Source organism: Strigops habroptila, chromosome 5 (genome assembly GCF_004027225.2).
Source record: "Strigops habroptila isolate Jane chromosome 5, bStrHab1.2.pri, whole genome shotgun sequence".
Taxonomy (NCBI): domain Eukaryota; kingdom Metazoa; phylum Chordata; class Aves; order Psittaciformes; family Psittacidae; genus Strigops; species Strigops habroptila.
In genome coordinates, this window is record NC_044281.2 from 39,352,719 (window position 1) to 40,383,190 (window position 1,030,472).

A 1,030,472-nucleotide genomic window follows, 5' to 3' on the forward strand; every position below is an offset into this window, starting at 1 on the left:
GATTATTCTATAGTTCAGCTACCTAGAATGTGTGCTTCAGCATTTTGTCTTGTCCTCCTGCTGGTGATTCATTGTTGGCTTAAAAATAGTCACACTGCATGCAGATAGAGATCTGCTGGGATTCAGCTACCAGCTGTGAAAGAATACAGTTTATCTCGACTGTTTAAGCGGGGAGAAAATGTATCTCCCAAGCCAGTATAGTTTTCATAGATGTTGTCTGGGGGCGGAACTTGCTCTTCAGGTTGGACACAAAAGAATATCTACTTCCCTCATGAACTATAGTATCATCCAAAAAGTGTGGGAAACACGGTTTGTGATAAAAACTTGAAAATGCTTTGAGAAGTCGTGGGTGCTATATAGGGAAAAGGCTTCTCATTACTTTGGGACCTTGTATTTTGGTTAATTTAATTATAATGTATCTGTCAGTAAATATACTACTGGAAAATCAGTATTTCCCAGCATGTGCCAGGAGTGCATTTTCTGTGCTTGTACGTGACAGCATTGATCTGAAAAAGAATTAGACTTGTTCTTATAATATGGTGGGATTTAATTCACTTATTTTTTTCCCCTTTGTGATTTTAAAGTGAATGTAATTTGCAGAAAAGGGAGCAGACCAATAGGGAATGAAGTTTTCATTTCTTCCAACCTGTGCAGAGCTGAGTGTATTTTCTTTAACTGAGGCTCTATCTCCTCTGAAGAGCCTTAAAGAATATAAGGGATAGGGCAAGTATGAAGCAGTCCATTCCTGATGCTTCTTTCCACTTTCTGGCCATCAGAACTGGTGCTTTTAGAGTACTAGATGTAGTAGGTGTCAGTACACCATCCTGCTTCAGGTGCACAAACTTTTATAGGTCTTGCTCCTTATTTACTGTTTTATCTTCTTTCCATACTGAGGTGCATTAAGTATTGCACAGTTTGATTTAGCTGTTTCCAATAGATTTATGCAAGAAAACAGAGACAAAACCCAGCATGTGTAAGGTTTTGGTTTTAGTAAATATTGTTCATATTTCTCTAGGGTACTGAAACTATCGGTATGCCAATGTCACCCTTAAAATCTACATTCTCAAAGTTTGTATTCTTTCTGTGACATCCTCCATTTACTAAATGTATCTCTATCTAGTTATGATTGCAGTAGCATTACAGCCAGCTATAAGAAGAATAGATTGTTTACCTACTGAATGTGGTTTAATATAGGTACATTGAAAACCTCATTGGGAAATCTATTCTAAGTACAAAATATAAAATTGCCTCATATCCCAGCCAGCCACCTCAAAACTAAATTAATAGTTTAATCCTGGTCCAGAGTGAAGGCCACAGAATATAGTGGTTTTCTCATCATTTCAGGATATATTTAACGTCCTTGGTTTTTAAAGCACTACATAGCTTTGGTGTGGATACTTCAAATATTGGCTCTTTCTTAGTGTTCTGTGAAAACAACTGAAATCAGCTGATATGCTCAAAATTTCCTTTAATATTGGACGTAGGGACTGAGCCATTTTTGTGGAGGGTACATATCTCTAGTATTCAGCTTTTGCCATAGCTCAGGCAAAAGTACAGACCTAAGCTTTGTAAGAGTTTTCTGAATCCTGACCTTTTCCCCCTTAACTTGCTTTTTCAGAGTATGTACAATAAAAGAGAAACACTGGCATTGCAGATGTTTAAGGTCCTTTCCAACCCTAACTATTTTATGATTCTATGTTTCTTTGCAGAGCATGGGTTTTGCCATTTAGGTTTAAGAAAATGCCAAAGTGTCTGGAGATGTCTGTAGCTTGTGCAGTGTAGATGGAGATACAAAAAAGTCAATCTAAGAGTTTGGGAATTGTGCATTTAAATCAATTGATTTCAAGACATTGCTGAGAAGCTGTTTCAGGTTAGATTTTCTTAATGAGCAGCACACTAATTTCACTCAGCTATATGTTGTTTGCTTTAGCTGATAAAAATTCAATCTGTAAGGGAGGAGGGAACATTTAAAAAGCCCCTTTTATGGAAGACTTTAAATTAAAGACTTCATTTTCCAGTGCATATATTTGATACAACCTCATCTAATTACCAATCAAAGTATTGTTGACTGTTACAAAAGCAAGATTAAATTACTTGAGTCACGCTTTACGTGACTCCGTACCACAGAAAGTATGAACACAATCTTCCTTTTGATTTCTCATCAGAGATTGCATAACCCTGCTTGTCTATTTTAAGAGATCTTAGTTCTCTGTTCTTTATTTCCGTAAGAGACAAAGCAATCAGGAACAGCAGCATGAATTTTGGGTAGCGCTCAGTCCATGACAGCTTCACTTCTCTCCAGTTGGTTAATGCATGCAGTTAAACCTTTCACATTTCAGGTTATCACTAAACTCCAAAGTGCTAATGAAATAGATACGTCTCTCTGGTCCTTCTTCCTCCCTTCCCCTTCAGCACCTGAGTTATTTTGGAGTGGTGAAGCCAAATCTTTTAGGAAAGGTTCTCTGAACAGCAGGAGATAGGGCTTCCTTGAGAACTAAGACAAAGTTTTCACATGTGCTGCCAAAATAGATTAGAGTCTCTGAAATTTGTCTAGAATGTAGTGCCAAATTTATCCTTACACTTTGAGCTGCAGCCTAGTTAAGAGGAAAAGCCAATAGAAAGGTATGGCAGATAGTGAGATATGGTAGGGGGAAAACATTTTCTTTTTCAGAATACTTGCTGCTAGCAGATGATACAAATCCCCCATAGTACTTTCAGATGCATATATAAGATTGACAAATAAATAGACAAATACCCTGCTTCACAAATGTCTTCCAGCCTACCCTTTTTCTAGTTACATGGGATGTTAATAACTAAGCTTATAGTTACTGGAAAAAGATATCTAACAAATGTGTCTGCCTCTCACACAGAGGGGCCTCTAAGTTCAAGCTTTTAGGTACACAAGTGAGTTGTACAGAATGCTTTAAATTCATTTTCCAAAGGTTGAGGCATGTAATTGTTTCATTGTTATGTGGTATTATTAAGGGCAGGAAAAATTCTAGAAAAGAGTAGGAGTGACGTAAAATTTATTATGCAAATTCAGAGTGTTATAACACTGAAAAAAAGAATCACAAGCAAAAATAATTAAGGGGGAAAAGAGGGACAGGGAGAAGTCTGATTTAATAGGAAGAAAACTACTAGTAAACTTTTTAACATTACACTTCACTTATCGACAAACTCCAGCCAAGGATGATGCTGTACTACTGAAGTGGATGGTGTCAGAAAAAACTCTAAGTTGTAATTAAGTACCTCTGCATGAGCTTTTTTGTGCTCTGCATTCTTTTGTACTAGACCTGGTGTCAAATCCGGTGGGCCTGGTTAGAGTTTGGAAATCCAGAATGGGTTTCTGTTGTGTTCTCAGATTATTTATGAGTTCCATCATGATTTCTGAGGCTTCCTGTTTTCATCAGGATTGACAAACAGATGTACATGGTGTCTCCCTCCCCAGCTAACATCTCATTGTTGAAGATGTCACACATAGATAATGTCAACATCAAGCATCCTGGCATCCTGCCTGCTGCTGACGTACCACAAAATATCTGGGTAGTAGTCAGATGTCTGCATGTTTGCTAACTAGCGAAGTCATCCAGTTATGCAGTGGAAAAAGTGGAATTCTCTAAGATTGGAAGTAACGTTTCACCTTATAATTTTCTTTCTTGCCTACAATTTCTCATCATAAGTGCTTTAATGGAAAATTTCATTGGCTGGATTGTGATCAGCAGAAACCCCCTCCCCTTGAGGTACTCTGCACTCTATTGAAGGCTTTCCTAGAGGAAGGAAGAATGATCATATGCTTCACACATGGAAAAGTCTGCTTAGACATCCTGAAATAGGTGGGAAATTGTAGTTTATGTATGCAGAAATAAGGCATGAAGCCTAAACTTGCATTTAGGCCTCCTGAGTAATGATAAGAGGGAGAGACCAATTGACTTCTGGGTAAAAGATCATCACTTACGATATATGGTTATCATAAATCACTGAACAGATCCACACGTATTTGTATGTTAAATTCTCTTAAACATAGAATCATAGAATAGTTAGGGTTGGAAAGGACCTTGAGATCATCTAGTTCCAACCCCCCTGCCATGGGCAGGGACACCTCGCACTAAACCATGTCGCCCGAGGTGCTGTCCAACCTGGCCTTGAACACTGCCAGGGATGGAGCATTCCAACTTCTTTGGGCAACATGTTCCAGTGCCTCACCACCCTCACTGTAAAGAACTTCTTCCTTATATCTAATCTAAACTTCCCCTGTTTCAGTTTGAAGCCATTACCCCTTGTCCTATCACTACAGTCTCTAATGAAGAGTTCCTCCCCAGCATCCTTATAGGCCCCCTTCAGATACTGGAAGGCTGCTATGAGGTCTCCACGCAGCCTTCTCTTCTCCAGGCTGAACAGCTCCAACTTTCTCAGCCTGTCTTCATACGGGAGGTGCTTCAGCCCCCTTATAATCCTCCTGGCCCTCCTCTGGACTTGCTCCAACAGCTCCATGTCCTTTGTATGTTGAGGACACCAGAACTGTACACATCTCTATGTTGATTTTGTGAATACCGCTAAGGCTGTCTTGCTCTGTTGGAATTGCTATGACTACACTAGAAAACAACTGGGGGTCAAAGGAGGAAATGTGAAAAAAAGATATTAAAATAACAAAATGGTAAGTCATAGATTGTTGTTACACAGCTGTGCCAGAGGGAGGAGGGAGACATTTGCTGTGCAAACACTGAGCATTCATACAAATTAAAATCGCCAAGCAGTAACTCTCCCCATGCCTTTGGCCTTGGGAGCTAGGATTCTCTGAGACAGTCCAAAGTGTCTGTGCCCAGGTGTCAAACCTGCTGGGTCAAGAGAATTTTTCTGATTTGTGTCTGTCTTATGTCCTCTAAGCACACTTTTTCCTCCACAAGGAATAGGCTGAGTCACCAACCTGCAATCTTACCCAAGAATTCATCCCCAAAACACTAGGTATTTTGGATATATTCAGCATTTGCTTTCTATTGTAGGGACTCTCTGGGACAATCTTTGCATTCAGTCTTTGAGTCCTATGCAGACTTAACTTTGCTAAGGTCTTTTGATGCATTTGTTTTTATTCTTTGTCATAATGAAAATACAGTATAAATCTGAAATACGTAGGGCAGCATATTTATTCATGCATTAAAGACTACATTTCTTAATGTATTCCTCCTCCCTCCCCACCCCGCATTGGGTGGCTAATTCTTACCTGTGACTTTAGAGAAGATGTGGGGGCACAGATCAATTCTGCACAGCCCTTTTGACCTGCAGTATACATGAACAATATGAAAATCTGTTCTTTTTCTCCTGCCCCCTATTTATTGTTTCATTTCATTAGCTATAAAAGCCAGCTTATTCCTCTCCTTGCTTGTAAGAAAGCTGCCCAAAACAATGGTTTAGAGCTGAAACTGGCCTGGCTCACGTATGGGTTCAATGCTTGATAATTTTTGCAAAAAAATTTATCATCATGCTCAAATGACATTGAATTGGAGCTGTATAATGCTGAAATGTTTCTTTGTTATTCCTATCAGTGTCATGCTCTGAAAGTTACTGTAGGAGGAAAGTTATCCTTATTACTGATGTTTGTCATGACGGTGCCTTTCTTTCCAGAGATAGGATGGTTTGTCCTGATATTTCCATCCTGTATCCTCATGTGTGCATGTCTTAGGTTTGGTGGTATAGGTGGTGTGCTGAACTAAAAAATCGGAGGCAGGCCATTTCCTCAAGTTCCATGACAGGTTTCAGAACACCAAAGAAAAACTTGAATATGATGGTTTTTTTTTTCTTTTCAAATTTCATGTCTGTATTAGTCTGCCATGCAGGAAGCAGGTGGTATTTTATAGTCATTTATATACTGAATTTTCACATATTGGAGACTGCATGGAAACGCTTTGTGGATTTTGCTGTTAAATTGCATTGAATAGAAGGCTACTGCTGCTATTTGGGAAAGCTTTTTATTCCAGCCGATGGTGTTACAATAGTGCAAGTTTCCCTGTGGCTTTGTTAGTCTATCATCCAAAGATGTGGGTCCAGCACATCTCTCATCGGTGTTAGAAGAAGTGAAGCATAATGTATAAGCAGTGGTAGAGGTGGCTTAACATTATTCCTGGAGCAGAGATGCAAGCTCATCTCTGGTAATTAGTCTAAGTTTCTTCTAGTTATTTCAACTGAGCAAGAGGCTGCAGAGGAAAGTGTGTTCCTCAGCATGCAGAGAACTTCAAAACCTCTAACAAGGCTGAGCGTTACATCTGACTTCAGATAATTCAACCAACCTTCTCACCTTTTACTCAAACACAAGTATTTCAAGCCTTCTGTCAATATTAGATGGCTCTGTATAGCATATGATGTAAAATTTTACCTTACTTAAGATATTCAGGGATCCCTGACATACTTGAAATTATTTGAAGTCAACAGATAAGTATGATTCACCCATTAAGTCTGTATTTCTCTGAAGTTAATTCATACATGAATTATTTTTTCTCTTTGAAAAAGGAAAGCTCTAGTAGTGATTTATAGCACATTGGCTTCATAGTTGTGTAGTTGTAGTATTATCCTTTATTGAGGTAAATGTTGGATTAGAGATACATTTCTTCTTAGACATGGGAATTACCAGTTTGTTTTACGGTGTGTGATGTACTTGCATACAAAGCAGTCTCAAAAGCTTACATGCCCTGTGTAATAATGCTGTGAAACTGCTTTCCCACAACTTATTTTGGCACTCCCTCTGTCTTGCTGGATGTGCGAGGAGGGTGATTTGTTTAAAGGCTGTGTTATGAAGTACAAATGACAGGAGACAAACCACCTATCAGCACACACGTCAGTTCCAACAAAAAGATAATCAGTTAGCCAGAACCAGCTTCCTTTCTGACACTGTGTTGCTGGTGTGTCTGCAGTCTAGGTTCTCAGGATCTAAGGGTGGACCCTTCATTTCCCAACTATCAGCTAATAAAATCCTTTTCAGTAGCACACAGGCTCCCATGGTACATGCTAGCTGGTTTTGCAGCAAGTCTATAGTTTTGTCAAAGTTTTGTGAAATTGATCAGATTTTTGCTCCAACTTATGTTGTCAAGTATTGCTTCACCTGTTCAATGAATGCAGTGTCAGGACTGCATTTTTCTGCGGTTGCCTGCAGCTACTTCCGTCTTTTTTTTTCAAATATTGTGTTTTCTGGCCATTAGTACAGGTTAATTTTTTGTTGAGAGTCTCAGGCAGCATAAGAGTTTTCTGTAAATGGTTATTTGATTTTTTGCTTTTCTCAAAGCATCTGATGGACAGGTTTTCTTCCTACACGTTTTTGAAATCTCAGCTGAATGTGGTTGTGTAAACTGAACTGATTTGAAGGCAAATTCAGAAATTAATTTGGTTCCAAATTGAAAAATTCTTCTGTAATCTCTTGGCTGGAGCATGTGTAGCCCTCTGACAAAATTAAGGGGTCTTTTTAAAAAAATTATGCTGATTTTCTCACTTTCTGCTAGGGTAGTTTGTTTGGAGACTACTTTGAAGCCTGTTCAGGGTGGGGAAAAAAATAAAGACAGTATTGTCTTTCTCCTGTCAATGTACATCTTTCCTTCAAAGAGAAAAACACCTATGGACTCCATTGCAAAAGGGGCTAATTGCTGGCTATCAGAGCTGAGCTATGGAGGTGAAAAAAATGTAGCTGGGTTGAATGATCTGCAGTTAATTGGGCCTGAGGCTTTAATCAGAGAGTAGTTCTTAAAATGACTAAAGCAGTCTCCGATCCATTAATAAGTTTATTTGAAATCTTAAAAAAGATTAATAGCATCCAGTAAATAAATACATTGGTAGTCTAGTGACCATCATAAAAAGAGGGGATGGGTGAGCAGGAGAAAATTCAGGCTGGTCTGCTTAACTTCAATTGCTGAAAAAATACTGGCATAAATAAACTATTTGTGTGCACCTCTGAGACAATTAACTTCTGATGGGTGATCAATAAGAAGCGGCATCATTTTGTCAAAAGCAAATGAAACCGCAGCAATCTGATTTCTTTTGATGATCACACAGAAGGCCTTCCTCAAGAAAAAGCAGATAAAGTTCTATGCTTAGATTCCAGTAAAGGTGAAGCTTTTGGCAGTTTTGCCATAATGAAAATAAAAGAACATAGATAAATTAATATAAGATGGATGTAGTGTCCATACTTGGAGCAGCTGTCTGTGGTTCTCCTCTAAAATTCAAGGTCTCTTATAAGCATGATTCCTCCCAAGTTTAGCCTTGGATCATTTTCATGAATGATAAGTACACTGGAATAGGTAGCACATTTATGCCGTTGCAGATAGTACTGTTTTAAAGGAGCTACAAGATGAAAATTCGGAAGGAAGTTGACAAGTTTGAAAAACTGTCTGACCTTAAATGAGAATAGGATTCAGTGAGAAGTGTAAGCTATTATACTTGAGCAGGAGTAATCATCTGCTCAAATTCAGGCAAGGGGAAAAACAGTAAGCTACAAACACGCAAGAAAGAATTTGGAGGGTATAATGAATCATAAACTCAGCAATGTCAGCTTTTTGCAGGAAAGGCAAACATCACGATGGAATGCCCAGCATAATCTGCAAGAAAAGCTATGTGATCTTTTTGTGCTACTCAGTGTTCGTAAGATGTCAGCCGGAACATGGCACTTTGTTTTGGGCACTGCACACAAGGGAAAATGAGGCATTTGGAAAACACAGAGGAGAACAAGTAGAAAGGCAACAAGTTTGAAAAAGTGGTTTGTTTAGTCAGGAGTGGGCTGACAAAAGCCATTATAAGCCATCAACTGTGTAAAATCTTAGTCTAAATGATATACTCTGTTCTCAGTATCCGTAGTACGTCAGGTCAGTAATCAAGAGTTTAAAATGCAGCAAAGGCAATACAAGTTTGACATTAGGAAAAAACTTGGGAGAGACAAAGAGTAATGTAACACTGGAGTAGGCTTGTTGAGATCTTCATTACTTCTTCACTGAGAAAAATGTCTTCATCAGGATTTTTAGGAACAGGATAGACAAACATTCCCCAGGAGTCATTTTGATTGCGGTCAGTCCAGTCTCAAAGCAGCCAAATGGCTGTTCAGGCATCTCCTATGTCCCATGCCTTTTAGTTGAAGAGACACTCATTTTCAAATACATTATATATATGCTGTGTATATATATATACACACTCTATATATCTTACTCTAAAATCCATGTGATCGTGTCCTTTCATCTCTCTTTTGTAAAAGTATAAATTTGGCTGTTAGAGTGAACATTTTTGTTTCACTTTTTATGATAGTGCAAGATGAGTTGTTCTTTTTTCTTTTCTATGCTCTTTGAAATGTATTTTTCCAGTTTATCTTATGCTGTATTAACATTTCTAGGTGTTTCTAAAAGCTGTGGGATTTTTAATCATTTTTCTTTGGTAGCTTTATCTGTGCAGGATTTTTTTTTTTTTTTATTTTCATGTGTCAGCTTTTCTCTTCTGGTGGATATGCACACTGTTTTCAGCTCCATTGGATTTCAGAAAAGGGAAGGAGAAGAGGAAAACCAGTGCCTAATGTAGTACAGCGATTTGCCCTGGCTCTTTGTGACTTTCTTCTATTTCTCTTCCTTCATCTTTCTCCTCCTCAGCTTTGACACATCTCAAAAAGTTTTTCAAAAAACAGTGATGACCATCATTTACTGAAGATCTTGGCACTCTTGGCTTGCCGAAGGACTTTCTTACACTCTGAGTTGCAATGTAATGTGTCATAAAGTACAAACATTGTGGAAGTTGCTTGTGTGACTCTAAACAGTAAATGTGACACATCCATAACGCTAGCAGTGTGTTGCAGCTTTTTTAGTCTTTATGCCACATCAGCACTGAAAAAACCAGACATTTGTGAACATAAACCCTGAAAGTAGATTTTCAGATACAGCTGCCAAGTGGGTACAAAACGCTCATCACATTCATAGACTCTGAAATACTGTAAATATTGTGCTACAAGAAAATTGTGACAAATTAACATTTGTGCAGAGTCACACTGCTAGTATAATACTTTAATAACAAAACATTACAGTTCCCACAGTTTTCTTCCCACTGGAAATGAAGTAGACTGCAGCGTATATTTTCACTGATAGAAATTAAAAGTAGACTGACATTAATTATTAACATTTAAATCACATTTTAAATATTAAATGCAAGAAAAGTTATATTATTTCCCTGGGAAAGCTAACTGCTTTCAGGGTAATAATAAAATTAGCCTTCAGTGCTGCTAGCCTTTAGGGCTTCTTGCCCTCCCATGGCCCCAGTGGCCCTCAGTAGCTGGTAAGGTATCCTTCCTGCAGTGGCGCTGAATGGGTTTTAGAGCAATCCAGACATCTTTATTTCACCTAAAACATTTTAACAGTAGTGATTAGGATACAGAATGTTCTCCTTTTTGGAAAAGTCAGGATTTAATATACTCCTGTGTGATATATGACTTTTGTTTGGTGTGTTTATATCTGGGTGTGCTCTCTCCCATTGTGTGCTCCGTGGGTCTGTGTGTGCCTCTCATCACACAACTGAAGAGGCTCCCAAGTAAAGGGCTGCAGGATAGGGAACACAGACAGTATTTGGCTTACATGGCTTTTAGTTCAAAGACAATTATTTTGCTTAATTTGACTTTTTTCTTTTTTTTTTTTTCTTTTTTTTGGTGTAGTGAAACAGCAATAGAGTCTGAACTCATACTGTTTTTTCTAGATAAATAGAATTCAATAATTCAGATACCATGAAAGAATGTCTAGTGATTCCCTGTACAATTAAAAGTCATTAGACCAAATATTTGCCATTTTAGTGCATTGAAATCAAAGATCCGTTAGGGACTGTAGTGGTAGGACAAGGGGTAATGGCTTCAAACTTAAACAGGGGAAGTTTAGATTAGATATAAGGAAGAAGTTCTTTACAGTGAGGGTGGTGAAGCACTGGAATGGATTGCCCAGGGAGGTTGTGGAGGCTCCATCCCTGGCAGTGTTCAAGGCCAGGTTGGACAGAGCCTTGGGCCACAAGGTTTAGTGCGAGGTGTCCCTGCCCATGGCAGGGGTGTTGGAACTAGATGATCTTAAGGTCCTTTCCAACCCCTACTATTCTATGATTCTATGAATTGTTTTCAGGGTAAGCATTCAATATTCAAATATTTTGCATTTACCATAACAAGTCATTGACTTAGTCATTCATTCTGTCATTTATGTAAGGGCTTTGCTATTCTATATTTATTATGAGCTCCCTTGGCTCACTTTCCTGTTTTACAAAGGACTCTCATGAGAGGTTTCAATGGTAGCGAACACCACAGACTGCAAGGGAGCCATTCTTTGTGTTGCCCTCACTGCAGGTGAAAGCCCTTTATAACAGATAAGGAGAGAAGCAGGTAAAGCTTTACTCACATTGGACAAAACAGTAAAAAAATATTTTTCACATCCTCAGCAAATTATAATGGAGTTGTCTTTTAGATACCATTTCACTTTATAAATAAACAAATTAGGGTATTTATTGAGTTGCAGTATCAGCACCTTATTTGGTGGGGGTTTTGGGGGGGTTTATTTTGGTTGGGTGTTTTTTTTTTTTCCTTTCTATACTCGGCTAAAACAATGTTGAGCTTTCTTAGTTTAAAAGAATATTTGGTCTTGCAGCTCAGACTTCTGTCAGATGTTTCTATGTGTGGTTTTGGATGGCTGCCTAAAATCCACATCCTTCAAAGTGAATTTACCTTAACTGTAGACACTGGTATGGCCTTCAGCCTTATGGAAATATTTCTCCTTTTTTGCATATTAAGGGAGCTTTTAAAGGCAGCATTACTCCCTTGGAGTCTTTGCCTATGCCTCTTTAAAGAGAATGTTTCTTGGACCGTTCTGGAGGTCTCCTCCCACCTTAATTGTATTGTGAAGCCAAGAAAATGTTACCTCTGATAGTTTCTGTCAGAGAAACTAATGATATTGTTTGGATTGAAACTGTAAGAGGTGTTACTGCCCTGTCAAGTAGCATTGCTGGAACTTAAGGGTGCTTACAAAGTCATTTTCCTTGCACTTCATCACCGTGTTCTCCGAAGGTTACTCTCCAATCTTAACATGTACCAGTGTTCAGACAGGCAGGAGAGGAAGAAGTGCAAAACTGCATTTCCAACTTATACTAATTAACTAAGTGTATATCAGGTATGCGTTACCCTCATGCTACAAATAAGCTACACTGCAGCAAGTGGCAAAGAGCCTTAAGAACATTACCATTAATGAATTCAAGGTGTCTGGCATTGGTTTTGTGTTTGGTATACAGAATAAAGCCCTGAATGAATTGGTGATCCATACCGTTTTCTCTAATTTTGTTAGATATATCAGACTGAGTTACGAATAACTCAGTGTGAATTCCCCTAGTATCATTATTTTATTTCTTTGTTTGTTTACCAATGGCTCTAACTACCTGCAAAGGATTAGCCAGTGGATCAGGCGCTATAATCAAGATATCACTATCCTAATTGGTGTGCTGACTGTCATACAGTCATTATTACATTACTACATTACAACTTTACTACATCTGTTTATCATAGCTTAATCTTGGAGCAACTTTGACAAGACAAATCGAGAGTCCTTCTCCAATGTAAACTGTAACCAAAGAATTAGGGCACTGGGAAGCAGAAGAATGGTGTTTAAAATCTTGGTCCACAGCCTTAAGAGGGCATTTGAACCAGGATTTTGTTTATGACCTAGATGTCATTGTTTCCATGAAGTTTCCATGTCCATCAGGCCTTTTCTTTCAAAATTTTTATTTCTGTGATTAAAATGCATGGAATTGAAATAAAACAGGGCTTGAAGCAAGAGGTGGGAGGATTGGCTAATCTACTCTTTCTAATGTGGGTTTGGGTTTTTTTAATGTAAACCTGGAATATTCTTAACTACAGGTAAACTTTAAAAATCATTTATTCTCATAGTTGTAGTTTAAAGGGATTCAAAAGTGGCTGTTTTCACATTGCTTAAAGCGAAATATTGTATCAGCCCAAGTTCACTGAAAATTTGCTGGAGATTCGTCACGAACCTTAGCTACTTTGTCAACAAAGTTGCCTTGGTTTTCAACCATGTCACAGCATTTCTCATCAGCTGACTCTTGTATGTGTTTGGAGATCAGCCCTGTGCCCTGCTGTATTAACTGTATTAATTAACTCACTCTGTAAACAAAGATGCTTGTAGGGGATCTCTAAATAGTCCAACAGAGAGCATTTGTTAAGTAAAAAAATGGTAACCTGAAATGTGAGTGTTGAGAGCTTAAACACTTAGAGATATTTACATAAAAGCCTATGCAAATCCTACCCTGCAAAGTCTTATTAATACATTATTCAAATTACGAATTTCCTGTTAGATTTATTTAAGAAATTATCTGCATCATCAAAAGCAATAGAGATGACAGCAAATGCGCAGGTGAAGCAAAGTCTTGTAGAGAGGTGTCATGAGGGTCTGACACTTGTAACATGGGTTAGTCTTGTGGAGTTGCAACTCTTGTGGAGTTGTCATGAGCAATGAATGTTGAGCATCACAGCTGGCCTAGCTCAGCCAGTACCATTCTTTCTGAACTCAATTTCAGAATCCAAATAGGACAGAAAAATGGGCACATTTAGAGTAAAATGTCAGTCAAGTCAACGCTAAACAAAACCACAGTTTTCTGATGTGAACTGTAAATAGTATTACAAGAAACTAGTGAAAGAAAAAGAATTAGAAATCCATAACATATGAGAGAAAACTATAAGCGTGAGGGTCTTTTATTCAGGTTTTATGTCTGATTATAAAAGACTGGTTGCAAGGCTTCTTTGTACAGAACATATCATTCTTTGCATGAATAACTTAGGAAGAGATAACCAGTTCACTGCTGCCCTTCATCATTCCTTATATTTTGTAGTCCTCAATTGTTTGAGAAGCTGGACCATAGTAGGAGCATTTTCTCAAGAAGCTGGCAAGGAGGCGTAAAGCAATTGCTGGACTTGAGGGAGAATGAGCAGTGTAAATTACATGCTTTGTGACTGTATTGGAGAAATGAATATTCACCCTGATCCTCCATCTAAAACTGGCAACACTTCTTGACTTTCATGATGTTTCGAATCATTTAAATATTTTTTATTCTTCTAATTTAGAAATTGTAACACTGCAATTTAAAAGAGAACTGCAACTTTCCCATGTATAAAAGGACATAAATGTATATACATAATAGACTTCTACCTTTGTTTAGGAGAATGCTTATATCCCTAAAATCTATCAAGAGGACAATGCTCAACATTTTCATAAATGTCAAAATATATGCTCTTGAATCATTGTCAAATTCTAGTTTCAGTCTTAAAAAATTTCCGAAGGAATTATTTGGATTATTTCTTTATCATCATTTCCACCCCCCCCCCCAAAGAAAGTTTTATCAAATATCAGTCTTTTCTTAACTTTAAAAAAAGTTAGCAGATACTAACTGTAGCAAATTTGAATAGATGAAGGACCGATTCCTGGACAGGGGCTGTCAGGCATGAACTGATTTGCATCTATGCTGCGTAGGGGAAGAAGCCTCCCAAACAAACTGTCCACATCCACGTTGCACAGAGCCTCGGCTCTCCCCGTTTGATTCCAAGGTAATTATTATTTCATGTGTTTCAGTTCAGTGTCTGTAACACTGCAAGATATATGTTGCAGTCTGCCAGGACGTTCTTATGTCACAATGCCGAGAGTGCTTGCTGCCTGCACTGTGGTGTGGCCTGAAGACTTGCAGGAGTTTTGTGGTGTGCAGACCGTATTGGAGGACTGTGTAGGGCAGAGGGACTTAAACCTCACACATTCCTGCCCATGTAATTTTTGGGGAGTGATAGTAAACCAACACCTGAATTTGCCCAGGCACTGTGAAGAGGTGGTTGGAACAGCCCAGAGGAGGGGCAAGGACAAATCACTCAGTTGTGTAATCAAGGGCTGTGGTGGTGTATTCACTCCTTAGCCCTCTCGTGGAGTGGTATGGACATATCCATTAAGATTGAGAAAATAAAAACTTTCCAAAAAGAGTTCCTTCACACAAAGTGAGGCAATGAAATAACTACTATAACATTGTTATTCTGTCCTGAACTGTGTGTCATGGTTTAAGCCCAGCTGGCAACTAAATACCAAACAGCTGATCACTCACCCCTCTCTATTCCTGTCCCCACCACCACAATCACCCCGATGGGATGGGGAGGAGAATCGGAAGAAATTAAAACCCACAGGTTGAGAAAAGAACAGTTTAATAATTGAAATGGAGTAAAATATAATAGAAATAACAACAACAATAATGATAATGATAGGAACAAAAGGTAATAAAAGGAGATATAAAAATTCAGAAAACAAAAATGATGCACAATACAGTTGCTTACCATCCACCGACTGATGCTCAGCCCAACCCCAAGCAATGAATGGTGGCTCTCTGCCCATTCCCCCCTGTTTTTATACTGAGCATGATGTTCTGTGGTATGGAATATCCCTTTGGCTAATTCAGGTAGGCTGTCCTGGCTGTGCTCCCTCCTGGCTTCTTATTCACCTGGTCACTGCCAGAACACAAGAAACTAAAAAGTCCTTGATTTAAAGTAAGTGCTACTTAGCAACAACTAAAACATTGGTGTGTTATCAACATTATTCTCGTACTAAAGCCGAAACACAGCCCTGTACCAGCTGCTGGGAAGAAAATTAACTCTATCCCAGCCAAAACCTGTGGACAGTATCCACCCATTATTCTATACTGTTTACATCGTGCTCAGATCCTACACTTTCCAATATACCATCACCTTTTCTGTCTCTTTATATATATGTGTGTGTGTGTATGTATACATATATACACACACAGATACAGATAGAATTTCCTTAGTCTATGGACCATTCCAACTCAACATTGCTGAGTTCATTCAACCCATGACTTTGGGCTTCTTCTGTTGTAACAGTCTTTCAGGGCAGGAGAGGTGCTGTGTGGTTTTGGATTGTTGCATGCTGAAGTCAGTTCTGATTTTGTCACCCCTTTTCTGGTTTCATCAAAGTTCATTCTTCATTAATGTGATGATTGAAAGGCAGCCGGGTTCAGGCCCCCGATCCAGAGTGGCAGAGATGGGTGCCACAAGGTGCCCAATGTGGTGATGGGCATCTAGTTGCCACAGAAGTGTTACATAGCAGTTAACAACATACAATTTAATTAATTGGCTATTCTAACCCAAAGTCAAATCTCCTTGAGGTATACACCAGATTTCCCCATCCTCCCACATTACCCACCAAGTACACCCAGGTCCTTGAGCAAAATGGGTTTGCCTTTGCCTGAGGCAGTAATAACCCAGACTGTTTTCCCTAGCATAGTCTTTAGCATATGTACTACAGTATCTTTATCCCCTTCTATGGTACATAGAAGTTTTGATTGGGCTGGACCAGACCTGTTGGCAGATCTCCTAGTGTCGGCCAACCAGCTGGCTGTTGCTAAATGTGTATCCCAACGTTTGAAGGTCCCACCACCAATTGCTCTTGGTGTAGTCTTTAACAGTCCATTGTACTGTTCGATTTTCCTGGAGGTTGGTGCATGATAGGGGATGCTATATACCCACCCGGTGCCATGCTCTTTGGCCCAGATGTCTATGAGGTTATTCTGGAAATGAGTCCCTTTGTCTCACTGAGTTCTTTCTGGGGTACCATGTCATGATAAGACCTATTTTTCAAGGCCCAGGATAGCGCTGGGTGGTGGCATGGGGCATGGGTTTCCAGCCATCCAGTGGTTGCTTCCACCATTGTAAGTACATGGTACTTGGCTTGGCAGGTTTGTAGGAGTGTGATATAATCAATCTGCCAGGCCTGCCCGTATTTATATTTCAGCCATCGTTCTCTGTACCAAAGAAACAAGTACACTATGTGAGATACTTCTGCTTTAGAGAGTGATGACATGTTTGGGGGTGGATTATAGCTTGCCAGTATTTAAGCTCCTTGGCTCCGTTAAAGCTCCATGGCTTCTCACAGTTATCGCACACAAAGGAAGGTGAGCACACTGATTTTGAAACAAAATGGTTGGTATCCGCAGATGCTTTTAGCACGGGCCAAAGCAGAAAACAAATCCAGAGGCATTTTTCAACATTTTGGTCCATAAATTTTTCTGTTTGTGAAAACCACAGGGGGTTGTGAGAGACTCCAGATTAATTTTAAAATCTTGGCATATGAGATTCAGCTTGCATAAATTTAAAGGTAATGTGCACTGGCAAAAACAATCCAAACCTCTCATGCTGCTGAGCTTTAAACTTTCCCATTCCTCTGAGAAAAAGAAATTCTCATTGTCACTGGTAAACTTGCAAAGTAAAAATCTCTTCAGAATTCATCAATAGTAAGAAAAAGCAAAAATTAGATCTTCAGTTCATTAGGGAAATGGAAAGCAATGCAGAGCAAGTTAAGATTTTATTGTCAGTAACAGTCATGAGCCTTTGATTGGAGTGTGAAATCCACATTAAAAAAATACAGAAATAATTTTGAAAAGATCCAGAGGGCAACAAGGCTAATGTTATGTTTTGAACTGCTTGTGAGTACTCCTTGCAAGTCTTAAGAAGAGTGAAAGAAAAAAACCCCAAACCTGTATTAGAAAAATCAGTTATGATTCAGTGTAATTGATGGCAGATAAAATAAGATAAATTGAAAAAGTGTTTCATTAGAGTACATTAATCAACTTCCAAAATTCACAGCCACATAGGTGGGAGATGAAAATTATAGCTGAATGTTATTGCTCTTCTTAGGATAAGACTAGTGGAATTTTTATGGTCAGTAATAATATTCATAGTCCTGTCTATTAAGACATATAGAGAATCCAATTGAATGTAGTATACTACAAGTTTCTTGCCACAATTACCGTCAAATACTTTTTTCCATCTGTTTGTATAGGAAACATAACACGTTACCACTGAACAATTTCCCCCTTTTTTTCTGTTCTCATCTTTTTTCCACATCTCTATACCCTCTGAAAAGGAGATTGTTTCTCAAAGAAGCTGCAAGTTTTTCCTGTGTCATGTGATTGCGAGTGTTTTGTCCTATGAAAAATGCAGTTGTTCCCTGCCAGTTGTGAAGTATGCATTCAGTCATACAATTAAGGACAATTAAGTTCTGTTCATGTGACAGAAGGATTGTCCTTCATTAGGTGAAAATGCCTAAATCTCCTCTTGCATCTGGTCATGTCATGGAACACAGGAGGTGCCCTGCTGATGAACTAGATGTGCACGTGTGCTTTATTTTATGACGAGGTATTTGAATTTTATCACCAGATGCACTTTCTTGGTCATGCAGAAAGGAAGAAGTACAGAGCACCTGAGAAAGGACCCCAAAGGATCTGTCAATCGTATTATCTGTTCTTCATTTATGGCAGAGCCATCCATTACAAAAAAGACAGCAAGGAATGAGTGGTTAGGCCAGATGACCTGGTCTGCTGTATTGGATCCAGCCAAGATGGCCCACGTGGTTTCATCTGAATGCTCAGAGTAGTACTATATGCTGCCATACTGACATGTTTTTCTGAGCTGTGAGAGAACAATGACAAGGATAGGTTGTTATATTTTGTTTCACATAAAAAATATCTTTCTTGAGAAAGAATCAGCGTTCTTATTTTGCAGTAATGAATTATTATATAAATACTGAAAATGATCTGCTTATGTTGTGATTTCCCCAAAGGTTTCTCCAGCAAGAGCCACCACTTAAGTAAACATTTCCACAGAAACTAGGTTTTCAACCCTTGGCTTCTGCATGCCTTCTCAAATGACTTTAATTCACTAAAATAAATCAAACATAGCTTAATATTTAAGTAAAATATACTACTGTGTTTGCATTATAGCACTAATATATCATTAAGTACAATAAGCATAGAATCACAGAGTCATGGAATCATTTAGATTGGAAAAGGCTTTTAAGATTGAGTCCAACCCTTAACCTAGCACTGCTAGTCCTCCACTAAAGCATTTCCCTAAGCACTACATCTACACATCTTTTAAATACCTCCAGGGATGGTGAACCCACCACTTCCCTGGGCAGCCTGTTCCAACGCTTAACAAACCTTTTGGTAAAGAAATTTCTCCTAATGCCAAAGGATAATAATCATAGGATTTAATAGAATGATGTGGAAAAAAGAACCAAACCTGAAGAATTCTGTAGACCTCTGCTGTAGCTATCGTGGGTTAGTAACTATTCTAAAACATGCTTAAATGTGGGACTACAGAACTAAACATACAGAAAATAAACATTACAAGGATAGTGGTGTGAAATATAATTAAACTGAGCTTGTGACAGCACACTGAAACATGGAAAATAACATGAAACAAAATTAAATTTACTGTGTTTTAGCAGTTAGCACCATCCATTAATATTTTTGTGTATTTCACCAGAGTTTAAATTGTACTGTGCCATAATAACTGTGTAAATACATATTTAAACTGAATTCACTTTGGGACAAGCTTTGGTTAAGTAATCTTTAAGCTTGAGATAAATTTAGCATATGAGCACTTACTGCAGTGCAAAGAAATTAATCATTTTGTTTGACTAAATGTCAATTCTTTTTGAAGGATTGGAATGGTCTTAAGTTGAAGTCATAATATTGAGAGTGATTAAAAGATTTACTGTCATCAAATAATTTAGAGAAATACTTTAAGCTGAAGAATATATTTTCAGGTCAACAAACGGGAATGGTTGTATGCTTCTCTATTCAAGTACAGTTAGTATTTAGGAATTCTCAATTCAATAATTCATTTGTGTATTAATTTTAAGAATTATGTGAAAACACACACATTTTCTACTTCACATCATGTGAAGGCCACTGAAAAGTGGGTACTTGTCCAAGAAGATACTTCAGCCAAGGAAAAAGCCCATGGAAACTTTTCTAGATAGATACCAAAAATAAAGACATGGAGAGGCTGTAAGAAGTCCCTAGTAAGTACATGTCCCCCTGAATAAGATGAAGCCTTTCTTTTGCCTCTTTCTTCCCCCTCCAGCAGAGCAATTCTAGTCTCAGGCCTCATAGATTTTGTAGTTTCTCTCTATTCTTGTGTCCCAGCTCATTGGGAAGACATACCAGGCAGCACCAAAGCAGAGATAATGGTAGCAACCACTGCACCTTCAAGTGTGCAAGAACCCCACTGTTCTGCAATTCAGATAGTTAAAGCAGTATTTTTTCTTACAGAAATACCAAGTCAGCTATTTCTGGTTTGTCATCTTTAATTTGGAATAGAGCCTCAATGTCTTACTTTCTGTGGCAGAAAATGATTTAGTGTCTTACGTATAGCTTCATGGAGCAGGAAACCCTCTACCCAGTCCTGCAGCCAAAAAGCTGAGAGCGAGCAAGTCCATGATGCTGGAAATAAGGGAGGGCAGCCCATGTGTTTGACCAGTCACATCAGCATCTTTTCCAAGCTGAGATCAGGGCTTCTTCCTCCTGCACAGAGAGTTATCAGCCTGTTTCTATGGTGATCTCCAAGACACTCGTGGATTGGCTGTGATTATATAACATGTTCCAAAAAAATCAACTTAGCTACTAGGATCTTTGAACGCTGTCAATGTTTCTGAGTGTAGCCTGGACATTATGGTAGTCAATGGATTTCATCTGCTTAAATGTGAGCAGGTATTTGAATAGAGAGAGAGGAAGGTGAACTGTCTAAGGTAGGCTTTCACCAGGCGTACATGTCATGTTTACTGCTGCCTCTGGGCTTTATCAAGTGTAACTTGGACTGCTGAAGACTTTGCTGCAAATCTGAACAGAGATTTTCTGGAGATCTCAGCTCACATGTGCTTTTTCTGATGGACATGAATCATGAAGTGCATAATACCTGGATACTCCATTTCACCTGGCTATCTGATTCCTTTCTGCTTGCTGGATCCACAGAGTTACACCCTAATCACACTGATTACACTTCAGCATTCTCCCTATACCTTTGTCAGAGGATTATTTCTTTCCCTTCTCTTCCCTTCATTCTACCAATACTTGTAATTTGATTGTAGTTTGCACTGTATTTGGGGCAGGTACTTTTTTTAAACCACACTCTCCTTCCTCCACCTCCCTCCCTGCATGTACACACCATCTGCCACTCCTGGGTTTATTTGGTTTCATGAAAATGTCATCTTTCATTTTAAGCAGACGGACCTCTCTGATTCAGGTGGATACTGCTCTGAATTAAATGCGAGGGAAAGGAAGCATGCTATGCAGCCATGGGGATATGGCAGCATTCTGCGTGTGGCAATATATGCCATACCAATCAATGCTACTGAAGGGGACACTTTGTTTCCCTGGTCCTAGCAGTGACAAAGGGAAAGCTCAGAGAATTCAAACTATCAGTAGTTGTTTTCATGATCTAAGTTGTAGGCTAAATGCTTGGACATTTGGCTGTCTTTGAGGCCTTTTGCCTCCAGAATGCTTGCTTGCTCAGCATGTTGCCTTGAGGAGGTCTTGCTGCATGTGTGAAATAAAGGTCTGGTTTTATAATAAAAATACTAATTCATCAATGGTCATCAGCGCATGTACTTGACACACTAAATTAACAGTGTGGCTTATTACTATTTTTAGCTGTAGTTTTAGCTTCTTAACATGGATCTACATCTATCAAACTGTTAATGGCTATTCCTAAATTGAATGACCAGTCATTTGAAAGGAGAATGAGCAAAATCTGAGAGGAAATACAGATCGACAGACAAGACAGGCATATGTTTCCTTAAAATGTCTCTATGGTCTTTTTTTTTCCCCCCAAGATCTCTATGAATGTGCTGCTGGATTAGATGGCCCATAGCCTCACTAAATGGATGACAAAGATGGGGAGCTGACTGAAGTCTCCATAATCCAGGAAGAAATGGCTAATGAACTCCTGCTTCACTTAGATGTACACAAGTCTATGGGGCAAGATGGGTTCCACCCAAGTGTGCTGAAAGAGCTGGCAGGTGGGCTTACCAAGCCACTGTTCATCATTTATCAGCAGTCCTGGTCTAGTGGGTAGGTCCCAGAGGACTGGAGGTTGGCCAACGAATGCCTCTCTACAAAAAGGGAAGGAAGGAAGATCCTGGAAACTACAGGCCTGTCAGCCTGACCTCAGTGCCAGGGAAGGTCATGGACCAGGTCATCCTGAGTGAGATAGCACATGCGAGAAAACTGGAGGGTCAGGCCCAGTCAGAGTAAGTTTGGAGAATAAGTCTTATGAGGAAGAGCTGAGGAAACTGGGGTGGTTTAGTCTGAAGAAGAAAAGGCTCAGGGGAGACCTTATCACTCTCTACAACTACCCAAAAGGAGGATGAAACCTCCTTCTCCACTGCTGGAAACAAGCGGTCTAAGGAAGTGGTAGGAGCTGTGGGCTGCAAGCAGCTCATCCAAGCTGAGGAATAGTTGAGTGCCAGACAGGGTAGAAATGCAGATGAGTGAGGAAGGGTGATAGAGGCTTTCCACCCCTGCAGGCACATGCCAGGGCAGGGCAGAGCCACAGCCGAATGCCTTTTTCCTCTGGCCTGCCCTGCCCTGTTGCATGTACCCCACCTTCTCTGCTTTTTGTGCACAGAAAAATGACAGTTGATTAAACTTTCTTGGTTATTTCACTGAGCTTGCTTGTCTTACCAAAGTGAGCACCATTAGCAGAGCTTGATGTTAATTTTCCATGGAAATCAGGAAGCAGGTTTCAATAATCTCTCCACATACGTTGTAGCATCTTAATGCTTGTGATTGTTTTAGAGACGGGAAGCCAGGCACAGCATTCTCAAATGACATGCTTTGTGTCATGCAGTATTGAGATCAGGAAGCTGAGGGCTTGAATCCCTGTCTGTTGTCTTAGTCACATCTTCTTCTACGTGGGTTTTGATTGAATTATTTAATCATTTGTGGTTTTTTTCCTTGCAGTATATGCTTCAGCCTGTGTTGTGGCTTTTCATGTGAATATGCACACATCCATGAATAATAAAATGACTCATTGTTCCACAAGTAACTAGATCATGTATTGAAATGGGCAGATAGAGCAGGATTTAGGGAAATCAGGAAAATGTCAGTTATTGGTTTTTATCATAAAACAGAAAATTAAGCTTTGTCAAAACTGAGGTCCTGTCTAGACTGGAAAATATTTCTTTGGGTGTACCCAAACTGGATGCATTTTCTCTATAATGGCAAAACCTCCAGGTTCCTTCCATATGAATGCTGCTATGTTGATGTGAAAACGTTCAGGTAGTGAAAAGCCATCCCTCTTAAATCACATTCTGTGTTGGAAAATGTACCTACTCCATGCAGTTCAGACGTTAGCTTTACTCAGAGACTGCATTTTGGAACAGCATTCCCCAGATCCTACTTGTGCTAATGCTGCAGCCACTCTTCTAAGTGTTTTCAGCTTTTCTACTAATGATAAACATGAAAGAAATAGGTAGTTCTTCTTACAAGCTGACATTGAACTTTAAATTGGTCCTAGGTAATTATTTATATATCGGATTTTTTTTCACATGGCATACTTTAACAAAGTGCAGAACAGAGATATGCAGGAAAAGAAGATGGGGTTTCATTTAAGTTGTATATTTGTCACTACGCTGGAGGATAAAAGTGAGGGTGCTGTACATCTAACACTGTGAACAACTTTCACAGCTTGTTAAATTCTGAAAAAAAAGCTTGAGAATTTAATCATTTACAAAAGCTGTTGGTTTTATAGCAGATAAAATATTTCCTGCTACAGAACACATTGAAAATGCTCATTTTCATAATACACTAGTTCAAAACCAGTAAGTTGCAGCTCCATCTTTTGATGTCATTACAGTGATGCTGAGCTTTCACTGCTAACACAAACCATTGTCATTAGCCCAACTCTAGATCATTGTCCTCGCTTTTTGTGTGATGGCGTTACCTATCCATGTCATCGTGATAAGGTCTATGTGTGCACAATAACCAGTGGACGAAAATGAAGGCTTTGACCTATTTCACTTTTTTTCCCCTCAAACAGGGAAATGAATGCCAATTAAATATATAAAAGCTTAATTGCAAAAGTACAGATTACATAAGTGCAAAGACAAAGTGAGTTGTAATTAGTCATTTGAAAATAAGCACATTTATGCCAGGGCCGTAAACTCAGAGGTACTAGGTGACAGGTGCAGTGGTTGGAGAAAAAGAACCAACATTATTATTTGTATTGAAAAATATAAGCCGAGCAGCTTCTGAAGTGGCATTTTCTTTTATTTTTGTTGGTAATAATTGCTCTGATCATCTGCTTAAAATTACTCGGTTTCATTTTGTAAGTAGGTGTGCCTTTTGACACTGCTGCTGGCTTTTCTGAGTGCTGGAGAATCACAGAATTATAGAAGAACGGAATGGTTTGGGTTGGAAGGGACCTTAAAGATCATCTAGTTCCAGCACCCCTGCCATGGGCAGGGACACCTTCCATTAGACCATGTTGCTCAAAGCCCCATCCAACCTGAACTTGAATAGGGATGGGGCATCCACAACTTCTCTGGGCAACCTGTTCCAGTGCCTCACCACCCTCACAATAAAAAACTTCTTCCTGATATCTAATGTAAATCTACCCACTTCTAGTTTAAAGCCATTCCTCCTTGTCCTATCACTAGTTGCCCTTGTAAAAAGTCCCTCGCCATCATTCTTGTAGGCCTCCTTAAGGAATTGGAAGACCACTCTAAGGTCTCCTGGAGCCTGCTGTTCTCCAGGCTGAACAGCCCTGGATGTGGGAGAGTCTCTGTGTTTGAGCTGTTCCCTCTCATTTAGGTTGCTCAGATGTTTTATGGAGTTGGTACAGGATTAGTATTTGGGCCACTTTCTCACAGGGAGAGAGTTATCTCCACAGCTGCTTTGCAGCATCTGTCACTATCCAGTTAAATCCATTTAAATTGATTTCCTTATTTTCTTACTCACCTAGAACTGATTATTTTATCTCCCACCATTATCACAGAATACCTTTTTCTGTGACTGATTGAATCTTGTTGTTGATCCAACCTGAAAGAATAATTTTGATTGTCTCATCTGATTTTTTTTGCTTTTATTGAAGTCAGGAATGTTAATCCACCTGTCATTTCAAGGTTGCATTGGAAAAGTTTCTCTCCACCTATATCCTTATCCCTATGTAAGCTTAATGATGTGTAGATATTACATTACACTGCAGCTACTCTCTCTCCTGCTTTTCCAGTTGACTAATAGCCCTGTGCTCTGAAATGCCTATGTGCCCAGTCCTGATTGCAGGTCAGCAAAAGTGGCTGGGCACACAGAATAGAGTAGGAAATGTTTCACACTTCAAAGTGAGTAATGATTCCAGGAGCAATGCAGAACACTGTGTTTCCTGTGGATTCACATTCTCGGGTCATGCTTCTATATCAATGATGAGCATTAACATCAGCTTTTTCTTCTACCTGACTCCCTATTTGCATAAAATTTGTATGAACCTTACTGTCTTTTGAATCTCAACTTCTCTTTCAGTTTGGTTGAAATCAGATGATAGATTTTAAAATAATCAGGTAGGAAATGCCAGTGCATGCACCATATGCCATGATCACACAAGCTCTGCTTCCAAGCTGAGCTAAAAATGACTACTGAAGGGTAATGAGACATAATTACAAATCTGAGTGAGATCTGCCTGTATTGTTTCACTATGAATGTGGTTACTGCTAATGCGTGTCTGTTTGTCTTTAATGTAGATACTATTACCAGGAAACTTCCTGTAGCTAACTACAGCTAAACTATGCGTTCACTGAGAATTGCGATGACTGTGGTTTTTTATTGTTCAATATAATCCACCATCAAGATAATTTGGCTTTTTTCTGCAAGTCATTAGCATAATAAATTGCCTAATAAGCATCTTTTATTGTGAACTAATTCATCCTTTGAGGGGAAAAAAGGCAATCACCAGTGTCAAATCCTAAATTAAAATAAGCTTGGAAACATATCTGGCAAGATAACGCTGATGAAAGTGAGAATCTGAACTCCAGCTAAAACAAAAATCATTAGCTTAGCTGCAACATTTACAATAAATAAGCATAGTGCTTATAAACTGCCTTGTTACACTGTTCAAGTAATAAACAGTTTTGTTTTTCGGGTTCAGTACCATGGTCTCTTTGGACTCGTTGAACTGTTTTTCTCATAAGTCTTTGTCTTGTCAATCTGCACAAATCTCATCTGAAATGAGGTGAGCAGTGAGGCTGTGACTTTGCATACAGCCTCTGCTCTTCTGGGCAGTTCTGTCATCTTTAGCAAATATACTCATACCTTTTAAAAGTAAGCAGTAGTGGTAAGACTGAACCAATATTTGATCACCCTTACAATTGGCAGTGCATCACTTTAATTAATAAGCCCTTCCTCCTCTGTTAATCTTACCTTCCACCTTTAAAAGCTCAGCTGAGCAGCACTATCTAATGAAATACATAATAACTCAGTCACAGGGAGAGAGTTATCTCCACAGCTGCTTTGCAGCATCTGTCACTATGTTTGCTTGGTATTTGAAAATGTAAGGATGAATTAGAACTGGTTGAGATGTCTCATGAAAGAAATCCTCGTGTTGATAATGTAAAAGTCAGCAAATAGAATTCTCTAAGACTTGTGCTGAGATCTTAGAAAGCAGGCATTCTTTATTGCAGCACTGGAGACATGGGAGAACCCTTCCACCAAACGTGTCTGCCTGTTGTTCTCAAAAGTAGGCATTATATGACAGTAATACATACATATTCATTAAATTTCCCGGAAAAGTCATATATATATTTAAATCATTTCTTGGAACTCATGAATAGTGTTTCTCTTTTATCAGTGTTTTACCAGAGTTTGCTTCAGCAGGGTCTAGGCCAAAGCCCTTTGTTCTATGTTGCTTACACAGACACCTATGCTACTCCTAGTTAAACATTTCCTGTTACCTAAATTGCTCATCACAGAATGTATAGAAGACAGCTCAGTTCACCAGCTCAGTTCACCAGACTCAGTTCAGTCTGCCAGTCTTAGCCTAGTCCATAAAGATTAACCCTTTATGGTCCGAGCAATTGCAGTATCAGTGTACAAAGCCATTAGAACTTGTAAGTAGAAGTTTCTTCTAAAGTGCTCCCTGTCCTACATTCCTTCTCAAAGAGGGAATTAACATGCATGGAAAGGCTATTTTAGCTCTTCAACTGAGTGCTTCTTCCTGGGGATTGTTTGTAATTCCACACCTAAAGACACTCTCTTCTAGAAAAGGAAAAAAAAAAAAATTTGATGCACCAGGGAAACTGGAAACTGTTCTTCATCCATTCTTATTTTTAAAAAACTCTGCCCAAAATCTTGCTTTTTACTAAACTCCTAAGCAATAATTCCTGTCATAATATAACTATCCGATTACTGCATTATGTACCCAAAAAGCCAAGGAAGTCATAGAATCATAGAATCATAGAATGGTTTGGGTTGGAAAGGACCTTAAGATCATCTAGTTCCAACCCCCCTGCCATGGGCAGGGACACCTCGCGCTAAACCATGTCGCCCAAGGCTCTGTCCAACCTGGCCTTGAACACCGCCAGGGATGGAGCATTCACAGCTTCCTTGGGCAACCCATTCCAGTGCCTCACCACCCTCACTGTAAAGAACTTCTTCCTTATATCTAATCTAAACTTCCCCTGTTTAAGTTTGAAGCCATTACCCCTTGTCCTATCACTCCAGTCGCTAAGGAAGAGTCCCTCCCCAGCATCCTTATAGGCCCCCTTCAGATACTGGAAGGCTGCTATGAAGTCTCCACACAGCCTTCTCTTCTCCAGGCCGAACAGCCCCAACTTTCTCAGCCTGTCTTCATACGGGAGGTGCTCCAGCCCCCTTATCATCCTCGTGGCCCTCCTCTGGACGTGCTCCAACAGCTTCATGTCCTTTGTATGTTGAGGACACCAGAACTGTACGCAGTACTCCAAGTGAGGTCTCACAAGAGCAGAGTAGGGGGGCAGGATCACCTCCTTTGACCTGCTGGTCACGCTTCTTTTGATGCAGCCCAGGATACGGTCGTCTTTCTGGGCTGTGAGCGCACACTGGGGCTGGCTCATCAACCAACACCGCCAAGTCCTTCTCCACAGGGCTGCTCTGAATCTCTTCTCCACCCAACCTGTAGCTGTGCCTGGGATTGGCCCAACCCAGGTATAGAACCTTGCACTTGGCTTGATTAAACTTCATAGGGTTGGTATTGGCCCACCTCACAAGCGTATCAAGGTCCCTCTGGATGGCATCCCTTCCCTCCAGTGTATCAACCGAACCACACAGCTTGGTGTCGTCGGCAAACTTGCTGAGGGTGCACTCAATCCCACTGTCCATGTCTCCGACAAAGATGTTGAACAAGATCAGTCCCAACACTGACCCCTGAGGGACACCACTTGTTACTGGTTTCCAACTGGACATTGAGCTGTTGAACACAACTCTTTGCGTGCAGCCATCCAGCCAATTCTTTATCCACTGAGTGGTCCATCCATCAAATTGATGTCTCTCCAATTTAGAGACAAGGATGTCATGCGGGACAGTGTCGAACGCTTTGCACAAGTCCAGGTAGATGACGTCAACTGCTCTGCCGCTGTCCATCAGTTCTTAAGCCCCATCATAGAAGGCCACTGAATTGGTCAGGCAGGATTTCCCCTTAGTGAAGCCATGTTGGCTGTCACCAACCACCTTGTTGTTTTTCATGTGCCTTAGCATGCTTTCCAGGAGAATCTGCTCCAAGAGTTTGCCAGGCACAGAGGTGAGACTGACTGGTCTGACCCAGTTCCCTGGGTCTTTCGTTTTCCCCTTCTTGAAAATGGGGTTATATTACCCTTCTTCCAGTCATCAGGAACTTCACCTGACTGCCAGGATTTTTCAAATATGATGGACAGTGGCTTAGCAACTTCATTCGCCAGCTCCTTCAGGACCCGTGGATGGATTGCATCAGGTCCCATGGACTTGTGCACGTTCAGGTTCTTAAGATGGTCTTGAACCTGATCCTCTCCTACAGTGGGCCTAAGGTCTTCATTCTCACAGTCCCTGCATCTGCCTTCCAAGACTTGGGTGGCGTGGTCAGAGCATTTGCTAGTGAAGACTGAGGCAAAGAAGTCGTTAAGAACCTCAGCCTTCTCCAAATCCAGGGTAGCCAGCTCTCCCGATAGCTTCCAGAGAGGGCCCACGTTGTCCCTAGTGTGTCTTTTATTTGCTACATACCTGTAGAAGCCCTTTCTGTTATCTTTCACATCCCTTGCCAGATTTAATTCTAGCTGGGCCTTGGCTTTCCTAACCTGGTCCCTAGCTTCCCGGACAATGTTTCTGTATTCTTCCCAGGCCACTTGTCCTCGCTTCTGCCTTCTATAAGCTTTTTTTTTCCCTCTGAGTTTCCTCAGCAGCTCCTTATCCATCCATGGAGGTCGTCTCCTGGCCCTCCTGCCACACTTTCTTCTAGTCGGGATGCAACACTCCTGAGCACGTAGCAGGTGATCCTTGAATATCAACCAACAGTCTTGGGCCCCCTGCCCTCTAGGACTATATCCCATGGAACCTTACTAAACAGGTTCCTTGAGAGGCCAGAGTCTTCTCTCTTGAAGTCCAGGGCAGTGAGCTTGCTGCATGCTTTTCTCACTGTCCTGAGCATCTTGAACTCGACCATCTCATGATCGTTACAGCCAAGGCTGCCCTAGAGCATCACATTTCCAACCAGTCTCTGCTGGTGAGTACAAGGTCAAGCATGGCCCCTCTCCTTGTTGGCTCCTCTATTGCTTGAAAGAGGAAGTTGTCTTCCACACAATCGAGGAACCTCCTGGATTGCTTATGCCGGGCCGTACTGTCCCTCCAACAGATATCAGGATGGTTGAAGTCCCCCATGAGGACAAGGGCCTGCGAGCGTGAGGCTGCTCCTATCAGTCTGTAGAGTGCTTCGTCCACAGAGTCCTCTTGATCAGGCAGTCTGTAACAGATCCCCACCGTAATGTCCCCCATCGCTGTTCTCCCAGGTGCTTCAAGTTCCAGTTCGTGCCACCGTTTCAAGTATAAAGAGGTTATGTGATTCCTGCTGTGTATTCTTTTGAAAATATATCAAAACACAAGTCTCATGCCCAGGACAATTAGTTGTTTCTCATCCTGCTGGGCCTAATATTGTATAAAGAAACACAGCACCCAGCCAGCTGACTCAGGTACTTTTAACACTGTATGCATTCCTCTTCGGATGTCTGGGTCCTATGAAATGACAAATGTTTTATTTATCTTGTCTTCACAGAGAAGGAAAAACTTCTTGATTAATAGCTTTCTTTTGAACAAAAAGTTCTTGAAATGTTACCTGCATAGATAACACTCATTTAAAAGACAAAAAAGAGGCCTAATTTTACTTCTAATACTCCCTTCCAAATTCCCCCCAAAAGCAACACAAAGGGTTTCAATAAGAGTACTGTTTCATTGGTACACCCAACCTGTGGAGGCTTGGGGGGGGAAGGGAGAGGTTGTTGCTTCTTTGCTTCTATTCTGCTCTGATTGTTCAGTGCTTCAGTTCAGCATTGTTTAAGGACTTCACAGCTGATATCTGATGGCTAGTCTAAACCAGCACTACTCTTTACATGAACTTAAGTGACTTCTCCAAGTCTCCAAGTCAAATGCAGTTTCCTGCATTTTGGAGGAGAAAAGATCACTCATTCATTTCTACTTAGTGAGTCACACAACTGTTAACACTTCTATAGACAAAATGAAAAGATGGGAAAGATAAGCAAAATCTTCATGCAAGATCTGCTTGCAAATTATACTGTTTAATAAAATGATCTTTACACAGAGAGAAGAAAAACAATTAAAATATCAGCTCACTGAAAAGCTTCATTAATAGAACTGACCATGCCTGCAATGCTTTTATGAAGGTGGTCAGGTGAGTTCCTGTAACTCACACTGCACCACTGCTTTTTGCCCTCACTTACCTATTTCCTACATGTAATTTTTCAAAGCATCTGTTCATCCAGCCTGTCTAGCTTTGGACTCCTCTGGGTCCTCTTGGCTTATTATTCCAGTTGAGCAGGCTTTGATTTTTCTCAGCATTTTTGCCAATGAAGCTGAAGGCTTTCAGGACAGGTGTTTTGTTTAACAAGACAGTTTAACAGTGATGTCTTGCTTAAACCTGCCTCAGAGGCTCTTTTGTTGGTCCTTATTTATGCAGAGTACATCTTACAGGCAGTAGCTTTAAGATTGTTATGCAAATAAGTTCTTCAGCTGCTTTTACAAACACTTTGCAATAACAAAGTTTATTTTTTATTCTATTTTGTTTTCTTCTCTGAATTTCAGATTTATCCCTGAGTGACTACTCTTCATCTCTTCTCCCATGCAAGATGTGTCACTCTACATATGTATACCTCTGTTTTCACACTATAGATATAGTGTGTGTGTATATGTGCATACTATATATAGACATCTGCTAATCAGCAACCTGCCAGACTATGAGGACTAGAGTGCATAATATAAGTAATCTGGTCCCTGAATTTAAAGGAAATACAAGCAAATTAAAATGACCCTAAAAAGAAAATGTAATCTAAGAAAGGAAAAAAACCCTATAATACTATAAATAATTTCATTCATCCAGTTTCCATTCCCTGCAATAAAATTCATGTTGACAAATTACACTGTACATAAAAGAATTTTGTCAATTAAGTAGTGGTCACTCACCAATTAATTTCAGTTGGTTTTCTCCATGTGAGAAAAACTGGATACATCAGCTTTTGTAACCAGCCTTAACTCGTTGAGGTTTTTTTGGTTTGTTTTTGTTTTTTTTAAAAAAGCATCCCCTGGCTACAGAAAGGCAGGTATTTAAGCATTGATGTAAGTGCACTCTTCCTTTAAAAAATCTACTCCTTACCATACAGTACATGACCTTATAATTAGTTATGCTCTCCTTATACTGAAAAGCTATTTCCTAAATTTCAATAAAGAGTTATATGAATAATAAGACTGGCTCTATTACTCATGCAACAGAGAGAATTTCTCCCCTGTCTTGTTGAGAAAGGAGCACGAATCCAGGCAGGAGCGTGTGGCTGTTCGGAAGAGTGAAACTGGATTTGTCTCTGAGAGAGATGAAGAAGAGCATGTGATGCTGTGACTGCTGTAAACTTCTATTTCTCTTTCATACCTTTCGTTCTGCATGTACTCAGTCTGTCTACTTATGTAAGGAAGCAGAGCCTAAATCCGTCCTGTTAAAACCTCCCAAATACAGTGGACTATTGACTATCAAACTTGTTTGTCCCAGGATAGGAGGCTTTCAGTTCTGCAGGAGTGGCTGAAATCTTCCTTTATTTCTTTGAAGTGGGGGGGTCTTTGTAACACTGGGTGTATTTTAGCAGGTTCACAGAGTATGGCGAGGTGCTTTTGTAGTTTGTGTCTCAGCAAGGGAAGATGTTGAAGGTGGCTGTGGTATTACTGACCTGTACTAATTAATTGTTATGTCTGCATAATTACTGAAAAAATGCTAAATTTATATTTTTAACAAGAATGGAAGCAAACTAAGGTATTTATTACTGGACTGTGGAAAATGATGACAGTGAGCTCAGATTAAAAGACATTCTGTTGTTAGGAAAGGTTTTCATTTCAGGACACCTGAGGGACAAGTCTCTATCAAATATTTTGACTTAATTTAAAGGAATGCTAATTCAATATCAGTTTTAATAACAGTAATCTAAGGTGACAGTTAATCCACTGTGGCACACAATTTAGGACAAACATTCTTGTTGACAGTGGCCAGTGTCATCTTCCAGTTTCTGGTACATGATGCTGTAGGCATGGCTGTTATTTGGCAGGACTGTGCCTCATTTGTGGCTAACTTTCCATCTTTGTTGCACTTTTCTGGTGCTGGACCTGGAGGTGATGTAGTGACTGATGGGTGCCAGCTATAGGGCTGTCTCATATTCAAGGCCGTTGCATGCTGTCTGTGGAGTGAGTTTCCAGCCTTTCCCAGAGATGTGAGATGAGATATCTGAGAGAGGGTTGTTAATCACTTGTCCCTGACCACCTGGTGCCTACTTTGAACCCCTGGGGCCTGATTGGCGAAGTCACCACACTCTCATAGTCGAAAATGAGCTGTTTAGATGTGACAACTGAATATTGTAATGGTTTGTGAAGCAGCAGGTGTTCCTCAAAATCAACACCCAGGTGCCAAACTGGGTACACTACACCGGTGGCTGCTACGTGTCCTTATTTCAGTGTGTTTCAGTTTCCACATGTAAAAAATGAGGTGACAGTGCCTTGTAACAACCTATCTGCTTATAAAGCAAGATGGGCTGCTTTTCAGCTCAGAGTAGGATTCACACTCTTCTTTCTTTTGGCTGAGTGTTAATTTTTCACAAAACTCAAACAAGTCTCAAGCAGAACAGCCTCCTTATCACAGCTCTACACCCTTAGTACAGGCATTTCTTCGCTCATTCTCCCAGCTAAAGGCTCTAGTCTCGTCTATCTGTCATGCTTTCAGCCCTTTATAGAGAACAACTCATGTTTTGCTGGCTGGACATAGAAAGGTTGTTAAAAGGCTGACTGCTGCCCAGTCCAAAACAAGCATCCTTCTTACACATCATATCATCTCATAGGCATGTTGTGCAAACAGATGTCATTAATATTTGAGAAACTCTCAGATACTACATAGTGAGTGCCAGAGAAAACCCTTTGAAAAAATGAAGAATTCTGTCTTCAGAGCAGCATGCAGTAAATAAGGCATAGAGTGTCACACTGGATCTCTAGCAGAAGGTGAAAATATGCAGTTGGTACTTATTCAAGGAACATTGTCCATTTGCAGAGACGGAGGGATCCTGTGGGACAAAGTGAATATTTCTTTCATGAAGACCCTTCTGGACTGCACATATACAGGAGGCAGTGGCAAATTGTTATCACACAAACAAGCTGAATCTGGCATTTCCTAACTTTTTCAGGACTTGAATTCACTGCCTTAATAACGTTATTTTGTTACTGTTCTTTTGTAGTCTGTATGTGTTTGGTTCCCTTTGTGCTCTTCTGTTTCCATAATGTAGTTTTGATGGAACTATACAAGACAGCCATTCTCTTTCCTGTGAGCCCTGGTGGAACCATGCTTATTATGAAATGAGTACATTTATGCAATGAATAAAGTTACTTTAGTTTGGATTAAAAAGGTTTTCTGTATCCTCAAACCATTCTAGGCAGATGCCATGGTACAGCTGAGGAGCAGTTTCATGGTACAAAGCACTATTCACATGGAAAGTTGTAATTGGGGCTGTTCTGTCAGTCCTGCAGTCACATTGTGTGATCATATTTCAGGGCTTTATAACTGTCATAGTTTTACATCTGATTGGTCAGGTCTCCATAGACTTAAATGCTGCAACATAATTAAGGGACAAATGCAACCTTTAGTGCAAAATACCAGTGCGGCATGCTAGCCAGCTGTATTGCTGGTATGGGAAGCCTCCTACCAGTGCAAGGCAGCTGCAGAGCAAGGGGGTCTTCTGCTGGCTAGCTGCCTCTGGAAACTTTTGCTCTTGCTCGGAGCAGGCATGCTAACAGGCTGATGAGCAAAACATGCTGCACTTCCAGTGCTCCTAACCCCCAGGAGAAAGTTGATATATATCCTGCAGATGTAGCTTTGCACTGCACCAAGTGCACTTTGGAGATGGAGTTATTCTGCAACGTTGCTTGTGTGGAAAGCAAAGGCACTTTTTGCTCTCTCTTCCCCTGTTGCAGCAGTACTGTGACAGTGTGGTTCACCATTAAGTTTAGGTACAGGTTTGTCTTTTTCAGGGCTTTTCTGTATCCTTGCCCTGGCTTTGTGTCTTACATTTTGAATCCCATCATTAATCGTGCTCTACTTTCCATTTTAACAAATTCATCCTGATCTTCTCAGTCAAAAGCCATGTGTATCTGCTTTGTAACATTTGAGGCCGAAGAGTTTCTGCCTGGTGAGACTGGCCCACGCTAATCACATTCAACGTAGGGGAATTTGGGTTTGCATTAGAAAGCAGCACTGGTGTTATCTGTTTCAAACGCTAAGGCCTGAAGAAGAGGTTGAGATGTCTCTTCCAGAGAAATGGATTCTGAAATACCTACTTGTAAAGTTTGGCTTCACTGAACAAGTGCACAGGTAAAAGAGAGGCAAGCGAGTGAAATGTGAGGTGCAGCACAAGGTCTGTAAGTACTGAGCACTCGAATGATCTTGGAGTGAGAGAAATAACTAGTGCTTGGGACATGTTTTAATAATTTAGGAACCATGTAATGTTTACTACATTAAGTAGTTTACTACATTAAGGCAAATGTAAATAGCAGCCTAAAGTTTGCCTCAGTAATTATTTGGTTTACACATATTGATGTTCACCAAACCGAGAAATCAGTGCATGTATTTTAAAAATACTCTCACAGTGTTAAGTTACAAGCATGTAGCTGTTCTGCTACAGGATTTAAGTAGTATAATGGATCCTACCTAGTCTGAGATCCAGGAGAAAATTACTATTTGCCTTCTGAGATGCAATTTCTGTCTTTCCCTTGATTTATCTGCAAGAGTCATCATGTATTTTTCCTTTTGCGTGATCAGACTAATTAAAGCTGTGTTTCCCTCTCTGATATTGCTAATCTCTTTGGAGATGAAAAGGAGACTAATTAATATCACTTGATTATTTTTGGCCATTGGTGTGGGAGGATTTCACTGCAGAAAGAAACCACCTTGATTTCCTCACAGTTGTATTTATTAACTTGAGAAGGAAAGCAAGAACAGCATGGTCACATCTATGAATCTGGCACACTCAACATACAAAAATGTTACATCAACGCAGCCTGATCTGGAGAAGTAATAGTGTCATTTGGTTTGTCTCTGAAATTACTTCAATGATATTAATTGCTGTCTGCAGTCATTTAGACTTACAGCATTACAAGGTTGATGTAATTTAAGTACTATCTGTGAGACTTCAGTATCAAATTTGTAAACAAGTAACCTAAAGAAAATCTGTATTATAAAAAGTCATTAGGATACTGTATTTCCTTAGGTACATAAGGCTACATTTCCATGGACTCTCTGTGTAACTCTTGTTGCCTTTAATCTTTAACACCCAGCTTTTCAATAATACATGAGTAGCTACTGAATACTTTTAAAATATACTATATTATTTCCCTATTAGAAGAAAGATAAAACTATAATACAAATCCACCAAAAAAAAAAAAAAAAAAAAAAAAAAAGAGAGAAATAAAAGAAAGAAAAAGTAACAGCTACTACCTTACACAATCTTCTGTCTCAGTCCAGTGACCACCACTGGACAATGCTGCCAAATACAGTGCCATAGGTGATTTTAAATTCTCCTTGTTGAGTTGTCCTAGCTTGAAAATCAGGCAGATAAATGTTAATGAACGGCATGTTCCGTGCTAGAAAGATATTATTCTCCTAAATTAAGAATTTTATAACAAGACAGAACTAATAGAAACATATCTTTGTTTATCTTAATAAAAGATTGGTACAGGGATTCTGGATATAGCAGAGCAGTCAGAGTGGATAGCTATAAATAGGTATCATTTAATGATTTCTTTCTCCTCGGAGTAGGCCCAAAGAAAAGGGAGAGTATCTCAAAACCCTGGTGACTGGTCACCTCTTCAGGAAGCTCACTAAGCACTGTGCTTACTTTAATCGAGCTTCAATGTGATGGTGGCTAAAAAAAAGCTCAGATTTTTGTGTGCCAGAGCACAGAGACAACTACTAATGAGATGCATGCTTTGCTTCACAGCTCGAGCTTTGTGGGTTTTCTACTTTGAGTATTTTGTCCTCACAATAGGTATAAGTAGCACAGGCCCAGATCTCATTTCCCATGTAACTACCATCTAACACTGTTTCCTGTATATCTGTATACCATCTAACACATTTTCCTTCTGACTCATAATATCTTCTTCAAGAGACTGGGGGAAAATGGCATAGTAACTAAGAGAAATAGTGCTGGTAGGTTTCTGTGTAGAAATTCTATGGACAGTCATGCTCTCACTTGTTCTGTGCAATAGAGGTAGCCTAGCACCTCATAGTCTTTTTTGGGGGTCGGTTCCACAAGGAGCCTCAGGTTTGGTGTTTGTGTGTGCTTGGATCTGTTCTCTGATCATTAATGACTCTAGAGAGTTAAAGTACAAGGAGTATGAAATTGTGCAGGGCTCCACCTACTGTGATGTGTCCCTCTGTTGTTGTAAGGTCAGAGTTTGGTGAAATAGTCATCATTAGTTTTCTTTGAGCTGGCAGAAAGGAAGATAGTGCAAAAGCTGGCTTTTCACCGAAGACATATTGCCTGTAAAAGGGCAGGTGCTGGTCACCACCAAGATACCTCTCGTGCTTTTTCCTCTGTTGTCTTAACTGTATTGGAGATGGGCTGCTTCAGTGTGACGAATTACTGAACCTTTATTGTCAATAGAGTTGGTTTCCCTTGTAGGAACTACAGTGGTAATGATAATATCCTAGTTTTCCTTTTCCTCTTCCTGCTCACTTTGTGCTTTTTTTTGCCAAGATATTTCACATTAAAAAAAGACATTTCACCATGCAACAGGTTCTCCTGCCCTTCCAGCCTGACACCCTCAATGCCTTGGAAAAAACATCATTTAGCCCATTTTGAATGCTGCTGAATTAAGTCTTTCACAGGTTTCTTTAGTAGCTCTTATTGAATGTTGGGTAAGTGGCAGAGTAAAATTTTACAAGTATAGAAAAGATTCTTAAGTCCATGTCATCTCTTTGTCCTTATGAAATAGCTACTAGAGCTTCTATGTTGACAGCTGTTGAACTGAACTTCCTAGTAATTAGACATCTCTGCTCTAGTGGTGCCCCCCAAAGCACACAAGGAACTTCATTCCTCTCAGCAAATTGTAGGAAAGCCAGCTTTCAATGATCATCAATTACACTAACCCCTTTGAAGTGTAATTACAACATTTCTGACTCATTATCAGAGAGATGTAGTGCAGAACGCAGATATAAAAGAGGAAGGAGAAAAAGTGCTTACATGGTGGTGGTAGAACAAGATCATCTTAAATTTTCACCTCTCAGGCTATTGTTTGCAGCTCCAATACAGCTATTTTCCTTCTTGAAGACTAGGAATGCCTTCTTATCTGCAGTCCCATGTTCATTGATTTGAATGGTGTCCTGATTAACACCCTTGTGACCCTATTGACTTCAGTCGTCCCCATTAGAACTTTCTACATCCATTTTATAGAAGAATTGAAATGAGGCTTTTTTTGCTTTACACACCAGGTAATTTTTTTTTTTTTTTTTGTTACACCATCTTACACAGTCAGCAAGTTCCACTCCTAAACTAATTAATCTCCAGCCATTCTCAAACTCATATTTGCTTGGGAAAAAGTCAGCAAGTTTTTCTGTTTCACTTGTCCGGTTTTCCAGCATAAGGAGTGTTCTTTATCGTGGCCCTTCTCTAATATTTTATACCTGTAAGGTACAGAATTTTATTTCTATTCAAATTTATTTTTCTGAATTTAGTGACTGGTAATTGTCTGTAGAGATTTTTACCAGGTTATTCATCCAGATTACAGTTAAGATTACTAATTTAAATAGGGACCAAAACAATGTCAAGAAAGTGACAAACCTGCTCTAATCCTCATTTAGCGAACAGTTTGAAATCAGTTGTTGGCCCAAGTCCTGGTAAACTGGTATCCAAATAATAAAGCAGAGCAAAAGATGTTGTATTTGGTGATGAATATAACTCAGGCTATGGAGTCTAAAATGGTCTCTGCAAAAAGTTGCCTTGCTCTTGTGAGACCTACACCAGTCCAGCATAGCTGCTTGTGAGAGCATTCAGCTCTTATGGAGGAATGTTATTTTGTTTACCACTCTGAAGAGGTGCATCACAATATTTATTTTCATGACAGCAGCAAGACTCCTTGGTTAGGTGCTGATGACTGAAAGATTAAACTGGATGGTAGTTTACTAGGACTGCTAAGCAGAGTTTCTCTAATGCAGTCCCTTATTTCCATAGCCATTAGTTGAGGAATGGTAGAGAATCAGAGGTTTTAGGACCATAGCAGGACATCTTTTTCACTGAGATTATAATGTTTCTTTTTATTCTCTTTGACACAGTGCAGTCTAAGGGAAGATTTTGGAATGCTCTTACATGGGCAAACAGGCAGCAAATGCAGAGGAAACAACCCATAGAAAAAGTGTTTTCTGTTCAGGCAGTGTCTATAAAGTCATTGCATAATTAGCTAGATTACTCTTCCGGGTTTGTTTTATTTTTCTTACAGGAAGATAAGTTGTCTACTTATGGCATGAGAAGCCCCTCATAACTCACATTAGCCTAGAAAAGCTTTGATTTCCCTTCTGGCTCACTTAATGTTCTCTGTCCCATTCCTTTCCCATGTTATAGCCTAATGATTAGTTTCCATAACTCTCCTTAGTCTTCAACCATTTCCTTTGCTCTTTGCTTATTTTCTGTGACAGCACATTCTGCAACAGCTTGGCAAACCTCCTTCAGAACCAGGCACCCAAGAGATCTGACTGATTTCCCACATTTGCAAGTCTCTGGGCTGATGTATCAGAGTCAAGAACTATAGCAAGATTAAACGCTTTGTGCAAATACCTGAGCTGGGATTTCCCTAGCTCTATGGTGCTCATTAAATATTATAGCAAACAGATGCTGTTTAAGTTATTTCGCAGAGAGTAAAAGAGAGAGTTGTAATATTCCTGTGGATTTTCAAACCATTTTTCTTTCCATTAATTCTTCTGTCTTCTTTTTTGCTTTTGTTAGTATTAACATTTAATTCAAACTCCTCTTTCATATTCTTTTTGTCATCGCTTTCTAAAATACCTGATTATTTAGAAATGAAGTATTTACTCTTTTGGGGAGATTACAAACTTTGGAACAATTTCAAAAATTTATTACCATTTTTCTTACTTAACATGACATAAAATATTGAAGATGACAGCTGAAGGCTGTCAGGTTTATCTATCCTCTACATTCAAAGTAGCATCTAAGATACCAACTTCTTCATTCAAGTTTGAGGAGCCACTATTTAAAAAATAGTTCTTTGGATATTAGAGTAAATAATTGAGAGAGCAACTGAGTTACTCAATGATCAGCCAGCATAAAATCTGGATTTAGAAATTGCCAGTTCGAGAATGGGAAGAGATGGGGTATTTACCATTTTCCTAATTGTTCCCTTTTAGTGTTTCACCACATTCACTGGCTACACATCATGCTTCAGTTTGTTACTGAGAGAAGTGTAATGACAGACTAGCTCTTACTAGATTCTTCCTGATACTCTGTTGAAATCAGTAGCAACAGGGACAAATATGACTCAGTGGGAGAGAGAAGGAAAATTGCTTTTACCAAGAACATGTCTGTGGTAATGCAGAATGCTAAACTCTGGAAAAATGTCTCTCTTCCTCTGTTTTTGTGAAGTTAAAAATCATTATCCTTCTTCTTTGTGATGTTTTGGTTACATTATGCATACATTAACATTCATTTACCTTTTCCATTTATTTACTCAAAACAGGCTTCAACTCACTGTTTAATATATTCAGTAGCAATCCTTTTGGTGTTGCACCTTGAGTTCTTGCTGGGCTTTTGTGAGCAAGACATTTACAGCACATAACAAAGAGATGATCCTGCCACAGCCAGACTTTTTGTATCACTTAAATTGGCCAGAATTTTTAATGTAGTTTCTTCGTGTGTTTGATGTATTTGCCTTTAAGCAGTTGATGGCACAACTCTTGTTCAATCTTTTATGCAAAGCCAGAGTCCAGAGGCAATGCTGTAATGCTGCATCAGCCTGAGGTGCTGCTGAGCAAAGTGGTGTCAGTACATAGGAAAGACAAGTGGTTTGCAAGGGAGGCTGCTTTACAGTAAGTATCTCTGCTCTGCCCTGACAGCTCTCTAAGAGCGGAACACAAAGGAGGGAGGTTCACAGATGAAAAGTGGAAATGCTGAACTTCGCCCCTTTGCCACTTCTTGATTTTTTGCTGACAAACCAGATACTAGATTTCCAGCATGACATAGCAACTGCCTTTTTGCTTCAGCATCTCTTGTGCAAGAAAACATTGCCTTAGTCATTGGGTTCTCGGTATTTAAATGGCAGGCTTTGTCAGCATGGAGAATGCAGGCTTATGTGGGATTTGTTGTGATGATCTTCCTTTTCAATTCATTTTACCAAATGTTACAGAAGAGGCTACGGCTCCGTTAGTCTCAATAGCTGTTATATCTCACCGGTGTAAAGAGCAGAAGGTTCCAAAACCTTGAACCTGGGGTAAGACCTTCTTAGATTTTTTTTTAACTAGCTAGTTAGATACCTCACTACTGCATAACAATGCCAGAAAAACCTCTTTTTGAACACAGTGACTGTTGGTTTTATCCACAAAATGAAAAGTACAATTGACATTATATGAGAGAAAGCCACGCATATGCATAGCTAATGTGTGACAGCTCATTTATCCAACCTCAAATTAGATTGTTGTTCAGATTGTTTTCAATGAAGACAAAATGTTGAGCAATTTTGCTGGTTAGGGTAGAACATAATTTTTGAAAACACCAGTTTAACTTTAATTTTTGTACTTGGAATAACTAAAAATGCTTTCACTCTTTACCACATTCAAAGTTTATTTAATGTAATTTTTCTCCTGTAAATGGTTGAGTGGATCGTATTCTTTTAATGGATATATAATTGATATAGAATTATTTTTTTAAATGGTGCACAATCTATTGTTGCTTCTACTTCACAAGTAGTAGCAGTGCATAGTAAATATGAGAGTCTGAGTTAACCCAGCAGGTAGTCAAAAAGAGGAGACTCTGGTGGCAGTAAGCTTAGATCCTACAGAATGAAGCAACTGGTGTATTCTACCCAGTACACAATCATTACAGACAGGTTCTGGAAGGCAGTGTCCCCTCCTCATGTTGGAAAGGGTTTGTTACTGTTGTGGTCTCTGATGAGATCAGAGAGAAGGAAAAAGGTCAGTAACCAAGGAGAAGGAAGAGACAGTAAATAGGAATTAGAATAAATTTTGAGGTAATAAAGTAAGCTGCAGTCATGTAGGGCATAGGTTGACTAGAATCAGAAGGCAGGCTGCAGCATAGCTAGGAGCAGGCATTGGTTTTCATATTGACTGTTTGGGTGAACAGCCCCAGTGCCCCAGCTTCTGTAACCTGCACTGAGCAAATGATTTTACATCGATAACTCCAAGGGCTTTAATAAAGCAGTTCATTGAAGAGGTAGTGTGGTGGAAAGGCTACAGAACCAGATCCAAATTTAGCAGGGGAGTGGCATGAATTGCACCTTTCAAGCGGATAATGTAATAGATGTTTGATTTACTCTAACTCTGAGGTCTTTCTTGTCAGGCATGACATTATGTGCCCTTGAGCTGGTTGTTACAGCAGTCCTGGGTGGCTCTGCACCAAGGAGGGAGAGGTGGCAGATCCACATCCCATCCCCACAGGGTATGCAGGCAGGTGCAGAAGGAGTCACAGCTGGCTCCTGAACTGTTTCAGGATTAACAATTCTGCAAGGCCTAAGGCAGTACACCCAGGGGCTTTGAACAACCAACAAATGGGGTTTTTTTATTCTCTTTGTCATTTTCTGTAAGAAGAGAGATATTTTTGCAAAGGGAATGAGAAAGACCACCCTGCAAGCAAACATTTTTTTTTAATGTTGTGACATCATTTAAAAAAAAAAGTGTTCTCATGGTTTGTTTGTTACAAAACCAAAAAATAGCAAGTCACAGCAATTGGCAGATCCCTGCTGTCAGTATTTGGTGCCGCCAGCTCTAGCTGCAGCAGATGGAGAGATGCAAACATTCTGGAAACTTGGACAAACTGATTTTCCTGAGCTTGAGAAAGCAGTGCTATAAAACGCTTCTTCCTCCTCAAGTATGAGCTTTCTTATTAAATTCGCTTTCTGAGGAAGGGAAGTTGGGATGTGACAGTGCTTTTGGGACCAAGCCAGCTTTCTGTCCAGCAAGCTGCTCTTTCTGTTGACAGTGGCTATTTATGAAGCATATGCCAGGAACATTGCAAAGGCAGCAGCAAAAGTCAGTTAGCTTATAGTAAAGGAAGGAGTGTGTTTGCTTATTCTCTTGTTTTAGTAATCATAATCACCACAGAATCTTAAAAACATGGAGTCTGAAGCTCTATAAATATCAGGAATTGCAAACCTGAGGATATACAAGCATAGTAGCTGGGTGAGAAGTACCCACATCATCAAGAAAGTGCCAGTGTTTGTTTTATCACTTTAATACCAGTGACATTTGCTGGTAAATTTAGGGGTGTCACAGAGGTCTCACTTTACCAGCACATGTCAAAGATATAACCACAGACCTCTGATGCCTCAAATTGATACCACATAAGGGTGTAATTAATGTTGATGACTTACCATATAAAAGACAGCCTGAGAAGTCTCTTGCTTTTAGGCATTTCTCTAATAATGTCCTGACTTACTGAGAAGTTGACTATCATTTCTGTAAGATAGCAAGTATGGTGAGGGTATCGCAGAGGGCAGAATAAGGAGGTTATTGTTACTTTACCAAAAGCATCCAAAAATACACAGGGTTTAGACAATTCTGTTTGGAAATTCCTTTGCACAGGTTGTAGCATTACTTTGCTTGCTTTGTAGACCCCCAAAGAGCTAACCCCAAATGACAGGCAATTTTGAGGTTGCTGAGAGTGACTTAGGCTTGAATGGGGCACAGTGCAGGACTAAGGAAGCTTGACAGGTCAGACCACTGGTTACAGAATCTGCAACATTACATGGAGAATCCCCTACAAGGAAGCACACAGGTCCTCCAGTCCTAGAGCTTAGTAATAGGAACAACGAGCAGAAGGTACTCAGAACAAACTAAGCTGGAAACATGAGATTCTAGTTGCTGAACTAATTGCAAGTGGCTAATAGTACTGGTAAAAGAGTATCAGCAACCTCTGTGATACATGCGTGGGGTAATAGGCTGGTTGTCTCATTCTGCACCATGCAGTCCCCTGGCTCATCTTTCCTAGGATCATAAATAAGTGAAAAGACAGAGTAAAAAATCAGAGGAAAGTAAACCAAAGCTAAGGAAGACTTAACTTTTAGTAATACCCTACCAGAAGCAATGGAAGCCCTTAAAACTCTACCACTAGTAAAACTTTTCTCTCATATCCAGACTGTTCGTTTCTCTGTGTCTGGAAAAGGTGTTTTTAAAATGCAACAAAGTTTGTCTCCCCTTTTCTCTGTATCTTAATTTCCTCACTCAGCAGGGTTCTGACTCCATGAGGAAAATTAAATTCCTTGCGCTCTGTAACCAGTCAGTAGCCACAGAAAATATGTGAAGCATGCACACACAGACTTATCTAGTCATTGCTTTCTCTTTCAGGGATCAGTCTTCTTTTTTTTTTTTTTTTGCTTTGTTGCCTGGGTGTTTTTTTTTCCTAATGTGTAATTTTGATATTATTGCCTAAAACTCCATTTGGTTTTGGAATATAGACTGAATAAAAGAAATATTTACATAATCATTGTTAAAGGAGATTATTGCTACTTATGCAAAGTTGTTACTGCTTTCTGTTATAGAATTTTTATCCATGTAATGGTTCTTGTCATAAACTAAGCCGTGATTCCACATGTGTTTCAGTTCCCGCAGACACCAGCTGGGGACACTACGTGCATCAGAAACATAGCTACAGACAGCTGGGGAAGCTCTTCTGGTTGTGTGCTCACGTCCCTAGAGCCACTTCTGAAAGTGCACCAGAACAACTGTTTGCAGGGCAACCCACGGAACCAGACACACGACTTGGGAAGAAACAGAAATAATCCCTCTCTTTTAAGGACGGTTTTAACATGGACTGGTGATGGCCAGCATGGTGCTGGAAGAAGTCCATTGGGGTGGAATATGGAGCTTTTAGTGAGCACAATACTCACAATTTTTTAAATTCTTTGTAGTCATATTGACGGGATTGTCATTATTGAACCATATGTCGCATGACTCTGTATTGCAGAGACAACAAAAAAATTATGTGTTTTAATGAAGCCCACATATAGAAATAATATCTATCTATGTATGTAAGATATACATGATGCCTTTTCATTAACTTTGAAAAGATTATTCTCTTCTTTGTTGGAGGAAATAGAGGGTTAGACATGATCTGTCATGAACTGCTGTATGTGAATAAGATTGCTGTGGAGGAGCAGTGAAAGACTTGACAGCTAATTATTATAGACTTGCTGAATACTGGCCAAGTTGAATATAGCTTTGTTGGATCTTGAAGCAAAAAAAAATGTAGGTGAGTTGGCTTGATGTGTCAATGAAGAACAGGGAAAGCCACAATCCTAGGGCACTGTCAGTGAATTATGCTGCCAGTACTTTTGCCTGCTTTGGGCCTTTTCCTCCTATTCTAACCTAATGTTTTAACTTAATGGGTGCCAGTGACAAGTAGAATACTGTGGGAGGTCTGTGCTGTGACTCACTCTGTTTAGCACTTTTATCAGTGACCTGGGGGAGGTGAGGGAGTGCATTCTCATCATAATTGTGAATTACAACAAACTGTGGGTGGGTGTAGTGGAGGGGTTTTACGTCCCAAGGGTTCTCAGGATTTGCATGGACAAAGCCCTGAGCAGTATGGTCTGGCCCCAGAGCTGTCCCTGTCTGGAGCAGGAGATTAGACTAAAGGCCTCCTTGAGTCCCTTCCAACTTAAATTATCTTACAAGTCTGTGCCTCTTAAGTCCAGTGTCCCTGCCTTTTTAAAAAGGCTGTTCTGTGCCACTACAAATTTCCTCTGTTTTCCTACATTTCAGTGCTCTTGCAAGACCTGTGACCTGTGGCGCTGAAGTCAGGAGTAAGTTGTAAAGTAAGAGTACTGAAAGGCTCTTCTTGTCTGACATGGAAAGACAAAGCACAGCACTGAGAAAGGTATTCTCCCCAGGAGACAGCCTGAAGTGGAGATATCCTTCCTGGGTCCTTGACAAGTAGGCTTCACAGTCTCATCTGAAGCTAGCATGGTTAAAACTCCTTTTTTTTATTTTGTCCAGGGTTATGTTCCCACAGACAGGAGCTTTTCTTGGAGAAGTTTTTGCCTCCTGCCCTCTGTTGTCTGTAGCTACATTTCTGATGTACATAGTGTCCCTAGACGCTGGAGCTGTCATGGTACAAGAGCGTGAAGAGGTCTAGAGAAAATATCACAGCCTTGCTCTTGAGGGTTTCAAAAACAGAGTCTGAGAAGAGGCAGGACTGAGATAGCAGTAGGAGTGAGAACCAGCTTCAGCACACCAACATTTGATAAATAAAAATATATTCATGGTTTGTTTTACCTAGGAGTTGGAAAACCAAGGAGTATGAAGCTTGCAACTTTTTTGTGATTCTGTTTGTTTAATAGCTTGCTTGGCTTTTTCTAATGATTTTTTCTAATTAAGATCCAGTTTTAGGCTATTTTAACTTACATTGTAGAAACTTGTAGTATTAAGTATTCTTGGATTTGGTTGATGTTTTTTGGTATTAATGGCAAAGGTGATGTCTGGTGGTAGCCGTGGGATGAAACAGTATCAAGATCTCAATTGTCAGTGTCTTTTTAAAATACTTTGTGAATAAACATTCTTCAAGGAGAGAGAAGAGCTGTATTGTCTCAGTTTTGAGCAGTAAACATAAGCCGCTTTGTCTTCAGAACTTCAACTGATGTGAACCCCCGATGTTTATCTCGTGTTTATGTTATTGCTCTCCAATGGGTTCTTCTCAAGACATAGGAATCACGAACTGGACCAGGCCAGAGTTCCCCTAACCTGTCTCAAATGGCAGCTGATAACAGGCTCTGCAGGAAAATCTCTTATGGGAAGATTTCTTGGTTCTGGATGCATGGTTCTGGAAAAAACATCAACCTGGAGGCTGTTTGCTTCTGGTCTGAAATAGAGGGTGAATTATTATACAGACTAAAATGCAGAGAACTTACGTATAGTTGATGGTAAGTGTTGTGCCTGTAGAAATGTGATGAAGAGAAGGAAAAGAGGATAAGTATAATTTTGGGTTATGTGGGGAACAGAGGAACATACCTCAGTGAAGATCAACAACATTAAAAAAACAAGCTACTCATATAATTCACCATCTCTAAGGAAAATATAGAGCATGAAAACTTCTTAAGACTTGGGCATATTTTCAGCATCGCCTTGAGTCGCCATAAGTATTTTGAATCCATCTATATGAATTTAAAAATATTCTTTTTCATGTTCTTGGAGAATTTACATTGAATGGACTCCTTTGACATACATGTTCATCTTTATCTGTTTGCGTGGCTTTTGATTCATGCAAACAAGTTGTCACCTATGGCTGTATAGATTTTTATATCATCTGGAGGACTTGCTTCCACAAGCTCTTCTGTACTGCCTTGTGCTGTGCTGTTACCTGTCTGCATGGCCCTTAGGGTGAGGGAACACAGCATGTGTTTGTATATACAGAGCTCCCTGTTTGTTTAGAGTTATCAGTTGCATCTTGAAAGAGCTGTGATGTGTGTTGGCATTGTGTGTTCATGCATGCATGAAATAGTCAAGCCTAGTGAACTTTTGAAAGATGCCTACTTTATTTTCTATTCAACTGTAATGAGCAATTACCTGATTCTTCTCTTGTTCAGCACTTTATCTGTCTCATGTTGGTCATAATGGATGATTTTTAAATGTTACAAGTTCACAAGAAATTAGGGCAAAGACATATCAACAGAAGTGACTATTTTATGTCTTAAAAATTTGTTGCAATTCAAACTAAACACTACCAGAGAGAATGGAAAGTGTTGGGATCATGACTTTTGGTTGCTCTTCTTCAAAACTATTATAATGTCTGATTTATTTCAACTGTTTAGTGTGGTAGGACTGTCTACAAGTGGCAGAATCACAAGCAAAGTATGCTTCTAAAAGTACTGATTTTAATTGCACCCACTGATTAGGAAAATGGTGAACTCTTGGTCAGATAACAAATCATGGCACATCCATCATTTCACACCTATTTGGTAAGGTACTAATGAGATTTTGAACACTACACAGGTCTGGTTCTGGCCTCTGCACCGAGTCAGACAAACGCTTCAGAAATATTTATACAGTGGCTATTTTGATTCCCTGCAATATCAGTTACTCCTTTCATAATCCACCTTTATGTTTATTGTACTGGATAGCAGACCTGCTTCTGTATGCAGAACCTTTTCTCTTGCCATTTTTTCTGCTGGCAGGCCAACTTTTCTGGTGCTAGTACATCACCAACCACCTGCTGTGGGCTATGTATCTGTTTTCTTAATTGCAATGAAATCATTTACGCCAAATAATGCTACATTACAACAGCATAATTTAATTTGGAGCTGTTCATTATAGTTCTATTACCCTTCAGCTTTGGCACCCTCCCAGAAAAGGACCCATGAGTAGCAGGTTAGACAGTTTCCTGAAGTGATAAAAATGCACCCCCCACAGCTTGCTGCCAGGTCTTTTCTGCTACAGAATTCTGGTATAATTACATTTCTTGGATTCCACTTGTGTCATGCTAAAAAATAATAATAGTGGAGTCTTTTTCTTATACTTTCAAGTCTAGATTACAATCTCTTGCTATTGTAACTTAATCATGTTGTACTAGGAAAAATAAGGGGGTTTAAGATGCATTACAAACGTTGCTTACACTTGAACAATCGAGCTTTCGACTTAAAACCTGAACAGAATTATGCACTACATTAATAGACACCAAGGCTAGAAGAAATTCAGGGTGCCTCACAGTTATTTCCTAATGAGAATAATAATGAAAGTTGAACTTGTGAGCATTTGGCTTTTTGTAGTACTTTAAATTTAATGTACATGGTTTAAGGCATTTACTCCATTATAATTTAAGGTATTACCATGCACAATGTAGTTTATTAACCATTCCACTGTTTCTCTAAAAGTATTTATAGTAAACTTTTTACAGTTAATCAAAAGCAGACATGGTAAAAATGAAGATCAGATTTATTGCCAAGATCATAAATGTCAAGTATACTGTTATGCAGGCTTTGTATTACTTCAGTTGCAATGTTAAAGAACATTTTAAGTGATTGGAAAAAGGAAGTTTATTAAAGGCTCAGCAGGTCTTCTCTGCACTCTACTGTTACTAATGTAAATCATTCCATCATGTGATAGAGAAGCAGGCAACATGGTAGGAGCAGTTTTAATCAGGTTTTCTCTGTGACTGTCAATACCTTCAGGAAGAACTTAAAACACAGACCACCCTGTTTCCTCTGACAAATAAATGCAATGAGATTTCAGAAGAAAGTATAGTGCAAACCATCCAGGGTAGTTAGTTGCTGAACTTTGAATATATCTCCATATCTTTGAGAAGCAGCTGAATGGTTAAAATATACAGACAGGTTTCCCATTCACAAGCAAAATTCAGCGATATATTTCTTCCCTATAGCTACTGTCTTGGGGGAATCTCTGCAAGAGATCTTATGAGAAATTTTGTCAATGGTTCTTTTGGCAGTAGAGTTTTGCTCTGTCTGTGCAGAAAACATTGGCCGATGTTGAGAATTGCTATTGCAGAAGTTCCTCAGAGCTGCTGATCAGCACTCATGAAAAGGCAAAAGCTTCACATGAAAAAAATGTGTAGTGCTCATGGACCTGAATGAACATCTGTACATCTCCTCCCTGCCACATACTGTAAAGACTGCAATTTGATACAGTTAAGCGCTGTGAAGTTCATCTATGAATAGACCACATAGATTGTAACACAGAATAGTGAACTAGAGAGCAGTTCTTTGCAAGGACTGCAAAACCAGAGAAAATGTCTGAGAGTGAGGGAGAGCACATTGTCTGTCTATCAAAAAAGCAGTTTATGGCATAGCTTGGTAATAAGCCTTGTGATCTGCATGGCTGTTAAAGGCTGTAGAAAAGAACTATGACTCTAGGGGACAAAGGCAATAGTTAGAAGTGGAGCTGGGGAAAAGAAAAGCAGTTGATGAGAAACAGGATTACCTTCTGGGAGAGGAGGTGTACAGCAGCTGGTGAAGGTTAAAAAAAAAAAAAATTAAAAAGAAAAGAACTTTGGGAGGTTACCTATCTGTATGGTTACTCCATGTAACATGATCTGAAGCACAGATACATACCATGCAGGTCTAAAAAAAGAAGCCATAACTTTCTTACCTCTCCCTTGGTCTTGAACATTGGGTCACAACTTAGCAGACAGACGCAGTTTGTAAGGAAATTCAACACTCCCAACTTTTTTCCAGTGTGTAGTTGGCTTTCTGTTTAATCCAAGATACTTAGTAATGCTTGAGGCAAAGGATATTTGTTTGCTTTTCTTAGACAACAATAATACATTCTCTTAGCTACTAAGCTAGGGAAGAATCTACTAAGAAAGTTAAATATATTTGGTGTGTGATGTAAAGTTGAATTCTGGTTAGTAAAATTTGATTACTTCTGGCACAGTGGAGGCATGATGGGGACTCAAATGCAACCATAGCACAGAAGGCCCTGGGCTGGGATTATGGCTCTGGCCTCAGCTTCTCCATGTTTCATTTTACATGTCTGTGAAGTGTTGATGAGTGTTGGCATCTTCTTTGCAAAAAGTTTTAACACTAATAGATTAAAAATGTCACTGAAGAAAAGGATGTTGTTTTACTGTTAATATGCACTTAATAAAGTTATATAGAAGACAGAAGAAAGAAGTGAACAAGTTTTCCTCCATTTTTGTGGTTGTGACTTTTAAGCAGGGAAGACATGGGATAGGTATAGAAGGATAGAAAAGTACCGTAATAGCTCTCCTGTAGACATTTTGAAATCTTGGTCTTTGAAGCTCTCTAAAACTATAACTGTCTGAGAGATGAGCAGAGAGGATCCTGTTTTAGAGCTGGGTATGGATTAATGAATTCTTGAGGTTGGTTTTAGTCCAGCTGTTACATGAAATACAAAGTAAGGTAAGAAGGTAAGCTGAGGAAGATAGATAAGTTCAGGAAGAAAGAAGAAATATTTAAAGGCAAAGCTATAATTTCAAATGTTTGATTCCTATATTACTGTGTGTTTTCAAAATATTGTAGTCCACAAGATGTAAACATGATTTTAAGTGCCTTTCTGCTTTGGCAAGCTCCTGATCATTTGCTTTGAATCATTAAACACATTAAATGAAAATCAGTTATTTTCATTATCTGAGAAGCTTTATCACAGAGAGGTATAGATAACATTAAGAAGTGTTTTCTCACTGGCAGTCCAGGGAAATCATATTAAAGCTGGAGTGAGAAGGACACGTGCAAACAATACAGCATATTCAGAGCACTTTTATCATTAATTAAGCTGGTAGGAAAAGCTGCTAATGGGTTAAGGAAGTCAAATGAATATTTTACAGATATTTTGTCTGTTACAGAAAAAAATTCTAGCAAATGATACATTAAGTAGTTTATGACACTGTCATGAGAAGTCCTAGTGTACAACTGGTGGCTGAGTTCTGCACACTCGGGAACTCCTCCTGCTCACAGATGCTCTGACCTAACCTGTGTCTGACTTAGCAGGTCTTGCCTCAACCAAGGTGTTCGCCTCTTTCTTGAACATGCACAGGGCATTGCTTACAAACCAGCATTGCCAGGGACTTAAATAAAACCAGACCTGTGGAACAGATCCATCCCCGGGGTCACCACTTGGTTGATTACCATACTGGTAATCAGTAATCATACTGGTAAACTGGTGAATACCATACCAGCATTTGACTTGACTCGAAGTGACACTTAAACAGAAAGGTGGGATTTGATTGTGCCAGCCCACACTCAATTAACTCACCTGTACAGTCATTTTAATCTCTAAATGGAAAAATACTAAGAGGTGAGGCTTTAGTCTGAAAAAAAAAAAAAAATTCTTCATAATTCTACCTCTTTAAGATGATATGTAGAAGATTTAATTGCTAATCTGAAATAATAAGTATCAATATTTTCAGAATTGCCCTGGAATAGAACTAGCGCCCTGCATCAAGGCCTTAGCTCCAGCCTTTCCCTCTTCTGTTCCTGCAAGGAAATGTTCTTCAGTTGAATTCTCCTTAATATTTCTCTTGCAGTGGGAATGTTTGAAACGGTTTACTGGATTCCAATTGTGACAAAATGGGACAATTTGGACTTTCAGTCCTTCAAGAAGTGTGTAGCATTTCGGCATCTGCTTTCGTGTAAATTGACCTCCACTTCTGTGTGTGGTGTGGCAGTTGATGGCACACCTAACTCAAGCCGACTTCCAGTTTTCTCCTGGCTTTTCCCTGTAGGTCTGCTGATTATAGTCAAATTACCTACAAAGCAAGGTGTCAGCTGAGAAAAGTAGAATTGGAAGAAAATGGCTCTGGTTGTCTAAGGTACTCTGCAGTATTTGTAACCTGTGGATAAGCAGCAATCAGCAAAACTCACAATAAGCAGTAAGTGCTCTAAATGCCATAATGAGCTAAGTCATTGAAATTTGAATGCCATTTATGTTGCCCTTTAATAATTTGTGATTGCCACTCAAGAAGGCAATCATGTATCCAGTACAGCTAACAATTAGATGCATAACCTGGGCTTTCCATTACAGTCTGAACTGCTGTAAAGTATGCTAAGAAGATCTTTGACTGCATTCATGTTTAGATGACTTAGATCCATGTCACATATTAAAAGAGAAAGGAATATTAAATAATGGAATTTATTTGGGGAAAATGTGTGTAGATTACAGGTATTCTTTGGAGAACTCTACAGATAAGGTTATAGCTCATAAAATACATGTTATGATGCTAACAACATCTGGTCTCTTTTGTGCCCACATTTGTATGTTTGAAGATCTTGTTAATCCAGATCTATCATACTAAGTACCTCATTTATGGGTACCCTCTCTTTTTTAGTTATTCATTGCTGACTGATGAAGTGTTTTGGCTTGGTTTTCCAACTGTGACGTATTTTGTTTCTTTTCTGCCTCCAGACAGAATAATTTTTTAATATTTTCTTATCTGTAGAATTTCTTGAAAGGATGCAACAAGTGACACTTTTTGGCTGCTTTTTCTCCTTGTGTGTAATGCCAATTAAATCACAAATGTAATATTAAACCATGTTTGATACTGATAGGCAGGTGAAAACATGGCATGGTTGGCAGAGAAGAGAGTAGATACTTTCTTCTTCAACAGGTAGGAGAAAGACAGGAAGAAGAGACTGCATGTAACTTATCCAGTACTTGTTCCGGTGTTGTCAGGAATTATTCCACTGAATAATGGTAGGTAGCGCACCCTGTGCATGACACACTGTGTTGGTCACATGCCACGTTATCTGATGGTAATGATAAACAATTGGCTTAGCATCTTAACATCTGGGGGACTTTAGTAGATTTATGACAGATTAAGTCCTCTAGAGAGGTATGCAGAACCGAATTACTGCTCAACTGGTTGCTCAACAGATGCAAAGAGAGGACGTGAGCCTAGCATTCATGCTGCAGAACTACCCAGTCCCCCAAAGTAAATGGCTGAATAGTTTTTCCAGGCCTAAATTTAAGCCTTCCTTAAAGAGCGTGCACACAGTTTGCTCAAGTGACTCTTACCTAGCAAGTTCATTCTTTGTTTTTTGCATCATGCTATGCTAGGAACTTGGCGAGAGCTATCCATCCACCTTTGGCTCCTTTTATCCTGCAGGAGCATCACCACATAGACAAACAACCTCCCGAGATGCAGAACTTGCACACTTCCATGTTGCAATACTATGTATTCAGTTCTTAGAGATGGTGTATTAAACGTACTCATAGGAACATAAAGACCACCATACAATTCATACCAACAAGATACTTAGCACAGTAACCTGTGTCAAACAATAGCCGTGATTCAAAAAACCCAGGATTCCTGGAGTACTTTCCTAACTGTTAAGTACTTTTTGCCTAGGGGATCAATTCTATGGTCCTCAAACCAGTGGCTCCTTGAAAGAGCCAGTGACAAGAGTGAGAAAATTTCATCTTTCCTAGTGTAACAGTTTACCAAAGGCTTTTGGAAGTCTCCCAGTAGCATTGTATCTCTTGTCTTGCTCCTTCTCTCTTCCCAACAGCTCTTCATCGTCAGGAGGTGGAGTTTGGTCTCTGTAAAAATTCTTCTGGGATATGGACTTCCTGCTGTTAGTTATCCAAGAATAAAACTCCCTGAGGTCTTGGAGAAAGAGTGGCCAGATGAATGCAATCCTGGCATTGTTTGGGAGTCCTCAGTATTACCTTAAGTAGTATAGTACTTCAGTACTTACATACTTGGTTTTAGGTATCTGGTGCTATATAAGACTATGCTAAAAGTTACAGAATAAAGAGATAGTGAACAAGAAGGGGGAAACAGATGCCAAAGCAGCAAAAGAAAACTGTTGGCTAGGCTAAATCATCTCCATAGGAAAAACTTGTAGTGGGTGTGAGATTTTCCCTTAATGGTCTGTTCCTTCTCTGAGAGGTAAGTGTGGGCATCGGTCAGTTTGGGAGCCAGAGGGAAACTCTTTGGTGCAGAAATAGGGAGTTCTTTCCATGCAATTACAGTAACCATTTCCTTGTTAGTCACTGGCAGGTCAGATGCTATACGTAGCCGCCTCTGCCCTGGTTTGTCGTAAGGATGTTAAGGAAGTATTAGTAGATGAATAAATTTCAGAACATGCTGAAATGTTCTCAAGGAATCATAAAGGTGATTCTGAATTCCTGTGTTTGATGGAGTTTATCTACTGGAATGAGTGCATACAGATGAGCATTTCCTCTGTTCATAGCAGTAGTGTGCTGTAATCAGCTGATCAGTCCCCCACACCTTGATATGTGTCAGAAAAAATGTCAAAAATAAGATTTGGAGAGCCTGGAAACAACATGAACTGGACTCCAGAGGAGTAACACGTATAATGTTTGCATCCAAACAAGAAGACTGATGGCTTATTCAAAAAACCTTACTCCTATCTTTTGAGTAACATCTTTGCTTACCATATTTGCCAGTTGTTCATTACTAGCATGACTGGGTTTAGATTATTTTATCAAAAATCTTTGCATAAAGAGCAGTCACTATACCACATATACAGCAAAAATAAATAGTGTGTCAAAATAGGACACCAATCTTGGAGACAGAAATGTCTTCCCAGACCACAGGGAAGAAGGAGGGAGTAAACTTCGTTTCATACTTTCTGGATTTTGCAAGCAGCCTTAAAAAAAAAAAAAAATCTGTATTCAGTAAGCATGTATAAAGTGTGCATCAAATCAGGTAATTGTAAGCCAACTACAAGAGAGAAGCTTTCCAGCATGCCTTTGCTGTGGTGGCTCTTACGTACATTATATATATTATCTAAACATTGAGACATTGCTCAACAAGTGAGTTTAAGTAGAAAATACAACTTGGGTACTAAATGTGACCATTTTCTAATGAACTCTGTAGATGTTTCATCGAGATTATTGCAGCAAACCTCAAAAGAGACTGAATAAAGTAATTTCATTTGATACTGAAAGAGAAGTATGCTGCAGTAAGAAACCACTGAAAGTGAGCTTTTAATTGTGTTTGCCCAGAGGTCTGAAAGATGCAAGATTTATTGGAAGAGGTACTGAGTATCTTTTATTAGACCAGCTGATTATATCTGGGAAAAGCGGATGACCTTTGGGTCACCCTGTCTCTTCATCAGACAAAACAATGGCAAAATTCACACCCAGTGCTGACTGAGACAAATTTGGTAGGAAAAAAGATAGCTAGCTCTTGAAACAGAAAGAAACTCTTAACAGTGGAAGAGGTGATGGGTTATGTCTCTAATTAGTATATGTGGAATAGAAGGGTGCTATTAGGGGCTAAAGAATGAAGGTTGTAGTATTATAAAACTCATACTACTGTTGATTCTGCGGTTGATTTATTTTTTTTTTTAAATCCAGCTGTAATTCCTAGGCTTCTGAAGGTGTTTCATTGGCCTCCTTTAAAGGTAAGATGTGAGGAGGCAAACTGACAGGTAGTGACTTTGTGAAAACATTCTCCAGCTGGTATGTGGGAGTTTCTGGTTTTAGACAATACGTGTTCCCTCTGGTTCTGCCTAGCTGCCTGTTTTCACCTGTGTGCTTTCCAGGGAGGTGAGATAGAAAAGTTAGACAAGAAAATGTGCTGAGAGGAAGACTTAAGAAATCTACAGGTAGCAAACCAGTGCCTGTCTGCCTCTGAGATGAGGCAGTAAATGCCTGCAGAGAGCAGGAGCAGCAATGCCTGCCATGCAAATGGTCAGTAAAACGGATACTGATACTCAGATTTATGGCTTAAAATATGGGTCTTATTGGAATAGAAAGTAAAGATTTATTTATTGATAGTGTATTTCAGAGAATTATTTTTTAGTAGTTTATATTTCTGTCTGCTGGGCATGTGTGTATTAGCAAAAGCCCAAATTTGGAACTTCTTGTCTTGTTCCTGTTCCTAGTCTAGTGTCCAGCCCCACAAGTGTCTTTTTTCACTTGGTGTCATGAGCTTATTTAAGATACGACTAGTAAAAACCAGGAAAACAAAACAAAACAAAAAAGCACCAAACCAAAAATCTTTCTTAATCTTTATCAATGATTCTGCATTCAGCATGTAAGTTTTTACTTTGGAATCCTTTCCTCCTCCCATACTAGAATTAAAATTGATTTGTCTCTACACAGATTAGCCCTTTTTACCTTTTTTGTTTTGGTTTGGGTTGTTTTGGAGGTTTTATGGTGTTTGGGGTTTTTTTGTTTGTTTGTTTGTTTGGGGGTTTTTTGGGTTTCCTTGGGGTTTTTTTTGTTGTTGTTTTGTTTTGTTTTTTTGTTTATGATTAACACAGCAGTCATGTAGAATTCTCTTTAAATTTGTATGATGTAATTGTCCTGGAGTTATGAATTGTCAAGTACTCGGTCTGAATCAATAGGTAAATAATACTGAAATACATGAAGAAGAGCCGAGTGTGTTTTCCCTGTTTGTATGTCAAGCTGATGCTCTGATTTTTCTCTCCAAAGTGATCAGCTGCACAGATTCCCTTAGGCAGGCTGATGGTCTGAAAGTCAAGGCTTCTGTCTTCTGAAAGCCTGGGAAATAACTCCCTAAAAGTATCTGTAGATCACTAAGACCCTAAATTTTTTGCTTTCTTTTTTAATTTTTTTCTTCTTTATTCCAGTCAGGTCTTGAATATAGGGGGAATGCCGGAATAATCTAATTGATATAAATTATTAAAATGTCACTATGCCTCCTGTTTATGGAAACTTTTTCACTTGTACCTGTTGCTCTAAAATGGTGAATTGGATTTTAGTACTGAGTTCCAAAATTCACTGCTTATTTTTGTGAATCCTCATCATCCTAGAAATCCATGTGATTCATTAAAATCTTGACTTTTTTGTGTAAGGTCTGTATCCTATAAACTATTTACTAATGAAAGCATCTAAGGACTGGAATATAAAATGACCTCTGGTGGTCCCTTCTAGCCTCAGCCATTCTGTGATGCTCTGATTCTGTGAATATACAGATGGAAATTCTACTAGACTTTAAGATCTTTCTATTAAAAATACATATCAGGATGAAAAATTAATAATTCTGTAGAGTACTGGGTACACTGTGTATGTTCTGGTGTTCAAATGGGCTGAGTATCCAGAGAACCTCTTGGATTCAGTTTGTATGATAGATGCTCATCCCATCTGAAACTTAAGCCACATCCTCATCTGCTCACAGGAGCTTGTTTTCCTCTCTCCACTCAGGGTACCTACACCTGCATGATACACAAAGCTGTGCATGGCCCCATTACAGTCTGTCCCCTTCCTTTTGTCCGTGGCATTACTGTCTTGGATATTCCCACAAATGCCACTGCCCATAGTGAGAAGCAGAGGGTACATCTTCCTTTGAGTACAATATTCAATGCTTACTTGGAGAAAGTTCATAGAATCATAGAATCACTGAATGGTTATGGTTGGAAGGGACCTTAAAGATCATCTAGTTCCAAGTAAATAACTTCTTCTTTACGTTGAATCTAAATCTACCCTCTTTCAGTTTAAAGCCATTCCCCCTTGCCCTATCACTACTTGCTCTTATAAAAAGTACCTCTCCAGCTTTCTTACAAGCCCCCTTTAGGTACTGGAAGGCTGCTCTGAGGTCTCCCCAGAGCCTTCTCTTTTCCAGGCTGAACAAGCCCAGCTCTCAGCCTGTCTTCATAGGAGAGGTGCTCCAGCCCTCTGATTGTCCTCACGGCCTTCCTCTGGACTTGGACCAACAGTTCCATGTCCTTCTTATGTTGGGGGCCCCAGACCTGAATGTGGTACTCTAGATGGAGTCTCTCAAGAGTGGTGTAGAGGGGGAAAATCACCTCCCTCGACCTGCTGGTCATGCTTCTTTTGGTGTGGCCCAGCATACAGTTGGCTTTCTGGGCTGCAAGCACACACTGCTAGGGCCTGTTGAGCTTCTCATCGACTAACACTCCCAAGTCCTTCTCCTCAGGGCTGCTCTGAATCCATTCTCCACCCAGCCTGTATTTGTGCTTGGGATTACCTTGACCCAAGTTCCAGTCCTTTATGTGGCAGGAGTTATGCAAGACTACAGCTTGGAGTGGTTTCTACAATTCTAACTTCAGGTCGGTAAGCTCACAGAGTTGGTTCTTTCCAAGCAAACTTTGTCACTCTCTCGTAGAGCCAAACATAGTAAATATTTAATACAGTGTTGTCAAGGCATTAAATAAATACATAAGAACATTAATAGCAAGGTATTAATGCAAGAGGATGGGAGAGTTTGTGGTATTATGTTGTGTATTTACATGAAATAATAAGCTAACCTTATTCCCCAGATATTCTTCTGAGATTATCCCTCAAATCTTCTCATTACTTGGTTTTGCTTATTTTATCATCATTCTGGAGGCGAAGGGACACCTAACAGTGCTATTGAGTGTATTAACCTGGGTGGTTCCTCGTGCTGAGAACCTATTCTTGAGTTTTGGTGTGTTTTTTGTTCTCCACTAGCCCAAATTTTGTTAGGAAGATCAAAAATAGCGTAAAACAAAACCGCTGTGATCTTACAACTGAAGCACAAGAACTTGTGAGCCTGCTGTAGTTATTTGATAGTAATGAAACTTGGCAGAGGAGAAGAAGCGGATGAGGGGAGAAAGGTAAAGTGCTAGGGTGTTGTAGATCCAAGTATTTTGGCCTATATTATATTTATCTGTGTCTTTAACATGCATTTTTTTGCTAGTTTTCCTCCTCAACCTGTTCGTATCTTTAGAATTAATTATATTTTAAACTGGGAAGATGTGATTTTCTGTGTTGGCAGTTAATAACAGTAGCTCCCCCTTTTCTCCTCCAAGACTTTTTACTGGTATTAGGCGATCATGTTGCCTACAAGGACTGTGGATCTTCCTTCATTCATTATTTAAGTCCTTCTCTTCCTGGCTTGTGTATTCATGGATGTACTGGTTCAGCCTGGCCTGTTTCACAGATTTAAGATTTTCTTCATGTTGTATTAGAGCAGTATACAAGCAATAAAGCTAAGTTTACATCCAGTCCTCCATGTTCTCTGGCCGCCATTTTTGCTCTTTCTCTCTCTACAATCAGTCTCTGGGTTTTTTAATAATTTCTTTTCTTCTTCTCTTCCAAACAGTTCCTCACAGAAAGTGCTGATGTGAAACAGAACTGAGAAATGGAGAGGATAGGTACAGATAGAAATAGGATAGTTGGATAGAAGGATATGAAAGCTTGCAGACATCAAAGGTAGTCAGTCCAAATTTCATCCTATAAAGAAGTATTCCTTTGTATCCTAAACTCAACAAGTTAGTTAGCAGTTCTTACAGAAGAGTGCCAACCTTATGAAGTTCAACCAAGACAAGTGCAAGGTCCTACACCTGGGTCAGGACAATCCCAGGCACAGCTACAGGCTGGGTGGAGAAGAGATTCAGAGCACCCCTGCGGAGAAGGATTTGGGGGTGTTGGTTGATGAGAAACTGAACATGAGCCGGCAGTGTGCACTCGCAGCCCAGAAAGCCAACCATATCCTGAGCTGCATCAGAAGAAGTGTGACCAGCAGGTCAAAGGAGGTGATCCTGCCCCTTTGCTCTCATGAGACCTCACTTGGAGTATTGTGTACAGTTCTGGCATCCTCAACATAAAAAGACATGGAGCTGTTGGAGCAAGTCCAGAGGAGGGCCATGAGGACGACCAAGGGGGCTGGAGCACCTCCTGTATGAAGACAGGCTGAGAAAGTTGGGGCTGTTCAGCCTGGAGAAGAGAAGGCTGCGTGGAGACCTCATAGCAGCCTTCCAGTATCTGAAGGGGGCCTATAAGGATGCAGAGGAGGGACTCTTTGTTAGGGACTGGAGTGACAGGACGAGGGGTAACAGGTTTAAACTTATACAGGGGAAGTTCAGGTCAGAGATAAGGAAGAAGTTCTTTACAGTGAGGGTGGTGAGACAGTGGAACAGGTAGCCCAAAGAAGTGATAAATGCTTCATCCCTGGCAGTATTCAAGGCCGGGTTAGATGGAGTCTTGGGTGACATGATTTAGTGCGACATGGCAGGGGGGTTGGAACTAGATGATCTTAAGTTCCTTTCCAACCCTAACTATTCTATGATTCTATGATTCATAAGAACAAACAATCCTTCCTTATATATTAAATTTCTACTGTATTTCACCTTCAGATAACCTTTGGATACTAGAGCATTACCTGTTTTATTGGGAGTGGGAGTGTGGTAGTCATTCTTTTGAAATATTTTTGGTAGTAATTTAGTCTTACAAAAAATCTTACTTCAGAAGCAGCTGCTTTAGCAGGAAGCCATTAAATGGTTTAAAAGGAAGCGTCAAGAATTACATGGTCTGAGGACTGGCCAGTATTGCACTGTGGAAATAAAAGCTACCTGCACATTCAGCAGAACACTGTCCCTAACTGAAAGAATTTTTCACACATGAGAAAACAGTATTTGACAGGGCAAAAAGATAGGCTCTCTTCTGGGTGAGGAGGGAGGTAGGACAAGGTGGAATTTCAGCATAATAGGAATCATGCAAAAAATCCACCAGAGTAGAACTGCTTGTCCTCACACAAGTGAGAGGAAGATTTCATTTTGAGCATTTCCTGGTTGCTGCAGATCCCTTGATCCCTGTCTTATGGATACTTAGGTTTGTTTTGTTTCCTTAATTTCTCAATGGTACAGTTTTCAACTCATGTTTTATTTAAACCTGGCAAACACAACCAGTATTTTCAAGTGATCCTGCATCTCAGAGTTTGCTTCATTGCAAAAGAAAACTTTAATCACAAAATTTCATACTTTGTTTTTTGTGCTTGTCATGACAGCTGTGCCTTCTCTGTTCCTTCTGGTGACTAATGGCAGAGTTTAAAACTCTTGCTAATATAATTCACTGTAGATTATGGTCATATATAATAATTATATCTAGCAAAAGCTGTTCTTTGATAAAAGGGAATGTGGTATCATTTTATTTACGGTCTTGTTCAAAGGAGTGATGTGAGGTTAATTGGAAGGTTAATTAGGAGAGGTTCAATCTAAAGGCAACAAGTCTAATCTGCACTCTCTTATTCGTTAGAGAGCTCTTTTCTCTCAGCTCTTCCAATAAAAGCAACATTCCTTAGAGATAAAGATCTCTCACACAGCAGGAAGTTCCATTTATTTCAAGGTAGTAGAAGTTCACAGGAATATTCACCTGGAAATACAGCAAGGTGATTGTAGCTGCTCTGGTTGTGTTGTGCCAGCCACACTAATTCTTCTTCCATGTTAGCATGGAAAATCAAAATTTTGAAAGGAAGCATGGGTGTCAAGTTAGGTTTTGTCACAAAGCAGTTGTAGGCTAGTGTGACTTCTTTTGGCAACCTCAACAGTATTCCCAAGGTCAATAACAATGTCACTGTCTGGTACTCTATATTTTTTTAAGCAATAAGCATGAGAAAAGTGAATTGTTTTTAAGATTAATAGCCAACCAGTACTGTAGTTGTAACAGTCAAAGCCTGAAAAAATTACATGCCTTTCTACTGAGTCAACCTTCATACAGCTCAGCCTTGCCCTGAGCACCTGTGGATATTTCTGCAGTCAGGAATTGGATAGTGTAATGGTTCCTTTTAGGCCAGAGTAATAAATGATGTTCTAAATAGGCAGCAAAAATGTAGGGTCTCCTGTAGTTGGGTAGCTGCTGCTGTGCTCTCTTCTGCAAGGCTGATAGTCTTAAAGCATTGTGATAGAAGTGTGTACAAGAAGCCTTGCTTCTGGTCCTGTTACTTCATCGAGACAATTAACCAGGTGCTTTTCTTCCACTCATCATTTTGGTACCTGTCTGTGCCTCTTCCTCCCATCTCACTATTTTTCCTTCGCTGTTCTTTGTGTGCTCTTAGGCATGGCAACAGTAAGGAAAGGAAAGGAGAGGAGAGATAAGTAAGTTCCAGAAGTGGCTAAAAGTAATGAGAAGAAATCATCAATGGCACAGATGGAAAACATGGAGAAAAAGGCACAGCAGTAGGAGAAGATGTATGTGGGATATAAATCAGAGAGCAGGCAGCTGATCCATGTGCTTGGCTACACCACTGTTTCCAGGATGTTATGGCCTAATGTTCCAAGCTTTGGGGTCACCCACTAGGAGTTTCAGGCTAGGTATTTGCAGGTTGTGGTGTTTCACACATCATTTGTTATCTTAATTCCTATCTTGGTTTATTTGTTTGTTGAATTACGTAATTGTAGAATTTTTTTAAAAGTGCTCTTCTAAATCACAAAAGTCTTAGTGATGTACTGCATCATAAATAAGTAGACATCTGAATGCTGAGAAGTGTAAAGCCTGCAAAGCAAGAGGAGCAGAGAGATGGCATTTAGTATGTGACTCTGCTGCAGATGCCTAAAACAGGCAGCAGGGTAAGAAGATAAAAGGATGGTACTGAGGGCTCTTAATCTTCAATGGGATTCTCTAAGAGTACACTTACAGAGAAATGGAGCACTCCAGGAAGTTAGCTGATGTAGGCAATGAGTAGAAGAGGCTGGTTTTGAAATGTACCTTATATGTTTCACAATAGTGTATTAATTATCTTTTAGTTTCAGAAAAAAATTCTAAAAGTATCTCACTGTGGACACATTGTTTTACAGGCAAAAGCTTCCATTACATTCTGGAAAATTTCCTTTATCTGCCATCATATGTACAGTATTAAGATCATTTGGAATATCCTTGCCATGTGATATGCTTCAAGATTCAAGAATCACACTTGCTACATCTGTTCTGTATTTAAGTATTTCCTTCCAATCATCACAATCTTCATTTTTGCCTTTACTTATGTCAGCATTATGGTTTTTTACACTTTTCCTTTTTGTGTTTGCTATTATAAGTTGTGTATATAACTTTAATTTATATGTGTTCTTAAAGATTCAACAAGGTACAATTTTTTAGAAGCTTGTTTCTCATTGAAGCCAGAAATGAGGATTTTGAATCTAGTATTGGTGCATAACAGCTCTTGGTAGGTGACAATCTGTATTGATGTTTGCTCTGCAAAAGCATAGTAAGCCTGTGGTCTGTCAGCACGGAGTACCATGGGAAGCGTCAAGTGTATGAGCAAAGTGTTAGAAGATGTCTCTCTTCATTACAGCACTAAGGCTGGCATTTGTCTTCTCTAATTAATCAGCAGCTCACTTGTGAGGGTTGTCCTTCCTCGTCCTCCAGGTAATACTGAAACCCCTTGAAAATCCGTAAGCAGGACTTTATCAGGCAAGTCCTTGCTCTCTAGCCTCTTTTGTATTTCAGTCCGGCTCATGTTTAGGCAAGCTCATGGCTGTCAGAGGCTCTAACTCCATCATACCTTCTTCCCTGCTTGCACACAGCCAGTCATTTCAGTGTTGTCTACTGTTACTCCCTCCTGCTGCGATCTTTGCCCCTTCTGCAGGCCTTGCCTATGAAAAAGCACAGGCAACAGCCTACTTACAGCATATATGGTAAGGAATTTCCCATACCTTTCCACGCTGAAGACAGAAGCACAATCCACTTTCTGCCAAGAGGCAAAACCAGTGCCTTCATCTTTCTCCACACTCTGCTTGCCTGAGACACTGCCTTGAGGGAGATAAGCAGCCCACGACAGGTGCTGAAAGGTGAATGCCACACTCTTGCAATGTCATAAGCACCATTCAGATGCCTTGGCAGAAATTAAAGAGTACTTTAGGGCAGAAGCAACAGCTCCACAGGCTCTAGAATAGCAGCCGTCTCATACCAGATGTGTCAGGCAGTCTCATGGCCTATCTGACATATATCCGAAAAGAGGACAACTTGAAAAAACAGCCTAAAATGTCATTCTCAATGTTTAGGTACAAGAGCATGGTCTTTCCGAGCTTCCAGTTAAGACTCTGCTCATCTCAGCATGCTATTTGTTTCCCCTTCCCCTGGAGTGTAGATCCAGACCATTGTGGTAGCCTAGCATTGGTACTGCTCCGCCAGTCCAGGCTTGCCATCAGTGTCAGATGCAGGTGTGGTCCAGCCCTTTCATCTGTGAAAAAAATCTACTTCTCTGTCTAGGTTTGATTAGCTACTGACTTCTTTAATGCCCATCTCTGCTTAGAGGAGTTGCCTTCACAATATGTCAATGAATGTCATTTTGATGATGGGCAAAGATACCTTTTCAGGATTAAGCAGAAATTTCTCTCCACGTGCTTCCTTTCCCAACTGCATAGGCACCCAGGCAAAAAAGGCAGCTGCTTAATCAGGCCAAGGTTTCTTCCATGTGGTAATCTACGCAGGAATCTGTGGCCCTTTATCTGGAACTCATTGTGTTCTTTTCTGTCTCCTCTTTCTCTTACTTTACCCAGGCACAAATGTTTCTCATATAGCAGGGTCTTCCCTCTTCTCCCCTTAACCTGTCATATCAATAAATAGAGCAGTGAATTGCGCAACAGTCTGAGAAGGAATATTGAGTCCACTCGAATTGTCAATGCTTTGCCAAAATGCATGAACAGGCAGTTAACTGCTGTGACAAGTTCACACCATGCAGCTGCTGCGGTTACCATAGCCATGTTTACATGTGGTATGGCACTGTAAAGGCCCCACATGGGACTTCTCCTGGGGCTGAGAAAAGAAAACACTCCACCTTGATTATTAAAAACAAAAAGTCTGAGTATAAGCAGAATTGTTTCTAGGAGGGTGGTGGCCACAAAAAACTGTAGTCGTGAATGCTGCGTTCAGGCACTGCCATCACCAGCAAAAGTGTGTAGCGAGGCTTTGGATGTGCAGATGTGTAGCTTGGAGTATCAATGCTATAGGAGGAAAATAATCGGGAGCAGAGTATGACCTCTGCGGGAAGAAGGCCCCATGGAGTTGTAAGGCAGAATGTGAAGCCAGCCAGAGCAAGCAGAAGCCCTGTCCCAGAGGCTGATGGCATCCTCCTAGTAAACAAGCTGAGTGTTATCACTTTGCCATGTAGTACAACATTTAACATTTTTGCTTTTAACTTAGTTCCAATACTTGAAGTGTTAGAGCAGTACTGTAAGATTGTTTTTCTTTTGAAGGTGAGAGTTTTGAGAAGCACTTCATTCTGAATATCCATGTCTCTCTGTCTCTTCTCTCAACCAAGATATTGTATTGGAATTCCTAACTGACATTTTTTCTTGTAGATTTAACTTCAGACATAAGTTTTGTATATGAGTAATAGTGAAAAATGACCCCACACTTGGAAATCATTCTGGTAACTCTGATAACAGTGAAACAACAAATTTCAAGGATCATCGGCCTCTCCAAACGTTCATTTTGTTAACAGACATAACAGCAAAGTAATCATCATTAGAATAGTAATTTTGCTTCAACAACCCTTAAACTCCTGCTGTGCCACTGTATTGCCAGTCTCTGTGCCGAGTTGATGGAAGGAGAGGATGATTCTATTAACTAAGTTTCAGAATAATTGAAGAAGGTCTTTTAAGATACAAACTTTGCTTTGATATAGGAATTTCAAAGGTGAATGGAAGCTTCAAAGGAGGCACCGGGAATGCAAGGATAGCAGGATTGAGTTCTTAATGGTGGGTACCTCCTGACTTCAAATGATTCCCTGTAAAGATACTTGTTCCTTCTTTTCACACCAAAAATATGTCAAAACAAGAAACTTAATTTATTCAGTTCTCTTGGATGCCATATGTAGCTGTCTTTTTCATGATTCAATGTATAAACATAAGAATGTATCTTTGCCATTACATTATATTAGCAAATTTGTATTTTTTCAAAGTAGTCCTCTGAAAATTTACTACATCTTTGGAAACCAGAACTACAGAGACTGTGTTAAAAAAAATATAGACACTAATGTGAATCATCTTTAGTCTTGCGTAATTTCTAGATTGAGCTGGGTAAAGTTGCCCTGTAAAGGTGGAAAAATATGGAAAATGAAAAGGAAACTATAAAAATGAAAAATATTTATGTTGCTGTGGATTCTAGAAGCTTAGATATTTGTCAGATTTCTTGTCCTGCGAACACCTTTCCTTTGCACCCCTTCTGATGTAGAGTTCCATGCAGTTGTACAAAAGAAGTACCCCAAAATAAGATGTTTTCTAATCACCTCCATGCCAGATCTACTCAGCCTTTATTGAATTTCAAAGGGTTCCTCTCTGCCCATCTCTTTAGCCTGTCTAGATCCTTCTGAATAACAGCACAGCACTCTGGGCTCTCAGCCACCCTTCCCATCACCTGTACCGTCAGCAAACTTGCTGAGGAAGCACTCTCTCCCTTCATCAAAGTCACTAATGAATAAATTAAACAATACTGGACCCAGTATTGACCCTTGGGGGATACCACTAGTTGCAGGTTTCCAACTAGACTCTGCACCACTGACCACAACCCTCTGAGACCTGCCATTCAGCCTGTTCTCATTCCACCTCACCATCATCCACTCATCCAACCCACACTTCCTGAGCTTCCCTATGAGGATGTCATATGAGATACTGCTGAAAGGCTTGCTGAAATCCAGGTAAACAATATCCACTGCTCTCCTCTCACATCTATCTAGCTAGAAGTCCCATTGTAGAAGGCAATCAGGTTGGTTAAGTAAGCATGATTTCCCTTCGGTCAATCTATGCTGACTACTTCTGATGAACTTCTTGTCTTGCACGTGCTTAGAGATGGCCCCTAGGATGAGTTGTTCCATCGCCTTTGCAGGGCTGAGATGAGGCTGTCTGCCCTGTATTTCCTAGACAGCCTGAGAAAAGTGGGGCTTTTCAGCCTGGAGAGGAGAAGGTTGCATGGAGACATTATAGCAGCCTTCCTTGTAGGGGGCCTACAAGGATGCTGGAAAGAGATTCTTCATCAGGGACTGTAGCAATAGGACATGGGGGAATGGGTTTCAACTTAAACAGGGGAAGTTCAGGTTAGATATAAGGAAGAAGTTCTTTCCTGTGAGGGTGGTAAGGCAGTGGAACAGGTAGCCCAAAGAAGTGATGAATGCTTCATCCCTGGCAGTGTTCTAGGCCAGGTTGGACAGAGCCTTGGGCAACATGGTCTAGTGTGAGGCGTCCCTGCCGATGGCAGGGGGTTTGAAACTAGGTGATCTTAAGGTCTTTTCCAACCCTAATCATTCTGTGATTCTATGATTCTTGCCCTTTTTGAAGGCTCGGGTGACATTTGCTTTCTTCCAGTCCTCAGACACGTCTCCTGATTACCATGACCTTTCAAAGATGATTGAGAGTGGTCTAGCAGTGATGTCCACCAGCTCCCTCAGCACTCGTGGGTCCATTCTGCCAGGGCCCATGGACTTGTGGATGTCAAGTTTATCTAAATGATCTCTAACCCATCCTCCTCAACCAAGGGAAAGACTTTATTTATCCATACCTTCTCGCTTGTCTCCTGTGTCAGGGATTCCTGAGGACTGGTCCTATGATTATTCTTTCTTAGCTGATTTTTCAGACTGTTTCTCAAGATGTTGAATTCTAATCCCACTCCTTATTGTAGTGAAATTTGCTGTTTTTTCTGGTTATTAAAATGTTGTTGTTTTAATTAAGACATGAATCATTGATAACTGGCTGTAAGTATGGCTGCTCCACTGGTGTTGCCCACACCGTGTAACTGATTCATCTAGGTAATGTTTGTCAGACTTGATGGAAAGAATGTCATTGAAGATATTTTTCATAATTTTGATCTGCTGAATCGAATGCAACCCAAATACACCTACACTCAAGTCATTGATATGACTTGTATGCAACTGGCCATGTGTATATACCGTCATATGTATGTTGGAAACAGAGACTATGTAAGGACTCTAACAAAATTCTAGTCTCTGGTACAGGGAATTGTTTAACATCTGCATTTTAATAAAGTAGCTATAGAAATCTTTTAGTTTATTAAATATCAACTGCCTAGCCACATATGAGTATTGGGTACATCCAACTTTTTGCCTCTAATTTGTACGGGTAGGTTGAAAAGTATTGGCATGAACTACTATTTTTTGTATTCTACACAAAGCTTTTCCACCATTAGTATTGATTTCAGATTTTTTACTTGCCTAGAGAACTGTAAGATTAATGAATAAGCTCTGCTCTGTTGTATTACAGTTCAGTCTAATTAGATTATGGGATTAACTAAAGTCAAGCAGCCACTGACCACTGTGATTGTCTCTGACAAGGGTATAAAAAACCCCAAAGAGTTTTCCTGCATATTCAGGGAGAGAAGGGTTAGTATGTAGCAATGTGTTTTGCTGAGGACAAAAAGAAAATGGTGGTGGCTGGTGAAAGAATAGCAGTGATGTGATGAATTTGAGAAGAGTATGACTGAAGGAAGAGGTGGTTGAACACATGCCACTGTAAAGCATCTGACTTTTTCTTCAACTATAGGTAAAAGACCAGAAATTTTTAGAAGCTCAGAGGCAATCATAGAAGTTGTTCAGTCATAGAATCATAGAAGCATAGAATAGTTGGGGTTGGAAAGGACCTTAAGATCATCTAGTTCCAACCCCCCTGCCATGGGCAGGGACACCTCGCACTACACCATGTTGCCCAAGGCTCTGTCCAACCTGGCCTTGAACACTGCCAGGGATGGAGCATTCACAACTTCTTTGGGCAGCCCATTCCAGTGCCTCACCACCCTCACTGTAAAGAACTTCTTCCTTATACCTAATCTAACCTTCCCCTGTTTAAGTTTAAACCTGTTACCCCTTGTCCTGTCACTCCAGTCCCTAACGAAGAGTCCCTCCCCTGCATCCTTATAGGCCCCCTTCAGATACTGGAAGGCTGCTATGAGGTCTCCACGCAGCCTTCTCTTCTCCAGGCTGAACAGCCCCAACTTTCTCAGCCTGTCTTCATACAGGAGGTGCTCCAGCCCCCTTGGTCATCCTCGTGGCCCTCCTCTGGACTTGCTCCAACAGCTCCATGTCTTTTTATGTTGAGGATGCCAGAACTGTACACAATACTCCAAGTGAGGTCTCATGAGAGCAAAGGGGCAGGATCACCTCCTTTGACCTGCTGGTCACACTTCTTCTGATGCAGCTCAGGATATGGTTGGCTTTCTGGGCTGCGAGTGCACACTGCCGGCTCATGTTCAGTTTCTCATCAACCAACACCCCCAAATCCTTCTCCGCAGGGGTGCTCTGAATCTCTTCTCCACCCAGCCTGTAGCTGTGCCTGGGATTGTCCTGACCGAGGTATAGGACTTTGCACTTGTCTTGGTTGAACTTCATGAGGTTGGCATCAGCCCACCTCACAAGCATGTCAAGGTCCCTCTGGATGGCATCCCTTCCCTCCAGTGTATCAACCGAACCACACAGCTTGGTGTTGTCAGCAAACTTGCTGGGGGCGCGCTCAATCCCACTGTCCATGTCACTGACAAAGATGTTGAACAAGACAGGTCCCAACACCAATCCCTGAGGGACACCACTCGTTACTATTTTCCAACTGGACATTGAGCTATTTACCACAACTCTTTGCATGTGGCCATCCAGCCAGTTCTGTATCCACTGTGAGTGGTCCATTTATCAAATTGATCTCTTCAATTTAGAGACAAGGATGTCGTGTGGGACAGTGTCGAACGCTTTGCACAAGTCCAGGTAGATGACGTCAACTGCTCTGCCGCTGTCCATCAGTACCGTGGCTCCATCATAGAAGGCCACCAAATTGGTCAGGCAGGATTTCCCCTTAGTGAAGCCATGTTGGCTGTCACCAACCACCTTGTTGTTTTTCATGTGCCTTAGCGTGCTTTCCAGGAGAATCTGCTCCAAGATTTTGCCAGGCACAGAGATGAGACTGACTGGTCTGACCCAGTTCCCTGGGTCTTTCATTTTCCCTTTCTTGAAAATGAGGGTTATATTACCCTTCTTCCAGTCATCAGTCAAGAGAATAATGGTGCTTTTAACAATCAGGAGCACAAAATACTTCTACATGTACTTCAAGTATTGCAAAACTCTCAAGTTCATAAACACAATAAAATGCTTTTCCTAAAAGCAAAAGAAGAGAACATTATCAGAAATAGAACATCCTAAATCTTTTCCTTTGCAAAGGCAGACTTTTTTTCCCTTTCAGATGTTTCCCTTTTTGAATGTAAGCCTATATGCAGTACTCTGCAGTACAGTTCATCAATTTTTCTCTTGTGCTTTTCTTGTTTTAATAGATGCCACAAGGGATTAATTGTGGATTCAAACAGACTGTTTACTACTCTTTTTTGTCTTTAGAGTTCCTTTTGGTACATTTCAGGCCTTGTCTAAATTCCCCTCTGGGCCGCCTCAGGAACCTTTGTTCTCTCATATGTAGGAGGCAGTTTGCTGGCCAGTGTGTTGGGAATATATGCTGTGTTCCTGCTGTGTGGCATGAGTGGCATTGAGTGGCATGTCTGTTCCTGGGCTTTGCAGCTGGGTATGCACTGCATTGAACCAGTAATCATCACAGAAGAGCTACTACTCCCTGGGCCCTGTTGTTCCTCCATTGTTCCTTCACCCTTTCCCCACTCCTCTGACCTCAGCAAATCCACCCCTGGACTTGTGTCAAGATAAAGTAATTTAAAGTTACTGCATTTCTAGTCTTCCAGTTAAAAGATAAATTCTATCAAAGTTGGAGAACTTGAACCATTTTTAAAAGCTCCTTCAGGTTGTCTTTAGTAGTTTAAGTAACTTGGTAAGTATTACCAGGTGTTTTCTTTTTATGAGGAAAAGGTATTGTTATCAGAAACCTGCCTCAGGCCAATGTCAGACAGGTGAAAGCTGAATCAGTGCTTTATAGCACTCCCAAGTGTCTGCAGCAGCTGTGCCGTAAAGTAAATGGATTTGTGATAGTTAATAGCAAAATGTTGAGCTATCGAGATGTTACAGCAGCAGTATCTGTCAGAGACCTCTTTTCTAGCCATTACAGTTAACTTCATGGAGGAACAATAATAGCAAATTCCTTATGATTTGCCTGTAGAAGAGTTGGTGTGACAGGGAATTTAACAGCATCTTTTGTCAAATAGGTATATTTTAAAAGATTTTTGTGCATTGATTAGGGAAACTTGCAAGAATGAATCTACAGAATGTATTTAGATTATGTGTCCTTACGATCACTCGGCCCCTACTGTTAAATCTCAGTGGATATTGCCGTTTATACACAATGAACTTTGTTTTTGCATCCAGAACTTCACTGGCATAGTAGGGCTTCAGATCACTGCTGTGAAACCAGCTGAAACAGATATCCAAAATAGAAAGTACGAACATATTAATGTTGAAATTCTCCTTTGAAGCAGCAGGAGAGCATAATTAATGCCAATCAAAAGTTTTATGGGAAAAAAATATTGTCTCACAAATTTGGGGTAAGTTTTCAAGTGATTTCAAGTTTAGATGATAAAAGTAATGGTGCTGACACAGTATATTCATACTGTTATTAACTGTATGACTGATGCATGGCATCCCTTTAAGAGATCTGATCTTAATGCTGTATACAATCTATATTAATCTTTTATGAATAAAGCATGATGGCATTGCTAATAAATATGCAGATGACAAATGTTGGTCAACTTTCAGATAAGTTTATGAAGCCAGATCTAGTTCATATAGTTGGATCTAGGTGATATTACATCTGTATACATTAGAAGTTAGATTTCTTTGGGGATATCACATCCAATTCTTGTACCTAAGGTTGTATCTTCTGGCTGGACAGGACTAAAATTGCAAGACTGAGCTATGCCACACAGTGAAAAGGAAGGAACCATGCCTTTTCAGTTTACCTTAAAATAACAAGTCATGATCTGTGTCAAGTCTCCAGTAATATGAAGGAAGCTAAATTGTAGCTGGTTATCTGTTTCAGCTGGAAAAAACAAACAAACAAACAAACACACCCAAACCAGCAAGTATTTCTGTCTAGAAATTGGAGTCCTGAAAAAAGTGTGGTGTTTTAATGGTGAGGAAAATTGAATACTGCATTCAATGTTAAATTAATTTATCTAGGATTAGGTTCTCAAGGGATGCTGCTGATCTTTCAGAACATAAGTCAGAAAAGATGCAGGATAGCTGATCCTGGGTGGAAAAATGAGTTGATGTAGCAAAGTCACTCCTAACCCTACAACTCTGTGATGTTACAGATTCTCCAACACTGAAGTGTTGATGATGGCACTTTTTTTAATGGCGAATACACCTAATTTGGTATCTTGTAATATTTCAGATCAGAGTGCTTTCAATGTAATGATCAATAAGTCAAACCTTCAAGGGAGCATTTCAAACATATTTATGATGTGCAGAAAATGCCCAGAGCTTTTCTTGCAGATTTTGTATTGACTGTCTTTTTATTGGACATCTTGTGCTGCCGGCAGGATTTTCAAATGACAATAGCACATTTTTGTCCCAGAGCTGTATGTCAGCAGTGAGCAAGTCATAACAGTTTGAAGACATTTGAGACACACTACTAAATGAATTGAAAAATGGATACTTTCTAGCTGTGAATTCTTGTTACCTGCTGATCTGACTTATCTGTATTTCTTGTAATTAAAAATTTAAAGCATAATTCTAAATTCATAAACAAATCATAAATAAAGCCTATTAAGCTGAAATACCATTTCTTGTGAGAATTTGAGGTGACCATTAGTTGATTTTTTCCAATTTAATAGCTTTGTGACTTTTCCAGGAGGTGCTAATTTTAAACTAGGGGTTTTTTTGTTTGCGTCTCTCCTTGTAGAAGGTTGGGGCTGAGCTTTGGGTTTCCAAACGTGATTGAGTAGCAAGCATTGAAAATAGCCCAGTGTGAGCAGATAGCTTTGAAGTCTTTTTGTATGGTTCTACCAACATCTCAAAACCAGATTTGGTTGTTTTCAACTATGTGCAAATACGCTGTGGTGAAATGTAGTGTCTTACTTAACAGGTTTTGTCTGTCTGTCCTGTGGTTTCTGCTCTTCAACCAACAAAACCACCACAGAGTTCAAATTTTCATTGTCTCCAGCCATTTTGACTGTTTCAGCTTTTCAGGTGCTGTGGGTTAGACACTCTGTGTGTTTGTATGTATCTAATGCAGCTATATTCCATCTTGCTTAAAGCCTCTGGATGCTAAAACAGAGTAACAGAATTACTAATCAGAAATAAATTGAAACTCTTTATTTTTATTCAGATTGTGATGCTTATGGCTTGTGACAGAAATGTTATATTTGCCATAGGTGTGACAACATCATGCCTCTGACCCAGTAGTGTTGGAATGGAGCTTCCAAATTGCTATACATACTCTAGCTTCCAAAATTTAGCTTTTTTCTCATTCTTCTGTAATTATGTTCTATGGCTGGAATGTAGTGTTCTTAAATTGTTTTGGTTTCTAATAAGATTTGCCTCAGTCTGACTCATGTCTTCTCTAGCAAGGTCTCCATGACAGCTTTGCTGTTCAAAATACCACCTGCTTTTACTTTGTCCTTGGCAACATCTAGCCCAGTGACAATAATCTTCAAGGAAAAATATGGAGGGAGCTGAAGAAGGCACTTGTGAAAACCCTTTTTGTCTGCTGACTCAGGTGAAGTGGCTGTGAAGAAGGAAATTGGCTTCCTTGTCTGCACACAGATTATGTCCTTTGCTCCTGTTATGCTGGCAACCCCTAAGTAAGAAGCTGGGACTGATGCTTAGAATGTCTCATTTTTTTGCTTAGGTGTTTAGGTAATATATTTCTCTTGCCATGAACAAGTGCCAGTTCATAAACATATAAGAAAAAAACATATTATTACAGCTTTATTTCATACATCAGTAATTGTGTTTCACTCATAAAAATAAATCATCATTTTCTTCAATTTTTCTGTTCTTATACGATCAAGAAATTGATTGCTCGCTTAGAGGAATGAAAGGGCTGTCAGCATCTCTGAAACTCATATCTCAGGTATATCAAAACACTTCCTTGACTATGAAGGCATTCAGAATCATAGATTCATAGAATCACAGAATGGTTAGTGTTGGAAGGGACCTTAAAGGCGATCTAGTTCCAACCCTCCTGCCATGGGCAGGGACACCTTCCACTAGACCAGGTTGCTCAAAGCCCCATCTAACCTGGCCTTGAGCACTTCCAGGGATGGGATATCCACAACTTCTCTGGGCAACCTGTTCCAGTGTCTCACTACCCTCACAATAAAGAATTTATTTCTGATATCTAATCTAAATCTACCCTCTTTCAATTTCAAGACATTCCTTCTTGTCCTATCACTACATGCTCTTGAAAAAAAGTCCCTCTCCAGCTTTCTTGTAGACCCTCTTTAGGTATTCGAAGGATTCTTTAAGGTCTCCCTGGAGCCTTCTCCAGGCTGAACAATCCTATCTCTCTCAGCCTGTATTCGTAGGAGAGGTGCTCCAGCCCTCTGATCATCTTTGTGGCCCTCAAAGGATACCTTTCAGTTTTGCTCTTTCACTCTCTGGGGAGCACATAGTAAAGGTGAAGATGGAGTATGGCTGGAAGCAACTAAAGGTCAGGCAAGCTGGGAGAAGAGACAAAAAGGAAGATCCTAGTTCGGTCTGGGGACTTGGGTCAATCCTTCCTGCAAAGAGCAGGAGCAGTCAGAAAGGAAGGGGTGATGAGCAGGGAAGAAGAACAAAAGTTGAGAGAAGTGGTTTCAGGAGGGAAGAGAGGAGGAAATTAACTTTGCAAGAAAGGAGGAGCAGTGTGGAGCAACCTAAGGAAGGAACTGCGTACTAGGAATACAAGAAACTGTTCTATAGGGAACATAAAGTATAATAAAGTATTAGACTCAGTAGTGTATGAAAGCAATAGGGAATGAGAGGAAAAGAATGCTTCTGTCTGTAAAGGAAATGGGACACAGAAAAACAGAAGAGCACAGCAAAGAACAAAACAGAGGAACAAGCAGAGAGAGATCTCAAGTCACCCACAGCTTTTGTGTTGGTAAATTCAAGTGAAGTGATTGCTGTGTATTCTTAAACAGATGTGTGCTGTGGAGGAATGAAAGCCATTCTCAGCAATTCTATTACATTAATGTTGTTGTCTGCTCTTCCCTGACATTTTTATGAGAGTGCATCAGCTGCTCCTCTATACTCAAAAGCCAATTCTCAAGGCTCTTTTCCACATCTTAGACGCATATTTTGATCCCCATATGCTCACCTCCCTTTGATAAACTAAGTGAATGAATAGTAGACACCAGAATTTTCTATCTGAATACTTTATTAATTGAACAAAGAAAGTTTGAGGCACTAAAACTATTTGCAAATCCAGGATAATTTTAGTGAATAGTTCAGATGAAAAAGAAGTGACAGGATGAGGTGTAATGGTGGGGATTTTTTTAAAAGGTCGTTCGCATTTTGAGATTGACTTAACATTTGAAAAAGAATAAAACAAACACAAAAAAATAAAGAATCTAAAGGTAGACTATTAGGGGTTAGTTAATATTATGAGTCCACCTGATCAAAATTTCTTTTAATTTTTGGATTGGCTATCACCTAAAAATAAATACAGCAGTCCTGTGCTCTCACAACATTCTTCTCAAACTGTTTTCAAAGCCCTTGCTTCTCCAAGTAGAATCCTCCATTTTGGAAGTCAGGCATTGGGAGTTTTGATCTTTGACATAATATTTGCCTATGTTATAAAGCATGCTGTTTTCTTGTCCTCAGATTACCAAGCCATCCAGGACACTCTGCCAGTGAGTCATCCACTGATACTAGCTGTTCCACCACTGTTTGTGTTAACCTCAAACTTTGTCACTATTTTGTTTTTCACACCACCCCCCCAAGTCACTGATAATAACAGAGACAACATCCAACCTGTGTAAAGTCTTATGGTGATTCCTGTTGATGATAATGGCCTTACAGTCTACAAAACCATCTGTTTGATGTAGGTGATGATAATTTTTCTAATGAGTCCCAGTCACACACTCTGAAAGAAGTGTTCTCATTGCATTCTGTTGCCTGTTTGAAGTGGCACTCTGCATTGTGTCACACTAGAGATCTTTAAAATGCTGTATAAACATTCTTTATTTACATTGTTCATTACTCAATTCAGAATAAAATACACCTTGTACATCTGAGGGCTTTTTTTTTTTTTTTGTCATTTCTTGTCTCCATACAATTAAACAAACTTCACAAGTAGCTGCTTGCTGAGTGCTGCTAACCATTTGCTCTTTGAGCACTTGCATAATAGTGAAAAACATTAAATGTGAAGCTTCTTTTCCCTTTTCCTTTTCTCTTTTTTTTCTCCTGCAGTTTGTACATACTGTGTTGTTATTACGTGGATCCTTAATTTGTTGCTGCAATGAAGAACATGGAAATAACATATAGTTTATGAAAACTGTTTACAGGATTTGTTCTCATTTCCTGACAGGTTGTTCTGAATTATAATGATGAGGAATTATGTTCTAGATTAATGATGTAGAGGGAAACTTTGTTACTACAGAAGCCAAGGGTAGTTGTTCTATTGACCTTTCAGCGCCAGGATTTCACTCCAAGATCAATTGAAACTGAATATGGATGTAGACACTTGGGCAATGGCTTTTAGGAATACTTCTTTCAAAATCCTGTGTGCCTAAAATCTCTACTCAGTGTTAATAGCTAGGGCAAACAATGTGCTTTGTGCCAGCAGTGGGTTTCAGTGCATTGTCTCTAGTTGTCAGTGCTTTGTGCTCTAGGATTTGTGTTATGTGTCCTGTCATTTATTAAAAAACTATATGTCCCATAAAAGTGTTCTTCATGTGTATGCACATCCAAGTTAGCAAATGCTTAAGTTTTTTAGCTCTTAGTATGCCACCAAAGGTATTTTTCTGTCTTGTAAGTTGAGTTGGTGGAAGTAAGAGTTGCTGATGTGCTACTTAAAATATATTTAAACTTTTACAAAGAAGATTATATAAAAGATACTGCTGGAGATCAGAAGAAATGCTTTCTGAAGTCATTTTGGTACACTATTTGATGGTGAGCCTGCTTCCATAGCTCTTTTTTTGTGTTTTAGAGTTCAAAAGGATATTGTGTCATTTCTTTAGCAGATGTTGTAAGCAACTATTTTGTAAAATATTTTGTCTAGTTAAGCAAATAAGTTTTGAGCAGGTAGCTTCCATTAACAAACTGATTAGAATATCAAACATACATCTTCTTTCCAGGAGTTCCAACTGTTAAAAATATGCATAATCTAAATTTTACAGATACCAGTTTTATTTTATTGTACGTGAAGCTTCTTTAAATAACTACTGTAAGCCTGGAAGATTTGGTGCTGAGCTGGTAATCTGTCTTTGAGAAAGGTGTCATTTGTTTGTGCTAATGCTAAAAGAAAAATGACAAGATTCCCTTCCCTTTTTCCTTTGTTAGATTTGGTGATTTCTGTTTTATTGCAGCTGTGCTCATTACAGTTGTGGTACTCCAACACATAACAAGTCATATTTTAATCCGCAAAGATTAAAATTAAATCTTAACTTTGAGTGTCATCCTGTAGATGTGTCGTGACCTTGCTGGCTACTCAGGCAAAGTTGGCCCTGAATGGCATGACCAGAAGCCACAGCTTATCTGAGGACATCACACACAATTATACTATGGTGGCACCAGGTAACAGACTGATGAACTGACTGAAACAGCAGATCACATTATAGTCACTTTGCTATGTTTGCCCTGCTTTTTGTGGTTACCTTAAATGGCAAAATTATTTTCTGGCTCTTAGCAAGTTATTGCAAGTTTAATTTAGGATTGTTTAGCAGGTTGGAAAATTAATGTCATCATGTTTGAAATCTAGCCACTAGATTTTTTCATAAAATTGAAACATCAAGAAGAGTGTTCACTTAATGCAATGCATTATAAAGCGATGTCCAGACTAGCCTTAAAAGTGAAAAAGGACTCTATGCAACCCCCCGGAAAACAAGCATCTAAGGAAGATTTCCTTTCAAGTTTAGTATAGATATTCTGCAAAGCTGTTGTTTTACTGAATTATGTTCTGCTTATCTTCAGAGACACAAAAATGTCATGGCTTAGCATGAGGGAGGGAAGGGAGAGGAAACATTCATTTCCTTGACCACTGCCAGAGACTTTACAGATGAAATGTCTTAGTCCTGGAATTGGCAGGTTGAAGAAATTTGGAGAGAAAAAAGTGACTAAGTAAAAGAAAACCATACTGACAATATTAGCAAATAAATCAAACGTAGATGTAGGAGTCAAGTATCTAAATCTGCTTATTAAATACTTACATTTTATACTCTCAAAACTGGAAAGTATGTTGACATCTCAATTTATCTTTTTGAACAAACTGTCACACCTGGCATGGTATAAAATTGATAACAAAGAATAAAATGGTATGGAAAGTCAGCTACGCTTCCTGAATTAGTGAAAATGACACTGAAAATATTTAAGGTGTCTTTAGAGTGTCTTGTTGTTTATCTTTTTACCTTGACGATTTTCTCCATATAGGATGATGACAATTGCATGTGGAAGGGTACAAAACCTTTCCTGAATCTGACTACTTGAAAAGTTATTTATTGGCATTTTCTGCTTTTATTCTGATGGGGCAAAGGATAAATATGATGAACAGTAGCCATGAAAGCACGAATTCTGGTGTTGTTTCTGTATGCATACAGAAGTGAACTGCAGGAGGCTGCAGTGGTCTCAGTTTGTTACTCATTTTTGGAATTAGAAAATTATTTTAATATTTTTTCAACAGAAAAAGACAAGTGTTCATCTAATTAAATGTATCTTGAGATTACATTAATAAATCGATCTATATTTGAGAAGAAAAAAAAAACCCCAACCAATAATTATTTAGACTTTCTGGTTTTCTTCTTTTTAAAATCAGTCGCCTTTGAAACTCATGTGTTTACACTTTAACCAGATGTCCTCTTCAGCCAGGATCACTGTATCGGCTGTGGGACTTCCTTTCCAAATGTTACAGAAAATTAAAAATAGTCAATGTGGAAAAAAATACAGTCACTATCAGTTGAAATTCTGGTTGTAGGTAAGGTAATGGTGGTTTTTAAGAGATGGGAATATATAGAAAATGTATTGGCTGTGTTTGTAAAAGAAGTGGGAGACAGGCATCTAGGAACCAATGAATTCTCCAAATATGTGTTTAACCACTTTGGTTTGAGCTGTTCTTTCTGTACCACAGAGGTGAGCCCTGAGGAGGTCTCTTCCAGGTCTTTTCACATGGGATGCACTGCAATTCAGGGAATCCCCTGCAATCCCGGCAGAAGTGCCTCCTCTAGCACAGCACACCTCCTTCCGAGAGCAGCCACCAGCAATGTCCTCTTCCACTTCTCCTCATGTTCTCTATATGTGCCCCTGGCAGCTCCCACCATCTTACCTCAGCAACTGCACCACAAGCTCCTCTGATTGGCTGGAGCACATAGGTGCCCTTCTCTGATTGGCTGGAGTGGTGCAAGCTGGTGCCATCTGCTACCCACCTGGCTGAAACCAGCTGTGATGGGCTCAAAGCAGATCATGCCTTCCCCACGGCTCACACTTTGAAGTCTCTTCATTTATGCCCAGCACAAGACAAGATTTACAGTAAAGTAAGTTCTTCCCTCTCCAGTTTCCCTCAGCAAGGCCCCGCTGCTGTGGAGAAGCAGGCAGATGTCTGCCTGCAGAAACAAGTGTGGAAATGGGGCAGCACCCGTGGGACAGGGTTGTCTGGTATGTTGAAAGGCAGTTCTTGCACCTTGTTACTTCTCTCTTATCTGAGGTTGGAATAGGGCTTTGCTTTTATTACATGGATTTTGGCATATGGAAAGTGCATTTCTTCCAGCAGAATGATGTTTCTAATCAAATCAGTTCTATATTAACAGTTTCAAACGTGCATTTTTTTTTTCTTTTATTTAGTGGACTGAAGCCACAAAGTTTATGTGGACTGGCATGAAACCAGTCCAGGAAGTATCAAGATATTTTGCCCTTTAGAAGTCTGTGATGTTATATTCATTACAGGTTTTATAAATCACAGAGTTCTGGAATGAGACAAATCTGATATTCAGTCCATTTTAATATGCCATTTGGCTCTTTCTGCCATAGTGTCACATTTGTATTGATTTTGGTATTGACTGAAAAACAGGACAATCTGAGTTGCATCATCCTCACACAGGAGATGTGATGATAATAGAGCAAGACACCTGTTAAGGCCAAAAATATTCACAGGGGAAATGTATGCTGTGAAATAGAGTATCTTTTTGGCCACTTATCTGTGCATATATGCATTAATGACATGGTGGTGGTCACAGACTGTGCAAATAAGTGAGAAAAAGCAGATAATAGAAATTGCTACCTCAGCGGGAGAAAGTTGCAAGGCCCAGCCGAAAAGAACTTAATCCATAAACAGGGGCTCGGCTGGGTGTTTTAAAGAGAAAGGACTGCAAAGAGGCAAGCAATAGTATGAGGAGAGGAAAGTAATTGGAACTCTCAGAAAGCAGGAAGAGGATCCTGTGGTGAGAGTTGTGTGGGGTTTTTCCCCTTTCCATTCTGATTTGCTGTAGTTACAGCCTTTCATTAGGACATAGAGCTCTTGCTGTTGCAAATGTCTGGATAAAAAGAAAACAAAGTAGTTTTCTGAACTAAAGCTTGAGAGTCTTGTTTGTCAAGCTATAGAGGGTAAGAGAGCATAAAATAAAAGGGTGACGGACAGCTTCATTGAGCTGCAGGTAGGTTGGAAAACAATAAAGACTGCAGTGGGAGTTATTTAAACCTTTTGTTACAGAAAATTTACTGCAGTCAAAATGTAAACAGGCATGATCATTGTTAACTAAAATGGAAAATATTTGTGAAAGAGATTTTGATGGGGAGAGTGAGAATGGCAGTATTTTATAGATGTGGCTTTAAAAATGTATAGATTAAGTGCTGAGAACAGGAGATGTAAATTAAAAGGGGGTGAACTTTTTGGACAGTTTGTCAATTTGTGATGAAAACACTCCAGTTGTTTTCTGGTTTTGGACTGGTTTTGTTTTCTGGACTTGGCACCCTGTTATACACTGAAGCCTAGATTTTAAATATTAAAAATACTAGATCATGAAGCTGTATAACAAAACACAACTCTTCAGAACAGTGTTAAGAGCATGCTGTGGCTGTGGTTCATTGGGATGAGCTGAATAGTTTGGCCCTTACGCTGAGTTTGACTAGTATGAGGTAAAGCAGCAAATATAGGTGCGTTGAATGATCTGAATCAGTATTTTACCCCATGTCAGGCCTAGACATTAAGAGCATGGCTATGAAAAAACAAGTGAGCGTGTTCCGGAAAGCATTAGTGAGGGGTTAGCTAATTTTCTAATAAACAGGCAGGCTTGGAGGAAGGAGCTAAGCATCAGCATCTCTTGATGTCAGATTCTTTCTTTGTCCCAAAAATGGAAGAAGGGTGGAGGGTACTCAACTAATAGGGTGGACGAAATCCCCTCCAGGTCCTTAATATAGCTCTGTTCCTTTGCCCTGAAGCAATGAGCAGGTAAGGAGAGCAGGTGACAAGGGTGTGGGCACTGAGTATGCATTTGTTTTGTGGAGATAGGGTGAACAAGAGAATATTCACTGCCTTTTGCCAAATGGTTATGGGAAAACTATGACGTCTAACATAGGAGTTATCACAGGTAGTAACAGATGAATTGTATTAATAAAACTGTGGCTTCAGCAAGATGCAAAGCATAAAGATTCATTAGCTGTCCGCCTGGTGCATATTTGATTGATTCTTTCAGCCTCAGTAATACAGACTTTACCTGTCCTCCCACACACACATACAGGATTTTTTTATTCCCTGAGCACTGTCTCACAGTGACCCAGAGCCCTGCTCTGGTGAGACAGGTTGTGTGTCACCTCTGGGAGGAACATTTTCGGTCAGTAACAGCTCTTAGTCATGATGCTCTAATGTGGTAATAACCATATAACTTTGTTTAACTTGTGCAGTCTTTAGAAGGTCTCAGCCTCAGATCTCAAAAAACTTTATGGCTGCTTTGTATCTGTGGAGAAATTTCCACTTGGAAGATAAATACTAATCCATTGAGCACTGAACAGTATACAAAAGAACGAAGTAAGCTCGCACCTCCTTGTTTTTTAGTCTTAGACTTCATAAAGTTATATACTGTAATGGCACTGGGGTTCCATGAGCTTTTAACTGTAATTCCAATAGGTGTAGCAAATAAAAAGTTGTATATTTTCTACATTAGCTTGTAAACTGCTTTAATGAAATCTACGTATTTCTGTACATTACTGCTTGGGCTCACTTTCATTTGGGAAAAATATTTCCGTCATGATTTTAAACGGGATTTTTCTGGTTTCTTGAAACAAAAATGGGATCTCAAGCCAGGAGTCCACATTCTTCCTTACAGGAATTGATCACCCCTGCAGCACCATCTCTCTTTAATCTCAAGAAACAGAAAGTAGCATAAATAAGTGGTTTAGAGGTGCAAAAATTACACTTGGAGAGGTTAATTCACTTTTCAGCATGGGGGCACTAGGTGTTGGTTCTGCTAATAATGAGAAGAAATGGTTGGAATTGGGACACCTTGGCATTGAAGCTGTGCCAAGGCAAAGAAGAGAACATAAAATCCACAGATACACCTAAAACAGTGAGAAAATGGTTCTTTAACCCCTTGGCTAGGCACCTGCCAGGGAAAGGAGATGCATTGGTTAGGTCAGTATTCCCTGCACTTCACCTAATTTGTGGCAAAGGCTGCTGCATATAAAATAGAAACAGGTTGCCAGCCTTTACATGTAAGTACCCTTCTTATACCCTGTATGTTCCTTTATAGTTGGTGCTGGTTTTAGCAGTGTTGAGAGGTGGTTCTGATCTGCTTTGGTTGCTTCTGACTGTGAGGTAATGTTAGCTAGATGTGAACTGTGCTTGTTCTCTTCATCATGTTCCAAGTTATGACTTGAAACTCTTTCTCTCCCTTTGTACTAAGGAATATTTTGCTCTATATCTGCAAGAATGTGGGAGATGGCTGAAGGGGAAGTGTTTTTTGCTTTCTGTTGTTTGTAAAATATTAATTGGCCTTTAAATGCAACAGGTGATAATGGCACCTGTACTGCCTGGCAGGATTGCTTCCCACAGTTAGTTTCCATGCCAGTGATCACTTTGTGCATTGGAAGGGGCACTATGACAACCCCAAGCATCCGCTTCAGAGGAACTGTGCCTCTTCCATGCCCACCTCAAGTATGTCCTGTTAAAAACTGTACAAATCAAGAATATTTGACAGATCTTTGTCATACTTTGTTTTTCTTGAGGAAATCCTTGAAAGTTATCATAAGCCTGGCTGATTTACAAGTAGATTTTTCAAAAGGGTGTAAATTCTGGTGGTTTTACTGGAGAACCTAAGCCAGGTCTGGGGGAATTACAAGCAGAGGAGTTTGACAAGGTACATTTTTTTCCTTATTGGCTTTCTCAAGAGGATGAATTAGTTTTATGACATTTCCCATTTTTCTTTCATCTTTGTCACAGGAATGGATTGGATATTCTTTCTTCAGTAGATTTTCTTTTTCTCAGAGTGTATTTTCACAGACTCTTTCAGCTCTCACCAGACATTCCCTTGCTTCCCCCACAGGTGCTGAGGTTGTAAATGGGGGATGAGATGCATTGCTGAAAGGGTTGAGTCGTTCAAAATGTAGAATGTTGAAAAGGTCAAAACAATTCTATACAGCACTGTGGTTCAGTGCATATTGTAAGTATTAACATTCAGATACCTTCCACTATGGCACAAATTGAAACAGGGGATGAAAACAATCCCTTCTCATGACAAGTATTGCAAGTGGGATGGAGAAGGGAAATGAACCTCTTCCTGTAAGTATTTTTACATTTTAATCATTGTGTGCTTGCCTTAGACAGTGTCTTATTTACCTTTAGTTTCTACGTTTTATTTTGCTGCTTAATATCTGAATTCTACTTTCAGAGCCTGTGATCAAAAATCAAACTGTAAATAGTTTTTGAGACAAGATGCTTGAAGTTGAAAAACTAAAATGTTTTGCTTATTTCAGATCTTTTTCAAGAATTGTTTTCCAAATGTAAAGTATTTGAATACTTTTGATCCACCTGAAACTGGTTTTTTGGTGTGTGAGAGGCTTGTTCTGGGCTATCGCCCACCTGGAACCTGGGCTAAGGCATGATATTAACAAAGTTTAGTCAGGTATGTTGCTGTGCTGATGTTGTGCATGTGCATCAGCTGTATATTGTGTCCAGGCAGCCATAGGAACATGACGTATGAACTGCTTAGAGCAGGATGGGGAAGAAAACCTCAGTGACATGTTCAGTCTTACTAAAACAAATTTTCGTGCTCCAGCCTATCCTAGTCGTTGTTTGCCATAAGTCCGTAACAGTCACTTCTGTAGTTGATTCAGTACTTTAATGTAAAATATGTATATATATTACCATGTCTGACTTTGTCATTACAAGCTTAATCAAAACCTCTCATGAAGTGGATTCTTGTTTAGCCAAGTAACCCTTTTCTATTCATCGAAACTACTCAAATAAATACGAAGTGGGATTAAATTCTCAAGGGGTTTATGTTACAGTATCAACTGCTGAATGCTGTTTTTCTTCAGCCAAATGTTTATTTTGCAGTCCCAGTGGGGTCTGTTTGTGGCAATAATCTATGTTGTTTGGGGCAGCTAATTTAGCCCCTTTCAACATTCTTCCAGTGAACAGAGAAAGACAGCATTTTGCATGCAGTGTGTTCTGACCCACCAAGTTAGGTGACATGAGCATGATGTTTAGAGCTGCACTTGTAGCACAGATTGTATTCAGAGAAATTACAGGGTGGTGCCAAAAAAAAATCACGGATGTTGGTAATCATGCACAGGAGCCTCATGCACGCTGAACACCAGTACACACTGACTGAGCAGTGGTCTTCAAGTAGTTGCTGTTGTAGCAGGCTGGTGGCTGGTTCGACCTGAGAGTTAATGCACAGATACTTGGTACTCTTATTATCCCTCACTCTGCATTAATGGTGTGGCTGAATTCACAGGGTCTGTGGTGAGCCAGCAGCTGCAGTGGGGGCACAACTGGCAAGGTTTTCTATCAAGCTTTCTTAGCACCTGAAGTGTTAATTTTCACTTCAGTGTTTTGCAGAACTGTTGTTAGGTGCATTATGGCTAATTTGCAGCTATCTCTTCTGCTTATTTTAAGGCTCTAAGAGACTGGGTCTTATACTAGTGTTTGCGATTGACAGCTTGTGAAGTTGGAGAGCAGAATGTTGCTGTTCAGGATAAATAGGAAGCATTATTTATAAATAGGAAGGAAGAAAATTGACAGCTAAAGCAGCACGAAGAAACCCAAGAAAGGTACTTTTAATAAACTAGCATTAGAGTAAATCCATTCCAACAGCATAAAATAAAGCAGGCAACAACTTCTCAGGAGGTGCTGCTTTTCTACAGAAGCCCTCCTCCTATACCTGAACTGTTAAAACGCAGCCAGGTTAGGCCTTGAATCCCTGGATTTAGGCATGCTACATTATGCAAATATGCTAGCCAAAGGCTTTCTAAACATGCTTCCACAAGGTTCTGTGTAGCAGGACTTTGCAGAGAGCAGGGTGTCTTGGTATTCATTGCTTGTTCCGTGGCAGAGCATGATAACTCTGCTGTTATGGAACTATGAAAGAGCACTTAACATGCTAGTGTCATCCCACACCAGGCTAAGCAGTCTTAATCCTCTCCTGAACATACGTTTTAGACACTCCATATGCAGATCCAGTGCTTCTCTAACCTCGTGCCTACACCATCTAGAGCACTAAGACTGCAGATTGCTAAACTGGCCCTGCTTACACCTCTAACTCCTGCCAGCTTATAGGAAAATACCAACCTGAGGGAGACAAAGCTTACTTTCACCTTGCGTAAATGTAAGTAGAGACTGTTTTCACACAACTAGTCAGTGAGCAAAAGAAAAATAACTTTAACTGGGAAAATGGACAATTTTAATGGATTTTGCTTCTGCCCACATAGCAAAATACTTTCACATCTCAAAATGATAGTTGCACTAGGGATGTCTGTAAAGAGAGCTAAAATAAAAGTATTGATCCAAGACTCATAACGAAGCCTCTTATCCGTGCAGCATCTTTTCAATTAACAGTGTATAGTATTTTAAGCTCACCAAAGTTTAAATTATACCAGACATTCAGTATTTGTCTTTTAATTGGCTGTCTGGATTTATGATCTAGGTAGAGAATCCTGAGTTCCATTTCATGGTATAATAATGAGACCTGTCCTAAAATACTGCCATTAAATTACCTTTTAAGTACCTACTGAAACTTTTCTGACTTCGGCATTACCTTTATAACAATGCATGGCATTGATTTAAATACTTTACCAGTGAAAATTTTTAAGTGGTTGTAATTGCAAGCTTTTATTTTTGTTGGAAAGTATCTGCTCTATGCTATTATTAACTTATTTCTATTAAGAAAATTATGTAAAGTGTCTTTTTAGTGAAGATTCTTCAATATTTTTGTGGCAAGGTTAAGATTTTGTAACCAATTTAATTGATTTTGATTGATTTGCCAGTATAAAGAGGAGAATAACTAAGAAGGGCTGGTGACTATGCCTGAGAGTAGAGAAACTAAGATAATGGTGTGTGAAACTGTTTAATCTGAGACATCACTCACCTGTTCTTCTTTGAAAACAATCCCAGGGAGGGACACATGTGAATAATCTTAGAGGATATGCGTTAATTAGAAAGAAGACATCTGTTTGAGTCTATGTCATTAGTGAATGGAACGCTATATTTATTCTGCTTCTGGAACACCTTGTTCTCTTAGAAAGAAATTACCTCAGAAATTTAAATTGTAGAATCTAGATTATCAGTCATATTCCAATAAGTTTTACCAGCATCACTTGTCATTGTCTTCACCTCCTTACCTGGTTTAAATCTCGCCTCTGATTCCCTTACCATGTAAAAATAAAGGGCTTTTGTCTTCACAAGCCATTTGCATAGATGAGGGATTCTGTCATGTCCCTTCCTGAGATCATTGCTGGGACTGTTGCTGTGCCCATAATGTTTGTCTTAATCATCTGACCCCTGCATTCACACTTTTGACACTATCACTTCTATTTTTCTTCCCTTTTTTTTTTTTTTTTTTTCCTTCTATGTAGCTGCTTTGGGAGCATGAATTTTTGTCCTACACCATCCTTGTTCCCTGTCATTCCCTCTCTATCTCATAGTCCCCATTCAAAATCTGGCTCTGTCTGATGTCTGCAATTTATTGTTATTCAGCCTTAATAGGGCTGTTAAGAAACTGGGGCCGGTTTGAACATAGTGAGCATTGAAAATATTCGTACTGATTGTATTATGTATGTAGCTTCTTTGCTACATACCTCTCTCTTCTCCTTTGTTTACATACTTGTCATAAATATGGATTTTAATTCCGAAAGCTCACAGTCTATTTCTTTTTATTTGTTTTTGTATCACCTTCTGTTGCATTCTTTTGTGATTATTAATGGGAAATCTGAAGGAGATTTTATACTATTGGGATGCTAATTCTTGAATCGTATAATAGGCAAATAAACTTCAGGGGAAAAGAGCTTGTAAGGAAGATGAAGATACTGGGGCTTTTATGTGGCTCAGACACGCTGTGGACATGAATGTTCCCTTTGACTAGTCCTTGCCAGGATGCTTGAGGGACTTCACCATTCCAAATGATTCAAGGCCCAGTTACCCTTACATCTGCTAGCTTGATGCCCTCACATGTACTGTAGCTTCTAGTAGCATGTGTAATTAACCTTCAGTAACACAAGCGATCTTTGTGATACTAAACCAAAAGTTTGGTATCAAAGGAATGCAAGGTGTTCCCTGGATCAGGTTGACCAGCTAGCTGGCCAGACCTTTACCTGCCTCTACTCCACCATATCTTTTTCACATATCAGACAGACTGGTCTGCTAATGCTGCCTTTGCTGAGTAAATTTAAAGGAGCTCACAGTGGACCTTGAGCACTTGGAGAATCCCTGTTAAAAAAAGAAAAGAAACATGCAGATTTTCAGAATTGGAAGAAACAATGCTGAAGTGTCATTTTTTAGGGAAGCCACATGAAAATGTGGTCTAAGACAGGAAGGCAGGAAGTTGCCAAGCTGAAACCGTTGCAGGGGAGGAAGAAAATCTGGGAATGCTGTAGGTGGAGTAGAAAAAATACTACAAATTGACAGGAAAATAAAAGCAGACTGGAAAGCAAAGGAACTGATGTCTCACTTTGCCATTCAAGAAGTTCTCTTCTTCAGCATTTAATCATTACCTCTCATATTCTTAAACACCAATTCATTACGTGTACCATGAAAGTTAAATGTGTTGTAGATAACACTCATGTAGATGTACACTACATTGTGGGAAAAACTCAAAGAAAAATGTAGTAATACCACTGTTTGCATCTTTTTAAAGATTCTCTGAATACAGAATTTGTGCTTGCAAAGGCAGAGTTAACCTCTAGCAAAAGCATGAAGCTATCTGATCTTTTTAGTTGTTATGACATCCAGTTCTCAGGTTTTAATTCTCTCATCTAGAGAACAAAACAAAAGAAGAGTTTCCATTGCTTGAACCCATTTCATTTGTATTGCTTGAATAGTTAAAAAAAATAACATTTGCACAAGTCATTGTTAATGATGGGCTAGGAAATAAAGGAACACAAGGTACATATGAATATTTTCTTGTTTGAAGTACGAAATTGCACGTGAATAAATGGCTGTATTTGCAGGGAGTATTTGTATGCAAACATAGGGACTTCTGCAACTTACATGCAATAACTGTGTCTTTAACTGTAAGGAGAAACAGAGAGAAAGCATTGCATCCTGAATGTAGTACAGGTAGCATTGGCTGAACTTGAGGGCTGGATCAATAGAGACAAAAAATGTAATGGTGTGGTATGAAATTTGAGGTTATGGATTATGCTTGTACGAAGCAATGATGATGCATAACAGAATGAGGCAAGTCCTAGGATCTGTTAGCATTTTCAGGGTCTCCAACTTGGGGTAGTTTCAGAAGGGAAAGCATTTTTAATGCTCGAACTGCATACAACTACTAGGACCTTCTCCTAAATGGTTCTTTGCAGAAGCCAAACTGCTGCCTGCTTTGCTATGTGGTGGTGTAGGTTGCAAATTTCTTTTTTTTTTTCTGCTGCATTTTTTCACCCCTTCCTCAATCCCAAATGACTTCCATGCATTCCCTTTTAGAAATTAATTAAGCATAGTGGTTTTGGTTTCATTTATGCTGTTTATGGATTTGCTCAAGCAATATTATTTTGTATAGCAAGATTTATACAGACTTGCTTCTACATATTTATATGTTTTGGCCACTGCCTGTTGATAAACTGGTCTTTCCATTAGATGCTGACACAGTAATGTGTCATGTGTTGTGAGAATGGAATCATTACAGCAGTTATAAAACTGCTGCAGTTCTAAAACTTCATTAGCACATGAAATCAGTATTCACAGAAACTTCATAAGCTAAGCAAAGACTTGATTATGTGCTACTGTTTGTTTAGGGTAATGGTATTTAAGCTTGGGTAGCTGGGTTTTTCTCATGTAATCAAAAAGTGGATTTAGAATCCTTCCTTCTGAAAACTTATTCCTTGTGGTTAACACAAGAGGGGAGGTAGCATAGAACTCTTTAGCAAAACTTGTCTATATTAAATTCATTGAGGTGATCAGTCCTAGGTTTGTGAATATGAGAGGCTTTCATTCTGTTATTTTGCTTTGGAAAGGTTAAGATGTATAAATACCTTTGTCAGAGGTCATTGGCAAAGGTATTTGGGTATAAATACCCAGTGGGTATACTGGCTGGTTAGTCATGCCTTTGAACGCTTGCTGATTGCTCATCCATTTTCATACATTTTGTGCTATGGCTGTAGCTCTGCTTCTGGTCTTTTCTGAGTTAGTCCATACGGAAAGCTTCTGCCTCGTTTCCTCATGAGTCACAGCATTTTAGTGAGATCAAAACTAGATCACAGAATGACACACAGAATACAGAAACACAAGGTGATCAAGTGTAACTGTTATGTCATGGGAACAATTGAGAAGCCATATTTAAACTGTGAAGCAGAAGGATATTTTCAGTCTTGGAGGTGGCTAGGGAGTTTCAGCTAGCTTGTTTGTATAGAAAAAAACACAAAAGTCTGTGTCTTCCACTCATTTTTGATAAATGTAGGTTTAACACACTTCTCCTTGGGTGTGCCTTAGCAATGGCAAGGTGTTTCTTCCACCTTCTCCTACTGACTTGGTGCACTGAGAAGTTAGTACTTTCATCAGAACTTATTTCCTGTACCGTAATTGGAGGTTGGAGATCAGTATGTCTGATATGGCAGTTCCCATGCTTTTAGCCATAACTCTACACTGTGACTGCTTTTGCACTAATAATGAAAAGTGATTTTTTTTTTTACTGTATTATTTTATTTGCTCACTAATGCAGTTCTCTTTAAATTTTATGTGTGACCTTCATCTCCATCAAGAGATTCACAGTCAATTTTCAAGGTTGCCTACATGTTTCTCACTGCATCCAGCTCAGTAAAGCACCAACAAACTTCATAAAAGTTCCAGACCGATTCTCAAAAACTCTCTAGTACAAACTTTCTCTTCTCCAAATTGCCTGGGTTCAGATTTTAAGAGAAATGTGACATCACTTTGAGCAGTTGCATATCTTAAATTTCATATTTCATGTATTTTCTCCTAGAGCCTAGTGAATTAGAGGGCATTAATTTTGCCATCCGGAGGGTGCAGCTGATTAATTTTACTAACTGCTGCTCAAGTTGTAGTACAGGAGCTCTGAAGTCTTGACATATCCAAGCTCAAAATGATTTACACATTTAACAAGAAGTTTTAGCAGTGTAAAAAGTGTTTGGCAATGGTATACAAGCTAGCCTATGCCCTTTAATGTTATTACCTTCCAGAAGCTGCCAGTCCTAAATGATTAAACAATAAATCATAACACCCAGGGACAATAGCAATCACCGAAGCCATCTGTAAAAGACAGACTTCTTGAATGTTGTTTTATTTCCTGGATATAGTTTGCTTTTTGAAATGGTTTACCAACAAGGGCAATTGAAGTAGAGGTTTTCTGCTCTTCTAGTGAAGTATTTTCTCTCTAGTGTGGGAGGGTTTATTTGGGGTTTTTTTAGGGGGGAGGTTTTAATTTGAAAGTTCATAATCCCACATTGCTAGAAGAGCTGTAACTTGAATTACTTCATCTGAAGTAGATGGCACAGTAATGGACAGACAATTCGAACTAAAAGAGAGAAACTGTTCTCAATTCAGGAACATGCTTCTCATTGACATAAATTAACCTCCTATTCTGATAATGTTACATTTTTTTATAACTTTTGTGTGACATGAGCATGTGTTGATTGCCTCCAGGAGAAATAGGTGTAAGTTTCTGCTCATGTATGATTTTGTGGATTTTCAGTTAGAACTATAGAACGCTATAAAAACAAACTTTGAAAAATATTTTAGGCATTAGGATGTTAGGATTGTCATAGGTTTTCATAGGAATGTATTTATATGTATAAGCTTAAAAAAAAAAAAAAAAAATCACCTTAGTCGGGGTTTGTTGGATGAATTGTCCAGTAATTGGTTTTGTTTCTCCACTTGTTAAATCTTCCACATTCTTAAAGGCAGTGCCTGTATTACAGGTTTGTCTCTGAAACTGAGATAATGGTGGTGGCGAGAAGCAGTTTGCAGTACTTAATGCTACAGTCTACGTGTTATGGGATAATGTAATTAGAGAAGAAACTTGCATATTTTATGCATGTACACACATACTAAATGTAGCCAAATAAATTCACAATTTTACTGGGTGGCTACCCATGAGTCCCCACACTCAAATACCAGGGAATTAATTTATACACATATAAACTAAGAAGCAGCAGCATAAGGAGCATAATATTGATGTCTTGTCTACAGAAAATTGCATATATGTATGCCAGGGGTTGAATGTGTGTAATAGTATTTTAATGCTTTTCTGGGGGTTATTTCTGGATAATGTACTGGACTCTGGAGCATTGCGTGCACGTCAGCTGCTGAAACGCTGTGAACCCCATCGCTTTGCAGCTTCCGTACAGCCTGGTTCCTGGCTTTCAGTGTTCTGTGACTTGCCACTCTGAGCCATTCCTCCCAAATTGCCACAACATCCCCTCTTCCTAGTCCCGCCACAACTCTCCTTCCCAGGAAGCCAATGGTGCAGGAGTGTCCTCTCTTATTTTTCTGTCCAGCTAGGTCTTTCCAGGTGACTTGTTGGAAATGCAAGTAGAAAATTGCATTGCATGTGGCTATTTATACACCACCACCTCTGCATGCTTCTGGTGTTTATAGTAAAGTATGTGGATGAGTGGCAGGCAAAAGGAACATGCACGAAAATGATTTAAAAAACTTCCTTTCTGTGTCAGTGTTGCTAAGATCATCTGTACTCTTCATTGAAACACTGAATATTTAACATCACAAAAAAGTATCCATATTCCGCTCATGGGGGATGTTATAATCCCATTTGTCAAAATATATGTTTATTCTTTATAATTTCTCAAAGGAGGGTTTGACTGTCAAAACCCCATTTGATCTAAGTTTTCTAACACTGTTGGAAATTATGCTAATAAAAATTAACTTTGTCTAATTTCACTGCTTATGAAACAAATTACCAAACTGACCTCAAATAAGCAAGTGTATATTTAGTAAATGTCCTTAAAATCATTCATTTTTATTATAAATGATTTATTACTGGTGCTGAAAAAGGCTTTATTGAACTGTTTTGGGTTTATATTCTCTCAGAATCAATATTTGCTTGTTCATAGTAATGGTACATGTCTATAGTCCTTTAAAATTGCGGTCATAAGCCCAGTACTACAGTGCTTCTATTGAAGCAAATAGAACAAATTTGCTTTAGAAAGGAAAAAGTATAAATATAAAAACTCAATAAAGTATTATATGGTCTAGATTTTTTTTTTTTCTTTTCCTCTAAAAATCTTCATTACAAAAGAGTAGAGTTCAATAAAAATAAAAGTACAGGGAACTTGTGATTAATACTGGTTTCAGTAAATGCATTTCATTTCATATATTAATATAGTCGAAGAATTCAATCTGAAATAAAGGAAGGCTGGGTTTTTTGTCTGGTTTCTGAACATGAATTCCTTTATATTTTGTGAGGTAATGAAGGTGATGAATGATAGATATTGTTCCTATAATGTAGAATAGTCCAGGTTCAGCTCTACAGTTGAGGAAGTGAGTCTGAACTTCCTCAGTCGTAAGAATTTGTATCTAGAACATACTGAGACAGGCTGCGGTGGTGCTGATTTGCAGAGTCCCAGTCCTGCACTATAAATATTGTCTCTTTCGTGGTTTTGTTCAATAGTTAGTTCTTAAGGCTAATGAAAGTCTTTACATTAAAGGCAAGGTTTAAATTTCTACTGCAGCACTGTATTTGCTTTAAGTGTAAGTAAAGTAAAAAATAATCCATGTGGTAATAATAGTATTGCGCTGACTACGGCTCTGGGAAGTGTCCTGCACTGGGGTCCTGGATGGCAGTTACAAAAGGAGTGCTAAGCTGTTCAAGGGGCAAGAAGCTCTTTGCTCTGTTTTGCTCAAAAATGACTCTTCAGTGCACAGGAAAGCTGTGGCGAAGATGGTGACGATAGTGTTAAGACACTATTGATGACAGGCTAGATTTTTGGCAAACAGATAAATCTTAAAATAATTTTTATTTCAAGAGCAAAGCCAACAAAGGCTATTCTTTTTAGTAAGCAAAATATTACTTATTGCATATTTTGGTACATGCACAAATCTGGCTCAATTTCTTTGCCTCTCCTTGAAGTGCAGTGGAAGAACAGACTCACCCCCCCCAAAAAAATGGGCAGCAAATATACATTTTATTCAGACAGCTATCTGACTTTTTGCTTTGTACACTGATGCAGCTTCAGTAGACGTGCAGAGATTGTCCATTTTGACTATGCTTATGCTCTGAAGTGATACTGTAAGGGGTCCTCAGTTGAAAGCAGAGACGTGATCAAAATTTCCCTAGGCAGAAAAGCTTCAACCTTTGTATGCTATGGTGAGCAATTAATTTCTACACTGTTATGTAGTTTAACAAGAGTGGGGCCAGTGCCTGAAAATTGCCATGGTATGTGTGCCTTGGCTTTAGGCAGATTTTCTGTATTTTACAGGTTACCAAACTTCCTGGTCTTGATCCTCACAGGATTTAGCTGTAGGAATGCCTAGGCTGTGCATTACAAGTGATCTTCACTGAGACATTTGCACCAGATAAGCTGAGGTTATGGCAGTTCTAGGTACGAGCAACGATTTCATAGGCATACAGGAAACTTCAGTGGCCAAAACTTAAGATTTCAGAATGAACAGACATAGACTCCTTTTATAGGTCTGGACAGTTAAATGTAGACCTTTTCCTTTGCTGTTTTCTTTCTCTATGCTGCTGTGCTATAGAGAGTGATTTGTTCTCCCCGACACCCAATGGGCATGTTTTCGTGCTTACACTTTTCATTTAGGCATGTGATCTTCTTGGAGGTAAATGGGCATATCCAAGTTCACAGCTGTATGACTGCCTAGACCAAAAACTTGCCAGGCCAAATCTTTACCTGATGCAGATCAGCTGTACATTTTGATAGTTGGGTTGTTTTTTTTTTACCTGACCAAAGTTAAAACAGAGTTATGTAGAAATAAAATGTGGGAGATGAAGAACTCTTTAAAAATTCAGTACATATGTGACAGATTCTTTTTACTGTATTATTTGCAATACACTCTTCACTTACTATAAACATCCCAAAGGGTGTGAAAAGACTTCCAGTAGATATTTCAATAAGATCACTGTTGCACTTAAAGAAAGCAAAGATAATTTTTAAGCAAATATTAGCAAAGATTTCATTAGATTAATGAAATATTTGAATTCTGTATATTTTTTCATATTTCATATCAGATAGAAAAATAAGCTTTATGTATTGAAACAATATTAGCCGGTTTGTATTAACACAACCCACAAGAGGAAAAATAATAGCATTTTGATTTGTTCATTTTAAAAGCTGTGTTAAAATGAGACTTCTAAAAAACATGAAAGAACATGAATGTGAACAACCTTTGGGAGGCAGAAAAATGTGAAGTACTACTTAAAATTTTGTATATTTTAAACTCATCATATTCAGAATAAAGATTCCCAAGAAACTGTGTATATAGAAGAAATACAGATCATGCTGCATTAAAAAAAAAAAAAAAAAAGAAAGAAAATTCAGTGAGACCAATTTTTAAAAAAACCCCAAACTTGCTTTAAAATGCTACATATCTACAAAACCTGTCTGCAGTTAAACTGAACAGCAAATACAAGAACCTTAATGTCTTTGATATTTTTCTGTTCAGCCCTGCTTTTTCTGCTGCAATTGATTTGATTTGGGTACTTAGTACCCAGTTCGGCTATCCACATAGCTAAAGTAGAAGAAGTCGGAGGAGTAGCCGGATATCCAGTGGGCTTTCACGTGATGGTTGTTGCCAGGGAAACCACTCCCCTGGTACCCATGCAGCAAGCACGTCCGCCTCTTCAGGCACAGAGACGCAGAAGCATCAGTCTGTCAGTTGATGGAAAGAAAGCAAAGCAGCTGTGCAGGAAACTTAATACAGACAAGTAATTAAAGCGTTTAAATACTTCAAATTTAAAAGTTATGATATTTTTCTTAAGGAGCCCCCAAAGAGGACTGTGTTAGTGTGCTGGGAAGGAGCTTTCACCAGCATGCTTAAGGGTTTGGAGGGATTTACACTTCTCCTATGTGAGGAGAGATGTCAGCTCAGCCAGTACTAGTCAGTCACTCTGTTAATTTAAATTATATGTGTGTGGTGCAGCCTTCAAAGGAAAATGGAAATCACAAGGCTGTATCTGTGTCAAAACTTACCTAAATGCCTATGTCTTTGGAGGGCATTAACACTACACTAAACACAAGCAGACTTCCCAGTCACAGATGTCCCTTGAAATGTGTCCCACTGGATGGTATGACCTGCTTGTCCATAAACTATTGGGAAGGGGATGTTTTCCCTTTTCACTGAGTGTGCAACTAAAAGCAATGTATTGCCAGGAGTATACCTGAAAACTCTCAGAAACAAGTGATCCACAGGACTACCAGAGGATCTAGGTACTAGCAGCTGTGCCTTTGAGGGACATCTTTTCCTCTGGTGAGTTGGTGGTTTCAAAAGCCTAGGGAGTGTCCTTCACTGGACTTCGTTAAATACTTCAGTAGAAATGGCCATTAAAAATACAGATTAATTTCTTAACGACTGGAGAGCTCATGAATATACATCCAGTTCTCTGAAAGCAGCTGCATAACAGCTGATCTGAGGCCAAGGTGTAGGCATTTCTTAGTTCTCTAGCATCAAAGGAGTGGTTAATATTTCATATATTGTAATGTGTTGACTTGGATGATTCATATATTACAATTTTTGTATTGTATGGAACACTAAATGCCCGTATTGTGCAAATTGTCTGGAAAACAGAATAGAAACAGTAAGAGAGCTCTTCTGTCGATGTCTAAGCTTTACTTTTGACCAGATTATGTCACCAAACTCTTTTCAATGGAAGACAAGTTTATCTATGCCCACCTATGAAGCCTTCCTGCTCTAGAAATCTTCATAAAAGGAAGAAAAGGAGCTCTGTTAAGCACTTGCCTGCCAGCGTCCTCTGAGTGAGTGATTATTTAGAATTGCAAGGAAACTTGGGATAGTATAGTTAGGAGGCCAATATGGCCATTTCTGTCTTGTTTTCCATAATTTGTTCTGCTTCACATGCTCTCTGATTTTTCACTTGTGCGTATTGAATATAAAAGATGAGAAAAGGATATATTTGACTTTGCTGTATTGATGTTACCCAAGCTAAGTAGTTGGAGAAGATTAACATCATTATTTGGGTTCAATTCTAGTTTTGATAGTTATGCTGTATGCTTAAAACTCTCTTGGCAATTCCAAATGATTCATCTTTCTCTCACTTCTTACTAACTTTTGCGTATTGCAGTTGTGTATAGTAAACTTCAGTTATCTTTCTCCCACAAGGGGCTGAAAATGGTTCCTGTAAGGCATGTACTTAGCAAATCCATTTGTAAAGTGCATTTGGAAAGCTCATGAATGTGTCAGGAGTTACCATATCAGTGGAAGATTATTCATTCAGTGTGAATTTAATTATACATTTTCCATGCAGTATAGATTTCCCTCCTGGAAATAAACCATAAAACTTCTCTCGGGGTGTGGGGGGGATGACACCCACCTAAATTGGTGCCTGTTTTTTTTCATGTATTCATAGAAATTTGGATTACTGAATGGATTATCGTGATTTTCTCATAGCATGCCATTTCTTGAATGATTCTAATACCTTGATGATTGATAGTCAATGTAGATGGGAGGCCATTAATAGTAAATACAATTGTTTTATTTCCCTGTCTGAACATATATATTGTATTTTGCCAGAAACACACATTCCTATAGCCTTGCTATTTTTAAATGATACCACAATATAGTGCATGTCTTGAATCTTTTTTTTTTAAAAAGAAATATAATTTGAGCTAAGTAATTTATAAATTTTAAAAATACATATATTTATGGCCTAATAAAATTCGCTAAATTTGTTATAGGTTTGAATACAAAACTTTATAAGTAGTGATATAGGTAGGTGCATGTATTATATTTTGAAATAGCAGTACTTTACTGAAATACCTGTTTAAATAGACAAATGTTAAAATGTGATAAGTAATTGCCTTTGGACCTTCAGACTTAAAAATACCACATTCTATGTAAACAAAATATAGGTCTTATTAGTTGTTGTTTCTTATGTTCACAGGCTGTGTTAGTCTATTTTTCCATTTCTCTCTCTTTTCTTCTTATGAACTTCACTTGTCCATTTTCTTTTCTGTTGCCTGTAGGTCTTCCCCATGAATGTGAAATTTTAATAATAAACAACCAATGGCATGATTTCATTTATAAACGAAGTCGCCCATTTACCGTAAAACTGTTCATTGGCCAGCACTTAATTAGTTCTGCAAAAGTCAATGTAAAACTTGTATACCTTCGTGCGCAGTTCATTTTGTTCTTCTCAATTAATGTGTTCATAGAGAAACTACTGCAGGCCACTGCTACCTCACAGCAAGTCTAAACATACAGCAACCTCCAGTGGGATACCCAGGAAAAGGACACTGGGCCTTACAGAACTGGCATTTCATTTCTTTTCAGACCTCTGTACTAACACTAGACTTTGTGGAGCTAAAAATCCTCAGTGGCCTTCTTAACAGATCCAGGACTTACTTTGCTTTGTACTTACATGGGAGTCACTGTGTTGAAATAAGTACTGCTCAGCCCACCTGGTCTCTGCATTGCAAACGGTTTCAGATCACCTTGAATTAGTCCCACTGAAATTATCCATAAGGATGTACAGGAATTAGCTGGCTTTTTAAAGTAGGCATTTGCTATTTCAGTGCTTTACTAGTAACATATGGAAGTTACTCTTAAGGATTGGTGATGATACTTGTGTTATTTAAGAAAACTCTTTTATTGTCTACAGTTGTCTGTACAAGTATCAAGCTGCAGAGCAGAGATGTGACTGTACAACTCAGCATGGATCCCAATTCTATTTTAAATTAAAACTATTTGACTTTAGTATTTCTAAGCCATAGTATTTCCAACACTACCTTTCAATACCTAAATAAGTACAGATGGCAACCTGACTGAATGTCCAAAAGGATGGCCTAAATTGCTCTTTAATGTCATTGCTAAATGTTGGATTGATTATTGTGCTGACTAATTTGAAAATACAGACTGCATGCAGAACATGTTATAGCTTCATTTATTTAGGGGGAAAGGAAAATTTCCTCTAATTTTCCTTTCAATAAAGTTTCCACACTGAATGAGAACTACCCCTAATCTCCCTCCTGCCAAACCCACGAAATTGCTGGAAGACTTTGAAGCCGGAAGTGAAAGGAGATCATGGGATGCCATTGAATTAATGAAGATGGAAGGGCTGTCATAATTTTACCTGTAACAAGCCAGAGCAGTGTGGAGTGAAGTAGGAGCTCTTCTGTGCTGACATTGTGATGATGACAGCATCTTCTGAAACTGGGATATTTTGTCTCTTAGGGCAGTTATGGTATTGTCAGAGCTCAGGGTTCCATTTTATCTTTTAATGGGAATTTCTGTCTGCATAGCTCTAAACTCAGTGACTGCTCCTTCATCCTTTCTTTCTACAGTAAGTATATGCTGGAGCTGATGTATCATAAAGTACCTGGGGCATGAAGAGGTACATGGAAGAATGTGGTCACTGCAGTGCTTGGAAGAACCAGGGAAATAGCTTCCTCCGGCGTTCCTCATGTACTTGAATCAGCCCTGGTCCTGACCCACAGCAGCTGAGCCAAACTGATGCTGGCAGAGGCTCTCCCGCTTAACTGCACTTGAATGTCCTTTTTGGATGGGCTGCTGCAGCGCTCGGGATGTGTGCAGGTTAATTCTAACTTCTCACAGATCAGATGACAACCCCATGAAGGCAGAGAAGTGTTTAGGATTATGAGGGCTAAAATTAACCTCTGCACCCAGCTGGCAGGCTGTCTGTCAGGAAGCCCTGCAGAACAAGAATATTGCTTGTTCTCCTACCAGTTGGAGTACATGAACACGATTTAGTGAACAGCTGCAATGAAGAGAACAAATAGGTCTGGTAAGAAAAAAAAAAAAAAATCAGGTTACAGAAAAATAGAAATTCTTACAAAGTTGTTTAATTACTTACAGATTAGATTCAGTGAGTAAGTTTTTTTTTTGCTAACATTCAAACCCACTTTGCCCACCGAGTTTCAATAAAGGTAATTGATAATGGTGTTTGGCCCAAGATACTCATTTAGGCCAGTGAATTTCACCTGATGCATTTGAATTTGATCATTCAGTTGGCAGTCTTCGTTAGCTAGTTAGCAAAAATTTATTTTGCTTAACACAGAGAGGCCTCACTAAAAGTTTTTCATTGAGATGTCTTAGCTTCCAGGCTGAGAAGAATGTAAATGTTTATTCAAAGCCTTATTTGGTCAAATGGTGAGAGTGTTAATGAGGAATGGAAGGTGGCCTGGAATACAGGGAAGTACTGTCTCCTGTCCAAATGGCTGTGTCTGTCTCTATTCAAAAAAGGGTTTTATTTTTTTACTAAGATATTTCAAAACATTTATTAATTGTACCTTAGCAGGCTGACTGTGTCAGGCAACAGCTTAGGTACGCTATAAATGAGCAGTTTGATCTATTGATACTTTCCCATCAGTATCAAATTCTCTGAGGATGAGTGATACATCATAGTGTTTGATGGACCAAATCTGTGATAGACAGCTTTAAGATCCTGCCCAAGTCTGGGGTTTTTTTTCTGTCTCCGTGGACTTTGGAGCATTGCTGATTATTTTACCCCTTTTTATATATTAATTTTTATTCTGATTTTTCACCACATGTTTTTAGTGGCTAATAAATGCTTCTATTGATTTACCAAAATCAATAAACTAGATTTTGATTGACACATCTGATTGAACTTACATATTCTGTCAGGGAGCAAAATGTTAAGCTCTTCCCCAAAGCAAGACAAATGAACAGGTCTGCCTTGCAAGAGGTCTCCAGAGGTTGCTGAAAGCTTCCTCTGAAGCTGGGCCAATTACCTCAGAATTAGAAATTACCATTAAATAAATTAACACTATGAAGAGGTAGGATGCAGTATGGATATTGTTGGAGGGAAAGAGAACTATGTAAACACTTCTCTATTATGAGAGAGTACTGATAGATTGGGGAAAGCACTGGACTCCTGTCTGTATAAACTAGTATATCCATGCTTATGTGTGCTGAAAAGAGAGCCAGATTCCTGGTGGAAATGTCTTCAAACTAATAACGTTATCAGTAATCAGATAAGCAAAGGCAACTTTGTTGGAGTATGTGGGGGAGGAAGGATTTTTTAATTTTTTTTATTACATAAATCTTACTGAAAATATCCTACTAGTGACTCTTTTTGTTAGGTTTTATATTCTTCATACAGTATAATGCTACCTTTATTTTCTGTGTGGCATTATTAATATTTATTTAGTACTTGCGCATAGGCATGGAAAAATTACTTACCATATACTTCCTTACAATACTTATGTGTCTAATTTCACTGAAGCCTATGAGAGTATTTTCTTATAAGTTAGCAGTTTGTTCCTCCTAGATAATGAAACATTTCTAAATACGTAAGAACTTCACATTTTCACATAGCCTGAAACATACTGAGCTCTAAAAAGTGTTTCATGTTTTAGAGACATGCAGTAAGAACTATTTCATTGGCATAGTGTAAATGTCTTGCTTAATTTAAGAAATAAATAGAATAGCATGTATTACCCATGAAGTATAATAACGTGGAGGAAAATGTTTCCAAAAGAATATGCCTACTTATGTTTCACAGTTAAGGTACTTCTCATTTTCAGTTCATGTTATCAAAAGAATCTAGGAACTGTGATATTACATCAGACTAATGGTCCATGTAGTCCAGAATCCTGTCTCTGGCACTATGCTGAATCAGATGCATTTAAGAGATGTAAAAAGCTCCAACACCCCCACCCCTTCCACCTCCCCGTAATTTGTTCGTTCTTCCAGCTTCTACTTGGTTTACTTCCTAGAACATGAAAATTTGCATTTTCATGTTTGCAATTTTATTATTATTTGATGTAACTTTATCTTCATATAAATGTAATTTAAACAAAAGAATTGGTTAACTTGTTTCCAAAAATCTTTTTCAGCTGTGAAATCTTCAGACTAACTTTTCGTTATAAAAAATTATGTTCTCTTATATCATTTTCAAATTAATTGCTTCCAGTGGTCCCTTGGTCTCCTGTCAGGAGAATGGTATCTTGCTATGACCAAATTTGTTTTCATATCATTCATTAGCTTATGTATCTTTGTTTCCCCTATATTTGTCTCTTAGCTAAATATTTCTAATCTACCATCTTTCCTTCATTAAATCTGTAGGAAGTTTTACTGCTGTATCATTTTCCACAATTTCTTTTTTAATAGGGAATGACCAGAAATTATGACAGTAATTAAACCATCTTGATGAGTTTAATCAGTGATGTAGTGTCTTACCAAGGCTGGAATTCTTGGAGGTGCTTAACCTTATTTCATTTCAAACACACAAATGAGCTGAATCCCTCAGAAGACACACTTGTGAACAGCTATAGGAAGAGAGAAGTGTGAGTTAGGCTTTCTAGATTGCTTTCTATGGACCTATTTTTAGCACTTCTCAGTGAATAAGAATTGTGATATCTATTTCTGGGTCAGGGACAGCAATGCAGGTCTTTTCACCAGTTTAGTGAGCAGTGTGTTTCCTTGCAAGTTGAGGTTGTTCTCTGTGGAATAGTCAATCTTAAATCCCCCTTTTCTTTTTTTCTGGCATTCTGTTCTCCCATAGACCTCTTTCCTAAAAAAGAGCTTACCAACAACACCACTTACATGTATATATTTAGATTAAAGTGGCTGCAGGTGATGCATGTATGCAAGCTCAGTCTTGTCAGCATTGAACCTGTTGAACAGGTTCAGAATACAGCTTCTGGGAAGCTTAAATAGGGGGACATCCCAGTTTGAATAGACCAGCTGGATTTTCATACAACACTGAACTTCTTAGTCCCATTGAGGCATAGGCAGTTTGTGCAATAGCAGAACCTCGGGTCTGTAATACCAAACACCTTGAATTCAACCCTTTTAATTAATTGTGAAAACTCTTCTTTCACTCTGTTGGAACCAGCATCCTGGTTTTATCTTTAAGTAAACTACTCCTGAAAGATTTGTTTTCCAGAAAAGGTAAGTGAAGAGGCAGAGATAGGAGTGGGGGCTCTGCTGGTGATACAGCTAAGTGTTCAGAGACTATTTAACTGGTTTTCTCTTTTCTCAGGTGATCTGATAATGCTGATTATAATTGTGAGGTTTAAGACATGAAAGCCCAAGGACAGTGAAGGAGAATAAATGTTCATTGAAGAATTAGAGCCATTGTAGTACATTTGTGTGCTGTTACCACACAGGTAACAGTTCAGGAGATGTGGGGTACCTCATACCAAGAAAAGAGTCAGCATTGTCTCTGAGAGAGAGGACAACTGCATTGCATTTTTAGAAGGCTTTCACTAAGAAGGCGCTATTAGACAAAGGAAGTTTGCCCCATAATGTGTGTAAGTATTTTTTCATCTTTGCTAAACAGTAGGTGAATTTTCCATCCAATTTGTCTGTAAAAATATGGTTAACAGTAATGTTTTTGTCTTATCCTCAAATTTCTGTTTGTTTTGCTTACACTTGCATATGCTGTTATCTTGTCTCTTGTTCATTCCTACACCAAAACAACTATTTTATACTCAGACAGTAATATTGCATGCAAACAGCTATTCTCTACCAATTGCTGCAAGTCTAAACTTACCTGAGACAGCATGAGCTGATTATTCAAATTGAGCCTGTCCAAATACCTTATTGCATTGGTAAGACACTGGATACTTCAGTTAGTCGAGATTTAGTCAGTTCTTGGCATCCAGCTATGTAACTCATCAATATGTAATGTAAATCTTCAAAGGTCAATCTCATAACATCGGAAATCTGTCTTCTCATGTTGCAAATACACAAGTGGCACAAATACACACGACAGCCTAGTAGGCATTAGGGACAATAACAGTTAGTTTAAGAAGATTCTTGAATAAGCAGTCTTCAGGGATGTAGTCTGTTGTCAGTGGTAGTGATAAAAGATTCTGAAAGGCTGCAAACAGTTGTTTCAAAAATTAATTCATTGTTTAAATGGGTTTATCCACTTAAATTTTTTTCTCTCTTTCTCTTGAGTAAGAAAAATAAATTACCTGTTTGGATTTTTGGATTGGGCTCTTATCTCTGTTGTGCCCATATAAATCAAAGGTAACTTCTGTGAGACTATTACAGATTTATACCAATGTAAACAAAGATTAGTATTAATCTGGCCATCAATCTATAAGAGGAAAATGCCATGGGTTGTGTTTCAAATATTTCTATCAAGGGTGTTCAGCATTTAATAGTAGAGAAATAATTATGGAAGACAGTAAATGTGTGCTTTCAAAGAATGGCTGGAGTATACCAGAGCTAGCATGGTTGGGAGTGATATGATAAATGCCAGAGATTGTTCTTCTCCCTCAGGCTAATGTCAAGAAGTCACCAGAGGAACGACACTCACCTTTTTGGCTATTAAACGTTACACTTTTCTCAGAGTAAAGGTTATTAGCTTCATGGTCTTGGCAGAATTCCATTTTGCATGATCGTATTCTAGCTCCTCAGTTGCTTCTGTTAGTGGCTTAAGGGAGTCTCCACTTCCTGGCCTAAATGGCTAGGTAGAAACTACTGTGTGACATTTACTGCTAGTGAATAATTTGCTTTGACAAGGTCTTCAATGGAACATTTGTGGAAACCATTTTGACTCTAACGAGATGCCCATTCATCCATCTAGAAGATTTGTCATGATTCTATTAGACCTTTCGTAGCTATGCAACATGTGTTTCTTGTCTGTGAAAATCACTTACCTGACTTACACCCCTCTGTTAGACCAAAACATTCCGATAGAGTAAAAAGTTAACTTTATTCCCAGCTGTGCTTTCTCCCTTGTTTGGTGCAGAGGCCTCTGTCCTAGACTGTGCCAAATATGCACTCCAGAACAGGAAGCTGTAGGACATTAACATTTCTTCTCACAGCTTGCTGGGTAGCTTGAAGGAGCAAAGATTTCAAAGTTACAATCTGTCATGGTTTAAGCCCAGCTGGTAACTCAGAACCACGCAGCAACTTGCTCAGTCTTCCCGTTCTTTCTCCCCCCGCTCCCGGAGGGATGGGGATGAGAGTCAAAAGAATGTAAATCCCATGGGTTGAGGTAAGAACAGTCCAGTAATTAAGGTATAATACAAAACCACTACTGCTACCACCAATGATAATGATGATAAGGGAAATAACAAGGGAAGAGAATACAATTGCTCACCACTGATACCCAGCCCAATCCGAGCAGCGATCTGGGCCTTCTGGGTAACTGCCCCCAGGTTATATACTGGGCATGACGTGCTGTGGCATGGAATACCCCTTTGGCTAGTTTGGGTCAGGTGTCCTGCTTCTGCTTCCTCCTGGCTTCCCCTCCTCCCTGGCAGAGCATGAGACTGAGAAAGTCCTTGATTAGAGTAAACATTACTTAGCAACAACTAAAAACATCGGTGTTATCAGCGTTGTTCTCAGGCTGAAAGTCAAAAATACAGCACTGCACCAGCTACTAAGAAGGAGAAAAATGACTGCTACTGTTGAACCCAGGACACAATCCTTTTATGACGGGCAGAGGATCTGATATTCTTTCAGGTATCTTCAGCACAAGGCATTGCACCTTGCGCAGAAGTGTCCTTAAGTAATAAGGGAATGCAGATTGCTACCATCCTGATACTGTAGTGTGATTTATTAGCGGTTTCATAACTTACTTGGTACTGAATATAGATGACTTCATATGGAACTGGGCAATACTGAGACAACTCTTTGTGCATGAGTCCAGCGCAGCACCATAGAAATCTAAAGATCGTAACCAGTATGATTTCCTTTATAGCTTAATATTCATACATCAAAATATCAAGAAGATGAGATTTTACTATACTTTTGGGAAGCCCTGGGCATGATTTGGTGCTATGGTACCATAGTCACAGTTTATTTTTAGTGCACCTTTTTCTAGCATCCACCAGTGGCACAGAAAAGCAGCCTTGTCCACCCAGAGGGCATGCTTTTGAACCATGCACATATTTTGATTCTGGTAGGAAACTATAAACTATCTACCCTAACAACTTCCCTTGCATACCAGAATGGCCTTGTCTAATGACTCTTTGTACTGAGACTGCCTGGGGTTTTCCATAAAGCAGTGCAGCAATGAGATTGTGTTTGCTTAAGCCAGGGGAAGGTTATTACTAAAACTGCAAGGGCCTCATCACTGGCATAACTGTAAAGCCCCTCTAGCACGGTTGTCTGTGTGTGTCTTGTTAGGAATGAGGGAGTAGGGCCACAAAACAGGTCTAGTCTGTCCGTTCTTGGTTCTGTCTTTTCTCTTACAAAGTGCCTGCTTCAAGTATTTTTCAAGATTATCAAGCTGCATTTCAGTTCCTGGAAAAATGCTGGAGCAAGTCATCCATCCTTGTAAGCTCCTAGAATTACAGCATGCAGAAGGGATTTGCCTCAAGGAAAAAGAAAAAAAAATCACATCTAGCTGATGTAATTTTCTTCTGAAACAAGGAAACAATTCTTGTGGATAGGGCAAACACAGTAGGTGTTCTTTTCTGTCTCATGGGGAAGTATCCTCTAAATGAATGTACTAAAGAATAGATACAAATCTGGTTAGATAGCTATACGTGAGAAAGTTATCTCCAGTTCACTATCAAAAGAGAAGAGTGCTGTGCAGGAGATCTGGAGAGCTTTGCACAGGAGCAAGTTCTGTTCGGTGTTTTTATCATAGATCTGGATGAAGGCATAAACAGCACACATATTTATTTGCTAGGAGGAATGCTGTATTGTAAAAGACGAAGTGAGAATAAGAAATTACTGCATAAGTTGAGTGGTTTAATGAAATATAGGATGAAATTAAACGGGGCATAATGTAACATTCAAGTAGGAATAATTAAGTGTGAACAAAGATGTTGGAGGATAACTGGCCAAATAACAGGTCTGTAGAAAAGGAATTGAGGGAAATGATCACAGATGAACAGGAAATAATATTGTGCTCTGCCACAAGAAAAAATGCACTGAGGTATATAAAAAGAAGTACAGTTTGCAAGATGCGTAAAGCAGTCCTACCATATTACTCAGCACTGGTAGTTCTGTGTCTGATGTAGAACAGACAGAAAGAAAGAGATTAGAAGGACTAAAAGTGGAATTTGAGGTGCAAATACTTACATGAACACGATGAAAAAGAATGTGAAAAGTAAAGGTAACAAATACATGACATTGTTGAGCAGTTAAGTGGTTTGGATCATCACTCTCTGCTACTGGTAAGAGTAGGCACGTCCTACTCAAGACTGGCTGTTTTCCAGAAACTGAGGTGCAAGGTAAGGAGATACTAGAAAAAGTTGCTGATTTGAAAATGCAGTAAATTGCTCCAGTTCCAGGACCTGAATTATGAAGTAGGTGGGCTAATTAAAATAAAAAATAAACCACCAACAAAAACCAGTTGATGGGGGTGAAATGTCCATTAAGAACAGCAACTGTACATTTTGGGGTTTCTAAGTTGTAAAAGTGATTTGGGGAATTAAAAACCTTTAAGATTTATACCTGGAGCTAGCAATCAGGATGAAATATTAACTCAGAATAGCTAATAGTCCTATCAAGGGTTGAGCCAGGATGGATTCAACAAAGGCATAACTGTGCCACCCCTCTCTTCAGCCGTGTAAGTGAAGTAGAGGATGTAGAAGCAACACCTCAATTAAACTAAGTATTCATATGGCCTTCAGAGGGCAATTAGAGAGATTACCTAATCAGACTGCAAGACACAAGGGACTTTTTTGGGCCAGAAACTGTGTAGGAGGTGAAAAATAAGAAGGTTCAATTTTGGTTAGGTTTCACTAGGGAAAAAAATTAAAGAAGGTGTCCTCTTGTTTGATGTATTTATTAATCTCAAAATACACATCCGTATTAAAGCAGAAAATCTGTAAGAGTTAGTTAGCTCTTGCCCTGACTTGAGCCAAAGTGAGGAATTTAAAAAAATAAATTACAAAAAAAAAAAGAAAAGACCTAAACAAAAAGGTGAATAAACAAGGTGCAATGTTGACAATTGCATTAGAAAAGGTTCCAAAGAGCAACCATACCTAGCTGCACCTTTTGGTTACTACTGTTAAGAGATACCAGTTCTTACAGTTGACAGCACCAAAGAAGAGTGCTCATGTCCTACCACCTCTGAGTCCCCAAATGACTGTGTCCAGTGGCCTTTGAGACAGATTGCAGTCTTCAGCAGAGAATAACATGCATTTCTCTGGGCCCCTAGTGAAATGGCTTCAGTGTGCTGCCTCACTTAACACTGGTGATACTGCTAATCCTTTGGTACTGGAGGTTTGACAGAACTGAGTAGACAAATATGTAATGGTGGAAAATATTACTTCAGTAGATGATCACGAGTGTTTCTAGGCATTGTTTTAAGATACTGAATATAAATTTGTAATTTAATTACTGGCAAGGTTTAGTCACTCTTGATGAATGTGTTAACAACTAAGCCCTAAAAAACCTGCTGAGTGTGTTCTGGAAGCTGCTAATTAATCTTAGTTGTTACTAGTTTTAGTACCAGTCGGAGATATTTGTCTCTTGACTCCAGTATTTTCTGTGCATAAGAACAGAAATCAGTGTTAACTTTGAAAAAAGCGCACCTGATTTTGACAGCTGTACCTAGGCACTACAGAAAAGTAGGGAAGTAATGGTCACTGATGCAAAACAGCCCTTTTCCTAGGACAGGAATCAGAAGCTCTGAGTGAAGTGTATCCCATGAGAAATGAGTTTTCCGAAACTACCCTCTGTGCAGTATCACATTTTTGAAAAGTGGGACTATGTGCTGTACTTGTTAAGAATCATAAATATGTTCTTCCTTGTACAAAAGGTTTTATATTTCCTATTATTCGCTCTTATTTTCTGGTTCAAACTCTACTGCTTTCTGAGCACAGCATGTTTATTTCAACTGATTAGAATTTACACTTGTAAGAGATTCTGACAATTTTTTTTAGAGGCTGAAGCATCTATGTTGTTTTTCCATGATCCTTTAGAACTTGGCAGGGAAGAAAATCTCCAGAACCATAGAAAACCATTTATTACTTTATGAAATTCTGTACAGTTCTAGCTGAAATCTAAACTTGGTAATTTCCCTTTTTAGCACTTGCTTTCTTAGCAAAATGCTGGCCGGTTGTCAAAACATAAGCAGTGTAACCTGGCACACTGTGCTGCTAGGAATAATGGCATCTTGCACTGGCAGGGGGACAGTCTCTACAGGGAACAGAGAGAAAGAGTAGACTGGTCTTCTAATGAAATATTTTCTTACCTATTCTAGTGATTAAACCAACAAATAATCTCACTCGAAGGCAGGGAAAACAGCAGCCCTCTCTTCTTTACGTCCCATTTCTTGTGCTAAAAGCTGCTTCAGTTGCAAAGTCAGGCACTCAAAAGTTATGAAAAAACAGAATGGCAGTCATCAATGTAACCTTTTAATTTCACTTTAATTTAATTTTGTAACCTTTTAAACCTCTGTGCGCACTGGTGAGGCCACATCTTGAATACTGTGTCCAGTTTTGGGCCCCTCACTGCAAGACAAACATTAAGGTGCTGGAGCATGTCCAAAGAAGGCAACAAAGCTGATGAAGGGTTTAGAGGAGAAGTCTGGAGAAAAGGAGGCTGAGGGGAGATCTAAAAGGAGGATGGAGCCTAGTGGGTGTTGGTCTCTTCTCCCAAGTAACAAGTGACAGGACAAGAGCAAATGACCTCAAAGTGCATCAGGTGAGGTTTAAAGTAGATATTAGGAAAAATTTCTTCACTGAAAGAGTTGGTCAGGCATTGGAACAAGCTGCCCAGGGCAGTGGTGGAGTCACATCTCTGCAGGTATTTAGAAGATGTGTAGGCGTGGTGCTTGGGTATATGGTATAGTGGTGGATTTGGCAGTGCTAGGTTAACATTTGGACTTGGTGATCTTAAAGGTCCTTTGCAACCTAAATGATTCTATGAATATGATGTCATCTTTAATTACAGCACTTAACTCTCTTGTCAACTCTCTCACATATTAGTATCTAGACGTAAGTATATCACTATGTGCGTGAGAAAGATTCTCAGTTCATGTATAGAAATCTGAAGGTGCATGGAAAAGAGAACAATGAAGGGAATTGCTGAAAGAGAAAGTATCATCCTGTGATTAAGGCAGGTGAATGAGAAGAATTCTCTTTTATCCCTGTTTCTGCTGCAGTCTTCGCGTGTCCGTTGCTGAGCAAGCCACTACAACCAAAAGACCGCCAGAAGGTGGCTTCTGTCTGTCTCTTCTCCTAGACCCCTTGGGCCTAACGTGCAGAAGTGCTGAGCACTCACAGCTGCAAACGAAATCAATGGAAAGTGTGGTCCTCAGCATTTCTGGAATTAAGGCAGAGTAGGCTGGGACATGGGGAGGACAGTAGGTTCTGGATGCCAGCCTTTTCTCTGCAAATGATCTGCAGCATGGCCTATGTTGTGGATTGTTTGGGTTTTTTTGTCTTGGTGTTTGTGCAATAGACACAGTATATCTTGCAGTAAATGTAAATTAATTAATACCTGTGAGACACTTCTGAATAAAAAATCCCCAGGTTATGCAGGTGAAATTAATATCTTTTCTATGCTTAGCAGATTTTGGATGGTACTGAGGATACAATATTCATGCAGATGTATACTGTACATAGTATACATGTCACACATATATGTACATACACACATGCACAGACATCCCTAGATGAACGTATGTGTATGTTTAAAAAAAAAAAAAGTAGATGTAAAGATGGCTTTCTATTGGTGATAGAAGAGTTCTATATAGCAACTACTTGGATTGCCTTTACAAATTAACAATTATGGAGGTGTTATGTTACTATTTTTGTTTCTTTTTTTCACAAGACTTCTTCTAACTCAGCACATTTGATGGCTCCCAGTCATCAACGGAAAACACTGCTTAATGCTTTTATTTTTACATATTTATAAGTGTATTTGAAATGTATTCTTAAACTTGATTCTCAAATAGTAGCTGGAAAACATCTGTTTTTCCTGAATAGATGTCATTCTTAATTCAAGGGTTAAGGTGGAGAATGTTTATTAGTGAACCTAGAGGCATTGCCCCTTAGCTGGCTTTGTGTGAAGCTGTCAAAGTAACTACTGGAGGCTGCTTCAGACACTCCTCACCTTACATCTGGGATTTTCAAGTGGTTTTAATTAACTTCAGGAAGGCAGGATGGGACTCAGATGATATTAAAGAAAAATAAATAGGAAGGCATAATTAAGGGTGAGCATTGGAGTCTTAGAAAATAATGTATCTTTCTAGTGGACAATTGAATTGTGTCAGTAGAGTTACTCTGTATTTGTTTGTGTAAATATCAGACAAGAAAATGGCCTGAAAAGCCACTAGCACATAAAGGAGCTCCACCTGCTTTCACTGAAATCAATATTGAAATTTCCATTCATTTCCATAGTGCTAGGAGATAATGGATTAGGAGAACTTAATTTGGGACTTTGGGGAATTATATTCACAATTTTAATTGTATTTATATAAAAAGTACATTGATCCCTGAACAAATTCTCTGTATACTAAAAAAAAATCAGAAATGTTGCAAACACCACATTCTCCCTATGATTAACTGTTCTTTAAAAGAGAAGAGAATGTAGGAATGTAATAGCAGGTATTGCCCTGGTTGCAATTACTTTGAATAGTAAAAGAGATTAAGTGGCTTAAGGCATAAGCTTAGTGAATGTAGCCATATCTAAACAAACAGTGGCAAATCTGCTCTTTCACTGTGAATTTTAAGATTAAATAAATGGCAGAGTCATTTAAATTATATGTAAGCACATGCAAATATTTAAATAGTGGGGCCTTGACACTTTAGCTTGTAATTTCTACTCTCTTATTAAAATAATCCACTAAATTTTGAAGTAGAAATTAAATCTTTCACTAATTAAAAGCATTACTTTTCAAATAACATCATGTACTGTGACAAGTACTTCTGAATTCTGCATTAGTACAAAAGCTCCTGAGCTCTCAAATTTGTAAGTCTTCTGTATAAGTGAACAAGAATTTCTGCTAAAATTTCTGTGACTCATCTAGTAATGGTGGCAAGAAATACCTGGCTGTTGCAACAGCTGGCTCAAATGTTGCTGTGTATTTTCCGCATTCTCAACCTCCCTATGCTTCCTTTCCATCCTCCAGTAATTAATTTGAAGAATTTGGATGTTTAAGAAGCCTGAAGGAAGAGAAGTATGGCATAGGAGGAAGAGAGAAAAAAAGTCATTACATGGGTCTTTATGCACCTGTGTGCTTACAAACAGTCTGAAGCACGAACTGTGAGCTTATTTCCACAGTGTCCGTTGCTATGTAAATGTTTATAGCATTGCTGTAAAGCACCAGGCATAACGGGTTAAAATTCATGCTTTTATCTCTTTTGTAGGGGAGAGGAATATAAGAAGGCCCCATCTAAATCAATACTGAGTTTTGCTTTTGACTTCAGAGAACACATGGGATGAAATTCTGGACTCAACTGCAGCTGGGGGGATTTAATCGGGATTTATACAGGTGAAATTGAGAAGACGGGATCACAGGTTGGCTGAGCAAATTTAACTACTCCTGGCAGCTGAAGGGGATGGTCTTGCACCACCTGCATGGCCTGCTCAGCAATCACTGACTTCTCAGTGATCCCACTTGGCTTGTTAAAGATGAAGGATGCTTTTCTCTGCCAGGTTAGTTATCTGCTGATTTAATGAATTGAACTGGCATGTGCCAGGGTCGTGCAAAGTTGCTGCAAGGAAAACAGTAGAAACATGTGGCTTGGGGAACTATTCTTTTGGTAACAGAGCCACTTTAACTGCCATCCCATATTCCCTCTTGTGTCACTTGCTTTTGCTCTCTGCAGTTGCACTATTGCAATGGTCTGTCCATTGGGTTGTTGCAAGAAATGAGATCAGGGAACTGATCTATGCTAAACTCAATTCAGAAAAAAACCTGGGTATTGCTAACCTGAGTCAGTTCCCCATGGTAGCACGGGAGACTGAATTTTTAAGACAGCTCTGGAAAATGTAACAGGGCAGAACTTATTTTCTGAGCTATGCCCTACTCATATTTTCATGTAAGTGTGGTGCAAATAGAAGCAGCAGTGAGGCTGGTGGGTTCTCCAGTAAACCCTAGTCTTCCTGGGATTTTATTGTTAAACAGTTGTCCTTTGCATCCTGTACTGAGTGGAGGAGTCTGGCCTGGCACTGATCAGGGCTCAAGCTAATATTCCGCCAAAGATGGGGCAGAAATTCCAGTGTGTGTGGTTTAGGTTGTAAATCTTGAAGTAGAAAATTAATAATGGCTGAGCCCCTGGTTCCACAGGCTGCTGATCCAGCCTCTTTGAGATTTTTCTTAAGATAGTTCTCTAAAAATCTCACATTTAAGCCTGCAAAGCTCATGTATTAAGGAAATGCTTATATTTAAAGCAAATAAACTACTACAAGAAAGCTCCTGGACTTCAACTGAAGTGCATGAGGATCTTTATAGATATCCCTTGTTTGTAAAAACAAATGTGTAAATACAATTGGTGGAAGCCTAAGCAACACTTCTGCTAATGAGCTGACACTATCTTCCCCCTTCAGCTGCTATAATTAAAATTCATTTTTACTTCATGAAAATCATTGCCCTCATTAGCATTCCAGCCAATACCACCATCCCCAACCTAATTCCACTCATAGAATCATACCTGTGGCAGCTCACCACTGTTTCTATTTCAATTAAGCTTGCATTTTTTTCTTCCCTAAGAAAGCAAACTAAAATAAGCCTTTGTGCGCTCCCATAAGCAGATCAGCTTCTGAGGTTAGGTAGCATCCGCAACGTCCACGAAGCGTGTTGCTTACTTCCAAGTCCGCCACGGCTGTATTTAAAGCCATGACGAGGGGTGCTAGGGCAGAGACTGTTACGCTCGTGGGAGTTGCCGTGCAGGCCGGCCGGGAGGGAGGCGAGGCAGGCAGGCGGCCGCAGCGCGCTGTCTTGTGGCTGCAATTCACTAGCCCTCCGAGCCGAGAAGGGGGCACAATACGCCCGCGTTTGGCAGCTTTGCTGCCTCGCCTCGGCTCCGCTCGGCTCCCACCCGCCCGGGTTTCCGAGGCCCGGCGCCGAGCGGCGGTGGAAGGCGGAGGAGCGGGAAGGCCGGTCTGGGGTCCGCCGGGTGCCGGCGCCGCTCCGCAGGAGCGGCCGCAGCGCGGTAACGCCGTGGCGTTGACCGGCGGGAGCGCCGCGGCTGCCCGCGGGGCTGGAGCAGGTGGTGGTGGTGGCTGCGGGGAAACGCTGCCCCGCTCTGGGCTGTGGTCGGAGGGCACCGAGGTGGAGGTGAGGGGCGCGGCGGGACGGGGGATAGAATGGGGAAGCCCCCCAGCAGGTCAGTGGACCTTAATGTTCAGGCTGCCCGACTTGGGGAGCCCCGAGCGGCGAAGGAAATGCTGGGAAGGAGTAAAGTCATTTGTCCAAGTAGCTCCTGGCACCAGTTTGGGGGCAGCGAGCGCGGCTGCGGTGAGATTCTCTGAGGGGCCGAACACCGCTTAAGTGGAGCCGTTCACGGGAGGGGTACTTAAACATATTAATAGTTGGCGGCATCCCGTTTGCGGGGGGAGACCTCGCATTAGACTCCTTGCTCCTCTTGTAATACCCAGAGTGTTTAAGCTATTGAGTACTCTAGAAATATAGTCTGAGTCCTTCTGAAGGCTGCGTTTAGTTATTAGGATTCCAAACGAATTAGCAGGCTCATCTGAAAATCCTTGGGGAAACTCAGATTTTATTCAGCTCCTGTGCAGAAAATTTGTGGTTCAGAAATCTACTTTAACGTTTGGGTCTGAGATGATATTGAGACAGTAAAGATTTACATGGTCATCTTCACTTGAAAGGTCAGGAGATATTATTTTCCCTTTTCAAAGGTTTTACAGACAGCTGCTTGTGGTTTAGCTGATGGAATTGCCTGCAGCAGTTTAATGAGGGAGGAGCACAGGTGAACCCAGTAAAGGGATCTGAAGGCGAGAGGGGAGGGGAGTCTGGTGTGCTTGAAGGGGTAAACTCGGGTGTCATGTTCACTCGGTTAACATTGCTTAGGAAAGCTCTCTTCCAAGGGTGAGGGGGCACAGGTATTAACTTTTATATTTGAAACCAGCAGTGGCTTAACTGTTGCTGCTCACCTGCGAGTGAGAGTCTGTCCCTTCTATTGGTGCTAAATGGCTGCATCAATTTGGAGTTTGTTTGCTAACAAATTAAGGTATATACTTTGAGGTAGCACCCAGAGGTTTGCTATTGCAGGGCCTTCTGTGCTTCTGCAGTGGGTGCGATTCCCCCCAGGTTTGTGTGGGACGTTCTCGGGGAGGAGTGGGAGCCTGCAGCGGGGCTAACCTTGCAACTCTGAGAGCAAACCGGACAGCCAACAGGTCGCCACGATGTTGGTCTGCTACCTGAAACTTTTTACGCATGGGTGGTAGCTGGGACATTCATCCTCCCAGGAAAAAGGCCCACAGGTGGCATTGGGGGATGAGGCACCACTAGCAACTCTACAGATTTGGCAGCCGATGCGCGTCGGTCCGAAGTTGGGATCAGTTAAGTGCCGAGAATGGTTTTGACAGACGCTTTCTTCCTGGTACCGCGGAGCATCTTCCCGCGCGGCCACGGCGGGCAGTGCGGAAGGGAGCGCAGCGTGCCGCTCAGCTCCCGACGCGGGCGAGGCAACGCGCTAGCCCTGCTTCCCGTGCTCTTCGTTCCCTGGGTGTGCTTGCCGTGGCCCGGGGAAGGGGAACGGCTGCAAGGGAGTTGGTTGCTCCATTACGGAGGAGGAGGTTGCAGAGGGCTGGCTGTCCGAGGCAGGGATGCCTGAAGCAAAGCTTATTTTCTCTCCCCACCCTTTTCCCCACAACCCTCCTTCCTCACTTTTTTTCTTTTTTTTTTTTTTTTCCGATTCATAAAGCGCGGAGCGAGGAGGCGGGCATGAGTAGCCCCTCAGCCGCGGCGTAGCTCCTTCACTGTGCTTCCCCAGCCCGGAGCCGCGGCAGCGCCGGCCGCCGGGGTGAGCCTGGGGCGCTCTCCGGCCCCTTCTGCTACGGGGGGCAGCGGCGGCGCCGCTTCCCCGCTCCCCCTGTGAGCCTCAAAGTTTTTCCCCCGCCTCTGCGCGGCCCCACCGCGGCAGCAGCGCCGCCGCCGCGCAGGCAGCCGCAGCCGGCGTTGGCCAGCGGCAGGCGGAGCGGCGCCGGCGCTGCCCCTGCTTCTCGCGCGGACCTGGCGGCGGCACCACCGACCCCGCGGACCTAGCTGCCAGTGCCCGGCCTCGGCCCTGCCCGCTCCCGGCCCCGTCCCTCTCCTTGCCGCGGCGGAAAGTTTCCCAGCGCCTGGCGGAAGGAGGGTAAGTCGGGGGGGAGGGAGACGCAGGTGAAATTGCTGCGGCTCGTCGGGCTTCCTCTACCCGGAGACTCCCCACCCTTTTGGGTCAGGGCTTCGAAGCCGAGAGAGCCTTCTCCGGCGAGGACTAACACCTATCTTCTCTCCTCCCTATGGGTCCATGCAGCCAGGCAGAGGATAAACGGTAACCTTAAGTATTGTCGTATCGCTTTAAAATGTAGGGTTTATTTGAAAGGGCTAGTGGAAGAAATGCAATGTTTGGAGTTTAATACCTGCATATGATAATCAGTAAAATAAAGAAACCAGTTAGTATTCCGCTCCTGTAATACTTGGCGCGGGAGAGAGGCTGCTGTTACAATCTCATTTCCAAGCTTATTTGAGAGAAGCGGAGTGATGCCGGGTGCTTTATCTGCTGCCTTTTCCCGAGCGCCTGAGCCCTTCAGGCATCGGGGAGCCCTGCGGAGGGGAGAGGGGAGAGGGGAAGCTCCTTGCCTTGTAACTGTAAAGCTGCGGGGAGACAGCTTTTCGGACTAAGAAAACCATGTGAATGCTTCAGGACTGGGATTGCAGCAGTGGACTGAGAGCGGAATCAGCAGGGTGACCCTGGTCCCCCGACTCCTAGTAGGTGATGTGACTCTGATGCCTGGCTTTTACACACCCCAATTTTATCTTTCACCGTAGCCGATCGGAGCTCTGTGTTTGAAATGTTGCACTAGCTTGAGAGATGCACGGTAAAGTCAGCCTTGTCGGCTGGAGCCCGAGGAATACAAGATACCTTTGGAAGAACAGGATAGACGTGTGGGTGGTGTCCTCTGGGGGGCAAATGCTGGGAGAAGCAGACGCGTGCTTTCCAGACCCTATACATGTTTCAGCAGTGGCCATTAACAACAATTGTATGGATGTCAATTTAGAGAGAGGTGTGGTTAGATGTAAGTCAGTTCATAGTGACTTACTTAGATTCCATCGAGGTGTGGGGAAAACCCCCTGGGTTGCTCCCACTTTCCATCATTAAAAGTTAAGGTGGAAACATTTCCTTGTTTGTTCCCAGCCACACCCCGATGGGAGGAGGTTCATGACACGTAACATTCTCGGACTGCTCTTTGGGGAGTCTGCAGGTTAAGTGGGTATGTTTTTCACTTTGCCTGCGAGCTGTGCTGCTTTCTGATGGTTGGAAACTGGGGAAAAAGAGATTTAAAAATAAAATCAGACTGTATAGTTGAAGTGGTAAAGCAAATGTTCTCAAGATCCCACGTAGCAAGCTGGGAATGAATGCAAACTGTTCTTGCTCTGTACCTCTTCCAAATTCGGTTCTCTGTGAAAGATGCTATCTCCTCCTGCTTCCTAGCAAAGCCCAATCTGTGTCGCTAGTCAATCACGTAATGTAAATGAGATGCTTTTTCTCAGCCTCCTAAAGAGGCAATGGGAAAGTGTTGGTACTGCAGCAGGAGTGACAGTTTTGTCACATGTATAACCCAGCATGTACAGTAACAGTGTGGAAATCCAGTGTGCTTTAAACTTCTTGGTGCGTCACAAAGCTTCACAAAATTTCAAGCAGGTTACTTTTGAATCAGGGACTACAGCCTCTACTCACTTGTTTCAGCTGCTGTTGATCTGGCAAGCACCCATATGCCACCCTCTGGAAGGCACAGTGACTGTAGTTGACACATACTTAATTTTCAAGAAAAAGACCGTAGGCGGGTAAAGGGATACCTAGAATTAGATCAAGCTTGATTAAATTATTTTTCAAAGTTGAATAGTGCAGCTTTTCATATCCTGCTACAGTACGTACTTTTTTTTTTTTTTCCCCCCTGTAACCTTCAAATAGCAACATGTATGGCTATTTGGAAAAGTGTAGGAGTGTCTAATTGCTTTGTTAAAATGGGAATAGTTACTAGAGCAACCTCCTAAACATTTTTAAAGGTATTAATTCAACGTGCATTTTGCAGATAAAGAGTTTCAGTCAGCTTTTTGAGAACACGGCTTTTGTTTAGTGGTCCACCATCCACCAACTAAGCATCATTCCAGTTGTCTAAATGTGTGTGTGGGTTTCTTAAATCTTCTCTTTAGGCACTGATTTTTTTTCTATACCTTAATGAAAGTCTGAAGCACGAAGTCTGTTGGGTTGCTGCGTTGTGTATCTCTGAAATACATGCATTTGTTACTTTGTAGGATAGCAGTGGGTTGTCAGCACCTTGGTGTCTTGCAGGGACAGCTACGCTGCAGTGCTGGATGGGTGCATGGGACCATACCGTGGAGTTAAGTTTTGCACTTTAGAAGCAGATACGGGGCTGAATTGGGGATGTAGAACTTTACCAGGGTTGATTTAAGATCATGGATATCAGACAGGAGTTGGAAGTTGGCCCGAGTTCTCTTTCCTCTATTTTTAAAATAAGTCTTCCCTAAGTTCCTTACGTATCACTATCAGAATCTGCATGCTTTAGGAGCTAAGTTTATAATTAGAGGGACACATTGTTAAAAAGTAGGATCCTTGAGGTCTCCCTTGCTTATTGCTGCTTTCCTTCTTCCCATGCCTTAGTAGCCTGTTAACATGGAGCTTTACCACTGAACTCTGTGATTTAAGTCGTTTGTGAACAACCTTAAACACAGGGCATAATTTGTTGTTAAAACTGATTGTTGTTAGCAAGCAGGTGAAGGAAACAAACCCAGTAGCTTAACACTTTTCATTTAATGGATTTAGTTAACTTTTGGAAACAGTTTTGCCTTAGTCAAAATGCTCTTAAACAGGAAGATGTTAGCTTTCGTGTTTTTATTTTGGTTTTGTTTTTATGTTTGCACATACTTCAGAGCCTGTATGCAGCTAAGCATCAAAATCTGAAACTAGGAATGTAAATTCTGGTTGTGGCTCAGCTGTAACAGTAAGTCTGGTATAAACCCCGTTGGTTTTGCAAACCGAACCTTTTTACCCCATGAAGGTGGCTTTTGGATCTTCATCAAAACCTCAAGAGCACTTAACAGACCTCTGGCAAAATGAGGCATTGCTTTTGTGTGAAACAGCTGGTTTCCTCCTAAGCTTAATGTGCGTAGCTGAAAACTGAACTAACAGCCAATTAATATGTACTTCTCAGTACTTAAAACATGCAGATGGGTAACTGACTGCTTCAAGCTTGAAATATGGATCTAGCTGAAAGGCTGCTTGAGACTTAAAACCAGGTTTGCTAGTTCTGTCCTATTAATAGTTTATGAATTCAGCATGCGAACTACAGAAAACAGTAGTTAAAATGGAAAGGCTTATTGCTCAAAATCCTGCAATCAGAACTTCCTGGTTTAATTAAAAATAACTAATCAACTGATTGATGAAGGGAGGGGGGAAGAATCTTGCAGGTATATATTAATTTTGCTGCTACTGGAGCATTCTATTTTACGTGTTTGTTGGTATGAAATATATTGGGGAAGGATACATCGAGTGCCTAAAAAGCTTGTATGAGTACAACAGAGCAGGCTTCTGGGAGAGAAGATCCTCCTGCAAATTTGGATGCTTAGGTGTTTTATTAAAGAGACTTTACAATAAATACTAACTCAGCAGTAATTGGAATCGATTTGTCTTTTGGCAGGTCAGGTAGTTGGTTTAATCCTATTGGCAGTGGGTTTATGTGTTTTCTGGCTGTTAGGATTACGTGCTGTTCTTTGACTGGGTACCTGACTGCATTTTTTTTTTTCTTTTTTTTTTTCCCCAAGCTGTAACACAAAAGTTAGAACAAGTGCTTGTCATCACTGGTGACAAACCTCTGAGTAAGAACTAAAGTAGTTTAAAATAGTGTTTATTTTGAATATATAAAATCTATCTGACCTTTGTATGACACCTATGTATGTACAAAATATATAGCCTTGGGTGTGGGAGAAAGAAGGGTATTCTTTCTGGATTCACCCGAGAAGGGAAAAGCCATGAGAGTATTCGAGAAGGGTGACCTAGCTGTAGAGTGGCTGCATTTGCATTGGACCCCTGTAGATTCCCCTGTTGTCAGAGACTTTACCTGGTCAGTGTGATTGCCCTGAATCCTTGGCTGATGTTAATAAGCTTCATTGGAGGTGCCAGAATGAAGCAAACCCCAGCAATGTGAAGGGGAAGATGAGCAAGGGAGTCAGCACCTTCTGCTCTCTAGCATCTGTGGGAAATGCAGATGAAGGTTTTAATTTTTGCTTCTCCATTGTTTTTGGTGTTGCAGGTTTGGGGGTTTTTTTTTTAGGAACTTTGTCTCTGCTGGTTAACTCTTTGGAGGGGTTTTTAAGGGCAATTAGTGACCAAGTGGATTAGCAGTGTATCTCAATTAAGATGCTGCAGCTTCAGTGGCCGCATAGAGCAGTGAGGAGCCAGGTGCCAGTCAAGCTTCTTTTCTTCTCTTATGTATAAAACTCTTAGCTGTGTGGGCTCATATTGGGAATAACTACTCTGAATTCCATTATTGGGAATTTACATTAGTAGTGCCAAGACTGTAATCTTAGCCTAAAGGTGAATGGAGGAATCCTGGGCTTTTTCCTAGTTTTACTTGGAAGTTCAAAAAGAAAACACAGCCATAGTGGATGTTTGCTTTTGGAAGGGCCAGTGACTGCTGTCTTCCTTCAGTCTATTTTGTCTATCATTAAGAGAATGCCCTGAGTCTTGGTTAAAATGAATTCCCTGAAACAGTGCAGTCTGAAGGGCAAAGGAAAAAGAGAAACAGGAAAGTTCAAAGTAAAGTGCCACAAAGACTCTGGTTATTTTCAGTCATTGATGAAGTACTAGCTTATTTCTTATTTAGTTCATGCATTTAATTCCTGTTTCATTTTCTAACCTGAAAAAAAACATTTGAGATAATGGGAGAAGAAACTGAGTAAAAACCCCAAAGCTGACTGATAGAAGCTGGTAGAAAGGTTATGAGGTGTTTGGGAAGGACCTAAGGAGAAAAATGTTCCTGATAAAACAGTTTCAGGAACCATCTTGGTAAAACACTAGTGAGTCCTTTCTAATATGAGGATCATGTTTAAGCACCAAAATGCTGAAGTGATTTAATTAGTGGGGGAAAGCATGCTGCCCACTACTTTTATCAGTGCTTTTCTTGATTATTTTGGTTATTAGGCAGTCAGACTTGGGTAAGAATTTGTGGATAAGATAGCTTTGTTTTTTTTCGTAATTACACATTAGCACATGCTTCTACTGAAAACAAAAACAAGAAAAAAACAACAAATGAACAAAATCACAAAACAAACCGCACAAAACAAAATTCTGTAGCAAGTAGCTCAAGATCCAGGTTGCAAGACTGAACGTGTGAATAGTGCTGCTTGAGGATCTGGGAGAACTGTGTGGGAAGGGCTGTTAAATGTCCATTTTACAGACTTCCTATTGTGATAACTGAGGAGCCTTCCTGCAACCGGGTTATTGGTTGTCTCATTTACTTCATTCCCATGTTTCCTTATCACATTTTAAACAGAACAAAGATACTTCTTGGTTTCCTTTCAAATTATGGTTCAGTGCGCAACTGTTGGAGAGTTTTAGTGATTTAATCTTTTGGGTGAGATGTAGAACTGCAGTCTTTTATTGCTCTGTTTAAATTGTGTGTGGTGCTTTCTACAAAAATACAAATATTAATCCCAGCATGCCAATGTAATTTGAATAGTTGATTACAGCTTTTTCTGTTTGCCTACTGTTTCCCCCTTGCTGTATCTTGAGAAACAATGCTTCTGTCTCAACAGTTTTCTGTCTGGCACCTGGTAAGAGGGAGGTACTCCTGCATAAGGTTTGGGTGTTTTGTGAGACAACCCGTGGGAATGGTAGGCTCTGTGAGTACTGCTGAGTTCCAGGCCAGTTCCCAGCCTTGCCTGCAGCATCTCAGGAACAGTGCACATAGATATTGTTAGCTTTCTGCCATCTTGCAACATTTGTATGCCACCGGGTGATTGCATGATTCCATATTTTTCCAACATCCATCCTAGATAACAGGAGTGGGGGAGCCACCCTATTTCCAAGATGACAGTTCTGTTTCAATATAAGGACATTACTTGGATGAGCAGCTCCAAATTTTGCTGGCTAATGAGTAGCAACGTAGGGATGGTGATAGGCAGCATTGTGTTTTCTTCTTGCAGATCTCAGTATTAACTTTTCTTGTTTGTAGGGGTATTTCCCTAGTTGAGTAAATGTAGTGAGAGCAGGTAACTGTTGCTTGCTACAAGAGCTGTTAAAATTTCAGGTTGATGCATTCTAGAGTAATTGGCAGAATGTTTTTGTGAAGGATGTTCTTTATGATTCTTGTGGAGAAAATAAATCTCTTCTAAACAGAGAAATTAATTATGCCCTGTCAAAAGTAGGAGAGAGAAGTTAAAAAAAAAAAAACCCACCAAAAAACAACCAACCAACCAACAAAAAACCCCAACTAAAACTAACCAACCAAATAAAAAAAAACCCCAAACCTATACTTAAGTATTCTGGGGTTTTGGTGATTTTGATTGAGCTTTCTTTTAACAGCATTTTTTCCAAATTCTATAAACAATGTATATGTGACTGTGTAACCTTAGAGTGTGGTCATTCTGGTACATAATGGTGATGAATATGCTAAACCTTACAGACACTCCTAGGTCTGTAAGGGACAGCTGCAGAGACCCAGATTCCTCTGGTTGCCACTACTCTGGAAGAGTATCTATTTAAGCTAATCAGATTTTTTTTGTTGGAATGTGGTAGCGGTAAGGCTGACAGGGAAACAGATCTTTGGGAGACGTGAGTGATGAGAGTGTAGGGATGAGGCGGGGAACTTTTCCACTGGAGCTGGGAAACGGCTTGCAAGTGCTGGGCCAGCAGTTTCTTTCTGAATGACAGTTAAGTCACTGTGTTTCAGTTCTGTGCTGATCCACGTTTCACTTGGCGATATCAAGTTGCATAACTATGATGGTGTTTGAATTTTTGAGTACTACCGTAGAGAACTTTTTCCCAAGAGTCTCCACTGAGAGATTCTACAAATTCTAGCAAACTGAATTTGTAGCTTAGGAAGATTTTTAATCCCCCTCCTCTCAATTTTTTACACTTGCGGAATATCAAAGCTTGAAATAACTTACTTGGAAATCTTTGGTGTCTGTGGTGTATCCCAACATTGTGAAATAACTCATGTCTTTATTCTCTGCTGTTGTCTGCAAGCAGAGATTGCAAGTTTTGGGAAAGAAAGTATTTGTCGGACAGCACAATGAAAGTAATTAGAATATGGCATATTATATTTTTATTGTTGCGTCTAAAATGAGTGTAAACACAAGCTAGAAATGAAACCCATACTCTAATGGAATTACCTATTGACAGCTTAAGTGCTGTGTGTGACAAGGAAAAATTAACAACTTGAAGCAGAAATACAATGTTGCCTTTGAGTCTTGTTTTTATAGCAGTCTTTGTCAAAGAAAAGCGATAGATGGGGGAGCAGAAGTTAAATGTACTAAATGAAAACATAAGTAGGCTTAAAGTATTAATAAAAAAGTATCCGATAGCCATGTTGTAGAACCATGAAAGTCTGGGTTTAGTCTCTCTGCACTATGAAAGTTTGGTTTATGTAGTACCTAAACATTCATATGTTGCAATTGTTGAATGTCACTTTGTGCGATATATTAAGGCAGTAATTGTTTCTTCTTTCATGCATTAGAACAGTCCTTTGGGCTTGTGGTTTCTTGGAGGGGAGGGAGCTCTACTAAGGGAACCCCTATACTGAAAAGGAGGTGCTGTGGAGAGGGTTATGTGATTTGATGTAGATTTAACTGAAGCCTACCTGCATGCTGTAAGTGAAAGTGTTGTCTTTGATTATGTAGAAAGGAAATGCCATCCATGATACAAGCCCACAAGTGGGATGCAGCAGATCATGTGGCATCTTCTTAAAATACCTGGAGGTAAAATTCAAAATATGAGTTATTTTGAAATAACAACTGGTTTTAAGGCTTTAGTGAGTTTGTGATACTGAGAGTGTCTTGGACTACTTCAGTTGTAGACATTGCATGCCCTCTTTATCTTTCTTCTGTCTCTAATGAAGGTCTCTGCATAGTGCTTGTTGCCTTTGAAGAAGCACCAGCTGGCTCCTGAATCTATTTAGCTCATGAGAGCTTTAAGTTATTTAACATTCACAAATAGGATCTTTAAATCTCTGAAGAACAGTCTGAACTCTATTACTCATACGTCCACCAGCATAAATTTGTTAAGAAATAACAATTGCTGCAGTTCTGATAGTAAAGAAGTTTCTAGTAGTCATTTAACTTAAACTGGAGGGTTCCCTCCCCGCCCTCCCCCCCCCCCCCCCCCATAGGTGCCCAAATCAATCTTAGGGCAATAGATAATCTTATTCTTAATTTCTTCATTCTTCTTCTTCATATTCTTCATTCAATCTTCATTTACTTTTATCTTTTATTTTTCCCTACTAGGATCTGAGACTAATGCATTTCATGAGAATGAAACTTCTGGTTTGGGGAAAAAAAATAAAAATCTTTTAACATTTAATGTGAAACAAGGTTATTTACATAAGTACTTATAACTGAAAAGATCTGGATAAATGCACCTGGTGAATTTTGGATAGTGAGTGTTTCAGGGTTTTGTTTTTTAAAACTGTAGATGCTTTAATAAAATGGGATTTGTGGCTGGTGGACCATGGGGCAGAACTTGAGCTGGTAAAAATCTCCTTGCATTTTCAAAAACTCCAGAGAATAAGATCCTTCTGCTAAAAACCTGGTTGCTGCTACACTTGGGAGTAGAAGCAGAGTGTACAACCTCCAGGAATACTGCAGCAGCCTCTGTTACAATGTGGTATCTTTTTGCCTGGCAGCCAACTTGGGAACCAGAGTAGAGGAATGTGAGGCTGGTGGTGAATGGTGTTTTTCCTTTCCTGAGCAGTTCATCTAGATTTATTTAGAGGCTTATCTGGATAAGGGAAGCTTAACAATATGGCAGCTACATGAGGGTCAGAAAAACTGACCTACTGTTGCAGTGGTCCTTTTTCATCTAGGAAGGTGGTCTGAAGTACACTGGTGGGACTGAAACTCTACTAAATAGATGAATGGGTCTGTTAATGAAATTCATAATGAATTGAAGCTTTGCCCACTGGCACTGCAACCTGGTTCCCTTTTTTCATTATTTCTTCCGGATTCTAACTTCAAAGAGCAATGAAGCAGTGGAAGATAGTGCCTAGGTTTGCCTCACTGAAAGTAAAGGACAGAGGATTATTGAAATCCCTTAATAACTCTCTTTTTTTTGGGGGGGTATGATGATCTCCTTTTTAGTCTTTAATAAAGTTCCTATTCTAATCTGTTTGAAGGCAGATTACAAAAAAAAAAAAAGAATCTTCTGACTATTAAGGGAGTTTCAAACTAAAGGGAGCCATCTATCACAGATATGGATGTTATGTCCTCTTGCCCTCCCACCAATTATCAAGATAGTGACAAGTTTATGACTTGGACTATCAACCATACTGGATGTCATCAAGGGCATGAAATTCCAAGTTCTTTCTGACAATGTCCTTGTAGAACTTCTGTGGAAGAAATAAGTAAAATATTTTGATGGCACGACAAGTAGCTAAAATATCAAGACTAGTGCAAAATTAAGTTGGTCCTTTGTGGGACACATGCACCTAAGACAAGTTAGGGATAAAAATTTGCATTTCGGGAGTTTAAAGTTATCAGTTCAGGGCAATTGCTGGACTGCTTGAGATTCATTCTGAACTGAATTGAGGCTGACTGGTTGTGCCAGAGTTAATCCTTATGTGCTGTGTGGTGGTGATTTGGTGGGGGCATGTAAAGCTCATGAAAGAAGTGTTGTGTCTGGAAATTATTATTTTTAAATTTTTTTTCCCTTTTAACCTTCCATTTTCTAATATGAATACTACTGTAGAATTTTTCTGTCTTAGTATTTTAGACTGAAAGAAATAGTTAGTAGTTAAAACCAATAGCTCCTGTTCATCTAGAACTTTCTCCTGCCTCTGTACACATATATGTCTCTGCTCCTGTGTCAGTAACATTTACATGTTACTGACACGGTACATCTTCATGTTCCTAGGGCTGTTGAAATACTTGACCTGGTCTAGGAGATATTCAGCCTCCTGAAATGAGCAGAACTGAGGTCATTCAGTGGGAAGAAAGTTCCTGAGACAGGAGGAGCTAGTACCTAAGTTTCATCAAGAAATGTGGCAAATAGGGTTGTGCAGCCTGGGAAAAATACTACCTTTTTGAGACAAAATTATAATGAATTGGTCTCCAAAGTTTATCTGTATCCATTTAGTGTCTACTGTAATTCTGCTTTTTGGACTTTAACATGAAACCACCTTCTGTTTCCCCTGACACAGGTGCATACAGATAAATGGATGCATGTGCTTCTGGTCTTTCTAAGTAGATGGGCATTTATTTGTAATGCAGAGGAAACAAAAATTTTCTTGAATTGACTGAGTGTAGCTGTAGGCACAGCAAACAAGGAATTTAGTATAAAGGCTTTGTGGATCCACCTTGTCAATAAAAAATTGTTTACATTTCTTGTACTGTTATATATGATCTTTTAGCAAAATCAATTACACCTTAATCTTATGTGGAAAATTAAAAATAATGAAATCCATCACTAAGGTTGTTGCAAGCAGGCAGGCTGAAATTATTATTAGTGTACTTGTTTGAGCAATACTGTTTCCCTTTCAGTCTCCTAATCAAATTTTAACATGAGGTTTGACATTTACATGACAGTCACATCTGTAGTTTTCTTTGAATTAACATTACGCTCATAACAGTACACTCTGAGGTGACAGAGATTGTAGAAGGAAGCCAGTAAGAAATGATGACTGTAACACATTGGTTGTGTTCTCAAGGCTGTCTGCAACTGTTGTAGACAGAGTGGTGGGGAAAAAAGCTTTAATCCACAAGTTTGTAGCAGATACTACCACAAACTTCTGTGCCACAGAAACTAATAGAAATAGATTGTCCATTCTTGGTCCCTTCATTGTTTTTAGCAGAAATAATTTTGCGTGGTTGAGAGTAACGTGCTGCTTGTTGCTGGTCTGGATCACGTTGATGCGCTGACTGCAGTGTCATGTAGTTTCCTAGCAGTAGACTTACAAAGTTACCATTGACATCTGCATGGTATGCTTTTTTTGACCTTCTGCCTGGAGAAGAAAATGTACCATCATGTATACAAATGCAGTGAGGGTACTGAAGCAAACCACAAGGTGTTCTGCATTTAGGTTGCCTGCAAGAAGCAGCTTCTTGCACTTGGTTATGGTATTTTTGGTTAAGGCTGTGGGACTCAAGAACTCAGGAAGGAGCTTGCAGCCTGGGATTACCCTGAACCACTGCCTAAAGGGAGCACCAACCTGGGTCTGACTGAGGGATGTGTGTTTGGTAAGGTGCTGAGGGGGGTCTTTTCTACAGGAGGAGGGATGGGGTGGATGATGTTGCAGCCAGAGGGCACCAGTCTCACTTGTTGGGCTGACTGAGGTATTTGGCAACCTTGGAAACAAGGCAGGGATGACACGCGTGCAGTGTCTTGTTCATAGCACCTCAGAGGTCAGGGTCCAATAGGAGCCCCAACAATACATCTCATTTTACATATTTTTACATATATATCCACTCATGCATGTTGAAATGGTCTCCAGATCCTCCCAAAAGCCATGGAGGAATTTTTAGGTTTTGTTCTGCATGTTCTGCTAAAATCAGAGCTGATGTGCACATTGAGCACATACACGTCTACAAGAGTTTATTATTTTCCTGCAAAATGGTGGCATTTGTAGGCTGAGTTTTGCATGTAAAGGAACAGCTTAATATGGAAATTTTGGTATATGAAATCTGAAATAGCCATTGAAGGAGTGTAGCTGCCTTGAGTATTACCAATACCAGGGTAAGAGGATTTATCTACATTACTCTCTATGTGTCAAGATTTGTCTTCAGATGTTACTAGTTCCTCAGTCTGATTGCCACAATCTTTTCTGAGGAGCTGTATGGCAGTCTTGTCCTGCTGTGCATTTTTCAATATTTGCATATAATTTTAAATATAGTTATTAATTTCATTTTAACAATATCATGTCTGTCAAGTAGACATAGAGGTTGAGTAAAGCAAAGCGTGTCTGCTTCAAAAATATGCTTCCAAATGCAGCTACTTAAAAAATAAAATCTCTGTTTCACAAATTGCAGGGTCCAGAGTTGCTGGCAGTGACTTGTTCTCCTATGGCTAAGATGGAGCCGTTTAGTTAGATGTTTTAACATTTTAAAACATCTTAGTTAGATTTTTTTTTTTTAAACATCTAAATGTTTGTCTAAAATTTTAGTTAGATGTTTTAACATTTAGTTAGATGCACGTTATCATATTACTTTTAGAACAAATGCTAAATTCTGTGCAGCAAGTTCTTATAATGCAGTTGTATTTTATCATTTTAACATCTGTGCTTGCTGTTCTTCTTGACTGTTACACAGAGGAAATAATTTGAAAGGGCAGAGCTGTGGACAGAAAAGATTTTGTAGCCCCACTTTACAGTGTAGATAGACAGTGCTAACTGATTTACGTGTAGCAGGAGAGGGCACTGTGCTTTAGCTGTATGAAGGTAGTCCCTGCATATAGGACTGCTTATAGTGCAGTGGTGTTAAATGATGTGTTATGGTAATGTGTCACTGGGAGTGTGGAGGAGAACTCTACAAAACCACGATTTGCTGCTGCATCAGATACGTACTGGTAGTAACCTGTTGGAAAGAAGTTTTAAACAGCTGTGTGGTATGAGTGGTTTTAATGCTGTTGAAATGATTTACAGTGTTAGAAATCATCATGCTGGTAATGAACTGTGACAAAAACATGAACCGTAATGTCGGTATTTCAGATCAAAAAAAGCAGTCCAGTCTGTTTGTACTTTACTTTCAGTTGCTAACAAAAATTCAGCTTTGCTGATATGAAGATCTGCTCATATATTGAGATCCCCCTGCCTTTTTCAATCTTATTGCAAATAGTAGTGGGTTCATTGTTCTTTTGCTGTTCTATTATATAGAAAGGGGAAAAAAACTCAACCAAACTTTTTTACTTTCTGTACTTAGGAAAGTATCAGAGCTTGAAAGAATCGGTTATATTGTGCAATGCTATCAGTTGGGAGGTGGTGAAGCACAACTAATGAATTTTGGACTCTGAAATAATTTATAATAAGGATCTCAAAATCTGGAAAATTGTTTTTGAAAGTTATTAGAAACAGATAGCACTTCTCAACTGCAAGGCTGAATGTTGATCCTTTGTTAGGTAGGCATGTCTAATGGCAAGTGATTGTTCATAAGATTTTAGTCTGCTCAAAGATAGCTGTGCACCCTGGCTCTTCTTGAAATGGGTAGAAATAGAGAGGAGGAGGGAAAAAAAAACCCCAACCTATTAGGAACAACAGATCTTCTCTCTTAAAATACATTGTTAGGTAGTGGGCTAAAAACTTCTTCCCCATGTTCTGTGCCATTTTTTTTTTTCAGTGTTGTGTCAATTTTTAAAAATGTTCTATTATGTGTCAGGATTACACTGCTCTTTAATGCAAATTTTAATTTCTTGGTTTGTTTTCATATCGGTGTCTGAAAATGAATTTGGTTTTGGCCTCTTAAATAAAACCTCTTGCTGTTTTTACAGGAGGACTATGAAAAAGTAAATGGGAAACACTGGACATAGCCTCTAAAATACAAACCAAACCTTTGGCAGTGTCTTTGCAAGGTATCACTTTTTATTAGACAGCTTCTTGCCCTAGACTCCCATAAATGCATTGCTGATAGATCTACTCTGTTCACCTGTACTGTATTCCTTATTAAGCTCTTTTTTGTTTCCTGTCTCTCTTGAGTGGTCATTTAGAAAATTGTTTCATCCAAGTGCTCAAGTAAACAAGTGGATTTGTTGTTAAAATTCTCATAGGAATATAATGCTTTAAAGGACCTTTTAGGTCATTGAACCTGCCAGCTACTGCAGCTGCTACACTGAAAATTCCTTTTTGCAAAACAAAGCATGTCATGGTTAATATTTCCTCTTATTTTCTCAGTGTAAGGCTGATGGCTCAAATCACTGTTCCTCTCACTTGTAATCTGTGCTTATTCAAGGCCCATATATTCATATTGGTTACTATGCCACTGTTGTCCTTTTGCTTAGGTAGTTTCCTGCCCTCCTTGGTGTCCCCTACTTCCACAATGTATTTTGTAGAGAGAATGGTTATGCTGGTTTTTTGCCTGTGAGCTGTGTGTAAGTGAGAGTCCCCAAAGCGTATTTGCTTCCAAGGAGGCTTTTCGTGTTGACTATGGTGTCACATGAGCGCATGGGCCAGCTAGTGTTTGGTATCTGTGGTGTGGGTAGGAAGCCCTCCTATTGTTTGGGGTAATGTGGAATATAATTTACAAATACTCTGGAGTCTTCAGAAGCCAGTCTGTGTCCATCGTGGTCAGGGCTGGGGCTGGGTCTGTTTGCATCTGAATGGGCCTTTACAGAGGAAGCACTTGTGTTTTGCCATTCTTCCTGGTATTGCTTAAGCCCTTCAGGATCCTGTTAGCTTTGTTTGAGTGTATAGATCCAACTTGATTTGTGTGGGCACCCACATAAGAAGCTCTCCTAAAACCTGAAACACGTCAAAGCAGGCACATCTTACAGAATCTGACTTAGAGAATCATTTTAAAAGCTCCAGGGGAATAAACTTAGGTATGACTTGCTTTCTTGGGTGGACATCTGCCCACTTGTCTGCTTTACAGTTCCTAAGACTTTTTATAGAATCGTAGAATAGTTAGGGTTGGGAAGCACATTAAGATCATCTAGTTCCAACCCCCCTGCCACGGGCAGGGATGCCTCATGCTAGACCGTGTCACTCAAGACTCTGTTCAACCTGTCCTTGAACACTGCCATGGATGGAGCATTCACAACTTATTTGGGCAACTTGTTCCAGTGCCTGATCACCCTCACAATAAAGAACTTCTTTATATCTAACCTGAGCTTCCCCTGTTTAAGTTTAAACCCATTCCCCCTTGTCCTATTGCTACAGTCCTTGATGAAGAGTCTCTCTCCAGCATCCTTGTGGGCCCCCCTTTAGATACTGGAAGGCTGCTATGAGGTCTTCACGCAGCCTTCTCTTCTCCAGGCTGAACAGCCCCAACTTTCTCAGCCTGTCTTCATATGGGAGGTGTGCCAGCGCCCTTATCATCCTCGTGGCCCTCCTCTGGACTTGCTCCAACAGCTCCATGCCCTTCTTATGTTGAGAACACCAGAACTGGACACAGTGCATGTTTTCCAGTGTTGGCTGGGGGAGCACTGCTGTATCCTTCCTCAAGGTTTGCTCCTTTCCAATTCTATTCCTGTCTTTCCTCAAACCAGTTCTTCTAGATCTGTCTTTCTCTGGAATAGCTTCCCCTGTGATGTTCTACCAAATATGTCACTATAGTTCTGATGGGGGAGAGCATCACATCTGCTTTGTTTATTGCTGCCTTAGTAGAATTATTTTGAATAGCTGTTATATTTGCTTGATGCCTGTGCATCTTGGGAAATGAACTCATGTTTGTCAATTCTTCATTGACCTGTATAAGTTCTAGTGTAGTCTTTCCCTTCTAAAGCTCTGTACACATTGGATTACAAACCAAGCTTAGTTGCTCAGATCTTTTTTTTTTTACCCTTAATTAAAAATCTGTATTTCCTATACTGTAATCAACGATATCTGTCTTGTCTTCAAATGTTTGAAACTACTGCAGCAGCAGGAAATGCAGTTCATATGGCGGAGCTTTCTGCAGTCATAGGCAGCCTGTCTGGCTCTACTCTTTCAAATGTCCTGAACTACTTCAATTTGTCTTCCACTGACTTGTACTAGTATACCCTCAGTTTCTGTCTTACTTCTGCATCCTTCATAAGAAATGTTTCCCCCAGGTTTTGGGGGGGAAGTTCTTTGTTTCTATTACCTGGATTTTTTCCTTTCTGTCACACAACTCCATTTCTTGTCTGGTTGTAACAGATGACAGAAGAGGTTTTTGCTGTATGTTGTGCTGCTCTGCCCAGTGTGCTGCTGTAGCCAAATGCATAGCCAAACTGACTGTTGGCAGTTTTCACTATATTTCTATGCTTTCTTAATCTCTGAAAAAGAGGTCTTTCAATTAATTGTACACTCTTCTTTTAAAGTTACTGGGAGGCATTGAAGGCAACGGCTGGTTTTTGATCCTATGTTTTTGGTGAGAGCTGCTCATTTACTGTGATTCTGACCTTGGTCTTCATTTGTCCAAGGAAAGAGAGAATGAATTTGGTGGTGAGCAGTGGGGGGTGTGCTGAGCCATAGGTCATTAACAAGTGACTCCAGAGCTCTTTTTCATTAGTCTCCTCAAGTCCTGAGTTGGTTCGGTACACAGAAATGGAACTAGACTTTCACATCTAAAACATATAGTTCAATTCAGTTGTTTTGCTTGTGTCTTTTGCTTATTGCAAAGTTACCTTAACTCTACTTGCTGTTCTTTCTGCCTCAGGTTTACCAACTCATTTTCTTCTCAATTCAGGATTTTGCCATGTGTCATGGTAGAGAAGGACTTGGGGGTGTTGGTCGATGAGAAACTGAACATGAGCAGGCAGTGTGCACTCACAGCCCAGAAAGCCAACCATATACTGGGCTGCATCAAAAGGAGTGTGACCAGCAGGTCGAAGGAAGTGATCCTGCCCCTCTACTCTGCTCTTGTGAGACCCCACTTGGAGTACTGTGCAGTTCTGATATCCTCAACATAAAAAGGACATGGAGCTGTTGGAGCAAGTCCAGGGGAGGGCCACGAGGATGATAAGGGGGCTGGAGCACTTCCTGTATGAAGACAGGGCTGAGAAAGTTGGGGCTGTTCAGCCTGGAGAAGAGAAGGCTGTGTGGAGACCTCATAGCAGCCTTCTAGTCTCTGAAGGGAGCCTACAAGGATGCTGGAGGGGGACTGCCGCGATTGAGAGACGGGACGCAGCTTGATGCAAGCAAGATGTCGTTTTATTACAGTTATCCATATATATTTATACTTGTCTCTACCTAGCGTGTCTCATACTGATTGGTCTATCTTTTACAGAAAGCACATACTGATTGGCTAACTAACATAAGACAAACTATTAAGCATTTATCTCCCCCCAGCAACATCTTTTCTTACACAAAGAGTTAGCTCCTCTTCATCAAGGTCGGCTACTCCCTTCTGTCTTGACCTTTCCAGCCCATGATTGATAAATAAACACTGGGCCATTCTTTTTCAGCCAAGCTTTTATCCTTATCTTATTCCTCCCATGGTTTACGACCAACAAGTTCCAACACGTCTCCTTCTATCAGCTGAACAGCACTGGGAGTCCTGCTGAGAATAGCCAAATCCTGTCCCACAGGGGACTCTTCGTCAAGGACTGTAGCAATAGGACAAGGAGGAATGGGTTCAAACTAAAACAAGGGAAGTTCAGGTTAGGTATAAGGAAGTTCTTTACTGTGAGGGTGATGAGGCACTGGAACAGGTTGCCCAAGGAAGTTGTGAATGCTCTATCCCTGGCAGTATTCAAGGACAGGTTGAACAGAGCCTTGGGTGACACGGTCTAGCATGAGGCATCCCTGCCCATGGCAGGGGGGTTGGAACTAGATGATCTTAAGGTCCTTTCCAACCCTAACTATTCTATGATTATATTAAGGGTGGAAAAGGGGGAGAGAAGTGGAAGCAAATGTCTGAAAGCGATAGCACCACAGAAATGTGAGTGTCTTGGTATGCATTCATCCACCTAGACTATTATATGGCTATTGCAACTAATTATAATTTCGTTTTAGAAGATTGCATCAAGTAAGAGCTAATTGAAATTTTAAAAGCAGTGTAAAATCAAAATAGCTTTCGCTTCGTCCGTTGTACTGGGAACCATATATGGAGAACACTGCTATTTGCCCAGCAATTTTGGTAATAATCTGAATTTTAAAAGCTCTTCCTTGACAGCTGTAGCCAGATGTATGCCTTCCTCTGCCTTATTACTGCTCCAAGATGGCAGTTACAGCCTGGCAAATAGGCCAGACTGAGGAACAGAAGACCTGCAGAACCTGCCTGTTTAAATTGTATTACCAGTTAACAGCAGGGTTACCTCGGCACTTCTCAGCTCTTCCTCATTTATTGCTTCGAAGAGCCAAGCATTTTTACAGCCTTTTAATTTTCTACGTCGTTTTAAAACCCTCAAGAAGCAACAATCGGAAGGACCATTAACACCTCAGCTGTGGACTAATGAGGAACAAAACTTCTGTGCTAGAGATTTGCTCAGTTCCAGTTCTGTTTTTCTCCTTTCATTCTTTGTGTCCTCCCCTTAGTTGTGGTGGCTGTTTGCTCACAGTACACCTCAGTAAGGATAAGAGGAATTACTGAAAATGAGTGAAACATTGGTTACAAGGATGTTCCTGTTAATCTTGACAAGCTCCTTCATGTGCAGTAACTTTTTCGTTTCTTTTCTGATACTGCTGCTTCGGCCTTGATACAATAGAGGTTTCTCCAGTTTGTGTTCTTTAAATATTACAAATCCTTTTCTTATAGTTGGAATGTCTTTTTAATCTCTTCCTTCATCCATGAAGGAAGTGAAGGCCTAAATTTGACAACTAACTTCTAACTTCTTTTGATTTCCCCTGCAGCACGCTGAAGGTGCTTCTTTCACTTAAGTTGCATCTTTCTAGTCTGTTCCACTTCTGAGATAAGGAAGGCAGAATTTGTCCCATGTCTGTATGTGGATTAATTCCCTTTATTTTTTGCTAAAACAGTTTCATGTGAGTGCTTAATCTGGATTTCTTTGTTTTAGAAATAGCCATGCATTTGTTCTGACCTTGATTTTACCTGTGTGGCATTAGGAAAACAGAAGGATATAAACTAACAGTAACAGTTAATAATACTGTCTAAATGGAAAAGTAAAATAGTAGGGGATAAACCATCAGTAAATGCATTGGTAAAATGCTCTGAAATATGCTGCTTATCTTCTTTTTTTGATATATTGCATTTCTGAGCTCAGAAAAATATTTATTCCTTGAAAGCAATTTCAGATTCATTTATGCTTGCAGATATAACTTTGCCCTTAAAGTCTCTTGTGACAAAAATATTGTTTTAGAGGAAAAAATATATATAAAAATAACTTTAAGCTCATTCCCTACTGCTTAAACCTTTTGCTGCTGCATTGGGAGTTTTATGAGGTATGAGTTGGAGTATAATGGTTTTATGATGTTTGTGCCAAAGCATGATCAGCTGCTCCCTCTCTCTCTGCCTCCCAGTTTCATCACTGGGTGGTTTCTTATATTGCTTATTGTACCTGAAATCCAAACTATATTAAAGTGTATCTTTCCATATTAGCCTGTTTCCAAAACAGATTGTTGTCTTAATTCTTAGTGTATTAGTTTATCAGATGGCTGAGTGTGAAGAAACTGTCCATAGAAAGTAGAGTATGAAACTAGCAAGGCAGACTTTGTTTGTCAGTCATGATTTCTACATTGTTTCTTAATTAAAGACATTGCTTAAATCCAGGCTTATTTTTTTTTTTTTTTCCCGTAATAAACTAATTTTTATGGTTGTATTTCTTTTTTTTCCAAGTTGTGCTGGCTTAGTTTACAGAAAAATGTGTGGGTGCTGGCAGATTGTAGTGTTTTGTAAACTTGTGAGGAAGTAGGTAGGCTGCACCATTAATCTTGGAACATTTTTTGTTTTTTAATTTCCTTTTCCGGTGCTTGAATATGAAATAATTGCAAACTATGCAAACTTGCTTAAAGCAGAATGCTAATTTTCTTTAAAGCATTGATTTATGGTTGGTGAGCTATCTCCCTACATTTGTCTATATTTCAGGATGTTCCTTTCCAAAAGAACTGGAAGCAGTCACATTTCTCCAGAAATGGCCTGCTAAATGCAGAACACTTCCACCTTTTTACATGGTTAAAAGAAAAAGGAAAATGGTGCTTGTTATAAGAAATGTTAGAAGGGACTACAGATTAGGGAAAGGTAATATAGTGACAAAAAAATTAAATAGAGCTTCAGAAAGTCAAATATCTTGTTGAGTCTGGGCAGAAATCAATAAGCATTTTTGAGAATGGTGGTATTGAGTATTCTATTTTGAAAAATACTTCTGTCTCTGGCAAACTAGAGTAAATTAGTACAGTAGAGATGTAGATGAATTTTTGAGTGATTTTTCTAGGTATGCACACTGGGAGGTCAAAGATGTCTGTCTTGCTAGACTTTTCTAGCTGTTGCTGTGTCTGGATTTCCAGGCACCCTGCTGATACCTTGGGATGGTGGGCAGTTTCTGAGGACATTTCCTGGACAAGCATCTATCATCCACTGTGCTGCTCTGCCTAAGCACAAATTACAGCAGCTGCCCTGGAAGTGATCTGTGCCCACCCTGAGCTTCATAGGTATTTGTTGCTCAGAACTGTATGGCAAGCTTTAAAATGTTCTTGTTAATAGGATCAACAATGTTTCCCCTGCCCTCCCCTCCACCCCCATTACCAGTGCTCTTCTCTTACAGGAAAGTAAATGGTACTGTTTTTTCCATTTTCATTAAAGCTCAGCTGTGACTCCTGTTTTGTCTTTGCACTGGGGGAGAAATGGTTCAGCTTGAACCACTGAAAAAGCTGATTCTGAGATGTTGAACTGTGCTCATCTCATCCTGGTCTTTTATTTCTTCTTGTGAAGAAACCGTTCTGTCTGAGCGGTTTGGCCAGAGGTGCTGGAGAACAGGAATAAAACTTGCAAGCAGTTGCATTTTCCCACTGTCATGGTTAGCCACAGCTGCATGTTTTTGCTGTTTGATACTAATGCAGTTGCAGCTTCTCTCTGTGTGAAGGCCAGTTCTTGCAGAGAAGTGCTTCAAGCTGGAGGAGGGCAAGTAGGTGTGTTTAATTGTCTTTAGGCCTCAATGCTGCTCTGTGTCCTTTGTAAGAGGAATATCTACATCATATGGAAAAATGAAACTTGACTTGTAGTGGAGAATAACACTGTGTGAATGGAACTGATTGTGCTAAAGTCAACTGAAACAGGAGTTAGACTATATGCCGAATTACGTGTGGTGTGTCTCTAAAACATTCCTCTGCTGGGAATAGACTATAAGAAAGCTTACTTTTTTGCAAGACCCACATAAAAATATATGTTCTCTTGCACTTAATGATACAAATTGCTGATGACTGGAAGTATTTATTTGCTGTGAAAAGAACATGCTTATGTTGCACAGTGTCATGGTTGAATGGAAAGTAATAGGATTGTATATTGTAGATGTAAATGATACCAGAACATGCATTGTTGGCACACTCTTACTCAAGGGAGCAAGTTAGTTTCTGTGTGTTTTACTGTGAGTTGAAAGGATTTTTGAGCCTAAGCTTTATGGTTTTACATTTCCGAACAAGGCAAGATGGTTGTGGGTACTGGAAGATTCTGAGATCCCACTGGTTTTAGTGGGCCCAGTTAGTGCAGTGGGAGGGGGGATCGGCTTCAGGGAAGAAGCTTCAGGCTGATGGGTGTTTGGGATGCAGTTTCACTTCACTTTTTCCAGCTGCAGCAATCAGACCCTGTATCTGGGTGGCTTTTTCAGCGTGGAGAACATAACATTTGCATAGTTTTGCTTTTTTTGTTGTTTCCTCCCATTGAGGCAGGGGGACATGTTCTCAGATGAGCACTTGCACATTTTCATAAGCCACAAGCATTCCTTTGTGGATGAAAGTGTTGTAAAATATCTGAAAGCTATTTTCTTTGACATAAAATTCTCTATTTAAATAATATGTGGAATCATTTCTTATTAGAGCTGAAGTAGATGAAATTGTTACAATGTTCTGATGTAATGGACTGTATGAAACAGATATTTGGGCTTTTTTAAATAAAACACTTTCTGAACTTGTTTTGAGCTATGAAACAACTTGGACTGAACTGTAGGGAAACAAACAAAAATACATTACAAAAAAAAAAAGATAATTTCCTACAGTCTACTGGAAAATGTGTGTGTGCCACTGTTAAGCAGTATGTGTTCAAAGGGAGTTGGCCCTTTGCTTTTGGGGTAAAGAATATATTATTTGGTGATGGAATGTGAGAAATGGCATTGTATGGTGCTGCTACTAAGAATTGTGGAAATCATTAATGCTAGGGTATGATTTAGCAGTTTACTGTAGGAATAGTACTTATCACAGGGAAATGTTCATTAGATTGATTTTTGAATCTGCGCAATATTATGGCGGAGCTAGGCAGAATAAATTCTCAGTTGATTCAGTTTTGTGAGTAAATCCTGGATATATAATTTTACTAAATGAATGATCCACTAGGTATAATGTTTGGCATGCCAGCAGTTAATATATATATAGACATATTATTTTTAATTTTTTAACTTGGTGTTGCTCCTTGCTGTCCACGCAATTTGAATCCCTGAGGGGTATTGCTGCTAGGATATGAATGTGAGAGAGATCAGGCGTTCCGTGGAAATTTTGGGAAGACTAGTAGGATTAATTAGCATGAAGGCCATGTGCTCCTGGGCTGAGGGTCCTGTCCAGAGAATTGAAATGGCTGATCCTGAGCAGAAGAGGGAAATGGTCTGAGGAGCTAACGGGTGCTGAATTTCAGAGTTTGCAAAATCATCTTGGCCTGACCGTGTGTTGTACGGCTTTTTCTTCTACCCAGATGCTCTGCATTGAACATCAAGACTTGAATCCAGATGAGAGCATTTTGATCAGCCAGCTTGACAGTCTGCCACAGGAAGAGAGCAGGAACAGCCATTTAATTTGTGTTCATCCGCTATGCTCTTGATGGTGACAATATGATACTTATTTGTTTCTTGCCTCTCTGAGGCCTCCTGAGAATATACATCTCTGAACAACCAGGGTGTCACATGCTTTTTTTTCACCTATGAAGACAGGCATTTTAATTAGTTCTTTTCGTTACCCTTTTCAAGGCAGAGTATTGCAACTTGTCATCATTGTGACTTTCAGAAGTGAGGCGATCTGCTCTGCACAGCAGTATGGCTGCAAAGCAGAAAGAGCAAAGATGCTTTTGAGCAGTTCTGTCTTTCCCAAAGTAAAGTTCTTGATCTTGAGGTCGGAATAAATGACAGCTGTGTTAATTGGGAGAGCGATCTGCTCTTCCTTTCTCCCAGTACATAATATTTCTAGTAGTGCTGTGGCCTGTGACTTGTGAGACATATCAAAATTTCTTTGTACTTTGGAGGGCACGGTGTACGTAGGCAGTTTTATCCAGAAGCACTGAGTGTCAGTGACCGTTAGCAAGGAGTAGCGAAAAAAAAATCCATACAGTTATTTGACATACAGGGTTTGTTCTTCAGTGTTTGGAGGAAGTAGTTGCTCAAGGCATTGCTGCATCTGTGTTGCTAAGCATGGTGGTTACACCCTTTGTACAGACTAGCAGACCTTGGGCAGTGCTTCCACAGCTGGCAACTTAATCTTTTGGTAAGAAAAAAAGTGTATGAAAAGTAGTTCTGGTTGTGTCTTGAAATACCATATTGTTGTTGTTGTTTCTCTTACTGTCTCATTTGTGCATTTTGTATGGGGGGGGGACGGGACAACAGCAATAAAATATTGGCTGTAGGTGAAACCACTGTGTAGCACTAGCTTTCTTCATACCTTATTACTACTTGGCACATAACAGGGAAGCCCTGTTAAAATAGTTGAGCCTGCTAATGGATATTCCCAACTGTATAATTGAAGCAGTAGGTAAAATAAGGATAAGGACAGGATGGTAATAGTTAAATTTTCCATAAAAAGCCTTTAAAGGTAATACGTACACCAGCACATCTGAACAATCATATCTATGCTTTAGTGTCTTATTGGAGCAACAGTATGATTTTATATGTGTAGTTTTGCTGTTGTAGTCCAATGAGCAGCACACTCGCTGTATTGTTTCACATCCTTTCCCTTTGCAACACCATTGAAACACAGATGGAATGACTTACATCTTAACATTTACTTCCTATGTAACTCAACTGGTTAATGGTCTGGTCATAAATGCTTTGGAAATGATGAACATGTGCTGTCCTAAATGACCATAGCTTTATCTGGAAGTGTTGAATCACTCTTTGAAGTGCAAAATGTAGCTCAGACTTAAGTAGAGAGCTGTGACCAGTGCCTCCCTTATTTGTGTATGTCATATGGGAACCGGAAGTGCTGGCTGGGCTCTTACCATCAGATTCAAACTTAACAGAAAGAGTTTGTTCAAATTCTTGCCCGGTTGTTTATCCAGTTTTGACTTGGTCTTAATTATTACACAAATTCCTACTGTGCAAGCTGAGGGCTTTATATTATTGTGCTTCTTTCTAAAAAGGCTAAGCAATTTTTATTTTTATTCATTTGGCTTATGATATTATTATAGAGAGACTAATTTGATCTTAGAGTTATGAAGGGGTTGAAAAGTCTTCCTAGAACCTTTTTGGGTTCCAAAAACCAAACCAACCAATCAAACAAAAAAAACCCCACCCCAAAACCCCCCCACAAACCAAACCTCTTCAGTACAGTTATATTGGAAGGAAAAATCATCTGCCTGCGCTATTCAGTTGTCTGCCAAGTTGAAAGACATGATGTATTGTATGTGTGTGAGGGAATGGATTGACAGAGACAATAAAATAAAGTCTGCCAAGGTAGAGGGTCTGAGGATGTCACATACCATAATTCTGCACTGCATTTTGATTGTTCTCCCCTGCTACCTCATACCCTCTTTCCTCCAAGGATAGACATTTCTTCTCAAAAGCTGCCATCAACTCCTGCAATTATTTCATAAATATGTTTTATAGCTATATATACACATATAGTACTATACTACAACTGGATAATACACTACCTTGCGACTTAGAAATCTGTTGCGTTTAACTTTTTTGTGGAGGCTACTTCAATTATCTGGTAATCTTACTGGTGCTGGAGTGAGATAATTTTATGTTATAGCACCATAATCTGGCAAAGTGGTAAATAAGAACTTCACAACTATGGCTTTTTGTACCACCAATAGCAACTGAATTCAGTTGGGAGCTCGTTTACTTCAGGCAATTAACAGTTGTGGAACAACATAATTCCAGAGCTGGTAACTTCACACGCCTTTGGTGTTTAGGATATCCTTCCTAATTTAAAAAGAGATTTTTCCCATCAAAATAATATTTTACATGCATGTTAATATTCAAGAGGCCAATATTTCTTATATGTGTGCACATAGGTTGTTTTTTGTTTGGTGGTTTGTTTTTTGTTTGTTTATTAATTGATCTACAAATGGTAGCGAGAACTATACTTTAAAACCCCTTTGTGTTTCTGCTTCTTCTAGTAACCACTTTTTCTTTAATGTCTTTATGAATAAAGCTAACTTTAATTCCAAAATATCATTAGGAAAATTCTCAGTTGCATCTTCTGGGATTCAAGATGTGTATACTGTGCTGCAAAAGAATCTCTTTCCTGTGGGGAGCAATTTTAACTTTTATGAAATTAGCCACTGGGGAAATTGTTGTATCTGCTTTAGCTGTGTGCAGATACAGGTAAAAGCTGTGCATAGAGCCCTTTGTAGCAAGAAAGCCAAGATGTGCATGTGTCCACTGAGACCAGCTTACAGTTCGTCAGTTTGAGCATGTCTAAGGGCGACCCCTCTCTCCCTCTTTGTTCTCTCAATGATTAATAATGTCTGCAGCTGTATGTCTGACACAGCTGCTAATTTTAAATTATAGTTTGATAGACACAGAAATTAACGGTGTAAAAGGTCTTAAGTCTGTTCCTTTCATTGCTTTCTGGTGTTTATTTGGTAATTGCAAACTTTAGTTGAAATAACTGACCAACTTGACATGCAGGAAATTGATTCAGAACTTCAATCTTCTGCTGCCATGCACTGTTAACTTTGCTCTACAGCTCTCCTATTAGACAATCTCATCTCTAGGCTAGCAACGTAGAGAAGGGGAAAAGCACTGCAGAAGAGCTCATCAATGCAGTGAAGGCAGAAATGGTCCTGCAAACAGGCCCTCCCCATCAAGTGGTGACTTCATGTTCATTTGTGTCAAGAACACCCCTTCAGTGATAGGGATCCCAGCCAAGAGGAAGAGAGAGGATGGTAACACAGGGACGTGATTGTCAACTGTATAGCTACTTGCATTTTGGGGGATCACAAGGTAACTTGCCTGGCAAATGCAAAAAAAATTTAGAGCTCATTGCATGTCTGAACAGACTCTTGGAATTTAGCCAGTGGTCACAGTCCATGTATCTATCTTGGGCTGTTGAGGGGTCTCAACAGTGTGTGACGGGGACCTCAATAGTAACATCTTCTGAAAAGCTACCTGTGTTATGCACAGGGCTAGAGAAGTGAAAAGCGGTGGTTGAATATATATATATATATATATTTATATATATAATGTAAAATATATATATATAAAGAGATGGGGAATGGGGGAAATGTCTGAAACAGGGGAGACCTGTGTAGCATTTTCAGATGTTCTTGTTGGAATAGCAGTAAAGTAATTTTAAAAGTGAAGTGGTGGAAAGCTAATACGTATGGAACTATGTGTAGTTTGGGATGAATCACTGCCCAAGAGCGGGGTGCGTTTAAAACTTTTTTTTGGTAGAAGAAAATATAGCAGATGTTGTAAAACTGAAACAGGAAACAATGAGGTTTGAATAGAACACTATTTAATCGGGGCTTGATGAAAAGGACACTTGGACAGATGTATCTTTTAGAAATAGACTGGGGAACTTAATGCTACAGCTGCTGCAAGAAGCAGCTACTTGGAGACCCCCACGAGAGAAACAGCTCTTTACCTGCCCCTGAGAAATGCAAAAGGTGTGATTCCTAATGTTACTGCCAAAGCCATTCTTGTATTGACCATATACTTATTTGTAGAAGAATACATAGCCGCTGGACTTGGTATCCAAAAAGGGAAGAGGAACATGAGAAAGATAACAGAAAAGAAAGATGGCTCTTCTTAAAGTTCAGGGATATTGGATGAAACTACAAAGCAACAGGTTTTATGTCAGTACTAGGCAAGCTGGATGAAACTAGTAAGGACTAGAACTAATTGGTGCATGGAAACGAAGCAAAATAAGGAAGAATCCAAGTGAGTTTTGTAGTGGGAACTTGATCCTAATGCAATTATCAAAGCCTTCAAAGGGATCAGTTTGGGCTGTTAAGTAACCAAGGGGAAAAAGAACAAAGGTTCTTGCACTGATAAAAGGTGATGATGAAATCTAAGAAATTTAACTTAAAAAGAGTCAACTTTTACAGTGTAGGGATGCTACTAGCAGACCTGTGGTGTTCTACTTTTTCTTGTTGCCTTGGAAGGATGTAGTGCTGGTATGTTGATGATCACTATTGAAGAAAGATGAGAGCTAACTGTAAACAGCTACAAAGAGGTCTTGGCGTATTGATTGGCTGGGTAATAAAAAGGCAGATGAGATTCAGTATAGATAAATGTGGAGTGATGTACATAGGAATCCTAATTTTCATATGAAATCTGGGCTCTGAACTGACTGTTAGAATTCAGGAGTGAGATCTTTGTGTTTTAAAATAGGGAATTCTATGAACATGTCAGATTGGCACTTGGCAGCTGTCAAAAAACTGACTCAAGGGTTAGGAATTATTAGAACAGCAATAGAAGACAGAAGGGAACATTATATGACCGTATAAATCCATGCATTGCTTGCATCTCTGCACAGCTATCATCCTTCCAGTCTCAAGAAAAGTAGCAGTAGCAATGGAAGCAATTCAGAGATGGATGAAAGGCATCATCTATATACAGAATGGTGCCTGTGCAGCACAATTAAATAGGCTGTACTTGTCAGTCTGAAAAAGAGATATGAGGGAGAGGAGAAAAAGACTGTTAGAGGTCTGTGATAATATGAGTGACATGGAGAAGGAGAGTAGAGGATTGGTTTCTTTTCAGAGAGGACCTGGAGCCTCTCTGATGAAACTAAAAGGTTCAAAATAGCACAAGGAGTTAATAGCACCTTATGCAAGTGTGCTGTGGGACTCTGCTGTGAGGTGTTGGGGTGCAAAGAAATCATACTTTCATATACATGTGAAAGCAAATGGGCAAGCTAAAAATTCGTTGATGTGGTTACACACACACATTCCCCCTTGTTCAAAGCACTTGGACTGCAGGTTTTTGAAGCCTATGGAATGCCGGGAAAACATTAATACATGCTTGCCTTAGTCTTCCTACCTTCCTTTGCCATCTGTTCTTGGTCACTGTTGCAGACTGGAAAAAAGGCTAGATAGATCTCTGGTATGATCTGGTATTTTTGCAGATTTCCAGATTTAAATCAATTTTAGTAAAACATTTAGCTCAAAATTACTTGGGCTTTAGTGTTATGTATCTCTTTGGAAAGTTGTGTGTAAGGGTAACTCGGCTCTGGTGCAAATGTGTCTAATGTTGCTTATTGTTTAGGTTTGAGCTCAGAAAATTCAGAAATAGTGGTGAAGGGCATTCATCATTGCTGAGAACAAGGAATCCCAGATTTGAAGTTATTTGGTCTCTTAAAAGAAGAGAAAACAACACAAAGCATCGTAATCGACCTCCTCCTCTTTCTTAGTCTCACGGTATAGTCATAATTTTAAAATAAAAGAGATAAAGCACTTAAAGTTAAAAACTTGCTCTACTTTTCCCACTTGCTTTTCAAAGCTTCCCTGACTTGCTTTTTCTTCCTAGCACTTGGTCTTAAACATGTTCCTCATCTTACAGTAAGATTTAACTGTTGGCAAGAAGAACCTATAGAGAGCTTATAGCAGCTATAGTTAGATGGAAAGGACCTAGCTCACAAGTCCTTACTCAGGCTAAAATTTGAGAACATGAATTGTGCTGGACACAAGGAAGAACTCTTGATGTCTGAACACAGTATACTGGAAGTTATTAATGGTTTGTGAAAATAAAAAAGAAAAACCGCATTTTTGAGTATGGGGAATACTGTGATAAAACCATGTAAGTTAATAAAATAAACATGGAGATGACTTACATATTTTCACTTGGAACATGTCTTACAAATTTTAGGAAGACAGGATACAGCAGAGGTGAATGAGAACTGAAAATAATGAATTTCAGTCTCCAGAGTTACAACAATGAAACTAGCTGATAGTAAAACTGCTTAGGTCTGCTTGTATCATTTTCATTTAGATCAATTTATCTGGCATCCAAGATCTTGGGGTTGGGTGTGTGGGGTTTTTTTGGGTGTTTTTTGTTTTTTTTTGTTTTTTTTTTCCTCCTTCAAGGTGTTGTTTTTTTGTGGTGGTTGTTTTTTTTTTGGGGGGGCGGAGAGTTCTTTCTAGAAACATTGACTGAAATAGAAGTTTAATGAAGTGGTTTTTTTTTTTTTTCTTTTTTTCTTTCTTGAGAGAAATTATGTAGTAGCTGGTTCAGTCACTGCAGTAATTTCTCTTTTGTTTTTGTATCGGCTATTATTTTCAGAAATCCTTCTGTTGAGTGAAACAATTCACAGATGCTTCCTATGGGGGGAGAGAGCAAACAAGTGGCCTTAAGGAAAATGCTACTGGAAGCATAGCCTTCACTTATTCTCTACTGGTCAGCCAGAGTTGGTTTGCATCACTACCATTTTCCCAGGATAATTAGACACACACAGTAGGCAAAGACATATGTAGTTACCATCTGATACCAGCAGCGAGGCAACTGCAGTCTGCGTTTTGAGTCATCTTAGTTGCATTCTCATCTTAGTCAGTCATAAAAGCTTTTTTATAACAACAACAACAAAGAAGTCTGCTGCACCAGAAGTAAAATGTGAGCATGAAAATGTTTGCCTGGACTTAGTTAATAATTTTAACTATTAATAAATAATTATAATATTAAAAAGTTAATAATCTTCAGTGGATTTGGTTAATAATTTTTCTGTTTGATATTTTTCTACTTAATGTAATTGGGGAGGGGGGAGGGAGGGAATAGAGGGCAGGGGAAAGTTGCTCAGATTTCTTCAGGCCAGCCAGCGTGAAATGATTTTTCAATGATATGCAGTCCAGTAGCAGACAGAAAGCTTCACTTGTGGGGTTGGTGCATTGGTCCTTGGCAGGATGCTGCAGTGAAATCTCTGGTTTGCATTATAATTTAAAGATTTACCCCACTTAGTTAGGAAAGCAGAACAAAACCCAAACCAAAAATTGAGGTGGAAATGTGAATTAATGGTGGGAAGAGTTGACAAAAGTCTCCTAATTTTTTTGTTGTATGTCATAGCTCTTAATAAAGATAGAAAAATCAAGTTTTGTGTGCATCTCTCAACTTCATTGTGTGGTGTTGAAGAGTGACTTTGCATTAATTGAAATGAAAGCTTCATAATACATGAGTCTTCTACTTGAGATTCTGGCTTTAGTATTTTTGAAGTTTTTTTATGGGCTTAATGTGTTCCTCTGACCATTGCTTTTCTTTGGCTCAGAAGTACCCTGTTACGAAACTATAATTTGGCAGTTCTAAAATGTTAAAAATTTATTAGAAAAGCATCTTTCACTTACCTTGCATTTCTCCATGAGAAAATATGCGTGAGTTTTGAATTTGCGCTTGCTTTACATGTTGAGCTGTAGTGCTGTGAACCGTGGCAGAGGCAGCTCCTGAGTACAGAGAAGACTTATATGATGCAATGCAACATAATAGTTTTGCCTAGTTAATTAGGTAAACAGTGCTTGAATACAAATGAGAATAATGTTTAAAAACATGAGAAGCACTCTGAGTATGTAACTCAAATAATTAGCAGTAATATTTCAGAATATTTTCTGGAGGAATACAATCTCTTTGGGTGGGTTTCCTAGGGTTCTTGTTTGGCATAGTTAATCTCCATAAGCTAATGCAAGGAAAGGTGGCTGAAACAGGTTGCAAATGGTAGGTTTGCTTCCCCAAAACCCTTGAAATACTATTGTACTACTAACTTGGCTAATTTAATGACATGTATGTGGGAAATCCTTTAGGGATAGTTAACTCTATAGTAATAGTATCAAGTTTTGCATTTTTTTTTCTCAGACTCTCCTAATTAAAACAGCAGGGGAGCTCATGGAAATTCTTTAAAAATTTTGTTATTGTAAATTACTTTCTATATTTGGAATGCTTGGGGGAAAAAAAAAGCAAACCCAAGATGTTTAAATTAATGTTTTATTACTATTGGGAAGGAAGAGTACAATTATGCCATGCTTTCTTTTCCCAATTCATCCTTTCATGCTGCAGTGCTGCTTCCTTCCCTATAGCAAGTCACAATGCTGTGGAATTGGTCAAAAAAAACAACCCACAACAATACACAGCCAAACCCAAAAAACCCTGTGTCTGCTGCTAGTGAAACGTAACTGTGTGATAACATGTGTCATCAGAAGAGAGGAAGGGCTATCTTCATCTTTTTTTATTCCAGCCAAATTAGTGTGGTGCTGCCCAACAGAGGACCAGCTGTGCAGGAAGAGCTCAGATGTTCTCAGCAAGTTGAGGTTTCTGTTATGAATCTTTCATTGATAAAATACGTGGAGGAAATAAAAACTTGTATATGGCTTTGATCATTGAGAAGTAGTCAGGAATCATATGATGAATGTGAGGTTCTGTATAGAGAAAGACAGGCCATTTCTGAAGGACCTTTATAGCCAGTGCAGTCACTTGGCCAAAGACTTGGAAGCCCTTGTTTTCAAGGGGGTGGGAGAAGGTAAAAAAAGGAGATGTGACAGAGGGCAGATTATTTTATGAATAAGATTCACCAATGCCTTTAGTGCTGGTAGTGAGATGATCCCAGTAAGAGGTTTAGGTGCCTTTTTTTTTTTTTTTTTAATCTTCAGAATAGGTAGAAAGGATTTCTTATATTTTTTTCTTGCCTGTATTCCGTGTTCCCGTGCCTACCCTGGAAGACAAAGTGGAAAGGTGTACTGCAACCTGGGAAGTGATGTCCCTTAGGAAGTATTTAATTTTTGAAATGTCAGGCAAAATCTCTTGCATTCTTCAGTTGAAACCTTTTATCATATATGACCTGTTTTTGGAGAAGAGTTTTAGCTGCCTACAGCCTGGCAGGAAAATAAAATAACTGTTTAAAAAAACCCCAAACAAACAAACAAAAAACATCCCCTCAAACTTCTCCTGTTGCAGCTCCTGACTTGATTTTCTAATATAGCAGTTACAGGCTGAATCAACAAGCTGGAATAAAAATCTAACTGAGTTACTAGCATGTGATGGATGCAGAATATGTGTAATCTTTATAGAATCAGTCCACAAACTTTTTTCTAGAAGCAAGTAAAAATAATTGGCTTGTCAGAAAACACGATAGATGAAGCTTGTCAGGAAGGCTGTGTTTCCTGTGATACAGCATAATTAGGGACTTCCCTTTGCCCATCAAATTGGGAGGGGGGGGGTGTGTGTGTATGTATGTGTGTGTTTTGGAGTTAGCTTGATCCTTAAACATTTGGGTGAAACTGAACAGAGTTGGGTTTAGGGTTCTGGTTGTTGTTCTCTCTGTATTTCTGTTTTGTTCTGGCTGACTGGAACTTGCTCCCATTCAGAATTATGTGTCTTTTTATCCCAAATTGGGATGTTCTCTTAAACTGTTCCCTTGGGTAGAATAGTACAGAAATCACAAGCACTTGAGGAGAAAGATATTTTTATGACCGCAGAAATTAACATTAACTGGCAGATATATGGAATGGGAAACCCATCTCAAGGCTACAGCTGTGGGGGAAAAAAAAAAACAAAACAAAACAAAAAAACAAACCAAAACCCAAAAATGGAACAATTGATTTTTTTGTCCTGTTTTCAGATTACAAGTTTCAGTTCTTTCTTTTGTGTATGCAGAACAGAGATAAGTAAAAGGAAAGTTACCTATGAGTAGAAAATTGTAACTTAAAGTGACTTGGAAGCCGCCGCCTTGGACTCCGGGCAGATTTTTCACTCAATTGGTTGATTCGAACTTCGACTGAGCCTTGCAGCATATGTGGAAGATCCCCATACCATCAAAATTACTTTTACCTGGTATAAAGGAAGGAGGAAGTTATTACTGTTGCCATAGATGCAGGTTTTAGCAGACAATAACAGAATTGTTGATGCTAGTCTCAACAGACAGAATTTGAGTTGGAGGGTGCTTTTAAATTTTCACTTGAGGTTTTGGTTTTTACTCTTAACTAGGTAGGTTTCTATAGTCAAGGCCAAGTCAGTTTCTTTTTCTTTTTTTTTTTTTTTTTTTTTTTTTTTACTTCAGACCTTAATAACTTTATTCAAGATAACAGTGACAATGCAATACAATTCCCTTCTCTATATGTACTACTGCCTGTTAAACCTTTTGTGGGAATGTAACTCTGGCTGTGCAGCCCTGTTTCTGATCAAGGGAGCACAGCAAATATAGTAAAAGGTATAAATGTGTTCAGTGGTGAGACAAGAACCCCAGGTAATTGGCCTTTACTTTCATCTATGGGAATCCTTCTTCTGTGAAGTTGCTTTTCTGGAGCATCCTTGCAAAACTTTCACAAGCTGAGAAGTGATGCTCATTAACAAGATCTCATGGAGATAGTGTCATTTAATATTCCTCCTGTGTGGCATAGCCCAAGAAGGCTTTTTGCTCTGAAGTGCTTTCTGTTTTCTCCTTTCCTCTTCACCTCTCAGGAGAGGAAAACCTGGTAACTGTTCCCTTACTGACACTGCTGTATGAAACTGAAGAAGCATATTCCACCTGAGAAATCATTTTCAGTTGTTGAAGTTCATCTGTACCTTTTAGAGGAAAACATTTTACACAATGGTGGGACTATGTCTGAGTGAAGTTATTGATCTAGATGTATTTTAAATTTTAATGACAATTACCACTAACTTATTTTGAATAATTGTTGTGCAGGATATTTCCTGGGTGTTTCTTCACAGTAGGGCATGCAAATTTCTGACCATATTAGCATGTACCAAAGTCTGAACAGATATGTTATGTAAGAAGGCTATATACGTTTTATAAATGTATGTATGGAGTGAAGCCTTGTTTTATTTCCCTCACTTCAACTGTTTTGCAGGTCTTGGCTGACATTCAGAGAAGCACTTACACATATTTCAGTTCCTTCAAGTTCAACGGAAATGAATTTCTTCTCAAGTCCATGCTCTAAAAAATGCTTTTCTTCACTGAACTGCTAAGCAGATATTTAAAATTATTATAAAGAAACAAACAATACCCTTTGTATGACTTAATTCTGACATTTCTGGAGATCTTCCATATAAAATCACTTCCTATAGATGAAAGTAAAGGCCCATTATCTGGGGTTCTGTGACATCAGAGTCAGTTTTTAGAAAAGTAATTTTTTATTGAACATGTACATAAATTTAAAAGGCCAAAATAATTTTCTGTAGGTTTAAAAACGTCCCCAAGATCTTGTACTTTTTTTGTCATCTTTCTCTTCTCTTAGAAAACCACTGTGCATGGGAACCAGATTGGTTGAGGCAAATGAAATAATAGAGAAGAACAAGATGGATAAGAAACCTTGAACTTTTCTCCTGGCTACGAACAAATAGAATTAACCTTTTCCTTTCCGTGTTCACATACATGCTTGCGCATGCACTTTGAAGGTGTTATGAGGGTGGGTTCTTTGGTGTCTCCCTGCCCTGCCTCTTCTGTGTAATCCTTTATTTCTTGCAGAGGAGACTTCTAAATCTCCCATCTCTGCCTTCCTTTCTCAGCCAGTGCATGTTTTCTCCCCTGCTGGTGTTGATGTAGGAACAGTGCTGGAGGCATCATACTGCTGTAGAATCCTAAAACTGTACAATTACAATCTAATCTGCCAGAGGAGCATTCTCCCCCTAAAAAAATTGTTTCCAAGTTCTGGATGGATGAAGTTGCCCCAGGCTAAATTAGGGAGATCAGTTGGAAAGTTAGTCTCATTACCTGTTATAGCCTAGTATTGTCATGTTTGAGGTGAAGGCAGATTCGAGTGAAGTGTAGGAGAAGAAATTATATATCTGCTGTCTTTCAATACAATGGATTTTTGTATGTTCTTTGCATGGAGGAAAGACATAATGAAACATACTTTTTTTCTGGAGGCAGAATTCTAGTTTGTTTGTAAAAAGGGCTGTTGTGTCCAACAGGTATGTTGTACTTACCTGGATTAAAACAGCTGGCACTTGCTGGAGGGACCTATAAAGAATTGAGAGTTTTTAGAAGAAATTTGCTAACTACACCTTGCATTGGGACCACATGTTGTTTATGTTGTGCGGAATTGAGCGATCTGGAGAGATTGGCATGAACAGGGAAGTTATGCAGAGAGTAAATACATATACTACATATGCAGGTCTTTCGTACTGTGGTCTTTTTCTTGCCTTAAGTCTGGGCCTGACTGAACAGTTTGGGGGTGGGAGTGGGTGCAGTAAACATTTATTGTGATCCAAAAGCTTTTGAAGTCAACAGATACCAGCTGGTCAACCCTGTTTTCTACTTCATGGCTCTGAAAGGTTGTATTAAGTCTTCAAACCCGTATCCTTCTGCCTTCACAATATCAATTGTGAAGAAGTAAAAATTCATCCTTTGAAGTGATGGAAATTTATGGCTGTATAATACAGGAACCATTTCTTTAGTAGCAGTTCTTGCCATTGATCTCATTTCTGATGTTTCAAGTCCCAATGTTTCTTTCTACGTAAACACGTGCCCTGTTCTCATGGATTTTACACTTAGCTAGCTAGGTGTAATTTTTAGCTAGCACTGCTTGCCAAAGCTGTGTGTGTATGAAATTCTCCTTGTGCTCATGTACAGACACCAAAAGTGTGGCAAAGCCACAGTTGTCTGCTTCTGTCTTGCTCTCCCTGGTAGTCTAGACTTTTGCAGTCCGGTGCATGTATTAGTTGTGACCTCATGAAAGAAACTTTCCAAATCTTGGAAATTCATCACCATAACTGAGATCATCATGTTTATTTCGTAAGTAAAAGATTAGTATCCCAATTAATCTTTAATGTAATCTCTTTAACAGAGTTTCTAAAGCTCATAGGTAAGTGCATGTTTTTTCACCCCCATCCTGTTGTATGTATAGGAGCCTTAGAGTGGCATCGTTTTGCAGGGAAGTTTTGAATGACCGCTCAGCTCAAAGCAGAAATTTCAAATGGCACCAGTTGAAGTAGAGCCATGGTAGCAGTGAGCATGTCTGAAAACTTTGCCGTAGGTGTTTTAGCATTGTTACATGTTTATAAAACCATGTAATAACTAGAAAAATGATTCACTCTAATCTCAGTGATGAATTCGCTTTATCTTGTTGATACTTTCGTAATTGCCTGTATGCAAGTTTTCATCACATAAACTGCCATTGTTTCCTGCTTACCTGCAGGAAGGTATCTGTAGTTTTTGCTGATGGTGGATAAATCTTTATTTTTGGTGCCCACTCTAAGAGCTCCAATTCTGAAGAACTTGAATTCTCCTGAGGTGGTTTGATACCTATTAAAGAATCCAGTTGAAGTCATTGTTTTGAGAGTGTGGCTTTTGCTACAAGGAAGAACTTAAAAGAAGTATCTGTTTCCTTCTGTGAAATTACAGTATATATATTCTGCCTGTATCATGTGATTCATATATAATGAACCAAAAACTGAATGAAGCTCAATTGTTTGTGGCCATTTTATAATTAGTTGCTGAATGACCTCAAAACAAAGAAATGAAGTGTTACTATTTTTCAGTTGTCTGTGCAGAAGGAATTTACTTTGTCATTTTACTGTTTCTTAGACTTTGAAGCTACAGTTCACAGACATGACAGAAATAGGGATTGGGACATTATATGGATGGCTAGGATGAAAAGTAGTAGAAAATGGAGGATTAGTGGTTTTTAAAATGCCTTTAGAAATACTTTTTTGGGGATGTATTTGTCAGCACTAAAGAGCTTAGATTGCAAATGCTGAATTACTTAAGAAAAAGAAATCTCCCATGGAAATAAATGCATATATCTTCAGTTTGAAGTCTAAGCAAATTTATAATTTTCATTGCAAAGAACCAGAACAAAGCTGTGTATATGAAAAGAAAAATATAATTTAGAGATGTAAGCTCAATAATAATCTTTTTGTCCAAAATACATTTGTAGTTGTACTGTCATTGGAATAGGAATGAAGTTATGAAAAGTTAACCAATGAAATCAGAACTGTTCTCTTTTGTTTTCAGATCAGAATTGTCTGCCTTAACAGAAAATCATGCTTGACTTTTTTAATGCATATTTTTTAAAAAAGTAATTATCATGTGTAAAACGGGATCAGTGTGATTGAGAAGTGAAACATGATACTAAGCACAGTTTGATTGAAGCTGTTTAGCTATGCAGACTGTAAAGTGCTGTGTGCTTTGCTATCAGTAGCTACTTGCAAATAGTGTTTGAATTGAAGCTTGACTGCCATTGCTGGAACATAGATGTGAAATGATGCATAGAAAAAGATTTAATGTAATGATCAGAAAACTTGTCAGAGATTGGGATGCAGAAGTATTTAAATAATTCTTCCTTGCTTTGATTAGTCACTGAAAGGAAAATACCTGTAAGAGAAATGAACAAGGTTGATAAAGCAGATTAGTGTAAGACTGACTTTAAGACAAAATATAGAATGAAGGGAAATAACATCACTGATTAGAAGGAAACAGGTACCTGCTGAAACACTATTATTTGTGCATCTGAATTATGCTAGAGTCGATGCAGGCTGATTCTGTATTCCTTCCATGCTAAAAATGTTAGGCTTCGTGGAAATCTTGGCTGCCTTGTGAATTTAACGTGATACACATTTTTGCAGGTTAAATTAATGATTATGAAATAACAAAACAATGACTGGGAGTAAGGCAAAATTATCAGTGAGGTGAAATTTGAACCTTGTGTACATTATCTGCCCCAGGGTAACTGTACTTATGTATGATCAAGGTACCAAACAGTAAGTGTGACCTCTGTTTCTCAAGCTGTAAAAAAGAAAAAGGGGGCTATGTGAGAAAGGGAATAAGGAAACAGGGGGCAATGCATAATGGCTGATGTTCTATCTGTTTGCATCCTGGCTTGCTTGTGCTGTCGTGGTGTGTTCGGCCTAACATCTCTGTGGGGGTCCATCATGTTGCCACAGGAGAGAATCAGCATTGCGTGCGTGAAGGAGAGTCCTAATGGAGAGCTATTACTCTTAAACAAAAATTTACCTTACACTGAAGAATGAGGGAAACTATTTCACTTAGGGAAAAATAACTGAAATGTTGGAAACTGTCTGAAATTGTGCTACTCACATAGAAGCTGAGTTGTTTTCAGAGAAGTGGCTCCTTTTTTGCTGTTCTACACAGAACAAGTGCTTAAACACACAGAGACAATGACAAACCCAAAGTGCATCTTGTTCAGCCCTGCTGAGAGTGATGGTAGTCAGTCTCCATCATGAAATAGGGCAGTTTTAATGGAACTTTATTAAGCTGACTGCTGGTCACAAAGCTGCAGGAAAGAGACTAGAAGGATTTTTAAATTGTAAAATGTAATCCTGAAAACATACCTTCAGATTTGGGGGTGGGGAAAAAACCTCCCAACATTATTTTTTAGTGTATACAGGAGACTTGTATTGTTCCATTATAGACTGCAGTGGAGTTGTTCGAATGCTTGTTTGAGTACATTGTACAAGATACCTTGAAAACTTTTAACTAGTTGTTTTGGAAAAAAAAGAGGAGGGAATCTGGGATGAGGCTTGCTTATTCCTGCTTAAAAATCCAGACACAGAGAATGTGATTACATGTGTTGTGCAGTGTATGTGTTGAGTTGAATCCATTCCTGGGCTGATCTTACCTGCTCAGCCATGCTAGCTTGCTTACATGAGAGCCCTGTAGGACTTCAAAGTACCTTTGGATCTGCTCATCTTTCTACAGCCTATCCATTTTACCAATCTTGTCTCTTTCCTTCTGCTATTTTTATAGTATCATGTTAAGGATTTTGTTGCTTACGTGAAATGTTAATAAAATGAACTGCTACAACCTAGATGTTCCAGTCTTGGGGTGGGGGGGGACAGGACTCTTGCGGCTTGCTGCAAAATCCACAGGAACCTGAGAAGCACAGGGAATGTGTTCCCCTACTAATTGCAGTGGCCGTATTGGGACATTTACTCAAATTTTGTAATTTGAGTAATTAGTCTATACTCAGTAATTATTCTGGTACTCAAGGCACTAGTTCTTCACAAGCCATAGTATTAGCTGAATGCATGAGGCCCAGTAGGTGCTGTGACTGTGCCTCCTGGGGAAGAAGACTTAAATTTTTTTGTGGCTCTGCCCAAGACACTTTTTTGTACCTTTACTCTGAAAGTAAAGGGCAGAGTTTTATAGCACTAAATAGAGAAACTAAAAGCAAATACTCTTTTAATTAATTGTCTCCTCTAAGAAAATTTAAGATTGAATTAGATATCTGCCCTTTCTGTGTGCATGTAACCTTGATTTAATTTGGCAGCATGGGGATAGCTGTGTTACACCAATAGGCCAGCATCTGTATCCCAATTCAGAAGGGCACTTTTTCTTTTTTTTTCCTTTTTTACTCCTTCCCCTCCCCCCTGCCCCTTTCTTTTCCTTTTCCCTGCCTCTGTTCCTGCTGTGAGGAACTTTGTTCCTTTAAAGCTAGTTCTGGCTGTTTCTTTGCCAGCTGAATACAAAGTATCGCCCTTTGCCAGGGACCATCCATTGTTTTCTTCTGATAAGGCTCTTGTTTCTGTCTCATCTGGGGCAGAGACAGGACTTTCTGGGAACAGCCGTTAAACACATGAGAGAGATTCTGGTGGTGCGCACAAGTTCCTGAGCATATTGTGCTATGAAGCAATGGAGGAATTTCAAAGCCGGCTAATTTGCTTTCTCAATGCTTGGTTTGTGTGCTTGCTTGTTTGGTTTTTTTTTAATTGTTTTTTTTTTTGGCATCCACATTGAAACCAACAGATGATTACTACCAAATGCCTTGAGGGCTTAAAGAAGTTTTATATGTATTTAGACCTATGGTCATCAATTGTCAGTGCAGTGGATTACTGTCCAAGACAGTCAGCAATAGGACCCATCAAAAGACAAAGGAAGTTGAGAAAGAGGCCTGATTGGAAGACTTGTTCTACTTTTTCTGTATCAGCATGCAAAAGAGAATTGGCAGTTATTGGAACTTCTTAACAAAGAACAATTATTTGCATTGAGCTTCTAAATCTAAGTTTAAAGAAAGCTTTCCCCAAAATAAGGACCAAATTAGCCTTCATTACCGAAGGTAAATTTAGTAGCTTTAAAACGTCCAAATTTAGGCTTCCAAATAAACTTTGATGTTGAAAATGTGGCTTTTAGACATATGAGGGTGCACGAACACAAGATCTGCTTGGCATTTGATGCAGATACTTCTAGTGTGATAGCAGTTACAACTGAGGACATTACTCTGCTTCAGATTTCTGATGCAATTTTTTCCAGCTTTTCTAGCCAGATCTGAGACTGACACATCCTCCCAAGTTGTCTTTAGGTACAAATGCTCACTGGCTGCCCCCAGTAGAAGAAGAATGCTTTTCAGGACACCTTCCAAGGGTCTGATTTTTCAGTGGTGTGGACAAGGAAGTTTGTTTATTCATAAAATAATCCTGTAGCTGGATAAAATCGCAAGTATTTTTACAGACTCTGAGAAGTGTTTTCTTCCATTGAACATGTATGGCATTCTAGTAAGCCTAGGGAGAGTTTGCCTCACAGCTCTTTGACGTTATTTTTCCATGTGTAGGCTTTTCTCCATTTTTGCTCGGTATTATATCTAGAATTTTACAAGCTTGGAGTCTGAAGGTACTATGAATAATTAGCACTTGGTGGCAGCCCAGAAGATTTATGAGCTGAGATTACTCCTGATCTTTCATATATTTGGGAACACTGGTTCAAGAAAAAAGTGGTGTGTTGGTTTGTTTGGGTTTTTTGTTGTCATTGTTTTTTATATATATACATATATATATATATTCATGTTTATGCTTCCAGTTAACCCAGATAAGTCCATAAAGGTAACAGCTGAAACTTGTAATTGTATCCAAACTAGAACTGGGCAATGCAATCATTATAGTAGTGCTACAGTTAGAATAAAAAGAAAATTAGTAGTGTGAAACTAAGTAACAGAGATCATCCTCACAAATGCTTAGTTCTGGAGGTGCAGTGAGCAAAATCTGCTTTACAGCAACAGCTGTTTCCTTTGATTTTGTAGTTAGAATGTTTCACAGTTAATGCTTACTCTTCTTAAAGGGCTGGTGTGTTGGCAGCATCAGACTGAGGCTTTGGTTCAAAAAAATGGTTTGATGGTGTCCTCGCTGATTTTTATCTTGTGCTGGTAGACTCAAGTTTAGTCAAACTAATATAGCTTATTGTTTCCTCCCAGCCTCTCAGATTCAGGCCGATACCACTGATCTTCCTTAGTTTTCATTACCGAAGACCTTCTGACATAACTATTTTTCTTATTAACTGTGTTCCTAGATTATATTCTCCTTCTGGCTTTTGGGAGCAGATGGCAAGTCAGAGATTAGCTGATTTTCCTACACTGAGAGCTTGACTGGGGGGGACTTTAGCACATCCTACCAAGATACTACTACTTATTTGAACAAAGCAAATGTCCCTTCTAAATCAGAAGTATGTCTGCTGTTAGTAAAAGTTCATTACTTTATGAAGAGTGCCCCAAATAGCTGAAGTCCAGGTTCCTTTTTCACCACGGAGTGAAAAATTTTTCCTTTCTTTACTAGTTTGAGTGGGAGCTGAGGGGTCCAGTTTTGCCGCTTTTGTGGTTGCCAAGCCCTTCAGGGCTCCGTGCTCTGCTGAATTTGAGCAAACGATACAGGATTCTCTTATAAACTGCTTTAAGATCTAATGATGTAAGAACCTGCCTTGAGAATTTAATGAAATTGTTACTGTCCCCAGAATACCTCTTGGAGTACACAGACAACTTATATTCAAGAATAGGTGAACAACTGTTGTCAGTTTGAGTGGAAATTTGAAATAATACTTTGCATAGGATATTGAAGGATATTGAAAAATTCCTGATTGATCTCATGAAATGGTCAACTATGCTCTTATATTAGGAAGAATATAAACATTATATTTTGGTACTAAGGAAAGTATGTTTAGGCCGTGCCACTTGACATGCTAAATTACTAAGCACAAACTAATTTTTAAACTTTGACCTGAGGCGGGGCGAGTTACTGCTGGTTACTGAAGTCTACTGAGAAGTTGGAGTCAGAGTTTAGGACTTGTGGTTCTCAAAGTCCTTTGTGTTAAGCTTCTGATAGATTTATTTAGAGGCCCTGAGGGGTAGAGAGTGGGTTTTAAGGAAATTTAAATTCACTAATCACCTGTCACTGCTGTTCAGCAGCTGAAAAGATTGCATATGCTGTGCGTGCTCTCTGTGTTTGGGGATGGCCTGAGATCTCCCAAATGAAACCTGTCCAAGAGTTTTATAAGGACAATTATATTTTTATATTATATTATATTATTATTATATCATAATTATATTATATATTTATATATTATTTTATATATATTATAATTATATTATAATTATATTATATAATTATAAGGAATTACTGTTAGGACGTAACCAAAGATGAGCTCTGTGTCCTACATTGTGTCTGAAATCTGAAGGAAATTTAGTAGCAGAAAACTGAATGCCTTTATGACAATGATGTGAAGTTCTCTGTGTCTTTAAACTTACTAAACATGAGTGTGTGTGTCTTACTAGTTTCATTGCCATGTTTCACTTTTTTCTTCTGATTAAAGTTTTACTTGGTTTTGCTAACATTTTCAAAGACCCAAAATCTGTAATGTAATTTAGAAAATATTTCTCAATACAGGCATTGTTGACATACATAGTGAATTGTCATGAAATATTGAGCCTTTGAACTTAATTTTGATCGAATGGTTGTAAATAATAACATACCAGAGATACTTCTGCCTTGCAGATATCAAGAAGCAGGTTATTCCACATTGGTAGTTTGAATTTCCTAAGACCAGAGAGGATGCTTATTTATAGAGAGTTGAGAGAATTTGAAGGACTTTGGACTAAAAATCAACTTTCTGTTAATTTACCTGCAACCATTGATCTTATCAAAGCTCGAAATATGAAAGATGTTGGTGGTTAGAGGGAAGAAATTGGCTTCCTCTGACAGAATGAGCAGTCTGTCACTCATGTTATCACAGAATTCAAACACTATAAATTATAACTAATGTGTTGAGTGTTCCGACTGCTGTATCTTTCAGAAGGCTGTTTATGTTGGAAGTCCAAAACTATGAGACAGATGTACAGTTCTTTTGTTAAAATGGAGAAAGAGCATATATGCCTGTATGGATTTAGGGTGTAATGAAGATCTGAGGAACTCTCCTTTTGTGCTTTGTCATCTTCTTTTGCTCTAACAAATGATGGGTGTTTTTCTTCCCCCCCACCCCCCCCTTTTCTTAATATGCACCTGATGAACAGGAACCTGGTCCTTTGTAGGACATTTAGACACTTAAATTTGGAATGACTGGGCTTGAAGAAGATAAACCAGGGGTTCTTTTGAGATGTTTCACAGCCAGTAAACATCTTACAAACAATGCCTTGTGCTGTAAAAGGAGACTGTCCCTTGGAGGTTTATGGTACTGGTTTTCGTCCTCTGTGAAAGCCCTTTCTGCCTCACAGTCATTGGAAAAAAATCGCCCCATAAATATCCGTAAAAGGTCTCTTGGTTTAAGAAAGGTCTCTTGGTTTAAATTTCTCCTTTTAAGCACACTTCTTTGGCCTATCACCTGCAGGAAGGCTAGAATATAAATAGTACAGGTGGTAACTCATATGTTTTTCTTCTCATTTGACTTATCAAATGTTGATTGGCTCGTACTTGCATTTTTATGCTATTAGTTCTTTACCTTCCAAACCAGTGGCTTTCATCCAGATTTTCACTTAATGTTCCAAATTGTGTTCCTTCTTCTCACTTCTCACTTGTTACTGTATAAATTTCACATAATTACAAAGTCTGTTTCATTGGATCTGTGTAACTTCCATGGGGGAAAGAAGATCTTAAGGATTTAAAAAGTACTTTATATTTGACCCATATGGAATCTAAAATGTTTTCAGCATTTTCTATTTTCAAAATACAGCTATTGGTGGAACCTTTTCTTCTTTCCTGTAGTCTTTTGAAACTCAGTTGGAATCTCAGGTCTGAAACTTCACTGAACTGACAAAAAAAATATTTTCTTGTGAACTTGGTGCCATTTCAGTGATCTGCATACTTTGCCTCCTCTTGAAAAACAGTTTTTTCCATTGATCTCTATGTAGGCAATCTGATTTGTCAGGTATTACCTGATGGAAGATCACAAGAAAGGAATTGGAGCTATGTAAGGATCGAAACTGGATTCCAATACTTGCAATCAAGTATTGACAGAAACACCAAAAGTAAACTAATTTTTCTAGTGGGGATTTTAAACTTTGTGTTCTAAACTTGGCAGTGATTGTTAAGGTTAAAATCTGTAACATTTTATTATTTTGAAAAATTGTCTGAGAAAACTTGGGAATAATACCATTGGGGGGGGGTTGTCAAGTGAATAATCAAATTACCATGTTCCTCAGTTGATGATAAATTTTTTCATGGTGGTTCCAGGAACTAGCTCAAGAGATTCTTTATGCTCCTCTGTTAATGTTTGTTTAAATAAAGTTATTGGTTAATAATTTTTCACATCTTGACTGACAAATGTCAATAAAATGTCAAAGAGCCTGTTCCTTTCTGTTCTAAATGACAGTTTTTCTTGCAGAAGGTTTATGTCTTTTTTCTTCTTTAATACAAATTATTATTATTAGTAGTAGTAGTATTGTAGTAATTCATTGCTGTAAATGATATTGGACTCCCCTAACTGCATGTGTTCTTAAAAAATAAATCAATAAGCAGGTCAATGAATTTGATGTATGAAAGCCAACAAGAAGATACAAAAAATGCTTTTTTCATACATGGCTTCTGTCATGTGCTTGGATTATATGTGCTGTGTTGCCAAAATAAAGGCACTCTCTGTCTGAAGACAAAGATTTATAATGAAGCACAACACTTTTTAAGTATTACTATAGGAATGAAATGAAGAGGAGGAAATAAAGTGCTTTACATTTTGCTAGTTCATTTAAGTACCATTTTCTTCCATGTAGTTGCTATGGACAGTCAGATGAAAATGATCATACTGTGTTTGTACTTTCCTTGAAAATGTCATTCTCCACCTCCCCTTTTTTTTAGGCATGTTTGGCTTCTTAAAAACTTGAGTATTTGATATTATTTCTTCCATTTACTCATGGGATAAACAAGACAAATTGCAGTAGTTCAGGAGAGATTGAAACTGCCTATAATCAGGACAAACAAATGAGTAGTGTGTAGTAAATGAGCACTGCCAGCTCTAGCTTTCTCTAACATGTTACTCCTACTCCTCCCCTCCCCCCCCTTCCCTATGTATTTTTATTTTAATTTTTTTTTTTTTTTTAATGGAAATGGCCTGGGCTGCGTCTATTAATAAATACCATTTGGGTAATGGTATCTTCGTTCACAGGGACTTTTGGCTAAGGACACTGGTAAAAGCAGATCCTACCAAATTTTTGCCATCCACCTTCCCTAAACAACAACTAAGTCTCTAGAAATTAAGGCACTAATGATCTTTTCTTGTTGAGCTGAACCCCAATAAATGTGTGTATATGTATGTATATACCAAACTAGATCACAGGTCTTTCTCCAGGTTTTTGTGGTATTTCTAATTCTTTTTCTCCGTATTTGACTTTGATCTTGTACTTATCCTTTTCCATATGTAACGGTGGCCTCTACTCTTGAACTGCAAGTTCTGTAACTTCTTCAGATTTTATTTTTAGGCTATGTGTTTGGCGGTTGGGATTTTTTTTTTCCCCTCTTCTATCAGGAAGAAGCAGCACAGTCACTTGACAGTAGCTCTGTATATGCTGTTGATTGAGGTTTAGTCTCTGTACAGCAACTGTCTCAAGTGTACATCAACAGATAATTAAGTACAAACCCAGAAAATAACTGCACTTTTAAGTTGGTTGTTTTGCTTCTGAGTTAGGGTCCTTCAAGCCTCTGCATCTGGTAGAGCTTTGATATCCCAAAAAAGTGCTGGTGCTTTCAGTGAGATTCTTTCACTGACATGACAGAATTGGATCTTTTGTCTTGACTGTGTCTTCTCCTGCAGTTTTGTATTCAGGAGTTTGTTGTTGTTCAGGTCTTTCAATTTGTTGGTTTTGTGGTCTCTGTTCTTGGAACAGGGAATAAAAGTACATCTAGACCACGAACCTTTTTGGACTTCAGGATCAGCTACTAAAGCACCAAACCTATTAGTGCGCCAAGAGACGTTATTAGCTTCCGTATGGAGGAGAGATTATTTTTTGTTTGTTTGTTTTAGTGTTGTTTGTTTTTTTTTTTCTCAGAATTAAGAGTTTCATATCATCTTGGAGCAGGCAGGATGGAGTACAAGCTATGTACTTTTTGGGAGAAAAGTCAGAACTTGGGTGGTGTCGTGTTTTTTTGTGTGGTGGTTTGTTGTTTTTTTTTTTTTTTTTTTGTAGTTATTAAAGCAAAGGCTCAACCCTCTTCAATCAACAGACGTAAACCAGATTTTTTTTAGTCTATGATTTTTTTTAATGTATGATTTTAATCTTCTGATGCTTAAGTGAAGATGAAATTAACATGTCACATCTGTTTTCTGTGGTGTTATTCTGCAACAATAATAGAAAATAACAGGTAATAATTTAGTTTTCTAAGCTGGCATGTAGAAAGTCTTTCCAGAAGATTACAAGGACTTTTTAGGATAGAGGGAACTTCCACCCTAACTTTTGTGTGCAGCTCATAGTCCTGATCAGACATCCCACTTAAGACTGATAGGGCATTATGGCTGTCCACTTCTCTCTTTGGTGTTTAAATTTTTGAAGGATGGGCAGCATGAACTCCAAAGCGATGACAGAGCAAGAATGCAGTTATAACTTTCTGTTGTAGAGATGCGATCTACCCATAATGAATGATGAAGGCTGCTCAGAGATTGATACATGCTTTCAGTTGAGTCCAAGGTGATAAACAAATAATCCCTGACAGGATGTTGATACTTGTTGACATTTGGTGGTCCTTTCTTTAGCTGTCTTTGTAGTAGAAACTTGCAGAATTTCCTTTCCCTAAATGTTTTCCACTGGAGTTCTTGTAGAGGAAATTTAAAGACTTCATTTGGTTTTGGCCTCTTTTGGGGGTGTGCCTTTGTTCTGTTCTTTGAGCCTTCAGAACTCCCAGGTTCCCTCCCTGCCTCTCCTCCAGAATTGCTGTCATTCTTGTGAGCACTCAGATTGATGAAAGAGTCATCCTTCTTGTGTAAGATGTGTTCACTTTTGGAGTGGGAATGGTGGGGAGAATGTTCAGGGGTTTTCAGTCTCTCTCTTGGAAGAGTCTCAACCTTCGCGGGAGAGGAATTGAAAGTGTGAAGATAAATCTCAATTTTGTTATCTGTGGCCTTGGGTTCTCCACTTCCTTACCCATATGTACGTGTGATGTTTGACAACTGGAATTATTTTGGAAGACTGCAGGGTGAACTGCATTATATCTTGGAAGAACTGCAAAATAACACACGTGGTGTGTGGAACAGAAATTTAAATTTTCATAAAGAGCAGCTCATTTGGACAGATTATAGTAAAACATTCCTAATGTCAAGTTTTCTATTTGGTCAAAGCCTCTAAGCATTAGGGAAAATAAAGACTAGGCAATTTCAGTAGTGACTTGTAATTGTGGGTGACCCGCAGGGTGTTCCATAAAAAGGAGTGACTTTCTGAAGCCTTTCAGACATCAAAATTACTTGTTCCTCCCCAGAAATCTTGATAAATGTTTGTGGCTGTTGTGAGTTTATTTCCCAGGGACTTCCTGAGTGCCTCACATTTTCTATGTGGGATCTGTTTTTTCTGTACATTTAATCTCCTGGAGCAAAAATGAGATGGTATTCCTTGAAATGGAAAAGGCAGAATGGTTACTTTAAAGTTTTCTTTATGACATTGTGGTATTTCTTAAAAGTACTTTGATCATTGTGATCGGTGCTGGTGTTTTAAGGAAGCTTGAGCAGATACCTCAAATTTTGTTCTTAATTTTTTTAATGTAAAGATCATCATCATCTATAGTTATCCAAAAGATGATTAGCAATAGTTTTGCTTGGAGGAAAATACTAGGTCACAGTGTATTACAGCTGTTAAGTTCAAATACTAATACTTTTTTAACCTATTTTAAGGTAGAAGGTTGATACAGTTTAGCCCTGCTACTTAAACAATCAGAGACATACTACTCTATTTCTTAACCTTCCAGCATACTGAATGCTCACATCTGTTAATGGCATCTTTAGGGTTAAAGGCTTGACTTATTTATTTATTTATTTCTTGAACCAATTCTTGTAGAACAAACATCTGATGTTATCAGACTAGGTACTGAGAAGGTACGCTGAAGGAAGGATTTGTTAGAGCCAATTAAGTTACGTGGCATGTGACTTTCATTCATGACAAGTCTAACACTGTAATGATTTTGCATAACTTAAAATCCTTCCTACACAGGTAGTGGAAAAATAAAGCTCTGGATGTACTAAAAAAACCCAAACACACTCTACCCACCCACAAAAACCAAACCCTAACCCAACACCTCCCCTCCCCAAACCACACAAAAAATTCTGAGCCCAAAATAAAACAACCTCAAAACTTCAATACCCCAACAAACCCACACACAGAAATCCAAACCACACTTGTGAAAAATACACACCTTTTACATCGAAAGAAGAGTTATGAAAACAGTGTTGAATATGCTATAAATAGGAAATCTAACTCTGTATCGCAAAGCAGAATAAATGACATGTATTGGTAAATGTAGAATGGATGATTCTAGATATATTCTGAATTCTAATTTCTAGTGCAGATGTAAATTCTTGCACTGCTCAATTGCCAAATAAGTTGGATTTTTAGTGAAATTGTGAGCACCATGTGGTGGTGAGAGCTACGAAGTACTGCTTCAATCCTTTACCTTGGAGATGAAGTGGTGAAACATGATTTTTCATACTGAATAAACAGCATTTTTATTTTGTCTTTGAAGGGGTTTAGTTGTGTGTGTTTTTTGTGGTGTTTTTTTTTTGTTGTTGTTGTTTTGTTTGTTGTTTTTTAAAGGAACAAACAAGAAAGTTACAATGGTGCTATGGAATTTATTGTTCTTCTTTTCTATTGTCCTTGTGACCCACTTTTTATATTGCAGCATTATTCTTTATATAGCCAAGAAAAAAAGGGAAAGGAACTCTGGAAAAACAGCATGGATTCAGCTGGCACCCTATGTATCTGTATGTGCACACAGCTGACCAAGTCAGCTCAGTAAGGGGCATAGAAACTTCTAAAACTAGGATGTGATCCTAATGCAAGAGGTAAAACTACTATTTTTCAGATTTCCCCTCCCCCCCGATATTTCTGTTACTGGAGGCTAATCTGCTATGGATGTCGCCTTTTTCTTGCAGCTTCATTACCTTGAATAGCTGGGCAAAGTAGTACAGTGTATTAGGAGAACTGCAGTGGTAAGAGTTAAAATCAGCTTTGTGGATGCACTAGCTTGTCAGCAAAAGATGACAGAGTGCCAGTTGTACCTTTCTTCTTGATGCAGGGGATTACTATTCCAGCTTTACTTAGAATGACATCTTCGTTTATTAGGGTAAAGCTTGATCCCATTGCACTGCAAATGTCTAAGCCTGGAGGAGAACTGGAAGGAAAATAATTCTCACCTGAAGAGGCTGCCCAACCTTGGGAGTTAGCTGAACTGCTTTTAACTGTGGTTCTGTCACAAAGAGACCAGAGGCAAAGCCAATGTGAGCTAGTACAGTATTCTTTCACCTACTGACTAAGAAGAGCAGAAAGAAAAAGGGGGAGGGTCAGAAAGCAGCAGTCTTTCTTTGGGAGGAATACAGAATATTTGCTTACAAGTCACCCCTGGTCTTACATACTCCACTTACACTGTTCTCTGGGTACAAACGTGTGCTCTCTGAATAAGCTGTATGGAAATCTCTTAAAAATTAAAAATCCTGAAGTAATGCATTTTGAGGCTATATGTCCCTCTGACTCTTTCAGAAAAAGTGGAATCCTGTTTTGTGCTTAGACAAAGTTAAGTAGGACTAAAATAAATATCAGAATTACATTACAACTTTTTTCCCCTGCAGTGTTTTCCAGTATGTTTTCTGTTTTTTAGCTCTTCTGCTCAGTTTCTTTTAATCCTTAGGATGAACACCATTCCATTTAATTATTCTTTCAGACATCAAATAACAATAAATAAATACTGATATGGACCTGGCAGAACTTGAGCTGCACCAGATAATTGATAAGTATAAGCTTGTATGCTTTAATAAAGGCTTCTTGGTCCTGCACTCTCTGAAACTTATGCTTCCAAATGGTTGGGTTTACAAGGGTGGCTCACAGAGGGGGCAGGTATTGAAGCTCAAAATAGGCTCAAGGGCAAAATATTATTCTTGGTCTGTTTCTTAAAGGACACTGTTTGCTTTCACAGCAAAATTTCTGAGAGGTGCATCTATGTTTTGCTGCATGCTGGGTTACGTCTCCATATTCAATATTAAATATGGATATCAGCTCAGCACCAGAGGAAAGAATCAGTTCTCTGCACATCAGTACTCTTCATCATCTTGCTGTACTTAAACACACAGGATAGTAAGTGATCCCTTTGCTCCTCTGAAGAAAAAAAAGGTTGCCTGATTTCTGCTTGTTGGGTCTGCTTGCAGAGCTTAGCAAAATATCAAATACAGTATTTTTAAATTTACTATAGATCAATCATTGCTTTAGAACAATTGATCAGTATGTTTAAAACAATATTAAACACCCCCCTTCGAAAAAAAACCCAAAACCTCCAAACTTACCATCTGCTATACTTTCACCCTTGTGACCAGAGTTGTCACATTTTATGAAGCAATCTTTCATGCACATCAAAATGAATCAAAATGTAAGTATTGAATGCATAAGCAGAGAGGCAGTTGCTGTATAGACAGAAGGAAAATAGAAAGAGCGTAGAGCAGCTCTTCCCAGTGCTTGCAGTGCAGTTGACTTGCTGTGTGTATGGAAATAAATACCTCTGTGTGTATCTGTACATATATGTATACAAATATAAAATTTATGCAGTAGCAATGTAGTTTCCCAGCTTCAAAAGCCTTCATGTTTTCTTACCTGTAAGGCGTAGCTGTAGTTTGGCAGCTCCACTGCTAACACGTTCTGTTATGTGTTGTGCTGTGCTTGAGCTTTGGCTGGCATGAAGGTCAGATGGTGCCTGGAAACCCCGTTCCAGGGTTAAAGTGATGGGTGAATTTGTGCCTGCCGCAGTTTGTCATCATTATTCTAATTTTTCATGTTAATAGCCGCTATGCGAAAAGATAGCCTTTATCATGCTCTATTTTCTCCTTTCCTGCATTGAATTTCCAAAACTTATGCATCTATGCATTTAAGCCAACATTGCATAATTGGCAACAGAGACACTTAGATGCCACGTACGTGAATCGCTATAGTCAGACAGCAAGTGTAGTTTGAAACTCCTAAAGCAGGAGGTGAGTGTCCCAGGAGTGTTTTTCACCAGCTTATCAATCAATTTGCAGCTCAGCAGTTCCCTTTTGCAGCTCTGTTGGCCTTGTGCTGAACTAAAGGCTGTTTTTTCCTTCATTGTCATTTAAATTCTTCAGCTTTTGATTTAATTTAATCAGATCCATCAGCTTACTTCCAAAACTACGCAAGACTCCCAGTGGAGAGTCATGTACAGGCATGTTAAATACATTTTTCATATAACTCTACCATGTGTAATTGTAGGTATGATAAAGTTTGTGTTATCATCATGTACTAATGTCACTTCTGTTATCCCACAACATTCCATTTTCTTACTTTTTTTTTTCCCCTGCTGCAGCCTGCAGCTGGTTCTACCAGGGATTGCATCATGTGAAGTATGAGAAAGAAACAAAACCAGCTTTTCTCTGAAATACTTAAGCTCTGTACAAAAACATTGTCTCTTCAGAGAAGTTTTAGTAGTTTTTTTTATAATCTAAACTAATAAAATATCAAGGATTTAAGTCCTTGATAGTTTGTAATTCGATTACTGAACACTTGTCTGCGTAATGGTCTAGTCCACCTTTCTGTAGTTATTTCATCCCTTAGCACAGAAGAAGGGACATATAAATATAATAATACTGGTCACTTACCTGTGGGTATTATTATAAAAGATGCTTAAAAATGAAAGTGGGAGTAACAATAAAAATGAAGTAATCAAATCCAAGTGTACAACACAGATGCTGTTTTGTAAGTTTGTGAGTTCAGTCTCAAATCCATTATTTAAAGAATTGATATGGCATTGGGGTTCTAGTTTTTGCTTTGCATAATGAACATTAGCCATGTACAAATAAATAACATGTCTTTTCTAACCACAGTGTTGGTGCCTTGCACCAATTTGAGAGGAAAAAAAAGAATGGAAATAGTAGCTTTGGCAATACATTTCACTAGTGAAAGCTAAGCGTATCAGTCTTTGCTAAGAAGTGTGATTGCAATCCTTGTTCTACCTTCATTTGCTCAATTTCATTTCTGTTTTCCTTCAGGCATCATTTGAGTACTTAATTTATCTCCAGGACTCCATTGGAATATTTCTATAGCAGACAAATTATTTGTCAGATAGCTTTTTATGGGAGCCTTTTTCTTATTACTCTCAAATGACTTCCCTGTAGGCTTTTTATATTCATTTTAGAAAGTCCCAGGGGCCAACAGAGTGCTCTGGTCTTGAGGCTGACTTCCTTACTGCTTTTTCTGCCTGGGGAGAAGCTCTCTAGGAGAAGCCTAATCTTTTAAAGAAAACTCTCAGCTCACTGAAGGTGTGGTTCCCTCCCCGTTCCTCCAGTAATTAAATTTGTAACTTCACAGCATCCAAAAAGATAGAGAATATAGAATCCTTGAACTGAGTACCAATTTGTTACTTGTGACTTGAGCTCAAAGATCTTACACTTATTGGGCTGATTCATCACGCACAATCAAAATAATTTACTGAATACATGGACAGTAAGTGGTACCTTAGGGCAAAGACAAATTTCTGCTTTATTGTTGGGAGACTCTGAGAGGCGGGAGCTGAAAGCTATTGCTGTGACCAACACGGACACCTGTGTGCTTGCTGCATTTAAATAAGTGTGTCTATATTTAGTCTGTAATAACTTAGTTACCGTGCAACCCCCACTTCAAAAGGTTTTCTGCTCTGTCAGGTAATAGAACCAACTGCACAGCATTGTGGGCTGTGTGAGGTACTGCCTGGGCTCAAGTTCAAGGAGCTAAAGCTTGCATCAGATAGAAGCATGAACACGGTTCATCTGGAATGCAGCTTCTGCTGCTGAGGCCACTGACGTCACCAGGTGAGGGTTTTGGCCACCTTCTAGATCTGAGACATTGCCAAATACTGTCAGATCAGTAAATGAAGCAAGTGATAATTAATAATTTTCATAATGCATGGTAGAAGAAAAGGGGCGTTTGAGTGAAAATTAACTTCTTAAAGAGACCTTACTGTCTCTTGATTTGTTTTTTTGAACTGCAAGACTGTACAGGCCCAAGGCTGGTATATTCTGAGGATGAGGGAAAACTGTGGATCAGATTATAAATGTAGAGAAGTCCTTTTCTTACCATGCTTTTCTTACCATAGTAGGATTTCTCTGAAATCATCCTTGGAGTATTTTGCTGTCTGAGAGATGACCTTTCCTTTCTGAACTGTCCTTTGGTTTTGTTGGTGTGGGTTTTTTTTTCTTTTAGTTTGTTTTTTTTGGGGGGGGGGGAGGGCAGGGGGGTGTTTGGGGTTTTTTTGGGGTTTGGTTTGTTTTTTTTATTATTATTGAAATGGGGCATGGGTATTGGATGGTTCATTTTGGGTTTTTAAGGTTTTTTTAGTGTGTTGGTTTTTTTTTTTTTTTTTTTAATTGTTTGTTCATTTTTAAGGCACCTAAAAATAAGGGTAGATCTCTGCTCAGCTGATTGCTCAACAAAATATACCATGTTCACTTGAGCCCAATAGTAATAGGAAGCGAAATTATTTAATTTGCTACTTGGTGGTTTTCTATACTTTTTTGTGTGTGTTACCTGTAAATGTCTTCATTGGCAATTTTGTGTGCTCTCCGTTACCTACTCTCACATGGAAAAGACAAGGCGTAATGGGCACAAGTTACTCCTGGGGAGATTGTTAATGGACACAAGAGGAAAATTTTTCACAATGAGAACAATCAGCCATTGGAATAACCTCGCCAGGGAAGCGGTGGATTCCCAAACACTGGATAATTTTGAGGTTTGGCTGGACAGGGTGCTGGGACATCTAGTTTAGGTCATGCTTTGCCAAGAAACATTGGACCAGATTATCCTTGAGGTCCCTTCCAACTTGTTGTTCTGTGATTCTATAATATGCTGGCAGAGCTGGGGGCAGAGGAGGAGTTAGGGCAAGGTGACAAACTATCTCTCTGGAACAACGTGTTCATCTTTGTTTTCCTTTAGAGCTGCATATTGAGGTCCATCACAGTTTTTAATCCATTTATTATGTTGCTGCAGTGCTCTTGTTTCGTAATAAAGATGGCTTGAGGGTGCCAAGTAACCAAGTCTGAGATTCCCACTGAAAAACTGCATAATGATTTATTTTGACAAAATCTATTTACCATGAAATCGTGACCAGTGATGTTAATTTTACTGTCATTTTCAATTCATTATTAGATGAGCCCTTATTAGTTTTTCTAGCACTTCTCACTGGGAATGCTTTGACAAGCTAAAATTGTATGGCTTTCAGGTTTTGGCACTTTTTTTCACCCTCTCGTTCCCTGGGACCATTCCACTCAGAATTGTCATGTGCAACAATACTAGACCAAATGAACAAAGCATACTGTTTTTCAAAACTGCAGGTTGTTTAGACAGAGATGTACTCAGTCATTGTAATTAAAAAAAAAAAAAAAGTAGTGTAAGATATTTTGAACTCAAATTACAGTTCCTGAAGAGTATTTCAGCAGTTCCTTTGCCTCATGCATTTGATTTTTCTCTGCAATAATCTGACATTGATACTGACTGACAAGTCTGAGTAGCGAGGCTCCATCTTTTTTAAAGATTACAAGTGCTGATATTTTGTCAACCAAATTATTTGAAAAGGCTTGTTCAGCACCTTCACTAGAGAAGGAGTTCTCCCTACTTGACTTAAAGTGGAACCTTGATTACCAGTCTTCCTTTTGGTGGCATAATTTAACCTCTTAATTCAGCCCTCAATCCTTGCTGCTCGTGCTTGACACAGGCATTAGCATAAAACTAGTGTTACCACTAGATGGATCTGTTTCTTTAATAAGCCATTGACTACCACTTTTTAAAGAGAGAAATCTTTTAAGACTTCTCTGGATGATATAAAATACATTATCTAACTGCCTTTTGATGACAACAGTTACTTGTAGAAAGGGCTATTTAAAAAAAAGTGCTGCTGTTTTAATCTTGCAGTTTATACAATTCTACTGCTTTCCACATAGGGAATTAGTAACAGATCTAGGATTCTGGTAAAAATGGTTTGGTGGTGGTTTCGAGTTTTTCTTTTTTAATTGCAGGATGAGCACTGATAACACCTGACTTAAGTTCCTATAGGTAATCTGAAAAATTTATCAGCTTTTTTCCTGTGTAAACATGGATACTTTGACTTGTGACAAATTTAAAAGTACAGCTTCAGTAAATTTATTATATATGGTCATTAGTTGTTTTTATCTAAAAAAAAAAAATAAATCTATTGCCTTATAAACATTGAAAGCACATGAACATCTGCTTTCTCTTACTCAAAACCATCTGAGACAGAATAGCAAGGCTATAATAAAGTGTTTATAACAAAAGCAAGCTTTAAATATGACATGCAAAGGATGTTTTTAGAAGCAGCACTTTATCAGTTCAAAGATGTGATGGTTGCACTTTCTTCAAAACTTTCATACACTAAAGTAAAAATCAGTTCGGTATTTGATGCTTAGCTTTGTCTCTCTATGCCAGACATAAACCCAAAATATTCTCCCAGTCCAAAACTGACTAATTCTGATAGAGGCAAGGGAAAGAGATTTCTCTAGAAAACTGGTAAGAAATGACCCAGTTTGGTGTTGGCCATGGTGGAGATTGGTTTAGAGATGCCCCTTCCAGCCAAAGAAATTAAAAATAAAAGATGTTCATAGGTATCTTTTATTCCACAAGAAGAAAAAAAAAAACCAAACCCCAAACCAAAACCAACAAAACCCCCCAAAACCAAATGAACAACTCCAAATTTCTTCTAAAAGCTTTCTTCATACATAACATGGCACAAGAGAACTATTAGATCTTCTATGATTACTGTTTTGTTTTTTTTTCCCACAGACCACTGCATTCCACACAGTTAAAACTTTATTTATTGAATTAGTATTCAATTTAAGTATGTCTTCAAATTTTTTTCAATCCCCATCTTTCAAAGAGATTCCCCTGATCTCCCGAGCAGTTTATGTGCTTAGATTTCAGGTAATCCTGCTTGTAGACAGTTCTGAATTTTACTTGTTTTATCATCACAATATGCAACAATTGCAATTTTAATCAACTGTAATTAGACATCTTACCAGTGTGTCTGAGCTTACCTTTATTAAGAGGCAACTCTTTTCTATATGGGTGTTTATCTCTAATGCTTATTTGCCAAAGCAGTTATGCAGTATACAAGATGCAGCTGTGCCTCAGATGATGGTGGGTTTCCTCCTAGTTCTGCAGATCTTCCAGCTGGTGCCTGAGACAGCTGTGTCTGTTTTTTAAGGTCATATTGCAAGTATTTATTTACTTTTATTGGGCTGATTTGTTTCTTGTTTTCTTCTGCTTATATAGCAGCAACTGTTTCTTCCAGTAATTTTAATGAATATGGATACATCTTAAGAAGCCTGTTTCACACTGTGGTAACAAATAATCATTTGTTTTTTGTGTTCTCAGTGACTGTCTTTAACATCTGCTTAGGCTTAGCAGTTTGCAGGTATGGCAGACAGAACTCACAGGTCTGAAGTTTTAGAAAACACAAGTGAAACAGAGCTTATTGTGGCGTCTAACCCAGTACACCAAAACAGAGAAATACAAGAGGAGTATCAATGTATCATGTAGTGTGAACTGACCCTGAATTATCAATATCTTGATTAAGTAAATGCTAGTTAATATATAAGTTGTACATGTTCTGTGTACCTGACAGTTCTGTGCTAGAGTTAAGTGCAGTTGCAGCTGTCAAAGAGATGAAAAGGATCAATAGTATTAGCTTCTTTTTTCATTTTCAAACAAGCCAAAGTATTGGGGTTCAAGTTACTGCTTTCTTTTATTGTTGTTTTGAAAACAACTATTGTAACACAGCTATGATGCTCAGACAGACTGACAAAATAAGACTTTTGCTAGGAAATCCATTGCAAATTAGTAATGGCACAGGCGTAAGTATTGCCAATATCTTGCAGTTTCTTCACTCCAATTGCATTAACCTAATTGCATGTGATTACACAGGTATGTAAGATTGGTTTGTTTTACATGGTAGTCTGCAGGTGCTTTTTTGCTAGCTTGGCTGCCTATGGCAATATTATCTGGCGTCAGCTACTAGGGCAAATTGCCAGAGCCTCTCTGGAGTGGATAAGCTGTATGCATCTGTAGTATTCAATCCAGTGTTCTTGCTTGTAACTATTAAAATAGATTTCATAAGGTTTCTGATTTAAATCTTCTAATGATACTTAATTGATAATTTATGTTTGAGAGGGGGATTTTGGTCAGGATTTATTAGTTTTAATTATTGTTTTCTTGTGGAAACTGTTAAAATTTTACAGACACTGTAGTTATTGATATCTGAAATAATTTCAGATCATTAACAGTAATAAAAATATAAAATATAGCATTATAATGATACCTAATTGCAACAAGTTAGATAACAATCTTCTATCTAGAGGTAGCATAAATGAATTGTAGGAGTACAACTTGGATAATACATATTCTTCTGGGTTTTGAGAAGATTTTCTGTTTAAAAACCAAACCAAAACAAATTACACTTCAGCAACACATATGTAGGTGTGTAAGTGCAGGATATTCCCTGCACTGGTATGCTTTGTATTCTTAAAGTTTGACATATGTGTAGGCATTGCTTAGATGAAGCTGCTTAGGGTGGTTGTAGGTCACTGTTTGCCTATCATAGCTACGGTATTTGCAAATTATTTTAGATGTGGGAAAGTTCTTCGTTTTCTCCCCGTTAAATTATTTAAACTAGCTAAACTAGCTAAATGTCTTTACTTTGTATTTAAGTGTTAAAGCTATACTTTTAGTTACTTCTACAGCATACAACTACACTAGAGTTTCAGAGTGACATGTAGTAGGTAAGGTGTCTGCTATACTATTGAGTGCTTATTATATGACAGGCATGGAAACTCCCTTGCTTTTGTGGAATGTCAGTTTAAGGAGGATGCACAGGAGAGCTGTCATTAAAAATGTAAGCATAATGGTTTAGTAAAATGCAGGTTACTATTCAGACTGCAGAGTGATTCAAGTTTTTCTCAATTCTGACATGGACTTTACAATAAAGTAAAAGCCAGAGCTTTCTTCTAAACAACTGTGCAGTGGCTAGAGCTGTATGTAACTGCTAATTTTCACCTCACAAGTGGTGAGTAAGAATAATAATTTTCTGTCTGCAAAAACTGCTTTTAGTTTCAAAAAACTTGTGCTTTACCTGAAAATACTGGTCTTTCTCTAGCTATGTAGTTTGTTTCCGTGTAGTCATTCAGCTATTAGCTGAAGATTCCTAATAGGCTGTTTCTCATGATGCCCATCTCCTCCTCTGTGTATTTTTGTTCATCGGTGATCAAGTAGGCTCTTGCATGCCCATGTTGTCACTCCATTCATACAATTAGCATTTGTGCTTCTGTTTTGCCCAGGGATAATCACAGAATCATAGAATCATTTAGGTTGGAAAAGATCTTAAAGATCAAGTCCATTTAACCCAGCACTGCCAAGTTCATCCCTAAACCATATCCCCAAGCTCCATATCTACATGTCTTTTAAGTAACTCCAGCAATGGTGACTCAACCACATCCCTGGGCATCCTGTTCCAATGCTTGACAACCCTTTTGGTGAAGAAATTTTTCCTAATATCCATCTAAATCTCCCTTGACACAACTTAAGGCTGTTGCCTCTCGCCCTATCAGTTGTTACTTGGGAGAAGAAACGGACACCCACCACACTCCGTCTTTCTTTCAGGTAGTTGTAGAAGGTCTCCCCTCTGCCTCCTTTTCTCCAGGTTAAAGAACCTCAGGTCCCTCAGCTGTTCCTCATAGTACTTGTGCTCCAGACCCTTCACCAGCTTTTTTTGCCCTTCTCTGGACCCACTCCAGCAACTCAATATCCCTCTTTTTCACTTCTCTGCCCCTCACTATGCAGTATTTGAGGTGCAGCCTCACCAGTGCCAAGTAGAGGGAGACAATCCTTCTCTACTCCTGCTGAACACACTGTTTCTCGCACAAACCAGGATGTTATTGGCTAACTTGACTACCTGGGCAGACTGTGTGCTGGCTCCTATTCAGCCAGCTGTCAGCCAACACATCCAGGTCCTTTTCTGTTGGTCAGCTTTTCAGCTACTCTTCCCCAAGCCCATTGCTTGGGGGAAGTTTCTTGGGTTTTTTGTAACTTGCAGGACTTGATACTTTGCCTTATTGAACCTCATATAGTTGGCCTGGGCCCATTGATCCAGCTTGACCAGATCCCTCTGTAGAGCCTTCCTACCCTTAAGCAGATCAACACTCCTACCCAACACCCCAGCCGTCCTGGACTCCTTTGCCCTTCAGGACTGTCTCCCAAGGGACTTTGTCAACCAGGCTTTTAAACAGGCCAAAGTCTGCTCTCCAGAAGTCCAAGGTAGTAGTTTTACTGACCCCACTCCTTTCTTTTCCAAGAATCAAAATTTATCATTTTGTTATTGCTATGCCCAAAACAGCCCCCAGCCATTACGTCACTCACAAGGACTTCTCTGTTCTCAAACAACAAGTTCAGTGAAGTGCTTTCCTTAGTTGGCTCACTCACCAGCTCTGTCAGGAAGTTATCTTACAGACACTCCAGGAACCTCCTAGACTGTTTCCTGCGGGCTCCTGCTTTCTCTTTTGGCTATGCCTGAGGTTCCCCCGGTTTGGGAAATCCCCCTGTGCACTGTAGTAGAGCACTTTGTTTCAAATTGTGTCAGCACTGGAGCTGCTCGCCTTTGCCTCAGAATGGTAACGTGTCAAGCACTAATTACCTATCTGCAGTTCCTAGGAGGTGCAAACAGTGAAACAGTAATAAAACCAGGTATGATAGTGTTATTTAAATTATTTTCAAAATAATTTCAAATATTCCTCTGGATATTTGCTTTAAAGTAGGCTAATGATGGTAGGTATGCTCAAGGCTGTCAAAGGGGGCTGGCATGACAGGCTTTGCCTCAGTGTGTCAGCTGTTAATCATCATGTAGTCTGCTGTGGGAGAAAAAAGGGACAGCTATATGTTTCAATATTATTTAAAATATGCATGCCACTTTTAGGGTAATATCTCATGTATCTCTAGAGGAGGTAATGAAGTTGCAAATTGTCTAATCATTCTAATGCATGCATATTGCAATTCTCTTTGGCAAATCTGCAATCAAGCCATTGATTTGGTTTAGCTAATGCTAGCTAATCATGAAGGGTTAGAATTTCAGCTGTGACTGATAGGCTCTGCAAGCAGCTTTCTGTGGGTGAGAGATTGGTAAAAGCAAGAAGCTGTGAGAACAATGCTGTGCTTTCCTACTTTGCACTGCAGTGTTACTGTTAAAGTTGATTTAAATGATCCCAGCTGGCTGCTACCAGAGATATCCATCTGTGAGCCTGTGATGTTAAGAATTCAGTGTTACTTAGTGTCTAGTGCAGGTGTCCTGGGGAAATGAAGGTCTGCCAGGTGACTTGCCTTAGAGGTTCCCATATAAGCACTGTCAAATAACCGCAAAGGTTTTTGTTGTAAGGACCCAAGGCAGATTTAGGTAGGTAAGTGCATGGTGTGGTTGTGTTGCTTTGAGTAGCTCTGTTATTACACTTTTTTTAAGGAACACCACGGGTTCATGGCACTCTATACCCAACAGCAAATCTGCAAGGCAGAATTTACTGTGACCTTTGATGACATCTCTGTCTACCGTATTGCTTAGGCTGTTTGGTTTTGTGTTGCTTTAAACTGTTACTTATTGGGTGTTCAGGATGCTTGTGTGTGTGTTGGCCTGAATTTCTATGAAAAACATTGAGCTTTACTCTAGAGAAAGAATATCAATGTCCTGGAATCACCTGTTATTCTCAGTATGAAATTACTAACATTGAGTTAGCGTCATATTTGACATATGCACACAAGTGCAGTTTTCATTTCTGTCACTCCTCTCAGGTCCTTTGCTGCCAAGGTTTTTCTTCAGATTTTACATTAAAACCAAACTTTTGTCACTTTTAGTTTAGCCTATTTTACTTTCGAGTCTACAGTAAGTATGGTCTCTATTTGTGTGTGATGACTTTCCTCTGTTCTCTGCTTTGTTTTAGGAAGGCAGTTGAGCGTTGCAGAAGCTCTTAAAGCTTTTATACTACAGACATTATGTACCAAGGCCTGAGAAAGAGGAATGTTAAGTTTTATGGCATTCTTCAAAATGTGTGACCCATGTACCATACCTGGTTGATGCTTCAGTATCCTTACTGATTTCAATCACACCAGTATAGCCTAAGGAGAACTCTCTGGTTTGGATACTGCAGCTTGGGCCAGCTGTTAAAGCCTTTCCAGACACTGCCAGCAGCTAGGGACAATGGACTCAGCATAGCTTAGTTTTTTAGGAGGCTACTGCTCTTAGCAAGTAGATCACTATCTTTTCTGTCAGCACTCATCTGTGGCTGGCTTTAAGGCTTTTTGGCTATCAAGCCCTCATGTTTCCATCCCTAAATACTAGTGAGAAATAATAGATGCTCAAAAGAAGTAAAGCCCTGAAGTGGATAGTTAATGCCATGCTATTCAAGTTTCTTTTTAGCTGAGGACATTTGGTGGTAGATTTCTGTGCCATGAAGAAAAGACAGATAAAATGTGTGTTGTCCCAATGAGTCAAAGAAATTACTCCCTAATAACAGTAATTACACTGTGCATCTGTGATGTTCCGCATGCTTAAGACTGTAGAGATATTAGCTAATTAATCCTTTCAACACTGCTGTGCAGTTGATATAGGTGGTACTATTATCTTCCTTTTGTAAATGAAGGAAAGAAAAAATAGAAAGCTTGACTGATGTGCTTAGCACAGAGCAACTTCAAACTTGAGAATTTTACTTCAGTCCAGTGCCTTGAAGGCACAAACCAAATGGAGGTCCATGTAGGAGCATCGCTGCAGAGGCAGACACTTAAAAATGCTCCCCCCTTATTTTTTTCTTTTTTTTTCTTCCTTTTTTTTTTTTATTTTTGAACTACATTACCTATAAAGATATTGTCTTAATATGGTAAGACATAATTCATATGGTCTTAAAATGATGGTAGAGAGGACAGTTCGTAAAGACAGCTAGTGATGAACACAAATTCAGCTTTCAACCTTCAGTAGCGCTGGTGGCTTATAATGTGGAGTGATTTATGACAGGGTACGCTTTGTCTATCACCTACTCAAGAAAGAAAAGCAACTGTTGGTAAGTGCCGACTGTGAAACTCATTTGGCACAATTCATTCACAGAGTGAATGAACAATCAGTGTTGTGATACAGGTGTGATACAGCATCTTTGATGAAAACAGTTGAGCTATGGTTCTTGGTTGAGCTATGGTGCTCATGTTAAACTTGTTGACCACAAAAGTTGATGCTAGCTGAACTCAATTTGTTGCATAGTGTCTTCAGAAAATGAATTTTTTCAGCAGTTCAGGCAGTAGGTGTTTTATGTTCATCTACTTTTTGAACACTATAAAAGGTGTTGATTAATGTACCAACATTGCATCTTGATAATCTGCTGATAAAAGTGCTGTGCCTTGCATGGAGATTTCAGTTCATATAACTAGATTGGCTTTGGAAAGTGCCAGCTGTCTGTAAAACCTCAAAGATGAGTAAGTACTTCTTGCCTTTACAGCATTAGCTATATTTTTGTAAGCAGTTTTGCTGACCCGAATTAGGTCACAATGTGCCAGAAAAGCTTACGTACAGAAAGCTGATTTCTTATAATGCAGTCTTTCTCTGCTTTTCCAGTTCAAAAGTTTTATCAAGCCACCTGGCTGTTCCTGTCATGCCACATTGCGATGGAACAAGGGCAAGTGTGCATACTTGAAGCACATCAAAAAGCTTGTGAAGTTTGGAACAACCTCCTTGGTTCCTGGGAGACACAGCCTTGTCATTATACACATCTATATGGTCAGCTGATGTTCCAAAAGTTATAAATACTCCAATTGATGTTTTTGGATCTTTTTTATGGTAGCAAATAAAGATATCACTGGCATCTTTCAGTGTCTATTTTTGCTCCTTGGCAGCCAGCACAAAACATGTTGTTGCAGTACTGTGCAATACCTCCCTTCTTATACTCAGATGGTACCCAGCTTGCTTATGTCAGTGGATAGTGTAAAAGGAAAGAGCATAGTAGAACATAGATCTAAGAGATTATCAGTCTTTGAAACCTCAGCTAATACTTTCCTAGTATGTGAACAAAGTTGCTGTTGATAGCACTGACAACACTTTTAGTCTGGCTTTTCACTGAAGCCTTAAATGCCCCCCCCCCCCGCCTTGTCAGCATCTCTAGAAAATTTTTGTCTCATCATCCATTTCTGATCAGTTTTAACACAGGAGTAGAGATCTCTAAAGCTTGTTTACTTTCAAGGAAAATTGCAGCTGGCTGTAGAAAACATACTCAAATTAGTATCTCCAATGGGAGAAAAACTGCAATGTGGGTTCAGCGGTTACTGGCTGTATTTATCTTCTCTGACCATTCAGAATGTGTAGCTCTTAATCAGCTATGCTTTATGCCAGCTTTTAAGCAGTGGTAATTTCATGATGTTGGAGGGAGCTGAGAATAGTGGTACATTGAGGAAGTTTAGGAGATGTGTAGGGGAAGTTAGAATATTGCATTAGATAAATCCATGGGGATCATAAGGGTAGTTGGTGATATTGCAGGAAGGGTTGGAACAGGTCTCTAAAATCTGTTATCCTAATTTTTCATGACTTGGAAAACATTAACTTCTTAGTTAATGAGTATGAAGGGAAATTGACTCTTGATTGAACTGCCTATTTTCATAGCTATTATTTGTGCTGTAGCATGTAAAGCTACTTTCGCAAGCAGCATTACCAAAATAACCTTTAAACTGAAATAATAAATACTATTCATCTTTAAAATGGCACTTTTACCTTTTGCTCATCTTCTGAATTATTTTTGATGAATGGTCCCTTAAGCAGCCTGGTTGGCTTATGAATGCCAGTGAATATAGATTAATAACAGTGTATGGGTGAGCACTTCTGATATTCTTTCGCACATGTGTGCACTGAACTGCCTGGCCCTGCTCTGATGCTCTGCTTTTGGATGCTGCTGTGAACAGAAATGCTTTGAAGAACTATTGAATGGGTTTGTATTGCTAGTACTTTTTCTGTTACTTGAAATATTTTGTTGAATTTCTCTTGAGAATTTCTGGCAGTTTGAAGGCTGAGAGGTTATGTGTCAGTAGGCACATGATCTGTAAACCTGTAGCAAATTTCTAGGTCTTCACTTTGAATTCGTTCTCCCCAAGTGCAGGACTTCACACTTTCTCTTGTTTCTCTTGGGAATTATTAACTACCCCATGATTTTGGGCTATCAGCCATGTCACTCAGCTTCAAGTTCGTAGCCCTTAATGAGGGGTGTTGTCTGGCGTGGTGGGGCACCCCAGCTGCCTTTGTTTTCTGTCTGTTATCCTAGATTATACTCCTGTTAACAGGATGCTTTTTCTTGTAATTAAAAAATGCTCACTGCATACGTGTCTTACCTAGCGGAGCACCACTTCGGAAGTGGTTTGCTGGATCTGAACAGAAAATGAGTGCTTCCTCCTCCCTCTCCCCCTGCTGTATAGCATTCTGTTTACTGCTGCAAAGCAGCCAAGGCAAGGGAAGAGCAAGCACTTCCAAAGTGGTGGGACTTTGGAAATGAATTGAAAGTATTAGTTAGCATCTGTTCTACTAAAGAACCAGTTTGCTAGAAAGGCCCGTAAAAGTGAGTATTCACAGCATTGCAGCACCTGTGGCTGAAGAATTCTGTGAAAAAGAAGGTATGTTAAATTTCATAGCAATTGTTAATGTTTTGGAGGACTTAATGGCACCAACACTGCAACTGCAAAGATTTTGATCCAACCAAGTCTTCAACAGGCTACGACCCAGCCCAGGCAGCTTCTGACAGCTACCTGTGAGTCTGAAGTGATGCAGGGTGTGCCACAGTGCCCAACTGAGGGAAAAATTTCTTCAAGAGAGAAAGCTGCTGAGCTTGCAAGGGTGCTTTGAGCAGGTACTTTGCTATTTACTTTTTAAAAAGTGCCCATGTTTGTAAAACTTTCTGGATTCTGTAAAGAAAGTTTGCTAAGAATTGTTTTGATATTAACTGTGATACTTGCACTCTTTGGCAGGTCTGATAAAACACTTTTTGCTGTTTTAGTGAAATAGAAGATTCTAAGAAATGTGCTAATAAATAATGAGGGTCTTCTCTTGGTCTTCGTATAGGTAGCACTTTTTCCATGTAACTAGGCAGATTATTTGATTGTGCAAGGCAGTGATAACCAATATACCTTTCTCACATGCTGTGAAATATGCCTCCACTCATCAGAATTTAAAGTAATTTTACTCAGCTTGTGGATGTCTTTACTTTTTTTCATTTTCATCCTTTTAGTAAGTTATGCTGCCCATGACAATTTATATTGTTTTTCATAAAAATAATGATCTGTGTTTAAAATAGCTGGGTGTTTTTTTTTTTTTTTTGTTGTTGTTGTTGCTAATTAGTGCAGAACAGATAATGGGATATGTTACTGCTGGGTTGAAAGTGGCAGTAAAAGGAGAAAAAGAATCGTGATTCTGAACACCTGACAGTTTTATCTAGCACACAGAAAGAATTCCCTCCATACCAGTAATAATAAACTAGTATATGTTTTGAAGGTGTATGCAAGTGAAGTGATTATTTTAGGATTGTAACATTTATTATTGCATGGATATCTTTCTCCCTTCTACCAGTAAAATTTTATGTTCCAAACTATTGAACAAAATACTGCTATGATTGCATTATAATGATGTAACCAATGTGTTTTTTACTGCTCCCCAGAAAAGGTTTCTTCTTTAAAAGGAAAGATACTTTGTGCATAAAAACCCATGAGGACAGACAGTAAATGGCTTATATGCCCTAAAGCTTGTGCTTTTGGAGGGAAACATGACTTTATGTAACTAGTGCTTAACTGAGTGTGAGAGACTAGGAATGAGCAATGTTCATTGGTTTCAATATTGTAACAGCAGTATATGAACGGCAGAGACAGACTTGTTCGTAAGCGAGGAAGCAAAAAGCAGTAATTGTAACATCACTTAAGAAAGTCTTTGGATTCTTCCTTAAGGCAATCTTTCTATTTTACATAGCCAGTGTTGTTAAAGCTGGAGCATTGCTTTCCCTTGCTTTGTAGCCCAGAATTCGTGTCAAGAATTAAGAGCAGGGCTGCAACTTTTCTGTCAAGTAATTCGTGCTGAATGATAATTTAAAAACTCTGAGTTGGGTTGATAAATCTCTGCATGCTTCTTAAGCTGCTTTCTACATTTCCACGTAGGGTACAGAGGAAAAGCCGGTATGTCTCTGTGTGTAAGGTGACGCAGCCTTTCACATTGCCCCGAAGCACATATCCCATAAAGGATGCTGCATTGTGAAAATGTGGTTAACCCAAAAGAGGTGAAGTTTTCAGTTACAATGAAGTCACCCGATATGTAGGCAGGGTTCTTGAAGTTTTTGACTTTCTTCACGTTTTCCAATTTAATAATTGGGCAGATGCCAGTTGGTGCAGTTCTGCTACCACAATGGAGGGAAGGCATGGTGGTTGTGCTGTCTGAAGTAGTGTATGAGTCCTTTCTATTAAGTACCTGCTGCACAGGTACTGGGGCAATACTGCCTCCAGAGAGCGAGTGGAAAGGCCAAGTTTTGTCTTGGATGCTGCCTTCTCCAGGAAAGCAATGAAGTAATCGCTTCTTATGGGGTGTGTATTTGTTATGCGACATACATTTCCAGCCACATATAAATGCAGTGCTCTCATTCCTCTGAAATCACTCAGCTCTGTGATAAGGTTATGATAGGCTGCTGAACCAAACATGTTTAATTTTCCTTATCTTTTGAAGCCATTCAAAGCCAGTTTCTCCTTTAACCTTAATTAGACAAATGTCCTGTAACAAAAGCAGTTTGTGATTAACGTATGTATACACTGTTCTCACATGCTAATCAGACATGAATGAGAAGTTAGGGCTGAAGTGTGTGGTTGAGGAGAAATGCAAATGTATACTGCAGAGCAGTTGTTCTGTGAGCAACTATTAGATCTCTACCTATTAGAAAACTGTGCTGTAGGTTAGAATTCACAATCATCAGTGAAAGTGGTGCTGTGATGGTGCTCTGTGTTGAAGATGTTTTCTTACCAGTTTTGACTAATAGCATGTTCCATGAGGCCAAACATTGTCTGCTAAGACATGAGATGAGATGGGATGTACTGATGTATTTCATTGATCCGCTGCTAGGAGTTGTAGAATTTTTTTCTTCATCGCTTCTATTTTTCCCTCTGGGATCTTGCTGACAAGAGCCACAGAGTTTAGGTTTCTTCTTGAGGGTCTTTTTGATGAGCTGCTGCTTTGAATGATTGCATTAGCTAAACTGAAATATAGGTACAGTAAAATAATATCTGTACTGCTGCTGCTTTCGGACTCAGCAGCCAATCTCTTCCTAAATTTGAGGTGCCGTTTGACAGGACTACATCATGACGTGCACGCTGGAAAGCTCAGGGGTATTTGTGTCACAGTGCCTTGTGTGTCTGCTTGGTCAACCCTATGAGTCTTAGAAGTCTCCCCAGTATGAGTTAAAATAGTGACTTAAGTAACATGTTTGCAAAACAACAAGAAAAGAATGAGAATTTTTGTTGGCATGGAGAACTGGGGAGCAGTAACATGCAAAGAAAATGAGATGAACAGTTTCTCTTTCATAAAGCAAGAGGGGGAAAATAGTGAGATTATCATGGATTTGTAGTGTAAAAAAAGAGGGGTGGAGAATGAGCAGACCACACTTTGTTCTTGATATCAAGCAAGGCATGTTGAGCCTCTCTGGACTCTCTGATCGTAGCTTTTGTTTCTTGTTACACTTGCTGGACTCTAACCTGTCTCAGAACAAAAGCTGAGGAAATCTGAGAAGATAATCTAAGAATATGCTTTTGGAGCAGAATACTTGAATTATTTAGATTGCTAAAGAGAATGATTATGCATCATGAAAAAGAATGTGGTTTGGTTTTGGTTTTATTGTAATGATTCAAAGACTGCAATTGAAATTCAAGAGTTAAAATGTGGGTGAGCTGACACACAGTATGATGCAGTGTTACCTTGTTACTTATTTGGACTGATGATCTCAAAACTCTGAAGAGTTATTTGAGCATATAGTCTCCTGTTTTCTCATGACTCTGCCCGAACTACGTTTGCTTGCTATGTAGGCCTACTTAATATAACAGAAACTCATAGTGGTGATTGGGAATATTTTTTTTAGTGGGTAACGTTCCTCATCATCTCGCAGCCACTGAGGAATTGAACCGTAATGTGAACAGTGTTTCCCTGTTTTAGTAGTGTGAGAAAAGATAGGGGATTGTACCTGCCTTGTGTTTAACAGTGGTTGATGAATTGCATCAGTATGCCTTTCCCATGCTCACACATGGGCAATGATGTGTTTGTGCAAAAGCAGACTTGATGTACACTATTTAAATATATTTAAATATATTATTTTTATATAATCCTTTTTTAGTTCAGTGCCTGTGAGATCTGTCAACAAAGCTGTGAAGTAAATCCTAGATGGTTTAGTATTTGAAATACATGAGAAAACTGTTCTTTTATGAGACAGACTTTTTTGGGGGGTTTTTTGGTTTTTTTGTTTTGTCCAGGGTTGTTTTTGAGCTGCCTGGTTTTATTTTTCTAGGCAGATAACTGTCCTTACTTTCTTGTGGCAGAACTGGATTTTCTGGATTACATTGGTTTCCATTATCTGTGTCATGTACTTAGCACAGAATCTCTCCATATTCCTTGCAAGCTCTCCATTTGTGATATAATTTAAAGTAATTTGAAAGAATGAGCTATTGGCAAAGCTATGTTATGGTAGGATTTAATGCCTTTTCTATAGAACAGTTTAAAAATTGCACCTGGCCAGCTTTAGCCACAATGTCACTAAGTGAATTCAGGATTTTCATGTCTGAATTCCAAACATCTTTTACTGGAACATTTACAGTCTTTTTAGGAACACTTGTTACCTGGAGTGCAGCTCCTTTGCCTTGAAAAGCAAGTAATAATGAGAACAGTGTGTCCATTTTTTAATGTCATTTTAGAACAGCACGATGAAATACTGTTAAGACAGATGGCAGAGATGCTCACTACCACCAAAACTCAAGAAAAGAATGCTTAATAAAAACATTTTTCCTCTCCCTGATTGTGAAGTATGTAAGGTTTCTATTAGATACCCTATGAAATCAAAATAATGAGGAGACAAAAGCATGCATGAGATTCTTGAAGTTGTTAAAATCAGTAGTTAGGTCCCCAGTAGAATATAATTGTTCCTGGTTTACCTCTTACCTAAGGTGATTTAAGTAATTTTTGCACATTAAAGTGCAAGGCTTGTATCATTTGGTTTTGTAAACTGGCTCTGTCTGTATTGGAGACATGGTAGTGCAGCTTCCAGAGGTGTTTTTCACCTACAAGGTCTGCATTTTTAACTTGGAGTGGGAAACATCACCCTGCCTACTACCTCAGGTATGTGGTTTTTATAGTGACTTTGTTCTAAAAGCACTTTACAGACTATATGGACAATACTTTTCTGCAATGAAAGCCGCTCCAGGGAGAGAGTAATCATTTTACAGCCCACGTGAATTCTGTGGAGAGATCTGGAGTTAGCACTGGAGTTGGTACCAGTTTAGGGTGCTGCTGAAAGGGTTGTTCTTGCAAATGTGCCTGCAGGCAACAAGTGTTCCAGAAATTGGTGCCAGATCTTTAAAAGAAATACAAGTTCTGAATATGCCACCATTTTTTAAAAAAAGTGTTGCAAAATGCTTGGTTCTTGCATCTGTTTCCTTGAGCCATGTGATTCTAGGTCTCAGTGCTTTTTTTTTTTCCTTCTATACTCTTACAGCATATGGCTTTTTTCCTGCTCACATGTTAATGTGCTGACTTAACTGACTAAAGTTACTTCACAGCTGCATGTAGCCGTTCCCACTGCTTAAATCAGTGCTTAAGTGGCCTTTAGGTAGACTTTCCTCTATGGCTGCTCTGCGTAGGGTTTAACCAGAACCCATTCCCTCCTTCCTGAGTGTTTTATTGCCTCATCTGTCTGACTGCTGGAGTCTCATCTTTATGCGAGGAAGGCTCAGACTGCTACTCCAAGGTCTTTTAGTGCATCCGTTGTGATGGAGTTGTCTGTGAGATTCTCACATTGTCTTTCAGCAACGATTCAGGACATTTACTTCCTTTAGGAGATTGTTTCTTTGTGCTTGAAACCAGTTTGATATGTGCTGGCATTGGAAACACACACTTCTGGAGGAAGTGCAGTCTCATAGGGAGATCCTGATGTGTCCAATATTCAAATCCAGTCAGGCTGTGCATTTATTAACAGATACCCCAAGCATGAGCAGCTGTGTAGGACACAGTTTAAATAGCCTTTATTTTTTTATAATTATTTTTATCTAATTTTTTTATTAATATCCACATTATTCAATAGTGCTTTCAATGTGAAGGATCTTTTCCCTAGGTTTTGCTTTCAATAATCCCTTTGGCTGTCAGCTGTAACATCAGATGTTTGAAGGGGATGAGGGTACCTCTCTCAAGTTCAGCTTCCCACACCTGCAGAAAATGGAGCTATTCTCCATCTTGAGAGGCAGTAACTTCAATCACCAGGGAGGCTGATGGCCTGGCACTGATGGTAGTGGCTGATTCGGGTCATCAATGAGTTAAAAAGAAACATCAATTATTTTCAGTGCCTTACAGTTATAAGGGGGCAGAAATCTGGAAGGAGACTGCAATTGAACCATATTGTGTAGCAGAAGACATTATAAAAATAAGATGAGAGAGACAGAAAACCCAGAAGCAGCTTACAGCTGGGTGTAAACAAAGTCTAGACAAGGTGCCTACACTAAAAAGGATAAATAATATAGGTAATTAAATCTGTGTTAGCCAAGTGAACATGTCCCTACCATCACATCTGTGAGTTGATTGAGCTCTTCAGTAATCTAGTTAGCACACTAGTGTCTCTTCTCTGTTTGTTCTCTTATTACCTACATTCATTTTGTTTTTCCTCTTGTTATCTGCTGCTGCATCTTTATTCTTCCATCTCCAGCACTTTGCTGCTGAAATAAATACCAGCCTTTGCCATGACCAATGGAGTTTTCCTTGCCTGAAGTGCTGTAAACCAAAAAGATGTTTTAAGTGGAGCCCTGAGATTTACTGTTGGGCTGTGTAAGTCTCTCTCTACAAGTAACCCTGGAAGGACACACAGTGTATTCTACCTTTTGAGAGCTCTTGTTTTGCCTCTGTGTCTGCAATGCAGCTGAAGTTTCAAAGTAGCACAGTATCAGTTGTGGTGCTGTAATAGTGAAGTCCAGTAAGGTCTTTCATTCAGCTCATAATGTGATATCGTGAGAAGTGATGCATTTGGTACTTTCTGATTTCATTTTGTTAGTTTTAAAAAATAATTAGTACCATTACGGAATTGTTGTCCCAAGTGTAGAAATAAATTGTGAAAGAAATACAACTTGTGGTTATGATGTTGTTGTTCTATATGTGTTCCTTGTTTACCAATTATATCTTATCTCTAAGGTAATCAACTTTAAATATCCACCGATAATCTGAACATCAGATGGCACTTATCCTAGAAGTACACCCGAGTAATCTATGCACATACATTAAGAGTATGCCAAAGTGTTTACTTAGATTTTAATGTGATGTTCTGTGTAATTTTCACATAGATTAGATACTGCAGGAAGTTTGCATGTATTTTTTCCCTAAAAGCTACATTCAGTAATAATGGGTAGTATTTATAGCAGTTGTGGTGAATTAGAAAACTGATTGGGTGAACTATTTGATTGCTGCTCATTTAGCAGTTACACTTCTGCGAAATTTCTCACTGAAATTTTGCATGAAAGTTGGTGTGTTGAAAAATGCCTGCACCAGCCGGGAGCACGTAAGGACAGTAGGAATTGCCTAGGAAGTACAGAAGTCAAAGTAGTATTTGCAGCATGTACAGCTTTAGTCAGCAAGAAATATAATTTGTTTGTAAAATGATTCGGCATCCTTGCATGCTTGAAATAGTTGTGTGTTGTTTTTAAGCAACAAATTGTACCACTCTAGCAGAAGCAGACATTTCAGACACAGAGTCCCATGAGTACCTTCTCACTTGCAGAACTCAAAATTTTCAAGATGCTCGAGTGTCTACAGTTGCCCCTCTTCTGCTAATCTTGTCACACCACCAGCAAGGTGAGTTTTAACCTATGCCCAATGTGTGGCACAGGTTAGATGACGAAGGAAGTATTTCTCAGTAAGAATATTTGGCATATTATTCAGTATCTGCTCACTTTATGTAGCATATATAAGTGAGTAGGGGGTGCTTTATGATCTTGAGTGAAGGAAACAGCTAAATCTCCTAATCTTTCTTTCAAGAATTAGGTATTTTGGTCCATTTCAGAGACTGGTTTTGAAGATTCTCTTCACAGGGAAAAAGACATTTACATTTTCATTACTATGACATAAGAGATTCTTTGACTTAAGTGTGATGTGATGTATTTGGGATATTTCTGATCAAAATCAAATCAGCAATGTTAAAAAATTTCACAAGAAAACAAATTCTAAATATTCTCCTGGAGGGAGTATGAAGTCTATAAGGTGTCATACAGTAGTATTTCTATTATGTAAAATTGATCAGAATTGCATTTATTCTGACACACCTAGCTCAATGTAGTGGAGTTACTCTTACCCGCTGAAAATACAGTATGTGATCCCGAACGTTATCTGTAGAAGGAGGAAGATCCCTTTTTAAATGATTTCTCTCTGGTTTACTGATGTGCCAAATAATATATATAATTGATTTCTTTAAAACTAGGTTGACTATTTTTATAAATAAAATGCAGTATCTCAAAGCACAATGGACAAATTCATTGCTATATCAACACAGTATGTAAATATGTTTTAGCAGACAGTTAAATCTGATTTATGGTGAGTTTCCATTGCTGCAGTTGTAGTTCAGTCAGCATGCAGGTGAATCTGATGGTCTTTCTCTCAGTTATAAAACATGGAAAGGCGAGAGGGAGAAAAAATAACATCCAATATTTTATCCTGGTTTTGTTGCTTTAAAAAAGTGGTATTTCTTTTTTCTATATTTCTTTTTTGTCTCCATACCTGTTAGGTGTAGTTTACTCACCACCTCTGTGCTTCACTGATCACTTTACTTATCAAACTAGATACAGTTCATGACTGCTGGTAGTGGGGGTGTCCCTCCTTCTGCCTCTACTGGAGCCACATGAAGTTTTGCATTCTTTTTTTCCCCTCAACACATCTTAGCCTTGCATTACCCAGAGCCTTGCACCGCTGGTGTTTGCGGCCTCCACATAAGGAAAGATTTAGACAGACAGGAGCAACCTGCTCTTGGCCCTGCACCTTGGGTAGGTACGCTGTTTTCACTTGTTCTGCTGGAGGGCATTAAGCTATGCTAATAATTGCACTGAAGCTAGAAATGAGCTCAGGAGTATCTCTAGAAGAGGCAAGGGAACACATGCCCTGAGTTGGTGTCTAGGGTAGTGTCTGCCCAGAAGAAAGACCTCTAGTGTATTTCTTAGGTCAGGAGAAGGGTCATCATTACTTGGGTCTGGCACAGTGTGCACTGCTATAATTTTTAAGGCTCTTACTGTGGCATTTGAACCTGGATGTGGGTACCTTTAAGGGAAGTGCAATTAATCTCAGTTGCTTATATAGACTGTTAATAGTACTAGCTGTGTCAAAACTGTGCTGCTGTTGGTACTGCTCACCATGTGGGCAGAGTGTGCATGGTGCCATGCATGTGCATGGGGGGGGCGGGGGAGGAGGGAGGGAAGGGGAGGAGGAGACAGAAGCAAAAATCTTTCTTACTATTTAATGAAACTTTCATAAGAGAATATTTAATAATGTCCTGAATTTTCAACTGTGAAGAAGAAAAGAATGAGAAATATATGCCTACTTTGGGGGGTTTTAGATCATGATTTTTGTTTTATGTTATCAAAATAATACAGTGCAGCTCTACTTCTCTTCCATGCACTGTATTGATCCCTAGCCTTGGGGAGATGGTCAGCTGTCATCGTCACCGAGGCAGATAATGTCCTCAGGAAGCACTGCTGAAGCACCATACAGATGTCCTCTTTCCCCTCGTCTGTCCCAGTAGCAACAGCAAATAATCCTATTAGGTTCCTTGGCACCATCCGATGTTGATTGCAAGAAGACTGCAAAACAGAGATCTTTGGTTACCGTCGGTGATCATAGGTTAAGATTGCAAGGAACTGGTTGCTTAATGGGTAACTAATTATTTAGTGTTTACTCTGGGAAGGCTATCTAAGGCTACTGTGCAGTTTTAGGATCTAGTTCTTGTTTGAGTAACGAGCAATTCATAATTCCCACCTATTTTTGGTGTCCAGAAAAATGAGAAAAGACTAAAGATGAAAAATGAAGAGGCTGGTTAAAAATGAGCAGATCCTGTAATTTCTTTTATTTCTAGTAAAAAACAGGTGTAAAAGTATCTTCTGGTAGTTATTTTTAGGATACAGCGTGATTCCTTACACCAGGAAAAACAGTAATTAGTGAGTATGTAGTCTTAAAAAACCCCAAATTTTCGGTGAAAAGATCTATTGATAGTGGTTTGACTCTAGAACGATTCAGTTGTAAGAATGAAAGAAGAGTAACAATTCACTTTTTGGATATTTGCCAAATAGCATTGACATAATATTAAGTAGCAGATAAAATAAATACAGGATGAAATGTATGCTCTTGACCAGAACACTGCAGAAACAGCAGCTGCCAGCTCTTGTTATTAAGTCCTGGATTAGTGAAAAGGCCACACAATAAAAATGGCAGGAAGGACAGCAAATGTTAAGTTAAATTGAGAAAAGAGTGCACTAATGGGAATTATATGGCATCTCTGCGTTATGTTCATGTGGGAATTGAATCATTGTGGTTGGAATCAGAGGAGTGAAGAGTTATAATAGTGACACAAACTCTCAGTTGGGAAGAAAAATAAACTAAATATGTATTTAAAAATCCTGTCATAGCTTTTGTAAGAACAATTTAGCACAGTGGTTAATGGATATATGTATATTCTAATATGATGAAGCTGTAACAGATTATCATGTCAGTTCCTGTAACTATTTTCAGGAAACAATAAAACTACAAGTCAGGGCTGCATCATACTTACTGCTATATGACATTTATCTCACAGCTTTCTTATATGGTTTGGTTTTTTTTCAGTTTTGAAACCTTAATTTTTCTCAGCATTTCATAAATCTGTGCTGGGTTGCTGTGGGATCTAGTACTGTCTGTGTTAGTCTGACTCAGTGCTTCTGTTACCATCAGTTAATGAGGAAATAATGAGATTAAAATATCCTTTCCCTCGGGAAGAGGAGCCATTAATAAACTTTGCGTTGTATTGACAATATAAAAGAGAGATGGTTATGTCAAAACAACTCTGCTGGTTCTCACTTCCCAAGTGAAGCCATTTATATGTGGTGGTAATGTGGTATATGTGTGTGTGTACGTATACATACATGTACGTTCCCAGCTGTGAAATTTTGTTTATTAAACCTCTAGGAATGTCATCCCATTGAAGTCAGGGTGTCTGGCTCCAGGTATAAAACCAGTAATTTTACATGCAGCTATATTTTGACATAAACCAGGCTTTTTGGAGCTTTGGATATGTTAAGAAGTGGCTGGTTTGTCTGACTGGTGGTAGTTTCATAAAAAGGCAGGCTTTTGTTGTGTCCCTATAGGTGCCCTATCCTGTACTGGGAGCTGATATGCCTCTTTTGCCCTAGAAACATGAAGGAAGCAGAAGGCTGTTTTTACTAGTTAAAAAAAAAAAAAAAAAACCACCAACAATCCCCCCCCCCCCCCCCAAAAAAAAAAAACCCAACCAAACAACTGCCCTAAATAAGAGTTTGCTGCAAGCCCTGTGCAGTAACTGAGAGAGATAGCAGCTCTGGGTTGGGAATGTAATAAGCCTGTCGCGTGTTCTAATTCTGCGGAGTAATTGATAGCTACACAGACCTGAGTCCTAAAAAAGACTGTGATTAATGCTGGACTGGTCATAGGTGTACGGATTATTATCCCTCCCTAATTGCTGGAGACTACTCCTAGCTTGCTGTCTCCTGTTTACAGACAGTACTGTAGATGAGCCCAGCTAATTTGTGAAATCTGGTTTCCAAACATTTTCAAATTGATACTAATGTGACACATTAAAAAGGCTGTGTAATTTATTGTGTGTGAAAGTTACGCCTGCCATTTTCCTTGTGACCAGTTTTGTAAGTATTCTCCAAGTGTATCATCTTGTTACTTGAGTTGAGGGATACATTTAGATACAGAGGTTTAATTAACAATATCATGTGCAATAATTACCTAATGGCAAGTGGGCCTAGAGGAAAAGTTTTTGAGTGAAAATGCATGAAATTTCCTGTGTTTATTACATTTTAGACACGAAAGAGATTCTGCTGAAAACTCTGCACTCCTTAAACAAGTAATTAATTACTTACGTAATCCAGATTTTCCAGGATAAGCCTGGTGCTGGGATTTTTGTGGACTTTTACTCATTAAATGTATTTCCATAGGGAAAGATTACAATGAAAAATAACTGCATGTATGTATGAAGTATAGGTAACTTCTGAAGGCTACTCAATTGTTTGTAAAAGTGTTAAAAACGATGCTTGCTTTATATACCACTGAGTATTTTGGCTCCTATCCACTCAAGCATTTAAGCAGGGACACCTTAATTTCATGTGTGTAAGCTCCATTCTGATTCTGCTATCTCTATAGTACTGCATACGCCAAGATACGTAACTGTGGGCTATCAAGTTTGGAAACTCAGGTCAATAGTGCAGATACCACATTAGGAGACCACAGGTACGAGTTAATTTAAGTCACAAATTAATAATAGCAGTAAACTGTGCTTAATTTTATTAAATAATCTGAACTGAAATGTTTGTAAACATTTTGAAATATAGCTTACTGCTTAGCTCAGTAGTGTCTATGGCATCATCACATGGTCTTTGGTGAGTTGGCAGGTTTCTGCTTGTATTTTTCCTTATGGCAAATTGTGAGTATGCTGAAGAAAAAAACAATGATCCAAGCTACAGAGGAAACATTAGTATAGAAGTTACTGGCTCCAAACCACAGATAGCAAACTATAGGGACCTTCCTTGGATTTAACTTTCTTGTATAGCTCTTGATAAACTTGATGTATGCACAATACTGTGAACTTTAATGGAGCTAAATGGTGAATTTTAACCCTAAACCACTATCCACCTGGAAGAAAGACTGTCAGGAGGCAGTGTCCAAGTGCTTCCCAGAAGGATACTGAATAATCTGTCTACGTTTGTGCTTTCAGCCTACATTCGGGTAACCTGCTACTGAATTTTACAGGAGCAGCATTTCCACATAGGGCTTCCATGCCATCAAAACTTGAATAATGGCTAAAATAAATGAGTTTCTTCTATATTATGCCCATATGAAAAGACATTTGTGTTATGTTGGTGGGCGAACTAGGATTACAGCAAAATGTATGGAATAGTGGCTGGCTTTCTGCTAACCATTTCCTATACAGGGAACAAATCCCCAAGCTGCTTATATAAAACAAAGAAATAACAAAACCAAAACAAAAACCCCCACCAAAACCAAAAAGCAAGCAAACAAACAAACAAAAAAACCACCCAAATCCAAAACCAAAAAACAAACCAAAAAAGAAACGCAACAACAACAAAACCCCAAACAAATCCCAAAATGAAAAACCCCACACATGAGAAACAATGCTAGTGTGGGCTAAAGCAATGTGTAATGGCTGCCAGCATGCATCAGACTGCTTTTGCTGGCATGCCAGATGCCCATGATGGGGACAGTGTGAACGTCACTTTGGAGCACATAATCAAAATAAAACTCATTATTCTTTAAGCTTGGAATTGCCAAATGAATTTTTATATTTATTTCAGAAGAGGTCTGCCAAAAAATGCAACAAAGGCGTCTATGTCCAGTATTGCACTACGGTAATCAGAGAAAAAGATTTATTTATTTAAAATTTGCTTCAGAGTAAATTTGACTTGCATTTTTACAAACTCAGAGTAAATTTAATTTGAGTTTTTACAAAAATCATACCAATTTTTAAGTAGCCTAGCCCTTTGGAAAGTGTTGAGAGAGGGGTAGCTTCTCTTCTTACACAGGTCACTGCCAGCAAAATGTCAAGTTCGAGAAAGGAAGCAGGAATTAAATGAATTTTCAAGTCAAAGTGCATAGTGTTCTGGAGCCATTCTACGAAGTCTTAAGTTCTCTGTGCCTTCTGATGAAGGTTAATGCTGATAAATGCAGGTGCAAGGACCTTAGGATTTAGACTGAATGATAAACTTGTTTTCTTTCTTAGTTGTTCTCCAAAGATGTCTGATTTGCTGCTGTCCACAAAGTCTGAAATATGCCACTGGTTATACCTGGTCTCTCTAGACCCTACTGGCCTCAACTTTGTTCTGTTTCTGTGACGCACTGTTTCTAAATGTGATGAGTTTTGTATAAAGCCTGCTTCTATCAACTTGCTTGAAATTTGTCCTCTTAGAAGCAATTCTAAGGAATATAGAAGTTGAATTGAAGACTGACCATCCTGTATTTCTGTATCCAAATTCTTCATTTCTGTTGGCTCCCTCCGTGCCTGGTCATGTTTCTTGTCTTACACTCATATGGTGCATACCTGCTGAGGTCCTCTGCTGGAGAATAAAATGGAGGTCATGCATCAACTTCATTTATCTCAATCCAAGCACTGAATTTGTTTTTCCTTACATTAAGATTCTGGAATCCTTCCACAGAAGAAGGAAGACACTGGCTCAGGGCAGAGCCTCACAAGTGCTTTGGAGGGGGAGGGATGTCCAGGTTATTTAGCATTAGCTTCTTTGGTTATATCTGGGAGAGCAGTTTTTTGTTGCTTGCCCTTTCCAGCTCTGACCTCCACCTTCTTATGACTTCAGTCATTTTTATTGATAGAGCTAAAACTACAGTGCAAATACTCGTAGGGCCAAATCCTGCTGTTACTGAGATGAAAATGGGATTTTAATACAGTGAGAGTTTGCCTGAGGAAAGAGAAAATGGCCTCCTCTTCTTCCATTTCTGCCTTGTTTCAATGGCTGGTGCTTACTGCCCACAAGCATGTTCAACAAAAAGAGGTTCTTAGCTGTTTTTTTGCGGAAGGGTGATAACCATTGAAACAAGCGAGGTGGAGGCTGCCTCAGAGATCTGGTGGTGCAGTTAAGGGTGATCGTGGCTGAGCTACTCTCCCAGCTTTTGAGAGTGATTAAAAATTACTAAGCAGCAGTTGTTTCCTTGGGCTCTGCTTCATTTCTGGCTGAGTACACCATGACTGTTTCTCTGGTGGAGCCACAGCTGTTGAGAGGTTCTGATCCTGCCATGTCCTGGCACTATACCCACAGCGTGCTGCTGGGGAAGGGCTGTCTGTGGTTACCTGGGAGCTCATACAGCACTGGCCTCCACTGTACACGGTTGCCTCTTCATATACTGTTCAAGAGTATTTTAGGAGGGGATGGCCTGCTTGGGGTTTTCTTTGCTTTCTCCCCTCCCAGAAGTTCAACCTGCAGCAAATCAACTTTGATTATGACTTAAATGGTAAAGCTACTTGTTCCACTGTTTGGATTTGCCTCTCAGGAATCAGAAGACCACAAAATAACTTCTGCAGCAGAATAGAAATGATGCATTACTCTGATCCATCATGTTTAGCTGGCTGGTTTTGGATGATGCTATTGAAGCGCACTGCTGCAAAATCATTCAAAACTTCCTGCTCTGTCTGTTCATCTTGCTGTGGTTGGAATACTACATTCTGGTCAGGTTTGACCTCCAGATGGAATTTAAATGGTGAGGTTTAAAACTGTTCGAGGAGTCTGCACCAAAGAGTAACTCTTATAGTAGAAAGTTAAAACTCAGTGCATTTTAAATTGCATAGTACTTAATCAAAAGGCAGTGTAATACAGATATCACATTTGATATTACTACACAATTTTCCCATATATGTGATTGCAAGTTATGTTGACGCTAGATGAGATTAAAAATGAACTTTGAAGGAAGAAGTCTGAACTTAGAGTAAAATGTATTTGGTATTTAAACACTACCTGCACCCATGTCAAAAGATAATTTTGTTGCAGAATCCTTCTTTTAGTAGCCCTTCTTTACTGCTACTGTAAAATTATCTTAATTTGTGTAAAGTAACAGGACAGAACTCAAATCATCTTAATAAGGTAAAATCATCTTAATAAAATGATTTACCTTAAAAGGTAAATCATCTTAATAAGGCAAAAGTTAATAAGGTAAAAGTTGCCGGTATAAGTCACTGACTCATTTCTGTCTTCAGAATGTCCCTTCTGACATTCTCCCATCATCTTGTTTCCTGTTAGCCCAGTGAAAGCTGTGTTAAACCTGTGCTGCTTCTCGTAGTTTCTAATGTTTGCTAACCTGAGTGTGATTGATGTCATTGTCAGTTTTTGTCTCTGATGGTTGTAGTATACTATTTCCGGTAGTATCGTTTTGATAGATAATACACTTAGCCTATGAAAAGAGTTGAAAATTAAATGATTGAATTCCGGCAGTTGTATTTTTGTCTGAAAAAGGCATACTGTGCCAGGTTCTTACATCCTTTAGTACTTTATAAATCAATAGGACAGCTGTGGAATAAATGATTTTTAATGAGAAGTGATGACAGAATCTGGCAAAGAAATAATGGTGAGTTAATCAGGAATGTTCTGCATTTTTGTTACAGTCTATTTCATGGTGTCTTGGTCAAATGATTTGAAATAGTGTTCAGAGCAAGGCAGTAATTGTTCTGTATGTAGATACAGCCTTAATTAGAAGAAAGAAGACCCTAAATGTCTCTTTTGCCCATTCTTAGTTGATCATGTAGCAGAATGCCTTTACAAAGAAATTATTCATTTGGCTATTCTTTCAGGCAATGTTGTGATGTTTCGTTGGAGCTGTGAATCCATTGCCCAGAGTGGGGTGTACTGCTTGGGACTCTAACAAGCACTGTTAATTTGTGAGTACATAACAAAGGTGATGGCAGTGAAGCTGCTAAGTCTATGTTCTAGAAAGACAGCTGGGAGAAAGCAAGGCAGAGAAGATGCAAAATGAAAAATGCATACCCTTTTTTCCTAATGACTTTGACTGTCAAATCAATGACTGTCAAATCAACTGTCTGTTTTAAAGAAATGAGAACGTCTCTTTTGATACCAGACCCATCAGTAATATGGATTTTTTTTTTTTTTTTATTTTACAAATTTGCGTAGGCAACTCTGAGAGAATAGTGGCAGATGAGGCACACAGATAACATACCATTAAGCTCATGTATACAATTGTAGCATTATGCACTAGTAAAAACTGCAGCTATAAGCAAGATGTTTACAGAAAAAGTCTGATCACAAGAAAAGGCTAAAAAATTAAAATCCCTGACTTCCTGCTGAATTTTCTTGCATTTGAGTTAAAAAGATGTTTTGGGGTTTGAATTTTTTTTTTTTTTTCTCCCATCAGCTTTCGATAGGTAAAATGGTATAGCATCTGACATGCTTCTTTCTCATGCCAGCCATTTGAGACCAAATTAAAACTGGTTGGTGCTTTACTGAAGTTGAGAAAATTGGTGTAAATGTACTAAACCATCACCAGCTAATTAAGAAATTAATTTGTAAATTAATCTGTAATTCAGATAAATGTATAATAGATGGAAGCCTCAGACCAGTCCTGTAACGAGAGCCATCTCTGGTAAATCTGCAGTGCTGGGGAAGAGGGTGTTGAGTTTGGGAAACCCCTTTGGTGGCAGAGACTGAATGACATTTCAATTATACTTATGTGATTCACCAAGAGCGGTGCTGATTTCAGTGTTCTTCTAGAGTCACTGATTTATGCTGTTCCTTTAATATCACTAGGTTCTTTGGCTGTAGAACAGCATGACTCCATGCATATTCATAACAACATTAATTTATCAAGTGACAGTGAGGCAGATAACTCTTGGAGGAAGGTTGTGAAGCAGTCACACATCTGTCCATTGTCACTAATGCAATCCTGCTGGAAAATAAGATGCTAAGGAAGCCTGCCAAATATCTTTGGATTGATAACTAATGGCTATGTTTAGTGTTCTGGCTATGTGCTATAGGTGTTCTGCACATTAGCTACACCTTTCCCCTTTGGATTTGCTGTTTCTCAAAGCTATGTGTTGTAGATATAGTTGCCTGTAATATACTAGAAGTTGAACTAAGTAAATACTAGTGCAGATGACTTTCTCTTGTCATTTAAAAAATGGTGTTCTAAGAAAGAAGGTGAATGAGACAGAGCTTGAACGTTGGGTAGGATATGACAGTGGTTCCTGTAGAAAATAGAGAGAAGTAAGATGAAGTTGAAACTGGAGGACATCAGGGTCAGCGTTCTTACTTGAGGGGGAGGGAGTGTTTGTAATGTGCATTGAGCTCAAATGCAACACATGCAGAAGGTGTTCTGTTGCCTTTGCAGTGAGAACAAAAATCCTGGACTTCTGAGAAGTACTGTTCCATGGTCATAGGTCTATGTGTGATGGAGTGGCATGATTATACTCTTTTGCCCTGGTTTAGTTAGCTTGCTGTAGGATTGAAGGACAGACTTCGGCTGCCTTTTTTTTTTTTTTTTTCCCTTGTGATACTTGGGAAAAGCACACGGCTTGCATAATGCTACAGTTTTTCCCTGATCAGTTTGAGGATTGTATTCAAAAAAGTAGTTCCCATATTGATGCTTTTTTCTTTAGTTTCTGTTTTCTGCTTATTCCTTATTTTCAGTCATCTCTCAGGACTGAGAAAAACCTATTTGTCTTTCCAGATTCTCTTTTATTTTCACTACTCAGATTTCTGCTAAAATGTTTGGTAGACTTCTGTATGGTGGAATATCATCAGGATGTCAAATCTGGTTGGTTTGGGTTTTTTTTGCAATACATATTATATTTCTGTCCTTTTGAAAGTTATTTCTTTCTGCTGTATCTCCTAGAGATTTGTTACTATTTGATATGGTGGTAATGCCTAATGAAGAAAATCTGCTTTTCAGCAACTCTTATGCGTTAATAGTAGTGCTTTACAGAATTACTGTTTGTGTTGCAGTCTACACGCAAATACATGTGATGTTACTGCTGATAAAACTTGGTATTTTTCAACACATGTTCTGATTTTGGAGCGGGGAGAGCTAATGGGCTCTAAGGTATGTTTATCAATATTCAGCTTATTCCTAATTGGTGTTCTTGCTTATCTTGCCGGTTTTTCAACTACTATAAATCATCTCCTGTTTTGCCTCTGTCACTTGCCCAAAATGGATGTTGGTTTTGTTTTGTTTTTTTGCTGGTTTTGTTTTGTGTTGTGTGTGTTGTTGTTTTTTTTTTTTTTGTGGGGGTGGGGTTTTTTTTTGTTTGGTGGTTTTTGTTTTTTAGTATATGGGGCTTTCCCAGCATCTGAAGAGAAGCATTATAAAAATACATGCAAAGGTTTGACACTGATTAAAACCTAACTTTCTGCAGTTGCAACTATTATCTCCTTACTTCATGATCCACATTGGGAGATGGATATTAGAGTTAATTACAATACTGAAGTTCAGTTGATTTGGCTTTTTTTGGTTTTGTTTTTTTACTGCTTGGTGCAAAACTGTAAGATGACATCCATTTTCCTTTCCTCGGGGCATCTTCTGATTTGCTCTTTTTGTTGCTCTTTCTCTTTACGAATGAGCGAATATTCTTTTCTGCCTTCATGGTTGTAACCTGAAGTTACGCTCAGGGACTAGATTGAATCATTACTATGTGAACTAGAGAGTTCATATTTTCTTTGAAGGTGCAATCATAGTCTTAGATTTTTGGAGCTATTTTTTCTTTAGTTTCCTATAATATTGGCTAACTGATGCTTTATTTATGTGATGTAGCTCCCAAGAGCTAGACAAGAGTCAAGCAAAGGGAGAAATGAATCAGAATGGTTTGGGATGGAAGGAACCTTAAAGATCATCCAAAGTTCCAGCCCCCCAGCTCAGCATGGGCAGGGACACCCTCCACTAGACCAGGTTGCTCAAAGCCCCATCCAGCCAGCCTTGAACACTGCCAGGCATGGGGCTTCCACAACTTCTCTGGGCAACCTGTTCCAGTGTCGCACTACCCCCACAGTAAAGGACTTCTTCCTTATATCTAAATCTACCCTCTTTCAGCTTAAAGCCATTCCCGCTTGTCCTATCACTACTTGCTTTTATAAAAAGTATCCCTCCAGCATTGCTGTAGGCCCTCTTTAGGCACTGTAAGGCTGCTCTAAGCTCTCCCTGGAGTCTTGTCTTCTCCAGGCTGAACAAGCCCAACTCTCTCAGCCTGGCTTCATAGGAGAGGTGCTCCAGCCCACTGAGCGTCTTCGTGCCTCTCCTCTGGACTCACACCAACAAGTCCATGTTCTTCCTGTGTTGGGGGCCCCAGAGCTGGATGCAGCACTGCAGGTGGGGTCTCACCAGAGTGGAGTAGAGGGGGAGAATCACCTCCCTCGACCTGCTGGTCACGCTCCTTTTGGTGCAGCCCAGAATATGGTTGGCTTTCTGGGCTACAACACACACTACCAGGGCATGTTGAGCTTCTTGTTAACCAACAACCAACCAACACTCCCAAATTCTCCTTCATGTTTTTTGTTTCATGAATAGTAAAAAGAAAGGGCTCACTCCAGCAAGGCTAACTTATTTACATCATTTTGTCTGAAGCATATTTCTCCAATAACAGTTTTATCTTGTAGTGTTTGGAGTTTGTATTTCTCACCCCTCCCCCCAGCCTGGAAGAGTGTAAATATGTATTGATAAATGATGCATTTAGGAAACACAATGATAACTGTCAAAGTGAGAGCCTTGAAAACATATCACTGAACTGATCTATGATGAATGGTGGGAATACAAATTCAACAAGGAGAAATGGATCTCTGTTTGCAGGTCTGAGATTTTAGCTCCCAGGTTTCCTCCTTCAAGATACCTAGGCTATAGCACTCAGGAAAAAGTTCTGTTGCTTTCTACCATCCGGATAGGTGGGGTAGGGCAAATTTTCTTCCCACCTACTTGGTTATTTGTAAGACAGGTCAGTCCAAAGCTGTGGCTACATGTATGTGTAGGGGAAGAATTTTACTAATGTATGTTCTGGGCCTCTTTGTTTATATGGGCATATATTGGGGGGGGAGTGGGGTGTTACATTGGAAAGAAAATTCTTTATAGTTCCCTGTTTCAGAAGACTGCTTTGTGTTTGCAAAGTTAAGCTCTTATCTTAAAATCTATAATGTAAACAATATTCTAGGTACTGGTGTGGCTTTCTGTCAGTTATTATATTAAGTTTATTTAAAAAGGATCCTGACATGCTGTGAAGCCTGTACCTTCTTATTCTTAAGAAATCCAAACAGAATTCTTTCAGTAATTTAAACCAAAAATATAGTTTCAAATCTTAACTGGCAATAAAATCCAGGGCTTTGTTCTGTGTTGCTGTCTTCATTCTGAAGGTTAAAATTTCAACTGTTTGAACAGAGACAAAATGAAGCAACAGCTAGCAGAGCTAACAAATTAAACATAACAGCAAACAAATTAAAACCATTACAACTAATGAATGGGTAGATGAAAATCATTGTATTATCATTGCATCAGAACAAGTAGTTTATCTTTTTTAAATATAGTCCCTAAATTTGCATCTGCTTGTAATTTGGTAATTAGCATGCTAAATTGAATGGAATACATTAACTTGTTATTTATTTTAATCTTTAAACTGGTATTTTTGTTCTTTTTCATGTAAATCATATTATATTCCACTAAGTTTATGTATAGAAATATCTTTGTATGGATAGGATATTTATGGAATAGCCTGAATTTATTAAAGAAGCAATACTTGACCTGTTCTGTTGATGGGTTTGTGAGCTTTTTTAAATCCTTACTGGCTAGTGCTGTGGCAAGCTGAATGGTGTTCATCCACACTGTACCCAGCACTCAAAAGCCTGGCAGGACAGGGCAGGCCAAGGATAGCAGCAGGTGAAGCATCACAAGCTGCTACTACTGTTGGTGATGGAGTATCACAGACTAGCTCAGCCCCGAGGGTTTTGATTTCATAGAATCATACAGAATGCTTTGGGTTGGAAGGAACCTTAAAGATCATCTAGTTACACCTCTCCTGCCATGGGCAGGGACATCTACCGCTGGACCAGGTTGCTCAAAGCCATGTCCAGCCGAGTAAAATAGGAGAATCAGACCACTTCCTCTTTTGGTGCAACCCATGATATGATTGGCTTTCTGGGCTGCAACGCACACTGCCAGAGCATGTTGAGCTTCTTGTCAGCCAACACTCCCACGTCCTTCTCCTCAGGGCTGCTCTCAATTCATTCTCCACCCGGCCTGTATTTGTGCTTCGGATTGCCTGAGCGCAAATGCAGGACCTTCTACTCGGCCTTGTTGCACTTCATGAAGTTCACGTGGTCCCATGCTCAAGCTTGGCCAGGTCCCTCTGGATGGCATCCCTTCCCTCCAGTGTGTTGACCACACAGTGTGGTGGTGTTGGCAAACTTGCTGAGGGTGCACTTGATCCCACTGTCCACATCACTGATAAAAATGTTGAACAGTGACAATGCCAGTACAGACCCCTGAGGAATGTCACTCATTTCTCATTTCCTGAACTTGTCCCAGAAACCAGAACTGTGACAGAAGAATATCATAGTGGCGATGGCACCATTGAGGAATTTGATACCTTTCTGCTGCTGTGCAAAATAAAGGTTTTCCTTGAGAAATCCCTACAGTGGAAAACTTGTGGTCAGTGTTGAAAGAAACTGGAGTGGGTTTTGGTGTGAATTTCAGTTTTCAGTGAAAAGTTTAAGTATTTTTTTAATATGAGCAAAAAAAGACCCCCTTTGTATATGTTGAAATACCTGTATTATTCCAGATAACAATTTAGAAACAGACTTTCTTTTTTTCATTTGGGTGTTTGGCCTAGTAACATGTTGGGTGACTGTCCTGGTTTGAGCCCAGTCGGTAACTCAGAACCACGCAGCCGCTTGCTCACTCCCCCGCTTCTTCCTCCTGGAAGGGATGGGGAGGAGAATCGAAAGAATGTAACTCCCACGGGTTGAGATAAAAGCAGTCCCGCAACTAAGGTATAACACAAAACCACTACTGCTACCACCAATGATAATAACGATTAGTGAAATAACAAGGGGAGAGGATACAATTGCTCACCACCTGCCGACCGATACCCAGCCCGACCCGAGCAGTGATCTGGGCCTTCCGGGTAACTTCCCCCGGTTTATATACTGGGCATGACATGCTGTGGTATGGAATACCCCTTTGGCTAGTTTGGGTCAGGTGTCCTGTCTCTGCTTCCTCCCGGCTTCCCCTCCTCCCTGGCAAAGCATGAGACTGAGAAAGTCCTTGGTTGGAGTAAACATTACTTAGCAACAACTAAAAATATCAGTGTTATCAGCGTTGTTCCCAGGCTGAAAGTTAGAAAACACAGCACAGCACCAGCTACTAAGGAGGAGAAAAATGACTGCTATAACTGAACCCAGGACAGTGACTGAAGTATTTTGTCTTAACTTTCATAGACTTATTTCATTTCTTTCTCTCTTGCCTGGTAAGGCTCATGTTGAAGAATGTTATTTTTTATTTTTTTATTTTTATATCATAACAGGAATGGCAAAGTATTTTTGGAATGTGTGAATCTGTCTGTAACTTCATCCATCCCTCTCATCCAAAACTTTTCCTTCCAGCTGGTAATTTTCTCAGTGTTTTTGACGTCTGCTTCTCCTGCCTGTTTGCTTGTAGCAGTTGCCTCACTGAAGAGACCAACTTGCACGAATGAATTACTGAGGGATAAAAAGTTTTCATGTGCTTTTTGCTTAGTGTTAAGTCACCTTCTGTTTGCTTCTGTCACTGGTAATTAAACTGTTAAGTGAACTTTTGAAGCACACTCAGTTCTGGTTACCTCCTGGTGTGGGTCCACGACAGAGAAATTTGGGAAATTCTTGATGGGAAGGAATTGTGTATTTAACATTTAGCATTTCACTGATTGTGACCCTTGCTTGAGCTAAGCCACCACTACATTGCACAAGTCCATTAATGAACCTCTCTGAACTCTGTCTGGCAGATAGTCTAGCTTGGTTTCCTTTTGCTTCACACAGCAAGCAGGCCTGAAAGGAAGGACTGTTATCACCAATGAATAATCAAGGTTAAAAATATCAGCACTCTGGAGCCATCATTGTGTTTTAAGGAAGCTTCTTGATTCTAAGGGTGTGGGAGGCCTTCCTGGGAACTCTCTCTAATTTTAAGCCAGGGAGATTTTTTTATAGCTCTATTGTCTTAACCATTGTGCTGGAAACCAAAATTGGTGAATTAAGTCAGCACTTATGTTCTAAAGACAACTTGTTCCTGTGCTTATGGTACACAATTGAAGAGCTTCTTACCTTTTCACAGAGAGGAAGAACAAAAAAGTTGATACAAGTCTATTTAAGCAGTACATTAAAGCACGAAAATTATAATTTCCATTAGTGCCATTAGTAGTAGCTAACTGTCTGTGTAAACTTAGCACTCCAGCCAGTTTTTCTAAGATGTCCTTAAAAATTTTGTATTGAAAGATTAAATGTAAAATGGAAAAAAGAGGAAAAGCAAAGCCAAAAATAACTTGAAATGAAAAAACTCAGGCCTTTGATTTTTTTAATTTTTATTTTATATTTAATATTTACCTTCACATTTTAGATGACTACAAGGAATTCATGCTACAGCTACAATTCTTTTCAGCATTCTAAAAGTGAAGACTAATGTGGAAACTACGAAAAAATAGCCTAAAGAGTTGCTCTGTTAGAGTACGTTTGGATATAACCGAATCAATAGTATGTCGTGTGTTCGGAAAGTTTCTTAATAAACATCCATGAATAAAAACTGTAGATTTGAAAGCTCCTGCTCTGATCCAAATCAAATTACACAACATCTGTGTTCTCATCTGAAGATAATAATAGCAGTCAGCCAGACTGAGTGCTAATAAGTGCGTTAGAAATCATGCCTTGCCAAACTTGTTGAGGCCGAGGAAAGAGCTGGTTAATAAAGTTCTTTCTTTTTTTTTCTTTCTTTCTTTTTTTTTTTTTTTTTTTAATGTGTGAACCCCTCAAGTCAGTGTTAATTTTCAAAGTGAGGTATTGTCAATCTTTGGTTTTTTTACTAATGATATGTCAAAATACAGTGCAGCATGAGAATTTCTTTAATTGTTGTCTTCCACCTTTTCTGATTAAAAAAAAAAAAAAAAGGAAAAATGATCTGTTTGAACTTTAACCAGCTAAATGAGTTCATAGAACTGGTTAAAATGATCTGACACCCTGAACATATTCTAACTGATAACAGTAACTTCAGGTCCTTTCTAGAACTTGTTTTTAGCAGTTATAGGATTAAAAGGAAAAAGCATTGTAGCTACTTCTGTTGCTTTATTATTGGAATGTATATTTATATTATTATAACTTACAAGCTGAAACAAGAGTAGAAGTTTTAGTCAAGACAGGCATTTCCATGGAGAGGCTGATCTTGTATCTGTGTTTTTACTTTATGTATCAGCTCATGAGTAGGTGTGCTTCGCAAACTGGAGCTTAACTGGTTTATCCTGTAAAAGCAAGAGTTACCTTAGTTTAAGACTGGAAAGGTCCTAGGGAGTTCATCATTGTTTGTCTCCCTACCTGGAAGCAGGAAACAAGTATACTGTTAGATGTTTGCCTAAATTTGCTCCCATAGAAGAGATCTGCAAGCTCCCCAGGTACCTTGTAGTGTGTCTGTGCTGGCCTTCTGTACAGAAAGTTTTGCCTGAACTCCAACTTTAATAATCTCTTCTGAAAATGGAGCCTGTTCCTGTCTGGTCTTTGCTAAAAGAGTCAGGAATGGGACTGATTTTTCTCCTCTTATTAATAACCTTTATAAGCTTGAAGACTTAAGGGCAATTTTTGTGAGGTTTTGTTTGGGTTTTGAGAAAAAACAAACTCGGTTCTTTCAGCTCCTTTTAATATGCTCTTGGTTATTATTCTTGTTGTTTTTCCTCTGAACTTTTCCAATTAATCAGTGTTGTCTTTTATGATGCAGTGGCATGATCCAGATGCATATTGTAGATAAGGGGTTGTGAGTACAAAATGGAGATTGCATTTCCACTCACTGTGTGCAATGTTCCTGCTGGTATATACCCAGAGTGAGATGCTTATTTCTGCAGCAGTATTACTTTGTCATACAAACATTTAATTTGCTGCTTATACAAAGTCCTAATTCTCTTTGTGCAGCATTGTCCTCTTGCCATGGGGTCATCAAGATGTGTTTTTTCTTTTGATGTAACTTCTCCTGTGTCGTTTATTGGTTGGTTTGGATAAGTTTTTTTTGCTTTTCTTCCAGATTCCCAAGATGGCTTCAAATTTTGATCTTGTTCTCCAGAGTTATTTTTACTCTTTTCATCATCATCATCTGCACATTTTTGTAAGTTTACTCTGTAATTCATCTTCTAAATCATTAGTGAAGATATTAAAGAACACAGGACTTATCTCTTCAGAATTGTACTTGAAATGTCCTTTGGGTTGAAAGAGAACATTTTAAGAACTACTCTTGAGCCTTTTTACGTAATTGCAAAACTCAATTCACTTTTTCTAAAGAAAATACATGTCACTGGTTGAAGCCTTAGTGAAGACATTTCATATTTATGCACTAATCTAGTTACTCTGTCAGAGATGGAAATTAGGTTGGTTCAACATGATTTTTACTTGACAAATTCATGCTGGCTGTTTGCTCTCCATTTATTATCCCCTGAGTGCCTGTAAATGACGTCATCTACCTGGACTTGACATCATCTACCTGGACTTGTGCAAAGCGTTCGACACTGTCCCGCACGACATCCTTGTCTCTAAATTGGAGAGACATCAATTTGATAGATGGACCACTCGGTGGATAAAAAACTGGCTCGATGGCCGCACGCAAAAGAGTTGTGGTAAATGGCTCGATGTCCAGTTGGAAACCTGTAACGAGTGGTGTCCCTCAGGGATCGGTGTTGGGACCGGTCCTGTTCAACATCTTTGTCGGCGACATGGACAGTGGGATTGAGTGCGCCCTCAGCAAGTTTGCTGACGACACCAAGCTGTGTGGTTCGGTTGATACGCTGGAGGGAAGGGATGCCATCCAGAGGGACCTTGACAGTCTTGTGAGGTGGGCCGATGCCAACCTTATGAAGTTTAACCAAGCTAAGTGTAAGGTCCTACACCTGGGTAGGGGCAATCCCAGGCACTGCTACAGGCTGGGCAGAGAAGAGATTCAGAGCAGCCCTGCAGAAAAGGACTTGGGGGTGTTGGTTCACGAGAAGCTTAACATGAGCCGGCAGTGTGCGCTTGCAGCCCAGAAAGCCAACCGTATCCTGGGCTGCATCAAAAGAAGCGTGACCAGCAGGTCAAAGGAGGTGATCCTGCCCCTCTACTCTGCTCTTGTGAGACCCCACTTAGAGTACTGTGTACAGTTCTGGTGTCCTCAACATAAAAAGGACATGGAGCTGTTGGAGCGAGTCCAGAGGAGGGCCACGAGGATGATAAGAGGGCTGGAGCACCTCCCATATGAAGACAGGCTGAGAAAGTTGGGGCTGTTCAGCCTGGAGAAGAGAAGGCTGCATGGTGACCTCATAGCAGCCTTCCAGTGTCTGAAGGGGGTCTACAAGGATGCTGGGGAGGGACTCTTCCTTAGGGACTGTAGTGGTAGGACAAGGGGTAATGGGTTCAAACTTAAACAGGGGAAGTTTAGACTAGATGTAAGGAAGAAGTTCTTTACAGTGAGGGTGGTGAAGCACTGGAATGGGTTGCCCAGGGAGGTTGTGGATGCTCCATCCCTGGCGGTGTTCAAGGCCAGGTTGGACAGAGCCTTGAGCCACGTGGTTTAGGGCAAGGTGTCCCTGCCCATGGCAGGGGAGTTGGAACTAGATGATCTTAAGGTCCTTTCCAACCCTTACGATTCTATGATTCTATGATAAATCGATTAATAATATGTTCTAGTATCTTTCTGGGTAGCAAAGTTAAGCTTACTGATCTCCAATTCCTTGAGTTCTCCATCTTCCCATTTTTAACATAGTCTTAGATTTGTCCTTCTCTAGTCCTTAGGGACATTTCAAGTCCTCTCTGTTTGGTATTTGCTTCTGCTAGTACCTAAGATAATAAAAAGTAATTTTTACCTAGCCCTGCTAATTTGAATAATTCTTAATAAACTTAATACTCTGTAGCTGTGGTATCACCCCCCACTTTTGAGACTTGAGACTTCTGAACCTTGCCTAGTAGTCATGCCTAGTCATGCCTAGTAGTTCCTGAGAGACGCTAAAATGGTATGAGGATTTGAGACTTGTATACAGGATTATTGATCTTCTCTATTACGCAATCATTAGTCCTTGCCTTTGTCTCTAATTCTGCAGTACTTAAGATACTGTCATTTTGCATTCCATGCTACTTGTAATATATTTTGCACCTTAGACTTTTCATTTTATGCCTTTGTGCTTGTGCTGTTTGGCAAAACAGTACAATCAGTGGGCAGAATGCCTCAGAAGGAGCTGTCCTGCTTTCTTTTACCCTGCCACAAATTTCCATGACCATTCTCTAGGTTGACTCTCATTTAACAAGACTAACCAATTTGGTTTCATCTTTGGGTGTGTTTTTGGCAGATTATTTTTCCATCACATTGATAAGATGATTAATTCATCCTGCAGCTGCATGATCGCTAGATCCAACACAGGAAGGGAGCAGGAATTGATGGTGCATAGTGGAGGGAAGAACAGATGGCCCTGTTTGGTGGCAGCCCCCACTTAGATTGAATGTGACATGAGAATGCATCATGTGTTTTGGTTTTGTTTTCTTTAAAAGGAAATTATTTTTAGGTGCTTATGAAGCTGCCCCAGCATTCATACTGGGGTTCCTTTCTCGAATTGGAGTTGCTCTGCTCTTCCTTAATACAGTCAGCTCCAAGAATGGCTGACCTTTCCTTTATTCCTCAGCTTGTTTCCCGTGTCCCCAGAGTTTTCCAAGCTCTGTAGAGTCAGGAGTTTTCAACCACGGAAGCTTTGTAATGGAGGTAAAAATTGAGACCCCTCCCATATGCTTAGAATGTAGTAAAATAACAAGGAGGATAAAGTGGATCTTGACTGTAGCAAGAAAGCATGGAGTGAAAAAATACTGGGCCACGTGGAAGAAACTACTGTCAGCTTTCTTCACAGCCTGCAGCTTTTTGAAGATATTCAGAGCAGTTATCAGATTTCACAGATGATGTACAGCAAAGATATGGTGAATAGTGTCTTTTTTTGGTCCAGTCCTATTCAGCTTTTTAATTAATGTCTGTCTTGGTGGAATATGCTTGCTACTTTTTTGAATATTGAGCATTGAGGAAAGAAGAGATGGATGTATTTTGAAAGTGTGGCTTAAGTTTCAGGCGGATTTTCACTAGTTAAAAGTAGCCTGAAATAAATAGGATGTAATAGAGGGATATATGCAGTGTACTGAACTTGGGCAAACATAATCCACATGAATGTACTTGGTGAATGGCTGCTAGGCATCAGTTTCAGATAAAAACCTTTGGAGATACAGTGAATGAAAACTAATGCAAGTCAACAGTCAAGCTGTTTCCAAAACCAAATGTCAGCAAAAAATATTAGAAAGCTACAATGTCCGTAAGAATTGGCTATGTGTGATAATGAGAGGAAAAGGAGGAGAAGTCAGATATGTAAAACTACCCTGGAAGTTTAAAGTATCTCTGCATTATTTTGGTAAAGAAATAACAGGGGGAAGAGTAGATGTTCAGTTATAACACAGAGGCAATTAAAAAAAAGGTCCTATGAGTAGGCAGAGTCAAGCATAGAAATAAATGATTGCAACTATGCGATCTCTGCTATAGGTGTTTCCAAATAGTATGTTGGACAAATATGTGTCAGTAGTGGTTTTTTGGATACGACTTACCCTACTTTTAAAAAGCAAGAAATAAATAGCTGAAGGTAACTTCTAGCTCTGAAGTTCTATTTTTATTCTGTTTCTTTCTCCTTTATATTTTGGCAAACCTCTATTGATTTAAATAACTTTTGCTTTTAGAATTCCATTAGTTCCTTCTTAAAATTAGATATGAACTAGTGGCTTTCTTGATAACTTCTGCGGCCTGTTGGGGGCAGCACTGCCCCCATTGCACTCTCATGCGTAGTGCGTTGGCTTGAGCCTTTTATACTGCTTTTTAAAAGCTGTTGAGGACTATAATTAATGTCATGTCCTGCCTAGACCATAATTCTGTTGCATTTTCCTGCTACAAACAAATGTGCCTTGCGACACCTGGCAGCACACGTTGCTGCTGCCTGTGCTCTCTAAATCTATGCCTGTGTATGGTATAGTTGTATGCCTTTTGCCCTGTTCTTATTTCATGGTGCTATTGTCGTTTGCATAATAAAATGTCAGATGATGCATGAGATGTCTGTGACATTCTGTTATTTTCATTCATGTCTTATGCACTTTAGTTCAATTTTTCTTTTTTTCTTCCTATTTCTCATATTCTTGGATTCCATTCTTTTAAGCTGCTTTCTCTTTCATTAACTAATGTGCTTTCACTGAAAGTATAGGATCCTAAAAAGTAAAATAAATATACTCAGACCACGCTTATGCATCTTTATACAGAAGACACGCACACACACAAAAATTTCTGAATCAGTGTGTTATATGGGCAAAATTGCAAGATAAAAGGGGAAAAGAATGCACAGAAATGGGAGTGTGGCAGGCAGGTGTCTGAATGATTTCTTCTGAGAAATATAACTACTTCTTGAATTTATTTATTATGTGGTAATTACTGAAGTAGGAATTAAATACACTCGAATGTTCCTTAGTGTATCCTGATTTTGTGAACAATAGGGGTTTACACTCTTGATAGCATATAATCCAGAATTAATTGAAGAAAGGACAGAGTTTTGCAAGTCACATGCTGTGTAAGGAACTTAAACTGTAGCTCCCAAGAACTTCATTTCTACTGGAATATGTTTCACCTGCATAAAATCTTTATTTATCTCATCAGCCCAGTCTAGAAAGTAAGATTGGTAAATTTTAATATGTAAAGAGGTACCAATTTATTAGGAAACTTATTACAAAATACATACTTCAAGAGAAGATACTGAAATATGCTTTAAGATAAACATCTCTGAAGAATGTGTTGGGTTGACTGTCTCTATTACTGAAAGACACAACCCAAAACATACTAACTGAATTAATTTTCTTGCAATTGCATCCTTTATAACACCATGGTGAGTGCTATGGCAGGATGACTTCGATGAAGATCATGCTTCCTGTTGCAGACACACAGGAATTGATTCAGTCCATACTTGTTTTACTTTTGGAACAAGCTTCTACATCTCAGTCCTGTGGTCAAAGATGTAGGGAAGGATTTATCTAATTTTAATGATTTTTTGAGCGAGGAACTGGAAGGCATGTTTGGGTTCATTGACTCTAAGCAACATATAATGTATTAACTGACAATGCAGCTGTATCAGAAACGGCAGCATTGTGATTTATGTTTATATGAAAAGCTTTTCTTGGTCTGCTGGTTATTTGGGGTTGCTTTAAAATGGCTAAATCATCTGAGGCTGAAAGACTTGGATAAACTGCAGTGGGTATATATAAAGTTATGTCTGAAGTAAAGACTCACATGAAAATACCACTATTCAGTTTCCCAGCTTTGCAGTATGCAGCTTTTTTGTCCTGTTTCTTTCTCAGCTAAACGTTCCAGTCACTAAATAATGTTGTCTCAGGACAAAATACAGGTTAGCAGTGAAAGCGTAATGTTAGACCTATGGACAGGAACATTGAGTTAAGCGGTTGGGGTATCAGATTTCATCAGGTTTTATACAGTTAGGTTAAACTGTGTTTCTCGTACTCGCCAAGATGTTTTCTAGTGAGGGTGTCTAGTGTTAAATATGCTTGCATATTGCAGGTTCTTAGTTGATTAATACTGGGATTCACATTACTTACTTTTTTATACATGTTGTGGGGGGAGGGAAGATATTGTAGCTTACTAATTTATTTCTAATTTAATAGAACATAGAATGGTTTGGGTTAGGTTGAACCATGCAAAGGATTCAATCTCGACATCTCCCACCCCAGGCAGTGCAGACCTAACTTGGAATGTCCCTAAAAAAGCCATTTTCCTACTTCCTTGCAAGTGATGAGCTTCTTGGCTTTACCATTCCTAGTTATATAATGAAAACATAAACAGGTTTATGGGAAACACCCATAACTGGGAACCAATGAGGCTCTATACCTGGAGGGGAACAGTAGTATATTGTTGTCTGGTATTGTAAACCTATTCAGTTTAAGCAAAACTCATTGTTCCGCTGGAGATCCAGTGTTGTGTTTGACTGGATCTTGCATGGCTATGTCCCTTATCCTTTCCCTTTTGCTATCTCTTAGGTATCCTAACCCTGAATTTATTTCAAAACAGCCTAATTTTTCTGATTCCCATAAGCATGTGGACATGGAACTGGGCACTCCAGTGCCTGTGCAACCTGTTCTTCTCTTGCTGGGGATAATATTAAGAATGGGTTTATACCTTTAAAGCAAAATTTTGTAATTAAAATGGAGTCAAAAGGCAGCACATCAGAATTGAGTCTCTGTAGGTTGTATTGACAGCTCTTCATTTAGAGTGCTTTTGTTTTAGAGTGCATTTTGTCTCATCTTCAAGAATAGAATGTTGCTATCTTAGGTATCCTGTGAGCTTAGGATATTTCTGCTACTGCGTGTCAGCAGGACAGAGTTACAAAGGTATTTGACATCTGAGTTATCAGTATGCTGCTCTGTCAATATTTTACCTTTGTGTTATCTTTGTGTTAATTTATCATAAATGAAAAAAATCATACCAGCCTCTCTTTGAGGGTTTTTAAGCGTTTGGTAAAGGTACAAATAAGGCTCAGCCTTTTTATTTTATAGCAGTGGTAATTTGTATTTATAAATATGCTAATATTATTCTGATTAGCAGCAGTATCCTATACTGTAATCAGCATTGCATAGTGTATTTAGCTCTTATTGCCTTTTAGCCTGGAAAGGGTTTGCATGAGGAGTGTTTAGGCTGGAGCAGTATTTTCACAGGAACTGACTGTGACAGTGGTATGTCACATGCTTTCAGGATTAAAAAACCCAATAGTTACAGCAGAATATAAATGTTGATGTAATGCCATGATTTAATAGTCGGAGTGGTTTAGGTTTTTTTTTCTGGAATGTGAAAAATACTTGGGTGTTTTTCCTAGAAGAAATCAGTCTCTGAGGCAAGGAGAACAGGAAAAAAGGATGTCTTCAGAAGTAGAAGATAATGGAGGTTAACTTGCTTTGGCTCAATGATATTCCCCTTCCTATCAGAAGACAAGATGATCTGTAGTCTACCAATGAAAGCTGATGGTTAAGCCAAAGGAGAGGGTATAATTTTTCTGCTTAGAAGCATACATGCAACCGAAATGAACTCAGGACAGGAATGTTCCTTGTCTTGCATGGCAGGGCATGTACGCACCTGCTGATTGAAGGTGCAAATCTTGAACAACATTGCTTGCTAGCAAATAGTCTGTCTTTTTTTATTTTTTCATTGTTTGTTTCATTAGTCTAGCTTTCAAAGCGGCAAACCAGCTCCCTTGCAACTTAAAAGTAAGGACAGGGTGCTTGCATTCTAGAGATAGTAAGGCACCCAAGATTTTGTATTAACGTCATAGGTTTTTGCTGTATTATGAAGTAAAACATTTTCACTGTTGAGACATATGTTAAGTGAAAGTGCTTTTTGAATTCCCCTTCAAATGGGCTGTTGAAGCTAAAAAAAGCAATTCGATTTAGAGGTAGATACTGACATTCTATCTGAAAAGGAGTAATTTTTTAAAATCTTGCTGGGCTAGAGGTTATTAATGCTGTACTCCATTATAAAATCCAAACTATTTTTCTGAGATTTTACTTATTATGTGCCAGTCTTGTTAATGTCACTCAGCTGCTTCTGCAGCTAGTTAGGAATGGCTTTTAGGTTTTCATGAATATTACAGCATGAATATCTGTCAGTGTGTAAAGCTGAAAGATTTGCTGAGAAAAAAAGTTGGAACTTTGAATCTTTTTCCACCAAATGGGTGCTTCTTTCCCCTTCCATCATATGCCAGTGCCACTGTCAACCTGCCACAGTCATCCAGTAATTTTCTGATATCTTTGAAGGGTGAGTAGAAATTAGAGGGTATTTTCTGTGGTTTAGCTCCAAGCATGTCTAAACTCAAACTTTGTTTTGGTGCAAACTTTGTCATCTCACCATCCCGCTCCCTTTACAAGTCATCTAAGAAACATCTTGCATGGCACAAACCTGAGCACGGGTCCTGAGATACTCCAGTGGCCGTTTGTTCCTACCTGTTATTTCTATTGTCTTCTAACAGGCTGTTTGTAGAGACAGCAAGGGCCTCCCCTCACATGTTATGGCAGCACAGGTTTTGTAGGCATCTTGCTGGAAGACTGCTGAAAACTTTAGAAGAATAGACTCTGTCAACCACCACTACTACCTTGTTTTCAGGAAACTCCAGGAGATTTGAGAGATGCATCTTCACCTTATAAAAGCTGTGTTGACTCTTCCCCATATGTTGCAGTTACTCATTTCGCTCCTGTTTCTGGTCTTTGCAACAGTTTCTGTCAGTTTGCCTAACCTCGGGTTAGACCTGCTCATCGGTACTTTCCCACACGCTTTTTTCATACATTGGCCTCTTGCTACTGACTTCACATCAGTACATCCAGAGGCTGGTTTGAAGCGAGTGGTTTAACTCCCAGTTTGTAACCCAGCTTTTCTATCTCCAGCTTCTTTTATACTTCCCAGGTGAATGGCAGCTGACCCTTCTTGCTTGTTACTCACGTTGTCTGTTTGCTCCATAAGTTTTATCTGTAGTAAATGTTTTTTGAAACCAGTTCTCACATCTGCTCCCCCTCTGTAACCTGGAGGGATTCTGATATTTGCAGCCTTTTCAAACCCCAGGTAGGTTCAACTTTTTTTTGGGAAAGCTGTCAAAGACATTTAAAACTAAAAGTAAGAGAAGAATAATATAATTGATCTTTTCAGAGTTATTTGACTAAATTTGACAGTATAATTCTTTTGAAATACTTTGAATTACCTTATTTTTAAAAGAAGAATAATGGCTCCAAACATTACATGTTTTGCAGGTGTAAAAATTTAGAAATTTATATATGATAATTAGACTGAAAAATCCCTTTTTCAGTGCTGCAAGAAAAAAGGTAGAGAAGCTGTAGGCTAGTAGAGAAATTGAATTCAGGGGGAACAGTATGTTTTGAATATTTGTAGAAAGAGGTCTTCCGCATTGGTTAGGTTTACTGTTAGGCAGTGGTCACCATGAAAATTTTTGGTCTTGGCTTTAAAGAGTTGTAATCACAAACCTTAATAGTCAAGCTGATAATATAAAGTCTATGTAGCAGTGACATTTATGCTTGAGTAGTACAGTAAGCTGCTATATCAGTTTCTTTTCATTTTTATGTGTTTGACATTGACTTAAAAGAGTACATGGCAAGAAAATAAATTATTTAAACAGATGTTTTCTGCAATCTGACCGTTTTGCTTTTTACACTGTCACAGAAATGCTTAAATGCAGAGGTGTCTTTCACCATCAAATCTTCTTTTACTATGACATGCTTTATTTAGTAGTTTGAAGATATTTTTTTGTTTTTTTTCTTTTCCCCCCACAGGGCAAAAATGAGAAATTCCTGAGTTTGAAAATAACAGTTTGATCGTGTTGGCCATTGCTGAGGAATTTTCTGTGAGGAAATTCTTTTAGGTGTTTTTAATGTTGTTGTAGTATGTGTTGTCTAAAAGCCACAGCATACCAACACTTCTTTGAACTAACGAGTAAAGTCCATTGGGTTTCCTAATCTTTGTAATTTTTTATAAAAACAATGAAGTATACTGCTTTACAAGACTGTTCTTACTAAGAAAGGAGAAAACAGTGCGTAAATCTTTCCTTAAAAGTAAAACCAATTTCTTTGCTCAGCTTAGTTTACAGTTGAAGTCTGCAGGCACAACACAGTCCTTTTTTGACAGACAAATTCCAACAGCTGAACACTACATTTTTTCTTTTTTTCTCCTCACCCTTATTCTTTACCTGTGTTAGTAACTTTTACACAGTATTTTTGGCTATAGGCATATTGCCAATGATCTTTAAAGAAAATATGAATTAAAAAGGAGTAAGAAGGTGTCATGATAGCTAAGGCCTTGTCGTCATTTAAAAAGGGGAAACTACCAAGAAATAAATCCAAACCTTAAAACAAATGCTTGTCAAGTGACCACCAAAGGCTTCCTTATTAACTTAAAATAAAAAAGAAGAAACAGGAAGAGCAGGCCGTGACCATGCATTGAATGAAAACATGATCTTACCAGGTGCTGGTAGCATAACTGAAATTGGGACCAAGTTCTATGCATCCCTGGAGTCCTAAAATGTGCCAGAAGAAAGGAAACAACCCCTTAGAGTAAAAGAAAATAGCAGGGGTTTTCTCCTCAGTAATGGTAAAGGACATCCTCAGTCTGTGTGCTTTGTAATTTATTTCAAATTTAATGGAGGTGTGAGGAATCTAGAATGTAATGCATGTTAGGACCAGGATGCAATACATGTCAAGAATGTAGTTTTATGGGATTATATCTAAAAGATTTTATTGAAGCTCAGTGAGAGCAAATGAATCTCTTGAGCTCTGTACTGGTCCAAAAACCTGTCTCTCAAGGGTTAGAGATAGCTATTGGGGAAAGGGAGGAGATCTTCAGGGCTGAATTTTAGTCAGCTTGTGCAGAAAGAAGACTTAAAATGAATCTTTGAAGTTACTGGGAGGGGAGTGGGGCAAGGATAGAGCCTGCAAACATTTTTGTAGTAGGAGTTGGGGACTCAGACTTGTTTGAAAGAAGCAGTGGAATAGTGACAGCTTTTGACTTTGGGAGATACAATATGCTGCATTGAAATCTTAACGGTTACTTGGGTGTTTGTGCACTCTCCTTTGGGTATTTCATTCTGTTTAACTGTTCAAAGCAAGTGATAGGAATGTTGTTTGAATTTGTGTGTTTTAATGGTGGGGCTCCTCACCCCTTCTTCGTGAGAAGAATGAAGGGTTTTCCTGGCAGAAATAGAGGGAAGGAATTGGTTGATCTTTCCCTTATACCACTGTTAAATGACCATGGCAGAACTCTCCCAAACTAATTCATGTCTTTTTCTCCTCAAGTTCACTATGATTTGAAAAATTTCCTCCATATTCTTGCCATGCAAATAATTTTCTCTCCCTTTTGGTTTCCTGACCCTTCCCCACAAGCCTTTTCAGGCCCAGGACTGCCTTTAAGGGTTGGTTGTATTCCTCTTCTAAACTTCTAGTCTGGAACAGCCTCAGGTAGGCCCAGGGGCCCAAGCTCTTCCCCTGTTATTTATTCAAGTTTTGGACAAAACCCGGAGGGGAGCTGAAGCTGTGATGTTTTTGTTGGAGGGGTGCCAATCAGAAGGGAGCCTTCTGATTTGAGTGCCCTGGGATTTTCTGTAGACAGCTTAATAGGTTAAGATTAAAAATTGTATTTAGGGACAGTGTCTTATACAAAATCATTCCTATACTTACCATACGTATTTATATCTTGTTTCTATTTTTAAAAGTCTGAACGGCAATACAGAGGAGAAAAATATTGTACTTTAGAAAATTAAAAAGTTCACAGAGCCAAAGAAAAGCCACATTCTTTAAGTGGGAGGACGAGCACTAACAAAGATATGTAATAACAGTTGTTGCAAAGAACTGTCTTGGAATAGGTTTTTGAAAATTGAAATCAAAAGGTAATTATGAGCAAAAAAAGTCCTAGATTTTCAGATATTCTTTGCTGTCTGAAGGGCTTAAACTACTCCTAAAACTTTGTTTCTAATAACATTAGTAAAGCTGTCCAGATAAAAATCTGAAATACTAGTTTTCAGTTCTTTTTATTGGCTCTAGAGCTTCAATGCCAGTATTAGAGACAGTTCTCTTGGTTGTGGAAAGGCACTTTTTTTTTTTTTTCTCCCATCTACTATGCTAAGTTTGCCATTTAACCTGTCTTATAAATAGAGATATTTCAGAGGAAGACCTAGGTGATTGTAGCCTGCGAGGCCCACACTACCCAGAATTGTATCCCTCAGTAATATCACTTTCTTCTGTTCTAGTGGAATCATAGTCTTAAAATTAAGGGGCAGAGGGCAGCAGTCCATTGCTGGCATTTTGATACTGTTTTACCAGCCCTTTAAATGACTTCAAATAAATTTTGGCATTTGAATGATGGTCTCCATTGTTCAGTCTTCAGTCAGTGTTCAGGTTAACACCTACATAAACCAGTTCATCACTATCGGTGATTTTTGTCATCCTAATGATTGCAGCCTCGTTCCTGGATGAAAAATAGGTGTCCTGATTTTTGTTTGCTCTTTCTTAAATATGCAAATAGGACATTTATATATCTAAACAGATACTACCAATGATTTATTGCTTTGGTGGAATATTTTTTAAAGTATGTTTCAGAACCTGTTTGCTAAACTGATATCTTGTCTATCAAGAGGAAGCTGCTGGAAGTATGTTTGTCTCTTTTGTAAATAGTTTTGTGTTTTGTTTTTTTTTTTCTCCACATGGTTTGCTTATTACTTGCTCTTGAAGAGGGCTGGTAGGCTTTCCTCATTATTTGTAGACAGACATGTTTAAAGCTTTTTATTATTATTTATTGAGGAGACAGTATGAGTCATAGTGGTAACTCCTAGGGGCCTTTTTCATAAACTGTGGTCCTTTTTATATGAAGCATTGCAGAAACCAGTAAGACTGTAAAATAAAATGCTCCTGGAAACTCAGCAGGTTTTATTGTTTTTTGGATTTTTGTAAAACATGGTGTGTTTGTGTGTATGTACTTTGTGAAGCATGAAGAAGGGGCAAACCAAAGTAACAGCAAAAAGCATTGTTACATTTCATGCCATTTCTCCTGAGGTCTATAGAGAAGATCTGTGATTAAGAAATTCAGGGTTTCTTTTTCGTTTGGTTGGTTTTTGTTTGGTCCCCCCCTTTTTTTTCTTTTTCTTTTTTTCCTTCAATGTGAATATTTTGAGGAGGTTCTTTGTTGGGAGGTGGGGGAAGGAGACATTCCCTTCAATTAAAAGTGAGCCATTATTGGTTTTAGGATTTAATAATACTTTATTTGTTTTGCAGTTTCCAATAATTCATATTTCTTTTCACCCTCTGCAGTAGAGGGCTGCTCATGATAAGGCAAGTTGATGCATTTCTTTAAGGTAAAAGCTCCTTTGACTCCCAGCAGTCTTTGACTACTTCCTATATAGCCCAGTGTTTCCCAACAGTGATTTAGCATCTTTAAGTGACAAACTTTCTGTCTATATAAATATGTATCTATCTTAAATATATTTTGCATGCAGCCCACAGTTCAGAATCAGTACTTTTTCTGTGAAGTCTCATTTCTGGATTCACTGGGCACTCCTTTTGTGGCTTCAGCATGTTGGGAAGCTGTAGCAGACTGAAGGTGACCCATTAGTTTGTGTGGCAACATATATTTTTTTTTTTTTTTTTTTTTTAATTTTATTTTTCTGACAGAGAAGTTTGTCTTCCATTTGAGAGCTGAAAAAGGAGACAATTTGTTTTGGCAGGAGAGGGAAAGTCTGAATGCTGCTTATTGTTGCTGTACTGATGTGCTTAGTATTATACTAAGTCCTGAAATTTTCTTACCTTACAGTTTTCTCTTGAATCCTCAGTTCCATGTCATAGGTTATTTGACATGAAGCTTTGGACAATAGAACTTCAAAAAAATCTTCAGGTGAACATTCAGGTAATTGTTGAGGCATAAAAATCTGATCTGATTTTGTCTGATCCAATTGATCTCATATTTTACTGATCTATTTTTTTTTCTATATTATTGAGATAACTTAGCAGTTAATAATGTTGGTTCATTGAGATTTGAACCCAGAAAAAGGTAATATTTTTAAAGTGGCAAAACACAACATTCAAATATACTCTTTATGGTGTATAGACTCAATTTCAAGTAAGTACATAAAGCATGTCTCAGTCTTCAACAGGACTCATGCGCTTGGTTCGTAACAAAGCTGATATAATACGATGGTTTCTGTCCCATTTTTTTTCTCCTGTGGTCTTTGTTTTTCTTCCCTCGTGCATTCCTAGTTTAGCTTATTTGTGGAAATAAGGCTTATGTGATCATGCAGCCTCTTGTGTACAATTATCTGTTTCTATTTCTCTCCCTTGCACTAGCAGGTTTTGAATACATTGAACAGTTCCAACCAGAATTGACAGAAAGGTAGAAATTTCAAAAATTGATTTACTGAGTTTTATGACAAAAGGCATCTGGGTAAAGGATGATGCCTTTAGAGTCCCAGCTGATTTTAACTTTCAGTTCTTGACTTTTTACTCTTACATATGCAGCTGGTTTAGTGTCATGTAATTCATTGTCAAATTTCATGCTAATTACTATATGAAAAATATTTTTCTCAGTATGAATATTACTCCCTTATTTTGGCACATCCTGAAACCCTGCACTGTTAGGATGATGCTAAGTTTCTAATGTCTACCAGCAATGATAGACATCAGAATGTATTAGGCTACACCTTTCAGGTTTTGTTGGGTTGCAGACACAAGCTTAATGTGGGGTTTTTTTTCAGTATGATCTGTTTAGAAAAGGGAAATCAGTCCCTCTTTGCAGAAAGCAAAGTATTAGGCCAAATGGGGTAAACACAGAAATTCTTGGGCTTCTGGGCAGAGAGCTGTTCCTGGTTAGCTCTCTGAGGGGAGTTTTCATCTTCTGTAACCGTCCCCATTTAAAAAAAATCATCCCTTAATTTTTTTGTCTCCTAAAATCATTTCCACTTGATGATGTTCTCAAAGGTTCAGAGAGGGATGGAAAAGATAAGTTAATCTCATACTTTCGTTTCAAGACTAGTTGCGTGTTTATAAAAACATTATTTCTGTGTTGCTCGAAGTTGCTCTCTTAGTCTGGTCTGGGTAACAGTTACATACTTCCCTGAACAGGGTGGAGGGAACAAAAGAGTAGTCCTGATTGAAACTGCTGCGGTGCCTATAGAGCTGTTCACAGGGGGAGAGGAAATCTCCCATTTTGCATGACTTGAAATCTCCTTTTTGTGCATGACCCATGTGCAGAAGGAAGCCTGCAGACATGCGAAGTCAGGTTAACAGTGATTTCTGTAGCCAGAAGTACCTGACTGGGAATTGGTTTGACGACCTCATGGTTGACGCTCTTTCTTCAGTAAACAGTTAAGGGGGCAGAAAAGAGGTCCTGCAATACTGCTGCATCAGAACCACTGATCTAAACTAGTAGCTTACATCCTATGAGTCTCTGCTTGCTAAGTTGGTAATTATCTTTGCTCATAAGTACAAACCTTGACATAAAATATTCATGCTCTTTTCTTTTCCTCTGCTTGTGGATCTCAAGCTTAGTTAACTTAGCACTAGATTACAGATATCTCTCGCACCCTTGATTTGCTGCTGCAAGAACTGTTCTTCACTGGAGAAGAAACAGGCTCAAAATGTGTGTCTGATCTTATGGATCCCAAAGGCAAAGTTAACAAGTGTAATTTATTCTTTTGGCCAATGTAAGTTCTCTATTTTAACTGCTGTGTTAAACTGGGGAGGTTCATATAAATGTTCCCATAGGACATCAAGTTAATTACAACTTCACAGGTCATAAATGCACAACCATGGAAGCCTTTACTACCTCTGTAGTTGTACCTGCTGTAATTGCCTTCAGGACATAGTGTTATGCTTCTTACTGACTGCTTGCCCGTGTCCCACGCAGTGGGATTTTTTTATTGCAGTGAGAGATGGGCTTTTAATCTCCACCACTGTCTAAACAGGCATTCCCTAAGCATGTTTAGGAAGTATCTTTTCTTGTGAAAACATCACGTCTTTTCAAGCATTGATGGTTTCAATGGTAATAAAGTATGTCTCTGATTTTGATGATCTGTTCTACATCTGTTAGTCTACAAAATTTGATTGCTGGTTGTTTGTTTTTAGCCATTTTTATTCACAAAAGTCTTTTTCACACCTTTGCACAGAGGAATTAATACTGCACAGTTTTCATCATTAGATGTCTGCTTTTATTGGATTATTTTGCTTTTTATGCTGAATGCATGCTGCTGAAAATATCTATTTACTGAATCTGTGGTTGTTGCAATAAAGACAGGAAAAATTGTTCTAGCATGTCTGGAAAGTGAAGTTATTTTCTTCTAATGATAATTGACAAAACAAAAAATAAAACAAACAAACAACAAAAAACCAAAACAAAACAAAAAACAACAAAACCAGCGTTGTATCATTTTTATAGGAATTTTCAGCCAGAAAGAATTTCAGACAGCAGGAGGTAGTGAGTGACAGGTATGCTCCAGGAACAGCCTTTAACTTGAGACTTGAGGAATCACTTAGGGTCATACTTTTCTATAGTAAAAAATACATTTTATTTTCTGAATTTGACAATGGCGTAGTCTTACAGCAAATCTACATGATGTTGCTGTGTGCTCTTCTATCAATTGCTCCCAGTCTTGATAAAGACAAAACCCTATGGTGTTGAGTTTTTTGTTGTTGTAGTGTGGGTTTGTTTTTTGTTTGGTTGGAGCGTTTTTTGTGTTTTGATGTCCATAGCCTTACTTCTATCTGGTTAGCTTTCCTGGAGTATGTTGTTGGGGAACCATGTTTAGGTGATACTCTTTTGACTTCCTCAACGTCTTATCTATTCTGGGTTCTTTCATTTTAATGAAGTGTTCCATTGTGGATAAACCTAATGCTAAAATTCTCAGCACTTTTTCTTGTGACTTGCTAGTCTTCAGTAATGAAAGCAACCAGCAGATTTCTTTTTCTTCTGTTGTTACTATCTGGTATCCTGTGATGTTGTATATCACAACCTGATGTTCCTCACCAGTGGAGTCCTTGATAATTCCTTTTAGTCTGTTTGCAGAAAGAGAGACAAATTCAATATTCTCATGCTGTGTGCAGTGTTTGAGGTTTTTCAGCAATGTCTGGAGTTCCTGCCCAAGAGAAATCTTCCCTACAGGCTACAATGAGTAACTGTCAGCATTGCTTGCTATTAATAATAGCATGCAAAAATGAATCTTAGAGCTGCTGTAATTTTGTTGTGTTGTGTGCAGAAGCCACATAATTTAGATCTGATGCAGTTTAAGATGATTCTTCAACTGAATGCTGTCTGTGGCTTCAGAAGTGAAGCAAAGTAGCTTATCTTAAAGCTATGCATCTTTGAGATACTGGGAAAAGCTCTGGTGTAGTAGGGAATAACTAATCCACAAACACTGTTTGAACCCTAACAGTGTGTCTAGGGATGGCTGCAGGTACATATTTAGCAGTAGCTTCTGCAGTGGAGTTGAATATGACTTAATGAGTACAGGATGCTGTTGCCTGGACAGTGCATGAGAAAGGTGGATGGGAACTGGAATTAGCCCCAGCTAAACTTTACCCCAGCTACATGGCAGACTTGTCTGCTGGTCTAATTCCCCTGATTCTTATGAATAGTTATGACACCAAGAGGAATGTTGTCTTTCAACTCTTTATTCTCAGATGTGGCATCACTGTTGCTTGAAATGACTTAAAAAATTAGAGGTAAATTTAAATATATGAATTACCAGATATTTTCTGTTGTTATCAACATGTACTACCATGAGTACTCTGTTCAAAAATCACTGCTGAGACCAATCCAGTAAGTTTGGAGAGGTTGTCAGCTAAAGAAAACTTAGGTCCTAGTAACAGCAATAAACCAACCTTGCCCCAAATCCCAGCCCTCAACAAAATTATTAAGTCCTTTGCTGACAGTATTTGGGAGTTGAATGTGTATTTTTATATTAAAGCTAATTCCTGGTATACACATAATTTATACTTATTTATTGCAGCTGATATTGCAAAGCATTATGTGCTGATTAACACTTTATTAAATGAAGTTTTGAGGAAGGTTTTTCTAGCATATGTTAAATATTTGATACTATTCCTCATGGGTTCATAGCATTAATGACGGAAGGTTTTATTATTACTAATAGTACTAATAGTACTACTACTACTAGTATTTAGCCTTGCCAAGCCTTGAAAGGCAGTTTAAACGCTTGTTGTGAAATCTGGGTCAGTCCAGGTGTAGTGGGAACCTATGAATAGCTTACCAAATAAACTTTATAATTGAATAGGGAAGACCTTGTGGTATTAACATATTTTAAAATAATCTTCAATGGTAGTAGTTAGAAGGTTTTCAATAAAAAACATTCTGCAGCAAGGATGTTACCTTCTCCAGTGAAAGAAAGATGCATAACTGCAAAGGAAGAAAAGATACTAGATAGATAATTTCAATCTTTGCAGTACTGTAGTTTTATTTACATTTCAATTAAATGATTAATTGAAATGTCAAATACACCCATCTTTTTTCCTAAGGGACTTCCATTTTGCTGCTGTGTTTGCCACTGGCACTTTCTGGGTCAAAATTCATGGATTGTAGCAGGCTTTGCTACATGTCTGTATGGTTCTTGTGCTCACATGCTGAGAAGTGTGGTGAGGTCATGTTGTAGTATTTGAAAGATCCTTTCTTGGATGAAATTGAGAGGAAACACGCAGGAGAGATGATCTGTCTCTGCCTGGGGTTCATTGGTAAGTAACACAAATACAGGCAGTGGAGAAGGTGAAGTAAAAGCAGTTGATGGGTTAGAAGGCTGCTGCGGGAAATCCCAGCTGCTCTGGCTGGTCAGGTTGAAGGCCCCATAGTGGGAAATCTGTACAATGCAGATCCCTCCAGTAGCCAGCCAGAGACACTTGGTCTATCCAGTAGCTGTCCCTGGATACCAGTCTCCCCAGTTGCTGACGCAGTCATGTGAGCGACAGAGGCCCACGGTCCCACCTCAACTGCTGGTGCAGACCCCCATACACACATCAGTGTGCATATGTGCTGTGAAGCCCTTCAGGGCCTGGCCTGAGGCGTGTTGTCAGAGCAGTGACTGCCCCTTGGGTCCAGTTGCCTCCAGTTACCTGATTTTTCAAGCAAAATAAAGTGGTTGGTGGTCTTCCCACAGTCACAGCTGTAGAGGGCCTGATTTGCACAAGGTGGGATAGTTTTCTTTTACAATTTTTAAGACATGTTAGAGGTCCATCCAGTCTCTGAAATGGTACACTGTTTTTCACAGATCTTAGTTGACATAGGCTGGATAAGGTGGCAAGAGAGGAAGAATTCAGTGGCATGGCCTTCATTCTGTTCAAGCATGGGGTAAAGTGCAGAGCAGATCCTCAAATATTGTTTTATACTTGCTGGGGACCTGTTCCTCAGTTCTGAAAAGTAATATTAATTAGGAAAAAAATTACTCTGGTTTGGGTATGTAGCAGTTAGCTGTTAGGAATGCAGGATTGTAGCTAAGAATTTAATTTTTTTTTTAGTACTAGATACCACAAGCTATGTGCTTCTCTATGCTCCCATTAGTAGAAATAAAGGGAAGTGTGCTTTAGTTTTCTATTCATTGGTGTTAATTCTGCTGTTTCTTAGTTTTGGTTAAATATTTTTATCACTTTTTCAGTTTTATTGGGAATCTGGAACCTATTTGAATTGCTAACATGAGCAGCCTTCTTATCAGAAAAGAACTAACCAGCACATAGAGAATGTAAAGCACATTTTTCCTTAGTATGTATCTTTCAGTGGTGTGTGAACAAGATCAGTGTTTTTACTGGGATCCATGTTTGATCTAGCAAATATATGTGCTGTTCAGCTGAGCAGAATTTGCTACATCATTGATTACTGGGTTATTATAGATACTTGCCCAGCATATATATTATAATTACCTGCCAGGTAATACTTGGCAGGTAGAAATACTTGGTCATTGTCAAATTCTGTTCTTATCATAGAATCATAGAATCATAGAATCGTAAGGGTTGGAAAGGACCTTAAGATCATCTAGTTCCAACCCCCCTGCCATGGGCAGGGACACCTTGCCCTAAACCATGTGGCTCAAGGCTCTGTCCAACCTGGCCTTGAACACCGCCAGGGATGGAGCATCCACAACCTCCCTGGGCAACCCATTCCAGTGCTTCACCACCCTCACCGTAAAGAACTTCTTCCTTATATCTAATCTAAACTTCCCCTGTTTAAGTTTGAACCCATTACCCCTTGTCCTACCACTACAGTCCCTAAGGAAGAGTCCCTCCCCAGCATCCTTGTAGACCCCATATATGTAGACCCTTCACATATTCCGTTCATCTTCTAAGACTTTTCTTAGGGAAGATCACTGGGAAACGTAACTTCAGAAACTTCATGGTGCTGTAACTAGCCACAGAATGGCAAGGAAGTAATACAGCAGATGAAAAGACATGGGGAACTCATGTCTATGTCTAGATGCCTGGTTGATTAGAGGCAAGGTCAAGCAGAAGATAGTAGCACAGGTAGTGTACATACTTTTCCTTTTTTTCTCTGGATGAAGAGAAATAACAGCTTGTATCACTGAAAGAGATGGATTTTATGGAAGTTTTGACTTGTTTCTAGCTGAAGCCTGTTTGGGGCAGAGGAGATGTTGGTCTCTTCAATTACTGTTTGAGAGCAAAAAGATAGAGTAAGAAGGGCAGCTTGTATCTGGATCTCTAAGGCCACCTGACTGTTACCCACCCAATGTGGGGTCTGTGTGAATAAAAGGCTGCTTCTGCCCCTAGTTACACGAGAATTAATATTATGACCGCTCAAGTGCAAACATTAAAATCTTCATGCTCTCCTCCTTGCCGCCTAGTATGATGCTTGTCGCAGGTGCTTGGCTGGTGTATTGTTTGGGGATGCACAGACTTGACCTAATAAAAGCCTTGTTCTGGAGCTGAAATGCATCAGTCTCTTGTACTTGTTATTCCAATCTGTTAGTCCTTCTTATTCTGTCTAATTCAACAGGGCTTGAACGGTGGAGTCACTCATTCTGGTAATGTTCTAACATAAATAAATAGAGAAGAACATAAATAAGCAAAGAAAAGTCTAATTACCACCTAATTCACAGGAAGGCTGTGTTTCAGACTACGAAAATTACCCTCGACAAAGGGTAACTGTGATTATTTCACATATTCTAGAAACAGCAAAAAACTCACTGTTAACTTCTAAAAAAGTAGGCTGCAGTGACAAAGGAGGAATAGTTGCTGGAACATTTTGATCTTGGGCCTCATAGCTGGCCACTGAGAAGAATACGTGATTTTCTGTGCCAGGGAGGCTTGACCTTGGGATAGATGTATGTCCTTCCTTCCTGTCTGTCTCAAAGGCCTTGCCCACCACTGCTTTGAAGACACCTGAAAGCGATAGGGGAGTGCTTTTCTTAGTGTCTGAAACAGCACTGTCCACCACCTGTGCTGTTTGTCTGTGTTATAGGTGCGTGTCAAACTCCTTAGTCTCTCTGGAAATAGTATCCTAGAAACAAAGTCAGGTTTTGGGCTTAAGCTTCAAGTTTGGTTAGATGGATGTTGTTGGTTGGCAGAGTAACGCTCTGAGAGACCGGACTTGTTTAATTCTCTGATGTTAAATGTATCACTAGAGCAAAGGATCTGTACCAAGTGCTTCTTTAACTGTCTATGGGATTAGCAGTTATTTCTCAGGACCAGCTAAATTACTCATCTTTTCCTGAAACCATTCTAGACTCTAGAGCAGGAAAAGATGGATAATGTGGACACACAGGGCATTTTTGTCTGGGAACATAACAGAACTGAGCCAATTTGATTGTCCAGTTCTTTGCGCTGATTTCTAGTGTGCTTGAAGATTAATGTCCCTTATTGTGGATACTTTCCAGGTATGTCACGCAGACGTTGCTCTACGAGGTGGTTGGTGGGCCGTTTCTTTCAAACGCACATGTATTTCAGCAAAACCAAGTTTGCATCAATTTTCTTCTTCAGGAATATTCATATGAGACCTCTGGGGCTCACCCTGGGCAATTTCATGAGTGACTTTGTAATTCTTCCTCATATCTAATAATAAAAAGGGATCTTTAATAACAATTTGGTGTCTCAACTACTACATTTATTATGCCTTATGAGAGAATTGCATGGGGCTCATGTGCATGGCCTTAATGAACACAATACCTACTTTTTCCTGGCTTGTCGTGCTTTGCTGGTTGCGTAATGATTTCAGTGTGCTGAAGAATCCTAATGACTGTAAATATTTGTTCCGCTGCTGTGGGAAAATAAATGTTCTGGTCACTTAAATTATTGCCCTGTAGACCTCTTTGTAGAAAAACTTTTGTTAGTAGACTGCTTAAAGTTCTTGTTTTAATTTATTTTTCAGTGTTTTCCATTGTGCTCTGGTCACTGTACATTGATTCTTCTTGTACAGGTAGAAGAATGTTCCAATAGTGACCTTTTTTTTTTTTTTTTTTCCCTGTCAAGTGAATGAGAAATATTGAGAGTGATTTTTGGAAATTTTCTGTGTTGATATGAAGTCTTAATGCTGTAGTGCATTTCTGCTAATAGTGAAAATGTGCCTTGAATAATACATGTGCTACCATGGTCCTCTGCATTTTCCGTAAGGTTACATGTGAAAGTAGGTTGGAAGCACTGAAATGTGTGGTGCTCAGTCTCCCTTAACCTTGAGCAAGACTTGAACTTTGACATTGAAATTAAGCTTTAAAGTTCACCACAGCCATGAGGGTGCTTTCTTGTATTCTTTCTTGCAATTTTACTTAAAAAAAATCTTTGAAATTTTAACATGAATATTGAATTTTAACAACTCTGTTAAAATTTTATTATGAATATGAATATTTTGATTGGAAAGAATAAGTACGCATTTCCGCAGTAATAAGTCAGTGGAATTTCTCACAAGTGCCAAAATTCGGCACTCTTTGCAATGGTGGTTCTTTTTCTTCAATATTAAGGTAATTAAACCATTAAACAAAACAATTTCTTTGCTTAAATTCAGCTTTTGTTTCCAGATGCTTCTTTCTTTTGATCACCTTCTAAGCCTGTCTTTTCCATTTGCTGCTTCCTCAGGCTCATAAAGTGAATATTTCTCTAGCTCTCAGCTACTTTCTGTAAGAATAGCTGCTTCAATGCTCTTCCTTACAAAGAGTAAGAAACCTAATCTGTTAATAGACTGATACCTTTTGGATAATAAGACTAAAGGCTGCAACCAGTTAAATTTGTTTGTATTTTCTCTAGTGGTCTTAAGAACAGACTTAGGTGCATATGTATAATAACAATACATATAGGGCAATATCAGCCTCAACTCAGAAGTGGTGCTATTTCCATATGAATTAGTAGTAAGATCATTCCTAGGCTTGGAGATTCTGCTTTGGGTATCAACATTGTAAAAAGCTAATAGTGGTGCAGGAAAGAGCCGCAGAAATTATTTGAGGATGCTTGACTTGCAGCAAGAGAGAAGTGAATTGTCCATCTCATTCAGAGAAAAAAAGACATGAAGTGTTTTAATGCAACTTCTATCTGCATAAGTCCTTATGGATTATTCAATAGTAAAAGACTCTTCAATTTAGTAGATAAAGGCATAAGAATATGTTAAATAGGTCTGTTAAATAAAGGCATAAGGTCTGTTAAATAGGATCTATAGCTAGAGAAGCTCAAATTGCAAATAAAGTCTGAGTTTTTAACAGTTATGTTTAGATAATTGCTGACAGTTTATTGAAGGATGTGCTACTTTCTCCCATGCAATTTTTACCAATGGAGATCTTAAGAAATTAAGACATTTACTGCCTCCCACTTTTCCCCTTTTAGTGGATAGTAGGAAGAACATCTGTCCCTTGTGCTATCAAGAAGTTAATCCATTATGGTCATAATGAAGGACATCTGCTTTAACCATGCGTGCAGATATCTCTGTGAGAAATACAGGAAAAAATAAAAATTGATCCATTTATTGGTAGTTGGAGCAATAGAAATTTCCCAACATACTCCATCCTCATTATTATGATTCTGTTTAAACTGATTGTGTAGATCTTGCTTGGGTCCTTTCTACCACAGAAGGTACAATGTGCTGTCTACACCAAAATACTCCTCTTTTTTTTTTTTTTTTTTGGAATAATTCTTATGGGGAGTTTGAGCCAGCCCTAGCAGTCATAAGTTGGAGCTTTATTGCCTCCTTGCACATACAATTGCAGGCCTGTGGCCAGTGATACGTGAGCCCCTTATTAACTTTCTTTTCTTCCTTCCACTGTGTGTTGTGTTGTTCTGACCTGTCTTTCTTTTTTCCTTCTTTTTCTATGACTATGCACTGTTTTCAAATTTTTGTTACTTTAGTATTTAAGGATTCAGGTTCATAACCTTAAGGTATATGTGACTTTAGCGCCATGATACTGACAGAAGTCAGAGCTTCTATTTCTGTAGCACAAGGTTGGGACCAGTTCTAGGTCAGATAGTACAGGTGAGTTTTAGTTCTGACTTCTGCTCTCTTGCACTGCCCCATGCATGGAGCTTCTTTCTGAGCTGTTATTCTTAGATGCAAACACCACAAGACATGGAAGAAACTTATTACGCAGCTGGCGTTGCTGAAAGCATTATCTTAATTTGAGAGTGGGAGAAGGGCAGTTAAGGGAGGGAGCCACCAGTAGCATTTGTTTGATTTAAAATGTTTTCTACAGTAACTTTCTGAATTTAGAAAGTTCTCTGGTTATCAGTACTAATATGAAACAGTTTAGGTAGGCAAGATTTTTGTTAAGGAAGCCAAATGGGAAGAGCATGAGCAGTGTGTTGCTGATGCTCTAGTTGTCTGACTCAATATCAAATCATAGAGCAGCAGTGACTGCTGTCATTGGCATTTTAGTGGCTTTTGGAAGTCTAAGATTGCTTGAGGTCCTCGTTAAAGGTGAAAAGGAAAGGAATCTGAGCTTCCTTTACATTATCTCACATGGTACATAATGACCAGAGTTCATCTGGACTTGGGGAACTTGCACGAATTAGTGTTGCAAGTATAGATGGCAAGCCAATTTAATCATCTATGGACAATAAACTATGAAGTTGCTTGAAACATGGGGGAGTGTTTGTAGGATGTTCTATATGAATGGAAAATGTGTGTGAAAGGCAGGCAGTGTCAGCACCATAATTAAAAAGCCTCTTTCCAGAAAATACCAACTGCCAAAAGAGCTTAGAGACACCAAATTTCAGTTGCTATTTGCATTTTACTTCATCACCCTGCACTTCATGGTGGTTCTTCATCTCTCTTATCCCGAATATCTTGTTCAGCCTCCTTTGGTAACACTGCAAGAAGCAATTCCTGTTGTTTTTTCCTTTTTTCCAAGTGAACGGTGTGAAAAAAGGCCTGGTAACACATGGGATGAATAGAATAAAATCTTTAGAGGGCTATTCTGAAAAACTGAGAAAAACATTCATTGTATGCATACATGGTGTAGTAATGTGTTAAACAGGCAAGCGAGAGAGATGCTTTCTTTTCAGAGAAATGAATGTGTGTCTTGAAGGGAATGCTTGCACTAATAATGAATTTGATAGGTAAATGCCTAGATATGAATTGTGTGTTTCGTAGTAATTTCCCCTTCATCAAGGCATTTCAAACAAGATGTCAAAAGGAAAAGTAGGAGGGAAAGAAATGGCACAATTAACACTTAATTTAAAGTAACTAAAGTGTATTAGGCCCAGTAAAATGAACTATTTTATTTTTGTTCCTTGTTGTTTGTAATCTTGTAAGTATGAGTCATTTAAAAGCCAATCTGTCTTGGTACAGTGTGTGCTGTTTTATAGTGTTTTCTCCTTGCCAGCATGAGCATTTCCTTGTTAATGTTTCACATCTGTTCTTTGTAATTTAGTGATTATGTGCAGGCCTCTGTGTCCTCCTTGTTTATTTTAAAAGGACAACGGGAAGCTTCATTTATGTGAGATTAAATCGATGACTGTGATTTGTTAAAGTTTGGGTGTCCTGGACCACTGCTTTGCTGGTCTGTGTAAATGAGTATTTTTAGCAGAAGATGAAAATGTGGATGGTTGGAGAAAGTCAGTAATCTACAGTTAGAATCAGTTGGATGTTTTAGAATTGAGTTGGCAAGTGTACGCTACAGATCTACGTTTCTTTCTTATCAGTCATGCTCAGGCTCCTTGCAAGTATCTATAGTACGGTTTTGTTTTAGCAAGTATTCAGAGAACAAGTTTTAATTCTGTGGGAATCTGTATTCATGCCCGCACAGGATATTCATGTCCAGACAAGAATATTTGGTGTTAAATAGAAATCCTACTTAGAGCTGATATTATTGGCCATTCATATATTCATATGGAAAGTGGTAACAACACATAGTTTAGATGACTGATTGCATATAATAATATGCAATATGAAAGAGCAAATGACCAGAGCGAACTCTGTTCAGATGTCAAAATAAATTATTTGCCTATTTTGTAAATGCTTTAAAACCTTCTCTGGCTCTGAGGTGCCCAGATACACAAAAGGGCAAATGTAATCAGATGACTTAGTAATTATGAATAGTTTTACTGAAACAAGTAATGAGCTTGCAGGGATTATAGAGGAAGGTTTATTATTTATACTAGAGTGGAATCAAGAAAAATGAATCTGGTTGTGGAGATGATACTTTGCAATTAAAATACTACACAAGACTGGAGTCTGATTCTGATCTCTGCCAAAGTTATCTGTATAACCTTCAGCAAATTAATTAGGCCTCTAGTCTCAGTCAGCCTAGAATTTAGATGCTGGGCTTTGAGAGCCAAGTATCGTGAAGGAGAAGAATGTACATCCCCAGATAATCTGTTTGCTTCACTGGTACTCAGTATTCATTTTCATGTGCCTGTGTGTTTACATATCTGTACCAACCTGTTATTGCTGACTTGGGGGAAGATGTGCTGGCCCAGAGATTACTGATGTGAACAGGAAATTATCTTCATTGACAAAAAGGATGAGGGGATATGTCAGTCCAAAAGGAGTTTATGCTGCATTTGGGTGAAGACTGGAGCAAGGTTGGAGGGTGTTTTGGGAACAGGTATAGCGGTTGGCAGAGATTTAAGAGGAGGGCTTAGGCTTACAGGAGTTGGACAGCATCAGTCTGGAGCACTGTGTCGAAAAAGCAACTGAGTGGGTCCTGCCGTCCCAGCTGGCAGTGGAAATCACAACTGGAGTCACACTAGTCCTCCACACTAATGGTCTGTCCAGTGGTTGAGGCTGAGCAAGTGGAGAGAGAATCAAAAGAATGTAAAACGTGTGGGTTGAGATAAGAACAGTTTAATAATTGAAATAAAATGAAATATAGCAATAATAGAAATATTACCAATAATAGCAACGCTTATAATAATAGGGGGGAAAAAAACAACAGAGAAATTAAAATTGCGAAAACACAAGTGACGCACCGTACAATTGCTCACCACCCGCTGACTGATACCCAGCCCGACCCGAGCAGCGATCAGTCCCTTCCAGGTAACTCCCCCCAGTTTATATACTGGGCATGACATGCTGTGGTATGGAATACCCCTTTGGCTAGTTTGGGTCAGGTGTCCTATCTCTGCTTCCTCCTGGCTTCCCATGCCCCTCTTCACTGGCAGAACATGAGAGACTGAAAAGTTCTTGATCAGGGTAAGTGCTACTTGGCAACGACTAAAACATCAGTGTGTTACCAGCATTGTTCTCAGACTAAAGACAAACCACAGCACTGCACCAGCTACTAGGAAGGAAATTCACTCTGTTCCAGCTGAAACCAGGACACCAAGGAAGACTGGGAGGCTGATTGTGATCTTTGCTTTTTTTTTTTTTTTTCCCTTATATTCACAGTGTTTGTACACTTACATTTCATGTTGAATGCTGTAGTTACCTCACACGTTTTAAGCTCAAGGTGGAGAGTTCTCTGCTACTCATGGATGCTACTTGATTTTCATGCCTTTCCATCATTCTTAGGGTTCTTGAAAAACAGACACATGTATGGCAGTATGAGTTTAGGTCAAGCATGTAATAAAACTTCCTCAGAAAATTCTTGCAGCCTCCATGTGCTCAGGCAGCTGGGGAGCTAGAGGTACAGTCATAGAGTCTTTCTTCCATATAACTTTTTGAGTTTCCTCTTAGACCCCTGTAAACTCTTGGTATCTTGGAGTGAAGTTCCCCAGCCTAATTACAGGCTATGCAGGAAAACTCATTGCCTTTTGTTCATTTGTAACTGTTATTTGATGCCCCTTTAGCTCTGATCCTGAGAGGGACAGTGAGCACCAGGTTGGACTTTCATTCTTTCCACCTTGCTCTGGATTTTACAGATGTGTCTCTGTCATCCGTTTTCTGAGTCATCTCTCTTTCCTGACTGAATGGCCTCAGCTTTCTTGCCCTCCATTGAACCCTTTATAAATCTATTGTATGCTTTTTGAGGTGGGGAATCAGAATTATGTACAAGTAGTATGTCCTATGGGGTTTATATAGAAACTTTTTTTCCTGTTTTTCTATTATTTCTCTAATTATTTCAATTTTTATTTGACTTACAAGGAGTCTGAGTCAATTTTGTTGTAGAACTAAGAGTTACAGCTCCATGTTATCATTTCTGCATATTAATATTCTGAACAATGTCCATCATTTTGTATGCAAAGCCAGGATTATTTTTTTTCCCGGGGTCCACCAGTCTGTGTTTATTCCTGTTGCATTCCATCTGTCATTTTGATTGCTCACTCACTGAGACATGGAAGGTCCATCTGCAGATCTTTGCAGGTGGTCCTCATCTTTACTGTCCTTAGTATCATCTGCAGAATGTCACCTTCCTGGTCACTCTTTTCCGTGACTAATTATGAATATGTTGATCAGCACAGTTCCTAGCTTGGCTGTCTGCAAGAATTCCCTGGTGAGCTGACTCCCCTGTGAAAACTCTGAGCACTTAATCCTACCTTCTGTTTCTTATCTTGATAACCAATTATTTATCCATGCTAAGACCCTAACCTTCCTCCAATATTTTCTCAGTTTCTATAACTGAAGGCATTGTTAACTTTTGTGGGGGGACTCGGAGAGTTGCTGAAAACTGTCTGGCTCATAAGAATGCAAATCTTACATTATTGATATAAGATAAATTTTTATTTAGTGATTATGTCCTCCTTTAAAATATCCACTGTGCTAGGGATATAAATAGCTTCTGGTTTATTGTATTTTAAACTCTAATATGGCTTTGATTTCATCATGTTTTTAGGTTTTATCATTACAATAAAAAAGGGTCTTTTAAAATTATTTTAATCTGTAATATACATTTCCATTTATAGAGGAGCTGTTGACATCCTCCACTATTAGGTACAGTAGTCACATATGAAAGAGATTCAATTTTGTTTCTTATTGAAGTTGTCACATTAGATATATGGTGCACATACTTCTTCTATTCATGATATTTAATTTTTTTATACCTAAACTGACATTTAGATACAAAGAATAAATTTACTTGGCTATTTCTCAATATCCTATGAGAGCTACATCAAGAGTCACATTTGAAGTACTGACATTTCCAGCAACAATAACTGTATTGTATGCCCACTGGATATGTCGACAAAATCAAAGTTTGTTAGGAAAAATATGTATAAAAATTATTTGCAATAAAAACAGGGAGAGGGAGGTCATTAACAAAGTACTGTCAATCCCACCTACTCAGAAGCTATATGAAATCTGTCATTTCTCTGCTGAATTAACTGTGTCATAGTTAATACTGGAGAAATGCCAGAAAATTATCTGAAATCTCTTTTTGAATCTAAAATGTGGAGACACCAGCCAGAGGATTCCCTGAAGACAGCGAGCAGTAAAGTTGTCTGTGCAGCAGAAAAAGAAATAATCTTTCATAACATTGGTATATTTTTAGATTCTCTCAACCTGGTGGCTAGACTCAATATAGAATATATTAATTGGTGGTACAATCGGAACTATTTAGAAACACTCGGTTTCCACCCATCATTAAGGATGGTTTCAATAACCTTTGATTATGGCTTTCAGAAATGTTTTATTGGTAAAATTCAAGTTAAATATTATGTCAGGGGTAAACTATCTGTTTCTTTGCACCCAACTGACTTTATAAAGTGTTCATAATCTGATTAAACACAAGTATTGTCAAAAATGTAAGTGATAAACCAGGTACTTGAACTAATAGAAAGGTTTGGTTCTTTAAACAGCTCCCACATTTGTTGTTATTCTGAATATAGTGTGGAAGTCAAAGAACTGTTAGATTAAAGAGAACAACCTTGTGAAGAGGCATAACATCCTTGGTTTTCCCTGCTTGGCAACTGCGGTGTCTCTGCTCTGTTTAGCAGCCATCGCTGGCTCAGCTGAGAAATGGGAGATTACGTAGTACCTGGTTTTCCTTGGAAAAAACATACGAAGGTACTTACTAATCCTTAATATTTTGTTTACTTGTTAATACTGACAGCTAAACTTAAAACCTTCAAAGTTAGCACAAAACGTGGGCTGGGGCTAACTACAGGAAATTCCAATATTTCTTTTGATTCATTGCAACTTGGATGAAAAGTTTCATAGATCGAAAGGTATTATAGACAACTTTATGTGAGCTTGCAAGAGGTTAAATATTTGGGGTTTGTTTTGAAATGGGTTTTTATTTTTATTTTTATTTTTTATCCTGGCTCCAGGTTAAACTCTTTTTCTGAACTAAATTAGAAGTAGAAAACATATTAACAATGTTAAAGTTCAAATTCAAGTAAAACAATAAATATTGTGGAGTCCAACTTCTAAATTTCCATAGAAACTTTAATTGACATAACTATAGTCTTTTGTGTTATGTGTGGAACACAAAATCAGTCAGGCAATACATTTAAGCAAAGAAACCGGAGAAAATAATTAATATACTTGTGGTACATTTCATGTTGTTCTTGAAAACTTAGTGTTTTTCAGATGGTCAGGTAGCAGAACAAAACAAGCATACATATATATATATATATGGTTACATAAACAAGCACGGTTACATAAACAAGCATATATATATTTATGTATATAAGCCATCCCATGTCTCTGTGTGTTCTCTTTGGAAACACTGTAATTTATTGCTATTTGTGAAGCAGAAAATCTGTGAGATGTCCGATGTACAGTTCTCGGGAAGTAATTCTGTTGAGTGGAAACAGGAGAAGCTAGCTTCTCTTATGCTACTTGAGGAGTGTATGTGGCTTCACAGCTCTTGATTTGAGTTTGTCTGTAAATGGGTATTTGACTCAGTTTACTTCATCAGTATCTGAAAGCTTATCCTATAAGGCATTTCAGTATTCTTCAAAGAAATGTCTGAAATTTTAAAATGTAAACCAGATAATGTACAATGGACTTGGGTTAAAATATGAGTAGATATTCAGATGTACGATGTATTGAAACACCTGAAAATCTTTTGCTCCTGCTTTAAATAACTTAATAGGCTGACTGGAGTAGGTTGTTATTAAAGTGTACCGTACTTGTCTACAGCAAAACCACATGGTCGTTAAATATTTAAAGACCGTGAAGACTTTGATAATTTTATGGAATAAATGATAGTGGCATTATCTGCTTTATCTAAAGGACATGTCTGTGACAGATTGCTTTAAGCAGGCATGGGGCATGTAACTTTTTTATAATGTCTCCTGTCACACGCAAACAGAAACAGGACTGCAGATACTGATAGAAGTGGGCTGTAGAAAGCTTTCTTCATCTCTTTAAGACTTCTAAATTCATCAGCTGATCAGATTATTTTGATCTGATTTAATACCTGCTTCAAGATAACATAAAAACACAATATGTGTTTAGTACTGCTACACATTCTATATTTGATTACAGCATATTTTTATATATGTCTTGGTGGCACTAGAGGAGACTAACGGTAAGAGGTAGAATTAAGTGACAGACTACCTATTATGTGCATCCCATATTTCAAGCCAAATGGTCAGGCTGATATTAAGAGAGCTTTGTCAATGTTTTGCTGATATCCACTGTGTTATTTTCCTTTCTTTCTCGTTTGCTTTTTTAACACTGCTGTGTTTTCCATGGATGTCTTTTGGTTGTGCAACTAAGAAAATATTAATTATCAGATAAATAAGCAGATACTTTCAAAAGCTTACGGTATAGGCCTGATTTTCAAATCTCTGCTAGAGCCAGGATTTGAACCATTGCCTCACATAGAGGTTTCATAATATATGATGTATTTTGAGGAATTTCAGAATTTTCCCGGCAAAAATGTTGCCAGTAGGATTTATTTTCAGAAGTGTGGAAGTTAGGAAGATTATTCCCATGTGTTACAGGCCTGTGAATGGTATTCTGCTTCAGGGAGTAGACCATAGCTATAGTTACAGAACTTGGCTCTGGTCTTAGAGTTAACATGGGAGAAATAACATAATGGATTATTTCAGAATATATACTAGTCCTAGCTAACTATTTCAGCTATATATACTGAAAATACAGCTATTGTTGGTGAGTTTCAAAAAAAGGAGGGGGGGGGGGATAAAATCCATTGCTGTAGTTGCATGGAATGGTACTTTAAGTATATATAAGTAGATATATTCCTTTTTGTATTCTTTGGAGATTTAAATGTCTTTGGTGTAGTATTGAAGACGACTACTGTATTATGGTAGGTAGAAACTGGAATCTGTAGTTGGTATAAATGGATAATGTTAATTAAGAAATCAAGTATGCAGATTTGGCTCACCTCTAAAGAAAAATAGATCATTTGGCCTTTTCGGTTAATGAAGAATTTTGCATTAAGATGAAAAAAGATTTGGCATGAAGCAGATGTATTAGTAATGAGATGCAAGCAGCATTCTGGGAAAGAAGTTTTCTTGCCAGAACATACACTTGGAGAGGAGAACAAATAGGAGATACAAGAACTGAGTCAGAAAACACTGCTCACTGAAAATGTCTTTTTCCCTTGTGTCTGCTACTCTTTGTTCCATCGTCAAACCTGCATTGCCAATACTAGCATGATGTCAGAGGGATCTGTGTTGCACTTTCAAGCCTTAGATGAGGTTTGTTCAGGAGCTCAGGCTTCAGATCTTCATGTTCAAGCACAAACGGAAGACCTCTTCAGAGATCCCTGTGTAAATCTGTTCAGTCTCCACCTTTCATATCTTTACCCAATCATGCTAACCTTAAGCGATATTTCCTAGGACTGGGTTGAATCTCAGCTGGAAATAGGGCATGCTTCTCAGCATAAGTAGCAGCCCCAGTTCTCTTCCTTTTCGCTCAGTGAAGCCAGCTGCCTGTGAACATAAAGTGGAGGTGTGAAAGCTTCCCGAGGTGTAAAGAAGAGTGAGCAGAGTTCACTTCTCACAGGTCATGAAATTGCATGGAAGCAAGGATCTGCCTGGGAAGATGCAGTGACTGGGCAGACAGTTGTGCACATACTTTGTTTACATTTCTTCCTTGTTTACTTTGATCTTCCTTTGTTTGCAAAGTTAATTAGCCTAGTTCTTATCAAGTTTGGCTTTTTTGCATGTGTTCGAGTATCTTTCAGACAATTTTGTGAGGCTGATTATAAAGGAATCATCTGGATGTGCCCATCTTAAAGTTAGAGGCTTTGTTTATTTTTCATGTTAACATTATATTTCTAAGCAAGACAATAATTGCTTGTTCTGTCCTCAGTAAATCACTTCATAAAGTTTTGTTTTCCTGATTTGAAAATAACCCTGGATTTCTCCCCAAATGAGGTTCACGCATTCACATTCTGAAACTTTCGTTCCTTTTAACAGTTGATAATGGCCGAGAAAATAAATCAATTAAAGGTTACTGAAGTACTGAGGTGTGCGGTTCTCTTATAACTGAATCCAGGAGTGTCACCAGGCTTAATGAGATAATTTGTCTCTACCGGTATAGGGTTGTTTTTTGTAATTTATATTCATTAGCCTTTTACTTAAAAACTGCTCAAGTTATAGTACATCTTCCCGTAGCAAACATCCTCATTAAAATAGTTAACTATGTATAAGAAAAAATAACTTCTGATGTTTGAACTACATTTTATTTTGTATACTTTTAGCCAGTTGTTGGGAAATACGTTCTTTGAACCTGGACAATTTCCATTCTTAAATTTCAGAATTTTAATTTGGTTTCAGGCTGGTTTTAATGTATGCAGTAGTTTTGTAATGTATGCACTAGTTAAAATTATTCTAATTAATATGTGGAATATTGATATGCATGTAATGAAACATTCAATACTATATTTACTAGGATCCAAATATACCTGCACTCATGTATTTCCCATACATTAGCATCACTTAATTTACACTTTAAGAACTCCAGTCTGCAAAGTTTGTAGTGTTTAAGTTAAGCATGGACATGATTTCCACCAACCCTCCCACCCTTCACCCCCCAGTGCCATGAAGTGATTTTGTTAATTTTTTTATTCTCCCTTTTAGGAAGGATGACCCCACCCTTGATTTTTCTGATACTTCACATGATTTCAGCAATCCTTAATAATTAACTGAAGCCCTTTATATCTTGTATTTGGTGGAAATATGAAAGGATCTGTCAGATTGTAATTTACTTCTTAGTCATGTAGCAATATTTGGTGTTTTTCTTAGGACAGCACCTTCTGGACTTCGTTCATTACATGAGACTCTGCTTAGATCTCCCAGAAGTTGAGCAGTGGATCTAAAATTTATTGTAAGATTGAAAAATTCTCAGTGTTTCCCCCAAAGAGACAGGAATTGAGTGTCCTCACATCCCAGGACATTGGTGGAGTATGTAGTGCTGGTGGTTATAGATTCAGTTTTAGATTTGTTGTGCTAGGATTTAGAGATATCCAGATGTCTTTTAGTTTTCTGTCTTTTATAGATTATTATTGTATAAGAGAACCAGGTACTTTGTTAAAGAAATGAGCTAATGAGTTACTGCTAGTAAAAAGTATTAAAATGAGGTAGTAAATACTTGCCAGATGTGCAGTACAATAGCTGTTGTATTTATGTTAGCTGAAAAACAGGCTCCCAGCCCTTTTGTAATTGCGATTGTACTACCATTATGTCACCCTTTCACTGTCAAAGACTGAGCCTCTGGCATCATTCTCTTCTTTACTGATATGATCCCTTAGCAATTTCTCTTCTGAAAACTTCTGAACCTTTACACTTTGTAGCCTGCTTTACACTTTTCTCTGCTGCTCAAACTTATTGCTCTAGGGTGAGTACTTAAGGAGTTTCTTGACCACTTCCCTGCTGAACCAAAACCTCCGAGCCTACAGATAAAGATGTATCAGACAGGGAAGTCTGGTGGGTGAAAACAGATAAGAGAATTTTTTTGAACAAATGCTTTTAATGTTATAGGCTCTCTTTCCTCCCTCACACACATATGCATGCACATATGTCTCAGGAAAACAGAAGAAAAGTATGTCTGCATGTGGATTTCAATAGAGAAAATATGCCTAGAAGCCAGTGTTCCTGGAAAAAAGTAATTGAATTTCTCAATTTTATGTATGTTTGTTAAAGTAAAGGAGACTTTCAGATAGTTTGGGTCAGGAAACATACTGGAAAGGTCTCTGTTTCTCCTAATTCTTTCCCTATTGTTTGTTTTTCTTCTTACAGGCCAATTCAGTAAGGCAATTTTGTAGCCCTGCAATTTGAGAATCATAATTGACTTAATCTTGTTTTTCATTTCTTTTAATGGATTTTCCTCTCTAATACTGATTTTCTTCCCCAGTCCTTGACATATATCTAAGAATTTTTACTCACCTTAAATTTTTTTATTAATGTTAGCACGCTTGAGCAGTGGAAGATTGCCAGAGATGTGAAGGAACAGTGGGCTAAATGTCTGGAGGAAAGGTTCTGTGCAATTCGTGGTGTTTTTTCTTTTTCATAGCACTGATAACCAGAGGAGGATGTTGGTGAATATTTTTGATGGAAAGTGAGTCTTGGAGAGTCAGCCTTTTTTTAGGAGGAATCTTTCTCTTTGAACTGCGAAACATTTGACACAGAGTTGATACATGCCTGCATAGGTACGTGCACATTTTGTATAAAGGCTAAAATCAAAGTTTTTTAATTTAGGCATTCAAGCACTCGGAAGTTTTGGATGTACCATCGCTCTGTGGTATTGAACCTAGGGCAGGAGCCTTCTGGAGTAAATTCATGATTCCGGATGGTTTCATAGATGTGTATGTCAGAGCTGAATTAAGATTGCACCAGTAACCGTAAATCTAATGTTTTCAACACCTTGACTGTGAAACTTCATTTCTTAAATCTTCTTTTACTGTATCTTTTTGTGGATAATTTTGTTTAAGAAGCATTAGAAAAGTTTTATTACATACTGCTGAATATATTTAGGAGCAGGATCAGTTTTCTGATGAACTGTTGTTGAACTTCATGATTATTAGAATTTTAAACATATGAACAGTAGTTGAGGGATATTGTTATTCAAGTGGCTCCAATTTTCTTTGCATCAAACAAGTAGGGATTATTATTCTTCAACACCAGCTCCTTAAACAAGCATCTTAATTCTTTGTCATAGGGATGAGTTTAAAGACCTAATTCCTGAATATATACTGAAGGTTTATAGCAGTTCTAGCATATTTGTGGATCTAAAGTAATTTGGAAGCTGAATACTTGGTTCAGGCATGATTTCCTGCATATCTGTGGATTTAAAGTAATTTGGAACCTGAATAGTTGTTTCAGGGATGGTTTCCTGCATGGTTAAAGGAGCTCTGCTGTTCTGCTGTTCTTCCCTACCAGCAAAACTCACTATAGGTTGTATTCCTAAGGTTTTCAGCCATAGCACTGCACAGTTTTCCCTCCATTTAGACCAAGTCTTTTTCTTATTTATCTATGAAAAGTGTTGCAAATTTTTTTGTTTAGTTGGTTGGTTGGGTTTTATTCTTTCCTTTTTTTTTTTTTTTTTAAGAAAAAGTGATTGAAAGAAAAGACTCATTGGCCCAGTTCATCCTCTGCTTCTGCATTTGTTTGTACAGCAGCTCTCTGCTGCTCAGCTTGAGGCTTCTGTGCCCAGCCTGTTATTTTAGGGTCATCACAGAGTGGTTTGGGTTAGAAGGAACCTTAAAGATCAGTTAGTTCCAACCCGCCTGCCATGGGCAAGGACACCTTCAACTAGACCAGATTGCTCAAAGCCCCATCCAACCTCGTCTTGAGCACTGCCAGGGAGGGGGCAGCCACAGCTTCTCTGGGTAACCTGTGCCAGTGCCTCTCCATCCTCATAGCAAAGAAATTTTTCCTAATGTCTAATCTAAACCTCCCCTCTGTCAGCTTAAAGCCATTCCCTCTTGTCCTGGAGGCTGCTGCTTTCTGTCTGAGCTGTGCCTCATGTGGTAGTGTCCTGATATGGAAAGAAATAGCACTCAGGTCATAATGTTATATAAAAGAAATTGCAAGTTGTGATAACTGTAGGTTCAGCATACACTATATGGTCTGCAGGTAAAGAAGACATAATGTGTAGATGTCATTAGCCTCACTTGACAGACTGGGTCTATGTTAATTCATTCTTAACTTTTCTGTAATCACTTCTGGTGGTTTTGAAGTATGGCTAAAACTTACCTGTTTGTCTGGTAAGACTGCAGATGTGCATTACTGTGCTATCTGCCTGTGGTATGTGGGTGAAGCACTGTGGCTCAGGAGAAATTATCAGCTGTGCATTAATTGGATGTTAAAAATGTGTTAAGGTACATTTCGCTTAGTTCTTCCTATTAAATCATTACTATTTCAAGATGCATTTTTTTATATATTTTTAAGAAATTTTAACTAATTTTCATATTTTTATTATCAACTTCATTAAAAAGAGTGATATTTAAACACAAGTCTCACACTTTCTATTTTCTTTAGTACTTTTGAAATGTCTCCACAAAATTGTTTGTTTACAGTGCACTTCTGTTCTGATGAGAAGGTACAAGAAATGTTCCTTTCGAGTTTTCTGTATTCTGATGGGCATCTGTTTAATACCAGTTGGGATTTGCTGAAAAACCACATGGTTTTAACTTTTTTGTTAATGAAAACTAGTAAGAGTTTAGAGTTTTGGTTTGGTTTTGGGTTTGGGGTTTTTTTTCCCACCTCTGAAGAACAATGCACCAGCAGAACTCTTTTTCTAGAAGAATTGCAAGGATTTTCATAACTGCTTGCTGCTACTTTAGAATGTCTAGAAAAAGAAGAGATTTGGTTGGGGGAGAATGGGGTGAAGTCCATCATTTGATCTTTAACGAGCGTTTTGCAAGGTACTTGCCTCGGAATGGCTCAGGCTAACAAGTTCTGTACTGAGCATCTCTTCTGTGTCCTACTTAATTGCCTGTCTGATACCAGATCTTGCTTTCTCTTCTGAATTTTATTCTCTTTCCTGATGATTTTCGTGCTTTTGAAATATTTTTTCAGTACTGACCTGAATTCATGGATTGTCTTATTTCTTCAGGCTACTCTGCTGATTGTTTCAGCTTTAGATGTTTTATTCTCACTCTGGCAGTGCGATCAGGATCTATGAAGCTGATCACTCTGTGCTGCATCCATGTACCCTGGCTTATTCTGACTTTCTCTTTCACAGAGCTGATGCATGGGCTTCTTACTGACTTCAGCACTAAAGGTAACACGCTGAATACTGTGGAGAGGGAGTAAAAGCTGCAAGATGCTCTATGGATATGTATTGGGTTCTTCTGCACATATGTAGAATAAGGTCCAGCTAGCAAGCCAGAATCAAGGAAGTTGTGGAAGACTGCTCAGAGAAGCTGAAGGGATATAGTACATTCGTCTGGAGTTTTTGTTGAAGCCATATCCATCCAGGATTGAAAGGTGAGATTTCCTGTAGGTTTTTTATTTCATTTTTGGTTTATCTGTTAGATTGAGGGAAGACAGTTGCCTTCAGTGTGCATCTCTATGGATGAACAAGCATGTGTGTTAATTTCCTTCAATTTAGTCACTTAGAATTTGGTTTTAGTGCAGTTATGGTGATTGAATGTCCTTGGAACAAAAGTTTCCAAGGAGATTACTCTTGCCTGACAGCTTAGTGAAGAGAACTGGAGAGGTGCAGAGACTGAATAAAATGCTTGAAAACTGGAGGCAGCCTGGAGTGACAGAAAGGATCATGACAAGATCATGACAAGAGGCTGAAATCAGACAAATACAGAATAGAAACAGATAGGAAGAAAGAAGTATTTGAAAAACAGCTTGAAGATGAGATCATTACTTGATGCTTTTAAATCAAAATTATATAGATTTCAGCAAATACCACCATGGGTCTAGCTAGGACATTTTTTACTACGGTTTGCAGGGGATGTCCAAACTGATTAAAGTAGTGTTCCCTTTAGCCTTTTCTTCTCTGTTTGAAGCTGGTAGAAAGCATTGTTTATCCAGTTTAAATTGTGGTGTATAAAATTATAGCTGATAATTAAAAGTGAGAAGGAAAGCCACAGCAAGGATAGAGAAACCATGAGGAAAACAGTGTGAATTGTCTTACATGCTTTAGAAACAGTGTTCCTCTTGCTATGTTTTAAATGGGAAGTATGTGATGGTGGAAGGCACAGCGTGTTGAAGGGGAGAGGTAGAGACAAAGTGCTAGGAATGGCACCATTCTGAATGTTGACCTGATTCTGCGTTTCACTGGTGAAATAACTATTTTCTGGAACCACTGACAAAAGGTAGGGGTTTCATGTTAACTAGTTTTCTAAGTGTGACATTTAAGTATTTGCTCTTTGGTGCTTGCCGGAAAGGCTCCTAATGCTGCTCTCTTGGGGAATGTGTGTTATTAAATGTTATAAAAGATTTACAGTTGGTGTTCTGGATAATATCAGTAGTACAACATGAGCTTTATTTGTGGTATCATCTAAAACTTAATGTAATTAAGTCCAGTGCGTAAAATGACTATATTTGCACCTATTTCTCTTGTCGGCCAACCTGATTAATTAACCTTCATGCTAATGATTCTCTGTCGGATATCTAAATATACACAAATTACAACACAAAGATGTTTGGTGGTAATAGGTTTTGTGCCTTTTTGTTTGTTTGTTCCTATTGGGGTTTTATTTTGTTTCTCTGGTCCCCACTTCCCCCTTCCATTTAATAGGTGATCCTCTAGCACACTCTCTCTTAGTTCTTCTACTAAGGTTTGTCCCATGAACCTGTTAGGTCTAGCTTATAGATAAGAAAAATACCATGGATGTTTTTGTGACTGTACTTGAGCTTTCCATTACAAGAGGTAGTCAAACAATCTATTAGTAGTAAACTCTGATTTGTGGCAGGAGTAGAGCAGCAACACATTCTCGGCATCATGAACCAATGAAAGCTTGTACATAAAATTCAACAAGTTGGTCCTGTTGTCTTATAGGTCAGTATGCTAGGTATTATCTAGGCAGTAAATTACTTTTGTGGAGGAAACAGGGTTAGAATTGACCTAGTTAGAAAGTTTAGGCTACTTTTTATGCAACTGTTTTAGCAGCATGACTCAAAATAACGTTAATTTCCAAAGTCAGGTGATGACACAGAAAAGACACAGAAAAGGCCATTCGCATGAGCTTTCGTTCTATGTATTTGCTTCTCAAAGTAGAAAAAAAATCTCAGTTGTTCCACTGGATTGGATTGTACACTACTGTTAGGTATAAAATAAAATCTAATTTTTATGGGAAGTATTTTTCTCACCAGTTGCTCAGTTCATTAGTGAATGGGTAGTACTCTCCTGTCTTTATTTGTAGATAATAAATAGCACATCTGTTCAGATAATCAAAACCAGGGTGTCAGGGAAATGTTTGAGTCTTCACATATGTGCTTTAGAAGCTAGGACTCAACTTCCCAGAATTTGCATTTGTGAGCAGCATGATCTGTACCAGCAAGACTTTGATATTTTATTGAGAGAGATGATCTTGGTCCATAGCTGCCATCTGAGAGCAAAGAGAAAAGACTCTAGAAATACTGTCTTACCAGCTTTATCATTTTGCATAAGTTAAAGATCTTTATTAGTTATTTTCTGTCATTACTGTGTGGATATCCTAAGGGTGGGAATCCTCTTTTTGTTCTGTGTCTTTTTTTGTTTTTTCAGTCTCTTCCTCATACCATTTGAGGTTACTTTCTCTTCCTTGATCCAGCTTAAAAAAAACTCAGCCCAGAACACTACCACCAACACAAAACCCCTGGTTTGTCACCCCAACTGCCTAACAAGTTGTGCAAGAGAATTTATGTGAATTTTAGGTCATTTCAGCTAGTTATGTTTTCAATCTGAGTTGAACATTTCTGTATTTAAAGATTGCCCTGTTTCCATCCATAGCTTAAGAATGGAGGAAAAAAACCCCTGAACAAACAAAAAAACCCAAAAACGAAACCAAAACCAAAACCAAAACAAAACCAAACAAAAAAACCCTAAAAAAACCCCACCACAAAACCCTGTGTATATGGTGAATCTGTTTTTAGATTTAATTTTTGGACTTCTTGAGAGAGGAACACCTCAAGACTAGGACACTTGTTGCTCTTTATTTCTGTGGAAATACGAACTGGCAGAAGCACTAAAGTGTTTTGGCCTGCAGGTGTGCTGCTGGGGGTTGTGCTGTGTTAGATACTCTCTCGGGTTGTTATTTTCTGATCAGGTTGCAGCAGCGCAAGCAAGATGAAGTCTGCCTATATGTGTTGCAGAAAGCTGAGGGTGCTCAGGACTTGCTCAGGTCCATTTAAAAGAAACAATTTGCAAGCCTTGATGCTGTTTCTTTGTGGGTGAAAATGTAAATGTTGTTTAATTATGTACATTAGAGAAAAGCAAAGGGGTTTGTGGATATAGTATATGTTTCCAAATATTGGAGGAGTATTGGAAGAAGGTTTAACAACAAACTCTAAGAATCCAAATCCAAGATGGATTTTGAGTGAAAGTCTTTCTGTTTTGCCTGTTTCTTTTTTGGTTATGATTAATATATAATTTTTCCTCAATATAAGATGTTTCCCCAATAAAATGGGCTAAGATGTCATAGCAAGTCCATATCTGTGTGAAGTCTCCCTGACTTTTTTTTTCTTCTGGGCATTCCTTCAGGATGTACAGGTGAATCTGTGAACTTGTTAAGTTTTATTCTTTTTTTTTGTGATGTTCTTAGTGCCCAGACTTCTAGGTTGCATTACAGGTATTCCAAAAAGGTCTTTCAGGTAGACCTATTGTTGGTACTGCTCTTGTTTATTAGCACACCAGTGCAAGTAAAAATCATACTTAAAAAATTGAGAGTTGTGACAAACTTCGTGGGTACTGTAAGAGCTTTCTCACTCGCTCTCCCTTTTCTTCTCTCACTCCCTGACCACAGTGGTAAGCTATGGGGGCAAAAAATTCCTGTTAATTCATTTATATGTAGCAACTTGTTAGTGTGGAGCAGACTCCACATTGTATGCTCAGAGTTCTGTTTTTCTTCATCACATAACACTTCCATAAAATTTGTGTCCCAGGAAGTACTTCTCTCTGCAGCTGAACCAGAGTCTGTTTCGGCAGTCAGATGGTCCTCATTGTAAAGTGGATATTTTTATGGTTATTTTGCATAAAAATACTGCATTGTTTTTCATCCTTTCCCAGATCCTTATTTAATCTCAGGTCTGCTCTACCAAGTGTCGCACGTGAATTACAAAACTCGCAGTCATTGTTTTCTTCCGTCATCAAAATAAAAGCCATCACTTGAGAGCAGAAGTAGCATCAAAACTAGACTCTTCCTGCTTATTTAGCATAGAATGGTCTAATGGCTGGAGATAGCTGTTCAGCTTCTACCTTCAATCAGTTTCAACTTCTAATTAAAAAAAAAAAAAAAAAAAAAAATCCAGCCTCTGGATATGGAAGCTCCCGATTGCTTCTTTCATCCCTAATATTATTCAAAAAATCTTTAAAGAGAAAAATCTGTTATGAGTACTGTCTCTTTTACAGGCTTGAAGATGTAGTTGCATCTTCAGTTGGTTATAAAACCTATCTTAGTGAAAGCATCCCAAGTAGTGGATGATAATGTATTAGTACTGCATTTACTGGTATATAGATTGCACTCCCCTTTCGTATCCCCATCCCAAAGCTGGCAATCACTTTAGATTTATGTACGGATTTCCTGGAAACTTCTTATTTCTTAGCAGTGGCACCTGTGCTGACGTCCGGAAGCTTGATTTGAATCAATAAATGTGATGAATAGTAAGATTAATTCTTCCAGCACTCCAAAAATCTTTTGGCAGTTACATTAAACTTTCAAACCTTGTATAAATTTATCAAGCAAATTTATTTAGTGGTCTCCATTTATGGCTCCCTTGAACAGTATAAGAATGTAATAAAAACATCCTTCAGGAAAAAGGAGGGGTGGTGAAGGAGCAGGTGACTGGTGTCACCCAACCCAAAGTCATAGGATCAGCAAAATGCTGTACATTGTTTCTAATGTGCTTCATTTAGAAAGAGAATGTTTAATAAACTCACTTTAGAGGATGGGAATATTTTTTGGTAATTTTTCTTTTGTCTCTGCAGAATAAGCTGTTTCATCTTTTCTTTAAGGAATCTTGCTGTATCATGTAAGGTCAGGTATAACCAAATAAAGTGGCATTACAAAAACTGATAGAGATTTCAAGGTATTTCAAGGATTGTTTTCTCTTTCAGACAGCTGAAAATTATCAACTTATATCCATCCTGAAACAGTCAGATTTTGACTGAATCACAGTAACTCAGTCTTTTCCATTTTTAGTGAAGTCCACAGGCTCTTCTTGAGTTGTACAGGAAAGAAAAGTAGGTTTTTCTGAGTTGAGAAAAATATGCACATGTGGATGAGTTGGTTTGAATATGCTGCTTTGCATATGTAAAATAATCAGTAGCAGGAGGGAATAGTAAAATATCCTGCTTTATTTAAGCAGCTGTGGTGTTTAAATAATGGATTTAGCATGTCATACTGCATGAAGAGAGAGTAGATGCCAATAGCTCTGAAATTTTACAGTCTCCTGTATGATAACTGAATTATCAAGAACAATTGTTGATTCTGTTATTTTGTAATAATACTCTTGCTTTAGGAGGGAGGATTTTGTACCCATTTTTGCTGACAGAAGAGTAGTCGTATTTAGCACAAGAAACCTGTTGTGGGAAGATGCTGGTTGTATATTAACTGAAGGTAAGGGTGCTCACTGTGCCCTGACCTATCATAAGAAATTTCCTGGTTCTCCTTTGAATGACACTGTTTATTATGCAGGAGATAAAAGTTAAAATTCAGACTTGAAGCCATCTCAAGAGATTAGGCAAGTAAGAAATCAGTTTGTGATTGAATAGGTAGTGACATAAGCCAACACTATGTAGGAAGCTATTACCACTGTGCAATAAACTGGTTAGTGCGAGTATGTTTTTTCACCTGAAGATAATCTGAGATTTGGTGTTAATTAACTGTTGCATTCTTTAGTGTAATCACATGCACATAGTCTTTCTCTTTACATACATATATATACCTATATGCATATTTGTTTTTATTTGTACTGCATATTTGCATAGACTATAAATATCTAGAGATTCTGTTTGTTTATGTATGGTTCAACTAGTTCTAGAAATACGCATCTCACAGGTTGAAAATAATTGAAATTTTATGCCTGCCTTTAAATCTGGTTTTCACTGTTAATAAATACTTTTTACAAATCACTCAACAACAACCTGCCCTTAGTTCATTGAGTATCAAATTTTTCAATCTGTGAAACTAATTATACCTCTAAGCTTTCAACTGTACGTGGTGTCTCCTAGATGTAATCAAAGCATTCTGTAACAATGTCCACTAGCAAACTTCTTAAGAAAACAATAACAACCCCTTCTTCTCTGATTTAAGGTGAATGAGGTTTTTGTACAAAAATCTTGCCTCAGGAGACTCAGAGACTTGATGGCACTTTTTTTTTTTGTTGTTGTTGTTGTTGTAGAGCATAGCGATACAGCTTTACCACATCTCATGATGACACAAGTATCTGGTATGTATGTCCCAACTAAAGCCACTATAACTTTAGTGTGGATCCTCTTGTTTCAAAGGGTTTATTGAGCATCAAACAATGGGAATTTTTGAGAAGGATTCTGCATAAAGAGCTTTTGGCCACATTCGTCACTGATGTGTTTTAAGGAAGTTAGGAAGCTGGGACTTTAGCAAAGAAATCCTTAGATGGACAAATAATTGATTAGAAAGTAAGAAACAGAGATTAAAAGTCTAGAATCAGTCCGCATGAAGGAAGGGGTTCCTCACCAGAGCACCATCAGAATCTCTAATGTTCATTATATTCATGAATGATCTGGAAAATAGGCTTACTTGGGGAGATGAGAATATTTAGAGATGCTAGTAAGTTGTTTAAGGTGTACTAAACATGGAAGCTGACAAGGAAGATCTGCTGAAGACCCCGAGAGAGTGATTGCCATTAAAATGCCAAATGAAATTCAATGTAAGTAATTGGCAAAAGATGCACATGGAGGAATAATGATAATTACAGCTTCATCTCTGAGCTCATTGTTACCATTTGAGAGCAAGAGTTTTGACTTGCAGCAGATAGTTCCATGAAAATATCCAGTCAATATTTATCAATCAATACATTAAAAAGGTGTTGTAAAGAAGGTAGATAGGAATCAGTTGTTCACTACTGCTTTGAGTGTAAGAACCAGCTTGCTGGAGCCAGGGCTCAATGCAAACAGGAGAGGTGGGTTGTTACCCCACTGGTGTTTGAGCTGCAGGACACACTTCCAGGGGGTATCGTGGGTGCTGGAAGTTCACACAGGCTAAAGGGAGGAGCAGATGTGTTTTTAGAGTACAAACCCATTGCAAAGCATTACTGAGCAACTGAACTGAATATGGTTTTACACCTGCCTAATCTGAAAATGGTTGAGCATGGAGAAAGAGTCAAGGATATGTGTGTTTTCTCATTTCTTATTCCACTCCCTTGACTTGTGCTTTTGATATGATCAGAGGCAATGAACTGGCCTACTGCTCCAGACCACTCCAATATGGCCTTTTTTGAATTTTGGCATTGTGCCAACTGTTGCCACATTATCTGTCTGAGTGGGAGTAGGGCTAAAATTCCATAATGCTTATGACCCTTCTCAGTGGCAAATGCATTTTTATTACTTTGAGTTCCTTGAAAAAAAATGAGAACGTTATTGGGACGCACATGCCTGTAGAATTTTTCTATGCAGGTGAAAGCTCAAATAGGATGAGCTAACCCCAGACGACTCAAGCTCTGTGGATGAAAACTTCAGATAATTATGTCTTCTGCCTACTTGGCTGCAGTTTATAGGGTTTTGACTGACATGGAATCTGTCTCCATGAGTATTCATGATAGCCATATGTCTGAGTAGGAGTGCTTGCTACCTTTCTGGTGTTTATCCCAAATGTCAGGCTGGTGTTTGCAGTTTGACATATACCTGAAGGTAATCTGAAGCTTACATAGGTAGATTGATTCTCCTGAACAACAGGGAAGTCACTCTCATTTAGAAAATGCCATTCATCTCATTTAGACCTGTAGAGTCAGGATTATGCTCTGTTGTTTGATATTGCAAAAAAACCTCAGGATTGCTTACTCCTTAAAGGTTAAACCTCTTTACTGCTGGATGAATTAATCTTTTTGATAGCTTTATACAATCTTTCAGACATGACATAAGAACCTTGTGGATTAGTGAAACAGTAAATCCTTCATTGGTGTAGAATCAGGTGTTCTCAAATTATGTTTGGGTATGGTTGGAAGATCCTGCATTCTCTGCCTGGCTCCGTGGACTGAGGGTGCTACTCTTTGAGAGCTAGACATCTTGACAGGGGACTCTCCAGCTACAGCTATTCCCCATAAACTCAGAAAGAGCTAGGTTGCATGGCAAGGTTTCTGGAGAAATTTTATTCCTTGTGTTAGGTGTTTTATACACTGTTGCCTCCTATGGTTGTTTTGGTTTGTCTTTTTTTTTTGTTTGGGTTTTTTTTTGGGGGGGGGGGGTGTTTGTTTTGTTTGTGTTTTTTCTTTTTTTTTTTTTTTTTTTTTTTAACTTGTAGGTAGGTTGATGAATCTTGTCTTTCTAGCCCTTTTCTTATAGAAACTTCTTTAATACAGAATACAAAATTTTGCAGTGGAAAATGAAGAAGGTATCTTGCTGCAAATTGATTTGTTTTGCCCTAAATTATGATATTTTTCAGCTTATTCCACAAATATTGAATTTTCCATTATTGCTGGAGCTGTGAATTTGGTTTGTTTTCTGGGGGCTTATATCAAGGACTGCATTTTCTTTCAAGCTTTTGAGTGCATGGTGCATGTTGGCAGCCTAACTCTGGCTGCAGGCCAGTAAAGACTGTTGAGCCATGTGGGCTGGCCATAGGAACAGGCTGTGAAACAAGGTGTCACATCCTTGGGAACGACAGGTGCCAGCTGCGCTGCAGAGGGAGACTTAGTAAAGGTACGTTGGAACAGTTTTTGCCTTTTCTTAAGTCTCAACCTTTATGATACTTGTGGATCTAATATCTGCTCTGCAGAAAATTGTGAATTTTGAACTAGTCGTTATATTTAGAAGGAAATAGAAAACTTTCAAACTTAGTTTAGTTTACGTGCAAGTCTTTCCTTCCAGGTTTGACTGGTAGAAAGCCTCCTGGTAAAAGTTTCAGGGCAGTTCTGTATGAAATGTCTGTCCCAGGACATACTCTTAGGCCAGGTTAACATTTTCACACCCAAGTCACACCCATATTGCCAATTGTGTTTCCCTGAGGAAATTTTAAAAAAAGAAAATTTATACTCAGTATACTTGATTTTATAAATAAGACAGTAGTCTGTCTGTCTACCTCAGTCCTCTCTTGGTGTATCAGAATGATGGTTAAACGGCAGCTTAAAGGAAGTAGTAAAGGAAGCAGGAGTTTTGGTTTGGGTTTTTTTTTCCGTCTATTTAAATGCAAGCAGAATGTCAACACAAGAAATAGCCATTATGTGCAATAATGCAATAATGGTGTAAGTCCTGTTGCTGTCCTTATGGCTGTATCAGCATATTGCCAAAAAGAGTAGACACATTTCCTGCAGGAGAATACTTTAAGAAGAGATGGTATCAAATGCTTAAGATATGTGCATCAATACAGATTCCGAATGCTGCATTTAGGTCAGTCAGTGTGGAGTTGGAATATGAAAAATGAGGATTTATTCAGAAGTACTTTTATCAGCAGATATTGTCTTACTACTTTGCAAAGATAAATTACCTAACAAAAAATAAAAAATCTCAATAAGAACATTTCTGTACATGGCTCTGTTTCAGTGTAGCAATACGCTTTTTCACAAGCTATGGTGAAATGGCTGTTGTTTTCAAAAGCCCTTAAGGCTTTTCTAAGATTTCTTGTATGACTGGATAAGGATTGTGTATCTAATGGCTCATCATTTATATACAGAAAGTTTGTTTTCCCAGATCTTATACAAACCTCTGAGAACATCAACCTAAATCTCTTTGTCACTTCACTTTGGAGAGGAAAGAGAGGGCAAAAGAGCAGAGTCTACAGCATGTAGCCTTCATTTTCTGATAAATAGCTTCTACCCAGACAGAGCCTGTTATGTCAGCTGTCTACTGACTTGTTTAACAGCACCCCTACCCCAAGTCAAGCGCTTTAGAAGGGTGCACCTTTAGAAGTCAGACAATACAGTCACTCAGACTTCAAGAATCTTAAATTGGTTCTGGGGTTTTCTGATTTGCCTTGAATTTCCTATTGCTTGTGAATGTGTAGGACTTAACCGGGCCTAGAGCTGAGGCCAGAGTCCCTGAGATGAAAAATGTGCTGGATTACCTGAAGAGTAAGAGGCATTTGCCACCATCTTGAAAGCCTTGGAGTTGGGAGCAGTCTGGGAGTCTATGTGCGTGCCTGCCTGTAAGATGAGGTTTGGAAAAGAAAGGCAGTGATGAGGTAGGAGAATAAAATAGTCAAAATCTGCATGTATTTTAAGCATATAAGATCAAATGATTGTCTGATTTCCCACTGGCCAGAGTAATGTCAGTGGTGTCCATTGATAACTTTACTCGATTGTTGGAGACAAACCGGATGAGGGTGTGAGAGTCTGACAAGTGGGTTAAAGTTACCAATTGAACTTTGTAGCAGATCATCAGAAAATGTTCTCAAATTATCCATGTGTAATTGAGCAGAATTGCAATGCAATCTTGTTATTTCTCAGTCTGTGTCTCCTAAACATAGTATGTGCTTGAAGTAAGATTAGACTAATGCATTTCATTCCCATCTCAACCATAAACTTAATTTTATAATTAACAACATTCTCAGTCTGTCCTCTGCCCAGTGTCCTTCCGTAAAATGGGAAGAACAGTTCTTTATTTAATTGGATTGCTATAAATGTAGAAGTTATAAATTTTTCTGATATAGTCTTTCTTGTAATGATAGAATTGAAGAAGTGTTATTTAATCAATATGTTACATTCTGGCAGTGCAAGAAATAAAAGGTAATGTATTCCTTGTTTTGTGCATCTTGAGCTTGCAATCCAGTTGGTGAAGAACCATTAGTAGCCAAGTACATATCTGCATGTGTACTTCATATCTAATGCTTCATATTAGACTTACGCCTTGCCTATCTTTCTCACATTTTGCTTCCTACAGTAGTTTTCTACAAGAAAAGCTGGCATATGATGATCCAGCAGGCAATGTAGTTCAGTTCTAATGTTGCCGGCAAGCAAGGAACACAAAAAACCCTTTTTGCTACCTGCAAGAGCATACAGAATTTTGCCAGTGTCAACTGTTCTCAGCATCATACAAAAACCTGAAGTACAATACAGTTATGAGCAATATATAACAGCTAAGAACAGCCTCTCAGAAATCTTTTGTGGATTTTCATCTTTGTGTTTAAACTGACATTGTCATTTTATTGTGGTATCTGTGTGGTCATATATATCTGTAAAGTATGAACGCGGAAAGATTCAGGTAAAGAAGGCATTTTCCTATGTAGTGTTTGCATTATAGCTTAGAGTTCAGAAGAGGTTTTACAGTAATTTACTGTCTCTTTTTCTTTGTTTTTCCTTTCATCAAAAGAAATATATGGACTGTCACATTTGTAAAGCTTTGTGAAGAGTGTTCTTGTAACGAGAACATTCAGTGCTTTGCTCCCACTGGTCTCTGCTCCACGAGGAGATAGGCACAAAGTTTGTGTTTTACTGGAGTAAGTGACCTTTCATGTACACAACCAAAATTACCCTGAAAGCAAATATTAAAAACAGGAACCTGAAAGATTACACCTATTTTTAGAGCAAAATATTTTCGTAAGAATAGGGAAAATAGGACTAGCGACAAACATCTGTAAAAATACTAATTATTTTTGATATTGAGACTAGTCAATAACTGCTATGCATGGGAGTATCTGCATATATGTAGTATGCTTTTGTACCTTCTATAGGCAACATCAGAGACTTTGAATTTTCATTTTTACATTGGAATGGAAACAAAAAAAGGAATATTTTTCATGGAGAAAAAAAACAGTAGAGGTCAGAGAGAACACAAGTGTGTGCACCAGCCATGTCTTGTAGCATTAAGGCTTGCAGCACTGCCTGCAGGTGAGATAAAACCAGGATCACAGCTCAAGAAAGGCAGGGGAGTAAGTTTGACCAGTGTCATACCATTATTAAAGGTGATGCTGTGGCTCTAAAATCCTGCTCAGAAAGCCTTCCTTTCTTAAAATTGTAGTGTAACACACCATACAACATAAAATGGTGAAAGCAAATTTATCACTATTAGAAAGACCAATGTTAAATGGTTCCTGCCAAATTTATTTAATGTATGGTTTTAGGAAGTCTGGGCCAAATCATGTGCTACTTGCGTGGGGTTAATCTGTAAGTGTAATCCAGACTTCAGTACTTTTCTTGATGATTTCTTGTTGACTTCAGAGTTGATTTCCTTTCACTAGTGGCCTAGTTAATAATTCACTTGCTTCTAGTTCAGATGTACTGATTGCCAAGGTGGTGATTTTTATCAAAAGTCCAGAGGTAATGGGAATTTCATGGCAATTTTAGTAGCTTTTTTCTTGAAGTGATTTTTTTTTTTCCTTTATTGCTGTCATCAAGACAATGTATATTCTGACATCCACTTTAGACCAAGTAAATGACATCTTTATAATCATCACAGGTAGTAATGGGCACATTAAGTTTTCAGTGGACAGAAGAGATGAAGTGGCAGCATGCAACTGTGCCACATTTCTTCTGGTATCCAACTATTTGCTTTTGCTTTCCTTTAGGCTCACTGTGACTTTGTGTTAGAAATGGAGTGCTTGGTTAATGAAAGTGACTGAAATGCCAGATTTATAAAATAGTAAACCAGAGTTTGTACATTACTGAGAAGGCAGATACATTTGATTCAATTTCTCAAACTAGCACTGAATCATAAAAAATTACTTAAAATATATTGGACTGTAACCTCACAAGCTTATGTTCCTACCCAGTGCAACTGGTAGGGCAAAAATATTCCAAGTACTGTCAGTCATGATAGGCATCCACAGAATGGTAAGTCACAAGTGTGTTTGGAAGGAGAAATTTAACTGTTGGTGCAAATAAGTTAGATGGCTGTTACTAGAAAAAAAATGCTTCTATAGAAATACAGATAATAATATGTTGAAACTGAAATGATACTTTATTCACAATCCAGATTTCTGATATGGTGGTATTTCCAAACATGCCTATATGTTATCTAATATATATGGCAATCAGTATGTTGCCCTGAGAACTGGCTTTGCCGTTTCTTCCAAGAGAAACTTAATGCTAAAGTCAGATTTTTCTAGTGATACTGTGATTACTTCATTCTGACTTTGGCTGTCTCTGTCTTTCTGTCAATTCATACATATATAAACCATGAGCAGTGGATAAACTTGCCTTTATTTAAGTTCACAATTGCTTTATATTTGTAGCTTTCAAATTCTTGGCTGTTTTCATGGCTAGCCTTTAAAATTATATATATATATTTAATGATTATTTGTCTGACTTGTTTAATTAGAAAGTTTCAATACAAAAGTAAAAAAGAACAAAGTATTATTTCTTTCCATTTAAAAAATGTTACATGCATGAGCAACATTTCAGTTGCTGTATAAGCTGGGATGGCTTAGGTTTTAAAGTTTGAAATTTAATATACAAGCATTTTTGAGGATGGATTCAAAGATATATGTGCTTAGACAATTAGTTTTGATTTAATTGAGTCAAAGACACAAACTTCATAGTACAGTAAGAAAATTACTTAGAAAAGGTATTATTTAAAAAAAGTGTTGGGTATGTATGCATTTTCAGATACTTTAGTTGGGGGCATTGCTCTGGGTAGTAAACTGGTGTGACTAAGAAAAAGTAAGGAGCAGATGGAGATTTCCAAAGAAAAATTCTCTAGATGAGAAATGTAGTACGAACACTGGGGCATTATAATGTATCGGAAACAAGATAGTTGATCTTACTTTGAGCATTATATTACATTGTAAACAGTTAAAATCATACATATGTGTTTTTTCTTAAATTATACTTTGCAATATTCAACGCACTTCTTGGCTGGTCTTTTCAAGGGATATGTGTGCTATTATTTATTCCTAATAATTTGTCTTCTGTAAAGGAGCTATTATTTTAAGGACAAGGCATTAATTGAGCAGATGTATAATATCTGATGTCATGCTGGGTTTGTTTTTTCTCCAAACTGTGACCTTTTCCACAATAGATGGAACACCTTTGTGCCTTAATTGTATTGTTTATGACTCTTTTCTGAGCTACCTACACTATTTTTCTGCTGAGATTCTTAGAATCATAGAATATCTCAAATTATAAGGGACACATAGGGATCATAGAGCCCAACTCCCTGCTTCTCCCAGGACTACCCAAAACGAAATCATATGACTGAGAATGTCATCTGGATGCTCCTTGAACTCTGACAGGCTCAGTGCTGTGACCACTTCCCTGGGGAAACCTGTTCCAGTGACAGACCACCCTCGCAGTGAAGAACCTTTTCCTAATGTCCAATCTGAACTTCCCCTGACAGCTTCATTCCATTTACTTGTGTCCTAACGCTAGTCACCAGGGAGAGGACATCAGCACCTCCATTCTGCTGTCCCTTTTAAGGAAGTTGTAGACAGCATGAGGTCGCCCCTCAGCCTTCTCTTCTTCAAGATGAACAAAGCAGGTGACCTCATCTGCTCCTGGTAAGTCTTGCCCTCAAGACCTTTCACCATCTTGGTTGCCATTCTCTGGACACACAGATGTCCTCCTTATTGAGGCGCCCAAAACTGCACATAGAACTCGAGGTGGGGCTGCACCAGTGCCATGTAGAGTAGGACAATCACTTCCCTCAACAAAGCTAGCTGTGTTGTGCTATTCTTGATTTCCACCAACACTGAAAGTAGTGCTTGATCTTTCTAAGTTATGTTGACTGCCCAGCACTTGTGTTCCCATCAATTTTGCTTGCAGCTGTTGATGCACATTCATTTAAACTGGTGATTCTTGGCATATAATTGCTTTCATTTAGTTTGCTCCTGGCCCTCATTTACTTTGTTAGTCATCATCCTGTCTCCAAGAAGTATTACTCTCTCACAATAAATGACTGATGGAGTTTTGTAGTCTGGTGAAATGAGGCTATCATTAGTAGGTGTACAGGGCAAATGATATTTCTCTCATAAATTTCTGATGCTTCACTTCATAATGTTTTTGGGTTCAGTTAAAGGAAGATACAGAAATTAATTTATGACTCTTCTTTTGGGGGCAGAAAGAAGAAAACCTGTAGTTTTTTGAGGTCAACCAGCCTATTCCTTTATAGGGAATTGACAGTCAAGGTTTATCTTCTACGTAGGCCTTCAATGGCTCTGCAGCATGCACTACACAGAAGTAGTAGTTCTACACTGCACAGAAGAGGGAAGCCAGAAAATTATATACAGCTTTCAGGAGAACAGTTCCTTTTGAAGATTTTAGAAAAAGAAAAAAAAAATTAAAAAAAGGAAGTTCTGACAAAATTTTTAAAAGATAATGCAGCCAGTTCTGAGGTCAGAAGGGTGTTGTGACTAATAGAAATGAGCTTACTGAGCAGAAGTGACGGATTCAGATATGTCAGTGCTTCGTATATGGCCATTAAAATATAAATCCTTTTTTCTCTAGCTAAATATCTCATTCCATTTGTTATTTTACATCTATGAAAACACAGAGGAAGCATGATGAAAAATGTCACAGATGAAAAATATTTTTAGGTACAATACAGGATTCACATGGGTATAAACAAGATGTCTTTGGGAAGGGGTAAAACCTCAAGATCCACATCTTGGAATACATCACTTGTACTAATTTCTCTTCTATGTTCTATGGCAAAGTAGCTTGATGACATTCAAATATGTTAAATACTGCCTGCTATCAGTGTGACTTCAGAGTAAAATTGTAGCTGGGAGCCTTTTTGGGTGTTTTTCCCTTTTTGCGCTAGACATTCTAATAATAAACACCCCAATGAACAAACAGTTCTGTGCTTCTGTTTGGCAGAATGAAAGGGGAACAGATTTCAAGCCCATGGAAATTGGATTTCCTGAACCTTCAAATGAGATAAAATGATATTACAGATATGCATTGTGCAGTCCAGAAGGATATATTGATAATCAGGTTTATTTTTCAGTTATAACGAATTTTATATGATAATTCAGAGGGAGTAATAGAGGGAGTGCGTACAACCTCCCAGGGTGGAAGGATAGTTCTTTAGTATCCACCTATTGTAGCAGTAGGAAATCTCCTTGGTTTCCATGAGTAATGACCTGGAATGGGTATCTCTAATTCTCTCTTCTAAAAATGCATTGGTAACTTAAGCAGTCCAAACTTGTGCTTATTGAAGCATTTGCAATTACAGAAAATGCCTGTCAAAAGCTCTGCTGTGTGTATAAGTTTCTACTGCTTATAAAGCTTGAATTATTTAATGCACAAAATTTCTGTTCTTCCCTCAAGACTAGAGCTGCAAAAGTAGCCTTTAACAGAGTTTAATTTTTTATTTTTATTTTCAGCTTTACATAGCTTTTAATATTTGAATCAAAATAGCCATTAAATAAGCGTAGTATTATAGAAAGCATTTTTATTAGTCAAAGGAACGTTAGCACCACATATTTCTTGGTCTAAAACACATGAAGCTGAAACCTTTCCAGAGCACTTGTAAATTCGTTACATTTTACTTTGTTTCTAAGCATAAATTTTTAGTGAACTATCAAAGAAGTGTCTAATGTTAGAGTTTGATATGAAGGTGTGTCTGTGAAGAAGTCAGGATAATTTTTCCTGTCAAAATCTCAGTTCTGGCCCTCTGCTCTGGAACCTGCTTTCTAACCCACGTCCTTCCTTCATTAAGTCATTGCTTACCAAATTCCAGCCAGTGACCCTTCCTCAGTGGAGCTGCCAATGTGTGTCCCCAAGGCTGTAATCAGGTTGGTTGAACCAATTGCAGTAACGTATAATTAAAAATCCAGTATTACTTTTCTGCTTTTCCCCTAAGTATGCCAGGTTTTACACCTCATTTTGTGTTTACACCTCATTTTATATTTATATATAATATAAAATATTATATATTTTAATATAATATTAATTGGTGGTTTTATTTTAGCATACAGACTGAGCACTTTTGACCTGTTAATTACTGAATACTTCACATTTGAACCTCCCCAGTGACATTTCTTATGACTAAATTTTCAATGGAGAAGTGCGCTGTGGGAAGCAAAGAACATAAAACATTGTTAGAATGTAGCTGGATTCAGAGACATTTTAGAAGCTTAAAACTTAAACTTAGGACCCCATTTTCTCAAACTTTCTTAGACATTTTTGTGCCAAACATACTGGAAAAAATCCATTTTGTTTCTTGTAACATGGAAAAAGTTTCTACAGAATTCTTCTCCCTTCTTCAGTACTCCCAAAATCATAATTTTGCTAATATTCTCAAGCACATGGCAAAACCATGACTAGTCCATTGTATTATTGATATGTATTTACATATGTGACTGGTTTGGAAAAAGCCATAGCTGGTCTTTTCTCAGCAGCTAAGTCAGTCTATAAATTGTACAGAGGACTACTAATTCTGGAGGTCTCCAGAATTGGGACTAATCCTGTGTCATAGTTAGAGGCAGTCCTGTCTCCTCTCTTCGTCATTTAAGAATAAAATATCATAGTTTTGGTTTCTTTTTGTTAATTTTATTTTCTTATCAAAGGGTTTTCTGGACTAGTATCAAACTTTTTCTTTGACCCTGTCAATCTTGACCTTGTCTTTCTCAAAAACTCTAGATGCTATTGGAGAGAAGGTATTCCTATGGATACTTACGACAGTGGGGGAGGTTAGTGGGGTTTGTTTTAACTGATTAACAGGTGAAAGTAATATAAAGGGAGGAGATAAGGCTGGGAAACTGACTTGTTCCGTCTCCTGTCTCAGCTGGCTGTGACTCTCCTTCCCTCTTCATTCAGTACATGACTTAATGCCTCCTTCTCACATACGGCTTTTTGTCTGCGTCATTCATTTCATACATGTTCTTTTCCTATCTGGTGTGGCTGCCAGTGAAGGAGTTTTCACCGAGGACAGGTGACAGATGATGTCTTTATTTTAATTTGTAGTTGTGGTCTGCTGTGCAACTTCAGGGGAAGTCCTGGCAAAACGTATACGAAAATGTATTGGCATACCAGCATGGTCCTAATCTTTGGACGTTTTAGCTAAGTTGTATGATGACTTTTCTCAGCATCTGTATACACTTTGTGGATGCTGTTGGGTTTTTTTTAGTGGAGATATGTGACTTGTCAGCATCAGGTTTTCCTGAGATGGGAAACGTATCCTCAACACAAAGTATATTTTTGTTCAAAGTTATGCATTGAGAGTGGGAATAGAAGAACCTCTTGATGAAACATTGTTTCTTGCAATTCTCAATGTAAAATATGATACCTTACAACTGCTGGGGATTTGATACAAAACCACAAAAGCAATTCGATCTATTTTAAGTTTTATAAGCCACTTTTTGGTGTCCAGGAACCAAGAGTACTTTAGAGTAGAATGGTAGGGGGGAACAAAAATTGTGCTTATGCAAAATATTTTGTCTTTTGTCTATGACAGGGTCAATCTTAAGTCCCAAGATTGTTCTAGTTGCTTGAACATCTGCTGAACTGGGTGTTCAGGTCATAATGAGAGCTGCTGGGTGCTGCCTGGTTTTGAAGATTTGATCCCTAGCTGCCTATTGATTAAGTCTAATACATGTTCAGTTAAGAAGAGCTTTTAAAATTCTCTATGGGAAAAGAGGCTGTTTCAGCTTAAATGCCCAATGCACAGCAGGAATTTAAAGGTGATGAGAAGATCGTTCCTTTTTATTTCTGATGTTTTCTGCTGTCTTCTCTATTTCATGGTAGTGAAGACACATTGTTCTATAGAGAATAAATATAAAATATAAAAATATTTTTTTGTGATTGCTGAAACCTTTCTTTTAAAATTATTAAACCACATAGAGCATTCTCTCAAATGTCTCTCTGAATAATGGTGACCCCCATTAAAATGGTTACCGAGTTATTCTTCTGAGTTGCATAACCTACATATTCATGTTAAAACAGTGCTATAATTAACTTCATTTATGTTGGTCAGGCTTTGTGACTTCAGAAGGATTTATGGCTGAATGTGATTATACAAAGCACCAGATTGGAGGCATATGTCTTCCATTCAACTCCTGCAGATCTCACTATGGTCTAAAATTGAATTTGCAATCATGCAGGTTGTCTGAGAGATTAAATAAAGTGTAACACTGAGCAAGATTGAGATGGGTTTGTAGCGGGTTTTATAATGCAATAGGAGATATTGGATGTCTCAGAAATATGAAGAGGAGTTTTGGTAATTTCCATCTTTTTCTTCATATGACGAGGATTTCCGTATTTTCCTCAGGAGAATATATTTAAAAGTCATCCTCATGGCCTTCTTATCACTCTTTTACCTCCAAGCTTGAGATATTTTTTAATAGTTAACTTATTATGAGCGTATGATGAGTTTTCATAAGTGCTGGGGGCGGGGGGGAAAGGTCTGTTTCTCAGTCTTGTGATAAAATCTTTATGGTGATTGGGTGAGAAAAGAGGGGCCTTGTAATGTGGTCTGTTTCCTAATAGGAATTGCACAAAGGATGTAATTTCAGTTAGCATTTCTTTTACTACCAGTTCAGGTGCTTGCTGGTAGCTGTGAAGTGAGCTGTATTTCGCAGTAGCCATATTTTCACAGTATTTCACAGATTCAGCTGTTTGTAAGCAAGTCTGTTACTCCAAGGGACCAGCATTCCTGCATACTGGCAGCACTCCCCTTTTTCCATGGATAAGCCAAGTTTTGTGCTAGTTATATTACCTGATTTCTAGAGCTGTTCTTTTCAGAGAACACTAACAGGCTACAAATATATCAGACAATGGATGCCTAACTCAGCTAAGTTCAGAAAATAAATTTTGCGGATTAAAAAGTGCTTGTAAACTGGTATTTCAACATGAAGTCTGGTTCAGTGCTAGAAGCCTTGTAGCAGAGTTCTTACAATCACTAGTACAAAGCCATCTTAATATGTCTGTCTAGGAGAGGTAAATTGTGTATTTTTGATTTATTCTACATGAAGTAGCATACATCTGTCTGCAATAACATTGGCTTACTGATTTCTGCAAGTAAAAGCCAGGTTTCACTCATTTCTACTCATCCCTAATGTTTTTCCAGTAATTCTACTTCCTATTAGCTTGATTAGAGCTTGACTACAGTTTTCACTGTAATTTGACCAAACAGCTACTTATATAATTATCTTATTTCTGACATTCTTCTCCACAGTAAGTTATAAAGTCCTATGAAGGAAATTCTGATTAAATGTTAGAGCTTTCTCCAGCAGCATAAAGAATGACAGATTGATTCCTGGGAGTATTATAAGTGCAGTAGACCTGAAACACAACAGGAGTCTGTAGGATCTGATATCAACATAATGGCATCAATTGAAATGAAGGTGTCTGAAAAGGCTTTTGAGGATTTGTGTATGTGCTGGGTTTGACTTTTAAGATATTTGTGAGCTGTATTATAGATCAAGTAGCTTAGCATCTAGCTGAGGCTGAGTGCCTTTTCCCTAGGGTTCAGTGTGGTATGGGCCCAAGCAACACAAAGGAGTGATCCCAGCCAGGGAAGTGTCCTTTCCATGTGGTACATGAAGCAGGTGTATCTTGCCATTGCCATACTGATCCTGTATGCAGGAAGGGACCCCTATGTCCATATTGGGTAACTAGGTAGTATATTTTATTTTGAGAAGCACCTTTGGTTGATAATATCTATTTACAGCTCCTTGTTCTTCCTGTGCTTTTACCCCTTCATTTGTTGTTCTTGAGCTTCATCTCAGGCCATTCAGAAGGCCACTCGTAGTTCAGTGTAGTAATTGTTTATTTGCATGAAACAAAATTATTACCTGTTTCTGAGACCACAAAAAGTATTTTTTATTCCCTTCAGTACAATATTGGACTGAAGAAAATATCTTCATGTTTATTTTTATGATCATAAAATTGTCATTCCAGTTGTCATAGAGTTGTTACTAATTAGTAGTTATCTCCTCTGTTTCTACAAGAGTTTTTCCTTCAAGTGTTAGCAAGGTTTTATTCTTAGAGGACATTTGATCTTTGATAGCACACATTTCTCTGTGGGAGTTATATACATTAAGGAAATAGGAGGTGGGAGTGCTCTTTCAGAATTCGAGATTCGTGAATGAGGAGGTTGTATAGTTTATTCTGCTTTGGGCAACCCCATACTCAATGTACAGGCATGTCTGTGAACAATATACATGTTACTGCCTTCTACATTCACTGTTAATCTGACGTGTATAACTCTGGCATCTATACTCATTTGATGAAGATCCAGTATTGATGCCACAAGAAGGAACAAAATACTACACCACTGAGAAAAAGCAGCATGATTAAAATAATAAAGTGCCCATCAACTTCACAATCCTAATGTCTTGTACGTAGTTCTCATGACAATGTTAGTCATCTCTCCAGTTATAATGAGTAATTTGTGCTGTCTTCTGGATCCACTAGAGAGACTTGGCTTAAAGCAAGTAAGTCCTTGAATTATAGCTTAAGTTCAACCTAATATTTTGTTCATACTATACATGAAACATGCTTACATGGTAAGAGTAGAAGGAGGACAGATGAGGAAGTGTTCAAGAGAAATAACAGAAGAAACAAAGGAGAAAAAAGAAAGCTGTGGCTTTTAGGGTGTTTTTGTGGTGTGTGGTTTTTTGGGTTTTGGGGGGTTTTTTAATTATTGTTTGATTTGATTCTGTTCTGATTTTGTAACAGGTTGGTGTAAAGTCAAAATGTTTATTAGCTGATCCATGGGTGATTAAAATGCAAAATAATGTGCAATATTCCATGTAGGCCTACAGAAATGGAACTGGAGAAAGTCAGTTCCCCTCTGTTTCATCCATTGAGGTGAGGAAGGCACACAAAGATCTATGCATTTACTTTGGTAAATATAGCATTACCAAATATTTTTATTTTTTACATTCCTGATTTTCTTGCATGCATGGGATATGGCTCCATTGTAGCATGTTCTCAGATACCATCATTTTCTTGATGAAAAATTAAAGAAGTTGTAAGATGTTGGCAGACTTGGCACAAAAATATGGTTTATAAGAACAGCTGAGAGATAGTTGTAGATGGCTACTAGTATCTGAGCTGAAATGATTAGGTATGAATGGTGATTGCAGCATAAACCCAAATGTACTTGAGAGAAAGAAAAAAATGGAGGTCGTATGGTAGTGATTAAAACACTCGGTATTGAAAGAGAGAGCCACAGCCAGATGCCAAAGGTGGCTGTAAGCAACAGGATGCCTTGAGCCTGGCTAATTCTTCATTTCTGACTCTTCCTGCCTGTCATTATTCCAACGTGAAGCTGCTGGAAGAGCAGCTGCCTGCACAGCTCTCTTTAACACTGGCATCCTGTAAAATGAAACTTTGAGTCCTCAGCAAGCTAAGCATAGTGTCACAAGTGAAATCTCTCAGAAGTTATGGCATCTGGATATTCCTGTGCCCCTGGAGAAGACATAGGATAGTAACAAAAATTTTGACATTGGGGTCTCTGAAACTTTCATGAAGATAGTCTTTGGCTTTGTTTCTATGGAAGGTCAACTTTGTCTCCATCAATCATTTATATGGAGAAATATCAAGTAGCGGTCTTAATGAGCAGTTACTTTTTGATACCAGCAACTGTTTTAGTAAAAGTAAGGCAAAGAGTGGGGAGAATTTGGCGGGATGGGCTGGGAGAGAAAAAGTAAATCCAATAGCTTTCAGAGAGTATTGTTGCTCTAAATTCACAGCTGATGAACTAGAACTAAAACTTCATATCACAGTATCATACCTATCTATAGCTCCTCAGGCCCTCCCCAAATAATCATCCAGTCTTGTTTAAATGCTTTATTGAAGCATAAGGGAAATTTTGATCTTTCTTATAACAGATAGTACAAACAAGCTACAGCTAAAGGCCTGCTAGTATAAATAACACACAGTATTGTTACATTGATTCTGACTGCCTTTGCTACACCTACTACATCCCCTATCCTTTAGCAATTTTCAGGGACAGATAACTAATTCTGATGAGATCCTTTCACTGAAATGACAATTTCACAGCTTCCTTTTGAGACAGTCATGAGTGTGATCAGATTTTCAATCTGCAAACACTTATTGATTTGCTTTCTAAAAACTTCCTAAGAAATCCCACCTGGGCAAAGAATTTCTCCAAACTTTATCATCTTTCCTTAGAAGTTCTTCAAAAGAATAATTATATTTTAAATAAAACTGCAATAGTATGTTCTTGATACAGTATGAAATTAAATTACCTATGGTGGAGTTGCAGTTATTGCAATAGGCTTAGAATTATGCATAAAAATAGATTATCTGTCTATATTTATGATATATACATGTATTATATAATTAAAATAATATACATCTTCCTGTGTTGTTTTGTGGGCTTTATTTAACAATTGGAAAGTTGATAGTATTTCAGGGCTTTTATTCCGGTATCAGTTCATGGCACCCCAGAGAGAATTGAGTCAGACAATGGGACTCATTTCCGGAACAACCTTATAGACACTTGGGCCAAAGAGCATGGCATTGGTTGGGTATACCACATCCCCTACCATGCACCAGCCTCTGGGAAAATCGGATGGTACAATGGGCTGTTAAAAACTACACTGAGAGCAACGGGTGGTGGGACTTTCATACACTGGGATGCACATTTACCAAAAGCCACCTGGTTGGTCAACACTAGGGGATCTGCCAACAGGGCTGGCCCAGCCCAATCAGAACTTTTACATACTGTAGAGGGGGATAAAGTTCCTGTGGTGCACATAAAGAATTTGTTGGGGAAGACAGTCTGGGTTATTCCTGCTTCAGGTAAAGGCAAACCCACTCGTGGGGTTGCTTTTGCTCAGGGACCTGGATATACTTGGTGAGTAATGCGGGAAGATCATAGAATAGAATCATAGAATCATAGAATCGTAAGGGTTGGAAAGGATCATCTAGTTCCAACCCCCCTGCCATGGGCAGGGATACCCTGCCCTAAACCACGTGGCTCAAGGCTCTGTCCAACCTGGCCTTGAAAAGATGGGGAAGCCCGATGTGTACCTCAAGGGGATTTAATTTTGGGGGAAAACAGCCAATGAACTCAGTTGTACGCTGTTGCCTGCTCTATAACACTTTTATAGCCCACCAGCTAGATATCTTCAGGTCGCCAGCAACTGACCCTGACTTCCCTCCGATCATCACCTCAACAAAGAATGAATTTTGAGGAAACCAGATGAGCTCAGCAGTGACCAGACGAGTTTGGCGGTGTCATCAGCAGGCAACAACCCAACACTACACACCGTCCCTCCTGCCCTGAAAGACTATTACAAGAGATGGAGCCTGACATCATGGACTGGAGGAATTCAGCAATTTTGTAGGGATTCGTCCATGGACTAGGGAATGATATCTTTCTCTTTGTGTGTGGTTGTGGGTATATATATATGTGTATATATGGGACAGGGGCAATGGTGTGTTGAGAGATGTGGGATCTGAGCATGACATGAATGGTATGGAATAAGGGGTGGATACTGTCCTGGGTTCAGCTATAGCAGTCATTTTTCTCCTTCTTAGTAGCTGGTGCAGTGCTGTGTTTTTTAACTTTCAGCCTTGGAACAATGCTGATAACATTGATGTTTTTAGTTGTTGCTAAGTAATGTTTACTCCGACCAAGGACTTTCTCAGTCTCATGCTTTGTCAGGGAGGAGGGGAAGCCGGGAGGAAGCAGAGACAGGACACCTGACCCAAACTGGCCAAAGGGGTATTCCATACCACAGCACATCATGCCCAGTATATAAACCGGGGGCAGTTACGTGGAAGGCCCAGATCACTGCCCGGGTTGGGCTGGGTATCAGTTGGCAGGTGGTGAGCAATTGTATCCTCTCCCCTTGTTATTTCCCTTATCATCATTATCATTGGTGGTAGCAGTAGTGGTTTTGTATTATACCTTAGTTACGGGACTGCTCTTATCTCAACCCATGGGAGTTACATTCTTCCGATTCTCCTCCCCATCCCTCTGGGAGCGGGGGGAGGAAGAAGGCTGGGAGTGATCAAGCGGCTGCGTGGTTCTGAGTTACCAGCTGGGCTCAAACCACGACAGTTCTTTGCGTAGCTGCGTTGTCTGTTGTGGTCAGGGTTTGAGTAGCTGCTGTGCTTGAAGTTGGAGTAGTTGCATTGGGCAAATAGGGCAAGTCCCTGCAGTATGCTTGGGAGAAGGTTTTGCGATGTGAGTTGCTAGAGGGAGTGAAGAAGAGTCAGAGTTGGAACGTTTTGTCTTGAGTTTGGTGTTTGTTTTACTCTGAAAGCCAAATCTGTATGCAAGTCTGAGTAGGGGAGATGAGACAGCAAACCTGAGCACTTCAGGTATAAAATTCTTCTACCAGTTCACTTAAAGACATTTAGATTACACTGAAAACCATAATGATACATCAGTATATTAATACAGGAACAGCTTGTGACTGTGATGTGTGTGTCGTGGGGTGTTATAGTCACAAGTTGTTTGAGTGTCACACCAGTCTAGAAGCATGCACCAAACAAGGTTGATTTTTTTTATTTTTTTATTTTTTTTAACAGAGGAAGCAAAATGCTTGTGTAATTCAAGTTTCTATCCTTCGTCTTGACTAGATGTCTCCTCAATTTATCCTACTTGTATGTTTTGTGCCCGGTGGGGTACCAAGAGATAAGACAAAAAAGCTCTTAACAAATGAGGAAAATTAAGGAGAAGTTTAAAAAAACAATGCTCAAAGTTCAGTAATGGTTTGATTTTGAAGTTTCGTAGGACTCTCTAGAGCGCAAAAGAATTTGGTAATTAAAAAAAAAAATCTTCCTGTCCAAAAAACCACTCTAGTTTTAAAGTGATGGGAAGATGCAGTTCCAGAAAAGCTGTGAGAAGAGTAAATTTTCCTGTGTTTTCAAGATATCATACAGAAGGCCACATACGACTGAAATACAAGGTTAGACGATACCTTTGCATGGGACATGAGTATCAGCTGGAGGGCAGAGGTCAGCAGTTTTATTTATTCTGCAGAGAACAGTGTATGACACTCAGACATACAATAAATTCTGTCTGAATTGATGTGAGGAAAAAGATCATGAGAGGAAGTTATAAGAATGGAAGCTTTTGATGGTCGCACCTCTGTTTTTGAATCTGAGGCAACACAATTATCTGAGTTAGAAGCTGAAATTCAGAGCTACCCTGCTTTGTTACTAGCACAAGGGCAAGGAAGTGCAGGAAAGTAGCAAAACTAGCAAGTGAGATGAAGAACAAAAGATGGGAAAACTATAGACTTCTCTGAAGTTTGCCTTATTCTGATGTCAAGATGCAGTCACAGGTGCTGCCTTAGGTTCCCTTACATTATCCTCTAAATATGTGTGAAGAGATGTTTGTTACCAGTCCCTATTTGATGTGAACCCCCAAATCTGTACACTCTGTATCTTTGAAGTTATTAATGGCTGTAGTAAGTATAATTATTATAGGATCTTTTTTTTATTTGAAGTCAGATAGCTATGGCAAAGTGATGGCTTTAAACCTCTCTTGTATTTACCTTGATTATCTGGGTCAAGTTTTCTTTTTTGGTACTTCTGAATGGAAATTTTGTAAGCAGAGATCCTGCTGTGCTGAGAGCATCATTGCAATTTTTATTTAGCATACAAAAATTCTGTAGGTAACTAGGGAAATATTTTCAAAACAAAGCATTTAAAATGACAAATTGTAATACTTATGATAAATCTGAATCTTAATCATATGTATGTGTGAGTCACACAGGTTGTCTTTATAGCTTGTAAAAGTAGTCTGAATATGGCATCAGGGCGTTTATAATCAGGAAAGACAGTTTCTTTTTGCACTCCAGCAAACTAAAACCAGTGCAACTCTGAACCTGAGCTAATAAGCTCTAGAGTGATGAATTGTATCACTAAAATCATGGAACCGTGTTCATCATTTGTGCAATTTTTGATGGGCTCACAGAATAATTCACAGCAAGCTCTTGTCTACCTGCAGCATATTCCCCTTATCACTGTAGCCACAAGGCAAGTATTAACCAGTCTGTTTGTATTCACATCTGAAAAGCATGCAAGTTTTGATAACATTTTAAATGTTTGGAATGTTTCTGAGTTCTCGGTGGAGGAAGAAAGAGGAAAATAACAAGACTTAGAGTTTTATGACTTTCCAATGATCAGTTTGACAAAGACACTTAGTCTTCAGTGAAGTATTTCTCTTGCCTCCTTTTCCTGTGACTGCTCTACCAGTATTTCCAACCTTAAGAATAGAATTTGACTGCCAAGTAGAATATGTTGCTTCTGTATAGCTTTAGTAACCAATAAATAGCTGAAAAAGGATGAAGTTTAAAGGCAAGAGAATGCAAAAATAAATATGATAGATTCTGGTCTTTTCAGTGGGATTTTTCATTATTTGCTTGAGGTAAACTTGCCTTTTTCAAATCTTTCGCTAGTTTCCCCTCCTACCTCAGTATTTACACCACCTTTCCTTCTAGGGCAGATTGTACGTGTGATGCATATACAATAAAGGGTATTACAGCTTTCAGTTCTCCCTTTTTCTTTTTGCATCCAAACACTCTTTTGGAATTGATTTAAATTTGTATTAATGTTGTTAATTCAATGTTGTTTAAAAAAAAGGTTAAATGGATATACAAGAGATTCTAATGGAACCACAGCTTAAGAAAAATTTAAGAAGTTTGAGTATTACCAATGTAGTGTGTATATCTACTATTAAATTTACGGCTTTTCTGAACTGAGTAAGTTTTTTCATTTTTCCTCAGCTTGAAAGATTGTGCTGAACAGTAGGTCCCTTAGCTATGTTAACTTCATTTATAGACTACTCATAAATAGCAATTCACTCATTAAAATTTCATGTTTCTTAAATACTAAACAATAGCTGATCCTTTCTGTTTACACTTTTGTAACTGACCATGTGTGCTTGTTAAGCAAGCCTGTGTAAGAAGTACTTACACTTTTGTTTTTTAACATGGTTAAGACTTACTTCTAACAAACTTAACAAATCACTGATGTTGCATCATATCACGCTTGACTACATCTTTTCATACTTCAGCCTTGTACTGTAGTGTTGAGTGTTTTATGTACTAAAATTCCTGATCTGCGTAGTGTGCTAGTATTTTTTTTTCTGTGTACTTTACAGGTGTAAGCATAAACATTATTGATCAGTTCTCATAATTCAGTAGTTTTATTTAATATCATTGCTGACTAAGCTATGTAACGTAGGAGAGTTAGTTTGTGTGTTTCAGGATTTAACTACAATTGTCCTAACTGATAGTCATAGAATTATAGAATAGTTAGGGTTGGAAGAGACCTTAAAGATCATCTAGTTCAACCCACCTGCCGTGGGCAGGACACCTCCCACTAGACCAGCTTCTCAGGGCCCTGTCCAGCCTGGCCTTGAACACTGCCAGGGATGGAGCATGCTTTAAGGATTTATTAGTCACGCTTTAGACACGCTTTAAGGATTTATTATTTTACTGTATTGTACTTTTATAAAAACATAATTCAATACACCTTTAATAATTTATGAATTTAACTCAGACTGAAATAAAATGAAACAAGTTTCATTAACCCACAGTTCTAGCTCACACTGTGATACAAGAGTGGTGGTTTTGAATGAAGTAAATATAATTTTGATATAACAACTAGGAGGAAATCACAATGTTTTAAAACTGCCAAAAAAGGTGTTTTATTACAGTGCAGTTGTTGCAAATAAAATTAAATCATGCACAGGATATTAAAGAAAACTTCTAGAGATTTTTTAAACCACAAATGTTGGTATGTAAATAGTAGAGGTTTGATGATGCCCAACAGTGTTCTCATCTGTGTCACTTATCTCTTGCTGCAGAGACTAAGAAATGTGGCCAAAAAATTAACCCAGTAGCTTTCCTTGCATATTTTTTTTCAAAAGGAGCACAAAATGGATGTTATCTGGGGCCATGTAACTCTCTGTCTTTAATTTATTTGTTTTTATAGTTTAAGATATGTTTAAAAAATTCTATTTAAGAATAGAAAGTTCTTATTTAAGAATTCTAAGTTCTTAAGAATGCAGTAGGCAAGCTTGGCAACTCTGCACTGTGCTGTTTTTATTGTTCCTAATTTTAAGAGTAGCAAACTTGACATGAAAATAGGATCTCAAATCTTAAATAATATTCATGCCAAACTATCAAGACAATATAGGACTAATGGTTGGAGATCATGTAAGTAAAAATATAATAGTTCATTTAAGATCAATGTTCTGTGATGTGTTGTTTTGTGCTTGTTGCAAGTGCTTGGTGAGAATATTTCTTATGTGAGATATATACAATTTATTAAGTTTTTCATTATTCTGTACTTTTAATTGCATTGTAGTGTTGTGATAAGTACACAGTTGTTACTTTACTAGAAATGGTAAGTTACAGCATGTTTGGATTTATGTTAGTTTTATATGATGATAATATGCTATGATCTGCTTGTACTGGTAAACAAAATATTTGGGTTTTGCCCCTGAGAAAGTCTTGTGTCTTTACTGCAGAGGAATATTGGCCACCTGCATTGCACAATCCACTATTACATATTCTCTTTTTTTGTAAATACGGCAGACATTTCTTTAATTGTCACTTGCATGCTTTCCAACTTCTCTTCCCATGTAACCATATTCTTTAGCTGCTATCGTTTGACTGGAAGATAAAGGGACTCTGAGAAAGCAGTTTTAAGGAAGACCTTCACATCATGGAATTCATCATCTCGCCAGCCTCTTGGAGGACTGCTATAGTAGTGAGAAACTAGGGATGGGGGTAAGAATGATTTGGGTAGAACAGGACCTGAGAGAGTATCTAGTCTCCTGCTCACAGCAGGACCAGCTCTAAGGTCAGACCAGGCTTGCTGGGGCTATATCCAGTTGGGACGTGAAAATTTCTGAGGATGGATATTGCAGAGCCTCACTGGAAACATGCTTCACTGCATGCCTCTCCTTGGGGGGAAATTTTCAGAGAGTTGCTGCCAACACATTCCTCCTGCCTGTAGGAAACTATCGCTTCCCAGTGACATTGAAAACAGAGCCGTAGGTTATTCCTACAGCTCAGATACTGAACAACTGTGACATTCACTTTTAAAAGGTACTTTTCAAAAGCTAACACTAAATCTTTTGTATCCTGGAATATTTTTATTCAGAAAAATGTTATTTGCATTCATAGAATCATAGAATGGTTAGGGTTGGAAAGGACCATAGGATCATCTAGTTCCAACCCTCCTGCCATGGGCAGGGTCGCCTCACACTAGGTAGACCATGTTGCCCAAGGCCCTGTCCAACCTGGCCTTGAACACTGCCAGGGACAGAGCATTCACAACTTCTTTGGGCGATGTGTTCCAGTGCCTCACCACCCTCACAGTAATGAACTTCTTCCTTGTATCTAACCTGAACTTCCCCTGTTTAAGTTTGAACCCATTACCCCTTGTCCTATCGCTGCAGTCCCTGATTAAGAGTCCCTCTCCAGCACCCTTGTAGGCCCCTGTCAGATACTGGAAGGCTGCTATGAGGTCTCCACGCAGCCTTCTCTTCTCCAGGCTGAACAGCCCCAACTTTCTCAGCCTGTCTTCATACAGGAGGTGCTCAAGCCCCCTGATCATCCTCATGGTCCTCCTCTGGACTTGCTCCAACAGCTCCGTGTCCTCCTTATGCTGTGGACACTAGAACTGCACACAGTACTCCAAGTGGGGTCTCACAAGAGGGTATATAAATATTTCTGGAGCTGCATGATGTGTTATTTATTTCAGTGCAAACCTTTTAAACTGTGCAGTGTCTGGAAGTTGGAACAGTATTTCAAGACTGGGGTTACTTAGTAGAGAATAGGAAGGAGGTGAAGACCCTCTACAAGTCTCTTTAATGGTACGCATATCATCTCTATGTTTGCTTGGAGTAGCTACAGGATGAATGTCTATATTCTCAGTGCATGTGTGAAATTGTTTAAATACTGCTTTTCAAAAAGACTTGTTTGCCATTTAATATGCAGAATGATCTAGGTAACTTGGAAACAACTCAGTGCTTTCTTAGAAAAGTAGTAACACAGTAGTAACCTGTACCTCTTTTCCCTTCCAAATAGAAGTCCACTCTTAATTAGGTAGTGAGCTCTGAGGGACTTACAGCAGCACTTCAATTAGTGAACTTCAGCTCAGGTGATTTTCTTTCCACCTGGTTTTCTGAATGGTCCTGAGTAACTGCAGAAAACCTGAAGGAACTGCAAGTCAGGAAATGAAAAGGATTGAATAGAAAAGGCTTCAAATGATCAGAGAAACCAGAATTTGAAAGTAACCCATATAAAGATGTTGTTTGTATACTTATTATTATTAGTTCTTAGGTCCATTGAGGTGTTTTTTAGGGACTTGAATAATAGAAGAACCATGCATGAGCTACTTTTCTTGAATTATTTCAGCTCAATTTCTGCTCCTACCACTTACCAGGGCCCAAGTGAATGGTGGTTTTTCTTTTGAAATGACTGGCTGTGATTTTTATCTGTTTCTGCAAACTGCTTCCATTACCCTGTACAGCGATGAATTGTTGCTACAATTCCCATAAAATGTGAGAGAATGCTTTAGCCTAATGTCCTCATAGTCCACATAACAGTGAAGTCTGTAAATTAATCTTATTGTGTCATATCTTATATGAACTCTGTGGTCTATAGAGCAGTGTGTTCAGCACCGGGGCGAACAAGCAAGAAGAATGCAGTGGTGCTCAAATATGCTACCTGCATTTAACTAAATACCACTGGAGGTGCATGTTGAAGATCACCCTGCTTTTCCTCAAAAGAATGATCATTGAGCCCTAAAGGTTTTGAAGCTAGCAAAAAATCTCTCATTCAGTAAGAACTCAGATAATCCAAAATGAAAGATGAAAGGGAAGGTTTTTTTGTGTTATAGCTAATGTGTCTGATAGGCCTTATCCATGACTTGGTCAAATAGCTCTTTATTTAGCAACCTCTTCAAGAAGTCTAGATTAATCTGCATGGTCTGATTTTACTCTCTCCATTACTGTAGATCATCCTGTCACCATCAAATGGGCTGTTGAATTCAATTCTGCTCACTTAATGTCTTTCATAATTGTAACTGTGCATCATTCTAGCTTGAATACCTCTTCTTGTTTTTAATATCAGCTGCAAGTGTAAAGAGGTGTGGTTTATTCTTGGTAAACAAAATGATAAACTAACTAGGTCCTGGAAACTGTAGCCTCTGGGTGCATGTACTGACTTCATCTGGGACCTGTTCTATGAAATGTCACAGGTTTCTGTTTAAAGCTCTTACAACCTAAGAGTTTTCTCTGGTATGCATAATGGTTTTAAGCACATGAATGTTGACCTGTGCGTTCATCAAGTAATTCTGAAGGGTTTTCTAGTGCATTTTACTGTGGCATGCTGAAAGTACTGCCTTATTTCTAAAGCATTACATGAAAGAGCTCTAGAGAGGTACATTCGTCCAGTCCCTCTGATAAAAAAAATTAGTACCAGAAATTACTTGTGTTATTTATGAGTAATTTCGATGAGTCATTGTCATCATTGTGGTGGTTGAACCTGCATGGAACACCATCTTGATACTTGTATGCAGCTAATCTGAATATTCCCTAATTTGCAGTTAGTCTTACAGTTGCTGGTGGTTCTCTGCTGTACTGTGAAATCCTGCTTCAGTAATGCAGCTTCATCTGATCTTCTGTCAGGCTTTAAGAATTCACTGTAATTGTAAAGTTGAGTTGTTAAAAAGTAGCAGCCAGTGGGTTATATCATGGAAGTGTTTGTTTGAAGTTATCTGAATAACGTGGTGTGCTTTCATATTCCTTTACTTAATACAAACATTCCTTGCTAAAAATACAGGAGCTGATTTATCAATGTCTGTCTTCAAATTAAGAATGCATAATACCATAGTGACTGTCTCAGAAACATCTAGTTGTGTTTATACTTTGCTTTCATTAGGACCTTGCTGTCCTGTACTGGACTACAGTAAAGGACAGGAGTCACAGTACTGGAGTCCAGATGGACCAGTCTAATTGCTGGATTTGTCCCTAAGACTATATTTTTTGGAACCTTGTATATATGAACATAGATCATATTAGTCTAAATCTTCACATCACAAGAATGTGGAAGGTGAAAGCAATATAATCAAGGACCATATTATATCTGTATTAACTAGTATTCCATAGTTTATATTTATTATGCCATATATGCAAAGAGCATTTGTGCGGTGTTGTTTTCCCCTGCAGATGACTAATTTAATACAAGAAGGATTTTTCACTGGGTTTGTTTTGTGACTTGGGTTGGGTTTTTTGGGGTTTTTTTTGGGTTTTTTTTCTGTAGAAATGTCTGTTGGAGAGACTTGCAAAATTGACTGAAAACAGTGTGTGGCACATGGAGAGACATTAAGCTTAGAAAGAGCCTCTTCTAATCAGAAGGAAAAATTAATTTTAAAAGAGTTTTTCATGAGTTTTTAACTTCAGGCATATAAAGAAATGTGTAAATGGAAGCCAAATATGGGTGATTATGTTTGCGTGATTAGATATTCTCTAATAGCATGAGTAACACTGTTGGTGTAGCAATAGGAAATGATATGGCGAATCAAGCTTTTAATTTGTTCACCAGGTTTTTGCATGACTTGGTATTAGTTTAAGCTCAGTACGACGACCAACCAAACATGTCCCTGCATCAGTCTTTAAAGATGGAAGTGGTAAGGATAAAGCACATGATATTTTATTAAGCTCACTGCTACTGCAGTAAGCCCACAGCTCCTTGTCAGCAATCAAAGACTGATATTTCTTGCTTTGGGAAATGTAACATATTGCCCCATTCTGGCAAAGGAGAATATGGACTCGAGTGGGAGAATGTAATCTTTGGTAGGAGTTAATTTAAAATCAGTATAGTATTTAGCAGGAATTCAACTTCCTATCCTAAAGTGGTAATGATAAAACAGTAACTGATATGGGATGCATTGGAAACAAAATTATTGGTATAAATATCCCGTCAAGGATTATTTTGTCTGGGCAATTTTAAATAACATATAAAGGAAATCACTACGCATGTGGAGATGTATGTTTACATGTTTAATAGATCTCCCAGAGATACTATATCCTTGCGAAATTAGAAACTTAGACAACAGTATCCGCTTTAAAATTAACTGCAGAATAGTCACTTGGACTGAAATGACTGGTTTTATCTTTTTGTTCACTAACTGCTTCACTTAAGAAATAAATGTTGACTTAGAGCATTATATATGCCATTCAGAACCTCACGATCCCAATTTGTCTGTCTGTTTCCTGTCTGAGTGGACTTCAGACAAAATTTCTCTGATTTTGTGCTGTGCTAATGGAAGAATTGAAATTGAATCTGCCATAATTTATCTGCTAAACAAAATGAGTTTTCTTTCAGTACAGCATTGTTATGCTTCATGTAATGCTTGAAAGGAACAGGCTGACCTTACTCGTTTCTGAGTAAGAATGGCTAAACCAAACTCGTATAGAATGCTTTTCAATTTCCATGTGCTGCTTTCAGTTCTTGGTCCTTGTTCATGTATTTTGGCAGAGGCTCAATTTGACAGCGACTGGGAACATGTGGGTAACTTTTCATGGACATGAGAAAACTCAACCGCCCTTTTGGTTATTTAAAGTTCAATTTTGCAGTGATCAGGCACTGTTGTGTAAATATACACGAGCAAAAAAAGCATCTGTACTGACTGCAGATAAACACATCACAAACAAAAAGGGAGATCATAGGACATATTTGAAATAATGACCGTCATGATCTATGTAAATTAATCAAATGCATCTCTCTGATTCTTAATCTCTGGGTCTCAACCACCAGTTACATGGAACAAAGAGAGGGATGAACGAGGAGTTAAGTACTGCTAATTTGCACTGAAGGAGCAGTGAATTTTGTACTGTTGTTATGACAGGTCATACTGAGTAGAACTGGAAATAAGCTTGCAGCAGAAGTAATTTTTGGAGTACCTGCAAACGATATCCCTTAATACTCCATTTTTTTCAGGGACTCTTCTCAGATATATATATATATTTTTTTTTTTTTTTTTTTTTTTTTGTTTGTTTCATGAGTCGGTTCCTCGTGTCATAAAATCTGAAAGGGTTTTTAAATAGATCCATCTCTCAATGCATTGGTGCTCTAATTCATTTTAGAGGAGTGCTTCTGTCTGGGTATGTGCTTCATCAGGATCAAAGCTGCTAACTGAAAAGCTCTCACTACAAACTTTTGTGTATAGATTTTATTATATAATTTATTTCTAGGTGGAAGACTTACACATGTCTGCCACATCACAACAAGGAGAAGAAGATATCAGAAGTTGCATGTGTTGACCTTCGGGGCTACTTTTGACGTTAATAGCATGCATGCTCATTGTGATGGTACTTAGCTGGGTAGGATGAGCCAGTGCCCTCCCTTCCTCATTCCCTCTGTCTCGGCACATGTACATGATTATTTGTGTCCTCTGCAGCACTAAAGTGGTTTAAATAAACTAGTATAGATAGAAATCTGTTAGGAAGGTGTTCATGTGACCTAGAAAGGGCACTGACACAGTAATGCTAGGTTGAAGCATCTGTACCTCAACGTGATATTTCCACAAACTTTTGCTGTTTCTTGCATCAGTCCTCCTTAACCACCGTGAAGTCCTACCCTGCCTCACATCACGATCATTTCTGTCACTTTTTGTACTGTTACCTGCCATGGCAAGCAATTTTTCTTGTCATGACTCATAGTTCCTAATGTCCTATTCAGTGAGAGAAACTTCAGGCAGGAGTCTGATCAGCAGCTTCATCTCCCTGCTTCCCTAAACGTTTAAACTCCGCGTGGCTCTTTCTCACTGTCTTGCAGAGCTTAGGCAAAACCCTGGTTTTTTTCCTGCCTTTTTCTTGGTTTTGCTACTTTGTTTACAACATGTCTGTAGTTCCATTTGGTTCTCAGTTCCTTACTGGTCCTTCTAAATATCGATCTAAATACAACAGAGCCAGATTAATATAATTACATGAGTGAATTTTCTGAAGGCCCTGAATAAATTAGGGGAAGAAACTTGACTTTGCTAGACAGCACACTCAGTGGAAACAGGGTAAAACCCACTTTGATCCCTCATGTGGATTATGTTGAAATGGAATTAACTTAATAGATTTTATGTTAAAAATCTTGAAAGCTTTTAGCCGAACATCATCTTTTTATTCTCCCTACTTTTCTTGAGATCAGAATGTTGCTATATAGAAGTTGTTGCCAGTAAAGTATTGTTAGGAGCAATGCACTGCCAAATTTTCACTTGAATAATTACAACAATCAAACAAAACCAAAATTGATCACTGTAGCAGTCTGCGTTCAGGAGAATGCACTTCCTTGGGCAGCTGTACATGGGAACAGTTGGAGATTGATGTGGGTGGTTTGTCACTTAATTTTTGGATTGTCTTTTCAAATTGTCTATGAATAATATTTATTGTAACTATATTGATTTTAAAGTATTTGGAAAATGTTTTGATGCAAACTGGTTGCTTGAACTTGGCACGCAGTAGGTACATTATCTATTTTAAAGTCTATGACATTGAGGAATTGTATTTTAACATTTTTAAATTACAGTGATTTTAAGGAATAAAGTAAAAGAGAGGATCAACTTCAATAGTTAAATTTACTTTTTTTGCAGCCAAGGTAATTTATTTTCTGAACTTGATGACATTTTAATTTTCTGAATATAGTCATGGTTCCTTGGACATGAATATAGTCATGGTGCCTTGGTTAAAATGAATTCCAACAGAAGATAGCAGAGCTTAATTGCAGTTGCATAGCAGCTCTGGGTTAGTACAGAGTTACAGTGTCTTCTCTTTACTGTTCCTCTAAAAGTTACAAGGAAACTGCAAAGCTATATATGGGATTATATTAAGAATATTGACAAGGGTTTCTATATCCATTTCCTGTATCCAAATTTCATGAGGTTTAAAGAAAATATCTCATTGTTATAGGAAACACCTATACTAATCTGAACATGTACATATATACTTAAACATATATATATGTTTAGTATACAACTATAATATAGGAAACACCTATACTAAACTGTGTATATGAAACACCTATACTAGTATGCTGGTATGCAGCTACCAGGAATGGCTTAGGAATTTTCTTGGGTTGTCAGGTTATATTGTTATAAATAATAACCTCTCTTTCTGCACTTTTGAAAAAAAATGCCAGCTTTTCTTACAAGCTGCTACTCTGCCTTTTTTCTGAAATATGGTACATGTTTTTAGGCTGCTGCTGCTGTTCTTATCGTCTAGAAAAGTTTTGTTTAGTGTTGTTTGCATCCAAAAATAATGTGTTTGGAAATATTCTGGTTTTCTGTGACTATGGGGAAAGAAAATGTTTAATTTTAAGACCTCAGTCAAATTAGTAGAACAGTTTAAACACAGAAAAATAATAAAAACTTGCCACACAAAAGCTGTCCCTATTGTCAAATTTGAAGTAAGTAGGTGGAGTGGCAGTTGTTATTGACATTCAGCAATTCAGTAAGATCAATTTATGATTTTGTTACCTTGGCTTCAGGTTACTTTGGTGACATTTTATGGGTCAGCCTCAATTAAGCTGGAAACTAAAGATGTTGAAAAATGGAATATCTCCTATGTTGATATGAGAAATTGTATGGCAGGCATGTTAGATCATTGCTCTGTGATTTTTGGAAGTTGATCTCTGAAGGCTGAGGAGGTCAGGGTCTATCTGAACAGCAGTCTGTGCCATATAGTGGTTACTGTGACAGGATGACATACTTTAAGCAGAATTGTCTCGTTAAAGGAGAAATAAAAAGGTAGTTCATTCTCCATGAGCAATCTTAACCTTCAAATTGTCTTTCTCTACTGGTCCTGAAAATTGCTTTTGTGTATTTGATCTGAAAAGCAGATCTTTTCAGGAGTCCCATATTGCTTTCAACAGAATGTAGGAGGATAGTGAGTTTTATACTTGTATTTGCAATCTACTTTATACCCTCACTAATACATATTGGCATTTAATCTAAGTCTGTCCCTCTTTCTGTGCCATGTGACCTGATTTGCCACAAGTAGACAGAAGGATCAGGACTCCAGCAGCAAAGCCTCAAAGTAATGTCTATGAGCATCCCAGTTCCTTTCACAGTTAATCACTTTAGACTTAGTAACTTTCCAGATAACCTATAAAATGTCCCTTGCGATTCCTCTTGTGGTTATGACAGTTATCTGTATGGTGTTTAAATAGATTATTGAAAGGATTGAATATCAGTAGATACTATGCCTGTTGGTTTGAAGACTGATACTCTTTATCTGCAAATATTTTTAACTGTATAAAATTAGGAATATATGAAGAAAAATGAATCTGTGTTCTAAGATGCACAGGCTATGTGTCTCAAGAGTCTTTAAAGAAGTGAAATACTATATGTAGATTCTGTGGTACCAGGTGAATAAAATTGGAAGATGCAAACTTCATGACAGTTCAGTAAACGAATTATTTGTTGATTTTTTTTTTTTTTAAATCCTTCTTGCATTTTATCTTTTTTTTTTTTTTCCTCAGCAGTTTGTTTTTGGTGTTTTTTGGGTTTTTTTCTTTTTTTTTGTGGCAATCAATGAAATATAATTCAGTTTTTCAAGCAAGCTGTGAAAGTGAGCACTTTCTAAATGCCTCATGGTACAAAAGTTCTTCAGCCATCTAGTGGTGGGGTGTAAAGGAGAGGGTCAAGGCTCTTCCCACCTGAGATTAGACAAGGTTAAATGAGAAATTCCAGTTAGATGTAAGAATTCCCTCCCCCCCCCCCCCCCAATCAGGAGAGTGTTTTAAACAGTGGAAAAGGGGCCCAAACAAGAAAGAAACTCCATTCCTTTAGATTTTCAAGCCTAACTGGGCAAGGCCCTGAGCAAGCTATTTGGGTTGAACTGTATTGAGCAGGAGGTTGGGGTAGATGATCGTTAAGACACAAAGAAAAGGATTAATTCACCATAAGTTTTCTTTTGGCCAGTGCATTAGTTATAACACTGGCATTATGCATAGATAGCATGTGGATGTTTTGTGTCTGCTAAATAATAATTTCCTTCTAAATATTTGTACTAGATTCAAAATGATTCTCTACATTTAGAGGACAGCATGAAATGGTCAGTGAGATTGCAGAGTAATCTGTGTAGCTGTTATACTGATATCAAGCCCCTGGAGATAGTGCTTTGCCTAAACCCACATAGTTGGTGACTAGGACCCGAAATACTACTAAGGAAAAATGTTTATAGCAATTCAGGATTCTAAGGGCAGGTAACTGTGAAAAATTATGTACCCTTCCTCAATATTTTGAAATGCAGTTTTGAGAATAGCATGAGAACCTGCATATAATTTCTCATTTGGGCTAAACTGACATAACATCTGTTTATCACAGTAGAGGATCTGGCCCTGTATTGCCTAACATGGTCTGACAAGAGCAGCAAGCACTGGAGCAGAAAATTAATGTCATTGTGTCATTCTCAGCCAGTGGTGGAGAAAGAGCAAATGGTCAACACAGGCTCTTGAATTCCCAAGTTTCTTTCATGAGAGTGCATTACAGAGCATTAGATAACCACATGGGCTTTTTATACATCCCTTTCTGGAGGGAAAACATTTAGATGATAGATTAAAATATGACTTTCACTAACCCTTTAGTGGGAGTGAGATAAGGTTTATATATTGAAAGAATGCTTTTAACGACAATACAGCACAAAAACGTCTTGAGGTTCTGAAATGTCTGAGGAATAAATCATTTTGATATGTTTCCCTTTTCTGGATATCTGAAATAGCGTCTCCATTACCAGTTTCTGTAATGTAAATAAAATTAGTTCTGTACAGCCCGTCATTGAACTTGAATATTGTGTGGCATAGCAATTACAACTCTGCTGCTGCTGTTGTTTACACTCAGGTTTATCTGCCCAAAATAACTATCAGTTCATGTGTAAATAGGAAATGTAGAAAACACCAGTTTGTTGGTGATGTTCAGTGTTAGTTCTTTGAAGACCTAAGGGTTACTCACATGCAAGATAGGTGGGCTATACTGTGGAAGTCTATAGTTAAAGCAGCTGTGACTGAGATGGTAACATAGGAACACAGGGAGGGTTTAAAGCTTATTTTTAAAAATCCACAAGTGACCTTGAAGGTTTAGAAGTAAGAGGGGGTTACACTTGAGCTGAGTATCAGCAGCAGTTAAACAAAAAATATTTTTTCTATGCATTAAATTTTCCACTCAAATTTGGAATCACTTTATGTAGGGTGATATGCTTCAAAGTTTTTGTAGTGAAAAGATAATTGGAATGGAAGAACTATTTCAAGATTAGTTTAATTCCTTTATCCTGTTGTGTGAATGTTGTTGGGTCAGCAGCTCGATATCAGATTTGGGAGGCTAATTTTTGCTAAAAAGAAGCAAATGCATTTTTAGCATGAATTCTATAGTATAGTATAAGTTTTGTTATTTGGCATAGATTTATTCCTATAAAATAGTGAGTGCAGATAGGCAGGCCTGTGCAAATGTTGACAAAGTTTAAGTGGAGATCTTTCAATTTATTTTTCTATTTTCTTTTATGTTTATGTTGGCATTTCACTCAACTGTAAACAGAAAATCTTTCATTTTCTAAGTAGTTTCTAACTTAGATTAACTGTCCGTGAAATTTATAAATTAGAGTTCTGTGAATAACTTTTTCTTTACTGCATTCCACATATTTCTTGCATATTGCACTTTTTGGTCATTTAAATTGAAAGATGACTATAGGGACCAATATAAATAAGATGGAAACAATTATTCATTAGCTTGCATTAGTTCTACTGCACATTGCTTTTCTTCTCTACTTTCTTCTCTGTACTTTCCTTAAACATTACAGAGAGGAAGGAACATGCCCAGGCTGGAGTAGGGCACTCGTGTTTTGTAAACAAAAAAGCCCATATACTAAGTTAATCTTTTCTGTTTCTGACTCTTTTTCTTGCCTATATTTCTTTTAGCTTTTCACAAACATACAATTACTTTTAGATATCCTTACTAATTAAGAAGGACAATTCCTGGGGTAAGTAGCAGATTAAGACTTTTACTTCTCTACTTTTTACTGATTTATTTTAATATGAAAATATGAAGTGTGCGTGACAAGAGAACTGTCTGTGTCTAAGACACTCCCATGCAGACATTACTGCTTCAGAGACTCAGAAGTATTATACCTGGAGTAATTTTATTTTACTTTAACTTTACTTCTACTGGAAAGTAGCTTGTGGAAAGAACACAACAATTGAAGGAAGTATTCTGTAAATAGCTGTGGTGATAGTAAAGGGGCTTATCTGGGGAGGACATGGAAATAAAGTCAGCATTGTGTATCTTCTAAAACTAATTTCTGACTAACTCCTTATTTTGCTAGGGTTTACCTTGTGTTGTGAATTAATGACACATCTGGATTAATAAATACTAGTATAAATACATACTGTCAACTTGATTTTTGAAGTAATTTTAAAAGGATCTAAGCATCCTCATTAAAATACTATAATGAAAGGAAGCATAGCTTTTAATCAGTTCAAATGCATGAAACATTATACTCTAAGTTCTTTGTAATGCTAATTGGCTACAGTGAGAGTCAGTGCTCAGATGAACTTGGATTTTCAAAGTGAGAAGTGTCTTGTTGATGTGAATTGGTGGGTGAGAAGTCAAACCTTTTAGTTGTAGATTTAATTTTCAAGGTTAGGATTCAAGAAATCATTATCTGTAACAACAGGAATGGAATTTACACAGCTTTTGGATTAGGTAGACCGTTAAGCAACAGAAGTATATTAAAGGAAAATGCTTGACATGTACAACGAGACTGAAATTCTTAAATTTCTTATGAAATTCTCAAGATGCTTATTTGCATAAAAATAAAAAAGGATTTTATTTTTATGAACTTGTTTGCTTTTAAGATTTACACATGACATCTCCTTTGGGTATATTTTAGATTGCTTTCATTTTGCTGGCATTTGTTTTCTCAAATACTGAGTTATAAGGTATAGCAGAGAGAGATTTCAGAAACCCAATAGATTTCCCTGTGTCAGAAAAGATTCTTAAAATCTAAGTAGGAAAAAGAAAAACTAGTGTTGGCTTGGAAATGGGGAACATCTGTATATCTTGCTGATTTACCTGTAGATGGTAAACACTTTGCAGCAGGACCATCCAGTGATGTGGCAGTATAAGAATACTGTCATTCCTCTTCCTAAAGGTGATGCCTACAGTAGTGTCTGGCAGCTGCAGGTGCTGTGTAGGGAGAATCTAATGCATTCCAGAATGGGGAGTTCATGGCAGTCTGTGCACTCTGCTTAATTTGCTTGTTTACAAGAGTGCTGCAGAAGTAGATTTCTTGAAAGTGTTCGCAAGGTTATTTTAACTGGAAAGAGAAGTTCAAATACAGATTACTAGCTTTGAATGTGTAAATGTGCAATAGATGTAAAATACTGGCCTTGGCGTCATAAATATTCAGTGTGAAAAATACCTCTTACATTTGGTGACAGCACTTCAGTACAAAATCCTAGTGTAATGAATGAGGAACAAGCTTCATATAGATGAACTTTAAAGCAAACTTTATTGCTGAAGCTCCTGTTATTTTCTAGAGAGAAATATGTTGCGATAACTTAAATCTTACCCACCTTTTGCTGTTTGTGATTTAGTATTGTGGGTCATTTTAATTCTTACATAATTTTTGTACTTGTATCTGCTTAGAAGCCAAATGGGATGAAAGTATGATTCATTAGTGCTTTCAAGTATGAGAATCAAAAGCTGCTCAGAATTTAAATCTGAGTACTCTAAATACTAAACATAATTAATCTCATATGAATGCCAGAAACTAGGAAGTTTGAATGTGTTAATTATACATAAAACATCTTTCATTGCACTCAGTAAATGTCAGGTGACCCAGATGTTGCTGGCATCCTGAACAATCTCAAGACATGAAGACCAGAAAATTCCAGAGGAAATGGGCACTTGAGTGCTAAGACAAGAGAGATTGCTTTTTTGGTTTTGATTGGTTTTATTTTTTGTTTGTTTGGTTGTGGTTTTGTTTTTGTTTGGGGTTTTTTGGGGGGATGTTGTTGGGTTTTGTTTGATTTTTGGTTGTGGTGGTTGTGGTTTTTTGGACACTGCTTCCATAGAAGTACAAATATTCTGTTTTCTGGTGTCTCAGAATGACATGTGTTGTACAATGCCTGGATCTAATAGCAGTTGTCCTCACTTCAGCTTATAAAGTACCAATAAGATTGAATGACTTTCTGCTCCACTGCCTTATCCAAATACTTCAGTATATCATTTTCAGTAGCTGCTGTAGTGAGTATTTCTTCATCACTTTGTTTTAGGTTTCTAGGGCTCAGTTGTGCTTTTGCATGCAATTTTTGTAATTCTCTTGATTTCCAAGCTGCAGGAATATACTTTGCTCTGGAGGCATTGCAGCAAATTAGTTTTCTTAACCTAGGTGTAGTTTTCCATGACCTCTTAAGGGTGGAATAAAGCACTAGAGAAGCAGCCTGTTGTGTTTAGGAAGTGGAGATTTACTGAAAAATGATAGGTTAGCTGTTGGTTTGAGGAGATGGACCTTGAACAGGGCAGCACTGTGGGTCTGAGGAGGTAGAAGAGGCTGCAGAAACGAATAACGAGTGCATGAGTGTTTGCCATGAACAGAAAGTCTGGGCTAAGCCTGTGTGGGATGTTTTAACAATGAGCTTGAAGAATCTGGAGCCTGCAAGTCCACTGTGCTCTCAGAACTATGCCCATGCTGTTGCTTTGGGCATAAGAAAAAAAAAAAAAATTATTTTGTTAATATCTTTGGGGCAGTAGAATTCAATTTTATCTCTACTGGAGAAAATGTTGCAAGTTCTGATCATTTTTATTTCAGAACAAACAAAGGTTATTTAATTAGTTTTTTTAAATACCGGGAAATAACAGCTGTGTATTTTACAACCCTCTTGAGCAAAATGAACATCTATGGAAGTAAATGTGCAAGCAATGATCTACTTTTAGTGTATTCAGAATCACAAGGTGAGAAATCTCATGGGGTCAACGACTATATTCTAATACTAGAACATACAATTCATACTTCAGATACCTAGTTTAATTTTGATCTTTTCATGCTGCAGAAGTTTGCAGAAAGCTGTAAATGTCAGATGGAATTGCTAATGAATGAGACATGATGATGCTGAGAGTATGGAATTTAATCCTCAGTCCCTCAATCACACATCCTACTCCCTCCTGCCCCAAACCTAAAACTTTGGGTATTTCATATCCAGAATTATTTGACATTGATCACTTAATCATGTAATATCTTTTCCTTAGAAGTTACATGTGTATAAATCAAATAGACATTATTCTAGTTTTAAACTACATTTATAAAAGTATGTTTTATACTCCTGCTAGAGGAAACTTGGAAGAATATTGCAGAGTATTCTTGTTGTACAGAAAAGCATTTCATTATGTGAAGTAAGAATTCCCGAGAATAAAACTGGATCTCCATTAGGCTGTCACATCGACCACCACATTGCCAAAATAAGGAGCAGTAAAGCTGCCCCACAAGCTTGCTGATGAGACCAGGAAAGACCCAGAAACATCTGGTAGAAAAATGCATTCCAGATTTCTGCATCTGCCTACTGCTGTTGCCAAGCTGTGCCATGTGAAGGCTGGAAATTGGCTTCAAGAGTTGAACATTTTTCTTTTTTTTTCTTTTCTTTTTTTCTTTTTTTCGAAAGCGAAATTACACCATTGCATAAATAATATTAAGCTAGTCTTTAAAATTATATAGGTTCAAGAGTACAGTTTAATTTTAAATTCTAGTGATATTTTGGGGGAAAGCTTTTTTTCTTCAGTTCTGGGTATAAAGAAATACTTTGGGGATGGTGCAGAGCCTAAGGAAAGAGGAATCCAACATTGAAGTTGGAGTTGAGTTGAGTTGAAGCTGAAGCTTAAGTACTTCTAAATTTAAGAACACTCAGTATCTTCGAATTGGTATTAAATATGATTTTAGAGAGGTTAAAAAGCAACAAGCAAGTGCTGCATGCAAAGGGTCCTTTTTCTGAAGCAGAAATTTTAAGGCTTTGTGTTAAATTTCTCTCAAGAAGGTGGATAATGACAAAATTGCTCTTTATTTCCTATTCTTACTTATTTTCCTTAATTGCCAATTACTAACTATGGCTAATGGGATGCCTCTTAGCAAGATGAAACTTCTGTATGATGCAGTGCAGCTGCTGTCACATGCAACAAATGCATTTTAATCCTAGGTGTGTTTAGGTTTGGGCACCCTGGAGGTGTCTGGTTCCATTTGTCATTTTGATTTTCAGAACAAAACCTGAGCGGAGAGCTCAGAGAACATGATAGAAAGATTTATGTCTCATCATGACTACCTCCAGTCTTACAGGACAAAATCTGAAACCCTTATTCACGTAGTAATTCTTAGTACTGTTTCTTTTGCTAATGCACACAGACTGTTCTAAGGGAATACTTTTTCTATAGTTATTTGTCCCAATTTTTTTTCTCATGTACGATGTCATACTAGCAATTTTTTCAGTTCAAAGTTAAAAACAAAAGTTCTGAATTTTAAGGACTTTATTTGTTAACAATAAAAGTGTTGTTATTAAAGTCGCTGGCAGAATCAGTACATCATATGTCTTCTGTGGTACTTAATTCATTTAATACAATAAAATGAAGAAATTATATCTTAATAAATCACTGACTTTGTGGAGTATAATTCTGTATTTTCAGTTCATATACATAGGCTGCCACATATTTGCTTTCCATAGTCATTCTTCACATACCCTTTAAAAGCAGTCCACAAATCCACATGCATTTTCAAGAAATGTTGAAAATGGTTGTTACAATATCGTGCCACTTAGAGTGGTATAATTGTTCTGAAAGCAGTAACTGTTGATTAACAAAAAATAAATAAAATGTTGCTAAATCATTTTTGCCATGGAACTGTCCAGAAAAGAAGGCCTGCTAGGCAGTAATCCTCTAAGGCATTCCACCAAGTTTCTCCATCCTGGTGTTTTGGCTAGTAGCCAGTAGCTGTTGCCAGATATTTGATTTCTTTTTACTTAAAATCTTCAGTGCAATATTACAGACTCTGAAAAGCCTGAAAGAGAAGCACCAATTAGCAAGTGTTTTCTAGGCTTTCTAACAGCATGCAATAGTGGTGTTTCTTAACCTTCAGTTTTGTTACTGCATTCTGATTTCTGAAAAAAAAAAAAAAAAAAAGTAAGTACTGAAAATGCCTGGGTGATGGGGGAATAGAGATGCTGCAAAAGGAAAGTCCTGAAATTGCTTTCTTAAATTGAAGTGATACCTGTACGAATTATTTTTAAAAGGTCTTGTCCTAAAATTTGGGGTGGGGGTGGTGGTGGTAGTGATGTTTTGTGTGTGGTTTTTGTCTTTTTTTTTTTTAAATATTGATAATTAGACATGTTTCCATCCCTCTTTCGTAGTGCAGTGTTTGTTTTGTTCTTCTGCTTTACTCTGATCCTAATTACTATGTCTAAGATTCATCCTTATTCAGCCTTTACAATTCTAAGTTAATTGGGCCAGATTCTGCATTTAGTTTTACTTGGCTGGATAGCAGTGAGGTGTGACTTTTCAATCACTCCATTGTCTTCATGCAAATTAATACTATTGCACTGATGCTAGTAATTTTATCATTGAAGTGATTTTAGACTTACATTTTGTACAAAGTGAGCCTCTACCTCTTTGTGATCTCTTTCTTCTGACATACTTCTGCGTTTTCTTCATGCCAATAAAGACCTGTATATTTCATCTAGCACAAATGCTCTTTTTTTTCTTCTAAATTCTTCTTTGAGACATCAGGAAGTAAACCTCAGGGCTAAAGAGCCAAATGCATTTTGGTGGGGCTGTTCCAGTGTAAGTGCCAGTTTTCCTTGAGTTTACAGCAACAATCCTTCTCTGTGTTTGTTTCTCAGTGTCTGAACTGTGCTGTGTAGTAGAGAAAGCTCTCAAGGCTAACTCTTCTATAGTTTCTATGTAATTAAATATTTTGCATTTATTAGCCTGTGTAAGTACAGTTCAGAAATTTCTTCAGGTTTATGCTTGAGTTGTGCAGGGAACAAAGAGGGATGCATCCTCTTTCATCTAATACTTGATATCTCTCTGTTCTAAAAATATCCTTGGTAGTTTGGGATGGAATGTATAACTTAGATGCTAGGAATAACATAGTATTATTGCAAAAAGAATAAAAGTACACTCAGATCACCTCCCTAAGAGTGCAGCTCATTATTAAATAAAAAGATTGAATCCAAATTCTAGATTTTTTTTTTTGCACTGAGAACTCAGGCTGTTGCTTTGCTAGTCACTGGCAGCTGGTGCTTCTCTTACAATTGGTTAGAAGTCTTTAATATGTAGGTGGAATTCCTCACTTTTAATATAACTAGATTTTGATGAAAATGTAGTCTGTGTTTAAACAATAGAAAGCCAGTAATATAACAGGAACAGAATATAAACGGACTAAAGCTTCAACCTTCTTCCCTGTCAGCCTCAATATGCTTTAAATATGAGTTATGTCAGTGTACACTAAGAGATGGAACACTTAAGTTTTTTGAGGATTATTCCTCACACCACAGTGGTTCTGCACCTTTGCATCAGTGCTTCCTTGTGTCTGTTTTTACACAAATGTATGAGGCAAGTAAGATGGGTGGTGGTGTGACTGGGTGAGACAGCTTACAAAAGCTCGTGTGGGTGTGTTGCACTGCCCAGAAGAGCAGCAGTTCCTGTGGAAGCAAGCATGAAGGTCCTTGAGGCAGGAGGGCCATGCTAGTGCTGCTAGAACTGGCAGAGATCATTTGCCATATTGCATTTTGTGTGCGTTGGTACTGCTGCACATTGCCCAGATGCGTTGCGTCAAGTCTTTAATGATTTTTCACAGTGTTGTCCATAGATTCTGTTCCAACGTAAGGCCCTTGGACTGGAGAGGCCATCAGGCGGCTGCCCTTCCAGCTAGCTGTGCCAGATAATCTTTCTGCACATTAATCAAGATGGTCTCAAATTGAGTAGGTCATTTTGTTCCTGTATTTCCTACAGTGAGGCAGTTGTGAGCATACTGCTTCAAACTACCTATGGCTCTTTTATATACGTTTATACTTCTGCATTTAAGTTTCATTTCGCTTAGCTTAGCTTATTTGCCTTTCACACGGTGTATATAGAGGGTAAAAATATATTTTCTTGGCCTTCATTTTGCCAGATTTAAGAAGTTAAGCCCATCCTGCCTTGTGTTGTCTCTAGGTATTTCTCCCTCCCTAATTCTGTATACTTGTCTTCATCTCCTGTACACTTAAAAAAAGATTAATTTCAAGTACACAAGCAGGAAAAAGGTTGTACTGAGGATGACTTCATATGTTACTCCTTAGGATCTAAGCAGTCCTTGAGCTCTACCTCAAACCAGGCAAAATGGACATTGCAAAAAGTAGAAAAGTTCATGATTAAAAAATATTTTAAAAATGGGTCATATGTAAGCAGTTTGTGAAAATGAGATATTACATTGTAAAATCATGCAGTTGGCATGTCTTGCTGTATATGTGTAAAGTAACATGTAATTTTATGGCATTTGAAATATGATTTAATATTTTTTATGATTAAAAAGAGTGCCATATTTAACTGTTGTGCAAGATGCAGAAACAGCTGAAACTGTTCTGCTCAGCTTTTACTTTCTCTATTTTTACTGTTTTTACAATCATATAGTTTGATCATATAGACTGATTATTTTAGATTTGATTTTGATGGTTTTTGGTTTTTTGGTTTTGTGTTTTTTTTTTTTTTTTCCCTTTTTTATTCAGTGGTAAATTTAGATTAATTTTTCTCTGAACTGTTTTGTTTAATCAAAAGTCACTGTTGATCCTAGGCATTAGGCCCATGTGGTCTTGCAGAAGTTTTTTCCTGCTCTCCCCTAGACTTTGCCTGCCCACTGATAAATAATGGATTTAAGGAATCCAGGGTGAGAGCAATTTGTCTGCGATATGAGGGGCACTTTCTGATTTGATGTTTGAAGTTTCTGCAAAATATGTTAGATTAAGCCTCTGCTGACTTGAGTCAGAAAGTTAACTTATTTTACTCTTATGATACTTGTGTGTTTTCACACAGTCTGTCATTAGCTGAGAATAGAGCACTCTAGCACTAACGAGACATTTCTAGGCTAGCTAGTTATCTGTTTGTGAAACTCAGAATCAGGAAATAACAGCCAAAGTAAGGGGTTTTCAGTACACTATAATAATTTATATTTTTATCAGATACTTGAAATGTATCAAGATAAGATAGTTGTCATAAAATTCATTTTCTTCTGTAGGGACTTGCCTGTCACTGAAAGCAGTTCAGAGAGCAAGTGCTCACAAGCTCAGGTAAGCAGCTTTTTCTTGACTTTCCCAGAAGGGATGCTACTGCTGATGTGCAGATCTGGCTCCAGTGTTGTAAAAAACCTCAGTGCTCCTTATGCATGTCCTGGATTGAAATTTAGCTTACTGCTAGACATGTTTTGAACTGCTGTGCTCTTGTTTTGGTGTATATTGTGCTACATATAATTGATGTGTGTGTATATAAGGGTAAATATTTTTATGAAATGCAGTGAATCTTCATGAAATTAAAAACTTGGAAGATAGGAAATACCATTTATATGACAGATGATCTTACAAATGTTCAGTGCTGTTAGGCTGAATATTTTTATAAGCATTTGGTGCAGCCTCTGAAAACGAGAGGTTTGATCATATACCTAGCCTTTCTCCAGTGTTGAGGTATAAATCACATGTTGTAACCCAGAATATATTCTGCAATAATCTTTGAGGTAGGAGAGCGGAGCCTTCAAAACTTTTAACAGGTTGCTTAATATCTAGTCTGTTATTGTAAAGGCAGTATCCTGTTTTCCCATGGGTTGTGTATGTTACTCAGTAGTGACACATGATGCTGTGATGCAGACACATACTCAAATTGTGCAGTTCCATAGGACTGTTGCCCATTTTATCTAGAAATTGCAAAATGTGTTGTACATGAAGCAGGACTAGGAATGCTTATCTGTCAAAGCTACTGAACAGTGCACTACTAGAAAAATGGGTACTTTATCTTCTTTTGTTCTGCAGCCCCGTTACTGAAGGTGGGCAGCTGGCCTCACCCAGACTACTTGGTTATTTCTGCTTCTGTATTCCATTGTTCTTGAGTTGAAGAAACTCGGAAATGTGAGTCAATTAGTTATTCATCAGAGTTAATTTGAAAACTGAGACACTTCTAATTGTTGAAACCAGCAAAATCTTTATTGCTTTTGTTGTCATCTGTGCTCTGCTTCTAGTCTGTCTAGTGGGGAAAGCAGCTCTCCATGTGTTGGGAAGATCAGTTAATGTTTGTGGCTCAGACTCTGTGCTGATTTACTGGTGGTGAGCATTACAGAAAAGCTTAGGAGGGAGTGTCTAATTTAGCATGGCAGTTTCTCAGTGTTGTGCGGTGAATAAAATCTAGACTCACACTCTAACGGAGAAAATACATTAGGTTCATTACTAACTTGCTTTCGTCCAACCTGTGAAATTTTTGAGGAAGAGATTCTATGGGAAAAATATCATGCAGTCACACATTATATCGGGGGCTAAAATAAGGTTGTACTGGCATTTTTGTGACAGTACTACTTAGGTTGACATTTTAGCCTTATTTGTGCTTTTGTGAGTCATGTATGCACTCGAATCAATTTCACTGTTTTAATAGTCACTGCTAAATGTATATAGAAAACTCATCAATGTCTTTCTGTACTTAAAGTGCAAAATAAGTGAATTATTAATTTTAGTTCAGTTTCACTATTTAAGTACAATTTTCTTTCACTTAGAATTTTGGAATTACAGGATTACATAATAAGAGTACACTAGATTAACACCTATGAAAATTCTCAAAAAGATTTTTTTGTTTAAATTCTGTAGTAGGCTATGATGAAAAATTGTCAATCTATTTCAAGAATTTTTATGCTAAGGTTTCAAATCCTTGGTGTTTGACTTCAAAGTTAATGCTGAAACATGGTTGCTCAAGCAGTTTTTATTGAACTAAGCATTATAGGTGGCCTTTTTTGTGTGTCTATTAGGAGCAATGGGTTGGTACTAAAAGCATAGTCACAAGGCTGGGATAGATTACTCTTAAAACAATCTAAAATCATCTCTCTCTCTGAATACGGATCTTCTATAGAATCTGGATCCTGTTTTACAGAACTCCTGCCTGGCCAATTATTCCTATTCCTAAACTGGTTTCAGATGAGTAATCCAATTAAATACATTTATTTTAAAATTTACTTCTTGGATTTTTATTTGGGTTAAATCAAAACCTGGTCCACAACAGTGTCTGTGGCAAAAGTTCAAACATCTTGCATAGCTTATTATTTTTTTACTTATTATAGAATCTTTTACATATATTGCTGATTGTCACTGAAATTACTACTTTAATGACTTTTGCTAAACTACAGTTTCGCTAAAAGATTTTCATATTGCATTAATGATTTATGTTTCCTTTTAAATAGTGTCTTAAAGTGTTCTCATCTGGTTTGTTTTCTTAGTTGTTTTGTTGGTTGGTTGGTTTTGGGTTTTTTTTAATTTTCTTGCTCTTCAGCAACTGAGTTGGCTTGATCTGAATAACTGGTTATTCTTAACACTGACCCTTGCTGTTTTTAGAAGATTACCAAACCCCTCTTTGAAGAAGGATGTGTATTCTAACTTTTGTATAGTAAGATGTTCAGCCTAAGAGACAGAATTAAACACAGCCTACTTCAGGTGCACTGATGTCGCAAACAGTGTGAATGATTGGGTGCCTTCAAACTTCAAACAAAACAAAAAGTTTTTCTGAGAAAGATCATTTATGTGGTGAAATCCACTGATATTGGACTGAAGGGACGTGCTGCTGGTAAAAATAGAAAGAAGATCCTAATCCAGATCTCAGTGCATGACAGTGGGGAAGAAACATGGGAAGGTAAGGGCCCGTAGGACTGGTGGTGTTAAAGCATCACGGTTTTCCTATTGCAATTAACCCCAAAGTTGCGTTTGTGTAACCAGGCATGGATGGGTGACATTTCCCCTAACACTGTTTCTGTTTCTCACCTGTGACCTGTAGGGAACACCTTTAACCCCATATATAATAAACTATAACCCCAGTTTATTTAAATCCTCCTGTTTGTCATAGAATGCCTTCAGCACCCGATGGTTTTGCCACTGCATTAGACTGAGTCTCTTGTCTTTGTTTCCTTGTTGTCCCTGTAAGGCCCTGCTGTCTCCCTGTGCTTCTAACTGTACATTTTCGTCTACTTTCTTTGTATCAGCGTAAAAGTAGACTTTGTCTTTCTGGCTTGAAATAGAGCATTGCTGACTGGTCCTTCCTTGTGTCTTCCTTGCTTGACTTTTCCATTTTATTAATCATTTTAGGGCAGTTTGGAAGATTTTGTAGTCTTGTGATCTGTGGAGAGAACAGACTTGTGAAAAATTGGGAAGGATTTTAGACTTACAGCTGCTCTAAACTTAGATGAAGTATAAATAGAAATGTGAGGTAACAAAATAGCTGCAGTATTTTCCAAGCTTTCAGGACATAGTTTCAAAAGTCAGTTTCAAATCACATGTGTGTGAATAGCTTGAACTTACTTATTCCAAGAATTTTCAGGTACTAAAGCCTGTATTGGCCTCCCCATGGTTTTGCCCATCTGGTAAAGAGTTTATTCAAACAAAATTGAAAGTGACAACACTTTTTTTTTTTTTTTTTAAGCATCTAATTTTATTGTTGCTGTCCCCTTTGTTGGAATAAACTCTGTTATATGTTCAACTATGCTGCTCTATGCTGCTGCTGAGAAATCACAGGCTGCTCTGACCGCTACAATTTCTGTCAAAGTTGCCAAATCATTTTGTTGGTTTGGGTTTTTTGTTGGTTGGTTGGTTGGTTGGTTGGTTTTTTCAGTTGTGATTTTACCGCCATTTAGTAACTCATTATTTCCATAAATTCTTCGCTATTTTTGGTGCCCTACCAGGGCACCAGCTGCTGACAGAGGTCTGTAAGTGCCCTGATGTGCACAACAGATAAGACATTTTGTGGAGAGTCCTCTCCTCCTGACCTCAACTAGGAAATGATTTTTAGCAGTGGAAAACGAGGTATGCTCTTGCAATAAGTACTCTATTGTTTGCTGACACAATGCAGCTGCACTAAAATACAACTTGTATATAGAGTACTTTGTTCAGTTGTGGTGTCAAGTGCAAAGGAGCGTTAAAGTCATCATCAGAGTGTCAACCTTGAACTCTTCTGTGCCGCATTTGTGTTTCATAGAGAGGTTCTTCAGTTAGTGGTACAGGAACATTGCTACTGCAGGAACAGCTGTGATGCCTGAGTTAGAGAAATGGTTGGAAACAGACTGAAGGTCACAATCTCATTTCTCAAGAGATGGGAAATGAATTCAGCTCTGGAGTCTTGCTTGATCTCTTTCCTTATCCTGGAAAGCATCAGAAAATGCCTTTGTGTTTCTGGTGGGGAAGACCCTCTTCAGCCTATTACCTTCTTCCTATTACTCCAACCTGTGTTCTGTGTTACCATTCTGTGTTACAAGAACACATTTTGGGGTAATAGGAGATCTTGGCTTTCCCTGCTTTTACTGGAAGGTCCTACATGCTCCATATCATGCATTGTTGCTAAGGGCAGGAGTATAAGATCAGATAAGATTAATCCTCTTTGGAGTTATTTAGAAGTCCAGCAATTAAGATACTCCATCAGCTCAAAAAATACCAGGCAAAGATGGTTCTTGAATTGTTGAATTACAGAGAAAATTTTGATTTCACCTCTTACAGCCTTGTCCCTTTCTATTCTGAAAGGCATAGACAAGATAATAGCCTCTCTTGGACCTTCTTCAAAATAAGAAAAAAGAGAAACTTTTAGTGGAATGTGCTCTGCACTTAAGTATTGATTGCAACCAGGTGGTTTTTTCCCGGAATAGCCAATAATTCCAGAAATCAATGCCCAGAATAATGTGTAAAGAACTTTGAAACCGATAAAGGATATGCTGCTATCTTCGTACTGATACCGGTCAACATTGTGTTTTAAAATATTTTTGTCTAATTCAACATATTAGAAGATGACATTTATTCTGTTTATTATGAAAAATAAAAAGGAAATTAAAAGATGTCTTGAAAGATTTTAGACCTTTACAATTGCTTCTGCTTCTGCCAAGAGTTTTAAAGAGCCAAAACAATAAAGCTGCTGAAATTATATACAGATCTTATCTCAGGCATGACTGTTACATAGTCGAGTTAGCAGTGTTAGATGTGTATGGACTTCTAGATCTTTAATCATTTGGATTCTGTTTGTCTTCTGTGAAAACAAAATTGCTCAGTTTAAGTATTTATAAATGACAAAAGAGTGTGAAATCTCTGTTTTAAGAAGACTGCTGCACTGATTAGATTAAGATTCTCCTATTAACTTAAAAATCATCACACAGACAAAACAGTGAAGAAGTGTTCTGCAACATAGTATTCCTTGCATTCATAAATATTTATTTCAGAGACTGTATGGCAATGTGAATGGTTTGATTACTTTGCAGAGGAGAGCATAATGCCATTAAGCAGAGGACTTGTTATTGAGTGTCTTAAAAGGAATCCTGGCAGCAGAGAATGTGGGATGATGATGACTTACAAGAGCTTTATCAACTAACTTGTTTGACTGCTGGATAATGTATAATACAGTGAGTGCAAATGGTGTGCAACACAAAGGAAATGTTTTCCCTTTGTGATCTGGGTCTTTGTTTTCTAGCACAAAGCACAATTCTTTAATAATTTATCACAGAAATAGAGAAAGCCACATTCTTCGAAATGTGTCCCACTTCTTCATTGCATTAGCTTTCTGTGTATGCGTCTGCCTTATTTACTAGATTAGAAAAGGGTAATCTTTATGTCAGATTAAAACAAAGGCATTTCTCCAGGCGATGGGTACCAAGTTTACCTCTGTGTGTGTTCACTCCAGGGCTGTCTGAATTTTAAAACCAGGAAGAAAACCCTATCCCATCCAGAAGCAACTTTTGTTTGAGGTTGACTTGGGAATCACAAAAAGTTTTCAGAATCTTGCTAGGCTAAACCTGAAGCCATAACTGAGAGGAAATGTATTATTTTTGTAGCTCAGCACAGTTAAGGTAAAAGGAATAATTAAAAAATCACATAAGTCTGTGGTAGCCTTGAAAGTAGCCTTGAAAACAACTCTGTTGTCTCCACCATTTTTCTGCAACTTCTTCATTATCCGTTTTCTGGTATGTTACGTTTTATGTTGCTATATATACTGAAAGATGGAGTTCACATCATAACTGGATTTCTCAGTTCATTCACTAAACTAGTCCTTTGGCTAGTGTAAGGTTCTCCAGTTATCCTTCCTGCTTTCTCTCTTTTTGACTTCTCTATGAATGACCACCTTTGTTGCAGCTAGTTTAGTTTTAACTTAGGTAGTGGAAATGGGGACAGTCAGAAATTACTTCTGCAAGTGTTTACATTAGCCAAGACCTGTTTATGGTGGGTCACAGCTATGTTTCTTGAGAGCAGTAGGGTAAGCATTCACTTCTGTAGACATAATTAGATTTCATTATTCACTTACTCTGCTGGAGGAGCTGATCTGTTGTGAGGCCATAAACAGGACTGCTGTTTAGATCTATAAATTTATATCTGAATTTATACCAGTCATTTTCAGTGATTTATAGATGTGTATCAAACATCTTCTGGACCTTCGGGGATCCTTGAATTTTTGTGTCCAACTATTTGATTTTAGGACTGTATCTATAATCATGTTAGCCTCTTCCTTCCATCATGTTTTTTAGATTTAAAAAAAATGTTTATACTGAAAGCTTAGGAAGATTTGCATCTATTATAATTAAAAAGTCAGGTACTAAATTCAGTCTGCATCATGCTGCAAAATCAATTCCAGCGAGTCATCTCTAATGATGGGGGAATACTTCTTGCATGATTAGATGGCTTCAGGCACAGAGGAAAAACCCTTTAATTAGGCAGGAGAAGATAAGTTACCATCTAAGTCATTGCAAGGTACTTACTTTTACTACTTGTCTTCAGCTGCAGGTGCTGCTAAGACTGAGAAAATTTCCAGAAAGTATTTTCCTTAATAATAAGAAAAAGACTAATTTATTTTGTTAATGCAAATTTGGGGGTTTTCCCCCTTGATGTTAATATCTAAGTATGTTAATTCACCTTTGAACATCAAAATTGCCTCATTTATCAGTGCTGGCTAAACTGACTTCCCGTCATCTATTCTTAAAATAATTGTCATAGTTTTTCATATTATTTGATTGCTATCAATGGAACATACTGTTTTTGGAGAGAGTGTTGGCCACTGAAAGCAGCCTGTCAATTTTCTTATTTTATTATATGTTTCCCAGTAATCTTGTTTACTTGAAAAAAAAAAAAAAAGCCTTTAGCACCATATCAATGGTATTCTTCAGTCCTTGCAATTTCTTAAGAGATTTAGCGATTCTTACCAGTAAGATAGGAATAATCATCAGTTTAGAGCTTCCTGTCAAGTTTTATGTACACTGCTTAAATATAAATCAGTTAGAAATGTATCATTCAGAGATCATTGCCACTTAAAGGAATATATAGCCTTTGTATGGGCTAGACATGAAAAGCCCTGAAGGAAAGAAGATGCTTTTGGAAAGGCTTGATTAGATACATGGGCTTGCAGTACAATATGTTTTCTAAAATCAGTATGTATAACAGTGAGTTTTACAAATACCTTCAGTCAACCTTATGACAGACCTAATCTTTAACACTTTTAAGGTAGTCTGATAACATAGCCTTGCTGCTGGACCTGTTTTTTATCTGTGCCTTTTTTTTTTGTAGTGTAAAAGACTGATAACTGTACTTATTTTTTATGACCATTACGTATGTCATAGTTTACTTTTTGATTGATTAAATAGAGGCTAAGAAGAGCAAACAAGAAAGATGGTAGTGACCAGTTTTAAGACACTGCTGGATCTAGTACTTAAAGGAAGTTAATGGAAAATAGAGGACCTTTGAGACATTGCTTTCCTGGAATACACCACCAACACATGTGCTTTTCTGCCAAGGGCATAGTACAGAAGGTTCAAGGGACATTTTAGCCATCTGGCCTGTGGATGGTCTGCCTCCCAGAACAGTTTAGGTAGGGATCATCTGTTAAGGGCCTCACTGCTTAGCCAGGTGGGCATCATTCTCTGTGACCAAATCTTATCCTGATGATGAACTCCCTTGATTATATGGACAGATAATACTAGGAAAGAGAGTGCAGGCAATCAATCCCTGGCCACTTACTGTATCCTGGATCTGTTACTGCTATAGTGAGGTGTGATAGTGATGAAATGATCAGAAGAAACAAGATTTCAGGCAAGGGAATCTTGCTTGGAGTGTGATTAAGTTATAAACGGCTGTGCTGCGCTTTCTTTGGAAACTCAGTCTCATGCTTATTAGCTACACAGTAGTGCACTGCTAAGGCGTTCTTGCTTAGGTACCAGCATCTGCAATGGCAGTGGTGGGAGCTGCCAATATTTATTGTGCCAGCTTGTGACCATGCAGTGGGCTGAGTATAATGTGGATCTAGTGCTTACTTGTCTAATACTGTACTACCTAATGCAGTTTGTGAATCCCTCTTCCAGATGATTCTGACAGGGCAAGCAGGAACTAGAAAAATTTCCTCAGACGATCTCAGAATGCTCATGGAAATTGTCTTGGCTCCCAACCATTTCAGGCTCAGGATACTGGGAAATTATTTATAAAGCCACCATGTATCAGGGACATGCATCATAGAATCTCAATTTAAAGTAGGTGCTCCAGTTTGCAGTGTAGTGTAAGTGGAAGCATCAGCAACCTGGGGTCTTCGCTGCATCCCCAGGGCTAACAGATCCCACTTCAACATCTTGTAATTACTGTTTGGGAGTTAAATTACTTAGTGTTCTATATTTCAGACCCAGTGAAGGGATGAATTTTATTTACTGCCTGTCATGATTGAAGCCTCAAGAGCTGATTATTTCATGTGCGGATAGGTATATTCATGGAGTTTTAGAGAGACACCTGTTCAGTCACTGCCTTTGCTCTATCAAGATTTGTTTCTCTATCCAAGCAATAAATTATCTTTCTTGATGAATGTGAAGCCATATAAGCTGTTGCTTAAGTAATGTAAAAACTGGTTTTTTGTTTGCTTTATTTTTCTAATGTGCAGTGAAAAGTTTTTTTTTGTTGTAAGACTTAATACAATAAGTCTTACAATTATCCCCTCATAATTTCACTTCTCTTGGGCCATTCCGAATAATCTCTGTAAAGTGGCATTGGTCTGGGAGTGTGCTGGTCTTGAATTAACTTAGTTATTAGTTTATTTTTAAATATTGACTTACGTGACTTTTCATTGGTAAACAGTGGTAATAGCTAAAGGAAAGAAGTAAGATCCTGAGGGATCCCCACATTACCTGCAGTGTAAGTTCTCAGAAGGTTTTAGTAGAAACTGTTAATATTATTTTGCAGCTAAAATTAACTACAGCTATGATAGCTATGCCAAACTTTTGTCTTGTTTGCTTAGTTTACTAAGAAAACTTTTGCTTTTAGTTTGAAACTGTTTTTCACTTTCTGCTTTCCAACAAACCAATAATGAAACAGAGGCAACCAAGTCAGCATTTGTTAATGTAGTACTGTTTTGTTGTTTTTCTGTGGGTTGTGTTGGGGCTTTTTTGTGTTACTGTGGAAGAAACCTTTTTCTTAAAACATTTGAAGAAGCAGCAATTTTAATAGAGTTTATTTTTGTTTTTAATCTCATCTACATTCAATAGAATGGATGACTTTTACCTTTTTATTTGTTTTAGAAAACAGCACTGAATATTTTAAATTTATCAGAACACAGCCATGTCCGTTGCAAACAAATTAAAATCGAAGGTCAGAGTGTCAGTTCTGCTGGAGTTATGACACTTTTAAAAGAGCTGAATCTTAGCAGTGTGTAGACTCACAATAGACAAAATATAGTGAGAGGATCCAAGTCACAATGTTTTAACTTTTAGGTTGCCCCATGTGATATCAGGACTGGGACACGATGATCCTCGTGGGTCCTTTGCAACCCACGATATTTTATGATTCTGTGATTCTACGAAGAGCGCCTTTAAGTATTGCCAAATAATAACAACAATTTTTAAAAAGCTAGCATTTGCTTTAGATTCTCTTTGATTTGTTCTTTTTAAAAAATTTTAAATGAGAGTATACTGAAAATAAAATGTCAGACTGAGAATTCAGCATTTCAGAGAGTCGTCGTGGATATTCAACTGTTCCTCATATCTGATTCTCTTGTTATGATGATGATATCTGGGTAACCCACAACTGCATTATTTTTTGGATCTTAGAGCAGAGGTCTGCACTCTATTACACAAACTTGAGGCTTTCACTGATCATTGGAAGACAACTAGAAAACTGCGTGGGTCAAAACCTTTCTCCTGTTGTGATAAACATCAGTGAGTTGATAACTAAAATGTGTTTAAAAAAAGGCATCATAGAAAAATTACTCAGCTGGAACATGAGGGAATGGTGGTATGTTGTCTCTATCAGCATATGAAATCAGATACCGAGGAATAAATTTGTTTTCTGTTAGTTTGGTTTCATAATTAGATTGCTACGGATTATTTATGTGCAGAAATATGGTCAGGAGATCATCAGGTGGCTGGAAGGTAGTAGCTTACATTTCTGTTATCCAGTAAGGGTTAAAAATAGACATGTAAGCTAGGGTTTTTGCACTTTTCTGAAAGTGTAAGAAAGGATGCACAAGAGATCTGTGTTTCTCAGTTGCTCAAAGATAGGCACTCCTTTCATCCATGCAACTTTTGATCAGCTGAACCAGCTGGCAAAGAGTGAGTGTTATGGGTAGAGTCTGAAGCAACTGTTCTGTAGGTAAGCAGGGCTGAAATGCAAGGTATGCAATTTGAAAAGCAAGGTATGCTACTGAAGAGCAGGAACCTCCTGCTCCTGTGTCTTGTGGAGCTGTGAAAAGATGAGTTGAAGAGTAACCAGAGAAGATCAAGGAAGCCAGAAAAGAAGGATCTAATTACCATTGCAGCAAGCAATGGTAACTTTTTTTTAGATGGTGATGCCTGCAGAAAACAGCAGTGGATTTCCAGGATTGAATTATCTTCAGGTGTCAGACTTATTGTTTATATGGAACAATAAATCTTTAGTGATTAAGGTCCCTGGTCTAGGGTTAGAGATCAGGGTGGCAGCAGATGTGAATGGGGTGTGGCTGATGGAAATAGGAGGTTTGTACCTCCTATGGAAGGTCCTTCCTGTGACTTAACATGTAGTTACTGTTGCTATTTCGGTATCCTACTGCCAGATTGAGAATTGAGTGGAAAAAATATGCTTACCTTAGGGATAACTGTGCCATTTTCCCTTTTCTTTGGTATTTTACTTTCTCTGTTTGACCTCTGAAGATCCATGCCTCAATTGAAACTGCCTGTCTCCTTTTCTTCTGTGAATAATACTCCTTCCTCTTTCCTCTGTTAAGAACATTTGTGAACAATGAACAAGTTGGAAAATCCAAGTTGTGCTAATAAAAGAAAGATTTTAAAGAAATCTTGGTTTATCAAGGTAATGTAGTTACGCATGTTATGACTGAAAGCTAGATCTTGTGAGCCTTTATAGGTTTTGGAATTGGAATGACGATTGAAAATGGATAATTTTGTTTTATAGTGTTTTCATATAGTTTCTTCCATGGTCGGTTTTTCCAAATACAATTCTGTACAATTTACTCCATATTTTGTCCCAGTTTGCATGTTACTGCCCTGCCTGTGTTTTGGGATGATGGTGCACTCCAGGCACACGTCCCTGTATCAGTTAAACATATTACCTTTCTCAGTTTTATTTCCTTCACATTTCTTAAGGACAATTCCTTCCAGCCCTTTAATACCCCCAACAAGGAAGCGAGCTAGCTTTAGTCATTGTTTCAATCTGGGCATTGTTTGTCTTTATCAGCAAGACAGGATAAGCTGTGGAGGGGACAACATTGCTTCTTGCATCTCTGAGCATGCGCCCAGATACCTACATGAAAAATCTTGAAGCTTTCCAGGAGTCTTGAAGTTGAGATTATCATGATCAGAACTTGTTTTGCTCTTATACTTTTATTATTAGTAATATGCACCAAGTGCAGCTTGTTGCCATTAGTGCATCAATGTTCATTTTGGTTTTTGTATTATACCAGCAGTTCATAGTGTTGTACTCAGTAGAGTAATAACAAAGTTAGCCAAAGAAAGTGATAGGTTGTTGATGGATTCCTACCCTCCCACCGCCAGTGTGCAGTGTGATTAGAGATGATACAAGATATGGAAAACCATATTATTTTAAAATGTAAATAAATGCAGCAGTTTTGAAGAAACAAAGGTAGCAATTTGGAGTTCCAGCAATATGAGGAAAATGTGCAAAACTAGCATTATGCTAAAGAAAAACTTCTTCTGTAAAACAAACAGTCAAAGCTTGTGCTTTCAAATATTTGTTCTCTTAAGACCAAATGATATATAGTAATCCACTACCACTGGGGTACAATGGATATACAATGGATATACAAGGGATATACAACTCTTAATTATTTCTGCCATTGAGATAAAATGGCTACATGATTTGTTGTTGGTTTTGGTTGCAAGACAAATAATAATAAGAAATCCAAGATGAAACTAATTAAGTTTCAACTGACTTTGATCACTAATATTTTATTTATCCTCCTTTTTTCTTTTTTTTTTTTAATATGAAAGGAGCAGTATAGTGATTTTACTAATAGAAATTGATGGCAAAATAAGAAAAAAATGGCATGATGCTGCAAAAATTGTACCAATTCTAGGCTTGCTATCTATTTAACATTTGTTTAAAGCTTATGTTTTATTGGAAATTAGTATGGTGACATTAAAATTAGAGATGATTAGGTGAACTGTTATGTTGGTCATGAAAAATTCAAAAATAGCTTCAGGTATAGTAAGCTTGTAAACTTCATTATAATAATGTAAAATATTTTACTATGGTTAAAAATTAAAGTACATTCCAAATGTTATTTTAGCCCCTAGGAAAAAGTCGAAATATTAAGGTTTTTTAGGGTTATTGTTTTGAAATGTTATGTATACAAATAGGTATTTTCAGAGCATTTGGCAGATCCCAGGGAAAATACTGTACAAAAAATATTACCAAGCTTGAAGAGAAATACCAGAGTTCATGTTACTCTGTCTCATCCCTCTGCACTTCTTAATATGAAATTCTTTTTTAAAGTGTCAGAAACTACTACAAAGCAGTGATGCACAGGTCCTACTAATTTTATTTTCCTCAGATACTGTATCATTGTTTTCACTTGGAAAAAAAAAGCAGTGCTTCCTTGAAATAGCTATGAGATGCACAGATTAGACTGATTGTTATGAGAACATTTTGTAATTCTTTGAAAAGTGTATCATAATCTTGCTGTACTTCAGTTTTCACATGTGGACTATGAAAACGTGTTAGATTCCTGTCCTTCACAGGAGCCTTGAGAATGAAACCATGTCTAGCCAGAAGGTGTCAGGGGTAACGAGGCCACATACAAAACTATAACTTTTGTGTGAGATTCTTTTCCATTCATGCACACACAATTATGAAATCTGGGTTTTGTTCTTATTTTCTGCATTTGCCATTTCATATTCCCCTTTGCTTATTTTAGACTACTCAGGAGCAGCAAGCTACCCCTTTTATCAAAGTATCAGAAAAAAAGAACATCAGGAGCCAATAACATACGTTGCCTAGCTTGCTGCATGTACCTGATTCCTCGCTGGGGCAGAGCCAGAGGAAGAAGAGCTGCTGAGGTGGTTGGGATTTGCAGTGTGTCACTACCATCTTTTAAATGGGCAGTACCTGTGAGGTCATGAACATGGTGCTATTGATTCTTCACTTCCCTGTTAAGTGGAGGTGTGCTTCACTGTGTTTTCCTGTTAGTAGGCTGTGCATTAAAGCAGAGAACTTTTCTGCTTGCTTTTTCAGGTGAATCTATTTTGGGCGGAGTTCAGAAAGCTGAAGGACAGGCAGTTGTGTAGGGCGATTGCTAATTAATCTGCAGTCCAAACCTTTTCCAGCCAATATTTAAGTTACTGTTCCATCAGGCTGATCAGCCCACTAATAATTTTACCTTTTAAAAGGTGTGGTCAGCCATCTCTGTGGCATGCTTGGGGGGTTAGTTTCTGCAGGAAGAGGGAGGTGACTGAGGCTGGAGAAGTGATCCAGCAGGTTCCAAAACAATCTGGAATGGCTGGGGGTGGGATTGGCTTGAGATCCTTCCCAGTAGCCTATCAGTGAGCATCTCGGCGAGGTGGCTGATTGGCACATGCTGCCTGTGTGAGGGCCCTGGAGGCAGCCCCAGCCCTGAGGGGCAGCAGGTTTGGGCGATGCCTGAGGGTGAAAGGAATGGTGTATATGAGGGCGCTGGGGTCAGAGGAGAAAGGTGCCGTCTGGAGGAGGTTTGGCCTGCCTCTGCCAAAGGAGAGATTAAGGACCTCTGAGACTGAGGCAGGAGGAAGCTGCTGTGTGATGAGCTGCTGGAGCAGGCATTTCAGCTGGCCTGGGACCCAGGTGAGCCCTTGTAACATGAGGCGTGTATGAGTTCAAAGGAGTAACTAGGAACATGATATGTGATGTGAAGCTTGGGCTGATAAAGATGCAAATTTGTTTGAATGTCCCACTAGCACTGCATCTGTTTAACCTTGGACAGTTGATGAAGAAACACCCTCAAAGAATGTAATATCAAATTAAACCTAGGAGCCTTATGTTATCTAAGTTTATGGTAACACTTCTGGTATGTTTCAGGTGTGTCTTTTATTTACATGTCTTGTTTATATACTTGTTCATTTAATGTTTATTCAAAAGCAAACCAAACCGTGCTTCTTGTTTCTTACACAGGTGCTACTCAGCCTCTTTATAAATGCAGCCATTGTATTTTAGGAGGTGAGAGTATAAGAGTGCCATAATGTTTCTACTCTGTCATACTGCTGTTTTTACATTGAAACTGCAGTCTAAGAAAAGCTAAATTATTGTGGTTGTGTGTGAATAAATAGAAGTTCTTTAGCTGTGGAAATCCTCATATCACCAAGTTCCCAGTTTCAATATTTTATGAGCTTTAGTCACATATCTGCTTGTTCTGTGAGTGTGTGCTTTGCTTAATTCAAACTGTCTTGGTTACTGCAACATTAAATATTGTTTATGTGCTTATGAATGTATAAAATAATGGAAGAAATAGAATTATGACAGTGATGCATGAATGTGTTTTTCAAATCATACATAAGCACAAGTAACTATCAATCTATTCACACAACATTTTAGATTTATTGACCCTACTTGCTGAAAATGTTAAATGCACTCATGTTACCATAAAAAAAAAAAAAAAAAAGCGTATTCTAAATCACTGTGTTTGAGCTGACATTGATGTGCTTGTTTTGTTAGTGTTATGGTCAAATGACTTCAGAAAATACATATTTTGGAGAACATTCTCTCTTGGTGAAGTCAAGGCTGTTATTTGAAATGTAGGTTGTAGAGTATATTAAAAGACATTAGTTATAAATCAGACCAATTCTTTCTCTAGAAAGCTTTGATTTATGAATGTCAAATTAACTTTTCCAAACTTGCTGTAATTTATCTCAAATATGAAGATTTTCAAAAAAGGAAAATGAAATGTATTCACACTGTGCACTCAAGGTAAATTTTTGATGCACTATTAATCAATAACAATGTCTTCTAGGATGATGGGGACATAATTCAACAGATTCATTTGGAACAGCTGTCATTCTTCTAGCTGACAGAGGGACCAGAAAGAAAGGTAAGAAAAGCTTGTTCTTTTAGCAAGAAAGTGTGTTTTAAATTCCAATTTTTTATTATTTTTTTTTTTCCCTCCACTAGCTTAATAACACAAAAATGCATGTTAGGAGCTTAGAAAGAAAAGTATCAAACAGATAAAGTTTAAACTGTGTAATGAGGATTGTATAATATTAGTGTGATACTTTATTAAAATATGATTCTCCAGAGGTACAAAAAAATGTGTTGTTTCTTCTCTTATGCACGTACAAAAAATAGTTCTATGATCTGGGATAGATTTATTATTCTTCATTGATTGCCTCATTCTGTTGCAGGACATTTCTGGCACTAAGGTACAGACCTGTCACATATATCATGATGTGTTGGAGATCTGCCAGGTCTATAGCTCTTTTTGAACTTTGCTGTTTCACAAAAATGTAGCTGAGCATTATAGGCAGAAGTTTGACATTTCGAAGATTAAAATCAATCTTCTTTATCTGGTGTTTCTCAAACAAGACTTGTGCTTTGATTGCACAAGTAATAGTTTCACATATTTGGGGGTGCAACATGGACAGAATAATTTGGGTAACAGATTTGACAGGTGTTCTGTAATGAGTATAAATTGGAGAAATTATGATATAAGAGGTACTCAAGGCAGATGGCAAATCAAACACTGATCTGCTGTTGCCACAAATATGAATGTAAAGGTATGAGCTTGTATTTCTTTTTAAAGTTGGGGACTAACAATGTAAACACAGCCTGTTGTGAGCTAGTATACTATATTGAGAGGGAAAGAAAAGCAAGGAGTAAGAGCTGTTAAAAACAATCGCTGAAAGTGTGATAAACAACGAGATGTTCGAAATGTATAGGAGAGGGAGGGCAGATGAAGCACTGTTGTAACTGATGGACATTGAACTTTAAAATGAATGTAAAAAATGTTCAACAATCTATTTCATTGTAAAAAACATTGAAACAAAGGCAACCATTGTGTCAACACAGGTCCTTGTCCGGCTGGCCAGCATCTGGCCTTTTACTTATGCATTATGGTGTTACTAGAGATAAGACACAAGTAAGGTAGTTGTATGCTAGTGGCTGTATGTAAAGATAACAGAAGTCTAAGGAGAAGGACAGCAAAGATTCATAAACAATCAAACAAGCACAAAATTAAGATGCTAGGAGTGTGATGGTAAAATGTTGTTATGTTGGGTTGCTGCCCAGGGAAGATATTTGGAAATAATGAACAAAACTGTGGTCTTGTACTCTTATTTGTTATGTTCAAGGAAATAGTCATAAGAGAAATAAGTACAAAAAAATTATTTGATACTTAGTTTTCCTCTTCCAATAGGAAGCAGCGTGGAAATTCCCAAGTAGTAGCCATTTTTGTTCCAGAGTATAACCATGTGGGATGAAGAATTGCCTCGACATGTATAGGTCTATGTTGATGCTTTCAGCTGGCTTTTGAATTTGATAGAACTGCACCATTGGTGCAGACAGATGGTATAATAAAAAGAATATTATAATGGTCAAGTAATGTTAAGAAAAAGAACCCCAGAGAAAGGAGAAGAAAGTAACAGTCAGAGGCAGATTTCAGATTTACTGTAATCAGTCAGGTACAGGCTTGAATTGAGTGATTTATTTTTTTTCTCTGTAAGAAATAAATAGATGAAAAAATTCGATATGACTGTAGCACTGAAATGTGATACAGTATTCTAAATTTGTTATTTTTTTTTATCCACAGTGAGTAAAGACAATCATTCTTGCAAAATGTTTCTTTTATGTCAAATATCAAGACAATTCTGTAGACCTGTTGCCATACGGCTATACTGATTTTACATTGAGAAACATTTTTTTTGCCTGCCTGCATAGGTCATGAAGCTAGAGAGGTTTTCTTTAAATAGTTTTAAATATCCGTGCAAGATAATTAGTCCTTCTAAGATACATATTTATTGGAATGTGTTATATTGAGAAAATATAGAATGCAATGGAAGTTTTCTTGATCGTTTTTTCAGAAACCTCAGGAAGCCTTTTTGGTACCTTCTGTTGTACAGTATCTGGTGGTATTATTATTACAACAGTATCTATTTAAATCAGGAGTTTTCAGCCTGGTAATTTCTCAATTTAGTCACTATAATATGATTTTCCACGCAAATTATAGTGTCAGCTACAATCTGACTACATTTTGTTAAGAACTTTAGCAATGCATGAAATGCGTAATTAGAGGAGAAATGGTTTCGTACCTTTAAGTTTCTAACAGTTGTTTCATTCAAAACAATAGCAAAACTTCTTAGACCACAGAAATAGTATTAAGTGTAAGTAAAATGACATATAAGCTGGACTGATAATTTCTTGTCCTTGTTGTTGCTAATAATAAGTTGCAAAAAGAGATAGGAGCTATTTCAAAGCTAAAGACAGTGAGAGAAAAAAATCTGTTCCATTCCACAATAGGCACTATTAAGACAGATTGCCTTCACCCCATTAAGCCTCATCACTGAGATGTTTTAAACAAGTATTTGTTTCTAAAAGTTGGAGAAGCTAAGGAATTAAAAGCCACCTTAGTTTTAAAAGCATGTTTTCCGAGAATTAATAAAATGACACTTTGTCTTACTTTTGTATCTCCAGTCATGCAGGAAATTAGAGGACTAGCTTCATCCTGCAGAACTTTGATTTTTCAAGCTTCAGGCTCAATTTGGCAGTCTGTATTGCTCAAATTAGCTTGTAAATGAATTATTTGTTTCTAAAGTGGAACTGATACCAAATTGCATACAAATATTTTAAATATGAACATATAACTCATTTGATTCTGTATATATAAGATGACTGCTCTTGTTGAGGTGCATATTTCCTCTGAAGCTTAATTTATATTACCGAGTTTCTCAAACCGCAGTGTGTCATTAGTAAGTATAATTTTGAATGGCCTTTTTTCTGTCCTCTAATTTTCTAAGTTGCAAGCTTGATCTTATTTTGGGCTAGAATGCTCTCAAAAATCATTAACCTATGTGCATGAAGATTGACAATGACAAGTCTGGATGAAGATGATGTTAAAATATCATTTCTTTATGGTCATCTAATTGATATGAAATTATATTGCCAAGCAAGGCCTGCCTGTTGGTAGCACAAGGAAGGTTTTTGTGGGATTTCAGCTTTGGAGGGAATCCTCTACAGGCTTACCTGCTCATCTGGGGTGGAAGAAGGAGGGAACCCCAACCAACAGGGACTGCCTATCACAGATGAAAAAAAGGAGTAAGGACTAAAGCAAGACCAGGTATGTCACACTGTTTAGACACTGTGTCTTTAAAGAGCAAGTGATAGGACTGACTGCAGAATTGGTGTTCAGATAGTCTCTTCGCTATTCTACTGGCCAACAGTTCCTCCTCAAACCCCCATGTAAACACTTTACTCATAGCTCTAGAGAAGTCTCTTAATGTGACTAAAATCCATTAGAGTTTTGTTCCACACTGGTGCAGGAAGACCTTGTACTTGGTAGGTAGCATTGGTGACTAGAAGAGCGAGATTATTTCAGGCCTTCTAAAAATAAATGTTATAAAGTAATCACTATAAATAAGAAAGGACTGCTTACTTTTGGAAGAGCTCTAGGAATAGTTTATACTTTTCTCAATGTACTCTCAAATACTTAAATAGGCATGTAGACTGTCAGACTTTTATACTTTGCTGTAATGTACTGTAGATGCAGCTTTATGAAGGAGTTCAAAACTGTCTTTCCTTGAGTCTCTTCCTGGAATCTCTTCCAGTGAAAAGTGAGTAGTTACTGGAACTGTGAATAAAAGTGTATCAGATGACCACAGACCCTGGAGCATACTGATTTTTGTGTGTTCTTTTTAAAGTCTAAAAACACTGCAAATACGATTTAAAAAACATTAAAATTGTATTGTAAAAAGTCCTAAAATACATTTTTTTCCTTAGTGGCTGCTAGTTTCGTGTAATTATATGTGAACCCTGGCTTTCATTAAAAAGTATAAGTAAGACTGCAAGGCTCATGGCTGCAGAGAAAAACATAACAAAGCTTTAAATGTGTAATCCCAAAAGGCTTAGCAGGAGAAAGAAAATAAAAAAATCCCACTAGATTTTTAAGTATCTGAGGATTTTTCCTTGAAAGTCATAATCTTTTTGTGATCTGACACATGAGATTTGAACACCTGGAGTTAATAATACTAAGGCAGAGAACAAGAGATTATGAAAGGGAGAGAGGACATAGAATATACGATTACAATAACACTGACTATAATTAGGTAAAAAGGTAAATATGTGTAGTTGCTGCACAACTAACCTGCGCTGCTTCAGACAACAGTGATCCTAAAAAGTGAAACAGCTGGGAAAGCTTAATGCAGAAATGTGTGATATAGTAGTTAATGAAATAAAAATGAGCAAACCACTGCAATTATTGATTATACCTTGTTTTGAATCGCAAAATGCAGATGAGAGTGTTTTGAGAAAGTAAAAAAATATGGAAGAAATATTTGAAAATATAATCAAAGGCTTTTTTTTTTGGTGTGTTTTTTGTTGTTGGTTTTATTTTTTTGGGGGGGGTGGAATTGGAAAAAAATGCTCAAAAACGTTTTCCTGTGGTAATAAAACTTTGTCAGACTGATCCTTATAATTCAAAAGTGTTTGTATACGATTTGCAACATTAATGGATGCCATCGTTGATAGTCTAAACTAAGTTGCTTCCGGGAATAAAACCAAAAAAGTGCTAACATGTATCTTCTTCTGCAAAAATATGACAGAAATAGCAGTAGAGGCATGCATTTTTAATAGCGGTTAAGCAAGCTAGACAAAGCTTTATAAGAACAACATTACAGTGAAATGAAAGAGCTTGTGATTATTTTGGATGGTTTGACAGAAATGTCAGTTCAGTGTTGATTGTCTATCAAAAATGTAAACAATGTCAGTGGCTGTTTGGGAGGACAGAGGGTGGAGAATGGAGCAGAGTGCCTCTCTGCTCTGTGAAGTTAGTGTTTGTCTTCAGACTCCCTGGGATAATAAGAGGTTCAGAAAAGGGAAGTCAGGATAATCAAAATCCTAGAATGGCTTCTGTATGTAGAGTGGATATGTCTTAGGCTCTTCAGCCTGATTAAGTGACAATTCAGTGCATATAAAATGGAAGTTAATAAGTTATGGGCAGCACAAGAGGATGCATAGGAGTGATCATCGTTTGTGTCTTACAAGGCAAACTGGGTCTCGCAGATTCAAAACAAACAAAATGAGATGATTCAACACAATGAGCTGTGACTTTGCTGGCTTGTGTTTATGTGGATGTAAAGGGAAATTGCATATGATTATGGAAGAAAAATTTATTAAAAGTTAAATACCTAGAAACTGCCTCTGATCCACGAAGTCACTAAGTTGCAAACTTTTGGAAGCTGGCAGCTTCTTTAGGTGAAACAAAAGGAATTTTCTAACAAGATTTTTTCATTGAAATAATTCTCACCTGATTAGCCCTGGTCAGAATCTGAGTCACCTAAACAGTAGGAGAAAACTAAGTAAAAATTGACTTAGTCCTTTATGTGGGGGTTACTTAGGCTAAGCTTTATGTGTAAAACAAATAGGTAAATAAAAAAGCAGTAGCTGAATAGCAGAATAGATGGAGTAATAGAAAAAGTAGTTTGCATTATGAATATAAACTTTGACATCAGAAAACAGTAAATTAGGAGTGTTTGTTTAAATGACAAATGTTGATCCTAGATCAAGGGACAGTCATTGTCCCCTCCGCCCCCCAAAAAAAGTAGGACAAAAAATGTTAAATGAAATATTACTTGAAGAGAAGCAAACAGTGTTGGATTTACACACTCATGAATTTCTTTGACTTAAACATTTGTATGCCTTGGGAAGTCTTTTACTTCTCTGATAATCTGTGTAGCACCGAAAGTGTTTGTCGGGTTTTCACTACCTGCCGCAGAATGTCATCTTACTTAGAAGAAATACATAGCAGTAAAGCATGGCTAGTAGCTACTGTGGATGCCTCCTTATTGAAGATGGCTGAAAGAGCTATGGCTGTAATGCTAAAATGCAAGGACCCACCTCCTTTTTGTCAAATTTGGAAACTACAGGATTTTTACTCAGGCCTGGACAGCAGCAACTGAGACAGATTGCATATTCTAAACCTTATGTGCATCTCGCAGGAATATAACTTAAAATTATTGTAACCATCTAAGTTGATTATAGGTTTGTCTAGTTCTGTTTATAGTCTGTAAAACTCAGTGGAATATAGAAAAAGGAAGCATTTTTAAAGTTAAGAAAACTGGTGTGGTCATATGCTCTTAAGCTTACTTTTTTGACACTCCCCTTCCCCTTTCTTTTTTTTCTTGTCCAAAAACCTTGATCAATAAAGGAATCTCAGGAAAATCTGCTTAAACTGTAGGCTGGGCTAGGGTACAACTGAAAGGTACACAGTTTGAATGTATCATCTTTGCATGAGTTAGTACTGTGTGTGAATGATTTTCAGCGCTTTTCAGATATAGTCCAAAAAATCACTTACTTGTTCCTGGCCCCAAATATTTTCTGATTTCTATTCCTCCTTTTCTCCCTGCTGTTTTTTGACCGTTAACACAGAGACTAGAGTATTCACCCAGGTCTATTAGACCAAGGTTTAGGCTGCTTTCTGAGTGTGAAGATAAAAACTGTTTCTTATGAAGTTTGTGTAGCACCATGCTGTAAGGTATCCTGATGAAGTGTACTTTAGGACACTGATTGTGTAAGTATTGAATGAGCTGCCCAAGGGGGACAGGTCTATATCTACTTAGGTCAAGTTTGAATTGGTCTCCTCCCACCAGGAATCTTACAGTCTGTTGATCCTAATCCAAGCAGACAAAGCAAGCCCATCTTTCTGCCTTTAATTTCTTGTTGGTCTTGTCATTGTGTAGGAACTATGGACACACAAAGAGGAAAAAGAAATCTTCACCTGGACAGTTCTCCTCAGATAAAATGTGAAAGTGTCCTGTTGGTGTTGTCCATGTCTGTGTGTTGTCCCTCCTTCCCACTCTCCCCCAAAAGATAAAATTGGTGTCAATTTATCTTTCTACAGAAATCAGCTAGTGTGATCTCCCACTTTAAGTCACCATCTATGGAGGTATTTAAAAGATGTGTAGATGTGGTGCTCAAGGACGTGATATAGTGTTTAGTGGTGGACTTGGCAGTGCTTGGTTAACAATTGGACTTGATGATCTTGAAGGTCTTTTCCAACCTAAACAATTCTATGATTCTGTGATTAATGATCTCTAACAGGATGAATACTTTCTCTTTTCTCAACACCCAGCAGCACTGTGCTTTATAGAACTGTCAGTAGCTTTGACAGGACTCTGAAGTTTATTTCTTGCAACAGTGACCACACTGTTAATTTGATCTCTGGGAAAAGGGTCATTTAAAAATTCATTAATTCTATTTCTTGGTGTCTTCGTAAGAAGGTGGAGGCAGGGAAGAATACAGTGTGACATAATTTCTTCCAGTGAACTAATTTTCTTGATAAACATTATTCTTTTATGCTACTTATTGGAATTGTCAGTTAGGGCTTTTGCCAAAATCAAGCAGAGTAGTCTCGAAGAGCTGGTTTATGTCTGTAGCTCTTTAAAATAGAAACCTCCACTTCACTGTTGCTCACTAATGTTATTTTTGGTAGCTACACAAGGTTAGAGCGCTTAGAAGATGTTATTCTGAACAAGTGGTAAGTGTGAAAAAAGGGATTACTTGCTTAGTGGAATTGAGCACCCATGCTGGGTTCTCCCATTTTAAGAACATTTTAAGTCCACTCACAAGCTAGGGCATTATACTAGCGGCATGTGAAAAGTATGACTTTTTAGGACATTATTTATGTAATAGCACTAATTTAAAAGAAGCTTAGAAGCTAGTATGAAAATGTTAATCTGTTGAGAACTTTCAGGATTTTAATCAGTGAAGCCAATAAGCCCACAGCTAGAAAGGCACTTTTTCTCTTTTTTTTTTTTTTCTTTTTCTTTTTAGTAGTAATTGCATGGGGGTGACTGATTTAACAGCTGCCTTTGTATTTTTTAGTTTTTCCAATATTACATTATGCACAGCTGCTCAGAGACAGAAAATACATGAGAGCTAGAAATACTTTTGAAGTCTTTTCTTGCTTTATTATTAGAATGGTAGCAATTTAAGGCTATGGGTCAAATATATCCTGTTGTAACTTCTGTCTGTTCACTACTACCTGGAGCTGATATAATAAGCTTTAACTACCTTCCTTTCAATGAATCCAGTAAAGTGCATGGTACCTAAATTTCAATTAGAATCGGTAAGTCAGTATTTAACACCTCCAGTCTCAGCCGAAGGGATCTCTCTTCTTAATCAAGTTCTTGGTTCTACAAAATTTGGTAGTACAAACCACTTTAAAAATTAGAGATGAATGTTAATCCTGAGAATGTTAATCCTCACAGTCTGTGATAATTTCATGTGAGATAACTAACTTTTAGACATGACTGTCATTCACATGGCATAAAGATGGATTGGAGACTCACATCAAGACTTCTGTCATCACAAAAAGCTGTTATGTAGTTATTAAAATCCAAAGCAGCTTTCTCAAGAGGTCAAGCTTGTGAGCTCACTGTTTATTCATGTAACTGACAACTATGTGCAAAGAGAAGTCACACAAATAAATCCTTAATCACTGCAAAGAGAAAGCAGAATAAGTGATCTCTGAAAGCATCTTTGTCTAAACAAGCATTAAATAATTGCTAGATTTGTTTGCCTTATATTAGGAAGTCTTGATTAGGTAGAGAAACTAGATTTCTGCTTGTGTTTCCCTACTTAGCCAGTTAGAGGCAATGCAGGCAACCTAAGAAATCAAAGCAGCGCGATGATGAATAGTACTGAAGATGAGACTTTTATATATGCCTATACTTGAAAATATGTTGTCATTTATAGGAAACTGATTTGGAAATTATTTCAGTTCCCTCCCGCACACCCCACCCCCCCCCCCCCAAAAAAAAAAAAAAAATTAAAAATCAATCACTATCTAGAATGTGATGCATCTTGTGTTGATATATTGTATGTCAGATTTGGGGCTGAGTCTGTGTCCATCTTATCCTCACTATTTCTTTGTAAACACTCAGACACAGACTGCATCATTCCCTAAATCTGATCTAGAAACTCTCTGGTCCCTAAGGCTTGAGGTGAACCAGCTCACCATGCCAAAACTCAAATGTGCAGAGTGTGTGAATGATGGATGAGTCACACCATGCCATTTCTCAGCTGTCAATAGTCATCTCATAGTGATGCCTGGATTCATACAGTTAGAGTGCCTTTCTCTTCCATTACCAGGAAGAATCAGCAAACAGGACTGCTTCCAAATAGAGACTAATTCTCATCCATTTGGCTCCTACAGAAATTACCGAAGTCGCACTGATTTGGAATAGGAGGTTCCAACAAACCGGTACTTTTAGAGGGAATTAGTCTTGTTCTGATACATTTGTCCATGGAGCATAGCCCTATTTTGAGGGGCTTCATGTTGAGGGAATTCCTTAAGTAAGGCTCCTAATGAATTAGTTTATAACAGTGGTTAAACTGTAACTAAAACAAATGAAAAAAAAAAAACCCAGGGGATGGGGGGAGGGGTGAGGGAGAAGATGAATCATGACTCTGGCCTTCATCTAACGGGTGGGCAGCTTCCCAGTCCTAAAGCTGATCTGATATGCAGATGTACAGGGACAGACCATTATGCAAATAACCATGTTCTGGCTACAAGATCTTAAAGCCTTCCTGGTCCTGGGTCAGCTAGTCTTGGGTCCTAGTGCATGAGAAGCCTTTGCAGGTATTTTTTTCCTCACCCTACTGGAAGTTGTATATACTGTACTTCTTTGTAAAGCTGTGACGGGTTTCCTCAGGTACTGATTCAATGAGTTAATGTGTGTGCTCTGGCACGGAATTCCAGCTCTATGCACTTACAGTAGAAGGGACATCAAATACTTACTCTAAGGCTGTATTACCTAAGCTTATCTAGTCAAACTGTCCTAATGGATCTGGTACTATTCCCAGGTTTTGTTGATGCCTTACGCCAAGTTTCTTTCTTTCCTTACTCTTTTTTATGATCATTTGCTTGAGGAATTTCTTGATCTCTTAGATCAGGCAGCTCTTAAACTTCCCATCTTAGAGGAAGTATCAATAATTTCAATATGTGATCCTGCATGCCAGTTCCAATTGTTTTGTTCTTGATTGAAAGGTTGTGTACTACTTTGGATATCATAGAATCATTTAGGTTGGAAAAGACCTTTAAGAACATCAAGTCCAACTGTTAACCTAGCATTGCCGAATCCACCACTAACCATGTCCCTAAGCACCACATCTATAAGTCTTTTAAATACCTCCAGGGATGGTTGCTCCAGCACTTCCATAGGAAGCCCATTCCAATGCTTGATGACCCTTTTGGTGAAGAAATTTTTCCTAATATCTAATCTAAACCTCCCCTGGCACTACTTGAGGCTGTTCCCTCTTGTCCTACAGCTTGTTACTTGGAAGAAGAGACTGACACCCACCTCGCTACATCCTCCTTTCAGGTAGTTGTAGAGAGTGATAAGGTCTCATAAGGTCTCCCCTGAGCTTTCTCCAGACTAAACAACCCCAGTTTCCTCAGCCGTTCCTCGTAAGACTTGTACTCTAGACCCTTCACCAGCTTAGTTGCCGTTCTTTGGACCTGCTCCATCACCTCAGTGTCTGTCTTGTAGAAAGGGGCCCAAACTTGAACACAGTATTCACAGTGTAGCCTCACCAGTGCCAAGTACAGGGGAACAATCACTTCCCTGGTCCTGCTGGCCACACTATTTTGATACAAGCCAGGTTGTCATTGGCGTTCTTGGCCACCTGGCATATTGCTGGCTTATATTCAACTGGCTGTCAACCAACACCCCCAGGTCCTTTTCTGCCAGCCAGCATTCCAGCCACTCTGCCCCAAGTAATGTTGCTTGGGGTGGTTGTGACCCAAGTGCAGGACCTGACATCCTTGTTGAACCTCATACAGTTGGCCTTGGCCCATCATTCCAGCCTGTCCAGATCCCTCTGTAGACCCTTCCTACCCTCCAGCAGATCAACACTTCAGCCCAACTTGGTGGTGTCTGCAAAGTTACTGAGGATGTGCTTGGTCTCTTCATCCAGGTCACTGATATATTGAACAGAACTGTCCCCAGTACTGAGCCCTGGGGAACATGACTCGTGACTGGCTGCCAACTGGAGTTAGCTCCATTTACCACCCCTCTTTGGGCTTGGCCATTCAGCCGGGTTTATGCCCGGTGAAAAGTACACACAACCAAAGCCAGGAGTACCCAGCTACCTTTCTTTTCTATTCTCTACTCTCTGTTTACATTAACATTGTAGTTCAGTCTTGCAGAGATTTAGAACCTGTTGATTTCTAGGTCATCCTGCTTGTCGCACTAGGTTTCAAGAAACGTGCTTATGCATATCCATTTATAAGAGCAGAATGGTGAATTGAAATGTGAACCCATCCGAGAAGTTGCTAATTCCATGCTTTTCTATAACATTGATCTATAATGCATATTTATCTGGAATCCTCTTTTCTGTTAGCATTGGGGAATGATGATATTTAGAAATAAGGGTGATATGATGTTTTGGCATGATGTTATGGTATTCCATAAATGTGTAAACTAAGTTGAATCCTGAAAAAAACCAGTCTAACATTAGGTTGAGAGCAGTATATTCTTATAGCTGCTTTGTTATCAGCCAGCCATTTCCTGGTTTTTTATCTTCTCTTTCAACCGTCCGAGAAAAAGCCAGGGTGAACCACTCTTCGTGTGAACTTATTCTCCTACGGTCCTACTGAACAAGCACAGTTTTAATCTCTGGAAGCGCTGCAGATATCTCAGCTGTTGCCTGGTGCCTGTTTTCTGTTTGCTCTGGCATTTCTTTATCTATAACTCCTGCAGTGGTTTTCTGTAGCCTTGTGTAACTATTATAACCTGTAGCAGCAGTAAAGTCCTGGGTTCTTGGCCATTATTCTTATGAACTGTTAACTCTCCTTTTTCAAAGAGGAGGCATATGCTTAGTCTTTCACTTTTGCAATTCTTCTATCTTTTTCTTTCTTCTGATAACACTTTTTTCTCATGATCTTTTGTTTGTGTGAAAAGCTCTTTTTATTCTGTTGGACTTGGTCACAGTTATGCTCCATGTCCTGTACCCTTCCACCCCTCACTGTGTTCAAATGCCTTTTTCAAAAGATAAGTAAGAAATATGTATTATAATTTACAAAAGACGCATTCAAAGAACCAGCTCAAGACTAAATTAGGAATCTAACTCTCATCCTCTCTCCTTCTGTTTTTGGTTTTGTTTTTTTTTCTGAACTGTTATTAATTCCATGGATTTCCATAAGCGAGACCCTAATTTACTTCAAGAACATTTTAGTTTTAGCTGTTTCCAAAACAATCAAAATGAAGGATTATTATTAGCAAAAAAACCCCCACCATAAACACAAACACAGGACATAACTGTTTTGTGTGATATCCAGCCTGAATTTTGAACTCGCAATTATAGTTATACTTAGGTAGACATACATTACTTGCGCATCTGAATATTGGCTTTTTTAATACCATTTAAAGATCTTGTCATATGGTTTAATTTCTCTTACTGCTCGTTGACGAATCTTGAGTTCAGGAAACTCTCAGAAATCTCTAACTTAGCTTTTCATTCAGATAAAAAAATCCCATTGATTCAAGTCAAACTTAAACCCCATGGCTTTTGTATGCCTGGCTTTTTGATACTTTACATCAGCTTATTATTCATCTAAAACTTTGAAATCAACTGATTTAATACCTTTATAATGTGTAGAGAAGCTGTTATGGTTTAAGCCCAGCCGGTAACTCAGAACCATGCAGCCGCTCACTCACTCCCTGCCTTCTTCCTCCCCCGTTCCCAGAGGGATGGGGAGGAGAATCGAAAGAATATAAATCCCACAGGTTGAGGTAAGAACAGTCCAGTAACTAAGGTATAACTCAAAACCGCTATTGCTACCACCAATAAGAATAATGGTAAGGGAAATAACGAGGGGAGAGAATACAATTGCTCACCACCCACCAACCAAGACCCAGCCTGACCCGAGCAATGATCTGGGCTGTCTGGGTAACTCCCCCCGGTTTATATACTGGGCATGATGTGCTGTGGTATGGAATACCCCTTTGGCCAGTTTGGGTCAGGTGTCCTGTCTCTGCTTCCTCCCAGCTGCCCATGCCCCTCTTCACTGGCAGAGCATAAGACTGAAAAGTCCTTGATCGGAGTAAGCATTTCTTAGCATCAACTAAAAACATTGGTGTGTTATCAGCATTGTTCTCAGACTAAAGTGAAAACCACAGCACTGCACCAGCTACTAAGGAGAAAAATGACTGCTATAGCTGAACCCAGGACAGAAGCCTTTATTAAAAAAACAAAACAAAAAAAAACCCCAAAAAAACTTATCCCGAACTTCAGTGGCATCATCTTGGTTTTAATTGCAGTTATCAGGAAATACATACCATCAGCAACCTGGAACACAGAAACTACAAGGTCAAAACAAGTGTTCAGGTAACACCAGAATTCACTCTGCGGCAGCAGCCAGTACCAGTTGCCTTGAAAGAGGAGCAGTACCAGGCACACAAAGTGTCACCCTTCTCCAGAATATTCAAGTTTGCAGCAGTTTTTGACCTGGGGAGATTTTGAGCCAGAGGTGCTGCCTGGTTTATTAGGAGACTTTCTTCCCATAAATTTGTCCAGTTGCTTTTTGAGCCTGAATAAACTTAGGGTATTTGCAATATCCTACTTCAGAAAATTCTCCAGCTTAATGGCATGATGAGTGAGGAACTACCAATTTTTGTTTCTTTTGAACATGTAAGTTCATTTGATGCCACTTGGAATTATTCATATATATATGTATAACAGAAAAACCTGGAACAGCACAAAAACACTTGTGTTCTGAATACATCTGCCAAACAAAAGAAAATGTTTTTATTGTGTAATAGTCACTGTCAATTGGAGGAGGCAAGGAACAGTTGTGCCCTAGTCTTTTTTGTGTTAACTTACTTGTTTATAGACATCTTTTGTATTTCCTCTCAGTTGTCTCTTTCCCAGCGTGATGAGTGCTGGTCCATGCCACCGTCCTTTCTCTGGGAGCCGCTTTATTCTTTTGATCAGCATCTGCCATTCTTCCCTGAATCTCTGTCTCTTTGTATACCAATTCTATTGGTCACTATTATTCCTACCAATTTACCTGTGCAGGCAGCAGACGTAATGATCTATAGCTCTCTTGGTCTCTAAACCATTTAAAAGTGAATCAATATCATATTTGCCACCTTTCAGTTCTTCAACACAGAATCATTTTTAAGGGATTACAAATGGTGATTAACTGTTTCACCAGTGAGGTCTTTGAGAAACATTGTGTATTGTCTGATTCTGGTAATTTGTAATCAGCTAAGGTTTGGGTTTTTTTGTTTGTTTGTTTATCCGATAGCCCCTTCTGCCAGCAGCTATAATACATCCTCTGAGAAGCCCCCTGTAAAGAAGTATTCTTGCTTTCCCAAACTTTTCCGTGTCAGATGTACATGCAAAAACATCTTTCTGTGAACTTCTTTTGTATGGTTTGATTAGGTCTGTTAGCTCTACAGGCTCCTTGGCAAACATTTTTGCTCATCATTGTTTGCAAATAAGATGTATAAGCTTTTATGCAAATATAGTTTTGTAACTTTTAATTGCCCTCCTTTATTGTGTGTTTAATTGTAAATGATGAGAGTTCACAAGCTTTTCTATTTTTCTCCTAGGAACACTAGTTTCTTTTTACTTTCACATTTGGGCTTTTCTTTTTCCATTATTTCTTAATTTGAATAGTCATTGTTAAGCATGTACTACAAATACGTACCTAGTCATACAGAATTTAAACTCATAGTAACTGCATATGCCTCAAGTCATAACCAGTAATGTATTCAGTTTGGTTGTAGTGGATTCTTTGTATTTAGGCTGCTAGAAGGGTGCTTAAGTTTGAAATTGTCTTAGAGATTGATGGTAGCCAGCAATATAGATGGAAAACCGATTGGTTTTCCTTACTGGCTGAAATTAAGGAGTAAGTATCTAAATCCTTAGTTTTGTTCAAGGGAGCTATGGAAATTCCAAATTGCAACAAGGGAAATTCTGATTCAATATTGGACAGAAAGCTTGCAATGGAGGCAGTGAGGCACTGAAACCAGGTTGCTCAGAGGAATGGTGAGATTGCCAGCTTGTGATTTAAAACTCATCTGGACATCCCGAACAGCCCAATTTACTGCTGATGTTAGTCCTGCTTCAGGACTGTGAGGAATTGGACCAGAGATTTCCGGGGGTCCCTTTCAGCCTGCATCATGCTGTGATTCAGAAGTGTCCTGATTATTCCTGAAAACGTGGGGGCAGATTGTATACTAACAAGATTGCATTCTTGTACAAGAAAGTCCAGATAAGTGACTTGATTTCTGAAGCTGAGGCTCTCTGATCCTTATATAATATTGTCTAGGAGCCACTTTTCTTGTTGCTATGTGTAATACGGAGTAAAGAAATGCTCCTTTTCTGGAGAGACTGCTATTCAGATCATGGTCTGGAGTTTCAGTAACAAGTGTGCCTTGCCAGCAGGGTATTTGCTTCTTCAAAATAATTATCCTGAAGTAGGGAAAGAAGAGCAGCTTCTCAACTGCAGCAATGCTATATAATGCTCATACTGAAATATTTAATAGTTGTTCCAACATAATATTTTTCACTCTGATGTGGAAGTTGATTTTAGCTATGAGTTTTGTGGTCAAAGTCTTTGGTATTTCAAATGCTGTTTCCTTATTCTGTGTGCAAGTGACTTCTGTGGGTGTTTGGAAATAGAGGTCGTGTTCTGGTATGAAGTCTAGTTGGCTCACTTTTTCCCTAAGGGATAATGGATGATCATATGTCACCCCAGAATAAGAAATTAGAAGTTATACAGTGTTTATTTATTCTGCTTACTATTCAAGTAGCGTGAATAAAAGATAAATATGAAATTGTATCTCTTCATGGTTAAATGAATTCTGGTAACTGAATGTATCTCTGTTCTCTGCCATCTCCCCATGCCACAAAACTTGCCATTTCCTAATCAGCAGAGTCTAGATGTCAGACTTAAGCACATAAAGCGCCTCTGAATCCTTTGCACTAGGTGTCCCTCACACCTCTGGAATATAAATTGTCCCATCTGTGTGTATTCCTCGGAATGACTTCTTGTTACAAGTCCTTGCAAAGCTTGCATTGCTGCAGAGGAACCCCTTCCCCATGTGTCCCAGTGGCCTGTATCCCTAAAGCATTTGATAGATGCAAACTTGCCAGACACTTTCAAGCCCGGGGTGAGGAATGGCTGGAAATGGCATGGTTTCCTCCTTCCCAAAGCAATGTGCTGAAGCCCTTTGCCAAAAGTCTGCAAAAGGGAAGGGAACATTAGCACACCAGAGGTATGTGTGCTGTGCTCCTGTGTAAGTCTGTAAATAAGAGCTGCTGGAGGAGGAAATGTAGGACCTATGTTCAGAGCCATGCAGTGAAAAATTAAATTTTTCCCAGATAAGGCAAATGCAGTATGAGCTGAGGCTGGTAGGGTTTGTGGAGGTCTTAACTTGTGAGATATCCAGTGGATGCTGGCTGGGTGTATGAATACCCTGGTGCAGCTGGAAAGCTGCAGTGTTTAGTGTCCTCAAAGGCCAAGTCAGCGCGCTGGTTTGCTCTGGCTTTTAGCAGTGGCAGAAAGGATAAGTGACTCTATCTCCAAATGTCTCTATCTCTGGATTGTCTGACTGTTCCAGTTCAATGATAATATCACGGTAGTTTCTATCAAGTGTGAAATTTCACCCTGTGCTTAGTTGCATGCTTCTGAGCAGAATAGCAGAGGCAATTGATGTGGTGCATTAAAACAATAGTTTAGTAACGCTTCTTCCATATCTATCTGATGTGACATATTTCAGTGAACTGAAAAGAATATTTTCTTGTCTTGGGAAGTATTTGAATCCTTTTTCTCTGGTAAACAAAATAAGTACAAGCCCTCCTATAAAGATAGATGCAAGGTTTACAAAATAATCCCTTGTTTTCTCTCTTCATGTGTCACCATTTTCTTTTTGCTTCCCAGTTTAACCAGCTGGATTTTTTCCACATTTTTTTTTTTTCCCTACTGCTTGCCCTTTTCTGTTGATTTGCACAAGATTCCTTTTTCCTTTTTCCTTGTTCTGTATCTGATATGTATTCCCTGCTCCAGTGTGTTATCAGCTGTGTCATTTAGGCCACCTCCGTGGTTAGTTCTTTCCAGCTTGTTAAACTGTCTGCTGACTGGCACACAGAGGTTTCATTGTGCTTAACAATTTAAGATGAATTGCAAATCATTATTCCTCTACTGTACGTTCCTGAACTTAGGCAATTTGGGAGCATTTTAGAGAAAGATACTTAAAGATAGTAGATGAGTCTGCGGACGACCAGTCCTGCCAAGGATACAAGTTGTTGTGTTGAAATTTTTGCTTAATATGGCAGCAGAATTGCAAACAGGTGCATGCTGCAGTGTTCAAAAGAGAAGGAGGAACTCCCATGGAAATTGCATAACAGTATTCTGTAATTAAAATGAAATGAAACCAAAGAAAAATTGAGCCTTAAAATTTGTGGTTTCTTTCTGTCACAGCTTTTGGTTTAACTCTTTGGGGATTGATTTTTTTTTTTTTTTTTTTTTAAATCAGTATTGGAGGAATAAACAATAACTCAAGACTTCTTTTATAACTCTGATTTCCTCCAGGAAATCTGCTGTAGTTCCAGATTTTACAAGGTTAGGTGAATACATGTGAATCCCATTATGAAGCAGATGATTCACTAGCTTCAGTCAGTCTTAAATATTGGGCTCTTTATTTTTGAAGGAAATGAAATTGAAGCTCAACAGTGTTACTAATAGCAGTATTCAAAATTCTTATAGATTATTTCTAAGTCTAAAGGTGTTATTGTTTGTTTAAACACTAATAGGCTCTTAGTGGTTGTTAGGGACTGCTGGACATGTCTTTCCTTATCATTGAAGCCACTGTGGAAATTGTTCTGTCATTGGAAATTCTTCTGATTGGCACTTCCCCTCCTCATTTAATGGCTCTCTGGAGATAGGTGGCTCTCAGTCCTCAAGGTGCTCTTAGCTTGCAGGATGACAAATCAATTTTATTACTATGCACTGTAACAGAAAATGCTTTAGTGAAGTATTTGAAAAAAGGTGTATAAGGAAATAGAGGACTCGTGTGCTATGGACTAACTGTTAATTATCATAGTAATTAATTCTTTGTTTTGTTTTCTTGGTTCTCTGTTGATAAAGACACATTTGTTTGATAATAACATAACAAGGGGAAATGGCATTCTTCACCTGTTCAGTTCTGCTCTTCCATCACAGTAACTTTTTTCTTTTGTTTAAAGAACTTTTAAGACAAATGTCATCACAGAACAGACAGTGATTTCAGAAAAGAGCAACTGTATATTTTTGTGCTGAGCAGTGATACCTGCCTTCTTGATACCTGATTCACCTTCATGTAACAAATACCAACCTCTGTGAGTGTTCACAAAAAACATATTGCAATCACATTCTTCTCTTCAGTGAAATGGTTTCTAGCATTTTTTCACCTCTCCTGTCTAACTTCACTTTCTCTGCACATAATTTCTCGAGAAGTCTCTCTGCTGTGCGCATTCCTGCATGAGGTCACCCCTCCCCTGTGTGTGTCAGGCCATGCACGTGTGAATGAGAACATTGTAACTACTGAAGGCAGTGGAATACTACAGAATGGCTGAACAGGCCTTTCCTCTTTTTAGAGTGTCAAATCTGTGGTGTTCCTACAGAGGAATGTTTCCAGTGAAAGAGAAGTCTGGACAAAGTAGCCAACAAGGTTGTCCCTGCACTCATCTTACATTAGCATGCCAGGCTCATATTGCCTTTCTCTGGGAGAGCGGATAAAAGGTTAGCTAGACCTCCCTATTCAGTTTGTGCCTACATGGAGATGTGTGTGGTCGTATGATGCCTTCTATGCATTAGCAAGAGCACATACACAGAAAAGAGTAAGAGATGTTGTGTCAAATCTTTTTTTCAGTGAAAGCATAGGGGTTTTTTAAGTTTTTCTTTGACTGTCTAAAGATGGGCACATGATCAAAGTTTTTATTTACTGACAGTGAGAATGATGAAAACTTTGCAGCTTCAGTTAAATACAGAAGATACTTCAACAAAATGAGATATTAAAAAGTTTCATTTTGGTTCAACCCACAAGCTATGGTTTATTCAAAAATTAAATGTTTCAATCTTTTGAGAATAGTCCAATCTGTTTTAAATATATAGGCTAATTCTGAAATTAGCCTATATATTTAAATTCTACAAAATCAGTAATTTTGTAGATACTAATGCCAAATGTTCTCAAATTCCCTTTGGCAAATCTGGGGGGGAAGTATTTGATTACTTAATAAAATAAAAAGTAGGTGAAAGGCTTTTAAAACTAAAAACTTAATTGGACCTGAATTTTTTTAAATAGTTTTGGTCTATCCATTTCTATATCAGTTAATAGCTCTGTAAACCAAAACCAGCTCATTCAACTGAGCCATGAAATATCAAGAAAATGTATCAAATATTGTTTTATTTTTTAAAATAGAAGCAAAAGTGGAACAGGAGAAAAAAAACTGTATTTTTTTGCTGTATTTTTTCACTATCATGTCAGGACATGCTTCTTTGTAGTTAGAATGTCTGCACATGTATGTAGGTAGGTGGTTATATGTGGAAAGAAAGATAAGAGGACACGGTCCAACATGATGTCAGTTAGAGGGAAAAACCTGAAGCACTATTTAGAAAATACTCTGTTGAGAGAAATTTGTGGTTTTTTTCTGTGTTAAGAGTAAAATTAGTAGAGTTTTCAAGTATTTTCTGAGGTCTGTTTTGTCTACAAGCATCTACAGTTTTAGTATCACGTGCATAGGAAGGCAGTACATGTAACTTTTAGATGTAAATGAATTGGAGAATCGTCAGGGTCAAAAGTTCATTTTTAGTAATTTCATCTATTGGGGTAGTATCTAGAGATCCTCATTGAGACCAAGTGCTGAGCAAGCCTGTGGTAAAAGGCACTGTGGCAAAATTTATGTCTTGTCAATAGAAACAAGTAGGAAAACTGTTTTTAAATAAGCATGAATCATAAAGGTCTATAAGCTGATTACACTGGATATAATATATTGGAAGCATATTGCTGGTTTATGAGGCAAGGACTTTGAAACTTGAAGGACTAATGCAATAACCAAGGAAGCAGCAGTGAAGTAGCACAATCGTGTAGCCACCTGAGAGTCGTCTGTAGTGTACATATGAAATGTGTGCATTCTTCAGCTCTTTGTGAATAACAGGCAGTTTTTAAGGCTATACAAAATTATATATTTTGCTTTTTAATGAAATTAACGCAGATTTACAATACTTTTTTTTCCCCAGCTATTTTACTGTTCTTCCTCTTGCACAGAATTTATCTTTCCTGATACATATATATATATATATATATATGTATTGATTTACCACTGAAATGGAGTTTTCATTATGCTGTGGATATCTCCATTTCAATGCCAGGTCTCTAGCAAATATGTGCGGTATTTAGAAGTACTTGAATAGTTATTACAGATTATGATTTTTTTGGTTGTGGTGTTGGTTTTTTTTTTTTTTTTTTTGTTTTAGTTTTAGTTTTTGGTTTGGTTTTGTTTTGTTTTTTCTTTTAAAAAGACTGTGAGAACCTTAGGAATCTCCAACACCATGAATTTTCATCCACATTCACTATAATCAATCACACCGTGCACTTCCTTGCAGAAAAGCAAGCTCCATCTGAGTGTTGGTTAGTATTTTCATCCAACTGTTGTTTTTGAGAAACTGTTCCAGGAACATGTTTGTCTGATGAGTAAAAATCTATTTTTAATTTCATCATAGATGCATTCAGAATAATATTTTCTGATGGAGCCAATATAATGTACTTTCAATATGTGAGCAATGAAATTATAAACCATGGTTGCTCTGCCTTCATTTCTATTGTCCAAACCCAATATACACCTTACAGCTATAAAAGGTCTTTATATTTAATCTGATTTCACTTTAATTTAGTAGGTGTTTTGTGTGTAGGGCTATTTGATCCTTGGATATTGGATTTAAACCATTTATGAATAAAAGTTTGCAACAAAGCAATTTGGTAAGTTGTGAATAATAAAAGAATATTATTACAATGCTAGCAAAATTAAGTGATTTGTGACTACAAGCAGTTTAGTAGAGTATGGTATTATCCTGGTTTCAGCTGGGATAGAGTTAATTTTTTTCTAGTAGCTGGTACAGTGCTGTGTTTAATCTGAGAATAATGCTGGTAACACACCGATGTTTTAGTTGTTGCTATCCTGATCAAGCACTTTTAAGTCTCTCATGCTCAGCCAGTGAGATCGGGCACAGGAAGACAGGAGGGAGCAGAGACAGGACACCTGACCCAAACTAGCCAAAGGGGTATTCCATACCACAGCACGTCATGCCCAGTATATAAACCGGAGGGAGTTACCCGAAGGGATTGATCACTGTGAGCATTGGGCTGGGTATCGGTCAGCAGGTGGTGAGCAGTTGTATTGTGCATCACTTGTGTTTATTGATGACGTTTGGTTTGATTGTTGGTTTTTTTTTCCCTCTTCTAGTTTTATATCTCTCTCCTTGTTATTCCCTTATTTTTATTATTATTAGTAGTAACAGTAGTAATATGTTGTGTTTTATTTTAGCTATTAAAATGTTCTGAATCTCATGGGGTTTACATTCTTTTGATTCTCCTCCCCATCCCAGCCAGGGTGGGAAAAGGGAAGGACTGAGTGAGCAGCTCTGTGGTACTTAGTTGCTGGCTGGGTTTAAACCATAGCAGATATCGTTCTATTTTGAATCACACTTAGAATGTTCTAAATTTTCAACAATCACATATGAGATAAACTTGGGAGGATTTCAAATTTCTGTGTTCAAATAAGTGCCTCAACTTTTGGAGCCAAAAAACTCCCATTTTGCTACCTGAAACATGTGGCCATGCAGCCTTCAACAATTATTGTTTAAATGAAGAATGAGAGTGCCTGAAAGGGAAACCTTTATTTGGAAAATTCAGTATTTGTTGACTATTGGACCTTTGTATTAATTTGCATAATTTTAGACTGCTAAATAATTCTAATTATTTAATACATTGCATAGTCTGTGGAATATTTATAAGCCTAGTGAGGTGTCAAAAACAAGCACAAGCTTTACTGTCTTCTTTCATTTTGACTATGTGGTAAGAAGTCCAGATGTATTTAATGCAAAATATACCATGAAATCAGTGGAAGTTGTCTGGTCTTTGGTAAAGTAACCTACAACCAGATGCCATTTTGACTTTTATAAGTGGGGATCATTACAGATCCCTGCATTGTAAGCCTTTGAAGATTGAAGGCTGTTAATTGCTTAACTTGTGCACATAATATTTCAGGTGTCAACAAAAAATTCAAAGCAAAGCTAATAACATTTTGAGATTGATGCTAGGCTAAGATAGATTCATTTTATCTGATCTCTCTCAAAGATTTTGGGTGTAAACAATAATGCTAAACATTTAATTTGACATTTTGAAAACACTTGCTATTTTGAACCTACTTGCACATGAACAGGAGTTTGTAGGACTGTAGATTTTGAAGCATTTGTATCTGGATACTTTATATTGCATTGTATTATTTAGAAAAAATTATGTCAAGGCAGCAACAAGTAAGTAATCAATGTTTGTTAAGTATTCCTAGGGTTTGTGGTTTATAGGATGCTGAAACATACTAAATGTACTAAAAGGAAGACTGGGCTGTTACTAATCACCCTTCCGTACTAATTGGTGCATTATGTATTTGAAGTAGAGAATTCTTTTGCCTCTCTCCTTTTTTTTTTTTTTTTTGTGCAACTGTAGTCAGATTGGCACATATGCTTCAACCATGTGGAACACTTCCCTAGGCATGAAAGTCATAAGAATTTTTGGGCTGCTTTTTCAGGAGGTGCTTTGGAAAGCAGAATCAGATAAATTTGTGGAGCACTAGAACACAGCAGTGATTCACTCTGACAGCAGTGAAATGCCAGATTTGCTGAGAAAAGTTAAAAAGCTGGCTAACACATGAGTTACCATAACGGGGGTGGCAGGGTCCAATATAATGCATATGTTAGTACTGTGGTAATTGTTTTCTGTTGAGTTTTAAGTTTGAATTAGAGAAAAGCAGTGTGTGTGTGTTTATGTGGGGGGACGGACTGTAGAACAGCATATTTATCCACAAAGTCCAGGCACATTTAAAAGAAATATCACTGGACGTGCTTAGCAGCAGGCTTTGAACATATGGGGAAAGTTTGCATTAATAGGAAGCTTTCCCTGAGATCTCTGACTGCTGCCTCGGTGTGAAGCCAATAGCAACTTAGCAGAAAAAGGTCATGTTAGGAGGAGGTGGAGAAAGCTCCTCTTAATTCACAGCTGATTCATCAGCTGTGTAGGAATTGGAGATGCCTGCTGCAAAGACACTGCAGGCATTAGTATCTGTGCTGGTGGGTCCAACAGACTAATTGTATAATAGCTCTTCAGGGCGGTCTTCAAATGGATTTGGAATGCTGATTGCGGATTCTTTAGGTATTGTATATGAATTACTGTAACTTCTAGTACATGTGTGAACCAGAGAGGATTGGGTAGTGGGAGGAATGTAACAGTCTGGAAATGCAGGACATTATTACAAATAGATATCCCTCCTCTCTCCCCCCCTCCCCCCCACCTTATCCTTGGTAGGCAGCACAAGAAGTTGAACTGCAGGAAGAAAGTTTGATTTTTAGATGGCCCAAAAAAAAATTCTGACGGCAAAGACTGAAAAACACCAGAATGGATTCTCATGAATCATTTGGGAGTCTCCATCTGTAAGAATAGGTTTAATTACTCCTCTTTCCTGAATGCTGAATAAACCTTGGAACATGTACTAGATCACCTATTGCGAACACTTCAGTCTGTATTAACAAGGTGTGTCTTCATATGATGAGCTTGTGGTTGGGCAATAAATCAGTGCTTGGAGAGGGCTGGTGTGTTACAGAGATTCTTTTAATTCTCTCACTATCTTGATTTTTCTTTGAGAAATTCAATAGCCTTATATGCTCTGAGTGGAGAAAACATTGCTCAGATATGACTGAGGATTCTGAATATGAATGCAGAAGCCTGCAGACATGAGAACTGATGTCCTCCTCTCGGATATGATGTTGCAGTTGAGCTTTTGTAGGGCAAGAGCTGCCATCAGCAAGGAAGTTTTCCACTTAATACATATCCCCTAATAGCACTGTATTGAAAGAATAGGAATAAGAGACTTCTAAGAAGTGCAGTGGAGAGGCATGCACTTTATATGCATGTTCATGCTTGCAGGGACAGGGATTCAAGCTTCAATTAAGTGTCATAGCAGTTATTGGTTACAACTAGTGATTTAATATAACAAGACTAATATATTTAGTTTCTCAATTGGAATGCATTTTAGAGTGCAGAGGAGGGCACAAAGAGCTCTGGAGAAATATGTCTACCATTTCCTATCAAGGGAATTCCCATCCCATTACATGTTAGAGATTCTGTGGTTGCCATTCACAATAAGCAAAAGTTGCTACAATTCTCTGCCCAATTCTGGCTCCAATTCTCATTTTATTTCCACCCTAGTCATAAAGCAAGAAACTCCTTTGGAGAGGTTTTGCAGGATCCGGCTTTGCTGTAGGTGCATGGTCTGCAAGACTCCTCATTCCCTGTTTTCCCAGCTGGTGGCATCTCTTCGCCCAGAGCTACTGACACATGTTCCATATATCAGACATCACACGAGAAGGCCGTCAGTTTGTATTGTCACTGAGTACTCAGAGTTACTTTTAAGTCCCTGCAGTAGGAGTAGCTAAATGGAGAATAAATTGCAAGCCCTGCAGCTGGTGTTTTGTGCAGGAAGCTAAGTGCCCTTGAGCTTCAGTAGCTGTCTGCCTGATCCTCCTTTTGGCCCCATAGAAACACTTTGAATTATATGTAGGATGTCAGGTGTTTGTGTGTTCAGCATGAGGCTCACTCTTCTGGGCTCACGTGACAGTCACCTGTGAGAAAGCCTGCATCTGGCATGTTTGGCAGCCCAGCTCAGCTATGTTGTTGGTTTCCTTCCACACCAGGACTCTACAGGGAAGGCTCAGCTGTTTGGCAACTGTAGGGTGGGGAGGAAGGTCTGACACATGCCCCGCTGAGGCAGGAGGGAGACACAGCCTTCTCCAGCGGCAGGGTATGCTGCAGGCCCTCCTTCATCATGGGGGTGCAATGAATCTGAGGTGAAAAGATGCAATTGGTTTGAATCCCAGCATATAATCAAGCCTGAAAGACACGGGGAATGGTGAGAATGCCTGGCCTTGCCCTGTGGCCTTACACCAGCAGAAGGATTCCACTGAGAGGCTTTCTGAGGCACATTTTGATAGTGCGTTTTATTTGGATGTTATTTGGTAGTTACATGTATTTGCATTTAGTTACATTTTACTTGTTGGTTTTGTTTTTTTTTAAGTTGAGGGAGACATTCTTTCTCCCCCTAAGTTGCAAAATAAGGCTTTGTTAGGTATGGTGCATGTACCTCATTCAAATCCTGGAGTGCTGGTAGCAGGATACTCCCTTTTATATTTTACAAGTAAGCAGTTAAGTTTTATCCATTTTTCAATGCTGTGAGATGTTATGAATATCATTTGAGACTTGGACAAAAAAAAAAAGAGGATTCATACCTTTTCATAGAATCATAGAATGGTTTGGGTCAGTAAGGACCTTAAGATCATCTAGTTACAACCCCCCTGCCATGGACAGGGACGCCTCATGCTAGACCATGTTGCCCAAGGCTCTGTACAACCTGGCCTTATATGCTCTGGTCATATTATTACGTATATGCTCCAGGGATGGAGCATTTTGGCTTTCTTTACTTCCTCTTGTCATTCTAATGATCATTTGATCATTAGAAGCTGCCTTTTTTTTTTTTTTTTAGAGTAATTTCTCCTGCCTGTAGCTGAAAATATTCAGTCTCTTGATTTTCGTGAACAGCTGGCACATAGCTAAGATGACTTCTTGTCAGGCTTAAAAAAGAAAAAAAATTTTTATCTCTGAGATGTTTGTTTTCTTGCTGGTGACTCAGAGGAATAGTCCTTGCTTAGGCCTTTTTCTCTTGCACATTTTATTATTCCTCTAACAGGCATGTAAGAGGTGGTCAAACAATGCCTACTTTAGCCTTGCTACAAAGCTACATGTTAAACTATGGACTTAAGCATCTGTTGTGTTGTAAGCAGAGAGGCTCAAATCTCCTTAGACTGAGAGCTGATTTTACAGCAAGCTTTCTGCTCGTTATTGCCACCTTTTCCCAGTAGGAAGGGTCTCTTAATATTAAAGGTGGTGGCTGTATTCCTACCAGAAGGCAGTCATAAATGTGGCATGTTTCTCTGCTGGGTAATAATATGGATCGGATTCTCGGAGCCCCATGCCTTGTCTGCGTTGGTCATTTGTGAGTAAGAGAGGATCAGTTGAGTGAAACAGTCGAGGACCCAGCTTTCATGCTATATGTGCTTTTTGGGGTGTTCTGTGGACATATGATGACCTGTAGTATTTAGTTCCTTTAGTCTTGTGTAGGACCTTTAGTTTAGCTTCATCTGAAAGCAGTCCAGAGTGTGTGCTGTAGGCAGAATGCGCTTGTCATGTTAACTATAATATGCCCAGTGTTGCACTGTTCAGATTGACTAGGTTGTGCTGAAAGAGAAAGGTGTTAAGTTTAAAATGCTGATCTGGTTCAGATTAAATCATAGTAATCCTGGACATAGGAAGTAAAGTAGAAAAGCAACAGACAAAAAACTCCAATAAATCAAGCATGAAGTATGGTCCTACGTAAGCTGGGCAATTTGAATGTAAATTTCATGAAAGACTGTAGCAGTATGTACAGTAGTGGTAATATTTGCAACTCTGAAGGTAAAATTTCTGACAGGTTTTGCACAATAAAAGGAAAAGTACTTACTCTCTTTAGCATCAAGTCCTTAAAAGGAGCTAAAGTTATCCAGTCAATAATTCCTCTGTAGATCAGTCACTAATTAAAATAATTCATGCTGAAGCTGTATCTTTTTTCTTTTTTCTGTCAGAATTCTGAGAAATTATTAATATTTCTCTGTGTTTTCAAAGCTTACGTTAGAAACAGTTCAGGATATTGCAGGATAATGTACCTCAATTGAAAATATTGATTTCTTCTTTCATGCTTCTAGCAGGCATTTCCTTTTCTTAATTCTATAACTAAGTGGAAGGAGAAGGTTTTTAAGGGAAAGGTTTTATGTTTTTTAACATGGCCCACATTTCTAGGTATTTCAAAAGTATTGAAGCATATTTTCCCATTCAGACATGGCATTGCTGTCAAACTGACAGGGGCAGTGGCTAGAGTGATTGCCTCAGTTATCATGGAAGTTAAATTTGATTTAATAAATGTACCCATTTTCCTTTATGAGGTCTGTGTCTATATTATTTGACTTGACAAGTTCTTCATCATTTTTTGTGGTTTTATGTCTCCTTCGAGATGCAGTTCCCCAATTCCATGAAGCTGACAAGTGTGTTCTGTCAGTTTCTGTTTTAGTAACTTAATATGTGAAGAAGTCAGGCTTTTGGATGGGTGATAGTATCTATAGGATGTTTTTGTCTTATATGAATCTCTGTAAGAAGCCTAGCCTGTCTTGCATGATTTCTGGCCTTAGGTATTCTGAGGAAGACTTTGAGAAGAGTATCCTTTATAGTCCTAACTCATCAAAAAGCTTAACTGTGTTTAAAGTTTAAGAATTTTAGCGGTCTTCTCAGGACTACCTGTATACTGAAACTAATGAAAAACATTTGGGTGTTTGAACTTGGCCTGCTTTTAGATCAGGGTACCTTGTGCAGGGTAACTTTATAAAAGAATTCAATTATTTGCACCCAAAAAAGTATTCTACCAAGCTTAGAAAGGGTTTTTGTAAAGCAGACACACAGTATTAAATAACCTTAAAAAGGCCAGAAAGAATAGCATTTAAATAGTATTTTTTTAATAAAGAAGCTACATGGCTCAAAAGGCATTAAATATGGGATTAAATTTACAGTTGTTTAAATAAACCATATCACTCAGACCAAGCCCAATTGTGCCAGCTCAAGGTAGTGTTAGTGAAGCTACTTAGGGTTTGAACTGGGATTCTGCATATGTTGTGGAACCTGTGTTTCTGTTCACATAGCTGTGCTCACTCACGCTGTGCTGACTGGGCACATGGTGCTTCAGTTACCCAGTTATTGCTTCCTGTAATAAAGGGCAGATTTCATATGAAAATGGAGAACTGCTCAGTGATGTCCTTTATCTTCTGATGATGGAGCATGATTTTGTATAATTGGTACATTTAACTAGAGCCCTCCAATGCTTTGTGTAGTTTATCTGACAAATATTTAAGATAGTATAGTTACTGAATCACAGAATTGCTGAGCTTGGCAGTGATCTCTGGACATGTCCAGTGTAACCCTTCTGCTCAAGGAGGGTCACCTACAACAGGTTGCTTAGTGTCATGTCCAGTAAGGTTTTGAGTATATTCAAGGGTGGGACTCCACAATTGGTCGGGGCAATCCGTAACAGTGTTTAGTCATCCTCAAAGCTTACATCCTTACAGCTGTTTGTTTTTTTTTTTTTCTATAAAACACTCTAATCCAAATTATTTCAAATTGTAGGGAGAACAACTTGGTTGTAATATTGTGCTGCTTATAATCAAAAAGGGCTCTCTTAACCTGTTTAATGCAGTAAGTCCATTAGTGACTTTATATGGCAAGTTCTAAGAGTACACTTTTTGTTCTTTGGTGTTTTCTACCCCAGCCTGCTTTTAAATGTGTTCAGTGCTATACACAGTGTTTTAAGAATGTGACAAAGCCATTAGTTTCTTAAATAAAAATGTAAGTAAAGCCCAAAATGACAATTTCCACTTTTCAACCATTTACTTTGTGTATGTGCATGTATGCTTCAGGTGAGTGGTGTAACCTCTTTGTGTGTGTTTGAGCACAGCTGATGGACTGTAGGAGCACGAAGCAAATGTTCTCCTCTGTGAATGTATTTTGCAATCACATGGATGCTTTATGGGCTGTTTTTCCCCTACTTTTCATTGTCAGCATTAGGCATTGTCAGTTGAGACTGATGCAGTTTGCCAGTTCTGCACCAGTCTTTATAATCCTGGCCTACGTCCATACCACAGATATGAGTAAGAACATCATGACTGAATGTACCCGTGATATGAGTATTTAAGGAGTAGCTCTGAGCAGACTGAAAGATACTGGGCACTGGTCCACCTAGGTAAGATGTGTTAAGTCATTAAGCAATGAATTTTTGATGTCAGCCTGAATTTTAACTTTTGTTCCTCATGTTTTAACAAAATTATTAATTTCAATGAATGTAATTTTTTTTTTTTTTTTTTTTTTATGGCATGTTTTCAGTTTTACAAATACTGCGAAGCTCTGAGATTAGCCTGAGATACTGTCAGATTTTGTCAAGTGCAATTCTTTATAATTGCGAAACAGGCTAATCAGTCTTTAACACTTAATCAACCCCTTTCAGTGCATAGTAAAAAGGTGCTGGAAAAAGGCACTTTTGCTGATTTATATGAAAGACATTTGGAATGGCTCAATGTCATCTCAGAGACATAAGCTTGCACGGGTATCTGGTATGTTGAATAAGGCCCGCTGACAGTTGCATAAAGTGTCACAGAAATGTCAGAACTGAAAATGTTTGTTAGCATCAGGGCTGCACAGCAGGAGATCCAATTTTTAGTACTTATTGCCTGCAGAAAGGAAAAGTGTGGGTCAAAAATCCGTCAAAATTTTCTCCAGTCTTAGGAATATAAATATATTAAATAGGCCTGGCCTGCCTGATCCCTGCGTAGTCTTCCAGAGAAGACAATAACTCTCTAATACCAAAATACTAGTAAAGCAAAATTCCTTTCAAATGTTGTGTTGAATGGTTTTCCTGTTTTTTTAGTTCTTATTGTAACTAAGAACATATTCTTACCAAAGTTAGTATCACCGCCTATTAACAGTATGGATTATAATAATATAGCTGCAATGTAAATGACATTATTCACCTCAATGTTCAAAGTTCCCAAGGCTTATGGCACATCTATGATAACTAAATTGTTCTCTTCTGTTTAGGTAATGTCTTAATCAATGTATATTAACTTTTGTCTCCATATTCACATGGAGAGTTTTAGTTGAAAGTGTGCTGTAAATGGTATGATCATATTACACAAATGTTTTATAGATGGAATTGTCAATACATGGGAAAACAGTAGCCAAGGCTGTGCACAGACTTCCTCTTTTCCAGCTGTTATGACAGTTAAGACACTTTGTGTGTGTTTCCTAGGGGATGCCATCTTCACAAATATATGACCCAATTTTTTTTGTGACTTGGGTTAGTTTAAACAGTGAAAGATCACAGAATCATAGAATAACTTAGTTTGAAAGGGACCTCTGGAGGCGACCAAATCCAGTCCCTGCCTGAAGTAGATCTAATTAGGTCAGATTGCCAGGGACTTACGCGGTTGAGTCTGGAACAACTCTATAAAGGCTTGAGCTAACCTGGTTGGTCTTCCAGCAGATCCAGGAGCACTCATTCTTCTTACTGCAGAACGGTGGGAGTCTTAGCTCACAGTAGACAAGTGCTGAGAAGTGTCAGGGGACAGTGATATGCAGCCCCGCTACAGCTGCACCCTGAGAGGACGTGCTTAATTACCTTTGGAAACACTTCAGAGCCTGCACACCTGCTACTTCAGCTCAGGCCTGGCAGATACAATATAAGTGTAAACTGTTAATTTACTAATGAATCTATGTTCTCAGCTTTACTGGAAGCAGTGGCGACCTCTTTGTTTCCTTTGTGTTTTTGAATGACAGCTGTTGACCACTACCTATCTATGAGCTTTCCCATCTTGTGACAATTTTGAGTAGAGATCTCTGCTTTCCAGTCTTTCCAAACTCTTCACTCTTTGTTTAGATTTTGGAATGAATATACTTCATTTTGCTTTTGGAAGGTGAATGCACAGTGAGGTTGAAGTGAAACAGCAGTTGGGGAAAAAATTACAGTAAAGGAAAACATGACTGATCACTTCTCCTGATGATATTGACAACTGAAATATGCACAGAATGGGCCATGGATGCTGCTGCAATTAAGGACCGCTGGTGCTATCATCTGACACGGCTGTAAGATGAGTCAGGAGAGTGGTATTAACTTGGGAGAAGTGATTTGGTCTTTATTGCTAGCTCAGATGTTTAAATTGTGCAGAATACACAGAACTAACGCTTATTTTTTTAACTAAATTTCTCTAAGGTAGAATGCTCAGCTCTAGATAGTAATATCCTGAGTCTGTAGTTGACCTAAGTACAGTTTCCTATGTACTTCACAATTCAAGTGTACTCTTAAGCTTAACAAGTGAAATTTTGAATCTTGAGCCACCCAAGCTGATGAGTAAAATATTGCTTAGAATATCCACTTAATGATTTCCTATAACCTGGATCATTTGATGTATGCACTCAATTTCTTGAAGTAAGTATTGAACACCAAAGTTGCAAAAGAAGAATGAAGCCTATATCTTTAAAAAATGATTGAATTAAACTAAATAACTTATTAAAAAGTAAGTCTATACCTGTCAGGGGGACTTTCATCTCACTGTAAACATAGATTCCAACCTTTCTTAATATAGTACTAGTACAATGCCAGGAAGTTTGCTGACAACATCAAGCTGTGTGGTGCAGTCAACATGCTGGACGGAAGGGATCCCATCCAAAGAGACCTTGACAGGCTCAAGAGGTGGGCCAGTGCAAACCTCATGAAGTTCAACGAGGTCCTGCACCTGGGTTGGGGCAATCCCAGGTGCAAATACAGGCTGGGAGGAAAATGGATTGAGAGCAGCAGGAGAAGGGCTGGGGGGTGTTGGTTGGGAAGAAGCTCAACATGTGTGCTTGCAGCCCAGAAAGCCAACAGCTGGAGTGTGACCAGCAGGTCAAGGGAGGTGATTTTCCCCCTCTACTTCGCTCTCATGAGACTCCCCTGGAGTGCCTCATCCAGCTCTGGAACTCCAACACAAGAGAGAGGCACATGGCCCTGCTTGAGCAAGTCCAGAGGAGGGCCACGAAGATGATCAGAGGGCTGGAGTACCTCTCATATGAAGCCAGGCTGAGAGAGGTGGGCTTGTTCAGCCAGGAGAAGAGAAGGCCCTAGTGAGACCTTAGAGCAGCCTTACAGTACCTCAAGGGGGCCTACAAGAAATCTGGAGAGGGACTTTTTACAAGGGCATGTTGTGATAGTACGAGGGGGAATGGCTTTAAACTGACAGAGGGTAGATTTAGATTAGACATTTAGGAAGAAATTCTTTACTATGAGTGGTGAGGCACTGGAACAGGTTGCCCAGAGAAGTTGGGGATGCCCCATTGCTGGAAGTCTTCAAGGCCAGGCTGGACAGGGCTTTGAGCAACCTAGTCTAGTGGCAGGAGGGTTAGAACTAGATGATCTTTCAGGTCCCTTCCACCCCTAATCATTCTATGGTTCTATGTAGCCTTCAAGACACAACTGAAGTATTTAGAGACATCTGTTTGCCGATTTAACACATAAAGAAGCAGCACAAAGTGTTTATTTGAGAAACAGAACTATTTGTTTGAAGCAGGAAACCTCATAAATCCATCTCCATTTTTTCTGTGCTTATGTTTTCATTCTTTTATCTCATGTTTTGTTGGTTCCACATTGTTAATTCTGGAGAACATACTTCCTGCTTTACATGAGGTGTTATACTGTACTTTGCATATAATATATAATCCTATAATATAATGTTATAGAAGTTGTGGATATGCAATTCTCATTGTTTGGCAATCATAGATCCATGTATAAATTAATCCAAGTGTAAATGTGTATCAAATAAGGTCTTACTAAATCTCACTTTGCATATTGTAAAGAACCACCAGCATCAACAGATAAAACCAGTGTAAACAGATTTCTTTCTTTGGCTACCTTGACTATTTCTTTCTTTGGCTACCTTGACTATGCTACCTTGTTAGCATACAACTAACACATTAAAGATTTCATCTCTCCATCTAAATTTGACTTACTGGTGTTAAATCAAAAATTTGTTTCCTCATGCTTTTGAAATGACGTGACAGTGTCCCCTGGTGGCGAGACGGGTGGAGTTCTGCTAGATTTGCAGCTTTTCTTGCCTATTTTTCCTTTTTGAATTGGAAGGAATTGTGGCATTACCTGCAAAGTAAAAGGCTGTACTTTAATCTCTAGTAATGATTTACAGAATAATGTTACAGTAGGGATATCTTCAAGATTTGCATGAATGGTATGTAAGACTCCTGTAACTATCAAGACATAAAGTTGTTCTGCCTAAATACACAGAACATTTCACATGCAGAGATGGGAAGCAGGATGTTTCCCTTCTTAAATAAACAATGTGTTCCTGTACTCTGCAGGAGGTGTAGTATAATGAATGATTTCACAGCACATTCCTAATTAGCTTGCAATGACAGTACGGCATGGAAATTCACAAAGTCACTCAGTTATTAGATCAAACTGAAACAGCCCCAGTGGTCGGTCTCCAGGCACTCACATCATACCATTCCTGATACGTACTGCAGCCACTGGGACGTGTATTCTCTCTCACTCATTTCCTTTCTCTCAGTAATCTTACAAATCAGACTTTTTGTGTTGCCCCCTATCATATCTTCAGCGTAATTAGGAGAAAGTGTCCATATCTATAGTAGCCTAATGACTGATATGTTGGCTAGAGACAAGTTTCTTAAAGACATTTCAAGTAACATTCTTCTGTTTATCTACTAGACACTTGTGACAGATCTGCACAGGTGAAGTTTCAGAAGAGTGAATGCTGGAACTTGCTGTAGTACATGGTAGATTTCACTGTAACTTTGTTTCTCAAGCTGTTTTCACTGTTCCTTAAAAAAACCAAAACAAAATAAAAAAGCTTTAAATTTGGCTAGACTGAGGTTTTAATTAACCAAGAGCCAGATCCTGTGAAGTAGCATTTCACAGACAGGTGTTACAGTTGATGACCCCACCTGCATGAATCCCACTAAACAGGCGTGTGACTCATGTCCTACGAACAGGTGACTGTATTTATGTTTATATTGGCTTATAAACTATTGAGATTGAAGCCAGGAAATATTGGCAAAATGATTATATAATAGAGCATTAAAGGATCAAAGTATAACCTTCTGGTGCTTAAAGCTATTAATCTATTAGATGGAAGTAGAGATTCATTATTTTTTTCCCCATATGTGCATGTGTGTGTTAGAAAGAGCTGCAAGCCAGAGTCTTACCTCCAAGTGCTCTTGAACTGCAGGTCTCAGCATTAGGTTTCAATGTCTAATGTACTTATCATTTTCATATAAGTATGGCTTCATCTCTCAAGATCAAGGAATATAAAACTGTTTCACTGTGTCAATGTATAAATGAATGCTTCAAGAAAGGAGTGATATTTTTAATATTAATAACAGAATTCAGTTAATTCTGATACCAAGAAAGACCGAAAGTAGATTTTGAAGCACATAATGAAAATAACATGGAGATTTTCGATGGATCAATCTTTAAATTTGGCAAGTGTTTCATTGAAACTCTTAGGTAGAAGGTTTGGGTTTTTATGTTTTCACTGAAGCTTTTTTGTAAGCTAATATTATGAGGGAAAGGTTCAACAAGCACTCCAGATATTTCAGGTTTCTGATAATAAAAACGACTCCTGGTTAAATGTGTAATGGTATTGAAGTCTAACCGCACTTAAATCAATGTAAATCCAGTAAATCAGAATTGACTGTATCTTATTTTTTACTACTGTCTCTAGCCTTATTCTTCACTTTGTGTAGCATTGGTCTTCAATAATTTTTTTCCCTTAAATGATATGTGAAAAATATGACGAATGTTGAGGTTGCAGTATCTAGGCACAGCACTGGGAAGGCCAGATTTTCAGGCTTGGCTGGCTCTGCGTGGGCAGACTCTTGCAGATACAGAAGTTGGATGCCATTCTGGGTACATATAGGATTTTTTTTCTCTGTTGAAGATGTGCAGCGGAAAAAAAAACAGTGGCAGGCAACTTTAGAGGAGAGATGTGTGCTGGGTGTCTATGCCTGATGCTCTGTTTGGAACATAACTTCCCCATTAAGTTGCATTTGATATTTGAAAATCAGGGGGCGAAAGACTCAAACCCCTCAGGGGCTGGAAATAGTTCAAGTCAAAATCCTCTAGATTTCAATAGAAAATCAAGACATTTTGTAGTGAGCATTAAATCTCAGGCTGAGAGTTTTAAGGAGCTGGAGATAACTGGTCCTCTGACACAAGCTACTCATTAGCAACATCTGGTCTTTAGCATGTCCCATCTGTTGGTTGAGGGGTAAGGCACATTTTACTTCACTTGCACCTTATACATATCTCTGCCACACCCCTACTTACTGAGGTATTCAAAGTAAAAGATGTTCTTCCCTGCTTTCACCTCTACTTTTTTTGCTCTCTCTGCAGTCCAGTGTTAAAGAAAGTTAGCCTGTTCTTTTACGATCTTCTGCTGTCTGCTATAGCAGATTGTCCTTTCTGGCAGTGCCCTGTTCTTCCTTATGTAGGCCCAGCACAGTGGTTAACTGTGACAGTGTATGCTCATAACAAACATATATTTGGGCTTTTCACCCACTGAATGCTGCATTGGTTTTCAACTTCAAGGGAGAACCTCAAGGTTGAAGTGATATTTGAAATTAAGGAAACTGTTGTAGTTATTGTCTGGGAAATTTACAGATTATGGCTGTTATAAATGACTGCATAAATCCTGTAAGGAAATCTTAAAAAATGGAGAGAAATGGATTTCTCATAGAGAAGTTATTTGGGGACCTAATTGCCCTTTCTACCTTAGAAAATATTCCCCTTAGTTTTCAGCTACACAGCTGAATTTTTGAAAAAATGTTGTGGTTAACTATTACACAGCTTCTGTCTTGGAAGAAGCAGTAACATTTTTTTTTTATCTGAAGGCTGTCTTACCCAATCATGGATGAGTGCAGTTGTAGTTTGGCTATTTCAGCAGCTTGATTTTTCTGTACAAAACCAGAAAATGTCAGATATAGAGATTTTGCTTACAAACACAGCTAGTCTGATTTATGAGTTTTCTGAACATCTGTTTACTTTGCTAAGAAAACATGCCAATTAGCTGCAGTGACACAAAATATTTTAAGCCATAATGAACAAAACAAGCCATACACATTCTGTGGTTTGATGTATATGTTTTCTAACATCTTACAAATAACGAACACAGTTTCCCTGTGGTTTTGAGAACTGCCAGAGGTCAAATCTGGATCCAGGTTCTACATTTGGCCATTTAAAGTACAGTAAGACAAATGAAAATGATGGAATGGGATCCCAAATATCAGGGAATTGAGAATCTACATTGGATTTTATTTACCTCTTAAACTCATCCATAAAATTCCACATTCAGGTAGTGAATCTTCTTCTACTCCCTTCTTGATTTTTGTTGTTAGCTCATCTTGTATTTTGGAAGAAAACTAAACTGAACATTTTACAAAACCACTTTATTTCTCAACTCTAAGTTCACCACTTTACTCCTCTTGCATTACATCATTTGGTTCTCACAAATTCCATGATCCTACATAATTTCTGTTGGATTTCTAGTAATATCTTGTTTGTGAGTATATGAAAGTAAGACAACTTGAAGAAAAGATGGCAGGTTGTCATCTGCGCTGCATAAGGCATTGTTTTTGCCTAAACATCAGCATTGCAGCCTGAGCACTAAGATTTTTATGGTCTCACTGGACAACTTTCAGGATGAGAACTTAAGGAAGGATTCATCAGAGATGCTGATATGAAATATTAGTGGCCTGCTTTATTTGGGGCTAGTCACAAGTCGGTGTGTCTTCAGGTTTTATCTAGGTGCAGTATCTGCTATCAGCTGTTATACATCTGGCAGGTGTAAGAGTTCAGCACCACTGTAGCAGGATCCTTTTGCTCCTTTAGTGCCTTGCATGCCATCTGCTTGTACCCTTGCCAGCTAAATAAACTAACTTTCCACCTGCTTTGTGCTATCAGTATCATGCAAAACAAGCGGATCGGATATAGAAGCTTGCTCTGACTCTGGTAGTAATTAGAATTTATCTCAGCTTGATCACACAGTGTATGAGACATTCTAATATAATTGTAGGGAAAACAAAGCAGCATCGATTGACTGAAATTAAGGGAATTGTTAATCAGAGTCATAAAATTCCTAAATTCCAGAATAAAGGTAACATAGTTCACATAACAGATTATGGATACCTAATAATCAAGTAATTTCCTCCCCATCATGTGTAGTTTGATTTACAGGAATTTGATCCAAGAAAATAAATTTTAAATAGATAATTTGTCTCTGGTTTCATTGCAAAGCTGTAAATCCTGGAGAAATTAGCAGAATAACCCAGAATGACGGCTTAACTGCCCATAATTATGGGTGACACCCTCACCCATACAGCAAGCTTGTGAGAAACAGAGAGTAATATTAATAACATTGGGGGGGGGAACTTTTTATGGGTCTCAGCACTAATATGTGACAATTTCTGCATTTTACGTGTAGAACTTCATAAACAGCACAGTAATGTTTATTTATTACCGTGAAGCGGGTCAAAATACAACTTATACATACTAAGATGAAAATTGGTTTTGTGATTAGGGCAATACTATTGCTTTCAAATACCTTTTAAATTCAGAACCTCAAAAATTAATCATGGTTAACAAAGAATCTAAACATTAGTGCTGTCAGCTGAATAATTGACATTTGACGTAGAGATATTTTAGAAGATTAATTGTGGTGTCTAGCCAACATAAATATTCTGTGCCGCAGATAACATGTAGTTAAAATGGAAAATAATGAAATGATCAATATATGATCCAGAAATGTCTCATATTTTACTTTTAATCTTACAAATGGTTCATATGAGTTCAGCTGAAGAACATAATTGCTCCAAGAGTCATTCTGTTGTATGCCTCTACAGTTCAAGGCAACGACTGAGATTTTAGTTGGAAAGGTAGAGGGAGAAAACCACTGACAAATCATCTGCACTTTTTCAGTGATTGAAGAAAATAAACCTACAAAATAAATTAATGTGTAAAATAAAATCATCAAGAGTTTTGAGGTAACCCTACATCAAACTGATTTAAATTAATTCCTAAATTCTGGAACTTGGAGAGCTGAATTAAACACATATTCACAGGCCATTCAAAGATTTGATTTCTAGTAATGAAAGCACAGATATTTACTAAAGTAGCACAGGTTTTAAAATTACTTTTTCTTAGAGATGTAATAATTAAGCAACACATGCATATTTTCTTACCAATTTAAACTATGTCTTCAAAAGAATGGATTATGTTTATGATAGTCCATATTGACAGTGATGGTGACCCTTTGCTCTCATTGCTCTCATTTGATCTGGTGTTTTTATTCACCTTCAGGCATTCCTCAAGGACTGCTTCTGCAATATATATGAATTAAACTGGTCAGACCAAGTTTCTGACAAAGCTGGTACTGTGGAAATGTTAAAGCTCAGTAGAATCATAGAATCATTGAGGTTGCAAAGGACCTTTAAATCACTGAGTCCAACCATTAACCAGCACTGCCAAGTCCACCACTAAACCATGTCCCTAAGTGCCACATCTACATGTTTTTAAATACCTCCAGGGATGGCGATTCCACCACTTCCCTGAGCAGCCTGTTCCAATGCTTGACAACCCTTTTGGCGAAGAAATTTTTTCTAATACCCAATCTCAACCTTCCCTGGCACAACTTCAGGCTGTTTACTCTCATCCTATCACTTGTTACTTGACCTATGATTTTTCATAGAGACCTATGATTTTTTTGTGAACAAGGAAAACCACTTCTGTTTTCTTTCAGGTTGTGTGTGTGGATTTTAACAGTATTTCGGGTTGGGCTTTTTTTCCAAATCAGTGGATGGAATGACCACATTAACTTTACTTACCTGCAACATCATACTAGTTTCCTTTATGGTAATATCACTACGCTAGGTGCCCTCTCCCAGGTTGCTTTCTGAAGCTAAGTAAGTCAAGTTAGATATTCATATGCACTTCATATTTGGTAGTGTTGTTGAGCTATAGTAATATGCTGTCTCTGGTGGTTTGCTTTGGGATTATAATAGGTTCAGAGCTGGAAGCACACCTAAATTTTCCTCTGTGCATGCGTCTGGGTTTTTTTTTCCTGTTTGTGTTTTCAATATTCTTCTAGTAGGCTTTGGAGTTTTTTATTTCTTTGAAATTTGTGAAAGCAACACCTGTGTGAACTATTTTTTCATTACCAACAAAAGCCTTGTGGAGTTTCAGTACTGCAAGCAGGGTTTTTTTTTGTTGGTTTTATGTTCTTGTGTTAATGTCTCCTTTTATTTTTTTTATTTTTTTATTTTTTTTTGTATTGACCTCCCCTGTTTTGGTCAGTGTTGTTACATTGCTTCTGCCTTTCAAAGAAATGTAGCATTGCTTTTTCGTAGAAAACGTACCATTAAATTGCAGATGTTATGGATGAAAGGACTGTGACTGCAAGAAAAGAGATTTGACACGCATATATGTTAGGATCTAATTCCATTCTTGCTGAAGTCAATGGGAGTTGTAAGATTGACTTCAAATGGGAACAGGAGCAAACTCAAGATGCTGAAGTTAAAAAATTTAAAGACCTTGCTGTTTAATCAGAAATGTGTACTATTCTGCTAAAGTCTGTAAGCATTGCTTAAAAGTTTCAATTATTCATTTAATAAAGTTCAGCACAGTATTGCAGAGGAGTCACCTTCTACTATTTTAAAGGCAGCAGAGATCTGGTCCTGACAACTAGTGAGCACTCTCCACTATGCTAGTGTGCCAGGAAACCAAGGTGGTTCCCATTAGGGGTGGCAGCGGAGTTCCCAGTCCTGTGTTTGGCCACTTGGAACCTTCCGTAATTTCCTAGAGGAACAAAATGTAAAGATGATTCACTGGTTTACACAGGAATCTTCAGTTGTGTTTCACAGTTGCTTCCTGATGATACTCTCGGTTTATGGTTGCGTAAAGCAAAATGGTAACTTTTTTTACGGTTGACTTTTTTTCTTAATGGATTACTTTCAAGCAAGTGCTTAGATCACTACACTGTGTGTTCTTTATGCGGGTGTACAAAAGTCATCTATATGTGTAAATATGGAGGGATTTCTTTTGAGTATTGTAGCTTGTTTGGTACTTGATTTTTAAATGTATTTGTTTTACTTTAATCTGTAAAATTATGAAGCTGTGCTGTTACATTCTGGTGCATATCAATGCAGTCATTGTTTAGGAAATTGATGTTATCAAAGCTTTTAGAAGCAGTAGTAGTGAAAAGTTGAGCTTTTATTTAAAAGGTGTTGGCTTTTAGGAAAGCTCTGATAAATTTTAGCACAGTGTTTGTATCATAGATATTACTTTGTGAAGGTGCAAATTACTTTCATTTACAGAGAGTATTTGAACCAAACAAAGTCAGTAGGATTTGGGGCTAAATCCTCGTACATCATGCAAGGCCTTGCACATGCAAAGTAATGACATGGCTGTTTTAAAGCTGCTAAGCTTTTACTACTGAAGCCTTTTAAACTCACTTGGACAAAATTCCAAAACCAGTTTTAAACCTGCAATGTGTTTACTACCAGAGACAGGGTTTTCTTTGCCAAGAAAGTTAAGCACTGCTCCTTAAAGAACTGATAAAATGAACAGACTCCTTTGAAAGAGCTGAGATATACACTCTGAGACCAAAGATATACACTCTTCCTTTGCTTTCAACCTCCTTTTCTCTTTAACGGTCCTTTCTTTAAATTCTCCTCAACAGACCACTATATCCTCTGTATTCATGGCAAGATACAGCAGCCTTATAGGAGACATGGTTTGTTTTGTCTCACTTGTGTACACAGTGTTAAAGCTAGGGCTGTTACTGCAATGTGCTGGGCACTTCTGGAAAATATTGTTAAGGGTGTCTGCCACTGTTAGGTAATGTATTTAATTTCAAATTACATATGTAAGATCCTTTGTGTGTTTAAGTTTCTCTAAATTTTGTCTTAGTCTTTTCCAGTAAGTGAACTATATGTTTTTTGAAAATTAATTATTTCTTTTAGTGTATTTTTTGTTTTCACTCCCTCAGAAAGTGACAATTTGGGTTAAAAAAAAAAAACAAAAAACTTCCAAAAGTAATAAAATTTCAGTTAAAATGTTTAAAAATGAGAGTTTGTTCAATTACAGATACACATTTTGTGCCAGCATAACCAAGTTGGTTGATTTGGAGTGGATCTTTGCGGAGAAATGATTCAAAGGCTGTCAAAAACCATCTTGAATACTGTGTTCAATTCTGGGCCCCTCTCTACAAGATACTGAGTTGCTGGAGCAGGTCCAGAGAAGGGCAATAAAGCTGGTGAAAGTCCTGGAGCACAAGTCTTATGAGGAACAGCTGAGAGAACTGAGGTTGTTTAGCTTGGAGAAGAGGAGACTTGGGGGGACCTTATTGCTCTCTACAACTACCTGAAAGGAGGATAGAAAGGAGAGATGGCTGGTCTCTTCTTCCAAGTGAAAAGTGATAGGACAAGAGGAGACAGCATCAAGCTGTGCCAGGAGAGGTTTAGACTGGATATTAGGAAACAATTCTTCACTGAAAAGGTAATCAGGCATTGGAACAGGCTGCCCAGGGAAGTGGTGGAATCACCGTCCCTGGAAGTGTTCAAAATCTGTGTAGACGAGGCCGTAGGTGATACAGTTTAGTGGTAGACTTGGCAGTCCTGGGATAACGGTTGGACTTGATCATCTTAAAGGTCTTTTCCAACCAAGTTGATTCTGTGATTCTATGGAATTAGTAGGTGTGAATTTTCACCTTCCTCATTCAGGCATGAAATGTTTCTGTTTGACTTTGCATACCATGACACTTCAATTTTCATGAAAATATGAGCCTGTTCTAGTTCTTCCCAGCAGTGAATCATGGTCAGGTAGCAAAAGCCTTGCTGAAGAAACTTGATTTGTGGTGGTGCTTTGTGAAAGCGCTCGCCACAGCAGAGCTGGACCATGGAGGAGGTGCTGAGTGATGATCTTTCCTTCTGAAGTTCAGATAGTGCATCCTTTTTAAACTGTAGAAAATAGGGACTGTGACTGCGGTATTATCGATTATTAATGAATAAGGTTCTCTCTGATCTGGCTGAAAGCCTGTTAGACTCACTCCCATTTTTGTCATTCATGAATGCATGATTTGTTGGCATACGGTATAGAAAACTAATGACCATCTCTTTACACACTAACTTGTAAGATCCTGGTTAAAGAATGGTTTTGGTAAATTACAGTTTCCTGAGGGGGGAAATAAATAAGATCTGCTTCACAAAATTAAACTCATTATGCACATTTGAAATTATCCCCAAAGTGTGCTTGGAATTTCTATTTCAAAAATGGCTTGCTTGCTAAACAAAATTTTCAGATTCATAAAGCTGCCACTAAATGTTAAAATGCACTTTAAAATTTTGAAAGAATAAAGGCTTAAGAAACTTCAGATGGGATCTCAAACAGGCAGCAGTTTTGAATGTCACGGATAATCAAGAACATGATAACACTGAGGTTTTCATTTTGAGATTATGAGAATTTCCTCTATGTTTTTTTATATGTAAGTGAAAAGAGATTTGACTGAACCTTGAAATGTGTCACGTACAATATAGTGAAATTTTTATACTTGCCTTTTTAAATTGTTCCCTTTTTCGTTCTTTGTATGAAATAAGGATGCAGATCTGCAACAGGTTTTCCCCACTGAAAGTGAACCAACCTTCATTTGCTCTCTCTAGCCTCATGAAGTGTCTGTGATTTCAGAGGTGTGATTGGTTTCTATTAAGTGAGTGTTTACGATACAAATAATTCTAATCTTCCAGCATTTGGTTGTTGCTGTCAGTAGCAAATGCTTTTTAGGAGAATAAAGGAAAATATACTAATTTACAGTAAACCAACAGAAAATATTTTTTAACAATACACCAGGAGTTTGAGGTTGTAGTTATCATCCTCTGTCAGAAACAGCCCCTGCGCAGAGCTCCAGAGAAGGACTGTGCCCTATGTGGAGGACAATACGTGAGCTCCTCCCCGCTTCATGGGCAAGGACAATTGCTCCTCCTATGCAATATAGAAATAACTGAATCACCTGAGAGAGAACGGTTCCTGAATGTCTTTTCTCAGCACCAAGGTTGGGGGTTTTATTGCTCCTCTGTAGTGCATTGGGAAGGAGGTCTTTCTGCCACAGCTCAGGACACTTGTGTGGATCATGAAACTATTTTAGCATGTGTGGTTGACTCGAGACAGAATTCTTTTGTTTCACCCTCTTTTGCCCTGCCTTTTATAGCAGGGAAGGTGACAGATCTGCTGTGAAAGCTTGCTGCCATACCAAAGCTGTAGAATCCCAAGGAATCTGTCTGGTAAGCTTTTGGCTGGCTTGCTCCTCTGGAAAGAGGATGCTGCAGTATATTTGTCTGAACTCGAAAGGAGCTTGTCCTGAGCAGAACATATTTTGCTTTGTATGTATCCAACTTGAAGTGTCACTTTCAAATCTTTCTCGCTATGAAAACAAAATGCAGCTGACTGGAGGATTTTGTTTTAAGCTGTCAGAGGGTGCATGGCTTGAATTCTCACACCCTACTTGTTCTTATACTATATAAGTATACAGTACTGCATTTTCTATCAAGCCACCTCTATTGCACAAGTAAACTATTGTTCCCTGATATCCCCTGAGTATATCACCATCAGGGTCATTACCTCTTAGTGTTTCTAGAGGAATGTTGGATAAAATGGTGGCAAAACAACTGGCACAGATATCATTTTGATCAGCTCGATGTTTAGAATATTTCATGTAGCTCCAAGATTTCAAGGGCTCTCTTCCCTTTCCTCTAATTGAAGCCACTAAGCAGAAATATTAAATGTGGGGGTTTGTTATTTTTGTTTTGGTTTTCATTTTAATAAATGAGTATTCTCTGGCTGGCTTTCCTTTATTTTTTCCTTTTTTTGCTTGTGTGTTTGTGGGGTTTGGTTTCTTTTTTTTTTTTTTTTTCCTCCCAGAATAAGTTTTTAGTAAAGGTGGCTGCTGCATCACAGTTGTGTGCCTATAACAGATTATCATAGACATCAATAGTGTACAGATTTCCATTTGTGTGAACAGGTTTTATGAGCAATTCAATTGTGAGGAGATACTGAAATACAGAGGTAATACAAAAATGCTTACAATTAAGGATGTTTATATCCACTCCATCCCTGGCGGTGTTCAAGGCCAGGTTGGACAGAGCCTTGAGCCACATGGTTTAGGGCAAGGTGTCCCTGCCCGTGGCAGGGGGGTTGGAACTAGATGATCTTAAGGTCCTTTCCAACCCTTACGATTCTATGATTCTATGATTCTATATAAATCCAATTCATTAATGAGGTGGAAAGCCCACACCATTTTTTTATTTAAGGCACAGAAAATAATTCATACTAAGTGAGGCAGATCTTAAAGACATTGTAGACCACTCACCATTGTGGAGCTGTTCATTTAGCAATCTATCAGCTCTCTTAAGACATCAGCCTAATTACTTTCCAAAAAGGCAGCCAAGGATGTTTGAAGCATCTTCTGGTTTGACATCTATGATGAGTTTTGAAACACAAAATTGCAGATAATGTCAAGAAAAAATGCATATATTAGTTTTAATTTTCATATTTCACCATTGGGGTTCATTCTTCCCCAGGATCTTGTCACTGTCATTTAATGAATTTAGAGAGTCTGATGTCTAGCTTGATGTTGTAACCATGGCTGTGCAGCAGTACAGCCAGCTTCAGTGAGGAACTGAAGTGTGAGACATTGTCTTCAGTGCTGACCTCCATTAGTACTGACAATGTGACAGCCTGTAGCGTTGTTTTTTCCTACTCTCACCTTGTTGACCACAATGCTTTTTGGTGTCCTTGAGGATTTCTTTTTTTTCTTGTCCTGCTGTCTTTTTTAGGCACTGGTTTTATAAAAGAAAAATTATTATAATAAAAAATACCTTTTTTAACAGAAAACCCTAATATAAGCTGTGTTTCCGTACATTGAGAAATTGGTAATTGACTAGCAAAATAAAGTACTGTGTGAAGAAAATACAGGTAGGAGTTTTGACAGTAATGTAAATTGTAAGTTCCTCAAGACACTGTGCTAAGAAAGTTGAATTCAAGTGCCCATAATAACGCTTAGGTAAAATTAACTTAATTTTATACTTTCCGAATGTATCTAATAGCTTCACACAGCTTGGATGTGGTCCATGTGATTTTGAAGTATTCTGCTTTGTTTTTAATTGGGTCTGTTTGTTTTGACAGGCTGCCTCAGTGTTCTGTGATTAATTTGGCAGAGTTCTGTTTTCTGAATTTGTGGCCGGCAGAAATGATGGCTGTACACATGTGAAGTTCATGACCACACTCTTCTTGGGGTCAGGAGTAGCATACATACAAGGCCAGCCTAATCTTGTTAATTAGGGGTGGAGGGAAGGGAAACACCCTGATGCCACAGCTTGCATTCCTAATGCTTGTGCCACCCTTTGTCATTTTTACAGGTAAACCTTTATGTGCTGGGGAGTTAGGGGGCAAGCTGAGGTGGCAACTATGGAAAAAACTCATCTTCTCAGGTTGGAAACACTGCTAATAAACATCTCCTGTCCTTCCTCCTATCCCCACAGAGCTGTATCTGAAGCCAGTTAAGCCTCCAAAATTTGCATTTCTTTACATGCATCAACCTGATAGTTATAGATGGGGGAATGACACAGTGCTTTATAGAGCAACTGCTACATGGTGGTGATGGTGGCTTGGCCCGGTCACAGCAGGAGTCCGTTCCTTCTGGGTCTGAGGATGTCATTATTCTGGCACCAGGACGACCCAGTGACGTTGAATCAGAGCTGGTTTAAGCGTTTACCTCCTCCTACAGGTCTTGGCTGTGGTGTAGCAGAGCCTATGCGTGGCTGTTACTATGGGATCAGAGCCTGACTGATCTTACAGGATAATCTCAGTGCCAGTTCTAGGCAACGTGCTATCAAAAGCAAGTTACACCAGTGAGGGAGAAACATAAGTTCTGCTAACCTCTTCTAGTCTTGGTTCTTGGAATTGCAGGAAGTGCAACGTTATTTTTGGCTGTACTATTGATGTTCGAGAAGCTGTGGTCCCTTCAAAAGCTAAATGTGTGTATATTTTGTGCACTTGACCTTTAAGCAATGCCAAATAGAGTAACACTTTTTTATAAAATACATTTGTCTCAGCAGTCCTTGACCTGGGCTCAGTAAATGAAAATGTACTAGCACAGCTGTATCCCCACAGGATCATAAGAGGGACATGGTAAGTGAAGGAGAAAATAAAGAAGAATGTACTAATACTTGTGCTAAAGAATAGCGTAGCAGAAGCTACCTTCAGGCTGTAAAAGTAATGCTTCTTGTCAAAGACTTTATGCTTGGCAGATAGAGGATACCATCTACCTCCCTTTGACTGCGAGTGGACAGTTGTGTTGGAGAGAGCCCTGTCTGGGTTACATGGTGATGCAGGTCTCATCACCATGGTATCCTCCATTTTCAGTTCTTGTTATTACTTACAGTATAGACCCAGACATATTATTCATCATTATTTAGGGTTTGAATCGGTATGTGCGCTGGCAGTCTGTGAGCAGCTACACAGGAGCAAGGTGTGCTGCAGACTCGCAGACCGCTTGTCTGCTGAGGAGCAGTTCCCCTCTCTCCTTCACACAGTTGTTTAATATTCTGCCAGCCAGGGATTCTCTGTCTGTGGTCTTTGTTCTATGGTTTAAAGAAACAGATGTTGCTGAATATAACAAATACTTTGTTAGAAGTGTGTGGTATTTTAGGAGCACTTCTGCATTGGGAAGAAGTAAGACAAATTACTTGAGTGTTTTAAACTTCAGATATCAACAGGTCAAATTAAAACTGTCTGCATAATTTCTTTTGTTATGTGTCATTGTAAGGTCACATTTGCCCTTGCAGATAGTGAGAAATAATACTTCTTTCCCTTTTCTTCATGAGAAACCTCCTATAGCGACACAGCCAGCTTTAACAAGGGCTCATAAAAGTATGCCTTTTCTTCACAGTGTTTCCCTCCAGGAATCTTCTATCAATTATTCTGTAGACAAAAGAGGGGAACTAAAGAGTTGCCTTGCAAGAGTATTGTACAACATAATGAGGCTTAAGGGAGATCCTGAAAGCAGTTTTATGAATATCAACAGGATGGGGGTTGGAGGCTTGGTTCTTCATATACTTGAAATCAATAAATGTGGTTCATAAATGTGGGAGCACCCGCTCCACCTGAAAATACAAAATCAGCTGCAAGTTTGAGATCCAGTGATTATTTAAATTTTAACATTTATGTTGCTTAAAGTTGATTGAGTAGTTTAATAGTAGCAAGGTTCTTCTAGAGTATAATTAGCTAAGAACTGACAGTGTTTAATAAAATCATCTGTGTTTAGGCCTGCAGTTGTTGCTGGAAAGACTAGCCTAGTATTTCTGACAGAGGTAAATCTTTTCTGTGCAGGACCACTGTGTTCAGATGAGTGCATAATTTTTAAAAGCAGATCAGGGAAATAAACAGATATATTTGGGAACCTGTGATGACAGGAGAAGAAAACACCCTGATGTGTTTAGGAGGAGTTCTGTTAGGCAGGTTTGCGTCAGGACTTATATATGGTTTGCAGTTTTCATTTTTTTCTTTAAGTTATGTGTGCATTTGTATAATTGTCAGAGTTGGAATGCTGTTTGGAGAATTCTGTTTCAAAGGAGGTAGCCAATAAAAAATGGCATTGAAGTACATCACTAGGAAGTTGCTTTAACAGCACTTGTGAAAGGTTGGTATTTCTATGGAGTTTTCTTTCTTTCCTTCTGCAAAATAGGTATTGGCTAGTTAAAATTAAGAAATTACAAAATGTATATTACGAACTTTGGGTTTCTTGTCAGCTAGTGATTTGTCACAATCATCCTTTTGGCTTGGTTCTTTTAAACTTACATGCATTTATTAGTATGTTTGTATTTGGAAAGCTGAAATCTCTGTAACACATGCAGTTTTCACCTTGGAAACTACATGTGTTAAGCTTAGGAGATACAGGCTGCAGTGTGAAGAAAGTAGTGTACTAGAAAGTAGCCCTTTCTAGTCATGTTTTTTGTTTCAGAAAGAGGCCCAAGTAGGGAAAAAACCCTGTAGGTACATTGCAAGGAAAAGTGGCAAATATAAGAGGAAGGTTGTCACACCCACTTTAGTATTGAGTGAGTAGTTCAGGGTGTGTTCTCTTTCCTTGTCAGTATAAGAACAATTTGTTTCATTTCTTTCATCTTAAATATTGTGAAGAAATGAAAGCTGTTGGGAAAATTTTGAGCAGACATCTAAAGGACAATTCAGCTTTGACTGTTACCCTGTTTGAATCACTCACTCTTGAAGGTTCTGATCTATATTGTTATTATTATTATTTTAGAACATTTACCTATTTTTCAAAGTTTTTTCACATACAGAGAAACAGAAAAGGTTTCTTTTGAGTGAAAGCTCTGACAGCCAAATACCTACCATCATGAAACCTGCCTCTAGCCAAAATGAAGGAGTTTTTGTATGTCTGCTTTAAACCCATATTCCCTCTTCCATTCCCTTTTTGTTTCCTAAGCAGGAGATTTCTATTTATAGTCAAATTGAAACATTGGAGGTGGCTTCACTGATAGGGGAATGGAAGTTATCCCTTTGAATCCCTTGAGCAAACCCAGAAAACTAAACCCAAGTCTTCAATTTTTCTTGCTTTTACCCTACAACAAGGCTCAGAAGCAGCAATGTTTTAAGAGAAAATATCAAATACTAATGCAGGCAAGTTGCAATGTTTTGAAACTGGGGACCTCTGTGGACCTTCTGAACAGTCCTTCAGGTGATTTTACATGTACTTTGCCTGCGCAGATAGCACTAGCGCTTTACCAGACATAAATAAAACTTACTTATTTTTACAGTGGGCAGGTAATCAAGATGAAATAAGAGAGCTGCCTGAAGCCTCATCTCTGTCAGGGCTGGCAACAGAATCCAGATATTTTGCTTTTCCATCTGTTGCAAAGGTCATCTTTAAACGTGGCCTTCTGGTGTACCTGCATAGATTTTATTTCAGTGAACTCATACTTTTTCCTTTTGATATAGAAGAAATAATTTGTAAGAAAGAGTGCTTCAAATATTTTGTGCTGTTCCTAAGTTTAATAACAGGAGTCTGAGAGTATTTACTGATCTCAAGATAGAAATACGGTGATTTGGGGGACTGTTAAAAAGGAAACAAGCCATAGAGTACAGACTGAAGTAGAATAATAGAATCATAGAATAGTTAGGGTTGGAAAGGACCTTAAGATAATCTAGTTCCAACCCTCCTGCCATGGGCAGGGACACCTCGCACTAAACCATGTCGCCCAAGGTTCCATCCAACCTGGCCTTGAACACCGCCAGGGATGGAGCATTCACAACTTGGGCAATCCGCTCCAGTGCCTCACCACCCTCACAGTAAAGAACTTCTTCCTCATATCTAACCTAAACTTCCCCTGGTTAAGTTTGAACTCGTTACCCCTTGTCCTACCACTACAGTCCCTAATGAAGAGTTCCTCCCCAGCATCCTTGTAGGCCCCCTTCAGATATTGGAAGGCTGCTATGAGGTCACCACGCAGCCTTCTCTTCTCCAGGCTGAACAGCTCCAACTTTCTCAGCCTGTCTTCATACGGGGGGTGCAAGTAACAGCAATAGCTACTGTTTTCAGTCTGTGGCAATGCTGTAATCGGTCCCTTCAGTGCAGCAGTGACTGCAAGGTGAGTGCTGGCATGTGTGAACACTTAATTCTCTGAATAGGCTTTTCTAGAAAACTAATGAAAGAGGAGGAAGACTGCTTGTACAATTTGTTTATTTCAAGGCAATTTTTATTTTTATTGGTTTAGTGTTGTGCTTTGTTTAACAACTTTGGTAAAGACTGGGTAGTGTTAACTGTATATTGGTAATCTGCTCTACAAAAATACTTTCCAGAGTGTGCCTCCTGGCCTCAGTCTTAATCATAGCATCAAGACTCTGCATTTCAGCTGCATACTGCCTGTGTTTCTGGAAGATGATCTTTTGACAATATGATTCCAACTTCTGATTTGCATGGCTTGATTTGGTTTGCTTTAAAATGGAGAGAGGCTTTTAAAAGATAGTACTAAGCACTGATTTCTGAATGTTTTTTTTTCAGCTGGGTGCATCCATGTGAACCTGTTTAAATTAAATGTGAACAATTAACACTTACAGTATAGGTAGCTTTGAGCGTATTTCAGACCTGCTGGTTGAAACAAACTTACACAAAAGATGACAACCATGGACTTTTAGCCAGCTGTTTCCCAGCATGAAATTTTCTTGTGGATCTGTTTCAGTAGCACACAGCATCTGTTGCATTTTAAAGGTGAATCTTCAATTCTGTTTGCTTTGTTGGCCTGTCATATGGAACATTCTTCTTTGTGCCCTAATGAGTGTAGTTAATATTTTATAGCTTTGTTTACCTATCATATCAAGCTTCAGGAGTACAATTGGAAATGCTACAAACTAGGGCAGAAAGCATGCATTTTATAGGGCGAATTCCAGTCATTTTGCAGTTTCTATCTTATGGCAAATGTTTGTTCCCAACCCCCCATTCTAGTAACAGCCTTAAACTTTTAATCAGAATGCATACCAAAGAAGCTGTATTTTGTATGTATCTTTGTGTGCATAGAATCATATATCCACAGATGACAAGCTTGAAAAGTGACACATTTACTGTAAGTAGAAAACAAACGCAAACCCACGTGATTATGACTCGCCATGAAAACTTATTCCAAGAATGTGTGTTATCTGAAATCACAAAATAAGCTGTCCCAGTATCACATATCAGAATAAATGAACAATTAACTAGCTCAGCAGAATGTTTTTCTGTGGCTGGGAGAAGCCTTCATGATTGTGAGTGCTACAGAAGAGGTCATTGCAAGTTGTATTGTGTCTGTTAGGTAGAAAGGAAAAAGACTTAGTAAGTGATATGTCTAAAAACTGGGGTGTGGGAGGGTGTGGGGTAGGGGGTGTCCAGAGTTGTGTTCCTTAGCTTGCTTTGTTGAGATCCCTGCCTACATTCAGTGATAGCCATTTAAGTTTTTTCTTTATATGTTTCTGTCTACAGTTTTGTTAAGCAAGCCACAAAAGATTTTACCAAAACAGGTACAAGTATGGCTTTCTGCACTGTCAACTGTCCATATAAATTATATTGATGATTTGAAAGCAGAGCTGAAACCAGGTGTTTAATTGACCCTGCCTGAAAAATGCCTGCAATGTTATTCTGTTCAAGTGGCAAAACAGAGCTGATGTTATAGATCACAGCATCGATCACATGAGCAGCTGACATTAAGAGCGCACTTCCGGGGTTCCATATTTAAAAGTGCAGCAGGTCATTGTTGAAATTTGGCAAGGTGAAGATAGGTCACCAAATGTATGAAAACTTTAAAAAAGGATATGTGTAATTATAACCGTGATCTGAAAAATAAATGACTGCAGACTGCAACTTTAGAATTAGGTAATTATTTTTTAAAGTTAGGCATCTCAGAATGTTTGTGGTCATTATATTATTGAGACTATTACTTAGAATAATCTCTATCTTAATTCTGTGAATACATTCTTTAAATTAGACTATTGAAGTATTGAGTATTGAAGAAAAAGTTCTCGTGATCATGATCTTGCAAGTTTGATGGATGCTTGAGGCTCGTGGTTTCTTTGCACAGTTAGCACCGTTTGCTATCTCTTTGAGATGCTTTCATTACTACGCTTGCAGAAGAAAGATATTTAGGAAAACCTAGTCTAAAAAACCTGATTAATACAAAAGCAAAATTAATTAATTTCTTAAAAAAATAAAAAATAAAAAATCAAGAGATTCCAGATTCAGAATGTGCTTTCAAAGTAGTGTCTTATACACCCAGTTCATGAGGAAAATCCAGGCATTCTGATATATTTATGTGGTTCCCTGACAAATTTAGAGTGTGCGAAATAAAAATTTTATTACCTTCTGAGTTATAAGAGAAATTGTCAAATTTGAACTGAATGTAATAACTGCAATATTCGGGTGTCTCTGCACTGGAGACTAGAGTATGAATGAGATATAGCCAAGCTAAAGAAAAGTGTACAAGACAGCCTGTGTTTAAACTCCTTCAGGCAAGTTACATTAAGCTCCTCTGGCATTGCCTTTGTCGTCATCCTTTCAACCTCTCAAGAAATGGCGACGAAAACATGTACTTCATAGCCCTTCCTATTTGCAATCCAGCAATCATGTTTCTTACAACACGTCATTAACACCTATGGTTACTAGTGAAATTCTGAACGCTACTGTTTTCCTAATTATTCCTCTGTAGTCAGTATGTATCATCTCTCTCCACTTGTGCATCCCCTAGACTCAGTCATGTGTGGGAAGTGCAGAGCCTAGAGGAGGGATGCTGAGAGCAGAAAGGGTTCTTGCTGTCATCAGGGCTAAGAGACCACAGGGAGATTCCAGTATTTGGGTTACATGAGACAGTTTTCAGCAAGCCAGCCTGCTCTTGATAAAAAATTTTGTTCATGCTAATATTTCATGAGCTGTTGCTTTTTATACCCCCTATTTCATAGCAGGAGTTTGTAAGCTTGATATTTGAAATAAATAGCGATTTGTTTTAAATGGTATTCAAAGAAAATGTCATTCCTTAAGGCTCTGAAAACCCACAGGAGGGAAAGGTCCCACAATCCATACTATCAAGAGTAGAACATAACTGTTTACATTTTGTTTGATACGTGGGGAATTCTGGGAAGGGGCTCTGTGGATGGGTGGAGGTGTACATGCAAATTTAGATTTTATCTTGTCCGATAATTTTTAGTGCTTTAAGAAGCTCATAATACTTAGAATGGGATTAGTGTTGAATTCTTGAGGAGGAGTAAAATAGCAGAGGAAAACAGAAGAGCTTTTTCACTATTTTGTCTTCTGCTAGGTTATTTCTCCTGATGAGATTCTTAAGAAAGTACTCAACCAGAGCTATTACTGGTTTCTCTGATAACTCTGCTTCTTTTCTTATTGTGGTCAGCCTTTGTTTCAGCCTCCCCTCTATGTATCTGGTTGGGTTTGTTTTTTGTTTTGTTTTGTTGGTTTTTTTCCAACAAAAAGTTGGTTTAGATCTCTTAAATATTACACAATGTCACCAGAGAAAAAAAAAAGGAGGGAAATTTTGGCAGCTTTAGCCCTGGCAAATGTCACTTGTGCTCAGTTTTGAAGAAAGATGGCCTTTGTAGTAGGAGAAAAGCACCAAAGCTAACAGTCCTGCAGTGGTACTGACACCTTGTGCTCTTGTGCTGTGACAAAGTTAGGAATCAAAAAGGACATCTATCAGCTAAAAAAAATACAAAAGCAAAAGTTAAAAAAAGAAAAAAAAGGTATTTTTGGGTGGGTGTTGGAAAATGTTGATCTCCAAAGCAAACGAAAGAGAAACAAACTTCAGCCCTGCACATCCAGAGAGATCAAGGGGAGGAATGGAGAAGTCAGAAGCGGATGGAGGTGAATGTAATTTCATAGGCACTTCTTTCTATCTGTAGATCTACTGTATTTGGACTTCAGAAAGTACTTGGTATGTTCTCAGATGAGGAATTATTAATAAAACTGCAAAAAGGTAATTATTAAGTTGAGTATTATTCAGGGAGTAAAGAAACTGGCTGGAGCAGTGATAGCAGTGGTGTGATAGGAGCCAAACTTTTAGAGATAAAAGATGTTATTTGAAAATAGAGAGAATAGTCCATTAACTGTGGAAATTATGTGCAGGTCATCACTGAATGGAACTTTTGCAAGCAGCTTTTAAGGAGGAGCTGGGGAAAGCATAAGAGCAGAAAATGTTCTTGCTTTTTAATATAGAGCTTGATAAATTTAGGAAGTGTTTAACCAATGACTGGTGAGTAGTGGCAGGGGACTATACAGGGTAATACTGGGAGGTCTATTCCAAACCTTTATTCACTGCTTGTCCACTTTGGGATGATACATTGGCTGTTCCTGTTTACAGGAGCTTGGCAGTCTTTTATGCTCTGTCACAAACAGTGCCTTACCTTGAAAACAGCAGGAAAAATGGAGGCAAAGTCCTTTATCTTTGCTGATAATCAGATCTGGATATCGCAGTACTGCTAATTAGTTCAATACTAAGGCATGGTAGAAGCAAAGATGATGTTCTTGTTATGCTGAAATGGAAATATATTTTAAAAACGTCAACTCTTTTAATTAAAACAAACAAACAAAAAATATACAACCAAAACAAAAAACAAAACAAAAAAAAAACACCACTGCAAAACCAAACAAATTAAACTCACAAGAAAAAAACAACCTGTTATATTTAGAATACACTTTTCCCTGTATCCAAATAGGCTTATATTCATTCTGGGAACAATTCGATTCAGAGAACACAGAATTCCCAAAACCATGAGGACAATGTAGGCCTGAACTTAATTTCCATGGAAGTTTATGGAAAAATTTCTGTGAACATTTTGTCAGGTCCTAGAAAAGTGAAAATGATAAAATAGGGCAATTCAATCATTCCACTGGGAGGAGATCATAATCTCTGTAAAGATAAGGGTATTCATTTTAGTTTGTTTTATAAAATGCACTGAATATGTTTCTTGTTGTCATATATGATAGATATAAACTAGATATTGGTCTACTGGGTAAGAGTGAGAGCTTCATTCAGCTGTCAATACAGTTCAGAAAATTCATATGTATTCTGTTTTAAGAAAAAGGAATTGTAGATTATTTTCCCCTTTCTACAAATATCATAGAGAATAGAAAATAGCATACATTAACATTCTGGTGTACATACTGAGCCTAAAAAGGCTGCAATAAAAGAACTATATTATGGATTCATTGTGTGCCATAGATATGTATTGCTACACAGGATGTATAGCTTTCCTCAGTACAACATTTTTCCCCTCAGTATTGGTTGCATGCCAGTATCTCTTCCTATCTAAAGGTCATTCTTTATGTACAGAGGTATGAGATGGAGCTTAGGGTAGAGATCATTGAGAAGCTTTGTCTTTTATTGTCTCCCAAACCAGAAAACTCTGAGCTGCAGCCTGTGCCTTCAGGATGTGTTTTCTACAGAGGTGTGCAGCCATTCACAGCAGTGTTGGGTATGGTTTCCTTCTTGTTACTGGGGTCCTTTATCTAGCCATCCATTCAGAGGAAAATACGTAATTGCTTGTAGGTTAGTTCATTTCAAAACCGCAACACATGACCTCTTGTTTTTCAGTCAGTTGCTTTTTCTAAAAGCATTCACATTAATCTGACCCTTCTCCTCCAGGATTTGGCTCATGTCAATAGGATTTGCACTCGATCTCCCTTTTTTGCCTTGCTAGGAGCTAGCTCCTAATCTTTTCTTATATGGCTCAGTCTACAAACCTCTGAATATTTTTGCTTATCTTTTGCTGCACTTTTAAAGTCTTTGTAATATTTTATTTTGATTATTGTAGTTTTTAGTAGGCTAAAGCATTACATTATTGGCACACACTCTCCTGCTGGGATAAGTCAAATGTGCCAGTTATTTGGGAAAACTAGAGATCCCAATTAGGTATACATAGTGAGACACTATTTTCTCTCCATTTGTCTTTGCTACTTGACATTAAATTTATAATGGAGATTTTGTTCCTGCTTCTACTGTTTAACTGTGCTACAGTTAAATTAGAGAAGGATTTTCCCTTGTCTTTCATGTGTTAACAGCTCTGAGAAGATTTAAAGGGAAGTTTTCTCATTCGTGCCTTCAGATTATCACTGCTATGGTTTTCCATTGTGGGGATTCTTACAGAAGTAGATATGCATAAGTTGTCTTATTATGTGGTCATAGCCTTTACTCATCTCTGGGATTGAAGGGTTATGTTCTTTTGCTCCCTGGTAGATTTCTCATGAGAAATAATTTTTTAAAGCCACTCTGTGTGACATAATGTTGCTTTAGATTAACTTAAACTTTTTAAACTCTTATATTATGTACTAGGCTTTCAGATGATTTTTCATGTGATGTATGAAAAATGTATATTCTGTAAGGCATAAGACTGCTCAGAGAAGGTCAATTATAGAGGATATTAGCCTGGGTTGTTAACTAAGTTTCACATTATAAAATTGAAATTAGCGTATGTGAAGACTATTTTTAATCATATGTACTTTCACACATTATAACGTCATTGGGGATTTATAGGAATTGAGGCACTCAATACAAAGTTGATTTTCTCTCAAGGGAAAAGATCTAGTCTGTGTTACACTGTGTCTGTTATTTCTTCATTATTTACATGAGCAATGGCAGTCTTTTACCTAGAGAAAGAAAGTATTTGATCTAGATACTTCATAAAGTTTGTGAGTTATGGTTATGTGGTATGCCTTTTATTTATGATAGAGATCAGATTAGCTAACTCCCTTTGAATCTTTCTTTTTTTATGATGGTCTCTCCACTAATCACATACTTTTTGGGAGAGGTTAAAATTGGTTCTTTGAGTGACTGTCCCTTGAAGGTAGTAGTTATAAAAAAACATACTAAGCTTGTTTTCCTCAGTCATGGAAGTTACCTTGTCTTTTTCTTGTTGACTGCAATTTAAAACAAAATGGACAGCTGAGAGCTGTATTTGCAGGCGATACAAATGAATTGCCTCCCCTGGGGACGCTGTGTTTTCAGTTGGGTAAGAACTGCTCTTAAAGTTTTTTTAAAATATTTAAAAATCTAAAAAAAAGAATAAAAAAATAAAATATTTAAGTTTATTAAAGATTGGAGGTTTATATGTAACGGAATTTTGCCATTACGGCAATGCATATGACAGCAGTGGGTTTTGCCTACATTGCTGAATCATAGACTGTTTGCTTAATTTCATATGTCTGAAGTTTATAAAGGTTGTGAAGTGTATTTTGTTACTTATATATATATATATACACTGAGAAAGTAGCAAATGGAAAATAAGCTTGACTGCCATTTAGCTTTTGCCTCATCTCAGGATCTTTCTCCTGCCCATGGGCTTTTTAGAGCTGGTTAAATAGAAAAGTTTCTCTGTACTGCATTTCTGTCCTCACTTCATGTTCCCTCTGTGACTGTTCCTTTAGAGGATGTTGTTGGAGAATGCCTAGGCTAAAGTTATATTCTTATCTTCCTTTTCTGGAGCGAATGTATTCATATAGCATGGAAAATGAGGCGAAAATGTGCTCGATACTTTATTTTGTAAGAAAAGGCAAGTAAACAGCCAGTTTCCAGTACTATGATCTGCTGTTAGAGAAGAGAGGAACCTAACTGGTAAGAAATTTATTATAGAAAGGACATTTGAGCTGGCTCATTAGCATAAGCCAAAGCTACTTGAAAGCATGTGTTTCATAGTTAACTTAGAAGCTTCAGAATCCCGTTGAAAGAACCCAGTGTGCAAAACTATTTTTTTGCATTCATGCAAAACTATTTAGTAAATCAAGGATGAAAATGGTTAGATAGGTTTCACAAAAGGACTCTTCACAGAAAGCAAGTTCTCTGAAGAAAGGTGTTCTATTATGCACTTAAGTAGCTATGACATTAATCATTATGTCATTAATATTATGCCATTAATGACTTTTATAGTAATTTCATCCTTTTTAATCTCTGCTACAAGATGCAAAAATTAAAAGTGTTAGACTTACTGTTTTCTAATATATATCTTCACAGATGGTTGAGTTTTAGATGATGTGCATAAGTGAGTTCTGTCCATTAATTAATACCTGATTTGTGAGCAAGTTTAGTTGTCTTCTCATTCTCAGTTTATCACACAGTGTTGTGTTTTTCCATATTGCAATTCTGTTTTAATGCAGGTTCTTGTCTTTTTTTCTCTGTTAAGTGTTCTCAGGAGAACATTAAAATTGTGGTTTGCATGTTGTTGACTGGACAGTGTGAACTTTTTATCTTCGAGTCCTCCAGCTGCCATCATGGTATTAGTTGGATTGAATTACCCAGGGATTAGCTGTGGTATCCTTACAGAGTTGTAGCTTTTGTATTTGGAGGATATTGAAGGGCTCAAAGAGAAGGGTAAAATAACTGCTATTCTGCCTGACTCCTATCTGTGTGGTTGAACGATATAGCTAGAGAAAGTCTGTATGTCTGTCTGGAGCTCCTTACAGGGCAAACAAGGCATTTTTAGTGAGCATGGATCTTGTCCTGACTGATGGTAATTAAGTGGCAGATGGTTTTGTTTATGGGCTTAAAAATGGTTAAATAAAAACATAGTGTTAAAAAGGTGATGTTATCAAGGACAAAGAGTTTCTAAAACTTAACAGATGTGGGTTTAATTGTGTGGCACCAGTTTAGAGCTTTACTGGAGGACATTTGTAGATAATACTAAAGCAAATGAGTGTATGCATTGTAAGCATATGGGTGTAGAGATAAGGCTCGATTTGCGTATTTCTTTCATTTTGGTTTCCTTGTTTTGAAAAGTTGCATTTGAGGACAAGTGCAACACTACTTTTGATCAAAGTTACTTGCCATTTGGTTTTTAAAGTATTTTCATACAAATAGAAAAGCTGTTTGAGGGATGGAATGACTATTTAGGCAATTGCATTTACAGTGGTGGTTTTCAGTAGATATGTGACTAGCTGAGTGAAAGATCACATCCAAATATGGCTGCTTCCTTTTGCTAGAGCACTGTTCTTTGCAGCAAGGTGCAGTTGTCTGCAACATGCAACTCCAGTTTCCCATTCTGCATCCTCCTCCTAATCTTATTAAGCTGTAACCTTTTTTGGATGACTACTTGTGTGCAGGTTGGCTCCTTACTGTCTGGTGTTCTTTGCTGCTGTATACATTTCTCACCTGAAGCAGTGCATGGAGAACCTCAAACTTCAAAGATAAGTCCTCTGGACTATATAGTGGCGAAGGGCACAACAATTTTCTGTGCCTTCAAATCAGCTTCCTTTCAAATCAGAGCATTTTTACCACAGTCAAACCTCCCCAGCTGCTTCCTTTGCTTTACCTATTTACTACTTATCCGTTCTCTTTACTGTCAGCCAGTTTCCTCAGGACCCACGTAGTTCACACGTATCATAGAATATTTACTTCCTGGCCATCCAAGACAAAAAAATGAATTTTTCTTTGAAATCAGTGTAGATCCTATCTTGGATAGAGGAAGAAGGTGACAGATCAAACTTTGCATAATCCACAGTTCAGGAAAGGTCAGGACGGTGCAACGTAAGGCTGCTGTGGAGTAAGGCTGTGAGAAAGCTAAAGAAATAGATACAGACCACATGAGATGGAGTAGGTGTATAGGCACAGTGAGGAGCAAAAATACTGTTATTCCTTACAAGTCCTACACATTAAAGGTATGTGTGACTGTAGAGCTTAAATTGTTATCATACTATCTTTAAATAGCACATTTTCTAAATGCATAGCAAGTGCTGTCCTCTGGGAGAGGAAACCAGCAAATGGGTATGTCACTTTCACAAACAGAGTTCTCAGTCTTCATGTTTGATGGGGACCAAAAGCCTCCTTCACAATGTTGCTCAGTTTAAAAGGATCACCAAAGACATGAATAACATTAGCAAAGTTTTGCTCCAAATTGTTTTCTACAGTTATCCAGATACTTTGATTTACTTCTCTCTGAATGGTGCCACCAAATGAAAAGAGATTTTACAATAGAAGAGGGGGAAGGAAACAAAGCATGAATGTGTTGGATGGCGTAAAAGGCATAATTGTCCTTGACATTGTTGCAATTGAGGGAAGACAAAAGTCAGATGCAATAAAGGTGAGCCTAGTTATGCTGGGAGTAATTTGAAGGAAGAACATGAAATTAAGATGTAACTTAGGTGAGCTATTTGAAGTGGCAGCTCTGAGACTGACACCCTGCTGCAAGGGAAGAAGTACTTAAGAGTATGTATGAAAAAGGGAAAAAACAAATAGTAATATATATTGTATAGATGAAGTATAGATTGCTGCGCTGTTATACATGCTCTTCTGAAGGTATACAATCTAAAAAGGTTTACAGAGTGCACCATGAAAAAAGGAAGATTTACTACCAGTTTAATATGACATATGGCAACCTGTCACTTCTCTGAAAAATTTACATGATAGTTAACGGATAAAGCTGTCATACTTATCTTTTAACATTGAAAGCATGGGCTTTAAGAAAAGAGCATACTCTCACAAATTGCAGACAGCCTAAGAATAAGATCTCAAGGTTTTATGTGATTTGGCATATATAGTAAGTTGAGTTGTAGCAATTCATCACCTACTTCGGAAGTCTGAAGTTTAGTAGGTAGTCATATAGTATGTCTTCTGGTGCCTAGACTACCTAAGGAAGAAAAAATCGTGGATTTTGGAGGGGTGAGAGGATTATGGCTTGATTTATTTGGCAACAAAATTGACTATAAAACTGCTTTTACTATGCTCAGGAGACCAAGGCATAGCAATGTCATATTGAGTAATAACATCAAGATAATATCAAGGTCTTTGGTCATCTCACTGATTTTACACAGGCAAAGCCACAGATATAAACCACTTGATACCAGAGGAATAGGACATTTCATGTGGATCATAAACACCTAGGAAAATTAATGATCTGTCTGGCTAAAAAGGTAAGTCCTGAGCACGGGCAGGAGAGCTAACTATGTGTTTAACTGTTTTAGTGCTGTCCAAAGTATCACTTATTATCAGGTAAAATGTGATTTGTACGTAATATATTCCAATATAAGAGCCAGTGCTGCATCAAAGGAGTGCGCTGCAGTCTGCTGAGTGCTGCCCATTTGCAATAGTTAATGAAAAAAGTGCATTCATTATAAACATCCCTTTTCCCCAGTACGCATTTTAATGCCAAAATTAAAAATGAGGTTTTATAACTGGTAGTACCAAGCTCAGATGTCTGAATCCACCTGTGGTCAGCAATACACTGAGAATCTCCTTACAAAGAGATTTGTGATTGAGGTTCCCTAATTTGTGTTTGGCTCTCTACTGGGGTGCACTGGATTTTGCAGCAAAGTCATGGTAACGTTAAGCTTGTCTGGAGCTATGGACATTCAGGCTCTTGCAGATCAGGCCCTCATTACCGCACACATGTGCTGTGTTGGAAATGTTCAGCATTTGGAAGCACTACCCTTTAGGATGTAGTGGCAGCAGAACCTATTGCTGTTACTGCAATAAATTTGAAACAGACTTTAACAAAATCTATCTTAAAGAAAAAGGTAATTCAAATTGTGCTTTCACTCCACTGGGTTTGTTTCAGATTTTTTGTTTGTTTGTTTGTTTTGAGGTTTTTTGGGTTGTTTTTTTTTTGTTTCTGTATGCGTGTTTGAAATGCTTGCTGCCCTGCTTTGCAGCAGGTCTTAGCTCATGGTTCTATGGGGACTCTCCCCACATTCAGTGGGACTGAGTTCAGCAGAGCATTCAGATGTGGACTTAACTGCAAGCACACACTTGAATTCTTTTGAAGACAAAACTATTAATAAGCTAATAAGCACATGCAGGAGTAGGGAGGACACAGAGTGCATGCCCTGACCACTGTTAAATATCTGCTTAAGTACTCTCCTAACCTGACAAGATATTTTACAGTATATACTGGATTAAGTGCAAGGTGGAGGAAGGGCAATTTGGAACTCTAGCTAGAAAGTGTCTATTTTTTTCTCCTATACAAAGAAGATTATATTCACACTGTAGGACACAACATACATCAGAAGAAAACAGAAAAAACTTCTCTGTAGGTGCAAAGCACACTGCAGGTAAGTGGCTTTAAATGGTATGGTTTTTAAAGTGAATATCTCAATTTCTTTCATCCTGAGATGCAAAGTGAAGAAAATGAAATGCTGAAGTTGGACAAAGGAGAAAGGAGAGGGTAGGCAGCAGACAATGGGTTTGTGCCGCATGTTGAATACTGTGTTCAGTTCTGGGCACCTCACTACAGGATATTTTGTTGCCAGAGCAAGTCCAGAGGAGGGCAACGCAGCTGGTGAAGGGCCTGGAGCACAAATCTGATGAGGAACAGCTGAGGGAACTGGGGTAGTTTAGTCTGGACATGAGAAGGCTTTGCGGGGACCTTATCGCTCTCTACAACTACCTGAAAGGAGAATAGAGAAAGGAGATGGTGTTGTGGTTTGAGCCCAGCCCGTAACTCGGAGCCACGCAGCCGCTCACTCACTCCCCGCTTCTTCCTCCCTCCACTCCCGGAGAGATGGGGAGGAGAATCGAAAGAATGTAACTCCCTTGGGTTGAGATAAGAGCAGTCCAGTAACTAAGGTATAATACAAAACCACTACTGGTATCACCAATGATAATGATGATAAGGGAAATAACAAGGGGAGAGGATACAATTGCTCACCACCCGCCGACCGATACCCAGCCCGACCCGAGCAGTGATCTGGGCCTTCCAGGTAACTCCCCCCAGTTTATATACTGGGCATGATGTGCCATGGTATGGAATACCCCTTTGGCCAGTTTGGGTCAGGTGTCCTGTCTCTGCTTCCTCCTGGCTTCCCCTCCTCCCTGGCAAAGCATGAGACTGAGAAAGTCCTTGGTCGGAGTAAACATTACTTAGCAACAACTAAAAACATCGGTGTTATCAGCGTTGTTCCCAGGCTGAAAGTTAAAAAACACAGCACTGCACCAGCTACTAAGAAGGAGAAAAATGACTGCTATAGCTGAACCCAGGACAGATGGCTGGTCTCTTCTTCCAAGTGACAAGTGATCGGACAAGAGGAAATAGCCTCAAGCTGTGCTGGGGAGATTTAGATTGGATATTAGGAAACAATTCTTCACTGAAAAGGTAGTCAGGCATTGGAACAGGCTGCCCAGGGAAGTGGTGGAATCGCCATCCCTGAAGTGTTCAAAATCCATGTAGATGAGGCCCTTGGTGACACAGTTTAGTGGTAGACTTGGTAGTTCTGGGGTAACGGTTGGACTTGATCATCTTAAAGGTCTTTTCCAACCAAGTTGATTCTGTGATTCTTGGTCAGCAATACACACCACAAAGCCGATCACTGCTCCTTGTACAGTAGATATCCACAGCACTTGAGTTACGTGTGGAAGCAATGCAACTATTTCGCTGTTACACCAGTGTTTTTTTCCTCCTATTCCTTATGGAAACAAATTTAGTTTAAATAGCTTTAAATGGCCTCGTAGTAGATGTGAGAGTGGCTTCTCCAGTAAATATTTTAGATTCGTTTTAAAGGAGAAAAAAAACCAAACCATGAACTGTTAAAGCAACCTTGAGGCTTGAGGTGAATTAATCCATACAGACCTAGCAGAGGAAAGGGAAGACAACAAAACTGGTGTGCATGCACACTCTTGCTCAGTATGAAATGTATATGGATTCCATCCTCATTAAATCCAAGAATGGTTGAACCAAATGTTATGTGGGTGGGAACAATGCCATAAGCAGAGATTTTTGAGATCCAAACACAATTTTAGCTTAGTAGTTGGAAAGTTTTGGAAAAAAAAAGCAGAAAGTAGCATGAGTTGGTTTAGAAATATAGAAATGCAACCTGTACTCACTGTCAATTGCACTTTAATTTATGGCATGTATTTTATCAGAAATGTGTGAATTTAGATTTTAAGAAAATTTTCCATGAGGTTTGACCATTCTGATATTCCTGGCTCTGTAGAGGCAAAGTTGTAAACTGCTCCAATATTTACATTTTTAATACTTCATTACATTTATGAGTTACAGTTAATGCTTTCACATTTTTTATCGTTTCATTTGGTCTGTACATGTATAGCTGTAATAGCAAAATTGCAGTCTACAGCTGTTCTCTCACAGAGAAACCTTTCAAGAATAGCCAGCAACTGTTATCCCAAAACTCTAATTATAAAATTTATATGAAATTGCCACAAATATGTGTATCATATAAATGATAGATTGTGGTGAGGTATGAATACAAATAAGTGGTGAAAACACTAACATATCTTGTCAATAGACTGTTTAAAAGGAAATATTTATAATCAATCAAGCACATATGCATACATGTAAACCTTTTTTTTCCCCCCTGACAAAATATAGTAGTACAGAAGTATTCCATTGTCCAGTGATCAAAGAAAATTACAGTTTCCAGAGGAAGTGAAGGTGGACTGTTGGGATTAAATATTTGTGCCTGACAAATGCTGTATAAAGCTGCATGCAAGTGGTCTTACATATGTATTCCTTATTGTGCTGAAAGTTTACCTCTTCTTCATGACCTGTGTATGCATTGCAGTCTTAGTTTATAAAACAAACAGAAAAAAAACCTGTTGTCTTAATTCATAGTTTTGAGGAAGTTTTTGTATTTGTCCTGGTTTCAGCTGGAACAGTTATCTTTCTTCCTAGTGCTGTGTTTTGGCTTCAGTCTGAGAACAATTCTGGTAACACACTGATGTTTAACACACTGATGTTTTAGTTGTTGCTAAGTAGCGCTTACCCTGATCAAGGACTTTTCAGTTTCCCATGCTCTGCCAGTGAGGAAGGGCACAAGAAGCTGAGAGGGAGCAGAAACAGGACGCCTGACCTGAACTAGCCAAAGAGGTATTCCATACCACAGCATGTCATGCCCAGTATATAAGCTGGGGGGAGTCACCTGGAACGGCAGATCGCTGCTCAAGTCAGGCCGGGTATCGGTCAGCGGGAGGTGAGCTTGTGCATCACTTGTGTTTTCTGAGCTTTCATTTCTTCTCTTGTTTCCTATTATTATTATTGGTATTATTGGTATTTTTTCTACTATCACTATATTTTACTTTATTTTAGTTATTGGACTCTTCTTATCTCAACCCGTGGGGTTTTCATTCTTTCGATTCTCCTCCCCATCCCGCCCAGAGAGGGGGGAATAGGAGGGGTGAGTGAATGGCTGCGCGATGATAGTTACCGGCTGGGTCTAAACCATTACAGTGTTTAAGTGCTTGAATCAAACTCTCAAAAACTATTGAAGAAAGAACATACTAGACTGGGTGAATCAAGAAGATATATAGTGGGCAGAGAGGAAAAGGCAATTTATGATACAAAGAGACCTCCATTGGTAGAAGAGGAAAATAAAGCATAGATAGAGCTCTGGCAAATTTCCACTTTAGAAACAACAAGTGAAATGGCTTTTGGACAAGAGAAGAGAAATAAGATAGTCTCCCCTATCAAATAAAGCAATCTATTGCTAGCTGTTTTCCGCTGGCTTTAACAAAAAAGCAAACTCAAACTCAAACTGAGTTAACAAAAAGTTCAAGGACATAAGAGGAGGAGGCTGTAGGATGCTCATATTTACTCAAGACAGTTGTACTAGATGTATGTGAACTCAGTTGGAGGGGTACATGAGAGTTTCTGATCTGATTCCCTTGACAAGTAACCCAGTATAGCAATTCGGTACTTTTTCTGTAATTTCTAAATGTGAGATAATGGTAAATCATTTTTCACTGTGGAGATTTGCTTGCAGGAAATGTATAAATGCTAATTGGCCTTAGAGTTTACAAAAGTACTTGAAGATGGGTTGTTGAGAGTGATTTACTAGATTTGCTAGAGTTATTCAAATTCCAGCAATACTCTTCTAAAGTTCCCGTAGTGCATAGTCTGCTATTGTTTCATTTATGTGTATTCTAGAAAATCATTGGTGATTTTGAGATCATTTAATTCTTTTGTTTATTGGGGAGGAAAAAAGCTGTTGTCATTAGCATTTGATTAATATTACAGGGATATAGAAGATGAAACAGAAAGTACATTATTGTGCAGAACTATAAAAGAGACTGCCTGTTTCTTCTATAGCTTTCCATGGAGTATGATAAAAGGGTTGAATCATAATATATATAAAAAAAAAACTTCCCTCCCCAAGCCTATATGTACATACGTTTTCTCACCTCTTAATTTGACTGTGACTTCTGAAATAGCATTCTCATGAGTAACCATGTCTCAATAGCCTGTGAATTAGATATACTGCGTAGATAAAAATTTAGTTGTGTCCCAAGGCTCTGTTCTTCAGTGTTTTTAATGCCAAATGCAACTAAAACAAGGAGATGGGATTTTTGTTCTAGCTGTGACAAGGTGAAATGTCTGAAGGATGAAGCTGGTACTGCTTTCAGACTTGGACCTTTTCTAAGCAACATAGATTTCCTCCTTGCAAACTGCTTGACATCACAGTCACAGTGGCTAATAACTGTTTTTAAAAAAAAGATAGCATGTTATTCAGGTAGCTTTAAAAATTAAATAAGATGAATTCATTATGTTACAGTTCACAAATTTAAGAACCAAACCCATATTCTCTTCAAACTAATCTTTTTATTGTGCCAGGTATTTACTAGCTTGTATATCTATGAATTCAATTTTCATCCTGTTTTCTGTTTTTTAAAAATAAAAAAACCCCAAAATTATGAGTCACTTGAAATTACATGCAAAGAAATGAACTCTAAATCTTTGATTCTACAGTGAATTAAAAGATTACCAAATAGCCATCTTAGACAATTTTTATACAGCTACATTTATGTTGCTGAGAGTGCAATTGCCAGTGGAAGAAGGATTTTGAAATACTCATTTGTTTTTTTAGACTGAAAATTATGCTTTACATAGGATGTTTGAGTTCTCCAAGAAATTCTTGCAGTTAGAAAGGCCAGTGATATCTTTCCAGTTGAAAAAGCAGAAATCTTCAGTGTATCTGGACAGTACATTCAGGAAAATGGGATCCCTCTGCTTAAGACTTGTCAGATTTTGAAGTGCTCAAAGGAAGTGGCTACCTCTTCAACTGGTTTAAATCACTTAATAGGCACTTAACTCAGTCCAGCTTTGTTGATTTTAAATTAGGTAACCTTTGCAATTCCTCATATTATGGTAATTTAGCTTGGGAGGAAAATCAGGTTTTAAATAGTCAAAATAGAAACTAATTGCTCACTAGCCTGCCTTAGACTCATTGTATTAGAGTAGGGATAACTGACTGGGGCACAGACCAAAAGAGACCATCTAATAATTTTTGCTGTTTATTATTCATTAGCAGTCCCAGCTTAGGGGCAGTAGTGTACAAAAACAGATCTGAGAAATTCAGAACAGTTTACAGTCTAAGACCAGAGATGGGAAGGGAATTCAAGAAATTTCAGGATGTTGCTCATTACTGTAATAGGCAGTGGTCTCAGCAGCTGGCACCTGCCTGATGGTATTTCAGACTCACTGACAATGGAGATTTTTAGGAGAGTTTTGATTTCTCGGACTGTATACTAAATGTCACTGTGAAGAAGCTTATACTGCCAGATTGTTCATGATAAATTTACTTTCCAGTGTCTTCAGTTTTTAGGTGTGGCCAGAGCTTTCATGAAGTGTGAGTTAATTTCAATTACATTGTTTCAAATTTGGTACAATGGAGTCAGTATTAAGATTTCATGTGCTAAATGATAAAGATCTTTAATTTGAGTGATGGTGTTCACATGCTAGGCAGAAATGGAGCTAGGAGAATAACTTTCTGCTTCTCAAAGACCATGTTAGTTTTCAGTAAGCAGTGTTTTCAGTATTTATGTCTCTGCAGAAATAAATCATACCACTTTATTCAACAGAACGTCAGTGTGAAGTCTATCTCACAAACAGCAGCAGCTAAACAAATGCATCATCCACAGGGGCCTTGAGAAATGGAAGCAACAGCAGAACTGCACAGTTTTAAACAGAATCCAGCCCTGACATTGAATGCATTTGCGTAATGTGTAAATGTTGCCCTACATTTTTGTTAGTCACAGTCAAGTCCTTAGTTTTTTTCTTTTTTTCGTTCTTTCCATGATTTCCTTAGAGACTCCAGTTTCGATAAAGGATATTTTGTTTCACTCACACAGTCACTCAGTGAGCGTGTCATACTTCATTTCAGCAGAAAAACCAGTGTTTTGTTTGGGTGTGTCAGACTTGCATACATGATTAGCTTGAGCTTTCTAGTAAATAGAAAAGAAGATTATTGAAGTCAAAAAGCTCTTGTCCCATGTGACTTCCTTGTTGCCCAGGGAAAATACCATAGTTTGAAAGAACAGCAAATAGTTATCTGTACGATCAAACACAGTTCCCAGTTCTAAAGTTTATTAAACTGGATTTACAATACTATAATCTTGAGAAACCATTTCTGAACCTCACCGAGTATACATCTATATTATCTTGCAGAGGTGTGTGATTACACCTTGCACAGGCAAGCATTTATGCCTCTCATGATTAACTTGAAACTGTAAGAAGTTCAGGCAGGCTGAACCTGAAGACTGCTGTTACAGCTGTATCAGCCTTAGGATCAACCACCAAATCCAACCTTACTTCCAACATCTACCTGTATTGTGGATTTTAGTGCAGGCATCCTAAAATAGCAGACATGTTGGATTCTAACCTCTGATGCATATGCTGGCTGGGATGCTTTCCGTGTAGTAGGACCTTATCTATGCTGCTGGACTGTCAGAGACAGGTAATTGCTGGGTTGCTCAGGTCTTACCCAACAGAATGGGCATTTGTTTCTGTTGTTACTTCAAGAGGGACTCTTACTTTCTAGGCTGCTTTGAGGTATAATACAAATCGCTTTGTGCCTTACTGGCAAAGAGAACTGGGGCAATGAACTTCCTGTGCAAGAACATCTAACTTGCACCTATTTTCTTTAAAATATGCTTTTGGATTGTCTGAAAAATAGCTAGTGTGTGTCAAACCAAGAACCAAAGTGGAGAGATTCACCAAGAGAGGTGAAGCAGTCCCTGTCAGTTGCAGCATGGTTTTTCTTCCAATTCTTACCCTTATGCTGTAGTGCAGGTGGGAGTTATGCTTGTTTTCTGCTATTCACTAAGCAAAGACTGAAGCATTGGGTCCAGACTTGTTAGTTCAGTCAAGATTAAGTGAAAATCTTTCTTTGCTTCCTGCATCCAGGCAGCTGAGCCTGGTGATATCTGAGTGCTGCCCACACTACTGTCTCTGGCAGTAGCCAGTAACTTGACTCACTGAGAAGTGTTGCCAGCTGCTGCTGGCTTTTCCCTGCAATTTTCATGTTTCTTTCAAGTCAAAAGTCCTTGATTCCTAACGTATATCTCAATTTGTATGTCATCTTATTCAAGCATCAATATCGTTATTCCCAGCATGTTTTCATAAAACAAACTGGTTTGCTGGGAGCTAGCATTTCTGCAGTAAGCTATAATAAAGGGAGTAATAATTCATCTTGCCACAGGATTACTTCAATCTCGGAATTCTTTTTGTCTTGTTTAAATACACATATATATAAAAGTAAAGAGATATGTTTTTTAAATAATAGAACAAGTTCCAGTAAGTTTCTCTAACAGACTGCCTTTCCTTCTTCTCTGACATGTATTTAAATTAAAAGTGATTCATTTTTGTTAACAGCATTTCAAAGATATACATATATACTACAATTATACAAGAAGCTATATTTAGCATTTTTAATTGTCTACAAAACTGAAATTCTAGTCTTTCAAAACAAATAAAACCCTTGAAAACATAAACCATAAAGGTTTAGAAACAAGAACATAAAGCAATAAAAACGTGTAATTAAATAAACAGCACTTATAAAATAACTTCAGGGTATCATAATTTTTAAAGACTAGAAAGATTTGATCCTAGAAAGTGTTTTGTATACAGTAAGTAAATCTTTTCCTCTTATTTAGGAAATACTGGGACTTGCTCTGCATAAGATGTCCAAGCACATAGTTGAGCTGTAGCCACTTAGCTATGGTTTCCGAGTCAGGGGCCTGAGCCACCCAGGGTTCCTGGGATTCTGATGGAGTCAAATAAGATCCTTCAGAACTTTGTTTAAAAAGCCTGACTTACATTCAGTGGGATTAGTGTTATTGACTGAAAAGCAGTGAGACAAGGTCGTTTAAATGGAGGGTCATGTTCTTCAAAATATTGTTATTGTGATGTAGGGATTGAGGATGGTAATTCCTCTTGCCATCGCTTCATAGTGTCTCCATTCCTTGAAGTGGTTGGAGCAGCTGAGTACATACTGATGATGAGTACATACTGAGAGGAAGCTGGGCTGCTTGCTCCAGGCTCAAACTGCGCAGGGGCTGCAAACGTCCAGCATTGCTCGTATAGGAAAGAAGGAGGGCAGCAACCCAGGAAGCTGGGAATTAGTCACGAGAAAAACGAACAAAAAAAGGAGGAAGAGGACAATTAACGACAAGGGGCTTCCTCCTAAATCTGATGTCCCCACCCAGAACCGCTTCGCGGTTCTGCAGGAGGCTAATGAGAAAGCATCCACCACACCTAATGAGCACCCTGCTGATGCACCAGTAAAGAGGATCGCTACTGGTGCCTCCAGGAAGAAGCGGAGGGTCATAGTAGTAGGGGACTCTACTTTGAAAGGCACAGAGGCACCCATCTGCCGGCCTGATCCAGTCTCGAGGGAGGTGTGTTGCCTGCCGGGGGCTCGGATCAGGGATGTTGCTGAGAGGCTGCCTGCTCTAGTAAGTCCTGCTGACTATTACCCCCTTCTAGTGGTCCATGTGGGTGCTAGAGATATAGACAGCAGTTGCCTGGAGGACATTAAGAAGGACTACAGAGCCCTGGGAGAGGTGGTTAGGGGCTCTGGAGCTCAGATAGTTTTTTCATCGATTCTCCAGGGCAAAGGGGAGGACCTTAAAAAAGCTAGGCGTGTCTGGCAGGTTAATAAATGGTTAGAAAGCTGGTGCCATAGTCAGGGGTTTGGCTATTTAGAACATGGGGCTCCATTTGGGAGGCCAGATCTACTGGAGGCTGGTGGAGCTGGTCTGACAAAGAAGGGGAAGAGCTGTTTTGGTAGGAGGCTTGCCAGGCTGGTCAGGAAAGCTTTAAACTAGATGTGTTGGGGGAGGGGAGCATTGATCCATCCCAACATTCCTGGTCAGTTGCCAGCACCTGTAATAAGTGCTTGGAGCGATGTAGAGATGTTCCAGCTGCCCCAGCCATTGAGTCGGCTTCATTTGGAGCTCGGCTAAGGTGCCTCTATACAAACGCCCGTAGTATGGGGAACAAGCAAGAGGAATTAGAGATGTGTGTAAGGCTACGGGAATATGATGTCATTGGTATCACAGAAACATGGTGGGATGGCTCCTATGACTGGAATGTCGGAATGGAAGGTTACAGGCTGTTTAGAAAAGACAGGCCAGGCAGACGGGGAGGGGGCGTTGCTATCTATGTCAGTGATAGGCTAGAGAGTATGGAACTCTGTCTGGGGATGGGTGATGAGGTAACAGAGTGTTTGTGGGTCAGGATCAAAGGGAAAACAGCAACGGGGGACATTACGGTGGGGATCTGTTACAGGCCACCTGATCAAGAGGACTCTGTGGATGAAGCGCTCTACAGACAGATAGGAGCAGCCTCACGCTCGCAGGCCCTGGTCCTCATGGGGGACTTCAACCATCCTGACATCTGTTGGAGGGACGGTACGGCCCGGCACAAGCAATCCAGGAGGTTCCTCGATTGTGTGGAAGACAACTTCCTCTTTCAAGCAGTAGAGGAGCCGACGAGGAGAGGTGCCATGCTGGACCTTGTGCTCACCAACAGGGAGGGACTGGTTGGAAATGTAACGCTCCAGGGCAGCCTTGGCTCTAGTGATCACGAGATGGTTGAGTTTGAGATCCTCAGGACGGTGAGAAGAGTGTGCAGCAAGCTCACTGCCCTGGACTTCAAGAAAGCAGACTTTGGCCTCTTCAGGAGCCTCCTTAGTAAGGTTTCATGGGATACAGTCCTAGAGGGCAGGGGGGCCCAAGACTGCTGGTCGGTATTCAAGGATCACCTGCTACGTGCTCAAGAGTGTTGCATCCCGACTAGAAGAAAGTGCAGCAGGAGGGCCAGGAGACCTCCATGGATGGACAAGGAGCTGCTGAGGAAACTTAGAGGGAAAAAAGAAGCTTATAGAAGGTGGAAGCGAGGACAGGCGGCCTGGGAAGAATACAGGAACATTGCCCGAGAAGCTAGGGACCAGGTTAGGAAAGCTAAGGCCCAGCTAGAATTAAGTTTGGCAAGGGATGTAAAAGATAACAGGAAAGGATTCTATAGATACGTAGCAAATAAAAGACAGGCTAGGGACAATGTAGGCCCTCTCCAGAAGCTATCAGGAGAACTGGCTACCATGGATTTGGAGAAGGCTGAGGTTCTTAATGACTTCTTTGCCTCAGTCTTCACCAGCAAATGCTCTGACCACACAACCCAAGTCTTGGAAAGCAAATGCAGGGACTGTGAGAACGAAGACCTTAGGCCCACTGTAGGAGAGGATCAGGTTCGAGACCATCTTAAGAACCTGAACGTGCACAAGTCCATGGGACCTGATGAAATCCATCCACGGGTCCTGAAGGAGCTGGCGAATGAAGTTGCTAAGCCACTGTCCATCATATTCGAAAAATCCTGGCAGTCAGGTGAAGTTCCCGATGACTGGAAGAAGGGTAATATAACCCCCATTTTCAAGAAGGGGAAGGTGGAAGACCCGGGGAACTACAGACCAGTCAGCCTCACCTCTGTGCCTGGCAAAATCTTGGAACAGTTTCTCCTGGAAAACATGCTAAGGCACGTGAAAAACAACGAGGTGGTTGGTGACAGCCAACATGACTTCACTAAGGGGAAATCCTGCCTGACCAATTTGGTGGCCTTCTATGATGGAGCCACGGAAGTGATGGACAGCGACAGAGCAGTTGATGTCATCTACCTGGACTTGTGCAAAGCATTCGACACTGTCCCGCACGACATCCTTGTCTCTAAATTGGAGAGACATCAATTTGATAGATGGACCACTCGGTGGATAAAAAACTGGCTCGATGGCCGCACGCAAAGAGTTGTGGTAAATGGCTCGATGTCCAGTTGGAAACCTGTAACGAGTGGTGTCCCTCAGGGATCGGTGTTGGGACCAGTCCTGTTCAACATCTTTGTCGGTGACATGGACAGTGGGATTGAGTGCGCCCTCAGCAAGTTTGCCGATGACACCAAGCTGTGTGGTTCGGTTGATACGCTGGAGGGAAGGGATGCCATCCAGAGGGACCTTGACACGCTTGTGAGGTGGGCCGATGCCAACCTTATGAAGTTTAACCAAGGCAAGTGCAAGGTCCTACACCTGGGTCGGGGCAACCCCAGGCACTGCTACAGGCTGGGCAGAGAAGAGATTCAGAGCAGCCCTGCAGAAAAGGACTTGGGGGTGTTGGTTGACGAGAAGCTTAACATGAGCCGGCAGTGTGCGCTTGCAGCCCAGAAAGCCAACCGTATCCTGGGCTGCATCAAAAGAAGCGTGGCCAGCAGGTCGAAGGAGGTGATCCTGCCCCTCTACTCTGCTCTTGTGAGACCCCACTTGGAGTACTGCATACAGTTCTGGTGTCCTCAACATAAAAAGGACATGGAGCTGTTGGAGCGAGTCCAGAGGAGGGCCACGAGGATGATAAGAGGGCTGGAGCACCTCCCATATGAAGACAGGCTGAGAAAGTTGGGGCTGTTCAGCCTGGAGAAGAGAAGGCTGCGTGGTGACCTCATAGCAGCCTTCCAGTATCTGAAGGGGGTCTACAAGGATGCTGGGGAGGGACTCTTCCTTAGGGACTGTAGTGGTAGGACAAGGGGTAATGGGTTCAAACTTAAACAGAGGAAGTTTAGATTAGATATAAGGAAGAAGTTCTTTACAGTGAGGGTGGTGAAGCACTGGAATGGGTTGCCCAGGGAGGTTGTGAATGCTCCATCCCTGGCGGTGTTCAAGGCCAGGTTGGACAGAGCCTTGAGCCACATGGTTTAGGGCAAGGTGTCCCTGCCCATGGCAGGGGGGTTGGAACTAGATGATCTTAAGGTCCTTTCCAACCCTTACGATTCTATGATTCTATGATTCTATGATTCTATGAGGAGAAGACATTGAGTAGAGTATGACCTGCGTAGTGTGAACCATGAGCACGGGAGTCTTTTAATGTGCCAGGTGAGCTCCTAGATAGGAAAGAAGGAGGTAAGGAGTGTTTGCTGGGCTCCAAGAAGAGCAGGGTAGATATTTCTGGTATCTGTCAGAGAGCAGGAGGTTAAAGCACCTTGCTTCTTTTTTCAGAGGTGCTTGGATTTCTCGGGTGGTATATCATTTGTATAAAATGTTGCACAGGGTACATGGATTATCCAAGAGGGAGCTCTCTCTTCTTTTGAAATGCTATGAGCTGCTTAATCTGAAAAAGTGATACTTAAGATTTTTTGTGTGCTGTGGTCCTAGTCAGAATCTTTCTAGTTACATGAAATACAGAAAAAAAACCCATAGCTCTGAGTTAGTGAATTATAGTTTAAATCTGCGATCCTCAAAGAATCAAGTCTTGAAGTGCAAAACTCCCATAAGAAGTTAAAAGCAGAACTGAAATTATAGGTCAGAGCCAATGCAATCTCTTGCAGTTGTTTCTACACATCATTTACTTTCCTAGATATTTAGTCCATGCTTTCAAATGAGTTTTCCCCAGGAAAGTTTTTAAAGAGAGAAGTTTATTTTCTGATCATGAAATTAAGTTTGAAGCATTTGCTGCTTGCTAATGAGATGAAATTTGTTTAATCTTTCCCTCCTGGTGAGTGCATGTAGCCAGAGGCCTTGCTAAGTGCCGCTAGACTTGGTTCTTAATTTCAGCAAATTCTGAATTCAACAGCTTCAGAATGGTGATATGCTGAGGTAAGAGCCTTTACTAAAATACGAGGAATTTAATTGTATAAAGTTCTCACCTCATTAGATGTTTTGGAGAACTTGCCAGAAGTAAATGCTGTTTTACTGGTGTCATAGTATATTTAGTGGTTAGCTTGGTGTAAAGGTTTTAACATTTTAATTAGAACACATGTATTTTTATACTTCTGTAATAAAATGATTTGGTATGTATAATTAATCATGCCTGATCAAACTTTCTCTGCATTCTTAGGTTTATGTTAGGGCTGTGTAAAAAAAAAAAATAATTATAGTCACTAGCATTAATTTTTATTTTTAACTGTAGTGCATGTTCATATTAAAGAAGGAAGTATAAATGCCCTAATGCTATTTACAAGTACTGCTTTTCTCTTTCAAAATTAAAATGTAGTAACCTTGAAGGATTGGTTTTGTCTGAAGAAAACAGGGAGAAAAGTTCACTAGCTATTAATGACTGGAGTCCTTTCTCATACCAGGCTAGCAGTTCTCCATCCTTTGATCCCTACATTTGAAATTGTCCCCCATAATTTTGGTCTGCTCTTCCCATTATTCCTTTTCTTTTTTGACTGAATAAACATACTCCTTGAACCCCTGAAATGTCAAAGGTGACACAGGTAAGTTACCTTCCATGCGCAACCTGGTTGCATCAGAATGTGTAGTCTGAGTTATTGCAGTTTAGTGGATCAAAGTCATTAGAGGCAGGAGCTGACTCCATAAGATACCTGATAGGAAGTGGTCTTAGGTGAATGTATCCCATGGAGATGCTCAGGAAAGGGCTGGGTTAGGCAGTACAACAGGAGAACATCTCCTTTCTATAAAGTCTTAACAGAAACTTGGGCGACATGGTCTAGTGTGAGGCATCCCTGCCCATGGCAGGGGGGTGGAACTAGATCTTAAGGTCCTTTCCAACCCAAACCATTCTGTGATTCTATGATTCTATGATACATGTGAGAACGGTGATGAAGTCACATAAATTTTTTGAAGTCATGCTTGAAGTGAAAGGGCTTAGAGCAGCTCTGCTAAATAGCCGAAGATACATGACCAGAAGTAATTGCAGGAATTGTACAGTTTATGGCAAGATAGTTGCTATGTGACTTAATAAAGTTGCAGCAAATTAACTAATGTATTACTTTGACCACAGAACAATAACATCATTCACCTGGATGAAGAAGGTAGACTTATATAATGTGTCACTGTTTTTCTTCTCGTGATATTTCATTTCTCACAGGAAATGTTGCAGTATCAATGTCGCTATCCCTTTATGTACACTTTTTATTGCCATTGAGTTCATTTATAGGTGAGGATTAAAGATCTGCTATAAATATTAATACATTTTCCAGTATTTTTTCAAGAGGGCTTTATGTATTAGCAGTTAAAGATGTGAACACATTTCATTTGGTTCTAAGCTGGCTTAATGGTAGCTATGGATGTAGCTCTGGCAGTTAGATGTAGGGCTTTTAAGTTCCTGGACTGCTAGAGTGACCACCATGTCTGGCAGCAGCCCTTGCTGTGGAGTGGCATGACCAGAGTAACCTTTTTTTTTTTTCTCTGTCTGTTGAAACCTGAAAATACAAATACGTATATTTTCAAAGAGAAACATGGAATAGAGGGGTCTAATGTTGATGCTGGTTTTCTCTAGTATTTTCTGACTGTATCCATCTTGGGAGAGAAATTCAAGGCACTAAATCAGTCTACAGGATTTTCTTTCTCTGACACTTTCTCTCTTTGACAGGATGCTCAGGCATTTGACGTAATTCATGTTCTTGCTCAGTCTTTTTGGAATGCTAGTGATGCATTGATGTATTATGGTTTTATTTTGCCTAGTGGCTTTGGCTGGCTGTTTTCCTAGTGTGAGAAGTAAGAAATATGGACATAAACTTTGTAGTAGAATCATAGAATCATAGAATAGTAAGGGTTGGAAAGGACCTTAAGATCATGTAGTTCCAACCCTTCCACGCAATCGAGGAACCTCCTGGATTGCTTGTACTGGGCCGTACCGTCCCTCCAACAGATGTCAGGATGGTTGAAGTTCCCCATGAGGACAAGGGCCTGCAAGTGTGAGGCTGCTCCTATCTGTCTGTAGAGTGCTTCATCCACAGAGTCCTCTTGATCAGGTGGCCTGTAACAGATCCCTACCATAGTGTCCCCCATTGCTGTTCTCCCTTTGATCCTGACCCACAAACACTCTGTTACCTCATCACCCGTCCCCAGACAGAGTTCCATACTCTCCAGCCTATCACTGACATAAATAGCAATGCCCCCTCCCCATCTGCCTAGCCTGTCTTTTCTAAAGAGCCTGTAACCTTCCATTCCAACACTCCAGCCATAGGAGCCATCCCGCCATGTTTCTGTGATAATGGAAATGGATAATTCTGTGATAATGGATCCAAAATCATTTGAGGAATTTGCTGGTGAGTTCTGGTGTAGGTATTTTAAGGCTGTAAGTGACAGCATTTGGTTCAGTCTGTTTTCTTTAGCTGATAGAACTAAACACTGATATTTAGCACCCTGTGATTGAGTACCCTATGACTGAGTCCCACTTGGATTGCTTTTAGGTTGTTTATTGTTCCTTGGTTTTCATCTTGCCTCTTTTCACCTGTAAGATTGATCTGGTTGTGCAATGCTGGTAATATTGCCATATGTTACTTTATTATTAGTAAAGATAACCTGGTGTCGTTACAAGGTTGTATAGGGCATTTTCTTATAAATAAGAAATGTTTGCTTCTCTGAAGGGATCAAATTATTTTTAATGTGTGTATGTGGTATTAAGGATTCATGTCACATACCTTTGTATGAGTCTTGAGTTATTTGCTAGCAAATATGATCACCAGTTTCTTTTCAGGAGTGCAAAATGCATTTTCTTCCCTGATGCTTTCCTTCCTAGTTGAATGTGCCAGCTTGTGTTCCTTCATGTACCTGGGCCTTAACTTGAACCTTAACTGGATTTGGGAGCTGCAGACCCCTGAACCCACTGAGCTCAGTTCACTTGTTTTGAGAATGTGTAACGTCCAAAGCTGGCTGATGCTGCAGCATCTTCTCCCACAGAGTCTTGCATATCCATTAGTCCCATTGCACTCCCCATGTGTGATGTGATGTTGCTATTTATTATGTGACACCATAATAACATCTACAAAAATGGTAAAGTTACTGCATGCACTGAGTGCCAAAGCTGGCCCCTGTCTCCAGGAGTAACCATGTATCTGAATGTTAATTTCTCCTGAGCGTGTTCAAGCATTATTTCTGCAGCAATACATACCAGTTGTGAAGTGTGAATTAGAGTTTACAGGCTATATAAAGTTTGGATTTCTTACTGTTTTTGTAAGTGCCCTCGTAGCTCTAAATCCTTTCATGTTTCTTCAGTTTTTGATTGCAGGTGCAATCCTAGCGTTTGCTTAATTTGCTCCTTGGTGGCCTTACCACTGTGAGAGATGGCAAGGAGATGATGTCAGAAGGCTCCGGAAATAATTTCTTTCCAAACTTTTTTATCTGAGTGGAACATTTTTAGCATTTGGATCCAGTAGTAAGTTTTTTCCTTTGGGGAAAAGATCATTTTTGAGTTTACCACATGTAATTCTTAGTGGCTGCCTCTAAAAGACTTCTCAGCAAATAGCTATGTGCAGTTAAAGGATGTCTCCTAACTTTTGGACTTATGTGATGCTGAGGAGATACATTTGCTATTCCTGTGGGCTTCAAGGGTAGCAAATACTTTTGACCTTTCTTGAAACAGCAGCTGGTGATACTATCTATGAGCGTGTGGCTGGATTTCTCTTCTGACCTGTTCCCAGCAGGTGTTGAAATCCTGCTGAGAGAGCATATCGCTCATCCTGACAGCAGCAGTCCATTGCCCCAGTCTGCATATGATGGAGGTCACAAGGACCCCTCAGATAAGAAAAGATAGTGAGGTCCAAGGGATTACCCTGTGGTATAAAACTGGGCTAACAAATGTTTTAATATTAACTCTTTAATGAGTTGAAATTCCAAGAGAGATTTTTGAATTGCCCCAAAAAAGGTGTGCAGGACATGGATGTCATCCCCCCAGGCTCATACTCTGCCTTCATTTTGCATACAGTAATATAAAACACATCGATTTTATCAAAGTTGGAGTAAGGTTCAGTACAAGAAACATGAATAATAGGATTTTGTTGTTTCATTTACATGGAAATGTGAAACTTCTTGTGGCCTTCTGAGTAGAGAAAATACTTAAGTGAGTCTTGCGTTCATTTTGTACCTCAAAAATATTACCAATTTATTTAAAAGTATGCATCATTGTTAGAGCAATGTAGTTTTTTTGAAAAGTGAGAGGAATTTGAATGAAAACAAGTGTGAGATTGCAACAGGTAAGAAGCACCTGAAAGTGAGTCAGCAAAGCAGCATATTTTCAGGAAAGGATAGATTTGAATAGGAAAACCTACAAAAGCAATAAAGTAGGCAAGTATTTCTAGGCGTAATGTTTGGGTTTTTTTACCCTATGGTGACTTTAAGAGAAAGTTATCTTTCCCGTTGTGTTAGGACAATATTATTAATACAATGTTATGTTTACATCACCTTATGTTAAACACAGTGCATTAACACAATCTGTTTAAGAGAAAGTTGTCTTTCCTGATATGTGTGAGGTTGGACACCAATACTTCTTTCTGATCCTCTGATTTTGTACTTTGCTCTTAGGCAGAATGTAAAATATTCCAACTTTAGCAGCCCACGTAAAATGGGATCAAGTCTCAAACCGTGTTCCTGAAGCTGCCACTGAATAGCACTTTACAGCATTGTAATGTATAAGAGCATCTTTTTGACTGCTGCATGTTTTGTTGCCATGCACCCAACAGAGAAGTATTTCACAAACCCAGTCAAATTTTATGTTCATTTTGCAGCAATTGGCTTTGTCTCAGTCTTGTGCAGAAATATTGTAGACCACACAGACCCTATGAATTGAATTCTGTCTCCCTCCCCCCACCTAGAAAAAAACAACAAACAAAATGTTAACTTCATCGGTCTTCCTGAACACATGAAAGAGTAAGGACACTAAAATCTGCCAATGGGTTGAGGAAAAGCACAAAGCATAGATAAAGTAGACAAATTTAAGATGGATATAATAAAAGACAAATTTATATTTTACAGCTTTGTAAATATTTCATCTTTTCTGCTAACACTTTTATACAGAGAAGCTAGTTTTGAAACTAATAGCAAATGCTAAGCTTTGTAGTTTTTAAAAATGCTCATGTTTCCATAAATCAGCCTTTTCTACATTCACATTTTTCTATCCTAGTACATCTAGAAGATAAGAAGTGGGAATTAGTTTGGAGTGGAATATGAAATGTGTCTGTTGAGTGTGGTTTCCTGAAGATAAATATTCTCTAAATGAGTAACAACACTGAAATGGCTGTTACTCACTGTTTTGAGTTTGGTTATTGAGAGCTTCTGCCACTTGAGCTTAGATTTTGCTGTCTTCAAGTTGAAATGGGCATTGCCAATGTTTGGGTTTTTTTTTTTGGGTTTTGTTTTTTTTTTTTTGGGAGGGGGAGGGTAGGTTTGGGGTTTGGGTTTTTTTAATTGCTAAACATGATTATTACTTAGTCTTTCATTTGGAAGAGTTGCTGATTCTGACAAGTCTTGGTAAAAGTTGTAACAACTAACTTTGAATTAAATTCATGTGTTTCTACAGGCTGTTATACAGGTTCTTTAAAAGCTACATAAGCATTATCCCAACAGGGTGTTAAGTTCTTATTGCAATGTACTCTGAGACAGAAGTTGAAATTAGAGTTTGAGATGTTATTATAATTTACTTCATTATATACAACTTTACTAAGCAAAATATTTGTTTATAAATAATGATGTTTAGGTTTCTGTGGTGCTGAATCAATGACAAGTAATAATAGTTGGTCTTCTGTGTGCAAGAATTTTTTCATGCCTTCAATTTTTTGTGAAGCTTATCCCAATTTGTTGCATTTAGTGTTAGGTCCAGTCTCGTTGGCTCCAGTGCTACTTGTTCTTCTCACTTGTTTCAGTGCTTTTATGCTCTTTCTGATTCCACTGGCATTAATAATAATAGCATTGAAAGAGGGGAAAGCAATTTGGGAGCAGGATTACAAGTGAGCACAGGGGTGAGCAGTTTCTAGACATATTCTTTCCCCAAAGTTGGAGCTGCAGATTGGTAGGGAGAAACACAGGTCACATTCAGTTCTTGCACAGGAGAGCTGTGCCAGCTGCAATGTGTCGGGAGAGAATGAGGAGACTGCAAAAGCAGAAAAACTGGCCTGCAAGGATGGAAAAGGTGGAGGACCTCATTGCAGTTTAAGGATTCAGGGCTGATGCCTACTCCTTTGTATGTCCCTGGGAGCTGAGCTGCTGCAAGCAGTCCTGGAGTAAGAAACAGTCTGAGCGTGTGGCTCCTCTTTGCTGCCAGATGGTACCTTATTCCTTCTCTGGCATCTGGAAGAGTGGTCAGGCTTATAATGCTGTACCTGGTGTGGAGTGACAAGGAGGAACAAGTCTGCATTTAGACATATCAAAGGTTAAACAGCTTCCCATAAGGTATCTAGATACTGGGGTTTATTTAAGAACCTAATGAGATTAGAGCTTTTACTTGATTATCTCACACCCCTATGAGCCACCTTCAGCACAGAATCACATTTATTAGATCTTGACTTCCCTCCCCGTCAGGCGGATCACTGCTGGCTGGGAAAGTTGGGCAAGAAGTCCTGTTTGTTCATGCTCTGCAGTTGCTCACTTTCCAGTCCTGAGTATTGCCGTCCAAGGCCTTGGGCATCCCATGACATCTCTCTACATGGGTCATTTCCATTTCTAGGTCTTTCTGCATTGCCAGCACCTTTCCTCCAGCCAGGATGATTGCTACCTTCTTTCCAGGCCCCAAACTCCTAGTTTTCTGAGCCTAAACAGGCTATGTGCAAAGCACACATGGTCAGCTTCCTAATTTGTGGTTGCAACTCGCCTCTCTTTATTAATAAAAGCATTCAGAACATGTCAGTTCTGTTTAATCTCAGTGTTATCAAAATTTACCAGCCTTTACTCATGCAGATAGCAAGTAAAAGGCTTCTGCTTGAGAGTCCAAAAGTTCAGTTTCACACATTCATGCACACCCCTACACAATTATGTGCTGGCTGTTAGTATGCACTATTAAACTATTTTAAGGACCTCATGCTGCTATGTCTACAAATGTACTGGGAGATGCTGGTATCTTATGACACCATTTTATTTTCCTGTGCTCACTGTTGCACAGCATAGATGAAGCCCATTCAACAAGTGGGCATAGTTGATTAGCTGGGGTATAATTCTTCTTATACTGGATGGTTTGCCAGCCTGCATACAATCCTGTAACAAATTGTACTTTTTAGAGTAATATGATTTCTTTGCATTAGTGGGTCAATTCCAGGCTGATTCTCTCTGGCTTAAAGGAGCATGGGAACACTTCTCGAAGCACTTGGCTGATGAAAGGGTAAGATGAATGAGTTGTGGCACAAACTACTGTTGTTGCAACAACAGTAGTTGCAGTTGTTCATGCTCTGAACATGAACAGTCTGTTCCTGGTCTTTTTCTTCACACCCTTCTCAGCTCCTACTGCGACAGTGTTGGAGTATTTGAGCTGCACTCTGGGGCTGAGAGTTAAAATCCAGGTAGCTTTTGGCATTTGTCATTCAATCCGAGCAAGAGTTTCAGGCCCACTGCCTTCCCTTATCGACTCTGGGTTTGTGTATCTGCTGTAACTTGGAGGTGTTGATGGTTGCTTTTTCAATACAGTGCGTGGGGCTTGGGCTGACAACATAAAGTGCAGTGCAGGTAGAGACATAGGAATAGAAAGGATGGATGAAGGGCAGATGACCATCGGACCATGTTACTGCTAGAACACTCCGGAAAAGTGTGTAGAAAGAAGCATTTGGAAAGTCCTAAGTGAGAATTCTGTCTCTTTGGGAAGGCAATTGTTGCTGGCAAGAAGGAGCAAATGACCAAGTTAATTTATATTGCAGTTACTAAGCAAGAATAACAGTAGTGAGACTCTCTTTAGACATGGAGTACTTGTTGATGCTGGGACACCCTGTCTAAACTTCATGGTGTGCCCCACACTCCATGTCCCTTGATGATGTAGCCTGGAAAGCCTTTCTGCACACCCTGTAGCACCCTGCATGCTCTTGATTTTCCTTCCAACAGGAACTAGGTTGGGAAGAGAATTGAATGCAGTTAGTGCCGAGTGTGCATCTGAGTGCTAGGAAGTGCCCTTGGCCCCCCAGATTTAGTTCTGGATGAAAGCAATATTTTGGAAGATCAGGAGCTTATGAAGCTAAAACAAAGGTTGTGTTTGATGTTGTACTTGCTGAAGAAAATATGTAAATCCTCTGAGACTCCCAAACAAAAGTGTCTATCGTGAGAATTCAGCAATGGTAGAGGATCAGTCTGTCTGTGCTTGGTGTAGATTGATGTATACTACAAAAAGTTAAATATGGTTTCTTAGTTCTTATTCCAGCTATCCAGACTAATTTTACAAAGGGATGTGACTGATTTTACACGTGATCTCGCAGTGAACATATATACAGCTAGGAATGACATACTGACTGTGGTAATGACACATAATAAGACTGTTTGGTGTGAGTTTTGCTGAAGTGTATAATTTTAGGCACATTATATAGCAGCCAGGGTAGTTGCTGTCCAGCAGTTATGTGGAAAATGTCAGAATTGAACAGCCAAACAGTCAAATTCAGAAAGCTCTTTGGCAGCACTAAATTACGATTGTTTGGAATGGAGATCATCACCTGCTGAAATATTAATTTAAAAGACATTACCTCACTTTACAGGCACTATTGTTAAAATATACACACACACATGCAGAATTACATTATTGATCACTATTTTTATCTTCTGTGCTTGCAAAAGGATGTGTATGCACCTCTAACAACAGATGAGCAAAAAGCATTACATCGTCTTCTGGTGTTTTTCCACTGTCTAAGAGGTGGTGGTGATCTCCAGGTCTCATCAAACCACACTGAATAATTTCAGTGATTCTCTGAATATTAAATAAGGACCAACCTACACGTAACAGAAGATACCTTGATACTTTTCCAGAGAACGGAAAAAAAATAAAGATGCTCAGCAACTCAGAAGTCTCAAGCAGGAGGGGTTGTAGCGAAACAACCATCCAAACAGCATCTGCTATAGTAGTGTTATCTTGAAAATCCAACTTGGAATGTGAGAGCTCCTCATACATGCACACTCTAATTAGAGTCACTTACATATATTTCCCTGTAAAGGGGAGATATTACTGTAACTGGCTCTGCCAGAAGTCACCACCAAATACTACAAAAAAGTGAATTGCTCTACTGTAGCATGTTCTGTGGGTTGTTTGTCACGGCGGGTGGGAAATGAGGTGCTTCTGCTGCTGGTTTTCACTTGCAGTCACTTGCTCTCTCAAGACATACTTGTATCTGAAGTAACTGGGGTTACTGCACTACACTGGTATGAAACTCTGTCACTGGGTATTTCTTAACTCCTTTTACCTATTTTATTCTAGTATTCAATGAAAAGTTCTATGCCATATATTTTCAGTAAAATAAAATGTGAGGCATTAAAAGTTTCTGTCAAATTGTGTTCATTGTGACTAGGCTGTCCCCAGATTACTGGTATTCACCTGTGACTCAAACTGCAGTTTTGTATATTGTAATGATATCAGCTTGAAATATGCCTTAATTTTGGAGAGAATGTAATAACTTTGTCAGAATTACTTGGTGAAAAATATGTTCTATCATTAGAGATTGATAGTTTATAGAATTAATCCTACTGCCATAGTTACCACTGATATATTTAAATAGGCGCTATGTCTCCATGTTCGATTATATTGAAACAGTGACTGAAACACTATAGGTCAGCTGGGAACACTAGTGCCTATTTGTATTTCTTTCAGTATGGCCCAGTCAGTCACTTAATATGCAGTATTAAAACTAATAAGACCAGGATTAGTAGGTTAAAGATGAATTTAATCTATTTGGTGATGTTGATTTCTCTATGGTAAAAGAAGATTAGATGTAGAACAACAACTGTTACTGAGTGACTAGTATCTATGCAAACAATTGCATATGCTGTGAAAACCTTTATTTGGCTTTGTTTAATATTGTTCAGTAATTGCTAAACTGATGGTTGAATGGGAGTTCAGTTCTAAAAGTAGGAAAGAGGAATATAAAGAATACTGTTTTATTTTGTTATTTTTCACAGCTATAGTTCTAGGTTAGTATATAATAACTTTTTAAAGTGTGATTCTGAAAGGTGTATTTATTAATATTTTACTATTGCTGTAACATAGAGTGTATATGAAGTCACGCAGTGGTAGCGCCTCTTCACGTCTATCTAAACTGTGTTTAGCGTTCAGCACTAAAGGCAGATTGTTCATCAAACTGGGTGCTTTGCTGGTCAGAGCTGCATATGCCTTCTCCTGGAAGTGCTGTCCTGGAAGCGATTGATGGTTGTACGCTGCTTATCCATCTATACAATGAGGAATCCAAAATGCAAAAGCTACCAGCTTTTGAAAACTTCTTATCATAGGGAAACCCGTAAGCCCCCTGAATAGTATCTCATGACTCATTCTCATTATGATGGCCTGTAATTTTAGAGTAACTGGAGAAACTGGCAGCTATCTGCCCTTGGAAACTTCCTAGAGTGGCTGCCTGGAAGCCCAGTGCTGCCACTGGTGTCTGGAAACAGGTTAGGAATGATCTAGTGCCTGTAACAGGAGGGAAAGATTCTTACTGCAAAAGTGTAGTAACAAAAAAAAAAAGGGACTTAATGGGCTGAAAGGGGTTAGGAAATGCTGAGGGAATATCATGGTTGGGGAGGGAGTATGGATTCATTAGTCTTAGTAAACCAACAGATATGTCACCCATCAGTACATCACCAGAAATCCCCTTGTGACTAGATGGGCTTACTGTGGAGAGCCGGGCTTACTGTGCTTCAAAATGGAAAATGAGCTTGAGAGAGCAGGGGAACAGGCAAGGTGATTTCTTTTTTGCCCAAAGAACATGTTAAAATTTCAGGCTTTTTCTAGATGCCGGTAGCTAGATTACTAGCAAATCCTACTTTGGGAAAAACAGTTCCAAACTTCTGTACTTTTCTAAAAAGCCTAATCAAGGTCAGTTTAAAAGTGAAAGCAATTTATTGCTGGCTTTTGAACCACATGATAAAGATAACTGTCCCCATCATTCTTACATTCCCCTGAGTGAGCAGTGAAGTTTTAAAGATATGCATGTTTCACATGGCTGTGAAAAGACTGCCTTCATCAACCACTGGGACCAGAGGAATTGCATCAGTAGTGCAGCAGAGAAGTGACAATGGCCCCTCAACATTTCTGTCAAGGTTGGGTTGGTATGCAAGGCAATGTGTGTTAGAGAGGCAGTTCCTTGTAGCAGTTTACTGTATTTACCATCTAACTGCCTTATTCCAACTGTCAGAAAATTTGAATATACCCAGAGAGTAGTCACTATGCTATGTGGCTAATTCTACTCATCATATACACTGCATCATAACCTCAGAAGTTATTCAAACTACTGGTTGAAACCCAAAGGGTGTTAAATATCTGACTTCAGATGGAGAAATGCCAATCCTGTTTTGGGGTGTTTTTTTGTTGGTGGTTTTTTTTGGTTTTTGGTTTGGTTTTTTTTTCAGTGGTAGTGATGTGGAAATTTCAAGTTTCAAGAAGAAACAAAAAGGTTAATTATCTAAATTACTCCTCAATTTGGAAGTTCCTTCAGTTCTCTACTGAGGTCACAGAAGAAGATGTAATGACACAGCAAGGACAGGAATGAAACCTCTACTCTTCCTTTTCTAGTCCCAAGGTAAATGAATGTGCTGCTGCAGGGAAAGAGATGGCAGGGGAAGCATTTTAGGATGTAATGCTGGTGTCCAAGGGCTTTTTCTTACAGCCCAACACCAAAAAAAAAAAATGACAGCATTGCACTGACTTGCAGTTACCCTGCCTTCTGCCCACTGCAAGTTTATTTTTCCAGAGTTCCTTAATAGAGAAATCATAATAGTTTCCTGCAGTCAGCAATATCTCTCTGCCAGAAATGTGAGGCTTTCAGTTGCCAGAACAAACAAGCCAGTTTTCGTATGTGACCAAGGCCACCAGCAGAAGACTTTAAAGCCAGGAAGGTGGGGTAATGGTTGTGAAGATATGCTTAAAGAAACTCAGTCATTTATATCACTATATATTTAACATAATTGTTCCAGAAGGCTGTAAAAACCTTCAATTATTTCACATCAAGTTTACTCATTATATAGGTTATTGGTAGTGTCATAGTTTAATTTGCTGGAAATTAAATTCTGTGAGAAAAGATGTGGTTTTGCACATTCATGTAGTCTTGGTTTGTATGATGACTATATAAATGCATATGTAAAAATCACAGTGCAAGCTTTGAATAATGTACACAATAATCTTCGGTACTTCTTGATACAGTGGAAACATCTTGTGTGAACTCACTAGCATGTTTTTTAATGAAAATATCCCACAAGTACATGCTTTTAGTTCTAATTACCTATATTTCTAATATCTTAGTTGAAAACACATAAAATAGAAAGTGGAACCTTTTTTTCCAGTCTTTGGTTATCTAAAATCTTTTGTAAAGCTGATTGTGATCACCTGTGAGTGTGAACAAAGGGAAAAAAGATGAAGTTGTAAAGACTATATGCACACATCCTCTTAGTCTTTCATTACATTATGGAATTATTCTTAGATTTTGTGGGATTCTAAGACTACTCAACAGATAGCATTATAAAATTAAGGATGCTTTTACTTAAGTGTTTCATTTGTGTGCTTTTTGACCTCCAGAACTTGTTTCAGTTTCAGTATGTCTATCGCAATATGATTTTTGAGGAGGTTCTTGTTTTTAAATGTTATGTGATCGCTCCTTAGCTTGGTTGAAATGATGAAGTAGGTCATAACTGCTGCAATTCCTCTTCTTTCGTCATACAGCAGCTTGCAGTGCAGCAGAGATCCTGAACACCTATGGGACTGTGTAAACAGAACTGCGTGCAGTGTATGAGCTTGGAGCGTAACGAGCAGCTCCTCCTATCACTCTCAAATCCTCAACCAGTGCAAGGTTGAGAATCTTGAGAGGTTAAGGGGGCTCAGTATCAGCCGTACCACTAGTGCAGCTTCCAGGCACTGCAGTTTCAGGTTGAAATGTCTTGCATTTGAAAGAGTTAGAGCACTGCTACAAAGCAGTAGGGCTGAAAATGAATGAGCAAATATTATCTAAGACATCATCTTCTGAAAGTAATTACTGCCTGACTCTATTAGGAGTCAGCTGTGAAATACTGGTTTTAATGTTAAGATTTTTATGCATATTCATTTGTCCTCTCTGAAATAACACCTAATAATAGCAGCTGTCCAAATCAGAAATTGTTGAAGGAGGAGCGATTGAATGTATAAACTGATTGGAAACCTATTGCTTCATAGCTATTAGGTTGTAATAGTTAAATATATTAAATGTTTTTGCTGGCAGTAAAACATTTGCTGCCTAAACAGGCTTGCTCTTCATGTTTTTGCAAAGATCCTAACTGACCTATGTCCACTTGAAGTTCAGCGGTTCAATGCATTTTTATGGTTGGGAGAGCCATAGCTGCGTGGCAGATAATCAAGTATCATCAATGGGAAGGTTGCTTAAGGTTCATGTGTACCATAATTCCACGCTATCTTGCCCATGCGGACATTTGCCGTGCAAGATCTCAAAAATTTTATGATGTTCCTCTCTAGAAGTCAACCGCTGTGAGTTATGTATTCATTTCTGCAGGAGAGAATGAACAACATTAATGTGATTTTGGATAGCAGTTTCATTTTCAGAATCATGTATTCCTATCTTTTGAAGTTTCTTCTGTACAGATCTTTGAAGCAGATATGCAACCATTCAAATTGCATTTTATAATCTACCTTTGTGAAAACAAATGTTTGTAAACACATGTCTCTCTTAAGGCTGTAAGAAGTAGCTACTACGCATATTACATATTATAGCTGCTATACTTATGGATCCTGGTGTCTTCCTCTTTTATCTTCATATTTTTATCCCAACTCTTAAACATTATTTTGGTTCAGATTGGTGAAGACTTGCATGCGCAGGGGAAGTTGGGTGTAAAAAAAGTATGTGCAAAAGGAAATCTAGGGATATTGGGACTAGGTAAGTGCTGATATTATTTATTTTCATTCATAGGCTACTGATGAGAATTAAATTGAGGTCAGCCCTGAGCATAAAGATTTATTTGATATTGTTGTTGTTGAGAGTATATACAATTAATGTCTGACCTCAATCTATTTCCAAGCAGCAGAGCAGGTAGCACTATCTGCAGGTTCAGCAAAGAAAGCTGTTGTTCCTCTCTAGGACCTGAGGGGGAGAGAAACAGTTTCAAAGGATGCCTAAAAATTGTGCAGTCAGGGTGGTGAGAGACTGCTTTGGTCTATCATTCATAAAGTTATTATGGTGTATATTAAACTTATTTGTTTTCTCCTTTATCTCCCAGTTTCTGAAATCTTTCCCTCTGTGAGTCCTAAGTGGTTAGCTTTCTTGTTTCCAGACTCAGTGGAATCATTCCTGCTTTATAGCTGTTTGTTATTGTGCAAAAGAAACAGAAAAGGTGAGCATGAGTAACGCCTCCTCTTCTATGACATTTAGTCCAGAAATATTCATAGCTAAAAGCTGTATCCAGTGTTAGACTTGTGATGCTGTTATAATAGAAGTGCACTTCTCCCCATTTTTGCAAAAGCCTCCTGTGTACCTGTTTCAATATAATTGCAGTGTTTTTGAGTATGTGCAGCCAGTATAATGATAAAATTTCTCTTTATATCTTTTCTTGATACATCCTAGGATTATGTCTGCCTTTGTGTCACAGCAGGTGGTAGTTCACAGTCGTCCTGGTATTGACTTGTTTACCCAAATAGTTTCCTCATATGAAACATGTTTAATGCACCATATCATTCAACAAAATATACAACGATATTGGTATTAAGCTGAATCCTTAAACTTATGAGCTCTTTCACATCCTTTTTGCCAATCATGGATATCTTTGTTGGTATATTATTCTCATTTATTTTAAAAAATAAAGTGCAAAGCATTGCAGCTGTAGAGCACCATTGCAAAATAGCACTTTACAGGTTTCTGGGTTTCATAATATATTTGCCAATTGTAGGTTTTCCATGGAAAAATTATTAATTTTTAAATTTAAAATATGCTCCTTTTTCATATAGGAATTTTTTAAGCATAAATCACATTATTATTATTAACAATGCAGTGTTAACCCCATAAGATAGGTGAGGCTTCTTCCCACACAAACTGGGTTAAGTCCATAGGGAAATTATCTGGAGTGCCGTAAGAGTATATTTTATATTATACAAATCCTGTTACTTAATAATCAGTTGGTGTGATCACTTCCTACATGTTGCTTGGAAAACATACTCATAAATTCAGTCAGAAGCAAATAGGGTGTTTTGACCCATTAAGTCTTTAAGTCTGTATTTTGGATAGTAGAAGACTGATATCATCAGGCTGAGATAACAGCACTTCCATCTTAAAAACAGATACATGAAGATTTCCCCAAATGAGAAAAGTTTTTAGGTTGCATCTTTCTGATGCAAGTGTTCTTGCATATGCAGAAACCAGCACTTCTACTGGAAAATTATGTCTTTTCTTGCATGATAAGTGGTACAGAAAAGTTAAGCTGAAGCTGTTACAGGTTTTCCTAGGAAATACATTCTGTGATCACTCTGATTCAATCTCAAGATACAACTCTGTTCTGCTCCAGCACAGAGGCTTGCTGGTGGCTCAGCTGCAGAAGACTCAACCAGAGCCTGAGAATAGGAGCCAGTGTGGAGGACAGTGGCACTTGTGTAAGGCTCCCTCAGAATAGCAGTGAAGACAGTGGTAGTAGTATTAGCTGTTACTCCAGAGAGTCGCACATAAAGCAAAAGAGAGAGTAGCCATTTACATCAGAAATGTAAAGCTGTCACATTTTCCTGAATGTGACTTATATTTTCCTTTCTGTCTGTCTAGCTAATATTCTCCCACACAGGCTGCCCCTGCATTAGTACAAGTCGGTGACATTAAATCTAATGCTGTGTGATTGTGCAGAGGAAGAAGGGTATGAAATTGCATCTGTAAGTTTACAACAACAGTATTGTTTGTGTTATACCTATGTCAAACCTTTTAAAACTGGACTCTGACTTGAATTATAAGGCTCACACTGCTGTAGAATATTTTGGGGTTGCTTGGGGTCTTCTTGCCAGAAAGTCACAGTGTTTAGCTATCAGACTGTTATACCTTTGTAAAGGACAGACCTTGCCAGCTGGCGTAATTTGCATGGCATTTTTTCCCATTTCAAGTATCATGCTGTTTATGCAGGAACGTACTTTAAAGTTGTTATTTGATATGGGCTTGTTTTTATCTTACTGCTAAAATATGATTTTGGTTTCATGAGGTTTGTTCTCCATCTCCACTTTACGAACAAATACAATATTCAGATATTTAGTGGAACCTGTGTTGCAATTTGGCTCACCATTTGAAGAAATATGGAAAATATTCAGTGCTGTATAAACAAATAATTTAAATTCTGCTAGGCCTTATGCAAAGATAAGAAGTTGTGTGTTATGAGAGCTGAGTTACATACAGTTTTTGGTAGGTTCCAAGATAGCCTTGTGAAAATACTGAAGAAATAACATTAGTGCAGGAGGTTTGGAAGGAAATGTGACAATTTGGAGAACCAAGGTAAATACAGGAGCCCTTGGTGTATGGTGCATGGAGGAACAGAGTTGCTTTTGTGCTGCTGAAACAGTACTTTGGTTGTCCCCACTTCAAAGGAACACAGAAGCTGGGTTAGCAAGAGGTGGGCAAACACTGGGAAAGAGAAGTGGCAAGGGATCACTGTAGTGGCACTGTTGCTGCTGTCCTTCGTACATTGGTCAGTATTTGCATTTTTAGAGTACCTTGCTGAAAAATGAAAGTGTTATATGGGAAAATATAGGTGCAGTGTGCTCATGTAATTTAGCGTAGTCCACTTTACTTGAATGAGCCAAGATTATTGTTCCTCTCCATAAGTAAGTGGTTCATTTTATTCTGCCATGAGTTTGTGGGTTCATGTCACGTAGAAAGCTTGTAAGGGTGAGATGTCCTGGTTTCAGCTGGGATAGAGTTAGTTTTCTTCCTAATACCTGGTACAGTGCTGTGTTTATTTGGCAGAGCATGGGAAACTGAAAAGTCCTTGACTTACAGCAATAGTCCTTGCCTACTTAGCCACAACTAAAACATAGGTGTGTTATCAACATTATTCTCATACTAAATCGGAAAACCACAGTACTAACAGCTACTAGGAAGAAAATTAACTCAAACCCAGCTGAAACCAGGACAGTTGTGAGAACAGAAAAGAGGAATTTGCTTTGCTTTCAGTAGTCCTCAAAGGAGTGGAACAGAATAGCTAATGTGAAGGTTAGTTGAACATACGACAAACATTTTCCTGTCCACTGAGTAAAATTCATGTAAGCATGTCAGAGTTTGGTACTTGTATGTGTCCATGGTAAAAGCAATACAGATGCAGAGAGAAGGAACAGTTTAGTAACATCTATTTTTGTCTAGGAAAGACAGTTGTAGAAATCACATTTTTCAGTGACAAAGGCTACCCATTTTTCTTTTGTGATAGCTACGCTATTTCCTATGCACGGCTTGGATTTGTTCCTGCAGCATCTGGCCTTGTGATGGCATTGGTAGTATCATTTGTTTGGATTTTTTCATTGTTGTTGTGGTTCTGAAGTTTTTTCATGATTGCAAATTTTCTGCATAATATTCTTGTTATGCAGAGAAAAATCACATACAGTTTTACTTAAGATTATTTTGGTCTTTTTAGGTTTGTGTTGGAAAAAAATCTGTATTTTTAGATTTGAGTGATTTTCTTAATGCAGCCTTTTTTAGATAAGGTCGTCTTGATAAGAAACAGTTTAATAGAAGAGCTTTCATGGTATGAGAATGAAATAACTTATTTGTTTTAGGCTTGTAATTATTCTCAGTGATGGTTTTATAGTTGCAACTGATTTGTAAGCTTTAATAATCATTGTATGCAATCATACCTTGCAGCATTTTATGTATGAATCTCTCTCTCTTTTGAGCTTAGTATATCAGCACACTTAATGTGTTTGTATTTTTCATGGTTTAATTAAAACTATTAATTAACATGAGTTTGAATTTCCAGTTCTGACAGCCTGCAGATGCATGTAACAGGGATCAAATCATTATCTTCTGAGAATCCTGAAATAAATTTTCAGTGAAATTTCTTCAGCTGGTCACAGCTCAGGTAGTTTGCAGGGTTTTGAAAGCCACTATGTGTCTTTCTTCAATATCAGTTATAGGCATTTCATAAAATGACTTTTGCGTGACATTTGGGCAATGAATATTCTGTTTCACTGAAAAGTAAAATGGGTATTTTTCCTTCTGAATTAGTGAGGAGCAACAGCTTGAATTACTTCCTGCCTATATAATATTCATTACAAAACAGACAGTGTGAAAATCCCCATGGTATTCCTGCTGTATGCTTGGTTTCCAATTTTACTACATGATGACTTAAAGAAAAAAAATTACATAATGTTATTTTGTTATATTTGAGATGTCTAAGGAATTTATTTTTTTTTTTTACATTGAGACAGCTTTGACTTAGTAAATGTGTATCTAGATTGTCTGTTTCAAATGGAAACAGGAATAACATATAGCCTTAGCTTAAAAGGTCTTATGTACTAAACATGAACATGCCAATTTTTAGCTTTAGGTTTCCTTGCTGATGGTGAATTGGGCAAGTACGGTGGAGTATTCCTTGCTGCAGATAAGGTAACAGAAATATCAGCCTTTATTAGTTTAATAATTAATCTTTGTTTTGTTGATTGTGCATCTTTGCTGTAGAGTATGACTTAAACTGTTGTTTAGGTGTATTAATTAAATGTGTTCTTATACCATATCCAGTAGTTTCATAGGATTCTTCTCCGGAGTGTTTGCACATCAAGTATTCTGCTTGAGCACACCGAAGCCCTTCAGCAAGGTCAGTCATGTACGTAGGAAGTGGGGGTGATAAGGAAACATGAGCAGTTTTGGCATTTAAGAGAGGGAAGCAATGAAGTTCCTCAAGTTCTTGTACTAGGGCCAGGCCTGATTTGTTTGGAAAGTGTGTCACAAGTACTCATGCTGTGGCACAGAGGGGCAGTTGGGTATTTTGGAAGCTTTAAGGGAAAAGACGTGGTAGAGCAATGGTGGCAAAGGGCTTGTGTAAGGCATCCAGATGCTGCATACTGAGAGGTTGCAGGGACCTAAGGGTGGAACTGAAATCCTGGCAAGCATTTCTGAATGATCAAGAAGATGGAGAAAAATGCCCCTTATTGAAATGAACAAATATGCTTAGCTGTGGTCTGTAGAATGAAAACATCAAAATCATCCAGATTTTAAAGTAATTTTGATTAAAATTAAAATATCTATACAATACTCAAATGTCCATGGAAATTAATGCTATTACAAAACATCAGTAGCTTTAAAATCATTATTCCTCACCAGTAGAACAGGGTTATCACACTGTGATTTGATTAAAGAGAGGCTTCACAGAAAAAAATGTCCTTCTTTTTGACTATTCTGCTTATTGCTACATCAGTCAAAGCCACATTTTTTACATTTTAGTCAAAGTCCTTGAATTATCGCCCCTCAGCCAGCTGAAGAGCAGTTGTAGTATTTCATTGTTCAATGCTGTAATAAGGGGAAAAACCCCCAACCTAAACCAAAAACCAAAAACAAAGTAATAAAACATGTTAGCACCAGCCACTCTGAATTCTTGATCTTTGAAAATCTCGAGTGTAGTTGAGCTAGAGGTTCTGGAAATTAAGGGGTTCTTCATTTGTTAGTTATGGCTAAGGCAGGCAAGTATGTATGCATGAGTAGATGGCAAAAGGTGTGTATTTTGATGTTATCTTACTCTACTGCTTCTTATCCTGCAAAGGATAATGAGTTCCGAAAGACTATTTGCAAGTTTAATGAGTGATTTAATGGGAAACTTAACATTTATATTACCAAAGCTAGTTACTTTTTCTGGGAAGACTGATTCAGCTGATGAAATATTTTTATCTCCATTCGATTTCATTATATATTTTGTTAGGTATGAGGAGAGAAGAAAGTTCTGCACAAGAGTCATAGTCCATTTTTTAATTAGATAGGGATGGTATCAGATGATCTATTTTTCCAAGGATAAATATGAAAAAATATTGTATATTATATATAGATGATAATATCCTAATACTATATTTAACTTTTAAGTAGTGTGAGCATCAATAAAGAATTCATAGTAAGAAAATAAGTTAGCACAGTTGGATCATAAAACAGTTTCCCCTAATGTGGCATAAGAAGAAATTACACTTCTCATAGTAGAAAAGTTGTACTGCACGCAAATGAGATCAGTTGAAGGGGGATGCATGGAAGAGATGGAATTAGTAGAAAAATATGCCTTGCTTAACATCTAATTTCCACATACAAAAAAAAAAAGTAAAAATTAGAGCATTTGTTATGAACATGTTCTGAATCCAGATACAGGCAAACTAGCTAGGGAGGGGAAAATTTGAACTATTATATTAATTCTCTGAGCTAAGTCTGCCTAAGTTTGTCACCTATATTCATACTTTCTTCAGCATAATTTTTCAGAAATAATTCTTTTCTCCATCTTCAGCTACATTTCCAAGATGGAGGCATGAGTAATTCAAGGATTTGACTAGAACTGTGGTTGTATTTTTGAATGAGTGCAGATGATAACATGGAGACCAAAATGTAGCTTGCACAAAGTCTCAAACATTGGCTGCCTGTTTGGAATAGAGGTATAATTACTGTTGGAAGAGATGGTATTCTACATGATTGCTTTCTTTGATTGGTTTTCCTTCTTACTCAAACAAGCATTCAGTTTTTATTATGCTTCAAATTTATATTCACTCTTGAATTGTTTAAGAAATCAAATTTTCTCGTATAGTTTTCTTGTTAAAATTCCTCTTGTTCATCTTTTTATCCACTTGTCAGTTCCTTTCCTAGGTGTTTTCCTGCTTCTATTATTCAATTATAAAATAAATAAAATTTTATTTAGAAAATAACATATTAACAATGAAGGTAGTTACTTTTCTGGAATGAAAGTCTGTAACAAATGGGCAAAAAGAAAAGAGAGAAAATCTAATGACTTTCTTGTAGACCTTCTTTGTCATTTGCCATAGATGGAGGCAGATTTCTCTTCTTATTGATAAACTGCGAGACTGACCTCTACAAATGCATTTGTATTTTAAGGATGTTGCTGGCATCAGCAAGAAGGACAAAACTGGACATCAACATTAATGTGATGCCCACTAGAATGAATGGAAAAGTTGCTTCTCCTCCTGGCTATCTAGTAGCAGGACAAAAATCTTAATTTTTACCATTCTACTAACAGGGAAGATCAGAGGATTTAACACTCAGATTACATACCCACCAAAATGGTAACAGTTGGAAGAAAGTAATTAAAAAAACCCCACCAACAACAAAAACATAACATCCATGCCATTGATACAGGTATCAGGAGTCCTCAAGAAAATTATTTATGAAGTGGCACAGTAGCCTTATGATCTGGCTGGGTTCATCCATCTTTTTCTCTTGTGTAGGGATGGGTAGGCACCAGACAGACATCTTTTGCCCAGTGGTTTATATTATATTGTTTCTCTGCTTGACACACAAACATTGCAACTGAAATAGTAATACAAAAATCCCTTGAAACAAAAACGTTTTGTTTGTACAACTAGCTTTGTACAGAAGCAGAAAAAGCATAGTAACCATCTTTGAAAAATACGAATTCTTGTCTTGTAAAGTTAAGGGATAATTTCCCCAATTTCTCTCTAGACTGGAATACTTTGTGAGTAGATCTAAGTCCTTTCTGTTTATGTGGGTGTTCAGTATTCTTCTCCTGGCCTCATCAGAGGTAAGAAAAGCACACACTGTGCCAAAGGGGACCTCTGTGAGGGTCAAGGGCTGAGACCTAAATTGGACTGTGATTAAACAGGATCCTCAGCTGCTTGGTAGAGAATACATAAGCTCTGCATCCTCCAGCACAACTGCCTTTCCATCTTTCTGCTGTCGAGATCTCCATGCGCACTCAGTTAGAGGCTCCTGGTTTGTATTGTGTTCTCTGGGTAGTAGTCTGCTGTCTCTGATTTTTAAAATCTTTGCAGACATGGCAAGATGCTCTTTCACCCTTCAGCAGTACTGTTAGTGGTTTACATTTCATTGAAGAGTGTCCTGAGTTAGAAGGGCTATTGGCAAGATCTTTGGTCTTTTTAACCACTGAAAATAAAAGCAAAAGAAAACTGGAAGGTGAATAATAGAATCATAGAATGGTTAGGGTTGGAAAGAACCTGAAGATCATCTAGTTCCAACCTTCCTGCCATGGATATATATATGGAGGTGATTTTGTGCAGTAGCAAAGCCAGGCACTGAGCATACAGATGATCTTTGCTGTTATTCCTGCATTGCTTCCCAGTAATTTTTGCTGGTGTGAATTCTGCCTTCAGTGTAGAGCTGTGTGTGTATAAGAATTGCTGTGTTTTTTTCCTTTAAGATGACTAGATTTATGGATTATATGGATAGATGGGACTGTTGTGAGGTTGTTTTTTCTTTTGTGACTGTAGAGTTACACCAAGTGAGCCCTGTATTTTTTGGTCAACAGAAATACATAACCTAGTGAACCTGTTTCCATTGAAGATATTCTTACAGATATTATGTTATATAATGTAATTACATATTCTCTATTTTACATTTAAAATTCTCTATTTTAACATTCAAGTAGGCTTTTATGTTGCCTCCTTTGCTTTGAGCTTGTAGAAACAATGTGTTCAGAAGGAAGGGCTTGGCACATAATATTATGTTTCCTTTAAGAAGAAACTCCATTCCTTATAATCCTTTTTAGTGCATAATGCTGTTTGCTTGTGAGTTGGCATTGCTGGGCGGGCATGAAGAAATCACCTTCCATGTATGAATACATGCTTTTTTCCCTGGAAGTGCTGCTGGTAGAAGGGAAGAAGTGGTGGTGTCTGCTCAAGTTCATCTGTATTGCAGCATATTCTTGAGGTCAGAGAAGACGAACAGGGTATAACCTCCTGTATTTGTATGCATATTTGAATCCAGGAGCAAGTGACTTGAAATGGGAGGAGAAGACTTTTGTTTGATTTTACTTTTATTATGATTTATTTAATACAACCCTAATTACTTATGCAAAATTACAATCTTTAGGTTGTCTTGTCTTCAAAGTAAATTCAGTTTTTAACTGAGAAAGTTTGTTGGGTTTTTTTAATTCAGTTTTTAAAAAAAGTTTGGTGTTTGGTTTTTGTTTTTGTTGGGTTTTTTTTTAATAAAATTCAGTTTTCCTTGTCTTTAAAATAAATTGAAATTCTTGATTGCAGCATATGATGATTCTTGGCTGCAACCACAACTCCCAGAAACCCGTATCCCACTGGAGGGTCCAGGACTTGTACTTCCTGCTTTCTTTGGTCATGTTACCTCTGTGAAGCTAAGTGTCCTAAGCTTGCCAGCAACACTCTGGACAAGCAATACCCTGGCTTCTTTGTGCCCTTGGGCTTTGAAGGTGTCACTAGTCAGAGGATGGACCACATAGCCCAGTGTAAACCCTCTGGTTTTGCTCCTGTTTTTGTTCTTTAAAGAACTCTGGTTTGTATGATCTATGTTCAAGCAGGCTAATGTCCTTTCACTAGCAGGTTATTAACTTTCTCGTGAAAAAGTCACTGCTGGTGAAGATTTGTCTGAGCCAGGAGGGAATATACCAAATAACAGCAAGGGATTAAATGGTTCTGTTGATACCAAGGGGTAATCCTTCTGGGTAAGGCTTGACAGAGGATACCAAAATCAGTTGATCCTGAAGCGCATGATGTTGATGGTTTTTTTTAGTACCAGGGCTGTGATCTAGTCCCTTCTGACTTTGTTCTTACCCCTAAAATACAGTAGAAAAAGAACATATTGAGCAGTGTGACACTAGGCAATTTGGATTATGAACCCAAAAATGTCATCAAACTTCAGTTTATCAGAGAATTAAAACACAGATGTGATGATGTTAAATACCATTCAGTGATTACTTAGCCCTCAAGGTTTGAGGAGCATTGTGAAAAAAAAAAAAGTAGCCCTAGATGTGCTGTACATTTGTTAGTTTTGTGAAATTTAAGAGACTAAGCAGAGAATAGTCTTTGTCACGGCATGAGATTCTCCCAAAGGGTAAGATAACAGATAATCCCTTCATACTAAAGCTGTATATTTCGGCTACAACAGCAATCAAAGTAAAGACGTGAGAGCCTGTAAAAACTTGCCTGAAGGGCAAGCTCTCTCTAGGTGCTACAGAAGGCAGTTTCAAAGTTATATATAAAAGATCAATTCATTCTTTCTTCTAAACTGCATCTTGGATATTGGGTCTCTTCTGATGCTGTCAGTAACTGTCGAAGCAGAGCTCTCTGAGGCGTTGCCTTCTTTAGTACTTGTTTTTAAAACAAAATGAATGCATAAAAAACCTCTTTGGATGAGGTTGGTGCGTTTGACAAATGTAAAAGCTTTTTATTATTATTTTATTTTTTACTGGTAGTATTAAGCTAGCCAGGTGATAGCTGAGATTGATAATTTGCAGGCACAAGTATCTGCCGACCTGCTGGAAATGGAGAGAGGGAAAATAAAAGTGGATTATGCTTACAAGTTGTAAAATACATTGTTAGCGTGAACTGCCTTTCAGCTGCTGTCAGGCAACCAGTCTATAAGGTGTTCAATTTTTAGTCTTCCACCTGGGATTACCAGAGAGAGAGCCATCGTCTCTATCCATAGCTGTATGAAGTCTATCACATCACTAAAATCTGACATCTTGAGATGTATTTTACATGAAGACAGCTGAGGTTTTCGTATTTGACCCCTTTTGCTAGGTTAGGGAAGAAACCTCCAGGTGAGGGACTGTTGCGGCAGTGGTAACTTTTGAAGCTAGCAGAGCCAATTAAGCAGTTTCACACTCATAGCATGCAGGAGGGACATTTCACAAACTCTTGGGGCCTTTCTTTTTTTTTTTTTTTTTCCCCCCTCCCCTTTTTCTTTTTTAATCTATTTGAATCTGGTTTCCTGGAAATTCTCCTTGAAATGAGGGCACGCTCTCTTTGTCTTGAAAGACTTCATTCAGCAGCCTCTGGAAGACAGTGTGGCATGTTGCATGCATCGGATAATGTGTGGGTGACTGTGTTCCTACAATAGGTTTAGATACTTCAGCGTAACTGTGCAATTTTAGAAAGGAAAGACTAAACAACAGTGCTTTAATTCTCCTTTCATGGTGCCTTATTTTTCTCTTGCTTTTCAGTTGTCAGGTCTTCTCCTGACAGCCAGGAACCCTTTCAGTCATACATTACCCTGTTACCTTGCTTAAAGTGTGGCTTGTATTTTTCTTGTAATATGCAGCCATGACATGAAGAAATGCCATTGTTAGGCTTTTACAGAAACAGATTTTTCATGCTTAAAACACTTGCAAGCTACTTTTTAAGATTTACTTTTACATGTCAGTCTTCACTGGCAAGTGCTTTAGCCACGCTGCTTAAGTCTTGGAAGACAAATGCAGGGACTGTGAGAATGAAGACCTTAGGCCCACTGTAGGAGAGGATCAGGTTCGAGATCATCTTAAGAACCTGAATGGGCACAAGTCTATGGGACCTGATGAAATCCATCCTCAGGTCCTGAAGGAGCTGGTGAATGAAGTTCCTAAGGCACTATCCATCATATTTGAAAAATTGTGGCAGTCAGCAGAAGTTCCTGACAACTGGAAAAAGGGAAATATAACCCTCATTTTCAAGAAGGGGAAAATGGAAGACCCAAGGAACTACAGACCAGTCAGTCTCACCTCTGTGCCTGGCAGAATCATGGAGCAGATTCTCCTGGAAACCATGCTAGGGCAATGAAAAACAAGGTGGTTGGTGACAGCCAACATGGTTTCACTAAGGGGAAATCCTGTCTGGCCAATTTGGTGGCCTTTTATGATGGGGCTACAGAACTGATGGATAGGGGCAAAGCAGTTGACATTGTCTACCTGGTCTTGCTTACAAGGATACCAGAGAGGGACTCTTCATCAGTGCCTGTAGTGACAGGACAAGGGGTGATGGGTTCAAACTTAAACAGGGGAAGTTCAGATTAGACATAAGGAAGAAGTTCTTTACTGTGAGAGTGGTGAGGCACTAGAACAGGTTGCCCAAGGAAGTTGTCAATGCTCCATTCCTGACAGTGCTCAAGGCCAGGTTGGACAGGGCCTTGGGTGATATGGTCTAGTGTGACATGTCCCTGCCCATGGCAGGAGGGTTGGAACTAGATGATCTTAAGGTCTGTTCCAACCATAACCATTCTATGATTCTTCATGTATTTTCACAGCAAAAATTACTGAATTTGTACTAAATAAGGGACAGGACAGGTACAATGTTATGCAACTTCAACTGTACATCTCAAATTTAAATAGCTGTTAGTGATGATGGCAAGTTCTAAAATGTTTCTGAATAATTGCCATGACGGAGTGGCTACGTTTGAGTGTAATGTCAGATTATTCTTTGGAATCTTTGTGGTGTGCTCCTCCCTAGTGCCTGCTGTGCTCTCTACGTGTCATGTTTTCTCTCCTTACTCCCTTGCTTCCTTTTTTGATTTCTTTGCTTTTCTTTCTTGACCCTTAAAACCATGCTACCTACCTGTAATCTTCTGGCTTTTGGACTTAGATGCTTTTTTGAGTCAATGCTGTGAGAGTTGTAGAAGCAACTTTCACCTTCTTGACTGAGCTCTGTGACTTGTGAGCAGCATTGCCTTGTGCACGGTACAGTGTGGAGAGCTCTGGGTTTTTTCCCTCTTACTTTTTCAGGGAAGAAGAAAGGAGGTGCTCCTTAATACCACAAACTCTAACCAGCGTTTGTATGTGCTAGAACGAGGAGTAATGAAAGGTAGAAGGCTTGCATGGGAGGGAGTAGAGAACTGCTGGCCCTAGTATGTTCACACACTGAAGATAGCTCTGTGTGGGCTCAGTTGTGATATGACGACTGCTCAGACTGAACAGCTTTTATAACTGACTTTTAAGATTTACATGTGTTCCTTTATGTCAAATGAAACATTTATAACAGCTGAATATAAAGGAAAAATTAGGAGAGTAACAGATTGAAAACCTCTTAATGCCCTAGTTACTGTCTTTCTAACCTTTAGTTGCTATGTAACCATCAGGAAAGTACTGAAAAATATAATACCTACAAAAATGCAAATGTGATTCCAGATAATGTACATGGACTAGAAGATATTAGTGCTAAGTCTTGACCCAGCATTACCTGCTAAATAAGAAAGCACAGAGGCAATAAAGTTCCCCAGAAAAGGAAAGATACACTTTTTTAACATTGTGCTTGTAATGGTCTGCCCTGGTTTAACCCCAGCTGCACACAGCTACTCACTCGCTTTCCCAGCCCAGTGGGATGGAGAAGAGAATTGGAAAAAAAGTAAAACCCATGGGTTGAGGTAAGAACAGTTTAATAATTGAAATAAATTATAATGTAATAACAATAATAATAAAAGGAAATAGAGAGGAATAAAACTCCCCTTCAAAAAGTACCCTGAAATGGTGCACAATACAGTTGCTCACTACCTGCTGACCAATACCCAGCCTGACCCAAGCAGCGATTGGCCCTTTCAGACCAACTACCCCGAGATTGTATACTTGACATGATGTTCTGTGGTATGGAATATCCCTTCGGCTAGTTCAGGTGAGCTGTCCTGGCTGTGCTCCCCCACCACGGCTCCTTGTGCCCTCCTGACTGGCAGAACATGAGAAACTAAAAGTCCTTAATTTAGAGTAAGTACTACTTGCCAACAACTAAAACACCAGTGTGTTATCAATATTATTCTTACACTAAAGTCAAAACACGGCACTATATCAGCCACTATGAAGAAAATCAAATCTATCCCAGCTGAAATCAGAAGACAGTCTTAGTATTTAGTCAGTAAGTTAAAATGTCACATCAGCATGTTTTTTTGTGGGCAGTGAGTTTCTTGAGCTGTTTGCTTTGGTCCTAGGGGTTTGTAACAGCCAGAGTGGGTTTATGCTTAAATGCCAGATAATGTCCAGGTGTGAGATGGGAGGCCACAGCTGAGCTGCACAAATGTATTTGTGTCTCCTTTGAGTTGCCTCATCCTAGGCTCATGTAGGCGCTAGGCAGAGCTTTTATTTGCTCTTATTTTTGCATTTGCTTTTTATTTGCATTTGTTTGCCTGAGTCGTGTAGGGAGTTTCTTTCCATACTGCTGAGCATCACCAGGGAGGTTCCCTCTCGGATTCAAGTCTACTGTCTTTGCTTTTCTGCGCATTAGGCATTCCTCCTCCTCCTCTGCTTCAAAGGCAATTGGAACCAGCCTGGAATCAGCTGTGTTCCTTCCTCTCAGTAATCACAATGCAACCTTATGACATCTATCTTATTCTTCAGTGGACGAATTTTTCTGTGTGACATGGGAAGCATAGAAGTGGCTGGGGCATGGTCACCTTTTAAAATTACCAACAAGTACATTAAGGGTTGTTTCTAAGGCCATGGATGAAAATGCTGGAAGGAAACCTAGCCGGAACTGAGTGGTAGCAAGGGTCACAGTGGAGCAGCCAGCTCTAGGCCACTCTGCACAAACCTTTTCCTGTGTTCAAAAAAGACATACATGAAGTTTGTAGTTTCATTGCTCCAGGAGAACCCCAGTGAACAGTGGTTCACTGCAGGTTTCATATAATTACATCACTTGTTGTTCTTTGCTACCACCCTTTCTGCCCTCTCATGTGACAGATTATTGCTTAGACAGAAGCAAAACTTTACTAATTTCTCTGTCTACAGAAAACACAAAAAAACCCAGAAGCAGCAGGTTTAGGAGGAAGATACGTCCTGGGAAAAAAGTCAGTTCAGTAATTCCTGAAGTATAAAACATGCTGTAGTTAGTAATGTAAAGAAGTTGCACAGAATAGGTACCTCCTCGTAAAGCCAGTCCCAATCTTGTTTTTGTTGAGTGATCTTCAGCCTTTCATGTGTGCATTCTGTTAAGGCATCACTGCAGTAAAGCCCTGTGAACAGCAAAAGTAGATAATTAGTAAAGGGACAAATTATACAGAGGTGTTTATGTTTAGGTACAGAACTTCATCTCTGCAAATACTTTGCAAGAAGGGAAACTCTAAAATAAAGATTAAGATAAAGGTATTACCCTGTGAGCTATTAAACAAATATATCTTGGGTGACATGGTTTAATGCGAGGTGTCCCTGTCCATGGCAGGGGACTTGGAACTAGATGATCTCAAGGTCCTTTCCAACCCTAACTATTCTATGATTCTATGAGAGATGGTGCTGAGAGGTCATCTCATCTCAGCCATCTCAAAATCTTTCTGCTAGACTTTGTAGCTGAACAGTTCCTTTTTCTAACTTTTTTTCTCCAAAAACTCTGTCAGTTTTGCTCCATCTCTTCTAGTCTGTTGGAGGGCTGTGGTACAAGATGATACCTATCCATCTAAGATAAAACAATTAAATTCAGAAGAGATGAACCAATCTCTGGGACTTGGAGTGTGAATATTTTCACACTTCATTCAGTAAAATGTCTATCTTAAGGTATTTTTAAATTTAGTTTTGTTACCAGCTAAAATACGTGGCATTCATTTTTCAAAAGATGCAGTATTGAATATTCTACAAATATTTAATGAAGTGCTTCCTCTCATTGTGAAAAGCACTGGAAATATAATTGGTTTCTTCAGTGATTTAAGGAGATAATGCAAGGGTCCAAGGAGGAATAAATTTAGAATAATAATTAGGGAGATTATTGAGGTCATCAGACAAAAGAAATTGACCCTAAAGCATCTGTGGAACTGGTCAGAACCGTCTCTGAACTGTTATCCATGACCCACATCTGAGACTGACAGGTGACAGGAGAGGTCCCAGATGACTGACAAGGGATCGTTTCATGATTAACTGGTTTAGTAGATGGGAACAGAGCAAGAATTGCAATTTTTTTCAGGTTAAGTTGCTTTTTTAAAAGTTTACCACACGCTGTTCTCATAAGTGAACATTGGAATTATAATCTAGGGTAAATCACCAGTTACATGGTCATGGCTGAATGTGAACCCATTGTCTTGTGTGTGTGCTGTCACACAGGAAAGTGTTTTTAAGTCTGTCATGAGCTTGTGACAAATATTAAACATGAGACTGTCATATTTATTATTTTTTTTAACTGACTCGTGTAATATAAGGACTAGAATTGGAAAGTTGCAGACACAACAGCTTCAGACAGGTTTTAAAGCATTTCAACAAGGACAGAATTATAATTTTAAATGATGTTGCCACCTGAAGAAATGATCTGAAATAATTGAAGTACAATTTAGTCATGACAAGTGCTAGGCAATACCAAATAGAACAAGTGGCTATGCATAACTAATAGGACTAAAAATCCTAAAGAGAGGCAATTGGATGGAGTGGCATTGTGTGAGGAGACACTGAACACATTTGGACTGTTCAGCCTGAGAGATGCAGCTGCAGCGTGGACCTAATGGAGAGATATAAGCTCCAAAGTGAGGAAAAGTGGTCTTGGGCAATTTATTAATTCTTTTTTATGATACAAGAAGTAGGATTAGAATATATTAAATTAAATTATCCAGTAGCAGCTTTAAAGCAAGCAAATGGAGTGCTTTCCCAGGTAGTGGTTAGTGTGTAGACCTCACTGCCACAGAGCGTGGCAGATGGCAAAAGCTTAGGCAGGTTCAAGATGCAATTTGACAACTTCATGGAGGAAAAATTTTCTCATGACCTCATCAGGCAAAGGCATGACCTCTGGCCAAGTAAGTCCTAAAGCAGTGGTTTGTTGGCAACTCTTGGGGACAGGCTTCTTAGCTGGGCAGTTACTGACTGGAGCCAAGTATGCCAGTCCTCTATTTCAGCATTACTTCAGAAACAAGGTCACTCCATTACTAAATTTCTATGGCTGTCTATTTTTGAGACAGTTATGATCCTCATGCTGTAGAAAACCATTGAAATCAGTGACAGTTTTTCTCTATTATTAAAGTGAGAAAGAATATACTCAAAGTCTTTTTAGGCTAGTTGCCATGAAAATAATTTCACAACTGCTTTCATTGTGCAATGAATTACCTGTAAAAGGTGATAGCAGATTAATTTAACCAATTTGATTTAATCCCAATAGTGTATTGTTTTATTAAGCAATGCTGTGGCATAATTGAGAGTTGTAACTGATTAAACACTTTATAACCACAGAGCTATTAATTAATATTAAATTACAATAAAATTAGCAAAGTAACATAAACAAGCCACATAAATGTTTTAAACCAACAGTGATATTGCATCAACTAAAAAGCTGCCTGTGTAAACCATTTTTTTAAAGAGTTTGGCTGCTGAAATTAATATTTATATCATAAAATAATTGCAAATCTGGAAATGGGGCAAGAAGAGCATTCCCTTTGATTTTTTAATTCAAAAGACTCTTTTGATGAGAAATACATTTTTTTAAGATGGGTATTCTTAAGTGCCTATTGAAGCAAAGGCCTTGAACCCAAACTTATTATTCAGGGAAAAATCTAAAAAGTAAAATTTAATGTCAGCTTCAATACCCCCTCTGGATTTCACACTTGTTTGTCTTATTTGAATACAAATCTGAACAACTCATGCATTGCAAAGCTTTGATTTGAGTATGATGTATTAATGCTACAGTTCAGACTCTGTTCTCCTTTGCAGGAATGTCAGGGAATGTGTGAAACTATTTGCATGCTTAAACGATTTGCTGGATAGGATGGTTTGCAAATTCTGGAAATCCTGCAAGTATTCGTTTGTCATTGGGCATTAAGTAGAGACATACAAAATACATGAAATCAAAGTGCAGGGGCTGGTGGCAGTAGGAGATGTAAAAGTATTTTTGAACTTTTTCAGACCTAGGATCAAATCTGATTAAGACCAAATATGTTACAGTAATTCGAAACAAGTTTTAGCAGTGTCTGAGAACACCTAGCAGCAAGATTGCCAATGTTTATAATACTACTCAGGCCTTGGGATTTTGTTCTGTACAAGACAATGTACAAGATCCTAAACACATCTGTTTTCTAATGGCATTTTGGAACCTACTGAAAATTAAAATTGACTATTTAAATTATCTCACATACAGAAGCTCATACTGGTTTTTTCCTAAATGTTCTTTGAATTTACTGTAAAGCGTAAAATTGTTGTTTGTAGCTTGCTGTTGAATGATACTTTAAATGGCAAAATGATGCAAAATAGATCTTGTCTAAGTACGAATTGAACCCCAAATGTCTAAGTCAGCAGGCTGCTAAAAAAAAACTTGTTACAAATATCGAAATACCACAGACTTCTGGTTTTAATATCTCAGGCAAAATTTGCTCTTCTTTATGTGTTTTAATACATCAGTGTGACTAATCTTTGATTACTCAACAGTTTCTGTTTTGTCTTCTTGTGTGTAGTTATGTGCACACACAGTGAGTATATGGGAACATGCAATTGCATTTGCTACAGTGTAGGTACTCCTACAGAGAGATGTGTGGGAATTCATGCGCATAGCATAACTGCATGTGTGTGATCCTTAACTTGAATGGCCTTGTAGGTACTCTTTGCTTTCAAGTACCAAAGTTTTTGCAGATGTAAAAACTGTAGTAAAGGGCATGAGTTTGATTTTGTTGTTTGTTAATGGTTATCAGTGGACAGAGGACTAATGGAGGAAAAAGAGTGAGGAATAAATGTGTTTGGAACCATAAATCTATACAGCACTGAATGTTTCCTTGAATAGTTCCGTGTAAGAGGGATAAATATTAACCAAGCCAAACACAACCTAAAACAGGCTAACATAAATATTCCACAGACTGGGGAATGAAAGACAGTGGGAGCTTTTATCCCAGAATATGCTGCTCAAACCTTCCTGAACTTTAAGGTAGAGAGTAGGCAGGATATTTCAGGAGGTCAGTGTAAAGTATGAACAAACATGAAAGAATGACCACTTATTTAAGAAGCTTAGTGTAATTATGTCACACAAGTTTGTGTCGTTCCTGTTTAAGAACTCTTGCGTAGGCTGGGGGAAAGCACGGAGTGTGAGCAAGTGGTTGTGTCTGGGACTGTTAACTGGGAAAGTCCATCTGCTGGTTCTGTCCAGGTTCAAGATGTGGAGTGTATGTGCGGAAACCACAGCATTATTTTGGTCTAGGAACAGCAGCAGCCCTGTGTTTGCTTAGAAGAAATCCTAGATTCTTTCCTGTCTCATGCAGGTTTTGCATTTGGAATCTCTTGCTGTCAGTTTTCAACTGCAAATCATACATAGATCTGTTTAAATCTGAATCTGCTGCAGACCTTAATTTCTCTTGAAGAATAAGATTTTCAAATGCGCATCAGTGGGTACCCCATCTTTCTTAAGTGGAAAGGCTGTTACCCAGTTTCTCTGTGACTCTGTTTGCTGAGAGGGTCAGCCTGCTGTGCTTAGTTAAAACTCTCGCTGCATTCCCACCTTCACAAATCTCATGACTGAGTAGCTTCTAGGAGTTTTGCCGAAATAATTTTTTGACAAATGAAGCACAGCCTGTCACTTAAACTTGTTTCACTGTGATTGAAACAGATTGGAAGGCAAGCCGGTAGCCTCTGCTCCCAGCAGCACTGGGGGAGTGGGTGCCTCCGCCAGAACAGCAGTGAGAAGCAGCTGGAATGTAGGCTGAGAGATGTGTAGGCCCAGGCAGCTTTTCACTTGGCATAGCTGGGGCTGGGTGAGGACATATTTGCAGTTTCTTCTTTCTCTGGGTTTCTTTCCAACTTCCCTCCTTGTTGAGTAAGAGCATTTCATAGGAAGGGACAGGCATAGAACCCTAGAATGGTTAGGGTTGGAAGGGACCTTAAAGATCATAGAGTTCCAACCCCCTTGCCATGAGCAGGGGCACCTTCCACTAGACCAGGTTGCTCAAAGCCCCATCCAAACAAGCCTTGGATACCTCCAGGGATGGGGCAGCTACAGCTTCTCTGGGCAGCCTGTTCCACTGCCTCACTACCCTCACGGTAAAGAACTTCTTCCTAATGTCAAATCTAAATCTACCCACTTTCAGTTTAAAGCCATTTCTCCTGTCCTATCACTACTTGCTCTTGTAAAAAGTACCTCTTCAGCTTTCTTGTCGGCCCCTTGAGGCACTGGAAGCTGCTCTAAGGTCTCCCCAGAGCCTTCTCTTCTCCAGACTGAACAGGCCCAGCTCTCTCAGCCCGTCTCCATAGGAGGGGTGCTGCAGCCCTCTGAGCATCTCCTCTGGACTTGCTCCATCAGGTTCATGTCCTTCTTATGGTGGGGGACCCCAGAGCTGGATGCAGTACTCCAGGTGGAGTGTCACAAGAGCAGAGTAGAGGGGGAGAGTCGTATCCCTCAACCTGCTGGTCGTGCTTCTTTTGGTGCAGCCCAGGATATGATTGGCTTTCTGGGCTGCAAGCGCACACTGGCAGGTCAGTTGAGATTTGCATTAACCAACATCCCCAAGTCCTCCTCCTCGGGGCTGCTCTCACTCTAGTCTGTGCACAGCCTGTATTTGTGCTTGGGATTGCCCTGAACCGGGCACAGGACCTTGCACTTGGCGTTGTTGAACTTCATGAGGTTTGTATGGGTCCACCTCTTAAGCCTGTCAGGATCCCTCTGGATGGCATCCCTTCCCTCCAGTGTGTTGACTGCACCACACAGCTTGGTGTCACCAGCAAACTTGCTGAGGGTGCACTCTCTCTGTCCATGTTGCTGACAAAGATGTTGAGCAGCGCTGGTCCCAATACCAACCCCTGAGGAACACCACTCATCACTGGTGTCCACTTGGACATCAAGCTGTTGACCACAATTCTTTGAGTGTGACCATCCAGCCAATTCCCTATCCGCTGAGTGGTCCATCCATCAAATCCATGCCTCTCCAGTTTAGAGACAAGGATGTTGTGCTGCATAGTGTCAAATGCTTTGCACAAGTCCAGTTAGATGACATCAGTTGCTCTCCCCTTATCCACTAATGCTGTAGCTCCACTGTAGAAGGTCACCATGTTTTCTGCTTTTATAAAGAAGTCAGTATTAGGTGAGCTAAAGCCTTTTCAGCCTGAATAAGCCAAAGAAAGATAAAATTTTCTATATTCTTCTCTCCTCATGTCAAACCATTGAGATGATCTCACATACTGAGGTACCAGGACTGGGAGGAGCTCTGATGTAGATTTTCTGTAAGAACTTAGTGATCATCAGCTGAGAGAAACTGAAGAAAAGATAAACTATTGGTAAATGTGGATCTATATGAGTATATATTTCAGTTGTTTGTCCTGTAGGTATCTAGGTAGCATTATGAATCTCTTGAAATTCTGCACATTTGTCTAATGTTTTCTGTGAACATTTTAGTGTCTTCTCCTTTACTGTGTTTCTAAAACAATTTGAATTGTCAATAATTGAAATTATCAACTCATCATTGAGCTGTCACAGACAACAGATTGCAGCAGTGAATCAGTGTAATCTACTATTTGGGCTACGAACCCTGCACGCTTCAATTTTCCAGAAATCCGAAAAGCTCAGTGCCAAGGTTTACTTCATTTTCCATTAGTGTCTGGTATAACAGAAAGCCACTCTGGACTGAGGTAGATATTTCTTTGTTTTAATCTGATGTGATTTGTAATGGTATCCCTTTACACTACAAGTGCTAGGTATAATGGAATATGGCTGTTGGTTGTCAAGATTATTTTATTTATACAATTTTTTTTAACTATTAAGGCATTGTATTATACAGCTGATCAAAGCAAGCAATGCCTGAAGAATTTACGTATGAGGCAGTGTAAAATGTACAAAGACATATGAGGGATATGGAACAAGCAGAGTTGTTTTGTTTATTTATTCTATAGATGGAATAAACATGCAATCTCTAATGATTGATAAGCAAACCTTTTTCTGAGGCACTGTGAAATTCTAGGTGACCTGAGTTTAGGAAAAAAATTCACTAAGACTTTTTAAAAACTATTTTGGAGGTTTTGTTTTATTATAAGCAGTAAATTCTTTAAATGTACTCTGGATGCAATTGAGTTATGTAGTGAGTTCGTGTGGCACATAGTACAGAAAAAAAAATCAGAACTGAGATTATAATTTTGGAATTTGATCACTGCTCCTGTGTTCAGTCAACCAGGTTTCACCAACTGTGTGAAACCAGCATTCGCATGCATTATAAACGGAGGCAGGCATAAATATATATGAAATGTATACAGAAAGCAAGAAATAGTACTAAACTAAATCACTTACTCTGACTCAAGTTTACTTTCTGTTGCCAAGAAAAATATGATTGGGTTTATTTTTCAGAAAAGAATTGCAGCAGATCAAGTTTTCATTGCTCCAATTTGACAATAAAACTTACAATCAAAATGCCAGAATAATGCTTTTTACATATTAGTAGTTGATGGAGACTTTTGGAGACATTTGGAAAATGGTGGTTTTCTAAGAGATTTTAGGACCACCACCTGTAAGTTTTGCTTGCTAAGAAGTAAGCATATTGATTTACAAACCTGGACAGGTAAATATAATTATTTGCAGACAATATAGTTGCCTTTGTATTTTTTCAGATGAAAACTTTTACTTCACATACTTTTCAGGCAAAAAGTGGTGGGAAGGGACAAGGAGTACCCATAATGACACAAGTACTTTCCTGCTTGGGGGACACCCAGGGAGGGCTGAGGTCATCCAAGAAGGAAGGTTCAAACCTCACCATTTCTCATGTCAGCCTGATAACTATGCTATGGGGCAGCCTTTTCTGGGCACTGGGCCCCATAATCAGCCTTTTATTATTTGTTATCTTGCCTCTGCGATCCTTCTTTCTAGCCCCTGTTTTTTGTGTCTGTGTCTGCTCTTTAGGCTTGGTCATGATCTAGTACCTTTATGCCCAGTCTAGGTTCTTGCTCTTGGTTTCCTGATCTGCTCATATGACTCCTTGTTTGAAACCCTGACCTCCTTATGGCAAAGAATTTTCGATTTTGTCAATTTTAAGGCCAGTTCTACTTCAGTTTGGTGTGCCTTGACTTTATCCCTGTTGCTGCTGCCTCTGCTCTGCTATCTGGTTCCCATCCCCAAACCTGGTTGCAGCTTATTATTAACCACTGGCTATAACTGTCAGCATTTGACTGTGTATCAGAGTTTGGAAACATACTGTCAGCCTTCAACAGGACATACCTAAGCAGTTCCATCTCTGGCAATTAAAACTGGGTGAGCAGAGATGCACAAAGAAGCAGCTAGTCCTTCAACACTAAAATATAACCATCTTCTCTAGATCAAAGCCCCTGGTCTTGGTTATTGCAAACTCATAATGTCAGCATACCAGGAGACTTGGCAGATCTCTGTCGCAAAAGGTGAGGGACCTGTTTCTGAAAATTAATCCTTTATACACTTGAGTTCTATGATTTGTACTTTCCTAGCAATTCCTTCAATCTTCAGAAAATGAAAAATTGGAATACATCTAGGAAGAACCTACAGACTGAGCCTGTCCTTCAAGGTTTTCACATTGCTTGCAGGTGTTCTTGGGAACAGAGACCTCTTTACCTTTCTTCTTCCCAAACTTGGCCTTTTGCTCTCCTTTAGGTGAAATAATTTATTGTATTATTAAGAAAGAGCCTTAAAAATGAGAATCTTAAAAATATACCAAAACTTGTTTCAGATTTAATGACAGGAGTTGTTTTTCAGGCAGTCATCAACTATAGAATTACAGCCTTGAAAATGTATTTAGTCAGCACAGTATTTTGAAAATGTTATACCAACATGGCATTTGTGCTTCCTCTCTAATTTAAAACAAATGTATACATCTTCTGGTTATAAGGAATCATGGCAGCAGAATTTCAGAACACCTTTCACTGTGTCTTCCATTGCTGAAAGGATGGCAAAGAAATAAAAGGCCCAATGTCCAGTTTTCAATAAATATATGGGCTTAATGCTTGCTTACTAGATAACCATGTCATCCCTGCTAACTGGAGAATCCCCCCAGTTCTTACCATTCAGGATGAATTTTGATATTATGTGATACTTGCAGACAAGGGCAAGGAGAGGGCACTGAGTTATATAAAGGCATATTCTTTCCTTACCTCTACAACGGTAGTGTATTTCTCTTAGCATAACCCATCACTTCCTCTTGACAAGAGAAACAGTTATTAGTTTGGAGCAGTAGCATGGTTTTAAAGTGAATCCTTCGATCATTCCTGTTTATTGCATTTTTGGGTCAATTCAGAGTGCCTTGGTGCATGTGAATGAGGTTCCTTTAGAGGAAACTAAACCAGAAACCTTGTTCCAGTGGGCATAAAATTATCTGTGTCCCTTAATAGGGGGGTGAGAGTCCAAATGAGTGACTGATCCTTCACATACCTTTGAACACCACTTATGGTGGGGATGTAAAATCCAAATAAAACTCCAAATTATAGATTGTGTAGATGAAATTGTAACAGCATTACCTGCTTTCATCTGAGTCTCTTGCACCAAATCACAGTCTTCAGCTGTGTTATCTTCTAGTGCTGTAAAAAACTCTAAGCTGAAGTGTCTGTCTCTTTTCTTTTTAATGTTAAAATCTGAAACAATCACAATCTAAACAGCCTAGTTTTTGTAAAATAATATATAGAAGTAAAAGCCCTTGGTGATTAGAGCAAGTGTGTTCTACAGTGTGTGAACAACTCACAGCATGATGCATCTTCATTACAAAAATGCAAGATTACGATAATTTATCATAAAATCTGCTGACAATAGGCATTAATCTCTTAGTAAAGCAAGTAGTAAACTCAATTCCCATGGCAATGCAATTCATTTTGTTCCTCTCCGTCTACTACACACATGGAAGACTGGGCATTCTCTGAACAAACTAATTGCAGCCTTAATGCTATTGGATTTTCGTGGGATTCTGGTGGAATGTCAAGTCTGTGGTAACCATGGTGTTGGTAGGACATGCCTGTATTTCATCCAGAGCAGAGCCTATACTTGGTGAGCATCTATCCTTCCATCCTCAATTTTAAAACAACTTTACTAAAGGAAAGAATATGAGTTCTTTCAGAAGTAGGTCTCAGTAATACGTTTATATGCTGGAAATACTTTTTTCTTCCTTGGGGGAAAAAAAAAAAGGTAGAATTGCTTGATGTCTTCAGAAATATGGACAAATGTTTGTTGTAATGAACTGCATATTGTTTATTCCTTATTTTTGTGTAGTTGTACCTTTTTGTGTGCGTGTATGTATGTGTGTGTATATATATAGTAGAGATAAATTATTTGGTCAAGCAAACCTCTTATGAGGAAGAGTTATGTGCTCCCATAATCATATGGTATCTTGTTAATGAAACTTAATAATTTTTACTTAAGCAGTTAAGTTTTTAAGGCTAATAAAATACCATGTTGTTTCTCCTTCTGTGATTTTTTTTTTTTTAAGTCCACACAACTTCTGTGCATTTCCACAAGTTTCCATCAGCCTTAAAAGTCATGAGTTATTTTATAAATCTGACTCTCCAACCTACCATGTATTTGCTCCACCTCAGAACAAAACAACAGTTTCAGTTACTGCAAAGCAAACCATGTATACCCAAATATTCATGCTTTCTGCTTTAAGAGCATGGCAAGTTTGCTAACTCCAATATAACATATAGCTTCTGTGCTGCCAATTAACAGCCCTGAGAATAAGTTTTTCTCTTTTATTGGTTGAGTCATAGCTCTTTACATATTCTGGACAATTGAGTCCTATTATGTAGATAAGATACAAATACTAAAGTAAAAGAGAAAAAGTCAACCTGCAAAATGTCTTTGCTTCATGTGAAATTGTCCGAAGATAATGTTGACAGATGCTCTTTTAGTAAAGACCTGAATTCTGCTGACAAAGAGAGCTGGAATGAGCCCAGCAACTATACAATTCATTTTTAAAGCCAACCAATAACAACTTAAATATCCACCCCAAAAGAGAAGATCCTGTTCAAACGCAATTTCGAACTTAGTTTCATACGTGAGGTTTTTGCCGTACAGAGCAAGCAGAGCTTGGCCTAAGCTGCAGCAGGCAGTTGTGCCTTGGTCATTGCAAGCCTTTTGATTCTGAAACTGTTTGCAATGGGTTTGGTTTAGGTGTATTTTGTATGCCTAGTATGAAAATGACACCATATACAACTTACTTCAGATTGTATTTTAGGCTGTGTATAACCTTGAAGTCTGGAAACAGAACTGTAGTCTTGCTTTAGGTTGAATTGTAAAATATGTGTAACTTACAGTCGCATTCTCTCAATGAGTCAGTAAACTATCCAAACAACACTATTCTTTGAGGTAGGTACTACTATGCTGATAGCTGGTAAGCTTATGCACTTCCAAAAGTTTGACACAAAATGTTAGCAGGGTGAGGCAAGAGGGGTAGCTACGGAGGGAAAAAATGGGAGAGTAGGCAAGAGGGGTACCTATGGAGGGGTGGCCTAGCCAGTGACCACCCAGTTTCCCCAATGGGTTGCTAATCCCCCTTCCCACTGCTATCCCAGGTCTCACACCATTAGGAGCCCTGTGGTCTCTGCCCCATGCCCACTAGAAGACACTCCTTGTTGGAAGTCCTTGCACGTTTCCTCATGAAGCTGTGAGAAAGGTGAAGCCTCCAACCCTGACAGTCACCCTGGAGGCCCAAATGCTTCTTGAATCCCCCAACATTTACAGACATTCCAAGTTTCCCCACGGCACAGTCTCACCTGGATAAACACCAGAAAAATGGCCCTCAAAATACTGCTACATCCACCAGTAATGTTCTCCATCTCAGGGAGAACCCATGTACACATAGCAAAGCAGCAGTCAGAAATTTTACTATTAAATATTTTAGGTTGTGGAAGGGTAGAAAATATATTTGAGTCTAAACAGATTAGAGATAGGTGCCTGATAGATATGTTTTAGGGTAGATATTTTATAAGGATAAAAGTTTTTATGAATTTTCCTTGGTTTCTGAGTTGACAGCTTTCATGAAAATATGTAAACTATTTAATGAAAACCTCAGGCATCGTTCTCTTGTTATTTTTCTTATTTGAAGCTGCGTCTGTCTGGAATAAAATAGCAGATATCAAAAGCCATGTATTCTGCTTTTCTCTGTTTTAAAATAAGAAGGCTAAAACTATTTAAATGAAGGATTAATACATGATACGAGTTGCTCTTCTCAATCAGTAATTAAAATATGCACAATATTATTAATCTTATACTTTCTGCTTTCCAGGTGATCAACATATAATCTCAAGAACTATTGCTGAGAAGTGCAATTAAGGTACCATAATTTCCCTTTTAATATGGGCATGCTTTTGGTGAAATTGATTTCCAAAATACTATTTCCAATAATCCACTTAATAACCTGCATTCCTTGAGGCTGAGTTCACTTCTGAATGGGTTGGTTTTTTTCATTTACCACTTTGTCTGCTGTACTTCCTGAAAACTACATGGTTTTTTCCTTATATTCCATTTAGTTTTTTGTTTTTAAATTCAGTAACAGTGTTTTAAGATGTCCGTATAGACACTTATACCGGGAAAATGCTTGCATGATGTACTTGTGACGAAGGTCATGTCTTTGAAATATTAACTCAGAAAATGTTGTGGGGAAATTATAGAAAATCTGTCGATAGGAGGTTTTTGGAATTATGGCTGCTGCACGCTGCATAGCACTAAGAATTTGTTGATTTGAATCACAAGATGGAAATCAGCTCAGCAGCTCTGCTGTACCACAGGGAAAAGATGGTTGGTTTTGTTGGAAATACACCTATCATGACCAGAGTTCTCTCTCTTCAAGACATGTTTTCACTTGTAAATTGCTAACTGGGACTTCGAACAAGGAGTAACAAGATAAGAGAAGGTAGAAATATGTTGTGTTCATTTTCATTGGCAAGTTTCACCGAACTCGGGTGGCAATGTAAACTTAAATGAAAAAAAATATTTTCTTTCCTATGAAAAATACAGATAAAGTATGAACAAGGTAGCAAGTTAAAAACAAACAATATTAAACAGTTGCTCTAAAATGACATGAACAATTTTTTGCCAAAGCAATTATCATGGCAGTATTTCCATTTCATTTCTAAATGCTCCACTATCGGTTTGGTATTGCTATTGAACTAGTAAGCTATAAAATCATTCTGGAGTATTAAATGACTGGTCTCCTTTCAGTTGGGAGTTTTGTTGTTGATTCTGATCGAGGATGAGTAAAGGAGAGGAAAGCTCATGTTTTTGTTAGTTACCACCTTTGCAGAAACTGAAGTTACTTTTCTGATTTTACCTCTAGTCACCAGAAGTCTATCAAATCTTAATTTGTTTATTAATGTTAATTTCAGTATAGGGATAATGTAGTCTGACTGGTGAATACTAACATATATGCAAAAAAGAGCAAACAAGAAATCCTGAAAAGTACATGCAAATTAGGTTACTTCAACACTGTGTAATTTCTTAGGACAAGTTTTGAACGAGGAGTAATGGAGAACATCATCATAAGTGAAAAGTGTGATAAAATGCAAAATTCTGATCAGAACGTGATTTAGTCTGACAAACCTAATGTTTCTTTTTGCTGAGATAGTGAACATCTCAGACTATGGCAACGCAGTGGGCTTAAGCTATCTAGATTTGTAAGAAGCATTCATTCAGTACAGTTCCCAAAGGAAATTATTATTTAAAGTGGATATGGTGCAGATTAATACAGGAATTATAAGAAGCTGGTTTAAGCAGATAAGGAGCTGGGAAAAGACGGGACTATGAGAGGATGTACCGAGAGGTGAGTTACCAGGTTGCAGGGGAGTTATAAGAACTATTCATAAGGGACAGGTCTTGTGACCAGTCCTCTGTAATACTTCCTTTAGTAACCTTGGCACAAGGTCTTTGATACAGTTCTTTAAACTCCTGTAATGCTGTGAAGGACAGAAGTATTATACAGAAGAATTTTGTTGACTTTGTGTGTTAGTATAACAAAGACAAATGATAAAATGTGATAATGATAAGCACACTGCCTGTCTGGTTACGGACTAATAGCAGGGGGGTAACTACAAATAAGAATCTCAGCATATGGAAGTTCAACTTACAAGAAAAAAAAGTAGTGTTTGGTTGTAGCACATAGCTGAAGCTTTCATAACCTACATAATTTTCCTGAACACTTGCTTACCAAAGCATTGCAATTTAAATAATTTATAGCCTAGGTATTCAAATTCTACAAATTTTGGTAAAATTCTATCTTAGGTTTTAAATAACAAGTTCTGAACCTTTTTCTGTGAAGTTTGAAGCTGCTGCAGGTGTGAATATTAGCCTTACATTAGGAATAGAAAGTTGCCAGACTACCAAGAAGTAGGTTACTGTAGCAGCTGAGGAAGTGATTTTTGCATAACCAGCCCATCTCCCTCCTCCACTCCTAAAGTCCCCAAACAAACCAAAAGCCTGGAAGCAAGCCAGTGCAGATCTCAGGCACTAAGTGAGCAGTCATGTTACTTTGAGGTAAGAAACCTCATCTAGGATAGATGTTGTAGCAGAAGCACAGCCACAGATACAAAGGTGAAGGCAGAGTGATAACTGTAATGAAGCAAGGAGAGGCCAAGGATGTATAAAGCTGATGTATATACAGCTGATGTATAAAACTGTACAGTTTTGGCTATGGGAGGGAGGAGTGCAGCAAGGCACTTACTATGGGTCATATCAACCTGGTACAAGCATAAACTGATGCATTCAGTGCTCATTCCACCTCACAGAAGAATTACAGTCAGAGCCAGCACATGGTGTGGTGGCTCAGCTTCCTAAAGCATGTCAAAATATATTGAGCATCTGTCTTACGTGGCACTAGTAGATGTGTGCTGACTGAGAGCACTCAGTGTCCTCAAGGTCAGCTTCTTTGAGGAATTCAGGAACACTGAAAGCTTCACTGACACACTTCTGAAGGTAGTGAACTACAATGCTTTATCTAGTTGAAGAACCCTAAAACTACCGAGAAAGAGGAAAAAGAGGGGGCATTTTAGCACAATTCCACCTTCAGAGTCGCAGCCTCAAAGTCATGCCAAAATGATGTCCTGGTGGTAGAAAAGAGCAAATGAACCCAGAAATGGGCCCTCCCCAGTGGAATATGGGTATGCTATACTCTATGGCTAACTTTCTGAGGATTAGTGATTAAAGCGAAAAGGGTGAGGAAGTGGTACTTCATTACTGTACACTTGAGAATTTGTGCTTCCGTTAGATGAAAGGAACACTCTACAGATCAATCGAAAATTGGTCAAAAGATACAAAATAGGAGGTAGGACTAATTGATCAGTTTTTTGAGAGGATGATAGCAGTAGGGTCTCAAAAGAATCTGCGCTTAAACCTGTGATACTCAACTGATAACTGAACTGGAAAAGATGACAGGAATGTGCTGGTGATGCTTTTATTCAGAGCACTGAAAATGAGTGCTGAGTGTAAAAAACTGCAGAGGGATTTTGCAAAAAAAAGTGCCAGGCCAAGGCAATGGCAGGTGAAATTCAGTGGAGGTAAATGCAAAATGAAGACAAGAAAAATCCCACACGTGAGGTAGTGAATGCTGAGCTGACTGTTGCCACTCGCTGACCAAAATGTTGGGCATAGCTAGACCAGTAGAATATAAAAGATGCTTCTCTGAGACTGTTAACTTTAGTTTTGAAAATGTTAACTTTAGTGTCAGTAGTGGTTATAAAAGCAAGTAGTGCAACAGGAAAGGTACCAAAAATATCCTGAAAATGGGTATCTTCTACCATGTAATATTTTTACATTTCTACCATGTAAGCCTATGTTTCTCTTGCATCTTGAGTACTGTACAGTTCCTTTTCTCCATCTCAGAAAGGTATAGCAGGAGCTAAGGAAATTTGCAGGGTGGAAAGCACGACACATATATCCTCCAAGGAACTATTAAACAGTGTAGCATTCCTTGGCATAGCAAAGAAACAGAGGTCTGAACAACTCCCTCGGGCTGCTGAGTCTGAGCAGGGACCCTCTGGTTGTTCTCTTTTCCAGAGTCAGAGGCACAGTGTGAAATTAGAGGGTGGTGAGTGCTCAGTACATACAAAGAAAGGGTCTTCGTAGCAAGTGGTGATTATTGTGAAGGCTGAGTTATGGCAGGAGGTGGATGCTAGCGTTTCACATAGGTGCAGATAGCAACAGGATAGAGTTATGGGAAGAAAGTGTAGCAGGGCCTGAAAAATATAAAGACTACTTTTTGTTCAGGAAGCGAGTGAACTGCAAGTGTCTGGGGGTCAGGTGGGAGCTTTGGGAAATTCTCCCATGGGATGATTAGCTCTGCACTTCCTGGGCTGCTAGTGTCTGAGAGGGACTGCTGGGTTTGATGGACCCTGCTGTGAAGGTCTGTTCATAGGTTGTTATGGAGCTTAAACTGAGAGGACCAAGGGGCCCACTATTGATGGAACTACTAAAAAAACCCAGCTGCTGAAAGGGATTTTGGGCTATGCCTAGCAAGTAGGAACAGGGAAGTGTTTGCCCAGTGTTTGCCCAAGGTTCATTTAAACTATCATATATGGTTTGGTTACTTGCATCAAAATGTGATCTGTTTAAACTTGGGAGAGTTGTAGAGGATGAGTAATTGCATTGTGTGCCTCTATGTCTCCCTGTTATAGGACTGATTGGGATTTACTTGATTTTGTAGCATAATGAAATGTTTACTTTTTAAAATACATCGAGGGTTCAAATGTGAGTGAGAGAATAGAACATAATAATACAGATCGAAAATCAAGTGAACTTCAGTGTGTCTTGAATATGTTTAGACTGGAAATTAGAAAAAGACATGCTAACCAGAGAGACGAGTGAAATTCTAGAAGGACTTTCCAAACACAGCTGGGAAACAAACCCACTTTTTTTTCTAGGTGAGGTTTGTGGGAGGGATGAGATTACTGAGTGGAAGTGCACCTGCAGGTCTCAGTAACAGCTTGCAATTCTGGGAGCTGGGCGCCCTATCTGTGGGTGTCCCCAAGCTTTGAAGGAAACAGACTTGAACTATCTGTCAGTTGTATTTACTGTTGTACAGTAATACTGTATTTGATTATTCCTCTGCCTTTGGACTTCACAAGTCACTTCTGGAGTCCAGGCGGACCTTTTTGCCTCAATGCTTTCTTGATTTCTGGGATGCTTCCCTTCCCCCAGCATAGGGTCTTGAAGGGTCTTAACGAATGTTTTAATGTAACGTATTCAGTCACCTCGGGGTGTCAGTAGTACCCTTCCCTTACCTCCTCTGCTTTTCCTGTCATATGCTATAATTTTTGAGGCTTTCCAGCTCATCTCCTAAAGATGATGATTTGATGAAAGTGTGTGTTTTAGAAGAATGTTACTTTATGGCATGCAATAAACGGAGAGGGCAGACTATGACATCCTACAGGACACTTTGCTCTTGACATTTATTACATGATTGCTTGCAGTTACTGGGAATCGGTGACCCATGTGGTCCTTTCTTTGCCTATGTTCTGGTGCGCACACTGAATTCACTATTTGGATTCAAAGCCTATGAGCTTAGCATTTATCTGAAAGTAGTTGAAGAGCTGTCTTCCCTCAGAGGATAAATCTCTTGCATCTGCACTTCTACTCCTACCAAGTCAGGAACCACACAACTGGCTTTGGAGTGCATGGGCGCACGTGAGATGGCAATGCAGAAGCTGAACTGTAATGCCAGCAGTAAATCTGGTTCTACCTTAACAAGGACAACAGAAACAATAATTCATACAGTTTTGTGTGTAATTCATCAGCTATGTATAAATTACAGTGGCTCTTCAGAGCTACTATTGAAACATAGAAATTAAAAATATGTAAAGTGTAAGACCTACTTGGAACATACCTGCACTTGCTGTCATCTCCCATGGAAAACCATAATAATAGTAAAGATATAGTATACTAATAGTAAAGTTACAGTAAAAATATTCAGCATTAGGCCACAGATCTTCAGACTTGGACTTGTAGAAACCCATGCTGCCGTATTTTTACTGATACAATTAGCAGTGGAAGCTAATGATAAATTATTACTTATCCACAGTCTGCTGATAGCATCACGTTGCTCTGTGGACATCCCTAGGAGGATGAATTCTTCTAACAGAAAGGTGGATCATGACACTTAGATGCAGCAGGCTGAATTTATGTTCATGACACCATAATGTTAGCTGTGTTAAGATCTAAAATATTTGGAGACATATACAACAAAGATGCTAGTACATTCTGTGCATTTTAAAGCTATTTAATTATATAAATAATCTTGCTGAGATCTCTTACTTTACTAAAAGAGTTAGATGAAAGAAGAAAAAGGCAGATTAAAAGAAGGTTATGAATATGAGACCCCTAATGATGTGAACTAGTGCATTTTCATAGACGTGTTCTTTTTAAAACAGTTTAGATCAGTGTAAAGTATTTCCCTATCCTGAGGTGCGTCATTGCAGACACAGTGTTAACATTTTTGTCAGGACTGAAAATACTACGAGGACTTGAAACAATTTTTTTTTATTTTTTTTTTTTTTTACAATGAAAGGAAGCTGTAATAATATGACTTGATTCTGGGGATTTTAAAAACAGAAAACTGTACACATATAATAAAATTAAAAATTGTGTCACTGTTAGATTAGCGATATAATAGGACCATAAAGGACAGATGTTCTGGGAGAACAGATATCCATTAGGACATGTTTGAAGGTGGAGATTTTGAAACGTAGCCAGAACCTACAGATGGAAACTTTAAATAAATAAATAAAAATCAACTTATAAGTAGCCGATATAAATAATGCAGGGAATGCATAATATGGCCTTGATTGTTCAAACCAGCAAACAAACATGCTTCTGCATTCTGAAAAATTTACAACTGATGAAGCAGCTTTGCAGTGAGGTTAACTGGAAGGAGATTGGAGCCAACCAGCCTCCTGGGTATTTGCGAAAGTAGTGTCAGAACTCCAGTAAAAAGCAAAGTGCTTTTTTCCTCTGTAACAAGAATTAATTTGGGGAAACTCAATCATAGATGAATTCTTTAACCTATTTTGAAGATAAATAAAAAAGAAAGGAGAGGGAAGAGATGTTGAAGTATACTGTGTGTACAAGTGTATGAAGTGATAAAATACAGGTAAAAAGTTATCCCAGAAACAGCTTCAGCTACAGAATAGTACTAACTGTCAGCTTTTTACAGAATCACCCTGAACTACATATTTTTTGTTCTGTTATCAGTGTAATGCCCAGATTGTTGGGCATGTACAACACTAGCCTGGCAGTACACTATTTTCAGCCAAGGACATTGTTTCTTAACAAAGGAAGTTTCATTGGCAAAGAAAGATGAACAAAGACAGAGTTTCCTTTTGAGAGTTGCACCTACAATGTACTGCTGAGTCACACATATCAGGTTAAAAATTTTGTTACAGTGCAGTGCTGTCATCTTACTGTTGATGGATGCACTTGCATCTGTCTCCAGCTGACTGTGGAGCTTGACTTCTCCAGCCACGAATTTACCTTATTTTCACAATGATCTTCTACATTTTCTGAACTAAAATAATAGCATAAGGAACAAAATGTTAGTTACATCATTGATCAAATAGCATCACAGTGGGAGACAGGAGCACTAACAGTTTATTAGACATCTCTTTGTAAACAGTTTATATTCTTATACATGACATTGTGAGTTTGCTAATAGGCCACATATTTATGCATTTCGCATGCATGTACACCAGTAGTTAAGCTACAAACACATGCTTTCACATGTAAATAGGGTCATTATTTGGAGCTAAGCCAGTTTACAAATATTCTCAGTTAAGCAACAGCAGGTCTAATTTGAATTGTCAAACTGGAAGCCTTACGCTTTCATTAGCCTTTCATCAATAATTTTCAGGTTCTGTTCAGTATCTGAACTAATATAAGGTTCCTCTGATAACCCAGATATTTCCTCCTACTTGTGCTATGTAGTTTTAACAGATGAGTAGCTTCAACCTCCATCTTATGGTTGCCTTTGCAATAATGTCACTTTATTCTAAAACATCCTTTGGTGAAGTAGTTACTGGGGTTTCCAAGAGGAGAAGACAGAGAAATATTAAGGGAAGTGTAGTTTTAAGGGCCTTGAAAATTGGTGGAAAATAGGTGTCTTTAAGAGAAATTCCTACAAAGAAGTCAGAGTCTGCCTTTGTGGATTTTGCAATTTTGACTTCCCCAGGAACAGTTAGAAGCCCAGTCTGTTGGGCTGAGGCGCTGGCTGCCTGAGTAAATGGGCACTTCTCCTTTGAGTATGATGCTTTTGTGTTACTGAGTTTATTCTCTGTATATATTTCTGTCTGCAGTTTTACAAAATTAATTCCTTTGAATGTTTTTATTTAATTTAGTCTGAGGCCCTGACTTTTCTTGGTTGAAATCTTAAATTATTTTTTCTGTGGAAAATGAGAAAGTCCTCCCTAACTTAAGAGTGAAATATTTCCACAGTAAGAATAAATAACGCAAACACTGACCTTTCAGTCTCAAGGAGAGTGTCTCTTAAGAACTTCACAGCTTCTTGCCTCAGTGCAGGTTGACATTTGCAAGGTTGATAAGTTGGTTATTTGGATGTAAATCAACATGGAAAGAAAAATAGTCTCAATAGTTATGATAGCAGAGTCCACTTTTTCGCCATTTAATATAACAAAACGGATACTATATCAGAAATTCACCTTCAATATGTAAATTAAATGGTGTCTGCAGTTATGTATCGGTGTGGAGGTCTGGAATAGGGGAAAAAGTTAAAATATTGAAAAAAATCTGATACATTTAATGAAAAGAAAAAATGCCTATCAAGGGGGTTGCCAACTATGCTTTAAAGCATCTTTGCAACCAGCTATCTGTGTTGATAGTATGGTAGGAAGTAGAAGCAGACCTCTGAGTATGAGTCATCATGAATTCTAATCAAGATGTGCTAGCATCTGATGCAGAAAATAGAGAAATATCAAGGTTGGTTGTTTGGTTGGTTTTGGGTTTTGTTTTTTTTTTCTTGATTAGCACTGCCCTTTGAAGACTCTGCATCTTCCCATGCACTTTTTGGATAGCAAGAAAGGTCAGCAGTTTGCTCTGATCAGCTAGTAACAAGCAGACTGCCTGCATGCCTTGTTCTTAGTTTAGCCTAGGCTTCTTTCAAGTCTTCCACAAATCTCTAGAAATTTATTCTTGACATAACCAGGATCACTGGCGCACACCTATTATGGCTTCAATTTAATGGTAGTTTTAACCTAGGAACAGGGCAGCTGAGGATCTAGAGAGCTTTGCAAGGAACTTTTGCACACAGGCACAGCAGAAACCCTAGAGAAAAGTAGCAAAGCATCGTATGCCATTGAGGTGAGGAGAGGAATATCCCACTCTTTCTGACACTGCTGGTTCCCTGAAATTTTAACAAATCTGTCATTTGTATCGAGACACACAAAAGTGCTGGCATAGGCTTTGCTGCTGAAAATATCAATGTGTAAGAGTGATGCTTTAAACTTCAGTGTAAGAGTGATGCTTTAAACTTCATGACCACTGAAAGAGCCCTCAGCACCAAGACTTACAGTGCCTTTAGGAGAATCACGAGTCTGACTTTGATTCAGCTCACAAGATTAATGTGTTATGGCAACGTGGCCCTACTGAACAACCTTTTACTGTATTATTCTCCATCTTTAGTAGATGCCTGTAGTAGATCTTATTCTGGATAAAGCTGTTTATTTAGAGGCTTCCCGACTTATTCAGCGCTTCTGACACTCAAGGTCAAGTGACTAATTCAGAGTGTGCATTTCATTAAACATGAATGTTCTTAAAATCATACTGACTTTGTAGGACTCATTGCTTCTGAATTCTTTTGGTCACTGCAAATTTTTAATTCTTGTGTGGATAGGGCTCAGAAAACACAGTCCTGCTATTCTGTTTTTACATATTCTTAAGCACATACAGGCCGGTCTGTACTGGAAGTTGATCTAAATCAAACTGAAGCTGAGACAAAGCATAATTTTTTTCTTGCATCCCAGAAGACTTTGAATGTAGCATTTCCAAAATTGCATATATTGAAAGATAGTAGCTGATTGCATTTCATCTTTCTTGGCAACGCAGAGTGTTGCTTGAACAAAAGCAGATTTGATTTTATGATCAACAATCCTTTCCCCATTTTCTGCTCATGGGTTGTATGTGTGAGAACATTGCTGTTGGTGGCTTTGGTGCCTGTCCAGCTGCAGGAGTTAGCAGTAATGGCCTAGCCTGCAACACGGACTTTTTATGGATGAAGCCACAGGCTCAGCTCTGTCTTCAAACTCTTTTGGAACATCACCTTGGACTGCTTTCGTGTTATTTGCTGCAACATGATGCTATGTGTGCATGCTTTGTCCTTTCACAAAGTGAGTGATGCCAGGCTCTAGCAAGGCTACCTTGCATGTCCTTCTGTAAGGACAAGTATTGAGGAGACCACACCCGAAATTCATTTCAAAGGTATCCCTGTAAGGGTACCAGGACTGATCCATTACTTACTAGTCCGTATCCTGAAACTACTATTAATGACAGAAAAGAAGTGTTGTTATACTTAATATCTTTGCTAGGTATATGTTAGGCCTTCCTGGGATATTCCCATACTTATTTATTCAACCTGTCCCCGTCCCCACCTCAACCCTGGAACTCTTTATTAAATTTTTAGAAAAAGAGCCTTACAGAGCACATGTATATTCATCTACTTTAAAATTATTGGCAAGCCTCCATCTTAAACATTAAGGCAAAGCCAGCACCTTCAGTCTCTGAGACCTGCAAGTCAGCAGAGTGAAACAGCCCACTGCCTTTTATTAGCTGTTGTGCACTTGACAGCCAAGTCAGATGCCAAGCTTGGGAGAGCAGTAATTCAATTCTCGAATGAGTAATACACTGAATGTGTTGAACCTGTCCTCAGGAGATACGTGTGACCTCTCCAGTGAGGTTCATCTTCAAATAAGAGGTATCTCCTTGGAGGTCACTAGTTTTTCAGGGTAATGTTGGCACTGTCTGAACCCCCCTCCACCACTCTTTCATTTTCCAGTCTTCAGCAGTATGGCTTAGGAACTATCTACTGACAGTGAATCTATACAGTGAGGAAAAAACTTTATTTTCTGCCTTTGAATAAGTACATAAAAAACAAAACTAAAGGGTAGAACTTAACAATGAAACTGTTTTAAGGATCAGCTAACAGTCAGACCAAGAGACAAAGACATAATGTGCTGAAGTAGGATTAATTTCCATATTTGTAAGTTTACAAGGAAAATGAAAAGATGATAATTCAGTTTCCATCCATATGGAAATTCCTCAGTATCTTTCACTTTGCGTGCTAATAGTCTAGAAGAAGAGGAGGTTTGTTGACAGCCTTGTAGCAAAGGGCATTCCTGTCAGCCGAAAGCCTGAGAGACCTGGTTGAGCAGAAGTACACCTATGCATGCCTGCAGCTGAGAGCAGCTCAGAACGCAGGAGCTCATTCTGCTCTTCCCTTGGCCTCCTGGTTTTGAGAGAGTCTGCTGGATCACTCTGTTCTAGCTGCAGGGAGGCAGAGGATGCTGAGTATTCAGGAGAAAAATGAGAAATGGATGTTAAGGGTGAGTGAATTACTAGGAAATTAATCTGTGAAAGACAGGAAATAGAAGGTGTGTGGTACCGACTAAGTGATGAGAAGTAGGTTCTTGCGATGAGAGAAGTCAGGTCCTGCTCTGTAACAATTGTGGATCAGAATGTTTGATGGTTTTACATTAGATTGCAGCAAGCACTAGTCACATAAAATTAATCTAAAAGATAGTGGGGTTTCTAAGGATCGTATAATGTCCACTGAATATAAACCCATAGAGTAACTCCACTCTACAAGCTTAGCTTCAGAGGTCAAAACCTGCTTAAGCTATGAAAGCAACCTAGTTGCCCATGAACTTGTGTATTCATGATTTCAGAGTATATCCTAAGCCATCTGCACCTAATCATTGTAAGAATATTTTTGCAGTCTAAATTGTGATTGTCAATGGGAAACATTGACATGAAAGAACTTAAGCCACCTGCTTAAAATGTGCAACTGCTTGCTGTTGTAAGCAGCTTGTTAAAACTGCATTGCATGTCTTCCTCTAAGACTGGCACCAGAATTCATCTAGGTGATTAGTTCTAAAGAGAAAAAAGTTATTGCAAAAAAAATAATGCAAGAAGAAAAATCTCCAATCTCATTTTTCTTTTTCCCCTGAAGAAACACAAAATAGCAACCATTCCCACAGAAAGACAAATTGAATATGCATGTCCTTAATTTAACATCTCATTCAACATGTCACTCTGTCCTTTTTCTTTACAGATTTCTCAGGTGCTTTCGAAATGTTAGGAAGTGAACTAGACCAAAACAAAATACTTTAAAAAATGCAATAGTTAAAGACATCATTGCGGTTGAAGGTGGAAAAGAGCAATTGGAAAATTATGTTTTCCATGCTTCTGCTAGCCCTTTTGGAAGGCTGTGCTGCGATATAGCACTGGTTTTAGGATAAACCATAATTTTATCTAGACTGATCTGCACCAATTGTAAGGGTTTTAAAGGAAGGCAGGACAACAACTCAGTTGAACAGGATGAAACCTCAGAGGCATAAAAGCGTTCTCACTCTTCTGGAGCCAGCTATGCAGCTGTCATTTTCTTAACCCTTATACTGGCTTCTTGTCTCTTTGCCATCTTCCTGATTGTCCTTTAATTTCTTGACGTCAGCTTCAGCAGGACCTCTGAGAAGACCTTTAGGTGACTGTTGAAAGGGGGAGACATTGAAAGAGCAAAGCATATTAGCTATCTTAGAATAGAGTTTAAAATAAATTAATTTACTGTTGTATACTTAAATTTTCTCAGTTTCACCTTAATCAAGAGGTATTGTATGTGTTGCATAGAACTAACATGGCAGAATTAAGTTAATTGTAATTCCAGTGAGAGTGCAGTTTATATTTCTTGCTTCCTTTTTCACACATGTCCCCATGTCCCTCTGTGTCCATGTCTCCACATCATCCATGTTGGGCAGTGTCATAATTTTATTTAGAAAACTGCAAGAGCAGGATTGAGCTTCCTTGTCCTAAGGCAGGTTGCTTCAAATGAATGTTCTGCTTCTTCAGGAAGGTCTGAAAGCGAGCTACATCATTAAACTGTATCTCCTATACCTGGGAAGGTCAATAGGAGCTGTTTGCTCTTGCGGAGGCAAGGGAAAGGGCGACTGAGGTCTGAGTGCCAATTTAAAAAATGAAGCAAAACCAGAATATAACCAGGGGCTAAAATCAAGGGATGTGTAAATTATCCCAGGAGTGAATCCAGAGTCAGTCAGTGATCAGATTACCTTGGTTTTCTTCTGAAGTTAATACAAGGAAGTCTTTCAAAAAAACAACAAAAAAACAAAAAAACAAAGTAGGGTTGATTATAACAGTGCCTGTGCACTACGTTTGTAGCACTTGTGATGAACAGGTGCTTTTTTAAAGTAATGTACGCCAATCACAGAAATGGTCTTGGGGAAAAAAAAAAAAAGGAGAAAAGAAAAGAAGAATGTTGTTCAGTAAAAATCCCACCCTTAAAGCAAATAAAAGGTGAGGATTATGTTGGAAGAGAAAGGAAGGGAAAAGGGTGCTGAAAAAAACTGAATATGAATCAAAAGTGTCATTTTGATGGGAGGAAAAAAGTAATGTAGTCCTGATATATGTATGGAGCATGACCTGCAACAAGGACAAAGTAATTGTTCTGCTTTATGCAGAGGCAGTAGCAGTCTTGCCGGGGTCTGTGTCCTAATCTGGGGAGTGCATTTCAGGAAAGCTGTAGGCCAGCTGTGGGGAGTCAGAAGAGAATAGTAAAATCAACCAGAGGTCTAGAAAATGTGCTCTGCAGTGATAAACTGGTATTATTTTGTATGAATATGAAAGAAGGAGAACTTGAAAACAGTATTCCACTACATGAAAGGCTACTTCAGAGAGGAAAATAGTTTATCCTTTTTACCCATAATGGGTGGCATAAAATTAATGGGTGTAAATTACAATAAGGAAGGTTCGTATTAGATGTTTGGGGAGATGGGGCATTAACAGTTTAAGTAGTAAGTTGCTTGAGACCAATGTAGAATATCCCAAATAGTCAATATACTAAAGTTAAATGTCTCTCCAGAGAATTAAACCAAACATGGATCAGGAATGAAAGAAAGATCTGATCGTATCTTGGAGCAGGAAATGGGTTTGATGACTTGGTGAAGTTCTAAGCAACCTGTGATTGCTCTGAGATCATTAAAATAGAAGCCTTGACCTTGCTTTTATCCTAATATACCCAAACCAGCACTGAGCATAGAGCAGAAATGACTTAGAGCAGAAAGTATGTTGCAAATAACAAAAACAGCCACCAAAAATACTGGCCCATAGGGAAGAAGATAAAGATCAGTATGGGGTTTATTCCTTGGGATGCTGAGCACCAGCATGGTCTGAAAAGTGCTGACTGTGGGGAGTAAGTATGGCTACACATGTTGCAGTGGGAGGACTCATGCTGTAGTGTATGCCTGTTGGCTTTCTAGCTGGCACCATAGAGGTCCTCACTTCTGTACTGAACTTTGTTTTTTCAGTGATTTTGTTCACCTGTTTTCTGTTCTGCAGTTATCATCCTGATGTAGCATTATTTTAAGTAATAATTTTTATTAACAGGTAGAAATCACAAATCAGCATATACTCACTCTTGCTAGCAGAGGCTTTGCTTTCTCTTCTTCCCAAATAGTGCATTTCCAAAATAATGTGCATAGTATAAGTGTCTGGAAGGGGCAAGGCAGATGAAGCAAAGCCTGTGAGCTCACAGTCACTTCAGCTGCAAGCACCTATGGTAATAGTGATAAAGCCATAACTGCATCTAGGTTTGTGGTTTTGCACAAAATTGTATCTTTCTTTGAGACCTAACGTTTTATATTTACTTCTTTGGTTAAAAATAAAACCTCTGTTGCATCAATGCTGGAATGAATTTCAGCACATCATTTGGATTACTTCCAGAGGAGCAAACCATAAGCAAATCGTTTCTTTGAAGAATTCAGCTTCTCTTAGTTTGTATTCAATTACATGGTTATTTTCCAGTGGGAGAGACAACAGTTTTTGCTGCTGCTTGTCTGGCTGCTTTCCTTAATCTGCTTGTAGAGGGCGCTTTAATTCTACATAGGCGATTTGTTTTGTTAAAGCCTGTCAGCCTGGGGTAGGGAGTTATTGGCTCACACCTGAGCAAAAGACTTCTGTATACAATCACGTAATTGAGATTACACACCAGCAGAGGCATTCTTCATTGTGCCTCTAAACCACCCCCTTCTGTTCCAGTTTGCAATAATAGCGCATCTTCACTGCAGGGAAGGAGCAGGGTGCTAGTCCCGCACCCCTCCATGATTTCCAGATTTAGATGTGGTCTTTCATCTCAGTAACAGTGATGCATTTCTTATAAGAATGCAACCTGTATGTGATTTAGATTACACCTGAGACATGCTATGTCTTTAATGAGAGAGTCTGATTGGGATTCATTAATTAGGACTACACTGGCCTTCCTGCTCAAAAGAGGATTCAACCTCTCATCCATTTCTTATTCTTTCCAGTTGGGAGGTAAGAATTTTCCAAGCTGTTTGAGGTGGACTTTGATTTAATCTTTTTGAAGAGCACTCCATGTGCAACTAAGAAATCATTAGAAAGGCTGCATAGTAAAAGAGGAGCAACCTCCTGCCATATGGATGTACAATCCAGCTTGTGTGAAGTGTGCAATGTAACCTGTTTTAGCTTAAAAGAATATAAATGCCGCTTCTGAAAGATCTCAAACTAGCAGTGCTTTCACCCTCAGAAAACATAGAGTACACTTCTTAACGATGTGCACCATCATTCTGCAGGTAAATGCAGCTATAGCCATCTTTACTGACTGATGAAGATGTAATAATCGTGTTCTGTCCAGGACCGTTTTCACCCAAAGCTACTATTCCAAGGCCTTGTCACACATCTGTTTCTTCTTCTTGCTCCTTTTTGAGTTCATTTTTTGAATCGTGTTATACTCTTACTGTTCTTTCTCGTTCGCACCTATCCTTTATTTTCACTTTTGACTTCTCCTCACTTTCTTGCTCCGCCTTACCATTTCCTTCTATAGAAAGGAGAAGTCCACAGCTGGAGCACCATCACCAACAGTGGATTACTCCCAGGAGAAAAGAGGTTCCTCCAAGCTCTATCTGTAGTACAACATGCTTGTGTCCCCTGCCTTGCATATAGATATCTATATAATGGGTGATAGCAAAATTATTAAGTCACATTCCGTTAAAGAGCATGAATAACTTTTCCCCATATTTCATTCCTATAGGCTATCACTCTGTGACACTACAGCAAGCTCTGCTGGAGTATGAAGAAGGTTCAGAAGTTCATGTAAGTGTATATCTTCACAAATGTGAATTGCAAAAACAGCCATTAGCTCTCTAGCTCTTTTAGCTGTAAGGGAATCGATACAACAGGAAACACTTATGGAAAAGGGATGAAAAGATTCCAGAGACAGGAAAAAGATAAAAATTAACAAACAAGTTAAAAAAATGCAGCAGGTAAGAGTTAATTGTACGTGTCTGACTTCTTTATAGCAGTGACAATTTATAACAGCAGTGAATCACCCAGGAGTCTAAGAAGAATGATGATGCATTGGGACTTGCTGTTCTTGGTTTCTTTTTTTTTAGAGGGGGTTTACATTCAGGATATTTCAGGGCACAGCAAGGACCAGTGGCTCACTGGGGGGACTGGGGTAGCTCACTGTTCCCCACTCCAGTGGCTGCAGACCATGGGGCCTTTGAATGTATTAGTACCCTCAAAGCCCTGGCAACACGTTTTAGCACACTAATTTTCAAGCATTATTTCAAGCATTATTACTGTGTTCTCAGTTCCCAGTGGTTTTAAATGCATTTGCAGATCTATTCTATATTCCAAAAATAAACACAGCATTAACTTAAGGTATGGACAGCTCTGCCTCTGGTAATTGCATAGCCAATTTCAGAATTGCATGAGGTTTAAAAGCCATAAAAGTACTAAACCATAGCTGAAATTATATAATCATATGTATTGCTGCTGTATTGATTGATCGATACTCTTATGTGCAAGATAAGACAAAGTATACTGTATGTACCTCAATGGTTTTGTCTGCTGTGCCTAATTTAAGTTTTATCCTGGATTTTATATATTCCATCAGTAATGAGTTAATTGTATATGCCACAGTCAAAAGTATGACAAAGTTATTAGCAGTAAGCCTGATTCTGCATCCTGTACATACCTGAAAACCAAAGAGAAATTATCTTGGAGGCTACATTCTGCACTAGGTCCTGACTGTTTTGATATTAACTTGAACATGAATGTTATACTGTTGTATATTATGTAAACAGTCAGCTTTACTCTATTTTCCCTTTTTCTTGCCTTAATGTGACTTTACATAAGGGGAAAAAAAAAAAATAAAATCTTGCTTGCCCATGGAGTCAGATGGCCTGATGTATGTTTTAGCTTAGGTACAAGAAAGTGATATCTGTTTGAAAGAAGGAAATCACATGGGAAGTGCACTGCTGTAAAGTCTGTCAATGCAATCTGCCAGAGACTGTAGGATTTAGGCTTGGAAAAATCCCATTGCAGTAATCCATTAATCCATTGAATTATCTGAAAGGTTTTCAATACAAGGAAGTAATTAGATGAGATCCCAGTTTTAAAATTTGTATTTAACATTTATGGCTATTTCTGGTACTTTATTTTCTTTTATTCACTGCCCTCTAGAGGTCTTGCAAATGAAATCAGACTAAGGGAAAATAAGGTTGCAATAGTGACTGTGTCTGGCTGGTGCTGCTATGCATTGGTTTATACAGTATTTTAAAATAACTGCATAGATGCTCTTAGAGCTAAATGCCGTTTTGCATACTCACTAGGAGGGAAAAAAATATTTATGGTGGGAGAAGTTCAGGTTTTAATATAGTGGCTGGCAGTGCCAGCTTTTATAAGTACAAAAGCAACTATATTCCTTTATAAGGGCCTACCTGCTTTATTACAGGTGATAAGACTTATGGCATAAAGTTATCAGTGCATCAAAAGTTTTTCCATTTGTGCCTTTTTAATATGTCCTCGTTAAAAACATTTTCATGGAGAGATCATCTTTATAGATGAACTGCAGAAATGCATCTAAACCTAACAGTCTTGCTCTTAGTAACAAAATGGTGAGGCCCAGTGTCCTTATGGCTTTGTGTCTCCTGGGCAGGCTCTGGCTGCCCTCACAAGGCATTTCGCTCTCCCAAAGAGTCGGAATGACTGTTCAATGGACTTTTCTTGCATTTAATGAACATGAAGTGTAACCTGCAGCACATCCCTTTGTAGAGATCTTCAGGAATCACTCTTCTTTGTCTGGCTGCCTGCTTTCCTAAAACGATTTGCATCTTAATAGCTTTGATACTGCTATCAAAGATATTTTTGGGAAAGACAAAAAGGCATGGTATGATTATGTGAACCTTGCTTCTTGGAGCAATCCAGCTGAAAATAGAAATGCAATCTTTAAAACATGGCAAGACTTCAGTTCAAGCCTTGTGCACCCACTGGTGCTTGGCAGCAATCTGTTAAATTAATATAATTAATATTTAGCTCTTTCACCCTTTATCCACTGGCAGTTGTTATGTGTATAATCAGCAGAGATACTTGTAATCCTATTGCTGAGCCAGTTAAGGAAATGGTAGTACTTCTGGGCTTTGTGTTTTACTGAGAGAAATTCTATTCTGTACTTCTCCAAGTGTGCTTCTGTGAGATGTTTTTCAAGGCACTGTGTTTTATCTTTGAAGTGAAGCTAATTAAAGTTGGTTGGAGCAACCTTGGTGTCCTCCTCTGGCAGAGGAAGGCCAGCGCCAGGGGAGAGCAGCCTTCGACAGGTCCCTGCCCTGGCACAGGGGCTGCTACTGTGCAAACGACCAGCGAGGAGCCTGCTGCAGGATTTTTTGAATGGACTAAAGTGTGTTCTAGGTTGAAACAGTCAGTGCTGGAGACCTGACATCTACCCAACATTAACAAGAGGTTTTGTGGAGACTGGCTGTAGCCTGGTCCCCTGAAGTGGCTGGCCCTCAACAGCTGGAATAGCCATGTCATTCCTGGATTTTATAGTTTTATGATCTAGGAATCCAGGTTTGTGCTCCCAGAACTCTCTGCAATGCTCACCAGTGTGCTGTAAAGTGAGAGCAATGAGGACAGTCCCTCCAGAAGTGCATGTCTGGCCTGAACTATAGCACTCTTACAGCGACACCCTTGAGGTATCAGTATCTCTATCCTCAACAGAAAAATAAGATTAATCATGGATCTCTGATGCAGTAATTATGTAGCCTCTGTAGATTTATATATGATACTTATCTCCATGATTTGTCTCTTCTGTATACATCCATAAATTTATTTTCCCTGTTCAAGATACAGTTATAGGTAGTTTTATGGGCTCTGCAATTTGAGCTTTAGTTGAATTGTATCTCAGCACTGGGCCATTCCTCCCCAAAGTGAATTTGTTCCTAAATGATACTCCCTAAAGGAGAGAAATCTTGTCAGCTATTACAGTTGTATAGTGGCACAAGTAAACCCACAGAGATAACTAGAGCTGGCTCTGTTCACCAGTGCTTGCTTCCTAAGTGGACGTCCAGAATTAGTTATCAGTTTTTGAAACTTAGCTGTGGATGATGGATATGGAAAATGAATTCATATAAATCTGCAGCTTTGCATTCTTCTTCTTAATTTTCCAGCTGATTGGGGATTTGTTGTATCACAGAAGAATTTGTCTTTCTTGGTATCAAAGTCTTGAAGCACAAATAAGCCATTGCAAATTGTCACTTACAGCAAAATGGTTTATTATTGATGAGATTTGTGAAATTTAAACAGGAAGGAGCGCTGAAGCATTCGCTGCCTTACAGGAGATTATGGTCACAGAAATTAAAGTAAGGAAAGGTATTTTACCTAAGGTATTTTACCTAAGGGGAATTATTCCAAGTAACTATAGGTAATAATAATATGAGAAGATACAAAGGTCACATGGGTACATTTGGGATGCAGGCAGACACAGAAAAGAGGTCCGTGCTCATAGGTTGTAGACCCTTTTTGAGAATCAAAGAAAAGAATTTCCTTCCTTTCTTCAGTGTCTTCCCATATGCCAGATATTTTCCTTAGCAGCTGCCTGTTGGAAGCATATTGTTCTCTCAGCTTCTTGATTGTTCCTCTGCCTGACCTTGTGCACTGACAGTGCCAGGAAAGATCAGCTCCTGACTTCTGGTACTGCTTTATGTTGCCTCCTTGAAATCTCATTTGCATGCCTGGGCTTCACATTCTCAATTAGGAATATGCTGCCTTTATCCAAATGATGACCATCCCAGTATTTGGCAAGAAATGTCTTGGGATTTTTTTATTGCTGTACCAATGTAGCCAAGTTTTCCAAGGGTAAATGTTGAGAAGTGGATAATTTTGTTGTGTCAGCATCAACCTGAAAGAGTCTACCAATAACATATCAACTTCAAGCCAGAGCACGACAAAACAGATAGTATCTGTTAATTGCAGTCTACTTGATTTTTTGGATCAGAACTTAGTTTTGCAGGTAACAGACGAAGGTCTAATTTTGTTCTCATTTGTCCCCAGTAATTGTCTCAGTTAAGGTGTCTTTCCCACAAATATATTGCTCTTAACATTAATTATACCTGCAGATGGCTTTCCTATACAAGTCCTTCTCTGCATGCCTATATGTAATGACCGGTTAGTATAAATCCTAATGTTTTCATTAGAAGATACAACAGATAGATTTAAAGCAGTTACTCTCCACTGATCACTCAGCTCATTAAGAAATTCACCATGCAGCTGCAAAGTAGTGACTGGCCTGTTTTCTTTAAGTCCATTACAAAGCTATTGCTGAAGTTGCAAGAGGCTGATACCTTGTCAGTGATGTCCCAACATTGCCTATTTGTATGTTACATATGTACATGTACCCTCACATAGATGCTGACTATGCAAGTGCCTATAACAGGAAAAAGGACATCACTGTGTACCTTGACAGAATATAATAGATGCCTTGGGATGATGCATAGTATCTATGTCTTCACTTATCGGTTTCTTGACATATGCTCATATACGATTTACAAAATAAATGGTCATAATTTCAGATACATATATGTATTTATGCATTGAAATAAAATACATCAACAAAATTCAGTTCTCCTAAATTCCTAACCTCTTGGAACTATAATTCCTTGCTCTTTGTTTAGTATGAATACAAAGTGCTAAATAATTCCAGTAGTGCTCACTTCTCAGTTGAGGTTATTCAGGATGCATAGCAAAGAATCTGTAGGCAGGGGAAGGATGGTGTCCCTGTGATAGCTAGAAATAACAGCCTGGCAGGAGTGACCAGAAGACTAGATTAGCTGGTAAATGTTTGGCTGTGTGGGTACAGAGCAACAGCAGGTATCAGGACGTTTGCTTGGGCTCTCAGTTATTCTCAGCAGTTGTACAGTCAGAAATAAAAAAGCTCCCAGTACTGGAGCTGAAATACAATGGGTTTTTATCTGAATAACCTCTTTTTTTTTTCATTACAGTTTTAAAGGTCTGCTTTTCTATCAGTTCTGTTTGATTGGTATTTAAAAATGCTACTGAATTGTTTACCTTGATGGAGACTGAGATAATCCTTAGGCTGCTTGAATGACTCAAGTATTTGGAGCAATTTCTCAGAGCTGAATATTGGCTGAATTGAGTTGTCTAGAATCAAAGGGAGTTTTATTTTTTATCTAAATGGGAGCAGAATTGCAGCGAGGTTGATTTTCTTCACAAGTCAGCTTTTCTGCTCGCTGATTTAGTCCCTCCTTTGTGTGTGGCTCCAATGAATGCAGCACTCACTGATTTCTCTCCCCAGTTGCTGTTCCTGTGTTCAGAGCCTTGGCTGTGATTGCCAGTGAAAATGTTGCTTAGTACTTGCAGCATTGGTAAATTTTATGGTTGTTAACAACTCAGTGGAGATTACCAAACTGGAATTGGATTTTTCCTGCAATTTGGGAATTTTTAAATGGTCCTTACTCTGGGAGAACAGTGCTGGATGCATGCTTTCCCTGCTCTCATTACCCCCAGAAGCAGCAGCTCAAAGTGCTTAACTTGCATTTGGCAGAGTCCAGCATTCGAATAGCATAGTGCATCGTTCCGGTCTTTCGTGCGGTGCTACGCATAGCAGACAGCCCATCCTGCCTCGCTGCATGACAGGGAGTCTTTTACTCTCAGTAACTGAAGATCAGAGCTGCTTTCTCCATAAGGCATGATACTTATAAACAGCAAAGCAGCAAGGTGAGAGGTGCTAGCTCCTGTTGAGCTCAGAAACAAACCCTGCTGTATTTGGGGCAATTTAGGGACTGCATGGTTTTGGAGACTCAGGCCTTGTGGCATCCACCACTTGTTCCCATGCACTCACAACGTCATCACCTCTGAAGGGGTTGTGGAGTGCAGCAGGCTTAGGAAGAAATGGGGGACAGCTGGATGAAACCTTTGAGGTCATCTTAGATTATGAAACAGTGTTAGTAATATCTCTAGGATGAAAACGTCACAGATGTTTCCAGATCCATAATTCATTTGGTACTGCTAACAGCAAATATTCAGGCGAGCCTCAAATGCAAAAGCGTGCAGAAATCCCAGGCTGTGCTGCTGAGCTTCAGATGCTCAGTGTTTTAGTTTGGTGCTGGATATTTTCATAACTCTTCAAAGTTATTACTGATGCTAAATGGCTGTTAGGTGAAGCAGGTAGTTTAGAAGGGATACAGGTGGTGGTAGTATACAAATACAGCTTAGGTCTCAGTATAGCAAAGAGGACTGGGATAAAAGCAAAGGTGTTTCTCAGGTACTCTTCTATTGCTAGTTAGATACTGAAGATTCATGAGCTGAGGACAGGGAAGATATGAAGACAGATTTTTGGGATCAGAAGAACAGTAAAATGGAATTAAGTCTATGTTTGAGTCAAAATCAGAGGAGTGCATTTATGTAATGAGAAAAGTGATGTGCTCTGGCTGCACCTTTTTGCAAGAGCAGATGGGTTGTGTGTGTGCAAAATCCAGTGTGATGCACTAATGCAGAGCCACTGGGGTTTCTTCTTTGTTATTTGCCCATGATACACAGAGCAGTGCTTGTACAACCATTTCAGTGGCTTCATATCCAGATAAATTTGAGAGCATGACTGAATGGTGATCAAGTGCTCTTTGCTCTGCTGGCAGTTACAGGAACAAAGATTGCCAAACGGAGCAGTTGGAGGATGAGTTCATCCAAGGTTTTTACCAGCTGTTCCTGCCTGTGACCCTTCTAAAAGTGAGATCCGCCTGCTCATCTCCCCACCCAGACCCACAATGCAGTGCCAGGAGGGCCTGAGGGCTGTTGTTGCCCAAAAATCTTCCCACAGAAGCCTCTGGGGCAGCCTGTTTTACTCTTCTGCTACCATTCATGAATATCAAGAATATTCTTCTCTCCATCCTACAGTGTCTTTGAGTTTCCTTCAAAGCCTGTAAGGATGAGTGCAGAATTGTCTTTGTGTTACTGGAAAGCTGGGGAAGATAAGGTGTTCAGAGATTTAGGCTAACAAGAGGCTTTTACTGCATATTGTCTAAACATGCTTCCAGAAATGAGTAGTGCTCAAATGTACAAAGCAATGTTTTCTGCAGATTGTCTCAAATCAAGGGATAGGGACGGAAGAGACAAGTACTGAGGTATGATACGCATTTTCTAGGTTTCTTGCTGTGTACTTTGGTAGCTGAGATACTTCTTTAGGGTTTTATTTTTTAATTTTCTCTGAATTTTGGAGTCTCAAATTTAAGCAGAGAAATATCAAAAATTGTTTTTTAAGGAGAAGCTTTAAAAAAGAATAGGGAAAATTCAGAGCAATGTGGAGAATATAGCCCTTTCCATTTTATTTCATCACACTATTTAGAGCTCCTTCTCAGTACATATATATAAGATAGATGTATATATATAAATGAACAGGAGAGACTCTACAAGTCAGTGGTCCAAGAAAGAATGCTATTAGGTATAAAAATGCATACACTGAACTAGCTTGCTTTTCTATATAACTTTTGCCACCTCTGGTTTTACAGATCTACTTTGGTGTCCTGGCATACAGTGTTCTAACTATCCCAACCTAGATTTCTCTAGCAAAGTCAAAAAGAATTTAAACATGAATATTCATACTTGGAGGAGAATCTGAGAAGTCTTAAGCATTCAAAGTTTCATTGGCTTAATCTGTCTTCTGAACATCATCCAATCAAATTCTTAAAAGTTTTCTTTGAATGAAGATGGAAAAGGTATTGCTGGAAGACAGTAGGCCTGTGAGGGGAGACAGAAGTGAGCAGCATGAGCAGGGGAGTTTATATACTGGTTTTATACTTACTAAGGGGTTTAGACTGTTGAATGTATTTAGCTTGTTTAATTACCAGTATAATCAAAGTCATGGGATTTATGGTATCATCCTTAGATGTTGATGAAGTAATAGTCTTTGTCAGATCTTTTAATGTAATGAGACAGTGACATTACAAATAGTCTATTCACAAATAAAGAAAATCTGCACAGAACAGGGATAGGAGGTGTCAGGGAGTCTGTTTATCTCTGACGTTACAGCAATTCCTAATAAATCCATGGGGTTGATTAAATGGTGATCTTATTTCAGCCCAACCTATCCTTCTGTTTTGATTGGTTTGCTGGAACGTTTTGTTTGGGACATTAACATCTCTGTCCCACTGCTTTCCTTGCCTCCTCTGTTATGCAGCTACATGTCATGCTAATCAACCCAGAAATCTGTCTTTCAACCCCAAGGTGATCCCAGCCGTTTAAACAAAGTAACAATTTTAAATAAATAAAAATAGTTAAACAATGTAATAGCTTATTTTTTTGCTTGAGCATTAATGACTTGGCCAAAACCAAACCAAAACAAAAAACCAATACCATCAGTAAAGAATTGAAAAGAGCTTGTAGTTCTACTAACAAATGACAAATACATTCAGTGTAGTCCTTGGAGCGAAACTTCCGAGTGCCTCGATTTAATGAAGAACTCAAAAAACTGTGACCGTAATTCTGTACTGCACAATTCATTGGCATTAGAATTTAATATGTATTCAGTCTATTCATTTTTGCATCTGTGAACCACAAAGTATGTTTTTTGTGACAGATATGAAAGAACCTGTATATTTCTCCACAGCAGAACGTTTCTTTCAATGATAATTATTATGAGGCAGTCGACAAGAGCATGTAGGTTTTAGAGGGCAAGTTTCAATGTTGTTTTTGCATTTTTTTAGTTACTTAAAAAAAAAAGCAAGCTGAATGCAGCACAGTTATGAGAGACGTAACAAAATATTTTGTGGTTGTGTTTTTTCCAAGCATTTTTCTCATACCGCAGATCTGTACAATAAAATGTAGTTCAGGAAATGTATTGTTTAAACTTATTCTTTCTTGCAGTAGAGCATTTATTGTGCAAGTTGGCAAAAACCTGCTTCTTATCATGTTGTACCTTGAATTACATAGCCATTGTTTTTCAGATCAAGCAGCTTTAAGAAGTGCCAGCAGGTCGAATTATATCAGATGATTATTAATGGATGGGGCAGTATGAGCAACTAGATAAAGCTCTGGACTGGTTTCAGTTGCCAGCTCTGCCAGCACTGGCCCACTGCAGAGACTGCACATCACGGCATTTCTCTGGACCTCAGTTTTTGCAGTTCCTGCAAAGTCACAAATTACATTCCTCTTGTTTTAAAAACACTATTTAAAAGCAAAACATTGCTAATCATAATTGCAACATTCAGAGCAATTTATTGTGTTTTGACAGCTCACTGTGACCCAGATGTTTTAAGCTTTTAATGGTGTTTAGGTGATAAGTATACTCTGCTTATCATATATTCCCATTACAAATAGTAGCTGTATTGTTGGTCATAGCAGTAAGGCCAGTATATAAATAAGTACTACTTTTTTTTTTTTTTTTTCCTCTTCAGCTAACAATGGGAAAGGGTATTTTTCTCTTGATACACCAGTCCTGCAGATAAATATTTAACTTACTCCAGGTTTTTTAATGCAAGAGGAGGATTGGATTATATCAGCTCCTCTTATCTCCTCTCCCAATTGCTCCCCTCTCACTGACTGTGTTCTCTTGCCCCAGTGTTTTCTAAATGCATTGTGTCAATCTACCTAGCATTTCCAAAATTCAATGAAAATTTAAAGCCTCAAACAGAAAGCTGAGTTTTAATTAGCAAACTATTTCAGATGCACTATTCATGAGTAAATGCTTGAAGGTCCTACAAATGACAAGTACTTTATATTGGGAAAGGAAAGGAAAAGAAAGGAAAGGAAAGGAAAGGAAAGGAAAGGAAAGGAAAGGAAAGGAAAGGAAAGGAAAGGAAAGGAAAGGAAAGGAAAGGGAAGGGAAGGGAAGGGAAGGAAAGGAAAGGAAAACACTTTTTGAACTACATGTAGCAAACTTGACAGTTTCTGTAAATCAAGAAAATTGTTTCTTGATGTTGACATTTAGTGTGCTTTGTAATTCTTTACTAGAAATTACAAGGAACAATTTCCTGTAGGCTAATGTTTAGTGCTCTAATTTATCATTACTAGTGAGTACTTTATTTTCATTTTTCACGTTGAACACCCAAGAACATATCAGAATAAGGATTAAATCACAGCACCATCCTGTGCTGGCTCTCTTGAAGTTCCCCTTTCATCCTGGCTGAATCTGTGCAAACTTTCACATTTAGCATTTTGGGGAAAATTAAATTACAGGTGGGGTGGCTGTCATGTTTAAAAGACAAACCAAACCACCTTATGCAATAGAAAGGCAGGGGTTTGCCTTTTTGTATATTGCTTTTTCTAGTGTGGGATAATTAATCTGTGCATGTGTTTGTATGGGGGGATTAAAAAACGAAGGGATCAGGGTGCCACCCAGTTATGACTGAGGAGCTGGAGTCATGCAGCCGTGGCAGCTTGGGGAGACAGGAGGAGGCAGGTGGAGACAGGCAGAGCAGCCTCATGTTCAACAAAGACCTAAAGAACAAAACATGCCAGGATTATTGCTGTTGAAGGCCTTGGCCTTTGCTAGATCTGACCCATTAACCTGTCTTTCCAAAAGCAAACTTCCTCCCAGGCCTAATATAGAAGTGATAACCATGATGTATTTAACATGCTTATTTTCCTAGTTTAGTACTGATTATGAAAGCAACATTTATTCGGAGGTTTTCCTTTACATGTGTCACAATTAAAAAAAAAAAAAGAAAATTATTTGTGATGGTAGGTTAGGCTTTTTCAAAATTTAATTCCCACTGTGACTTAACACACTAAATACATATTCCCACCCCTCCTCTCCCCAAGGTCCCTAGAGTAACAGACCGATTATTTGAATCAAATCAGTGGAAATTAGGCAGGCAGGAGGACCTTTAATGAACGGCGTTAAACTTTGTATCTTTTAAAATACTGTTTAGTGTTTCTTCTTTATAGATATAAATGTGGGGATTCCCTTGCTAATCTTTGTTTACAGGTTGGAAATTGTACATTAGTGTCAGGGGCCTTTCATACTCCAGAGAGACCATGCAGCAAATGATCTGCTCAGGCAAATGTTAGAGTTAGGGCTTTGTTTCTCGGTGGCTCCTTCCTGTTGCGGTTCAGTGAAAGCCAAGATTTCAGTCTGAGGTTTTCACTCCTGAGCTTTAATTTACAAAGTAAGCAGACCTTAAGCTGCCTTTTTTTTCTCCTCTATTGACCTCGCTTGCTATGTTTGTGAAATATGTGAGTAGGCATAAGCTGTGGTCATTAACTGCAAAATGTAGGCAACACATCAGAAGAACTCATTATTTGGTGCTTTATTTTATATTCTACTACATTAAAAAAATGCATGATTTTTCCATTTTACATATGTCAAGGCCCCTACTGAGACAGAAATTTGGGCCTATGCTAAGTAAGGTTCATATTTTGAAGCTCAGTATTGATGAAACAAATGGTAAGAAAGTCATATCTACCATACTCTTTTTCCATGAAAAAATCCTAAGTGTATTATTTGATATTTTAATTTTAGGTATAAACCAAGGCTTACCCGCTTTCATGCTCAATCCAGCTCAAACATTGCTTACTGCCAATAAACTCTTCTCTTTTGGTAAACAGATTACTGATGATGATATTATTTAATTCCCCCAATAAAGTCGGGGGTTTAGTTATGAAACAAGACATCAAAGAGGCATGATACAGTTTTCCTTCCTCAGAGAATAAATACCAAATTTCTCTTTGAAGCTGAAATCAAAGCAAGAGAGTCTGTAACTGATTTGAGAAATAGGAGGCAGGTGTCCTGCATGAAAGTAAAATCAGAGTTTTAACACTGACAGGTACGTATTTTTTTAAATACTTGCATTTCCCTTTCTTGTGGTTTTCATTTGATGTAAGCCAGTTTTATTCACTCCGGTGAGCCAGGGTCTTCATCTAATGGATTTCTTTGTTTACACTGCAAAGTAAATTCAGTAGATTGAGTGAAGATGGGATCCATTCTAACACATCATCTTTAACACATAAAGGAAAAAAGAAAAAATAAATAATAGAGCCAAAGGCTTCTAAAAATATGTGAGAAGTGCTTGATAAATCTAGAAGCTTTCCCTTGGACACTAAATAAAAGGACACATGAGGAAAATGTATCTTTCTTTGTGTTTTGGTGGCAGGCTTGGTGAAAATTCTCAAGTAATTCTTTCCTGTGGGAATGGGTGTGGAAAACAGCTTTCCCACTGTCTGTATTCTCTTGTGAAAGTATTGGATAAAGCATGGTCCTTAGAAAACATCCATATGTAAATAAGAAAATGCTGCTTTTATTTTGGAGCTAAAATAAGAGAATTGTGTTGATAAATATAGTGACATATTTTTGTGAGGTGATTGTATTTGTTTAGTATATTTTGGATTTAACTCGTTGAAAGCAGCAGTTTTGCTGGGGGCTAGCAATGCATTTACTACTTCTGGATAAACAAACAGAATTGGAAGCAGCTACACTTTTGCAGAATTGAACATTAATGAGTGTTTAAAAATACCAAGTTATTGTGACACTTCTGCATATTCTTCTAGGTATTGAAAAATAGAGATATATTTACTTTGACTTGATAATATATTTACTCCCAAACTCTCTAGATGTAAAAGAGAAATATAAATTCTGGCCTTTTTTTTCTTGTTAGTCGTTAACCCTGAGACTTCACTGGCTTCTTGTTGATTTGCTGTCTTAGTGGTCTTTAAGTTACTTAGTGCTGTGGTGGTTTTTATACTGCAATTTTTGCCTCAATTTATTTAGTCCTCTCCTTTTAGCCTAACTGTGGTTACCGGTTGTTTGAATCAAAATAAAATACAGCTGCGGGCTTGCTTATAGCACTATATGTACCTTTGGACTTGTTATGGCTGTATTTTCTCTTCCTAGGATTAAGAGTCAACATCACCTCTTCTGCTATTTCTTTCTAAAAACAGATTTGAAAAAAAACCCTTGCTGGGCTTCCCTTTCAGAAACAGGTTACACACTGAAAGCAGTGCTGTGGAGAATGCAGATTTCCTTCATCTTCCACTTTGCATGTCCCTCCTTGTGTCTGGGAGCAGACCTGAAGAAGGCTTAAGCTCGAGCTTCAGGGAAGTTGACGAAAAGTCATAAGTACTGTGATTGACAACCCGTGTCAATCACATATGTCTGAGGCAGCTGCCACATGTGTCTGAGGGCTGCCACATGTGTCTGAGGCAGCCCTGTAGTGACTGATATAAATGTTTACAAATTTGTATGTTTAATGTGGTGAAAGATGGATTTATTTGTAGCTGCAGAGCACTGTATCACTCAGGCCAAGTTAATCAGGAGTACCCCACAAGGTGCTCATTTATTATCTCCCTAAGTGATGTGTCTACCTCCCCTTGACTACAGAGTGTACCACTGCGTCTGCCCTGGATTTGTACTTCTCTGCTAGGGAAATGAAGCCCAGACAATGCAGCTTTCAATCTCATGGGTGTTCTCGCTACAGGTTTTGCATAGCTTCCACATCTGTTTTTGTACTTCTGACACCCACCTCACCCCCACCCCTTGAAAGCAAATAATTATAGAGTTCAGATTTCTTTTTTTAGATGATTCAATCCTTTGGAATATGAGATGGAGGGATTCATTTACGTAATTCTGTTTTAGTTAAAAAAACCAAAACCAGCAATTCATGGGTTTATAGCAGTGCTACAATTATGTTCAGACTAGGGTATACATTTGTGTTCTGGTTATAGGAAGATGTTTAATGACAAAAATCTTACTCTGTTGATGTATGAAGAAGGCCTAATTTTTATTTTGTAAGTAGAAGATTCTGTGCTCAATTTCCACTACATAAAAACAAAACAAAAAAAAAGAAAAAAAGTGGGAAGGCTTTTTAATTATGTCCTGCATGTGATAGGCCCATTAGAGCTATACACACATCCATTTTAGCCATGCTATTGGTAGTATGCTGGTAGGTTGAGAGGCAAATAGTCCTTGCAAAGCTTATACCTTGATAGAAATTGGAAGCATGCATACATATACCAGGGGGCTATTCTAGGCAGTTTATGACCCTTGATTTTGCTTTTCAAATCTATTTATTCCCTCTTTGAAGCTGTGGAGGAGGCTTTTTCCTTAGGAGTGGATGTCTTCATAAGAATGTTCAAATCACAAAATCATTAGGGTTGGAAGGGACCTCTGGAGATCATCTAGTCCAACCCCCAATGTTACAGATATTGAGGACTGAAATAATAGCAAGGGCTATATATGTTCTGTGGCTGTTTATGATGGATAGTTTCTATTTTAAGGGAAATAGTAGCAATTTTTAAAGCACTTTTTTCATCCTATTTGTATACTATTTTATTTATTTGCCAGGTGCCTGTATTTTCCATTAGATTTATAGAGGGATACGTAGTTGTTTAGTTCATTCCACGGTCTTCTAAATTGGAGACATTTGCATCTTCACTGGAAAGCAAAACCAAGCCTGTTTCCACATAGCGAGGATGTTTGGTGTAGACAGCAATACTCAGGAAAAAATAGAAACTAGACCTTGACATCAGATGTAACAAAAAGTCTGAGGCACCTTATCAAAATAACCTGATTTTTAGCTTTCTTTGGCTTCTTGGTTCTATCAGGATGCACACTAAAATTGCCAGAGAGGTTTTCACTACTGCTTTTTGGGAGCAGGAGGAGGTGAAGTGTTGCTAGGGAAAACTCTGAGGGACTAGGAAGAGGAGAAAAATAGGTGGCAGACCTTAACAAAAATTAGCATGTGGGTTAACTTTGTTGGAGCCTGGGCCAGATTTGGAGACAACAGTTGCGTGACATCAAGATGGCTTACATCAGAAATCACAAAATTATGAAAGAGCAGGCAGTGCTCCAAGGAAGTTTTAAAACTGTATTTCAAGGGATGAAATCAAGTACACAAAGAAAAGAGCAAGAAAGAAATACAGGGATGTGGATAAGAAGGACAAATATAAAAAAGGCTATATTTATTGTAATAGAAGTTAGTTATTATAGGTTTGATTTCTGATTTATGAACATCAATTTTGAAGGAAGATGAAAAGATTAATGAGGTGCAGAGATGTCCCTATAAATAGGTAAAGTTTAGCAAAGTAAACAGGAAAGAGTGTAAGAAGAAAATACACTTTGAAGTAGTGAATTAAAATCCAGCTAGAAAACTGTAAAGGGGCCATCAATCATGATGGTCATCAGAGGAGTCCCAACCTATTAATACTCATTCAGACAGCTAAGTCTTGCTTATCTCCATCAATGGGTTTGGCCCGTGGCACAAAGAAGTGTCAGATCCCCCCTGCATTGCTCAGTTATCAGTGAAATTGAGAAAGCAGAAGTGGGTAAAGGACATAAACCAGCATTTTACTTGAAAAACATTTTTGTGTTATGATGGGAAAGCATGATATATTGAAAGGTGATTGACATATTCGACCAAGAATAGACAAATGTTCAACTGATAATGGAGAATGCAAGCTGACAGTGATACGTGATAGAACACAAGTGGTCAAATTGTAGTATTAATGTGTAGTTGCCTTTTAGCTGTATATATATATAATTAATAAGAAAGAACGAAGTTAGACATCAAGTATAACAGAAATTGTTTGCAGTCTGCAGAAGAGAGTCTCTGCAAGCAATAGTTGCAACCAGTGGAGACCAAAATTTGGGAATTTCAAAGGTGTGGCATACTGCTGTGGGCTGGACACAAGACACTGTGTCTCAAGGACACAAAGCAATGGTTAAAAGACAGAAATTGAGGGCAGCAATAATAATTTTCAGTGCAGAGGATGGTTTCCTGTGGATTCCCACAGGATCTTATGCTCCTCTGAATTCTGTTGTCAATGCTAAATCTTTTAGGATAGTGATTGCAGAAGAAATTTTTGGTCCTCGGCACCTATGTGAAGAAAAAGTAAATGCCATGCTACTCAGTGCAGATAAAACAGTGAAGTGCTACTGCCCTGAAATAACACAAGGATTAAGATAGGTATTTTTGGTTTAGCTAAAAATTATGGCTGAGTGTCCTTAGACAGTCAAGGAAGTAAAATGAAATTTTGGACTTACTGGAAAAAGAACAGAAAAGGAGCTAGAAAGCATAATGGCAGTCATATGTTTATGTGGTATGGTTTTGGTCACTCAGCTCAAAGGGAGTTTATTGAAGACCTGTTGAAGGTAGAGAGCAGTGGCAACAAAGATGATCAAAAGCATGGAAAGGTTTACAAGGAATGGCAGCAGAGGCTGACACCTTTGAGTCTGGAAAAGTGAAAACTGAATGCTATATGACAAAGAAGTATAAAAATCTAAATACAAGAGTTAGGGAACATGCAGTGAACCTAGAAGATGTCAGGTTCAAAATAAACAAGAGAAAGTCATTCTTCCTATATGTGTAGTTACTTTGCAGAGCTCCTTGCCTTGAAAGGTGCCACCCAAGCTGTACTTGAAAGTGTCTGGATGGTGTCATAAAGGGAAAATCCCCCACAGACCAGTAACCATGAGAATATAACCTCAGCTTCTGGAAGTCTTATTAGCAAGTTTGTGAAGATCATTCCTGGGAGGAACCACTATGCACTTTCCTGTTCTTACTCTCTTCCCCTGGGCTTGTGTTGTAGGTGCCCAGCAAAGACACTGTGTGGCTAGGTGAGCTCTCCTCTGAGCTGCTGTGGCTGTTCCTACATTCATGTTTCAGTAGAGCAATTGATGCAAAGAAATGTAGCATATGCAAGCCCTGAGTCTTTACCAAGCATCTTCAAGCTATAGCTTAATGTATATTTTGTATTGTAGGGCAACGAACATGTTGTTTGCAGTAGAATCTATAAGATTATTACAATTTGAAAAAGGAGAGGATTTGTCCACTAGATTGGGATCAAAGCAAAGAACAATTCAATACAGTAACTCAAAGCTTGATGACAGTATGATGGGTGGGAAAGTTGTTATAGTGATTAGAAGTTCATTTGGGAAAGTATCAGGGACTGAACATTGTGAAGTAGTGCAAGATAAAAAGTATAGCAAATAAATGATGAAGGACTTCTTTTGATGAAACTGAGACATATTTAGCAGTGGTAGAACACCATCTCACCAGGGATGCCTCTGGCTGCTTCTCTGAATGACTTGATAACATGCGTAGTTTCAAAGTAACATAAATTTTCTATTGATACTTAATAGACAGAGGTACAAATAGTAAGTAACAGTGAGAGCATGTTTAAAATTATTTGCATAATCTGAGCTTTTGGGCCAAGTTTCTGATGTTCCGTGTAGGCAGATTTAATCATCATAGATCCAGTAATGCAAAAGAGAATGTCACAGATTAAAAAAAACCAAAAACCAAAAATAAAAAAAAAACCAAACCAAAAAACCAAAACAAACAAAACAAAGAAACAAAGAAAAAACAAACAAACAAACAAAAAACCCAAAAAGCCAACAACCACAAACGAAAAAGTCCACTTGGAATGGAAACTAGAAAACACAGCTATCACTATCTGTTCAGTGCCTTTTCTTCTAGCAGGGGTAAAACAATATCTTTGAGCTGTATATTGTGAGATAAGATAATAAATGATGGAATGTTATCCTCGCAGTGTGTCCTGGTTTTGGCTGGGATAGAGTTAACTTTCTTCTTAGTAGCTGATGAAGTGCTGTGTTTTGGCTTTAGTCTGAGAACAATGCTGCTAACACATCGATGTTTTAGTTGTTGCTAAGTAGTGTTTACGCCAATCAAGGACTTTTCAGTTTCTCATGCTCTGCCAGTGAGGAGGGGCACAAGAAGCCAGGAGGGAGCAGAGACAGGACACCTGAACCAAACTAGCCAAAGGAGTATTCTATATCAGAGTAGGTCATGCTCAGTATATAAACTGGGGGGAGTTACCCCAAAGGGATTGGTCACTGTGAGGGTCAGGCTGGGTATTGGTCAGCGGGTGGGGAATAATTATATTGTGCATCACTTGTGTTTGTCGTTTTTTGGTGTTTTTTTTTTTTTTTCCACTTTCTTAGTTTTATATTCTCTCCCCTTGTTATTTCCCTTAGTAGTAGTAATAGTATCATATTGTACTTTACTTATTAAATTGTGCTTATCGCAACCTGTGGGGTTTACATTCTTTTGATTTTCCTCCCCATCCTGCCTGACCCTGCTCCTGGGGAGGGGGATAAGGGGAAGGGTGAGCTGTGTAGTACTGTGTAGTACTTAGGTACCAGCGGGGTTTAAACCATAACACAGTGTAAAACACATTTGTAAGACCACATTTGGCCTCCTATGGATTTGTGGCTGTGCGTTTCAGAAAGGTGTTACCATATTGCAATGGTAAGCGCAAAGCACAAACGTCTTGATTCAAGTTTTGGAGAATATTGACTATGAAAAAACTCAGCCACAGCTGTCGGAAATCTTTTTCAAGCACCTTGCAGTGTGGTCAAACAGAAGAGAAGCTGCTGAAAAGCGAGAAGTGGATTGATGAGTATTAGTTGCATCACTACTTGGGCAAAGCCATGTGGAGGTGACAAGTACTGGGTTAAGAAGAAACTCTGCCTTTGTGTTTTGGGCATGAAAATCAATTGGCAGTGGGGGTGAGGAGAGAAGATGGAGTCAGAAAGAAATATATATAATCAGCTTGGGAGGTGAAACTGTTACTGGAAAATCTTCATGCATTAAACTAAAGACTGTAGAAGATGAGGATTAATGTGCTGTGTGATGGGTGATTTGTACTGCTAGATTGTTTAAAGACAAATCTTTACTGACTTTATGAAATTTTCTGTGCTTGTCATTTCTAACATGCCTGTATCATACTTCTGATCTTTGGCCCTTTCAGCACTTTCTGTGATTAAGAAATTCCCATGGTTGCTCTAAGGGAGGTAGATGAGTATATGATGAGTAGTTTAGACAGGAAGATTCACTTTTTGTCAACTAACGTATAGTCTGAGAGTTACTTCACTGGGATACATGACTAGAGACCAAATACAACCAGTCTAGTACTGGAATAATGGAAGAGAACATGACACATCTGTGCACTGAAATACTCTACCACTTAAGCAGCTCTGCATTTAATTAAGCCTAGCCACTTAACAAAGAGGATAAGGATTATAAGAAAAAAAAAGGGCAAAAAATAAAAGGGTTAGTATACTTTCATAACCTCTCACAGGGATGTATGGAACAGCAAAATACTATTTTCCGAAAATATTCAATAGCATGTGAGTACTCCTTGTTTTCCTTGAATAACGCAAACTTTTATGTTTACCACATAACTATCTAGTTTCTAAAGTGACCTTAGTATATAAGCACAAAGAAAAAAGCTTTCTGAATAGTAGTAAAATATATCCTTTTTACATAAAACAAAGATGGAAGTAAATGCTAAATTTGATTACAGAAGAAGTTACATTGTGCAATCTAGGTTTAAATTTTAGATACCACTACTAGGAATGTCTAAATATATACTGCTTGCACAGTACTGCTCTTCCCACTCCTCTTCCAGGGCTTTCCATGTCTTCCGATGTGCTGGCAACTTGCTGTGGAGGAGCAGGCTGGCAAAATTTAAATTTCAGCTGATTGTTATAATAGTTATATTCTTGGCAGAACTGTTGAACAGGATTTATAGAGAATAAGGCATTACTTGACAGAATAGAAAAGAGAAAAAAAAGATTTGGAGTGGAGAATGCCTCTATTCATGGGCTGTGTCAATAACATGCAGAACATCTATTCTGTACAAGTGAGAGCAGAATAATTTTCTGGAGAAATGTCTGTATCAATAGCTACAAAACTGTTTCTTATTACTTGGCCCTGGACTTTCCATAAGTTCAGTGATATTGTAAAGCCAGAATTCTTTGCTTTTGCACATTTTAAATATTTTAGTTAATTTCTAAAAAATTTTTTAATGGTACTGAGATTTGGCTCTTGTGGATGGTGCCGATCATTTTGAATAAGGTACAAGATGGTTCTGGTTTTTAATATTGTTTTTGACTGACTAATACTTCATTTACATTTAATACTTCATTTACATTCTTGGTCAATGAAGATCTAATATTACTCTAGCTATTTCCTTTAATTGCCTTTGTGTTGTAATTTGACTTTAATTTTTAAATTTTTGTTTAAAAATATTAACAAACCTCTGTATATAAATAGTTTCTAACGTTATTTTTAGTTTATGGAAAGAAAATAATTCAATGGGAAGTTTCTAAATTACTGCTTTCAGTCATTAAGATCTTTATAATGGTGACAACTTGTTTTTCTTGTATAGCATTTCAGATAATTATGAAAAATGAGATGTGTTTTTTGTTACCTTGTTTCTAACTGGGCTTCTGCCAGCACCTCAGTTGATAATCACCACGCTGATGGGAACAGCTGAGAGGCCAAGAATTAAAGAGACAAAATCTTGTTGAGTTGGGCTAAATTGAGTCCTTGAGAAGACATGGCAAATTGGGATTGGCAATTTCAAGTCTTAGCAAGTTGCCCTCTTTAGTACATGCTTCCATTAAGGGGTTTTTTTGGTTTTTTTTTTTTTTTTTTGTTTCGTTTTTTGTTTTTTTTATGGGGTTTTTTTTTTTTTTAATAGTGTAAGACTTAGAACCACAAAATATGCTATGTTCACAGAGTAATAAGCGTAAAGGGGCCTGCCCTTCTCACTTATATTGAGAAGATGTAGGTACGATGTACCTACATCTCGGTACATTGGCTCCTCTGCCCTGCAAGGTGTCACTGGTTACCTATAGATCCAAATGACCAGTTTGGGGATGGAAATGAATGACTGTGTGTGGGTGAGACAGCAGAACTTACCCTTACTCAGTGAATTTGTACTCATCAACAACTGCAATGTGTTCCAGTCTGTCATGGGTCAACATAGATGTGTTGAACCACATAATATGGTATTTAATGCAACTTTCAAAATTATATGCAGTTGTCCCTCATGTCCCATTTCTCTGTACATAAGCAGATGAACTGTGGATAAATAGGAATGGAAACACATTGTGAGCCTGGACTAAATTAGAAATGGGAGATCCCAAGAATGAAAGGGTCTTTTCTATAAAAGCTGATAGTTGGTTGAGATTTTAGTCTTTGTTACTTAAATTTGGTTATGTAAGCCCCAGCTACTGACAGCAGATTGAAAAGATGCTTTTAATCCATATTTATTTCTTATTTTTGTTCATACATTGTCCATCAAAAAACATGAATTCATTACTAAGAAGAAACATGCTGCAAGCATACAAAATTTTCTTATGCTCTTTAATTTACTAAGCTGTTTGCCTAAATACATTATTTTTACCATGTCTGTTGTATTCTTGAATGCAAACACTAGACTGAAAAGTCTGGTCTTTCAAAGGTTTTTTCAATACTGTTAGTTCAGTCCATAAAAACACTGTATATAATCTGAATTAAGGTTTTCATCCTTGTATGGCACATCTACTGATCACCTATCTCTGAAGAACTAAGCTATGTATTCTCATATAAATGTAATGGCATCAGTAATGAATATTGGTTTTATCACATATTCAGAAGAAATAAAAGCTAAGCTCTCTATTTCTGAAGAAAAACAAGAACTCTATTAAATACGTGTAAGAACACATACAGAAAAATGCAAGGGTGCCTCCATAGCTGAACCCAAAAAAGTTGCTTACAGTAATAACCAAAGTCAAATATGTATGTGAATGTATATGTGGTACTGTTGTGCTTCATTTAATAAAAGGGAACAACTTTACATGGAAAATTGTTAAAAACAGCCCTCAATTTAAATTTTTGCAGATGGCATGGATACAGTTTGAAGGCATCGTATGAGATGTTCTGAACATGCTAACTACCAAAAGAGACATGAGAAAATCCAAAAGGAATCTTCCCTGGCTAGAAGCAGGGAATGGGATAGTTGCTAGAAGTACAAGACATCTTCAGAAAGCTGTGACCAAGCCAAGAAAACAGAGATCAATATCTGGCAGATTAAACAGTAAGGCATGCCAGGAAAGAATTGTAAGAACAATTTGAAGTCATGAGAACTAATAAATTCTTTTGCAAGCACAACAGGTGGAAAAAGCTGGCCACAGAGCTTGTAAGACGAGTAACAGAGGCACAAAAGGAATAGTCAGAGGAAATAAGGCCAAAATAAGAAACTAGAATATTAAATATTTTGCATGTGTATCACTGTGGAGAAGCTTGAGCAGGTTGCCCAGCTTGTTTTTTGAAGGTGAGCCTTTCTTTGCAACCATATTGCGGTTCCTTGGAGCTGTCATCAAGTCTGTGGACAAAAAAATGTGGCTGAATTTCAAAAAGCATTCTGTGTGGTTCCTAACCAAAGGCTCCAAGAGAAACTGAGATGCTGTGAAATAAAAGGGAAGGTCTTCACATCGATAAATGATTGATAAATTATAGGAATTTAGCAGCTGTTGTCTCTCTCACATACCTTCTGGAAAATCAGGTTAATGTCCGTATCTAAGCACATGTTGATAGCACCACTTGGGACAACTGCTAAGCAGCATGGTTAGCTGATTTATGCCTTCGAATTACCTTTTAGTTGTAGCACCCTTATTTTGCTTTCTAGATAATGCTGTTTCTGAATTCTCTCTCCTTATTTGGGATTGCATACTTAGCAATAGGTTGCTTGCAAGCTGTTAGTAAATCTAAACTATTGGGTATTTTTGCTACACATGATTATGTTAATAATCTAGCACCAGGCAACCTGCTTGCTAATTGCTCTTATTATGACTCTGCCACAGTTGATCCTGAAACGCATACTGCAAAAAGAATTGTGTGTGAACTGGGTGGAAAAAAAACAGAACTTTTGATTTACTTACACTGTAGAATTTGCTTTAGGATACATTACTGGGAAGTGTTTGGAAAACTAGAATGATAGGCAGTATGCATTAAAGTACAACATAGCTTATACTTTTAAAACATTGTGAAAATCTGGGAGATTAAAAAAAAAATACACTTATATACTAACTTTTTCATAATTTTTATAGGCACATATGGGCAAAGACTCTTTACCACTCCCTTAAACTCTGCTGGTGGCTTGAAAACCTTTGTCAGCTCTAGGACAAAATAGCATAAGCGTGAAAGCTAGCATCAAGAGTCAGCCTTTTTCATGTGTACCATAAATCACAATAAACGCATTCTATCATAATAAATGTATTACTTAGCATTCGACTGCAGATCTTCTGTTTCAGTAGGAATGGTACTATTTTGACCTGGAGGTCTGACAGCATTAGACTGACTTGATTGTTAGCCTTATCTATTAACACATGATAGAGTACCGTGTGCCTCACACTCCGTGTACCTCAAAGCACGATGCCAATTATTTTCACTGGCAAGCTGTCATTTGGCAGAGTGACTCTACTTTTTTAATTTTCCCTGAAGTATATGAAACTAAACAATGCACAAACAAGGCAGGACATGTTTTATTTAGAATGATTGTTTTAGGTGTTCCCATGTGAAAATTATTCTCGAGGGAAGTGTTCTTTAGGTACTACATATTTAAACAGGCAAAAGAAAGCCTGACTTTGGATGGAATAAACAAGTGTTCAAGTCAATTTGTGGTATGTTACCTTGGGTTTATGTGTTGCCTAATTTCACAATATTTGTTTCCTGTATTTGTTTTCTTGTGCCTTGTAGCTTGCAGGTGTTCCTTGTCACCTCTTCAGTTTTTGCAAGTACCAAAAAATGCATATTACAAACAGTTTGGATTTAACCCACTGGCAGCAGACATTGTTTCCCAGAAATAACTAGTACAAGTCATGGAAATTTTCTGATTTTTATTCTAGTTAATTACAAGAGCTCAGTTGTCTTTCATGACCAATATGTGGTCATGTGCATGTAAAACTCCAATTATATTTGCTTTTATAAATAGCTGTAAATGCATTTAGGAAACGCTCTAACATTTGCCATTTTAAGGTAGCTGGTGGTGTTTAAATAAAAGGGTCTGGAAGCAACTTGGTTTGTAAAGAGTGTAGTCATCTTCACGCTTGTGCATTAGCATTATCTTCTCATTTTAATGTTGTAGGCTACAACAGCATACCAGGCCAATGCATAGATATCTCTTAGTTCTCATGTGTTCTGAATTTCCCAGGTGATTGCAAACATGATTTTCTCCCACCCATTTAATTGTAATCTGTTTCATTTTCACCACTGAAAAACAGGGATGATACATGTTTCCGTCTCAGTGGAATGGTGTTAACTTTTGTCTTGTGTTTTGAGACTGTGGATGTGGATGTCATTTGTAAGATAAACCACAGATAATGTCAAGATTTCATTACTAGAAATCTAACCATTACCGTAAGTAATGTATACTACAGGTTAAAAACGACAACAGTATTTGTTAGCATACAGATTTGGAAGAGCCTCCACTAGGAGTCTTTATGGTCGTAAATTGAAACAAGGAAAATCCTTTTAGGTCTGAGAAAAAAAAAAATAAAAAAGGAAATCCACTAAGTTCACCATAAGGACAGTTAAGCAATGGTTGTCCGTCTTTCCTTGGAAGGTTTTAGGATTGCTTGGAGGAGGGCCTGGGCTCCTGGTATGAATGAGGATCCTGCCCTGAGCACGAGCTTTGGACTAGAGATTTCTGAGTTTCCCTGGAAGGTCTCTCTATGTCTGTAGAAGAAAGGAGTGGGAGAGAGAATATATTAGGCACACTGTGTTTCTAGTTTATGTGGTTTGCTGACCACAAGAATTATTCTTTCTCTAAGCAAAAAGTTTCTTTGCATTAGCTGTCATTGCAAGAAACCTCGTTGTGGTAGTTATACACTTGCTTTTCTTTTTCTCTTTTTGATAAGGAGGTAAAAGATGGAATTAATGAAATGCTCTTTCAGTACTTTTATTTTCATCCCAGCATACAGTATTTCAATCATCTCCTACCTTTTTGTTTGATTGTTAAAAAGGGAGAAAACTGTTGACAGTGAATGTCAATTTTAAAGATAGCATAGAAGTAGAAATTCCCTTCAGTGTCTAGAAGTGTAAAATGGAGAAACTGGAGTGCATGGGAATTCACATAGAACAGCCCATGTTGAAAACTCTCCAACACCTGCACTAAGCACGTAGTGCTAATGAAGACATCCTAGTAGGTGTGCAGATTTTCTTTGCTGTTGTTGAAGTATTTCCTCCCTAGAGGAAGTCAAGAAATGTTAATATTTATAAAGCAGCTTTCTAGTAAGGGAATTTGAACAGTTGTGTGCCTGGAAGTTTGGCTATGCTCTGCAGGGATTTTTATTTTTTTCCCCTTGTTTGTTTATTTAGTTGTGTTTCGACCCTGCCTTTCCAGAGATCTCATCTGCATCAGCTTAACACCAGTATACTGCAGCATATTTTACTAGGAACCTGTGCTCTCTGATTTTCTGTGGTATCTTGGTGCTTTCTGGATGAATCTCAAGGCTCCATTTCCTTAAAATGAGACAAGTGAATTAGAAAAACATAACACAGAGGATTACTATTTCTGACAATTCATTGAGATAATCAACTGAAAGTTCACTTGTCTTAAATGGGAAGAGGTACAGAAATGGTATTTTGCAGTATTTCTTAAATTGTGGAAGTGTTTTTTCTGCAAACTGAACCTCATTTATAAATCTTCTTGCCACACTATGAAGTTTATTATTTTTCCCTGATATCAGAGGGAAGACTTCATTGCAAATCAGAGTAGGTAGAGGGAGACTTCCTTTAAAAGAGCACTTTATCTGTCAATGAGAGAAATGCGTGAGCTAAACACATTTTTGCAGTTTGCCTTGTATTGTTCCAATTTTTTGCATTTTGAAATATTTGTAAAGCAAATTGAGCTACAAAAATGCTCTCAGTACCAGTGAACACAAACAAACGCTTTTAAATATTGAAGGCAATTAAATCAATTCACCTACCATGCATTTTGTGGTACTTCTAACAATCATAGGTAAACAAGTTTACTAATGAAAATACTGAGTTAAGATTACTGAAAGCGCTACAGCAAAAAGGACTGTAATGGTTTTCGTAAAAACAAAAAATTTGTTGAGAATCAAGTTTCTTGTATTATAAATATTTTTATAGTTTATTATAGATAACAATAAACCCTTAGCTTTTAAATTGCTTTATTGAGAAATGCACATGAATGTGTGTACAGTCCTGCATCAGGAAAAGAGTGTAGAGAACCAATATGACACAAAAATCATAGAACATGTCTTTGTAGTGCAGCCTATATAAATTTGGGTATGGAAATGAGAAAAGTCTAGATGACTTGGATAAAGTAAGGTTTTTGTATTTGTTCTTACATAAATCCTTCTTTTTGGAAGGTATAGGGGGTTAATTGAGAAATTATTTGGGGAAAACAGTAGCAATCCTGCCCCTTCAGCAGCATTCAGTTATGCAAAGGACATTGAAAACTCTGAGAAGGTAAGACACCCATCCAGCCCTATTCCAGACTTTAGTTTTAGTTAATATTTTACTAAGAGACAGGTAGGTGAAAATTATTAATGTTTATAATTCAGAGTGTAAACTATAAGCAGAAGATTTTAATATATTTAGAAAACTTGGTTTTCTGCCAAGAAAAAAAAATTTGTAAAAATAAAGTTCCTCTTGAGACTGAAGGATTGCTTGTGGAAAAGTTCCTTATTTTCTCATTTGACTTTATTTAATTAGGCAAATATAAAAGTAGGGGCTTAATAACTTATTTTCAAAGAAGTCTGTTAAAGTAAACCTAAATTAACATTGCACAAAAAAGTTGTGGTTTTTTTTCTCTCTCTCTCTCTAGATGTCTTTAGATCTCAATATACATGTATTCCTATATATATCAAAATTCTTTGTGAATTTAGCTGTGAATCACTCTTTAAATTATTCAGACTGCATAATGAATATGAGAATAAAATTAAGCTGAAACCACAGTCTGTTCTGTACTTGAAGTTCATGTACCTAGTTTATCTAACCAACACTGTCTGAACTGTAAGCGTGTAATCCATTTACGTATATATCAATTACCCTTAATAGTTAATTATCAAGCTATCCAGTTAGGGAAGCAATCACATATGTTACCAGTTTTCACAGTCATCAAATATTTTAGGCCATCTTTTAGCAAAGATTTGACCTAAAAGCTTATTTTCACTAATTTAAAAAACAAAACCAAAACCTAAAAAACAGATTCCTTGCAATATTAGAAAAAATACAGACATAAGGATATTAATGTTCATTTTCTTAATTAAAATGTTGATTTTCTTAATTTCTGAGCATTTGCAACATTCATTCCGCTGGCGATTTTCTGTTGCAGGATGATTAAAGGTCTTTGGTCCTGTCCTGCCATTGGCTTCTTTACGTATGGTTGATAAACTGTGTAAAACCTACCCTGTGCTCCAAAATCATTACTGTGCTGAGTACAACAGTGTGTCTCCCGACAGAACTTACATCTTGTCTGCCCTTCAGGAATAGAGGCTGTAAAGCTCTCAAGTCTGGAAGGAAATGCAACATTTTAGCCTGTAGTAAGATAAGAGCATTAATTGCATAATTTGAAAATTATGGATAACAAAAAGGTCCTCATGTCACATATAGATTTTTAAGCTGGTGCAGAAATCCTGCCATACCAAAACCCATGTAGTTGCCCCAAGCCTCAGATAAAGTTACAGGACTTAAAATGTTGTTTTCTAAGTGTAAAGGTTAAATTATCACACTTTAAAAGAAAAATGGTCAGGTAAGGTTCTTCTCCAGTTACAAAAGTGAAGGAATCACTGTACACCACATCGTTTTTCACGCACTATGAGTTTTTTACATATGCTGATTATCTTGAAAAGTGTCTCATTGGGCCTGTAAGAGAGTCTGGGGAATTAAAGGCTCTGTTTTGTTTTCTACAGACAGGTACTAAGAGCTAATAATAGCTGTTAAAGTATCCTCTTCTTCCTCTTTCATTAAAAGAAGATTGAGGCCAGGCTAAGATCAGTTAACAGGAGACGTTAGCAAATGAGTTGATGCAGAAAGGCCATGTTAAAGGTTTAAAGGCTATGATGTCCCGCAGCAATTTCAGAATTGTGTTGTGAAAAGGAAAGATATTTTGAAATGCAGATGAAATTTCTTTGTACAAGGAACTCTTTGGTAATCTGTAACATGTACATGGTTTTTTTAGTATGTTTCAGAATCAGTGCTGAGGCTTCTAAAGCCTTTTATATTGAACATAAAAGCAAAGGAAGAAATCTGCCCTGACTAGTGTCTGTAATCCTAGGATGTTAATGCTTTCTGGATTGTATATGAAGAGAGGTGAGGAAAGTTGAATTCTGCACTTCCAGCCTGCTGAATCAGTGCTGCTGATCTTTATTAACTGGCCTTCAAAAACCACAGAGTACTAAGTACCTCCAAATTATTCTAGAACACTGTTCAGAATTAAGAAAAATATGTGTTTTCTTTGTGCTAAGTGACTAAAGAAACCCATGGTGTGAATTAACAAGCATTCCCTTTGGAGATATCATTAATTGTAAGGGGCCCTAAGGTTGTGCAAGGTGTTGGGTCTGCTCTGGGCTGGTACAGTATATTATAAGAACTATGAAATTCTAGACTGAGAGGTAGGACTGGTGCAGAAGGAGCTGCCCTAAAAGCAGAGGTCAAAAGGAATGGGGCCACCTGTTGCAGAGTTGGGTTTTGGTCAGAGAGATGAAGAAAAAGGCAGTGTATTCAGGGTTTCTGCATGTAGAAGTGTCTGTGTGGGTTTTTTGGGCTTTTTGCGCAAAGTAGACAGATTTATTACTTTTGTAAGTAAATAGGTGGTGTAAATAGCTCTGTAGTTTATGTCTCCTTTTTATCTTCATGAGTCTTTGCAAGGACTTCAAAGCTGCAAATTATCAAGAAAGGAGCAGTAATTATAAATCAGAAAACCATCTTTTTCTGTTAATATTTCAGGGTAAAATGTATCTTGGAATCTAGATTCTGTATTAACATTCGTGACACTGATTGTCAGCCATTTGTACAAATGAGATTTTCCCCATGATCTAGCCTTTTTTTAAGCCTTCCTGAAAACCCCCGCTTAACCCATCCTGGCCACAGTTTATCCCTGCCCTAAGGCCATGGGCTTATTTGGTGGTCCAAATTTACGGTGGTCCTGAAAGCTGAGACACATTTCCTTATTTCATCATCTCCTGGGAGTAAAGCTAAATGAACTCTGAAATAGAGACACTCTATGGGAAATTTTCAGCAATGGGCATTGATTTTCTCCAGGCCATATAGCTTTTCTCAAAAGAGTGAGGATTTAGTGGCTGTAGGGGAATAAAGTTCCCAAGTTAAAATGCCCTCTTGGCAAACATTCAGCAGCCACAGAGCCTCTCTTGGTCCTTTCTCAAGTCCTCAAGAGGGTTATCAGAGTGCCACTGTCTATCAAGACTGTCTCTGTCTTTCCTGTTCTTAATAAGTATATTTCTTTCTCATGTTATATTTAATCCCAGAATAGAGATTTCATTGTTACTTGGTGGATGTTGCTGTTGTTGTCTCCTGAAAAGCACCTGCCTCTGAGTTCCTATCTGTGCCAGTTTATATGATTACATATAACTACTCGAGGGCTCATCCCAAGACAAGACAGTGACTCATTCTTTCCTGTTATAAATAGCATCCAGAAAGCTGAATAGAGGAAGTAAACAATGAACATAACTATTATAAAATGCTCTCATTCTTCACAAGTTAATTTTAGAGTAAAATCAAAATTTGTTCATGGTTTAAAAAGATTTCCATCCTTGTTATTAGTGGTGGTGTTATTGCTGCAACTATTTTTACGAAGTGCCCTCTAAATTTACAAGTCTTATTTTTGACCAAATTGAAAGATATACATTGAAAGTTAATGGTAATTAGAGGATTGCTTCAAGATCCCTATATGGGGATGCTACAGTTCTTTGCAAACACGAAGGATTTCTTAGGGGTTTATTTTTTCTTCTTTTGGAGGGGATGGCAGTGAGGAATGGGGAGAGTGCCAAGTCATTTGCACATCAGATTTCATAAACCAATTCCCGTTGCATGTTAGGACCTAAAAAATAGTACATACAAACAGACACTAGCAAGAAGGGAGACACTTTCTGCAGACTTTCAGCTGGACCTCAAACAAAAATGTGAAAGCTTTGGTCATGTCTCAGGGGATACATACATGGACTATCACCCTCACCCTACCTGAAGCTCATGGTTACTTACTTGTTTCCAGTCATGGCAAGCTGTCTGTGTCCTGGTTTTGATCTCATTTTACTTTGCTGGGTACCATTTCTGTCTGTTTTGATCACCAATATATTATGTTGTGAAGACAGAAGTTTTGAATCCTCTTCAAGAGAACTTGTTATTCTCAAGGGGGGAAAAAATTCAACTTTCATTCTTCACTATGACTGTCTTTGATTTGTGAAACCCAGTGGTCCATAAAACAGCACTGTGGAAGAAAATTTCATGGGTTCCAGTTAATGAACAGCAAAGCTATGAGCAAGTTAACTGGCAATAGGTAATATAAATCATGCAGTTCAAATAGCCAAAGTTTTTGGTGGAGCCAGTAAGGCAGCATATCGTCACTGGGCAAGGTTGATTGCTCTTGCAAGGGAAAGAAAACACTTCTTTCCTTTTTTTATGTTGAATAAAAGTTATCTACCTGTAATAACAGCAGAGGTACTTACCTGTGTAAGAAGAAAGTTCCCTGTTTGAAGTGTGCTCAGGGGTGCCACTTTGTCAGAGGTAGTTCCCAAGGGGAAATGAACAGGAGGAAAAGCTTCCCTTTGTCATATCGTATTCTAGAATAGGAATATGGTACTTCATAGAAGAAAAAAAGAATGAAAAAATTATCATAATGAAGTTTAGCAGCTTAAAATGACACGACATAATGCAAGCTCTGCTATAGTAAAAATTATATGTAGATGTTTGCTTGAAGTATACTACTTCAGAGCTTATCATCCTGAAAATTCACTTCCTCATTGAAATTCTTCATTACTCATCTTAATCGAAAAGTGAATTTGGGTGAAGAGATTGTTACATTTTTTTCTGAATTAACAAAATAGTTTGTCTTCCCGGTATAAATAAATGTCCCTAGGCAAAACCAGCTGAACTCTTAATAAGTTGCTTTGCAAAGAAAAGGCTCATATATCACTTACTATTGTGAGAGATTTTTGTTGGTTTTGAAGAAATGAAAATATTTCTTCACCCTCCCTTACAAAAAGTGTGCAGCTATTTAGAAATGAGGGCTTCTATAATTAATGGGTCTGTGTTCATACTTCCCTTACATAAGCGTTATTTCTTAGTTGTATCAAGTTATACTCATCAGGATCTTTACTTCCTAGTATTATTCTGATTTAAAATTAATAAATTTTAGTTGCATTGAATGTAAATATAGGATATCCAACTTGCATAAATCATAAAATGAAGTGCTTTTCTTTCTTGAAAATAATAATTAGATCACAGAATTATCTCCGATGAGAAAATTCACTTGGATACTGATGCTTCTATTTGACAATTATATGTACCTCTATGATTCAAAAAGATAGATGTAACATTTTAGCCAAAAGGGTGCGAGGTAAGAAATGGAGTTTAATATGTCAACTTTGCGTCAAAATTATGTTTGCTTCTGAATGTATAACAATAGAGTATCATTTCCAGATAATTATAATTCAGTACAATGCAAACAAAATCTCAATTTTTCTTCATTAATGAGCTGCTGTCTCATTATATGAAGATTGATAACAATCTGATATTTGAGATCAGTTATAATTATCAGCAAGAATGCAAAATAGTTCCAGTGTTTCACATTTTGAATTTATTGAATATGATTTGTCATTATTCTTAATCTGCTATCAGACACAACATGTAATGGATGAGCAGAGCAACAGAGAAATTTGCAGGATCATCGGTATTCTTTTATAGCTAAGTTGGTTTTACTATTCTGTGTTTGATGTTGACCTGCTAATGTCATGGCCATTACAGATACAACCAAGTCTAGCAAGTACATTATTTAGATAAATTCCTCTCTTTTGAACTGCATATTAAGGGCATTAAAATGATTACCATTGTGCCTTGTGCTAACTCCATTCTATGATTATTATTCAATTTACCTGAGGCATATACTTAGACTGGTTGACCAGGAGGTACTAGGGACAATGACCTTTCCCAGCACCCTTATCTACCTGTACATATCCCTTGGGAAATACAGTTCTTGGTTTCTGCAAGAATACTGTTTTGAGCCTTAATTCACCTTGTGCTCATGGCATGGCGTACTCATGGGATATTCCTTACTCTCGCTGTTATTTTTTTCATTTGGAGGGAAAGGAGGTGAAGACTGGGGACAGGACAGAGGATAGGAAGCAGAGGGTGGTCAAAGCTCAGCAGTCCTCTGGTTTTTTACTGAACTGTTTCCATTACTGAGAGCTGCAGAGCAGCTGCATCGTAATGACTTCATGTGCTCATAGAGAATTGCTCTGAAGTTCATTTTTGAACAGAATGTTTTCACCAACCTAGACTGTGAGCATTACTTCCTTTATATCAGGATCCCATCTAATCCCGTCTGGGTGAGTAGAAGGGAATGAAGTGTGATGTTGATTGTAGGAGTAAATCCAAGTCTCCTACCCAGCAGCCACAGCTCTTCAGGATGAGCTCTCTCTATCTGTTTCTCTAGAGTGTCAAAACACCTGGAATCCATGCTGTCAAGAGGGATGTGGGATCCCTTACCTCGCTCAGTCAGATATGGGGCTGTTTTCAGATGCTGGCACACTTGTGATAGGAGTTTGGTCTCCATAGATACTTCTGCCCAGTGGATATGAATTGCAAGTGGGAGTGCACCAGGAATGAAATATATGTGAACAGCATGCTCTGAAGGATAGTGTGTATTTGTGGAAACACATGGATGTGGAAAAGCTAACAGAGAGCTGATAGCCAAGTTTGGAAATCCTGTAAGTTTTGTGAAAGCTGATTATTGCATGATAGTGTTTAGGAAGTAGAGTACCAGTGGAGAGATGAGAGAAATGGCAGCAGGGTGGATGTGGTTTCCACTGAATTCAGGATGTGACTACTGAGACCTCAGCAGCTGAAAGAAGTCCTCCAAGAGCCCCTCAGAAAAGCCAGTTAGGGGAAGAATGCTCAAGAAAGGAGGTAGGGACAGCCAAGAGGATGATACAAAGAGGAGGACGGGAAGAGAATTAGATCATCCAGGTACATGAGGAGGAAATAGCACAGCAGAGAAGGAAGAGGTTCCAAGAGAGAAGAGGTGCTCTAGAGACAGGAGGAAGAAAAGAGCGAGGTGTAGGAGCTGACGGGGAGGCACAGAGGAAATAAAAGCAGGAGCTAGAAAGTTGGGGAATGGCAAGGAAGGAGGAACAGGGATGTATCACCGAGACTTGGAACTAATTGAAGTATTGGTGCAGATATACAGAGAATGGAGAAAGAAGAGTTAAGAAGAAGGGAAAGTACCAAGAGTTGGAAAGAAAGGAGACAATAGGGATAGGAAACAAGCTTAAACAACGAGGCTATTTTGATCAAGACGAATTACGTGAGCATAATTAGCATTTAAGAAGGAGAGAGAAAAGTCATTGTTGAGATCTGGACCATATTTGGAATTACATTTTCGGGTTAGGCATAAGGAGGAAGTTCTTTACTGTGAAGGTGGTGAGGCACTGGAACAGGTTGCCCAGAAAAGTGGTAAATGCCCCATCCCTGACAGTGTTCAAGGCCAGGGTGGACAGAGCCTTGGGCAACATGGTCTAGTGTGAGGTATCCCTGCCCATGCAGGGGGGTTGGAACTAGCTGATCTTAAGGTTCTTTCCAACCCTAGCTATTCTATGATTCCTTGATAAAATACAAATATGAGTAAAAAGGTATATTACAAAACTGTGTTCTCCATCTTTATCCACTTGCATTTGGCAATTATGGCAGGGGAGTGAAGGAGATGCTTGAAGATGACAGCATAGTGGTTCTGCAAGCAAATTTGTAGATGTGGCTTCATACACACAGTGACATGGGAGAAAGCAAAAATAAGGGCAAATGGGTAATGAAAACTACTAGAGCATCAGCACAGTTTTCTTTCTTCCTTTTGTTGTCTCATCTAAGAAGGCCTAACAAGAATGTTTCTAAGCAGTTATTCTCTGTTAGCACAACCTATGTAATGGTTACAAATACAGAGGTTTCAGTCAGAAAATCACCTGCCTCCCTCTTATTCATTTGCTAGGCTCAGCATATACCTGGAGACAAATTTTTCTTAACTGTAGAAGTGATGGTTCCTAATGGTCATTTGATTCAGTCAAACACTGATGGTGCTTGCTGCTGTGCTTTACTCTGGAGGTGTTTAATCCAGCTCTGGAATACTTCAGCATAAAAATTAGGAATGGGGTGGAGAAGCAACACATGGAGATAGAAGAGGGAAAAGATTTTAAGCTAGAATGTTAATCATATTAGTCTTTTCTGTATAATACTTGAAAAAAAACCTCAGGTCCACCTGAAATATTTTATCTTATTTCCTGTAAAGACCTTAATCAACATAAAAATGATTTTGGGGAATACTTAAAGGTATTCTTAGTCCACCTTTGTTCTTTTCAATATACTTTAAATATGTTTCCATTAACTTTCACAATACTGCACAATGTTCCTACTTCTAAGAGCTACTTGACCCTTGCTCAAAGTCTGTCACATAATAATGCATTAACATAGAAACGATTTTGAGAGGTGAAATTGAAGGCATTGAGTGGTTACAATCTTTCTTGCTCAACTGGATAGAAAATTTATTTGAAGAAAAAGATTTATATACACCTTGTATATTTTTTCTACTGTGCGATATATTTCCAATCAATCAAGAATTTTCAACAGTAAATAAATACCAGCTATGCAGAGTGTTTTAAAAAGCAAATACTGCCAACTTTAGAAAAGAGTCAGAAAACCTGGAAACTCAGTGCTCTGTGATTCGCCATGGATGCTGTGGAGAAGCCTCCTTTCTGCACCTCTTAGCTCAAGTCAGTCCACTCCAGCCACGTGCACAATAAGATCATTGGCACTAGAAAGGTAATTATTTGCTCCCTGCTCACTTATTGTACGTGCCTCAGTGTCCTAAAAAATTGCAATTCTGCTGTTGCGTTGAACTGATAGCAAAGTCTCTTTCTTTCTTTAATCCTCAGGAGTCTAATATTAGTAGATACTCAGAATTGCAGAACTGTGAACTCCTGGTTATAAAGACTCTCATAGTAAGTATTCACACTTACTCAGAGAAAAAAAAAAGTGAATCAAAATACTGTGGTCCAAAGGTGGAACCAAAAGAGCAGCCTCACAGTCATGCCAGTTAGTGCTTTTAGAAAGGCTATAAAAGTGCATTGAAACTCACCCTTTATCCAGAATGGAAAAAAGAGCCTTTGGAGCAAAGTGGGTAATTTTTCTCTCCTGCCAGTTTTCTGGCAGGTGTATTTGATGGGCTGCTTGCAGTTTGTGTGTGTATATCTGAGGTGGGAAAAAGAACACTGCTGTCATCTTTTTCTTGAAAGCTCTCAGTGATAATTTAAGTCTTCTCTGTTTTCTGAGGGAGAAACAGACTGGGAAAAGGGGAAGAACTGAAGTACATGAAGAAGTGGAGAAGGTATAGACAGTCTGAAAGGGTGAACTCAGGCTTCTGTTCAAGTAAGAGAATGCATACCCCTGTCAAGTGACATCCACAAACTTTGGGAACAAGCCTTCATCTAGAGGCATCAAGAAATCAGGAGGGAAAATACTCCTCTGAATTTAGGGAAAATCTTCATTTTGTTGTGAAGAACAAAATAATGATCTAGATTTTATGTCTCTGACCACTTTTCATCGAGTTTCAAAACCTCCTATTTAGAGTAACTGTGCCTAGCCTTCCTTGGAGGGCGGTGGCATAGAGATACCAGAAAAGCAGGGGGGCAGGGGTTTGTGGTTGTGGGTTTATTACTGACAACAAGTAACCATGGGATCATTGAATTAATCAGGGTAAACACACGTGGTGGTGGTAATAGGTGGTCTGGGAACTAATTCACAGTCAGAGATTGGTGGGTTTAGTTCATCTCCTCTGATACAGATAGTAATAATCAATGGGTAATACTTTTTTTTTTTCCTTCTCTAGAAAGATGATTTAGGAAGAAACAAAATGCCTTACTCTAATGGTAGGGTTTGGGACCTGGGGGACTGTAAAGATTTCCTTCTCTAATCTGTGGGAATTAGCCTGACTGACAAGGAACTGGCATGCAGTTGATTTGCAGTCCTCAGTTAACTTGCAGGTATACAGTACATGGAACTATGGGAATAAAGTGGTTCTTGTTAGAAGTGGAATTCATTTGAAGATCCAACCAGAAGTGTTAATGCTGGAACGGAGGTTGCCTTTGCATCCTGGGGGAAAATCAATGGAGGTTGGGTGGAAAAAAGTGCCTTTTTGTTGTTGTTGGGTTTTATTTTGTTTTTGTTTTTTTAAATCTTTAGTATGTAGTAACTACTGATGAGGGCTGTGTGGTGAACTATGAAAATAAGAATAATAGAAACCATTGTGTAGTAATTCACTAACAGTAAATTCACTGGATATTGCATGTATAGTACTGTATGTAGAATATGCTATGTTATAGTGCTTTCTGATGTTCAAGCAGGGTGTTAAAGCAGTGTCTCCAGAGAGAAACTTTTAACTTCCAAAACATGAGTTGTGAGTGATAGACCATTAAAGAACAACCATTTGAAGAATAAATTTTCAGGTAGTGGAAGCAGATATCAACTAAATGCATTGAGTATGGCAGCTGGAAGCAGTCAGCAGCATATGGGAGAACATACCAGAGAGAGAAACAAGTAGGCCAAAAAGTCCTAGTGCGATTTTTGGTTTATTGCTGGAGCAGTTAGGGAAATCTCCTAGACAAGGTTATAGCTTTTCAAAAATTTCTAGTTGAGGAGATATCAGATCTCTTGTAAGAACTAATATTTGGATATAAAATAATCCTTTCCTACAAGGGGCATTTCATTGTGTGTGATGCATTTCTCTGTCCTATTGCCAAAGGATGAGCAAATCATTTAAGTGTTTTTTATTTGTTTCCCCTGCTGCCTACTATCAGTTCACCTAGTGAGGAAGCAGAATGTAACACCAAACAAGTTGGGTTCAAGTGGGACAGGAATAAAAGAGTCTTCATCTCTAGCTTAGCCACTTACATCTTCATAGTTGTTGTGAGTGGAAGTCAGACCATTGTCATGTGGTTCTGAAGCTGTTGCTTTCATGCTTTGGTGAACAGTTGTTCACAGAGAAAACTGTTTTCAAAGCTGATAATTTTTTGCCTGTTGTTGACAGCAACTGAAGGGCAAAGTCAACTGAACTGCATAGATGTTTCTAGGACAAGACCATGGCATTTGCATGTTACAGTTGGTTGTCACTACTGTGTTGCCAAGGAGAGCTCTTCACACACACCTCTCACAGCTATTACATTCATAGTGAGAAAGAAGAGAGTTATAATTCCTGTTTATTCATTAGTCTTGTGCTTGAACCACTCAGATTTTATTTGGTGTTCCAAACTTGGGTAGGTTTAAAATGGTCAAAAAGCGTGTTTCCAAGCTTCAAGAGCTGCTAAACTCCTATACCACCAAGTAAAATGTACACATTTACTTGGCACTTTTTAATATATATGCCTGTTTGTATATATGTATTTTTTCAATATTTGTATTTATATACATGTATGTATATACATAAATATTTGCTGTATTTGCTACATTCCTCTGCCCTTTAATAAGTGAATATTAACAATCCATCTGCATCTTCTGGGGGCCGTGGATCCTAACCTGAACTCTGCGTGACACAGTGAGGTTCTCTAGGGCTGGCCCTAAATGCATGTAGCTGTGCTAGTATGGCACCATGTCTGATTGTATAGACCTTGTATACGTGTATAGCCCTGGGCAAGCCTGCTTGGTTCCAGAATATCTTTGATATGCTTGTCACTGTAAACGTGACACCAGATGCCACAACATGATGACCTTACATAGGAGGAGCACACCAGGGTGGCATCCCCTCCCTCAGTGCTGATGAAAGGAGAACTTTGTAACCACCCACTGGATTGCTGCTTTGGGGATAGATTTTTATCCTCTTTCTTGTAAGGGTTAAGCAGAGCTCACATTTTCTGTGTAAAACATGCCAGCAGAAGGGGATTCTTTCCCAGGACTTTCTCTGCATTTTACATTAAATAGCCTGATCACCAGGCTACAGAGGAATTATCTCTTAATCTGGCTTTGCAGACCAGTAAAACCTGCTTTGCTGACACGGATTCAGCAGCAGCAGAGGTAAGGAGTGTCTCTGCCAAAATTGTTACTATCCTGGTGAGATCATTTTCCTGCAAAACAGAAGTGGGTATCTTCTCGTTATCTTCTGGTCCTGAAGGGCTTGAGTTTGGTTTCATTTCTTATGTGGAGGATGTTAGGCACCTCCATCACTTCTCTGGCTGAGTTTTTGTAGCAAGCTGTAGTAGTAATTTTGTGAAGGATGTGGGACATGGGAGTCGGATTGTGGGAGATGATGTGTAAGGAAGCCTATGTATTTGGGCCTTTAGTCCCTGGATTTCACTTGGCTTAAGGTGGGAAGTGCTGTGTTTCTCAGCCTTGGTGGGACTAAGACAGTTCTGAGTCTGCACAGAGATGGAGCTCCAGGCACCTGGGAAATGTGAAGGTTAAAATGCAGCAACACCTGGGGTCTTCCAGAAGCACAGAGTTATTATGTGAAAGAGGAGCATTGAAAGCCTGCAGTTTGAGTTAAGCATTGAAAATCCACATATTTCCCTGAAATCTTGTTTCAGTTCAGGACTGCCAGGCTGGCCATGTTCTGCTGGACTGGAGGCCTTTTCTCCCACTCTGCCCCAAGAAGCCTCACAGATGAGATGAGGGTCTCATCCACCCCAGGCTGTGAGCATGCATACCTTGGCTGATTCTAGTCTGTGCAAAGCCCTTTTCCTCTTAGTTTTGTGCAAGTATTCTGAAGACATGCACCAAAATGGCTCCTGACACATCAAGCACAATTTCCTTAGCAGGGCAAGAATTGGGCCCAAAACATCACCTTTGCAGTAAGAATTACAAGTTACATAGTCATTAGCTGTGCTGTACTTTAGATGACAAGTTACTGTGCTTGTTCCATGTACTTAAACCTCTTGGTTCTTTAAATAGGTGTCCTTGGCCAGCTTTTCTCACTCCATTAATCCTAGCACAGATGAACCGACATGAATATAAATGTTTATGGCAGTCTTCACAGCTGCATATGGAATATATCTGATTGTTTGCATATAGTCAGTGCTATGGGTTTGTAATTTTATGCTCTATAAAGAGTCCTAGATAATCTTTCCGAAAGAAGCTGTGTAAATGCAGATATAATTACTGTTATGATTTATTTTTTTCTGGAAACAGATATCTTTTAATAAGGCACTGGAGCACAGAATAGCCATTTCCTGTGATTTTCATTCACATAATATTTATAGTGCTACAGAATAAATGAGCCATTGAAAAGGGAAAAAAAATTAATACTGTGAATGAACTTGCCTTGAGAGGAATTTGTGATAAAATTATGAATCTAACAAACTTCAGTAAACCAATTACCGCTCCTCCTGGATTTGTGAATATGAAAGCTCAATGGGATTTGATGTAATCCCTCCCTGTCAACAGATGGGCAGATTGCAGGTCTCTGCAGAATACATTCCAGCCTTCCCAATTCCTTCCACAGTTGCCTCTGATGATGTTTCTTTATACCTTGCCTCTTGGTGACAAAAATACTGAAAAAGGCATGAGTTAAGACGTTTGCAATGTGCCTCTGTAAATTGTTTTTATTTTTTTCACCTTTGGTTCTTCAAATGTCTTCACATAGAAGGAGGATGGTCTTTTTTGAATGCCTGGTGGCACATATTATAATGGCCTACTAGTATTACTATAGTTAAAAGACAGTCAGCATGTTATTATAAACTTCTGTTTGCAGGGAAATAGCCAAATATTTTACTCCAAATTCAAAGCAACTAAATTGAAATTACAAGAACTAAGCCATTTTTACAAGAACTAAAATTTTTTAATTCTCCTCCTTCCCTGAACTCAGTTTGATTACAGTTATTTAGTTGATATCCTCATTTTCTGCCTTCTAAGGCAGCAAACTTCCTGCTTTTCAGGAAAATAGTAAAAACATTGCATCAGGTCATAGATAAAATGATTCTGTATTTTGTCTAGTGCAATTCCAACAACCTCCTTATGCTGCTTATATTTCTCCTTAGGTTGCAAAACATACAGACGGTGGTAAGCTGCAAGTAGTTTCATTTGCCTGAACCAGATCTACACAACATCTTAAAAAAGATTTTTAACTGTTTTGTGCAGTTATGATCTTGCTTTTAATTGGAAATACGTATGTTAGTAACTTGATCCAACAGTTGTTTTCTAAGTAGTAGCTACTATTTCTCAACTATATTTAGCAACTACTCAGTAATGAAATAAATCACCACCTGCTTATGTGAGTATGTAAGTTACTTGGAGGCAAGACTAGGAATGATAGAAAATTTACACTGGAAGGGAACTTGTGAGGCCCATGGCTCATCCTGCTCAGGGCAGGGCCACCTCTGTGGTCAGACCAGGATCTTCAGGGCTTTGTCCAGTGGGGTCCTGAAAAACTTTGAGGATGGAGACTGCACAGCCTCACTGGCAACCTGCTGCACTGCTTGCCTCTGCTCTTAGGGAAAAGTTATCCTTATGTTGTTGTTTCAGCTTACACCTGTTGTCTCTTCTGCTGCCACATCTGAGCCCCATCATTCAACCAGTTTTTTAGTTTACCCATTTTTTAATTATGTTTATGTCTAAATGTATTAAATAAATTTAATTCAGTTCACACACTTAGACCTTACCATCCTCACTTGGATACAAAGATGTTGTGGAAGACAGTGCTGAAAGTCTTGAGAAAGTCAAGGGAAACAACAGCTGGTGTCCCCTCATCCACTTTTTATCACTTTATTATTTCTGTCATTTTATCACAGTCAGGTTGGTCAGGCATGATTTAGCTTTGGTAAATCCAGGCTGACTGATCCCAATGACCACCTTCTCCTTCATATGCCCAGAAATGTGTTTTGGGAGGACAAACTCCATAATTTCCAATGATCTCAGTGTCATATAAGGTGTTTAAAATAGCTGGAAGATGGGAAGTAACATTGTATAAGAACATATTTTAAAAGGCTAAACTGAAGAACCTGTTGTATTCACATAAAACTGTGAGCAGAATCAGAGTCCTGCAACAGTTTTGCAGTAAGTCAGAAGATCTGTCTGTTTTGGACAGTGGTGGGTCAAACTTGAGTTCCTAGGTACACCCTCCTGGAAATGGTAGGTGGGGATAAAGTCAGTGAAGAACAGAAAAGACTCTAATGGAACTTTAGTTCCTGCTTTTTGCAAAAGCAGATTTCTCTTTTTTCTTTTTTTTTTTTTTTCTTCCCAGACGCCTTATACCTGAGTGCAGAATACTGCTCTGGGTCTGGCAATATCGTATTGTTATCTATCTTCTCTGTGCTGCACTATACCCGTGTAAATACATTTCAAGGAGACTTTGGTATGCTCATCAATTGATTGTAGGGAAAATCCTCTGTGAAGTGGTGACCCTGGATATGTTTCGTACATATTCATTGGTGAGAATCCTCACAGAAGGTAAAGAAATTAATGAGCAAATTTCAAGTCAATCACTCTTATTTTTGTCAGATTTCTATGCTTCCAAAATAACTTCCTTATGCAAAACACTCGAGTATTGTAGAACATAAGGTGAATTAGTTCTTTTTGATAATGTTCTGAGAAAATGTGAAACTAACAATAACATTCTTGTAGCATATAAAATATTCAATATACATGTCCGTGCTGAAGCAAGAAACTTTGTGGCAGTTTCTTTTGGATCGTCCTTTCTGCCTATCTGAATTCTTTTGTTGTTGGGGAAAGCAAAATTCTGGTTCAAAGATCCTGTACTGTTGGTTTAATGGGAGTTGGTCTAGGTGCTTTGGGAACATGTGAGCATTGAATACTGTTACAGAAGTAGATGTTTGTGTCTTATACTATGGACAGGTGTATCTCACAGGAAAGCTAAAGATATGTAGAACAAATTAAATGCACGCGCCTACACTGGGAAAGAGTAATGACCCCAGGTTTTGAGGGTTTTTTTAAATTTTCAATGTTCAGGAATCAATAATATTCTCATTCTCATAGGACAAAGAAAATGCTCATTCTGAAAAGTCTTAATTACAGTTTCGTGAGTTTCTTTCTAAAGAAATTCAGATTTGAAGTCTTACAGGTAGGTAGGGCTTGTGTATGAGGACCAGTAGCATTAGACAGTTTTGCAGTAATTCTGTATCTATTTTTGAAAAGAGCTGATGAGCAATATTAGTCCCAGCACAAGTTTTCAAGTAACTGATCACAGAATAGTCAGGGTTGGAAGGGACCTTCAAGGTGATCTAGTCAAACCCCTCTGCAACGAGCGGGATGTGCTATGGTATTATTTCATAGAGGTTACTTCACAATATAAATCTCTTGTTGTGAGTTTCTATTTAGTCTCACCCTGTACCCTGACAAAAAAATACTCTTACTTTGAAAAACATTGCACTTCTTTTGTAATAGGGACAACAATACAGTAGGAAATGGGCCCAGACCTCTGAAGTTATTTTGCTTTGGCCACAAAAGGCTGTAGAAGATAACCACCAGCTTTTATTTCCAGTCCAGTCACATTTAACTGGTGCCCATCCTTTGCCAAGAGGGGCCAAAACACTATCATAACATTTTCTCCATTTCACATCAAGTTCTGTAATTACACTTGTCTCACTCATGCTGGAACCTGCAGCCATGGAAGTTTCTGGTTAAAGCTAAGCCCAAATTCGGATAGTCTTACTTGACCCCATATGGATGTAGGTTCTGGGGAGGGTCAATGCTTGGTGTGAAATCCCCCAAAATTCTTAGTAATCATTCAACTTTTAATAAACTTGGTTTGATGGCTATGCTGTCTCACATGAATTGCATTGTGAGCCTGTGCGGGCTCTTTTGTGAACGTGAGTTTCAATAAATGCTGTTCAAATGTAATGAAGACAAATAAAAGACAAATATATTTTCAAAACATGGTGCCACCTTAGGTTTTAGCCAGTCGCATCAGGCACCTTTATTTCCGGTAACATAGATTCACTAGCAGCACTGTTGTGCTGAGAAGGGCTTTAAAGAGATTACTCCTGTTCTGTCAAATGATCTCCTAAAGAGGCGTAAGCTGCTGCGTTCCTCGCCGCTGAGAAGGCAGCAGGAGCCAATACAAAGCTGCGGGAAGGCTGATGGGACCTCGCATCGCCCGCCCGTGGCGCCCGGACCCGCGCGCTGCCGGGAGGCGCCCGGCGGCGCCGGGTACTGACTCGCCTGCGCGGCCGGCTGGGGCTGGGGCGCCGCGGAGCCGGGCGGCCCCAGCCTCGGGCGAGTGGAGCGGCTGTGCTGCAGAGCGGACGGTGGATGGTGGTTGTGTGCCGCTTGGGCTGATGTGGAAGGTATTTTCTTGTCCTTACTGTTCCTTGGGTTGTTTCTGTGCCAGATGCGTGCCTAGGAATTGCTGTCGCTCTATCTTTTATAGTGTTTATTTTGGAAGTAGAGAGCAGCGAGCAGTTACTGTGATTATGTTATTACTCGGTGTACAGGTTTGGAGGAGAAACTTGCTGCAGAACCCAAAGCAGCAAACTTTGAACTGCTAAGTCAGGCTGGGTTTTCTTCTTGGTGTTTTCTGTCCCTTGGAATTCAGTCAAGGCAAAATTGTCACCAGAACTAATAGTTTTTCATCTGTTTAGAAAAATCTGTCGCTGTGAACCCCTCATTCCATTAGCTATAGAGTGGGGGGAGTCAGTAAAAGAGCCTGTTTTTTTTATTTAAGCAGAATGTCCTTCATGAAACTGTGCTCTGTGTCTCTCGCATCAGCGTGCACTGAAATGCAAAAGATCTTAACACTTGCTTCTTAATTATTTGTACTGAAATTTGATGTTTATTGCAAAGTATAGCTTCCACAAGCGCTTTCCTCTTCCTCAGAGGAATTCTTTTTCAGAGAAGCACTCAAAACAGGCTAACATGTCAAGCAGCACTTTGACTAATTTTTTGCAGTTTTTAGAGTTGAGGCTTAGTAAACTTAAGGGCTTGTACATGGCTAATGTGTCAATACAAATCTAAACTCGGTGCAATCGTAACTTCACTTAGTACTTTCTCTTAGCCTCTCTTTCCTTCGCCCCCTTTTTCTCAGCACAATAAGCGTAATTTTTTTAAAAGACAGCTTTTTGTTAATACTTTGAATATCCTTCATATTTAACTCTTCCTGTTTCATGGCATTTTTTTTACTGCTTCTTTGTGTGCTACTTTGGCTGCTTCATATTATTTTAGTAATTACTGTTCTTGGATTTCTGTATTTTCCTTGCCTGGTGTTCATTGCAATTCTGCTAGCAATCTAAAGACACTGCTTTAGGTTAGAAAAAGGATAAATTTTACTGATTACTGAATTCCATTTAATATGGAGAACTACAGATAAGTTTATTATACTTTACATAGAATTCGAAGACAAAAAGGATATGTGTTTGTGTATTTTTACACAAGAAGGAAGTTTATATTTAAAGTGCTATCTTGTTACAAGAGGGTAACACGTTCCTGTGTATGGTTAACTCTAGGTCTTTCATTACTTTCATTACTTCTTATAAAGTCAGCTGATTGGTGGAACTGGTAAGCTAATAGTATAGGACATACAGTAAATAATTAATGATTTTAATATTAATGTATTGTGGACTTTTACAGGACTGAGTCTTGCTTTAGAGAGTTTGAGACTTTGTGTATGAATTCTCAGTTACTCTTATCTGAATGTAACTGTTGCTTTTGGTTTTCTTTTCCTGGGGAGGCAGAAGAATGGTTAGCTGGGGGTTATTTGATGCATTTTATCTGTCAGTGTTAGTACTCAGGTTTCAGGAACATAATCCACATGGCTTTGTAGTTATAACCCTATGAAATAAGAGTGCAATTTAATGAAAGGTCTGCTATGCTTAACGATGAAGTGCTCCTTTCTCAGCTGTTGTACTGAGCTGCTGAAACAAAAAAGTTAGGCCCAGTTGCTGTGTTTCACACCTTATACCCTTGGAGAAAGAACACACAGACTGTAAAGAGGTTTGTGACTCGATATCTTCTTTATGGTTTTCTACTTGTGCTAAATCACTGGTTGGAATAATTGTATTGTCACCTTGTGTCATATTTGCTCAGGTGTAATAGCTTTGCCAGAAAGGCAGTCGCCTGTAAAATTGTGGTGCAAAGTTTTTAATGCTCTTTAGAAAGGTGGGGAGGCTTGATAGAGGCTTTTCTTCCCTTAAAAAAAAGCACCAAAGAAACAAACAAAAAACCAAACCAAACCACCAAAACGAAGTTTTTTTTTTGTTTGTTTTGGGTTGGTATTTTTCTATTTCTTTTTAGTTTATTGATTTACTGGTGTATGGGATTCTCTGATGAGAACATCTTTTTTAGAACTAGTAGATGGGTCTTTATGCAGAAGAAACAAATAATATGAAGTAAAGGAAATTTAAGCCATTAAGATTAAAAATTAAATTAACTGGCCATGCTGGGTTCTGGTCTTCACGTACTGTACAGCTAAATTGTTGTAAGGGTTAAAGGTATAAAGAGAGAATTGATTCCTTGTATGCTGCAGGCTTTGCTTTGAGATGTCCAGTTTTAAACTTCATTTCTACTTATTAACAACACACACAATTTACTTTTTCATCTGTGAATGTCCATTATCCACAAACATGATTTAAAAAAAACCCAAAACCTAAACAACAAACAAAAAATAACCCCAGATTTTCACAAAGGGTGGACTTGTGAAGGACATTTGTGTAGTTTAATATTGACATTGAACTTTCAGGGCTAAGATGTGGTAACACTGACATCTGTAGCTGGTTTTAGGACTACTAGCTCTAAGTTCATAATTTTAGATCTGTGTTAGGAGCTTTAAATTAGAAAAAAAATCTGTGTGTCCAGGTGTGGTTTTTGCTACTGCAGCCTTAATGCCATACCTTAATGCCATAAGGCTTACTTATTGAGTCCCATCTGAAAACAAGAGTACAGCTTGGTTTTTTGCTCTTCTGTCCCTGGAGCTCCTGACACTCAGAACCTTCTCCTTATTTCCAGAGTAAATACAGTCTTTCCCCCCCTCCTAGTGTCTTCACTATCTTTTTGATTACTTCTTTTACCTGACATCTTGTAACATGGAAATAAAAATGGTACATGGCGTTCATTTTTACACTTTACCAGTGTTTTGTTCAGTGATACCATTGCTTTCTCCATTTCTAGAGGAAATGTGTCTGTTTTAGATTCAAGTAGCACATTTGCCTTTTTGCACCTGCATCACATTCATGGTTTATAATTATGTTGTAACTAACTAAAACTCCCTGGCCCTCCTTCTTTGCAGTTTTCACTGGGAAGTGCACGGCATACCAGGAAACTTCTTGTACTCCCCGAGTATATGACCTTGAGTTATGCCTTATTGAATTTTTCCTGTTTCTTTACTTCAGTTCTTCAGAGCATCTAGTTATTTCTGTGTCATATCTATGTTCTCTCTTCCAATATCTGTATCCCTCCTGTACTATGTGTTATCAACCTGTTCCTAATACTAGTGGCAGTTACTAGTTGGAATGTTCAATAAGATCAGTTCCAAGACTGATTTTTAAGACCCTCTGATAGTCACTTACATTTTCAGGACTTCTGCTGTTGTCTCCCCTTGAACCAGATACTTCTCTACCTCTAAATTCCTCTATTAGTTGCAGCTTAATTGTTTCCCATGTGACACAGCTGAATACTCTTCTAAATCCAGATTAATGAGATCTACAGCATGTGGAGAACGTTATCTGATGAAGTAATCTCTTAGGTTAGTCTGTCACAAGCTTGCTTGTGTTAAACCCCTAATAAATTCAGTCGCATTTTCCAGTGCTTTCATGTCTTTAGAAGGAAATTTGAAGGGAAGTGTACTTGGTGTCTGTGCCACTGAAGTAAGTTTTATTGGCCTGTAGAAAATTCTTCTCTTTCAAGCATGAATAATTTATTTCCTACTCTTTAATTGTATGCAGTATCATAGTTAAAAGACTGTCTCGGTGAAGTTCAATTTTGTGTGCTGTTAATTTCAAAAGTCTGGCTTTGGCTGTTTAATGTCCCCTAAATCTTTCATTTCACTTTATGATTATTTCCTCTTTTGTACCCTTGTGTATCTTAGGTTTTATTTTTTATCTTCTTCATTCAACCCCTTCTTCTCATACCATTATAAACATTAGTGCACTTACTAAAAACAAGATAAAAAATTTCCTCTGATACTAAAATTACCCTTCTTGCAGCATGGGAACCCAAGTTGTTCTTTTCCTGATCCTTACCTGTTTGGAGCACCCAGCAATCTTTATAAAGCTATGAAAATGAGAAAAATGCTGTGTTTGGATTTTGAGATCTGTTATGCCGATTCGCACTATCTTTTCTTTTTTGATCTTTTTGTTGTGTCTGGTTTTAGGTTTTTTTTAAAATACGTTGTTTGGTTTTTTTTAAAACCTTTCTAATATTTGAGGTAGTTAACTGTTAGATGTGCATTCATACAGAATAAAATGGCAAGTCTTTCTTCTTGAAAGTCTTTCTCTTCCTCTTCCTTCCTTCCTTCCTTTGAATACTGAAGGGTTTGATACCTGGGATTTGACAATTTCTTTCCCTCCATGTTCAGATAGCTGAGCTCCTCAATTCAGTTGATTTTTCTAGTTAGTTCCCTTAATTCCCCCCCCCCAACAAATGCCAATAATTAATTACAAATCTGTTTTCTTTTGTTCGTCCATTTTGTTTAATCAACTTATTACCGTTCAAATCCAGTTTATTTTCTGTGAGTGAACTTTCTCAAAATTGTGTATGAATAAAGCTTATTTCTTATACAGACAAAGGTTATCCACTGAATCAATCATGTGAGAGTATACTGTTATTAGCATTCTTTGCTCTTTGTGCCTGGAAAATGAAGTTCTCTAATAGTGGCACAGTTTCAATATACTTCTTACTCCTCTTAAGAACACTACAGAAACCAATGTGTTGCTTCAAGGTTTATGGCATTATTGCAGTCAAATACAATTTGACTGGATCAGCTCTTCCCAGATTTTGATCAAAACCAATACTGAGGTTTAACATATAGGTGCTCTTCTGGCTTTTTATCTCTGTCTCGAATAGAAAATCCTTTGGAGAGTATCTTCTCTGCCCATGTCTGGAGAAATAATAAGATCATGTTAGCTGATGGCAGCAATGTTTTGTTACTCAGGTTCCTGCTGTTTGTATGCAGACAGTTATTTTCTACTAGCAGCTCTTTGCACCCCAGGAGAACCAACCACAGTTGATGGAAGAACTTTGCCCCAAATCAGGCCAGACTAGTTAACAGCATCAGTTTTTCAACTCTGTCTTTAACTATGGCTACTGTGCTTTGTTGTAATAAGCTGAACAATGAGTGGTTATTTCATCTAGAGACCACAATAGATATAGAAGTTGTTAGTTTTGTCGTGACGGAGCAGAAGCATTCCTTATAGCGCATTCCATCAAATGCTGCTCATGCTATTTATTGTTCCATCTGTAGAGAAGATATTTAAGATTTTATTCTCTCCCAACATAAGGTGATCACAAATCGGATATACATCACACTGGTTTACAGTTTTGATGAGGTGATGCCAGAAAGCAAGCAGAAATAATCAAACCTGAAGCTTTTCCTTTGCAAAAATTCGAACCTGAGGCCCATTGAAGGTTCAGATCTTTGCTTTAATGCTTCCAGGTGGCATGTTTTATTCATCCACTCTACTGTTGTGCTTTTAACTAACTGAGAGACCTATGATTTCTTTCTCTCTTCAGATATGTATGTAATATGTGTACATATGTGTATAGTAACTACTGTCAAGTCTTCAGATATTCTGGGTATGTGCTTTAGTTGGTGTCTCTTTGCTCCAGTCCTTGTTTTGGTGGTGCCCTGTTTGTTTTAATCTAAGTTCTGCTTTGCTGAGTAGACTTTCTCTTTCACTGAGTAGTAGCTGTTAGCTAAATTGCCAGCAAGTTCATGCGTAGATAGATATTAACTGTTGGTTTGATGGAGGAATATCTGCAAGATTTCAGTACAAAAATCTACTATAACATCTAGGCTTTTAAGAAGAAACCCTTTGTATCACAACATATAGAAATAATTGTAAGCTCTATTAAAGCACAGAATGTCTCTTGAAATTTTATAGCAGTTTTTAGTATCACACACACCTTTGGTAAAGTGAAATTGTGCTATGACATTTTCCACTGAAGTTGTTCAATCTTCTGAATAACTCTGGTGCTTTGGCTTTGATGCTATGTAAGCTGGATCTGCTTTCTATGTGACTGTTAAGATGCTTCTGCATTTCCAAAAAATTACTATTGCTCAGTAGTAGTCTTCCTTCCCAGCATACCAACACGCATTAGATTATATATTAGGTAAATGTTCTTATTATTTGTAAGCACTTACACTATCTTAGATCAAATAAGTGAGGAAAGAGTAGAGCAGGATTGTGACAATCAAATAACACATGAGGATTCATATGTTTTTTCTGAGATGTAATTTCTGATGATTAACTGGGACAAAAATGGTTTGTTACAGATTGCTTCTGAATGTACTGAGGCCAGGATGCTTCTAAGTTGCAGAAGAATTTAGGTTCCTCAAGTGGGAGTTCCTGATCTAGCCACAGTCTGTAGGTTATGCACATTCACTGAATCCCAGCCATGGGATTTTTGTCTTCTGGTAAAAAAGCTTGGGAGGGGGGGATTTACTGTTTTTACTACTCTTCTAGTGTTGTTGCAAAGTGCTTCCATGGTTTTGAGCTTTTGAGAAAGATAGTATACTGATCAAGTGATGTGATTGCTTGCATTGACAACCCCTCTCTTCTTCACATCCAGTGGAGTTTGTGCTATTTTGGTATGAAGTGCCCTGCTGTGCCTGTGGAAGTGAGATGTGAATGCCCTAGTCTGCTTCTGCTACACCATTACAGTCTTGTTTAATTTGTACTGTCATGACCCTTGAGTCCCATGCAGTGTCCAATTTGCTTTCTAAATAGCTAAGGTGGGCCTTGGTGTTGCTTCTGCAAGTATCTTCATGCTGCACATACCGCTTGAAATGCAGCCAAAAGTCTAGTATACTTGCTTGTCCCAAGTGTACCTGTAAACAAGTAGATAAGACGTGCTTCCCTGTTAACCTTGACTCTTGTTCTTTGTTCCTTGATGGTTCTGATTTATTTGGATATTGAACACACCATTGTCAATGGTTACCTACCTTTCTTAAAGGTAGGAAGCAGGATGAGAGATTATGGTCCTGTAACTTAAAATTTACTAACTTAGAACCTCCCAGATTTCTCAGCATCAACTGGAAGGTAGAGTCCACATCGCAATATCTGAGCTGTGGTAGACCATGGTTATTACTGCACTGTTTCAGCTGATGAGTTGCACACTAGACATAGCTCAAGGCTGCTGTTAGTGCTTATAGAGCTCTACAGAAGAAAGAGGATTGATTGATCCAAGGCCTAGCACTGTTTTGATGTTGGATCAACATGAGAGATCCAAGAATGCAACACGAACCATCCTATGGGTGGACTTGTTGCTTATCTTTCAGTTTAACTTCTTTCTTTTCTCCTACTCATACTGAGTTAGCTCCATGCAAAACACTTGCATGTAGTATACCTTGCAGATGTCTCTGTTCAGATAGCTTTAATCCCAGTTAAAAGGTGTTTTGCTCCCTATATGTTACATGAAATTGCTCTGATTTGCAAGTATTTTTTAGACCCACTGTTAAGCTAGACAGAGTATTGCATTAACTGGAGTGCTGCCTGCCTGGTATCTTTGCTCTTTTAAGAACACTCCTAACTGAGACTTGCAGAGTGGGGTCTGTGATACTCCCTGCAAATGGGTGTTTTGTTCTCCAGCCTGTGCCTTGAATAGTTGCCACAGTGACCATGTTAGGCCTGCATCCTCCCACAGGACAGCCTCTGCAGCATGTCACAAGAAGAGTTAGAGGTCTTCAGAAGGGTTGTCTTGTACTGCAATAAGAGCTGGGGCAGCTGTGGCAATTTCTAGGCACTGAACATTCTAAATGATGTAAGAAGGCAGTAATGAGGCCCCCATGGTGCATGCTTGCTTGCTTTCAGGTGGACCGCTCCAGTTCCTGTCCCTATTGCTCTTCTTCCTCTCTGCTAGCCTAAAAGTGGGAGAAAGCTCTCACATTCCTTTTTTCCCCATGGTCTTTTCTTGTAAGGCTTATGAAGATTGCTACCTCTCAACAAATCTAAACTACCACCATGTTTGCTGGGAGCATGGGTATCAGCAGTGTCTACTGGTACTCCTTATTCTGAGGGGCACTTGGAGCTACTTGTTCCCATCAAGGCTTTCTCCCTCTACAGTTCAAAGAGCTATTGTCCCTGATAGGGATAGTCACTCTCTTTAGAGTGTAATTGTTCTTGGTCATAGTAGGCATTGCATCCTAGGTGCATTGTCAACCTCTGTCTGCACCCCTCCAGCACCAACGCTATCTTTTTTTAGATCCTGGTCTGGGTCTTCATAGCCTTGCTGAGGGGGACTGGCTTTACCCTTCTGGGTTGAGTGTAGATATTGATATTCATACGGGATCACTGTGAGCTGTGGGATCACAGTGAATATAGCTTGGCCATACTGCCTGGAGCAGAGCTGAAGAGGAACTTCTGTGCCTTCAGCTCACTGACACCTGAACCACCCTGTGTGGGTGCAGGGTTTATAGTGTTTTCTGCACATTACCTTCAATATCTCCTTAGGACTGCCTTCACTATCCCCTGGGAAAGCTCCTGCCCTTGTTCCTGCCCTAAGTGCAGTCACACTTCTCCCAGACACCAGGTACCACACTTGAACGTATTTCACATTATTATCAGCTGCACTTGGAGGACACTGAGTGCTTTCTGAGGGGCAGGTAGTGCCAGAGCGTCTGCCATGGCTTTTGCACATGTGCATGAAGCTTGAGCATTGTTGGTAGCACAAGCAAATGTCTAACTCTTGCTTTGCACGATTTGAAGTGACTCTTGGATCAGAAGCCAGACTCTTGGTTTCTTTCTTAGGGTAAGCATTTACATATAACCCCTGCAAAATGTGACTTAATTTCAGCAGGCTTGCGGAAATGCAAGTGAGTAAGTGGATGTAAGTAAGAAACAGTGCTGATGTAGTCTTTGGTTTCTAGTTTATAGACACCTAGGGTATCAGTAGATATGCACAGAAATGAAACAAATCTGAGTGTCTGATGGAGGCAGTAAAGAAAGGTTTCTGTACTTGCTATCTCACAACACAACCTACATGATTGTTATGAAATGAACTGATAATAAATATTACTTCTCCCACCATCATTAGGATGCAAGTGTTTTCTGAATGTGCCAGATGTTTGGCTTTCATTATCTGGAAGCTTCTTTCATTTCCAACTGTAGTGAAAGGGAAGCCTGAGCACGTCCAGCAGAATTATAAACGGTTTCCTGTACGAACGAATAAAGCAGCATAGTTAATGAACTGCATCATGGTAATAGTAAGTCCAGCTAATGAATGCTTTCCCTGTTATTTTAGAGAGGTGGGTAAGAGACATTTTTCTGATTCTGGATCACTGAATCCATATGGATTATTTGTCTGACAAATGCTTCATTCTATTTTAATATTTGGGAGGAGTTTATTCAATACCTTATACTTTACAGTCAAATTTCTGAGTTATTCAGAATACCCTTATATTCAAAGCTGGCTAAGGGAATGTCCTCTAAGATGGGAGCAGTTGAAAAAAAGTGTCTTTACTAACAGTTTCTGGGTTGGGTTTTTTTGTTTTGTTTTGTGTTTGGTTTTGTTTTTTTTTTTTTTTGTTGTTCTGGGGAAATCCAGTGAATGCTTTTTCAAAGCACTGTAATTCCAACTCCAGTAACGGTTTTTGAAAGTATTAGTTTATGTAGACGGAGGAGTTTATGAACTATAGATTGTAACCGGCTAGTTAAGACTTGCATGTTCAATACTGCTCTGCCAAAACCAGTAGACTCTCTTTACCCCATGTAATAAGGCAATCACTGTTAGCAAATTCATTCTTATATACTGCTTGTGTGTACCCTTTATTTCTAAGGAGCGAATAAATATTTCTGGAGCATTGAAAGGCACTTGGATAGATAGAATATCACTGCCACAGATGGAACAGGTTTGTTCTTTCCAATGGCAGAAGAGGAAGAAACTTCTGTGTGGTATTCTCTGAAAATATGTCCTTCAACCAGGCCATCTGGATTTTGGAGGGGCTTTATTGACAATTCTTTAGCATTTGGTGCATGTCATAACTGATCTGGAAGTGATCTTTACTGCAGCTCAAGCATGGTTCTTTGGTTTTTCCAATGATTTGAGCAGAGGACCTATTGCAAAAAAGCCTAGTAAAAGCTAAAGGGAAGACCAGAGTCAATGGCTTCATGGTTCAAATGCAAGCTGTAATAGGTGAACCTTCAGGGTTGTCCCACAATTGATTTTCAGAATTATACTGTCCCAATCTAGAGGTGAGAATATGTCTGAAGCCTCTTCCTGGTGCTAAAAGCAAGGAGATTATCATTCTAGTTACTCACATGAGCTTCGTGAAAAGTGAGATCATCTGAGATATTGCATGTGTTAGCTGAGCAGGAAACTATGCATTTTCAACAGGAGGAGGGGATAGCACTTCAAATGATCTTTAAAAGCGTTTTCTGCCTCCATTTTGGCAGCATTGCTTTGTCTATGTTGTGCTTTACAGAGCAACTTTTCTTCCCAGAGCAGGGAAGTGCACTGATATTTTTGTTTTAGTTGTACAGTAGAGGTTTATAGGGAATTGCCATCATCATGTTGGCATCTGTGGTTTCTCACTGTCCTCTTGTACAATGGCGAAGGGAACCCAAAGATGGCAGATCCATCTCTCCGAAACTCCAGGGGATCAGTATCCCTGTTCATTGCATCTTTTAGAAAGACTGGGTAGAATAGTGCAGCACTGCGCCAGTTCTCCCTGAGTAACTGGAGGGAATTAACAGTACTTTGAGGTATAATGTACCAAAAAAAATGATGAGGCCTCCAGCAGCATGGTGTAGAAATCTTATCTGTTGCTGTCTCATAAGTCAGAGCTTCTGGAACTGTTCTGTGCAGAGTCCAGCTCAGCTCCTCAGTATCTCAGACTAGGTTTATTAGGCAATATGACATTTTAATGCAGTCCAGCGGTTTTTTCATTGTTTTGATCAGATTGGCTTTGAAACAGTGGATTGATGAAGATCACTTTGGTCTGTAGGTGATATTGCAAGTACTGGACATACATACTGCATTTTCCATGGTCTTGGTGTGCTTGCTTTTCAGAAGGTCTTTAGTTTCTGTTAGTTATGACTAAGTTTTGTCATGAAGCTGCAACTTGAGAAAAGGGTCTGGTATGTTTTTTCTCCATGTTTTCTTGGAGAGCTGTGCAAGGGTTTAGATTGAACAAAAGCAGGAGTACATGAAGGGAAGGGAAACAGTTATGAAAGGAATGGGAAGAATATGGTAAAAAGGTAAGTCATGTTAGAGGACAAGGAGGATATAGAGAATGTTGACAGGTATAAAGAGAAGTAAAATCTATGAATAAACACAAAAGCAGGCTGGGCCAGATGAATGCATTTTATTCCTCCACAAGAGCGTTGTGAGGAGAGCTGCACAGCATTTGGGTCTGTGTGGCTGTGGGAATTCCCACATTTGGCTATGTGGGAATTGCCCTTAATTGGTATGATTCTGTTTCATAATCTGTTTTGAAAAATTACAGGAAAGCCGTAGGGTTCATGCTGTGTTATGGAGCAATACATGATCCTTTTAATGCAATTTCTTTGAATATGTTGACTGTGTCAATATGAGAAGTGGGAAGGAAATTCAGTGTGTAGTGTCTAATACGTTTAATATATGCTAAAGTATTTACTCTTGTCTGTGGGTAACTGAAAGAGGAAGGGTTTTTATGCTTAAGCAGGTTTGAAATACATCTAAGCTATTGACCCAAATCAGCTGACTTTGAGTACTCTAGTGATCTCTAAGTATTAAAATCAAAATATTAGATATTTAACTTTTCAAAAATAGCAAATGTTTTTCAAAATATGGCATTTTGAAATAAATATATGTAAATTAATTTTCCTTTATAATCAAACTGGCTGAAATAAGAGCCTACATAAAACATTTGAGTTCACTTATACCTTAAGCAGCTTCTCCTGGGAATTAGAAAAAGCATAAAACATAAAGCATTGTTGTACTTGTCTCTCTTGACAAGTGTGATATACTCACTGCTTTTTCTGTCTGTTGAGTGCCATATGATCACTACTTCTTACTTGGTCCTTCTATTGGTTTCTTCATCTGGTGCATGGACCTCTTGCCCTGCTCTCTCTCTTGAGAAGAATTTGAGGACTGGGGTGGTTTTTGTGTTTAGTGGAAGGGAAACTATATTACCAGTATTGGTTTTGTGTCACAGTTGCAAGCAAGAAATTGGTCATATTGTCTAGCAGGAGTTTGGGAAAGCGAAGCATTGCATTCCGCATATTGGTACTAATAAGCCCTATAAAGTTCCAGGAAAACTGTATTTCTAGCAAAATGTTAGTTAAAGGAGGTAGCATAACATCTGCTGCTCTGTGAAAAAGAATTTGGGAGCAATTACTGGCGTTTATTTAAAAAAAATATTGCTCTTTTGCTCAATTACTAACATCAAAGTATCATTAAATAAACATAAAAAAAAAAAAGACATAAAAGTTTTTGAGAGGCCAGCTAAATTTAAGAACAATACCCTAGCTTTCTTATAACGATAGTATTTCATGAGTAATTGTAGAGAAGGGATGCAGAGTTTTTTGCTGAGATGTTTTACATTAACGTAAATTATTAGCATACTTTAACATTGATTTAAAATTTTATAATATGTATCTTGAAAAATAAGGGGGTTTCTGTAATAAGAACTCTAATTCTTGCAATCCTTTCACTGCATCTATTATGCTTGAGGTTTTTTAAGGTTCTAGAGAGAGGGATGAGGCTGAGTGTTTCCTTTGTTCAAAAGAAAAGTTTAGGAAAAGTGATTGGCCCCACAAGTGTTTCAAAGCTATTACACTACTGTGAATCATTTGACTTACTGTACTTGAGAGATAAGGCATTGCTTCCAAAGTAACTTTTTATTATTGCAGCTATTGACATTTTGTCTGACACAAACAAGCAAATTGGAAAATCACACTCATCCAGGACAGATGTGACTGGGCATGTCTTATTTTTCAAGGACTCCTGTGAGTTTTCAATGTCAATAAATTAAGAAGTTGCCGAGTAACTACAGGTTGCTGATCCTAGAGTTTCAATGTGGACTTTCAATAGGAATAGCAATTCTTCCCTTTGAAAACATGTTTTCTCAGTCTTTAATGGCATTAGGCATATGTTAATGGCTTCTATGCCCTAACATACTGTCTTATCTTATCCGACCTCTGAGTTGTGCTAATGTAACTTGTGGTATGATTCTTTCTCTTGTATCTCAGCATTTTTGATACATTACTGCTTTTTCTTTTTGGATTCTTAAGGATTTGTAACATGAAACTAAATACTCCATCCTTCAGAGGAATGCAAATGCTTCTTTGCTTATTGTTTCTGGAATTTGAGTTAAGTGTATGAAGTTTCAACTGAAAGAATAAATTTTGTACACATCTGCAATGTTTGTGTGGTGATTTTATCAGAGAAATTTCCTGATTGTTAAAGAAATAGACTAAAGTCATACACATGGATATTTACAAGGGATGGTAGTGGCACAAAGTCCATTAACCATACAGTCTGAAAGTCTTTTTTTAATATATTTTTTGTTATTTTCAGAATTTTTGTTAAAATAATGCATGCTCTGATGATGGGTTTCGTAGATGTGCATACAATGCCATCCATTACTGGCACTGAGGTGCCTACTTTTTTCTTCCTTCACTGCTTTCCTTCTCCAAAGCTGCTGAGGGTGAGCATGCTTCTGCAGGCAGCTCAGAGGAGGATCTGGCATTTGTATTTCTGAGGAAGTGTCTGAGGAAGATGAGAATATTTGAGGTGAGAAGAGATGAGTGGGGAAACTACAGTCGGTCAAGGTGACAGCTAAGTGGATAGCTTTCACTTGTTGTTGTTCCCACAGTTGCTTGCTTGCTCCTTACTTAAATTAGCAAGACATGCTGATGAATGGGATGCAGCGAGGCAGTATCTTCTTGAAGCAATAACGTGTAGCAGCAAATCATGCTTTCAGCCTGACTCTATGTGTGGGATGGAAAAACAACGCTAGTTAGAACTAGGGGTTGGAAAAGGAAGAGGGTGTTTTACATGTAAGGAAGATAAATCAGTGCTTTGCAAAAACCCCTTTTAAGGCCAATTTAAAGTACTTTAATAGTATCCATGTGTTAAAAATGCACCTCCCATAGGCTGTTTAGCTTTGACTAACTGGTGTTTCTCAATGGAAGAATGTTGCAGTTGAGCATTCTTGTTTCTCTCGTTTTATAGAGAAGAGGAATGTGCACTCTTGCTGTAAATGACAAGCTTAATTAATCTGAGTATGCTATTTATCTAATTACAATTGGAGATTATTAGGTTTTTAAGTAATCCTTTAAATTAGATCAGAAATCATTTTGTCTCACAGCTTGGTGATTCTTTTCAAATAGAATTTTGTTTTCCTGCCTAGAAAAATAAGGTGTTCTGTAGTCTCATGTCCTGCTTTCAGATATTCCCGTTGCATTTTCATGCCCTGTGGCTTCTGAGAAACTTTGACATATTTTTAAGGCAATATGTGTTGTTGAAAGTGCTATGTTCTTTATATACATGGAGTTACAGTGTAAATCTATATGGATGTTCCCAAGTAGGTTTGTGACTGACAGTGGAAGAAGCAGGTTTTAAATCCTTGTTATATACCTGTTAAGTTTATACAGCAATCTGTGAGAAGCTCATTTGGAAATGCCTCTATTCTTTAATGCTGTCTTTTGTTGCTTTCTGTTCCATGTGGGTTTTGCTTTTGCGTGAAAATCATGTTGGTGAACTTAATCTGCCCCTTCTCACCCTCTCCTCCAAGATGAAAATGAGAGAAGGGTACAGCAAGGACAGCAACACTGATGCTAACTGCCTCTTTATCTTGCCTTCCGCTCTCTTCTCTTTGCTCTGCACAGCCCAAGTTCTCTCCCTGAGATGGTTTTAAGCCTAAAAAACAGCTCTTGCTTCCTTTCGGGATTTCAGTGCTGTGTGCAGTTCATGCAATATACAGTAGACACCTATTTATAGCAAAGTTATTTTTCATGGCTTGCTTTGAGTGCAAATTGCACTTCCAATTAAGCACTGCGGATCTCCTGTACCATCTACCTGTGTTACCAGTTCTGCCTCTCTGGAGTCTGCTCTAGTGGTCTGTTAGCTCGTCATACCTCTAGGTTTCTACATGTGAGTTGGCTACATTCATAGTAATGTAATGTTTAAATTCCAGCACAAAGGCTCCTTCCTTCGGTTACTTTAATTCAAATTTGCATTTAGCATATATATATTTTTTTGTTAAAGTTTGTTTAGTTGTTTTAGGGTTTTTTGCTGTTTGTGGTGTTTTATTTTGGTTTTATTTCAAAAAATGAGTGCTGCTGTAAGTGCAGTATATCTCGGTTGCTAATCACATACCACGCCTGCAGTTGCGAATCCTCCCACTGAGTAAAGATGCACTCATCTTCCCCCTAATTGTGATTAGTATTCAAATAGTAGCACAAGAAGCCATCATTTCCCCTGCTCTGCACACTTGGGTCATGAAAGCAAGCTCACTTCTCCTTGCATTTTCTCAGACAGTGGGGTTTGCATTTAAAAGGCTTTTTGAAATGAGAATGCTTCAGATTTTTCAGATCTTTTACCCAACCTATTGGTAACAAATGAAATGTTTTAATGTGTTCTGTTACTGGTTTGATTTGGGCTTTTGTTTTGTTTTTGTTGGGCTTTTTTTGGTCAGGTGTTGATGCCGTATATGAAATGGGTATTTCAGTAAATCCTGTTTTGGCAGTGATTTTTGTTGAAGATCTAGCAGCATGAAAGCATGTGTTTGGTTTTGGGTTTCTGAGACCACTGATCAGTTAAATACCTTCTAATTTTGAGCTGGATGTTCAAAGATCACTTTTCAAGAGGGATGAACATACCGTGAGGGATGGCTGCATGTTCCATGGAGTGTTTACAGTAGGTGATTGGTAAATTTTTGAATTCTCTTGTCCAAAGAGTCCCTTTGCAGCCTGTCATTAGTACAAGGCTTGAAAAATTGAGTAAAGGAGATTGGCTCCCTTACCATTTCAGTTATTTCTAGCTACTGAGGGTGACACCAACTGCAGTGCCCTGGGGATGTCTCTGAGATCACTCACTGTTTTCTATGCCTGGGGCTATTTTTGTTTGTAATTCTCTGTAAAAACAAATGTGCAAAGCCATGGGGCAGTTCCTGAATATAGGCAAGTAGTGAAGCTTTGCCAGCTGTATTAGATGCAGCCTGGTGGCTCAGTGTTGAGCTCCAGCTGCTGCTCAGCTATTCCCAGTTTGATTATTGGATTCATTGCTGCAAAGTGCTTTGGAGCTGTAAGTGAGCCAAATCAATGTAGTGCCATTAATTTCACTCCTGATATTACCTTTTCAAACTATCAGGTTTTTTTGACTGCATTACTATATCATGACTAGTTGATGATGATATAAATTGTACCTCATAATCCATCATTTAGAGACTGTCAAAGTCTTCATCACAAAATGTCCCCTTCAACTTTTCTTGACTGATCCAGCCTTAAGCCCCTGTTGATCATTGCCCAGTAGGTGGTGATACAGTTGCATTTAGCAGTAGATTATTTGTAAGCATGCTAGGTTAATTGTGAGGTTTTAAAACTTTCCCATTTTGGAGGGTTTTTTTAAACTACAGCCATTTAACAGGCTGCTATGACTCTTCCTAGGAAGACTGTACAGGCAGGTTTAGTCTTTAGAGCAACATTGGCAATATTGCTTAATCAGGCTTAAACTTTTCTCATTCCTGACATATTGCATTTAATAATCCCATTAATTCTCAAAGGCTAGTAAGAAACAAGTTACAGGTTTTCAAGATTTATAGTTTTGGCATTTATAGCCTGCAAATCCTGCTTTGTATTCTCGTATATTTGGCAGAGTTTTTAACCTCTGGTAAACTCAACAGTTCTAAGTCATGCACTGACAAGTTTGAAATAAAACCCAAATTGCTTGGAGGTTCTGGTAAGGACTCTCCTGGTGCTCTTCTCTGGTTTCTGAGCATTTAAGGTCCACCAGCTACTTCTAAGCATTTCTAATGGTTGATTACTCTGGAACACCAATAAAGCAAGTATCAGCATTTTCATGTGAGCCTAAAAGTTCTAGGAGCCCTTTTAGAGAATGGGCCTGATTCCCATGAAAACGTCAGCAGCAGTTAGCTAAGAAAATTAGAAACTGCTGCATGGATATTATATAGGCGTATTTGGGAAATTCAGATAGAATTGCTTTGAGCAGACTTTCCACCAGAATCAATGTATGTGCTTTGCTGGCTGAAGAATTTATCTTTTGAACTCTGGCAGTGTTTTCGAGCATGGATTAGGCCAGGAATACACAAGAGAGCCAAACAGGCAATATTTGGGGTTTTCTCTATAGTAATAATGAGCATGTCTGAGGGAAAAGGTAAAGATTGTTCCCTTAACCTTTTGCCCCAGTGTCTGAGAGTGAAATAGGAGCCATATACAAAGGTGTAATAAAGGCTTCACTTCAAGCACTCGAAAGCCTCAGACTTCATATGGGAATGAAAAGGCAGACAGGGTGATGTGCTTATGAGTGAGTTAATCTTGAAGATTTAAATGTTGCCTAAAACCAACAAGATGGTTTAAAAGAGGGTGGGGACAAGCCAGAGAGTGATTACAAAGGTAAAGTTGCCCTGCATGCTTTTTAATGCTGCTGAAGCAACATTAAAGGTTTTTGTCAGTCAGACATCCCTCTGTTTTCTGGACAGACGACTTCTTTTTGTCTCCTGATAGTTGATTCTTCTGGTTCCTAATCAAACTTTCTTGGCCAATTTCTGCAGGTTTAACTTTTTTTTTTTTATTTTTTTTAAGAACTTGATAACTTTATAAAAAAAAAAAACCAACCAAAAAACCCAACAAAAATCTGTATTTCATAGTACAAGTCTAGTTGCTTCTCAGCCACATTAAATCTAGAGGTGTTTGGATCTGTGCAGAAATTGTAATCGCCTTGTAGCAAAGGCAATACTGAATCTCCAGTGGCTCCTAGGAGACGACTGACCAATGAATAAAATAAGCAAACCTGAAGTGGAGGTGTGTATCCCTTGGAGATAAACCTGCTAAACCATGTGAGAAGATACCAGCACCTGCAATTTGAATATGGTCTAAATACCTGAAATGGGGCAACAATACATATCTGTAGCAGTTACGCCCCCCCCGACCTTTCCCTCCAAAAAACCAGCTCCCCTCATGTGTGGTGTGTAAGTCTTGATAGGACTGTCTATTTAGCATTGAAAAGAGAGAGGAAACTCGTGTATCTTTAACATTGAAAGAAAGCTTCTTAAAGCCGAAGAAAATGGAAAAACAGAATTCCTGCTGCAGTGAGGAAATGTAATTTTTATTATTTATTTTTTTTTTATAACTTTGGAAGGTTTGGTTTCTGATGAAGTGAAAGGTTTGCTAGTGACTGTAGTGGGCATGAGAGTAGAAAGAAGTGGCCTTTAAAAAGAGATTTTTGGCTTTTGATTTTGTAGGTGTGCATGAGAAAATTGGGGAATGTAGATTTATATATATATATTTTTTTTTTTTTTTTTTTTTCCCCCCCCAAGTGTAGTTCAAAACACTACTATGTTTACCTGAGTTGGATTTGCTCAGAGTTTTTGGAATGTAGGTGTGCATTATTTGCATATAGCTCTTAAGGTCTGCTGTATTATTTGTTATTCTAGCATTTAGTAGTCAGACTTTCATATATAAATGTAAAGATGATATCACAGTTCAGCTTAATTTGCATTTAGAATTTATAAATGCTGCTTAAGAAACTGATTAAAAAGAAAAAAAAAACAAAAAAAATGAAACAGTGGTACCAATAAGAAATGTGTCAGTTTCTAGTTTACTAGTTTCTGTATTACAACCCTCTTAGGGCTTTTAATTTTTATACCTGTGATAGTGTTAACTGTATGTAATTTAGAAATGCCAAACTCTTCAGGAATAGTAGCGTATACATGTCTGTGCAATCTGTATGTGTATAAATTACCCAAAAGTATGGCAATGTAGTTCAGCAGGATAGTTCTGAAGTTTTCTCAAAGAACACTATAGGAGACACTTAAAAAAATGAGGTTATTGAAGGAGAGAGTTGCAAGAATTTATGTAGGTAATTAGGTGAGTCTTCGATAATATATGCATGAACTCACATCAAAATGTTTCCTGTAAGTAAGTAGGAAATGTTTCTAACCTGCAACTGTCAATATGATTAGCAAGAGATGACAAGGTAATAGCAGCAAATCGGTATATATATTCTTTGTCTGTCTAAAATACTGTATTACATTCTGAAGGAAATGCAATCTGTTCAGTATAACATACACGTATGTTTATAAACTTACCACAATGTCGTGGTAAGAGCACGAAACTATGCCTGTAAGCAGAGTGGGTGATGGCATTGTTTGTTCCCAGCTCGGTCTAAGGGCGCTGGAAGGTTGTGGGCAGCTGAAGTTAGGCTGAGTTTGTGCATGACTATTTCATTTTGAAAGTGAAGAAATACTTGACAATTTTTACATTGTACAGTCTGCTGGTTTATCATAATCCACCAAAGGATTAATTTGTGGTCTAAGCAGACTCTCAATGCATGGTCTTGAGTAGTTGATAGACCTGGCTTTATCTTCAGATATCATAAATGTTAGCCTAAATATGCCGTGCATATAAAAACCCAAACCAATAAACTAATTCAGAAATAATATTCTTGTTGGGAATAGAGCTTTATTTTGCTCTTGTGAGCTTCTTAAGTGTGTGTATGTTATTTTCCAAACAATAACTGTATCTGTATTTTCCATTTTTGTGCTATAATTATTTTTTTGTTGTAGCCAAATTTTATTAGTCATATTAACAAGAGTTTTGAAAAGGACATTAAATTTACTGAACAGATATGTTTGTCCTCTTCTTTTATATTGTACTTTGAGGTATTGTTTTCCAGTTATCATGTATTTTTATTTGTTTATCTTTTACTTAATATTTCTGCAGTAGCATCAATATTGTCAAAGTCAGCAGGTGGGCAGCTTGTTATGTTTAACCGCTGGCTTCAAGTAGCTGGGTTTTTTACCATGCTAGTTTTGTTTTATACTGTTCTTTAAAGACACAAACCCCAAACCCTTGATGGTCCTTTCCTTCTGAGCAGTTTTTTAATAGCTTATTGAAAGGTGGTAGCTGGGTTGAATGATATTAATAACATATTCTTAGATGACCTTAAAAGGTTGTCTTTTGTCCCATTCTGGAGACAAGGCAGAGTGCAGTCTGTGGGTGCAGAACTCCCTGGAGCTCAAGTGTTGCTTTTTCATAGGGGTAAGGACACACCTGTAGCTGAAGAGCTGTTCTGCTGATCATTGCCTCAACATGCGTGTGCACTTGGCTATTGTGTTTCTTCAGTGAGCTTCCTCATTGCCTAATATTTCCCCAGGTGTCTGTGTGTTTTCCTCACTTTTAGTTGTTCCACTGCTTCCAGGCAGTAGCGTTAGAACTGTAGGGTGCACCACAGTAGCAGAGGATCTGGAAACTGGCTGTGACAGACCTGCATTAAGACAAGAGTGCGAAAGCAAGAGCTTAGGTCTCATCATATCAACTTCAGGCAAACAGGGCAGAATGAAATGTGAAAACCAGAGGAGTATAGATTGGACATGTGCATGGGTTTACCCCCCACCTCCTCTAGCAAAAAACTAATTAGTATTTTGAGAGCTAACATGATTTGCCTTAAAAAACCCCAAACTTCAGAATCAAACAACAAATCCCCTTTCAAATACTGTTATTTTAACCAGTGGGCTGGGTTTTTTTGTATTTACTAAGAATAATGCATTGTGAAAAGGAAATACCCATACAGTAGTTGTCTTGATCTTATTTTGCACAAACCTAATTAGATATGCTAATTTAAATCTCATGCAACTAGGTTAAAGTAATAATAGTAATACTGCAAACTGTATACCAGTGCCAGCTAAGATTTGTTGTTTGGATCTTCTTTCCTGTGAAAATAAGGTACTGCTCTAGAAAAGGCAGAACTAAAATACCATGGGGTTTTTTGTTGTTTGTTCTTTTTTTCAGCCGACATCTTCGTGTTATTTCATTTACCTCTTACTAAGGTTCTTGTGCTTCTGTGAGCTCCCACATGTGCAGTTGCTTCCTGCCTTAGATCTCAGACTGCAGTTGCTTTATAAGTCTTATCCCATTACTGCCTTTGGTAATGTGGATCTGTCTTCCCTGATCCAAAAAACTCAAGGCGGTCTTGCTTTAAGGCTCTTGTGAACTTTCCCAGTAATGTGACTTTTGTGAACAAGAGAAAAAGAGGAGGGAAGGAAAAAGTACAGGGATTATTTTTTAGAAATGCCATCCCTTGAAAAAACAGCTGTCCACCAATGTAGATGTACATTAACCTCAGACTAATCCTCATTCATTTACCATGTAACATATATGTGACAAGAGGAACAATTGGGTTTTTTTGAGGCTTCTCTGATTTTGCTCAGTGCACAAAGGAAAGAGCAGAGATAGATGGAGAAGTCCAAACTTTTACTCATTATCATTAAAGAAAATGTATAACCCACACTCCTAAGAGATGTTTCTTAGGAAGGAGGCTTGTTTGTTTTTTCCTGTAGATAATACACTAATTAACCAGCGATAATGCTTGGAGTAAACAAGTACATAATATGCACATTGCAGTGTCAAAGACCTTGGCCAGGAAGTGGTCCTTTTTTCTGTTCACCAAAAGCACATCTCTTCTAGAAGGACAATAGTTTCATGGAGTGGTTGTTGAAAGAGATAAGATCTGTTCCTCTTTTGTATCTCTGTTCTTGGCTTGTTGTGATAGTACAAAGCAGATATGAGTATATACTTCACGTTTAATTAGAGAACTCAACACATCAGGTGCTTCATATATCATATTTTCAGTTAATGTGATATATTACCCGTAGTGGTACTTGCAAATAAAGTGAGGGAGAATTCATGCTTTTGAAGCTCTTTTTGCGGAAAACTCAACTAATCCAAACATAAAAGTTTTAGAGCTATGATTATTTAGTTAAAAAAGATCTTAAAATATGGTATGTTGTGTAAACATCTAGAATCCACAAACATTTGCTGCCAAGAGAAAGCTTTTTTTTCTTTGAATTTTGCCAGTCAAAAATGCCATATGAATAGTCTCTCTCATCTATCAATGTTTCTTATGATAGCAAAATGGAGAAATATAGGAGATGCATGGCAAGGGAGAAATGGTTGAACCTGGAGACTAAATGAAAAGGATTGTCTTTTTACATGGTTTGCATGTATGTCTGGTTCTTGGTATTACGTTTGTGTACATTTTCTTGCATTGCAGTTGAAAACTTTGGGCAGGGGAGTGTATTTCTATGTAGTTGCCCTAATGAATGTTTACCCTAGTGAAGATACAAAAGCATCTATGACCTAAAAAATAGTGTCACTGTCACATCTTTGAAGTGCAAAATATACTATTTACAATTAATATATGCATGTAACTTTTTGTGAGGCAGACAGGTTCCTGGCAACAAACACATATGTTAATTTCAGTGGGTTTAGTTTTCTTGCTGCCTTTGGGTTTGATTTGGTGTGTTTGTGACAGTGTTTGGTTGTTTATATTCATAAACTGCTTAACTGGAAATGCACTCAGATGGCCTAAATTATCTTGAAGTCCCTTAGCATTGTGTGATGGTGCTGGTTTCTCTAAAGTTGAGCTATCTCCCTGCTGTCCTCACTAGTTAATGCTCACCAGGAGAGTTGTCTTCCCTTTTCCTGATATTCCTCTTCCTCAAGATTCCTGCACCTTGGTGGAGAATATACCCCTACAGTAGGAACCCAGATTGCAAGATACTTCTGCAGCGGTTTGTTTGATTTCTGTACCTCCAGGGCAAGGGAATTTAAATTGATCCACTTGAGTAGAAGGTTTGACATAGAAAATTCTGTTTATTCCACAAGGTGAGGAATTATGTGAATGATTGCAAAGCCACAAAAAAAACAAATTGAGAAAACACAACCTTATTATTTGCTTGACATTCATCTCTGTTGTTTTGTACCTATCACTTTGGGTTTCTTAGTGTCATGGAAACCCAGAAAACAGCTTCTTTTCACTACAGACCCCTGGATATTCAGAATTGTTCCATCTTTATAAAAAGAAACCTTTTTTTTGTTTGTTTTTTGTTTTTTGGTTTTGTTGGTTCCCCCCTCCTTTCAAGCATCCAACTTTTGAATTTATACTGAATATGATTGTGTTTTCTTTCTGTGTGTTCCTTCCCCCCTCCCCCTTTCCCCAGTGTTGTGCTTTGAGATTCAGAATTAAAACACATGGGATGTTTTCCCTCTCTTGGGAGCTTGTTTGAATGTGTTTTGCTATTCTGTGTGTATTTGGGCAAAACTGGATCATAGTAACAGACATCTACAATTCATATAACTGATCTAATGACATAGGCTGAACCAGTTTCAGTGAAAATGCTCCTGGACACACACGTTTTGTGATGAAGTATTTGTACCTGTAGCCTGATCTGTGTATGAAGCAAATAATTTGTGCATGTTAATTGTTACTAAATACACAGTAACAGTGTATTAGGCAGAATATATAAAGAAAACTGTGAGTCTTGAGCAGTGGATTACAGCTGCTGAGAGGACAGTTCCCCTTTCTTTTCTCTTTGTCTGTGTCAAAGGTTTGTATGTTTTTTTGTTTCCTGGATTTTTGTTTTTCTCCCAATTGTGACATCTTTCTATAGCTTCACTGTGGATCCCTGTATTAAAGTGCAACAGCAGTTTTATTTTTAGCTTGTATTGCAAGCTAATGCTTAAAATTGTGCATTGGTTTTCCCACAAATTAACCTTAACCATATTATTTCTGTTGATTCGTGGACTTTAATTACTGAAGAGCTGAATTCTGGTGGCCGTTACAGTCTCTCTTGGTAACAACTAATGGAAGTCAGGGGTAACCTAGCTTTTATTACTTGGAAGTGCAAAGTGGCTAGTTATAATCGCTGATTGCCTGTAATTTATCTGCTTGGGCCAGTTTTAAGCAGCTCTGGTGTCAATGTCTGAAGTATTTCAGGATTTGTTAAATGTCCTCCAGGTGAAGTATATTGTAAAATTCAAATAATTAGGAAGATTGGGTGGTTTTATTGCAACCCTTGTTTGCCAAACTCATCATCAGTCTGTTGAGGTGAGGAGAAACTGGAAACTGGGCCATCTAAAGGGTAAAGAACTAGATGGAGCAGGAAAATTGCATGTTAGAAGCTCCCTGTGACTTTCACAGTATTGTAGCTCTTATTTAGAGTCTCTGAAGTTTAAAACTGAGATAAAATTATATTTTAACACTAAAGCTTTAAAAATAAATGCTACAGAACACCAATGCACTTGACACAATAGAAAAAAAAAAAGGCAATAATTTGCAGGTTAACATTTTTGATCCAAGCTGATCTGTGTCCCTCCTTGCCGCACTTCGGTAGAGCTCAGCACACTGCTAGGTCTGCAAGTGCCCCTGTACCCACTGCCTTGTATTGAGGGGGTTTTAGCTCAGGCAGCACTTGTATAATGAAGTCATGTTGCCACCTCTGTATGTAGCAGCATGTAAACTGTGAGGGGGGCAGGGAACTATACCTGGCTTCTATTGCAGAGTGTGAACCAAAATACCAAAACAAGAAGTGCAAACATATTTCGTGGACTTCAGTAAAATCTCTTCTGATGCTAATACTTCTAATAAAGACAATATCTATTAAAAATAAATTATTTTTATTTGGAAACAGCTTTTAATGCTAGAGGGCCTTTATTCTTGCAGTCAAACGTATAACAAAATATAATGTTTGGAAGTCAAAATTGTTAAAGTTCAAATTGTAAAGAGGCTGTAAATATTTTACTGAAGGTAATCAGCCATTTAAATAAATTAACAAGGGATGTTATAAATTTCCTGTCACTTTGAAACTATTCCTAACTAGAAATCTTTTAAAAACATCTCACACTTGAATCACAGCTAGTTGGAGTTACTGTTGACATTGCGTAAATAAATAAAAGTGCCTATGTTGTGCGTGATGGGAGCAAAATGTTCTGTGTGGTATTAAAATGTGAGGCTCATGGGAGAGGGCCCAGTGTAAAATAAACATTTGCTTATTGGCTTTTGATAGGTTCAGGAAGGTGCTTCTGGTTGCTGTACCTAGAAGTATAGGATAAGGAAGTTGATTTAATGGCATGTGCATGTTACTAGAGTTTTAATCCTAGTAGCAACAGATTTTTTGATTTTTTTAAATTATATTCTTTCAGGGTGGTGGTGGTGTATGGAGTATATTTTTACTAGATGAAAAAAGATCAAGGTCAGAAATTAAACTGTCAGGGTGGCGTGAGAGCCATCAGTTGGCTGGGGCTGGGGAGCCAGGGCGTAAATAGGGCTTGCAGGGGATGGCCTCGCCAGCCAGCTTCTGTGCCAGTGCCCCAGCTAGGGAGGGAGACAGCCCTGAGGCCAGATCAGGCACCTCTGTGGGGATGGGCATGTCCTGGGTCGGGTGGGATCCAACATCTATGGCAGGGCTGGAGACTTGCATCCTACAGCATTGCAAGAGCAGGTCTGAGGGCCCAGGCATGTTGGGGAAGCCCGGATGAGCTTGATCAGGAACAGCGAGTGCCCTGACAGAAATGTCATGAGGATACAAATTTTAAAAGTATTTTCCTGGTGACTTGTCAAAGGATTTGCTTCTGGTAGCTACAGTATTTCCATACAACCACTGCTTAGCTTCTCTCAGCAGTCCAGGTTCAGTAAAAGCAATACCTTCATTCTTAGCCATGCTTGCAAACAAGTTCATTTCTTTGTGGTGGCAGAGTGCAGTGTATGTAAGAAGAGTTTTAAAAGGTGATTTGTTTTGGAAAGTGCTATTTGTATAGTGTGTGTTGGCTTGCTTCTGGTCTGGCCTTTAGGTAGGACACTAGGGAATTGATAAATCGAATACCATATTGAATTGCAAATGGAGTCTTGATTTAGAGGGGAAAAATAACACACTATTTGGATGATAATACATGTCACATGAGTGGATTTTTTTTTTTTATTATTTTGAATGTTTATTAGTTAAGCATCTTTTTAAAATTATGTTGCATATATGTTTAAGAGTAGATTATGGACAGTTTGCCAACATCAGTCTAGTATTTGTTTCATCATTTCTCAGAAAGGATACTAAATGAAAGAATTTTGTTAACTAAATTACTGAAGGCCATTTGTGCTACTCTTGAAATACGTTATTACAAATATCTATCTAAAATCTTACAGTCATCAACTACAAGTGGATTGTTCCTCTTACATGTTAGCTTATTTAAAAAAAAAAAAACCAAAATGTAGAATTCATCTGAATCTTCAATAGAAGAATTGGGCTATCTTGGTAGAACTAAGTCACAACTTGAAAGCTTATGGGGAAAAAGACAACAAAGAATGTTTGTGGGTTTTGTTGGTTTTTTTTTTTTTTTTCCTGGTGGAATTTACATTAATATACTTCAAGTTCTGAGAGGTGGTGGAAAGCCCAAAGTAATACCAGCCTCACTATGATAATGTTCTAATTAAAGCTACAACAGTTCTTTGATATCTGCAGGTAACCATTAGTTACAAACCATGAAATTTTTATTGGGAACTTCCTTAGTATTTGGGAGGTTACCAGTGAATATAAAAAGTTAAAATAGAAGCCTCTTTTTGCAATATTAACAAACTGAAAGAAAAGATTTTGGCCTATTGTATGGCACAACACAGGCACTCACCACTGCACATCTCGCTCTGAATTGCAGCAGAACTTATGGAAAAAGCTTTCTGAAAGGGATAGTAGAGGAGTCATTTGACCTAAAGCTAATTCCATGTAAGGAAAAGTTTGAGGTGGTACATGGTTAGTGATTCTGGTGGAGAACAGAGAGGAGATATGCATTTTTCTCTTAATGGCTATAAATTTTAATTCTTTTTTCTCCACTGAAGCAACGTTCTACACATAAAGCCTTACAAACAGCCAAGTCCAGCTTTGCTGTTTCCTGGCAATCTGAGGAGAGGCTGTGCACAGCCTGTTTTGGTGGTTAAAGTTTCAGTGGTCAACACAGTTGTCCTGCACAGAGCAGTGGAGTAATGTACTTAAAAGTACCAGTCTTGCTTAGTAACTCACCTGAGGCTTGTTGGGCCTCATGGTTATCACCGTAATTCACAACTGCTGTTTGCCACAGAAATCAAGTGTGAAGGCCATACAGATCACCTTGATCAGACCTAATCTAGATGAGACTAGGTTAAATGGCTGGAGGTCGTGTCCCTGTGGTCACTGCTGCTGGCAGGACAATTCTCTCCAACTAAAAAGAGACCACAGAGGGCTGATGTGTCTCAAATGAAGCTACTCATTTTTTCTCCTTTGCCCACACTTGTTTGAGCTTTACTTGGCTATTTTCTCTTGTGTACTTGTGCATGAAGTACTACCAGAATTACAAGGAAAATTGATGGATTTTGCTGCCTTCTGACAACTGCTTTGCAGGTTTTCTTGCCACTGGATGGTTGAATATATATTGAATGTTTCAGAGCATGGCCAGAAAGGGTGATGTGATATTCATTCCTGGGAAAGTACCTGGTCACACTGTTACGAATATGACCACCAGTCTTTACGATGGAAAGAAGAAAAGCTACATGTGCTGACTATCCAGTCTTTCCTGACAGTTCTTTCTGAATCATCAAATTTGAAAAGAGCAATAAAAATTGTGCAAAGATCTAACTTTCACAGGTAATCATCAAGTGTGACAGTTGGCATCTCTATTCCCTTATCTTTGAGGCTAGATAGAGATATGTCTGAATTGTTGACTTTTCCACTGCTCTTGGAGTAAGTCATGGTCAGAATTCAAGGTGAAATGGTTAGAAGCAGGGTATTTACTTTTGCAAATCTCTGTTAATAAACAAAAACCCAAACAAAAACAACCAAAAAACTTCTCTGCATTGGACAACAATATTCAATAGCTGCTCAGAGGAAGTCTGTATGTCAGATCTCTCTGCCTCTCTCCAAGGTTGTCACTGGTTAAGATTTTATTAACGCTTCTCTGTCTGTCCCCTAAGGCTGTATGTGTTACTCATCAAATTAACATTATATTCCTCCTGCCTTGCAGTGTGAAAATTTGATTTTTATTTTTACTTTTCTTTTAAACTATGAATTACTAGTGTGCTATCCATGAGCTAGATAGGAAGGCAAGTGAAGTTCACTGTATCAAAGGTAAGTGTTTCAGTGTGCTTGGTTCTTCAGCAGTTGCTGGTGTGGGATAAATAGGAAGGGAGGAAGAAAAAGGGCAAAATTAAATATACTTAGGAGAAGTATTGACTGTAGCTATGGAATATGCATGTATGGGGAAGGTAAAGGGAATCTGATCTTAAAAAAAAAAAAAAAGAGGGATTAAAACTATAACTTGCATAAGGGCAAGATAATTCTTCAAGAACTACTGACTATCCATGTAGAGATTAAGATCAACGGGAGCTGCGAATCCTTATTGCTTATGACTAGTTTGGAGAAAATTATTTGTAAACATCTAGTGGGAAATTGCTATCAGTGCTGAAGAGAGACATTTGCTTCAGCTTTTTAGGCCTGTAATTCAGTGTTAACATACCTCTGCAATAGATTTGCAAGTAAAGAAACTGAGCAGTGTGTTCACCTTCCAGCTGTACATGTTGCTTAGGGAATGCCTGAATGGTAGTTCTGGTGTTTTAAATTCCTAGCAATTTGAAATGTAGAAATCTGTTTCCAGCTCAGAATGAGTAATATTAGTCTGAACTGTTTATTGTTACTATTCTGGATTTTTTTTTTTTTTTTTTAATAACCATATATTGCAGAATCCAGCAAATCCTATTTTCTGTTTACCTTCACATTGTTGAACAAGGTGGTTCAGTTGCAAGCTTGCAGTATTTTACCAGCATGTGGTATCAGAGAGAAATGTCAGATCCTTTATCTCCATGGTTTTTTGTGGGACAAGGAAAGAGATACTAAATTTTTGAGCAGACTCTCTGAATGCTTCTCTTGTTCATTGTGTCTAAAGATTCAAAGCAGTGTCACTGTATCAAGTGAGCCAGAGTGACAGTGGTTTAGAATGAAGTCAGTGAGTTGCATTTTCTTAATTGGTTCAGATGATTAAGCCTGGAATAAGAATCATTCTGGACAGTGATTTGGATGTTTCTAGGGTAGTAAGAGCCAAGTAATTTTAGTTTGCCCCAGAGGCTAAACTGATGTACAGATCAAGTTCAATTAATTTTATTTTTTTTCATACTCCAGCTATTCATTTTTCTTGTTCTGACAGTTTTATTTACCGTGTGCCCAGAAGGTCTGCCATCATGGACCACTTTGGCATCCTGTCAAGAGCCTGAAGGCAGCACCTAGTTGACAAGTGCTTTGTGTACAATGTGTGTGGATGGACCATTTACTTTTCAATTTACTTAAATTAGAAAATGTCACTGGTGTCTCTGTCCCCAAAGCTGGCTAGTAACAAACACACTAGATCTGAACTTACCTTGAGTTTTCATGGAAAGGAGCTTTTGCATCTTGTGGGATGTAATGTTACAGGTTCTGTTTGTGTTGCTTGGCATCCATCAGTTCCAAATTTAGGCAAGTTGCCAGTGAAATAAAACCTGTTTAATCATCTTGATGATTAAAAACTTCATTTTTTTTATGGTAGTAAATTTTTTTCTATTTTTTCTATTTCAGTAGAAAAACTTGCTGCATGTTGGACACATGGAATTCCAAATGCTTGAGCATTTGTTTCTTGTTTATGCTGATATATCTTGTTGAACTGTGTATAAAACTTTGTGGTAGGATTTCTTAATTTGTTTTGCACATCTGAAATGTCTGCCAGGTTGGAGATATTTACCTGATACTGTGCAGCAAACTTTCAGTAGTGTGCAATTCTTTGCTTAAATGAGAGACACAAGAAAGTAGTTGGGCTGCAGAGGAAGTTGACTCTTATTGGGGACAGGTGGAGATGCAAGTGGATCAATTTCTGCTTCTCTGCATTTCTGAGTTCTCTGTTCTCCAGTGTTTTGACCATTAAGGAGGCCTACAAGGATGCTGAAGAGGGACACTTCATCAGGGACTGTAGTGATAGGACAAGTGGTGATGGGTTTAAAATTAAACAGGGGAAGTTTAGGTTAGATATAAGGAAGAAGCTCTTTACTGTGAGGGTGGTGAGGCACTGGAACAGGTTGCCCAAAGAAGTGGTAAATGCTCCATCCCTGGCAGTGTTCAGGGCCAGGTTGGACAGAGGATTGGGTGACATGGTCTCCTGTGAGGCGACCCTGCCCATGACGGGGGGATTGGAACTAATTGATCTTAAGGTCCTTTCCAACCCTAGCCATTCTATGATGCTATGAATATGATCAGTTAAAAGAAATCTCAATGGCAAACATATCTCTTGAGAAGGACAGGTAACAAATGTAGCCCAATAGCAAGGCCAGAGTATTACACTTTCTGGGTTTTTTTGCTGTTAATATGGTCTATGTCTGTACACGTTTTCAGCTAATCTTTTCTGTTTAGATTACACACTGACCTCTGGCAGAATACTACCTCAGGGCTTGTTCTCCCCGAGGAGCATCTGATGCGGACCTTCCCACTGAAAATGGTTTTCCAATAAGGTTACAATGTTGCAATACTTCTCCTCCTCTCCCTCCCCTCCCCGGCATTGAAAAGGGCTGTCTATGATGAAGATTCTAACTGATGCTGTTTCATATGATTTTTGGGACAATTAATTTTATTTTTAAGTGAGGCAAAGTTTTGGGATTTTCCCTCAGTTCTCACTAGTGCACAGCTTAGCTTGACCTGTTGTTCTTCAGTTAATTAAAATTTGGGGCCTGTTTTCAAGTTATGTGGAGAGCTTAGATGAGCCTTATATTGCACCCTTTCAAATGTGAGTGCATGCTTCTGAAGATTAAAATGCTATATTGAGACTGATTAAAACATAAAATTAAATTGCATATCATAATTTTAGTTCCAAGTTTAGATTAATTAAAAGCTAAATTGCCGATAACACCTTCCACTTTTGATACTTCGGTGACTTCCCGTATGATCGGATGAAACTGCAAGGCTTAAACTTTCAGCTAAACAGGCTTGTACATTAACAGTGAGAATTAAATAGTGACATTTGGGAACTGGTCTATTAGAATTACAAGAGACACTGGTTATAAGTATCTTTTGTTTTGCACTACCATGAAAGTTATAAAGAATGAAAAATTTGAAGGAATTCTGATGACTTAACTGGTAAAATTATACAGAGTTAACTGTTTTGGAAATGTTTGTACTTGCTTTTAGAGAATCAGAATTCGAAAATTGTCTGTCTTACTGCTTAGATCAAATGTCCTGTTCAAAGCTGTTCTTGGCTATTATGTACTATATTATGAGTTTGGATGTTCTAATTATAAAACTTCAGATCATATACATCAGATCACTGAGAGAGAGTATTAAACAGTTTTCAAGATGCTGAGTGATCTTGAAAATGAGCACTGAGGGATTCTGCTGCAAATGCTGATGATGCAAATTTTACTGGGGCTCATGTGTGCGTGTGTGTGTATATATCTGTATTTAAAACAGTAGTGCATTATGCGACCAGAGCTACACTGAACATTTTTGGCTGACAGTTGCAGACTCGTGCTTTATTATTATTTGTATTGGGACTTATTCTATCTTATCGAAGACTTTGTTAAAATACTAATGGATCTAGAGCTTCATGTCAGTTTGCTTTTACATTGATGGGCTTTATGGATCATAGGACCCAGTTTGCAATAATTCAGTCTGTAGGAAGGAGGACTATGTCCCTTGTGGCTCTTGTTTCAGAATCCCTAATTTGAAGATGACTAATCTGTTTACTGAAGTTTGTTCCTCTCATGCCATGTTTTTCTTCCTTCTTAGAATATGTATTTGGCAAGCTGTTCTCCAGATTTATCACATGTGCTTAAAATCATCTGAGGAACAAAATTAAGACATTTTTCCTTAAATGCTAGGCTGTCTCTGAAGCCTGGGGCTTTGCAGTAGATGGATCTGACTAGAAATGGATGAGGAATTTTTCTCTGGTTCTGCTCTAGCTTTCAGCAAATCTTAATTTTATTTCACTTCAGATAGGAAATGGGGTGTATCCTACTATAAGGTTTGAAGAGTAGCAGAACCAGAGAAAGTAGTTCTGAAAGGCATTTGAGGAGCAATTTCTTTTTATGCTACTCAAGTATTCCAAATACTGTGTGTTTTTTTCAAAAGCAAGTTTGCTCACAAATGCTGGAATTCTGAAGTTTTGCTAGCTTTCGTTGTCCCTAGGGAATAAACTACTTTTGTATTGCAAAATTATTGAGGCAGAAATTTGTGGGAAACATGATTTATGCAGGGGACTTCAGACTGTCAGGAAGGGGGATTCAAGTCATTGGAAACCACTGGCTTAAAGAAACACTCATACTGTTTCTTCTGTATGTCTGTGTGATTGCAGTGAAATGATCCCCCGGAAATATTTGGGAGGCCTGTGCTCTTAAACCTGTCTCTGAGTCTATCAGTTGACTGTCTGCCCAGCAGCAAATAGGTAATGAAGCAGCTACTAATGCCATAATACATATGCCTTCTAGAGCTCTGTAATAAAGGAGAAGAATCTTTCTTCCAGTTCTTTGCTCATCCATAAGAATTAAATAATCTTTCTGTTATTAAATATTATTAGATTATGCTAGATGATTAATTTAGTACCTAACAGTATCAATCATGCTGTTTTCCTGGCTGTTATCTATTGAATTAAAAACAAGTTTCTAACAAACAGTTATGCTTCTTATTGACGTAACAGAAGTTTCATTTACTGGAGTTATAAATTACCTTCTGGTGTTACTTTGGGAAGTGTGGTGGCCTGACAGTAATTAAGCAGTAATGGGTATACCAAGGCAGTAAATGTTCCCAGTGGCTAACTATTCTGTTAGAAAATAATTTCATTTATGCTATGGTATTTCAGCAGCTCTGACCAATTTTCATTTTATTATGTGCCATATGTCTGTACAGCAGAACTTTGGATTTGTTTTATGAAATGCAGTTCTACTTTATGATATGTTGATTTTAAAATCAACCAGTATATATTTAAAGGCAGTGTTTACTTTCCAGGAGTATTGCTCTCTCGCCTAACCGTTCTGCATGGCTTTTACACTCATCATCTCATGTTAAAGCAAATGATTTCTGAAGAGGAGTGACACAGTAAAAGAGCATTGTCACTCTATATTTGTATATTGCTCCCTGAGGGTAAGATTTCCACCCCCCACCCCCAGAAATTAGACCTGAGGAGTATTGTAGTGGCGATAGCTTAGCTCCAACACGGTTTTGAAGGTGTCTTAATTGCCTGCCTTCAAGTTGGCATACAAATAAGTTATAATCAGCAGCTACCTCTGCAGATCCATGTGCAAACCTTATGCAGTATTTTGTTTCTCCTTTGTTATGTTCTCTTCCTGTATCAATTATATTTGCATGCAATCCTGACTGCATGCTTCCTATAAGCAGGTGTATTAAGGAATTCATGCTCTGGTTTGGGATCCTGGGTGTTAACTCCTCTGCAGAGTGACATATGATTAGTATTCATTGAGGAATATCCTTATGGTCTTTCACTGTTACAAGGTGACTTACAAGTCGCCTTTTACACAAAAACTTCCTATTATGGCACTCCAGTAATATGTAAGTATAAATAAGTCTGATACAGAGATTTAGCTTGATAGCTATTTGAAACTATTAGATACATACATTGTAGTTGTTTCTTCCTCTGCATTTCCATTGTAGTTTTTTCCCGTCTATATTTTCATTGCTGTAAATGACCTTTCCTGGTGGGTAGAGAAAAGATTAGTATCTTGTCCCATATCTGTCTCTGAAAGCTAGGGTACCATCTGTGCTACTTGAAGATTAGAGTAAATGGAGGGATGATTCATCGGGGAAAGGTTAGAGAGGTGAGTTAATGGAAGAGATGAAAGGTGCAGGCAAGAGAAATGAGCTGGTGTTCAAACAGGGCTGGGTCATGGAGCAGACAAGATGCTTTTTCCGTCACTGGGTAGAGATTTTTAAGATGAGATACATTGTTTCTTTCCTGATTACCATTTGACACATCAATGTAGCAGCAAAGACTATATTGCTGAGGTGTAAGGTTGGAGTTTAGTCCTGGTTCTGACCTACAGCTGTGGTGCCCCATAGCCTTTTTCCCCTGTGCTTAAGCAGTGGGTTATGTGTTGACAGTTTCTATTTTTCCTGAATGCTTGAGCTTTATCAAAAGACATTTCAGTTTCTCCACTGAAACACAGGAGGTAAAAATACATTTTGTTAATTTTCCCTTTGAATTAGTCCCCCATTTCCCTTCGTGTCCCCCCCCCCCCCCCCCTTTTCAAGATTCCATGAAATTCAGGGCTAATTCAGCAGATATCTAGTTTGAGACATATAAATAATTTTTATGTGATGAAAATTAAGGCTAGAACTCAGCCTGGAAGAGGAGTGATAGAACAAGTATGTGATGGAGAATGTATAATCATGACGGAAGGGGAGCTAGGGTAGATAGTTTCCATCTCTTCCGATGAAGCACTGAAGCGTCATTGCATGAAAGTAATTGCTACTGTTTTTTTCCTGGAGTTTCTTATTTTACCTTACTTTGTTTTCCCATTAATCTTTTTCCTTCGAGATAAAGCAGACATGCCTGATCAGCCACAGGTTTGTCTAGGCTGATAACCTTTTGTCTTCATAAGGGTGAAAAAAAAATTGTCAGGTACTTTAATTCTTCAAAGGTGCAAACACAGAGAAGTTTTTTTGGTGGTGTTTTTTTTTTTTTTTTTTTTTTTTTAATTTTTTTGTGGGTTTTTTGTTTTGTTTTTGTTTAATATTTATATAGCCAGTATTCTCCTATGAATGTAAGAAAAAAGGTATTGCTGCTTGTCCTATTGTAGGATTGATAGCGGTGAATATTAGCTGCTTTAAAAAGTAAGTGATAGTTGTCTACCTCTGTTTCTTTATGGTGTTTAGTTTGGCTGCTCTGTGTTTAGTATTCCCCCCTTAGATGTATTTGGAGGGAGAAAGAGAACACAGAAGGGAAAGGTGTAGAGTGGATTTTGTTCTGATTTCCCCCCCAGCCCCAAAAAATTAACATTGGTAAACTTTTATCTACTGATGCTATTCAGTTCTAAGGCCATGGATTTAATCTGGGGAACTGTCTTCTATAATGACAAATATGTCAATATGTAAAGACCTCAAAACAGCTGGATTTACTCTCACATTTTCAATATTTATATGCAGCGAACTGCAAGGTGGTTCTTAATTATGCACTCAAAGTATTTATGCTCTATCAGGGTTTATCTAATTCTTCTATGAAGAAAATACTTCAAAAATAGTGAAGAATCTACAGGAACATGTTAAAATTGTTTTGAGTGCTAGTAATTTTTGTCAAATGTTATGAATGAATATCTCTGCTTCATCTCCTCTTCTGTAGCAATACTTTGCCTATACATTGTGAATACAGTGAAGAATTTTGTTCTTAAAGAGAAAAACACTTTCTCCAGACTACTGAATTAAGTGTCGAGACCTTCTCTTGTTACCACTGACACACAGTCAGTTTTAACATCACAGGTCACTGTGCTCAAAAAAGGATTGAAATATGATGCAAAATTGGACAGACTGGTTTTTGGGGGTTTTTGTTTGTTTTGGTTTTGTGGGTGTTTGTTTTTTGTTGTGGGTTTTCTTTTTTTTTTTTTTTTTGGTGTGTGTTTTTTTTTTTGGTTGTTGGTTTTTGGTTTTGTTTTGTTGTTGTTTTTATGGGAAGTGCCATACTACTTCTGCAGGTTACAAATAATCATTGTGTCAGTTCTGTGTCTCATCTACAAATGTCAGTTCCCCCATGCAGGTGGTTGCCCTGCAGCAAGGCATGGAGCTGTAGCTGAGTCAGAGCATCCTCATTAGTAAACATTCCTCCAGCTGTCAGCCTGAAGGATCTTGAGGTTCCCAGATTCTTGAGAAGGCTGTTGTAGGCCCATCACTTCCCTGGTGAATATTTTTTGGTTTATTTTGATCTAAATCTTTGCCTTGTGAAATTGCCCAAGAAAGCTGGTTTGCAGAGAATGTGAGTTTTATACTTTAAGACATATTTTTATACTAACTGAATCATAACATGAAGACTGTGAAGTAAATTCCTTATTGTAGCTGAAATAGTTTTGGGGGTTTTTTGGTTGGTTTCTTTCATTTTTTAGGTTTTTTGTTTGTATTTCTTCCCTCCCCCCCCCCCGGACCTTACCTGTTTCCTCCTCTGAAAATCAGGATTCTCAGGTTGTATTTGTATATTTGTCAGCTCCCTGAGTGGAAAGGTTATCTTTACTCAAGGTGGAGTAGCTGTTGCTTTCAAACTTGTACAATTCCTTTGTACCTGAGGCCAGAATTGCTTATATCAGTACCTTGGCATATATCTTTTCTGTGTTTGCACAAAACTTGTTTATCTTCTAGTGTCTCCACCTGTAATGCCTTTCAAGATGTAACCATTTTCTACTGTAAACTAAACCAGGCATTATATTTCCAGCACTACAAAATGTTCCTGGTGGCAAAATACCATAAAAGTGGACTCCACGAAATATAATTTCACAGATTTTTGCAGTAAGTAATGTTGGCCTGTTTAAATTTGTAGTGTTTCTTGGTGATGTGCTGAACAATAGGGTTTTTTTCTGGTGTTTTTAATTCTGAAATTTTAAAAGTAATGCATGCTGAAGTGCTCTTCATGCTCTTGAATGTTTTTATTATATTTTATATGCTTTAGGAGAATTACAGGTATTTTCTTTTGAGAGCATTGAACTGTGAAAAGAATAAAGCAGGAAAAGAAAGGGTTCTAACAGGGATTTAATTTTAAAAATGGAACAATAAGTTTTCTTCGGTGCTGTCTGCATTTTGTCAAATAGTCGATAAGCCTAGCTTTCTTCGACGTATGACCTTACGAATCCTTTGCCTCTTCTGTCTCTAATCCCTGAACCATTTCTGGTAGTTCCATACTCATACTAAGAGGATTTGGTGTGTTAAGTAAGTGTGATTTTTGTGTTGTCTTTTTCAGTGGAAGCAGTGAAAGGATACTTGTTACAATCATGGTTTACCATTTCTTTTACTTGAGATTTCTTAAAATGTTGTGTCCATAAAACCCCTGTTGACTCAGTGTTGGTTCTGTACCTTCTGACAAATGAACTAGCAGAGGTTCATGCAGCCTCTGCTTCCTCGGCATAGTTGGTGAATCTTCCATGTGTTCATTTACTGCTTGCCATTTCCTTTCACGAATTAATGGTACTGAGAGACAGTTATGGCCAAAAAACAAGGGTGAAACAGGGACAGTATCTCGTGTTGGATATTTGACAAGTGTATTGCAGTGGTGAATCCCAGATGCTGGGTGGGAGAGCATCCATAGACATTGAAATACAGTGTCTGTCTATGTGGCCTCACTTACGGAATACACTTAGGAATGTGTATCTTGAGAGTTTATCACAAGTGCACTTTGGTTGGTAAATGGTAAAGCTCAAGAATTTTTCATTTATGCCTGACCCCTGCTAACTGCTTATTACAGTCTTTCAGATAACGTTCAGATAGACAAGATAAATATTTACAGTGATTTTTAGAAGTTCATGTTTTGGGGTATGTTGAAACAAGAATTCAAATGGAGGTGAAGTCAGCAATTTTTGGAAGTAAAGCCAACAATTTTGCTTTATTATATATATATTTAATGAAAGAGGCTATTTGTAGTAGCCACTTGATCTTAAAATATGCATTTTTCTTTACCTCCTCTCAAATAAGAATCCAGTTTGATTTGTTTTTCAGAGATAAAAACTTTTTATTGTGCGTTTTACAGTACAGCTGCTTGTTATGGTTATGTTTAATGGTGAACTGAATTTAGTATATCATAAAAAAGTTATGGTCAGATTGGACATTTAATTCACTTTAAAGATGATGCAAAGTTTTCCCATGTAGTAACAGTGGACTTGGTGTCCTGCCACCAAAACAAAAAAAAAAAAATTACTCTCTGTTTGTGTTTTGGGATGCTCCGATTTGGATTTTAGAAGTTTTAAAATGGATTATGTGGGTGAGTGGAAGCATAAGATTTCTAAACAGCAGTCTTGCACTTGTGTGACTGATTGGAATGATGAGTATGAAGGTATTTATGTGAAGTTTTTTTCATAATGAGAAGGGAGTGAGTTATTGGGGGAGAGATAGTAATGATCCAGCTCATAAAGATTGTGCTCATGAGAATAATTTCATTAAATACTCCAGCAGATCAGTAAATCCTTCAGCTGCCTTTTTCAGTACAGTTATATAGTTTATGTTCTTCTGGGAGGAATTCAACTCCTGTTTCTTGCCTCCTCCCTCTAACTTGACATTTTGCTAAATCAATTTATTGCGTGGCAGAGCCTGCAAACAATGCCTTCCAAATCATTAAAGATCTATTCAGAGAAGACCTTTTCTGTTTATATCCTAAATAGTCTGTCAACTGGTCATTTGATTTGAGTGTGGCTTGTCCCCTTTAATCTCTTGCAAATTGACTGCAGTGACAAGCCCAGCTTCCTGAGCTTATCTGAACTGCTATTTCCTTTGCCTAAAAAATTATTTTCCATGCTCTGGTTTCTATTTTTCCTAACGATAGAGTGACCTCACTTGGACCCACCTGGTTAGTACAATGGCAGGTCTCCATAACTTTTGGTAATAAGATTATTATCAGAGGCCTTCTGTGTAAGTGATCCGCAAAGAGAAAAAATAATCTTTTAATAAAGACCCATTTCTATGAAACAGGGAACAGAAAGGAAAGGGAGAAATTGATATTAAATGGTTACAGTTGAAACAGATGGAACCAGGATTTGGGGTTTTAGTGAAAAATGAGGAGGCAAGATGTGATGAATTCAGCAAATAGTGTTGGGAAATTTTCTGCTCTTGTAATCCTTCATCCATATTAAGCAGGTTAATTTTCTTTTTTTTCTTTCTGGAAGTAGTCTTTTAGAATGATGTGGGTAGTTCCTTACCTGGGTCCAATTCTGAATTTCAAGGGATTGAATGCCTGATTTCCCTATGAAGAATGCAAGATATCTACCCCAAAATACAATGATTATTCTTTGAGCACTGATTCCACCTTTCCTCCTTTAAAGAGTTATGAAGTATTGAGTCGAAACTAATTTGAGTTGAAAAAATATAGAGCAAGCATTAAGAAGCAGAGTAGTCAACTATTGGGTCATTTTGTTTCCTAATAAATTTGAAAATTATGTGTCTCATTAAACTTCCAATTTGGATCAAATCTTATGAACAGAGTACTCCTGAAAACCTTCTAGTCAGAATTGCAACACTAGGTTGTCTTTCATTTGGGGAAAGACCTTTCCCTGTGAATTTGTTTAAAAGAGAGATTTAGGTTGAAGGGCACAAACCACTAACAATAGGAATTTAGTTCTAAAAGATCCTGCAAGAGGACTGTAGCACAGAAAACCAATATCCACTTGCATAGCTTTCCAGTCCCCTGAGGTTTTCCTGGTGGGACATCTGCCGAACCAGATTTTACAATCTGCATGTATCAGTTATGTTTTCAGATACATGTAGTATTTGTGATTGCATACTAAATGATACATAAATATACACATCTGCATTTTTGCCTCTTTTCATTTGTTCTGAGAAAGGTATAAATGATGACTAAAGCATTGGGTAAATAGTGCATGCATAAAAGATTTCAGGAGAAATTCAACAGAACTTTGAGAACGCTCCAAAACTGCAAGAGTGTAGAAAGCTCTCTAAAGACGTCTCGAGATTAATTTCAATAAAAGGATAATATGTTTTAGTCATGATTGAGATTGTCCACTCTAAAGTGACTTATAGCTACCTATGTTAACTGTAGATGTAAATTGTTCTAGAAAAAAGTCTGCTTATTGGTGGGTATTTTGAAGAGTTGTTGCCTTCCAATCTGAGTAGGCTTCCCAGATAAGTGGCCTGTGAGGAGGTTTAGCCAAGCTGGGTCTTAATAACCTTTTTCAGTGTGAAGTTCAAAGCCATATTGCTCTCATTCTTATTTTGATTTATTTCTTTTACCCTTTGCCTTTCAAAGGAGGATGGAAATAAAAAATAAATCCTGGCATATAGTGTCATAGTTATTTAACACCATCAATCCGATTACGTTATTGAATCTGTGTCTTTTAAAAATATCTGATCTCAGCAAGTTTAAAACCATCTAATGCCTTCAAGATGCAATTTATGAAAAAGCACTGATAATTTAAACTTCAAAAATTGGGTAAGGCTGTACAGAAGCATTCATGTCATTACTGTGATGTCCTCTACTTAATTGTGCCACCTAACGCCAACTGTATCCTTGGGACAAGTTGCAGTGCTTCTGTCATGGATCCTATTTTGTATAATTTCTCAAAGGTCTCTTTTGGTACTACATTCGTATAGATTTTGCATTGATTTTGATGGCTTGCCTCTAAGAAAAAAATCCTTATTGTTATGATGATATTTTGTCTCAAAGGAGGTTTTTCCAATTTTTGCTCTTGGGAGGAATACCTCACATCACAGTTGTGCAAATTAGGAGCTAGCTCCAGGAAAAAGTTCATGTCACTGCAGAAAGACAACTGTGTTCAGAGCAAAACACACAGCTTCCTAGTCAAATGAGCTCTGGCACTATAAAAAAATCTCTGTCATAGGGAAGGCAGTCTGGGTCTTTGGGGAACTGATTTTGTGGCTAATCTGTGTAGCTACCTGCTAGCCAAGAAAAGGCCTTCATGATTACTTTTAAGCCTATTTTTTAAATAGTGTTTTAAGAAGAAGTGCTGGACTATGTACTATAAATAGTACGTTAGCACCTGTTGACTTGCAGTTGATCTTGAAAGTATATATATATCAGAGAAAAAAAAAATCTAAGCAGATCCATGTTGAGAAGCATTGCTATTAAAATAGTTTGAGGCCTGCTTTGATGGATGTGGTTAGGCTTGCTACATGAGGCTAGAGGAGAGTTTGTGGTGGTGATCTTTCTGCCCTAAAGTCATGATCTGCTCTTGAGGCAAATAGAATCTTAGAATGGTTTGGGTTGGAAGGGACCTTAAGGATCATCTGGTTCTAACCCCCTGCCATGGGCAGGGACACCTTCCACTAGACGAGGTTGCTCAAAGATAGTGATGCTCTGGCCTTCAGAAATCTATCATGAAAAGAGACCTGATGCTTGGGGAATCCCCTTTGGAAAAAACATGATACAGTAGCAAAAATACAAAATCTACTCTAGAGAAGGAGAGCAGCCAAAAGTACCATCATCTTACTCCAATACCTGTTTTGGAGAGAAAATGACAATGTGGTCACTATGCAGTTAGAGCCACCTACTACACAGTCAGAAATGCTGCCTGGGTAGCAGGTATATATTAGTGTGTTAGGATGCTTTGTGCCTACAAGGCACTACCACTACTTGGGACCTTCTGTCTTTGTAATTCATCATTATTTTGTGATAATGGAATTGTGCAAGTTTTGGGGCTTCAGTAGGTGCAGCGTTCTGCAAGAATATGACATAAGCCCTAATTTTGGCATCTTTAAGTATTAGATTTCTGTTGTCAGGGTGGACTGCAAAATGCATGTATAATCTGGCACAGGGAAACTGCTTAAGATTGAATTATGCATTTCAAAAGGGAAAATAGTCATGTTGCTCACAGTGTTGCCTTCACTTATTGAAAACTAAGTCAAAGTGTGGATTATTTCTTTTTACTTGCTCTGTGTTTCATTTAGTGGATTTTAACTCCTGCTCTCGTAGGCTGGAAAAACATTTCTACTCCAGCTTTAAGCACCACACAGTAAGAGATTCAAATAATTCAAATATGAGAACCATATTTTTTCCTTGAATGAAAATGGAAAAGATTGGTCAGATCATATGATTTCATTAAATACTGGTTTTATAAGATAAAACCTGTGTTTTCAGACCACCTTACTTTGTAGAAAGTGGTATCAGAGTGCCTCTATGGGATGTGTTGTCACTTGTAGTCATGTTACCAACTACAGCTGCTGTAAATTAGGATACTGTTGAAGCAGCTGGATTTAAGCCCAAGTTTCCCAGAAAGCTGGCTGCTTCATTCTGAGGTTATGGTACCTTCTCTCTTCTCAGTTCTGTGCTTAGGGCTAAAGTGATGCAAATAAAGCAAGTGAGGTAAGGTGAAGAAAATTCTTTACTTCAGGCAGCTTCTTTAGCTGGGAACAAGTGTAGAGAAATGTAAGGAAACTCGCACTTCATTTATGGAGTTTATGCTTTGCTAAATTTATAACACAGCTGGGGAAATAAAAAAATTCAAACACATGATTTAACAACTGAATTAAGACATAAATTTGTTATGTTCAGGATATATTCCTTTGTTACTGCATGTCTTGGAGAAAATAAAAAGCACCCCTGAACCACGCACCTGAAGTGAGCTAAATAGCACTACATTGGTATCCTCTCTTGGCTCCTGCAGGCAGTTTGTAAAAGCCTTGAAGCATAGAATATCCTTGCCTTAACCTGCATAGTTAAAAATACTATTGTTTGGAAAGGTAAGTTAACTGGGAGTAACGTCAGTTGCTCTCTCCATCCTGATGACTTCCTGAACAAACCCAAATGTTTTATTTGTGTGTATTTATCCTTGCTTTTATTTCTGTCTGTATTCCTGTAGTATGGAAATGTTACAGTGTCAAAGGAAAAAATAGTTACTACAGCAGTTTTGGTAACCAAGATTTCAGTTGATATCGATGATGTCTCTTTCTTGTGATAAGTAATCCTTGGGCTTCTTTCTTAGAGAAAGGGGCTTTTTGGGGGTTTCTTGTTCTGTTTGAAAAAGAAGGATTAGGTCCCACAGTGTCTTAAAAGACAGTTGATCTGTCCTTCCTGAGACTTTTTCCTTCTCTGGTGTCTCTTTCTGAAATCATGGCAGCAAAAACGGTGTTTAATGCTCTAGGAGTTTTCTATTGTCCTTTACAATGTCATTATAATTTAGGTCCTATTTCTATCATCTCTTCTAATGCTCCCAAGCATTTTGTTTACTTTAGCTCAGTACCTATTACGCTGTAGCAGCTATCTATATTGCTTCCTTTTAGGAAAGGAAAATAGCTAAAAAGCTGACAAATTCAGAATCCGTATTTGCATACATGAATGTCTTATTTGTCCCAATGTGCATTTTTATCCTAATGGAAATTCATTTCCCAAGCTATAGCTCAGGTACTAAATGCATTTAAATCCTCAGAGCTGTTCACAATCGTCTGTGGTTGTTAATAACCATAGCTGAACTCTGTGGAGTCGGCAGACTTTCACAGTTGGCATTCTTTATTCCGTATTACTTCACTGACTCCAGTACTGACACTTACACCTCCTTCACACAGCAGTAGTAAACCATGTGGGCCAGCTCATCTGGTCAGTTCTCTCTTAATTTTCTGTCATGTTTTACAACTGAATTAGTCTGATTAAGGTTTTGATTCCTACAGTTCATCTTTTCATTTTTGGACAGCTGATCTCATACACTAGAGCTGCTTTCCTTTCTAACGCATTCTGGAGCTATGTCTCTCTTTACACACTTTGATACAAGACCATCATAAAAAAAACCCCAAAAAACTAACCAAACAAAACCCAACAACCACCTCTTCCCCCGCCCCCCCAAAGAAAAAAACACAAAAGAATAAAAAAAAACCCCACAATAAAACCCCCCACAACCAAAACACCACAAAAAACCCCAAACAAGCCAAAACAAACAAAAACAACCAAGGGAGGAGCATTAAAGTATCCTTCAATCCCAGGAGCACTGGTGATTCTCATCAAGTATCTGCCAGCATTGAAAAGTATCTCTTTTCTGATACTAAATGAAGACCATCCTCTAATTTTATCTTTAGAATTAATGTTTTTTGTAATTCTGTTTTAATGTTTTTGCTGCTGGGATCTATCATCCTGACAGCCTCAGGATACTGTGCAAGGAGGAACAAGGCACCAGGAGTGGGCATATCGCTTCATTTAGCACAATTCAGCCATAATTCCTGTGCAGGTCCTATTTTGATGCAAACTATACGAATGCATCTTCTTGCTTCAAAGTAACCATCACAGGACCATGTCTAGAACCCCACTCTTTCACCTGCACAAAAAATCATGTCTTTTGAGCACATTTCCTTTTCCTTACTGTTATCTGACTTCAGCAGTGAGTGGGACTCTGTGTTTTGTGTGATTCCGAGCCATCAGCTGTTTGCAAATGTTAACAGCTGCACTGGCGTCTTTCAGGTTCACTGCTGTCAGATTCCTGGGTAGTAAAATTACTTCTTTAAATGTTGTGAGCAGAGCAGCTTCCAAGATGGATTTGCATTGCTTACTCTTCCTTGAATAAGGCAAGCCATTGCCTATCTGTCTATTGTGAACTTGTGTATATATTTTCTTCCACCCAAGTGATGTGGGTACTAGACTGCTCGCACATTATTGTCTGCTTGTGAGGGTCAAAAAGTTTTTTATATTGGGGCTACTGCTGCTGAACCTCATGTCAAGTTATACTCTCTAGGTAGAAGAGGTATTTTTACCCCTAGTTTCTAAAACTTGGTTTATTATCTCATGACTGAAATTGTGATAACATCCTAGTAGGTACATGTTGACTCATTCATATGCTCTGTGAAAGTCGGTGAGTGTCAAAGTTGTGCTGGCTGTTTCCATGCTCTATTCAACTTTACCAGTTCAGCTTAATGACTTCTAAATGCCAATTTTTATGGAATTCATGGAAATGTCAGCTCAGTAACAATGAAAGTATGTGGTAGGATGCAGGAAGTGAGTAGGAGAGGAAGAGAACATTATCGGGTGCCTGTGGACATGTATGGGCTGTCCACATCTTGAATACTGTCTACATCTCAGAAGTTACTTGTATTTACTTGTATACTTTTGTCCATTCTCCCACAGCTGCCCTCAGTCAGAGGCAAAACAGTAGGGTTAGATGACCTTGTATGGGTGTAAGAATACTGTTAGTCTAAAGCCTGTCAAAAAACAAGTTGCGGTTTGGTTTTGTTTTGTTTGAGATGTTACAGAAAATTGCTTCAACAATCTTATTTACTTTGGGATCTTTTGAAATTTGAGGATAACATAGCTCTGTTTTTAAACGTTACTCTAACTGATGCGTTATTGCTGTGTTATTTAAAACAGAAGCTGTGAAAGCTTTTTTTGGTAGTATGTAGCGCTCTTGGATTTTTTTTTTTTAAGTATCTTATTTTAGTTGAATTTTTTGGTAGTTGGTTAAAGACAAATATTTTAAACTCATTTTGGCTGAACAACTTTGTCTTCTAGAAATAATCACTATAACTATGAGTTAAGTAAATGAACTATTAGACCTCTTGTGTTCAACAAAACTGCTTAACCTATTCTAAGGTATGTGCTGCATTTACACTAAAGAAATTTGCTGGAGTCATTTAAAACGTTGCAGTGATGTCCTGATTTTGTGTCACTTCCCACATGGCTGTGTTTTGTTCTCTCCATGTCGAAGTTTGCTTGCAATGGCGTGTTATTGTCTGTGTTGTGCAATGTTGTGGCAAGGGACAATGCTCTTCCATGACATTGTGTTTCCTAAAGAAATGCAAGAATCCTTCCTCTTTCCCCATTGAAGGCTCACAGCAGCTTTGGTAGGCGCTCTATGGCCAGCTGTCCCGGAATGAGAGCCCTGTGCACATCAAAACATCATGATACATGAGCACGTACCCCCCAGCTCTGCAACGTGTGAATCACCAGCAGATGCAGTTGAACAAAGAAGCTGATAAATGCAAGATCAATTCCGCTATTCATTAGTGTGCATAAGCATTTTTCAAACTCTTGAAGGTTAGAAAAGAAGGATTTTCTTGAAAGATGCAGAGACTAAATGTCTCAGAATAGCCAAAGAAACCTGGGCATGTGAGAGTGCTCTTTTTCCTTTGGTTTAAGGAAAGCAGGAATATGCAAAATCCAGGAAATCTTGAAAGTAAAATGCTGAGCGTTGGAGCTTGATGATGCAGTACTGAGGTGTACGAGTATCTGGAGAAACAGAAGTTCTGGAGATGGACATACATCTCCAGAAAGGTGGTGGATATACATCGTATACATGGATATATGGCTAAAAGGTGATTGGAGTGATGGAAAGGTGTAGAATGTGGAATGATTAGAGATGGGCAAATGTAGACAGGGAAGTGATTGCAGCTTCTGTGAGTTTTTTAAATGGGAAGGAATAAATATGTGAAAACCTGAGCAAATACTCAACTGCCTGCTTTCCATCATGGCTAATAAGCTCAGAAAGCAGTCAAAGTATAATTGAAACAAGTAATCACATCTAATTACGCTCTTATTGCTAATTAAAAGCAGTAAGAGGGATTTTTAAAGGTAAGATCCCCCAAAATACTAGGAAGGAAAATCATGGAGTGGAGGAGTGAAAGAGTGCTTGGGGATTGATAGACATGATATCAGGTATAGAACAGCTTGGAGATTTAGAAGGGCACATGAGAGAACACGAAGCAGAGCTGGAGGTTTGGAAGAGGCTGTATAGGAGTGGTGATGAAAAGTAAGTTCAATGTGCAGAACTAGCACCTGATGGAGTGAAGGAGGTGGAGGAAGAAAACGCAAGACTTCTTTGGTTTTAAAGTGCTGGTGCTGCTAGATGGGAGCAGAAGGAAACTGTAAGGGCAGGCCTAGTGAGTCCAGACAAAAATAATGCTAAGCAGGGCTTGAAATACAGGTTGGGTGACTGACAACAGGTATGTGGTTAAAATAATGGAGATCTTGGATGTTACTCAATTAGCAGACTCCGAAATCCAGTTATCTAGACTGATGAGGCTTCCCAACAAAACTGGAGATGTATGAGAGAGGTCTAAATGTAATAGTTGTGTTACATTTAGACATTAGACAACCTCCTTGTATGTTTGCCTTATGAGTTAAATAATCCATTGATTTAAGCGCTGATAAGTGTAGCAGAATATGGTAATTGATAATGCATTGTGTGACCCAGTAAACAAGGAACTGATAAACATGAAACTTGCTATTTATTGCACTTCTCTAGAAAAGAAGCCTCAATTTTTTTGTTAAATAACTTAATTTGTGATGAGCTGTGCTGAGGAGTCTGGTGTCTCTGGAGAGTTTAGAAAGGGACTGTCTCCTGTAGTCAGCTGAGGCTGGAGGGTAAAAGCCATTCTTTGAGTGTCATTGTTTATTACAGGTTAATAACAGGTAGGCACCGGTGGGGAAAAAAGGTGTCTGAGAATTACTGAGAAACGAGAAGCAGTTACTGAGTATCCCGAGGGTGTGAAGGAAGGCAGGCTCAATGGAATCCTTCACCAGTACAATAATGGGACGCGCATTTGCTTTTAGAGGATTTTGTAATGCTGTTGTCCCACTGCTACCAGCCACTGCTTAGAGATGTCTCAGGCAGGAGTGTGTGTAGCTGAGTGCCCTGCTCACCAGTATGAGAGGGGATGGAGTTACTCCAGCAGGCAGCAGCGGTGGAGGACTTTGGTTTTACTCTCTATGATTACAGGTTAAACAACTTTTAGCGTGAGGCAGCCTCTTGAGCTGTACTGTCACAACAGGGATCTGTCTAGGAACATGTTTGGAGTAGCATTAGAAATGAGACTGCAGATAACTCTCAAGGATTCTTCTTGGTGGGTTTCCTTTATTAAAATTTGTTATAAATAGTAATTACAAGTAGGTTAAGAACAAGCTGCTTTAGAGCATTAAGTGGAAAGTGTAATTTCCAGAGAAACAAGTTACAACAGAAGACACCTCTAAACCTTCTAAACTTTCATTATTTAGTCTGTAACTTGAAGTCCAGACATACAACGCAGGTAACTATTTGACTTAATCAGCTTTACTATTTGTCAGCTGCCCTAACTTCAAAAGCTAGGACTTTTTTTAAAGGTTCTGGCCCAGTAATGTGCAATAACACACTCTTCAACTTGACACAGAAGTAGCTGAGTAAAATGTCTGCTAAGTGTGTGTGCGTTCACATGGGTATATGTTTATGTGTATGCATGTGAATTCTGAAATGTCATTGCATTGAACTATTTTAACAAAGCTAATAAACCTGTAATTACTCCAGGATGTGTTTAACACCACTTTTGGTGTGTGATGACTGACAGATAAGTAGAAACACTCATTTTCTAGAAAGGTAGATTTAGCTTTGACAAGCTTGATGTATTTATTTTACAAAATTTAAATAAAAATTCGCACAGAGAAGAGAAACTGCAGCATGTAAATTCTACTTGAATGGAATTTTCTTTGATAAAGTAAATTCACTTAAGATAGTTTGGGACATGTCCACTGCCATAAATATAAGTCAGTTTTTAAGCCTTAAGATATTGAGACAGTTAACTGGTTTTCTACAAGGAGCACACAGCGGGACTCTAGACAGAATAGTTTCTGGCACCAGAGACTCACACCTATGGTGTGTCTGCCTGGCCTAGCAGGAAGCAGGTATGGGAAAGTTCAGGATAGAGCTGGATGGATTTGGATATTTTGACTTGAATGTTAGTATTTAGAGGTTGGATCATCTTTAAATAATTGGTCATCTTGGGAAAGATGAACAGATAATCTAGACCCAGAAATTCAATTCTTCTAATGATACTCAGTGAACCATTTTAACTGGGTCAGCTTTTTTAAAGGGTACTGTATAGTACCCTTAAACTTATTTTGCATACAACTACTTGTATGCTTCCTATGAGGGCTTGGTATGTTGTGTGACAGTAGCTGCAGCTGGAGACTGAAGGTCCTCTTTCAAGCTAGGCAGCGGCATATCCCTCCTGCCCCCAGCCAGTGGCAGAGCAGTGGCTGCCTTCCAGCCTCACTGTTTTTAGCTATATTTGCTATTTGCTGCCATTCATGACAGCAGTGCTCTCCTGGCCAAAGCCCAGTTCCTTAACCTGAGGGCAGTAACATTCATTTAGCTTTCCAGCAGCACAGGCTGAGTTATGTGTTTGAGTATGCTTTTTCTTCCTCGCAATTCATGTGTTTTGCTCCTATGAGAATCATCTAGCCTGTTGAGAACTTTGGTGGGAGCTGGAAAAACCTGAACTTTGAAAGTATTTGAGATTTCAAAAAACCAGGATGTTTTCCACTGCAGTGATACCAAGATCTTCCTTAGTTTTCACTTGAAGAAAACATCTGATTTGCTCCTCTGTAAAGACATTGACGAACTAACTTTACTTCTGACTAATAGATTATATTTCTTTTAATGTTTCAATGTTAAGCAGTTAATGTAACTTTTTAAACTAAGTCTGGCACTCATATAAGGGGTTTTAGGATATCTTTCCTCTTTCTAGAGCCACTATCTGCAAGGTAAGAGTTTCATACAGTATGACGCAGTCCAAACTTACAAACTTCTTTTGATTAAGCACTCTAAGTCTTCTTTGAATACAATGCTGTGTAGGTTAATTCCATGCAGAGGGTTTGGGAACCTGAGTATATAATGTGTTAAAGCATTAGATGTGTAGACAAAAATAAGTTGGCTACCTTGTTTACACACCCACAATTAAGAGGTTGTAATACTGTTAATCCATCTAATAGCTGGAATACTTTTTAAAAATACAGAAAATAAATCAAGCAGTCACAAGTAATGATGGACACAGGAAAAAATGTCCTTCTCCATCTCCACCTCAATTATTCTATAAAAGCTTTTTTCTATTTTTGGTAGTATAGTTGACATTTATCTGCACAAACCTACGTATACTTAGCAATCTTCTCTCTTTCTGTGGAAATTAGCAGCATGCTACATCAAGTGTTAATATAGTGCATTTATAGTATGTACTGCTGGAAGGATGATTGGAAAAGAGCTCTCAAAATGTCACCTGCTGTGAATCAGGCCATATGCACGTTGGCTACCATTGCTATATAGAGATGGAAAATAAAGAACTTTATTATTGATGGAGCGTAGGAAATACCAGATACTTTGTTTTGGGGTGAAGTATTGAAACAAACAGGAATTTCTAGATTAAAGTACAATTAACTCTTTAATTGTTAACTTTTAAATCGCATCTTTCACATCTAGGTACAGGGTCACTGAACCTAGATGAAGTGCTTTCACTGAAGTTTTAAATTATTTTTGAGCTAATGCAGATGCAAGTAACTCACTCACTAGTGCTTTACTTTAGCTGTGGAATACCTTGTTGTGGCAGTGGCTATGCATCTCATAGAAAAGTGGTCATTTATGTAAGAAAGGCACAGAAAATAATACATCTAAAGAGTGGGTTGAGGAAATAATTAAAACTAGTAGTCCTTAGAAGACTACAGGCAAGGAGGAATGTATGGATGATTGGAACATAGATACAGAGAATATGCTGAGGAATTTTAACTCACAGTTGAAAATATTTTCAGATGTTCATATAAATTGCCATCAGATTTTTCTGAAGTACTTGTGTATTTGCTTTCTAAAAATACTTTCTCCAAGTAAGGCTGAAAACTCAAGACTCTGGTAAGCACAGAACAGGAGGAGAGCCACAAATGAAACATCAGTGCTACTCTATTTTTAAAATGTATTTTTTGTGGAATAGATCCATTAGAATGGATCCAGCAGTTGTGAAAAAGGAATGGAGTTGTGAGCATGTTTGATCTTGAAACTTGATCTTAAAAAATCATCATATTACTGAAAGGTTTTATCCAAGGAGAGTAACAAAATACAGGCCAATTGTACTAGTGGTTGAGTAAATTCAGGAGTCTGAATATGCTGAAATATTTACATATGAAGTTCTCAAGCAGTGTTAGTGAAATAAAAACTGTGGTAGTCTTCTGGTTGTGGAACATCCAAAATTGGAGAAAGGGTTGCATTTACACTGTAAATTATTCAATATAACCCCAGTTCAGCCAAATATTTGCTTATGCTTGAAATATTATTCACAAATGGATTAAAACAGATATTTGACTTCAGTAAATCACGTTATTTACACTTGCTCCTGAATTAGAGCCAGAAATAGCTTACATGACTTTAATTCAAAGGTAAGGTCCTTCTTCATTGACTTTTCTCTTGATTTTAAGTAGGTGCTATGAGGTGGGCTCAGGAGCTGCCTCAGAAGTGCAGCGATTGGACATGGGAGTTTGTGGGCCGACATTTAGCTTTCCAGCATGCCCTGAACTAGATGGAGCAGTCCTCGAGCTCAAGAGGTGGATATTTTTTTGTTTTGTTTTTTGTTTTGTTTTTCAGTTAAGCCTAAAGTGAGGGTGTTTTCCAGCACTGTAGCTTTCCAGCTGAGGTGCTCCACCAGCAATGTGGGCTCAGGACCCAGCTAATCAGAAGTAAAAACCCCCTGCAATACTTAGTATGTATGTCGGGTCCCAGCAATGACTTCTGCTGTATGTGCCCCAGATGTTAAGGCAGATGTAGCTGCCTACTATATGAGGTCACATTAATTGTCATGTTGAGACAAACCAGAAGGGTTTTTTTGTCTATTCTTGTGTTTAAATAATATTTTTAAAGTTTTTTTTCTTACGCTGACAGTTCAACATAATTGTTTTGTCAACAAAAATAAAATATTTGGGACGTACACCTTATTGGACTGTAGCTTTAGCCAAGCCAGAAACACTGTCAGGCAGTAAAGCAAATTCATCTTCTTTTTGGCTTCTGTAAGAGACTGGGTTTTTTTTTTTTTTTTTTTCTGGTTCTACTGATGTTTCTGATTTATTATGGCACCAGTTCTCTAGAATAAGCATTTGCACTGCAGAGACTTCCTGGCTTTGTGTCTATAATCCTTTAAAGAGTTCATCTAATCAGTAATAATAGAAATAAGCCCTGTCCACTATAATTTTTCCTGTGTTTAGACAATTCAGTTACATATACTTTTAAAGATATGTACACTCTTAAGGATTTATCACAATTGCAATATATAGGAAGGAGCAACACCACTAAGCAAAATGTGTAGTTTCTGATGCTTGAAGGAATTCTGGCTGGTTGCATAAATTAATATAATACATAAAAATGGGTATTTAATAGGTTTTTTTTAAAGGCTATATATTATTCATCCAATCATGCAGTTTCACAGGAGCTATTGTTTTTGACATATATAACAAGTGGCAAATATTTATTTACATGTCTGCTGAATTGTTGTGTGCTTAATGGTTTCTTTGTAAGTATACACTTTCTGTTCATAGCAATGGGTTTGAAGCACTGATAGAGTGTTTTCCTCAAAGTTGTTTTCAGATTGCTGCTAATGGTAAGAAAACACTGAAGAAGTTTTTGCTATGTGACTGTTTATATGGTGTGGCACTGCTATATTCCACATTTCATATGAAATCAGGTGCGGATAGGTCAGTTCCGTTCTGAATAAACCAATGGTCTCTAGCTTGCTGCAACCTCAGTCCAAAAGCTAAAATTTTTCCAAATCGAATTCTTTCAAGTGTTTACTGAAGCACTATGTTCTGCTGCAATTTAAGCTCTGGTTTTGGGTTAGGAGTTTATCAGAGACCATGTGTACAAGGGTTTGGGTATTTGTACACTGTTTTTTTTGTTCCAACCCTAACTATTCTATGATTCTTTGTTACCTCCTAACCATGTCAGTGAATTTTTTTTTTCCTTCCTTGTCTATCTTTCTCCGAGAGGTTAATTTTTATAAAGAATTGATCCATTCAACAAGTGGCATTAGGCTGTGTTAGCATCTAGCCAGTTTCAAAAAAACTTTTTAAACTTAAGGTTTATTTCCATAACAAGAACAATTTTATATACGTATTTAAGAATATTTTTTACCCTAACCATTCATGACTATTTATTTTGACTGAATCCATGTTTTCTGCCCCCTCCAGCTTCAAATGAATGCGATGTTTTAAGTACTGTAAGTGCTGATCTTAAAGTAAATAAGTATTTAATGTTACTGTAATATCATTGGGTCTTAAATATATTCAGTGTACTTGGATGTGGTAACTCAGATTTGATATTTGGGGGGAGTGGTTAATTCACTTTTATCCCCTCTTAAAATTTCTTGAAGTGCCTATTTTATAGATATCTTGATAAGTGGTTGGTGGTTTGGCTGATTCGATAGCTACACTGACGAGAGGGGAAGATAAAAAAAGCAAGGCCAGAAGTGGGATGAGGAGTCATGATTGCTCCTTGGAGTGTGATTACATGAGTTTGCTGCAGTCAACCTCTAAATGTGTCCAGTGATCAGCTGCTGCCTCCACTCTGGCAAAATCTGTGCTTATGTTTTGTTTCTCAGTACAGCTGTACAGTCAAAGAGGGAACGCTCTGGAGAGAACATTATTGAAACCTTTTTCCTTTGCCAGGAATTGAAAATCCCCTAAACCTTAATTCATAGAATCATAGAATGGTTTGGGTTGGAAAGGACCTTAAGATCATCTAATTCCAACCCCCCTGCCATGGGCAGGGATTCTTTTCATTTGTCTTTTGAAATTTTACCTTTAGGGACTTCATAGTAATTTGCAGTTTGTTATGAGCTATTTCTGAGTTAGCAGAAACTTAAGAACTGTTGAACTTAAGAATATTCTTGTTTTCTACACTTCATACCAGTTTTTACTGGTACAAGTTGGAGAAAAAAGAGGTGGCGATTTTTATTCTGTTGTATTACAGTTGCATATAGAGATTATATTCTTAGAGGAGCAGTGTTGCTATCCTCATGGTTAACTTGACATTTTGTCAAAATAAAAAATAAATCTGCCAAGATTCTGTCCTAAAATCTCTTCAGAGTAGACTCAACTCAAGGATGTCAGCTGAGCTCTGAATAACTTTCTAAAATAGAACATCATGATTGGAGAGCTGGATTTTCTTTTTCCCCAGGTTGTAAAGTAAAATATCAGAGGCCTCTGAAGTGTGTATGTGCATTTCTTTCTATGCCTTATAACCCAAGTAATCTGCAGATGGATGTGATTTTTCTTTGACCTCAAGAAACTAAGATAGTCTCCTGAAATTACTTGTTTCTGGGTTTGTTTTTTTTTTAAAGTGTAAAAGGTTGGAAGCACATGACAGCAAATGCCCCCTAATGTAATAACGTTGTTTGCTTAAACTGAAGAAGTGATGAAGCCAAATTCTTTTAGGATCTCCTCTTAATGTGGGAGGAAAGAATGGTGAACTATTGAGAAGTTCACACCCTCAAAAGTTCCCAGGAAGCCTAATGGTGGTGCTGGATTCATTTGAATCTATTTGGGCAATTTGGAGACACTCAGGCTTTTATTTTAAAGTCATCAACTAGGATATGTTATGGTGTAAGCAATTTCCCTTCTTTGAAGGTGTCTTAGCAAAATCCAGAATGACTTCCGAATTGGCTAAGTGGAAATTCAGGTGACAGAAATCAGATGAGCATTTTGGTAATTAAGAGGGAGGAAAAAGCCACTTTTGAGCAACACTGGCAAACTTCCTGAGTGGGTTCCTCAAGGAAGGGATTTTTATTCTTTTAGTTCTTCTCAAGAAAGAACTAACTGCTCTTTTTTTCTATGGGTAACATACTTGATGAGCTTGAAGCTTCCTTTTCATAGCTGTGTGAGAAGCTTTTAAATAGGTTTTTTTCTATGGATAGTGGGATCTTTGCTAACCATTCTGGTTCCCTCATGTGTACAGGAATAAAAAGCCCTTTAGGAAGAGTCTGAAATTCTCATTAGAGCTGTCACTGCAGGAGTTAGGGGCAGAAAATGTTGTAGAAGTGCCTGTGGAACAGAAAAAGGAGAGAAGAGGAAAGTGGGTGCTTTTGTATGGTTCATAGATACTATTGCATGGCTTGAGTTCATTAATTCCTGTAACCTTGAGCTGTTTTGTCAAGACTGATATTTGTTTACCTAAAATGAAAATGAACCATCCCATGAGATCTGCACTGCTGCTTCCATTAGACACAATCTGCCTCATTGTTTGATGTATAATATTTAAATTCTTCCTGAAATTGCTCCCTATTGCAACTAACTGCCTGCAGTATCCTACTGCTGTTGAACAGGGTGGGAAGAGTCCTTCTTGAATGAAGGTGGAGATTGGAAAGGCCTCTCTTCATCTTTAAGCCCGAAATGAGAAATGGAGCAGTATGCATGGTGTAGGATTTTAAATGGGTTTTCTGCTCCCCTTTAATTTTACAGCATTGTTTGGAGTAGTGAATGTTGGTATTAAAATCTCCTGGAAGGCAAAAAGTCAACTGTGATCCATGCCTTTGCAAAGAGAAAAAGAGCTCTGCTTGCTGTGTAAGGGAGCCTAATACATCTTACCTGTGTCAGTTGCCTTGGAAGAAGGCTAAATATATCCAGTGTTGATCACCTGGGAACTTTACATATTTCAGTAAATATGGACCGCTCAGTCTGGTTTATTAAATTTCACTGCTTGCTTTCCTCATCTATTTGAAAACAAAATTAAGACAGAAAATCTGTTTTTCCCCCCAAAACTCTTGACACACATTTGTTTTGGCCTTTTTTATGTTGTTGTTTTTAAGTTTGTTTTGGGTTTATTTATTTGGTTGGTGGATTGTTTTTGTTTGCTTGCTTTTCTTAGAAGAACATTTTATGTCATAGCTCTATTTTCTTCATATTAACCAAAATGCTTGATTGCTTGATTTGGAATAAATTCACATCTTAGAGGAATTCTTGGCTTGTCCAGTACTTGATGAAACTATCACCTGTTTCTGTTAGTGGAAACCCTGCTTCCTTGTGGCTTGAGTAACTGTTGAGCGATCTAAAAGGATGGCTTTATGCCCTAAGTAGATTTTTTTTTTTCTTTTTTTTTTTTTTTTTTTTTGTTGTGTGTTTTTTTTTTTTTTTTTTTTTTTTTTTTTTGGTGGGGGGGGGGGGGGGCGCCCCCCGTTGTGTGAATTAGATGCTGTCCATACACTTTTGTTTTCTATAAGCTTCATTTTAGGGTGGAAAATGATAGCACATTTTCAATAGTGTCTTGCTTATAGAGGATCAGATGGTGTTAGTGCTGAGGTTGTTAAGTAGGGGGTAATAGTTTATTTGTTTGACTTGGAATGAAATGCAGCAGTTTTGTAGCCATGATAGAAAGTTATAAGCAGAAAGTGGCAATGAAATCTGAGTCAAGTGCTTTGCTTCGGAAAATTGACAACTCTTAAACTGCTTTTATACAATCGCTTGTTTTTATAATGCTGAAAAGTCTCTCTCCATGCTTCTGTTGCTACGAAGTTCATTGTATTTGTCATAATGTTTTTAAATGTGAAGGAATATTTTTAAGTAATTCAGTTCTAGGCTACAGAAATATGCTAATTCTATTTATTAGAGCCATAAACTAGAGCTTTAGATAACTCTCAAATATTACTCACTCTAAATATGCTCTGGAGTTCATCCAGACCTGTCTTGGCCAGTTTATTCTCCTGGTGTTTGGTTGGGTGGTTGGTTGGTTGGGTTTGGTTTTGTTTTTTCTTTTTGTATATCTGGGTTGTGTTTTGTTTGGTTTTTTTCCCCCTTTGCTGGGCATGAGCCAACAGTCTGTCTCGTTAAAGAAGGCCATTTATGGCATTCACTCATGTTTTTCTGCTGGCCAATGTCTTTGAATACTTGGTACCTCCTGACTTTTGCAGTTGAACACTAGTCTTAATAAGTGGAATTTCTCTGATACTGTCACTTCTCTAAAACGCTTTAAAGCATAAGGCTAAAGCAGGAAGGATAACATAAATATTGTATGAAAATTATGGAAATTAGACCTGATGTAAGCAAGAAACTTACATTTTCTTTACTTGGAAGCCTATGCATACACGATTATCAGGTTAATGCGTACATGTGTATGTATTGATGCCAGTGGGATTAATTTAGCTTGTTTTAATAGAAACAATGTCACACTCTTATAGACTGTATATATACCCTACATAGTTACAGATACATAGTTACCCGTGAAATAGTTTGTAATCACTTTTCTGTAATTTGGTTGACTAATGCATGTGTCAAATCTTTATTTTTCAGATCTGCCTTGAGTGAAGTTTGACAAAAAATGTTACAGCGATTTTGTCTCTGGAAATGGTTAGCTGTAGGGGTTGCAGTTGCTACTATCTTAGCATGTTGTTTGGCCCAGAATGATGAAGGTAAGGCTTTTGCTCTGGGATGCTTCTTCGATTTCATTTTAATTCCTTTGTGCCCTTCCCCCCTCTTCCCCACTAATTATTACTTTAAAAAGTAGTTTGATACTTGCAGGAAAGACAAGTTACAATAAAAATAGATCTCGGTGTGTTTCATGATTCTAAGCATCTGCCAATGATTATATTTTACAAAACTGTTGATTTACCAGGCAAGCTAAAATCTTAGGTTATGATTATTCAGTATTGGACTCTAGCATGAAAATTTGTTTCCTCTTGTTCGTTGAACAAATACTTTACTTTATTTGTAAATCAATGGTTACACAACTCGGAAGAGGTGTTTGAGAGAGGATTATATACAAGGTTGTACACATGCCGGACTAAAAACTTCAGAAAAGATCCACAATGAGGGTCTTCTAGATAAACAATACTTCAGAAATCCTGAAATGTGGCACCAGTAGCTCATGTTCTTCCTCACAGCATCTTCGTTTGATTTAATGAAAAGATAATAGAAATGTGTTCTGCCAATTATCTATAGTAATAAAAAATTACAGACCTAGATAAATGATTAGGATTTATTCTTTTAAACAGTTTTAAAAGTTGGAGAGCTGAGTTTGGCAGGCTTGTTCTTAAATAATCTGAGGAATAATGAGGGGATAAGTAAAACTGAGTACAGTTTCAGAATGCCGGTAATGAAGGTGCTCATTTGAAGTGACGCTTATGCCTTCCATGTAGGTAAGCTGTAATGGTATATATTTCTGACTTGCAGCGGGATTTTCTTTTAGAAAATTATATTTTGGCAGTTGTGAAGTAGAGTTGTTTGGTTTTTTTTTTCATGAGAAGTCTTCAATCCTATTTGAACTTTGCGTATGCTTTTTGGTACCGAGTAGAAACTATGTTTTTCTTGCTCTATCAATTGTTCTTCAAATTCCACCCCTTCCATCCCTCAGCCCAACCCTACATTGTCTGTAATACACAAGAAAACTAATTTCATTTTATCCATTTTTATACAGCGTCATTATAGCCGTCATTCTTGACACTGTAGTAAAGTGTATGAGCTGCTTGTATTTCAGCTACTTGATCTATGCTTGGGTACAATTAGCTTACTTTTTAATCATTTATTATTGCAGGGAGTGTGGCATTATGCTTTGCAATGTTGCACTTGGTGGCTGTTGTCAAGTGGTCTTGGAGCAGCAAAATGCTAGATCTGAGAGGGGGGAGGCTGCATGGCAATGGTATGTCCCCTGACATGTTCAGCCACATGGGAGGAAGTGGATGCTGAAGAGCAATGGGAGTAAGTTGAAAGGAGAGAAGGGAAGCAGAATGATAGGACTGCACTGGGCTATATCTATTCTGGGGTCATGAAAAGAGGGCACTCACATAGGATGAAAATATAAAGCAATACTTTTTACACAGGCAATATCATAACATTCATCCAAAAAGACATCTTTGATCAAAATAACATTGTGAATTTCAGTTGAATACTGAATTATAGTTACACTTGAACAATGTTGAAGCGTGCAAAACACATGGCACAAGTGCCCCAGAAAGTATAGTAATAGACAGTTTGATATTTCAAAATAGGGAGATGGTTTCCTTGTGTTTCAATTTTTGTTCCTTTCTACTTCTTATATGACAAACTTCCATGTTATTTAATGCCTCTATTTCCAAAAGTACACAGACTGTACCTTCTTTCTTTTGGAAGAAGGGAAAGGTACTTGTCCACAGTTATATATAAGCTATCATTCATTAATGATAGTGTAACTGAAAACGTATAGCAACTTTCTTACTTAAAAAGGCTGTAAGCATGTAGTTGCAGCTAGTTTTTCATAAAAACTTTGTTGCCTGATGGGGTCATGCGATAGGAAAGTCTGCAATTTCTTCATTCCTGTCAGGAGTTATTGTGAGCAGGTGAAAATTGCATCACTGAGAGATAGCAATGGGAGCAGAAATTCAGCTAATTTGATTTGGGTTTTTTTGTTTTGGTTTGTTTTTGTGGGTTTTTTTTTTTTTTTTTTTGGGGGGGGGAGTGTTTTTGTTTTGTTTTGGTTTTTTTATTGCCTTCTACTGGTTTGACTTTTTATTTGCTTCTTATACTGAACGCTTGTAATAATTCTATGAAATCACTTGCGTCTCTAGGAAACAGAGAAGACCTGAAAATACATATTGTTTTAAAATCAGGTCTAAAACTTTTGAATGACTTAGTTAGCATTATATCTACTCCACATATGCAGAACTTTGGAGACAGTGTACAGACCGTATCAGGGTTTTACCAACTTTCTTTTAGTGCCTTAACTTAGATTCCTGAAATTTCCCATTTTCTGACTAAGCCAGTGTTTCAGGTGAGTTTAAAAGGATCCCTGCTGGCGTGGCCACATCATGATATTCCTCCTGGCATTTGTGGGGGGATTTTTTTGGTCCTGACTCACAGCATTTTGTTTAGCACAGAACCCAAACTTGCTATTATTCTTAATGTTCTTTCATACATTCTGAACAGAGGAGACTTACTTTTCAATGGATATGATTTTGATGCATGTAGTCGTTAGTATTGTTACTTTACTGGGGGGAAATGTTCAGAAATACTGTTGCTTGAGCAACATGCAGCACCCTAATGCAAACTTGAAGAATGAACTGATTTAGCTAAAAGTACTTCAAATTCCATAATGCTATACTGTAATAAGAAAAAAAAATACAGAAATTAATTTAAGCCGGGGTGGGGTACTCGTTGCTCAACAAAGGCCACCCAGATAACGAGCCAATGCTTATACAAATGATTAGTTTGAAATATGCTTCTTGCAGCTAAATAGAATACTATTTTCTGAATTTAGATCATTGCAGAGAAGTACTTTGGCATGTCTGGGACTAGTAGAGTTGTTCTAATTTGCAATAAAATTTGTAATCTAAAATATAGGAAAGATGCATTCTTTTAGTAATTGCAATTTAAAACAGTGTAGTTATTTTAACAGTAGAACAATCTTGAATAAAAGCAGGAAAAATCAATTGCAGCAGAAATTTATAGCCTATTTCTTTGCATCTAGCATGCAAATTATCTGTTTTCGTGGTTGTAGCTGTGTATAGTTAGTTGCATACCTCTCTTACTGCATTTTCTCCATTAGCTTATACTTTCTCTATTTCAGATGTTTTTGCTTGACCTCCTAAGTCATCAAATCTTCCCCAGCCACAGCAATTAATGATGTTACAAAGCAGCCTTAAAAACTTTGTCAAGGACTGCCTTGGAAATGGTCAGGCTGCTTTCTTCTTATACTTATTACAAAGCTTCCCCAGAATCTCATTTGCTTATTTGGCTCAATGCCCTTTTCTTGTAGAAATGAGACAATTTATTCATGGCTAGCTGGTAGTACCTGTGTAATCTTTAAGTTGAGGTAATGTGTTTCCATCACTTGTGTTTCTGCTTTCCATACGAAGAAACATTTAGAGCAGTAATTCCCCCTTTTGGTTTTTGCTTGCTAAACAGGTTTCTGTAGGCTGTCCTTGCAATGTAGATTCTCCTTCTCCTCATGACCCAGGTAGTCCTGCTATGTTTCTCTTTTAGATAAATTTCTCTCTTGAATGTGGTTGCTGACATTTATATTTTATGTCCAGGTGATAGTCTAACAGTTCTTTATGATGCCAGCTGTGCTTTGCTGTCTCTTTTGGAGCTATTTTACTCAGTAAAGTGTATTTTGTACACTGGTGGCTGGCAGCTGTGCTGTAGTGTAATACAGCTCTGTCTTTTTCTATAATCATCTGTAACTGGTAAGCATGGGCCTTTAAGGATGTTTTTTTGGTTTTTGTTGTTTTTTTATTTTCCCGATAGCAATGCTTCTTCCAGTGCTGTCTAAGTGACATGGAAAGCAATCTCAAATTTGTGCTCAAGTTTTGTTTCCATTTGTTCCACTAATAAACTTGTGTCCTGAGTTTCTTGTCACAAGTTTTCAGTGAGCTGAAATTTCAGGCATATTACTACTCATTTGTAGAGAACTCTATCACTTTTCAGGACAAATTACGCATCTGAACTAAGTCTCCTTGTCATCCCATTTTAGCCAGCTCTCTTCAGGTAGTACTTAAAATTTTCATACTAATCCATTCTTTTCAGCTTAATCATTTCCTGTGGGTATATGTAATTCCATATATTGATGGAATGCAAATACTTTATAACTATTGTAGTCACTTTGTATTAAAATAACCCTTCCCTCCCAAATTATGAGGGTAACTATTCTGTTGTTAGAGTTATCCCATTAGTCTCAATGTACTGTTGATGAACCCATCCAGTGTTTTCTTCCAATGATTTCTTTGTATTATTCCTTTACTCCATCACATGGTATGCCAGAATAAATGTAGATGGGTAATGTGTTGGAGGGTTTTTTTTGGTTGTGTTTTTGTTTGGTTTTTGTATTTAAAAAATCAGTCTGGACTTACGATTTCAGTTGCCCGTAGTTGGCTCTTTTTCAAGCAGAAGTGTTGCAAAGAATTTTTTTTTCCCTAGTAATATTTTAGCTTAAGTGAAAGTAGAAATGTCAGTTGTGGGCTTGCAATATGTGAGATTAGATCAGCTACAATCTCTTATTTTTACAATGCCTCTTTATTAAATTCAGAGGCAAACTCATGTATATGACTAGAAGAAACACTTTAGCAGCAGTCTTCTGGTCAGTAGGGAATTTTAAAACTATCTATGTGCGATTTCATGTCACACCAAACCAATCCAGCGAAAATGATCATTTGATAATTAACAGATTTAATAGTCTTCAGCATTTAGACTTAGTATATACCTGCCATGAATGATATAGCTCTGAACTGGGGGGTACCAGTAGTTTATTATTTTACTCTTAAAAGATGAAAGAAAAGCAAAAATAAATCTGATCACAATTTAAAAAAAAACCAAAAGAAAACCAAAAACAAAACTGAAGATCCACCAATAAAGGTTGCAATAATGCCATTACAAGAATTTTCAGAAGTGTTTAATGGGATTATAGTGGTCTGTTTAATATAATGGTGTCTAATGGGGTTTTTTTCCCTTTTTTTGCCTTTAACCTCAAGTTGACTTGTTTTGCCTTTTTTGTGAACAAATGAATAAAAGGTTTGAGAAGTCCCTTACGTTTCACTTGAAGATTTTTAGCAGTAAAACAAGAATACTGACAAAAATCTACAATTAATACACTCAGAGATGAGACCATCTTAGTTCTTATGTTGTAATGCAGGTGCAAATTTGGATTGTGTTTTAGGGAGTTCTTGAGGGGCAGGAGGGAAAACGCTGAGCAAAGGCTGCATGTGTTCCTCTGCACAATTTGATAGTTGCTGTCACCTGCCTGTGTCTCTATCTCAGCTGGTTCAGGACTTGTTTGTGAATAGGTAAGAATTGAACAATGAGACCTGTTTAAGGAAAATACTCACAGTACTGTAATGCACAAGATTCATGGAATGGTGTTAGTTGGACACTATCACATAATATCCAAAAATGGCAAAATGCAAGTGCTTGAATTCTATTTCCATTCAGTATAGAAGCAGTACTTATGTTACAATATATGGTAAAGTAGGAATGATCTCTTTTGATTATATTTTTCTTCCCCCCCCCAATATACAGCTAAATTTGGACTGGGCACCAAAGTAGTATGACATTATCTTCTAAACTTCTAGTTTCAGACGCATTTCCTTACTTTTGACAAATCTAGCCTGCTGAACAAGAGATGTGCCATTGACATCTGCACCGGGGAATAGGTATCTGTCACTGATGGCTCAGTGGCTTTTGTATAATTCTAACCTACTAACTGCATCTTTCCTCAGAGTATACGACTTGCTAGCAGGAGTGTCTTTGCAGGACAGTTTCATACTTGGGAAGCTCAAAGGAATACGTGTTAGAGTTTTCATTGCAGTCTACCTTACCATGTAGTTGGAGGAAAAACCCCAAACATAATTTCATTAGATTGAAGTAAAAGATATATACTGATTTTTGTCCTTAAGCTAATGAAGGACCTTGAAGGGTGAATTGTTTTTTGGGGGGAGTATAGACTTTTCTGTGATAAAATACATAGCAGGGAGAAACTGAGGAAATCACTGACTTCAGTGGGAGCTGGTGGAAAACTCTGATTGCTAGGTATATTGAAAATATCTCAAATAATGGTGTATGCATTAAGGTTGTGTTGAACACTAAGCACCTACAGCAAAGCTAGCTGGCTGTGTGGGATGCTGCCCAAGGTAGCAGCTTGCCAGGTAAGCCCAACCATCTGCCTGGCTGTGCTAAAGAATAATCTCCTACTGCACCACCCTGCTACTGTTTTAACTACTACTTCTGAGAGAAGGGTGCATGGGGATGGCTGGTTTAAAAGTAGGCAGGCCTCGTTTGTATCAACATGAAGATTTTGGCCTCAGTATCAAAAGAACGGAAACACTTAATCCTGACTTCTTTTGCAAATTGAAAAAAAAGCCCAACAAAATCTCAACCAAACAAACCAAACTACTGCATGAGCAACTAGAGCTCATTGGGTTTATTTTCCATTGGCTCAGTATGCTGAGCTGACTCGCTGTACGGCTGCATAACTGCTAGATCTGCAGCAGGGGAGGGTGATACCAGGGCTGGAAGGGCTTAATAGCAGCTTCCAGGTTCGGCATAATGTGAAACTGTAGCCTCACTGGATTCTTAAACTGAGGCTCAGACTATGCAAGGCATGTGGACCAGGCAGGAGAAAGCACATCTCTCACCAACTTCGATGCTTAAGAAGATGTTGAACTAATAAAGATGAAGTCCATCTATAGCAAGTGCTGGCATCTGAAATGAAATAAAAGTGACGCTAATCAGAAGGTTTACTTATCCAAATATTTATTTCATTTCATAAGGGTTTAGCAGATATTTGGGGTTTTGGTGGTTTGTTTTTGTGTTTTGTTTTATTTTGGGTTTTTTTGGGTTTTTTTTTTTTTGTTTTTTCATCAGAATGTAAAGAGTAGACATTTAAATCATCTTTATCTTTACCCTGAGTGGGAGATTGCTTTTTAAATAAGGGGTTTCTGGTGAAAAACATAACTTTGCCACCAGGATTGTTCAGGCATAAGTTCCTTCAGCTGTTTTTCTGCTGCATGAGGTTCCTCTATTAGTTACTTTCTTTTATTCAGTCTAGCAGAGTCTTATGCTACAAAAATTGAATAACTAAAGGGCCTTACAAATAACTTCAAAACACTACTTTAAAAATAAAATGCTTTCAGATCTTGATATATTACTGTTGGGCAGGAAATTAACTCAGGAAAATGCATATTTGAATACATGTAGCTCATTTATCATTTCCTGAGCTCTATAGTGTACATACCCAACAAAAGAAGAGAAATGCAAACAGGTGCTTGCCTAAGGGCTGCCTCGGAAAGCCTCTGTTCTTCAGAACAGAAGTAATTTGTTTGTTTTATGGAAACTTGCTGCTTTTGGTTGGGAGCTCTGGCACTTGGCTCTCCAGTAAACATAAAGGGGAAAAAAGCTGTCCTTGTTGTCTTTGAATTGTAGTGCAGCCATTAGTTCCTCTAAAGGGTTTAGTTCTTCAAAGTGTAACTGATGGGGTGACTTGAAGGGCCACTAGCAATGCTTTGAGTCTGCAGATCATCGATTTCCTTTTGGCAGGAGGCAAGTTAAATTCGTGAAATATGGACATCAGAAACAAGGTTGACCTTAGTGAATGTGCAAATTTTAGCCCTTGGTCTCCTGGCAGAAGTGACAGAGTACCCTGCGTGCTCCATGCCATGGTTCTGGGATGGATGAAGCAGGAAGCCACTTACTGAGAAGTGAAAAATTCCAGCATCTGTGGAACAATCAGACTGTGGCATCCAGCTAGTAGCAAGACTATTCTAGGAATTTGCCTACCAAGTTCTTGCTGCTCAGCCTTATTCTTCAGCATAAGAAGTGGTGTGTGTTGGATTGCCTGGGCTATATGTTTGCAAGCATTGATGTTCTTTGAGACTCCATGACTTGACTGACTTGAGTCATCTGTGGAAAAGCTGTGAATACTGAGCTGGTGCTTTTCCTCCAAGGGACAGGTGACCTTTCTTAAGGCGAGATTCACATCTAGGAAGCGAAGGCGTGGTACAGGGAAAGCAGAAACCCTTGGGAAAGCACAATGGCACAGCTTGTGTTCTCTCTGTAATGCTGGCTTGGACTTTGGGACTTTCATAAACTATATCTCCAATGATACTGGGCTGAGCTCTGAAGAGTTGGCAACAGTTGTGTCTGTGCATTTGTATGTTGATTTATAGCCACAGAGTGTATGTATTAAGCAGAGCTAACCCCTGTAACGGTAATTCTTGTGCTTTTATGGTAATATTTGGAAGAGTCTTGAGTGGTGAGATGTATCTGTAACTTTATTTGATAATTTAGTCAGTATTTTGACATAGTAATAGCGTAAGGAGGTCAAGTTTTCTAGAATATTCTATCTGTGATGTCCATCTCATGTCCAGATTTCACAGAACAAATTTGCCACTTCCATTGAAACTAATTCCTTTTACCCAAGACAGATGATGCACTGACATAGTGTGAATAAGGCATTGCTTTCTCAGATATGGTAGATTTCTCCCTTAATTCTGGGGGGTTGAGGTAGGTTTTCTGTATATTGCTGAGTACAGAGGATTATGCTGTAACTGCTCTGTTTGTTTATTCTGCACTAAAGCTGTTCAGTCATGAATATTCTTAATCTACTTGCAAACGTATGTATTAATGTAAAGTGTGTATACACATGTGCACTTTGCATCTCTTCTAAGTAGCATAAAGACATTAAATGCAGCAACCTTTCCTGCGCAGAGCTTAGTTTAGCTCTTCTGACATCTTCCCCTCGGGACTTGACTTATCTGCTGAGGTCCTCCTTCTCCACACATGTACATTCTTCATTTCAGTCTAAACAGAATCTGCTTGTTGTAGATGAGACACTGCAAATTTAATTCTTCAAAATACTATTCCAAGCAATTCTTTTTGTATGTTTTGTAGTTCCATGTGTTCTGACATAGTTCTTCACAAGATAACCTCCATTTGTGCTAATCCAGTAAATCCATCTCAATTACCTGCTGAATTGCTGTGACACTTCCAGCTGGATCAGCAGAACCTGTTTTGGTTTATTCCAGTTTTCTCTTAAGCATAAACATATTTGGAGATCAGTAGGTCACTAGATCTAGTAGTAAAATAGCTCATACCAGTTGACCATATTTCTTTGCTAGGAGGCCCTTAATAAGAACCAATGTAAATATTTATTGTGGCTATTTATCAAAATAACTTTGAAGGAAACCAGGCTTTGCTCTTCAAAAACAATTTCAGTAACTATACTAGTCTGACTTTCAAAAAAGCCAACAGATATATATTACAAATATCAGAATTTAAAATCTGCCCATGTCCCTTAGTGCTATATTTTTCATATCATAGTCTACCATTTATTTACATTGCCAACTCAATTTTTATTTGCAAATATTGAGCTAACTTGTTTGTATTCACATATTATATATGTAGCAGTTTGGAAACTTAGAATTCCTGGGTGCGTCATGGTGATACGAGAGGCTAATAATTGCTTTTTTTTACAGTAAGAACTGACTGCAGCAGACTACTTGTGCCAGTACAGAAGCTTTGAGCTACCCAGGGTTGAAGTTGGTTGTAGGTAGCCTGCAAACAGATAGGTTCCCGTAAGTTTTCCACTGCATGATTAGTTGGGTTGTGTACCTAAATTATGTCTTAGAAATGCAGTATTCATAGCACAAGTTCTTGTTTTGTTTTGTTTTCCTTTACTGAAGCTTATTTTTAGACCAAATATTTCTAAAAGTATTTCTTAAGATGAAGCAATAGGTCTGGGCAAAGCAGTCTGAGCTGTCAGCAGTGTCTTCCACTGTACGCTTCATTGTATCCACAGGACATGGGAGGAATGGGATGAGGTATGAATTGAAACACAGAGAAACACCCATTTGTTGTTTCTTCTTTCTTGAGGCTTTCCCTTCTTTCTGCTGGCTCGTGCTCTGGTGCACATTTGTTTTCATGCTCAGTCTTCTGTAAATACTTTTTTTGTGCATTATAATAACCTCTCCCTTATATTTGGAGTTCCCTGTTCCCCTGCTGAACTTCATTACCATCTTGGCAGGCTCCATATTCCCTCTGATCCTATACATAATTGTCCCTCCCCTATCACATTAGTTTCCAAACACTGATCTCATTTTTCCTCTTAGTCCGGCAGTAAATTTTTTTTTTCGAATGCTTATATGAGACTGTCACATGTTGATAAATAATCTGTGATAGAAACCATCTCTCTGTTGCTACTATGCTTCAACTTAATCTATTTTTGATGAGAAGTATCTGTTTAAAACAAGGCACAGGAACTTCAAACGGATCAAAACTTGATTGCATTATGATTTGATTTTGACATAACAAGAACTGATTCATAGCTGTGTCCTTTAGAGCACAGGTTCTGTGCATTATGAATTGCAGATTTAGTTCTGAAGCACTTCAAATGCCCAGTTTTGCTTCAGTTCAATTAATTGGGAGTGATGCATTCTTAACTGCATCGAGAACGAGCATACGTTTTCTGTTTTATTATGTGGCAAAAACATGATTGAAGAGTGGGTTATTGCAAGGACACTTCAAATTACAATAGTAATAAATATGAAGTTTTAGGTAATTAGTATAGAAAAAGATCAGTAGTACTGTAACTAAGTTGTTCTGATTAAAAAAAAGTGTGAAATCTTTTTTTTTTTTGAGATCTTGACTTTCTTGTTGATTACTTGGCAAGTGTTGACTCCTACTTAGGAAGGCTTTAAATAGGTGTTTGGGTTTTTCAACACTTCCAGAGGGTCTGAGTTCATGTCCCAGACAACTGTATGTCTGCTGCAGTGTGTGTAGTGGGAGCAGAGTCATGTGTTTGGGCAATAATTGTAAAGAACCAGCTCTCTTAGCTCATTTTAATGAATTCATTTTACAGTAATCATTTTCAGATTACAGGATTGTTACTGTTCAGCTCTTGTCTCATTAAATATAGACAGTGTTTTTGTTGAATAAAGCTCATGTAAACTCAGCCAGTTGCTAGGGATTTATATGGAGTGCCTGTGGTGAGGAAATGTCTGGGGTTTTGAACCTAAGCAAAAAACAATCACCAAAAGACCCACAAACCAAACACCCTCCCTTTTCCACAAATATTGCTGTAGCTTTTGAAGTAACTGCAGATTATAATTCTGCTGGCCGATGTTGTCTGGTGAATAAATGCCTTAAAAATAGTGATAAAAAAATCTGTTCTTTACCGCAGTGTATTGAGGCATGGCAAGCCTTAAATTGGTGTATAGATGAATAGCTTCTATATGTAGGCTACAATGAGCATAAATCAAATATTTAAATAATGTCAAATTATCATGATGCACCTAATTAAGCCCCATTGCAAAGTGAAGGGCTGAAGAAGTGAGGGAGAGAAATTGTGTTCTTCAGTTGGACTTGTAGATAAATGAGATTTCTCTGCAATTAAGGGCTAAGCAGATCTAGTCTGAAGTATCCTAAAACCCTGATTTTCACAGAAGGGTGGGTGTTACAGTCTGAGTTTGAGTGTGTTTACACACAACGCCATTTCAGTTTTTCTTTTTTGAATTCACTAGTGATAAACATTATCACTTCTCACTTTAGAAACACTTAAATGGGATTTCTATTCAAGGTATTGCAAACTGTCAGGCATTTTTAAACATTCTTCTGCAGAGTAGTAAATAGTTTACTGACCTTTTTTGCTTTTCTTGATCCTGTACCAAAATATCATAGTTTTAGTATCAGATTTTTAAGCTACTGTTTATTTGCCTGAAATATTGATGAAATGTTAAATACATTTTTTTTAATTTTTTTTTTTGTCCTTTATGATAGATCAAATCCTGCTCTGTGGTATTTTCTGGTGACAAAACAGAGTTTTTTCTCTTCATTTGCTAGAATGACTTTTTTGTATTTACTCAGTTTTACTAACAAGAAGGGTTTTCCATTAGTAGTATCATCTTGTTTTGGAACGTCATTGCTTTGAGCAGCTACATATAATTCTGTTACTGCCAAGTTGTTCTCTGAACTTAAGGATATATAATGGGAATGGGAGTGAAATATTTGACCTGCTGTGTCAGTCTAGCATGAGACTTATTTCACAGCTTACTTTCAAACAGAGTTGTTTGAGTACACTTATTTGTTGGGTCCTGAAGAGGAACACATAGTTGTAAGCAGCTAGGGGCCTCCCTGACTTAAAAAATTAATTTGAACCTCCAGATGGCCCAAACAAGGCATCTGTTATTGCCTGATGTTGCATTAATATTGCTGGAGACTTTTGTTATTTAGTTTCCAACTAGTTGGCAAACTGGTCACGTTTCTGGAGAAATAGCTGTTTTTTTTTTTTTTTTTGGTCCAAGATGGATAACAGCAGATTAAAATTAATTACTCAAAACCCATAAAGTTTATTTGGCAATAATAGTGATGAACAATAGGACACCTGACTGTATTTGGGGAGCTCCAAATAAATCTCACTCACAATTTTGGTGTGTTCGGTGAACAGGCTCACACAGCATCAGCAGTTGTATGATCTCAGTGTTGCACATGCCCCCACGCTGCCAGCACTCAGTAGTCAGTGCAGAGAAATGAATCCCCTCTAAAATGAAAAGAGTTCCACTTCTCAGAAAATGGGGGAGTAGTTCCCTGTAGCTTAATGTTCATTGCGATGTCTATAGAATTTAGAACAAGATTTGTACCACTGTTGCTACCTGTAATTCCATGGTATCTGATGTTTTATCTCAAGGTTTCTAGACGTATAAGGATGAAAACCAGTATCTTCAAGCTTGTGGCAGATACAAAAGTCCATTTGGTGCCTTTTTTTTTTTTTTTTTTTTTTTTTTTTGGATCCCCCAAGTTCTCCTTCACTGCTTTTTACTGCAAAATTAATTGGAGAAAATCTGGGCACTGTTTTTAGCTTTCTAATAATTTGAAGTGTTTTTATAAAATGTTTCATGATAAATATAAAATAGAAGAAGCATTTATCAGTGCAGATGGGAAATTTTCTGGTAAGAAGCTCTAGAGAGAAAATTACTATGTTTTCCTTCTGAGAATCATCTAAATGGTTATTTGAACCCTTTTCCCTGCTTGACTACAGTACAGGAGTTGCTCAAGAGATTTTCTTTCTTTTATTATTATTTTTTTAATATTGTAAATGCCATCTATTTGGTAAGAATTGTTTTGTACATGAGAGGAGGACATGAGGGGGACATTTGAAGTTTTTCACGTGTGTAAGTACATTCTGTGAGCTGTTCCATTGACCCTTTACTAGTTGTTTTGGGGTTGGGTTATTTTGGACGGGAGTGGAGTATACATAATTTGTATTTGAACATATTTCTGCTATTTTATAACATATGCCACTGTAGCAAACTTTCATAGCCTTAAATTTATTTCATCAGTAGACATCAATCAAATATGTTATTTTAAGGTCTTTGTTGATAGAGATTTTGTTTACAGTTTTTTCTTCACTAAACTGTCACGTTCAAGAAGATATGTTTCTTATGAGACTTTCACAAAGTATGTTTGTCCTGATAGGAAATCTGTTCCAGGTCATTTAAATGGGGCATCTGCAATTCCTGCTAAGTATAATAATACAGTATGTAAAGAAGATGCTTTCATTTGATAGAGATAGGGTTAGGAACATTAACTTGGAGTTATTTCTATGTTTTCGGGGCGGGGGGGGGAAGGACACAACAAAAAGAAAATAGATGGAAAAACCTACCTTAAAATGTGCCTCCTCTTTGCTTATCTGCATAACAACATAGTATCTTTTGTAAAAATCATGCTGTTTCCAGATGTGCAATATGGTGTGGATATAGTTTGGGAATAGTAGAGAGTTTTTGTTCAGAAATGCTCTGGCATAATTTCTGGGTGAACAGATAATGAAGGGGAGACTTGAATCCACCAAAGAAAACTGAAGAAGTTGCAAAGTGTAGCTTTGTGAAGATGTAGTATTTCATCTTTCTGGGCTGTATTAGGTACAGGTTAACACCGTAAAGCTAAAGACAAGCCCAAGGATTTGTTTTGTTTTCTGGTGCTGTTAAAATTATGACCTGCTGTGTTAACTGAAACTCTAAAATTCTGGTTATCTTGTGGGGGTGTGAGGAGGGAGGTAGGAGGAAGAGGAGAAGTTGAATGATTTTAAAGTGAAAATTTACCCGTAGTTTAAAAGAAACTGAGGAGTATTCTGTCACTGAGCTCACAATGAGATTGAGGATCCTATAGCGACAAAAAAATAAGTCGTCTTTGCTTTTGCTATACTGTAACTGGCAGTATCTCAAAGGTGCACCAGTGGTGTCCATTTGTCAAATCTCAAGTGCACAACCTGCAGGAAAGCAATATTATTTTTCATTTAATGAGCTTTACCACATGAGCAATTAAGAAGACATAATTGAATGAAGCTAATCAGGAAGACACAGAAGCTTGCCCCTGGGATGCTGCTCAAGTCAATTGCTCCTCATATCTACAATTTTATCTGTTTAGTTAAAACACCAATGGGTATAGTGGCATGGGCTAGTGGTTTTACAGCTCCAGGGGCTTAGCAGTTTTGTTTTGCTTTGTCTTCAAGCCTTAGTCTTTTTATTCTGCTAAGGAGGTGGTGATTAACAGGTAGTGAAAGTCTCTGCTTGGCTAGTAACATTCTGGGTGCTCAAAGAAACATGATGGATACTACTGTATTTTAAATGTCTCTGAGTTGCTCAGTATATAAACTACAGATAAAGCCAGACATTTACAAGCATGGTCTTCACACAGCTCTATATAATCAGTGAACCTGTTGTCTGATAATTAAAATAGTTATGAACATACTGACATGGAAAGATAAACTGAGTGAATGGCTTCAGATAAACAACTGTTTTCTTCATTGCTCAGAAATAAAACTGTAATGAAACAGAATCTTTAAAAAAGAAATTATGCTTAAAGAATATAAACAATCATAAGTAGAAAATAATACTAAAAATGTCTCATAGCTGTTCTTAGCTGTTTTCTTACAGTCCTTGTGGGTAGAACCTTTGTATAATTAGATAGTAGAGGTATGAAAAGAAAATGCCTTATCTGCTTGTTCTTCCACTGTAATCAATGGCTTGGGATTTATTTTCAATTGTGCATCGGGCTAACACAAAATTAATCAACCTTTCCACTTCAATCAGCCTGGATATGGAATAGAAACTGAGTACTTTTGTGTTAGGTGTGCTACTTTATCAGTGCCTGCATGCTGGATAAAATAAAAAAAGAAGGTTGAATGGGATTAGGAGGAGAATAGCATTTAGCATTACTGATTGCTAAGAATGCATTTAATCCCTCCAGAAATACCTGTCCAATTGCTGTCTCATCTGCAGGATTATTTTCAATGTTATCTCATAGATGGAAACCTTACAGGAAGAATTTGGAAGCTCCTCTGTCTGCTTGTATTTCCAGCTATAGAGATGAAACTGAGTCCAGCTTGTGGGCATCAGTTTTGCCCTCCTGCTGCTGGCCTCGATGTAGCTGGTAGGTCTAAATTTTTGCTGTATTTTTAGAATTTAAGAAAAAAACATTCTTCGCCCATCCTTGCTGATGTACAATTTCCCTGGATATGCACTGGGATTGGACTGACTTAAGAAGCACACCTATTAATACTTATCCCTTCTAGTCAAATACTGAGAAGTGTTTATGTGTATGTATGTGTTTGGAGGGGAAGAGAATGATCACTGATGGGCAGAAGCTGGATATTCCATTGGCACTTCTTGTTTTTCATAACAGTCGGAACAATGAGGAGAGCTGTATCTTTACAAGAACAGAGAATCAATCAATTTCTGCCATCAAGTATCCTTTTTTTGAAATGTTGATAGTCTTTGCAATAAGAAGCTGAACTTGAATTATATGTTAATTTACCTGTACTCGTAATTAGCACAGGAGCAGCAGATTTGTTAACTTTTTAATTACATTTCTTTGCTATTTGGTGTCTTGGGAAGAACAAAGGTATCACTGCTCTGTCTTTTTTTAGGGAAAGATATTTTTTTCTGTATCTTCAAATCTCCCAGACATTAGTGATAGACAGAGGTTTTGATGGTAATCAGTATGTCTATGAGGTGTTTATTTTTTGAAACTGTTTTCGAAATGAGTAAAAATTGAGAATTAAATATGAGGGTTTGGAGTCATATTACAAGGGATATGAAATGTCTCTTTCAATGTAGCAGAAATGTATTGACTCTTCTTGCAATTTATTTGTTGTTTGATGATAAAGGTTTCAGACAGCAGATGTATCACACTTGGACTTTATTTTCACTAGTGTTATTAATAAAAAAATAATAATAATAATAAACACAAAAAACCCCACACCCAAACACAAAAAAACTCCCCACAGATGACAAAGCAAAACACAAAAAAAAGTCCTGTCTGAAGTGTATAAGTTTCTGGAAGAAGTCTTTTAGTGTTTAGAGCTTGGAGAGTGCACACACTGGCATCAACCACTTTTCTTGGTTTTAATTCCGTGTTTTGGTGGTGCTTGGCACATCTTGGGAATCTTCTTCAGCTGAGTGCTAGTGACCACTGTCTGCTGAAGGGTTCTGAGCCAAGCAGTCCTTTGTCTCATTTCATACTTTTTTCCTCACACAGTTTCTTTACAGGGGAGATACCTAAAACCAGTAAGTTTATTTTAATAAAGCTTAAATTGGTTCAAAGACAAGCAAAAGCTGTAACTTCGGCACTTACCAGACCATTTTTTAATTAATGGGGCCCAAGCTTTCCAAACACAAGTATAATGAAATTATGGCAGGAGTAACAGACGATGCCATAGATACGTTCTTTGCCATAAATATGTTCTTTCATCTCAGATTGTAGGTTGCTTATTAAACAGATGCTTCATAAAAGGCTTAAGTTACAACTTCATGCTTTTCACCATGTTTTTTTCTAAAATACATTTTGTAGAGAGTACTAACTTTGCATATAAGATTTGTATTCCTGCTCCAATCCTGCCCTGTGTTTTTTTTTTTTTCAGACAAAGTGTGTTTAGAACTGGGAGATGTTTTGTGAATTCACCTGAAAATGCGAATAATAAACTGTGAGACCAGAAAGCCTAAGTACAACTCCTATGAGTATGATTATCATTGCAGATGGGAAGAATTTTAATTATAAAATTAAGATTTTATCACTTTTTGCTCATGAAAATAGGTATCAAAAGTGTGCATCTAATCAGAAGAAAAACAATGTATTCAATGTTAAAGTCCTTATTGTTTTTATAATTAACCCAGGTTCAGGACCTTTAGACACAGGCTAGGTCTACAATGGGCAGAAAGCAGTCCATTGGACCATAATTTAATAAACAGGTACTTCAAAGGATGATACTTTCTGTAAAGTCTTATTACTTTGCATTTTTTATGGATGAGGAACATGCAAATGAATATGACTCAGGCGGCATGTAAGAGAAAGTACCTTCAATCTGCAACTTTGGAGCCTGCTTTCCACTCACAGCTCTCTACCTTTTCACCAACGCTGTGGGGGCAGCATTTTCTAGATCCTTGGCTAGTTAGTTTTTACATCTGTGAATGTGTCAACATCCTCTGTGCAAAATAAGTTAACTTTATGAAGCCACAGGAACTTGCTTATAAGTAGTAAGTTCATGACGTGCTATGTCCTGGATTCTGCTACTACACATCTACTTGGAAATACAATTAAAATCATATTTTTAGACCTTTATGGCCTTTTGGAGCTTTTTTTTTGCCGCTGATGTTAGATACAATGTTTTCTACTTGAAATATCTAAACCTTTCTGCTTTCAAAACCAAAGCACAATGTCTGTCTTACTTCAAGAGAGAGTTCAATGATAATTAAATCATGATTTAATTAAGACCTGTAATCATGCAGGTGGTTGTTTCTGCAGGGATGGAGTAGGGAATACTCTAAATATATGTGCTAGATAACCCAGTGGAAGTCTCGTGACTCTTGGACATGGCAGGTTGTCCTCCCAGACCAGGGTTGCATTTGCCATGGAGAAAGAGGGAGAAAATTTGTACTGTGCTTTAATAATTAAGATGCAATTGTGGAAGCCTGTCTTAACTAATTATAGCAACATTTGAGCAGGTACTCAAGGAGCTGAAAGATTATGTGTCTTAAGGCAAGGAACTGTCTTGCTTCCCTTCATTTCTCTGAAGGGCGTAGTGGGGTTTTGCTTTACCAGCAGCAAAGCGACTTCCTCACCTTCTGTCACTGCTGCTTGATGTCTTGATTAAATTACAGGAAGATGTTGATCAACATTGACTTCATTAAAAATGTCATGAGAAAGATATTTATAAGCACAATATGTAAATGTTCACAAAATTGCTAGTTAATTATTTGAAACATAAACAATCCTAGAACTGGCAGGTTAATTAGCGCAGGCTGTTTTCAGTGGGGGTAGGTGTGGGCTACCTGCTGTGTATTTGGCACATATGGTACCAAGAGGAATTTTCTTGAACTATTTACAGTACCCAGTATGCAGCATAGGAGAGGTGACTTCAGAGGAGCAAAACAGCTTCTTGTTATTGTGCCACTGAAGGACTCTGACAACTTCACTCTTGCTTTTTGCTTAATAGCATGTGAATGTTTCTGATGCTTAAGATGAGGGAAGGGGTGGAGGTTATAATCTTAAAAATCTGAAAGGAGTTTGAGGTTTTACGACAACTTTTTTCTAGACTGCTTTATAAAGCACTCCTTTTTAAAGAAAGTTGACAAAAGCATATTCTCAAGAATACAGTTCAATGCTATTCACGCATGGTAATGAAATATTCAAAAATTCTGTATTTAAAAAATAAAAATATTCCTGTATATATAGGAAAAAAAAAAAAAGCATGAAGTGTTTTTTTCCTAAATTTAGTCTTAAACTTCCTTTTAATGCTTCTTTCTTTTGTCTCAGCTAATCTCAATAAATTCTATGGAAGATAAACGAGTTTTCCATGTCTGTTGTGTACAAAAAGAATCCTGGACTGAAATAGGAGAAACTCTTCAGGTGAAGATGAGATGCCTGATACCTAAATGTGATTGCAGTGGCAACGAACCTTAATATTGAGCCTTAAGCCTAAAAGTCATATTTACCCTTTAGGAACAGAGGAAGGCTAAATATTATTAGCTCATCTATAGGCAGTTTAGCTGTCTCTTCTCCCATCTTTCAGTTAATAAATACTAATCCTTTTTTATTTACATGTAAAGAAGTTTCAACAATATGAAAGGCTGCAAGTATCTCCAACTGCTTTTTTCTGAGTTGCATGTTACTAATAGTTAAATGTCTGCTTTTATACAGCAGTTAAAATTGTTTTGACTTTAAAATCTGCTTATACTACCTGGATTCAGTTTAATTCCAAATATTAAATATTTTTCATCCTCCTGTATGAAGTTTTTTCTTAAATGCATGGCACTGGTGATAGGAAAAATGTCATTTTGAATATATTGAAAATACTATGAAATTTCAATGTTCAGTATATAGTAATGGTTAAAAGCAGGTTTAGTCAACTTCTGAAGTTTAAGCACTTTTGAAGATATCACAGTTATTCTGGAGTCATCCACTGTATTTTAATGGTCTTAAAAATTATTTTGGTAATAGTAATTTTAGGTGCTACTTTGCATAGCCTCATATTTTTGTGTTTTACAGTGTTTTCAGGCACAAGTATGATTTTAAAGACTGTCAATTCCCAAACTGATTGTAAAATGGAAAGTTATTTCAATCTAAAAGTATATTGCCCAAAAGATAGATGGTACTGCATCTTTCTAAAGCTGTAAATGTAAAATAGCAATCCACAGCACTTGCAGGGCAATTTTCATGTACCAATCCCTTTATAGATACTGTATCTGTAAAAAAAAGATCTGGAAAAATGGAAAAATTGAGCTACAAAATATATTGCCAGTTCAGGTTGTATATTCTGTATTAAAAGCATGTTTTCTAAGGCTGTGGGAACAAGAGCTTACAATAATACTCTTTATTTGATTTATGTCCTTTTTATTTGACTATCCATCAAGCCTCATTTTTTGTCCAGTTAAAAACAGAACCAAACCCAAATTCAGCTACAGTCAGATTTTGACATTTAGATCATCTTTCACTTGAGTCTTTGAATTTCTGAGCTATGAATTTGACTAGTGCTTAATTGAGCCACTCTGAATCAAAGCGCAAAAATTCAATGTAGGTTTAAGAAGTATCAGAAATGTGTTTGAATCAAACACAAGTTCGCTGTCATTCCATCCCGGTTTTCTACAATTGGAAATGTCTGTCAGGAAGAGCTGAAAATAGTCCGTGAAAGCCCTTTTTATGCTATTTTCAATACAGAGCAATTGTAGTACAAGCCTTCTAATGTAAAGGTTATTGCCAAGCTTATCCTAAATTGCACAGCTGTAGTTCTGAATTCAGTCACACAGGAAAGAAGACAGGACATTTTCCCCTTAAATTGGGTTGCTTAGTTACTCAATTTAAATATATGGTTCTATGTAGCTCTTTATTAGGAACTTGTTCTGTAAATCAAGATGTTTAGAGAGACTCTTTCATGGCTTTTTTCCATGAATGTTCTCTGCTGAATGAGTGGTGGAAATACAAAATGTGGAAGTAAGTATAAGGTCTTTCAAAGGACTGTTCGCTTAAAGAGCAATTGGGGCATCTTTGAGGATAAAGTGCATCTGAAAACAGAAGTATATTTTCTGGCAGATTTAAATGTAAGGTGCTTTAACCTCAGCCAATGCCACAGTCTGCTAAAATTTCAGGTTTTGCATCTCCAATTTAAAGCACAGAACACGCTATCACTTTCCCTGCATATTGCAAACTCCCAAGAGCTTCGCTGGGAATTTCAGTTTATAAAAACACGTGGGTTTGAGGTTTTACTGTATTCATTGATATTCTGTTTTGTGAGTCACTTAGTTCTTTTGAAACAGGCTTTCTCAGTAACTTGTACGATCTCCAACCATCCCAGTGGTTCAGAATCTGCCCTCTTGGCACTTGCTGTTCTGGCAACATTTTAGTAAATCAATTACTGCAGGTGTTTTTGCTTTGTTCCATTATATGTCTTTTTGCGTGGCAATGCACAAACTCTCTTTAATTTCTACTCAGTGATCAAGTTGAAACCATGTGGGTTTCTTTGGTTTGTTTTGTTTTTTTGGTTTGTTGCGGTTTTTTTGGGGGGTTTTTTTGGTGTTATGTTTTGGTTTTGGTTTTTTGGGGGTGTTTTTTTTTTTTTTTGGTTTTTTTTTTTTGTTTGTTTTTTTTTTCTCTCTCTCCATTTATTTCTTATTTAAAATGACCACAGTATTATCAGTGACTCAGGCTTGAGGACTGGATTTTGTGATTCTCCCTGTATATCTCCAAGACTTTCATGGGAGTGTTTTATGTACTTAACAGTGCAGAAGAAATGGGGGGAAAAAAGGCTTTAAATACTTTGACTTCGTAAACCCTTTTCACAAGCTCTTCTTTCTCTCAACATGAATGGAAAGGGTCAGAGTTGAAGAAAAAAGTATGCTTGAAATTAAGCCTGTTGTTTATTGCTTACTGCTATCACTGAACTAACGAGTGGTGTTGAATGTTTTCTTATTCTCACTAGAGCAAATTTAAAATGCTTATAACTGCAGAGAGAAAGAAACAAAACTTAAAAAAAATCTAGATTTTTACCTATACTCTAGGCTCTAGAAAACTCCCTCTGTTCATTTAGGCTTTTTGCTAACTCTGCTGACTCTGGAAAATAGTTTTGGCTTGCTTGCTTGCTTGTCAGGCTTTTTGTAGTACCAAAAGACTTGTCAGTGCTTCATTCTTAAAAAGATTGACTTACCAGCATTTGGTGTTGAACTATCCAATATTCAGAGAAATTGCGTGCGTTACACTATGGTCGGATAGGTGCTTCAGAATCTGCAGTGGTGGATCAAGGTGTCAAAGCTTCCCAACTCACTTGCCTGTCATTTATTACCATTTTGTTGTCAGCTGGTATTATTGAAACAGTTGAGCCAAATTAGAAGACTTCACATGGTCCCCTTGCGGACTTTAGGACAAAATGAGCTGGCTTAGTTCAAATGTCGATGTGCTCTGCGTTGCCAGGTCAGCAGTAGGGAATACTTTTCCTCAAGCCAGGAGACAGTGACATCTTAAACTGGCACAGTATTTCTGATATAGTATAGTATGGTCTATATAGTGTTAGCCTGAAAACTACTGTATGTGTTCATTTGCAGTAGCTGACTGGTCCTATATGTTGGTAATGTGCCTTATTGCTATATTTGCACATATGGCTTTAAAATTAACTTGGTGCAATTGATGGTGATTCTGAGGCATTGTCAGGGCTCATTAGAGGCAGAGACTTTATTTAAAGATGTCAACCAATTTTAGTATTAAATTTTCCATATTACCATTTCTGTTATTCATAGCACATAGGCACGGAAGTGGGTCAGAATCCTGAACATACTTTAAATTATTGTTTGCTGCAATATTTAGGGATGATAAAATGGTTTATGAAAAACAAGGGGGGTGTAGAAGGTCAGTATCCAATCCTGTTTGATACTGTTTCTTCCTGCACCACAATGAGGTGGTGCCATGTGAATGAGCAGTAACTAGGTTCAAAATGAGCTTACCCCAAGATCTTGTAGATGCTACACACTTTTATAGATTCAGGAAGAGCTTGGACAAATTAACAGAAAGAAAAAAATCAAGGCTTAATACTGTATTCTTGGAATACCACTTTTGTAGGCTGTGCTTGAAGTTAGGTTTGAGTTTTTCCTGTTGAATAAATATGACTTTATTCAGTGTGTAAGAGTTGTCAAGCCTGAGTTCTGTCCTTCGAGTTCACAGCTTTCGAGGAAAGTTGTCAGTGTGACACACATTACCTTTCAAAATGTTTTCATCTTGGATTAAATGTACAAGCAGATACTGAGTAATTGATAAGCTTAACGTTCTGATCTTCATTAAACAACAAAAGTGACTGAAACATAAATATAGAGTAATTGCGTGGTGCGATTTTCTGACTTAGGAAGAAGCCCTATGTAAGTAAGGAATTGATGCTGAAGAGTAATAGACTTCCTCCATTACTAATAAAGTAATCTAAAATATTCTATTCTAGTGATAAATTAAAGAATAAAATTTTATTTTTCCAACAAATAAAATAATTTACTTCAGTAGTTAATAGAATTTTATTATATTAAAAGTCTTTTAAATCAGGCTGCTAGGAACTGAGTCAGGTTTTTTGAGATTGCCTGTTGTACTGCCTATGACTGCTTGTTTGTATAAAAACAAAACTACTTATCAGAATATATAAAAGCAAAATTGAATATAAGAAAATGTAAAATAGCTTAGAGTAATAATTGGCTGTTTCTGAAGCAGCTGGAGTAAGAGTTAGTGATTAGCATATTGAAGTGAATTATTTTTTTCAGATTTAATTTCAGGAGCACTTAGGAGATGACAGTTATTTCATAAAATAGCGTCCCCATAAAAGGTTCAGGTTGGCTGTTTATTTTTCAGTTGAGTGTGTTGTGCTCCCTGCAGGGCAGCTCACTCTTTTTTGTCTCAGGGATTCAGACTCTTTCTGTCTTTGATGTGGTAGGATTAAGTTATTGAACTTTTCTTAAAGTTGTATTATGTTACTGGGAACAAAAATCCCCTCTCAAGAGCTATAACCTTTCTTTGGTTACAGTTACTTAAATTTATAAGGCTTTGTGGTACTAATTTGAACTATTAAGCTTTTGACGTGAACGTATACCTTGCAGTCATAAGATGTAATGGTCAGAACATCCAACTTCAGACACTGCTCCCAACTAATTCAAATGTTTTATTTAACTGGAATTTAGGGATGTATGAATGGTTATTTTGGGTTTCTAAGGTATTGCATTTAGTACAGGGATGTTATAGGCACGTCTTTATCACTGTGACTACCTCTAACTTTTCATGTCTTCGTTGTCAGAGAGCTTCTAAATGTACGTGAGGCTACAGCCATCTTTGCAAGTGTATGAATATGAGGCTTATTGGAAATGTTGTTAAGGAGGTATTTGCAAAGGCCGCTGCAGCCTCGTAAGCTTCATTTACAGTTAGTGGCAAAGAGGTGCATCCCTCAAGTGATTCAGAGCAGGAGACCAGTTTATAAGGTCCTCTGAAACACCTTTGTGAAGGAACTGGTCTCTCAGGAGATGGCAGGAGAAAGAGCATCCCTTGGAAAGAACGGCTGTGAGGATGCAGTTGGCCTTCAGAATGGCGGGAATGAAGATATTTTGGGAGGTGAAAGCATGCTGCCGTCAATTGCAAACCCCCACACTTGTGCCAGGGTGGTGATTGGAAAGATCCTTTGGTTGCTGAGCAGTCTAACCCCTGGCTTGTCGTGCAACTGTCTCCACTCAGGTGTCCTTAGAGCCATTCGTGTTGCATGTCAGCTCCCAGTTTCTTTTTAGCAAATTCAGTAAAATTTATTTTCATTTTATAGATGTTTCTGTTAAATTTAGCTGTGAAGTTGAAATAGAGAGAACCCCTGCAAATAATGTAACGATTTGATGGGAAGTGGCTTTCAGAGGGCAAGGACAAGGTAAAAGGAAGATGATTGGACAGTTCTCTGTTGGCAGAGTATGGGATTATTCAAGTTGTTATGTTTATTTTGGCTCAGGCTGTTTGACCTTGTTTGACCTTGCTGAGCATCTTACCTAGAACAATGAGTGAAGGTTTCTTCTAAGCCATCTCATTAAAAATAATTAGAAATTAAAATAATGAAAATTAGCTATCAGAAACCAAATGGATCTGAGCCATGTAACTATTTGTTGAATAGATTTTCACTTTGCTCGCAGGAGGCAGGCCCTTTATTTATTTGCTTTTCTTTGATCATATAATTGTAAAGTGAACACACTAGTTAGATGGAACAGTGAAGTTAATGAGAGGAGCAAAAATGCTTTTCTGCAAGCTTTTAGGAGAGTCTTCATAGCTTGTTGTTTTATTTACTGTTTATTTGCCTGATGCCTACTGCCTTTTCTGTATGATGCTTGGAGCAGGGGGGAAGGGCGCTGCTATATCATGATTACATTTAGCTGCTGCTTAATCATAAAAGAAAATAGTAAAAACCTGTAGATAGCGAAACTCATTTATGTACTGCCTTTTCTGCCTTAAAGCGTGTTCAATTCAGCATGATTTTACTTCCATGACTGCTCCATTATGCCCAGGAATTTCAAGGGCAACTTGCTTTTTGTGGAGAAAGTTAGAACAAACAAATACAGAACAAACAGACTGTGGTTCAACGTGTCAGTTCTCCCCATGCTTTCAACAGAGCAGAGTTTCCTTCCACCAGTAAGACAAGTTAGCCTCTGTCTGTGTGGTGTTTTTTCCCTGCTTGCTCGTTTTCACTGCTCACTGGCTTCTGTTTGATGGGGCATAGGGCCTCTTTTCAAAGAAAATATGTGATGGAAAGAAACCAATTTGTCTTAGTAGTTGCTAAGACTTAATTCTTTCTTTCTTTATTTTTAGCTTATTAAAAATTTTAATTGTTAGGTGCATGTCAGGATTCTGGTAATCTTCATCATGAAATTGGAATAATTAAAGTATATAATAAATACATATTGAGGCCCACAGTCAGACATAGGGCACTTTAAAACAAAAGAACAGGAAAGTAAAGTTTTGTGTATATATTTAATTTGTAAGTCACCCTTGGTGCTACAATTATCTATGCTTGGTTTTGTGGAATAGAGCAATCTGCTACTGCTGAAATAAATTCTGTTGAGGAACATTTAAATAAAGCTTCAGAAAAGAACAGAAAAGAACTGAGAAAACTTGAGACCTGTTGAGGCAAGTCCACAGCAGGCCACAAAGATGGTCAGAGGGCTGGAGCACCTCTCCTATAGAGACAGGCTGAGAGAGCTGAGGTTGTTAAACCTGGAGAAGAGAAGGTTTCAGGAAGACCTTAGAGCAGCCTTCCAGTACCTAAAGGGGGCCTACAAGAAAGCTGGAGAGGGACTTTTTATAAGAGCAAGTAGTGATAGAACAAGGGGAAATGGCTTTAAACTGAAAGGTTAGGTATTAGGAGAAAAATTCTTCACTGTGAGGGTGGTGAGACACTGGCACAGGTTTCCCAGAGAAGTTGGGGATGCCCCATCCCTGGAGGTGTTCAAGGCCAGGTTGGAGGGGACTTCGAACAACCTGGTCCAGTGGAAGATGTCCCTGCCCATGGCAGGGGGGTTAGAACTTGATGGTGTTTAAGGTCCCTTCCAACCAAAACCAGTCTCTGAAAAACTGAGCTCATTCCCACAATTTTGCTGAGGAATATTTCATATAATCCCTTTCATAAACAAATAAAGGTATGTTTCAAAAATGCTGAAATTGCATTTCTGTGTTACTTCCACTGTGGAATAGTGTTCCAGAATCTATATCTTCTCTGTCAGTCAGGAAAAAAAAAAAAAAAAAAAAGAAAAGTAAAAAGTTCAGGCTGGAAATTTACTTTTTAAATTTGTGGGTAGCATGCAGCTATTTCTCCTTTGCACTCAGCGTGTTCTTTGTGCTGGTATTTCTCTTTAGTTTAAGTAACTCATTTTTCCTCCTTGATATTTGCACAAGTGTTTTTCCAGAGAACTTCCTCGTTTTCCTAGGAAACAAGTTTTCCTGGACTAGATAATTCTAGCCTATGTCATCTTTAGAGGATGGAATCTACACTCTCCTGATGATGGAAATAACCTTTCTGTGCACCTGGCTCAGTCTAAAGATATTCTTTTTCATGTATCCAGTATTTCCCACAAGGTCTGGCTGGTAATACAACACAGTGCTTGAGCTTATTGGTTATTGCATATTGAGGTCTTATTGCTGCTGCTTATTGATTGTATTTTGCAAGGAAGAATAGAAGTACCATACATGTATTTACAACATGTAACTTGTATTTAAGTTTTTTAATTAAAATAATTGTCTCCCTTTGAATTAAAATTTTGTGTAAGATGGCAATTTTAAATTTATCTGTTCAGTGTATGGTGATGAATGTGAAAATAAGGCTGTGGCATTGTTAGATATGGTCTTTAAGAAAAGAAGGAAAGGGTGACAGACATCTTAAAAAGCAATCTGATATTTAGCTAACACTCTGACGCGTTTCAACGTGGCTGAAATTGTAGAAAATAATCTGTAAACTCTTATCTGTGCAATAAAACTATGTCTGTCTTCAGAATTTTTTATTGGTGCCATGAGTGTAATGCACAGGCAGATTTCTGCTATACAGCCTCGGGGTTTTCGTTTGTTGTTTTTGGGTTTTGTTTATTTGTTTTGTTGTTTGGTTGTTGATTGTTTTGTTTGGGTTTTTTTTTTCCGTAGCTATAGAAACAGTTTTGGGTATTGCTCTCATCTCTTGTTTTCATTGAAATTTATTTCAGGATAAATTTTATTGCTTCATGTGCTTATGCTTTAAGTCCTCTACAAATTGCTGAACTTAACTGTACAGTCTGCCTTTTCTCTGACACTCTCTATATCTAGATTTCAATGCTGAACGTTCATTTTAAACATACTGTATAACTGGTTTGATCATAATTCTGGAAATTCTGATGTGTTTGATGGAAAACTAATCCTGTAAAAAGGCTGCTAACATGTGATTGACTTTTAGTTTTTATAATTTACTTATTGAACAGTAGAACTAGAGGTTGGCCTTTTCATTGAGAGACCCCAGCAAGGAGAAAACATCGCCATGAAAATATAGATAATGGGGGAAAAATCTCATTCAGTTTTCAAAAAAATCGTGAATATTCTTTCGGTAAGGCACATGCAATTTTTAGAATCAAAAATTGCCTATTTTGGATTTCTTTTTGGTTGTGTGTGCAGTCATTGCTGTTCAATGGTGAATAGCAGGACCACTTCTGAAAACAAAATTTCAGTAGAAGTTTGTATCAATGAGCTTCATTGCCCTAACAAAGAGGTTGTTGAAGGGTCATTCAGTTAAGCCAAATTCTGAACTTCTAGAAAAATATAACACGTCCCTGGAAAAAGTTAAAGTTGTGTCTGTTATGGTCCTGTTATTTTTATAGCATCCAGTGAAAAAAAAATAGGAGGGGGAAAAAGAAAATCCTTACTTTATGTAGATAGACAAATATTGCTTATCTTTCCATACGATATGCTGATAGGGAACTACAATGAAATGAAGGGTTTAGCGTTTCATTTGATCTGTTTGCTCTGTTAATGCCTTCAAAACAAAAAAGCTTTAAAATTATCAACAGAAACTATTCAAACTTTAGGTATCAAACTAAAGCATATTAGAATAAGAGGAATAAATGCTGAGAATTTGTTCATTAAATAATTTTATTCAGACTGCTTAGCATAGCAAACCGAGTGGATTTGTGAAATTCTACAAGGAGTGTCACTGATGTAAGGAAGGAGTGAGTGGGTACCCACACAAGCTCTCTGTATTTTCAAACCCAACAACAAAAAACAGGGTAAACAGTATTATCATTAGTATTAATGCAGGTGTTGTTCAGGCTGTTGGTAAATAGCCTCAAGGAATGTCATGCAATCAATCCTTGCCATCGGTGTTTAGAAGTTTGTCTTGCGATTGAACTCATCAGCTGAATAGCAAAGCTGTTGCTAGAGGAAATTACTATGCCGTGGAGATGTCCTTTAGGGGCTTCACTTAAATGGAGATCTGAATAAGTGCTTCACAGTTTTGATCTTCCTTCATAGGTCATGTCTGTGCTGGGGTAATTATAAGCTGTAATTAGCTGCAGTGCAATTCTTTTGAAGTCAATGAGTGTGTAATTTTTATCGTAAGCTGGAAAATAGCATTTTACCTCAGCTTGCTCTTGTGTTTAATTTACAGATGATTTTCTGCTGGGATTTTTGTGTAAACTGTTTAGACTTTAAAAGAATACAATGTTATTTCAGCATTTCTTTCCTTGGCTTAGACACCAGTTAGAACCTGCCATTTCTTACAAATGGGGTGTAGCCATCTACGTGGCTGGGGCAGTGTCAGGAGGATCAGAGGAGAGACTAAATGTCTTTTGAAATATAGAATGCAATATTATATACAGTGAAATGGGAAAGAGAATGGTGTCTCCTACTGTGCTATTTCAGTGGTGCAGTGAGGCTCTTAGAAAATGAAAAGTTCTTAATTAACTTGGATCTCTCTGTGCTCTAAAGAGGTAATATTTGTGTTCTGTTTAATGTAGGAAACCAAATTGTTCAAATGTACAGTCATCACATGTACTATACATGCTTTTATGTATTTTAAGACTACACCTATGCATTTGCTAGCTCTGCATATACTGCTTTATGTCTTTGAACCTATCTTTTGAGTAAACCAACAAAATCTTACTTATTTTCTTTCGTTATTCTGCTCTGCTTCCATTGATGACTCTAAACTTTTGACTCCAGACTGGCAATATGAGGGTAAGATGACAAAATGTGACTTCCTGAACATTGCTTGTCTGTTTTTATTTTACTTAGAACGTTATTAAAATTCTCTTCACTCTCTTTAAGTAGACCCTTTTGTCGCAGTTAAATTATGTTTGTTTCAGTTGTGAAGCTTTAATTACAATTCATGCCTTTTAATCATTCCTTTGTTATTTCTTTGGGTTAGTTTACCATCCTGTTATCTCTGTCCTGAAGGACTTCTGCTTCACTGAGATCCCTGGTGGTATCTCTAGAGCAAGACATGAAGAGGTTTATTAGTGTAGCCATCAAACTGTACTGTGGTGGTATGTGACGATTTGGGGGAGGGGGTGTGGGTGTGCACTCATGACATGGAAAGGAAGGCTGACATGAGAGGTAACAGAACAAACCATAGTAAGTTTTTGCTGTTTGAGTATTTAAATATGGATTGGTGTCTGAGATGTTAAGTCCTTTGTCATCAGATTCTCTCTTGCTTTATAAGGTTTATCTGAGTATGAGATAAGCAAACAACTCAGATTTTAATCCTCTGTGAGTGTAATTTAGCTATGAGTTGTAACTCATACATATATCACATTTAAGTGGACACTTCAGTATGTTGAATATGCTGGCTTGTTTTAAACAACAACAACAAAACCCCCAACATCCTTCTTCTGGAATTAGAAATAACTTCTCTTTTTATCTTTATAGATTGCAAATTGGCCAGAACAGGTCCTCCAGCCACAATAGTTCCTATTGATGAAGAAAGTCGGAACGGTGAGTGCACTTTGTTTTCCGTGACACCCCATCAGTTACCTTCCATCAGCTGGCCAGGGTGTGGAGGCACACGTGGGGCAGTGGCATGTCTGGCTTACTGGTGAGGACTGGTCTCTGAACACCTGTTAATGGGGATTGTGGGTGGAAAGGTGACAGTGACCCAAAATGCAGAGAGGTGTCATTGCTTCCTGAAAATTAGAAATTTTGATGACTTTGGTCTTTGACTACAGATAGCTCATGCAAATATGCTTTTAGTTTAACAAGTATTTAGACTACAATCTTTTGTAGTACAACAATAGTTTGGCTCCCATGTTGCTGATATACGAACTTTTTACTGTCTGACTTCTTATCAGTATGATGTTACTGGAAGATAAAGTCCTGGTCTTTATTTTTGTATTCTGGTGTGGTTAGGTAAAGCTGAAATCTTCTTTCTCTGAAGCTTGATAGGAGTTGATAGGATATTGCTGTCTTCAGGGTTTCACATGCAGCTTTTAGAAAGTTGCTTGTTGGCTCGCTCTAATAGCACAAATTTATGGACATCTCTGAAATGGCAGAACTTACTTGCATGTAGTCATGGAAGTTTCAAAAGAAAATAAATGTCTTGAAAAATAAATGTCTTTAGTTTTTTTTCTCCTGTCACATAATACAGTTCGCTAACAGCATTGCATTTAGGCAGCATACTGTAATGTGAAGTGTTTTACCCTGTTAGAATTGGTGCTTTTTACAGGTGGCTGTTATTTCTGATATTAATACTTTTTCTTGCTTTTTACTTTGTGGGTTTATTTTTATTTTATTTATTTTCCAAACGTGATAAGGCAGGCACAGTTGTACTGCGTATGGTTATGATTTATCACATATGTGTGCTTGAAATGGTGAACAAAGTTCAGGTCATGCTGGTGTAACCTTTCTGCTGTTAACATTGGGGGAACTGCTTGCTGTTGGAGTTGCTCAAGGTCAGACAGATAAGAGTATTCAAATTTTAATGGTAAGAGAACAATAATAAAAAAATGGTTCGTATTGCTATGTGCTGAAGAACTCTGTTAGTTGGTACTTGAGTGGCTTTTAAAAAGAGGCTGTTATGTTCTTCCTGTACTGATTTTTCTTGCAATCATGTCCATTGAAACGGACATTGAAATGATGATTGGTCTCAGCAAAATCAAATTGCCCAGGTAATTGTGTCCACGTGCTCAGCAGAACTCTTTTTTTTTTTTTTTTTTTTTTTTAATTATTATTATTAATTTATTTATTTTTTACATTTGTTTTATTTGGGTTTTTTTCTAATGCAGTTCGAGAGCTGTAAAAGTAACTTAAACAGTGCAACGTTAATCCAAGTAGGAACCTGTATCATGTTTATATCATGTTTATATCATGCTTATATCAAGTAGGGGGGAAAAACCAAACAAGTCTTTTTTTTCTGTCAGGGTGTTTAAGTGGTGTGTGTGATCACATCCATTATAGATCTTATTTTTCTAATTGCAGGACTTCTGTGTGTAATCTGTGCTGCAATATTAGTCAACTGTTGTGAAAATAATTTGGTATATGTGGTACCTAAATAGTTCAAGGGTCCAGAATCAGTAGTGTGGTTTTTTATTTTATCTTTTATCAATGTATGCACTATAAGGACAGTCTTGAGATTTGATACTTAAGAAATATTTGTATCACCTTGTTATGAAGGCATCAAGTATTGTTGATTGTACATACTCAGTACCAGCATGTTTTATCTCACTTTATTCTTATGTGCTAGCAGCACTCAAGTTACTTATCTGGAGAACGTGGTGGGAACAACAGCTGAAACTAAGGCTAGGTGCTGACCAACAGTCATTTGAAACATTTAGAGAAATGAAAAGCTTGCATCTCTCTGATTGAATGGCATAATTAATTCTATTTCTCAGCTTTTTAATGCTTGATTCAATGGTGGCTGAAAAATAGAAAGTTTAAATTTCTGTTCTTATAGAAGTGGTCCTGCAAGAAAGATGGTTAATCACAGAATCATAGAATAGTCAGGGTTGGAAAGGACCTTAAGATCAGCTAGTTCCAATCGCACTGCCAGGGGACAGGGGCAGTAACACCTCGCACTAAACCATGTCACCCAAGACTCCATCCAACCTGACCTTGGACACTGCCAGGGATGAAGCATTCACAACTTCCTTGGGCAACCCACTCCAGTGCCTCACCACCCTCACTGTAAAGAACTTTGTCCTTATATCTAACCTAAACTTCCCCTGTTTAAGTTTGAACCCATTACCCCTTGTCTTATCCCTACAGTCCCTAATGAAGAGTCCGTTAAATCGAGTATGGTGGGGAGAGGTGTGAATTTCCTAAAAGCTTTGCATATGTCTGCAATGACTGAATTTATCTATTTTGCTATGAATTCTTATAAACTATTAACTCACCATTAAAGAAGTAAAATTGGAAGTAGAAACGTCAATTCATATTGTAGTGACACTTCTCATCTGTAAGTCACAATATGTATTAAATAAATGGATCTCCTGGGAAGCCAGCTCTTGAGTTGAAATGTCCTTAAACCTTTTGCTGTCTTTGTTGAAGTTGTAAGTTGTATCCTCCCCACTACCACATGTGATTGAAATTAATGAAGGGTAAATCTCAGTACAGTGTAGAGGCTCAGCGGTTAAGTCAATGCTACTACTCGTGTATTTCATATTAAATAGTTGTTTTTCTGTGAGTCTTGCTTAACTGAATGTGCATATTTTTAAATAGAAAAAGAGTCATAGCAAACAATGCAGAGCAGGTACCAACAGATTTTGTTTTCCAGCTCTGTGTGTGTGCCCTTCCAGATGTCTGCAGGTTCAGGACAAATGCTTTAGCTTCCTAGAGTCAAATTTGTGTCAGTGCTGAATGATGGGTAGTGTTGCAACTGAATGCATACAAGTACATACCAAAACACAGGTGTGTACACACATACATATATATGAGGAAATTGGAAGATTAAGGGGACAGGTAGTCTTTGTTACTTGCATGCTTTGTGGATGCAACTGCACCTTTTTTTCTCCCTGGTCATGTTTGCATGCTTAAAGGAGGTGCTTATAAGTAGTGCCTGCCTATGCCACCAGCGTTGCAAAATGTTAACACTATTGTTAGCTGTGCTCTTTTAATATGCTGATGTTTTGGTTCTTGGCAAGCCACTATTGTATCCTGATGATCGCACTTCCATTTGTGTGACACTTTGGTACAATATCAGTGTGTGTTCTACAGGACTGCCCTCAGCCAATTTCCTTACATGTGCTACACTACACCTACAGCTTGAAACAACTAGTGAAAGAAGCAGTTCGAGAGCCGATTCTTCACCAGCAAGGCCTCAGTTAGATTTAGAGAATGACCCCTGTAACATTCAGTAGAAATGGTATGGTTAACAGAGCTCGTCTCTTGTAGCCTTTCATCCTTCCTATGCATTAGAATATGAATCTGTTGTATAGTTGATCAGGGCTTATAAATAAGTCAAAACAGCTTTTCTACCAAAAAGACTTTGTAATAATTTTGAGATGGGAGCAAACAAAGTCTGTAAAGGATAATAAGGGAAGTCAGTGTCTTATGATAAGAAAATGTTTTAATACTAGGTTTTGATACGTTGGGAATTTTGGTACAAGGACCGTGTGCTGCTGTGTTATAGAGCATGCAGCCTGAAAATAAAAATCATGGATATTAATGCCATGATGAGTGTATTTACTGTGTTGATTTCACTAGAATAGTTTATCAAAAAATACTTCAAATTGTTTGCCATTCAGTCTCAAAATTGGCATTATATAGTTGTTAAAAGTGATAGCAAAGCTGTAGCAGTAGACATTTGGATGATATGCAGGTTATATGTCACGCAATATTTCCAATGACCAAGCAAACTTTGATTGGAATTGCCAATAGATGCAGAGAAACACCCCACCTATTTTTGTTCTAATACGTATAAATATGTCTTTGGATCACATAAAGAATGAAATCTAATCAGATTATTCTAATTGTACTGCACTGCAGCTTTCAAATGTTTGTTGGTGATGTTGGACTATCTCTTCAAAGGTTTTACAATGAAGATCTCAAAACAGTAACTGAGTTAACACCTCTGTGTGACATTTTATTTCATCCAGTGCACATATTCATCAAGTTCTGGCAACTGAATAAACAGAAAATCGTGCTTTTTAGACGTATATCTTTAGTTCCACTGTGTTGAATGTTGCTTCTCAGCATACTGATTTCAATAATTTCTAATTCACGAAAAGTCTGGAGACCAGCAAATCTCGAGGAATAAAAAAATACTTTACAAAATAACTATCCCTTGTTTTCATAGTCAGACACAGTTACCATGTCTGACCTTCAGACATCTCCTTGAGAGATCAGCAAAGTTGTTAAGATTTGACAGTTTCCCACCACTGCATTAATATATCTTTATATGAAGTAATTTAGGAACAATAGCATGATAGATTATAGTTTTGTGCCTGTGAAGAATCCTAGAAAGGGTGAACTTTACATTTCCTAAGGTACAAATGAATATTTTTTTTCACCTTTCTTTTGTGTGACTGAGTGGGTGATGGTACTTGAGATCATATTAACAGCAAAATTTAATTTTTCTAGATGTACGAGTTTTTGTGGGTTTTTTTTTTTTTTGTTTTTTTGTTGTGTTTTTTTTTTGGGGTTTTTTTTTTGGTTTTTTTGGGGTTTTTTTTGGTTTTTTGGTTTTTTTTTATAGGCAGAGATTTATTTTCACCTGTGGCTTTTTTTCATTACTGAATTTGATACTTGGTTTTGACTTGTTTTAAAGACTGACAGATAAGACTTATTCATACTTCAGACTTTTTCATTGCAACTCACCCCAGGATTTCGGCAGCCTTCATGTAGAGCTGCCTGTGCTTTTTTTGCGTAAGATGAGCGTACTGAAATGCTAAAAGCTTTGAATCTTTAAAAAGGGGTTTTAATGGAAAGTAGACTGTTGGGAAATGAGTTCTAAAAGAGGCAAAATGGAAATCTGCTGGGTATGACTGATTAAAATTGCATTTGGAACAAAATGAAGAGGTTGGGGTGAGGGACCAAGTAGGCTGTAGCATTGCAGGCTTCTTGACAGGGAGTTGGGTGACCTCATGTACAGCATAGGTGGACAGAACAACTGTACCTCTGTCACCTGCTGCTTGATATTTTCCCTTACATGTTTTATTTCAGGATAGCTACAAAGTTAATAGAATATGGGCAAGTACTATGCAAATTCTAACAGGTACTCGTTTTGGGTATAAGTTATATACTTAGCTAACAGCCAGTATGCTAGCCAGTATGCTAACAGAGAGTGTGTTAACTAAAAGAAAGATCTACCTTAATGTGAATAAGAATGCGAACTGGTGACTTCGTAACACATTCATAACAAAAACTCAGTAGTTATGAATGTTTTGTTTCTGTTCTTGCCTAGCATAGCTAAATCAGTAAATGTTGTTCTGCTTTTGATTTATGTTTGATTTATTATGGTCCATGTTGTGTGTCACACACACACACTGATGGTATAGAGTGTTAATGAATAGTGAGAGCATCTCCAAACTTTACATGATTTCTCTCTCCTCTCCGTACATAAATCTCAATGCTCCTTGGGGAGCATTGTTTAGTATTTATGCAAACACAGGTAAATGCGGGAATGAGGTTTCATGGCTGTAGGTGGGTTTGGTGGTATTTTTATATCTTTTCATTTTCCTGCTATCTTGGCAGCAATCTTTTGTCAGGCTGACTTCCTGGGGAGGCATTGAATGTGTGATCACTGTATAAATCCCCATCAATTACTCCCTGTGGTGAGGGATTAAATGGGAAATAGGGCATAAATACGCAGGAAACCAGGCTATGGGTGTTTTCCACATTACTATTGGACCAATTTATTTTCAGTTTAATTGTATATAATGCTGAAGAATGGACCTGATTACAAAAGCACATTGACAATTTCACTGCAAATTTCCATGCTGTATCAAACTATTTTTCAGCGGCAACTGACAGGGCTTGAAGAAAATGTCTCAAGAGGCACAAAATCTGTAGCCTCTCTTCTGAGACAAGCGTAAGTGTACTAATACGTTTCTTATGGACTGTGGTCTTCCAGTCGTTACTTAATAGAATTTTCAGTGACTACCAGTGTGGGCTGAAATTGAACTAATGAGCCTTAAAGATTAAGTGTCCTGCTATCCATCTTCTGTGTGGATTGTATGCTGGTTCTGGTCTGCCTGCCTTAAGACATTTGGGCAATCTTACAGCCTCCCAAAGTATTTGGGAACATTTTTCACTAGCTATTGAAAATATTTCTTTTCAAATATATCTTCACCGATCTGGAATCTGGTTTCTGTAGCAGTGGATATGTGATGTGTTGTGTATATATATGATAAATTGTAAGTTAAGGTATTGAAGCCAATAAATCTTTGAATTAAATATTATCTTGCTGTACAAGGGAAAGAGGAGTTCAATCAATGTTGCTTCTAAACCAGCATCTTTTCTTCAATTGTAAAAATATTGTACAGATATTGCCACTTTCTCAGGTCCCATGAGAATTTCTTGGATAGATCTGGGAATGCTTAAATAGGTAGATATTTGTTGGTCAAGGACTGCAATTTACTCTAGTCATATCAGTCAGCTACCAATGCAATCTAGATGCCTAATATGATTGTAGCGTTAAGCATCAGTAGTCTTTTGCTGAATTTGTATGTGCTGATGGTGTTTTGCGATCATTAATACTGTGCCTGTGCAACATTAGATTAGCCAGCAATACAAGTCTGATCTGGATCAGGCCCAGGCACATAATAACATTTTATCAAATCAAGGCACGCAATATGGAGTTTATTTTGGCTTTATATTTTCGTATAGGAAGAAAGGTGATACGTTAGGTCTAATATCTGCCAGATTAAGTAACTTCTATCAGAACAAGTTACCCTTTCAGAATGTTTCGGGCAAATTTTAAAAAGATGAGTGGATTTGTATTGATTTGCATATGCTACTTTGCTGCACAGTCCTAGAGCTGCTGTTAAGGGCCGAAGACTGAATTTACCCCATTGCGGAGTGCTGTATATTTCAATCCTATCTTCCTACATCTGGACTGACTTGGGTTAACGTTTCTCAAAGTCATCCAGATGAACAACAATTGCATGGGCTCTTTTAGCGTGAGTCTAGATGTAGCTCTGAAGTTATGATCAGATCCTGAGGTCACCTAAAAAGAAAGCCCACAGTTTCGTGTTCAGAGCCCTGGCTCAAGTTCTGGATCTAGTTCTGTGCCATTTAGGAGTGTGTTGGTTAGACTTGGAGAAAGGGGTTATTTTGGGCATAGAAATCCACTGGGAACAGTGTGCAATCCAGGAAAGTTTCAGCAATAACATCAGAAAGGGACTTACTGAATACTGCTGTACTCCTGGGCTTTGAGGTGGGAAGTGTGCAGTGAGGTACAAGTGCAAGAGTCTCAAGAGAGACCCAGTTGTAGCTGACTTGGTTTATTCTTCTGGCAGAACTTCACACTCAGGGGTTTTCTGAATGCTCTGGTCCAAGTACTGTCCTCAGATTCCCCCATAAGGGAGGAAAATTGGCTGATATGTCACAGCTTAATAGTGTACTTTTAGACTATTTCTGTCATGACTTGTGTACTTGGTTGCCAGAGATAGAAACTTCCTTCTTTTGTATTCAGAGATACAGCCAATTAAGACTAAGGCTTATTCGTCTTAATCAGTTGTCCCAAGAATCATTAGGTAAAACAATAGGAATATTATCAGACCATAATGAGTTCATATTTCAAGAAAGGGCAAATTTCCTGGAAGAATATAGCTGTTCTTGTCAGGTAAGAAGAATAAAGCAGATGAAGGATAAGTGTAAGAACTAGAAGTTAGAACTCCACTAATAAATGTCTGCAACAAGATGGAATATTTATTTTGTAACTTAGATTTGTGGATTTTCTCCTGTTCTTCATGTTAGCAGCTGGTTCATACATGTTGGTGCTCGGCTCGTATTTTAAGTTGTTTAAATCAAAATGTAATCTAGTGCAAGAAAGTATCACTTCTTTGCTGACAATTTGAATTAAATTATAAATTCATGAGGTTGGAAGAGAGGCCTAAATTTATGGAAATTATTTTTGTTTCATTCAAGCCTGTTTGTTCATTTCCATTTTCAAATTATATGTTAGGATTTTCAAATTAACAATTTCATTGAAAAGTCATGAATCAATTTGGTGTCTAATGCTATTTTTATACCACCTATTTAAATTCACACTCACATGTTTTTCATGGAGGGCAACTGTGTAAAGACTGAAGAAGCTGTAAGATGATGAGCTTATTATTCCACTTCTATTCATGAGCACAGACATCATCTGTGGCCAGTATTTGTGCAGAGCTTTTGTTAAAGATCTCTACAATTCTCCTTTTTCAATGTGGTTTTTTTTTTATTTTTTAATTTTTTTTAATGGCTTTTAAGAAAAAAAATTTAAGTGCTAAAAAGCAGGAGATAATTTGGGGCAAAAGTAGGAGAGAAGTCATCCTTTTAGAAACTGATTAATTTATTCTTAAGGATAGAAAATAAAATTAGTAAGGGATAGAATCGGAATAATTTTAAATGATTTTGTGTTGTCAGCTGTCTAGAAATATAGAGCACCAATGCTATCTTGGTATTGGTGCTCTTAGGGGGAGGCAAAATAGATGCTCTTAAATTACCTTCAGGGATGAGAGTGGTTTTTTTTCCCCATTATTTACATCATCAGCTGTCTTATCTACCTCTATAGGTTCTTAGGACTTGTATGTAGTCATCAAAGCTATTTTGTTTTTCATTACATTGTCTGTGCACAGGTGTCATATCTTGGCTCATGTTGTATCTGCTGAAATATTTCTTGTGCTGACAACTTGCGATTGTCTCAATGTACCCTCAGGCACTAATTCAATGGGAAGCTATTGAGTTTTGTTCACTAAATATTGAATAATTTTGTGAGTAATTAGTGAATCAGACAAGACGAGTTCTTCCCCAGCATTGACATTTAAAAGGACAAAAAATGGAGAATTTAATTCCATTTTGTGGTAGGTATAACTTTTATGAATAATGATACTGCTGTGTAATTGCCAAGGCCTTTTCAAAATGTATTTGAGATTTACTTTTTTTTAGTGGAAATTCTCCTGAGAATGATTTAAAATTTTCTGAACAGTTCATCTTTGATAGTTTGAGTATTTGGAATAAATTAATAAAATTATGATACTCGATCCATTCAAATTCCTGGATTGTCAGTTTACCTTTGCAAATGAAGAACTGCATATTTTAACAATTTATTCGTTCATATAATTTTGAAAAACAAAATGTCATTTTACTAGCAATATTCTTTGATTGTCTTGTCCTTTACAGTTCCAGTAAAGCAGTGCAAGAACAGGAGTATTTGGTAGATTTTAAGCCTGCTTAAAATCGGTTTTCCTCCAGGGATTGAGAAGTGACTGTTGTGATCAATCCTCCAGCAGTAATTGCCAGAACTGTTATGATGTGCTTCTTAGGTGTTTTAGTATCACTTTATTTTTGGAGTTATTGTTTATTAACTAACATGTATACCCACAGGAGATTAACAATGCCTCAATTTTTCTATTCCTTGCAAGCAAAGAGGGGGCACTGGTAAACTTTGAAAGAAACCTGTTTTGAAATCTTTGTTCACAGTGCATTCAAAACATAAGCAGAAGTTCTTTCCATGGTGTGGTTTTGAATACAGAATACTGTTTACACAAAGCTTGACACGTAGTATGTATTTCACTTCCTTTTGACATGTCTAAAAAATAGTACCGTGAAAATCCTTTCAGAAGCAAGAGTAGCATGTATGGGTAAGCCCAATAAGGCAGATGATGCATTAAAATATTTACCTTCCTTTTCACCAAGTGATAGTGCTTTTGCTGGCATGACTTAAAATTAATTCTTGCCAAGTTCTCCTTTTGTGAAACCTTTCCTCTTGTGGAAACATATTTTACATTTGGCATACTGCTCATCTGGAAGAGAATCTCTTCCCTGGAGCATGTCACTGTCACTGTAATGGATATCTCTTACTGTTACACTATTGACCAAAAAGTCAGCCATTCTTGTTTTATATTCTCTGCTGCCTGTTCCTATAAGCAACTTTCTTACCCTGCTTACCCTGATGTGGGAATTGGTGTCATTTGTGTGAATGACAAGACAAATGAGTGGCAGAGCCAGGAATAGATTTAAGCATCTTGTAGCAAGTGGCAGGGGGAGAAGTGTTTTTGCTGAGTTTCACAAAAGTAGTCCAAAGCAGCAATATAGGGTTCATAGGTATGGGTGAGCCTGCCCCAGCCACCTTCTAGGAAAGATCAAACCTGGGTCTGTTCTGAATGTCCCAGCTGGCCCTGCTCTAGGCAGTGTGAATGTAGTGACTACTACAGAGAACTCGCAGTGCTGAGAGCTCAGGTCTCCTGTCATGCCACTGGCAAAGTTCTGCCACTGATGTCGAAGTGAATGGATCTTCTGCCTTTTGGGGAACAGTTTTTTATGTTTGTTCAGTGTCAAATGATAGGGTTCCTAGTCTGCAGTTCAGAGTCTATTCTTCCTTTTTCATGTAGCTCTTTTGAGCTCTATGTTGAGCAAGTGCTTCTCTTCCTAAAAGCCATCGCTCTGCTGGTTCCTGTGTGCTTGAGCTACTTGATCTTGGAATCATCTTTTGTTATCCACCTGAGCTTTTTTGAGCTGTACAGACTCAGCTCACATATAATTCACCTCTTGTTCAACTCAGTCGTGTATGGTTAATAACATGTTGCTCATTTCTGTATTCTTTTGAATTGAAATATTTACAACTCATGTAAATTATGTTGATTTTTTTTTTTTTCTATCCATGTGAACTAAGATGAATTTGGACTTGTCAAATTCTGCAGCTCTTATGTTATCTTTTTGCTAAATACTGTCAAGAAATATTTTTCACTCTTCTGAAACTGTTCGCTTGTTTGAGTTGGAATGATCAGTGTTATCAGATTCTGATGGTGGCTTTGGAAATGCCATTGATTGCACATACTGAAGAGAGATGATGACCAGAGAAAAACTTTGAGAGTGAGGTCTGTTCTGATAATGTCTAATAATGTTTGAAATATATTTTTATTCTAGGTTCACTTCTCCACCTACCTCTTGACTTATTTGAATGAGAAAATGATCTGGCAGAGCTGTAGTAAAAGTTCTCTCTAATCTATGAAAATACATATTTTAGTTGCATATAATAAGATTCTTGGCATATTAATTTGAACAGTTGGTTTAAAATCTTGTTTCTGTGGTAGTAAAGATAGGTAAGATATTCAGTACCTTTTAAACTTACCTCTTACTTTCAGGAGTCCTTCTGATATGCCTTCAAAGAGTACCGCGAGTTTTTCTCTGGTTTTATGCATGTATTATTGTGGAGCCTGATACTAGGAAATACTGTCTGTGGTTTGGAAGCAACATTGCCACATATGAAACACTGTTTACACTGAGAAGCTGTTGCTGAAAGCCTGTAAAGAGGCCTGCAAACAAAGCTGGCTGCGCTTGGTTGGACTGAAGCAGTGTATCTGCACAGCACTGTAAACTGGCAGCTGGATCTACGGTATGCTCAGTTTAATCTTACCTTGGGAATCTGTTTGCCATAGATGATTTGGGTGCATCCCAAAATACTTGAGTATGGAGAGCCAATGTCATTTAGTGGAACCGAAGTTTGTAGATAGGTATCTAAAAAGCTTTTTTGAAAGATTGAGCATGTTAGGTTTGTAAGCCTACTTGGTTTTGGTGACGGTCAGGGAGTTTGAGCCTCTTTAGTTCTATACTAAACCCATCAGTGTGATGGGTTTCCAAACTGGTCTCCTTTCTTTTATGGGTCAAAAAAATTCCCATTCATGCTCAGCATATGTCTTTTCCAACAGTGTTCATTTGTGGCTGGTATCCCAGACTGAAAACAAACAAAAAAACCAACCAACCAAACAAAAAAAGTTGTGCCCAGGCCTTTCTTGAACAATCCAGAAAATTATTTAATTATCTGTCAGGTTTAAGGTTTGAGTGCATGCAGGCTGGCTCCTCCTGCTTCTCCTGAGGAGCCCAAATTTACATGGTTTCTATCTGCTATCCACCCTGTGGAAAGCTCATCATGTTCAGTTGCTCTTAGCAAGGCGGACACAGCCCTCTCTGCTTGCTATCCAGATAATTCAGAATGATGTAGAGGGTAGTGTCCAGGTAGTTACCTTCCCTGCTTCACTCTTTAGCACCACATAATATACAGAATCTATAGAAAATCTAATAAATGACAAATTGGGTCACTGTGTCTCCTTCAAGAGGTGCCTGAGGACCTTGGAAAGTCTGTATCCCAGAAAGAAATTTCCCATTACTTTTCTGAAACACTTTCTATAAGCGAGGCAGGCTTTTGAAAATTTCCCTGCTGCTAAGGAAACCTCAAGTAAATTTTCATTTAAAATGATGATAAAACTCTAATACTTTTTTCAAACCAGAATGAGAAGGTTTGCCTTTGCATCTGTCATTCTTCAGCGTGTGCCTCAAAGAGCTACTGATAACATGAAACCAGACCATGTGAGTAATGAACTGTTTGCAATGCTCTCATAGGCATTAATACCTTAAGAAAAAAAGAAAACCAAAAAAGCCAAACAAACAAAAAAAACCAAACCAAAAAACTCACAAAAAAACCCCAAACAACCCACCAAACAAACCAAAACAAAAAACCCACAAAAAACAGGGGGTAGGTGGAAGAGAAAGCCTTGTAAATGGTCATGTCCCAGCTTCCTTTAATTACATTTATTTTGCTTTGATCTTGAAAACACAGATAACTGTCCAGCAACTCAAGGTATATTTTTCTCCCTTATATTCCCTGTGTTTTTAAGCAGGTTCCTCTGAAAACATCAGTAATTTTAGCTTTATTTGAACATTGAAATGGTAATAAGAATAGCACTTTAGTTATTGCTTGTTTTGAACAGCAGAGTGCTTGTAACAGTAAAATAATTCAATAAATGATGGATTGCAAAGCTTTGCTGGCTCAAACATAAATTACTTTTGTTAGTTTATTTTGTTACTAGTCTCATGTGAAAACTCCTTTTATCCTTTTAGATTTTCAAAGTCATGTTAATCAAGTGAAATGTTATGCTCCATGGCTCTGATATTATTCTTTTTCTCCTTTATTCACTTACCATTTTTCATTATTACTGTGGTATTCTGCATTTTATCCTACTGACACAACTGTTCAGGAAAATACAGCCTGAATAAATCATCAAATCTTGACCTTCTGGGTATCTGCCTTGAATTTATAACATTAGCACAATCCTTGTGATAATTTTCTTCCGCTGATAAGCCCATCCTTTCATCTGTAGCTGTTCTGAGGAGGAGTGGTCAGCTGTGTGATCTGAAGGGCCAAGATTTATTTTTTTTTTTTAATCAAGTGTTTGATAAGGGAGTAAGGTTGCCATCAGCTCTGAACTCTGAAATGCTTTTATGCTGTTTTTCATAATGAGCCTACACTGTTTAAGACCCAGCTTGATTCACTGCCCCTTGGAGTGGAGCTCTTTTGCATATAAACCAGGTGTTTTATTATTGTTTGTGGTATCGTACTGGAGGACTGAATGTATTTGGAAGAAAAATGAAACCAAGCTTCTATAGAGTGCGAGACTTCTTGGACATTTTTTGGTTTTTTTTTTTTTTGTTTGTTTGTTTTTCTTTTTTAATTTACTTTACTATGACAAGTTCTAAATCAGCCCAAAATATTGGTTCTTTTCAGAATTCCACCTAACTTTTACAGTGTGTCTCTGTGTTTTGATAGTTTCTTGTTTGTTCTTTTTCCTCTTTTTTTTGGGTTTTTTTTTTTTTTGTTTGTTTGTTTGTTTTGTTTTTTATTTCTTGTGCTATTACACTTCATAGGCAGCTCCCCACCCACTGTTTTATACCTTAAAGTCTTTTCATAGTTCCACCCAGTGTATTAAGTGGTGGGGTAATAGGGTGCAGCGCTGGCTAACATGGCGGCCTGAGCAATAGGTCATGTTCTGGTCCCTCCCCTCTCTGGTAGTTTCTGGTAGGTAAACCTCATCACGTCGATTCCTCCCTGCTTGTTGCATTTTCACCTGTTTGTCAACTCTGGTCAACTCTTGCCTCTTGTGTCTCTTCCCTTTTATAAGCAAAAATCTCTTTAGGTTCTTTTGGGGATCCCTTTGTGAATTATGCTTTCTCTCTAAAATTAACTGTTGAACATCCTAATTTTCTAAGTTTTGGAGCATATAGGTTGCTCCCCATATACAATCATAGAATAGTTGGGGTTGGAAAGGACCTTAAGATCATCTAGTTCCAACCCCTCTGCCATGGGCAGGGACACCTCGCACTAAACCATGTCGCCCAAGACTCTGTCCAACCTGGCCTTGAACACTGCCAGGGATGGAGCATTCACAACTTCCCTGGGCAACCCATTCCGGTGCCTCACCAACCTCACTGTAAAGAACTTCTTCCTTATATCTAATCTAAACCTCCTCTGTTTAAGTTTGAAGCCATTACCCCTTGTCCTACCACTACAGTCCCTAGTGAAGAGTCCCTCCCCTGCCTCCTTATAGGCCCCCTTCAGATACTGGAAGGCTGCTATGAGGTCTCCATGCAGCCTTCTCTTCTCCAGGCTGAACAGCCCCAACTTTCTCAGCCTGTCTTTGTTTGGGAGGTGCTCCAGCCCCCTTATCATCCTCGTGGCCCTCCTCTGGACGTGCTCCAACAGCTTCATGTCCTTTTTATGTTGAGGACACCAGAACTGTACACGATACTCCAAGTGAGGTCTCACGAGAGCAGAGTAGGGGGGCAGGATCACCTCCTTTGACCTGCTGGTCACACTTCTTTTGATGCAGCCCAGGATACGGTTGGCTTTCTGGGCTGCAAGCGCACACTGGAGCTGGCTCATGTTAAGCTTCTCATCAACCAACACCCCCAAGTCCTTCTCTGCAGGGCTGCTCTGAATCTCTTCTCCGCCCAACCTGTAGCTATGCCTGGGATTGCCGTGACCCAGATGTAGGACCTTGCACTTGGCTTGGTTAAACTTCGTAATGTTGACATCAGCCCACCTCACAAGCGTGTCAGGGTCCCTCTGGATGACATCCCTTACCGCCAGCATATCAACTGAACCACACAGCTTGGTGTCGTCGGCAAACTTGCTGAGGGCGCACTCAATCCCACTGTCCATGCCGCTGACAAAGATGTTGAACAAGACAGGTCCCAACACTGATGCCTGAGGGACACCACTTGTTACTGTTTTCCAACTGGACATTGAGCCATTTAGAACAACTCTTTGCATGTGGTCATCGAGCCAGATCTTTATCCACCGAGTGGTCCATCTATCAAATTGATGTCTCCCCAATTTAGAGACAAGGATGTCGTGCGGGACAGTGTCGAACGCTTTGCACGAGTCCAGGTAGATGACGTCAACTGCTCTACCGCTGTCCATCTGTTCCGTAGCCGCATCATAGAAGGCCACCAAATTGGTCAGGCAGGATTTCCCTTAGTAAAACCATGTTAGCTGTCACCAACCACCTCATTGTTTTTCATGTGCCTTAGCATGTTTTCCAGGAGAATCTGCTCCAAGATTTTGCCAGGCATAGAGGGGAGGCTGACTGGTCTGTAGTTCCCTGGGTCTTCCACCTCCCCCTTCTTGAAAATGGGGTTATATTACCCTTTTTCCAGTTGTCGGGAACTTCACCTGACTGCCAGGATTTTTCAAATATGATGGACAGTGGCTTAGCAACTTCATTTGCCAGCTCCTTCAGGACCAGCGGAGGGATTTCATCAGGTCCCATGGACTTGTGCACGTTCAGGTTCTTAAGATGGTCTCGAACCTGATCCTCTCCTACAATGGGCCTAAGGTCTTCATTCTCACAGTCCCTGCATCTGCCTTCCAGGACTTGGGTGGTGTGGTCAGAGTCTAGTGAAGACTGAGGCAAAGAAGTCATTAAGAACCTCAGCCTTCTCCAAATCCAGGGTAGCCAGTTCTTCCAATAGCTTCCAGAGAGGGCCCACGTTGTCCCTAGTCTGTCTTTTATTTGCTACGTATCTATAGAATCCTTTCCTGTTATCTTTCACATCCCTTGCCAAGATTTAATTCTAACTGGGCCTTAGCTTTCCTAACCTGGTCCCTAGCCTCCCAGACAACGTTCCTGTATTCTTCCCAGGCCGCCTGTCCTCGCTTCCACCTTCTATAAGCTTCTTTTTTCCCTCTGAGTTTCCTCAGCAGCTACTTATCCATTCATGGAGGTCTCCTGGCCTTCCTGCCGCACTTCCTTCTAGTCGGGATGCAACACTCCTGAGCGTATCTGTCTGTCAAAGCTCACTTTTTGTCAAATTCAGTTTCAAGGGTGGTGTGTGTGGGTTTTTTTGTTTTTTTTATTTTGTTTTGGGATTTTTTCTTTTTGTTGTTGTTGTTTGGTTGGTTTTTGTTTTGGTGTTTTGTTGGTTTTGGTTTTTTTTTTGTTTGTTTGTTTTTTTGTTTGGTTGGTTTTTTTCCCTTCTAATTATTCTGTAGTTTAATTCTATTGGTTTGAAGTGATAGAAGTTTCAAAGATGAAATTTGCCTTCCTTAAGGAAATGTTTAGTGGCTTTCACCTGACTTAACCGGTTCTTTGCCACTTCTTTTTTTTTTTATTTATTTTTTTTTTTTAAGAAACAAAACCTTAGAACAATGAAGATCTGTTTTCGTTTTATCCTCCCTGTCAGCTTTATTTTCCTTTTTCTAAGCTGTTACTTTTAATGCATTCATTCAGCTTAATTTCCTTTTTTCTTTTCCCAAAATGCTGTAAGTACAGTAAAGTGTTATACTGCTATCCTTTTCCTTATAATTTTTCACTTGGCTTCAGATGTGCTACTTGTGCATGTTAAAACAAGAAATTTGGAGAAGTACAGCTGTAGTCATGTGCCTGAAACACATCCTTTGGTAGACTTGGTACAATGGAGTGTCATATCAGTGGAAATTCTTTTGAAGCTCAGGATTGCTCTTCTTTTCTAAATATGTATGCAGATTTGTACAAAACCTTAAACATCGTTTATTCATTTTAAAGTACAGGTAAGAAACAAGAAACTTAACAGGTACTAGTACTCCTCTTTCTCTTTGCATTCTACTACTTTTCCTACTTCTATTTTTTTTCTTTATGGTTTTATTCCTCAGTGCAGCTTAGTGCAATGCCATACTTATGCCACATCTCCCTTATATTTCTTAGCGAAACAGTCATGACTCTGAAAACATGAAAGATGAGCTGTTGAGCTTACACTCGGCACATCTTACAGACTAGGTGACACCTGGTTTTCATTAGCTTTTCAAGAGGTTTAGACACAGAAGCCAGTCACACAGATGTCAGTGTATACACAAATCTGCCTTCAGGCTTTGAAAAATACTGGTAACAAGTCTCTAGCTTGTACAAAACAAGGATGTTCACCAGCTGTGTAGGTTTTCTGAAAAATGTCTTCATTTTTATGTAGCCAAAATATTTGCAGGTGGATTATGATTTAAATGTGCAATTGACATAATTGCTTTTACCATTTAAAGACTATAGATTGTGGATACACAATTCTTTCTAGAAGAACTCATCCCTGAGAAAGGAAACATGCAGAAAAGTTTTTGTCCCTTTTCCAAGGGAATTCAGTGTCTACAGTGTTTTAAGAGATTAACATTTTTCTTATACTTGGCCTTATGAAGAATATTTGTTATCCTTTTATCTTTGGACCTTTTCTTGAGTATAAAATTTGGAAACTTGTTTGGTAATATTGGGTCTTGATAGGAAGTGAGCCCTGTGTATGTGCTGCTGGGGATGATTTTTCTGGACCAGACTTCCCCCTGCACCCCTCCCCACCAATAACCTACAGGTAAGTTGTTGCTTTAGCTTTCAGTCTAACACAAAATACTGGGAAAAGCTATGAATTGCTAAAGCTGACATTAAGGTTACTTGCCCTTTCTGAAGTTGGTGCTGTTTTGAACAGGGGCTTCTGATCTCTGGTAATGCCTTCAAAACATACTTATTCTGCGATTCTGGGCATATACTAAAACCTGCCTTATTAGCAAGCAGGATGGTTAGATTGTAATACAAATATATTTTAATTGTTTGCATCTTTTGGGGCCAAAATGTTCTACAGTCTCCTATGTTGATCATTAAGGGAATGAAAAATAAATTAGATGGTGCGCTCATTGTCTGATTACTATTTACTCTTACCAACAGCTGTAAGGGAGTCATATTAATTTTTTCTTCTTCATTGTTCTTAATTTGTTAAGATTTCAATTGGTATAATATTGGGATATATTAAACTTTAGTTTCTGCAAATATCTCTGAATACAATAGCTCCTGTTTTCTATCTAAGCTTTCTTGAAAACCTCTGGATCAAGATCTTATTTAAAGAGACAAGCTTCTGATATGTTCAATGACCAGGGACGTCCCAGGGGGGCTTTTGGATGTTCTGTTCAGCTTTGAATATTACATACCTTGGGCTGTTAAAATTTTGGGGGACATCCAGGGAAGTTAATGCTCTGGATTGTAGTGGACAACTGGAAATAGTTTATTTTTGCCCTTCATTGCAAATCAGAGCTAATAATATTTTAGTTCTGAGGTAGATGACAGTTGAAGTACTGAATCAAACAGAAAAAGAGCAAGATAATTGCCACTAAAATAGTTCTCATTAAACATCATTGGAGTTCTAGGACTTTCTGTGATGATACTGCATGCAGCTCCCTCCCCAGGGGAGGGAGAAAGTATTTTGTGCATGAGATTAATTGCTTACTTGAGGCTCATGAAGGGTTTTGTGATAGCCTATTGGACTGTTAGTTTGATGCTTACGTTGAAATAAAAAAGGTGCAGTGACTTTATATAGCATATTGCATTGGATGAGCTACTGATAGTTTGATTTGTATACCTCTCTCAAGTTCTGATTGTCCTGGGTTCAGCTATAGCAGTCATTTTTCTCCTTCTTAGTAGCTAGTGCAGTGCTGTGTTTTTTAACTTTCAGCCTGGGAACAACGCTGATAACACTGATATTTTTAGTTGTTGCTAAGTAATATTTACTCTGACCAAGGACTTTCTCAGTCTCATGCTTTTCCAGGGAGGAGGGGAAGCTAGGAGGAAGCAGAGACAGGACACCTGACCCAAACTAGCCAAAGGGGTATTCCATACCACAGCACGTCATGCCCAGTATATAAACTGGGGGGAGTTACCTGGAAGGCCCAGATCACTGCTTGGGTCGGGCTGGGTATCAATTGGAAGGTGGTGAGCAATTGTGTCCTCTCCCCTTGTTATTTCACTAATGGTTATTATCATTGGTGGTAGCAGTAGTGGTTTTGTATTATACCTGAGTTACAGGAGTGAGCGAGCGGCTGCGTGGTTTCGTGTTACCAGCTGGGCTCAAACCATGACACTGATTTATAGCTCGTTATTCTTAGCTAGACAGGAATTATAGCTTTAGAAAAGAAAATGGGAGCAAAAGTTGCCTAAAGAGGATAGCAGACTTCGGTGTCTGGGGTGTTCTTCATCACAGTGGAGAACTGGTATTTGAAAACTTCAGGTTTATGAATATCAGTATAGCTCTTCAACTGAATTTATATTCATAGATCATTATTTAATCACTATGATTTTAAATATTTTTTCCAGTTTAAATAATGCTATTTTGGGGAATAAATAACATTTTATTTTTTTAACTTAAGATGCTAAAAATGAACCAGCTACATAGATGAGATTCTTGAAAAACACTTGGGATGTAGATGGGAAATGGAGAAAGGGGACAATCAAGGAAAAAGGCTTTAAGACATAAGAAAGTGAGAGCTATCAAAATCTAGTTGACTTGGACATCAAAATATATATTAAAAAGAAAAGTATTTTTCAGCAAAGAGAAGAAAAAGTAGAAATGCAGTGGGATGGCTGTGCGTTCAGGAGAGAGTAAAAGTTACAGATGGTCTTAAATATTTCCTCAAACCTAAATGCACACTTTAGGTGTCTGGGTTGTAATTAAGGAGGACCATGCTGAAATTGAGGGCAAGGGCAGGACAGCTGATGAAAAAGTATGGGAGCAATGGAAGTGACTGCATTTAGGTGGAATGAAAATCAGTTAGCTGTCTGTCCTCAAAACAGGAGAGAAAGAGCAGGAAGGAAAGATGACAATTTTTATCCACAATAGTGGAAGAGCTGATGCATGAAATCAGGATGAGACAATGAGGATATTAATAAATCTTTCAAGCTTGGCAATAATATATGATTAGAAAATATATTGGCATATGTATTGGCTGAACAATAATAAATTTAACATACTATTTTGAGGAACAGAAATTATTCAGGACCTGATTTCAATATTATGGGAGAAAAAGTAAAAGCATGCTAGTAAGTAAAATCTAGGTAAAATTAATATATTGCTGTCACCAGATGTGACATCAATCTATGACTTTCTAGAAGAGAAAATATAGTTTAAAAAAACCCAAACAGGTTATGTGCACAATTGTCAATGAGCACAGCAGACAGAGCAGTTTGTCAGGGACCTGGTTTAGGGCCAGACATATTCAGTGATGCCATCCATAGCAGTAGCACACCCTTCCCCCTCCCCCAGTCTGCTCTGCTGCTTAGTATGAGACACTCTTTCATCTGGTGGTTTCTGTAAGAAACCTGACATTTTTCGAAAGGGCATCTAGTGTTTACCACCTATGCATGGGAGAACTCGTCAGTTCACTCCTCTGCTACTTTGCAATTTAGCATATCAAACAGATTTATTAATAAGATATATTTGTAAGTACCAGAGCTTATCTTTCTCTGGTCTTCTAATATAAAATTTTAACTCCAAAGCTGGTGGCTGGAAATCATCTGGCTACAACAGCATTTAGGCAAACTCTGATCCTCCCAACCAGGCCACTACAATTCAGACTGCCTCAGTGCTGTCTTCAAGGCTGCTTGCAGAAGAGATCAGCTTTTTATCTTGAGTGTGTATCTACTCTTTTAGTAAGTGCATTCCTTTTTGGTAAAGGCAATGAAAGAGAAGTCGCCTCTGATTCCTGTGCAACCTCTGGAGTCTATAGGAGCCATTCTGTATCACTGCACTTGAAGTGTTTCTGTGAGGCAGGTGAATATGCAGCATAGTGAACTTTTCCCTGGAGCCTACTGTTCAGCTTACTGTGACATTAACAAGTTGGGTCTGCTTGTCTACATGGTGTCATGTTATGCTAGACAAGAAGAGGAAGACTTATCTCTGCGATTTATTCTGCTTACCTATGTGAAATTGCATTGCATAGGTTTCCGACTCTCTTCAGACCATTGTCCATGGCTGGGGTCTGAATGATGTTGCTGTGGAGCCCATTTCACGTTTTTGCAACTTGGATTTACTTAATTCCAAATTGTATTTTCTGCTATGAGGTTTGAAAGCTGAGATTTGCTTATCTCCAGAAGCATCTAGTCACTGTATCAGCATATTTTTAATAAAGACTGTCAGTTATGTTTGTTACATATTTCTACTCTGTATTGCATAGCAACTTCTTTGGGTGATGACTGTCATGCTTCACAGCAATAAGCAAATAGATGTAAAGATTTATCTACAGAAAGGAACAATCAAAGAGTGGTGCACTATGCAAGATTTTAAACTTTGGTAGATGATTCATGTAATTTATTTTTTTTAGATCAAGTGGAATAAGATAATCTTAGCAATGTATTTCAGGACTGGGAATAAACTGTGATTGATTGAATGGTCTGCAAGAAGTACAAAATCTTTTGCTCCACAGCTTTTCTTTCTCCAGCATGGCTGTTGAATAGCTTGGGCTATTCAGTATGATGTGTACACTGGTATATGCGTTTCCTCCATATTTGGTTTTGGCTGAAGAGGTCTTTCAAGTAAAGCAGGATTGGCCTTTGCTAGGTGAGGCATGAAGTACAGGTGTCAGACCTCCAGCAGCTATGTGTTGAGAACAAGAACCCTAACTTTGTTTCCAGATCTTTTAGCAACTAATTTGATGCAAAATTTGAAATACTTGTCTTTTAGGGTTAGAACTGAATGAGGTTTTGGTTAACTATATCTTACCTGATAGTAAGAAGTTGCCCACTGAAGGAAGAAAAAATGGGTGATGTTCTACACACTCATGTGCTCCCACTTGCACTTCTTTTCTGTGGGAAAGAAAAAGCTTGTTGTATTTTTTTGTTTGTTTATTTGGTTTATTTCGTTTTGTTTTTCCTCAATCAAATAAGTAAAAGTTCAATTTAGAGACTGTTAATAGGACCTTACAGCCTCAATAAAACGTTAGTATTCATATATGTAAAGGGAAGAGTCCTTGAAGTCATTGGCCTCTTGTCCTTGGCTTTGTTTGTCCATGGAGCAATTGCACTTTGCAGTTAACTTCTCCCATTTCTCTTGTAAAAGCAAGGGCCTTGAAAGAATAAAATCTTATGTCTTTTCCACAACATTGAACTAATGTTATGTTGGATTTTTGCTAGACTATGCATGCAGTGACATCTGCACTTTTCTCTAACCTACGTATGCAGCAAAAGCTGTCTGATCTTAGGTGTGTTTTTTGCTTGGTAGCCAAAGGCTGTGTGTTTTAGTCGGACTCCTTGTACTTCTGTGCCTACTATAGACTGCTGGAAGGGATTACCTTCTTCAGCACTACCTGTGTTTTGGCATGAAGTGCTTAGGGATGACTGCCTTGGGTTATTAAAACCCTTTAAAGTACAGCTCAAGCAACATCAGTATTGTCAGCTCATAATGTATTAACATGTTAAATTTGCAAAGCTACTATGTGGGGTTTGTTTCATGCTTTTATTAGGCATTAATGCTTCTGTTGAAGCAGCACAAAGCAATGTTGCTTTTAGACATGTAGCCCCTCAGTCAACAGCGGCTCTGAGATTCCCCTCCAGGCACTTAATTAATCCAGGGTTGAGAAGCTATTTAAGATGTGTTGTCAACATCTGTGTTCGCTACCCCTGCCTCTCCTACAGAGTACCCCTGCCTTTAAGCATCCATGACTGAGAGGAGCTGAAGGAGAAGGTTGTGCTCCTCTTCTTTAGTAGTGTAGCTTGAAGGTGGGCCTGAGGGATACTGCTATGGTTATTTAAAGAAAAAAGTAAAAAAAAAAAAAAAAAAAAATTCTGATAACAGTGGACTGCAAAATATATTTCCATAAGATGAATGCATGAATACATATTTAAACAATGTATATGGTAACCATCGTTAGAGCTTTCAGCTGAGATGTTGATTATTTTTCCTTCCCTCATTGGAATATCATATACTAGTTCTACTTTCTTTTTTTTTAGGTTTTTAATTAACAACATCTCATGGTAAACAATAGGTTTTCAGCTTTCTTTAGGGATAATTGCAAACTCTGTAAAAGGCACTTAAAGAGCACCTTTCTTTGACCAGACTCTGCAACTGGAGAGCACACTTTGTACGGATCCCTACAGTCTACTGCATGATGTACATTAAGTGTTAAAGATTTGGAAATGATATTTCTTGCCTGTTGTTGAAAGATCTCTCATGCATTATTTATGAAACAGTAGGTGAAGACTTCAACCTTATTACGATAATTGATAGTGGTTAGAATACAAGATTCAAATAGTTCCTGAGCACCAGTAAATGCCAGCATGGGAGGTATATTATCAGGACATATTTTTGATAGTGAATTCAATATATATACGTTTTATTGGGCCTCAGGCAGTCAACATGGAGGAGTAGAGAAGAAATAGATTATAAAACTGTATGTTACTAGCATTGCGTGGAGTTTTGCCTGCTTGTGTTTTACACTACTCATTCAAACTGTATGAACTGTGTAATAATAAGATTAAAGATACTTCTAGTTGGTGTTTACAACCTGTTCAGTATGACTGCCATGCTTCCCTGAAATCCAGGATCTTCCTGGAACAATTTCTAGTATCATCTGGGAATTTTAAGTGGTTTTAACATTGAGTACAAATAAAAGTATCTCATGTTAATCAGCTGAATCCGTTATGGTCAAGAGGAGCAGTGTTGCCACTGGAGTGACTTGAGCTTGTAGGTGACTGTACAAACCTGAACATGAAAAGCACCTTGTACTGCTCAATTTGCAGTGCTAGCCTGTGTGTGAGAGTTGCTGCATTGCTACTCTTGGTGCTTCCTTTGCATATGCCAGGTTTCCGCTCCAAACAACCCAAATCTTTCTCATATTTGGGTGCGGTTGGTACCTGCTTGGAGCTGAGATATCAAAAAACATAGCTGGGTGAGTTGTACTTACCAGTTTAGTAAGGTTAAGTACAACTTAAATTAGGGAATCTTAGCTGTTTGTAAACAGACAAGGGATTAGGTGGTTATGAGGTGTTAATTTGTAGGACTTTTGATTTTTAGCATGGATTATATTGAAAAAAGATGAATGTTGGAGGAAATTGAGGAAAAAAGTAACTTTATACCTGTGAACTGTTAATTCAGCTAGATGAGCTGAAGCAGCTACATATTGATGTCTCATTATTTTTAAATTGAATAAGGGTTTCCTTTCATTAATTCTTTATTCTGTTGACAGATGGGAAATGGTAGTTACTTTTTTTTCAAGGGCAATTTCGTCCAACTGGCAGCACATTGAAAGTTGGAGGGGTTACTATTGAAATATGGTGTGGCATAGTTGAAAAAAAAAAATCAAAACAAAATAAAACCTTAATATGAAAAATGTGCTGCCTTGGTTTTGTTTCATTTCTTTATAATCTGTGATCTGGCAAGATCTATGCTGTTTTCAGCTTGGACAGTTGTATATCTGAAAACATGCCTGCTGGTGTCAGATGTAAATATCTCAGATTAAAAGGTAATATTTGTATGCTGGTTAGAAGTCAGAATACTGAAACAGTCTAAAAAAAGGTCATTATAAAACTGACAGGTTGATCGTCACATGAGCTCATGGCTGGTAGTGACTGTGCTTCTCGTGATGCTGATGGAAATTCTGCCCTGGGCTTGGGCTGAGCTAGGTAGAGTTTGGCTCCTGGGAGAAGTGCAAAAATCAGAAGTGATGAACCTGCTGCTTCTGGATAAAATGTAGTTTGTGACGTAATTTCATATAACCAAGTACTACTTTTTGGTTTTGTTTTGTTTTGTATTTTTGGGCGGCGGGGAGGTGCTTTGTTTATGGAATAATAATCCATTTCTCCAAGAAACAATAGACGTTGAGTGCTGTTTCTGTGGTCTGCAAATGGTGTTCAAAAGACATGTTTATGCCCTCGTAAAGAACACTCTCTGTATAGCCAATTTAAGCATAAGTCAGAGCAGTCCAGGCTGTTGTTTCATATCTTCCTTTCAGCAGCTAGTTCTTTTGTCTTCTGCCTTGTCAACTATCTCAAACCTAGTGTATGCTGGATTGGTAAACATTGAAATACATTGAAAACATATATTTACTCTCACTTTAGTACTGATTTGCACTGTCTTTTTCATTCAGCAGCTGAGCATAGCCCTGGAACTTTCTGAACAATTTCTATTAGGCTTAATAAACATTTAAGCAGAATGAGCAATGTGATAACTGTGGAATAGCTTTATGTATTTTCTGAGCTATAGATGTCAGTCCAATTTTCTGTATGTGGCTGCTATCTGTTAGGTTAGACTCACAGAATGCAGAAGGAAGAAAAGTTATGTGTTGAGGTAAGCCTCTTGCCCTTTGCTGCTTCATCCCATCAAAGACATCAGAGTGTTAGTGAAGGAGAATACTCTTCCAGCTCAGTCAAAATACAAACCTTACTGTTAGATGAGTATGACGATGAGACTGAGAAGTGGAAAATCAAAAAGTGCTATAGCTGGCTGAATAGATTATAAAGTTGCTGTAAAGTTTTTGTCTCTCAGGGTATGTGAATATCCTCACACAGCACAGGTTTTTTTTCCAAACATCATCTAACAACTTTTCTGTTAATGAACAATCCATTCATATTGTTGATAAACTGCTTGGAAAGTTAAATATTCCACTTCTGAAAAAAAATACACCTTCCCTCTTACCATTGTGAGAATTCAGAGCAGCCCTGCGGAGAAGGACTTGGGGGTGTTGGTTGATGAGAAGCTTAACATGAGCCAGCAGTGTGCGCTTGCAGCCCAGAAAGCCAACCGTATCCTGGGCTGCATCAAAAGAAGTGTGACCAGCAGGTCAAAGGAGGTGATCCTGCCCCCCTACTCTGCTCTCGTGAGACCTCACTTGGAGTATCGTGTACAGTTCTGGTGTCCTCAACATAAAAAGGACATGGAGCTGCTGGAGCATGTCCAGAGGAGGGCCACGAGGATGATAAGGGGGCTGGAGCACCTCCCAAACAAAGACAGGCTGAGAAAGTTGGGGCTGTTCAGCCTGGAGAAGAGAAGGCTGCATGGAGACCTCATAGCAGCCTTCCAGTATCTGAAGGGGGCCTATCAGGATGCTGGGGAGGAACTCTTCCTTAGGGACTGTACTGGTAGGACAAGGGGTAATGGCTTCAAACTTAAACAGAGGAGGTTTAGATTAGATATAAGGAAGAAGTTCTTTACAGTGAGGTTGGTGAGGCACCGGAATGGGTTGCCTAAGGAAGTTGTGAATGCTCCATCCCTGGCAGTGTTCAAGGCCAGGTTGGACAGAGTCTTGGGCGACATGGTTTAGTGTGAGGTGTCCCTGCCTATGGCAGGGGGGTTGGAACTAGATAATCTGAAGGTTCTTTCCAACCCTAACTATTCTATGATTCTATGCTGGATTGCTTTTCTCCACAGCAAAAGTGTTTTCTGGCCTGGTGCCTTAAGGCAAATCTGATCAGACCATTCCTCAGTCTTTGCTTGATGAAACAGAAAGAGGGAGTTTTAAAGTATGTCTTGCAATACGAAAGATTCTCTGACTGAGTCATTGATCTGGTCTTTTCTCTGACTCCTCTTGAAGGACTCATATTAAATTGATTTTTGTGAGTTATGGACCACAGGACTATGGACCCAATGTTTCTACCTGGCTATGCTAATGCGAAATAAAGCAGTAACAGAACCCTGCTGGCATCCTTGTTATCTATTTGGTTACACAGCTACAGACCATGTCAGTGCTTGTGGACAATGTCCTGTCTCCAGAGGTGATTGCAGGCAGATGCTGGAGGAAAAATGGGCATGGCATGAGCCTCTGTGATATTTATCCTGAGTACACTCAAAGTCTGCAGTTGTTTTCATCTTAAAAAAGGTACCTGATGGGCTCTGCAGCATCTTGCTGGTGGCCAGACCCTTCCTAGTCAGGACAGTCTGCATTTCCAAAATTTTTCTAGACCTGGACCTGTGTGTTTACACAAGGCTAACGCAGTTATTTCACCTGGTTGCATTTTGAGACCTCTTGGCTAACTAGCTCTTAGTCCGTTTAACTTTCATCTGGTTTATTTACGGAGTTTTGCAATCAGCTTTTATGATGTGAGGCCATGAAAACTTAAACTCGGTAATTTGCACTCCCTTTGCTGTCCAGACTGTAATTTTGTTTAAAAATAATACAAAATTGGTTATTGGTATTTTCCATAAGCCCCTGTTAATAGGCATATTCATATTATATTCCTGTAGAATGCACTGAGTCTTGTCTGTATGCTTTCATTGGTTTTCCTGGGGTCAGCATTCAACTGATGTGTATATTTAGTGAGTTTAAAGAATGGCACAATCTTTGCTTTCCCTGTTTTTCAGGACTATTGCCTAGTGACATGACCACTCAGTTAGCTCTTCCAAACCACCTCCACATAGAATCATAGAATAGTTAGGGTTGGAAAGAACCTTAAGATTATCTAGTTCCAACCCCCCTGCCATGGGCATGGACACTTCACACTAAACCATGTCGCCCAAGGCTCTGTCCAGCCTGGCCTTGAAGACTGCCAGGGATGGAGCATTCACAACTTCCTTAGGCAACCCATTCCAGTGCCTCACCACCCTCACTGTAAAGAACTTCTTCCTTATATCTAATCTAAACCTCCCCTGTTTAAAGTTTGAAGCCATTACCCCTTGTCCTACCAGTACAGTCCCTAAGGAAGAGTTCCTCCCCAGCATCCTGATAGGCCCCCTTCAGATACTGGAAGGCTGCTATGAGGTCTCCATGCAGCCTTCTCTTCTCCAGGCTGAACAGCCCCAACTTCCTCAGCCTGTCTATCATACAAGAGGTGCTCCAGCCCCCTTATCGTCCTCGTGGCCCTCCTCTGGACTTGCTCCAACAGTTCCATGTCCTTCTTATGCTGAGGACACCAGAACTGTACACAATAGTCCAAGTGAGGTCTCACGAGAGCAGAGTAGGGGGGCAGGATCACCTCCTTTGACCTGCTGGTCACACTTCTTTTGACAACACCAAGCTGTGTGGTTTGGTTGATACGTTGGAGGGAAAGGATGCCATCCAGAGGGACCTTGACACGCTTGTGAGGTGGGCTGATGCCAACCTTATGAAGTTTAACTAAGCCAAGTGCAAGGTCCTACACCTGGGTCGGCGCAATCCCAGGCATAGCTACAGGTTGGGCGGAGAAGAGATTCAGAGCAGCCCTGCAGAGAAGGAGTTGGGGCTGTTGGTTGATGAGAAGCTTAACATGAGCCAGCTCCAGTGTGCGCTCGCAGCCCAGAAAGCCAACCGCATCCTGGGCTCCACATGCTGAGAATATAGGCACGAAAATGTCACCACTTGTGACATTGTCATCAGTTACAATGTAAATAAGTGTTCCTTCAGCATCTTGTGTCTAAATGACTTTTTTTCTGCTAATGAATGTGTGTTTATTTAATCAGTGCTTCTGACTTTTCTGTCTTGTGGACAGACATGTTAAGCAACATCAGGGTTCAGATTTCTTGCTTTGTATGAAACATAACAAAGCAAGATCACAAAGCTGCTTTCAAGGGCTTAATTTGGTTATTCCTAGATTTCCCCCAGGATCTTCTATTTCTCTTGGTGGTGGTGTGAAGTGTTACCTGTGTCTTGCATTACTTGCTTTATCTCCATCGGTGTCCAGTGTCTTCCATTTGCTGGAGTGTTTGTCTGCTTTGCCTGATCAAGTTGATTTTTGTATTTTTTTTTTATTTTTTTTTTAGCCAATTACTACCTTGAGGATATTCAGCATGTAACCCTTGAGGGTTACATGCCTGTATAACCTCTTAAAATTAAGTGGAAAATGCATCTTACTGTTTTAATGAGAGGTGTCTGTTACTCCGCTACTGATTACAGGTACCCAAGGGAAGACTGTGCTTAGTTTGCTACCGGTAGCTGTTAAAGTCTTGCTAATGTTGTGCGTTGGCACAAGTTCACAAGTGAAGGTTAACTTAGATCAAATGTGGTTTACCTCACCAGCAAAACCATGGCAGTATGTTGAGACCCACGTTTGCCGAAAAGGGTCAAGTTTCTTCAAATTTCCAATCACTTCCTTACTGGGCAATAGCAGAGAGGTGTAGTCACTGGCTTCTGACAGAGTGGATACTTCCCCACATTGCTACATTTCTAATTAAAGATGAAGCTGAAGTAAATTTTAAGGTTATGGTCATATAGAGATGTTTGGCATTAGAATTTTGTGCTAGTTAATGTAAACAGTCTTATACTTGTCTTTTAAAGTAATATAAATATGCCCTTATAAAACTTTTGTGAATAGCATCATGACAATAGGAAAACCTTAGCCGCCATTGACAAATGGTTTAGAGTTGTGCTATCCTCTCAATTGAGGTGAAAACACAAGTCTGACACCAGAAGGGATGAAAAGTCAGAAAACAAAGGCAGATAAGTAAGACCGACAGCCCTGTTCTCTTTCTGGTCATCCCTTGTCAGTGAAAGATACAGCTGAATTAGAAATGACTAATGGAGATTGTTAGAAGTGTGGGAAAAATCAATAGCAACATATATTAAAAATCCACAGATTCCTGAAGTACAGAGAAGATGACATGCCAAAGTATGGGAAAGGTAAATAGATGTAGCGTGCCATGGACACCACTGTCCATATGAATGAAGTCTCCACTGACTGCAGAAGGAGCCTAGGGGGATCTTCTCTTGTGCAGATATCTGGATTGTTGCCCCCCAAATAAATCAAAGTGAGATGCTTCTTCTCTAACTTTAAACTGCAGGTGTAACTCGTTGAAAAGCGTAGTTCAGGCTGCTCAGCCAGTAGGATGAAAAAATACCTGGGATTGATTGTCATCACCCTACGGTGAGGCCTTGCTTCATCTCACTTATCAACATAAACTGCTAATTGCAACTAGTAATCTGCAGATATTTTATAGTTGATGGGAAGGAGAGAGAATCAAACAGCCAAAGCGTCTTATGCCAAGGGCTGTCTGACAGCTTCCTATTTCCAGGAGTTGGCAAACCCAGTTCTGCCCAGACGAAACACGCAGAACACTCTCTTGCTGTGTGATGGCTAGAACTACAAGCTGTCACAGATGAAGGGCCACTGAAGAGTATATAATGATAAAATGTCTGAGGTGAGGTGTGCGGGTTTTGTTTCGTAATGTTTTGTTTTGTTTTTTGTTTGGTTTTGGTGGTGTGGTTTGGGGTTTTTTTGTTCATTTGGTGGGGTTTTTTTTGTTCATTTGTTTGTTTGTTTTGTGGGGAGTTTTTTGGTCTTTGTTTTTGGTTTGGATTTCCCCAGTACGTGTGTATCTATATTTGTGTTGCTGACTATTTACCCTACAGAAGACTCATCTTCCTTTTCCTTTGTTATTTTGGAAGTGACATTCCCCATTGGTACTGCATCAGCCAGAGTGACAGACATTTAAGTTTCTTTCAAAGGTACTGGTTGGATTTTAATCTCACCAAGGAGAGGAGTCTTCCAAATGCCTCATCGTCTAGTGCTTGAATGTCTTTGTGATCCTGATGTTAATCAGCCTCTTTAGAAGTCTCCATGCAGTTTGTTTCCAGTGTAGGTGGATTTCCAGCTGTGCTAAGCCTGTTGAGAAACAGCAGACGGAATCCCAGTGACTGCTGGAGCATGTTTCTGCTAGAGCCCACCTGATTGTGGTAGCAGCATGGGGCAGTGCTCCTTTTCAGTCATTTGCAGCATAGATGTTGATTCATCCTTTGGTCAAGTTTTGTGCCTTTCCCAAAGCCTCAATAGGTCATTGCTACTCCTTTGAGCAGGTGATGTACTTTTTGTACACTTCCTTCCACTGCATAGTATGCCACACTGCTCTGAAGGAGCTAAGTTTTGAGGGAACATCTTCTGTGAGTGTTTAAGGGAGAACTCCTCAGTCTTCAGGGAAGAGATGTGCATGCTTGATGTATGGATGTACTCTTTAAAGGCAAGAAACTGTCTTCTGTGATGTTCATTCAGGTAATTTCCAACTGAAGACAAGTAAAAACTCCTGATCTAGGTTAGCAAACTCTTGTTTGTGGTCTGTGTCACTGGCTGAATAAGCAACAATTGAACAGCCAGAATAGAAAGAGAAGTTCATAAGCAGTATGGGGGTACCAATACTGGCACAGTGTATATGGCACAATTTATGTTAAATGAAAATAATAATAGGGGAAACAAACAAGAAGGAGAGCTTGGACTTTAAATATGAAGCAAAGGCATGAATACAGATTAGGACACTTTCCAACTTAAATCAGGAGCTGTATTTTTAAACTCAGAGTTGACAGGTCATAGGTAGGGAAATGCAGCAAGCTGTCAGCATACCAATGTTTAAATTCCTGCTGTGCTAAGAGGATCTTTTTGCCCTGGTTGAAAAACTCTTCTTCCTCTTTGATCTGTAGGTACTTGAAGGCCAAGAGACTTTTGGTATTATCTCATGCTTGCAAGGACAAAGTTAATTTCCAGCTGTTTGTGATGTAATTCGCTTTCTTTGTATTAATCTATATCAATCAAATTTACAGACTTCCTTTATGAGAAATATTTATGCCTACTCAGAACACATCCTGTTAACATTGATTGCACCTTAATTGAATCCAGATTGAAATATTTCTTTCCTGAGAGTGTTGAGAGAAAATAGTGAATGTTCTCTGTTGCAGTATTTAAATATAATTTTAAGTTGTGGTTGTGAGAATAATAACTTTGGAGTTGCTGTCTGTACTGCTTAGGGCAGTGACCAAACTTCTTCCGTAAGTGTTAGTACTATAGCAGTATTATAGGATTACAAGGTGAAAGGGCATCCAGAGCTCAATCCTCATGTGATGTGGAAGAATGTCTGCCGTTTAATGTTGTTCTAAAAGCTGGCTCCATTTCCTCATTAATTTTTGATTTACAAGATTCTTTGTTAACCCCTGTGGTTAGAGATAATGGAGCGGGCTGGTTGCAATGGAGGGGATTAGGGTTCAAGTCTGAGAGCACTACCCTTGTGTGACATCCCCACCATTACTGGCAGAGTGAGAACTAGGAACTACTTTCTTTGAAACCATGATACATTGTTCAAAATTTGTCTGGTAAATGTTCTTCCAGCAAATTGAGAGGTATGTGATTATTGTTGTGTGCAGAGCATTCTGGAATGAGATATTTACCTGTGTGATCTTCAAACTTGCTGTCAAAAAGAACTGTCAAAAAATCAGCGAGGAGGCTGCTGTGGAAAGAGCTATATTGCCAAAGTATATTTGGTGATAAAATGGTGAAAAGATAGTGGAATTAGAAAAGAAAGGAAATGCAGTGTGTAATACTCCTTTGTGCACCCTGTCTGAGCTCTTTGATCCAAATCTACCCTAATAAAAGGGGATGAGGGGCCTGAAATAGCAGGAATGGCTTCAGGCTCTGAATCTCTCTGCCATTGTTGTAGTGGAAAAAGTCTGAGAAAGAGGTGATAAATTTAGCTGGCTGGTAGTCATGCATTTCAGATACTTTAAGCTTCCAGAGAGTAGGGTAAAACTGCCTTTATTTCTCAACCATGAAAAATTGCCATGTGCGTTCACTGGCCAGCATGTATACATGGTAAGTTGATATTACCTAAAGACTAAATGTGGTATGTTTTCATTTAACTATTTTCATAAATAAAACAAGGTGAGTAACCAGGAGGTAAATGACAGGCTTAGCAGTGCCTCTAGGTTTTCACAGATTTTCATGGCTCTTTTTAATAGTCACCATTTAAGATGGTTTTAACTTAAACCAAAATGCCATTTAAAATTAGAAGTCTGTAGGGATCTTGAGGAGTGGATGGTTTTGACAAATGAGCAGTTTGAGGGAATTCATTTTTTGTGGAGGAAATAATTGAAACTCAGCTTTCTTTTTCAGGGATAGGGTAGAATTTTATTAACTTCAGGTAGAAAACAACGAAGAAGTGCTTTGGGAAGTAAAATTTTATTCTGATTAGGCCAGCTGAGCAACCAGACCAAGACCAAATATGCAGATTTTTCTACTAATGCTTGAAGTCTTAAAAACTGTGTTTGATTTGGACATCTGAAATTACTGTTGTAACAGATGCATCAGAAACTTGCTGGGTAGAGAATTGATGGAATTCTTACAGCAAGAGCAAATGAGATGACAGTAACAAGGTGGGTTGTTTCTGGTGAAGCCCTAAAGAAAGCACAGATTTATGAGAGGAAAATAAGGCAAGAAATACCCTAGTGTCTCCATAGGCTGCAGTGACATGCCTGAAAAGCAAAAGCTGAATGTTTGTGCCCTACCTGACAGTTGGGCCACCTTGGAGGCTAAGAAGGCAGAAGATGCAGTAAGTGGGGGCAGGCTGTGGCTAGCCCATGTAGTGCTGGTAAATGGGAGTCCACTGTAGTGTGGTGAGTGAGGCCGTGGGCACTGATCTGCATCCCAGCCTGCTGCTGCCGAAGGAATTAATGGAGAAAGAGCATCTTTGGAGGTTTACTATTGAATTTTTGGTTTAACTTGGTTAAAGTGGCTCAAAAGAAAGCGATCGCCATGGAAAGCAGGCTTCATTTGTTCAATTGCAACCCCAGCAAACAAAACAAACTTCACAGTTTTAATTCTGCCTATGTGGTTTAATATTGAAGCTGTTTATGCTGATGAATTGGTACCTCTGACATATGACAGTGACTGGAAAATACCCCTTTACTGTCAGTAAAACCACCTGATGAGAATTTGAACTGAGCTATTCCTTGGCTTTAAGAATGACTTGGTATAAATGTCTTTGGTTGATTTGTGTGTCACATGCATTATAATTTGTGTCAATTTGGTTTGTGCCTTTGTGGAGGTTAAAAATTCTGATTTTTCTTTTTCTTCACCACCTCCCCCCCCCCCCCCCATGAACAGGATATAATGTTTTGCTTGATCTATTCCGGACAATAGCAATTTATGTCTTTGTATCTAGGTAAACAGCTGAAAAATTCTCTTTAACATTTCTCATTTTCCATTTCACCTTAATGATTGCAAAAAGCAAATTGCCACTTAGAGATGTCACCTTGCACCAAGCCTAGTGGAGTTCTCCTAGATAGCAGAGTGGGCCCCTTCATCAGGCTTCAGAGTGCTACCACCACCAAATCTTCTTCACTGTATCTTTCTTTTCATTCTTCCTAATAAACGGCCGGAGAGTCATTTAAGTGGATCTGCTACAGCTTTAACTGCATGTATGCAGTTTTCATGGTATATGCCCCCATGAGGCAATATCATATCGATGACTCTGTTCATCATCTAAATTAACATATTAAGGCATACTCCGTTCTTTAGTTTACTCTGGCAGAGTTCTCAGATGTGAATGTGAATATCAGTAATAAACTATATTATTACTTGCTCCATGTGCCATTCAGCCAAATCAGGTCACGTAAATTCATTTGTGTAAATGTCAATTATTCTCATTGCATTCCTGAATGTGCTTTTCAGGCTGCTTCTGAGTTGAACAAGTTCTTTCAGTTTTGCAGAACTGATCAAGAGCTTTTCTGACAGACTTCTGACTGTGGGATCAATTTTCTGCCCAAATCCCCAAATGTCTGTTAGGTAATTAGTTTTTGATGGCACATTATGAGTACTACTCAACTACATAGATGTTTTCATTATTCAATATTTATTTGATTTTTTTTTTTTTTTTTAAAGTGTTGCATCCAGTGCACTGAAAAGTCTGCTTCAGTGTTTTCGGCAATTCTTTTATCACATTCCATCACTCCCTCAAGTTTACTGCATTGTCTTAAATAATATCTTTATACGTGTCTTCCCAAGCTGGAAGCATGATCACCATCCGTTACTACTAAAATGTTTGGCAGTTAAGATGTCAATTTATGTTACAGGGAATAAAAATTGTTCCTAGCTCAATTTGGAATATGACAGGTATCTCTCACCAGCAACAGGGCTTATGAATGTTTAAACTGAAAGACATCTTTTTATTCACAGCTGCTACTATTCAGGTGTTCACTTGTGATCTGAACTGGAAATTCTGTCATTAAGTCTTCATTAAAGTCACTCAGTTGAATTGTTTGGGGGGAGTTAAATGCTCAGTTTGAATATTGTGGTTTGGTTTCATTTGCCTTTTCCATTAAGACAGTTTTCAGTATTAAATTTTCATTAAAAATGCAGAGGTCAATAGGTGTGGATTGTAAATGCTGTAATTAATTAAAACAGCCAGTGATGTGAGATGAGGTGGAGCATGTTAAAGCATTAATAGTAGTTCTCACCAAGAGGTCCATGGTTGACAGCCATGAAAAGGCCAGGAGCAGTCAAGAACTTGCTGGATATCTGTGAACCCCAGCTAGGGACTTGCATACCTCTGTTGGGAGGCCAGTGGTGTTTCTTGCAGAGGCTCTCTCCTGCTTGCCACTCCCTCAAATCTAGCACATATTTAGTCCCCGAAATCCCACTGATTTGGTCATAACCGAGAATGGTGAAGATGATACCTTAAAATTAAGGCAAGAGAGCTACATAATGTCTATATAAATGAATGTATAGCAAAGGTAGGAGTGACACAACCAAATAAACTTTATATCTTCAGCATAGAAATAGAACAGGCAAACTATTAGCCTAAGAAATTTTTCTGTTCCTAGCTCCTTTTGCTAGGTGTGTGTCAATAGTGATTTCTTCTCCAAAGTTGTTCTCCAAGCTGCTGCCAGGTTCCAATACTGCAGCTGATGCAGTAAGTGAATTGTCCAGCATGACTGATTCTGTCGGAAAACAGCTCCTTCCTGTCTCCATACATGCAGACTGCCTCTGCACTGCCTGGACTAAAAGCTAACAGAACAGAAACAAAACAGTGTGGCTGCTGGTTGTTAAAGATACCTAAAGAGAAATGTGCGTGGCAAATAAAGATTGTAGAGAACCACACACCAAAGAAGAAAAATTGTAGGAACCATGGCACTAGTCAGATTTTACTCCGAGTTTTGGACCCCTGAGTAGAAATACTTCTGGGGATAAAACAGGAATTCAAAATACTGTTTGTTTCAAAGCTAAACAAGAAAGGTTGGAACAAAGTTAACTCTTCATATTGAGTGTGGCTCATGCCTAGTCCCTGAGGTTAGTTCTTAATTTCCCATAATAGTGTTTTTTTCCTGCAGTCATACTCATCCAAACAAAACACCAGTTAGTTTTTAAGCTCTCTCTTTTATTGTGAGGATGTACTGGAAATGACAATTCTCTTTATAATGAAAAGGAAGAGGAGAAAAAAGAAAAAGAAAAGCTAAAGGATTTGAGTGTCTATGAAGAATTACTTATAACACTGTTTGTTTGCCTATGTAATCATCTGTTGTGCTTCTCAAAAGACACTGCTTTTCTCTTGGGATTCTTTGACCTCTTCAAGGATAGTCTTATGCAAACTGAGAAAAAAATTAAACAGAGTATCTTTTGTAACAACATGTCAAAATGGAAACCAGCACTGAATATTCAATGCTGACTGCTCACAGGTAGGTAAATTCATTTAGATGACATGGTAATGATGCTGCAGGAAAGAGAAGTTGGGGGAAGGGGTTAGCCTTGTAAGAATAAAGTTTATGACCAAGTATATTGTTATGTTTTCCTTTTGGAAAAAAATAATGCACTTCATTTTATAAATTATTTCCATTCATAGGTGATTATTTTATGCATTTGGGAGGTAAGAAAGAGGGGACATAGTACAGTTTATTAAGAGATAGTTTAATGTACTGTTTGAGAGAAAGGATTATAGATTTATGATACTGTTACTGTAGTAAATGTCATCAACACAGTGTTTGACTGGCATATTTTTTCCAACTGAGAAACATATCTGGGTTGCAACCAGCTCCTTCCCCAGGGTTTTCTTTGGGCAGATTCCCCCAGGCTTCCTGCACTTCCCATAGCTGAGCTTGGGGTACCTTTGCTGTCAAGATGTCACTGCTCCAAGCTCTGCTTTGGTCTTCCAGTGCATTGGAAAAACTGCCTTTGTGCTCCAAAAAGACAAATGGTTTCTTTGCAGTTCAGATGGAGGATGCATTGGCTAAAGATATGCTCCCTGAATGCCTGATGCATGTCTCCCTGGGAGCTGTGTGTGGGTGTCAAACAGAGCAAGCCACGGTGAATGCTGTTATTCAACTTCATTTCTCATTCTTTGGCATCAGGCTAGAATAACTCAAAAGATGTAATTTGCAAGTAGCTGTAAGAAATTAACCTGGTAAGAAAGGACTGCAGATAAGTACTTTTTTTGTTATATTGGATAGGTATTCATACCTTGCTGACTCCAATATTTAAAAACAAAATACAAAAAAATTCAAAGTTTTAGTTTGTCTAAGCTAGTAGATGTGTACTTGCTTTCCACAATTCATTGTTTAAACCAGAATGTAGTAACAATGATGCTGTATCAGGAATCTCATTCAAACAGCTTTCTACATGTTTTTTCTTGTTTGCAGTTTATTAGGGGGTTAAGCTATATAAATTGGAAATGAAATATACCAGCTCTCAGTCCCCCCTCACTGTTCACTCCTGTGAATGCCACCTTGTAGCTCTGTAGCTCCCAGTCCTTGTGCAGTTACCACATTATAGTTTGAATGAAATTGCTCAAAAGGCTTTAGGGTGACCAAATCTAAATGGTCTATAAAGATTGTTTTGTATTACCACATGAATTAGCTGCCTTAGTATGTTGTTAGCTATGGGAAATGGCTTTATTTAAACATAAAAAAACCCCCAACCCACAAACAAACAAACAAAAAAAGATCCAAAAAAAAGAACCCCAAAACAAAACAAAAAACCCCCAAAAAACCAAAACCCAAAGCCAATAAACCACCAGGTAAATGAGGTAAACATTCTCATCCTTTGAATTTAGAAACATTCATCTGGAGTAACACCTTTGACCCCAGCACAGTGTTTTTCAGAATCCTATGCTGTAACAGGTAATTGTTATTTTTGGATTTATGTAAGTAACAGATGTCTGTAGTTGTTGAAGCTCTTGGCAACTGCTAAGAAAGTGTAGTAGCAAAAAAGTCTTCTGGTATTCTGTGACTTCTTTCAACAAGTGAATAAAAGAGACACATTAACAGATGTAATGAAGGGATCTTTCTGTCAACACTGTTACATGTATATTTTTTCCAGTAATATAATGGAGTTCAGAGTCAAAAAGGACATTAAAAATCTCTCTCAGGCCCTACACACTGTAGACTATAAAATTAACATTCACCTCTGTATTGAAGGGGTAATATAGTACAGAAATAACTACATAATCTGGGAAAAAAATCTTTAAGGGATATGTATTTATTGCATTGCATTTATTACATTACATTTATATCTGGTTAACCTTAGTGATTAATTTCAGTGTTTCATTGCCCTCTCTCTCTTGGTTCCCTAAGGATATGTTTTTAGCATTTGGACATGGTTCTCATACTGTTCTCTTCTATCTCTGCCTTTCATAACTGATACTTCCACCTGTTAGCAATGCTCATACAGAGGGATTGGGTAAGTTCTTGTTCTTTCCCATAGTCAAACTGATTCAGATCTTCCAATGCATTCTTGTGTAGTATTACTTATGCTACATTATCTTTTTTTCTTTACTGGGTCCTTTCCCATTTATCAGTTTCTTAACAAGCAGACAGGACAGCCATAGTCACTTTTGCAGTTTGAAGCTAAGCAGTGCCATGCAGAGTTAAACTGACATCCCTGCTTCTTGTCTTTTTTCTTAGTAACGTGTCTATGGACAGCACAGTTTTTTGATTTACTATTTGAGAAGGCAAGCAGAGTAACCTGTCCACAATGATTTCTGAATATTTTTTAGAAGCAATGCAATCTAAGGAGTGTTTCATTTTGTAACTACGTGGACTACCTCTCCTGGTTTTCAGATGCTTTCCAGTTTTTTCAAGTAGCCTTCAAATGCTTTGGGTCGGCTTCCTGTGAAAAATCTGCAAGCTTAAGATTTGGGGTAACTAAGGATTCCACCACATGTTTGTTTGCAGCTGCTTAGAGAAGTTACTCTCGAAAACCATCTCTTTGATTTATTAACAGCTATTCATCACATGTGACTTAATAGGCTGGATATTTAATAGGTTCAGATGTTTTACATTTGTAGATGAGCAGAGGTACATTTTTAGATGAGAAATATTTTCTTGTGAGGAAGTGGAGTTAGTACCACGTGAGTTGTTTTCTTTGTAAAAGCTTAATAATTTTGTTTTAAAATGTTACATTGAAGGAAATTCACAATAATACCTAAAATTTTTTAGTAGATCAGTAAGTTCACATTCTTGTTCATAACATCTGCTTGAGTTAGGCTTGAACAGCTAAAGGAATTTATTTTGCCTGGCCTCTTTAAACAAACACAACCATGTCCACATTATTGCTCAATGCCAGGAGCAGAATGGAGACCAACTACTGGTTGGAAAGTGACTCTTCTTCTCGGATAAAAACGTAAAATGGTGATTAACTAGGCAGAGCTGTCCAAACTAAAATTCAACTGTTGGCAAGCATTGTTTCTTAAATTGCCCTCTTCACGCCTTTGAGCTGGAAATTCAAAATGTTAGAAAAAGCAACTTTGTCAGCATCATGCATAAAATATCAGCAGTCATGAAAAGGCTTGACTAGAAAACTTCATGATAAACTTCAGTTGCAATTGCAAGTAAAATGTGGGCAAGCAGGGGACTGATTCTGGGGTGCTGTTTGCAGCTCCTCGTGCAGTGCGACTGTGCTTCCCTCTTAGAGGAAGAACTGATTCTGGAGCAGTTTCTGCAGTAGTTAATGAATTGATGGATTTATTTGGACAATAAAAGTGCTGCTCACAGAAGATATGTGAGACAGAGCTATTGTATTCTGTGTCCAGTCACCATCTCTGCATCTCTCTTGGGTTGGAGATCTCTATACTAATGCATTTACAGCTGGATCTAGGTCAATAGCCAAGCCTAAACTTCATTTAAAACCTAAAGCTATTCTCCCATGTTGCTTCAAGCCTTGCCTGAGAAAACCGGAGAAAATGGGAAGGAGAATTATATAGATAATGATTCCAGTACATGATGCGGGGTATTCATTTCAGTCATCAGTGACTGAGTGATGAGACCTGGGAGCAATTTGAGTGATGAAGCCAAAGTTTTAATTAGTTGTTTATACTTGTAGTGTTATTAGTTTTGAGCCTCTGTGGGAGTATCTATGCTTTTAAGTTATGCAGCATGAGGGCCTTTTCTGTGGCCCTGAAGCCAACTGGCATGGCCTGACCACATCTATACCATTACATTCCCTTAGCCTCCAAAGCCAGTACCTATGTCCAAGCCTGGGTGGTGGCACATCCCAAGCTGTGCATAGCCATTTTCTGGGCAAGTACTAGCTGGCTAGGGCCAAAAATGTCCCAGAGACAGTAGTAACCATTTACCAGCACTGCCAATTGGTCTCCAGTGCTCAGGTCTATGATATGGCACTGCTTAATATAGTAAAGAAAATACTAACTTTATGTGGGAAGGTTGGAAAGTGGGTCAATTCTTATTGCCTTTCCTCCCTCTTGCTAGTGGCAGAGTGATTTGCCGTTTAGTAATTTGCTTGGCAAACAAACATTGCAGATGCTTCATTAGCATTTGAGATACCTATTTTCATCCTTATTGGGTATCACCCATTTACAAAGCAAGTGACAGCTATTTTGTTTTTTTCTATGCAAACAAAAAACTTGTGCAACTAAACAGAGGAGATGCAAATGATCTGTTGCTAAACTTGACAGGTTTTTTGATTTAATATTTTTAGGCTCTGTTCCTATTTTCAATTAGCTTTGAAATTTGCTTACATGCTCTGCTGTTTAGTATTTCTGTCAAAAGAAAGGAAGAGATTGCAGCATGTGTTAAGGAAAGACACAATCTGGGAAATACCACTGAAAGAAATACTCAACTGTGCAAATAATTTGCTCCTACGGTGTGTTGCTGTAATTGCTCAGTGTAGAGGATAAAAGCATGCTGTGTTTGAGAAAGCATCAGAAAATATCATTAGGTTTCTGAGTTTTGGTTTTTTTTTTCTTCCATCAGAACCTCTTATTTTGGCTTGTGTTATTTTTGTTGTAAAAAAGTCTGAAAATGTAGATGCTTTTGTTTTCATGGTTCAGACAAACATTGTGAGAACATGAAGAAAATGAGCGTGTGAAGATTTTGCTGATTTCCTCAGGCTTGAAGCGTTAACAGATTTTAAGGGCTGCCAAACCAAGCTCTATCAGTGAACAGTGCCAACAAACTCTGCAAGATCATAACTAGATTGGATGCAAAACAATAAATCATATAAGAGCAGTGGCAGTTGCCCATTACTGTTAGTATTGTGCAAGTTTGATGGACTGTGTGGGTACCTCCTTGGTTGGTACTTCTTTCAAGAGAAGTTAATTCTGTACCCTGTGTCTCTTCTTCTGTAGTTTTTATTAAATGTGTTACCCATTTGGCCGAAAGTATTTGGGCCTTAGTAGGAATACATGCTGTGTAGGTATCTTCTTTTGACAGGTTATTTTCTGACATGAGATCTGCCACAAGTACTGGGTGTTCTGTACGTAATTGCCCTTTGTCATTAATTTTGTCTCCTCTTGTTCCCTGTCATAGGAAGGCAACATGTGAAACTGGCTTCCGAGCTGTGTGCTCCAGTTGCATAGCCAGGCTTTGACTTTGTGGAGGAGACAGTCTCCTCAAACAAAATCCCTTGTTTCTCACAGCTCCCCTAGGGAACACTATTTAAGATTTCCAGCCATGTTTTACATTTGGTTGAAACAGACCAAGGGGAGTTTTAAATTATTATGGGGGAACTTGAGAATGCATGGATATTGATTTCATGTGACCAATTTCCACTTAAAGGCTGACCAAAAACCAAGCTGGGGGTTAGTGTAAAGAAAAGTGTGGTGATTTGCAGAACAGGAAGGGATTATTTTTCTCTTTCTGTTTCTCTGTTGCTGTATTTATTTATTCTATAGGAAACGAGCGTGTCTGATGAGGGACCTGGGAGAGGACGTACAGCAGTAAGGACAGGGAAAATACTGAGTAAGGACACTAAGTAAATAGTTCACTTCTGGTTGTTAGGATAGAATACTGCTGTGGCTCTCTATATATAAGCATGATTAATCTCTCAGAAATACTTTTTTTTAGTATTATTTGTTAGTGTCTCAGACGTTATTGACAGCAATAAACTATTATTCATGTTGAAATCATGACTGAAATTATGCTTGCAAAGATTCACCTGATTTTCCTTGAAATGTGTGTAGTAATTGTATAAATTTTAGGAAACAAATAGTAGAATCATAGAATCATTAAGGTTGGAAAAGACCTTTCAGATCATCAAGTCTAACCATAAACCTAGCACTGCCAAGTCCACCGCTAAATCATGTCCCCAGGCCCACATCTTCCTTCAGGGATGGTGATTCTACCACTGCCCTGGGCAGCCTGTTCCAATGCTTGACAACCCTTTTGGTTAAGATAATTTTCCTAATATCCAATTTAAACCTCACCTGATGCAGCTCGAAGCCATTTCCTCTTGTCCTAGTGCTTGTTACTTGAGAGAAGAGACTGACCCCCACCTTGCTACAACTTCCTTTCAGGTAACTGTAGAGAGCAACAAGGTCCCCTCTGATCCTTCTCTTCTCCAGACTAAATAACCCCAGTTCCCCCAGCTGTTCCTCATAAGACTTGTTCTCCAGACTCTTCACCAGCTTTGTTGCCCTTCTCTGGATCCGCTCCAGCACCTCAATGTCTTTTTTTTGTAGTGAGGAGCCCAGAACAGAACACAGTATTCCAGATGCAGCCTGTCTTCATACAAGAGGTGCTCCAGCCCCCTTATCGTCCTCGGGGCTCTCCTCTGGGCTTGCTCCAACAGCTCCATGTCCTTCTTATGTTGAGGACACCAGAACTGTACACAATACTCCAAGTGAGGTCTCACGAGAGCAGAGTAGAGGGGCAGGATCACCTCCTTTGGCCTGCTGGTCACGCTTCTTTTGATGCAGCTCAGGATACGGTTGGCTTTCTGGGCTGCGAGTGCATGCTGTCGGCTCATGTTAAGTTTCTCATCAACCAACACCCCAAGTCCTTCTCCATAGGGCTGCTCTGAATCATTTCTTCACCCAACCTGTAGCTGTGCCTGGGATTGCCCCAACCCAGGTGTAGGACCTTGCACTTGGCTTGGCTGAACTTCTTGAGGTTGGCGTTGGCCCATCTCTCAAGAGTGTCAAGGTCCCTCTGGATCCCATCCCTTCCCTCCAGTGTATCAACCAGACCACGCAGCCTAGTGTCATCGGCAAGCTTGCTGAGGGTGCACTTAATCCCACCATCCATGTCGCCAACAAAGATGTTGAACGATCAGTCCCAACACTGACCCCTGAGGGACATAATTCGTTACACATCTCCAGTTGGACATTGAGCTGTTGACCACAACTCTCCATGTGTGGCCATCATTTGTGGGATAATAATAATTTTCTAGTAATGCAATTAAGTTGTAAGTGCCTATTTATTATGTATTGCACTCTGGACAAACACTTTAAGATTGAAGAGAAGCTAGCCCTTTATTCAATGGAAGTAATGCATACTATTAGTCCTTACCTGTGCAGGTTAAAGCAATGCATCACTTCCCTTTTTTTTTCAAAGTGCTTTTGTATTTCTTTTTTACCCACAGATTGCAACTTTGTTTTCCCTCTGAAAACTGCTATTTAGTTGAAAACCAAAAGTTAGAGTAATTTTTTATGTTTCTGTTACAATAGAGTCTTTAATTGGTATATCCATGTATCTTCCACCCAGAAGCAGGGATCTTCTAGTATTCAGTTACAGGTGTTTCTCCATTATGCCTCTCAAGCCGTAATGAAAAAGCTTCAAAGATGGTTTGGAGTTTTTTTGGCGTTGTTTGTTCTTCTAAATTAGGCAGATATGATTCAAGCGAAACAGAAGCAGCTGGGGATGATACCAGGAGGTGTTCAAACCACTTGTGTACCGGTCTAAATCATCCAAAACCAATAACTTTAGTTTTCCTGCAGGCTTGACTTGCTTTCTGAGCTTTTTCTTTCCATGCTTTGTTTTGGTACGTTTGCACAGCGCCTGAACAGGGATGCCAGGAATATGTGACTTACAGGAATATTACAATTGTCTTGATACAGCAGCCAGGTATGAAAACGTATTTTCCCTTTTGTATTCATAAAACTGTTTGTGCAAGCACAAATTTTTGCTGGGCAATAATAATGCTGTAGTTTTCTTGCAGTTAGAGTTGTGGTTTTCACAGCTGTAGCTCAGTAGCCTCTCTCTCCCCAGCAAACATATTTGTGGGTAATTTTATGATAAGATGCCTTTTTAGGCAACTTGCTGAAGATGGAAATGTGGAAGGCTATCAATTACTTCACTTGCATATTTGTTTAGTATTCAAGAACAATTATTTTTTCAATATCCATGTAATTAGAAATTATCTTAAACTTCGCTGTAAGATGACCATTTTGTGACTGATTGTTAATATATAGGTGGCATTTTCACTAAAGGTTTTCTTGTGAATGTGAGTGCCTGGAGAACTGTATTTTAGAGCTGGCAAAGTGGTAAAAGACTCTTCTAGAAATAGTCAATTAGATTTGCAGTGGTAACTTATCAGGGTAAAGTGGGAAGAGAGTTGCTTACTTCTCTCACCTGAGATGATAATTGCAGTAACTATAAGACTGTTTCAAAGGCAGTCTCAGAGGCACACAGATTGCTCCTCTGGTTAATGCAGCAACTAACTGTACGCAAAACCATCAATAAAGCTTTTTTCATGCCTGGGTTTTGCAAAAGGAATGGTTCTGAGAAGTTACCTGATAAAATAGCCCAGAAACACTATTCTGCCATGAGTTTAGACATGGAGGGAAAAGAAAAAAAAAAAAGTGAAGAAAAGTGGTAAGAAAATATTGAAGTTTTTGAATAATTGTGAACAATCAGCTTTTGGGAGTGAATACTCATGCTCTTCACTCTTACATTGCCTCTTAATTCATTTTCATAGAAAGTGCAGCTTGCATGGTCCTGGTGGCTGAAAAGCCAAGTGAATGAATATCCTGGAAACATCTCCAAGTAACAAGTGGTAGGACAAGAGGAAATAGCCTCAAGCTGTGCCGGGGGAGGTTTAGACTGGATATTAGGAAAAATTTCTTCACCAAAAGGGTAGTCAGGCATCGGAACAGGCGTCCCAGGGAAGTGGTGGAATCACCGTCCCTGGAAGTGTTCAAGAACAGTGTAGGTGAGGCCTTTGGTGACATGGTGTAGTAGTGGACTTGGCAGTCCTGGGGGTAATAATTGGACTTGATGATCTTAGAGATCTTTTCTAACCTACTTGATTCTATGATTCTGTCCTGGGTTCAGCTATAGAAGTCATTTTTCTCCTTCTTAGTAGCTGGTGCAGTGCTGTGTTTTTAACTTTCAGCCTGGAGCTATGAAATTAGATGCATTCAGGTGGTCATTTTTACATCATAAGCTTCCAGTTGGGTAAGTGAAAAAATATATTGATACGTTGAAAACACTGTCAGAGCTACTTTAAGGTAGCTAATTTAAGGCTCTCCATTGTTTTATTGGTAGAAAGGTGGAGTAAAATCAGACAGTTCAAAATTCTGTAGTTTTCTCTGTGTTTTAAACTATTGCAAAGAAGCAGTTACGATCTCCCTTATCCTGAGCACTTACTGGCTATAGTAGCCTCCAGGTTAGACTAGAATTAAACCAAAAATTATGCACTAAAAGTTTTGATGGAAAAAGTCTGAATCATATTGCGTTTATTTTAAAAATAAGATTCTGAAAATTCAGTTTTTTAACTCCCATCATGCACATTTTAAGCTACCACTGAAATTTGAAAAACACCATGACTTTGAGCAGTTGAGTGTTAAATGGTCCCAGTTAAGTTGAGTGAAGTCAGTTGCTTCAGCAATTGTGTTTTCAGCTGAATCCATCAGTACAGTACATAAATGCCTTGTACATGAATTGTCAAAAAAATTATGAAAAAAGCCCAACAAAACTGATTTTATTTGGTGTAACTTTCATAATGTTTGGGTTGGGGTTTTTTTTTTTGGTTGGTTGGTTTTATTTGTTTAGGGGTTTTTTTGTGCTGGAAAAGATACCAGATGTTGCATCATGAGGTGGCATGATTGCTTGTCATCCAAGTGGAACATACAGATCTGCTGTGCAGGAGCCAGCAATCACATGACTGATGCTTCTTCAGTGTGGGCTGGCAGCAGTGGAGGGATGAAGTGAATATTTTGTGGATGGGTTTCAAGGGAGCATCTTGGCGGCACAGAAATGGTGAGATGTGAGAATCCTCCTCTGGTCTCTTAGTAGAAATATTTTGTGTGAATAGGTTCAGACTTTTCTTCTTGCTTGCCTCCTGGACTTGTTCTATGGAACTGTGTCCCAGTTCTGTCTGTTTTTTGTTTCAGGAGAAGCTCTATTCTCGACTCAATTTATAATCCCAGTTTTGACCCTGGAGATTTCCAGCTGCAATCCTGAGCGGCCAATGTGGGGAAATGATGTGCCGTTGTGTTGAGGCTGGCACATGAGCAATCTGCTGTAGGGAGGGGGATGAGGTACTAGTGTACTCAGAGATGATGGCATTTTCTAATGCTGCAGTTCCTAAATTCGTAAGTCCTGTTCTGAACACGTGTGAATTGTTTTATTCAGCAGCTGGCACCTGGGCAAATTTTCACAGGGTGGTAAAAGGCACATCACTGGTGGGATTCAATGCTTTGCTTCATTTCAAATTCCTTCTCTAAAAAAGATGAGCTGGAACTATTAAAAGGTGCAAAAGGTTTATTTTCAGCTGGTTTTTGTTAAAAATTAAAGTCTTAAACAACACCCTTGTTTTACTAAGATGTAATCTCAGATGGTTAAATGTTGTGAGGTTCTCAGCAGTATTAAAGCAAGAAGATTGGCTGATGCTCAAGTCAGGTGGTACCAATTGTGCATGTATCTAATCATTAATGTGTTCTAGCATTTCATTGGTTTTATTATTATTATTATTTCAGTACATGCTGAGCCTTTTTCCTTTCAGGATTTTCTGCAACTGCTTGATAAAACAAATGCCTGAAGTTTTCATTTCCATACGGTGTACAATGGAACAGCTAAAACTTAGTTAATCACAAATCTAATATTTTATTCTAACTCAGCTTTTCTGTAAGAAAGCTTTCAGATTACAAGCAAAACCAATTGCTGTGAGCCCTCATGCAGCCTCCTCCAAATGTTTGCAGTCAGTTCACTCTTACATTTTCTTTATGCTAAGACCTGTTTAGACAGCATTTTAGTGAGTGTGATTTCCTTTTGGAAAAGGAGCAGGTCCAATGCGGAGGGGGGGGGGGTTGGGGGGGGGTAGAAAATCATCATTTGCAAGGTAAGTGATGAAAAGGTTAAAAACCTGATCTTCATGTTACACTTGCAGGCTGGATATGTCCTTGCTGCTTCCCTGACACCCAAGTCAGGGAATCTGACATAATTGACTGTCTTTGGGGACTAGTGGGGCTTTAACGGGTTTTTCTTTTTCCTCCGATAACTGCCATAATTCTGCTTAAAATTGTTTTCTGAATGTAACATTTTAGTGGCATTAAGGACTTGAAATTTGAATTATGAAGAAGCCAGTGCTTGGTTGCAAAGCAAAACTGCTTAGAACTTGCTTTTGAATGTCCTCAAATAGGAAAAAAATGCTTCTAGGCAGGATGTAGTGCCAAGTATTTCTTGTTTTCTTAGTTTTGTATTGGTATGTCTGCAAACACAACCATAAGTTGGTACTAGTGACAATGAATCAGCTAGATGTTGAGTGTTTTAGTGTAATGAGAATAAAATAATATGGAAGGATGTTAGACTCACATTTGTATCAGTCTGTCCATTGCAATCCATCACACTTTCTGCTTGCTGTCGAAATTGCCTGATTCAGTGTTCTATTCTAGAACAGGTGGTGTGACTCTTTTTCTTAACCACTCTCTTATCAGTTTTTTGGAATTCTGATTCCATTACATCAACCCAGTTCATGGCAGTTTATGCACAATTGTAGGTTACAAATGGTCTTGTACATTTCTGTGAATAATGAAGTCCTATTCTTAAGCTTTTTATTTCTGTAACAAAGCAATTCACAGGAAAAGAAAGGATTTCTCTCTCCCCATGGAAGAAAATTTCTGTCCTCATAGAAGGGGAATCCTAGGCAGTATTGCATAGAAAGCTTAGGTGATTTAAAAAAAAAGTGCCCCCTTCCTCCGAACCCAGCCTATTACAGATCACAAGAAATTCCTTCATTCTCTGAAAAATTGCACCTCCCACTTTTCTAAATAGATAAAGAGTTTTCCAAGAAATTGTGTCTTTTTCTCTATCTATTATAAAGACCAGTATGCACTTGATATGAAGTGCTCTACTAAATACCTCAAGGATTCTTTTTCCCTCTGAAAACAGGACAGATACTGTAGCAAGAGTACCATAAGATTGAATTCTTGTTTAACAAAACTTGCATTGAAATCAAGTTAAAGATACAAATTTAAGTCTGTGATAATTTTTCTGTCTAGCTGATGTTCAATGATGGCTTGTCCCTGCATTTCCCACGCACTCACCCTTTTATCCCTATTTCTCAAAGCTCAGCCAGTAACTGTGGCTGTCCAACACTTGAACCTGGGAAGCTAGAGAAAAACTCAGACTAAACAGTCATCTGGGGGAAAGATTTTGGAAGACATGGATATAATCACTCTGCCTTTGTTATTAAATGGGATACACCAAGAAAATCCACATTTACTGGCAATACTAATTTTTTTTTGCCTAGGATACTTCCCTTCTGAAAGTAGCATTAGGAGATAAAGAGGATGGATAAGAATCAGCAAGTCATCTTTTTTTTGCCTTCTTTATAAGGAGAAAAATAGATGTATATGGTTATTATAGTGCATAGTAGATGCACAGGAAATTTTAAAAATTATGCAATAGCCATAAGCAATGTTTAGATAGGCCTTTCAGAATTTTAATAATTCAGCTTTAGAGCAGTGTGTTATATTCTCCTGCTGCTCCTCTCATATGCAAACAGGCCCCAGGATGGCTCCAATTTAAGGTGACAATATTCAAGTAATTTAATTCACACCTCAATGGTCATTGCTTGATTATGGTGGTCCTGAATAAATGCTTCATCTGTTTCATTATTCAGAAGTCCTTGAGTGTTTAAAGTGTAAATTAGACTTCTCTAAACAGAGAGCTAATAAACCCCAGTGTTGTTTTGCTTGAGTAATGGCTAAAGGAATTGGAAGGCAAACAAGTTTTACAAAGCCAATTTTTATTATAAAATTGTGAACGGACACGCTCTGAAATGCACCCAAGAACTCTAAAACAGATTACCTGAATATGTGGTCCTCCCAAGGAAATCTGATGAATTCATAGCTGCCCTGCACTCCATCTCTGTGGGTTGCATGCTGAAATGCTCATTTTGATAAAATAGTTTACATTAAAATTTCCCTGGTCAAAGACATTTCCCAGCGCACATGTCTGCCTCTTTATTATCAATCTTGCTTGCCTATATTGAGAGCTCAAGTCCCACCCTATTTGCACAATCCCAGAGATGTACTTTAGGTAAGTTTTGAAATATGGGTTTCTATTTTGAGAGGCAAACCTAGCCAAAGCTTGACATTTCCTGAGTGACTAATATCTGTATTTCCAAATAAGTAATTTGGAATTAAATTCAATTTGGAAATAAATTCAATTTGGAAAAAAATCAAAATGAAAATCAGATTTTTTTTTTTCTTTTTTTTTTCCCCCCTGGAGAATAGAAATAGAAATGCAGTATCATCTCAGAAAAATACAAATGAAGCAGAACAGCCAGTCTCTCCAATTCACACATAAAGGAGCTGATGCCCAGGTAGCAAGTATTGGTCAAGGAGGAGGAACCAGAGGACCTTTACTTCACATCCATTTTCCAAAATCCTGAGGCTTATTTGTAAGAAAAGAGCCAGGAAATGCTAATTGCTCCAACTTGTCTGTTTCCTCCTAGCTTTGGGGATTTGCAGGTTCTCCCATTTGGCAGGAGGAACTTAAAAGCCTGAAGAGCCTTGACTGCAGCCCTTCCTCCTGGTCACTGTGCGCCAGAGCTCAGGAGCCATGCGCTCACCCTGGAGATCCTCATGTTCCTAGGGGGATTTTGGGGTCAAGTTTGGCATTTTGAGCTGGTCCAAGGTGACACCACAGGTGTTAGCTCAGGCTTCTATGTGTTCATGGTGCATGTAAGCACTGCGAGCCTAGTGTTGTAGTCCCAGCAACCGAGCAAGTAAAAAATGAGGCAGATTGCCAATGAAAACCTGTTTATGTTGCAGCAGCATTTGTCAATCCTAAAAGAGAATATTTCCAGGAACTTAAAAATAGTGTATCAGAAAATTATCAATTGGGGATCTTGAGAAGAAACAGAATGACTGCAAATGCAAATGTTATGACACATCGCCAGTAGTTGCCTCAAAAAGAAAAGTCGTTGCAGTCAGCACTAAGTTAATTCAGGAACACTTCCAGTTTTCAGTAGAAATATTTTTCTAAGTTGCGTTTCTTTCAACCTATCCATGCAAATTTCTGTCTCATTTAAGGACTGGTCAGTGTACACTATAGAAGTGCTGGTGGTTTGTTTCAGTGTCTGGTTTTAAAATCTGGCACATTTGCACTCAATATGACAGGCTGCAGATACAGTTTGATGCATTCAAAGAAAGACAGAACTTACTAACTTGAGAAAAGGTTTGGGAAGAGAAAACCCAAAGTTCAAGCATGTGAACATAAATTTAAAGGAAGGTACCTGGACTTTTGGGTTTAAGGTAATGTCACAGATTTCAGTTAGATGAACAAAAAAATGGGTGATGGAAACTGGTGTGCTTGCAGGTGAGGATGTCTGTTCATAAGTTTGGAGAAGGAAAATACCAGAGATGAGTGTTTTACACGTGATCTTTGCAGTCCTGTGCAAAGGTCATGAGAAAATTCCATGACTTTCTGCTGACTGCAGAAGCCACTGATTCTGTTTGCAATATGAAACACATCTCCTCCCAGAAATGTTTTTCAGGCAGAAACTGTGACTGGACTCCTAGGTGCTGGGACTTCTCAGTCACATAGCATAAAATTGGGACTCAGTGTGTGTGCATGGTGACTTTACTGTGTCTGGGATGTGTGGGTCTGTTGTAATTATAAGCTTGACTGTATTGCACATACATAGTAAATAAAATCTGAAACGTGTTATACTAGAAAATAGCTGCTGTGGGTGTCCTGGGCTTCCACTAATGTCTTTGTAGTCACACAGCTGAAATTGATTTTGCTTTGTCCTGGCTTGGCACATACTTGGCATATGAAGAATAAATACAACACTTATTAATGTCTATTAATATGGTCTAAATAAAATAAAACAGATCTGAAATAGAAATAAAATTGCTTTTGTGATAATATATTTGAAGGGGAAGGCTTGGATACCCCTGAGCACATGATTCCTTTTAAATGCAAATCATTTTGTTTGTAGGTACCTAATGTGGTAATTGATGCACATTATCAGAGAATTTGTGTTCCTAGGAGCTCAGTTCTGTCTGGGAACATACAAAAACTTTGTTAATATACATATATTTTTTTCCTCAAAGTACTCAAAATCAGGAGTTTTCAACATGGCAAGGTGTAATAAGCTTGCTCTCAGAAGTGGTAACTTTCAGCGCAAAACCTAGTTTGTAGAATTAGGTACTGTGGCAAGAAACATCAGTTACTTTAGGATAAGTTTTACTTTGTGAACCATGGCAGAACATAACTGTTCTGTAACCTTGGAATTGTGTGAAATTTCATGTTCCCGTGCCTCCCTGTGCTCCAAGGTTTCCCTGTACTGATTGTCCCTCATCTCTGAGTCTTTACTAAGGCAAAGAATAATTTTCCAATTGTGACTTTCATAAAGTGAGCCAAATTCAGGAAGAGGTCCAATATATGAATGGAAGTAAAACTTGCTGATGTTTCTGTTCCGTCTCTCAAAATAACAGGATCATAGAATGAAGAATTGTCAGTCCATTCCTCTGCCTCCAAGAGTAGGTTGGGGTTTTTCCTGGTGAAAGTTTGTCTGTTGTCTTCTTAAAGATATCAGTGCTGAAGTTCTCCCCTTCTTAGAAGCCTCATACTCTTTCCTGGGTTTAGCTGAGGACCTTGTGTGTCTGGTTCTTATTCTAGTGTCTGAATCCAGGGCTACCATCACGCCTTCATTCTCGCTGTCTGACTTGCCTTTGAAATCTCTGACTAGTTTGTGTGTAAACTTCCTTCGATTTTAGGCAAGGACATTGTGTTTGCTCTTGTTTCTGCTGTACAGCATTGCTTTCCTTCTTTACATTGCATTCAGTAATTTTGAAAGCATTTTCTTTATCATCAAACTCTGATGAAATGCAGGGATAATTTCCATGATGGTTTTTATTTCTCACAAAAGAGTGTAAGTACTTACTTAAAATCTTACAGGGAAATTATTGGTGCTAGAGTGTTTCCTTTCAAATGATGTGGAGTAAGTTTCTCTAATACCAAAAAGCTTCATCCCTGAAAAGCCCAACTCAAAGTGGTTGCATTCTGCCTGTTTATGCATATCCTGTTGTTATCGTGTACTACATCTTAAAAATCTAAATCATCTTCAAGAACTGCTGTTGCCAAGGTCTTCTGGGAAGTGAGACAAGAAACAGAGTATTTGCTGGAATAGCCTGAAGACCTTTTGTCTCACTACTGACTGTAGTATGTGCATTTCTATTACTTCTGCACTGACTGTTAAGAAAAGGAATTTTTTTTTTTTTTTTTTTTTTAATGTTCCAGGAGATTTTAGCCCATGTGTTTGGAGTTTATTTTGTTTTGGTTTTTGGGGGAGTTATTTGTGTTGATAGCCTTTCCATTGTGTGTGGGGCTACTTTATAAGTATATATAATAATATATATAACATATATATTATATATATTATATATATAATAATATATATAACATTTTCATTAATGGTCATCTTCTCTGTGTCTGTACATATTGTCTGGTATGAGAGCACGGATTTGGGATTTTTTTTTTTTTTTTTTTCAAGAATTGGCAGCTTTTTGTATAGATAATAGAGACTCTTATGTCAACCTTAGCAATCCATTAGTGGTCCCATTTGCAAAAATAAAATAAGAATGCCACAATTCAAGGTCTTTCAGAATTTTATTTCACTAGACGTATTACCCTTGTGGGGTTGCCAGAGACTCAGCAGCCTACTTGGCAGATAAGCAGGTGGTCTGGGGGCCAGGGAGGCTCCTATAAAAGCTCTTGGGCCCCTGAGGGGGTCCTTCTGGCTGCCCCACAGCCAGTGACCTTGACTTCTCCTCTAGTTGTTTGGAGAACTTCTATTGCTCTGCATATCTATGTCTGCTGACTTGGAGAAAGGTCAGATTAGTTTTTATTCTGGTAGCAGGTTGATATGTTTCGAAAATAAGTAGAGTTAGCTATTTAGAAATAGTCCCTTAAGCAAAATACGATTGATGCCTTCTCAGTGTATGCAGTTGTGAGCTTATAAAAGCTTTTGAAGAAGAGCCTCTGTGGTTTGTAAATGCCTCAAATGTCTTTTTTAACCTGTAAAGGCAGTAAGCCCACAGACAAGGGAGAGCCAAGGAGCATGTGGACGAGGGAGCTGTAAGTCACTTTGAGATCTAGATCTGTTCTGAGCATTGCCTCTTGGCCTTTTCTGCAACCAGGATACCAGGCTAGGTGGTCTTTGGTCTGATCTTGTACTGGTATTTGTGTGTATATATACATACATACATATATATACACACATATGTATACACACTAATATATACACATACATATATATATGCTAATATGATGAAGTATGACTGAAACTTCTTTATCCTAAAAACAATCCTTTGTAAAATATGTTTCATAGGGGTTTAATTTTTATAGCAATTCAGTTTAAATCTTCAGATATGTTTTGAAGAGAGTGGTTGCATTTGTCTTCCATACCATTCAGAGTCAGAACAGGTTCAAAAGAGTTTGCAAATGTTAAGGAACATGTCCTTCCTTTTCCTGGAAGGAGAAGTGTTTAAAGACTGAAATAAGAAAAAATTATTCCCTATAGGGGAAAGACATTCAGTTCTCACCGGTCTTCTGCAGATTTGTTTTGCTTTGCCCCTTGCAATGCAGAATATTATCAGATAACAAGTAAAGGACTGTGCAGACCAATAAATCCCATAAAGACACTCCTGTGGTCCTATGTTGCAGAAATACTGCTAAAGAGAAAAACCTTCTTTGGTGTTTAGAGGCACCGTTCAACGTTGTTGCCTCTGACCCAGTGCTGAGTGAAAGGAAGGGTAAGATGTGAGAAGCAGAAAGCTTTGGACAGAGGGGAGGTCATGGAGATCTGCCGCTGTTGGTGATGTGGGTGGGTAGGCATGGCAAAGTGTATCTCGTGAGCTGTGTACAGAAAGAGAAATGAAAGGCTTTGTGAAAAGAGTCCTTCTGCTGGGTTCTGTTGATACATGGAAAAATAAAGTAATGGTATGTTTAAAATCAACATACTTGTGTAAGTCCTTGGACAGTGACATGCTTCACCTAGTTAAATTAGGTATTGCAGCACTGAGAGGCTTTCTGTCAGAAAGACTCGTGGAAAATGAATGCAAGATCAACGTCAGTCTCCCCAGTGTGGGGCCCGGTAGTGGGCTTCTCACAGTGACATACTAAAGGAGAAGAGCATCCTTCTGAGAACCAAGCAGTTATCCTGCTGCTGCAAACCAAAGCATTAAAAGAAAAAAAAAAAAAAAAATAGTTTTTGAAAAAGGATTTCTGAAAAATTGTTTTCATCTTTTCCTGGTTTAAGCCTTTAGAATTCATTGTTTTCAGTATTTTCTCTTAACTATGCGAGGAAGGATGACATACTTGGTTTTGTATGAGATGCTCCTTTGCTGTCATAGTTTTACAGAATGGGTCTTTGTGCAGAATAACTGGCTTTTTCAAATGTCTGCCCCTCAGAGTGCTGCTCTGTGACCTAAGCTTTCTGCCTCACTTCTTCCTTTTTGCTCTCTGCTCTCTCCTGGGCATCCATCTCTGTCTTTCCACAGTCACTCTATCTGTTCACCTCTTGTGCATCCTTTTAAAGCAGGGCGAAGGAGTTAAAAAAAATTAATCTAGGTTTGTACACCTGGGAAGGTGAGTACCAAATATTTAGTGGTTTTAGTAGTTAGCATTTGACCGTCATGCTTGCCTCTTCTGGTTTCTTTTTATCCTTACTATGTTTTGGTGTAGAGTGTACATGCTGGGGGGCAGACTTCTCAAAGTCACACGAGTTTTGTGCATGAAGTACTGAGGTGCTTCTTGTATGGCTTTACGGGAGTCTGGTCCATTGTTTGTGAATGTGGAGGGAAAGTAGGGACGACTGCCTGTGATTCTTAATGTCCACAGGAGAGGCACACATATGCTCTGAACTGATGATGATCCCAGTGCTGCCAGGATCCCCAATTGGGAGCTGCCTCTAAAATGTCTTTCATCATATTGCTGTGTTGTTTCAATCTGGAGCAGGAGTTGTTAGTGCTAGTTCTCTGTCTTGATGCTGGCTGGGGAACATTAAGACAAAAAAATGGCTCACCTTCACTTACAGTGGGCCTGAACTGGTACTGTACAATGAGGCAGACTGCATACTACACAAATTCTTACAGGGTGGCTCAGGGTGGGAAGGCAAGGTCCATGGGGGACGACTAAGAATAAAAGCCGTAAATCTGAGCTTGTCAAACTCCTAGTTTGGCCAAAATAATGAGCTGTGTTTTCTGTAGTTGCTTGGAGGCTGTGGTGGCATGTGGAGCAGGACAGGAGAAGATGAGCCAGTATGGCAGGAGAACAATCTTGAAACAACCTTGGAAACTTCTCAGAGATCCCTACTGATGATGTGAGGATGGAAAATAGGAAATATGTAATCCAGGAGGTGGCCTTGTAGAATTATTCTGTTTCATGTATGAACCTGCAATGTGGGTCTGAGTGAGTTCATAATAATGTTGAGAATTTACTTCTACAATAAGGTTTTCATTTTCCATTCTTTATAATTTATTGCTATTTAATCCATCCTATTCTACAGACATACATCTTGAAATGTAGAAAAATAAGTTTTTGATCCAGGTTTAACTATGAAAACTCTGTGGAATATTAAAAAAGCAGCTACCATTTCAAGTGATCGATATAATGCCTTTGTATAAGAAAATAATCCCTATTTTCAAATTGTTTTTTTAATGCAAATTTGTCCTGTCTGAAAGAAACTTGGCATATTGCATGCTGTATAAACATTGCTTAAGAGTCAGCAAGTAGAGAAGAAGCTACCGGGTGCATTCAGGTGGATCTCAGGTTCTGCACTACATACTTAATAATCCTGAGCAGCCAGAGGTAGGACTGGCACATGGAGACCTTCCCGAATCTCTGACCTTGCTCTGCCTGCTTTGGTTTCTTCAACTTGACCAACAGAAATGCAAGTGCAGAGACACTAATGGGAATGCTGTTTACCCTTTGGCAGAAGGTTTATAACAACTTGGTCTGTCTCATATTGGATCTTCCTGCTCCAGTGAGGATGCCCACCTGTATGTCAGCACAACTGCCACTCACTATCTGAGCTTGCAGCTGCCAGAGGTGCTAGCTTCAATGGCTCTTTACAAAGTACAAGCTTCTCATTTCTTTAGGCTCCCTATTCTTGCTGTCCTTGGGGGGTTGGTTTTCATTTTTTAATACACTAGGTGTGAAAACCCCCCACTGATTTAGAGTGCAGAAGTGATGAGTTTCTTTCCACCTATTGACAGCTATTGGTACTTGCCCTTACTGCAGCTCAAAGAGAGAGCGTGTATGTATATACATATGCACCTTTTAAGTACCAGTTTTTCTTCTCACTTGTCTTTTGGATACCTGATTCATTCCTTCCAGATGGGTGCTATACATAATTCTCCCAGGCTAAATACTACCGACTGAAAAATTCACAACTGGTGTTCCAGGGTAGGAAATACTGTGTATGTTGGAAATACTGTGTATGTTTAATATACATTCCCTGACATGTAGTTTGGACTTGTTATACAGACTTGATAGTATGCTGAAATGAAAAATTTGTTCTCTGTGAACAACAGAATATGACTTTATTATATTTAGCCTTTTTGTATATCATACAGCTGAAGTAGCTGCTAATGTAATTTGGCAATATTGGAGGCTAATCATGCTGTTGCAGGTGGTTTTATCTTTTCATCAACTTTGAAAGTTAAGAATAACAAGTTTTAGACTGTTCTTGAAGCAAGGGATAAATACATTTGGATGATAAAAAACTTCAGGCTTATACTTCAGCTTCAGCCCTGTAGCTTGTGAGCACTAAGGTGTTTCTGGGATCTCTGTTTTCTGCGCCGAACACGGCCTATGTAGTACTGATGTGGAAGGCTACACTCTGCTGTTGTGTACAAGAGCCTTGTGAGGATAAGGTCTGTGCAATTTATATTTTGCATGTCTGCAGAAATAAATTTTGCTTAATTGGTTGCGGTTAGGTACATCTCTTTGAAGCCACTGGGGGTGACCATCCATTGTGACATCCCCGGTCCACCTGTCAGGCACAAAGTTGAGCCTTTGTCTGGTGCACTGCTTTAGTGGTGTCACTGGAGAGGTGGGACATGCTCCACATGCCCTGAGCTCAGCAAATGCAGAAAGACAAACTCTGAATGTCTTTTAATTCCTAAAAGTAAAATGCTGCAGATATTCTACTAGAATCCTGTTTTCTGATTCATGTGCCAGCATAAGGGTTATTCCCAGACCAGTCATAATTCACTCATCCTTTAAAAAAGGGATCCGCCAAAACATTCAACTAAAATAATCCCAAGATGTGTCTAAATCATTTAAAAAGCGAGTCCTCACTGAGCACTGCGCATCTGCTGTCTTTAGTAGAGCATGAACTGCAAATTCTGTATTTCATGGCTTTTGCACCCAAGTCGCTTTTAATGTCCTTCCCATAGAAGGATCACCTTCTGCAGAGACTGATCTGTAAATGCAAACTTTTCCCTATTATTTCAGTTTAATGAAGATTTTCAGCTTCTGCATTCCTCTCAAAGGGATAATCTAGTGTAGAGCTGTTGTTATGATATTTACAGTGCTCTGCAGTTCTTATTTTTGTTGTCTTGTTTTGTAGGTACTTGTTGTGTAATTCCCAACAAGCTCAGGTAATATTTCTGAGTAAATGTCATTATTTTCAGAAAAACAGTATTATACCTGACAATAATAGATCTTTCCTCTCTTGTGCAGTCTGTTGGTTTCTGGCTTTTTTGTTGTTTTTCTAGCCAGCAACTTGCTTGACTTTGATTCCGTAAGAGTTCTTCTGTACTAACCCCTTGAAAATCTGTATGCTCTTTTCACAAGACACCTCAGTCATCAGTCATGCTTCAGTGAAGGTGGAAAAGTAGCCAAATTGTGGCATTGACACTAGATGAAAAGCTGTTCTTAAAGTCTACTTGCGTTGATGTGCAATTTAACTTTCATATCTGTCTTTTTTCAATTAGGCAGCATCTTTAGCCCTCAGCAGACTTTGACCAAACCCTCATCCCCCTCAATCCTCTAAAGCTGAACCTCTAATATAATTACAGAAGAAGAAATGTAGCTTTTATAACAACTAAAAGATTTCACTTTAGCTACAACATTAAGCTTCTGCCTGTGAAAAAAGTTACACAAGCAAATTTTCTAAACTTATTGTGTTAGTGTGTTGGAAATATCAAGGGATGCATTTGCTTTTGTGCTCGTGTGTATGGAGAGTTAATGGACAAACTGTTGATGCAGTCATATCGAACTGCATGTATTCAGATTTATTGTTCTGGGTATGTCCCTGGCATTTTAGGCCAAGGACAGAGGCAGGATGTAAGGAACAAAATGATATATATCTAAAGGGGGGAAAGAAAATAGATCCACAATGCCAGATTCCTTGTAAATTAGAGGAATAATACGTTCAGGATGGCTATTGAAAGGCTTATTTGCAAACTGCTCTCTTTTGAAGAGAGAGTACAAGTGCTTCATGAATATCTGAAGAAAAAACAGTCCATTCTTAAGAACAAAAGAATTGCTGTTATCAAAACAAAGTAAATAGAAGTGCTAGAAGTGTTAAATCAAGCAAATAGCTGTTTATAGAGTGCAAGAGAGGAAAGTTGAATGATATGCAGAATTCAAAGCAGTGGGGCCAGTTAAGTAGCAGTGGTTTACTACAGACTATGAAATTTGTAATCACATAAGATTTTAAGTTGATTTTTTTTTTTTTAAAGTACGTAATAGGAATCATTTAATCTTAGGTTCATTAAAAATTGAAGTTATTCAAGCTCTTTAGTTCTCGCAGAAGGCTGAGTTTGGCAGAAATCAATCTCCTAAAAACTAGACAAGGGAGAATAAAGGCTCCTTGGACAAAGAGCAGCAAACCATGGTGTACGCAGCCTATACTGAACCAAAAGTGCCTGCAAATACCAGGTAGTAAAATAATTGGTGTATGTTACCGGAAGGACACTGTTACAACCACTATTGACTTGTCTCACAGCACTTTCCTCTTTATGTAGATGTTGCATTCTAAAATTATACTATTTTTGCAACCCTTAACATGTGGAAAGTGCTTTTTGTATTAAAGACCTTGTATCTTGCCCTTTCCAAATACACACTCTGCCATGAGGAATCTATGTGCCTTTGAAGTATGTATTTTTTCCTCTGATTACTAGTATGCAATGCATGGCACAGTAATCGCTACCTTCATAGGAGCATGGGCCCACAGGCTATTTTATTAGCAGTCATAGCTCTGCCATGATTATTAGTCTAATTCCTTTAGCATGGCATATGCTGTATTTCTCTACAGGCAGTGCAACTGCAATGTCCAAAAGTAGTTTTCCTTTGCTGCTGTTATTTGTTATATCAATCAAGACCTACTAACATTAGATTGTATTCATAATTTTGAGTTTTCTATAAATGGGGACCAGATTTCATTCTAGGGTAATCTTCTTGTTTGGTTTTTTGGGGTTTTTTTGGGTTTTTTAATAATTTTCTGAGGAGAGAAATAAACCCTTTTTATATGTCACGATTGCTTAAGCATCTGAAAGCAGTGTACTGGTGGGCAGCTGTAGTAGCTCTGTGTCCTTGTAATTTGTGCTGTGATGCCCCTTTGTTTCTCATGGACTTATTAGTCCTCAATATGGGAGAGAAGACAGAAGCTCTTGCTGCTTTTCCTCATCCCTGTTTCCTAATTATTCCTTGCAGTTTATTGTTCCACTACTTTCACAACCCTCTCCTTTTTTCTGTGTCATTTGGTTACTTCAGCTGCCCCAATTCTTCCATCTATTAAACTCCTGCTTTTCTCAGCAAGGATTTGTGTATAGTATTTTCTATAAACACCACCTTTGCTATGTGCAGGTGGCACTTCCTGAAACACCTAATGCTGTGCTCTTTACAAATGGAAATTGCAGATTTTTATTTCCCTTGAGAGCCGTTTGAATGGAGTTATAGAGCCTTTCACTGGGATCAGTAGTGGTGAAAATGTAGCCAGAACTTAGACTTTGCCTTTAGGTTTGAGTAAGAAGACTGGAAAAAAAATCAAGACAACTGAAGCCATTATGGTGATTGTGATGTTTGTTATCTTGTTGTCTTCTTTTTTCAGAGAGACTTTTCTTGCGGCAACTTTTGTTCAGTTGATCTCAAATTTGGGTTGCTGACTTTTAGCATCATCATTGAGGCTCAATAATGAGGGCAATACATAGAAGCTGGTGGATTTCATATAGAGAAATTGGTAACTAGACATAAACACTTCGAACTGTCATAGGGATGGTAATCAGTCTGTTTTTCCTGCGGAAATCCTCTTTACATTAAAAATAGTGGTGGTCTCTCAAAAGCTGTATGCCAGTTCAAACTAGTGAGTCATAATATAACTGTATAGATGGTATTGCAGAAGAAATTATGCTGACAGCCATAAATCATGTGGGTAGCAACTGTGTTTCTCATGTGGCTTAAAGGGTATTGCTCTTATAACTTGAAACCAGTCTTTGGTGCAAAGCTACACGTTTGGCAGTATTTCTTCCCGTCATTTCTAGAATGTTATAAAAAGTAGTTCAAAATAAACAGCTGAAAACCACCTTACTTATTAGGGCTGTAAAGCAATTTTCTGTATTTAAGACCAATAATTAGTTTTATTGGTTTACGCAGAATAAGCATCGTCCCAACTTGGATGGGCCCAGATGAGTATCTTTATGCAGAGTTGCTGTTGTTATAGAGTTAATGTGTAAAGAAACTTTACTCTGCACTTTGGAATGAATTATTTGGGCCCTTGTCGTGGTTTGAGCCCAGCCGGTAACTCAGAACCACAGAGCCGCTCGCTCACTCCCCCCCTTCTTCCTGCCCCCGCTCCCGGAGGGATGGGGAGGAGAATCAGAAGAATGTAACTCCCACGGGTTGAGATAAGAGCAGTCCCGCAACTAAGGTATAATATAAAACCACTACTGCTACCACCAATGATAAAAATGATTAGTGAAATAACAAGGGGAGAGGATACAATTGCTCACCACCCGCCGACCGATACCCAGCCCGACCCGAGCAGTGATCTGGGCCTTCCACGTAACTCCCCCCGGTTTATATACTGGGCATGACGTGCTGTGGTATGGAATACCCCTTTGGCCAGTTTGGGTCAGGTGTCCTGTCTCTGTTTCCTCCCGGTTTCCCCTCCTCCCTGGCAGAGCATGAGACTGAGAAAGTCCTTGGTCAGAATAAACATTACTTAGCAACAACTAAAAACATCAGTGTTATCAGCGTTGTTCCCAGGCTGAAAGTTAAAAAACACAGCACGGCACAAACTACTAAGAAGGAGAAAAATGACTGCTATAGCTGAACCCAGGACAGCCCTTAATACAGGAGGTTACGTGATAAATATTTTGAACTAATTTAAATGTTCTGCAGCTAGTGATGTTCATGGATTTTCACTGTTTATGGACTTCAACAGAGATAATTTCTTTTAATATTTTGGTGTGAGGAAAACTGGGTAGTGTTAATTTTTCAGAAAAATGAAATCTTAGAGAAGTATTAATAAATACTGTGCATGCAAATCTGAGGCATCAGAGTGCAACATTTAGAGTAGTTAGTAATGCTTGACATTTTGAAAGTGAGTTGGAGTGTTTTACAGAGGAAATAACATATATCGTGGGTACTGTGAACTGACTAATAGAGCTGTTAGGCAAGACTTCTAACTGACAGGATGAGACAGGAAAAGAAAAAAGCATGTTATACATGTTGAATAGATGGCTGGACTTAATTAAGTACTACCTTTGTCTTCGTCGACATGGTTTTCATGCCTTTGTGCTGCAATTCAGTTTTTCAGTTGCAGAGCAACTCAAGGTATAAAACTTCCTTTTTCCTAGAAAGCTTTATGTAACTGTTCTTTTATTCCTGCTCCCCTCTTTACCAGCCCCCCACCTCCCTGCTTTGATGTGTCATTCTTTCTGTAGAAAATTTATTCTGGTTTGCTCTTGTTTCAGTGCTATTTGTTTGATGTGAGATTGGGTGGTGATTGCTCAATGAAGAAAAAACTCATAATCTTAAAGATAGGTGTATATGATGGGTCTCATCATCAACTTAAATTATTGTGCATTGCAGGTGCTTCTTCTGGTGTTGTCTGAAATCACTTCAGTGTCAGAGGCAGTTTTTCATTACAGATAATAAGGTTCAGACTTCTTAAACGTCATTCAAAACATAAAATACAAGGAGCCCTAGTCAGAAAACAGTATTTTTAGCATTGTCGTTATTATGAAAAATACATAAAAATGTAGATGCCAATATAAATTTCTCCCTTGTGTGTTTATTGTTTTTGCAGGCACTATCCTGGTTGACAATATGCTGATCAAAGGGACAGCAGGAGGGCCAGACCCCACCATTGAACTCTCCTTAAAGGACAATGTAGATTACTGGGTGATCCTCGATCCTATCAGACAGACATTATACCTAAATAGCACTGGCCGAATTCTGGACAGAGATGTAAGTCTGGGGTTTGCTGTATGTTTGGGGTTTTTATTCCCTGTAAACATTGATTTCTAAATTTGTGAGTGCTCATAGAAATACTGTAAACACAAGATCTGCTGGAGTATAGTAGCTGCATCTATCTGTTGTCCCAGACGGATGTGAACAGAGTTAATTTAATTCTTTATTAGGACTTCTTGGGAGCATGCAGAAACTTGGCTGTGTGTACAATTATTATATGTGCATGAGCACAACAGTAAAGGCCAAACAAATAGATGTGTGCGTTGGCAGAAATATATATATTGAACCAAACTTGACTTGTTTACTGAATTAAAAACACTTTTATTCTGGTTTGCTGCTTTTGTCTAGAAGAAGTGCTGGTTGCCTCATGTCCCGTGACACTTATTAAAAGCCTGCTTTATGTCTTGACAGATGTGAGAGAGAGCAAAGGAATTATGAATATTAAAATTCACTTATAAAGTTTGACATATTCAATTGAGAATATGCTAGTTTAGATTTTTTTTCTAAGTCAGAATAAAATTTGTGTGATATGCTTGTTCTGAATATTGTTAAAGAAATATTGCCAGGCTAAGTTTGATTTTTATAAAAAGAAAGATTAAAAGCACAAAATACAAGGAGTGTTCTTATCTATGCTAATTTCATTGAAGAGAAACACTTTAAAAATAGAGACATTTCATCACAGTGTTATAGAATTGCTGCAATTAATCAGAATCTGAAAGGAATATTGACTCAAAAGTGACTGTAATCAACATGGAAAGAGTGCTTTAAAGATCAGTTCTCCTTGGAGTGCATGAACATTTGTTTTGTATTAGCTCGATTGATTAATTTGTCTTCTCCATGTGTTTTGAGGTATATTCATAAGTACTAGAAACAAGATGCAAATTTTTCTTCATTTTCATTTTTCGTTTCAAATTGCTAATTGAATTCAGCTGTTCTTAATTTAGTTTTAATTCAGAGGCTGTTTTCATATGTGAAGCAAAGGTATGCAGCACAGAACATGGCAGAGGGGACATAGTGGCAAAAGAATTCTCAAAGCATCAGCAAAGAAGTCATCATTTCCTCAAGTGCCAAATGGCTGGCTGCCTTTGAGGAGGCAGACGTGCTGGAACATGTTTGGCTTCTCAGTTTTATTTTGAAGTCAGAGCAAAATGCAAGAGCCCCTAATGTGGGGTGAGGCTTGAGAACCACTCTTAAGAAATGCAGAGTCAAGTCTTCACCAGCCCACGCAAGTTGGCATATCCATATGGCAATAGGAAACAAAAGTAATTCCTGTTCTAAATTACAAAAGTAATTCCAGTGCTAATTCTTATTTCAATGCCCCTTTTAGTGACACTTTTCTATTTACAGGCTCATTCATTTGAGCTGCCTTATCCAAATCTAGATGCTTTACCAGAACAACCTTGTCAATTTATTTGATTTCTCTTACTAGTAACAGCCTGACTAAACTCACAAATACTTTATGTTATTATGAATACATATGGATGCTTTACAGTGACGTTCTTTGCAAGCAGACTCGGGTTGCAAGGAAACAAGTGGAGGGTGCACATTTTCTTAATCATATCTAGGTAATATTTGTGGTTTTACGTTATGTATAGGAAATATTGGTGTTTTTACATTGGTATTTAAGGGGCTATTTCCTCATTTTTTCCTATGAACTGTAACACTTCTTATCCCTAGTACTGTAGTGCTGGGAAAAAATACTCATTTGTGTTTAAGTGTAGTGGGATATGAAAAGAAAATCTGAGATTTAAGGTAAAAAAACAAACCACGTATAGAGTGATAAGGTGAAATTTATGTAATGGACCTATCTGAAGGCTGTTTCCAGCTTTCAGAACCAGAACTGTACTAACCAGTAAAATGCAAAATCAGTCAAGTGTGTGTTCTTTTTTTTTTTTCTTTTAATTAAAAAAAAAACCAAACCCAACCCCAAAACTATTTTTCTCATCTTTCAAGTTAAAACTATGCAAAACTTAGTAGTACCAATAACATTTGGGGTTTTATTAAGTTGAACCTTAAAATTCAGTTTTTTATTACTGAGCAAAAATTGTAGTCTGGTTCATAAATGGTGCATATACAATTGCATTCAATAGATTTGGATACTCTTCCCATTTTTCTCTCTGATTTGCCCACTTGTCAACTCCCTGCTGTTTCAGTTAGCCTGATCCATTCCTTTTTTATTACTTTTCTTGAAAGAAAATCTTATTAGATTCCATTGATTGATTTTACTAAGAATGACAGTATGTTTTCCAAACAAAATCAGGTAAAAAGAAAATTCCAGACTTTCCTTCCAAAACTTTAAGTACTTAGGAAGGATGAATAGTGATAAATTAGAACTGAAGGTAAAAGGAACTGCTAAAAAGTGTTGGGATAGTTTGTCCCAAGTACCATAAATTATTTGTTAAGTTATGCCATTATGTATTTACATTTATTGTCTAAAAATGCCTAGATTAAGTGTTTGTTTAAAGACCTGATTTTAAATCTAAACATTGATGCAGCAGAAGTGGTACAAATGTAAAAGTAATGTTGGTCCTGTACCCTGTCATATTTTATCAAAGGTGACAAACTATTTTTTAATATGTTCTTGTGACAAAGACCAAATATGTATTTTACACATCTATCTAATTACAACTAATTATGTTTTTCTTGGCCATTGCTAATAAATCTAGGTAAACTTATTAGCATTTGAAGTTTATTAAAAGTGGTCTAAAAGCTCTTGGATCTTTTGCAAAGAATGCCAGCTTGAAAAATAAATGGAGATTAGAATGTTTGAGGCTTAATTTAAGTTACGAATATTTTGTATGTTCAATCCCAATATTAATAAACTAAAGGTTATAATGTGTGGCATTTTCTAGGTATCTTTATAAAAATGTATTTTCACTTACAGCCTCCAATGTCCATTCAATCCATTGTGGTGCAAGTCCAGTGTGTTAACAAAAAGGTTGGCACCATTATCAACCATGAAGTACGGATTGTGGTGAGAGATAGGAACGATAACTCGCCTCAGTTCCAGCAGCAGCAATACTATGTGGCAGTAAATGAGGTCAGAACCACTTACCTTTTTTTTCTTTCTCTTTAGTGTGGGGTCATTGCTAAATACCAACTTTTGGTTCTTTCACTTCTCATTTGAAAACCCAGTACATTCAGTTGATTTAAAATCCCTAATATTTGTGTCGCTTCAGAAAAACACAGCACAAACAGTATGCTTCAGTTTTTAGCATGTTTGCTGTTCTTTCTTAATACAAAGACGAGCATGCCTTCCATCAAGCTGCTTGTAAGATTACAGAAGACACTAGAATCTGAATGAAATCTCCATAAGTGAAGCATTGTTTTCTGTTAAATTTACAAAATGTTTTGCTGCATTATGCAGTTATATCAACAAAGCTGGAAGTAAACCAAATGTATTTATGAAAAACAAATGTAAAGCAAATAGTTCAAAAGGTTTTATTAACCATATTGAAACTTGGCAAAGTGCAGTTTTGGTTTGTGCTGTTCCTCTTTATTAAATGATGTCTGTGAATGAAATTTTTTTGCTTTATTTTGTTTATGGAATAGAGTGCTGTAATACTAAGGAAGCAAGGATTTTCCATAATTGGAAAGAAGAGACCGAGTGAAAAATGCACCATTTAAAATAATTTATATTGAAAGATTTAGCAATGTTCCAAGTGCATTTGATCATTTATTTGCTTTATTATTGGGCAAAATACAGTGTTGCTTTTTCCACCAGTTGCAGTCCTGATTTAATTAGCTGCTTTGTTTCATTTTATCATTGTTATGTTTATAGCTTCTGACATGTCACCACTGTGCCCTTCAGCAGTACCCAGTGGGTTAATGCTCTCATTAATTAACAACAACAAAAAAAAGTTCATAAAGCTTCTCAGACTTTCTCAAAGGTTTTAGCGAGTCATTACATTTTTAATTATAGTTTATTCTGCTAGTAATTGGCACTGCCTCTAGTGAATTTAACTACAGGAATGCACTGGAATAAGGGGTTTGTGGTTATTTTTTGATTACCTCTGGTCTTTGGGTATAGTTCGCTTGTAAACTAGAAAGTATAGAAATTTCTCTGACATAAGTAACATAAAGCAAATCAAAGTACAAGTAGACTTTATTATTTACAGCTACCATACATACGAGCATCACAACTTATTTTTTTTCTAACCAGGAAATTTTGTCCATGTCAATTTGAGTACTTACTTGTTCAGGTGCTTTACAAGGTTGTACTTGACAGTTTGTCCTATCAGCTGCCATGACTTTCTCTGGTGGTCCTGTGTGGGATGAAGAACATACGCACTGTGGCTTTATAACCGTACTACAGTCCCTGGTGCTTGCACAAAACATTACGTAGACTTTCTACACGTACTATTTAACCCATCTGCATATACACAGTAAGTCCTGTTCTAACCGGTGTGGCAGTTGTGTGCTCTGTCATGCTGGTTAGATCTCCCCAAAAGCATTGTGCTTCTGCCATAAGGAGATCCTGGGCAAATATGTCCCAGGCTCGCAATTACCCCAAAATGTTTTTTTAGGGAGTAAAGCCTAGGGCTATGATTTTCACAAATAGCCAAAACTATTATATAATTACTGGCATCTGTAATATGAGACAAATAACTGTAGCTAGATTTTACTTTATTAGGTAGTTTTTCCATTTCAGAAATGTCAAGGGGTAAAAATATATTTTTGAGAAATAGAATGTTTTTTTTATGTCAAGTGTTCTTTATATTTCAACTGTCCACAACATACTAAAATTAATTGTAAGAGAAGCTGAGGATAATTATAATACCAACATAAATGCTAGTTTCACACAATTGTTTTCCATTTGCACATAAAAAGACATAGTTTAAAATTAAACCCATATTTTTCCAGAAGGCTTAGAATGAGATGGATTTGGTAGGGTAGTGTCTGTTTTGGTTTACACTAAATGGTATCTCAATTTTTATAGTTGATTGATTGATTAGAAAAGGAGGTCATCTGCACTGGGTTAGACTAAAAGCTAAATGAGTTGGACTAAAATACAGTGTATTTTCTCTCTCAGTGGCCCTTGCACATGCTCAAAGAAGAGCATAAGGACTGGGAAACATGAAGTGATGCTTTCCTAACGAGCTCCACCGAAGCTTCAGTCACTTGCAGTTGTAAAATATATTAGACCACAGGCAGTGTATGTAATAGTTCTTGACGAGTATTTTTCTTTCCCATTTGCTTGTGAACATTTATATATTAAAATTCTTATTACAAGAAGTATTGACTAATCTGTATCAGACTCTTCCATGTTGTCACAGGCATCTGTCACAGCATCAGATGTTGCATGGGTGTAAATTCAGAAATACCGTGGTGGCATTTACTTGATTTGCAAAGCCACCCTTCAGTTTTAGGAGTAGAGAATTTTATCATTAACACCTATTTCTGATGCCTAGGTATTTCCTAGTGGTAATACTCCCTTCAGTCTCTCTTCTACCTCTAGGTTCCTCCTCAAGTGCCTGAACAAGAATAAAGCAAATTCCATGCCTTAAGGCAAGCTCCCACATCCTTCAAAATATATGCATTCATTAGTCTGGTAACTATGTGGTTTCTCATATGAAAAAGAGGTCCTTCCTTTCCTTCCCTGCGCAAGGTGTTGCATAGCCTTTTTCATCATGTCTTGTCTCATTTCTGCCTGAGATGAGAAATACCATAATTTCTCACTCTACTGCTTCAAATATCTTCATCTGGATCCTAAAAATCCTAAGAAATCTCTCTATATAGGTAGCTTCTCTAGCATTTGGATCTATTCTGCATATTGTCAAACAACCCTTAGGGATTTAAATATTTTCTTCTGTTATTCACATACTTCTACATGTAGAAGACCCCTGGGTGAGGTGATCCAATTAAAACGTGCAGAGACCTTAATGTTTCCCTCCAGTGCACGTGTGCTTTGAAAATGTGTCTTTTGCATTTAAGTGCTATTATTGCATGTTTATTGAAGAAATATTTTTTTCAGGAGGATCTTAATTATTCTGTTAAAGGTATGGGCTCGTCATATGTAGCTGCAGTTAATGGTGATGGAGCTTATAATAATATTTGTTCGATTTGGTGTCTTTGAGTGGCACTTCTAGTATTCATAGAAAGTTATGGTTAAAATTTGTTTTAAAGTTTAGCTTCTTAGTTTAAAGTCTAAAATAGAGTGTCTGTTTTCCTAAAATAACTGTGCTTTTTAAACGAAATATTATTATCTAAGCATTTATAAATGAAATAGCTAATTTGAGTTAATAGGGGAAAAAAAACCCTGATGGGATTGGGGAGCAAGCAAAAGAAACACCCTACATGTATATGTGTGTACATATGTATTTATGTGCACACTTGTGTGTATTCAAGTATATGTATAAAAAGTCTTCATTCTTCCTGGTCCTCAATAGTCATAGCAGGAGGCTAATGCAGACACAAGATAGCCATCTGCTTAAAATTAACTGGCAGTTTGTGCATTAGCTACAGTCAAGAAAGTGACATTGTAATTAAATTATTTACTTTTTATAATTGGATTATGAAACAGATTTGGGGCATAATTCAGAAAACACCTAAGTAGTGCTGTTCTGATATCTGAAATGACTAAGCTGATCATCACTATTGTGCTGCTGCTGTCATGCATTGCATGCCACAGAATCTGTGCAAGCACTAAGACAGAAATGGGCTCTAATCCTTCATGTCACATCTGGCCCAGTGCCACTGCTCTGTTAAGAGTGTGGGGTTTTAGGTTTTGTTTCTAGTTTTGTCTTCTTTTTTTTCCTTTCCTCTTGCTTCTTGGGCATCCATGTTTGTGAGGCTGGGACCACTGTCTTTAGTACATAACAGGCTCTAGCATTATCAAGAGCTTAGTGCAACACTAGTGCAAAAAGCCCATTACAAGGGTGCTACCATTTAGGAGCAAGTTTCCTTTTTCCCTTTCTAATGCTTTTTCAAAACAAAGAATGTGAGTGTCTCAGACAGAAGCAAATCCAACTGCTATTCACAGCATTATGAATCTCCTCATAAAAGTGAGTTAAGATATCAACCTTAACATTTTTATGATAATTAAAAAGACTCTGTGGGCTTATTTCCTTTCCTTTGTTTTGTGTTTTATATATTTTTATGAAAATGTCACATTGTATTTATTTAGAAAAAAATTTTGACAAAATTGCAATACTCTGGGGCTAAATTTGACCATGCATATTAGTAACTTAGAGATATGAGTTACTTCAGTATGTTGAAACAAAGTTCTATAGTCAGGTTGAAATTCAGAAGAATTATGCAACTCAGTTAACACTCTACAAATGAATCTATAGTATTGCCAAAAGGGTTTTAAAGACATGTAACGTAATACAGTGACTAGAAAATGAAATCTTATACTGCTGAGGCACAATTGTGGTTGTCTGTGTTTTGTGTTAAACACAATTTTATCTTCACAAATTTTGTCTCAGCTAAATACAACTCTAATTCTGCATTGCCAGGGGTTTATAAGACTGACTTTTTCTGTACTAGTTTTTCACATGAGCCTTGGTGAACTCAGGCACTTTTCATAACAGGTTTTTTTTGAAATGGTAGCGGAGTTACTAGAATACTGTTTGAAGTCAGTATTACTTTCTTAAACATGCATAACCTTATAACTGCTTGTAAACCAAAATTTTAGACTTGCTTTGGTTTTTGGGTTTTGGGTTGTTTTTTTCCCCCTTAAGTTGGCAGAGATGGGAATCCTTTGCAAAATGAGTGTTTCTTGAACTTCAGTTGTCTTAAAACTTTGGCTTTGGGCTATTGAGAATTATAACGTGCTGTATTTTCATTTCTTCTGGTGTAACTATTCATATTTTTTTCCTTGTGGTATTGAAGTAATTAATCTTTGCAGGTAGACATCATCAAAAGAATATTAGCTCAGAATGATTAACTGTAAATCATACTTTGCTCTCCTGTTCGGGGCCACTGTGAAAAATTACTCATTTTTAACTTTGTAAATAGGCAATAATAAGAAAAATTATTTTCAAAATGTTTTATGGAACTGTTGAACATTTGTATCTGCATCTAGAGTTCTAATAGACATAGATCATGTTGAAGGAAATGTTTAAGCTTTTCAGCTGTTGACTGTGAAAGAATAAGACTTATTGTGTGCATTTCCTCTCCATTTGTTTAATTGCATTCTTTTGAAATCTTACTTGTTTCTTGTCATCATGGTTCTTTTTCACCATATTGAATTCCTGCAAAGATTATTATCCTCAGACTGTCATTAACAACCTCAGAATTTTTTCTTTACAATTCCTAACATTATATCTTGCATAAGGTAAGGCAGTGAGCATGGTCCAACAGTTTACTACATAACTTCAGTTCCTTTCTGTAAGAGATACTAAAGTTTAATATGGAGAAATCAAAATTCCTCTCCAGGTATTCTCTGAAGTAGGCATGCCTAGTGGGAAGGAGATAAGTGAGGCTATATAGATAGTTCAAGCAACACTTTCTGGAGCCATTTTGAGGTCCTTCTGAAGGGTAGAAAGGTAAAGGAGCGGGGAACCGCTCCATAGACATGTTTCCAGCTCCCTCATCTCCCAGAAGACTTGGCGGTGGAAGATTTTTCAGAGAATGAACTGAGTTGAAAACTGTGGGGAAAACAGGTGCTGTGTAGAATCTCTCTGCTACAGATTGACATAGCAATAGTGTGGAGTAGTTTGAGCTCTAGATAAGTCTTTACTGCCTGGAGAATGTGTGTATCTACTAAAAAATTAATTTGATAACTGGTTTCAGAAATTATGTATATCTTCTTATACTATATAATACAAAACTATCTCGATATTCTGCTTTTTGTCAATGGCAAAAATTGATTAGTCAGTTTCTTCTGCTTGCATATGCATTTATTCAGATGGCATGCCCATTTTATGTCTGTGAGATCAAACCCAGGCTTTCAGCCTGCTCTTTTAGCTTTTGGATATGTGTTTCAGATACCTCCATAATAATCACTAAAAAAATACGCCTTTCATTTCCGTGTTACCTGTCTTTCTTCATAGGAATGCAGTTCTTCATGGGCTGTTCACATAATAAGTAATCCTTATTTAAATAAGAACAGTGGGATTATTCATGTTGATAAACAATATATATACCTTTATAATCTATATACAGTCACATTTTATGAGGTGAACTGAGTTCTAACAATGAAGTGAATGGTGACAGCAGTCTGTTAGAAAGCCCTCACAAATTGTGGGTAAAACTGATACTGCTAGTTAATGGTAAATCATTGCAATGTTGAGATCCCAGTGTGAAAATATTGTGTAGCTTTGAATGCTGAGTTCCTCTCTCAGATGATTAAAGGTAGAGTTTAAGACATTTAGTTAAAAGCTCATCTGAGTTTTTCCAGAGGTTTTTCCAGAGTAATGTGACATCTTGGGCAGGCTGGAAAGTTGAATGAAATGAGGGAGTGGTGGGGGATTATTTTGGTGTCCTTTCTGACATCATTTATATTCCATAAAGAAAAATGTAGATAAAATAGAAACCTGTGTATTAAGTTCATGAAGGTCTGCACATCTGCAGTCAGTTATTTTGGTTGTAATACACTAAATCCAAGACTTTAGCTTTTGACTTTTTACTGTAAAAACATGCAATTGTAATTCTGGTGTTTACTGCTATTTCATTTTTACAACTGTCTCCTTTGTTATCACTTAATGATGTGCTTTACAGTGGTGGAGTCTTTTTATGTTAGTCATCATTTATCTACACCCAGTCAAGACCCTGATACAGCAGCTCTTGAAGAAATAGAGCAAATAACTGTTGCCAAGCAGAGCTGCTGGCTGAATCCAATGGAAACCAAGCATTTATGTGCTTATGAAAAGCAACACTGCCTTTGGCATCCTTCAGCTGTGAGTACTTGTATAAGTCCAGCTCTTCCTCTGCCTCTTGGCAGCTGTGGAGGTAGCTAGTTAGGGCAGTCTCATCCTCTGGGACATTGCGCTGGAGCTCTGCCCTCTCCCTTTGCGGGACATGGTGTTACATTATCCAGCTAGCAGGAGCAGCACAAACACCTCCTTGGGTGTCTGTTAGTTCTTGGGCTGTTCTGATGTGACAGAATCTTTTTAATAGAGATTTGTTGTTTGATTTCCAGCAGTAACTTTTTCCTTCCGTGAGAGCATGCTGGTGTTATGGCCGCCTGCAAGGTGTTGAGCAGGGAGCTCAACACTCTGTTGCAGCGAGTGCTGAGAAACCTGTGGGCAGCCTAACAGAGTGGCGTAGTTAATGAGGATGATGTTTGACAGCGTGTTCCCAGCCCACTTTCTGGCCTGCTACACATGTGGTGTCTTCAAAGCTGCTCCTCTCTGGGAGCACTAAGACTTTTTTGTTTTGACAGCAGCAGCGTGGTGGATTTTCATCATGCGCCAACCCCTGACAAGCCTGCATGGTGCCTGGGACTTTCCACTAATGAGACTGTATCATTTAACCAATGATTAATTGGCTAAACTGTTTTATTTAGTGTTCTACTGGGTGTCTGTGCCCAGGCTGGGGCTGGAGAGTCTCTGTGAGGAGAGGCTATGGCTGCCCTGGGCTGGGCACAGCCAGTTCTGGCCAGTTCCAGCCAGTTCCAACTGCCCCAGCACAAGGTACAGCCCAGCTCTTCAGCCAGGCCTGTGGTGCCTCAGGGAAATGGATTTAAGAAAGGGAAAAAATACTGTACAGCAATGAGGAGTGAGGAAAAAGTTGCGAGAAGGAGGGGAATTGGGAGTGAAGGAGTGAAGCTGGGCCTTGGGAAAATAGCTGGATGGGGAAGATGGTGTTTTGTCTTTGTTTGTCAGCATCCAAACGCAATTTCAATTGGCAGTACGTTAAATTCATTTTCCCTAAGTTGAGTCTGTTTTGCCTGGGAAGGTGGTGGGTGAGTAATCTCCCTGTCTTGACTCTTGAGCATATTCATCTGATTTTCCTTCCCTGTGCTGCTATGGAGAGGGGTGAGAGGGCACCTGGATAAGTGTCTGGCAGCTGGCCAAGGGCAGTCCATCATTAGTGGGGGAAAAAACCCCTACAAATCCTCCTCTAAATTTTCCAAATTGGTTTTCCGGTTGTTTTGGTCTTCTACTCCATATAAAAACATGAGAAAGCCCCTTCTCCCCTACACATGCACTTTGTCATAAACCAGTAAGTTACTTTCCTTGGTTTATGACAGTTGACTCTGATTTTATACTGTCAGGCAAGGCTCGTGTTTCTGAGATTATTTCTCTCCTGAATTCTTGAAAGGCTGCTGCTGTGCAAGAGGTACAAATGCAGACACTCTCTGTGAGGTAATTATCTTGCAATTTTTAGGGAACAGCCAACTTTATACACCCACATGTGACACTTCTGTCTATACTGATAGTAAGCAAGTCAAGTTCATAGCAAAACATAAGCATGCATACTTATCGTGGCATAAGTATAGATAATGTGAATAAGTATTATAAATTAAGCCCCACCTGTTATATCATAAGAAAAGCTTCAAAGGATTTGGTGTTCTCAGGCCTGAAAATATTTCTCAGAGAACTCTGTCAGCCATTAAACTCTTAAAGTAATTAGTAGTTTTATAAATAAAGCAAGGCAAGGAACTATGACTATGGGAAGAAATGAGCGGTTAATTATTTGCTTTATGGTGTGAACTACAAAATATAACAGTGAAATAGCATCCACATTTGCAACAAATGTTTGAATGACGCTTTGTCCTTTGCCACCTTTTTACAGTGTTTCAAACCTTTTTAGACCCTATAGGTTTAATGATGTGCAACGATGTAAAATTTGGAGTAAAAAAGAGGGGTCAATGGGTCTCTGAATTCAAAGGGCCAAAAATATGGGCGTGATGAGGACAGCAGCAGGAAGCATGACTAGAAGCAATGTCTATATTGAATCCAGAACTGTTTGTTCATTTGTTTTTCTTTTTCAGCTTGATTACTCACAAAGTTTTCTGAATATTAAAATTCAGAAGTGATGACTCCCAGGAAGTCAGTTGGACTTCTGTACATGGTCTCAAAGGGTCTTGATTTCATGCTATTTATCTACGCTAGGATAATTATAAATTGATTCATTTTCAAAATATAATTTTATGAGTATTCAGTTGCTGCCAACAAAATATTGGAGAAACAGCATCACCCTCATGTTTGTGTAAAGCCATAAAGTTCTCTTGGTGTCTGTGTTTAGATGCAATAAGATTTATCTGGCGCTATTCACACTGTCACTAAGACACTGTTAAATAAATTCTGTTTACTTTTGCAGCTCATCTTTATTTTCTTTCCTGAGTCTGAAGAGCTAGCTTTTATTTCATTATTATTTATTTCATTAATAATTTCAGTTATAAGACTTTTTTTTTTTTTTTTCCTTCTTTTTAATGCAAATAGGGTTCTGTCCTGATGCAGACAATCTGTGGAATAAAAATGGAAATTGTTTTCACTCTCCATGTGATGCTTGGCATCAGTTAAAGTAGAGTCTGAATACATTGTGTCTAAATAGTTTCTGGCACATGGGGCTCCAGACCAAACAAAGGGGAGAAGAGAATGTTAACCTTGCATTATAGACCAGAGCTATTGTGGGGGTGAAGACTTTGCAAACAGTTCTTTAATTGTTTCTTGTATTCCTTAAGGTTTTAATGGGTATCTGTCTGTCTCTGTTCTTGCAGCTAACTCCCGTTGGAACAACCATTTTTACAGGATTTTCTGGAAACAATGGTGCTACTGACATTGATGATGGTCCAAATGGCCAGATAGAATATGTCATCCAGTACAATCCTAATGACAAGGTAAATGCATTTAACCTTTTTTTTTTTTTTTTTGTTCAGAGGTTTGTGTGTGTGTATATATGTTATATATGTATACATATACACACACAGAGCAAATGAACAAGAGGTTGCTAATGGATTTCATAAACGCTTTTCTTCATGATGTAGAATATACTGTCTGCCTATGAGCCTTGCTTACTCTGTAAACACAGGTGAATTTATCTTCCCTTTCATTGTCATGCTGTTAGCAGCTGGGTTACTTCAGTATCAATCATTAATAATCCCATCTTCTCAAGCGTTTGCACACTTAATCTTGGTTTTGGCATGCTTTTTCAGTCCATGATAGGTAGTTGTATTTACTCCTACACATTTACACCTAATAGGTTCACAGCTAAGAAATATTCATAGGCATAGCTAAGTTACTCTCAGAAGAGACATTCTGACTTTTCTCATGGAGTCATTTATATTGAAAGATCACTGTTTTTTAAAAAAGAGAGTTATATATTATTAAAGTAAAACACTAGTGATCTCTACATATTTGCAAACACATACTTTTAGAGACAAAAATCTTAAAGCATTAAACTAAATTCTCTTCAGGGTCAGATGTGTGAATTAGTCTATTATAAAAAGGTTCTGTGCATACGTGATTCGTGTAAAGTGTCCATATGCATTTCTGCAGGAAATTCGAAGTAATTTAGCAATCCTTTTTTTACAAGCCAGACTCTATTTTGCCACAGGCTAAGGATGCAGGTACTGTGGATCAGGAGGTGTGAGAATTTGTTAAGCAGGCTAACATGATCTTTTTTATTCATCCCAAAGATGACACAGATGATAAAAGTGTGTGGGGTGGAAATATAATATATAGATTTAGTAACCTCTCATTGACATTCCCTACTTAAAGGGAATTTGAGCACGAATGGTTTTGTGGGAAAACAGCAGTCTAATTTTCAGTTTAATTAGAAGAGTAGGCACACAAGTTCTGGTTCAACTTGTGCCATTTTAGCTGTACATCTCAAAGATGTCGGTTCTATTTTCATTGAAGTCAGCAAGAGTTTAAATATCTACTGAATTACAATTAGTAATTGTACTTTGTAGGAGGTAGAATAGGTACTTTTGTAGACTAGGGACAGAACTGAAGAATAATTCAGTGTAAACTAATGATATATAAACCCTGCTTTTTTACTTTTCACTGTGGTAATTGTTGATTTTTGCATAGCTACGTGCTGAGGCATAGTGTTTACTTACTGTATCTACATATTTTGAGGTAAGAGATGGTTTCTTGAAAAACTTTGCAGCACCTTAAGCCATGATCTTTTCTGGGGAACATTGTTTTGCAAAGAGGCTATGTCTTTTTGACAAAAGTGTGATTGTGATGTTAGGATTTGAGGAGATAGCAAATTTCTGACTTCTGAAAGAAGACTTCAAACTTCTGACAATGTTGTATGTATTTGGAATTATTTCATTTTTTAAATGTTTGCAGTCATTTCTTAGAGATTAACTTGATCGCGCAGACTTGAGCAGTCTCTTTAGTTATGGCACTTAGTGAGACTACTTAAATGAGTAAAATTCCTAGCAAACGATATGCAGGTTCATCATATTACATTCTCAGCTGTTCTTTGTGCTGATGATACGTAGGACTGAAGAGTTTCCTAAAATTTATAGACAAAGTTAAAGGTTTCCTATGGCAATAGTAAATACTAAAGGGTTATGCTAACACGATCTTTCAACTGTTTGCATGACAGAAGTGTTATAAATAAATGCTGTTCCACTACCACAAATTCTTGAAAAATACACACAAGGCAAGAAGGAGTGAAAGGAATGGACAAGCCATTTCAGATTCACAAAACCAAATCAAACCAAACCCAAGCTTTAATTTTTCTCTCTGCTCTTTTTTTCTTGCCCTTAACTTATAGTACTTAACAAAACCAGCTCAAATAATTTCTTCTCTTTCAATAAAGATTATGAAAAATATTGCTACTGAGAAAACACCTCTTCCAGAAAATATTTTTCCTGGAAAACTTTAGAAAAGTGAAAGTGTTTTGAAAAAATTAAATATTTTATCATGCATTGAATATGTTGGTATAATGAACACACACACACACACACAAATATTATTTCTGTTAAAATGTATTGCACAACAGTGAAATACAAGAGCTGCTTTGTATGTAATTTACTATTAAGTCATAGCATTATATTGCTCAAAAGCGTGCTGGGAAATTATTCTAAAAAGCATCTCCCACAACCACATTAGTCTCAAATTCAGCAGAGAGGTTTGTCTAACCACTGAGGACATTACAGCATGCTGAAGTGGTTTGGTCTGGTGTTTTGCCACAGGAAGAGTTAAAAAGCTTCATCTCTTACTCGGTGAAACTTGCTTGTTCTTGCTTTCCCAGTGACTGTGAAGAACAGTGAGGGATTTCCCTGGTTGGAACTTCTTTGGAGTAGTTAGTTGTTTTATTGCATCTTTGCCTTACTACTTTCATATTTCAGATTAAGTAAATCTGATTCTTTCATCTATAGATAGCCCTTATGTACATAACGTTGCTTTACCTAGTGATGTGTTTTGTGCATGTGCTTGACAGAGGTGACTTCTCATCATTGTAAGCTACTTCATCTCAGCTGTCAGCTTGCAAGAAAGTTACTGCACAATATCTGCTACAAGGGGATTTTCTTCCTTAACCTGGCAAACAATTATACCAGGCTCAAAAATGAAGTGCACAGCTTAGTGCAAAATATCTCTATTTTTTCTACTTATGGTATCCTCCTGTATTGTGTGATGAAGGTGCCCACAATGTTGTTTGACACCAGTGACATAGTCTCCAGTTATTTGGCAGTCTCTGATGCAATTCCCAATGCTGTTTTCCTGCACACCACAAACATCTGCAACATGAAGAATTTAACAATCATTATCATTTATTTGCTGAAAAACAAATTGTGATTTTAGCAGATGTTTCAACTTTTAGAGAAAAAAGGCCTTGTTGTGTTATCTAAGGAAAGAATATTACTGTTTGCATCTTCAGTGTTTCTGTGGAGATACTGTGGAATATTGTGTATCTATTACCTGTTCAACATACTTTAACTATATTTCACATAGGTAGATTGAAGCATGTAAAGATATATATATATTTTTAAATGTAATTAATTTAATAATAGAACTGGAGCTAGGTCACATGTCAGAAACCTGTGTCTGTGCCTGTAGTCCTCTCCCAAATGGGTCATTAGTCGAAGTGAATCCTTTAAAGGTGTGTGCACCCCAGTAGTACCCTCCTGCCATTCAGTGCCACAGCCTTGTAATCTCAATCTGTTTAAGCAACTCTGCAGGACAAATTGAATTTCACCAGATTTACCCTGAAATCTGAACTTACTAGTGTATGAATGTGCACATAACTGCTGCTATGAACTGGCACCTAAGTGTGTAGTGTTGATGTTCCCTGCATATTTACTACTTCATTGCCCTCATGAAAGCTGGAATAAAGAGAAGATAAATACAATGATGTGGATTTCTTAACCTCTAATACTTGATACTTCCTACAATAGCGAGAAAAAAAATAGATGATGGCAAGCTGAACTGTAGAAACTGAAGACCTGAATTCTCATGTGAGAAATGGAGAAAGCTTTTCTGAACACACCAGTGCAAATGCAGCATGGCAAATCTGCAAGAAACAGGGTAGCTAGTTCTTCAGTTTGTGGTTGGAATTAATAATGTATATGCAAAGAATCAGAGAGAATTATGTTATGTTACAGATTATTTATTGTGGGGTGTTGTGGTTTAAGCCCAGTTGATAACTCAGAACCATGCAGCCACTCGCTTACACCCCTCTTTCTTCCTCCCTGCTCCTGGTGGGATGGGGAGGAGAATCAAAAGAATGTAAACCCTGTGGGTTGAGATAAGAACGGTCCAATAACTGAAGTATAATACAAAACTACTCCTCCTAATGATAAGAGAAATAACAAGGGGAGAGAATATAAAACTAAAAAGGGGAGGGGAAAGAAAACAATAAACAAGTGATGTCCAATACAGTTGCTCACCACCCGCTGACCGATACCCAGCCTGACCCAAGCAGCGATCTGGGCCTTACAGGTAACTCCCCCTGGTTTATATACTGGGCATGACCTGCTCTGGTATGGAATACCCCTTTGTCTAGTTTGGGTCAGGTGTCCTGTCTCTGCTTCCTACCATGCTCCTTACTGGCAGAGCATGAGACTGAAAAGTCCTTGATCAGAGTCAGCACTACTTAGCAACAACTAAAACATTGGTGTATTATCAGCATTGTTCTCAGATCAAAGCCAAAACACAGTGCTGCACCAGCCACCAAGAAGGAGTAAAAATAACTGTTACAGCTGAACCTAGGATATGGAGTTCTTATGGAGTAAATTGGGTAGGGAGAAAACATAAAAAACTTTAAAATCTCTAATCTGGAAAGCATATGCCGTTTTGGTATTACATTCAGTCAATCATCTTGTGGCCTATCTGAAGCATCTTTTAACTTCGAAGCATATTCAATTTTATCATACTGTCTTAATTTTTTACAGACTTCCAACAGGACCTTTGATATTCCTCTCACTTTGTCTGGAGCAGTAGTTCTACGGGAAAGACTAAATTATGAAGAAAAGACTCGTTATTTTGTCATTGTTCAAGCAAACGTAAGTATAGATCTCTTAATAGCCATTTATGCCACTGATTTAGGTAGGGTTTTAGTTTGCACATTTAGATTTATCTGAGGAAAGGAAAAGTCTCTCTAAAATACCAGGTACGATAATACTCTTCTCATGAAGATCTTAAGTAAGATTTATCTAGGTCATGGGAAGCTTAAGCATTTTCTTACTAGTTAAAAGAAGCTTGCTCAGTGTGTGTAACAAGACAATCTTTTTGGCACAAAAAACAAGTTGTAAATTTGAAGTACTGCCCATGCAGAAAAGTGCATTCTAGTGTCACTAAGTGTTCATTTTTTGACAAACCTAGCGATGCTAATTTGATCTGAAATGAGTTTAATGGATACAATTTAGTTGTATCGTTGAGGTTCAAAATCCATTTTTCTATGAAGAGGTGATTTTTCTTTTGAGGCATATTGCAACCATATGTAGAGGGTTGGTTTTTTCTTAGCCTCTGGCAGTGGATAAGGCATACTGAGAAGAAAACTGATGCTTAAACGATACAGAACATATCTGCCATCAAAGAAGTTTTTTGGTGCCTGTGAGGGCAGTGAAAGCTTTTTTTCCCTTTTTGTCCTTTTGATACTGGCTGAAACGAAAACTTTTCTTCTGTTGTTTACCTCTGTTGTGATACTACTTCATTTGTGAGGAAAATGAGAATGCTCTGAAGCAGCTTTAGATAGCTTGCTCCTGAGTTCACGCATTTATATTACTGTCATCTTTCCGATACAGAATTTTAGATAACATTTTACAATCCAGTTTGCTAAATATTTTGTGGTATGCTCAGCATTCCACCCAGCAGAAGAAAGGCTCCGGGGATGTCTCAGTAGTTTTTGCAGTTAGATATACCTAAAGATGCTTCCTGGCTGTTAGAACGAGTAATTTTTTCCTGGCTAACATGATTTTCTGATCTCTTGAACAGGAATACAAGAAGGCTCAGAACTGATTTGCCTTGTTGTTTTATCAATAATTTATTCTGCAGATCACCACTGCGTATTTACAGCTCTTTTCTTTTGATGTCAGAGCTGAGAATGTCATGAGACACTGCATTCCTAGAAAAATAACAGGGCTAGTTGAGCAGGTCATATTTTTCAAGAGCAAGGCATGGTGCGTAGCAGTATGAACAACTCACACGAAGAGGGCAGCCTGTCACCCTGCAGGAGCAACTGGGGAAGGCTCAGCTTGGAATGCATGGTGGCAGTATTACAAAGCAATCTCATTAATTGGTTCATTCCTTTCAATATGTGTCCTTTCACAGTAAATTGTCATATTTGTGGTGCTGGGTTTGGGACTAGACTTGTACTGATAGCTTCTCTATCATGTTTATACATATTGGGGCAGTTCGCATGATTGAAATGTCTTGCGGGGACGTGTGTTTTCTCAAATATACCCAAATGGGAACTGAGCTTACTAAAATTTAGCGAGCTCACAGATGAGAAACTAGATCTCAAAGAAAGGCTCTAATTAAGCTCTATAACCGAGCGTTTTTAGGAGTTTGCCTTATGCAACCTTTTTTTTTTGTTGTCATTTTACAAAATACTGTAGGCAACATTTAATCATTTAAATCTATTGCATGTACTATGCAATCATACTTCTATTCCACTGATGACATTAGCAGTGATCATTTATTGTTCTTGCATCCTAAAGATACTGCATGAAATTAATTACTCTGTATCTACTTTGAACCAGTATTTCTCAAAGACACATATTAGGGGAATGCGAAAAAGTTCAGTTGATGATGAAGGCTGCTGCCTGTAGGTGGTATTATTTTTCATCATTGGCCATGAAGAAAAGCTGTCACAACAGTTCCTCTGTGGAAATGGAAATACTTTGGACTTTTTAAGAAAATATTGGGTAGTTATGCTATTTCTTCACTATGATAACAGAAGAAAGAAAAGGTGGACTGTTGCTAGTGTGTACATTGTTCAGTGTATAAAAATAATCCAGGTACTTCTTACAATTCAGAAAAGTGTAGCTTTATTCTGTACCATCTGTAAAGAAAAAAAGAGACAGTAAGGAAGTTGCAATACTCAATGGTGTCTTGTGTACCCAAAGATTTTAAAACAAGCAAACAAAAAATAACAAACAAAAAGAAACCAGACATGATACATTGAAAAGGACCTGTCATGCAGCATGAAGACTTTTTGGATGCAGCATTGTAGCTACTTTATTGTGGACAGAAGTGTTCTTCAACCTTTTAAAAGATGAGCAGTACAACTCATTCTCTAGACTAATCAAATGTCCTCTTGGAGTACAGATCTTAGATCAATCTTATTGCTGCCCCTGGCTGTTTCTTTGGGGGGAGGAAGGGAGGTGATGAATCTTTCTTAAATTATGGTATGTAGAGGTGGATTGAGCATTACAGTCTGGGGCCTCTCTACTGCTAATTAGAAAAGAAGTAGTTACTGATTATGCTTTTCGTTTCTGTAAGTTAAGACATTAAGTCAAGGACTTTTCAGTTTCTCCTACTACCCTGTCAGTGAGAAGGCTGAAAAAATGCTGGGAGGGGACACAGCCAAGACAGCTGACCCAAACTGGCTGAAGGGATATTTCATACCATATGATGTCATGCTGAACAACAAAACTGGGGGGAGTTTGCCAGGGGGACAGCAGCCCGCTGCTCAGGGACTGGCTGGGCATTGGTCAGTGGGTGGTGAGCAATTGCATTGTGCATCACTTGTTTTGTATATTTTTTCATCATTATTATTTTCCCTTCCTTTCCTGTCCTATTAAACTGTCTTTATCTCAATACATGATTTTTACCTTTTTTCCCAGCTCTCTCCCTCCAGTTCTCACCCCACACTGGGTGGGGTGTTGGGGTGTGTGTGAGCAAACAGCTGCGTGATGTTTAGCTGCCTCCCAGGTTAAATCACAACAAATTCAGATTATAAGTAAAACATGAGGGACTTTTTATCTTATATAGATATGCTGCATTTTTATAGAATTAACAAGACATGCATCTTCATGTCACAGATTTTCTGAGAACTAATTTATCAAAACTTTATTTTTTTCTGATTGATAGATGTCTCAGAATATTTCTTAATTCAGGAGGTAAACTTTTACCTCAATTTTATTCCTGAGCCTTTAAGGCTGTGTCTCTGAGGCTGAAGTTTTTGTAGTTAGCCATTTCCTAGAATGTGGATAATTATGATGCTTATATGTTTTGCCCTTAACTTTAAACTTCTTGTAGAGTCTCTAATTTAGAAAGTCTCATCAGATGTAACTCATTTGCTCCACAGGACCGAGCCCAAAATCTTAATGAGCGACGGACAAGTACAACCACACTGACAGTAGATGTGCTTGATGGGGATGACTTGGGCCCAGTGTTTCTTCCTTGTGTCTTGGTGAACAATACTCGTGACTGTAGACCTCTCACCTACCAAGCAAGCTTGCCAGAACTGACTGATCCTGTAAGTTCTCTTGATTTTTTGCAAGTTTTATATGTTTGTTTTGCAAACAACTGTCTTTTTTTTTTTTTTTTTTTCTGTGGATGCAATTGAGAACTGTAACTGGAAAAGTCATGTATGCTTTATGCCATGTTTTATATGCTAAACAAAAGAAAACCAAGATACATGTAGGAATTGGTGGTGAAATTCTAGCTTTGATACAATGGCAAACTGCTTATTCACTACAAAGTCTGAATCTTATTATAATTTGGTAACTTTGGAATTGCTTTTCCTGATCAGACCGCGTTTTGCTCTCAAAATATCCTGAAGAAGCCTTTTTGATAAGGGACTTGACATGTTATTCCATTCAGGATTGTATAGACCTTAGGAGAATGGGCTTTTTTTTGGAAGAGGAAGCATTAGTCACTGTTCCCTGAAGAGATTATTTGTTACTATTATTGCATTTCAGTCAAGAGGTGCTAAAGAGCAATGTGTGTTTATCCCAGGCAGATGCTTGTACTAAGTATGTTGGTTAACATATCAGTTACAATAGGGACAAAGATCAGTGTAAAGCCCATTTCACACTGGAACATACACAGTGACTCACAAAAGGAGGAGGTGGGAGCTTTAACATTTGGTGCAAAATGGTGTCAATTCCCCTTCCTTACAGGAGAGCTGCTACTAGGTATAATGGAGATCTGCATCTCTGTGGTGGGTGAAACCGAAATATACATTACTTAATTGATATTGATATATGACTTTAGGTTCACATATTTGAGAATATAAAAAGGAAGAACCAATCAAATCATTTGATATTACCCCACCTGGATAGCATTGACATTAAGAGGATATTAAGATAAGGTTAAGCATTGACATTAAGATCATGACTTCTGTTGTTCATTGCAAGACATGTTCTCTGTCCTGCTTCCTCTGACCAGGAGACGGGGGAGGTTGAGGCTGTAAGTGTGTTCTGAGAGAGAACTGTATGTTCTCTGCCTTATTTGTCTTGCCATCCTGTGCCTTGCAGTATTTTCCCATCCCACACATTGTGTTGTCCTTTGTTGCTCAGGGGTGCTGCTGGAAATATGCTTGAGCTGGGTCATCAAGCACTGCCGTCACCCTGCTTGGTTGACTCAGATGATGTTGTTAGTGAGTTTCAAAATCTCTCTCAGTGCTTTATCCATTTTAGGACTAGCGGAAATTATGTCTAATATACAACAGTTGATTGATTCCTCCTGCACAGGTTAACAGTCTGGTTTAATAACCAGTGAAATCTCAAAGAGGTGAGACAGGCCTTACTGTAATCAAGATTAGTGTATCGTGTGTATTCTGGGTAAGGGAGAGCTAGAACAAATTTCAGGGAGGTGATATAAGTCCATCTGGACCCCTTGGCAAACGTCTAGGGGAAGATTGGGTCTTACATATACCTTCAAAGGAGATTCTCTCTACTGGAGTATGCAGCCTGATGATTGCAGTTGTGGCAGGACTGGAGCTTTGATAGTCAGCCTTTAACAGAAGCAAATTGGCTGTGAAAGGAAAGGGATGTTCCATATTTAACCTTGCTATATTGATTTACACTTTTTTTATTTTATTTTCCTCTCTTCCTCTTCCTTCTACACCTTGATATTTGATAACCATTTGTAACTCTGTTGTCTGTTTTGGACTTCAAATAAATGCTTTTACTTAAAATTCTACATAAATTTTGTCTGGGCCCAGTGTCATTTGAAGGAAACTGGGCAACCACAAGTTACTTTCCAGCTGAGTGTGTGGCATCATTAGGGTTACTAGGGCACCCAAACTACACAGGATAACAGAGCATGACCCCGTTTTTATCTGCACAGATCTGATACAGTTCCCAATACACAGGCAGGTGAGCCAGAAATTATTAATAACCAGTGTTTGGTCATTACCTTGTTTTTTCTTTGGTTATCTTATGATATGATGAAAATCATTCAGTTTTCTTGATAGAGCTCTCAAAGAATAAAAGAAGCCAGCTCTGTCTCCACTCCTGCCTTTGTTCAGCTGTGCTGAAAGAGAAAGCAGTGTCTGCCAAGGAGGGTGTCTAGGGCAGGAAAAATCTAACTAGTGATTTAGGTGCTGAGTTGTAAAATGTATTCATTTAACTTCATAATCTGCAATCTGTTCAGATGTCAGGGTTTTTTGTTTGCTTTTTGTCTGTTTTGCATCAAACTGCACCTTGAGAAATCTGATCTGTAAAATGAGAAACTGGTTCTGTTGATAAACTACCAGCTATTTGCTGTTTATCTATTTGTAGCACTGTAGCAGTTTTGATAAATGTAAGTGAAAGAAGGATGTTTGAACTCAAAGTTTTACCTCAATATCTCAAATATTTACCTGACTTCTAAATGGTAATTTCTTTAGAAGATATGGATGGTACCTAAAGAGATTAAGCTAGTAAACGTATGTATTACATTTCTTTCTGCAAACAGCAGTGTGATAAAGTGCAGAGAAGCCTGAGCTGTCTGGAATAGCCAGGGGCTAGCAGTGGACTTGTGTGATGTTCTAATCTGTCAAAGCAGCCTGTGCAGAGGACCTTACTCAGCATAGGTTGGAGACTTCTGCATGATGTGAAACCACTGCATTGCACCACATAGGCAAGACCCATCTGAGTCTGTAAAGCTGTAAGACTTTAAGTGCGATCTGAAGTTATATAGAAGCTCATAGTAACCAATATACTCCTCAGAGTGATTTATCTGAAGTTACTAGAACTAGTTGTTTGGGGTTTTTTTAAAGATCAAAATTTACTACACTGTAGGTGTGGGGAACCTTCAGTGTGTGTTTAGCAAGTAGAACAGAATGCTGGTGGCTGGTTTTGGTGGGTTTTTTGGGTTTTTTGGTTGGTGTTTGGTTTTTTTTGTGGTTTTTTTTTTTTTAATGGTAGCCACTACATAGGTTGAAGGACTATTTTTAGTCCAACATGTTTGGTTTTTTTTTAATTTACTTTTTAAGTTTTCAATAAACATGAGAAGGAATATTAATGAATATAGGACAAAGTTGAAGTATTAGTCATTTGGAAGCAGTGACTTGAAACAGAAGTTGTTTTACAGGGCAAAATATCTACTCCACTGACCCTTAAAGTAAAGCATTTAATGTAACTGGCAAGTGTAATATTTTTGTTCTGTCTTGCACAATTAGTTGGCCATGAATTTACAAGGTAAAAATTGTATTTCCTTTCCAAGCTTCTTTCCCTTAAACACACTAAAGCAGTTGGGTACATTGGAAATGAAGAATCCGTATAGCATTTGCTTTGTTTATGGTCTTTGAAGGGCAGAGATTGAAGAGGCCAGCAAAATTAATGGATCTCTTTGTTACCAGAGAAGCAATTTATTTTCCTGAGGAATAATACCAAGGTTTATACTATGCCTTCTGAGAGTTGTTCTGACTCATGGCAGTATTAATAATATTAAATCAGCTCCATGTTGAGCAGAGTGTTGTATAATTACAGTTTATACACTTGTAGAAACCTGTTTTGCATTTCTGCCATTTGCACAAACAGTGTAAATTCCCCCAAAACTGCATATCTTCCAAGCAGAGCTGAAGGTTATCTGATGGTCCTCTCTGGGTGTGCATATGGAATGAAATGATGTGATAGTACCTTCTCAGTCAGCTGGGTGCTGCCCACAACCGACTGAGCTTTGCCCCAAGATGTGGCACTCTTCATTGGTGGTTGCCTGGTTTCCTGAGTGTCAGTTTTTCAGTGTCACCAATGAGCTACTGTAATTAATTGCTATGATGGCATTATTAGTTCTAGGATCACAGCTAAGATTGTAGAAACATCAGTGTCTCTGATATCAAATGCTTGTGAGGTGCTCTTGCAACTTAGTAGAGGACACAGAAAATCATAGTTCAGAGTAAACAAACTTTGGATGTTTTTATAGCATACTAGCTCTTCTGAATGCTTAACCCTGTGGTAGGTGAGTGGCTCTACTGAAGCCCAGACATAACAAAGTTAACAGCTTGTAATCCACACCTTAGATTATATATTGCTTCCCTGGGCAGTAATTTGCCTGTGAAGTGCTAACTGTTGAGTCTGATTCAGTGTCCGTGACAGTGATAGAGTAAGTTGCTTTTCAAGTTCCCAGACCGAGAGAAAAGAAATAAATCTACTGAGTTTTGAGCCCTCTAATAATAATTGCAAAAGTTATCTGCAAAGACACCAAAGCCCAGTATAAGACAGCATTCAAAGTCATAGTTTGAAGTTCTGTCTCATAAGACACATGCAAATCTTTTGATATTATTTCCTTTAGCGGAATGCAAAATACAGCTTTAGTGATGCCTCAGAATGAGCAAGCATAAACCTTACAAAATTTGAGTTTCATAAGCCAAATATACTTCCTTACAATAAAAGTAAAAATGGTATCATTGGTAGATGAAAGGATGCATGTATGAACTTCTCATGTCTGCTAATTGGTCCACATACTGCAGTGTGAGTTTCCTAATTGTTACCATCCTACTTTCTCTCTGCTAATTAATTTACTGTTAGCTGAATTTCAGTTTCCAAGAATACCTGTGTTGTTTGCTGGTTGATTTTGGGGTTTTGTTGGTTTTGTTGTTACATGGTTTTCTATTTGTCTTAGTGTTTCTGTGTCTGATCAAATCTGGCAAGTAATTTTTTTTTTTTTAATTGTTTCAGAAAGACTTCAATAAATTAGCATTTATTATTGGGATGTGCAAGACACCAAATGGAGTTAAAAAAATATAACCTCATGAATATCTCATAACATTGGAAAGATAATGTCTGATCTCTCTTTCCCCTTCAGTCTGTTCCTGTCATGCTCACTTTTTGCAAGTTTTGTCCATTTCTGTACTCCATTTCTTTCCATCATCAGGCAAAGAAGAGAAGCCAATTAGCAATAAAAGTTTCTTTAGTCAATTGCTGGACTAGTTTTGCAACAAACTTTTCATTATCAGGTTCCATAGGGAAATTATCAGTCCACATGAACACTAATATACTCCATGACACCAGTGAGGCTTTCTTTGTGTTAATTCAAGATTCAACACTTCAAATACCTAGCTGCATTATGAGACATTGCTTATTAATGCACCACCAATGTATCTTTCTACATGGAAAATATTTATCTTTGTGCTAATTATCCTTAGTATCCTTAGAAGTTTTGTAAGCAAGAACCTTACAAAGTCAGTGGCTCATCTGTCCTCTTGAACAGAGACTCAAGGAGATGGATCTGAGCAAAGGACTACTAGATAAAAGGACTAAAAAAAAAAAAAAAAAGTAAAAAAATTGTCTGAAGAACAGTGTGTTTGAGGGAGTTAAAAAAAAAGACATAAAGACACTGAAGAGCAGGAAGCACCCTTAGAAGCCCTCAAGGTTGGATTAGCAAGAAGTACCTCTTTAGTTAGATCAGTTTTGCTTCAGGGAAAGAAAACTGAACTTTTAAGAGGTGGAATTGTAATCCTGCAGGGTAAAAGCCTTGCTTGAGCAGTGGGGGAGCGAGTCCTCCCTGAAGAGCACTGCACACATCCTGTAACAGGCTTTTGAAACTGTGGAAACTGCAGACTTTTGATGTAAGGTGAAATGAACTGTGTTGCTCTACTGTCACAGAAATCAAGAGTTACAGTATTTTTTAACTGCAAAGTTTAGATCATTCTGTATTTAATAGTGAGCAGAGTCTTTTCTGAGCACTTAACTTTTTCTTCTTATTTTCTTACCATTGAGGAAGGTTTTGAATACTTCATGCGGGCACAAAAAGAGTTTATTGACTTTCATATATGCAAAGCATTATAAACCACCATGATATTAAGAATTGTGGCTATCTAGTAAATGTATCAAATCCTCAATGTTTCTTGTCAGAAAGTGCATCTTACTTGTAATCCAGAATTGCTTGAAGAGTGCCTGGTTAGTGCTGAAAAATGTGTTTTGTATCAGACTGATAGTTATGTCAAAAATGACTGGTGCTTTTTAAAACTCACGTTTTATCTTTTCATTTCTTGCTGAAACTCTAAGGGCAATCACAATAGGTTTTCTCCAAGCTATTTCCCATTCCCCTGCAGCATTTTAGCTCAGCATCATAGAGTGACATCCTGTAAGTGACTGCGGTAAAATAACTTTCATACCGCTTTCCTTGGTGTATTACTGTTTAGCAGTTCTTTGCACTTATTTTTTGGGTATTGGGGACTGACCCTTTATGGTACCTTTTGGGCACCATCACCTGTTGCAGTAGGGAGACTGTGAGATGTAGACTAAATGGGTTATTCTCTGTGTGTGAGAAATGGAAATGCTGTAGGAGGGAACCAGCAGCACAGGAAAGACTAGTTTTACTGTGGTGGAGAATTAAAAAGGAATTCCGTGGAGGACTGAAGTAATTTGATCAGTGGGTGGGGCTGGTGTTGGAAACACAAGGTGCTTCATTAGTAACCCGGTTTTATCAGCTCTATACAAGTCAGTTCTATGCTTATTTATAGCTAATTAACATTGCAGAGGATGTGCTGTTTTTACATTACCTCTGGGCTTGAGGATTACAAACACTAAATAATTCTTTCTAACATAATTTCATTGCACTTCCTTGCTATCTGACTGTACAAATCCCAATACTTTCCAAACATAAATTGTTGTGGAAATTTTCTCATAGATAAATGTCAATATAAAACTTGCTGCAAAATAAGTAAAATCTGAAACTTCTGGAAACAGCATTTTCCCATCTTAGATATAACAGCAGGTATTAGTCAAGGATAGTAATCAAACTGTTCTGGGGGCTTTTTTAGTGGTTTTTATGTATGTTGTGGGAAATACGTACCCACAAAAGACACCTTATCCAGGCATCTACTGTGCAAGCTAAAACCAAAGAACCTTTCCTGAGGTTTGAGAGAAACTTGCCAGTTCAGCCTAAGCGCCCATACAGATGCTTTTACAGATGCTAGGTAAGATTTTTGTGGCATTTTTGTGATTAAATCAACTTCAGTGAAACCTTCCAACATATAAGGAAGCTGCCTCTTTCACCTGTGGGAAGAGTAAAATCTCATAGAATAGCAGGAATGCTTACCCCTGATGAAAGTGGTTTCTTTCTTGCCTTTTCTTGTAAGCATGACTGCTTAAAGGCAAATGTGCATAGGGGTGAATTAACCACTACTAACAGTCAAGCTGCATAAAACTAAAAAAAATCAGGTTAGATTGCCAGTTTTTCTTTTTTCTTGGTTAGATATGGTACATTTAAAACTGAAGATGTTTATGGGGAATTTAGGAAGTTGTTAGTTTCTGAAGCAGTTTCATCTCGATATCTTTTCTTTCTTTGCCTTATTTTTATTAAGATTTGGAATCTTCTACTGAAACATGTAAAAAGAGGTTGGCCAGCCTTTGATTACTCTGGCTACTATAGTTTTATGAGAGCTACTTGTGATTTAGTTGCATCAAGCATCAGGAAATTATTTGAGATTTAATTTGTTTCGAATTATTCCTTTCTCAGCAAAATAGATGCTGTCCAATTTTAGAGACTGATGCTAAATGCTCTTGTAGGGGATGGTATTTACACTTCATCCTGGAATTAGACCATGATTGAACACAATTATATCTGCTGGCATAATTGAATGTTTAAAGTGTGGCTTGGGTTTGTGGCTTCAGGGAAAATAGAGCTTTCATCATTAGGAGAACTACACGCTTCTCTTTATACAAATATTTTCAGTAGGGAAAGCAGTGACTTTGCATTTTGACTAGGCAGAGTCCAGCTCTGCAGTGGTACCTGGCATTGAGATCTGTGTTGAAACTGGAGGTGTGCTGGCACACTCTAGGAAAGTAGGCTGGCTGTTTATAGAGACATGTCTTGATGCCTAACCCAGTACATCTGCTCTGTCTCTCTCTCTTGTGTAGAAGTTTTTTGTTGTTTCCCCCCCCCCCCCCCGTTTCTTTATCTCTTCCTATGTAAGAAACTGATCTTAGTGTTGATTTCAGATGTCTGTTTCTCAGGAATAAATACAAGGGAATGCAACAAATTCCTTATTAACCATGCTGTGCTCATCTTTAACTACATTTCTGTTGCCTGAGGATCCCTCTTACATTTACCAATGATAAACCCATGTGTTCTTTGTATCGTGTGGTTGCAGGGCTTAAACATGCTTTGGTTTTAAATAAATGTTTAGTTGAGAAGATCAACAGCTATTATTTCAGAGTTTCTATACTGTCAGTAAATAGATGATTAAAGGTAAAAGCTTATATTTTGTTTAACATTTCTGTAGCCATTTTCTAATGAATGTAGTATCTCCAGAACACAGAAAATCAGGCCTCTCATACATTATAGTCTAGGCTGTTAACTTTTTTGGTTTTATTATATGCATGTGTTGTCCAGCTTTCTGTATGAACTCATATTTAATGTCATAATTAATTTGCCTTTTCTTCAGAAATACTACTGTATCTGAGAAAATGTTAGACAAAATAGCACTGGCAAATTGTTATTTGCTACTAAAAGGCTTATGTACTTTTTTATCTGTGTATTATGTCTTAAAATATTTATTTAGAAAAACCTAGCAATTGGTTTTAATTAGACTAAATCTCTGGTGAAAGATAGCATATGGTGTCAACTGTTGGGCTGTAAGATGGATGAGTTCCCATGCATTTACTAGCCATAAACTATTTGGTAGACAGGGCAATAGTGTCACTTTAGCCATACTACAAGAACTAACCAGAGAAGTGCTTTAAAAATCAGGGCTGTATCTATACATTCTTGGGTTGCTCCTTGTTCAGTAAATTAGAAGAGAGTCTCTCTAATGTCTGAGGCTTTGAATAATCCCTTTGCCACTGACTGAAAGATGAGCAAATTGACCTGTTTTCAGGTATTAATTTTTCATTAGCAATTTAGGTAAAACCTGAAACTCAGATTAGGAAAGGGAAAATGAAGATTGATTTTCATGATACGTATGCAGTTATGTCAGTGTATTTTCTATTTTAAAAGGCAAATTGTTATGGCCAACTTATTTGCAGTATAGCTGGGAAGTGGATAGCAATTCTTCTAATTAAATTTAAGCATAGAGGCATGATGAACTGATAAACAATCTTGAATTGCTTTGGAAGTCAGAAAACAATTCAAAAGAGATGAAAAAAATATCTCCTTGGGTTCAATTCCCTCATTATAGTTTCTGGATAGACTTTTTGGTTGGTTGATTTGTTTTCTTTGTTTGTGGTTTTTTTTTTTGGGGGGGGGTGTAACTTTCTTCTCTTTAGTTGCAGCCATACAGAGGTCACCAGGTTGATATTGAGTTCAAGGTAAGGGACAATATTAAAGAAACAGTAGCATTCGCAGTAGATTTACCAGTGTAGGATTTTTTATAACCTGAATTGGTGATTTTGAATTAACTGTATGGAAACGACTCTTCCAGCGAAGTCAAAATGGGCTGCTTTGATAAGCTATTGATTATCCACTAATGCATGATAAGGAGTCATAAAAGGTGTTTTAAGTCTTCTGTTATGACTTTCCCTATCTTTTCTATTTTTGTGATTGATTGTCTGTCTCCCATATGCAATGTCTTGAAAAGTAGAGCCTTTTTTTTAAAAGGAAATGTCACCGAAAAGTAGTGAAGCATGAAAAGGTTAAAATTACAAAGATATGATCTTTCAGGTAATTAATTTTTATGTATTTGGGAGTTTACCAAGACGGCATGGCTAATTAAAAATAATTATCAGTAAATTCTCAGTAATTTTAATATGTTAATACATGAACCTGAGAATTGTTTTCTATAATCTCTCTTAGCAGGCGAGCAAGCACTTCACTTGCTTGATGTATTGAACAGGCAGAACACTCACTGTTTAGTATCTAAGATTAACTTGTGATTTTAAATATAGCTGTATTTCAAGTAAAGGAGAAGTTAAGTTGACTGCTTTTCAGTTCAAGAACAAACAAAACCATGCTTTTAACTTATAAACTGTAATGAATATTTATAGAAACCAGATGTTTCAATTATTGAAAACACTCTTTCTGGTTGAGAAAATTATAGCAAGGCTGCAGAAGAAGTGAATATAGTCTGAGAAATACTTTTCTGCTGGTGATTTTAACCAAGCTGCATTTCAGAAATAGAGATTATGTCTCTGGGTAGGAATCAAGTGGATAAAGTCACAGTTTGCTTTGAGTACAGGAAACTTCCTATTAGTGTGAAATTGCTGTGGTAGAGATCTTGCCTTGTATACGTGGTACATAGCACAAAAGGCAGGGAGAATAGTGAATTTGCTTGAAAGACGGAACAGGAAGACACATAGACTTTTTTTTAATGATGTGAAAATAATTGAGCATAATTTACATGCTTTAGATTCTCACTAATACTAATCTTTCTTAAAATGGACAAATTGAGGTTTTAAAGGAAAAAGGATCAAGCTTGACTGAAAACTAAAAGGTTTTGAACAATATATACTCAAAAATGAACTAAGGAAAGAAAAATATCATTGACAATCATCTTTGAAGGTTGTGTTTGGGTTGAGAGAAACAGATTTTGTTTATTGCTAGGACTGGGTTACCAAATGACCCATGATACAGACTGGCTATAGGGCTCCTTTGCTTGCACAAGAGGAGCAAGGACTCTGGTAGTTCACCAGAGACCCAGTGTGGCTGGAGATTTGGCTGATGGTGAAAACAGAAACATTTTCTAGGTATTTATCAAGTTGTAAATTGAAATTTTAGAGACTTAATCTCAAATCTAATTCCTTTAATTATCAAGAGTAAGGGGGAATAAACTGGGAGAAATTACTGATTTTATCATTTACATAATTTTCCAAAAATGGAAATGTTCCATTAATTGCTTGATATTTATCATCATGGGTAATAACTTATTTGGACTGCTAATGGGAAAATACTGAATTCTTATAGCTTTGTCAGAAGCTAAGAAGAAAAAGGGTCCTAATTTTGCTTGGAAGAAGTAGCTGGAGCTGTAATTAGAAGTAATTAGAAGTAATTTCCTTTCAGAAATGAAGACAATCTGCTTTGATTCAAACTTTAGTCTGTCACATCAGCCACATAAGTCAAATGCATAACATGTTCGACACAGATCGCCAGGGTGCCTGGTTAGGTTTGATGTGTGAAGTAGTACAGGTTCACTAGCATAAACTCACCTTCTTGTTGTGTGGCAGAACTGATGCCAAAAATCTTTTGAATTAATGAAATATAGAAAGTGCCAAACACCTTGTTGAAGAGATCTTGCTGTTTCATCCTATTGTTTTCTTTGTTCATTTGCCTGTTCTCACTTTAAAGTTAGTTTAAAAGAACAACAGCAAAACCCCACCTGCCTCAGAACAAAGAAGATTTAGGCATAATATGTGAGATCACACAGCTTACAAAAATAATTACAGGAGGACAGTAGGAAAGTGTGCTTCCTCACTTTTACAAGATATTTTACAACCAGGGATTTGAAACTGTCTCTCTGTAAGGCCATTAAAGAATTTTGGATATGAAGTGATAGAGCCTTTTACTCCTCAAAAACTAGAGCTTCAGGAGAGGAAAGAATGCCTGAGAAAGTACCATCTCTTTCTCATTCTGAGCTCTGGTCTGTATCTTGAATGTGCAATCAACTTCTTATGTGATTTAATTGCTGTCTTGGATATTTGCCACGACAGAAAAGCCACTTTCAGAATATGCACTTTTCTTTTTTTCTGTTTCATAGAACTGTGTTTGTTACAGCCTGAAGTGGAGCTATTGTCAAAGAGGAAGCATATGCATTAATTTATTTGATCCTTAAATGTCATTTAGAAACATCTAAAGGTTTTAAATGTTGACATTTAGACAAAATACTTTTGCAGTGATGATGTATCAGTGGACTTCATTTCAGAAGAATTCTCATCTATGTTGTAACACCAGTCCTTGTAGAAATAATTATCATTTCAATAGCTGGGCTATCCCATTAAACTATAAACTAGCTGTTCACTAAGGGTCACAAAGAAAGATTTCTCTTTTCAGCTTGTTGTCACAATGCAGGGGGTGCAGATTGTATTAGCTCTTCAATTAATCAAATAGTGATTCATGTGCAAGTACACTTGCAAGTAATGGGAGATCGAGTAGTAAAGGGAGGTTATTCCCTGAGGCAGTAGTGTTAACCCTTGGAGTCACTCTGAGTTCTGCTTCCCTTTTCATGCTATGGCTCTTGATTAGCAATGTAGGCGTGGCAGCTCAGAGCTCACCTTGGTCTGCTTTACGTGGGTTTTTTTTCTGTTGTCCCTGGTCTTTTAAGGCTAACTTAGGAGTCTCCTTCGTCCACTGCACTCTATGGTACAGATGTGCTCTTGTTCCACTTTTTGTTCTTGTGTTCCCAAGGCAATATTTGCCCTTGAGGGGCCAGCAGTCTTCCCAGCTGTGCCATCCATCATGATGGAGCAGCCACAGCAGGGCTGCTTCATCACATCGAGGGCCACATCGGGGCAGGAGCAGCCAAAGCAGCCCAGCAGCTCAGGTTTTCCCCAGTCTCCTGACCCCCTGTCTGAAATGTGAAGAAGCCAGAAAGAATGTCTTGTGCCATGCTAAATAGCATTTCCCTGCCTCCAACTGTGGGCTGCACAATGCAGTGTAAGATAGGGAGGGGGCAGCCCGTCATCAGTATTACCAGTACAATTATGTTTGCCTCTGTGCTATTGATAACATTTCTGTAGAAAACTTTGCTTAAATCCTAGCAGTCTTTCCTCTAGGGCATAAGGAAATTCATGGTGAGCTGCAACGCCCTCTCCTGAAAAAAGAAAATGTGCTTAGTTTGCATTTGGCTCTGCAGCAATACCTCTGGCAAGTACAGCAGTGCTCAAGTTTAAAGCGGCTCATATTGCTAGATAGGTAGCAATTAGCTTTGTAAACAATTCCTGCTTTTTGCTCTGAAAGAGTGTTGGGATTTGAGAAGAAAAGCATTTAAATGTAAAATTTCACTATAACGTAAAAAGATGTAGGACAAGCTTATACATGAAGTATGTGAGCATTGCAGGTTGTGTGTACGTGCAGACGTATATGTCTACACAAATGCACAAATTTGTTGAAAATATACCTAGTAAAACCATTTTTTCCCTATAACCTTCACTCTAACATTAATGCCACTGTTAATGTAACCATTAAAGCAGAGTAATAAATTGGTTATAATAATATAGATATAGAATTTGATATAGATATAGATATATAGTGATATAGATATGTATATATAGTGATATAGAATTTGTAGCTGGCTCTGAGCATGAAATCTCTGCCTAAAATTATCTCTTGACAGGAGAAAACTTTAATGAGAAAAGGACAGTTTGGATAAAGTCAGGTGTGAGGTAGTTACAGCTGTCATTCTCATGCCTAAACTAGAAAACTGCCCATGTAGTCGCAAGCAAAACCAAAAAACTCCCCAAATCTGTAAAGAATATGTTAATGTTTCTTCTCAAAGCTGACAGTGGCGGTCCATAGGGGTGTTTTGATAACCACAAATGTTCAATTCCTGTATCAGCATGATGAATGGAAATGCTGCTTGGCTGCAGATTCAGTAATTCCAAAATTTTGTCTCCTTTGAGATTTTGAACTTGTTTGTTCCTCTAGGTGAGAACATGCCTCTACCAAAACATAGTTCAAAGAAATAGGCATGTTTTTCTTGAGTTTTACAACTTGCTTTTCTGCAGCCGTGCTCTTGCCTTATTATGAATCCTGAACAGATAAGAAACCTACTATCAAGAATTTGAAAGATAATCAAGGAAATACACTTAATAGTTCATATGGAAAAAAGGGAAATGTCAAAAAGGAAATGTTTATTGTTCTTTAATCACAGTCATCACATTGGAACAAATAGAACCTCCAGATTGAATTCTTGCTTTTACCTGAATTGCAAAAGAGATTATGCCTGCATGCCAAGGCAGGAGGCCCATTGCATAATGCATTTCATTTAGTCTCCAGCACAGTTACTCTGTTGGAGACATTTCTTATAAAGCGTGTCAGATACAGAAAAAATGATTTAGTAAGCACTGTGATCAGATCCTGGTGATATTCAGTTCTTTTTTGGACCTGCTGTTCATGGAAGACATCATTGATAAAAATAGTCTCTATTTTCCTCAGTTCTCTGATTCATTATGCTATCTTGATGCTCTTTCAAAATATTTTTCCTCCTCAAATGTGGCTTGTTTTTACAAATAAATGAAAGGAATTGTGTGTTTTGACAGCTTACTCTGTTAATAACATGATCTGTCAGGATATTTGAATTTTACAGTTTTCATTTTAGTAAACTGCATAAACATTGAACACAACATAAAACTAAGAACACAGAAACCATGGACTATATTGAACAATCAAAAAAGGTGCTAAAAGCTATTTGACAAGTACAGTGCTGAATTTAGAAAGTAGGTCCCTTTTTAATAATCAATCTCATGTCTTAGTTTTCCCCATCAGCTGTTAAAACATTTTTTGTACCCACAGAGAAGATATGAGAGGTTAGTTCACACACATTAACTGCATAAATTATGCACTGTTGGTTTTTATCAGCTTTTAGAAATGAAGCTGAACTTCATAGAGATAAATAGTTAGAATTATTTTAAACTTGTAAATCGCACACACCCCCCCTCATTATTATTACTTTCTGCATATATGCATGATTTCATAATACCAGTTTTACTATCTGCTATTAGTAGCTAGTTGACATTCCTCTAGGTGGACTGTTATAACGTAGTTCCTGTTTTACTAGTGGTATTGATAAAAACGCCCTTTCACCCAAAATACTGAATTTGCTACACTGTAAACCCAGGAATGCAGCTCATATTTCATTTACATATCAAGTGTGGACATTCTGCACAGTCTGGTTGGACTCTACAACATCGTCTGGTGGTAAGAAGTATTATTTCAACAGAGCATGAACCTTCAGATATACAAACTGTTGCAAACCAGTAATAAGTATGGATTAGGTGAGTTGGCTGCAAATCTCTAGGGTTAAGCAACGTAGATTTCGATGGACTTGGTTTCCTTATATAGGTTTGCCGTTTCTTAGGGAGCAGTTTCAAGACACAAAATTTTTGCCATATAAGCTTGTTTAGCACCTGTGACAATTTGATCAGAACAATTTTCTGCAGAGGATTTACTCTCTATCTTCTTTCAGCTTCACAGTGTGTTTTAAATCTGTGTTTGGGGTTTTCTTCCTGTCTCTGTATATTGGCTTTCAGTTGAGACCTTAGCCCAAAAGTTCAGCATTCTGCATTGTGTCAGAGGAGGGTCAGAAGATCCAATTCACCCTGTATTCGTGTATGTCTTAGTATCACATTAGCCCTCAAAGAGTAGCATAGGAAATTCTGCAAACTCCTGATGTGACGCTCTGCCTCTCCCTGTCTTTGCTCACTGATCAAAGGGAGTGTCTCTAGGCACTTGTAGCTATCAAAAGGAAGGCATGAAGAGGGGGAGAATGGTGAGATCTCCAAATAGTAGATTTGACATGACATATTCAGTTTGACTAATGACAAGATTTTTGTATTATCTTCAGGTGAATATACTTTTCTAGTCTATTTCTTGCTTTTTGGATTTACTTCACTTGTGGTTCGATAAGGTCGTTGAAATATTTTGTGCATTTTATTGACATGCAAGTACTTTATGATGGATTTATGCTCATTAGTGTTTTGTCACAGCCCTTGTATTGGCAAAACATCTGAAGCAGCAGCAAGAGATGTTATTGGAACGGTTTTGCAATTCTTCCTGCTGTTTTAGAACTGTGTGTTGGCAATAGTATATGCATTTCTGCACAGCACGGCTATGACTTAGACAATTTCCAATTTACAGCATTTATTCTAACCTCTCATGTTTCTCAAGAAAGCACAAAGACAACCAGTGTAACCATAATGATTCTTCAATTCATCAAAAACTTTGTTGGTTTAATATCGTAGGGCTCCCTTTGAAGGGGTTCTGGATGTCAGCATGGGGTAATTTATGTTGCTTTACTAATATTTTCTATCTAGCGAAAAGCTTCTTGCCCTTGTTTGCATAGGGATGAGTTCCACTGTCTTTATCAGTAAATTCATCAGCTAAGCTATGGGTATGATGTGCATTGAAGGCCCCTAGGTTTTGTTTGGAGTCCACTGGCTACAGTTAGAGCTTCCTAACTGGGAAGGCTATAAAAACAATACTTTTCAGGATGCAAAAAGCTAGTGTGAAATGTCTTATATTAACTAATTGTGATATTGACCACCTTGTTCTGATAAAATAGATGTATCTGTATTGCTTTACACTGTGAGAGAAACCCAAGAAAAGCTGATGGTTAAATGTGATTCATTGTTTTCTTCGGAATATTTTGTGTCACGAAAAGTTATTATTATGAAATACTCTACAGTTCTCAGCACTTCCTAGAAACTAACATGTTACACACAAAAACAGGTGGGAAAAGGAATGTATCTTATGTTCATACAGTTTGGGCATTGCAAAGCATAATATGCATCTTCCTTAGTTTTGTTCAGAGCAGTAGTAAAGATTACAAATTGTCAAAGACAAGAACTAGCCTGTGTGTTTCAGTGATTTAATCCAGTTTGCTAAACTCTTTTTTATATATTTTAACGTGTCAACAGAGGGGCAGGGAAATCTGATCTTATTTCCTTGAGAATCATTGAACCACTTAATCAGTGAAGACTTCAATTCCTTGGCTAGAAATTTGGATGATTATATGTATTGGGGTGTTGATTGACAGCCGGCTAAACATGAGCCAGCAGTGTGGCCATCTAGCCAAGAAGCCAAGAATCTTGGCCTGTATCAGCAATAGTGTGGCCAGCAGGGCCAGGGCAGTGATCATCCCCCTGTACGCAGCACTGGTGAGGCCTCACCTCGAATCCAGTGTTCACTTCTGAGCCCCTCACTAGAAGAGGGATATTGAATTGCTGGAGTGGGTTCAGAGAAGGGCAACAAAGCTAGCGAAGGGTCTGGAAAACAAGTCTTATGAGGAACAGCTGAGGGAACTGGTGGTATTTAGTCTGGAGAAAAGAAGACTCGGGGGACCTTATCACTTTCTGTAACTACCTGAAAGGAGGATGCAGCAAGGTGGCTTGTCTCTTCTCCCAAGTAAAAAGTGATAGGACAAGAGGTAATGGCCTCAAGGTGCACCAGGGGAGGTTTAGATTGGAATTTAGGAAAAAATTTCTTCACTGAAAGGGTGATCAAGTATTGAAACAGGCTGCCCAGGGAAGTGGTGGAATCGTCGTCCCTGGAAGTGTGCAAAAGCTGTGTAGATTATGCCCTTAGTGACATGGTTTAGTGGTGGACTTGGCAGTCCTGTGGTAATGGTTGGATTTGATGATCTTAAAGGTCTTTTCCAACCTAGCTGATTCTATGATTCAGGCCCACAGCTTGGGTAAAGTGGGCAGTTCTCGCGCATACAAGTCCATGGCCTCGATTTTTATAGTTGAACCAGTCAATAAAGACGCTGGTGTTCTTTGGGGGTATCAGTGCATGCCACTTGACACGAAGTCAGTGCAAGGCACTGTGGGGTGATTGATTGTCTGGAAGCAGCAGCAGGGAAGCAGTGACTGCTGGCAGCTAGGAAAATGGGCGGGCAAGACAACTGGGCAACTGGGTCTGCTTGCAGTTATTGATAGGAAATGCCAGTGCGCATGGTGGTGTGGGGTAGGAAGGCGGGAGAAGTTCACCGCTGTGACACATAGTAAATGTCAAGACTGAGAAGAAGAAAAAATGAGAAGTGCTTCGAAATGTAGGGGAAAAGATTACTTTTAATAATCTGTTGCCAATTGAGTGACATAATGTCATCTGTCTTCTAGTGTTGGAAGCAACCTCTGTTGCAAAGCTGTCAGTTGAGTTGATTCAGATCAAAATACTTACTTGACATCATATAAAAGTATCTTTCTTAAACTCTTCCCTAACATTAATAAATATGCTGAATCTGAATAAATTAGAATAATCTAGTGTTTAGAATTAGTTATGGTCTTTTCACAATTGAATATATATTCTTATATTTTCAGAGAAGAATGCCTGGGGAGACGTTTCAGACTTTTCAGTATTAGACAACCTATTGAACTCCTTACAGAAAATGCTTACCTCTTCATCAGTAGTCATCTTATACATGTCCTGCATCCATGGAACAGATCATATATGTGTATACGAGTGCCTTAGAGCTCCTGGGACAATTGGAGCAAACACAGTGTTTACTATGAGTTAGAAAATTATTTTACAAGAATGTCAATTGATTTGGTATGATTGTAATTTAGGATGGATTTTTACAGACATGTTAGTAACGCATATATTGTGTAAAGGTCAGTTAACTGTGTCTACTTGAGAAATGCCACCACAACCTAGCAAACCGAAATATTAATACAAATGAACACTCCATCTTTGAGTGGGTTGTTGCTCTAGGCACTGTGATGTATCCTGTTTTGTCTGGAGTAATACATAGTTTCATGATGCTCCTCTTTTTTCTTTTTTTTTTTAATTATTTTTATTTTTTAGCAGTCTTTGTGTATGTCTGAATAACTTAGTCGTCCATGTGAATTAGTGGGTAGAAAATGTCTTACTGTGTTTGGATGCAATAATAAATTCTAAGGATGTAGTTTTTGTCCCATTTGTTACTCTTTTGTTAGCGCATTTCACGTAGGCTAATGGACATAGGAGCACTTTGGGTGGGAAGCTCACCTTGGTGAATCCAAACAAAAGTTTGGGGACTCTTCCTTTCCATATGATTTTATCTTTTACAGCAGTTGGTAATGTTTACTTCTGCCTATGTAGAGGTCCTGACCACTGACTTCTAGGAGCATCTCAGGGCAGGCAAGTGACAGCTGAAGGGGTTGTGAATCATCAAAGCAGCATCAACCCAGTTTATGAACTCTTTTTACGGTAATAAGAAAAACAAAACAAGTAAACAACAACAACAAAAAACCCCACAACCAACCAAAAAACCCCAAAACCGAAACCCCCCAAACACGAACAAAACAACAACAAAAAAAGGGCTCACAGTTATTACTGCTATTGACCAAAGCATGTTTCGACTGTAATTTTTTTTAGTAATAATTTTGCATAAAAAGTATATATACACCTTCTGAAATGATCCTGCACACGCTTTTACAAATTTATTAACATACTTAATGGCTGCGTCTTTGTGCAGCTGTTTTCATAGTTCTAATTTAAAGTTAAATGAAAAAGGTACTTGCATTATCTGTTTTAAAACAATATGAAAGTACCTTTAGCTTAGCTTCAAGGCATATCAGCCTGTTTGATTCAAAACAGCTTTAAATTATCTCTAAATGTTTCAGCAGATTGCAACTGATCTTGTTGCATTGATATCTTTTAGTTTGAGCAGCCCATTTCAGGGTGCATACAGTACTTAGAAAAACAATTTATATAGTATAAAAATGTAATGGATTGCATGGTTCATTCTTAGTTTTCTTATACTTCTTCATTTGCTTATACAACTTGGTTCTGTTCAGTTGATTCCTTTGGTTCGGAGGAGTCAGTGTAGTGGTAATGGTAGTAGTGCGAGATAAAATATCTGTTGTTCAAGAAGAACCTGTTTAATTTCAAATGCTGTTTTTCCAAATGCTGCTCTAGAGCTTCTCCTTGAATTGGAAAGTAAAGCACATGTCCTTGTTATCTGAGTTATATTATTATTTTAGTCTAGTTTTGGTGGTCAAGTACAGCTGATAGCTCATTATTGACAAGGCTAGATCCCTCACTGTTATTCTTGCATATACTCCAGATGTTTTAGCTTGGTCTGCAATATTATATTAGTGAGTTTAAAATCTAGCCAGCCTAAGCAAATGAGACTGTTTTGTTGTGGGTATGTTTTAAATTATAATGTAGATTTGTCTGAAAGTGCTTCAATTGATCTATAAATTTAAAAATAGCATTTTAGTCTTGAACACTTTTATGTGTAATCTTATCTCTCAGCATGTAACTTTTATGCAGTCCTGAAGCATTTTAAAAATTCAAACATATGTCAAATATATCTTCTTCTCCCTTTCTTTATGCCTATTTTGAGATCATCTTCCTCATTACACTTTTAAGAGTTTAATTTTTTAAAGAGTCAAAAGCGGAAACAGGCGTTTGATGGAAGAACTTGCCTGCTCATTGGGAAGTGTTGAAAAAGCCATCAGCAGAGAGGTAAAGTGAGGAGGTAGCAGGCCCTGGCTCATGAGACTGAAGAAGCCTTGGCGAACCTCAGAAATGACTTCTGGGTGGGCAAACTGCGGGCAGAATAGCTTGTGTTATTGCTGACGGCCATATGCCTACATATCCAAAATTACAGGAGGGGTTACTATCTGTTGCCTCTTGCAAACTGCCTTGCATCTGTTCCTGTCTTGGTCTCCTCATTCTGGCTCAGCTCTTCTCCCTCTAGGTTTATTGACAGGCATCACTAAAGCTCTTGCAGCTTTCTTCCAAATCTCAGCAGGAGGATTTCTAAAGGCTATGCCAAAACTTGGCCAAGTGTGCACTTGTCTCATTCCTATTCCTACGCTAAATTTCAAGTTCTCTCTCGCAGAACATGGAAAGCTAGAGCTTTCCAAAGCAAAGGCTGACAGGATTAGTCATACATGGGAAAAAAACAGGCATCTGGTTTTTCATAGAGGTTATTAGACATTTTTGCCACACAAGTAAGAGTTCCAAGAAGGGGATGGAAAAGACTGCTGCACATATATTCATGGAGTATCTACATTTCTAGTTGATTAAGCAAACAAGGTTACTGAAACTGTTCCTTTGCAGTTGGGAGTGGCAGCTCTGGTGTTACCAGTAGAGATTGTAAAAGCATAGGAAACCTTTAGGAAATATTCAAAGGAACAGTGAGGGCTAAGTGCTACTAATTAGGTACAGGAATGCTATTAAGTTGGTAGGTGAAGAAATGGGCATACAAATACCGAACAAGATGAAAGCCTGAAAATGCTTCTTCTGGCTTTCTGTTTCCATGTTTGGCATGCAAGATCACTTCTGAATAATGGTGTGAATTGTTGCAGTGTCCATCCAAACTTTTCAAATGTACCTATCCTTGAAATGTCTGTACCTGAGCTTGAATTTCTTTTGCAGTATGTGTTCATGTATCCCAGCCACTCTAGCTCCTAATGATTCTCAAATTCAGTTTGTTTTTCTTTCCTTTTTTAAAGCATTTCCTGTATTTCACTGCTATGATGATGTCTGAAATGCCTGATTCACGGGACTTTGTGTAGACATATAGTCAAGATTAGCTTGAACATTTGTGAGCTTCCTTTCCTTGAAGATACTATTATAGTGTAAGGTCTATCTCAAAGGCATGCAATTGCTGTAGAAATGTATACATTGTCTTCTTAATTTTGATTTCAAAAGGGACTTGTGCTGTAAGTATTCTTTTAAATGAGTATTTTTTCTCCTGCAATTTCAGTGAATATCCTTTTCAGTGGGATGCTTTTGTGTTAAACCTAAAAATCTGGCTACTGGCTTTGTATTTTTTCTGTTCCAAATCTATCTGATTTTTCATTTCAGGAACATGTGAACCCCATCAGTGTCACTCCACCCATACAAGCCATAGATCAGGACCGAAATATTCAGCCTCCTTCTGATCGACCGGGCATCCTCTATTCCATCCTAGTAGGTTGGTGTCTGCTACTCTTGCTATCAGTCACAATCAGCCACTTTATTATGACTAGCCAGAAAAAGATTGACTGGGAGAGTAGAAACCTCATAAAAATTCATATTGTGGTTGGTGGGATATTTGAAATCATGTTCTACCTCTTTACATTTCATTTCAATTTAGAAGCTTATTTCAGATGGTTGCATTATTTATTATTATTTATTCAGATATTAGATTCAAAATTGTCTGTCTTAGTGAATGGAGCCACACAGCAAAGGAGAGAGACTTGTCTGCTCATAGCTGTGCTGTAATGCGTTTTTCATTCACAGGTGCAAAGGCACAATAAAAGATGCTAAAGAAAAGCAATTAGAGCAAGTTTCATTGCAAAAGTCTTCTGGCACAGAGCAACTTAAAGGGTCTTACTGCAGCCACCTTGGATTTTGCTGCTTGGGAGCTTGCATGCTTTCCCTTGTAATGTAGTGGTTTTTTAGTTAACTGTGCTGTTTTCTGGCCAGAAAGGAATGCAGTTCTAGAAAGAGTTCAAAGAATAGCCACTTTGCTGGGGGATGTCTTGTATTCTGCTATGGTTTTTTGTTTTATTTTGTTCCCTGTATTTTGGCATTGGTTTCCTATTGCTCAGCTTGTATGATCTGAAAATGGAAAGGCCTAAGGCAGTGGCTTGCAGTTGCAGTCCTCCACCTGCCCTGCTCTTCCCAAAGAGACTGATATAGTAATTTGTGTCCTGTGACTAGCATGGGAGTTGAAAGTTGTGTGTTTTATGAAATCTCATCTTTTTAATGTTTGCCGTGTTAAACTGCAGCTACATGGCTTTCTCACCCATGGACAGGTAGGAGTAAAGATTTGAATGAGCAGATTGAGTAGCTTTGCTTGTAATTTAAAAAACAAAAGGGGGGCAGGGAGGGGAGAAAATAGTAGGTTTGATGGTTTGCTACGTCTGTCATTTTAAGAACCATCTCAGAGGGTACAAATGAATTGCTCCTGTACCAGGTATTGTACTGAATGTGCAAGCCCTGAGTTCTGTGTGCAAAATGCAGGAGCCTGAATCCTCTCAGTGCCAACGGGCTGGTTTTGTGGCGTTTCCAGGGCCCTACTCCCAGGACCATGGCAAGGGACAAAGCCATGGCAGGTCAGCCTCAGCATGGCAGACTTCAGTATCCTCTGAGAAAAGAAATCAAGTTTTGTTTGGATAGCCATGAAGCAAGCTTTGGCTTGGCTTATTTATAAATTGACTTGGCTCCTTTATAAGTTCTGCTATTGATTATGCCCTACTGCAACATTTAGTCCATTTTTTTTTTTTTTTTTAAAGTTCTTTGCGTAACTTGCAAAGTTCTTCAGGAGTGAACTTATTAAAAATTGTGTTTCACTAACCTGTGATATTTTCAATGTTTGGATGACTGCTTTGACCTGTAAGAAATAATTCAGAGAGATGTATTATAGCAATTTGGTTTGGGGAATTCTCAATGGAAAGGTTCTCTCTTTTTTCTCTCTCTTTTTTTTTTTTTTTCTGTTTTTTCCCATCATCTTCAAAAGGATTTCTTTTTAGATTTTAAGTCTGTCTTCATCTTTTTCAGTATTCAGTGCTATTTATATTTTAGCCTTTACCTCAGAAAATATTAAATAGTTTTGCAGGAAGTAGGCCTTGCAGCTGTTTCTTGTTATATGGATTTTTCCCTTCCTTTAAATCTAAATGTAGTGCTTTATATCTTTGGATATGTCTTCTTAGTCTGAACTATGCACATAAAATAATAAGCTACTTATCATATGAGAATGATTTTTAATTGTATTTGATTTGACTGAGTTAGAATTTGTTTCTTCTTTTACCCTGCTTTCTTCCTCTCTCTGCACACTTGTACAAGTCAGGTCCTGGTATATGCTTTGGGCACGATGGATGTTATGTATGAAATCTGCATGTCTTTTTCAGAGTCTTTAGGATCTACTCTAAAGACACATTTCTTTTAACAAAGCCCATCATCACTGCAGTGATAACTCACTTCTAATTGATGTGGCTTACTAACCTTACCCTTAAGTGCTCATAAAGATCTCTGCCTGTCTTACTTTCAAGCTAACTAATCTTTCAAGTGTTCAGGCAATTGCCTCAATGCTGCTTTTGCCGAGTCTAATGATCTTCCCCGTGTGAAGGGTATGGGTGAACCTCTCCAGTTCCAACAACAACAGGTTCCCCTGCAGTTCGTTGAAAAGTAGTTGAAAACACACACTCAGTGAGGTTAACGACAAATGCCTGTGGCAGTCTCGTTACACATCCACATGAGCATAGCACTGCTGAACACAAAACTAACTTGAGGATAAGGCATTTGGCAAATGAAGAAATAGCCCAAGTGTGTCAGTAGCTCATTATTTTCTGCTTTCTTTCTCATTTTGACCTCTAAGTGCAATCCTCTCAAAGAATATACCAAGATGTCTGAATTTACTTGTTCAAGTAGTTATGGACTGATACTGATAAAAAGATAGAAGAATAGGTCTTAAATATTCTTGAGGGTCATCCTAAGAATGGAGAACTAGTTACAGCATTGTATTACTGGGATTGTTGTCTTCTATTTAAAGCATTGACTAAAGTACATGATGAAAGAACTACCTTACAAAGTACAGTAAAGTATTTCAGAGAAGAGGATTGAACTGGGGCCATGCTATAATATTTAATTTCTTATAAAATGTCTGATATCTTTACATTTGGAAGCATGATGTTTGGAAATAATTTTTTTTCCATACACCAGTTTTTCTGCATCATTGAAATAAACCCACACATACCGTCTGGCTTACGCAAATGTGTAAACAAGCCCTGTCTTTGCATGTATCATGTGCACAATAGAAAAAGGGTAGAAGCCAGCTCACCCTTTCTCATCTCCAGGTTCACCCCATTTTTTTCCTAAGTGCTAACTGCTGCTCAGCCCCGTTTAAAGATTTTCTCTTAGCTGTTTTTACTTGTAATTTTAAAGCTTCCTTTTCTCTGGGGCTGGCCCTCGGGAAAAGTAAATTTTTCCATTAAATCATCAGCTTCTGGTTTTGACCCTGGAAATGTCTTTATGATTTCTGCTGCAAATCTTGGACAAATAAGTGTCTATTTGGCTGATATTTAAATGAAGAGCCAAAAAAACACAGCTACATTTTTCTGGGGGATTCTCTCCAGTCCTGTGAGCTCACTGATGCATTTGCCTGACAGGCAACATGCCCCACAAAACCCCTCCTCTGTCTTCAAGAAAAACAAACCTAAGAGCGCTCTTCACCTTGTGGAAATACACCACTAAGATCATGTTGCGGTTTAGCCCTAGCCAGAAACTGAGCACCACACAGCCACTCGTTCACTCTCTCCCAGTGGGATGGGGGAAAGAATCGCAAGAATAAAAGTGAGAAAAATCATGAGGTAAAGACAGTTTGATAAGTAAAGCAAAAAGCCTTGAACACAAGCAAAGCAAAACAAGGCATTCATTCACCACTTCGCATTGCAGGTGTTTAGCAATGTCCAGGAAAGCAGGGCTCCATCATGTGTAATGGTTACTTAGGAAGACAAACACCACCTCTCCAAACATCCTCCCTTCCTTCCTTCTTACCCCAAATTTATAAGCTGAGCATGACACCATATGGCATGGAGTATTCCTTTGGTCAGTTGAGGTCACCTGTCCCAGCTACTAGACAGCTTTAAATCTCTCTGCTTTTCCTGGGTTACATTTTCTTACAGGTTGGACTCATGAGAAACCGAGTAATGCTTGTCACAATATGCAGGTGACACATTTTGAAGACGCACAGTTACAGGTGCAGTAGGAAATTCCTCCTTTCTGGAAGTAGATCAAGCAACAGGCCATGGCATGGACTGAGGGTGGCTCTGCTCTGTCAAAATACAAATATTTTTGTCTATGTGGAAGCAGATATCTGTGTTCCTGGAAAATTTTTACTCTCAGACTTTAAGATATACCGGATTTTGGACCCTTCCTGTGGGAGGCAGCAGCTGAGCAGGCATCATCAGCTAGGATTCAGGCAATCCAGCCCTATTATACTCTAATTTTTACTGACTGATGGTTCTCCTTGCCGTCTTTTCCTTTACCTGCTTGGTTTTGGATTTTTGTTTGCTTGTTTTACCCTTGGATTCTTTCTTGGCATCCTTATGCAATATTAGCTTCATCTTCCCTGCTGTAGATGACTTTGTACCTCTTACAGCCACCTCTAGCCTCCCCTATATATTTGTTCTTCTTCAGGGAACCTTGTATTTTCTACTTTCTTTGTGGTTTTGCATCTAGTCCTCAATCTCTTGATTTTTCTTAGCTTCAGTATCAGCCCTTGTGATGTGCAGCCTCCTAAGACTACAGCAATCTGTTATCTGCCAAAAGCTTGGAGCTCCTGTTGGATGCCCAGTGCTTATAAAAAATTACATTAGTTAATTAAGAGTAGAAATTAAAAGGCGGGGCAGGGGGAAACTGGTCTTGGAGCTAGAAACTCTGCATTTATGTTAGTGGTATAACGGTGAAAATAATCCATAGTGGTTCTTCCGTTACTACTCTCTGTGTCTATGGAATACATGTATACAGAGATGGTCACAGAATAGGTATCTACTGAATGGTTGTCATTTGATGAGTTGCAAATTAAATTATTGCACATGAGTTTGGACAGTAATCTATCTCGTAGGGGAGTTACTGGCTTTCTAAAAGCAGTTTCTAATCATTCCACTTGAAAGCTAAACAAATAAAAGCATCATTTATCAGAAAAGTGGTCTCTTCGTGTTGAATCTTATGTCCTATTAGACTGGATTGAGGATTTGGCATGGCAATATTTGTCCTGCTCTCATGGCTGCTCTAAGATAGCATATCTGATGAGGTCTGAGGGCTCACTGGGGCATTTATGTCATCATGCAGGAGTGCTTTCTACTTTTCAGCTGCTAGACAGGACTATTCCTAGACACAAAATGCTCAAAATCTTGGACTTGTAGTCAGTATTTTGGTATCTTTGGATACTTCTAGTAATACTGACAAGCTGTGAGATGCAGGAGTTCATGCTGTTTCTAAACACTTAGGCTTTCTGGGCCCTGCCCTTTTCAGATTTGTGCTCTCACACCTCCGCAGCTGAGTCAGGCTGGCTCAGGGCAAGTCAGACCGTTAAACCAATACAAACTAGACACAAAGACTGGAGAAGGTAGATACAGTTTTCTGCCTTGCAAATGAGAGAATATCCCTCTGTATTAAAAAAAAAAAAAAAAAGAAAAAAGAAGGTATAGCCTCTGTTCCCTCATTGGCAAGAGACTGTTGCTGAACAGTGTCCCATATGCTTAATGCTTCATCCTGCCCTGGCAATTAATGTTCCACCATTGGTACGTTTTTTTGTATACTTTCTTTGAGAATGCTGAGTCTCAAAATGGCTGCAGCATATTTCTTACCTCCTCCTGTGTCAGGCTGTGCTGCTACAGTCTTTTGGCTTGAACACGGTACCATGGGAATGTTTTTGGGCTGCAGCTGCCTGGTGGGCCAGCCTAGAGTCCAGGCATAGGTCATGACTGTCTTCATCCTCTGCAATAGCCCTTGCTGAATCTCCATGATTTCACAAGTCTGTTCAGGCTCTGACTGCTTCTTTTTTAACTGGGTTGAAGAGTATCCTGGAAATTTGCAGCCATGAAGGCTGCAAGGGATGTAAAAGATAACAGGAAAGGATTCTATAGATACGTAGCAAATAAAAGACAGGCTAGGGACAATGTAGGCCCTCTCCAGAAGCTATCAGGAGAACTGGCTACCATGGATTTGGGGAAGGCTGAGGTTCTTAATGACTTCTTTGCCTCAGTCTTCACCAGCAAATGCTCTGACCACACAACCCAAGTCTTGGAAAGCAAATGCAGGGACTGTGAGAACGAAGACCTTAGGCCCACTGTAGGAGAGGATCAGGTTCGAGACCATCTTAAGAACCTGAACGTGCACAAGTCCATGGGACCTGATGAAATCCATCCACGGGTCCTGAAGGAGCTGGCGAATGAAGTTGCTAAGCCACTGTCCATCATATTCGAAAAATCCTGGCAGTCAGGTGAAGTTCCCGATGACTGGAAGAAGGGTAATATAACCCCCATTTTCCAAGAAGGGGAAGGTGGAAGACCCGGGGAACTACAGACCAGTCAGCCTCACCTCTGTGCCTGGCAAAATCTTGGAACAGTTTCTCCTGGAAAGCATGCTAAGGCACATGAAAAACAACGAGGTGGTTGGTGACAGCCAACATGGCTTCACTAAGGGGAAATCCTGCCTGACCAATTTGGTGGCCTTCTATGATGGAGCCACGGAAGTGATGGACAGCGGCAGAGCAGTTGATGTCATCTACCTGGACTTGTGCAAAGCATTCGACACTGTCCCACATGACATCCTTGTCTCTAAATTGGAGAGACATCAATTTGATAGATGGACCACTCGGTGGATAAAAAACTGGCTCGATGGCCGCACGCAAAGAGTTGTGGTAAATGGCTCGATGTCCAGTTGGAAACCTGTAACGAGTGGTGTCCCTCAGGGATCGGTGTTGGGACCGGTCCTGTTCAACATCTTTGTCGGTGACATGGACAGTGGGATTGAGTGCGCCCTCAGCAAGTTTGCCGATGACACCAAGCTGTGTGGTTCGGTTGATACGCTGAAGGGAAGGGATGCCATCCAGAGGGACCTTGACAGTCTTGTGAGGTGGGCCGATGCCAACCTTATGAAGTTTAACCAAGGCAAGTGCAAGGTCCTACATCTGGGTCGGGGCAACCCCAGGCACTGCTACAGGCTGGGCAGAGAAGAGATTCAGAGCAGCCCTGCAGAAAAGGACTTGGGGGTGTTGGTTGACGAGAAGCTTAACATGAGCCGGCAGTGTGCGCTTGCAGCCCAGAAAGCCAACCGTATCCTGGGCTGCATCAAAAGAAGCGTGACCAGCAGGTCGAAGGAGGTGATCCTGCCCCTCTACTCTGCTCTTGTGAGACCCCACTTGGAGTACTGTGTACAGTTCTGGTGTCCTCAACATAAAAAGGACATGGAGCTGTTGGAGCAAGTCCAGAGGAGGGCCACGAGGATGATAAGAGGGCTGGAGCACCTCCCATATGAAGACAGGCTGAGAAAGTTGGGGCTGTTCAGCCTGGAGAAGAGAAGGCTGCGTGGTGACCTCATAGCAGCCTTCCAGTATCTGAAGGGGGTCTACAAGGATGCTGGGGAGGGACTCTTCCTTAGGGACTGTAGTGGTAGGACAAGGGGTAATGGGTTCAAACTTAAACAGAGGAAGTTTAGATTAGATATAAGGAAGAAGTTCTTTACAGTGAGGGTGGTGAAGCACTGGAATGGGTTGCCCAGGGAGGTTGGGTTGCCCAGGGAGGTTGTGGATGCTCCATCCCTGGCGGTGTTCAAGGCCAGGTTGGACAGAGCCTTGAGCCACATGGTTTAGGGCAAGGTGTCCCTGCCCATGGCAGGGGGGTTGGAACTAGATGATCTTAAGGTCCTTTCCAACCCTTACGATTCTATGATTCTATGATTCTATGATTCTATGAAGACACAATTTTTTGTTGACAATAAATGGAAACTGTCAGATGAGGTTTCATCTGGTGCTTCCTCCCAGATGAGAAGCTTCTTTTCTTAGGAGGGTTTCTAAAACAATGTATCTGTTGTTATTACTTATGTATATGTTATTAATAATGTGTCTAAAGAGCTTGTCCATGCATGCAACTGAGGGCTAGAAGATCTAAGGTATTTAAAATGTGCATTTTAAAATGACAATGTCAGGGCATCATTTGTGAGCAATAAAATGGCTGTCTTGAACTTAGTGGTAACGTTTTTGTCACATCACCTCATTGTATATTTTCTTTGTTTAAATGTGTGCATTCAAAAAACGGTTCATAATGTTCTTTGCTTTGTGAATGATGTCAGCATATGTCCAGCGATACCTCAGGGGAAACATACTTCAAAGCTGAAGAGATAGAATCTCAGTGGTATGTGTTTAGCAAGTTGGGTTTCAGGAACATGGTGGATAGGAGTGGAAGATGAATTGCAGTGAAAGCTCATTTCTCCATATGTCCTCTTATCTGATTAGGTATCTCCTAAGCAGAGATATCTATCACCTCAGGAAGCTGAGAAGCAGAATTTCCACCAGCTGCAGGTGTGTTTGGGCTCTTGTTGTCAAGTACTCAGGGATTCTCAGTTGGGGAGCATCTTCATGGTTAGGGAGTGTAATGAAATAATGATAATATTAAATGCATAATGTTAGTAGTATCCTTAAGATCCATGCGCACACAACCCTATTTTATCCTTATGATAACATGATTTGGTTTTGTTCCTTTGGCTAATAAATAAAATAAATATATTGGTTAACTAAATTTTCAGAGACATTTGTTCAAACCTCAATGTCTTTTTTTACAGGTACTCCTGAAGATTATCCACAGTATTTCCATATGAATCTCACAACAGCTGTACTGACACTCCTAAAGCCAATAAACAGGGATTTACACCAGAAGTTTGACTTGGTTATTAAGGTAATGTTGGCTGAAATTATATTTCCTGCTTAGTAACAAAAAGCTCTAGTGAAAACATAGGGTGGACTTATTTGTTTTTCCTGAATTTTGCCTGTCGGTCCTCATTTAGCACAATCACAGGGAAGAAGGGTGTGAAGTATTTTTGAAAGGGCATGAATCATGGTAGAGTTCTTTAACATTTCATGTTATGTTGTTAATTGCACGAAAAAACTAAGTTTGCTTTTTATGAACTCAGTTGTCCCAAGAATGCATTTGTTCTATATTTCAGGTTTTACTATATTGGTAAGCAGAGTTGTGCTGTCACTAGGACACATAAAGAAACTTAGGTTGATTAGCATCTGAATAAATATGCTAAGAAGTTAGAGGTTAAACCCTGTAGTGCTTTGTCTGATTTCATTGTTGTCATCATCAAAATTTAGCAGCCATATACTTATATTAGCAGCACATAAATATATATACATATATTTAGCAGCACAACACATCAATTAAAAAAAATCAGTTACACGGGTACCACATTCTGTGTGCTTAAATAGCAAGCTCTGTTGTTAATGGAACTGTTTATAGGCATTATTAGGTTCATATTGCTGTGTTATATGTTCAGTCAAGAGTGTAAAAAGGAAAATTATCAGTCCGTAAGAATGATAATATGCCACCTGGTAGAATAATAAAAGTTTTACTGCTGTCTTGTTCAGGGAGCTTTTGAACTGGTATGTCTGAGGCTTGTACTGAACCAGGTCTTCAGATTCTTGTGTTGCACATTCTCCAGTTTGTATTTCTCACTGTGTTGAAGTTGAATCTGATTCTATTGTATCTGGAGGACTCCAATGTGTGATGTTTCTCTTTAGACAAAAAATATGCTATTTTTGCAGGACTCACTAAATTTAATCTTTAAAATACTCCCTCTGATATCAAGTGATTTTTCCCCCCCCCCCGCCAAAATAACATGGAGAACAGTGAAATAGAGAAGATGATTAAGTCAATACATAAATATTAGAATGCATGGAGTAAGATGGACAGGAAATGGGTGCACTTATCTGTGGTATAAAACTGCATGGCTGATAAATGTTGAATATCAAAATGGGAAAAGCTAAACTAAGTAAGACATGCTGGTTTTCAGCCTCTCTGCTACCTCCAGAAGATATTTGATGATAAAGAGGCAAACTTGTTGGCCATCCTGGGGAAGCTCCTGTCATTTCCATTCCCTGCAAAGCAACAGGGATTTTTACAAAATAACATGGGGATTTTTTTTTTTTTGTTCCTGTTGAAATTTCCATGTGGCAACTGCAAAGCTGTCACAGTAAGCAAGTGGATTTAGACTTTCCAGTGTTAGTAATACTGTAACTAAAAATATAGTCTATATGAGACCTAAAATATGTAAGGCTGTGAACACAAATCGTACGTGTTCTTTTCCTTTACTTACTGTTGCTTTTATTATAAAAGATTGTTTCTGAGATGCAAAAACACACCCCATAGTACTTATTCCTTTTTTGAAATCAATTGCTGCTTTTGGAGTAAGTTTTATTTCTAAATAAATAAAAGTCGTTTGAAGTTTGACATCCATAAGGTTCTTGCATGTCTCTTTGGAAAGCAGACAATTTGGTAAGAGAACAATCTCTGCTGAAGTAGGTGGGCCTACTTTACAGAAGGTAGTTGCTAGAGAAATCAAACCAAAGCTGCAGTGAGAGGGAGCACACTTTCAGCAATCTTGAAGGCTAAAAAATAATTGTATCTTTGATTGGCAGCTTTGCTGAAACATCTGCTAATATACTCAATAAAATAATAAGCCTATTAAAACTACATTTCCTTAGCATTTTCACTATGGTAGCTATCTTTCTTCTGGAGGATAACGATTTGTAACAGGAAGGTATGTAATCTGTTTAGTCCTCAGTAGAGTTAACTTCACCTCTGATACCTCTTTGCTTGTGGAAGGGGATATAGCTGCTTGAAGCAAATGGCAGAAGCTTTGATCACCATTCTTGGAAAAAAAAACATAACCATCGCACTGTAGACATGAGACTACGTTCTTGTTACTAGCTTTAAAAATTGTCAGTGAGGATTTTTGTTGTTACTTTGTTTTGGTTTTTCTGAAGTACGTATATCAAACGGGACAAATAGCCAAATTGATGCACTTTGTTCCTTTCCTATTCAGACATTGGCTATTTATCAATCAGACAAAATCTAACCTGACAGTTCTATTAAAATCAATTTGCAAATGGATGGACTACTGAAGGCTAGATTAGATGTGCTCACACAGTCAACAAAATATTAATGAATAGAAATGCTACACTACAGAGGAATTTACCACATGTGTAAGAGACCAGACTGATAAAATTACTCATGCTGAGCAGTAATTTAGTTCATAGCCACTTGCGTGGCATTTGGAGTAGGCTGAGAAGGAGGAGCTACACTACCACAAGGGCTGTCATTCTGGCCCAAAGCATATGTATGTGAAGATTTGGGGGAGAAATTGTCACTAGCAAGTCATAAAGAGTTTTTGCTTTATAAAATACTTAAAAACATACTTAGATTCTTTCAGTGTCTTGTAAAGCAAACAGTGGTCCTCCTCTAAATAAACCAATAGCCATGAAATTTACTATGATTACAGAAATGTTGTCAACTCTGTTAAGACCCAAGGTGTTCCTACTGAATATATGAATTGTAATACAGTGTAAAGGAGGTAGGGAAAGTGTTGTCTTAGCAACTGTTGTGTAACTGGTTGATAATATGCGAGAAGTCAACTCTGGTTCATCAACACATCACTATTGCAGTGGGTTGGTATCCAGTAAGGAAGAATCAAGAATTTTGTTCATTCATTTTGCTATAAAACCTGTAGGACTTGCAGTAGAAAAAAAGATGGGAAGTATTTAGAGGCTGATGAAGTACAGGCATAGCCTTTTCACTTTATGGTTGTATCTGTCTAGTCTGTGTTATGTACCTAGAACAATCAATACCTCAGATTTTCTCCAGTGTAAGAAAATGCATGTATGTCAGATTCAAAATTAGAAGAGGAATTTTATTTCTCTTGCAAGAATTGATTTTCCATTTTTGATTGCATAGGGATACTTATATTAACGCCTAAAAATACTTGAAATATTATGACGTGAAGTGGAAAAATAGAAGAATGTTTTGTTAATCTCATGTGGACCCTTCATACTGAAGAAAGTAAATTTTTAATGTCATTTTAGAGTAGATTTTCATACATCCTCTGTGGCTAATTCTTAAACCACTGTCTGTTGCATTAGATTGCCTTTGTGCCATTGGGAATTTGGGAAGGATTCATGTACATTTCAGTAAACACTCCAATTAGATTAAAAAAGAAAAAAGGGGGGGGGGGAGGGTGGGGAGGTTGGGAGAGTAAGTTTCCCAAGTTCAAATAACATATGTAGCCTGACTTGTCAAATAAGACTTTTCCTTGGATCTGAGATTTTTACGGCTCCTAGGGAATAGACTCTTACAAAAAGAATTGGTTTGTAACAGTTGCTTGGTTTTTCTGGTGCTTTCCCAATAGTGTTGGTAACAGAAGTGTACTTCAACACCATGCCACAGCTTTCATATTTTGAAGAATATCCTTACAGAGTGTTTTCTGTATCTTATGTACCTATCTCAGAAATCTATTATCCCCAGGTGGTGTTTCAGTCAGACTGGCATTAACCTCATGACACACAATACCATAGAAACAATTCTATAGTGGGATTCACCAGCAAATGCTCTGACCACACAACCCAAGTCTTGGAAAGCAAATGCAGGGACTGTGAGAACGAAGACCTTAGGCCCACTGTAGGAGAGGATCAGGTTCGAGACCATCTTAAGAACCTGAACGTGCACAAGTCCATGGGACCTGATGAAATCCATCCACGGGTCCTGAAGGAGCTGGCGAATGAAGTTGCTAAGCCACTGTCCATCATATTCGAAAAATCCTGGCAGTCAGGTGAAGTTCCCGATGACTGGAAGAAGGGTAATATAACCCCCATTTTCAAGAAGGGGAAGGTGGAAGACCCGGGGAACTACAGACCAGTCAGCCTCACCTCTGTGCCTGGCAAAATCTTGGAACAGTTTCTCCTGGAAAGCATGCTAAGGCACATGAAAAACAACGAGGTGGTTGGTGACAGCCAACATGGCTTCACTAAGGGGAAATCCTGCCTGACCAATTTGGTGGCCTTCTATGATGGAGCCACGGAAGTGATGGACAGCGGCAGAGCAGTTGATGTCATCTACCTGGACTTGTGCAAAGCATTCGACACTGTCCCACATGACATCCTTGTCTCTAAATTGGAGAGACACCAATTTGATAGATGGACCACTCGGTGGATAAAAAACTGGCTCGATGGCCGCACGCAAAGAGTTGTGGTAAATGGCTCGATGTCCAGTTGGAAACCTGTAACGAGTGGTGTCCCTCAGGGATCGGTGTTGGGACCGGTCCTGTTCAACATCTTTGTCAGCGACATGGACAGTGGGATTGAGTGCACCCTCAGCAAGTTTGCTGACGACACCAAGCTGTGTGGTTTGGTTGATACGCTGGAGGGAAGGGATGCCATCCAGAGGGACCTTGACAGTCTTGTGAGGTGGGCCGATGCCAACCTTATGAAGTTTAACCAAGGCAAGTGCAAGGTCCTACACCTGGGTCGGGGCAACCCCAGGCACTGCTACAGGCTGGGCAGAGAAGAGATTCAGAGCAGCCCTGCAGAAAAGGACTTGGGGGTGTTGGTTGACGAGAAGCTTAACATGAGCCGGCAGTGTGCGCTTGGCTTGCAGCCCAGAAAGCCAACCATATCCTGGGCTGCATCAAAAGAAGCGTGACCAGCAGGTCGAAGGAGGTGATCCTGCCCCTCTACTCTGCTCTTGTGAGACCCCACTTGGAGTACTGTGTACAGTTCTGGTGTCCTCAACATAAAAAGGACATGGAGCTGTTGGAGCGAGTCCAGAGGAGGGCCACGAGGATGATAAGAGGGCTGGAGCACCTCCCATATGAAGACAGGCTGAGAGAGTTGGGGCTGTTCAGCCTGGAGAAGAGAAGGCTGCGTGGTGACCTCATAGCAGCCTTCCAGTATCTGAAGGGGGTCTACAAGGATGCTGGGGAGAGACTCTTCCTTAGGGACTGTAGTGGTAGGACAAGGGGTAATGGGTTCAAACTTAAACAGAGGAAGTTTAGATTAGATATAAGGAAGAAGTTCTTTACAGTGAGGGTGGTGAAGCACTGGAATGGGTTGCCCAGGGAGGTTGTGGATGCTCCATCCCTGGCGGTGTTCAAGGCCAGGTTGGACAGAGCCTTGAGCCACGTGGTTTAGGGCAAGGTGTCCCTGCCCATGGCAGGGGGGTTGGAACTAGATTATCTTACGGTCCTTTCCAACCCTTACAATTCTATGATTCTATTCTATGATTCTATGATTCTACTATCCTCACGTGCACACATTTGATTACATTAGCACTGTTGTGATACTGGCATGGCACGAGTTTGCATGCCTGCTCTCCTGCCCGTCTCAAGTAACTGTGGGTGCTGGGAAGACCACTTTTCCTTTCTCATGGATGTGCTTTCAATCAGAGAGATGCTCACAGTACATGCATTGGCTGTTCCTCTATAGTTAAGCCCTAAGCCCTTTGCGATATTCATTATTTTCTCTGATATGGATCTCAGCAGAAATTAAAGGAAGTGATGCTCTCCTACTACTTGCACTGGAGGTTAATTGGTTTCTCTGTTCCTGTTGGGAGCTTCATTGATCTCTCCTGTCCATTGCTCTCAAGGCTGTTGAAAGCTTACTGTGTTACAGGAAAAGAAGGCATAGCTTCAGCAACAGTCTCAGGATCAAACTGAGGACAAATGTGCACTCTGAAGGCAGAAAATGTATGAGATCATATGGGAACAGACTCAGAACAAAAACATTATTCATGTCAAGATAAATAATATCCACTGCTCTCCCCATATCCACCAAGTCATTCATCTCATTGTAGAGGTCTGTCAGGGTGGTCAAGCATGAATTGCCCTGCATAAACTCACACTGATGACTCCCAGCCTCCTCCTTGTCTTTCATATGATTGGAAATGGTTGTCAGAATTATTTGCTCCACCAGGACTTTCCCTAGCATTGAGGTGAGGTTGACTGGTCTGTAGTTCCCTGGATCTTCCTACTTGCCTTTCTTGAAGATAGAAGTGATATTTGGTTTCTTCTAGAACTCAGGAACCTCTCAGTTGCCATGAACCTTTCAAATGTAGTAGAGAGGGGTCTTGGAGTGACATCAGCCAGCTGTCTTAGCATCTGTGAGTGCATCCTACAAGGTTCGCTGGGTTCATGTATGTCTGATATGTTTAAATATATCCCTAACCTGATCCTCCTCTGTCTTCCTTGCTCCAGACTTTTCCATGGGTCTCAGGGATGGAGATTACTGAAGGCAGGTGTTACCTGTATAGGCTCAGAAGATGATGACATTGAGTATGGCAGCCTTTTCCATGTCCCCTGTCACCCTGTTCTACTCGGCAACAGGCTTACATTTTACCTAGTGTTCTTTTTGCTGCTGCTGAACCTGTAGAAGCCTTTCTTGTTGCCATTCAGTTCCAGGTGGGCTTTGGCTTTTCTAAACCCGCACGTTAACCCTAATCTGCATGCTCAGACACTGTTTCTCTAGGCCTCCTGCGTCACCTGTACCTGATTGCAGGTACCTGGTTCCAGTTCTTGCAAGCTTCTTTAATTTATGTTTGAGTTGTCTCAGGAGCTCCTAGCCTATTCACGCAGGCCTGCTGCCAGCTTTCTTTGATTTCCTGTTTGTCAAGATGGACCATTTTTGGACTTGGAGAAGCCCTGTTTTGATGAGTATGGAGTCCCTCCTGCTCATATAATCCTGTAGGCTTTCGTGGCCAGCCTGGGTCCACCACTTCCTCACTTGGTTTTTGGTTGTCATACCGTTGCCGGGTTGATTAGCTGGTAATAATAGCAGCATAGATGCTGTTGCCCCACTCCTAGTATAAAGATGAGAACTGACTGTAAAATTGCAGAAGTACCTTGCAAGACCAAATGAATTGGTGATAAAATGGCTGATAAAATTACGCATAACTTAAAAATAAGTGAAGCAAGTCAGAAAAGGTCATCCTAGCCTTATACATAAGGTGATGGGTTCTGGCTTGACTTAGGAATGAGATCTTGGCATTGCAACCGAAAACTGACTGTGAAGGTTGGCTCAATGATCTGTGGCTGTCAAAAAAAATCAAATGAAGAACAAACCAGACCAAAACCAGAAACAAAGAAGGGCAAATTGAATGTTGGAAATCTTTAGGAAAAATAGAGAACAGCAGAGGAAAAAATAAATCACCATGGTACTGTACAGATCCAGGCTGTATCTATGTCTTGACCACAGTGCACAGCTCTTGTCTCTGTCACAAAAAGGGCAGAGCAGAACTGAAACAGGTTCATATCAGGTGAGGAAGGAAGAAGGTATGATAGAAACCCGTAAAATATAGTGTCACGATTCAGAGAATGAAGAGGAACCAATAGTTCACTGTCTCCTGTGATGTAATGAAGCAAGCAGGTGCCAAGCTTAAAACAGACAAAATAAGGTTGTTCATCAAATATAGTTTGTCTGCTTTGACAGGCAGCGATGTGGGGCTGAAAGTTGACATGGGCTCAAGGGGAGGCAAGGCTGGCTTGTGGAAGAAAAATCTGTTGCTTTCAAGAGAAATCCAGAGAAATCTGAGCTGCTTATATTCTTCCCTAGACTTCTGTCTTTGACTGTAGCTGCAAGCATGATTTTGCACTGGGTAGGTTCTTGGTCTGATCTAGTAACATTATTCTTATGATTTTTTTTTAACTATGAGTTTCATAAAACCCACGATGCTAGCAGGCAAAAAGATGATGTGCATCAACTGAGGCTCGTGAGACTGGAAATTCCTGGACTGCTATGACAGAAATGGTCCAAAGTCAATATTTTTTGAGACTTCAAATGTCCTGAAATATCTGACTTTTTCACCACTTCAGAAAGTTTATATTTGTAATGTTTGGTGGGATTTTGTAATGATGTCACCCTCCAACTCTTCTCATCCTGTTTTGATCTCTCGGTTCCAAAGGCTTGTTAGCGTTTGTTATCTTTGTTCAGGGTAGCTCTAATTTCCCTCTCATCCAGTATTTCTTAAAGAATGTATTTTCTTTCATTTAGGAATGAAAGCTTATTCTTTGCTCTTCAAAATTTTAAAATGGTGCAAATAGGGATTTCAGCACAAGGTGTTATGCCCCATTTATTTAGTTTTATCAACATGATAAAGACTGATTAGTTTGAAGTACATCTGGGCTGCAGCTGAGAACTCAGAGAAAACTTCACAGTGATTGCTACTGAATAGGTCTCTAGAAAGTAACCTATATGTTAAAAAGCTCATCTTCCTAAATATTGATGTGTGCTCAGAGAAATTTGAGAGGAAAAAAAGTGGAAAATAAAATACAGATCCCATGACAAGTATGGTTTTCCAAAAATATTTTGCCCTTGTTCTGGAACTGCTTTGGTTTTGTCTCACTCTTTTGAAATGCAACTGAAGATTGTCTCCTCTGATATTCTTCCAGAACAGTAGAGATGTATCAGCTATAATGGGAAACAGGGTGATTCCTCTGCCTCAAAATAGAACATGAACTGAAAAAATGAGTGGTTTTGTACTCATGACAGATTAGAAAAAGAAAGGAAGAAATGTATTTTCATTAAATAGTTGCTCAATACACTTCCTGACAATGATGAAATCTTCAAAATCATTAGTTTGGTTGAACTGCTGTGCATCTCCTGTAGGTATTAAGTAAAATAACTGTTTTTTAAAATGGCTTTTCAAATATTCATCCCTTATGTGAACTCAGTATTCAATTACTTCTCTTGGCTTATCACTGCCATAGAAGTGTGCCTAGTCCAAATAGCCTGGAAATTTCTGTTCTCTTTGAGATAGTCTTTTTTTCAATCTTGTGTGTAATGCAGTGATGGGAGTTCATGTAGAATTCAAAACCTGTGTTCAGAGACAGTTTTTTTGTTGGTGAATAAGGAGAGGAGGAAAAAAAATGGTGTAGGAAAACCAAACCCTTTCCTAAATATCAATAAATTGTTTCTTCATATCAGTCTTTCTCCAATGTTATCACATATATATTGAAAAACAGCATGTTTTTCCTGTGTTTAGAGCATCTCATCATGGTGAATGGTTTCCTGGCTTTTAGAGCATTGTCACAGATACACATTAGAAAGACTGGTGATTGTGAGTTAAGATTGACCATAAATCGTGTGTCGCTACTCACAGAGCAATGAAAACATTAAAATCCATAAATGATAAGTTCTGTAATGTCTTTTATTGACAGAAATAGCTGTATTTCCTCTCTTCAATAAACAGACATTTTTTTCATTTGAAACTTAATCATTCATCACTTAAAATTTGGCATAATGACTTCAGAGTTGGTATTTTTTTAGCTGAAGGGAAGACAACCTTCATTATTTGGAAAGGTGGGCAGCTTTTAGTATTTTAGTAGCTTAAGTATTACTGTTCACTGCAGTACAACATTGTAAGCCTTGCTAAAACTGAAGGCACTTAACCTTGATACATGAAGAAAAAATGTATGTTTGGGGTTGGGGTTTTTTTTAAGCATAGTGTCTAGACACAGTATGTATCAATTTCATTTCACTGCCACATCACAAGCTTCAGTGACAGTAAAGTCAAACTTCTGTGTTCTAAAGATACTCTGTGCTACTTGTTCTTAAGCCAATTTTTAATCCATTTCAATAGTTCCTTTCTAAACTGTACTTTCTGACCTTGTAAGTTAATCCAGTCTGTGATATACAGTCCTAAATCTAGATAAATTATGTCACTAGTTTCACCTTTATCTCCCAGTTCCATTACATACTTTAAAGAAACAACTTTGTCAGACCTCACCTTCCTTCTTTGTATCTGTTCTGACTGTTCTTTTTTTAATTGCATTGGTTTAAATACTATATAATGTCTACATCTTCTTCACAGCTTGAAGTCAAGTTGAAGTTTGAGTGTCTAAACTTCCCAGGCTCTTTCCTTGGTCTTGCGTTAAACAAGAAATCTGAACTGACCTGCCTGCAGTTCTGCAGTACACATTCACCTTCAATGAACTATCAAACGTGTTTGCCAGAGGCTTTTTCTTACTTCTTTTACTGTATCTTTTGAAATGCTGGGGTTTAATCAATGACAGGGGAAGCACGGAGGATTTTGGTATTTTTGGAAAGGAGATGGGTGCAAGACTGGAAGCAATTGTGGTGACTGAATTTGACATTTATGGTTCTCACACAGTACCTATGTAAAGGGAACTGGACCAAAAAGTGTAACTTACCAGCAAGGGAAAACGATCAAAGCTGGAAAGAGAAAATATACCTTCAGTATGGCAGGTTAAAGGTGTGCTGTATCTGGCTGCTCTGCTGAATACTTGAGCCATAAGCACCAGGGTTGTTAGGAGCATTTGTTGTGGGTTTGTTTTCATTTTTTTGTTTGGTGTTTTGTTTTTTTTAATAGTTTTTTAGTTTGAGTGTTTTGTTTTTTCTTTTTATTTCTAATTAGCCTATTAAAATCCTCTGGGGAGATCAACTCTGAGGTCTTGTGGAGAAGCAGCAACAAGTGTCTTAAACTGCAAACTGTTTGGTTTTCTTGCATCTTATTTGCGAGACCAGTGGCTTTCTTTCTGAAACAAATGTAAATTGTCTATTCCTGTGTTCCGGAATATGTCTTAGGAAGCAGAGATGCTCAGCCTGTGGCGAGCAAGGCCAGGCAAGTGTTTAACAGGCCGATATGAGGAAAAACTATTTTCACTAACAGCATTGAATATCTGGAACAACTTACATTACGCATAACTTCATCTCTTAAAAAAAAACCAAAAAAAAGGCAAAAATCGACAATATTACAGATATTATATTTTTGGTAAATTATGAAGGATATGCTTCAGAAGTACAAGAACTGCTCCTAGACAAGCACTGCTTCTGGGAATACATTTATATAACATATGAAAACAAATCAATTTCTCATATTTGATATGACATTCTTTGTATCAAACAAAAAAGAAATGGCTGTTAGAGAAAAAGGTTTCTTAAAAAGAATGTTATTTGAAAGTGAATATTTGTAACTAGCATCTTACTAATTTCTTCTTTAGTTCTTGATTTGCCTTGTTGGACTCATCGTTATGTGTAAAGGCCAAAGCAAGAACAACAATTATATTTTCCAGTGGCTTACAATTCCGGAAGAGGCCTTGTAAGGAAATGAACAACTTGTTCTCCCAGCTTTCAGCTAAATGTTTGTGAAGAGAGAAAAAGCATGTATTGTTCTGCTCTTATGAATAGTAGATTTTTTATTTTTTTTTTAAAACATGTAACTGTGTACTATAAGGATCAGAAAATAGATACATTTCTCTATGGAGGTTGCATTTTATCTTTTGTATTGGTCGGAGCAGTTTCAATGTAAAGTGATAGCACTAGTCTGTAAAACTGATTAAACAGAGTTTTAATAACAAGTTCCACAAGTAGGTAGGTTGAATTAGAAAAAGAGAAATTTTACAAATCTACTAAAAATGCATTAAAGGAATGTACACTGAGAGTTGGTTAGAATTTCAGCACTTTTTTCATTATTCTTTAAAAACACTTCCCTCTCTCTTACCAGAAGTGTTCTGCTTTACTTTCTTCTGCTGTTGTAAGAGGAGATTATTTGCAAGTAGGAAATAAGGTCAGATGCAAAGGACTGCTGTACCTAAGTCTGCCTGGCCCTTGAAGAGGAATTTCAGGTCCCAAGGTTGGCACTGAGGTTTGCCATGTGGTGCTGGTGAAGAGCTAGGTGGGTGGGGCAGCAGAGCAAGTACACTTGAATCTGTCTCACCTCCTGTACCTGAGCACTGAATCCCAAGAGCTGCACTCTGATGCTTTGGGGATTTTCAGCCCTACTCTGATACATTGATTTCTGGATTAGTTCTGGAAAGAAAGCACGTTCATTGGCAGCCTCCAAAGCTTACTTTTTTTCCTAATTATAGGTGTCTTTGGAAACCAAACTTTATTAAGTGGCAAAAGAGGTGAGCTGATTGTGGTGTCTTTCCCACGATAGCCTTGCAGTTAAAACACTTCCTAAAAAGCGAAAGGGTGAAGTTGAGCTGTGTCCTGGTGCTGCAAGAAATGCTTGTTGCTGGCAACAAGCAGTTGGGAAGTGACTGTGACTTTCTGAAGAATTGGCTGTCTAATTCTATCCAGATCTCAAAGGGGGAGGCCAAAGTTAATTATTTTGATCAATTTACCCAACCTGGTGAAAAAAAAGGAAAGTACCTGCAAAGTTGAAGTGCTTTTGAGTTGAAATGCCCACTGAGGAAGGAATGCTTTTCATTGAAATTTTGTTCTCCAGGGCTTAAAATTTTATGTTCAATCTTAGGAGCACACATCCGCTTTGTATTTGACCACATGCAATTTAGAGAACTGCCTTTTCCTTCAGAAAGATGCTGCAGTACTGTGGTGATGATGTAGTAAACACCTTTCATAGGTGAATATTTAACCTGGGTGGGGTCTGTGCTCACATGTGCTTTAAAGCAAGGCCATTATTGCAGCACTTCAAGCTGTTAAGAAGATTGGAACCCTCTGTTCTTCGCATTTTCCTAGCAGTTGCAAAGAACACCAAAGTTTGTTATAAAGAAACTTGCAGCAGTTGTGTGTAAACTTTTTACTGTAAAGATCCTATTTTTCTTGAAACAGAACCGTGTTTAAGGATGTTCAGCCATAGATCTGCTTATAAAATAGAATCAGATCCGTATGTATTTGTTGCTCATAGAGTGGACTTTTTTGTGGGGGTTTTTTTTTCATGCTTTCAGTATATTAACTTAGGCAAAAACTGTCTGCATCAAATGTCTTTGAAGTTTCATCCTACTGGATCAGTAGCCAGATTACTTCTGAGTAATTTCAGTAATGTTAGTTTTTACACATGAAGTTGATTTTTGTTCAGTGGAGCATCAACTTCAAAATAAATCTCACTTCTGCAGGTTATGTTCAGCATTTCAGAGTCACTTATCCAGTCTCCAATGCTATTAGCAGCTACTACTATATTGGATTTAAAATATGTTGCTGTTACCTTCCACAAGACCAGGATTTCCCTAGGGATGTTTCACTGCTGCTCTGCTGAATGAAATTCAGTGCAATTGGAAGGTTTCTAACTAAATGCTAATAAAACTGAGATATGTGATTATCTTTACTATGACTGATGTAAAGATAGACTTTCTCAGCTAATGCAAATCTCTAACACTGGTTGAATCACCCAGAATCATCAGTCTCCTTGGGTGGACTGGAGCCTGGTGTACTATTCTCCTATTGTGTGTTTTATTTGAATATGAATAATTGAAACTTGCTGGGGGGGGGGGGGAATCATACTTACTATTGTAGTAAAGCATGTAAGAACAGCACTAGATAAATATGTTGCCTCCTGCCCCATGGTTAGCAAAATCTTAATGAGCCAATGAATTAACTAGCAGAACTCCCAATGTCTTCAAGAGTTTTGTCTCATTAACAAAAAATAATCTAGGAAAAGCCATAGTAATTTCAGATACTAGCGCCTGCTTGTGTAAATCCACTTGCCAGATCTGGCCTTATGTTCGTGAGTCAGAAAATAGCCACGTACAAGCAGATAGGTTGGTGGTTGCTTTGAAATCTGTGCCACTGTCACTGTTGCCTATCTCTTGGTCAAAAGTAATCCTGATGTATTTTAAAGAGGAAAAAACATTTTTCCTAAGAACTGAGTGTTTTGAATGAGTTTCCTGTGAATTACTAAAGGTGTCATCACCTTCTTTGAACAGAAAACCCCATTTTTTTATGTTTATACTTTTTACTTGAACTGGAATTTTTTAGCATCAACACCATTCTATTGTTGCTTTGTAAAGAAAGAAAAGCTTTATAAAGAATGGACGTTTTTCAGACAAAAAAAGAGAAAAAGTGTCTAAGCCAGAAATTAAAAATAACTAGTTGATGAAATCAAATTGGCATGTTTCTAGAAGAAGGCTCCTTGGATGTTAGATTTGAAATATGAGAAATTGTCCTGTTTTGAAATGGGGAAACACCAGAACGAAAATTAAATCTCTGCAAACAAAAAGTACTGTTAACAACAATAATTTAGATACCGGTCTCTCTTCTGAAATACTTTTACACCTGGAAAGTTCATTGCACAATACACTTCCCATGTCTTCAGAAAGGTAATAGTGCTCTACCGTTGCAGTCCCAGGGTCTGTGTGCTTACAATTTTGACAGTGAAGCATACAAGAGGCTGTCTTACAACACCCTACTGTTGCCTTGCTACAGGGACGCATGCAGGACTATAATTAAAAGTAGTTTGTTCTTTATAAATTCAAGAAAAAGTTATTTGTTGTCTTTGCTTCCCTTCTTTATTTACTTTAATTAGTCATAAGTAATAATGTTTAAAAAGGGCAGCATCTTACACTTATTGGATCAGCACACTGGAATGGGAAATTAGTGTTTTTATGCTTAGGAAGTTTGAAAATTAAAATAAGTCGAGTGAAACTGTATCAGTGAGTAAATCTTGGGGTGAGGTGTTGCTGTTGAGAAAGTGGAGGTTATTAACTGAAGTAAGGAAATTTGCTTGACACTCAAAAATAGACAAAACCAAAATTAAAATCCTACTTATCTAACAGCAGAAAGATGGATTTTGAGAGAGAGGGAGAAAGAGTCATATCTAGGGCAATATGCTCTTCCAGCAAGTACCGTATATCTGTGTGTACTGTCGTCATCTTTTGATTTTGACTGTCCTGCTATATCCTGTATAGCTTTGAGTTTCAATGTGACTGTTTAAAAGATAATTGTGATAGAAAGTCTTTTTGTTCTTCTACCCTAGCTGATTCTCATTTGGCATTTTTTTCACAATGCTAAGTTTTGTAATTGGGATCTGTACAATGTTATTCATTTTTATAACGGGATTGTAATTCTTAAATTTAAGATGGCACCGGTTAGTAGCTGGTTTACTTGGCTGAGAGCCTTTGACAAATGAGGTGATTTTTTAGGCTGAACAAGACAATGGCCATCCTCTTCCTGCCTTTGCCAATCTACATATTGAAGTCCTTGATGAGAACAATCAGAAACCTTACTTCACAAGATCTACATATGAGGGCTTCATCCTCGAATCCTCTCCGGTCGGGACGACCATCTCTGACAACCACAATCTGACTTCTCCACTACAAATCGTAGTGTTGGACAACGATGTGGAGGAGGTATGTTTCATTCATTCATAGTATCATATTGTGTTTACATTTTTATTATCTTCAGAGTTTTTTTTTTTTGTGGGTTTTTTTGTTTATTTATTTGTGGGGTTTTTTTTGTTTTTTTTTTCTTTTTTGAGACAAAACTGTTTTGATCAATAAATGAAAAAGAAATCTTAATATCATTGTTACGATTTCAATTTTTTTTTGTTTTTGTTCTGAGTTCGAATTGATTTTAAAGTGCATCTGAACTGAAAAATTAATCTGTGTTTTACTTGGCTCTCCTTAAGATTGTGTTCTGCTAGACATGATGAATACTTAGTATGAAGAGGAAAAAAATTGCATTTTGTGAGAAGTATGAATCTACCACACAGTGTCGGGAAATGGTAGAGAGAAGTTCAAAGTGGAAGGAAGTAGTAGTTGAACAAACCTGTAAGAAGAGCAGTAGGAGGCTAAAAATTCAATCCATTCTTTGCTGTACCCAGATTTTTATACTAACATTACTCATAGTAAACATTGTGCATCTTCAAGAGAAGTGGTAACAATGTCTTGCCTCTAGAGCTAATGTTTCTACTCTTCTCACCAAGGCTGTTGCTATTATGTGTTTTTTGGATAATGTTTATTTTTCCTTTAATTACTGTTGTCTCTCTTTTTCTTTTCTATTCTTCTGTTTGCTTGTTATCTTCAGATACGTAAGAAAAACTAAGTTGTTAGGCATAGGTTTTGCCAACCGTATCCTGGGCTGCATCAAAAGAATCGTGACCAGCAGGTTGAAGGAGGTGATCCTGCCCCTTTACTCTGCTCTCGTGAGACCTCACTTGGACTATTGTGTACAGTTCTGGTGTCCTCAACATAAGAAGGACATGGAGCTGTTGGAGCAAGTCCAGAGGAGGGCCATGAGGGTGATAAGGGGGCTGGAGCACCTCCTGTATGAAGACAGGCTGAGAAAGTTGGGGCTGTTCAGCCTGGAGAAGAGAATGCTGCGTGGAGACCTCATAGCAGCCTTCCAGTATCTGAAGGGGGCCTATAGGGGTGCTGGGGAGGGGACTCTTGATTAGGGACTGTAGTGATAAGCCAAGGGGTAATGAGTTCAAACTTCAACAGGGGAAGTTCAAGTTAGATATAAGGAAGAAGTTCTTTACTGTGAGGGTGGTGAGGCGCAGGAATGGGTTGCCCAGGAAGTTGTGAATGTTCCATCCCTGGCAGTGTTCAAGGCCAGGTTGGATGGAGTCTTGGGCCACATGGTTTAGTGCGAAGTGTCCCTGCCCATGGCAGGGGGGTTGGAACTAGATGATCTTAAGGTCTTTTCCAACGCTAACTTTTCTATGATTCTATGAATATTTATCGTATATGTCAATATACTTTTAATAAAGTTCTTAACATGATAGTCTGGAAACAGTCTTCTTTTTTAAAGTTTCGCTTTTGATGTAGGCAAATTAATTTTATTTTTGAGAAACACAAGAGGCCATTGTCACTGAAAGATGCTTTCTACATCACTGTCTGCGTTAGAGTGATTTATTGTCCTAAGAAGCTATTTCAAAGCCAAAACTCTGTACAATATCTCCTTCGTATCCATTAAAAAACCAGTCAGTTTACGAGCATGCATAAAAAATTATTGGAAGGCAAATGGAAATGGCTATTGGATCTGGCTTTCTTAGGGATTGGTTAAAAAGTATGGAATAAGTGCATGTGGCAGTCATCAGAAGGCATTGCTGATGATTTATATTACTTGAGTAATACTCTTGTTCAGCATTGCTTTTGTTAAAAGCAAACCAGTTTTCTTGTCTGATCAAATTAATGAGATCTTGTAGGTTGCTTAATATAGGAACACGAAAGGTGTTCAGGCATCAGGTATGCATTTATATTTAAAATGCTTTGATTGTGTTGTATAAAATGTTTGTGTAATGTGTGCTGAACACAACAGAAATCAAATCGTATGAGTTAGTATCCACAGTTCAAAGTCATTTTTAAGCTACTAATTTGAGAGATTTTCTTGGAAGGCTGCTTTTAGTTCTTACATGCATTAAACAAAAAAATATGGGGATATTTTTAGATTTTTTTTTTTTTAGCCTAAGCAAATTGCTCACTATTTTTGTTTTAACCACACCTTCTTGAAAGAAGTAGTAAAACCCTTTAGTTCAAGTACGTCTTGGTGCGTATCTGTTTGTTACAGAAATACGGAATTTTAGACCACTATTTATGCCCACCTTATAATACAAGTGACTGCATCATAACTTTACAGAAATTGAAAGAGAGGCTGTTAATCACTTGAAGGGTGGAAGACTGAACCTGAGCAAGTCTTTCTGTAAGACTGATAAGACTTGCACATTAGATAGATATGGTCTGAAACTCAGAATAGGGGTTTTGGTGAGCTGGAGAGCTTGTGAACCATTTCTGCCTGGGTTACTACACTGCCAGTTTGGGCAATGGGCAGCCAAAAATAGTACAAAAAAATCGCTGTTAATCTACAGTGTGCTCCTGGTGTTTCTCTATCTGCAAGTCCACCAGTGTTCCAGGGACTGAGATATTTGCCCTCAAAGCTTTGTAACTGCAATGACCTAAGAAAATCCTACTGTGCATACAAAGCCCAGAGTGGTAAAAGAAGTTTCACAGCATTGGCTGATTGGGGAGGAGACTGAATCGTTTATGCTTGAAATAGTTCAGAACAACGGTTTTAAAGAGAATTCAATGTCCTAGTTCAGACACTTAAATTTACGTGGCAGTTTTCCATGCAGGGTTATTTTGTTGGTTGTTTTTTTTTTCAGGGACTCTCTCCTATTTCCTAGTAGGTGATCTTGTTACACACACTAAAGGAATGACAGAAAGACTTTAGACGTCATTAACCTTCAAAGATTTTTCAAGTTGTAGTTAATAGTGCTCTGATTAACCTTTCCCTGGCAGTTGCACAACTCTACGCACAAGATGTCAAAGACAGATTAGATAATACAAGGTTCTTTGATGTAACTATATATTAGATCATATATCAGACCAAAAATCAAGATTACTTTGAACTGTTAAATCCCAAATTTGGTCTCACTCTTTGAATAAATCATGTAACTAGCAGGTAGTTACAGTATAGCACATGATATTTGTGTACTCTTAAACTGTAAATACTTAATTGCAAAAATTTTTGCATCAAAAAGTAATTTGCTCCTTTAATATAAACTATTTCATAATGTTTGTAATATAATCCTGGTGTTTATGTTCCCCACCAGAAGCACTTTCTGTTACTGATTTTACCAGTACAAGTTCAATGTCTTAAGTTCTGAGGGGTGCTCTGAATTTCATCACAAGCAGTTTGACCATAGGGGTCTACATTTTATTGTTGTCTTCTTTGTAATAAGTTAGTGAATAGCTAGTTCAATCGTATGACACAAAATGAAACAAAAGTTTTCCAGTAAATTATTTTTGTTTATTATTGAGAAATTGTAATATTTCACTGTTGCATGAGGAATAACTGCCAAGGATTTCTGGAGTGGGAAATGATGTAGCATTATTTTTGACACCCCACCCCATCACGCAAAGTGAGGGCAAAATAACGAGGACCTCTGCCCCTGCTGGGGTGTAATGCTGTGTGCTGGGGGACATGGACTGCAGTGGAACCTGGCCAGTGGCCCGTATGTTCTGTCCTTCTTGCTGCTAGGATGGCTCTGTACCTGCAAGGCCTCTTTCCTTAGGTATGGAGGGATACAGGCCAGTAACATGTCCGTAAGTGGTCATTACCAAGCCTGGGAGATACAGGGAGGAAGGGAAAGGTTGATCTGTCTCAGCAACCTGAACTACTCAAGGAATCTGGTGCCAGATTCCATAACTGTATCAGTCTTCTCTCTTGCATGTTTTGTTGATGCCTAAGATCAACTAGATCTGCCAAAGGTGATGTGCCCTCTTTCCAGAATGCTGTAGACTTATCTCAGGACATGCAGAGATCTGCTTGCCCCCACAGATCATTGACCTTGTCCTTGGATGGAAATACTCTGTGCAACTTGTTATTCCTTTGGCATCACATGGCCTATGCCAGAACAGCTCTTTCTAATTCTATGAAATAATGCAGGCATAACATGGCTGTGGGGGAGAAAATCAGATTTAACTGCCAGTGTGTTAATACAGGTGTCAGTGATGCATGTAGTGCTTATAACCTGTTGTAGACATGAGACTTCCAGCAGAGTGAGGCTGGGAGTACAGCAGTTGCGCATAACTCTTACATAAAACAGCCAAACAATCTAAAATAGCAGGTACCTTCTCAGTAGACCTACATGGTAGCTCAGTATGGGTTAGTAAGCACAGGTAATGCGTATTAAATTCTGCAGGTCTTACTCTTATGATGGCTTTCACTGTATCTTAGTAAATTAATGTATTGAGAAAGTAGGGATTGCTGATGAGAAAGTTGACATATCACCTCTATGTGCTTGTGCATGTTAGTTTCCAGTAGTGAGACTCGCTAAACATAATTTATTCAGTCTTCTAATTGAAAAATCAGTTGATTTTGATATCAAAATAACTCACTGTCCTCAGGTAAATGCATAAAGAAAGCAGTCATCCTAACTGTGTATCTTAAGAAAAAAAGAAAATGCATTCTAAATTTAAATGCTGTGGGAATTATAATAGAGTCCCGCTACAAACCCTCCAAAAATTAATTTATAGTTGTGACATTGCAAACAGACCTTTAACCAGAGCCGCACTGCCAAGTGGTGACATAATTAAGTGGTTAGTTTAAATGGCATAAATTAAATTAAGCCACATGAGCACCTTAAGACCTGAGTAAATCAAGGTCTGAGATGAGGAATTTAAACCATATGGTCTGATGTCTGTTTACGTAAGGCTTCCCAAGCCACTTGCTTCCTTACTATTTTGCTTCCATGGGAGAGTACTAATTTCTTCTGCTGTGGTAGTTAGGGTTGGTGAAAAAGCTATATAGTAGCTGCCTTATTGCCTTATATGCCAAATCTTGTTGAATTTCTCAAAAAAAAAAAAAAAGAGAGAGAGAAATAAACCTCAGGATTTAACTTCCAAGTTAAAAGAAGCTAATCAGTGTTCATATCCATTACATACTACTCAACTACCAAGGCGTTTACCAATACCACATGCAGCGTTTTGATGAATAAACTTGAGGTGTAAGGTAATTTCTGCATGGCTCATTAGAACACAAAATTGATGTCATGTTTATAAGGTGTGCCAGCATGTGTTTAAAAGCATTTAATGTGTCCCAGCACGCACTCAGAAAAGTACCTATGCAGTAACTCTCATGCTTCTGTGGATGCCTACAGTCCAGTGCTTCATCCCTGGGCAGGAGAGTATGGCACAGGTCGGTTAATACCACAGGTTCCTCTCCAGATCCTTTTCTACCAGACCAGTTTCTTGGTTTATGTTTCCATTGTCAATGAAGTTGAAGTCAAACTAAGCGGATGGTTGTTCAACATCAATGTTTCCAGAGAACTTTCAGGAAATTTTAAAGAATGATCATTTTACATAAAGGTATCTCAGTAGCAATCTGAGAGGACAGAGCAAATAATGGATAAAGTAACTGTTAAATGTAATTGAAAATGCAGGTTATGGATTTTCAGTGGATATCCAGATAAGGAAAAATAAGTTTGTTTTGTTTTGTTTTTAACCAGGAGTACTGAAGCATTTGAAATACTTGAGCATTTTTCTCTAATATTTGCCTGATTGCTTATATCTTCTACTGTTACTGTTTGAACTTGTTTTGCAGCCAGTAGTCTCTCAAGAGGAGAGTTCTCATAATACTACTATCCCTGTATAGCACTTCTGTGACACTGTAACAGTCACATTACAAAATAATAATTCAGGAAATATTCTTCGCCAATGTAATAGCACATTAATATCATTATTAAAATAAACAAAAGGGAAAGGCAAAGCAAAAAAACTGCTTCTCATTTTTTAGGTTTTATGCAGATAGGGTTTTTTCCTTTTCTGAATATTTCCACTGAAGAAAGAAAAATAAAAAACATTGAGTCACTACTGTAGTATTATATTCCTTTATTTGGGTGGGATAAATATCTAATGTTTTCTGCCTTCTGAAACTATTCTTTCTCTGAGTTCCTTGAAGTCCTCAAGGAATTTGTTTTTTTAGTATCTGCCCTGTTTTAAACAAATGCTATTGCTAATTAGTGGAAGTGCAGAAAATGCTGACATTTGTTTCTTGCCCTCATTCAGGAGTGGCTCATTTGTATGAGGAACAGAAGATACTTTTTTCAAAACTTTTCTTTCAGCTTTCCATTCAGGAAGGGGCATGGCCCTTTGAACCTCAATGTAAAACAGTAAAAATTGTTGTAGTGCTTTTTAGTGTTTGACTTTATAACCATGCTTGTGCTTTGTGCAGGGACTGGAAAGGTTTTGATGTGATTGAAGGAATTCAGAGTTAAAGCACTGCTCAGCATCCATCCTTGTTCTCTCATTAGTCTTTTGACATCTTTTCCTCCAAGTGGAGATGACATAACATAAATGAAGAGCATTATTATTATTATTGTTATTACAATTAAAAACTTTTTAAATGAACTCACTTTAAAGAAAAAAAAAAAAGGTTGTCCTGTGCAGTCGTCTTAGAGTGGTTTACCTCCTTCAATTTTCCAGTTGCTCAGAATTTTGGATTGATTTGTTCTCCTCCTTGGGTTCTGTTGATCTAAGCAGTTTTGCAACTAAAGCCATCACAAAGACTTCTCAGGAGGCAGTGTTTCATGTTATTTTTTTGATACTAATGGTAATGTTAAAGATACAGGAAATTCACTTCAGAGGCTGTCTCTTTGTTTTTTATTCCATACAAGCTGTTGTGAACCTGGAAGACCATCTCATTAGACCCTGTAGAATTCATCTTTCACAGGTTAGAGAAAAGCAACAAGGACAGTGCCAATACAGTCTGATTGCAAACCTTTTGCCAGTGTGACTGAGGATCTCACTTGCTTCACCTCTGTGAGACTGTGAATATCAGATTTTTCCACTGAAAGATCTGAGTGGAAAAGATTTTCTACTTTCATCCAGAAATGAGGAGAGCAAGTGCTGGAAACATCTCTTCAAAAAAACAACTCTTTTCCATGGGTGTTTCAAGTGCTGATTATCATCTACATGAAGAGTGTTGGAAAATCAAGATGTGTCATGAAATTATACTTGTTACTACTACAGCTTTTTGGAGACAAGCCTGTGCTAGCAATCAGGAAGCCTAAGCAGTTCGGATACTCTTGGAGTTTGTTCCGGCTACCCTGGAGAATTGAACAGCCAAATATATTCCCTCTAAAAAGTCCTCGGGGATGTTGAAACACGTGCAGAATAAGTGTCATTGTCTATTTGTTCTTGACAATATCATTTCATATTGGTTTAATCTTAGTAAATTGTAGAAAACTTTTGGCTTTAGGAAGAGCTTGTAAGCCCTCGTAGGAGGAAAGAAGCAGCAGAAATGTAACATTAACATCTGCACAGGCTTAGGAACTCCTCCAGAGATTTTCAAGTAGAGCAATTCAAACCTAGGGTTTGTTTATTAAGAGTGCATTGGAGCACTTCCTTGTCTCATTTTGTTGTATTTTTGTCTGAAACCATTTTTTTCCCTTCAATGTACTGCTTTTATGATGTCCATCAATAGCAGGTTTGTGTTTCCTATATTAATTTTGTATCCTGTGTTTTATTTTGTAGGTTGCACCAGGTGCCATTCCTGTAGGTATTGGGTATTATGTTTGCAAAATTTCCTTTTTGTTTTAATTGTGCAGGTTCTTTATTTCCCCCATTCTCTTTCATTTTTCTCTGCCCTGCCAGTTTTTGAGACTGGGACTGTTCCTTGTTTTGAAAAGCCTGCAAAGAGCCCTTTAAACACATTGGACCAAATTTATTTAGGGCATAAAGTTGTACTGTGGTTACATTGTGACTGCTTTATGCTGATTAAATAATTACATATCTTTATAGAAATCTTAAGTACAACAAACAGTTGTTGTGTTGGGTTTTTTTTTTTTATTTAAAATATAATTACTAGTTGGTTTGAAGTACGTAAACCCTGTCAGGTTTGAACTGCATGCTTGAAATGTTTTTTGCAGGTTGCATGTATACTCTCTTGTGTGGATTCTGATTTTCTACTTAAAATTATGTGCTAAACAATTTAACAGAGATAAGCTAGTCTACTGACCCATTAATGTAGTCAGAAATCATATTGTTGAAGTCCAGGCCTCAAAAATAAAATACTAGTTTGAAAAATTAAAGTATCGGAAATAGTGGTGGCAACATAGGTGGATTGTGTTCTCTCACAGGATCCGCGACATAAAATGTTCAGTTAAGTTGAATAGACTTTTAGCATACTCCGTGATAAAAATGCAAAAGCATAACAATGCCAAGATTAAGGAAATAAATTGTTTTGTAGGTCCAATATGCATGGAAGGTAGTAGAAATAGGCATTGATTGCAGAAAGGCAATTTAACTTACACATTTGGATAAAATTTCTAATACAAGAATAGCTAAAGAATAGTATAGATTGTTTCGGGAGTGTATGGAATCTCCATCACTGATTTTTCTGAAGAACAAATTAAGAAAAAAATACTGTTTAATAGTGTTCAAAATGGCATGACAAGCAAGAACTGTAACAACTAACCAGGGGTTTTGTAAATTAAATTTTTGACTGACTTTATAGTGTCTATAAAGTGAACAATTATTGGCAATTACCTTCTGTAATTTTTCATGGAAAAGAAAGATTGCCATTTCCATTGCTAGCACTAAAATGAATTTTAATTTTACTGAAAGCTGGCAAGTTGCAGCAAAGCTTTAGGCAGTAGAAAACCACTCATTTGGAACACTGATATTTTTTTCACGTAGCTTTCAGCAACTGAAATGGTTTCTCATTTAAATAGTATAATCTCAACCTTCCATAACGTGTGCTTTAGAGCATTTTGGATTGCTAAAATAAGTTTCTCTTTCTCCTTTTGTTGTACTAATCTGTCCTCATAGTTGTTCATTACAACACTTAGTGCATGTTAGAGTTAGCTCCAGTGTTTATGCCTGCTATACTGTAGGGATTGGTTAACTTTCCAGTGGTCTGTTTTCCTTTTTTAATTGTGTAGGAATGACAATAATCATGGAATCATAGAATATTTTGGGTTGGAAGGGACCTTCAAAGGTCATCTAGTCCAACCCCTTGCAATGAGCAGGGACATCTTCAACTAGATCAGGTTGCCCAGAATCACATCCACCCTGGCCTTGAATGTCTCAGGGGATGGCACAGCTACCACCTCTCAGAGCAACCTGTTCCAGTATTTTACCACCCTCGTTGTAAAGAATTTTTTTCCTCATGTAAGAGTTAACATTCTAGAAGCATTTTGGATTCAGGTTAAGAAAATGTTCAGAGAAGAATGCAATACTACTTTTTGGAGAATTTGTTGAATTCAGCTATTTCTGATTGTGCTGTGTCCCTTACCACAGGCATTTTCTGTAGAATTGTATTGGGAAATAGCTGGTAAAAATACCAGTTATGCCTCGTGCAGCCACTGGATTTTCTGTTATGTTTTATTCATGGTACTAGTCCTCTGATTCCTCATCTTCACATTATTTGAGGCAGTTCAAAAAAATAGTTTTTATAGGACTTAAAGACAAAAGTCTCCCAGCCTTTTGTCTTTTGCCTGATCACATTTGCATTCCTCATTTGTAACCTCACCTGATATAACAGAAATAAACTAAATAACTAATGACAGAGAGTAACACATTAAGTCAGGTTAAATTAACCAGATTACATACCAGGGCACAGAAAGGTTGGTTGGGATACTGTAGGCAATAAAATGTAATGTAGTTTATTTTAAAATTTAACTGTAATGTTACCCTTGCAGTCTAATCAGTTTAATAACTCAATAGCATTTTTAAAGAAGTGGGGAAGGTGTTGAGATATTTCATCCTGGTCACGATTCACATTTCTGTCATTTCGACAACACAGACATCCCAGGAAAGTGAGTTTGGGGGCTTTTCAGAACTACCAGGGCATACAGAATTTAAAACCCCTTTTTTGCCTGCTCTGTGCTGGCATCCAGCAGACTACAGGGTAAGGCTGAAAAGTAGGAAGTCCATTTTGCATCTTGTATCACTCTGGTAAATTCACATTGGAAGAAATTGGCTTGAAGTTCTGGACTTTAATTAATCTGCTCTGTTCCCTGTGAATACAGTAATAACTTCTGATTCTGTACATGGCAGAAACATTCCTCCCCTTCTTTGTTAGCTGAAATTCCATTTGCCCACAAATTAATCTCAATTTTTTCCCCTGGGCAACATTTCATTCCTCTTCCCCATACTCTTATAATCTGCCAACCATGCTAGGAGAGAAGGTAGAAATGGAAGGATGAGTTCCTGAGTGGTTGCTCAGGACATCTCACAAGGCATTGCCCTTTCTTTATGTTGTCACATTGTTTTGCACACAGCATTAGAACTGCAGCACCACTTTTGGTGCTCACCAAAGCATGTACAACACTTTTGGTTGTACATAGAGCCATCCAGACTTGAAATCTGTGTTCTCAGCAGGCTACCTAGAGAAGTCATGAGTAGAAAATTTACAGTGCCTTGACTTGTTTTTCATTTGTTTGTTTGGGGTTTTTTTCCTCCTTACTTTAAAATGTTACTGACTATTGGAAATTTTACCTCAGTTGGTTTACTATGTTTTTCATCTGATCATTTGAGAGATTCATAATTCTGCAAATTCTACATAAATATATTTGGATTCTTTTTGAGATATAAAGAGAGTCTCTGAACGGCATCTATTTAGCGATATGCTGTAACACATACGATTATCTTTTTTCATTTCATCAACCCAACTGTTTTATTGCTCCATTAATCAAGATAAGTTTGTTTTGTTTTTAATATGGTTGAGACCAATGCTTGAATCTGGTTTCTTTTATTGGCAAGTTATGTTTGGCTTAAAAATTATTGTTTTGATGAAAAAAGGTATAATTTAAAACTAGCAGGTACAGGCATTCATTTACCATTGGATTACTCTTTAGGTTAAAGTGTATTTTTAATACATTTTTCATCAAGAAGATCAGATTTTTAGGTCAGTGTTATTTTATATGTTTGAGGGGTTTTTTACAGTTTTGTAGATTCAGTTCATCACAGTATTTGTACTTTCTGCTTATATAGGTTTCAACTAAAATAAACACTTGCACTGAGTAATTGGAATCTTAATGATATATATGAATTTATAATAAAATACTCTTTTTTAATATTATTTCAAGACCAAGGATCCCCAGCTCCATCTCTTTCTGAATGATTACAATACGTTTTTCACTGTGACTCAGAGTGGCATCACCCGCTACCTCACTTTGCTGCAGCCTGTTGACAGAGAAGTCCAGCAACTTTACACCTTCTCGGTAAGCTAAATGCATCTGAAGGCACATTGGGCATTATTCAGAGCAAGTGTTGAAATATTATTAGTTATAACATCATTGTAGATAATTAAAATGCACAGAAGAAGAAAAACAGTGAAGGATGAGCAGCAGCAATACCAGGGGCCTGGCAGTTGATAATTGGTGTAGTGTTCTCTTCCACAATGCAAGTGTTTGGTTTGATAGTAACATTTTAGATCCCCCTACTAGTATCATCTCCATGGTCCCAGTCTTGTACCCTGTTCCACACCACCCTCCCATGACAGTCTGACCCTTCTCCTTTGTACCTGGCATGGTCTTTGAGGCTACCTTTGCCTTTTCTTCTCTTGGCCCTTGAGCTAGGAACAAGACACCTTTCCATTTTATTTTAGTACAAAATAAAAAAATAGGCTAACAGAAAACACAGCCAGCAGCACTTAAAAAAAAAAAAAAAAAGCTTAAATGGACTTAATACTCCCTCAGGCATTTCCTGTTCTCTGAGTAAACATCTTAACAGCCCTCAAGTAATTTGCAAATGTGCTGTAAGGAAACCCCTTTCTTCTGCAGGGGTTCCCAATTAAGGCATCTGTATTTTCTGTCTGTTTAGCATTTGAAAGGATAGCTCAGATTTTCTCTGTGGAGTAAGAAAGCCTTTGGTTCTTTTAAGTCCCACCTTAAAATGCTGTCTCTTGAGGTTTAATATACGCATAACAGCTCCTGTGTGTGGCCATGCCCAGGTGAGAATTGCGGTGTTAAAACCGGTTTGTGAGCTGTTGTGGCCAGGCCCTGCTCCTTGAGGGTGTTCAGCACAGCTGGAGACAGCCTTTGCCCTTCCAGCCATGGACTGCAGCATGGATTTTGGCTCTAACCCTGCAAAACAATTATTCCTTCTCATTTCTCCTGCTACTCTGACATAGTATGTTTTAAAGGCATTGTTTTGTTTTGCTTTTGCCTCAAGTCTTGCACACTGCAGGCTCAAGCTCAGCTGATGGCTCCTGTAATTGAAGACAAAAAAGAAAAATGGAGTGCTGATTTTCAGTTGTCATACTGTATTTTTGCATAGTTGGAATTATATTAAGAACACACCATTGAATTATGTTCCTGTTCTGCTTTATCTTTTTGCCCTGAAGATGACAGCTTCTGATGGTGTACAGGAGAGTATCCCAGTGACTGTCAATATCCTGGTGATTGATGCAAATGATAATTCCCCAGCCTTCTCCAATATATCATACAATGTCAAGATTTATACAGATATGAGGCCTGGGGAAGGCGTTATAAAGGTAATTTCACGTCTTTTTATTAGCTTTAACTCACTTGTTAGCAGTAGATGGTGGTCTTAGTTCAAATTGGAAATGCATTGAAAACAGCTAGAAATAAAGTTTGTGTATCTCCATCAACTTTGTTACTTGCATATCTATTAAAAAGTTGCTAAATACTAAATGATAGGCCTGTTCAGGCTGTTCATCTGAAGTTTCACAAAACCTTTTCATCTGAAAAATCTCAAAAGAAAAAATGCTCTCTTGTGTTAGCAGGATATTGAAATAAAGCATTTTGGAAGAACAGGTGAACAGTTCAGTAGGACATAACCAGAAATGTTTTACCATGTCACAAAACTGTTTGGTTTTTGTAGAAGCGTAAGTTGGTTGGTTGTATAGCAAACAAGCAGTGGAAAATGTATTGAGCACAAGCCCAGAGAAACAATTTTGATTAAAATTTGCAAGCACTGATTTATATTGCAGACTGGAGGTGAATCTGGTTGCACTGGAATAATTTGAAAAAGGCTTTTTTGGGTGGTAATTCTTCTAAGATCTCAGCCATGCTCCTGCAGGCTTCTAGACTACATGAATGAGAAAACAAGATGCTGCTAGTGGAGGTTGGCATTCAAGGATGGTAAAAGGCAGTGGGAGTATTGGGGGGAAAAAACCCCTCATCAGCTGACTTACATAATAAAATACCATTTTCTGTAATATAATTAGGTGTGTAAGGCTTGACATCAGGAGCTGTATTTCTGACATCTCATAAACTGGTATTTCCCTGTATAAACATGTGGCTTTTGCAAGTACAATACACTTACTTGATATTTAAGGTACAGAGATACATATGTTAGTGGAGAGAATGAACACATAACCACTCTAAGGAGGTTATATGTGGTGCTTTATTTCGAGGCCCTGGGAACCAGGGGTACGCACCCAAATCTGGTTCCAAAGACCGTCACAACTCGCCCGCATTTTATCCTGTAAAGCATTACATATGCATCGCCTCTCCCAACATGCTGATACATATTCATGACTCATCCCCGCTTCGTATTATAATGAGTATAAAAATCATTTCCATATGTTCTGCGCTTGCGTAGTGCCTCCTGGTGGTCGTGGGCAGGGGTCTCAGGATGAAGTAAGTAGTCTTCCTCAGATGAAGTAAGACGTCTTCCTCGCTATGTCCTTTTTACCTTTTAGGGTCCTGGATAAATCCCAACGATGGTGTTTGCGCCAGTATTATTCTCTCTCTCCTTGACTGGTTCTTAGTATACAACTCTGTTTCTTAACACAATCAAAAGTTCTACTTGATAATCTTTAAAGTACTGTTCCTTCCAAACCACTACCTTATAGGGATATCGCTTGAATAGTCTCATAAATCTAGGTCCATATCCTAGGTACTAGGTCTCCCTGACCTAAAACACAAATCAACCAAATCAGTAAGGCTGGCTGCTATATATGTATGTATTAATTAAAACTTGATTAAACTTCTGTTAATCAAACGTTATGATTTCTAACATTTCCCCCCCTTTGAAAATACTTCATTTTCTGCAAGTATTTTCACTCATGTAGTTGTTTCTTGATAAGTTGAAGGTGGAGGTGTTGGGTGTTGTGGATAGTCTCGAGTCACTGCTCCAATGATCTTATGCGTCCAGTTGGTATTTCGGGTTATCTCCTTTCGAATACAAAAATATACCAAATAGATTACAAGGAACACAAGTAATAGAATAAACACTGTCTCTATGAGGGAATGAATCCATCCAGTAAGGTGGATTCCCAATCCATCAAATAATGCTCCTACCCAATTTTGACTTATTTCTTCTTTTTCCTTTTCAGCTTCCTTTTCAATTTTTCCCGAGTATTGTCATATTCTATATCTGCAGTTACGTTTGGTATATGCACACAGCAGTGATCAGCTCTATCCTTGAGATATCCACAAACACCATGTTCTTTCAACAACCATTTCACTGTTTCCTTAGCCTGATTGGTGCGACAGGGAGAGGCTTCTGGCCATCCAGAAAAGGTGTCAACCCCTACTAACAAGTATCGGTATCCCTGTGTCTTGGGTAATTCCACAAAATCAATTTGCCAATAGTCACCCGGCTCTATACCTACTCTGATATTTCCCATTTCTACTTTCCTTTTGACTACTGGATTGTTTTTTAAACAAATTTCGCATTTAGATCCTATGGATTTTGCCATTGTTAACATCTGTGTAGAGATTATTCCTCGTTTTAAATACGTTACCAATGCCTCTGTCCCCCAATGACATTTTTGATGTTCGGTTTGTAAAATTGTCCGCATGATGGCAGGTGGTACTACCACTTGTCCAGTAGTGGTTACGTACCGTCCTTTCGAGTTCAATCGGGCCTTTACTAATTCAGCCAATTTAACATCTTCTTCTGAGTATCTTAGTCTTTGATTCATATAATTCTGTAATGGGCTTACCTTCGTTGGTACCAGGGCCATAACAGTTTGTACCTGTCGTGCAATTCGTCTAACCATCCGATCCGCAAATGTATTTCCTTCGGCTATCTTAGAATTTCCTCCTTGATGTGCTTTACAGTGCATGATAGCCACCTGTCTTGGTAATTGCACAGCAGTTATCAAATTCAGAATTTCCTCTTGGTATTTTATATTTGTCCCTTGTGAGGATAGGAGTCCTCGTTCCTTCCATAGAGCTCCATGTATATGGACCACACCGAATGCATATTTTGAATCTGTCCATATATTTACCCGCTTCCCTTTGCTCAGTTCTAAAGCTCTGGTGAGAGCTATTATCTCTGCCCGTTGTGCTGAAGTCCCTGGTGGCAGAGCTTTTGCCTCTATCAGGGCGTTTTGTGTGGTTACTGCATATCCGGCATAACGGACTCCACTTTCCCCAAAACTGCTTCCATCAGTAAAAAGTTCCTGGTCAGGTTGCTCAAGTGGGGCATCCTTCAAATCGGCCCTCGTTGCATGTGTATATTCAATCGTCTCCACACAATCGTGTTCTAATATGCCGTCCTCTGTATTTGTACCTAGAAAAGCAGCTGGGTTCAACAGGTTAGTTGTCTTTAGAGTCACATCATCTTGCTCAGTTAATACCGCCTGGTATTTCATCATCCGACTTGGGGATAACCAATACCCCCCTTTTTGTTCTAAAACAGTCATTACCATGTGTGGCACATATACATCAATATGTTTTCCTAAGGTCAATTTTCTTGCTTCTTGTATTAATGTCACTGTTGCTGCTACAGCTCGTAGGCACGATGGCCATCCAGCACTTACCGGATCCAGCTGTTTGGAGAAGTATCCCACTGGTCGCTTCCAGCTTCCCAGTCTCTGCGTCAGGACTCCCAATGCCAATCTCTGTCTCTCATGCACAAACAGCTGGAAGTCCTTGGTTAAATCCGGTGATCCCAGGGCAGGTGCTTTTATTAACGCTTCTTTTAGCTCCTTAGAAGCTTCCTTTTGGGACCCTTCCCAAATGAAGGTCTGAGATTTCTGTGCCTTATATAAAGGTTTAGCTATCAGTCCATAGTCCGATATCCATAACCTGCACCAACCCGCCATTCCAAGGAATGTTCTCAGTTCATACAAATTTCGGGGTTCTGGAATTGCACAAATCGCCTTTATGCGATCAATTCCCAACCTCCGTTGTCCCTGGGAGATTTCACAGCCCAAATACATTACAGTAGTGCAGGCAGTCTGGGCTTTCTCCTTCGAAACCTTATACCCATTTAGTTCCAATTGATTCAGGATCTCTATTGTTACTCGTACACACAGTGATTCTTGTTCAGTCGCAATGAATATATCATCTACATATTGCAATAAGAGATATTGTGTTCTTGGTACTTGAATTTTCCCTTGAGTTACCCAGAGTTCCAATTCTTTCGCCAGCTGATTTCCAAAAAGCGTCGGGCTATTCTTGAATCCTTGTGGGAGTCTCGTCCAGGTTAACCGAGTCTTACGTCCATTGTGCGGATTTTCCCATTCAAAGGCAAAGAGTTTCCTACTACCTTTGTCAAGGGGGATGCAGAAGAAAGCATCTTTTAAATCAATTACTGTGAACCATTTATATTTCTCCTTTACAGATGTCAACAATGTATATGGATTAGCCACTACCGGATAGATATCCTTTGTTATTTCATTTATTGTCCTTAGGTCCTGTACTAACCTGTATTCACCATTCGGTTTCTTTACTGGAAAAATTGGTGTATTATATTCTGATTCACATTCTTCTAAAATTCCAAATTTTAAAAATTTCTCAATTGTTTTTACTATCCCATATCGTGCCTCCAATTTTATGGGATATTGTTTTATCCGTACCTGTCTTGCCCCTTCTTTCAATTCCACTACTACCGGCTGAGCCATCTTTGATTTTCCCGGAATTTCTGTCTCCCAAACTGTGGGGATTACTGCTTCCTCTACTTCTCTAGGTATTTGGGCCTTTGGACTGTCCTTTAACACTAGTATCTGTCCTGACTGTGATTCCAGTACCTGCATAATCAATTCCCCATTTTCAAAAATAATTTTAGCGTTCAATTTTGATAACAAATCTCGTCCCATTAGGGAAACAGGACAGTCCGGCATGTATAGAAACTCATGTATCAACTCCTTTCCTCCAAACCGTAATTCCAGGGGTCGCATGAATGGCCGCACCTCCTCTCTCCCTGTGGCCCCTATTACAGTGGTAGTCTTATCCCCTATTTTCCATACAGGTCATTTAACACAGAATAAGTTGCACCAGTATCGATTAAAAATTGTACCTCCTCTTCCCCCAGCCTTACTTTCACTAGTGGTTCACCCTTTTCTGATTCTAGTCAGCTCTGACTCCCATATTCCCCTAGAACCATGGCTTTTGCTACCTCGGATTCCCCGAAGGAGTATCCAGATTGCGGGTTCTGTCTCAGTCTCAGAGGACATTCATTTTTCCAATGCCCCTCCTGTTTACAATTGGCACATTGATTAATGCCTAATCTGCCTGATCCTGACCTTGGATTATTAAATGTTCCAAATCCTCTTCCTCGCCCACGCATTATTCCTCTACCTCTTCCCCTATTACCTGGGGCACCTTGTCCTCTGCCTTGTATTATAGCCAATAAATTTCGCTGCTGCCTCTGAGCACCGTCTTTTTCTCGGTTATTATACACTTTCCAAGCTGTTTCCAGCAGCTTAGCTAAATCACGTAACTCAGCACCCTCTAATTTCTGCAATTTCTTCCTGATATCATCCTGAGATTGCCCTGAGAAAATTAGAGCCAGCTGAGCCTTAGCCTGTTCCGTTTCTACATCCAGATCCGTATATTTCCTGGCCACTTCTTTAAGTTGCTCCAAAAACACGGACGGAGGTTCTGTCCTTTCCTGTCTGACATTATAACTTTGACCAATTTATTGTTCTTGGCATAAGCCCCAGTGGATTGTTTCCAAAGCACCAAATCTCCCGGAGAAAAAGGAACTTTAACATACACCGGTCCCTCTGTTCCTACTCCCTGATGGAGCGGCGCCAATAATACACTGGACGTTTGAATTCTTGCCTCTTTACCCTGCATATCTTGCTGTCGGGTCCGATGTGAAACCGGGGTGAAAGGACATTCCCGTTCTTTTCTACATTCACATCTTTTATCTACCTCTAGACTCTCGTCATCACTGTCATCCCTTACTTTCCTGCTTCTTAAGGCAGGTGAGATTGACGGAGTTGGTGGGGCTATTAACAAATCAGAATCATCATCATCTTTTTGATGTTGCAAAGCATTATTCGCAGCCATGCATCCCAGACATTTTTCTCACCCACACAGCCTTTGCATTGTTCACTCGATTTTGCACTAACAACCATTATTCCACACGCCTTTTTCCATTCATCATTGTTTCTTAACGTAAAGAACAATTCCACATATGGGATCTCGTCCCACTTCCCTTCCTGTCTGTGAAATAACATTAATTGCATAATTGTATCATAATCTAAAGTTCCATTCTCTGGCCAACGGACTTGATCCTCTAATGCATATTGTGTCCACCACACATTACAGTAATCAATCAATTTCCCTTTTTGCATCTCTTGTCCAAACCGTCCCTCCTTCCAATGAGTCAAAATACACCCTAACGGCGACGACTTTGGTATTGATGACATTCCAAACTTATTTCAATACAGGCTAATACAGACAAATTCAATTTCAAAATATGAAAGTATACCAAATACTTTACCAGACCATGAAAGTATACCAAATACTTTACCTCAGAACATGAAAGTATACCAAATACTTTACCAGACCATGAAAGTATACCAAATACTTTACCTCAGAACATGAAAGTATACCAAATACTTTACCAGACCATGAAAGTATACCAAATACTTTACCTCAGAACATGAAAGTATACCAAATACTTTACCAGACCACTGTTTGCCTGAACCTGCAGGTTTTATACCAAATAGTTTACCAGACCAGACCACTGTTGCCGAACCTGCAGGGCTTTCGCCACTGTCTGACGGACGGCGCCTAGGCTTCCCCTTGGAGCTCCGTAGCCCAACCACGCACAGCTTTCGCCGTGTCTAACAGGCAGGCTCTTACCAGACCAGAAAATGGTACCAATTCCAAATAATAAAGCACCGTCTCTTACCAATGCCGTTGGTCCGTCGAGAGCACCGGAGGTCGGTCGCGGTCGATGGCTCCCCGAGAATCACTCGGTGCCGGCTGGAGCTGGATCGATGCCCGAGCCGCCTCAACAATGCTCGCGAGGTCCCATCTGGGTCGCCAAAACTGTTAGCGGAGAGAATGAACACATAACCACTCTAAGGAGGTTATATGTGGTGCTTTATTTCGAGGCCCCGGGAACCAGGGGTACGCACCCAAATCTGGTTCCAAAGACCGTCACAACTCGCCCGCATTTTATCCTGTAAAGTATTACATATGCATCGCCTCTCCCAACATGCTGATACATATTCATGACTCATCCCCGCTTCGTATTATAATGAGTATAAAAATCATTTCCATATGTTCTGCGCTTGCGTAGTGCCTCCTGGTGGTCGTGGGCAGGGGTCTCAGGATGAAGTAAGTAGTCTTCCTCAGATGAAGTAAGACGTCTTCCTCGCTATGTCCTTTTTACCTTTTAGGGTCCTGGATAAATCCCAACGATGGTGTTTGCGCCAGTATTATTCTCTCTCTCCTTGACTGGTTCTTAGTATACAACTCTGTTTCTTAACACAATCAAAAGTTCTACTTGATAATCTTTAAAGTACTGTTCCTTCCAAACCACTACCTTATAGGGATATCGCTTGAATAGTCTCATAAATCTATGTCCATATCCTAGGTACTAGGTCTCCCTGACCTAAAACACAAATCAACCAAATCAGTAAGGCTGGCTGCTATATATGTATGTATTAATTAAAACTTGATTAAACTTCTGTTAATCAAACGTTATGATTTCTAACACATACAGTGCTGAATTTTTTTTTTTTTTTTTTTTCCCCTGAAGCATAAGCACTCTAGTTCAAAAATAAGTCATTAGGTTGTCACGTGGCCTTTGTTGCACAAAGGCAAAGGAGGTGCTATGGGTATTTGAGTATCTAAATGGTTTTTCCTCTTGAAGGTGCATGTGCCAGGAAACAAGGCAAAAGATGCTGCTAGATGAGATTGTAACGTGTAAAAAGTTGGCCTTAAAGATGCTCTGAGCTGCCTGACTTGTGTTTATGATACTTAGGATAAAGTAGAGTAGCTACTATGCTTTTCTAAAACAGCTGCAGGGCTAAAGTATTTCTGTGTGCAAAGGGAATGTGCACACCTCCTGGTGTTTCAACGACAAGTATTTTCAGACCCTGGAGGCGTGCAAAGAACAAAATTACAAATTCCTTAGTAAACTGTTCCTTCTGGGGAAAAAGCAAGGGAGTGGCTCTGCAAGGCCATCTGAATAGGCTTTGCCACCTTAGCTTAGTGAAGACACAAATTACTTCTTTGTGAGGAGGTTTGTTCTGAGACACTATTATGTTCCTGTTCCTCCACTGCTCATTGCAGCAGTTACCTTTTGAATTCCTGCACTGATGCTGACTAACTGCTTGTATAAAAGACCATCGGACAGATCAAGGAAATTATGCAGGCTAGAAACATTACAAGGATGAAAAATCATAAAGGCAGAAATGAGAAGAAGAAAAATCTAGATGCAAATATTGTGCGGAGCATTTTAACTTAGCTAATACCTGAAGTAGATCTGGAACAAGTCCCTTCTAGAATAACATTGTGAAGTTGGAAATTAGTAGAGGAAGTCAGGCCTTAATCTTGCCTTTGCTAAAAATTAATATTCTCTCAGAAAACGTGAGAGTTCTGAGAGAGAGTTTTTCCCCTTCTCCACGCATCTGTCTGTACATGTCTGATCAGCACATGATTACTTTCAGAATACGCGAGTTTATAATGCGGTCAGAGACAGAGGGTAGAATTCTGTCTGTTTTAGAAGAGGGGTTGTTTTTCAACGAATCTTACATCGCAAGATGATCTGAGTTTATAAACTGACATAAAAAACCTAAGAGTCATCTTAAGATTTCTGTGAACTGTGATAATGCCAGTAATGCTGATTTTTAGGCTGCTGGAGTATTTGAGAGGTTGGTTACCTTGTTATTTTGCCTGGGCTGCAGGCACCAAGTCTTTCAGTGTTACAGGAGTGTGAGAAATGGGATTTGGCTTGTGGAGTTATGAGTAGCCACCATTCTGTGGTGCCACAAGTACCCATGGGGTTTCCTTAGGCCAGGAAGGTGGGTGTGTACTGCCCGATCACTGTTTGCTTCAATTTTGTAAATAAATATCTTCTCAAATGGAAAATAAATAGACTGTTTTTCCCCCCTTCTTCTTAACTGCTAATACAGTGATTCTGATGATAAATTTAGCTTGCTCTTTGTATGTGGGACAAATTCATCTTGTACCCCTATCTCATAATTTGATTAAGAATCATTTGAGATTCTCTGCGGTGAGATGACAATCAGCTCTGAAAGTTCCCAGAGAAAATGGCATAGGTCAGATGTGATTGGTCTGTAGAAAAGACTTTCTCTAATCAGAGAAAGTAAGTTAGAAAAAGAGCACTGAACTCAGTTAATCTGTGCAATCTCATAATCATTTACACATAAGTGATGACTTGCACTTAACTCTCTACTCAGACTTATTTTCAGAGATGATCAAGAAAGTATTTCTTTTATGAAGCATGTCATCTTTCTACAAAAATGCAAGTTTCTGGTATAGCAGTGTAAGTGCTCTCACACAGTTGCCATTTGCTTTAATTACCCTGAGAGTAATTAGGGATTATGATTTTTTTTTTTTTTTTTTTTTGCTGAGTGCAGTTGCATGAGTATGTACAAATAACCCCAGTTTGTGTTTACTTTTTGTCCCATTTTGTGGTAAATTTTGTTGATTTTACTCCTTAAAAAAAAAAGGAAAAAGTCCAGATTTTTTTCTCCTGGATGCTTAGAGCAAGGCATTTCTCTCTTTTCACTGTTGCGTTTGAGTGAGCAAAACAGTAGAAACTAACTTGCGTGCTACTGAGTTGCACTGGTTTAATCTGGGAGCCTGGTGGCTAATCTACCTTTTGCCTTCCGGGTGTATGCATTAGCTGCAGCTTTGCATGGCTTGTGTATTTTTCACAAAGCTGCTGGGTATCATGGTAGCCACAATGAGCTTGTTGCCTTTATAGGAATGATGTCCCTCCATTTTCTGAGGATACAGCGTGTAGCATGAAATACCTGCTCCTTGACTTCTTGGGCTAGGGCAGTACCATCGGGGTGCTAAAAACAATTGCTTTGGGAAGCTTTTATTTCAGTTGCCTACTCTGAGTACGTGTGAGATTAAGGCCTTAGTTGAGGAGAGTATTTTCTCAGTTAAGTTTAAATGTCTGTATATTCTGTCTCTTTCAGCTTGAGAATTACTTTTCTGATTTTTCCTTCTGCTTTTATAGGTATTTTATTGTGTTCCCGAAGAAAGACAATAGATGACTGAGATATCTGTCGTCTAAAACAGTTAAACGTGTGGTAAATAATTATCACAAGATAGACTGATGAATATTAAACCTATTAAAGTACTCAATTCCATCTTCTTTATATTATTATTATAATTTTCCTGTCCTGATTTCCATTTTCCTATTAGTATTTTCTTCCTGTGATTCAGGTATTTAAACTTGTTACGCATTGATGGTTGGAGTATGCAGCAATAATGCAAAAATATTTCACATAAGTAATTTAAATCCACTTTATTTTTGTGTGTGTTCTCTTTACAGAATAACTTGTGAACTAGCCTTAAGAAGTATATGCTGTTCTTACTCTGCTTTAAATTTATGAAACAAAAATAGCGTATTTTAATTTATCTGTGTATCTTAATTTCTGCCTAATTTCCTGTATAGTTATGACCCATGTTCAAGGGCTCTCTTATAAGAACAATAAAATAACTACATGATTGAAAATGGAAAATAAGCTATGCAGTGCATTAGTGCATTACTTGTTTGTTCACCTTGTGCGAGCTGAAAAAATTCTGCCTAAGACGACCGGTGCAAGTTAACTTGGAGATCCTGCCCCAGATCTTTGGTTATGAAGAGCACTCAGTTTCCCACTTCACAGTATAGACAATCATCGTGCTGGAGGTCAGAAATGAAAGCAAGAAGATAAAAGATAGTAAAACTGCAGGCAGTAAAGCTTCTACCCGTTTGTCTTGCTTGCAGTTAGACTTATTCTTGAGCAGTAACAGTACTTTAAAATTGTACACAGGGAAATTTTTATTTAGAGCCATTAAATAAATGCCTCCTCTGGGACTGTTTTGCCATTACCTCAAATGCAGCTTCTCAGTGCTGGGTCACTTTGTCTCTTTTAAACAGTTTCTTTTCATTCCCTGCGCTTTTGCACATGTGACTGAAGCCATCCTTGCGTATGGACACATACTAAATTATGTATTAGAGACATGTTTGGGTATTTGCAGCCTGGCATATGCTCATACAGCTCTTTAACATATGCTGATACAGCTGCATACAGCTCTTAAACATGCATCTTGCTATAAAACCACAGAACAATTTAGAGGAAGTCTTTGTAATAGTCATCTGCAAACCAAACTTAATGCTTTATGTATGTGGTTATTTGCAGTGCTTTGCTTTCAGTCCATCACCATATTAATTTCCATCCACAAAGTAAACATTATTAGCAGAAACAGAAACCAAAACTGGGTTATGTTTGCATTTCTCAATAAATATACCTGTATACAAGTAAAAATAATGGACAAAGACCTAATGTCTGAAGAAGATATTGAAGAATTGTTTTGACCTGCTCTTAAGCATTATGTTTTGTTGGCTCAAGTTCAGAAATATTTTTGTTGCAATCCTGATTGCTTCTCACACATAGGAACTCATTACTGCTTTTCCTAGTACACCTGGTAGCTGAGTTGTACTGCTGAGCCATAGAAGGATGAGGAGAGTTGCCATCTAAGTTCTGGCAGCCCAGCTTTTTTCAGTGGTGTGCTACTCTGGAGAGCAACTATACTGTTTCCTCAACACTGTTATACAACATAAATGCATACTGAATGTGGCTCTGGATCCTTGTGCTCACGTGGCTGCAACACTCATTTCAATGACAACTGTTGAGAGGTGAACTGCCATGACTCATGGTTTCTGCAGAATTCACTTTAGGTCAGTACAAGTCATACCACCATTGCTGAACATTTAATTTCTTGAAAAATGCAGGGCTACTGGGAAGTTTGGTAATCTCTTTATCTGTTCAGGGCAAGCTCACTTAAACAGTTGCTGTGGAAAGGTTGCAGGTCAAATGTTGAAGTCCAGTTTTTTCCAAGTATAAAGTGAGTTGGAACAGAGCCTATATAGTGACCAAGAGTGTGGCATTGTAAGCTGTAGGGCATCATTGTAAGCCCTCTTTTCCTTCCAAGAAAGCCACTTCTTGCTGCAGCAGAATATACACCTGTTTCACACAACTTTCAATATATTAAATCATAGAATCATAGAATCAACTAGGTTGTAAAAGAGCTTTAAGATCAAGTCCAGCCGTTACCACAGGACTGCCAAGTCCACCACTAAACCATGTCACTGAGGTCCTCATCTGCTCGGTTTTTGAACACTTCCAGGGACAGTGATTCCACTACTTCCCTGGGCAGCCTTTTCCAGTGCCTGATTACCCTCTCTGTGAAGAAACTTTTCATAATATCCAATCTAAACCTCACCTGGTGCAGCCTGAGACCATTTGTTCTTGTCCTATCACTTTTTACTTGGGAGCCACCTCCTCATTCCCTCCTCCTTTCAGGTAGTTGCAGAGAGCAATAAGGTCCCCCCTGAGCCTTCTCTTCTCCAGACTAAACAACCCCAGTTCCCTCAGCTGTTCCTCATAAGACTTGTGTTCTAGGCCCTTCACCAGCTTTGTGGCCCTTCTCTGGATCTGCCCAGCAACTCAATCTCTCTCTCGTAATGAGGAGCCCAGAACTGACCACAGTGTTTCTTAGGAAAGTAAAATAAGTCTTGGTTTGTATTTCTTTCCATATATTTTAGACCATGTTTCTCAAATCTTGTTAACTATGAAGCTCTAACATTCTGGGACAGCTGGAGATGGAATTTATAGAATCATATATTATGGCAGCTGTTAAACTTTAATTCTATTTAATTCTGGGTTTCAGTCCTGTTTTTGCCCCCAAAACATTACTCAAGTCACTTATCTGTTCAAGCATTTGTTATTTGTAGTTTTAATTAACCTTATTAATCTATATACTTGTGTAGTCAATTAATTTCATTTTTCATGTCATCACAGTAAAAACTGGCCTTGTTCCAAATGCTGTCATTAAATTAGGACCCTGTATTTTGCGTAAAGCCTTTATTTATCTTTTTATGAGTGTTACTTTTGAAATTCAGGAGAGAAGGTTATTACCACACTTTTCTTAACTATGTCACTTAGTTTGATAGTTACTTTTTGCGAGGTTAATGAATGCATCTGGTTGTGTATAGAAACGATAGAAAGAGCGATTAAAGAAACTGAGTTTGAGAGGGGTTTAAGCTCTAAACACTATGAGGGTGCAGAAAATCTGAGTTTTGGCATGTTGAGATGGACCACTGCAAGTTAATATATTTTTATATATATATTGATATATCAAGATATCACATGGGTGGAATGCAAAGCATGTTCCAAAAGTGTAGTCTTCATAGAATGACTTTTGCAGAATTTTGGAATACAGAATGAGGTGGATATGTTCTCAAAAAAACCCCACATGGACATTATTTTGGTTTCTAAACTTCTAAGAGGAGATGATCTGTTGTTTTTTTAGTTTTTTGTTTGTTTGTTTTTTTGAGGTATTTCAAGTGTTTATCCTATGTTCAGTATAGAGTATGTCTCAAAATACTATAGGAGGATGAATTAAGGTTTGTTCATTCTAGTGCAACAGTGATCAGTTTGCACTGTTGGACGGAAGCATCTCTGACAAAGAAATTCAAATAAAATCAGTTTAGATAAAGTTAAATACTTCTCGGTTGGAAATCTGCTTTGGATCAATGTGCTGTGTGTGAAAGAAGCAGAACACTGGTTACTTCAGGAAAACGATAACTGACATGTTTTTCAGTTGATGAAAACTGTACAACCTATGCCATGCTAAAAATGGTTCATCGTTCATAAAGTAGCCTAGTCCCTAACAGCAGTAATAGCTTGCACTCTTAACAAAGAAGGTAAACCCTACTTTTTAAAATATACCTAACTCGCTGATCCTTTAGAATTTCAGCTAATTTATTCTGTTTAAGCTATTGTGGGTTTAGTTCTTGGTTTTGACTTCTTACATGACATTTCATATTTCACTGAGCCTATGTGCATAAATAATTGAGATTATCCTGTGAAAAGCAGCTAGATTCCTGAGTTTTTCATGTATTCCCCTTAGTGTTTAATGTTGTATGTAAATGTGATTAACTCGAATATTACTGTCTTGGGTTTTATTCTTCATCTCCTTATTCTAATTGCAAGGTTTGGTTTCTGCTCTTCCAGTTTTTTAGCTATCCTTGGGCAAAGGTGGTTTGAAAGTTGTAGGTTTTGCTCTGAAAGTATGTGACCTGCTGAAGGTTTAGTGTGATGCTATATTGATTAATAGATTACATTATATGCTAATATAGCAGAGACTTCAATGAGTTCTTCTACCTGTTTGCAATGCTGTCGACTTTGAGAGTGTCACAGGGATGAGAAAAAGGTGTTTAGCCTGCTGTGTTGGCTGGCCCTGGCTGAGACAATGTCTGTTGATCCCGCCTTTGGCTTTGCAGTTGTCGCTAACGTTTTCTGTCATTGCGTGTTACCCTTAAATCCTGAACTTGAAATGCTATGTGCAATACTGCCCACTGGCATGAGTGTTTGTGTCAAGAAAGCCAAAGCAGACAGGCCAGCAGAGACCTTTCAAGAAGCTACAAGTCTATTATTTTTTTCATACTCTAGGAGCCCTGCAGGGAATCATTCTGAGGTTGGGATTTCTTATTGGTTTTATATCTCAGGGGGGCTCTGCTGCTGTACCTGCTGGTGCCCTTTGCCATTTCCCACCTCAAACTCCTTAGCTGCAGCTGAGAGCAGCAGGAGCCCATTGTGCCATTGTTCACTGTCATTTCCACTCGTCTGCTCTTGGCACCAGGCAGCTGGGTGCACAGGCAGTGCTGCCACTGCCTGCTGCAGCTGTGGCTTCCTAGATGTTCAAGTACTGCTCATACCACTTTTATTATCCTATGTGCTGTTTGAGGTAATTCACCTTAGAAAATCCAGAGGTACTGGCATAGGTTGGTGGTACTTTGGTGGCTGAACCCTAAATGTAACAAAATTCTGTGCTCTTTCTTTGTTTTCTGAACATGGTGATACTTAAGATGCAATTTTAATTGTAGTAATACAGGTCAAGTGATAGGCACCGTGAGCAGTTTGTTGTGTGATTATACATTGTATATAGAATAACCTGTGTTATTCTATATATGTGTAAGTGAAGATGAGACGTGAAAGTGCTTAGCTAGGACATGGGGCTGTCACCCAGCATGGCTGAGGCATGAATGTATATTTTTGATTGTTACAGCAGAGGTCTGATTTGAAATCTCAGATTTCTAGTTACTTGCTTTATGGCGTGGCAGTCAGAGCCATTGCTACTTGACACTTGTCTAAAAGCAGACAAATGTGATCACTGAGCCATATTTTCTGTCTGTGTGTGTAAGTATTTGTTTTATCATAGCACCTTACAGAACTGGGATAAACCCATTGTCTTTCCCAGGGCAGAATAAGAACCTACTCATTTCATTATGTTTATCATTATAATATGGGTCTAAAATATTAGGCCTTAGATTTTTCTCATGCTCAGAATCAAAATTATATGCTTATATAAAAGAAACACTACGAGCAAGAGTAGTCACAGTCCTGGTAGAGAGATTGCGTAGAGATTCCACAAGCACAGCCTTTCGGGTAGGTGGTGTTATGTTCCCATGTGAAAAGAACCTTGCACGTTTGTGATGTGCATGGTTGTATTTCCTAGGTGTGTATCCATATGGGAAAGCTGCTATTTCCCTTCCACTTGGCTTGCTTTATGGTATGTGCACAGATGAGTAATACAGGCATTGTTCTCCAGTCATACACACTGAGGGCTTGTACTGTAAGACCTGGATGTTAGAATTTCTGGCAGAAACAAGACTGACAGTTTGAAGAGTGTAGAGAGGGGTGAGAACTTTCAATATTTAAATACAATCCTCTTGTTACACTTTCAACACAATAATTATCTTCTTCCCTCCCCCCACTTCCACCATTATAGGAAGTGTTATAAATTTCAATCAACAGAGAATAAGTTTGGTCTTAGTTTTCATAATTCATCTCTTAAAATAATTTGCTTGCAATTTTAGGTAAGCAGTTTTTCTCTATGTCATGATGTTTTTACACCTATTATCCTTCATTTAAATTGTATCCTGGTTGTACAGTAGTTAGAAATTACTGCATATGTTACAGGTGTTCAAGTTTCCCCTCTATTTCCTCTACCCCTACTGAGTTGCCTTACAAAAACCTATTAAACTACAACACTGAACCATGCATGCTGACATTCTGGTTTTGAATTACAGCTCACCGCTGTAGATGCAGACGAGGGACCCAATGGACAGATAGTATATGAAATTTTGGCTGGGGATCAGGGAGACTTCATCATCAATGACCGAACAGGCCTTATCACCATTGCTCCAGAAGTTGTATTGTCAGTGGGGCGATCCTATGCTCTCACTGTCAAAGCATCTGATAGTGCTCCTCCTGCACAGAGAAGGTAATTTGTCTTATAACAAAACTAATGTTTTAATCAGTGCTTAGCAGTGCGTAACAAGTGTGACACACACTTATGTCTATAAATCTGTGCTAGAATATAATTCGATATGTTCTGTTTGGTGTAAGGATCACATTTTGGAAAAATGTCATATTAGAAGTCTTTCACTTTTCATTCCTTATTTATATTTTCCTTACGGTACACAGTTTTCATTATTTAATTTACTTGTAATGATCTGGGTTTTTTTAAGTTCACATGTTGTGCTGTCATTGCGCGTGCCCATTTGATTTGAAATGAAAGAAATTGAAATGAAGGGATGTAAAAAAGAAAGCAAGTGAGAAGGGAGATGCTTTTTGTTCAGAATGCAGCTTGCTGTGATGCAGAAAGGGTCCCAAATAGTCTGGTGCTGAGCAGGAGGCCTTCTCTCCAGCTATGGGGTGTGCAAGGTCATCCAGACTTGGCATGCTGTGGACATACTTGACAAGCTGTCCCAGTGGTGAGCAGTGTCCCCACTAAGACTTAAATTCTCACCGGCAGAATTATTTCTGTTCACTACCACCTGATAAGGAAGAGCAGCCTGCATAGTCGGTATGGTTGGAATTGGATGCTCTTGTGTTCAAAAAAGATAAAAGTATTGAGTACCACTTATTTCCTTCTTTTGAGTTTGTTTTCTGCATATGGCAATTGTGCACAAATGTAATTTTATGAGGGTGGGGTGTGAGGGGTGTGTGCAGAAAAATCGCTCTCATGTTCTGGGCCTGGTATTGATAATGTGGCAACCTCATTGTCCAAAGAGGATGACAGTAGTTTCCAGCACTTAAATCTCCAACAATCTTTTCTCTTTTCCTCAAATGGGGAATGTAAAAAGGAAAGATAACACAAAAGTGTCTTTTCTTTCAGGACCTGCTGCTTCTATCATGTCTCCAATAAAGCAGCTCATACTGTTGTGCTCATATTTTATAATTACATTTTCCAATAACTCAAGTATTCAGATTGTTAGATGGGTCACAAAACTAATATCAGATAACACAGTCTTCTGGCTGAATTTTCTTCTCCATCCCCTCTTGCTTGCTTTCTTGATAATCCATCTCTTAGGGTAGCTGATAGTAGGCTGTTAGTAGTGCCGAGGAGAAGATTGTGGACTATTATGTACTTACTTTTGTATAGTACTAGCATAGTTTTAAAGTGGAGGACAAAATTCAATAATGCCACTTCAGAGAGCTTCAGAATCCAGCAGTGTGGCCCCAGCAACAGTAGCCCCTACAATACAGCTTTGATTGCTATCAGCTCCTTTTATGTTTGAGAAATCTTTATATTGACTAAAAATACATACTTCTGATGATGTATGTTGGGAGCATGTGCTTCCTCCTCTGAAAATGTCTTTATTGCAATAATCTTCAAAAGTGGAAAAGCTCTCCTTTCTTGTCATTTCTGCTTGTCTCCCTTTTTATGGAATTACAAGTAATTTGCTTCATAGCTTTCAATGTATGTTCAAAAAACCACTCCATCTATGCAGTACTCCTGTAGTTTGGGTGAGCGGCCCTGGATTCAGCCTGGCCTTGACCTGAGTTGTATTTGGGGCCCAGAGCTGTTCTTTATGTCTGCAGAGGTTAAAAAAAACAGGGGGGGAAGAGGTTGGGAGGACACTGGAACTTCAGCAAGGTACCGTGGAGCAAGAACGTGGACAGCCAGGCTTACTAGCTGGTAAGGAATATTTGGATAAAAAGATTTTGCTGCCTTCTCAGTGTTCTTTCTATAAGGCTGGAAAACCAGAAATGAACTGGTGGTGCTTGAAGCAGGCTCTTGTCATTTTACACAGAGAAAAGTCAGGGAGAGCTTATGTGAGCTACAGCTCTGAGATCTTTAAAACTGTCCTTTTGTATCTCCTTAGTTCCTTCCTTCTGGCTATGAGGTGGTTAGTATCTCGCAGTTGGGGTTATATGAAATTCTTGCTCCTTCTAATGCAAAGTTGTCACATTATGTTAGGTGGTTCACCTTCCTGGAGGCAGTAATCAGTATTTGAGACTTCTAGGAATGGGCTAGGTCTATCCAGCCATTATGCATCTGAGCAGGCAGGAAGGTGTATGCCTTGTAAAATAAGGATTTCGATGTAATTTGAAATATTAAACATTTTTTCCCAAATTTGGATTCTGATGCAGGACTAACTGTAGCCAATGTGTTAACTGGCTGGATTTCAATTTATCCCCTTGCTTATGCATGAAGCAAGACCAAACTACTAAACCTGGCTCAGGAAATGTAGCTCTGTAGCCTTTGTGTGCACAAATTTAAATTGCAATGCATTCTGCGTAGCTTTTTTGCATGGTATGACACATCAAATTCTTGGCTGCTGACTGTGCACAAGACATTTTTTTTGAGTATTCTTAAAGTTTATATCCATAGCAAGCATCATTAATGTGAGTTATTAAGGTACATTTAAATACACTGAAGTACTTTAAGTATATTTAAGTTTAGTTTTTAGAACTGAAGGTATAGTTAAGCATATAGTGATTATCAGTTTCTGTTCTTGAAATAAATGAGAACAGTTCTAAAATCCATTTCATTTCAGACCTTAACCTTTTCACCATTGACCTCAGATTCCTGTACAATGGAAGCATGTCAGTGATAACAGTCATCTGCCAGGTCAAGTCCAATCTAGAAACTACCCAATTATGAAATTATTATTCCACAGAGTGGAAAAGTATGATTTCTTTTTGACTTGCATATAGAGAGATTGTTTGGCCAAAGATATATTAGTCCACATGTATATAAATATATTTGTTATACATTAAATAATATAATTGTGTGTGGAAATCACACAAAGTTAAAGGAGAGACAGAGATGCAATCTCAGTGGCTTGTTGAACATGTGTTCCTTGCATTACCATTTAGCTGGTGTAGAATAAAAGCCATATTTCCATGCTTATAGGAGATTGTGAGCACTACTTAGTTCCTGAGCTCTGTTCTGTTCTCAGGGTATTAACCTGTCCCTGCAGTGTTAACACACCAACTGCATCTGTAGAAAGCGTCAGCTCTTCTCCTTTCCTTTCCCATGCCAAAGCAGATTTTGCCAGCCACCTAAATGGGCTGTATATAATACGCACAAAATGATTGGGCTAAAATTGTAAAGCACTAATCAAAAATAGATTGGAAACGAGAAAAGTAGCCATTTAATATTATAGTGCTTTTAGTTTTCAGATTACTAGTGCTTTACTTTGTGATCTTATCTTAAAGATTTGGAAAAAAATTGCTTACTCCTGTGGTGAACAGAAACCTTTCTCTTTTTGTTTTAGAGCTTGATAAACAAGAAATCAGCTTGGGTGTTATTAAGATGTAGCAGAATCAGGAAAAAAATGATACAGAACAATATATTTTATTAAATACTTATTAGTGGAAGAAAAATGCACACTAAACTGCAACTATTTGGATGTGTATATCATACACAGACAGCAGCTACCCCAAGAAAATATGCAGCCCCAGTGCTTAAGTGATATTTTGTCTGTTAATTTATTGTCTGTTGTTGAGCATTTGATGATGGTATTTTTTTTTACTCCAAAGATGTAAGTTTGGAGCATCATTAAGATTAGTGGAATATGAAGGAGTATTTTAAAAAAGACAAGAAGACAGGGAACTGGCTGTAGTTCATAAGGAGCTAATTTACATGGAATGATTGGCTTTAGTTGTCAATCTTCCCCTGATTACACTGGTTTTGTTTATATTCACTGAGTCACTAAACTGCAAATTCAGTTTCTTAAATGCCCAAGGATATGATAGGTAGGAAGGCTCAGTGATTCACTGATGCATTTCAGTGCAAGTTATGCATTTGTTTGAAGTTTGATTAAATCAAGTAAGGATCTGGCTATTATATAAGTTCAGAGTGGTAAGATCCTCATCTCTTGTATTTGTAGATGGATGTGAATCCTGTACTTGCTCCATAGACACTTGGCTGTGGCAAGGCAGCATCCACAGCATTGCTTCCATGGGAAGCTCAGGATTGCCCTGAACTAGCTGGTAGACAGGGTGTAGCAGTCGAACATCTAAGGGTCCTCAGAGTCAACTTGTATATATTGTTAATCTATAGGTGGTGGGTTGACCTTGGCCAGCTGCTCTCTCACTTTCCCTCCTCAATAGGGTGGGGAGAAAATAAAGTGAGAAAGTTTGTGAGTTGAGATAAAGACAGGGAGGTCACTTTACCAATTACCATCACAGGCAAAACAAACTTGAATTCAGGAAAATTAATTTAACTTTTTGCCAATCAAAATGGGTTTAGATGGTGAGAAATAAAAACTAAAGCAGCAACTTCCACAAACTCCCCTTTTTTTGCTGGGCTTAGCTTCACTCCTTCATTCTCAACTGCTCTACCTCTGAGCAGCACAGTCAGTGGCGGTTACAGTCAGCTCATATAGCCCCTCTGCTGCTCCTTCCTCCCCACATCTTTCCCTGGCCCACTGAGATCTCCCCATGGGCTGCAGGGGATTCTCTTCTCTGGTGCCTGGAGCACCTCCTCCTCTCCTCCTTGGTGCTTACAGGGCTGTTTCTCACACTTATTTTTTTTCCTCCCATTTGGTGTGTTTTCCCTTTCTTAAATCCATTTCCCCACGGTCACTACTGTTGGGGCTGAGAGGCTGGGCTGTGCCTGGCCATGGCCTGTTGGAATGGCTGGAACCAGCCATGCCCACCCTAGGGAGCCCCAGCTTCTCCTCACAGAGACCCCTCCGTACTCCATGTAGTACAATTGATGAGTGCGTCTGTCTCCTGTTCAAAGCAGGCAGCAGCAAAGCAGCATTTGGTATATGCCCAAGCTGTCCAAAATGTGTGGCTGAGCTGTTAAAGATGGAGTGTCCCAGGCTGAGTTTAATCTCTGCATGTGTGGATGTGCCCCTAGGGAAGGAGCTCCTTCTGCAGCAGTTACATACGGGTGGGATTTGTCTTTCTGGACAGGGGTGTTGGTGGTTCATTGTCTTAGAGTATGGTCATCACACTGCGTGACACAGCCCTTAAAATGTAGCTATCTGTCATGGTGTTGTAGTAGTGATGGCCTGCGCAGCTCTAATCAGTGGCATGGAGTTATAAAACCCACTGGCAAAGGGCACTGGGAAGCATCTGTAACACTGTGGTGACCGTGCTTGGTCAGAATCCTGTACAGCTAATTAAAAATATCGATCAGTGATGTGTTGTTTTGGTAATAATGATTTCTATCAGTTAACACAGAAGGTATCTGGTAATTTCTGGGAGGAGCCTCTAAAAATGCTCTGACTTCGCTAGCCCTGCAAGAAGTGCCTCATTGTGTGTCCATGTTTTTCTTTTCTCTCTTCCCCTCCTCTACACCCTTCCCCTACCCACACCTCCACCCCCTCAAAAAAAAAAAGGGGGGGACAAAATTTGGGACAAATTGCTTTGCTCTTGAAGCAGTGTCTTTCCTGAAGCCCTACAGCCTGAGATTTACCAGTTTTGTCAAAGGGCTTATGAAGAAGCAATCTGTGCCTGTGTTACGCTTGCTCTCCTCAGGATTTTGTTTTGGGGCAGGGGTACTGTTTAACTCACAGGAGAGAAGGCAGATGGGATAACTGAGCAAAGATGCAGGAGAAAGGTCCCTTTAAGCCAATTGTAAATGTCTTTCAACTTCAGGAAGACTTTTGTCTCTCTTTCTCCATTTGGAGCAATTGAATAGCAAGTGTGTCAACAGCATGGTCTTCACGGGGTCTGTAGCGAGTGTCAGTGTTCCCAGAAGAGACTTCAACTTGCAAACTGGAATGCTGTTTGCAGTATATTTGGGTTAGGGGTTCAGTGCAGTTGAAGGGTTTGCCAGGTTTTCTTATAGTTTCCTGTACTGCCATGGCTCACTAGATTGAAGTGGGTTTGGTTTTATTTGTGTGAACTTCAGTATTGATGTAGCCTATTAAAGAGTTGTGTCTTCTCCCAGCATTATCCTTTCCATCAATATTTTCTGTTCCTTCTCTTCCAAAGAAAAGTAGCAAACCAAACAATAGCGGGGGTGCCCCAGGGGTGGCTATTGTACATGGCAGGCACAGTTACCATGTCAGAATTTGTCATGCTCTTCTAGAGGACACGTTATCACCAAAGGGATTATGACGCTTCTTTGTATGTGGAGTGTGCACTGAAATCTTACTGCTTTGTTTTTTTTCAAAGAACACTAGGGCTACTTTTAAAGTAATTATTTAGCTTTTCTTCTGTTAATGTGGCAGCCTGCTTTGTTTTTGATGCAGAACGAAAAATACATTCTGAAGCTTTTAAAGGAGCAAAGAGAGGTTCTTAGAGCTAGAGAAGACACAATGGATAAAACACATAAATACATTGTTGTTTGCCTTGTGTTTGTTGATTTATTGATTTTGACTGACTCTGACTTTTTTTATTTTTTTTTTTTTTTATTCTTACATTTCAGGAGCTCTATTACTACTGTTTACATTGAGGTCCTTCCACCTAACAACCAGAGCCCTCCCCGCTTTCCCCAGCTGATGTACAGCCTTGAAGTCAGTGAGGCCATGAGAATTGGAGCCATTTTGTTAAACCTGCAGGTAGAGATGTTTCCCTGTAAGCCTTTACCACATTCCTTCTGTTTGTGCCAATGCCATGCAGAAGCCAGTCCTTGCATACATGGGGAAAGGACAGTTTCTAAGTATTGAAAACTATTTAGCTGTAATAAATAGCCTCTTTTACATGGACCATATAGGAAAAGTGCTTACTTGGATGTTTGTGTTAGTTCTTTTTTGTGTTAAATGAGCCTGAAAGGTACTGTAGGCTACATATGGGACTGAAGTATATGAGAAAAAAATCCATGAATGGTTCAGAACTTGAAAGGCCTGTGATTTCATATGCTAAAATCTCGATATGTAAGTTTGCCAGCAAACCAGAGGAGCTTAGGATCTCCCACACCTAATTCACAGGGAATTTCAACAAGATTTTTGGCATTCAGCCTTCTTTAGCCTGTTGTTTTTGAAAAGCATCTGAAGATATTTATTCCCCTTGGTGTACGTAACAACTGCTGTTAGCAAGGGTAACAAAGCAAAAGTCCCTGTACAACTGACCACACAATATAGCTCTGCGAGTGGAAACAGTGAAAGCACGTTAATCCAGTATTGCTTTTTAAATAATTCTGCATCGACCTAGTTTGCAGGCTCACTTGCTTCTCTGTGTGCTGTTGCATGGTTAACTTATCAGCTTTCTGCTAGCTTATTTACTGTTTCCTAAGCTTTTGCTGCATTGCATTCTGTCCACATGCCTGGAAAGCCAGCTGTGCAAAATAGGTAGATAAATTACAACTCTTTAGATGTTTGGGGAGGGGGATCAGGAACTTAATTATCGTGAAATAATTATGGCCTTAAGTCTAAAACAAACTCAGTACAGCATGCTCTCCTCAGCATGGTTCCTGTAAACATAGAATTATTCAGGCTTCATACAAAGCCATTCAAAGGAAGAAGACTGGAGATACCTGAGCTAAACAGAAACCATACAGAGCAAAATCTTATCTGCCTTAAGTCAGTCTAGCTCTATTGAAACCTATTGAACTCAGTGGAATTTAGGTCAGTTTAGGACAGCTGAAGCATGTGGTTCTGTGTTTTGCATATTCAGTAAATGCACAGGAAAAAAAAATAATTGAAACCAAAGTGTGTGAAATAAAGGAACTCTAATTGAGTCATTGATGCAGGTGAATGGGTAAGTTTCTATTAAAATTGTTTGCTGATGAAAGATTATTATGGATGGTTAAACTGATACAGTCACCTGTGCTGAGGAAGGATGGCTCATTTAGCTCAGTGCTGAAAATTAACTTCTGTCATGTCTTTAATGCCTGCAATGAGTTCAGAATTGGAGCCATGCTTTTCAGAAGCCTTTTTCTCACTGGTGGGAAGACGCTTTGTTTTAGAAACCCCAGAGTAAGGCGAGCCAGGAGCATGCTGAGAAACAGAGACACTTGTATTTACTTGACAGGTGCTGGAATCTATAACTGAAAGTCTGAGTGATCTTTGGAGGCAGAAAAACTATTAGCAGGTTTTAGTATTTAAGGATTTTATGCAATTTAAATGTTGTTAGAAAGTGAACCCCATTGTTGAAATAATCTGTCTGCTTTAAGGTTTCGCTAAACACCAAACATTTTACCTAGATTTTGTTTTCTTTTTCAAATGATCCTTGGTAAGTTATGCTGACTAAATCAGGGAAAGACAGCGCATGCGAGGGAGGGCAGGGGAGATGCAAAATGTTCATGCCAGCTACTCTCCTCGTAGCCAGGTCACTAGTGAGCGTTTTGGAGATACAGCAGTGGGTGTTCTCTTACTATATGCCCCAGATCCCCAGAAATTACAAGTTACTGTGTTTGGGAAAGAGTGAGATGCATCAGTTAGTTTTAAGAGCTTTGGAAATGCATAGAAAATGTTATCTTTTACTTATTGTTACTGCAGCATAGATTTATCTTGTATTACCAATATGCTATGAATGATTGAATTCAGCTAGACAATTTCTGTTTATGAAAAATACTTAATTGTTAAATCACAAACATGCATGGCTTCATCTCGGGGGACTAGCAAAGACTGTATCTCTTGCAGGGCTGGTGGTCCTGGACCTGAAATATGGATGCATTGTCTTTATTGTGCAAGTTCATCTGCCTCATTCTGCATTAATACACCCATCTGTATTCAAGAACTTTGATTGTGTGGAGTATATTTCTGTCTTCACCTTTTTTTTATTCCCTGTGTAATAGGGGACATTTTAAAAATTCAGAAACTTCAGTATTTTAAGCTTATGAACTCTTGTGCTGTCTTTTCCAGGCAAACAGAAAGTTACAAATTAGTCATATTGGGGTTTTAAATGGAATTTTAGCAATATCTTAAGGTATTGCCTGTGTTCCATAGGTACTACGGAATATTACCAGACCTCAAATATTCAACAAGTGTTTTCATGTGTAAATTTTCACACTGACTTTTTCTTTCATGAGTAGTCTTATCCATGCATTAAGTTTTGAAATTAAGGTATTGAGGTTTTGATTGATACATAGGGTTAAGAGGTTATGCTTTTATGATCCTTCATAATATTTTGTTAGTGTTGCATACAGCATAAGAATTACAAAAACTGGGAAGGAGTGAGCAAGTTATTTTAAATATTCCTGAGTTAGCAAATCTGAGTATCTTCAAAACACCAGTGTCAATAACAATGCAAATGCAGCTGTTTTAAATTTGCCTATTCGACCTTAAAATACATGTTCTAAAAATAAAATTTACATTCTTCTTTTCCATTAAAATCTTTCATACAGATGATGGAAGGTTATATTTTTTCTTATACCATTATTTATTTTGTAATGTACCCAGTTGATTGTGACTGGTGTTTTAATTAACAACATTTGAGATAAAGTAATGCAATATTAAATGATCTCCACAGTATTAATTTGTAAATAACCCTCAGAGTTTATTGCATGCCTGGGAGGAGTTTATGCTTCATGTTCTGCCAGCCGTTATTAATTAAAATATGTAAATAGTGTAGTTTTTCTGGGAGTCTGCAAAACAAATGGGATCGTTATCATGGTCCAGTTATGTGCTAAACAAGGAGGCAACATGAAATCAGTGTACAATTTATGAAGTCACTATACAATTGACCAGGAAAACAGTAGGTATAGATGGCTCTTTCCTCATGCACAATCTTCAGTGTTTTTCTTATGTACGTAATAAATTTCTGCTATCTGAGATGAAGCCATGCATGTTCATGATTTAACAATTAAGTATTTTTCATAAACAGATTTTATTTTTGTTTTTTTTTAAACAGTGATAAACTTTCCCCTGTGATTTTTTAAGTGTGTTGATTGAAAGGTACATTTTCTTTGGACATAAAGAGAAAAAGGAAATTAACTAGAACCAGTCTTTTATCTTCTATCTTTCTAAAAGTCTCCTGACTTGTTATGAATGAATGTAGACCATAAACAAACCTTTGAGATACCATTAAACATTAAGTGAGGACAGGATGCCTTTCAGGTAAAGTAAAATTAATACAAAGGACCACTAAAGATAGAAGCAACAATGTGATTCTGATGAACTAAAATCTATGGTAGCCCACAGAGATGCCAACTAGTCCGATTTTCTGCATCCAGTATTTGTATAATTTTGTATTCTTGGCTAACACTTTTCCAGGGTTTTTTTTATTGAATCAGCTCCTAACCATTAATATCATCAGCATAAGACTATCTGAATTCTGCTTATACCCTCTAACGTGCTGGCACCTCCTGTTATTTGGTGCCATCCATGGATTTAATAAACAAATTTCCTATTCTGTCACTAGTGTTGTTAATGAAAATATTGATCAGTATTGGAAGAAATACACACGACTTTTTAGAATTTGGTCAATACTAAATGTTACCCACTGCTGTCTGACCTTAATTTTTATGATCAGTTTTATTCTTGATTAATCCCATCATCTATTTGGAGGCCATGTTGTCTGAACTCGTTTATGAAAATGTTACATAAGGAAGTGTGAAAAGCCTTGCTATGGCTAAGATGCCTTAAAACATCCACATCTTTTTCCCTATTTACAAGACCTGTTGTCTTGTAAAATGAGATTAGATTGCTTCAACACACTTTGTTCTTGAGAAATTTAGCTTTGTGTTATCCATCTCCATATTGTCATTGCGGGTACTTACACATAATTTGATTATTTGTGGTTTCCTGGGAATTGAGCTCTACCTGTCTGGTGTGTGATTTTCTGGCTCATTCTCTGTGAAAGATGTACCTGGTGTTTGCCCTTCAGCATGTTCGTCCTCTGTGAGTTTTCAAAGACAACTGTTAATGGCTTTGAGATTGCTTCAGCCCATGTTTTTATACACTAGGATGAATTTCATCAGGCTTTAATTTCAGCAGATGATTTAAATATGCTCTAGTTATGAACGTGTTCTCTGCCTTATTCTTTCCCAATTCTCATCTGAGATTTTACCCCTTTGTTGCCACACTTAATTTTGTTTGCTGCTTGATTGCAGCCGAAATGCAAGAATTGTTAGCTCTTTGACCTCTACATCAAACTTTCTGCTTTTATACTGTGGCAGGGTACCACTCTCCTGAGCTTTCCTCTGTAATTTAAACATTTCTTTGTTATCCTTTGTATTATTTTCTGTTTCTATGTACAGTTTTGCCTTGACTTTTTCTGACTTTGTCCTCATATAGTTGTTCTTGCTTTTTCTTTATACTGGTCCCCTTCATCTACCTTAGCCACTATTTTCTATGTGCTTCCTTTGGTTAAGGCAAGCTGGTTTCTTAATAGATTCTCTGTTCTGCCTGCTCACTGGAATAGTTTGTGCTTCTGTTCTTAATGTGTGTGGGAGGTTGTTTTTGTTGTTTTGTTTTTTCTTTTTTTTTTTTTTGTCTGAAGAGCTGCTCTTTAGATGGTCAGCCCAAAGATACACAGTCTTTGACTGTGGTCTACAGCAAATGCTTACAGAAAATAGATAAGAAAAAGGATGGTTGTTGAAAGATGAGAAACACAAAAATACTCTCTTTTTTCTTTATTTTTTTTTCCTGTCTCCTAGTAAGTCCGATCTATCTTTCTGTGAACTTGTTGATTGGCTTTCTTGCAGTTCTGTTAGCCACTTCTTTATCGCTTGTCATAGAACCATAGATTCATAGAATCATAAAATGGTTAGGGTTGGAAGGGACCTTAAAGATCGTCTAGTTCCATCTCTCTTGCCGTGGGCAGGGATACCTTCCACTAGACCGGGTTGATCAAAGCCCCGTCCAGCCTGGCCTTGAACACTGCCAGGGATGGGGCAGCCACAGCTTCTCTGGGCAATCTGTTCCAGTGTCTCACCACTCTCATATTGAAGGGTTGCTTCCTTATATCTAATCTAAATCTACCCTCTTTCAGTTTAAAGCCATTCCCCTTGTTTTATCCCTACATGCCCTCACAAGAAGTCCCTCTCCAGATTTCTTGTAGGCCCTCTTTAGGTACTGGGTTTCCTGTGATAACGTGGTTAATCACTTTGGATTTGGAATGCTAAATAGTTGTAACTGTGAGACAGTTCAAGAGACAATATTTTCGCAGAAAAACTCCTGATAGTCTTTTTGGGGAAAAGGTGTGTGTACACTTGATGAAAAAAGTGACAATTATGTGGCATATTTATGGCCATTTTTGGAAATAGGTTATCTGAAACATAACTTCAAAAGTAATTTACTCAACTTCTGAAAAGCTTTTTTGTCATCTAGTAGGTGGAATATGCTTCTTTTGATGCTTTTAATAGTCCTTCTCAAACATCTCATCCTGATTTTCATCCCTGCCCCCCCGCCTCCCTCCCCGAAACAAATTATCCTGGAGGGCAAGTGCTACAATGTCTAAACTGCTCAATGGAGCATCAGTAAAAGTATTGGGATTCTAATAAACTAATAGAAAAAGAAGTGGAAATGAAGAATAGGAACAAAGGAAACAAAATGTTCAGTCTATTCAGTCTGTGGACTCAGAAAAATATAACTAATTCAATGAAGCCTGAATTTCATACTTATGATGCTCTGTGTTTATTTTTAGCAGTAATTTGAAAGTCTGTATTCAGGATATTGTCGTTTCTATGTGGCATAAGAATTCTGATGTGCTAGAGCTTTACCTTAAGTAGCCCATCTGTAATTACCACTGTTGCCTGACAAGCAGAGATATTCTTGTCATCCCTGTAGAACACTTTAATAGAACTTCAGGAGTTAATTTTCCAGCTTATGAATTGAAGGAAAGAAAAGAAAGCTTTGTAACTGACTTAATTTTATCCTCTTTTTTCCTAAAGGCTTTTGATAGAGAGGGTGACCCTATAAGATACCTCATTCAGAATGGAGATCCTCAACAAGTTTTTAATCTCTCTCAAAGGTAAGTGGAAAAACCCTTAGAAAATAGACTTGTAACTTTTCAGTCAAGTGAATATGTGGCCTGAGAGCTAAAGAAAAGACTTGTAGCCAGACATATTCGGCTGTTCCTTAGATTGGCTGTTAGACGTTAATGAGAGCTCTGTGAATGATATTGTACTCTGGAGTTTTTCACAGGGGACTATCTGTTTATTTTAAACACTTTTGTAGGTAAAAATCACTGAGGTGGAATCATTCTATTCAAAATAGTGACCAGAAATTAATTAATAATTTTATATTTGTCAGCTCTTGACTAACATCAGGGACAATTTTTGCTTTCTTTTCTAATTTCTTGCCTTCAAGTGTTTTAGTTCTGCAGTGGAAAGTCTTTTGAGCGTTGTTGTAAAACCTGTTTTTCTTAAATTGAATGCCAACTTAAATAGAGTTAGAAAGAAAAGTTATGTTATGAAAACATAAGCACCAGATAGGTCAGTGCCTGTCCCACCACCCCCTTCTTTATTTTACCCAAGCAGCTACTATTACATGCCAAACTATCTTTTATTTTTGCAGGAGGAAGGGAGGGTGCTAAGCTGACTTCCTGTGGTGGGTGATGAAACAAAAGTAATCTGGAGTTTATTTGTTCATGGTGCAGGTGTAATTGTAAAAAATTGTTCAAATTTGGTGTGAGGAAGGAATTGTACTAAAACAGGTCTGTATTTTCTGAGTAAGTTCTACATTAGTCACTAATCTCCCATATACAGAGAATCAAATCACTTATGAAACAATGTGAAAAAAAACCTTGAAGATCCCAAGACGCTGATGCTGTTATCCACCTATATTGATGGGTCCTCTAATAGTAAAGACTTGTCAGGCAATGAAAGGGATAACTTAGAGAGAGGAGACTGCTTTGCTGAGGTGGCAAGAGCAGGAAATCATGTTGGGCTGCTGGTTTTATTCATTGCTTAGGGCTGGAGTTTTCAGTGCAAAGCAGGAAAGGTATGCTTTGCTAATCAGCTCAGAGGGAGCACTAGGAGTCATAGTTCCAGCACAGTGCAGGTTTGTAGGGTTTTCTGTACAAGCAATGTTAGCAATCTTCCCCGTAGAAACATAGAGAAACTTGGTCTGACCCACTCTGTGACTTTAGAACTTGAATAATGAGTGTGCCTGGCTACACAAGAGGTACTCTGAAGTAGGGGGGATCACTCAGTGGGTAGTTGTTTTGTGTTGCTCATGCTTATCACAATGCTGTTAACATCGCACCATAAAAATCCTGGTAGTTCTCCATACCAGAGAGACTTAAGAAATGTCTGCAAATTCAAGCCAACTTCAGGCCTGCCAAACCCATGGTGTAAAGGTATTCTAGAAGTTGGATCCTAGGCAGCACCTGTATTGTCCAGCCTGGGATACAAACAGTGTGGCAATACCCAGAAATCAAGCTGTTAAAGGTGGTATGTGAATTCACAGCTGTGAATTCAGTCTGAAAATAAGTAAGAAATGTCCGGTTTGCTCTCTGAAGGCCGCAGGCAGAGAATATCCCTATGTTGTCTAGGGGCAGTGTTGAAGCAGGTGCAGGTGTCACCTCCCAGGGCCTGTCAGGGGTGGCTGGGAGTCCTCTTCCATCCTGCCCAGCCTCCATGGCCCATCATGGGCAGCCTGACATCCCCCAGCCTCACATTCCCCCTACATGTGTCTGAGCATCACTGCACATTGAGGATTTCAGCACAAACTCAGGTGTGTGTTTGTCTTTTTGATCTGTTGCCTCTTGGTAAAAAGAAGAGCTCTTAGAAGTGTTCTCTGAAAAGTGTTTTGAAGTGTTCAAAAACCATGTAGATGAGGCCCTCGGTGGTAAGGTTTAGTGGTGGTCTTGGCATCCCTAGGGTAATGGTTGGACTTGATTATATTAAAGGTCTCTTCCAACCTAGTTCATTCTATGATTCTCTCCTTCCTGCTCTCCTTGCATCTGTCTCCTTGGAAGTTGTTTGTGCAAAGTTTTCTTCAGCCTTTTACACATTTTTTCTAGATGCTGAAATGCCTTAATAGGAGATTAAAGTAGGATTAATATTAAACAAAGCATATAGTTAATGTGAGTGGCATATTAAGGCTACTGGAATTTATCTCAGTGTTACATTAATACATTTTTAAATACTTTAAAGCCAAGACGGGACCATGAACATGATTCTGTCTCTTTCTCATCTGGATTATTTTCTTGCATCCTAGAGCATGTCAGTTAATCCCTGTGTAATTCCCCAACTGGCGGCATGAGTACTGAATATTACCAGTTTTGCATCTACCTACTAGATCTCTCATCCTCAGTCTGAGGATTGCGGGATGGTTTTGTTCTTTCGTCTTTGACAATACAACCTGAGCATAAGCTGTAGTAATTTGGTGCCTCCTTATGTTCCCTAGGGACAGTGATGATTAAAAGTTGGGGTATTAGATGAATGTGAATACATCGGAATCCTTGAATAAACACAGAAGATTTTTATAAACTGTCCTGTCTTTTGAATGGTGTTCATCTATTGAAATGGAGACTGTAGATTACAGTTGTTCAAGTGGTAGGAAGGAGATAAAAAAGGTGGTATGATAGTGCAAAAATATTGGAGAAATTTAAATGGATATGTGCAGCTAAAGATCTGTGTCAGTAACACAGTATTTATTGTCAATTGTTGTCAATATTTTATTCTTAGCTCCAATTTGATTTTTTTTTTTTTATGTATTAGTACTTTACCACATAAACGTTAAATGTTTTATTCATTGTTCCTTTCCAAAAAAATTCTTCTGTTCATATTTTATTGCAGTGTCTTGGAAAATGCTGAAAAATGTATATGATCTATTATGGTAGCTAACTGATTTGCAGAAACACCTGGAAATAAGAGAACTGTTAAAATACAGACCATAATTTAGCATTTTTGACAGTTAATAATACATCTGACTTTTCAACAGCCCACAAAGGAAGTTCATGCCTTTCTCAGTAGCATCACTACTGTTTGAGCATCTGCTATTTATAAATTTAAAAAGTGTAGTTTGAAAGCTAAATGGTCTTTAGCAATATAACAATAATATTACTTGCACTCACCCAAATATTCGTTACATAAGAATGGAAGCAAAACTGAGGTGCACTATGTTACTAATTTGCCACACACAAATTACAGGGTGGGTTGCTGGAAATCCCACCACTTTTAAACTCACTGCTTTCTTGTGGTCCATGTATGTATGCAAAGCCAAGAATTTACTGTTAGTCTAATTAAAGTCTTAGTAGTCCAGGTAAGACACTAATGCAAATAGCTAAAATTGCACATATACCTGTGTTTTACTATGTTGTATGTAAATAAAAATATGTATAGTGTAATTTATTTTGCCTATATGTAATTTTATCATTTATGTATATATACTCACATATATGTATACATACACATGTATTTTAATAATATGTAGCTGTATTTATTACATATATTTTTATATATCGTTTATAGGTAGCTATATATAGCTACATACATTTATATTACTATATATGTGACTATATATAAAAAGAAATATAAACATATACACAAACTTTCTAAGGTCTGTTCCTTGATCTTGTGTTATGCTTTATCCTTTCACTTTCCCTTTGGGGATCTCAGGTCAATAATTTCCTCTGGAGCAGGGGTCTATGCTGAGTCTTCAGCATGTGAAGTCCTGCCCTGGGAGGAGGAGTATGACGCTGACAGTTTCATTCTCCTCACTCTGGGAGATCCATTTTGAATCATTTTTATGTTTGTTAACATACTCCACACTTTTTAACCCATCTTTGTGCAAGTCTGTCTTACATCTGAGCTTACCGCATGTGCTGTGTTTTGCACATGTGGATACCTTTTTATTGTTCTTTTTGTGATCCCAAACTGGTTTGGGGCAGCTGCTAAGGTTGTGTTACTTTATCAGTGGTAGGCCACTGGTGAGGTCTTTGTAGCCCAGGAGCTCTGGTGTTGTCCTGTGCTTGAACTTTCGCTACACTAGAAGCTGTGTCTGTACTGCTCTGTATGTGATTCAGTCTTCGCACAATAACCATGTTATAGCTAGCTATTAGTTAAAAAAATATATAGAAAAATAGGCACCACACTACAAAATTGTAGAAAAGTAAGCAAAAGTCAAAACAATGTTGGTGTTGGGTACATGCTTATTAGATAATTGCTGTTTAAAGCTAAAACCATCCTCTGAGCAGGCCAAAGCAATTCCATGCAAAGAAGCATGACAGGTGCTGAGGCCCTCTTGTATCTTGGCACAACACTTGTGGCTTGGAACAAGACATGTCAGCTCCATATTTACTGTGTTACAAAACTATGCACAATATTTGTGTGTCCCGTTGTTTTTTAAAACCTCCAGAAAATAATTTTGGGTACAATGAAGTTGCTAGCTTTTCCTTTCTTGAGGAAGCTAAACATGACATATGCCTATGTTTGACTTGCATAGCAATGAGGCAGATTTAATGTAGCATCTCCTGAAATATTCTTTTATTTGGTTACTGAGCTTGTATGTTATTTTATCTACCAACCTTTCGCTCCAAGGGGAGAATTATGCTCCCACTCAGTGGTTTCACCTATTTCTGTAGTATTTATTTGAAGAAACTCCTTGCAGTAACAGCTTGCCAGTAAGTGTTGGTATCTGTCTCTGCTGAAAACAATGTTGGAAAAAATCTTGGCCTAGCACCAGTTTGCTGAAGTCTTCTCTGAGTAAGAAGTTACAGCAGAAACTCTGCAGAAATTTATAAAAAATATCATTAGGTAGAGATGATATGCATCTAAGCATTCTGGAGAATTACAGCTATTGAAACCTCATTGTTAGGTGGGACTTTGATGGTTTGGTTTGGCTTTGGCTTTGTTGTTGTTGTTTTAATAAAATCCTTTTCTGCACAAGTAGTTGTTTAGATTCTAGGTCATGAACATAAATTGTAGGTCAAATAGTAAAATTTATAGCTGTGACTGACAAATACTTGTGTCTGACATCTCCATTAAAAATCGAGTAATACTAAGATCCCAGCTTATGTGGATTGTGCACTGCAGAATGATGTACTGGTACACTTTTCTTAAAAAGTTATGAGTTGGTTATGATGTGTTTGGTGGAGTTTCATTAGAGAAACTGCTTAGCAATGCAACAAGAGAATAAATGTCATCCTGGATCCATGTTTGTTAGTGCATATTTATTAAATAGATGATGGATTGGGTAGCATGTAAGAGAGATATCAATTTGTTACATATGTAACCAGGTTCCAGTAGACACCAAAATCCTGTAAATGAAACACAGAGCTTTAACCCTGGTCAGGGAAGTATCGCTTTGGTTAAGCAGAGTTTAGCTTGCTTAGACAGGATTGTCATCTTAACATTGTGTGGGATCTTGTCTCTGTGCTGCTGCACACACCTACAGCACACCTACATGAGGAAATTAGATCATCCTAGAGAAAAAATCCAAAATGTTTCATTTGTCAGTAATTACAGGAATTTGCAACATTTTCAAACAGCATTTTTGTAAAATTTTATTTATTTTTGTATATGTGGATTCCAAATAGCTGCTCTTTCATATCTTTTAAAATGAGCGTCAATAATCACAATATCCTTATTTGTTTTTCTAAACGTTTGTGCCTATATTAATATTTTATTATTAGGGATTGTGGTCTATCTGTGCTTGCACTGAAAGGGCATTAGCTCATTACAGCACTTTTTACTGAAGTTACTCAACATGCAAGTTAGTAGCCTTTCCCTATAAAACTCAGAGGAAATTTATACTTAAGACCATGTGTGTTGTATTCCCAGATCTTACTGCTGCAATCCTGTCAGGGGCATCACAACTCCTCTGTGATTAATAGACAGATTGTGATTCTCCCATTCATTATAACAGTGCAGCTGTCTAACAAATGAGGGTCCCGTGTTCAGTGTAGGCCTGTCTACTGTAGAATCCTGTAGATTGCTAGGTGGTTCTTTTCATCCGAAACTATACAAGAACTGAAGCGGAAAGCATTAGAAAGTAGTTCATCGTTTTTATTAGCCTTTACCTACCATGGAGCATGCTTTCAGTTCTAATAAAGCCTGAAAGCTTATTAACTTGCTCAAAGAGAAGCATTTGTATAACACAAAGTAGTGGAACAAAAATGCTTGTAGATATCTTACAACTGTTGTGTTAATATTTTATGTTTTTGTTTTATTACTAGTTCTGGACTGCTAGCCTTAGGAAAACCCTTGGACAGAGAAAGCACCGATCGCTATATTCTGATTGTTACAGCCTCGGATGGCAGACCAGATGGGGTGAGTTTCCTGTGAAAGTTTGAGAAAATGGGCTATTTTACAATATGCAGTTAGGCACTTGAAGGAGTCTAATTGTAGTATCTTTTACATGGGTCTTGACCAAATATATCTGTAATCTGCAACAGTTTTCCTTTACTCAAAAAGATTTGTGTAGATAAAGCCTGTGTATCACTGGAGTAATGTCCTTTGATCTCGAAACAAAGTGACTTTGCTTCTGCTTCTGCCTTTTTGTTATTCTTTGACAAAAACCAATGCAGTCAAGGTTTTGCATTATTCAGATATGTGCATCTTCTTACTATTTCTTCTCCATGCTGTTAAATAACCTATCTTCCTTCTTACGTTCTCCTAATGATCAGTTATGTGGGCAGCTATATTATAGATTTGTACTTTATCTAGTAAAATGCATTGCACTTTTTTCAGAATTGACAGATGAGAGCACTGTCCAGCTTCAATTTTTTTAAGCTCTCAAAGCTTCTCTGGGAAAATGCCCATGTCACTTCACTTGAAAAAAGAACAACTTTTGTATCAGGAGGTATTTCTAAATCTTTTATGTTTGCATTGATCAGGCATGCAGTGGCCATGCAATCAAAGCAACAAACTATTGCTCATATTTGTGTTTAGTATAACAAAATTGTGACTTTTGATTTCTATACTAAAAAGTGGAGGGCTATTTAAAGATATATATTTATTTATCAAGCAGAGGCAATAGAATTAGGTTTTCTGAAAGTTTGCAGCAATCTCAACAAGGAGAATTTACTGCAGCTGGATTGTGCAAGGTATATGAGAGCACAGCAATTCTGCTGTGGACTTGTGCCATGGAGTAATAGTGTAAATGGAGGAGAAGTCTTAATGTATCTGACCTTAAATGTACAGTGTATAAGGGCAGATCTAAAATAATACATCCACATTATCTGGGCTATTCTAGAAGGCAGCGTTCAGCTTTGAGGTTGAAAGAGAAATCTTTGACAGTTTGCTGTGGAGCTATCATGAAAGCTCTTTGGTTTGGACCTTTGCTCACCTTGTCTTCACCGCAGCAGAGGAAAATCTTGTGTGTTATTCCTGTGGCATGCTCTGTTCCCTAGTTTAGCTTCCTCAGCTTATAAGGCTCGCCTTCCTGCTCCGTATTTACTCAGTTTGGTTTGTTTATCTTTTTCCTCCAAAGTATTGAGGAAGTTTTAAATGCTTTATACAATTCTGTGGCAATACGGAGTAAGTATAACAGAGCCTACACCTTTTCCATTAAAATTCCAGTTACAGTTATCTTCTGTAATTCATCTTAATGTTTGTAATTTTGCTACTTGTGAACTACTTTCTATTCTTGATAGCTATGAGTTCAATTGTTTTAATCTCTAACTTCCAGCTGTGAAATCTGAAGATTTAAATAAAAGTCTTGTGTTCTGTTTCAGACTGTGTTATGCTGCTGAAATGCTATCTAGGGGCATAGAAAAGCTATTGAAAAGATACGTCCTCTTTCTTTCATCAAGAGATTCATTCTCTTTGTCCTGGAACTTAATTGGACATCTGATCCATTTTAACACTCAGCAGATAATAGTTGCTTTTTTAAATAGAGTTCCAGTTAATCATTGCATGCTGCTTAACATAAAATAGTTGTATGTAAGGTGAGATATATATGTAAGGTGAGATGTGGTTTTTGAAGCTAACAGTGTGAAACCACCAAAAATAAACTGTGGAGGGCTGCTTAGTATTGTCTGTGGAATACGCTGATGTAGGGTTGACTGTCTGTTGCAGTAGAAGTCATTGATATTCAAGTTTGTGAGCAGTTCAGTAGCCAGGCTGGAGCAGTAGTGGCCATGTTGTTGGGGGAATGGACTGTCCTTTTATTCTTCATGCATTACCTAACCCAGTGGAGACAGGGCTAGAAGTTCCTAGAGGTATGATAATACAAATAAGAACAGTAGCATTCTCAAAAGCAATTTTAATAACATGCAAATTTCAAGGATTGTATTAGAGGTCTGGGGGTTTTTTGGTGGTTTTTTGGGTCGGGTTTTTTTGGGTTTGTTTGGTTTTTTTAATATCAAGAGTATCCCATAAGGAAATCAAATAAATAGAGTCCAAAGAACTGTTGTAACATCAATGAAAGGTATTTGTGATTTTTCCAATGCTGGCATAAAACTAAACTCATCATTTCTCAATAAGCATAACAGTTCTTACTAGTACAGCAGTCACTTGACAAGCAGAAAGACGAGCAAAACAGCAGCAGGTCGCTTGACTGTTTGGTACTAAATGCTCTTGATGGATGGTGGTGTTATGTTGTTGTTGCTCCTGTCACAAAAACATACACTTAAAAAAATCAACTCCCCAGCTATCTTTCCTGCTATCCATTACCTGCTTTCCTTCGTTGATACCATGTTTTGGTTTTTTTTTCTCCAGAGTTCTGTATCTGCAGGTGTATGTGTTAATTGTTCTCGCAGTGAAACATGGTCACACTTTCTAGCTTTTGTGTGTTCTCTTTACTGCTGCTTGGTTTGGTGTCTTCATCACTATCTCCTACGTGGCTGTAGCTGTCCTCTTCTGTTATGATACTTTCTGCCAGCAGTGGAGCACCTTTCTTCTTAAAATTGTCCAGCAATATGGCTTACTTGACAAGCTGACTGGACTGCTCTTGCATATTAAGCTTCTGGTGACAATACATGAAACAAAAGGATTGGCTGGGCTTGCCAGTATCACAGTCAAGGCTGTCTAAGTTTCTCAGCTTTTATTTTACAATCAAATAGGTGCAGTGGGGAAGGTCAGACCATTAAGTCTCCATGCCTTTTCCATGCCAGGAAACAGTGAGTTTGACTTATTTCATAGAATCATAGAATAGTTAGGGTTGGAAAGGACCTTAAGATCATCTAGTTCCAACCCCCCTGCCATGGGCAGGGGCACCTTGCACTAAACCATGTCGCCAAAGGCTCTGTCCAACCTGGCCTTGAACACCACCAGGGATGGAGCCTCCACAACTTCCTTGGACAACCCATTCCAGTGCCTCACCACCCTCACTGTAAAGAACTTCTTCTTTTTATCTAATCTAAACTTCCCCTGTTGAAGTTTGAAGCCATTACCCCTTGTCCTATCACTACAGTCCCTAGTGAAGAGTCCCTCCCCTGCATCCTTATAGGCCCCCTTCAGATACTGGAAGGCTGCTATCAGATCTCCATGCAGCCTTCTCTTCTCCAGGCTGAACAGCCCCAACTTTCTCAGCCTGTCTTGTTTGGGAGGTGCTCCAGCCCCCTTATCATCCTCGTGACCCTCCTCTGGACTTGCTCCAACAGCTCCATGTCCTTTTTATGTTGAGGATGCCAGAACTGTACACAATACTCCAAGTGAGGTCTCACGAGAGCAGAGTCGTGAGGGCAGGATCACCTCCTTCGACCTGCTGGTCACACTTCTTTTGATGCAGCCCAGGATACGGTTGGCTTTCTGGGCTGCGAGCACATACTGCTGGCTTATGTCAAGCTTCTCATCAACCAACAGCCCCAAGTCTTTCTCCACAGGGCTGCTCTGAATCCCTTCTCTGCCTAACCTGTAGCTGTGCCTGGTGTTGCGGCGACCCAGGTGTAGGACCTGGCACTTGGCTTGGTTAAACTTCATAAGGTTGGCATCAGCCCACCTCTCAAGCATGTCAAAGTCCCTCTGGATGGCATCCCTTCCCTCCATATCAACCGAACCACACAGCTTGGTGTCGTCGGCAAACTTGCTGAGGGCGCACTCAATCCCACTGTCCATGTCTCCGACAAAGATGTTGAACAGGACCGGTCCTAACACCGATCCCTGAGGAGCACCGCTTGTTACTGTTTTCCAACTGGACATCGAGCCGTTTACCACGACTCTTTGCGTGCGGCCATTGAGCCAGTTTTTTATCCACTGAGTGGTCCATCTATCAAATTGATGTCTCTCCAATTTAGAGACAAGGATGTCGTGCAGGACAGTGTTGAACACTTTGCACAAGTCCAGGTAGATGACATCAACTGCTCTGCCCCTGTCCATCAGTTCCACCCATCATAGAAGGCCACCAAATTGGTCAGGCAGGATTTCCCCTTAGTAAAACCATGCTGGCTGTCACCAACCACCTCATTGTTTTTCATGTGCCTTAGCATGTTTTCCAGGAGAATCTGCTCCAAGATTTTGCCAGGCATAGAGGGGAGGCTGACTGGTCTGTAGTTCCCTGGGTCTTCCACCTCCCCCTTCTTGAAAATGGGGTTATATTACCCTTTTTCCAGTTGTCGGGAACTTCACCTGACTGCCATGATTTTTCGAATATGATGGACAGTGGCTTAGCAACTTCATTTGCCAGCTCCTTCAGGACCCGCGGATGGATTTCATCAGGTCCCATGGACTTGTGCACGTTCAGGTTCTTAAGATGGTTTCGAACCTGATCCTCTCCTACAGTGGGCCTAAGGTCTTCATTCTCATAGTCCTTGCATCTGCTTTCCAAGACTTGGGTGGTGTGGTCAGAGCATTTGCTAGTGAAGACTGAGGCAAAGAAGTCATTAAGAACCTCAGCCTTCTCCAAATCCAGGGTAGCCAGTTCTCCCAATAGCTTCCAGAGAGGGCCCACATTGTGTCTAGTCTGTCTTTTATTTGCTACGTACCTATAGAATCCTTTCCTGTTATCTTTCACATCCCTTGCCAGATTTAATTCTAACTGGGCCTTAGCTTTCCTAACCTGGTCCCTAGCTTCCCGGACAACGTTCCTGTATTCTTCCCAGGCCGCCTGTCCTTGCTTCCACCTTCTATAAGCTTCTTTTTTCCCCTCGAAGTTTCCTCAGCAGCTCCTTGTCCATCCATGGAGGTCTCCTGGCCCTCCTGCCACACTTCCTTCTAGTCGGGACACAACACTCCTGAGCATGTAGCAGGTGATCCTTGAATATCAACCAGCAGTCTTGGGCCCTACTGCCCTCTAGGACTATATCCCATGGAACCTTACTAAGGAGGTTCCTGAAGAGACTAAAGTCTGCTCTCTGGAAGCCCAGGGCAGTGAGCTTGCTGCATGCTCTTCTCACTGTCCTGAGGATCTCGAACTCGACCATCTCGTGACCGCTACAGCCAAGGCTGCCCTGGAGTGTCATATTCCCAACCAGCCCCTCCCTGTTGGTGAGCACGAGGTCAAGCACGGCCCCTCTCCTTGTCAGCTCCTCTATTACTTGAAAGAGGAAGTTGTCTTCCACAAAAATCGAGGAAACTCCTGGATTGCTTGTGCCGGGCCGTACCGTCCCTCCAACAGATATCAGGGTGGTTGAAGTCCTCCATGAGGACAAGGGCCTATGAGCGTGAGGCTGCTCCTATCTGTCTGTAGAGCGCTTCATCCACAGAGTTTGCCACTCTTCTTTATGTCTTTACACAATTTCTTTGATTTGCAGCTCTTTTGGACTTATTCTCTGCTATTTGACAGGCTCCTCCTGGGCCAGGGGCTCGTTTAAAGTTGCTACCTGGTAACATGGCAAACTGATCTAAAGACATGGATGTTTTTTTAAACAAGTCAGTGCAATTTCATGGAGGACTTTTCCTTTTTAACTAATTTATATCAGAAAATAATGGTGTCTCTTTATGAAAATTTCCTACAATTACAAAACTGCTGTTCTCCAAACTAATTCACCTACTGCTTGTCATCAGGGTTTGCTTTTTTGAGCAATTCGATTAGGGCCTACAGAAAACAGGTTATCTGACTGAAGAACTTGTTTCAGTTAATTCCACAGGTAGGTGCAACTTAATTTAGATGACATTAAAATGTTTTAGCTAGTAGCGTACGAAACCCGACTTCTTTCCACCCAACAGTGGCCTGTTTGAAACCAAGTATTAGAGTCAATACACTTGAATTAAGCTTTTGTATTCTATAGTCTGTTCTATATTTGCTTGTTTCTTTAAAATTTGAAAGGAATTTAATGGGAAAAGACTTTATTAGTGTGTTTGGGGGGGGTGTTGATTGTTTTTATTTTTAAGTAGAACTTTTCTATCCATTTACAACATGAAAATTTGGCATTTGTACATTTTTGTGGGTAGGTTTTATGAACAAAAATCATAAGATCAAAGGATAATGCAGGTTACATGTAGGTGATGTAGTTTTAGGTTGTTTCTCAGTCATGGTCATCTATGGTTGTACTGTTGATTTAACTGTGAAACAGGTTATTTAATTCATAACCTTCAAGTATACAAATGCATAAAAAGCCATGTTAATATCCTTACATAATGGAAAAAAAGAAAACATTTTCATTGATGTTTCATACTTATCTGAAAAGTTCAGTCTTGTAATTTCCGTCAGTGAATTTGCTTCACAAATTGTGAACAGTACTCAAGACATTTCAATACCTAGAACATTTTTCAGCCAAATTTTGTCTTGAACAAAGGCTTCTAGCCATCATAACAAAGGTTTCAAAGGGGCACAACTTCAATATGCTATTTTAAATAATAGTATATAAAATACTTAATTTTAGATGAATTACTTCAAATGGGAAACATTGCTATGCTTTGAAATTGCTGAAGCTTTCTGAGAAGTTGTCTGTCTCTGCTTTTAAAGTTGTCTGTCTCAAGGTGATCACTCTTGTCTGTTCAACATTGTTGTCTATGAGTGTTTTTCTCCATAGAGATAAGTAAGGCTTGTTAGGTGGTTGAAGCCTGTATTTCAGTATTGTGTCAGAATCTCTGGGATTGACTCACCTGAAGCAAACAGAAAGAAAGGGCCAGAATGATTCATCATCTTTCCTACCTTTAACAGTGGTTTAGTTCACACACAGATTGCCATCTTCAGCCCTGTCAGGATCTTCTTTGGCCTAGGGGGACATGCCAAAATGGATCTTTTTCCACTTCTGGTATCTCAAGGAGTTTGGAGGTTAGCACATGGGGCAGCTGCCTGCTTCCCATACAGGATCACGCTTCTGCTTGGGGTGCAAGAGCCCATGCACCAGTCTTTTGGTGAGCAACATTTCCTCCGAGTGCCTTTCCCATAATAATGGTGGTACAAACCATTACTTTTCTAAACTCACAAGTTACTGGGTTCCTGATCTTCTTAGGGGCTTGAAACGGTTTCCCCTGCAGCTGCAACCAAGCCAGGCCAGCACTGTGTGCCCTGCCTGTTCCACTCTGCTGTAAACTCCATGGGATATTGGAGTAGTACATAGTATACAATGTGTTATTTGCTCTCCTTTTTATTCCCAGTGTTCTCTAGGGAAAACTGACTGTTCCCCATCATCATCATCTATGAAGTCTGTTGAACACCTTTTTGTATTTGAAGTCTTTGGTCCCACACACCTAAAGTTTTTGGCATTTTAAAGGTTTTTTTTTCCTGCTGCTTTTTCAGTGTCATTAATAAAGGGTCTAAGAGACTTTTAACAATGTTGTTATGGCACTAAGTAGTTGAGGTTTCTGTATTCTAAGGCTCAAGGCTTATCTAACTGCCTAATGTTATGTGATGACAGTCATGTCGACACCTTTTGACTTTCGGGGACTGCCTATTCCATCAAAATCAATACAGACTTACTTATGCCTTCACTAAGCAATACTGCTTTCCATTTGGTGGTGTGGCCTGCCTGACACCATTTCATCACTTCTGCATGGCTTATAATGCTCTTGATTGTTTAAAATGCTCAACTGTGCTTCCCAAGTTATTGTTGTTCTTGAGTTATAGCATGGAGTATTAACAGGCTTGTTGTTTTCCTCTGACCTTGGAATAATACAATCTACCACTCATCACTGTTAACAATACAGCACAACAAACAAGTATGAATTGAGTAGTTAGGAAAATATTTTTATTTCCCTAGTAATGAAACTTAGTTGTAGATGGGCAGAAGAGTGACGTATGAATCAAAAAAAGATATGAAGCTCAATTTTTTTCACAAATTGTGGTGTGTTTGTACGGGATTTCAAGGCAAGAATTCATGTCTTTGCATTTCAAACAGAAGAAGTTACAAATAAATATGCACGACTTTTGTTAGAAGAAAGAAAATGCCTTCTGTGCTACTTATTTTTGGCTTGTATGTGTGTGCCAGTTCATTTATATAGATAAAACAGGAAGCTCCATTGTTTTGTCCTAGCGTGTATTGTGTGATTTAGGCAGAATTCAAACCTCCAAATACAAATGTCTAGTCATGAAGATATTCACCCAGCACTTCAGAAATGTGTTTCTGCCCAAGTTTATAAAGCCATTTGGGGGTTAATAATTACACATTCTTAAAAATTGACAGTCATCCAGGGGCTGTTCCCAAACCTCCCAGGCAGGGAGGCTGAAGGGAAGCAACAACAATGATATCCCTAGTCACCATCACTTTGTGGTACTCAGAAAATATTGACAGGGTTCGTATTCTTTCGTTTGTCTTAGAAGGCTCAACCACCAAGCCACTAAACTACTTTGGAAGTCCAGAAGAAGCTGTTGTCTATCTGCTCTTTTGAAATTGTGCTGTTCAGGGTCTAGTCCAAGATTGCTGGATAGGAAAGATCAGAGGCGACCTAGCTGTGGAAGAGTTTCTCCGAAAGCCATGAATCCAAGACCTTGCCCATTAATCTCACGCTGTGCCCCTTTCTTCTGCAATGAACACTTATGGAAAAAAAATGAATAATTTTAGTATTGCGGACCCCACAACTGGTTTAGGGCCATGTTTCCTGGGGAGACAGAGGCACCATCAGGCGACCCTTAGCAAGGCATCTGAGAGAGAACTGTGTTCTCTGGCCTGGGCTGGCCCAGATCAGCCGAGCGCAGAATGCAGCGATTTTTTGTGCTTTCTGTATGGGGTTCTGGATACCCAGCACTGGATTCCAAATTCCACTCTGATGTCTGATGCATAAAAGTGAAACACTGCAGTGTTTAACCTTTAAGTGTGGCTAAAACATTCATGGCTTTGCACTGTACTAAGCACAAGATCTTAAATCAGTGGGACTTAGAATTTAGAAACTCTGAAAATCATGTTTTTGGCTACAGTATGCAGAAGTATGGTGTTTGTAGAAGGTTATGGAGGTCTCTCTGCCACAACTATGCCATCAGAATGACCAACATTTGAAAACTAGTGTTTGATCACCTTATGATCTAGCTAAATAATTGCCACAGGCTTTAAATGAAAGTCAAATATTACGCATACTTGTATACAGTTGATCGTAGACAAAGATGTGTCAGAGCAGGGCAGCCTAACAGTCAATCTGTTCTAGGGTCCCTGAGGCACACTGGTATGTGTTGTTGTAGACCCAGATACCATGCCATATTCCTCCGAACTGTCTCATTATTGACCAGAATAGCCCAACATTTCAAGAAGGTATTCATGCACTGGAAGAACCATAAGTAGCCTTATTTCAGTGCATTGTGTTTCGTCATGTAAGTTAGACTTGGGTATTTCAGTCATCTTAGATCATTAATAATTTAGAGCATTTATCTCCCATGATGCTTGGATTAATTAGCTTCCTTAGGGAAAACAGGTAGCACTAGATCAAGATAATTTAGACAAGGATTTACTATTTGAATAGCATACAGAAAATTAATTACAGTAAATTTTCTGTTACTCCTGTAAATATTACCTATATCTGCTCCATATCAGTTCCATTACTTATCAAGAATAAAGCGTGCATGCCTCTTTCAGTAAATACTTACTGAACAGAGATTTTCCATACAAAAAGGCTTGTATTGAAGAAGATGTTTACTTAACTGACCTTGTTGTAATTGGTAACACAAGACTGAAAAAAAAAAAAAATCAATGTGATCTGTTGGATCTGTTCCACATAGTGTGGAACTTTAATACTACCTTAATGTGGCACATTTATTTTGATCTGTTGGTGCAGTGGGAAGGAAATGTTCTTAAATATATGAAAAGGAAGAATTTAAGCAGATAAATTACTTTGTACTTCCTCCTCTAAAAAACTCAAATTATTTTCTTTTCAACAATACAAACTGTAACAAAAGAGGAACACTGCCTATTACTATTTTCCTCACAAGTATGTACTTCATATGAGAAAGCCTTAAAAATTAAAGCTGACCTGTAAAGTTCAGTTGGCATGAGAAGAATTTGTCCAGCCAGATTTCCTCTTCTGCAGGAGAAGGCTTTTCTCCATGCATTAGCTCTTTTATTAGGACGATCGTTAGGAGACTCCCAGATGACGAGTGTTTGTGCATCTTGTCTGCTTGCATTGCATAGATAATATTCCCCATAAAGGCTTTGATTTCAAATGTTAACAGGAAAGCAGTGATTTAGGTAATCCTCATAAAAAAATAGATTAATCACAGTTTTCAATCAAATATTCTGAGCAGATTGTAATTCCATTTTGAAAGATGACTTTAATTAAGAGAAAAAAAGTTCTGCACCAAGGATTATTGAAGCGTTTTGTATGCCCATATAATTAAGCTTATGTAGAACTATGTTAAAATAGATCTTACATCAAAGTTTACAGAAACAGTAATGTATAGTGTAACATTATGTATACATTATGTTATTGTGTACATTAATTCAGTAGTACCACAGTCGTGACAGTAAATATCATGGTCATGAATTCTAGTTAGACTGGAAAACATAAGTTGGGTAGACTGTTTTTCAGACACACTGTATATGCAAAGGTAGAGAGCTCAAGAGCAGACACATAAAGCTCCTTGCCCTGAACTCTTTGTAGCTGAGCATGCCTTTCAGACAGATCTTGCAGGTTAGCAGAAACCTCTGTTGTTTTTGTAACAGCAGTAAAGTCTCCAGTTCCAAGTAAATAGATAACCCATGCAAGAAGGGTAGGAGAATTGCAGCCCAAATTCCTCACCTGTTTTGAAGTTCTCAGGTTTGGTTTATAATATAAAGATCAATGTAGAGATGCCACAGCTTCATCCATTTGTGATTAAGACACTGACTTCTGAGCTCTTCATATAGATGCAGATCCATTTTTCCACAGCTTTGTCTCTGACAGGTTGCGTGACAAATGTAGCCTACTTTGTACATTACTCTCCAACTATGTTAGGTGATGTGTAGCACAGATTATGCTTTAAACTTGGGTCATTTAGCCTGGGCCATACAGCTTGGGCCATAAGCTACCAGCTACTGCTGGTTCATCCAGTAGAAACAGTAATTTTTCATTCCTGTTATATTGAGATGCTTTTCAGCTGCTTGGACAGCATATCAATACTCTTTCTCTTCCACAAATACATACACAGGGTTGAACCCTATGTGGTTACGTGGCTGGTGACTGGCATAACAGTAGAGACCTGTCCCATCAGTTCCATGCATTTGTCAAAGACATTTCTTGAATGTACATGATTTTATCTTCCTTTCCCACTAAAGTTCTCATCTTTTATATTTCCTTTTTGGATGTGTGAGGTTTTAGTTTTTGAGTGTTTCCTTTAGAGATCTATTTTTGTGTGTTTGACAGTTTTTCTCTTTTTTTTTCCTCGCCCCCTCGCTGGCTTGTTCTGATCTTTTTTTTTGTTACTGTAATTATTGACAAGCTCCAGCCTTGTCTTTCTCTTCAGCCTCACTCTCTTCTCTCTCCTAAATTTCTTTGCATTCCAGCTGGCCATTTCTTCTTTGTAACTTGGAAAGGAGTAGGGGATCGGTAGATACCTCTTTTAAAATTCTCATGCCCTACACTGGAAGGAAACAAGGTCTGAAAATACCTGAGGCTTGCATCCTTGCTGATAGGAAAATCTCTTCCACATGGCCTAGTGGACATTGTTTGTTGTGGGTATGCAGCTTCTCTGCATTCAAAAAGGTTAGTGAATAAGACCGTAACTAGTTGTGCAGATATACCCATCACTTTTTCTGACTTTGGCACTTCACTGTCATCCTCCATTACCAAACAATATTAGATTCCCATTAGCAACATGTTAGCTGTCACTTTCCTGGAGCTGAACTTGGACAGCATGCAATTTACCTGTTATATAGTTCACGTATATTTTATTCTGGTACTTATCACTCCCAGTATCTTAAGATCTAAGCAGCTGTTTCCCCTGTTCAGTAAAGAATAGCTGTTATTTTGAATATCATAATTTTAAATGTAGTTTTCTTGAACTGAATATAGACAAGTCCTGATATGTAGATCAGAATCATTATTTGCAGTTTCTTTTTTGATCAAATAAGGCTTTGGGCTTTGCCTCAGATCTTATTATATGCAAACTTATTATATCTAGAGATGATAGTGTTTATCTTAGAGTTTGTCAAAATTAATAAACTTGCTTGACATCAGAGCTAAGAATGTTTCCTCTCCCAGGCATAGAATGCTCTCATCAGTACCCAACTTCAATTTAAATGGCAAGGTACAAATAAAATATGTCACAAGTGAAATTTCCTTCAAATTTATCATCCATAATGTTTATCAGGGCTTGGTGTACTGAGGACAAAAGATAGTTGTGGAAGTGATGTAAATTACATTTATTGCTTATGGAAGAATTACATATGTAAGAACTATTTTAGTAGCCCTAAGAAAGCTATAAATTGCAGCTGCTGATCTCTTGTTTGACTTATATTTATTATAAAAGAGAAGTAAATACGGGTTTGTCATGGTTTAAGCCCAGCTGGTAACTCAGAACCACGCAGCCTTCTTCCCCCGTGCTCCCAGAGGGATGGGGAGGAGAATTGAAAGAATGTAAATCCCACAGGTTGAGATAAGAACAGTCCAATAGCTGAAGTATAATACAAAACTACTACTACTACCACCAATAATAATAATAATGATAAGAGAAATAACAAGGGGAGAGAATATAAAACTAAAAGGGGAAAAGGAAAAGAAAACAATAAACACAAGAGATGCGCAATACAATTGCTCAACACCCACCAACCGATACCAGCCCGACCCAAGCAGCGATCTGTCCTTCTGGGTAACTCTCCCCAGTTTATATACTGGGCGTGACGTGCTGTGGTATGGAATACCCCTTTGGCTAGTTTGGGTCAGGTGTACTGTCTCTGCTTCTTCCTGGCTTCCCGTGCCCCTTCTCACTGGCGAAGCAAGAGACTGAAGAAGTCCTTGATCGGAGTAAACATTACTTAGCAACAACTAAAAACATCGGTGTGTTATCAGCACTGTTCTCAGACTAAAGTCGAAAACACAGCACTGCACCAGCTATTAAGGAGAAAAACAACTGTTACAGCTGAACCCAGGACAGGTTTACATCAGTAATTAATAATAAATGCCTGATACAAGGCTGTACTACTCTTTCCCTGCATGAATTTCCAGTAATAGCTTCAACACTCCTTTCCAAATCATATTTGACAAATCTTTTGTAGAAATGTCTAGTTTTAAAACAGCCAAGGCAGGTTTTTATCCTTACTGTATTATCTTGGTATTTGCATGAGGAGTATCCATTTAGTTAATACATAAAACCAGTTGTGAATTAGGTGTCTTTCTCATTACTTTAGGGAACCACTCAAGTTTGTTTACAGACTTTCAGTGGTAATTAAACATATGTCAAGAGCTTGAGCGAAACAGCAGCTCTGTTACATGAGAGTTTGTTTTACTGTCTCCTTTAGGATCCTCTGCGAAACACTGCAACTTTTCATAATTCCTTTAGAAATTTGTAAAGTTTGCTTTTGTTCTGAAGTACATAATGAACAAAATAGTGTGTATACAATCAAAGGGGCAAATTAAATGAAACTAGCCACAAATGATTTTATTCAAACATCTTTTCTTCAAGCATCATTTTTTTCACTGTTTGTTTTCCTCAATCTTTGCAACAAAAAATCTGCTTTCTAATGCTGGTAAGCATTGACTTATTTTTACTCTGCTGTATGCAGGTCACCTTGCAGTGGTACAAGACTAGAGGCAAACAAAGAAGACAGTGACGTTGTAAGGAGTTGGGATGTAGGTTCCAGATACATGTCACAGCACTTGGTGTATGAGAACCAGTGAACAAAGAGATATTACTTTTTTTTTCTTTTGTATTTTGAGGGTATGAGATATCCAATGCAGCTATATTTTTTCATTTGCTAACAAAACAAGAAAGCTGGCTTTGCAGAAGTAAATAGGCACCCAATTGGAACTTGTCTTCAAATATAACTTTTTCTGCTTTAATAGTCAGAGGTGAGAACTATTCTTATAAGTCCTCATGCTCTTTATTACTGACTTGAAAAATTTTGATGTGGTAGTTGTGACAAAGTTAAAAGCATCACTACCTCCCTGCAAGTGTGCTGGAGGTTTCCTTGGCCGAAGTATTTAAGCTAGTGACAGAAAATGAAGCGGGGTTTATGTGACAGTGGGAGTGATTCTGGGCAGCCACTCTTACCCGCAGTTGAAAGTGATGATAACAAATGGTAGGCTTGTCTAACAGTACAAGAAACTGAGCTTTGTACAAAATCTAGTGACCCTTTCTGAGCATGTTTACTTTCACCCTCTCCGCAGTGCACATTTTATCCCCAAAGCATCCATTCACTACCTGTGGTCTTTCTTGCCTCTTGACTAGTATGCCAAATAGTTGCTTGATTGCTTTAAGAATGGGTATGACCCACAGTCTACTTGCTTGCTTTTTTTCTGTTCCAGTGACAGACTGAAAAGAGGTTATGGCTAGCCCTGAACATAACTTCTAGGCAATGATTATTTAGTCAATGTGATTTTAGTGTTGCTGGTGACTTCTTACATTATCTACAGGATGGATGATCATGATGTTACCAATACTGATCTGTGCTGCAGTTCTGAATAAACCACTGTAATTTATTCTAGTTTTCTAATAAAGGCTATTACAGTCTTAAGCTATGGCTTGCAGAGAGCTTAAGCAAATCTTTGGAGCCATCTAATGGGGATATAAAAATATTGATTTTATTTAATAGTCTTTGATTGTAGCAGTTTCTGATGTTAATGGCAGAACTTCTGCTTCATGCATCTCAAAGACATAACGGTAGACAACGGATGACCCCTTCATGTAAAAGGTTGACATTGCTCTATCAGTGGGCTAACATATGTTTCCTGTGTTAAGGTGAAGTAGCAAATCTTTTGAATATTCCATTATTCTTTCTCAGTTTCAGAGTTTGTTGCTAGAAGAGAACACAGGGGCATTGCTGCTAACCCAGAGTTTGTTTTGAATGCCCTTCTTGGTGATCCTGCAACTCAATTCATTCACTTTTGATAGTTTGCTAAATTGTGACTAATATAAAAAGGAGTATTATTTGAAATGTTGGTCTTATTACGGGATCTTATTTTAGTACCTTTGGAAGTTTAGGAAGAACAGAAAACTTGATTTTATAAAATAATTTTCCTGTTTGGCATCTCAATAAAATATTATTCCTTTGCAAAAATATTGCCTTTTTAATTCATAAGTGAAAATTTTAAGTATGAAATGAGACTCAGTAACAAGTGGAGCACTATCCTGTGTGGCTGTGTTGGCTGGCAGGTAAGGTGGGAAGCCTAAGATGAGTAAAAGTATTGTCATCAATTTGAAAAATACAAAAAATTCTTAGATAATTGAAGAGTTAGGAAATAATTCTGTCTCTTCTCCTACCTCCCTCTCTCCCTTCTCTTAAAATCTCCACAGACTTCCTTTTATTTATTTTTTTTTCTTGCAAAACTAAGCCAAGTGAAAACTTTTCAGTTTTTCCAATTCTTCTTAGTCTGGTGGTTAGTCTGACCTGGAAACCCTTAGCAGCCATGACAAGTCCTACCTTACTTTACAGAATATCCTATAGAATAATTCAAGAAAACTTTCAGCATTCACATACACAGGTCAGGCTGGTACTTGATGTGTTGATTTTTTTCAGGTAATCCCTATCTAATGATATAAGGGCATCAAAACATTAATTCTTTATATTCTTATCCAGGGAGTGCTGGGACAGGTTCCCTGTACCTGTCTATGATGTGAAGACAAGCTGGAGCACAGCATGTAGAAAACACTTTTGCTTACCATGCTGAAATGCTCTCATTGTCCACATGAGGAGAAGCTATTAGTTATGTCCAATCTGAACCTCTCTTGTTCGCTTTACACTTGTTTTGTGTCCTAACACTAAGTATGTAGGTATGGTCTTATGAGGGCTGAGCAGAGAGGATAATCCCTTCCTTGGATCTCCAGGCTGGTCCCCTGTCCATACAGCCCATGAGCTTCTGGCCTGTTTTGTTGCAGGTCATGCAGCTACTCTTGCTCCACTCAATATTTGCTGACAATCACAGGTTTTCCTGCAGAGCTACTCCCAGCTAGGAAGGCCCTTGCCCAGGTCCCTGTGAGGGGCTTGTCCTTCCCGGGGCCAGGACTGGGCATTTGTCCTTGCTGAATTTCACAGAGTTCCTGTTAGCCCATTCTTCAGCTGGTCACCATCCTTTCTGAATAGTAGCCCTGCCCTTCAGTATATTGACTGTTATCACCAGTTCAGTGTCACCTGCACGCTTGAGGAGAGTGTGCTTCATTACCTCCTCTACATAATTGATAAAGATTTTAAAAAAAGGCCTTAAAATTAACCTTAAAATTGAGGTTATATTAAGCAGAGCTCAGCCTCCGCTGTTGCCTCCACTGTCTCCTCTTAGGTGAGATCTGAGGCTTTTTTGATACTTCAAATGACCACTTCTACATGTATTGCAGTATTGCAGTAAGCTCTGTATTTCTAATATTATAATTATTGTGTTTCAAGACTTGAAGGAGAAGAAAAGTTCCCTTTTGTGTTCAAGATATAAAAGTATTGCTGCAGGGTCATGTTGTTAATAGCATGTTTCCAGAGCAGAGAGTTCCCTGGGTTTAGAAGAACACTGTCATTTAGAAATGATTGTAAGAGTTCCTTATAACATGCTGCTACATTTGTCTAAAATAAGTATGTAAGCCGCCACCACTGGCATGCACTTAGGTACAAAAGTGAGACCTGTAAGTAATTCACAACCATGATTTTACATTCAGCACGTGATTCAGAAGTTACCAGATGCAGAGACATGTTTTGGCAGCTGTTCTGAGAGCTGCTTTGGGTTGATTCAGTGTCATCCAAACTAAACTATATACAAAAAGAGCAGGAAAGAGGACCCCAGAAACTACAGGCCTGTCAGCCTGACCTCAGTGCCGAGGGAAGGTCATGAAACAGGTCATCCTGAGTGAGATCACACAGCACGTGTGGGAAAACTGGAGGATCAGGCCCAGTCAGCATGGGTTCATGAAGGGCAGGTGCTGCTTGACCAACCTGATCTCCTGCTATGACAAGGTGACCCATCTGGTTGATGAGGGCAAGGCTGTAGACATTGTCTGTTTGGACTTCAGTAAAGTGTTTGATGCTGTCTCCCACAGTGTTCTCCTGGAGAAACTGGCTGCTCGTGGCCTGGATATGTGTATTCTTCACTGGGTTGAAAACTGGCTGGATGGCAGAACCCGAAGAGTGGTGGTGAATGGTGTTGCATCTAGTTGGTAACCAGTCAGTAGTGGTGTCCTTCAGGGCTTGTTATTGGGGCCAATATTGTTTAATGTCTTTATTGATGATCTGGATGAGGGGATCAAGTGCACCCTCAGTAAATTTGCAGGTGACACCCAGTTGGGTGGGAGTGTTGATCTACTGGAGGGTAGGAAGGCTCTGCAGAGGGATTTGGACAAGCTGGATCAGTAGGCTGTGGCCAGTGGCATGAGGTTCAAAAAGGTAAAGTGCTGGGTCCTGCACTTGAGCCGCAACAACCCCATGCAATGCTCTAGGCTGTGGGAAGAGTGATTGGAAAGCTGCTCACTAGAAAAGGACCTGGGAGTGCTGAATGACAGCTGGCTCAACATGAGCCAGCGTGTGCCCAGGCAGCCAAGAAGGCCAATGGCATCTTGGCCTGTATCAGAAATAGTGTGGCCAGCAGGGGCAGGGAAGTGATCATCCTCCTGATCAAGCACTGTGAGGCCACACCTTGAGCTCTGTGTTCAGTTTTGGACCCCTCACTGCAAGAGAGATACTGAGTTGCTGGAGCAGGTCCAGATAAGGACAACAAGGCTGGTGAAGGACCTGGAACACAAGTCTTATGACAAATGGCTGAGGGAACTGGGGTGGTTTGGTCTGGAGAAGAGAAAGCTCAAGAGAGGACCTTATCACTCTCCACAACTACCTGGAAGGAGGTTGTAGTGAGGAGGTGGCTGGTCTCTTCTCCCAAGTAACAAGCGATAGGACAAGAGGTAATGGCGTCAAGCTACACCAGGGGAGGTTTAGGATATTAGGAAAGATTTCTTCACCAAAAAGGTAGTCGGGCATTGGAATAGGCTGCCCAGGGCAATTGCGGAATCACTGTCCCTGGAAGCGTTCAAAAATCTTGTAGATGAGGCCTTGGTGACATGGTTTAGTGGTGGACTTGGCAGTCTTGGGGTAACGGTTGGACTTGATGATCTTATAGGTCTTTTACAACCTAGTTGATTCTATGATTCTGAACACGCCACAGATTATCAGATGCATCCCATTAAAATTCTCTTGAATGGAAAAGAAATATTTTCAAAATGAGAATTACTCACTGTCTTAAGCCAGTGGGGTTTTCTATGCCGTATTTCTCCCAGTTTATTAAATCTAAAAGGTTTTATTACCTTGTATTCTGTGGAATCAAGTTAGCTTCGGAAGATTGATTTACATTCAGTGAGCATTTTTTGTGACAATGATGCATAAGTTGTAAAGTACATTTTCCTTATATAAATTGAATGTGGGAATGGAAGTTTCAGAAAAAAATAGCAAATAACTGAGCATAAGCAAATATAAGATGCCAGCTTGAAAGCACATTTTTGTTTGTTTTGAAATATTCTGTATTCATTACTTTTTCAGTATTAAGTACTTACTGTATTTTTATTGTGGAACAGGTATGTTTTCTGCATTTGCCTCCATAGAAGAACTGTGGAAAAACTCTCACTCTGAAAGAGCTGTATTGTGCTTGGATATTATTTATGCCACTTTTGTGTGTTTGGCATCTGCTCTTTTCTGTGCCAGTATCAAGAGGGATTGCTAAAGAAGCCTGCTAGCACAGGTAGCACCTCAGTGAATATGTGGGACACAGCAAATGCACCAGCCAGATTTATAGCCGTGAAAAGAGGTAACTGACTCCAGTACCTCTTGGTATGGGCTGCTTGCCAAGTCTGAGGATTTGGAAGGTGAAGGAGATTGACCTGTTATAGGATCTCTCCTGCAGAGAGTAAGTTATCAGATTGAACTGGTGATGCATCAATGAAAGCATAACCAAATGCTATTAAGATAGCAAGTACATTAGTTGTCCTTTGCAAGCGCTTTTCCCATGTGGCAGAAACAAGAAGCTTGCCCCTTCATGAAAATTAGACAGTATTCTGCATTTACTGTGGGCAGTTACTGCGGGGACCTATGAAGATGTAAAACTGCTTGAGGTTTATTACATGGGAGGTACTGCACCAGAAGTTGTTTCTGAAAAGGCATATAAAGATGCAGGTTCCATTCAGACTTTTTAATTATTTTGTTTTAAGGGAGAGTCCTACAGGTTTCTTTATGAAAACTGTGAAATGCCACTTTCTAACAGGGTGGTTAGTCGCATAGCTAAAGCAAGAGACTTTTTTTAAGTCTTAAAGAGTCTTTAACTTAAAGAGGGTTAGTGGCACCTGCACAGTGTAATTGTCGTGTCTGTAATGTTGTATGGATTTCGGACAATATAATTTTATACAAAGTAGTGCAGTATCAGAAGGCATCTAGGTACAGCACAGAAAAGCTGATTTAATATGCTGTGTTTGATTTTACACTGCACTTCCCGTTAACAGTGTAGACATCACTACAAATACTACTGTCACTAGGGGAATAGTGCAAAACAATGTCTGGACAACCAGTATTAGCAATCTGCAGCAATGAGGCATCAGTGTTAAACTTCACATGCTTCTAGCATCCATCTCCCTTACTATATTTGTTTAACAACCTGTATTTATAGAACAAGATAATTTTATTTTGTTTTCATATGAACTGAATGAAACACTGAAGGAAGCATTCGTAGACTACTGACACTGTGTTACAAGCCCATCCACTGCTCCATAAGCATTGGTTTACACCACTATCAGTCATGCCAGATGCTAATGTGTCTTGCTCATGGGGAAGATGTGGTAGCCTCTGTACTGTCTGTGCCTATGCTTCTCTGTTCTTGCAATGAATAATTTAATCTAATTGTATAATTTCAATCATCTTTACTGTGTTTTTTGCCTAGTAGCTCTTCACTTCTCTGATGGATGGGTAGTACTGTTCATTCTTTCTCTTTGCAATCCTTGTTGCAGGCCACAGAAACTTGCACTATTAGCCTCAGAAAATAAGGTTGAACAACAAAAAGAGAGGCATGTTTTTGTTGCTCTTGCCACAATGCTTAAACTCATAAGGCTCAAACTTAGCTGTTTCACCTCAATACAAAACTGTTCAACTTGAGAAACAGAGAAGAAATGCCAGTGCTTAGGCATATTCTGAAATAAGTAACTGCATGAAGTAACTAGCATTAGTGAATGTATCTGCTGCGATCTTAAACTGTAATAAACCTGAAGTTACAGTTCACAATGGTACTTGCTGCTGTGCTGGATTTGAATTTACGGAATGAAAGTATCTTTATAAAGATGTTAACATTTGTTGAATTGATTTAAGATACAGTAATGTATTAGTTACAATAATGTATTAAATACAACAGTGTGGCATTTTGTGACTGAAACAGTATCTAGGACCAGTGAAAAGGGATCTGACTCAAGCTGTGAAGATCTGCAAACAAAATATTTCACTCTGCAGTTGCTTTGATTTTTATAGAAAATTTCAGTAGGGAGAACAGATATGTTTTGTTGAAATTGTGTGTCTGTTAAATATAGTTGGTTATGCTATTCCCACTGGGCACCTCTCTGTATGTTAAAGTTGACGTGCCAGTGCTTAGTGGCATGTCAGTGTGATATGGGTGAAGGATGATATGGAGATCTGAGCTTGAGGCTGGCTGAGCTCACCATGAAGCTGTAGTAGCATGATTGTGCCAACTAGGAGGCTGACTAATCATCTAAGCTAATCATTATAGTATTATATTTGATTAGTAAAATCAGTAATTTCTTTCCAAATTTATAGTTCCGGCAAATTTTGATATTTCTAGATTTTTTTTCCCCACTCAGAATTGAAAGCCTTAAAATACGTATAAGAAATCAAGTTATCTGATGTCCTTTGTGCATCTCTGATATCTTATGCCGTCTCAAGCCTGTTTTGTCTTATAATACATGTAAAAATAAACTCTTCAAATGAATAATGCTTCCTTTTTCACAAAACCATTAAAAAAAAAAAATCGATGACCTGTTTACCTATGATTCTGTACTGGACCGTTCTAACACATAACGGTAAGGTTGCTGATCAGTTGTAATCTGTGCAATTGTAAAACAAAGATAATTTGTTCATAATGTTATCTTTCTCTGTAGACCTCAACTGCTACTGTTAATATAGTGGTGACGGATGTAAATGACAACGGACCAGTTTTTGATATGTTTCTACCTAAAAACCTGTCTGTACAGGAAGAGGAAGCCAATGCTTTTGTTGGTCAAGTAAGGGTAAGTTATTAACTTTGAAGAGTTAAATTGTTTATTACCCAAACTGCCCAGGCAATTAGGAATGAGCACAAAGTAATTGTGCTTTAGACCAACTCACATCAAAATGTCTTAGGTTTAAATTCAAACTGTCTATTGTCAGTTTGCTTAATATGCTTCTATGCTTCTTCTCCATGCTTAATAGCTGAAAAGCCTTTTTCGTTTACAAATAGCATATTAAAATACTGGTTTTGAAGACACACCATTGTAAGAGCTTTCTTATAACAGATTTACAGTGTTACATAGTTGTTGCCATGTTTTTATACTCTTACTAATTTCTTTTAAAATATTTTTCTAACATACTGAAAGAGTGATATATATGTATATGGAGTTTTCACACATATAGAAAATTTTAGGGCCATTATGGGGAAAACAGTTAAACTGTTGACTGAAATAATTGATCACCTGTCATGGAAATAGATGGCGCTTGAAGCATGCATCACTTTGTTTGGAAATGTCAGTGAAAGAAGAAAGTATGAATTGTTTGTCCGTTTGGGTTTTTTTATTATTAGTTGAATATAGTGTTTCATATTTCCTTCAATGATTGAGTAACTTTGTGGGTTACCACGAAGGTTGGATGTTGTAAGAGCTGTAGGTGAAAGATGAATTTGAAAGCACTTTTTTTCAGGAAGTTAGGCACAAAAATCTGTCTTTCTTTCCAGTAGCAACCATATCAATAAAAAATGGGAGCTCCTTACCTGCTGTATTAGCAGTACCATCAGAAAGAATAGGACATTTTGGGCATCACAAGAACCAGATTGGATAGCATATAACCATAATAACCATGTCTCTTTCCAAATTTATATTATTCAGTAAGACATCCATCAGTATTTCTTGTCTATCATCTTTCTTGTTAATGTCATTTTAACATTGTTAATGTTGATTTTGTGTGAACTTCAATTGTTTTCTGGTATTTATAAGTTAAAAAAATGCTTTTTTGGGATAAGTTTTGAGTTTCCTTCCAATTTTGTTCATTCAAGTTTAATTTCATTCAAGTTATAGTTTAGGTTTTGTAGCCTTCTTCAATACAGTTCCATTTGCACTTATGCTGAAGTGGTTCTACATGCGTCTGTGCTGTGCTTGCTGGTACCATTAAATGTGGGTGCTGCTCTGAAGCAGTCCAACCTCAGGTATAATTTTTAAGGGAAATAACTTTTGTCAGCATTGATGAAGACTACAATTTTTCTAAAGCCTTTTATTTTTTTTATGACTGATTGAAATTTCAGTCACGTCAAAGGCTGTTTTAAAGCCTTGGACTTACGGAAATTAGGATCCCTGCAATTAAATCAGTTTTCATAAATTGGTAAGTTATTGCTTTGGGTTTTGTCATTGTGTTAATCTTATGTGGTCATCTTTCATTTTGCATCCTAAAATGTATGGACGTGATATTCCAGATCACTAACAAGTATCTTTAAAATTAATTTTGAGTTTTGCTGGGTGCCCTCAAGGTGCAATAATCTACTCAAACACTAGATTGGATCTGGTTTTAGTTTAGATGGAACTATAAAATAAAACAAGTTATTGCAATAGAACCTCTTAGTCTTATAAATTAGTATAATTTCTAAGTTGTGTTGAAGTGAAAATATTTAATGAAACCTTGTAATAGCTTATTCCTAGTTGTGGAATGACAGAAACTGGTTATGTCGTTCATTGTCACGTTTATCACCAGTTCTAATTCCCAGCTGTTGTGGTTTAATCCCAGATGGCAACTAAATACCATACAGCCTCTAGCTCACCCACCCCACACCACCGGTGGGATGGGGAGGAGAATCAGAAAGAAAGGTGAAACCCATGGTTTGAGATAGGAACCATTTAATAATTAAAATAAGTAAAGTACAATAGAATATTAATACTACTACTACTAATAATAATGAAAAGGAAAATAACAAGGAGAGAAAGACATAAAACTAAGAAAGCAACAAGCAACAGTGATGCACAACACAACTGCTCACCATCTACTGATATTCAGCCTGACCTGAGCAGCCATTGGTCCCTCCTGAGTAATTCCCTCCAGTTTATATACTGGGCATGACATACTGTGGTATGGAATACCCCTTTGACTAGATTGGGTCAGATGTCCTGTCTCTGCTTCCTCCCGGCTTCCTGTGCCCCTCCTGAGAGACTGAGAAGTCCTTGACTTAGGGTAAACATTACTTCGCAACAACTAAAACATCAGTGTGCTATCACCATATTTATTCTTAGATTAAAGCCAAAGCATAGCACTGTAGCAGCTACTAGGAAGAAAATTAACTCTCTCCCAGCCGAAACCAGGCCACCAGTATCTGTGTGGAAAAGGTTTTCACTTTAAAGCACAAATACTGAATGTAATTTCTACTGTTTCATATTCACAAATGCTAATAGATAGTATAGAAAAGAGTGATTTGGGCATTTGGAAATTTTTTCTTGCTTCAGAGAGATTATTGAAATAATGATCGTATGTGTTTAGGTGTAGCTATGTTGTTTGAGGATATTCTTTAAAATCCGAAATAGCTTTTGTTGTGATGTTGTGCTTCACAGTACATTAGAACTGCAGTAGATATGGCAGAGGTTTCTATGGGAATACATTTGGTATTAGAAGCTGTAACATGGGTAAAATATAAAGGCCTATTTTAGATGAAAATAGCCTGGTAAAAGAAGGTAGTCATTATTGTGTCGTGTGTTTTCACCACCAAGAATTGAGCTGCTGACTGGCATGTCTGCTTTTCAGAATGTCTTTTACTGTATTCATTTGAAACAGAAACCTGAAATCCACCAGAGTAAGCGGTGAGATAGATGATTTAAAAACAAACAAACAAAGAAAAACCAACCAAAAAAAACCCCTAACCCCAAACCAAAAAACCAACGCAAAACCCCGAAACAGATTTAGTGGTGTCCCTTTCCCTTTTGAATGTTGCCTTCCCATTTTTTATGGGGAAAAATATAGCAATATACTACCTTAAAACCCAAAGAGATAAGGACCCTGCTGTTCACTGAGGCAGAGGACTTAGTGATGAAAGGTATAGAAAAGGTGCTCAACTACTTTGATGCCTCAGGGGTTTTTTTTATTGGTAAGGTTTTGTATCAGGATCATCAGCTGCCTGAGCCCAGTGTCAGTCTGGGGGAAGGAAGCACTACCAAGTGAAGTTATGGGCTGCTTAAGGAAATAAGACATGAGCATAATACGACATAATGACCTGGATGCTGAATGATTGACCAAACAGCCTCCAGAGTTTTCTCTCAACTGAATTAGTTTTGTTTCTAATCAGCTTATTATTTGAATGTATTTTATAGAGAAATTCATTATTTTCTTTGTGTAAGATCCACAAAAATCAATTCTTCTATGCTTTGATTATTATTAGCAGCTACTTCCCAGACCCAATTGCCAGTCGACTTGATAGTAATGCTGGTAGGTCTGGTAATACATTCATTCTGTGATGTCAATAAGTAGAAAGGTTCAGCTGTAACAAATTTATCAGGACCTAAATAAAGGTTAGAAATAGTCTGGATAATGTGAAAAGCTATTGAAATGTTTTTCCCATTCTTGACATTCTATATGGGCTTCTCTTTGTTTCTTCTGAGACCACAAAACTTCGTGTATCTTGTCTGCTCATCTGTTCTAAACAAGTGATGAATTACATTCACCACCCTCCTTTTGTTCTCTCTCCCCTAATACAGATAAGGTTATAAGCAATTTGGGTTATAAAAACAATTAGGTCAAATGCTCCCATGAATAACTCCTGCTGCAGACAAGAGATTTCTGTGCTCTACTTTGTTTCCTTTGTTTTGAGTGGGAACTTAAAAAGGCATTCCTATAAGGGCTTACTTAATGTTTGGGAATTTGTTTCCCAAGGAGATGTAGAACAAGGGCAATGAAAGATTTTCTGTCAAAAAGGGGATAGCTTGTTACAGGCAGGGAGGCAATAGTCACAGTGTGAAGTGCTCTCACTTTGGCCACTCTGGTAGCTCTTTGTCTGCCAGCTGGAGTTCCTGAAGGCACTACATACAGGCATAGGAGTGCTGCCTGTGGGGATTTAAGGAGCATATGAATATTAAAAAACCAAAAACTGGAAAGGATAAGGCTCGAAGTGTGGTGGATGTATTTCAAATCCCGTTTATTTTACACAGTGTTGTCCAAATTGGGGCGGTTGGAGGTGTATTAGATTCCCTGCTGTTCTTTCATGTCTGATCATAGGGACCCCCAGCAAGACAGGAGGAAAATTGCTGCATGAAGTTCTCTATAAAATACCAACAGGAAACAAAAAGCTTCAAATGGGAAAATTTAAAATTAAATGCGGGCACCTTATTGTCTGCCGCAGTCTAAAACAGCTGAGGTCCTGCTGAAGATAGGATATCTGAATTATTTGTATTGTATAGTGTAGTATTTATGAACACCAGGTGCATAGGAAGTAAAAAGATGGAATGAAATTTAGGTGAGGATCAATATATCAACTGCAAAATCTGCGAACAGGTTTGTATTCTTGTTCAGCAAAGAACAGTCCCGAGTAGTTTGTTACAGACATCAAAAATGCAGTCTGTGGTTAAATAAAAGCTGTTGACCTGATGGAGCCCAAGAGAGAAAAACAAATCACTTAACTGAAGTTTTTGATCACCTGTTTTTTATACTTATCCAGATTCTTTCACACACATCCATTGTTTGTTTATCGTAGGCATATTTTTGTGTCACTGATCAGCACTGTTTGAAATCTCCAATGTGAACACGTTGGTATCAAGGGGAGATATCAACATGAAAGAAAATGAGAAGGCAGATATGGGTAAAGAATTGCATGGCAGTGGACAAACCAACCCCTGATCAGATATTCAAGTATCACTGAACCTTAGATCTTCCCTAAAATGGAGACAGTGTAAATAAGCTCCAGTAATGAAAGTGGTTTGCAAACAGGGTGTGCAATACTTCCGTTAACTGCTTTAGTTTTCAAATGGGAAAAGAAATGCTTAAAGAAAGTAAGTTGCTAGTTAGGATGGAGTTATTCTGGCTATTGGAAAAGTGAGCTTTGGAGGACTTTCTTAGATTGTACTGTACAATGGAAATATTTTGCTTTTCTATTTACATGATAAATATGAATTCATACATGTGGTATATATCAAATAACATCTGTCCCCTGCAGAAAAAAGCAAGGCAAAACTGTAAGACAAAAAAGTGAGGCAGAGACAGCCTATATGGCATCAGTCTACTGACTAGACATTTTCATTTAATGGCAGAGAAGTATTTAAAATATGTTGTGTAAAGAAGCAAACAGTCCATTTCGAATACTAATGAAACGTAATTATGATGCCAATTTCCTAACAGAGCTTTCTGTCTGTGAATATCAGTGAATTCTTACAAGCTTCTATTTTTATTTAAATTCTTAAGGTGGTAAACCCTGCAAGTCTCATGATTTAAAGCCCAGTTTAAATTTCACAGATGTTGGTAAACCTTGCTATGTTGGACTAAATGACCTCTGGAGAGCCTTTAAAACTACAAGGTTCTGTGTTTCTGTATACTGGAAAACTGCTTGAAATGCTGATGAGGTATTACATTACAAGATTTTCTTTTAAAAGTCTAGAGAAGAATCTTACTTTACCTAAATCACCATTGTCATGCTTTCTGTGCGAATCTCAGAGTGGGATGTGATTTCTCATAACCTACACTGTAGATTACACCTTACCTGTGTTAAAAGTACCATCTAATATAGGTAAAAACAACGCAAATGGCTCAGATTTTAAAGTCATAGTCCATAAAAAATTAATCAGAATCTAAAATCACAGAATAGAAACATGGCAGATGGACCACAACCACAGAAAATTCAGACTTTTGTATTTGGTTGCAATATATGCATCTGTATCACTATTATATCTGTTACCACTTAGTGATATGACTGCCACTGTGTCTGTGTGTGTAGGGGTGAGGTGCAACTTCCAGTGCGAAATAGCTCTCAAACTGTTATTCCTGAGCTTTGGTTTATGCTTGTTTCTGTAAATTCCATGTAGTTTCTTGTAAGTGATTGGGTCATCACAAGGCCGTTTTGATAGGGCCTTGTGGTATCATTTCCTTGCAAGCTTATTAAGCTGTCTACACATTAAGTTAGAGAGACCTTTAGTAAGGCTTTCAGCATCACCTCTCTTAAGGTCCTCATAGAGATGCTGGTGACATAAAGACTTTCATAGTTTCACATCCAACGAGAAGTATTTCCAGTAGAGTATGGATATGCTTAAGTCCTGCTTCAAGTGCTTTTATTCTTGCTTCCTGCCCAGCCCATATCAGTTTTTTCAACCCCTAATACCTGATCATGGTGAAAGAATGGTAGCTTCTCTGAAACACTATTTTGCATGTGCATGATAGGGCACCTCATGCCAGCTTGTCTGAATGCTGCTTTTTAAAATTGTTTGCAGAAGAGGTGCTGGAATTTGCTTTTGGTTTAAGCTAAATGTATGCATCTTGCTTTCCTTAAAATGAAAATTCTTGGAGAATATCTTCTTTTTGACTTGGAAGGGTGAAAAAAGCAGAAAATGGTAATTTCTATGAATTTCACTATATATTTTAACTGAATTTTATCTTTCTTTCCCCTTAATAGTCATTCAGTTTTTATAATTAGCAGTCACAATAATTATCAAAGGCTGCATCTCTGCTTAGATGTTGAGAAGAATCGAAAGGACAGTTGTTGCTGAACTCTGTCATCATTCCATGTGCTTCTTATTGGATTTTTACCTTTTGTTAGCAAGCAATTTCCTTCAACCTCTTAAAAAAATAGGTGCTTGAAGTCCAGACCTGTGGCATGAGAAGAAATAGATGTGTTTGTAGATTTGTCCTTTTTTTTTTTTTTCCCATCTTAGACCAGTAGCGCTAGGCAGGATTAGCTTTTTTCTGCTGACACCCTAAGGGGTTGTATAATTCATGGAGGGTATTTTGCAGCATGTGTCTACAGCCATGCTCCCTTTGCTTTTCAGTGGTTTCTTGAACTTAGGTGAGTTTTAGAGACAGATCAAATAGGTTCAAAAAGCTCCTTTCCATCCATAACAATTGGTAAATGGGGTGACTTCTAATTAGTTTTGAAAGCTGTGTTTTTGTCTTTCTTGTTTCTGATATATTTGTGTATTATTTTACATTTTTGTCTTTAGAGTAGTAGCATTCATGCTTTAATGCAGTGGAAATTTTGATACTTCTTATCAGAGAAGCATTTCAACCATTTTCACATTCATGGCAGTTGATACTTGAGACACCATAGATTTTTGTTATGAAAGGAATTCTTATTTTTGTCTGCCTGACAGCCTGCATCTTAGTGTGGTTTTAAGCCCTTTCATGTATTTCAGCCTGATGCCTATTAAATCTTCTGAATCAGTGATTTTATGTCTCTAATACATGCCCACTTATTATTTTGATGGCTGATTCTGTTTGTTTAGATTTGGCTGTTCAGATTTCTGTCACCGGGATAAGAAATTATGGCTTTCCTGAGCTTACAAATTAGAATGGTTTATACTGGGCCGCCAAACTTTTGACTATAGTCTGTCATTATACATGTTCTTCTGTGACTTGAACGATTGTCTAGATTAGTGATTCCTTTTTTGAAGACTGCATAGTATAAGGAGAAGTTGAGGATTTTTCTTGTGCTACGTCAGATGTCTTTTTTCTAATATTCATATCTTGTGGCCTTTATATCTGTAATTGATATAAGAAAACTAATTTCCTCTAAGTATTCTTCTCTGAACAAGGGAAGACAACAGAACATAACTGAGAGCGCTTTAGGAGTCTGACCAGTGAGATAAGTAATTTAAAATCCAAACGTTCGCTGTTATGTTCCAGCTTGAATTATAATCTTCTCTAATTAGGTGGTTTTATGAGGAGAGACAGTAGTCTAGAGAGATGACAAAAATAACTTTAAAATGGATTAACATATTAGAGAAATGTTTGGAAGCCCAGCTAAATGTGGAGATTTTAAACAATATATTTCATCCATGATGTAGACAGCTTTGGTTTTTATATTTGCTGGTGTGTATGTCTATTGGTTTAATCTCTGAATCACTTGATCACATCATTGCTAAAGAACATGCTCATCATAAAAGCAAAATTTTTAATCATTTTTCAACTAAAAACAGGCAGTGCAAGTTTCTAAATTTAGGATTTGATTGCATGCCAGACTGAAGAAAGTCTGTTTTTAAGTGTTACAATGGGATTAACTTTTGTAGGAGGTCCATTAAATCATGTTTTTGCAGCCATGAGCTTTCTGATTTTCATTTATTTTAATTTATATTTGCTTGTAGAGTTTAACTGTTCTTACTGTATATTTTTATTTAGAGTCACATTTACCTGGTTTTCAAACTAACCCTCCAGATGTACTGGAATTAGCATTGACTATGAAAGTAATTATCAAAGGTTTTCTTATCTTTTTTAATGGCTAAAATATGTCAGTATTTGAAAATTTATGATGTGTTACTTTTACCCTACCAAATTACATTAAGTATAGTTCTGAGAAAAATGATAAGCTGGTATGACCTGACAAGTCATGGTAAGATACTTTTTCTTTTGAAAAGTTCCTGGAGGGTATACTACAAAACCTGTAGTGTTTTTCAAAAGCATGTGTGGGTAAGGCTTTAGTTGTTCACTTCAAGAAGTAGGAGTTGACTTGGAATTTCAAGATAGCCAAAATGTAAGGGTGATGCCTGTGCTTCATTTTTGCCTCTCCAATTTTTTTAGACCAGCTGCACCCAATTGGATTGGCCCAGCGAGTGATAGATCACTGAATTTGCCCCCTGATATTACAATATCCAATTTTATTTTATATTCTTTATATCTTCTTTCTTCATCAAGTAATTTTGTGCAGGCTAATCATTCAGAACACTGAAGATTTATCACACATTGTAACTATTGTAACTAAGCCTCCGACTCTTCTTGCAGTGTAACATTGAGTTTTGTGGCATGTCAGAATTTATATAGCAGAATCAAGTAAAAAGCCTTTGTATACTTCTGTTTGTGCACGAACACAGAATCAAAGCAGCATATAATTTTGTATCTGAAACTTGTACAAGACCTGCAAGTCTCTAAAATATTTGTTTCTTTATATGATTAATATAATTTAAATCTCAGTTTTATAGGATGGCCTGCAGAAATTAACTCTTGTAGGTTTGGGGGCTGCAAGGGAGTATTGCAACTATCTGTAATGAGCATACAGCGATGCCATGTGTGTTTAGGAGCATGATTTATTAATTTAACTGCATGAAGCAAGAGAAAGCATGTGTGAAACTGTTGACAACGCTAGAAGGACAAAAGCATTTCCTTATTTCTTTACAACTTTTAACATTATTTTGAGCCCAGGTGACAGAAATCTTTCAAAACTGTTGGTACCTTCTGATCTTTTAATTTGCTTACAGCACGTAAGGAATGAAATAGGGAAATGAAAGATGTGTAAAAGCATGCAAAAAGAAATGAAATAAAGGAAAAGCCTTTCTGAAATTTAGGGAAGAAGGAAAATTACAGATTTTTATAGATGACTGATTTTCCCTCTGCCCTTTTTTCAGCTGGGATATAGTTAATTTTCTTCCTAGTAGTTGATAGAGTGCTGTGTTTTGGCTTTAATCTAAGAATAATGTTGATAGCACACGGATGCTTTAGTTATTGCTAAATAGTGCTTACTGTAAGTCAAGGATTTTTCAATCTCTTCATGCTCTACCAGTGAGGATGGGGACAAGAAGCTGGGAGGGAGCATAGCCAGCATGCCTGACCCAAACTAGCCAAAGGGATATTCCATACCACAGCACGTCATGCTCAGTATGGAAACTGGGGGGAAAAGAGGAGGAAGAGCTGGCCAGGAGGGACTGATAGCTGCTTGGGTCAGGCTGGGTATCAGTCAGCGGGTGGTGAGCAAGTAGTGTGTTGTGCATCACTTGGGGTTTGGGGATTTATTCCTCTCTCTTTTTCCTTTCATCATTACTATTATTATTTCTGTGTTATTATTAATCCTACTGGGGGGGAGTCAGCAAGCAGCTGCATGGTACTTACCTGCCAGCTAGGATTAAACCATGACACCCTGCTTAAAATATTTTTAAGTAACTACCAAGAGGTCAGAAACATTTCAGGTAACTGTGGCCACTTACCACATCCTGCATCTGTGAGATGTTATTGTTGTCCTATGAGCATGAATAGTAATTTCCCTGAAAAGCAAGTGCAAAAGCCCATTTAGCACTCCCACCCACACTCGATTTGTGATTTGGCATAATTGAGAAGCTTGGGAATCTTTTAAACCCCATGATAATAAACCCATTAAACCCATAATAATAATAAAAATCCCCATGTTATCATCCATGAAAGCAATGACCTCACTCTCATTGACAGCATCCTTTGTATCCTCCAGCACAATTTGCATCCCTCCCTCAAGCTGCAGAGTTTGCTGGAATACTGGAGAATGCTGGTCTCCTGAAATGGTGGAATGCTGGAATGCTGGTCTTCTGTCAGAGATCAGGAGCTTTTGTTCGGGTGGGTAGGCATTATGGGGAACTTCTGCCCCTGAAGAAGACCCAAAATAAAATTTAATCTGGAGGAAGTTAGGTTGATGGCTGTGTGGTCCCTAAGAAGTGTTTCAGCTTGCAGCTTTAATGAGGGGATACCTGTTATGTTTGCCTCTGCTTTATGTACAAGTGTGAATAACAACACACTGCCTTATTTTGCTGTTTTCTGGCTCCAGCAGTCTGAGCATAAATCCTCAATTAACCTGCCTAAATCCTGTTACCTATTGTGAGCAAGAGTTGTGGATATTAGCAGGAGGTTTCTTTTGAAAAGAATGATAATGATATAATTAATGTTGTTGACATTTAAGCTCTTGTCATTATATTTCATAGTTAATGATTCTTCAAGAGATATTTTTGTAATTCAGATCTCCCAGAATTGTGCTTTCAAGCTGTTTGAGATGGAGGAAGATAATTTGTTACTATGAAACACTGTTGGTTTGTATTCATGAGGGTTTCTTAGTAATGTTGAAACACAGTTGGTAATGCAAACTTAAACTTAGCATAACAGATAAAGGCTCTCACCTTGCAGATTATTGTATCTCCAATATATATATGTGGGATATATTTTGGGGGGAAATAAAGTTATGATTCATTGATATTCCTAGGTTTCCAGGGTTTTTTATCAGGCAGTACTTTATGTTAGCCCCGAGAGAGATGGAAATGAGACTAGTCATGTAGATCTGAGGAGTTACTAGAATAGTAGCAGTAGTTACTAGACACTCTTCAGAGGAACATGCTTTTCCTAATTCCAAGTAAACATAATGAGATGGGAGAGGTAGAAATATGCATCTCATCTTTCTGCATCTCTTGCAGCATTGGCAAGAGGAGCCAAGTCGGCAAGGGATAACTGTTTCTTTTCTTTCTTATGTGCAATTTATACCCCTGCAGATGCTCTCAGGTTAAAGAAAATAATTTATCTTCAACCTGTATAAAGCAGGCTCCTCTATCCTGACACAATCCCTTTTGGTTAGGCCACATTGACTTAAGTGAATTTATGAGCTCTTCAATTGTGTAACACTAGTGTAGTAAATTTGCCTATCATGCTGCTTGAACCGGTTTCACTAGGAATGGAAGAAAAACCTCCGAGCATGTTGGGGAGAAAAAAACCTCCGAGAGGGATGGTTCTGGATTTTTCTTTTACTGGGAATAGCAAAATCAGCTTAGTTTCCTATCCTAACTTCGCAAGTGTGTTGCGTGTGACTGCAAGTGACCAAACACTAGAATGTGTTGGCAGATCTTGGGGATAATACAGTGGGTGGGAACTCAAGTGTTGCAGTAGTGCTTGTGTGATGGTTGAGAATTGCTCTCTTGCTTGTTACCTCTACAAGCTCTCTTGTTGCTCTCTTCTGCCTCTACAAGCACTTGAACTGATAATTTTCTTCCCTTTGACAATTATAGGGATGAGGGGAAAGAGGACTTGGGTTAGGGCTGGATGCAAAAAGAAAAAAAAAAATCTAGCAGGAAAACAAGGCAGAAGTTAGTAGGTTCTTTTTTCAATTGCCTGGTGTTGACATCCAGTTGTGGTGGGGGAAGAGCAAGCCTGAGACTTGCTGTGGTCCAAGATTTCTATGGTTTTGCTGTCTGGCTGAGGGCATATGGCTCAGAGATTAGTAGAGGAGCATATAATGAATGTCATCTGGATTATTCTCATAGTTTCCAATGGTAGCAGTGTTTCAGATTACTCTTAGAGATTTCTGTGGGGTTTTTATTTGTTTTTTTAACTCTGGCTATTTGCTTTCAATTCAATTGGTGTAATATGGTTTCAGCTTAAATTAGAGGCCAAGTATGAGGACTGACCTCTCACGTGTTGGAGAATAAGTCTTATGAAGGTGAATAGTGCTGTTAGTGTTTTATCCAGAAGCTCTGCAACTTACTCTGTGTTTCCTACACTTTTTCTTTCAGTGGGGCTAAGTGTCTGTTGCTGTTTAGTTTAAACTTTTCCTGACTAGCTTTCTGATGGTTTTTGAGAATGTCATCTAGGCAGTCTTTCTGCCCCAAATCAGTTATTTCTATGGAGGAAATAGAATTGCTTGTAAACTAAGCAAATCAAACATATGTTGAAAAATCGTAGAATCATAGAAAGATTTGGATTGGAAGGGACCTTAAAGATAATCTAGTTCCAACCCCCCTAGGCCTTCCACTTTCACCCCACCTTCCACTAGACCAGGTTGCTCAAAGCCCCATCCAGTCTGGCCTTGAACACTTCCATGGATGGAGCAGCCAGAGCTTCTCTGGGCAACCTGTGCCAGTTCCTCACTATGCTCACAGGGAAGAACTGCTTCCTAATTGGGAAAAATTGGGGCTGTTCAGCCTGGAGAAGAGAAGGCTGTTTGGTGGCCTCATAGCAGCCTTCCAATATCTGAAGGGGGCCTACAAGGATGCCGGAGAGGGACTTTTCATCAGGGACTGTAGCAATAGGACAAGGGGGAATGGGTTTAAACTTAAACAGGGGAAGTTCAGGTTAGATATAAGGAAGAAGTTCTTTACTGTGAGGGTGGTGAGGCACTGGAATGGGTTGCCCAAAGAGGTGGTGAATGCTCCATCCCTGGCAGTATTCAAGGCCAGGTTCCAAAGGGCCTAGGGCAGCATGGTCTAGTGTGAGGCATCCCTGCCCATGGCAGGGGATTGGAACTGGATTATCCTAAAGTCCTTTCCAACCCTAACCATTCCATGATTCTGTGATTCTATGATAATGTCTAATTTAAATCTACCCTCTTTCAGCTTAAAGCCATGTTGATTAAAGATGCTGATTAACAGGATGTGTTATCCATAGACTGGTCATTAGGAAGTTGTAGCCATTACTGCTTAGCACATTGATGTAGTGGAGGGGGAAAGCACAGTGAAATTTTTCTTATTAACAATTTTAATTAGCTTTTAATTGATTTTGAGGAAGATAAATGGTTTCATTCCAAAGTCTTACAATGAACACCTTAACTGGAATTAAACATTCATGGAAACTTCCTAACAGTTGTTCAGATAACAAAACATGAAAATCTCTTATGATCTTCTCAGGTGTCTACAGCCTCATTTATAAAATCAAATGAAAATACCTTGGTCACAGAATGCCCTTTGTTTAATTTACATAACCTTATTAATCAGGCAACAATTTAATTAAGAGGAGGAAAAATAACAGGTCAGCATTCAAACTATGTTGAGGGCCTGGTAGCTCTAGGAAAAACATATGAATTTTGCCCATCCCTGTAAAGGCAGTTATGTAATAGCGAGAATTATTTGGCTGATACTGAAATTTGAGACTTAGTTAAGTATCTGAGAACAAAGGTACCAGCTGAACAAAATCTGAATAGTTTTCCATTGCAATCATCTGCCTCTTCTGATTGTAAGAGAATAAGGATGAGATGTAGTTACATTTGGTTTTAAAGAACATGATAAACTATTGAAAGTTTAGTTCTTCAGAGAGCAATGATTAAAATATCACTGACAAACGTTAAGTGAAAAGAAAATTTCTAACTAATGTGTGCATTCTAGCTATCTGCTGACTGCATCCATCTTTCACCTAAGTATGTACTACATAATGATCTGGGCAGCAGTGAAACACCTAAATCATAGAACCATAGAATAGTTAGGGTTGGAAAGGACCTTACGATCATCTAGTTCCAACCCCCTGCCATGGGCAGGGACACCTCACACTAGACCATGTCGCCCAAAGCTCTGTCCAGCCTGGCCTTGAACACTGCCAGGGGTGGAGCAATTACCACTTCTTTGAGCAACCTGTTCCAGCGCCTCACCACCCTCACAGTAAATAACTTCTTCCTTATACCTAACCTGAACTTCCCCTGTTAAAGTTTAAACCCATTCCCCCTTCTATCGCTACAGTCCCTGATGAAGAGAAGTCAGTGTAAAATAAAACTTCTTCTCCTATACTACCTAATACTGAAGATACTTCAGCATTAGAAGTATCTGAGGGCTTGACTTCACAAGCATCTAGTTTGTCTTCTGCTTAAGTGCACAGTTGTCCAAGGCTGAGCAACTAAATGTGTATTTTCTTCTGATGTCTGGTTGTGATCCAGTAAACCTACCTTCTGTCACTGCAAATTAAGAAATTTGTTTACCTTCAGTAAAATATCAAAGAGAGGCAAGCTGCTGTAAACAAAAAATGCTGAATAGCCACACAAGCATTACTATTCTGTAGAATATTATCCTCGCTTACTTTGTTGCTTCCATGTAGGTATGTCCCTTGTAGGTATTTAAAATGTGTAGTTAAGCATGGTTATTTTTTCTGTTTCTTTAGGCTACAGATCCAGATGCCGGTGTTAATGGTCAAGTTCATTACAGTTTGGCAAACTTCAACAATCTTTTCCGAATCACCTCAAATGGTAGCATTTATACGGCAGTTAAACTGAACAGAGAAGTAAGGGACTATTATGAACTTATTGTTGAAGCAACAGATGGAGCTGTGGACCCCCGCCGTTCAACACTAACTTTAGCAATCAAGGTGCTGGATATCGATGACAACAGCCCTGTTTTTACCAATGCTTCCTATACTGTCTGTGTGCCAGAAAATCTACCACCAGGCACTGTCTTCCTGCAAATAGAGGTAAGAAAGCATTATGGAGAGAAGATGTTTTGTAAATGTTCTGCAATACTAAGCATATTCTTATTTAAATAACTTGTCAGTGAGACTGCAGTAAGAAATTGCAAACTGAAGTGGGGAAAGTTATACCACTTAACAGACTGAAAAATGTATGACATTTAGACAGGTACCTAAAAATACTTTGAAACTGAGGTTCATTTGAAAATAAGGGCAATTATTAAAAAACAAGAAACAACAAAATCTACATTGCTATTGTAATTTCTTGGAATATTGTTTTACACATTTGAAGTGCTTTTGATTTGTTTTTGGATATTCATCACGTTAATTCTACCTGTTTACATTAGTAGCAAGAGAGAGCCTTATCTCAACTGATTTAGACACTTAAGTCAAACCTAGATGTCTAATCTCACATTAGACAGTTAGTGGAGATAAATGCTTCCAGAAGCATTCCATCCAATACCAAGATCATAATCTAAGATAGCCAGGGTAAAGTGAAGTGAACACCTGGAGGTGTTGTCTTCCCTTCACTGACTATACTCAGACAAGTGAAAGTTAATTGTTCAAGGAAAAACAAGATCTCTAAAGACAGATGAAATTCACTTCCTGCAAGCAGTCTATATCCTCCTGATGTTTTGGTCAGCATCCTTTAATGAGAAGAACCTGTCCCAAGACAATTTCAACAAGAATGGTTTTCTCTGAACCTGACTGCAGAATAAACCTAATATCAAATTGCAGCAAAAGCAATCACAATACTTCTTATCCTGATGAAAATTTATATTCTTTTTCTAAATACTGGTATAAAAGAAAAACATCCGTGCTGCCATACAGGGCGAGATAAAACATCTGCTTGGCCCAGCATCCTCTCCCTGGCAGTAGCCAATAGCAGGTGCTCAGGGAAGAGAACAAGAACAGACTGAACTTCCAGAATCCTTCCCAGAATATTGTGTTCATTTCCTTGCAATGGATATCTCTGGATTTTACAACCCTAACTGGACTTGTCTTCCATGTGTTTATGTAATAGTATTAAGTATATCCAATATTATTAGAATAACATAACAAAACTAAAGTTTTTTGCAGTAGTTTGCTATTTTATGTTCTTGAATCTAGTAGGGATTTTTTGTGAAAATGGATTTTGTTTGGTTTTAAGTACTTTTTCTTTTTTCTGTATGGCATGTTCTAGGCAAAGGATATTGATCTTGGTTCTGATGTTAACTATCGAATACGAACACAGGAAGCACTACAGTATTTTGCACTGAACAAGTATACAGGTGAATTATCGCTTTTGAAGTCCTTGGATTACGAATCGTTCTCTGACACAGAAGCAACTTTCACCTTTCTTGTGGAAGCCTTCGACAGCAAGGGCACTATGCCTCCTGGTCTTGCTACTGTCACAGTGAGAGTAAAGGTAAGAGGAATAACTTCTCAGTTGATAACATCCTCTTCTATTTGTTATTAAATACTTCAACAACCCTTACAGGTGACCTGAGGAAACACCAGAGCATGCTAGCAGTATGTCTGCTTTCCTGCTTTTTCATTTGTATGAAGCTTCTTCCTTTTAATGTTGGCAACTTGTTCAGTTAAACGTACACTTTATAACAGCTATAATTACTTTTCTATATGCCATTATGTAGTTAAATATTGGATCACAGATTTATGAAGTACAAGGATACCTGACACATATATAAATATTTAGTCCTTTAGAATCCTTGAAAGGTTGAAATAAGTACCTAATGGAATTGTTTGCAAAAATGACACCATCACATTGCAGTTAAAGCTCTCATAAATTGTAATTTTATGAACCATTCAAGTGTATCAAGTGCGGATGTGGCACACCACATCCTATATTTCAGACTCTGCTACTTGGAAATATAGAGCTGCAGTGGAACAGGCTTATCTAGTGGTCTTGCACAATGAATCATTTTTATGCAGTGAGTTACAGCATCACCTCTGGGTTTCAGTTATCTCAGCGGTAACATAGGGATAATGATATTCTGTTTGGTAATGATCCACAAATGAAAAGCATTTGTAGTTGAAACATTAGCACTTACCCATCTTAATTTGGTTGATGTACTCATGTCCAAGAGGAGAAGATATTTTAGATGCTCTAAATCATGCCTCCTTGCATTTACAAAGGTGCAGTTCTGAAGCCAGTCAGTAAAGTCCTTTTGTGCAGTTGCTTCGTTTTTGTTGACTTTGTCAGTGAAGAACTATGAGCTGTGGGAGAGAAGAATGTTTAATTACTTGTATTTTAGCTAAGAGGCAAAAATTATAGCAGGAACAAAAGCATAGCTCACAAATGTGAACTTCATATCTGGCAACTTCAGTTTAAATGTAAGTCTGTGGAACATATTTAGCATATATGAATCAGTCTTGGGTTCAGCTTACTGTGTATCTGCAGATGCTATGAATCGCCACATGATTTTGAGTAATTCTGTTTTTCAGTCTCTACTGAGCTCAGAATTATTTTAGGGACAGTAAATGTCTCCAATTATTATCTTCAATGACAACGTAAGAAGGCTTCTACAAAACCTCTCTGTCTCTGCACAATTTCTTAGCCTGAGATGCAGGTCACCTATTTCCTAATAGTCCACGCTCTTTGCTAGCAGTTTCCAAGTCAATCAAAGGAAACATAGCTTTTGTCATCATTCTCTGAGCCTTTTTACTTACATTTTTAAGGAGGAAGTTGCTCAAACCTGTTTTTTTTTCTAAAAGAACCTTTTGCACAGCACAGTTGAATTTTTGAAAGAATTAAGCATTTCGCTATGTTTGGGTGTTTTTATTGGATTTGTTTAAAGGTATTTGTTTTCAAATAGAACTGTATTCAGAGAAACACTGTAGTCTGCATCATAGGGCTGACCTAGCTGTATGATTGTGCCTTTGTATTGTATTCATTAACGACAGGGTAAAGGAAAGCAAGACAGTTCAACATGGTGGCCTTTGTGTAACAGCAGCTTGTGCACTGGCAAAGGAGGTGGTGTGGGAATAGTGAACTTAAAAAGGGGATTAACAGAATCAAAAAATAAGTGTCTTGTTTTCCTGGAAACTCTTCCACACGTGAGCAACAAAAAGGGAGCACCATAATACTTGTTTGGAAAGGCAGTATGTGAGAGGCTGGAATACAAGGCTGGAGCCAGAAGCAACAATTTCAGCAGTAAAAGGTGTTAAGCTGGGGACAGAACAGAGCCTGAAAGTAGGATCAATTTTATATTTCAAATGAGAAAGAAATTAAATCAAAGAAATTGAGTATTGTCATAGTCAGTGTGACAGGCTGACTTTTGCAGCAGATCAGTGAATGTAATTAAATATTGTATGTGTTGCTGAGAACAGTAGTATTTTGAGTGACAGTTGAAGAAATGGGAGAGGACATGTGGAAAAAACATTTTTAATATCTCATTTTGTTGGGCAGATGTCATTAATGGGTTATATGTCAGATAGTAGAAATTCAGAACAAGAAATTCAGAACAAGTTCAGAACATTGTTCTGAACAATAGAAAGAATGGTTTAATTTGAGCTTATAGATGAACTTGCCAGATACAAAATTTACAAGGGCAGTGGAGGGGAAGGTGGAGGTTGAAAGCACAGCCTTGTGCTATCTCTGAGTGAGATGATAAGGATCCACAAGAGGACCTTGAATAGTTGATTCAAGACACAGAGCATCAGGAGAAGGGTGCAGAGTCTTCGAAGCCAAGTGAGAACAAGAAGAGCAGAAGTAAAAAGTGTGTTGCAATGCAGTTTGGTTTTGTTCTTAATGGAGAAGACTCCTGTTCCCTTTGTTCTGAAGGGGAAGAGCTGACATGCCTTTGCTTGGGGGTTAAAAGTCCCGAGGAGCAGAGAGAGGGCAATGCACTAAAGTTCCCTTGAGGACAGAGGCAGTGTACGCCTTGTATGGGGCCAACATCAGCGCATCCTGCTAGGCTGACAGAGGGAACTGATTTCAGTCCAGCAGCTCAGTGAGGATGTTTACAGGGCACTGAATCAGGCCCAAGTTCTTGAATGCATAATGGCAGAAATGACATGGTATGTAGTGGTCTAGAGCCTCATGCACAGTATATCGCCTATGCCAATCCAGGCTTTTATTCCTCAGCAATCTTAGCAGTGGTCCAAGGTGCTGCATAGGGCATAGCTAAATGGATGACTCCTGATGAGCATGTTCACTGTTTCATTATCCTATTTATAATTTTTGGTTGACCAATTAAGATGTCTGCAAAGGGAATTGAAGGAGTTCTAAAGCTCATGATTTCTGCCAGACCATCTGCCAAATCACAGCCTGTGTTCAGGGACAGGGTGCTCCTGCATGGGAATGTATATGTCTCTGCCATGGCTCTGGAAGAGTTGTTCCCTCCCATTCAGCCTGGTTTTTCGCCCCTGCTCTGGGACCAGGAACTGGGTGTGTCTATTTTATCTTAGTAGTAAATGTTCTTTCACTTTATTTAGAAGATAGTATTAGAGTAGTTATTTTAATACAGTGTATGTGATCTCAAATAGAAAATAAACCAATTAAAGGTAGACTGTGGGCCCTAACATAACAGCTGTGCAGACTGCAGTCTTTTTAATAACTCAAAATTGAGCTAGAGAAACCCAGAAGCAAGCATTAAGGCAATAGTGGGTCCAAGCAGGGAATTCTTGTAACCATTAGGGATTCAGTCGCCATAATCCTTAGAGCATTATTTGTATTATTACAGACATCTCAAAGTCCTTTTGGGCTTATGCTGCTCAGTTAACATTTGTCATTTTTCACAGTCCAGCTCTTAACCAAAGGCGTGGTAGTTTTTACTGTGTAATAGGATTCTGTTAACCAACTATGGACAACATCTGATGGTGTCATGTATCATTTATGTGATCTAAAACTGAATGAGCAGCAGTGCGGTATACCCATAATCACACTGATCTGTGTGGCTAGGAGGAGAGTGGATACACACAGTGATTTTTTTTAGACTCTCACTTTCAGCCTTTGGCATGACAAGTAACAAATAGTTTGTATTAACCTTTCCTGAACTTGAACAAAAGTCAGATTACATAGCAGAATGCTCACTGTAGAAAAGAATAACTTAATCTGTTACCTGCATGTCAGTATTGAAATACGTTGGTCTCTGCTGCAGCCACATGGCCCTTTACATTGTATGGATATCTTATGAACTCTTTTGTCAAAGAAAGCCAAAGGTAAATTAATGAATTGTTGCATCCTTTCCAGTATTACTAAGGAGAAATGGTGCAAGTGGCATTTATTTCTTCTTGCCAGAAAGATGCAAACTACCTCAAGCAGACTGAGATTATTTTTTTTTCCCCAGCTTTCAGATTCCTTTTGCTGCTTTCATAACTTTTCACCTTAGCCTGAAAGTAGTAATGAGTTATCTTGTCTTGGCATGGCATGGGAGATTGCACAAGTGTTTATACAGAATAATTGATGATTGTAATCTGATCTGTAAAAGAGAAAACAAAACTTTTTTATCTGTTGGATTTGGGGTTTTTTTTGGTACATATGTTAATTTTACAGGTCAGACATAGCAAATTTTATCAATCTTGAAAGTGTAGTTTAAGGGATAAAAACATTAGTGACTCCAAGAAACAATTTGTGTGCTATTTTTCAGTGGTTTGTCACTGTCAAGGCATAATTTCTCTCACCATGAGAATGGCAGAGATTTGCAGTCTGTGTCTGAGAGGGCTGAAATGTTTGCTAAGAATGCCTGTAGTGCATATTGCAGTATATGCACTGGCAAATACAAATGTTTCCCAGTATTGGAAGAAAGAAAATCATTGCTGTTCAAATGACATGCTTATTATTATGATTTAGCATGTGGAAACAATTACTGTGGTAATAGAGCTTCTTAACAGAAACAGGACTAACCTTTTTCCAGTTTGTATGCTGGTTAAATGAGTAATGTGTTCCTAAATACACATGATAAGAATTTCTGTGTCATGGGGCCTGCCTGTAAGGTATTTGCATATTTTATGCTGTTTCCTCTTATTATTATTAATACCAGAATTATTTTTGCATTACTTTGTCTTGATTTCTTGATTTTTATAATTGCTTTTTCTCCTTGTGCTGGGGTTGGTTTTCTTTCTAGTTTTTCATGAGAGTGTGTAGTGTAATGAAGCGATAATCTCTGGCTAATGATTCAAAGCAACAAGAATAAATAAAAATGGATTTATATGTTTCTAGCAATACCATGTTACAAGTGCCAACCAAATATTTCATATAATTCCTACTGTGCCTTAATCCCAGTGGACTGTCATAAACATTACACAATGAATTTACAGATTTAGTAAAACTGGCTATAGCCATGAACATCAATAAACATACTGCTATCATCAGAGAGTACACAAACTGTCAAATGTCAAACTAGTTTTTCAAGAGAAATATGCCACTGAGAAGTCTTCATATGCGTTAGATCATGCATTATATGCATTGATAGGTACTTATTGTTGAGGTGAATTTGAAATGTGTAACAGCTAAATCTTTATCTCTGGCATGGTTGCTCTGAGTGGTCCTTCATCAGCATGATCATTCTTGCAGTCCTGCATATTCAAGTTGGAAGAAAATGGCTTTTTCTTGATTGTAATTATGGCATAGCAGTGCAGAGCTCCAACCTGCTCACGGAAGAAAGCTCACTTTGTTGCTCTGACAACCTAAAGCTTGAATCAGAACAAGGAGAAATATAACTTGTTTGCTTTTCTAGGGTGGGAGGGTTAGAAGATGCTGCATGTTTTTGATGAATCACCCTTTCAAACCAAACAATCAGAGCCAACAGCAAAGCAAAGAAAATCAAGATGTGTTGGAGAAAGTATGCAAGGACCCAGCATTTGAAACAACTGGAATAAAATTTTACAGCAGGACCCTCTCCTCTCACAGAGCACATTTACTGTATTGCTGCAGAGTGCTGGGGAGTGTAGTGTCTTTAGTCTCTATAAAATGCTTAAATTATCACTAGGAAAGAACGGGAGAAGAGTGATCCACAGGTTGTCATTAGGGAGAAGGGAGTATATTTTGATTCAAACCCTGCTCCACCAGATGTTTAAATCTATGTGTAGCTGCCAGTACTTTCTCTTCCTTCAGAAATTCAGTCAAGTCTCGTTTCTAATGAGCAGGTGAGCAGTAATACATCATTGCTTTATTATGGCAGGGTTCCATGTTTCGGTGAGACTTAATTACAGTACTAATGAAGATTTTCTGCCAGAAATTATACAGGTAATGAAGGATACATGGAAGATAACACATTAGTGAATCAGTTAAGGTTGAAAAATGTCATCAGTTTCTAATATTTCTAAAATAAAATTTATGGTTTTTCAATAAACTTACATCCATGAAGTTAATCCTTCCTTTCTAACATGTCATGAAAAACATTTCCCATTTAAAGAATAACAAAGCAGTTCAGAACAGCAGTAGCACACAACTTAGTTACACAAAGATTTAAAAAACTAGCTGTATTGCCTCCAAAATGTAACTGTTTATTTATCTATTTTCTAGTGTCATTGTTGGTATAACGGGCATGGTGTTGGACCATGGTGCCAGTAAACAGATCTTTTTTTTTTTTTTTTTTTAATCTCAACTTATCTGCTCAATCATCTGCTAGCCATTTATTGCCTCATATATTCCACTATGAATATTATCGCTTAATTTCCATTATGAGCTACTTTAGGGCTTACTGAGCACTAAACATGAAAAAGAGGTAATTTTACCATGTTAACAAGCCTCTGATTTGTATAGCTTCAGACAAAGAACCCTGTGTAAAGAAGCACTGCACCCAATTACAGAAAAAATTCAAAGTGCCACTTCTTACAGTTTGTCATAGTATTTTGTCAGCATCATCACAAAGATTTTGAACTTGCTGCTCAAAGTTACTCAGCATTGCGTGATTCTTTAACCTCAGTCCTTCTAAATTAGTCACTGTGGTTGCATAAAACTAGAAGATATTTCAAGTACTTTCAGTGAAGCTAGGAGTAGTTTTCAAGTTGTGGCTTACTTCAGCGGACTTAATGTAAATGTAAAATTGAGTCAATTTTCTAGTAAAGGGATTACAGTTGAATAACATTTTGGTTTTCTTTCAGAAAAATAAACTGACTTGTAAGAGAATGGTTTTCTGAAGTCACAACTCAAATTTTCAGTTGCTTCTATGCTGAGTCTGTGACTCCAAATCCAGAGACTTTGTTTTAGAAGAGCATTAAAAGAGCTTTAAAACTTATTTTTAGATTATCATGTAATTTAAGATCACTATGACATGAAAGCATATTAAATTTGCATTTTAATATTTAGTATTAAATTAGTACATTTGTACTGTTCTGAATAAGGTTGATTAGCATCATATTGAAAGGCTTTGGAACTTACTAAGCTTAATAATAGGAATGTAATCAAATGAGGATTTGCAGAAATTGAGAAATTGCAGAAAGAATTGAAGGCGTTAGATGGTTATTACCAGTTAGCATGGATCAGAGGAATGGATGGTAAGAAAGTATGACACTTACAGAATCTGTAGCTGAAATGTAATGATAGTAGCAAAGATGTCATCCTGTGCTAACATCAATAAGTGCCATGCTGGAGAGGTTTCTGCCGAGGGATAACCCACACTTGGCATTCCCTTTAAAGCTAAGCAGGGGTTCATGAACCCATTGCAAAGCATAGGTGCATCAAAATGAAAGCACTTGCTCATTTGGGCCCAAAAAATATTTTGGTGAAAGGCAAGGTCAGGCCTTGTGGCAGAGGTCAAAGATTCTTTGGCTTCTTGGGTTCTTGTTAAAAAGGGTTCACTTCCCACTTCCCTGTTTTTTTCATGAGCTGGTTGTAAACAGATGAAGAAATTGGAAATTATTGTGAGAAATTAATGTGAGCGAGGCTGCTCCACAGGGAGGAATGAGCCAGGGGCTGAGTGTGACCCAGTGTGGGCAGTGCCTTCCTCAACTGGGTACAGTCCCTGTGGGAACAGAGCCAGGCAGGCAGATCAACAGACTCCATCGACAGCCCCAGACATGGTGAAGGCATAAACCCCATCTGGGGTCTGTCCAGGGAATCCAGCCAGGAGTAGAAGAGGATGAGGTCAGAAGCAGAGTTGAAGACTGGTATCCAATAAAATAACTGGAGCAGGACTCAGGGCCCCAGCTGGACTGAAATGGGGTCCTGAGCCTAGGGGCAAGGGTGTTGGGGGGGCCTAGGTGAGGATAGTTCAGGCTATGGATGCCCTTAGGGCTGTGATATCTTGTGACCTTTTGGGATTTTTTTATTCTGCTGATTTAGCAATAAAATATCTTTGATTTTTTTTTTTTTTTTTTTTTAATAAGGTATTGAGTGACATCTGTCTATGGTTAAATAATACAGAAGAGGAATAATGATTTTCAAATACAGTGATACCAAAACACCCCTTTCCTTTCTGTAGAACAGAGTTTCATGGGTATGCAAAGGAACGTTAAATGTGCTCTTGGAAGTCCCCAAACATCAGGGGATTATTAACACTTGGAGGCAGCTCAGATGGGAAGCCACCAGCTCTGGTAATATGCACATAGACTTAAAGTGGCAGATGTTTGAAACAAAATGACAGCAGAAAATTACAGATACATATCTGTAGCTGTATAAAAAGATTGGGAAGGTTTGAAAATTTCAGTGTGTGACATGTGCTATGCTTTGAAGTAAACCTTTCTTTCTCCCTTTGTGGGATTATGTTATGTACATTTAATATTATTGGAAGGAGGGATCACTTTAAAAATACTCTTTTTATTTTTGCCTATTTATTACGCTTCTCATAAAAGCCAGCAGACTGCAAAAGAAGCTATAAATGCATAATATGCATTTATTAGCTCAGACATTATTCAGTCATGCTGGTTTTTTATAGCAAGAGAATGTTGATTTCTAATTAGATATAGTTGACTGGAAACCTTGGTATCAGCAGGTGTAATCCTAAAGTGGTGAGAAAAACACATGGATATACTTCCAACTCTTTATATAAGTATTTACAAACCAAGAAAATGTAACATTCAAGAAGCTAACAAAAAGGAGTGATTTCTTTCAACAGGTCAGAAATAGGAGAGTAAAACATTTCCTCAGACTTTTAGAATCTTTATGATAAGATGCTTTCTGCTTAGCTATTGAGGATAGAGGCTAGAAGAACGGGAAGCCTTGTGCAAAATTGCATTTGTAATGCAGGCTCCCCAGGTAGGCACCTCTCCACGTATACTGTTTAAAATGGTGAAAGTCATCCAAACAGTGTTGATTCTCTTAGTGGTCTAGATAAATCAACAGAATCTGTGATTTTGGTGTTCTTTGACAGGAACTTTTCCTTCTGAAACTGCTCAGCAGATTAATAATTAGCTTTTGCTGTCATGGATTTACAGCTATTTTAATAAATAATCAATACTTGCTTATAATTGGGTCACACTCTACCAAAAAAAAAAAAGCGGGGGGGGGGGGGGGTGGAATTTTAAAGTCATACTGATTTTATAAGCTGCAAAAAGCACCCCAAAACCTCGATGACTAGATGTAAAAAAGTATAACCCCATTTTCATAAGAAGGAAGTGAGAGGGTAAAATGCCTCAATTTTTATGGGTGTTGGGGGAAGAGAGTCTTCACTCCCATTTAGTAGAGCTGCCCTCTAGTGCACTGCAGGCTAAAGACAGCAAATTTTGCAGTGCGGTGGCAGGGCTGCCTTTGTAGGATAAAAGGCATTTGCTCAAATTATTATGCCTGAAATAGATACAGATATGTATACGTAAGTATATGTATATTCATGTAAGTATATATTAAATATATTGGAGTGTCATCTGGAGTTGCTTCTATTTGTGTGGACATAGCTGATGAAAAAATAACTCGTGGTTTTATGCTGTATTTTTCTCTTACAAACAAGATTTCTACCAAGACACATTAAAAAATAAATATCATTCTTTAGAAAGTCTTTAGGTTAGTGGCAATGCTAAAATCAGAAAAGTCTGTCACAGATAGTCATGTTGGATGTTATTAATTGAAACATGGTAACAGTTACGAGCTGCAGATGTAGTTCACTGGGGTGAGAAGGAGCCATACCCTGAGCTCATCACAGCTGCCTTGCTCTCAGCAGCCAGAAGGAAGGATCTGTAATACCAGTGTATCCAGCTCCTTCCTTCAGGTAGATTTTCCGAATATCCTGGAACTGCCATAGCAGCTCTTGGTGCAGGTGACCTTCCCAGTCTTTGCTGTTCAGGTTATGTTTTTGAAGTGTGGGATTTTATTTTCATATGCATATCTCGATCCTTTGGGAAGTGGATCTGCAGGATCCACTGCAAAGTCATAGAGGAACACTGGCTCCAGTTTGTGACAAAGACTGTCGTAAATCCTAATGACTTAAGGATGCAGGAGCTGACAAAGTGCTCCTCTGCTCGCTGCCTGTGAGGACGCAGATCTGTGCTGTGTTGCACATACAGGACTCACAGCACTGTATGCACTTTGGTGGAAGTTAAGGGGCAGTGATGGTGCAAGTAAGAAGGCAGATACTTGAATCCAAGTTGTGTGTTTCCCAAGCTAGTGAATGAGGAGGAAGAAAGGATTATTTCACCCAGATGTTAAATGCTTATATTCTCAATTTAGTGGAGTACAAGCATTATAAGTCTCTTGGTGTCCCCATAAATCAAAAATACATTAATGTCTCTGAATTCCATTTAAGTTTACAAGTTAATTTTATGCTGGGAACACTGTACCACAGGTATTTTTCTGCTGCTCTAGTTGTGTATTGCCCTCTCATGTTGGCAGTCACCACCTGTCTTGAAACACTCAGTTTAGTATTAGTGCATTACAGCTAGTGAATGTCTTAATGATTTTTATATTACGTATTGATTCCTCTTTAATGCCTTTCCTCCCCCATGCTTTGTTTTTCCTCATTGACATTCCTAGATGACTATCTTAGTTCACCAACAGTTTTGTTCAGCATTTTCATAATCTTTGCAGACAGGTCAGTATTTGTTTCCTGAAAACCTTTTGCTAAATAGCAACTTTTTAAATCCTATGAATGAGATGTGTCTTGTTCAGAGGGAAAGGAAGTTGGTCAGGAAGTGGGATCATTCACATCTTAAGGGTGAGGTCTGAGTTAACAAACTGTTGGCATCAAGAAATCTCTTAATATGTCTTAATTTGCTTTTGAAGGTACTAATATGAATTCTCAAGAACAATAGTATTTGAGCATCACTACCATATTGTGCTTTCCTCATGCTTGATTCTTGATCTCTGTGCAAGGGAAGGATGTAAGGATGTGTCCTGTTCTGCTTTTATGTGCTGCCCAGTATGAGCAATGTGAAACAAAACGGAACAAAAAGGTGTAGATAAAGATCATCTATGTCAGGGAGAAAGCTTTGGGGTTTTTATTCTTTGACTTTCACTCTGTTATGTAAACAATGGTGTATGAAAATATAATAAATCTGCAACTAGATGAACAGTGACAAAGGCTGTTTTATATTTATAAATATATGGCTGCTATTACCTTACTGTCAAAATACACAGCCCGAGTATTTTAAAGTGAGATGTATAGATAATTCATTACCTATATTTTCCATTCACATATTTTTTGTGTGTGTCTGATAGTTAATAGCAGCCTGGATTTATGTGACTGAAGCAATAAACTATGAATAGTTGTAATATGCTGCATTCTGGCCACAAGAGCATGAGTAGGATTATGCCCCAGATTTAAAAGGTGATTATATTACTTCTTACTACCACTTTGTGGAAGTTTACTACCCTATTCCTAACCTGTGGTTAGGGATTGTGCTTATATGATGCATCCATTTCTATGCAAAGTCAGGTTTAGTGGTGTTTTAAGCAGAATCCATCAGATATGTAGAGTAATCTTTAATTGTTTAGCTGTGCAAAAACATGCCTACGTCTTTTTTCTCCAGCAATAACATAAGCTCAGTACTTTCTCTAAATGTTACCTTCTTGCCTAAAGTCCCCCTGTGATAAAAATCTGAAAACAGTATCTCTGCATCTGTTAGGGAATGCTGAACACTACTCACTGTTAAGTCCACTTCAATTAATAAAATTGCACTGGGGACCTTGGCTACAGAGGCACAAGTTTTGGGGGTAGGATGAGGTAGATCATGCCCATGATCTCTTGAGCTATTCACAGGAAATAAATGTGTGTTCTTTCTGTGCTCTAACAAAATCAGCTCTAGACTGTATTCTGTCCTTGATGGTGGTGCTTTTTTCCAGAAAATCAATAGTTTGTTTTTGTGACTTTTTTGGTACCTTTATGAGCCCATAGTATGTAAAGAGAAATTATACCAGTTGAAGCAGATGATAATATATTAACTTCTACAAAATGTGTCTAACAAAATCTCTACTTCCTCTATGGGAAATTGTCTAGAAGAGTAATTTCTTCCTCACATCTCTGAACCAAGACTTTTACTAGAAACAGAAAGCATTACCAAAAAAAAAAAAAAAAATAAATATAAAAATCACCAAAAAACAAACAAAAAAATCCACCAAAAAACCCCCTCATTTCCTTGTCATCTGCATGTTTTACACGTTAAACCATCCTCTTTCTGCTTCTAGCAGTAACTGACCATAGACATTTGTGATGAGTACATGAGAGTTGATCACCTGTCTGTAATGACAGTCTTGCTCTCTCTGAAAGTGCACTTCCTGCAGCTGTATAATGAGAAGACGTGTGGTGACTCTTATGGGGAACTTTCATTTTGTTAAAAGTGGAAACACTTAAGCTTGAGCTCTGCTGTAAAAAAATTAGTGGCTGGTTTAGGATTCAGGAAGAGATGAGCCTAGAAAAAAGCACATGGAGCTGTTCTGTCCAGTTATGACTGAAACAATTGGTGGCTATTCATTTGGCTCAGCTAAGGGTTATGAGGCACAATCATACATAAAGCTTGTCTTAGAGGAAAGATAAGTTAGGGAGGCAGAGGCCTTTCTGTGTCCTAGTTTATGCTTTGCTTTGTATTCCTGTGTATTTTGTACTGATCCATATATCTTGAAAAATAGGTGTGATAGGTAGGATGTCTCATTTTCTATAGCCAAGGATATAGTTTATCATCTTTAAACAGGATTATGCTTTCCAGTACCTAAGTAATGGATTTTCAGGTGCTAAGGTCATTTAAAGATATTCAAAAGATAACAAAAGCATGAAATGGTGATTCTCCCTGCTCCCCAGTGAGCAAACAGCTGAGAATTCTCTTGATGCTACACCAAAGAAAAAAGACCACATATGGCTCTGGATTTACAGGTGCACAGGAAGAGATGGATTCAAAATAAATAAATAAATACACGTAAAAGGCTGGGTTATTTCAGAAACTTCACCTGCATTATGGAAGTGATCCTTAGCATCTGGATCATGGGAAGCAAAAGCTGGGAAAAAGAAAAAAAAAAGGTCATAACCCCAGATAGAGACTTCATATGAAAGGACAAGTGTCTTCTCTGTGTGTGTGCAGTTTTAAAAGGTTGTGTATCCCACTGGAAACCTTTCAAGGTCTATGAACCAAAACAGTTTCAAACACATCGATTTACACAGTTGTAAGACCTATGCATGTAGTGTTGTATCACATTTCTCCTATCATACTGGAGATGATTTTTGATGTTCCATTGCTAACTGCATAGGATTTCTGTACTCATAGCTCCTGGCTGTCTGCTTCAAATAATGTAATTCCCCATTTTTCCTTTGAGGTAGAATGGCTGTGAATGGAATCTTACAATGTGAGATTGCTGTATGATGTTGGTTTCTCTGCCAGAGTGAAATATTGCTCTGGAGTGGAGCTTCTGTGAGCAAAGTGGAAAAAAGGATAGCTTCTTTTACAAGCACGACATCACTTTGAAGAGTGATGAGAAACATGGTTATTTATGTAAAATAGTCCTGGGTATGAAATTCTCAGCTGAAGTAAATTATTTACTTGCAAACAGGTCAAGAAATTGAGATTATAAGATTCAATGCCTGTAATTCCATGCAGAAATGCTAATCTGTTTTTTATAAATTTATTTTATAAATTTATTTTATAAATTTAAAAAATTCTTATAAAATAAGAATTTTAATGTTTTTCCGAAATGTTTTCATCTGAATTCTCTCCTAGTTTGAATTGCCTAGTAGGCACTTTTAATTTGATGATCCAGTTGTCTCTGAAAATCCAAAAATGAGAGAAAAAGCATTTCTGGTGCCTTGAAGACTTGAATCACAGACATTTCAGCAGAACACAATGCATTAATTATTCAGGCATTCACTGAACATTCATGGACATGTTACAGCCATTTTTCTTCATATATAGATGTTTATTATACTGTTATTTCCTTTGATGAGGTATGGATGAATATTTTAAATGATTGTGTAATATAGTGTGCTAGCCAGTATCAGCATATTGCATTGGCAGCATGAAGAGCTGTGACAACAGATAGAGACATTGTTGTATGAACTTTGAGTAACTGGGGGGAAGGAGGGGTGTGACCTAAGAGGTGGTTGGCACCACGAGAGCTCAGAAACAAATTCTGCTTTAAGGAGGAAAAAGTCTGCTCTTCATTTGTGGATCAGTAAATTTACTCTTGTGTGCTGAAGGCATCTGATGCTGCTTATTTGTTCTGAAAAAAAAAAAAAAAAAAAAAAAACCCAAAGAAACAACCCACCCCAGAAAATTTAATTTATGTTATCCGTATGTGCAAAATGATGGAAATAGTAGTATGCTAAATGAATGAATCATTTTGCTCTCAATAGAATTCAAGCTAGGAAGGTGACCTTACAGAAAAAAAAAGGGGGGGAGGCGGATTTTATTAGTAGAATAAAGATTGTGATTTACAGATGTACGTTTAATTTTTTCAAACGAACATACAGATAAACTTTCTGGAACTCTCTGTGGGAGAATTTTGACAAAAAAAATTAGTTCCTGACAATTTAGGACAGTCAGAATGATCACTTTTTTAATAACCCATGAAGCTGTTTGATTTCTAAATGTTCATGGCCCCTGATGCATGGGGCAACATGTCACAGTCATGCATCTGACTGCACAGCTCGCAGAGTTCCACACAGCCTGGTGTTTGGGTAAGGACGTATCTTTCATATAAGGAGGTACCCATGAATGTATATTACTTATATATCTATGCATACATGTCTAGATGTGAAAGTATACATATGTACATACACACACTACTACAGCAGTGAAATTAGGCCTTTGAAGCTTTTTTTTGATAGCATACTCATCAGTCTGAAGGACACCATCTTAGGCTCTCATGAGGTGTTGATACTAATCTGAAGTTATATTTTGCCTTCATTTATTGCATATTAGAGTTAACAAACACTGTCAAGAAACAGCAGCTCATTCATTTTAGAAAATTAGCAAAGCCATGTTATGGTCCACTGCTTCAGAAGCAGGTGTCATAGAAATTTCTGCTTTGTTTACTTGTGAGACTGTGGTTTTCTGCAAAATTTCCTTCTGTTATCTGTCTCACATGAATATTTTTATTGAAACTTTGGCATCTTCTCCTGGTGTGCTAGTTTTGTGTGGTGGTAGAGGAGTGGAGAGCCAAGAGAGAGTGTGAATGACAATAGGCTTCCTAATGAGTACGAAGTGATTAGTAGAGTTTGAAGAAATTGTTGTGAATGCATCTATAATTTTATCTGAACTTCAGAACTGAACTCTTAATTATGTTTTGCAGGATATGAATGATTACTCTCCAGTATTTAGCAAAAAGCTCTACAGGGGAATGGTTGCTCCTGATGCAGTCAAGGGTACTGTTATCACTACCGTTTCAGCTGAGGATCAAGATCCTCCAGTAAGTAAAAAGGTTGTATTAATACTCTGCACCCAAGGGGAAAAAATCTTTAACCCTTATAAGTGACCTAACTCTTTCAACAACAAAGATACTTACTATGAGTTTCACAGAATAGTAACTCATACATTTCTTTATGTCAGCCTGTCCTTTGCCATTCTGGACAGAGGCCGCATTTACAAGGGTTGTTCCTGAATCTGGCAAATCAACGATACAGCTTCTTTCTGTCAGGAAGATTTTTGGAAAGTTCTTTATCCGACTTCACAGTGTAGATGAATAAGAGGAATAGGTGGGAAAGGAAGCCATGCCTATCTTTGATACAGTTCTGCAGCTTAAAGAGGAAGCAAACCACAACTTTGTAAGATTATTTCTTTGTTGATTTCACAGTCATTGTGAATTTCCAGTCTGAGATATCACAGAGTCATGTGGAACTGTGCAGCTCACCAGTCAGCCATATTGAATGTGCAGTATTTGAACTGAGTGCACTTGTTTTGGGGATAAAGTTTCTTTCTGCCGCTGTCTTTTATTGCTGTTCCCTGGTGAAGCACTCGATTGACAGAACTGGGCACATATTTCTGACTTGTTTGCTGTTCTGAAGGGTAATATCAATTTTTGTAATCAGAGGCTGATGAACATTGGTGACCAGATGATACACTGAGGACAATAAAAACCAAAGATGTTCTGCCAGCCAGGTTTTTAATTGTTAGTGTTTGGCATATTAACGAGAATAATCCTCAGGGAGAAGAGTTCAGAGAGAATTTGCCATGCACATTAAAAGCCGATGGCGATGTTTGACACATATAAAGTGTAGCTTAGCTAAATATGCTACATAGTAATATATTTACCACCCAAGGACAGAAATGCTAAAGCAGTGTTTATGTAAGGACAGTCCTGCTGTGCCCTTGTAAAAAGTCCTAACAGACAAAGGTAAGTAATTCCCTGCAGGTGATATATATTAGTGGGGTATTTCTGAACTTGGAGGCATTTCAGGTAATTTATAACAGCTGAAGATCTGAACTATTGTTTGTTTAAAGTATATGAAATACAGTAGTATCATCAAGTAGATAATGAATAGCAGTAGTTATCAGTTAATAGCGGAACAGAGTATTTAAGGAATGTGGCAGCAGAGGATATAGACATTATTTGAGTAGTAACCAACAGAAATGGAGGGAGGTGTGCCTTAGTGGGTAGTCTTGGACAATTTGAAGAAGTGTGTTAAAAGTCGTTGGTGCCTGATTTTGAGTGCTCCGCTTGCAGAATTGAACCCAAGGCGTGTGTTAAGCTCCTTCCACAGGGCACAGGCACATTGGAATAGGTTCACAACCAGCCCAACATGTTAATCGCAAACCTGCTTAATTAAAAGCAGAGTAGTCAGCTTTAGAGATGTCTTGCTTTAGAGATGCTTTAAAAAAATGCATAGCCTGTTCTCTTTCTGGCAGGTACCTATGCTCCCCTTCAGAGACACATCTGAGCGTACTTTTAGCATGCAGCAGGAGAAAGATGATGCAGTGGTAGTGCCTACTCTCCTCCCTTTGCATCTTTTTATATTACTCTTGCTAGGAAAAGCCTTTCCATGAGACACTAGAGGCCTAGGCTGCCTTCCCTTCAGTGACTGAAGGATTCAAACTTTTAACTCTGTTTCCATACAAAATATCTTAACAACCAGGAAAGAGGCTGACTAGAGTTCAGGAGAAACTTGAGGTATATTTGCAGGCGTGTAGAAGTCTGCCAAGCAAGGAAATTGCTATAAAGGTAAAAAGGCAGCACCTGTGAAGATCAGGGACATGCAAGGTTAACCAGACTTGTACCCATGTCACCTGGTCCTTTTCTGGACTTGAACCGTTATGCCTAGGCAAGGGGATATACCTCTAGTAGCACTGTAGAAGTCTAAAATGTAGGACTCCCTGCTATAACCCTTCAGAAGGCTTTGTAAGCATTCATGTGTTTGTGGCCTACTTACGCTCTTACTCCCACTGCCTTTTTGCTCTGTGGAAGTCTAGTGCTTTTTATTTCCTTCACTGTTCCTTGGGGCACGCCAGGCCTAGGTATCCACCATTGTCTTAGTCACTTTAAAACAGTGATTTGCAGGGGAAAGTAGGCTTGACTGCTTATATCTGGTTTTGTTATTTTTTGGTTTGTGGGTTTTGGGCTTTTTTTGTAGTGGAAAACAATTTTTAAATTGATTTAATACTATTTAATTCTACTCTGTGAATGACTTTTACATTTCATGAATGTTTTATTTTTCCATATGTTAGGTGCAATGACCTAGGGATTACAGAATGGAAATAGAGATAAAAGCAGGCAAAGTCTCTGTGTCGCATTAGAAGCCTACAAGGTTTATGTTTACATTATATATTGCATAAAGGTATTAGCTCATTTTACTAGCACTTCTTCCTGAACAAAGCACTTGTACTGCTGGAGTACTACCACCAAATAAGTAAACCTTACCTGGACATAAATGGATCTGAATTGCATTCATCATTTCAGAGAGTTTAGAGATTGTTGCTTTCTTGATTTCCAGCTGCTTAGCTGGAGAAGATCCTCTGTTGCTCTCCCTAGGAAAGACTTAGGAAGCAGGGAGGTTCAAGAGCTCTCATCCTCTGCAGTTAGCAGCAAATAATTCAAAAGGAAACCCTCTGCCCTTATCACAAGTGGAGTCACTGCAGATTGATCTGCAGTAGAGAGTGGAGAAAACTGGCTGTGCATGACTGTTGAAAGTATATGATTTTTTGATTGCCAAAGTAGAAATCTAAAATATTAAGTTCACTAGTCACAGTCCCATGGACCTGTCTCTGCCCCTTACACCAGTACACATTTGCTTCTAGCAGGTTTATCATACTGAACTTGAGAAAAGGCTACAGAAAAGGATGTTATGGATCAATGAAATGGGGCAAGAAGATTAATTTCTATTTTGTGGAAATTCTGACATACATGGGTTAATGGGGATAGAAAAAAAAATATATGGTCTAGAGAATCACTTTTTAACTTTGTTTTTGTGCAGCTTTCATTTAATAGTATCTGTTGCCTTACAAGAAGATACTTTGGTCTCGATAAAGTATTTGCCCACAAGCTCCATTTTGTAATCCATGGATGTAATGTGTCTAAATCTTAAAGAATAAGATATCACTAGGATGCTGGAGGAAACAAAATAGTTCAGAAACTGATTAACATACAGTTATAACAATTATTAGTCCTGTGTAATAAGTGTTTCCTAATGCGAAGTTATTTTACCTTTTCATTTAAAAAACCCAAACCCTTCTGAACTCTCTCCTTTTCTAACATTTCTGTCACTGTCACTTGAACAGATAAATGTAGAAACTTGACATGAATAAGTTTCTGTGCTATTTTGTACAGTGGGTAAAAATGCCCATCTCTAAGTGGTATGAGAATGGCAGAATAAAAACCTGACTAGAATGCTTATGTCCCCCAAATGCCTTTCTTGTGATTTCCTTATGTATTTATATGGATTTCTTTTATATGGTTTTGACTGTGTTATTTTTGAAAGAGGTGGGGTTCAGTTCTACTTCTATGGAGAAATTGATGCACCTGCATGAGAGATCAAAATAACTGAATGTGGCATCCTTTTTATTACCATTATAACAGGCATAAATGCATATGACAGTAATGTTAAGGTAGTGTCCTTCAAAATCAACTTTTGCATTTCTTTGATTTTTATGAAGACTTAAAAATGAGGCTAGCCTTAGGTACTTAATGAATACAATAGCCATAGAAGTTAGCCAACTGTGGTGGAAAGCTCTTAAAATAGTTTTTGAAAGTTGGTATTTTATTTCAAACTAATGGCTGATAGTTTTTACTTTTAAAATAATAATAAAAAAAAGAACAGAGAGAAAACTATCAGGCATAAATGACTTTTTCTGACTGAGCCAACATGTTTAAATGTTCTGTGCTACCAGCAAATCTCTATTTATTTGGAGCTGGTTTTGACATTAAATGGTTTCACAAAGTATTTGATATGAATTCACCAGAAAGTGTTTTAAAAAACATACATCTTTTCTCTGTTCACGAAGAGTACCTTCCTGTAAACTTGCCTTGAAGGAAAGAATATTCTTATTAGTCATCAATATTTTAGTTGTGTGTTTTGTGTTTTTTAATCTGGTGGAATCTTGTTTGCACAGTACTAATATATCTATTTTATCAGGTCAGGAAAAGAAATATATATGTATATAAAAATAAAATAACCATGGCTTTAAAATATGCCTGATTATCAGGGCAGGTCTGATGAGAGCCTAACTAATCTGGAGTATTCAAGCTTGAATTTTCTTCTTGTCATTTTACAAGCAATATAGACTGTTTCCCTGTCAACATCAAATTCAGCACAGAACAAAAGTCAAGCTAGATTTTTTTCGTCATCTGCAATAAAAGCATTTCATACCTAATCAGCTCTTCAGAGACTGCCCAGTCTCTTCAGCAAATCCCAACTTTGCTCTGCATTGTCAAATTAATATGGATGTTATAGGAATCCAAATTTAAATGCTCAGCACCTGCATTTGATTTCTCTGCAGATAAGGCAAAATTGTATTCTCTGACAGGAGAAGAGCAGGTATGGGGTAAGAAGGTGTTGAATGGTTTTGGTGCAGTTTGGCTGTCCATTTCACACCATCCTCGGCCTGTTTCTCCTTTGAGCTGCTGGACTGGGGCTATTGTGGTGTTGCCCTGTTTTTCCTACTAATCTCTCATGAGCAAAGGTGACAGCAGCGGAGACAGGCATGGAAGTGGTAGAAAAAGATTTCATGCCACTGAAGTCAACCTTAATAAATAATCATCTGTAGCAGAGGGTGCAGATATTTTACCTACTGTGTTGATTTTTGACTCTGGAACTACACATTCAGTGAAGTCCCTGAGAAGAGATCCTGGTTTTATCTGTGGCTTTTGACTGCTAAAGGACAAGTCAGAAATGTAAATGCAAACATTAAACGGTCAGTGAAGGTGGCAGGAGTACAAACAGTAATGCAGGTGAAAGATGAAAGGTTTAAAGAAACCTGTGACACAGTTTTCTGGTTTACAGTAGCACTGTATTTCCTAAGTGATGTAGAAACTTGCAGCATATAGATGTGGAAGTGCCATGAGTGACTACGATAAAACATCAAAAGATTCTTAAATTAATCAATCAGTACTTCGTTTACTGGAGATGGAGATTTAAGCTTAACTCGTTTTTCTTTAAAAAACCTCCCCCATCAAGTCTCCATGCCATAAATTATTTGCAACTCAGTGTAATTTACATGTGTAGATGTGTATACATGTGAACAAATGAATGGCCAAGTCAGGATGAAGATGTGTAATTTTCTTAATTTAACTGGTAACTGAAACATGAAACCATCATTAGAATGCAACTAGTGATAACAGGACTTGTTTGGTTGCAAAAAAAAACCCCCATGGATTTCTGGTTACCTTTGGCAATTACTAAATTAAATCAAAAATTATCTGTGCTAGATTCAAATGATTCCAAGTAGGTATTTTGGTTTTATTTTGATCTGTGGATTTCAAAGTGATGAAAAAAGCTTGGCCTGAGGGCATAAGAGATCTCTCATAGTTATTCCTTCAGTCCTTAGTAAAATGTCAATTAAAACATAGAAACCAGTGCTTTTCATTAAAGGCCAGAGCAGGATTCGAAGGGCTGTCTTGAGCAAATGTCAGTTTAAATCTTTCCTTTTCTTTCTTTTCCAGTTTGAATTCACTTTTTTTGCAGTGACTGAGAATGTAAATTATATTTCAGACGTTGCTTTTATATTTGTTAAAGACACTTTAATTTGAAATACCATTCTGGTCCATGAAAGCTGGTAAATTCTGATTTATATGTTTTTCATAAAATAAGGTAAATCAACATATTGTCCTTTGGTTTATCAGAACAATCCACAGAATATTTTTCTACGGTTTTAAAATAGTTATATGGTATCTGATTTTTCAAATTACTTAGTACATCCTATAGTTGCTCACCCTGTCTTTCCCAGAAGAACTTATATCTAATTCCAGGGACACTACATGTAAAGAGTAAGAAAATACTAAACAAAAAGCAACAAACACAGGCCAAGGGAGCCAGAGGGAATTATGGTAATAGAGTAGAGCCATGGTTGTATGGCTGCCAAGGAAAAGCCTGAGTACAGCATCAGTTCTTTCTAAATAACTGGTAAACCTTACTAAAATAAAAATCTTCAATTTTAGAAACATTGCAATTGAACTTGTTGATACAGTTAAGAACAATTTCTGTCTAGCATTTTAATAATCCCTTAAAGGTACAAGTACTTATGTATTCAAAATATTTTGTTGTGTAGAGATCCAAAAGAAGAGAGGGAGAAAAGTTGTACTGTGTGCATGCGGTTAACCATGAAGAAGCGGTTGGGTGAGGCATCACCACCAGTGTGCAAATTGAGCTAAAAGGGTGATAACACTGGTTTAGGAGGCTGCACTGAGTGGGAAACAGCAGAGACAGTTGTGTGCCAAAGATTTCCCTCTCATATCATCCTGAGTTTTCTTACCAGAAGTGTTGTCTCTAGATGGAGCTTAAGGACTTTGTCTTTTTATCTGGGGTTTCTTAGCATCTAGGAGTGGGTAAGTTTAGGCTGTTGAACATTAGGGTCAGGTGTCATGTTCAGGGCAACTCTGGAGTCCTGCATAGTGAAGCTGTGCCTCCAAAACCCTCTTGGAATTCCTGAGCACCAAGGGTACAGAGTCACCCAAACAGGCTTTGCTGTATTTGTGTTGCCAAAGTAGCTCCAGTGAATCTCAGGTTGGTTTTACTTGCTGTATACAATGTAAGCAGATATCTGAGTAATCCCAGGCACAAATACAATAAAACTGAGACAATGTTTTTCCACTATGAACTCCTTGCTTTCTTTCCTGGAAGCATTCCACTGACCCTATTTGAGTTTAATTTCCTCACAGACTCTTTTGTGTTGAAGACAGTGATCTGACTAAAAGACAAAGTGAAACATGGTACAAGCAGGTATCCTGCGTGAAACGCACAACTTTGCAAGGGTTTTGTGTGGCTGGGAAACTAAAGAAATGCTGCATCTCTGCTGGAAGTGCCAAAGAAATGGTTCTAGCAACTAAGGAAGATGTGATAATATATAGATAAATATTTATTTTTAAATGCTACTTTGCTTTAGCTAATGCAAACTATGCAGCTTTGGTTTCTCTCTGAGATATTTTCAAGTCTTTACACGGAGAGATATTTGGAGTCTCCAAAGGATGAATGAAGTCAGTATCTGACTCACCTACACTTCTGAATTTTATTAGCACAGTCTTTAGTATCCCCAGCCAGCATCTACTGTCATCTATTTTGGGGGCAAAGAGATGAGTCTTTGTAGCTGACGAAATCTGAAGCCTGTATCAGATTGGTTGGTACAGATGCGTAAGTCCCTCAATTTAATGTTGTTCAACCACTGAGAAAGTCCTCAGAACTATTTATTTTTCCCCTCTCAGTGCTCAGTTTAAGAGCTTAGCTCTCAAAGAATGGCCAGTGAAGAATGGCCCAAAAGAAGAGCTGCTTAAAATTCTTCAGGAGGGCAAGGAAAAACACGTGGAACCAGTGCCTATAAACTCTTTGAGTCATCTGGGTGACTCACCATTTCTACACTCAGCAGCTGTATAGAGACTCAGCTGAAATTGCTTTTAAACTGCTTCCTTCATGCTGTCTTTCCATTCTCTGTCTTGGGTTTTGATTTGGCTTAAACCAAAAATAAATGCTAGTCCGCATTGTACGTGGCCACAAAAAGAAGGCATGGTATCTTTGTTTCCTACACAAGCTAATGTAGACTCTAAATTAAAATGACAGGGACTATCACTTTATGAGCAAGAGAAAGGAAAGCAAAAGGACTCTTGTAGCTCTGTGGAATAATCAAACCAAATGCACAGCAGAACAATGGTTTACTTTGAAACTTTAGAGGTCAAACTTGATCACAGCTGGAAGGTTCTGGAGAAAGAGCTTTAAGCCTGGTTTACTTTCTATTATGTACCAAAGTTTACAAATCTGTATTTTAAATGAGACAATTGCATGTGGAGGGATTTGAATGGTGGTTGCTTTTTTGCTTGTCAAAGGGGCTACCTGTGATTATGTTCAGCAGGTCTGTACAGATGGCTGTACACATACTTAAGTTATTCAAGGACACCTGAGATCATCCTTAGAGTTTTCTTCATTGTGAACAGTTTATGCTTTATTGAAGTGGTGTAGTGATGAAAGATGCCAGATAATTATGACTACATTTGCAAAGCTCTTAGCCCTCTGAATATTTTTGAAAGGAAAGCAACATGAGCTACTCGATAGATGCTTAGTTTCCTTGCTTTGTTTGTCAGAAGGTGAATATGCTTAGGATTGATATAACTTAAGGTGTTTGCTTTTCCTGTATGTGCCTTTTTTTTTTTTTTTCATGGTTTATCACTGTAAAAGCTGGAGTTTTTGTTCCATGGGCAATTCACCTGCATATTCTGATTTTATTGATTTAGAATTGTCAATAGAAACAGATGCAGAACACTAATTTTAATGAGCAGTCAGCTTCCAGAGCTCCAAAACATCTGATTTAATGGTTTACCGATCTTGTAACACCTTGTAAGGTTTTTGCTCAATGAAGCCCTTTTGTCAAATTGAGAGTAATTATCCTTATTGTTCTACAGGAATCCACTAAAAGTAAGATGCTAGCACATATTTAATTAGAGATTTCACAGATATTTAATTGGAGATAAAAGCATTTTCAGGCAGTCCAGGGCTTGATCTTTTAAAAACTATTACTGTTCGATTTCGTAGTGTCTGCTGGAGATTTGTATATGAATAATGCTGCAAATTCAGTAAGTTCTTAAAGTATTTTTATCTCATGGTTTAAAAAGTTCATGTTCTTTTTGTCCAGTTTGTTATAGATAATACGTTAGAATTTCCAGATTTAGAATACAGAATTCCAGATCCCCTTGTTGAGTTACATCTTAAAGAATTAACTCCTTCAAATTTTAGAGTTTATATAAATGAGTGTAAAGTGAATATGCATAAGTGCAACGTTCAAAACCCATAGATGGTATAAGACCCACTAAAATCATTTGCTTGCTCTGTAGGCTGTCCCATTTTTAATGGTTCCTTTACACTGAGTATGTTAGATGTATGTTAGGCACTTGTAAATTTGGCTTTTAGCATCACTTTCAAATATTTTTGCATAGAATTAACTTTATAAAATTTGCCTTAGTGAACTCTTCACAATGCAAATCATTCAGATTTGAATCAAACGCTACAGATGGAGGTAATTTATTAAACTCCTTACTAATGTCACATTTTATCTATAAAACCCTCAGAAGTTTTCTGGCTTCAGTAAGAAAGTGTCATTGAGAACAAAGACACTTAGTAAATTAATCTGTATTCATTATGCACTATTCCATACTAGTACATAGGGATAAAATCCAGGTCTTTTACCAGATGCACATCTGAGCTCTTCACAAGTAGACTGCAAATAAAAGTTAAATGTATTTTTCATGGGCCCGTTCTTCCCCGGGCCAACTCACTTGCGTTTTGTTACCCACTTGGATAGCGGAAGTCACATTTCCAAGCTTTCTTATGAATTGCTTGCAGAAATATACATGAAAACATTCAGAAGTTATTGTTGCATTGTACTTCTCACCATTTTTCCTGATTTTATTGCATTACAATTTCTCTGCCATCTGTCTATGCCTGTTGAGAGTTGTTTCAACAGTGCACATGTGCACCCTCCACAGCCTCTTTGCCCAGGCCTTCTGTGTGCAGCCTAATCATCTAATGTAAATGTTGGGAACATTTTTGTACCTATCAGCTGTATCACAAATGAATGTCATTTCCCCAGAGCAAATGGAAACTTGAGGAATTATGCAGCAATAAAAGAAATAAATGAAGCTGGATGAGCTTTAGATCTAAGTTTCATATTAGTCTTGAACTCTCAGGTAAACTTTGATTTGAGAGAATGAACACAGTTCCTGCCAAGTACAATCCTTGCTTTATGGTTTATTTAAGAATATTATCTACTATATTCAAGTTTTGCTGTAGACATAGGACTGCATCTAAATTCATTTAGAAAGGAGATGAAAGACGATTAATATTTGAGATAATCAGAACTTGCTTCTAAATAGATTTATCTGGGAAATTTCTCTGGAGATTTTTCTAATTACATTGGTGCCGAAATATAGTAAATAAAAAATAAATCCCTGTTTTGTTATTTTTCAGAAGTGACAGAAGAGAAGTGTTATTGATAGTCATACCAGTAACAATAACCTAATGAGATTTTTGTGTATTTAATAACAAATTGCCCAGTGTGTGCAGGTTTAATGATGATGATAGCTTTTAGTCTTCCAAGCCAAATATGAGAACCATTACTCTGAAACCAAATAGAGTGGATTTCAGCAGGTAACTTCCTCAATTATAATGTTGAAGAAAAATGACTGAATCAGGGAATGCCGGGAGGAAGTAGTATAATGATCTCTGTTATGCTGTGATCTCTGAAATTTCTCATGTTTTCAAGGATTTATACTCTTTAGTGTGCATGAACCCATAAAGTATTTTTAACTCTTAACATGATCTTTCATATATTACTTCACTAAACACCAAACACATCTGGCAGACCCACTTCTGAATTATTAAAGGTTCTGACACTGGTTTGCCAGCGGCACTGGAGCAGTGTACTGCCTAATAAATCCTTCCTGGGCTGGATTATCTTCAAAGGCTCAAAGAGGCAATGGCCTCATCGCTGCTGGAGTTAAAATTGTCAAGAGGAGCAGATGTGCAAATCTTCCCAGAAACTTTGTGAATGTCCCAGTTGCATCCAGCCCTGTTCACTTCTGTTTATGTGCAAGGTGTTATGTGCATAGGGTTTTATGGGGCGGGGCGGGGGGGGGAAGGCTGAGATGGCCTGGCTGCCTTGTCCTCTGTCTTACTCTTCATATTAGACTTAGGTCTTATTATACTTGTCTTAGGAAATATTAGACTTGTCCTTATAACAGCTGTAAAATTCTTACAAGCTACTTATAATTTTAAATTTTAATAAATATTCTTTACTGATCAGTCACTTTTCTCACGTTCAAGTATGGTTTATTCATTGAATAGTCCTACTACACATCAGAAGTTAAGGCGGCAGAACCTGACACCATGTTACACAGCTCTGTAGCATTCAGTTGCATGATGTAAAATGCCTGTGCTAAATCCATTCCAGTAAAGCCTTTAGTTTAGATCATGTATTTTGACTGCATTTCAGTGCACTTTTGTTGTATCAACAAAATGTTGATACGATACAGTGAGCTTAAACCACTTCTGCAGCTGTTTCTCTTGCTGTTTACAAAAGTAAATTTCCTGTTTCCTTGTAGTTAGTAGCTGACATGGTACACTGAATATGTTCTCAATAACAACAAAGCTGCTTTATACCACATATTGAATACAGAAGAAAATTATTGATTCACTATTAATGAACTGTGGGCTCTTACATTTTGTCTGTTAAAGTTAAATGTCAAGGTTAAAACCTAATCTGAGATCTAGATTCAGAGGCATTAAGACAGTGAAATCATGTTGATAGAACCTGAGTTTCTTAGTGCTTCTATGAATCTACTCCCACATTGTTTAAATTTTGTGAAGTGTCACAAATGTCTACACATCCAAGTAGCACAGACTTTTGTCTAGTGAAAAATAGTTATTCAGACATCACTGTGAAAAAAAACCCCTTTGCTTTAAAGCCTTTCTTTGATGACCCTTTTTGTTACAGCTCTTTAATATATGTTTATATTCATACTGGCTTCATTGCTTTAGTAAGCTGCTGTTATGTCACCTTTTAATCTTTGGAAACAGTGGATTCCTATCAATTCTAGTGAAGGGGCACTTGCTGAGAATGAAAGTAAACTGTTAAAAATTGATGTCTCCCAGACATCCTCTGTAACCTGTCAATGGTACAGTTCATCTTGTGCGAAAAGAGTTTGAGTGATTGCTGCCAGAAGTGCCTGATGCCATCAAGAGAGACTTCAGAGCATTAGGATGACTGGTTAAGGGATCAGGAGCACAAGTAGTTTCTCCTCTGTCCTTCCAGTTGCAGGGAATGATGAGAGAGGAAACAAGAAGAGCCAGCAGATCAATACCTGGCTCCAAGCCTGGTGTCATGGGCAGAATTTTGAGGGTTTTGGTCATGGGTCAGTTTACACAACATGAGGCCTGCTGGCAACAGATGTGGTCCACCTGTCTCAAAGGTGGAAAAGGATCTTTGCACAGGAGTTAACAAGACTCATTAAAAGAGCTTTAAATGAGATTTGAATGGGGAAGGAGATAAAACCAGGCTTGGTAGAAATAAGCCTGGTGGTAGCATGTCAATGTTTGAGGGACAGTGTGCTAGTGATGATGTCCTTTGGTCTGCCATCTTGGTGGAAGTTGGGGATGCTGATTCAGGCAGCAGCAAAGATGCAAGGATTATTGATGTGGTTGAAACTATGGAAGTGCCTGAGAATGGTCACATAGGACTCGGATCTTCTCCTCCAAAAAATATAGTGGAATCAGAAGCCCAGCTGAAGTGCATCTGCACCAATGCACACAGCATAGGCAACAAAAAGGAGGAGCTCGAACTCTTTGTGCAGCAGGAAAACTACGACATCATTGCTATCACAGAAGGATGATGGGGTGACTCACACAACCAGAATGCTGCAATGGATGGCTATAAAGTCTAAAGAAGGGATAGGCAAGGAAGGAGAGGCGGTGGGGTTGCCCTGTATAGTGGGGAATGTTTTGATTCTCCAGAGCTTAATGATAGTGATGATCAGTTTGAGTGTTTATGGGAGAGAATCAGGGAAAGGCCAAGAAGGCACACACCATGGTGGGAGTCTGTTATAGACTACGCAACCAGGATGAAAAGGCAGACAAAATATACTATAAGCAGCTGAGAAAATTCTCACAATCACTAACTCTTGTTCTCATGGGGGATTCCAACTTACCAGATGTCTGCTGGAAATATAATACAGCAGAGAGGAAACAGTCTAGGAGATTCCTGGAGTGTGTGGAAGATAACTTCCTGCCAGAGCTGATGAGTGAGCCAACTAGGGAAGGTGCTTCACTGGACCTGTTTGCGAACAGAGAAGGATTTGTGAGTGATGTGGTGGCTGGGGGCCATCTTGGGCATAGAGATCACAAAATGATAGGTTTTGATTCTTGGAGAAGTAAGGAGGGGGGTCAGCAGAAATGCTACCTTGGACTTCTGGAGGGCAGACTTTGGCCTGTTCAGGAGCCTGGTTGACAAAGTCCCATGGGAGACAGTTCTGAAGGGCAAAGGAATTCAGGAAGGTTGGACATTCTTCAAGAAGGAAACCTTCTAAGTTCAATAGCAGGCTGAAAGATGAGCTGGAATGAAAGAGCTTTGGCCTGGCTGAACAGAGAGCTTCAGCTGAAACTCAGGAAAAAAAGGAGAGTTTATGATCTTTGGAAGAATGGGCAGGCAACTCAGGAAGACTACAAGGATGTCGTGAGGTTATGCAGAGAGAAAATTAGAAGGGCCAAAGCCCAACTGTAGCTTAATCTGGCTACTGCCATAAAAGACAATAAAAAGACATTTCTTTAAATACATTAGCAACAAAAGGAGGGCTAAGGAGAATCTCCATCCTTTATTGGATGTGGGAGGAAATACATTGGCAAAGGATAAGGAAAAGGATGGGATACCTTCTTTGCCTCAGTCTTTAATAGTAAGACTGGTTTTCCCCAGGTACGCAGCCCCCTGAGCTGGAAGAATGGGTTGGGGAGCAGAATGAAGCCCCCATAATCCAACAGGAAATGGTCAGCAACTTGCTATGCCACTTAGACACACACAAGTCCATGTGGCCAGGTGGGATCCACCCAAGGGTACTGAAGGAGCTGGTGGAAGTGCTCACTGAGCCACTTTCAATCATTTATCAGCAGTCCTGGCTAACTGGGGAGGTCCCAGTTGACTGGAGGTTAGCAAATGTGATGCCCATCTACAAGAAGGGCTGGAAGAAAGACTGAAGGAACTATAGGCCTGTCAGCCTGACTTCAGTGCCAAGGAAGATTATGGAGCAGATCATCTTGAGTGCTTTCATGCAGCACATACAGGACAATCAGGTGATCAGACCCAGTCAGCATAGGTTTATGAAAGGCAGGTCCTGCTTGACTAACATGATCTCGTTCTATGACAAGGTGACTTGCTTAGTGAATGAGGGAAAGGCTGTGGATGTTGTCTACCTGGACTTTAGTAAAGCCTTTGGCACCATTTCTCACAGCATTCTCTTGGAGAAACTGGCTGTTCATGGCTTGGTTGGGTGTACACTTCACTGGGTAAAAAACTGGTTGGATGGCTGAGTCCCAAGAGTGGTGGTGAATGGAATTAAATCCAATTGGCAACTGATTGCTGCTGGTGTCCCTCAGGGCTCAGTACTGAGGCCAGTTCTGATTAATATCTTTATCAATGAACTGGACAAGGGGATCGGGTGCACCTCAGTAAGTTTGCAGATTGCACCAAGTTGGGTGGGAGTATTGATCTGCTTAAGAGTAGGAAGGCTCTACAGAAGGACCTGGACAGGTGGAGTCAAAGAGCCAAAGCCAACTATATGAGGTTCAACAAGTCAAAGTGTCAGGTCCTGCGCCTGGATCACAACAACTCATTCAATGTACAGGCTTGGGAAGAGCAGCTGGAAAGCTGCTTGGTGGAAAAGGACTTAGGGGTGTTGGTTGACAGCTGTCCGATTATGAGCAGTGTGCCCAGGTAGCCAAGAAGCACCCCAGAACCCTAGCTCATGTCAGAAATTGTGTGGCCAGCAGTACTGGGGATGGATTGTCTCCCTGTGCTCAGCACTGGTGAGGCCACACCTTGAATATTGTGTTCAGTTTTGGTATGTAAAAAAGTCCATTCAGGCTGCACGGTGGGTTTGCCCAGGCAACCTAGTGCTGTCTTCATTTCATTTCCTCTAAAACAGAAGTGAGTGAATGTCACATATGATAGACTGTCCTGTATGCAGAACTATAGTCTGACATTTCAGAAAATAATATAACATACATTTTTCCATCTTCAGCAACAAGACACTGTGACTTTCAGGACAAGCTGAATACATGTTAAAGTTTTTAGAATATTTAGAAGTTTCTTGAACTTCAAAGGAGTTTTTATAACGTTAGCATTTTTGAAAGGTGTATTAACCAACATTAAACCGTGCCTATTTTCTGTTATTTAAAAATTGCAGTAGTTATAAACCAGATTACTGCTTCTGTCTATATTTAAGTAGATGTGTTTTTCAGCTCACTTCTTTCCAAACCTGTGGTCATTTTCTTGCTGGACCTCTCAGATGTCACTGTAAGGTATTTTGGGGGGAAGCAGAGGGCATGCTCAGTAATAAATCCAGTTATGAGGAAGACAAACAAAGTTTTGTTCTTGATGATCTGTTTACCAGTGTTGCTTTTTAATCCTTTACTAACTTCATGAGATGTGTAAAAATACAAAAATATGTAAGTTGCTTTGTTCTTGCCTTATAGGGCACACCAGCAAGTCGAGTCCGATACAAAGTAGATGTTGTCCAGTTTCCTTACAGTGCTAGTATTTTTGACGTGGAGGAAAACTCAGGACGTGTAGTAACCCGAGTAAACCTAAATGAAGAGCCAAGTACAGTGTTTAAGGTATGAACTCATATAGCTGTTTATTGTTAGTAAATGTTGCCTGTATTTGATAGAATTCCTTCTATCTTTGTGTTTCTCTGTGTTGTTTTATATTGCATAGAAAGATGTGAATTTTTGATTTTGTTTGTTTCTTTACTTTCTTAATTTCTTCCCGGCACATGTTCTGTGCTTTTTTAATTTCAGAAACATCTTGAGTGGATGTGATTGCTACTGTTAGAAGGATGGAAGAAACAGGGAGGCAACCTCATCTTTTGAAAGTTACCTTTGTGATCTCTTTGTTTTCAACAGGGTTGTCATCATAACAATTTTGTGAGAACTTCTTAAGAATAGCGAGATATCTTGCAAAGAAAGTTATTGTGCAGTGGGTAGTTTGGTACTTCCTGTTCACGAGTCTGTCTTTAAGGAGATTTAAATTACTACTGTGTTGTTATTGTTCTTGAAGAGTCTCAAGTGTAATTAGTATGGACTAAGTTATGATTTTAATCAAAATCATTGTGACAGATATCCCCTCTTAAATCCATAAGCGGAGGGGGTAGTTAAAAATGAAAATTGAAGTGTGTCAGTGTTGTACTTTAACCCCAGATGGCAACTAAGCATCACACAGCCACTTGCTCACTCCCCCAGTGGGATCGGGGAGAGAATTGGAGGAGTGAAAGTGAGAAAACTTGTGGGTTGAGATGAGGACAGTTTAACAGGGAAAGCAAAAGCCATGCATGCAAACAAAGCAAAACAAGGCATTCATTCACTCCTTCCCATTAACAGGTGTGTGTTCAGCCATCTCCAGGAAAGAAGGGCTCTGTCATGTTTAACAGAAAGTTTCCCTCTTACTTGGGAAGACAAACGCCATCCCTCTGAATGCCTCCCCCCCACCTTCCTCCTTCTTCCCCCAGATTTATATGCTGAGCATGATGCCATTTCGCATGGAATATTCCTTTAGTCAGTTGGGGTCAGCTGTTCCAGCTGTGTCCCCTCCCAACTTCTTGTGCACTCCCAGCCTACTCGCTGGTGGGGTGGGGTGAGACACAGAAAAGGCCTTGACTCTGTGTAAACACTGCTCAGCAATAACTAAACATCCCTGAATTATCAGCACTGTTTCCAGCACAAATCCAAACCAGAGCCCCATATCAGCTACTATGAAGAAAATTAACTCTACCCCAGCCAAAACTAGCATAGTCAGTAAGCAAAAAGAAGTTATCTATAATATATGGAAGTTTATAAGTAGTTTCTCTGCTTGAAAACTGCCAATCTGTATGGTCGTTAAGGTATATTTTGTTTCTTCTTTCAGTTATTTATTTTTGAAATAAGGATTAAAGAGAAGTTTATTTGCATACTTTTCCATTATAAGGAATAAAGCTGTCCATGGTTTTCCATTTCTGAATCTCCCATCAAGCGCTACTGTGAGCTTGAGTAGCGTTGTAATGCTACCACTATTTTAGGAACTTAGGACAGTGCTAATTTGAGTCCTTTTCAGTTTTTAACTAACATAATAAAACTTAGTGGGAAAGAAAATTATCTCTTGGTTAACATCACTAGAGTGTAACTTTTCTGTTGTTATATTTTTTATTTTTACTTCTCAGTAATTAATTTGTGTGGCTGTTTTCTGAAGCTCTGACACGTAATACAGGTAACATGTACATCGAGCTACATTTCTATATGAAAACTGCTCTGTATTAGGGTAGACCAATGGTAAATTTAGCAAAGCAGTACTTTTCAAAAAATATGAATGCTTAGGAAAGAAGCACAGAGAAGAATCCAGAAATCAGTGATGTGGAGACTTCGAGTTAGTATTTGCATCTAGACCATTGGGTTTCTAGCTGCGCCTGAATCTTCTGGGAATTTTCCCAGTTAATTTTTAAAATACTCATACTGTCTGCGATTATCATATCTTGCACTGTGGAGTCCTCTAATATATAGGGTGAAAAAATTCCTTCTTTTGCTTTAAGCTGTCTCTTCACCAACCTAGTTTGAGAATAGCTTAAACTCGCAGGAATGAGTTGGAAACCCTTTGCTAGAATGAGGTGCTGGCATGCTCCGTCTAGTGACCGCTTGAAATAAGGACAAATTTAGAGAGAGAGGAAACTTGAAAACTGTCCATTACTCCATATTCAGTGGGCTGGTCTCATCCTTTTGCTACCAGGCAGCTTACCTTCATATGAAAGCTGAAAACTGCTGAACCTGTTTGTTGCAGCAGAAAAGCACAGATTAAATGAAAGAATAGACATGTGTAAAGATCAGATAAGGAAAAGATTTATAGTAGGCCACCTGTGGAGAAAGTCTTCTGGTCTCGTGCATGTTTTAGCATACAGAGCATTGTCCTGGCTTGAGTCCAGCCAGCAACTAAATACAACACAGCTCTCTCTCATGCATACAACCGGCCCCCCAAGGTGTGGGGAGGAGAACTGGAAGAAGGTAAAATCCACAGGTTGAGATAAGAACAGTTTAATAATTGAAATGAAATAAAATATAATAATAATAATAGAAATCATAATAATTATAATAATAATAGGGAACCCAAAAAGAAGGACAAATAAAAATTCAAGAAACACAAGTAACGTGCAATATGGTTGCTCACTACTCACTGGCTGATGCTCGGCCCATCCCCAAGCAGTGATTGGTGGCCCCCAGCCAACTCCCCCAAGTTTATATACCAAGCGTGGTGTTCTATGGTATGGAATATCCCTTTAGCTAGTTTGGGTCAGCTGTCCTGTCTGCGTGCCTCCTCTCATGCAGCAGAGCATGACAGACGGAAAAGTCCTCAATGAGGGTAAGCATTACTCAGCAACAACTAAAACATAGGAGTGTTATCAGCATTATTCTCAGACTAAAGCCAAAACACAGCACTATACCAGCTATGAGGAAGAAAATTAACTTTATCCCAGCAGAAGCCAGAACAAGAATCTCTTAAGAGGATTTTTTTTGGGGGGAGATAACCTTAATTGTTTTGTTTTGATATCAGACCTTGTTTTTAGATATTAATGTCAGCAACACTTTTCCTGTTTATTGGAAGATACAGGTGGTTTTTCAATTAAAAAAATGCATAAATGTAGAACCGAACTATATTCCATTACAGAAGATGAAATTGATTCTGGAGTTCTGAGTAAAGACAGTCTGTGGTTAGATGTGAAGGGAATCACCTGAAAAATGTGCTCAAGCTTGGTTATGTGTTTTGGAGAGGTATTTGTACAAGACTGTTGTATTTTAGTTACAGTTTACTGTGTATCTCTAAATTTTCTAGGAGATTGTTCAACTTGTGGGTGGCTGTCACCTTTTTAATCTATGTTTTGTTCTTATGCAATATATGATTTTCAGTGAAAGTAAATCTCATCTGACTTTTTAGACCCTGAAAATACAGGAAGTATTGTTGCAAGTCAGTATAAAAAATATTCTTGCCTATAGTAAGAGAGTGATTTTCTGTATTGTTTATAGCTAGTGGTCATTGCATATGATGATGGGGATCCTGTGAAGTTCAACACCACCACTGTAGAAATTGCTGTACTGCAGCCTTCAGTAATTCCACGGTTTACACAGGATGAATACAGGTAAAGCATTTATTCATTCACATTACAACTGTTTTGGTTTTTTTTTTTAAGTTGAAATAAATTCCTGCTTGAATGCTATTCTAAGACATGTGGAATAAAAAAATACTGTATTGTCAGTGTGGAAGTGCTTCCCCTGCATATACCTGAACTTCTGTACCTTCTGCTGTTCATTTTGGCTCACGGAAGGAAATAAGACACAAAAATAAGGTTTGAACAAAAGTACCAAAACCCTCGTGTACTGAGAACTGATAACATATTTACTGATACAAACTCTTCTTCAGGAAATAAATCGGATGCTGCTCTGAGGAGAGAGCAGTCAGCGCTCAAATCCACCAGAAGCATGACTATGTGAAATTACATGCAAGACTTCTTTGCAGCACTCGTGTTTGACAAAGTGAGGGTCGCAAAATACTTTAGAGTTGCTTCTTTCTCTTAGCCACAAGTTATTTTGAAGCCAGCCATTCCCTAATCATATTAGATAGTGGTACAATTTTACTGTCTTAACAGGTTGTCTCCAACTGAAAAGATTTGGACTGTAGGTGACAATGACAGTGAGGAAAGGTTTGTTTGAAATTATCCTCTCTGAAGCTGTTGAAAATGTCAGTCATATTTGAGTGTGTTTTGATTCTGTAAACCATTCATGTGGGATATGAGAGAATTCAGACTCTGACTTTAGAAGGGAAGATGATAGTGATTACTACAGCATCATGATTCTATAAAGTTTACCCTCTGGCAATTTAATAAAATCAACCCCATTTTCTTAAAATTAAGTAAAAAAAAAAAAAAAGGTGCAAAAGATGATTATTTTGTTAAATTTTGTTACAGAGAATGTATTCATAAATGATTTGACATCTATATAATAGTAGGAAGTGATAGGATCAATGCAGCCAGCCTCCTGATGTCAAGAAGTTACAGCCTTGCTGCAGTATGTGCTCTTGATTCCAGTGTAGCGACATAATCAGTATCAGAATATAGTGGGGTTTTCAAAATAGTATATTTTCAAAACAAAGTACTGCAGAAAATCAGAAAACAGAAATTGAATGTAATATTATTGGCTTCACAAGACCCTAATGAGAGGACTTGCTCAGCTGTCTTAAGGAGTTCAGACAAAAAATTCATTATATTCATGCTATTTTTCCTCATGATTACGGTATTAACATTTTGAAGCAATATAATAAAAACCCAAAAAATAGCAAAATACTGTTAGTCCTCTACTAATGTCATGATAAATCTTGAAATAAATATGAAACCTGAAGGAATAGTGCAAAATTATAAACTTTGGGTTTAATGATAGTGCAAATTATAATCTTTTGAAGAAGGATTTTTCTTGAGAGGAATAATTCCTGCTGCTCCCTATATTTTATTAGTTATCTTCAAAAGTATGAAGTGTAGTTTAAGTAATGTAGCAAAAGGTAGTCCTTTGAAAATGTTTCCATTGGTTACTATAATTTCAGATATCATGTCGGTGCATGCAATTTCTGAATCATATTTAAAGCTTTCTGTAGTAGACTTAACTTCTGTGTTACTGTTTGCAAGACAAAAGCTAACAGGTCCAATATGCATAGCTGTGAGGAAAAAAAAAATAAAAATGTGTAGCTATATTTAACAAAGAACATGAAAATACGATACTATGAGACCTTTCCATGATACTTCACATTTTGGGTAAATTACAAAAGCTAATTTATCTAGCCTCGGGAGCCAGACAGGGGATTGGAACCTCTAAAGAAGACTCTTCACTGCTAGAGGCATATTTAGTAATGCACTTTGTTGCCTTTTTCTTTTATAACTTTATTCCAAATGGCCTTCACCTTTAAAAAGCTTGTCTTTGAACCTTATCTGGTGGCAAATGTGATCGCCAGCAGTGTGTTTTGGAAGAGGCTACAATGCAGCCACAGTGCTAGACTGCTCAGGCCAAATCCAGCACGAGCCCAGCCTCAGAAGTACTTGGAACACTTTGTGATCCACCTCTCCAGTGTAGAAGATGTATCTTGCAGTTATGTCAACCAACACAGCATTTTTGTTTGCAGGATTGTGAGAAGCAACTTTCAGGTTCAGGAGCAATGAACAATTCTTCTGAACAATGAACTGAGCTCACGCTTCCTGAGGCCACCTTGAGCTCCAGTTTTATCCTAGGGTAGGATAAAACTTTTACCTCACTACAGTGAAGAAAGCTTGCAGAAGAAAGTGGCTCATATCCCATAATACCCTTAGATGGCTACTGAAAAACCCATATTATCTTCTCCTCCATGCAAATTCATCAGGATTAACTGCATAACCTAGTTTCTCTTTCCAAAGAAATAGCGCTATTCCATTCTTGGTAAATTCTTTGGTGTACACCATCGTAAAAAAACTCTTTAAATCTTTTGGAGACAGCAAATGCATTTACTCATTTTCTTCAGTGTCAGAAATTAAATTAAAAAAACCTCGTAACTTTCTGATTCAGTTCTGAAACTCTCTCAAACATTTTGGAGCAGGACTAGTTTTGATTCCTCAGGTTTTCAGGGATTGTCATACTCTGCAAGCTGCACTTCGTGTTTGGTTTCTTGACAGTGATGCAAGCCGACGCTGGCAGGTTTCATGTAACCTTGTTTTTCATTTGACATAGTATATCTTTAGGGTAAATGTCAGTACAGAGTAATGGTGCTGCTTGCCAGATGAGAAACCACTGGGTGCAGATACAAGAATTTCCGAACGATTGAGAATTAGTGGCTTTACAGTGGATTAGTATTGATCTTTGCTTGCATAATTATCATAATCTGATGATTCCAGCACCATTTTCTAGCTGTTTTACAAACTTCATTTCTGTGTATTCAGAAAAAGGTCACAGTTGAACAGTTTTACAGAATAAAGCTGCCTGTGCAGTGGCAGCATGTATTCCAAATCAGAAATAAATACAAAAAAAGTAGGGGAGAGGGGACCAGATGGCATGGTCAAAAAGGCATAGCCTCGTTAGGCAGATAAGGAGATAAAAGTATAACTCTGCCTTGAGCTGTTGGTCTGGCAGGTCTCTGCTGTCAGTACACCAGTGCATTTGGGTCTCAGCTTGGAGTCCTGTTCACACTAAGGGAGGCTTTGATTTATTATTATTCATGCCTTAAAGTGACTTCCACACAAGGCAGCAGTCAAGCACATAAGCATTGGAGATTTCCATTTTAGTCACTACCTCTCCTTCTGCATTATTCCATAATTTGGGGTAAATTAATTAGTCTCTCTTTCCCCTCACCATCTTTGTTTGGATTGTAAATTATATTGGAGACTTCTAAATGCTGCTGTGCTATACATATAAAACAGCAAGGGGAACCTAAGAGCTCTGAGAACCATAAAATACAACATGGAGCAGTTGCTTTATGACAAGTGATAAAATATAGTTCCTTCCTAATGACTGAGATAGATGAAGCTAAAGTACCCCCTCTGGTGGGAACTAGCAAGTCAATGCCAAGCATCCCAGCAGCCTGGGTGCAGCATGCTTTAGGACATTTTTCCCCATACACTCAAATCCTGTTAGAAGCAGAGCAGCATCAGCCAAGCAGGTCTGCTTGATCTGGTCCAGCAGCTTGTGAAGATGCCACCCCAGGGGCAGTAGCAGTAGCATAGTTAATAAGGGCCAGAAGATGCACGCCTAGTGCTCCTTACACATGGCCGTCTTCTGGGGACATTGATACACACTGCAAAGCCCACAGATATCTCTCTCTAGTGCATCCTTAGATGTGAGCCTGACTGCCTTCACTGCACTTCAGCTGGTACTGCAGGCTATCCCAGTGCTCCTAGCCTGGATCTTCATTCTGAAGCCACAGAGTTTAACTGCATTAGCAATGTAGATCCTTCTCTACTTGGATCCTTGTCTGTCCTTGTCATGGATATTAAATATGACTCTCAGAAAGACAACAGCAGCAGTAACCACTAAATAAAGTATTTTCCAAACCAAACATTATTTGCTCGTTCCACAAAAACGGAAAGTGTGAAGAGGCAAAAATCAAAAAGAATCAAAGGCCTGTAACATGCAGACATTTAATTATAGATGGCTAGTCCACCTCTGAGCCCACTTGACATTTTGCTGCCTGGGAAGGACACTGCTGCTGCTGCTGCTCTTCTCACTGCATCTCCCTGCAGGGTGGTTGGCAGTCAGATTTTGCTGGTTCTCTCAAAACACTGACAGCAAAGGGAGGCACAAGTGCTGAACCTGATGCATGAGGCGGTTGTCAGCAGTGTATGGGCAGGCCTGAGCTGCCACTTCCACTGCTTCTCTCCCCGCAAAGTGACAGTCTGGAGAGAAAGGGCCCAAGGTTGCTGGGTACAGCAAGGTGATGCCAGCACATGGCATGTGAGACTTCTGCATTGCTGCCCAAATGAGGCTGTGGCCATTTGCACAGTTTAGTAAGGTTTTTAATGCTGATTTTGATCTCATTCTACTTAGTGCTGGTGAAACAGCTGTGTCTTTGGCTTCCCCAGAGGGAAGAGGAGCCCAAGGAAGTTGGATAATATTCAAGGATCACCTCCTTCAAGCTCAAGAGTGATGCATCCTGACAAAGTCAGGCAGGAGTGCCAGGAAGCCTTTGTGAATGACCAAGGAGCTCCTAGGCAAATTCCAGCATAAAAATTAGGCCTGCAGAGGGTGGAAACAAGGACAAGTAGCCTGGAAGGAATATAGAGAAATAGTCAGAGCAGCCAGAGATCAGTTTAGGAGAGCTAAAGCCCTGACAGAACTCAATCTGGCCAAAGACATTAAGGGCAACAAGAAAATCTTCTATAGCTACATTGGGGATAAAAGGAAGACAAGGGAAAATGTGGACCCTTTCCAGAGGGAAACAGGAGACCTGGTCACCCAGGACATGGAGAAGGCTGAGGTACTCAACAACTTTTTTTCTTCAATCTTTACCAGCAAGAGCTCTAGCTACACTGTCTCAGTCACAGAAGGCAAAGACAGGGACTGGAGGAATAAAATGCTGCCAGCTGTAGGAGTAGATCAGGTTTGAGGTCATCTAAGGAATCTGAAAGCGCACAAGTCCATGGGACTGACAAGATACATCCGCGGGTCCTGAGGGAGCTGGCAGATGTAGTTGCCAAGCCATTATCCATCATATTTGAGAAGTTGTGGCAGTCTGGTGAAGTTCCTGCTGATTGGAAAAGGGAAATATAATCCCTGCTTTTATAAAGGGAAAAAAGGAAGACCCAGGGAACTACAGGCCAGTCAGTCTTACCTCGGTGGTCAGAGCAAGATCACAGAGCAGATCTTCCCGGAAACTGTGCTAAGGCACTGCACAATAAGGGGATGATTAGTGACAGGCCAACATGGCTTTGCTAAGAGCAAATTGTGCCTGCCAAGTCTCGTGGCCTTCTACGATGGGGCCACAGCATTGGTGGATAAGGGAAGAGCAATTGACATCATCTACCTGGACTTGTGCAAGGCATTTGACACTATCCCGCATGGCATCCTTGCCTCTAAATTGGAGAGACATGGATTTGATGGATGTGCCACTCGGTGGTTAAGGAATTGGCCGGATGATCACACTCAGTTGTGGTCAATGGCTAAATGTCCAAGTGGAGACTGGTGATAAGTGGTGTTCCTCCGGGTTCGGTATTGGGTCTGGTGCTGTTTAACACCTTTGTCAGTGACATAGACAGTGAGATTGAGTGCACCCTCAACAAGTTTGCTGATGACACCAAGCCGTGCGGTGTGGTCGACATACTGGAGGGAAGGGATGTTTTGACAGGCTCCAGAGGTGGGCCCATGCAAACCTGATGAAGTTTAACAAGGCCAAGTGCAAGGTCCCGCACCTAGGTCAAGGCAATCCCAAGCACAAATGCAGGCTGCACGGGGACTGGATTGAGAGCAGCCCTGAGGAGGACTTGGGGGTGTTGGTTGACAAGAAGCTCAACATGAGCTCGCAGCCCAGAAAGCCAACCTTATCCTTGGCTGCACCACCAGCAGTGTGGCCAGCAGGTTGAGGGAGGTGATTCTCCCCCTCTACTCCACTCTTGCGAGACCCCACCTGCAGTGCTACTTTCAACTCTGGGGCCCCCAACACAAGACAGATGTGGACCTGCTAGAGCGAGTCCAGAGGAGGGCCGTGAAGATGATCAGAGGCCTGGAGCACCTCTCCTGTGAAGCCAGGCTGAGAGAGTGGGCTTGTTCAGCCAGGAGGAGGGAAGACTCCGGGGAGACCTTACAGCAGCCTTCCAGTACCTCAAGGGGACCTACAACACAATACGAAGAGTGACTTTTTAGAAGGGCATGTAGTGTTAGTATGAGGGGAAATGTTTTTAAACTGAAAAAGGGTAGATTTAGAACAGACATTAGGAAGAAGTTCTTTAGTATGAAGGTGGTGAGGCAGTGGAACAGAGAAGTGTCGCAGCCCCATCCCTGGAAGTGTTCAAGGCCAGGTTTGGTGGGGCTTTGAGCAACCTGGTCTAGTGGAAGGTGTCCCTGCCTGTGGCAGGGGGGTTAGAACTAGATAATCTTAAAAGTCCCTTCCAACTCTAACCATTCTATGATTCTATGAATCATTGCCCACTTGCTTGGGAAAATCAAATCAGCTGGTTTTAGTCCTCTTTTCCCATCCTATTATTCTCTTGTCCTGAGGATCCACCCAAATCACCTTTTGACTGAGCAAGTAATGGATCCAGAAGTTTCCATTTCTTCCAAACAAGTAATGGCAGCACTTTCAGTTCTTAATTAACAGATCCTAATTAGTAGCGCTACGAAACAATGAACACCAGATGTAAAGTGAACCTCAGATGAATATAAAGAGTTGGGGGTTTTGGGGGTTAGTTTTTTGGTTTTTTTTTTTAGCAAGCCTGTCCTCCGTATGAATATGTTCTCATTTTTAAAAAATAAAAGTTCAAAGGGACTTGGGATCTTTTTCTTGTTTTGTTAATTAATAAATATCACATCTTCTGTAACTAGAAGGTCATTGCTAATAGCAATGTACTGCTGAAGCAGGAAATGTTAACCGAAAGCACCATCATTGGTTCCTAATTATTGCCTGTGGGCACATTAAACAGGTGTTCAGCCATTTCATAGCAGAAAAAAGAAAATACTGGAAACTTTTAGCTTCTGTTAGTATTGCATTATAGGTCCCCAACCTGTTTGAAAGAAGTGTCGTCTTGTAATCTGAAGTTTGGTTCCAGTTTATGAGGAAATACATGAAGTTAAGAATTTGAGGCTATTACTTGATGTAAATGTAGTGTGGCATTTTAGTTCTCTATGAGCAACACCACTCTGCTGCGAAAATGTGTTCTGGTTAAAAAAGGAGATTTTGTGGCATGTGGACTTCTTGCTCATGCAGTAGAAGACACAATCAAATGTTTTCCACTTAATTAAGTCTTTCAATACTACAGACGGAGACAATCCAAGCAAATGGCTATGTATCATAGGATTTCACAAAACAAAATTATGGAGGGATATCAGGAGTTAGTTGAAAGTGTTATTCCAAGAGCCTTTTCCCAGTTCTCTGGTTTACTGCTGTTAAATAGTTATTTATAGTCAAATAGTTATTCTCATTGTGAAATAGGAAATGAGGAATCCTGCACAGTGGCATTGAGGGTATGGGTAGCATTTCATGTTTGAAATCTCTCTAGTTTGGTGTCTCCTTTGAAAAGGTGCCAGAACACCATCCACAATGTCATGAATGTCTGAGGTCTTACAGAAGGAACTGTGCTTTTCTTATCATGAGTATCCTACTACTTCAGTCAGCTTTCTTTACAATGCATGAGAGAAAAAGACAAGTATTAAAAGAAATTAGTTATTCCAGGGAGAGGAACAAAATCATCAATACAAGTTTTTAAAAAATAAGAAGTCATAAATTCTGGTCAGAAATGAGAACTGCAACTGAGAATATCCTTTGTCCAAATAAAGAGCAGAACAGGAGAAAAAAAACCAAACCATATACACCAGGGATGTGGAGGGGAAGGGAATATTTTTGGGGTTGTTGGCAACAGTGAGATTTCCAAAGCTATTTTCTTACCGACTTATTTTTTTATCTCACATATTGCTTTGAGAAGTAATTTGAGAATTCATACCTTGCTTCCTATAAGTAAGATGGCATTCTTCAGGGACTCAAGATGTTTCCTAAATGAAATCATGTGCTGAAGTGGCATTATATAAATTTCTGCCTTAGATGCAGTTGGGTTTTCATCAAGCTGCTCATGAGCTGTATTTCTTTAAGCCTCTGTTTAATTAAGTTTTCATTTTTTCCTTCTTATTAGAGTTCACTGCCATTTTAAGTAGTGCTCAGTTAGGGGGTCTTTTTCCCCTTGTTGTAACAGGAGTGCTTGGGGTTTTAGTTTTGTCTCTCAAAAGTATTTTGTTTGATGATGGAAGATTTAAAACATCCATTTAGGTGATCCTTTTGCTAAGATATCTAAGTCTTATGACTGCTTCACTCACCTTTCCCTAACAGAATTTCCTTTTACATTTTATGAATTAAAATCCTGAAAAAGAGTGAAATACCACTGGCGATATTTTTGATGCAGCATTTCTGAGGTGAGGGAGAAATATAGCCAATGTTTTCTTCAAACTGAAACTAGAGGAGTGATGCATAGGTTCCAACATGCATTTTTAACTTGCCCTCAGATGTCAGTGGAAGCTTGACTTTTGCAAAATATGTATGACTTTGCCTTTAGAATTGATATTTTATGGTGGTGTTCTAGTACTTAGTTGGTTTGTAATAAATATAGGAAAGCACACTTTGCATCTGGTTATAAAAGTTGGGAAATTATTTCTACAAGCAGATACTGAAACGTGGCTTGCCACTGGAAAATTAGCAAGCTAGTTAGCAGATGATTACAATGTACTAGAAGGATCACACTTTTTTCCCGTTTTTCCTTGTTTTAGTAGTGCTATGTTGCATTTTATTAAAATCTTCTATTTCTTTTTACCAAATGAAAAGGAAACTCTCATTTTAAGTATTTTTTTTTCCCAATGAAATATTATGGTGAAATTAATCTAGCTGCATGTTACCTGGTTATACCAGAAGAGGTAAGCACAAGGTCCGGATCCATGTAGGGAACCTGCTTAGCTGTGCTTGGTGAGGATAAGGGTCAGAGCTTTCAACAACATGTTGCAGTTTAATGAAATGTAGAACTAAGTCACTGTAGGAGTGTGAATATGGAATAGAAATAATACACATCTATAGTATCAAACCATGTTGACTTTCGGCAGTGTATAATGGGAGCACAAAGCCACAGCATTATCCTGGTCTTAGAACTGATCTTATCGGTACCTGTCTGTCTGACTAATTCAAGTATGTAAGTGTGTCCTACATTGTGCTTGATGGGAAATTTTTTTTTGCTTTTTTGCTTCTGTAATAATCCTGACAGAAATTTTTATGTCTTCATGTCCTTAGCTTTAATTTAGGAAGATTGATGGGATAACACAAACACATTATGCCTCATGACAAATAGTTCACAGGAACAAAATTTGACATTTGGTTTAAAAGACAGTAGGTTATGACAGGGCTTCACTATAACTATATCCAGATTCCCTTGTCATCTGTTTTAGAGAGAAATACTGTGAAAAGGTCAGAATGTCTTAAACCAATCTGAGAACTAAGATGGCAAGTAAGGGTATTAAGGACAGTAAGGAATACATGACCCTTTTCAGGACATTTTGAAGATAAACTGCTTGAAAAATAAATCTAATTAAGAAGAAAATACTCTTTTCCAGGAAAAAAAAAAAATAAAATCACTGTCTCTGACAAACTGTTCAGATTGTTACAGTTGCACTATTAACCCACTAGCAATGGGGGTTTGTAGCTCTAAAATGTCTAGGTCCTTCTTTTATTGAGCATGGACAGGAAGCCAAGATAGTCTAAATGTGTTTGTGAAAGGATTAAGAGAATTGCCATCATGATGTTTACATCTTGCTTTCTTGTTTCTTTACTATTTGTTTTGCTGCACCAGTTAGAAACTTGTACTTTTTTCACAATTTTAAAAACTCAGCTGCATATCCAGACCAACTCAAGTGTGTCTGTTTGCAGAGATTTTATTAGCTATTTTAGTTTCCATATAACTTCATTGTTAGCTTGCCTCACTTTAGACACTCTAGTGCTCTGTCTACACTCGACTTTTCTCTATAAAAATACATAGATTCAGTTGGGTTTAATGGCTTATGTAGCTTCTTTTAATGCAAAGCATCAGACAGAAAAAAAGTCAAGTGAAATCACTTCCCGTGAGGTGTCAGATGAAAAGTGTCTGTGCAGGAATGGGTATGCTGCTCAAAAACACGTTTCAGTTAGAAAAGCGTGGAATAGTTTCAGATAAAATGCCCTTGAGACTTGAAAGACTAAAATGCTTTAAGAAGCTGTAATGTGAGAGCAGGTAGGAAGACAATTTTACCAGGAGAGGTCCAAATGGCATTTTAATCAAGTTGAGCTACGAATCTTAGCAATATAATTAAACAACCAACCAAACAAAAATAGTTAAGTTCTGAGGTATGTTTATGGACCTCCATGAATGGAAATATAATCCACAAAAGAGACTTCAGTCGTCTGAAGTCTCTAATACAGAGTACATATACATCACACTATTAAACTTCAGTACTAAACCAATTTTCCAATTTATTATTGGCTTTGCTGGTTTAAAATTTAATTTTTTATTAAATCTCCTGTTCATGCTTTTGGAGATAGAAAAGTTTCATGGTGAATTTAAAGCATATTGGATATCAGGCAAAATGAGAAACTGATGAAAGTGTGATGTGCTTAGCAAAGGGAAAAAAGAAGCAGAAAAGAGGAAAAGTTAAAATTTAACTTTAGATATTAATAGTTATGCTCTGCAATGTATTTGACACATGTTCTGTCTACATTTCCTTGTCTGATCAAGATATACATAATTGAGACATAGCAAATGAAAAAATATTCTTTTTCAATTTGTATCTCTTTTCAGTGTTTTTGTATATAGATAATGTCTTTATTTTAGTCCTGTTCTAGTTTGGTGTTACTTTTTTTTTTTTTTTTCCTGAGGGGCAAGCACATTTTGTGGCATGGTTTCATACTGAAGCAGAGTAAGCAATGCAGTAGAAGCCTCAAAGAAGTACAGATAAATCTTGAATTTGTGCAGGGGTAACCAAATCAGAAGAGTGGGACAGAAGACTTATTATTGAGTATCTATTTTGTAATTTTAAATTCATTCGTTCTGCCCAAATCTGAGGCCATCAGATACCAATCTAATCTCAGCATAGCACAAAACCCTGAGGCTGCCCCTTTTTTACACTTCGGTGCTTTCATGCACTCTTTTCCCACCAGAGGTTGTGAAGAAGGGTTTGGGGAGGTTCAGTGGGTCCAGGGATCCTACAGGGGTTTTATTGCACTGCCACTGCAGCTATGGGGGCTTCTCCTGGAATCCATCCTATCTTGGATGTTGACAAAATACCATTTACTATTTCTGTGAAAACATTAAAGCGAAGACTGACCAACTTAAATTGCACATTGCTGGGATGGTTACAGAAAAATACCATGTGAATGAACTAAACATTGGTCCAGAAATATATTTATTTTGTGATGGTCAATAAAATGGTTATGCAAAGGAAAGTGTTCAGTAAGAAAGATTAAGATTATGAGTAGACTGAGTTGCAGCTGAGGTGGCCATGTGGGGTGTGTGTTAGTTGCTGTTTATCCCATTTCACCCTAAGATTTATGGGATGCAAGTGAATTATCATGTTAATGCACAGGACTTTCTTACACTCAGTGACTGTATGTGGATAGCCATGCATGTAAGTATTGGGGAGGAATATTGGAAATCACATATTTGAGAAGGTGTTTTGTTCAGAACAGCAGAAAGTAACAGTTTCATTTAAAATATTTAAGACAAATCAGGACTGGACTGTAAGGCAGTGGTGTGCCAATCCCCCGCAGGTGACAGTGACAGAAATGTACTGTTAGGTATGATCAGAGCCTGTGACTGGCAGGGTAATGACTATATTGGCAGTTGCACTCAGAGGCTCGATAAGGTATTGCAAACATTATCAGACAAAAATACCTTCAGATGCTCTGAATCCTAGTCGTGTTGAAGTCACAGTAGTACCCTTCCCTCTCACTATGCTGTCAGTTTTCTAAGTCTTCTCTGGGTTGCTTGGACTGGATTGCACTGCTTTGCTAGTATCACGTTTTCTCACAAAAATAACCAATCTTTCTCATCCAGTAATGCAAAATTATTGTATAAAAATGCCCTTGCCTGTCCCCCAAAACAGCTTCATATAGCATGTCTACCACTTACAAAAAAACTCAAAAAACCAAAAAAACCCAAAAAAACCCACTGTTGTACATCTTAGTCCTTCAAAAATTGGAAAATAATGAACTTACCCCAAAGAGAACTTGTTAGAGCTTATAGTACAGGGTAAAGAACAGTATATTGTCAGCTGAATACCCTTGTCTTTTGACGGTTCACTTCTCTACAATTCAGCAAAATGTTCTTAAGAGACTACCTGTATGTTTTAATCCAGCTCTCATTGAACCTGATCACCTTAGTTAAATCAGGGAAAAGAAATCAGTACAATCACTGTGGCAGTTTTCTGTCCACTCGCTCTATAGCCTCTCATAGCAAACACAAAAGATGTTTGCTAATTGGTATGGATCTATCAATTCATTGAATTCAGATATGTTAGAGGGGAAGTTTCAAAGCCATTTCCATTAAAAGAATATGCTGAAAGTGTGCTTCAGATGAAATGTGGGGTTTGTGTATACAGAGTCATGAGGGTTTTTGTTCAAATTATATGCCTTCGGAAGAAAAAGAAAACATTATATATAATGCAATATAAAAACGATCTTTATTTTCCTCTCTAACCTCATCAAAAGAGTTACAGCTTGAAATGCTTTCAGATTTGACAGACTTTTTTCCTATTTCTAAGATTAACCTTTGCGTTTGTAAAATGCATATTAATAAGCATTTTATAGTGCTAGTTTTGCAGCTTAAATCAGGTAGCAATAATGAATTTTACTTCTACTGCAGATAGGACACTTGAGGCAGAAGGGTGTGAGCCAGAGTAATCTTCTCTGTTCAAGTGTGTTTGAGTAAAAAGTGAATTTACCATCCTTTTCTTTGAAAAAATTGGGCGGTCAGCATTTCAGTACAGTCACTATTACATGATCCACTGTGGCTCAGCCTGAAACAGTGTTTTCTCCCCATTATTTGTATAGTGGAAGGCCTCAGGATGCTTAGAAGAACTGATACCTCGCCATGCTAAGTGAGATACAGCATTTTAATTTAAGACAGACTGGCCCTCCACAGGAAGCAAAAACAAAAAAAAGAAAGTAAATAAAGCAGTGGAAGATGTTACAAGAGGGGAAGGAAGAATAAAACTTAGTCCTATGGGCCATGGATACAGTTTGCCTTTGGCATCTTTGTTACAGGTGGTATAATCTGGAGCATGAGCGGTCAAGCCAGCAATACAGTGCCATAATTGGATTAAGGTGAGAGCAAGAACCTGGAAGGAGCAAGAGAAGTATAACCCTTAGGGTAAAGTTAAGGGAGTAGTCAGAGAATCTAAGGTCAGGGTGAAGGCAGTCTGAGTAGCAACTCCAGGGAAGAGGCAGAAGTATAGGTAAACTTCTGACCAGTGTTCTGTAGCAGTTGCTACAGAGAGCTACAAAGCATACATCATCTCCAGGGCAAGAGGCTGCGTAACAGGCACCATCATACAAAGTACCCAGGGGTCTTTCTTTTTTCTTTCTATTTCTTTTCTTTTCCATTTTTTTGGGTTGGTTTTTTTTTTTGTTTTTTTTTTTTTTTTTTTTAACAATAATGAATAATTCACCAGCCGAATTTTTTTAATTCCATATATTCATACTCACCCATATCCATATATGTGGATAATAAGTGTTATTATCTAGAATTTTTTCTAGGATGTTCAAACCAATATTCATCCTGAACAAAATGTAAGACAGGTCAAGGGCACACTGTTGTTCTCTTGGTGTGTAACGGTAAAGGTTTGGGTTCAACAGTTAGGATTGTAACCCAGGGTTCCAGCTTTCTGCCCTTAGAATAGGAAAATGAGGTATGGGGTGGAGTATTTGAAAATCAGCTGGTAGACAAAAAAGTGAAGTCATAAAGTATTCTCTGAAATGAACGCAGGTGTAGATTCTGTTCAGAATTTTGAAGATCAGTGCAAAACTGAAGTAGTCCTTAAAGTCTACTCCTATTTAAGGGCCTATCTGAACATACCCTCATCTGTCTTGTTTCCTTATATACCGAATTAGTGTAATTTTTTTAAATGAAAAGTATCTATATGATGATAGTTTCAATAAAGATGCATCTGCATTTATGGATGAGTGCAAAACTTTGCTTTTGAATTTATTTGTTCACTAACATGAATAGTTTAAAGCATGAATTCAGCCTTTAGTTGCTGTGATGAAAATCTAAACATTTTACTTGAGATTAGCTCAAGAGTCTCACTTCTTGTTGATTTTTACCACCCCACCCCCCCCCCATTCTGGAGTAGTTACAGTTTCCTTGAGGAAACAGCATCTCAAAATGTTACTCATCACATTTTCCAAGGAGATCGCACCTGAACAGTGAAAGAGAAAGAGTGAAGTAATTCTTTGCTGTGGAGGAAACTCGTTATTTATACATGATGAAACTGTGCTGAATATGAGATGCTCAGTTTTCAGTGTTTGTAGGGTACAAAGGACATGAGATACCAATGTGTTAATAGGGTAATTTTTTTCTTTTTCTTTCATTACACAAATCAGTGCTCAGTGAATTAGAAACAATTCAGTGAATGCTTAAAAGATGTGTATGTCTGCTTGGGTTGTAGTTGATTTCCTGGAAAGCATCTTGGCTTTTGCTGTTGGAAGGGATTGGCAGGAAAATTTTTGGATCTTTCTGAAGAGTAGAAATTCCTGTGGAGGTGGCTTTAAAGTGCTTACTGTTTAAGTTATAAAGGTTTATCCATGAATGAATTTTCTTGCATGCATTTCTGATAGATTACTGAGGGTTTTTAGTAGTAGAGATATTATGAGAGAGCTACTATGTTCTGCATTTTACTTGCAGTTGATCAGTCTGTGGTGGTTCTTGTATTTCTCTTGTTTTCAACACAATATTCCCTTCTTTTCCATTTCTTGTATCAAAGAACCGTTATATCTTTGTATTGTCACCTCTTGTCAGTTAGACTTCTTGCTGGTTTTTGCATTTGCAGAGGTGAAGGCTAAACGTTTGCCTTTTTAATGTCTTTTTGCAATAACAGATCCTCTCACTTTGGCAGCCTAATAGATGGATGAAACAGCTAGCCTGAGGAATAAGTTTCAGTAATCTGCTGTTCAGGCCACTGGAAGATAACACAAATACTTATGTTCTATTCTGCAGACCCCCACCAGTGAGTGAAAGTGCACCAAAAGGAACTGTGGTCACCATTGTTACAGCGGCTGCCTTGAACCAGACAATTGTATATTCAATTGTTTCAGGAAATGAAGAGGGTAAGTACTAATATTTCAGACTTAGTGGTTATGATGAGCCTAGTGGCATCAGAAGTCTGTGATTAGAAATAAAGCTGCTGAGGTGAAATTCCACCTCATCTGTGCAAGCAGGAGGGACTACCATTATCAAGCCTTTAGAGATCAGCTAAAGATCAGATTTCTTAACAGAATTACAATAAAAATTAAAAGACAATGAAATTCTCACTCATGCAAAAATTCACATCGGTGCCACATGGTGTGAATCCATGGCATAGTGAAATAAGAATATAAATAGCTTTGATGGAGCTGTACTTCTTGCTTAGAAATCTGTTTTAAGGCATTATAGACTTTGCCATGCTGCAGACACAAGTATTAGATTAGAGCCTGCTATTTAAACAAAACATCATTCCTGCATTTGCATCCTTCTCAAGTATTCTTTATGATACAACTTGAAAGCTCTATGACATTATACTAAATTATTTGGAGGGATGTAGAAGAATTCCCCGTCCCATACTCCTTTTTGTGAAGGTGGACTGTTTGTCTTGTCTGCTCTTGCCAGCATGTCCTCAAGTTAGCTATTGCAGTACTAGGGCAGATTCAGCTGCTGTGTTGCTTTGAAGACAGCTTCAAAGAAGAGTTACACAGGCTTTTAGAAGCCTGAGGGGGGAATGGAAACAACTTTCTGAAGAGAGTCAGTATTCAGAGAATAGTGTCATCACCAAATTAGAAGCACTTAGGCATTAAAAAAAAAAAAGTGTTTATGCATCTTAGAAAGTTACTTCTGTTTTTGCTGGATTTCAGATGTGTTTGCTATTAATAATAGAACAGGCATGATCTCAGTTAAAAAGTCTCTGGATTATGAAAGTGTGAAAAGTTATGAGCTTCGAGTTCAAGCAGACTCCTTACAAGTGGTACGATCCAATCTGCGTGTCCCTTCCAAAAGTAAGCTTTAAAGTTCTTATTTTTAAATCTCTTTTTAATATACATATGTGTTGCTATTTTTTAAGGATATTGATAACTGCACACTAGCTAGTGACCTTGCTTTATTATCAGAAGTACAACAGTGATGATGGTATGTGAGCGGCAGAGAGTGCATTTTTGGATCTCTATGCTCGTTTTCCATACATGGTGCTGATCAGTCTGGAGCTAAATCCTTACAAATCTCATCCATGTTACATGGTTATAAGTCTCACTGGTACAGATTAAAATCATGTTTATATATAAACAATGTTGATGGCATGAATTAAGCATTTTCAGTGTAATAGGGGCTTTTTGTGATGGAATGTCACAGTTACTTTTTTGTAAATACATTATACAGCCCAATACAGACCCTCCCTGCTGGGCTGGTAACATCACAGCAAATGTTGGGACACTACCGAGAGGAATGGGGAACACGTACACAGCAAGGGTGACAGGAAGAAAAAGACTCCTTCAGCACCCCTGAGGGTCTGCATGGATTTATTGTAACCCTGACTGAGAGCAAACTGGAGGCAAGGACCTGCTTGTGACAAAGATGAGAAGGTTTTTTGCAGAATCTCTAGGCAGGAAGGAGTTTATTTACAAACTGTTTTGCTTTGGCTCTCTCTCATGGTGAAGCGTTTTTTTGTTTTGGTTTGGTTTTTTATTTTTGTTTTTCCCCTTTAATGGTTTTCCTTTTCTAATAAAAATAATTTGAAAGGACTTTTGATTATTTTTGTCATCCTCCCTGTAAGGCAAAAAAGGTCTGGAAGGTCTGGCTTTCAAACATCTGGCTCAGTGTCCTATTCCATCCTATACAACTTCCAATTTAAGCCACAGTTGGGCTCTAGTCAAAAAAAATAAGCGTATCAAAAAGTATTTTGGTACACATTTTTTACACAGACTGTGTTTGTTGTCTCAATTTTTCTTCTTTCCTTTTTTTTTTTTTAATTTTTTTTTTTTTTTTATTTTTGCTCTCTGTGAGTCTCAGGTTTTCCCTGCTCTTGCATCATGGATGCAATGAAAATAACCCCAGGGCAGTGGACTGTTGCACTGAGAAAAGGATAATGATGAATTGAACATTTGTTTAAACAAATGTTTTATAGCCTTTAAAGGCTATAAAAATATTACCTCCTTTCATTTCAAATTGAATGTAAGTTCATTTCAAGTCATGTTTCTGCAGACACAGTTATGCTGATATGAGCTGTGGACCAGATCTGTTGCAGGTGGCTGATGCATTTTTCTCCTCTGCACTTCCACCAGGGTTAATCATAGAGCAAATCTTTAGCACTGGAAAAAAGCAGGCTCATCCTGACCAAAAACACGACCATGAACTAATAGGTTGAGCCTCTTTCATTTCTAAATGTCTACCAAAGAGGCCCTGCTGTACCATCTCATAGCGTTTGCCCTGGTGTGAGCTGAGGAATCCACAGAAGGCCAGGCTTTCGGTACCTGCTGTTTACTGATGTCTGTGTGTAATTCATTCAATAAAAGACATTGCATGGGTATTTTGGAACCATGAAATACAAATGGAGTTCAAATTTAATTCAGACTTCAGTTTTATGCAGATAACCAATATGCAGTTACTTGTCAATCCAGGGGGAGATACCATAAACTGTATGCTGCTACCAGTCTGTTCCTAAACATCAGTGAGATTTGGGCACTTATCAAAGCGTGTACATAATAAAAACTCCTTTAAATTTTTGGAAGCCCCCAGTAGTATAATGAGCAATTTTAGTTCAAGATCATCTTTTAAAGCATTACTGGCTTTAAAAGCAGGGATTGCGCCAAGGAGGTCTGTATGGCAAACCAGGGGCAAAAAATTTCCACTGATCTTTCATCTGTCACTAATGATAGACTGTCACCTTCCCACCTGCCCTGAGTAGGACATAATTCACTGTGCTTTTGTCCAGGCACAGAGAGCACTGGGCAAATTAGGACTTAGAGTACAGTGTGATTCTTTTTTTTCCTTTACTGCAGGGATAAGTGAGCTGTGTCAGCTTTTTTGCTTTTGCTACTCACTTTGGGCTCTTTGGCATATTGGCAGGCAGAGAGCCAAAGTGCCACCCCATTACTGTCAAAGGTGACAGAGTTGTTCCGTGACAGACAGAGCCTTTTCAACACTGCAGGTTGTGATCCATGGAGTTAATAGTCTAAAGGTTACAAAGGAAGGGCCACCTTTAAATAATGGGGCTGATTCTGGTGTCTTTTTTCTGTAATTAATCTTCTAATCATTGTTCTGATGGATACAACAGTAGCTATGAATATTAGGAAACCCATCTCTAGCTTATTTCAGTGCCAGTTTGTGTATGCTTATGCTTAAGAGTATTGTGTATAGATTAGAGATTAAAATGCAGATTTTTCAGGATAGTAATTTAAACAGGGTGCAAGTCTGTTTCTTCTGTATACAGATAACTGCTGTAGAACATGCTTGCAATACTGAAATTGGTACTTCATGTAAACTTGCTTATAGATTTTTGAAGTTCTTAAAAATATTAGTCTTAGTAGGCTTAAGTATTTGGGAACATGCCATAAAATTGGGTGATAGAATATAGCCTGAGAAATTGTACAGGGGGTGGAAGTTAAAATGTATTCATCAGGCTTTCCAATACTACCCACATAACCAGAAAATTTTTGGAAACTGGACATGTATTATCATGGATATTTCTTCTTCTTTATGAAAGAATTGACCATGTGCATGGTGTAACACGTATGCATTATTCAATGGTCAGAAGTTTAATTGTATTACCAGAAATGTAACATTCTATTGCTGCCAAAGCCCCCATCAATGATGTACCTGGAGAGGGAGAAAAAAACAGCTAGTGCCAGTTGACTGCATTTCTCTGTGCCTGGGACAGGTCCAGTTAAGGTTATATTCTGTAAAATACAGCTAGGCCATAGGCAGTGAACAAACAAGGTTCCGTGCAGCGTACAGCTTTTTTCGAATCTTACTCTGACACAGATGAACAGACAAGGGAGTCAGAAGGTTCCAGCAGCCGTCTTTGGGCACACCTTCTGACTCATAGTCTGCACTAGAGAAGTTCTCCCAACTGGGCAGCAGTTTTAAAAAGGTGATGGCTGAATTATTGCATTCAGGGATACTTGATAATGACTGGAGTTTGAATTTGGTCCAAATTAAAGAAAGACATGCACTTGCTGTATTTGTTTGAATCGCAGCCCAGAAAGCCAGCCATATACTGGGCTGCATCAAAAGAAATGTGACCAGCAGGTCAAAGGAGGTGATCCTGCCCCTCTATTCTGTTCTCATGAAACCCCACTTGGAGTATAGCATGCAGTTCTGGTGTCCTCAACATAAGAAGGACATGGAGCTGCTGGAGGAAGTCCAGAGGAGGACCACGAGGATGATAAGGGAGCTGGAACACCTCCTGTATGAAGACAGGCTGTGTTCAAGCCCAGGTTGGACAGAGCCTTGGGTGACATGGTCTAGGGTGAGGCGTCCCTGCCCATGGCAGTGGGGTTGGAATTAGATGATCTTAAGCTCCTTTCCAACCCTAACTATTCTATGATGCTATGAATATCCATGAGTATACAGCATGTATTAGGTTTTGGATATGCGCTATGCTGGATGGATAGCTAAAGAATTTGGTAGATGTATATTTTTAAAATATTTTACGGGTATCCGTCTAACTAAATCATTTATGTCTTTGTAATGGAGATCTCTTGACCTCTAGATTTGAGATTTGATTCTTACATCTGTATGATGTATGTCTTTCCATTTTCTCAGCACCTTTTTCTTTCTTTATGAGTTTTAATCAGGTTAAATACTACTTCCGAGTTTCAGGGCACTGAATTGATGAGCTACAGTGGAAAGAGATGAGACAGAATTAGCGCACCGCTGTGGACTTTGGTGACATTGAAATGATGAACTACTTTGGAGATAGGTGACTTTGAATGCACTTCTCTAGAAATATGTGACATTGAATTAATACCCTGCTCTGACACTCAATGGCAATTAATTACAGACAGTTCTGGTGTTAGATACCACTAAATCAGTGAACCGTTCTGGAGTTTGTTGGCAGTGAATTGATGACCTACTCTGGAGCTGCAATGATGATCGCTTCTGGAGCTAGATAACACAGCACTGATGAACCGCCAGCCACAAAACAGTGCTGAGTTTTACAAAACCAAATTTTTTTTAACTTTATGGTATTATAAAGGATAATTATATAGAAGTAGGAGTTTGAGTTTTCATCTGTGCAATGGAAGAGTGGATGATACTGCATTAACTGTAACTAAGCTTGTCAGTGCACCCTCAGCAAGTTCACCAATGACACTAAGCTATGTGGTTCAGTTGATACCCTGGAGGGAAGGGATGCCATCCAGAGGGTCTTTGAGAGTTGAGCCAATGTAAACCTCATGAAGTTCAGCAATTCGAAGTGCAAGGTCCTACACCTGGGCGGGGCAATCCCAGGCATAGCTACAGGTTAGGCAGAGAAGAGATTCAGAGCAGCCCTGCAGAGAAGAACTTGGGGGTGTTGGTCAACAAGAAACTTAACACGGGCCGCTTCAGTGTGTGCTTGCAGCCCAGAAAGGCAACCATATCCTGGGCTGCATCAAAAGAAGCGTGACCAGCAGGTTGAAGGAGGTGATCCTGCCCCTCTACTCTGCTCTCGTGAGACCTCACTTGGAGTACTGTGTGCAGTTCTGGTGTCCTCAACATAAGAAAGACATAGAGCTGTTGGAGCAAGTCCAGAGGAGGGCCACGAGGATGATAATGGGGCTCGAGCACCTCCTGTATGAAGACAGGCTGTGTTCAAGGCAAAGAGGGGGTTTTACCAAAAAAATCATGGTCTTAGTTTTAAGAATTAAAGCACTAGTGGGCATCTGGTCCCTGTGGCAGCCAGACGAAATGTGCACTGTAGCAGGAGACACCAAGGCTTCCTACTTTGACATGGAAAAAATAGTGTATTTACAAGAGAGCCAGAATATGTTTGCTTTTGAACACCACAGGAAAAAGGGCCCTCCAAATTCTTCTGTGTACAGAAGTGAACAATTTTGTTTCCTGTTTTGCATTGTTCACAGTTTCCAGCAGCTGAGAAGAGGATATCTTTCCATCCTCCAGCTCCGTATATATGACCCTTTCATCCTGCCACTGCACTCTTTTTCACTGAACTGCTGCCAAGAGCAGTTACCATCTGTGCATAGGTTCACCCATCTTTCATGGCTGCTCAGGACAGTAACCTCCAGGCTGTTCCAGTGTCTGTCTGCAAAGAGACATGGATGCAAGCATCTTGCTTAAAAATTAAACCTTGCAGGCAAAGGTGTTATCAGTTAGTACAGTGCCACATGAAAAGTTTTCCCTCATTAGAAGTTACCTGTATTAACAGCTTTTTGTTCAATGAGCTGTTGAGAGGGAGGCCAGAGGGAGTATTTTTGTCTGAGGTTGCTTTTCTGTAGATTTTGTCTTGTTTTGATTGTCTCTAAGATTGACTATGAGATGCTGCTGCCGCCCAAATAAGTCATGTTCTATGGCAGGGGTAAAAAGGAGGGTTTCTTGTGTCATGTAGTTGTAAATGCAGTGGAACAATCCCCTACATCCATGATCTTGTCACCTGCATCTTCATTAGGAAACTTCTGGCATGGCTTGTAATCCCACTGTTAGCCCTCTCACATCCTCTTCTTATTTTTGCTTTCTTACTTTCACTGACTAGATTGGGTCTAATTAAAGAGTAGGGAAACAAAAGCAGCAAGCACATCTTTCACATTTGTAGAGATGCAAGAATAATGACAGTACCACATGGATGGTTCTACTGTCTTTTAAGAAGAATTTAAAAGAAATTAAAAGCACTGCAAACAATGAATCTGATATTTTTTACAGTTGTGCGTGTACTGGCTTGATAAGCAGATTTCTTTTTTAGAAATGGCAGGTGCCATCTTTGTGTTTGCATCCAGCCTGCTATAGGTGAGAACTAAAACAGGTATCCCTCCAAACTCTCATGGGTGCTGCAGAATTCAGAATAGCACAATTTCTTATTAAAAATCAAGTTAGAAGAAGAATTCAACAAGCAAGAAATAAGGTATCTCAAAAGTGTTAGACCAGCTGAGGGGGAAATGCACTTCGACATTTTCTTCATTTCAATCAGGTGTGCTAAATATTACATTCACTGCCAAGTGTGAATATATGATCTTGATAGAGATGGTTTTTATTTGGGGATTGAAAGATTTTTAAGCAAAAATGCACCTTTCAATTGATTATTTACATGTTTTATTCATTCAAATAGAACTACTTTTTGCCTTTGGTGCAGCCCCAAGCAAGAAGTGGTGTATACCAATTCCCCAGACATATGCAGAGGCACTGCCCCAAGGAGGGTTATTTCTGTTGTCAAATTGCTGCTATAATCCCAGCAGCAAGATAGGGTTTTGCTGTGGGTGTTGGAGAGTAAAAGAACAGTTCTGTCTCCCAAGTAATGTTTTTTGTTTTCTAATAAAAAAATAAACCTTTGGGAATCATAAAGCAAAAAGGCATAAAACTGATTTTTCAACCAAAATTCTGCAACTGCTCCATACTAATTGGGAACTATAGTTTTACTAAGTTAAATATAAAAATGAATTCTGTATCTCTGTCTTATTGACTTTACAAGTAATGTCACATTTTTAGTTTCAAATTGATGTGCTGATGTTTTTTTATAATTTGGTTGCCATGCCAGTCCCTGAATCCAGATGTGATAGATGGACAAAATATGCTGCAGAGCCTAAAGAGCTGCAAATCTGCCTCCTCTACGACACAGCTCTGGGGTAGTTTCCCTGAAAGCCACTGGGACAAACTTCACGTTTCTCTGGGCAACAAAACAGTGTATTTAAGAGACACTGCATAAAATGTGAGCTCGCTTTCAATCATAGAATCTTAAAAAGTGTCCAATGCTGGGGAGTCCACCACTTCCCTGGGGAGATTATTCCAATGACTGATTGCTCTCATTGTGAGAAGTTTTCCTTTTGTGTCCAATCAGAATATCCCTGGCTTAACTTGTTAAAAAGTTAACTAGGATTAACTTGTGCCCATTACCCCTCATCTTTTCCACTTGACTCCTCGTAAAAAGAAGGGTTCTGTCTTCTTTGTAGCCACCCTTCAAATACTAGAACATGGTGATAAGGTCTCCCCTGAGCCTTCTTTTCTCGAGGCTGAACACAGTTCTCAGCTTTCCCTCATAGGACAGGCTTCCCAGTCCTTTTATCATCTTTGTGGCCTTTCTCTGGACCCTCTCCAGCCTGTCCATGTCTTTTTTGTATAGCGGGGACCAAAACTGAACACAGTGTTCTGAGTGTGGCCTGACGAGCACTGAGCAGAGTGGGATAATGTCATCCATATCTCTGCTGGTAATGCCCTGGTTGATGCAGCCCAACATCCTGTTGGCTTTCTTTGCCGTAGCAGCTTAGTGCTTGTTGTCCACCAGGACCCCCCAGGTCCCCTTCCCCAGACCTGCTGCCAGCCAGGTAGATCCCAGCCTGTGCTGCACTCTTGGATTATATTTTCCCAGGTGCAAGACCTTATACTTGTCCTTGTTGAACTTCTAAGTGTCTTGTTAGCTCACTCTTCCAGCCTATGTAGGTCTTCCTGCAGGGTGGCTCTCCTTTCCAAAGTGTCCATTCCCCCACTCAGTTTGGTATCATCAGGAAACTTTGTCAGGGCACACTTGATCCCATCATCCAGATCACTTATGAAGATATTAAACAGCCTTGGACCCAATATTGAGCCCTGGGGGACCCTACTTGTGACAGGTCCCCAGTTTGAAAAGGAGCTGTTCACCACCACTCTCTGGGTGCGGCCTGTCAGCAAGTTCCCCACCCACCGCACAAACGCTCTTGTCAAGACTGTGATGCATCAGTTTCTCTAGGAGGATGCTGTGGGAAACCACTTCGAAAGCCTTGAATAAATCCAGATGGACAATGTCCACCATTCACCCCACATCAACCAAGCAGGTTACTTTGTCATAGTAGAAGGCAATCATGTTAATCAAGCATGATTTTCACTTGGTGAATCTGTGCTGACTTTTCCCAGTCACATGCTTCATTTGACTTGTGAAAGCCTCCAGGAGGATTAATTACATAACTTTCCTGGGGACTAAAGTAAGACTGATAGGCCTATAATTTCCTGGATCCTCCTTTAAGCCTTTCTTGTAGATGGGAGTGACATAAACCTTCTTTCAGCCTTCTGGGACATCCCCCAATCTCCATGACTTTGCAAAGATTATGGAAAGCACCCTCGCAATGATGTCAGCCAGCTCTCAACAACCTCAGGTGAATATTGTCAGGGCCCATCAATTTGTAGAGATCAAACTCCAGCAATAGTTCACATACCAACTCTTCCTTCAGTGATGGTGGTTTTGTGTTTGCATCAACCTGGATTTTTTGATCCCAAGGCCTGGGGCTCAACAGTGCTGGTGAAGAAAGTGTCAAGAATCTCTGCCTTTTGAGCTCTGTTGGTGACTAACTCACCTTTCATGATTAAACAGCAGGCCAGTATTTTTCATCTGTTTCTACTTGCTTTTTATGTACCTGAAGACCCTTCTTTGTATTTTTTGACATCTCTGGTCAAGCGGCTCCCTAGGGCCACTTAAATCTCCCAGGTTGCTTCTGCTCACAAGAACTGCTGGCTCCCGATGGGGCTCCCTGCTCTTCCTCAGGTTTCCTGGGGAGCCCCGCTCTGCACCTTAGCCTAGCACAGAGCCTGCCATTGCCGCAGCTGTGTGCCTCGTGACCGAGTGCTGCTTTCAGTTTCACCACACTTAAATCTCCCATGATTGCTCCTGGTTATTTGGTAAAAAAGATGGGGTTTATTGATTTAATTCAGACTTTGGATTGGTGCTGCTCCAAACACGTTGCTGTTTATATCTAGTCAAAGCTTCTTTTTACCCTGTTCTTGGTCAGATATAGCATATAATGAGCTTGTTCAGGCTTTATGGGCTCATGCTGATTTAGATGAAAATGCCACTGAAAAATACTCGGTGCTGATTCATATTTGGTTCAGCCAAATTTACTAAGGTGAGATTGAGCACAGCTGCAGTTCAGTTTAGTTTGCCTGCCAAAGCACAAAGTCTGCACAACAGACTTGTAAGACAGTAGTAAAGCAAAGTGCTTTACACTGAACCCCAATGAATTACAAGGCTTATTCCCAGTTTTAATTAAAATGAGCTTTTAGAAGAGAAGAATTTGCTGTTACCTACTACAGAACAAACAACTTCTGCTTAATCTATGTGGTTTTTTTGTTAAAATTATGCACGAAGAGCAGCTCTATCAATGGCTGGCTTGGCATAGTATGGAAGACAAGTGCAGCATCATTGGTGAAAGTATAATGTAAAACAAATCAGTAATACTGAGTAGTTGACACTGTCCCAGTGTTCAAAAAGCATTGCTTTAGTTCAACTTAATTTCTGAAGTCTGGCAAGAAATTACAGGCTCACATGACTCAGGCACATTATTGGCACTACTTAGAAAAGCTGTAATACTGGAAAAGAGTTTTCAACAAGTGTGTTCAAAAGAAAAATCTTCTAGAAGTGATAGTATACACTAGTCCTGACCAGCTCCCTGGAGTTTTTGTTCATTTTGTTTTCCATATTAGCCATAATCTACTAGTTTTATGTGTTTCAGAGGATCCCCAGGTTCCCTTTAGAGCAGCTTTCAGGATGTTTTCACTCTCCTAAAGCAAATCACAAAAGCTGAAAGATCCAAATGCCTTGTCTTCTAGTTTTGGGAGTGGTATTTAGCTGGAGCAGTGTATGCAATATGTTTGGTTCTTTTAAGCTGAAGATGATTTACAAGCAGCTGCAGTTCTGTATAGTCTTTGCACTGCAGCTCATCTCAGGGTGGGACTAGAAGAGGCAAATGGGACACAGGACACCTTGCGGGAGACTGTGGTGCAGAAAATTCCTTTGCAGTGTATTGTCTGGGTGGCTGACTTGACCTTTGTGACTGTTGAACTAATTGGTGTGAAAAATGCAGACAATAAATGTGTCTTAGCAATAAAAATGTGCAGTAAAACTAAAGAAACTGTTTGCTTATCAAATAGCATCTGCATACTTAGTATGTGGAGAAATCCTTGCTTTACAGCTGGAGGCAGGCATTTGTAGCACTCAATCAAATTTCTTCTCAGCTCTTTCTGGCCTCCTTAGCAGTCCTGTGCTGCTTTGTCCAGGGAAAGATGTTTTTTCTTCTTTTACCTGGCCAGCTATTTAAGTAACTCAGTCACAGTAATAAGAATTCTACTTGGATTGATAAGGTCTCACAAGATGTACCACAGAGGAATAAATTCTGGTTTCAACTCCTGGAATCCACGAAAAAAATGTAACTGGAGCTGGATTCCGGATCTAGAATACCAAAGCAGCATGGTTTTACACACATGGGGATACAAAATTTCCCCTCTGGAAGGTGAATGTAAATATTGGTATGCTTTGGTGTTCACTGTCCTGCATGCAAGAGTATCAGTAACTGACAGTGCACATTATATAGTGGGTCCTGTTGCCTCCCTTCAGGTACCAGAAAAGAGGGCTAGAGCCACACACAAACAATATTTAGAATAAGCATTAACAGATTCGGAATATGAAGGAAAAAATTAGTCTGATGCCAGTCTAAACCAGACTCTGTAAGAACATGCTCAGGTTGGGTGGCTTTTTCAATCATGCAGGGCACTGGAAGTGCAGGGGTGGTAGATGTAGGAGCATCATACCCTGTGTCTCTGGGCACCAGAGTATCTCCATGTGCAGGGGATATCTGATTGAATCAAGCGGAGCAGGTGGGGAAATCCCCATGGTGAAGGGTCTGGCATGACCTTCACACAAAATGGCACAGTTTCTGATGAGAGATTTTAACATGTGCTTCTTCTAGGCTTATCCGATATGAGATAAGGCAACCTATGTAAGTGTCTGGGAGTTTTTCACTGTGGCCAGCTGTAGGTTGGAATCAGATAAAAAGCACGTGGTAGGGAGGATTTCAGAGATGCCGTGTTCCCTTCTATGTGCCAGAACGAATGAAATATAAGCTGTGTCAAAAAATCGGGCAGTAAGATAAAATGAAGGTATATGTTTAATTTAATGTTAACAATGCTAATATTAGTCTCTATATGTGCAGGATATGTAACTTGTTTTGCGCTCAATGTAATAATTTTCATTTCTCATTTTCAAAGCATTCAACCATCGCTAAATGAATCAGCATTTTGGCAGCTGAGAGAACTACCAGCAAATTAAACAAATGTTTTTGAGCAAATTGCAGAGCGAACTTTGCACCAGGCTAAGCCGCCTCACCAAAACGGGCTTGAAATTATGAAGATAGTAAGCACTATGCAAAAGATGTTTAATTTGCATTAGAGAGAGCTAGTGCGGGCTAGCAAATGTTTAGTCCTACCAGCACCGAATGTGATACAATTACGATCTTCTTTACAGCAGTAAACTGGTCCCAGCCATTGATATAACTGTTTATTAGCTCAGTAGGTCAAGGTCACTTACACACATTGCCTGTAATCCTACTTCAATTGCCTTCTTCGCTAGAGGGTGTAGTTGCAGTTTCTAACTGTAACTCAGTATTGCAGCCAGAAATATTAAGGATACAGTTTAACAAGAGAGGTTTGACTATTCATGGAACCTCTCGGTATCTCTTTGACTGAAAGTTTTCTTCACTGTAATAAATAAAGAAAGAAGCATTCTTTTGAAATTAACATAAGCAAACTGGAGATTATTTCAATTGGGCCATTATGTCCACATTACATGCATTCAGGTGTTGGATTATGGCTTTTTTTCTGTGTCTGTAAAAAGAATGAATGTCATGAAGTCATTTTCCCATGAAGTAACAGCACCTACAAGTTGTTTAAGATATCTCTACACATCAGTGTGAAAGGTTAATAATTGATTATTCCTCTGAGGAAATGTAATTTCTTTTTTTCCTTTCTCTTTTTTTTTTTTTTTTCTTCATACTAATACATTGGTTGGCATATTAAATGTTTTCCTCAGATTTCAGTTACATTTATGAAGTCTTCATTTGTTTCCCATCAGTTGGACCATCAGATAGAATGTGGTGACTGGCAATCTAAGAAATAGTCTGGGTTGTTTGCTTTTTTTGTCCCCTAAAGATATAGCTACTAAGCTCTTTCTTAATGAGGCTGTGTTTTGAAGCTAACTCAGAACAGCATGGCACCTGTTCAGCGTTCAAATTACCCTGGCACTGAAACAAGTTGGGAAAACTAACTCTGAAATGAGGCAATTTATCACTTGAAAATGTGGTTTTAATGAACTGGATATCATAATTTCCAGCAATCTTTCTGGATCATACAATTCCGAAAGATACAAACAGATGTTAGTGTAGATCAGTGCACAGTTGAATCTTTTTTGCACTAGCTCCGTAGGTTTTGCTAGAAGTTTTTTTTCTTGCGGAAGTGTTGTCTGTGATTCAGTGGAGTGGATCATTAACTGTTTAATAAAACACAAATTAACAGCGGTATTTAGGTTGAAGATGTGTTTAACCACTAGGGGGGAAGTGATACTTCTTGAGTTCCCATGGGCCAGTCCAGGTTTGTGATGAAGACAAGCTTAGGCATGTATTCAATTAATACAGTAAATTCATTAGGTGTCTAGGCTGCTTAGCCAGTGGTACATTATGACTCTTTGTGAGTTTACACGTACCATGGCAGAATCACCCATTAAGTATTTGTGTGGGAGTTAATTAAAATATATAAAGCAAGCTGCACGTGAAGTGGAAAAAGAAAGCAATTATTTGCAGCATAACTGCTAGTATATATTACCTGTTCATTACCTCTTTCTAACACTTGTGAGAATTTCATGTGACCAAAATCTGTGTAGCTAAAGTATGAGATCCTTACTTGTGCTTTTCCATCTATTTGAAAAATTAGTTACAGGTCTTTTCTTATATTTTTCCCAAATATCTTGGTTTCTAAGGAGACCCATGACAGCTTTTTGATTACAAGCAAATTCAGATATCGATAATAGCAAAGTGCAAGTGTACAGATAATGGGAATCATTTCTATAAAGGTACAAATTTCAGGTCCAACTTAAATCAAGATTCATTCAGGGAAAAATGGAAAGTGCAGAAACAATGAAGGTAGATTAAAAAAAAAAAAAAAAAAGCATGAAATCTCTAGATTTCCTTCAAGTTCATACCCTTCATAGCAAATGTCTTATTCTTTCTAATAAATTTACTTTTACAGTATTATCCATACACCTATTTTATATAATCTGTTCGGGCTGTAAATGTATGAACTCTGGTAGATGTTAAAGGTTTATTGAAAAATGTTCTATGTATACTTTTCATTTGCTCTTTTAGGTAATACAGCCAAGGTATTTATTGAAGTGAAGGATGAAAATGACCATGCACCTGTCTTTACAAAAAAAATGTACATTGGAGGGGTATCTGAAGATGCTAAAATGTTTTCTTCTGTGCTTAAAGTTAAGGTAAGACTGAAATTTTTTAAAGAACATTCACTTGCAGTTGCAAAATATTTACTTACCGGTTTGATTTTTTTTTTTTTGCAGGTTACAAAATAAGTTTCTTTTAAAAATGCTTGAGCTTCTCAGGTACTGGCAGTAATTGTCATTTGATTTCTTCTCATAAACAAGTATAGTGAGCACAGAATGGGTAATTCTTCTTACGAAGTCACTGAGTATGAATATGAGTGTGATGGTTTCTATCTCTGTGTGTGACTGACATGGATTGGCCCAGTATTCCAGCAAGGTTGATTTTGAGCTTAAAAGACAGGTTTATTTCTATTGATTTTTATGTGCTTATCTTTCATTTGAAGATTTGTAGCTATCGTTTTAGATATGTTAATATTTAGAGGATTCTTTTATGCTCAACACTAGTTTTTACCTGAATTTTTAGTGACAACTTCTTTGGCGGCAGCATGCTTATATTCTAAAAAGGAAAGAAACAGTTTCTGTTTCAGGTCAGCAGGGGAATTTCAGGTCTGTGCACTGTGATACAACTGTGAGCAAAATTGGCTGTCTGAAGGTTTTTTGTGGGGGTTTTTGTTTTGTTGGTTGGTTGGGTTTTTTTTTCTTCAAAAAAGAGAGGAAATTCAAGGAATGGTAATATATAGAATGTAATTAGTATCCGACATTAAATTAGCTTAGAATAAAAACTATTTGTTTTCTGTAAAATGCTTCGTGGTGCAATTTTTTGTGCTAGAGACAGCTTGAGTTGCAGGAACTTTTCAAGTCAGCTTATTTCCTCTGCCTTTATTTTGTTACCTCAGCAGGCGTCCTGCACCTTTTTTCAGCTTAAGAGTTAGTGGAATATCTTTGAAGTTGATGATACTAGCTTACAGTGAAAGGGCACAGAAATATGACCTGCCAAGAGTTTTACTTTAACCCCATGGTGTGTTTAGAGCACCAGGTATGAAATAGAGAATATCAGAGCTTATTAAAGTTGTCCATCGCTATTTTGTTTCATAGCAGTCCTTCCCAAAGCAAGCCCAGAAATGGCAGAAGAGTGAGAAATTGTAAAGTATTGACTATTGGAGAGAAGCTTCTGTAGATGAAATTTGTTTACGTTGTGAACTAGTCCACAGTATTTGGGTTTTTCTTTTTTTTTTTTTTTCTTTCATTTATATAGTGTTTATCATAGGCAAATTTTTGTCCCCAGATTGTGAGAAAAAGAGCAGGCATATAGGCGAGGGATATTTGGGGTGAAGAGGGGAATCTGTTTTTACCCTTCAGAAACATTTTACTCAGAAAAGGTGACCAGAGGACAGAAAAGGATTGTCACAGGAGGACACAAAAGAAATTACAATTTTATGTCTCTAATCTGTTTCTGTTAAAACTTAAGGCAGAATTCTCACTGACTGCTGACAGGAAAAATGGAACAAGATATAAGACAAAAGTTTTTACTAGTGGATGGCATCAAACATAACTGTGTGCTTAGTTAATGTAAAATTAGAAACAGTTAAATGCTTGTTGCAAAAAATCAGACTTTAATTTGTTGTTCTAGCACCAAGCATTTTCAGCAGTTGGTGCTAGTTAGCTTATTAGTTAGAATATTTTCTTACAACTGAAAAATGTTAAACTGCATGATATAGTTGGTTGAAATCATTGTTCTTGGGACTCACAGTGAACCAACATTTTCTAATTATCATTACTGTCACATTACTTGTCACAGCAGTGCCATATAGTCACTATTGTAACAAACAAAGTATGCAACACTTCCCGCACACTAGGACTGAAACTTGTCAGTTTTTTCCCCTGTACTTCAAGGAGATGCCCGCAATAAATAGGTACTAAGTGTGTAGAAGTGATACTAACTTTTTAATTGTTTTCTTATGTGCATTCCATTATCCTGAGGGAAGGAGACAGTGTTTATTTTAAAGCGTAAGTTTGCTGTTACCAAAAAAAGAATGGACTCTGAATTGAGCCAGTGTTTTCCTTGTGTTAGACAAAACTAGTCATTCTAGAGGTACAACATCAACTCTGTTGATTAGCTCTTAGCTTCTGTGTTTTTTCTCTTGATTTTTATTTATAAGTGACAGATTTTGCTTGAAAACCTGAAAGTTGAAGGCTTCTACTGGCAGTGGATGATTTGGATAGTCAAGTCAGCTGTTTCAAAATTCCAAGTCCATTTTTTTTGTTAGTCTCTATGTGTGTATGCATGTTTAATACCAGCTTCTACTCAGTGCTCTCCGAGGTCTTTATATTTATATATATTTATATATATTTATTTTTATATATATTTATTTATATTTATATTTATATTTATATTTATATCCCGTCGTGTGAATATTCATGCTCCTAATGACTTATGTCAGTTCCTGCATCTGTGGACAGGGCCAATATAAATCATAACATTGTTTTGTACCAGGACATTTACTGTGCTGTCAATATGTAGAGGCGGTTGCCAAGGTTTGGTTCTATGAGGTGAGATGTTTAAGGGATTCTACAGTCAAGGGGATAAACTTTAGTCTGTAAAGCAGTAGGGCATATTAGAAGGCAAATGAGGATAACCCAATTCAGTGAAGAGAGAATAAGAAGGGAAAAAAACAGCACTTGCTCAAAGATGAGATAGGATCCATCTTCTGCTTTTATAATATAAAAATGCTACTCAAGTGAATGGTGATATATTTCTCATGACTTTCAATTGTGTAACTATTATGTACCATAAAGATGGTACAGACCACGGAAAAGGATATTTAGGTCATGAATGAAGATAATTCACTTTGGAGAACCTACATCTACTTTCTCATGGGAAAGTGATAAAATATGGCAAGGTTCTCCTTTTTTGAGGTGACCTACCTGCCCAAGTGTTGGAAGTGTTAAGGGCAGACAACCATTCGGCATTTTATTTGATTGCCATCATATAGCAGCAAAAAGTTTTCTATCACACAACTTTTATTGCATAATTTACTAGTTAACCACATTGTATCAGACTTTCAGAAAAAAATAAATCTCATTCATTAATTGTATTTTTATGTTTTAAGCACAAATGTGTGTTTAATTTGCATCAATGGGTACAATAAAAAATTCCCAACAAGGGTCTTCTGGAAGGCTGACAGAGGATGCTGCTTCTGGAAGCCCTAAGTTTGGAAACACCAGCACTGGCCCCTTTAGCAAGAAATGCCGTTTTCTGGATGGCAGGAGATATTTTTGGTTGAAAATAAGGATCAGATTTGTTGGAAGAAGCTGTCATTGCTAGTTTATTTATATTGAAAGCGAAGGAGGGGTCTGGGTACCTTTATCTACTTCAGCCTTTTACATCTGAAGATCAGGGTCAGGAATTTCATGTTAAGCTCAAGTGTCAGGTAGTGATTTGGTTTCTGTTACCATTTATCCATGCATCTATTTTTGGGGAAAGTATCATAACAGAAAAGCAAGATTCATCTTGAAACTTTTCCTTTCTCCTAAAAGCTTAAGATCAAAGCTGTTTGTGGCTTTAGCAGGGGGTTTGAATGAACATCACACAGTTCTTATGTTCAGATATCTTCAGTTTCAGCTTCCTGAGCTTTAACCCAGCTCCTGTTGTCTGAAGAAAGGCTGGAGCAGGCCTGTGCAAACAGATTTGTTTTGTGCAGCCACTGTGGGTGGAATAGCCATGGGAAAAGATCAATGGAAGGCTGGGCTAATTGCAGTAATCAGAATTGCTGGTATTTAGATATTAATATGGCTCCTGCAGTTGGATGTGATTTACAGGGTATGCCTGCTTTTATTTGCCATTGCTGTAATTAAATTAGTTAAGCATAATAACCACAGTGGCAGGCACTTGCCAACAGTTATCATTTAGCAGCAGTTTAAGCTAATATAATTTTTCCTTTTTATCAAATAGTAGATAGAAAAAATGAACTCGGAGAAGCTGGTTAGGAAGTACTCAACTGTAGGTGGTTACCAGTACTAAGAGGGTTCAAAAATTATTTTATAATCTGGGTAGAAATTCATTGTGTATTTATTTTAGAGAGTAAGTGGGTTACATCAAGCTAGAAATAAAGAACATTGTAAGTTTTTAAAAATTTATCTAGTTTTGCAATAGTTTAAAAAGAAAAATAGTCTGAAATGTCAGAATAGCATTGGTGTTAATACCGAGAGGTGCTTATATTGCAGGATAGAATTAACAGCTGTGTTTATGCCCAGATTCTTACTTCCAGGTGATTCCCACCCCCCCCAAGATCCGCAGTGGCCTCTTCCAGCAATTGTCCAGGCTAAAAGATGTATTCAAGCTGCTCACAGCTGTTTTCCCAGGGGTAAGCACGGGTGTGTGAGGCGGGCAGTTTCTGCTCAGGCTTTGCAGCTTTGGTGTCCTGCTGACACTCCCTTAAGCTGTAGGGAGATCTCCAGTTCTGTCTCATTTTAGCATTTAATAAGTTATTCTCAACTGCCTCTGTCTTTGTACAATGTTATTGGCACATAAGAATGGCTCGTTTTTGATGACTGTAATTTATGTAAAAATAATATGACAAGCTTTATGGCCCTGTGCAAAACCTACAGCTTTCAAATTAAAAAACAAACAAAACACCAAACCAACCAACCAAACAAAAAAAACCAAACCCACCACAATTAGTTTCTCTTTAACAGTACTTTGTTATTTGCTGTAGTCATTAATTTGTAATACAGTAGTTTATGTAAATAATTTTTAGATAAATTCCTGACAAATATACTGCTGAACATTTGTATGTTTAACTTCAGTTGCTTAAATCATTCTGAAAAAAATTTCACTCCTCCCATCAAAGCACAGTTCTTCCCCTCTTGAAAATATTTTGTAAAGTACCCCATTCTTGGCACTAATTATGCCATACAGCTTAGCGAGTAGCACTGGGAGTAAGAAATAATCTAACTGCCATGGGCCAAACACAGAAAAAAATGCAGGGAGAGAAAAAAACTGGTAATGTGAGTACATAATCTCACACATGAATCGAATTTAGAGGCAAATAGGCCAATGAAATATTGGATAAACACTTCTCTGATCATTAGAACAGTTACATATATGACCAGGCAAATATATATATATTTGGCAGTATATATAAAAGGCAAATACTCTAGATTGCTTTTCCCAGCTCTACAAGGCGCCACAATTTTGCTGCCAGCATCAACCATTCGCTTAAATATATTCATTTGAATATAAAATCCTTTTAAAATAAAGTGTTGTCTTTCTCTAGATTTTTAGAATTATTAATATGAGTAGATAAAGAGGAAACTGAGCTCAGAAGAATGCCACAAATCATTATCAAAAAGTTACTTTTAATTAGAATTAATTTGGTTAATGATATGCCATATGAATTATTCTGTATGAATATGGTAAGGCTAGTGTCCTCTGAAAGCTGTACTAGTGTGTCTAAGTAAAAAAAATAAAAGGATTATATTTATTCAAATGGCACTTTTGACTGAGGCTTTAGTCCTTGCATCTTAAAGACCATGTTCGTAATACTAATAGCTCAGCAGGAAATGTGGAGCTGTGTTAAATACCATTTCTCTTGAAATGACAGCTGAGACTGATTATTGCATCTCAAATCTACAGGCAGCTTCACACAGCCATCTTTTCAAGCCTACTCATTTCCTCCAAACCTATCAAAGATACGCAATAATCAGATGAGATCTTTTGAGTCCAGGTTGATGACTTGATGGAAGACCAAACAGTGGTCAGAAGCCATGGTGGTAGGACAGCTGTAGTATGTCTTGGTTGCTGGTTGTCTGGATTTATCTTTCACTCTGCAGCCATTGCCCCGGGCCTGAAGTGGTGGGGCAGCTGGAACAGTAGTCTGGATAATCACTTTAGTTACAGTTCTGGTGGTGCTCAGAAAATGGTTTCAGGTTTTGAACAATCCTGATGGGGATTGGTTTTATGTTCTCTCCTCTTTTCTGCAATTCTCTTTTTTCCCCAGAATTTTCAATGTATAAAAGAGCCCATTTCCATGATTAAAGATCTTTTTGTGCTTTTTGTTACAAATATGTTAATTAAAACCAGATGTAATACTCATAACTACTAATTTATGAATTTTGTGGTTTGAGATTTGCTTTGCATTTCATTATATTTGTATTTTTGCTTTGCCACTGGTAGTTTCATATAACTCCTAGTTTTCCCCTCAGAATTAGAATGAGACTTCCTTCAGCCACATACACATTTTCAATCTGCTGTATAAAAACAAACTCAAAATCAACACAATCTTTAGGGAAATTACTGGCAGAAATTGACTTTTCACTATAATGGTGTGTTATTAGCCCTTTCTTTTTAAATATTTTCTTTTACAATATTAATCTTTCTTGTTTACTGAAGTGCATTTAAATGAAGAAATATCAGAGGTCCTAATTCTAGTAAAGAAGATGAGAGAATTTTCTGAATTATTCCTCAGTTTATAAAGGTATTTTTTTACTGAAAATTTTTGCAGAAGAGAAAGCTTGCCAAAATAAATGCCAGTGAGTCAAAGTCTCTAGAAGTGGCTGACCTATATTTGATAGAATGGCCCTAATATCAAGCCAGCAGAGAGGTTTGATGGTAATAATAGAGGCCAGTGGAGTCTAAAATGTGGTTACATCCTGAAAGAAACTTGATTCTTACAATATGTTTAATCAAATTTTCATTTCAGACCTTCTCCATATTTTGTGCCCCTTTCTTATAGGCTTCATAATGTAACTTCATCCTTTATTACTGTTTGAATATCTTAATATACAGAACAGCAAAATAAAACAAAGCCATTTTATTGCTACAAGTTTTTACCCTAATGACACACAAGGGAGTAGGAATTACTCTTTACTTAACCATAATCCTTGAAAGCAATCTATGTTAGTGGTTGTACAGTGATCTAAAGCAATTAATAAAAATGTTTAAAATTCAGGATTTCTATATGTGTCACATAAAGAGAGAATACTGGGATTACCGTTTCGCCTAGACAAATCTATCCATGCTAAATCTCTGATTATTTTCTATTCATGCCTATAACCTCTATGTTTTTTTTGGTATTTCCTTTTTCCTTGGGATGACAAGTAAATCTTCAGAGTGGTGAGTTCTATAAAAGTGAGATTCAACCCTAGGCACCTTGAGGCAGCTTTCTGCTGTGAAAAACAGTGTTCTCTTCTTTAATTTCACTTTCTCATGTAGACAAGAGAGCAACTTCTGTGTAAAAATGAACTGCTTTGCCAGTAACAATCTTTTATTAGTTAAAATATGGGTTTTGAATCACAGAGTAATCTGTAGGGAGAAAACATACTTTGTAGAAGTAACAATCTACTTTGAAACCTATCTGCTTCAAGTGACAACAGCACACCCAACATACCTTTGTAAGTATGCCTAACAAACACATACATCTGCTGTAACATCGGGCCTCCAACAGGAAGCTACTTGCCCTGCTAAGAATAGTATTACAGTAATTCCAAGCACACAGGTAATTTCTTTAAGAAAACATATCTCTAGATAATACATTGGCTTGCTAAGCTTTTATTATAAAACCCAGTACTATTGTTTTCCTTTGTCAGTGTTTAGAAAAACTACAAACCTTTGTGATTTTTTTCTTTTCAAATGTAATGTTATATTATTTCACGTATTGTGTTATATCTAACATTTTTAAGACTGTTAGTCCTGCACATGCCTTCCAGAGTAAAATTCCTTCTATGGGACTGGAATGAGGGAGTATGCCCAGAGTGTTCGCAGTTCTGGATCATTCCAATCCCATGGAGGATCAGTGTGGTCTACACTCCCTTCTAGCACGCACACATAAAATCATAGAATCATAGAATGGTCAGAGGCGGAAAGGACCTTAAAATCACCTAGTTCCAACCCCCCTGCCATGGGCAGGGATGCCTCACCCTAGACCATGTCACCCAAGGCTCTGTCCAACCTGGCCTTGAACACTGCCAAGGATGGAGCATTTACCACTTCCTTGGGCAACCCATTCCAGCGCCTCACCACCCTCACAGTAATGAACTTCCTCCTTATATCTAACCTGAACTTCCCCTGGTTTAGTTTGAATCCATTACCCCTTGTCCTATCACTGCAGTCCCTGATGAAGAGTCCCTCTCCAGCATCCTTGTAGGCCTCCCTTCAGATGCTGAAAGGCTGCTATGAGGTCTCCGTGCAGCCTTCTCTTCTCCAGGCTGAACAGCCTCAACTTTATCAGCCTGTCTTTGTATGGGAGGTGCTCCAGCCCCCTTATCATCCTCGTGGCCCTCCTCTGGGCTTACTCCAACAGCTCCATGCCCTCCTTATGTTGAGGACACCAGAACTGCACACAATACTCCAAGTGGGGTCTCATGAGAGTAGAGGGGCAGATCTCCTGTATTGAGCACTAACAACTATTGGCATAGTGAAAATTGTGTAAAAATGTTTCTAATTTTTTTTTTTTTTTTTTTTTTTTTCAAAATATGAGTTTGGGAACATCTCTTACTCAACATTTTTTCCCATAAGACAGCCTATCAAAATTGATCCATGTTTCCACACCTTGGGTTTTTCAACACCACTGAAGGAAAAAGCGAACAACTCTCATTCACTTTTTCTTACTACCTGTATTTCTCAGAAGTTTCTGTGGAGCTGGAGTTTACTTGATTGGGCTGGGCAGAGATCAGCAATATGCTCCATAACATAACAGAGTCCGTTTTTTTCCTCTTTGTTTTAGTACCTTTGTAAATATGCCTAACAAATTATGCATTTAATTCATAAATTAATTAATCTTTGGCTCCATTCAGCCCTCATGAAAGGTGGCTATTTTACATTTCTCAAGTCTGCACATTTCAGCAGAGAATATGACAGTGTGAGGCATAATTATGTGGCTGCACAATCGCAGTGTTACAGTAGGGCACTTATCCTCTCACCCAGAGAGATGTGTTAGAGCAATGCCATGTGGCAAGAATACCCCAATATTGTCACCAAAATTACCAGTGGCTTGTTAGGGAAGAGCATTCATATCTTCATTAACTGTAACTCCTGAAGCTATTGCATAGTCATCAGGCGATTACAGTTTTTATCAGTATCAGCATGAGCTAAATTCAAACTAGCTGCTTAAAGTTAAATGCAATTGTTAATTTTAAACAGTTTTCAGTCTCAGTAGCAGGGTCACCCTTAATCATGAGCCTGAGGATGCTAACAGGGCATGTAAAATGAATGGGGTAGAGCTGTTAGGGCTTTTTTTTCTTTGTAGCAGATGGCAGGTTCAACTGTTTCCAGTCAGTTGCTGGCACACAAAATAGGTTTTAGAACAAGACCATTTTTGCCCATAGGAATTTACAGATTGTTGAATACTTTCAGTTCTGAAGTCACATCTGCCATTGTACTGTTTTAGCGGCTGGTCACTTAAGCCAGCAAGTTTGTTGTAGCTATTTTTCTCTTCTGTTTTTCTTTTCTGTATTTCTTCACTGCTGTGCTCTTTCACACAGTTACCTGTCTCTAGCACTTTTGAGCTCACCATCATCAGTTTGTTCTGCCACTGACTTCCTTAGAAATTTGTAGCTGTGCATCTCCTGGCATCTGTTCCTCAAACTTAACCTCCTTTACAGACCTCTTTCCACCAGATTCCCAGCTGTGAGGTATTTGGACAGCCTTTAGGGGTAGCTGCCGTGTTGAGTGCTCACATGAAACTCGAGGCTTGTGCTAGTTACACCAGAAAAAACATATATACTTGGACAAACTGTTACTGTTTACAGGAGCAGCAGTAAAGGGATCTCTACCACTTCTAGTTTTCAGCTCATATATTTTCATCTTTCATCTAACAGACATGCAGCTTGACTCAGCTCTAGTGAGTCCTATATATTTCCGTACTTTAGCTAATGCTTTTTTCCCTGCCAGCCCTTGTAAATGTGAAAACCAAACTAAAAAGAAAGTACCCTTCTGCTTCCTCTCTATTTTAAGGCAAGTGATCTATTAAAAGCACTTTTTGGTGTCAGCAGAGGGGCAGTACAAATCATCCCATTGCCACTGCAGTGTTGGGCTGAATTAGAATCCGGCACTGACAGCGTCTGTCTCTCTGCTGCCTCTGTAGTGTCAGGAGTTTTAACATTTCTGATGATTTGTTGCAAGTTGTGCTGGAGGTCCTTGTGTAGGAGACGTAGCCACCAAGAATTCTTACTGGTCTTCTTGTCTCCAAGAGAGATAGCTGCCAATAAAATTATAAAAAATAACTGTTAATGACTTTGTGGTAAACACCCTCAATGTTAGGGCCAAGAGCAGCATATTTCAGCTGATACCTGGCTGGTGTGACATGCTTTTCTGGTGGAGTTAGGGAGCACCCTAACAGTTGTGCCTTTTCCTTTGTGGGCTGGAGGCAGCATATGGTGATGCCATGAAACTCCATTTGTGTGGGCATGCTTATGCTCAGTTACGGGAGTGTTGAATTTAGCCTGGTAACTCCTAAAATCATACATATTGATCAGTACTCAATCATAGCAGAATTTAGGAGACATCTAAAGTATTTCTTGCACATAGGAGTATTTCTTGCACGTAACAAAAGGAAGATATACTGCTGTAATATTAAGTATAGCTCTTTCTCTTCTTTGACAGTCTTAATGCAGCTCTTGAGATGTTGTATATCTCTTCCTAATGAAGTGTCAAAAATATTCACCTTCTGGACAAATTACAAGAATAGCAAACATCCTTACTCTGTATTAAAGAAGTTGGTACCTTAATGTCAGCAGCTCACAAGCTCTCTCTGGTGTTCCTGCAAGGCTGAATGTTGCACTGAGTCTCGTTAGGTTTGATGAAAGTATAAATAGTGGCAAAAGGGGAGAAATGGAAACAACAAAGTTAAAATATTTTAAATTGGAATCTGATGTTTTTTCCAAGTTCCTCGGGCTGTTTTGCACCTGGCTTTGCTCATCTGTGTGTATATGGTTTCTGGGATGGAAATAAATAGCCTGAACTGAAATGATACGAAGGCCATTGATTTCTCTGGAATGCCTCTGAGTTCTTAGAACTTTGAAAATTATCTCATAGCCTGTCTACCAGCTTTGAGCATCTGAACTGCAGAATTTGAGAGACTGCATGCTTAAAATTTCAAAATCCCTCTTTCACTGGAGTTTCATCACCTACTCCAGTGTTGTGATGTTTGTTCAGAAAGACTGACTAATGTCTGTTCCTGCAATATTGATACCCTAATTTGGATCCAAAATTTGTTTGTCCTTAGCTACAAACATATACAAGCGTGAAATACTGAAGGTTATCTTGGTTTAAGCCCAGTCAGCAACTAAGTACCACACAGCTGCTCACTCAGTCTCCACCCCAGCAGCACAGGGAGGAGAATCAGAAAAAAAGTGTAAAAATCCATGAGTTAAGAACAGTTTAATCATTTAAATTAAAAGTAAAATAATATAATAATAATAGGAAATAAGGAGAGAGAGGAGGAATAAACAAGTGATGCTCACCACCCACTGACTGATGCCCTGCCTGACCCAAGCAGCGATTGATCCCTTCAGAGTAACTCCCTACTGGGCATGATGTGCTGTGATATGGAATACCCCTTTGGTTAGCTTGAGGCAGGTGTCCTGTCTTTGCTACCTCCAGGCTTTTTGTGCCCGTCCTCACTGGCAGAGCATGAGAGACTGAAAATTCCTTTATCAGGGTAAGAAGCGCTACTTGGCAACAACTAAAACATTGGTGTATCAGCATTGTTCTCAGACTAAAGGCAAAACACAGCACTGTACCAGCTACGAGGAAGAAAATTAAGTCTATCCCAGCCAAAACCAGGACAAAGGTGAAACTGATTTCTGTTGTTATTGAAGCAAACTGCTATTTAAAAGCTGTATCTTTCATTTGAGATGGAATTTGCTAACATTGGGGGGGGAAAAAATAAGCATACCCTTGTGGCCCAGCTGAACCAATCCAATAAATCCATCTTAACAAAGAAATTGGCTTTTTATTGGAAGGGCATAATGCTCACATCGCTGGGCACCTCCAGACAGCCTTTGGCAGTTAGCTGGGCAGTCACTGTAAATACTGTCTCGCTAGAGTGAAGACCCCTAAGGACAGAGATCATATATTGCTCTCCTACCTGCTGCTATGTGCCTCATGCACCGAAACACATGCAGCATGGGGTTATAGGAACTACTTTTTTTCTTTTTTGCCCCCAGCTTCATTACCAACATGCGAAGTTGAGTGTGGATAAGCCAGTGGGTTTTGTCAGACTGATCTTTTCTGTGTTGTTCATGGCCTTAACCTAAGCTATGTTGTACAAGCTGTACTTACTTAGTACATGCTTAGATGCATGCACACGGTGATTTGTTATGTATGTGGCAAGAAAGTAACTTTTTTTTTTTAATTTAGCTGCTCTGCATTACCAGGAAATAATTTCCAAAGAGGTTTATTTCTTGTCTCTCAGGTAGAACATAGGTGGTCTTCTAGATTAATTGCATCAAATATTATTTTTTACAAAGTCATGTGTCCTCTCCTACTACAGGAAGGCTCTCATCTTTGAATACATGGAGGATCTAAAGCTCTTTTACAACATGTTGGCAAAACTGATCCAAAAAGCACCCAGAGAAGCCACTTTGAATGCTTCTTTAACCTACAGTTAAAGCATATTTTCAAGGATGTTCTGTTATTGCATTTTTAAGTGTTTCTTTGTAATTTTAGTAGTAATAATGTAGTAATACTAATTACATGGAATCTTTCAGTTGTAATTTTAAGGTTTCCTTTGCATTTGGTTAAGAACTTGAAGGTACTTGAAGTGAAATACTTGATTTTATATATGCACGAGATGCTTTTGTGCCGAGGCAGGGGCTGGGGGGGTCTCTGGGAGGAAAGGTTGTGGCTGTTCCACGCTGGGCACAGCCCCTTCCAATGGTCCCATGGCCAGGCACAGCTGAGGTGGTGTTTTGATTTTTGTATTTGTTTCTCACCAACCAAATATATTTTATATGACAGTAAATTAATTTAGTTTTCTTCAAGTTGAGTGTGTTTTGACCATAACAGCAATTGGTAAGTGAACTCCTTGTCCTTATCTCAACCCACAAACTTTTTTATCCAGTTGAGGAGGGGGTCAGAGAGCAGCTGGGTGGGCCTTGGGCATCTGGACATGATCACCACAATATGCTAATTTGAGAATACATCAGGTGAAACTGTGGTAGAAGTAAGAATCTGATAAGGTCACTGAAGTCAGCGTGGTTGCTGAAGGAATGAAGGTAACCTGTTGTTCATTTCAGGCATTTAGGCACCTCTTAAAATGGCTGACTTGAGCTTGATGCTGACCACTGACGTTTAGCTCTCAAATAGTGATAACTGTTAGCACGTGCATATCAACCAGATTTTTAGGTACAGCCATTTCCTCGCTTCCTTGTGCCACATAGTATAATTTCAATTTTTTTTGTTTACTTGTCAGTTTACTTGTCAAAAGGAAAGCCAAAAATTAGCCTACTCCTGAAAATCCACCTGTCAAGCTCTTGTTTACTGTCTCTGTGATGTTTTGGGGTTGTATTTATCCATGCCAGTTGGATAGCAGGAGTGCTCTGGAAAAGCTCAACGATTATCTTTACCTATTGACTGACAAAACAGGGTAAATTTGACTGACAAAACAGGGTAAATTTCAGAAACCTCATATCCTTCCCCATCTTTCCTAAAAATACTAATAAAGGGGTTTGAGATCACCCAAGAGGTAGTAATCTTGAGTTTAAAAGCCTCAAAAAAGCTATAGAACTAGAGAACAAAAGCACTTTAACACATTTTATATTTATGCTTTTCATAGCCAAGCCAGATAAAGCTTTGACAATTTAGAGGAAAACAAAACATCAAAACATTTACAAAGCACCATTTTAAACAGTCTGTTTCTGTGATGAGTGGCAGCCAGTGCCATTGTGGGAACTCATCTTTTGGGCAGCTTTGCAGCATAATGGTGTGCCATATGAAATATATCTGCCACCTCTAGCTAAATCAGCCCAGATATTCTTGCTTAAGCACTGTATAGTTGAATCTATTCCATCTTAATCCAACCAGAGCAGCATGAAAAGCACATACAGCTTTGAGTACTTAGATTATTCATCTGGTATGGGTATCGCTTAGTGGTGCACAATGCAATTGCTGTGCTGCATAGATTCACTTGTTACATCTCCTCACTGGTTGGTATTCCTGAAAATAAAGACAAAATAAGAGTTAATAAAAATTTTCACCTTATAGATCTTGTTTACTGATGATGAGGAAACATTTAATGATTAATGGCCATCTATTGAAAGCTTAATGACCTTGCACAGATAATGGTTTTTTAGATGGCAGTGGTGTATCATGGCAAACAACTCTTCACGCTGCCATAAACCCTGACTAGACTGTGATTATTGTTTTTCTTTCAAAGTCATGGTGAAATACGCATTTCACACAAAGACCTGAACCTTTTTAAAGGTAAGGCTGTTTTTCTCTCCGACATTAGCTTAAGCCAGAGGCTTAAGAAGTTGTGCCAATATCTTCGTAAAAGCCTGCTAATAAAACCTGAAGTGTCCCAGATGATGAGGCAGTGCCCAAATCTAATGAGTGAGCAAAGGTACAGGCGGTAATTAGCTACCATCTCGCTGATGCCTTCCTAGATGGAGCACATGAAAGCATTATAAGGGTCCTCCAAAGCACTCCTATCTGAATATGGGTACTGCCTTTTGAACAGGAGCATGATTTGTGCAACGGGGTAGGTCTGGAAAGGCCAGAACGGGGCTATGCAGGGTTGTCAGGCACAAGGTAGGTGAAATAAATAACATAGCTCCTGGGGCTGCCAGTACTGTGTCCTAACTCTGCAGCAGGCCAGCAATGGGAGAATGCCAGGGCAGCTTTCTGTCCTACACTGAGTCTGTACATCAGTTCCAATGTGCAGCATTGATGGAATGCCACTTCATCCTTTTTCACTTTTTTTGCACAATCAGTGAGGGTGCAGAATATGTCTAAGAAGAGGGAGGACATTCTTGTTGTGTAAGTTTGTGAACTGGGTTTGCATTGCTGGGGTTTTTTTTCTTCGATATTTAATTGTGACAAGACTTTGGCAGTGAAGGTTTCTCAGAATTAAACTGTTCTTACCTGTTCAGTTTGTTGCAGACTTGAAAAGTCCATTTTTATTTTTTTTTTTTTTTCTATTTGTTCTTTTGGAGCAGTTTAGTGCCAACACAGGCGAAAGAAATTGCTGGAAAAGTGAAACTGTGTGCATCAAAGTTAAATGAACCATTTGAAGTACTAGTGATATTGGCTCTCTGGGATCTAACATTTTAAATGTCAGAGTAGAAGAAATTTGCAGGACCAATATGCAACTTTATTTAAAGGACAAGGTTAATGATTCTTTGCATGCATATTTGCTTTATTTGCCTCTGCTTGTTTTCTTTTTCCTATTAGGCAGATGATAAAGACACTGGGAATTACAGTGCCATGCAATACAGACTCATCATTCCTCCAATCAAGGATGGTAAAGAAGGTTTTGTGATTGAAGCTTACACTGGGCTAATAAAAACTGCTATGCTCTTCAAAAATATGAGAAGATCCTATTTCAAGTTTCAGGTCATTGCAACTGACGATTATGGAAAAGGACTGAGCAGCAAAGCAGAAGTACTTGTAAGTATCAGCCAGGCATTATCTTTATGGAATAATTCCTGAGGAAATTCAAACACTACATAAAGTTCAACTCCAGGCAGACATATAGGAAGGCCATAAACTGTATTTATCTTTTTAAGTCACTGAAATAAAGCATTATTTTTTTTAAACCAAGAGCTTTCATGACCATCTGAAACATATGTTCATGTTTCATGGCAGAGATACTGATCTCAGTTACCACACTAGGCATGATGTTCAGTATTTTATTTATTCAACGAGCCATTGTTAATGATTCAATTTAGATTCTAATTGTCTGCATTAAGCGTGGACCTAAGTTGTGCTCTGGGTACTCTGGACCCAGATGGCAGCAAAAAAAGTGCTGGGTTTGTGCATTACAAGTATAAAGCAGGTCACATCTGTGTGGTCGGGCACAAGCATTTACAGATCATCTCCACCTGTTCTCTACGCCAGCAAGATGCAGCCAGCTCCTGTATCAAAGTTGTGAAGCAGGGTTAGCATGGCATTAAACCCCAGTTAATAAGCCGAGGTTAAAGCTTGCTAAACTGTGCTCTGTGTTAACATAAGTTAACACAGATTCTGGATTGGAGTTACATCTGGTGTATCATGCAGTACAGGCAAATATCTGAGCAAACAGTCTCTGAAAGCTAGAAGTCATTTGACTTACTGGGGAAAGCCAAAGTGGCCATGCCTTAGTTGGCTATGTCTTAATTGCTTATGTCTGGAAGAGAGACACAAGGAGTAATTTTGGGCTAAGACTGTACTTTAAGTTTTCAAGGAAGCAACATTTCAAAACTGGCACTAGCTTTAGGCCTTGCGCTCATGGTTTTGTGATGAGTAAAGGACATTGACTTAGTCCAGTCAAAGAAACCATCAAAGCTAAATTTCTTTAAAGGCTATATAACTTGATGGATTGTATTAATATTAGCATAATGTCATAAGGATGAAGTGCATTAAATAGTTCATGGGAACACTGTCAAATGGTACAGATGATAGCCATAATACTTGGTCTATTGAGTTATGCGGGAATTCAGCAGGTAAACATAATGTATGATGTCCTCATTCTGACCTCCCAAAATGATAGGGCATTCTTATGCAATTTATGCAGTAATAGTATATTAAAATATAGCCAGAAGGTATCAACATTAAAATTAGAAAGTGAAGTATGTCTCATTAATTTATAGAGGTATCTTAAAGTTGTCTGAGTGATGAACAGTACACTCAGTGGTTTTGAGCAAGGCATGAAAGCTTAGAGTAGCTGTAGATACAGTTACAGACTGACAACATCGCACCAGGAAAGTTTGTGTTTGCACTGAGCATGATCCAAAAGTGAAGATCCTTCCTAACTAGACTAAGCTGTTCCTGGTTTCATGATCTGAATAGAATTTGTCCTGTTGCCACTGTGGTGTCAAGTGTTCAGACTAGGAGGTGTTATTCAATACAATCTCAGGAAGCGCACATAGATAAGGGAAATTAATTTAATTACTTACATGCAAGAGAATAAAATACAGGGGGAAAAGGTAGGATTGCACTGGGAGGAGGTCTAGGGAGAGGACAGCAACACCAGAAGGGACAGTACTGGGAAGAAGGTATCCTCCAGAACTGGGGCCAGGAATCTTCCTCATAGCCCTGGCACAGGTCTGTGAGCAGCATAAACTGCCAAATCCACTGGTAAAATGTCTTCATGCAGTAGGGGTGGCCATGTGTTCTATGTTCCAGTCTGTTCCTGCTGGCTGGGACTGGCAGGATGTCATATTAGATATCTGTAGATCTACTGTTTGGCTCCATGTGATGGAATTTCCCTTTTTAGCCTCTGTGAGACAAAAGAAAGAAATAAGAAATTACATTTTAAACCAAGTTTGCTGCAAGTAAGCACTTAAAGGTACTAAGTGTAGATAGTGAATATTCATTATGATATCTTTAACCAAATGTCTGTTGGGGTTTGGGAGGGGTCCCAAGGCCCTTCTCTCATTCAGCTTTCAGCATAAGCTACTCCCAGGAATCCATTGGTGCTGTAAAATGATCAAGAATATTTGTAGGCTCTGCCTTGCTTGATTTAAAAATTGGAAAGTGCCTAATGAATGAAGCATGGGATCAAAGAGATATCGCTTGCGGGCTAGCAGTTATCAACAATTACATGCTTTCCTTGCCTCTGCTGCAAACTTCCAGTTTGTTGTGCTACTTATTTAACCTGGAACTTACCTAGTTCTCAGCAATGTATTCTTCAGATATTTATGGACTTGAGACATCTGAACATGCTGACTTCCAGCCCTATAATTGAGGCTGGTGCCTGCTATTTAGCATCACAGGACATGGCTGTATTTGCTATTTCAGTAGACTGGAAATAGCAAAAGCATTCTAAGGAACAGTGGTTTGAATGATTCCTGGTAACTATGCCCCCAAAAGCTTGCAGAGAGCAGTGACCCTGGTGCTTTAGGGAGAGCCTTTGCTTTCCCACCCATTTCATCTCTGCTCCCAGCATGTTTCCATCTCTCCTGGAGTAGAAGGGAACACTTTCTTCCCACAGCTTCTGTTACAGTGTAGTTAAGTTGGACTTAGTTCCTCAACTTAATGCTGTTTTTAATAATTGAAAAATGAAAGCCTTTACAAACATGGATAGCAAGCCAGTTAATGTTACTATGGAAACCTTACCTTTTTCTTGATTTTTCTTCAAAACTCTTCTTTTGCTATAACTTGCCATGAATGTGTGCTTATTCGTGTTTCTGTATATGAACAAGTAGTTATAATTGTGGTTCACTGAATATCAACAGAACTATTACCGTTTTTTTAAGAGTTGCGTTTATGCAGTAGTGCATGCATAGTTGCACAGTGACTGGCTAATATAGTTAATTCTATTAAACAGATCATTGCTTTAGAGTTCCTTTCAATGTTCTTTGTCTAAAGTTTATTTTGAGTTCATTATAATTCTCTTTTTCTTACACAGAAGTCTGTACGTGTTAGTGCATCTGATGACATATTAAGAACATTTAAATATTTAAAGTTGAATTAAGCTTCAAAGCTGGTGAATCAGTGTTTGATGTAAAAATGCATGATGTTTTGCCTGCTGAAGTGCTTACAGGGCTCAGGCTTCTCTTTTGAAAATCAGAGGTTGTTTTTTATTTTTAGATTTGAATTGGATAACTCTGATTTTTAAGTTTATCAGGTTTAACATTGTCCTACTTTTCCAAATTTACCTCCAGAATCCTCTATAGGGAGTATAGGTTTTGGAGTATAATGTTTGCTGTCATGCCTATATGGACATTAGCCAAGTTTTAAGAAATGTTTTATTTTCTCCAGCAGTATGGGAAGTAACGGTTCCTTTTACAGCCTAAGGGGAGGTTGGCTGCTAGTTAAGACAGAGCTATTACAAAATGAAAAAATATTTGAAAGGGAGGAAAAAGCATGCAGTCATTTTACTGGAAGGCAGCCTTGGGATAGAAAATAGCTTGTGGAGACTAGATCAGGAGAAGTAAAGCAGAGTTTACCATCTCTGTTGAATATGATGCATGTGTGTAGTCCCTTGTGCATGCTGTTCAACCTGCCGTTGAGAAACAGAAGGGTTACATTACTTTTGTAGTAGAAAATGCTAATGTGAGACATTTGTTCTGAGGTCAGTCTGTTCTAGGGTGGAATTCTGGAATTTTTTTTTTTTTTTGGACAAAACACACAAGCATTGAGTGTGTTAGAGACTTTTTTTCTGGCCTTTTTAAAGGAAAAAGTTTAATTGTAAAATCTACATGGTTATGTACAGCCTTATTCTATATAGAGAGCAAAGCTAAAATTGGAGATTAAAATTAAAACTTTCACTGATAACTTTAGTATAAACGAACAATTTCTGTCATGATTTTCTAACAAAGTATCTGTGATTTGGTTGAATTAATCTTGCATTTTCATTTACCTTGGCACAAATTGCATATTTCCAAGGTTGGGTTTTCCTGTCAAGTCGTCAAAAATACCAAAATGCTCAAAGTAATTTTGAATATGGCGCATGGGAGATCCATGATTCTGTAAGTGAAGTCTAAACTATGAAGACCGGGTTTCATAGTCTGTCTCTGTAATTCTGATGCAGTCTGGCAGTTACAGTTCTAGTTAAATCTTTGCCTGCTGTTTATTGGTTTTGGCTGCCAAGAAAAGCAAGATTTCCCAGCTCACTTACTCCTAATTAAAATGAGAAAACCGTATATCAGGGCATGGCTGTGATGGCAGGAAAGTGATTATTCCATTCTTTTTGTATGGGGAGGATGCTATTCATGGGAGTGCCAATTGAATTTCACTCTTTTGTTTCCAGGTCTCTGTGGTCAATCAGTTGGATATGCAAGTCATCGTCTCTAATGTTCCTCCCACCCTTGTGGAACAAAACAAAGACCAACTTATAGGGTAATAAATTTATTTACTCTATGAATTTCAGACAATTCACTGGGTTTATGTTTAGATTCAGCAAAGAGTGCTCCCATTTATGCCATGATCTTCTTTATTGCCAAAGACTTGAAAATAAGCAAGCAGGTGTTTTGATGGGGAGCACAACTGGCTGAGTGACAGCACTGCTGTCCCCCAAATCCGCATTTTGTCCCTCCCCCAGAGAAGGCAGATGTACAGCACTTCTTTGCTTGCACATTTGCCCACTTTGCAGGCTGAAACTTGGTTCAGAGCTGCCCCTAATACAGACCATAGTGGAGCCTCCAAACACTGGGCACAGAAACTGCATCTGTCAGAATCCAGGATGTAAAATACAGCACATCTCCGAGAGGTTGAGGCAGCATGTCTCGGTGAGCTGTATTGCTTCACTATGATTTTCTTCAGGTGATGTAGCTGTAAGCGAAAGCAGAATTTAGAAAATTTATACTGGTACAGTTAATACCACTAGCTTCTTTAAGATTCTTTCCAACCCAAACCATTCTATGTTATGATGATAAAATTTTAATTGAAAAAAGTTGGTAACAGGGTGTCAATATAAGGGCCTAGCAGGCATAAAATGTGGTGGGGGGATGGGTAATTAGAAACCTTAATGCTTTGCAATAAAAGGGATATATTTTATCATATTGGAAACCAGCTAAAATTCTTTTAGTAAAATATGTTTTAATAGCACTCATATACCACAGCGTCATCAGCTGCTAGGAGTCAGGTTTTCAATTCCAACTTCTTTTTGTAAGACAAGGACAATTTCCTATACTTTGTGTCATTAGATACATAATCATGATTTAGATGATACTGTAAAGAAAATGCTATAGCAAATAGTTTAAAAACATTTCTTTGTATTCTTCTGTCACTTTATCACTCACTGATAAATGGCATTTCTCAGATTTCAACAGGTCTGTTCCATCCTGCCTATTGTCATACCTTTACATCTCCATATAATTTGAAATACCTTGGGATTGGTGATATAGTCACTCACTGAAAAAGAATGTGTTGTCTGTAAATGGCTCATGTCTTCTCTGGTCTAGGAAAAAATATCAGTGGATTTGCTTGTGAAGATTTAGGATGTTTCCCTTTTCTTTCTCTATTTTTAGCCAGGTGTAAGTTAGCTCTGATAGATTCTAACATCAGAAACAATAATTAAGTTGTTCAGACAATAGTCTGTATTCACAGGGACTCCATTTCTTAGAGCTAAGAATAATAAAGGAGTCTGCTTGCTTAACACTTAAGATCTAGCTTTCCAAAAGTGTCAGGTGTTCGTGTTGGCTGGGGAGACAAAGAACAATGTATCTTTAGTGACAGTAATAGGAAAAGTTTGTTTCTGCTTCGCTAGGCCTCCAAGTTCACCTTAGTGTGCTGCATTGTGCAATTTTTTCATTGCAGAATAGTTTGTAGCCTTTCTGGGCTTCTGCTTCCTTGAGTGGTGAAGATGAACACGTGTTCAGTACCATGTGTTTCTACATGATATAGGACAATCTCATGCTAAATTGGACTTAGGCTGTGTTTGAGATCATCCCAGTTTTGGACTGTCCTGGCACCAAGGAACCACCAGCAAAATATGATGGCCCTTATAGAAGGTGTTTTAAAAGCAGGGTGGAACAAGCCTGGCTTCAATGAAGAGTGTCAACCACATGACACACTTCATGGGACTGAGAGCATGAATGCTGCAACAGGTGGCATGGCAAGAACAGGAAGAGCAGATAGCATCTTGCCCTTTCACCATCCCTGCAAAGATCTGCTTTTGCAAACACTGGAGCAGCTTCTAGCTGGTCTCAGAAGTGTTCAGTGCCTCAACAATGAATTCTGCCATAACCATCCCCTCACTCCTCGCCTTCAGGGCCAAGAGGAATAGCTGGCATATCCTGCCAGTCTCGGAAAATGGCCCAGAGCCACATTCATCAGTCTCCAGGCTCCAAAAAACCTCTTCTGCCAGACTGGAGTCTTGTAAAACTTGTTTCATGCTGTTCTGGCCCTTGTGCATGAAAGTCTCTGACAGATGTGTAAATACGATGGTTGGATTTGATGATCTTAAAGGTCTTTTCAAACCTAAACAATTCTATGATTCTGTATTCCACAGTGAATGAAGCATTTGAATGATTGCAAAAATAAAAAAATAAAAAAATAGTAGCGCCAGGTTTTGAATTCTCAAAATTAGCTTGGGAAGACTTTACCTTCTTGAACAATGTGAGGCCAGCAAATGAGTGTAGCATAAGAATTTCACTTCTAAGGATAAGCTCTTAAGGACAACCTTTGCTGGAAGAGATTGCATTAGCTTGTTTTAAAATTGTTACATTTTTTACTGAAAATATTTGCAGAGAGCAAAGATTTCAGAGATAATTTTGCATATGTGTACTTGTCTGTGTCAAATAGAAATATATTAATTTCATCGCCATCTTTAAATTTCTTGGACTTTTTTCCTCCTAAAGTTTAAAAGATTGCTCTCTCCCTGTTTTTATAAAGTCTTTAATAATTCATACAGGACATAAAACCAAATCAATAGGAATTTGTGTTTTTTCATGGCTATACAGAAGATACAGCCACAGGCAAAGGAAAACCAAATAATTTGGACACCTTTTCGGGCTAAACTACTTTTGCCCAAAGAGGTTTCTGAGCCATTTCAAATAATGCACTAATTTATAAAATTAGAAGACTTTGTGTAATTCATTAACAGATAAAAAGACTACATCATTAACTGAGTTGGTCACTACAGAGGTTATTCATCTCTTTCTCCTCTCATTTTCCACTTCAGTAATAGTAAATATTCCCTGAAAATACTACATTTAACCACTAATTGCAATACTTGGTGATGGGGAATAATAGGGAAATGGTTAGCTGGGTAATTTTTGAAATTATAGCAATTTTCACAACAAAATAAATAGTGATTTAAACAACTTTGGAGGACCACTTATAACAGATTCTCCCTACCCGCCTGTTATTCTCACTAGAGGGTGGATACAAGGTATTAAGAAATATATAATTCAGTTCTACCACCCTGGAAAGACTTACTCAGCATAGCCTGGAGATGTATGTTGGTTAATGATCCAAATAAAGGAAGCATACCATAGAAGAAAAGATTTAAAGCATCACTACCTATTTGGCTTAGGAATTTGAGGTTTTTGAGGGATATGATGGGCTTTTTGGGATATGATGTCTTTATAAACAACAAGTTGTTGTTTCTAACAGTGTTGTGATCCTTTGCAGCCATTTACTAGGGATCTTGGTTTTCCTCCAACTGCTTTAATTTCATCAACAAGTTTCTCATATCCTCTGGACTGTACATCAATGTCAAATTTGCCATTTTTCTCACCCACTATAATTATGTCTGTTCAGATAGATCCATTTATGTCTGCTGCAGAAGGTGACAGAGAAAACGGAGTGAGGCTTAGTGGAAATTTCAGTGCATGTTCCTCAGAAAATTTGGTGAAGGCAGACAACACAGTGTTTTTTAAATATGGCAATGTTTGTGAATGCTTACTTGTTGGGCAAGGAACAGCATTTCAACTAGAGTAAAATAGCTAACCTCATACTCAGAGCATTTAGTTCTTTGGGTTTCATGTGATTGCAACTTAAGCTTCTAGCTAAAATTTGGTATGCTACATTAGCAGGAGAGACCTCTGTTTCTCTTATTCCATGAGTAATGGAAATGTCTTGTGAATGAAATTCCTCTGTACACATGTCTATAGATGGAAAATAATTTTCCCTGAAATAGAATAATGGAGTGGCTCAAAATGAGTGCTTTGATGAAATACTCCATAGACATTCCTCTTGAAAAGGCTGGTTTTGCCCTACAACCTACAAACACTACAAAATGAGATAATATTGCTTGGGGAATACTTTCTACCTGAACTACAGCTAGCCAGAACCATTTGGGCATAATTTTCAATGTTAATGTTTTTTGCATTGTGTGTGCTTTCTGAGCTGATCAAGAGGGTAAAGAAAGCACATTTAGCTGCACTTAGACTCCTCTGGAGTTGTTAAAGAACAGTGTGAGGATTGTCTCCTCACTTTCAAAAACTGTGTGAAGTTTACCACATTATTCTTTCCTCCCTCTAGTGAAATTGAGCCTGGAAAGAACAGAGTTTCTTTTCCATCCATATGAAGAAAATCTTCCAGCGGTGGTGTAGGAGTCTTTCATTGGAAAAGAGGGTCTGATGGAATCACCTCACACTGCTAATAAATGTGCATAGATAAAGCAATAGAGAATTGCTTTGTTATTTAGTAAGAAACTATGTAATAAGTATAAATATTTAAACATTGAAATCTTGACTTCGCACATCAAGAACTTTCTGTATTTTCAGTGGGGCTTTGGTGGTGATTACCTTTTGTTGTGTTTTCACTAAATAATAGACAAGTCATGGTGCCTGTTATAGCGCAAAGGTAGAGATCCCAAAGTGCTTGTACTAGTTGCATATTGTGGGCTTTGAAGCTTGCCTTCTCTCTGTGTCGCTCAAGCATTTTTCGCTCTCCTGGGCTGAGGAATTTAGATGCATGCAACTTCCTGGCCAGACCTGCCTCTGGAAGTGGAATCCAAGTGAAGATGCTTCTGGGTAGCAACTTTATCTGTCTTCTGGATGTTCATGTGTATCATGTGCATCTTAATAGAGGTTAGTCCCTATTCTTCAAGATGAAATTACTGGAAATAGCACATGTGATAATTCCAGAGAACTTTTCTTCATGTTAGAGGTTGTCATCCTTTAATACCTTAATGCTTATAAACGAAAGCAGCAGTTCCATAGTTCAAGAAAATCCACTCTCAAAACCTCTAATGCAATGTAGAAGTGACCAGGCAGTTTGTTACTAGAAAATCCAAACGTAAAATTAAGTGCTGATCCTTGGAGATATATAAAGTGAGTGTTTTGGAATACAAACATTCAGTCTGCTAACTTAATAGTTTGCATAAAGTTGACTGCCATCATTTCTCAAAGGAGTGTCTGCTCTGCTGCATAGAAATTGTGGTCTACTTAAAAGGAATGTTATAATGTATACTATAACAATATATATTGCTATAAATTATATATCATAATATACATCACGTGAACATTGTACATCATATATAATTTTATGTATAATCATAGTATATGAGATAATATATTTTATATATAGGAGCTGGAATGCACAGTCCTCTCTTTAGGGAATTGTTTCAAAACATGGATCATTTCCCTTCAGTACTGTTTTGCTGTTGACAATACAGCAAATGTTGTTTTCTAATTTCAGTTGCAAAAGCCAGCCGGTGGCATTTAGAAAGGACAGCTGATGTGAGTGCTTTACGTGGCACTTGTGTGTATCATTGTATTTTATTTCTCTGTTCCTGCTTTCTTTTTTGTTAGAATGTTGGTATGTTCAGTAATCGGGAGCATGAGTGAATGCCTGTGAAATGTCACATATTTATCAAGATGTGGCCGTGTATAATGAAATCAGATGTTATGAGTCATCACTGGAATTCCAGCATTATTGGTGCCTTTAGTAAAGCCAGACACAGCTACCCCTTGGGTGGGGCACCTTAGAGGAGCTTGTTTGGAAACACAGTACCTCTGAAAGCACTCCTGACTGTATTAAAATATTCAACCTTAGCATATCTAAAGAACTTAGTGTTTTTTCTTCTCAGTCCATGGATTGGTAGAAAATAAGCATGTCTCCTGCTGGCTGAAGTTGCAGTGTATAAATCACTCAGACTCATTAGGTTTGCCATAGGAGAAGTACAATTCTGTTGCTTGCTTTATGTTTTTTTCCATGTAATTACTGAATTAAGCCTAATTACAGGTGACTGGACTTATTGCATATTGGGGTAGTGGCAGTGAACTTGCCATTAAGCACTCTTCACAGCTAGCACTTACTTTTTTCCCCATTATTAAATGTTCTTTAGTCTCAGATATTGCTGTAGCTGCCTTGTTCCTTGCCTCAGCACTTTCTGATGCTGTTTTATAGGTTCATTTTTCTTCTGGCCCTTTGGACCACCTCCTCTCTCCCTTTTTCCCTTCCACTTCATTGCACTGTATTGTTTCATTCTAAATTAAATTGCAAAGTTAGCAAATAAATAAATTGGGTAATAGATTATATTTAATTAGATAAAATAAGTAGATTAGAGGGACATTTGCCACCAACTGGCTGCATTATATTTCATATCCACCCTACATTTGGCTTTGCTTGGAGAATGCAATGCATGCTGTAGTTCTCACTTCGTACAGTGTTTAACAGAGCCCATTCTGTTTCTTAGCTGATCTTAGCCTCCCTCTGCTGTAATCAGGATGATTAATAACAGTAGGGTCTCTTTATTAAGTTAGGTAATAGAGACCAAAGCTTATTCAACTCCAGCTTTTCCATTTGCTACTTCCACTACCAGCTGGGAAGCACTGGTTCAGCAATCTTCTCCCCCCTACTCTCAATAATACTGAGTGTTGTTCTGTTAATGTATTTTCTTTGAAGCGCTATAATGCAGTGCATGGCTTCTCAGATAAAGCTGTAAACTTCTGCTTTATTCTGAAATTGCTTACTGTTGCAGTAAAAACCCTTTTGTGCTGAGATCCGAAGAAACGTCTTCTGGGTCAAAGTCAAGATGTCTCTCTGTATTACTCTTTGGGTGAGTGTAGCGTAATGTTCCTTCTGTGACTGGGAAAAATGATACTGAAATAAAAAGTTGGAGTGTGTGTAGTTTTTTTGGAGGACAGGATTATACACGATGAACACAAAAAGAAAAACCTTAGCAACATGTAAGAAATAAAATTTTCTTTATGGTGTACAATCCAATATGCTTTTATAGGATTAGGATAAGTAGGCATAAAGACATTGTCTCTGGCTTGTTTTCTAAATAATGTAGATGTTTTTATATGCAGAGTAAATTGGCTCAGTAGTGCTCCTTCCTGCTAGACGCATGCCTTGTGTGTGATATAAAAGTAGAAATAATCTTTGTCAAAATACTGTTTTATAAAGAAGGAATAGTCTTAGGCTAGAAATAAACCCCAGTTCTGGCTTTTTTATTCTACGCTGCAGCGCACAGTAGGCTGACTTACCTGACTAATAAGGGTTTCTCGACTTGTGTTGGCAGCTCCAAAGCAGCTCGGCACTTCTCCAGAGGCCACAGAAGTAGTACAACCTACCCTGTGCTGTATGAATGTTGTAATAAGGCATCTGGGAGCTGGGGTCAAGTGCATCACACACACCACACCCCCCCCCCAAATCTATTGCTAACTGCATGGGAGGGGCTGGAATTGTTACTTATCTATTTGTGAAATTACAGTTGAAAATCCAGCAGTTTATTTGTCAATTATCAACCTTGCAAAAACTCAACACAGCCAGAACTTGAGCAAAATTGAGAGTGTACTTGGGTTGAATGAAACACTTGAAAAGTCTGTATTGATGTGTACTGGCAGAACTGAATGCTCTCATCTGTGCATTTTTGCCAAATTTGCTTGAATTTTCAAATACCTAGAATATGAATTTATTATTATTACTAAGTTATTTTGGGGACCTAGAATTTTCAGTGAAGGAGCCAAAAGTTATGCAGGATATCTAGTCTTCAATATTTATAGGTCCAAGTCTATGGTACCGGTTATTTTGGAGTCCTGAAAGAAGAAAATGGATTTTTTTAAGGGTTTTTTTTCCATTTCTTAAAATATTTTTGTGTGCTCCAGAAACGTAGCAGACTATCAAATTACTAGAGAATTTGAATAATTTTTCTCCATAGAATTTTCTGCTAAGTAATTGTCCAGTAATTAATTTCAGGTACTGGTGAGGAACTAATATGTTCTACAGATTGAATTGTTTCTTTTGTTTGTGCTGATTCAGAAGATATGCATACAACTTGACAATTCAGCTCAAGGGTATAAAACTACTGGAACACTGTGGTGCTCTTCCAGGCCATGTAATGCATCTTCTCTGCCAGGGAGAGTGGAGGGTCATTAAACCTTGCTGCTGACTTACCAAGTCATACACGATGACTGTTAGTCTAGTTGATTGCCATTGCCTCTGGGTTCTCGTGTGGCTGATTCCATATTTCATATTTTGAGATGAATTAACTGATTTGTATGGACCTTTCACACTAGTTTCCAAAGAGCCTTCTAAGTAGTCCTTTGCATCTTTCCCAGTAGCAGGATCTCTCCCATGCTGAGGCATACATCTGGCATGCTGGATTTGTGCAGCAGTGGGGAAAAAGCAGCATGATCCTATGACGCCAGGGTGTGGCCCTTAATTTAGTCCTGTGCTAAGCAGACTACTCTTTACCTGTAATGGGGTGCAGCAACCTCAGCCATGCCATGCAGCGTGATGTCTCAGGTGCGCATATCAGCTCAGGGACATAGTGCTGAGTATGGCACAGGAACGTTGTGCCTTACTCCAGATTTTGGGTTTTGGTCTGCTGTTTGCAGAAATGTTCTGGGAAGCAGAATGCCACCAGGCAAGGGACAGCTCAACAAACCATATCTGCATCAAAAGAAGCATGACCAACAAGTCAAAGGAGGTAATCCCACCCATCTACTCTGCTCTCGTGAGACCCCACTTGGAGTACTGTGTGCAGTTCTGGTGTCCCCAACATTTGAATGACATGGAGCTGTTGGAGCGAGTCCAGAGGACACCACAAGGATGATCAGGTGGCTTGAGCGCCTCCCACATAAAGACAGGCTGAGAAAGTTGGGGCTGTTCAGCCCGGAGAAGAGAAGGCTGCGTGGAGACCTCATAGCAGCCTTCCAGTATCTGAAGGGGACCTACAAGGATGCCGGAGAGGAACTCCTCTTCATCAGGGGCTGTAGTGATAGAACAAGGGGGAATGGGTTTAAAGTTAAACAGGAGAAGTTCAGGTTAGACATAAGGAAGAAGTTCTTTACTGTGAGGGTAGTGAGGTACTGGAACACATTGCCAAAGAAGTGGTGAATGTTCCATCCCTGGCAGTGTTCAAGGCCAGGTTGGACAGAGTCTTGGGCAACATGGTCTAGGGTGAGGTGTCCCTGCCCATGGCAGGGGGGTTGCAACTAGACATTTTTTAAGGTCCTTTCCAACCCTAACTATTCTATGATTCTGTGATTCTATCTGTATGTTTTTGCCTTTCCATTTCTTTTGCATTTAAAGATGAAAAAAATAATCTTTGAGTCTGAAGACTCAGGATATTTACGGCCACATGTCCACAGTGACAGTGAGAATCCTCTTGTTCTGAATGTCCTTTAACTGGTGTCACTCATGGGAATTCAGAATATGATGGTAATGCACCTGGAGGCATTTTTGTTCATTATGTTATGTCTGGAGAGCTAAAATAGAGTTAGAGTGGCAGGGAAGTCTCATCGCCTGTTAAGTTGCTGGTTCTACCTCTCACTACATCACTGTTGGGAGGTCAGTAATTACCCTCATTGCATTAACAAGTGACAGACAAATTAAGATAACTGTTGCTCATAAATCATAGAATCATAAAATTGTTTGGGTCAGAAAGGACCTTAAAGGTCATCTAGTTCAAATGTCCTTACATGGGGAGGGACACCTTACACTAGACCATGTTGCTCAAGGACCATCCAATCTGGTCTTAAACGCTTCCAGGGATGGGGCAGGCACAACTTCTCTGGACAACCTGTTCCAGTGCCTCACACCCTCACAGTAAAGAATTTCTTCCCAATCTAATCTAACTCTACCCTCTATCTATTTAAAACCATTCTCCCTTGTCCGATCACTACATGCCCTTGTAAAAAGTCCCTCTCCAGATTTCTTGTAGGACCCCTTTAGGTACTGGAAGGCTACTCTGAGGTCTCCTCGAAGCCTTCCCTTCTCCAGGCTGAACAAGCCCAGCTCTCTCAGCCTGGCTTCATAGGAGAGGTGCTCCAGCCCTCTGATCATCTTTGTGGCTCCCCTCTGGACTTGCTCAAGAAGGTCCATGCCCTTCTTGTGTTGAAGGCCCCGGAGCTGAACACAGTACTCCAAGTTGGGGTCTCGCAAGAGTGGAGTAGAGGGGGAGAATCACCTCCCTCAACCTGCTGGTCATGCTGCTGGTGGTGCAGCCGAGGATACGGTTGGCTTTCTGGGCTGCAAGTGCATGCTGCTGGCTCATGTTGGGCTTCTTGTCAACCAACACCCCCAAGTCCTTCTCCTCAGGGCTGCTCTCAATCCAGTCTCTGCCCAGCCTGTGTTTGTGCTTGCTTTTACCCCAACTCTTGCACTTGGCCTTGTTGAACTTCATGAGGGTGTGCTGAATCCCACTGTCCATGTCGCCAACAAAGATGTTAAATACAGTAGAACTGCAGATTTTGTTGTTACTTAAAATATGTATTTTAAAAATTGGTTCTTGTGGGTAGTACTACAAGCAGGTGGCCACTTTCAGTAAGTTTTAAATACTACAGTTTTCAGCATCACAAGTTCAGCTGAATGACTTTCACAGTAACTCTATGTGGAACTGCTCTATTTTTAAGTGCATTCTTTAATTGCTACTTTTCAGTCTTCAGTACATTTTTATTACATATTTCAACCTAAACATGGAATTTGTGTGTTTCAGATGAAATATTACTGTCATTTCGCTATACTTGTAGTGTTTCTTGCAATGTCAGTTAAAGCCAGTGACTGCAACGTGCCTTTTTCTCATAGTCAGAAAGCAGTATGCTATTTGTTCTTCAATTTTAATCGTGTTTTAGACAAAGATACTTTCTGTCCTGGCTTCAGCTGTAGCAGTCATTTTTCTCCTTCTTAGTAGTGACACTTTCAAAGAAAATGAATTCCAGCAGAAGCCATGCCAGGAATTTCTGAGAAAAGGGAATGTTGTTACAAATTCTGCTAAAAGTGACCCTACATTGTAACCTTCCAACCTTACAGGGTGTTTCTGTCTTGGGTGAAATTATAGTTCTGTGCAAGGAAACCCCTGCAGCAACAGAGGATGATTGTATACTAAATATAGTATGCCACCTGGGTCGGGGCAATCCCAGGCACAGCTACAGGTCGGGCGGAGAAGAGATTCAGAGCAGCCCTGCAGAGAAGGACTTGGAGCTGTTGGCTGATGAGAAGCTTAACATGAGCTGGCAGTGTGCGCTTGCAGCCCAGAAAGCCAACCATATCCTGGGCTGCATCAAAAGAAGTGTGACCAGCAGGTTGAAGGAGGTGATCCTTCCCCTCTACTCTGCTCTCTTGAGACCTCACTTGGAGTATTGTGTACAGTTCTGGCATCCTCAACATAAGAAGGACATGGAGCTGTTGGAGCAAGTCCAGAGGAGGGCCACAAGGATGATAAGAGGGCTGGAGCACCTCCCATACAAAGACAGGCTGAGAAAGTTGGGGCTGTTCAGCCTAGAGAAGAGGCGGCTATGTGGAGACCTCATAGCAGCCTTCCAGTATCTGAAGGGGGCCTACAAAGATGCTGGGGAGGGACTTTTCCTTAGGGACTGTTCTGGTATGACAAAGGGTAATGGGTTCAAGCTTAAACAGGGGAAGTTTAGATTAGATATAAGGAAGAAGTTCTTTACAGTGAGGGTGGTGAGGCACTGGAATGGGTTGCCCAAGAAAGTTGTGAATGCTCCATCCCTGGCGGTGTTCAAGGCCAGGTTGGACAGAGTCTTGGGCAACATGGTTTAGTGTGAGGTGTCCCTGCCCATGGCAGGGGGGTTGGAACTAGATGATCTTAAGGTCCTTTCCAACCCTAACTATTCTATGATTCTATAAATAGAGAGGTAAATCTGGTACATATTTGTTCTATCTGAATCCTTGTGCAAAACACCATTCTAAAGGCTGTTATGGTTTCTTTTAGTCACTTACACTCACATAATGTTTGGAGGTATTTTTTATAATAATCTGCATATCCCAGATTTGTTCTATCAAGTTTTAGCTGGGATAATTATTGTTACTGAGTGGTCTGTGACAGGTTATCACCTTAGCTGCCAGTTAAGTGCCTGCCAGACAAAGAGGTGAGTAGAGTTTACCATACCTGCAAACAACACAAGTGCTTGTTTAGAGGACACGAGTCAACTAGCAATGTGTCAGACAAATCTGTATTTTTATTTTCCCCACAAAAATGGCTCTGCACGAAGAGTATTATTCACTGCTAGGCTAAGAACTGGGTCTGACAGACTTAGATTTTTCCAAATCTAATAGAAAAGCTTCTATTTTAAGGGCACACTAAACTTTCACACAAAGAACAGGGAAACTGGATGAATAAATGTGAATCAGTGGTCTTGAAAAATTATGAGATGGTGATACTGCTTTGACAGCATTACTTTATTTTGGAAATCTTTTGTCAGGGAAAAAAACAACATCAGAAAGTAACCTCAGCAACTGCAAAAGATTTTAAGACACGTGACTTCTCAAAGTCATTGATGCCCTTTTTTATGAGATTTGTCTTCTTCTGCCTGCTAGTGCATCCTTGATAGAATATAGTGCGTTAGGCAGCATGCTTCCTCTCATTCCCTTGCTTTTGCCTCCTAACTCAACTATTGCTTTTCTATTTGATCTTATGATCACATAAATTAGCCCAGAGAATCTTATATATTTCCATAACTCATTGCTGTGATGGAATGTTTAGACTACCAGCTTCTCTTGTTTATTTCGTCATACTTCTTTGCCCTTGTATCCAGTATTGATGGTATTTGCTTTTATGCCTTTGTTTATAAAACTTTCTGTTGACTTTAACAGAACTCTTCTCAGTCCCAGCTTGGAAACCTCATCACACCGTTAGCTGTGTGTAAAGACCTGTGTTCTCTGAGATGTATTCTGTCCTTGCCCAAAAGCCATGGTTAAAGCTTCTCTGTTACAGTGTCTGAACAGCTTTCCATTTTCCTTCTTGCTCCATCCATTCTTGCGAGAATTGGGGTCCCCATCATCTTGGCTGCCAGCCTCAGCTTCAGTCTTGATGGGAGTAACAGTTCTCCCTGTTGCATACAGAATTTGAAGGTCAACCAGCTGAGCTGTAATACTTCTAAACCTCCTTTTTTCGTGGGATGCACAGTGCAGAAGATACAGAGGAGCAGTCTGCTACAGGAACTCAGCAAATTTTATGGGCCCCACTAGAGAAGCGGACCAGACAAGGAGGAAGGGAGTATTTTTTTTTTTCTTTTTTAACTTTATTAAGGTGTTGTCCTTTCTAAAGCAGCTTGTTAGAGCACTAGTGAATTATGCTTATGATTTTCCATAAACCCTCCATAGTTGAGGTACAGGTGTGCTTGCTATCTGTGCAGAAACTTCTCAGGTGTTCAGTAAATTCCTTTCCCCATCAGTTTGGTGCATCTGCAGGCATAATACACTGAAGACATTTCAAACTCAGATAGGCATGAGTATTTTTTGTTTGTCTGGAGGAATATTCTGCAAACAGCCATTGTCCTTTTGCCTTTTTGAATATTTTAGGAATAATGTCACATTTTAAGACTTCTCGCATAAACGGTTCTGCATGGAAAACTGTAGAAAAATAGAAGTTTTGAATTTAGAACAAAGGCTTCCCAAAGCACATACTAAGAGGTCTGCAGGCATTCAGTTATCAAAAAATAAAAACCCTAAAAATTCAGTAATAAATTTAAAGCATATTGGAAATTGGTCATATGACAAGAATTAATAAAATGACCAGTATATGTCATCTTCTCTAATAAATTTTAATCCCCTGGAATTACATTTACCTCATGTGTTGACACATTGTGATTCATACACATATCTGCAGAGTGTGCCATTCTGTGCTCTGGCAGTTTGTAATGATTCCTTCTTTTTGGAAAAAGAACTTTTTTTTTTTTTTTTGGTGTATTGTTGTTATGCCCTTGTTGTCTCAGGCGTAGCTGTCTTCCTGCTGCTTGCAGAACATCTGCAGTTTATTTTTTTCCTGTGGTAAACATGTCAGCTTGATATTCCAACTTTCTCATGGCTGTAAGACTTGTTCATGTGGCTTTTGGAGTACCAGGTATTCTGGCATCTGATATGCTGTGCTGTATTGGAGGGCCAGATGAAATAGCCCACCAAAACCATGGTGGTAGTAGCTGTTTCTGTGGGTGAAAATGTATTGTATGCACTGTGTGTAAGGCTGGAATTGAAGAGTTCTGAAATCATATAGCGAGACTTAAGAACACTGTTTCTGATGGCCTCTCCTAACACTGCTAAGCTTTTCCCAAAAGTTCAGCATTTAAGAGGTTATATTGGAGCAGAGTTTTTTTTAAAAGTGCTTTGAAGGTTACCATCCTTCTAAGCCTGTGGATTTTATTTGTTAATATCTTGTTTTGGGCTACTGTCAGTCTTAATCAGTGCAAATAAATCACTGCAGCTTTCTGGCTCTGTCTCATCTTTAGGATTTTGGAACGGTATGTCCAAGATCAGATTCCTGGTGCAACAGTTGTGGTGGAATCGATTGGTGCGCGGAGGTTTGGGGATGGGTACTCTGAAGAGGATTATACCAAGTCTGACCTCATGGTCTATGCAATTGACCCTCAAACAAATAGAGCTATAATGAGGAACGAACTTTTTAAGTAAGTATATTATTTGTTGCTCTTCCTGTATTTCTACGGAGTATTTTGTCTCTCTCAGCAAGTGATTCAACACAGCAGGAACAGAAAAATCTATTGAAGCAGTTGGCACATGCTCCTACACCTGCCTTACGTGCAGCTTGGGAGTTTACAACTTTACTAGGTTCAGTCCATTCCCTTGAGCTGAATAGCCCCAGTATGTGTGATTTAGATGTTGTCACCATGAAAGCTTGCAATATGTTTGGTCCACCCTGTGGAAGAGCTTCCAGTTTGAATTCCTCCGAAGGAATTTACTTTCTAAGTACTAAAACATTTCTGTGATCTGCAAGCAAGGGCTTTGGTGCTCCAGTCATTGACCTTCAGACTTTCTGCAGTTTCCATCTGGAACATGTTTCTTTCTCTTTTATATTTTAAGGAAACTGAATAAGAAGGAAGGGAAGAGAAAGGAAGAGACCAGGTGGGTCCTAGTCTGAAGTATAGATATCAGGGCATGGCCCAGGTGTACATCTACGTGCAAGAAATCAGTGCTCACAGGTGCCCAGTGGGCTGAGCAGACAGATCTGCGTGGGCCTGTCCCACCACCTGCTAAAGCAAATGGTAAACAGCAGTAGACAGGCCACTTATATACATAATTTGATGTTGTTTTGTCTTTTCAATTGACTTCCAAATTAGCAGTTAAATTCCAGTGTCACATAAAACATGAGATGGCTTTTTATTGACTGATTATACTCAGAGCATGTTGTCAGTGAGTGGGCCAGCTCAGGTCACTGCAGTAGAGCAGTTTGATAGGGTACCACTCTGCCTGGACTTTTGCACTTTAGTAGAGCTCTGGTGGGGTATCATTCTGGCATGCTACTGCTTTGGGAGCAAGTGGTAACTCAGCTCTCTGCCTACCTAAGAGGAGAAACCTAAGATTACATGGGTAAGGAAGTTAAATTAAGGTAATCTCTTTACATGTTTTTTCTGAGCCTTCACTAGTGGCAGGTAGGTTCTAAGCCAAAATTAGTGTCTCAACCCATTCAGCTGCGAATGTACAAACATGGCTGTGGAATAGTTTTGTAAGAAACTATATTTTTCTGTTTCAGCATTCTGCATATGCTTTTTAATGCTGAAAATGGAAATCAGGCTTTTCTTCTAAAGCAGACCCTATCTTTTGGATTTCTGCATGTGTTTCACCTTTGTGTTTGGTTTTTATCTTGGTGAAAACTAGACCAGACTGTTCCATGATGCCATAAAGCAGCATGTCAGTCAGCAGCCGAAAAAGCAAATGGCTATAAGCCATCTCGGTGAACTGTAATTGAAAAAGGGCTTGTTCTCCCAAGCTCTTAATTTAGTACAGATGAATTATGGCATACTAAATCTCTACACATATTCAGAGTTTATAGGTTGGAAAGGATCACTGTGATCAGTCTGACCTAGTATAATAAACACCATAGGCACTCTCAAATTCAATTCTGCTTTGAGCATGTCTTTCAGCAAAGCAACTGCTCAAGACAATCTGGTCAATTACAAGCTTTGTATTGTTATTGCAGGGTAATTATTTTTACTGCAAAAAATTAGGCTTTTTTTTTTTTTTTTTTTTTTTTGGTCTAGATTCAGTTGTAGTATTTTATTATAACTTTGGGTACTAGATTGACACATCCAGTTGGTGCTTTTAGTTTCTGGTTCCCACCAAAGTCTAGGCTTATGACTGCATTATTCTCTTTTTTTTTTTTTCATAAAAAGTTCCTTGACCTCTGCACTCTGGGCTATGTTTTAATTCTTTTAGTCACTTACAGTTTTCTCTGAAGCCTCTCCAGTCTTCCAGCATCACTTTCTGAACTAGGAATGTAAAAATCATTAGCAGTGGTAGCTTTCAGAGTGGTGGCAATACAACCTTCTTGCTTCTGGTGGCCATTTTTTTTTTTTTTTGTAGGTATGTCCATGGTCATCAGTCTGTTTAGGTCTCAGTGTTCTACTGGAAGTTTGTATTCACTTGTCCACTGCTAGAGCTGCTGATGGCTCCCAGAATGGGGTCTCTGTGATTTTATTCCCAATTTTATTCAAGAGCAGAAGTGGAAATTAAGGAAACCTGACAGGAAGCCAGCAGAATTCCATGATAGATAACAATTTTCCTTTCTCTCTAAGGAAAAGTGCCAGTAAATCTGACTATTCCCAAAACTAGTCTCAGTAAAATGTGTCTTACTGCCTTACACTCAGACTATCTACTGATCCCTCTTTACCATTACTTTTCCACTTTTACAGTTTGTAAATTCATTGAGGTCTGTGTTTTCTTCCAGTAATAGCCAGTTTAGAGTATGGCCAAAGTGGGATCCTATTAGAAATGCTTAAGGTCAAAAGGACATTATTCAGTGCTGTCCAGATTCAGAAAATTTTTATGAACTTGATGACAGTTGAAAATTCTGACACCTTTTTACTCCTCACTTTGGAAAGCTCTCTGCAAATCTACTGTTATTAGTGTATGACAGTAAGCTGGTATCCATGCATAGAAGCAGTTAGTGTTCTCTTTCAAATCCATAAAAAGAATCTTTTCCTGATGCAGACTCTCTTCATCATCATAAAATGTGTCCCTCTTCCTTTTGGTGCGCCTTGAAAATATAGGAATGTCTTTTTAAGGATGTTTGTGCATCCAGTGAAATACACAGAATAGAATAGAGTTAAGAGAAGTTAAAAAACAATTTATCAAATGTGAAGGGCAGGTTATTAGTTTGCCTGGCCTGCAAATGTATGGGGTACCAGCTTAGAAGCAACTTCATTAAAATGCTCCATGGGCCTGCATACTCAGCTGGACTGTTTTTTGTTTTGTTTGTGGTTTTTTGTTTGTTTGTTTAGGTTCACTGGGTTGATTTTTTTTCTTTTTCTTTTCCTCTCTGCAAAAGCTTTTAAATGTTTGCCGAGAGACATTTTGGATGCCCCATCCCTGGCAGTATTAAAGACCAGGTTTGATGGGGCTTTGAGCAACCCGGTCTAGTGGAAGGTGTCCCTGCCATTGGCAGGGGGGTTGGAACTAGATGATCTTTAAGGTCCCTTCCAGCCCAGACCATTCTGTGATTTAAATTGCCCAAATCCATGGGAATGCTTTCCTGGCTTTAGGGTAGAGATGAGCAAGTGTCAGCTTGCTAAAGTAAAGAGAAAAATCAAGTGAGAGTTTTGTAGCTTGACATCTGAAGTTAGAAAGTTTTCACTAGCAAGTGGGTGAACCTCGAGATTTGGCTCAGGTCAGGTGTTTACCCAAATCTAAAAATAAATTTATTCTGTGACTATCTTTCCTAGAGTTTTGATCTTTAGAGGGGTAGCTCAATGTTCTTTCTGCTACAGTCACAGGCCAGGTTGGACAGAGCCTTGAACCACGTGGTTTAGGGCAAGGTATCCCTGCCCATGGCAGGGGGGTTGGAACTAGATGATCTTAAGGTCCTTTCCAACCCTTACGATTCTATGATTCTATGATTCTATGACACAGTTGCAATTGTTGTCCCCTCACTGGGAAGAGATTACTAAGGGTCACAACCGTCCTTCTGCCAGCCAGGAATCTGCTTCAGATCCTAGCAGAAAAGAGATCAATAGGAGCAAGGATCATTTAATAAACTTGACATGATGGGAGAAAGGTAACGAACTCAGAAAGTATGTAGACCCCTGTTTTAAAAGTTTAATTAGCAATAAGGAAGATAAGTTTAGCCAAGGTATTTTCCAAGTGTTCAAAAATTTAATTTTGTATTAATTAAACTTATGTATACAGAGGAGTGAACTGTACCAATGGCACAGATTTAGCACGTGAATTCTGCCAGTTGTGATTTCAATACAGCTTACTAAATGATCATGTATTGGAAGATACCTGTGTCTTTTCTTAAATGGGCTTTTTGGGAACACCCTCCTGTGTTTCTGCTTATAAAACACAGTGGAGGCCCTGATTTCAACTGAGTTAAAACTGTCACTATTTGAAAGCAATTGTCTGCAAAGGTCTTTTAATGAATGTGGGTGTAAGTTGAGAACAGAGTGAGCAGAACAACTTGTTCCCCTTTGCAGGGGGAGTGCTGCTGGGATGTAGACAGATATCGCTATCACTGCTGACTCATCCTGGTTGGTGCTGGCAGCCAGCCACAAGTCAGAGCAATGTTGGGGTCCCAAAGGTGATTGGCTTTACACTGGAGTTGGGAGGAAAGGATACTCAAGAGCACTAATGCCCATCAGCAAAGTCACACTCGTGACCAGCTACAGAGCAGCATTTCTACAAGAAGCAAACTGTTAAACCAAAGCTCATGTTTGAGGCTTGCATAACCACTTTGGGAAGTGTTATTCCAGTATGTCAGGTCACGTCCAACAGTCATTTATGAAATTAAGGCATATAAAGAGATGCAGTGTGCTCTGGATGTGCTGTATTAATGCTGATGTGCATAACAGTTCATGCATAGACTGTGCCATACTTACTACAAGTATTTTGAATAGGCTGCCTCACATCCAGAAGTCCCAGATGAGTTTCCCAATCCCACATATTTGGATTCAAGCAAAATGTTTGGCTGGAAAACAGAGACACGATTTAGAAGTCAGGGACATAATGGCCACGCTGTGTTTGTCACTGCCAGCTGGGGAAAACCTATGTGCCTCTCAAGACATGCTGATTTTTCCCTATCTTGTAATTTGTAAGACTGATACACAAGGAGAGATTCATACTTTTCCTTAAGGCTTTTATGACTGATTACCTGACACTTTTATTAATCAGGAATCTGTCTGGTTACACCAAAAAAAGGGTCTGAACAGTAACTGTGCTTTATTTCCTCCTCAACCGCAAACTCCTGAAAGACTTTGAGGCCACTTAGATAATTTTACAGAACCGAAATGAACAGCCTCCTTTTTTATCTTTTATATGAAAGAGGGTTTGATGTATTGGAGCATAAAAACCAGTTGAATACAGAAAATTTCTCCTGCATATATTAAGTGGAAAATGTCCACCATTAAAAAGAAAACGCTTACCATGTCTTTTGCACAGTTTCATCATGGAGTAAATGTGCATGGTTGAGTTATGAACCTGTTAAAATAGGGTTTGTCAAGAAAATGCTAACAGAATGTTAACTGAGAGATTGTTAAAATCATCCAGATATTTAATGCCATCCTACTTGAATACTATTCTTTTGCCAACTCAAAGGACGTGTAACATACATGCACCAGTGACATCTAGTGTACAACAAAAGAGTTAGAGCTCCGTTTAAACTTGGTTTATGTCCTGTGAACCATCATTGCAGATCTTTAATCTGTGAAAAAGGATTTTTGCTCAAATGTTTTGTGGAAGAAATCAAGGAATTAGTTGTGAATAACAGCAGAGAATACTAATATAAAGGGAAATTATTCTTCATATCGTCTTGGGTTGCCTTTTGTGAGCGTGTGGGTCTGTGAATGAGCAGCCACTGGTCTTTGAAGTTAGGATCATGAAACCAGCACTATTTCATCATTTGGGATGAATTGTTCTGCATGTTATGAAATTCAGCTAATACATTACACAGATCAAAGTGCATTCTCCCCAGAGAGGAGAAAGAAAAAAAAAAAAACCAAACCAGGGACAAACAATGCAATGAGGGTTTATCAGTAAATTGAAAGGAAATCAATTTCAAGAAATTAACACCCTTTAAGAAATGGTCTTTTAGGAGTGTGATTTCTGTTGTGGGATCAGACTGAGGAAATGAAAGCTATTTCAGACTTTCTTTAGACATTCAGAGTTTGTATACAGAAATCCCTTCAGAATATTTTTAAACTTTTTCTTTTCTTGTGTGTGTGTGTGTGTGTGTGTGTGTTGTGGGGTTTTGTTGTTTTTTTTTTTAATCTCAGTGTTTTTCATTGACTTTCTGCAGGAGAACCACTGTACATGTAAGGGCCTGGGGTGCTGCTATGTTTAAGAGCCAGCAGGATACTCCACCATCCCAATGGGTGCATCCTACTTTGATCTTTATAGCTGGAGCCTGCTACTTGGTAGCTTGTGATCCTTACTTCAAAGTGATCCAAGAATTTTTATTTTCCTTTGGAAGTTAAAGCATTAGCCGATATATTTTTTTTTCAAATAAAGCCTTGGCCAAAATATTTTTTCAAACTCCTGAAGCAAATTTCTTAAACAATTTGTGCTAATTTTGGCTGGGATAGAGTTAATTTTCTTCATGGTAGCTGATTGGGGCTATGTGCTGAAAACAGTGTTGATAACACAGGGATGTTTTAGTTACTGCTGAGCAGTGCTTACAGAGTCAAGGCTTTTTCTGCCTCCCACCCCACCAGCTCATAGGCTGGGTGTGCACAAAAAGCTGGGAGGGAACACATCCAGGACAGCTGACTCCAGCTGGCCAAAGGGATATTCCATGCATTATGGCATCATGTTGAGCATATAAAGCTGAGGGAAGAAGAAGGGAGGGAGGGGAGGTTCAGAGTGATGCCATTTGTCTTCCCAAGTAACCATTAAGTGTGATGGAACCCTGCTTTCCTGGAGATGGCTGAACACCTGCCTGCTGATGGGAAGGAGTGAACAAAGTTCTTAATTTGCTTTGCTTATGTGTGTGGCTTTTCCTTTCCCTATTAAACAGCGTTTATCTCAGCCCACAACTTTTCTCACTTTCACTCTTCCAATTCTTTCCCTCATCCCACTGCGGGGGAGTGAGTGAGTGTCTGTGTGGCGCTCAGTTGCTGGTAGGGGTTAAACCACAATACAAACATATTGTTTGCTATTAGAAAGTCATCCAATAGGAAATTTTTTATTGTATGGGAAATTAGGTCATTTGATTATGATATACATTTGGCTACTCATTTTTAAAATGCCGATTAGCAGATCAGATACTAAACTTCTTTCACTGCATTTGTCTTTTCAGAGACTGTTCCAGTCCTTTGCTTGGTAACTATGTTGTTCCAAATTCCTCTTGTAGGTGATGTGCAGACAGAAGATAGACATAATTATAGGTGGCAAGCAGTGACAGCAGCCGTGTGGTTCCCGGTTAGCTAGTATCCTACTTTTGCCTGGGACCTAACTCTTGTCTTAACAGTGTGTCTTGTAGGACAATTTGAACACAAGATTTTTCTCTACAGCTATATACATAGCCTATTGTTTCTGTAATTAGTAATGTTAGTCAAGATTGTTCTAGTATCTAGCAGTGTCTGGAGAACCCATAGAGTTTAATTACAGTTCATTGTAAGCTTATGTAGTGGTTTTTGTTTTAGAAGATGTGTGAAACTTCAGAAGATATGGCCTGCGTCTTCTCCAAAAAAAAAGGGGAGGCAAATTTACTGTAATCTCCATTTGTCATCTTTTGTGACCTCCAATTTGAAGGTCACAAAGGAAACATTTAAGGAAAGGAAGCCAGTAAATAAATACCCTCAGCACTATGCCAAATGTTGAGAGGGGACATCCTTCAGCTACTGTAATGTTCACTTCCACTGGACATGAGTTCATCTAATCATTGTTCCTCTTTGTTTTCCTTTTGCCATCAAACAGTCAAGCTATAAGTGAAAGTCTTACTCAAATAATTCAATACTTAGCACCAGCAATACAATCTAAGAAAATACCAGAGACCTGGAGACTAACTAGACAGAGCAGATGCAAGAATGAAGTTCAGAATTGGTGCAGCTGGGGAAAGAGCATAGGAATTGATAAAGCATAGTTTTTTCAAATCCCTTTTTAATATTGAAAAGGACGTCAAAAGGAAACAAACTGTAGGCTATCCCTCCAGCTAAAGAATTTCTCTCAGAAGCTAAGGAAAGTCCTCTAAAAATTACCCACTTTGAGAGTAGCATCCAGTTGATCTTTAGGCCAGAGTGGTCTTTTGGGATGTGTGCAGGAGGATTACTTAATCCTCTGTGATAGACCACTGAAGGAAAAACCACAAAGCAAGCCATTTGCCACGCTGCTGTCAACTGCATGGAGAACTTTTTGCCCCTAGAAATTAGGATAAACTTCAGCTCACCACTCCTTTTCAGTGATTAAACTGTGATCTGGTATTAAGTACATTGGAGTTATCACTGACGTAGGGATTACAGGGAATTACTAATATTCTTAAGCACATAAAGAAGAGGTATATGCTTTATCAGACCACCGCTATTAACCCAACTATGCAGTAATTCAAACACAGTTAATGAACTTGGGTGTAATAGTTTTCTTTTGTGACATTGAAGGTTCCTGGATGGCAAACTGCTGGATATCAATAAAGAGTTTCAGCCATACCTGGGGCAGGGCGGACGCATCCTGGAGATCCGCACCCCAGATGTGGTAGCGAATGTCAAGAAGCAGGCACAAGCTGTAGGCTTCACGGAAGGCGCGTTACTTGCTCTGGCCGTCATAATCATCCTTTGCTGTATGCCAGCTATTTTAATAGTTATGGTCAGCTACAGACAGTAAGTATTCCTCCTCCTTTTTTGTGGTAACAATGTTGTAGTAGGGATGCTGTTTCTTAACAGAACTGCTTTGAAAATTATCCTTTGTTGCAAAGAAATTATTATACAAAGAAGAATTTTTTATTTTCCTTCTTATCACAAGAGTTGGTCACTGCTTGATGTGGGCTGTGCATGCAAAGAGAAAATGCACAGGAAGTGCATCTTGCTATGTTTTCTATAGTTGTGGTGCAGTAACTGGTTTAGAATATGTGCCAGACACAAGATCAAAATCCAGGTGTTTGAAACGTAAGTGTCAGTTCAGAGCTGACTTCCATGCCAACAAAAAAAAAAAAAAAGAAAAATCCAAAGAGGAGGAAAAAGGTGCTGTTTCAATAAATGTGTCAAAAATTTAAATGTATAGCTTGGGCAAAATAAGAGGACTCAACTTTTTTGTTTATATCCTAAAATACAGTTATTTTTTTTCTCTAGCTGTCTGCTTCTTAACTGCAAATGTTTCATGAAAAAATGACTTTGTGCCTTTTTAGCATTGTCTAAAGCAGCATATCTCAGAGAGAACCTTCTTGATATTTCCACTCACTCACCTCTTATAGACTCACAAGGTGTAAGTAATTGGGCCAATAGACTAATTAAAGGATAATATCACTAACAAGTTCCTGTCAACTGTATATTTATTTTTTAATTTCTTTTCATGAAAGGTTTCTAATTCCATGTGCCTGCTCTGAGCACTTAAAGAATTACCAATTATTACAAAATCAAAATATGTATATTTCTGTGCATCTTCACCAGTAACTGGCTATATTCAACTTCTGTATATATTGGTCTGTACCTCCACAGCTTCCTATCTTGATTTTAAAATTTTTCAACTAGCTGGGGTATAAGAACCTCATAATGGAAAACCTCTGCTCCACAGGACCATTTAAGAAGGAGTTCCCAGAGCCCTGATGGATTTTTTGCTTGTTTGCTTTTCTTTTTTGTTTGTTTTGTTTCTGCAAAAAATGCTTTGGTACCTGCTCCCTTCATTATGATGAGGCCAATGAAATGTCAGTACTTCTACAGACTCCTGCTGCGGTGTTGCATCAGTCAGGGAGGGAGAGGGTGTGGAAGGGTTGATATACATGTTTTACAGTAAAGCAATTATAATCTGAATGCTGCAACAGATGTAATGTGGTATAATATGCCAGGTGAGATTGAAACTGTGTATTTTTCCTTTCTGCACTGCAGTTAGGAGTTAGCAAAGCACTATGTTGGTCATCATTTAAAAAACATATCCTACATGAAAAAATAGCAGTCTGCCTGAGAGCACTTTCCTTAGTGATATCAGAAAAACAGCCAAGGATAGCCATATCTTGACAGCCACTGCACATTCTGTGGTTTATATTTACATCCAGTGTCTCCAAACAATTTGGGTCAAAGAAAAAAGTCCTTTGAAAGGAGTTTGAAAGAGCTTGACAAATCATGCCATTGGGATGGCAGTGCATCTCAAAGCTGCTTTACTTCTCCCAAAATTGTATATAAATTTGCTTCCAGTGAAATGCTGCTCAACCAGTTCAACCTACAATTAGGTGGTGGTTATTTGAATTGACTATTTCTTTAAGAAATCTAATAGCAGTATTTTTCCTCAACAACTGTTATCAAAAGATTATCAGTCTTTTTGAAGAGTTTTAAGGAATATGCCTAACTTCACTTCATTAAAAAAATCACATTTTTGTTGTCTAGAAGTATGACTTGGAATTGGATTTATAGAAGACCAACATGAATAAACTATACTTTTATGAAAAATGTGTCACTGAAGAGTGTCAAGAAAAATAAGAGGAATTTTAGTGTTAATATCAACACTAAAAGTTGTCCTGAGCCGTATGGTTTGTTTTTATATTACACCCTTTTGTCTCCTTTTCAAAAGGAAATTCGGTATTTTTCCTGATAACATTCTGGCAAAGAAGGTGCTCCACTCTGCCACTGAGTGTAGAGATTATTGCATACTCACAGCACATATAATGTTAAGATTTTCTCACTGTTAAAACTTTTAATGTGCAGTAGTCCATTTTTCAGTGCTTTCATATCAGTGATCAGCTAACTAGATTTTGTAAAAATGGTTACTGAAAACTCATTTAATTTATAAAATTATCACTGTCAAAGTGCAGTTCAGTGCTTACATTTGACTTGTACATAAGCCAGAAACTATCATTATTCTTTCCTATTAAGTAGTGTCTTTGAAATACACTATCCAGTACAACCCCACAAGGTAACTATAAATAATGTGTTATTTACTAATCACGAAAGACCAATATGTTCTAAATAGTAATCAAAAATAATTCTCCTTCACTACTGAAGATGTTCCTATAGCATTCTTGAAATATGTTAAAATTATGCATAAAAATGCATCCCTAGTAGTCTAACTGTTAAAGAAATATCATAAAGTATATTCTTGCCTTCATGCCTTTTGTTTGTGTGTGTGTGTAGCAGGGAGTTGTTTTCTCTAAGCCCAAAGCAGTTTTCTCTGCTGTAATTCATGTTTATGCTGACTGCAAAATTGTTTCAAGAGTATCACAAATAGCAGCTAAACACTGTTCAGCTCTGGAAATCATGATTCTTTAAACATGTCATTAATTCTGTAATTTTATGTGGGGAACAATTAAGTAGCATCTAGTTTAATACTCCCATTAGGTTCACTGTTTAAGACAATTGTTGAAAACAGAATTCATTTAACCTTCCTTTTTATCTCTTTATCTTTTTTTGCCTAACAAAACAGATTCAAAGAGTAAGTACTTATTTTCAGTTTTGTTTCTAACAGCATGTACAGGAATTCTATCAGCCTATCAGTCTTTATTTTTAAGAAGAAGGGGTACTTGACATTCAGTAGGAGTTAGAGTTATGCAGAGCAAAAAAAATGAATATTTCCATGTCTGTGCTATTTCTTAAGCAAGCAAGTGCATGTCAGGGTGGCATGCATAGAGAGACTTCCCAAGGAATGATCAGGTATCAGTCACCCTCAAAACCAAAGCAAGGTAGATCACTCATGTCACCTCAGTGGCACTCCCCCAGTTACACACAAGGGACCACAGGCTTTATTTTCTAGATAGAAAAATAAATTTGTTTCATAGTGAGTTTACCTATTTAAGAAAGTAATTTTTTCAGGAAAACTGTTAATTGAGACAGAAATTTCCCAGCCAACTCTAATGAGAAAGAAGTTGTAAGTGATAACTTCAACGTTGCCAGAGACTTTTTTTCGTGTTTAAAATGACAGTTTCTTGGCTTGAATGAAGCACTTGACCAAAGAGCTTACTCTCTCTCATTTTTAGTCTTCGGCAGCCAAAACAGATAAGCCTCCTAATGAGAAAAGTGTCGAAACTAGCACATACATTATTTCCTGGGAAGTATTATTTTCTACTGTGTCAATGACATACTGCTTGGTCAGGAGGTTCTGTCCAGGGGGAGCTCTGGGATGCCTCCAAGAGATAACAAATAATAGAGAGTTTAAAAAAATCCAGAAACAGATTATCACGTATTTACTTTTCTTTGAAGAAGACAAAACCCGGGGATGTTTTGAAAACTGCAGGGGAAAAAAAAAACCCAAAAACAACAAAGAAAAACCAAAACAACGTAGAAAACTTTATGCTTCTGCTTATGTTAGGGTTTCTAATGAGTATTTCTCCTTCCCTACGTGGCTTACCAGACGGCAGGCTGAATGCGCCAAGACTGCAAGAATCCAGATGGCTTTACCAGCAGGCAAACCAGCAAGCAGCACTGCCAATAACCTCTATGAAGAGCTTGGTGATAACACCATGTAAGTATTCCTTGTGATAAATCAATAAAATTGTTAGTGACCAAAGCCATAATTCACTTTCCAGGGTTTTTCTCCATGAAAGGGTGTCAGACATCCAGGAAATAAATTTAAGAAGTCTGTAAGGAAAGAAAAAACAGTTTAACCTCCTAATGGGGATTTCTTGTAGTGCATGGGGGACTCTTAACAGGTTTTAAGTTGGCAAAAAACATGGTATAACCAGATGTTTTTTCTAGAGCAATAGCCTAGAGCAGGCCATTGCTATCAGGGTGAGCTAGGACTGGGATCCTTTAGTGCCTTTGTAAATCCAGACCAACGCACCATATTTTTCAAAGCTGTTAACAAAACACATCCAATGAAATTGCTGCCCCAAAGTCCCCATTTGCTATAGTAACAAATATTCTGGTGAGTAAAGTGGATGTTTTTTGCTCTAAATTTGAAACTGTTTGAATATTGAAATTAAAGTTAAAGAAACTATCAAAATAGAGAAACCACTAGCAGTTCAATGAATATATCTTTTACCTATTTACATGCTTGTAAAATAATAATATTGCAAAGATGCCTTTCTTTTCATGGTTCTGTAAATCTGAAGTTTATGGACTACAACAACAATTTAACTGTCAGTATGAAGATATTACAATGGAGAATAGCCAGTTAATATTTGGATCATACTGGAGGGTGTTGATAAGCTTGCCTACTTACTCATATAAGTTTATATTTTAAAACCAAGTAATGCTAAAGAGCATAGCATTAGTAATATGTTTGGAGGCAGGTAGAGAGTGAGCTGCTGGTGTTGAAGATTACCCAACTTTGGCTCTATTTTCAATCATTATTTGTTTTGCTCAGAAAGTTGAAATTTTCGAGATGCTATGATTGAGTTTATAAAATGTTAAGGATGCATTACAGAGTGTATCACTGCTGCTTTAACTCTTGGCCATCTGAGTGCAGTCTCTGCATTTGAAATAACTCCAGAGCTTGAGTTTTTCTGCATAAATAGAGGATCGATGCTTGAAGCAAGAATAGCTTCTCCTTGCTGCTGGACTCCTTCCCATGCCTTTTGCCTTTGTGAAGTATGAACTGCTTGGGCAGGAAGGGAGCTAAAAAGTATGTTTGACAGTAGGTGATAGTGACTACTGAATGTAAGCACTTCTGCTTGTGAACTACATGAGATCACATCTGTGCAATTCCACATACAGTGAGGTGCCCTTCTGGATAAAATTCCTGTTTCTTTTGCATTTAAATAAATTTCTACTAAAATTAATGATTCACTTCTACCAATTTTGCTGGCAGTGATATAAAACTGATTATCTGTGGGAACTGGATATCCCAGTGGATGAATCTGCATTTTGTAGTGATGAATACCTTATGCTAAACCCAGAACAAGCCTCATTGTACTGGGTTTTTATCTGCAGAGTTGTTGAGGTTTTTTTTTTTTATATGTTTTAGTATGGCAACATACAGGTGCAAATTTACAGATTTGCAGTATTGACTTTGAGGCTTAGATTTATGTTCATGTTGACTAAAAATAGTTTTCATTGCACCAATAAAGGTGCAATATTTGGAATATTTTCTGTCATCTTTGCATACAGCTAAAATATACTCATATTCATCATGCTAAGGAACTGATTAAACATAAGCTTGTAAAAATCCTTACAAGACAAATTAAAATCCTTTGAATTTTAAACAAAATAGCATGCTTCAATAAAAATAATTTAAAATTATCTTCTTTTTTTCTGTAAAATATTTGATTTCAAGGCAGTGCTATAACTTAGGAAATTATTATTTGAGAAATACCTATTCTTACTTTTTTTCATGAATTTTAGTACAATATTTCCTGTCTTTAGTTGTCCTAAGACAGTCATCTTTCATTTAGAGTGCTTCCTTGTGTCTTGTTTTCTTAATTTGGTGTTTATAGCAAATGAAATGGAACTAAGCTCTTTAGTTTTAAATCTGCCTTGTCTCATAATTTTCATTTTTCTCTGTCTTTGGATACATAGGCATCAGTAAGTAAGCTCATTTCATTGTCTTAATATCTGTAGCTGGTAGAAATGCTAGTTAATTTTTCTTTCAGTAATTCCCATTAAAACTTGCAATCTGAAACTCATATTTTATTTGTCCATTGATCAAGTACAGGAAAGACATTTACTGTGAAGTCTCGATACTTCTATGCTTCTTTATCCTTTTCTTGGAAGTAGAGATGAAGTATGATTGTTGGACTTGAATGGTATTATTTCTAAAGCCAAATAGTCCTACTACCTGGAAAAAAAAGAAAAAAAAAAATTAAAAAAAAAAAAAAAAAAAGAAAAGAAACGAAACACTGAATGCATTCTCAGAGGTTTGCTTTCAGTTCATAGACTTAAGATCTCACAATTGGATGCAAGCAAAATCTTTCTTGTCTGCTATTTGCAATTCCTTGCAAGGCAGGTACACTTCATTTGGTTTACAGAAATGTGCTTCAAACTGCTGAGCTGATGTTTCTCATTGGTTAAAATACCTATATATAACCAGAATAAGATTGCAGGATAACCTCATCCTAGAAAGGTATCATGAGAAGCAAGGAGGAACCAAGAAGCTTTTGAAATAATCTGTTCCAGTAGCACAAAGGTTATGTCTTGCATGAGCCTTCTACTGGAGGGTATCCTTCAAGTTCAGAATCATTTATTTCTCTCACCTCTAAATAGGTTGAGGGTGCTTGACCAACCTCAAAGTATGCTGCTTTAGAATAAAGGATTAATTTGTTAGGTGTGAACATATTATTTTTCATACTGCTATTTTCTCCCAAAGTCAAGCCTTAGGCTTAGTGGTTTTTTTGAGAAATGGAGTGGTTGGGGAGAGTTTATTTGCTGGGATAACCCTTTGTGGCTTTGCTGGGTGTTATTCACAAATGAGAAAGTGATCCCTGTACTTTGTGCAGTGATTCTTCTCATTGATCCTCTCGGGTCCCTGTGACCATTAGGCAGCTGTAGTTTTTCTGTGTGAGTAGTCTCCCAGGCAGAACAATAAACAGAAGTTTAGCAGCGAATGTGTTTCATTACTAAATACAGGCCTTCAGGGGACTTTTACATATTAAATAAATTAGAGGAGATTTACTATCTCTTAATCAACCTCTATCAAGTATCTAGTTTTTAAATGTCTCTTCTACTTTTGTTAGGGAATATTTAACCACCAGAGGTTAAATTGCCATTAATTTAGATTTGGTAGTATTTTCTGAGATATGAAAAAATGAACACTAAAAAAGATGGAACAATCTGACCAGGAGACCTAAAATTTCATCTTCCAACATTCATGTAATCTTGGAAAATGTAATTTTTCCCCTCTTCTTTGTTAATAAAGCCTAACCCTTTTTTATCTAAAGAATATGACTCAAATTTTGGTAGAGACAAGGCTTAGAATTTTTAACTCAGAAGGTTTTGTGAAAATACTGGGCAGCTCTAAGTTGCTAAAAATAGTTTTACGTGGTATTTTGATTTGTGTGTGTATGTAGAAGTCAGTGCTACTCATGCTATACTTTAGCTACAGTTGCTTAACTGGAGAAAATAAGAAAATTATAAGTATGGCATTCAAAATGTGGAATACCAGCAATAGGCAGAGGTAGTGAAGCTATAAGTTAAGTGTACAAAAGTGGAATTCAATCTTTGTACACCATTTCTGCCATAATGTTCCTTTATGCCATTGTGTGCTCACAATAGCCTGTCTTATAGATCTATTTAATATTTCAGAGGGCTTTTTAGAGTGGTTTTAAGACGGTTTTCTTGGTTTGGGCTTGGGGATTTTTTGGATCCCCACGCTAGACAGCATGTCTGTTTAGTTACAAAAAATTTGTATGTGGCAGCAATGAAAATGCATTTTTATTCAAGCTCATTGCTGACAAGGGTAAACTTCTCTTTGAAAGGATATGGGGTTTGTTTTTAGCTGTAGCTGACATTGGCCAATATCCTAAATTTGTCACAGGTTGAGGAGAAATATATTTATTTTTTCAGCTTCAGGTGAACATTATTTAAAGTACAGCTCTAAAGGCACAGTTTTCTAGCAGACAGTTTGGGGATATTGATTTTAAAATACTATTTATCTTAAAATCTGCCTAGAAGCTTGTGGTATTAAAAATATTTTAGGAAGGTAGGTTAATGAGGCACTCAGAGGTGCTAGATGAATTCCAGAAAATGGTGAGACCTACTTTTAGTGTACAAGTTCAATGTAATCCAACTGCAGGAGTTTTTCATTTGGTTTAACATGATGCAGAGATTAAATTCATACACAGATTGATACTTCTACATCTATATGCATATCATGAATGCAAGAAAATCATGCCCAGCTTGGTAATCCTTTAAGAATCAGTATCAGGAGGATGGCCTGAGTCTCACATGCATATCAACCGACTGGCTTCAGCTCCCATTGCCTGCCCCACAGAGACTCTATAGGTCTGCACTTCAGGTGTGCCCAGGTGCACCTACTGGGGCCACGGTTTCACACCATCAGCTTGAATCACAGTTCTGATTTTGTGTATGACCTATGGCCAGTCCTTAAAAGGCAATGCAGGCACACTTAAAAACTACCTAGTAATACATGTGCTTTATAGAACAGCAGAGTTTTGGTGCACAATTATAATAGAATATTTTTAACATAAAAATCCCTGTGAATATTCTGTTGGCTGTGTGCAGTATGGCACAGTCCCACTGCCATCTGAATATTGGAAATACAATTATACATACATAACAGTACACATACCATCAATCTCTCACAGAGAAATTGTATCACATAACTAGGTAGCATGGGAGATAGAGTACAGTATTGACTGATACTTTGAAATCTGAGGGGTTATTTTAAGAAGAGATTAACTTATTTTTGAACTTGCTGAGCAGCTGAAAACTTCTTTTAATTTTTCTTCCTCAAGTCCTCCCTTAAAGAAGATGTAAAAGTAAATGTCTTGCCCAGTAGTCTAGTAAATGTGATCTTTCTGTTGGATAGTAGTAGTTTGCTAGTAGTAATTTAATGGCTCTGATTCATATCATAAGTTCTTTTTTTTCTCTCTCATAAGTATCTATGTCCATGCATGTTTCCTCACATGTGATTATCTTCTTTTCTTTCAAGTCTTTTTCTTCTCTACCATTTCCAACAAAGCAGGGGAAAAAAGTCAGTCTTAGAAGAAGGAGACCGTCAAAGAGTTATAAGCAGCTTTGCTTCCCGTGCTATTGAGGCTCACAAGCAATCTAATATCAATGGATCGTTGAACAATAATCTGCCCAAATCTTCAAGTAACATTACTTTTTTATCTGATGAGAACCCATTAACTACTCAAAACCCATTATATACGGAAGGTGTCACTCAAAGTCCTGCTGCTGCTGGGTTTCTACGGAAAAGAAACGATACTCTAGATACTCTTTCTCCTTCAAGACTAGTCTTGAGAGATACCTCTTTGGGAGGCAGTCACCGTGCGTGGACAGTACCAACTCACATTACTAAGAGACATGCGCCTGGTTCTCTGAGTAGACCAGTTATCATGGACCCCATTCAGTGGCAACAGGAGAGACTCAAAGCAGAGAAGGAAGGAACTGAAAATCTGCATAGCAGTGTTAATATTAGCAGTCCACTATTTCAAAAAATAAGCGGCCCCAAGTTAACTGTAAAGGAGAAGGCAAGACAGTTTGAGCAGCAGGCTTTGCAGGAAATGAAGCAAGTGAAATCTCCTGATGTGAAATCCATCCGATCACCAACACAGAGCATCTGTTTCCAAGAAGGAGAGAATGTGCTAGAGCAGTCTTCTATAAGTGTGGTTGCTTCTCCTTGCCTTCACTCTTCTCCTCTGTCCTCTCCAACACCTTGTGCTGAAGTAGTTGAATCAGAGACCTCCACAGTCCCCTCTGTAATCATCACTCACCATGACTATGCTGAAGAACTTTCTCCTCCACCAACTCGCAAACCAACTCCTCCGTCTTTTAGGATAAAGAAATCAGTCTACCAAAGTTTTCTAGCTCCTCAGACCAAAGAAGTTATAGAAAGCATTCCAGATCCACCTAAAATTCCCCCACCCCCACCTCCACCGCTGCCACCTCCACTGGCACCACCACCTCCATCCCCTCCTCTGTTGCCACCACATACTCCGCCTCCACCCACAGTTTCTCTTTTTTCTGCTTCTTCATCTCCTCTTAGCACCCAGAACCTCTTCCCTGCCAAGCATACAAAATCCCCTGCCAAACAGCCAGCTGTACCACCACCGGCCACAGTGCCAGAGCCTCCTCCCCGTAGGGAGCTGAAAGGTATTCTTAAAAACATTCAGAATTTAGCAGCAATCGAAAAGTCTGTGGCCAATATGTATAGCCAAATAGACAAAAACCACGTTCTGCCCAAGCATGTTTCTAAGCTCAAACCGGTTGCAACACCAGAGCTGCCAACTCCAGAAGCTGTGGCTGACCACAACCAGCAGAATGGCAACTTGAGCTGTGTTGTGGAGGAGCTTGAGAAACGCTTTCCATCTCAGTCGACAGCACTGTAATATTTACAGTTTCTGCATGTAACATTTTGAATGAGATGACTCTAATGCAGCACGTGGTATCTGCCTCAGACTATCTAGACATTCAGACTTTTTCCCTTTCTCTGCTGTATATCACTACTTAATCAGTCCTAATCCCAAATTGAGAGACATCATTGTCTTTCCTGTTCACTCAGAAATTTGTAATTTATTATAGTTCTACAAGTTGTTTTCTCAGAGCTACATCTTACCATTCCATCATGCTGGTTCTTAGCCTGTTTACCAAAAATTCTTGGGGAAAACTGTCCATTTTTAGCCAAGGATTAGTCATAGACAGCAGAGGGCTTGATACTGCTTTGTGTCAAGCAGCCTTCACTGTAGGCAATATCAGTAAGCAGATTTTTCTACAGATGTAATTGGAATCTCTTGCTTTGCCCATAAAATGTACCACCTGGAAGGAATCTTACTGTTAAATATTGGATGTCAAAGAAAGCAAGTACTTGTAGTAAGCAGGCTCAGCAGTAGTGAGACGGAGTTATTGCAGTAATGCATCTTCATATTTGTGGGAGATGACACAGCACCCTGCTATGCTGGCATGCTTTCTTTCACCTCACATTTGCATCTCAAGTCAGAAGAAAGGTTTTGTCTTGATTTGTCAGTAAACCTCGCTGTCTTTCCTCCTGTTATCTATGTTTTGCCTTCCATTGCATTTTTTATATTGTAACTGCATGTTAAAAGTTTTTATTTTGTAAATTTCTTTAATGTACAAAGCGTTTGGTTTTTATTTTGCATGTGAATGTTTTTGGTGTCTCTCTTTAACTTTCATGCTTATTTGCCATGAGCTTCACAGCGGAAACATCTTGCTTAAATTGTAATAAAGTCACTCTGATTAGTGTCACCAAATGAAGAGTTTTGAAGTACTTGTAAAAATCCATGTAATATGGATTTACTTTACTTTTTGCTCACAGTCATCTAAATCAGATCTTTACATTAAATATTTCAAGTATAGTAAATTAGCACTTTTTAAAAAAAAAAAAAGTGGTAAATAAGAGCAGTTTTGCCATTTAAAGGAATGTTGGTTTTAGTATTTTGCCAAAATTTAAAATATTTGTGTTTAATATGACAATTTTAAAAAGCATATTAGGAAAGGCAGATACTACATAATGAAGAAAAACTAAAAATCCAGTTCAGTATCAAATGTTGTAATTCTGAGCAAAAAGGTAATTGATTATGTATCAGAATGTCTAGAGATACTCAGCATTTCCATGGTGCTTGGCTTTTTCTCTTTTATCTTTTTGTTTGTTTGTTTAAATCTGCAGTTAGGACATGTACGGATGCTTCAGCTGGAAACTGCTGAAGGTAGTTTCTCTCTCTGTGTCCCAGAGCCAAACTCCATGAACTCCATCACATAAGTTTCACTGACATTAGAATTTTTCTTTATTTTAAACTCTTGTTGGGCTAAACTGTGGTTCCAAGACACGTATATGTGTGAGGGAAATGATGATTGATCATAACATTTTTTCTGTAACAGAATCTGTATAATTTATGAGATGCACATATGTGGAATACTTGCCAATGATGCTAAATTCTCCAAGAATGGCACAATTGCAGAATAAGCAGCAAAATGTCAAAGTTCAGCAGTTATTAGGTAGAGAAACTTGTAAGATTTAAAAGCCAGAATAGGAAGATGGCTTACATGTTTACTTCCTTGTGTGTGCCTGCGATGGTCCTGCCATGCAGACAATGGGACAGTGGAAAGTGTGAAAAGATGAGCATGAGATATTACTGTGCTAAGCATGTTCAGGGTGGATCAACCCTTAAGGGGATCTTGTAGACTCATACCGAATGCTTTTGTGCAGTTCATTACATCACTACTGAAATATAAGACAATTATGACCTGATTTTGCAGTGTGCAGTGTCATGCAGCAAACCTGCAGGTGTTTAGTAATTCACAGCATTAACGCCAATGAAGTTATTCAGCTACAACTATTTCTCGCATTCCTTGAGCCAAAAGAATTAACATCACACACGAGCTCCTTTTTAAATATTTAGTTCCATCAGTCTCAGAAGAGTCTGGGCGGGTCATGGTGATCAGCTCTTTACTAATGAGGAACACCTACTTTCTCTTTCTGGAAACCTTTATTAAGTCAGAAAGTTTACAAAACCTAGTTTGATTTTTTCTGGAATTAATGCAACCTTTCTTCTCCTGCTGATTTTTGAATGGCTTTTGTTAGAAAATTAGTCTATTAGACCGAGAAAGAAACTGTACCAAGAGCATGTATTTTTAACCTAACCCAGGGAAGTTCTGTCCCATTGAGATGTCTGGATGCTACTGCAGTTCTGCAGCCCTACAAAGCGTTATAATCAACATAGTAGTTGGTAAGAAGTCAAGCATATATAAGTGTATTGACCCCTCTTCAGGTTGTCTGATTTGGTTAATTAGGGTCAGATGCGACCCTAGATATATCTCTCATCTTTTCATCATCGGTTTGACTGGGCTGAGTTCTGAGCGGGAGCAGAGATTGCATCAGTGGAGAGTGCTTCTTTGCAATACTGTTTGCAAAGCTGAAATCGAGCAATAGAATATCATTACTCAACTCCGTTCCAGAATCTTTCTTCTCAGTTTCAGCTATGAACTGCAGGAAACCTCCATTTTAAGAGTCAGGGCAAATTTATAAGCAGTTGTGTCCTCTGAGTACTATCTGTAGTATTTGGGGCTTACAATGCTTTTGCTTTTAATATGAAAACAGACAGAAAGTATGAAATAGCAAATGCCTGCTGGGATGTCAGTAATTCGGAAAATTGTTGCTTTAAGCAAATCACAGTTCCTTTAACTTATGTTAGCAATACAGACCTGTGAAAGGTTGTTGGCAGATTTTGTACATCTAATTTCATTCTTGTTTTATTTTTCATGTTAAGTACCACCGGCATATACTAGCTGTCATATTATCCTACATTATCATAGGCACTATGTCCTTGCTTCCCATTTTGCATTGAAGATTTCTCTGACTGGCTGCAGTGAAGTCTGGCTGATAAAGTTTATCCAGAAGCAAGTCCTCCCTTGGTAGAGTGTTTTAAATACTTCCTGGAAACAAATTATGATGGTTTGACCTTTGCCATTTTGTCAGAATAGATCCTTGTGCTGTATTGAGTGAATGGGTATTTTTTGTCTTTTGGTTTGTTTTTTTTCTTCTAATCATGGCCACACAAAACTGTAAGAGAAGTATAAGTATCTCTCAAAACACAGCATGGTGCTATTTTTAAGAAAGTTGAATTCCAAATTTAATTAGAATTACTTATGCTTTTAATCTGCAATATAGTGACTACTTGAGAGCAATTAAGAGTAATAGGCTTACTTATCTTCTGTGCAACACAACACCTTCTTTTTCTGAAGATTGTTGTAGGCAATATGGAAACTAAACACAGTGTTCCTCAAGTGGGCTTTGAAAAGCCACAGATGATCTTTTGATGATAAATCCTCATTTCAGTTGTTCCTTAGTTTATGCCATATGGACATCAGCATTAATTTAATGCTCGTAATCAATTCCATGTGCTGAATATTAATAGTAAACTTCATAGATGGTGATATTAAAGAAGAAAAGGACTTCTACTCTGTTCTTTATTATTTACTCCAGTGTAATTGAAGACTTCCTATTGACTGCTGTGTGTGTACTAGGTTAAGCTTAACATAATTTTGAGCATTTACCCTTTCTTTCTTTGGAAAAAAAAAAAAAAATCCAAGCTTATCCTTAATAATAATGCTGAGACCTAAATTTCTCTTCCCTAGTTTTGTCGAAACAATTTTAATCTTCTGTCACAAAATGTGAAAATAGAGAACTTGATAGACAGAAGTGCATTCACCATGCATATGAATGGCTCCAAGAAAAGGAATTAAAACAACAGAAAACTTCCAGTAAGATAAAAAGCACAAACCCTGTGTCAAAATAATCATAGATAGCAAAAACAATTTAACTCCCCCCTGCTGAACAAATGTTAGGAAATGTGTAATTTTAATAATAATGTTGCTACAAGAAATTAGTAATAGAAGCTCCAGGCCAATTTCTAGTAAGTCCTGAGTGGATACAGCAAGTCCAAAAGTAGAAGAGAAACTGTTTTACTGCTTAAGCAGGTGTGTGAAATAACAGTCTCTTTGTAGATGGTCTCTGAGACAACAGAGAGATTGACTGGGCAGGGTGACTCTCACAGGAATACAAGGAAAGCCAAACACAGCATTCACCGCTTTCCCTTTGCTGAGTTCCACAGGGTGCACTGGCTCTCTGGCTTTTGGGGATTGGGGATTTCTTCTCATTCATTTGCAATCTAAAGCAAGAAAAGATCCCAAAGATTCACTAGCCTTTCTCATGCAATGACTCATATGTCCAGAGCAAACCTAAATAAAAACATTCTTTGTATTTGTAGATATATATTTCTTTTCTTGCTAGTAATATTTGTAATTACATTATCTTTTCATCTCTCTCCAGAAAGAATGGCAATATGCATCTTTATACAGTCTCGCAGAACTATACTAATTTTTTTTTTCCTTTTTTTTTTTTTGACTTCTAGGCGAGGATATGCACAGCAAGAGGTAAGGCTGTTCCCCAATTAGATTTAAAATATTAATTACATCAACATACTTTTCCCATACAACCTATGTTGTGAAACTAATTGCTACTGGGTGTTTTAGAACCAGAAATACAAAGTGGTTCACTACTGTGGCACAAATGTAACTTCCAGGCTAGGACATGGCTATTGCTGTTTGACAAACTGCCAAAAGCAGTTTGCCAGGGAATCCCCTTCATGCTTGCTGTGTTTTCTTATGAAACGCCACTGCCCACTGTTACGGGCCAGGTACTGGACTACACAGACCTTCTCAGCACCTCAGTGTAGTTTGTTGTTCTCACAGCATCTTTTTCTCCAGCAATAAATAGCACAGAATGTTTCTTTCAGAAATCTGAGAAAACTCACTTAATAGTTGGGAAGTTCTCCAAAATACATTTCAGACATAAAGGCTGATATTTAGTGCTGAGAGCTGGATCAGTTTTATTAACCTTAAGAAGTGCATCTGGAACATCTTATTCAGTAGTGTCTTACAAATTGCAAGACTTCTGTTGTTCTGCTGTGATTTTTCCTCCCTTTGCAGAGTTGATTTGTGTATCTCAGTTTGGATACAGAACATCCCTATCTCTCAGGGCTTGTTTTTTGGCCAAGAAACTTGGCTGATATAGTGCCACCAAGTTTTGGGAAGAGTACAGGGACAATACTAAAACTTGATTTTCCTGATTGATTTTCCTGAGTAAATCTGATTCTGATTTACAAAACAGCAACTGCTGTGCATTGGTCTGCAATTTGCAGAAAACTGGAGGTGGAGAGTAATTAACAACATGACTACCAAACATGAGCCATGTTTAACTGCGACACACCTGAGAACAGCCATATCATCCTGCATGCAGCCTTCTGGGGTCTTTTCCATCATGTCGGCATGCTTTTCTCATTGTGTGCTGCATACAGAAAGAAATCACACATAAGCTGTAGAGAAAACAATTGAGTTAATCCTTCACTGTCTTATTGGTATTGAGAATTAAAGTGTATTTGTGGTTGCAAAGTACTCAGTTAAAAGCCACAGAAGTATTTGAGAATAGATAGAGATTTAAAGTGATAGTATTGCAGTAGAAGCTTGGGTAAGAAATCAAATCACTTCAGGTTTTTAATAGCTGAATCACAGACTTTATTGCAGATTCCTGTAGATTTGCTTTCTACCTGTCGTGGGTAATTTTTTGTCCGCCATTGTCTCCCTGCTGTCTGCAGCATACATCACATAATAGTTCTCTTGAGCCCTGACAAAGGTTCTTAAGTTGAGTAATTTAGAGAATCACCACATAAACTGGGAATTTGATTTTTTTATTAGACAAAAGTAATAGTGGACTGTAAAGTTATTTTATTACATTAGGTACTTAGCAGTGTTCTACTTCTCACATAGTATGGAAGTACCCAGGTGACTACTGTACAATAAACACCTGTGTTTTTAAGATTTCTTTCCAGTCTTAACTCAAACACAAATTACCTGCATTCTAATTATTGCTGCCTAATTAACCCCTTTCTGATTTTTTTTTCTGTAGCAACAGCAATTGCTGAGACCTTCTCTTCTCAGACCAGAGGTACCTCTATTTTTTATTTCTTAATTATTCTATAACTTTTTAAAAGGTTTTTACATAATTTCCTAATAAAAACTTGTCTTAGGTAATATTTTCCCCTTAGATAAAAATGAAAGTCCTGACATTGTTCTCACATTTATATATATACCTCAAATTTACTGCATCTTTGTATTTTCCCTTTGAGCAGCTTTCAGCTGCTCCCATAGTCTTGGACCACACAGACTGAAAGCTTTCCTAGTTTCATTGCCGGATTCACAGACAGAGTAATTTCCTCACTGTCTAACTGCAATCTATTTTTTAAGATGTCAGTCAACTGATAGTTGATTATTGTATCTAGAGATGAACTAAGCAGTTGGCCTGCCAGGATAATAGAAGCCTTAGGACACTGCTGTGAAGTGCAAAGGCAGGTCTGAATTGTAAACCAAATACTTTCTATTACAGATCTTTTAGACCCAGTATCGTTTACAGAATAAGCAATAGAGCAAATATAGCTTTTGTGACACATCATTGCTGTTAATGCTATTTTTGTGGTACAGAATGGTGATAATTTCTGCAGTCATTACAAGTAATTACAATGAGATGCTCTGACACAACTTTTCATTTCATTAGCCAGAAGGAAAACCTATAGGAAGCTGTGAGAAAAAGGCAACATGCATGCCACTTTTGTAGGATACAAAAAGTACTTACCTTAGTCCAGTGCTGCTCATGATTGTTGATGGTAGAGAAAACATTTTAAAAGAGTCCTGGCAAGCAGTGTAGGTAAAATAGCCCTTATCTTTCAATGTGTTTTTTTTCTTTGAGAGAGGTGCAAGAAGTGACAGTGTGTTTGCAGAGAGTCCAGTTTATTGAATGAGGGTTTTGTACAAAGTAAGTGAGACAGTATCCCAGAACCATAACAGCATCTGCATTTAGCTGATTTTGGACAGTTACAGAGTATATACAAGAGAAGGTGCCATTTAAAGCTCCTATAGTCTTCTTATCATGGTTTTTAACAGTTGTAAGTGTTCCTCAGATTATTAAAATTTTTTATTTTGCTTGTTTGCACTGTAATATACTGTTCTTTACTCCTTTTTCATCTGTCATTGCTGTGTGTAACTGCATTCACTCAGTGTTTCTCTTTTGGCAGGAGTTAAGTATGGAATCTGGAATTGACCCAGGACAGGAATACTATGGGCAAGATTACTACAGCTATGAACATGGGTATAGTTTAATTTTTCCTCTGTGTTTCTGAAAATGCTGTTTTTCAGGTTGGTAATACTTCTTTTTACCGCACGTAATCTGGAGATTTTCCTTCACCTCGGGGTTACTTTATCTTTGTGTTCATGAAGGCGTGCACTGACAACAAAACTTTTAAAAAGTTAAGGGAGTGTTGTATAAATCCCTGCTTCTTTAGGAGTCTATTATGCTTTGAGAGTGTATACCCCATCTATCATGCTGGTTTTATATTCACTTTTTTGTTCGCATGTTTCTGCTGCCTTGCAAATAAATTTCCATCATCTCCTCCCCTTTTGTGGCTCACCAGCCTGAGTTCAGTTACTATTACTGTCTGCTCACAGTTCCCAGCCCGTGTCTGGCCTTTTACATTTATCTAGAAAAATTTCATCCCGCAGTGTTCTGATAGTGCTCATCTGGCTGCAAGTACTTTAAGGATTATTGCTGTTCTTACAAGCTTGCAGGGATTCTCCAGAACTGATCCCAGGGAACCTGCTTTTTCATTTCCTAATTATAAAAAGGATCCTCCAAAAATCAGGCCCAATGATCTGTAAAGAAGGTCACTGTACTTGGGGGATTCTTGACTGATCCCAGAGACACCCTCAGGTCACCCTCTAGTTTTAATGGGCTTGCAGCCAATTGCAATAAGAAGAGGGTTTGGACTGTGTTACCACTAAAGAAAAAAGAATAATAGTCTTTTCAAAGGTAGAGAGAAAAGAGAGCAAATAAATTCTTGTCCTTTGGGGATGTGAACATGTGCATTTGTTGCTGTGTGTGAAGGCACACGTGAACACATTGGTGCACATTATGAAGAGACAATGGTGGTTTTGCCAGGTATGAACTTCCTCAATATGGGAGCCGACGACGACTGCTGTCTCCTTCGGGGATGTACGATGAGTATGGGGAAGTCATGGTGGAGAATGACGGTGGCTACTACTATAGTCCACATGGATCAACAGCAGAAGAGGTAAGTATCTCTGGTGTGTTGGTTCTGTCTCTGCAACAAGATGGACCATCAAACTTTGTCAAATGTATTTTGTAATTGATTAGAATATTGCATTCTGTATATACCTAATAAGTGGCTCTTCCAATGCTAATCATTGCTTACCCTTCTGATGACTGGTAAAGTTTGTGTCAACACCTCTTTCCCTTTTTCTAGAAATAAAAAGGAATTGCAAAGTTTCTTTTAATAGCCACGTCTATTTTTCCCCGCTATGTAGATTTCTATTACAAAGAAAAATCCACATAGCCTTAGGTAATTCCATTTTATATTGTTAAGCAAATGGGGTATTACTAATATTCAGCCTATAACTGATGATTTTCCACTGAGAAAAGCAGTCACCTGAACTCATTTATCATAAAGTTCACAATTGAATATAAAGAAATTGTAAAATGTGACAGCCAGAAAAAACTTGACATAAGTGTTCCCTTTTTTAAAATCTAATTTTCAGAAATACTAGACTCTAAGTCCATGGGTTTTAATTAAATGAGAAGAGCTAACATTTCTGAGCCAGTACTTTTCCCTGTTGTAGAATAAGGTAGTTATGTACTTGCAGCCTATTCTAGAAGTATAACTTTCCCCTTAACTTTGGTAAAAAGCTATTCTAAAACATCTAATTTGGTTTTGATGCTGGGAAAAAATGTTGTATTTGTTCCTACTGATTTATTTTAGGGTACAAGTTTTCACAATAACTATCTTTCAAATTGTAATCAAGTTCCATTTTCATAATTTGCAGGGGATGAGTCAAGGCAGAGGTCCTTCAAGCAGAGGTATAAGCCAGAGAGCAGGGGCTCAAATAGAAGGTAGACCTTTAGGAGGTGGGATGGATCTAAGACATGGAAGAGTGTATAGGACCAGCCAGCGAAAAAGGAAACTAAAAGCAGTGATGCATTTAAGTCGCGTAGCAGTCAGTGCTCACAAAACCGTAGGAAAAACTGAGTCTGCTCATTCTCCGTGGAAGAAAGCAAAGATATTCCCAATGATTCTGCATAAAGTGAAGGGTGGTAGGAAAGATTCCAGTTATGCCAAGTTGACGTCAGCTCGCCAAGTGGACGGTGAGAAAAGTATGATTATCAGGGGAAGTTACTTTCAGAAATCGACAGATGACAGGCCTTCAATGAGAAAACTAAATCATGTGTTAAAACGCATTAGTGTCTCCAGAAAATTTCAAGAGCCTACTAGCAAAGATTTAGTGCATGCAAGAGGAAAAGGAGAGGAAGAATATGAAAGAGATGAAGCAAAATCAGGAGTTTCAATAAATATCACAGCAGAGAGTGAGCATGAGGATAGTGATTATGAGAAGAAGAAAAAGAAGAGAAGAAAATACACTTCGGATGAATCATCGGTGAAAAGTAGCAGCTCTGGCTCAGAGTCAGAAGATAAAGACTACTTGAAAGTTACTCTGGACCAAGATGAAGCCACTGAAAGTACTGTGGACTCAGATGAAGAAACTGGGCATGACTTTGGGGATTCTGATGATGACTCTGGATCCAGCTCTAACAGTGAATCAGAGGAGGACTCATCTGAAGAGGATGACGATGAGGAAGACTCTGACAGTGATGAAGATGGTAGCCTGTCAAAGAGCTCATCTACACGAAATTCATGCAACAAATCAGGGAGTAGCGGGTCCAGCAGTAGAAAAAGCACTGAAAGGTCCAGTATAAAAAGTCGGGAAGGTAGCTCTTGTGGCAGAGCGAGGCAATGCAGCCGTAAATCAAGTATTAGCTCTAATGTATCAGGTAGTGAAAGGGATACGAGCTACAGGAAAGCTTCAGGATCCAGCTATGAGAGCAAAACCTCTTCTGCCAGCCTTGAAATAGAAGAAACAATAGAAGAAGTGTCAGAAGAAGATGAACAAGTGGATGTTGAGCAAGTTAGTGCAATCCCTGATGAGATAGCAGGTAACTCAAATAAGGCAGTTTCTGAAACATCTGCCAATGCAAAAATGTATGCTACTGACGAAGACAAGAAAGGAAAATCAGCTGTTAATAGTAAGGATAGTGTGGGTGAAAGTACAGAAGAGGCTGATACAGATGCTAGCGACAGGGAGGAAGCTATCAGTAAGAATGAATCTTCTTGTCTAGAAAGTGAAATCAGTGTTACTTCCAAAGGAACTGGAGGGACAAAAAGCACAACTAGTGCCACTTCTGGTAAAACTACTACTTCTCCTGAGTCTGAGAATCAAAGTTCTGACACCAACACAAAAAGAAAGAAAATAAAAAAAAAGATGTCCCAGGAAAACAGTCAGTCCCAGTCAGATGAGACCCTGGATACTGCCGTTACAGAGTCAGAGACTGCTGGTAATTCTACATCCTTTTAAAAAGGAGCAATAGTAGGTGAACATTTTGCAGTAAAGAGTGATCTTGTTTGCTGTGCGCCTTTGTGTGGTCTTTCCTGAGAAATACACACTTGACTAGAGATAGCCAAAAAGAAAATGTTAAAGCTTATTGCTTCAGCATTTGAACCCTGTCTTAAGGATAGACAGTATAAAACCAAATTAATATAATTCCTCTGAGACACTACTCAGGTAGACTTAGTGGTAGATATAGAAAAATTAATTTTCATTAAGCAGTGGCAGGAAAGAGTACTTCTTTTTCTCTGCTAGTTTCAGTAACGTGGTTAAAGAGGCATTGCGTTGTTTCTTAGATTTAATCCTTTTTGCATTATGCACATTCTGAAGTAACATTGCATTTTGCTTTAGCTGTGATGGATAGCTTGATGAACCTGATGGCACAAACCTATTAAGGAGCCTCTGTTCATGCAGGTTGTGTCTGTCACAAAATGGAATGCTGCAGGAAGGAAAAAGGGCAAAACCTGGAATTCAATGAAGAACAGGAATGAGGATGAAAAGACTTAGAAGTCATACATGGTTTCACTTTATGTGAAACCTATCATACAACGTTTGCTAATCTTCAAATGAGTTCTCTGCTGTAAACATTAGCCCTGTTTGCAGGGAAGACAACTGAAACAGCAGCAAAGCAATGCTTCTAAAACTGCAGACTGTTACTGGCAGAGCTGGGATTAAACTGTTTCTGGATCATGGGATTCAGGTTTCAGGTACCAGTGGTGTACAAGACAGGAACGCAGAGGTAGGTGTGCAAAGTGAGCTTGGTCAGAAAAGAAAATGGATTATGTTTCCAGCTTCTGTACTTCCCACCTAACAGTACAGTGATTTTATTATTTCTTTAAACATCTGTTTAAAAGTTTGACATACATAACAGCAAAGTATTGCTGAAGGTAACCATCATCTATGTTCTGTATTTTAGTATTTGCCTTTTAAAATTCAATAGCCTGTAGTGTCTTATGTCATTCAATAGAGAAATTTTGTAGTGCTTTCATTAGCACAATTCAGCTCAGAATGAGCATGATTGCATAGGAAGGACTTGTGTTATTGACAGCACAAGTGACCTTTTCATTTTCATGTAATGAGCAAACTTTGCATGATATATCTCCTCACAGAGCTCTTGTCAGTGCTGTCAGCACACAGAGTACGTAAGCCTGGTATACAAGCAAGCTATCTGTGCTTTATTTACCCACAGCCACCAAGCTGTTTCTCAACCACCAGATTTATCCAGATAAGCCATAAGAAGGCTAAATAAAATTAAAGCTTTGAGCCAGTATTGGATTAGTCTTGTGAGTACTTTAGAGCTATTACAAATTCTGGCATATGCACCAAAGCTCTGCCATGAAGTCTCTGTTAGACGGGGGAGAGAAAAATGTTTGAATTTTTAAGGTACTTGAGCCTGCTGTGGAGTTACCTTGGCAGGACAACTGGTGTTCAGCTGCAAAGCATGATACTAATTTTAAAACTATTGTCTTTATTCCAATTGAAATGTGAACTAGATTTATGATCACTTATCTACTTTTTTGTATTCCCACATAGCACGGACTTGTCGCTGCACAGAGTGTTATAACATAAATCACATTTAAACTACTCAGTCTTTTCATCTACCTGAATATATCTTTGTGAAGAAAATTGTATATCTTTATCAGGAGCAAAAGAGTAGGCATCTAAGTAATTTGTACAAAATATAACTTCTCAGAAGCTGAAGAGTAATCACCACTGTTTGAACCTTGCATGACTTTCTTTAAAAACTGGCTTTTATTGTATGCATGTGTATGTATTGCAGTGGGAGTTAACTGTGATGGTATCTGCTGCCTTAGTTAAATAACAGTATTTTCATTATGAATGTAAGAATGATAGGAGCTTGTTTCAGTCTACTGAAAGGAGGCATTTATTTTAAAAAGATCAATTACAAATTAAAATAAGTAGTGTGTTTTGTGTAATCATTATTAGTACAAAGTCACAGCAACATGGAAATTGTTTACATTAACTCTTTTAAAAAATACAAAAATTATACGAAATCTAAACTCTCTTTTCTCCACCATCTCCCGTTTAACAGCAAAGATTCCATTAGATTGGAACTCACACAAAGCCTTATATCAAGTTTTTCTTTTTTTAAACAGCCAATTTTACCAACATAGTGCCTGAGAATTTCCCTTGTGTAGGTCCCAAGATCTTTCTCTGCTTGATGTGTTGTGCATATAAAACAGACCTGCTCAATGCCATTTCTGCACTGAATTTACAATGTACTAATGCTCTGGAAGAAAACTTTTAAGGCCATTCTAGCATTTGCTCATCAGTACAGAAGTTTCTTAGAAGTATCACACAATGGCTTCATCATCAGTGCCTTCTAGTTTCTGTTAGAAGAGGTCATTAATCTAGTTGTTTTTCTTTGTAAGACAAACCGAGACACTGCTTTGTAAAAATATGACTGGCTTACAACTATCATGATACACAGAAGTTTTCTTTCAGAAAGTAATATCTCCATTCTCAGCATTCTCCAATGAAGGTGCACTTCTACTTAATGGGAGCACAGCTGAATACATCTATAGGAAAAAAAAATCCAAAACCCAAAACCCAAACAACCCAAATTTGTAACTACTTAACTACTTTCCAAATCTGAAGAAAAACATCACAGTTTTTATACACTGTCTTGCATTATGCTGTTCATAAACTAAAACGAATTTATCAGTCTTATAACTTTTTAGTACAAGGCATTGTTTGTGTGTTCAAGCATTAGGTATATATGATAGAGGCACACAGTGGTAATCAAAACAATTAAGAAAGATCTGTGTACAAGCTAAAAGGAAGGGTACAAAAGACCAAGTTAATAAAAATCCATATGAGTCTCTAGATGAAAGACAAGATAAAAAACAGATAGAAAAAAGGCAGGAAAATGTAAGAAATAGTGCTAAGGTTTAATGATATTTCTGTTTGTTGTCAAACAGTGGGCCAGAAAGAAAAGGATCAAGATGATAGTCGACCCAGAGTATGAGACCAGCTCCACTGGGGAAGACAGTGCTCCTGATTCCAGCCAGAGGAATCGTCTTAATAACCCAAATATTCAAAACAACATCAATGGTAACATCTACATTGCACAAAATGGCTCTGTTGTCAGAACCCGGCGTGTTTGCCTTGGTAATAATTTAAAAGTCACATCTCCAGTGAGGCTGGGGAAACAATTCAAGAAACTGGACAAGCTTGCAGTGACACATGAGGAGAATGTCCCACTGAACACGTTGTCAAAGGGACCATCTTCTAGTGATAAAATGAACACAAGACCTTGCAGTGTCTCATTTGCTTCCTCTACTATAGGGGCTGAAAATATAGTAACAAAGCCAGGGGGCTCCAAAATGAAAAGCACAGAAGAGCAAGAATCAATTGTTGATAATGAGGATGTCAAAGAGCCCTTGGAGTCACACAGTGAACACACACAGTCAGATGAAGAGGAGCTCTGGATGGGCCCTTGGAACAACCTTCACATACCAATGACAAAACTGTGATTTTTTTTTTTTTTTTTTTTAATTTTTACTTCAGTTTATAATAAACTGCACTTTTTATTGTCACTGAGGAAAATGTATGAAATTTGTATTGTGCACATACATTGTATACTACAAGCGACACACTTTAAAGTTTAAAAACAAAATTTGCACTCACATTTGTACCAATTAATTGTCCTCCCAACAATTATTTTGACAGGCTCCCATTTCACTAAACAATACTTCATTTAAATTAATTCGGTTTTTTGAATCTTGATTTATTGTTTAATAAACAGTAAACTACTAATAAATGCACAGCAACATTTGGTTAACTTTTCAGGCAGTTCTATACATGCCTAGCTTGTTTTTCTGTATGGTACTTGTGGCTATACTTGTTTAGATTTGGAAATTGTCTATTTATGTTCAAGATTTATATCCAGAGCTCTTGATTCTGAACTTAGAGTAATAAATTAAAAATAAATCCATGAAAGTCAATGGAGCAAATCCTCGGCTGGCTTAAATTTGAGTAACATTGCCAAAGTCAGTAGTGATATACCAGTTTATGCAAACAGAGGATCTCGCTCAACACCCAGCTATCAAACTCATGTAAGAGTGGAATCAGAGTTTATAATAGTATAGCACTGTTACACAGAAAAGTGGAATAGAAGATTAAATAAGCTAAAAATTGTGAAGAGGAAGGAAATGTGTAGCAATTAATCTTATTCAGTTATCTGGCTGTGGTTTGTTCATTTTCATTTGTAAATTGGCTCATTCCAATTTTCTAGTTAGTTTTTCATCTTTTCATCTCTTCCCACACCAGTTCTGTTTTCTTTTTTATATGGTCTTTAGCTCCAGTTTTTATGCTCATCAGCAATTGTCATCCTATGGCTATATTCCTCCAAAGTAAACCAGGATGATACACGAGTCTGTGTGATAGAAATAGGCATTAAAGAGTAATTAATAGGAAAGGAATGGATGCATTTCAAGCCCAGCTAGCTAGTAGGTTAAATGGTATAATCACCCTTCCACTCCAATAGTGTTGAACATGAACCTGTTGAAAAGACAAATGGATCATGGTGAAGAGGATAAAAACTGAATGTTCTACGAGGCTGATATGCATAAATATATCTGTGAAGGGCAGAGAGAGTCAGAACACACACAGAGAATTAAAAACTTGAAGTAAGCATTACTTGTAAAATACACCACATAAATTTTGGCTCCTGCTTATAATTTCTGTTTGTACCTCTAAGTAGTGAGTGTGTTGTATTACAACTTGAATAGGGGCCTGAGAAATGCCACTGTTCATAGTCACCAATACCTAAAAGACATTAGCAATACAGAGTGAAGTATTTTTCTCCAATGTGATATAGGAAAGAAAAAAAAAGATATATTCACATAAGAAGCGTGTCCTGTTGTATTATGCAAACTCTTTTTTTTCAGGATAAAATCAAACTGGTTGTGAGAACAATATGGATATCTCTTGTAAGATAGGAAGAGTCAACAGATAAATGTTTACAATTTAAGGAAATTATTGATATCATCATTCTTTTCCTGTTGCTATGGTTGAAGTTTTGTCACAAGATCTGGATGACCATGACTATTGGTTCTGCTCTGGCAGTAAATGGACTTCTGCTACTGTGATTGTTTTCCTCTTGCACAGGTTCTCACCCTTAATTCCTCTTAATGTTTGTCTTTTAGAAGCTGTTCGCATGTTATGCCGATGTAAATGTGACAGTTCTGTCAAATGCCTCCTTTTCAAGCTGAGGTTTCCAACCAAATATTTTGAGAGATGGTGCTTGGTTTTAGGCATGAGAAACACAATATTAGCCTACCACACAAGGGAAAAAAACAAAGACCTGGAATTTCTTTCTCTTAACTCTTCTATCTTGACATATTTGCACTTGGTACTTAACAAAAAAAAAAAAATAGCTGTTTGAAGTTTAGCTAGAGTCTGAATATTTAGGTAAGAATGATGGAAGAAAAAAATAATCTATTCTTTGAAATAACTAGTAAAATGTTATATTTTAATCCTGTTTAAGATACCGTTATTTTTTCACTACATCATTTTTATTGCAAGATCTGTCAGTTCATTTCTCACTAAATACTTCAGTAAGGTTGTATGTGTTTTAGAGAAATATTTTCTCCCAGCTGCTCTCAATTTTCTGAGGGAAAAATAATTGTTTCTTTTTCTAGAGAGTCACAGCTACACCAGCTTTAGCTCCAGCTCTGTGAAGGATTATCAGGTCTAACACTGGTGGTCAGTAGTGCTGTGCATGCGTATCAAAGGCAAAACGTGTCAATATAGGTTTGCCTCCTTTGTGCTGTCCAAGTGCTCAGAACTTTTCCCACAATGCAAAGAGTATGAGAAATTTCATTTTTTCAGCAATGGCTGGGGTTCATCTAAAATCTAGCTTGATTTAGCTAAACTTATAGTGACTTTCAAACTCTTGAATACTGTTGGCAAAGAGAGGACTTCATGAAATCTTTTCATTTTCTGTGGATGTAATGCTCTAAATACAGAATTCATATCTTTATTTTCTGGGGATGCTATACTGTAAATTACTAATGATTTTAGACTGTGAGCTGGCAGTAAGCATCAAAAACAACATCAGTAAGAGTACAAACTGATACACTAAAAAAGGCACTCCTACTCTTCCTTTGGGAAGTGAAGTATTACCATGGCTTTGGTGGATACAGTAAGTAGAATAATGTATCAAGAGTCTTGGGATATAATTTACTGCTATTTAACCACTGAAATTTGTAAAGCTGATGCAAGGCATCTGCCACTGGGTGGCAGAACTTCTGACTGGCTGACCGATCAAGGTGATTATCATTGTTCCTGACACTGATTTCAGTTGTACACTCCTCCAAGCGGGCGCTGATAGTTCTGTGGTTTAGTACGGCATCTGCTATGTTTTCAGTATAAGCAAGGTTCAAGTGACCAACTGTGTGGCTGTAGAAGGGCAGTGCAATGAGGCAGAAAAAGGCATGTGAGGAGAAATATAGAAACTTTTTTTTTTTCTCCTTTGTTCAAGTACACACTATGATCAAGACTGTAACGAAAGCCCCACAGATCTATTTTGGACCTGTTAGGAGGCTTAAAATATTTATACAGTAATGGTAGGTAGTCCTTGCAGCCAGCATTTGCCTGAGTTGGTGTGGGGGAAAGCATAGCACAATGATGTGTGTGTCTGCCTTGGTGCCTTCTGGTGGCAGAGTGATGTCACAGTGTGATCACTCAGCATCCCTACACCACAGGCTGAATCCTTCCAGAACCTGGTTATGTAGCTGGATAACCTGTAGAGTCAGCAAAATGGAAAAGAGATTTAAAAAAAAAAAAAATCTTAATTTTTAGCAATGGGAGAACAGCACCAATCTCTGACACAAATTTCAGCTTATATGGTGGAAAAACACATAGTGGGAATGGGATATATTCGGCCAGTGACAACCATGAAAGTGCTTTCTGGAAAGTGTCACACATTCCTGTGGGATACAGCTTGATATTTTAAAAAGTGTCTAATAGAGCACGACCATGGTGGTTCTGTTTTCTCATGGTGGTTGTCGTCAGGTTACTTCTGTGTGATGATTTCAGTGGCTGGGAAGTGGCTTCTCCTTTTTACATCTGTTTCTTCTAGCAAATGTCACTCGTAACTCAAAACTTAAGTCCAATTTAAAGCTGGTGAATGATGATAGATGCTTCTTACTTTTTAAGATTCATAATTGTGCTGCGAATGGGAGTATACATTTGGATACTTTCTCATCAAGCCCTCGTTAGTGGCTGTGCAAAGATGGACATCTAGCTAGAAATGAAAAGGGCAGCAGCTTTCTCCTGCGCAACACACATTTGCTTGCTGATACTTGAAATGCTGCATGCAGAAATGTTAACTTTAAGTTACCATTGACTGTCTCGTTTATAGTCTGAGAAAGACTTGCATTTATTACAAAGTGTTGATAAACCACAAGGTTTGATAAACCCAAAGAATAGTGCAGTTTATCAGATGAATTTTGAAGGTTCTCAAAAGCCCTTTAGAGGAGTACTGAGGAATATTACCTTTTTTCTTTATTACTTTTTATTATTTTTCCTTTATTATTTTTTCTTTATTATTATTTTTCTTTATTATTCTTTATTATTGGCACAATCTTTACTATTTATTCCAATAATAAAGATTGTGCCAATTAATTCCAATAATAAAGATTGTGCCAATATTGATTTCACTCTTTGGTCTAGGAGCACTCAGCCCAGCTGATCAAATGATAAAGCTGTAGCACAGACCTAGATCAATAGTGTAGCAACAACATGAGCAGAATCAGGTAATTCGCTTGCAGCATAACAAAACCAAAGCTTTCAGGGTGGCACCAGCCTGGACAGCTGGAACACAGTTTATCTTTCTGGCACTGATTGTTGCTCTTTACCGGTACACAATAAAATTATATTGTTCCTTTTGTGAGCCACCCAACATGAGCAACACCAGCCTTGCAAACTGTGTGCATGTTGTTAAGAACATTGACCACAATTCTGCCATGATACCCAGAATGAGTTGTAGCGTTCCAAGGAGCACTTGCCTTTCCCCATGTGGAGTTTGCACCCTGCAGCCAGTTGTCTTGTAGAAGTGCTGCCTGCAGCACAATAGTTTTTCACTGGTCATGTTGGTTGTAACTGATGGTATTTCATTTGTGCGAGAGTCAAGCCCAACATCTCACAGGGTACTGTGTTGTGTAACATATTCCTGTTTGCAGACTGAGCCGTTCCTGTTCAGCTACTGGCAAGTGATGTGCTGTGTGATATAATTAGTGGTGCCCAGCCATGCCCTGCTGCAACTTAGCAGTGGGTCACTGTTTTTTGTGAGAAAACGTGGCAAACCCACAGTGCTCAGCCCTGCCGTGGTTTAGTTGCTACTCACCAAGGTAATGCTTTAGATTCTCCTTAGTGCCAATATTGAAGGCTAACAGGAGAGTTTAGAGAAACTCTACTTTGTCATGATTATTTTTAGTATCTAAGAAAGAATTTCTTATTTCTTCAGTAAAGGTCAGCAAGCGAAATTGTAGTAAGGTCATTATTTAAACTGATTAATTTTTCACGGGTAGAAAGATTATTATTTTTTTAATGCATTGTATTTTAGAAATTAAACCTAGACAGCATCTCTCTAGCAGCATTCAAAAAGCGCTTCTTTATTCTAACATGTTATCTCAGAAAAGCTGGTAAGAGGCTGTTTTAATGAAAAAGGAAAGAGTAATTTTTAAACATATAAAATATTAAGCAGGGTTTGCCCTGATTTAATGTTTCAAAAAACTACTGCAGCATGTTAGTCCTAGGAAGAGGGGGTAAATAAAATGGCGAATGCTGATTAATCACAACTGTTTAAATGAGGAACATGAAGTATAAGAATGCAGTAAACTACACAAATTAATACCATCATCAAGCCAAGTAACAACAGTAAATATTTATCTCTCCCATCAGTTTAATTTACTGATACATTTTTTTCCCTTGCAGACTGAAAAATTTGCATAGTTACACTATCAATATGCATAAATAATTGAAGCATAAAGGATGTGAATTCTGAGCAGACATCCAGGCACAAAGTGGACTGTAGGCATTTTGAAGGACCTTCACAATGTGATGAAACACTGGTTGTGGATAGAATTGTGAAGGCCAAGTGAGTTAAAAGCACAGGAAGGAACAGAAATGATGCTCCCAGATGTCATGTTCAGAAGCTATACTTTACTCAGCCACTGTCTCCTTCTTAATTTCCTTAAAAAGGTGAGCAATGGCAGTAGAGACAGGACTCTCCGCAGTGCATGGAGAGATACCCAGTCTAGCACGGGTGCCAAAGTACAGCCACGCTGGGCATTTGGCTGCCCAGGCTAATTATCCTGCCAAGATGACAAATTACAGTCCAGACTTACAGAATAACCATGCCCTTGTTTGCTTGGAGGAAATTTGCTCTCTTTGTGCACATACATGTGTGTATCTGTACACATACATGCACCCATCTGTCCATCATCCTTCTCCATTTATAGATGTGTAGCTATAACATAGACTATTAGACTATTAGATAAATAGATCTTCTTGTTAAAACAAGCTAATGGCTAAGGAGCAACTACTGTAAATAAAAGATGGAAATTCTGAGTGAAAAATAAATCTTACAGGAGGAAGGAGAAAGTGAGAAATGCTGAAACATGCAGCAACCATTATCACTATGCAATACCGTGACCATCAGACCCTGGCAGCTCATGAAGTGGGGCCATGTGGCTGCAGCACTGCAGTATGCACAAGGAGGACTTTGCAGCAGCAGGGACTCCTTGCAGCAGCACGGCTCCGTGCTGCAGCTCTCTCTCCTGCTCGCACTTGCTGTACGTGTGCCATGGCCTTGACTGAAACGCAGACCCAGAGTTGCCTGAGTGCTGCCTTGTGCACACAGCTGTCACATATAGCTCCCATAGAAGCTGGACCACATTTCTTCTGCTGCTGTGAAGGTAACACAGCTAAATAGCTTCTTGTGCCAAATGAGTTTAGGTTAGCAGGAGGCAAAGTGCTCAGCTGTAGTCTCCACAAAGGCAAGCAGAAAAGTCACATTGATTTCAGCAGCTGCTCTGTTTATGACACAGCTTTCCAGTCTCCCTGATAACCTCCACATGCTCAAACTAATGGAGATGTAGTCGCTAAAGGAGAAAAGTGTAAAAAGAAAAGACAGCAAAGCTTCTGAGGTTTAAAAACATGGTAACAGTCTGCAAGTACAATGAAACACCCCATCTGCTACTACTGCAGAATGTCACCTTGATTTTGAGCTTCCTTCCCAGCATCCATTCACCTGGCATGTTGCTTGAGAAACCAGGTGAGGGCAAGAATTTTCTGAATTGGGGTGGGGGTGGGAAGGTGTAGAAATGAATTAATCCTAGGGTGTGATACACATTCATATGAGTGCTGCTAGTTTATTCTTCATAGAAAATACACTCTATTATTACAATTTGGGGCCAATAAGATCTAATAAATCATATGAGACAACAGCTGGAAGCACAGTCCTCCTAAGGTCCACTTAAGAGCAGAAACTTTGCTGGTAGGTAAGCACACCACCCTGTGTTAGCAGTACCCTGAGCACAGGTAAGTATAAATCTGCGGCTGTTACAGCTGGACAGGTGTACCTTTTCCAAATTTTAGACCTTCTTTTGCTCATCTATAGACTGCTTGTAAAAAAATATTTTTTTTTTACAAAAAGGCAGCGTGCATATGGTCTTGATACCTAAGGCCTGGGGTAGTTGCAGATAGATGCTGATAGTATCAATGTTAAGCCCTTCTTGAGGAAGCTTTCCACTTTGGCCAAAAGAAAAGGGTGTTCATTTGCCAATTAAAATCAAACCATCTCCCAGAATTACATAAATTTGCATCAAATATGTTTAGCATGTGTGGGGATTTTGTGCTGGTAGTATACTACAGTAGTAGAAGGCCAAGCTTGTTGCAATGCATCTAGCTAGGGTAAGTGCCCAAATACAGCTTGCCCGCTGAGCCTTAGTCTTGGTTTCACTGCAGATCACTAGGAATGTAGTGATTCCTTTTGCAGAGTCGGTACAGGTTACCAGGACACTAACACCCTCAATTCTCATCTCCTCCAAATATCATACCCACTTTCTCTTGCTAGCTGCTCTTTTTTCCTTTTGTATATTGTCCAGGAGATCTCTGATAGCTGCTGAGCACTGCATTGTTTGCAATGGATATATAGGAAAACGAAAGGCTTGCTTAAGCTGTAATTAGCTATTGGAAGTTAACAAGAAAACATCACCAATACTTTAAGCTTGATCTTTTCTGGTTGAGTCAATTAGGGGCAGGCTGTTAAAATGATGAAGTCTTTGAAATGCAGTAGCTACTATAGCACTACAGTTGCTGAGCATGACTGATGTTAAAATCAAAGGATGCTCAGAGGTCACACACACTGACCATGCCTCCGTACAGGAAAACTCTGCAGTAACATGAATTTCATCTGATGGCAAAATATAATACAAGAGGGATCTTTTAGGAACTAATGAAAAATGTTCCTCCAATGCTTGTTGTTGTGCTGCTCAAATGCAGGTTTCTAGTTACATTTGAAAAATGGGGGAGTTAGTCTCCTGAATAAAGCACAGAAGAACAGACCATCCAGGATCAGACTGATTCTGACATAGTCTTAGCAAAGGGGACTTCTGTGAGGCCATTTCATCTGAGAATGTGCCTTTGGCTCTCATTACTGGTTCATATTTTAGAAGTTTGATACCTGGAAATGTTTATAAGTATTGGAATATGGACCTTTCCTTTGACTCGAACAGCAAAATGCTACATGGATCTATTAAAGGAGACTATCTATGAATGTACTGAAATAACAACAAAAAATGCAGCAACATGGTACTTGGTTTGAAGTGGGGGGTTTTACAGTAAGTTCATTGTGGAAGCTATTCACAACTAGCCTTTTTCATGCATAGCTAGCTTGAACCATGTTAGTTCTGTATTGCAGAGTTCAGGGCTTAAGGCCGTATTCCTTTTAAGTGTAAATATGTAACTCCTTAGGCTTGGTTTCCCACTGTATGTCTCAGTCTTCTTTTCGCATTTTCCTTTTGGCAGGTTGGTTTATAGGAATTGATTCAGTTTCTATAAAGATGGATTTAAAAACAGGTCGTCTGTGTTGAAGCATAACCGGGAAGCAGAAATATTGGTTACTGCTAGTAAAGCAGCTTACTTACAGTGAGCATTAGATAAGCAAGATGACTTTTCAGTGAAAGGTGTCTTTCCAATGAAGGTTCACCATCCAAGGCAGTCTTCTCTCTGTCTTTTTGCAAACAACTTCTGCAGCAGGATTTGCATGGAAGAAGTGTTTGGCCTCTCCTAGCTGCTCTCTCATTTCATGCAAATGTTAAGTAAAAAAATGCCATCTCTGCCATGACCTGTCTGATAATGCCCGATTATTTATTTTGACTGGTTTTGGTTACCGATACATGCAGGGCTGTGCCCTGGTTTCAGAGAATTATCTGCGATGACTCCAGGAGTTCTTCCTGTAGTACCTATCAGTTCAGAGTTCTGCATCTGATAGGTAGTGTTTGGACTATTTTCCCCTGTATGAATTTCCTTGCATTTATCTCTGGTGAAAGTCACCTACTTCCCTTTTTTTGCCCACTCATTCAGTTTTGTGAGGTTTCTCTGGCATACTTTAGAGTCGTGGCATTTGGCTATCCAAAACTACTGGTTTATTTTGGGGTTTTTTGCTTTGGGTTTGTTGGTTTGGGCTTTGTTTTAAAACATATTCCATTATTTGGAGTGAAATAGCATTTGGTGGGCAGGTATTTTGTGTGGTTGCTGGTGACAGTAGGATTTATTTGTATTTGAACAGTGCAATATGGATGGAATGTTCTTAGCAGCCTAGCAGTAGTGTGTGGGTCTAGCTGGTCTTTAATCCCTCTCCATATTTCTAGGAAAGGTTAGATCTATATATAAATTATGAAATAAAAGGTCTGGTCAGGGTAGGTAGTGTTGAAGAGATCTTCTTTACGGTTGAACACACCTCTGTGTGGCTGAACTGAAGAGGAAAATATATTCCCCAAACCAAGAGGGAAACTGAGGGAACAAAAGGTATGGAAATTAGAAACAAGAGTCTCATGCTCCTGCAAGAGACACTGCTTATGTGGGCTAATGAAGTTCGTGTAAAAATACGTATGCTATAATTTAGTTTGATTATTTTTGACTTTTTAAACACTGTGTTGCTAAAAGTTCAGCCTGAGCAAGCATTCTGCTGATGATCCTACTTGTACAGGGCTATCGTGTGAACATTGCTAGCTTCAGCCTGTGAATTTATTGATTTGCAAACCAGACAGAGTGGGTTTGTTCTCTTCCCTACTCTACATTATAACTGTTGGAGACCTACCTTTTGAAAAAGGTATAGGAAAGAAGTTTTTAAGTTTTACAGTCTTGCTTAATAACGTGTTTTTAGAATCTTTCTAGCTTAATCCAGAGAAAGGAGTGTTAGTTTTGATCTTATAGGGTCACTAAAATCTCCAAAACCAAGGCTTGATCAAAGATTGAACAAAAAAGATTTCTTACAGTAGTGCTTCTCAGTAATTTTAAGTTCCAAAGGCAGTATCATGATCATTACTGTTGCTCCTCCTTCAGTGCCCAAACCACTTCTTATTTCCCTTCATGAAAACCTTCAGAATTTAAGATATGCTGTTGCTACTGACTTTCTGCTTCATCACTTCTAAGGCATGGTTCTGTGATGCCTTCTTTTTATGCTGTATTCCACGTCAACTTTCCATTGACTTTAAACTTGTGAGATTGCATTAAAAAGCTTGATTTTGTGACATGACACAGGCATCTGAAGTATGGGCAGTATTTCAACTAGCTGCTGTTGACTGCCCTCATTTTCAGAAATTCAAGTTCTTTTCGAAGTGATTGTTTTATTTATAGATTTTACTGTGCTCTTTATGTTTGACAAAGAGCCCTGTTATCTCTAGTCATGCCTGTATCTTGTGGTAAGTGCTCATGCCGCGCACTGCAGTATCACTACACCAGTGTCAAATATAACCAGTACTTCCCAGATGCATGGTCAAAATTAGTCCATCAACAATTATTTCTCCCACAGTTGTGAAGTACTAATTAGATCTCCTAAGATTTGAGGACCTATTTTTTTCTAACGTTCTTCTTAGTCTCTTGATTTCAGTTTTATTTCCTGGGGAAACAACACTTTCATGACTGCAGTGTCCACCCACCTGTCCCTTCCACTCTGAATAATTTAGGAACCAAATGACTGATTTCATCCAAATTTGAAGGAGAGTTTGCAGTCTCCAAATTAATTAAGTTTCCACAAGCTTCATGAAAATTGTCAGCTGGGTAGAGGAAAGTGAGAAACAAATGGATGCTTCTGTGTCCCCAGAGCAAGACGAGAATTCAGCCTTTACCCACTCAGTTGGCCACAAACAGATGGCCAGCCAGGATGCACCCGGTTCTTCCATGACTGCTGGTGGGTGTCGTGGTGGCCTTGGGGTCCTGATGTGACGGTGGTGTGGGTGGCAAAGAGACGGATTAGAGAAACCCAAATACTTTCTTTAGTCATGGTGCAAGTCACTTTCTTTTCCTACTGTCTGAGGTTCCTACACAGCTGAGATCTTAAAAAACATTTGAGAGGCAACCATTGTCTGATGTGTACATCTGCCATGAGATGCAAATGTGCTCGTTGGTGTTGCACTTTGGCTAGCAAAACATTTCAAAGTCTGTACTCCAACACAGACTGGTTAGACTCCAGCATAAAATATGGTTAAATACGTGCATGTTAGCAGAAACCTTAAATTGCATTTTTTTCTTCTTCTGGCAGTTTATAAAGTGTTACTCTAAGACAGCCATGACTCCTTAGATGGCTCAAGTTGATCATCACTGAGCAGTCTTCCATGTCATATTTCCTTTCTCCTGCCCTGTTGCCCAAACCCCAACCTTCAGCCTGCACCTCATGACTTCTCTTCAACCTCCACCTATGCTACTGCCTGTCTTCTGCATTGTATGCACTGCTGGGGACATGCCTCATCAGCACAGCAGGTTCTCTCAGCCCTGGAATATAGTCAAAGGTTTTTATGGATGACCAGGGGTCTTATTTCTATCTAGTGGATCAACAAAGTCTCTTAAATTCTCCTCTGTTAGGAAAATTAATAGGATATTTGCAATGTGCTACATGCAGTATAAAAACAGGAGCTGAAAGGAGCCAGAACAGCAGCTGGACATGAACATAAACTGATACCTGTTAATGAATTTTGCAGATTAACAGCTCTTGCAGGCTGAAAAACTTGAATCCTAAAATGGTCTCTGCACATTCAGCTGCAGAACTGATTTATTCATCCTTTCCCTTCTCTTTGAAATTATTTTTGCACTATGAAGTTGTAGAAGAGTCCCCCTTGTGGTATAGGCCGTGAAAGCAACGTGCCGGCCTGTGATTTTATCTGGTCTGATTTTCCCCTCTGGCCTGAAACTGAAATGTGTAGCTGTCTATTAGATTGGTGTGCCCTGACTTTTTCTTGGGGAGTTTTGTAATTGGTATTAGAAGACCAGAAAGTAAAGACATTAAGACTGAGTTTCTTCCTCTTACCGCAGCTCTAAATTCACAGCTTGCCAACTGGGAACTTTTATCACAGCTTCTGCAAAACGGAGTACTGAAGGGGTGAGCGCAGAGGGTGAGAAAGCTGTGAAGAAGGCATTTTGCAGGATTTTTCGCAAGTCTGAAAAGCTGAATTGGGGAGAGGAAACAAGTCAGCGGGTCTGTGTTTCCAGAAATCCCTGTGGTGCTAGGAAAGATCAAGAGCCATTCAGTGTGGCTGTCAACACTAACTTTCCCCTTAGTCTTCTGGGAAAAGATGCAGCACCTTTTCTTCTGGTCACTGCCACTTTCCTTCTCCTCTCTAATATATTCAAATCTGTTTATATTAAAGTGTACAAAAGCCTGAGTGCTGCTTGGGATGGCTTGCAGAGCTGCGAATCATCGTTTGTGTGTTGTTCATCTTAAAATGTGTTTTCTGCTTTACACCTCCACTGTGGATGTGTTAAAAACTTTACCCACTAATGAGGTGTTCAGGGCAGTTGTGCTTTGTGGGCTGCTCCATCTCCCTCACAGAGCAGAGGGCTTTCTTGAGTGCACAGTGATTTTTTTGGCAATATGTCTGTTTCTGGCTCTGCCTGATTACTGTCCCAACACCAATGTGACTACATTCAGCTCCAGACAGCAGGAAGGAGATGCAGGTTTTGTAGCATGTTTTTAAGGCTGAAGAAGTGTTTGGGCTGTCTTACCTGCTGAAAGAATTCCCCTCTCCTTTGAGAGCTTGCACCATACTATTTTTTTGCCTTTTTTTTCTTTTTTTATTTTCAATTACAGCAGCCTGTGCTTCTGTGTCCATTTGTTATCTCTGCACAGCAAAGGAGGAATTCATAGCTTGGAGGCTTGACATCCTGCAACTATGATGCAGCAGCATTTCTGGGTAAAGTCTGCTTTGACTGTAACTGTTTCCTGTAGTGTGGGAGGAAAAAAAAAAATGAGGCCCAAACTATACAAAAGTTCTGCACTTTTAAAAAGGGTGGTCTTTAAAAGCAATGTCCTTTCTGTTAAACCAAGGATAGTCAGTCACCCTGCTCTGAAGGCTGGCCACACAGACCCTCTGGAAGACTATAACCTGTTTAAAGACTATAATCAGTTTACCCTAGCAATTCACCAAACACACAGTTGCTTATGAGGCTTGACCCCATTTTTAACTCTGTAACAGTCCCTAGTCCCTCCCTTCACATGGGACCATGCAGAATTTATCATGTGGGATGGGGTGGGGAGGACATCCTGTCTAACGTGCTCTGGTGACCAGGAGAAAACACAGTTTGGATGATTTCTAGTGGACTGGTTATACCCAGGGGCACTTCCGACCACATGGATGCCCAGCTTAATCTTCTTGTAGGAATAGGGAGGGGCATCAGGCATGGCTTGCCTGGACCAGCTAAAAGAGGGAAGTATATAACAAGAAATGTTTTCCCCTTTATGGGAAAAGTCCTTCCAGGGGTTGGCTGAGGTTGAGCATGTAATAGTCCTGTAACTTTTTCCTATCTGCTTCCCTGAGTTGGGTACCACAAAAACTACTCAACTAACATTTCTTGCTTTCACTATCTTGCTAGCCTCCCATTTAAAAAAGCAAAGCAAACCAAAACACAAACAAAAAAAAGCCCCTCCAACCAACAAAAAAAAGTATTTGCAGAAGGTCGCATGTGATACAATGATGTTGGTCCAGATGACCAACAGCCTTTCTTCCAGCCCAAGCTATTTGGCTTTATATGGCCTTGAAATAAAAGAGATAAAGTTAGTGCCCTGTGACAGAAACAAATACCAAACTATCTGCGCAAATGCTCTCTTCGGGAAACAGCTAATTCGACATTTGATTACGTTACATCATTTTTGTGTGAAAAAACCCGTATTCAAGCCAGCAGCACTTAGAATCACTTTTTAAATTATCATTGACTTTTCTCTTGTTATCTTGACAGACAAGGTACTGTCAAGTCTGTTTCCCATGTTCCAGGTTTATGTAATTGAATGAGAAAGTGCTGAAACAGTTGTGTGTATTCACTTGTTAACTATACTGGACTCCTCACCTCTGTTGGTATTGTTCTACTTCATTATCCATGGGGCTACAGCAGACGAGAGATGAGTGAATAGTTACCGATCATCTGAAGCTCATCTGAAGCCAAGAGGCGCATTCGCAAAAGGATGCAGGTAAACTAAGATAGTGGAAGTGAGAGGCATAATTCTGAAACATTCTACCCTGAAACTACTTGACCCTGGAGGCCAGTAGCCTCAGTAAGCAGCTTCCTTGGGTTTTGTCAAGGTTCCCTAGTTGCCACTCTGCATGGGCAGAAAGCATTTTATTGGGGCACATACCTGGAGGATGAGCTCAAAACAGCTCAGGACGCCACTGGGTGGCTGTTTCAGGGCATGTGTTAAAAGTGGAAGGGCCCAGACTCCTGTAAAGAGTCTGACACTGTGAGGCCAATGTCTTCCAAAGTGAGAGAGAGAAGTGCAATTTTTCTAGAGTTGCTTAAGCATTCAGGAAGGAGTTGGAGGACCCAGGGAATGTGTAGGTCTGTCTTGAGGTCATCTGTAGTCTTGGTGTCTAGCTGCCTCCCTATGTAGGGTGCTAATATGTCCTGGGGTAAATATGTTTGTACTTTCTGAAGGGCAGTTGTTCAATATTCAGCAATAGTGCATGTCCATGTGAGGACCAGGCAAACCCTTGAATCAAACCAATGTTCCAGCTGAGATGGAACATTGAGCATTAAGCTCTTGGTCAGGCCACATTACAACTATGCTGTGAAGGCATTGGGAGTAGAAGACATCCATACCTCCTGAAAGAGCTGTGCGGACCAAAGCTTGGGGTAATTGTCTTAGATGCCCCTATATACGGCTTGTCATTGGTTAACCCTGACTGGATGCCAACAAAGCCGCTCTATAATTCCACCTCCTCAGGGGGAGAGAGAAAAATATAACAAAAGGCTCATGGGTCCAGATAAGGACAGGAGAGATCATTCACCAATTACTGTCAGGCAAAACAAACTATTCAAATCAGAGTAGGATAATGAGAAATAAAACCAAATCTTAAAAACACCTTCCTGCCATCCCTCCCTTCTTCCTGGGAACTTTACTCTCAAATTCTCTACCTCCTCCCTGTGCAGCAGAAGAGGCAAATAAGGAATGGGGGTTGGGGGTCAGTTCATCACGTGTTGTTTCTGCCGCTCCTTCCTCCTCACGGGGAAGACTCCTCACACTCTTCTGCTCCAGCAAGGGGTCCCTCCCGTGGGAGACAGTTCTCCATGAACTTCTCCAATGTGAGTCCTTCCCGTGGGCTGCAGTTCTTCATGAACTGCTCCAGCGTGGGTCCCTTCCATGGGTGCAGTCCTTCAGGAACAGAGTGCTCCAGTGTGGGTCCCCCACAAGGCCACAAGTCCTGCCAGCAAACCTGTACCAGTGTGGGCTTCCCACAAGGTCACAACCTCCTTTGGACATCCACTGCTTCAGCATGGGATCTTCCACAGGCTGCAGGTAGGTACCTGCTTCACCATGGTCTTCACCACAGGCTGCAGGCGAATCTGCTCCTGTGCCAGAGACATCTTCCACACACACACTTCACTGACCTTTGTGTCTGCAGAGCTGTTTCTCTTAAGTATTCTCACTAGTCTCTCCACTGCAATTGCTCTTTCACAATATCTTTTCCCCTTCTTAAATATGTTATCCCAGAAGTGCTACCACTGTCACTGCCTTGGCCAGCAGCAGGTCCATATTGGAGCTGGCTGGCATTGGCTTTATTGGACACAGGGGAAGTTTCCTGTAGCTTCTCACAGTGACCACCTCTGTAGCCCCTCTGCTACCAAAACCTTGCCATGCAAACCAATATACAGCTCCAGAATGAAAACGCAGAACCAGGTCATTCCTGTTCTGCTGGTGGGGGAGGAAGGGGGTTGAGACCCAACCCAACCCAAACCAAGAAACAAACAACAACAAAAATATGAGCTTTATTTGGGGATATAGCCAGTTTTGGAAGTTGAAATAGCCTTTGGACAAAGCAGCAAGGGGCAAGATGCATTGTATTGGGAAGCTGAGGGGTTACTTACACCCAACACCCTACTTCTGCACCCTCTTTGGTTACAGTTTAATAAGTGGTGTAAAATAAAAACAGTAAAGCAAGTCGGATCTTGGGAACAGAGTGGGGTTTTGCTGGGTAGGGTTTTGGCCAGCCAAGAAAGCACTAAGTGTAATAGTCCTTGTGGGAAAACAGAAGAGTGGCATTTTTTTTGATCCACTTTACAAGTCTCTTAATGGCCAGAAATTGTAGCTTTTCTGAGCTGTCCTCCAACAGTGTTGGTGGATGTGGTTTTGTGCAGTCTGAGTAGGCCCAGAAGATGTCACCACAAGACAGTAGAAAGCAGGCAAGCGCCTCAAGTCCTCTTAAAAACAAAGTAGAGTGCTAGATCTATGCAATAACCAGCCCAGGCAACCTCTAGGGTTTCTGCTGTTGGATTTATATTTAGAAAATTGTTGTTTTGTTGGGTTTTTTAATAATCAGAATAACATTAATACAATTATGGTAAAAGAAAAGCCAAGAATGTGGTATAGTTGCAACACTTCTTCCGGAGAGGATTTTTTTGTGAAGATTTGCATTCTGGAACAGATATTTATAAGCAACTTAGACAAGGCTGAAGACTATTTTTGAACAGTCACAAAAGCAGTCATGGGAAAAAAATCATTTTTGTCCATAAAAGGAGTGGTCAGACAGTCAAATGAGTGGGTTTATTAAAAACAAGCAGTGTCCTGCTCTTGTTTTTGCATTGCTCTGGTGCTGTTCCATTCATTTCCTATTCCCCGACATAAGTTTAGCAAGTTTCGCATTTTTACTAGAAAGCCTAAAGGGTCATTCTTTAAACATAACAATGATGTACAAATAAATAAAGCAACTATTTCTTTTGCAAAGGCGGCATCCAAAAAAATGATACAACCAAGCATATGCATGATGTGTCAAAGCAATCCACTGGGGACTGACACAGGCATCCACAAAAGCTTTATGAGATCTGCAGCTGTATACTCAGATGTATTTTAGTTGCTTGCTTAACTTGCACTTAACTCTTAAGTCCCCAGTCTAGCGCACCAAGAGTCCAGAGTGTAAAACTCATCCTATCCAGAGCCTTGCAAAAATTGCCATGAGTAGTTTCAAGCAGCTTTGCCCATTTGTTTGTCTAGAAAATTCCAATCTATAAAGAATTTCCTAATGAATTATATTTCTTATTTGCCAGGAGTAATAAGACTTAGAACACAATAGTGGAAAAAAATCTATACGCTATATTACATGTTAAAAGAAAGGGGTATGTTGCACATTGTTCTTAATAGTACGCCCATGGCTTCCCCTTTTTAGAGTTTGCACATCAAAACTATCAAAACACTTCAATTACAGTAGAAAATATGTAGATGTATCCATGCTATTATCCCTTGGCTGATGTACTTCATGGCTACACAGCCTACCTTCATATGTATGGATGCCATAATTCACCAGGCTTGTATACCAGTGCACAAACTTGCAGCAAATAAAAAGAATAAGATGTGAATAAAAGCTAAAAATAACTGATGCTAACAAATAAGATCTTTTCCAAGTGTTATCTATAGCTCCAGACCGACTAAATATATACATTCCTGACAATTCTTCCTATAGCTAACTAATGCTTTTGTAGGAAACATTAGCAAAAAAAAAGTTTGTCCAGTAAAGTTTCATTCAAATCTAAACCCCAAAATATATGCCCTTGCTTAAAATCATCATGGAGGATAGGCCACATTAAAAACCTTCATCTTAAAAGAAGCAAGTGGGCTGTAAATCCAAGGATTCAGCTTTAGAACTGAAGTTATCTGATCAGCTGTAATTGCTTATGTGCATCATGGTGCAGTCATTATGGCACTGTTCTCTTCTGTTAATAAAGTACTAGTGCATAGGAAATCAAGCCAGTCTTCTCTCATGCACTGAAAATACTTGCAGAATCTCAAAAATCTGAATAAATAATTTTTCTCCTTGTCTGGTTACCAGCAGGAACATAAATAGACCAAATTTGGGGGATTATGGGATTATCTCTGCTATTCTATATGCTGTTGACTACTATGGACATTGAAAGTATTTTCTATCTCATTTTACACCCTGATAAATGAGTTCTTTACCATGAGAAGACAGAGGAAAATTTCAGACTTGACTTTCAGATCTCACCACGTTCCCATGAAGAACGCCTCGTTTCTTGATCAGGTGCAGACTGACCATGCATTAGCTCTGCCTACTCTCAGTGCCTGCATACCCTCACTCCAGAAATGTGTAGCCATCCTAGCAATCTGTGTCTGACAGTCAGGATGGGATAATAAGGGCAAAGTAAAGTGTCTAATGAGCACTGACCAATGCACAATTTAGCCAAAATGAAACTCCACCAAAAGTTGGAGAATGGGATGAGCACATCTGGATTTCTAGGTATTTTTACTTTCCGTACTGAAGTACAGTTTTAGACACTTTCAAAAACAATCATCTTGAGACCTGGTGCTCCAAAATCCAGCTTTTCATGCAAACAAGAATTTGGTTTTGTATTATAAAGTCTATATTTTATTAAAAGAAGTGGTTTGTTGCATTATATTTGATTTTTTTCTTCTGTAGGAGAAAGTACATTTTCCTTTTACCTTTTTTATTGTAAGAAGTGAACCATTTCATCTTTGCAAATGCTTGCCTTCTTTATTTCTTCTTGAGGTTTTTTTAATTTATTTATTTTTTACTTACTTAACATAAATTGATGGGAAAAAAACAAAACAAAAAAACCCCAACAACTAAACAAACAAATAAAAAACCCCAAACCCAAACCAAACCAAAACAAACACAACCCCCCCCAAAAAAAAATCCCCAAACAGACAAAAAACCCCAAACAAACACCAATAACCCCACTACAGATAGTCCTAGAGGGATGAATTTAACATTTTGAATTAAAAGCTGAATGTAGCAGATGAAAAGTATGGTAACTCAGTCAGATAGTTAAAAACTGTCTTCTATGTTAGATCACAAAATCGGTTGTTTTAACTGCCTAGTTTTTGAAACGGTTCTCTGATAACTGCTGCCGCACAGTTCAGTTTAGCTTCATTGTAATTTTAACTCTAGCACCTTCCCTGACTTACAGTGTAACTAATAACTATCTTCCTACCCTTTTTTCTCTACATAAAATAGTGCAGTCACAACATTATCACACTAGATGGCAATGATGTCCACGGAAAAGGAAAACAAACTCCAACATTAAGTTCTGCAGGGAAACTGAGTTATTTGAGAGATTTTTACCCCCTCTTACTTAAAAAAGTATTATATTGGCTAGGGAAATCAAGGTTGAAAACATAAGGTAACAGTGATTTACATAACAGAACTTGCCAAGGTGTGTAGGTGAAATGTGTGTATGAGGACAGCACAGCTAGTATTTCCAGGGCTGGATATATTTCGAATACTATTGATGTCAGAGAAATGAAGGAAATCCATACCTTAAAAACTGAATACTGATGACTAATACTGCAGCGGATGAGCAAAATCACAATATAATTTCCTTTCAGCACATGGTTTCCATAATTCTCCTTCAAGCCTTGTCTTGGATGTGTGCTTTCTGACTTGGTTCATCCTTAATCTTAAGAATGCTTCATCCTTAATCTTAAGGATGCTTCATCCTTTAATCTTAATTGAACCATGTAGATGTAAACCCAGAAATTAATATTTTAGGAAGAGGAAAGGTGGGGGAAAAGGCCTTTTATCTGTTAGAAATCTACAGATCATTTACATAGTTGAGTTTTTCAGGACAGTGATGTCATAGAAGCGAAATTTGCTTGGAAATCTGTACTCTGCATTGTGTTGCTTTCAGTGGAAAAACAATCAAAATGTTAATCTGCCCTTGGGTTTTTGTACACATATACTTATGCGCACACACATGTGTATATTTATAAGTGTACAAATACATGTTTATACATAGATGTGCACACAATCACGTGTATTTGCATTACCCCACAGTCTGGATCTAGGTAATGCTCAAAAACCTCTCTCCCCAGCAGAAATTTATGTGCCTCTCTCAGGCTTTATACTGGAGACATTTTTGAGCACATTCTCCCTGTGATCCCTTGGCTTTTCCAGCACTGTGTATAGCTTCTGGCTCCTTTCCCTTCCCTGACAGCAAGCACTTACAGCTGGAGCTATCAACTGGTGCTTACTTGGAAAGTCCCTCTTGGCTGCTCCTGCTGAAACACATTACTGAGTTCTGGAAGTGCAAAAAGGGATAGCACAGAGTCAGCACCCCAGACGACCAGTGAGCCAACCTTCCTTTCTACAGGAGGCCTCAGTTTAAAAGGCCAAAGCCCTCTATGCAAGACCAAAGCAGCTCTGTACATGAGAGTGGGCTGTTTATACATGCCTGAGTGGGTTCTGGCACATGCTAGTGCTCGCTGCTCTCTGGTTCTCTCTTCTGGTGTCTCTGATGATCTACAGAGACACAGCTTTTGTAAGCCAGTTTACCCTGTGTAACTTCAGTGTAACGTGAATGTTTGCTGTAGGTACAGACTACAGAATATGTGCCCACCACTTGGTTAATTGCCTTTTCTGCCATACATGCTGAATGGACCACCTCCTGGGTGCCATATACTTGTTTCTGTAGTCATGTAAGATGGCAATGGCCTTTTGCAAGAAGAGCTGGAAAAGCTTGGTGATTGCAAGACCTGGGTGCTGAAATCAGGGATTTATTTCCTCATTAAGGGCAACTGTGTGTCTGCTTGTCTGACTTCAGTGTGTGCAGCTGTGCTGTCTGCCCATGAGGTCTCAGATAAGTGGGACTCTGCTGCTAAGCTGAGCTGTTTTTTGGTAAAAGTAAGCAAGAACATGCAAGGAGGCCTCACACTACTTTTCAGAAATGTGTTCCTCATGTTTTCATGTAATTGACTTTTCCCTTCTAAAATGAGCATCCTCTGTTATGCTGCTAGCTTTCTAGTCTTTTCGCCACAATAAAAAATAAAACTTTGACATAGTAAATTGCCTATCTGCCAAAATCTAATTATTTTGGGGTATAGGTTATATAAGGTCTCAGAAAAGGTAAGTAGGCTTTATCTCTAAATCTTAGAAATTTTTTCAAGATTTTGACAACGTTTCAATATTTATTCAGTGAAACTTTTGCTATTGACTTGAAGGAATCAGACCAGCCCAAAATCTTCTGAATGGACTCTCTGCTGCCAATAGATTATAATGTATTTTCTTTCCTAAGGGCATTTCTTACATTTAATGTGGGAGTTCAGAAGATTATATATAGAACTGCGAGCTATGCAAACAGCATTAGGTTTACTATGTAAATATTTACCATATAATCTGACCTCTTGGCTATGGTGCTGTTATCAGCTGCAGTCTGACTAGGTATTTTAATTTTCCCTGTTTACATAGCATCTTCACATACCTTAATTTTTTTTTTTTTTTTTTACATGGAAATTTTTATCAAGAAATATATTTTGCGGAGGCAGATGTTGGTATTATTTGGATAAAATATTTTAAAGACAAGACAGATTTAAACTGTATCTATCTCCTAGGGTTATAAAGTTATCTGCAAATTTAAAGGGAATTTAAATCACCAGAACTGATTTCTGTTTTTTTTTTTTTTATGCTGGGGAAGTTTTGGAGGAGTCAAGAAAAATTAGTATTTAAAAAGGTGAACATTGGCCTGTAGGCTGGTTGGCTTCACAATGAGTTTGAGGCTGGATATTAGAAAGGTACGGCCAGATGCAATCAGTGAAAGATGTAAGACAATGTAATTAACACCAATAAAGTGCGTTTTGTAAAAAATAATTCTAGCAGAGCAAATATGAAATGTATTCTGATGGGGTCAAAAATTTAATTAATAAAATTAACTTTTAGTAGAGGGGCTGCAAATAATTTTGCAGCATTTAATTAAAGCCACAGGAAAGAGCATGTCATGTGGTATTAAATCCAGACTAGACCATTTAGGAAAGTGAACAGTACAGTTCAAACAGGAGTCAGACTCTGCTGTTGGTGAGTGATGTCCTGCAGCAGCCAGCCTTGGTGACCTGCAGTCTGTTCTGCCCTTCAAATCCGAAATGAGTTGGACAGAGTTCTTCTAAAGCTCCTTTAGGTATTAATGTAGACACAGAAAAAGTAAAGCATTGCCAACCCCAGCAACTGTAGATCGTAGGCTGTTAATAGCTTGCTTGGGATGCTTCAAGGTTGCAGTGATACTGGGATGTGATTTTTTGTCTCTGCTCACAAGGCTGATGTTTACTTTTTTTGTTTTTTTAATGAACAGTGAAAAATCTAAAACCATTTTTATTACCCCATTAACCCTAGTCCCAACAAAATTATGAGGGTTGGAAGCACTCAAACAGTTTCAATCAAATATGGAACCTCTGTATACTTTTTACCACAATGTAGTGGTACATATACTGATTAATGTGTACATTCATGGTAAAGAAGTATACAGAAAAATATACAAAGTTAGAAATACTGATGCTAAATAGTTTGGTGCTGTTTTCAGGACAGCATGCACATAGGAAAAACAGAATTGGAGATCAGACAGAGGATCCTAACTAGGCAACGCTTCAAGGAGAAGATATCTCCTCTTGTAGCTTCACTGTGGATGAGCAGAGAAGAAACTTTCAGTGCTCAGGATTTCTAGGGCAGGTAAGGAGAGGCTTTTCAGGTCAGATTGCACTGAAATTAACAGAAGGATCTGACTTGTCAGGAGGGCTCTGTAGGAAACCTACTATTGAAGTTTGCTCAGAAGAACCTGCCTCACTGTTAACTGAAGTCAGCTACATGTCTGGGCTGTGAGCTGTATCAAACATCCAACGTCAAAGTGTGTGGTGGTGCAGCACATTCTTATATGACAGCATTAACTGTTTATCCTGCTGGGAAAATAGTGTCAGGCTTACTCATTTGTATAGAGGCATGCTTTTCACAGGACCTTCACAAAGTGAGAACAAGTGTGGATGTCAGGCAAAATGTGGCAACTACTCAGTGATAACTGCAGCTTCTTATCAGTGTTGTAAATGTGATCAGCCCTTGATCAAGTACAATGTTTTCAGTCCCTTGAGGGTGGTTACAAGTTCCCAGAGAGGTAGTTTCCACTTCCTACAGTTAGACTTAAATTCACAGCTTTAAGATATAATAAAGTTATTTAAACCTGGAAAAACAACCCTTTATGCCTATTCACCTGGCAATAACACACTCTTTACGTGGCTTGATCACAAAGGTGCTGATCCGTATTGTTTAAAAACTCATTTAAAAGAGTTAACTCCAGATAATAAAAAGCACTGCAAGGTAGCTGTCACAATTTGGAAATTATCTTCAGTATGAGGGAGAAGATAAATGTTTTTTCCCCTTTCTAGGGACTCTAGCATTAAACCATGGATTTGATTTTATTCATTGTGTTCTTGTATATCAGGTGCAAAACAGTGTCTGAGCTTTTTTCATAACTGGTTTTAGGATAACTCTCCTGAATTAATCTTGTATCACCAGATGTGCAGATTGGCAGCATGTTGGCTTCCTTTGCAAGGAATGGATGAGGTGGAATTTGAAGTAATTTTATAGGGAATCATCAAAGAAACTCAGTGGTCTCACTCTGTTTCATAGGTGGTTATTTCCCTAGCTCTTCTCAGTTTCCGTACAAATTTATACAATGAATGATTTGGTTATTTTGAAATTGCAGGTAATCCTACAGTAAATTGAGAGATTCTGTTACACCTTACACCATCTTAAAAAAAGGAACAACAGGTACAAATTATACAAATAATTAGTGAATTAGCGTTCTATTTACTAACAGATACAGTAACACGATCAAGCCAGAATTGTTTGTTTGTTTTTTCCCTGGAACAGTCACTTTCAGTTCTCCTGTGAAGTTACTGAAGTCACAGATGAGGTAAATTTGCAATCTTTTAGATGGAATTGATCATTTATAAAGCACAAGTATTTCAGTGACAGGGAAGAAAGGGTTTAGTAAGGGCTAATAGATTGCAGAATAGATTGAATAAATTTAGTCTGTCCAAAATCAGTGTATTTATTTTGTGCAAATTTTAGTGAAACCAGGCTTAAATGAAATTTTGCAGAATAGCTTATATCTGAGCGTCTCAAATGCTGTTGAACTGGCATGAGTGATAGACAGCTTGTTTCCGTGCTGTGTCAGGGAACTAGAGTCAATTTGTTACAAGGACATTGAAAATTAAAGAAGTGAGGGAAATCGTGAACAGTCCCATCATGTTTGTAAGCACTAGCAAAAGCCAAAAAGGAACAACTTGCACAGAGTAAAACCATACCAGCGTGAAGGTGGGTTGCAGAAAAGCGTTTGGAAAAATGACTAGAGGCTTCAGCAAGCTTTCTCACCTCCCTCTGCGGAGATTTAATTTGTTTCTGGCACCAGAACAGGTGAAAGTGGTTTGCAGTAAGAGGTGCAGTCTGTGGGGAACATGAAGGGCTGCTTCCTGAGAGTATGCAAAACTTTTAAAGGGAAAAATAATTTTCAGAAAGTTACTTCTGCTTCTCTTCCTTCCCATAATGTTTGTCTCTTTTCCTCTCTTTTGCTTCATCTTACCTCTCATTTCCCAAGAAGTGGCTGGGCAAAGGCACTGGTGTTGAGTAACCTAATGGGTACTGGGAGTTTTTCTCACACCTTTTCTCTGAAAGGTATGTTTGAGGGATGTTTTGGTTCCAGAGCTGGAATATTTTGCGAGTGAAAATATATTTTTTCTGGAGCATTTCCCAAACAAACTTCTGGATTTTGCTGCTGGGTCCCTGACAGCTTTAGCATTCTTTTATATTTAAAAGACATGCATATCGCTTACGTCCCTTTGCCTCACTGAGGCAGCTGTGGGGGCAGCATGTTAGGCCTCACGTTTCCCTGGTCATAACCTGTTTGCAGGGTGACATGGTTATGTCTAAAGCTAATGCAGGTATAAACTCTTTTGTTCCCCCAGAGTGCCAGTCTGCACAGCTGAAACAAGTGCTAAAGTAATGACAGGCATTCCAGTCTTAGAGCTCTGACTGGCTGGATAGGAGTCTTCAGAACAATATGTTTAACTTACAGCACTGATTGCTCTTGCCTCCATCCCTACTTACTTGAGGGTGAGTTTATTTGTGAAACTCACATTATCTGCAGAGTCTTCTACCTCTGGACAGATGAGTCATACTTCCAAGGTTAAACAGCTTATCCTGAGGCTGGCCATCTTATTTAGGTAAGATGAGAGGTTTAACCTGTCACTAGAAAGGCTTGGATAGGGAAGGGGTTATGGAAATTTGTTTGCAAAACTTTCAGTTTTATGCTGTGGTTGCCTAGGTAAGTAGCATGCTGTTCACTCATAAAAGCATATTTCGTGCACCTTAAGTACTAGTCAATATGGTTATAATAGGGTGGATCATTTTGATTCTAGTTACCAAACTTTTGGATATCTTCACAATTTCAAAATTGCTTATAAGGCAGGGGAGCCATGTGTTGGCTGAAAAACTCCATGCATGCTCCTGCAGCTTCAGCTTCATGGACAGATAGTTTTTGTTGAAGGGAAGAGTCACCTGAATAATAACTAAAACTTTTTTTGTTGATTTTCCCATCCCACATGTCTTAGTATTGTAGAGATTCCCATACACATACAGGCTTTTGGCATTGTGGGTCACAGTTCTTAGTCTGCACTAAGATGCATGAAACAAAAATTAGGTCAGTCTCTGTCTAACAATATCAAGAATTTGGCCACTGTGCTGTTGTTTGCAAGGAAGGTTGGGGACATATACTGATGTTTCTCTAACATCACAGAGGTACATCTCCTGTGATGTTCAAGATGTAACTGCTGACCATAAATGGCTTCAGATTTAATTGTGGGTCACCTAGGCTACAGGTGAATGCTATCATGGAAATCACAAACTTCTGTGAGGAAAACTTTAGAATGAGCTGTCAGCAGCCAGAAATACTATTGATTTTGTTTCACCTCCTTCATGAAGTCCAGATAGCTTGGAGGTTCGTTTCTGGAGTTGTTGGTGACGTAATTTCATCTCCTCATTTGAAGATGTAGGGGAGAAAGTTGCAGTAAAGGATGGTAGTAGGATTATTGATGTGCAGGTAGTTGGATGCTGATGTACAAGGGTGTCTATTGCAAGAGCCTGTGTGTATATATGGTGGTGGGTTTGTTCTGAATTTCAATTTACGTTTTTCTGGACGTTTCTGACTATTGTAAAAGTGTTATGCTTGGAATATTGTCTAAATCTGAGTGAAATCAGATTCAGGCTACAAGTAGAGGTCTTGATATGTTTTGAAAGTTACATTAATAGGCATCAAAATGTGCAGATTAATGATTGACAGCTATTTGCATGATATTGTCATCAGTGCTGAGTTCAGATCAGGCTCCACTGCAATGCTGATTCCACAGGTTATAAAGAGGATACAAAAATAGCTCTGGATGTAAGATCAGACACCCTTTCTATACCACAGTTCAGCCCCTAAAACATGGCAGAAAGCCTATACATCAGGTAAATGTACTTAGGAGACTTATGGTTTGGTTTAAGTAACCGTAATATGTATTGTGCTTCTGTTACTGGACAACGCTACACATTATCAAACCACGAGGTTTGCTTTGCTGTGTACTGTAAGAGCTGAGAATAATTTCTGACTTGTGGCTTATGTATCGAAAATTATGGTTTGTAAAAGTTGTCTCCAGTCTTTGACTGGAATCTACTGACAGGTCCAAAAGGCTGTGTGTTTTACCCTTTTGTACTGAGACTTAATGTGGTGAAACTAAAACTGAGGGGTCACAAAATTTCAATTCTATACAGAACCAAAAGAGCAGGAAAGGCCACGTTTTCACATGTTGCACTTCTCTGTAAACAAATATTTTAAGGGTTCCCTGTTTTTGCACATATTCGACGCGATATAAAGCAGCAATCTAAGTGCTGTTATTGTTCTGTGGAGTCATAGTGTACTAGGTAAAAACACAGGCTTTGTATAAAATTGTTATGTGTGATACACCTCTACAAGAGAGATATAAATGCGATGCAGTTCACATGTCCTTCTTTGGTGACATCACTAGAAATGCTTACTATGAGCTCTCCGATTTCTTTATTACAACACAAATATTATGTCAAGACATTTGTCTGTTGCATAGGCAAGCTGGTACGCCAATAACTTCTGATACTAGAAAACAAATACAAAACTCCCACTGTGGAATAGAGGCCTGGAGACTGTATTTTGGGGCCAGGACACAAGTCCAGCAGCACTCAAATTGAGCCACATATCCAAGGAATTTAAACAGGAATTAGCAAGGTCAGAAAAGGCAGGAGTCCCAGAGGACACGCCTTGGAAATGTTAGTTAACCCACAACATCATGAAAATTATTACAAGTAACAGCTGATGCATTCTACTGTAATTATACACTGTATTTTGAAAATTTTGGAGATTAAATTCTGGAATGAGAATTGGATTGATGGTGAACTGAATGTAACTGTTAAATATCTTGGTGTGGAGTTGGGAATATCATGTGTAACTCATGGTCTCAGATATCACCCCTGTAAGACGGGCATAAACACTTTGTAGTATCAAAGAATTGTGCTTTTCCAGACCTTTGGTTGTCCCTTCTTGTGGAAATACTGTCTCTTGGAAGCCTTTCTTGCACTAGCAGTTGTTAATATACCTTTCTGTTGTGTGGAATTTTGATATTTTCAATAAACCTGAGGTGGTTGGTGGGCTTAAAGCCATCTAGTAAATTTAAAGCTCAAGAAAAAAAATCAACAGAAACAATAGAATAAAAATCTTCTTCAAGACAGTGTGATATTAACTGTGATTTTGACTGTGTTGAGATTTATATCCAAATTTGTACATGCTTATTTTTGGAGTCCGGATATAAAGCTAGCATATCCATGAAGTCTAGTGGGTAAATTTTTCTCTCCTGAGTAAATCCAGAGCCTGAAGTTTCACTCCTAATTTTCATGCTGGTTTGATCAGAACAAAGTCCACCTTCCCTCAGGAAAAGAAGTTTGAAGGTCATATGAGAAATTAGGGCAGGATAAGTATATCTTTGAATTACATAAGAACACAAGGTGACTTATGAAGGCCAAGGAAAAATGTGTTACAAAAAAGTAAAGTAATAGGCATTCAGAATCAAATTTCTGATGTGTAAAGCTTAATATCTAGGACAAGCTTATCTGAATTGGCAGTAGTAAACCTTCCACTTTGTGAATTTCTCTCTAGGATGCAGGAAAGGCCAAATACCTTTAGATCTATATAGAATCTACCCAACAGTGATTTGTCCAGTTCAGGTTCATATTTGGCTTCTCAGGAACAGTGACTAGCAGTCCTACTGCTATCTGATATTTTAGATTGCTGCTGGGTGAATATCAGCATCCTTTTTGGGGCAGGTATCCCATCATTCCAGCTGGGTTTGGTTTTGGGGTTTTTTGAGAATGCATATTATAGTTCATGTAGTATACTGTAAAAACAAAGACCTGACCCGGGTAATGGTGTCTGGAAAACACCAGCAGTTGTTGGCATGCAAAAGGCTGGATATAGTCACTATGCCAACCAAGTAACGGGCAAGTGCTGTCTGTATCCCTCCATTTACATTTCCAGGAGAGTCAAAAAAGTGTGGAGTGGCAAAGAGTCAGTAAAGAGAGTTAGTAAAAGTATCAAAATACACGTGGAGTTGAAAAGTTATATGGCAGTTTGGTAGTAGGTCCCATGAAGGAACTGATCTCTTCTTTATGCTAGTTCACTGGTTTTGGTGAACTTTTTTTAGTAAACCTGCTTTTAAACATGGACTCATGCTTGATATTGGTGGTACTAGGGGGTTGGTCTGGAATACTTTCTTTCCCAGTATAGTGCCAGGCATTGTAAATTATTTCAATTTGCTTTTAAAAATGGTCTTGTCTTCTGTAAAGCCTATTTCTTAAACAGACTAGTGAAAGAGGAATGAGTTTACAGAGTCTGATTCTTGGTTCTTCAAAAGTTCGTTTAACCATAAAGGTATTTCCAGAAAAAGACAGTAGAGGGGGCTCGTGAAATACACATGCCTTATTAGTTTCTGCAGTAAAATACTGGATTTCTTCATTTTCCTGCTGCTGGGGGTAGAGGAAGGCGCTGAAATTGTTTTTCAGACAGACAGCATACCACCACTGTAGACTGGAAGTTGAGGATAATTTTGAAGGGGTGTCAAGTGAGATCTACAATGGGAAAAAGCCTAAAACAACCGAGGAATATGTATCTCATTTTGGGATATATTTATTTTTTTTGTTTTAATGTATGGAGTATGTATGGAGCATAGAGTGACCTCAGTTCCTGCACTGCGTACCTTGAAGTCCTAGATTCATCAGAATGAGCTTTTTAAAAGGCCTTTGGAGTGGCTTCTCATATTTTATCATCTTGACAAAAATTTCATTCTATTTTCAAACAATCACAAATTGTGACAACATCCCTCTATACAGAAATATAATCAAATAATGGATTTCTCATGATAATGACCCAATCTTAAATGTGACATAAATGGGAAAAGTGAGTCAACATGAGCCATATGGGTAAAATAACCCAGTTAGTACTATATGTCATGATGCAACTATAATATGTGCACATAAGCAACTTATTTGAGAGAGAAGTTATTTCTGATTTCATCAAATCTTTTATGTACCTCTATGGTTTTGGGCTGTTTCTTCACTGGCTTTTTGTGCATAATGTGTCAGCATGTTTGCTGTTGATAAGACAAGGTATCACGAATACTGCAAACAGAATCATAGAATGATTTGGGTGGGAAGGGACCTTAAAGATCATCTAGTTCTAACCCCCTGCCATGGACAGGGACACCTTCCACTAGAACAGGTTGCTCAGAGCCCCATCCAACCTTGCCTTGAACACTGCCAGGGGTGGGACAAAGAGAAAAACAGTATTGCTATAGCAAAACAACGGCATTCTAAATGTTACATATATTACAGCTTTTTTCCTTTTCCATATACATTTCAAGCATCTAAAAGAGCATCCCACCCTACTCAGTGCTTGCCAGACCTGGAATACTGCGTTTAGTTTTGGTCCCTGCTGTACAAAAAGATGTGGATGGGCTGGAGAAGGTCCTGAGAAGGGCCACAAAGATGATCCAAGGACTGGGAAGCTGTATGAGGAAAGGCTGAAAGAACTGCATTTGTTCAGCCTGGAAAAAATAAAGTTTGAGGAGACCTTATCACCATATTCCAGTATTTAAGAGTTGGCTACAAAGAAGCAGAGTTCCTTTTTACAAGGAGTCACACAGACAAAATGAAGGGTAATGGGCGCAAGTTACTCCTAGGGAGATTCTGGTTAGACACTGAAGAAAAATTTTTCACCACGAGAACAGTTAGCCATTAGAATAATTTCCCAAGGGAAGTTGTGAACTCCCCAGTGTTGGACGCTTTTCAGACTCAGTTGGACAGGGTGCCGGGCCATCTGGTCTAGGTCATGCTTTGTCAAGAAAGGCTGGACCTTGAGGTCCGTTACAACCTGGGATTCTAGGATTCTATGATTCTACCAGTTGCACTTTTTCAGTGTCTGGTCTGCCAGCAGGCCCAGGATACTAAAATATCACAGGATTAGCACATTTCTTGTAAACAGAATGAATATACTGTTGACTCAGTATTGCAAGCAGTAGGACATAATACAACATTGATTAAATACATGCTTAACTTCTCTTAATGTTTACTATGCTGTTGAACAGATTAGAAAGGTGAACAGATTTCTTTTTAACTTGAGGTTTTTCTCACTAAAATACATTTGCTATTCAATATGCCACCTTCTGACATGACTTCACTGTTGCCAGAAATGACCTTTGATTTGCCGTCAGTGACATTTTATTGAACCTTGGTCAATATTTCCTTGCGGAAACATGGTCATAAGTGGTGTGTGCTGTGTTTGTTTCCACATTTCCCTTCTATAATAGCAATGACATAATAGGAACCATCGTGATTTTTTTTTTTTTTCCCTCCAGGTAATTGAATTCATATGGATTTTGGCCTCATGTCCTGTAGGAAACCACAAATACAAGGTGCTGAAAAATCCCCTGTAAAGCTAAGGAATGACAGTGGACCTTTACAGAATAGAGCTTTTGATGAAACGTGTCCTGGAAAGCTTATTACAAATGTTCATTGTTAATAGCATTTAGATGATATCTGAAAACAAAACCTTCCCAGTAAAGTAGTCAAACAGGGTGATTTTTTTCCATGCAAAGGACTACAGTCCTGGTGTTTATGTGTGTGTATGATACAAAGTAGTATTTCCTGGGGACTGTGGAAATGTATCAAAACCCATACCAAGCCCATTAATGAAAGTACGTCATTATGAATACATATTTTGCCCCAAGTACTTTGTCAGTAAAGTACTAGGTAGGTATAAAGTGCCTCCCTCTTAATTTTTCACAGACTAGGTGCTGTAAAATATAAATGTTTTTCACAAGTCCTTGACAGAAAGATTGTGTTGCAATAAGAGGGCCTTTTTATTGCAGAATAAATAGGAATCTGTGAATATAGGAGGACTTGCTCAGGCCAAAAAATGTACCATTTCTGTCAGGCTTGTATAAACCTGAACAATATGAGGGATTGTCTACCGGTTCTGGACTTAGACTTGAGGTTTATTATTGATGGCTCTTCCCCTTCTCCTTCTTTAATGGTCCAAGATTGTCTGTCACAGTGTTCATGTAAATTATTTGTATTGGCAGAAGGAAGTAACTGGAGCGGTACTGTGAGCAACTGAGGTGAGGGCAGGGGCAGGTATCTTGACCATTTATTGGCTGCTGAAGAAAAGCAACCTTCAGCACCTGCCATACACAGTCTGCCTTCTCATTGACTAGGGTTTTTTCTAAGTACATGGGTTTTTTTTGCACTTTTTTTCAATTTAATCCAGTTTCCTCATAGTCCAGGTCCTGTATGTCTACGAGATGGGCAGACCTTGGCTGGATGCCAGGTGCTCAACAAAGCAGCTCTATCACTCCCCTCCTTAGCTGGATAGGGGATGGAAAATACAGTAAAAGGCTCATGAGTTGAGATAAGGACAGGGAGAGTTTATTCACCAGATACCATCATAGGCAAAACACACCCAACTGGGGGAAATTAATTACTATTCAAATTGGAGTAAGATAATGCGAAATAAAACCAAATCTTAAAAACACCTTCCTGCCATCCCTCTCATCTTCCTGGGGCTTTAACTTTTCTCTCAAATTCCGTACCTCCTCCCCATGCAGTGGAAGAAGGGGATAAGGAATGGGGGCTGGGGGTCAGTTCATTACATGTCGTTTCTGCCGCTCCTTCCTCCTCAGGGGAAGGACTCTTCACTCTCTTCCCCTGCTCCAGTGTGGGGTTCCTCCCACAGGAGACAGTCTTCCAGAACTTTTCCAATGTGAATCCTTCCCACAAGGCTGCAGTTCTTCACAAACTGCTCCAGCGTGAGTCCCTTCCATGGGGTGCAGTCCTTCAGGTATGGGCTGTTTCAGTGTGGGTCCCCTGCGGGATCACAAGTGCTGCCATCAAACCTGCTCTAACATGGGCTCCTCTCTCCATGGGTCCTCAGTTTCTTCCAGGAGCTTGCTCCAGCACAGGCTTCCCATGGGGTCACACCTCACCTGTAACTTTTATTCCTTCTGGAATAGCAGGTCAAAAGGATCCGGTAAATGTTCTTCCACCTTTTATTAACATGTCAATGTATGAACTGACTGCAGGAACCACGTTATTGGGGCTAACTTGAGACCTGTCTGCTCCTGTGGCTGACCCTGAGTGAAAACCTGGAATTAGGTATTTAGGGATCCTTTGTTCCTCTGTACTGAGTATCATTCTGTCACTAGTGGCTGGAGATCAGAAGTTCAGAACTGCAAGCACCCAAGTATCGAAGTCTAGCTTACATATTGAAATCTGACACAGAGTTTGGTAGAAAGGTGCTGTGCTGCTGTACAGCTCATCTCAGCCCAATGCTGCTCTGTGCGGTCATGCATGCATTACAGAATATCCTTTCATCTCCTGAGCTGTGCCTGGTGCAGAATCCAAGTGTACAGTTCTTCGCTGCTTTTTGCAGTTTTACTGCAAATCAGGTTTACCTTGAAGTTGTAGCGAAATTGTTCCATTTGTTTCTCATACTTTGATCTTGTGGCCTATGTTGAAGAGCAACATAGCTGGGCTAGGAGGACATGTTTTACAGGCAGCAAATTCCTCTGGGAGCTGGCTAAGCAAATTCAGGACTAGAGCAGAGCTGCCAAACCAGATGTGTGATCCTAAATTGCAGAAAACGTCAACTTCTCAAGACTTCTGAGATCTTCAATATCAATCAGAACACTGATCTAAACCTTTCCTCTCTTCCTCTCTCTCATTCTTGTTTTTTTAATAAGAAGCAAGAAATCATTCAGTCACTTCCTGTTGAAAGAAAAACATTCAACCCAAACCCTAATGCTTAAACCTGTCACTTTTGTTTTCTGTGTCAAGCATAGAGGAGTTACAAATTCTATGGCTTGGGGAATGGGAAATCAAGAAATAAAATAAAAGTATATTGTGCTATTTCTGAAGTAAACTGATGTCATGTTTTAAGCCCAGCTGGCAACTAAGTACTATGCAGCTCCCTCCTCAGCCACCCCCACTCCTGGTGGGATGGGGAAGAGAATCAGAAGATGGTAAAACTTGTGGGTTAAGATAAGAATAGTTCAATAGCTGAAATAAAGTGAAATAGAAGACGAATAGTTATAGGGAAAGGGTGGAGGAAGAATAAAATTCAGGAAATACAAGTGATGCACAATGCAATTGCTCACCATCTGCTGACTGAAGTCCAGCCTGTCCCCGAGCAGCGGCCAGCGGCTCCCTGCCAACTCCCCCTAGTTTATATACTGGGCATTAAGTGCTGTGGTATAGAATACCCCTTTGGCTAGTTTGGTTCAGGTGTCCTGTCTCTTTTTCCTCCTAGCTTCTTGTGCCCCTCCTCACTGGCAGAGTGTAAAAGACTGAAAAGTCCTTGATCAGAGTAAGCATTACTTAGTAACAACTAAAACATCGGAGTGTTATCATCAGCATTGTTCTCAGACTAAAGCCAGAACACAGCACTGCACCAGCAACTAGGAAGAAAATTAACTCTCAGGTGAATCAGGACAACTGAACATGAAAGGCAAAGTATTAATGAGAAACCATAAGCTTTCCCATGTTAAGAAAACTTAAAGCAAAATATATTGAATTATTTCAATGTTTATTGTAGCAACCTTACAAATTGGTGTATTTTTTTCCTTATGTCAGGTTAGTGCCAGCACAAATCTTTCTGTCTTTGAGCTGCTGCAAGCCACAAATGTTACCTGCATCTACCTACCTGCAGTCTACAGGAGTCTAAAGTCTATAAAGTCTCTTAAATTTAAAGAATGGGGAGGAGTGAAGAGAAAGAGAGGGAAAAAAAGGTAATTGTAGCGGAAAAGATGAGACCGTGCTTCATTTTCACCACAGATCTGGAGCTGTGTTTTTATCTTTGTGAGTTTGTTTTAAACCTGTTACTGTAATTTTTCCTCTTTTTTTTCCTGATAAATGCAGAACACTATTCTGAAGTATGTCCACCACATGTCCTCCAATAGAAATCAAATTGGCCAGCTCAGATTTTTATAGCCACAGCAAAATTTGACTTTTGGATGTACTATTTCAGGTCCTAGCAGAGACTGGAGGAGGTGATAAGAAATGCCTTTTCTCAAGACTGTACAATTCCAGTTTTAGTTATGCAATAGCTATTGCCAACTTAAAAGTCTCACTTAATTAAAGGCCTTAATATCTGACTGGAAATCCTTTTCTACCCCAAATTGATATGATTTACAGGGAGAGCTAAGAAAAAGGACCTGAACTGGATTTTTGTAACGAAGAGGGAAAAAAACTCTCCCTGCTTCTTCCTATGAAGAAAGAAAAAGAACCCCAAATCATTAGACCAAGTCTTGCCAAACTTAGTTACTGGAAGCAGCTGAGGGGTTGGACAAGCTGGAGCTGGATTAATGAGCAGAATACAAGTGGGCTTATTGGCACAGAGGTCCACAATGCATGGAGCATTCATATGGATCACTGGGTAAAATATCTCCTGCAGTCTTTGACATGTCTTTCATGTTGAGGTACTTCCACTTAAGTGGCTCATTAATGGTGCATCTTTTGCATCATCAAATTCCCTCAGGAGCTGCCTCAAACTTCCCCTCATCTTTGTTGGCTTATGCACAGCAATATCCTTCTAAGTCCTTGGTGTCTGTCTCCTGTATGTAAGTATGCAGAAATTAATCTCTGTGTATCTGAACAGCTCATTTTCCATGATTAACACAAGGACTGCTTACATTGTTACTAATAAAGCACCTCTATTTATCAAAGAACTCTGCAAGGAACAGTCACGTAAACTTCAATGTGTAAATAATACTCTAAAATTCTAGCTGTCTGGACTACAATCAGATGTTGGAATGCAAATGCTTTCTTTTTTTCTCTGTGAAGACAGCAAATGTTACATGTTCTCTACGTAAATGGGATTAGTTAACATTAATCAAAATTTTTCATCAGCTGCAAAACACGCTTCTGGATGTGCATCTCCAGGGCAGCCCAAAGCCCTGGGTGACAGGCTTCTAATAGATGTCTAATGAAACCCTGCCCCACCAGCACTTGTGTTTGTTAAAGCTGAACTTCAGTTCATGTTCTCATCTTGTGATACAGGGTGTGATATGTTTGGGCTGGTCTTAGATACCATGACTCTTTCATACTAGAGGAAAAAAAGGAGCATGAAAGCAGTACAAGTATGCAACCTAAACACATACAAGTCTTTTTTTCCCACAGATCCACGAACTTTGAGGGTTTTTTGCAAGACTGTAAAAAGCTCACTTAAAAGAAGCATCCAGTCAAATCCACAGATGTTCCCTCATAAGTCTGATGTCCCAGTGAGCTATGCCATGATTTCCCACATCCATTTCCAGTAGTCTATATTATTACTAACGTAAAAATTGAAGCCCATACTAATACAGTAGGTTAGCTTCTCTATGTACAGCAAAATGGAAAGTGGGCCAGGGAAGGGCTAGAAGCCAGTAGTGAGACTGCTTCACAAGCAACTAGTTTTGCACTTGTGGCTGAAAATGTATTATCCATAAACTGCTTCAGACCTTGTATATATATATACATGTGAACTTCCAACAGATTCTATTGATAATTTTCTGAGCAATGGTTTCCTGTTACTTTCCATGAAGCAGGGTTATCTGTGTTAACAAAATGAGAACTGGATGTATTTAAAAGCTCCCTCCTCATTAGAGTTATATGGTTCACATGAGTATAGACCTCCATGTGTTTAAGAAGTTGGGGCAGCCAGTAGTGGAGTAGCAACAGCTTAGACAGTCTTGTTGCTCAGCCTCACACCAATCCCCAGAAAAACATGTTCTCTTCTATTCCATTTCCAAATATTTTAAGAGCAAGAGGATAATCAAGGATGCATTTCTTGAGAGTAAATTGTGCTTGACCACCTGGATTGCCTTCTCTGATTAAAAGACTGGTTATATGGTTGAGGGGAGAATAACAGACACAAACTACCTTGATGTTTAGAAAGGCTTTTGACAGCATCTATCACAGCATTCTCATTTAGAAGCTGTGGAAGGTATGGGTTTAAAGAACAGGCAAATGGGCTGAAAATTGCCTGAGCTAGGCTTGAAGGGTAGTGATGATGGGCCATATGTCCAGGTAGCAGGTGGTTAAGAGTAAAGTACCCTAGGGATTGATTCTGGGGGTGATGTGGTTCAGTATCTTCATCAACAACCTCGGTGATGAAAGAAATTTCCCCCATGGCAATTACTAGGTTGCCCTTTATATATGTGTCCTAGTTAGTAACAGAATCTGTGAGGCTGCTGTACTTTTTTTTTTAGACTTGGGATTTTTGCTAGTCCTAGGTTTGGAACACATGCTCTTCTATGAAGCTGTGGAAAACTTTTAAATAGGCTGAGTTTACTTGTCAGTATTAGAATAAAAGAGACCTCAGTAAAGTAATATGCGGGACCTTGTTAGGTCCATTTCCATGATCAGCTTCAAATCTTATAAACAAAGTGAAGCAGTCCAGCCCCAGGAGCAATTCAATTATTATTTTAGTAAACCTTATAAATTTGACTTTCTGGAGCAGTTTAGTACCTTCATGTAATATAAAATTATATTATAATGTCATTCTCTTGCCAAAAAATGGCACTTTGAAACAGGTCCACTTTCTTATTCTGATATAATTTTCAGAGTAGTGGCTTAATTATTTATGCTGAGATGTCTTTTGCTCATACACCACCTTCAAAATGCTAGCTAGAGGACTAAAATCTATTAAAAGACATAGGGTTTTTTTCTGATATAATGTCTTAAATTCTGAACTAATTATGTAGTGGCTGGAAACATGCTGTGATCTCACATAAAGCAACTTTCTAGATGAAAGGATAAAAATAGTAGCTTAATGTTGGTGGTCCCTGAGGAGGGCAAAAGCAAAATATTGTTTCTAATACAGTTTTAAAATTCTGTGGCATTAATTAAAGCATGTTTTGGGGCTGTTATCTGTTGAAGGTCTTAGAGCTTGCAGTACCTAATAAAGTGCTCTAAAAAGAAGTAACTTCAAATATAGGTCATGGATCCTCATTCTCACATACAGGTTTGTATTGTAATGATGCTTGTTTTGTAAGAACATAATATAAGAAGGGCCATACCAAGAAAAAAAAGTACTTTCCCAGCTTCAAGTGATTTTCAACTCAAGCAGCCTCCTACACCTTGTATAGTTTCTGAGTGCTAAGAAGTTTGGCAAACTGTTCACATTCAGGGCAACTTGTGGCAAGGAATTATACAGTTTAACTAAGTATTGTATGAAAAAAATACATTCCCATGTGTTCTCTTGAATCTTCCACCTGCTAGTGTTATTTTATAACCCTCAGGTGTTGTGCTGGAAGAGGCAGGCAGTAGCTGGCCCCTATTCAGCATCTCCTTCCCACTCATGATTTTACATGATCTCTGTCACTCTTCTGTATCATATATTCTAGTTGAGAAAGTGCTGGTTTATGCAGTCATTCTTTGTATGAAGGAATTGGCTCTTCAGACCATTGACTATCTTTATTGTAGCTTCTTGAATTTTTTCCAGTATTGGTCAATCTCATTGAGGATCACAGAATCACAGAACGGTTTGGGCTGGAAGGGACCTTAAAGACCATCTAGTTCCAACCCCCACTTCCATTAGACCAGGTTTCTCAAAGCCCCATCCAACTTGGCATTGAACACTGCCATGGATGGGACAGCCACAAATTCTCTAGGCAATCTGTTCTAGTGTCTTACCGCTCTCACAGTAAAGGACTAAGTTAAATCCACCCTCTTTCAGTTTAAAGCCACTGCCCATTGTTCTGTCACTAATTGCTCTTATAATAAGTATCTCTCCACCATTGTCGTAGGCCCCCTTTAGGTACTGGAAGGATGCTGTAAAATCTCCCCAGAGCCTTCTCTTCTCCAGGCTGAACAACCCCAACTCTCTCAGCCTGGCTTCATACAGAGGTATTCCAGACGCTGGAGCATCTTCACGACCCTCCCCTGAGGGACGCTAGTCATCACTGGTCTTCACTTGGACATCAAGCTGTTGACTGCAACTCTTTGAGTGTGACCATTCAGCCAATTCTTTATACACTGAGTGGTCCATCTGTCAAATGCATGCCTCTCCAGTTTAGAGACAAGGATGTCATGTGGGACAAAATGCTTTGCACAAATCCAGCTAGATGGCATCAGTTGCTCTTCCCTTATTCACCAATGCCATAGCCCCATTGTAGAAGACCACCAAATCTGAGGATGAGTGAGAAGGACCAGAAAATTATCCAAGCTCTGGACAAAATGTAGATTCAGACAGCAGCATAGTGTTATTTTCTGTTTGCTTTTTTAAGAATGCTGAATGATTTCTGGGTTTTGATGACTGAGCACTGTGCTAATATGTTGGCTAGATATCCTGCCTAACCCTAAAATTTTACTGAAAATCAAAATAGGCAGGGTGTTTCACACCATTTGCTCTATGAAGTTAGAGCTGGTTTTCCACTTAAATCACTTTGCATCAGAGCTGATCTGTCATTTTAAAACTCTGTTACTCAGGCCTGTAGGTTTTCCTGCAGTTCTTCACAATCTGTTCTTTTTACTTGAATAACATAGTTACTAGACTTTGTGAGTTACTATTTACATCATTTTCCATGTTCTTTGTGAACACATATATTGCAATGTGACTAGTGGTTACTACCAAGCAACCAAATGCATTGTTGTTTTGAGGAAGAAAAACTGTAATTGCAGAAGAATGGCGGAATTGATTCTGATTTAAACATGGGGCTGTTGCAAATGTGTTTGCTAAGTCATTACTGTTGATTTTGGACCTTACACCCATTACCACACGTACACTGTCTCACCCACAGTAGTGAGACTCATGGTGCTGTTGCAGGATCACCTCGGAGAGTCTGCAGTTTGTTTCCTTGCTCATAATCTCCAGTCCTACATTTTCAGGCAGTGCATGTACGGGAAGCTATCTCTGCTTCTTGGCAGAAATCTGCTGACCACTGGCTTCTGTTTTCTCTGGTTTTTACTAATTCTCCTACTTCGGTCTCCATGGGTTTTCACCAGTCCTGAAAGAATTCCTGCAGACCTGCTTGGGTAAGCTGCTGCTCAGTGTTTGGCATGTTTCTGCCAGTGCTTGCCCAGCCAGCCTAGATCTGGCTTACTTTTATCACTTCAGGTTTATACAAAATTTCATTGAAGTTGCCTGTATAATTCTGCTTAGGAACAGTTTTCTGTGGAATAAAAAATAGTTTTCTGTTAATATTTTCTATGTGAAAATCAAAAAGATACCTCACAGAAATCCAAATTTGCTGATACAACTTCATTTAAAAATCTAATCAATTCCTTCAATTTAATTGGAAGAATAATGGCTATTAATAAAAGCACAAACCAGAAAGAAGTTTGAATCTGCATTGGCATTCATAAGGTAGAAAGCTATGAAGCTTGGCAAAAGTCTTTGTAGCACAGTGTCTCATCCCCAGCAATGGCCAGTAGTGTGTTTTCAAGAACCTAAAGAACTTGCTGTTCTCCTGTTATTTTTTATCATAAGCAGAGGTAGTTTTGCAAAGTTTGTCTGACATCCTGTTGGCAGAGAGATGTGCACACACAGAACTCTGTCAAGTTCATGGTCAAGGTCAGGGCTGGATCCAGGGTGCCTTGGGATGAACTGGCTGTACTGCCCATGTGCTGCACAGCTGGGCTTTCCCATGTGCAGGAGTTGGCACCCAGAGCTGGTACATCCTGAGTGCCCTGGATTTGCTCTGCATGCATAGGCTGGCTGTGCAGCACGTGCGCAGCAGATGTTGTGTGGGTGGTCAGTGCTGGGCATCCACTGTGCACATGTGCTATGGGGACAACTGTGCAGGAGGCTGCTCTGGGGGCATCGCTGATCATTTTTGTTCATCTGAATGATGACCAAACAACCTATATATGGACAAAGCTCATGACCTGTATATGGACAAAACATCTTTCGGAGAACATGATGTGTTCAAATGAATTTGGATAATGCAGGATATCCTAAGTAATAAAGAGTTTTTAAATAGCCATTATCACTACGTTTCTGGTGCATCTCAAAATTTTGGACTAATTTCTCTCCTGCTGAAGCCAGGGCCAAAAACCACACTTCTTTCTACTGAAGGATCTCTTTTCCTTTTTCACCAAAAAACATACTACCAGTACATATGACAGTAGTTGGAAAATAGGGAAGTGCAATGTGCAGTGAAATCGATGTGTGTCTAGATCATGGCAGTTGTGTTAGCGACTTGTCTAGAGTCAATATTTTGGCCATAAATTTTAATTCATCCAGTGCTGAATTTCCATTCTGCTGACAGTGAAGAGGAACAACTAAAATCATTGAATTCACTGGTTATAGGAATAGGCTTAGCTCATTTCTTTGCTGTAATTGCTCTTTGTCTTGAATAGTCTTCGAATAGTTCCCCTATTGTCAAGGAAAATCAGTCTCAATGCATCTAACTCACAAGAGTTCCACAAGGCTTGCAAACATCTCTGAGGTACTCACAGCTGCTGAAAAGCTTTTGAATGAAAACACCGCTTTCATGTAATACTTCAGTGTTTTCTTTTGTATTGTTTTCAATTACAGTAATTTCAACAGAGCTGTCTACAATCCGAAACTATGGAAATTGAATACAGAAAGATGTAATATTTCAAGGAAAAGTAAGTATAGCAGTGTCATTTTTTTTTCCTAGAGAAAGGATATAGATTTCTCAAGACCAGCTCTATATTCTCAGTGTAACTGGCAGACAGGAAATGTTTCTTCTTTCTTTAGGATGTTTCTTTGTTAGATAGCCAAACCTTCATTTCCTCTATTTCTTGTAACTGATAGCAAACCTGGTGAACATAGAATAGACTTGGCACCCAATGCATGATCCTGTAGCCTATTTCTTTTACAAACTAATTTCGTTTGAACATTGGAAGTCTGCCTTTGTTTTTTCCTAGATAACTTGGTGGGCAACTAATTGATGTTCTTGTGGCCAGATGCTGGAGCCTACCCTGATGTTAATGAGACACCACTTACACAAACAGTCTCAATGAGGTTAACAGCAACCCATGTGTGCATGGAAGTCCCTGATGCAGCTCTTTTATGCTAAGAAATGTTAGCAGTTGCTTGGTCTCAAACCCCACTTTGACCTGCAACAAATTCTCTTTTTCTTCCCCAGGATCCTGTGCATAAACAGAATATAGCTAGACTGCATAATGCATACATAGAAGTCCCCAAATTATTTTTGGTACAAAACCAATAGCTATGTACACCCACCTGCTTTCAAGAGGACTAATTGTAGTTTGGGTGGCAGACCATTCTGTCCAAATTGCTGTGCAGCTAACACACAGGCTTATGTCCATGACAGAATGGAGATATCAACAGCATTTTGAAACAAATCAGTCTTGTAGTGATAAAAATGCTGTGAGCACAGCCAGGTGGTTAGGTTGAGTAAATTGAGTATCTAGGAAGCGGAGTAAGTGTGGCATGACGATGTGGAGCAGATATGTATCTGAGACAGTTGGAGATGCATTGCAAGGATATACAGAAGTACAACACTAAACAGTGCCAAACTGAGACACAGCAGAAAACAGCACTGGAACTCAAGCTTCTGGCTGTTACCGGTACATAAGTGTCAGGTGGAGGGCTGCAGGAGCAAAAGCATTGTATGGCTGAAGGTGGCCTCATGTTCATGGATGCAAAACTCTAAGCACCGCTTAGTTTTATTTTTCTGTACAGAGGTTAGGAACCTTCGTTGCTGGAGCCCGCCATCACTGCAAGCTATTCTGAGTCAGTATCTGCAACATTACCTCTTTTCTGTCTTTCTATTTTCAGGGGAGGATTTTTATTGGTTTACTTCAAATCAGGACATACCACCTGTGGGCCTTAAGATTACTGTCTAAGGAGTTCCCATGATTCTGAACTCAAGTTTAAAGTTTCTCAATCATGAGGCTCTCCTTTGCAGAACTGCTGATACTATTTCCATTTACAATTAAATGAGAGGTGAAGTTTAGCCTCTCATTTTGTTTGGTTTTGTGCCCATACCTTTAAACTGCTTCTGCAGTGGTTTGTCTGACCACGCAGCTGTAGATACCAGACAGAGATAAGGAAGACTTCAGCTATTTGATTGTCACCCAACCGGCAATACTAGTGTTTAAGTTGGGTTTGGGGAGTTTTCAAGTTGATAAGTAGGATTATACATTTGAGCTTGATTATTCTAGGCTGACGATTGTGTTTACTTTTGGCTTAAAAAGTTAATTGAAAAACCAGTTGCTTACTTTCATCACATGCAGATGTTCACGCTTTATTCGTGAATTAGCCATGTAATTCTTGTTCAAAAGTTTCAAAATATTCCTGCATGCTGCTTGATCTTGGTACAAGAGAAGAGAAGGAGAATGGCAAGTTTATGAAGCCCCTTATAACAAGCATACAAGTAAAAATTAAGAACTCATGAAGGACCAAATTATAGGTTAGAGTTGTGATAGTTGGATATCTTCATAAAAAATATTTGTTCTGCTTGCAAACAATCTGCAGAAACACTTTGAAAGATTAACTGTGAAGAAAATATTTTCAGAAATAAATACTATGTGTTCTTAGAGGAAACTATAGCAGTGAAGGAGCACAGGAGAAAAAGAAACCATGCAACAAGCAGGCCTATTATGTTACCTAACTTGCATTGTATACTTTACTTATTCTGAGGTTGAGATCGTCAGTTCTGAGATGCAGTAATTTTCTGTAGCACTCTCTTGCATTACCATTCAAAAAGGTAAAGAGGCTTTTTGACTGGTTTAGTCCAGCTTTAATAAAACAGGAAACTAAAACTGCAATTTTATTCAAGCCATCAGTAAATTTCAACTGTCTTAGCAAGAAAAATAATATAAATTTTAATAAACTTGATAAAAATAGACGTATGGTACAAGATGAGTAGTCAGCCTCTGAAAACACACATAGGTTTGAAAAACTACTAGTAAGTCTTCATATAAATACTTGATATGAAATTAACCACTGTTAATAATTTCATTGTCAGTTCAACTTTGATAAAATGCTGTCACTAGCACCTACCTATTTTGTCTAATACTGCGATGCCAAGGTACTTTTAGGTCATGTTCCCAACAAGAACTGATTTTGTACATTTGTCTCCAACTGCATATTCTCTGTTAAATCATAATAGCAGGATGTGGTTAGAATATCATACCTGCTCTTAACAACAAGGCTTTTCCAGGAAGGGATGTTGGAGACTTGTCTGATATAGTGCTTGCAACCATGCTCCAGCCAAAATATTGCAGACTGGATGTCTGCAGTTACCTTACCAACTAGAAGAGCAGTGAGGCTCATAGTGACATGTGAATTGGTGGTCTTCACAACTATTCTCATAGGTCTTCAACAAAGTCCCTTGACCTTTACTGCAAAGTTATGCAATAAGATGCTTTTGTTTCACTAAAGCAAACAAACTAATAAAAATCCCAACCAACACCCCATCAGTCTACCTTTAGCTAACTTAAAGCAAAGCAGCAGAACTGTACTTTTCCAATAGAAAAAATATGGACTGTGACCTTGTTACTACTGCACGAAGTAAATGTCACCTATTTGCAAAGTAATTCTTCCTACATATTGATGGTTGGCTTTGCCACTGAATTATTTTTAAATGGGATCAATTTTAAAAGCAATCCACTTTCTTAATTACCTCCTAATTAGTCTCTTTTAGACATTATGTAGGTCAGTGGTCCCTCAAGATAGAGATGACCTGCTGCAGCAAGAATAAATAGGAGTCCAAGGTTTGTTCACAGGCCTTACAAATCTGTGTTTCTCTCTAGAGGACTGATTTTCTTTCTTTCTCATTCCTTTGAAAAAAAAATCTTTGGTCCAAAGCAACCTTGAAAAAAAGAAAGTAAATTCAACCAGCTCAGATATCTGAATCTGTGAAGAACCTAAAACCAGATCCCAGAAATCATCTGGAATTCATATGCCAGTTCTGTGATCCCTTTGGCATCTTCTGAATGGAAACATTGCTCAAAAAATTTCCAGATAGTGTTGCCCAAAGGGTAAAGCAGAGTCCATTGGACATGATTGCTGAAGACAGGCAATCTGAGATGTGTAACCTTGTAATGGGGGGGTGGTGTGTGTGTGTGTGTGGTTTAGAATTCCATGACACCTTCCTGAGTTGGAGTTCACATGCTGGTGGTTTGGAAAGCATTGCTGTGGTCATGTTAGAGTTTTGTGAGGAGCTTTCTTTGCTTAGGCTTAGTCCGTTGTATAGGACTGAGATCTCAGGAAAATTAAATGACAGATAGAATCATAGAATCATAGAATAGTAAGGGTTGGAAAGGACCTTAAGATCATCTAGTTCCAACCCCCCTGCCATGGGCAGGGACGCCTCACACTAAACCATGTCGCCCAAGGCTCTGCCCAACCTGGCCTTGAACACCACTGGGGATGGAGCATTCACAACATCCTTGGGCAACACATTCCAGTGCCTCACCACCCTCACTGTAAAGAACTTCTTCCTTATATCTAATCTAAACTTCCCCTGTTGCAGTTTGAAGCCATTACCCCTTGTCCTACCAGTACAGTCCCCAGGGAAGAGTCCCTCCCCAGCATCTTTGTAGGCCCCCTTCAGATACTGGAAGGCTGCTATGAGGTCACCACGCAGCCTTCTCTTCTCCAGGCTGAACAGCCGCAACTCTCTCAGCCTGTCGTCATACGGGAGGTGCTCCAGGCCTCTTATCATCCTCATGGCCCTCCTCTGGACTCGCTCCAACAGCTCCATGTCCTTTTTATGTTGAGGATGCCAGAACTGTACACAATACTCCAAGTGAGGTCTCACAAGAGCAGAGTAAAGGGACAGGATCACCTCCTTCGACCTGCGGGTCACACTTCTTTTGATGCAGCCCCGGATACGGTTGGCTTTCTGGACTGCGAGCGCACACTGCCGGCTCATGATAAGCTTCTCTTCAACCAACACCCCCAAGTCCTTCTCTGCAGGACTGCTCTGAATCTCTTCTCCGCCCAGCCTGTAGCTGTGCCTGGGATTGCCCTGACCCAGGTGTAGGACCTTACACTTGGCTTGGTTAAACTTCATAAGGTTGGCATCAGCCCCCCTCTCAAGCATGTCAAGGTCCCTCTGGATGGCATCCCTTCCCTCCAGCGCATCAACCGAACCACACAGCTTGGTGTCATCAGCAAACTTGCTGAGGGCGCACTCAATCCCACTGTCCATGTCGCCAACAAAGATGTTGAACAGGACCAGCCACAACACCAATCCCTGAGGAACTCCACTCTTTATGGGTCTCAAACGGGATATTGAGCTGCTGACAACTCTTTGTGTGTGGCCAGCCAGCCAGTTCTTTATCCACTGAGTGGTCCATCTATCGAATTGATGTCCCTCCAATTATAGAGATACAGCATCCTATTGCTTCACTTCAGCTGAGTTTCACTTTGTTTAAAAAAAAAAAATAAAAATCTTTTAAATGAAGACACTTATCAGAGCAATATATTGGAAAGAATCAAATGTTTGGTTTCTGTAGACACATGAGATGGACCTTAATGCTTTCTGCGTTCACCCATGGACCTGACTTAACTTGTGGAAGCCATATCCTATAAGAAATCAGGCCTCATTCAAGCAGTGTTTGGTCAATGCTTGACATGCAGAAGAGCTAATAGAGTTGACAGGAGCATGACCAAAGTATGTGTGTGTTTATACTGCTTGTGGTTACCACAAGGCAGAACTTTCCTTCACTACAATAATACCCTAGTGGATGCTGCTCTGCTGATGCATGGAGGTTCACTGTTTCCTCTTCATTACATGGTAACTCTGCCTTGTGGGCAGAGGCAAGGTACTGAGCTATGTGGACCTGACCAGGCCCAGTATGGATGTCCTTGTGGGTTCCTCCTGTGTAGCACAGGGAGAAGATCTCAGAGAAAAGCAATGAGTTTGCTATATGCTTGACCCAGATACTGATGGGAAGAAAAAAATATTTCAGGTTTTACTATGCACAGTGGTGTTTTGCTTTTCACAGAGAGCAGTGGTGAGCCAAAGAGGCAGTTGGTTTAGTGGGTGAACTACAAATAACAGTTACAATTGCAATGGGTCTCTTGCTGATGAAGTTTTTTTCCTGGTTATGATGACCCACTGTAATATATAAATCTCCAATTCAATATTTCCCCCTCCCTGTTCGTTAGAGGAACTGTAAGTCTCAATAGCTACTTAAGATCCTGTGATTAAAATAGGATCCAGAGGTGTATATGTTTATATTTACCAGCTGCCATGGTAAAAGCTCTGTGGATTGATGATCCAATTTAATATAAATCACCACTTAAATGCTCACTGATATATCATAGTGAGACATCAGCCTTTGAGAAGGGCCTTTGTGGCTGTTATGGTCCAGTGATAAGGCAAAAAAATGCTTGTTGCTCTGAATAAGTATCATTATTATGATAGGCTGACCTACTACTGTGTTCTGCAAACCCTTGCAATCTATAGAACATCTTTTCATCAATCCTTGTTTAAATTGCAGGCCTACATCTTAGTTGCTGTACTAAGCTCACAAGTATACTTAGCACAAACACTCTGTATTGCTTCTTCGGAGCTTTTAATCAGTGCCATGACTTGGTCCTTGTTTTTTGCAAGAAAATCATGGTGCATCATATGCTTTGTTTTTTTCAGTTTGGGAGTAGAGTGGTGGTGAAAAACTCATTTTTTCCTTTTGAAGTAGATATTACATTTCTGCCTCATGTGCCGTATTTCATGTGCTGTAACAACTGGATTTCCAAACAGATATTGTGAAGCCTGATTTGTCCAACAACTTTTAATGAGGGTTTCCAAATGTTTCAGGCAGGAAGGCCTAAAAATTAGTGCTCCAAGGAGAACAAGAAACTTAACCCACTTCTGCTGTGTGGAATCAGTTCATTATTTCCAGAGGTGCTGCAGCTTCTCAGATAAGACTTCTGTGTGTTTTTCTGTTTAGGAGTTAATTCAAATTTAGCTGAATCCATCACTTAGACTGTCAATAGTGTCTCTGTTGCCATGATGTCTAAAGATGTAATAATTTATTCCTGTTGTTTGAGTATGAGGCAAAGTGTTTGTGTGAGAGAGAAGAAAAATAGATGAAGTCCAGGAAAAGAAAATTGAGGTGTTTCTGTAAAGCTTGTGGAGTTGATGAATGCTGTTGATGTAATACACAAACAGCAAAACAAGTGGTTTGGCAGCCGCTGCAAAGCTATGTACCTTGCTCACCAATATCACCTCAGTCACATTTCTATGCTTTTATGGCTTGCACGCTCTGCAGTTCCTAGCCTGTAGCTCTGTACCTGGGTTGGCCAGAGCTGTTCTGTTTCTGTGGGTGTCTAAAAAATGGTGTTGCACAACTACTTGTTGCTAAAGTTAACAGCAGCTTCATCATAGCTCCCTGGGATGGCATAACCTCCTGCCCGTTGCTGTGGAGTGTGCATGATGGTAGCAACAAGGCTCTGAGATCCCCTGGGATTTTCCCAACTTTTTCTGGTGGGTATTAATTACATATATTAGTCAGACATTGAGAGGACACTGTTGTTAGCCTGGACTTTAGGACACAGAACAAGTGAGACCCCTCAGTCTGATTCAGGTTCCACTGAATACAACTAAAACACTGATGTGGTACCATCTACCAAGGAGGAGACCATGTCTTCTGGCTGGACTGCATACTCTATGTTATAAAGCTGCTAAAAGCTATGATAGCAAGACTGAACTCTAGCTCTGTGAGAGCTGCACTAAATTGTAGCACAAAAGCTGCAACACAGTACTCAATGTGACTGATCATAACTCAAACGCTGCTCTGAGGACCCCATTAGGGTGGCAGGCTGCTCTAACCATGACCTTCAGCGTGAGAAGATGGGATAGCCCAGCTGAGACTGTAGCAATGAAGCGTCCACAGGGTGAAAATATCAGTCATGTTCAAATCCCTGTATCAGCAAAAAGTTTTACATGTTCTGTAAGATGGTAAGTGATGAAGAAATCATAAAGTTCCCCCACTCCCTGCTTGCAGCAACAATGCTGTTTGGAGCCTGTACTGCAGTGCTGGCACTGCAGGGCCTTAGCCGGTGCTGTAGGTGCTCCAGGACCTGGGAGCATGGCATTGGAGCTGCTCCAAACAGGTGCAGCTGCTGAGGCTCTACTGCTAAGTCAAAGGAGTCCCTTGAAATATTGCCATGGGTACAGAGCACTGCATCTCAGCCCCTAACACTGTTTTGTTAGAGCTGGATGCAGCTTCAGCATCTCTTTATCAAGGGCAGCCTAACTCTAACCAGTGGCCTGCAGATACTAGTTAACTGAGATTCAGATATCCCTGTTCTGTGGGTATTGGTGGGCTTTTGCACATTTATATGAGCAGTAATTAGTCACCTGGATCACCCAAATGACTGTGAGTCAGGCAAGAACACCTGCATTTAATCTGGAAGGCCACCCCTTATCTGATGAGGAGAGCAGGAGAAAAGGATTGGGTAAAAATTTCTGGGTGTGAAGGACACTGTTAAAATGGATGGAAGAGGCAAGCACTAAATATTGTGCAGCTCAGTAAGTGCTAGCTTGCAGTGTGAAAATATTGGCTAGGCAAGATGAATTTTGACCTTAGGGTTTTGGTTCTTAATGTTTCCTTAGTGTGGCTTTTTATACTCAGGTAAGGCAAATCAAAATGAATATTTAATGTGACTGTATGGGCACAGTGCTGGCTTCCAAAAGCCAAATCTACACTTTAGAAATTTCTGTAGCAGTGTCTATATAGGGGAAAAAAGTATAGATGTTATAGGTGTTTATTTTCTTTGTTATCATTGCTTTCCACTGTTACAGGTGGCCAAGAAGACTATGCCAGCTGATGTACTTTAGTTTCTACAGGTGTTTTAATGCCCCTGTGATCAACTGAGACAGGCTGTCAATTTTGGTAGATTTCAATAGTGGTCTTTGACACAACCGATCACATTTTATGTGTGATGCATAATTGTATATAATAATAACCTGGCAGCCTGGTTAAAGTCTTATCTTAATAGATATTATTTGCCTGGCTAATTTTGCTCAAAAAGAAGCAAGCTCACTTTCCTGTGATATACCACCAGCATTTTGTGTATTTGAATTGTTATTGTAGCAATGGTAAGCTGTCTTTTAAAAGGAATGTAGAGTGGCCATGAAACTGTGCATGTTTCAAAGAGCAAATCTGTGTGCATAAGTTTTTAAGCCAAGGATAAGTATGGGACAGTATAGATAAATTTTTCTCAATAACAACTCTTTTGCATTTCATTTGGTTAGTAAGTCCCAGGCATATTTCAGACTAATTCTTTCAAAACACGGTTGCTCACAGCCGTAGGCCAGCTGTACAATGACATCTATGAAATACTCAGAATTTAACAAATCTGGTCTTTTAAGCCTACAAAGGCACATAGTCCACAGAAATGCTTGATAAACAACTAATTAATTCTAATATTAAATTAAAAGGAGCTTCCTGATTTGTTGCAAAAAACCTCTCATTGTCTTCAATCTACAAAACCTCTCTAAATTTTATGGTGGGGAACAGGAGATATTCTGGATTTGTAGCTTGAAAAAGCTCAGTCTTCTCTGGTACCTTCTTCTGACATCATAGACTGTATTTAAGTGATTATCATACCCTGTCTACAATGGAAGAGTTTTCTTGGTGTCTGGTTTTCCACTTAATGGCTTGCTTTTCTCCTGTACTCTTTGAGACCTTATGCTGTTTTCTGCTTTTAGAGAAATGTTCTAATTTGGTGCTTCAAAGCTGCAATGAGCTATTTCAATAGAGCAAAGTTTGGTCTGTTTCCCCTTGCAATAACTTGAAAATAACTGTCTTACATACTTTGTATTTCCTGAGAACTGTTTTCTTCCCCTCGCTTTTTCCTAGGAAGTATTTATAAAACCACTTCAATTCTGTCTTTCCATATTGTAATGACAAAAGGGATAGTCTGCACTAATGTCACAAAGTACCACTGAGGGAATTATTAGTACTTTGGTTCTGTTATCACGGTTGTAAATACCAGTCACATACCAACAGAGATGTATTTCTTCTTGAAAGTGCAATGAGGTAAGATGTTGAAACTGTCAGTGATTCATAACAAACTCTTCACTGTAGCCAGTGTGATTGAAAGGATACTTGTGTGATTAGAATAAGCAGCTTGGGAAAACACCTTCTGAAATCATCCCTTAAAGCCACCTTGCTGCATGTTCTCTGCAGCCTGCTTGGGAAGAAGGAAATAATCGGTAATTACATGGGAAAGTTAGGCTGCCCACCTGCACACTCCTACCTCCACACTTAGTTAACACCCCTGTGCTTCTCTTCTTCCTAGCAAATCTGATTTTTGCTGCAATTCAAAGCGAAGTACATTTTTGTATTCTTTGCAAGAGAAAATCTTAATTGATAGAAGGCGCAGAGTTGGCTTTAACAAAAAAGGGTAGGGAGGTAAAACTGTGGTATTTGCCTACTGTTCAAGAGATGAGCTGGCTGCTCTGAGGGTAGGCTGAGCTGCTAATCCTTCCCTATTGCTTGTACAGGCCTATGCTAAGATGCCTTTGGGCTGGCTTAGAAGAAGGACTGATTTACTGAAAACGTCTGCTCCTATGTTTTTGCTTTGCAAGCAACTATACTTTGTAGTTTGTCCCACACTTGGAAACTTAGATTAAGAAGTGATGGAAGGTTAAACAGGCAGTGTTATGGTGGACCAGAGAATTAAGGAATAACCTTCCCAGAGCCGTAGCTGAATGTGGTGCTGGGACACATTTTTCTGTGACTGTGTCTTTCAACTTATCTTGACAGCATCCCCTGCTCAGTACTGTTTACTAAGCTGCTCCCCCCTCCTCCCTGTTTCTTTGACTGTGCCCTGTCTGCACTTCTCCTGGCAAATGCCCAGATCATTTTGGAAACATCCGCTGGTCTCTGACATAGCATTGGCTTTGCTAATCTACAAAGGGATACAATACTTCAGTGACAGAGTTTGTATACTTTTTATTTACGTAGAAATGCCAGGAGGCGGATGAGAGGGGAGCTAAACTAAACTCAAAGTATCAGAAGGGCAGCTCCTACCGTGTGTGTTTCACTGCTGACATGCACACGTAAAGCTGGGTAGTGGAGGTCAGGAATTAGAAACAGCTGAGTGTTACCTGTAATTCTGTACACTTGTCTTTCTCATAAATATTCTTGAAAACATGGTAGTCTGAATCCACTAAAATGTCAGCAAGTGTTGAGTGAAAGGTATCTGCCACTACGTACCTTCGGACAATATACAGCCCAGCTCTTCTGTTTGTGGCGCACAAGAAGCAAGCTGAGTGCAAACACCCAAGCCTGAGGTTAGGCCATTCCCTCTTGAGCCAGCTTAGGGCACAGTGGGAGACTCTATTGCCTAGGCCATGCCCAAACAAGACTGTAGGTCCTTCCTGTATAGGAAGAGCTTGGTTGTGAAATGAGGCAGTGCCTGCTGCCTTCCCCACAGCAGCAGCTGCTGCCTCTCAGGGACAGCAGTAGGAGAATGCTGTTCTGTCCAACATCTATGCTGGCTTTTCCTTCCCAGCCTTGTCCTTCATTTTATATATGTTGTGAAGGAGGAGGACTCTTCTTATTTTTCTAAGCCATTCCTTCTTCCTAAAGGGGTAGATTCTTCCTACCTCCTTGGGGGTAGAATCCTTCTTTGTAGAAGGAGTAGGTAGGGGGGTTGTGGAGGCTTGTTGGCGTAGTCCTCAAAGGAAGATGTTGAGATCAAGTGATGGGTAGGGGGCTTTCATTCCTCCTTGTGCTTTTAACCCCAGTGCCCCTTCCTCACGTGCTCTGTATCTTCCAGGATGCATTCTGCTGCTGAAGAAGCAAATTGAACCTTGCCTCTGGGGCTGAGATCCCTTGCATGCTGAAGTCTCTCTTGTCTGCCAATGACACTGTTCCACATAATAGCCTCTGTTTAGGGTGTGGCTCTATATGGGCATAGGTATTTCGTTGTGTTCTGGGAAATTTAACACTGGGAATATAGTATTATGGAAGAAAGAGCTGGGAGGGACCTCCAGTGGTCAGTAAGTCCAGGCCCTTGCCCAAAGTAAAGAGTGATTGCAGCTAAGCCGTTGCTGTGAGATTCTTGCATCATCTCAGTTGCAGGTTTGTAACTTTCCTGGACACTCTTCCTGTATTTACCTCTCTGTTAGAACCCCCCTGTTAACTTCTCTGTTACTTCTTATCCTACTCACTGCAGATGCAGAGAATGGGTGATCTGTTTCCTTGGGGTGTGCAGTGGCTTTAAATCAGTTTGAATTGTTATCAGTTTGAAGGTGGTAATTGCATGTCTCCTCTTTCTAGCCCTTCTCCAAGGACCATGGAATGGATGAGTCTGGTTGTTCCAGATGGATGACACAAAAGCAGCTCTCTGGACTTGCTTCAGCTGGTTCTTCCCTTCCAGGAAGGGTCTTGTGCAGTACAGGATACTGCACTCTGACAGAGACCTCCTTGATACAGCATGAAAGTACATGGTAGAATGTAACCTTTCCCAGCTGAAAGTTAAGCTGTTCTCTTCAGGAGAGAACAGAGAAAAGGGATACTTTTTAATATTTTTTTAAGGAAAAAAAAAAATATTTGAGATGGAAGGGAGACAGGCTACTGTCATTTATAAGATAGCTTCACATAAACTCTTTTTCCTCTTCCTGATAAACATGGATCCATCCCTGATGGCATTGATCCACCTTCAGCAGTGAATATGTTTTGGCAAATGAGAGTCAGGCACTGTGTTGGCTCTGTGTTGTTGGCTGGATGTCTCCTGGATATGCTTCAAGGGGAGGGGGGTGCTCCTGTCCTTGGCATGATCTAAGCCTTTATTTTCCCCAAAGCACAGGGCTGTCTTAACACTTGCTGACAGCTGTGAAAGGAATTAGTTTTCGCTTGTACATTATGTGTAGGCTGTAACTGGTTGCTGTTATGCAGATGAATCCTTCCCCGGCTGCAAAACTCTTCTTCCCATACAAAAATCATAGAATCATATGGTTGGAAAGGATCTTAAAATCACCTAGTTCCAACCCCCCTGCCATGGGCAGGGATGCCTCACACTAAACCATGTTACCCAAGACTCCATCCAACCTGGCCTTGAACACCACCGGGGATGGAGCATTCATGGCTTCCTTGGGCAACACATTCCAGTGCCTCACCACCCTCACTGTAAAGAACTTCTTCCTTATATCTAACCAGAACTTCCCCTGTTTAAGTTTGAACCCATTACCTCTTGCCCTACTACTACAGTCCCTAATGAAGAGTCCCTCTCCGGCATCCTTGTAGGCCCCCTTCAGATACTGGAAGGCTGCTATGAGATCACCACGCAGCCTTCTCTTCTCCAGGCTGAACAGCCCCAACTTTCTCAGCCTGTCTTTGTATGGGAGGTGCTCCAGCCCCCTTATCATCCTCCTGGCCCTCCTCTGGACTTGCTCCAACAGCTCCATGTCCTTTTTATGTTGAGGATGCCAGAACTGTACACAATACTCCAAGTGAGGTCTCACGAGAGCAGAGTAGAGGGACAGGATCACCTCCTTCGACCTGCTGGTCACACTTCTTTTGATGCAGCCCCGGATACGGTTGGCTTTGTGGGCTGCGAGCGCACAGGGAAGACAGCTCATGTTCAGTTTCTCATCAACCAACACCCCCAAGTCCTTCTCTGCAGGACTGCTCTGAATCTCTTCTCCGCCCAGCCTGTAGCTGTGCCTGGGATTGCCCTGACCCAGGTGCAGGACATTGCACTTGGCGTGGTTGAACTTCACAAGGTTGGCATTGGCCCCCCTCTCAAGCGTGTCAAGGTTCCTCTGGATGGCATCCCTTCCCATCAACATATCAACCGAATGACACAGCTTGGTGTCATCAGCAAACTTGCTGAGAGCGCATCAATCCCACTGTCCATGTCTCCGACAAAGGTGTTGAACAAGATCAGTCCCAACACCAACCCTTGAGGGACAGCAGTCGTTACGGGTCTCGAACTGGATATTGAGCTGTTGACCCCAACTCTTTGTGTGTGGCCAGCCAGCCAGTTCTTTATCCACTGAGTGGTCCATCTATCAAATTGATGTCTCTCCAATTTAGAGACAAGGATGTCATGCGCGACAATGTTGAATGCTTTGCACAAGTCCAGGTAGATGGTGCCATCTCTCTGCCCCTGTCCATCAGTTCCGTGGCTCCATCATAGAAGGCCACCAAATTGGTCAGGCAGGATTTCCCCTTAGTGAAGCCATGTTGGCTGTCACCAACCACCTCATTGTTTTTCATGTGCCTTAGCATGCTTTCCAGGAGAATCTGCCTCCAAGATTTTGCCAGGCACAGAGGTGAGACTGACTGGTCTGTAGTTCCCTGGGTCTTCCATTTTCCCCTTCTTAAAAATGGGGTTATATTACCCTTTTTCTAGTCATCGGGAACTTCTTGTAGTAAAACACAAAAACATTCTTTATAATGCTGTAATGAATGTGAGCAAAGCAGCTCTCTTACTGCTACCCTGAAGTGCTAAGCAGTTTTTCAATCAATCAGCTGAAATCCCCATAACTTATGTATCTGATCCATATAGGATCATAATGTTTCACTCTCTGAGAACGGAGGCTTCTTTTTAATGCTAACATACCACAGAATTTATCATACACAAGGAAAATGCTATTTCCATCCAAATATCTGCTTCTATTTCTTTTTCTTCTTGTTGGTTTTCCTCTGGTGTTTAATATTGTGCCTATTATACCAGTATCTGAGTAATTTCTTGGTTTGCAACTGTCAGGCTGTGTTGGAAGTTAAGCCTTCCTTTGTGGCTAGGTATTCCTCTAGCCTACATGTGGATTAGGTATGAGCAAAGCAAATCAGGTATGAGCAAGGCTAGTGGGCTTTGCAGGAGATCCCATGAATCTTGCCTGAGAGTCACCTCGGAACTCCTAGGGGAAGCACAGGTACAGTCAATAAACTGTGTTTGCGGAAGCTGTTATGGTCCTGAAAGAGATGCAAAAGGTGACGCTGATGGAAGTTTTTGAAAGAATGCAACTTTTCTGTAGTCTCACATGTTGTACAATGTTGTTTGTGTCCATGAAGACATGATAAGAGAGGCCACATCTCTACTTCTTGTCATGAAATATGCTTCACTTCAATTGTACATACAAGGGTCAGTATTAGAGAGGAACTAGGATACTATGAATGACCCAAACCTATTGTTGCTATCCTGAAATGCTTGCATATTGTCCAGAAAACATCTCTTGCTGTCAGTTTTGTTTTCTGCATGTTTCTGAGCCTATTGAACTGTATTTTTCCCTAGACATTTTCACTAAGTGGCAAAAATAGGGGTGTTTTACCTCTTGATGTGCATGTATGATTAAATAAGACACTGTATCTGTATGCCCATTCATAATGGTGGCACTCAAAGAATAGTATTAGCTTCCTCTATGTTCTTTTATAAATAGCTAAGAGCAGCAAAAACCATGTTTTTACTGTTTCTTTACAATAACCAACAATATTTTTACCTCTGTTAAAGCATAAAAAAAACCCCAAAAAATTAGAAGCTTTCATCAAAATATCTATAAGCAGTGAGGTAGAAACTTTTACTGCCTGGCTGCTGGGAGTGTACATGCATACAGATTCAGCTGAATGCTTGTAAAAATGTACATATAATTGCTCAATTTAATCTATGTGACGGTGAATGAAAAATCTTTCTGTTCTCTAGAATAATTGTGTTTATGATGGCCTTCAGGAACCTCAACTTCGGTTGTATTAGAGATTTTTTTTTTATGACAAGCCATAGCTTCCTTTAAGCCAAAGGCATGGTACTACAAAAGGAAGATAGATAGCTTTTGATTTAAAAATACATAGGACAAGAATTGGAGGTGATCCCATTTGCATCTGGGATCTGCTTGCAAATAACCTCTGCATGCTATGTCCTATTCTCAAAATTGCTGTTTCTTGAATGACTTTCCTTACTTCTGACATCATCTTTCTTCTCCAGGGTGATTGCAGTACTGTTTGAGAACTGTAAAGATTTTGAAAGTCCTTTGAATATCCTTGAGACCAGCCTGGTCCTTTCTGCTAGGAACCAGCATGTTGCTGTATATAGTTCAGGTCTTGTTTAAGGCTAAACAACTATTTAAGAATAGCAGCCAGAGATCCGCCTCAAGACTAGATGGACAGTTATGAGTGACAGGGTGTGGGGGGTAGTATGGGCAAGTACGTAGGGCAGTGGGTACCTCCAGTGTTTTGGAACGTCAACCCTGAGCAAGTACAAAATCTGGAAAAACTAGCAAAATATTTGCAAAAAGTATGCTATCACCCTGGCAATACCAGAGATGCACAAATCACTTCAACGTGCTGGGGTCTGCCCATGCCTTCCAAGCCCTGTTCAACACTTCTTGATATCTTCAAGAGGCAGAAAAGTTTTCCGGTTCTGATAACAAGGTGACAGGCACTGCAGCTACCCCAACCCTCCAACCACTGCAACACGCACTGCAGCTGAACCAAAGACTTGACCTGTGCTGATATCTAATACATAAGAAGAAATGGGCACGAAAGACATCTCATTTAGTAAAGGAAGAGCAATTGCAGCTGGAGAAAGAAGAGTTGAGAATATGTGAGAGAAACATCTCTGCAGACACCAAGGTCAGTGAAGGAGAAAGGGGATGAAGTGCCTCAGGTACTGGAGCAGAGATTCCTCTGCAGCCCATGATGAGGCAGGCTGTGGCCCTGCAGCCCAATGGAGGTTCATAGTGGAGGAGATATCTACCTGAAGCCCATGGAGGACCCCATGCCAGAGCAGGTGGATGCGTGAAGGAGGCTGTGGCCCTGTGGGATGCCTGTGCTGAAGCAGGCTCCTGGAAGAACTTATGGACCCATGGAGATAGGACCCCACATTGGAGCAGGTTTGCTGGCAGGACTTGTGACCCTAGTGCAGGACCCATGCTGGAGCAGTATTTTTCTGAAGGACAACACCCTGTGAAAAGGACCCATGCTGGAGCAGTTAGTGAAGAATTGCAGTCTATGGGAAGGGCTCATGTTGGAGAGGTTTGTGAAGGACTGTGTCCTGTGGGAGAAATGCCATACTGGAGTAAGGGAAGAGTGTGAGGAGTCCTCCCCCTGAGAAGGAAGGATCAGCAGAAACATGTGATGACCTGTCTGCGACCCCCATTCCCCATCTGCCTGTGTTGCTTGAAGGGAGGAAGTAGAGAACTTGAGAGAAAAGTTAAGCCCTGGGAAGAAGGGAGGAATGGCAGGAAGGTGTTTCTAAGATTTGGTTTTACTTTTTGTTAACCTGCTCTGATATGATTGATAATAAATTGATTTCCCCTGGTCGAGTCTGTTTTGCCTGTGACAGTAATTGGTGAATAATCTCTCCCTGTACTTATCTCGATCCATAAGCCTTTTGTTATATTTTCCTCTCCCCTATCCAGTTGAGGAGGGGAAATGATAGAGCAGCTTTGTTGGGCACTTGGCATCCAGCCAGGGTGAACCCACCACAGTCCTTTATCCTGTGTACCAGGAAGAGAGGCTAATGGTGGGAGGCTAACAAAGAGTAAACCACCTGGGGCAGTGGACTAGAAGAAGTGTGTGAAAGTAAGCCTGGGACAGATTCATTGATGGGGAAGTAATGTGTGGTGGCACCTCTGGGAGGGGAAAAGCCTGTCACGGGGCTGATATGGCTGATACCAAACTGGGAGCTGAATTGAAAGTTAAGACAAACGCCAGAAAGCCTTGGGCCACAAATAGAAAATTGCTGTCTGAGCAAGGTTGGAAAAAGGGAAATTGAGTTATAAAATTGCCGCTGTTCAGAAATTGAGCCATGAACTATGCAGAAAAAGCTGGTCTTCTGCAGGAGTAAAGATCCTCTTCATGATGAATGCCCTGAGGAGAGGAGTAACCAGAAACTGGGAAGTATGAATTGGAGGTTTGTTGTGTCTTGTCTTGGGATTAATGTTCTTCAGTTTATTCAGCAAGGAGCAATTACTTCTCTATTTCCTTTAAATCCGATAGATGACTCCAAGCAGGGGATTGACAGAGGGAGGAGAAAAATTGTTAATATGAAAGGAATCCAATGGGTCTACACTACAGCCATGGAAATCTACCAGACCAGGTTGCTCAAAGCCTCATCCAGCCTGGCCTTGAACACTTCCAGGAATGGGGCAGCCGCATCTTCTCTGGGCAATCTGTTTCAATGCCTCACCACCCTCATAGTGAAAAACTTCTTCCTAATATGTAAATCTTCCCTCTGTCAATGTAAAGCCATTCCCCTTTGTCCTATCTCTACAGGCCCTTGCAAAAAGTCCCTCTGCAGATTCCTTGTCAGCCCCTTTAGGTGCTGGAAGGCTGCTCTTAGGTATCCCTGGAGTCTCCTCCAGGCTGAACAACCTATCAAGTCGTCTCCATTTGGTTGCCAACAACTCCAGTTAAACTCCAAGCCTATGCCTTTCCCTCTGCCCTGAGGTTTGACAGTGTCTCTTTCGCTCCCTAATTCCAGCTCCTATATTTTTCCAACTAAAAGTAAGCACACATGCACTCTGCATATGGCCCACTCTGGGATGCAACTGGGACAAACTCATGGATGTAGAGCTGCTACTCCAGAACTAGCAGCTGCCAGAGTTTTTAGATGTGGAATCAGACGGATAATGAGAAGTCCCCCAGCAAAACTTTGCCTTTTTTGTTTGTAGTTTTATTTGTTTGAGAGAGAGTTGGACAAGACATGACTTAAGGCCAGGCTAGATGCGGTTCTGGGCAACCTAGTTGAAGACGTCCCTGCTCGTTGTAGGGGGGTTGGACTAGATGACCTTTGAAGGTCCAATCCCTTCTAACCCATACTATTCTGTGATTCTATGACAAGGCAACACAGTTCCCTTCTTCCCCCCAAATAGAAAGTATTATTTTAGGCCTCTAAAACTTGTGAAATAAAGGATTTAGGAGGATGTAGTTGTATATTTTGATCACACACACCCCTTTTCCTGTGCTGCTTCTAACCTCAGCCACAAAGTCCCCAGTGGAGAGTGCAAAGCAACACATTAGATGGGGATTAACAGACTGGCTCTAGAGAGATGAATAACAAGCAGGAGGAAAAGATCAGAGTGAGGGGAGAAAAAAAAAGAAAAGGTGTGAGACACACACAAGTAGGGGGCAGGAAGTGGAGTTTAAAATGGGCAAAATTTTCAGGGGCTGAAGGACCTGTTGCACTTGAGAGGGCTGAGAGGGAAAATCTTAGCCAGGTAGAAATCTTTGTAATAGATGTGATTTTGCTTCCCGCTATTCTCAGCAGTAGATACACGGTTGTAGGCAGACAGATGAAATAAAAGTTGCATTGGCTGATGAGGCTTCTGCCACCCCATTCTTGGAACCTCTCCAGAGTGGAGACTTGCAGTCTGATGCAAGTGTGTGAGGAATTGGAGGAGAATAATAAATAGCTTGTTTTCATCTCTGAAATTAGAATAAAATGCTGGCCCAGAGATGGCAGACTAGCATAACTCATCATGCTACTGAGATCCACTTTTGTTTTCAATGTTTAATTGTATGATAAAGAAGCAGGATGCTTATGGAAGCATAAGAGTCTTCCAGAGAGGGCTTTGGCAAACAACACAATCCTAGATATGAAATAGCAAAACTGAGAGAGGTTATGCATAAAAATGTAGTGTAACAATGCCTATTTTCCTTTTTCTAAATCTTTCACAACTTCTGACATCTGAAAGCTGTCTCGCTGTGGTAGGTTGCATGGTGCCGGTGTACCAGCAGATCAGAGTACTCAAAGGATTTAATATCTGTACTTGATGTTTAGCAGGCAAGTGAGATTTGTAAGCTAGTAACTTGTTTGCACTGGGTTCCATTTTAGGCACTGTCAGGCTCCAGGACTGTGAATCTAGCACTTTTTGGGAACTCTGCATAAACAAAGCCAGAAACTCGCTTTTGAACACAAACACATAATAGAATAAGCCTTAATTTCAGGGCCTCTTTGAGACATAGTATCTTTGTTTGAATTCCTTTGACAAAAGAAAATTGAGGGTTTGTTGGGTTGGGGGTTTTTTTGGAGGGGGGGGAAGAGAGGTAGTTTTTGGTTTTGGGGGGGGGGGGTTCTGTGTTTTTGACTAGGGCTCCACTAATTAAGTAGCAATTTAGTTGCTTACACTTTGAAGTTTCATTCATTACCTGTCCTGTGTTAAGTCAACAAAAGGCTACATCTAAGGCAGTGAGTCTCAGGCCATCACTTTTTTGGCTGCCTAATTAAATGTAATTACTTTTTTTTGTGCCAGGGTTCATACTTGTAACATTGCCTTGTAATAATTTAAATTGCATGTATGCCGTAGGGGGACTGTTTGACGCCAGAGAGGAGACGTTCCTGCTGTCCTTCCTTCCAATAGCATGCAAGCCAAAAGTATAGAGACATCATTTTCCTACCTAGTTATTAGCTACCCTACAGGAGAATCACCAGTAAGACACTCATTTTATAGGGACAGGATGTATAACGGACCCACCATTGTGCCCAAAAATAGCTCTTATTTAGGACATGCTGGGATTAGCCACAGAGGGAATCCTAGACATTTAAAAGTGAGTGACCTTCCCATGGCACGTGAGCTTTGCATCCGTTCTCTTTTATAACTATGACAGATCAAAAGCATTACATTGCCACTCATTATCTCTTTAGAGGGATTTGAAGAATTACTGTCCCCTTGACAAACAAAATACTCCTGCTGCTTCTATTTGTGGAGATCAAGCAGAAAATACTCCTCAAACAGAAAAATCACGTGTATTTCATTTTTCCGCTCGTGCATTAGGAAATGGTTGGTGTAGAAAGAGTAAATGAGCAGACCAGCACAGTTAATGAGTTCTGGTAAAGCACCATGACCCATGGAGTAAGCACAAGCCAGTCCGAATTTTGAATTAGACTTTAATGATTAATAATATGGCAAATCTAGTCTCACTAGTACTAATAATAGGGGTCACTTTTGCCTCTTTGTTGGCTAGTGAAATGTGTGCATCTTCATTGCGTGTTGGAGCCCTCCCTTTTTGTCAATGGTGCCAGCACGTCTACAGTGAAGCAGTTAAAACTAATGTGAGTCTCTCAAGCTGCATTCAAGTTTAAAGAGCCGTGGGGGGAGGAAGCCAAACAACTTCTGGCTTTCTAAGGGCTAGATAATTTGTGGAGTGTTTGGAGGAACATCACAAAGAATACAAATGGAAAAACAATTAATCAATTTAATGTAGAAGGCGGATGGGACTCTTTCTTCCCAGAAACAATGTCATATCAGTATTTGGGTACAAACAGGAAGCAGGAGTTCATTTACAGTGTATTTGGTTCAATATAAAATGGCTTGGTGGGGGAAGACTAAATTTTTATGTCAGTTTTGTGAGGGGCATCAAAATAAAAATCAAACGTGCATGTATTTGCTGTGGGGTTTTGGTTTGGTTGGTTTTGAGATTGTTTGTTCATTTGCTTTTAAATACTGTTAAGAAAACCTGATTCCTTCTACACATTGTTTTAATTTAAACACCTTTGGAGAGTCAAGTGCTGGCTATGCCTAAGATAATTCTTTATCTTGCTGCATGTTGTTGGCATCCAGCCCACTAAATTTATCCTACCTGTGATAGAGCACACATGTCACTTGCAAAAAACAGTGGGAGAAACTGGGAAAATTTTTGCTCTTTGACTGTAGTAGTAGGTCATCAGAATTATAGGCTGTTTTTTATTCTGCAGAAATATGGGGAGGGGAGCTATCTGTTCAGCTGATCCTCTTTTGTGTTTAGGACTCCATTATATGTTCAAAGAAGTGTTTTATACGAGGGATGAGGATGCTCATCTCCATAGAGTAGGATAGACAGCATGAAAAGTATTTCAGTTTTGCACCAGTAGCTACATAAGCTAAACCATATAATTTAGTTTTCCCTTTTAACTTACATTTACACCCTCTTACAGCCCTGTTTGCTATCTCATGATGACATAAGCTTGTTCAAAAAGGGAGACTATCAATCTGTGTTCGATTTTAGATGTAGGGATATGTCGTGGTTTGAGCCCAGCCAGTAACTCGGAACCACGCAGCTGGTCACTCACTCCCCCGCTTCTTCCTCCTCCTGCTCCCGGAGGGATGGGGAGTGGAATCGAAAGAATGTAACTCCCACGGGTTGAGATAAGAACAGTCCAGTAACTAAGGTACCATACAAAACCACTACTGCTACCACCAATAATAATAATGTTAAGGGAAATAAGAAAAGGAGAGGATGCAATTGCTCACCACCTGCCGACCGATACCCAGCCCGACCTGAGCAGCAATCTGGGCCTTCCGGGCAACTCCCCTGGGTTTATACACTGGGTATTACGTGCTGTAGTATGGAATACCCCTTTGGCCAGTTTGGGTCAGGTGTCCTGTCTCTGCTTCCTCCCGGCTTCCCCTCCTCCCTGGCAGAGCATGAGATCGAGAAAGTCCTTGGTCAGAATAAACATTACTTAGCAACAACTAAAAACATCGGTGTTATCAGCATTGTTCCCAGGCTGAAAGTCAAAAACACAGCACTGCACCAGTGGCTAAGAAGGAGAAAAATGACTGCTATAGCTGAACCCAGGACAGGATATCATTAATGATTTCTATCATTGAATATCAATTTAAAACAGGTCCATTTAGAACATGCATTTAGAGTGCTCCAAGCGCAGAGTCCTCAGACTCAGACCTCCTTAGCAGACTCACCTAACTGAATTCATTTAAGGATAAGGTAAACAAGGTCATAGTAATACAGGCAAAAAGTCTTTACGCACACCCACTGAGGAGCATCAAAAGCATGATCTGCATGTAACTAGTGGTTTGGTTGGAGAGGAATGTAGATCCATGCCTACTACTGATGAAAAAGCTTCAAAAACGTGGCAAATGCTCCTTTCTTTTGTGAAGCCCCCTCCACGCTATTCTGGCACTGCCAGGTAGACCAAACTCTGCGTTACAGGAGTAGTGGAGGGCTATCTTCATAGTTAAGTTTGTATGGCCTCCTAAACCAGCATGTCCATGGTTACGTGTGTCTGCTCCTGCAGTGATTATGGGCTGTGGAAATTCAGTGGCAGAAGAAGAGCCTGAGATCTGCAGTGACGCCACTTGTGTAGAGCTGGCTGAGATGGTCTCTTACCTCCTCAGTCAGGTTGTCTTAGACAAGGAAGCAGGTGGCAGAGCTATTTGAAGTCAAAGAAATGAGGAAAAGCTGAGAGCTGCTATAAAATGTAATCTGCTCTGCATTTTTTTTTTCTTCAAAATGTAAGAGACCCGTATTAAGAGAGATTGAGGTAGTACCCATCTTGCCTCCACATTTCTTGCCTCTTTCTCTGTCAAGGTTCAGGACAAATAAGCCTGGCTGTGTCCTGCCAGAGAATTACAACAGAGAAGAATTTGTATGTTGTACAATAGAAGCTAAAAAGAAAGAAACCACTCATGTGAGTGTTGTGAACTGGTTTTCCTTCGTTTCTGCAAGAGCACAAGTATGACCTGAGTCACTAAGCAACTATGCAGCATATTTAAAATATATATATATATGTATAAAAACAAATACAGAATTGTTAGCTGGCATAAACCAATGCATAATGCTGCATGTTTTACTATAGCTTAGACTAATACTCGTGTTCCAGACTTGCTTCCCGCCAGAAGGTCTCAAGCGCAGCTTTGTCTTGTTGTGTTGCTCTTGGTAGACTCTTACAGGATGACTGCCGAGTCTTTTTTTCCAAACTGAAGAGTCTCAGTCTACACAGCCATTCCTTGTCTAGGATCTGTTCTGTATTTTTGATAAGACTGCTCTGACTGTTAAAGCCTTTCTTGAGATGAGGAGACAAGAGAATTCAGGTTGTGGGTGAACCATGGATTTGGCAACATGATATTCTTGGTTTCATTTGCTGCTTCCTTCTAATAATTTCTAATATTTGAATTGCTTTTTGACTTCTAATGTACACTGATATGGTGTTTTTGTGGGCCTTTTGTCTGCAACATCAAGATTTGGTAATGGTCAGATCAGCTGTCACTATTTCTGCGTGTGCAGTTAGATCGGTTTTTTCCCCCCATGCATTGTTTTACATGCATTAGTGTTTAATTTGATCTGACATTTTATTTCCCAGCTTTCCTGTCTTATATTGTCCTTCAACAATTCTTATCAGCCATTATTATCTTAAATCACTGAGTGATGAGACTTCTTCATCTCTCTGCTCAGGTCATTTGGTTAGTATACTGAATGAAGTTAACCATTCAAATATGTAGTCAGGGCAAGTCAGTGAGCACATGAGCTATTTGTGAGATGGTTCTTACATTGGGTGTAAGTATTGTTTGCCTCCCTTAACACTACTTGGATTACTAACCACCATTACATTTGAAAGAGTTATTTGGACCGAGCTTGAGACTTGAAAGGCCCTAAGAAATCTCTCCACAGCTGTGATCCTGTTGCTTTCAAAAAGATTTTAATAGATTTGGGAGAAACAGTCACGTCGTTTCCATCCGATGGAGTTCTGAGCTGTGTATAGAAAAGATGTGAAGCCAACATCCAGATCTTTGTTTGCCAGAAGCCGATGAGGCTCAACTTGAACATCAAAAATACCAAATCAAAATACTTCCAGCCCTTAATTCCCCTCATCAACAGATGGTATTGATAGGCTGTTCCACAGTAAAACAACAAAGGTCTAACCAGGATCTTTAACAAATTGCCAGCGGGGAGGAGAGGAGGGAGAATAAAGGAAGAAGAAAGGTGTTGCCTCTAAATAGAAAGGAAGGGAAGGAAAAAGATAATGCTTACAGTTTTATAACTGGGCAAGCCCTGGGCCCAGCAAGAAAAAGACTCAATCCTATTGGAGACCCATGAATGGCAGCAGAGTAGGAAAGTGAGGAATGGAATTGCTGACAAACTTTTGAAGCCTTTCCAGTATTAGAAACCTTGAACAATATTGGGGGAATATCAAACCACTCAGCAGCAAGTATAACGTAGTTTAACTCAGTTTTCTTGTATGCACAGCAAATGTCCCCAAATCTGTTGTTGTCACACTCAGTTTCAAAAGAAGAACTACATTTTTTACAGAATAGTTGTTTAAAAATAGCTTTGTTTTTCTACCAACTCCAAAGACAAATCTAGGTAAGGGCACCTAGTCTTGAGAATAGGAAAAGCAGTGCTACAGAGAACTGCAGGCTGGGAAGCCTGACATAAGAACTGGACAAATAAAGAGGGACTGTGCTCTAGACCAGAATTATCTGATGCTTTGATAAACATCTATCTCAGAGGAGCCAATGGGGTGTCTGTGAAGGCAAGTCTCAAGTTTTTTTGAGTTCTTTGATGGAACCCCATTGCTATCTGTGTCCCAACTCCCAGTTAATACAGATTTTGAAAAAGCATTTGGCAGTTAAAGGCGCTGAGAGGGAAGGTATTTACATGTTAAGTAATTAGTAAAAGACAGGAAAAAATTAGCAGGAGTAAGTAACCAGCCCTTAGAAAAGAGAGAGAGGTCACCAGCAGGTTGTGCAAGGATTTATTCAGTGTTCAATATACTGAGAAAAGAGTGGAAGAACCATATGGTGACAAAGTTGTTGATGATACCTAGCTTTTCAGGGGACTGGGGTTGAGGACAGACTAAGATGGGCTGCAAAGAGATATTGAGACTAAATGACTTATGTAACAAGGCATACAAAGCAGCAAAAGTGGTGGTACACAAGAGGGTGGAGGAAGTACGCTTACAGCTCTAAGCTCACGCTTTCTACCTCGGTTATAAGAAATAGTGCTGTGAAAACAATAGCTGAGTGCAGTAGCAGTTGAAGGAGGAAATCAAATGTCAAGAGTGGAGATGGCTGTAGCTTTATGAATCTGTTGCAGGTTGGTGTAGAGCAGTCTGTGCATTTCTGGTCCACTAATTCCTGAAAGGATGTGGGCAACTGGAAAAAAACCCAGAGAAGGTTGGTGGGATAATCAGAGTTCTGGCATGATTTCTGTATGAGCAATGACTAAACAGGAGGATTTATCAGCCTGTAAAAACGCTCAGAAGGGTATGATCAAATTTTATGACATAAAGAAGGTGACTGCAGACCAACTGTTCAATACCCATATAAATTTTATTTTTTTTTCCTTCTGCCTTTGTAACCAGGTTTCCAAGTTCTTATCAAGATCTCCAAGTTTGGTCCTAGTCTGCCAGTATCTTTTGTCTGTGAGTGATGGCACTACAGAGTAGAATGGATCACAAGCGAAAAGCTGGTATGTCTGTGTTTTAATGTTCCGTGCATAATTTAAAACCCATTAGCTGAAATACTGTCTATACTTTCATGCAGCAGAATATCAATCTTGGGACAGTTGCAGAAGAAAGTACTTAATATTGAATTTTCTTGCCTTCAAATTGGAATTACAATGATATACTGTTGTAGCTTTGCATTTTACAATACAACTCTAAAAATAATACACAAACACTTTAAGATACTTTCCTTATGATTGTAATGTCTGTCTCAGCAAATGGTGCTCATTATAAAATATATATATTAATTGTAAAATATACTGTAGCTGAATTGAAGTTACACGTTGATATATTAAGCATAAATATATGTTCTGTTTGAAAACTGAAATTGCTCTTAAAACACCTATCAAAAAAGTTCAAGTAACAAACTTGCTTTTTTTTTGTGTATGTATCCCATCCTCCTTATCTATGGTGGGGGGGGAAGGAAATCCAAACAGTATAGGCATTTAAGCTGTAGTGTTGTTGCTATTTTCTTCAAGCTTCAAAAGCTTTCAAATAACTATATATTGCAAAACAAATTTTGGTGTGCTGCATAAAATACTCTGAATTCTTTCTCTCTGTATTTCTTTTGCATCTCAAATTTACTATTGTATGTCAGAATAGTCTGTGCATATAATATATAAGAACAAGGTGGTGCATGGAGATCTTAGGGGAAATTCTGAAGAGTAAATTAGGTATTTTAACTACACAGTCTAGAGGTTGTGATAAAAATATATCTTGGGGGTTATAAAGAATCTTTTTCAGGTATAAGGTAACGCTAGTAAACAATGTGTAGCAGAACTGCTGAAAATACTGAGTCCATTTAATCTGCAATAGAATCCTTTGAAATTTAAGAAATGTATAATAAGGGTTGCTGTAAAAGAGGGGTGAGGACATGCCAAATTTTCCTTTTAGGCAAACACTTCATTCCCAGTCAGGCAGATTGGATATTCAGCATATGAAGTGAAACCAGGGTCTTGATAAGCGACCATCACTACCTGACTCACTCTGTCTTTCCACATAACTGATTCAGTTATGTGTCACATATGTTCAGTCTTGTGGTTTACTCCTTATCTAAACCCCTTCCTTGATCCGTGCTACTCTGGATTCATTATTTTTTGCTCTGATGAACTGTAATAATCAGATTCTTTATTTCTTTTCTTTTGTTTGCAGTTTCTTGTCATCCTACAGCATTGTAAATGTTGCCATTTTATCTTTTGATGTCTCTTGGGCTGTTACCACAGCTGTGCCTCAGACACTTCAATTTATAATGTTACTGCCCAACTTCTTCTATCACCCTTGTTTTGTTGTGCAATCTGTTTTAGCCTTTGAGCTTTTTGCACTTTGAGTTGCCTGTGACACAAGGTACAATTCATGCACTCTCAGTCCCTCTTTCCCATACGTGTTTCAGATTCTATTCTGAACTCCTCCATTATGTCCAAAGTGCCATTTAGGATCAATTACTTGTCACCTTCTTGAAGGTTATATACATGGGGGGGGTTTAATATATATAAATATGTATTTTAAAAAAAATTGGTCAGTTTGCTTAAAACATTTCCTCTGAATTTATCTTTCAGCTGTGTTTAGTTTTTCATTGGTGTAAGAAGTTATGTTGATGACTGAAAGCCTGGCCTGTTTCCTAGGTAAACTCTGATCAGGTTTTATTGCAGAATGATGCAAACATTTATAAGATACTCCATTTTACAAACAGTAAAAAGAACAGAGAAGATCTACTTAAACTGAGCAAGAATAGAAGGAAAGTCACTAAACTATTGACTACATTTTGTTTTGATGTCATCTTCTCATTTCAATCTCTGGAAAATGAATGTCTGCCTTCAGCAGAGGCATCTGTAGTTACACACTTGATTGTTGTGTTAGTGTATGTGTGGCCAATATTTCTGTCATTACACTGGAATAGATACTGCAATTAATTAGCCACTACCATGTTTGTTGCTTTGGCAGCTGCTGGGGCCAGTTAGTGGTGGCATTGCTCTAGGCTGAGAGAGAAGTGAGGAAAGAGGTGGTTCCAGTAAGTGCCTTGCCTCCTGTTTGTAGCTTGACCCATTGCATCTTGCCAGACACAGAGACTCCTCCAAGTTCTTTCACAATCATCTCTTGTCTCTTCAATTACCACTTCCTCCTCCCCCTGCCTCTCTATTCTGTTTGACCTTCTGGTAATTCCTCTGGCGCTGGTTCAGTATGGTGCAGTAGGCTACACTACCCCCTCCAATTAAAGATATAAGTATGCGCACATTAGAAGTTACCTAACAAGTATCTAAACCCCCCCTCAAACAAGAGCCCACAGTCTCACTGGTCTTGCCTGACCCATTTTGAATCCCAAATTTTTGTAGCCTGCAGTTAACTGTCACAGGAATTTCAGGTTTCTGGAACTTCGCTGTTCCTTTGCTTTTTTAGTTTGTGCTGTCAGCCAGGAGTAGTAGGCTTATACTTCCAGATTTAGGCACAGTCTGGTTTCCCAGGTTTACATATTACACTCAGGATTTATTTTTAATTGATAAAGACCAGTTGATGTAATTATCAGCAATCAAAGCATACGCAATTATCACTCTTGCAAACTTTCCTGTGCCTCAGTAATTAAACCAAGAAATTAGTTAAAGGCTCCAATGCGGAAGAAGATTGGTAGACTGTGGTCAAGACACACATTTATGGATTTTTCCCTTAAGCTGCTTTTCTTGAGAAAGCTTTGATAAAGACCATATGATATCAATTATCATTAACTCTGTGTGGTTTCTCTGCGTTTAGAGCTTTCAGACATTAGTAGACAGGAGTCCTGTGTTAAGTCTTTAATGTATAACTGGTATTTATGCTACATAGCCTATACTCATTTTGATTTGTCAGCTGACATTTGAAAGGGAAGATTTGAGACAATTTATATGCGCAGACTGTGGCCTGTTGTGCTGAGTGACACTTCCTCCTCTGATCTGATTTGACAGAGAACAATTCTAACAACAGCAACATATTTTAAATGCCAGATTCAAAACCAAACATTTTAATTATACCTTGTGTTCAGTTACTGCCTGAAAAATTGAAGGATGCATTTTGTTAAGGTGTCACTGCCTAAGCTTGAGAACAAAGTCAGCATGATTTAAGCTGATTTAAATCCTTTGTTTAGAGAGTGCACACTCATATAAAGTGCCTAAACATCAAAGCCTCTCTTGTCTTGAGCTCTGTTCTACAGTCCGTCAATGTGAGCCTTCCTTCACAGGCAGCAGCAGGAATTCAGCAAACATGTAGTTGTGATTCATTCTTAAGATCTTCAAATATGTGGATGAGTCACTGATAAGTACATGTAAGTTGTGCTGACCAGATTTAGAGTGCAGCAGTCAGCATTGGAAACTACAGGATGTAGCTGGGAACAGATGAGTGAGCCTGAAAACTCTTATAATTGAGGAAGTACGTATGAAAATCCACAACAGCCTGGAGAGTTCATTTCACTGAAACAATAACAAAAAAACCCAAAAATCTACCATTTTACTAGGATTTACAGACAAGTCTAAGCTGATATTTCATAACTCTTCTTTGCTACTTTTTCTGTTTGTGGTACTCAAGAATTTGGGGGCGGGGAGGGTAGGGTGTGGTGGAGAGGGGAGAAAGCAATCAGAAACCCCAGCACTGAGTTGTTTTTATTCTGTAATTTTCTGGAAGTTGAAAGGCTGCATGCAATTGGCAGTACCGGCTTATATGTTAGCTGAGCTTTATGTCCATGTCTAATCTGGATGCTGTGAGCTAGGGAGAGTGGGGGGCTGCAGCATGGATGTGGATAACCAAGAGGCAGAAACATCTTAAGAATCATTTTTTTTAATTTTTTTGTTAGCAACAGGTAGAGCTAGATCTTAAAATCTGAGAGAACCTTGAAAAATTTCTTTTGACCTTTTGTTTACATTGCAGAGCCCTGGGTTGCTGCTTTACTTCATATGTAAGAACACCACAATTTCAGGGATAAGGAAGGGGGAATTGTGTTTGAACACACATGCTTTCAGGCAATGTTCTTCAACCCAGTGAAACAGCATGTAGCATTTTATACCCTTTTTGGTAGAGAACACCCAAGAAAAATTTGAATACTTGAAATGACACTTCTACAGATTACCTTCATCAATTTGACTGACAGCTACACGAGGTTATCACCTTCTGCTATTTGTCTTTCTTAGCACATCACTTTGAGGCAGCCCAATGCTACCATGCCTTGTGTCATGTTTTACTTACGGCTTTTCTTCTATTCATCTAAAGTTTTCATGGCTTTTTTTGAAGTTACAATAGTCAGCATGAAATAGTGCAGGTGGTGTTTCGAAGTGTCATAACATAAAACTTGTATATGTTTTGCAGCTACTAAATATGAAATAAACCAACCTGTTAAGCAGCCAAATTCCTGTTCGATGTTAGCACACAGCAGGGCTCTACCTACACAGCAGGCCTGGACTTGACCTTGTGATTTTTCACACTGATCCATCAGAAGGTTATTTGGCTGGGATATTGCTATAATTGTGGTTTAATTGGAAAATCTTATGCTGTTCAATCACCTTTAGCCACCTACTCTCGTTAGCTGTATATGAGCAAATATCTTCAAGGACAGCGTACCAGGGATGCAGTTTCCCATGGCTACCAAGAAGAATTGGTGGGTTCCAATTTTTCTCACAGAAAATAGCAGTGCTACCTTAATGTTTCCTATTTTTCAACATTTTCAGTCTGTCTTTTCCCTGTCCATCTCTTTATGATATTCTAAACACCTCAGTGTTCAGCTTGGGAGTTTGCATTTTAACTCCAGATGTCTAATAGTTCTTGCTTAGTTGGTTAGAAGTGCTCATCCTACACTCCTAATTTCTGAGATTTTTCTCAACCAAAGGTAGTGGGAGCATAGACAGGCAGAGATTTAGCTTTTCTTCCCAGATTTTTCACACCAGGTTACACACTGCATTAAGTAGAAATGTGAGAATCTCCTATTTCTTCTGTGAAACTCTTGATATTTGTGGTGTCCTCTGACCCAGGCAAGATATAAGCTCACATCACGCAGTGTAAACTTCACAGATTACAGGTTTCTGTAGTGATCCCTGATGTTTCTGAACAACAAAGCCCAGGTATTCTACCTGAATTCTTGCTAATTTCAAACTTCAGACTATATGCATTTAATTTAACAACCTGGTACAAAACGGGCTGGTTTAATACAAGACTTTCATCCCTCCAAGAGGCTGGCATTTCAAGATGATACTAAATTGAAAATGGGACTGAGCTGAGTGGTGGATCCCAGGATGCCCCAGAGGAGCTCTCTTCACATATAGAGCCCATTCCTAGAAGTTGTTACAGCCTAAGCATGTTGCTGTCTGATTAGATGACCCAGGCTTTTGATAAAACCTCTCTTAGGTAATGATGCCACCAGATCAAAAAGTGTCATCTGAGCAGCAGAAGAAATGGAGAGAGGTAGAGGGAAAATAAATAGACATTCACCAGCCACTTGAAAACTGCTCCACTTTATAAGAACTGTGACAGGCAACTCAGAAGAAAACCCAGACAGGAGAGATGAAAATTTCCCTGGCAATTAGAAAACAAGAGAGTTTGGAATGCATGCCTGTGTTAAACAGAGGCTGGCCCCTGGCTTAAACACAGCCCTTGCTTAACCAAACGTAGCTAAGAAAAGCTTGTGGTGCTCAAGGCGTGCAATTTCTGAGCATGGTTAGTGTTGTAGTGAAAGCCACCAAAGAATCAAAAATTCAAGTACATCACAACAGCAGAAATGTTGTGTTTTGATTCAGTAGTTTTGCTATTGCCGAGGATTTGAACTAATTGAAGTAAATAATTTCCCATCAAAACTTTTCATGAATTACCTCAGTCTTTACATTTCCATAGCAGATTAACACAGGAAAAAGTTCTTGCATCAGTCTCACAATGCTACTGAGATTATGTTTAGTGAAGTTAGGAATTAATTATATTTACTGAGGCACATTTTGACTATTCATGAGCTTTTGTTATTGCTGCATTTTATTAACCTTCTTCAGCAAAATATTCTGGAATTACATTTGCTTACCCTTTGCCTAGGCTTTCACCATTTACACAGAGCCATCTCCAAACTAAATATTATGCATGTACTGTAAAGCTTCAAAGCAATACTCTTAATCTGCTGGGTTTATGCAATGAAAGTTGAATAGGTTACGGAAATTCATAGTGATTCCACCACCTCTGCTCCCTAAGCTAAAACCTACCAGGATATATCCTGCAATTCCTCTTCTCAATTTTCAGGTTCTTACAAACAAAACTTAAAAGAATGTGGGAGTGAGCTTTAAAAATCCCATTAGTAAACTGGATTAGCATCCTGACAGTATGTGGCTCTGAAGCAGGCACTGGGAAGCTAAAAATAAGGTGCTGTTTTAAGATTCTTGTAAAGAAGCCATGGCCTCAAACTTCTCTTAACTTGAAAACCATCTTTCACTGCTTTTCTCTGTGACTGTGTATTAGGACAGAGTCATGACAAGCTGCATGACAATTATGCTTTGTGTTTCATTGCATGTACAGCTCTGCCAGCCCTGCACAGTTTCCACTCTGGAAGCTATGAAAAATAGTTAAATACAGTTTTGTTTGTATTTTTAAAAGAAATTATAAACAAAACAACAACAAAAAAAAAAACCCACAAAAAAGCACACACGCAAAAAACAACCCACACACAAAAAAAAACCCCACACACACACACAAAAAAAAAAAAAAAAACAAAAACAACAAACCAACAAAAACAAAACAAACAAAAAAAACACAGCCTGTGAGGACTGATAAATTAATTGGTAATGTGATCACCATCTGCATAAAACTTAGGCAAAAAGCCTCCAGTAGAGGGAGTGACCAAATTAAAAATCCCATCTAAACTGCCTCCGAATTACATAGTGCTGGTAAATATTTTTATTCCTCAAGCGTATGTGCACTGGGAAGTAGGGAACTATCTTAAACAGGACTGTGTTTTACAGAGCCTTATGTGTGATGCTGACAATCACAGTCCCATGTGTGAGTCAATGTAATTCAAATAGTGACATATAAATATGCTAACTGCATTAAGAAGAGTTTTTCCTTTCTGCAGCTCATGCACTGTGGATGCTGTTAGCCTAGTTTACTGCTCTTCACTGCAATATTCAGTATGCCACACTGCCTTTCTATTCAAAAGAAATGAAAAAAATTCCAGCTTTGATCCTCAAAATCCTCACTGAGCAGAAGTCCAAATATGAGTCATATTTACTTCACCTTCTAGAAGAATATTCTGATTAGTCAAAAGGATTAAAAGGTTGGTTAGCTTTTAAGTAGCACCTAAAACACTGGTAATAACATCTTTGAGGTAATGTGTGTATTTACCTGATGATGGTGCTAATCTGTCTTCTTTCAAATCCATCTTCGTTAGCCTTCCACTGTCACCCACGCGTATGCACCTAAAAATTGTTTTTTCTTCAAAAGCAGCTCAGAGAAACTAGCCCCAACCGGGGTGGTGATGAAACATAAAAAACCCTTTTCCCAGTGAACTTCATAAATGTATATTCTTTTCGTTACACAGAATCACAGGATGGTTTGGGTTGGAATGGACCTTAAAGATCATCTAGTTCCACCCCCCCTGCCATGGGCAGGGACACCTTCCACTAGACCAGGTTGCTCAAAGCCCTGCCTAACCTGTCCTTGAACACTGCCAGGGATGGGACAGCCACAGTTTCTCTGGGCAGCCTGTTCCATGATGGCAGACTCAGCCAAAGCTGACTGGGCTCCCCTGTCTCTTTCTTCCAGTGGTGTTTGCTGTTGGCTTTCCTCTAAATCGATTAAACCCTATTAGTTTCCATAAGAAATTCTCACCTTGCAGGCTTCTATATGTCTTTAATTTTTAATTCATTTAAGGTATTTAATCCAGGGTCTATCCATGCTCAGTCTCTCTCTCGCCTCCCCCTTCTTCCTCCTTCCCCTCCTCCCCTCCCCCAACTGCTGTTCTCTTTAATGTTCAGGCAGGAACAGGAAATATTTGCATCATGTCTCTATTCGGAAGCCTCTTCTAAGCTCACCATACAACTACTGCACAGGGCAGCATCTTACTGATCTATTAATAATCTTAACAGTAACTATAGTAAGTAACTATCAAGCACAACTACAGAATATGAACCCATGATCTTATCCCGATGTAAGAATGATACAAATGACAGTGTGAGTAATAATATCTAATAATTATCTAGCTACTAAAATTATATCCCTACAAAACTAGACAGACTTGTTGCTTTTATTTTAAAGATTAAGTCTAATAAAGAGCACTCCTGATGTGTCTAGGAGGTTGGAAGAGTTTAGGTGATTGCTGTCGTACATTCCAAATAAATCAGACTGTTAGGCTCTAATATTTACACTCCACAATTTCTGGCTTACTGTATTATACTCCCAAAGTAATATCATTGCAGTGTAGGAAGTTATTTACAAAAGAAGAGCTAAGGAAAGTTATTCCACCATTTCTATTCTCATCAAGGTGAAAAACATGTTCTTGCAATCACCTCACTGGGTTCAATCCTATGCTCCATTAGCAGGAAATCTTTCTATTTAAGTAAGCGCAGATATTGCTTTTGTAAGAGAATTTTGTATTCTGCAGCAACGCCTCATCTTGCTATCAGTAAAGTGCATGGGAGACATGCTTCTGAAGGTAATGGTAGTAAAATGAGATCTCTGGTGGTGTTCCCTGTGCTACACCATCAAGAAAGAAAAGTTTCAGAGGTCATGGATGTTCCCATCAAAGAATCTGTTTGCTTCTAGCAAAAAACCAAACGGGAGTGGGCCTGAAATTTAAAAAACTTCAAAGTGACCTGCACTGCAGCATGGGAAGAACATCAGACCTTAGGTTTTTTAATAATCCTCATGACTACAAATCACCTGATTGATTCAATGACTTCATTGCTCCAGTTAATGTCAATATGGATGCAATATAGCATCTTAAATTGCTGATTTTATTAAAAAATAAAAAAGTAAAATTCAAAATTCCCTGTCTTCCCTAGAAATGCCACAGAAACTAATGAAACCTTTTGCTCTAAATGAAAGATGTTTTATTTTTCCAGGCAGCGATATTCTTTTTAATTTTTAATTTGGCAGGAAGCAGAAGAATACTCAGTTTTATCCAAAATTATTCCATTTTTGACTGTGATTTTTTTTGCATTTTCCTACTTTGAACTCTTTTATACATACTAACTTCTCAGTTTAATTTTTTTCTTTCAGTTCAATTCTTTTTTTTTGTAAATAAAGTCTTTTACATATGACATGAGTAATTTGAACTGGGATCTTCATGTTACAAAGCATCAGACAGTGGAGATACAGTTTCAGAAGCCTTTCTACAAACTCTGTGAACAGTTTAGAGCAGTATCAAAAACTGTCCTAATACAAAAAATGGCGTAAATTCTATTTAAAAAATTGATTAGAAAAGCAGTGTCTGGGAATGCTGGGAAATGCTGCACTTGAGAAAAGAATTGGGGGCATTGGAGGGAGGAGAACTCCACCTCGAAAAGAATTTCCAGCATTCAGTTTAAATATGCTTTTTTGATAGATGTCTATTTTTTTAAATGACCCCTTACATTTGCACTTTCTTGTAGCTTTCAAATGTAGGATTTTTTTTTTGTACCCAAGCTGAACTGTGTGTAAAGTGGTAGCCCCGTTTCAGGTGAATTTTTCAGTTCTATAAATTTCATAATTGTAGCACACAAACACTTTTTCCCCAAAGACAAACAATATAATATCCTCTGGGGGAAACAAGAGGTCTCCAAGTTTAGAATACAGGCTGGAGTGATCATTAGTGAAGCACAATTTCATGGCAGGAAGTCGGCTTGGATCCCGTCTATGTATCCCAGACATTTTATGGTCTGGATACGGAAAGCTCATATGGTGAATGTTGGGGTTTTTAACAGCCATATTTTGGGCCCATAAAATAACCAACTACAACAGTTAATTTTCACCCACACACCCAAATTGCTAGTTGGTATCACAATTTCAGTCCCCTGACACCCCTTACACAAACATACGCTATTCACCACCAAAAAAAGTAAAACCAGGAGGGTAGTCTTTCGGGATTGCAATGGAAGTTAAAAAAACACACACACCATACACACAAAAACGAGCAACAGATGACTGATTATACCTTCCAGCAAGTTGCAAAAGGAAACAGTTTCCAGAATGTGTTGCCTCACAGCTCTTCCATCTCTCCATCACCTCCCTGTCCTTTTCCTTTCTTTTCTGCTCTGGTCTCTGTTATCCTCCTTTCATAACCTGTTATAGCCAGGAGCAGAATCAGCAGCTTCCAAGAGTACCAGCAACTTTAAAGTTCACTTTAACTCTTTTCAAAATGGCTCCATGTGTTTAGCAAGAAATACAACAGATAGATAGGTTGTTACTGTGGTGTTCTGTATTGCAAGAAAATATAAGCAGGCAGCTCTACATAAAATATTGCTACATAGCAGAAAAAAGTAATGATGATCCTCTGGCTCATTAGAAATGAACAGCATGACCAAGCTAAGTTGTGAAACACATTAAAGTTTGTTGGTCATTCAGTTCAGTAAAAAATAAAAAAAAAAAAAAGGAGTGAACACTTATTAAGATGGAGGATTTTTTTTTTAAGCTATCTGAAGGATTTGGCTACCAAGTCCCATTAGAAGTTAGTTAGAAGTAAGCACCAAGTCCCAGAGGTGGTTTTGAAAAGCTTGTTTAGTGTAATTTTATTTTAGCAGAGAAATATGTTAATGTGTAAATCACAGAATCATAGAATCATAGAATAGTCGGGGTTGAAAGGGACCTTTAACGGTCTTCTAGTCCAACCCCTCTGCAATGAGTAGGGACGTCCCCAACTAGACCAGGTTGCCCGGAACCACATCCAGCCTGGCCTTGAATGTTTCCAGGGATGACACATCCACCACTTCTCTGGGCAACCTGGTCCACCCTCATTGTAAAAAAACATTTCTTCCTCATGTCCAGCCTGAATCCCCCCTCTCTCAGTTTTCAAGTCAACTAGGAAGCTGCACTGAAGCAGAGGAGGGAACCAGGAGAGCCCCCTGGCCACTCTTCTAGCACACCAGCTTTGCAACAGTGCTGGTGCTGCTGCCCCACAGAAAACACACGATAATCTCAGGGAAGATGGTCTGAAGTTGCTCATGGAGGGGAGCCTTCACACTGACCTCAAAGCAGCCTCTGGAAAACTAGGTGGCAGCCTTAGGTGCAGCACCAGTAAATATGTGTTTTGAACTGGGATCCTCTTCTTAGGAAGATGCGGGTGATTAGGGATGCCTGGGAGATGTCATGTTTTTAGGGAGAGAGGTATTATTTGATCAATTATAGCAAGCTACTCAGTAACTTAAACTGTATTGAAATTAAAATGGAAATTTTCTGGGGTGCATAGGGTGTCCTGAGATGTATGAAATGCTGGCCTAAGTATCAAGAGCAGGATGCTGGCTGTCGTGGTTTGAGCCCAGCCAGTAACTCGGAACCACGCAGCTGGTCACTCACTCCCCCGCTTCTTCCTCCCTCTGCTCCCGGAGGGATGGGGAGTGGAATCGAAAGAGTGTAACTCCCACAGGTTGAGATAAGAACAGTCCAGTAACTAAGGTACCCTACAAAACCACTACTGCTACCACTAATAACACTAATGATAAGGGAAATATGGGGAGGGGATACAATTGCTCACCAGCTGCCGACCAACACCCGGCCCGACCTGAGCAGCAATCTGGGCCTTCCGGGCAACTCCCCTGGGTTTATACACTGGGCATGACGTGCTGTAGTATGGAATACCCCTTTGGCCAGTTTGGGTCAGGTGTCCTGTCTCTGCTTCCTCCTGGCTTCCCCTCCTCCCTGGCAGAGCATAAGACTGAGAAAGTCCTTGATTGGAGTAAATATTGCTTAGCAAGAACTGAAAAATCAGCGTGTTATCAGCACAGTTCCCAGGCTGAAAGTCAAAAACACAGCACTGCACCAGCTACTAAGGAGGAAAAATGACTGCTACAGCTGAACCCAGGACACCGGCTCAGCCAGTTCTAAAACAAGAAAAGTGGGCAATGGACGTGAAACGTGCAGATATATAAACCACTCCTGCATTTACAGAATTAATTATGTAGATTTTTTAAGAGGCCCTTTCTTTTACCTTTTTATGTCCTGAGCATTCTCTATGGGAAAATTATGTCAAGCATAGAAAAAGTAAAAATATTCTAAGGTACTGGAAAAACTAGCTGTAAATACAGATATAAAGATGACCAAGCCCCTCCAGCCAGCCATGCCACCTTTCTGTCTGCCTCATTTAATTAATCTTGTCTAAAGTAAGCTACATACTGTAACGCACTGCATCTCTTTTTACTGTGTGTTCAGACTGGTCATCTTCCACCCAGTTAAGTCAGAAGGGAGCTAGGCACACAACTTGTAAACACAATTCCTTTGGAGTTTGCATGGGATAAGTGGTGTTTTTCCTGAAGTCACATCCCAGGAACTTCTCTCCTTAAATTGCTTCCACAGCATCGCTTGATAGTTCCTCATAAAAAAGATGACAGCTTCCTTATGGCCTTCCTGGGCTGATAACATGTCGGAGAAGCTGTAATCCTCTTGACCTTTCCCTGCCAGAAGATGTTTTATCCTGTTGAGCATCTCAAATCATGTTTCCTGAGTGGAACTTGCCTACACCACACACTTCAGTATTCAGAGCTGCTCTCTCCTGGCACCTTGCTCTGTGATCCCATGACATCCCTCCAGTTGTGGTCCCCAGCTTCACCTCACACTAGTTCTTTGCAAGGCTTTGGCCTAGTTTCTATTCACCAGGTTTCTTCACTTGCTCGGTTTGTATCTATCTGCAGTCTTCCAGCCTCAATCAGTGTCTCCAATGGCTTTCTGGATTAAGCCCTAACAACAGCATGTTTCCCTCTGTTTACCTGAACATGGGATTTACTGCAGTAACTCTCAACAGCACCATGGCCTACAGGCTCTTTTACTAAAATTACATGTACTGCAGGTACTATTGCTGCTGATGAGCTAAAGACAGGAGGGGATTTACAGCTCCCTTAGCATCAGCTCTTTGAATTATTATTCATTTTTTAAATGCAGGTAATTTGGCTGGCAAAAGCTGTTGCTCAAGAACATTTGCGAAACACCATCTCAATGTGCCTTGCGAGACTGGTCCATCAGGCAGTTTTCACTGGTACTGTTTTAAGAGTGTTCAGTTGGGTTTGTGATGTTCACACTAATTCTGATGAAGTCCCATGTAACATGTCAAAGATAAAACACTGAGGTTTTCCAGACTGCAACATTTTTCAGGTACTGGTTTTAAGAGAAGGGTTAGGGCCAGCCTTAGTTCAAACATAATACCATGTAGCATATCCACAGCTTGAAACATGACAGCTTTGTGGGATACAGAGAATGTCTGGCCTTACAGACACATGGAAATTCAGACTGTAAATTCTAGCATGCTGGAGAAAGTAGTGAAAAGTAACTATACACCCTGCTCATCAAGATTATGGCATACACTTACTATGCAAACTATTATTTATCTAGTCTTACATATATTCCTTTAGGGCCTAAATCCATGCCTGAAAAACAAAAGAGCTGAAATTTTGTTGTCTGACATGCAGAGCTCTCTGTTTTGAAACGTGATATATATAGCAAATTTCAGCTTTAAATGTGTAACAATAGCAGCAACACTCTTGAACTGACTGTTTACACCATTGTGGAAAATAGAGAAACTTCTGTCATTTATCATTCAGCTTGAACCAATACTTTCACATGTTAGAGTCTTGGTTTGGGGCAAACTTTTTCTGGCTTTAATTTTCAAAGATTTTATTTTATTCCTGATCAAAGTGATAGAAAATGAGCCACAGAAAACTTAGCCAATATAGCACCACTAGAACTAGTTTCCAGATAGCTCTTTTTAATTTTCTGTAAATCAGATTACAATGGTTAGCCTTATTGTGTGGTTTGCATGATTGCAAGAGAAATTAAAGCAAACTTCAGCACTCAGCAAATTCACAGAAATCCAACGACAAACTTACTGAGCAGAAAGCAGCTAGAAAATGTTGAACATGGGAGCCTGCAGCCTAACACAGCTTAGCTGACAACCTTAGTTTAATGATTCACCTTCATAATTACTATGGAAAATCAAAAGATTTAATCCGCCTATAAAAGGCAGCTTCACAGCATTGGATGTTCTTTGCTAAGGAAATATTGATTAATACAATGGAGTGAAATCTGAACCACAGTGAAGAATCACTGAAGTACTGGCTCAAGTCAGGAAGTACCACCATGCATTCGGAAAAGCTTTGGAGTTGTTAATATTTTTTTCATAATTACTCCTCTGTTGCATAATTTGGAGCACTAATTAAACTTGAAGGGCCGTAATCTGCCATGAACTCCACCATCATAAGCTCTCTGCAAGTTATCGTACATGCATACATATCTTACATCAACTGGCAAAGCACAATGCATATTTGCATGAGCACAACCGAAAGGAATTTAGGTTAAACATTTGGCTACTGCTTCTGTTCTGATGCCCACAAAATAGTATATACAAATGGCTGCCTGCTTATTCAGTGTTCCCAAGTGCAAGAGTCATGTTTTTCCACAGACAATATTTTGGATTGTCTTGCTTACCAGTTCCAAAATTGCCAGCTAAAACTGTGCTAAAAATCAGTATTTGGATTGAAACAAATCTTTCAAAATTGCTGCAATTTTAAAAGCAACAACTTGCAATTCACAAAGTAAATTGGACATTGCCTCAGATATGAATTTTCTTTAATTTTTCTTCTCATATATAGGTAGTATCATAACTAATCCTCTGCATATGTATTCAGTGCATCAGGTTGGTTCCAGCTGGAGGAGAAACCAGCAGGAATATTTTAAGCAACCTTATTTTACACTTTCACAGGCTGGGTTATAGCGTAAAAATCATTATGTTTGCTGCTAGTTTTCCCTGAGCCCTTTGCACAACCTTTTCTATCAAAACCAGACAAAAAAAAAACCCAAAACAAAAAAAACGATATTTAAGTTAACCCTCATCAGAGTATAGCCTTTGCAACCGTTTTCATCTCAGAACAGCAAGAGCAGAGACAGACACTGTGGCAATATACTGTAGCTGAGGAAAGCTTAACAACTTTGAACACAGAGTAGGGCTGCAGTGGCTCTCCCACATTAGACAGTGGATCAGGCTGACTTGGCATGGCACTCATTGCAAACATGGAAGATATGAACTAGTCTACAAGAGAGCATATTTGCAGGCAGAAAGCCAGTTGTGTGAAACCGTTAGCTCAGGAAGCTGCTAAACTTTGGAGTGCCAAAAGCTGGGAGGGCAGCCAGGGAAACACAGGTGCCATAGTTGCTGGTTGTGTTTTACTGAGACCTTCAGTACTGAGGACAGTCTGAAACAAACGCTGGAGCAGATGATTTGGGAGGGCTGTCTTGGAATAGCTGTTCCTATATCATGTTCAGTGCATAACTTTTAGCGGGAGTGAACTTCTCATGCTGCTTAAACCCTGTTTGTGCAAGTTTTGCTGACAGTGGGGAGAAACAACTGACCCAGATAAAAAGCACTCACCCAGTGACATTTACTCCTCTGTAGTATTTTAGAAGCCCAGGTCCAGCCAGTGCCAAAATTGCAGGGCACATTTTAGGTACTGGTATGCAGAACTGTATTTTTTGTAATGTAAGTGGAAAAAATTGTGATTCAGTGAGTTGAAACAGATAGGAGCTTTTTCCTTGCCGAGGGCAGATGACTTCCTGTATCTCTCCTAACCTGTTGTTCCCAATATCTACCACAGGGAGCAACCTAATCTGCAGCTGACTCCTTTTTCAGTCTAAAGCTCAATCTAACAAAGTTTTAACAAGTATCTTCTACGCAGAATAACTGGGTTAAGTAGGCTGTTCTACCTGCTTGCTCCTCCCCTCTTCCTCACACCCTTCCCTCCTACTGTTCCGTCCTGCAGCACATCCCTGCCCAACTGTACCCAAAAGTGTACCAGGAGACTCCCATGAAAACTAATTTCCTTTTCTGGGCAATTATTCTCTAGGCTAGTAGCGCTTTGCTTGCAGAGGGCTTTGCAAAGGGCTGAGAATAAGAAGATGTTTTAGCAGTTTTGCCAACAAATTTTTTAGCCCAGTCTAAGCAGCATGACCCCTACAAGCATAGGGGTGTCTGCCCAGCATCTCCCCCAGTCTCTTGAGTGCAAGAGAAGACCTGCAGAGCAGTGAGAAACACATTTTTTAAACTTTTCCTAGTATGTAGGCTGTGCCACTTCAGAACTTTCAGAACTAAAAACACTAAAGGGAAAAAAATGCTCCCTTTTTATAGCCTACTGTCTCATTGAAAGTGATTTATGAAATGAAGCTTCCTGCCCACCCAGTGCACAGAACAAATACAGACAGTGCTTTGAAATAACTACAGTACTGTGCTATTTTCAGTAATATTTAGCTCAGACTTAGCCAAGAAAGCCCACTAAGCTTAGCAGACAGACATAAAAAGAAACACTCTTTCTGCATTTTTGTGTGCACATGCATCTATTTTAGGTTTTACTACTCTTTTCTCCAGTTACATAGCTGAGTATCAATGCAACAAAGTCTCAGCTCTGGAAAATGCTTTAAGCCCCTTTCTCAATACAAGTAATAGCTCTTGAGCACATACCTTTTTTTAAGTGCCTTAATAAGCATAAGCTTGTGCTTACATTGAGATACTTTTATTTACTGTGGTGAAATTTGTTTAATTCATTCACTTCAGTATCTGTAGAAAATATTGTGGTCCATGTACTTGCATAATTTGACCATTTTTTATGTATGTGTGTTTAGAAAGTACTATTATCTTTTCTATGACTGTGAGGTTTTATATTTTATGTTGTCATGAGATTACTACCTGTCACACCTGGCATCAGCAGTGCAGTTGAGGAGGAAGCTCTACCTGACACTATCTTGGCCGTCACCTGCTATATTTTTTTTACATACCTCTCTTACCCATCTGCAAATTCTGAGCTGTAGCTTGTTTTCACTTACATTTAGGAGAAAAGATAAAATCAAGCCTACCAAGTCATTTAGATCTGTCAAGTACATTTCTCCTGCCTTCAGCAGTGGGTGCCTAAGGAAGAATATAAAATCAGATTGAACCTACAGTAATAGTTCTCTGAAGTACTCTTCCCTTTTCCCCAGTGACTTGGAGGTTGAAGGACTTCTTAAGTCAGCAATGTTATTTTCGCACTAGGTGGACTTTTATTTGAAGCAGTCTAATGTTTTTGAATGCATGCAGAGCTCAAGCATCCAGTCTTGCAGCAAGGAGTTTCACAGTTTCCTCACACCCTTCCCTCCTACTGTTCCGTCCTGCAGCACATCCCTGCCCAACTGTACCCAAAAGTGTACCGGGAGACTCCCATGAAAACTAATTTCCTTTTCTGGGCAATTATTCTCTAGGCTAGTAGCGCTTTGCTTGCAGAGGGCTTTGCAAAGGGCTGAGAATAAGAAGATGTTTTAGCAGTTTTGCCAACAAATTTTTTAGCCCAGTCTAAGCAGCATGGGAAGTGGTTTAATGGGAAGTTTAATGGGAAGTGGTATGACAGAGCATCTCCTTGACTTGTTTTGAACTTGCTGTCTTCTGGTTCTGTGTAACACTGCCTGGCTTTTGTGGCATAAGACAGCAAATTACAACTCCCCTTTCCTCTTATCCATGCCACCTAAGCAGTCACAGAGCACTCTGTCATCTCCTGCCCTGCAGGTATTCATGCTCCTTATTAAGAGTCCTTCCTGCAGGAAACTCTCACTAGAGTAGTTCTGCTGGCACTAGTGAAGGTGCTTGCAGGAGCGATTGCTGGCAGGATCACAGCATTACTCAAGACCAAGAGACAAATGTTTTATTTAGGTATTGTGACTATTGTCCATAGCAAGCATTTCCATCTGCACCTGGGTATCTGGATCCTTAAAGCGATCCAGTGTTTGTCATAATTCTGTGGAAGTAGAGGTCCTTCCAGTTGTGTTTCTACTCTGAGATTTTTGGGATACATACGCATGTCAGTTTCAAACTGCTCCATTATGATAGTATCCTCTCACATAAACCTATGAAGTGTCTGTAAAGCTTACCAGTTTATGCTATTTCACCACCAACAACTCCGTTGTCTATTTTTCCTGGTTCGAACTGCTTTTGTTATTCTGACCAAGCTCTAGGATCTATCTCACTGATGAGACGCATCAGTAGTGCAAAATTATCTAGAAATCTCATCATGTTCAAAATACAGTAAGAAAGGTCTCTCTTCTTGGTGTTCCCACGCTGTTAACACGTGGTTTTCTTATTGTGGTTTACTTTATAGATCAAAACCGTGTGCTGTATTAGGAAATGCTGTGGAAGGTCCGTTTCTCATGATGGTTTTATCCAATGAGATCCTATAGAACATACATTAAAAATACATCAAACAAAATCATTATTACAGTTCACTATCTCACTTTAAGGGAATGGTAGGAAAGCACCACCAGTGATAAGGATTTGGACTTTGTGTCTGTTGCCATGTAAGCAGATAAACTCCTCTACCCAAATAGATCTCCAAAGAAATCTTATAAAATGTTCTTTTAGAATGAGAACTAACATGTTGTTTTAGTTTAATGATGTGGTATGCAGTTGCATAGTCAGATTTAAAAAATGCTGAGACTCTAGTAGAAAAATAAATAGTACTATTTAATTTACATCCTACTCTGTTTATTTACATGTTCCTGTTTATTCTTTCATGGTCAGCTAAGGTAAACTTTTTGATGTGCTTTTTCCTCATTTAAAATCCATTTGGGATGTTAGCATCTTACAGTCCTAAGACCTGAGATGAAGTATGTCTTTTACTGCTCTAAGAAAGAGGATAGAAATTTCAAAGGCAGTAGCTGCATGCTCTGCAGAAGACCCCAGGTTTAATGGGATGCTCGGACTTCAGCCCCATGATTACAAAAAGTAGTGCCTTGTCAAAGACGAAGACACTGATTTGTGGACTTTCTGATACATTACTAGGTGAGACATATTGCTCCTTTTATATAGCTGTTTTTCTTTCTTCTCTTAATTCAGGAGAGACTTTGACCCAGCGCTTTCTGTCATGCATTAGGAACTCTGAAAACATGTTTACTTAAGTAGAAAACCACATTAGCTCAGCATTATTGTATGCTTCCAACACACATAAATTACAATATATTGTGGAGTAGGAACTTTGATCAAGAAAATCCCACACTGAATTAACTTAGAGGTATGGTGGAGGGTTGGAGCATTAAATGCCCTTGTCTCCTTTTCCTATCATCCCTACGATTCTCACTGCCAGTCAGTTTTTCCCAATTGCTCACTATATCTGCGATTCAGGCTACAAGAAAAGAAAGCACTGGTAATAGTAGCCCTAGGAAAATCATGTTATTTCATTAATCTAATCTTCTCTAACATTCATTTCCATGTGCAGGATCTCAAGCGCCACTTTTACAAAATCCTCCCTTGTTGTCCCCTACATTGTGTCCCTCACCCAAATAACGCTGGGGTTCTGGTGTATAAAAGCAGTTTGGGGAAGGAAAAATGCTATAGATAGATAGACACCCAAAAATGTAACTTGTAGCCAAGATTATTTAGCCTGGGCAGTGAGGAAGGTGCTCTTAACATATGCTGCTGTTTGTAGAGGACAGAGATGGTGAAGGGTGGCCTCAGCGCTCCAGGCAGGGCTGCAGCAAGGGCACAGCACACCTTCCTTCTGTAACTAGAGATGCTACGTGCCTGCACACAGTCCAGCTGGCCCTCCTGCTCACTGCAAGACAACCTGGATCGGAGGTGGGCAGAGCTGAGAAACAAAACCAGCATAATGTTCCTTACAGACCAAATACAATTGACCCAGTATAATAAGTCTTTCAGGTTAACAAGTCTAGAAAGCATGTCATTGTTCCCCTCTCTATCCCCATCTGATAAATGAAAAACACACATCCTCCCACTCCTATGCTATTTTTTTCTGGTAGCCTCTGCTCATCCCCTTTTGGAGGATCTTTTACGTGCTATCATTACATGCTGCACTGAATAAACTGTTATATGGCTGCTCTCAGGTTGATTCCATAGCCATTGATGCTAGCACCAGAAGGTAGCCAAGAAATAGCCTCACTGCCTGGGTGTGATCTAAAGATTGAGGAACCAGTTTTGCTTCCATTGAAACTGGAAGAAACTTTGCTGCTGAAGCAAATGAAAGCAGAAATCAGTCCTTACTTGTATTTGAAGTGTTAATTTATTTTGCTGATTAGACAGCATGATGATACACTATATCAGCTGCTAAGTAAAAGCACAGATTCTTTCCATGCCAAGTATTTGATGTTTTTTTTACTTATTATTTGTTTGTCAGCATAGAAATTTAAAGCCATAAATTTTGAGAAACTTTATAAAGTGACTTGCTCATCTATTTATATATACACAAGTACACAGAGTATCTCACGATAGTTTGACTCTGATACTAGCATGTTTTCTGTATTATTCCTCACTTGTTTTTTGCAAGTTAGAACATCCTCTAAGCCCTAGGCTTTATCTTGTGCTGAAATTGATACTGCTGTTGTATGCAACTTCATCCTTTTAAAGGGCTTGGATCCTGCAAGTGATGTGTGTGTCTTGTCCAGCAGTCTACCCTTGTTGCAGTAATCCTGAAAAAAAATCTTTCTTTCTATTTAGTTTGGGGCCTTATTACAAAAAAGTATATTACAAGAAGTATAAAGTTTAGCAATGTGTAAAAGCAGAGAAAAAAAGTAGTAAGAATTTTTTTGTACTTGTATTTAGGAGATATCACCTCCCTTTCTTTGCTCTATCAGGCTTTACAATTTGTAGTGCAATCTATTGTGAAAATTCAGCTACTTTAAACAAAGATAGCATGATACTTCAGAGAAATTATCACTAGAGAGTGCCAATATGTTCCTAGATGTCACCTAGATTAAAGGTGTTATCTCTCTAGCTCCAGAAGTCTTGTTTAGAAGTGGACCCAAATATAATGAAAGGTTCTTTGCAACTCCACAGATATTCAGGGCAATTTACCAGGGCAAAATGAGCTGTAGCTACTTCAACAATCCTACAGAGTACTACATACAATCCATGGGACCTTTGCCAGCACATCAGCCCATATGCTACTCCATATCATCATAGCTAGTGTGAGGGGCAAGACGTCTTATGTATAGTGTATAGACGACTTGAAGTAGTGAAATGTCAGATCAATCACCAAAAATGGCAAGTGAAAATTTATATAATGATATCCCTGTATACATTGTAGGCTCAACTGGATATACCTTACACAAGAAACCATTTGAAAATCTGACTCAGTTGAAGGCCAAGGAGCTTTTTCCTATTAAATATTTATGTTTATGCAAATTAACATTAAACAAACATCTAGATTCCATAACATCTGCAAGGAACTGCTGAGACATATTCAAGAATTTCCTATACTGCACATTTTATTTCTGTGCTCCTCAAGGCTGTCCTAAGAATTGAAAATTATATTTCATGAGCTAATCCACAGCAGTTATAGCAATTATAGGTATCATAGCTGCCACTGATTTTTATTATTTAATACAACCAAGTAGCTGATAAGGGACTTAAATATTGCTTTATGTTAAACTGCTATGCCACATTATGGTTATCATGTTATTGTACATATAAGTAAGCAAAAAAGAACTGCAGGATTTAAGAGGGAAGGCTTTACCCAGAACTCAAGTAATTTACAACCCACAAGGAAACAACTCATGTTTGTTAAGGAATATTACCTAGTTTATCTCTTTTTTGATCAGAATAATAAAAAATATTTGAAGGTCACTGTAAAGGTCACATCCATGGGAACAAACTGGTTATGACAACACTTCTCATTTTCAGAGAAAAATTCAAGTCAGTACAGCTCATGGATTTCTACATGCTTATACGGGCACCCTTCTCTAAGCCTGATAGTGCATTTGAAATTAATACTTGATACAGTAATACAGCTCTTGTTATAGCAGAATTACATTTATATGGTTTGATTATTGTCTACCCAAACCACCTAGCAAAATCATGTTATGCAATAATGTACATTTTACTACACGCAGTTCATCTCTGTTCAGTTGCATTGAGTTGTCTTGTGCTTTTGCAGGCTCCCGGTACAATATGTAGCTCTAAATGATCTAAGATGGCACACTCCCAGCAATTCATCACAAGTACAGCAGGGTTCTCAAATCACAGTTCAGATATTACACTTGTCATGCATTAATTTACTGGAAGAAGTTTGCCAAAAGCAAATAAAACAGTGTCTGCTGTCATCTCCTGTCAGAAATTACTACTAGTCGACGCAGGGCTTTGCTTTAACCTGACAAGGTAGAGGGGTAACTAGCCGCAGGTACACTACCCTTTGCTGATTTTCTCATTAGAGCTGAGAGAGCCTTTAGGAATGCCATTTGAGACATAAGAAAGTGTCATGCTCACATCAGCAGCCTATCAAGGTGCTGTCACTGGAAATCTTCATGTTTAGCACATGAGCTTGGCCATTTTCAAGGTCCTTCCACAGTATCTGGGGAGATGCACTTGGTCACAAATTCATCTAACCCTTTTTTAACCTGCTGGTGCTGCATCCAATGGCAACAAGTCCCAGAGGCTTGTTATCTGGCTGGCACTACAAATTGAGCTATGGTTTCAGAAAACCATCAGTGTTAACTCTGGGATGGTTTCTGGCTGTAACTGCCATGTCAGAGCTCAGGATTAGGCAAGTAGGGCTCTGGTTGTTTTGTCCTTAAATACCTTACTTATGTTTATCTATACTTACACACCTCTGCCTCCTCTTTTCGCTTTCACTCTGGGTTGAGAGATCCTTATGGAGTTTCTCACTGTTATCAAAGCATTTGACTATGCAGAAGAGCTCAGTGTCATCCACAAGCCTGGATATTTCACTGCTTGCTTTCCTCCTTAGTCATCAATAGGACTGGCTTTATGTCACAGCTTCAAGGAACCCATTCACCCCTTCCCTCTATCTGCCTGGCACAGCAGCAGTTTGCAGTTACAGGTTGCACACACCCTAGCTAGGAGTTTTACAGTCTCACAGCTATATTCATTCAGGACTTTCAAGTGGTGATATTCAATCACTTGAATGTCATCGCTTGTTTAATCCACCTATCCAGTGTAACTCAACTGACCTTGCTCCTCTGATCAGTCTCTGCTGCAGGGCACACATGTGACATTTCCAGTACTTTCTAGAGGAGAGGGTAATGCATAATGCAGTTACTATTTTGTCTGGCACTACTGTATTGTCTCCAAGTGCCCCTTTTACACCTTTGCCACTGAGTGGTCTTACTGATTTCCAGGCTGCTTTTCTGCTTTTGAAGAATGCAAGTGTTTACTATCAGCTTGATCATTACCATTTCCAAGGTGGTCTGCAAATTGTTTCAGCCTTCCCCATATTTTGCTAGCACGTAGCCTGCCCCACTTAGACAGATTGTTCTACTTCACATTATTAGATGCTGACTTTTCCTTCTAGCATTTCCTTAGTTTCCTTGTTAAAATATACAGGGACTTCTTGGACAACTTTTCTCAAGTAACAGCACAGGCTTTATCTGAGCTTATAATAGTAAATTTTGAGCAGCTTCCAGTTTGCTTGTAGGCCTTCTTTTATCCTTCAGACCCAAGGGTCTCTTCTTGGCCAAGCACCAAGCTCCAGTGCTTGCTGCTCCTTGGGCCTCTTGGCAGGGACAGACATCTTACAGGCTGAAGAGGTGACCATCAATTTCATGATGCCTGTTCGCACGTCGTACCTCCAAGCTGTTGAGGCCAGCATTGCTGAGAACAAAGGGTAGACTTATACACATACCTGTGTTCTCAGACATAGATCCATCTTCCATCACATGGCTTTCATATCATCTTGAAAAGAGCAGATGAGGCTACAAAAGCCGTCAAACTCTCAGCTTGCTTAGCATCTATCAGACACTTGCTTGACTTATAATATGCAGTGCCTTAGGCTAATCAATACAGATACAGGTGCTTGTCCCCACCTTTTCCCTGAATTTCCTTGTCTGTGAACTGTATGTATTTATATAGGCTATATATACTGTACTAAGATTGAACTGTAGTGTGTCAGGACTGCAAACCTGTTGTAAAGTCGGAAAGTACCTGCTTGACACCTGGTCAAAGTGATAGACCAGAGCCTTAAAGTTCAGTACAAAAAAAACAGCTCCTAGAAAGATGTCATGCTAAAAGAAAATGAAGAGAAAGATCAAATAAAATGTATACTCAAAATACTCTCTCTTTTAAGGTCCACCTGTGTCAGCCTATTTTGTTCTAGCAGTGCCATAAGTGAATTTTCACTTTGGAAATACAGCTGCTATAGTTTTGTTTAACAATTGTACAGCTTTGGGCAGCAGCATCACCACTGAACACTGCTGGATATTATATAGATTGAATGAATGCTGATGCCTTACCCCAAATATTTACAGCTAAGCAGACAGATTTGTGAAACTGAACATACTGAACAGAGCTAATGTGCAGTAACAAAAGCAGTTGTAATTTGTCTGCTTGGTCTCATTTGTGCCTGGAGACTCCCCACCCCTATTCCAACCTTTAACCTAACTAAGGAACTCAATGAAGTAGAGCTAATGGGTATAGCATGGCCGGGGGCAGCCCCAGCCCAGGGATGTTGGGCTCCTCTGCAGGGATGGACTGAGGCCAGGCACAGGCAAGCCGTGGTCAGGATGCAGATCAATGGGACCATGGCCCGGGTGGCGGGTTGACCCTGGCCAGCAACCAAACATCACCCTATCTTTCACTCGGTACCCTTTCCCAGGGAAGAAAATGGAAGGAAAAAAGACTCATGGATTGCAACAGGTGTGTAGCCAAGCAAACAAGAAGAGGAATTCATTCACTTTTTCCCATCAGCAGGTGGATTTTCAGGCACTTGCTGGGAAGCAAGCCCTCAGCATGTGCAGTGGTTGCTTGGGAAGACAAATGCAATAACTGAATGTGTCCCACCTCCTTTCTTCTTTCCATGAGCTTTTACTGCTTACTACAATGTCATATGGTATGGGATATCCCTTTGGTCAATTTGGGTCAGTTGTCCAAGTTGTGTCTTCTTCCAAGCTCTTGCCCACACCCAGCCTACTGACCTTGGAGAGCCTTGACACTGTTAAAGCCCTACTCAGCACTAGTCAAAAAACTGTTGTGTTTTCATCACCGTTTCAGCCACAAATGCAAGTCAGGGCTCCATGGGGGTTGCTATGAAGAAAATTAACATTATAACTACATCCCTTTCAGACCCAGTACAATCTCTACCCCCTATCCCATACCATTGCATTATGAGTGGGTCCCACATCAGCTATATGTCTAAGTATCCTCTAATACTTACAGGGGATTTCATATACCCAATCAGTGTTGTTTCTTGGCTTTGGAGTCTATGAGGTTATCTCAGAAATCAGTGCCATCACCTGACTCAATTCTTTCTGGGGTACTGCGTCACCAGAGAACTTGCCTTTTGAGGTCCAGAATGATGTTATGGGCAGTGGTATGGTTTTCATGTTTCCAGTCACCAGGTAGTCACTTCCACCATGGTAAGCACATAACGGTTGCCTTGGCAGGTCTGTGGCAGCTGTCCAAAAGTTAACTTGCCAGACCTCACCACGGTGATATCCCAGCCACCACCTTCTATTCCAGGGAGACTTTACTCAGCTGTATCACTTGATTGTGCCACGTTTCGCATTCATGTAATGACCTCAGTGGACAGTTCCATCAGTTCATCCTGAGCCCATCTGTATGTTTTGCCTCTCTTAAGATGTCCCAGTGATTCATGGTCCCACAGAGCTACCTTACTTTACTAGTCCAGGACCACCTGAGCTACGTCAGTTCCGGTAGCCTGGCCTCCCTGATCATTGTTTTGATGTTCTTTGGTAGTGCTTTTTTTTTTTTTTTTTTTGGCATATGGACATCTACATGACATATCTTTACAGTAATGTTTTCTAACTCAGCGGTGATGTCTTGCCACAATCCGGCAGCTTATATGGGTTTACCACTGCATTACTAGTTGGTCTGTTTCCAACCCCCACAAGACATTTTTCACCATTCATAAGTCAATACAGAGTTAGAGTATGGGTCACTTTTGTCGTTTAGCACTCTTGAGGCCAGCTGGATGGTTTTCAGTTCTGAAAACTGACTTAACTCACCACCTTCTTTGGCAGCTTTGTTGGTTTGTTGTGGGGACTCCATACAGCAGTTTTTCACTTCTGATGGTTTCTTATAATGTGACAGTATCTATCAGTAAGCAGAGCACAGTGCCTTTCACCCTCTGATAACTCATTGTACAGTGGAGCCTTTTGGGCACAAATCACTTCCTCAGATAATGCTCTGAAATCCCTGCCTTCCAGCCAGTTCATGATCTCTTCCAGGATTCCTGGGCAGTTGGGGTTCCCCATTTGTACCCATTGTGTGATCAGCACTACTCATTCCATGTAGCATTGGCTGCATGGTGTGTAGAGGGGACCATGAACATCCAGTACACCACAGGCAATCATGGTGCCAAGAGCTGTGCTTCTACTCCAACAACTTCTGAACTGGCTCAACTCATCCTCTTACACTGCTAGTATCTTTTTTCAGTTGGGGTGTAGTGTGCTTCAGCTCCCAGCTCTCAAAGCAAATCGGAAACATCAGTTCCTAACTTGGAGCGTGCCCTTCAGTGACTACTGCATACATAATTAATGATCTGTGGGACTACCACATAAAACCAATTACAAGTTTCTCATCCAGACTGTGGCCCATTTCTTGGGTCCTCAGCCCAGCAGGCAGTGACATCTGATCATTTGCTACCACTATCTTATTCCTGGCCTGCACAGTTCACAACCGTAGTTTTAGTGTATTAAGGGGTTAAATAGCATTAGGGCTGTTGAGTCATTAAGTCTCTGACTGAGCAAAGCACTTGAGTAAGCATGCACTTAGCTAGTTTCGTTATCCTGAACAATCCTTACCTACCCAAACAATCCCCTAGCAAAGGAAATAAGCCAGGACTCACTCTTCTTACCATTTGCAGGAATAGTCCTAAATTATTTCACCTAAATAATTTCCTGGTGTGATTCTGTACTCTTTCTCAAGTCCCCCAACTTGACAGCAATTTCAGTCACTCTTCAATAAAGATGGATCTCTTGCTTTTTATTTTCTAAAATAAGTGTACGGCATGAGGTGTTTTTTTGATGGTTTGAAAGTACAAAACCAACTCCTTGTGCTATTCTTGGCCAATCACATGTAAAGTCATGTGACCTGACACTTTTGACACATTTTTGTGTCCTGAAACTTTTTAATGTGACAACAGGTATCAAACACATGTTGAGAACATGCTGTAACCTGAAGAGAATCAATAAAGCATTCTAGTCCCTTCTGCATTTTTAAATGATAAAATCTTGCACTAAGCCAATGATGATGAATTTGTTTAGAGTATGGGTAGGTAAAAGTAATCAGTTGCTTATACAAGGTATTCTTTTGTATTTATAATACTGTAAATGACCCTATAAAAACATCTGAGCAAAAATAAGGTGTTCTGCATTTTCATGATCTGATTCCCTTTTATTTATTAATTGCATTTAAATTTAGGTCCTCAGATGTGTTTCTGAAGTTGTTCCAGCGTCAGAGAGGAGACTCCAGACACAGGGTGGCAGGGAATAGATCACAGACTGATTGGGATGACAGCTGTGTGCCAAGGATGACTGACAGTTTAAGTTAAGCAGCAGATCTTGGTTACTGGCAAATCATGGGCACTGTATTTCCTGTATCCCAGGGCCTCATGTTGGACAAATTCTCTGCCTCTTTAATTTCTATGTGTCTCTAAACAGCCAAGCAGTATGGACTTGACTTTATCTGCAAATTACAAACCGAATTCAGACCTGGAAGAAGATAATATGTTGCCATGGATTTCAGCAAAACTATTTCTGGTTTGTCCAGCTCTTAATTTCGCTCCTCTTGATCATAACATTAATAACTTCATAAAGGAGACTAATTAGTTCAGAGACTAAACAATTTGCAGAGAAACCAATGGCTTCTTCAAAATGAGAATAGCTCTCCAGGACATGATCTGGTCAACAGATTATACAGAGGCTCCATGACTTCAAAAAGGACGGGTGATGGGCAGTGAACCCTACGACACATTTTAATTCTCCTGGCAGCCTTTGCCTTTGCGAACTGCCAGAGTTATCTTATAGGACTTTCCTGTGCTGCTCTTGGGATTCTTATCAGTTATTGATTATGTCCTGCAGATTAAAGGAGTTGTTTATGTTTAGCAAAAAAAATCATTCTTGGCCAGCACCATACAGGAGTGCTTCTGCAAAGTGTCCCACTTTCTGCATTTCTCCTTTGCCTTTGACAGAAGGAAGGTATTTGAGTTACATACATGGTGACTAGCCCCTGTACCCTGGAGACCTTGAAATAAGAAAATAATGCTATGGATTAGAATTCCACCCCAATAACCCTTCACAACTTAACCCTTTGTACTCAAGATTTCTAAAATCAAGGAAACACTGATCATTTAGGCTGTTTGATAGAATTTTGTCTAAGCCAGTTTCTTGATATAAAGCAAAGAAAGGAACTGAGGGAGTTGAGAGGAATGTCAGGTTTATTAAACATATCTTCTTAATTTTCATTTCACCAAAGTTTTGTTAGTCCAGTTACCATTTTGCAACATACAAAGCTAAGAAAAATACTGCTAAAGGTGGAACTAAATCCAGAGTTTTATGGCCATGAGACCACACTTTTAGCCCAGACTTCATTAGAAAAAAGAAGCAAGTTGCAACAGTGCAAGTTAAGATGGCATGAGCCAGCACCAAAACCTTAACCATGGTTCTGCCTTCAAACCACCCGCTCCAGGCTCATCCTACCTCCCAGTTTCTGTCATAGTTCACAACCCTAGGCATTTGGCCATAGCTCTGGAGCTGACAAAATATCCTGAGCCTCTTCTGGCTTACCTCGATAGTGCAGCACTCCAGTGTGTTCTGGGGAGGCTAAAGGCGCACTATAGCATGCGAGGGATCACTGAAGTGTGGGAGATACCTGGCCATGAACCTTCAGTCTGTAGGCATTTTAAAAGTGGAGTGCTATTCTTTGATATTTAGGAGATAAAATATGTGTCCTTTCAGTTCCTCAGAGCAGCCCAGTTTGCTATGCTTAGCAGATGAGGAACGTGTCCTGTCTCTAGAGTTGCACCAGGGCTTTGCAGCCAGCAAAGAAAAATACTGCCCAGGATTCCTGCTTAAAGAGTAATTTTTCAGTGTATTTTAGGTAACTTTGTGGGTTTGGAATTTTCATTTCACTGTAGCCAATTGAGGAGGAAGTATCAACAATTATGTTCCTTTTCAGTATAGCCATAATTATGTGTACTGTAATGTCCTTTGTAGAGCCAACGTAGTATCTCGGGACTTCGTGTGTATGAAACAGACTCCCAGTCTTTGTTTAATAAACTTTCACAAGACACATTTTTTGTTTCTTATGATTTCCCGGTGCTCATGTGGAAATTTTCATAAATGCTTTTGTTTTACTATTGTAAGCAAAATAAATGTGCGTATTACGAAGCAAAGTATGCAGATATTTTGGAGTTTCTGCATTCAGTAGTCCCATGCATCTCCGGATGTCATTTATCAAAACCAGACGTTCTTTATATATCACTATGTCTTGTATCAATGTCTATTTAAAGTTAAACTGAGAGCAACCAAAGCCAAAGAAGCATGCTTTGATTTAAATAAATCAAAGCATATCACAGTCATAGTAATTAATAATCCAAGACTGGAGCAAAGATGACGAGTAGGAGAAATCCATTCAGACAGGATTGGTTTTGTTTCTTGCTGTTTTTCTAAAGCTTATTAGAAGCAGCAAGTCTTTGATTAAACTAGATCTACTTCCACAAAAATCCCTCAGCAACAATAGGTATTGAGAGGCTCAGTCCTGACAGCCTGAGCAAACAGCCTGTATAAATCATGGCTGAGGTTTTGGTTATAATGGTCCCTTATTTATGAAAGGTCATAGAAAGTAATTCTTCACTTGAATCTTTCTCAGCATTAAATGTAAAAGCTCCTGGTAATGATACATGATGAGGTCTTGAGCTGTAATTATGTTACTTGCACCATGTATCAGGCAGATATATTAATGAACCACGACTCAAGTAATTATAGCTGCAAGAAAGGGAGCTGTGGATTATAAGACAAACTTCAAATTGTACTGGAGCAGCAAAATCAATGTCTGGTTTTATTCCTGTTAAAGTTGGTTAGTATTCTGTGTTCCTTCAACTGGAGGGTATCTTCTTCCCATCTTCTCCAGCATATATTTACCATGATACCAAGTCTGATCGCCTGAACTCTGTTGTCTGAAGAGGTATCACTGGAAGAGACAAAACTTCAAAACATTTTTGGGAAATGACAAAAGAATGTCCCATTGAGAGGGCCCATCTTCAACACAGGTGTAAGAGAATCACTGGAGAAGAAAGTTACTGGTGGAAAATGGCAGAAGATTCAGCTTTATATTTGGAGTAGGTGAGAAAGTCTCACGAAATCTTTCATCTCTTTCTACTAAGAAATTTTGCTGTAATAATGAAAGATACATAGCAGATTTCTAAGGAGAAAACACATTTTCTTATTGCAAAGCTAGTGAGTATTTGTTCTATGAAACTCTAGAGTGATTATTCCATTTTCCTGTACATGTAATTATTTTGAAACTAGGAATATATATACTGTTAGATACTTGTAAACATTCCCAAATGATTTGAAAGAATGGTACAATGACACAACTGGCATTTTATCAGTATGCTTGAAGACTGGCTTTAGGAAAAACGTTATGTCCACAGGCCAAAATCCTGCCCTTTGCTGCATGCAGACAAGGGCTCAATGGGATGAAAGTATGCAGGAAGAAATGCAGAGACATTAAGCAATAAGCTTGTCACATTTTCTGCAAGCAGTAGGCTCATCATGTTTTCTGCACTATGTTATTCCTTTGCCTTTCTCTCCTTCATTAGCTGTAAACCAATCCACTTATTCTGAATATGGGAAAACAAACGGTTTATGTTTTCAGAGAGAATGGCTCTATCAGAAACATTCATAAAAGCTAGGATGGTATAATAATAGTGAAAGCATCAGTATCAACCTAAGAAAAAACAATATTGTGGTCAAAACTTTTTTTCCATCCAAAATGTATTTTTTAGTTTATCCAAACAATTATGGAAATTGAAAAAGCCAGAAAAATGAGAGTTTCCCCCATATTTTCAGATTTTTTTCAGTGCTTCACATTTTGTTCGAAAAGGAATTTTCCACCTGATGCCAGCTCCAATCTTGACTGGCAAGCACTGCTTTCCAGCCCTATTCTCCTTTAACAGCAGCTCTTTGCTCATCTGCAGAACTAGCACCGAAATCATTGGGAACATGAGCCATTAGGTAAAGTATTGGTAAAGTTTAGGTTTAAGCTTGTTATATCCATACCCACTAAAGCAGAAATTAAAATTATTAAAGAAAGTATAACTGTACGTAGTTTAACTAATTACTCAAATGGCAAATTTGATACATTTATTTGTTTTCACCTTACCGCTTGGATGGCAGTGCCTCTCTCTATCAGAGATTTCGGCCATTCAGGAACTGCTGTGATGTTGCATCTCTCAACAACACAGCATGTGCCATCATGTGGCGTGGATGGGTGCACGTGATCTGTCTGCTCTCCAGTGACTGGACACGCATCCAAGGGGACAGGGGAACAGAAGCAGCTTTTCTCTTCTTTTCATCAGACTCTCAGAGGTCTGGTACTTATTATCTTCTGAAGAAAGGGCATAGGTTTCTGCAAGCAGCTTGAGCTCATATCAGCACTGAGATCGCAGAGCGTGATGTAACTGGTCAGTTCAGACAGACAAATTGGCTTGAAAAAGAAAACGAATGCAATGCTCTGACCCTCTGGCTTAATTACTTTCTGCTCCCAATTGACAGGCTGGGGTTTGGCAAGCAAAATATGAAGCAAGCCAAAAGAAGATACTTCATGTGAGAGGATGACGTAGCCCCATCTAAGGCAGGAGATGATATATTGCTTGCAGAGCTGACTGTGAAAACAACGGCGCCTAAATAAAGCTGTGAATCATCCTCCCGTCTCACACCACTTCCACTGCAGTAGCTTCCCTTCTGAAAAAAAATGTGGCAAATGGTTAGATTGCAAATATTGCAAATAAATGTCAGTCCTGGCAACCCTTTGGACAGACTGCAGGTAAGTGGGTACATGTCCCCCCAGTCCCACTGGAGAGGCTGCTCCCTTGCAGTGGTGCAGGATGGGAGCATCTCCACCACTGAATGAAAGTGAAAAAATATCTTGATCCTTGTTCTGGTTCTGATAAATTCCAGAACACGAAATGACTGATAATTTTCTGAGCGGAAAAAACAGGCATGTGACATTTAGGTTGATTAATGGTTAATAGTGAATACGAGTGCTGCTGGTGGTGTGACTAGGGCTAGGTTTGAGTTTTTGCGTTCAGGGCTTGCAGTGTAGGCTCTCAAACCAGGAGAAATAACTGAAGGAAAAACTATGAAGTTAATTGAGCCCTGACTGTACCAGGGAACCTGATGCACTTTACTTTTCTGATGGATGCATGGAGTAAAAAAATACATCCCTAAAAGCTTAACATGCATATTTGTTTTCTCCATTTTTCTCCACGAGATGCAACTTCCCAGTACTTGAGCTCATCATCATTTAATTTAGTTGGAATACTTGGGAGCTGAAACAGGATAGTGAAGGTACCCCACAGCTACAATCCACTCAGTCTTATCTAGTCTACTGAAATTAAAATGCGGTTCACTTCCTGTTTCACTTAAATTCTGAAAAATGGGGGGGGGAGGGGAAAGTAAGGGAAAAAAACCTAGAGAACAGGTGAAAAACATGCACTTTATAAAGTGTGTGTGGGAACTATATATACATAGGTCAATAAATAGAGTGCTTGTTTGTGCTGCTGTGCACTTTGAGAGGTGTTCTGCACTCCCTGAGGTAGAAAAAAATATATTTGTTTTTTTTGTAAACTGTGTACCTTGGACAAAAAAATATTATTTGAAATGGTAGTGAAATATACTTTTCTACCCTAAATTAGCAAGCGAACTCTGTGAACATGAAACAGACTTTGCCAAATTCACAAAGCCTCAAACACTGCAAAGTTTGCCCACCTCTAACTTGAGCTCCAGAGCCGTGTAAAGGGGCTCTTTGCATGGCGCAGTGCAAGCCCAAGATCTGGGGAGGGTATTGGAAATATTAATATTTATTGAATATATGAGAGAGATAACTAGTGGAAACTTGGTACCCTCCATCAGCTATGAAGTTTCAAAAAAAACCTAGAAGAAATGCTGTTTGAACATTGGCCTGTTGACAGAGATGTGGCTGAATTTGCAGACTTTGAAAGCATGAACATCCTAGAAGCCCTTTAGGAACAGAGTTTAGTACTATAAAACAGCTAGTTTAGGCTTAAGGAAATCACAGCCTTAGTGGTACACCTCTAAAATTCAGCAAGCCCTGAACCAAGCTGATAGGTAACTAAAGACGCTGCAAAGAGTTATAGCTATAAATTTACTGCCTCCTGTCTAATGATGGTACAGTTACACTTGATGTAAGAGACAGTGAAATTACACTTTCAACCCTGGGAGCCTCACAGGTTGTTGCACAGGGGGATGTTTCTCTGCTCACACAACTGCTGCACGCTTTTGTAGTCACAACCGCAAACTAAATGTGGTGTATCCTCTTTAGCAGGCATTTTGCCCATAGGCTTTCTTGCTTTTACATGGGACTGTGATGTATTTTTTTATATGCTGTGGATTCGTTGGTGGAAGTCAACAGAGACTTTATTTCCCCCTTTATTTCACTGGAGAAATATCAAAAAGGACTGGAAAATATTGTTAATCACAGACCGATTCCCCTACATGTCTTACTGTACATGGCTAGAAGGAGCTGAATCCAACAGTGTGGAAGAAATGAGAGGATGCTTTTGTTGTTTGAAAACATGTTGGCTGACACTGTGAAGTCTAGCCCAGGACTCAACAGGCTCTTTGTAATGTCTTCACAAAGTCACTGCATATATACTGGAGCTTTTGGCAGTGGAGAACTGCAGGTAGAAGAGGTCTGAGAGTTTGACGGCAGCTAACCTGTGGTCTTCATTTAAAACTTGATCAAAGATACAATTTAGAATAAACAAAATTGCTGCAGCAAAGCCATGAAATACAAGGAATGGTGCCCCAAAGACGTACAAGGCCTGAGCCAGTCTTTCAATAGTTTCTTAAACCATTGATCATGCATATAAATGTAATTTTACCAAAAAGCTGCTTGATTTCAAATTCTTTCAAAAGCATGGTAGACCATGGATGCTTAAAATTTTGTTCCAAAGTTACATTAAGAAAATGTATACTTAAGTAACAGTTTAATCATGATAGGTAATAGAAAATAAGTCTGAGCAAAAAAGCCATCATCATGTGCTTTGTCCCCTCTCACAAATGGTCTGTTTTTCAAACTGTTACCTGTAGATGGATTTTGTTGTTCCCAGTTAAGACATTTGACTGCTAAGCTGGAAAATCCCAGCACTTGAAGCCCCAGCCATGTTTATCCTTATGCCAATAATGTAAAATTGTATATGGGATGCAAGTAGAAGGAAGAGTCTTCAAAGGTGTGGGACTATTTAAATGATGCCATGGCATTAAAGGACAAGGACTACTTAGAGGACTTTTCTTATATCACTCCAACTTTCTCCTTCTGGGTGCAAAAAGCCATAAATTAGTGGAACTTGCCAGCTTGGGGAGTAAATTGGCAGAATGAAGAAATTTGTTGAATGCTGCCTCTGTGGTAGAGGGAAAATAAGTGTGATATAAGAGTCGATGTAAATGATCACACGAGAAATTTAATATATGTGACTCCACGTTTTTGGCAAGTTATTTATTGCAGCAGTGAAATACACACTCCACAGTTACAGTCTCAAGTCCCATCGACGTCTTTTATCACCAGTAATAAAGGCAAAGCAGTGGCCCAAGTTGAATTTATTTTTATTTTTTTTCTTTTTGCATCACTATTCCCAGGAGAAAAAAGAAACACGCTGCTTTTGGGAATTAAATAGGGGTATCACACCTAGAGCAAGGGAATGCATTATTTTTGCCAAGTTGTTTACTGCAGTTTTGCCATACACATATCCTGTGGAAATCTTGAGCAGGAAAGCAAAATGGGGAGCACATCAGAAAATTTATCAGATGACTTTGTGGGAAAGGTGGAGAGTGGACTGATTTTCCATCTACAGCTGGATGCAGTTTTAATAAATGCTAGGATAGCCAGGGGGTTTGGGATAGCTGACTATGTTAGAAATGTTTCAGTGATGATAAGTTATCAGGAGGATGAAGTTCTCCTTCCTGTGCTTAAATTGGATTATTAGAAATTGTTAGAAATCCTGAAGGAAAGTAATGTCCACCACTGAAAAAACTACACTTTTTCTAAATTTTCCTGAGGGCTTTCCTTTCAGAACTGCACAAGCAAAACTTACATGGTGTTGCATTTAAAAACAACAAAAAAAGTGGAAAAGCAGAAGCACATTATTAACTCTCATTTGTTTTTGCTTAAATCTCAAAACAGAAGAAACATGTTGATCAAAGAGGAAGCTTTCAGCTTGCTTCCAACTTTCTCAGTGGAAAGGGTAGAATTTTGCTTCTGTGAGAACAGAGCAGATTTAACCTGGTTAAATAATATTAAACATGCAAAGTGTCCACCAAAGCTATGGTTGTAACTGAATCTGCTGACAACCTAGTATGACCTTCTTACAGTCAAATGTTTTTCAAAGGCACTATAAGAATAGAAAAGAAGAAAAGGAAGTGAAGCTTTGTATCCTGAGTTCTGAGATGGGGTATGTGTGTGCTCAAATACTCAACATTTTTTTATATATCCGATATATTTTAGTCACTAATATCCAGCATGGTTAACACAATATATAGTGAGTGGTTTTATACCAGATACTCTTGAAAGGCTGTGGGAAAGTTGGTTTATGAAGGAGGTCCATCAGGAGAGAGTGATGGGTACTCAGAAAAGCACATTTGCTCTATGAGGCTGGGTTTTGCAGATTCCCTCTAGAGTCAATGCCAAAAGAGAAGATGACAGAAATCCTTTCTTTGCAGCACATCTGGTTGTAGCCAGACCACTTTATAATACGCGATAGTGGTATTGCAAAATTATGTGATTTCACATATGTTGGGGGGTAAAACAAAAGGCAACAAACAAAAGAAAATCCAATCGCACAAAATTTCTTCTCTTCTTAATTTTTCTCCAAAGCATGGAGAGTGTCTGCATGGGAGATAATTAAAAGCATGCTTTGAGTGAGCCCTGATGCTGTCCAAATTCTTCCCTTGGCTAAGACTAATTAAGGAGGGGTTATGATTTCTGTTTATTTTGATGTTTATGTTTATAAATTATTGTTGTTGCTATTATTTACAGGGCAAGCTACACCTATTGCATCTTCCTGCAACACCACAAGCCCAGAGCAGCTCTTGCCCTGTCCTGGCACATAGCAACAACATGCAACATCTGAATGCTGGGGAAAACAGGACACTTGAGCTTATTTTGAAGCTCTTTTATGAATGTTTGCAGTTTGCTAATTGCTTTGCTTCCCTCCCCCATAGGGTTTTCAAAAACCAAGGACAGCAGCATCTCATCTCCTATGAACAACCACGCTTAACAGCAGTGTTTCCATCCAGCATGTCATATTTTTACTTGCCACCCAGCTTCAGTTTAATGAAGCTGATGTTTTCAATTAGTTTTATACTGCATATTTGAAAATATAACCATATATTTCAAATTACATATATAGAATTCAAGCTGAAATCCTGTTCACAGCAATATGATTGAGTTTTCTTTCTTCCATGCAAATAATTTCCTTTTTTCCCAGCAGTCTGTCCTGCCATTCCTTGAAGTCCAGCATTGCTGTGACAAGCCAGAAGAAGAAAAACGCTTTTACACTATATTCTTTAGCTTATTGATTTGTTTTACATGACGTTCAGGGGAATTATTGCCTTGCAAGTCACTGATGCTTCATCTCTAAACACTGGCCATGCTCATGGCAGGCTACATAACCCAAAGCCATTTCCCAGGTTCATGGAGCACATTCATTGCTCTTCTCCTCCTCCATAAAACGGTGGAGTGGAGGAGAACATGGAAAGAAAGATTCCTACGTGTGCCATTTGACCCTACTGCTCAGCCTTAGGCTTGCATATCCTTAAGGACTGTTTAAGGCTGCCATGGGAATGGATGTCCGTGCAGGAGAGGTCTGTCAAGTACTAGGCAAAAACCAGAGGTTCTCCACAGGTTTTTTTTTCAGATCTTTTTACTGGACATAAGCAGTGGAAACTTCCTGCATCCCTCCTGTGGGGCCGTGCCCTACACCTTCTCACCCCACATCCAACCCGTTCTGTGCAACGAATGTGGTGAGGCATGGTGGTAACTAGCTCCCCATCTCTCCCCAAATGCCACCAGGGTTACATTTTCAATGTGAAAAAGGGACTGAAGCTGAAACCTGCAGCATGCTGACTATTTTCTAAGCAACCACAACATTTCTCTCCCCATCATCTTGCAGAAGGGGGTCTGTGCAGAGCAAATCGTGCCAAAGCCCATGGACCAGAGCAAGTGGCAAAGTAAAAGATGCCTTAAGTATCCCTCCCTCCTCACTGAGCAAACCCATACTTTTCACTGAAGAAAAGGAGAAGGATAACTGTGCTACAAATCCACAAGCTCCCTCCCCATCTGAGTGAGTGAATCCTGCCGTTAAACCAAGGCTTCCACCAGCAAGCTCCCTACCGGATGTTGCTAGACACTGCTCCTTAACGAGACTGACGTGTATTTTTAATGTGGTAATCTTCTGGCTCTGGCAATTGTACAGACACCAAGACTACAAAAGAGTCACTTCAATGCAATGAGCTGCCAATGAGCCTCATGTCAAAAAGCCACTCTGCCACAGGGACGAAGACATTGCGAATAAACACTTCTGGGGAACTCTCTCTCTCCTTAAATAACACATTTATAGAGCATCCAGATGTTGGTTTAACACTTAATGATTGTGGGAGAAAACAAAGCATTAAGAGCTGTGTTTGGTTTGGTTTAGGTTTGGGTTTTTTTTTCCCCCTCTCCTTGATCTCATATATTGAGTGTGTACAAACAGATATAGTCTAAAAAAAGTATAGGAAATCCATATATATGGATGGATGGATGGATGTGTGCCAAGATAGTTGTTGGTCTGTGATAATAGCTGGGTCCTGTGAGGATGAAGGAGGAAGGATAACCCTGTGAGAAGTGTGGTCTGCAAAGGGGAGAGACATGTCTTTGCTTTACTTTGGGAGGGTCACAGTGAATCCATCTTACCCAATTTATTTCCAGACTGGTTACAAGAAACACAAGGGAGGTGGGGAGAGAACAACCCCCAGACTTCAGTAATGAGGTGCCAAAGGTTCTAAAAGGAGATTTGAAAACTAAGGAGTAAGAACCTGATGAAGTTTTACGGCTTTGATCAGGGCTTTGCAAACGGTGCTGCGTGCTCATCTGGTCCTCCAGCGGATGGGTCCTGCTTTTGAAACTGAGGTCTCCCAGAAAGTCAAGGACTGTTTGCGAATTGAGAGTGCAGACCCACCACTTCAATCCCATGGTTTAAACACCAGGTCCACTAGGCAAGACTGCTAGGCAGCCAGGCACAGGTAAGGACAGGGACATTTCCCCAAACCCCAGCAGTTCCATCCAGAAGAACCTGAAAACCTTTCAGAGCAGCTCGTTGTGGTCTTGGGGAACCACTCTGAGTGAGAGATGTGTTTGGAAGTGAGGGGAAAGAGCTTGTGTTTTAACGCATTTTTTCACAGTGAGACTTATGTAGAGGAAATCTAGCTGCTTAATCCAGACTTCCTCCTGGCATAACCTATTTTTTGCTCACTGTTGTTCTCCTCACTTCCTTTGTTCCTCTGGTGGGGGGAGCCCTCAATATCCTACACAGCTCTGCTATCAGGGAGGCAAGAGCAGTTCCAGCTGTTGATGCTGGAGATCAGACTGCCTTCACGTCCCTCTCAGGAGCCAGGGCAGCCTTTTTACAGCTCCCCAAGCCTCCCTTGCTGCTCGCTCTTATTGGATCCTCCAACTGCACAGTATGCAGTCACATTGGTAATGCTGAGCAATGTCTATTTCTATATGGGAAAATGCGAGAAAATAAACAGAGGGTGGCTTTTGTAAATCTGGTTCTGGGCATCCATGGCCCAAAGAGTCTGGGGGAGTGTAGACATTCCCAGCCAGTGTAAAGAAGTCATTAAACTGATCATTGCTGCTGGGGTGCTTGCAGGACTATTTGGAAACAGCAGACTTAGGTTAATACAGGACTTGCCGTGGGATGTGGCAAATTCATTAATATGGGACGACCAGAGAAAGGTGCTGCACTATTCCAGATGAAATCACAGTAACAAAACATGACCCACAAGCACTGATATCCTCCAAGGACAACAGCGTTAGGCACTTCCAAAAGGCAAAACTAGTTTTTGAGGTTGCAGCACTGCCTCCACTGCTAAGCCCAAAGGCCACACAGCCAAATTTTGCCCCCATGGGAAAGTGCTCTGGGCTATCACCATGTAAAACCTATTTTCCAAACAAGAGCTGAAAGCACACTGACCGTGTAGCTAAATTTGGCTATTTTGGATAGCTTTGGGGAGACAAGCATTCCAGCTCTTGCCCTGAGGGCTCCTGGCATGCTTGCCACCAGAGAGTCCCTGGATGAAATACAGGCCCCATGTGTGACCCTGATCTTTGGGATACTGCCAGACATCCACAGCACCCGCAAGGCTGTGCTGAATCAAGGGAAGTTATGATGGATTCAGTGTTGGGTTTTATTTTTCCTTCATTCTGGCAAATTTTCCTCTCTCTTTAGCCCAAAATGTCCAAGCTGATTAGAAACCATGGTTTCCTTTAGGTAACAAGACGCTGGGGTATGCACATGCATAGAGCAGAGATGGAATTATTTGGTTTGATTTTGATTTAGGGTGGTTGGTTCTTGGGGGTGGAGGCAGATTTACACAAGTAAAAACCTTGCCTCTCCCCCTGCAGGCAGCATCCAGCACCACCCTCTGAGCCACAGCTATCTGAAATCCCATCTTCCGACACCTCATCCCTCATCCTTCCATCCATTCATCCTTGCCACTGTCTCCTGGTCTGAAGGCAGCAGCACCACCCCTGCTCACCACCAGGTCACTCCCAGCCCCTTTGCTCTCTGTGCCTCTCTACTGCATCCTGAAAGTGCACGTTTGGAAAGTTTATCTTTACATCTTTACTCACATATTTAATACATATTTCATGGCCTGAGTTTCCCTTTTCCCATGTCTAACACACCATTTCTGAATTTTCCAGCTCCCAACTGTGTTACATTGGTGCCTTTGCTTTGCCCATCCACTATCCTGTAATTGACTGGGTGGTGGATTAGGTTGTTTGCTTTCCTCAAATCTTCATTCTCTGAAAAATCTCAAAGCATGATGATTATTTCAGGGCCTGCCATAAGTGTCAGAGATGATCTAGTGAAATGCCGCTTGCAAGGACTTTCTGCAAAGCATCCCTGCACACATGCTTCTCTGAGCATCTGTTTTTAAAAAGTGCTTAATAATACAGAGTTAATACCTGAACTGGGATCACACTCCCCCTGCAACATCCCCACCATAATATTCAGCAGATAAATATGCTCCATCTCGGTTTTGGGGTTTTTTTCTTTCTTGTAGGAAACTACTATATCCTAGCTGCAAAATCTGCCCTGGAGTCTGGCAAAATGGAATGAGGAGCCATCACTTACTTAAAAATCAATTCATGGTGGTCTCAAGCTATGTTTTTGTTCTGGCACATTAAACAGAATGAAGACATATGTCTGAATTTAAGACATCCTTTTGGTTCCCTGTATACATGAGCCAGCCGAGAAATTTGAACTATTTCAAAGTGCTACGAAAAAGAATTGTAGACACATCCTTTGTTTAAGCATATATTTTTAATTATCCTGCCTTTTAATATTCCTCACCATTTGAGTATAATCAGAGAAAATAGATCCTGCTGGGCATTGTCATGCTTAATAAAAGTAAGACTGAACATCTGCAAATTTGGCGACAGTGTGGCGCATATGATGCACCAGCGGCTGAGCTGCATTCTTGCGTAATTATAACACCACATGCAGCTGTAATAGTGTAATTCTCTGTTTACATTGGTTCTAGCACTTATCCTAAACTCTGCTGGGTTGGGGTGCTAAGCATTTGCAAACTGGTAATGTTGTTTTTCCCTACAGAAGAAAGCTGAAAGGACAGGATGACTGTTTGTTGTCTGCACATCAGTGAGATATCAGGTTTGGGTAAAAACTTGCGCAAGGCAGTAGCCTGCCCCGCTGTGCAAAGTAGGGCTGGTGTTGCCAAAGTTAGTGCTGTTAAAATTAAATCAGTGAAAGTGAGAGCAGACTTTGGGCTTTCTCTCTTCCTAATTTTTTTTTTTGGCAATGCAAACTCCACATCCTTCAGTGGCTGAAGAACACACTTAACCCTATATTCTGCAAATTACACTGCTGCCTCCAGGGAAAACATGGTTTTGCAGGATGGAGAGCCAAAGGCAACACTTCCTTATTACCCCAGAGAAAGCTGGGCCATCTTGATCTTCTATGGAGCTGAAAGTCAGATATAAACTCCTCTGAGCAACTGATGAGCATCTCACAGGCATGTGAACCTGTGTGGGAGGGAAAGCAGGGAAGGTCTTTTCTTTGCTGGCAGCTGTTTGCCTCTTGCACACTTCACCTCCTGCCTGGCTGCTGTATGCACTGGATGTGCTCTGTCCTTCCAGGGTTGGAGAATAGGGAAAACAGGCAATGGGGAAAAGTGACCGAGGAAAGGGAGCAAGATGCATCCTGACATGTTCCCAGCCCTGACAAACATGCAAAGCTCAAGCTCTCAGCAAATATAAGTGTCTCCCTGAATCATTCCTTGTCTTACCACCAGCCTTCCATGCAACAGCACTGCTCCAAGGAAGAGAACTGCATTTAGGCCTGGCAGATTGGAAAGTTGAACCTGGTACTATTACAAAGGTATTCTGCCATTGTACATCCAAAATCTTGCTGCACATTGAGGTCGTTTCTGCCTGAAAGCTCTTTGGTACCTAACAGATTCCTCAGCTTTCCCCCTGAATGCAACAGTTCTGTGTTTGCAATATTGTATGTCCCAGTGTTAGCCCATTCACAGAAATACAAGGGTGACAATGGCACACGGTCATCTCAGCCCCAGCCAGAGATGTGGGAGGCAGTAGGTGGAGGATGTAACAGACCTCTGATGCTCTGGATTGTTTCAGGGGACAAGGAAGATCTCCTCTTCTGCCCTAAATCAGCCCCTGCCGTAGTAGTAAGTGAAGACAAATGTTATGCAGCATCGTAATTTCAGCTCCAGGGAGATCTCGACCTTTAGGACCAAAACTGGATATTCATATGCCAAAAAACTGTCCCAGGCCATAAGGTCAAAAAGCAGGGGATAAATAAATAAAGCTATCAATCACACCCACCTAGCAAGTGGGCGCTTCACTGGCCCAGATCTCCCAACTTGCAGACTAATGTGAGGAGCTGCTAAATGATTTCCTAGGAGGCTCAGGGTGGCACACCTGTGCTACAGTGGCTCAGTCCTGTTGTTTTGCAGGAAATTGCCAGCATTTAGTGATGTGCCCAGTGAGGGAAATGGGAACAGTCCTTCTTCTGCAGCTGATAGGAGGTAATGACCATGGTGCTGTGCTTCCCAGCATGCTCCTTTGTGGACTTGCTATGCCAGGCATTGCCCGTACCCTCCAAAGAACCATTTTCCCCAGACATTAATGCAATTCAGGTTCTTCTAAGGCATCCTTTTTTATAAAGGCAATGCCAAATGAAAGCTCTGTCATTCTCTTCTGTCTGTTCGGTGCAAAAATGGAGAGCCATGGGCTGGCGATGCTAGAATGCTTCTTGACACAAGCCACAAATCTGAGCATCTCTATCTTTCAGCAACTTTCTAAACCATTGTGCTCTAGGGGGAATAAAATGATCCCCCCTAATCTCAGCCGTTGGTTCACCATTGGTGCGGGAGCTGCTTTATATTGCACTGAAATCGCAGAGCTCAGAGGGTCCAGGAAGCCGCCCCCAGCAAGAACGGTACTGCTAAGAGTGAATGCTCTTATTATAGCGTCCCTTTAAGTAACAGGCAGCGTTTTGCCTTTGCACATGTGCTTGGCAGCTGCCTGGCTGATCTTTTGAAAGAATGCCACAAGATGCAACACCATATGCTCAACTTTCCAAAGACCGATAATGGTGGACTCCATTCTGTCTTCTTGGCTGCTGCACCAGAAAGGAAAAGGATAATAGGTGACCAGCTTACCATGGCAGGGGCTGCAAGATGGAGGTTTCTTTATATAATTTAAAAGTGATACAGCGAGAGAGGGATATGATGCTGAAAGTACTAGGTCAGTTATTGCATCTTCAAGCATCTTCTTTTTTGCTGTTCTGACCTCCTTGACCTGCACCAATGACTGAAATCCATGGGGTTACTTCATTGCAAGGCTGAGGCACGGTGTTGGTTTGCAGTTTACAGGGCCCTTCTAGTGTTCCAGTCTACAATCTTGTGTGCTGACGACAGCAGCAAACACTAGCAGGAAACATGTACCATTCCTGCTCTCACAAGTGGCAGTTTCTCTGCTCTAACATGCTGCCAGAGATGAGCTTTGCCACTGGTTTTGGGAAAACCAGTCTGGGATGGGAAGAGGGAGTTCAAGGTCTACTCTATTTTATGCAAACTATAGCTGTGTCCTATGGAGAGTAAAATACCTCATCAGTAACCAAGCTTTAGAAGCTTGCGTTAAATCCAGTCTGCCTTTGTGCCTGAAAGACTTTTTATTACAGTTCAAAGTGATTTTGCATTTCAATTTCAACATAACACATTTTCCAGTGTATTTTCATTACTTGCTCTCATAGCTGTATGCTTCAAAGTTGTAATTATTGTACCAGGAATACTTCAGAGGTGGCTCACAAGCAAGGCATGCAAAATCATACCTCCCTACTGATGTGTCTGATGAGTTTCCAGGTGATTCAGGCAGGCCTATCAAGGCAAGAGCAATGGAGCAGAGAGGATAGCATGACCTGCAAGATGTCCACTGCTGCTTTTGTGGAAATCCCAAGATGTACAATTCAATCTATCTATCTCAAGTGTATTCAATTCTTGACCAAGTTGCATATTAAATGAAGTAAAATCATACAGAAAGCAGATACTATTACCAACATGACCTAAAAATACACTACAGCATAATCGCAGCTGTAAAATGTCATTAAACAAAGCAATTATGAAATGTTTATGGTAGTCTCCTGCAATGGTTCTGGGGGCAAGGAACATAACCTGTTCCCACCCCATGCTTGATACAAGAGGGAGGGTGAGTTGGCAGATCGACATTAAAGATTGTCCCATGTGTGTGGCTTGTGATATCTCCTAGTATGGTCCAAAGAAGATTTGATTATTGTTTATTACACCATATATATATGTAAATGTATGTATGTGCACACTGTATTAATCCCAGATATCTACCACTGTGTGCAGAGACCAGGAGTTTTTCCCATTCTTTGCATCTTAGCGCTCAGGGTTTTGCCCTTCTCTGTAGTGACAGTGAGAGATGGGCTGTTGGCTTAGTCCAATGACTCTGCCCTGCTCATACTAATTTTGTGATCAAAACACCAGCAGATTTTCATGACTTTTGGTCTTTTGTACTAAAAGCCTTGTACTGACCAGCAGTGAGTGTTTGGGGTATGGAGGGCAGAAGTTCCCTGGACCAATCTCTTTGCTTGATGGCTTTTGACCATGAGTGATGGTAGTCACATGCTGATGATCCTCTGCTTCTGTAAATGTGCTGGTGAATACTTCTGCTTCAGCCCTGAAAGACGTGCACTCCCATCTGCATGCTGTAATGGTGGGAAAGGGGAAAACACAGAGTGTCAACACCACATGACATCCCAGGAGCTTTGCGCAGCATCTCACAAGACAAATGACTTGCTTAAAACACTCCAGGTGTGACATCCAGTCCTGTGCGTGTCTCTTCTGCAAGTGCACAGCAAGGGGCAATACCATATTCCCAAAAAGTTCCTTCCCTGTCACATTTGAAACGAACCCAAAGAGCCTACCCCAAGTCCTCCACAAAGAGATTTCCCTTGGAAAGAACACAGCAGCATTGCTCCACCTGCGGTGTGACCACACTGTGATATTGCAGCGACATTCTTTGTATTCCCTATGTGTTATAGCATTATGCATTATCTTGCACCTACCCACACCATTCCATTTTTATTCATCATTAGACAAATGCAACCAGCCCCCACATTCCAGAAATGCACTGGCTTGCAGCTAATTAAAACCACTGTACACTTTGTTATCCCAGCTTTTCTCAGGCTTCAGTTTCCACTGTCCAAAAGAAATGAAAAGGAGTTGGTTCCAAACAGCTTTTCCTCCTCTGTCTCTGCATTCCTCAGGGTCTTACAGGAATTGCTCAAATTCTCAGATGTTGTTAAACAATAAAGGAGTAAATATTCCATCACATCTTGATTTTTCTAAAATGGTTGTGGTTGCATACAACAGCTTCCGTAAAAGGGGGCTGAGCCCAGCAGGTCTGCAACTAGCGGTTACTGAACGGCCACAAATTAAAGGCAGCCAAAAAAAAAAAAGAAATAAGCCCAGACCTCAAGCAAACGATATCGAGATGTATGCTGAAGCATGGATGAGTTTTGTGTCTGCCAATTACGAAAGGGAACGGGGTGCTTGCTTTAGAGGGACTTCCAAATTGCAATGTGCCCATTCTCTGCATTCACCCTGAGTCCCCCAATAAAGGCACTGAGTCCCAAAGCCCAGGTGAGATTTTAAATGAACAGATTTTGTGCAGGAGCTGCAGGTTGTAATGTATGCACCTTCATAGATGCTGCCCTCTTCAAACCATAACAAATGGTGCTGTATATCCAAGGGGTTTAGATTCTTGTGGAGGTCAAGTCAGGCTGTGGTTGTCCCAGAAGAGGGCAGAGGTGCTCCTTCCAACCCAACTTGTCATTCAGGTGACTTCAGGAGCCACTAGTACCCACCACGAGCTCTGCAGTCTTCACAGTACCTTATCTGACACTTCTGGAAAGCATGACATTCATCATTTGCTTCTCCCATTCCCAGCGTGTTGCAATCAGATGGCCTGGGTTGCTAATAAAATGACTGGCACAAAAGAGAAAAAACTTGGGGTTTTAGCTAGAGACATCTTTGGGTTGCAACCATCTTGGTTAACTGCATGGGTGTCTATTTTCATGAGCCAATAAATTTAGATGTCAGATCTTAAATGGTGACTTCTCAAAAGTAGTCCCATGTCTGAGGAA

The 1,030,472-nt window shown here is 38.7% G+C and overlaps 1 protein-coding gene across 14 annotated transcripts; it reads left to right on the plus strand.

The window, feature by feature from the left end:
• Nucleotides 1–113,965: 113,965 nt before the first annotated feature.
• PCDH15 (protocadherin related 15) lies at nucleotides 113,966–919,316 on the plus strand. Of its 14 annotated transcripts, none has more exons than XM_030486584.1 (44): nucleotides 113,966–114,028; nucleotides 244,725–244,969; nucleotides 293,949–294,000; nucleotides 309,374–309,451; nucleotides 425,287–425,334; nucleotides 441,325–441,386; nucleotides 541,372–541,490; nucleotides 570,742–570,756; nucleotides 571,447–571,512; nucleotides 634,368–634,528; nucleotides 637,416–637,571; nucleotides 647,142–647,261; nucleotides 651,774–651,884; nucleotides 655,133–655,303; nucleotides 676,648–676,756; nucleotides 685,111–685,223; nucleotides 700,210–700,416; nucleotides 711,600–711,734; nucleotides 712,859–713,008; nucleotides 729,019–729,212; nucleotides 735,609–735,741; nucleotides 741,957–742,036; nucleotides 748,190–748,283; nucleotides 769,510–769,638; nucleotides 784,400–784,705; nucleotides 785,883–786,107; nucleotides 801,288–801,404; nucleotides 816,862–817,002; nucleotides 820,429–820,541; nucleotides 835,836–835,945; nucleotides 836,726–836,866; nucleotides 850,166–850,293; nucleotides 865,589–865,804; nucleotides 870,090–870,178; nucleotides 884,428–884,604; nucleotides 885,017–885,058; nucleotides 892,738–892,956; nucleotides 895,706–895,714; nucleotides 896,630–896,740; nucleotides 907,767–907,788; nucleotides 909,320–909,358; nucleotides 910,482–910,555; nucleotides 911,402–911,534; nucleotides 912,304–919,316. In XM_030486584.1, exons 7-44 carry the CDS (start codon nucleotides 541,400–541,402, stop codon nucleotides 913,885–913,887), a joined length of 6,231 nt encoding a protein of 2,076 aa, XP_030342444.1. In that variant the 5' UTR covers nucleotides 113,966–114,028; nucleotides 244,725–244,969; nucleotides 293,949–294,000; nucleotides 309,374–309,451; nucleotides 425,287–425,334; nucleotides 441,325–441,386; nucleotides 541,372–541,399; the 3' UTR covers nucleotides 913,888–919,316. The 14 variants fall into 14 exon arrangements, with proteins under 14 accessions (XP_030342444.1, XP_030342445.1, XP_032775831.1 ...); XM_030486585.2 differs by lacking the exon at nucleotides 113,966–114,028 and adding an exon at nucleotides 115,609–116,069; XM_032919939.1 differs by lacking the exons at nucleotides 113,966–114,028; nucleotides 293,949–294,000 and adding an exon at nucleotides 206,718–206,798.
• The last annotated feature ends 111,156 nt before the right edge of the window (nucleotides 919,317–1,030,472 follow it).

Bases quoted from the DNA above. Each gene is read 5' to 3' on its own strand.
- PCDH15 (XM_030486584.1), top strand. From the start codon at position 541,400: ATGTTACAGCGATTTTGTCTCTGGAAATGGTTAGCTGTAGGGGTTGCA. The intron at 700,417-711,599 runs GTATGTTTCATT...TATTATTTCAAG, and splicing joins TGGACAACGATGTGGAGGAG to ACCAAGGATCCCCAGCTCCA. The intron at 786,108-801,287 runs GTAAGAGGAATA...TATGTTTTGCAG, and splicing joins CTGTCACAGTGAGAGTAAAG to GATATGAATGATTACTCTCC.